The 1,058,231-nt window shown below is 44.1% G+C and overlaps 19 protein-coding genes, 2 long non-coding RNA genes and 1 pseudogene across 46 annotated transcripts; 14 read left to right on the top strand and 8 right to left on the bottom strand.

Moving 5' to 3' along the window:
- Positions 1-17,971: 17,971 nt before the first annotated feature.
- On the bottom strand, positions 17,972-34,410 carry LOC143152683 (uncharacterized). Of its 2 annotated transcripts, XM_076323059.1 has the most exons (7): positions 34,145-34,409; positions 32,819-32,909; positions 26,852-27,055; positions 26,632-26,773; positions 24,803-25,002; positions 24,164-24,316; positions 17,974-21,689 (listed from the first exon to the last, which is right to left on the bottom strand). In XM_076323059.1, exons 1-7 carry the CDS (start codon positions 34,176-34,178, stop codon positions 20,381-20,383), a joined length of 2,133 nt encoding a protein of 710 aa, XP_076179174.1. In that variant the 5' UTR covers positions 34,179-34,409; the 3' UTR covers positions 17,974-20,380. The 2 variants fall into 2 exon arrangements, with proteins under 2 accessions (XP_076179175.1, XP_076179174.1); XM_076323060.1 differs by lacking the exon at positions 32,819-32,909 and having other exon boundaries at positions 17,972-21,689; positions 34,145-34,410.
- A 1,771-nt stretch (positions 34,411-36,181) lies between these two features.
- Positions 36,182-41,030, top strand: Apc4 (anaphase-promoting complex subunit 4). 5 transcript variants are annotated; one of them, XM_076322782.1, is made up of 9 exons: positions 36,246-36,425; positions 36,949-37,102; positions 37,216-37,425; positions 37,604-37,986; positions 38,058-38,258; positions 38,336-38,617; positions 38,684-38,907; positions 38,977-39,548; positions 39,624-41,030. In XM_076322782.1, the coding sequence occupies exons 3-9, from the start codon at positions 37,320-37,322 to the stop codon at positions 40,028-40,030; spliced, it is 2,175 nt and encodes a 724-aa protein (XP_076178897.1). In that variant the 5' UTR covers positions 36,246-36,425; positions 36,949-37,102; positions 37,216-37,319; the 3' UTR covers positions 40,031-41,030. The 5 variants fall into 5 exon arrangements, with proteins under 5 accessions (XP_076178898.1, XP_076178897.1, XP_076178895.1 ...); XM_076322783.1 differs by lacking the exons at positions 36,246-36,425; positions 36,949-37,102 and adding an exon at positions 36,182-36,223 and having other exon boundaries at positions 37,327-37,425; XM_076322780.1 differs by having other exon boundaries at positions 37,034-37,425.
- Positions 38,058-42,638, bottom strand: LOC143152531 (uncharacterized). 3 transcript variants are annotated; one of them, XM_076322789.1, is made up of 6 exons: positions 42,486-42,638; positions 41,026-41,277; positions 40,809-40,943; positions 40,633-40,738; positions 40,246-40,545; positions 38,058-39,881 (listed from the first exon to the last, which is right to left on the bottom strand). In XM_076322789.1, the coding sequence occupies exons 1-5, from the start codon at positions 42,498-42,500 to the stop codon at positions 40,391-40,393; spliced, it is 663 nt and encodes a 220-aa protein (XP_076178904.1). In that variant the 5' UTR covers positions 42,501-42,638; the 3' UTR covers positions 38,058-39,881; positions 40,246-40,390. The 3 variants fall into 3 exon arrangements, with proteins under 3 accessions (XP_076178904.1, XP_076178906.1, XP_076178905.1); XM_076322791.1 differs by lacking the exon at positions 42,486-42,638 and adding an exon at positions 41,788-42,076; XM_076322790.1 differs by lacking the exon at positions 42,486-42,638 and adding an exon at positions 41,503-41,725.
- Positions 42,603-43,588, bottom strand: LOC143152533 (transmembrane protein 60). The gene is made up of 2 exons (XM_076322792.1): positions 43,242-43,588; positions 42,603-42,767 (listed from the first exon to the last, which is right to left on the bottom strand). Exons 1-2 carry the CDS (start codon positions 43,449-43,451, stop codon positions 42,744-42,746), a joined length of 234 nt encoding a protein of 77 aa, XP_076178907.1. The 5' UTR covers positions 43,452-43,588; the 3' UTR covers positions 42,603-42,743.
- Positions 43,589-44,116: 528 nt separating this feature from the next.
- Positions 44,117-47,603, top strand: LOC143152530 (NADH-cytochrome b5 reductase 3). Of its 2 annotated transcripts, none has more exons than XM_076322787.1 (4): positions 44,117-44,366; positions 46,178-46,510; positions 46,586-46,774; positions 46,863-47,600. In XM_076322787.1, the coding sequence occupies exons 1-4, from the start codon at positions 44,325-44,327 to the stop codon at positions 47,244-47,246; spliced, it is 948 nt and encodes a 315-aa protein (XP_076178902.1). In that variant the 5' UTR covers positions 44,117-44,324; the 3' UTR covers positions 47,247-47,600. The 2 variants fall into 2 exon arrangements, with proteins under 2 accessions (XP_076178902.1, XP_076178903.1); XM_076322788.1 differs by lacking the exon at positions 44,117-44,366 and adding an exon at positions 45,336-45,490 and having other exon boundaries at positions 46,863-47,603.
- Positions 44,478-45,332, top strand: LOC143152532 (uncharacterized). Of its 2 annotated transcripts, none has more exons than XR_012993589.1 (2): positions 44,478-45,108; positions 45,179-45,332. It is a non-coding gene; the product is annotated as an uncharacterized LOC143152532 (long non-coding RNA). The 2 variants fall into 2 exon arrangements; XR_012993590.1 differs by having other exon boundaries at positions 44,569-45,108; positions 45,191-45,332.
- Positions 47,604-47,927: 324 nt separating the features above from the next.
- On the bottom strand, positions 47,928-50,656 carry Cct2 (chaperonin containing TCP1 subunit 2). Its single transcript, XM_076322785.1, has 7 exons — positions 50,527-50,656; positions 49,784-50,093; positions 49,220-49,653; positions 49,063-49,140; positions 48,757-48,981; positions 48,313-48,694; positions 47,928-48,233 (listed from the first exon to the last, which is right to left on the bottom strand). The coding sequence occupies exons 1-7, from the start codon at positions 50,527-50,529 to the stop codon at positions 48,061-48,063; spliced, it is 1,605 nt and encodes a 534-aa protein (XP_076178900.1). The 5' UTR covers positions 50,530-50,656; the 3' UTR covers positions 47,928-48,060.
- A 1,070-nt stretch (positions 50,657-51,726) lies between these two features.
- Positions 51,727-52,651, top strand: LOC143152637 (uncharacterized). The gene is made up of 2 exons (XR_012993598.1): positions 51,727-52,396; positions 52,475-52,651. It is a non-coding gene; the product is annotated as an uncharacterized LOC143152637 (long non-coding RNA).
- A 1,215-nt stretch (positions 52,652-53,866) lies between these two features.
- Positions 53,867-62,857, top strand: Insc (INSC spindle orientation adaptor protein). The gene is made up of 5 exons (XM_076322966.1): positions 53,867-54,802; positions 55,208-55,558; positions 60,221-60,649; positions 60,724-60,931; positions 61,523-62,857. The coding sequence occupies exons 1-5, from the start codon at positions 54,510-54,512 to the stop codon at positions 62,492-62,494; spliced, it is 2,253 nt and encodes a 750-aa protein (XP_076179081.1). The 5' UTR covers positions 53,867-54,509; the 3' UTR covers positions 62,495-62,857.
- Positions 62,635-65,603, bottom strand: LOC143152635 (MIT domain-containing protein 1-like). 6 transcript variants are annotated; one of them, XM_076322972.1, is made up of 6 exons: positions 64,416-64,461; positions 64,108-64,165; positions 63,851-63,983; positions 63,355-63,593; positions 63,056-63,255; positions 62,635-62,970 (listed from the first exon to the last, which is right to left on the bottom strand). In XM_076322972.1, exons 3-6 carry the CDS (start codon positions 63,969-63,971, stop codon positions 62,808-62,810), a joined length of 723 nt encoding a protein of 240 aa, XP_076179087.1. In that variant the 5' UTR covers positions 63,972-63,983; positions 64,108-64,165; positions 64,416-64,461; the 3' UTR covers positions 62,635-62,807. The 6 variants fall into 6 exon arrangements, with proteins under 6 accessions (XP_076179087.1, XP_076179090.1, XP_076179088.1 ...); XM_076322975.1 differs by having other exon boundaries at positions 64,437-64,452; XM_076322973.1 differs by lacking the exon at positions 64,416-64,461 and adding an exon at positions 64,303-64,321.
- On the top strand, positions 64,780-67,622 carry LOC143152634 (uncharacterized). Of its 3 annotated transcripts, none has more exons than XM_076322969.1 (9): positions 64,780-64,950; positions 65,601-65,725; positions 66,078-66,264; positions 66,336-66,399; positions 66,470-66,576; positions 66,646-66,862; positions 66,956-67,119; positions 67,200-67,364; positions 67,427-67,622. In XM_076322969.1, the coding sequence occupies exons 3-9, from the start codon at positions 66,086-66,088 to the stop codon at positions 67,524-67,526; spliced, it is 996 nt and encodes a 331-aa protein (XP_076179084.1). In that variant the 5' UTR covers positions 64,780-64,950; positions 65,601-65,725; positions 66,078-66,085; the 3' UTR covers positions 67,527-67,622. The 3 variants fall into 3 exon arrangements, with proteins under 3 accessions (XP_076179084.1, XP_076179082.1, XP_076179085.1); XM_076322967.1 differs by lacking the exon at positions 64,780-64,950 and adding an exon at positions 65,325-65,470; XM_076322970.1 differs by lacking the exon at positions 64,780-64,950 and adding an exon at positions 65,326-65,470 and having other exon boundaries at positions 66,956-67,089.
- A 346-nt stretch (positions 67,623-67,968) lies between these two features.
- Positions 67,969-72,117, top strand: Arfgap3 (ADP-ribosylation factor GTPase activating protein 3). 2 transcript variants are annotated; one of them, XM_076322992.1, is made up of 9 exons: positions 67,969-68,089; positions 68,415-68,606; positions 68,718-68,849; positions 68,939-68,971; positions 69,304-69,609; positions 69,793-70,005; positions 71,004-71,116; positions 71,309-71,675; positions 71,758-72,117. In XM_076322992.1, the coding sequence occupies exons 1-9, from the start codon at positions 68,015-68,017 to the stop codon at positions 72,013-72,015; spliced, it is 1,689 nt and encodes a 562-aa protein (XP_076179107.1). In that variant the 5' UTR covers positions 67,969-68,014; the 3' UTR covers positions 72,016-72,117. The 2 variants fall into 2 exon arrangements, with proteins under 2 accessions (XP_076179107.1, XP_076179108.1); XM_076322993.1 differs by lacking the exon at positions 68,939-68,971.
- Positions 71,255-75,934, bottom strand: LOC143152646 (putative protein phosphatase 2C T23F11.1). 4 transcript variants are annotated; one of them, XM_076322999.1, is made up of 5 exons: positions 75,654-75,934; positions 74,825-75,018; positions 74,381-74,586; positions 74,091-74,316; positions 71,255-74,016 (listed from the first exon to the last, which is right to left on the bottom strand). In XM_076322999.1, the coding sequence occupies exons 2-5, from the start codon at positions 75,009-75,011 to the stop codon at positions 73,685-73,687; spliced, it is 951 nt and encodes a 316-aa protein (XP_076179114.1). In that variant the 5' UTR covers positions 75,012-75,018; positions 75,654-75,934; the 3' UTR covers positions 71,255-73,684. The 4 variants fall into 4 exon arrangements, with proteins under 4 accessions (XP_076179114.1, XP_076179113.1, XP_076179111.1 ...); XM_076322998.1 differs by having other exon boundaries at positions 74,825-75,027; XM_076322996.1 differs by lacking the exon at positions 75,654-75,934 and adding an exon at positions 75,487-75,560 and having other exon boundaries at positions 74,825-75,027.
- LOC143152645 (uncharacterized) lies at positions 75,650-78,378 on the top strand. 2 transcript variants are annotated; one of them, XM_076322995.1, is made up of 5 exons: positions 75,650-76,136; positions 76,294-76,512; positions 76,582-76,685; positions 76,754-77,088; positions 77,863-78,378. In XM_076322995.1, the coding sequence occupies exons 2-5, from the start codon at positions 76,315-76,317 to the stop codon at positions 78,303-78,305; spliced, it is 1,080 nt and encodes a 359-aa protein (XP_076179110.1). In that variant the 5' UTR covers positions 75,650-76,136; positions 76,294-76,314; the 3' UTR covers positions 78,306-78,378. The 2 variants fall into 2 exon arrangements, with proteins under 2 accessions (XP_076179110.1, XP_076179109.1); XM_076322994.1 differs by having other exon boundaries at positions 75,650-75,984.
- A 694-nt stretch (positions 78,379-79,072) lies between these two features.
- Trap1 (TNF receptor associated protein 1) lies at positions 79,073-82,512 on the top strand. 2 transcript variants are annotated; one of them, XM_076322767.1, is made up of 13 exons: positions 79,073-79,225; positions 79,452-79,547; positions 79,634-79,716; positions 79,814-80,041; positions 80,221-80,384; positions 80,475-80,584; positions 80,665-80,738; positions 80,821-81,167; positions 81,242-81,357; positions 81,464-81,587; positions 81,654-81,832; positions 81,925-82,220; positions 82,294-82,512. In XM_076322767.1, exons 1-13 carry the CDS (start codon positions 79,111-79,113, stop codon positions 82,393-82,395), a joined length of 2,034 nt encoding a protein of 677 aa, XP_076178882.1. In that variant the 5' UTR covers positions 79,073-79,110; the 3' UTR covers positions 82,396-82,512. The 2 variants fall into 2 exon arrangements, with proteins under 2 accessions (XP_076178882.1, XP_076178881.1); XM_076322766.1 differs by having other exon boundaries at positions 79,074-79,225; positions 81,242-81,389; positions 81,460-81,587.
- Positions 82,513-84,894: 2,382 nt separating this feature from the next.
- On the bottom strand, positions 84,895-811,715 carry Kug (FAT atypical cadherin kugelei). The gene is made up of 24 exons (XM_076323088.1): positions 811,339-811,715; positions 558,486-559,471; positions 554,873-557,586; positions 166,566-166,672; positions 165,033-165,237; positions 145,570-145,631; positions 115,523-115,678; positions 109,466-109,618; positions 108,601-108,814; positions 105,861-107,421; positions 104,365-104,935; positions 103,224-103,395; positions 102,919-103,143; positions 101,566-101,589; positions 97,730-97,966; positions 96,080-97,132; positions 95,323-95,966; positions 93,847-95,244; positions 92,852-92,989; positions 90,058-92,760; positions 89,467-89,800; positions 87,587-87,727; positions 87,152-87,298; positions 84,895-86,017 (listed from the first exon to the last, which is right to left on the bottom strand). The coding sequence occupies exons 2-24, from the start codon at positions 559,349-559,351 to the stop codon at positions 85,470-85,472; spliced, it is 14,373 nt and encodes a 4,790-aa protein (XP_076179203.1). The 5' UTR covers positions 559,352-559,471; positions 811,339-811,715; the 3' UTR covers positions 84,895-85,469.
- Positions 574,429-576,281, top strand: LOC143152643 (uncharacterized). The gene is made up of 2 exons (XM_076322990.1): positions 574,429-574,746; positions 575,829-576,281. Exons 1-2 carry the CDS (start codon positions 574,444-574,446, stop codon positions 575,964-575,966), a joined length of 441 nt encoding a protein of 146 aa, XP_076179105.1. The 5' UTR covers positions 574,429-574,443; the 3' UTR covers positions 575,967-576,281.
- On the top strand, positions 577,928-579,222 carry LOC143152837 (uncharacterized). Its single transcript, XM_076323386.1, has 2 exons — positions 577,928-578,262; positions 578,563-579,222. Exons 1-2 carry the CDS (start codon positions 577,960-577,962, stop codon positions 579,058-579,060), a joined length of 801 nt encoding a protein of 266 aa, XP_076179501.1. The 5' UTR covers positions 577,928-577,959; the 3' UTR covers positions 579,061-579,222.
- On the top strand, positions 581,722-600,998 carry LOC143152583 (uncharacterized). Its single transcript, XM_076322882.1, has 7 exons — positions 581,722-581,889; positions 582,181-582,276; positions 582,356-582,765; positions 582,895-583,056; positions 583,354-583,541; positions 583,644-596,612; positions 596,781-600,998. The coding sequence occupies exons 1-7, from the start codon at positions 581,722-581,724 to the stop codon at positions 600,746-600,748; spliced, it is 17,961 nt and encodes a 5,986-aa protein (XP_076178997.1). The 3' UTR covers positions 600,749-600,998.
- On the top strand, positions 601,919-621,673 carry LOC143152652 (uncharacterized). Of its 4 annotated transcripts, none has more exons than XR_012993599.1 (7): positions 601,919-602,235; positions 602,351-602,489; positions 602,994-603,143; positions 604,181-604,621; positions 604,736-604,919; positions 609,946-610,099; positions 621,622-621,673. XR_012993599.1 is itself a non-coding variant. In XM_076323009.1 (7 exons), the coding sequence occupies exons 5-7, from the start codon at positions 604,558-604,560 to the stop codon at positions 607,478-607,480; spliced, it is 318 nt and encodes a 105-aa protein (XP_076179124.1). In that variant the 5' UTR covers positions 601,919-602,235; positions 602,351-602,489; positions 602,994-603,143; positions 603,975-604,109; positions 604,181-604,557; the 3' UTR covers positions 607,481-608,027. The 4 variants fall into 4 exon arrangements, 3 of the variants coding, with proteins under 3 accessions (XP_076179124.1, XP_076179125.1, XP_076179123.1); XM_076323009.1 differs by lacking the exons at positions 609,946-610,099; positions 621,622-621,673 and adding exons at positions 603,975-604,109; positions 607,411-608,027; XM_076323010.1 differs by lacking the exon at positions 621,622-621,673 and having other exon boundaries at positions 609,946-610,783.
- LOC143152976 (5S ribosomal RNA) lies at positions 771,707-771,826 on the bottom strand (annotated as a pseudogene).
- Positions 811,716-1,054,281: 242,566 nt separating the features above from the next.
- Positions 1,054,282-1,055,652, top strand: LOC143152752 (trypsin inhibitor-like). Its single transcript, XM_076323210.1, has 2 exons — positions 1,054,282-1,054,406; positions 1,054,669-1,055,652. The coding sequence occupies exons 1-2, from the start codon at positions 1,054,328-1,054,330 to the stop codon at positions 1,054,827-1,054,829; spliced, it is 240 nt and encodes a 79-aa protein (XP_076179325.1). The 5' UTR covers positions 1,054,282-1,054,327; the 3' UTR covers positions 1,054,830-1,055,652.
- The last annotated feature ends 2,579 nt before the right edge of the window (positions 1,055,653-1,058,231 follow it).

Below are 1,058,231 nucleotides of genomic sequence, written 5' to 3' on the forward strand. Positions count from 1 at the left end.
AGAAAAAAAAACCCTTCCTAAGAACACGGTGTTAGTGTTGCTATCCGGGGGATAAATTAAAATCTTGACTGTAAATAGGTATACACAAGTTAGACGGAGAAAGTTTTCGAAAGACGATAAGAGTCGCAAAGTTTAGCCGATTAAAATTAAGAACCGTACGATATAGGTGAATATTATAATGATAATAGTAATTGATGATAACACGGTTGATGCGCGATAAAGAAAGAACGAATGGCCAGGGAGAGAAAGAGAGAGAGAGAGAAAGAGAGGACGCGCGTAATGGAGGAATGCCAGGGGAGCGAATGAGGGGAATTTGATGACGACGCGCGTTAGCGAATCACACGGCGCGTGTCGGGCGACGGAGCACATTTCCTCGATCGAGTGTGTATTTATTCAGTTTAGTTCCGAAAAATGTGCCGCGTCGCCGCGTCGGAGTTGCACACACACACACATACATACACGCATACGTACACGCGCGCGCGCGCGCGCATACACACATCATACATACATACATACACAAATAATCACGGTGAGGGCGCGGTACTTCCGTGTTCGGCGCGATGAACCGTTTCAACGCGAGAGAGACGATCGTTTTCGACGATCGTCGAACCTTCTCGCGCGGATGGTACGCGCGTTGTCGCTCGTACGGACGGTACAGTCGGATCGGAGCTCAATTGCTCCGGGCCACTTCCCCCCGCCACGAATCACTTGTAGCTCGAGTTACCACGCTGTATCGTCGCACAGCTTACCACTGTCGGAGACAGATGGCGCGCGCGCATACGCCCCCAGACCGCGCGGAAGAGATCGCGAGACCTCGTGGCGGGGGTAACCAAACGGTATGGTGGGGATAGCTCCTCAGTGGCCTTGAGAAACCAATTGATGTCAGACCGTCCGTTGTTCTTTCGCTTTCGATTGTTTTTCCTTTCCTTTTCCCTTCTCGTTTCGTTTTACTTAGGAATTTTCTAGCGTTTCGCGATCGCGGATACACCTCGGGACCATCGGTACGCAGCGACGAGTTCATCGTTGCCGGGCCACGGATCCGCGACTAATCTTCCAAATAGTGATACATTCCATAGATAAAGAAAGAAAAAAAAAAACGAGTAGGAATCCACGGTTCGTCTAATCAAAAAGAAAAAAAAAACTATTGTTTCTAAAAGAGAGAAAGAAAGAGAGCAAGAGAGAGAGAGAGAGAGAGAGAGAGAGAGAGAGAAGCTGGGGGTGGATAAAGATAATTTTTCGATCGACGAAGGTAAAAAAAAAGAGCGCGCGAAAGTTGAAACGAATGAACAACCGTGCGTTTGTGCAGGGACACCGCACGCGCGTTGAACAAAGTGGGGGAGAAACGCGCGAGATATGAATACAAAGATGAATAAAAAGAAAAATAGAGTATCCTCGACCGTTCGCCGAAAGTGTGCACGAATAATTCCGATTCGGAGTTTCGCTTGTCACAATACATAAGTATATTAATTATACTCGCGCTCGAGAGATAGAGAGAAAATGAGAGAGAGAGAGAGAAAGAGAGAGAAAGAGAGCGAAAGAGGTTCAGAGAGAAAGGTAAACAGAGAGTATGTGTGCGCGTGCATGCGTGCGTGTGTGTCGCGCGAAATTAGAAGATTATATAATCGTTTTTTAAAAAAAAAAGAAAAAAAATTCTCATCGGGCGGAGCGACGACGCGTTATTATTGTCTTGTAAAATATTGGGGCCACGAAACATAATCTAAACAAGAAAAACGATAAAAATGAAAATACCAAAAAAATGAAAAAAAAAAATAATAAAGGGGAACGAGGGGAGACCACACCGCCAACGGGTGCTCTAGAATTCTCGCACACGGTCGGTTAATAAGAAAACACACACACCGTATTATGTAAATCGAGAGCAAGAGAGAGAGAGAAAGAGAGAGAGAGAGAGAGAGAGAGAGGGTGAAAGAGAAGGAGAGAATCAAGAACACGGAGAGGAGTGGAGAAACAAAGTCGCCGCATGTTCCGTTCTCTTTTTGTTTTCTTTTCTTTTTTTTTAGAACAAATTTTCATTTCTCTGTTACATCCGTTTCGCGTACGAGGGAAAAAAGGAGACGTGAACGCGCGGGTGGTAGACTGGGGATTGGGTGGGGGGAACCAGTGTAGAAACGGAAAACGGGGAGGGGCAGGGGCAGGGGGGGGGGTGGACGAGCACAGTCGTCGCAGGAAGAGAGCATTAGGGACCAACCAAAAACCGGAGAGCAACGAGCGTGTGCTTGGTGGTACGTCGATTGTCGCACGGTGGATCGTTTCGTTGTTTCCTTTTCGCGGCGTCGACACGTGAGAGAGAACACGGGAGAAAAGTTTCAAGTTAGCCAGTGCCTCGAGTCACTCGTGACCGACCGCCGCGACACGTTCGAGCGTCACTTGCACAGGGCTTCGTGTACGCGTGCGCGCGGACTCGATTTCCCTGCACACAGGAGAAAGAGAACCCGGTCAGTTGTCGACGAAACGGTACGCTCGTCGGGCACTGTCTACGATCGAACGACGGTTAGGATAGTCGAAAAATGGAAAAAACGAAAAAAGAGAGAAAAAAAAACAAAAAAAAAAAATGAAAACGAAAAGCGTCGGTCACGGCCGCGGAGAATGGGTTCCGAGGTCGTGTGCGTTCATCGCGGCCACCTCGAGAGGGCACTCGAGAGACCCGTGCACACCGTACGCGCCTCGATTAATTTATATAATATTTATAACTTTATACGATACACGGGCATTTCGCATAGAATAAAAGAAGGCGAAGAAGAGAGAGAGAGAGAGAGAGAGAGAGAGAGAGAGAGAGAGAGAGAGAGAGAGAGAGAGAGAGAGAGAGGAGAGAAAAAAGAAGAAGAAGTTTTAATGTTGAATCTCGAACTGTTATTAAATAAAATGCGTTGAGTTCCTACAATTCGTTTGTTTACTACCGAATTGTCATCCGGATTGTCTCGCGTCGCGTCGATCGTCGGGTGACATCGTTCCGATCGGTACAGCGACGCGTCTCCTCGTCGCGACGAATGGACCAAAGAAAAACAAATAACCGAGAAAACTAGAGAGACTTCTCCACACGGCCCGCGCGGTAACAAATTTTGCCCGCAGCGTGTCACGTTCGCGTCGATGATAAACAAATTGTTTATATACATATATAGATACATATATACACGTGTATAGGTATGTATTGTACATGTATGTGTACAGTGGCGGCCATAAACGTCGAATTGGTCGGTGCTATTTACCGGGTCCGTAGCTTCGCTAATTGTTGGGTCGCGTTCAACCCGCGACAAATCAGAGCGTTCGTTTCAATGGATTTCGACGTCGGTTATTTACAGACCGAAAATAATCGAACCGCTCTCTCCCAGCGGGGATAGCAGAGACAACGGCCAACGAATCCCATCGATCGCTCCGCGATCAAAAGTTTTCCTTCCATCGCGTTTCACGAAATTTTCCATCGCCGTCTGGGGGGTCCTCGAACGTCTACCCGGTGTTCCAAAACCATCGAGCCTCGTGAACCACGTTCCACGGATAGAAATAAAAGGAATTTGCCAAGGTCCGTGAGCACTTCGTGAAAAGCTCTTCTAATCGAGAAATGTGAAATACGAATCTCGAACCGTTCGAATTATTTTTTATCATTGAATTGTGCCTGGTATTTATCCAGGGCAAGACGCGACCTTTCGAGAGCACGAAACATCGGTCGACGTTTTAAAATTGATAAGTTGTTGCGAAAGTGTTCGTGAAACGAGAGAACAATTTTTAGAAATATTTTCTACTCTCTGTGATTGTTGAAAGAATATCATAAACGTACACTTAGTAATGTTTTTCCAACCAGTTCCAGGCTTCTTAGGTTTCACGTTGTAGAAAGTTCCACGGTAGGCTTCTCGAGCACGGAAATCATGTTAAATTCAACCGGTACTGCAATTCTCAACATCGTTCGATGTCTAACTCCGATTATTTACATTCCACTGTCCTGTACGAGTAATAACGAATTATCGTTCCACTGACGTACGACTCTCGAGATCTGTGACTTGAAAAAGACTTGACATACAACTCTCGAGATCTGTGACTCCTCGAGTTTGACCACTTGCTTTTGAAACATCCTGTACAAACAATTTTCATCGGGTGATTGGAATCTCAGATTTGTAATAGTCGTGGCAGATTTATTAAAACCTCTTCTCTCCTACACATTGTATCGCAATTTGTCTTCGATAATAAAAACAAGAATTAAGAACCTATAAAACTTATTCTCAGAAAGAAATTGATGATACAAGATATAGCTACTAAATTTACATTTATAAACAAACTCGAAACATCCATACGTTTCACGAGCCACCTAAATTTCATTTTTGATTAACTTTTCTTTTTCGTCCCTGTATATAATTTTCAATAAATGATTAATAACACTACAGGTACCCTAGGAGAGCCTCGCACTATTTCAAATCAAGAATCGTTACTATTTCCTCGTCCCCGTACAAGCTTCTACTCGTAGAGCCCATTGGCGTAAGTTCGAAGGTTTTGTGAACACCCTGTACGATGTCGCGCCATCTATCCGATCGCGCGTTCCACGGAACTACTGTCCTCGATGGAGAAAACGTTCCTCCATCGGTTGCTCGTCGAAGAATACGCGTTTCCTTCGCGAAAATTATTCACCGAAAGAGTTCGCTCCGGATGGGTCCGCTCAAAAAAAAAAAGAAAAGGAACGAAAAGAAAAAAAGAATCTCTCCCACGAGATCCGAGCGATCAGCGGCGGCACACGCGAGAGCCACCCACGCGCCACGAACGATAATCCTACCGAAACTTCGCTCATTATCGATTCCTTCGAGCCTGTTGTTGCTAAGCGGATTCTCCGCGCTCGAAGCTAATCCCCCGTTCCGCGTCGAACGTCTCTATTAACCTGCACGCGCAGGGAGTGTACCGCGCGCAGGTTGACGACGACGACGAGGAATCGTCACGGACCCTTTCTCCGCCTCCAAACCTCCCTCCCTACCCCCGTAGCTGCTCGTGGTTCAAGGTAGCAGGGAGCCCCGTCGATGCGAAAATCCCATTGTTTTCCAAAGGCGTTCCGTGGCATCACCATCTGCGCGACGGTCCAACACTAGGTCGAACGACGGCCTAACGCGTAGCGGCGACGAAGCGGGGCCAGGGGAGGAGGATCAATATCACGGTTAGGGAGAGACCGGACTGAAAATAGGAGAGCGAGAGTGAGAGAGTAGGAGACCCCGACGAGGGATAAGGATTACCCGGAGGATCGAGCGAGAACGCGAAACGGAGCGGCCGGGGTGGGGGCCACGCCGAAAATGTCAAGTCGACGTCCTGGACTCCTCGTGAAATTACGATCGCGACCGAGGATCACTGGGGGGCGGCAGAGGGGTGGAGGGGTGGCGACGGGGGTACGGGTCGTGGTCGATTTACGCCAACTTTAACGTTCCGTCGGTTTACGCTCGAGTTTTCGCCGGATGATTAGTGTATACACTGGGTTAAAGGATTCTTAGTAACTCGAGAACGTTTATCAATTCGATTCTATAACGATAACTTTCTATTCTACGAGACGTCTTTGAGACGTCTTTGAGACCGAGTTTGGGGTGCGATGATTCGAAGTGGAGATCAACCGGGGTAGATTGACGCAGTTTGGGGGATTTTTGGTAATTCAAAAGTGTGATTCTTTAATCGTAAGGATAATTTTGTTTTGAGCCGTCTTTGAGACTAAGTTTGGGATGCAATGATTCGAAGCGGAGATTAACGCAATTTAGGGGATACTTAATAATTTGAGATCGTGATTATTCGATCAAAAGGATAACTTTGTTCTGAGCCGACTTTGAGACTCACTTTGGGATACAATGATTCGAGGTGGAGATCACCCGGGGAAGATTGACACAGTTTAGAGGATTCTTAAGTTCGACATTTTCGAAACACCTGGATTAAATTTAATTAATCCCCGACATTTCCATTCAATTTCGAGACTAACGGTGTGCCGAGGCGACTTTGAGACCAAGTTTGAACATCAGATTCGATAACTACGTTTTCGATGCTTTCGATTCGATCCAGTTCACGATTCCCTTTGAATCTTTCGATCTTCTCAGAATTCCATACGGTCGTTGTTATCATCGAATATCGATCGTTCGCACAATGTCCAAGTGATCCACGAGCGAGCACGATGAACAAATCGTGAGTTTTACAAGATTGGCAAGCTCGAAGAGAACTTCATCGATCCGAACCACAGTCGGAATCCTTCCTGTCTTTCGATCGATTTAGAATTCCGTATCGTCGTTGTTATTGTCGAATATCGATTGTTCGCACGGTGTCCAAGTGATCCTCGAACGAGTGTCGATAAAAAGTCGAAGGTTACGCAGGATCGGGAAACTCGAAGGGAATTTCATTGATCCAACACGCGAGCGCAACGACGATCCACTGGCCGACATTGACGCGCCACGCAACGATGCTCCGATATACGTACATACACACGACGATCGAATGGCTCGTAAAAATCTGTCGTGAAACGCGATATCAATTAGCTGACCTTTACGATATATAAAGAACGAGAGCGAAACTCGACGATCGTGCATCGAAAACGAGCCTTTCTCGTTTCAACGTTCGTATCTTCGACTCCGTCACGGTAAACCGAGTACGAAGTTAAAGTCGCGTACAATTTAAGTTAAATTCGCGAATCAATGCGAATTTGTCGAAACGCGACCCGTGTACCGTGTTGTATACACTTGTTCATTTTCCACGGAACATATAAACATTTCTATCCGTTCTTCGTATCCGTCGATCGACGTAGACGAATGCTGGCATCGGTTAATCGTTACCTCGGATCGAGTAATTATCCTAAAGGTCAGCGAGATCGATGGAGATCTCGTCCGAGTTCTCGTCGATGAAAAAACAAAATTTCAAAATTCCACGGGCGATGAAAAAGGAGGGAAAAATTGAATGTGTATATATATATACGAGGATATCTCAAGGTTGTAGAAAAGCAACGGTTCTCTTGTATCCAATTTATTTTATACTCGCTCACCTTGCGTAGACCGTCGACTAGATCATTTTCTACCGATCCTCTCTTCGCGAGAAATACGAGAGAAAAAAATATCGTCGAGATCGTCGCGAAATAATCACCGAGCCTCGTCGCGAGAATTTTGCTTTCGATGGTTGGTTTCTTCTAACCCTTGAAACAATTATATATATACATATATATTTCCAAAATTTTGTTAAAGTTTTACATTTTAATAAAGAACCAATCGAACTTTACGTCCATTCACGCATCCCGTTCCAATGATTTTATCGAAATTTTCGATTTTTTTACGATAACAAATATCTACGTACCGTGAAACTGTGGCGAGTTTCAATTCGAAGAGACCGTCCTTCGGGAAACGAAGGAGAGAAACGCCCGAATCGACGCTATCGAAGATCGGGGAACAACCCTCCTGTCGATTCTGGGCGTTTCCTTCGTCTCAATTTCCCCCCCATCCGTGGATAATTCGATCTGATCGGTCCATTCGCTACTTAGTTGAAAACGACACTGAACAACGGTGGGGAGATCGGTATTCCTTCGTCCTGATTTCTCCCCTACCTGTAGGTAATTCCATTTTATCGATCGGTTCACTACTTGGTTGAGAACACTGAACAACAGTGGGGAGATCGGTATTCCTTTATCCCGATTTCTCCCCGCAACTGTAAACAATCCGATCTCATCGATCGACAACCGAGAAATCGGTATCACAATCGTGCGACGAGGTCTCCAACGAGCTAGCGAGAAATATGTAAAAATGGCGACGACTAGGAAGCAGAAGACGACGACGCGTCACAGTTTCCTTTTTCCTTCGTCATTGTAAATAGTGTAGTCAGATAGAGATCGCGAGAGGGAGTTAGATAGTGACACAAAGAAAAAAAGCGAGCGAAGCACGTGACTGTAATTTTTGCGGCTCACGGATGATCGGGCTTGGGGCGGGATGGGGTTGGTGGCGCGAACGTCGCGCCACCGCCGCCATTGTAGCGATGTCTCATGGCGTTTTTCTTCTTCGAAACGGTACGCGAGAGGGGATCGAGAATGCAAAAAGGATAGACGTTTCTCTCCCTTCTCGGCGAGGAATCGCCTCGAACGGGCCATAGGATACGGCCCGTGACGGGTACGGGCGTGCACAGTGACAATCTGAGGGAAGAGTCGTTGTTGGGGATCGATTCAGTCAATTCGAAACCGTTGGCATCGAAGTCTCCATCCTAACCGAGCGAACCGAGCAATCACGGTCGAGGGTGGAATCGACTCTCGGGGTGTGATGAGGGGAGGGATGTGTCGCGAACGAAAACTCGTTTGCTCTTATCGAAACAAGGACATGTGGTATCGGAAACATTTCTAATCGCGCGAATAATTTCTAATCGATATTACAGAGACGTTTTAAGTTGAAATTATTATGGTCGAGGCTACCCTCGAGCTACGATGTCCTGAAATTCGTTTTCCGATCGCGAATGGTCACGCTGTCGTTAGTCATCGTCCAGTAGAGCAAGGGAAGAACCGCCCCGTTGAAACGAGTCGATTCTTTCTTCGATCCGACTATAGAAGTAAATGAAGAGACAGCGACGAACGAGAACAACGTCCGTGATTAAGGTCGATCTTTAATTAAATCGAGGGTGAAATCTGGGAGGCTCTTCTTCGGACGAGACATTCGCTATCACGAACACAACCGAACGAGGGGCACATTTTTTTATTTATTTTTTCTTCCTTTTTTTTTGTTATTAATTTGTCATTCCATAGAACGAAAGATACTCTTAACATTCTTCGGGCGAAAGATGCAAATGCCTTTTGGAAACTCGACTCCTATTAGAGGATTTATAGTACTTTGTAAGTCTCTCGTGCAAATGCAGGCAAAGCTCTTCGAGGATGCTGGTATATACGTCTGATCTTTAAGTCGTCTTAAATATGGAGAGAACCGCTAAATTTGCGAGCAAACATTCTCAATTAAATTTCTCAATAACTTGGCGCGCTAACCTCGTCGTAAAGTCGATGGATGTCGCGAGGTCGATGTTGGTTTAGAGTTTTCTTCTTTTTTTTTTTTTATTTAAAAAAAAAATCGCTTCGTCCCTGAAGCGATTAAATGCGAACAACAGTGGACTCAGTTGTCGGTGTCCTCGGCCAGTACAGTAGACATGTATTGGCCGTTCAAGGTCACTCCCCTCGCTATGAATCACACGCCAGAAACGTCTATATTAGAGGGACTACCAGAGACCATAGACGTAACGATTTATTGTACGTCGAGTTGACGAACAGGTTGTGCAAATTATTGTACATACAATCGTTAAGCCTGTGGCTCGTATAACAGCGTAGATAAGTTTCTAAAAAATATAATAGTGAAACTTCTGAGGTCACTTCTACGCTACGAATCGTGTCAAGTAACAGAGAGCTGAAAATTGAATGGTGGGGGATGATTCATCGGTGACCTTGAGCGGCCAATTTATTTTTCCCGTACTACAAGCGACACCGACGAGATACAGAGACGGAGAAATCGTTCGAATATTCGTACGAGCACGCGACACACGATGGTGGGGGTGACTCTTCGGTGACCTTGAGCGGCCAATTTATTGTGCTCGTACTACGAGTGACACCGACGAGGTACAGCGACGACAAAATCGTTCGAATATTCGTACGAACACGCGATACACGACGCTAGGGGTGTCGTCGAGTGTCTCGTTCGAGAGAGCTCCGAGAATCGTGGTAATGATAGGGTTCGCGCAGACCGAAAGAGGGGGGAAGGGGAGGGGGGAAATACGAAGAAACACGTCCGGGATGACGCGTGCTCGTGCTTTCGCCGCAGAAGATTCATCGACGCAGAATCAATACTCTCTTAAAACGCTATTGTTCTCAACGATTGTGATATATATATTGTTAATGCTGTAATGATAATGGTAGACTCGCTCGTTAAGACGAGCCATAGCGCGTACATAGGGGGCGCCGTTGTTCGTAGGCCTCTAGGGGACGTTCAAAATGGCCGCGGCACGCGGTATCCCGGGGACTCGAGCGAACGATCGATTTGGTTTTTCGATGATCCGTGCCCGCGAAACTTACGCCCCGTCGTTTCATTCCGTTCACGGAACGCGCGTTTGAGATCGCGCAACTGGCCAACCGTGAGACGAGACGGGGCAGCAATAATTTAGATGAAAAAGAAAAAAAAATAAAAAACCAGAACAGAAGAAACGAAAGAGTGAGAGTGAGAGTAAGAGAGCGAGCGAGAAAGAGAAAAATGGAATGAGAGAGAACGAGAGAAAGAAAGCGAGAGAGAGAAAGAGAGGGAGAGAAAGTGACACGTTGGTTGGATCGAGACGCGAGGGAAATAATGCCTGTAAATAAGAAAACGAGAACAGTGTTGCGTTATAATTATTTATGTTGCTGATCGAAAGCGGATTCGATAGTGAATTATTGTAATAATTCGTAATTTAAAAGGAAAAAAAAAAGAATGAGAACGGAGGAAGAGAAATGAGAAATCATATACACAGATTATGTAAATAAGCTAATGGGTAATATCTCCCTTGGTAAAGGATAGTTTACGGATAGTTATTTTTATTACTATTATTATTATTATTATTATTATTACGATTAAGTAACTATTATTATTATTATATTATTATATTATTATTGTCACATTATTATTATTATTATTATTATTATTATTATTACTTATTACTATTGTCATTATTAATATTATAATTATCATTGTTATCCTTCGGCCAATGATCTCAAAAGAAAGATAGCAATCTGCGTTCGGATGAGAGTGTTGCCAAAATCTGAGCCGATTTCAATTTTTTCGTCAAAGGCCACGCGGGGAAAAAGGATCACATCGTTTTCGTTGACATTCAAAACGCATTCTACTTCTTCGTCCATCTTTATCTTCACCTTCCTCTTCGACTATTTTCACTATCACTCATTTTTCTTTCTTTTATTTTTTATTTTCTGGCCTACGGTACTCTCTAAACATGTTTGTGACGCACTCGAAGCGAATATCTTCGTCTACGGTTGCGCTTCCGTTTTACGTTTCTCCTTTTCGTTTCCTTTACATTTTTTTTCTCTTTTTCGTTTTTTTTTTTCCTCTTTTTCGTATCGATCGTCGAGTCGTGAATTCTTTGCATAAAAAGTAAAAAAAAAAACGCTTCTCATTGCAGCGCGCGCGCATTCCAAAAGAAAAAGAAAAAAGAAAGAGGGTAAACACGCGTTTCGTTTTCTCTTTATTTTTCCATAGATCCGACACCATTTTCTTTCCGTTCGTTCGCGATTCGTCTCGGCTCGCTCGTCGCACTTCCGACTTTCGAGACGCGAAGCGTACACGCCTTATTAGAGAATGAACAACGTTCCTTCTGTGTGTGTCGGGCCATCGCATTCTTTCATTGCATAACAAAGAAACAGAAACCGGATGTCAACCGTTCGTGTCGCTGCAAGCCCCTCGTTTCTATTTTTTTTTCTTCTTTTTTTTTATTTTTTTTTTTTTTAATTTTTATTTTTCTTTTTGTTTCTCCGTTGTCGTTGCACGAACACCGTCACACGATTCCACGTGTCGGACAACAATCCATTTTGCGTAAACCAGCGACGTTTGAAAAAAAAAAAGAACAATTTTCGATCGCGACGAACACGCACGAACGGGGGCTCCGAATAATTCGTTTTATTTCGTCCCGGGTTCATCGATTGATTAACAGTTTCTGCGGAGACACTGGAGAATAAAAAAAAAAAAGAGAGAGTAAAAGAAATAATCGCGGTTTCAAACGACACAATTCGAAAGTGACCTATTTAAATTGATTGAATTACGTTACAACCGATAAGCGGTGCAACGCTGATCAAATTATTCATGAACATGTTTTATCAAACGAGAGTCAAGACATTTTGTCATGTCTTTGTATATTTTTATGCAATGTTGTAGAATGATATTGTTTCAAATATATTATACAGATAATGATAATAAACAAATTTATATGCCATAAGCTGCATCTCATTTGTTCCGATCCAACCTAACCTAAAAATACACCGTTCGTAATTAATCGAACGATTGTTCGTATTGGGGATACTATTATATTTTTTATCAAAAATGTTTTTATTTGCTTTTTAGTTTTGCATGAAATTTGATCCGTAAAAGTAATAATATTCTCGTTAACGGTAACTTAAATTGAGACTGTATCCGGATAAATAATTTTTGCACAGACTTCCAATAGATTTCATTGTACATTCATCCTTCGAGAATACAGTTATTTTTAGGTATTCTTTGTTACAGTTTAAATAATTACAAACGACACTACATAGATTATTCTTATTGAACAACCTATTATATCGAGAGTTACTTATTAATATATTACACCGAGTAACGGAAATGTGACCCAAGAGATAAAAAAAATTGAAGATTTAAGCTTTAATTTGCTGCTTGTCACAATAGATTCGGATAAGTACTATCAAAGTTATGGCCCATTGAATTTGACCAAGTCAATAGTAATTTGAAAATTAAATGTGACCACTGGCGACACCTGTGAGAAAATGCCCAAGTTTGTCGAAGTATAATTCTCGTTTTTTACAACTAGATGGCGCCACTACTTTATATATACCGACATAATCAAATAATTTACTTCTTTTTACCTAATACTAATCTCTAGACTTATAGTTAAAAGTTTAACTTAATGTACTTCTCGTTCAGGATAATAAAAACTATGTATATAAATAAAGAAAAATATACACCGTGGATACGTTATTTGCTTCTATCTGCTTATGATCGAACTCGTGAAAACAAAAATTACATCCTGGCGACATCTGTGAAAAAACGCCCAAGTTTGTCGAAGTATAATTCTCGTTTTTCACAACTAGATGGCGCCACTACTTGATGTATATCGACATAATCAAATAATTTTCTTCTTATCACCTAATACTAGTCTCTAGACTTACAGTTAAAACTTTAACTTAATGTACTTCTCGTTTAAGATAACAAGAACTATGTATATAAATAAAGAAAAATATATATAACTATAACCATAAAAATGTATATACATCGTGGATAAGGCTTGGCCATCTAATAGAAGAACCTTCAAACTACTTTACGTCACTAGTGGGAGAACGAGCAATATTGTAGAGAAATAATTATTGTTTTCACGAGATCGTATCACAAGCAGATACAAGCAAATAACGTATCCATGGTGTATATTTTTCTTTATTTATATACATACTTTTTATCATCCTGGACGAGAAGTACATTAAGTTAAACTTTTAACTGTAAGTTTAGATATTAGTATTAGGTAATAAGAAGAAAATTATTTGATTATGTCGGTATACATAAAATAGTGGCGCCATCCAGTTGTGAAAACGAGAATTATACTTCGACAAACTTGGGCGTTTTTTCACAGATGTCGCCAGGATGTCATTTTGTTTTCACGAGATCGTGTCACAAACAGATACAAGAAAATAACGTATCCACGGTGTATATTTTTCTTTATTTTTATACATAGTTTTTATTATCCTGAACGAGAAGTACATTAAGTTAAACTTTTAACTGTAAGTCTAGAGATTAGTATTAGGTGATAAGAAGAAAATTATCTGATTATGTCGGTATACATCAAGTAGTGGCGCCATCTAGTTGTGAAAAACGAGAATTATACTTCGACAAACTTGGGCGTTTTTTCACAGATGTCGCCAGGATGTCATTTTGTTTTCACGAGATCGTATCATAAGCAGATAGAAGCAAATAACGTATCCACGGTGTATATTTTTCTTTATTTATATACATAGTTTTTATTATCCTGAACGAGAAGCACATTAAGTTAAACTTTTAACTGTAAGTATAGAGATTAGTATTATGTGAAAGAAGTAAATTATTTGATTATGTCGGTATTTAAATCATTTGAAACACGAAACATCCCCTACTACTGCCATGTCGACCAAAGACCGATATGACCGAATTAGGTTCGTTAGATATTAATAATTATTTTACCGTTTTGAAAACTAACATTTGAGAAAATTCCAGTAGACACTCGATAAAGAAACTAAGTGACGAATCTTTCGTCGAAGATACTCGTTTCTCTTACTGTTCGTAAAATTTTCCACGAAAACTTAGTAATTACATTGATAAGATTTTGCTATCGCAAAAATAACAGTCTCCTTAATATAAAAATAAATCTGGCAATAAGAAATGCAAAGAGTAAAAAATTTTTATCAAGAGACGGTATATTATGAAAGAAAACAAAATTCTTCTCGTTCTTTTATATACCCATACGAACATCGATATCGATACTTGTAAGTTCTAAATATACTAACGAAGAATAAAAAAAAATTTGGAATAAAAATAGAAATATTTTTATTTATAAATACGGATGTAAACAAATCTGTACATCTATTTCAAATTTCTAGTTGCACCACCGAGACTAGATATTTATTCTACGTTACTTGCTACGTAAGTCTCTGTGAACGAACGTATCGATCTTGTGCATTATGAACAATGATCGATCTGTTATTATTTGGATCGATTTTGGAATATTGTAGAATTACTGCTACTGGTTTCTCTCGAGATCACAAACGCGAAAGAAACAGCCGCGATCGGGAATAAGAGACGTCGGACAACAGGTGGAACTATAGCTATTAATATAATTGAACATCGCGCGGCTTCGTGTTCTGCACGACACTGTAGAAGACTTTATTTAAAGGCACGGACTGGTGCGTTACATATGCGTATTTACATAATACGAATTCCTATCGCGCGTGAGCCTCGTAAATCCACAGATACGTGCGCGCGAGCTTTAGGAATTTCGAGTTTCGGGGGGTGTATATGTGTCTTGCCGCTGGTGGCGTCAAAGACGACCTTTCGATATTTGTTATTACATATAAACCGCGTCGAATCGCAAAAGACGAACGCGTTGTCGTCGCGCGTATCGGAAACGCGGGCGATACAGCGACACGCAGCTGTGATTGTCCATGTCAACGAAAATTGTGTAAGAATAATATTATTATCGGTCCATACCGATCATTTTATTATTTAATTTTATTATTCAAGTATAAAGATCATTTTATAATAACTTCGATTAGTGTAGAATTTTTAATTATTATAAATTTAATATTAATTTTTTCTTTATGAATTAATTAATTTTAATAGATGAATTTTCTTTTGTAGTATATAATGTTTTAATTAGTAATAAGAAAAATTTCTTTTCGAATTCGTCAATGTACGCATATTGATAAGACAACGACAAGATAAAAATTATAGAATGTATTTTAGGGAGAAAGAAAAATCAATTCAAGGAGAACTTATAATGGTCAACCGTAAAATCTGCCCCAAAACAAGGCGTTACTTCTTTCAGAACTGATCTTTCCTTCTCCCTTGAATACATTTCGGATGCTGAGACATTGCAATCACACGTGGTACAAAGATAGATCGACGAATATATATAAATCTACTTTTAATTGATTAGAATATTTATTTACAAAATTATTAGTTCATATATGCCTTTTTACAAATATGTGTATATAATAGATGAAGTAAAAAGTTCTGAGCGTTTTTTCTATTTATTTCGACGATGAAATTCACAGAGTTAGAATTTTTGGATTTGGATCAAATATGCGCCGTTTTGTTCGATAACATTTGTCCACTTGGACGAAGTCCTCGTCCCTATTGGTAAAAAACTTGACCAGTTTATTTTCAAAAGTCTCTCTTGAGGCAAGTTTCTTACCATCAACTTAGGCCACTCCCCTTTAAGCTACGCCTTCTTTCCCTTTTGACCACGCCCCCTCCCTTAAGTCACGCCCCCCGTTTATATTCGGTGATCAAAATGGGAAAAATATGAGATGATTTTTAATCGTGTATCGAGTACTCGTTGAACGGCGGAATTAAGACAAAAATGTAGAGAAATTTCAACGTAAAATAGAAAAAAAAAATGTTACGCAAATATTGCTGATGTAAACTTTTTACTTCACCTATTATTTTATTAATATTATGTTGGAAAAACGCTGTGTTTAGTATACTAAAAATATTTTCGCATTTGAAATTGGGAAGATTTATTTTCAATACTGTACTCTTTACCTGTACACACACAGCAAAACATTGTGCTCGTGACGATAGATGTTTATGTATATTTTTCATGCGTCAGATAATGGAGTTCGTAAAATCGGAACGTGATCAATCGCGATCGCAATATACAGCAACGAGAGATTACTTTTGAAGATATGGTTCGAAATAAAAATGAAAACTATGAGTTTTCACGATTAACGATTATAATTGTAAACTCGATGTATTTATAATTTAAATTACATCGATGTATATATTACTATGTAATTGGATCTTAATGATTAAAATGAATAACATTTAAGAATTCTAAAGTGGAAATACGTATCAGTGTCCTTTCAAGGAACAGCATTTCAATTCAACGATTACAACTACTTAACTAAAAAACAACGAGTATTATTGTATAATGGTCTGTTAATATGGCACGCCTTTGGAATTATTTATATTTGATCGTTTATCGCACCAGTGCCAATTTCATAATACTGTTTCGCATAATCGTATACATTGACCGAGGCAACGTGTTCGTATTTCAAAATGTACAAATCAGAACACTCTACGCTCGTAATTGTTCATCTCGTGAAAAGCAAAATGTTTCGTATAGATTTCGGAAACTTCTTTCGTATCGATACACATACGAATATTTTGCTCGTTACAATACGGATAATGGAAAATACTAATACTTCAAATATTTACTCTAAGCTGGGCTTAATTCATTCTAATCCAAGCTGGTTCAAGCCATTACTTTGTTTTGATATTCCGCTCAGAAATTGTCGATTACATTTTGTATTAACGTATTCGCCAAACGTCTAGCCTAAGGATTACTTTATTGAAGTAGAAGTGCCAGTAGTTGACCGTCTACCAGTAGTTGACACTTCTCGAAAAAACAGAAAATAAGAGAAACATGAAAATAATAGCCCCGTATACATAACACAAAAACATCATTGGACAGCCACAGTACTTGCAATACTTACCGCGTCACTGTTGAAAAATAATTGCAATACGTACAGTGTGCCCAGAGGAGAAAATAAATCTTATTTTCTTTTGTACTCGTTTCAACGAAATTGTTCATTTTTGAACCCTCGATGTGTCTTTGATTAAATGGTGCAATCGTTAAACTTCAATTTTGGAGAATCTTCAAATTCGATTAATTGTTTTATTTTACTTTCTTCGCTCTCGAAACATACTCTGCGCTACAATCCTTACAATTCTTTGCGATTATTATACGTATACATGTATTTTTTTTTTTTTTTTTATTCAAAGTAAAGACATTCACGCGCAGTTCGCACGAACGAACTGGCAAGCATCGAAACGTCTTTTCTATCTCCAAATTAAATTCTCCACGGGACTAACAAGCCTAAAATTTTCCTAAAAAATACCTAATCGTGACTTGTACTATACCCATCTAACATTACTATTTCACCATTTCGTTTCAAAAGTACCGACGCTGTTCGTTCTTCGATGCTTTCGATATTGCTTACTCTTTTTCTTCTTTTTTAACACATAACCTCTAACAGTTAACTACCGTATCAAAAACAGCTCGAGTACTTGAATTTTCGACGTTTGCAGGTGTCAACTACTGAAACGTTCTCCCAGATAATTCGACACAATTACATATCGCGTATCTGGGTAGATTTTAGCCTGGTTAGGTGATAAAGGTACAGTTGGCACGTGGTGCTACAAATTTGACGCGAGCTTTCCATAACAACTAAAAAAAGATATACAGTTTTTTGTGACAATTGTTTCCCAAACGGTCAACTACTGGTACATTTACAAAAATTAAAAATAGAGTATCAGACTAAATCTAAATCTAAATGGGCGCCCATTCGTTTTAACGCCAATATGGTATTAACCGCTTTAACCCATCGTTTCTTGATGACATACCGCTTTAATCTAACTTTACAGATCGGGTTCTCCAAAGCTGCCTCCAGCCAGCGATGCTCTAACAGTTGATCCGCAGTTGGTCTTTTCCTGGAGCAAAACAATCGATCAAAATTCCGATAATCCATCTCCAAATCGATTCTATGAGGAATAGGAATGAACCAGTAACTATTCCAACCACAATACCTCCGAAACTATGGTAATCAGGAAAGAATTCGTTTTAAAAAGATCAGTCCCTATATTTGTAATAATTTACTGGTACGAGGACCATCTTCGCTCGTTTAAATAGAAATATCAATATCTGGACAACAATAATGTTGAACGTTGGGCCTAAAAGGAGGTCTCGGTTGAAAATAAAAAAAAAATACTTGAAACATTTCAAAACGTCGACGTACTTGAATTAATAGGTATTTCAAATTATTTAAGATATTTCGTTATTTGTAATACACATATTTTGGTTAAAGTTTGAGGTACACATTTATTCGTCTATGGAAAAATTCGCTCGAAATTTACCACTGAAAAGTCGGTAGTTTTTTAACTTACATTTTCGTCTTATTTTTATCCATAGAATATACTGTCACAATTTTCATGGAAACTTGCTGGAGGCAATGCATATTCACGATTTGTATACATCATTACTGTTACACTCGTTTACTTGTTTCTTTGAATTATTATTACTTTGTCCATCGAAAAGAGCAGTTGTTTCATTATTTCGTAGATAGAATTATTATTGTCGAAGTTATTTCACGGAACGAGACACGTGTTATTTGAAATAGTATTTCGTAAATGACCAGGCCTGGTTTAAGTTAAATCTGGGTTAGTCTATATTAGGTCTGAGTCGAGTCTGCGTGAAGTCGTCTAGGTCGTCCCAAGATCTAACCAGATCCTAGTTAGATCTGGACTGGGTGACAAAAGATCTATTTAGAACAATTCGATCTCTGTAATTCTCTTCCTTCTTCGAATACGTTTCTCGTTTATGATAGGATAGCAGCTTTCCAGGCAACTACAGTGGTCTATAAATGTAGGGTCATTGAAAACTATTTTAACATCCTGTGCTTCACGGCAACGTTATACATACTGATGACGCGAATTAGGCGTACACTGATGCGAATGAGAAGTACCAAGACGATAGCGAGGAACGTACGTGCAATTACGAAAGAAATTCAATACAGGTATCAGTGCAGATCATTTTTTTTCGTTCGAAGAGTTTCTAATAAAAAAGAAACATCTCGTTCGAAGCGACGAAGACGATCTTCGCGAAGCACCTGCACCTGCAAACAAATCCTCGCAGCTTCTTCTACGCGCGTTTAATTCTTTTTTCTAAACAAAGATTACTCCGACTTATCTAATTCCGGAACCGTATTTAGGCGACAATGATTACTGGACCACCCTGTAGTAAGAGCTAATTCCGATATCGATATTTCATTCTAGCGTTTCATCTAATTTATCTAAAAGCTCCATGCGTGTTATTTTCACTTGCTCGTTATACGCGCGATACGCGTCCCCGTTAATTCCAAAATATTACGGCAATTTAGAAAGAAACTACGTGTCGCTCAACAGGGGAAAAACTTCGTTTTAAATTCCATGCATCCGCATGCTAAACTGTGTAGGACAAATGTTACATGTACACGTATTGAAAGAATCCTTTCGAATCCCTGTAGAAGGTAATCTTATCTACTGCAGGTATACGTGAAAAATGAAATTGTCCATAGTTCTGGTTTCGTGATCTTTTGTATTAAATATATAGTATAAATAAGACAATAAAACAAGGATAATATGCACAAACATGTGACCACGATGATTCCTCCAAAGGACGATGGAAAGATTGTTGCACACGCGTGTGATTATTCCACAACTTAACTTATCGTACGAGTAAAGTATTATACATGTACAGACGCATTGTACACAATAAATAGTAATCGGACTTCCAACAACATCGATTATCCGATACGCTTCCTCCGTTGCTGTCTACGAAAATATATACCAAATATATTATTCTATTACATATCAAGAACATCGTAAGCAAAACGTTCAACCTCTCGCGCTTTCTCCAAAAAAACAAACACCAAGCGGTGAATATCGTCGAAGTCGAATGAAAAACGATCGAGAACCGAAAAACGTACGACAAAAATTTACCGAACATGATTAAACGTTCTTCCTCGTAAAAAATACAAGAAATCTCGTACGACTTGATTCCAACCGATTCCCTCGAGTTCGACGCAAAAATTCCAAAATCGATCGTTCCAAATTTACCTGGAACCCGTTCGGTGTCGCGTAAGCCGGAAATCTCGTTATGTACAATCTTCGCGTAGAAAAAAAAAAACAACACAACCCGCGAAAAAAAAATAAAAAAATAAAGAGAAAAAACGACGCGTAGAATTCGTTACCATCGATCGTCCAAACGATCGCGATGTTCACGTTGCCCGAACGATTTCGTTCACTGTCGACGAACAACGTCGAGCGAGTCCAACATGGCGGTTCCAACGCGACACGGAGTAGTCCTCGGATCCCCGGAAACCGAGTCAACGGTGTATCGAGTCCGATGCGGACGCGTTGACGCCGCTCTGGGTCGTTTTCTGTTGCTTCGATTGGAAGTACTCCGCCAAAGAGTTCATCGTCTTTCTAGCAACGGAGTCCTCGCCGCACCAATCGACGCTTACGGACTTCCGTCCGACACCGGAGGGCCTGGTGGCCGCCTCGTCCCATTCCTCCAACAGATGGAGCAACAGATCCTTGGTGCTGGCCGGTTCGTCGAGGTTCAGACTCTTGTGAACGTTCCTTAACCCGGAGATACGCGGCACGTCGCGACTGGTCTCACCGAACATGTGTTTCACCCTTGGACGTCGCCAGGGTGGCGTCAGATCCATCTCGTCCGCGTTACCGGTTATCCTGGCCGTGTGGTTGTCACTCGTGGAACTGGTACCCTCGAACGGCGGTATGTACATGAAGGAATTCGCCACCGAGTTGTCATCGCTGGCGATATTCTCCTCCTGGGACGTTCTCTGGCCCTTCTTGGTCGAGCTCGTCACGTCGACGTTCTGTTTCCTCTTCAAGGAGGCGAACATGTTCCCGGTATTGGTCTCAGCGTACTTCTCGAAGCTACGGCTACTGTGGAAGGTAGTACCGTTCAGTTTACGGTGTCGCGCGATGCTCGACAGTTTCTCAGCGATCTCGTTGCATTCGGTGCCCTCGGAGGACACCGATCCGTTGCTCCTCGCGTGAACACCGTTCCTCTTCGAACTTTCCTCGACCCTCTCGGGTTTCTTGCTCCTCGACTCTGCGTCTTCGTCGTTAGATTTCACGCAAGTGCCCATCGCTATCGTACGCAGATGCTCGGACAGTTTGATTATCTCCTCGGCCAGGATGATCTGGCTGGCCGGGTCCACGCGAGACTTATCCACGGAGACACCCTCGGACGCTCTCCTCTCGAAGGTAGGCACAGCGAGGTAACTTTGACCGTCCTGCGGCGATGTGTCCGCGATTTCGGACGGTGTGCTGCAAATGCTGGCGCAAGGGGAGGGACTGTGCCCCATTAACGACACCAGTTCCTCGCGATCGCGGAACGAGCTCAGCTGGGCAAGTGTACCCGGTGGGAAGTCGATCATATAGGGACTGTTCGGGTGCTCGCGCCAACGTTCCACGAACATCCTCAAGTTGTCCTTGGTTGCGTCCAGTTCGTCCACTTGGCTCTGCAGACGCTCGTAGGTCGGATATCGCGCGGGTATTTCGGATTTCGGAGCGGTAGTCGCCACCGATTGCTCGACCTGGTGTTTGCTCGGCTTTCTGGCCAGCCAACGGTGCTCCCTGCATTGTCCCGCCGACATTCGTTTTCTGAAAGATTCGACAGCTCCTTCGTGAGGCTTACCCCGGGCTCGAATTGAGATATTTTGGTTTTTTTGGTTTTTCGATTTTCGTTTCGGTTTTCTTTTCGTTTCTCTCTTTCCCCTCCCCCCGTCCCGATTCAGGGGAGTGCCCGCGTTTTCAGCGATGGGAGCGAATGGTGGGTAAGATGGAAACGTGCGGGGCGCGCGGTGGTACCACCTTTCTCGGTTTCACGGGGGGCGGCACCTCGACCCCCTGAAACGTTTTTCCGTAACGCAGTTTTCTCCATTTGGTACGCATCGACTCGACGAATCGCCGACGAAAGAGATTCATTTTTTTTTTTTTTGTTTTTCCGATCGAATTCGTTGCACTCGGTGCGGTGAATTTTCTACAGCGATACGTCACTTGGCACTTGAAATTTTCGAACGTTCGCTCGACCACGTGAAGTCGACGTTGTCTCGTACCGAAATCTCGACGCAACTTTTCGAGTTTATTTCGTTTGTTCGTTTCTTCGGTTTTGCGTGTCTACGGAGAGCGCATAGAGCGCGACGATCGAATATTTTTCGAAAATATTAACGATATCGGAACACGTTACTCGCGGTAATCGAAGCGTTTCGTGGGGTTGGTTTGCATTTTTCTGCGCTTCAATCTCGTCCAGTAACGTTCTCCGATATCGACGATATTCTTTTTGGAAAATATTCGCCGGTCGCGTTTCACGTGCCCCGTTCTGTACATTCGTGTATTATTCGTTTCGAGTGAAAAACAAAATATCGACAATGAAGAAAGCATGCGTGGGATTAATCAGGCACAAAGGGAGAGAGAGAAAGTCGAAGAATAACCGCGGAAGAGTTGGACGAACGGTATTGAAATAACCACCCAGATAACGCCCAAGAAATCTACGTATTTGTTTGTAACGAATCTACTGCGAATAAATAGCAATCGAGTGCCTCGCGTTGGCTTATTCTCTTGACACGGTCGCTCCCAATCGTTCACTTTGGAAACCGTCAACGACAGATCGTTGTATACTTTTAATCGTGCTAATCCAAAGATACGAATGAATATAAAAACGAATAAAACGATTGAAACGCTGTCGTTAACTTTATTTTCCACGGTTGACCCAAAGTTCGAAGTACCTACGACGCTTTTCTGCACGTAGAATAATAAAAAGTATATCACTCGGAAAACATAAAACTCTTCAAAGCTCAATACAATCGATTCGAATCCTACCGTACCGGTTTCTATAGTCGAATGAAAATCAAACGGTCGCTCAAGGTCGCTCATCCCCACCGTACTACTCCGTTTCCTTACGTAAGTCTACAAACACGTGCCTCGCGTGTCTGAAACGGAACGAACCTAACGTGGCGATAAAACAGAAATTATTTACGACACGCAGCGTGACTTTGAGCGACCGATTGATTTCAATCCAACTGTGAGAGTAATCACAGCCCACGATTCAGCCATTTGCATCTCCGCAAATTAGATTCGTATTATTTCACGCGACGAGGATCCGTACGTCACGCTCGGAAATGTTTGCTATATATACACGCATATTAGACGGGCTATTTGACGCAACTCAAATAATTATAGCGGCGAATTATTTAGTCTAGAACAGGGTTTCTCAAACTATAATACACCACCAGGTACTGTGTACCGTCCTCGAGCAAAGAGATCGCATCTGAAATTACGGAGCACCCTGTTCGTTCAAGGGCCATCTCGAACGAGCATAAGATAGATATACGTATCACGTATACATCCTTTACACCGAGCAGATCACCCCCGAACGAATAGAACCCGCCGAAACACCAGATGCAATTTCCTCAAGCGCGTACTGTAGACTTCACGTACATAATTGAAAAATAAATTCTTGCAACTTGAACCTGACCCACGTTCAAGATTAACGAGGAACAGAGACAGACACGTCGAAGTGAATTTCAACGATAACTTGAATCGATAAGAGATTGACTCGGTTCAACGTTTATTCTATTCCATCGTAACGTAAATTATTTTTTAGGAAAGATCATTCGTCTCTCTTTCGTTCTCCGGTCACGAACGTCTAATCTTAGCCGTACGGGCTTCGAATCGTGAGATAATTTTACACCGATACACGAACGTTCCGTGGTTTATTTACGCGTTGCGACATTCCAAAAGTTAGCGAATCCCTGTTTCAGCGTGCGACACAAGTAGTTGATCGATTCAGAAGCTACACCGAAACGAAAATTATTGGAATAGCACGCGACGCTTCTGTCGCGTTTTCTTGGCAACGTGTCCATGTATAACGACAACGTCGTTTCTGTGTTTCGTTATCTGGGCGGTTTATATCGTTAATCTTGCGCAAAAGCCGTCAGTGTCCATGCGGGTCGACTTCTGTCGATCGTCGGGACGCAATCGTAATTAGCGGCGTTCTACGCGGATATTTTTGCACAAGTCCTCCGCGTCACCTTTCCACCGCGTAATCTCCGACATAAATAACAAGCGGTACGTACTCTTTGTCTTTCACTAGAAGACCACGGATAAAGTCTTTCGCGTCCTCCGATATGTCGGCGAAGGCGTCGTGGTCGAAGTCGTACTTCGCGATGGTGACGTTCGCCATTGTCTCGATGTCCGTGTCGCCCATGAACGGAGACAAACCGGATAACCTGGTGAACAATGTACAAACAAACGACTTTACCAGACTCTCGAACGTTCAAAAACGAAACGAACGGGAAAAAAATTTCTAAAATGGAACATCCGTTTCTGATTCGAAGGAGTGTCTCTCACTCGATGAAACAGGGCAATTGTTAATTTGTCACAGCTTCGAGGGGAAAAGAACGCTACGAATTACCGTTAGTGTAATTCTCCGAAGGGAAGAGAGAATTAAAGTTATCGTAACTGGAAATTATTTTTTAAAAGGGAAGAATGAATATAAATTATCGTAAGTATAATACAGTCACGGTAAAAGTAACGTACCGTGGAAATAATAAATTTCGATTGGAAATAAATCTCTATTCTTTCACCTCGTAGGAAATGTAACGAAAAATGATAACTAGCACGTGATAAAACCTTCGTGAGATTTGTCAACGCGAAACGGATTAAGTGCAGTGACCGTGTATTTTTAAATAAATCGCTGTCGAAGGTAGACTTACAGTACGTAACAGATGACGCCTATACTCCACATGTCGGTACCAAAACCAATCTGATCGAAATTTACGACTTCCGGTGCAACGAACTCCGGCGTGCCAAATAGAACCTGCAGTTTCTTCTTCGGATCGTATTCTCTCGCGAGGCCGAAGTCTATGATTTTAATCCTGTTCCCCTCCTTCGTCAAGCACAATATATTCTCGGGCTGCAGGCAGAGAATTTGTCAATGAGCTTGTCCCCGAATATTAAAAGTATTTCAAAAATTCGTAACGTTTAAAATATTTTCATATCCGTGATATTATTTACTTTTCACCTTAATTCGAAATTTAATTCCCCGACACGCTTAGAGGGGTCAATGTGTTCCTTATTATTCTTTTAAAGTGTCATACATGATTGGTGATAGTTGTCATGTATCCGAAATTACCTACATTTATCTCGGGTCTGTTGTTGAACTTTGGGTGGATTGCCAAAAACAATATGTTAAAGATAAAGTTTACTGTTTCGGAACACATTAATCGAGCATTAACGTTAGTTATGTTATTGTTCTTCATCTGGCATCTACCAATACTGAACATTATCTATTAGAGGACATTAACTTGCGCGTAATTGCGTATTTAATTAACTAAATATTACTATTTAAGTATTACTATTACTTATTAACTTTACTTGCATAAATGTACGCAAAGAATTTTTCAAGAAAACAAGGAAGCTTTCAGAGGGGAAAAATCAGAGAGAATGTTCGTATACGTAAAAAAAAAATACTCTATGTAGTGGCTAAAGGTGTTCGAAGTTTTCAAAAATTGGAAACGTTAAAATTCATCGAGGAATTGTTTAATTCTTCGTTGAAACTTGTTAAATTGTTCTCGTCGATAACTTATTATTGCTGCGAAAGCATTAGAAAAAGTATCGATCGTCACTGCAATTCTTTGAACAGTTAACACAGCTTTGTATTAATCTACAATTGAGACAAGTTTAGAATTAATTAAGGTTTTTCTCTTTTGCAAAACTCTGTGAGATTCTACTGTGCCAAGACATATATCTCAAGACCCGCATTTATGTAAATTTGTGGAAACATACTCCTAAAGTGGAACGGACACTTTCGAAAATATCCTACACGTTCTATCTATTTATTTTGACTCGGATAAAATTGAATCTATTCCACCTGTTGCGTAACAAGTGTACTTTTGTGCAAAAGTTTCCGCAGAATTACTTTTCCAACTTTCATCCAAAGTGGAAAATTCGAGACAAATCATGACCGATATAGAATTCAAATGTAACAAGTAGAAAAACTGGCCAAGGAACATTGATTTTATTTACAAGACATATTTCATCCTATAGATACAATAAGACCAACAAATGTAATTATTCGGAAACTTTTGCTCGTCGCTGTACAGTATCCCCCGGTTATAAGAAACTGATTCGAGTCTGCTTATTTTCGTACGTCCGAGTAAAGGAACGTTTCGAAAGTAAATCGATGAATATTTGAATCTCTACATTTTTCGTGCCTCTGCAATTGGCGAGCCCTTCTCGACGAAAATTTCGAAAAAAAAAAAAAACTTTCAAAAACGTACACTTAAAAGTAATCGAAACAAGTTTCAATTTGGGTTTATTTTCATCGGGGAAAAACTCTCCAATCTCTCGTTCCGTAAAGTATAATGAAAAATGTACAAATTTTAAACGAAATTCGATCCCGTGTATAAGGGCAGAATTGAACGACACCGTTTCGCGTGTCCCGGATAAAAGTTGTTGCGTGTATCCGGGGCAATACTGTACTCGTTTCCACCGGTTACGAATTAACATTGTTAGCGAGTATACGATAATTTCTGTGTTTCACCTTTAAGTCGAGATGGAGAATGTTCTGACGGTGAATGAATTCCATGCCCTCGCAGATCTGTCGCATGAAAACAGCGCAACTGCGCTCGGTCAACACGAAATCGTCATCGATCACCCTCTCGAATAGCTCGCCACCTTCGATCCTTGAAACACGAAAATAATTGTAGTTCGTTTACGCGTGTGTTGCCAGACAGAGCGCACTTATGGTGTTAAGAGCTTACAGTTCCAAAATAACGTAGATCTGTCTGCCGGTGTCGATGGCGTCGTAGAGCTGAATTAATCGCGGATGCTGAAGCCGTCTCATAATTTCGACTTCTCGTTCCACGGATCGTCTGTCTTCCTTTTTCACGGTGTTCACCACCTTCACGGCTAGGGACAAACCACTTGCTTTCTCCTTGCATCGATAGACCGTGCCAAATTTCCCTCTGCAAATATAGTAACGATCTCGTTTTACCTGCCTGCAGAACGTTTCTTCACCGAGAAATTTTCGACCATTTCAATTTTTCCTCGTCGTCGAACAATCGACTACACAACTTCCGAACAAACGATCCCGGTTTAGATGCCACGACCACGTTTACTCGACGCAACAAGAATTCGAATGTTATCTTCCGTCTAATCCGGTCCCGCTGTAAATTTCTACGCTGTTTGCTTTTATAGGTAGCATCAACGCTTTCGAATCAAATTCTTCGACAATTTACGAATGCATTAGCCGTCACCGGTGCGAGTTAATTCGCGACGGGAGAATAATATTTGACTCCGAGTTTTATCATCGCGTGGCGGTAGTAAGGGTCAAGAGCCCTCGTTAGAGGCTTCTAAAGATGGAGTGAAACGGAGAGCGAGAGAGAGGCTCGGCTCGATTAATGGTACAACAATGTAAAAATTGCTATCAGACTATGTGCGTTTAAACGAACGTTGACCCCCGAGCTGGAGTCATTTTCGACAAGATTTGTTTCTCACTTTGTGAATCGTAAATTAATAAATCCATAGGTGCCGTAACTTGTCTCGCTTGGTCGATAAGTGTTCGAGCAGCTTCGAAAATTTTTATTGCTGTCATTGTTTGAAAATTTTCAAATTTTAAAACGCTTAATTTTATCTTGGTATTTCTCGATATACGCGAATTGTAACATTTTGTAAAATACACCCGCGAAAGCTGCTCTATTCGTTTCCTCAATCGAACGAATTTTCCTCAAATACGCGAATATGTTCTCCTCGTCGAAATTCCCAAATTCTTAAGATATAAATAACCTCTGTATACAATTTACGTTACGTCCCCGGTAGTGTACATTCTGGGATTAATATTCCTCTCTTTTTGATTTCTCGTGCACCCCGATTGTTTTTAAACTATTCGAATACATATCGACAAGTCGAGTTCATCTTTAACTCTCTGTCTTATCCCATCTTTCGAAGCTTCGTAGCCGGAGATTCGAACAATCGTGAACGTATTGATTTGTTCGGGAAGTCGTTTCGTTTTCCAAAAATGGAGAATGTATAATTTAATCAAATGTTCATACACTCTAAAAAAATCGTGTTCCATTTTCACCATAAAAAAAGAAAAAACGAAATCACTTTCCAAACAACCTAATATCTTCACTTGCCGCGAAAACGAAGAAAATACGCGAATAAAAGGAGACGGGGAACGCGGATGGTTAAAATATTAATACAAACGGAAAATATGGGAAATTTTTCAGAACGAATCGCGATATACAATTATTTCGTATAAACGACACCGCGTGTCGTAACTAAGCTTAACACAATAAACGCTGCGTCTGCACCTGCACAAACTGTGGATTTATTCTGTTTTATTGTGCCAAGCAACGCAGGACGGAAAATACCGTCCAAAAGCGCGGTACCTTTTTTAACGGGAAACTTTCCTGCAATTAACGCGCCAAAATAATCTCCAGATTAAACGCAAAGACGGAAATTCGTATCTTTTTTTTATTTATCTCGAGTGCACAGAGCGATAAAATTTCTCACGCAGGAACGTTGACGCGTGACCGCGCGAAGACGTCGTCGTCAGTCTTCAACCTTGATGGGAGGAATTTTCATGGACAAGAAAAAATGCCGCGTGCAACGACAAAAGCCAGAGGAAGTGCCAAGTTACCTCCTTGGCTTGCTAGAACGCAGTGGTGTAACCTATAACGTGCCTGTCACAACGCCAAGTTAGTGAGTCAGTGAGTTAGTAGAGCATAGTATAGACAACAGGGTCGGCAGAACGAATTATCAAAATGGAACATCTGCCAGAAAACAGCGTAGCGCCATGACAAGCTGCCCCACCTACGATTAATCGAGACGAGTAACTCTGTAAAATTGTAAACGACTCTTTCTCTGAACACCAATGTCCCACTGATACGATTTCATCGTCAATTGCAACGACCGAAAATTTCCTCGACGAGAAAATTCAATCGTCGGACTCACTTTGTTCGAAAATTGTCACGAAAATAGTTCCCAGGATAGTATCAGTCACTGTTCTACCATTGTACTATCTCATTTATCCGTCATCGTACACGTAAATAGCTCTACGTTACCGTGCACTCTTAGTTTACTTTGATCTTTCAAATCCTATTAGAAGCCTGGCCTCTACGTGACAAACTGTAAAGAGTGACTATCGGTAACGTCTACCAGATACCCTCCGAAGCAAAATATCACCTACTGTCCGATGCAGGGTAGATATTTTTCAATTAAATTAAAAAAAAACGATTTCCATCCTTGTCAAATTTAATTCTCCGATCCCTATCAAACTTAAGCGTGTCTACTTAAGACTTAATATTTTTAAAGGTGATCTATCTTTCCTTCTTTCGGAACAAAATTCCAGCAACCAGTGTCAACCGAACACAGCATAAAATAACAAGGTTGACGAATCGCTATTGTGTAAAAAAAAAAGAAAAATGACGAATTTCTCGGAGACATTTTCCAAATGTAAATTGAAAAACGCGAGAAAACGAGCTACAGCCCTGGCTGCGAAACGTGATTCAGCCAGCGGTGCGTGTCGATGCTCGATCGAACCTGGGCGTCAAAAGCGTCGAGACGCACAGCGTCCGAACGACGTCCGGCGACTCTACGCACGGACGTCAGTCACTGCTAAAAATGCATTATTTATAGACGCGCGGAGACCTTGATTACACAGCGAACGCGTGCAACACCGACTGCATGCCGACGTTATCAAGCTGCAGGCTACTTGGAAACGTTCGTTTCGACGATCATCGATCAACCGATCTCGCTCTTCTGTGCGAGTACTCGCGATCCGACCGCACGTGACTCGCGCGAAATCGTGCTCGATGGAGAGCAGCCAATTCGATAACACGATTGGGCGAGGAACGGTGGGCGACTTAATTGGAAAGCATAAATTACTGAGAATTGGGTGACTAAAGTATTGGTCAATGATTCGGGAGGATTGCAGGTGTTACAAATATATGTGTGGAAATACTCGATCGATGCATCATTACGAACGTGGACGCGTTGAACGCGTTGGAACGAGAGAACCGTGAATGACTCATAATTGAAGGCGTTTCCTTCGAAATGTTCAAATATGAATGAACAGTAGTATCAAGAATGCTCGAGCCTAATGTAGAGCGATCTTCGTACCGACGACGTTACGTTGTATTATAATAGTTCTTACTATTGGCATCGCTCCGTTCTATTCGTCTTTGCAACAACCGACACATCGCGGAAGATCACTCGACTTTATGCTAATGATAATTTAACATAAGATCGGTATGCGAACCGAGTGGACGATGCTACTTTTTTATCAAACTGGACGTCGCCTGTACAACGCACGGTTTACGGATTACCGATCACGTAGCGTCAGGTTTCTGCATATCGTCGAGACAATGCAAACGAAAGGAGTTGCATATTACCGCGACCGTATTACTGGCATCCCTTTCTGTAATTTTAATTGTCTGGCTATTATTAATCACGGACGGGAACACCTGTGGACGTGTGTCAACAGGATGTTCCGAACAGTGCGTCGTTCAACCGCGCTGAATTTAAATGAAGTCTAAAAAGTCATACCAAAATTCCGCTCTTAATGCATTTTCTACGCGTCGCCGTATAAACTAAATTATTTTTATCCCGATGATATTTTCGAAGCGAAGCTGCAGATAGCCGACGACGGGGACTTGCAGTATTATTTCACGGTGAAAATATTTTGTCGCTGATATGTACGTATGTATATATGCATATATATTTTTTTTTCTTTCGCTTTTTATTTTTATTCAGCGACTTTATCCACCGTGTGGTAAAAAAACAGTTACAAAGCGCAAAGACAGTTCGACGATTACGATTGTTTTACAATCGGACTCGAAACTGTATCATAGTTTCAATATCGTTTATCTGTGTTCACTTAGTCGTACGAGACAAGAGAGAAGAAACTATTTTGATTTAAATAAACAATTGAAATCCGAAAGAACCGATCTAGTCGCGTGGATCCAAGCGAACTGGATCGAGAGATTTGTCTAAACCCTGCGTACGATCGTACCATCGATCCGTTGCGAAAAATCGCTCCGAATCGCGAATCGAAGTGACGTTAGGGTATTAGCGAACAGAGCACACGTGTGTTGCACAAACAGCGTGGGTATGTCACCGTGGAATTTTTCGAGACAGATTGAAATTCTTTGCCGGTGACGTCGGTCCGGCGACCTCGATGAAAAATTTGTTTAACGGTACGTGTTATTTCGAAAGTCGCGAACGTATCGCAAATATTTCCAATGCCAACGCGTCGGTATTAAAAACAGCTCGAAAATCTCGTATCGGGTATCGGATCGACACGAAAAATCGTGTAACACGCGACCCGTTCGATCAAGGGTGACCATTGAGCATCGAACGGTTCACTAATAGTTTGTCATTGACATTCAGATCTTACATTTGGCATCGATCCATTCGTCGATGGCTTCGATCGTAACGACGATACACGATCGCTATTGTGTCTCGGCATTCGCGTTGAATTAAAAATAAAAATCCTACCCTTCGCATCGTACACTCCTGACACGTATTTTGTAATTTACGTCCCGACGGTGGTCTTTTCCTTTGCACGATGGACGCACGTTCGTTTCGATTCCTTGCGTAACGTTTGCGCGCGGCAACGACAACGCGATCTATTGTTCGGCTACGAGGAACGAACGTTTCGACGTTCCGTTTCGTAAGTTTGTCGACTCGAGGAGGCAGCTGCACGAAAAGATCATTCAAGTTCGGGTCTCATTCATAATGGCGGACTCGCATAGTAACCGAAAGATTACGATGTATACAAGACGAGAATACTACGTTCGCCGGAAGGTATAAACACATCAAGGTTTCAGACTTTACCCTTCCTCCTTTCTCGATCCAGAGAATCCATCGTCCACGTTTCGGATCCTATACTCCTAACGCGATCTTTTTCATTAAACCTCCGACTATACTCGTTGCATACTTAAAACACAAACTTCTTACGATATTAAATTCGGTCAGGTTTCAAACTTTTAAACTTCTTCCTCTCTCGATCTATAGATCGTTCACATTTTAGACCCTACATTCCTAACGCGATCTTTTCGTTCGACCCTCCGATTATACTCAGTCCATACTCAAAATACGAATTTGTCACGACATTAACTTCGGTCAGATTTCAAACTTTCGATCCTACATTACTAATATATTTGTTTAACCCCCGACTATACTCGTTACCCGCTTAAAACGCGAATTTCTCACGAAACCGAGTTCGACCGAGCGTTCGATCGAAAAAAATTCCAGAACGTGAAATTCGTTTGGTTTTCTTTCCGTCGAAACGATACCCTTCGCTTCGTTGTAATGATTTCCTGCCCGTCCAAGACAGCGTATTAGAATTCCGAGACGGCTTGTATAATCGTTGCGCAATGCTAGCACGCATATCGTGTCAAATTCAGGAACAGCATGGCCAGCCCTGCGGCTCGCCGCGATATTTACAACGATCGGGCCTCGGTCGTGCATAAACAACCGTCCACGGAGTTTGCGTTGCGCGAATGTCAGCCTCAGAATGTCATCGAGCGAATTTTCCGCGTTGTTCCGATGTTTACCGGTTCTCGACGAGGGAAATGTCGCGACCTCGATCGATGTCGCCGATCGACGGGTCCCCTCGGTCGAAAAATCTTCGTCGACGATTGAAAAAAAAAGAAAAAAAAAACAAATACTCGTCCGTACGGTGTGGTGCACGAATCGTAGAATATCAACGCGATCTCACTCACCGTCCGATCTCCGACTGGATTTCGTAATGATCCTTGAATTCCACGCCGCGACGTATGGTCACGTCCCGATAAGGGAAGCTCGGCTCGACCTCTGTAAAAATACGCGAAAATCTGGCATTACACGTTGTACCTCCGCGTGGTCGGTGTTTGGAAAAAAAAAAGAAAACAAATCATTTACGTTGGTCCGCGAACGAACGAATCCGCCGCTCGTGGAACGCGCGAACCGGCGCTCGATCGAAACACGGACGACGCTGATCGTGCTGTAACTCGAGGACTCGTTCCCTCCGTCGCGAACGATCATTTCCGGCAGTCGTCGCTCGCCTACTGTGAAATAATCGCCGTCGTGTATTGCGCGTTCGTTTAACACCAACGTGGAACGGCCCCCGTTTAATCGTCTATTTTTCGATGATACCGAGTTAACGAGGGAACCCGGCCAACTAAGCGAATCCTGACATTCCGGAAACTAGACGGATGTACCGAATTGTCTCGCCGCGTATATTTAGCGATTTTTGCCGTTCGATCGCAAAATACCGGGCTTCGATATTAAACACGGCCGTTGGGCGCGTTTGGATCGCGTAAACGACTCGATTGTTGGCTAACGTGCGAACGAATAAGAAAATTGTAAGTAAGTTTCGTTCCCTTCGTTTACTTTTCGCCGTTGTTCGATCGAAACGTGGAGTTCGTCGTTTCGCGTCGACCGCGCGACCTCGTTTCCACCCCTACTGTACGTACGGCGCGATCGTGTGGAGCTACGATCGAGTCGAAAGAGACGAAAGAACGCCAACGCCGACCGAGAGAGTTCATCGGAACCGATCGCGCGGTGGTATTTAAACGCCGGGTGGTCGCGGTTCTTTCATCGTCCCAAATTCCGATATGAATCACTGCATTTATTTAAAGAAAAATCACGGTCGAAGAGCACTGCACCACTGTACACCCTTCTCCTCCCTCCCTCGAGATACCGACCGCCTGGCGGCGAGTACGAAGTCACCGAAAACGCGGCCGGTAGGTTCCGTGCTCGATCGACACCGATACGAACGGTGTGCAGAACGCGATCCCGTTCGCGAGGTTCGCGCGCCGCGATTCGTGGCAACGTAGAGTGGTGAACTCGATTTGGAACTGTCCGTTGTTCCCACTGGACGGTAACGGATCGGTAACGCGATCGGTTTCGGTGTTTGTCCACGAGCGAGCACAGTAACGCGTTTCCACGGGGCTGGCGCGTTGTTCGAGCGGCGTTCGCGCGGTGATACGGTGCCCTCTCTTTCTCTCTCTTTCTCTCTCTCTCTCTCTCTCTCTCTTACTCTCGCTCTCTCTCTCTCTCTCCCTTACCGCCCACCGGGTCAGTCTCGTCCACGCGTATCATCCTTCACTGGCTCGGCCACCCTCTGTACGTGATGCCGCGGGGGACTTGGTCGCGGTCTCCGGCGTGCACGGTGGGGAGTGTATCGGCGGTCGTTGCACGCGGCCCACGATCGCGCTCTCTCTTCGGGACCGATCCGGTGCACCCTAAAGGCAATTATTGACTATCGCGTCTGCGGTCTCGGGCGGCGAGTCCCAGTGGCCGGCGGCGGCGGGTGCCTCTTCTTCTCGGCTCGGACGGATTTAGATTTTCGGCGGACGCCGCGGATTCTGCTGGCGGGTCACGTGGCCAGTGGCGTTCCGACGGGCCGGGACCTCCCCCCTCCCCCGCGTCGCCCATCCCCTCCTCGCGCCCCTCCGCCGCGCGACGCCACGCGACCGACCAACCTTCGATCGGCCGAGTCTCTTCTACCGCTTTTCCTCGCTTCGACCATCGCGCGGCCTCGATATCGACTACGGATCGACGATAGCTCTCTCCCTTCGAACCGCGAACCTCGTGGACCTAGAGGACCCGACGCCACCATCGTTACCGACACGGCGCCACCACGCGCGGTTGAGAACCACCGCGCACGTAGACGCGTGCGAGCGTCGCGACTATCCAGGTTTTAGGGTGAACCAGTTTTAACGTTCGCGTCGCACGTCGCGAACGACCACCGCCGGAACCCGCTCCTAGGCGATTGTTTCGTCCGCGATCTAACCACGCGAAGAGCAAACGGATGACTATCGTCGTATCGGAGACCGTCTTAAACTAGGTCGGTACCCGGAGTATCGAGATTCGAAAACGAGCGACGATCGTTTGCCGACCGCGTGTCGAATTAAATACCAGAATTGAATCCAACGTTGGGAGAATGTTTATTGTTTTTTTCAATTTTTGCGCCGCGTTTCGCGAAATCGTGGTATTTCTTTTCTTTCTTTTGTTACGTCTTAACGAACAACACCGTAGAACTCTATGCGATGAATAGAACGTTCGTCGAACCTAGATTTGGAAACGGAACACTCTTACGCAATTTTTGCAACTTCCCGTTGTTTTCCCGTTATTTAGCATTTATTGTGATTGTTAAGAATTCGTAGCAATGAAACGTCTAAAGCCGAATACAATTATTTTCATCTTTAAGTATGCTTAACTTTTTCCAAGTGCCACGAACCAAATGCGTACTGCCTGTATTTACAGCGGTAGTGAGTAATCAGCGACACGGACAAAACGGGTTGCTCTGTACTGCAATCGTTCGTCGCGTCTACGTTACTACGAAATGATGAGTAACGAAATTCGTGGCATTTTTGTATATCGATACACGGCAAACTTGACATAAATAGAACAAGCATTAGAAATGTCAAAAATATCGTTTCCATCGAATACGTGTCTCGTTAGATTCGCTATATGTACTTTGTCTGTATCGTGTCAATTTTTTACGCGCAAGCCCACGGCGACATTTGTAACAAAATTTTGTTCGATGTAATTTCATTCTATAAGTGACAATTATTTGATACCCGAAACCTTCGTTTGATCGATAGTTCAACGAAGAATGAAATAAATTAACGTTTCTGCTGTAATTTTTCAATCTTAATCGATAAATTTTAAATTCCTTAAAATTATTGACGAAATAAAAATTGTCAAAAAAAAATTTTGTAGAATCATTTCGTATAATAAAAAATTATTGTTGAAATTGATGATAACAAGATCGTCAACATTGATTGCAATCTAAGTACAATTTTAAACTATTGTCGTAAAATTAAATTGTATAAATTGCATCTTTACTAGGAGCATGTACTACGAACATCAAATGAAAAGTAATTAAACGAGCGTAAACGAATGTGAATGAACCAATTGAATAACCTCAAGGCCATTGAGATTTTAACCCCACTATTCCGTTGGGTTATCCCTACCACTCCACCTCTGTTTGCACAAACCTACCTGCAACGCCCTCTATCGCTTAGTATGGAAACACATGTAAAACTGCAAAAAGGAGAAAGTAGTTTGTGACGTCATTTACAATCGGGAAAGTGGCTTTCAGCAGCTCGTCGAATTTGCTTCTACTTCATTTCCTTTGTGTAAAAGTTCCTATATATCCAACATCTCAATCGCATCTTAAGTAGCGTCTTCCTGCTAAAACGCCAAATGTTTTAAAAGAGGAAATAGCTCAACGTACGAATTAAATAATAGCTCGATTCCTTAGTAACGATCTCTATAACGTGTCGTAAACTCCTATTTCCTCGTAAAAATAACGATCGATATAGATCACTGGTTTAAACGGTACTACATTACGCATTTATAATTAATTAATCGTATAATACGAAGTTTTCAGAATATGTCAAATTGTCTTTTCTATCGTATAGAAGTAAATCAATTTTTAATCTATTTTTGTATTACACGTTTCTAAACTGACGCAGTAGTCTTTTTAAACGATTTTCAAAAATTGGAGTAATTTGCTATTAGAAAATATTTTCTGACACGTCATTTTCGACCATGTTCAATATTCTACGTGCATGTTAAAAGCCAGTAACGACGTTTATTTTTAATTTTAAATCTCTACCTTCGACATTCGCTGACTTACTTTTGGCAACGTTTAAACAATTTGTTTAAACGTTGCATTCCCCTTTATACATGGACTTTTCGAACACGAGACCGAAACGTGCTGTTTTCGGATCAATTAATATATAACATTTCATAAAATGAAACGTTTCGTGAAAATAATTTTCCTCTTTTCGTTTAGTATAATTAGTAAGAGTGACAAATAGCAACGGTATAACAGTTTTCAAATTTTATTATGTTAAAGAAAGTTACACGCTGAAATCCTTATAAATGCTTGTAAAGAAAATCTTTGGATATAATTTCAACAATTTCACATTGTTTAAAAATAGATTATTTCCCACATACTGTAAACAACAATTCTTAAACTACGTATCTCGAAAACTCAATTCACAATAAACGTTAGTTTCAACTTTTGCGTAATTTCAACGTAACCGACAAAATATATACATACTATAATAGTACGTATAGCGTGAAACAGTGTAGCGTAGTGTTGTATTTATATGCATTGTAGATGTGGGCGACGCAAAACATCATTGAAAAACATAACCTTAGAATTGCGATATTTATTAGCCCAATGAGATGATTTTGTAAGTTAGCGTGATCGAAATTATAAAAATGGCAGGTAGCATGAGACAATTAGAGGAACGACAACTTTCAGCTGAAGTAACGAAAATGCAATGGTCACCAAAAATGGATCTTTTAGCAATTGCCAATGTAAAAGGTTAGATTTTCAAAACAGTAAACAACTTGGAGTTTATCAATTACTTAAATTTTTCCAAAATTCACTTGATATTAACTAATAAGTATAATGCCCAATTTTACTTCTCATGATCATTTGTAAATCTTAAACATATTTCTACAAGTACAACAAAGAGTATTGTTTTATTTAATTCTTGTAGGAGAAGTTACCCTTCATAGATTAACGTGGCAAAGGGTATGGTTATTGAGTCCACAAGAAGAATCTGATACTTTAGTGAACTTAGCGTGGAGACCGGATGGAAAACTTCTTGCTGTTTGTTATGAAACATCCAAATTAGTATGTCTTGTAGATATTGAAAACAAAAATATTATTCATAGAACAGAAATTAACTTGCTCAGTGGAATTACATGCATGACATGGTTGCCATTGACAAATCTAGAAAATGATAGTTCGTTAAATAGTAACAAAGCAAGTATGCTACCAATGGGAGAATATCTTCCACCTTTACCAAGTTTAAATAGAAGTTTTGGTCAAGAACCTGAACGCAGAGAATTCTTATTTCAAACATTAGATATACTTTTTGTAAGTTCATTTATGCATAAATGTCTTAAAATATTAATGATGTAGTTATTATATGCAATTTAATTTTCTAGCTTGGTTTGGACAATGGAAATGTTGCAATGTACGTGTTTGGAATGTTCTACTGTGGTACAATTTCTGTTGGTCTTGGTCGAATATTAGAGATTAGCGGCGGATCTGGTAAACCAATATGGATCACATGGAAAGACAATAGTGGCATTAAAGTGAATAGATTGTGGTGTCAATTGCTAGAACAAAATACTGCATTTTTAAAGGTTGTTTGGATAATACAGTTTATAATTTTATTTTTAAAAATGATAAATTACCTACAAATTCTTTATTTAAATCTAAGGTAGCACAAGCTCAAGCTAATATAGAATATTTGATGGGTTATCTTTCACGCACGTTAATGGCAATTTCTGAAGCATGGGAAACAATTCTCTTGGAAATGGATGAAAAGCTTGCACGGTATGCAGAAACAAATCCACCTGGTGGAGTGGCTGCAGATTTCTTAGAACTATTAATGATTGGCATACCGACTCAAAATTTGGAAAATTTTCTATTGCGAGATTTAACTGAAAAAGGACTGAAAAAATTAGGACACAGTATTGAAATGTGTTATAGTAATATACAGGTATAACATAGAACTTTCAATTTTAAAAATCATAGCATATTGTAGTAATGGAGTATTATTTTACAGAAATTAGTCTTAAAAAATTTAACCAGTGTTGGAATGGCATTAGTATATCAATTGGCTGAAATGAGAGGAATGGTGAGACTAGGTGGTCCATATGAATTATTGGGACTTACAGATGAAAATGTTATAACTAATGCTCTTCATGCATCAGAAGCTTTTCTAGCAAAATCTTCTGAAATTCAACAAGTAATAGATCACAGCATGCGCGATTATAAAGCCTTTTTTCGGTATGTTTTAAAAATTAAAAATGCTATCAGTGATATCTTTACTATTTCGGCTTTTTTCTATAATTTAAGGTGGCTGTATGTTGTCATTCTGAGGCTAACAGATGAAAGAATACCATCTGAAGTAAATCGAGTCAGTCAACAAGAATTAACATTTATTGCTGAATTTTTGCGTGGTTTTGACAAAACTGAACCAAATATGGGAGGTAGAAAGGGAGTGAATCTAGAAAAATTGGGCCAGTATTTACGACGTGAAAATTTACAAACTTGCTTAACCCCCGAAGGAAGTGAATGGGCCGCTATGCTCGATGAAAATCAATGTTTTCGTGATCATCCGCTCATAGTGAAACAAGATCTTAATTTCTCATTATTGCAATCCCATGCAAAATTAATTTCTGCCATACTTAATGTTTTTGGAGAGGCTTATCAAGGCTTAGTTGATCAATTCTCTATATCAAGCATTGCTTTGGCACCATCTATAGCATTTACATCTTCCCAAATTGTAACAAGTGATGATGGTCTATTAGTAGCTACATGTGATGTTGATCATAAAATATTACGACTTTTTAAAGTTGAATGTTCAAATACAGAGCCTGTATCGCTCAGTTTTACATCAGGAATGATAGATGTAGATCACAGATCAGGTTTGTTTATTTATTATAAATATATGCATAATAATTAAATTTTAAAAACTAACTATAACATATTTTATTTACCAGAATCTTATATGAAAGTTTACATGGATGGTACTGTAGTTGATCTACAGTTTTATTCCCAGGAGTATATCAGCTTATTATTGCTAAATAAATATATCCAAGCATCATTCCTTGTGCAGTTACCATTGAACCATTCTCGAATTTTTGAAAATCAAGATAAAAATACAGTTACTTTAACTGATCTTTTAGGTAATGGTTGGCCGCGTCCTTTCCAAGGTATTTCTGCTAGGCTAGCAGTCAGTGGTGCGCGAAAAGTAGCTGCTGTTTTAAGCGAAAATAATAGGAAAATAAGATTATTAGAAACTGAAGTAGAACCTGAAGAAGAGGAAGATGAAGAAGACGAAGAAGGTGGAACTAATGATAATATGTTAGACACTGCACATGGAACAGCTGCAAATGTTTCTCAATGAAATTGCATACATAAAAAAAGGTTTAGAGTATGATCGATAAAAATAACACAAACATAGGAGCGAGATATAAAGTGAAAAATAGTGTTATTATTTTATACTTGTTAAAGTAATGAAATATTTGACTAAGGGATTTAATCATCATTTGTATGTACAGTAATGTATTATGAATTTTAATCTAAGAAGTATTAGTTACAACTATGTTATTAAGTATTTACCTTTCATGTGTGAATGACATGACTGAAAGTTTTATATATGTACATGTACATAAACAATTCATAATTCCATACGTCTTTTTGATGTGATATTTTATAATCTACTATAAAAAAAATTGCTTTGTATAATGAATCACAATGTTGTTTGTTATTTTTGCATTTGTCTCAATACTCTTGGAAAATCGATGTCAAGAGCTGAATTATCAATACCACTTTCCTCAATTATTGGTGTGGGTAATGTAGGAGCAACACTGACATTTGGTGCATATTTTGCTGGTGAATTTTCCCTTGATTCTTCGAGATCTATAATAATGATTTTCCATGATCAAATATACTAATATGATTTTTAGTTTATTTTTTATTTATGTTTATAAATTTACGCATACATACCGAAAAATCTGTGATTTTGTCTTCTTTTCCTTGTGATAATGAAAAGAACAACTGCTATTGCAACAACTACTATCATAGTTGCTGCCATTCCTCTTAACAAATTTGTCTATAAAACGAAATATCCAAAGAAATTATTAAATAAAATATGTTTATTACATAAATATATTTGAATATACCTCAAAATCATTTTCCCAAACATCTTCCCAATCTTTCTTAACAATCAACTCAACAACATGAATATTGATAGCAGAATGATCTGCTATGCCTTTTGAAACACACTTATAGAAACCAGATTCAGCTGTTGATACACCCTGCCAAGAAGACCTTAATGTATTAAAACTAAAAACATGTTATACTTATATGCATTTGTTTCTGTTCATGATTATTAATTACCCTAATAAAAAGTTTTCCAGTCAATACTTCATAATTGTACTTGTTCTCATCCATGGGGTTTCCTGGTCCAATGATGCGTCTATCATCAGTGAGTTGCCAAAACATGAAACGATGATGATCATCGCTGCTTAAACATGGAAGTTCAGCTAAATGACCAGCTGGAACCTCTGTTACAGTAATCGTACCATCAACAAATCCAGTTTTCAATAATAATACTGATAAACAGAAAAGTGTCAAAGAGTTTACATTCATCTGTAAAATAAAATCAAAGAAATTAGAAAATGATTAGTTCAAATAACAAATAAAGTATATAAATCTAAACAAAAATAAATTTTTGTATTTAAATATTATTTTAATAGTACAATTTATAATTTTATCTTCAACCTTTTTAATTTGTTAATTGTTATTTTTTTTAAATTTTTAATTCTAGTAATAATTGAACATCAAATTTTAAAAGATAGTTTTTAAATCTTCTACCTGTTGCATGTTTCTTATGCCCACACTTTCAAGTACGGTATGTATGAATACGCCTATTAAATTGCTATTACTTCAAATTATTATAACAACACACACTGTATATATTCTTTATGTCTTCACTCAAACAAATTAAATGTTAAGTCGAATAAAACTAAGACCATAATAGAAATATAAGAATACTGTATAACTATGTCACAGAACTCCTTTTACCATGAACTGTGCTAGCAAAATGTCTTATGTTGTTAGCGCATCTTATTCTATTATACAATTACATTCTAATTTTACCTTTAAGGTAAGAATTTCAATACCATAAAACAGGTTCTAAATGTGACAGATGGTTGCTAGAGCAATTATTCTATGCACAATGGAAGCAGAAGTCACTTGTCAATGAACCACATTGCATAACTGTGAAGATAACTGTGTATAGTCTCCCACTGTTTTTATGTTATACTTTAATATTTAAATATACTAGTATAAAGTAATGATAAGCATAAAAATCACTGTTTCTAAATGATGGCAGTCTTATAAACTAATGAGAAAGCTTCGATAATGAAGCCGCTGTAGAATTACTTATTTATATCTTTGTCCTATTCATTCTTGTGCAATAGAGTATTTATAGTAAGCTAGACTGGCATCTTGTGACTACCATACCATTTGAAAGTATACTATATATTTCTTTACTATGACTACTGCAAAAACAATAATATATACTCAATATAAGAGAAAACTCAATGTCAAGGCAATATTTATATATATTCAGACCTTTTATCATTATTTAATATATGTACACATATGAGTTACTACAAGGCATAACAGAATATTATTGCTACATTTTAATATATATTCATAAAGTATAAATCACACAGCCTTAAATGCTTTTATAAATAAAGTAATTACACTATTTTTTTAATATGGACTGAACACAAATCATTATTGACAAAATAAATCAGTATAAATTATATATTATAAACACAACAACTTACATAACTGATTAGCATTTAAATGTAGATTCATATAAAATATGGTGAATGTTGCAGATGTGTGAGAATCTTTAAATTAACCATAATCTAGCTAGTATCAAAATCGGTGCTGTTGTATCAAATGTATGAAAACATCAACTGCCAATCCTGGAAGAAGAATCCAAAGTGGTGCCAGAACAACTTTCGCTGGTAGAAACCAATGAGGTGCTTCCAATTTCAAACATATCAAAATTTGGGCACTTAATTTCATAAATACAGCAGTTATGTACCATACCTAAAAAGAAACTGTCCTTAACCTTCATAAACTGAAATTAATACCCAGTTCCACCAAAATTTGTTGTATATATTAAACAGTAATAAATGTTAATTTTATATTCTATATTATAATGACAATTTGTAATTATTATTTAATTTCTTATAAAGATCTTAAAAGCTAACATATTGATTATTTAAAAGAAATTAATATTATTTATAACATAATACTAGTTTTTCAAATGCCTTTCTCTCAATGTATATAATAGTAATAGTAAAATAACACAGAACATACTAAAGCACACAATTGATTAAAAAGTTTATTAATTATCAATTTTATTTGCAAATTAATTGATTGAATAACTTACAATTTATACAATAATAAGTATAATGCATATCAATTAAATGTAGATTTTTAAGAATAAATAAATTTTACTGAAACTGGATATCTGTCAAGAAAAAAGTTCATCTTTTTTCTTTTAATTTATCCTTTCTCTTACAACTTACTTCACGACGTAAATTAATAACACGTTCATTTTTGCAGTGAGAAATCATATTAAAAACTCTATAAATGAGAAGAATATGATCATATAACCACATCGGAATGAAAACTATAAACCAATTCCATTGTATCCTCTGATCGAGTCTCAAATCAAGTAAAATCAGAAAAATTAACAGAATGAACCATGTAAATAATGCACGATGTACAACTGCCATTGAAGTATAAAATTAAATGCGTAAAAAATCATGAGACAAAATGTGATCGCGGAACTATATAATCATATTGCAAATTTGCCGATCTGTTTACATCAACACTTGATATACCTAACCTCTACTATCGACGAATTTATGTGCTATAACAAGTTTCAAGATGTCGCTACTTGCTGAATAAACGAGTTATCAGAAATTAATATTATGCAAATATAATGCGGCATTCCAATATTTTTTAAGAATAAATATATTGTTAGTTTATAATGATTTTTTTAATTTAATCATAGCATTTTCTAACATTATATATACGAAAAAAGATACAATTTTTTAATCAAATAATAAAAGAATTATTATAAAAGTCATAATACAAGGGCATGATTTGATACTTTTTTCTCCGTGTTTAAAGAAAAGTGAAGTGTATTAGACAAGATATAAAACATTTCTGATTTATTACAATATTTATAAACAATACATGCTATGTAATAAACCAATATATTTATATGTATATATATAAACTATAATACTTGAATTTTTCATATGTATCACTAAAAAAATTTAATGCAAGTGTTACATAATGCAGTTACATAGATTATCGAAAGATAATATGCTATCTGCAATAATGTCCTTCTGACCTGAATATTTCATCACCCGATAGAAAAATATCAAAGTCAAACTCGTACGATCATCCAGTCAAGTACCAGTTTCAGAGGCAGAGTGCTCGTTAACATTTTTTTCTTCTACAATTTACATCAAATATTTATTAATCGTTTAAAAATGATAAATTGTTTATGTCTTTGAAGTAATGATATAACAGGTGGTTACTAAGTGCTACATTCCTGACATTCGTGAAGATAGAGTGTAAATATTATAATAACTATTATGTCTGAACCAATGAACAATACAACATTGGACAAATCTTATGTGCGTATATTTTATATAAAAAAATACCATTTTTTTTTATCAAATTCAAATATTCGCTATATCAGTATTTGTTGGTAAACAGAATGTCATTTTTGAATAACCAAAGTCATATTGTATGTTCAAATAAGGTCAAAATATTTATAATATGTAATGTACCATATGATAAATAGTTATACAAGGTGTCTCAAAAGTTTACATTTTTCTTAGTAAAGTCGAATAAATCTCAAGGACGCATAATTTTAAAGAATTGTTACCGTGATCATTTTGATAAACATTTATATTCGTTTGAAAATGTTTATCGTTAAATAATGAAATTACTTATAAAATCAACAATTTATTCAAAACAACAGAGAGGAAACATTAATAGGTGTCAATGTAAACAGCTGTAGTCAGTGCTACTATCTCTTTAGTGAATGATCCTTATAAATATGTAACAAGAATGTGTAATTTACTGAGTACCCGCTTGATCACTTGGTCAGCGGAAATGGAATTTGTATTGTTTTAATGTAATGAAAATGGATTAAACGTTATAAAAGTATAATTCACGAAACATTTGTTACTACACATTTGTAATTGAAGTTTCTTACAGATTATAATTATTTCTAATTAATATGACTTTTTTTAATAAAATTGTGCACTATAAAAGTGATTAAATGGGCGGTAGTGTTTCATTATTGAGAAATGTACTTTATACGAATTCTGGAAAGGCATTGAATGATTTCATTGTGTTATCTGTGCAAAGGTAAAGAACACATTTATCCCGCATATGTAATACCTCTGGTAATATAGCTATAAATACGTTGAAATAGTAGTACTGTTCTTAGATCGAGAGAAGTAAGATCTATTTTAAAGGGTAGCGCCCTGTGTCTGACCCCTGTAAAGCCGGTGATTTCTCGAGGCGTGCACGTAAAAATTCGGTCTAAGACGTTTCCACAAGGTTTCTTATTAAGTATACAGTCCTAGGATTGGTGCTCGTTCTTCCAATAAAAATATTTCTTTTTTTTATTAACCCCAACTGTAACCGTACTCTGTAAGGTTACGATCTTAGCCTCGTTCTCTGCATTCTTTCGCGAAGGTTCTAACCACGTGCGGTTTGAGTTACGATGCCAAACTTACGACCACTGGTAAGTTTGTTTGAATGAAAAAGGAAACTAAAATGACGCTAAATTTCGTTTTTAAATTAATTGTTTCAGTTTAGAAAAGTAATCGTTTTAGGGGTTAATAAATGACCTAGTCGAGAAATCGATTTCATACTCAATGTATTATTTTACATTACGCAAAAGTTTTGGTAGTTTCTTTATGTGTTCGGAAGGAACTTTTGAATTGTAAAAGAGATCCCAACATTATTCGTAAGCTGACATTTATGTCTACATGAAATAACATATTTGCAAACTGAAGTCTCATTCAAGTCTAGGATTTATGAATCTTTTTGTTGTAGACAATCCTTATGAACAATTTTGAATTCTATTTTTGTTTTCATTCTGATGCAATTGTTGGCTTTTATTAAATTTTTGTGATGAAAATGACTCATTTAATATTTATTAATAATTAACTTAATCCTTACCTTAAGAATCCTAATAACAATAACTTTCAAGTTTATGTCATATTCAGTAATATGTGTAACATAATAATTACAGTTGATATCTTAAGTTAAAAGTCAAACAAAATAATTACTTTATGAAGTAGTCATTCTTATAGCTTATGAAACAGTAAAGGATTTTATAATATCTACAAGTATTACATAAAACTCTTTAGAAAATTAATTCTTAATAACATAATAAGAATTAAGGAAATTATGAACTATTTTTTAGATTTTACCAGTATTGGCTGCAGTGGGAACCATAGCTATAATAGGATTAGCAGTTAAAGCTTACAAATGTTGGAATAGCGATAAAAAAAAGAAATCTCCAATTCTACTAGCTGATCCAGTTGTAAAATATAGCTTGCCATTAATTCAAAAGGACATATTAAGTCATGATACAAGAAAGTTTAGATTTGGTTTGCCAACACCAGATCATATTCTAGGATTACCTATTGGTCAACATGTACATTTAACAGCAAAGATCGATGGAGAAGTTGTTATACGTTCTTATACACCTGTTTCAAGTGATGATGATCATGGTTATGTTGACCTTGTTATTAAAGTAAGTAAAAAAGTAATAAACAGTAAAGAATTTACACTTTAATGCAGGAATTTAATATTTAAAACTTATGTTAAGGTATACTTCAAAAATGTACATCCTAAATTCCGTGAAGGAGGAAAATTATCTCAGTATTTGGAAAACTTGAATATTGGAGATACTGTTGATTTTAGAGGACCTTCTGGTCGGCTTGTTTACAAAGGACATGGAAAGTTTTCTATAAAAATTTTAAGAAAAGATCCACCTGCAGAATATAATGTTAAAAAAGTATGTACATTATTAATTTAAGTTTGTAAATGTATTTTACAATTACAAAATTTTGAAAATAAATATATAATCTTTTATGTTAATGTAGGTTGTAATGTTAGCTGGTGGCACAGGAATCACACCAATGTTGCAATTAATTCGTGCTATGGTAAAGGACCCTACAGATGAAACTCAATGTTCTTTACTTTTTGCTAACCAAACAGAAAAAGACATACTTCTTCGAGAAGAATTAGATGATATTGCAAAGAATCATCCTAACAAATTAAAAGTCTGGTATACAATAGATACTAGTGATGAAAATTGGCCATACAGTACAGGTTTTATAAATACAGAAATGATAGAGAAGCATATGTTCCCTCCATCATCTGATACAATTGTTCTTATGTGTGGTCCACCTCCAATGATAAACTTTGCTTGTAATCCTAACCTTGATAAACTTGGATATGATCCAAAATTACGATTTGCATATTAAAGCGACATATTTATTTTATGTTGCACTCAAATGTAGAATGCATTCATTTTATTAGTATGTTCTCTCATTAAATAAGATACATGAACCTCTTTGCAAAGACAGCATTTTACATTTTATTTATATTGATTACCTAGTAAATGTGCAGTGGTAGTTCAAAAATTATATTTGTGCAATATCAATAACTACAATTATTGATACTATACACAATTAATTCATAAATTACATAATGAATTGTAATGCACACAAGAATATTAAGTACTTATTTCAAATATTCAAATTTATTAAAGAAATGTTTATGATTAATATTCAAGTACGCTAAAAAGTAATACTTAATTGTTTATACAAAAATAATTATTCTTTATGGAATAGGGACAGTAATATTTTGTAATTCCATATTTTCTATAAATACGATTGTTAATGGTTTTTGATTAAATTTTTTAATTTTTTATAAAATACATCGTCAGTGCAGAGCTTTAGTGAGAAACACTATATAGGTTAAAGCATTTATTGATGTTAAACCTATTGTATTGTTATAAAAAATGATGATCACAAGTTCTTCAGAATGTTTTATAAATCCTTATCATACTTCCTTTCCAATTGGTAATGTAAGATGTGTAGTACAAAATGACTACATATTGCATAATTCGAAGGATAATTAGTGTATTGATATTAACTAACAACTCGCAATTAATATTTGTTTATTAACAAAATGGATAATACTTGCAGCCAAGTTGTTGATAATCTAATTATAATTCGTATCACGAAGAAGCAGTGCAAACGAAATTAAAGCAATGAAAGAGTACAATGGTTGCAATTAACAATATCCACGGTCCTTCACGCGCTTTCTGGGCGCCGCTCGCAGAATATCATCCACACGTAAAATCATTTCTGCCGCTTCTGCTGCACTAAGTAAAGCTTGCCTCTTCACAACCCAAGACTCTGTTATTCCTAACTGCTTCATGCATCCCACTTTTCCTTCTTGCATATCTATTAAACATTAAAATATTATTGACTACTTTTATTTTGAAAAATCTTTAATAATTATATTTATAATATACCAACATACCGAGACCCATTGTATTCGCGCCAGAATTGTGTGCAGCCCGAAGTTCACTGACAAGCTGAGCTGAATCATACCCAGCATTATCAGCAATAACGGTAGGTAATTGTTGCAGAGCTCGAGCAAAAGATTCCATTGCGACTGCTTCTTTTCCAGGAGTAGCAGCCGCTGCGCTCATGACGGCACAAGCCATTACCATCTCACTACACCCTCCACCATAAACAATTCTAGATTCGCGTACTGTAGCTGCTAATACGCAAAGAGCATCGTGCAAAGATCTTTCTGCTTCATCAAGAATTTGTTGTGTGGCACCTCTAATTACTACCGTACAGGCTTCTCCTAAAGGAACTCCAGAGAATTTTAGCAGCGTATCTTCACCTATCATTACCTATGAAAACATATTGATTTTTAAAAGTGGTGTACGATTTTAATTAAATTTTAAAAGCATACCTGTTCGATGAGAGCACATTTTCCAAGTTTCACCATCTCAGGATTGTCAAAAGTGCTAACTATTTCTCCACCAGTGACAAGAGCCAGTCTTTCAATACCATCAAAGTCGGCATGCTCGATAGCCATAATATTAGCATCAGCAAACAATTGTTCTGGATAATTATAAATTAATTGTCTATTAATAAAGACGTTGCAGCCGTGTTTTATAATTTTCTCAACTTTATCCTAAATGTAATATAATTATTAGACAATTGTTGGTAATTAAATATAAATTTTGTACTTGTGCACAGTAGTTTATATAATCACCTTCATTTTCTCTTTTTCAGCTGCTTCTAATTCTGCAATTTTTGCCATTGAATCAACTCGAACTCTAGATCCAAATACCTACAACCCAATGCACATATGAGTACTGCTGCTGAATTTAAATGTCATTACCATAAATTTACATTTCTATTTTCTTTACTTTGATTTTATCTGTATCCATAGCAGTGTTAGCTATAAGTATACGAGCATCGGTCACTGTTTGCGGTTGATGTACACCAGCCTTTTTATCTAGCAAAAATCCATCATCAAGGAAGGAAGAGGATAAAGTTGCACCCCGTTTCTTAATCACTTGAATAGCTGACAAATTGCCAGAACCTTTAAGGCGTAATACAGCATCCACTGCAAGCTTACTAAAATGCTCTTTGTATTGAGACAAAATTTTTGAACTCAAAGTGGTACGTGCAATATTTAATAAATCTTCGCGGAAACATTTAGGATCTGCTGAATTATCAGTTGCAGAATTTTTTAAAGCTTCTCGTGCCACATTAGTTGCTTTTCTCCAACCAGCTATTATAGTTTGCGGATGAATTTTTTGATCAATTAATTTCTCTGCTTCTCTTAATAATTCAGCAGCTAGAATGAGAAACAATATTTTTAAATATTAGATTTTATACTAACTCTTGGTATTTGACTATAATCTATTTAATCTAAAGTAATGCATCATTATAAATAAACAAGAAAAATAACATTATAATATACAAACCAAGGACAGTTACAGAAGTAGTACCATCTCCTACTTCATCGTCTTGTACACGAGATATGTCCACCAAAATTTTAGCAGCAGGATTATCCACACCAACATTTTTAAGAATTGTTGCACCATCATTAGTTACCTGAACCTGTCCTGCGGATCGGCCATGAGCCACCAATAGCTTATCCATACCCTTTGGCCCAAGTGTAGACTTTACCAAATCACCAATAGCTATTGCACCTACGAATAAACTTAACCTGGCAATTTCTGCCTTCTCTTCTTCCGCTTCATTCTTGAGAATCCTAACTGGATTTAAGGACACCTACAAATTCATTTTTAAATTCATATAATTATTGTTACTGTTAATTGCAGTAAAAATTTATGGTATATACTAATTCAATTAAAATGTTTTATTTATTGCAAAATTTCATTGCATCTTTATTTTTTATTGTTTAATAATGCAATGACATTAATATGCTTGTTTAATGCAATTATTAATGCATAAAATGTTTATACGCTAACAAGTGTGCTTAAACTTTAGAAGTTTAATTTTACAAAATGATTTTTTGCTGCAAGAAATGAATATGAAGCTATTAATTGAGAAAACTATTTAATTAACACACGTGCATCATTTGTCACTTCTTCATATACGAAACCGGGCAATAAAAATTAGCCCGTTGTTATTTTGATTTCTGATAGTGTTACAGTATTATTACTTTATGATAAACATTAGGATATTCAAATTACTCAATTACCATTTTGAATCACTGTTAAAATGATCAAACAATTTATAAATGAATAAAGTTACTTCAACACGACAGCAAAGCACAATTACAAAGAGTTATCGTTCTCAAGATGGCGCTTTTACCTGAAACTTCAAGCAAATACTGTCTATGTGTTTTCCGTTGTAGCGATTTCTGATTGGTTACTTAAGAGACTGTAGTGTTGGAACGAATCAGAAAGATTCTCGGGAAATAGAATGTGCCATTGAGAATTAAGTATCAAAAGAAAGCACCGAGAATTTTCTGTGATACATATATGTAGATGGCGCCATTGCTCAGTTCGCAATCATTACGATTCTCAATTTAATTCCTTTTAAGGTTCGTAAGAAGTATTACGATTGGAATTGTAACATAGATGTTTCTTTTTATTAAAATTAAAACGTATATTCTTACCATGGAGCACTTCCTATGAAATATTTTTTTAAGTGGTGTTTAAAAAAAGTTGTGTAAAGGAAATATTCTTTAAAAATTTGTTTAATAATACGTTCAATATTAGTCGTGTGTTCTAATTATTTTGCATTAGGAAACACTGACTATTATCGATTGTCATTGAAATATTAAAATGTATTGGGATCCTTGGCTTTTGTAAAGTAAAATGATTATATTTATTCGAAGTTAAAGCAAACTTTCTTAAATTTTACTATACAGATACAACATTTGCGAGTGAGAGCATTTTATGTTAAAATAGATGCTTCCTCTTGTTATCCGCACACAGATATCAATTTCCCGGACGTTAAATTCATTTGAGAATACGTTGCATTATGAAAGTTTGTCAATATCATTATCACGGCTGGATGTATAGTGTGTTGCCAGCTGTCTAACTTGATTACACACACTTTATGTACCTTCATGATAATATTTTATGGTGTTCATAATTTCATGCAACAACTTGTTAAAACGTAATTCTTATTATGTAATTACAAAGAAAAAGGTAAAACAATTATTTTTTAAATATGTTTGTTTAAAATTAGCCATAAGTACAATACTTTTTATTATATTTAATTATAACATAGTTTTAAAAACATTGTTCATTATTCAGCCAGTCTCTTCGGAGATTTAAATTTCACTGACCAATCTGGCCAAACGCGTGCTCGCTCGCGCGCGCACCTTTAAATAACGGTCTGCATTCAGCTGTCCCCCATTTCGTTTGGATCTCAGTGTACAATAGGGGTCGTACGGACCCTTTGACGCTTTTATGCGACGCCTAACTGCAGACGTTCTCGCACATATGCGGCATTTCGAGACAATGCTTGGGACACCGGTCGTTCTTGAATACAGAGAGTTCGGATTCTCGATATTGAACGAGTCTACCCACACGTATCGATTATCGTTTCTCTGTGTCTCTGAAGGCATCTGCAGTCCCTTCGTTTCACATGAAGATGTGTACGCAACGATGTATTTACGCGCGAAATCAGCCTTGACATTTTGCTAAGATTTGTTTGCTGTCTTCGTGTTTCGATCATTTCGTTGACATTAATATGTATACACAACACACGTGTATCACTATTCCATAGTATTGGTAAATTGTACTCGAGATGTCGGTAAAAGTTGATTTCTATAACCAATTCCATCATAAGATGTTATTAAGCGACTTTTTCAACAATGGTATCATTACGAGTAACTTATCATTGCAATCGGTAGGTAGTGCCGAGTACATTTTGCAAGGGGTATTTAAACCTCCTACATTTGAAGAATATTTCTTTCGTCCGAGACTCCATTACTAATAAAATTCCAATGCGTGGAGTCAGCGATCTACGAAACGATCTTTAAAGGAAAAACCACGGAGAGAACTTGTTCCGCAGCGTGCAGACTTCCTTCGAGCGATCACAAAATGTATAAAAAAGTATGAAATATCGAGTATTAATATTCACAACAAATTTTCACAACGTACATAATATGTGAACCGGCTTTGAACTTTCAGGATGAAACAAATGCTGAATTATTCTGGATTATTGTAAGTACGTGTTTCGAATATGAAATATTCAGTTAATTAAATTTACATTCCTCGTAGACACGTAGAATCTACGTCAATAATATATCAATAATAATCGCTAGCTTTTATTATTATTATTTTCCCAAATGTAATTGTAGTTTTTATTCTACCCTAGGTTTTATTCGCAACTCGGAATTATTTGTAAGTAATTCCATTTCTATTTTTATAACGAAACAAACTCTGATTATGGGGAGTAAGTCGTAGCTTTAGTAACGAAAAACAGAAATTTTATCAACGATCGATTTTATATCTAGAACTTTTTTCAGGACGAGAAAATACGGTTACGTTTCGATCCCTGTTGTCTCGCATCGAAGCTTCGTGAATCCGGCCGCATCGGTAGATCGAATTGTATCGTCGATTAGAATTGTGAAAGAGCACGAGTGAAGTGAATCATTCGTGCGCACACATGTTTGGGACACTCATCACTAGAGGCATTTTACGCAGATGTCCGGAGCGGCGCGTGCCCCTGGATCCGGTAGTGGTGGAAATGCCTCCGTGGTCCGCTTTTACCGGGGGAGCTCGACCCCCGCGCGTGTACACACACACGCGTACACGAGAACGATACGGAACCGGAGTCACACCTGGCCCTTAAAAATAGCATTGGCGTGATTCCGTGACGTCTCGCGTGGCGTACGCATTGCATCCTCGATGACGAGACCTCTTCGTTTTCAGAGAATTGATAAATAATTACATATAATTTCTCCGTCCTTGCAGGATTAACTGCAAAAATTATTCCCAATTTGCGGGTACAAAATGAACATCGATGCTTCAAGGGTTACGCTCTTTTATATATTAAATTAGAATAAAATACATATAAACAGTAATGATTCGTTTCGCGTATTAATTGCAACGTAACGTACATTTCTCGTTGTTCTATACTTCGTTACTATTTCAGATCGATTGTTATAAATTTATATACCGAAGAGGACCCGAAACGATCAATCGAGAATCGTACGTGAAACGTGTTTGCCAAAAATTCGTTATTCATGGACGATTCGTTAAACGTTTAAAACTTGGAAGGATAGCGAGTAAACTTTTGTAACGCGATAGCGGGTTCGATCATCTCGGGCGAAGATATCGATCGTGAACTTCCTGTTCACGCCACTGCATCCCTAGCGCGGAGAATGCACCTAGTTACGCTTTGGCGGTTACACACGGATCGCACATGCCGGGGTGCACGGGGGTACGCTTACTGGATAGAGGTATACACCCCGTGGACGCGACAAAAGAGAAGGGGAGGAGCTCCTGTTTTCATACGAGTTGGCTTACGAGCTCGCGGCGGGGAGGGAGCGCGACTTATGGGTGGAAGTCGGAAGCGACACGATCCGAGTCAGTCGTACGCGAAGCACCAATACGTTTGGATCGATCGATGTACGAGCGCATCCAAGTGTATCGATCGAATTTATAATCTTTGCTATTGTAACGCGTGTCGGGCGCAAGTCGCACGTAGAAAATATAAACCGAGAACAGTGTGCGCGCGAAACTCGAAGATTCTCGACGACCGATCGATGATCCTTCGATCGTTCAACGATTGTTCGATAAGATCACTCGGTTGCGCACATTTACGCGTTTCGATACGTTTACCGCGTCAAGGTGCGTTCCGAATAAATTGTTACCGGTAAGAACGATCGAGCAAAGAGGATCCCATTCGTTCATCGTAAGTGCGGAAGTTCAAATGTTTTCGCCATCGACGCGATAAACGATTGGATCTCCGTGGGGGTTGCGATGGACACGCCATAAGGTCCTCCGGGCACGCGACCTGTAGGAGGGTCGTTGCGCTCTGTTGAGTCGTGAAATCACCCCTGTTGTGTCGTCGCATTGTTCCACGGCTCGTCCTTGTTGTTACCATCGGACGTGAGACTTCGAAGGGACCCTAGGAAATTTTCTTAACGGTTCTCCGTCCTTGACAACATCTTGCAAAATTCGAATCGTGCCGGTACTCGTACCGAGAGGTGATCGAAAGATGAGCGCCTTCAAGAGACACCAGAGCAAAGTATTCTGGAACCACATGGCTTCGCAGGATCTTGAGAGCGTGGATCCTTTCGCCACGAGGATCGATCTAGCGAAAGTGAGGCTGGATCTTCGACGCGAGTTCGCGGTCCTCGAAGAGGAAGCGGAGGAACGATCGTCCAGTATCAACGAAAGCGACACCATGGATGGTGAAAACATTACGGCGATACACATTTGTCCTGGCGGGAACGAGAACCGACAATACTCCGTGGCATCTGTTTGCGACGGGAACGTAATGACTCAGACGTAAGTGAAATTGAAATCGGGATGACGAACGCGGTATGCAATACGACAATTCTGTCGAACGCGTTCACTCGCCCCGTTATCGGTTTTACTTCTTATCACGGTGACATACCGTGCCGTTTCTGTATCATTAAACACTTTGGTTTTCGTAACCGAACCGATAAGCTTTCGGTTGTCAAGCAACCGTTTCGTACTTGTTTTGTAATGGAGTTTTCGAGAGACATCGATGCTTCCACTTTTGCACAGATTCTGGCGATGGTTTCGTCTCATGTTCTTAATGTATAATAATTCAAGCACCGTTGGTGTTTAATTGTCATTTTATGTTTCTATTTTTGTACCGGTACTCGATAAACGGGCGTTACCGTACCGATTCTATGGAGTTGTAAAATTTCTGTAAATTGCTTGCAGAGCCACGATGGACATAAAAGACGAGGACAAAGACGACGAAAATAATATCGTTTCGGCGAATCGATCGTGTAGTACAGTGAGCCACGACCTCAAAAGTCTGGATTCCGGCTTCTCCGATTCCGAGCGATCGAACTGCTCCGAATTTTACGAAAACGAAACACCAAGGCGTCAAAGAAGGCGAAGAAGATTCAAGGATCGAAGACACGGTGTAAATCCGACGCTTAGTTCCATTTGGTTGGAAGACGAACCTCTTCCGAATCCCACGTTCACGTCAACGCCAAAGGAATCTCGAATTTTATCTCGAAATACCGGTAACGCACATGCTGAACGAAATATGTCTAGAGCACAGAGGTAATTTGAACCTAAAATATTTCATTAACAGATAATACGATTGAAGAGGAGTTAAATGATTCAGATCGGATATAATATTCTGGACTGATCGCACGAACGTTAACGCGTAAGAAAAATTGCAAGACTCGAGACAAATAGTGAACGATCGTGAAATATTGAATTATGTAATCTTGTAGAGCACTTTAGAAAATGTAAATTTGGGTTTCTTGATCCTTTTCGGGAAAACTTTTGCGTTAATTATACTTATAACGTAAAGAGTAATCTCGTATGTATAGTAACATTCGAAAAGATATTAACTACCAGTCGCGGATCATTGAAGAAAAAACAAATTTATATTTTTCAAATTGCCCCGCAAGTCTATTTGATTTAATATTTTATCTTGAACAATAGAGAATAAATAATCCTTATACTAGAATAAAAAAAAAAAAAATACATTGTACTTGGTGCAGTAATATTTCCGCTGAATGTTTAATTTTCGAAATCAATGCATTCCGTGTTAAGGAGTATACAACAGCCATTATCTTTGAAACTGAGCCGCGCCTTGTGACAGTCGATAAGGTGGGAAGAATGTATGTTTTAAGAACTTAAATAACCACGATAATGTCCCCGTGCTGAACCAAGCGACAGGAATGCAACACGTAAGGCACTTCTCATGTTGTTCTTCTGATGTTTCATCAGATGGTTCTTCTGATAAACTCTCGCCCACCCCTACAGAATGGTTGAACATCGTGCGCGCGCATACGCACGTAGACGGGTCGTCATTCACCAGGTGCACTGAAAATAGCGCAACTCATCGTTGAGAATATTAAATATCCGCGCGAACACGCGTGTCGTAACGAAGACAACTTGAATCATAATTAATTTTATTTGTCCGCGGTTCCGCGTTTTACCTACTACACGGTCGCCATTTCAGAACTATGACAGTTATGAAATACGATCGTGCACGATGGCCGTAACGTTATCAATTACACTTTAATCTATTTATATTTTCTACAATACTTAACTGACTTCGGCTCGAGCCAAACAACAGGTTAAAATAATTGAAAAAATCGTCCATTATTCGATGAAATAAATACAATCCATTCGATATCCATTATAAATAAAAATTTCTTTAACTTTTTGATTTATTCGAACACAGCTTACGATAGATTGAACATTGACAAGAGTTGATAAATTCAAATAAAGAATATTATACAGGGTGATCCTAAAAACTGTAACAAGTTGTAAAACGAATTTAGTAGCGAACGGTGAAAAAACGACGGAGGAAAAAGTTAAAAATGATTCAAGGAGGACCAGTTTTCAATGAAAATTGATAACTGTTTACGATTCTACGTATGAAAATATTACTCGGATTGCATTGAGTTCAAAGAGGTCTGTGGTGTATTTGAAATTTTCTATTAACAAGAAACAGATACGTTAATAATTTTTTACAGTCGGATAGATACGAGTATTGGAAAATTGAAGTTTGGAATTTTTGTTAGACTAACAGCGACTTTAAAATACCTATGGAACGAACTCCTCGCTGTTTCTGCATACCTTCATAGAATAGTTCAAACAATGACTCGCACACGTATATCGCACTGTTAATATTCAGGGAGGTTAATAAAAAGATTGTCACGTGCGACAAGTACGCAAATCGTAGAGCCGATATACACACCTTATGAAACTCGCACAGGAACTTGAGTCGAATGTATCGCACAGGAAAATTCCGTAACGTGTCATCAATTAACATCGATTAATACACGTTTAAGAATATGCGACGCAAATTAAGCCCGAGTCTATACAAACACAGCAGTTAGAAGATTTTGTAACATCGTAAAAAAAAAAAAAAATTATGAGAAAGACAATCGATTTACGTACGATAATTGATGCTACTCGAGTACAAGAGTACCGAGTTTCTATTCGAAATCAAATGCATAAATATAATGTGAAGCACGGAGAACCGATCGAACAAAATTCATTCACTTTCCTTTCGTTTCGATATTACAATTTTCACACAACCTCGGTCTATATCAACAATTACATATTTAATATAGTTACACGAAAGATTCGCCCTTTTGATGAATTAAAAGTAATCAAGAACAACAAAGTCATTATCAACTCCAATTCACTGTATTTCCGTCGAACAAGTTATTCAATGTTTGAGTTAAACGAAAACATTTTCTCATATCCTTTAACGCGCACAGTACACTATGCCCGTTAATATAAATTCCTTCGCTTCGCTGTTCGGTACAATTTCAATCTGTATTTATCACCGTGAATTGATCGTAGATAAAGGTGAAAGAACTTATACCTGTTAAATTCAATCAAGTCGAAAGCAACCGTCGGCAACCTGAAAGCAATCGTCTAACATAAAGGAAGTTTGAAGAAGTCGTTACTCCAATTCAATATACGTACACCTATGTTAAACCGTTAAACGAAAACGTTTTGTCATCTTCCTTAACGCGCGTACATTATGCCCGAGCCGAACGGTATGCAACAAAGGGTTACGAAGAATTGATTGAAAAAATGAATTCACCGCGTTTCATTGTTCGATGTATGCATCTTTCAATCCGTGTTCACGATCGCGTATCCATCGACGACAGATGGCAAACGGGCGTTCCTTCGATCGATTTCAGTAGCAATCGGTCAACACCGAGCGAAGACGTGAAAAAGTCATTAGCTAATCCAGTTCGATGCACTCTCGAACCGTTAAGCGTTTCGAAAAGGTTTTCTTATCTTGGTCGCGTGTCTCTACTTTCGATTCGGTGTTCGCGATCGACGCGCGATAGATCCTACCGTTACGGTGCCGGGATACGTTTTTCTTCAACGCCCTGTAGAATTCACGCGCGCCCGTACGTGATTCAATGCAACGTGCCGCACGAGGAATACGTAAATGAAAGACCCGACGAACGACGAGGTTTGAGTCAACCGTCTGAGGTCCCAGGCGACAGCGAACCTACCAAGGATCCGAGCCGTGCAGGTGATCGCGCACAACGAGCTTAGTCAAAGAAATGGGATGGGATTAGTCATCGTGTCCGTGAGAAAACGATTCTAGTTCCGGAGGTGACCGATTAGTCAGCGTTTGTCGTGTACCGTTTTGCGTCGATTTTCATTGTTCCGGAAGAGAATCGTGTGCACCTGGTTACGTGGAATCGGCGAGTGGTTAGGCTTTAACTATGTCGCGGCGACGGTAATCGAGACTCCTGTCTCGTTATGGCACGCCTCAGGTACTGTAGATTCCGATACACGGTGTCCTTTCAGAGCTTTTAAAGCGATACCGATGTTACCTTATGATAAAGGGCCACTGGTGCGGAACCAGAATTCTGTATCAGTTCTGTCAAGTAATGTATTATTGTTACGCTTTAAAAGGCATTAAAATGTCGCGAGGGAGTTGCTTAACAAAATGGAGCAATTCGACCGATATTAGGAGCAAGCGAATATTTTCTCGAGTCGACAAATATTTTGGTTTTTGTAACTATTGGTCGCGCAAAGAAACTTCGCTGCATACGCGCGCATCGTTTTATTTGGGAATGTTCGGTACGAATCTTGCGAGGAATTTTCCCAAGATCAGAATGTTTTCAATTGAAAGAATATAGAAAGAATTGAAAAGTATATTTTGCATCGGTGGTATCTCGTTTGAAAAATGTCGCGGTACCGTGACAAGTTCGTGTTAAATACCGGAGAAAATTGATTTTAATTGCAGAGCAATGAAAACCCCGATGCGCATTGTTTGTTATCGAATATTTATAACAACTGATTAAATTGTCCTTCGAAGAATTCGTTGTTAGGTCGTTGAACTTAAATTAAGAAAAAGACGAAATTACGTTTGCACCCTTACTAAATGTTCTCAATGAATAGGAAATCAAGAATCAATGGCTTTGGTTAATATAAAAAATTACGATCATAGGTGACAAAATATTGTGCGTCATCGAGTGACGTGTTAAACAATGTATGTATACGTTTCGGTAAAGCCTCATGCTCGTTCAATTCATTCTGTGAATCAACCACTAGGAACGCAATTCAATGAGTTTATGATACAACTTAATTGGTAATAAGGAGGCCAAAACAATTTGTGGGACGAATCAGTGCTGTATAAATTTCACGGTGTACGAAGTCGCGAATATAATTACTTGCGCTATTCTAACTGTTAAAATAAGAATTACATTGTAATAACGTTTTTTAATTTGTAAACTTTACAGAATGGTAATTTAAACTTCTCAAAGAATAACTATATTACAACATTTTGCTCAAATATTTATCGTTCAAACGTAATATTTTATATAAGAATGGTATAAATTTCTTACGCTTTAAATATGAGTCATGAGAGAAATACCGTGTATCTCTTTAATAGGTATTTATTAATTTGAACTATCGTATAAAAAGTTTATTTTTCTTGAAACATCAGTATTATTTTATCTTATTAAACGTATATCATTTCTCAAATAAAAATAACATTCCGCGTTATTGTTAGATTTTTTCTGATATTCTCTACAAGGATACCTTGACGTTCTCAAGGAAGTAAATGTTTCCAAAAATTGTTAAAGAATAAAGTCGCTCGCGTGGATTCTGTAATTACGTTAACCCGTTTCGTCGATTTTATTCTAACAATGTTGTTCAAATCGACGAATTTAAGTTTCTTATACTCTCATAATCGCTAAAAAAGAGTTGTTTGTTTTACAGAACGGAAGACGACCAAGTAGATGCATCGGCAATCCCATCGTCTGTTTCTATAGAAGACGAATGTTTAGGCGATTTTCTATACGCAGCTGAACCACCAGAGGATGCGGCAGAACCAAGAAATACAAACTCTTCGATAACGATCAACAGCTCCGAGACCGAGTCATCCTGCAGATCTCTCCAGCGTTCCAGAACATACAGACAGTCGTCTTCAGTTAGAGCATGGCTTGGTGAACTCGCGATGGGTACTGAGAACGAGTGCACCAACACTCTTCAAAGCAAAGCGTTACCGCGAAGAAAAGTTCACGAGTTCTTCTCCGAGAAGGATGAAATGAAAGATTTGAAGACCCTGTCGTCCTTGGCTACCGCTGCCGCGAACAAACTGCTCGTAAGAGCGGACCAATTTGATCGAAATTATCTGTATATATTCGAGTAAGTGAATCTCGAATTTTAATTACACAAATATCCGTGAACCTGGGAAATATTAACGATTGTGTGTATTTCAGTAAAGTGGCGCATTTGGCAGGTGGTAAATCCGAGAAGGATCTTCTACGTGCCATTGAGGATGATGCCTTCTCGGTCCTGTCCGAGTTAGGTGCTCCACCTCCACGTAGAATTCAACAAAGTAACTTGAAAGGAATACTGTCGCAGCTCGAAAGTATGAAGAACTACGTTGACAGCGCTGTAGACACTCGTTTGGACTTTTATATCGAAGTACGTGAAATTGCCTTACACGACGATGAAGCAAGAAACTGTCGCGGTACAAATTAAGGACGAGAGAATCGTGATCACTTTCGTAACTCACAGATCAGTTTATTATCTGAAATTTACCATGAACCAGCAGTTGTACGCCTCTTGTACCGAATTTCGACCGTAGGGCATCTCGACGAGACGTAAGAGTCTCTTTTAGAATACTCGGAAGAAAAAAAACGGAAACTTCTCTCTTTCTATAAATATGACACCATTTATACTTAGAGTTAGTTATTTTTGTGAGTTGGTTCAATCATAGCGAGGTGTAATAATTTTATAACAATTTTTGTTATTCATCGATCACAATTACTTATTACATCGAGCATACTGACGTTGCATGGATGTAAAAGTTTGTCTTGATATGATTCACAATTAGGAAAGTGATTCAATTGGTTAATAAAGTTTGATTACAATGCAGTTTAAACTACAGCTCTTATTAATCTAATTGTAGTATTATATCGCGAGAAAGACCAATTTAATATTCAATTGCGACTCTGTGCTCCAACACGAGCGATTGAGAACATGTATGATACTAAAATCGGTATTCTTTTGCAGAGAGTGGTCAGAGGATTGGAAGAAGCACCAAAGGATGACACCACGGTAGCCAGAGGTGCTTTGGCAGCTTTAACTGCTCTAGGTTTAGCAGGACCACGAGCCGGAAGCAGTATCACCAGATGTTCGGGTATTAAAGCGCTCCTAACATCTCTGATCACTGCTGGAAAAACATCAAACGATTTTGTCACAGCTTCATTACGCGCCTTAGCGAGTGTATGTTCTTCCGCCACAGCGATAAATCAATTCGTTAAAGACGGTGGTCCAGAGATATTAACAGACCTATTAGTCGCGGAAAATTCAACTGAGAAGGAAAAAATGGAGGCAACAGCGTTGGTCGTGCAAATAACAGCACCATGGGTCAACGCTTTAGGACTACCTTACTTAGAACCTTTTGCAAAAGATTTAATGCCGCCTTTGAATCGTCTAGTTGAAACTACCAGTTGCGGGCAAACTTTGTTATTAGTTGCAGCCGCATTCAACCACTTGTCTAAATCTAGAATATGCGCATTCGTGATATTAGAGCACGACACTGTGAAGAAGTTACTGAGAAGCGTGAAGAAATCGGCCGGCAAGAATGTCTGGCTGATGGAGCAGGTGGCAGCCCTAATCAGTGAATTAGCTCGCATCCCTGAAGCCTGGTCGCACCTAGCAGAGGCTCGTGCCTCTATTGCATTAGTCTCCTTCCTTAGAATGAGGCCCCCAGGTTTAGAGGAAGCCTATAAACGTTTAGAAATTACCGCCGCAGCTGCGCTTACAAGACTCTGCGTAGATCCAGAAATTGCGAGACAGGTTGTCGCAGTTGGAGGTGCGGATTGTCTTCCATCATGTAGAGTCGACGATCTTCTGACAGAAGACGAAGAACAGATCGAGGCTGGATTGTTGAGATATACGAAGTCTTTAAGGAGAGCGTGCAAACGAGCCGCAAAAGAAATTGACATCGCAAAAGCCAGCGATTACAGTACTTTGAGTTAAGATTAACGCAAGGCACTTTAAAGTTGTAAATATGTAGTGCATAATATCTTGTATGCGATACAAAAATTTATAAAAAATAGTTTTATTACATGTATATAGAATATTTAATGTAGTTTCATGATATGTATTCCTAATTTAGATATAATTAGAAGACAAGCGCAACAAATATTTGTAAAAATATTATATTTTGTTGCATAATAGTTAATGTACTTTATACAGTGTATAATAAAAGTCTAAGTAAACACTAAGGTATTATTATAACCAAAAATTCTGTAAAAATTGTGCAATGTTTCAATGAAATTCATTTAATTTGCTATGTAATATTGTTCGTTAACTGAGTTTTATGAAATATATCTACAGTTGTTTCTAAACAAGGCCTCAGTTCAAGATCACAAGCTCCCAATACAAATTTTCCTTTGGATGGTTTAAAATAGTCTAAACCACGTCCTATTTTAATTACCCAACCATTACTGAGCCTGAAACAAAATTAAGACAGAGATAAGATGCAGTCAATTTCAGTGAATACAGTTATATTTTGAAAAAAAGTTTAAATGTTCTTACGATATTTGTCTATCGTGTAAAGTATCAGAAAATATAAATTCAAAAGTTATAGCATGAGATGTTAAACTCTGCTTCAACTCTTGCAATCTTGCTATTTGATTCTTCTTATCTTCTGTATCAAGAGTTGTGATTAAGGATATTTTGGATAATGTATGACACTTTGCCACAGCTAATTCACATAATCTCACCAAGTTTTGACACTAAACATTAATTTTAATTAGAAATAATAAAGTTAATTTTTCACTATACATTATCATATATATGAATTATATCTCATAAAATTTATATAAAGATAATACCTGATGAAACGTTCTTATATATGGATCTTCAACATGAATATGCGTAACTGTTGCATTTAAGAATCTACCAAACATAGAAGAATAACCATGTCCTATACTACCACTTTCAATCTTAGTTAATTCTCTGTATGTTCCAGCTGCTTTTTTACTGTCAATTAAATCCTTCAGTTTTTCTGCTCTGTCTAAATATTCCTTTACTTTGGTAGTGAAATATTTCTGTTTTGTCGAATGCCTTGATTCTGTATTGTTTTATTACTAATTCTTCAATCAATTCATAAAATTGTAAAAATAAGATATGTAAAGAAATAGAATAAAGCACACAGAAATTCAATAGATATAAATAACGTTTTAAAATGGGAAGGAATAGTTGATATTAAATGGATGGCAATTATAATTTACATATTTATGACAGAAAATGTCGATCACCCATACAACTATAGGATTATCGATAGCAGAAAGTTGTTGATTATTACTATGAAGAAAACAAAAAATGTACCTTTCAAAAAATCGAGAAGTATTTGTACACCTTCTTGATACAATACAAAGGCCAATGTAAATTGTTCCTTCTGATCCATTTCTACTGCTCGTTTCAAAATTGAAGCTGCTGCACTTTCCATTGTATATTTATTCTATACAATGAATTGTTCAAATATTTCAATAAATATATTCATTTATATAAGCGTGTGTTACATTAAAATATTGGAGATTTATTTTTTTGATATTTTTAGGATTAGTAGTAAAATGTTTGTTTACATTTTAAGAGTTACTGTCATTCTTTATGTTACATAGATGGTACCACTGTGAATTACTTCTAAAATGCAAAATGGCATTTCCATCATTGTTTTAAACAATAAAATAAATTTTAAATAATCATCATTTCATAAATTTATATATGTTTTATGTAGTTAAGAAAATATGATGAAATATATTCTTTAAAAGGAAAACTACTTAGAGTGAAATACATAATACAATTTAAAGTGTACAATATTAGGGGGACCGGAAAGTAATGTCGGGAAACGACATTAAATTCAAATACATAAATTTTAAATTTAATTATTTACAACTAAACAAGTCACTATAACCTCAGAATGTCTTTGCTACGACTTTAATGTACACAATGAGCTGACAAATGACAATCAAATAGTGACATGCGCAGAAACGACATTAAATTCAAATACATAAATTTTAAATTTAATTATTTACAACTAAACAAGTCACTATAACCTAATATTATATTAGGTGGATCGGAAAGTAATGTCGTTTCTGCGCATGTCACTATTTGATTGTCATTTGTCAGCTCATTGTGTACATTAAAGTCGTAGCAAAACATTCTGAGGTTATAGTGACTTGTTTAGTTGTAAATAATTAAATTTAAAATTTATGTATTTGAATTTAATGTCGTTTCCCGACATTACCTTCCGGTCCCCCTAATAGATTAGATAGACATCGACGTATCAAATACTAGGTCACGTGACATTATAAAGCAAATGTGTAATCGGCAACACTGAGTTAATATTAACTCAATAGTATTGTTTACAAATTTTTCATGATTTATCATTTTTAAAACGATGTTTTATACACTTTATAATTCAAAAAGTAAGTTCCTTTAATCTGATGATCGAACATTGTTGCCAATAATTTAAACACTTGTATAGTTTATACATTAACAATATCTAATATGAAATTGAAAGTCGTAAATGTAAATATACTAATTTTCCGATAGATAAATATAACAATGTATAGCTATTCAAAGTTGAATTTTATAACGTATGTAAAAATTATCAAAATCGGTGAGACTACTCTTTCTAAATAATTATCAAATTTTATATCGATTATAATTTATTAATAAATTTGATAACTTACTTGAAATTGATTGAAAATCGTTATAATTATCAAAAATAAAATCAGATTTGTAATTACTGTCACATTATTGTGTACTTGATAATCTTGAAATATTATCGACTATCGAATCTATCGAAAGTTCTTTGATAAAAGTGAACATGACCATGATTGTACATTAGTGAGCATCGATGCAATACAGAAGTACAGTGTCCAAGTTTAATATGATTCTAACCTAGCAAATATTTATGTCAAGTTGAAACGAATGAAACGAGATGTAATATTAATTTAAATTTTAATTCTGTTTGTATAGAATTCTCCTTTCGAGACAAAATTTTTTAAATAATCCATTATTGGGTAAGAAAAATCTGAGACTATTTTTAAAACATACAATTCTTTAATTACAGGTTTTAACTAAAATGCAATGACGTTACACGACTGTTTCGTAGCATGTGAGCTCTGTGTGGGTGTGCGTGCGCGGGATTTTTAATAGAAAAAACAGTACATGCTTTATTGTATCTCCATTTATGTGGTATGTTTTTAATGCTAAACAGCGAAAACTTGAATTTATTTTTGTTTTGGTTCTGATAAACTATAAATAATAAACTATCATATTCGTGTTGAAAGATATATTATAACAAAACTACTTTCATTACAATTTCATGACTGCATTTATGTTATTAGATGCAATTAAAAAGTATTTTCTTATATAATTAAAAATATTTTTTATTATATTCAATTTTAATCTTTTTTCTCATCTTTTATAAAGTCATATAGGAAAATAAAAACACAAATAATTGATATAAATGACAAAAAAACTGTACTGAACATAAAAGAATTTAAATTTTTAGTAGATATATTTACTATATAACTGTGTGTTATAGTTCTTATCATGAAATCTACTAAAAACATTGGAACTGGTTCATTATGGGGAGAATTACCAGCAAGAGAAACTCTCAAGCCAGAAGTCATAACTCCAGATATTATAGAGAATATTTGGAGACAAGTTATGGAAGAATCAAACAATGTAGATTGTGATTTTCAAATTGATAGACAACCTGAATATATCCAGTAAGATTGTTTACTATTTGAAAATAGGAATAAATTTTGTATGATCTTATACAGCATTTCTTTATTCATAGGCTACCAGTGGGAAATCTTCATGTGTTAAATACTATAAATTTTCATCAACAGTTAAGAATGATGGTAATACTATAAAATAATTATACCTAAATTTATAGTTTTTTGGTAATGCATATATCTTTTTATTTTTTAGGAAGAAGGAATGGTGTTGGGAAACATGACTACAATTGAGGCACAAGACTTACAAGATGTGAAAGAAACACAAAACTCATTTAATTTTTTTCAGGAACAGAAAGAAAGGTATTAGAACTGAAAAATATACTTAATATATTCTATTTGTAGAATAATAAATATGTTCTATTTCTTTAGGACTACATTTAAAGACTCTTCTACAGTGCACTATCTCACATCAGAGACAACACGTTCCATCCTGAGGCATGCAGTTATTATTCTTTTGGCCCATATTGGATTTGAAAAGTCATCAGATATAGCTATAGAAACGCTTACAGATATTGCAGATCATTTTCTGAGAAGAATGACACTTTTAATGAAAGTAGCATATGAACAAAGAGATCATGGTTTCCCTGTAAGATAAAATCATAAAAACTGTTTATTTCAATTTTATCCTAAGTATTTCTTATTACTAATAACTTTATTATTTAATATTTTATTTTTGTAGGATATAGTGGAAAGGGTTTTATTGGAAACAGGTGTTGGTGGTGTAGCTGCTCTTCATGATTACTACCAAGAATATGTTCTAAAGTTCGAGGAAAACATGAGAAAGAAGGTTGAAGCAATGATGGAAAAACAGAGGCAACTTGAACTTAATGCTTGTAGTTCTAAGTATTTAATCGCACTGAAACAGCTGTGCTATTTTGAAAAAAGAAGCATTCTATCTTTGTCAATGTTCCCTTCATTTTTAGAATGGTCTTGGACGAAGCAGCTAATAAATTACAATTTGAGGAACTTGATGAATTTGGCAATGTTTATCGTGAAGTACCGACTCTTCAACTGCTAGATCCTGAAATGGGTTTTCCTCCTAGCCTCGATGCAGGATTTCAAATGCTATACAGTCTTGAACAGGATGAGTAAGTCATTCGTGTAAAATTGTTATATTTGATAAATGGCATTAGAACGTTAATGGTTATAGGTTAAACAGCTTGGAGGTTGAAGAAGAAGAGGTGAATGTCAGTGACTCTCCGAGTACTGGACAGCGATTTGACACATCGACAGATAAAAAAAAATGTTGATGTAATTAATGATTGTTTAAATATATATAATTTTTCCTATTTTTATGTCTTGTAAGGAAAAAAGTTATAATAAATTCTTAATATAATTAATGTTTCTTAAAATTCCTGGGTGTTATTTGTATTATTTTTGACTGGGTGTTATTATTATATACATAATAGTTAAGTTGTGTGTGTGAACACACACACACATATATATATATATAATAGTTAAGAAATTCAATAATATAAAAATTTGTTTTAAGGTCATTTTTTTATGTTGTATAATGATTAAATAATTAATAAATATTTTAAAACGAGTTACTTTTGAAATTATGAAAATAGCAAGTAATAACTTCAAGCTGTTAAGTGGCACCAATATTTACTAGATCTCAAGGTAAATGAAGGTAAATTAGACTTTAAATCATACGTAAGCGACCTCTATGTATAGTGTACTGACCGTCGCCACGCGTCCCAGAATACTTTGCGAGGCCGTTGACAACACGTCAAAAATGGCAGATCCAACACCTAGTAAAAGTGATATTGAGGAAATTTTCAAAAGATTACGAGCTATTCCAACAAATAAGGTTTGTTTTGTTATATATTACTTTATTCTACGGTGCAGAATATCGAAATAACATTAAAATCTATAAGATGATAACTGACAGCAATTTCAAAGGCTACGTCATAATTTTATTTCCAACCTGTAATTTTCTTGGAAACTTTCGTTTTATCATTACACATTACACAGGGATTGTGTCAACTCATATATCAGAAATGTTTGCAGAAATTATCAGATCTTACATCAAAAGCAAACTTGAAATCGTTAATTAAATTTATGGTTTATGATTGAGCATAAATTGTTTCCCTGTACACATATTGGAATTGCATTTGGACATTTGCTTTTCTTAGACATGTTTTGATTGCAACGCAAAAAATCCAGCATGGGCCAGTGTGACCTATGGTGTCTTCCTATGTATTGACTGCTCTGCAGTACATCGAGGATTAGGAGTTCATTTGACATTTGTGCGATCGACTCAACTTGATACGAATTGGACTTGGCTGCAATTGCGGAATATGCAACTGGGTGGAAATGCAAATGCTGTTAGTCTTTTTCATTTATTATTGCTGTGACAATAACAAGTTTGATATTATTTAATAGAGTATTTAAAAGAATTGTCTATATTAATGTTTTTTTTGAATTTTGCATTTTAGAGAAAATATTTTGCACAATACAATTATACAACTACTGATGCACAACAAAAATATAATTCACGTCCTGCCATGCAATACAGAGAAAAGTTGACACAGGCATCCACTCAAGCAATGCGACGTTATGGAACAAAGGTAAAATTTATATTATTCATGTGAACGTAAACCTTAAAGAATGCCTTAGTTAATCAAAACTTTTGTAATTATAAATATGGTAATTATAGGTTTTTCTTCCTTCGACAAAAAAAAAGAAAATGGTGAGCTGTAAAACTGCCTTCACAAGGCAATATCTTGCAATTACTAATATTTGCTTGATATTTTATTTTTATAAAATAGCTTTTTAAAATTGATAAATGGTTAATTTCACACGATACTTATTCCCAACTGATGTAAAAGATATGCACAATATGTATTGTTACTATGTATATTATTTCACACATTATCGTGCATTCAATAATTATGACCAATTTTATTACCTAACTAACTCACCTAACATCTGTGTATTTTAAATGAAATATAATATAAAAGCAATTATGTCTAAATGGATTTTCAAAACAAATGATTTTTTTTTAATGGTGTCTTTTCATAGTTGCATGTAGATGAGAATTCAGCATCGATGTCTGAGGAACAAAGCGAAATCGACTTCTTTAAGGAACAAGAAAACTTTGAATTACGTCATAATGAGTCTTCAATCCATGCTGAAGGAAATTCATTCACAGCTGCCAGTCTTGTATCAGACAATGATAATTTGGAAAAAAGCAGTCTAGCAGTTACATCAGAAGTTGCTTCCAATTCTTTGGGACCGAGTGTTAAATTATCTAACACTCCCTCAAATTCAATATCTGAAAGGAAATCTACCATAGGAGTCAGAAAAATTCAGAACAAACGACCTGGTGTAAGTATATAAATGATAGTTTATTTTATTCATCACTTATATTCAATACAATACAGTTTTAGTGTTGTATTGTACAAAACATTTTTAAATCAAGTTGAACTTTGTAATACATTACTATAATATAATTTTAAGTTACTAATACAATTTTAACGTAAAAGGTACATTTTTATCTTTTTTTATTAGTTGGGGAAAAAAACTGGAAGTTTGGGTGCACAAAGAGTTAAAACTAATTTTGACGAATTAGAAAAAAATGTTGTTGAAGCTAGTAAGGAATCACAGGAGAAGGTTAACCAGGATAATACGAAAGAAGGACAAGAAGAAATTGCTACCCGCCTTGCCTATCGATATGATCAGAATTTAAGGGGGCAAAACACTGTAACAGCCCAAAAAGTAGAGGTATTTTAAAAACCAGTTTACATAAATTCTATATAATGTATTGTTTCCAAATTTTCAGGATATTTTTTAATTATTAGTTACATTAGTTGTTTTAAGAAAATAAAAAGCACTTTCAGAATTTCATTTAAAAGGCGCCATTCTGCTAGGTAATGTGCGCAAGTAAGTGCTACAATAAAATTACGGTTGTTGCGTTGACAATAATCCGACCATAAGGTGTATTTGAAATAAAAAACCAAAAATATTTTTAAAATACATAATACCTAAAAGAGATAAAAAAATTGATGAACCATAGGAAACAAAATTTAAATTAATAACAAAAAGTTAAATCTCTTTATTGAAAAAATTAAGAAATGCAATCTGAACCTTGCTGTATACGGTTAAAAAAAGTAATTTTGAGATAAACGCATTTAAAATTAATTAAATTACCTTTAATCAATATTAGAGAAAAGTTATAACAATATTGACACCTAGCGGTTCTAACACACTCAAAAGGGTTATATTACCATTGTTAAACAGAGTCATAGCTACATGTTAGCTGCTATTTTCACCATCACAGTGCTGCTAAATGACGTCTTTGATGCAAGTTTCCACTTGGTAGATATTAGTTCTATAATGTTATTACACAGTCTGTGTAATAGTGAGTTACTGTGTTTTGTCACATGTTATTGTTCAGCTCTTTCTAACATGTTGACAACAAAATGGTGATCTTTCCAAATTTCATATTATTTGGTATCTTTCTCTTTCTCTTTTTTCTGCTTTTCCACAATTTGCATGCTTTGTAGCTTTGTAGTATGCCAATTTTATAGAAATTTCGAGACAATAGCTGATGACACTCATACAGTGAAAAGAATGTTGATTGAACTCTTGACACTACTCTACACTAATGGCTCTAATTCAGCCAGTTCTAGGAGTTCTTTTCTACTTTGACACAACATTGTCGAAACGCGTATCTTTCGAAAAATGGAATAAAAAAAATTGATTTGTTTAAAAATTTACAGTGTTTTGCCCCCTTAAGTGAACAAGCCAAAAAAATAGAAGAAAGAGCAAAACAGTTAGATCCATCCAAAGCAACGCAAGCAGAGCGCCTTGGTATGGGATTCAATACACAAAGGTAACATTTGTACTTTCTGTATAAATTTATTTATTAAAACTGCATATTATTATTTTTTTTTAATAGCTCTGTGTATGCATTTCTAAAGGCTAAGTTTCCTCTTCAAGTATTAATATTTTTTAAAAAGAAATTAAATACTGTAGTAAGAACTTAATACAATATATTAAAGCATGTACAATAAATAATTTACAGTAGTGCAAGCCATTCTGCACTCGGCGATATGCGGACAATAACACAGGAAACATCATCAAAAACTATAACTGCATCTGAACCGAAAATTGTCGATGCTGGGCGAGGTTTTTTCATTAGTTTAGATGAATTTTATGAGGCCTTGTCAATCCCATACAGTAGCAATAGTAGCAGTAAGTCTCACAGTGAAGAAGTTGTTGTTATAGCAGAGTCAGAACCACCGAAACGAGTAACCCCGTCGACCCGTCCAAACAATACTAAGAATGACACTAAAACAATAACGGTAGAAGGAGAAGCACAAAAGAAATTTGGTAGTGCCAAGGCTATTAGTTCAGATCAGTATTTTCAAGATGGCAAAGATGATGATCTTGTGAGTCCATATTATTTACTAGCAATTTTTGTTACGTTTTATTTCTAATTTAAGATAAAATTTCATATTATTTTAATTACAGTGGGAACGTAAAAGCAATTTACGTCGTTTTGAAGGTTCATCCAGCATTTCGTCAGCTGATTACTTTGGCACAGGAAGTTCTACACCAACATCTCCTACGTCTTCTTTATCAATGCGTCTTAGTGGTGGAGGAGCCGGGGTTGTGGATTTAGAAGATGTTAGAGAAAGTGTACGTGAAGGGGTGAATAAAGTTGCAGGAAGGTTAAGTTCCCTTGCCAATGCGGCTGTTACATCTCTACAGGACCGTTATGGACTTTGAACGAGAACCTATTGCATTTTACTAAGATTGTTATTAAACTTATATCTGGACACTTCTTGTCCATTGTTCGAAATTGTAAATAAAAGCTTACAATTCGGCTTATTTGTAATTTTCTTTTTAAAATTATGAATAAGACACATCAACGATAATAGTAAACGAAAATGTTTTCGTATAAATGAATTCTGTTCTTAAGAAATTTATGTTCACAAAGTTTAAAAAGATGAGAATCCATGATAAAGTTTAAGGGAGTAGTCTCGTATAAAAGATTAAAAAATGGACAATCTTTGAGATTTTTTAACAAAAATTACACAACGGATTAAAATGAAACTTTTTGAGCTTATTTATACACTTATGAAGAAATAACATGGATTATTTCATGTAATGTATTTCATTAATGTACGAATTATTAATAATGTCTCGGTGCTTTGTTGAAAATGATGTCGTAAACAGCGAACACAATTGCGCGTCGCTCAGTAATTGGAAATAAAAAAATTAAACAGATTATTGTTTTATATAAGTATAGTTATCGTTCCTACCAAAATTAAATAATTCAACCAAAAATAACGAAATATTGAAAACTGGGAAATATCAATTTTTACTACAATTTTTTTTAACTTGTCTCTGCATTATAAACAAACGTTTATAATATATGAAGTTAATTCTAGTACAGACTAAAACTAGATGTTTATTTTACATATAATCCAAATTTCAAGTCAATAAGTTTGTATGATATTATCACCAGTTTAAAAAATGTAATTTTCAGAAAAACGCATTTAATGTTTTGCTAACGGTTTTTAAATATTTAAAAAGGATTTTAGTTATTTGCGACTATTCACTTACTTTATGGCTAGAAAGACCGATTTTCTCTAACCCAAAGAATTTTTGTAATTTTAATTGTGTCCATAATCAATTTTTGCCCGTTTTAAGACATAGAAAAATTTACTATCGGATTGTTATCTTGATTATCAACTATTTTTTTTGGTCATTGGCTTATCATGGCCATAATTTTTAATACTCAAGAAAACTCATACAAAGTGAATAATTAAAATTTACGTTATTATTCTGTGTTTCTCAATGGGATAATGGTTTTTTTGCTACACGATTGCATTTGTAGAAATCATGGCTTTTTGAAATTGGATTAAATTTATTACTACTATTCCGTCATGTTTTCCATATTTTTTAACTGCAACACCGATCCAGTTTAAGACATACCTTCAAGTCTTAATATTCAAAAAGAATTTCTACAAATCAGTTTTGAATTGATAAATTTTGCTACATGCAGTTTCTTTAAAGTCAAGAAATTGTTATCGGCAAGTACACGAAATTTTCAAGAAGCGTTCTCTCGTCTGCAGTTTAACATTTGCATTTATTAATGCACTTATATACATTTAATTTTAAAAAATCCGTAAGCTAAGTAAAAATGTGGGGAATAGAGCAAAGTTTCAAAACATATCTTCGCCAATTTTTTGAATTTTTACATGCTTTGTTGATAGTATATTGCTTTAAAAAATTGATATTTTTGACACGACACATGAGACTATCCCCTTAACAATTTTATAATTATTACAAGGTGGTAATAATAATGAAATTCGATTGTTTCATCATGGTGTAAAATAAAGTATAAAGAATTTAAAAGGTGATTGAGATAAAAAAATAATAACTTAAATAACTAAGGATTTGTACTACTTGATTCCTTGCATCGTAAAACTAAATGGGAATATGGTTTCCCATGAAGAAAGCAAACAAGAACGACCGTCATATTGTCACAACCAGTACCCATTAGAGCATCTGGTGCAAGACAAAGCTTTATAAGTTCTTCACAAATTTCCTCAGGATCCATAGTGTCGTTTTCTTGACCTGTACCAAATTTCGATTCAACAATATATGTTCGTACAAAGTGAACTACTTCTGTGGTTGTCATCACGTCCCAAATACCATCACAAGCCAAAACAACAAATTCCCAATCTTCTGTTATTTGATACTGTCGAACTTCAGGGAAAGCTGTAGATGTATAATTAATATTTAAATAAATATTTCTCAATAATAATCATCTTTTGATTAACTTATGATGTTACCAGTCACAATTTGTTCTTGTGGTGATTTACGGTCATTTTGTTTAAACATAAAGTCTCCAAGAGCACGAGACAATGCAAGTTGACCATTGACTCTGTTAAACTCAACCCAACCACCAGCTGCTTCAATTCGTTCACGTTCATCTTTTAATGTTGGTTTGTGATCTTGACTGAGGGATACTGCATTACCATTAATACTTGCTACTGCCCTACTATCACCAGCATTTGCCTATAAAAATCTTCTATGTGAAGAATTGATGCAAGATAAAAACAGTATGTTAAAAAAGACTTACACTATATATAACATTGTCCTTAATGAGAAGTGCTATAACAGTAGTTCCTGCTTGCTCATCTCTAAGCACTGCATCATTTTGCATTGCTTCGTCTAATTCCAAGAAACCATTTTGTATAGCTTGAACGATATTACCAGCCTTATACTCGCTTCTCTTAGTTATGTACTTATGAAGATGTTTTCCAGCATGTTGTGCCATTGCTGCACCTATTGTTATTATCTATCACTTCTTTGAGCATGGAAGCAATTAGAGTTACACTTATTTACTATAACTTCCTATTTACAGTGGTTATAACAGAACCTGAAATTTTCTCTTGAAGTACATTTCTTTAGTTTGCTTCATATTAATCAGTATTTAAACTAGATGGTCTTCATTTAATGCAAACTTTTAAAAAACCATATTTCTGCTTATAATTTTATAACATTTTCATCTTTAGATCCTCACCTCCATGGCCATCATATACCGCAAAAAATGCAGTACCAGGGTCATCTGGTAATGAAAGTATATGTACATGGCAGTCTTCCATTTTAGTACGCCAGCCTTGCATACATGAACTACCGACTCTGTAATTTGAATCTCTGCAGCATGCTGACTTCTTAGTTGTCACAGGCTCGCCAAGTGTTTGACCCATTATTTTTCTAAAGATTCTGATATCATTTATAACATATTCTTATTCAATTAGAATAATAAATATTGTATTTGTCTTTTATATTACAAGCAAATTTTAAAACCTACATAAAATAAAATAACACCATTTTCAAAAGTATTACACTAATTTTTTCAAAACTAAACTAGTTAATTGTTAAAAATTACATTAATAAAAGTTTATGTTTGCCTCTTTAATTCTTTCAACATATTTGACTTCTTTAATAAAAATAAATCAACAATTTGCGTTGCATTACGTTTATTAGATGCAACTAGATTTAGATCACAGCTGTTAATATGTTAATGGCACGCTTAAGTTATTTTCGTTTACAATTTTTTTACTACTACCACAAAAAATTTATGATTTTTGTATTGTATATACATTTTGTACAAATTCTGCATTTATATTAATAAAACGTAAAGAACTAAAAGCTAATGTCAAACACCCAAGATGATCTAACCTCTTGCAGAATTTCATACGCATCGCATCTTCCACAATTCAAGATTACGGAAATATCCCTTGAAAATAATGTTTCACTCTTATATATATAAATGTATATATGTGTATTACAATTTATCATTAGCTCTTGAACTATTTACGTGATCTTAATTTGGCATCCGATCTCACCTTCGTGTGCTGTCAAACGAACATAAGCAAACTTAACCCCCTGTATACTATCGATTTCGTGGAATCTGTTGTTAAATGCACAGTATCATACAACTTTGACGACACCGTAATTTTATTCCGTGTATTTCATATTTAGTCATGAAAAAATTTGTTAATTATTATAGCGAAAAGTTATTCTAAAGTAACCGTAACTTCATCTAAAATATTAGATCAACAGCTGATTACACCATTTGATTCGTTGATTAGATGCCACCCATAAAAAGAAGAACTTTAGGAACGATCGTTTTGATCGAACAGCTGATTTTCGACACGTGTTTTATGAATTAATAGTGTACGTGACGAAATATAAATATTAATATTTTGTTAACAGAAGAATATTTTATGTTCATAAATAGAATAATACGTAATATTATTTACGTTAGCCTATATTGTGTTCTTAAATTTAGATTAAAATATTAGAGTTAGCGGAAGGTGCTGTAAAAGGTTAAAGTAGATCTTACATGTTTTAAGATACATATTTGTAATATTAGAACTTCAGAAAAAATAGATTTATGATATTAAATTTTAAACGTATGACATACATATTGTACATATCAAATATTCTAGATATACTATAATTATTACTTTCAAACTTGTTCAGGAAGAAATTATTTAAAACATAATGGGACAAGAAAAAAATTCAGAATCAGATGGTATTGTATCTGAATCTGAAAATTTTAGCATGAGAGAAAAAACTGATGTTGCATTTGCCCAGACTAAAAAGACTGAAAAGAAGCATAAATGTACTTACTCTGGATGTGATGCAGTTTTTGCTAGACCATCTCGATTGGCTAGACATATTAGATTTCATACTGGAGAGGTATTAATTATTTTATTTATCTTTATAAATTTTAGGCAATTTTAATTTTGTATTTTCTCTTAATTTTAGAGAAGTTACAAGTGCAGTCATTCAGGATGCAACAAAGCCTATACCAATTCTTCTCATTTAAAACGTCATATGGAGAGTCATAGTATGACAAAGAGAACATATCAGTGAGTAAAATGTATTTTATGAAGTTTGCGCTTTATTTAAACATATTTTTCATCTTCTTTAATTTAAGGTGCCCTGACTGCCTATTGGCCATTAGTAATCGTCATAATTTGAAGCGTCATTATAATTTGATGCACACCAATCATGGTAAATTGACTTGTAAAGAATGTAATGAAATTTTCACTAAAAAATATCAACTTGCAACACATATGTCTACACATACTGGTCTACTACATAAATGTGATCAGTGTAATAAAAGTTTTACAAACATTAGAAAATTCAAGAGACATAAAACAAGTCATGAAATGGGAAAGAAATTGTATCCTTGCACTGTGTCAGGATGTTCTGAAGTTTTTGGAAAATGGCTACTTCTCTGTGCTCATTTAAAAACAAAGCACATAATTCGTATGTATTTTTTAATCTAATTTCTTTATGTTCAATGTTTATACAATCTTCTTAATCTTTATAAATAATAAGAGAACTCTTAATTAATCAACATATACATATTAAGTTAGCTTTTGACTTAATTTATTGGGTTGTCTGGAAAGTTCATGTCGATTTTTAAAGAATATTCAAAGGCAACACATTTAAATTTCAGTATATATTTATTGAATTATATAGTTGCCATTTTGTTCCAGAACCTTTCTCCATCTTTCATGCAATTTGAAGAGTCTATCTTTCCGAAAGTTCTTAGATTTTTCTGTGAAAAACTTTTCAATGTGATTTTTTACATTAACTAAAGAGTTAAAGTTTTTGCCACTAAAGGAATGCTGTATAAATTAAAAGTTAACGTATTCTAATCAAATCTTTTCTTAAAGATGCTTGAAATATTACCTTTTAGAATATGTCTACATGTTAATTGTTTTCAATCATTCTGATATCTTTAGTTCTGTTCTAATGTCATCTACTGAAAATTGGCACAAACTTTACAGACAACTCAATGTATAAAGTCTAAAACAACTTACTTAATGTATTTCTCTCCGAGTATGAGTGCTGTAACTCACTTGTATTATTAAGAGTTTTTAAAAATATGCCCATATCATTGAATTTTTTCTTTCTTTTTTAAATACAGTAGAACAAAAACGATAAATTTTAGCTTCAACTGTATGCGAATATACTTACTTTTTCATAATGGTCAAGTCAAATCAAAGTATATATTTCCATTATTTTTATTTTTAGATTTTAAGTGCAAGGACTGTGATAAAGTATTCTTAAGCAAATATCATTTAAAAGTTCATTCTCAAGTGCACATGGAAAATAGATCAGTAATATCTTGTCCATATGACAAGTGTCCACGAGTTTATTATTTTAAAAAGAATTTGGAGTCTCATATACAAACGAAACATTTGGGACGAAAATATCAATGTGATATATGTAAAATACAGATTTCATCAAAATTGAGATTAGCAGATCACATTCAGAAACTGCATATGTCTGAAAGAAGGATAAAAAGAACAAGAAAGTTACAGCGTAGAAAAAGAAAAGATGCTGGATTGCATAAAAGGAGTGCAGTATCTGCATTGGTTGGAGTTAACTTACCGCCAAAAGTAGAAAAGCTAGTATTAGAAAGAAATGAAAATATATTATATTTAGAAGAATTCAAAAAAGTGCCAATTGTTTAATTCATATTTATAATTTACTAATTTTTATAACACTGGAATTATGAATAAAGCAAACATCTTATACACACTTATTTTTCAAATTTGTAGAAACTAATTACCATTTATTGTCACTTCTGATTTTTTCTTTATTGTTTTCATATTTAATCTTTAAGAGTGCACATTTCACTAATGAGAGTTTTATCTATATATACATAAAAGAAAATAATATTTACAACTGTTCAACTATTTTTTACTGAAAATGGTTAATAGTTACATCTAATAAAAATCAATATATAAAAATATATGTAAAGGTTACAAAAAACTAATGAATCCTTATTCCAAATCGTAATTATTATTAATATTTATTGATTCTTTAAATTCTTAATTATATTGTTATAATATGCATGTTATTTATGCATAATTATTAGTTAGGTTATACATAATTCAATTTCGAAGTAAAATATGATCGTTCAAATGTTTTTTGAAATAAGTGAAGTTTTAAAACATGAAAAACAATAACTGTTTATTAGACATATTAATGTGACGTTGGTTTAAATGTTATTATTTGCAGTGTAGGCATAAAAAATACATTTTTCACTTAAAATTGAATTTTGTTTGTAAGGACATTGTTTCTCTTTCAGAGAAATAAATAAATTTCAAAAGAATCAAATAGTAGACGAAATTTTCTTTTTTTTTTAATCAAAAGAATAAATTTATAGTTTTATTTCAAAGAGCTGCTTATCTGCTAGTTCATTCTATACCTCGGCTGCGCGTGAGTGCTGCGTGATAACATAGAAGGCGGAAATTTTCTAATAAATTCTAAAGCATGGCTACCATGTTGAAACTGAGACTTGTAATAAAATTAGGGAAAAGTCTTTCAAGACCGTTAAGTCGAAATTTCGAGAAAGTGGTTTTAGAAAGACAATGTCTACGGCTTCCGGGTTTGTATATTTTTATGCTGTACAATTTGTACTTCTATTGTACATTGTTAATTGATCAATGTTTAGGGTTATGTAGCAGATTCCTCCTGTGTATAAACTGAATTTTTGTATGGTAGTCTTACAACTATCTTCTATTAAATTATATGTTTTTCAAGTATCTAATTTTTAATATTTTAATAAATAATTTGGATGACATTTATATATAATAATGACATTTTAAGTACAGTTGCAGCAAGTAGTCCAGTGCAATGTTTTTCTTCTCAGACTATAATTCAGACCACAGAGAACCACAATATTATAAATGATACAGAGAAAGTCACAGGTATTTATAAAAATTTGTTCTTTTTTTTATGCAATGATTTAAATTTATGCTTTGTATAATGCTGTTTGTTTTTTTTTTTTTGGTAGGTGAACAAATTAAACATGATTTTCAATCTGAAACGCAGATGCTGTTACAAATTGTTGCAAAATCTTTGTATTCAGACAAAAAGGTAATATAGTTTTTGATTTTAATGTCTAATTTATTAGCGAACATATATTTTACTTAAGATTTTATTTCTCAGTATTGTACTTGTTTATTGTTACAAGGTCTTTATTCGTGAATTAATCTCCAATGCCAGTGATGCTCTTGAAAAGCTACGCTATATTCAGTTAACTAATAGGCAGTTAGAAGAAACTGTTAGAGATAAAAAATTAGAGATTCATATTGCTACTAACAAGCAAGATAGAATCCTTATAATTCAAGATACAGGAATTGGAATGACTCGCGAGGAACTAATATTAAATTTGGGAACTATAGCTCAATCTGGTTCTAAAGTAAGAACAGCCAAGGTCTTAAAATATTAACTTTGTCTTAAAACTAATATTTTTATATTTTTCTGTAAACTTGTTTTATTACGTTTTTGTCATAAAATATACTTTATATACTACTAAAACTTTTAAATGATTCATTAAATATACGAAATATAGAATTTTTTAAAACATTGTAATTGCAGACTTTCTTAGAAGAAATAAAAGAGAAGCAAGGTGGCGATACATCTGGGATTATTGGCCAATTTGGTGTTGGTTTCTATAGTGCTTTTATGGTTGCTAATAAGGTGGAAGTATTTACTAAATCGTATTTGAAAGATGCTGAAGGGCTTTGCTGGTCTTCTGATGGGTAAAAAGAATACATTGTGATTCACAGAAATTATTAACCTTGTATGACAAATATGTGTATCATGTATTAAAATATTATTTTTCCACATAGTGCCGGTAGTTATAATATTTCTACGGCTGAAGGAGTACAACTGGGAACTAAAATTGTTTTACATTTGAAACCGGAGTGTCGAGAATTTAGCGATGAAAATAAAATAAATTGTGAGTAGTTCAAAATATGTACTCGATAAAATTGCTTAATTTTAAATAAGTGTTTAATAATGTTTATTAATGTTCCACAGATATTATTAAGAAATACAGTAACTTTGTTAGTAGTCCTATTTATGTTAATGGTCAAAGGGTTAATACTATTCAGGTAAACTTGAAAAGATTTTATTTTATCTACGTTTTTCACATTAGTGTATGTGCATGTTTAGCGATGTATTTTCTATTTTTAGGCATTGTGGATGTTGGATTCAAAGGATATTACACCGCTTCAGCATGTTGAATTCTATAGGTTTATTGGGAACTGTTTCGATTCGCCACGGTTTATTCTACATTACAAGACCGACGTTCCACTTAGTATTAGAGCATTGTTATATGTCCCAGATTCAAAACCAGGAATATTTGATATTACTAAAGACATATCGAGCAGTGTTTCTCTGTACAGTCGTAAAATTTTAATTGCAAACAAGGCAGAACACATTTTACCAGTCTGGTTACGTTTCATAAAGGGCGTTGTTGATTCAGAAGATATTCCTCTTAATTTAAGCCGCGAATTGCTACAGAATACTTCTTTAATCGAGTAAGAAACTAAAACTAACTTATCCTTTTTGCATGTACAATCCTTCGCAATTTTTAAAATTTGTTCAATTGTAGCAAGTTGCGTAACGTTTTAACGATGCGTATTTTAAAATTTTTTAATGAACAAGCTCGAAAGCTGCCAGAAGATTATAATCAATTTTATAAAGATTATGGTATTTTCCTAAAAGAAGGTATTGTTGCAAATATTTGCTCAGATGAGAAGGTAATGTCTCTTCGGCAAGTTCAACATTATATATTTTAAAGAGTTTTTTAATTACATTTCTGTTTATTAGGTAGAATTGTGTAAACTTTTGCGATTCGAGTCATCTTTAAGGCCACCCGGAGAATTGGTTAGTATACCAGACTATTGTGAACGTATGTCTAAAATTCAGAAATGTATATACTACTTGGCAGCTCCAAGGTAAAAACTACTTTTCCTTCGTACAAATTGTTGAAACAGCGTGTACATTAAACTTATTCGTTTTAGTCGAACGTTAGCTGAGCAGTCACCATATTATGATACTATGAAAACAAATGGTGTGGAAGTATTGTTTTGTTACGAGTCGTATGATGAATTAGTTTTGATGCATTTAAAAGAGTATAAATCTTATGCCTTAACTTCCGTCGAAAAAGAGATGCGTAAAAAATCAGATTCAAAAGATTGTGGTGAGTTATGTCTGTATTGTAGCAGTTTTTAAAGACTAGACATATTAAATAGATTGTTTAATATGTATTTTTAATATTTTAAATGTATTTAGATATCAATAAAACCGAAATCAACGATCTTATAAGTTATATGAGAACCATTTTGACGAAGAAAGTTCACGATATCAAAACGACGAAACATCTTGATTCGCATCCATGTGTAATCACAGTAAAGGATATGGCATCTGCAAGGCATTTCGTTCGAACCAACAGTTATGAAATAGATGAAGAAATGCGATATTCTGTTCTTCAGCCACGCCTTGAAATAAATCCAAACCATCCTCTTATTCAGAAACTTTGCCAGTTGATAAAGACGGAGTCGAAATTAGCAGATCTTCTTATAAAACAGGTAATCTGTGTATTTTGAACGATTGTGTTCTGTTTATTTATCATTTACTAATCTTATATTTAATTTGTTTTAGTTATTCAATAATTCTATGGTTGGTGCTGGTTTAATAGAAGATTCACGGATATTATTGGCGCCGATGAATGAATTATTAACTGTAGCATTAGAAAAATACTAATTCATAATTAATTTAACACATTGTATAGACCCTTTGAATAAAATTACCATTTTTTTACAATTAAAAACTCTTTTATATAGTAGAAAGAATTTAATTAAATGCTGTAAAGTAATTGTTTTCAATTTGTTTGATCATTTATAGGATAAATCGCGCACCTTATTCGTTGCACTGTTTTATAGATTAGAAGAAAATATCGACAAAAGTTGAGGTAAATTTTTAAATAATATAATATAATAATACATAAAATGTAGGCAAGATTGTTTTCTTTATTACAATAGGTTGATCTTGTACAAAGTAATTATAATCTTATAATTATAACAAGTCAAGTTCCTCACTGTCTGAAAGATTTCAAGATATCGATATGTATCCTATTAGCAGGGCTAAGTGTTACTGTGAATTTGGAAGTTGTACCCACATTTTTTTTCATGTTATTTCATTTTCTACTTCTTCACAATTATACAATTATGGCAAGTTCATGATAAAGTGAGAAGTAAATGGAACTATTTATTAGTTTGTAAATTATAATCAAGTACAAAAAGTCAATAATAAGTAGTTCGGAAAATAAAAAAGTAAACGCACACAAAAGAAGTATTATGTTTCTTCGATCAATTCCGATTGCTTGAATTGTTAATCATATTAAATCATTAAATACTACTCTTACGAGAATGTTTCATGAAAAACTTAATATTGCTAATTGATCAGAAGCTTTACAAAATATTACGTGTTCTCTTTCTTATCTTTACAACCAAATACTTTACTATTTCCGTATGATTATAAATTGATTGGTACAATATTTATGAATGGATGATCAGTTTCATCATCAGCATCACTTTACAGTCTTTAACCAATATGTGTCCGTTATTGATTTGTAAAAAATAAAACTAATCTTAACAATTAAGAATTTGCTGTGCTTCGACGCGAACTGAAACTTCCATTGCGCGTTGATGTTGATTCCGATACAATTTGTTAAGTTAAAACTGTACAATATTCTTATTTCATTCTAATATAGAATAAATTATCTAAGTTCAATTGTATCCATGTAAGTGTTGCACTGAAATTTCAGAGACGGGAGGCACAGCTGTTTCGGACTTATATAAGAACGAGACAAGTTTTTTTCCTCTTGGTCAACGCAAAAGAGAAGTCACCCTGTTTCGCATTATTATTATTATTAACGTGGTTTACTCATTTATCCCACTAAATATAGAGTAAGATGGCTAGCGTCCTTTACAGAACAGGAACATAAAAAGTGAATTTGACAGGAAAATTCTACGTGTGTGTCTCTGTGTATGCGTGTCTGTGTGTGTATGTGCGTGTATGTGTGTATAAAAACGTGTTCACTTCACCCAATTAAGCTGCCGCTAGATATTTGTTCAACTAAAAGTATCTTGTATGGAAGTACACAGTGTTCAAAAGACATTAGGCACAGAAATAACAGTTTCTTGATCCATTGTGTGTTGCGCTTAACTATACAAATTAATGAAGGGAAATGCATTGTTTGTATGGCATTAAGAGTTAATTGGCAGTTTAAAAAATGTTTCATTACAATTATGTGGACAGATTCTGACAATGAAATTAATAGTGTGAGAACTATGAGTAATTCATGGTAAGGGCATTAACGAGCTGCGTATATTTCACATCGCCGAGCAGTCTTATTAAAGAGTAGATAAAATGTTAAAGCGTGATTTAAATAGTAGCACCATGTATGCAGTTATGTTTGTCGAACTGATGGTGACTGATGGAAAGAGAAATTTAATGTAAAATAAATGGAAAATAAAAGAGAAAAAAAAAAAAGTTAAACGAACGGAACGTTGACTTAGCTTACGTACATGCGGAGAAGGATGCCCTCCGTTTCTTCTTAATTTCTTTTCTTTTATAAAACGTTGGATAGTTAATATTACAATCATTATGATACAAGTCATAGTATTTGATCATCGTATAAACATTATTATCATCACAGTAAAAATATTTCATATCTTTTTAACTATTGTGCTTCGCTGCAGTAAACGCCAGCAGTCATGCACATATATTTGCCCTAGAAGCAGAGCATTGTTTTTCACTAGAGTCAATTCATTTACTTGCTAGACTACGCTGTACTTATATTTATATTATTAAGTAGTCCGTCGGTTCATTTCGTACGTAACCAAAATAAAGTCGGTTAGCAAATAGTAAAAATACATAAATGTACCTATGTACCTTTTTGCACTGGAATTATAGTTGCGGATAACATTTAAGTTTAAATGATAGGTCATTAAATAATAGTCATTGGTCTGACGACGCGGTCGTGATTAAGTTTACTTTTTCTCAAGTAACGAATTTTATCATTAACCAAGATAACTTCTTACTTGTAATAGTTGCGCATAGTTGCCGTAATTACATATATCCGTATATATATACATATACATATATATATATAAATATATAAATATAAATATATATATATTTATATATATCCTTTTTTTTACTAAACCTCATCCCCTTTGGTAGAATAAGAAAGATTAATGTTTTACAATGGGAGAAATGATCAGACACTCAATGGTCCACGGCGTAAGAACTGTCAAAATAGAATAACTCTCGAGAATGATTCGCGTTAGATGGAACGTGTGTGATCTTGTACCAATCGTTTAAAGAATCCGGTATATATTATTTTGCCACGAACAAAACATGTAACGGAAACGGCACGTGAAAAGAAACATTGCTCCCCAGAAAAGCTACGCGGTGTTCGTTCGTTTTCACGCATATCGCTCGGTATAATTTCTTCGGATCGCAGAATTAAGTACGTTAGTACCTAAGCTCTACCTATATAGGAGATTTGAGGCACGATGCACCTACGTGTAGCAACGTTGATCGTTCGCTCGGTACGTTGGACACATACCCGTCAGCTCTTCGCCGGTTTCGCATCGTTTAATAGCTGCCTCTGTACACTCTTTTTTTCTCTCTACCTACGCTGATAATATGTATATGTACAAAATTGTCGTATATTCACAAACATTCGCACTCGATTTCTTACTCAAGAAGCACAGAAAAACCACGATCACGTTCTTCAGTCTGTTCTCAAACGGTGACACCACTATTTGTCACACCGAGGTTTGCGTGATACCGTTCCCCGATAACCACAGCCGGCCGTTGCTTTTCTGATCGGCGATCTCGTATTCCGAATCGTCTATCTCGCATAAATTGGTGGACAGGTCGCTGTTGCTGGTGGCACCGCCCAATAACGAGTTCCGTTCCTCCAGTGTTGTGATCACCGAACCGATCTCGTCGTCGTCACCCTTGTGGCATCGGTTGCGTCGGGTGCTTGGGAAACCATAAGGCACTACATCGTCTTCCTCCTCGTCGGATTCTAGTGTACTAAGACGTCCGTTTAACGGATTCGTTTCGTTCTCCGTGTCCGTGTGAATGTTGTAATGCGGCAGGTAGGAATTCGGATGACGGAGATAACTTTCGGAACCTTTGTATTTGTATTCACCTTCACCGCCGCTGTCCAATGGGTTCAGCCGCTGCGTTTCCGCGCATTGGTACTGCTCCGAGAACTCGGTACCGCATTCAGAGTCACCGACGTATTCCGATTCCTGGTCTTCGTTCAATGTCTCGATGCCCCGCGCCGGATCTACAGAGCCGTGCACTGAAAGCAAATTATGCCACGTTACGCACGATGATCCTCGCGATCAGCTCGGATCGATTTAACCCCTAACCGGTACCCACGGTAGGACAGGATAGTAGTCGACGTAGCCAGAAAAATAAACTCCTTGCGTGAGGAGTGGAGGAGGGCATCATAGACGAAGTGGTGAAAAATAAAGGGTGTTTACAAGGTTGTACCGGTATACCTCGTATCTGGTACCTACGAATGTGTGTCCTACGTACCGTAACTTTTCGAGTCGCGAAGAATTAAAGGGAACGTTCAAAATGTCCGTCTCGACAAGGAGTACACCTTAGGGTGTTCCACACTCCTTCGAATATTATCAAGTACTCTCTGAACAGTCTCAAACTTATGTCCTTAATACAATAGGTACAAGTTATTTTTCTGGCTACGATGGTAGTATGTATTTACACACTGAGCTTTCGAGCTCGAATACCGTTAATCTTTTCACCTCGATTCGTAATAAAGTTCAATCCAGAGGGTAGATTGGTTCACACGAATCGTACGAAACATTTGCTTGAAATGGTTTCGCTGTTTCTTCACAAGGAAACTGAAATCAATTTCCAACGTTTGCGAAGTGTATTCTGAATTATAAATGCGACTTTATATTAAAAGTACACGGATCGTACGATGTTACCACAGGTAACACTTTACGGCTCTACTACACGCTTTTGTACCGTGACGTATATTTATTTTCGCTTCTACGAATTGTCTTTTATCCTCTCCTGTTCTTTTCTTTCCATATCTCTTGAACGAAGATACTGGGACAATACCGTGAACACCCGTTTATTCAACTTATTCTTTTTTTTTTTAGTCAAGATCGACTCGACCGTACCAATTACGTCGCAAGTACTTCGCTCCGACAAGTTGAAGGTTAAATCGGACTCGTTGTACTACGGAGCAGGCATCGGATCTATGTTAGGCACCGTTGTGAGCACATTTCAAGTCGTCGTTATTCAAAAGAGAGAAGATAATTTTAGTGGCGCTCCTAAGAGATGTTCTACGTGACAAACTACTGGAGACAGCATGAACCGAGAGTGTTATACAACTAAAGAGTTTAAAGGTGCGAGTGTGTGCGAGTAGAAGCAATATGTCGCGCATGCAGTTCGCGGTACTCACCTGACGGTAACTGAGGAGTGTTTGATTCGTTACTCTCATTGCTGTGGAAGCTGGACGAGTCTGGAACTTCGCTTCCAGGTACCTCCGTGATGTTAGGTAGGGGGTTTTGACTTGGCCTGACCCAGTCTGAACAGTCCCAGTGATACCCTAAAAGCATTGCAGACAACAACTGTACTCCGACACGCTACATGCGACGATCCCCGTCGCCGTGATACGGAGCGAGGAGAGAAGCAGTGTTCTGGTGAAGGGATAAGATAATAATAATAATGAAAAAAAAAAAAATTGAAAAAAAAAACAACAGAAACAATCAAACGAACGAACAAAAAAAAAAGAGAAGACTGGCCGATAGATATAGGGATAGCGACAAGCGAAGCGTTACCCAATAAAACGTTATGTATCGTGATCGTTCAGGCATACTAATTTACTCGGACTTACCGCCGACAATACGAGGATCATCCTCGATGGACATCATGGAGGCAACGGAGGTCCCACCTCCATGAGGCACGCGTCGAGATGAATTTAGTAGAAGTCCTCCAGTGGTCAGCTCTGGTACCACTGGGCTCGCTCGTTTCAGGTCTGTTAGCGCACACAATACGATACAACCAGTGTTAATTCAATTCGCTACACGCCCGAGACAGCATACTGTTTCTGAACATTCGTATTAAGAAGAGGAGAAATGGAAGCACAGTCTGTCGCGCGATTTTCGATGGCTTCTAACGAGTGCAAGCGACTCGAAGGTATCGTTACGTTCTCGATGCACATCGAGATACACAGTGCTCGTAAATGCATGTCCATATTTCTCGGGGCGAGTCTACGCGTTAAAATAGAAAGAAGTTTTCCAAAATGGAGAATATATAATTTAATAAAATGTTTATACACTCTAAAAATATCGTGTTTCATTTTCACCAAAAAAAAAACAAAATGACTTTCCAAATATCCCAATATTATGAGATACTCTTTGAACAGTCTCAAACTTGTGTCCTTTCTCGTAACTTTTGCACGTTGTTCACCTGTCTCGTGTACACGATGGATTTCAAATAGTCTCACGAGTAAAAATCTAATGGTTTGGAATCGGGAGATCGTGGTGGCCATCGATTTGCGAAGATGTTTAAAAATGATCTCATTGTACGAAGGAAATGAGGCATCATCGTGCACGAACCACAAGTTTCGCCCGATATTCAAGGGTACATCCTGTAACAGTTCCCGAAGGTCGTTCAGGAACACTATCAAAGGACAAGAAGTGTACCAAAGTGTGACACTTTGAACATTTTCTTCAATCCTTCGTAACTCGAGAAGTGAGGAACATAGGACGTATGTTCGTAAGATCCTTTTTACTTGTTTCAGTGCGTGGATTCATCCTCCAAAGTAAGAATATACGTTTGTGAATCACTCTGTACGTAACTGTGGCTTCATTGTGCCATGTTGTTGCGTCGAGTCTTTCGAGAATGACTATCAAGTGACAGTACATGGTTCAAGGAACGACAAACACTGTAGACAAGAGGCTCGTGCAATGCTTCGAAGACAAATGACATCTTTTCGAAGCGACTAAAAGGAAAAAAAGAACGATCCATCGATCCTGGATCAAGTTTGAGCAACGGACAGGTTCTGTCCATGAGAAAGAATATCCTCGCGAGTGTAACGACCGTAAGTTACGCACAAGACCAAGTATTTCTGACGAAGTACTTAGCTGCAACCTCTGTCGCAAGAGTAAGCACAGGAGGGTGGTCGAGTTAACCGACCGAGTTAGTGAGACTTTCGGGAGTGACGACCCCATGAATCCGAGTCTCGAACCCGAGTCCACGGGGGGTGGTGTCTGTTGAGCCCTTGATGCGAATAGGGGTACACGAAACACACTCGAAGTATCAAGGGTGTGCGTCAGAAGACGAATAACAAGCGTTCGGTAGAATATCGATCGAAGATGTCGTCTTCACGGACGAGTCCTCTTTGGAAATACAATTTTTGCAAACCGACAGCTCCTGCGCGAAAATCTCGTACAAGGTACGTCGAAACGGTGTGATCATAGCAAAGACTAGACGTGTTAATTGTTTTCGATAACTGTATTTCTTTTTATATTTTAACGGGATCGTGAACGAAGACGTCAACGCGCGACAGACCGTGATAGAAGAGGTCGAGAGTAATCAAAGTTACAGAATGAAAGATAGAAGGGAGGGAGGGTTAATTAAGGGGATACGAAGGATGATGAAAGAGTCGAGGAAGAGAAGCTAGTTCCACCCACGATGCGTGCCGCAAGCGAAAATCAAAATGAAAAAAAGCTACGATGATGAGTCGGGGAATCAGCAACGCATACTACTCACCGTTCTTGATCTTGGTCGTATCCGTGATGAACGAGGCTAGTTGCATCTGCTCCTGCCAGCTCGGCTTATGGAGGCTATCCGTGTCGCTGCCTGTAGCGTTTCCGCCGACTGGGTTAGCGAGAGTTAGGGACGGAGGAGGTACGGGAGTGCTGCGGTTTAGGTTTCTCAAATAATCTGGCGGGAAGTTTTCCAGCTCGTCACCAGCGCTACCGTAGCTACGCAGTGTGTCCAGATTATTCAGAGCCACCGCCGCCGAGTTACTGTACGCGGCTGGCTCGTTGTTCGAGCTGGGTGTGTAGGATGCGGGTCTGGGAGGGCATTGGGGAGGTTCTCTCTGCAAAAAAGAATCACACGAAAAACCTTAAACTCAATGCACGCGTCACTCGCTGGGGAATGGGGATGCCGGTCGATGATCGCAAACCAAGAATAAAACGGCATGGAAGAAAAATATACGAACGTCACTAACTCGTCTACCGCTGGCGTGTACGATCAAAATAATTAAAAGCATGCTCGCTCTTTCGTCTTGGTGATGGACAGAAGAACCGTGTTAGAACGGCTCGTACGAGATACCTATATGGGTGTTTTATGTACCTGTATCACTTCCAGGTTGCTCAACTTCGAGCTGCGTTTGAACTCGTGCTCGTGGGATCTGGCCGAGTTCAGAACGATCTGCTTCCTGGTCTCGTTGTTGATGTTGTTCGCGCGGGCCCGGGTGCGTTTCATTCTGATCCTACGGAACGCGAGGAACACGATGATCAGGAAAACGTTCAATATCACCGCTACCCCGATCCACATTAGCTGCTCCCAGGTGATGTTGAAGTGGCTCGATATGATCGGTGTCGAGTAAGCGGGATTCCCGCAGTTCAAGCCGGTCATGTTCGGCGGACAGATGCACCTGTACGTGCCGATTTCGTTTACGCAGGTGCCACCGTTCGTGCACGGATTGGCGTCGCATTCGTTCACGTCCGTTTCGCAACGCTCGCCGGTGAAACCCTGACACTTGCATATCGGACCGTTGTTACCCTCCTCGCAGACACCGCCGTGTATGCACGGATTCGGGCTGCAGTATCTTCCGAACTCGCAGCGTTTCCCGCTCAGGCTAGGACCGACGCATTCGCAGGCGTAATCGCCACCCTCTGGCACCAGCTTGCAACGACCTCCATAGAGACAGGGCGCGGAGGCGCACGGATCCGTGTCGATGTCGCAGGCCAGACCGGCGAATCTTGGATGACACTGACACTCGTAGGTGTCGTTCCCTGAGTCCTTGCACGTGCCACCGTTTTGACACGGCTGGGAGCCGCAGATACCCGGCGGTATTAATACGGTAGCTGCGTCGCAGCTGAACTCGACGTTCGCGAAACGCTTCAAGACAGCCACGCTACTGGCGCCGCTCATGTGCAACGGTACCGATACTCGCGCGATTCGTACGTCGTCCATACACCCGACGAAGCCACGTTGAACGTCCTCGAAACCCTGTACCGCCGGATGTTGCCTCACCTCGGCACCCAAGTACAAATCGTCCGATTGTAGGTTCAGTATGTCGTTGATACCGGGCGCTGAACCGTGAGCGAGGTGTTTACCGTCCACGGTCAATCTGGCGCTGTTGCTCTCACGTTCCAGTTGGATCTCGTGCCATTGTCCGTCGTTTACGTACACGCTGCTCACACGTACCAAACCCTCTCCGCTCCCCAGATCGAATTTGTACTGCACGACACCGTTCACCACCTCGAGGATATTGTAGTCGACTTTACCGGCTGCGTACATCAAGTTCCCGGTCAGTTGCATCGTACGGATCCTCAACGACAAGCTGAGACGATCCTCGATTATCTGCCTGATCAGTGTTTTATCGATCCTGTAACGAGCGTAGCTCTTTCCGCTGAAGGATATCGGGTTCCGTGGTATGTAACAGGACTCGTCGTGACATTTCGAGATGTCTATGTCGCAGGTCTGACCGGCGAAACCCTCCGGGCACTGACACGAGTATCCCTGATCGGAGGAATCGGGCACGCACACTTTGAACAACGGACAGGGTTTCCTCGCGCAATCGTTGACGATCTTCTCGCAGTGATTGCCCGCGTATCCCTCCTTGCAATTGCACTCCATCTTGTGCTTGTGCCGCGGCGCCACGAAACTCATCACGTCGGTGGCCACAGGTGTGATCTGCGTGACGTCGAGAACGAATTTGTCCTGACAGTCACCGTAAACGCAGTAACCTTTGTTGCATTTGAATCGAACGATCTCCTCTACCACCAGCTTCGTGGACTCCTCGAGTTCCTCGATGTGCTGATTCAACGCCTCCCGTATGCTCTCCGACGCGTAGAATCCCGAGGAACCGGGCGCCGCGCTGCTCTTCTTCACCGCGAACAGTAGATCCAGATCGTTGTGAACCGCCTGACGAATCGCACGGGACTTGATCAAGTTCGCCTCGTCCGTGGACGGTTGAACGCTGATGACCACGATGTCCTTCAATCGACAGTTCATCGCGTTACGCACGGTTCTCACGAATCCCTTCCGATGGCTGAGCATGAAGTCCTCGGGACTGACCTCCCTGAATCGTACGATCACCGAGTTCTCCAGCATCTTCTCGCTCACGAGATCGACGTTTACCTTAACGACGGACGACGAATGGAATTTGCCATCCGTCACGGTGACGTTCACTCTGTACTCGCCGACGTCCAATCGCGGCAGGGCGACCAGGGTGCCGTCGATCTTGTCAATTTGAAAGAGATCGTTCGGTATCGGCGATGAAGGGACCAGACTGTACGTGAGTGTATCGTATTGATCCTGATCCGTTGCGTGAACTTTTCCAACGATACCGCCCGGATACTCGTCCATGTACGAATTGATGATCACCTCTAACGGGGTGATCACCGGTGGATACTGGGACTCCTCGATCACTTTGATCACGACCCACGCGTCGGAGTACAGCGGCGGGCTACCGTTGTCGAAAACGCGTACATGCAACACGTATTTGTCTTTCACTCTGCTGTTGAACTTGGTCGCTGTGCGTAGCGTACCGTCTTGCTCCAGTCGGAAGGCACCGCCCTCGTTTCCAGAACGGAAGTCGAACGTGTACGGATCGGCGTTCGGTTTGATGTCCGCATCGGAAACTACGAACTGCAGCACGGTGTGGCCCAAGGGTTTGTCCTCTTGCACGACAGCGGTATAATTCGAGAGGGAGAACAACGGTGGATTGTCGTTTGCATCCAAAATCTCGATGTTTACCATTACGAAGCTGGTGAGCATCGGTATACCGCTGTCGCGGGCGTGAACTTCCAACACGTAGCTGGGGGTCTGAAATGCAAAATAACGTTCAGGCGATGGACCAACGCGCGAACCGACGACGGTTATTTGTCGTCGCGTTGCACGGTGATTTGCAACTTACCTCTTCGCGATCCAGTGGCGCGACAACGGTAACTTGTCCCGTTTTTTGATCGATCGAGAATTGTTTCTGTCTGTCGCCTCGTTCGATGTAGTACGACACGTTCCCGTTTTCCTCGCTGTCCAAGTCGTTCGCGTATACCTGGAACATCGATCGATAGAAGGAACAATCGGTCGCAGTAGCGTGGAAACGAACGATCATTCTCGCGCGGTAAGTGTTTGAGCATCGGTTAACGAGTAAAGTGGGCATCTCCGAGGGAGCATTGAGAGTGTACGCGGAGTTGCGTATGCAGGAAGACGCGTAACGCGTGGGTGTGGAATTATGGTTGTACGGTGAACGTGTAGAGCGAATTACTCGGTGGAGGAGTCTGCGAGAGTCTGTAATGGAGTACAGAGTAGAGCGTAGAGATTAGAGAGTGGAGAGTGGAGAGTGGAGAGTGGAGAGTGGAGAGTGGAGAGTGGAGAGTGGAGAGTGGAGAGTGGAGAGTGGAGAGTGGAGAGTGGAGAGTGGAGAGTGGAGAGTAAAGAGTAGAGAATAGAGAATAGAGAGTAGAGAATAGAGAGTAGAGAATACAGAATACAGAATAGAGAATAGAGAATAGAGAATAGAGAGTAGAGAATACAGAATACAGAATAGAGAATAGAGAATAGAGAATAGAGAATAGAGAGTAGAGAATACAGAATACAGAATAGAGAATAGAGAATAGAGAATAAAGAATAGAGAATAAAGAGTAGAGAATATAGAATACAGAATAGAGAATAGAGAGTAGAGAATGGAGAGTACAGAGTAGAGAAAAGAAGGTACAATATCGAGTAAGTTATAGAGTGTGGAGTAGAAATTGGATCAAAGAGTGAAACGTGAAGAATAGCGAGTAAGAAACGGGACATGGAACGAACACGGCACGATTGTGTAGGTGTACGTAAAGGGACCTTGACCCGTCTCTTGGGTTATTTCGATGGCAATTAGAATCGAGCAGCATAGCAAGCGCTCGCGCTTACCTGGGTAACTTTCTCCCCAACCTTGGCGTCCTCCCTTATGGAAGCCTTGTACGAAACTTCGCTAAAGATCGGGGCGTTATCGTTGCTGTCGATCACGGTGAGGTTCACCGTGGCGTGATTACTCAACGGCGGAATGCCACCGTCGATGGCCTGAATGGTTAGGAAGTAGTCGCGCGCACGCTCGTAGTCCAACTGTTCCGAGATCGTGATAACGCCGGTGCGCGTGTCTATCTGGAACTTCTTGTGCTCGTTCCCGCCGACGATCGAGTAGTAGACGTCCGCGTTCACACCGGTGTCCTTGGAGGTCGCGAGTACTCTCGCTACCTCCGTGCCGACCGCGTATATCTCGGGCACCTTGGAGAAGTAAACCTTCGAGGCAAACTCCGGCGGGTTGTCGTTGATGTCCTGTACGTTCACGATCAGCGTGGCCAGACTCATCAGTTGCGGAGTTCCCTGATCCAGAGCTTGCACGGTAACGTTGTACATCGCTTTCGTTTCTCGATCCAACGGTTTACCGAGCGTGACGATACCGCTGTCCGCGGCGACGAGGAAATGACCGTCCGCGGAATCGACGAACTCGTATCTGATCTTGCGATTGATCCCGATGTCGTCGTCCGTCGCGTGTACCTTGGTCACCAGAGTGCCAACCTCGACGTCCTCCGGTAGCGTAGCGCTGTAAGCCTGCATGGTGAACTTTGGCGCGTTGTCGTTCAGATCGGAGACCAGGATCTCCAGCTGAGAGGAGCACTCCCACGATGGTTTGTCTCTGTCCTGCACGTGGGCCGTCAGCGAGTATCTGGCTTGGGTTTCGCGATCCAATTGACCGACGGTCTTCAGAACGCCCGATTCCTTGTCCAGTGAGAATTTGTCGTTGTTGTCGCCGGTCAGATAGAAACGCAACTTGGCGTTGGGTTCGTCGTCGTAATCGGTGGCAAGGACCGTCAACACGTAGGTGCCAGGATGCGATCCCTCGGAGAGTATCTCTCTGTAACGATACCTGAGACAGTACGGCGGGTTGTCGTTCACGTCCAGGACCTGTACCGTCACCCGGGTCTTGAAGACGTATTTGCCATCGGTGCCGACGATCTCCAGTTCGTAACGATCGATCGTCTCACGGTCGAGAGCCTTCGCCACGTACACCTCGCCGGTGGATCTGATCTGAAATTGCGATCTCAAATCGCCGGACGTTATGTAGAACTCTATCGGGGTGTTCACGTCCGAGTCTTTGTCGACGGTGACCAGCTTGACCACCACCGTTCCTGGTAAAGCGTCCTCGTTCACCGCTGCTTCGTAACGATCGTCCACGAACGCTGGGGCGTTGTCGTTGTAATCTTTCAGCTTGACGTGCGCCGAGATCCGCGCGAAGTGTTTCGGGTTCCCATTATCCGTGGCGACCACCTGAGAAAACGTTTCGTCGTGAAACATCGAAACATAATGAAACGTAACAACCGTCGCGGAAGACTCCGGTACACTTACCTGGAACTTGTACTCCGGTTGCTTCTCCTTGTCCAGCTGCACCAACGTGGATATCCATCCGGTGTAAGCGTCCACCGTGAACACGTTCGCCAATTCACCGATATCGGAACCGAACGAGTAACGAACCTCCCTGTTGCTACCCAAATCGTCGTCGTGCGCGATGATCTTCAATATCATCGTTCCTTCCTCTATGTTCTCGGCAAGAATGATACTGTAAGGATTGCTCTCGAACTTGGGAGCGTGATCGTTCTCGTCCAGCACTTGCAGCGATATCTCAGCGAGGGCCGTTAACGGTGGACTAGAATCGGTCTCGGCCAGAACCCCGATCAGATGTTTGTCTTTCAATTCTCGATCCAACGGTCTGGCCAGTGTGATCTGACCGTGGGAGTTGATCGTGAAAAGCGGCGAATCCTCGTCACCGGAGACTATTCTGTAGGTGACGGTGCTGTTGGTTACGGTTTTTAATCTCGTTATCGGGGTGCCGACCGGGGACGCTTCGGATATGAAGAATTTGTCCTCTTTTCGTTCGAAGAGCGGAGGGATGTCCAACGATCCCATTATGTAAACATTGAGAGGGACGTCGGCGTGATGCGTCGTCGCGCCCTTGTCTTCCGCGCGGATGAACATCTCGAACAGTTGGTTCTCTGAAAAATATAATTAAACGCGTGCGATGAACGAACATCATTGAAACGTTTTACATTGTGATAACAATTGATTCGATTTGTACACTTCAAATTAAAAAAGTGTTCCCTCTTACCCCAAGGTATCGCGCTTTTGCGCAGGAACATCGCCCCGGTGTCCGGATTGATACCGAACAACGTCTTCGCCTCCGAGGACTGCGGTTCGTATATGGAGTAAACGATCCTGGCTGCGTCGTCCTCGTCGGCGTCTTGCGCCTTGACCTTCAGGAACGGTGTGTTCAGTGTCAGGTTCCCGTGTATGCTGGCCTTGTACTCCCTCAAGAGGAACATCGGCGAGTTGTCGTTCTCGTCGCCGACCTTCACTCTGACCATCACGAATCCCGATCTACCGCCACCGTCGGTAGCCATCACCAACACCTCGTACAGTTTCTGTTCCTCGCGGTCCAATTTCTTCTTCGTCACGATCTCGCCGGTCAAACGATTGATGTCGAAGATCTCCTTCATCATATCGGACGCTATTGTGTATATCACGGTCCCGTAGTCACCGAAGTCCTCGTCGCTCGCTATCACGCTGGTCACCAACCTACCGGGTAGCTGGTTCTCCAGTACCGTCACCTCCACCACCGGATTCGGGAACTTCGGATTGTGACGGTTCGCGGGCAATATCTCGATCTTGACACGCGTGAAGCTCGTGTAAACGTTGTCGGTAACGGACACGTTCAACATGCTCAGCTTCTTCTCGCCGAAGTTCTGCATATTGATCAGTGAAATGATACCGGTCGACTGGTCGATATTGTACGTTTGTTGTTCATTACCGCCCACGATGGTGTACGTGAGCTTCTCGTCGACGTAATCCGGATCGCTGGCGGACACCACCGTCACGAACTGACCCCGTTCCGCGTGCTCGGACAGCGAACACGTGTAAGACGGCTGCTCGAACTTTGGCGGATTGTCGTTCATGTCGATGACGGTCACCCAAACGTGAGCCGTGCTCGCCAGGCTCGGTACACCCCGATCGATGGCGATCACCGTGAAGTGATGGGACTCGTGTGCCTCGTGATCCAACGATCTCTTCAGGAATATCACACCCTCCTCGGGATCGATGTGAAACAGATCCACGCTGTTCTCGGTGTCGTTTTGTATGGCGTAACGAACTTGTTGATTTATACCTGCGTACGACGAAGGTTCATTTTAGTCGAGACGATAATCGACGATATTTGTTTTTGAAGTTCGAGGACACGTACGAGAGGAACTGTTCAGGGACGAAGGATCGTGAAAGCTATTGCTCGGGTAGAGAAGATTCTTTCGACATACACATCGAAAAAATACGATTCTTTTCTCTTTAAACGTATCACTATACATTTTTAAGAATCTTTATTCACTATATAAAGTCCCGAATAAATCGCGAGGGATTCGCGAAAGTATTATAATAAGTGGGCGGTCAACGCCGGTTGATAAAGAACACCGGTTTCTCTTTGTCCCCGGTTCGTTCTTTTCAATTTGTTCGCGACCAGCGTATCCCGGCGCCGCGACGCGGCTACACGGGCCACTCGTTGAGAGTACCTTCACGATAATTGCAATAACACCGATCCTCCTTGAACACAAAGGACCGAGGCTCGCGTTATTTACGAGACGCGTCGAGATCCTCCTCCACTCGACGTAGATCAGAAATTTAAGGAGGCCTTCGACCTTCGTGGAGTCAATACGATCTCGTAGATGCGTTAAAGGGCCGATAGGGAGTAGGACGGGGGAACGGGGAAGCTTACCCGTGTCGTTGTCCCTGGAGTTGACTTTTAATACGGACGTGCCGAACGAGGCAGCTTCGGAGACCGAAATGTTGTACGAGTCCTGAGTGAATTCTGGGGGGCAGTCGTTCACGTCCAACACGAGGATGCTAACGAGCACCTCCGCGTAAACCCCAGACACGCTGTCCGTAGCTCGCACGGTCAGCTCGTACTGCTTCTTCTGTTCATAATCCAGCTCATCCACCACATAGATTACACCTAATTTATTGAAGAGAAGATTGTAGACCCAAAGCACTCTATGCAGCGTAGCGTCCACAAAGCCGAGAAACTTCTTCTTTTCTTTCTTTCTTTCCTTTTTTTTCTTATCGTTTCGCGTTTCGAGGACATCTCGAGGACATCTCGAGGACATTGCGCGCGAGCCGTGATCCTCTACGGATCGAATCGAGAGTTGGCGAGAAAAATAAACGAAAGCGTAATTTCCCGACGTTCGCGGAACTCTCGCGATGCAGAGTGCGCTTTCCGGGCCGATCGGGTACACGAGGAGTTGCTCGGTTTCGCGGACACTAAGGGACACTGGCGAATGCAAGTCACGTAATAAAACATGTTTGTACAAGACGTTCGGATACCGTGAATGAATCTGCGAATGCTACCAGAATGTCTGCACCTTCGAACATGACAGTGCGGTATGCGACTTAACAGGTTGACTTTCCGGGCCTGCTTCGTACGATTGGGTTATCCGGGTCTAGACTACTCGACGATCTAAGGAAGATGTGCTTTTTTTTTCTTTTTTTCTATCCAGATGCACTGTAACGGTGAATATTGGAAAAGTAGAGTGGAACGGGTGACTACTTCTTGAGATCACTGACACGTTTGTATATTTCTCAATAGAGTTACACACCTGAACGATAGTTTTGACATTTTTCCAGTCAGCATCTCAGGGAGACACTGTTGTTCCCTATCGAGACTGCAAGATTTGTTCCAGTCTTTTGCAACTTTGTTCGAGATCATTTTAAGGGGGGACACCACGCTGACGAGTCGAAAAAATCGAATTCTTTTTTCTTTCTTACTTTCTTAAAGTTTAAAGTGTGTAGAATATTATGTCGAAAAGATATTTCGAAATTAAAACATGCAGCGAGGAATAAACTTGTTTTAGGGGTAGGTACCTTAAATTTTCTACGAATAATACTTTGTGTAAAATCTTCGACGATACTCGAAGATCTTCGTTTACTCCGGTGCAACATTATCGATACCCAATTGCAACATTGTCGATATCCGAGTCGTACGATCTCAAGAAGAAGAGGAATTAAACACGAATCTATCGTAGTCAACCTGTTAAAAACGGGGTACGTTGCTATACCCCTTTCGCTCTTGCATTATGCCACGTTCCAACATGTACGACGCGCGATTACTTTCGCCTTTTTCATACGCGGAGTTTCTCAACCCTTTCGAGACCACTTTTCTAGGAAACAAATTAAAAAAAAAAAAACTCGAACTGTTCCAATACTAATATACCGTAAACAGTACATGGAACCCTCCCGCTGATATGTAATCAACAAGGAAGGTGTACAATTATAAAATCGATATATTTCGAAAACACGAAAATAAAATATTACGGTGGAACGTTTCGTGAGCCTTTGGAGTCTCGAAAGGATCAAAGATCGAGGCTTTTCGAGCGCATGGAGCACGATTCAGTGTCGCGCGTTATACACATGGGAACGCGGCGTTACGTTACATCCGATTCGAGGTGCGAGCGCGGTATCTGTTCCCATTGGCGCGATGTAAGGTGCAGGCACGTCATGCGAGCAGAGTGAAGCTGCAAGAATTTCGGTAGGTGACGAAACAAAAATAAAAAAAAAAAAAATTGAAAAAAAAGATGTGGTGCGCCGATGATAAGCCTCGGTCGAGACGTGTTTCGAGATAAATTTACTGCGGCAAGAGCGGTTCCGAAGTAACAACGTACTGCGTTTAAGCAACACTGTGCTCCAAGCCCGTTTTACACAGCTCCGTTGCTTCTATGAGATAATGAGACCGGTTCGAGTTACGGTCGGGGGTGGGAAACGGTGAATAAAAGTAAGAGTATGTTCGTGGAGCAAAGTGCACGACCAAAAGCGCTTTCTACCCGGGAAAGGAGTAACGGGGGGTTAACATGCCGTTAAAAGTTGCATTGTTATTAACGTTCAACGTTTTCTTTCGGTTTTTCTCTGTTCTCCTTTTCTTTCTTTTGACTAGAGAATTGTGCATCGTGCGATCAGGGCGGTTAAGTGGTTAAACTTCCAAAGAACCGGATACACGGGTGCGAGTAAGTGCAGTCGCAGAAGCTACGTGGGAACCGGAAGTCTCCGGAGATGGCTGTTCCAGTTTTTTGGATCGTTGGCGTTTCGTATATATATATATTCAAGCGTGTAACGGTTTCGGAAGTTTTCCTATGTACAAAATCTTGCGTGCAGCGTGGAACGATACAAAGCAACCCGATTCGACGAAGCTGGAGGAAGTAGGATACATTTAACCCTTTCGAGACACTCGGCGAAAGTAACAGAAATTTCTGTGGCAATTTATCAGCAGTGATTTTGAACGAAATAAAGAAAAACGACAAAAGTGTTCCCGTCGCGAATTTGTGTTCGTGAAAATGTGTCTGAAAGGGTCAATCGAAAAGCGGTTGGGTCCTTACGGTTAATTTTTGCGTTTAAAAGAGGTGTTACGAGAGGGATGGTTCGAAGAAACAGGTTTCGGTAATGATACTTGTTAGTAAGAATATCTATTGTACCTTGTTTTAGACACGAGCGTATTTAGCATTTGGACGAGGAATTTACGCGTACGAATCGAAAATATCGGCCGCTGAAGGTCACTCGGTGGCTAGCCCCCACCATCTCGCTCAACTACTGTTTTTGTCTCGTATATTTGATTTACGTTCTTTACGCCGTATCAGGGACCAGAAATATTGACATCTTCAAGATCGAGTAGGTTTGGTAAGTGGTAGTGGGGGAAAAAGGGGATGTAACGACCTTGGAGATGTCAGTGTATCTACTCTCTAGTGTAGCTGCTGAGAAACTGTGAGCTCGACAAATTTACACGGAGTGAAAGTGGGGGTCTCGCGTACTGATCGTAGGTGACCTTGAGCGGCCAATACTTTCTACCCAGACTTCTAAGGAACTCCGATGAACGTGGATAGATGGAAAGTAGAGCTGTACAAATCTTTGGGAAAAATTCGAACACTCGTAACCGAGTAGAGCACTCGAGTGATCGAAACGCTCGAAGTACGGTTCGAAAAATCGAGTGCTCGATTTTTGAATATCGAGGCAATTAAACATCCGTACCGTTGCAACTATTTTTTCTCGAGTCTCGAGTGTCGCGAGACCGTTATCGGAACTCGATGGTATTAAGACGAGAATTTAACGATCGGAAATATTTTCTCTCGGTACTTTAATTACGTTAATTACCCGTGGAACGTTGCAGCTCACGTATATCTACATACGTCCCCTAAATCCCATTATAGTCTCATGGCAACTCGTGGTAACGTTTCCGTCATTGCGTTATCCACAGGATAAAGCGATACAAATGTTAACAAGGCTTGAATAACGATCGTTATTTCGCTCGAAATCCCACGTTCGCCCTGCTCTAACTTATTCCGTTATTCGTGCACCCAGCCAACGAGGGGGGGTAGGGGTTCGGGGTCGATTTTAATTCGGGAATTAGCGGATGGAGAGAGAGACACGTGTTACGTCGCGAGCGATCGATGCGAGAAGAAGAAGGAGATTCGTTGTTAAACTTTGAGTCGTGCAGTAAAACCAGAGAGCAGTGCAGTAGCATCGTACAGTGCAACACAGCAGACGGATAGAACTAGTATGTTTTATACTCACAAGGACCATTGTTACTGTCGGGGGCTGCGAAACAGGGAGATACAACAAAACTTTAATTTCTAGTTCAATCAGATAAGCATTCGTAAAGAATAAATTATTGGGAGAGACAGGTAAAGAGGGGAGATTCGTGTCTACTGTCCAAAATTAAACGTAAACGGAAAAATCGTCGAACGTTCCTCGCAAATTACGGAATTGGAGAGTAAACAAAGTGAACAAACAAAAATAGAAAAAAAAAAAGATACTAAATTTCCGTTCGAACGTCGATCGGTACTGAAACTCGAACACATCGATGGTCAATCGGATCCGAACGAAGCGTCGGTGTAAATACATCCGCAGCTTGTGTTACGTGCGATACATTCCAACATCCCCATTTTGCTACCGTCTCACCACTACACCGTTTTTACTTGATTAGAGAATTTAGTCACCGGATACCATTACATGTACAGCGGAACCGATATCATTCGCTAAAACAGAACTGCGCTTGTGTACGAGGTTAAACTCGAGGTAAGCCTTCACGCTTCGAAAACGGAAATAAAAAAAAAAATAAGAAACGTATGTCGTTATGCGTCCCGCAGCCGGGTTGAGACGAGCATCATTCGTTAGGGGACGTTTAATTCGGGACTGGATTCGGAGGATGTAGCACTCTTCGATCGCACATTTGCGTTTCGAATGTAACACACGTTCGCCGCTGGCGTAACACTAATCGGGAGCGTGTTGAACAAAAATTAATCACAGAAAGATCACTCTTTCTCTCTTTTTCTCTCTCTCGAGAAAGGATACACAGGGTGAGTCTTTCGATCTCTTGAAGTGTCAACCCTTCGACGAAGTTAACATTTTCACAGGAATCGACGAGAAGACTCGATTTCATCGAAAAGAAAAGTGTACAGTGTCTGAACACTGTGATCTTTGAGAAACAGAACGCAATCGTAGAATACTTTGCAATAAAAAATCACGATTAAAATACGCAACGTTCCGTTCAATATTTTCCTCTAAAGTATTCTCCGTATCGTCGATCGTGCAAAACGTTCGAAACTCGAGAGTCACCCTGTGTATACGTCTACTCGTTCGCGTTATCGTCTCGTATGGAACGATGACGTGAAGTACGAAAATAAGTAAACAAAAGAAGAACGTATACCACTAAAGGTAAAGAACGCGACCTCGAGAAAACACGGGGCCAGCCTCTTTGAAGCCTTTATCGCGCGTATCGTCGAAATAGTTAGGTAGTCTCCGTTCACGTTGGAACTTCATCGTTCCATAACGGGTCCGCCGCGCGTTTAATACGATCTTCTGGTTTCATCGTTCGACGGTTTCGAACCAGTTCGTTCCCCGTATGAACGAACACGGGTCTCTCACCTGTGTTGAAGTCCAGGGCGAATTCCTCGAAATCGTTCCCCTTGGTTATGCTGTATATGAGCTTGCGACTCAGGGGTGACTCAGCTTGTATGGACAGTGCCAGAGGCGAGTGCACCTCGATACTTTCCAGCACGCTGTCCGTGTAAAATTGCTTGTCGAACACCGGCATCGAGCGATCTATCACCTTCACGTTCACTGGCACCTCGATGGAGCAAGGTGTAACGCCTGAAATAAACGTTCGTAGCTGGTCGAGGATCGTTCGTAACCACGGAACAACGCCAGCCACGGCCATCGGATCCACTTACCGCCATCGTACGCGGCAATGGTGAGCTGATACTCGCGATTATGACCCTCGAGGTTCTGTTTCAGGGATATTTCGCCGGTTTTCCGGTTCACCTTGAACAGCTCACCGTGCCCTTTCTTCAATTCGTACCTCACCTCCCCGTTGTCCCCGCTGTCCATGTCCACTGCGTGCACCTGTACGCGATCGTATCGAGTTTGTTTATCATTTTATTGTATACGCATACACACACCTCGGAACGAGAAGGAAAGATGAGACATTCAACCGATAGAAGAGAAACACATCGTCGATGAAATTACACGAATATAAGTTTCAAAAATGGAGTACGGTTCTCACGTTTAACAGGTTCGTGAAGACGCAACAGGTAGGACAAGTTTAGCGGGATTAAAATTCGAAGAATTACCTTATCGATGTTTCAGATTCTAGACACTTTCAGTTTTACCTCGGTCGATTACACCTTCTTCGATACTCGGTGATCGACGATCCTTCGTATTTTAATAAAAGGGCAAAGTAACGAATTGTCGTCCATTGGTTCGAAACGCTTTTTCGCAGATAGGTTTACGAGTTATTTAATAAGGTTACCGTGTTAGATAGATGACTCTCTATAAAATTCAAAGTACGAGGAAAGATTCCACGATGAGAAAACCAACTTGGAGGATTTCCTATCGGTTCTCCTGCAGAGGGGAACTTTTATCTCGTTTGTGATTGAATGATTCGCGTGATCAGGGTTTGGTAACGTTTGACGAAATTGGGATCGAACTAATCGTTTGATCTTAGTTTCTCCGAATACTATGCTATCGATATCTAAACATACTAAGTAAAATCTTTTGTTCCGATACCTAAACATACTAAAACAAACTAAGTAAAAGCTTTCGTTCCAATACAACAATCTAACAACGTTCCACCCGTGAAACTTACAATTAACGAAGCGTTTTCAATACTTCGTTACAAGAGAATTACACTGAAAAAATGGGTGCTCCGTTCTCGGAAGTTTCGCTATTCCTCCAAGTCGATTCTTTCGCAAGTCGTATCGTAGATTCGAAGCTAGACGTTTCGTTCACCTCACCAATGGTCTACAATTCGTTGGTTCTATCGATCGGGGCAATGTAATTTTTCCCCAAAATATCCACGGTTCGTGCACTCGCCTTTGTAATGACGTCACCCTTCTGAGCGTCGACGGACACGACGGAGTAATAGGGCAGATTGACGAACATTGGACAGTTGTCGTTGATGTCCAGAACGGTGACGTTGACGATCACGTGCGCCACCCTGAGCTTCTCCCTGTCCGGCATCTGACTCTTCGCTTCCACGATCAGCTCGTAATGGTCGCAAACTTCACGGTCGAATCTAATCCCCGTTGTCCTGATCGCCCCGGACGTCGATCCAATTACAAACATGTCCGTGGGGTTCAGTATACCGAAGACTATGTGCTCGTTCAGGACGCTACCGAGAACGTTCACGACCGCTATGGTCGTGATCTGCGTCGAGTTTTCCGGGATCGTTCCCTCGTAGACGTCCTTTTGGAACACCAGACCAGAGTTCTCCGACTTCTCGACCATCACATTTACCTGGGCGACGCTCGAGTACTTCCCGTCGGAGACACGGACCCGCAGGAGGTAACTTTTCTTCATGCGTTCCGGGTTATAAACCGTGATGACGCCGGTCTGAGCGTCTATGTCGAACGTGTGCCCCTTGTTCCCGTCGATGATATCGTACCTGAACCGAGAGAAACGACCACTGCCTTTAAACGAACGGGGGAAAAGAAACCAGAGAGGGAGAGACCATGCAGATCCATTAAGTGGTTGTAGAGACGCGTGCAACGACCAGAATCGTCAACCACGATGGTGGTTGAAAAATTATCCTCGCGTGGGGTGTGACAAGGATGTTGCGAACTCGTTAAATATGAGAAAAATCCCTGGGATGAAAATTATGTACGCGTCACTGACTCAACTACGGAATATTATTTGTAGATCTTGAAGATTTAGTAAATAAAAGAATAATTGCTTCAATACGTTCAGAGAGAAGGTATTATCGAAGATAGGAAGTATCTAGTTGGAAAACTAACTAGTACACTTTGCGCGAGGATAATTTTTAAGTAGACACTGTTGGCGTGCAATGCATTTTAGACATTGTACAGGAGGACTCGATCAAGAGACTTTCGATCTGTACGAGCTGTTTGACACTAGAACTACCAATGATGAACGTATCTCTATTTGTATCGGACCAGATAGGTATCTTCGTAGTCGGATAGGGAAAGGTCGAATTAATTTACGAGTACCATTAGTCGTCTATTTTGTCTATTAATCGTTCACGAGTATTGTAGGCAAAGTCACCGTTGATGGTGGAGTAATTTAAAAAGAAGTTTCGAGCAGTTCAAAGTGACTCCTTCGGTAGTTCCAGAGTTAACAAACACTCTCCTTTCAAAGGGATACATCCACATGCATACTTGATCAAGACTGGGTCAAAGTCTCGAGGTCCTTGTATCGACGAAACATTAACGAAAGCTCACACATCTCTGCGAGAGGCATGTATAAATTTTACGCAACATTTCGTCGAGATCGAAGCGAGTGTCACCGTGGTGTCGAAACACGTACGGGTCTCGAAAGACCAGAGGACAGTATTTCGAACAACTATGGCATACCTGAGCGTAATTCCCTCGGAGCTGTCCGGATCCACGGCGCTTACTTGTGCGACCGCGACGTTCTTGTAAGTGGGTAACAGCAAGGTGGTATTGTAGTCGTTCTTCAAGAACTTCGGTGGACAATCGTTCACGTCCGTGACGAGGATCGTCACCTTGGCGGTGGTCTCGGAGAGTAGCTTCGGTTTGCCCAAATCGGAGACCTTTACGTGGAACGTGAACTTCGGTATGCTCTCGTGATCCAGAACCATCACCGTTCTGATGGCACCGGTGCTCGAGTCGATGTGGAAGTACTTTCGCGGCAGATCCTCGACGATATCGTAATTCAGGAGGGCGTTCAGCTCGGAATCGGCGTCCTCCGCTTTGATCACCAACGGTGTGCTGGCGTTCGTGAGCACCAGGGATCCGATGCTCGCACCCTCGCTGATCTCGCCGCTGTAGGTCGCCTGGAGGAAACGTGGAGCGTTGTCGTTGCGGTCCAGCACGTGGATGATGACGTTGCAACGCGCGTTCGCGGCGGCCATGTTGGTCGCGGTCACCGTCAGATTGTAGAACTTCGTTTTCTCGTAGTCGAGCTCGTTCTTGATCACTATGATACCGGTGCTCGGGTTCACGAAGAACGTGTCGTCCTTGTTCCCGTGAACGATCTCGAACTGCAACGAGGAGGTGCTTCTCGCCTCCACGTGTTTCACGTAGGTGCCCAGTTGCTGGTTCTCGTAAATCTCCGCGGACAGCTCCTTCTGGATGAAACGGGGCGGGGCGTTGTCGGCCATGGTAACCATCACGTGTACCGGCATGGTGTTGGCCAACGCCGGTGATCCGTGATCGGTGGCTTTTACCAGGAGTATGTACTCCGAGGAGACGGCCAGGTCGAGTTCGCGGGCGACACGGATCACACCCAGCTGGGGATCGATGGAGAACGTGTTCCCCACGTTTCCAGATGTGATCGAGTAGGTGATCTTGGCGTTTTCACCGCGGTCACGGTCTATGGCGCATACCTGTACCACCGCGGCGCCGATCGGCGACGTCTCGTACACCTTGCCCTGTATGATCTCGCTGATGAACTCCGGTGCGTGATCGTTGTGATCGTGAACGGTGACCACTACCCGTGCGTAGTTGCGTTTCGCGGGTGTACCTTGATCCTTGACCATCACCGTCAACACGTGCTCCTCGATCGTCTCGCGATCGAGGACCTCGTTCAAGGTGACGGAACCGGTCCTCGAGTCCACGCGAAATATCTCCAAGGATGCCTGGCTCTGGGCCGCGTGTAGGCTGTAGAACACCTTCTTGTCCTCGTCCTCGTCGGTCGCGTGCAACTGGAGGATCTTCTCGCCCTTCTCGACGTTCTCCGAGATGTCCACGCGATACATACCCTCGGTGAACTCCGGACGGTGATCGTTGATATCGATCACCGTGACCAGCAGCTGCGTCATGGCCGTGTGCACGCTATCCGTAACACCGATCGTCAGATTGTAGAAGTTCTGCGTCTCCCAGTCGAGCTTCTTCGCCAGCAACACGTTCCCGTTGTCCCGACCGATGAAGAATTCGTCCCGCTTGTCACCGTCTGGAACACGCACCGAGAAGTTTTCAGGTAGGTTCCGCGATGTAGGGAAAGTAGAACGTAGGTAGAGGAAGATGGTCCGTTCCTCGAGGAACGATTCGTTACGCGAGACGCGTTTCGACGTCACGATGTCGAAGTTACGGGGTTGGAAGACGAAGACCTTCGCGATTCGGACTTCGAAGAGAATCGTGGTACTACATACGATAATTGTAGGTCGCAGTTGGAGGGATCGAGGTACGGGATGGATTCTCGAAATTGTTTTTTTCTTTCGGGAGAGTTCAATTCCACGATGAGGAATTTCAAATCGAGATTTCGTAGCAGCAGTTATTCCGGCTAGAGCTGAACACTTTCAAGTCGTAAAATTCATCTGGAATGGAACATTTTGGAGAACAGTTTTGTGGAAAACGGTACACTGAATCATTAGTGGCGAGCGAGGATCTCTTCTCGAGTCCAAAGGGTTAACGACGAAAGAAAATCAGTCTTATCCGCTACTCTGTACACGCGACTCGGTTACTTGGAGAGTTAACGTCGAGTACTGTGCAATATTACGAAAAGTAGATTGAAAAATTCAAAAACACCTAATACTCCCAATGCTACGGGTTATTCAACGAATCGAGACAGCCTGCTTCTGGAACCTCGACGTACCTCGGTCCGTTAGCTATAATTATTTTCTCGGATGTTATTATTTTCTTCTAATAGACGAATAAAAATTTCTCTCTTTCACGTCGGCTCGCTCCGTACCCTGGAGAAGTCGACCCAAAGTGTCTCCAGCCGGTGCAATAGTTCTCTCGGCATTAGGCTGGTGTCCAAGTTCCAAAACCGTACTCGAGCAACCTCTTTCCCTTAAATCTTACAATTTTAACGACGAGACGTAAATGTACGCGTACTTCCAACCGGTGCAGCCATTTTGAGACCCGAAGTTTAACCGTTGTCTACGATCCACCTCGCGAAACTTCCCAACCTTCGACCCTCTTAACTTGGAAAATGTTACTCGAGCCCCCTCTCCCACCCCCGCTAACCCCCATCTACGTCCCCCCGAACCATTTGCGCGCTGCTTGTACGGGTAACTTCAGGACCCAATATTTCGCCAATTAAAGACGACGTACCGTGAAATCTAACGAACCTTCGAATCCCTGTTAGACGGATGTATCGGTTCGCGGTGTAACTCGCGTGTCTACTCACCGAGGATATCGTACCACAGGGAGTCGCCATCTTTGTCCGTGGCCTGCACGAGAGCCACGAGGAAACCGACCTCGTCGCTCTCCGTGACCTCGACGCTTTGATTGGTCGTCTTGAAGACCGGTGGGTTCTCGGATTCCTTCGGAACATCGACAACTTGCACGAATACCCGTGTTTGATGACTACGCTGTGGTTCTCCGCTGTCGGCGGCCCTTATCTGCCAAACAGAAGCGCGCAAGTTACAACGGAAACTCGAGCCGCGTCAAAGGAATTACCATGGACGAGTTGCGATTCCAATCGCAAAGATTTTTCACAGAGTGGAAGACTCTCTACTTCGTATATCGTTTCTTTCGCGTTGAATCTCACCTGTTGTATTTCATTTCGGACGATACTCTTTTACGAGGTAACGAAGTGAGGTGAAGAGTGTAACAGAGGTTTACATTTGCTTTAAGTTTTCAATATTTTAAATAATTTTTATTTGTTTACTTACAAGTTGGAATTCTTTAGTGTTCGGATAAAAAGATATGCAAAGGAAGAAGGTACTCTTTCACAAGGTAATGTAGTAAAGTGAGTACTGTAACAAGCGTACATTTGTTTTGAGTTTTCAATATTTTAACTAATTTTTATCTATTTATTTACAAGCAGGAATTCTGTAGCGATTTCTTGTGTACTCCGACACACAAATTCGAACAAATTCGTTTTTCCGTACCATTTACGAATTATTGTACACGATTCAACAATGGCGAGATACGACGCCAAGCTGTGCAGGTTCGATTTTACTAGGATCGTTTGTCGCTTCTTTTCAACAAGAGAAGCGTGTATCCGATTTACCGGAGCGAATCTGAAATTTGTTTGCCATTCTACTCACCATCATTTCGTATTCCTGTCCGGCTTCGAAGCCACGCTGAGAGTACACCATTCCCGTGGTGGGATGGATCTTAAACTTGCCCTTGCCTCGGCCACCCTTGATGCTATACTGGATTTTTCCATTATCGCCGATGTCTTTATCGTTCGCGAGTACCTGTTCGTACACGAACACAATGCAAATATTAGACGAACATTGTACAGGATCCCGTCGTTCCCGCGTTCACATTCTCTACGAACATAGTAGCTCGACACCGACACAAAAGAGACGTTAGTATCGTGCGCGGCCATCGTATCGGAAATAAATAGAAAAGAAATCCTCGAAGATCGACGAGAATCGAGCTCGATCCGAGATTTCCCTGAACGCGTCGCGAGATCCATCGCGTGGATCCGTGGATCTTCGTTTCGTGGACGATTCGAACGACGAAACGTCGCGATGTACGCGAATGAAACGAGAATTGAAAAACAACGGGAAAAAAACATTGTCTACAGCGATCGACGCACGAAAATCTCTAACACGCAGCTCTAAGGGAAAACGTAAGACGAATGACAAGGAGGAACAAAATTTCATTCTCTCTAAGACACTTGGTTCGCGTTCTAAGATCTTCCAAAAAGAAAAAAAAGAAAAAAGATGGTTCTCCGTCCTGAACTCTTCGGACGCATCGTGAAACATTGCACTCGTGACCTCGAAGCGTAGCATTCGCACAGTCGACATCATGCGGCACGCGTGAACGAAAAAACCATAAGAGAAGAAGAAGAAGGAAAATAAGAACGAAAAAGAAAGAGGGAACTGAAGGGCGGAGGAGGACGAGACACGTACCCTCCTCCTCGTACGAGCTGCCAAATATCGATCTGCATTAAAGCGTATTAAACACGAGCCGCGTTTTCTGCGGACAGGCAGATCGATCGCGCGAACACGGAACGCTATTTCGAGCCGATGCACGCGGATTCGCGTGGCCCTTGCCCGTACACGGAAAAATGTATCGTAGCCGGTTCACCGAACAGCCAGAGCGATGCTGCTTTTATTTTTTAAGCGGCAACGTGTGCACAGGGTGGTCCAACATTTCGTTCGCTCGAAACATCTTCGAGTTCTCAATGTTTTAACTAATTTTTATTTCTTTACTTACAAGCAGGAATTCTTTAGCGTTTAGAGAAAAAGAAATACGAAGAAGATACTCTCTAAAGAAATATTTCAATATTTTAATTAATTTGTATTTATTTACTTACAAGCAGAAATTCTTTAGCGTTTAGAGAAAAAGAAACTTATTGAACAACCTGGTAGATTAAAAAGTCCACTGTATCTTTCTAAACCGTGTTTTTGTTATCTCGTGACATCGTTGAACAGAACGGTGAATTTTAACTTCTCAAAATACGGTGGTGTATCTGTTATAAAAAGCTATGGTTAAGTATTTTAACGACGACACATTGCCCGCTTAAAAGTCACAGGACACTAAAATGTCACGAAGACCTAGACAAATAATGAAAATCGTTGATACGTTTAACTAACGTGGATATTTTATATTATTAACTATGTGCGGAATAAAAAATACGTGCAAAGATTTCATACAGCGTTTATAAACAACATTTCTCGTTACTTCGAACAGCGAAGATATTTCAGATGAATATTTCATCGTACCACCCTGTGGACGAACTCCGTTTGTCAGCTCGTAACCCGCTCGAGTCTTTCGACTCGCGGTTTTCGTGCTGTTTTTTATAATTTTTTTTTCGATACTCGATTCGGTTACAATATTATTAGGTCATCCCATACGCGGTGTGGTTTTCGATCGACGAACGAAAGTGAAAGAGACGCGTTGCTTTTTCGTTCGATGGGAAACAAATCAAGAAGCTTCGTTTCGCGTAGAAGATTCGCGCGTACGAAACGAGAGGGTCGAGGCAAAATAAATTGGCCGGTCAAGGTCGTCGAGGCACGATTCCCCCCACTACGTCACCGCTTCGTCTCGCATCTTCGCATCGTCGTCCAACGTTAGAGCGTATACTTACAAATGAGACAACCTGGAAGTCGTCTTAAACGATCTCGGTTATTTGCGATCGAACGGATCCGTTACCGATAGTCTAGGGATATTATCCGGTCAAATATCGCGCAATTAAGTCTCAGTAGACCCGATACTGGTGTTCCAATATGATCGTTACGATGGAGACGTGCATGGTGGTCTTTTGTGGCAGTGTAACCGAACGACCGTTACCTCGATATTGGTATCCGTACGATAATTAAAATATAGGTAAATAATGGTCGATGATTCTCGACGAATTGCATTTGGCAGACGATTCTTGGAACGGAAGCGAAGCATCGTGACAAAACGCGGATCGGGTATACACATAGACGATCGATCACGATAGATCATCTGAACGTGAGCGAGTGTCGTGGACGATCTAAGCTCGATTGGCAAGCAAACGTGTCGAGGTTATCGACACGGTGTATAATAAATGGGATGACCTAAAATAAGCCTGTCGCGTTAATTAGCGTTCAATTCGTCAGAGAGAAAACGTCGTATTTGCCGCGAGCGTTCCCTTTCTTTCCTCTCTTCCTGTTACCGCGTACATGCTTTCCATCGGGCGAAAACGCGTCCGAAAACGCCGCGAGTTTTATTATTAGTTACGAAGAGAGAACGGAAAATGATCAGGCGACAGCCCCGTAACAGACATAGGCAAACATTCAAGTAACATAACGTGTACACATAGAGACGAGCAAAACGGGCAAAACGCGACGTAGAGATCGAGACGTACACATACACAGGGTGTGGGGTGGGCTGGGTGGGGGGGGATGGACAGAAACAGCCAAGGATTGCGTACCGAGCGAGTTCGAGCGAACGTCTCGTTATTGAACGCTCGCGCGAGCGGAGAACACCCTCGAGACGTACTCGAATCGTGTTTGCGAAGTCTGACGCGAGTACGAAATTTTCGTATAATGCATTGTTGTCTCGAAACGTGAACCTGGAAGAGGTTGAAGGTGTTGCGAAATCGAAGATCGAATATTTTAGGAAACGTTTAATTCGCGAACGAATCCGAAGAAGCTGGCGGGGTTGTTAGCTTTTTCCAAGTTCCGGTGTTCGAGTTTACAGTTTTGGAATTTCGATATCTCGTGGCTTTGGGTATCTCGGATACGTAGATACATCGATGTTTTGATATTTATTCGGATATTTTGATACTTGGATGTCTAGGTATCGAGGTAGTCAAATATCGGGATAGTTGTGTACCTAGGTACTTATGTATCTAGATAGTTACATATCTGGATACTTGTGTATCTGGATACTTATATATCTGGATACTTATACAAATATCTAAATACTTAGATACCTAGATATCTAGATACCTAGATACTTAAATACCTAGATACCTAGATATCTAGATACCTAGATACTTAAATACCTAGATACCTAGATACTTAGACAAATATATAAATACTTAGATACTTAGATACCTAGATACCTAGATACTCAGATACCCAGATACCTAGATCTAAAGCAGTGATAGACTCGCGTTGGTAGTACATTAAACGTGGTACGTGCCACGTACCATATATTTTTAAAAGAATAAACAACTCCGTTACGAAACGAGAAACAACTCCCCGGATCGATCGATTGAAATGTTTTTCCAATTCCAGCTGGTACGACGTTCGCTCGGAGTCGCGTGGTACGCTTTCAAGAGACTCTTAAAAAAAAGGGGGGTTGCATCGGGCAGGAGAGAAAAAGACGATCGATCAAGTACACGAATGCATGGCGGTTCTCCTATAAAATGGGCAGCTGGGTTGCATGAAAATTGCGGTACCATAATTATAACGAACGTACAAGTCGATATAAAAGCGGTCATAAATCAATGCAAAGAGCTCGCGTAAACTACCCCCGGATCAGTCCCGCATTTACTTATGCAAGAGTTATGCTCCCCGCGCCACGAGGCGGCGCTTAGTTTACGTGCCAACGTGTCCTTACCCTTAAGATACGATCTCCTGACAAGGTGTCGGGGCTAAATGTCTCCCAAGTTCCATTCTCTAGTAACGTATCGATCGAAAGGTCGAACTCCCGCGAGCGGTTCCTCGATTTCTGTCGAGAACGAGAGAAGTATGGCTTTTAACTTTCGCTTTTGTTTACGCTAATTCTCTTCGTTCCTCGCCGCGTGATTCTCGTCCCGTTTCGTTGAACGAACACTTCCGCTTCGACCAGTCGATTTTGCGAATGGTAAACCGTTCGAGTGCGTCCCGACGACGCCTACTACGGGCGTCGCGAGAACATTCTACGATCCGATGTAATTAACCGCGATCCTCGAACGAACCTCGAGTCGTCTCGCGATCGTTTTACTAGCCAAAATGATCGCGTTTCGATTATACTTCGTCATACACGGTGGTCCCCTCGAATATCCTCCTCTCTTCGTTTCGTATCCACGTCGAGATCGACGCCTCCTCCGTTGTTCCTGTTCGCTGTTTCTCTTCGAGGAACAGGTAATCGTAACGATCGTTCGAGAATTTTTCTATCTCGATCGTGTCTAATTGTTTTTTCAACGAGGACGCGCACCAAAGCGACCAGACCGGAGGTCCAGCGCGCATTAAAGACCGCGCACAATGGCGACCGACCGAAATTATGGAAACGAACAGCTGTAACGCGATATTCGAGTGAAATCGAATCTGACCTCGACGAAATTCGACGCTGCCGAGAAATTATATTATACATATTCCAGGGATATTGCGAAAGGTATATCACCGTTGAAATCGTATTAACGACCCTCCCTCCCCTCCCCCGCTCCTCTTTCCTCGTCGTCCCTCGGATGATATCGTTTATTACCTTATTTCCCGGTTGCTTTTCGAATTTTGCTAATGTTCGACGCAAAATACTGACGAAATACACCATGAATTTTTGCCACGTAACTCTACCGTAGAATTGCGCGAAGATTGAATTTTGCTAATGTTTAACATCATCGCGCGTGTTTCTAGCTACAGTCAATAGCGTTTTCGGTGTCGATTCTAGTCTGTGTTCAAATATTGTCGAAGAACATTGTGAATCTCTTTTTCTACTATAGAATTGTGCGAAGATAGTCTGTTATTTGTCTCGATAAAAGAATTTTTCGCGAGAACGATTCCTATTCGTTGATTTTACGCTTTTGACAACGTCAAAAGGTCACCACTGATCACTGTGACGTTCAAAGTGTTAAGGTCACAAGTGACCACCGTGACGTTCAAAGTGTTAAGGTCACAAGTGACCACTGTGACGTTCAAAGTGTTAAGGTCACAAGTGACCACCGTGACGTTCAAAGTGAAGGTCACAAGTGACCACTGTGACGTTCAAAGTGTTAAGGTCACAGCGTGGATCGTTGAGTTCGTATCGTACTGATATACGAGCTATGTTGCAAAGTGTCTGCAATAGGTCGTTTGAAAAATTCACGGTGATTCATCAGCCAACGAACTCTTCGGAACGGTGTTCCTCGGTCGTCGTCGTTCTAAAAAAATCGTGACGATCGTTACGCGGGACACGTTGCATATTTATCGACGTTACCGGAAGTCGTGGCGTTCGCGACCAGTTTGCGATCAGCTCCCGGGAAGAAGGATGCCCGCGAGTCGGGAGAGTTCGATACTCTGGAAAGCTGGAGTTTTCGCTCGTAAAAGAAGAGAATTGGAAACGTCAAAGAGGGTAGCTACTTCCCCCGGTAGTTGTCGAATTATGCGACACCGAGGCGAAGACAAATGGCCTTCTCGATTTCCGAAAATCGAAGTTTCTCCCGACCCTCGCGCATCTTTCTCTTCTCTACCTACAACCAGACTCTTTACGCGGGCTGGTATTTACGAACAGATAATTTATATATATATATATATATATATATACAGCAAATATACGGGTTGGGGGGATGCTTCTACGTGGTGTACAAAAAGACACAAGGGTGAACGAAACTGAACAGAATTGGCCCCGATCTGTTCGTTTCCTCGATTTACATCGGTGGGGGGGTAGGGGTGGTCGAAGAAAGTGCGATGCCATGTCCCAATTCAACTAGAAGGCCGGATGGAGTTACGAAGATCGGGGTATCGCCGGATGAGATCGGATCGAAGGGACCTACGTACCTGGAACAGTGGTTTGTCGGTGGACGGCGATGCGGGGATCTGAACTGTGTAGAATTTTTGCTCGAACTCCGGTCCGTGATCGTTTATGTCAACCACCGCGATCACCACGCGGGTCGTCGACGCCAGGGAAGGCCTTCCGTCGTCTCTCACTGTCACCTGAAACACAGAACGATCGATCGAACGTTTGAGAAACGGCTCGAGATTTATCGCCTCGCCGCATCCCCCTTGAGTCTACCGACGGAGAAAAATTCCGCGGTACAAAACATTCCCGCGCATAGAGAAAAATGAGCCCACTCGACTGCCAAATCGGCCGCATTATTCTCAATACGACGGTGGTGTGTTTAACGGCCGCCTCGCGACGAAAATGGAAGGAGGGTGAAATTTCCACGCGGATACCACGATTCCCTCGTACCCGCTTACTCGTAGGAGTCGATGGTGAAACCGCGACTGTTCGAATATGGAAATTTTCGGATTACGAAATGGTTCGGTTCTCCGGCGCGAGATCGTTTCATTTCAGAGACATATTGGGTTGTTCGGGAAGTCGTTTCCCTCTCCAAAATGCGAGAATGTGTAATTTAATAAAATGTTCGTATACTGTGAAAAGATCGTGTTTCGTTTTCACCAAATAAAAGCGAAATGACTTTCCGAACGAGCCAATAGTAATACGAACGATCTGTTTGTAGCTTTTCAGTTATGTTTTCAGTTATATTCAATAAGTTTTGTCGTTCGATAAAACTTATCGAAAGTATACTACTGCGTTGTTGAATAAGTTTTATCGAACGACAAACTATGTAATCTATTCTAATAGTTTCAAACGTAGAAAAAATAACACAAAGCGATACTCTCGCCAGTGGACAGAAAGGAAGTATCACCGTCTAGACACTCCAACGATAATTTCGTATTTGTATACGATAATAAAATAACCAACGACCCTGCAGTCATTAGTCAGTCGACGACTATTGTAGTCTGTGAACTAAAATAAAACATGCATAGAATTATCGCTGGCTCGACCGGTACCACTTCGAGTCCACCCCTTATGCTACGAGAACGCGACAAAAGTAGTTTAAACTCGTGGAAAAATTTTGCTATTTTCAAACGAGACCGAAACGACGATTTTTGGGACTTAATTGCGAGAAACGAAATTGTTTACAGCTCTCGAGACGCGCGATGGCAAAAATTCGCGGCGTTGGAATGAAACGCGCGCCGATTTCGAGCGTTCGCGAAACGTTACGCGCGGTGTACGCGGGCAAAGTGTGCCATACTCGCGACCATGGTAACGCAATATCGCGAAACGTTTCTCGCTCGGTATGAGTTTCCCCGACCCTCTCGTGCACCGTCGACTCTTTTCTTTTATTCCACTTACCGTGGCCGTTACCCTAATCCCGCGCACCCTTCCTCTCCCCTGTTGGTACCGCGCGGGTTTCACGATTTTCATGCGCGAATATCGCACGTGCGATCTGTGCAATCGGTGCGGCTGACCGGGTACGTCCTTCCGATCGTAAATGTAAAGAGGACAACGGAATCTCGCCGAGGACGTCGCCCTGGGGAAACTTATTCCTCAGACATGGAAACGTTCCCGCGGAGATAAGGCTCCTCCGCACCTTCTGTCGGTTCGATCGAGACTCCCCGGGTGTCGTGTTCGTGAAATTGATTCGCGAATATTTTCGTATACTTATCCGCGAACGAATATATGAAATAAATCGTTACACGCGCAATGGATGGATTAATCCTTTGGTCTACATATCGTGCAAGATTCGAGGTAAAGAAATCGTGTGAGAGATTGTAAGAGTAAGGGGCGAATTTTGTACACGATCTTACGTTCGAATGCATTTTCTTGGAGATATTTGTTTATGTGAAAAAAAAAATTTACGAGGACAATGAGAGTTCTGAGTGGAGAGCCCTTTGTCGTAGGGCAAAAGGGGTTGATCGTTTTATTATTACGATTGGTAGACAGAGAACCATGAATGTTAAAATGAAAGATAGAGATATTAAAGAAACTGGTCTTTTGGGAATTATTATCGACGCGAGAGAAACTTTTGGACAAAGTTGTGTCCGAAATGTTGACAAAATTGGGGCTGGATAAGTTTTCCACTTTTGAAATAGATAATTTTATAGCAACGACTATGAAAAAAAAAAACGGTCGTTGAAAATAATCCATCGAATCGAACACGACGCGTTCATCCGTTCCGAGTATTTCAATTTCGTGCTCTCTCGCTGAGCGAAATGAGTTATTTTAATTTCGTCTTCCTCCACCGCACGAAATAAGTTATTGTAATTTCACTTCTTCCTCCGCAGGAATAACTTGTTTCGCCAAGATGAAATTAAAATACTCGGAATAGTTCAATTTCATAAATTATTTTTCAATTTCCTTCTCGACGATTCATAGAGCGAAGTTTGTATTTTAATCTCGTCTCCAAAATTTAGTTGTCCTTTACTATTTTAATTCCACCTTGGACTAAGTTACATACTTTGGGCGGAGAAAGTGGACGAAATTAAAATATCAACCTTTCTCTATAAATTATTCCAAAGACGAAATAAAAATATCAACCTCTCTCTATAAATTGTTTCCCACTCGACACGATCGAAACGCGAATAAAAAATCTCTCGATCGTCAAGAATAGTAATTTCGCGCCCCTTCAGCAAATACAGTTTTGGAATATTTCCAAGGATCTCTTAAATCTCCACAATTCAGAATTAAAAAAAAAAAAGAAACATAAGAATTTCTTCTTCTTTAAAAAATCTCTACAAAAGAGTTTTCGTTTCGATTCATCGGTGCTCGCCCGTTACATTGGAATCGAATTCGTGCACGTATTTCCGAAAAATGTTCCAAAACCCTCTTTCTTTCCCCCGGTGTCGTGGTTGGCGCGCGCGTAACGGAGTGATTTTCGGTTGGAGATTATTTTGTTGTCCCCCGTTATCGTGTGCACGGAGCGGAGACCGGAAACGGTCCGACGTTCGTTTCTGCGCGAAACGAGAGAAATCGGGGGAAAAAAGAACGTTCGGTTGGTGGTTTTGTGGCGCGCGAAACGGTGCCTGGGAAAAGTTTGATTGAATTTACCAAAATGGCCAATCGAGAACTGTCATAGCCAGAACACGATGACGATCGAGGATAGTTTAATTACTTCGGCTCGGTTGTTTCGTTAGCCACGAACGTGACTATTTTCCCTTATGCCCATGGTTTTACATGTCGGCACATCCCGCGAAAAATAGCCGAAAGCAATATCGAGGAGGTCCGTCCGTCGTTCGTTGTATCGTTCGTAGCCCGGTCACACTGGCCAGGGTATCGATTAACCGATATCGGGTTATCAATTATCTTTAGCGCATATTGGTCGAGGGTTCACCCTCCTCCCCGAATACGCGATATCGAGATTTAAAGAGCGTAATAATTTATCGTTTCGTTCGTCCAGCAGGCGTTGATACGAATTTTCCGCGCTCGTTGGTTCGTTGGTTCGTTCGTTGGTTCGTTCGCCGTTTTTCTTCCCCCGGTGTTTCGTAAGCTCCAATAATGGCCACGACACGAGAAGCATTCTCGGGTGAAATTATTTACCAGCGCGTTATTCCACGGCGTTCACCCACCGATCGATATTTAATCACATCCGTCGACGGAAATACACAAACCCACGGACCAGAACGGGCGGGTGTTGGCCTCGTAAACTCGAATTCGAGACATTTAGAATTTACGTATTCCAGATATACCCCACCACCGCGCTTTACCGATGTTACATTTTACGACGCGAAAACTGAACGTTGCGTGTACCGTCACGGAATTCCCATTTCGCGATCGATCCCGACACGGTGAATAGAAGCGCGAAATTTAATCGAGTCGTTTCGTAAGGGAAGTATTTTCTTTTTTTTTTTCTTTTTATCGCGTATAATGTCGATCGATGCGATCAGAGATATCGCGAGAAATGTACGTATGTGGGACAAGTTCTCGTCTTCTGGCCGAGTCCTGTGATCGTCTTTTGTTTAGGTTTTAGATCAAAGTTCATTTTCAGGATCAGAAAGTCCGACGAGAGAGTGTTTTGTTTAAGTTTTAGACCAAAGTGCATTTTGAGGATTGGTTCTCGTTGAACGAGCATCGAGAGAACTCTATGTTACTTTTTACGATTTTTTCTTCTTAATTATTTTCACTAGTCACCTCTGTAAATATGTACATGTATACATATTAATTGAAACTACACGTGTCCAAATTCTCTTTCGAATTTTATTTTACTTTCGATGATTGTGCATCGAGTCGAGTACACACGCCAAAGATCGAGTAATTTCCAGTTCGCCCTTTCGAGAGGAGCAAGGGTAACGCGTGAAACTTGGGGTTGACAAATGTCAAAATAAAAGACGAGGTGTTCCTAGACGTAAATTAGTCAAGGAATCTTCTCCGAAATCCTTCGCGACTTGAACAGAGGAGTGGAGGAATCCCTCGAATAATGGTCGTGGATTTATAACGTCTTCCTGGGAGACGTAACAATTTTCATTAATTTAACTCGGGGCGGTAGGGTCGTACGGACTGTTCGTCGACGATGAGTAAATGGTCCGGAATCGCGAATAAAACGAAGACTATCGGAGAAAGAAAATTTATCGCGCTTCAGACGAGACAACGAGACCTCGTATTAAAGTAAACCCCGACAAAAATGGACCGATAAAGTGTGGGTGGTTCCGAAACGGCGGTGGAGTACAATTGCTCTTAACTTTCGAGTATTTCGGCCGATTTATCGCGAAAAGCGTATTTCGAGCGGGGAGCCTTTCATCGTTACCGGCAAATTGTTTTTACGCGGAATTAATTCCGTTCTCGTTGTCCCCGTAACGGTGATTATTATTTTTTATTCGTCAACGAATGGAAAATTTAGCGTTCAAGAGGACAGCGAGAGTCGTGACCGATCTAGTTTATTATATATGTATATATAATTCAGATTATATATGTATATATAAAGTGTTTTCGACAGAAGAGCAGAAGAGCGATCGAGACTGGAAAATTTTTGGCCTATTTGTATATTTTGTCAATGTTTCGTTCCTATGACTCCCCAATTCGATACACGCATATCCTACAATTTTATTCACCTCTGTTTCACAATAACCACCACCGGTATTATTACGATAATTCCCACGTGTAACACGCGTTATGGAAACTTAAATTATACAGCAAGGAATTAACTTTCAATCCATTGGGTTGTTCGAAATATCGTATCGTTTCTTTCGGTGAAAATGAAACACGATTTTTCCAAAATGTACGAACGTTTCGTTAAATTACACATTCTCCATTTTGGAGAACGAAACGACTTCCCGAACAACCCAATATCGCCTTCTTCGCGACGCAAATGCGCGCGATACGAACCGAGTGCAATCTCGTCCTGCACTTCGATACCTTCGAACCATACCAGATTCAATGGTGTCGCGCAACGGACCGCGTAGACACCGATTTCGAATACGGAAACACGAAAACGCGAACGTGTGTCCACCGCAGAAATAATCAGACGCGGGGATGGCAATTTCCGGCCGGTGAACGGAACGACCGAGGGGATTCCCCCGTTTCCGGCGTAAATCCGCCGCGGGGCTGGCCATTTCTCGAAGGGCGCACCGTCACATCCTTCTGGTAACACCTGCACTAAATTAGGACTAGGAAACTCCTCTGTTTCGGACACCGTGTGTCCATCGTTGGATCCCTTGGCGGTGGTCCGTGGACGACGGAGCTTGATACGAGCGATTCCAGGGTAACTACGAACCCTCGAGAAACGTCGTACGATCGAGGTTGGCGAGGAAACCGGAGGATCCGCGTGTAACGAGGATCGGTTAAGCAAGCGCGAGCGAAGCATCGTGTTGGTACGCGACGAGCGGACACGAGCGGATCCGCGCACAATCCGTGCCATTTAACAGCAGTCGCGCGTCGGTTCCTTTCCTAACGTTGGTTTTGTCATTTAATGTCGTGGCGACACCTGGGGCACGTTTTAATATCGGTAGAACGTCTCTCGTCGTTCAACGACGCGAAAACTGGTGAACCAGATTTCGTAAGAGCAATTGTGGTATGGTTTGGTAATTTTTGACGAGTGAAGGATGCGATTGATGAAAAGGGGCGAAGGTATAGGAAAAGGAAGGAATAGAAAAGGAGTGTTTTATTCTGGGTCTTGTGGCTCTTATTGGTAAGATGTTCTAGCAGGCCTTGTTTTATTGGCTGGGACATTGGGAGATTTGTAAATAATTGTATGTGATAGGTTTCTCAATAAGTTTTGTTTGATAAGAAATGGAGCTTAGGTTCCTCGTTTTATTTTTCTAAAGATGGTACTATGGTTTAATGAACATCTGTGAAGTTTCGTGTAGACCTGTCGACTCGTTTGTACACTTGCAGTTGTTCAAAGTTCAAGTGTCGTAGTATTTTTTTTACAATGGGAAAAAACGACAATACTTATGGAACAATTTAGTACACCGATTGGAGCTGGTATGGGAACTTGGGGTCAGCAATCGGTTTCTCTCTGGTGGAGAGTATGAAAGTTATTGCTACAAATTACAAATAATTAGGGAAGGAAAGGTATGGATATAGAAGTATATGATATAGGATTTACTCCTCTGCTGAAGAAGAGTAAACGATAGAAGTGATACGTGTTATATAAGGGACAAGAAGAGGGAAAATAAATACAGAGGAGAATAAATAGGAACGATTAACGAGGTGTACATTATTCTTATAGTAAATTTAAATTCGTCACTGTATCGACAAATTTGAGATATCTCGTAAAATATACTTTCCCGTAGAGTATACATTTTTCAAGTGTATCGAACACTACAGTGGCCAATATCTGAAAACTTTTTACTCGAAAAAGGAACAATGAACCTTCGAGTTGCACCGAAATGCGTTCACGAAAGGATCGAACTACCTCGAATTTCGTATCGTCGAAGAATCTGAGAAGCGATCCCGAGATCGCGAAGAATTCCCTGTGGTGGTGTCACGCGCGGACCACTTAGCGACAGAACGTTGGACCGGGCCTGAACTACACGAGGTGTATCCTGTTTCGCGGATCTCCTCGAGGAACTGGCGTTTTCCCCGTGATTAGGGCTAATGGCGGTGCACCGTTCACGGAGTTCTTTAGAATCTTCTCCCCCTGGTTCGTGTCGGGACTCCTCTCGTCTCCGCGTAATTACCCCGTCGGCCTCCGGTGATTTCTCCGAGCTTAACCTCGCGTACGCGGCTAAGCCTGCGGGACCCGCTCGCTCGACACGAAATCCGCTGCCTCTCGTCCCTGCGAAACGTTGCAATAATAAACTCCGTTTCGCGGAATGTCGTCGCTGCCGCCACCGCGCGGGAACACGCGACCGACATTACTCCTCGTTTCTCGAAACCGACGAAATATCGTGGAAACGGGGTCGGTCTCGCTGCGAGGAATCCGCACGAATCTCCGTGTCGCGAGTGGTAATTCGAAATCGATCGGGACGATATTTCGTCTACGCGTGGATCTTCAAACGTCGTGGAAATTACTTCTGCTTCGTTCCATCGAACGATAAAGGAGAAATTTTCGTCGTTGAACTCGCGAAAGTACGCGCGTGACGAATCGGGGAGGGATTCTTTCGGGATGTATTCGAGCATTCGAGAGTAACTTAGGGGTGGAAGAAGAAATTTATCGAAGGAATCACGAGTACCGGTCGTTTGGAAAGATCGACCGTGACCGCGTAAGGAAAATCGAACGGTGTATCGCGATTCACTTAAAAAGGTGCTTTTTAAGATAGACGATCGATCGTGAGAAATGTACGAGTATCGGATAACCGTTTCGTTTACTCAAGGGCTATTGAAACGCGACTTTTTCACCTTCTCGCGACGAACGTCTCTTGTTTAGGTTTCGGATCGAAGTTTCAGAGTACTTGTCCAGTACACTCATCGCGAGAACACGCGTTACGTTTTGTATTATTCGTTCAATACACCTACGTCCCAAAATCACTCTGTTCACCTTTTATTTCAAGCAACGATATCTCTCTTCCCAAAATGTGTAATCTCCCTTCCCAAACACTTGTAATTTCTATACCCCATCGATCGAAGGACAATTCGAGAAATCCCTCGATACTTGCGCGTGAACGCGACCGCTCGCGCCATTACGCGAAAGAAGAGATTACGACCGGTGTTTACGCCGACAACACGCCGCGATGTTTATCCTTTTTCCTCGCTTCAGTCACCGTTCGGTTAATTCCTCGTGCAGTTTGCGTCTCGTCGTTACGCCGATCTCTATTTTGTAAAATTTCCAGGCGTCGCCGAGCGACACTGTAGATAAGGCCTCCTTTGAAGACGCGTCTAAGAATGTACAACCTGTTTGAGGAAGTCGTCGAGGGTGCTCCAGACGAAAGGAAACGGCACCCTGGACGGCAAAACCTGCTCCGTGGACTGTGTAAATCGCCGATGGCGCCCGGTAGGCGCCATTACCTGCGCTTTTCGAAATTCCCTACGACGTCGAAGCGGTGGCTACGCTTTTACGAGCCTCTTTTCTTCTTCTTTTTCTTCATCTTTCTTTCTTTCTTTTTACGGTGGCGTTGAGTTCTGCGCGGGACAGGAAGAAATCCTGATTTTTTATCGCGACGACAAGGCAAGAGTGGCGTTTCACGGGGCTTTAACAGAGCGGAGGTATTATTTATCTTTGGACGCGGTACCAACGGTTGCTACCGATCATGGGGGATCGTCCATGGGAACGGTTCGTCGTGTGATTTGACGTAAAATATCTTTGACGGAAGATATTCCCGTGCCTCGTTCCGGGAGTTTTCGCGATGCAATCACCGGGACGAGTTTCCGTTTGAAAACCGGCAGAGTGTACACGGAGTTAATGCAATCGGATTAGAAAATTCAAGGGAACTTAATTAAGCGACGAGGAGTCTTCTTATCCGGGGTTTTTTACCTACGTGAAACTTCGTGCAATTTTATTCCGGGTTTTCATTTATCTCCGAGGGAAGAATTATTTCGGTTCTTTAATTCGTAGGGTTAGAAACGGGTCCCTTCGCGCAGTGGAGATTGAACTTGGGGCATGTAGAGATCGCTGTGGTTTGTTGTTTTTTTTTTTATACAATCGAAACGTAATTAGGTGTCGGTTAATAGTGCACAGTGTACCGTGGTTCGATGAAAGTATGGTAAAATTGACGATTGGCTGTTGCACGGTGAATCTTTGGAAAGATACGTAAGAAGATTGTACATATGCATTTTCCTAAGTGGTCGAAGGGTCATTCGACGAGTGACAAGGTGCCAATTGGCAAATATTTGATCATGGGTCGTCTCGTGTCTTCTTTCCATCGGTACACAGCAATGTCTAATAGGTTCTTCGATAAGTTCTATCGAACGACAAAAGTTTCTTAACAACCTGGTATATTCTTCAGGAAACTACTTTCTACGATACGTTTCAATTCTGTCGATGTAGTTTCGAACTTAAATTTACTACAAGAATATTATCGTTGTAAAAGTATTATCGTTTATTTCTTCATGGAATTTAAAAGTAACGTACAATAAGTCTACAAATATAGTTGCAAAAGTGCCTAAAAAAAAAATTCTAAGTCACGGCTAGTTCGATAACTTTCGTTTATCTTTAATAAAATGTATCGCACGATAAGTCCACGAATAGATTCAAAAAAATACTTAACAAAAACATTTGAAGTCACGGCTAGTTCGATAACGTTCGTTTATTTATGATAAAATAAAACGCACGATAAGTTCTCAAATATTATAAAATTTTTTTTTGTTAAGATTTTAAATTCTAATAGAATAGCAAAAATACCGAAGAAAAGAAATTGGAAGTCACAGCCAGTTCGACCACGTTTGTTTTCACAAAACGTTGAAATACCGTACAATAAGTAACGATGCTAACGATTTCGCGCAAAGTAACGAAGATGGATAGGTTCGTTCCAACCGAGATTCTTATTCATTTCCGAGTTGTTCGCGTCGAAAGAAATTCCCCTGCACGAAAAACGACGAATCCGCGAACGTTGCTCAGCGGTAGCTGCACCGCAGACCGCATCTGCGCAAACGATTGGCCCCGCGTACTTCGTAACTCATCAACGAGTACAAAAGCGCGCGTAATATCGCGGCGAGAATCGAAAACTCGAGTTCGAAGCGGTTTACTCGAAAGGTTTCACCAACGCGATTACCGTTACCAGGAGCATTACACGGATCCTGTTCCCATCGACAAAAATGCTCGAGCTTCTTCTTTTAATCGCATGCAACCGTCCGTCCACCTCGTTCGTTTCTCTGTTTACGGGTACATCGAGATTCTCCCCTTTCGTCTCACCGCGTTTCTTTTATCCACACTTTCGGCGTCCGCTGTGCCTTTCACGAGGAACACCAGCTTCCCGTTGCCGAAGAATTCCACTTTTTCGGGGACTTGTTCCGCGTTATCGATGCACCGAGTGTCCGAACTTCGTAAGGCGTTCTCCTCGTTCGTTTCGCGAATTCTTATCGCGATGCATTCTCGAGAATGGTTTGTTTGCCGGATAGTAAATCCTATAAAACTTTTCCATTCGCCGGAAATTTCAACCGTGGAGTGCTTTCGCCAGGTTCTACGCGAAAATAGGGAACAGCACTCGTGGACCGGTCCGAGATGCATTATTGCGGGATTTCGTAATGCAAGTATGCATTTTCAAACGCATTACCGTGCGTTTTCTTTTTCTTTCTTTTGAAAAAGAATTCTTATCGAATTCTATTTTTACAGTTAAGTTCGAAAGCAGCTGAGCTCGTCTTTACGCAATATTATTCCATGCGAGACGTACACCTTTTTTATTCGATAAGATATTACATTAATTTACTATAGTATTTATTTGTAGTACACATCTTAAAGTGTTTTCTGATTTACGAAGATCGACTTATTACTGCGGAACAGTATCCCACGAGAGCGTAGAATAATAACACGTCGACTGAACTAATAACAATAATCGTGACACAAACGTAGAATATTATATTCGATGTCCACTGCATCGGAACGAACGAAAATCTTGCAGCAGGCTCGTTGTAAAAATCAATATACGAAATACTTTGATCGCGGTCTCCAATAACAGAATATCGAGAATGATAACCAGCTTCTCGGCTACGTCGTATCATCGCACGAAAAGTTGCTCAAACAGAAATTGGAAATCGAAGATACAAATTGGAATACGATGCGTTTCGAAATCTCGCGCGCGCGAGATTAATACTCGACCGGAAAATTTCCAGGGGAACCGCGATCGAAAGATATCGTGGAACACCGTAAAGATTAAATTCAATACGCTCGTCGTAAAATAAATATAAAGATCGCGCGTGCGAGCGTGCGCGCCCCGTTGAACCCGGCGACGTAAAGAATCTGATTAGGACGAGTAGGGTAGTTTTTCAGGTTCGTAAACCACCGACGTCGAGAGGTCGTTGGTTCCTTCGGTCAACCTTCGCTCGTTTCATCGAAGGTACGTCTCATTTGACCCTCGAGTTTTCCCTTTGTTTTCTTTCACGACGTAGACCGACTGATCATTAGGCATCGTTCGTTCGTTCGTTCGTTGGAGCAGAAAAGCGTACATAATTCGAGTGGGGTGTATTCCAGGTGAGGAAGGAACCGTTCGTTCTACTTTCTACCGAACGGTTCCCGTTGAAAGAAGCTCGAACGAAAATAATTTCGCGGGGAAAACGGGGCTGAGGAGGAACTGCGGCGAACGCGATTCCAAATCGAGCGCCGCGTGCGTCGAATCGAATTTTAAAGCGACCGGTGTTCGGTGATTGTCAATTCATTCGGTGAATTACCGTCGACCTTCGCGCCAGCCAGGCTCGATTTTACGGCGGAATTGAATTCAATTAACTTTTCCACGCGCAATCGCTCCCCACTGAGCTTTATTATTCGCTCGACCGCGAAGATATAATTCAAACATTTTCTTCCGCGGCCCGTTCGTCGACCATATTTTCCTTTCATCTCGAGCCTGCTGTGCGCGGCGTTACGCAAAGGTATACACGCGCTATGTACGTGTGTGTATATATATATGTGTGTATTTTTTTTTTTTATTCAACGACAGCTCGAAAACGAGGATAGCAAAATGGATGTGCGCGCGTAGCCAAAGCTGCGCGCGAAACTGTTATGAAATTCGAAACGAGATCGAAGCTTGCCCGGTTCGTTCTGTTTGACCAACGATACACGATATCTGTCGCCAGGTTTCATCGTCGGCGCAATTATCGGGGGCTTTGAAGGAATATTCTTTTCAAAGGGGAAACGGTGAACTGTAATCTAAAGCGGAAGCTTTCTTTCATCGGTTCGCGAATCGTATTTTATCGTAATCTGGTTAACGATACTCAACCGGACGTTTCCACGGGGGATCGTACGATTCGATGATTCGCGAGCGACTCGATGGTTCGAGTCATCGAGCTCGACCTCGTAACAGGGCCACGGGATTGGAAGGATACGTCTCGTTTAGCTCGCTGCCGTGCATTGGAAAACGCTTAAGGTCCCAGCCGCAAGATGGTTAAGTGGCCAGATAAACGTTATCCTTTCGTGCAACGTGAGTTTCGAAATAGAGCGCAGCTTCTGCGCGGGACGTTTGAAAACGCGCGCGAGTAATACGATATTTTACGAGCGCGATAACTGTGTGCCAGAATTTTACGATTCCGTTGTTATTTTCAGAGACGAAAACTCGCGGTGCATTATTCCGAGGAAAACTCGTAACGCGATCTGCGTTCCGTGTTCGATCTAATTACCGAATTGTGCAATCGTTACGTAGGTTTACTTTCGTTTTACGACGCTCGAAGAAATTGAATATTTGAACGTGTATTTTCTTTCAGCACTTCAATTCAGCACTTTCTTTCTCCGACAATAATAAAAGAAACCCAAGTAGTTGATAAATATCCGGTTAGTTTAGATGATAAGCGGCCAAATGACTTCGATTCTACTATTAATCCAATAACTCCTATGTACAGATAACGTATACCAGTTATTTAAAAAAAAATTCAACATTTAATCCCCCCAACAGTAAAAAAAACACAAAATTGATAAATATCCGGTTAGTTCAGGCAAATCGTTGAAAACGATTTCAATTCTACCATTAATCCTAATACCAATAACTCCTATGTACAAATAACGCGTACCAGTTATTTAAAAAAAATCCAACACCTTATCATCTCCCAAACAATAAAACAAAACAATAAATATCCGCTTACTTCAAACCGTGCCCTGGCGCGCGTTTAAGTTTCCCGTACCGATGGTTAAAAATCGAACCAACTTCGTTCGAAATTAACTTCTCGGTTTATCCGCCAAGTATTCCAAACATTTCGCATTAGCCTGTACACCAAGATGGCCGATGGTATCCTCCGCGATCGAGTTAACGTTGCGTACGTTCCGCCGTAAAAAATTGACTTTGTCGTTTCAACCTGTACCCGACGAGCCAGAACGGCCGTTACACGTTGTCCTTTATACATCGGTGTTTCCTAATCACCCGTATCCTTTCGCGTACGAAGTTACGCGGAGATAGCCGCGAAAGATATTATCGCAGGAAACACCCTCGTAATTGCGGTCGTTAATAATTAGAACTAGCTGGAAACCGAGCCGGCGGTTCCAGGGACAAGGACGCGAGGTATACATCGGAAGGATTCGCTGACCGTGTGCCTGCCCCCACCGCTTCGTGTATTTCTCTTAATTGTCTACCTGTTTTTACCGGTAAAGGAAGTTTCTCTTCAATTAGCGAGCGACCGGATCGTGTAATTAATAACTATTGCCGACGGTGGCGCTCGAGAGGCTGGTGGTTTCGCGAAAGTGACCGGGAGGAAGTTTGTTCCGCGAAAGGACTTCGTTGTGTACACGGGTAGGTATAACTCGTGGGGCCGGCCACCGATGCTTTTAAACGGGACAATGTTGATGAAGTTTCCAGGGAACCGAGCGAGCGTTTATCCGCAACGGAGTTGCGCGTTTTATACGCCACCGTGCTTCGACGTCGTTGGAATTCTTATAACCCGTAGCTATTTTCGACGTTCGTGGTATCCTGCTCGCAATAAACTGCTCGCTATGAACGGGAACACATCGAGGAGGGCTTCGATGATCCCTATCTCCGGTCTTCGGAGCTCTTACGTTGTACATCGCGATACAACGGTAAATAATCTGGAATTCCACGAACGCGGTGGTGGTAAATATTGTCCAATCCTTTCGTACCACTCCGATTGACTTTCATCCGACTATTGATACTCGTAACATATACAAGACCTGTAATTTTTTTTCGAAAGACATCCAGGGGGTTATTGTAGTACTGCTTATGAAAGCTCGTGCAAACGAAAGGACGTTCGAAGACGTTCCAGAGGAGCTGGACGGTTGAAAGTATGCACAAGATGGCGCTATGGACACGAAGACGAAGGAGGAAACGATGGTTCTCCTTCTTATCGAAGGTCGGAGAAATCTTCTTCTCTTTCGTTGGGGAATCATCATCCATCGGGAACGGGGTCGTGCGATTTAACGAGCTCGTCGTCCTTCTCTCCTCCTCCCTGTATACATCGCGAACTTAGCAACCGCGGGCAAATCGTAGCCAGACGGTTCCACGAAAATCAAGGCAGCTAGAGAAAATCGCGGATACATCGCCGCTTTAGAATTCGAGACAATGGTGCGTTGAACCGGACGAGTTCACGTATTCGTTTCTCTTTGTGTCGGACATTTCCCGCGGCTGCCTCGTATTTTCACCGTTGGTTGTTCGTTCGACCGTAGCGCGCGCAACCACCCTCGCGGCGGACGGCTCTGAAGATTTTTGAATACTCATCGCGATTAGTCCTCCTCTCCTTTTCTCCTTTTTCCCGCGTTTTCTCCTCTTTTTCTTTTGTGAGCTCCCGGTTTTTCCTCTACTCTCGCACTTAAATCACGGTGTTGTGTGTAATTTTTTTCCTCCCCTCTTCCTTTTCTCTATCGCGCTGTCCCAGTGTTGTTGTCTCTACACCCCCGCGTACTTAATATCCTTTTACTCCCGTTCCAGTTTCCTTCTAATTTCCCCGTACTTTGTTTCCGTCTGTAATAATTCCTTGTATCTGTTTTTTTGATTCGTTGTTCCCTTTTTTATAATCGCACACTCCGTCGTAGTATTTTTTTAATATCACACACCCCTCCCCATGTACACCCACCCATCTTTGAATATTTTTTTCTTTTATTATTATTATTATTTTTCTTTTCTTCTCTCCTTCAACTCCCCCCCCCTCCCCCTCTTCCTTTGCTCTTCCTCCTGTCCGCCTCTTCGTGCTCGTCCATCGTCCCCCCCCTTCATCCCTCTCAGATTGCGACGATAAAGGGAAAAGGAGCGAAGCGAACATTGGAAAAGGAAACGAGAACGTTTCATCGCGAGCCTAGTGGACACTGGGTACTCGGTAAAGGATCGTATATATAGTAATCGTAGTCGGTAGGAGAGCTTGCGAGAAACGGTTGGCGTTCGAGTGTCCCTCTAGTGGGGAACGCGGGAGGTATCGTCACGGTCTCTCCGCGTATTTAACTCCCCATCCTACTTTCTCCACCGTCCTTTCTACTTTCTCCGGTGAGAAGAGAAGGTCTTCTTTCTCGTCACTTTTGTTACTCTCGTCCACCCCCTTCTCCCTTCCCTTTCCTCTAATTTCACTCGTTCCTTTTTCCTTTCGCGTGTTTCCTTTGATGAACGCTTCCGCGAACCAAAAGGCAAACTCGCGCGGCAGATAACAACGCGACAGAGAACAGAAGGAGAGAAACGGACGCGCGCGAAGCGAGAGCATCTGGCGGGGCATCAATTATGCGCGGTTGGCGTGCAAACTTCCTGTGTACAGGAAGCGCGAAGAGGACGCGCGCGCTTTTCTTTGCTTCCCGTTCCATTATTCGAGCAGAAGGTAGACCCGTAACGAGACGAAAATCAAGGGAGCCGGATGCCCCCGAGCGACGGGACGGGTACGCGGGGCGTCGCGGCGCCGTGTCCCCTACGACGACGACGATGGCGAGTAGCTTCCCGGAAGAGCTAGGCGGATAGAGAGATAGGCGGTCGGTTCATTGTCGCCGCGAAGAATATACTCGCACCGTCGTGGATGAACAAGAGGACAGATACAACGAACGAACCGTTCTTCGTGGTCTGGTCGCTCGTAATTATTCTTTATCGTCGACGGGATAAATGCACTTGCCGCGGAAAGACAACGCGATGCCATCGGGACGAGAGCGCGTGAAAATAATTGCCACTTAGACGACGGGGACCGAACACTGTCTTCTTTGCACTTTTCTAGCGAGGGATTTCGTCGAAGGTCACTTGTTACGATGTCATTTTCATTGGTGGAAGTTTTGCGAATCCGTATCTTGAAGGTTACTTTTTTTTTTGGAAAATTTTGAATTTGTGTAGGGCATAATGGTGCTTTTGTAGCTTTTAACGAAGGATTTTATCGGAGGATTCTTGTTGTAATGTAATTTTCATTGGTGGAATCTTTTTAAATCTGTACCTTGAAAGTTACTTTTTTTTGGAAAATTTTGAATTTGTGTAGAGAATAATGGTGCTTTTGTAGTTTTTAACGAAGGAGTTGTAGTTTCAACGTCTATCTATCGATCCAGAGGGATGTTACCCCATTTGTAATCCGACTCGAGTACTCAGGACCATGTGGTACGAAACCCACAACCCCCGAAAGTAAAATGCGATTCGAAAAAATTCCCGAAGAAGCTTTATTTCGTTGTCTTCGTTCCTTCCTCGAAGCTCACCGTCGTTCGCGACCACTTCGATCAAAAATCGCGTTTAACACGTTCTCGCGTATCGAGTGTCTGGTTCAAAGAAATCCAACTTGCCCGAGGTGAACGTGGCGAGAGGGTTGGTGAATGTTCGAATAAAAACAAGTGGTCCGAGTGTTCTTCTTCAGGGTCCTCGTCCTCCGTACGAGCTCGTGGCTCGTGTGCTGCGTTTCCTACCGTAACGGTGTCGCAGCACGAGAGTGGAACTTTTCATTACAATGAAAGAGAGAGAGAGAGAGAGAGATCAGATGCGAAGCCACGGTGGTGTCGTCTCGTCGTAACCGGTGCGCACCGTGCAAAGGGAACACCCGAGAACGTCAATTAAGCGACTTTAGCGACGAGTTCGAGTGTCCATAGGAAGTGCGTGTAAGGGTTCCAGCACTCGGTGAGTGCCGGCGAGCGAAAAAAGAAATCGACGAACGAGAAACGGGGGAGGAAGGAAGTGGCACGAAAGAGAGCGAGAAGTCGATGAAAAATGGCGGTGGAGGGAGAGGGAGAGAGAGAAAAAAAAAGGAAAGAAAGAAAAAAGAAAGGAATTCACCCTTGCTGAACGAGCCCTTTTCTTTCTTTACCGTGCTCGACGATCGGTTGCCGCTGCCCCAACCCCTTTCCCTCCTTCTGGGTTTTTCTCGTTCTTTTTGTACCCTCTTCCAAGCGCCTTCTTGCGGTCGTAATACGTGGCGCGAAGGCACCGTGGTTAACCACCCTAGAAAGATGCTGAATACGCGCGATATTTTTCCTCCACGATGGAGGCCAGCCGTCTGACCGGAAATTGGCAGGCCTTTTACGCGCGACCGAAATCGATCCTACGTATTGGTGTGTACGGGGCGTGCGATGTCGCGCGTTCGTAACAAGAGCCATCGGTAAATGAGGACCGCTTGAATTTTTTTCGCGCGGCTCACCACCGCCAAGACGTCACCACGAAACCGCTGATTCGACATACGGAATATCGAGTTTCGCCCCGGGTTACGTTGTACGCGGATCACGAGTAGCTCGAGATACAATCTTTCGGGTGTTTTCGTAACCTGGTCGTGCAGAAATGTGGCTTAAGGCGTGTCCGAGAATTTCAAAATAACCGAATCTGTACGTATCGAATTGCAACGTCTGGTGATGGTGATTTGACAATTTGGAACGCTTCGAATACGTTTCGCGAGGTAAATGTGGAAACGTGGCTTAAGGTGCACACGCAGATTTAAAACTTCTATCTCTACGAATACTAATGGTGACCTAGAGATGCAATTTGCAACTTTTTTTAAGCCCCATTACACGTTCTGTTACCCAAGTAGGAACGCAGATTTAAAACTTCCGTCTCTAGAAACACTAACAGTAACTCAGACGTACAATTCGCAACATTATTTGAATCCTCCCATACAAGTAGGAGCGCGGTTTAAGGTGCACCGGTAGATTTAAAACTTCCGTTCCTGCGTGCACTAATTGTGATCCCGACGTTCATTTATGCAACCTATTTTCTTTTTTTTTTTTCAATCCCTCCGCACGATACACGTTGCAAGCGTAGGAACGCCGGTGCTCAAGGTGCATCCGTAGATCTGTCCCGTTCCTTCTCCGCGCACACGAGCTGCAACACTAATTGCAAGAGAAATTATATCCGCGCGTAAATTATGCGGCCGAAGCACTCGAAACGAGTCTAAAATATGTTCCGCGTTCGTGAGCCGGGCGCGTAGAATCGCGACCGAGGGTACATCTGCAAATTAGACTGTAACCCTTCTTTCCCTTCCCCTTGCGTACGTACGCCCACTGCAACGCGAGCTGCAAGACTAATTCTATTCACAGGTAGAATACGGTATGCAGCCACTGCGGAAAAAACAATCGTGAAGGATAGCATAAGCGCCAGGGCGGGCATCCTTATTAATGTACTTCGTGCACGCCGGAGAGGTTCAGCTGCGGCGGTCCTGACATATTTTAGCGCGTGTCGCGGCCCGAGCGAGAAAACTGGCAAAGTGGCCGAGGGAAGAAACGAGACAGGGAAAAAGCGTGAAAAATCGCATCTATTAATAAGGCCGCGGCAAAAAGCTCCCGGCGTGTTTGGCCGACCTGCACGTCCAGGCTAACCGGATAGCTTTCATAGTTACGCGCCGCACGATGCAATATCTTGGATGCTGGCTGTTGCGCTGCGAGTAATTTTCCACGATACTGGCCCGTGTTGCGAAATAAACGTACTTTTTGTCGCGAACGTTTATCCATCGAGGGGGGCTCTCTGCAATATTTACGGAGACAGTTCAAGTTTAATGACCGCGATGAGTTCGAATTTGGAGACCATCGTTCGATATTGGAGTAGTTTTTAAATAATCGGTGTTTGGATTGATAATCAGTGGGCTCCTGACAGAATATAAACGATGTCACTTACAAGCATCCCCAAAATGTGACTCGATGGCTAACCGATAGATCGACATTTTTTTCGTGAAGTCATCTTTTTTGTTGTTACTTCGGTAACGTCGAAAGAAATTATAATATACCAACACGGAAATTTTCTCGTTGATTTTCACGGTATTCTTTCCCGTGAATGTGTTATTACTTGTACACGAAACGATAGAAGTTAGTTTCTATTTAGATCGGAAACGAGTAAACGAAATATCGAGGTCCAGGATTCGGTGGGTCTCGTTGCAACAATTAAAATTCTAGGTCGGATCTCCGTAAGTTGGGAATTATTTTACGGAGTTGCAACCGCGAGCATACTTCGATCGTGGCGAGTTTAGTCGCGGTATCAATGGTTAATTACACGTGGAAATGGAGCGCTATGATACACAAACAGATTTTATTACGGTACCGTTCCTCAAACGCGGTGATATAATTGATCAATATGAATTTATCGGGGAATGCTTTGTACAATATTGCGAGGACCGTGTCTCAAAGAGTAACGGCAACGTTAAAACATTTTCGATGGAAACAGAATTCGGTTGGGTATTAACTATGTAACGAGTTCGTCATCGAAATATCACAAAGCTTGGACAGCGATGAAATTCTCCGGGAAGCTGCGCGCGGCAATATGATCAATTAACGAAGAATCCTGTGAGTTTAACCAACCACGTACCGGGGACCACGTCGATCATAAATTTCAACCGACTATATACGAGTAGGTGCTCGAAACTGTATCTGCCAGACACTCCTCCGCGTCCTATGCACGCCGGTAAGCAAGTTTCAAGCCTACTTCGGATATCGCGAGTGTCTGAAGCGTATCTCGGGAATAAGGGCACTAAAGCGCCCACCGAAAAGCCAGAGTTATCGAAACTCTCGGTTCTTTGCACTTAAACGAAGCGCGCCGCGGAGCGATTTCCTTTGATTTCGTTTTCCTTTCGACTAGGAATGTTCGACTCTAAAGTTACCTTCGAGTGTAAAATGTGAGAGGAAACGGGACGGAAGAAAGAAACCGAGACGATGAATAAAGAGTCGCGTTTCGTTTCAGAATCTGCTACAGTCGGGGCGTAACGTTCTGGTCGTTCAAGGTCACTCGGAAGCTATTATCTTTAAAGTCATCTTTGAATGTAAAACGAGACAAGGGCGATGGAAGAAAGAAGTGGAGACGAAAAGTGAAAAGCTATGTTTCGTTTCGAAAAGTTTGCTACAGTTGGGATGTAACGTTCTGGTCGTTCAAGGTCACTCAACAACTATTATTATCTTTAAAGTCATCTTTGAACGCGAAACGAGACAAGGGCGATGGAAAAAAGAAGTGGAGACGAAAAGTGAAAAGCTATGTTTCGTTTCGAAAAGTTTGCTACAGTTGGGATGTAACGTTCTGGTCGTTCAAGGTCACTCAACAACTATTATTATCTTTAAAGTCATCTTTGAACGCGAAACGAGACAAGGGCGATGGAAAAAAGAAGTGGAGACGAAGAGTGAAAAGCTATGTTTCGTTTCGAAAAGTTTACTACAGGTGGGATGTAACGTTCTGGTCGTTCAAGGTCACTCGATCAAGCTACCTGCACCGTATTATTTCATCTCGACTCTTAGATACCTGCAATATATACAGGTAGAAGTTCTCGATTGTACACACTGACCAGAATAATTGTGCGCATTGTGTAAATTAAATATTCGTTGAAAATATCGAGCAGAAATGGAGGCTGAACGAGCTCGATACAATTGTAGAGGCAATCGATGTAATAAGATGAATCTTCTTTCACAGTATATTTCTATCGGCCATGTTTAACCTCTTACGCGACCATCGATCTCTTACCAACCATTTACTCGTTTCTCAAACAGAAGACATCAATTTCACTTGTCAACAAAATGCAACGAGCGAAGTTTGCTTGCAAGAATCGAGGTTTTACTGTAAATTGAAACGTGATCCCTGTAATAGTTCCGAGCACTATATCTGCAATGTATACGTAACAAGAGTCGAGATACATGAAATAATACATGTGATATTCAACTTCTTTCCTCTTCTTCGTTAGGACCTCGACAGTGTCTCAAGAATACGATAAATTTATAAGGTCGAGCACGTCTTCGTTGAAATGGACCTCGTGCTTCACGATATTCGATATTATAATGCAAAAAGACGCCTGGAAAAAATAAAGTCAATGAGCCTCGAATCGCAAGATATTCGACATTAGAACGAAGGACCCATTTATCGAATTTTACAGTTAAGGCGCGACCAGCTGGAACAAAAATTAATGGAAGCTCATTTCGTAGCAAATTTGGAGTACTGTAACAAATCCAAGACTGCAACAGAAACCCAGGAATATTTAAGAGTGCTATTCGTGCACAGACTAAAAAATGTTCGGCTTAAATCCCATGGAAAATTGCAGGATTTAGAAACCGCGGATAAAAACAGTTTCTCTACACAGAAATATATTTTAAGCAGATTCGGCGTTCTCGCGGGACAGACTTTCGTTCGGAGCTTTAACAACTTGTGCTTTGAATTTAAATTTGTACGAAACGTCGCGTAAAGAATTCATTCGTTGTATTTTCTACTGTTGCAATTTTTGGAAGAAAATTTCTCGTCTTTGGCTGTTTCGACATCTTTCGTTTCGCTCCGTGGAAGATACGTTGTTTTCAAATTGCCACGTATTTTGAAGTTTATCGTTGAAAGTTGGACAGGAAAACTGTCCAAGAAGAACTTCGACTATCCAGAATCGAATCCACCCTCGATTTTCGCTCGACGACGAGCGTTCCACGATTTATGGCAGGCAAAAAAGCAGCCGTAGACAGACTAGGCGACGAGCTTCCGCGCGAAGGAAAAGCGGTTTCCAGTTTTCTGCGCGTCTAGAAGTGCGCCACCGGTCTCGTAAATTATGACCGGAATTATGGAAAAAGGTACGCCCTGGATCGCGGAATGAACTCGTCAGACGTTTCCGCAAAAATGGAAACGCAGGGATCTCGAGACTGGTAGCTGCGTTTTTTCGACCGATAAACGAGCGTTTCGAGTACCGATAGGGCGGCCATCTTCGAAAAAAAAAGAAAAAAAAATTAAAAAGTCACGCGATGTGACTAAGATCCAAGTTTAAAAAGTGTAAGAATCAAAATTTCACGTGTATCGATCAATAAAAATGAGTATTTTATCGGTTGTTACACGTTCGAAGAAAGTCGAGCAATTTTTGACATTTTTAGAATTTACAGCGAGCGATCGTAATTTAACAAGTTCTATTTAACAAATCAATTATCGTCTCGTTTCTTATTTAAAATATACGACGAAATTTTCAGTGTATCATCAAAATTTTCCGGCAGTTTTTAAATACAAAACACACAAAGTATCAACTATTAGAATACATATATGTAAACTTCTTCTAATCAGTTGTTTCTGAAATTTGTGCTTTAAATTTGTGCTTTAAATAAATGCCCGATAGTTCTGTAATTTCTGCACAGCAGCCAGAGCCGGATAGTTCGAACATTATTTCGTTTGTTTGGAAAACAGTTCGGATCCAGGAGCGATCCGTTAAAATTAAAACGGACAAACATCGACGAAATCGTTGAAAAAGAAGACCGAAGATTCGATGAATCGACAGGTGCAATTTCGTGAACATTTCCGGTATTCCACATCAAGACATCGAGTTCTATCACGATGACTGACGCTCCTCGTTAACCGAACGAAGAGAAACAAGTTTTTCTTTGGGACGCGTTCGGTCAATTATCGTCGAACGTTTACGGAACACCGCGACACAAACCGCGACAATAATTGAGTCAACTTGCACGAACAGGATAATTAATTATCAGCTGAACGCGGTGGGGCTACCTATTCCATTTCCATCGGATTTTCTTTTTCTTTTTCTTTTTTCTTTTTCTTTTTCTATCCACCGATTCGTTAACGTCGCCGTGAGTTATCCATTGCACGGCTAACGACGCTAATGTAAATCCGTATCCGCGATATTATTAAATATCGTTCTGGATCATTATTTCGCGGGGTGTGATTAATCTAGGAGCTCCGCAAGAGGCCGGATATTTGCATTGCAAAATTTCGTCCGGGCGTACCGAAACGTAATTTAAACGAATCCGACAACGTCCTCGCGCGGAAATTCTATTAGTACCAAATTAATGTAATTTTATTACCGACGAAACGCGCACTCCCCTCTTAAGTCGTAATTATTACCTGTTTCCTTCTTCTTTTTTTTTTTTTTTATCTCCGGATTTTAATAAAGTTGCAACGTTATTTTTCCACAGCTAAGAGAGGTTTTTCCTAAATTATCGAGCTCCCGCGAAATTCACCGACTGTTTCGCTCGTCGTAATTTTAACGACAACGGTTTTGAGAATAATTGTAGCGTTACGGTTCGTGCAACCGAAAATAGAAGCTTCGAAGAGTTTGCGTAATTCGAACGTGAAAATTTCACCGATTTTGTTTCGCTAAGTCGGAGTGAACGTAATTTTCGACGGATACTAAAAATACCACGAACGATCATTTTTATTTTAAATATTCTCAAGCTATCGCACGAAGAATGATGGTATCGAGATAAAATTTTTCAATAATTTCCTAACGCGAGAGTATTGCATACGTTAATTGTCTAGTCTCTGGTTCAACTCTCATCTAAATAAATTTGAACCAAGTCGACCAAATATAACCCTTAACTGTTATGGTAATTATTTTATCACACATGCCCTTTACTGAGCTCTGTAGAACTCCATATAATTGTATAAATATTTCCAAGCATTTAAAAAACAAATCTGATACAATCTCATCAATTTATCAAGAAACTAAATTAAATTTCTGACGATAAAATTCGATATGGTTTGTCAAACTCTACCTTAAAACTTACAGATTGAAACTTCAGCGTCTAATAATCACCCTACGGATCTAAAACGACCCCGTACGTAATTAAAAAAAGTGCCAAAGTAACGAAAACACGAAGAAATCGCATCAGTATCGTAAACTAAATCGTTCGTGACAAACATCGGGATCTCTAAGTTCCCTCGAAGTTGAAAACTGCCTTATTCAAATATCGGGAGTCTTCTCGGACGTCTCGAGAATTTTTCTGATCAAAGTGGATACATATGTTTCGATAACTCGTAAACTGGACTTATCTTCTCTCCTGTACCTACACCGATAACATTCTTTCGTACGCGCGTGCTCGTGCACGTACACGTACAAACCGCGAGAGATTCTGAGACGGGATACTGGCTTCGATTCGCGAAAAGTTCAACCGTGTCGTCGAAGAACGCTAAACAAACGCCGCTGGAATAAGTTTGTTGGAAAGTTTCACGGTGCCAGACAACGGATAACCGCGTATCGCAACTTTTACGATCAAGACGGAGGGGAGAGGGGACCGCGAGAAATTCGTCGCCGGGTTTATGCAAAATGCTCGCTTATGTAACGCGTTGCGCTCGTACCAGCGCGTAAGTTTTAATGGGAAAAAGGACACTCGAATGCGTTCAAGTTGAAGTCGTGATTGGCTCGCCGTGGTGTCCGGTTTGTTTGCTGTGACTGGTGGATAAAAAAAAAAAAAAAATAAAAGAGAAAAAAGAAACAGGGGAACACAATCGGCGGACGATGACCCGGCACAGGTAAGTTGAGATGAAAAAATTAGAATTTTAATTGGACTTCGTGGAGAGCACGAGAAAGGACCGGAGGAAATATTGTTGTCCGCGGTATGACGTATAGTAATTATTCAAATGACCCCACCGTGGTGGATATTGATTATTTTTCTTTTTTTTCTTCTTCTTCTTCTTCTTCTTCTTCTTTTTCTCTCCCTTCTCGTTCGATCGCAACAAGTGTTATTCTTTGCCAGCGGGACCAAGAGAACGAGAACCGTGTTCTTGTATCTTATAAGTTATGCTGCTTGTGTCCAAACTTGTCGGGTAATCTTGCTGAGTGCTGTCGCGGACAAAACTGATCGCAACTCGAAAAAGAAGCTCTCTCCAGGTATACACTCCCGCGACCTTTGTCCATTCTCAAGGTTAATACGATCAGCTACGAAAGTTTTGGTACTTGGTTCTGAGGGACACTCTGTAAGTTAACCTACACGGGGATCGTGTCTCGATTCAATTCGTTGATGTTACGTTTGTTTCGTGTGAAATCCTCTTGAGAATCGGATGTTTCCCGAAGAGATTCGAGCGGATCAGATTTATTCAACGTAATGATCGACGCGTGTTAAGTGTCGAATCAATCTTGCGAGCTCGATGAACAACGAGATTTTAAATTGAAGCAAAAAGCTTCTTTTCCCTCGCGAAGGGAATAAACAAGATGGACGACGAGTGAGTGATTTAAATTTGAAGTTAAGGTTATCAAGGAATTATCGAAGAAGAATTCTGGAGATGATTTCGTAGATTTTGTATCTTCACTTACCAGATGAACTCTCATGTTTTCGTCATAGGTACGAGAGAAAAAAATGCGAGTGAGAGGAGCAAGAAAAAAGATACAAACATATGGTTTTCGAATGAATGAATTTGCTCAATTTGTGACCATCGAACAGTACAGGATTTTATTTATGATATCTATGATATTTTATGATACTTAGAGTGATTCCAAATGCGTTCACACGCTGAGAGTTTTCGACAAATAAACAAATTTCGAAGGGGTTACAGATAAGCAGCGAAAGATATTAGTGAGATGTATTTGCAAATAAATCAGTGACTATCGTTCCATACGGAAACGAGAGTATCTGTATACGCGTTCTACGCGAAAGTTTACGTACGGAAATATTAAGAACGTTATCTCGCAAAGGTTGGAGTTCCCGTTTAGTAACTCACATTTCCCTAGTTATTGGAAAACATTCTCCAGTTGCTTTTTCCGCGGCAGAAACGTAGAAACGCGTTTTTCGAATACTGTCGCAGAGTTGCTTCAATAATTGCTTAATCCTGTACGCGTTCCGAACTAATTCAACTAATTATCTCGTCTTAACTCGCAAAAATTACGAGGACGCTTTTAGTTTAATCCTCTATCGTTTGCGTGCTAATTTGTGTATTCACGGTGAGTCGCGAAGTATGTGTCACGAATACGAATGGCAATCTCGAATATATATTTTCTCTCGAAACAAGTTGGTTGTTTTTTTCTACCCAGGTGTAGCCTCGTGAAATTATGCACAGACGAGTAACCGGGAGAAAAATTTCTATTTTTCTTTCTTAGTATTGATCCGGTACAATTAACAATAAAAATATCCCATTGATCTCGTTCGAGAAACATCGATATTAATCTTTTACTTAGATTCTCGATTAAAATGAATTACGTTACACGAATAAGAAGTATTTCGCAACATTAATACCCGAAACGTGCGTAAATGTTACTTACAATCGCGCATATGTTAACAACAAAGCCCTTACACGAATAACCCGCAGTGTTCCAGGCAACGGGGGTTTCCTCGCGATTCAGTCCCGTATAAATCGATACCGTAACTCCTCGCCGCGTTTCCGCTCCCTAAGTCGGACTTCCTTCGCTCGTGATGCCGGATGGACCTCGGGGCCAGCTTAATAAATTCCACACGAACGAAATGTGTTGCACCGTGAACCGGATCGCTACCACCTGGACGACACACACTCCCTCGTTCCTCTCTAGCCCTGATTTGCCGACACGTAAAAACTCGTTACGCGGGGCACGAGGTTGTAGGCGCCGCTCGACCGCCTCCTTCGTTCCTTCGGCCGCTATTTATTTCCCCAGCACCCTCTCCTCCGATCCCCCTGGTATAGCGCTACGGCAAACCTTTTTCCGAGATTGGTATACTCCTTTGCTCTTTCCATTGTAACGAAATTCCAGGGTTTCGCGACACACAGAGAGACAGAGGGGGCGGCAGGCAGGCAGGCAGGCAGGCAGGCAGGCAAGCAGGCAGGCAGGCAGGCAGCAGGGGACAGAACGGGCGAGGCGGACGGTGGCAAGAGCTGTCGAGGCTCTTCCTTTAATCCGGACGCAGAGAGAAAAGAAATCCCCCAAGAGTCTCTCCAATGACGACGACCCGTGGAGAAATGCCTCACCTTGTCCCGTCCTTGATTCTCCATCTACTCGCTCGCCGACACTTCGCCGTCCCTGTTTTTCTCACCGTTCGTTCTACCCACCCGGTGTTCTTACTCGTCTTCGCGACTCGTTCGTCCGTCCGTCCGTCTCGTTTCAGTCGGTTGGAACGACACCCTTAAACCGGGTCCTCTCGCTTTCACCGACTCGAGACAGGAGGACGACCTCTACTCATTTTACTTTTCAATCTTCGAGGAGGATGCGATTTTCTTCCTCATTTCCAGCCCTGACAATATTAGGGGAAACAGGGTCGAACGAGGGGGGTTAAAGAACGAACCCGAAACCGGCGAGGGTGAGAGATTCGAGAAAGGTATGAGGGGGAGGGGCGAGAGACAGAAAGAACGCATTGGTAATCGACCTGTTAGCGTTAGCACCCTGTTAGGAAATTCGATTTAGCTCGAAGATTCGACCGTCTCCGTCGAGCGTGAGAGATTTCAACGGGGTTAATCTTCGATACCGTGTCTCCGTTCGTAACGTCTTTCGTTTGTTTTTTTCTTTTCTCTTTCTTTCTCTCGTGTAGCGATTCGAGGGGGTAGTATCGTCGGCGTAAACGCGCGAGCGTAACGGGCGTCGCGTCGTTCGCAGGGACGTTCGCGAATGCATGGAACTTCGAGCGAAGCGATGTTTCGGGAATGTATTCCGTGGACGTGGACCCCGTAGAATGCCGCTCGCGCGACCCTAGCTCGCCGAAATGTCGATTACAGACGGAATCGAACTATTGGACAATGTAAGTTGTACCGTGAACCGAGTTTACGTCTTTCGATTTCTAGTACACCTTTAGAGGTACGTAGACAGTAGCGACTCGAGGGATTTTTATTCGTCGAATCGTTGGTTCGATTCATTCGGAAGTACTGTGATAAAAATTGTATTACGCGAAAACGCTTCGCGCATTACGCGAAAAGTGATGCGTACCTGTTCGTATTTCGAGTTAAAAATCTGTGGACGTTCTCGATGATATCGAGTACCTCGAGTTGAATCTTTCAGGGTTGCGTTATAATAAAGAATACTGGAATTGAATTATTGTGCAATGGGAGTTGCATCGTTGACAAAGTTTGCGTCTTTCGACGGAAATCTCAGTCTCTAAAATCAGACGATCGATCCAATATTCCATAACTTTATTCCACTTCGTGGAACCCGCTCTGTTTGTCCCTAGCAGTGAGCACCCCGGATTTCAAATTCTTCGCGCGAGATTCGTAAACCGTGATCGCTTAGAGATTCTCAAAATTCTTAAATAAATTAACAAAGCGATTCAAAGATCTGGAAACACAAACGTAATCTCAGTCTCTAAAATTAGTCGATCGATCCAATATTCCACAACTTTATTCCACTTCGTGGAACCCGCTCTCTTTGTCCCTAGCAGTGGGCACCCCTTTCTCGAATTCTTCGCGGGAGATTCGTAAACCGCGATCGCTTATCCCGTCTGGCGCGGGATTTTCAAAAGTCTTAAACAAATTAACGAAGCGGTTCGGGTATACGGAAACAGAGGCGCGTCGCGCGAACGAGTAAAGTTTCGTCGTAGCAGTTTGGAAATCGTCTTTAAGCTGGCGGTAGTTTCGACGAGGAGGATTCCACGTCGTCTCGGTCGCGGCGTTTTACCACGGTCTGCGCCACGATTTGGGAAATTCGACACGGGACGCACCGTACCGTGGTCCGTTTTATTAGCGAATCCGACTTAACTCGGCGCGGCGCACCGGGTCGCGTACATCGTCGACGAGCGGAGCGCAAACTACGCGCATCGACGCACGATTATACTTAGCGTAAAGCGATTATTCCGCTGAAGCTACCCCGCGAGCCAAGGAACTACTAAGCCGGCTACCCCTGTCCCGTCTGAATCCTCCTGAGCCCCGACGAGAAAATCCTGTCGGGAGATAAACGGTTAAGGAAGTAAGTGTATTCCTGCAAACAGCGCAAGGCGGACAGTATGAAAGTTGCAGCACCGGAAGCCCGCTTAGACACGGCCGGGGGAAACGCCGGTCAGGAGGGAAACTTGTTCGCGAAATAACTATCTCGAGGTATCGATAAATAGGGACTTGTTCCTCGTGGGTGACGAACACGAACACGCGCGTTGTACGACGAGAGAGACTCGGCTGGCGATTTTCGTTTAGGGTGATCTTTTACAGGGTACATTGCACGGAATCAGGGTACGCGTTGTTGAAATTAAATTATCAAGATTAAAAATTACCCAATTTCTTCTCGCGCCGTGAGTTTTGCAACGAGAGGAATTCAAATCGAGATTTTTAGTTCGGAACGATCTTTTCAGAATATTATACGGGGTGTTGGATCATTAAAAATTACGGAATTTTTTATAGATAATTGTTTCGCTCTGTCGTGTTGAATTTCTTTTTTTTGTCGTGAGTTTTGATTTGAAATTTTAATTCGGGGCAATCTTTCTGGAGTAATAATTACTGTTGAGAGTAATTGAGTAACTGAGTGATTGTAATAATTTAACTGTTAAGAAATTTGTAACTGTGAATAGGGTCTGTCATAGTATTATACAAATATTTGTCTGGAATTAAAAATAGTGAAAACTTGGAAACGATTTTTTTTCTCTACCTTTCTTACATTTTTGGAATTATTTTTCGTCGAATAAACAGGATTGCGAGAAAACTTTTTTACATTAACTGGACGATCCTGTAACGCTCGTTAGTCAATTCAGTGCCGATACAGAGTGTTTAAGTCTACTTTGAAACTCACATTCGATACATATTTTCGCGTAGAACTTTTTGAGGATGTACTACAAGTGTAATTTATGTATTACATAGTTACGAAGAACGAGCAATTAAAAATCGCCCGTAAATTTCCTCGTTTTCTGACAAAATGAAGGTAAAGGAAGAATTATGCAGTAGATTGAATATTCCGAACAGCATCGATCGAATCTCGACCAGCAATTCGTTATCCGGTGTGCAATTAATCGTAAGACAACGCGTCGTCCAAAAATTGGGGATCCCGGAAGTGACGTTGACGGACAACTACGGCCGGAATCATAATAATTTCGCGGAAAATAATTTGCATGCAAACTCACCTCCAGTACGTGCTCCGCCTGGTTCTCCCGATCGAGTTTCCTGCCGCTGGTCGTGATCAAACCTGAAACATAATCGTGGCAAATGTTAAACGCCGTCAACGAGACTCGATAAATCTTGATTAACGCGTTCGCCAACGCGACTCGGTTAACGAGTCCCTTTCTTTTGTGTCGTTCTTTCGCGCAAAGTTTTCGACTTTTTCCATCTTTTCGCGAACGAAACGTTTAAATCTTTAAGCGAACAAACTTTCCGGACTCGTGAGAAGTAATAGTTACGTTCCCTCTCAGTCGCGGTAATTCAAGTTTAAGGAATTAAAAAAACATCCAAAGAGCCAACTAGGAAACTCTTGAACTCGAGTGACTGAACGAAATTTTCTGCAAGTCCACGATGTTCAATCCAAATCGAAACTGAAACTTTTGCGATCCTTGTGTAAAGAGTTACAAATACCTCGAAACGAGATCGTGAATACATCTTCGTCACCGTTGTAACTGATCTCGTACCGATTATTCGCTTCTCGATTATTATTTGAAACATTACGATACACCGTCACACTGACACGTAAATTTCGCACCGAATCGTTGCGAATGGATCCCAACGAACGAACACTTTGCACGTTTCCCTAGAGTATTGTAATTGGAAATATACTGTTCGCATAATAGAAGTTTCGCACAACGGAACGTTCGTATAATGGAAGGTTACACATAACGGGTGTTCGTGTAACGGAAGTTCCACGGTATTCGAAAATAGAAGTGGTCCACGTGATACCAGAGTGGCACACGCGAGCGTGTTGAGCTCGGTTAGACGGTGTTTCAATCGAGGTTTCCCCGGGGACGATTTCGTTCCCGATTCGACCGGTAAACCGAGGGAACGAGCCTAGGGACAATTCTCCGCGGCAATTTGCAGCGGAATAAAAAGGCCTCGATTAGCGGGGACAAAGATTAGCCCGATAGAACCGACTCGACGAAATTATAGCGTTCAGATTCCGCTGGACGGTAATCGAGCGCGCTCGAACTTTCCTCTCCGTTCTTTTCGTCCCCCGTTCGTAATTTCCCTTTGCTCTGTTTCACTCGGGGAATCCGCCTCTCGACGAGGAACTCGCGAAAATTCGAGAAACGTTGAACAACGACCGGTCACGGTTCAATTCGTCCACCCACGGAACAAACGTTTTCCGCTCCTCGAGTATTTTCCACCCCCCGTTTCAACGACGTTCGAACATCGTCGGCGTCTTTCGAGGGTCGTCGTGGGAAATAATCGAGGGAACGGAGAATTAAGAATCACTTCGTCGATTCCCTTGCTTTATCGTTCGCACCGTTCTCTCCGATTTTTATTCCGCCGTGGAATACGCCCAGTGCCGTCCTCGAAGATCGAGAGGCCCCGCTGCTTCTGTACTAATATAATTGAACAATGTTTCGATGTGGCGTATTGAATTGTTACAGTGTACAATGTATTTTAAAAATCTACACTTTTCGAGAAAGTACGTCTCGCGATCGCGTCACGATTCCGTCGAGATTGTTTCTAATTTAGATTTACTTCGGGAATAATGTAGCTGTAGTTAAAGTACGTTAATAGAAATTAAATGTCTCGGACAATGCAATTGCGTTCGTTTGGTTTTTACCAAATTTGGAAGTAATTAAAGATAAGAGGGGAGTTTCCTAAGTGTGGGACTCTTTAAGTGTAGGTTTCCTTAAGTGTGATGTCGTTTACGATGTGGTGTCCTTTAAGTGCGACACTTCTTATGGAATCTCTGTTATCCCTGCGATTATCATCGAGTCTGTACTAAGCAAAGTATTTCTCATCGTTTCGTATTACTTTATTTATATTTACGTCCCTTTGGCTATATTTACAATTATTTATCCACTTTGTCACCACGTATTAATAACCACGCGAGAGACATCGAATTCTGACTCGAGTTTGTACAAATAACGAGACTCCGTTGCTCGCGGTAACAGTTATCGTGTGCGTAAAATAACGTCCAATTGAGAGTACAAAATGCCGAGAGTGGCAGGAGTTTTCGATGTTACGATCAAAAGGTACCGAATATCTGTCGAAATAAATATTTTGTTCGTCGCTTCGAAATTACAAAGGCGATGGAACGCGTCGTGAAACAGCTTTCGACAACCACGGTCGTACGTTCTCCACAGGGTGCATTCAATCGATGTTTCAATCGAAACAAATATTTTATTCACCGTCTGGACAATTCCGTTCGTCGAAATTACAAAGGTGTTCGTACATCTACGAGATACGGTGTACGTATTGTATCAACGTGTACACGAAAGACGCGACGACGACGACGACGATAATAATAATTTCGATCTCCATTGTCCGCCCGCGACCCAGTTACTCGATGGCCGCGGTCGACGTTTCACGAACGTCCAAACGATAATTGGGTTTCTCGTTGTCGTCGGGATCGTAACAATTTCGCGATAAATTGCTTTTTCGACACGTTTTGCTTCTTTTTTTTTGTTACTTCGACCCTCCACCTATCCACTTGGGGAGGACCCCGAGTGGGACTTCTGTCGAGTCGTTCCGATGAACGAATGCAACTTCGAATGCACTTCGACTCGACGAAGTGCAGCAGTCGAGCTGAGAAGACGTTCGAATCACGACCAAGTGTTTAACGTGAACTTTGAGTTATTTCCACGGTAAATAGAAGTAACTTAATCACCTTCATACTTTACACTATTATTATCATCAAAGAGGTGTATTGTTATTAACTTGCCTGAATGCTTAACATTCCTCCACAATAAGAGGTCTCTCGCCCATCGAGTGCAATTTCTTCCCTTAAATATATTTCACATTATTATTATCATCAAAGGGGTGTATTGTCGTTAACCTACTCGAATGCTTAACATTCCTCCACAATAAGAAGTCTCTCGCCCACCGAGTGCAATTTCTCCCCTTAAATATATTTCACATTATTATTATCATCATCAAAGAGGTGTATTGTCGTTAACGGTTAAGATTCCTCCGCAATAAGAGATCTCTCGCGCATCGAGTGTAATTTTTCCGCGAAACGGCGGAAGAGCATGCCGGATGTGGATGGTTTCCGGAGCTTTCGAACGGGGAACCAACCGCGAACCTTCCCCGAGACCGAGGTAGCGAAACAAGAACGAACGAAGCCCCTGAAATTGCACCCTCGAACGCGGTCGCGCATTTTTTTCGTCCCGGTTTTTCCTACGGCTTCCGGAAACAACGACAAACGACGCAGATTTTATATTCCAACAGGAAGTACTAATCACGTTACAGGGGAAGCCGTGCGCGCCTCTGGACCACGGCGGAGTCTCGTTTATCTCCGGCTCTGGTGCGGGAAATTTCGAAACAGAAGTTTCGCGGTCTCATTAGAATTAGAGCTCGCGTTTCGCGGGGCTGACGTCATCAGGGAAAAGTACAAGGTTCTATCGGTTTTTCCCGTTGTTTCTTCGTCGAGGGAAAATCGAGTTTCCGTGACTTTCGAACGAAGAGATTTTTTCGTTACGACGGATTAGACTGTTTGCACAAGGGGAGCACCAGCGCGTTTGTTTTACTATTACCAGATCAAATTTGATTTTCCGCGGTGTTGTTGCTTTTTCGTCGACTTCGTCCTTGAGTCTATTAGTAATGAATGTGTACACATTTATTACACACAGTGAGGATCCTAGAGATTGCAAAGTCCACTTTTTATAGTCGGAGGATTAAATTTACCAGGAGAGTAATATAACTGTAAAAATATGGTGAAAAAATTGCATTCCTTGGCTGGTACGATTACACTCGTTTATTTTTCATAGAACGTGGAAGTTTTTAATAAACAAGGGCACCAAGTGTCCCGTTTGCTCAATTTTAAGAACACTACCGATTAGGAAGGGTTACGTTGGACGAATCTACTTCGCGTAACTTTAAAATCGATTACAATTTTTCGAAAAGCTACTTGTTAATTAATATCAGTGATACGAACGAGTCTACGAGTAGATCAGTGACGCTTATTTCGGTTACAACTTGGTTATTTTGCAACAATATCCTGCACGTTTTACCTCGACTGTCTGCTCGGAACAAGATCGAACAAATTGTTCAAACTTTCGTTCTATGAATTTTCGAAAGTTTTAATTCGCTACCAGTCCTCCGCGACCATCTCGAAACGCAACGGTGCAATTTTTTCGCCAACTCGATCGACGTCCTCGAACTCTCGTTTCTGGCGTCCCTAAAGCTGATTAAATCGACGTCGCGCTGACCTCAAGATTTCCACCGAATCGTTCGTGACAAACTCTAATAACCGTAATAACAAGATTCCCTGGGTCGGGTAAGGTGTAACCCGCGAACCAGGCGGTACGGAAAATTTCCGGAGATCGAGTGCATCGACCATCGACAGGGGCTGTCAAGTGCAACGTCATTGTCCCCGTATTCGTCGATGCAACGACTTCTTTCTGTTCTGGGATTCGACACGCGGTCGGTAATAACGGGACGACATTCTACCGCCGTGTTCTACGCGTTGGAATCGCGAAAAAAAAAAAGAAAGAAGAGGGAACGTGGAAAATCGAAGAGAGAGAAATATCGAAGAGAGGGAAAGTGGACAGGGCGGACATTCAGGGTGGGTGTTCGATGAAGTGTCGCGAAATGTGGGTAAAAATGGCAGAAATTTCAATCTGGTTACGAATTTCGAGAGGAAAATAAAAAAATCTTTTTTGTAACGCGACAAATTTTAATTAAAGAGGTATTTACGATTGCAACGTGTAGCGATAATTGTTTCGTATTTGATTTTACGGTTGTCTCATTATTCTCTATTGTGGAAACTAAAGTAGATTTAGGTGGAGATGACAAAAATTTTTATCTAGATAAGAATCTCAAGTGGAAAATAAAAAATCTTTTCTATGACGCGACAAATTCTATTTATCGAGGTATTTACAATGTAGCGATAATTATTGCGCATTTGGTTTTCTCACAACAGCTATCCTACTATTTTGTATAATAGAAATCAAAAAATATTACACTCGATGGAAACAAAACAGGGGAATGTAAAAATAGAAATAAATTACTCGGATCTCTGCTCTACTTTTAACACGATCCAACAGTTTCCTTGCTCTTGCTGCATTCAATTTCTAAGTTGATTCTTCTTTGTGTCATATGTTAAGAAAATCGAATCTACTACTTAAGGAGAATAAGATACCACGAGTAAGTAGAATACGGTGTCTGACTAAAACGCCTGACCCAGTACGAATCACTATTCCTTGTCGCGTTGACCTTTCTCCGAACAGGACAATTCCCATTCAAACTCCGACAGATATATAGTATACTATTACAACGTTTCTGTTTGTATATTATTTCGTACGCAAGAAATCTTTGTGTCGTTCCCCACAAAATTATTCTCGAAAGATATATATATTATATATACCATTACAACACTTCTATTTGTATATTATTTCGTACGCAAGAAATCTGTGTGTCGTTCTCCACAAAATTATTCTCTAAAGATACATATATACCATTAGAATGTTTTTGTTTATATATTATTTCTTACGCAAGAAATCTTTGTATCATTCCCCACAAAATTATTCTCAAAAAAAAAATACCTTCTCTCCTGTTTAACAAGGACCGGTAAAAACGATCCAAACGCAAAGATTCGCTCAATTCCTAAATTACCGTTCATCTGAAACGTTAAATTAGTTTACGATTACTACGAAATAAAATTATCGCTGTCCTTACGCGATACAAAATCCCGTAAGTCTTTTCCGATAATTACGTTCCGAATCCAATATCGCGGAATCGAATCCCTCTACGAAATTTATCTCCTCTCGGAGGTACCGAGGTAAGAAATAAATAAACTCTCGTCTGGCGTTTCGTTCGTCGAAGCAGCATCGAAGGCGCGCACACGAAAGAAAGATCTCGTGGTCTCGCGTCGATTCACAATTTCCATGCCAGCTTCGAGGCGTGTTCGTTGGTGCCGGTAAATTCCGCGACACCCTCTAGAAGCGTGCAAACCAGCGGCGAAGAAGTTCAGATCGGCCGCGAGAAACCGAGCGGTCGTTGTCGCGCGTAAAAACGAGAAGAAACCGAGAGAAGCGTATCGGAGAGGGAACGCGACGACGTATACGAGCGGAACGCATTTAAATAATTGCTTTTTCGTTTTCGTTCGTCGAGTCGGTGACGATGCCCGCCGTACTCTCCTCTCCGCTCCGTAGGAGTCACGAGCGGCGAAACCGGCGCGGAAAATTCGTTATCGGAAATCAAAGCAGGACGACGAAACTACTATTCGCGATATTACCACCTGTCTAGATATTCCTGACTCGTTTCCTCGATACTATCCAATGCGGAACGCGTGGTTGTCGCACGCGTCGGTTCCGTTGCGGGTAATCCGTCGCGGTTTGGATTTATTTTATTTATTTCCGCCGGTGTCGACCTCCCCGCGGACTCAGTCGAGAGAAAGGACGTGTTCTCGACGACGACGACGACGATAGCTCCTCGACCCCGAATTTCCAAGTCCCTTCGGGAGAATACTTTACGACGGTGAAAAATCCACCGTGGAAAAACACTGGGACCACGATTCTCCCGCGAGACGAATTTTTATTTTTGTCGTAGGGCGCGCGTCGAGCGTCGAGCGACTCCTCTTCGATCCTCGATCGGCTCGATCCTACGCGAGATTGGACACGATTCTTCCCGTGTTTCGTCGCGGAGAACATTTTTTTCCAAATATTTCGCGTTAACGGGGCCCGCGAGCATGCGTTAACGTGCACGGAATGGGGAATAGCGAGGTTTTCCCGCCCGGTAAATACACCGCGGTATGTATACCCGGGTATCGTGACACGGGTAATATTTTTTAACCGTAAGAGCAATATTCACGAGCCCGTTGGAAAAATATTTATGCTCGCGGATCGGTTAAGGAGCGTTATTTTGGAAGAAATCGAACGGTCTCGTTTGATTTGACAATTTCGCAGAGTTCTGGGGTACGTGGAGAGTAGAGTACTTTGTAAACGCTTGTTTAACTGTATTCGATTTACAGTCGATACTAAGAGTCTACGTACACTATAAATTTTGCAATATTATCCAAATACGATGGCGTTTCAAGATTACAGCACGACCTGTTCGTGGGGCAAGAAAATCGGTGCAAAATGCACCGAAATGAAACTGTAAGTAAAAATCCAACGCTGGAATATTCTTTCGTGGTTCTTTCGATTTTCAACGATGTAATTTTCGCACAGCTGTTGATTCAGAATTCATTTCGCACAACGTTATTTAGATAAACGTAACTTTAAGAGTGTTGAAGTCGAGAGTCGTGGAGCGTTGTAGAGAGTTGTATAATCGCGTTATTTACCGTTATTTTGCTATTGTCAAAGTATTAATTACTTCTCACGTTCACATTATTACCGTTATTTGACCATTGTCGAAGTATCAATCGTTAACAATTGGATAAATTGTCTCACAACGATTATCGAGTAACACGAAAATGAGATGTAGGTTTACGATTGTTTCTTGAAAATGTTCACAAAATCGATTTCTCGTCTAAAGAGATCGTATTCCCTATGTCAGATTCACTTGCACCGGAAGATCCAGACCCATTGCTCGGTTGCACCGCGAGTTTCGACCCCAGCTGCATTCACGGATCAACATTGATGGATAGCGTACTTTGCAACGTTCCCGGCAATAATGGCCGCGTTCCCGTAAACAAATAGAACAAATCAAATTAATGACTACTATTTTAGCGTAACATCCACGGTGGTCGTAAAACACCGACATTCGTTCAGGATCCGGATCAATCATCGAGTTCTCGCGGCAATATGCAAGTGCGGTGGGCGAAACTGCGCGGAGAGTTCGAGATCGTTCGAAACCGCAGAAACCTCGTCAAAGTTGTTTCCATGTCCCTTTCGCGAGATAATATCCTCTCGATGATAACCCAATTCCGTGATTCCGTGTCGGTGACCTTTCACGGGGCCAACGGTGTTCCATATTTAACATTAGCTTTACTGTATAGAGAATTATAAAATTAGAAAGCTCCAAAAGAAATGAATTTCGGTGTACAATCTTCTCGTTAAAGGGATAAAAATCGGTACAAATGGTAGAAGAGAAATATAAATTAAATGTAAATTCATTCTATAATATTACAGGTTATTTCAAAGTTTAACAATATCGATATTTATTCGAACCGTAGGGTAAAAAGTAGAAAAATTCGATGATTCGTCGGTGTATTTATTTTTCTACGATACCACTAACGACAGAAACGTTATTTCAAGGTTTAACAATATCGATATTGGTTCGAACCGTAGGCTAAAAAGTAGAAAAATTCGATGATTCGTCGGTGGACTTGTTTCCCTGTAACACTACTAACGGAACGTTGTTTTAAAGTTTACAAGTATCGAGGTTCGTTCCTTGGGAAGCTTTCGGAGAAACGTTGTCAATTTAGAACGATCACCGGTGATCGTCGTGGCATTCGAGTTATCGACGAAAAGAAATCGATCGATCTGTGACTCTCTACTTGGTGAAACTCTACTCTTCGCGAATCGATGAGTAGAGACTCGAGACGATTCGAGCGATTGATCGGGTTCCATCGGTTGTTATTTAGATATGGAAATCGCGCATCTTGGTCCAGCGAGCGTCAAAGGCGAAGAAATTCCGCGCGAAACGGAACGAAATTTAACGAGCGTCGGCTACGGACTCCTACCCGCCATTAATGCCCGTATACGAGAGAATCGAAACAATTGCTACCCTTCGACGTGTACGTATTGTTTTGAATTGCAAATGCGTCCCGCAATCTCTCAAATCCGCCCGTCCCGTTTTCGGTCACGCGTCCGTCGACCTTCTCCACCCTTCGATTGTCGTTGGAATAAATCCGCGAGCGTATTGCAAACGGTGAGCCGCTGTTCTTAATCGAGTCCCGTGTCACGGAACTTTCGCAACAGTTGTCTCAACACGGTGGATCGTGTACGAGGTGAGAACCGCCGAGACGGAATAAACGCGAAACAAATAAACATCGATGTAAGATTCTAATATAAGAAAGCGTGTCTCGCCTTCGTACGACCTCAACGCGTACATGTACAAAGAAACTTCGATAGTGCCCTCGGTTATAGAGCGCGAACGAAATCGTCGATACCTCATTCGGTTAAAGCGCGCGAACGATATCGTTGATACCTTTTTCGGTTACAGTGCGCAAAAGAAATCATCGATACCTTCTTTGGTTATAGGATGTTGTTAATAATTGTTCAAACTATGGTCCTACGACGGTTGTTAATAATTGTGATAAATAAATAATAATATAATATAAGATTCTAATATAAGAATCGATTCTGGTGAGTTCCTCGGGTCTTTCTGAACCCATTTTTGTAATTTATTCTTTTGTTGTAATATTGTATTATTATTGTAATATTATTTTCGTGATATACGCTATTTTCTGTAATTGAAATAAGAGGAAATTATGGAATAATTAAATTGTACAGGAGGCTTTGTTTTTGAGAAAAGTGCAGTTGAGAGAATAATAGTCCTGGTACTCTCGTTCTATTATGAAGTTAAAAATTACTACTCTTTTGTTAAAAATTTTGTAGGAAATGCTACAACGATTCGTTCTACAGAAAAGCAAGTATACCAAGAAACAGTAATAGATTTAAAAATAACTTTCCTGGTAATGGAAACGCGGTGTTAATAAGTAGGTGGTAACGCGTCAGTGAAAAAAGAAATACCAATTGGTCGCTTTCAACGTATAAATAGGGCAATTGTCGCGAGTTTAATTTCATCGTGTCTGCGTGCCGTAAAAAGTAGAAATAGAGTCTACCAATCGTACGCTTTGGACCGATAATGTACGTAATTGAGGTTAGGTTTTAGTAACAGCAGCTTTGGCTGCTGTACCTTGCCTCTCGCGCATTTATTTATTCCTTGTTTCGATCGTACACTTGCGATCGATAATGTATGTAATTGAGGTTAGGTTTTAGCAACAGCAATTCCCGCTGCACCTTGACGCGCAAGCGTTTATACATTTTCTATTTTACTTTCGCTGTTTGTTTTAGTCGATTGCACACTTTCGACCGATATCTAATCGAGGTTAGGTTTCGGTAAAACCAATTTCCTGTTCCGTTCATTTTTATCACGGGTACCCTCGTATTTTGCATATAATTAACAAAATTTTTCAAATAATTAATTGCCCCGCGCGAGATAATAGTATAGAATCGAAAGATCGTGAAAAAGAAGTTTACACACTCGACGAATTCGTCCGATCGAGGTTAAGCCTCGGTAAAAGCAATTTTCCGTCCGCGATAAAAATCTTGCAAGACAAAATGGACAACAATTATTCGCCTCGAGATAATATTACGGAATTGGAGAACCCGCCGAACGAAAAGGCTGCATCGAGTAATAAGAAATATCGCGTTTTCTCGAGAACGGAATAATTTATACAGAATTGTTCTCTGAGCGTATATCGTTCGAATGCACATCGAGAGCCCGCTGCATAGCGCAATATATAACGGGTACGACGTCGGCGCATTCGCGCGTGCGCGTGCGCCTTTCCCCGAGCTACAACGTATTACACGAGCGCGTATTATCTGATCTAATCTCGCAATACTGTTCCCAAAACGCCGTCGTTATCCGTTATTATTCCCGGGGTTTCTTTAAATAAGAACAATGCGCCGCTTGACCGTAAATGCAACGTTAATGCGAACGGAGATCGCGGTGCGCTGATTTGCGCGCAATAACTTATGCAATCTTGCCCGTACCTTTTTATCGAGTCTTTATCGGGTCGGTTGTCCGTCGCGCGCCATTTTCGTCGAACGCGAACCTCATCGCGCCACCTACCTCGTTTCCGTTTGCATTACGCCGCATTAAACGGTACTAAAGTATTCTGCCAGCACCTCCCATACACGCCACCAGAGGGAAACCGATCGCTGATTGTTTCCCGCAAGTTCTCCTACCAGCTCCGATCTGTATATATACGATTTTTCACCCATCTCTCGATACGTATAAGGCAGGGCTTGCCGGGATGCCTTACTCGTGAGTACACTTAACAGACTCCGGAATAAAACGAGATCTCCGTCTTCCTATTCGTATTTTCACTCTTTCACTCCTCCATCACACCCCTTAGAAACTATCATAGTGTACTTTATTACTAGAATAATTGTTTATTAGGTCAAATGTGCAATTTTCGTTTTCGCCAACTCGTTTCGTCGCCGACCTTAACGAAATGATTATTAAGCACACCGGAAGATGTGTGTGTAGTTTATAGAGGAGAGGTGTTAGGGAAAAGAAAAACAAAAAACCTTTACACGAAAGGTGTTATATAGTACCGTTGACGACTCTCGGAGAACTATGCGACTCCGTGGATGGTGCACACACGCAATGTGCATCGGTGCATCGAATAATGTACGAGACAAATATGTGCGAAGCACGGGTGGGAGAATTTTCCAGGGAGAAACGCAAATAATGGTGGTATGGGATTTGGGCTCTTCTCGATCGCGAATCCGAGCAAGAAATTTTATCAATAACCGAGACATTACCGTATCGTGCACCGTTAGAAGACACCGTTTCGCGTTTAGGTTATGCGACGGACTCTTTCGGAGGTTTGAAATAACGCGGTGGAGTGCTAGGTGTTTAGATAAGTTTAGGACCCGGGCGTGTAACATAGTTAAGACGACGATACGCGCAAGCTGGAATCGACTGGTAAAGAGAATGAGATAAAACCACCGACATGATGTCCTCCAGGAAGCATTCCCAAGAAAGGCGGCTGTTCTTGGCCAATAATAAGCGGTTTGACTTCCAAGTCCCGAGACTTTCTTCGTTCAAGTGGAATCTAAGGTTCGACTCCGAAGAGAGTTTCACGGAACCGCTTTCAGGTTATAAGACAGTGGGATATTATATTTGCACAATCGTCTAACTCCAGGTGTTCCGTCGAACAGCTTGCAGGCTCACGAGGCACTCGGAGTAGTATATAGTAGTAGTAGTAGTAGTAGTAGTCTCTTTCCGTTATCTTCGTCTAACTGCGGTAGTTCCACGCGATCCCTCGATCGGACGAATCAACTCGCTTCTAAGTACCTCCAGACGGTTCGAGGTATCGGGACGGGTTCGATTGGTCACACGAACTCGGACCTAAGCTCTTCCAGGTGCGGAGTGGTTTCCGAGAGACTTTGCGCTCGGTACGACACCGGAAGGAGTCTTGGACGATGGTCAATTATTGGAAAATACTTTGCGCAACACAACGCTGACAATTATTTACCGTTGACCGTAATCAACCCGCGGATAATTAAACGAAAGAGAACCGTATGAAAAATATTTCGAAACGACCAAGAATTCTATTCCGAAATCGATCGTGATTGATCGTGCGAGGCGAACGTCTATTAACCCTTTCGGCGTGTATATACGCCCTCGAAGAATTCATACACGTTCATACAATATATTATACTTTATTTCATACTTTACACGAGATACTTTTATTAATCGAGTATCTGGAAACGTTGCATGCTTCAAACAGTTAACTAGCCAAATTTCATATAACTCTTATAAGACAATTATTCGAGTTATATCTTTCGAGTTTTCAATTCGCGAATGGAATCCACGTTACTCGAAGTAACTCTCAAGATTTACCGCTTTCATTCGATTCCCACGAATTGGGTCCGTTGCTTCACGCAACGGGTCCGCAAATCGACCGAGCGATCGCGTTAACGCACAGGCGCGTGTAACTTCCATATCGCGGGGATCAGTTTCGCGTTTGGATCCCGGGGTAAAAGTACGGGCACCGTACGCGGTCTGCGAAATAACCCGGGATGGATCCACGGGTAAACGACCTATTCATTCTCCGCGGGTGGATCCGCAGCATCTGGTAGCTCGTTTCGGTTTTCGCCATCTTGTTCGCTCGTAATGCTATCATCAGGGGAAATCTGAACGCGCAACGTCGTTTCTTTCGTTCCTTATTCCCCTGCCCCCCACCAACCACCAAAACTCTTCCGTGCCCCACTTTATCCGCGTATCGTCGCGCGACTCCGACAAAGCGTAATAATCTCGGGTAAATACAGCGGGTAGTGACCTCAACGGGATCGCGCGTTGCGTAAAACGTTACGTGGTCGCGCACGTTTATGGTCGGTAGGCCGATCTCGAATTCCAGCGAGAATTCGATGCGTGGAACGTACACGGAATCCGAACGACTCGCTCGCCGCTGATCAATTTTCACAATACCGTGAAACCACCATTCCGTGATCGATGCTTACTAATTTTTCGTTCGAAGGGACGGGTAATCCCACGGGGTTTAACCCAGTTCGCGACGGTAGCCGGGTACCCGGTGATCCTCGAGAGAGAGATCCCCTCGAATGTCTTCCGTGGCTCTCTCGAATGTTTAATTTGCCCAACCGACGTTCTTCGACTCCTCGAGCAACGGGCGTTTCGATGCCGGTTCTTCCACTCGGTGATAAGTTTCGCTGACAGGTTACAAAACGCGATACGTTTCGAGCGATGTGTAAATATTGCTCGAATTCTCCAGGTAAGTCGGAAACGTTCCGAACGTTCATTTGATTGTACGTTTGGGCGTACATTGTGCATCGAAAGTATCGATTACCAAGAAGCATCGATAATAGAGACAAATGAGTTTAATATACTAACGGTGAGTGTGTAATATCGAAACGTTGAATTAAACGGCGTCGAGAGGGTCTGGATTCGGATAGAAACGAAATCAAACCGAAATCCGTATCGAGAAGATTGTATTGTTTGTTATATTGGTTACTAAGCAGTTTCGCGTATTTTTATCCAGTACTTGTGTTTCTCGAATTGACTTCGGGACTCTGACTCTGTCTCGCGAATCACGGTTCGTTCATCGAGCGGAGAAAAGAAGGTAAACAATACCACGTGACTGGGAAAATGGCGAAACAGCGTCAGACTGTGGCCCGGATAGATAAAGGGAGTCGTTATGTTACTGGCCCAGAACGATACGAAGGTTGATCACGTGATCATCTGTTTACATCGTTGGCGTCTACTCGGTGAACGGACGATAAACGAGAGTAATTATCGTGGAACGCGTGCTCGCGATTATAACTGAAAAAAAGTAACCGATGATCCGCGTGCAACAAGCAAAGCTTCTTTGAAAACAGAGTACTCGAGAGTTTTCCACGATTTTGTATACTCGAGGTCGAGACGACTCGTAAGGTTGACCGAAATGACCCATGTCGTTCTCCACGCGTTCGGATACAAGCAAACGCACGTAATCTTAGCGGTGCGTGTGTCGAAACTCGCGATAAGTGGGGGTTAGAATCGAACGTGTACGGAACGCAGCAGCACGATTTATTCCCGAGGCAGTCGGTCAGCCGAAGAGCAGCACGTTCGATAAAGCAAAAACGTGGTCAACGGACCGTCGTCGCTTTAATGCGGCACTGGCCCCCACCCGACGAAATAAAAACGGACCGGAGCACGTATTTATCGCAGCGTGAATGCACTCCGTGAATCGACGATAAAAGCAAGCCGAGCGACGAGAATACTTCTCCGTGGGCCACGCGGACGCATTGTTCGCCCGAATGATAACCTCGACGACATTTAGCGACGATACGAACGTTGTTCCCCTTTTATTGGTAGCTACGACCGCGAGAGACACGGTCGTAGATCCATCGAACGTTGCTTACACCCCTCTTCTCTCGTTCGTTAGTCGACTTTGGTGCCAGTGTCACGCGACCGTATCGGAGCAACGAACAAAAATATAAACAGAAAAGTCTTTTCATTCGCGCGCTACAACGCACCGGATCGCAAACAGAAATACTTAAGTGAGAATGGCTTAGCTTATTCTTCATAATAATGAAATAAGTACAGAGATTCACTGCTTAGGCGAATACCTCCGTGGAGAATATGTCGATTTAGCGAAAGTTACTGTTTTAACGAAACACTTCCGTAGAGAGTATATCGGTGAATCGGTGTAATAATCAAAGGTGCGCGGCGGGTAACGGACAGAGACACTTGACTAGGTTGGAACAATTAATGAATTTTTATTCAGAGGGCAGCGACTTATGTACACGAATCTCGTTTATCGGTGATCCCGGTGTTTAGGCTTCGTGCTGGTCTGGGTTAGGTGGTCCTCGCGAGTGTACACTCGGTGCGTGAAACACATGGACCGAAAACCGTGACAACCGAAAGAAGAGCATCGGTAAAGAGCGTCGGGAAATCGCGCGAGGAGAAACTTTACGGGACCAGGGATGAATACGAATCGGAGGACGCTCGACTTTTTAATTACGAGCAGTCTCCTAACGGCGTAAGCGATTTTCCAGCCCGCCTCGCATCGATCTTCGAGATGACTGGGGGATAAATGGCTGCTTACGAAAGTTTCCTCCGCGGAAGAAACCAGACGCCCGTGAAGAGCTACGGTTAAACGGATGGGTGTGTAATTACGATTGTCTAATTACGTGGGTTCTGGCGTTGCGTTCGTTTGTAATTAACGAGGGCCGGTTGAACAAAGTCCGCTGACGGAACGTCGAGTCCGCAATGCGTACTGATTTCGATGTTCCAAGTAAAACACGACGCTCGTTAGACCACGGATATTATGCATTTATAAGCGAATATGGAAACCGTATGCAAAACTTATGCAGAGTTTATGCGCGTACCTGCGTAACGGTAATGGGAAAGCTTGCAATTCGTACGAGATAAAAACTATCGGTATTGTTGCGTTAATTAGGAAATATTTATCTACGCAAGTTTCGTACGCGTTTCTCGTATCGATGCACGACGTACATACGGAGTATCTGTAGTTTCGACAACTATCGCGAAGTTTCGCGGGAAGTCGACGAGGTAAGTTCAAGGAAGGAACTACCAGTTTGCTATCCATTAGCTTCGAGTATCCGTCTTGGATGGTTCAGAGATCCGTTTCGACTCGAAGTGTACGCGCGTGGTTACGCCTCGAGGAAAAGAGTCTTCGAGTGTATGCGTGTGTGTACCGTGTGACTCTGAACTTGAGCATTGACCTGCAACCGGTAGTAGCTGCACCGTGAAAAGAGAAACAACGAGTTGTCGCATTTACACCATTAGCGCGTTGTTTCCGTCTTGTAAATATACAGGGTGACTCCTGTATAGTAACGCGACAGCTTTCGATATTTGCGTCGTATCCAACGACACGGAAATCTAGACGAGGAAGAGAATATTTTCAACGAACGAACGTTACGATCGATGCGAGAATTTGGTCTCGAGATATAGTTTTTGAAACTATATATTGTTACTGAAATTTGTATTGAGAAATTTTGTTAGAAATAAGAGGGAAATATAAAAAAAAGGAAGCTATCTTGTATGTTTAAATTAAATTCTTTTTGTAACTGATCTAGGATAAATTATATGAATTTCTTTCTACGAGAAATTAAGTTTACAATCTTTCCACTAAACGTAAATCTTGTCCACCTTTGCGTAATACTTGTCGCGATTGTATTACATTTTTAATTTATTAAATTTCATTCATCGGACACGGAATTGTACGATTATCTTATTCGTTTAGAAATTCACTAATCTTTTTCATTTCTTACAAGAGATTTATATCCATAGATCCATCTCTTATCTTGAACGCGTCCGTGTTGCTCGGTACAGAAACGACGATTAGAAAAAAGTGTCCACTTCCGCGTGTACAACTGTTACACAGCTTCTTTCTATCGGGTCCGTGGTCCAAATGAAAAGTTCAATTTCACCCTCTGTTCATTTAAAAGTCCGATTTAATCGCTCCCGGGCCACTAAGATCACTCGCGTACCATTCGATCGAATTTGTATCGCAAATTCACCGGTGCTAAAATTGATTCACGCCCATTTGTACGCGTGCCTATTCACGTGCAATATCCTCGCCCTCATAATAGCGTTGTAATCGCTTTTTCTCAATAACGAGATTCTGACTTTTCATCGTTTCATAATTCCGCAGGCTGACGCGGCCGACTCGAGCGGAACGATGAATAATGAATCGAAGTTCGATCAGGCGAATTTGCATACGTTACCGCGTAAGGCGAAAACAATGGTCCTTTCCTTCCGCTTGCACGCGGTGAGTCACTTGGTCGTTTCACGGAACGTGAAAGCCGAACGAGACACGCGAATTCGAACCGCGACGTGTTATTGACACGTAAACCTGGTAAAAACGAATCGTTTCGTTAAATAATATTCACGAATTCGCGCCGTACGAAATTTCGAATCTTCCCTCTTACCACTTCGCGATCGTAACTCCTAACGGGGGGTAAGAATCTATTGGATGTGGTACTTTATGGCGGTAACCCGAGGGTACATAAATCCATAAACTTTATTCTAACGAAGTGGTGCTACCCTTGTGGAGATTGTACTAGATTACTCGTTCACTCTTTATAATTCTACTTTCCCTCGATATAATTTATTGGGTTGTTGGGAAAGATTCGTTTTTTTTGGGTGAAAATGAAACACGATTTTTTTTAGAGCGTATAAACGTTTCATTGAATTATATATTCTCCATTTTGGAAAACGAAATTACTTTACGAACAACTCAATACTAGATTCGTTCGATAAATTTTGTCGGTTTTTTTCATTGTAAAAAAAATACTATGACACTTCAATTTTGAAGAATTGTAAGTGTTGAACAAGTCGATAGATATATATGAAACTTATGTTCGTCAAGTAGTAGTACTGTGTTTAGAAAAATATAACGACGAACCTAATAGTTCCTTTTCTTATCGAACGACGAAATTTATTGAGAAACTTAATGTATCTCTATAAATATTTCGTAACCGTTTCACGATAAACCTCTAATAAAAGTTCGTTCCGTTGTAATTGTAATAATACTTTCATACATTGTTTACTAGTATTTTTATTTCGAAAATTCGAATAGTTTCTTCGCTTTTCACCGATTTTAAATATAAACGAATACGTACAAAGACAAAATATAATTAGAACACGTATGCAAAAGGTGCAGCTAACTGTACTGTTACAAAACTTAACTTCGTTGCCGATCTCGAATCTCGTTAAACATTTACATCGAGTAATTGAATCTTGCAACGTGTTCGACCACAGTTCGTATCGTTATTAACAAACCCGAAGCTCAAGATTGTTATCTATCACGTTCGATCGTTATTATCGCGTTGCATCGGTTTTGTTTACAATTGCAGTAGTACAGGTCTTTAATCGGTGAGACGAGAGAGACCTCGAGTTTCGCTTATCGCGATTGTTCGCGTTAATTAAATTATTTCGAGTTCTTGAACACTTAATCAACGATACTCGAACGAAGTTAAACTTCGTCTCGAGAAACGTTGTATCGCGGATTGCGAATAAAACGCAATTAATTCGCTGATGCGAGGTTATTGTTGCACATATTAACGCCGATTCGAGATCATGGATCGCAAAAGCGAATTAACCAATCAAAGTTTAGAACAATCTTCGCGCTTCTCCGATCCCCAGGCCCTCTAACTCCAAGTAGTTGCATTTCTGGACGATTGCGGAGTTATCGTTCCTCTAGTTCGGGGTAATTTACTTCGATATACGTTACTCTCGATGTTAATTTCACGCACCGAACGGAATGGCACCCATTTTGAGGCGCCTTACAAGTTGCTCGTACTTCGAAACGTCGAGATATCGATGACATTACGGTATTATCGGCTACTATTCGCAAATATATGAATTCATTAATAATAATACGCGACTTCGCTGGTGATCGACCACGAATACCGTGTAAGTGGTGCAAAGTGTGCAAAAATGAACTAAAAAGAACTTATTGAAATATACACTACCCCCTTCGATGGATACGTATTGAAGTAATTTCCTTTTCCAAAATGGAGAATGTATAATTCGATAAAATGTTTGTACACTTTAAAAAAATCGTGTTTCATTTTCACCAAACAAAAAAATAACTTTCCGAATAACTCGATATAAAAGTACGAAGATATTGGCTCGTAAAATAAACAGTCGAGTATCTCGAAAACGAATACTTCGCCAATCTATATTTAATAGAACTTCGTTTTACTCGGTTAACCTATAGTAATGGGTAAAATAAAGTACCTATAGTAATAGATAAAATAAAGCACCTATAGTACTAGGTAAAATAAAAACCTACAGTATAGATAAAGTACTACTCTATTTCGAACACGGTAAGACGAAAGTAATCGGTCAGAATTGCGAGAAAATGTACGCGAACAAATGTCCAATAATCGTTGGAATTTTACCCGGACGAAATTTGTTTCGTTCGAACACAGGTTCCGTGATTGTTTGTCCCGACGTAATCAAATACCGAGTTCTATGCTCGCGTGGAAGTCTTCTCGTCACCCCGATTTCCGCGTTAACGCGAGTTCCATTCGGGGGACTCGTGTAAATTATCCGCGGGGATGATTATGGAAAGGGTGTGCGCGCATATGTGTGTGTGTGTGTAGCGTGGATTGGTTAGCTCGATTGAAATTCGAAGTACCGGACGCGGGCTGGTTTATTTTCGAATCGTGCCATTAAAATCCTCGTCCGGGAAAATTGATCTTGTTACCGGTTGCAGAGACGGTTGCAGCAGCAGCGGTGGTGGCGGCAATCCATTTCGATTCTCGGGGCGAAGATATTGCACTCCCGGCGCGACTGACCATGCGGAACTTACCGGTGGTGGAGTTGATGAGAAAATAACCCTCCGGATTGCCACTCGTGATGGAAAAGGTGAATTGTTGGGGCGAGACGTCGCGATCGAACGCCCGTATCTGGAGAACGTTCACACCCGCCGGGGAGTTTTCCGCCACGGACGGATAGTAGACCGGAACCTCGGTCAACGGGGTGTTGTCGTTCTCGTCCAACACCTCTACGTACACCTGCGCAGAAACCGGCTGTGAATTATTTACGAGGCGAGCGTCTCGGTCGAGCGTGTAATTCGCGATGCGAAAAAAATTGGAAAAAAATGCGAGCCGTGTATCGGGGGGGACACGGGAATCGAAATCCATTGTGCGGAGAGCGTCCTTCGGCGCAACGGAGCACCGCGGAATCTCGTTTACTCGGTGTGGACGAAGCGTTGGGCAAACGTTACAATCGGGATTCCGTGATGGAATACGTACGGGCCTCGAGTCCGCCGCGAGTCGATACACCGGAGAGGATAAAAATCGTTACCCCGCTTACGAGTCAAGTACGAGCCCCGCTTACGAGCTTTCGTCGCGTGGGAGATGGAATCGCCCGGTAGTCGAGGAGAGAACTAATTGTAGCGTTACAGAATGGGGAAGGGGATTGAGGGATCGAGAGAGCAAGAAAGTAAGAGAGATCGACAGAGTAAGAGAGTAAGAAAGCAAGAGAGAGAGTGACAGAGCAAGAGAAATCGACAAAAGCAAGAGAGATCAACAGAGCAAGAGAAATCGACAAAAGCAAGAGAGATCAACAGAGCAAGAGAAATCGACAAAAGCAAGAGAGATCAACAGAGCAAGAGAAATCGACAAAAGCAAGAGAGATCAACAGAGCAAGAGAAATCGACAAAAGCAAGAGAGATAAACAGAGCAAGAGAGCAAGAAAGCAAGAGAGATCGACAGAGCATGAGAGCAAGAAAGCAAGGGAGCAAGAAACATCGATAGAGCAAGAGAGCAAGCGAGCAAGAGAGATTGGCAGTGCAAGAGAGATCTACAGAGCAAGAAAGCAAGAGAGCAAGGGAGTAAGAGAGATCGACAGATTTGGGAGAAGCCAAGAGAGATCGACAGAATCAGGGGTTGAAGCTTTTGAGCACGATTCTCCAATTAACCCTAGAAAGACTCGGCCAATGTTGCGAAGCTATGTCGAAGATCGGAGAGGATCTCTTAGAGATCATCTATCGGCTCATATTTTTAAAAATAAGTCTTTTATCAGTAATACGAAGATAAAAGAATAGAATTTTGTTAGCAATTCTATAAGATGATGTATAAAATTGACACAGACTGTTGTCTTATTCGAGCGTGTACTTAGACACTTTCTTTTCAACGAATTCTATCCCGAAGAAGTTACACCTGCTAAAAAATGTCTCAATCGGGGAACTCGCGTACCGATCGAAACGAAGTTCCGCAGTACACGTTACAGAATATTTTCAAAATACAAAAAAGTGAAATAAATTCCAATACAATATCACCGCGGTGTGGAAGAATAAAAAAAAAAGAAACTACCAGACACTCGTCTTGGATGTACAAACCTGTAAACTCGAGCTGAGTGGCACCACACCGTGATCCTGGGCGTAGACCGTCAGCCAGTATCCTCTCTTCGACTCCACGTCGAGTACCGCTCTGGTCCTGATATTACCTGAAACAAGACGAAGCAAAAAAGAAAAAACCACGTTAAACCAAATCGAGCTCTCGAACACGAATCGTCGTGGAACGGTGAACGCGCCGCGCGATCCAATTCGCGCGCGTTCACCGATAATTAAAATCAAATCAGGATATACCTGATCGGGCGCAAGGCGGAGGCTTGCAAAATAAGAGTCTAGGAAAAATATCGCTCGGTATATCGGGAAACCTTTTCACCTCTACCGGGCGTTCGATATCTCCGTGCCGAGGAGACGCGGGTTGAATGGAAACAGGTCGTTCTCCGCGGGAGTAATAGAAAAGATGAGGGGGAGAGGAGAGAGAGAGAGAAAGAGAGAGAGGGAGTGAAAAAGAAAGAAAAAAAAAAGGAGAAAAGAAGAAGAAGGGGGTAGGACGAAGGAGGCAGGGAAGGTGGTATTACCACCTTGCAAGATAGCTGGCAACAAGGACCGATATGAAATGACGTGCACGTACGTGGCGAGTTGCCAGCCGCGCGCCCGGATAGAGCAAAAATTGGACTGCATTCCTGGTGTTAACACGTCGAGCACGCTGTTCCGCGTGTCTTCGATCGTTTTTGCGAGATTCCAGCAGCCTGCAGGCCGCCTCTTTCTTTTTTTCTTCCGATACGTACCGTCAATGGGGGCCTCTCGGTTGGTTTATTGCGGTATTAATGTAAAAGATAGCGGCCGATATCCACGCCGGCAGCCGGGCAGATGGCGATGGCGATGGTGGTGGTGGTGGTGATGGTTGGTGGTGGTGGTGATGGTGGTGGTGGTGGAGGAGGAGGGCCTCGATTAATTAGCAATCCGAGATGTTACGTACGGGAGCAGATGTAGATCGTAATCAAGATTGCCCCCGATTTGTTCTGTCGGTAATTACATCTTCGGATTTCGCCGCGGCGTCTTCATTAATCCCGATCTTTCGCGTGCTTCGCGCCGGATCGATCCTCCGGTACATACAGAGTGTCTCTTTTCGATCATCGAACACGCAGATGGTAGGTTAACAATTTTTGTGGAGATCGATGAGGGGAACGCATCGTCGGAAGTTGGACGCGAAAATTACTTTCGAAAGGTTACCGGATGTCTCAAGTTAAGAAAGGTTAAGAGAAGGTTTGGGAATGTTTGAGGTGGTTATCGAGGGAGCGTCGAGGTCGTTTCAAGGTCGTTTGTAAGGTTTTAAACAGACTTGTCGATAATTTGTAAGCGAGACAAGACTTAACCAGACATAACCTAGACTTGTCCATAATTTGTAAGTAAGATAAGACTTGACCAGACCTAACCTAGACTTGTCCATAATTTATAAGTAAGATAAGACCTGATCTAGACTTGTCGATAATTTGTACGTAAAATAAGACCTAATCTAGACTTGTCGATAATTTGTAAGCAAGACAAAACCTAACCAGACCTAGCTTGGACTTGTCGATAATTTTTAAGTAACACAAAACCTAACCAGACCTAACCTAGACTTGTCGATAATTCGTAAGACAATACGAGAGAACTTATCGAATTCTAGTACGAGTGTTCCTCGATTCTATCGTTCGTATCTTCGACGAAGAGGTATCTTCGCATCTTCCAAGAGGAATGTAATCGACGACGATCGAATACATCGTCTTTAACGTATTCCTATAAAAAGAATCCAACACGTCGTATCCGGAGATTTGGATCGCCATTGTGGTGAACCTCCGCGATATCCGACAGCGAGTTTTCGAGAGAACCGTGGTACTTATTTCCAGTTATCGTTCCATCGGGGAAGAAATATGGTCCGATGACGTATCTACTGACAATGCCAGCCGAAACGGGCAATGAACATCGACAAGAAGGATATTCGGTCGACCAATCACGGACGATTGTAACGATTTAATCCCTCCAGTGTTTGCAAAGGTGGCTTTGTCGGGAAATATGACACTGGGGAAGAAAGATGGATCGCATGGCACGGTTCCACGGAACCGTGGACGGAAGCGCAGTTGCCGATTGAAATAGGTCTATCGATCATTGGATAAAAATGTACCGTGACGTCGTTTGAAAAAATGCACGCGACCTTCCCGTCGTTCGTGACTCTTCTCTCCTCGAACGTTCGAGGATTCACCTTCAAGTCTCTTAATCCTTTAAAGTGTAATATACTTTTGTCGACACTACCCATTATCACGAAGGAGGTCTTGCACCTGGCCAAGGTAATTGACCGCTGTCCAAGAAGACGATCGCAAGAATTGATTTGTGAAACGATGGAACAACGATCGGTCGTTCACGCTCGAAGGACGCTCGAAAATAGAACGAAAGGTAGATTTTTTCAGCTACCAAGGAGCGAACCTCTTATTGCAACTAGTAGACGTAAGTCTACTTAATAAAATTCCTATTTATTCTCGCGAAGCAACGCTCCCCAAGAAAGATTCCTATCCCCAAAGAAGATTCCGTATTCCCAAAGAGCCTACACCTCGACGTTGAAGAATAATTTTCGAAAAGGTTAATTCAACCAGGAAGCACGCGTTCGAGGATCGAAACGGGACACCCTGTACGTAAACGCGGAGTATCGAACTCGTAATTCCGCGATATCGATTAATTATCGAACCCGGGGGCGAAATTCAGCCCAGCGGGAACCCGTGGCGTCGGTGTCCGCGTTATTTATAGTCTCGTTTCGTTGAAATTCACGGCCGTGGAATCGCGATCCCGCGTACGGTTCCCTCGTTTCGTCCGTGAGCGGTGGCCACGCACGCGAACCGTGTGCGTGACGCGGAGATAACGTTATTCAATTTTTCCACGATGCAAATTGGTATAAGGGAAATAAGAAACGTTCGCCGGGATGCACTTTTAGATACGGATTTAATCTTCGAGTACTCACGCGATAGTCGTTCGTTTTGGCACGGGGTACCAATTCCTCTTGCGATCCAGTTTTGCGAATTCTTTCTATCGTTTTCGTTAAGTTTCTTTCTTACGTTACGCACACGTGGAATTTCTTACGTTAAATTCAAAATAATCGATTTTTCACAAGTTTTTATTCCTAATCAATGATCTAGTCACGCTTATTATTAATCTCTTACATTAAATCCGAACAAATAAATTTTCAACGAGTTTTTATTCCGAGATTTCACAGGTGTCTTCACAATACAAGGAATTGTACGTCGAGGCTTTTACGAACGATTCTTTTATCATTATTTGTTCGATGGACGAAACAATTTGTCTAAAAGTACTCGTCATTTTTAAACCACGACGAACTACGTGACAAGAAACGCTCGTAGCAATTCCGACGAAGATAAACAGAGAGTCCTTGAGGCACAAAATTGACTGTAGCACGGCAGTGGAACGAGATTGAACGCGGAGGGTGACAAGTGGAAAATTGCTGTAACCGAATGCCTGTTGTTTTGATACGAGGCGAGTAATACGAATCTAAATGGAAAACATCGGAGAATTCCAGATAATCCGGATAAGTTGCAAATTGGTAAAAATGAAACACTGTACTCGGAACGACGCGAACATGAACGTTTAAAATGCAATGTATCGCGAAAGGGACACTCGCGATACGTCTGAATTGTTGTCCCAATTCCGGAAGTGATCAAGTTGATAGCATCCATCACCAAGAATTACGCGCCGCGCGTATTTCTCCGCGAAATGGCGCCGATGTTTTTCCTCTCCGCGTAGTTGCTCCAAAATGGCGGCCGTTTAACTTCCATAATTTTCCATTCATCGTTCTACACATTTCTACGAACTTTAGCGTCGTTAAACTCTACGTGTACCCGCGAAACTGATTCGATTTGTCACGTGACCACGTTGCATGTGCAATTTCAACGATCGTAATAATCCCTGGTAATAAAAGATCGGAAGAAGGAACAAGATTTCGTTACGTTTTGAATGTATCGAACGCTTCGAGCTGGTCGAGAGTCTCGTTAGAAACGCAAAAGTGTTCGGTGCCGGGACGAAGCTCTATTCGAGAGACGAATGTTAAGTCGAGACAAAAGATCGAAGTAAACATCCCGTATTCGCGATCGAATGGCTTTCCTCCAGTTTCAATTCAAGCAAGTTCTCTCTTGGGCTATATATCTATGTAGAGAGAATCTCTTCTTACATATGGATCAGCGAAAGAATCGACTTGGAAGACTTCCCGTCAGTCTGTTCGGGGAACTCGTTTCCCGTTTACTTCTTTGGTCAATGACACGGATGCTCAGATTTCGGTAACATGTGACGAAAGTAGCGACAGCTTTGTGCGTATCGCGTACAAATAACTCGGTACAATAACCTAAAAGTGTATTTCGAGCTTCCGTAGGAACTGTAACGAAATCTGTCAAAGTAAAGATATCTGACTAACGGTACAAATTATAAGAGAAACGATGCTCAAGAAAAAGTTTGATAAAATCAGTTTGATGGACAACCTATCGATCGATCTCGTGTTCAGAGCCGGTGTATTTCCACTGGTGTAACACGGTTCCAAGTATTTACGTAAAAAATTACACTAATTTACGTAAGAATCGGTTACACTGATTTACATAAAAAGAGAAAGAATCGGTTAATCGAATTTGCCTAAAAGGTTACACTGATTTACATAAAAAGAGAAAGAATCGGTTAATCGAATTCGGTTCACCGAGAACTCTTTCGTTTACCGAAATCTTCGCCGATTTCCCTGGTAAAACTACTCGCGGCAGACTTCCAGCTCAGACTCAACTCCAATATTCTAAAGTTGCTGTCGTCGGTATATTACACAAATATCTGGCAACGCTATTTGCTCACAGGTCTAAAACGGAGGGCCGTATCTTAATTAATTACGAAGAGGTTCGCATCTACGGCACACGATACTCCTCCCAACGAACCAACGAACCAACCAACCCCGTCATTGGTGCGTTCCCGCAGCGTACACGTTACACGTGTTTTCGTTGCTCGTTCCCCGGTAGATGAGACCGATGTAGACACGTGCTGAGTTTAATAGCGAGCAAGTGGAGGAATATATTAAATTTACTACCGTGAACGCGAGTAGTGGAGGGGTTTACACTGTAAGAGAACGTTGCCTGGTGAGCTGTCACGGACGTACCCCGAAGGCGGGACTTTCCACGTGTCCCAGTTTTTCACAGAAATAACATTACGAGCTTTATTTCTTTTGGAATCGCGACACAGGGATACCGTTCCCAGCGGAAACTCGGTTTCCGTGTCAAGGGGTACGGAGACGCCCAAGTTTTCGAACGTGCTGTCTAACAAGAGGGTGCACGTTAAAACTTCTTCTGCGTGAAACGTTAGCTGGGGAGATTTCTACTCGAGAGGGTACCTGGATTCATCCTCGAAGAAACTTTCGCTTATAGACGATTATTCATCAGAGAATTACGTATTTCACGAAGCCTGACAACCTGAACATTGTCGAAACGATTACAGTCTACCAGAGGTCTTGGTTACATTATTTGCATTTTTTTACGACTCGATTACTCAAATAGTTTTGGAGTTTTGTCGTATGCTTGTCGACTCTACAAGTATAAAAAAAGAGGTGAACCTGTACGACGAAGACGCGCAATGAAACAAAAAAAAATAGAAATGGAAAGAAAGATCTTCTTCAACGTAAACCAAATACGCCTTAACGTATACAATTGAGCACGTGCCACACCGATACAACGAATTAGACGTTCTCCGGTGTGTGGGTGAAATTAAAACGAACGATTCTCATTTCTCGGGAACCGGCTCACCCCGTTACGTGTACGTAGTACACGTTTCAACTCGGACGGTGCTTCTCAGCCGCTGGGAAATTAGTTTTTCAACCCATCGACGTCTCTTAATTACAATGTCAACTGCGTCGGGCTGTTCCACGGTCGTTCCGGTGTCCCGTTTCGTCGCTACGAACAAATCAACGCGTCTCAGCTGCCAGGAACTCGCGCAACTTCGAATAATCAACGCTGGGGATCGAGTTTCCCTCCATCGTCTCACGAGTTTGCGCACTCCGGGAGCACAATTTCGAAGTTAGCTCACCCTATCCCTCTCCACCGTCCCTTCGTCCCATCTTTACGATCACCGTTACATCGGCGATCTTAATAATTATGACCGGCGGCGGACTGGTTTTCGAGTAATTGGTCTAAGTGAAAATCACGATCCGACCACGTTCTCCTACAACGTAATAAACCGCTTCTGTTCCATCGAAGCCGACGAGAGCTCGCCCCTCGACTTATCGTCGGACTTCACAAGTGTTTCGATCCGCTTCGGTGTACGAGACCGAGCGATGGAGGAAGTCGTACAGTTACAATATCTCGCGAACAACGGAGTTCTCTCTATTTACAAAAATTCGCTTTCGTTTAAGCTCGAAAAGAAAGTTTGCTTCGAATTTTAAGTTTCCACTTTGAAGATAGTCACGCGTTTGGAGTGTACAGATACGATGGACTAAGTACATAGTTACTGTTCTAACTCTTTTGCATTTGGGATTTCATCGACGCATCTCTTCTCACGAAGAAATTATACATTAACTGGGTTAATCTCCTCTAAAAAAGGATCGATCGTAGTTATAAATCGACCGTACTTCAAACCACCGTATTATCTAGAAACAAAAATAATTTCTAAAAGTTTCCCATAAATATTCCAAACTCGTCCGATATCATCACAACCCCTTGAAAGTATAATAAATTGTGCGTTTGTCTCTGATTGTATTTTAATTTTTTCGGAGGTAAATTTACACTTGGTCCACTAATCGATATACAAAGGTCCACTAATCGATATACAATGGTCCACCCTTTGGGAAGATTCGTAGCTCGATTTTACAATCTCGAATCAACAATCGCGTTCAAACCTTCGCAAACGTGCGTTCCTTCCAGATAGATAATTCGCGAGTCTTTAACCTCTTCCTCGAATGGAACCCCAAGTCTGTTTGGATTTTTCTAAAAAGAAAATTCTACCGGTGTATTCTATTAAAAAATCTTCTCCAACTCGAGAATCTCTCCCTTCTCGTCTTCGTTCGGATATTTCCTCTTTTGTTCAGGGAGGTCCAATCTTCGGGCGTGGTTTCGATGATATTCTATAGAAGAGATTGAACGGTCACGGTACCATCGACAAGTATTCCATCGATCCCTTCACCAGCTGACGGTGGAGCCGCGCGTGGCGTTTCATAGCGGAGTCATTAAATTCAGCCGCGTCGGCGCGGGCTGTAAAGTCACTCGTTGCGGCGAGTAATGGGAAACATTGGGTTCGAGGAATCAGTCGGCTGGTATCGATTGCATCCAAGATTGACAAGAGCACGAGATCTTGCGCTTCGAGAAGAATCTTCCATTCGTTTCGGCCAATTTGATCGCGAACGATGACGCGAGACGCGTGTCTAACGAGACCGAGCATAATTTCAACGATCGTGTCGCGAACCATTTGTGACGATTGAACGTCTCGTCGATACGTGGTTGCAAATTGCGGTAAAAGTATCCGTGTTGTTTGGTGCACGAGTTCGTTACTTCGTAACAATTTAAGTCACTTCGTAACTGTAATCCTGGCCATGGAAACGAGAAAGACGAACGATTGCAAAGCGTGTAAAATGTTTAACAAGTCCACGCGACCGTGGCACGCATCGACAACTTCGGTCCAGACTCTAAGTTCTAGGAAACGAGCCAGTGAACGATCTATGGACGACGAGTGTTGCAATAGGGCACAGAGAGATTCTTAGGGTAATGGTAAATCGAAAAGGTGGAATAACGTTTCTCGATACGGGTCTCCGTTTCGGAGATAATCGATTTTGAAATCGAGCGCGACGATCCGTCTGTCCATTACTCGCTGCTTCTACTCGCGCTGGTATCAACCCTTGCCGCATCGCGCGTTGGTTCTTTTACAACTTTCCTTGGATACGAGGAAGAGTAGGAGAAAGTAATCGAAGGTTAGGTCGAAGTATTTCTGCAAGATGGAGTTACGGGTCCTGTTTGAGTCCATGCGTGGACCTAACATAGATCTAACCCAGGGAGATTTTTTATTTGTGGTACAAGTGTTGGTACAACTGTTCTTAGAAACGAAGAAGAGTAGGGTATAGGAATAGTATCTTGGTTCGAAATATTTGTGCACGGGTCCGATTGGGCCCATGCGTGGACCTAACACAGATCTAACTTAGAGAGACTTTTTTATTTGGTGTAAGTGTTGGTACATCTTTCCTTAGAAACGAATAGAAGTAGGATGAAGTAATTGAAGCTTAGTTCGAAGTATTAGTACAAGATGGAGTTACGGGTCCTATTCGGCCCATTCGTGATTTTTTCCCCCGGTATCCTGAACTGTTGTTACTACGAGGATTAGGTATCTACAATCTGGCTATCTTTCGACTTGTAGATTCGATCGGTCGATCGGCGCATGTTTGGTAAAAACGAGAGACTTTTAATTGTAGCTCGGGAAGTTCGCGGAAAACGCAGCGTTTCAAAGAGAAGCGAGAGAGCGATCCCTCCGATTCGCGATCCCGAATACTCGAGCGTTCGGAGTTTCGCGAAACTTGAAGGGGTTTCTTGAAATAGGAACGAAGGAACCGGCTGCAAGGGGCGGGCGGGGCGGTGGACGAGTAGCAATTAAATTTGAAAAATGGTACTCGGCCGCTGATACGGGAAAGTTTTCAGAAACATCCGCGCCGCCGGGAAGTATTTAACTACGCGGCATAATAGATAAGGATCGGGCGATTACGATCCAGAAGCAACCCGCCGACGTAAGCGGCCGATGCTTGACCGGTAACGTGTACTTTCCGAACAAACAGCGAACTTCAGTTTTTACAAGTTCCTTTTTTCCACGTTGCGCGCGGTGAAAGCGCCTTTCTGGGTCAATAGCCGTTGAAGCAAGACCATCGCGAGTTCGAATAAATACCGCAAGCTAAAGACCAACACGACGAAAAACTGGTATCCCGTTACCGGCTAAGAGTTAAAGTGCACCGGGAACTCGTACGAGCCTCGACTATTTCGTTTTCCGTGCAGGAGCCCCCTCGGTTCGACTCGCCAAATACAATTAGCCGAGCGATAACTTCTATCCGACGGTGTCAAGTTCGTACACGGAGAACGGTCCGTAGGTGTCGCAGAACCAGGGGCGAGGCGCGAACCTTAACACTTTACCGATTGGAAACCTCGAACATCCTCTACGCTTCTCATCGATCGCTCGGTTGCAAATACATCCTGACGTTGACTCTGTTACGGTTTGGTCGCGCGGAATTCTACGGGGATTTTTCTTACGCGTATGGAAATTTTGAACCCAACTTTTGAACGTTGCTACTATGTGTATCGTTTGTTTTCTAATATTCTAGAGTGAAGAAAGAAGGTAGGCATTGGTGACAAAAGGCGATACGTCTGTGGGAACGTTACGTTTAATTTTTGAACGTTGCTACTATGTGTATCGTTTGTTTTCTAATATTCTAGAGTGAAGAAAGAAGGTAGGCATTGGTGACAAAAGGCGATACGTCTGTAGGAACGTTACGTTTAATTTTTGAACGTTGCTACTATGTGTATCGTTTGTTTTCTAATATTCTAGAGTAAAGAAAGAAGGTAGGCATTGGTGAGAAAAGGCGATACGTCTGTAGGAACGTTACGTTAAATTTTCGAACGTTGCCATCGCAATGTTCGTTTTTCGTTATTCTATGGTAACAAAGGATTGTAAGCGTTGGCGTCAAAATGCCGATTAATAGGCTACCGGTCGATAAAGCTGTTAAAAGCTAGGATGGTTCTCCCTCTGGACGATAAGACGAGCCGTGGATGCGGCGAACGGTGTTTGGAGGAATCGCAAAAATCTCTCCGCGCCGGTAATTTCAGCCCGAGCTATCCCCGTTTCATAAACGGCTGATGCCATTTGGCGTCCAAGGTCCGCAGAAGCTTCACGGAAGAGTTACAGAATTCGTTTTCGCGGAGCTTTGAGCCTTTGTCCGAGTAACGATGGCTCTACTCGGCGGAAGCGCGGGCCGAAACGATCGATGAGCTTTCGAACGGAAAACGCGCAATCTTATAGTCGAACCTATCCCCTCGGCCCCTCACCGCCCCCTTCTTCTCGTCCTACGCCTCCTCCACCAACCCCGCCTCTCTTGGCTCCGGTGAATCGGCTTCTTTTCCTCCCTTTCATTCTTTTATCGAATTCTATCTGTCTCCATCCACCTCATTTTCTCTCTGACATTTCTCGAGTTCCCAGCCGGGAACTATGGCCGATCGTTAACCCAGATTCAACCCCGACACTTTAGACGTTTCCTCGTTGCCAATAGCTCGCGAATGTATACGTCTTGATCGCGGATAGGTACCACGAACCTCGCGACTAAGAAGCTTCTGGACGATCGATCCGGAAACCGATGAATCGAGGGATCTATCGGGAATCCGGGACGAGGGCCTCGGTAAATATGGTCCTCGTGTACATCGACACTTCCGTAGGACAATGGTTTAATCGTTTCGCGGAGAACCGAAACGAACGTTGACCGATTTTAAGGAACGACGCCGATAGAGAAATGTATCTACTCGGAGACGAGGATACCCTGCGCAAGGGTACGTAGACGAACTGTTCCTTTCGTTTTTCCTCCTGGAATAATTTTTTAAGTCATCCGCTCGGAAAATTTACTCGTCGATCCGTTCGTTGGCTATCTTGATCTTCGTCTTCCCTGGATTCGATCTAGGGAATCGTTCTTGGATGGAAGACATCGTTTTTCTCGCTTCGTAGTCAAGTTCCCCGCGAAAGGTACCGTTTCTATTCCTCAGGACTCCTCGTCCTTTTTAAGCAGCGATATCCGACACTCGTAATCGATACCGAGTCGGCAGCCATCGCTCCCTGCCCACCCGTAAGACACATACCGTCCGTGTAAACGCTTTATTCAAATCTTGACCCAGCTGTAAACTCTCCGAAAGCGAGACAACCTATCGATCTATCTTCGAAGCATCTTTAAAGATTCGTCGACGCTCTCGTGTTCACCAGAACCGGACACTTTGTATTCGAGGCAATACGAAACACTCGGGCTGGCTGGGTTTACGAACTTGACGCTCGTCGTAGGACGCAGACCTGTGTCGTGTGCCATTTCGGTGCCTGTTGTCGAGATACACGGATTACCAACCCGTGAAGAGTCGACCGAGTCACGCGAGTTAGCGCGAACGAGCCAGGTACGGTAACTTTGCTTCATGCGCGTCGAGTGTGTACAGACCGAGCGAACTGCCGGCCAATCTCTCGCAAAGGTATCTTGAGTTAAAATTAGTCGGTTCTTTGTTACTTCGCGCGTCGAGTTGTCAAGTTTCGGTAACGTTTTTGTACAAATAAGACTGTACAATTATTCCACGTGACGTGTAAAAAATATCGCTGCGAGTTCTTCGATGACGCAACGACGAACAACCGACTAATCCCGTGATTCTATTTTCTGCTCACCTCTTTACTCTTGGTCGCGATCAATCGGTCTACGAAGACCCAACAAATAATACTCGATACAGTGGTCGAGCCTTCTTACGCCCAGACACAGGTAAGAACGTACTTTCCTACATTCGAGCGAACCTAAATAACTCAGCTGCACATGCTACGTTTCCCTTAACGCCACACCCAGCCAACTCGCGCATTGCACTATGCAATGACTTCCGTCCCGGGTATTGCGACAGAAACGAACCAAACATAAATTCGAACGATCCCTGCCCATCGATCGAACGTTCGTACGAGGAAAAAAAAAGGAAACGTATTCGCGTGACACGTCCGTTTCCCCGGATCCTACAAATGGTCTATTTCGTCGGTTTCTTCTGCCGCCAGGCGGTGTAGCAGGGCCGAGAACATCCAACCGTGTGGGTCCCCGTTTTAAGGCTTTGCTTAATAGTCTGGAAACACCTCTCGTCGTTTCTAAGAAGCGGTTCCCCGAATGCAAGCTCGTTTCTGCGGCAGAACCTTCGGGTGGTAAAAGCTTCTTACGTACGATAAGGCGATTGGTTTCCCTACCGCCGTGCTCGCCGCATTGATTAAACTACAATGAGGAGAATTAAGCGTGAGAAAGTTTCTTACCGCGCAAGGGTGTGTCCAGGCTCGATACGACCTACCTGAAGCCACGTTCCCACTTACGCGTCTCAGTCGTAAGAAATTGTCTCTCGATTCATTTCTTCGGGGACGATTATTTTTTCTTGGAATGTACTTTGCAATGTATAACTATAGAGAGTAATAGGGATGTATCACGACAGAGTATTCGTTCCTTCAAGGACGATTATTTTTTGTTCGAATACACTTTGCAATGTGTAACGAAGAGAGTAATACGATGTATCAGGACAGTGATACATTCAGTCGATTCGATACGAGTAACTCGTACGAAACGTTATTATTTCAAACGAAATAATCGACGAGGTTTACGACGATGTACATATACGGTAGAGGTGACTGTGTTCGAAATAATTGAGGGAATACGTAATGATCGAACGACCGCGTAAAAGTAACATAAAACGTAGCGTAAAACGTACCACGGTCACCGACCTTGGCGAGAAGGCTCCTCGTGTCAGAGCCCCTTAAATAAACTAAACTGAAGCTTATCTCGTACTCGTACATTTCTTACGTTACATTACCGAGCCGACCTCGGTTTAACCGTTTCGTAACCGGTGTTTCGCGATCGATTTTTAACCACACGGTTGAGAACTTTCCACCGAGGAAGATCGCCGGAAACGCGACAGATCTTACCACGGGAATGTATCTCACGGTATGGTGTGTCTTGTAGCGCGTGTCTTACAGCGGGAGTGTGGCTTTAGACGACTCGAGTCCGAAAGTACCCCAAGACGGAAGTAATGGAGCGCCCGTAAAAGAAGAATAATATTACGTCGAAAGAAAAAAAAGAGAAAGAAAGCACAACGTAAAACGGTCTATTAACCTCTACGCAAGAACGGCGTCTCCATTGTCGTAAAAGTACATCCATTTGCAGTTTCGTACCGAATAATGAGAACGTTATCGAGAAATTCTATGCATGTTCGGAATATGTTACGTGCGCGATGTAATAACGTACGTGCGTAATCCGTGGCACCGTGCGTGCTCGATTCATCTTTTCCGACAAATTAACGTCGTGGTAGTGTATTGGACGGCTAGGAAACGGAACTACAAACGCAACCGACTCCATTTGTTTCGCGTAGCCGGGAATTGTAGACGAAATAAACAACCGTGGCCGCAAATAAGTAATTCGCGCGACCGAGTGAGCGTACACTTATTTTTGGGGGAACGAGATGGGCGAAACGGCTATTGTACACCGAGCGAACAATGCTTACGAGATAATTAACGATGAATAATTAGCAGAACTGTGCGAGATTAGTACGAAAGGAACAATGGAATTAATATTGTCCTTGTATCTACCAACGTGGAGCACCGATAGAGTATCGGAGGAATGTTGAAAATATACTTTTCGACACTCGAATTGGATGACAATTAATCGACTTTATCAAAGGTTCTCGACCGTGATTTCGTTAAGTGTGACTCCCACCTCTTTATTCGAAAGATGAAGAGACTCTAGGCTGTAGATTCGCACAGAGGTGTGGGTTAGGTCTGGCTTAGACTATGGTGAGGATAACACATCGGTGGCATTGAACTATCACTTGATTTTGATTAGACTATATTAGAATATTATTGAAAAGCTAGAAGGCAACGATAACGTGATACCGAAGGAATACAAAAGCCACTTAAGGGCACTTCCTCGACTCCCAGTTACGTGACAAATGAACTTCCTTTACGGTAGATCGCTACAGACTTTAGCTTTCTTGGCCTAGCGAGTGTCACTGCGGTGCAACCTTTGTTTTCTTTACTGCCCAGCAAACTTACTCGCCTTTCCCTTTTATATTTACTTTCTCGCTCTCTCTGCCGCAAATGTTAGCCGGGTGTCCGTGTTTCTTTTTCTACTCCCTTCAAAACAAACGAACGGAGTGAAAAGTCGAGAGATGGCGCGACGAGGTAGCTACACAGTGTTGCGGAGTTCTACCTCGATGACCTTTGGAGGTCGATTAAGTTCGCGTTAATTGTATCAAAATACTTGCGGTGGAATAGCGGATAATATTTCACTTAGTGATGGAACAGTTGTATCAGAAAGCTCGATCTCTTATAAGCTGTGAAACGAGTTCATCTTGCAGAATAAGGTGGAACTTCGGATTTTATGCCGGTGAGCAATAGTTGTGGATTTTCGCAGGACGGTTGGCTCGTTAACTCGCCTCATCATTGACTCGTTAGCTTGTGCTTTCACGGTTCCCGAAGTTCTCAAATATTCCGCAAGTCTTCGAAGATTATCCACGAGAAAAAAAAAACAGTTGGTCGAACAGACTCTGAAAGCGAGCTACGTACACTAACAATGCTTGCACAGGATTCGAGTAACGAAAATTTTCCATTAATGTTCAATTTTTGTACAATTGTGTACACGTGTGTACAGAATGTACTGTGCGTGGGTCAATTGATGGCACGCGGGTCTGATTGGACAGAGTAGGAAATGCATCGTTAGGTTAACCAGAAAAGTAAGCTCCCACGTGCAAAGAATAGGAGAAGAAATAATAGATATCTTTAATCTATTGTAATAAAGTAAATCATTATACTTTGTATCTGGTATACCAATATTATATCCAATTATATTACATTCTTCCCGCGTGCCATCAAGTGATCCGCGCACAGTACGTTCCGCGTAAAAAAATATACATAAAACCTTACAAAAAATTGAATGTACACCCAGTGACGCGCAACAATCGTTAAAACCTATTATAGAAACACAAATGAAAACAAAATTTCGTCGATTGTCGTACGCAAACGGTTGAATGGTTCGAGTTCGTGGGGCGGCGCCACTGTCGAGTTTTCGTCGCTCGTGGCGCGAGATCGATCGCTTTGTAGTTCACGGGAATGAAACTCGTCGAACGATCGGAACATCCGCGTGTTTTCTCGTAACTCGACGAAACGATCGACGAAAGCTTCGAGGTGCTCTTTCGTTCGCGATTCCTCCACGGAAGCGAATAGATAAACGCGTCGCGATTTCCACGAGGGCCCCGATGCTCTCGTCGCGTTACTTATTGTCAGCGGGGGTCCAAAGAGGCGTGAAAAGAGCACGCGAACGGCGAATCGCTCCGAGATGAGAGCACGGCTGCGAGAGGACGACACTCGCGAAATAAACGCGGCAGTTCGATCGGATTCTTTCGCGCATTTCGGAATTCAAATTGCCGGGGGTGGGGCAAATTGTCACGGGTTCGATCGAAAACGCGTTTCCACGAAAAGCTTTTAACGATTAAAACCTCCAGCCTGGCAAAGCCACCGCGGCACGATCGCGCTATTACGTTCGAAATCGTTGTAAACAAAGCTGGCAAAAGGCATCCGTAGCGCTGTGTTCGGATTCTTTCTCGGTAGCGCTACTTGGCTGCTCGTATTATACAAACGCGTACGGGAACTCGCGTTCCGTTGCGCGTCAAATCCATTTGCCGGCCGTTTGTTTGGATTCGCCGAATGGCAGCCAGCCCGCGCGATAGTTTTTTATTAACTCTTTCACTCTTCGCGTGTTTGCGCGTAGAAAGGGAACGAAATGCGCGGAAAATCGTTTGAACGGGCCGATTTTTTTAACCATACGTACCGCCCGCGCGACTGCTGGATACACCGGCTCAGAATACGCGCGGAATTGTTTCTCGTCGTTTCGTTTATCGTTCGTTCGGTTTGCTGAACCGAAAAAAATATCCGACCGGTTGCTATCGCGGATGAAACGATTAGAGTGCATTCATTATACAGACGTCTATTTTCCGTCTGCGTAAATATCATGAACGGATGAGCGTGTTTCCAATTGTTACTTTACACTGTACACCTGGAAACTTGTTATCGATATTCGTTATATATCTCGAGATACTTACGATGTTATTACCAGCGTGGTGTTACAATCTACCCCTGCTCGAGAAGCTTAGTCTAGTCCCGATATAGTTATTATTGGTTATTATTCTACAACTCCAGTATTTATCACTGGTTATTACTCCGTAACTATCCACACTGTACTGTATTAATTGAACAAATATTCCCGGTACATCTCGATCGTTAAATAAAAATTCTACACGCTACTGAGCACTCCCTTTCTATCGCGAACCATTCGTCCCGATCCTTCGTGTTCACCTCCAAGCCAGAATTACGTTCGAACTTATTAAATGTTCGCGAAACGATGCCTCGGAGCTTTTCGTCGAGATATCCGGTCCCGTGCGCACGGCCAGTTCCGTTGTCGAGTACGTCCGTAACCGGAAGTGCACGCGTCCTCCCCCTTTTCTTTCGAGCGGTTCATGTAAATCGAGTTTAACGACCCCGTCGAGTACGCGCATTCTTGAGAATATAATCAATGCCGGCTTCCCTTTCGGAATTTCTGGCACAGCGGGACTCAGTCAACGATCACCGGCCGCTCGAGTGTCTTATGAATCGTGAAATTCCCGCGTCGGCAATTTCCTCCCTTTATGCCGGAATTATTGGAGAAATAGAAGGGTCGTGGGACACGAAGAGCCAGGGATGGAGAGAGTAGGACAGAAGAGGAGGGAAATAAGTTCGTAGCGCAACGTCGTCCTTTGTCTACAGTCGCGACCGCAATCACTGTGCCTCGCGATGTTTTATTTTAACGAGTTCGGTACGTACCGGCCGTGACCATTATTTTCGACGGTGTACGTAAACTCATTACTCCGGTTCTTTTTTCGTCCTCGGGGGCCATTACGGTCGCGGAACGCGAATAAACTCGCGAGCCACCAACTTCATCGGAGCCCCATCGAACACGGCGACACGAGATTACTGGCTTCGCGTATGGATAGTTTTTTTTTTTCTTTTCTTTTCGTTCGTTTCACAAGGAGCCGTTTTACAGGAGTCGGAAAATTGAACGACCGAGGAGTCTTGGAAATGTTAACGCCGCACATGATTTTGGGTAGACGTGAACTTCCAGTTGCGAAATTGGAAACGGAGTTAATCGTTAACTCGGACGGATTACTCGTATTTATCTTCTCGGGGTGAATGTTCGAGTTTGATCGTCGAATACGTCTTACGTTGGATTGAGAATTGGATAGACGAGTGTTGTAAAATTGTTGTAATATTACTATTGGAACGCACGCGGATAAAGGTCTCGGGTAACCGGAGAAATCTCGAGGTTATTCAAAAATATGATGTATCTTGACTCGTTAGTTGTGACTTGGGATAATTGACTAGAATTGTTGTAAATAAATCGAATCTATCGTACGAATCAATTTACATCGATCGATTACGCTATTCGATGTAACTTGTCGATGATATCTATCCAAATTCGTGAATTCCTGTTTTTTTTATTTCAAAGAAAGCTTCGTGCGATGTTAGGTTGAAAAGTAACCTCTCCCTCGACGTTAGAAAATTTATACGATCCCCCTCTGTCGTATTATGTACATACATTTTCTTCCAATTAGCGTAATAAAGACGTTACAATGCCACCGTCGCTACCACCGATAATAACGATAATACGAAAGCAATTTATTTAGCAATTTCGATCGAGTATATCTCGAGCGGTTATCGGCCGTATCGCGATGTCCGGCCCACCCTCCTTACACCGTCGAAACCCGGACGGATTTGAACGAATTAACCGAAGTAAAATTAACAGCCGGCGAAATAAGGTCTGCTATCTCATCGGAAGCACATTCGACCTCTCTTCGTTAAACCTAAATTACTCGCCACTATCCCGGAGGCCGTGGAAGCGGAGCGAGCCGAGTCGAGCCACGATTCCCATAAAAATCCTTCGTTTCCTCGTTCGGTTCTTTAATTAGATCGAATCGAACGCGGACTCGTATCGCGCCGCGAATAATAAATTATCGTCGATCGGGCTCGTTCCCGTACGTTCCGTTCGTAGCGATTCACGAACCCGTGGCGGAAAAACAGGTTGCGATATTTCGTGTACCGGGACGAGTTTGCCGTAGTAACGAAGGAAAAACAGCTTCACCGTGATACGAAAATACCTATCAGAATCACTCTCGGGGACGTCGTTATTTCCCTATAATACGGGAACGCTTTTCTGTCGACGACGTACAAAGTCGGTTACCGGGAATTATGTCGGCTATAGGGTGCCACGAGGTCCCGCCTTCGTCGTGTACCGTCCTCGTCTTCTTTGTTCTTTCGTCGTTCCGAAGCCAATACCTCCGGTCGTCCGCGTTCCTTCGCCGGAACGAAATGTTATCGTCCGCAGTTAGGCGGTAACTTCTCTGCCAGATACGAATATTCCCTTCTCCTTTCGTTTCTTCTTCGTCCTCGTCCGCTCGCCCGGTTTCCTTCCATTTTTCCGCGGGAAACTTCCCTCGAGGTTCGTCGAGTTCTTCGTAAATCAATTTCCCTCCGCCGCCTCCTTCGCGTTTGTACACTCGGCGCAAACGATTTCGTTCGCGGTACGCGCGTGGAGCGTACCGGGAGAACGGGGCCTCCCCACTCCAGCGAGTCGCGAAGTTTCACGCGCAATCGTCTCGCGCATCGCCAATCGCGACAGAGTGGGAACGAGCGTTGGAGGGGACGAGTTCTCGTCGCGCGTCTGCTTCGCCTTACGTCGGTGGCGCGGACGGAATCGTTTGCGGCGAGTGTACACAAATGCAGTTCCGCCAAGGAACCGTGCGCAGATATGAAGTCTTCGGTGAGCCTGTTTACTCGAGACGCGATGCGGGATTATTTCGAAAAGCTGGAACGAATTCTTCGCCGTTGCCACGGTGAACGCTCGTATCCCCAACGGTTTTATTTTTCCTTCGCTCGGATCTTTTGTAAACTTTTACGGTTTACGATACCCCTGCTCCCGTACCGACGAATCCGACACACTTGCGAACACTGGGATTTGCGGTAATATTCGTTGATCTTCGGATTCGTTACTCGATGCCGTACGAATACTCCTGGTGATTTTAATTTTAAAAAAACTTACTCCGGGAATTTATCGTACAATTGAAACTTCCAAAAGGGACGAACATTGTTTCAAAGACAACCGTAAAGTATACAATTCGTACAACGAAATAAATATCCTTCCTTTTCGTACGTGCAACGCAATTAAAGCGAAATAAATTTTGTACGATCCGGGATGTAATAGTTTCATCGATGTTATTTCCACGGCGAAGAGTACTTCCGTTCCCAAAAGGGTTAAGAAACGTTTCGCTGTTTTCATCGTATCGGGCGCTTCGATTCGCACGAGAAGGAACTCGAAGGAAAGCGTTGCCTAGTTTTCGCGAGGGAATTAGGATCGATCGTGTTCCCCGTTCGCGCGCGCGAGGAAACGCGTTTAGAAAATAAAGCATCCGGCCGATCAGGCATCCGTGTAATGGGCGTTGAGGTAATTGAGGTTCCGGCAGCATGTACTTGGGAAGGATCGTGCGGCCAAGAGAACGAAAAAATAAGGGTGTCAATAACACGAGGCAACGGGGCACGAGATGGGACAGAGAGAAAATTGCCTGATTACGGAGCGGAGAGGAGTTCTGTGTCTGTTAAGAGTCGCTCGGTGAATGCTCGGGTAACGGTGTTCATCAAGGTACAATTACGCTGTCCTCCGAGTGGTTTTTAGCCGCTACCGAAATTTTCTTCGTTTTACGACCGGACGATTTTTCTCTATCTCCTGCCTCGTATTCGCCGTCTGCTTTATTCCCTCGCTCTCTCTTTTTCTAACCGAGAACGAGCGTACGTACCCGTTCCCTCGAGCCAGCGGTCAACGCTCAAGATAATAATGCATTAAATAACGCGACGAAAATTCACGTATGGAAATGAAATGTTGATTAGCGGTAAGGTTGCGACTCGAAACTTGGCGAGAAGACATGTTCCTGGAAAAAACGAGCGAGTAGAGGACGTGGACAAATTTTACCTACGATAGAATGTATAAAACTCTGTACGTAGAATATTTGAAAAAATGCTACGTAAAACACTACGGAATTGGAAATATTTTTGACAAAAGCCAAGCTCTTCGTTTCAACGCAGATCTTTCGTTCGTCGATACTAGAAATAGAAACAACTCGTTACTCGGATAATTGTAACCGAGTTTTCAAAAATTGATCGTTCGATGATTTCGAGCGATGAATTATTTATTCGTCACGATCGTGATTCGTAATGAAAGAGAAGTGAAATTGAGTTTGCAGATCCTCGAGGAACTTGCGCAAAATATAGCCCACTTTTTGCATGATTGAACCGATCGAAAAAGTATACCAATTGGAGCAGTTCGGGTAAGACGACACCGAGTAACGTTTTCACGGATCGAGAAGTCGAGAATAATTTTTCCAAATCTCGCTACAAAAAATTAGTCGCGGAATTGAATTTCCAATCGTCGAAATTTCCCATTGCGCGAAAGTTTTCAAATTTTTCAAAATTTTTATAAATTCCATTCCGTATCTTTCGCGTACCACGGAAGGGTTTGAAACCTTCGATCCTCTAAATCGTGGGGGATGATCGCAGAGAAAAAACTCCGTTACGTCGCAAAGCTTACGTGGTCGAAAATTTTTATAAATTCCATTCGGTATCTTTCGCGTAGCACGTTTCGCGAAAGGGTTTGAAACCTTCGACCCTAAATCGTGGGGGTTGATCGCGGAAAGAAAGCTCCGTTATGCTCGAAATCGCACGGTACGGAACACCCTGGGGAATACGTGAAACTACCCCTACCGGAAGCGGTCAACGAACGCGTCGTAAAGACGGGAGGGAAGGCAAGGGTGGAATATGTGGGTGGTGCGGTTGCTCGCGGGTCGTATGGTACGTAAAGAGTGTCGTCACGCGAACAGGAGGCAGGAGAGTTACGAGGAAATCGGTCGAGCCGATTTTATTTCGGCGCCCCGATGCACAGCGGTCGTTCCACGCGCGTAAAACGTCGGTTGTTTCGCCGATGACGACACCCAGGGAAAGATTTCGAGGCACGTTGTTTCGACCACCCTCGCGGGAACTCTACGGATCGTTAACTTTTCATGGAATAATAGAAAAGTTGGAAAGGTCTCGCGCCGGATGCAACCGTTCGCCAGTTTCCTGGCTCGCTCGACGCTTAAACGCGGCGCTCTTTTGCGCAAGGTTTATGTATGTCTCGTCTCATTTTTTTTTTCTTTTTTCTTTTCTGTACTGTTTTCTCGTATCTTGCTTCTTAAGCGAATTAATCCCAACGAATACCACCGTTGTTTCCGATTCCCGTGCTTCGATTAAAGAACGTCCATCGTCCACCCTTCGCTCTTCGAGCGTGTTCGCCGTTTCTACTCGGAGAGAGTGGGAAGTTTGAATTCGCGCAAAGTTTACGCAGTGCCAGGCGCATAATAAAGTCGCGAGTCTCTTCTCTGCCGTTGGCGGTGTAAAAATATTAACTCGACTTTTAAAGAAGAACTTCAATAAAGCTGAAGAATGGCTTCAATAAAGCATCAGGATCCCGAGACTCTTCCGGCCATGTCGGAAGCTTAATTCTTCGTCTTAATGCCGGCAAATTGACTCGTGAAATATTTCTCCGCGAGCAAGTTGCGCGGGAAATTTCAACGCGATCGCGATACATACGTTTCTCTGGGTGTTTTTTTTTTCTTTTTTTCTTTCTTCGTGCGATTAAAATTTCGTCCTCGGTTCCCTCGAATCGACGATGGGTTCCCGTATCGCGATTCAATTTGAAATTGAAATACCACGGCCACCGATCGAATCAAGGGAGAAAGTTGAAAGAGTTCTTTACGAGTAACGAAGTGACACTTTTTTTCTTCTTTCCTTTTCGAATCGCGTAACCGGAAGTATAGACGACTCTTCGTACTTAACGAACACCGTGGTGCAATTTTCTTCATTGTATCTTGCTCGAATACCGATGCACTTATACGTACACGCGGTTGCACTCGTTTTAGGTTAACTCTACATCGTGGTCGCTGCAAAACATTCAGCATTTCATTTCTACTAATTGTTAACTGGTACGGGTGGATTTCAGTGGTGTCCAACGAGATACCACGAGCAACAAACCGCCCCGTAAAAAGTATATCCCACGTTAATCCGGTTGAGATCCTTTGGAATTCAATGCAGCACCGCTTAATCCCTAATGCACCGCGCAACATCTCCAAGAAACAAATTACAGAAGTATTCCGTAATTCCCTCCGGTCTGTAATTCGCTACAAATTCTCGTGAGAAGTAAATAACAAGAATGAAGCCCGAGTTCGATAAACCTTTCGGTTCGTGTAACGTTTCCTCGGTGTCTTTCGACTCTTCGAGGATCGTGTTGCGGTTGCAAGTGACGAGTACCGGAACAATTCAAAGAACGGACCTTGTTTCGAACCGTGTAGATCGAGAGCGCAAGTTAAACGTTCCATTTGTAGTAAAATTACCGGAGATAACTTTCGTATCTCGAAATTGACATTATCCACACGGAAATCGTTGTCACCGTAAGGGAGATGCGTGTTAATTAACTCCGTAGCGTGTTCATTTCAATTTCGTTGCACTTTCGAAAACGATCGAGGCGTTAACGTTTACTCGATCACCCTGTACATCGATCCAGTACGATCGATCAGCGTCGAGATTTCTGAGAATACGTTCTCTGTTCAGTGCGAGCGGTAGACACTTGTACATTAGCCCCGGGCAGAAGTCTCGCAACCTGGTCACGGGTATACTCGGGTAAATGTAAGCGATCGGGACAGCCATTGGATAAGGGTATGCCTGGATACGTTTAAGTGATTAGAACAGTTACCTGCCAGCGGTATAAGTATACCCAAGTGGGTGGATCCAAGCGATTGGAATAGTCATTGGATATGAATATATCTGGATGCAGCCACCGGTTAGGAATGTAACTGGGTTATCCAAGTAGTTACTCGATGCAGTTATACCCCCGTAATCCGAGCGATTGGAACACGGTCATTGGGTGTCCGTACACTTGGCCACATCTAAATGATCGCGACGTTCATTGATTAGGGGTATAACTGGTTACGCTCGAACGATTAAAACAACGATTGGGTACAGAAATACTTGGACACACCCAAGTGACTCGAACAGTCATTGAATAGGATCGTATCACGGTAAGTCTAAGCGATTGAAACAATCGTTGGATACTTGGGTACATCTCCGAGTGATTAGAACAGTCACAGGGGTAGGCGTGTAATTGGCAACATCGTGGCAATTAGTACAATTATTGGGTCGGCATACCTGGGCAAGTCCAAGCGATTGGAACGATCGTTGTGTCCGTGTACATGTACGGATCGTTGTAACATTCATCGGGTAAGGTTATAACCGGGCATACGTTCGAGTAATTAAAACAATCATCGGGTGTACGTATACCGGGCACACCTAACTAAGCGATCGTAATATCTATTGGCCGGAGATATAACTGGATACGTTCGAGTGATCGACACGGTCCTTGGGTGTAGGTATATTTAGATTCATCAGTCCGATGAGAACGGTCATTGAGTAGGTGCGTTCGAGTAATTAGTAGAATTGTTCGGTGTGTATATACTTAGGTAAATCCGAACGATCGAATCAGTCATTGAATATACGTGTGCACGTTTAGGAACATCTAAGTGATTAACATCCATTGTGCGGGGATATAACCGGATACGTGAATCGATGGAAACAGTGATTGGGTGTAGGTGATCTTCGATCCGTCTAAGTGATCGAGACCAAATCAGGATTGGTATTTTTATGTTCGATACCTATTCTTCCGGTTGGAACAGCCACCGAATAGGAATAAAGTTTGCAAATACAAGCGACGAGCACAAAAGAAAGGAACCCAATACTCCGAGGAACGAATTCCTCGGTTCGATTCCTAACATTCTTCCACCCCCCGGTATTAACACGATTCGATTCCCCATTCAGGATAACACCGTCCCCTCGATATTTCTCCGCGATATTAAGACATCTCTGAACAGATTAGCCACTTGGTTCGACCTATAGAATCGTACGTACATTCGTGGGTGATATTCCATAAATCTAAGTGTTTGAGTCAGCCAACGAACAAATCTATATTTTCTAAATACAAGTCTTTCTTCGGTGCTTATCAATACTCGAATTCTTTCTCCACCACGTATCAACACGATTGGTTGTTCATTCAGGATGACATCATCCCTCGATATCACTCTAAGATATTAAGACATCTCTAGACACATCAGCTACCTCGTTCGACCCCCTAAAATCCAGAAACCTATTTTCGTGGATGATATTCTACACATCTAAGTGTTTCAGACACCTCGACTCGATCCCCAAGATTCTTCCTCCCCCAGCATCAACTCGATTCGTTTCTCCATATAAGACGACACCGTCCCCTCGATGTATCCTCGCGATATCGAAACACCTCTCGACATTAGCTACTTTGTTCGACCTATAAAATCCAGAAACGTACATTCACGATACTCCACGCATGAAAGTGTTCGAGACACGCTTCCGATAGAAACATGCTTCCCAAGTACGAAGCCTTCCTTCGATCGACCATCGATATTCGAATTCTTCGTCGCGGTCCCGAACGTTCTTCCTTCTCCGGGTACCAACAACTCGATCGGTTTCTCATTCGGGATGACACAATCGTCCCCTCGATATTTCTCCGCGACATTGAGACATCTCCCGCCAGAATGGCCGCGGCGTTCGACAGTTCACGGACGCGTGTAATCCCCGTGAACCCTCTCTCTCTCTCTCGGGGGTCGCATCGCGTGCATGCACGCCACCGGGGGCCGGTTGCATCCGTCGAGATTCCACGGCTGCAGTGCGGCCGCGGCACGGAGTGGACACGAGAGCATGTCGGGCTTCCGAGAAACGTGTTTCTCGCGTGTGATTGATAGCGCGCGTCTGACGTGACACGTGCTACACGTACCACCTTTTGCCGGAGAGGAGCCGACGACCGGTGGCCGGTCGAAACCGTGGCCGGCCATCGTGGCCGCTCGTGTAATTTCGCCGGACACGGCCAATTGTCTCGGGGAGCACGGGAGGCTCTGAACAAAATCAAAAGGACCGTGGGGGATGGGGGGAGGGAACGGCCGCGAGGAGGCGAGAGAGACGACCGAGATTATATCGCGACAAGCTGGCCGGGACGTGTTCTACAAGACTGGTTTCGGCATTGTCGCGGGAAACTTATGTAATTGTACGAGGAAACGGCGCGCCGCGTTTTTACGCGAATTCTGCGGTTTCTCCGTTTCGAGAATGGTGGATAGGATCTACGTGGGGATGGTAGATCGGTCGATGGTACTGCGGGAAGTCCAAGGAAACGATTTCAGAAGACAGTGTCGGTGGAGGTGAAATGTTTCGAGCTTGAGTCAGATGTATGGATGTGTATCTACCTATGGGTTCGTGTAGCTTTGATTTGGACGTAGTTCTAATTGAAAAGATTTAAATGTAGGAGTGTCCGGTTTAGAGTAAGAGCACGTTGCGTCTTTACGCGAATTCTGCGGTCTCTTTGGTTCGAGAATGGTGGATAGGATCTACGTGGGGATGGTAGATCGGTCGATGGTGCTGCAAGAAGTCCAAGGAAACGATTTTAGACGACAGTGTCGGTGGAGGTGGAATGTTTCGAGCTCCAGTCAGATGTATGGATGTGTATCTACCTACGGGTTCGTATAGATTTGATTTGGACGTAGTTCTAATTGAAAAGATTTAAATGTAGGAGTGTCCAGTTTAGGATAAGGGCACGTTATGTCTTTACGCGAATTCTGTGGCTTCTCTACATCGAGAATAGATATTTTTGACGATGATGAAGAATGAAGGTGAAGAGGGTGAAGATAAGGGATGATAGAAGGAACGAACGAAGGTCGAGGAAAAAAATATTTTGAGTTTGGTCGAGCGAGTTGTTTACATTTATGACTACGTTGGTTCAACTTAGACTCGAATGTACTTTTTTCAATCGTATCGACCTAAATGTAACCGTGTCCAATTTGGGGAAAGTAGGTCCAATTCGACTCAGCGGAACTGTGAAGCAACGATCTCAAACTTTGACGAAGCACGAGGCATAGAACACCGAAATATATTAGACCGTGTTCAAGGAACAGGAAAAATATTTGTAGCCGATAAAAATTCGACCAAGTCACAGGTGGCGCCACTCTATCCAGGACCTGAGATATCGCGAGCCACGTTACTTGGGAACAATAAATTATCGACTACCCTTTCCTTGCGTCCCAAGCCTGTCCAATATCAGTATTCAATGGTTTCTTGTCTGTCAATCTTTTTTATATCGGCGAGACGGCTGGATCTAACTGTATAAATAATCTATAATAACATTCGGTTACGCAAACCGATTTTTATCGTCGAAACTGGCCAACTAAGATTATATTTAGCAAGTCATAAACGATAACTGGATTTACTTGTACGCGAAACATAATTCATTGAGAACTCTCGTAAGACTTGTTCTCCGCTTGTGCAATCAAACGTGAGTGACACTATCTCGCATTGGTCATGATCAATATTTGCCAAGACATCGATAACCTGACCGAATACCTTTTTCTCTTCTATCGACGTTATGTGCCAATGCACATCGCTGCGTTACGATTTATTTTGCAGCCGTCGCTACGAATCGGATCGTCGCTTCGAAGTTCTCTTTCGCGAGTAAACGCTAAACACGTGGATCTCTTTCTCCGTTAGAAAAACTTAAAATATCACTAACAAACAGTAATTGTTTTCGAATAACACGTTTCACGATACGGTAAGTCCATCTTAACTTCAACTAAACCAAGTTACAGAGAATCAGTTCTATGTCAAATAGAAACACATCTTTAACGACAATGAGTATCGATGCTAGTTCGGACGAATCGATAATAATAGGTTGTTCAATAAGTTTTGACAGAAGTTATTGAACAGTACTTCAGAACGACAGAACTTATTGAACAGTACTACAGAACGACAGAACTTATTGAACAGTACTACAGAACGACAGAACTTACTGAACAGTACTACAGAACGGCAAAACTTATTGAACAGTACTACAGAACGACAGAACTTACTGAACAGTACTACAGAACGACAGAACTTATTGAACAGTACTACAGAACGACAGAACTTGTTGAACAGTACTACAGAACGACAACTTTTATTGAAGAGTACTACAGAACGACAGAACTTATTGATCAGTACTACAGAACGACAGAACTTATTCAACAGTTCTACAGAACAACAGAACTTGTTCAACAGTACTACAGAACGGCAAAACTTATTGAACAGTACTACAGAACGACAGAACTTACTGAACAGTACTACAGAACGACAGAACTTATTGAACAGTACCACAGAACGACAAAACTGATTGAACAACCTATTACAAGCACTCGTCCAAGTTCCGAGCGATGATAAATAATCCGTCGACTCGATTCGGTAGAGTTGGGGAAACCTTTGGGACGTGCGTCGCTCGTGGCTGTTTATCGAGGGCCGTATCGAAGTTACGCGTTTCGCTCGTACGTGGGTTTATGCGTCGGGATCTCTCCGTAACGCGGTTTCTCTAGCCCCGGCGTCGTTACCGATCGAGTCGGATAAGTTTATTCTGTCGTAATATCGAACCAGGACGAGTACGCTCGTTCAGTCGTCCCGTGTTCGGTTCTCGTACCAATTAAAGTCATCCAATCCCGCCGATAGAGGCTCCGTTAATTAAAAGTATACCGGGCGAATACGTTTTCACCGCGGTTAAATCGATTTCGCTACGAGCTGCGACGGAACGGTTCGGAAGCCGCAACAGGGGAAAAACAGCCGAGTGGAAAACGCGGCAAAAAACTTAGACGAAACGAGAAACGAAACGCGTACGTCAAAGGAACCGCGCCGCCCCTGACGATCGACGAATCGACCGATCGAGAAACTGTCTCTTTCCTTCTGACCTACATGCCAGTGCTCCTCATTAGCGACGACGCTCGCCAGCCACCGACTTGTAATTACTTTTCATCGATGTTTCAACATCGCGGGACGCGAACGCGATATTATTAATATCGCCTGGGTGTGGGTTCGTTGCACGCGTGTTCCACGACGAAACGATCGATCGAACCAACGAACCAACGAACCAACGAACCAACGGGACACAACGCGTCCAAGTTAGGCGCGTCTGGCTCGTTTCGGTACCCCATCTTTTTCCTTCGTCCATCTTTTCCTCCTTCTTTTACGCGCACATTTTCCCCAAGATTGAAACTATCCTCCGAGGACGAGATTCACCGGTTAAATCTCACGTTTATTTTTTCGAACCGATTCATTATATTTCCGGAGATAGCGTCTAATCACTGTAATTTCGTCGTACTTTTACACCGCGCGACATTACGTTAGTTGTATGTAATTTCATTTTACTCGGGACGCAATTTCCCGTGGATTTTATTCGATCGAATTGTTCAATAATTTCGTCGTAATTCAACGCCGGTCTGTAATCTCTCTCGGTGAGTTCCTTTCATTTTCCGAAGTATTTATCGTTAGTTTCAGGTTACTTTATGCGTCTGTGTGTGTGTACGTATATATCTCGCTTGGAAATCGTTCCACGTCTTTCGCGCATTTTCGATACGTGGAAACTGATATATTTTAACGAGAGCCCGAAAATTTCGCGCTATTCTCTCGCTCGGTTCGTCTATCTCCACGGTTGGAATACCGTTAAATTTTTTATCGAACTTGGATCGATCACTCGTGTCTACGATACGCCGAACGGAAATGAAGTTTCAAGTCAATTCGAGCAATTGTCGAACAAAACGTTCGAAAGGGAACGACGCGTAGAACGAACGCACGAAAAACAACAACGAGAAGTTCGATCCGTATTTCGGGCCGAAACTCGAACGAAATGGAGCTCGGATCGCCCCACGTGGACAAAATTCGCTACGAAATTCGATGATTCGACTCCGATGATCCTCCGAACGCGCTGTATACCTCGTACGCATCTAAAAAAAAAGCCAATCGATGAGAGAGAAGAGAAACTTATAAAATTGACCACGTGTGTAGAATAGAAAAAATCGTAACATCTTTGGATAACACGCTGTGGAATTTTAAGCGAATTTTATCGCGAAACCAGTTGAAACGTCATTTTGATTGGTTGGTAAGATTTAGAGTTAAGTTTAAGGGCACACGAGCCTTGAAACACAAGTGTTAATATAAGGGTAAAATATATAGACGCGTATAATATTGTAACGTTTACGTACGACGTATTTATATTCGAAAGGCTCGCGATAAGAGAGAGAATCGCAGATGCATCCCATAAATGGAGAACGATATTGTTTTATTTTCGTCTTTATGGTCCTCGTTAGAGGTGTCCCGCAGTACTTCTCATTTTCGTGCTGCACTAATTAGTAATTCGGTATCGATGTTACGTGACACTTGTTTGCTTATTATACGGCGAATGTATAAATTCGATAAATGTCCATTGTCCACCGCGATTACCGCGCAACGAACAACCAGCTTGACGTTTGACGCCCGTGTGACCTACTACTGCGTTTATCGTTAAACAATGGAGAACGTGCGTCGACGTGTTCCATCGACGCGCGTTCCGGCATAAACACATCGATGAAAAATTAACGCGCGTCGCATCGTGCGTCGAAAGTGACGTTCTATAATGTATGGACTCTAATGCACGATACGTTACAACGGATGTTCGTTGGATCGTCGTCGTTTCGACGTTCGTGAGTCTAGAGCCTAACTGTTGACGATAGTGGAGGAAAATAGAGGATAGAGGGAGTATAGACGTTGCAAGTTGGAAAATAGAAAAGTCTGACTTCAATTTTCCAGGAATTCGCGCCTTTTCATCGATCGTTTCAATTTTTGCTCGCGAGCGGGTAAAAGAGGAGAATCGTGAACGAACGAAACTAGCGAAACGCGCGTCTTTCGAGAATCGAAGAAACAAGACTGTTTCCTCCGCTCTGAGCGACGAGAGAAAAAAAAAATATAAATAAAAAAGAAAAACGTACACGCGCCAATCGTCGGTATGCGCGCACATGGTGGGGCGTTTAAGACAGGTCGCCCGGATGACTCGTTTATTTCTAAAGATAGAAAAGAATGTTCGAGGCGAACGTTCGATTTCAATGGTGGAACACGACCGCGGTGATGTTTTCTCCATTCCACGTGGGAACGCCAAGGACGTTCCAAGGTCGTTCGTTGTTGTTTTTTTTTTGATTTTGTTCTCACGGAACGATGTGTTCTTCTATCGTCTTTCGACCGAGGCTTGGGAAAGGCCTTAAGGTCGTCCAGGGTCATCGAAGAACGTCATCTCGTCCAGGGTCATCGAAGGACGTCATCTCGTCCGGATATCGAGACCAGTGTTTTGAACAGAACGTATTTTTGGAGATTTTCTTTTACCGGTTCTCCATCTTCATCGCTGTGTCTTCCATGGGTTGCTCGATGTAGTTTTTCATCGAGTTTCATGTTGGGTTAAATCGAAATGTAGTGTGTTATTCGTTCCATGTGTTACACTTGGTATTTTTGAAAGGGAATGATCCTGTTGGATAATTTTTAATTGAGAAATATTCTTGTACTTGTCTTTATTCAAAAATTGACAAAATGTGGTACATGATTCTACTTGGTTCACAAAGGAGAAAGATTGTACCTAAAGATTCCAGTCCATTCGTTAAAATGGCACCCACGTGTCTCACCCTACACATTCTCCAAATCAAATTTTACACTAAATCAAAGAATACTATTTTACTAATCTTTGTCCAAAAGTAGGCAAAACCTGCTTCTTGATTCTACTTGGCTCGTAAGAAAGAAACACTATACCTAAAGATTCCAGTCCATTTGTTAAAATGGCACCCACGTGTCTCACCTTACACATTCTCCAAATCAAATTTTACACTAAATCAAAGAATACTATTTTACTAACCTTTGTCCAAAAGTAGACAAAACCTACTTCTTGATTCTATTAGGCTCGTAAGAAAGAAAGATTACACCTAAAGATTCCAGTCCATTCGTAGTGCACCAATCGAGAAACGTCTCATTACCAATCTATATTCAAAAATCGTCGAAAAACAATGTTCCGCGTTGTTCGGTCCACCGATGAAAAAGATCACGCATCTTTGACCAAAGAGATCCGGACAAAGAAATCACATCGTGCGTAAAAGACACGGTGGAGCTCGCGAAACGGAAACGCGTAAACGTGAACGAAATACCGAAGGTTCTCTTCGCAGGTTTCACGCTCGTCCAGTCGCGCCCAGAAATTCCTCCGCGAGCCGAACGATCCGCGCGAGCCTCTCCGCTTAGAATCGATTCGATCCCGGTTTAATTTACACGACTGGAGAAAATATCGCGGAAAAGCAGCGAGCGCCGCCCGTAACGATTCACTTCCGGCGAACGTTCCACACGCTCGAATTACTTCCCCTCACCGACCGCCGAGCAATTTATATTTTCCGCGACCGGTTTCACGGATCCGCGCGTTCAAACGTTTCTCGTTATTGTGATCGTACACGGGCTCGCGAGAATTTTTTCCTACCCGTGTTTGTTTAATTCGCTAATTAGTGAAAGCAGTCCCGGTGACTCCGATCCAATTAAGCGATAAAAATTGTTACGGGAATAACGCGCGCGACGGAGGTGGTTTTTTTCCTTTTTTCAAATATTTTTCTCTTTCGTACTTCGCTCAGGAGTCGGACGGTTTCGTATTGTAAATCGGTTTATCGAGGTGTTAAATTGAAATATTAATTATGAAATTAAGCTCGGTCGAGAAACGAGACGACGCGACGCGACGCGTTTCACGTACAACGGTATCGACTCGGTCGCCGGTTTGTCGATGTTTGAGACGGAGTTGTTAGATCGACGATTGAACCGATAATCGGTCCCGAGTTTCGAGAGGGAAAAGAGCGAAGGAACGTCGAAAAAATAACAACGAAACGTCGACGGTGTAACGGCGAAGCGATTTAATTCGATACCTTGTATTTACGTAGCCATTTACGCGGCGTGCAGACCGCTTTGAAACAGTTTTCGCGAAACTTTTTTTTATTTGGCTTGCTTGCAACTCGATCGTCGACGAATCGATGGAAGTCGATGGAAAAAAAATACAAATTGTTGATTCGAAATTTTATTCGCCGTCTTGGAGTTACGTTCACCGTCGTGCGAGGGTGTTCTCCCTGCTGGTGTAAACAAAAATATAAATTTTACTAAAAATAACGCGACAGAAATGTTTCTCCCAGAAGCTTCTTTAGAAAATTTCAATTTCCTCTCCGGAATCTACTAGAGGTGGAGTTAATAGAATCTATTGTTATTTAATTACGCACCAAGGGACAATCCACGTAGTTATTTCCGGATGCTTTACACTTTATACTTTAATACTTACTTCCACAAATATCTAAATCGAATAATTTTACTTTCCAACGATGATCACGATACAAAATTCTAAAACCTTCACCGATCCACATAATTCTTACCAGGCAAAATCCTTTGGACTGTTCGTTCCTCTTTGTATTTTATTTTCACAAATACGAATCTTCGTAATATCTAACAAACACGACGTCACAAGAGAGTCACAATCTCGAGAAAAAAAAATACGTCGCTCGAGAAGGCTGAAAAATGAAAAATATTTTTTCCTTCGATCGGTAACAAGCACCGTCGATCGCTCGTCGAGTTTCCGTCTCGAGGAGTTATATACTCTCGCGTTGCAAAGAGAACTACTCGTTGGAAAGCTTACCAGAATTTTCAGGTGTCGAGATACATACGTACGTAGATCGTTGTCGGAATCGGTAATAACGCTACCGGTGTACCTTACGATCTTCCACCCACGTTGGACGAAAAAGTAAGCGAGAAAGTGGCGTTTCACGGCAGCCAAATTGTTCAATCCCGTGGCGGAGGGGTTGAGGGGATTCCCGTGTATACATTCCGAAAAGTTGACGGGAACAATGTCCGCCGACGCGGAAGACGCGGCGCTCGAGCGAGCGAGCGTGCACTCGCTCGCTCTTTCTTTTCACCGTATAATTCGCCGATGTTGCCATGCGTCGTTTACGAGGGGATTCAACGTAGGGTATCGCGTATAAGGAGATGAAACATGAAAGGCGGTTAAGCTGACAGATGAAGAGGATCGTGTCCGGTTAAGAAGCTACTGTTCCGACCACTCCTATTTCTTGGGTGGCCCTTTAAAGTGGCTCGTCCCAGCTTTCAACGATGCATCGACCCCTCGGTTCTCCCCACTCTGTTCCACACCGCTCCCTTCCCCTACCCTCGCGTCCCTTTCTCCCTTCGAAGATTTGCACGGCCGAATCACGACCGATGGGAGAGCCGCACGAACGTCGAACAGTAAACCGCACGAAATAAGAGAAAACACGCTGGAAGCGCGCGCCGCCACATAAATTACACCGTTGAAAACGCCGGGGTTACAACGCTTGCTTCCCGTGTTTCTTCTCCAGTTTTTTTTCTCTCTCTCTCTCTCCCTCTCTGTTCATCTTCTTCCTCTTGTTTCTCCCTCTGTCTTCTTTTTTTCTCCTCTTCTCTCTCTCTCGCACACCTTCCCTCTTCATTTCGTTTCTCTCTTTTTCCACTTCATTTTCTTTTTGTTATTTCTCTATTTTCAACTTTTCTCTTTTCTTCTCTCTCTATTTTTCTCTTCTCTTCTCTCTTCGTTTCCTTCCTCTTTTTCCTCCCTTTCTTTTCATTTTCTGTCACTCTTTTCTCTCCCTCTCTCTCAATTTCTCTTCTCTCTTCGTTTCCTTCCTCTTTTTCCTCCCTTTCTTTTCATTTTCCGTCACTCTTTTCTCTCCCTCTCTCTCAATTCTCTGTCTCTTCTTTTCTCTCCTTCTATCTTCATTTTATTTTTCTTTTTTCTTCCCCTCTCTTCATTTTCCATCTCTTTTTCCCTCTCGCTCTTCATACTGTTTCTCTTTTTCTCACACTGTTTACTCAGTTTCTCTTTCCACCCTTCTTCATTTTCCGCCTCGTTTCTTCCCTCACTCTTCATTTCGTTCCTCTGTTCTCTCCCCCCTCTCTGCCTCGCTTCGTTTCGTTTCTCTTTTTTTCCACACGGATGATACTCCTCACCGCGATCTTCGTTCGAAGCTCGTTGAAGGGGATTACATCAGATCCCCCCACCACTGTCCAACCTCCCTTCAACCCGAACGCTTTCAACGCTATCGGGATGATGATATAATGAAACGTTTCCGGGAAGATTGTCGTGGGACTCGAAGAACGTCGTGCTCCTCGAATCGGTGAATTATTGTAATAAGCATTATCTGGAGAAACGAGGCAATTGGACATCCGAGAAACGTTGTTCCCGTGGCTCGACGACGAGCAACGACGACGAGCAACGACGACGAGCAACGACGACGAACGACGTCCCGTTTTTGCGACGCTCGGTTCACGAAGTTCCGCGAACTTATAGCCTAGGCGCTACCGTCTACAACGTGAATGTTATTCGCGGTTGACCCCGGTTTCGATGCGCGTTTGTCTTCGTTTACGACTGGATATCCTTCTTCGAAGTTTCTCCAAGCCGCGACGGTTCGTGAGCACGGATACGTTTTATGCCCGTGAAGTTCACGGTAGCGAAAGCTACTGTCACGGATACAGTTTTATTTTACAACCGTTCATCGCTCGCAGCGATTTCCATTTATGCGGGGCGGTGGACGATAATCCGTCCGGTACCAGTTTTCGACGATCGAGTGAAATTTATTCCTAAGAATACGCGAGCGTTGATAAACCTACGATCGGAAATTGAAAGTTTCAAGCTGGTTCGTTGAATCTCAAATTCATAGACGGTTCGATGGTTCTTTCGTCCGATACGTGATACTCGGATTAAAACGCGAATATCTATTCGAAATCAATTCCACGTGATGTTCGTTGAATCGTAATTCCTACTACGCACAATTGTGTGTAATTGTTTCGGAGTAACCGGTCAAAAGGGATCGGGAAAATTGATTTAATTATCGAACAATATTCGTAAGAATCAATTACCTCGAATTGTTCAGAGTTCGATAGAGTTCCAGACTTAACGCTGGAACTACCAGAGGGGTTGATTTGTCCTGTTGTGAACTTCTTTTTTAAATTATTCAATCATTACCTGTATCTTTGCCTACAATATTCGTGAATGATTATCGATGTAGACAACTGAAGGTACTAGTAAATTAATTTCCTCATCCTCGTCTAAATTCGAAGCTACCCCATGTAGTCCTCCACAAAGAGGAATACGTTCACCATCGGTGGTTCTGGTGTTAAAATCGATTTGAACGTAACGGAACGCGGCTCGAAAATACCCATAATTGAAGTCCAATTCGGAGACGACTGACAGCACTCTGACGTCTCTGTAAAAGCTTCCGAGGAGGATACAAGATAGCTAGTTACCCACCGGAGCAAGTTTACATCGTTGTAGGGAGATTACACGGAACATCGTGGATTAATGGATAAACGAATGGAATTATACACGCATTTCCAGAACTTCGTACACGCTCCTCGTGCATCATTGTTTCGGGCATCAATGGAGCCTTTCAGTTGCCACGAAACTTTGCAACACAATCGTTTAAGTGCTTAGGAGCTACGCTCGCGGAACCAGCTGGAACAGAATGATACGGCGAGTAGTTTGACTATTAATTGGTGGAAGTCCGGTTTAGAATTTGGAGGGATTCGTGTGCGTTGGTTGAAGCTCACCGTCAAAAGCGTTTCTCCTTCGAAGCCCCCGTCGATTCTTGCGTTTCCTCCAACAGTGTAACTTCCGTCGGGGCAATGAACCGACTCGAGCTACTCGCGAGATCGTTAATGGAAGAATTCATTACGCGCACGGGGAACAATTCGTTGATAACAATGGTTCGAACAAATTCGAATGGATCATCGAAGGTTTTTCGTTGGAACAGTTCATTCGGAAGATGCGAATAAGTTTCCTGGGAACATCCAGAACGCGTAACATCACCGATTTTATATTTCTTAAACAGTGTTCAGATTCGTAAAGTGTGCAATTCTACTACAAAGAAAACTTTCTTTGATTCTTTGTTGTAGATCGATATAAAAAGATGCTAGATCTACCTCAACTGTCCTCCAAAAATTTGATTCAAGCCTCTCGAGGTATGAGAACAAACGAAACGGTGGTTTTATTTAGAAAAATTTGTCTTAGATACATCTCAGAAAATTAGGTAATCCTCGTTTCGAAGAATGCAACTTGAACTCGTTTCAAACAAAAAATTACGCGAAAACGTGACATTATTTCGAAGAATGCCCAACTTAAATTCGCTCGAAAAGAAGAAATCGAAATATGACTTCGTTTCGTAGAATGGAATATAAATTCGTTAAATTCGAACCAGTCTCGAAAGAATTATGCGAAAATGTGGCTTTGCTTCGAAGAATCGGACTTGAATGGTATCTGGGATCGATTCCAGCGATAACCGATTGACGATAAATAATAATCCAAACGAAACGTTTTCACTTCGCGAGACGGGTACGCGCGAACAGTTGTTCGCCTTTTGGAAACAATTCGTGGCGTTCTTTTTCAATCGTGGATTAACGTCAAGAAACGAAGTGGCTACCGGGAACGCGATAAGATCTCCGGGGATCCCAAACATCCACCGGCGAATAAAAAGAGGAGAGGGTTGGATCTTCTACCTACTCCTGCGGATTTCGAAAGTCCCCTGGGAAGATTTATCCCCGCGAATCAGTCGGGCGGCAGCGCGATGACACGTTCCCCTGGGTTTCGTGCGAGGAAAAAGGGATGGTCGGGACCCTTTTGTCCGTGGCCATTCACGGTACTCGCTTGAAACGATGCTACCTCCGCCATCTTTCACGGTAAAGGAGACGAATAGTACTTTCAGCAATTGTAGTTGTCAGGCCCGAAAAAACGAAATCGAAAAAATATCGCGCGAGCTACGAAACCGGCGATAAAATGTTTTTGGACCATTGGTGATGGTAGCGATGGTTGTGGTGGTTGCGGTGGGAAAATAATAGTTGTATGTTGCAACTCTATGAAAGATACTTTTAGTTATCGTTCCACTTCGAAACTAATTTCGCTGCGAAATTAATCGCAAGTGAATATTTAAACGAATAATTCGTGATACTCCTGAATAATTTACACGGGTTCTTTCACCGTGTACTTTTCCACGATTAATTTCCCATCTGTCTAGATGTCATATGTCAAGTTTCGGGTTAATCGGTTTGACGTTTTAAAAGTAGCGGGAAATTCAAATCGACCGGTGATGATCGGGACACTACAATATTTTGATGATCAACGGGCGCACCGATGTACTGTTACCATATTTCTGCCATGAAAACTGCCTACCTTTCGGGTTTTCCTAGTTCAGGTACCAGCGACCAGGTGTGACCCTTGTCACCCAGAATAACCTGGAATATTCGGTCTGTACTCTTTTAAAAAGGTTTCGTAATTCACGAAAATGTCTCGTCGACGCTATTGAGGCAATCGCATCTTTCGACGCTGAAATCCTCGCTGCTTCCAAGAAACTTTTCTTTATCGTTACGCCGTAACAGTGTTGACGGTAGCAGCGTTGATGGTGGGGTGATCCAAGAGGTAAATCCTTCTCGAATTTCTTTACGCGAAATGTATTTCGAAGATGAAGTAAAAAAGGAGAGAAAAAAAGGAGGACCGAATCCTCGTTCTTTTTGCCTCCGGGGGTGATATTCTTTGGCAACAAGAAACGCTTTTCCGCGACAGAATTTCAACCGATGTACAACATTTCCTCGAACTTCGCCGGAGCGTTCTCGAAAACTCGTGGAAACCCGTCCCCGGGAATACACGCCAGCTACACGTGTATGCATTTCCGTGCTCCAATGCTGGAAACTCGTTCTGGAAATTTTTCACGATTTTCGTCCCGAATCGATGACCGCGCGACGACGACGACGACGACGACGACGACGACGAATACGCGGGGGAACTGGAAATGAAAACCAGTGCGCGACTTTTTAAGTTCAGGAAACAGGAACCTGGCGCAGAATGGAGCGTCGGGGCCAGGCGTATTTTTCTGGCGACCTCCAGTCACGTTTGAAGAATTTCCAGCGGAAAATCACGAAAATCGTCGTCTCGAAAACCGTTTCGAATTCAAGGTAAGCCGAGTGCGAGATGCCAACTCGGAATGGAGAATCGTACGGTAAACGAACGGGACGATTCAGCGCGTAACTTAATTACCAACAGACACCAAGATGACAGCCCTAACGTCGAGACTTAATCTCTAATGAGCGAGAACACCCGCTGGCTCCTCGGTAGGAATTTCTTTATCAAGAGAGATTCATCTTTCCGTTTTGTACAAAGAGGGAAATCGTGGAAACGATTTGAATAGAGTCTCTGGGAGCTTCGCGAGATTACCAGATTGTTCAATAAGTTTTGTCGCTTCTTTCTTTGTAAAGAAACTGTAAATATACCAACGAGTCGACGGATCTACGTGAAACTTCACACATTTTGATCAAACAGTTGTAGTATCTTTATTATTGATATTTCTGTAAGAACTTAAATAGGTTTCAGAAAGAATTCTACACTTGGTTGACGACAAATTTAGCATTGAAAACGTCGAGAGACACCGAGTAATGGAATTAGAATTGACTAAACGAGAAGTGTAGCTCTTTGGGACGAAAGTGAGAATAAACTTGAAAGATTATGCGAGGAAGCATACAAATTTATACTAGTTGAAAGCTGCCCGAAGTCAATTTGTTAATTTGTGATTTTGAATAAGAATAAGTTGGCAATAGTTCTACGAGATTCAAGTGCAGAGATTCAAAGTGTTCATAACTTGGCAATATTGTACATAAATTATTGTACAAAGAGAGGTCGGGTTCACCGCTGGTTAATCGATAACTCGTTTGTTATCAGGGTCGATCGTACGGAAAAATTTCACGTCTTCGTAAATAAATTAATCACCCGAAAAAGTTTCGCTGGAACATCATCTCGCGTTTGCGTCCTCTCGGAAAAAAAAACGGAAATATCGAGAAAATCCCGTCGACGGGTAGTTTTAATACTGATAAATGACGACACCGGTGACCCCGTGTGTCACGGAACGTATTAAAATCACGGGGATCGGCTTCGTCGTTGAAAAATAACGCGCGTTGGCGATAGAGAAAACGAAAACCGAAAATGGCAATCCGCTTCGGTAGGTGGTCCCGTTCCACAATGGTTCGAAGGTGGAAAAAAGTTCTATTTTTTCAATTTTAAGAAACGAATTTTTTTAATACTGTTCCGTAGTATGATTATTGATGTACGAAAACGAAAAAAAATCGACAATGACGACAACAAGGACGACGACAACGATGACAACAACGAGGACAACCACGTTTTAATGCTGTTTCGTAGTAGGATAATTGACGTACAAAAACCAAGAAAAATTGACAACGACGACAACAACGACAACAATAACGAAGACAACCACAACGATAACAACGACGACAATCACGTTTTAATGCTGTTTCGTAGTAGGATAATTGACGTACAAAAACCAAAAAAAATCCACAACGAGGACAATGACGACGACGACGATGACGTAGACAACAACGACAATAACGACAACGACACAACGATAACAATGACAACGACGAGAAAAGAAACTAGAATTCTTCCTACTCGGTAGACATCAGCCAGATGGTTCGCGCACACGTCGTGCGGCGAGCGGCGTGCGGCGTGCGCGAGCTGTGAATAAATCTCTCTCCGATTCGCTGTCTCTCTCTCGCCTCGTCGTCGAGCCTCCCACTACTTTTCGCGTCCCGCGCGGCTGGTACGGCGGGGAGGATAAGATGGGATCACGGCGGGCGCCGTTGAAGTACTTATCTAAATATGATTTTCTTATTTGAAAGGAATTCAATATCGGCGTGGCTCCGCGTGCGACGTGCCCTGTCCGTTGTAACTCGATTCGAACGGTCTTGGCAATATCGTGTCGCGCGCCGTAAACGCGCATTGTAAATCCTTTACGAGGAGGAATAGTTGGAAATGTCGTCGATCGTTCGATCGCGTCCAACGATCGGGAGAGTAGAAACGCGTGGGTAGGGAAATACACGGCCAATCGGATCGTTGGACAGGGATTCGAATTTAAATCCCTCGTTCCTGCGACGATTCATCGATCCGCGTATCCAACCGGTCGGGAAACAGACCGTCGTCCTCGATTTTAGTATTTCAAATTGATCGCAGCCCGTAGGCGAGCGCGAGCGGTCTATCGGAACGAAAATCTGTAAATTTAAGTCGATTTCACGCGGTTTCGTATTTCCTCGCGACCGCTTCGGCATCGAAATTCGAGAAAGTACACATAATAGTAGACACACCGATCTCGAGGAAATTTTCGAGACAGATGGAGGAAATAAAAAATCAAATCGCGAGATATTCAATAATAAAGATCGCGTATCGTAAATCGATGCTCTATCGAGCAACGATGGATACATTTAGAAATCTGGAACGTAAATCTGGAAGCCACGTACGTTTATCGGTAAATTTCTTAACGAGCGAGAGGGACTAAGAAACATCTGTAAAGTGTTCTTCTATTTTTTTTCATAACTTTGCAGGCTTTCAAAGTAGAAAGAAAAAATAAGATTTCTTTCTTACTCGTTTCTTCCACCGACGTGTACACCGTTTTACCTTCCAGTTGTACGAAATTTGTTTAAAAGTCTTCCTTGTATATCCACCAGTTTCGAAGATAGCATCGAGAGCCGGAAACTTTGGAAGGTAGTTTCGAGCCTTAAGCTCGAGTTCCCGCTAAAATACGTATCTCTTATTTTCGGTTGCTCGACAAACTTGCGAACTTTCCCTCAAAATCGGAGGGAAACTTCGTAGATGCTTGTAACTTCGGTAAAATCGTGTATGGAATTTGTCTATGGAATTTTTTTCTTTCTTTGATTTCTTCTTTTATTATTTTCCTTCTCGTTAACGTCCCGGTGCAAGTTCGAAACGCATCTTCGTTTCTGTCTGGCGTTGCGCGTTCGTATTTTGTTCGCTCGGAATCGAAATGCATAAATGTCGAATACTCGGTTAATTGAGCGGAAAGTTTAAAGCGGCGAAGTTCTCCTCGTCAGCGTTCCCTCGGTGTATTGAGATAAAAGTCGTCACGGTGGCGGACGGAGGGGAAAAAATTAGGATCTGGATTCAGTTTCAGTTTCTTGAAGTGCAGCTTTACTCCTCGAGTCAATAACGGCAAGATTACGGGACCGCAACGAGAAAACTTTCTCCCGCGGAACCTAAAATTGTAAATCTCCGAGCTTGAACGAGTTACCCGTAGTTTTTCCCGGTCCTTCGCTAAAGAGTATTAAAGTTAACAGATTGTTACGAATCTACCGACAGAATTTGCTCGCCACCGGTGTCGGAGTAGAGTGGAACGAAAGTTTTCTATTTTTTTTTTTTTAAATTCTAATTTGCGAAATTCAAACTCCGCGCGAATTTTCCACGGGGTTAAATTAATCACACGTTGTAGATTCTATCTACAATACGGAACCAAGATCGAGATACGTGTCACGGAGATTGCAAATCTCTCGAAAGAACTTCAACAACGTAATACAGGAAGTATTTCGAGTTCGATGTTCGTTAAAATTGATATTCAATCGACCCCGAAGCTCAATTCGTACACGATAATCGAAATCTTCGTTTCGAAGTTCGACCGTTCCTCGAATCTCCATTTCGAAGTATAATTGCCAGAGAGCTTAGAGAAGCCCACGATTCTGTAGTTTTTCTTCTCTTTTCGTTTAATTATTTCCCAGAAGCGAAAGGTTCTCTCTTTTATCTCGAGTGTTCCTCCCCGGTTGGAATCGAGTAAATTATAAACAGACCTAAAACGGTCTCCGGAGAAATTTTTATAAAATTTCCCCGCCACTCGATGCTGTAATTAAAAGTACAATCCTCGAGGTAAATAGAAATCTCCCCTCCGGGGGCGGGTTATTAATTGCCAAGTCGTAACAACCTGGTTTTTCGCTCGATGGCGGAGTCGAAACGTAATCTCCTCGCAGATAAACGAAGAATTTTCGCGTTCAACGCGTGGAAACAAATTTTCTTTCGTTCCCACGGTGGCTCGCGATGCAATTTCTTCCACCCCCACCCCCATCCCCCACCGTATATTACGGATAGCCTAGCGACGGAACTTCCGGGCGCGAAACATTTAACGACACAATATTTGAAGTTTCCCCCGATTGCAATTAATTCGCGCGGGCGGGTAGAGCAAGAAGGTAGAAAACGAGGCCCGGTGGAACGAGAGACAAACTTTTTCCCGTACAAAGGATGATATCGAAGCGCCAGGCACGTGCAACTGACGGCGGTTGCGTGCTAAAAACGGAATTACTTTGTTGGCGTCGGTGGACGGGGGGTTGGGACGGGGGCTGAACCCGGAGAAGAAAACAGGAAAGTTTCCAGGCGGACAAGGTGCGTCCAGGTCAAGAACTCATTTCCGATTTAACGACCCGAGGAGGGAGCTGCCCTCGGTGTTGCGAATTCCGCGAGCGGGTTTTCGGCGAAACTTTATTACCGCGTTGCTTCCTCGAAAATCGCTGGAATTCGCGAACGGTGAAGAAACTCTTCGCTGACGCGCCACCTCGTCCAGCGGATAAAATACCTCCAACTATAGACCAGCTATTTACAAGGACTCTTTAGGAGACTTTTACAGGCCCGAACTATCGCTGGACCGGGCTATAAAATCATAATGGACCTCTCATTTTGTATTATTTTCGGGAATAAAGGAGTCTTTCGGGCTTCTTCGGTCTCTTTCGTTCTTTTCTCTTCGAGTTCTTTCCTTTCTCGCGAGATCTCCAGGCATGGGCAACGGTCAGTTTTGAATTACACACGACCAAGTTGGAAAACGGAAATATTCGCTATAAATTTCGTTGTGCAACGACCCGGGGATTTTACGTCGAACTGTGATTTTGATCGTCTCTTTAACATTCTTTGGTAAATTGTAGGGTGCCTTCTTTTTTTTTTGGTTGGAATTGGACAATTTGAATTTTGGCCAGAATTCGAGACAAAGCGATAAGTTACGAAGGATGTTATCAAGTGGTAGTGTTAACCGAGAATCAAAGTACGAACCAACAACGTCTATACGGCAAGTTGCACCAGAAGTGCATTACCGACGAGTTCGCCATTAGAAGCGTAACGCGATTATTCTGTTCCTTTCCCGCAGTGATAAATTTAAATTATAACGTCACCGTGACGACGAACTTTTCGCTCTGATTAAGATAGACGATATTTGTGCACAGTTCCTGATACCGTGTACGAAACACAGTACGATAATACTATTTAACTCGCGTGTTCCTCGCTGCATTTTCTAAAGGAATCCAGCGAACGTTAATCGAGACAAATATTAAAAGTGTAAAAAGAGATTCAATTTGGCGAAAGATTGCCCTAAAAGTAATCGAGAACTAAATTTCCTTTTTTGTGGATGGATAGAGTAAAATTCTTGCATCAGAGGATCAAAGAAAATGGCTCACCACCTTGAAGGAGGTAACGAAAGAAAAAATCGAGGAATAATTTCTTTTTCCGTGTAAAGTAAAACAAAATCGGAGGGTGCAACAAAAATGGCCCACCGTTTTAAACGTTACTAGGTTCTTCAACGAACGACAAAACTTACCGAACAACCTAGTATTCTTCGATAAATTTTACAGAACGAAACAACTTACCGAAGAACCTGGTAGTAACGAAACGCGAGGCCTCGAAAGATTAATCGACGTACTCGTTGGTCGAGCAACGGTCCAAACGTCGCTAAACGAATCAATTAGCTGAACGAAAGCAACGAAATTCGCAAGATCGTCGCGAAACGAACTCGAAAGATTGCTTCCCGATCGATTCAACGAACCATTTCCAGCGCGTTCGGAAGAAGCCGGGTCGCGTTTCCAGCCGAGCACGAAGTCCGCGGATTAGCATTCGATCGGCAAAGGAGCAGGCCGAGGGAATTACTCGAGGGAAGGAGCAAACGAAACGGAACATCGCTGACAAAAGAAATTATTTCCGCAATTTCGTTTCCCAATGGGTCCCGATCGATCGACGGTCCGCCGCCGCCGCCACCACCGCCCCCACCCCGCCGGCGTAATTATTTCTTTTCCCCCGGAACGAGTGTCGGCGCGGACCGGCGATCTTTCTCCTCGAAACCGTTTAACGGGGGGCCGAGCGACTGATTTATCGCGCGAAATTGCACGGCTACGTCGAAATTACAAACCGAAGCCACGATTATCGCGTGCGGAATTTCCGGTTACGTAAGGAGCCCGACGAGGCGGTTTCCACCCGAGCGTTCGTTCCTTCCACTCCGTCCCTCACGGGTTACGTAACTCTCCGTCTATGAATCGATAATGGCGTTACCTTAACTAGGTGCGCCTTAAGCGGACCTTAACCGAGGTCCCGCGGCGGCTTTATCTCGCGGAATTTCAGCCGACGCGGCTCGCCCGTTCGTTCCGCCGTGAATCGAGCGTGCACAACCCCGGTCGGTCAACGCCGGTTACCTAGACGCATCGAAAATCAATTTACGGGGAGTAGCGTGTAACCGGAGCTACGAGCGATTCTCTTCTCTACGAGAGGAAACCAATCGGGCACGTGGAAGAGAAGAGTTTTTTTTCTTTTTCTTTTTACACGTGGTTACGCTGCTTTCCAGAGAATTCGCTTCGAAGATTCGCGGAGTGCGCGGAAGATCGGGAATGCATCGATCGACTACTCGTATATATATATTTGAAATAATTTTAACTGTTTGGAGAAGGGTAGTGAATTTTTGTACACGTTGCTCTATTTACTAAAGAGAATTCGTTTCGAAGATTCGTGGAGTGCGCGGAAGATCGGAAATGCGTCGATCGATTACTCGTATATATATATTTGAAATAATTTTAAGTATTTGGAGAAGGGTAGTGAATTTTTGTACACATTGCTCTATTTTCTAAAGAGAATCCGTTTCGAAGATTCGTGGAGTGCTCGGAAGATCGGGAATGCACCGATCGATCACTCGTATATATATTTTAAATAATTTTAAATGTTTGGAAAAGGGTAGTGAATTTTTGTACACGTTGCTCTATTTTCCAGAGAATTCGCGTTGAAGATTCTCGGAGTGCGCCGGCTTATTACTCGTGTATATATATATATTTGAAATAATTTTAACTATTTGGAGTAGAGTGGTGAATACCTCGACGCATTGATTCAGATGGTGCATTGTACGCGGTGAAACGAACCGAGAACGTGGAACAGAATTTTTTCATACGTGTTTCCATTTTTAAGAAAATTGGCCTCGAAAATTTTCAAGGCGCGCGTAAGTTTGGCTGACGTGAAAATCAATTTACGAAGGCCAGCGTGAAACCGGAGATACGAGTGCACAGGTGATGGATTCTACGCGAGAAAACGAACCGAGAACGTGGAATAGAAAAAGTTCCTCGTACCGAGGCTTTGTTCTCGAGAAAATTGACTTCCAAAATGATCAGTGTTCGCGCAAAAATTTATAAATGTCTTCACCTGTGCGTCTGTCCATGGCTCGTTGTTTCTACTCGAGTTGGTGTTTGTAAACATCGATGCTGGTACGGGTTTATGTGTATCTGATTCAACTAGTTCGAAGACGGTATCGTGGAAAGTAGACAATGACACACCATCGATGATTCGAAATACGAAACGTAAGTAGAAATGGCGAGCAATGGACAGACGTTGGCCAAGACGATTCGCATCTATACTCGATGATTCCCAGTGTTATTATTTCTTAAATCAAAGCTTCGTACGACAAAATTACATTCTATATTTTTTATTTATTTTACTCGTGACATTTCATACACGTAACATATTAATCTTTTTAACCCTACTTGAACCCAAGTCGTTTGAATCTTAGGTTCTCTCAGTCACTGTATCGTCGAATTCATGAAGCGAAATGCTACGTCTCGAAGTTTGTACCCTATTATCTTTGTTTCTACTCCAGATCTCCTACAGAAGAGACATTCTCTCTGTGAATAAGCACGAAACTTTGGAATTAAAAGTAATACTCTAATTACTCTACCTTTGATAATTAATTTCGAAATAAGTCAATTTATACAATTCACGATCGTTGAAACAGCTTCTCTCCTTTGTCTTATGTTATCGTAATTATAAATACGAATAGTTTCAATACAACCAATACCATCGATATTAGAATTTATGTTACCATTTTGTATTAAGACGATCCATCTGTATTTCTACTATCTTTGTATACAATATTGTACACCGTGTACCGATATTATTTTACATTTTTTCGAGAACGTGGTCCCAAATCAAAGAATATCTGTCCATCTCTACAATTTCGTTTTCCACCGAATCTTTTCTATCTCGTCGATAGAGGTTGCAAAAGAAAAAAAAAAAAACCATTCAGGACTGGAATGCACTGTCCTCGCTTTACAGAATCAAAAACTGCTCGCTCGACACTGGTATGAAATTTTTCAGTTTACGTTGTCTGTCAGTTATGGGTCCCACGAGTGTTCGATTGATAACTTCTCTTTTTCGAACTATCATTCGTCATCGTGCACGACTGCTGTCCATTCTGAAGTCTGAATGCAGCAGAATTTCGAAAATGATTCGCGCGGAGCTTTGGCCGTCGACTTAATTGCCACAAAATACTTACCGTGTTACGAATAAACATCGATCGTGAGCTCACAAAAATATAAAATAACGAATTTAATCGCGCGTAGGCAAAAGAGTACGGGTTCGCGAGTTTCTTGCATCGAGGGTTCGCGAACCGTTCGATATTTCTCGCGATCGAGGTTAAACATGTGCAACGATTTAAGTTTAATTATCGGACCGGCTCCGTCGCGACGCAGGGATCACGGTATCGACGGAACGCAAATCTTGGGAAAAAAGAATTTTACAACCACGCGTTGCGTAAATGCCTATTGTTCGGCGAGGTTCCTTCGACATTTAAATATGTTGGTAATTACAGAGCTGTTATTGTTACCGTAAGCGTGAGAGAAATTCTTGGGTTACCGTCTCCGTAATAAGCACTTGTACGTAAGAATTTGGAGCGAACGACCTCGACGAGTACGTATTATACATGTTTGTGTATATTCGAGTACAAAAGTACCAAGACGACTCGACAGACTGAGGTTTTTATCGTGGAAAGAGCACGAAAACGAAAACTCTTATATTTCTTTTCATTTTATTAAAAAAAAGGAAAAACGAAAGTTACATAGGGTTTAAATCGAGATCAGGTTCGATCTTTGACCACGAACGTTACAAAAATAATTTAAAATATTCAAAGTTAAGAACTTAAGAACATTTTCTGGATTGTTAATTTCCCGTTGTCGATTCTACGAGTTACACCTGTAAAGTTAACGATCGTCGTTTCGATATCCCAGATTCGGTGATAAAATGTTCGAGCTGGGTAGATATTTCACGGTGACGTTCAGCCTCGGGAAATATCTTCACTTTGATTTCGTTCTTTTGACGCTGACCCCGATAAGTTTACCTATAAGCATCGGGTGTCTAAACTTTATAGATCCGTTACCTTGACAGAGCGCATGAATCTTTAAGAGCACTGCACCGCGTTTCCAGAGTGTGCATTACGGAAGTCAGCCTGTCACGAACATTTGTACCAAGAAATATACACTTCCCTCGGAAAATCGTTTCTTTCGTATTGCAAAGTTTACGGCTAGTAACTTTCGTATTCCTGGGGTTCTCGTGCTACGCGAAACACTTCGAACATTATCTAAAACAATAACGATCGTTGTAATTCGGTTCGCGATCCGTTATCTCAAAGATCGTTCCTTCCTTTACGAGTACTCTGACTCCACTGGATGATCGAGAACAACTTGCAACAAATGATAGAAAAACTGAAAAATTTGGCAAGAGAAAAAGTCTACCACACCTCTTCTATTTTCTTCGAGTAAACGTACCAAGTGACTCGTGATCTGGATCGTCGTTATTTTTCCAAAACGCATCGTTCAAATTTCTACAACTATTGTACCCGATATCCCAGTCCCCTTACCGATAATTGTTATTCGTTACGCGCACAAAAACGATTTCTTCGTGTTCCAACGAGCCCCGAGGAGCGCGTTGCATTATCGAGGTTGGTGTTCCTCGTGCTCGAACAAAGGGCGTATCGTTTCCCTGAAACAACCATATTCTCGGTAGAGGGACGGGAGGCGAAGGAGGACAGTTTACGAGAATCGATACCGTTACCAACGCAAGCACGCGTACGGACGACACCCGTCGTCCATCAACACGAAATATTACCTGTAAAATCGAAGGTAATCTCGATAAACCGCGCCCCGGCGATTCCAGGGTGAACTCAATTTCCACCCTCGGGGAAATCCATTTTGTCGCTGAAAGATGAACTTCCGAAGACATCCGTCGCTACGAAGTTAGTACAATGTGGCCGGAAGAAAAGTGGCGCGGAGACTGTGGGACGGATGGCGGGTGACGAAGAAGAAGAAGAAGAAGTGGAAGAAGTAGAGTAGGAGGAGTACGAGGAGTTGGTGGTTTCCGGAATGAAAAAGAAAGCACGAAGAGAGTCACCCGATGCGATGGACGGTTGTTCTATCGCGACGCGGACGTCGTTACCGTACTTCCGTCTAATTGGAGCGCCGACAAAGGCCAACGGAAGTGGTCCTCGCCGCTGATGACCAGAAACGCGATGTCTCACCGTTATCTCGCGTGGCGCTTTCGTTTATCCCGGATTACTCTTTCGACGAGTGCCCCAGCGACGAAACGTTCGAGGACACTCGACGAACGGGGGAGCTGAAAGTAACGAGATAAAGCGCGACAGATCCTACCGCCAGACCTCCCTAACCTCTACCGGTTAGGGGGGCCGAAAACTCGAAAAATAAGCTTCACTCGCCGATCGTTCCTCGCCGAAATCGAGGAAACTAAGAGGAAGATAAGGCGGAGAAGAACGGGGACGAAAGACCCGAGAGATGTACGACGCGTCGTTGGAAATAATTCTTACCAATTGGAGGGATGAATCGTCCACGTCGTTGATGTTTATCTTCGTGTTTACTTCGATCCGACATGGTAATTATTATTGCTCGCCTAACGTCAGATTTAGCGGGTTAGTTTTTACATTGAAGACTCGAACGTGATTGGGTTTGTATATTTGGTTAGGGTATTGCGAGATTCGAGAGACGACTAAACGTGTGAGTCATTTTTGAACAGGGAATTATTCTCGAGTTTTATTTGTGACGATTATAATTGTGGTATAATTTATTCAGTTAGAAATAATTCATACTTTAACTATAGTTGGATAAGAGTAAATAACGCTACTCTGACACAACTCTTCACAACGCTTCACGATTCTTCGCTCGACACTTCTTCGTTCAACCCTGCTCGGTTCGACACTTTTCACCTTCACACTCGCATCTAATGCGAGGCTCGCTCGCTGATACTCTCTCTCCCTCTCTCCCTCTACGAAGCGCGCGTAGCCTTCTCTTCGAGCCACGCGCAAAGTACTCCGCTCCCAGATAAAAAGAGATCTCTTCGGGGAATAGAAACGCTACCTTTGCGCGAAATCGAGCCCAATTCAATTTCACACAATCGTGGACCGATGCGAGACGAGGACCGAACGTCGGTATCGCGAGAGGAAACCGTTCGTCGAGAAGGACAAAGGCGTTAGACAGATGTCGAACGAACTCGGATTACGGAGAAAGAAAAGTGCGAGAAAGCGGAAGGGTGGCGGTTATAATGGAACGGTAACTCGAGGATCGCGGCGAATACGTCTCTCTCGTGTAACTGTTTTCGTACTCGAGGCGAAAGAAGAAGGGTAATTATCGTTCGTGGGTTCAGCGAGGAGCTGAAAGTTCGGGAATGGTTGAGAGAGTTCGCACCTTCGGCCGCCAATTATTTTCGTTCGTCGTTCGGCCGGGTTACGTTGTTTCACGGTGCCGTGGAACCGGCCGGAAGAGGGAAATAAAAATGAACATTTCGCGGCACGAGTCTTACCAGTTCCGAGAACTAAGAACCTCTGGTCTTGGCCCGGAGCGAACGAGGTCGTAATTTAAAACGGCTTTACGGAGAAATACGTTCGAAGATAGTTAAAACCTGGCGTAAGCCACGACATCAGGAACGACTGACCACGGGGAAGGAAGATCGATCTCACCGATCGATCTACGAACGTTCCCGTACGTCGTGCGCCGTTAAACCCACGGAAATCAATGAACTCCTAAAAGCTATTTGTACGATACGAACGGATGTACCTAATCGACGGAAGCTACTTAAGGGTTACGAGCTCGGATGTTTCTTCGTTCTCCGGTTCGATCGTGGACCGAAGACGTTCGAATGTAATTTTTCATTGTCGCGACGATCGATCCCGAAACAGAGTTCGTGTTTTTCAATTTTCAACGGTTATAGAGTTTACGTAGCTTGGCACGTATTAATAGAATCGAAGTGAAAAAATAACACGAAAGTTTGAAATATTTTTTCAAGCGGTGTGCCGCGAAGGGATCGGGAATCGAACGAAACAAAATAAATACCGACGAAATGGAATAAATACGAACGAAATAGAATACAATGAAACGATACATCGGTGGTAGGTTCGATGACTTCGATCGTGGATGGAAATTAATCGGAGATAGTTCGATTACCATTTATTTACGTCTACGCGTACGTTGTTCGAATTATTTAATAAATGTGTCTCGATTCGTGGACCAGGGGTGGTCTAGTATTTTTTCAACTACGAGAAGTATGGAAAATTGTTCTCGGGGAATACGACTCGCTTGGTAACTATCTGAAATACGGAAAACGTTACGTCGTACTGTATGAAGAAACAGAGGAGCGAGTTTACCTTCGGTCTACGAGGTTGCAGGGATGTCGTATGCGTGACATAAAGGTCTATGGCTAACCTTAAGTACAATATCGAGAAAAAATTTCGTCGTTACCCGTAATGGATCCCGAGAAAGCAGCTTGTAACATTTTATACGGTTCGTCCCGTGTACTTTCCAAGAAAAAGTATCGCTACGTAGTACCTCGAGGCGTTGCGAATTATTTTCTTCGACGACTAATAGGTTGTTCAATAAGTTTTGTCGTTCGATAAAACTTATCGAACAACCTGGTACAACAAATGGATCGACGCGAGTACAAGTCGTACGCGTTGAATAGTGTACAGTGTTGGCGAAATGATTTACAAACTGTAATATTTTCACGATGCTCGGGCGATTTGATTGTACAACCGTGTCTAAAGGTAACATTTTTCAAGGGCATTGTGCAAGACTCTCCGCCGCTATTCTATCTTTCATCTCTTCGCGCGAATGCCGGGGCGTTTCTATCCGCCAGACATTACGGAAAATATATGCAAAATGTCTACCGTTACGTTTGCAACATTCGAGATGAATTTTCCACGGTGTGTTTCAAAATGTTCTTCGATGCACGCTTCTATAATACGATGCGTTATCGTCTAAAATATCAAACACAGTGCCTCGAGATGTCTTGCGAAACGTCGAGGTTGTATCTTATATATATAAATGTGAAGAGGCACGAAGATGCTCGACGCGTTGCAATTCGCTTATCGTTGCTTTTACATCGAAAATGCATCGATGGAAAATGATCGTAAATTTGGAAACTTTTCGGTTCTATGGAAACTTTCGATAAAATCGACCATTATCGAGATATCCAACCTTTTTGCCTTCAATGTTCTATCGAATAGTGGCCAAGTGTATTCGTGCTTCGAAATACAAAATAAAAAGAAGCTGTGGCAATTGTAACAGTTGAACAATGTTTCCAAACTCCTGGAACTAGTTCAGGGAATTAAAGATTTGTAAAAATGCATAAACCTTCGGTAATTACGTAGAAATTATCTAGTGTTGGTGATTATAAAATAAGAGTGAGTAAAGTTCTAAGATGTACGTGTATTGAATGAAGTAGTAGTAGGAACAAAGCATTAACAAAGCACACAATTAATAACTACGTAACTACTATTCTTATTTTACGCGACACGACACGCTTGGACAATTTTACAACAATGGCTGCTCTAAACACTCTTCTCTCGCACCTTATATCCTCACACCTATTCGTTCCCTTTCATTCTCACGCACTACCACAATTATCATACAATGAAACGAAAGAGAAGGTGTCATCGAAACTGTACGCGACCACTGCGAAAAATGAAATATTCGCAAAAAATATTTACGCGGGAACTTTTGGTAGCTCTAATACCCTGAAACGGAAGAGGTGAGACCGACGACGTTATTGAAACTGTATCAGTTGGCATCCGAAGGCCGCTGACAGTCCCTCACCGCGTACGCCCTGTCGTTCGGAGAGATAAGCTAACACGGTGGAAAATGAGTCTAACCTGATTCACAGCCGGCGAAGTGGCCTCGAGCGACCAGTCGATCGCGTCCCACGACTATAGTTCATGCTCTATTCGCACATTCGCGCGCTGGAACACCGAGGGAAGCAATCTGGGGGATTATTTTGGAATCGCGGGTTTTCATTATCGCGCCAGTGGGTCTCGCGGAATCGCGGCTATCGGAAGCGCGTAAATCATCGACGCTGGGGCCGGAAACCGGAAGCCTGCACGACAACCGTGATCCCAGTCACGAATATACCCGATAGACTGCACCAGGTGTGTCGGATAAGTAAGATTACATTTTCTAACAGTCCAGTTTACTCCATTATTCGTTGGGAAACATTTTAACTTCAAAGCGACGTCACCGCGCCAACGAACTCTTCGTGCTTGGTAGCTGAACTACTATATTTCGTTCTGTCTTGCTACGCACAGATCACACCATATGCATAAACACACACACAGACACACACTTTCTTTCTCTTCTATCTTTCACATATACGCATTGTTATCTCTTAAGAAAAATAAAAGAGAAACAGTCGGAAAGGTGACACGTGGGTCCACAGAGTCAAATAACTTTAATCCATACGCGCGAAGTGCATCATTCGACTTCGTTATTTCTCTCGTTTTCAAAGATGATAATTCACGAATTAGTTCGCGAACAATCACATTTCGTAATGTCTCGGTCTTCCGACTGTTGCCAACAGTCTCTGAACGATCGTTTTCGATCCTCGAACGAAACTTCCGGAACGAGAAACAACAGAGCGATACATCGCCAGAACCAAGGTGGTTGCAACAACCTGCTGAAATTGTTTCAACGTCTCTGCCGATTCGATGCACTTTTCTACGTTCGAGTCTTCTTCTGGCAATTTTTGCAATCACTTTTCTCGCGTTACGGTTGCACGTAACGATACTTCGAGCTCGGAATTCAGCTCGAGTTTCACAGCTATTATTCCGCACGTCGAATATCGGTACCGTTGGATGGGAGCTTTCCACGTTCAACGCGAAGCTACGATCTCGCGGAGATTGGATACCCGGACCGAGACTCGTCTATCATCCTTTTCGAACCTTCCGGGAACATCTTGCGCCAACGAAACACTCGTATAGGCGATAAAGAATCGCCGCGTACTTTTTAATTGTTTCGAGACTTTCGCGCGTTCAAATTCCGATCTCACGAAGAGGGATCAAATCTCTTCTTTCATCTTCTCTCGACCTCCGTACAAATCTTGCGTCGAAAGACTCGGACGGACCATAAAGAATCGCCTGGTATTATTTAATTGTTCCGAGACTTTCGTTCAATCTCTGATCTCACGAAGGACCAAATCTCTTCTTTCGTTTTCTCTCGACCTTCGAAAAAATTTTATCTCGACTCGGAGACGAGAAATCCTCGTGGTACGCGTTTAAAAATTTTTTTTCGCGCGTTTTCTTTCTCTTCATTTTCGCGCAACTTAAACGCGCATCTCTACGAACGATCGCGGACACACGTGTGTTCGAATCACCCGGTCGAAATTCGCGCACCGTGAAGCAAGGATGTAGCTTCAGATGCAGTTCGGTTACACGTGAGGAGATTCCAGTTTCCGCGAAAAAAGATTTCAGTCCCGTTACTTTTTCCGAGTCAGCTCGTGCCAAGTTCTGGCCAGGATTCGGCACGAGGCTAGACCACCGGCCCCTGTTGGACTCCGTGCTCTCGATTATGCGAGCTGGCCACCATCTGGTGCACCGTTACCCTTCTATATTACGCGCCAGAGATTATGTCGGATTATGTTCAGCAGGTGGCAAGCTTGTACCGTGAGATTGAACCCGTGGAATGTTCCTGATTTCTACGTCGGGGCGGGTGGAAAAATGCCATTGCGACCGAGTGGCTGGGACACGGGTTTTCCTTGAAAAATAAAAGTAAATCCAGCTCCCCTTACAGCTGGTCCTGGTTTCCACCCGGATTCTTAAGAAGTTTGCGCTTTCTTCGCCTCGAGGTTGATCGTACGTAACTTATATCGGAATCGAGTTCCGTCGGATCGACCATGGTCGTCGAAGCCACCTGTCAGAGGTGCTCTACAGAAACGTCTGGGAGGAATCTCCTAAGGACAAGTGTAACGGATACAGGAAAGTAAACTAATTGCGAGTTCGGTAACGAAGTTTAGCGAATTTGACGAGTTAGAGGTTCGACGTACCTGTTACGATATCAGGGAATGCGAAGTTGAGTTAATATAGAGAGACGTACGACCGATACCGAGACCGTGATAGAACCGAATGAGGATACAGTGATTGGGGAAGATACAGTGATAGATGTAACAGTGACACTCTGCTGAGAGTCATAAAAATGCAATTTTCTTTGAGAATTTTGTAGAGAAGGATAAAAGAGGTCAGGAATACAAACTACTTATTAAGTAGAGGTCTTGTGTAGCTGGTATAATTTTAGAGAATCCGAACTTGAGTTAATCCAGAGAGATCAACACTAAGACCGAGATAGACGTAACAGTGATCTGACAGCGTCACCCTGGACGTAGAGACAACTGACATCGAGGAAAAAGCTCCGAGAAAACCTAGAGAAGTAACTCGAACGTGGAAACATCCCGTGAAAAGCTTCGATACGAGCTTCGTTCTTCCGTCTTCGTCAATCGTGGATTTAATAATTGTCATTTCACGCAGCGCGCGGTAACGATCGCGGTAATTAGCAAGAATGAAAAATGTTCTCGTCATCGTTCTCACCGTAGCGGCTAACGGACGTACCAACTGCGCCGTGAGCAGCCTGGGCAGCCTTTTATGATATTGAACGTGAATACTAATCACGGGGAATGCATCTTTCTTCATTATCGCGAGGTTGAGCGTGGCTGTTGCGGTTCAAAGGGAACTGGCGGCGTTCTTGGGATCTTTGCCGGTCCGAAGAAATCGAACTGGCGTGCAACGTTCGGACTTTTATGGCGGCGTGTAACGCGACGCGGGGCAATTCGGCTCGATAAGGCAATTAAGCGGGAAACAATTGCGGAACACCGTGGCTTTGATGAGGGGACGTACGGCGGACGTGGAGGGGGATTATACGGCCGTATTTCCAACGGGCTCTAATGAACCGAGCGTGCATAAGTGTTTCCAGCGTGGCGGCCGAACACGCCCATGTAAACGCAGCCCAGGTGTTTTAGGCCCGAGGAGGGCTCGACGTGCCCGCTTGATGATCCGCGTGCACGATCTTGATCTATAAACAACTCGGGGCCGGGAAGTTGCGAGCCCTGTCCTTTGTACGGACAACGATATCGGTCAGACGATTCGCCTGGAACACGATGAAACGCAACATCGGACGCGTGATCCTCTACACGTTCGATTTCGATTGTTGCCTCGTTGGTTAAATTAGATCACCTTCGCTTACCAAAGAACGAGTCAACGGTATCAGGATCGTTGGAATTCGGGAGTCAAATACACTATTGTTGGTACTATAAGTTTCGTCGTTCGATAAAACTTATCGTAGTATAAACATCTGCTCGATGTCGTTGTCCCAAACACTTTTCATTCGAGCACAGTCATACCGATATTTATTTCATACCTGTAGAATTTATACACGATGAAAATGAATCGTAGATGTGCTCATTTAGAAAATCTCGTGTAACTGGAAGAGAAGGTCAAGTAGGATCTATATACGACCTTTTCTTCTAGCATTTTTATGCGCAGAATTTACCTCAAAATCAGTTCACACGTGCTACGGGATACTCGACAGTGTATTCGAAGACCTGATTTGTACTCGAGTATCGATATTCGGTACGTACGACCTGTTCGATCTACAGAAGAATGGCCTTGAAGAATATAACCCGGTTAACTCCGAGTATCGAAATACTCCACTTACGAAGATATCATCCCTGTAATCGTCCCGCTAGAACTTTCTCAACTTTTATCCGGAACGCTTGATAACGTCGACTATACTTACACAGATCGATGGAAATTACACAAGCTGGCTAATCTATAATTCACCGATGGAGGAAGCTTCCAGCTTGATTCGTTAAGTCGAATAGGTGAAAATATCGCGAAGGGAAAATCTAAAAGCGACTCCGGTGCCAAGAATATGCTCCAGAGTCGAGAAGCACGATGTCTCTATGTATCAAACCTAATGCATCCTGAAACGATTCAAGTATCGTGTTCGGGCTGGTAAGAAACTTTGCCAAACTTTCTATTGGTGCTCAAAAATATACTTTTGGCGCATCGTTTTGCATACGAATCCCAGGTTCAACCCCCTTGTGCACTGCCCCTCTTTAAAGTTACATGTTATTCGAATCGGGAAAATATTGGGGCAATGTTCGTGGACGCTGCCAAAAAGAGGCTGACATCGCCCGATAGGTGACATTCGATCGTTCGTACACGATATTAAAATTTGTTTCTTTAAATGAGACTGTAACATTTATCGTAGACCAGTTTGTGTTACTTCTCCGATAATAATCTATCGCTTGAAAGTGTTCAGAGGTCACATTCGATTGTCTGTACTCGATATTAAAGTTTGTTTCTTTAAATGATACTTTAACACTTATCGTAGACCAGTTCGTGTTACTTCTCCGATAATAATCTATCTCTTGAAAGTGTTCAGAGGTCACATTCGATTGTCTGTACTCGATATTAAAGTTTGTTTCTTTAAATGATACATTAACACTTATCGTAGACCAGTTCGTGTTACTTCTTCCATGATAATCTATCGCTTGAAAGGGTCCAGAGGTCACAGATTGAGAAACTCCAATCTGTATCTTACTGTGACATACTATTATACTTATAGTAGACCAGTTTGTGATTTCATTAGCAATAATCGCCATTGCTTGAAAGGGTTGAAGAGTTACAGTTTGAGAAACGCTGCTCCAACCTATATCGTACCGTGACTTAAAGCCGATGCGGTACACAGTCGGCATATCGTCGAGTCTAAAATGTTCTAGAATGTTAATTACGATTTAATTTTTGATATTTATTTATTCGACGACCGTACCGAACAGAAATCGAATATACCTCGAAAATATAATTTGCGAACGAATGGAAAAAAGTGGTTCGACGCTCTACGGGTCGAAGTGCATTAAAACGTTGATTATCGCATCTCGAGAGGCTCGAGGGTGAAATTTAAGATGGTCGTCTTGTAAAAATGAGAATCTCGATATCGCGCTCGAATCGAATGAATTCCTATTCTCTGTCGTTCCACGGATCGATCAACACTGTACAGGTATCCGAGCATGAATTCTTAAGGTAGCCGGAGGATTTAATCGCTTCTCGTTCCGCTGTCGGGAAGTCGACGATCGATTCGATTTTCATTCGCTGCCACTCCCATCCGATTCAAACGCATTCCCACTGACAGAGTTCACCGACGGGGGGCAGTGTGTCGATCGATGCTGAACGCTTGAATCAGCTGTCGCGGGCGTCTCGTCGTTTCTATAACCCGCGATTCGTTCATAATTAATAAACGATCGAGCGTCGGGTGGTGGTTGCTCGCGGTGGTTAACACTGGAACTACCGACGACGAACGTGTTAGTATTTGTATCAAACTAGATGCGTATCTTCGATGAAAGGGAAAATTAATTTACGAGTTGGTTGTTCATTTCGATAATTGTTCGCGGATATTGTAAGCGCACCGTTGACAATTGAGCAATATTAAAAAAAAGCTTCGAACAAGTGAAATTGACCCCTTTGGTAGTTCTGGTGTTAAGAACCACCGATTTCTCGGCCGCTAGACGCGGAAAAGCCTCGCCGGACGAAGAACCGAGGGAGTAGCGCAAGTGCAACACCGCGTGCATGTCGCTGCACGCGATGCATCGAGCGCGAGCGACCCGTGGCCGCGGCCAGGCTTAAGCTCGATTCTCACCAGCGCTCGAGAAACATTTCCACCGAATTCAAAGTACGGTGAACGCGAGCAGAGGTTTCAATTCTTACTATAATTAGTTTCCAAAGGTTAGTTCGAGTCCAGCCATTGTTTTTCTTTAATTTGACACGTTCGAAACACCTTTATAAAATTACTCGAATATCAACGGTGTCTCTGTTCACAACATTCGTGGCCAATTATCAAACTAGACAACCAACGGTACTCGTAAATCAATTTACCCTCTTCCCATCTAACCATCGTACACCGTACATCCGATACACTGTACTTCGAATTACACACGTGCCTCGATAAAAATATCGATACGTTGTTCACCGTCGGTAGTTCCAGCGTTAACAACTGTACAATATCAATGCGTTTCGAATCGTCGTGGATACCGCCGAAATGCTCGAAGAAACGAACCCTACATCCGTGCTCGATTCGGCCCGCGGGCAAGATTTAAATTTAATTGTTATAATGTTTCTCGCGGAGCGTGAGCGCTGGTGGGAATCGTGCATTACAGTTCGGGCGCAGACTCGCTCGGTACGAGCCCGAGACGGGGTCGAGAGTCCGAGAAGCGAGCCGAGCGGAGGTTATACTCGCGACGTAATGGACGTAATGGCTTAACGCAATGGGGTCGGCGCGGAGAATTCCTGGGAATCTCTATGGTAGATTCATGATCGCCGCCCGCAAATGCCGGCTATTAGTTTCACCTTTGCCGTCTTCCGAGAATTACGAATCAATTTCATGCCCGTACAATTGTAAAAGGAATTGCTTTCGTTCGGGAGGCGCCGTTTCTTCGGGGTATAGAAGGTTCCCTGCCCTCGTCTGTACTCCCCTCACCCTACCACTTTACCTTCGGGAGGGTTTCACCTTTCACCCTGCGAACGCCGAGTTTGACTAGGTGCCGTTGATGCGGTTTCCGTGTTTTTCCACGCGCGAGACAGCGCGGCGCGAAAGGTCGCGATCGAGCGTATTTGTTGCGGTCAATTTGTTCCCGTGTTTTAGGGGCAACAGGTACGTAAACGACGTATATAAATAATTTACACGGGATCTTCGATTCGGTAACGATCGATTACGATTTAACGAGATTCTCGACAAATTTCACCGATGAACGCAATCCACGGGTCCAGTCGCTCGATTAATGATAACGATCGTCGGCGGATTGTATATTTTAATAACGAGTGTACAAATGTAGGCACGAATCGGTCAATAGCGAATTAATAATAATCGTCCCGTGTCGCGTTGTTATTTATTCGTTCTCAACGTTTCGAACCTCGTTGACTGGATGCATTTCGGATGCATTTCGTAACCGCGAAACGCGAATGCTATTTCTCGAAAATGTTGTCGATTGTTAACAGGGGAGAATCAACGATGACAATGTTAACGAAACGTAAGAGAAGGAACACGAGTAATTCGAGTTAAAGTTTGAACATTTTTCATCTGTTGCATTTAAAACAGAAAATTCTCAATTACAAATTTTTCAGCGAAATTTACCAAAGTAACCGATACGAAACTCTACGTTACTACGTAATTTTGTTCATTTACTTGAATTAAAGAAACGATTCGATTACTCGTTAAAAAATTTGTAAACGATAACTAGAATCGTTTAGTCTATACAACGATTCGTACAGTCGCTGTAAAAAAACGTAAATTTGCCATCGAATCGAATTTACCAGCTTTTCGACTCTGTGTGGTACCGAATTATTCGACAGCTCGCGGTACAAATAACAGACAATACCTACAGGTGACATTTCGATGTGAAATTCGTTAATACGATCCAGGCGGGACCACGTTTATCACGGGAATCCAATAAACAGTCATTATTCCGTAAATTGCAACTACCGAGGAAATTGTGAAAATTATGGAAGACATTCCAAAAAGTCAGAGGGTCTCCCGAGGCTCCGTGTACTGGAATTTCCTCGCGCCAACTTATTTACCACGTTCCATCGAGATTCTTAATTGGTCGTTGCTAGATAGCCCGCGTTTCCTTTACGGGGATCGCATTTTATCCCCGTAATCATTCCGAGGTATACGTGCTCGCATCAGCGCCGACAATGAAAAAAGAACGACCGGAAACTATCGAAAAAATTTGCGATTTCTCCGAGCCTTCTGCTCGATCGTCGTTTCTACGATCGATCTTCGCGATCGACGAAATTTATCCAAAATGTTCACAGTGTACCTTTACAGAACGAGATTGGTGCAAGTGCAACGCAATTGCAACTACTCGTCCATTCAAACCGATAAGTTTCCACGAGGGTTTAGAATAAATAAGAATGATTATTAAATTGTTAGTGTATGAAATAATTATTGAATTACTAGTGATTTTAGTGTACTGAATAATTATTAAATTATTAGTGATTTTAACGTGCTTGGTGTGTACACGTGTTTGTTGTTCCGAATGTTTTTACAGACTAAAGACTAATGACTCACATTGCAGGTTCACAGGATGTTTATAGACAATACTTCTATACGTGTACGTAAATAATAAAGATAAAGATGTTACTTGTCTACAGTTGATGATTCTAGTTGCATTTCTTCGCAGTAACAACGTATCACGAACGAAGAAGAAATTGTCTTTAAAAGTGCAACGAGAGGGATGGATTCTGTTACCACTGGTAGAGGAGATTTTGTTTCTAACAGTGCGTTACAAACGAAGAACAAATTGTCTACAATGACAAGGATGGATTCTGTTACTATCAGACGTCTAAAATATCACCCTTCGAAGTAAAACTTTCACAAAGTTTCTCTTCGAGAATCCTGTGTCGCAGTCTTTTGAAACTGAATAACGCTCGGATGTACGATCTTTCGATTCTCGAACTGTCGCCTGGTAATCGCCATTGCACCGAAAAAAACTTCAAACTTCGAGGAAGTAACTAGATTCGGTTCTCATTCGAAACAAATATTCAAACGTGATGTTTCGTGTTCGTATCGCGAGTAACGAGTAAGCAGTCGCAGCATAGAAATGCGGTTTATTCGAAACAACCGAGTTTTCCATTTTTTTTTTTATTTCGAAACTCTGTTTCCACGATGTCTGCAACCTGTTCGAAGCAACAAGTTGAAGCGTTTTCTTACGAGTGGTATCCGGTTGTCTTCGACTTCTCCTCGACACCTGTCCATTACGGAACCGATACAATATTTTTCAATATATCCCAAGTTTTCCAGCACGCGACGCCATTGGGCCCGACAGCTGTCCTACCCCAATAATATCTCCAACCTTCGTGATAAAACGATCGATAGTTACCCGCGAACAAAGCTTAGGAAACAATATTACCTGATATCGTTTCCGTAAAAATATAATTTCAAGAAATCCAATTGCTTGTTCACTCTCCGGGAGAAAGACACGTGTCACGCGACAGAACGTCGAAGAAAGTCGATTAATAACGGAATATGGATCAATGGAGAAAATTTCAGTCTCGCGTCTCTCCAGCATCGAACTCACCGAGTCTCTAATTTCTCAATTCTCTATCTTTCCGATAATTCTCAAGAAATTAATCAATCTCACCGAATCGTCTCGTGATCGCAATTTACGTGAACCTATGTGTCTTGATTTATATATATCGATTTAGTATCCGATGCAATGATAATTACGTTCCCTTTGTTCGTTTCGTGTCTTTGACCCTGATTTCGTAACCGATTCGCCGATTTCAACGTGGAACGTTTTCACGATCGAAGGGACAGGTACCACTCGTTAATTACCCGGCTAATGTCTCGATCGATAACCGTGTACCTGTTTGACACGAACACCCACCTCGATGATCCCTCGATACGTCGATTCTTCATCTCCTACGCTGCGCACGTGGGACGCACAATAGACATTTCATTCCGTGGCGGCGACCTCGGCAAGACAATACGATAGATCTTCGTTGCTTGCTCGCAGTCAAGATTGTCGTAACGTCATCCGCATCGCCGGATCTCTGGTTCTCACGGCCGCGGAGATTGATGACGCGTAATCAATTGGCATACATCTTCCACGACAATTGCGACACATTCGTACGATCGAGGATCTTTACGATTACCCCGTGACAACGATCCGAATCATCGATAAACGAAATCGGCGTGAACCGTGTAAACGAACGTTTCGTAGGGGGATGAACGCGCTATTCGCGCGACAAATGGACAGCAGTGTGGAGATTGGAAATATTTCTTCCATCGTTCGAGAAGTTTTCAAAACGGACACTTTCGTGGGAGAGTTCGAGTTTCTTTCGATACCAATTGTCGAACGTGTTAAAGTAGACTACGAAGGAGTTGGCGAGTTGGTAGTCTACGTTGGTTCAGAGTATCAGGATACACTCTTCTTGGTATACTTGGCAATTTATCGGAGTAAAGTGAGATGAAACGTCTTCCGGGTAATATATAGGTAATCGAAGTTAGATTAGTTAAACCAGCTCGTAGATTAATTAAACCAGGTTTTCAATGGTACTTTGCTTTTGTGCATTGATGAAAACTATACAAAACATAGTATCTTCTTTCAGATACGGAAGAAGCGTAAGTAAGTACTTTACATCGGTCATAATGGTAAATTTCTGTTTGAAATCATAGGGAATAATTATAATATCGTCTTTATAAATATACGAACTCTAACCCTAACATATTCTTCCGTACTTCATTTTTACACAACGAATGTAAATTATTCCCTCTTCTTCTCACTTCTGTCAAGACTACCATGCTAGTGTTCCACGCTTAAGAATACCCTCGATATTAGTTCCAATCCGAACGTATAAAGACGAAGTACTAACGAGTATCTTCGACAACGTATCGATGTACTTGTAAATTTTATAGCATCACTAACGAGACAAATGCTACTTAAAAGTTCCCAGGAATTAGAGTTCGTGACTCGGTAGGGCTGTGGTGTATCCACGTTGTAACTTCGGAGCGATGCCGAGGGACCACCGTGGCGTTCGAGGCGTTAACGATCGCGTTGCACGATACACCCCCGTAACGGTTCTCGACGAAGAAAGCACATGGTCAACGAACGAAAGAGTTCCCGGTCAGGGCTGCCGGTGCCCCGGTAAGCGAAATTAACTCGATAACGCGAGTTTTCGTGACTCGTGGCTTCAGTTCGACGAGTTATGAAAGCACCGCCGTTCCGAATTCCACGGGTCACGGCATCGTTGCGCGTGCACCGGCCCGGCCTGAACAGGGACTCCTACCTGAGGAGAGACCGTGGCGCAAACGAGACGTCGGCACGTGAGAGGAAAGGTTGAACGTCGGCCGAGGAGAGTTCGTTGCGGTCTCTCGGGCGCAGTAAACATCGAACGGCGTAATGAAATTAGGTAGGCCCTTCGGTGATGGTTGCACGTGCGCGAACCGTGTAATATCGTCCCCGTTGGCCCCGAACAGAGCCAGAGACGATGCTCAGTTCGAAGCTCCAAGAAATTCGTCCGTCGTCGCGACCCTTGAACCTGCCACGGTAATTTCCAGAGAGAGAAAGGGCTGCAAGTTTCCAGAGAAAGTGCTCCATTTGGTGGGTATTGTCAATGTACCGGTAGGCACGGTTTACGCACACTGTGGGTGTCGAGTGGACGTATCTCGCGATGAACGTTCGCGAGAAGTTCTGATTTAACTTTTGGAAGAAATATTAGGTAAGAGGAAAAGATTCTACTTGTACCTGGAGATTGGTGTTTAAGGGTGTTTGTCAGTTGGTGAATCGGGTGACGAAGAGACCGGTGATTATTCGGAGTAGGGGAGTTTTGTCAGAGTAGGTGATCTTCGGATTGGAGAGGTTGTGGGGTCCAAGATATTGTGAAGATTTTTGGGAAACTTGTATAATTCTAGCGTTATTTCGATAATTATTGGGAGATAGAGACATTTTTTAAGCAAGTTCTCTACACTTTTCCATGAGAAATAATCCAGTCGTTAGAATCAGAGTATATGACTCGACTTCTAGGGAACGAAGTCACTCTCTAACGTCGTTTCGAGAAGTATCTGAGATTCGAGGAAATTTTCTAAACGAGTTCTTTACGATTTTCCACGATGTATTGTGTATCAATATTGCACTTTGTACACCCGAGATTTAAAATGTCCCGCGGGTACGATATTTCACTGGCATCGCCCACGCAATGGGCGAGTTCACGAACAGAGAGGACGACGAACGAACAGGAATTAACAGTTGGATAGATATTCGAAAGTCTCGACTCGCTTTTAAACCGTGTAAGTAACACGTAACCCCTCAAGACCGTGGATAGACGTCTAAAAGTAATCGCGTATGTATGAAACCTCGCTTTCTGACATTTGACGTCGGAACAATGGGATGTGTACGAACGAATCGATGCTCGGACGTAAAATCGTCGAAACGTAGATCGATCGAAGCCTTCTCGCACCAACTTGCGCGGGAGTTTCCGTTACGAGGCGGTCGGTGAATTCTTTTTAGCGAAGTGCGTTGCACGCCACGGTCTCTTTAATATTAACGATAAAATTCCAAACGAGAAAACGGTGCCTTTTGTACCGACCTCTCTCCGGTTGTTACGAAGTACGATTTGTACGGGAATCGTGGTAAATATGGGCACGGTCACGGCTTCCCTGGAACGGGCCATGGTTGCGCTGGAATTGAAAAGGAGAATTGTCCCGCAATGGTGATACCGAATCCGGTTGAAATGTCGGGAATAATGCACGCTCGCTTTTTTTTTTCTTCCATTTATTATTATTCTTTTTTCCGTGGCGATAAACGGCGAAACGGGACGCAGAACTCTTGCAAAATGTTTTCGTATTGTTCGCGAAGATCGTTGCATTACTATCGTACGCTAAACCGAAATCTTCCGGTGTGCACTCGATGCAACGATATCGTGCGAAAATAAATCGCGATGGACCGATCGAGCTATGCACGATTCAACGCCAATTCACTTTTGCGTTTCCGCGGTAGTGAATCGCGCGCCGCGATACCAGTTGAAATCAATCATCCGGAAGCCGAGCGCAATATTGTCCGTGTGAAGGCTACCGGCGAAGAACACCCGCGAACTGTATCTTCTTCTGTGATTTCCCGTGGAAAAAAACGTAACGAATTCCTTTCGAGAAGTGCGGTAGTTTTCGAAACGATATCGGGGAGGAGTTTATTTTGACGACGGAATTATTTTCGAAACTCGAGCTACCCACTCTGATTTCGACGATCGTGGAAAATCGTAAAGAAGTTAGTTTCGAATATTTCCTTGCATCTCTGATATTCCCCAAAACAATGTTAGAAAGTAATTTCGTTTCTCGGTAGTCGAGTTATACAGTAGTCGAGAATTTGGTTAAAAAATTTCCCTGATTTGCGGATAAATATCGAAATAACGCTAGAAAGTATTTTCCATTCATTAAAATTCAAATTACCGCATTGTCTCTCATTTTCCCCACTCTACAGTCTCGCAAAGTTTCCTAAAAAATGATTAATCGTTTCATCGTTAACCGAATCGTAAATAAACCCCTAAATTCCAATCTTCAACTATAGTAAAAATCTTTTCCTCTTGGATAATTTTTCTGTCAGAGTTTAATCAGAACGCGTCACGAATATCTTTTCACGAGATTCGTCCACTCAGCACCCATCGTGTGCGGAAAACTCCGACATATTGTAGATGTTTCTTCTCGGGGGTATTTTGTAGTGGATACGATGTTGCTGAAACGATTCGAACGAAAGGAAACGATAAAGTGTAGTAGCTGGGTCAGATAGTTGCAAAAGTAAAATCTTTCTTGGGTCGTAACGGTCTTTGGAATAGGAAAAATCTACTTGTGTGCGATTTCAGTTAGTTTTCCAATAAAAAGAAAAAAAAGAGCAAAAGGACTCGTGAAAAAATTGGATTGTAGACGGGTTCGGGTGGTTTCGCGGAATATGCTCTGAACATTTCGAGTAAATCGGTCGTATATTTTCCGAAATATCGTGTCCACCCGTTTGTAAAGCATGGTTTTGAGGGAACCGCGATTGTAGTTGCAGTAAAAGCGAGCGAGCGCTCGGGGAAGTAGGTTCGCTTAAAATTCTATAACTTCGTCAACTGTGTAGATTTCACGGAAATATTCGAGGGACGTGTTTTCAAGACTTCGCGATTTAAAAAAAATACGAAACGTCGAAAATGGATCATTTGAAAGCGTCCAGGTATAGGTTGTTCTTTCGAAATTATTTTAAAACGATGATTCGAATTTATTGGACGGTGGTGAAAATGCAGTATCATTTACGAAGGGCTAAAGAATTTTAAAAACGCGTTCGAAGTAATAGTGGTATGCAGGTGGTTGTGGCAGGAAAATAAAAGTGAAAATACGAACGAAAGTGGATTACCTCGAAGAAACCTTTACGACGGTGTAACGAGATTGGTACGAGCAGTGTACATCGTAATTTTTTTTTTTCTTCTTCTAGGTAATAAACTAATAGTATCGTTTAAAGGAAAAACCGCTATTACTTTACCATCGTCAGTTTTTGTACGATGGTAACTACAACCGTTCAGCAACAGCGGGTCTCAATATTATCGAGATTCGTAATTCTTCTCTTCGATGTACCTGTAATCCTCTCGAAAGTACGAATATTAACGCCGTTGTTACGTAACAATTCTATAGGTTCGACGTACATACACTGTTACGTATCGCGACTTCAAAGAAATTTCGCTTTACACATACGTATGTAAATGCGTAAAAGGCGAAATGCATTCAAAGGGCTATTATACAACCTAACTTTAACAAAATTTCTCTCCACACGTGAATGCACCTCGCCCCTTACGCATTTCTATATATATTCGACTGCATTGGACGCTGAAAAGAAGATATCGCAGTTAACTTTACTCGAAACCAGAAATGGTAGATCTTGATGAGAAACCTGAGGTTAATTTTCAGAAATTTATTCACAGTTAGGTATAGTGACAACGCTTTGTCCGCACTGTGATTAAGAGAAATTTGTTTAATGCTATAACAGTGCGGTTCAAGGGCTGTTGTAAAATCTAACTGTAATAGAATTTTTCTCTCTGCAAATTAACGTCTCGTTTCTCTTTAAAGCATTGCGAAAGCAATATACATATAAAAATATATGTAGATCAGGACGAGAAACATTTGAATCGCAATTTTGAACCTCCTTTCCATCGACGTAAATATAAACAACTATAGACAACTAATTGTCACTTCAAATTATTTGGAATACCAAAATATAAAAAATACAAAGACGAAAAATATATTCTCTTAATATATTTTATTTTCCAGTAGAATATATTCCATATAGTCAAATAACAGTAAGGAGGTCGCGTAAAGTCACCGGAGATCACCGGGGGTCAAGGTCACCGGAGGTCACGTGAGGTCGCCAGAGGTCACCGGAGGTCACGTGAGATCACTGGGGGTCACGTAAACTGACCGAAAATAAAAGGAGGCGTGGCCTATTGGGGAAGAGAGCGGGGACTACTACGAGGCGAAGGGGTCAATTGGGGAGTGGACAGGGCCTATTAGGGGATTGGACAAGGCCAATTGGGGAAGTGGGCGGGACCTATTGGAGAGTCAGCGGGGCCTATAGAGGAGGGGGAGGAGTATATTGGGGAAGTGGAAGGACATATTGAGGGAGTGGGCTGGGCTAAAGGGGAAGTGGGCAGAGCTAAAGGGAAAGTGGAAGGGGCCAATAGAGGAGGGGGAGGAGCCTATTGCGGAAGTGGGCTGGGCTAAAGGGGAAGTGGGCAGGGCTAAAGGGGAAGTGGAAGGGGCCTATTGGGAGAGTGTTAGGGGCCTAAAGGGGGGGATGAGCGGGGCTTATCTCACATTTCTCCCACTTTGATAGTCGAATATAAAAGGCAGCGTGTCCGAAAAGGGGGGTTTCAAGGAGTAGGCGTGTCCGCAGGAATGGGCGTGTCTGAAGAAGTGGGCGTGTCCGAAGGACTTTCGTATTCAAAAATATTCTATTTTCATCGATGCATAGAACATTTCAAGAATGCAAAAAGTTTCTCAATTTCGTCGCACACATTATTTTCTCCGAATACTCTCCGATCGTGACGATACTATTTCGCCTAGATTTCCAACGCGTAGGCCAACCGGTGCCATATTTTGATCGCGAGATACGAGACGCAGTACGTACCGAATCCGCGACGAATCGAGCGTTTCCACCGACGCATCGCGCGGCGCCTCGTATCGGCTGGGAGGCGGTCTAATAAATCGCTTCACACGTCGCTGAGCATTATCAATCGCCTAACGGGACGAGGTGGGAGAGAACTCTTCTCTGGACGTATCGACGAGGTTAACGGTAATCAATGACTCGGCTCTGTCCGTCCTCCTTAATTCCGTAGGTCAAGTGTCGTCGTACCGGGACTAAGAACGAGACAGAGATGGATAGACTTGGCCACACCACGGTCTCGCTTAGCCTCGGGATTCGAGCGACGAATTACGGAGACGTTTCGAGGGTCCCCGGGGGGCCTGATTACTCCGATTCCTCCGCTAACAACCGCGGGGATTAATCGAGCTGTTAGCAGTCGCGATATTCCCGGACCGGGTGCGGCCACGGTTACCGGACGGGGGGGCAAGAGGGGTGACGGGGAGGGGCAGACAACGAGGAAGTCGGTCGGTACGCGTCGCGTCTCAATTACGCGAACCGTTTCGTCTTGATCGTGTTGCAGATTCGCGTGTAATAGTCGACCGATCCCCCCTGTTTCACCACCCCTTTTCCTCCACGGGCTCACCGACGCGATCGAATTCCAACGATTATTTATTGTCTCGCGATCGACCAACGTCCGCAGCTTCCACGGGATCGGGGCAATTTTTCTTCATTAGGAACGATAAGAACCGTTGACCGAACTTGACTCGTTTGCATTATCGACTTCCGCCGCGTGACTGGCCCGTATCGTCGGGGCTCGATCAATTACGACACTCGTATCCTGTGAAAAGAAGAACTGGATCGGGTCGTTCCTTTTTCTCCTTTCTCTTCTATTTTTTCTCCGCTTCGTTCCTGGAGAGGACGCGAGAACGTCTATCGGTGTTAATCCTCGTCCAGAGGATAACTAAATTATCCGCGACCCCCGAGTGACCGATTTTTCGCGTTTACGAGGTATAAGAGGCGGTCGAAAGTATTCACTGCTACCAAGGGGCGGGATTTACAACGATCGTGGTCGGGACCGGAGCAGCGAACATTTTTACCAACTGGTGACGAAGATCGATACAAATCGACAGAGAGGAATACGTTGCTAGATTTTATGACGTAAAATGTGGTTCGATTTGATTTCGTTGAATTCCGTCTGGCTTCTTTCCAGGGACGAAGTGTATCTGACTCTTTTTCGTAAAATTCTATAGGATTTATTTGAAACGTTTTCGAACATTTTCGCAAGCAGTGAATCGAAAACATTGCCAGAAGCAATCGTCGTTCTCCGTGGACCGATTTTGCTCGATGTGTAATCAGATATCGAATCGAGTATCCAGAAGTTGAATACAAAGTTTCGTTGATATTCGTACGTACGTTTCGGCGCAATCGCGTTAACAGTTATACGTGTACGTGTGCACGTGCCACGTTGTACACGCGTGTCGTAGGTTCGCCACCCCTGTTCGAGGAGATCACGCTTTCGCGAAGAATAGTCAATTTATCGAGGCCTTATCTCGTACACGGAAGCTCGGTTCGGCTCTACAGTCCGGAAACGAATACAGAATATTTCCTGAGACGAGAGGGTTACATTGCTTCGTAAGACGAAGCGGTCTTACTCGGTCAGCAAACTCATGTTTGAGCGATAAGGTGGAGCGAGCGCGTGCACGACCAAACGAATTCTTTGGTCAGCACTCGGAGTGGCCGCGACTCGGATAAATGCGTTCCAAGTTCTGGAGAAATATATTCTGTTCCGCTACGGACGATACAAAATGCAATATACATTGCGCAAATATTTCTGCGATCTATCGCCGCGACCGTGTACGCGAAACGGTTCGCGTATACCTCGATGCGACATTATTAAACTAGCGTATTCGAAAGAAAGTCAATTTACGTTACAACGAACAAATATCCATCTCGTACGTTAAACAAATCGCCACGTTTCGTTACCGTACGCTGAGAACCGAAACGTTAATCGATTTGTGCAAAATTGATCGCGTTTGATAATGATTTATCGAAGTTACGGTTATTAGATTATTCGGAAAGTTATTTCGTTTTTTTTTTGTGAAAAGGAAACACGATTTTTTCAGAGTGTACGAACATTTTATTAAATTACATATTCCTTATTTTGGAAAACGAAATGATTTTCCGAACAATCGAATTAATATTAAATCCCGTTGCTCTCTTTCTCAAATTGCACAATTGCGTCGCGAGCTTTCACGATGTTGATCGAACAAATTTGAATTTCCCATCGTTTCATTTTACCGAAGATGTTCACGGTAAAAATCCCAAGTAAATTCGATCGATCGTTCGATTACATTTCTATTTAAAATTTCATTCGATGAATGCATTTTATCCATGCACGGTACAAAGCTTGTTAAAGTCGTTTCACGGAGAAGTGAGAAATATCATCGCGGTGAACGTACGAGACTAGAGATTGTCCAGTTCGAGGGTTGGACGACGAATCGGAACCATTTCTTCCGTTGTGTAACCTAAGTATCGATTGTTCCGGGAAACGTCGCGACACAATTATTCATACCGGCGCGGCGATCAATGGCACTTCCGCTTTGGTGGATCGAGGCGATACGTCGCGCGACAGACTGAATGGAAGCGTCCACTGGAACGCGCCATATGGCGTAAACATAGACAACGCTGTTAGAACGATCAAAGAACAAGCACTGAAACGCGACGATGCTCGTCGGGTGGTCGCGGGGGCCGACGATTCGTCGAGAGACAAAAAAAAACCACGCCTCTCCCGCCCCTCCCCTACCCCCTTTAATTGGCGAACGATAGAGCCGCGTCGTGACCTCGATTTCCCCGTATTTTCGAACCGTCTCGGTCGTACCGTCAGTTTTATTGTTCGCGATCGAACGACACTCGACATTTTGGTTAATTACCGGCCGCTGGAAACGCGTCGCGGAGACACGAAGGATACGAGGGAACGAGAGACGCGAAAATCGAAAGCTTTGTTGTAACGCGAACGCCGGTATCCACGGTCTGCCCTCGAGAAATCGAGACGTCGACCGTTAATTACCAGCGGATATCTACCCCTCCAGAGAGAGAGAGAGAGAGAGAGAGAGAGAGAGAAAGAGACACCTCGCTATCGGGAAACCGGACGCGACGTGGAACTATCTGAACATGGCTTAATATAACCGCGATACTTCTAGTAAGGGGGACGGAAATAAGACGGGACGAATATTTCGAAGCGCTGAAACAGACCCAAGTTCTCGTTCGAGGGTTCGTTTCTTGAAAATTTCTGCCTATCGGGAGTTACGGGTTATCGAAAGAAATAATTATAGCGTATCGTAGTTGCTTGGTGTACTATAGAGTAGTGTATTCTACTTTATATTTTATTTCTCGGGGAGGTATATCGTTCTTGCTAGAACTTTTAAGCGCGAGACAGAATGAAAGTGTAGAAGAAGGTATTAGATGCAGTTTTCCTGACTCCTCTAATTTGTATCTACAAGGTTCGACCTTGGGTATATTTCACATTGTGTGATCAATAGTTTTCGCATTATTCGACCTTGGGTATATAGTTCCCGAGAGGTGAATTTTTGTACACGAATATGTTTAAACGTATTTCATTTTCAACGATGTAGATACAATGACAACCCGAGGAACAGGTCGGTGAAATTTTATGGATGTTATCGGTGCAGTCAGGCTGTGCACATTGGAAAGAGTAAAATATTTATGAATACGACAGACTTATGACAACCTGAGGGACACGGTTGTAGATTCATTGTTCCAAGTGGAATAATAACAGTACACTATTTCTTGGACACTGAGTTTATTTTCAGAATTGAACGAGAAACGTAATAAGAGGAACGAAGAAATTTGAATTCGTTCAATTTTAGTTCGTGAATTTTTCATTTTTGTCACGTGTTTTCTTTTCGCACGGATAAAGAAACTTTTCTGGGCTCTGTTCGGCACTCGACGTGTTAGGGGGAACGCAGTACCTCGAGTTAAGTAGATGCGAAGGCTGATTAGCGATTTTTCGGCCTAAAGTTTCGGTAATGCGCTCGGCGTGCGCTCCGAAAGGGATACGAAAGAGACAATGGGGGATCTTGAAACAACGTTGGCCCGCGTTTAATTAAATCGGTTTAATTAATTCGCCATTTAATTAAAAACGCATCAACGAGTTTGCGATGCTTTCGGTCGAAATTGTACCGGGAGGAAACTACGTTTACCGTGTGTCCTTTTGTATTGTCTACGCGGAGGAAGTTGCGCGTCTTGGTTGATACAGGGTGTCCCGAAAAGTAAAGGAACGTGACCCCGTGGAAGATCAAATTCCGTAGGGAAAAGTCCCTGTGATAACACGATACCGAAAAATAAATTATTTGGTATCTTTGTCGATCAAAGATATCTGTAATTGAATATTTCGCGAAGAAGAAATACATACGCACAACATAGGAAATGTTCGGTTTCCGGTTCCATCTTTTCGTGAAAACGAAGTTCACCAGCTACGTTTTGATTTAACGTAAGTATTAATTAGCCCGTGAGAAGTTTCTACGCTGCATTGAATAAACATGAGAAGTTCCTACACGGTATAGGAAATCGGTTTAACATCTAATTGCGTTTACCATCGGGGGAGGAGTCGAAAGCTGTACAGAGCCTTACCGAAGTGTTCAATTAGCAGTCTCGGGACAACGTACACAGGAAGGGGGAATTGTTTTCGGAATTGATATTTGTTTCGGAATTGCTACCGCGTGTCAATGATTTCGCACGAAACGATTCAATTTTAAAATCGATCGTTGTATCGTTCGTGGACGACGAGCGCGCGGATGAATCGTTCGCGAAAGAGCGATTAATTTATTATTCCTCGCGTTCGGTTAATTCGGGGGTGAATTCCTAATCACGGGGATCTATTCGAATTGAAACATTGGCGCGACGCGTTTCCTTTTAATCCGGGAACGAGGAGAAGAGAAACGACGCTCCGTACACGAATTAACGTTCCCCCCGTGGTACATAATTATATTAAAGCTTCGTTCGCAGCGGGCTCCGATTCTACTAATTCGCAATTGTAACAAGAACGCCACGGCCAAAGTGCGCGATTATTTCAATTTCTGGATTAAACGAAATTCTATCTCCGCGTACACTGAGTGGTGAAATGACGTGGCCGGTCCCCGTGTAGGATGTTTCCTCTGCGCAGAAATTAAAGGAAAGGGAATATAAAAATGGTGCACGAAAAACTCGGAACAGCAACGCGTTAATATTTACCGCTTCGCTGAGTGAAAACACTCGGTAATTTATAGTCTGCGCAAACATTCAATCCCTCGTAAATATTAACATTCAACTACACCCGAAATACGCTAATAGAAAAAGCGGTATATTTTCGCATAAAAAAGTATCACAAACGATGTACCGATGTTTATACTATCTTCTGAACGCGTAACAATTGTTTGCGTTAGAGAAATCCAAAGATGGATGTTCGCGATGAATAATACGGAATAAATTAAGATAAAAAATCCGTATAGGATGTTCGTTAACGATCGTTAGGTATAAATGATACGTGAATAATGCGAGTATTATTTGATCCGCGCGAGTATTTTCGGGAACGTATAATTGCCTCGATAACCATTTTCGATTCCATTGTGCCACACTTTTGGGCAACCGTGGTCAGACGGAAATCAATTGGCCGCTCGAGGCTACTGTCCCCCACCATTCCTTTCGAATCGAGTCCATTTCCGTTGAATGAAAGCGTGTATTGTCTTTATTTCAACTTGACGATATTACCTACCGAATTAATTAGCGGTGACTTCTTTTCAATAATTACATTTACGAATATGAATCAAAATTAAACGAAGTACGTTTCACAGAATTGTTCCAAGAGGTTAGAAGGTTTACTTTACTGTACATTTAGAACAATATCGTTACTTTGATGTATTCCAGAGCAGCAGTTGCAAGATTAGAGTCCATCGGAGGGAATGTTCGGACACGTGACGCGTTATGTTCGATGTAGATTTCATACGAAAGCTCATCGTTGATTAAATCTTCGGTCTACAGTGTCCTTGTGACCAGCTGTCTTCGACAATAGTCAGATTTTTCGATTAAGCTACATCCTGCAATTGTTTTTGACGCGATCGGATCTCCGATCGTTTCCTATTCGCGGAACGATCGATCTCGCAAATCAAATCTCATCGGAAGTCATCCGATATCGAATACGTTAAGAACCGAAGCATTTTGCTCACCGCCCTTAAACAAGTTACGCTTATCGGATAGCTATTGACGAAATCTGATTTCACCATTACGATCTAATAGCGTCCGAGCCGGACGTCCGCTATCTAAATTCTCCGTAGTCGATCTACCGATTCTTTTCACGTACCGTGAAAGAAATCGGGAATGTTTCGGAAAAAAAACTTTTCGAAAACTTCTATCCACTAAATTGATATTTCCCATCGTGATCTTTGCATCGTGATGAAAATTACTAAAAAATACTATCCTAAATCGGGCTACTAGAGCTTTAACTAAATCTAAACTCTCTTTAGTCGAGTTACCAATTTTTGTATAAAACAAAATTTCGATTTCTTTTTTAGTTACGAAACGTAAAAGTATCTTAGAAATATCAAGAAAGAACTTTTCAAAAATACTTCCACCCACAAAATTGCCACTCTTATCACAATCTTTGGAATCACCACCAAAATTAACAAGAACCAACAACCAACGCTACAAAGAAACCCAAATCCTCCTAAATCGAGTTACTACGACTACAAAAGATCTTCTCAAAACTACTATCGCCCACAAATTAATACTCTCGCCACGATTCCTTGGAATCGCGATAAAAATTAGCAAGAACGAGCAGCTGACGCTATAAAGCAAGGCTCGACCGCAGCGGCGAGTCTCTCGAACCCGATCGAAATCTCCCGCGAGGGGCCATTTTTGTCGGTCAGCGTTCCTCGTTTTATCGAAACGGATCGTTCCCTGCATTCAGCGAAGACCATCACGGTAATGCCCCGTCCTCGCTCCGCGGTCCAGGGTATCCCTTATTCCACTCGGTTCTGGCTCGTTTCGATTATCCGCCGGCGTATCGGCTTCGGAGGATCTCCAACGGCGTATAAGTAGTTTCGGAAGTACTTATCGAAGATACCGGAGAAAATTATAGATTTGGCGCCAGTTGCAAGGGTCCATCGTGCTCCATATACGCCTCTAACCCTCGTGATTCACCCGAGGGGTTACACGATACTCTTTTTTTCATCCGTTTTTCCTCGTTTTCCGCCCCGACGCTAACATCTCGCTCGCGCGTTCAGCTCGCGCGTTCAGCTAGTACCCGCCACAGGATTACCAACTTTACGCAGCAATGTAACCGGTGTTCGTCACCCGAATCTCTGTTCGCGGTGGTTGCCATTTCGCGGGGAATTAAAGCGGAGTTTTTCAATGCAAAACTACTCTCGAGAAAATTTCATTTTCGAAATTCGTAAAGTGTAACTCGATCGGTCGAAAATATTGCAATTCTCTTAGATAACGATACTTAACGAGCGTTGGTACTTAACTACCGATCGAAACGAAGAACGAGAGGAAAACTTTGGCTCGCTCGGAGCGAGGAACTCGCGCCTGATCCTCCCGTAGGAAACGAAACTGGAAAAGTTTCGGTCGATTCGCTGCGGACGATCGCGGTTACCGTTCGGATTGTTAACAATATTATCGTTATTTCCGGGTAAAAATTTGCGGGGGAAATTACGAAGGAATCCGGCGGGCGCCATGGGAAAGACAAGCTCGCGCGAAATTGCCCGGTAATTTCTGCCCTTTCCAGTGTGTAGAACCGGCGCGAGGAAACGCGAACGGGCATTCCGAGGTTTCGCAACCGCACGCGTTTTCTCTTGGTTCGCGTGCAACGGGTCTCGTCCACGCGATAGTTACGTATCGGCCGCTTTTTCCCGGTTAAAAAGAGGACGAAAATTGGCGCCTTAATCGCGAACGAGCGCGGTGGGGAGCCGACGAGTCAACGAGGTACGGGAGTGGGGAGGAGCGAATGGGGAAGAGTGGGTGGGGGAAGAGCCGGTGGTAGGGGAAGGACCGGTGGTGGGGGAAGAGGAGGAGGAGTGTTAATTAAACCGAACCCGCACGGGTGCTTTTTCCCCGAGCGATCGGGACGCTTCGTTTGCAATTTTAACAGCGTCGATTACGGTAAAAAGTATATCGCCCGCCCGACCGGGGAAATTCTTATCGCTCGATCGAGGCGCGGGACAATATTTCATGCGTTCAGTGATTCTTGTTGTCGACCGCTTGGCTTCTAATTGGAGGTATCCGACACCAATGCCCGATGCAAACAGGAAATAGAGATTAACGATCCCACGGATCTCCGAACGGACGCAAAAACGATACCCGACGTGTCGTCGCGCGAACTGTCCGATGTGACAACTTTTACAGCTAGATCGTCCACTTTTCTCGACCGGGGAAATAACGCGAGATCTTCATCGGCGCGTAGGAAAACAATTTCGTCGCGTTTTACGAAACTGTATTCGCAAAACGATCGTTTCGGGATTTTTTTTTTCGTCCTCGAATCGCACTTTACGTCCGGTCGAAGTTGTTTGTGTGTGAATTTTGATCGCGCGTCGGTGTGCACTACTGTTTAATAATCTACCGTGCGTTTAATTTTAGCACCGTCCTCCTGAGTACTCTCGGACAGAGTCGAGCAATCGTGAAACTTTTCGAGATGGAACAATGACCAGTACCGGGCGTACGATTCGTTTGAAAATAACGAGAACACTTTTTCTACGGAGCAACGTTTATTCGTTAGCGAGGAATAAATTTTCGTCGGGTATCGTAATTCATTCGAACGCACTTTCATCGAACGTCATCGCTTGGCACGGGTATCGAACTCTACGCGAAACTTGAAGGAAATTTATTCGATAAACGAAACGCGTGTCACACCAAGGGAAACAATGAGAAATAGCGATACGCGACACGGCACGACGAGAAACGTACGTATAAATAGAACTCGTTAATACCGAGAATGGAAGCAGAATTTATCGTATTTTTCCCCCTAGATGGTATCCTGGTATAATTGAAAAAATCCAGTGCCTCTGTAACGATACACTACCACCTGAGTAAAGATCCAAATATTAAAAATTTGGTGTGCCGACGAATACAAGCTCTGTCGATCGATTAACCTTCCCACCCGTATTTCGTAATCACCACACCGAGAAAGATATCCCTTTATAGCAAAATTTCGAAAAATCGTAATAAAATCCGTCCCTCCTCTGGATCTGAAAATAGATATTTCAATCATGCTCCTCGATGCGGAGACAAAAGAATTCTATCCAGCGCAAAATAAAAGATCGCTCGATAAATAATAAAGCTTTTGTAGATCGCTCGAAAAATTGTCAAAAATTTTTTCATCGTTCTCGTCGGACTGAATGCGGAAAATTTCATCTTGCGCGAGACAGAGAGAGGAGAGGGAAGAAATAAAAAAAAAAAAAAACTCTCGCCGACAATCAAGCAGCTTTTGCCGGTGACACGCGTTCTGCTATCGTCACCGCGGAGCAATCGTGTCGCGGACGGAACAGAATTTTCCCTAATTAGAATTTCTCCGAATGGGGATCTAACGAACCCTTTTTCGCGACCAAAAATTGTCCCGTATTACGAATTTCTTTGGTCGGGCGCGTTTGGATTTTCTATCCGGCGTGACAAAGGTGCGGTAATAATGGTATTAATATAGACATTTTGGTTCGTGTTCGTCCGAGCAAATTTCAAAAGCGCATCGCGTGCCCGCGACCCACCGCGTCGCATAATTAAAAAAGCTTCGGGTGTACGTGTCGCGGAGAACGCGTGCTCGGGCGGACCGCGTTTACGAGAGCCTTTGTGACGAATATACCGATGAAATGCCACCCTTTTCAAGCGGGTAGGGTGCGCGTTGAACTCTTCGAGCCGAGCGGAGCCGCGCGGAGCGGTACGGCGGCTGGCTCCTCCGCTTTAACGCCGTGTGCTCGTTTATTTTCTACACCGTGGCACAGACGCGAGCCACCGGGAGTCTATCGGCTGATTACACGGTTTATTGATAGACGTAACGAGCACTGATATTGACATTTGTCGGGATCGGAGAATAAACTCCCGTCCCGCGCGTCTGCGCGCGCCGAACAGAGGATAATAATGAAACGTTGCTACTAAACAAACGTTTACCTACCGTTGCTTCGCGCAACGTGTAATCATCGAGAATACTGTAAGAAGCCGGAGAGATAAAATAGCCGCCGGAGGAATTAACGTCGACGATAATTAAGGGCAGCGAACTCCGAGAACGTAACGTTGGCTCGAATTTTAAAAACGGATGAGCGGAAATTTTATTCAAAACCTTTCCAAGGAATAACGTGGCGAATCTTCGTACAATTCGTCGAAAATATTTCGATATTTGTGCTATTGACTTATGATAGCCAGAAACCGAGATTCGAGAGATTCCGAGTTTTTAATACGAGATTCGAAAACGAGGAGGGGGATTGTGTAAACTCGAGAGGACACAAAATTTAAAGTTGTAGTTCCCCTATCGGACAGGGAATAAGGATAATAATGCAATTTATAGTCCTGGGCGTCGAAAATGTCCGTTAACGAATTTTATAGATCTCGCGGTTCTAAAATTATGACCGCCGTAAAAAAGTAAAACCAGAATAACGTTACTAATAAAATTTCGTCGCGCGAAACACCTTTTCTTCGTGCGTATGTCTCTTGTAACCCGGGGCTATAACTATGTATCTTACGTGTTTAAATATATTTTTTAAGAATCGGTCCATAAATTTCACCGGGCTTGCAAGGATATTACAACTGGAATTTTATTGCCCAACCTTTCCTGTCCAAATCCACTACTTTTTCTTCGAACGACCATCGTTTCATCGCATTTTGTTCTTATTATCTATTCTAGTCCGTATCGGATCAACACTCGGTCCGATCATCAATTTCTTTGGTTTCTTCGATATCGCTTACGACGTACAATAGTTCCACACGGAAACGATATTTTCTCGTTAAAAAATACCAGTGTGTAGAAAAAAGTATTGGAAGACAGCTCAACGTTTAAAATCAGTCGCTTCGTAACTAGATTTTCAGGAAGGGCGTACGATACTATCGTCGTGCATACCAAGTTATATTACTGTACATATCTATCTATTACCTTTGCATTCTTGTATTTACAATTCGTTGTACCGCTGGAGATCCCTGCATGTTATAATAAACTTTGCTATCCGACTTCACAACAGTCGAAAATTGTTGTCACGAATCAGCCTCGTCGAAGTACGGCAAGGGGTGGTACTTTGTACTACCTTCCGTTCCGAGGGAGTCGAAACGCGCTCTGAAAAACTTCCATAGACGGTTCCGGTACACGCGACGAGGAGGGTGCTCAGCTCCCCGGTAGCGCGGGACCGTTGTAAAAAGGGGGGCGCCCTTTGGTCGTGGGCCGAGCGAAAGGAAACTCTCCCGTGCCAGGTGGAAATCTCGAGAAACCGACGTCGATTCGGATCGAGGGAGCTCGGTTCAGGAGCGAGCGGAAAGCAACGAGCTTTCCGCTCCATTTCATCGACGCCGGCAGGTCGGGTGGCGGTCGCGCGAAAAGAACGGAGAACGCGGAAGAGCGCGGAGAGAAGGGTCAGAGATTAAAAGTCGCTCGAGGGCTCGAGCGGGCTCGGCCCATTGTCCGAACCGTGTTCGTCTACGAGCCTTTTCACCTCCGCTTACCGAGATCGAGCCCCGAATGCCGCGACGGTGCCGATAAACGGGGCTGCGCGCGCATCGGGCCTTCGACATCCGTCCCCGAGGACCCTCGAACGCGAACTAGAAGGATCGAGCCCCCCACCACCGCACGTATACCCCCACTCCGCGGCGCGCGAACTCGAGGGTCAGTCGGAGAAGAACGCGACGGACGGACGGACGGACGGACGATCGATACGAGACGTCGATCGTTGGTTATCGCGCGCGTGATCGATTCCCAAGCGGATTAGAAAGCACCGGCCGAGTGGAACGTCGAGACGGCGGATGGTAATAATAAATCGCCGAGTAGGAAGGGTCTTGTTTAGAGGAGGCGTAATTTCTGTAATCTTCGCGAGCTACGCCAACGGTGGCACGGACGCGATCTTAACCGAGCCGATCATCGAGGACGCGGCAACACCTGTCCCCCGAGTTGTCGATCGGTGATCGGTTCTTTGCGTTAACGTTGGTAGACGATAGAAAAATAAACACCGATCGACGCGTGTTAATATTAATAGACGATGGAAAAGTTAAACACCGATCGACGCGCGTCAACGTTAATAGTGCAGTAATAGAAAAACGAAAATCAATCGACGCGCGTTAACGTTAATAGACGATAGAAAGCTAAAATCCGATCGACGTGTGTCGATAGACGATGGAAAGCTAAAATCTGATCGACGTGCGTTAACGTTAATGGACGATGATAAAACGTTGAAAAATCTCGGGTCGCGGGTCCGATATACAACGGTCCCCGTTGGAAAAACGATCGACGAAACGGTTCGATCGCGGTGGCTCGAAAATTGGATCGTTCGCGGTATGGAGGACCGTCTCGGTCGATCGGTTTAACGATGCACGCGATACAACGGGTGGGGCGTAATTCGGTGCGATGGAACTTCGATTATTGCGGGAAAACGGGGCTGGAAATTCCTGTAGTTATCGAGATTCGTGGAATTATCGAGGTAACCGATATCTAATAAGGAACCCCACTCGCACAGTATGTCTCTACCGGCTCCGCTACTACCAGTTGCCTCCATAACTTTGTTCGTTGCTAAGCGACCATTCCCTTCCACTTGCCGATGCAATGCAACGAACGAGGCTCTCGAGCAATAATCGAGGTTCCCGAAGTTTTTAACGAGCAACGAGTTCGCTGACATTGACACCACGGAATGCCTTCTGTAATATTTTTTTCACCTCGTCTTTTTCCACCTCGATTTTTCCAATATTAATTGACATCTTTTTTTCGCGAATATTTTTCCCTTTGCGACGAAACGTTACAGAATGCAATCGCAAGGCGATAAAATTAACGAGAATGGCCAAGTTTTGTTTAAAGAATATGCACACCTGCAACGAATTATTGTCGAAGATACAATTCATCCCAACTTTCGATCCCGAATACTGCATCCTTGATATCTAAAAGTTAGGTTACGAGATCCAAGTTCGTCAAACGATACGAATAAATGAATGGTAACGGTAGTCTCGCGGTACAATCGGTCGAGAGAGCTCTAGAAACGAAAATTCTGTTTCGGAGGGCACGGTAGTGTATTGTTTCATTCTTCGGACGATTTTTCCGAACAATCGACTCGAACCAAATATCGATATACAGCTTGGAATTTAATTTATAGTACGAGCAAAAAAGGGAGCGACGTTTCGTCTGAAAATAAAAGGGATATATGGAGTTAAATTTTTTACTACGAGCTTAGTTTTCCAGTAGCACGATTTTCAAAATTTTCCCAGATAGGAATATACGATGGGAAAACTTTATTGCACATTTTCAATTTATTTTTGCCCGAGGGCTCGTCCTCTTTTCGACCCTAACCCAAATTACGCCCCTGTATTTCTGTTTTCCAGGCGTAATATCCAAGTGGCTATCGTTTATGGAAACGACCGACCGTCGAGTATGGATGTTCAAAATTTTACGAGAGAAAGAAACTTACAAACACGAGAGCGAATCCCATTCTTGATTTTCGGTCGCCAAAAATTCAATCGAAGTAATCGAAGAAGCGAAGTTGTTAAACCGGGGTAAATTTTAATAACTGTATTTTACGCGCATCCTGTCTTTATGTAATAAAGACGTTAAAAAAAGATCAAATTTATGGTTCGGCTTGTTATAGTCGATAAAAATGCGAACGAAATGGACACGAGCACAGAACGAAGTTCTCGTCTTGACCGTATTTTTCGAGTCCTCGGTGTAATTAGAAAGTTATCGCTAAGAGCGTTTTACGATTATATAAAGAACGCAGGACGAGTAACGTTACGAAATGTAAGACACAGAGGAGGGAAGAGTGTCTGTATTTGCATAAAATGTGGTACGATAAATATACAGGAATTTCGAAAACTGTGGGACATTCTCGGGATAAAATTTCAATCGGGAACATTGGTTCGTTAATCGATTCGTCGATGTTCCGATCTACGGTTTGGTAATTCTTCCAGTTTCGTAATTACAATAATTCATAAATAGAACAATCTTCGATACTCGGAGGGGAGTAATCTTCTCCACTAATTTCCAATGTACAGAAAAATTATTGATCCCTCACGCTCGAAGATTCATCGAACGAATTTCGAATTTGCTCGGAAAACGAAAATCGTACATCATGATAAATTTTTGGTTATCATATTTCCATTACATTTTACAAGACGCTCGAACACGACGTTTAACAATTTTATTACTTGCGATACGACGCAAGTTCCCGCGTTTAATTCCACGCAGACCAAGAATCTCTTTTTTCGAATGAAAAATTCAAACGGAGAAGGTTGGGTAAAATTCGAAAGCTTTTTCCCCGATAGCGTCGCGATTGAACGTCGAATAATCCGTGAAAATGATGTCCGAATTTCGGTGGCAAAGCGAGAGACAGCGCGCGGAGGAATTCCAAGGCTATAATTCTAATCGCTGACAGTACCAACAGCCACGATAATGAGAGACACGGATCACTGATCAATCATCGGCGCGCGGGCGCTTCGGCTGGCTCGATCGAACAGCCGCCCGGTTTAATTACTGGCTTTTATCGACGTTTTTTGGGGGAGGGGAGTTCTACCGTACACGTTGGAAAAGTGCGTCCGAAGAAAGGCGAACGATCACGCTCGCGGATCGAGTTAATTGCAGGGAAAATCATTTAACGAACTGGCTCGCGGCTTAATTGATTCGTCGGGGAACCGAATTTATAAGGTCGTGCTGCAAGGAACGGACACACGACCGCGTGTGCGTACCGTGAGCGACGACTACCTGTATTTCACTGTCGGTTGCGGCACATGACAGCCCACCGGGGCGAATTATTCCGCGGGATTAAGGCGGACGAACGGAGCGACATGCGAGCGACGCCGTAATTGGATATACCCGGATCGCTTGGGAGCTAATCAGAATTAGTCGCTTTGACTGCGGGAACCGGGACGCTCCCGCTGTGACAAATCGGAGCCGTGGACGTGTTTTTGACGAGCTTCCGGCCTCCAGAAAGACCCCTAACGCAGTGTTCGCCGCTTCTTCCTTGCGCGACCCGTTCAATTCACTTTCAGCGATCCTCGTTTTGCGCCAGGACCGCGCGATGCTCGCCGGGATTCACGAATCCGGGTCTTTGACCGGACGACGCGTGGAGAATTTATAACGAGCCACGGGAATTAATGAAATTAATATCCACCGTTTGGGGGTAATTGTACTTCTTTTTCTTCTTTTTTTTTGCTTTCGAAGAAAAGATCGCGGTTAGTTTCGGAATTTAGGTATTGTTTTTAAGTAGATTTAATACAGACGAATGTAAGTAGCGCGACAATTTATAATTCGAGCGTGGAAAGAATGGAGAAATTTGTTCAAAGTCGAATTGTCATAGTATTTTTTTACAATGGAAAAAACGACGAAACTTATCAATCGACTTATTGTTCCTCCCAAGAGATGAATATTGTACATAAATACGTTCAGTGCGCAAATATATATTATTTTCAAGGCAATCTCGCGCGAGTATGGCGTCGGAGGGGACCGCCGTCTCTCGTTAGAACCTAACCTCGAATTCCTGGCAATCGCGGGGCGAACGAGCAAACCGTGAAATTCGCGGCGATTTTCCAGTCAGCGTCCGACAGACGAACAAACGGTCCACGGTACGCGGAACGAACGAAATTATCGCGTACGAGCTCGCTCGACACGCTTCCGCGCTTATCGCTCGAACGTTTCAGCGAGCGGTCGCTCGGTTTCGCGGGTGTAGCCCCCGAAACTCGCACGCTCGCGCCAAGTGGTACGAGCGAGCGAGCAGAAATCGGCGCGCAGGAATGCACGCGGTGCCGGTGCCGATAATTACTCGGCGAACTTTCCGCATCGATTACCATCGACGGCTGTTTAATTTACTTCGAAATCGACTTCGCGCCGCCGCTCGTGGAACGCGAAGGCAGCTCGCTCGCCTTTCTGCGATCCCTTTAATCTCCGATCGGGACGGGACAAGAAAAGGGGACGCGGAGTGGGGACGAGTGGACGGGGCATGGCGACGGCGGTGGTGGGGAGGAACGAAAGAAACCGAATCCGACACGAAGATCTCTTTATCGCGAGCGATCATCGGGGTCATTACCGATCGCGGAACGGAACCGTAGCGTCGGTGTACGTTACTCTCGCGCTCACGAATCGCGTCGAGGGTGTCTCCTTTCTATCTCTCTTTATCCTCCGTGACGAGGAATCGCGATAACAAAGACCACCGCGCGACCGTGATTCAATAAGGCTCGATCTGTCGTCCGCTAATCGAATTTGCTTTCGAAACGTTCGATAAAGAAGAAAGGGGAAGGGACACGTCGACTGACCGCGATGTTTAAACGCGACTCGCTTCGTTTCGCTTCGGAAGGAGTCGTTCGGTCAAAGGATCTTTCTCTTTTCTTTACCCCCCCACCTCGCTCGGTTCAATCCAGTCACGTTGGAATTGAACTTAACGATATTGGGGCCGGTTCTTTCGACGTTTGAATTTGATTTCCGTTATCGGTTGCTTTTCGCGGGTCTGCGGAGCCCGAAGTCAATAACGATGTCCTCCGGAGCGAAACCGTACAACGAAATGTCTGTTCGGAAGGAACGATGCCACCGGGTGGGGGGTTGTACCTTTTAACGAGGTACAAAGAAACGCGCTAAGGGCAATTTCCAGGCTGCGGCTACGTCGAACGAATGTCTCTCGAGATGGGCAGTTATCGGGTTAGCGTACGGAGTATGTTGTCGGTAAATCGATAAAGTCGCGTCGAGAGGAGGTAGTGGATCCCAGGTGGTGGATTCGATCGACTTTTTGGAAAAGTGTACATTTTTTCAAGAGACACGACGAATTCTTTCGGATGTTGTGCAAGTGGAGATAAATAAGAGGATAGAACTAACAAGAATCGTGGTTACATTGCTGTATGATAATTCGATTCATAATACGGTCGTTGATGAAAGGAGAGGAAAGATCCAGAGTTGAACCTAACGAATGCTGCTCCTAATTGTGTTATAGCGGGAAAAAAGGTCTACCGACTATTAGCTTACAAAACGAAAAAAAGGAAACAGAGATCAATTCAGTGTTTCCCAAAGAAGCCTCGGGATTCACGGAGTTCGGCGTAAGAAACATCGAAACGTGCAAAACCGTACCTAACCTAAACCACTCTCAACGTTAATACATTAACCATCGGGAGTGGAACAACGATAGTAAATTTTAAAACTCCTCGAGCAAGGGAATTTTCTTTCTTTTTTCCTCCCCCGGTTGAAAAAGTTCACGAACCACGGGCTTAAACCAAATGAGAAATCAGCAAGAAGACGATCGACCTTGGTCGCTCGATCTGTCGCCGTCTCGGGCCCAAGAGTCCCCTCCGTGCCCTCCCCTCTCCTCTGTAAAAAAGTCCCCTCGAGTGCGCCGCGAAGTTTGAGAAATGGAATCGCCTCGTTCCCGTCGTACCGGGTTCTCTTTCAAACGTTAATGCACCGTGATTTATCGGCCGATTGTGCGTGCGTCTCGTACGGGGGGCCGGTAAATATTTTCGACCAAGGGGGACGAACGAGAGGGGCTCACCTCCGGGGAAGTCGTCCACGTTGGACGCGGATTCGACGACAACGACGACGACGTAGCCCGGGCACACCGAATCGAGAGATTCGCCGAGAGATACGAGAGAGAAAGTAACGGAGTCAAAGGGCAAACCTCGAGCGGAGGAGGGACGGTGAGGGGGAGATCAGCAGAGGTAAAGCTCTTGTTCGTAAGTTTCCGCGTCGCAGCGAGAGCGCGTTTCCAAGGGATTCACCAGGGCGGCGGCCCCATCGATCATACTCCGTTTTGTGAGCACGGGCGATATCCCTGACGCTTTATGCGTCGCGCTCGCGGCTCATTTTTCACGGTTCTTTCCACTCCGATATGTCCGCGCGAAACCCTTAAGCAACGCCCGTGACAAGCTCGTTACCAGAGGGACGACTTCTGTCCCCCCTTCTCGGCTCCTTTGTGACTCCTTTGCCCCCCTCGATCATCGTCTTCGCTCTTCCCGCGATATGCTTTCTCCGCGCTCTCCTACCTAGCTCGCGAGGCGTTGAAAAGCTCGATACACGAGTTACAGAGCTGAAGATTTTGTGGATGAATTTACAGTTACAAATTGCACAGAGTGACATCGAAGGGTAATTTTTAACGCGAGAATGTATTGTAAAGTGAGAGAGAACATTTTTTTTCCGTATGAAAAGCTATGAGTCACACGTTCTCGATTTTCGAGAGAATGATTCTATCGTAATGGCGATTTGTATTTGGAAATGATTAAGATATCGAATAAAAGTATCAATGTTCTGAAATTTCTTAACGAGTGATAGAAACTTTGCTAGTATTAGATGTTTTTACGGGTGAACTTGGGAAGTGTTTTCGCCAAGTTTCCAATCTGTCGCATTATGCAACGCGCGGAACTCGCGCGACGAATGGGACGCGAAAACAACGAGGGTTGTTCTCGTTCGATCTTCGAACGTTTCCCTACCACGAACTGGGAATATTCAACCGGAGTAACGTTTTAATCGGCGACGTGGTTTTCTCGGACAACAAACGCGATTCGTTCGTTTTCGTTGTTTTTCGTATCGAGTTCCGATACCTTTCACGTCGAGGAAGTCCTCCACGTGGACGTTTTCGATTTGTCGGTTTCGAATCGTAGAAACGAAGTACAGTTGAGGTTTCGGAGAATATTACCGTTATATAATTTTATTGCTCGCATAGGTACCGTGCACACGTTGCGTAGAGAGTAACTTGCCAGAGGATGTACGGTTTGATTTATCGACTTTGATCGTACGGTTAAATTTATTGCATCGAACGCAATTAAAAATAAGAGAAGACGAAAATCCAAGAAGGAGAAGGTTAGCATCAACGTCGACTTGGAATAAAGATAAAATGAAACGAAGTTTGGTCAGCCCCCTAATTACATTAACGTATGAAGTATTAATATCGGGTATTTTATTTTTAACGCGAGATGCAGTACATTCATCCTCGAAGATGTTATTTCTTCCCTATTTCCTGGATTACAAGCTTATGCGCGGTTTCGTTTATAAATTTTCAATTTATTCGTTCGAATACCGCGGAAAATCTCACGTTTTAATAACGAGCCGAAAGACTCGGAGATTATTCCCGTTTCTCTATAGAAATTCGCGCAAACTTTGAATACGTTTAAGACGTCTGGACTTTGGAACGTTTGTCAGTTGTTTCTCCCCCCAAATTGGAGATATATCATAATTTTGATTTTAAGTCCCGTGCTCCGGGGCTCCACGAGACCCTATGCAAAATTTAAGAGACCGTTGAAAAATCTTCATCGACCCGGCATCCACATTTGCAAACCCTCCGAGAACAACTTGCAGGAACAATGACACTAGATTAGCGTTAAGATTAGAACTTCGGAAGGGGACAAATTGGTACCCGGTAAAGGGCTCGGCAGAACTGATAAACGGAATGGTAAAGACTAGGTCTACGAACGAGCTTCGTACGAACTTAGAAGTTCGTAACGTTCGAACCGACCGAACTGTTCAGGCACCCCCGAAATTTTGGATATCTTGGACTTTATTAAACCTTCGTATTTTATATTTGAATTGCTACGAAATTGCGCACGACACCAGAATTCCAAACTTTGAATATCTAAGATTAGAAATTTGAAATCTTAAAGCCTTCGGACTTCAAATTGGAGACTCCTCATCGGGAAAGGATAAGAAGGGAACGTTCCACAAATGGGACACAATTTTAATAATTGGGTCGATGTCGCGATTGAGGGTTCAATTTAGCGGCGATACGATCCTTGCGACAACGAATGATAATTACTAATGTAAAAGTAAATAGAAAGTGCCAGAGAACATTTTTTCTCTATAAACTTACGGATTGTTTTCACTGTGTACTCAGTGAACCATATTATGCAACTATCCTAGAACTTCCATACATTTGTTTCTAACCAAATATTCCGAAACTAGATCTTTCTCCACAAACTTGGAGACTGTTTTCCCTGTGTTCTCAGTGGGCCACGTTACGCAGGGCTTCACTGCGTCCTACTCCACTCCGTCCTGCTCTACTCCGCCCTATTCTACTTCGTCCTGCTTCATTCTGCCCTGCTCTACTCCACTCTACTTCGCCCCACTCCGACCTGCTATACTCCGCTCTGCTCTGCACTACTCCAGTCTACTTCGCTCTACACTACCGCGTTCTACTCCGCCCTGCTCCGCTCTACTCTGCTCTACTTCACTCTACTTCGCACTACTCCGCCCTGCTGCGCTCTGCCCTACTCTACTCCACGATTCTACTTCGCTCCATTCCGCCCTGCTCTACTCCGCCACGCCCCGCCCCTCTCTACTCCACTCTACTTCGCTCCACTAGAACTTCCATACTTTTATTTCTCACGAAATTCCCCGAACGATACCCGATCATCGACATCGACGTTCGTGAATACTTTCGCGCGAATTCCTCGCGGATTTCAACGTGGTTTCAGCGATCGTCCCTTCCTGGTTTTATCATCGAACAAATTAGCGACATCCTTGCGAATCGGGGCTGATTGCGTTCCCCTGGCAGTGCCCGGTTGAATGCAAAAAGACGGGAAAAGTTTTCATTAGACGACGAACCGGCGATCTCTTTCTCTTTTCTGGACTTCGTCGAAGAAGTCTCATCCGGAGCTCTTCCCGATCTTCTTCTTTCACGTGCCCCTCGCCCCACCCCTCCTCACCGTTCCCTCTTTTCTCACAATCACGCTTCGATCCTCACTTCCTCCCCACGTTCCCCGTGATGAAATTCGTGCCCAAGTCCGTGGCTCCAAATGGGCCAATTAATTATTCCGTTGGGCTGTCGCTCGATGTTTTCGTTCGGAATGCTCGCGGAATAAGGGAACGCCAGACCCTTTGAGAAGTTCCACGGCCCTCGTTATCAGCGTCGTTCGTCTTTCCAGCTGCCCGGTCCATTCAACCGTGAAAACTTGCTGCACAGCCGTCTTTCGCGATTTGCTTTATTAATACGTAACGCGGATTGGGGCCACTAACTGGCCGAATAGGGTGGAGGATGATTTCCAGAGGTTCGGGGCGTGGATTAATTTCAAGGGGGAGGGGTTAGAAAATCGCGAAACGTCTGTGGAGATCGTAGATCGGACCAGCTGTTGCGAGACTCGGGGGATATATAACTTAAGGAGGGCACACTGGTAATTTTGGATTAAAAGATTGATTTTCTACGTATTCGTTCACCAACTATCGTTAGTAGGGTGGAATGCAAGAATATTCTTGCGAATTTAAAATAGAAATTAAATTCGTTACTTTCAGCTTACCGTCGAATCTGTTTCTGCATAAAAAGTCCATAGCACACTCACCTGTAACAAAAAAAAGAATTTTCTTTTGATCATCGTTGATATACCGAACGAACAAGTATAAATTATGGAAAAATATTTCATCGTTGGTTCGGTACGATAAACACAAATTTTGATTCACTAGAAGAAGATAATCTTCGAATTTATATACAATTTAATTACAAATAATCGCTTTTGCGAAAAAATTTCACGTAAAACGATACAAAAAAATAACGATCATTTTGTAATACCTTGCGATACATAAATTTGACATACGGATTGTTAAATATTGCACGTAAGTCGAATAGTGTACGTAAAGCGTTAATTCGTACTTCAGTCTCACTGGACACGATATCGATGGGCCAGGTGTCGTGCAACGCAATCTCGCTCATCAAGATCTCGATAGACCTAATATCGACAACCCAGATATCATCCGACTCGACACCTCGAATTAATTGGACTCACCACGGGCGATACTAAATTCACGGAAACCAGACCCTTTACGGGCTAGACTCAACGGATGCTACCGAGAGGAGCCATTTGTCACGAATTGCCAGAACCGAGAATCACAGACGATCCAATCTCTCTCACACTATACACGTTACAATCAATATCGATTGATTCGGAATAAAAAAATTTCATCCACCGATCCTTTACACTCGTTCCAGAAGCGACCAAGCTATACTAGCGTTAATTATCTCGAGATTTGGATTCTGAATTCACTTACGGGGAACACCCTTCTCCGATTTTGATACAACTTTCCAAATGTTTCAAGCGACCAAATATAGAAGTCATTTTTGTAACTACGGTAACTCGAGTTTAAGGGATGAAACTATCCTTCGTGGCCCCCTAATGTTATCTCGAAAGCTATTGAACGTATCTTGGGGCCGTCGGCCGGATGTTTAAAAGAAAGATTACGGATGAACGACCAAGATCAACAACGAACTCGGTCCGTGCTCCTCGTAGAAGAAGGGATCGACTGACCTCAGGGATCTTATTTAAGTTGTCGGATAATACCTCGAGCAGACTTCCCGATACTTCTGAGGTCAATCCGTATCGAATTCGACGAAACCGCGCCAAGTGGATCGAGATTTCACTGATCGGAAGACGAGTGACTCGTCAGAACTATCATCGACCATTCCCAATTCGTTGGTAATGGCTCTAGTGGATACCACGTTGGCGATATTGCCCGGTACAGGTCTGCTCAGAGTTCCAGCCAGAAGCTGGTCCAGCACCTAGAGGGCAATATTGTGTAGGACGTCTGCTACGTTGACACCGTATCCATTACGTTCTGGATAGGTGATAGATACCCTGTCGGAGGACTCGGTTCTCGATACGGTGTCTCGGACCGTAGCCTAGACTATGGTGTTACACTTCGTAGTAAATGCAACGAGACTTTCCATAGGCGATCCGTTGAGTCGAAGCTTCAGCTTCAGACGTTGAGACGTCCGCAGAGATCGTTAAGCGGTACACCGTTTCTCGAGATGAAGTTTCGGGGATGAAAACGGTTGGAATAATAAGAAAATGTTGCGCTCGAACGCGATACTCCTTAGCGACGTGCTCGGAGGAATTAAGAGGATTTCCAGCCTCGACCACGAGACACAAAGGGAAACGTGTCGCAGGGTTCTCTGTAGCACGACAATATATTCCGCGGAGAATTAAATCGGTTTTGGGAGAGTGGAGGGTACCGTTGTAGAAACTCGTTCGCTCGTTCACTCGTTCGTTCGTTCGTTCCTGTCTCCTCTAATCCGTCTTTGATGTATCAACGAGGAAATTCCTGGCCCCGCGGTAAATAAGACTGCAAACTTATTTCTTGTTTGACGGCGTTGCACAGGCCTCTTTAGTCCCGCGGAGTGGTAAACCGATAGAGACGTAGAACGGGTCGGTGGAAAGGAAGAGGGATGGAGTTGCGTCGGAAGGGTTCAAAGGAAACTGGGACAGAGAGGGGTTGCGGATCACCGAAGACTTTTCTGCAGCGTCAAAATTACTCGCCGAAAACCGGGGATCGTAAAAGGGGGTTTTCGGAGTGTCTCGGTGGGGCTTGTTCTCTTCCTCGGTGTTTTCGGTGAAGGGAAAAGGGAGAAGAAGTTCTCTATAGGCTCTCGGAACACCGACTAAGTAGACGGCCGCGTATTCTGTTTCGCGGAGGGCAATCGAGTCAAAGATTAAAGGGTGCCTCCCATCTTTTTCACGGCACTGAAACGGCTCCGTAGCCACGGAAGTTCGTTTCGCTAATGTTATGGGAATTCTTGCGATACCCGATTTGGGGAAGGGGAGCGAATCGGCTCGCAGGGATCACAGAGAGTCTCTCCCCCCTGTTCTCGCGGTATAAATGAAGTTTCCCTTCAAAGGGAGGAACCTGAGGGAGCGTTCTCTCTATCTCTTTCTCTCTCTCGGTCTCTCGTTCGCTCGTTCACTGTCTCGATCTCGACTTTGCCGATTCAGCCGCGTAAATACGATAGGAAGCCCCGACGCGGATCCCATTCGTCTTTTTAAGGGACGCGGGAACGAGTCCTCGTAATCGAAACGACGTTATTCAACGTCAAATCGATACGGAACTCGCTCTCTTCTTTCTCCCCCTTAGGAAGCTGGCGAAATTGTTTCTACCGTCGAACGACTCGTTTCCTCTCTTGTTTTTCGCGTCGTGCTCGACGCTGAACGCGAACAGACAGCGCGGGAGTCCGGAACCGGGGTGCTAGCCGAAAGAAAGAGCTTCCAGGGGGGAGGGAAGGCGATCCGGTGAAACGAAGAGAGGCAGGCGGGGCTCAAAGGGAAGTAGGACAGGCTGTCGTGGTTTATCGGCGGCTTCCCAAGTAGAATCGGAACTTGCAAACACTCGATGGAAGCTTCTATCGGGCAGCTTCGAGAAACTCGTTTACCTAAGCAACTACCGCCCCCGCGGGTCGCGTTTGTATTGGGACCGGTCCAATTTCCGCGGCAACCTGCCCGTTCCCGGGCGTTACTTACCTACAACGTGGATTTGATTAACGGACGAGTATGCTCGCAAGTCCGCGCTAAACGTCCCCGTCTCCGCCCCGTTTACGGTTCTAATTAAATCGCGGACCCACTGGAGGGCTTACTTTTCGTAACTTCGATACAATACGAGCCGACCAGTGGTCGATGATAAGAACCGCCATCGGATTTCGATCCAAGGCGTAACCGGTCAACGTTGTCGCCAGTGTTGGCAAGACTTTCGGGGCAAGAGGATGGCTGCTCCACCGATCGGACTATCGGGGGTATTTCGGTTCACGGAGGTATGCAGAGGTTTCGAGGTCTCGGGAATGTATATTCACTGTTTGGTTTCAATCAGCGAGTATCGATCGACGGAAGTCTCGGAATCCTGGCTCGCTACTTCGCGTCGCGGATTTAAAGATTCGCTCGAAAGTAATTAAGGCAATGCCTGTTGTTACGTTTTCCTCAACGTTCGTCGAGACGTTTTCCGGTAGAGTCGAGCGTCTCTGATCATTTGCCAGGAACGTAATTTTTGACGAAATCGTTGACGTGAACGCAAAAGTTGATCGATCGTAAGACGGTGTGCTCGTCCATAGTTACAAATCCGTTATATTCAACACCGCTACGTCCAGATTTAACGCGTACCACGAAACGTAACTTCATTCGTCAACCGAGACATTTCTTGATATTGCAACTAAGGAATCACAAATACAACTTGCCCGAAACATGGCCAAAGGGAAATATTTTTACGACAAGATAAACGCAACGGAATCGAATATGCAGTATACACGAAATATGGCGTAGGAAGACGCAATATACTATCGCATAAATTGTGTCGTAGACTCGTGTATCGAACAATGTTTCAAGTCGTACGACGCGAGTGTAATTTCATACATTTCTACCCCGTCGTTATCTCGGCAGGCATAAAGAATAAGCGTAGCTGTACATTGCAAAGAATTTTTAAACAACGTTCCCCCGGTTTGCTGTAAAATGTACAACACGTGTAACCAACCGAACGATACTCAATTGATAAATCGACTTCGAAAAGAATCCACGGTTGATGTTTAATACTTCTCGTTCTGCGGGGCTCGAGTACGGTCGAACCTCGATAGCTGCACGCGAGCCTCGTTCGTTGCATCGTGACGATAAACGAAAGGTCACTTAGCAACGAGTGCCTTTGATGCATCGTTATATAATTGGTCGAGCACGAGCCACGAGCAATAGAACGACTCGTTGGGTCGTGCACCTCGACAATTCCGCGAATTACCCGCCCCGTTTTCTTGCAACCGTCGCGAGCAACTCGCTACACGTAATTCACCTGGCCTTGCAGTCAAATTATCACCGCGAGCGTCACGCCGCAACAGAGATTAAACGCACCCTCCGTTTTCACAATACGTTTCTAGGACTTATCGCACAGTTGGCTCGCTTCGTCACGAAAATTCCCGTGAAAGTTCGTCGCGCTCGTAAAAGTGTCCTCTCGCCGAGTTTATCCCTTGATCCCGAAGGTATCTCGCAAAAACGATTCCGAACGCGTTACGAGGCTTACAAAGTGGTTGATCCGAGGGACGGGTGCGATTCGTGTTTATAAAGGACCAACGCGGTCGAGCGAGGAGGCGAATTAGGGAGCGAACTAGGAGAGGGGGAACGAGCGATCGAATAAGCGAGGGTTGGTCGAGAAACCTAGCGCGTCGAAACGGGGAACTCCTCGGTAGCGAGGAAGGCGCGCGATCCAAAGAACGCGCGAGGGGAAAGTGCCTCGGTGCGTGGAAAAAAAAAAAGGAAAAACGAGAAACGAGGGAAAAATGAAATGGAGAAAAAAAATCCTTTCCACGTTCCTCCGCGAGCGGTTCGTGGTTCTACGATCGTGAACGTTAACCGGTGCGATAAATTAAAGAGGAAAAAACGCATTCCACCGATTCGTGGAACGTAGAGAGAAACAGAGAGAGAGAGAGATCGTAAATTCCCGGGGGCCTGGAAATATCAGATTTCAATTATCTACGAAATAATCAAACTCCATCTCTCTGGAACTGGAATCACGGACGAAACGATCCCTGCCACCTATCGTTGGCGGCGATCGAAGGAGAGCCGTTACCGTAACCGTTTCAGAAACAAAGATATGTAAATTTCAACCGAGCTGAATCGAGAGAGAGAGTGGGGTGGGGGAGGAGAGAAGGTGGGGCCGATTTTTCGAGTTCCTTCGCGAGATTATCCGGCCGTATATACAAATTGAATTTTAATTTCGCCCGTCGGCCATTTCCGGCATACGCTTCGCTGAACCGACGCGTCCGATCGAAATATCCTGGGGAACGAGCGCCTGGACCGATAAGTGGCCTTTTTTTCCCCCCTCCTCGCCCCTCTGCGCCGCCCTCGTGCCGCTTAACGGCTCGAATTATCGCACACCGAGCAGCAGCAACGTTTTCCCTATGTTTATTGCGGCGAGAAGCGTGCCAATAAAAATCCCTCCTCCTTTGCACCAACCCCCCGTTGGTGTCCCCACACTCCTCCGCCGAGCCGATTGCCACGGCAATCGAGTTTCCGTACGCACGAACGGAGATCGAAGTAAAAGTCACGACTCCAAGGCGGGTAACTCGAATTTACGAATCCGGGGACTTCCCTCCCCTCCTCCTCCCCCTAGGTTCCTGTGCGCTGGACGCGTACCAACGTTCCCGTTACTGTAACTCACCGTTATTAGATCGTTAGCTTTTGTGCTACCGTTTCGGGGACGTCTGCTTCCACCGCTAGAGAAGCTGCTGCTATTCGACGAAACGTTGAAGCGGAGGGGGCAGGGGGAAGACCGACCTCGATCGTTTTCGGTGCTCGTCGGCCGCGTGTTTTAAATACGCTCGAAAATTCCAGCGAGTTTGAAAATTCGGTAATTACAGCCGAACTAGTCCATTGTTGGAACTGATACGGAGACAACGCTCGTACCGGTTATTATTCAATGGAATTCGAAATGTTCGACCGTCGTTTCATATTTTCGATAAGTGGAGTAATAACCGTGACGAATATTCGAACGACGATACGAAGAAATTATCTTTGTCCGATTTCGGTGTCCTTTCGACGTGTGTATTCGACGATAGAAATTATATCAATCACCGTACCCGAAACCAGTAATCACGATTTTCATAATACCGTAGATTTTTGATGAGCCGCTCGCGAATCTCGCGACTCGTCGTCTCCGTGTCGCGCGTTTTGTTTGCGCGGTCGTGTTATTAAATTCCGCGCGAGCGCTGTCAATTCCGTTCTAAATTCATTTCGGAAAATTATAATATAATTGCTCCCGTTCGATTCGCCGATTGGTGATCAATTATTTGGCCTTAAGAGCGGAACAGCGTCGCGCTGAATGTAACACGGATGAATTTTTTAATCTATCGAAATTTAAATGCTATCGACTCGATCGAAGCCATTAGCGATTACTCGAGGACACGGTTGAAAATGTAACCTTTGAAAATCATAAGTTTATTTCCGTGTAAGTGACAACTGTATCGTTCGAAATTTGTTCCGATCCACCGCTATCGATCATTTCGGGATATTAATTTCATCTATCGGGGGACTAATTTTTATCACTTCATCTCACCGTTCGCGAGATTCGTATCGAGTCGCGTGGTTCATCGTAGAAAATCGAGTTTCGTTGTCCCGAGCTCGAAACAGGGTTAATCGACTTCGCGATCGACGCGCAGGATTCCGCGGAGGGACTCGCGAGACGAATCTCTCCAGAATGATTAAAATTTCCCGGCTAGGTGGAATTTTCCCTACGCAAGGAACGAACCGAGGACAACATCTTTTCACGGCTAACAAGAATCCGTGGCACAGAGGAGCTGTTTACTCGTTGCGTCAAAGCGAGCCGGAAACGACGACTCCGTTCGCCCCGTGGGAATGCCCGGCTGTACAGGCTTCAAAGGATTCGCATTTTTCTCGGAATTAACGGAAATTAACTCAAAACTCCGGCAAAGGAAAGGGGCGCGACGCCGTTCCGAACAAAGCGTCGTCGGTGTCGTTTCTACGCGAAGGGGGACGCCGAGGCTGCAACGGGGCGTCGTTGGTAACAATCTCGAAGCAATCCTGGAACGAAAGAGCGCCGGTTCGAACGAAAAAGAAAACGTTTAATGGCCGTGTTGTGGACAGAAAGGGTGTAAACTCTCTCGTACTGTACACGTTTCAACCAATATCGATCGAATCCGGAATGAAAAAATTCAATCTTGTCTATAGACTCGTCTTCGCGTTCGTCGTCCCTAAAGGTGAGTGACAAGGGATCCTCGATTTGAGAATTCGAAAAATTGTGAAACTTTGAAGGTATGTAGGGTATACGTAGATACGTATCACGAGATTTTTGTTTGCTGTTTAAATTCACTTTAAGAAATAGAAATTGATTCTCGAGTATTCGAGAATTTTAAAAGAATTTAAGAGAGTATAAAAGAATTTTCGGACAAAAGTTTGTCACGATTTTAAGCAACTGAATATAAATTAGATAGAAAAGGTAATATTTTTATCTATCATTTGGCACACGATAGATGTAGTAATTACACATCGGTCCATGCATTCGATAAAAGAAAGATCAGAATATTATTCAAGTTGTTGGATAGTACCTCGAGCAGACTTCCCGATACTTCTGAGGTCAGCCCGTATCGGATCCAAGTTAGGTGGATTCTCGATCTGGAGTCTAATCGGAGTTGCCATTTACTACTCCTAACTTCTTGGTATTGACTTTAGTGTATACTATGTTGGTAATGTTGTTGAAGAGACTTCGGTTCAGAGTGCTACTCAGAAGTGCCCAGTCTTAGTTACGGTAATTCAAGTTTAAGGTATACAACTACTCACCGTCGACCCCTAACGTTATCTTAAAGTCTATCGCACATCCAAGGAAGTTTCTTAAACAAATTCTGTCCAAGTTGCCGAAAGGATCCCACATCGTTTCAAAGGACCATGTACGAATAACAAGAACGAACCGAGTCCACACGGATACTCACCAGAAGAAAAGATCGACTGTTCTCGATCTCAGGGATCCTGGTCAAGTTAACGAACAAAGGACACACTTTTCCATACTCACGAGGTCGATTCGTATCCCATTTGATAAATCCACTTAGGTGAATTTCACGATCTGGAGTCTCGTCTACCGTTTACCATTCCTAACTTCTCATCGGAGCTGTTACTACCTATTCCTAACTCTTCGTCAGAGTTGCCACTCGCTATTACTAACTCTTCGTCAGATCTGCCACTTCCCATTCCTAACTCCTCTCTATTGACTTTATCGTGTACGGTGTCAGTGATATTGTTGAACTTCAGTTCTGGGTACTATCCAAACGCGCCCAGTCTCAACTATACCGACCGAAGTTTAAGATCCGTGGAGATTCCGTTCGACTACGAGGAACACGCTTCCCAATGCTCGCAAAGTCGATCCACGTCCGCTTCAACGAATCCAAGCTGGATGGATGGATTCGAAATCTCATCGGGGTAGCTACTTACCATTCCGTATTCGTCGTTGGTAAAGGAGCGTCAGCTTGAGCGGCAAAGAAAACGTCTAATGGCCGGGTTGTGGGCAACAAAATGGTGTACCTTCGCGCGACGCCTTCTCTTTAATTACGTCGTGGCTGTCGCGCTCTGCCAACATTATTACCAGCGCCGTGGTGGGGATTAAGCTAGCGTCCGCGTGCACATCGTGGCTTCATCCCCGGTCGGCCCCCAGGACACCTACAGCCCCCTCGATAAAACTTCCGTGAAATTACACGGCTCGGTAACAGCCTCTTTCCATGCAAATAATCTCGCCGAGGCGACGCCTACCGTCGTCCCGTGGAGCCCCGATACCGCGACGCTAACCTCCCGACGAGTCTAATATTATCGTTTCCACGACCCCCGGATGTGTAGTTCGACGAACGAGATAAGTGACAAAATACAGAGCCACGATAAATACGACGTCCGTTTCCTCCTTTTGCCCGCCCTGTGGCGCGGACCTCTTTATCTTTCGGATCTGTACGGTATTTTTGAAACGTTAACCACGTTACCCGACGGAATTACCGATACGGGTTCGCGAGTAGCTCGACGTCGATCCTGAACGCGGTGTCGGAGATAATTGTTACAGACAAGAGTTATCCTAGATGCTGGTACATTAGAGTAACATTAATCGTAGGGTTTCCCTACTAAGTGGCTCTTAAGTATACCGCTGTTATCGACGATTTTCCGAGTCCCGTGGTGTCGAAATAGGCGAATCTCGTTCGATCTACACGGTCCATCGTTAACGAGTCTCGTTTAATAAATACCTGTATAAGTCTCGAGGGTAATTCGATGTAATTTTATCCTATCGGATTTTTAAGTTTAAGCGATCGTTTAAGGGTTTTTACGAGGGGATAAATAACAGGTACGAGTATGAAATACGATCGGTTGGGTTTAGATAGCTGATCGACTTTCAAAATGACCATACGGGGTTACAAGTGGGACGAATTATTAGTTGGATTTAAATTTCAAAATGGCTGTTAGGGGAACGTTACTCGTGCGGGGCGTGTTCCGTTACGTCGTTATCGAGGGCAGTATTTCACTTACCAAATTCGAACGATTTTCGATCGTCGTGTAAACACTATGTTCGAGCTTTTCTCTATCGGCTCTCCGACGAGCTCCGTGTGGCACTTAAAGTCGCACTATGAAACACGCGCGCTCCCGATCGTTTTTCACTACTTCGACTCCCGGAATCGATCTCGATATTTATTATCTTAACACTCTGTATATTAGAGGGGGGGAAAAAACAGCGAGCAATACGTTTCCGCGTGCGAGTAGAGAGACCCGTAGCGATTTCCATCGTGATTCATGGACACAACGGCGAAACAGAGCGGCCGGCAAACACCGATTCGTTATAGAATTACGGTACCAGCGACGTGATAAATAAACGACGAAACTATGAAGGCAACGGGTTTTTTTTTCTTTTTTTTTTTTTTTGTTTCGAGTAGCTCGAGAATCCATTGCGGTGGCTCCCGGAGAGGATTCGCGACACACGGTTGATCCGTGACGATTAAGTATCGCCTAATCGCGAAATTATAATCGACAGTGTCATTCTTATGTATTTCGGAGCTCATGGTTTCCATTATAATACAATTAACAAGTTTTCAGCTGTAGTATAATGTACTATAACGATCTGTATTATTAAGAAAATTATGTTTTACGACACGTTTCAATTTCGTCCATATTGAGTTTCTAATTTAAATTTACTATAACAAGTTCTAAAAGTACGTTATTGTACGATACCGGTACGTTAAAGAAGAATCGGATGCCTCGAATAGTACAGTTAAATTTACTCATTTTGTATAAAATACAGAACTATTTTTCTTTCAAGTTTAAGTTTAAGAAAGGATCGGATGTATCGAATAGTACAGTTACGTCTATCTATTTTGTAAAATGCGGAATGACTTTTCTTCTTTAACCAACAATGATTTAAATTTACGACGAATGCAGTTCTAAGATCGCGTCGGAAGAAAATTAAACGCCTGCGTAGATGTAATTACATTCGTTTATTTCTTACAAAATGCAAAAGTAACCAACGAGTACAGGACCCTCTGAGTGCGGGGCCCGAGGTAAGTGGCTCGTTTCCATCGGTGTTAAGGGCGCTATTGACAACCAATGGTTTAATAAATGCGGTTCATTCCGGGCGATCAGCGCGGTAACATGTCCGGGGAACGTTTACCGTGGTTGGTAATAATTTCAACGCGGATCAAATAAATTTCGCGCGTTTAAAGAGAGGAACGTCGACTCGGAAACGGCCGATTTGAAAGTATCATGAGCCTCGAGTACGCGTGCTGGGGAGCCGTGTGGTCTCATCAATTACGGGGGAAATAAATGAGAATAAAATTACGGAAATTACTCTAAACGCGATTTAAAGCGTCGAGTTTCTTCTTCGACCAACTCTTAATCGCTTCTACCGAAGAAAAGATAAGCCGACCGTGTAACGGTTCTCGGTCGGTGAAATCCACCGGCGCGATTTCTCTACAAAATCGTGACATAATCTCTACGAACGAATGATACACTTAATTACGCACTCTTGTACAATGCACGAAACACGTGAAACGTTTGTTTTACAATTTCGTGCTTACATCTACTCACAGAGTACACGCACAATTCTACACCGTGCGATAAACATTTTATACATCGCACTTACATCGTCCCCTTTTCGTCCCACTCCGTCGAATAACGATCGTTTACCGAGTTCCTCGCAACGCGTCGAAAAAAGACGCGAGTCTTTTTAAGATCGAACGCACGCTTCCTTCTCAAGTTTCTCTCCTTTCCCCGAGTGTAGTCGCGACGAAAAACTTTAACCTTCGATTACGAAGTTAAAACGAATTTCCAGGACAGGTATTCGCGACGAATTCTCGCTGGAAAGCGTAGTAGAGATCCGAGCCGAGAATCTTTTCTATGGATCGTGCGAGTCACGTGGATGGTTTTTCTGTACGAGTGGCTCTTTTGTACCTCGCGCGTAACTTTTTCGCCATTCTCATCGAGTATCCGTTCACCGAAAATGGACATTTTCGTGCATTGTTCGTTACCACGGAGCAGATGGTTGTCTAATAACTATCGAAGCTCCGTGTTATCGCGGCGCTCTCCGGTTCGTGGACGCATAAAAGTCGATCGGGGCCCCCTTTCAGCGCGTCGCGGCCGCCTTCGACGGACAATTGAATGCGCTGTAAATCTCGCCGCGCGATAAAACTGGAACGCGCGCCGGCGTTCCGCCGCGAAAACGGATTAATGGACAGAAGTGACCCGCTTATCCGACGGGGGTGGAGGGTGGGAGGTGAAAAAAATTCATCGTAGCCAGCCCCATAAATTTCCAGCACTGTCAATGACTCAGCGACGCAATCAAGAGACTCGCCCCCTACGCTCGCCTCGATCGCTCGCTCGCTCGCACCACGGACCGGGTATTACGAAACTCGCTCGACGTTAAACTGGCCACCGCGAAATTACACGGTGCGTGCTGGAACCAGATGGTACGCACTGTCTCCGTGATCACCGTTTTTCCAGTGTTTTTTTTTTCTCTCTACTTTTTTTTCTTTCGTTTTTTTTCTTTTTTTTTTTCATTCGTTGTCGTCGGTGCACGGCTTTCGGAACAGGATTTTCGCGCGTCCGCTATTTTACGTCGCGATTAAAGCGTTTTCTAGTTTCACGGCTGCCGGTCGACGCGCGTTTTTTCGTCGCGCCTCGGAGATTAAAATATTAGCCACGCTCGATTATCCGCGCGTCGCGTTATCGCTCGGTCGTGGTGGCGATCGTAATTTCGCGGATGAAAATCGTGATTCGGGCGGGCAGGTGATCACCGTTATTAGTTGAGATCCATCGAAGGAATTGTTCGTTTCGAGGAATTGAACATTTATGAAAAAATTTGTAACGGTGGTAACGATCGTAGATGTTGATTCGGATCGTGATACGCTTATCGAGGAGCTTTGGATCTCGTGATTCGTTCCCGGTGTAATTTTCATTCGGGAATAATTAATCGGAACGGTTGGAAGGAAACGAGTCGATACGATTGATAAGAGTTCGGCGAATCGTTTTTTATTGTTCGAGTACACTTGGAATTTATCGATGTCGACAACTCTGTAATCGTTAATTTAGACCCGACAGTGCGATAAATTTGCGTACGAGCGATATTTCGCGATAAAAGTGAAAATTTCGAGCACGATATAAATATAACGATTCCGACCGAACGAGCGTTCGTAAAGGTATGAATAATTTTGTTTCGCTTTTATAAACGACCGTTTAAACAGTTGTCAATGCTCGTACATTAATACGTGGAATATTTCAACGTTGATGACTTGTTCTTCGAGTGTGGAAATATTGCAAATAGTAACGTTGAGGGAATAGTGGTTAAAATTTAATATTTCCATTGACCACTCTTTGTTTCGTGACGATTAATTTTTGTTTCTTTTTTTTATTTTTCATACGCTTACAATAGTAGGGGTTCCTACTCGGTTTATACGATACTGGTATCAATCGGTATTCATTACGGAAGTATCGGTATCAGAAATTGATACCAAGTACACGCGTACATGCTGCGTGTAATTGATAGGTATTGATATTTGCGTGCAGCTATCAAAACGGTTTATTTTAAAGCGATACTTTATTATTCGATACCGATGGTACGGATACGGTTCTCATCGCTGGCGATGTTCACTGCTGAGAACACATACGTAGAACAGTGGCTGTCATTTACTCGCGAACAAATCGTAACTTACAGAATTATCGACTCTAGGCCTCTATATTGTAGAAATAAACCGAACGTTGATTAATTATTTTCACAGTATGAAATCTACTTTGCGACACAAATAATTCTCGGTTATTCCGAGTTATTAAAGTTGACCTTCAATAACGTATCGTTCAACCTTCAAAATATTCCATTTGTTCCATTATTCGAAATTATTCCATTTCCTATTACCGTGACGCGTGTACTAAATTACATTTACAGCGTAAAGAGAAAACAATACTTTTCTTCCCCGACACAGAACCACGGATCTCCGTAAGAACTTGTACGCAATTTTCACCGTACAATGTTCACTTCTCGGACAATAAACAATTCCAAGCCGAGGCATCGTCGGTGGAACGTGTTGGAATTTATTTCGCACGGGTCGTTCCTATTTGCTAATTCGACGTCGATTTAATTAGTGTCCCCCTTTCACGAAACTTGAAACATTGGATCTTTGCACCGAACCGTATTTTTCATATCCCGTGTAGCTCACGGCTGCGACACGTGCGCACTGCGTACACCGCCCGCGGTCATTAATGTTTCGTCCAAGTTCTTACCGTTGAAAGGGTTAAGACAGCATATAACAGGGGTCCACGAGTTCCTGGCAGTTGCAGAAATTAATTTGGTCTCGGTTACCGGCACATGGCCGAGAAATTTTGCGCCGTTAACACGTTCGGGCCGTGCTTCGCATTCTGACTCGGCCGCAGAAACCGACTGCACGGAAGTACCGTTGAAACATGCGCGCTCAATATACCGCAAAGATACGTAACGCATCTGTCGGGAGCTGACAGGTTTCCTGGGTCAGATATTCACCGAGAGCTGACGGCCGAGTGCTAACTTTGCATCGAACTTCGGAAGAATACACGGGGTGAGTTGTACGTAAAGCGGTGGCTTTCCGTCGAGCTCTACGAAATAACGATACATCATTTTGCAATAATATTCCTCTACAGCACGGTCCATTACCAACAAGAGACCTCGAAGATGTAAACTAACGGTTATCCACGTTGTTTTCGATAAGAAGAAGCGTTGCCCGAGCGAACCTCGAATAGAGATACTGTACGAAGAGATTAGTTTCTTGGTGGAGGATTGAAAAGTTCGTTTTTTCAGCGAGGAATTTTTTAACCGAGCTGAAGCAGTGGTTCAGACACCAGACTTGGGTCCAAACGAGCTGCTGGAGATAGCGATACGTCATTTTGTAATAATATTCATGTACAGAGTGGTCCATTACGAACAAGGGACCTCGAAGATGTAAACTAACGGTTATCGTTAAAACTTCTATTACTTCGTCTTTCCCGATTTCTAAGGAAAGTTGTACTAATGGTATAATTGATAGGAAAATCTTTCTGGGTCTAAAAAGACTCAGATGTGGTACTTTTAGGCGAGGGTTAAGAGAGGATTTGAGTCTTCGAATATATCTACTTTAAATTAACTACCGAAGTGATGTGTACTGTTGAGAGTTGAAGAGAACTGTCTTCAAATACAATTCCACTGGTCAGAATCTCTATTTCTGTTGAGAGTTAAAGAAAACTATCTTCAAATACAATTCCACTGGTCAGAATCCCTATTACGTAACGTACAACTGCGACCCTCGAATAGCACCATCCGTTGTTCGGTGTTCAATTTAGAAGACGAATGTCTCCGAAACTATTATTTTTCGGATACACGTGCCACGTTACTTTCTTCCAGGTCTACGACATTCGTCTACCGTATCGATGGTCTCGCAGTAGTTAGAACTACGTTCGAGTAACAATAACGAAGATTTATTGGAAATTCTTGGAATATCTTATCTCGAATCGGTCCCTCGAGGTCCTATCTCAATTTCATCGGGTTCCACGATCCTGCGTCCACCCGGTGAAACCATAACACCGGGCGGGTGGACACCAGCGAGGATCCCGTTGGATTTGTTTCACCTTTTCTTGGAAATTTATCGTTTCTATCCTCCGGGGCGTCGACGAACAGGGTGAGGATTCGTCGTTGACGATTTCGCGCTAAATAAAAACGCGTAACTGTGGCGTCGGGACGCGTTCGCCTCGAGAAATCGAAATTCTTCGAGCCACGCGAAAAGGCTTCGGCGGCGGTCACAGTCCACGCCCATGACAATGGAAATCCTCGAAGCTGTCCGACTTCGTACGCTCGATCGAGATCCAATTAAGCGGTAAGCCTGTTAGGCTAAGCGTTCAGCTAGCGCGACCACCGCGAACAATTCCCCGGTGTCTGAGCGTACGTTCGCTTACTCGCTCGCTCGCTCGAGCGTTCCTCGCGTCTCACGGTTAGATTATCGTCGCTCCGGATCTGGTAGATCGCTCGGTGGATCCGTTGGATCGCTTCAGGGTGGACGTCGCGATCCATCGATCTCCAACGTGACCAAGATACGATCGATCGGATCGATTTCGTGGACCAACCCTCTCACTTTCCACGGGCTGGAAAATCCTCCGAACGAACGAATCGGACTCCGATGAATATTCAGAGAAACAAAGGGAGCCGGCAATCCGGATTTCCTGCCGGGTATATCGCGGTCCTCTCCCCTCGTGATTGTTCCGAGAAGAAATTCATTCTAATTGACGACGAGAGCTCGAATTTTTAAGCCGAATATCGCGTGCACGGGGCGTGTTTAGTTTTTACTTTTAACGTATCGACCGCGACGTTTGCTCGAGAGCGATATACCGAGTTTCATATCTATCCAGGGGTGCGTTGTTTCTACCAGGTTGTGCTTAAATTTTTGGATACTTGCCCCGTTAACCGGACAAGTGATCGAATTTTACCACAGATAACGCATTTTTCATCTTTCGTACTTTACACTTCGAATCTGTAATTGTTACGCTTTGAATCTAGGTAAAAATAAAAATTCTATTCTAAAATTACATCGAATACTCGAGACCGAGTAAATCGTGAAAAGAAATCTTTGTAAAATTGACTCAACGCGTTGTATACGTTGGTTTGAGTGTCAGTTTGTTAAACCCACGTACAAGTTATTCGAACGAAGAGTTTAAGACCGTGATATATTTCGGTTGAATTTCGATAAATTTTATCTCCTTTCTCCTTACTTATTACACTGTCAGGGCGGTGAGATTTATTGCGCGCTCATCTTCCGCCTTCTCAAGAACCGTAGTACTTTGTTTACTCTTTATCGCGCTCCAGTGGCCCACGAACGACCCCTTTAAAATCTTTATCGCCTCGAATATTCCATAGATGGTCGATGTATTTCCGTTCTCGCTCGCTTTCTCTGATCGATCTCTTATTAGGAGCGTCAAGCTCGTAACGCAATTCCACTCACCGTGGTCGAACCGAACTCGATTGAACGCTGAAGATCGCCAACGTGTTTGCGAGTCACGTCAGACGCGACTCCCGCCTAATTGTACCGGTTTGTTTGCTCGAGAAACAGAGATCCGTCTGCAAGTTTACGCGAAGTGCCGACGAGAATCGTGCGGTGGGGGTAGCCGAACACCATAGTGGGGATAACCCGTGAGTGGCCTTGAGCGGCCACTTACTTTCGATCCAACTTCGACAAACGTACTCCAAAGGATCGCGAATCGACGAAAGTAATTTCTCGGCACAGTGATCTTCAACGAAAATACCGTCCCGTGGTATTAAATTTAAGCTTCTTAAATTCAATACCTCGCTAAAACCACATTAATGTCAAACTAATTCCATAAATATTGCTCAAAGACTGTTCCCTGAACGAACACCCTCTTCGTTCTTAAACACTCTACAGACTATAAAAATACATAGACGGTAATAATACTCGACGAGTGGAAAGAACGTATAAATGAAAATAATTCTACGATCTTAACCAAAAGTATCTTCGATTTTAAATAAATCCAGTACCGAAGTTCTTTGGGTGGAACAACTATACTTTTTCACTTTTCCTCGCAGCTCTGACCCTTTGACAGTACCCTCTCAGCTTGACGTGTTCCTCGAAGCTTCTACGTGTTTCGATTCGTCGCTTCGATCGTAAACCCGTTATCAACGTCGTTAATTTCGATAATTGATCGCTCGAAACGGATCCCAGTGTCGAATCCGTATAATTCACCGTAAGGGGGAGTAGACAGCCATCTTTCTTCGACTGCGTGACGATGAAAAGTACATCCCGTGGCAATAAAGGGTCTCAGGGGGGGATTTACCGTCTCCTCTGCGGTGATTTTCAGAGTGAACGAAATCGTGGATGGTGGTCGGGATGATGGAACATGGAAATCATCGCCGCGGCGTTCTGGTTTTGAAGGGGGGCCAATTGTTGCGCGGACACGGGCACACCGCGCGAATTATGTCGTCGAATTTTGATGAAGAAATTACTGCCTCGACGGGGAGCGGGCGGTCGTCGTTTCCATCCGGGCGAGTTGAATCCGTCGGTCGATTTTTTACCGAAATTGTTGATCCGGAATACATTTGCACCACCGATCGTGCAATCCGGTGCATCCTCCGTGATCTTTTTCACGTTTGTGAGCGCACCGACTGCAACTAACCCGTAACACCCATAGTAACCACCCCCCGTCGAGCCACTGTTCGATCGCAGGAACACGCGATATGTAAATACGACGCGTCGAGAATTATGAATCGAGTCTCGTCGCGGCCGGGTCCGAACCGAACGATCGATTCTCATTTTTGGGTAAATCCACCGATCCGGTGCTTCATCGTCGTTGAATCGCGAGACGGATCGCGAGTTTTAATTGAACGATGATCGCGCAACGAAACACCGAAATTCGTGATTACGAATCGAACCGCCTCCACCGCTTACGATTCGATACCGGGAAAGTATCGTTCGATTTTGTAGGATTTCCCGCGTAATGCACGATCCTCCGGTGTGTAATCCATCAACGCCCGTACGGTGTGTATCGAGTGAGAGGTAGGTGGTTGTGTGGGTCGCTCGATGAAAAATTATCGATCCTTATCGAATTTTATTCACCGTAAAAGTGTCGACGTTCCACCGCTTTGGAAATTATTACGTTCGACCAGGGTCGTTCGTTAGCCATCGAGTCGTTAATATGGAATTTATTTCGGGTGAAATTGCGATCAAAGGTGGGCCAACGTTTAATTGTACGATCGTTCGGACACCGTTGGTTTTATTAAACGGGAACACGGTACGAAATATACGCGACGAACAGGGAACGCTCACGGTGTCGCTCGATCTAGAGACGATTGAGGTTAGATTTTCATTACGGCACTTCGCTTTTTATATCTTTTTATATCTTTATCTCGACATTTCGCTCTCCTCGTCGCGATATAGGTCGCTTTTTACCCGTTGATGTATACTTTGTCTCGACATTTGTCTTTTCTTGTAGCGATTATTATTATAGCGGTTGCGATGGATCGCCTTTCATACTCGACAATCTCTTTTGTTCTTCCTACGTAATCTCTTTCGAACATTTCGCGTATATATTTATTTTCAAAGAATAGCGATTTTTGTCGATAATATTCTTATCGCTTATATGCTTAGAAACGATACGTACGGTTCTAATTACATACTCGTTCAGACGTACCGCGACTAAAATAACGCATATTTTTTGTCAAAAGCGTATCGAATTCGTAAAAACGTTAGCTCGGTACGAACAAAAGCCTCTGCTCGTAAATCCGTAGACAGGAGCCGTTTAAGACCCCGATCGCTGAACGCGAATGGTCAATTTTCAAGGGAAGGGGCGTGACTCGACGTCGAAGTTACCGAGATCACGTGGATGCGCGCGCACCTCGTACGGGTAGTAGTAAAATTAAGAGAGGCGTAAAAGAGAGTCCGCGGCGAATGAATGAACGTGTCTCTTTTATGATGTCCCATAAAGGAGCACCGTCTGCATCGAAGGGTCGAACGAGGGGGAAAAAAGCAACAAGGACAAAAAAAAAACGGAACAAGCACCTGCACGTCAAACATAATTATTTTTGCTCGATACACATTCTGCTGCTAATTGGCCGGTATTGTGAACGCGCGCGCGCTAACGAAAAAAGGGAAAAAAATAAAAAAAACGAAAATACGACACAAACAATTTTCCGCATCGCTAAAGGCTCCACGACGATTCGACGCGATTCGATCGTTCGGTTATTTCATTCGACCCGGTACTCTCTTTCATTTTTTTTGTATGTGTGTGTGTTTTTTTTTTTAACATCTCCCTCTTTTGTTCTTGGTCGGTGATCGTCGAATACGATGAACGTATTGTAACCGTAACCGTGTGCTCGCGTTTAAACTGCCCGCCTCTGTCTGCGAACCAACTGTCCGTGAAACGTTGTCGTTCGCCCTTTAAAGAGCAATTAAAGGGAACGTTATTACGAATGAATAGGAGATTCGATATTCCACGGCGGTCGGAAATTTCTGGCAGTCGTGGACGATGCGTTCTAAAGCGTACTTATACGTAAGCTTTCGTGAAAACTCGAAAACGTGTGAGAATTTCAATCGTAATTCGTCACTTGTTCTCCGTTTAGAACACTCGTACGCTTTTCGTTCTGAGAATTTTTCCAAATAGAACGTGATTAATGGAAATAACGATCTTCTTGTAATTTCACGATAAAAAGATCTACGTTGACCTCATTCGTAATGTTACAGAATTGAAACGAAATGTCTCCAAATTTAATATCAGTTTTTTTATTCTTTCGTGTTTTATCGTATGCAATGGAAACTGTATGGTTTTTTTTTAAGAAAGTGCGAGTAATCTTGAAAAATATGTCTTAAAAAATTGTTCGCACACTGTTTCCCGTTTCAAGAACATATGTACCACGTGTCATTATGCGAGAAAAATCTGATATGTAAACCATTTTGAAACAATGTAACAATATACGGTAAAAAGTACAACCTCGATAATTGACCACGCACCTGGGTTTCGTTTCGACCAGTGAAAGGAATGGTTGCCTAGCAACGAACGAAATTGGAAGTGGAAGTAACAGAAACTAATAACCATAGACAATGCAAGCGAGGCTCCATCATACTGGATTGGTTACCTCCGTAATTGCACGAACCTCGATACTCGTAGAAATTTCCAGACCTGTTTTCCAGCAATCATCTGGATTCTACCGTGCCCGGTAAAAGCCATATCTGGTTTCGATTACGCTTAAAAATCCCCGCTTCTATCTATCTCAAAAAGCACTTCATTAAAGATGATGTGTTCCGTTCAATTTTGCTTCTCATAGTCACAATCGTTAGAACACATGCAACCTGATGCTCTTGTCAGCGTACAAGTTTACGCTTTACGCATAAAAAAGTTTCTTTCGCAATAACATTTGGAAAACAGGACTTTAAAATAATACCTCCATTACATTCTCTAATCGAGGTATTATTGTATCAAAGAAAAGTCCTGTTTCGAGGTGAAACAGGAATCAAATCCGTGAGGGGTTGGTTGCATAATCGAGGTGGTTGGAAAATCAGTGTATTTTCTCCCTTAAAGCAACCAATATTTATAAATACATACAGTAACGTCATATATACCATTTTAACCATCTGGTTAATAAACTTATTTCAATGAAATATCGAAGTCCTTCGAGTTCAGAGTAAATACAAATAGTGTATTTACGACACTCAAGTATTATTTCCTGAAAATCGATTATCCGTAATGGATACTCGCCCATTACACGGGAATATTGTCTATTAAAAACCGACCAAAGTCATCCAAATCTTGTTAAGAGCCACTAACGAGAAAACAGGCCCAAACAAAGAGTGGATTAACCAGCCCCAATAATGTCACAGGATAGAATTGATACACGTGAAGCGTGAAAATGATACACATTGCAAAATGGCCGTCGTTCGGTCTCGACGGGTGGTCGACCGCCGTCAGGCCCCGACGCGCGGGGGCCCGGACCCTTCGGGGCCCTCCCTATTCTTCGTCCTTCGGTGAGCGCGTTTCGCTCGATCTTCCCTCGATTTTTTTTTTTCTCTACTTCGCTCCGCTTTCCTCGTTCGAGGAGCGTTTTACACGGAGAGGGAGGGGGGAGGGGACCGTTTCTTCGTCTGGATTCCGCGACCGGTGTTAAGTTTCGCGGTCGTCGGGGCCCTGCGGTCTTTGTTTCGAGGCGAGGAGCCCGCCGGGTACGACGTTCCCACGAACGAAACCCTCCTGTCCATGGGCCCTCCCTCCCCCCAACCCCCCACTTCTCCTCCTTTCCACCCCTTTCGTTCCGGGGCGTTTTTTTCCGCCGCGTTCTTGCTACCCGCGGATTGTAAAATTCTTCGCGATCGGCCACGGGCCCAGAGCGAATTAAAATAAATGGCTCCGGGTATCTCTCCGCGAACCGGGCAGCTCCTCTCGGTGGCGTTTTTCGTCGCCGACTCTATGCTTGTTTACGATTATCGCCGTGCCCTCTTCGCGTGGATCCTCCACGTCCTCCTCCACCTCCACGTCCTCCTCCACCTTCACGAGTCTCGCGGTTTTTACCGAGGTGACCCGATCTCGTGGATCGGGGGTCCCACGAACGCTGGGAGACGAATACCCTTTTAACGAATGAGAATGTCCGAACGATGACGGAGAACTTGCGAATTCGAGGAGAACTTTATGGAGGTCGGTTCGACACTGATATCGTTGCATCGGTGCATTATGGATGCTTTTGGTTTCGGGGGGAAAAATTGTTTTCCAGGTCGAGGGGAACGTAGTATCGTGGGTTAGGTCAAATTGTGGGTAGTGTTGAGTAATTTTTGCTCTGTGGGAATTCTGGCCGGAGGTCAATTTCTCAATTGCGAACAGTAGGTGTTCAGACTTGGATCGTGCGGTTCATGGAGAGATTGAAATGATTAGACGCTAATAATTTGCAAGAATATTGTGTTTCCTGTTTTTGCGATGAAATTGATTTTTTATTGTTATGTTTACACTTTGTGTTATTTATTTTTCGATATTTGATGCACACTGTAACGCAATTGATCTTCTAATTACTGTGGTAAAAATCAAAATTGGTTAGAAGATTTATTCGATCATTGTGAAATATTTCATTTCATAACTCTAAAATGCTAATTAGTATTCAACGAATTAATAGTAAAAATTCGTCCATCTTTTATTCGTCCGACGAAATTTTTACCCAGGTTTTACCCATTTTTGTCGCATAGTCGTACCAAAGCCGCCTCGTACTACTTTTTTCTCCTCGTGTATTATAAAATACCGTAAAACGAAGATCAATCCGGCCGCAAAAGCGTTGTTCGACGTTTAATTAAAGCGATAAACAGCCGGACGACAATTCTCCTACATAATCAACGTAGGAAAATGGTTTCGCCCTTACACGAGTGTTTTCCATCGAGCGGTGAGAACAAAAAGCGCGTAGAAAATAGAAGAAAAAAAAAAAAAAAGAAGAGAGAGAGAGAGCAGGCGAAACCGAGTGACGGAGAATGGACGCGCCTAAATTTTGGGGCCTCCGTTTATTTTTCGACGATTTATTCGCGGCCCTATGTTTACACGTCCGTCAATCCGGACGTTTTGTTTGATTAAAAGCTGCGATCGTTAGTGACGGCCGTGCGGCAAAAAGACTTGGCGCGAAAAAAATATTCGATTACTCTGGACAATTTAACGCCGCCCTGGAAAATATCAACGCGTCATGAACGCCTCTGGAATTTCCAGAAATTTGGTTTCACGTTCGGAGTGCTTTCTCCGGGGACGTGAATACCGTTGCGAGCGAACGATTTTGAGAAAGAGGGTCGTTATTTCGACGAATATTTGTACTCGCGTGTACGTTTACGATCTTGTTTCACTTTCGCGAGGATGTTTTCACAAGGGAAGGAAACACATTTCCATTTCTCCACGAATTTTATTTCCAATACGAACAGTTTCAACGGTATCGTAACTAACGTTAACTTCCTTCATACGAATACGATCGTATTCGTTCATTTATTTACTATTTCAAGAGAAACAATTTTATCGAAAGAAGATTCAAATACAGAACCGAAATAAATAGTAAGAAGCAGTGAAAAGACCTATAGATAATTAAATATGGTCGAAGTCACAATTTTGAAAAATTGTGCTCGTTAATTTGAATCTCGAAATCAATTTTTCACAGACTTTGAAATTAGGTATACAGTAAATCTTTTACGTTACGCACTATTTCATCGCTAAATACTTCGTTTCGTATTCTAGACAACTCCGATACGATAAATACGTACTATCGTTCCTTTTCATTGACGAGAACATCGCGACAGGTCGTGAAAGTACAGCGATACTTCCGTTTGAATATAAATGAATTTCGTGCACAATGGAGTTCTTAATTCAGTGCGTCGAATCGCAACGTGCAATTCTTGAATCGCGTAGCCACCGTCGAGTTATATTCGGAGTTACAACGATCCGAGTTCTGTATGTGAGAATCTCTTTCGAGATTGTAAAAAAGTTTCCACCGAATTATCGTCCACCCTGTTGCCAGTCTCCCTGTTCTGCGGACGCATAAACACCGGAGGAGAACACTGTGACATAAACGGGGAAACTTTCATTAAACCGCAGCGAACGTCGGGACGAGGCCATTCGAATCCTAATTTTTACATACATAAGATGATCTCGCGCTGTAACTTTAAACGGGTCTCTGGGAGGAGAGTTTAATTCGATCGTCCTGGGAAAGGTGGGGAGAACACTTCCAAAGGGAACGAGGGAAAACGAAAGTTTCGCGTTGTACAAGCGAAAAAGCAATTTTAGAAGATAACTCGGGGATCGGGGCTACGAATACCGATGTGTGCGTAAAAATAATTCAAACGACGCCACGCTGTGTCTGCAAACGGAGACTGTGGGGATCGCGAAGAAAATACAATCGAGCGGCGGAGGGAAACGCTAGAGGATGATTACGTTAAATTTCTCGCTTAAACAACCGCGAAAATGCAGCAGCTACCGTTCGAACGTTTCTACGATGGAAGACCATGGAAACAGTTACGTAATTGGTGATCTCTCGCGAATAGAATGAAAATCGAAAGGGGGAACGTGAACGTAGAATTGAAATTATAATTATAATACCAAACCGCGAAGTTATTTATTCGAAAGATATATAGAAATAAATCGGTGGAGATAAATTTAGGAGTTGATTTCAAGAACCGTAACGTAGTCTTTACAGAAATTCTGCTAGTTGAAATTTCCAGGAAGTCGATGAATCGAGTTGGAAATTTTTCAGGAGAATGTGATAGAGGAGAGGATACTGATTCGTGGAATTCTATAATTGTGACTTCATTTTGGAAAGTTTCCAAGATTTTTTCAAACGTTTGCAGCGTTAATTTCGTATGCACTTTTACCCAATGTTTAACTCGAGAAAGTAATTGAAAGAAAGAAAATGACCAACGTTCGAAATACTTGAATTTTTATTGTTCACTAACGCGAATATACATGTCACATTTTTTTTCGATAACGAATGTCTTGTACACACGTTTCTGGATGAATAAAGTATTCATATGGGGTCGTCGATGCGTTTTAAGAACGTTTCGAAGGCAGAGAATGTCCAATGCCATTTCGCATCCAAAATGTTTATGTCTGGAACATGGGTTGAATAGATCCACGACACAAATTACATCCATCTTCGTGCGTAGATGTTGACATTGCTTAAGAAATTTGTACAGAGATATCGTAAAGTTTGTAAAAAAACACCGTGTTGGTAAACACCAAACGTCTGTTTGATCTGTAAACGTTTCCAAGAAACACCAATCTCGCACCTAAAGTAATCACAACTTTTCTTTAAATGAAGTGCAACTAAGTCACGAGACTTCAGTCGTCGTCCATTAAATCATATGTCAAAGATCTTTCTATATTATAAACTATATATCCAGAATAAGATTTTGCCTATAGAATAAAATATTGGCTATATAATTTATCTTATTAAAGATAACAACGATTTGTTGGAAAAAATACGATTATCCCGGGACGAAATTATACGTTCAACGAGCGATTGCTTCGGAAACTAATATATATTGAAAAAATAAACGGTAAACTGGAAAACGGAGAACGTTTAACGAAGTGGAGTATCAATTTAAGACTTAATCAACAATAAAACAGAAATATTTGAGCGGAGCTCGCGGAAGAGGATCGTTCGAGTACAATAATGCCATGAAACGCAATTACGCGGGCAGGGTGTACGTGCCGCGGTAAGTTGGTGACTTGAACGCGCAAAGGAGATTTGAATTTCAAATTGGCCGGGACGATCACCCATTATTACGCGTAAGGTATCAAAGAGTGCGTAATGTTATTGATCAACTTAATTTCCGAGCCGGACGGTGCCTTGCTGTCCATACGAATCCACTGTAATGCACCGATGTAATTGAGCCCCGCAATCAGCTGCGCGCGAAGATAATGGCTCGAGCCGTAGTCGATCCTTTGACGATTTAAATACAATCGATAACACTAGAAACCTCATTACGAGACTCTACCGTTCTTTCGGTTAATTCGACGAATTGTTTCGACACTCGATGAAAAAGTAGTTCACGTTACCTGTATAATTGTATCGCGTGTGTGGTAAATACCACGATATCGGTGACGAATTTAATACACCGATGAAAATGTATCGAAAACCGATCGAAATGGATTTCGAACCAAGTTACGAATTTCCAATTACTACGAAATCAATAAAGAACGAAAAGAATAGGGAACAGTATACGAAACGAATAGATTGCAAAAATCGTCCGTAATATTTCCCGTTGTCGATGAAACTAGCCAAGGACCGCAAATTGCAAGTCGGTACGCGCGTGTTCTCCAATTAATGTATTCCCGATCCAGCGAGGTGTGCCGCTGGGACGGGTCGTATCGTCGAAACGATTTTTACCCGCGAAAAAAGGGTATAATTTCAAATTGAATGGGTCTAGGTACTCTAAATTCTAATGTCGCCACGGTGCGCCATCTCGGTGCGTTCGCGCGGCTACAATTTGCAGGTGCATATTTTCGTCAAAACGTGTTACGTGCTACCACCACGTTGCATTATTCAACGCAGTTTGGCGCAACGTGTCCCGATGTTTCAACTTACAATGTTACAAATAACGAGTCCCTTCTACGTGTACGCTCGACGAACGGAGCGTCCTCGTATCGGATCCACAATTGTCCGAATGGGATCTACCACTTTGAAACGTGGCGGGTGAATCCCGATCGATGTTCAATGTCAAAACGCCGGAAGTAAAAATGCACGGTGGGAAACACGGGACCGGTGCTTTATAATGATTAAATTAACACGATAAGAGCACTCCGGGGCGGCCGTGCTGAAATTTTAAAGTGCATATCGAATACTAATTGAAAAGCGTTTCGAGAGCCCACTCGTGACGGTTCATCCACGATTTTCAGATGCAATTCAGTGCGTTCCATGAATCGAAGTGGCACTCCGCTATCGATAATACGTCGGGATCGGGAGGGGTGGTTCGAGTTCTTACAACGTTTGTTAACGGTACGCGGAGAGTTACCGGTAAATAAATTCTCTCGATTATTTCTGCTTCTGTTTCGTTTCGTTGCGTTAACAGAGGGGGTGGAATGTTTCTTTTATTTTTTCGATGAATGGAACGACGGATAAAAACCGTTCGAAGAACGAATCGAAAGCGAGGCGGATCGATGCGAAAAAAGAAAGAAAAAAAAAAACAGAAAGAAGAAAAAAAAAGAAGCTAAATCAAATTCGCGATGTCCCCTGAACGATTCCATCGACGCCGAGACCGTTTCCCGCGGAATTCCGGTTTCTCTCGAGTAATTCCTATTCGGTACGTGTATCCGGACTAATGCTGCTTAATCGATCGACAACGGCGTAGTACGCGATAAAAGGAAACACTCTGGAAATTCATTTGATCGACGGGATCGAATGTGGGGGAATTGTGTTCTGGGGATAAAAAGAAGAAAAAAGAAAAGAAAACAGGAATAGGAAAAAAAAGAAAAATAGGCAAGCACCGAGCACGCTCGCAAACGACATTTTCGTGCCGCGCAACAATACCGGCAATCAATGCTCTGTATCGCATTAGGTCGGAACGTGACGACCGGAATTGCGTTTTTCAATTAAAAACGAAAAAACGAGGCTCATTCGCCGAAAGTGGATACGCGTCGAAAAGTAATGGCGTATTGTTCGTACCGAATTCGCGCGACAGAGAAAGACCTCGCCGATCTCCTTTCGTGAAATGTTGCAACTTGTGAAGCACGTCGCTCGAAATTGCACGAGTCGATGCACTTTCGAAGATAAAATTTTCATCGATGACCGAGTCGAAGGGCGCCCCACTCCAAAATGAAAATTTCGTCGGGAAAAAGCGAATTCGTTAAACAATATTGCGGACCGTAGTTTTTACATCGTAAAAGCGAAAAGTTGAAAATTAGAGCGGACGTTTAATTCGTGCAACAATGTATCTGGTCTCGTGTAACGGTATGAGCAATTTTTTATTTTTATTATTTCTTTGTATTTGCAACCACTTGAGTCATTTTGCAAATGAAATGTATATTTATCGATCATTGGTGGGTGTTCAGGTTATAAGCAACGAACGAGAATTTTCAAAGTGTTGAAAACATGGTGGTATTTTTTTTTTTACAAAGTTAGAAAAATTCTCGGACGTATATTATTTGACGAGACTCGAACGAGAGCCAAATAAGAGACTTTTCGAGAAACACGCGGGAAAATGGTAAGAAAGAGACCGAAGACAGAAATGTAGACATTGCGGAGTTCTGAAATAGAATCACTGGCCACCTGTACTCTGAAACACCATCCTCCATTTTATAATAGATCGGCCAGCCATTGAAAAATCTGTGGTTGGTAATCGATAACCAACGACACGAGCATGTGTACCTTAAATAGATGATAACCGCAAGGTGCCCACTGGTATCACTGCGTCACCAAACACCTGACGGAGCTGGTTGCAATGTTAGCGAAAGGTCGGAATACAGTTCCAAAGGGATACAGCTTACAACCCGGAAGCTTCGAACAGTATCAGCTGTCAGATCCCGGGCCGCGAAAGCCACAAATACCTTTGATCTATGATAAATATTGGTCTAAAGTTCGATACTCCTCATAAGCACCGTCGCGTAACGTGTCAGAGATCGGATCAACCTTGATCGTTCGGTGAATACCTTCTAATTCGAATTAACGATTCGAAGGTCGCCTCTTTTGTACTTGGAGATTTCTGGGAACCAGTTTCACAAATCACCGATGAAGAAATACACACGTGGGGCCTGATTCAACGGTGGTTTTGGGACCCATACGTTACGGTACACCTTGTAGATCGTTCACGGATGTCTGGAATGTTCACTGGAATTAAATCGACGTCTGCAATAGGTTATTTTTTACGAGATTTGAAATTTTTACAAATTGTGGTCTTTTATATGTTATTTTTCGTGTTGAATAATAATGTCGTAGATCGATGTTTATAGAATAAGGTCCCAATCGTTGTAAGTAGGAGGTTCTTTTTTGAGACACTGGGGGAAATATTTAATAACTGTAGATATGGACGAGATATTTGTATGAAAATTCTTTTTGTACTTTCACGAGGCACGAACGTACGTGCGTGTTAATTGTCAAATTATTGACACCATCGTGCACCGAGAAAGGCATTTTTTGCTCGCTCGACAATAACGTTTTCAAACATCGCGCACATATTTGTACACAATTCGAGAAAAAATATATATATTTCTTTTTAATAAAGAGATGATATTGCATCGAAGAATTATGTTGTCCGAAAAACCTCGATAACAAAAAATCGGCGGGAATCTGATGCTTCTGGTATTTTTAAAAATTCTATTCATCCGAAACAAAAAATGACACAGCGTTCTGTTATGAGGGTAGTTATGACCACGACCAAAAGGATGAAAAGATATTGAAAATTGTTAAAATGACGATAGTTAAAAAAAAAAGATGACAGTTAAAAAAAGAACGTGACGAATTTGTACAGAAAAAAGTGGAACATTCTGTAAATTCTCCTCATCTTTGTAAATCAGTTACAGTGCAAACTTTTTCCCCAGATATTGTCACAAAATATATTTTAAGTGCGTTTTACAAATAGAAACATTTGGTAAAAAATTAAAGAGTAAAAAACCCTTTAAATTTCCACCTAACGTTCGCTAAATATATTCCAAGCGTATTTTGCGAGCAGGAACATTTCGTAAAGAAATCAAAGGATAAAAAATTCATCGAATTTCCATCTAGCACTCGTAAAGTATATTTCAAGTACGTTTCGCAAATGGGAATACTTCGTAAAAAAATTAGAGTAAAAACACTCTTTAGATTTCCATCTAGCACCTACTAAATATATTTCAAGGGTATTTTTCAAGTAGGAACGTTTCGTAACGAAATTAAAGAATACAAAATTCATCGAATGTTCATCCAACTGTCACAAAAAATATTTTAAGTGCATTTTGCAAATAGGAACAGTTGGTAAAAAAATTAGAGCAAAACAACTCTTTAGATTTCCATCTAGAGCCCACTAAATACATTTCAATTGTATTTTTCAAGTAGAAACATTTCGTAACGAAATTAAAGAATACAAAATTCATCGAATATTCATTCAACGATCACAAAAAATATTTTAAGTGCATTTTGCAAATAGGAACAGTTGGTGAAAAAATTAGAGTAAAACAACTCTTTAGATTTCCATCTAGCACCTACTAAATACATTCCAATTGTATTTTTCAAGTAGAAACATATCGTAACGAAATTAAAGAATAACTTCAACTGCAACATTATACATAAATTTCGCAAATAGGAACATTTCCCCAAGAAATTAACGAATAAAAAATCCCTCGAATTTCCATGCTTTCGAAATACGTTCTCTTCTCGAAGTCTCGGAAAAGTGACCCGAAAGGATGATTTTTTCGGTGAACGGTCAGAGAGGAACACCCCTTGAGCGACGCTAGCGAAATATCGTTGTTCCCCCTTGGCCGGGTTTCGCCACCCATGGACAAATACGAAAGCGTCGCGTAACAAACCCACGCCCGGGGTACCGCAAACGTTAGTTTACTGCTTGGTTTCCGCTCGAGTGGCGGACACGCCAACGGACAAACCGTAATCCGAACGTAACTCGACAAACACCCGCGGTCCGAGACGCCATTCTGTCGGAACGATGTCCGGACGGGCGATGAAGCAAAATCTCGAACGCCACGAGCTGACCGAAATAGATGAAAACGTTTCCTTCTTTCTACGATGTACCCCCTCCTCTTACTCCCTCCCTATCGTGGTCTCTGGTCCACGTGGTAACCGGGATTCGAAATCGAGGCTGGGAGGACCACCTATCGAGTTTTACCGCGACGCGAGCAGCGGTAAGCGTTTCGGGGCAATAAACGTGGAAGCCTGGAATTTCGGAGGGTCGTGAGGGGGGCACAGGGGACGCTGGGGGCCTCCGAGCGGCGCGCTTTGAAATTTCCATTCGGTCCTCCCGCGGAACCGTGTATTAAAGGACTACTTAATGAACTTTCGCGTTCCCTTTTTTTCTCTCTCGGGTTCTCTGTCTCCGTCCCCCTCTTCTCTCCCGCAAAGTTAGCGAGCGGAGCAGCACGTGCTGCGGCATGCGAAACAAAGGGGGAACCGGTAGTCAAAGGGACTCGTTGACTGCCCGGTGAACCGAATACCACCGATCTCGGAGAACGGAAGTGGAAAACTCTACGCGCGCGAACGGGACCACACCGCGTGGACCTTCGACGATAACCGACCTCGCGATAAGTATGATTCTTAGACGCGAATTGATTTGTTTGATTGATCATTTGTGGCCCTGTCACTCCGACGATGCAGCGAGTATCGATCTCGGGAGGAAAAATCCGATTGGGCTTGAATGCGGGGTCGGTCGAGAATTGGCGTTGGTATCGATCGAACTCCAAGGGGGAGTTTCTCGAAGAGAACGATGACATTAGGTAAAATTATATTAGGATTAATAGTAACCTTTAACACGCTTTAATATTGTGTCATATTTGTGGAAATATTCTACTGCGTCTCATATATACTATAACGCTACGTATTAATTACAGATGAAGCTCCAATTTTGTCTAATAATACACGTTAATGTTACTGATAGTTTTGGAGATTTTCAACTGCAATCAGCTCCGGTACGTAATTTTGTAACTTCGAGAATTGTCTAGTGCAAATCGGTACAAACGTTTAATACTGTTTTCGATCGATGGTGAATGTTATTGAATATCAAACAACGGTCGAACGATCGCGAATACCTGGTCGATTCGTACAGACGAGTCGCGAAAGAAAGATAAATGAAAACGAATCGCTTAGCGAGGAGTTCCGTCGGTTGGCCAATATTGTCTTCGGCAATAGAGTCGAGATATACGAGCATTTTTGCGGTAACGTGCGCAATTATTGTACTTCGGGGACCGCGGGAGCCGGTCGGTCGCAAAACGAGCCCCGCGAAATTAATTTTTACCGTTGCCCTTAGGCCACCAGGGCTAATATTTTCGTATAAGTTGGCCGCTGACACGATGAAACGACTTCGCGGCGGATTGCAATCATAATAAACACGGGACACGTGGTTACGGTTAACCGTATTGTTCTAGAGTGCCTCTTCCTACGAATACGTTACCGAAAGAACGCGTATACATTGCTAACGGCACGAGCTCGGGTAAATATTACCTCTCCCTGGATATTACGATTGTAAAACTGGTTCAACGTGGATGTTGTTTCGCGAAATACGAACGAACGAACGAACGAACGATTTACGAAACGTTTCTGCTTCCATTGTTTCCATTCCCTTTAAAATCTTCGTCGATTATACTTTTAAAAATGTTTTCGATGTCAGCTTCCGCGTGCAAGGGAAACATTTTTACAACTCTCGAATTACATCGTAAAGCTCTACCATTATTTTATCCGGATAATGGCTGTAACGTGTTTACCGAGCAAATTAGAATAAGGTGTAACCGTTATAACGCAGAACGACTGCATAATTATGTAAAAACGAGATAAAGCCGGAGGGCGTTTACGGATCTAACCTCAAAGTTGCTGTACGACACGGAACGTAAACCGAAAGAAAACGAAATAAAACGAAAGCATTGTAAGAAGTTGGATAAAACGCGCACGAATAAAAAAATTTAACCATGCGTTCGAATTAACGTTAAGTTGCCGGCGAAACAATTTTATCACTGGTTGTTCCGCACTTATTCATCGCGTTTAACGGACACCGATTTGTACGGTGCAATTTGAATTGTAATTTTTATCGTTACGACTCTTAACGAGGAGCTACACCGATGGATTCTTAACGAAAAGTTACTAGAAGTTAGACAAGCTACCGATCGCGTATGTTCTATTAACGTGGAAATACACCGATCGTGGAGAAAAGACTCTTAACGAGGAGTTACAGCAATCGTGGGAGAACTCTTAACGAGGTTGCTCCGATTACGGGAAACTTTCAAAACGAAGCTTTTCCGATCACAGAGGTGCTCTTAACGAAGAGCACACCGCTACACCGGTCGCGGATGAATTCTTAACGAAAAGCTACACCAATCGCGGGTGGACTTTTAACGAGGAGCTACACCGATCGCGAAGTAATCGCTCGAAGAAAAGCGCGCGAAGGACGCACTCGTGGGCCTTTGGAGGGCCCGATCGAAGACCACGCGTACCAGTTGGCTCGAGGTAGCGAGCACCGAAACAACTTCTGCAATAACGCGATAATCCCGCGGTCGACGACCAAAGGAAGCGAATTAAACGATCCGGTCGCGGTTGGAACCATGAAACCGCGTCGAGTCGAGACGGAAATTGGGTCGGGGTCCCTCGAGAATTTCAGATCTACTCCAGCTCCCTACCATCACCTTTAGCGATCTTATTACGGAATTGGAGCAGCCTTTAACCGGATACACCCGAGCTGCTTTTCGAGATTCCCTTTGGCAAATAAAACTACGATCGTCAGCTCGCGTCTAGGCGCCGCCTCGTCCCGCTGCTTTATCGCGTTCGGCTCGCCTCCTGTCGCCTTCGAATATTTCGTGGTAATTAAACGTATACGATCGGATCCTATGATTTAAATACGCCCGGAGCGTCGCACGAGAGCGCACCACGTTCGCGATACAATCTCCTCAAGCCTCGAAACTTTTTTACGATCGCGATCGAATCGTGAAACTCCCAAGTATCGAACGGCGTTGCGAAACGGTGAAAAATGGAACTTCTTTGCCATCCGCGCGTATAAACAACGTCGACACTCGTCGTTTTTAATAACACCGAAACATCCATGTGCACTCGAAGTGTACAGGGTGTACCGTGTACAACTCGATCATCTTTGAACGCGAACATTACAAGGAGGACTTGTAATGGAGCACGCATTTCTTTTCTCGTATTTTTCGCGATTCAAGTGATCGTTGATTTTTGTACAACGGGACATAGATACTTGTATCGTCGTCGCGTTAATAATAATAAAAATCGCCGTGTTCCAGGACTCGGTGCGCCAGGATTCTCTGATGTTATCTCATTTTCGAAAAAAAAAAAAATTGTTCCTACGGTAAATTCGATGGCGCGGGATTTCTCGTTCGCGAAACTTTCGCGAGCAGCTCCGATACGATACGTTTAATACGTTCCTCTTTTTACGACACTTAACGGAATAAATTGGGCGAAGCTCGTGTATCGGAGGACTCCTCGAAGCTGTTCCCTCTTTCGTGTATTCTCTCGAGATTCTTACGAGAAAATTTCACCGTGCCCTGGGAGCCGAAAGAGGGGATGGGAGAGGGACGAGTTTAACCGGATTAAATAAGGTGGTTTTATTGAACCAGCCGCAAAAAATATATCCCATGGCACGATGGCATAAAGGGAGTGATATACGGATGCACCGGGTGCACGTGTGCAATATTGACTTTCACGGTAGCACCTTTTTATGCGACGCGTTATCCTCGACTTATCCGAAGAATCTCCGTCGGAAGCATAAAAACCGATAGAACGCGTTACGTGGATCGCGAGTATGCTCCGTACCGGTCTCCTTGCTTCCCCGCGGCGAAATCATTATTTCCACTCGCCGTCGAGAAGGTCTTCGTTGCCGATTTCGATATTCCGTTGCTTAAAATTTAACACCCGCCGAAATCGAACGTTCGGGCGATACGAAACGGCCTCGCGAATCGTTGCGCGTTTGTTTCTCGTTCTTACTCCACGGAATATTCGCTCTCGTTGCAAGAAACGAATTTATTTTACGTATAGTTTCGCGCATATGGACGTTCCGTGTACTCAGTAACGGTAATGCGACGAAATGCGCTTGAACGCGGGGTAGGTAGCGATTTAGACGGAGCTGAGAACGAGCGTGTAGCGCTCGACGAGGGAAGGTATACATCGAGAGTGAGCGAGACGGAATAACGCCGAACGAGTCTCGCATTACATATGTTAAGTGCTCGTAATTATAATAATAAAGCATGCGTGAGTGTGTCTATTATTGATACCTTAATAATTTTAGTTTCAAGTTGATCTTATAATTTTTTCTAGCACCGAATCGAAATATGTATTAGATAAGAAAATAAACGACGTTTGGTGTAAACTTTCTTACGAAATTATAAGCGGGGAAATTAATTTAAAATAGTTTACTATTCGTGAGAATTGAATACGAAACTGTATTAATTGTGCATCATATACAGGATACGCTTCCAGGGAAGTGTGGCGCCGTTGTGACCTCGTTAAAAGTAAACTTCCCTGTCAAGGCTCGAACTTTATCTATTTTGCACAACCGGAAATAATTCGAAAGGCAATAAATTGAAAAGGAAGAATTCTACTTCCACTGAGTTCCACTTCAATTCTATTTAAATAAATACGATAAATATCAAAATTTCCTTAAACTTTAACGAGTAAAGTACAGATTATACCTATTCGAATTAAAAGGCGCAAAGAGAAAATTCGTTTAGATATCTCGATTATTTGGAACGCCAACTTTGAATTTTTATTATTCGCTAACTTTGAATTTTGTTTCTCCCTAGAATGTGGTATTCGTTCTAACCGAACGTGAGATCGAAGCACACTTGCTTTTCGTGCCGATACGCGAAAAATCACAGCAACGGCTGAAGCCTTTAAACTTCCATATCCCTCGGGAACCGTGTCTTTATAACGCCAAAATTGGCGAATATTACCACCACAGGCCGAAGAAACGTGGCCTCGTGAAACGATCGCGTCAGCGTGGCATCCTGCGGGAACAACTAGCCGCTTTTATTAAATCCCAACGGATCGCCGAAATGGCAAAAGTTCGTGGCCCACCCGGGCCCGTATTTAGTCGTGAGCTAGCTTAGAAAGATAAAGCCACAGATGGCGGCGTACTTTCTTCCCACCCCTTGATCCTGGCTATCAATTCGAGTTATCCGCGGCAAAGTGAAAGATAACGGTATCGGGAAGCCCGTAAATGCACGTGAACGTAATAACTGCAATGTGTATCCGTCGTCTATTGTCAACTTCATCGAGGATACACACTGGATCCTTCGTAGTCTCGATAGACATTGGCGTAGGAACTTCGATAACGCAACTTTGTTTTGATCTTGAACTTTACAAGGCACTACGAAACACGTATATTCTCGTGGAAGGTACGTTTCTTTAAAAATTAATTTTGCAATGTATAGTTTCATAAGAAATTAATCTGGAATCTAGATGTAAATGAAAGCAAGTGTTTGGTTTGTGACAAGATGAAGATCAACGTAACGTAGAATACATTAAACACTGCAAGAGATGATTTACTCGTCACGAGAGACAAGTTCTTTTTCAATTCTTCTTATTTAATTTAGTTTGTAATTCCATAAGAAATTAATTTCGAATTTACGTAGCCACACGTTTGGTTCGTACCACGAGGACGATCAAGGATAATGTAGAGTACGTTTAACGAGAACCAACTTGTTTCAACCAGCGTTGAGTGTTCAGTTATCACGACATGTAACATCAAGAAAAGTTTTATCATTAAACAAAGTAAAAGTAATTTTGCAACCGCGTATTACACGTTCCACCATTACACACTGGTACTGTAGATCACCCTGTCTACCACATACTTTCACGTATCGCGTTAAATCTTTCGATCTAGCATTTCGAACTTTCGTACCCCCGTCGGTCTTGGGTTTCATTTTGATTCGAATCGACGCGTTAACCTTTATAACTCGGGAAGTTTCAATGCTCAGCACCCCGCTGGGGTAGCTGCTTAAATAACCACCAAACCTCAAAATTGACTATCCACCTGGAAAAACCCTCCGACAATTTTGTTTAGGTTCTCGTTCGAACATAACGCGCGTCGGACACTCGATCTATATTCACAAAATACCGCTGGACGGGTATCTATTTCCGATCTTTGTGCCGTAAGAGTTAATAAAGAGGAAATCTTATATTCTGAACAGAGGAATTCGAATTCGATGGGCAAAGGTAATACTTTTCAAAACCTAAACGGAATCCATTTCGATATCCCGAATAAGGTCGTTACGTCTCTTCGATGCTACTTCATTTTTTCCAAACGATTTATCGTTAATACTCGCCCGAATTTAGAACATCTTTTCTAAATTGAGGATGATACCAAGATTAGTACTCTTCTCAAATAATAATCACGTCCTCTGGATTACTACATTATTGTCGTTATTATTGTCATTACTCTTCCGTAAGGTTCCATTGTTCGTCATCGCTTGCCTTTAATTCTGTTTCACATCTTCCGCTTCGATTTCCTCGCAACTATCGTTTCTAAACTCGCGATACTGGCTCGCGATTAAACGATTCTTTCTACGTACGTGCTCTCACGTTCTACTTTCTTTTATGGTACGTTAAATGCTACCTTTCCAATTTTCAATTGTTGACCCGGCTCAACCCTCGTCCTTAAATCGCCATTAAATTCTAGCGTTTCGAATTTAATTTTCCACATACATGCTGTAATTTCACACCTTATCCTCTAGAAAGTCTTGACTTTTGACACACTCGAGTCCCCGAGATTCCCAAGAAATTTAATAGCGAAAAGTCGACTTGTACCTTAGAAAACGCGGCGTGCGATGGGTGGTTGGTTTAATATTTCACGTTATTTTTCCGAGGTCCGTCGATTATTCCGCTTCGCGTTAAGGTTCGTGGCAACGCTGTATCTTGATCTTGAATCGTACTGTAATTAATTAATTTCCTGGTCCCTTTATATTGCTCGCGTATTGCTCTATCCGTTCGTGCAGCAGCGAGCGTGTACGCTCGTTCGTGTTCATTCCATTGGGTGACTCTTCCTGTCACCTTCCTCGAGGTGTAAATCACCCCGAACAAAGGGCAACAGGGCGTAAACGAGTAAAACCTAAGCCCTTCTAGGACAACCGTGGTCCATAAATCTAAGTAGCCAACCGTTTCATTCGGGAGAGTAATGTCTATCGAGGAAAGTGTCGGCTCTTTGGTAAAAGCAGTTTCGAGACGTGAACTTTCCTTGCGCGAACCATTCAAGTTCTCATCTTACTATAAACGTTTACCTTCCATTGGATATATATTTCTTCGATCGTAAATAAAAACCTACTTAAACGCAAAACAGATTCCCTTCTCCGCGGTGTACGAACCTCCAATTTTTCTTAAACCAGTATCGATACAATACAGGCAAGGTCTGATAGACCCCCGGAGCTCAAGATTCGAACCAACTTAAAAATCAATACGTACACTCTTCGAAGTCAACTTGCGTAACACACAACTCGCACAAGATCTACCAAATCCCCAGAGTGCCTACCCAAGACTCACACCGCCTTAAAAACCATATTCAATACCCTCGAAGAGGCTTCCTCCTATAGAACAAGAACCATAGATTCGTTTCTCGATAAGTGCAATCGAGACACCTGGATCCTCCGAAACGCCAAGTACAATAACCCATTCTACCCTCGTGGACTCTTCCTTTCGAACTCTGGCGTCCAAAATGGCTACCGCCTATTATTCCAGCGCCGATGCGAGTCGAACTCGCCGACCGGGAGGTTCCGAGACGGTTGAACGGCGTATTTAATATACACTTAACGGGTCTCTTTGCATGCACCGTTGTTCCACGGGTCGTCATTAATTACCAGGAAAAAGTTCCCATGGTAGGGGCCTGCGTCGATGGTAGGGAGAGAGTTTTGTCGGGCTCCGTCTTCCGGACAGCACGTATGGGCGTACGCCCGACGAGGAACAGGGCACGCTGGGTAGCCTGACACTTTGCGCGCGAGGCGCCAGGCGAAAGATTAATGACACTTACTTGGGTAACTCGGCTGCTCCTGCATCCCATTAATACATTACCTGTACACGGTGTGCCCATCTCCTTTGCCTTTTCTCCTCGCTTCGCGCCACCTCCGACCATTGACACCGTCGTCCTCGACGTCGTCGTCGTCGTCGTCGTCGTCGTCGCGTACGCGACTCCTCGAGAGGAACGCTTCGTTCCTCTCGCGAGCGCCTCGCGTTACACCTCGTAAATTTCATTCCTCGGGCAATCAAGAAGCCACGTCGGATCGAACGACGCGCTGCGCCGCGCCACGCGGCGCCGCGCCGTTTCCAACGAGCGAGCGTCTTACGTTCTCGGCGCGGTGGCTGGGCCGTTTCCTTCCTCTTAATCTCGTTAAGCCGACTGCCTCTCCTCCCCTAATTGCTCCTCCCGAATTGCCCGAGGGCCCACATTGCCCGACCCGTTTATAAGTATTCGTTCAGGGCGCGGTAGCTGCCGGCTAATATGCGCGTCCATCTCCTCGGAGCGTCCCCTTTCGAGGAAATTTGGCGCCGAGATGAGAGCGGAGGAACGGAGAGGCATCCGGTTCGACAACCCCTCGATAAGTAGTCCGAGCGTTCCCTCGGTAAAAGGTATCCAATCGTCGACCGTTAGGATATTACTTTCTTCGAGCGGTGGATTCGAAAAGTTGCACGGCACTTCAAAGCGACGCTACCTCTGTGTATCTACGGTACACTAACGCGAAGTAATAAATGTTGTATTCCTCGTTCCAGTTTCGCGCGTGTATCGTCACCGCGTTCACTCTGCGCGAGGAATTCAATCGTCTTCGCCAATGTATCACCGGTACTACCTTCGAGCGCTGGATTCGAAAAGTTGCCCGGAACTTCAAAGCGACGCTCCCGCTGCGCAACTCCGGGACACTAACGCGAAGTAATCATTTTTGTATTCCTCGTTCCGTACTCGCGAGAATATTGTCTTCGCGTTCGATTTCTAAACGATGATCGTGCTTCACCGGTGCTTCGCTTCCTTCGAGCGATGAATTTGAGAACTCGCTGGAACTTCGAAGCGACACTTCGCCCACGAACGACGTTGATACGAGTCAACGATTTTTCCGTTTCTTCATCTATCTTCGTGAGAATATCGTTAATTAAGCGGTGGGATTCTCACGCTGAAAAGGAAACCGAACACGACCGTATCGGGACTAGTTATAATTTATGTTAACTAGAAAAATACAATTTCCCGACGTTCGGTCTGTTTCGTTACTCTTGCTGCCGTTTCGAAAACTTTGATCATTAAGAGCAGCTGTTGGACAATTTCGCGTCAGTTACATTAAATCAAACCGGTGCTTGGGATTTTTCTCGAGAAAAGTGTATCCGTCTCGACCCAGCGATTAACGTAATTTCGTTTGTTTTATTCTAAGCTATCCGTTCATGAATCTTCGCCGCCCGTAATTTTCGTACCCTTATTTTTCATTTTCGTTCAATTGCAATTATTCTCGTGTTCCTCGTCTCACGTTCCTCCGTATCGCTGCACGCGGGTTAAGCTTAATGGCAGGTGGTACATCGCTTCGCAATTTATGCCACTTTGTACCTGTATTTTTCTTTTCCATAGATTTCCTGCGCGGTGTTATTTATTACCGAATGTCCACTCGGTGCAGCAAATCGGGCGTGTAAAATGTAGCGATATCACCGCAAGTGTCGAAGTCGCGAATGCGATCCTTCAACTATTTTGAACAGTGGTACACGACAGACGGAAGCTGAAAACGTCCAAATAAACCGAGCATTGCTGCACCCGGTCCAAGAATACGGCTAATTACGCGTATCGTTTCGATGCACGCTCGCACGGTGTAGCAACTACGTCGAGCAACATTCTTCGAGCACCGTGGAAAAACAAGTTGGACCGCTACCGAGTCTAGACGCGTTGCAAACGTGTTGAGCGCCGCTGTAACGCAAGGTACTTGCACCGGAGACCACCATCGAAGTTTGCGATCTATTTAAAAGTTCACTTCGTCGGTATCCGTTCGTTAAATATTTAGTATTTTAGAACGATCGAACTTGCACGTGTTTATCGTTGAAGGAACGCTTGTAAATTTTTTTTTTTATCGCGCCTTCTTTCTTACACAAATAAAGAAAATTCGTTTAATCTTCGTAACCGTTGTATTCCACCGCTCGAAAGCGGGTTCGGTGGTGATTTCGGTCTAGAAAATTGTGCGCTCGTACTATCTAAGCGTGAACAACAGATGATTCCGTTGCTCAAATATGGTATAAAAATTTCTCCAAATGCGGGTCGGGTATTACTTCGGCCGTGAATTGTTCCATATTTTTGGGCTTAGTTTCTCTCTCTTTCTCTCTCGTTTTCCTCTGTTCCGGTACCTCTGGAAAAATTGCGGAGAGATCGTGGGCGCGTGTTTTCCATCGAATTCCTCCCGGTCGGTGTTGGTCCCTCCCGATCGAAGCTTCGACGATGCTCTCGTGGCTGGACGTTCCCCCACGGCGCAAACGTATAACGCGATAATCGCATCATGCTGGCCGACACACAATGCTGGGTTAGTTGCCAGCCTCTCCCTGTGGCGTAGGGCCAGTTATTCGAAGCGGCTGAACGGGCAAATTGATGCGTGATCGTCGCATTGTTCCCGTAGCCAGTCCTCGGAGACGGATGCGGCAGGATTTCATCGTGCCGTTGCAACCGAATGCACGGCGGACACCTTTTCGCGGGAATTGGCCGAGCTCGCTTGCTCGTTTCAAAGGCGATGTTCATCGACCAGTCCTGCTAGTGTCCACCATCGCGGTACCCATCGCTGGTATCTCATTCCTCGACAATAGAACAGCGGAATATTATTAGCGCCGCGTTGCCTCGAATTTAACGCGTCGACCGCTAAGTCCGTTTCGCGAAACACCTTCGACGTCCACTGCAGTGCTTCCCAATCGTTTTTCAACCCGCGTTATCACTGTTAGTTAACCGGAGCGTGGATCGATGCTTTCACCTGGGATTATCCTGGCGCGTAGAACCGAAGAAGGTTTTTTCTACCAGCGGGAAATTATATCGCGGGAGGGTCGGTAATCGGTAGTCTTCGAACAGTTATTATTACGCGAATAATGAAGTTATTATTGCGTAAATTGGTAAGATTTTTTAACAACGTACATTAATACCGATGGAATGGTAATTTGTGGAATAGTTTATTTTCGTGAACGTTTCGGTGTTTTTGGTTATTTGTTACGTTGGTAAAATTAGCGACAGGAGAGAAAATTTTGTCCAGTGAAATTTATACGAAAGTTGTGGATCGATTTATTGTCTGTAAATATTTACAGACGCACTTGTTGTGCTGCGGTACAGGGTTTGAGAATCACTGCTCGCGGGATTTTTTTTTTTTTTTAATTTATACTTTTAAATCCGATAGATTCGTTTCGACGAACTTGACCGAATATTTCTACGGATTTCGCACTCACGAACCTCCGTTGGATTTATGCATAACGTTATCTGTGTTCGAATGTCACGCGTTGAAAAATGATGCCGCAGAAACAGTGTCAGTCGTTTATGCATGACATGGCAGTCGGCGTATTAAGACGCACCCCAGTCTTGACACGTTGACTGCAATGCTTATATTCATGAAACTATTTTGTACCGTAGACGGTTCTCGACCTAGACGCTCGAGTCCTCTGCAGTATGCATAAATTAAACAATAATACAAAACGATGGTCGATGTAAATTTAACAAGAAACATATACAACGAGACATCGATTATCAGTAATTAACAATAAGAAAGCTACACGCTATGAAATACATAATTACGTGTAATGTCTATTTTACATGTAGAATTGTTTTTGTCTGTTGCTATTTTTAATCGAATTTAGAACGAATTTTTTTATAGATTTCGTATTATTGTTTCAGATATACCGAAGAAGATCCAAATTTCAGAGTCGAGAACGATCGTTAATATAAAAATGGTAATTTCTTTCAACAACGTTTCATTTTTCTGCATAAAATAATCAGAGTCTAATTTTATTCGTAAAATTTTCCACAGAGACGAAACACTTCTTTCAACCATACGCAAAGTGTATAATATAGAATTTGTCGTAGTACGTATTTTTTTAATCTCGCACAAGTTCACAAATCCTCGCTACGTTTACTTTATTTTACATCTCACATTTAGGATTAATTTTTTCGCTCTGCAAGGCAAAGCTGTGCTCCTCGTGTGCGAATAACTTCTTGGCTGTCAAAGTATTAAAAGAAACTTTCGAAACTTTTTAAAAATTTTAATGATACGTTAAAACCACGGAAGCTGTGCATCAACGCTTGGAAACGTATGAAAAATATTCATAATACTCGTAAAATGAATTCTTTCTTCCGCTCGTCGACAATTTTCACAAGTTATTATACTCTTTTGTCCGTAAAGTATGCTTCGCGAAAAAGTGAACACTTCGGATTTAAATTTCTCAAATTTTAGAAACTCGACCAATTTTTTTTTCCATGTACGCAATAAATACATCACAAAAACAATAATAACTGAACAAGATATACTTGTCACTTGTCACTGATATACTTGTACTGGTTATTAATCACTCGAGAAATGGACTTAGATATAATTCGATCTAGAAACTTCGATCTGCGACAAAATATGACAAAAATACATCGATTACAATAAGTAAACACACCTACCGATCGAACAAACGAAACTCTATTCGTCGATTATAATTTTCGTTTAAAAAACCCTTAATCGACTTTAAAACCTCCCTTTCAAAATCTCTCTCCCCCTCGAAATCATTTCACAGCCGTATCTTCCCCTTCACTTCGCCCTTTCTCCGATTCCAAGTACAATTTTCGATGGTGAATCCATTTATGGAATCGGAGTCGTCCCTGTGTATCCACGGGGAACACTTGGATAAACTCTGACACGAAGTTCATTTCGTACGAGGGATTTCGTGTACTTCCTGTTAGACGTAACACGGCATCGTTCTCGGTCAACGATCATCTCCCCGTAGCGGGGCTATACGAGACCCTAGGAGCCTGCGATTGGCGTCGATTGTCGCGCTGTCATCGGTGGATGATGATCGATGATCCACGATCGATGGATTTCTACCGTGAGTTTCTTCGTTCGATGCCTCCTCCGATAAGGTTTCTCGCCTCGTCCATTTCCGTTGGTTCTTTTGCACGGGCGGTCGCGATTCATCGCGCGTCCAAGGTAATTTCGTTGGACGGTTCCGAGCGACGCGGGGTCAGCGCCAGGATTCCCGTGAATTTCAATGAAACTCGTTAGAAGTGTTCCGCTTCCGCGATCACGGCTGTTTGGTCAATTTATTGGAACGTTCGAGGCGTAGTAACGGTTCCCGCCCGCGACGAATGAAATACGCCTCCTCCTCGGTGGATCACACGGAAACTTTTCATAATTTCGATAACAAGATTCGGAGAAGTTTCAGCGGATTGGTTTGCGCGAGAGAAAGAAGAAGAAGAAAAAAAGGAAGTAGAAGGGAGGGGAGAAAAATTGAGTGGAGTATCGCGACGAAAAAGGGCTCCGAAGAAGATGGCGACGCGTGGGAAGTTCGCGCGCGCGAGATCATCGAAAAAAACTTGTTTCGAATTATCCTTTTAGGAGACGGTACCGTGAGATCAATTTCAGCCACGTCGTTGCTGTGTTACTATTTCGTAGCCCGGATAAGCTGGTTTCTAGTTTTCGCTCGAATATTCGCAGTTTTTTAACGAATCGTGGAAACGGAACGGAGAACTTGAAACCGAGAACCAGAACGTGAGAACGATTTCAACGGATGAGAACGAATGGATTCTGTCGGGAACGAGGGAGTATGTACAGTACGCGCGCGAAGAGATTGCGTTTGGAGTTACGAAGGGTTGTAGTCGGTTAGGGAACATTTTAGGTAAAGGATGGAATGTACAAAGTGTCTCTGTAACTCTGTTATGAAATGATGTCAAAGTAAATAGCTTATTTTGAAAACGAAGCCCTATGTACAGTACGCGCGTGAAAAGATTGCGTTTGGAGTTACTATAGGTTGTAATTGAATTATATTTTTCAAGATTTCAGGACCACTGATATTTTTTTTAACAAGACTATCGAAAGGAATAATTGATCGAACGAAGTCGGTAGGTAAAAATAAAATGGTTGACGTTTCCCATTTGTAAATTTACGCAAGGAAAATTTAAAATTTAGTGTAAGATTGAAAGGATTTTTTGAAAAATAATTTAAATGCTTCGAACATTGAACGAATTTTTTTTTCGAACCAGTAGATCTGAATAAATAAATTGATCCACAGATACTGTACACAGGTACATTTGCAACCTGGGTTCAGACATAAAAGTGGTTGAGTTAGAAAATTTACGATCGAACGAGAAAACTGTTAACGTCTATGTATAGTTTCCCCGAGCCTCTAGATTTCATTCGCGATAGAGAATAATGTACTGTGTTTATCAACATATTATCTGGGGTAATTAAGACTGTTTGCGTGTAGCGTGTTGTTGCATTATGCATGTTCTATCAACGAGATTTACTTCTCATTAGCGAGGTAATCTAATGCGATCTTTCAGTTTATCGACAAATATCTCATCGAGCTTCGCTGGAAGGAAATTTTTTATGCAAAGATCATTTTAAGATCTCGTTATGATACATAAATTTATTGAACTTGCATTAATGCATACTTCCATTATATACGATGAGGAAAACTATATAGATGCATCTAAAGGAGACCTTCGTAACATTGGATAAGATAACTTCGAACGTAACATCCACTTGTGATTCATCTTATATTTTACACGTAGAAAATTTACAAAACTGTCCTCTCGATGCATCGATACGATCATCCTTGACTTTTAATATTTTCAAGTTTACGTTACAGCAAAGCTTCCTCTCTGTAAATATTCTCTTCGATTACTCCTCTAAAAAACTCTTTTATTCTTATCTTATCAGAAATATTAATCTTTACAATCGAATACCTTAAGTTCCTATCCCCCTGTTACCTCGAGTACAATTAAATTTGTTCAAAATTAAAATTCTCTCCGATTCGATAATTACTCGCGAATAAAATTAAAAATACAATTTTAAAAGATCGATGAAAATTTCTTTCCCCTCGTGAATTATTCAAAGTACCACCGATGAGTACGATCGAACGAGCAATTTCTGTTTTCATTCATCGTTACGAAAAATGTATCAATATTATCAACGATCTTTGGTAGTGAATAGCGCTCGAAACCTGCGCCACTTTATTACGCGATGAAAAATACAAGTTCAGCGAAAATCCAGCAGTTCTGGGTACCTACACGATATCCCTTTCTCCCCTAACACGCGGTTCAATCTCCAAAATCGCACGGGAACACGATCCCCTAATTCCTTGGAGCGCGGTGCAGCTACGAGGGCGCTCGAGTTCACCCCCAATTCCACTCTCTCTCTCCACTCCGCACAGTGAGTTATGAATCCTGAGCTACTGCGACGCGGAAGTTACATACGTCGAAGTCGCGCAGGCGGAAACGGGGGAGTGCAGGTGCTCGCGGTGGAATATCCAAGGGTTGTCGAAAGGTGAACAATGTTTGGGGGTTGGAATGTTGCACAGGGGAATGTGTACGCACAAAAGAGGTAACGGGGTGGGAGAAGAAGGAGGAGGAGTAGGAGAAGTAGGAGAATAAAGGGTACAGGAAATCCGAAGAGAGGGTGGGAAAAGAGAGACGTCGTGAAAAACGGGGCGCGTTGGGAAAGAGATAAAAAGGAACGAAAGGCGAGAAAAGGAGAGAAGAAAAAGAGAGAGAAAAAAAAGAAACAGAACGGACGTCACAAGGGCGTGTGGGTAGGGAACAAGAAACCGGGGAAAAAGAGAAACGGACAAGGAATTCGATGCGAAGCGAAAAGGAGCGGGGAGGGCCGGGGGCAGAGGGGACAGAGGAAAAGGGGAATACAGAGAAGTTTGTCGACAACTATCGTCACGAGGTTCGAAGGCCTCCAGGCACCGGGGAAATATGCACCGTTGATCGGGTCGTGTATCAGCACAGGAATCACGACAGAGACGGCGAATCGATTCCTGTTGGAACAAATCACGGTCTCCGTTTCTTTCTTCCCCCACCCGCGGACCATCTCCCCACTATTCGTGGAAATCACCGCGAAGAGAGGGGAGAGAGAGAAAGAGAATTTCGTCGACGTGGATCGTTCGATATTTACTCGCGATCAACTCGAGATGCGATATACCTTTCGGGCACGGAATATAATAATTGAAGGAACGCGACTGGAAAAATTTGTTTAAACATTTGTTCAGCTGCAAATCGATCGATTGTAGGTACGAACATACATTCGGTACAAACGATACTATCGTGGGCCATTCCAAAGAAACAGGTCCTTTTCTCTTCTTTTAATAACTCCTACATATTCGTTGAGTGTTGATTCTACGTAATTTTGGTCGTTTATATTGGTTGGTAAATAATTCAGAGAAGTTAATATTTTTACACAATCTAGTTTTACACAGTTTCATCTTGCAAGTATGGTTCTCCCAGCTCGATCTTTGCTCGCAGAAATTTAATTAGTAGACGCGCAACACCCTGTTAACGTCTCGAGGATCGCCAATTTCGTACGATTTTTATCACTTCGAGAAAAGCCAACATTTTTACCCAAGACCAGACAGAGTTCGATAAACTCTCGAGCGCAATGTATACAATTTTAAATAGTTTAGTCTCGTACACTTATTCCTTGCAAATAAGCTTTTAATACGTACCAGTTCTTCGAGTGGGTATCGTTTCTTTCGATCTTTGCTCCCGCAAATTTAATTAGTCGCGCGAGGACACGTAACGTCTTGTTAAAGTTTCGCTACGTGTCCCATCATCAAATCCTAAACGATTTCTATCGTTTCGTTTACATTGCAAACCCACCGATCAACAATTTAGATAAGTCAACATCCAGATTCGCGAAGCTCGGTCTCAGCGAGTAAGATTTTATTACCAGTTCGTCGAGTACGTAACAGTTCCTTCGATCTTCGCTCGCAAAAATTTAATTAGGCGCGCGAAGACACGTAACACCTTGTTAACGTTTCGCTACGTGTACCATCGTCAAATTTTATACGATTTTTACCGCATTACGCATCCATCGATCGAGAATTCGGATAAGTCGACACTTTTACGCAGCGTGGACCAGAGTTCGGTGAACACTCGAGCGTAATACACCGCAAATAAAATTTTATTGCCAGTTCCTTCGATCTTGGTTCGCCGAAAATTTAATTAGGCGCGCGAGGACGCGTGTAACACCTTGTTAACGTCTCGAAGATCGCGCGTGAGCAACGAGAGAAAAGGAACGATACGCACACAGAGCTGGGGTTGCATCGTTACGCAAGAACGTATTGCGCGGCCAATATCCGAACAATAATGGATATTACGGGCGCGCATTATCGGGACGCCGCTCGAATATCGCCCAGAGATTCGATATTCGATAAATTCCCACCGCTTATTGGCGTCTGGTTTATTAACTTTGTAAACGGCCGCGCGTGTAAATAGCGGAACGTTGGCGCGCGAATACGTTAAATCCGTTTGTTAAAAACGATTCTGGGGAATTGCGACTCGGCGGCTCACCGATAGCGATGGAAATAACCGTTCTGATAGTAAATACGAACTCTGAACGCTTTCGTTCGAATCTTGCGCGAGTATTTCCAGGAACAATAGCGATACTTCCAAGTAGAATCGAAATCAGGTACGTTCGAAGCTAAAGTAGGGATGTAAACACTCTTTAGATTTCTTCTGGCGAACGTATAATACTTTGAGAAGAAAGTATTTTCAGGTAGGGTGAAACTTCAAACTAGTGGATGTGAACATTCGTTAGCTGTCAGTCCTAGAGCAATGACAATTCGTGCGATGATGGGGAAAATGATAGATTGTAAATAACAGTGGGGGTGTAAATACTCGTTAGCTCTCTTCTTTCGTACGAACAATACTTTGAGACGAAATTAATTTCAAGTTGAATCGAACTTCAATCTAGGCCAATGATCAACTTGGGCCAATAACGACAATACGTGTAATGGTGAGGAAGTTGCTACGTTGTAAACTAAAGTGTCGATGTAAACGCTCGTTAGCTTTCTTCTCGGGGATAATACTTCGAGAAGATAACAATGGTTCCAGGTAGAATCGAACTACAATTCAGTGGATACGAACACTCGTTAGCTGTCGATCTTCGCGATCATCAACGACCAATAACGATAATGCGTGCAATAGTAAGGAAGTTCGTAGACGGTAAACCAGAATGGGGATGTAAAGACTTCGTTAGCTTTTATCTCGAGGACGACCAGTACTTCGAGAAAAAAAAGAACAGTACTTTCGAGTAGAATCGAACTCCAGTAGAATTGAAACTTTTACGAGTATCGAAAAGTTTACGCATTACACGAGGTAGCAACGATCGAAACAAATGATTATTGCACGTGATTCGAGTACAACTTTTAGGAGGTTCTCTCCAGTTTCGAACTGCTTATAAACGTATTTTCGAATCTTCGAGGCGTGAGCACTGGATTGTAATACCCAAGTCGGACTGACCTACTGACGAAGGACTTAAGGGTTGGAGAATTCTGATAACGATAGAACAAAGTCTACTAATTTTTTCTAACGACCCTGGTCGCACGATCGTAACGAATCTTTTAGTTCAAATGAAACGTACAATGGACTTCGACATGAAATTTGTCACGTGTACTGTTCAGAGATGGAAAGAAGACACGTGAGACGGTGTAACCAGTATTACAGTATTAATAAATGGAACAACTTTAATCAATAGCACACTATAACTGAAATAATACATCGACAGACGTACAACTGAACCGCTACGACCAATCTGACCCGCATTCCTCAACCCTACCTTCTTTCCAGCTCCGAACAGTACGTTAAACTCGAACGAAGCAACGTCGATCTCATCCGCAAAGTGCACAGTACCCTTAGGGTCGATAATTCCGGCTCCGATGATGTTCGAACGTTCAAAAGTAATATTATCTTCCCCCCAGGGATCGTTGAAATCGTAAACGATAAGAAGAGGCAAAAGTATAAAGTAAATCGATTTTTTGGTCGCGCGAAACGCGAAATCCTCCTTAAGTGGCCGGATTGAACATTCGCCGGGAAACGAGCGGATTACTCGCTCTCGCTTTCGCTCTCTCGCGCGCGCGAAACTCGAACGAGCGAATTAGTTTTCTCGAACGAATTCCTCGTTAGAGTCGGTGGTTCACCTGGCCGATAAGCCTCGTTTACACGCGCGATAACTATTATTAATTTCCTGCTCCGGCGCTCGATACCGCGTGGATCTCTGAGCACGGAACCTTGTAACGTCGTTCTCCGTGTCCGTCATATATACATACGTGTACACCGTATTCGATATCAAACGAAACGACTATAAAGAAACGGGCTTCCATTAAACCGCCCTTGGTATCCGACATTGATAGCATTTTCGTGTTCAATTTCCTGCTCGGCCCGCCTTTTTTCCTGTACGGCGTACGTTGCATCGCTCGCTACGTGAACCATCGCGAAAAATATGCACTTCGAGGCCTCGTTTCTCGAGTTATGGCGACCAACGCGGAAGTAGAGGGACCCGACACTCTCGAATCATACATTGGACGATTTCTCGATCGTAAACGACCGTATACACTTGCGAAACAATAACACGGTTCGATACGTCCTGTTGTGTAGCGAATGCTCGTACGACGTATTTGAAATTAATACAAGTGTCACGAGGATACCGTGAGACTGTCTGTACTTTTTTCTACGTTCGATTATGAACTGTATTTGTAGTATATGTAGTTGGAATTTCTCGAGAAAAAACACTATTTTTATTGAACAAACATATATAATATCAGGAACGATAGATTCCTTGAGTATGAGTATCGAAAGTGCAGTCCAGGGATGAGTTTCTGGAATTGTATGAAAATGTATCTAAAAGAAATGTATTGAATACGAAAAATAAAAACGATAAACTTCCACGTCGGAGTGTGGTACCACGTATTAATAAAATGCAGTGAAAACTTCTTTGCTGGACGAATTGAAAAATCTACTAAAATATATACGCGTTATACATCGCAGACTACCGTGTTTCACGTATGCTCGTTCCCGCGCTATGAGTTTCGTCGAAAAGAAAAAAACAAAAGAAAAAAGAAGAAAAGCATAAATTGTAGGGCTATTTGGCGCCTTCTTGGCGCCTACTTAAGTGTTAAAAGCATACCCTCGTTGAACGTCGCGAAAAATCCAGAATCGGCGTCTCTCGCGCGGAAAACGTTCGCTCGTCGAAGAGGAATCGAGGGTCTCGGTCCGCGATCGTTTCCTCTCGGGCGGATGCAAATCTCGTTCGTTCGGGTATAGCGAAAAAGGAAGCCACAAAGAGAGGGATGGCGGGAGGGGGAGGAGAGGGGGGTGGTGGTGGCGTCGTTCGCGTGACCATGACGCTGGAAGAGCACGGGCTCTTAAACAAAGTAGTTTCTCGAAACGGCCCGGCTAACCCGCGCGCTCGTCGCGTTCCTCGTTTTACGGACGCGCCGCTGTTTACCATCCCCGACAGCTCTCGCGCGGCTCCACGAGCGGAAAAGAAACCACCGAGGGAGAGACCGACCGACTTAGCGTTATTTACGTTGCCCTCGTGCATGAAGATCGTCCGAGGCAAACTGCCGCTCTCTTGATGTCGCTCTAACTACAGTAATCTCTGGCGTAGTTAGCCTCCAACGGCAGCCGGCGAACCGTCCCGTTTTTACCCTAATTACCGTTCACCGGCTGTAGAGGCGGTTTCGCGAGAAGCTTCCCTACCAGCCCCCCCCTCCTTGCCTCCTCTGTTCGTTATTTGCCCCATCGACGTTCACGCGTCCGTTGCGAATCGACCTTGTTGCGATTCGCGAACAACCGCGCGAACGAACGCAACGGTGTCACGACTAGACGAGAAAAATTTGGTGTAGAACACGCGTGTAGGCAAGGTTGGTAGCGAATTTAGTCCTGGAAGCGACTATTTTCATGTAGAGTTTAGAGTCGGTCAGGAATCGATTTTGTTACGACTCGATAGCATTACTCCGACTAGACGCGAAAAATCAGGAGTAAAATGATAATGTGTAGACGGGGTTGGTAGCGAATTTAGTCCTAGAAGCGACCCCTTTTTTATCTCGTGTCGAGATTCAGTCACGAATCGAGCTTGTCGCGAGTCGCGAACTGGTACAGCAATGCCCCAACTATGAGCGAAAAATTTGGAGTAGGACACTCACATATAGGCGGGGAATGAATTCATTACCGAGATTGACTTTTTTTATCTCGAGTTGAGATTCAGTCACGAACCATCTCACGAGAAGAACGAATGAGATACACCAGAAATGAGGGCAACTGTGAGCGGGTATCGTACTACAGGTGCTGTAGTGCCGAACTTCAAAGCGACGCCACGGGCGCATCGGTGTGACAGCCACTGCAAACTAAATATTTTTATATTTCTCATTGTGCCCTTCGTAAGAGTATTATCAACGAGTTAGAGAGATTCGTCCGTTAAAACGCAGACCAAACGCAATTGTATTTGGATTGTTTATAGTTATACGTATGATTTACAATTGCGTATAATTAAAAATGGTCCGAACATGGTCGTGTTTGGACTCGTTTTCGACGAGACGATCCGAACAGTTTGTTGATAATATTCTCGCGAAGATACAACCTTAACATATTGCATATATCCGGGCAGTTCTCGAAGAAATTGCGAACCGTATTGGATCGAACGTTTCTAGTCAACGTTTGAAGGCTCGAGACTAATATTACGCGTCCACTTGAGAGTTTTATCGACCAGTGTCTATCGAGAGTAGAACTTTAGTTGACACGGATATCGAAGGAGCTCTTAATGTCGATAGCGACTGTCGAGAGTGAAACTCAAGAGTGGACAAGTAACAGAGGCAAGAATAACACTGTCCATGTTCCTTTCGCACATAGTGTAGCATGGATCTTGAATATTTAGTTCTGGAAGAAACGCAGACTCTACTCGTTACGATCTTGAGCGCTGCCATTGTGACTCCTACGGATAAGCGAGACCTGCACAGCCTATCGTCTATTGGCCAATGCACCGTTTGGTCTTACCAATAAACAACTGAAGCGTGAGTTGACGTCACTGTAAGTCGAATAGTACCGTTCGAAACTATACATCGGAGCTCCACGCTGCACCACTTGACCCGGGAATCATCTTTCCTGCTCCTAGATGTAGTCGAGAAGCCAACGAGTGGAACACGATCTTTATTGCTCAATATCACGTAAACCATCGAATGTTGAACCCAATGGCAAAACACGGATGAAATATTTTGTGTCGGTGAAGGTAACGAAAGACAATCTTTCTTTATTTTCCGAAACTTCGAAATAAAAGTAACAATAATTTTCGGTTTGTTAACGAAACAAACTTGAGTTAAGCAATTGGTACGAAGAGCATAGATTCTAGAGCTTGCAATGATTCATCAATTCTCTCAAAAGTCCATCGCTAATACGTTTCCCTTCGCCAAGTTACAAAAGGGTAATTCCAATCTAAATGTCGTCAGTTTCCGAGACTCGAGGAAAGTTAACTTCCTAGCTGAATTTCGCGACGAAGGATCGATCATTTCGGTCGGTTCGACTGCGCTGCCCCGCGGTACGAAAAAAAGAGAACTTGGCCGTATTTATCACCATTAGCACCGTTAACTCTTACGTATGCCTCGAACTTGTTCAGGACGCGTGGAAGTTCGCGCGTACACCGCTCGACTTATAAGATCGATCGTGCAAATCAAAATTAACGCTCCAATTAGCCCGAAAGCGTGCAAGTTTACGCTCCCAGTCACGATCGCATCGATTCATTTGAACCGATCCCACGGACGGTAGACCCGACGCGCCGCGCCGTAAGGAATATATATCATTTAAGCAGAAAGACATTAGCGTGTCTAGCGTCGATGATATAACGGCCAGTCATGAATCCCCATCGAATATGGGAAATGAAACAGACGGTCGGCGGACGGCACGTACCATCTATCAAGGGAGGATTTTCGGGAACATCTGGTCCCGTTTGGAAAGAATTCCAACGAATCCAGGAAATCCCTGGGGCATGTTCTTACGCGTCGGTGACCGTAGGAGGGGTCCTCCTCCGAGGCCCCCCTTTCTCTCTTTTGGCACTTGGTCGCGAATATCGAACGACGTGGAACGGGATCGTGGAAAACTGCCGATAGGGTTGCTCCACGAGTACCGTTCGTTAAGAATAGATCCTCGTAATCGCTAACGAACTGTCGGTTATATATCATCGTCCGGATGATCGAACGGAGCCAAGCTCACCGCGACCGCTGGCGCATCCGCGAGTCATCATCGTTGATGTTAGGCCGGTGGCTCTTACCTGCAAGCAAAGAGAAAAAGACGATTATTAATGCGAATCGCCGCCAGAGCTGGAAAAATTCGGTATAGCGCCGCGGTGGGGTTAGCGGCGGCAAATCGCGTTTGGTTCCAGGGTTAGGTTAACGCGTTCACTGTCCGGTATCTTCGCAGCGTATCCGATAACACGGAGCTGTGACACGCATACGAGTCATGGACAGCGAAGATATTAATATTCGAGAAGGTTTCGCGATAAATGGTAACGGTTAAAATTTGGAGCTTCTAGTTGGGTTCGATGTGTAAAAGGTTGGTTTCAGTCTTCTAAGAATTATTTATTTTCAAAGTGAGGACTTTGTGCATTCTCTGACGAATCTACGCTCGGAGTGGACTCTCTGGTATATTTAAATTAATATTTCTATACTGTTCGAGAACTTATACTCTATTATACAACTAGTCTCGAAATGTGTTCGGTACACTTTCAGATCTCAGTTCACTAGAAACTTTAAGAAGTATTTTCTAAGATTCTATTCACCAACTGCTAATTAACGGTACAAAAGAGAAAAGAGAGAGAGCAAGAAATTATTGTTCTTCCATTCAGTTCTTGGGACCATTTTGTTCGTCGAGGTTCCTCCGAAGTTTATTCGTTTCCTAGTATTTCTTAACTCTTGAGAATAAAATTATAAATAGGAAGTGAAATCCTTCGTCTCCTGTATTTTGTCGCAACATCTGTTCCTGGCTAGGTTGGTACACCGTTTCAATTCGTAACATATATTCTGTCGGCTCGATCGTTGAATTGATATTCTCTATTAAATATAGTTGCGCGAGCAGTTTCGTTTCTTCCTCGACGAGTCGACGAGAACGCGAAATTTCACGATACCGCGACGCTGTTATTATTTATCTTCGATACGTCTCGAAGACGGTATGGAAACGAGGGGAAATTTTTCACGGCGCGGTTTCCTTCGACCGATGTGCCGAGAGTCGAGAAACCGATGAGATTCACCGGCCATTATCCACTTTGCGAAGACCTTCCAGGAAAACAATAATTATTGCCTCATGCTCGGGCGTGCGTGCGTCGCCGCCAGATTAGACTATTTTAATGCATGCTTTCGAGTCTTTCTCCGTATTATTATACCACGTGACCCCTGTGTATCAACGCGTTATTATGTGTGATCTGTCCATAAGTCACCGACAGGTTAATGGCGTACTTCCGCGCGTGACTCGCCGAGGAACAGCGAAGCGGAAAAAACTACTTGCATTAGATTGGATCGCCTTGCCACGAGCAAGTACGCGCGAAAACAACGCGGGATTAACATGGAACTGTTCTCGAACGAGGCCATGAAAATTCTTGAAAGGTCGACGAAACGTATCATTATTATTATTAATTATTAAACAGGGAGAACCCCACGGTGTTTACGTACGGGGAGATAAGATCGTTTAATTACGAGCGCCGACGAAACGCAGTGAAATATCATGCGTTCGACACGATCGACTAGACCGTTCTTTCTTTCCATTAATTATTGAAACAATTTTTACTCCGATCGTATTCGGTGGCGAACGATCGAGAAAACGATTGGATAAAAATACAACGCGAAAGTTGCTTAATTGAATACGTTTCGTGATCGTAGATCAGATTGATATTTTCTTTTTGCGATTAATCTGCTTTAATTCTGTTTGTTCACATTTATTCAACGTTCCAGGTTTATTGTTCCAGATTTTCCATTAGTTTCCACGCAATAAAGTGTAAACGGAGCCCGATGTGCCAACATTGGTTGTAACGTCACAAAAAAATGTTTAATAAATTGCAAGATGTACCTACCGGTACGAGCTACGAGGAGTGTCGAGTTTTGGCCGGTGCTCGATAAACAAAAATAATTACACTGTGCAGTTGCCAACTGTACCGTGCAGCGATCGTTATCTTTGTTTATATTGTCATGGGTATGTATTCCACGAGCAGAATCGAGAAACGTTTCCCTCGAGACGAATCTCTTCTGTTTCCAACAATACCCTTCTCGTAACATAACCTCGAATTAACCGAGACTCGAATTGCACGAAACACACAATCTTCAATAATTCGTTTACTCCAGTACGGTTAAATCATTTACGCAATCACGAGTCGACGATTGTTTCAACGGGAGACTCACGGCGAACGAATTAACATTCTGCGACACGTTGCATAAAAAAAGAAAGAAATCTGTTCAACGAATGGTAAAACCAATTTCGCGCATCCATCTTTGGCAACAAGACGAAATAAATATCGCTCGTTTCTAACTTGCAAATTTATCACCCCTACGAAAAGTATTCGTTCGAAGAATTACCCGTGCAACGTAAAATAAATCCGAGTGAAAATAATTCGTACGCTACTCGGGGCGTGAATATTACGAAGATCTTGACAGGGGTCACGATCGACCCAACTTCCATCGTTCTATAACCGGTGGAAACTCTTCGTTGAGAAACCACCGTGCAGGAAACACTTGCGAAACTGTTCCCCGGACTCGAGACACCGATCGTCGTGTTTCCGTGCAAGAAAAAAAAAAGAAACTCGAATAAAACGTTCAATGCCAAAGTACGGCAATCTTGGCTCCTAAAACGCTCGTCGGGTGGGTCTAATGAAAATATAAAAGCGTCGTTCGGGAGTTGGTAGAGCGAGGGGTGGGGGTGGAGAGAATTTTCCTAGACGACGTGACGCCTTGGGTACCGAAACGAGACCCTCCGCGGGTCCAGACACTCTCGCGAGCGCCGTTAATAATAATAATAACGCCGGGGGTGCGAGAACCTCGTTTTCCAAGGGTCCGTCGGCCGTTATGCGCGCGCCGTATATAGGACATTCAACGCTGAGACGTTAGGGTGGTCGGGTGCAGCCTTTATGCGGATATTGGTGTGCCGGGGCAATTTAGGAAGATAATGCCCGACGATCAAGCCCACCCTTTCTTCCTCCGAAAAAAAAGAAGAAAAAATAAAAAGAAAACGTCCTCGTCCTGGCTACCCCTTTTCTATTCCTCTCTCGCTCGTGCTCTGTCCATTGCCAGCCAGCCGGAGAGTCCCTTTTTCTGTTCCCCTCTCGCTCGCACTCTGTCCATTGCTAGCCAGAGAGAGTCCCTTTTTCTCTTCCCCTCTCGCTCGCACTCGGTCCATTGCTAGCCAAAGAGTCCCTTTTTCCGTTCCTCTCTCGCTCACGCTCTGTCCATTGGCAACCGGAGAGAGTGCCTTTTTCTGTTCCCCTCTCGCTTACACTCTGTTCATCGCTAGCCAGAGTGTCCCCCTCTCGGTGTTTCCTCACCCTCGAGCGACCAAAGAATGGAGAGGACGTTATTGATGACGCGCCCGAAGCTACGCGAACAACGTCTAAGAGGTGTGCCAAGCGGCGACGACCAGTCTCCCGCGAACCAAAAGGGGTACGAGGGGATCCAACCCCCACCAACGACCCACCCCGATAAAAATTCCGTCGCTCTATTCAATGGGGGTCCGAGTTTAATCGCGCGTCGAACAAAGACGGCCTCCGACGCGTGCGAACGCTTTGTTTATCCGATCGATCGAAAGTAGCTCCAGGGGTGACTTTGTTCAATAATTCATTCTACTGCTAACGAACCGATACCTGGTATCGTTTTTCTTTTTCACGCAATGGTGGACGAAAAGAGGGGCCTGGAACCACGAGTTTGGGAGATTTCGAGGCGAGTCGAATCGTAGGATCGTCTTAGGTATCTGTTTGCGCGCACGGAGGATGGATATTGGTTGTCGCGAATGTTTAAACAATTTGGAGCATTTCGAAAGTCTTGAAAGTCTGGGTTTCGAACGCATTTGAACTCTTGGAAATCTTCGCGTTGCTTGATGGTGTTTTTAAATTACGTAAAAATTTGCAAATATTTAAACTGAAGAAACGATATTGTCGGTAAAATCTTCTTCTTAAATTTCTTGGTAAATCTTTCCCACTTTCTTTTTGGATCTTTGAACACAGATAAATACTCAATCGATATTTTCACGTCTGTAAATTTTCTTTACTTTCGATTACAAATCAAATTTCTTCTCCGATCCTTGAACACGGATGACTACTACTATTCGCAACTGTAAATTTTTCTTATTATCGATTAGAAATCAAATTTCTTCTCCGATCCTCGAACACGGACGAGTACTCGATCAGTGATCAGAGTTTCCACGACTGTGTATTTTTCTAATTCTCGACCACAAATCAAATTTCTTCTTCCCATCGTTCCCGTTTTCGCGATCGAATCGTCAAAGTATCAGGAGCGCAATTAACCGATTGAAAGTCGACGGGGAGCGTACATCGCGCGCCACTACGCTTGGAAGAGGATATTACGATCGCGAGTGGACGATAAGCGTACGGCGACGATGTCGGCGGATGACGGATCGCGCGCGTAGCGTTGATAAACGGGTATAAAAACGGGCACGATTGCGGCCCGCTTAAGGGTTCATTTTTCTTGCGAGGCTGGCCGGCCGAGCGACGCGATAAATTCAATAGTTTTGTGTACGCGCGTTAGAATATCGAGTTGTCGACGTCGGTGCGGATGCGCGCCACCCGCGTTTGAATTATTCCCGCAGATAAAAACGTCGGGACACGGGAAAATTATTGATTACACGCCTCGACCACGCTCCCGTTCCCGGAACCATTTTCGTCGCTTTTATTTTCAAAGGGGAACTATTATGAAAGCGCGGATGAACAAAAATTCGAGCCTCCGAGCCAAAAATCGTCCCTCGAATAATAATCGGGCTCGCGAGTACGATGAAAGAGACGGGAGTAATACAAGACGATCAATCGGGGAAAAAAGGAGCTCCCGCTCGAGCGATGGGACGAAGAGGATGCGATTCATTTATCGAAGACTACTTGGTTGTACGTTTTTTAGGTACTTTAAAATATCGTTTTACGCAGAACACGTCTAAGATTGCAAATGGATATTTGAAATTGAATTATGGAGACCCGAATCCTCACAGTTTATAATACATTAATTTCTTTGGCTTTCAAAACTGAAAAAATTTGAACACTAATAATCTCCGACTTAATTTTACACAGCATACGTACAATGGAGACACTTTCATCGGGTTAGTATTTTTTTTAGTTATTTTTTTTTAGTATTGTCACCGTGCAGATGTGTGAGTAAAAAGATAGATTCAAAGATATACGGTGTATATAACGTTACACGATCAAGACCGAACGAAAAATAATATCGAGCTCGGACTTGACTGTACATTTCGATAACCTACGAAACTTTCGTCTGAACCTACGTATTCTCGTCTTCAATATTTTACCCTCTCTCGTTCGAATAAAAACGCGAACCGAGCGAACCAAAATTCGTATTATCCGCGCGTCGAAAAAGTCCGCGAACAACCGCGTTAACGAATCCATAAATACACTATCCGCCGGAAAATTCGGAAAAAAAGAAGAAAACTACCCGCGACGAGTACGGATACGGAGTTATTTTCAACTACGACACCGCGGGAAAATTTCCGTAATTTACCGACGTACACGTAAATCTTCGTCCGTTCGTTCCGAGCCTCGATGAACGAACGAAACATTTTCAACTATAAATCCACCGTAGCATCGAAAACGACGCGTGCTCGTGTACTCGTACGCGGATGTACGGTGGGTAGAGGGGAACGGCTGGAACGTGTGTCGGAGGAAAGGATCGTCAATTTTTCATAATTAAGTCGCTCTCAGGATATAAAGTATTAAAGCGTCCCGAGCGCAACGCGGAGAAAGTCTCCGCGGCGTTTCATCTCCGTTAGTCCGCGTCGCGTATCGGTGCACCAGAAACATGGAAGCTATTAATAATCCTGGGAATCATATTTTGACTTATTGCTTTGATAAATGAATTACAACCCGGTCGGACCTTTCGCCCATGCATTATTCAACAGCGACCTATAGAGAGAAACGCGGGCGCGGGAGGCAGGGATCGCGAGGGAGGGATAGGGTGGAGGGAGGGGGGAGCTGTTGGTACGCGGACCGAGAAAAAGGAAATACGGGTCCGACCAGACCACGATTACACGCTTTCGGACGAAATTGACATTTACACGGGACAGAAATCCCATTAAAGGCGGAGCGGAATTTATTTAAAGAAAAGAAATGAAGGAGAGAGAGAGAGAGAGAGAGAAACAAAAGAAAAGAAAATAAAAGGAAGAAAGAAAGAGGAGATTCTCGCGGCCAAAGTGTCAGAGCGGAATCCCATTCCAGTCGGCCGGCGCTTCCCTAATAGAGGGCTTAATCGATTTCACCTCGCAGCCGTTCGATGCAAACATTTGCCGAGGGAATTTCGCGCGCGAAAAGACTTCCCGTCGCGTTTTTCCCGCGCGAAGACGCCCGCTTCGACCCTTCCTGGACCGCGTGTTCGCATTACGAGATCGTGTATCCGTGATCGAACCGAGGGAGACGATAACGAGAGAACGACGAGACCCCGACACCTCTGCATTTGGGTGACAACGATAGTTTTGGCGCGCGCGGTCTTCCAAGCGGAAAAACGCTATAGGTGGAAGACCATCTGCTGGCGTACCAAGGTCGTTAGCGAGAGGATTTTCATTCCAGTGTTCCGAGGATAAACTTCTTGGTTTTTTTTAGGTTTGATGGGGGAATTGTACGAGTATCGTGTAATTACATTTAGTATATTTTGCGATGAACTGATTGTTAAATGATATCACGCTTCCAGTGGTGGGGGGATGTTTTTTAAATTTTCTTTACTATTTGTGACTATTTCAAAATATTTACCAGTATGGAATGGTGAAAAGAGATTCGAAATCGTGATCCTTTGTTAACTTGGAACGATACTTCAAGTGACTATTCTTTGGGTAAGAATAATTAGGATAGATACACGTTGTGAACAAAGTACGGATTAGAAATATTAGATCGCAGCGAATTTTGGTCTTTTGGAGCATTTCCTAGAAATTATGTCTGGAGAATTCTCTCGCGTTTCGTAAAGTTACGGACTTTTATTTCATAAGGAGACGAGCTGTCGATGCGCGAGAGTAGGGGTGACCTTGAGCGACCAATCGAGTTTGCAGTGTAGCAAAGTGCCCCGCTTTTAGACGAGACGGGAGACCGATTTACGAACTTGGAGGACGAAATATTTCGACTAGAGATGATTTTTAACGGCAAAGTGATTTTTGAAAAATCGTCGGGTACGATTAATTTATACATGACTTCGTCGCGTCGTGTCTTAATAAATGCAACAAGTGCGAAGTAAAAATGTAAAAGAGGCCACGACGTAATCGGAGATTTATCGTATTAATACGAGGCGTAATAACCGTTATTAGAGCTCACTCGTAGAACAATGATACAAACACGTGAGTAATTAAGATTGAAATTAAAATTGCAAAGTAGAAATAATCTTGCGCAAATGGGGCCAGGTAGAACGAATAAAATAGAGATAAGAATGGAAAGAGATTGGATCGAGCGTCTGTTTCATTGAAAATTTGCGAACGTTAAATAAATCTCAGAAATAATGGTTTAGTAAGAATATCTTGATAAGATGTTTAACTGCTATTCCGCTCGGCTTTACCCGATTGAATTCACAATTTACGTTCTTCGGTTACTTACAGATACGAAATAATTCTTTACGTTGGAACTATCCACTCTTTATGCAACACTATTCTTTTACAATATCTTCCTGGTTTAGTTCCAAAAGAACTCGAGATATATTCTATTTCTGCATAAGTATGAAAATGAAGACCATTTTGGGATGAAAGTTTGAAAAAAGAGTAGATACGAATTTGGATGAAAAACATATTAAAAATTAAAACGCATCAAAGGGCAAGGTACTATTTATTCAAAATAAAATCGATTAAAAACGTTCCAAACGACTTTGTCTACAATTATTCCTATATTTCCCACGTGTTAAAAATAAAAGCGATTCCAAACTGAGAAACAATTTCTTTAAAATCTACTTCTACACATCTTACACCATTTTTAAAAATTTATAAAATTGCGCACCGTAACGTTAAGCAACAAAAATTGCCGAAAAATTCGAAAAGACCCTTCACTGCGTTCACTGTTATACTTTCCGTATCGTTTAAAGAACAAGAACCGTTCGCGAACGAGAACCAATGTCTTTAAGAATCGTACCCGGATATCCCGCATCGTTTACATAAATTTACAAAATTACGTATCGCAACGCCGAGAAGCCAAAATCGTCGAAAGGTCAGTGTATCGTGGTCGCGTAACGCATACCTAATGCAAACCTAACCCATCGGTTGGGTAGTTGTTGGATCGAGCCTCCAGCCTCGGCCGCGAAGGAACAATCGTACAAACGATACGCGCAGTGTTACGGGAGGGGCAAATAAAGAACGAAGGCAACGGACGTTCCTCTCCCTTATTTATCATACGTGTACGCGCGGCGGGCATATACGCGCGTTTCCGTGTAGCAATCGCTTTCCTGGGTACTTCGGTTCATTGTAGGCCGGCTGGAACCATTACCGGACACGCCCGGCTGTATTCTAATTTTTTCACTCAAGGCATCTCGGGCTTCGAAACACCGTGGCGCGCGCTCACGCTTTCGTATCCGACTGACATCGACGATTCGAACCCGCTGACGAAACACGCCGGAGATTCGTGTTTTGATGGAAGCACGCCGCGGTGTTGCAACTCCCTCGTTCCCACAAACAGTGATCGACACGAGTTCGATGACGAGGCGATGCATCTGCGGAGCTTTCTCGGCTCGTACGTCCAGTTTCCACGATTTCTCGTTTAGATATTCGAAAAAGGGCGAACCGACTCCGTTGATAAACGACCACGTGTGTACGAAATGCAAATGGAATGCAACGATACGGTGAACGAATCGTGGGTGTTTAGTCGCGGGAATGTTTCGATTTCGCTACGCGAACATCGGTTTCGCAATTAATTTCACGTACCAGAGTTTCGAGACAGTTCCTTGGCGAGAGTCCTCGAACGTTTCACCGGTTTATTCGTTGCATAATGTTTGATCCGGTAGGTTTAATATAATTTTATGGAGGACGAGTTATTTGTTTAAAATTTTTGGTACGTTTATGGAGAGTTTAACTCCTGTCCAGAAACAACCGATTGCTAATATATGGATCCAGTTTATATTATTTTTCAAAGCAGGGGCCTTTGTACGAACGATAGAACGAAACTAGCTGCTATCGTACGAAAAATGTCACATTGTCGATTGAAACGAGACACGCGTGCAAGTGGAGTACACTTACGTAAACTTGTTTCGTAGCTGGCAACGCACCGAACCTAAAACACAAAGGAGTCGTAGATTTCTGCGGATAAAATCATATTGGCAGTGCGTTTATCAGAGACTGCCATCATTTTTCCACCGTGCCAACCGAGACAACACGGAGAAAGCGATTCCGTTTCTCGAGTTGATTTCGAGCGGGCACGTTCCAGGCTAATCTTGGAGTTACGTAAGAAGATAGCAAAGAATCTCAATCCGAAAGACAGTATCGATCACCGACCACCAATGTTGCCTCGCGAATTCAAAGACAGGAAAAGTCGCGAGTGGTGTCCCCACCCGTCTGCACTTAAACTACTCTCGAAAGTTTCAAACTTTCGAAGCTATATTGGAAAATACGAGACGCGCAACGAAATCTTAGCGCACAAATCGTGTCCGAAAAAATTTAATAAAGTAACGATTTCCTTGCGAACTCAATCGTCTGAAGAAAATTTCTACCACTTCTTACTTCAAAATACCAGATAAAAATTCACTCTACCGACTATCGAAAAATTTGGAGTACCCAAGTAGCGAAAGTAACTTCGAGAAGAACTTGGTGCCTTCAATAATTTTCGAGACGATACGCGAGTGAAACTTTCGAGGGTAGTTTCACCCCTTGAACCGTCCCTACTAGAAATACACATCCCTTGTTTTTAAGCGCTCTGGACACCTTTCGCCCGCAAAACTTATCAAAATCGCAAAGGGGAATATAATATCTACTTGGCGCTCCTTCTATCCACCCTGTCGGCAACAAAAAAGAAAAAAAAAACAAAAAACCACCTCCTCGAAAGCCCCCGTGGAAGGACCCGAGTAGACCCTCCGCGACGGAAAAGAATTTCCCAATAACATCTCGTTCGATCGTCGTGTCCGTAGCTGTAACGTCTCTATCGGTCCGATGGCGAGGATCACAGGGATCGGGGCCCCGCGCGGGCAAACAAACGGTTACCATTGGACGACGTGGGCCGAGGGACGCGGAGCGGTGGGGAATATTGAAACGCCACGGCGGAAAGTATATAAATTCCTCGAGTCCCCCGGTACAAGTACCCGGCAACAAATCAAACCGGTGGTCGATTGTCGCGAAAAAGTGCACGATCACCGGGGCACGATCGCTCAAAAGCCCCGAACAGGTATTCGTGAAAGAAAGGGTTGACAGCGCGGAACGATCGATCGTGTCGGATCACGTCCGCGAGCTGAATCCAATTCAGAAAATACCGAACGTGCCCCGCCGTGGCGCGATCGTGTGCGTACGCGGGGGAGGGAGGCCGCCCTCCCTCCTCCCTTACCCTCCCTATCCCCCCAGGGTTGGTTCTTTTCCACCCGAGAACGGAGAGAAGCTCGCGAGAGGCTGTACTTCCGCCACGGGTTAGGCTTGTCCGAGGAATGGTGGGGAGGTGGACGGTGGGGTGGGATGGGGGGGTTAGTAGGGGGCCCCCGGGGGTCTCTACCTCGCCAGATACCGCCATCTCCGGCACGTATATCCACGGTCGGCCACTATGGCCTCATTATTTCCATTACTCTGCCCCGCCGACAGATTCCGCAGCCTGGGTACATATCTTTCCCACAAAGTTCGCTGCGTAGGGAACCGCAGGCCTCTACCCCCGGCCCGAGCGAAATTTATTCGGAACTAGTTCTCAGAGCCTGGTGGACTCTTCTTGCCGCTCGCGTACACCGTATACCCCTTGTTTCCTCACGGCTAATTGGAATACGATTGCATTGCGTTGCTGGAAACTCGTAGGTGGACGCCACGACGGAAAACTCCCCGCGAAAGAATTTTAAAAACTGATTGCGTATCAGGTGTGTATGTTAAGGTTTCGTAGAGTCCGCTTGGACGTTGATGAAATTGTGTTTGGAGTCTTTCTGAAGTTAGTCGTCACGATCCTCACTTTTTGTAGAAGCACTTCAACTTGTGTCAAATTTTCAACGAGTTTCTTTTTTCAGAGGAAGACGAGAACTCTTCTTACTTTAATAATTTTGCTAACTGAGAACTTATGGGGGAGAATTCCCGATTCGTAGAATTTAATTCGTAAACAATTTCAGAAACTGGATGTATAACGAGTGACCGAATAACTCGAGGTTTTAGCGACTACTCGTGACAGTAGAGTCCCCTTGGGAGTTGATGCAACGGTCCTTGGAGGTTCTGTCATTGTTCGAACGTCTTCCGAAAGTCTTCTTTCCGAAGCCACTCTGCACGATCCTCGTCTCCTCTCGAAGCTTTTCAACTATGCCAAATCTCCATTGAGCCCCTACGTTCTAGGAAAGATTAGAACCCTCTTTATTTCACTGGTTTCGCCAACTTTTCATCTTGCCTTGAACGAAGACGGAACTCAAAGGAGATTGGGCACAGTTGAGGAGTTCAGGAAACGACGAGACGAGAGTTTTGCTAAACGAAGAACGAAGAAAGGGGACATTCAGGAGGTGAATGTTCTGCCAACAATGACAGAATCGCTCGAGCCCGTGACATCAACTCCCAAGGTAGAAGGAGGCTACTTCGTGAGGTAGTCACTAAAATCTCAGGTTAGTATCACTTTTTATAGAGCCACTTCGGAAACTTTTTAATACCTCGTCCTTCACTCTGGATGGCGTCGAGGGTAAACAAATTAATTAAAAGTCTAATTTATTTTTTTGTACATTCTTAGGTTTAAAATTAGTTATATTGGTGAAGAATTATCGAAATAAAGAACTAACGATACTCGTAAATTAATTTTCTCTTTCCCCATCTAACATCGAAGATATATACTCTGTCCGATAGAAATAGTAACACGTTCACCATCGGTAGTTCCAGTGTTAGAATCTTCTAACGAACCTTCGATTCAATTTCCATAAAAATATACAATCGCTGAAAACACGAAAAACTGTTCGATTTATTGTGACTTTTTATTGCCGACAATCGTTAGAATGTTACACTCGCAGCGATCACCGAACACGGTACCAGCCCGTTAATATTTGTTTTACGATACCGAGTTACCGACATACCGTTACACGGTAACCCAGCGTTTTTGCCATGCGGAATTACTTAGCAGCCATTAAAGGTGGACATAAATCTGCAAATTTTATTTTAATAAACCACCTACCGGGAACTAAAATTTAAATACCAGCTGTAAAACCGTCGGTAGTAAAAACTTCCTTTATCCGCGAGGAATTAATACCACTTTTCGTAGGTGATTAAGTCCGTTACCATTTTATCGTGGAAGTTGATAGCGATTGAGAAACTAACGATCAATATAACGTGAAAAGCTACGTTTATCCGATCGTTTGGCCTCCGAAGGACCATGTACGCGTTAAAAGCAATACGTCGTCGCGTAATTTTCCGAGAATAATCAAGAACAACGCCCGGTCGCATCGGTCCGGCATGGATCGTGCGAATTATTTCCAAGTCCCCAGTCACGTCGCTTTGGAGACAGAAATCGTATCAATCTCCGTACCGATGTTAAATCTGTACTTACACGTGCGCGTGGGTGAAAATCCTGAAGGATAGCGACCGTGCAACGAGAATTAATTTGCGACTAATTATTTTTTTATAAAACAATTGGGTACGTTGTATGCGTATGCATCAATTTTTAACTGAGCATTTATGAATTCACTGTTTGTACATTCTCGTCTCGCTTTTAAGCGAAATGTTAAAGTTTCCATGGAAAGCTACGGGACACCCTGTATTAAAATACATGTGAAATCTCTAGCTTTCCGTTACGAGTGTACGAGAGGTGACATTTTGGAATTTTGCGCGTGTGGGTACATTCGCGTGGTTCTAAACGAACGTACAATGCGAAGTGCGGGGATGTAGGTGTCCTGACGTCAGTTCCGGGTTCTGATTCCGATTCGATTCTTCTTCGCGAGTTGCATCGGGTTTCACGGCACGAGTGGGCGTTGAATATACGTTTTTTACGGAATTCTTAACGAGCGAGAGGGGAGCGACGATTGTCGATTTATTAAAAAATTCTGAACGCGCAATCAATCGATACACAGCCGTCAACGATCATCGAACGTAAATCGTGTTGAGTACCATCCGAGCCCGAGTCGTTAATCCAGAATGACGATCATCCTTTAGACCAGTGATTTGTGTCCCATCTAAACCTATAGATCCCAATGATGGATATTAGTCGCTGTCGCGTCTCGGATTAAAGCCTCGGGAGAACGCATGCATAATTCATTAATGCAAGATCTGTAATATTTATTCGTAACGTCTGCAAGGAAAAAGGATCTACGAAACATCCGTTCATCCGATTGGTGCGTGTACTCAGAAACGGGTGCGATATTCCAAAAAACACCAGAGTTGCCAAACTTGTAACAACTTCTAGTATATGGAGACCGTAACCGAATTATCGACAAGAAACACCAATAAAGATAATTTTCAACATACGGTTTATCCTTCTATTTTCTTCAATACATCTCGGTCGACCTCTCGAGGTCAGACTATCTTTTCCACCATTTTCAATTTGCATTTTCAAGACCTTTGTGACGTACACTTCCGATTCCTACTTTCCTGTACTCATAATTCCTAATCAAAAACTAATCGTTGCACTTCGATTACCGTGCAACAAACTCGTTACAACGCGTATTACGCGAACGATTCAATTACCCAATCCGATCTCTCGATATTAACACGTTCTTTCAAAACTTCGATAAAATCGAATAACCCTGCGTACGCGACAAGCGGTGTCAGTCTCGATGCATTCCAAGTCCTAGAGTATCCGTTAATAAATACATTCCCCATCGACGTGTTCGACTTCGGTATACCCGGTACCTTAATTACAGACGCCAGGAACACCGATAAATGAATATTACGGACGCAGAGGAAACGGTATCCTCATCCAAATCCGATTAACCCGAAGGTTACTGAAAACACACACACCCCGTAACAGTAGACTCTCGACCGTGTGGTTTTTTCATCTTCCGTTCGTTTCCTCGATACGAGCTCGTGCTTGAGCGCGTACTCGGTGAAGCAATCCTGGCGATGGTAACAACGCCGCTAAAGCTGATTTAAGACGGTCCCCGAGTCAGTGGGTCCCCACGGTTAACGAAGCGAGGGGCCTTCGGCTGGGCTCGGAACCGTGCGCGGCGCACCTACTGTCACGCGGGCGTGTTTACGCGTTAATGTCGGCAATAAAATCGAGCTAATAACGATAATCTAAAATTCATAAACGCAGCCGGGAACGTCGCGCGGTCGCCGCGGTCGTAAGGTGCGCCGAGATACTGCTCGGCGTGTTTAGAACGCAGCTGCGGGCCGTGGTGGGGAGAGGGCGAAACGAACGCGACGGTATCGGAAGCGGTCGGTAAGGTTGCATTAAGCTTCATTAGGTGGAAGGAGAGTCGCGATACGAGAGACCACGAACGATAGAAATTTACCGAGAGGACGTCCAACCGTGGAGAATATGGAAACGGAAGCCCCCGCGACTCCCCGATAATAATCGTTGCCATCGGGACGCGAAACGAGCGGCCATCTTGACTGCTCCGCGCGGTCCGTCGGGTATCCTCGGTTTCGAGTTTCACGGCTCGCCTTCGAACGTCGCTCCGCGCGTACTTTAACGCGGGCGTAACCTGCGGAACTTGGCGGGTTCTCGGTGATTTTATTTTTCTTTTTCTTTTTTTTTCTTGCAACGCGCGGAATTGTTTCTCGCCGTGATTCGAGTGTTCACCCTACGAGACCGGTACCGGCGTTCGCGTACCCCTTTTTTTTTCTTCGAACGGGGAAATAATTTTCATCGTACAGGTACACGTAACCGGGGTGGAACGCGCGTCGATTCGTGGCGCGAAGGTGCGCGCGATCGTGATAGAATGCGCGTGGACGAGTACCGTGTAGGTGCACGTAACCGGGGAAGAATGCGCGTTGTCGAGAGCGGGAATATACGTACGATTCCGAGAAAGAGTCGAGCAGAGAGGGAAAATGAGATATGGGACAAGTAGGGGAGAATCTAGCGTTAAGTTTTAATAAGAGAAAGGGAATTTTGGGAGTCAAAGACAGGTGATGGTAAGGGGTAAGTGGGAGAGAATCTAGCGAGAAGTTTAAATAAGAAAAAGGGAATTTTGGGAATTAAGGACGGGTGATGGTAAGGGGCAAGTAAGAGAGAATCTAGCGATAAGTTGAAATAAGGAGAACGGGGATTTTGGGAGTTAATTTAAGAACAGGTAAAGGTAAGGGGCAAGTAAGAGAGAATCTAGCGATAAATGTAAATGAGAAGGGAATTTTTCCAGTTAATTTAAAACCTGTTGGAGGATACTTGTAGTCAGGGGGTAGGTTGGATTCTCCGCCAGTGGAAGAAACTTCGAACGATTAACAACGTTTAAGTACCCCTACACGCGAGGTTTTTTCGAAGATGGTCGACCAGACCTTTGAGTAAACCTCCGGTAAACCTGGAACGTGTAGCTCTGGCCAGAATCTGCTACCCGAGCCTCACTGGAAAATCCAACTAACGTTTTCCACAAGGTGGCTTACAATCTGGGGAAAGCGAGGAAAACTTCAGCCGCAGGAAATATGTGTGCATCCTCGGAGTTCAACTACCCGGAGAATATATCATTCGGGTGTAAATTTCGTCAAAAAAAAAAATAATCAACAATTTCCAACTGTCCAAAGACACGATAAACTGTCCGATTCAAGAATATCGGTATCGAATGAATCAACAGCATCGAATCGCCCAATAGTCTCGTCCTTAACCCGGACCCGAAGTATTAAACGATAAAGTGCAGCTACTGGAGAAAACGAAAGGAAGAAATGGCCACAATGGCACTAAGGAGTATCGTAAAAGTTTCAACGTGCACGCAACGATGAATTCACCTTTGATAGCGTCTCTAACGATCCTCCCCACCGCCCAGTTTCCCATTTCAGTCGCGACAAACAGATCGAAGCAATCCGTACGAACAGATTGCGAATAGTTTACAAATCCTGGTTGTCGTTCCGAGTCGGCCATCTCCGAGTTTCTCGATCGTCGTCGCGACGCGTACAGGGAAACGGCGTGCCAATAACAGCGAGCAAGGGTCGTGGACAAAGGTGGGGACGAGGGTTGGGGGTGGCTGGGGTACGATAAAAAGCTCGTGGAACGCGCAGAGGAGGGATTGGATCATCGTGACATAAGGGTTACAGTGAAAATCAATTCGTAAGCGTCGTATAATTCCGTTTCCCGCGACGAACGTCGGGATGTAAAGCCGAGCGTGCGGGCTGCTCACGGCCGAGCGTAGCTACGTAACATTATCGACGCGCACGCCTGAAATACAGGAATCATTCTTCCGTGACTCTTTATGCAAATGGCGGTGCACCGTTTGAATGTATGATTGCCGCTCGACGGAGCGCGGAAACGGTCCCGGGCCTTGTCGATCGAACGTTCTCGCATGGAAAACAGCTTAAAACAGCCCCGCGATTGCCCGCGCGGAATGCGACCTCGATTCGGTACGAGCGTGTTTCTCTCCTCGTTGATCCGGCGCGGAGTTTTGATCCCCAAACGGTTCCCCGAGCGTGAAAAACGACCACCGTTCCGCAACCGCGAATTTTTATTCGCGACTCGTTTCGAGAATTTATGCCACCGACCGTTTTCGCGGCCTCGCGATCCTCCTCGTCACGGAATCGTCTCGCAGCGAGAAATCCGTGGCTCGAGGTGTATCTATCGGTCACGAATTACCCAACTCGTCGATAATTACGAGTTCGATGGCAGGGTTATTGTTTTTTTTTCTTTTTTTGGTATTTTAGATACATAAGGGAAGATTCTACGGTATCGATCTCATTAAGTTTCTTTCTGTCGTCATTTGGATCAGAGCCAAATTTAATATCCAAGAAAGTGATTTGTAGAGTAAATGGTACTTTGTAAAAGGAGGGGAATTTTCTTTGGGAAATTAATAGTGAGAATTGATTCTATGCGAGAATGAATATGTAATTTATAGAAGAAACAAAATTGTTCCTTAGTATCGAATAGATTTTTAGGGGTTGAATAGTTGATAATGGTAAAAATATTTATGCATTATACATTCATGATGCGGAATGGTATTGCGTTGTACGTTTATGAAATGGAACGGTGTTATTTAAAATTTATTTTTACGGACGTCACGAATAAAGTAATTAATATTTTCGCGGTTTACGACCCGCGCTTAATCTTTCCATTGGATTTCCAGAATATCGCGTTACGAGGGGATCGAGTCCACTTCGAATTCATTGGTATTCTCAACGCTGTAATTATTACTTTGGATCGGACAAGGCAATAAAGTCGCGGACCTGTAACAGCAGCGTTCGCGACACGAATGCAAGAGACAGAAGTCGAAAGGGCAACGTCGAGTCTCGTAAAGCGTTTTTCGAGCCAAGAGCGCGACGCAATTTCTGTACACTCGAGAAAAATCAGAGTACCACTCTTGGGACCGGTCACCAAGTGGAAACATCTTTAAACATGAACCGAAAGTTCGAGACGGTAGTAAACTTAAATGTCGAGAGCCAAGAAGGAAAGTTCCTTAAATATATACAGTTTCTGGACATTGGGCTACATTTACCTCTACGACGAAAGATGAAAAATTTACGCGGGAACTTGCATCGATTACGATAACACCGTCGATTCTACTTTTTTCGTTCCAACTCAATCTTTCGACCGATACAGTCAACCATTCTCGACAAAACACTTCCAATATCCTATAAAAATCGCGACACGCGTCCAGACACGCGAAACACCTCGCAAGATTTAACATTACCCGGATTCACGCGCAAAGATTTAATCTCTCGAACGAGCAAAGAGTCGAGCTCCTTTTTACACCGTCACGCTGTTCTTCGCTTGCAAAAAGTCGTTTACAAATTGAACGAGCAAATACTGCAGTATTTTCACGCTGGTCTATAATTTATCAACGGAAGCGTATTAAGTACGGGCCACGGTTAGCTCCGTTGGGCGAACAGTTAATTCCTTCGCTAGGACGGAGTTTCAGTTTGTTCGCAAACAAGACTACAATTCAATACCCATGGGATTATCGAAACTCTCCTGTCAATAATATACCAACGTACGCGTTCCGCGTAATTTTGCAAGCAACGGGACGTGCAACACGCACCGTTTGATTTACATCGACCGACCGAAATCCCTCCTCGTGCTCGAAAATCGTTGCTGAGCGATGTCGTCGCTGGATTCGGCTCGGAGGATCTTCGTGACGTCTTTTAACTGCACTTCCGACTCAACGGAATGCAGTCGCGTTGAAACATCGATCGAGGCACGATACAGTGCTCGATGTTAGAGTTCGGTGCATTTGCAAACGGACAGAGATGTTTCTACCGTTCGACAGTCGTTACTAATCGCGACACCTGCCAGTTGCATTAATTACTGCACAGCGCGTGGAAACTACGTATTCTTTGTCGCACGTGCTCGACCTCCGCTCTCGTTTGAGCAATCTAACCACAAGTATATTACTCTGTGGACTAAAGTTACCAGTAAAATTTACATCTTTGTCTAACCAAAATGAAAAGCTTCCGAATCGATAAATTCCATCAGTTCGTAACTCTTTGATAGTTTTACATCGTTTTCGTCGTTGTCGGGTCAATTATCTCGAGTATTTTTCCGCGATTGGTACATCCGGAGACGCACCGGATATTTACACCAAATTCCTCGGTCTTGGTACGAATTTTCGGCGACATAGGTATGAAATTCTAACTTAACATTCGTGTGCTACGAGTCTCGGTTCGTGGTAGCGCCAGTCTCGATCGGCTGCTCGCCAGATTTTCGAAACGTAGATCCGTATATTTATACGTAGGGTTTAACAGTAACCTCGTCCCTCGGCACAATCGTTTCGCTCCGGGCAACCGTAGTCGTCCTTGGTAGCGAAAGGGTCGAAGCGGTGTCACGTGCGAACAAAAGCAGAAATGAACGCCGCGGCACGACGATTCGTAAGGGAAATGTTTCTTCATCGAAGGAAGCGACGCGGAGACGTGTCACGGGCAAGACCTTTGCCCAACGACCGTCTCGCGACTACTCGAGGGGGCCCATTCTCCCCACCACCCCCAGCCCCCTGTCCCCTGCCCTCCACACCTGCCCGTAGACGTATTGTCTGTGGAGCCGCCTCGGTTCTACGCAACGTTATTCTTGCCTTTCTCCCGAGCGTGGCGCTCGATCTTCATGCATCAACGTGCACCGCGCCGACATTCTGTTCTCGAGTGGCTTCTTTCGCTGCACCCTTTAAGCATCTTCACAGTTTTCAGACTCGTCATTAGCACTACTCGCTACTCCAGACGGGTTGTTAAAGCACCACTCGCCCGGAGGGTCCGCGCCGATGGATAATTTTAACCCCGTCTGAAACGTCTCACCCTGCGCGACACATTGTGTGCAACGCGACACCGGTCCAATCCCAAAAGTCGCTCGTTCGGTCCACACCGAAACGGAGTTCACCGAGCGGACGTGCACGCGTCGTTCACGAGAGTTGGATTTCAACGCGCGATGATCCGCCTACAGTTCATACTCGCCGCTTTATACGTGGATCGAGTCAGCTTGTACACGCCATTTATGTACGTATACGTCTAGAATAAAAGAAGAGCCGTCACTCGTCGTCGAAACGTAACGCGTGTAATTTGCTTTCGCCTCGTTTCTACGCGGTCGTAAATATAAATATACGAATTCGCGAATAAATGGTAATCGAGATTGGAATGATACACAAGGCGAGAAATGTAGAAGAAAATTGTGAAAATTCATTTGTCGCCGGTACAACGCTGAAGAAATTTAGGAACTTTCTCTCAGAATTCTCTCATGAATTCAAAAAACATTTGAAAATTACTCATTCAATTTTACACAGTTTAGTCTCAGTTCTCCTTGCAAACACAGTTTTGGTAGACGTCATTTCGATTCTTCACTGGCGCAAAATAAATCAGGCGTGCGAGTCGAATATCGTTCTTGTTCGAACTGCATCGACGCCTCGGTTATCGATCAAATTCGTCGCTCGGATTCGCGATCGTTGTCCCCGATTCGTTGTCCTTTTTGAGAGACTGGTTCGAGTTCGGCCAGGTTCGAAAAAAGAATTCTCCACTCGTGGTTCGCATATTTATTTATTCACGGTCCGACCAATTAAAAGTACAGAAACCATACGAATAAGAACGAGAACGAAATATTGGAAACGGTGGAGAGTTCGAACATAATTGAAATATAAAAAAACAAAAAGAAATAACCATAGATAGATAGAAATAATCATAGAAAATAACGTACACAACGCTGCTTGGAAAATTACACGATCTCGACTGTGTATGCGTACACAAATCCATGCACTCGCGTCGAAAGTGCGTAAAGAATCGTTCGTTCGTTCGTTGTCTTTCGAAATGTATGAAAGTTAACGGCAAACAATATAATTCGGCGCGGGTTACGCGTAAACAACGCGAGAAGAAGCGACGAGGAAACTTACGATTCGCGTCTTGTATTTCAATCGGGAGGTATCCCTTTTTCTTATCCGCTCGAAACGTTTACGCTGGACCAGCGAGCCAGCTTTTTTCCACGGAGAGTTCACGGTATATTAACGAAGAGGCCCGCGAGGTTTTTGCTAATTACGTATACGGTTGAAAAATCGGAGAACGCTCGTCACGGTGGATCGGCCCGCGAAAGGATGATTAACCGACTGTTCAACGAACTCTCGGAAAGGATTTCAGAAGCTGATAGCTCCGGGAATTCAAATGATCTGGATAGAATACAATTGTCTCTTCACCAACGCGGGAGATGTACTCCTTGAATAATCGCGTTGTTAAAAATCCGCGTAAAATCACCCCTGCGTTTCAAAGAACTAACTACAAGTGTATAGTCTACTGTAGAATTTAATTCGGTAATATATATTATAGATTTATAGATGTTATTATATATTTTTACGATAAAGTAAATTTAAAAGGTCAACGAAAAAATAGAACTTTCCTCAATAAGAACGTAAGGAAAGTAAAAAGATACCTTTACTTTCACACGTTAATTACACCAGATATTTATACATATTAATTGCATCCTTCTTTACCTAATCATCGTTACGAAGTGGATACATCCGGTGCACTCTTACGAAGTGCAGATTGTTACTGGTGTATTTTCCATTTCACTGAAAATATTTCTACAAGGTAGAAATCCTTCTTTCATTATTTACTTTGATTTTAATGCTCGTGTGGTAGAAGGATCTACATCGTAGAAAAAATCACAACCGCTTCGAATAACCGAAATCGTGTGTCGCGGTGACTCGAGAGGCGGCGAAAAAATCGCGTTGTTCGAGGGTCGACTGCAATTCCAAGCCACGAGAAACGATTAACCACCGATAACGGTTCCGAAACGAAGTGAGTTATTTCTAACTGGCACGGCCACCGTCGTTTCTCTTCGGTTATTACAGCCGCGACAGCTCGAGACAAGCGGGACACGTCTTTCCACCTAAACGAGTTAATATTCATACACGGGCCTGATGTAATGAATACGACCGAGGAGCATTATCTAGACATCAAGTACGTACACGAAGACTTCCAAACGCCATTTAAGCTGATGTAATCCCGCGCCACCCACGTACCGCTCGCTCGTCGTCGCATCTGCAACGTTTGTCTCTCACAGAAAGGTCTTTCGAGCCACGTTCGCCCAACATTTTCTTCTAGTCGAGTTCTTCCCTCGCGAAAACCATCGTTAACCCCTTTGTGTACAATATCGTGTGAAACTCGTATGGAAATTCTTCCAAACGTGGTAAGAACCACGTACGGGTATTGTCCACGTTCGTATGTTATACGGTGGATGAAAAAAGTATCTCTACACTATATTATAAGGAAATTTCTCTAACCTACGAATCCGATAATGTAAGTTTGTGCGCACGTAAAGCATACTGGACCGTATATGATATAATTTCTAAAAAATATTCTCGAGAGGATAAAATTCAGACTCGAAAATTCAACATTTTTCATTACTTTGATGATAGATTTTTCAAATACAATTTCGTAATAGAGCAAAACCTTTTCAGATGAAAAATGTTCACCCCTTAGTGCTCTATCATTCAGTTACGAGAAAGTTCCAAGAAATGTTTCATTAAAATCTTCGAGACTTGATTTCACCTTCCTAAAGAAATTTCCCTATATATGCACTATTATGCTCAATACGCACACAAACTTTCGTTAAAATCAGTCTCTCATCTTACCAATAAGAATTTTCTTCTAATACAACGTGCAAATACTTTCCAGAGCCACTGTATATTTTCTCGAAAATATTAAAAAGAAACCCTTCTATAATGTCTCTAAAAAGACAATTTACGAGACGAGTGAGAGTCTTGACCGACCTTGTGCTGATTACGACTCGCGTTATCGTAACGTGAATCGTAGGGTAAAGAGTTAACGCGTTCGAAACGCGGGTAGTCGCAAGGTAGGATTACACACCGGGTATAATTTCGTAGATACACCGCGAGGATCTAGAGTACACACCGGCCCGGAGATAGTTACGAAAGGTCTGCTCGCACCTCCGTGATTCGAGTTCGTTCACAGTTCGACGGTTCACCGAACAGGTTTTCGCACACGGTATACGTTCCGAGATCGCGTCGTGGAGCTCGAATGGTGATTCATTGTACACCCCGGACCTTGCGTTAAGGAGACCGAACCGAGCTGACAAGTGTACGGAAGAGACTCGCCACTTTTGAGAATACCAATCGTCGAGACAGTTGGAACAAGTATTGTTCGCGGTCTGTGGAAAGTTTGAAAGTTTAGGCGGGAATTTTTGCAATTCTTTTCCCGTCCAATAGCGATCGATGTGATCTTGAAATTTATTCTCAGGATCGTGGATCGTGTTTAAGGATATGAGGGATTGCAAGGTGTAGAACGCAGCACGAATTTGTTATTTTTGAAAATATCAGGTGCTTAAATACTTGGCTGGTATACGGAAAGTTTGAAACTTTGATCAGGTTTTTCAGGATGTTTTTTCTACCGAGCAGCGATCGACGTAACCTCGAACCTTATCCCTAGAATCGTAGGTCATGTTCAAGGATTCCAGGATTAGGGAGCTAGCTTAATGGATTCCGGGATTAGCGATGGTTTATTTTAATTAGAATCCTTGCGAACCCTTCCGAAGCTGATTCTTATTGGACTAGGATCCTGAATCCACACCTTTTGGAGTTGTTTTATCTCGTTCATGGTTTTACATTTGGAATTAAAAATATTTTACATTCCGTACGTAGATGAAAAATGGATCTTCAATAAAACGAACGATTAACACTTCAATTATTTCCCCTTTTCTACTGTATTCACGACATTAAGGTGAAATCAGCATTTATAAAAATTCTATCGTAACGAATGGAACAAATCGTTACAGAGGGTACGACGCGAATTATCGTTCAAAATTAAGAACGAAATGAGAAAATGGTTTGTCTCGAGTAATGAAACGGTAACTTCGAGACGTTAAGTATTCACAGTGACCGTAACGTCTCAAGAATCTAAATGAGGCTCGTGAACTTGGAACTTGTTAACCTGCAGAGTGGGTAATTTCTCGATCGTAAACGCTCGCGTAACCCGTACTTCCAAACGAATAAAGACAATGTATTGCGTTACGCTCCAACATTTTTACTGGATGCGTAACTCGTTTAACACGTGGACGCGTTAAGTATCGAACAACGTACCAAATCGTAAACTCGTGCAGTTGAAGATCGTGCATTATCCGATAATAGAATAGTCTCTTATTCCCAAAGAATTCAAATTAAACCTATCCTCGAGAAATATATCTTAATAGCGGTCTTCCGTTAACTTCGTCCAAAAAAAAAATCGCTGTAATTTTACACACGTCCCGGTTAGTAAACTCAACCACAGAGAAGCGAGCCTCGAGCAACGAGCGAGTCCTACGAGATTAAAATCAGCGAAAAAGCTACCAAAGAGGTAAGTCTCCTCCGTATCGCGATGAAAATTACCGTGTTTTTAATCAGCGACGTTATCTGGTCTATTCCACTCGGTAAGCTCGTTCCTCGGTTCCCGAGGACTACCGACGACAACGAACAAATGTATCCGGACTTAACCGAGGTCTCGTTCGCGCGACCGATCGACGAGGTATCGAAAGCTGGCCGATACCGTCGATCGACGCGATGCTTTACGGTGTTACCGGTCGCGGCGCTAATCGGCCGATAGCTTATCGCCGAGCTCGACGTTTTTCGCCAACGACATTAAGTACACTGAAGTGCACTCTCTTCGGTTTGAGAAGACACTCGATTTACGGGTTAACGAGGCGCTCTCTGGTTGCGCCGAGCCGTTTTACGGAGAAGCGGTTAACCGTCCCCCGAAGCGGCACGAGTCCGCTGCACTTTGGGAAAGTCGTTCGGGATGATGCACGAGTGCAGCGTGTCGGCTGGGCGGGGGGAGACACCGGGGGGAGCCGGTATAGAAAAAAAAAGAAAAGAAAAAAAAAAGAGAAAACGAAACGAGCACACCGGCGGCACCGAGACGCGCGCAGCTACCCACAAATTTTTCCTCCAATTTATGCGCATCCTGATTTTATTAATAAAACCGGGCGCGGACCGTCTCCGAAAGTTTCTTGCGCACCGGCCGAAAGTATCATTAAGCGTCCAGCCCCTCTTCCGTCTCGCCACGAACGGACGAGCCGCCATTTAAGAGCATTTCCGCCCGCGGAAAAAAAGACTTTTAAAACGCGTTTCTCGCCACCTCCGACCGAATGGCTTTCGTAAAAAGTGCACGTTCTTTGTGCCGCGTAACAGCGTCTCTGTAATTTCGTTCCAGCCAAAAATATCCTTAATTCCTCCGCCCGGTAATGAAGCGGCGCTCGGTGTGTCTCTAACCGGTGTGCTCCTCCTTCTCCCCCTCCCTACACCCGATCCCCTCCTACTACCATCTCTCGAACATTATTCCGTAATTTGTTAACACCGGTCCACCCGACTAATTACAACTTCAAAGAGGCCCTTTGTGTTCCTCGAAGGAAATTAGCCACCTAAATTGCTACGAGAAATACATGTTACCTGCCCGGACTAATGGTCGATCCTCGAGATAAAGACTCCCGGGTCTCTCGAGATTTACGACTTCCGTCATTGGGTTCGAGCTTGTTCCGCGAACTGCGAGAGCGATCCATTAGGAGTCAATAATCTTCCTATACCGGGAACTTTATCGATCATTTCTACAAATATTTCCCCGTTCGGTGTTGCTTCTTCGAGATTCCGTTGTAAGGAAAGCGAACGAATCGGATCGAAAGGGTTGGGAACGCGTGTAGAAGGATCCTAGTCCGAGGGTAGGATTTGTGGGCAAAGTACCCTTACGTGGGAAAAAGTTACCGCAAGTCGCCAAAGTGGGACAGTAAACAGAAGTCGATAGGTAGCAACGGTGCTTACTTATCCGTTATCCTAACCGTTGGATTCCCAATCTCCCCTTCTTGATCGAGGAACGTTACTTTTGACAGATGGTGTTATTCTCTCACTCCCCCTGTCCTCGCGTTTCCCTTTGTTGGAAACACGTCGTCGAACCGTGCTGCTTACCCTCACTGGAAATCCTAAATCGTAGGATGTATTGTACGCTTAATTTGCGACAAACAACGAATCAATCCGTGAAAGGAGACTTCTTTGCTGACACGGATCGTGGACCTTGGTGTCGATTCGCGTGTTCGAGCGTCGACCGCTTCAATATTGCGCTGTTCCCATAGGTGCAGGGTGGAGACACGAACCAATCGAAGTTTGAACTCTGGTCTCGGTTCGAAAAAAATAAAAGGACTCGAGTCCCGATAGAAAGATAGCGCGCGCGTTTATCCACGTCGGTTCACCGATAACGCTTATTACCCACCGTTGCAAAAGTGTTGATGTCGCGTTCAGGCCATTCATCATAATAATCGACGCTGCATTCGAACCTGGATCTGCCCATTACTGGGCAACTTATCTAACCGATGGAGCCGTTCTAGCTGCCGGTAGACTCCTTCTTTCCGAGGCTAATAGTCTAAGTTACTGCCATCTACGCGACCACCAACAGGATTTATCAATTTACGATCATTTGCAGAGATAAACTGTATTATGCAATTAAGGCGAACATAACAATTCCACGCACGGAATGCACACTGACGTCCAGCTGCGGTCGTACATGGATAAATCGCTTTTCGTCCGCCAGGAGAGGCATTATAATCGGAAGAAAATTAATTGTCCGCTCGGGACTAAATCTCCGACCATCGAGGAGCACAATTCTCCTCCGGATAACACCGTCGAACGACGAATAAAATATAAACTTTTCATCGCGAACCCCTGTAGGATGGTTTCGAAAATTGTTGAGTTGTTCGTGAAGTCTAGGATGTATTTCTTTTTCTAAACCAAGGTAAATCTTCGATAATCGGATACGAAAATAAACGGATGTCGAATTAGAGTAAATCCGTGTCGATAAAATTACAGATTTTGGATTCCTTTCATTTTACTCTCACAAATTATTTGTCTTTGCACCCACTGCGTGTATTCAGTCGCAAACTCATTCCCTCAAAGTGACGCTATTTCATTCTTAGAGTTTCACCGTTTGGTACTCAAAGTTTCACCACTTCAATCGCGTATACTCGCTTTGCTACAAAATTCAAAGCTACTTTGTACACGCAGCGACTGTATATGCGCTTATCCGCGCAAGTTACAAAGGGTGGTTCAAAAATTCAAACCGGGTGTCCCAAATTCTATTCAGAACGGTTGTCTTTGGCTTTGAAACACTATCCTCGCGTTCTGTTGCCTCGCATCGCTTTGTTTCGCTTCTCATCACTTTGCTTCGCTTTACTTCGCTCTATTTTACTCTATTTCGCTTTTTCTCACTTTGCTTCGCTTTACATCGCTTTACTTCGCTATACTTCGCTGTACTTCGCTCTACTTCGCTCTACTTCGCTCTACTTCGCTCTACTTCGCTCTATTTCGCTCTATTTCGCTTTATTTCGCTTTGCTTCGTCTCGTCGCACAAAAGACGCAAACCGTGCGCTCCCGTGATACCGCGAGGCCTCGGTATGACCGAGCGCCCGGAGTGGGGATGACGGAGCGCGCGGAGTGGGGATGACCGAGCGCTCGGGGTGGGGGAGAGGGCCGCTGGCAGCGGCCACGAGCAGCCAACTAATTTCGCCCGGACCGCAGAAGCGTTGCGCGGCTCGATCCAACGGGAGGAGGCGGTCGAGGCTCGAAGCAGTCGGTGTTGCGCTTCGGGAAGGTCGGTCGACTAGGCGCACGAGGGCAGCGAACGCTGCGGGGAGGAAGACAGAGGAGGAATGTCGAGGAAGAATGCACGATGGGGGGAGCGTGTGGGCGCGCGAGCGAGCTAGCGATCGAGCAAAGGCACGCTGCGGCCGACACGGCCGCAGACAGAGACATTGCATCGAGGTTAAACGGCTGAACCCGCCGTGGACCCTTAGGGTCAAATGCCTAAATTGCCGCGTCACAGTCCGCAAGACAGCGCGCCGGGCATGGCATTAAAGACAGCCGAGCAAGAGGGAACTGGTGACCGAACGGAGACGTTACGCGCTCTGAACCATAATCCGGAAACTATTCACCGGGTTGGTCGCAGGTGAGACATTGGGCGAGGACGACCAACCGCGTCTCGACGCGGATTTTTCGACGCCAGAAGCGAGATAGTGGTTGCTCTAGAATTTTCACCTCCTAATCACTTCAACCGTGTTTCCTTAAGGTATTGTTCCAAAGGATCTTAGAGTTTGTCCGAGCGGAACTATCGAAGCTATTGGAGTAAATTAGTTTCTTCCTCGTTGATCGTTTCGCTGTTTCTACGAATTTGATGTCGTTACGTCGTAACATCGAGCGATCGTCGAGCAACGCGTCTCTAACGAACGTCGTCGATCCGTACGTTGGGAGACCGGGTGCAGTAGTCCGGTAAATTGGATCAACGATGATTTATTCCAGTTACGATCGTTGTTGACGTCCGCGCGCGTTTCCAGGGAGCACGCGCGCGACTTTAAACGCTTCTGAAATTGCGAGCTCTCCGACGAACGAAGAAGAGGAAAGGAAAGCTGCCTCCTCCTCGTGAAATCCGAAGCCGCTTCGGCTGGGTTCCACGCGAGTCTTCCTTCCGAAGCTGAAGGTTTCTACGCGGGGACACGGACAGAGGTGGGGGGGTATGGATGACTCGGAGCATCGCGTCATGCCGATCGCTATCTCGGTGACTGATTCCTCAAGGGCTCGAACCATGACTAGAAAACACCGTGAAAAATGGACTGACCAAGGGTGAGCGGTCGTTCAACCGGAGTGTCACGGAAAAATATCGCCGTTCGAGAAAAATTTGCATAGGAACAGTACGAAAGGCGTTACCGAAGACCCAACAACGACGTCGCGTGGGCGTAGGTACCGACGAACGCGAAGGAGTACACCGACTCGCGATGAAAAATCAACCAAGATCTACTTTAGCGATAATAAATTCCTTCTCGAATTTCTATAGCGTCGGGCGAAATTAAATCGACAATGACGTTCGTTGAAAATTTCAACGCAATCTTTTCTAGATGAACCACCGAGCGCTCGAAGAATTAGTCAAGAGGATCTAATGGAATACGGTGAAAAATAATCCAAAAAGAATCCCCTCGTATAACTAGAAACGTTTCCAAGCAATGCTTCAAAGTTAACGATAAAATATTTCTACGATCAAAAATAATCCGAACGGAGTTCACAGAAACGACCGAGAATACTTTTAAAGTAACATTCGCGATCAGAGACCCTCGATAAAAGTTCTCTCGGTTAAGAGCCTCTCTATAGCGATGAAAATCGTGCACGATTAAATCCTCGGTTTGGGTTCGTTGCGGAGGCTCGTACGATTTCGCAAATAAATTTTAGACGCCCCCCTCTCCGGCAATTTGCCACGGGGACCGCGCCAATTTCGCGAGTATCGCGCGACAGAGATCGGGAGCGCTCGCGATCGCGGTCGTTTACCGAGAATGGACGATGACGCGCGTTCGTTGGGGCCCGAATTGAACGATATTGAGAGTGGCGGTCGTTGACACGCGACGCGAGAAGTCTGCCCCGCGTTCTTCGCGCGGCGTGATCGATGACCCGTGAGAAAATCGGAACGCGTTCCTAAAAGCGATCGTTTCCGTAATTCCCACGCCGAGTGTTCCCCCCGAGCGGTGGTGGTCGTCGTCTCGATAACCGTCTCGAATCCACCGTCCAGTTTACGCTCCCGTTTATCCCGTGGAATTGGCCCGTTTACCACGAATTGTAATCCGAAAATAAATTTCCAATATCTCACCAACGAGTCGCCAAAACCGAAGAGATCAGAAATGGAAGAGACTTGTTATTTTTGAAAATACCAAATGTAAGGACACTTGAACGTTTCCTCTTCCTTGTTTATCCCGTGAAATCGTCCCGTTTTCTCAACCTCGAGCGCGAATTGTAACCCCAAAACAAACGTCCAATATTTCTCTGTTCAGCCAAACCGAGGAGGACTTGCTATTTTTGAGAATACCAGGTGTGGAGACACCGTGAAACTTTCTCTACCTTGTTTATACCGTCGAATCGTCCAGTTTCCGTTCAACCTCGAGCGCGAAACGCAATCCCGAAACAAATTCCCAATATTTCTCCGTTCGGTCGCGAAAACCGTGCAAGAGACTTGCCCGAATCGAAATCCCGAAACAAACTTCCGATACCTAGCCAACCGATCGCCGAAACCGGAAGAAACTTGCTACTTTTGAGTATACCAGGTGTCTCGCACCGGGAAGTTTCCTCTCCGTTGTTTATAACGTCGAATCGTTCCGTTTTCGCAACCTCGAACGCGAAATGCAATCCCAAAACAAATTTCCAATATCTCCCCGACCAGTCGCCGAAACCCCCTCGTACGCTGGTTCGCTATTTAAGATTCGCCACGGGAGCGCAACGCGGCCATCAATAACCGGCGGCTCGACCTTTACGGAACCACCTCGCTGGAAACGGCGTCGCGGCGCGGTGCGGCGCAGCGCGGCGCAACCAACGACAAGCGTGCTAAATGCGGCTTCGATATCCATTTCGCAAGCCGTCTTGCATTCTCACGCGAACGGTAATTCGAACTCGAGCGAGCACAACCCGAGAGAGCGAACGAGTTCTCTCCTGCTCTCTCTCTCTCTCTCTCTTTCTTTCTTTCACCCTATAGGAAGAGGCAAACATCCGATACGAATGCAGGGCCGCGGCGAGTGTCGCGAACGAGACCGCCATTACGTTCCACGAAGACCATACGTGTGTGTGTATACCATCCACACGTGAACGTTGTATACGGTGGGGTGGTACGTGGGTCGAAGAAAAAGTAAATGGAAACGGACAATTTTGCACCGATTCGCGATTACCGAAGTCGTGAGAATGGCAGGGGCGTGTTCGTTCCGCGGAGGGGCTTCCTCTAATGAGGAGCTCGTGCGTGCGAGGGCCCCGGCGAGAGCCGGCTCTTTGTTCGTCGTTGGCGCGCACATCAGGGACAATCCCAGGGACTCATTAGGCGTGCATCAAGATGAATCCACCGCGGGTCACCCATGAAATTGAAATAATGGTACCATACGACCGGGGCCCCGGGTCCGTTCCGCCCGTAGGAACCGTTAGGCGTGCCTTCAGAGACATCGCCGACGTCATCTTAAGGAGAGGCTTTTGTCCGGCGAGAAAAGGTGGGAGTACAATGGAGGTGGAATATTGTGCGCACCTTCTGTTCCCGGTTGTACCCCCCTCCTGGTCATCCCGAACGACATTAATCGTTCGACGAAACATCCTCGCGAATTCCACCGACGTTGAAACGTTACCTCTTTTTATTCACATCGGGTCCCCCTTTCGACGGATCTCGCGGAGAAGAATTGCTCTCGATGCTTGTTGTCCGAGGTCATCGTTTACTCGACAAACGGAAGTCAACTCGTGGACAACAGCTTGTCGGTTATCGCGGCTGTTGGATTCGTAATCTCCCGCGCGATCGTCCACCGTTTTGATAGATGGCGTTCTCCCCTTTCTTCCCTTTTGGTTCGTGTTTTTCCTCCATTAAACGCGTGCCGCCAAGTGGAAACAATTTCTCGACGGTTTGCAACGATGGTAACGAACAATCCACGCTCCTGGAGACAAGAGTTCCTTGTGGGTGCAGGGGAAAGGGGCTGGATATGGACGTAGACGTAGAGATGTTTATTCTTATACCTTCTTGGGATGTACGAAAGGATTTGGAAAGGCATTCGAAGCTCGTAGAATTCTAACGATCTTTCCCTAAAATTATTTTCTTACATGTAATTTTTACTGTTTCTAGATAACTCGAGATATGTATTCGATGTACTCTGAGAGGCAAACATCCAACCCTAGTGACATTTACGAATATAATAAGGAAAATGTTGCGAGTTTTTTCTCAACATTCTCATCTTGTCCTCTTCCATATACATACACGTATATTTATTTACAATCGCTACGATTGCCGTCGATATCGACAATGCACGATTTTTATTCATTTTGTATACGAGTTTTCTCGGATTCCACGTACGTTGAATATCCACTTGTTTGATCTTCGGAGGAAAAATTGCCGATACGTGAACGGAGATCTCGAGAACGAAAATAATCGGATATCGGTCGCGACGAAAAATACAATTGAACCGAATACGCGTTGATATTGTCCGGAACAGCGACGAAAGTGTTCCAGGGGTGGTTTTCTTGCGAGGGGTAAAGAGCCAGGATGGTGGTGTTTCCAACGAACGTACTCGAGGAACATTTTTCACACTCGTAGAACCGAAAAATTGTAAGAACGGTCCGTTCAATTCGCGTTTTCTTACTTTCGATCGCGAGCCGGAGATCTCGATGCGCGAACAAACGATGATAAACTGGAGAAATCGATGATCGGGACATTACTCGCATCGTTCAAATCAGACGAGTAATTCCCACGAATGTACTTAGATCGATTTTTATTTTTATTTTTTGGATTTATTAAAATTTTTCGATTCTTCGATTTTACTTATTGCAACTCTGACGGTTGATATTTGCAATTGAAAATTTCGTATCTTCGATCGTGTCTCTAATACGTTAAAATATGCAGACTGATCCATTTAATTACATATTAAAGAGGTCTATTTAACCAGATATATATTCAAATAGACAGAGTGGTCCGTTTAAGTAGATATTCGATGAAATATACAGTGGACCCAATTGAGCTTGACATTCTAGCGAAACGTATAATACGGTCCTTATTTATGATCGTTTAACTAGATATTCGGTAGAATATACAAACTGGATCGTTTAACTAGATATTAGCTAAAATATGCAAGCTAACTAGTCGCTAATGGCTCGAACATCGACACTTTAACCCGCTTGTGACCAAAGAAACCCGGTAAAGAATAAAACTTCCACTAGTTGGACAAGTTTGATATAAAATCAAATTATTGCCGTTCGAAACACACCAAATGTGAATTATCTATCTGTAAAAACTCTCTATAATTCTTAATATATTTTAAAGAAATATATCACTAAATAGATTAAATTCAAAAACGCGTGGACCACAATGATATCTCGTAAAAGATTCACTTTGTAGCTCTAATATTTGTTAATAATGGCTACATACACACCACCGGAAAGATTCTCTCTGTACCCCTACTATTTGCTAATAATGCCTACAAACACACACCACCGAGAAGACTCTATATCTCCAACATTCGTTAATAGTTACCTACGCATACAACTCTCGAAATTTATAATTACCCAAAAAACGTACGCGAACCACGATACCTGGTCGTAGTTTTCTCAGCAAAAAATGTTTGCCCGTCGACCCGTTGATTTCCGGTTTCCACCGGCGCCGAATCTTTCGCGACTTCGGGAGTGCGGTGAACACGATAGGGTCGTTACAGGCGCGGCGCAGCGGAGCGCGCAAGATGTGATGGCCGGAAAATTACGAGGCCGGCGATTATTCGGTCGACCGCAGGCCAATTCGGCTGACAAGAATCAACGTTTCGGCCGGCCGTTGGAAGCGTTCCGAGCGCGGCTCGCGGCGAGCGTTAACATTAATCGCGTCGAATTACTATCATCATTATCCCCCGCGCGCACCTCCCGCTTCCACACGCCCTACCCTTCTCGCGCGGGGTTAAGGGGGACTTTCGAACAAAAGCGCCCCGACGCCCACCCCCTCGTAACCGCGGCACTATTTTAATACGGGTACCGGCGCGCGTTAAGGCATTAAACCCGCTCAGGTGCGACGCGCGACCGAAAATTGCCGCGCCGCTTCTATCGGCGGTACACGCGCGCGAAAACGCTCGACTGGCAGGAATCGGCCGATGGTTGGTACCTCCTCCACATCCAACGGCTCTCGACAACGAAGAACGACGACGAACGACGACTCGAGACGCTCGCTCGAGCCTCCACCATTTTCCTCTCCTCGAGCACCGTCCTCCTCGTCGTCGTCGTCGTCGTCACCGCCTCCTTGACGCCGTGTTCCCCTTTTGTTTCGAAGTTTTGCGAAATTGCACGCGATTACGGCCGTGTCACGTAACTCCTCTTCGCGAGGAGGAGTCGCGGGCGCTGAACTCACCGGCTGGTCTTAAACGCGACGAGCGAACCATTGTTCTGAACCCCTTCCCTCGATACACCGATAACGAGCTCCGATCAACGATCCCGCGAACGCCCCGATGGAATTCGCCAACACCGATCGATCTCGCCTCCTCGTTTACGAGAGATCCAACAACGAGTGACGATCCACGAGTTTTTTTTATCCTTCGAACGAATAGAATATATCGTGGTAACGCGTGGGAAGGAAATCGTCCGGAGAAAATGTGAAGCGTTTCGGATGGACGAGCGGAGCGACGCGAGCCTCAGGCGCGAAAGAAGAACGTTCGAACGGGACAGGGTGTTCGATGTGAGGCGCGAAAGACGAGCAATCGAGATGGCGTCGGGCTCTGGAATTTTGTGTGAACGTGACCAAACGTTCGCGTGTGAGAATGTGGGGAGAAACGCGATTGATGCACTATTGGTCGAAGATTAACCGAAGCTAGTCAAAGTGAGTCTGGAAAGAGTTGGTGTAGCCAGTGTCGAGCCAAGTATCGCGTAGTCAGTGTAGTTATCATTTGTTTCTGCGTTGCTGTTAATTTATTTCTATTATTTAATACACGTATTCATTATTCGTAATTCCTTCCTTGAAAAATTGTAGGCAACGTACCAAACTATTTTATTTCTTTCGTACGACAATTTCCTGCAATATTCTCGCAAGTTCGATTTTAGAATCACCCAGTACGTTCATCGAACGCTCATGAACGTTCACTGCGCGCACTGAGTTTATCCGGGCGCCAATAGCAGTTCAAAGGTTAAGCGCGTTGATCCTAAAATCTAGATCCCAGATCACCGTCAGCTGTGAAATACGCGTGGATCGGTTTGACAACGGACGAGTCGGGAAGATTAATCTCGGTGTCAGAAATTCTATCCTACACGACTCTGAGCAACTTTCGAATTACCTCCTTTATCGTATCCCCGACCGTCTTTTACCAGTTCCAAGCTCCTCTCCGTTTTGCAATTTATCAACATCTTTTTACGAATTTTCAACGTTCGACGCTATCGTATCGCTGCGAGAGACTCGGTTAAACTCTCTGGCGAACGGAGAAGAGTTTCGCGTGTAATTTGAATACAATTTGATAACTGAATGTATTACCTTCTAAATTCGACTGAAATTTAGAAACTATCTAAAAGTGAAGTCGATCGTTTCGATGTTCCAAAAGTTCGATTAAACCTTCTCTAACGAACAGAGGTCTCGTACATCGTTCGAACACAAATTTGATACGTTGCAAGTATTATCCGGTACTATCTAAAATTCGCCTACAATTTAGAAATTTACCGAAAGTGAAGTCGATTGCTTGGGTCTCTCGAAGCCTCGATACCTGCTCACTCGTTTCGAAAACCATAGTAACGTCTCGCGCGTAATTCGAATACGAATAAAAGCGTTATTTTGGTAAACTCGACACAAAATTAAAAAATCCCTCAACAAGTGAAATTAATCGTTAAACGATGAAACGTTTCGCGCATTGTTTCGATACGAATTAACCGCGTGCTCCGAGAAAGAATCGATTCGCTCGGTGGACGCGCGACGCAATTTATGAAATTATCCTCGTCCGAAAGCTCGTCGTGATCCGTTCGATTTAAACTGGAAGTCATTAGCATTTAAATCAGCCCCGGTTCTGGACGCGAGTCATTTCCCCCAGTTCACCCGCCTTCGTTTCAGGAAGCTGCGGTCGTGTCAACGCATCCTTCGGGACGCGGGATTCGCGTGCTCCCGCGGATCGTTCGCTCGCGTGGCTCGTGAAACGTTCTCTTAATGAGATGTCGCGGATAAAGACACCAATCCTGTCACGTTTCCGAGTATTTGTCAATGACCTCTCTAACTTGCCACTACTTGCGTATCGTGCGCACGTAACATCGCCAGGTCAACGAATACTGGCTGCATATTGGCCAAGATACACAGGATAGAAAACAAAAAATAAATGAAAAAGGCTACCGTCTACAATTAAAATAAACATAGCTACCCGCTACAATTTGAGACACTTTTCAATATCTTGCGTAAAGTAAGAGTTATACAGGCCATAAATAAAATGGGTGACTTTGACAGAACTTGTCCTTAGGTTGAACTAGACGAAGATGTAAACACTCGTCTACCTTTTCTTGCGAACAGATGATAGATCGTACGCGAAACAATTTCGGTAAATAATACAAGGTAATTAAGATCACGTATACGTAGAACCGTGGCTGATCCCGCGTTTCTACCATTAGTCAACTTTCCAGCGATGCACGACAGAATACGAACCACCGCGTGACCTGTAGAGGATTTTCTCGGATTCGCTTGGACGCAATGGAGGACGTCGGACACCCGGGAGCCTTTGTGCGTTCTCCGACACAATCGGGGAACCACCGAGCCACGGCCACAGTACCGTCACATTTTCGCTAGCCTTTTTCCCAACCGTTTCTTTTTCATTGGAGCACCACCATCGACCCAGTCCCGGTGCTCTCGACCCGATTGAACTCACCACGGTGGTCCCTCTGCGAGCAGGACGGACCACTCTCGGGATCGGTAAATTTCATCGAACACGGGGGGACTGTTAGGAACGCTCCGTACTCGTACAACCGAACCGGGGGGCGGTGGGGGTGGTTGGTTAGATTCCAACGGGAAGTAACCGACGGAAGAGATCGTGTTTCCGTAAGATATCGCTTTATTCGCGCGTTTCGATCGATAACGCTTGCCTATGGTAATCGGGGACAGTTAAAGGAACTTGGTTCGCTTCCGGGATCGGAAGCTTCCGATTCAATTTCTTCGTAGACGTCTCCTTTTCAGCCTCGACCACCAGGATCGAACTTATCTCGAGTATTACTCGGTTTAGAAGTACGAATAAAACGTAATCGCGGGAACGATTATGCGGGATCGTTAGCGGAAAATCGATACGTTGAAACGAGAGGGTGATAGGCGGTGGTCGAAACCGGCCCAAGGGATTCGACGTATCCCCGTAGACCAGTGTTCTAACAAGCCGGATCGCTATTAACGATTAAAAGTTATCGTCGCGATCTCTAATATTGGCCGCGCGTTCGTTTCGGTCCCGATTCTGCCTTTTAAATAACACCGTCTGTTCGCCTCGTACGAAAATAAACCACTCGAGTTACTCTTCGGAGAATTGTACGAGATACGGGCCAATATTATCTTAACTATTTCGCTGCGGTAATTACAGGGAAATTCGTCGGGTTAAAGTTACCCTCCGTACCGAAGAAGAAGCTATTGCTCGCCGATAATAACTTTCTCGTAAGCGGTAGTCGCTCGGGAGATCGCTTTTGTGTTTTTTTTTTTTCTTTTTGGTTTTAGAGGGTAGTTCTGTAGTTTGTATCTATGTCGCGCGAAAGCTATCGGGGGAGAAATTTAACCACGCGACGGTGTTAAAGATTACAATACCTCGAGAACGTAAAACGGTACGTACTGAAAATGTCGACTCCAAAATAAATCTGGCAACTTGACCGTACCTGAAACACAAAATGAAACGTTTATCATTATAGGATTCGAATCGAACGTTGCGTTACGATGTAAAAAAGTATATTTATTAACATAGGAAGGGAAATGTGGAAGTTTGACATTAATATAATGTAAGTAATGAGAACCGAAGCCAAGCGAACCAGTGTATCTTGAGCCTAGATCCATTTACCGTAATCAATTTCCTGTCCCGTATTTATTAATGTACATTTATATATTTCTTTGCTTCGAATCTTTCGTTCCTCGTACTTGGTTCAACCTTATCCTATTTATTTCGCATTGTTTTGCTTCATTTCGTGTTCTCCTTCCGATAACAAGTTTAAGGTTAGGTTTAAAACTGTACCCGGTAATTGCACAATTACGGAATTACTCTGTGTTACGACGTACGCACTTCCTTTCAATTTGCGTAATAGAAACACGATGGTGATAATTATCGTGCCTCTTCAACCGTTACTGTCGAACAATTTGCAAAATCTGTATTGAAAACTACCCGAAACACGAATGCAAAGTACTTTCTTGCATCGTTATCAATTGCGTAGTTCTTTGCACTTTAATTACACTCTCGAGATTGTTTGAAAACGGTTAATTTTGTTATTTCAAAGAAAAAAATAAAAGAATTTCCCTATTACTCAACGAACGTCAGCGTTTAAATTCAGCGTGCACGATTTATTCGCACTGATGTAATCACACGCTTCAACAATCATAGTGTTTACACTGGCGCAATCACGGGTAATCGCTTCCCGTTAACTTTTTCAACTTGTACGGTTCTTTGACTCGTCGATTCGAATAGAATCCGTTATTTCGAAAAAAAGAAAACGAAAAAAAGGTTTTTCAGGCGAGCATTAAACTCGTCGCGCATAATTTGTCTCAGAACGACCACGAACCCGGCGAAACGAACATTTATTTAATAACACGAGTATCGCGTACAGTGTGCACGGACACCGTATCATAACGCCTACACACCGAGCACCGGTAATCAATTCCCCATTACCGCCACCCTGCGAAACACACCGGCGTCAAAATCATCAAACTCATTTACTCCGGTCCGTCTGCAACAGTGCATCCCCCATGGTTCACCTGGCGTCAAATGCGCAACACCGCTCGTCCACGCTAACGAACAGCTCATCTCCATAAATTTAAGTCGCGCTGGTTTCGAGCGTTCGCCACGCCCGTAATTAGTTACAACGGAGTCACGGGGCAACGCGAATCGAAAGCAACGCGCGTTATTGTCTCCGCGGACGCCGTTCACGGCGCCATTATGGGTAACCCGGCGCTCAGATCGGGCACTTGCCCGCGGGCAGAGTCACGGCCAATATCGTGGAACAGCGATTGACGTTCGTCATTGTTCAACGAACACATTCCCGCGGAGAAATATCCTCCTTTACGGAGAAATCGTCCGAGAAATATTCATTGGATAAAACGTTAGGAGAATATTTCTTTTTCTTTGCTCAATTAAATACAATTCTCCCTTCTTGAGTCCGATGCTAATCAGAGACCGAATGTCGCGCGATATCTTCATCGTTCTCTTTTTTATGAACCGACCGTCATGGTACTCGGAAAATCGTTCGTATCGGACGAATCGTAATTAGTAAGCATTCGTAAGGCTTACAAATTATCACGTTAATACGTTGTATAAATGCCAGTGAAATCACGGCCTATTTCGATCGTGCCCGAGTGTTAAAACGCTGCCCGTACGGGCAACTGTTGAACGATATCGGTCTACGGGGTTCCACGGTGATATCGCGGAAATTCTCTCCGGTAGGGCATCAAGACGAGCTCTTTCGTCGTAGTTCCCGTGGAATTGGTATCCCGACGGTTCACCGTCAGCTCCGTGCACAAACGAGTTTACATGCAAATACGTTTATCCGCTGCAAACCAAACGCTCGCGGGGACATCGCCGATGCGCGCTTGGACGCACAGCTCTATCCTAGATAACGTGAAACGTTTCTCCGGGTTGTAGGATCGGGTTGCTGGTCGAGGATTTTCGTTGCCACCGCCACCAGGACGACTAGACGACCCCCTGGCGAAGTCCTTGGATTCGCGACTTCGTCGAGTTCCCAACGGTCGCGACTTCCGTCTTCCGGCGGACGATGGGCCCTCCACTTCCGGAAATGGAGGGGTTTCTCGCTCGACAGAGGGGGACTTCATCTCCGGAATTTCACTCGTCGATTCTTCGAGCGTGATCATCGAGACTCTTCGTGATATCTCTCTCGTAGATTTTCTTTCGTCTCGAGTCGGAGGAAGAAATTTCGGGGAATTTTTTCCGGAGCATCTTCGAAATTTCACTAGTCGATTTCTTGGACGAGACCATCGAGACTCTTCGTAATATCCCTCTTGTAGATTTTCTTTCGTCTCGAGTCGGAGGAAGAAATTTCGAGGAATATTTTTGGAACATTTTTGAAATTTTACTAGTCAATTTCTTGGGTAAGATCATCGAGACTCTTCGTAATATCCCTCTTGTAGATTTTCTTTCGTCGCGAGTTGGAGGAAGAAATTTCGAGGAATTTTTTTTGGAACATCTTTGAAATTTTACTAGTCAATTTCTTGGGTGAGATCATCGAGACTGTTCGTAACGTCTCTCTTGTAGATTTTCTTTAGTCTCGAGTAGAAGGAAGAAATTTCGAGGAATTTGGAAGAGTCGAGTTCCAGTATAGAGAGTGCTCCACTGAAGGGGGTCATTCAAACTGTAGACTTTTGCTGTAGATTGAATTGTACGAATACGATTTAGTGTAGGGAGAAAGAAAAATCAAACCATGGTTGAAAATATTGCGATACCATTGATTAAAGGAATATAATAATGCCAAAGGGGACGAGAAATTTCGAGAAGTGTGAAAGAATTATTGGTAAGTGTTTTCAGTTCTCGATCTTTGGATAAATAAGGTTAAAGACAGAAGAAAGTGAAATAGATCCGTATTTACTCATTTACGAAAAGAAACATTGAAAAAGACGAAACTACTTAATACCCGAAACGAGTTTTTACACTGTGCAACGAAATTTAAAAATTCAGTGCTGAAAACTGAGTAGATTTACTCGCTTCCATTTTATTCGACATCTTTATTGCGCAAAGCTTGTAGCACCGTATCGCGATAAATTAACCACAGGGAGATAAAGTATGCAAAAATAGCGTGGTGCAGCTTGAACCTAACCTCGATCTAAACTGAACCTCGACGAGGCGAGAACATATTTAACGTTAAAACATCGGGCGAGGAACGAGGACGAACGCGAATGAAGCGAGGAAAAATGGAAGAAATGGATTAATTCGAACGAGCCGAAACACCGAATGTGCGCAAAGAAATCAGTAATTAAAAGCTGGGAAAACACGCGTTCCTGACGCTTGGACAGAGCGGTAAAAAACATTTCCATTACTCGGTCCGCGGTGTACGGGCTCGCCCCGCAATGTTCTCTTTTTTTCTCTTTTTTTCTTTTTTTTTTTACGTTGTCCCTCCGCTTAAACGCACACGGCCGGAGATAAAAGATACAAAAACTCGTTAACGGCACGCAATCGAAGGTTGCATAATTCTTGTTTCACCCTGAATTAAAAACGGAATGCGATTAATGCGTTCTCCGGCGCGTTGCCCACAGACTTTCTACGAAATGCAACTTTCTCTTCGGACGAAATTGCTCGTCGTGGACCGTAACCGTGGCGATCGATTATCGCTAGTTATTACCATTATGAACGTTTAACCCTCGCGGTGTCGATAGATCGGACCACCACGGGTACGAGACCACGATCTGGGTCCAAACGGACCCGTAACTCGCACATATATTTTTAATAAAGATTCTATTATTTTCTCGTATATTTCTTGACTTCTAAGGAAAGTTAAATTCTATTATTTTCTCGTATATTTCTTGACTTCCAAGGAAAGTCATCTTAACGGTATAATTGCACAAATACTTTGAACAAAGGTTCTACTATTTTCTCGTACGTTTCCTAATTTCCAAGAAAAATCGTCTTATCGGTATAACCGAAGTCTCTCTGGGTCCGAAAAGACCCATCCTAGATGTACCAGCAAGCTTGGTACAACGTCGTTTAAACAATCGACTCCGAAATTAGTCCTGAACGACAAGGGCGTCCCGTTTTTCGAAGAACGTCCCACCGAGTAAATATTGTTTAGAATAATAAAGATCCACCGTATTTTCCACGGAAGTTGGCTGAATGGGAGCACTCGAGAGCCAGGTTTCTTCTTACGTCGCTGCTCGGATAAATTTCACGGTGCAATATTCGCGACCGCGTTTTATCAAGCGCGATAAATCAGCATAAAAGCGGCGCGGCAAAACGCGGGAGATTCGAGCGAGCGGTTTGCCAGCGGCAGACGCGACAGTCGCGTCGTCGTTTTTCTCCCCTGTGTAATCGTTATTTATGTAACGTTGATCCGACGTCTGCATTAGCGTCTCGTCACTCGAGAACTTTTTCTTCCGTTTCGCGTCCCCCTCAGGATTTCCTTCGGTTTTTCCATCGTGAAATCGTATCGCCCGTGGAGCGTTGATCTTTCGATCGAGAGGTTCCCGATGTTATTACCAAAGTTCACCGATCTTTGACACTTTCGTTCGTATTATTCTCAGTTCTCGAAAAGTGGACAATGGGAACGTGTACGTGCGCATTTCGCGAATGTCGGTTTACTTTTCATAGTCGCGCGTGTCACAGACTTTTCGGTGTCAAAGAGTTAATTGCTCGACGAGTTGCCACCGTCGTACTAACAGGATAATGACGCCCTGTTGGCCGACGTCCGATGATGATAATAATCGTGATCATCGCGTGCACAATATGTTATCGTTATTACCGTACCGCGCCATGGATACGCGAATAATATTAATATGGAAGTTGAACGCGATTAAATAATAAACAGTTAGTCCGGTGTACAACACGGCGCGTTTCTACGATCGGTTCGACGGCGGAGCCCGTTCGTTCCCGCGGAGATAATTATTATAATTTCGTATCGATTCTTGATTACGTTTCTCTGAACATATTAGCGCCGGACGTCCTTTGCGCGCGGCACGCTGCTTCCTCGCAATGAGCCGCGCGCGGCGTAATAACCAATTGCATTTACCGCCGCTTTGATCGTGTAACATTACATAACCGCCGGTTAGGTTTCGCAAACCGAACGGTAATCGGTAATATCATAATTAATATCGATTCGTTCGACGGCGGTTCGTAATTCCCGGTAATACGCCGCGCAATCTAGTGTTACGCGGTGTTACTCAACGGAAAAATGCAACGAGGAATATTACTTTTACCTCGTCGGACGAAATTAAAAGATTATTAGACGCAAGAAATTTCCTTTTCCGCTTTCCTTTGAACCACCGGCGCTGATATCGGCACCGTTTACATGAATATCAATGAACCACGTATACCCTGGTAACAACATATTCATGGCCAACGGGATTTCATACAAATTTAACCGAACGATCCTCGAGGTACACCGACCGAACGATATTTCTCGATCGATGTTTCCGTACTTTGAAATTTTTAATTTTTATCAATCGGTATTTAGCGTCGATTCGCGCGAGTAAAATAAAGCTTCTTATGCAAATTGAAATTCGAACGACCTTCGTTAATCAACCGAACGTCTATCGATCCGACGAAGGATACAAAATGTGTTCGAAATTTATAAAAATGTAGTTAGTCGACTGTGTCGTACATATGGTACAAAAATATTTGGAACAAAATTAAATAAAAATAGTAGAAATAATCTAACCGTATACTGTTACTGATCTAACTCTAGGTACGATGGAAGATAAAAAATTAAAAAAAGAAGGTAAAATTCCTTATTTCCAGAACGAGAATCTCGTGCATTCCGGTGCATTGGTACAAATTGCAACAAATTCCTATGCATCTCGTAGCACCGGTGATATATACTCGCGCGAGAAGCCTCGAAGTGCAACGTTTACTTTGTAACGAGCTTTTGCGCGATTATAGGGCTGGAAATATCGAAGCCAATGATACACGGTCTTAACCGTAGACGGTTAACGGTTCAGAAGATATTTAGTATCGAAGTTTCGAGGAGTTCTTTAACTTCCGTAACGTAAGCTCCTTTCTCTACTGTCGCGTTAGCTCGGGATTTAATAGTCAAACTACGTATTCGGTTATTACACACTCGATGGAGGATAACAAACGGTGAATCTCTCTCTCTCTCTTTCGAGAAGAGATTAAAACAGTTGGACGAGAGGTAGACTAGATTCGAACGATTTCAGATAGTTGGTGCTATCCAGATGTACGGAAATCGCCAAGCTTCTGATCGGTAGAACGAGATTAGGGACATTCTACCGATCAAGAGTTTCCACGTCCGTTACGTAGTTACATTTACGGTACTACGAACGTTTCGAATCGTGTCTACATGGATGTGTAATAAATTGGAACCGATAAGTTACATTCGCGTCTACTAGAAACGTACTCGGATCGGTCGCGAGTCAGGATTAATGCAGAACGTTTCCAACCGGCACGAAGGTGTACCTGTAGAAAGCTGTTTGCATAACAAACAGAGACGAAGTATCTTTCTACGATACTTAATCCTCCAGATGATACGAGCGACGAAACAATATGATCGAATTTACATGCACCGTAGATAAATCTTACACGAACGATTTGTACCTGTTACGCGCGAAATGAAGGTATACGGGGAACGTCTATAGAGACTTTGTTACGGGGATCGAACGAAATGGAACACTTAGCCGGATAGCTGGAAATTATTTCCTCGAGAAACAAACAAAGGTCGGATCAACGACACGATGACCCACTGACGAGTAGAGTATTTGGGCCTGCAAACCGAACCGGTGCTGTCCCAACGATCGAGCACCGGTGTAGAGAACGAATCGTTATTAACCGAACAAAGATCGAACGTCGAGTTAGAAATTGCCCGGCGAACAGTGATTGAACATTACGTATAAATAACCCGATGAATGGCCCGGTACTCGGAGTTCGAATGTCGATACGGTGGATGAACTGCTATTCACGATACATATGATTGAAAAAGATGAATACGGAGTTAGAAATAAACCGGTACCGACACAAAGGTTCAACATCGGCCCAGAGATAACACGGTATTAACGATACAAAGATCGAACGTTGACTCGGAAACGTATCCGGCGCTACGTAGAGAAATAAATCGGTATTGGCCGATCAGACGATCGAATGCCGACTTGGAAAAGAATCTGGTACAATCGACGTAGAAATAAATCGGTACAAACGATACGATGATCGAAGGTACGCTTAGAAAATAACCACCTGCCGTTAACAACCTACAAATGAATCGATACGAACATCGATACAGTGATCGAACGTCCACTTGGAAACGATCTCGTACTCGCACTTCGAACCTCGACGCACCAACTGAACACGAGTTTCGATGATTTCCGAACAGTAAGTACCGGACCACGTTGCAAAATTTTCCAAAGTTTCACCAAGAGGTACCCAAACTTTACACACCGTTCACGGAACACGAATCGACCATGTTCACGTGAACGCGCGACACGGTATTCGCAGGCGAGAAATCTGCCGCGCTGTACATTAGAAATTCAACGATCGTTAAGTATTTCGAACACGGTCCGTATCCTCGACCAGGCCCGGTTGCTTGCCAACAAGTTACACAGACGTCGAAGCAATAATCCCCGGGCGTCCTTAACTCGACTAAAAGCACAAACTCGACGAATCTGACGTCGAATCGCTCTCAAACGCGACGCCATTTTATTGTCCGGGACGCTCATCGACGAGACTGTTTATCTTCGAAACTCGAGCCAGTTCCCAGGAAATTCACCGTGTACACGGTCTCTTTTTACGTCGGGAGTGTTTACTCGAACTTCCGCCGAAAGGATTAATTATCGTGCTCGCTCGGATGATATCCGAGGATCGCGGATCCGGATAGGAAGGAGGTGAGAGTGACGACGACGGAGGAAGAGGGGAATTAAGAAAAACCGGTGCCAGGAGGGAGAAAAATATTCACGAGGAGGGTCGTGAGACGGTCGGTCTCGACGAACCGCGTAAAAAGTAACGATTTCACCGAGCTCGGTCCTAGTAGTTCACCCTCGTCCCGATCACTGGAACGCGCCACGATCTCTTTCACGTTCGATCGTGGAATCCTTCGAATTCGACGAATTCCATTCCTCGCTTAATATCGTACCCCGTGGAACTGCGAAACTCATCGAAGGATACTCTCGTTCTGTTTTTCACGGACCGGGCGAACTCGATCGTGGAAAATTTTCCGTACGCGAACTCGATCGGGCGGATACTTCGTTCGCGAACAGTTCGCAAGTTCTCGCGCGACCGATCACGACGAACGACGCGAAATAAGGGGACGAGGGACGGTGTGATTCAGGTACCGGTAATTAACCTTACCTTTTAACAAATCGTCTCGTCAAAGAACGTGAATTACCCGGCGCTGCGAATCTACCCGAGACTTTGCAGTCGCGCTACGTGGCAAATTAAGTGGCTCGGGGATGTTCCGAATGGAGAGAGGAAAAAAGGGAAACGGGAACGAGCGAGCGTAGCTGGACCGAAAAAGTTGCAACGAGAAGTCCAGAAAAATAACGGGGACCGACTATACGACCAGGTGTACTCGCGAAACGCGCGAAAACAGTGTTCCGTTCTCTCCGCGAGGACAGTCTACGAATCGCGTTTAATCAGAGCTTTTTTCGTTAGTCGAATCGGCTCCAGCGGGGAGAAACTCGCCGTTAAACATTAATGGAAAATCAAGAGAGCGCTGTGTAGTTCGCGTTGCTGGAACTCTTTGTTTTTCTTTTCTTTTCTGTTTTTTTAGCGTGGGAGTAATCGAGTTTTCAATTACCAGAAGTTGTCAGTTGTACCTTTTTTTTGGCGCAAAAATTTCTTATTGGAACGGTGGGACAGTAAGTAGTACGGAATATTGAATTGTTCTTCGAACTGAAACGAGAATCGATGACTCGCTTTTAATTTGTCTGTGAAAAATATTAACTTACGCTGGAACACTGAGAAACAAGACCTCGATACTTGGGAATAAATGTACGTTTCATTGTGTAAATTGGTATCCTGTTTATGAGATGAGTTAGGAATTTTCACTTCCATTTTCCTCCAACTATCGACAGTTTACCGAATTCTATCGATAATTATTGATCAATTTAAGATACATTCTTATACAAAATACATTGTATTTGTATACAGAAATTATGCACTATCCTCTCTTTTTGAAAACAATTAACTCTCGTAAAAAGAATCCGTGGTTTCTAACACAAATAATTCAATGTTACCTGATTACCTGGGAGACCGCTTCTTTTCATCTATCCGGGTAAAGTAGCGCTTCTGTTCCAGAGATCGATCGTTTTACCTTAAACCGAGGTTGAGCTTCGACGATACCCGAGTCGATCCACTCGTCGAAGGTAAAATTCCCTCAATTATCCGGTTAATCGTACTAACGATCCCTCGCCCTCTCTCGAGTCAATTTTCAAACTGTTTCTTCGATCGAGACGATAATTGTCCATTTTCCCTAGCCGTGTCGCCTGGTCTCTAGGTTCGAGAGATTCGGACGATGAGACAAGAGATCGAGCGGTGTGGCAGCTACACGGTATCGCAAGATTAGTCATTCGGTGGTCTTGGGGTGACAGTTGATTACGGTCCGGCTACAGTATTCTCTGTCAGGTTGTCACAGAATCTGGTCCGTCACAGGAGCCGTGATAACCTGACACAGGGATAGCCGAAATTTGATCGCGTTTATCGCTCGGATTCATTCTCCTTTGTACGTGTTATCGTCAAAGCGCATAGTCAATGTATACACTCGCTGGTGACTTCGTGCACATTGATGGTGCAGTTTCTATGACGGTGTGTCCTAGTCACAGGGAGCATTATGCGTTAAGTGCACGTTTTCGCTACAATCCCCACCGAATACATTTTCCAACGCGATACGTTCTCGGTTGTTCGCAGGTGTTCGTAGCGCGTACCGGGTGATTCTAGACTCAAAAGGTGCGCCTCGGCCTAAACATCGCGACGATAGTCCCATTTTGTTCCTCTCTTGCAAGTATAGCTTTCTCTGCTGCAGTAGTCGCGGTTGTGCAATCGTTGACACGCCTCTACACGAATGGATCGCTGTGTACACGCACGAGACTATCGCCGCCATGTTTAGCCGGCGGCACTCTTTGAAATCCATTGGCGAGAGAATCACCCTGTATACGTTTGTTACGCATACTCGCGAACAGTAGAGAATTTATCGCGTTGGAAAATGTATTCGGTAGAGATTGCAGCGAAAACGTGCACTTAACGCATAATGCTTCCTGTGACTAGGATGCACCGTAGAAACTGCACCACCGTTGGTGCATCGGGACCGCTGACCTATCTATCCTTGGTCTGCAATATCGTGCGAGATTCGTGGTAAGGAGAAACGAAAAATGGGAAATATTAAAGCTGAAATTTTCTAACACGTCTCTGGAGGTTTAAATCATTTTTCGTGTCTCTTTCGGCCCATTGCGTTCTACAACATATTATTCTTTCGGAATTAAAGTTACAGTAGACGATTGCTTTCGTATCTTTCCGATCGTATCGTAAAATTGAGGCACGAGTTTCGTATTATGATATCCTGTATTCTTTCGCAAGAGGACGAAGTATCGGGACAAATACGATGATTTTCACCAACCGTACCAGCTTCTTTGATAAATTTTGTCGTTCATACTACATTGAATAGTACTCTTCGCCAAGTTTTACCAAACGCCCGAAACTTATCCAACAACCTATTATTATCGACGCATTTCTGCTTCGATGCAAAACCGTATGTCCCGAATCGTACAGCAAACGTTAAGTTAAGTCATACGTCAGTGTTCGTTGGTTGCCGAATCCTCGGTGCACGGAACCATCAGTCAGTGGGTAGATACGGGGCCACGTAACGCGCAGACAACACGCGTCACGAAGTTTCCGCGTTGCGTGCCAAGACCAGCCGTGAAAAATCCGGAAGACGATCCTCCGCAACAGCCGGGAGACGGGGCTCAAGGCGGAGTAGGAAGCACGGGCGTACAGAAAATTATGAGAAAGCCCGCGGTGGAACAGAGGGATGATATTTCGACGAAGTTTCTGTATTCGTACTCGGGGCTAAAAGCCTCTCGAGTTGCGGGCTACTCGACGGGTGCCAGCTGCGTCTGAGGAGCTGTTTCTCCCACCCGCGTTGTCCGCGACGATAATTCACAAACAATTATTCCGTGATGCTGATAAGGAAAAGAACGTCGATAAAACGGTGAACGTTGATATTGCGCGACGTCTGTGCGATTGAACTCGAACGATTTTGTGTAACAAAGTCCTGATTACGATTCCGATTAGAATTGTACCTTGGAAAGATTAACAGCTCGCGAGCAGACGTGGAACTATTCGTGTAACGATGAGACTACTGCTGGATGAATCTTTATTAATGTAACTCGATTGGTGATTGAATAGGTTACACTCGATAGGACAGGTTAATTTTTGCGTACAGTGCTGAATAATTTACTTGGTTATCCGCACACGTTACGTAATAATTTGCTTCGTTTTCCGCTTAGAAATAAAGCGCTCGGTATATTTTCGTTGCACAACTTAAAGACGCTTCTCTAATCGCTTTAACTCGTCTGGCTCAAAACTTTCCTTTCGTTGACTACGTAAAATATATGCTTAGTCTCTACTCGTACCTAATTACCGACGGGATGTCGCTAACTAAATTATTACCGCTACAAGATCCCAGTTTATCATAAAGTTGAGACAAAAGTATATATTTTCCATTTAACTGTAACAACGCGTGACGCTCCCCCTCTCTTGGATCTTGGAGCTGCACCCTCGTGCCCCTCGATGAATCTTTCGGTCCCCCTCTCTCCCTTTGGATCCTTCCACCGCGACGCGCGAAAAATCGACCGCGTCGAAAACCAGGATGAGAATAATATTATCTGGAGAGAGGGCGAGAGCGAAAGAGAGAGAGAGAAGGGGCAGGGGGGCCACGTCGTGAAACGTAATAACCCGGGAGCGATTTGATCGCGCCATCGGCGCTCGCTGCTTGTCTCTGATAACGACGGTCGTCCTGGCAAGGAGATTATCTTAATGGAATTTAATCGCGGGATTCGTTATATCGAGCGCCCCTTACCCAGCACCCCGCCCCAGCCCCCTATTACGAAGACGACGAAATTTTGCGGCGAACGAAAGCACACGGCTGGTCCGCGCGCGGAACGGGGGACTTGGTTTTCCTTCGTAATTCACGGTGCTCGTATTTCAGCATTAACCGTTCTAACCTGTTCGCGCCGAAGGGATGAAATTGAAGAAATTTTGATAACGAGCTCTTCACCGCGTATTTCGATAACGAGCCATTCGCGACGCATCGCGACGCTTCGTGTTTAATCGAATTCGATACGAGGATACGATTAGAATATTTTTCGCGTAAGGTTCACGCACCGGTTTCGTTTATACCCCGATTTGTGTGTAGTATCGTAATTTTAGCATAGCGTGGGTTTAGGGAAACGTAGCTTCGAGAGAATATAGTTTTAAGGGTCGTGCCTGGAAGAGGGTAATAAAAGAGAAAGTAGGCAGGGGTCGGATCAGGTCCAAGGAAAAGGTGATCGACGATGGAACTCTTATGTGTACGGTTAGCGAAATTTGGAGAACAAGGGTGCATAGAGTGGGTGGTGGGAGTGAAGGAAAACGGGTGAAGGTTTTTTCTTTTTGCGGATGGAAGGCAGTGTTGAGTCGTGAAGCGTTGAAGAGTGTTCAATCGAGAGAAAGAAGCGTTGTAGAGTGTTGAACCAAAAGTCGTGAAGCGTTGTAAGTATTAATTATTTAATAGTAGTCAAAGTATTAATTATTTACAATTTAATATATTATTCTACGTATATATATTTTTGCTCGACAGTATGCGTTTGGAACCCCCTACTGCTCCCTTTGGAAGAAAAAAAATTCCTACGACCGAGATGATCGGTAAATTTAACGCGATGGGAGAAAAATGTTCAAGTCACTCGCACTTTGCAAATGTTCATTAAATCCCCTTCGGTCTGTAAACTGTTCTCCCCTCTCCCGTTCATAATTTGCGAAAACACCGCTCCAAACCGTACACGAATCGAAAAAAACGCAACGCGCATTTCTAACAATCGGGAAACCGTCAAAGAAACGACAATAGCCGGAAACAAATGGGTTTAGAACGACGCGACGGACCGAACTTCGCTAATTCGTCGCGGAAAATTTTGTTTGGAAAGAGGCAACGAATTTCCAACAAAGTTCTATTCGTTAGCGTGCTAAATGAATTTTTATTCATAGTTCGAGAACTGTTTCGCGAGTCCAGGCCCGCAAAGGTATTCCCGTTGCACGGGAAACTCTCTATTTTGTCTATGGCTTGCCACAAATTTTAACAATTTATTTGCCGTGCGGGTCGTGTTTGAAGTCCTGCCTGGTATTATACGGAATTAAATAGTCATGTTAAGCCCGACGCTGAGAACATGAATATGTACCGAGTGGTATTTACATGGCTCGACTACCGTTGCGAACGTCAATTTGCTTTTGAGGTGGACCGGATTGAATTAAAATTACTCGCGCCGGAATCAGGGAGGAATTAACGACAAAAAATACAAAACGAGTTGTTCTTCTACCGCTACCGCGATCAACATTGCCACGAAAAATGACACGAAACGATACCACTTAACTACAACGTTCTTCCTTTAATAACTTTCTACTTCTGTAGAAGTTCTATTTCTAGCGAAACAAACGCATCGAAGTGCAATACGGTGGAAATTTATCTCAAATTCAAAGTAGAATTAATCGATACCGAATTCGTCACTCTTTGATCTTTTCCTCGATTTCCTTTCGGACCAACCGAATCTACTGGATCATCTACAGCTACGAATCTCTGAAATCACAATCCATCGTGATCTGTACGTTCCTCAAAGTATCCCTTTCGTTGATCTCAACGTATAAAAACAATCGTCCCTTCGAGTCGATTATTGTTCACGTTCGTCGAAAACAAATTCCCCGAACGGTAGGACTCACCCGGTATGTAGTACGCGAGATATAACCGATCGTCGATAGTTGGTCCACCCCGCGGAAGTCTGTGAACACCATTAACGATAAAATCCGCAACGGTGCGTAGAGGAAACGGCATCGACGCGCGATTTCGCGCAAAAATAGTTGTTATGCGGAGAACCGTGAGCCGCGGTGTTCCTCGAGGCGTTCCTCTCGCGCTCGCGTATCAGCGTACACCACGTTACATACATACGTACGTACGTATGTACGTACGTAGGTCTGTATCGTTTATTTCCGCGTTCATCGACCCGCAATAAAAGCTCCTTCGCGGCACTTGAGCGGAAGAACAGTTTCGCCCGTTTTCCCGCCGTTGCGATAGAAAGAAGGTAAAATGGACCTGCAAATGTAAAGTAAAACGGGAAAAAGGAGAACGACGGTGCCGTGACGGGGCGGACAGCCGACCGGGGGTAGTAGATCGAAGCTCGTTCCGTAGGTTTTCCACGGTCGGCGTGTCGGGATCTCGCATTCGTCTCTTTGTAAGCGGGAATCGACGGCAGACGCGCGCGCGCCTTTCACGAGCGGAAAATTGAAAAAGAGCAACCCGACGGGGGTGAAGTCAAGCAGCTGCGTAATAAGCACCGACGTGACCATCCCCGCCGTGTCGAGAACGGAATGATAAATGGTGCCGTTCGCGTAGAGCCCGCGCGTCTCTATCGACGCGGCAGGTGGCTACGCGAGCCCATTCAGGTGAGCCGCGTAGAAAAAAAAAGAAAAGAAAAAATGAAAAATTCGACGCGTCGAGACGACCAGGAAAACATCGACCGATAGTTTGACGGATGAACGCCGCGCGTCTCGGGGAGACGAAGATACGAACGAGAGGCCGCGAACGATTGGTCAATCGCGATTATGGTTCCCTCGTCCGTCTGTCCTGTCGGTAACGCGTTGACGTCGATCGTTTACAAATGGTACCTTCCACTGACATAAATAGCCACCGTTTGCGCGGTGAAATTTTGATTCTCCGACCTTTTAAATACACAAGTCGAAGTGTCCGAGTGGAGGGTTTAAATAATGGATTGGAAGTGGAAATTACTTTTCTTGTTACTGGAAAATTTTTTACCTTCGTTTCTAGTGTCTTTTTACCGTACGGTCCGTATCGAGATTCAAGATCTCGTGTATCGTGTGTGACGAAACATTACGTTTCTTCCAACAATAGACACAACGCGGACGCAATAATAATAACGATGTATAGAATAAGTGAAGAAATATTGTTTAATTCCTGCTCAAATAAATCGAGTAACTTATATCGAACATCGATTACAACGTGACATCGGGTTAGAGAACAGTTTTCCCGTAGCGGAACTTATTTTCAATTCATCGCGGCGAATGAAGTCGTCGAACGAGAATAAATTAACGATCCATCGTTGTTCGAGCTCGACCGGTACCTCGTCGTCCGTAACGATCGATGATTTATCGATTCGTTCGCCAAACTTCCAACGAAAGGATACGCGTAACCTTACCGAGAAAGTTCGCCGGCTTGGAACAGCGCGTCCCTCGGTACAAGCTCGCGACACTCACCCTCGCTTCGAGGCAAACTCGAACGAAAAGTTCATCGATAGGAAATTCGCGTTCCCGGACGACCGATAAACCGTGGGCAAATAATTGGGGAAAAAAAACAACGAAACCATGTTGCGGCGGATGTGTCGGTGAATCGGGACGAGTGTAAAAAATTTTATCACGGCCATGGGGAACGTTAACGTTACGTGTAAGGAGGTCCACGATTTAACGAAGTTGGCGGAAGGGTTCTCGCGATAACGTTGTTCGTTGCATTAACGGTGAGATGGGGGACTCGAAAGACCCCCGTTAACAAAGTTTCGCGAATCGACGAAGTCGGAAGCTCGAACTTTTCGAAAACTCGTGCAACGGGGCATACCTTCGGTGCTCGACTACATAATAAAAATCTTTTCGACGATCAATCTCGGTTCTCTCTCGCGTGCCCGCACGTTGTAACGCGTTGTACAATATTTTCTTTTTTTTTCAATTTACAACCACGCCACGAGCGAGAGGGCACGTTCAACGTGCTGGCGCACGAGACCGATGAAAATCAATTTCTGCGACTTTCACGCCATTTCGATCGACGGATAAAAAAAGGCGTTGCGCCTCGATGGTGAATAATTGCGCGAACGTTGTACGGTTATCGTCTCGGTAATTTTTTTAATTGGATATTACTCGATTTCAGGATAAGCTCTCGTGATTTCTTCAATGTTGGGATCGGAGACGTCTTTAGGGTTTTTTTATTAAAGAGACTGTTGCACGTATTAAGTTTAATGTTTGCATGTATAATATATTTAGGTGCGCATTGGTGAAACGTGGGAATTTTTTCGAGTACGAATCAGTAATTTCGTCGAAGTTGTAGCCAAGTTGCGCATGCCGTGCAAGAAGAAGTTTGCATCAAGTTTTGGTCGTTGGAAACAAAAAATCGGAGAGATTCTTATTCTGCGTAAACAAGGCTATCGATCATTACAAAATAAACAAGAGAATCGGAAATGAAAAAGAATGGCTGCATTCCAAAAGAAAACACTTGGTTTCTACATACAATTTCGTGACTTCTTCGACGCAAAGAAAACCTCCGCGAAGTTACGAGACTTTACTTTATCCGTGTGCAAAGTTTCAACTCACATATTAAACTAAAAAATACTTTCAAAAAGATCCTTTCAAAGTTCCACGTACAGTGTTAATAATCAAAGTCCCGTAGCTTTGCATTTTCTCAAATTTGATCACAATATTTTCCAATATTCCTTTCAAGACATTTTACTTTACGAAGATGTAAAAAGAAATTGATATTTTTTACTTAAAAGGCACCTCATTGAATATTGGTTCGTTAAAAATGTTTCGTGGGATTTTGTAAAACTCGTAACGTAAAGGATTTCATAGAATTCGAACAAATTCGAAAAAATTCGTTCGTTGTCCTCCCGCTTAAATATCCGTGTCCCATCGATTTTATCTTCCGGTTGTCACGAGCGATACCTCGAACACGCTGTGTGGGCGTTGTTTGCAAGCGCGTAAAACTGTCCAACTGATATTAACTATTATGCAACTCTGACCCCCGCTAGCATCGTGTCCGTCTCGTTACGCTTTGCTCGACGAATCGCTCGGTGCAGGTGCATCTTCGTTGCACAAAGAGGAGACGGATGGATCCAGTTTAGTACGAGACACCGAAACGACTAAATGTTACTGCGACTTTTATGTAGCGTTAAAACGTCGTAACAATTCCCTCCGTTGAAACGCTCGCGACTCTTTGGTGGCTTTCTCCGTTGTTAACAAGTTAACCGTCACGAGGATTTTTGCAGCGAGTCCTTGGAGCGCTATTATTTTTAATAATTGAGCAAACGTTTCGCGTCACTACCAACCGAAAGGTTCGCAACGCTTTAAATAAATATTCAATACCTAAAAGTGAACTGTAGGAAAGCGTTAGTGCTGAATTAGTATAACTCTATGTAATAATTAAATAAAGAAATTAAATATCTTGCAGAATTGTTCGCGAAAGTTAATAATTTTATATACATTGGGAGTTTCTTTAACTCGTGTATCTAGAAGGGGTTGAACGAATTGTTACGATTTGAAATTATTTTTCTATTATTATTCACAGTTAATACATTTTCTAGTAAATATCTTCAGTTGAAATAATTCACAACGTATCACGACATACCTTAAAAGTACAATATTTTCGGTTCATAGACGAAAGGTAGTAAGTGAGAAATGCAAGTGCGTTCAAATAAATACGTGCAACGCCCTGGACTCGCATAGGCGAGTATCCGACTGAATACAAATGACGGGCAACGCGTTAAAATACGTTCAAAGCTTCCGTTCAATGGGGAGTGTGTTTTTTTTTTCTTCTCTGCACCTTTTGGGGCATCGATACGCTCGTAAACGCGAGCCCCGCATTTCTTGCCAGGACACTCTCGAAGGAATATCGATTTACGATAGTCTGGCAAAGCCAGGTTTTCCTGGCCGGTGCAACGCCCCGGCAAATGAATATTCAAAAGTTCACTTTCGACGAGTCGCATTACTATGAAAATTTTACGGTCCGCGGGAAATTATCATCGCTATAAATCGAAGGGAAAGTAAAATCTCCGTTCTCGCGGTCGCAGAACGAACGAAAAATACATCGTATTTTACATCGTATGAATCATTCGCCGCGATATCTAACCGAGCGTGTGAAGTGTGAAATTAATTCGAAGACGGAACGTGCCGACCGAAAACCACCGCGTTATTTCCCGCAAGTTTCTTCTCGCGGTGGAATCGAGAAGCTGGCGATTCAACATGTAAAAGTAAATCGAAAACGTAGACGAAATTTTTTTTTCCTCCGAGATTACATTGTCGTGGAGAACGAGCTCGAAGATAAGGTATACCGCTGAGTCGGAACTTCGAGGACATCTGCCTCGATGTCTTTTTTATACGTACACTCGGAATCTGGATAGATTGGTCACGATACCGAAAACCTAGAAATTATGCGACGCGATCTTCGCTCACCTGGGACCCAATTGATTCGATAATAACTGTATCGGGGAGCTGAAGAAAATACCCTCCAATAAGATTATTTCACTATTGATTAGAATTTCGTATCGCGTAAACTTTACGAGCTTTCACTGTCAATATCGTTCAGAGGTATTCTTTACAGTTCCTTGCAATATATGATTACATGGTACTACAGTGTGTATCAAAATGATAGTTTCGTCCATATTTTTTGAGTTTTCTCGATTTCTGGACACTTTCATTAACTTTTATAATTATTTTTGCCTCTCTTCGAAAAGTCAAGTGTACCAAAATAAATTTTAGTTTCTTGAATTTTGAAAAAATTCTCCATCTTTTGTCCTAAACCTGAGCACCTTTCTAGCCCTGTAGAGTACTCGGGAGGTTTTCAGGGATTTAGAATTTTCATATTCTTAATCACCAATAATGCACTTCTCAAAAATCCTGAAGTTAACAATGAATCTGAAAGACTCCTTGGTAATCGATCAGATTTCTAAAACCTTCAGATATCCGATTCCTATAGAACGCTCAATATTTCCACGGATTACCAAAACTCTCAAAAACTTCGATCTCCTAAAAACCCTGAAATCTCGGAGATCCATCCACAGTCGTTTCTTCAGGATTTCAATCAGGTGATCCGAGTTTCGCTGTACCAAGAGCATCGGTATTAGGTACTTTGAACACGTAATAGGACGTAGAGCAGGTGTGACTACAATTTTGTCATTATTGGATCTATTAAGTTCAGAGGGCGAGGTATCGGGTTGGATGATACCCAGACTATCCGTATCGGATGTATCGAATCCCAGATGAGCGATATCGCGTCTGGGATATATAGATCGCCGGTATCGGGTTTGTCGAATCTCCAATACGGGTGTAACCCTTGCGTCGGTTTCGTTTGACTCGGTGCCATCGGTTAAAGGACAAACAGGCAACGTTTCTGCATCATTGAGACGTTCAACGATGAATATTATTCCAACCGATATCGATAATATTAGTTACTTTCTTAATAATCGTTGATGAATTGTGGTGTACAGGTTCGTTGAATTTTTCGGAGCAAATTCAATTCACGTTACAAGGAACAGTTTCAATTATATTTCTGGATCCTCGTTAGAAATTTATCGCGAAAGTTTAAATCGACCGTGTCTGCGGTCAAAGGACAACAATGGTAGTTAACATTCAAAGGCAATAAAATTGATATCTTCGAAACGATAGGTAAGTTAAACTCGTTTTGCTGAAGTCAGTGCTAGGGGAGAGACTTAAAAAAAATCTACGTTTCGAAGTGGGGCTCGAAAATGAAAGTTCGATGTAGAAAAACATGGGTAACTTGAATATCTTTTTCCCTTAAATACGTTTAGTCACGTCGTTCGAAACTTACCGATTGTACGGCCGTAGAAACTTTGGTACTCCTATTGGAAAAAATTTGGAAACCACGGATGCAAATGTGTTCGAGAAACAAGCAGTGTACGCGAGGTGAACGATCCACAAAATCGATTCGTAGAAGGGTTAAATTCTCGGGTCGGTCTCGCGTTTATCGTTACAAATGAGCGTGTGTCTCGGAAAGGTGATGCATTTTAGCTGAAGATGTCTTTTCGAGATTGCGCGGGCTTTCGTCACGGTTCGTTCGTCAGCTCATTGTCGCGTGGCGACCCAATTCCCTTAATGAGGACGTCTTTCGGAGGGACTCTCGACGCCCACATTGAAAAGTCCGGTTGACGCGAGAGAGACGAAATACCGGGGAAACACTAGGACCTGGCTGCTTTCCATGGACGAAGCTTTTCACGGGAAAAAGGATGGTTCGGTTCCGTGGTAAATCATTCGTGAAGCGACCGGGCTCCAAGAGCTACGAGATCGTCGAATCGGTAGCGCGGCGATTAGACGCGTTTAAAAAAATCGGAAACGTCGCGTGAAATCGTCTGTACGAGTTCACCGGCTTCTGCAAACCGTGAAATTTTCAATTCGGGCAATTCGAATATTAAACGTTTCCAATATCTCGACTTTTTGTTCCAAATTTCAAATTTTCTGTTCCTTTCAAGGGGGCGCCTTTCAAAAGAATTTGGGAATCATTTACTCGAGGTGCTTTTTATTCGAAGCAAAAATTGCTTCAATTCTTTCTTAACAATACAAACTCTCGAATATAATATAGAACGGACCTCAAAATTCTAGTAGTTGCAAAATTATGACGTGCCCAGATCGACGTCATTTCGTTTACTCGCGTCTAACGAGTAAATTAAAAGTGTCCCTTTGAAGCTGATTACGTAGGTTCGTTCGTAGAAAAGAATTCATTTCGGTCGAGGGTATACCAGTTTTATTAAAAATTCGCAAAGGTAGCCACGGTATCGCGGTTGTCAAAGTGACGCGATCCCCTGACGAATTAATTCGCGATTCATTTTAATCGGGTTGTCTTACACCCTCGCGCTAATTGTAGGCTCTAATTGTATTTCCCTACCACCGGGTCCTTAATTTGATCTTCCCCTAAATGTTGAACGTCGCTCCGAAATTCTCGACTTCTGTTCCCTCGGTTTTCCAACGATTTCGAATCGCGAACCGTTGAGACACGGATGCACCCGGAACGAGATCGTTTTCGCGAACTGTAACAGGGATGTTTATTTCAAGACGCATTGGAAGTTTCCGCGCGAAGAGACCACCGTGTACGCGTGTGTACACAACCTCGTTTAAATTTCCAGGAAACGGTGGAAGCTCGATACTCTTCGTGTCTCGATCGAAGGACGTCTCTAGCCAGACGTCACTTTTTCGCGTAGCCGTGAGAAAAGTTACCAACACGTTACACGTCAACGTTTCGCGTTGACAACGGAGCCACTGGTTTACCTCGAAACTTAACGCACCGGGTTGAACTACGTGCCCGACAGACGCGTATAAATTTCTCACGATAACGATCTTCATTAAACCTGTCGACCCTTTCTCCTCCGTAGTTAGTTACCGTCAACAACTTTGGGAATCCTTTAATCTCTTCCTCTCCCCTATCCGTAAAATATTTCTCGTTCACTTAAACGCGGAAAAAGTTCCTTTTATCAACAGGCCCGAACAATTTCACCGAAACTTCCTTTTTAATCCTCTGGTAATTAAATACTTCCAAAGGATACTCCCCGGTAAATAATTAGGATAATATTAAAGGTGTCGCGAAACTCGACGTCTTCGTTCGTGGAACTTCTCCAAGAATAGCCTCCTCTGCCACGCTTCGATTACTTCTTTTCCATTGGACATTCCGCGCGAACACGGGGCGAATTGGATTCGTGGAAACTGAACTTGGTATTCCAACAGCTTATTTGTCTTTCCTGGCGTAAATCAACGCCGATCGCTTATCGTAGTTAGCGCGAACGACGAGAGTTCGTATAATATATTCGATTAATACGTGTTTCGATGCATTAAATCGCAACGTTGCGTACGAACGGGTACCTTAAAGGGTAATAAATTCTAGGTCTCTCCGCTCGTTATCGCCAGTTCGAATTATTATTACGATTTATCCGCTCGGATTGTTATTACCGAAATGTTCGTTGTACAGTAACGAGCTATATCAAATTCTACAACTGGAGCGTTACGAGTCCAGAGACACTTTCCGGGAAGACATACTCCGGTAAGAATTTGAATAACGTTCGTGATCTTCTCTTAAACGCGTCTCAATAATTTTTCAATCACGGTCTAAGCGTCAAGGGTAAATTTAAATACCAAAATGAGATATTTCTACGCAAGAAATACCAATTGTACTTATACAAACTTTTCAATTGGTAAAATATTCTTCGTTACGGATCTATGATACAGAACTCGACGAAACTAATACAAAATAGTTAAAATTATGTTAGAACAGGAGCGATAATTCTTCGTCTCGACGGATATTAGAATTCCTCGAATCTCGCGAAGAGAGAAAAATCTTCCCCGATGATTTTTCCAATTTCCATAAAACGATCTTCGGTTGGCCGCGGCGTGGACCCCGGGGATCGTTCGTGCAATTGATTCTCGAAACGACCGTCGTATTTCATCCCGAACATTAATCGACCGGACGGAAGGTTCAACAACGCTACTCGCGCTGAAAGGGCGCGGAATTTCGCATGCGGGATTACGCGTCCAATCGTCCTGATCGCGCTAAACGCCGAAAACAGCCAACCACCCTCTTCCCCCGTGTCTGGTGCCCGGTCTGGTGTCCGGTCTGGACACCGGCCAAGTTTCTTGCGAATTGCCGAACGGTCCAGGAATATATCCGCGAAAAGCGAGGATTACCGAACGCATCGTTCAGGGAGCACCGAGAGAGCGTTATCGTCGAACAAGTTTCCCAAACGAAGTGTCCACGCGACAATTCCCGCACTTTGGGATCGTGTTCAACCTTAAACCGTTCTTTCGTCGGATCGTGGAAACTTTTTGGCCGAAAAATTGCCACAATGTACGGAACTCGTGTTTTTTTTAACTTGGTTCTCAAGTTCGTAACGCAATTGAGAAACTAAGGGAAAGATACTGGTGCATCTATAAATGTGCATTCTTCGTGCTCGTGTGCAAACCTCGAAGCTTTCTTTTCCTTTCGTGAGAAGTCTTTGGGTGAAAAACGTCGAGAATAACGCAATTAAGAACGTAAGGAGATATGGAAGCCTCTATCGGAATGGTTCTAATCATAGAAAAAGATTATACACATACTCTTTACAGAAAGAAAACCTTCGTGAAATTTCTATTTCGAACAAGTAACTTCTATCGACGATTACCGACATTCCGCTCGTAATATTTCGATCGCGCTCTTAAAAATACACGAAATACGCGCGGAAAGTACCGATCGGCTTTACGATATACTTGGAAAAAGAAAAAGTCTCGAAGAAAGGCTGTTCGTTCTCCCTCCGAAGGCAAAGGCTCGCCCAAGTAAATCGCCATATTCGTACCGGGTACTGTACCTCCTGGAACGTTTCCACCGCCAGGTATGGAACAATACCAATATTTTTTCCAGGTAGGAAATAACTGGTCCGCTCGGTTCTCTCTCCGGAGACGGAACGACCAATTGAACGCAGCGCTCGGTTCGCCGATCGCGGCCAGATATAAAACGAAGGACAAGCGAGCCACCGATTTCGAAAGAGGAAATTCGACCGCGGGAACCTTCGCGGAAAATTCGTGGCCGAGTTTTACCCTGACGATAAACACGAAGGGAGCGAGCTGGTTTCCGGTTCTAACGACCGCGTAAGTAAGGTTTCTCTTCGCGCGGAGAACACATGGACGTTATTTCGCGGGAATCGACCGGGCATAAATTGTCGTCCACGAATTCCGCTCGGAGCAATCGGAGAGGATAATTAGAGGATCGTCCCGCGCGCGCGGAGAACTCGACCGGAAACTGGAGTTCGTTACACTTACGAAGTTTCTAACTTCGATGCGAACCGAGACGCACGTACGCGTGTTGGTGTTTATTTACGGAAACGGGAACCAACCACCGCCTCTATCCAATGTTTCGGGAGGGATTCCGGCCCGAGGGACCCGAAAAATCGAGTTTTCGATCGAATTGATTCCGATTCAATCTCGTCGGGCCTCCTGCAAAGATCTACGCGATTTATCGTACGCTTTCGTTCGACAGTTCGCGAATAAGAAACACGAGACGTTGAGAAGACAGAGAAATGGATCTTCGAATGGAATCACTTCGAATTGAACTTTGTCGGTCCTTCTTGCAAATATCGCGATTTATTTATACGTATTCGTTTCACTGTTCGAGAATGGAAAATATTAAAGGCGAACGGGAAGAAAAATTGATTTTCGAACGATATTGATTCGGATTTAATTTCGTTGTGACTCCTTGCAAAGTATTCGTTTGTCAAGACGTATAACAAAGAGGAAAATAAAAAAAAGAATTGTTGGATGAAAGTTGTACCGTAAGGCTTGACAGTTGATACTCTTTTTCTTCCAATATAGTGATTGGAATATCTAGAAGGCATATACTCGAAATGATAAATAAAAATAGTTACAATTATCAATCACCGATAGATCATTCTCAAATATCCGAATCAGTACGAACGATAACATAGCAATGTTTATCACAGTTGGACGGTTCGGCTGTCCCGCATAAATTTCCGGTTCCCTCCCCTTCTGTTTTCCCACGAAATAGCTCCGAAATGGAAACACCGAATCAACGTTGCGAAAATATTGACGAATTGAACGAAAACAGTAAGAAAAAGGGCGAGTAAAATTTTGAAAAAAAAAACCCACAAAAAACAAATAAATATTCACTACACGTATCGTAGTCGATTTAAACATACGTGCAATGTACACGAATCGCGAACAATTTGCACCGTACGGTTAAACATCGAGTGTCTACTTTCTCGTCGTTGAATGTATTCCCGAATTCGCGATGAAGATTCCAATGGTTAAATATCGATATCGGCGTACCACGCGGTAGCTGAACACCCTCGTTAAGGATTCGTCGAAGGTTTCGGGTCCGCGACCACCGGTATTGTTCGCCAGTGCTTGCACTCGCTGTAAGGTTTGTGTAGGGGGTCTCGGGAGGGGGCCAGAGGGAAAAAATGCAATCGTCCTCGAAGCTGCTACCGTCGAGAGCACGTATTTCCTCGGCGTCTCGGGCACACGATCTCGACGGGATGCCCCGAACGCGGTACGATCTCGCAACAGGAGGCAGCGCGGAACTCCCAGCCCGGTCCTCGTGGCCCGGCCGGGGAACCTTCGAGGCCTGGATCGTGCCAGAAAAGGAAAACCCCTCCGGGAGGAAAAAGAATCCAATTAGAGGGAAGCGGCATTGAGGGACGCCCAGCCGCTGTGGAACCAATCGGACACGGTCTTAACTAGATTTCGGCGGAGCGGAGGGCCCCGATCGGCACGACGTGCCGAAACAAAGAATCCAGGGACTCGAAAGCTCCTAGAGCCTTCCGAAAAGGATCAATTAGCAGTTAATCGATCACGACCGCTACTCGAGAGACGGTGGATGTTCGCGGATACGATTCGTAAGCTTTTGAAATTATTTTTTCTTTCGTGAACGTTTGAAATTATTTTTCCATTCGCTCCGGATGGAATACGAAACATTCTCGGACAATTATGATCATGGTACTGACACGCGGTGAGATTCGTGGACAATAAGCGATAGAGTCTTGACTAACGTTTGAAATTATTTTTAATTTCAAACGAAGGCCCCTTGTCGCGAAACGAGGAATCCAAGGATACTCGAAAGCTCGTGGAATCTTCTCGAAAGAATCAATCGATCCTGATCGCTCCGAGAATATTGTGGAATAATTTTTAATCACGAGCAAACTTTGATAGTTTCAAAGTAATGTAAAAGGACACTACGTTTCGCGAGGTAATCTTTTTATTTTCTAAGAATATGTATAAACGTTCCGTAGACACAAAATATGAGCAGAGAAAAGAAATTTCCCGCTGGTAAGGGTTAAGTGTTAATCGATCGCGATCGTTACTCGAGAGACGAAGATTCTTGGCCGTTCGAGATGATCTTTTATTAATTGCTTCCACTGGAAAATGAAAAATTCTTAAAAGAACAGACCAGGATGACTACGACGATGCGTGGACGCGAGATTTGTGGACAATCGCGACACGGTCGGTCCCCCGTTCCCTATAAATAGCCGGATGCCTCGAGGAGCTAATAAACGAGGCAATTAGGCGGAATTATGACCGCCGCCGTGGGCGTCCGCCTCGACGACAGTTCAACCGGGACTTACGTCACCGAGTGGTATTGTCTCGCGGTTGGAAAAATTAGAAGGGACGACTTGGGGCAATTAGAATCGTCGATAGCGGTCGACTCCTACCCGACGATCCGTCCCTTTTAATCACCTTTCGGGGATGTTGATGCGGATACGGGGAATCGTGGGTCGGTTCAACGTCGAACGAGATTGGAAGGTAAGCCGTAATTTCGTTGGTCGTTTGCGAGCGTCTTCTTTTCTTTCTCCACGCTCTCGATCCTTTCTTTCGGAGGGAATTCCGTGTCGTGATCGATACCACGATCGAGAGCGGTGAACGAAGAAATAGGAAAATTTAGTACGATAGATCGGTGACGGATATTGTTTGTGGTTGCAAAAAACAGATGTAGAGAAGAATGTAAGGAAAGTTTAAGTTACCTTGAAAAATTGTTGCCAAGCTGCGAAAGAAAGACACTTTACGAACAGTGTATTCGTGCATCCACGAAGATAATGTACGAAGAAGAGTTTGAGTTCAAATTATCAAGGTGTGGTATTTTGACCCCCCTTGCAATGTTCCTGCTTTTTATTTATATTAAATAAAGGAAAAGAAATAATAGAAAACGATAGTATTGCACGTAATAATTGGTCAGAGATACTGAAACTCGACGAAAATGGGAATTTGCCCGCCATTCGGTATTCTACCAGTTTCTCTTTCCTAAAGATAACAATTTAAGCAAAGATAGGAAAATTCTCGATCTGTATTCAAGACTACCGAACGAACCATCGAGAGACGCAACGAGCCAGGAATGCAGAGGAATGAGTTTAAAAGAGCAAAACCGCATTCTACATCTTGGAACCAAAAAGTAGACCGAGATCTTCGTATCGTCGACTAAAATTTCCCACGTATTCTCCTACACCGTACAAATGCAAGAACCAGTTTTCGAAGTGTGTTACACCGACGTAAAAAATGATTAGAACGTTACTTCTCAAAACTAATAAATAAATTCTAAGATCTCCGTATCGTTGACTAAAATTTCCCACGCATTTTCATACCCCGAGAACCAGTTATTCAAGAGTATTTAATCGGTACGACACAAAAATGACTAGAATGTTGCTTCTCAAAATTAACGAGTAAATTGTAAGATCTGTATCATCGACTGAAATTTCCCACGCACTTTCGCGCTCCGGTGTGATCGCAAGAACCAGTTGGGAAAATACGTACGATCGATAGTTTTTTCCTCAATCGTATTCACGATGCTTCACAATTTATCCAGTTTGACAAAAATAATTAGATCACTATCTCTCGAAAACTGTCGAGCGTATCGTAAGATCTCCGTATAGTCGACTCGTTCAAAATTATCGGTGCATTCTCATACTCCGTACGATCTTGAACATCAGTTGTAGAAATATATACGATCTATGTGATACAACTCCTCCCGTTCTTCGAATTCCGTTAACCCCTTATAGCTTTGCGAAATTCGAAATTCGGTCCGTACCCACCGTATAATTTTCCAGCGAGAGATCGTAACTCGGTTTCGGTATGAAAAAGTGTTCATTGGCCGACCACGGACGCGACATAATAATAGTTCCTCGCAGTTTCTGATATCGACGCAACGAGTACACCATAATCGTAAATGGTCGCCCGGAAAATATTACATAATACTCTCAAATAGTCCGGAACATCCGATAATCCCGGTGCACTTGGCTCGGTAATATTACCGAACTATCGAAATTTTAATATCGGATTATCCCCCGGCCCGCTGCCGTATATCGTTATTACGCTTTCTGTACGTTCCAACGATTTCGGATCCGCTCGAGGGAATAAAAAAAAAAAAAAGAAAAAAAAGTAAAAGAAAACTTAAACGTAATCTTCGCGAAGTTTGTCGACGAGTTTCGCGGTTTACCCAACGAAAGTGTTACGAGACGCGTCGTTTTGTTTCGATTGGACTTCGCGGCACAGGCACGCACGATGGCTCACTGCATGCGCGCGGCAAGATTTATGATATTCTTCTCGCGTCGGGGCAGGGTGAGAGGCTTAGCAATAAATAACGCTTCGCCTCGAAGACACGCGCACGAGAGGAGCCCTGCCGTTATCGATGCAAATGCACCTTGCCGCACCTACTCGCGACGGAAATAGACAGGACCGATCGTTTTTCGGTGTAACTCGCCGCGCACGCTTCAACACCAAAGCGCTTTACTACTCGCGAACGACCACGGTACACACACACACACGCACACACCAGACAACGCGCATTTACCGTTCGAGACGCGTATCGGGAAATTCTCGACGAAGCCGACGCGAATCAACGAAAATTGATTTCCACGATACGCGTACGATACAGCGAAGTAAAATTTATGGTCGGTGGAATCATTATCAAACTCTTCCCTTACGATTTCTTTCGGATTGAACGCGTCCGTTTGGCTCGTTTCGTACGATCGTAACTATACGAGAAACTTACGAGGAAAAGTAAAATAATTTCAATGCGTGGGAAATTTATTTTGGAAAATGTGGGCATCGTTTTTATATTATAGTAGGATTTTGTTAGTAATTGTTTAATTTGTGGTCTTACAACGGTTGTTAATAATTGTGATAAATAAATATGAAGATATTGCGAAATCTGCGAAGGTTTGTCCCTTTACGCGATTGTTATTAGCATGTACGCACGTTTTGAATGTTAATGTTACAATATGCATCTTATTTATGCCTTGTGAACGATTTCGTGTTAATATAGTATTATTTCTGCCTGTAATATATTATGAAAAAGGTTCCAGAAAATTGCAGTGTACTTCACTCGGGTTTCAGTCTCGAAATTTTTAAATTACGTTATTTTCGAATATATTCTGAAGTGTTCAAATACGAAGTTGTAAGTTTAAAGTATCGTTTTTGTTTTTAGTTAAACTTCGTACTCGAGATGAAGTGATTTTAAGCAACGATTTATTTCCCTACGTTTCTCTAGCACTCGTGCTCGAAAACGTTCGTTCGCCAAGGGTTAATATTATATTTTAGAGGAAAACTCCAGATCGAATTTTCTACCATGAAAACTCGCGTGTCCGTCCATCGGAACTGCTATTAAACAGTGTGCATGATTTAAAATGAATCCGTTCTCGAAATATGCGTTATACCCGATTTTCAGCTTTGCAATTAACGTGAAATTTCGGTAAATTTATATCACCATAGCGGCACACGATGGAAAAATACGTGGATCTGTTTCCGACAATTCGGTTGGTTGTCCGTTGCACAAAGTGAAATAAAATTCGGGTGGTTTTATTTCAAAATAATTCGGAAGTTTGCTTAACGTTGCAAGATGTTCCTTACCGGCTGGTGTACGCGATATTTTAAACACGACAATTTTGTGACGCGTAATGCACGAAAGGATAATTCACTTTGTGAAAAATCGTTTAAGTAGAATGTATACGATAAAACTGTGCATTCGTGTTGTCCAATATATTTTACACCGTAAATTTATAATATGTTCAATGAAAATAATTATGTAAATTTTCAAGCCTCGAAAGGATCAATATATTTTACACATAGACTGAATGAAATTAATAAACTTCGAATAACGGTGAATAAAAATACTGGTAAACGACGCGTTTAAAAATCCATATATTGAAGTAATATGCAACGCGAGCAACGAAACTCGAAACGAAATAACAATACTGCCTGATTTCAAAGAGGAAATGTTACGATTTGGAAAGCAAGCCATCGTTCCCTCTTCATAGGAAATTGTCCAAGGTATACAGACCGAATACGTAACTTCGCAAACAGAGTTGTTGGAATTTGGACAAGAGACGGGGAAAAATTTCAAGAATAAAATATACAATTTTACATAGTCGTGGAGTTTTCCATACATCGAGCGTCTAGTTGAGTAAAGCGTGAAATTGTTTCTACAATAAATAAGAAATACGAAGAAACAATACCTAGCAACGTGATTCCTATCGTAGAATGTACTACTAATTTCTCAAATATTTTCAAACATGTTACATCAAAATAATTCCTCTACGTTTATTCAAATTTCATTTCATTGATTACTTCAACTAAAAATCTCCTCCATTACTTCCGAATAAATCTTCAAAATTCAATGCCTTCAACGTAAATATCATCATTCGCTTGCGTTTATTATAATTTACACATTCCACTATTATTCACTTACGTCAATTTATATACACTCTATTACATTTCGTTAATTTATATATTCAATTATTTCCACAACCGTACCGTTAACTTCGTCCGCACCCCCAAAATTTCCAAACTTTTTCACCGAAACCGTGCTAACAGGTGAAAAATACGTTCTGGTCGCGTACTATAGTTACGCGCACGGTTTTTCAAAACAATGTACCGCCCCTTGAAGCTACAAGGCCTATCGAACGCCCATGCACAAATGCACGCACGCATGCACGCATGCACGCACGTATGCACGCATGAATGCATGCATGCACGTACGCACGCGCGCGTTGATTAAAGGGTCACCGGGCCAGCAGCGACAGGAATATTCGATTTCGGTATTCGACGGGGCTGCAGCGCGATAAATTTCCCTGGCAGCGGCGACAGCGTCGCGACGAAGAAAAATACATACCGGAATCTACCGTTTTAAGAGACTCAGGTGTAGCGGCAGGTGGCGAGCGGGTTCTTTCCGCGTTGATCGACGGGGGAAAGGAAGACGTCGGTGGTTGGACACGGCGTCGATAGCGACCGTTAAGAACCGCGATCGGGGCTACGGGACATTAGATTAATGGCCGGCGGCGTGTTCGATATTTGTATCGTCCCTCCGCATCGTCGACCGTGAACCGTTCGTTGTTCCGTGACTCCAATATCTCCAGGGCTCTACCGCCATCGATATCTTTGTCGCCGAGCGACGATTAGCAATTTGCAACGGGTCTTGATCGTGGTTGGGTTATCACCACCCGCCAGAAATATCAAGAAAATGTGAAACCGATGCAGACACCGCTCGATACCAACCTCGAGCGCGATAGTCGCTCAGTTTCGAGATTCCAGCGACCGAGATATCGCTCGAACGATTTTCCTAGAACGCGCAGATCTTCGCGATACCTTGTACAGCACAGTGATTTGGGTTAACACTTAAATCGAAATTAGTATTTTGAGGTATGGAATTATTCTGGACTCGTTTGACGCACGAAAAGATTCATGTGGGAAGAATTTGGAATTTTCTCGATGGATCCCACGATGGTAATTATTTACCGAATTTGCGTCTCAACGATGACTTTTCTCTTGTGATATATTATGTAGGGTGGAGTCTTGAGCAATCTGCATTTTGAACGACGTGGGTGGTGCTCTCCGGGTTGCTGAGTACGCTGGTTTAAAGTTTGCATGCTTTCGAAGCTCGTGTAACTTATAACGTAGAGGAGGAATGGAGTTGGGAAGAGAACCGGATCAACTCTGATTTTTCGATTTTAACAGTTTGGATTTTTAATTGAATTTTTTTCATTGAACTTGGTACAATTGTGTGCAAAGATTACGATAATTTGGACCATGGACACCTATATGATTCAAGTTGCATGATATTTAAGACACTGTTATTTTTAAGATATTTCAATATTATAATAATTCACGAAGTGTAAGACTCTGTAAATAATTATGGAAATCATTCTTGGCATAGGAATCGACTACTGGACATATTTTAAGTTCAACATTTTTTCTACAAATAGACATTCCTCTCTCTAATGCTAAATGATTTTTATTCTTCTTCCAAACACCCGGTATCCATCTATTATTTCGCGACAGGTCGTCAGGTGCGAGTTAACTGGTACTTGGCAACCTGTCAAGAAATTATAAATACTTGCAGAGAACACGAGGTTCGGTGAGTATTTCACGGTCACGAATGACTGAAATTGATTGTCACAATTGTCTGGATGCCAATCTTGGTTTTCCGGGAATCTCGATAAAAGTATTAAAACATTTCAGCCTTTATTTACATGCAGTATACAAAGTGTTGTGTAACCGATCGTACAAACAAAAGTATTATATTACACGAGAAACTGAATCGAAAATTTAGAAGAAAACTTTTTCGTATAAAGTTTTGTTTCCAAAAAGTCAATTTCGAAAATTCATTGGGTGTACGTACGATTGGGTTTCGATAACGTGTCTGACCATCGCTCGATATTTCTACTTGCGTTGATATTCGTAAAACTCCATCGTAAAATATTTGCTCTTTTTACAATTTTACTACCTTCCATGAAGTTGAAACCTATCGAAACAAATAATACAGTACAGTTAATACTTACGGACACCGACGTAAGTAGAAATAAGAAATAATGGTCAGACGGATTACCCAAGTAATTTTTCTCGTATAATTTATGGCCGATAAAGCCACGTATGAAAATAACTAATTTTATATTTTCAATATCGTCAAACCTTTCCACTTGTACAACGAGTTACACGACATCCTGTCGTACGAAACTAACGCGCATTAAACCGACCTTTAGGAACGTACGATTAAGAAGAGAAACTCTTTAATCACATTTTCAGCCAAGGCAAGTGAACTTTACGCGTAGCTGGTAATTCAGACATCGAAACATTTGTTCAGTTAAGCCCAAGTATTTTTAACTCAATCTGAAATCAATTCTATCCAACGATGCAAAATTTGAAAAAAAAAAAATAAAAAGGAGAAGAGATTTTGAAAATCGTGAAAAATCGTAAGAATCGACTGACGTCTTACCGTGTTCGGTTTTGCAATTTTCGAACGCGAATTTATCATTGATATAGCGAATTTGAGAAGTGTACGAGCACTGTGTCGCGCGAACGATGCTGTGGTTGCTCACCGGATCAGTTCGGTGGCAGTTAATTAGATTCTAAACGTGGCGAGAGTCGAAAGTACGTGATGGTATTAATATCCGATATAATATTCGGCGCACGTACATTGATTGTGCCGATGTTTAACAATAATCGGCGGAACGTAACAGGAAATCTAATTTTCGGCTTCCCCGTAACAATGCTAAATATGGCAATGCCCTACCGATACAAATACGGATATAGTATAAATGCAAATATAATGCTATTTTGTATACGGTGCAGTATACCGCTTTATGATCCACAAATTACTAATAAACGTGTTACGAATGCCCCCAGTCTATTATTACAGTCGAAGGAACAGCGTACGGTTTGCTTTCAATTAATTATAAATATAGTTTCCTCTATATGTATCGTAACGATGTAAATTGAAAAGACGAATAATATTCCATTACGCTTACGTAAACTTACACGCAATATATGTATCGTCGATTATTTGTTAACTCTTGTGTCGTTTACAACGATACTATATAGAGCGTTGTTCGAAACGGTGTCGAATAATTTCGAGCCAGTTAACTCGCGAAAGAACGTACCGGGAGGAAAATATTAATCATCGGGTATACACGGAGAGCATTTTTTTTTCTCTCTCTCCGCCGAGTCATCAGAAATTCCGTTTTATCATTCCGTACGAGCCAGACTCCCTCTGCAGCGAAGTGTCTCTGAAATGATGGGAATTGGAAAAAAATCTCAAGGAATGTTACGCGACTCAAAGGGGTCTACCTCGTTAACGATTTTCGTGAAAGTTTAAGTGCCTCCGTGATAGAAGGCACCTTAATGGGATCATAAGTTTATGATAAGATAGAACGTACTGGGATGACTGAAATCAAGTGTAGAGTTATTAACGGCCATTTAAAATTCTTAAAAGCATCGCTATCGTGACTGAGTGAATTCGTCACGATTTTAAAATACTTACGAAAAATTTCCCCCGACCTCTGAAGCTTCGAAAATGTTTAAACGATTCCTGTAATCGAATCGATCTCGATTGCTCGCTCAAGGTCATTCCCCTACCCTAAATCACGATATGGGTGGAGTCAAGTGATCTTCGGTGACCTTGAACGGTCACTTTTCTCTTTCCGTATCTGTACAAACATTTTAAATTTTACACTCGTATACGAAGCGTTCAAAAATTAATGTGAAAACTTTCAACATCTCCAACGATCTCTATTGTTGTTAACAAGTATCGAATCTCATTGGAAACACGTTCGACGACCATATAACCTACAAAAACATGCTCCGCACGGATAGTTAAATATTCGGTTAACGAAGACTCCGTCGCGGGATGTTTTCCGGGAAAGTTTACAGCACTTGATTAGCAAAGGAAGTAAAGGAAGCTTTAATTTGATCTCCGATCGGTGATGTCGAAGATATCGGAGCGATAAATCAGATTCATCCGGGCAGTTTAATCGAGGGAACGAGTGTAACGTCGATGAATCAATTTTTTGCCAGTCGTTTCTATAGATCCAACGACGCGGACGGTCCACGCGAGTCTCATTTCCATTTAGCGACGTTTACATTTCGTTAATGACACCGTCGTAAAGCGGATGCCTCCCCGAGGAGGGAGGGGATGTATCCCGTGGCTGCGAAAGAAACAGAGGCGTCGTAATCGTTAAACGGGCCGATAAATTTCAGCTGATTTACGGAACGGTTTTACGATCTGATAATAATGAAGCACCGGGCCTCCATCGATTTCCCTCTTTATTATTCGCGAAACGAACGAGTGGACACGATTGCTCCTTTCGTCGGAGATAAAAGCGTTTATTGCGCGATTAAGGGATCTCTCTCTCTCTCTCTCTTACTCTCTTTCTTTTTCTTTCTCTATCCGCTTTGAGGATCTGCGCGATAAAAGCCAAATTAAATAGAAGCAGAAATGATCGTCCCACGTTCTGAACCACCTAGCGGAGGATCTTTTCCGCGAGACTGTTCCAGCAGATGTTACCTCGGATGTGCCTATTAGTCGGTAACAGTCTCGTACACGCGGAGGCTTCGAACTCGCCAAAGAGAAAGATCTTAACGACGGTCATAGAGCGGCTAACTGAAGGGAGTGGATGTTGAAATTTAATTAAAGACCGGCGTAAGAAAACAACCGCGAGAGGAGAGCTTTCGTCTCGAACTGACGCTAGCGTTACCGAAGTGTCCACTGCTGGATCCAGAACGAAACACGATAATTGTTCGTACTGGAATTGGTGCGGAAGAAAGTACCCTTTCGAACGAATCCGGACGATTTTTAAAAGAGAAGTGTAATATTTCTTTAAATTTCACGAGAAATTATATTACACAATGCGAACGAGTCGAAGAAGAATTCAAATTGATAACATTTTGTATATTTGTTGAACTTTGAATATTTTATTCAACTAGGTTAACGTAAATTTCTATTCCAAAGTGTTTAACTTTCTTTGGGTGTATTACACAAATGTAAGACATCGACTGAAGAATTTTCTTTCTTTTGTTTTATTCATCATTGAACACAAATTGTAGGAAGTTTTTATTCCAACGTGTGTGATCTTTTTCGATTAAAGGATTTACCTGTGTTCTGTTCACGAAGAAGCAAATGTTGCAAGAAAAATGTTCAAATTCGTATCGATGGGAAAAATACTCGAATGAACTCGTCGGACGAAAACTTGCTCTCCCAACGAGAGCACGAACCGCGTCGTCGTTTAAATAACGGAACGAAGAGGACTGTCTTCGCTAGAATTTTCTCCTCTGTGTCGGCCGGTAGGAAGCAACTCCGGATGAAAAGTTTCACAGGATTCGATCTAGCGATAAGTGCGAGAACTAACAGCGAAGTTACGTGCTCCTATGACAGCGGGGACGGAAATTGATGCGCCGAAGAACGAAATGGAAAGAAGAGGGAGAAACAGATTGACCTTTTGATCCCGTAACGTCTACGTGACATCCGTAAGATCAACGTGACTCCCTCGGGTGCCCCGGCGCTGAAAGCGCGGACGGGCATGCGCACCGCGAACCCACACACTTCCGGGAACTCGATGTATGCGAGCTGGTTCGTCCGCTAACCCACTGCCTCCTTTAATTTACATCTCATTTCTTCGAAGCCGCCACCATTTTCAACCGAATCCCACGAAGTCCGACGAATCGAACGGAAAAACTGCAATCGGCCGAGGGTGATGTTAAACGGATCCACGACCTTGATCCACTTCTGATCTCCAATTTTTCTTCAACGTGATCGAATTACCCACCCCTGATCCCTCGTGGACCCTACGAACGACGATCCGCGAGAATTTCGACAATCCTCGCTTCGTTCACCGAACCGCGAGGTGGTCCAATTTTTCTCGTCGTCGGGGAACATCCAAGTAAGTCGAGAATAGAAAAAGCTCGGTCGAATTGCGAACAATGGATCACGCGTACGCTTTCCTCTTACCGGGTCTCGCCTACTTGTCGGGTCTACGTGTAAAATGAACCATTACACGAACGTTGGAACGAATGCCGAGCGATAATGTCGTTACAACGAGACAATGGACGGACACGAATTTCTATTGTTGAGCCGCGGCTGAAAATAAGGGACGCGTAAAGAGGGAACGAGCGAGTTTCGTAAATTGGAGGCTGATTGTGCTTCGTTACGAAATTGGAGAGATTACTCGTCGTCTGGTAATTGCTTCGCTGTCAGGGATCTTCCTTGTCGAGGTTGAAAATTATTTGTAGCCGTGTGATACGAGGAACGCGATAACGAGGGGGACTTAAAGCCGATCTTCCGCGCAAACGACGCGACTGCATTGCGACGGGAGCACGTTCTCGAGTCTTTAAGCCCTTTTCCAACCTACGCAGCCCGATTGCGAATCGAACGGGAACGATCGCTCGACGATCATTCGTAATCGAATCTTCTGACCGTTATTCCAGCGAGAACGACACGATTTTGAGAACGGTCGATATTTTGAACTGTGAGTCTATATTTTGAACACGATTAACTCAATGGATAGACGATTGCTTCCCAATCGTCCTCACGTCAAATATTTAAGTCATTCTTCCACCTAAACGATTCACCTCCATACAGACACAACTTCGCAATATCTACAAGTTGAAACTTTAAGCCCTCTCATCTTTCATCCTAACCTTCCTCCATATACCAAGTTAATCTATTACGTACTACAAAGAATTGAAAAGACGTCACCCAGCAGAAATTTCGAATCGTATCGTGTAATACGTTTCAGTACATTCCTTTTAATCCAGACGTCTTTCAAACTTCCCGTAGTACACTCGAGTGTCTAGTTAATTTTCGTATTTAATTTTCCAAATTGAAATAAAATTTACCCATTCGATTATTTCACCCCTATGGAGAATAATTATACAAAAAAAAAATACGTATCCTCCTCCCTCGGAGAAGGATATAAAAATAAAAAATTGAAATAAAATTTATCCATTCGATTATTTCACCCCTATGGAGAATAATTTTACAAAAAAAAAAAGAAATACGTATCCTCCTCCTTCGTAGAAGTACACTGGCTCGGATAAGATCACGACCCCGTTGCATTCGTCTTTGACTCGCGATGAAAGCAACAAAAGGTGGTTTACCTTTCTTCTCCCCTGGAAAGCCGTTGCTCGCGAGGCGGCAAAGCGGAGCGAGCGTCTTCGTTTTAGAAGTTAAGCGCGCGCCCTTAGCTATTCGCGACCGTTTCCCCCTTTCTAGCTTTACGCGTCGGTCGACGAGCCGGAGCCCTTATTGTCAGCGTACGTGTTCGTCGCGGAACGCGACCGAGGTGGTCCCATTATAACCGCGGAGACGCGAACAGATGCAAAGGACCGTGTTGCAGGTTACAAGCGTGGAAATGCAGCCGCGCGACGTATATGGCAAGGCTGTCTGACGCGTCTCGTATACGACCCGGCCGCCGTCCCGTCTGTGGGCGTCGTTGTGGGACGACACACGTACCGATTCCCTTTTCTTATAAACGACGACTCCACTGAACTCGGGGTACCACTGTGGCGCGTCAGCTCGCGTCGCGAAACTATTCCTTTCTTGCCTCGATCCCGTCGATTTCGCGCGGCGCCATTGAACACCGCGGAACAATACGTTCCTCGCCTCTTTCGCGACCTTTCAGCTCCCTTTGATACTTCGATGTACACGTACACCGTTCCGCGAGGAACTTGGAACCAAGATTTGCGTAAACTCGAGAAAAATGCGAGCGAACACCGTGACACGTCGTGGACTGGAATCGCGTGTGCATTGTCTCGCTTATCGCGGATTATATTTCTCCGGCTCGAGGAGAATTCTACACCGACCCTCGTTTAAAGCCTTCCGGCTCCAATTTTTCTCTATTGAGCGAGAAAGTTTTTTTTTTTATTCTTGTTTCTCTCTGCGATCAGAGCAGCGTCGACAGTGTCGGTAATCAACGACAGGTTCGATCGTTTTTAGATTTCGCGGTGTAGTCTCTTTTAAGCGATCAAGGATATTTTCAATGCGCTTCTGTAACGTCAGAGATGTATCTGGGAGCGGTTTATAAATATTTGCGTAGGTGGCTGGGTTAGTAGTGGTTGGTTGCAATAGATGGAAGTTGAGTCTGGATTGGACAAAGAGATATTGTATAATAATTAAAACGCTAGTGATTCTTCGCGTGAAAATAAATAAAGCGTACAAAATATCGAATCTCTCCAGATCCTTACTGGAGCACATCGTATGCTTCTACTTGATATATACCAGCTACTTTTTAATCCAAGACCAATTAACAGCGTCAATTACAAGACAAAAACGAAGGAACAATTACATTTATAAAAGATCTGTATTTTCTTCCTTCTTCCAATCTTGAAATCGATTTCCTCGATAACGAATCCAAGGGCGAAAAAACCTCGGTGGAAATTTTCGATTTGTTCATCCCTTTCCCGGTGGCGCCATTACTCCCCGTCCCACCCCGTGCAACGATCCCGTACACATAGCGGAGTAATAAGGTGTACAGTTACTCTCGTAAATCACCGGGAGATAATAATAGTAGGTCGAGCTGAACTTCTACCGCGTTCCTTAAAAATGTTGAAACCACAAGTCGGGTCGGTCAGCCGGATCCGCGGTCTATCGGGCACACGTACGCCGGGGATCCAGACGAGCAGAGGGGTGGAGATGATCTCGCGAACGATTCGTGCTCGCACTTCACCCGTTATCTGTGTTTTTCATCCGCTTATCGGTAACGTGACTCGCGAATTCTGCCCACTCGTCTTGCAAATACAAGTCCCGATCCGCGACTGCCCGTAAACCGAGCGATCTTAACAGAGATCGACCGAACGTCTCCCGCGCTCTGGGTCTCTGGGTCGTACGGAATTTATTATTCACTGTAGGGTTCGAGGGCACCCGCGGGTACAAATAAAACGTTCGCTAAAGCGTTTATCGTCGAATAAAGATGTTGCGCGCGAGGGTACATTATCCGGGAAGACGATAAAGAGGCAGCTGCGACTCTCGCGGTGGATGTCACGGGCTGAAAGCCCGTACCGCTTCTCCGAGCATTAATTTCGCGGATGGCAATCGAAAACACGGTTAAGCGAATATTTGAATGAGAATGCGCCCAGCGAATGCCAACTCGACGTTGGAGATCCCGGTGGAGAACACCGAGACGCAGAGAGGGAGTAATCGCGATTCGAAACAAAATCCTGGTCGATCATAAATTCCTATCTTCCTTTACGACCCTCGAAACAATCACGACCGAGAGATATCAATTTTAACTCTTTTTCTTCCTCTTTTTTTCCATTTCTCTCTCTCTCTCTCTCTCTCTTTTTATTTTTCTCTCTCCTTTTCTCTACCCTAAAATCGTCGAGGCGAAGAAACTTAACACGAGAGTCGTTCGATAAATGCAGACGGTAATGGTCAATAATGTATTCTCGATCGGTCATACTCGTTTCGGAAGGCAGTAACTTGGATTATTTCTTTATGTAGGCTTCCATCGCGATAAGACGATTGTTCTATCGGGTTTTTATCCCCGTGGTAAAAGATCGTCGCGATATCTCGCGAAGACAAAGTTGCGGCGATTGCCTTCGACGAGCTTCTTTATTGGACACTTATTCTTGCGCGAAGCTCTCGGGCCAATAACGGCGCCCGATGGCCGATAATTGAAAAATATCGAGCATTGTTGCTAAGATGGCATGGGGCACGAAAGATACATTTGTCAAGGTTCTCGCGGATAAATCCAAGGGTTTCGAAGCTTGGAAATATTTCGTTGAGAAGTTCCGTTGTTCAAATCGTCTCGACCTTGAGAATCTCGTTCCTCTCCACGTATTCTACGGAGAAAAAACTTCCGAAGGAGTCGCGAAGTATCGTTAGAGTTCCGGCCAATCAGACGGCGCCGAGTCGCTCCCAGATTGGTGCACGCGATCACGGGAGACCAAGTGGGGGGAAACGTTGCACCTCCACGAGCTGTTCGCGCGATTCAATTGGTCCGAACTTCGACAACTTTTTGCCTGGAAACTATTCATTCGCGACGTACGGTTTCTTGGGAACCTTTTATCGTTTCGTCGAGTAGAACAGGGAGCAAGAAACGAAAAACTTCACTTCGATTTCTGGGTCAAGGTGGATCTCGCGACGAAGTTTGTAAATAATTTCCCGTAGATCCAAGTGCATTCGTCACTTTGAACATTTTGAGTATTCGATAGTATTTGTTAAATTTTCCTCGTCTTTGCGTCTTCGCTCGAAGAAAACTGCAGCTCCTTCGAATCGAAGGGAACTCTTATCTTTATCTTGACGAAAAAACGAAACAACCAACAGCTTCGAATATAGAAATAAAGTGCAACCAATCGATGGGTCGAAGAAGACCCAAGGCACGCGGAAAGGTCAACCAGCAGGTTTCACCACGAGCCACGATATCCCCGTGTTTCCCTTATTCGCGGTTGTCGCTCGAAGAGATCGGAACTCCGCGAAACTGCATCGAGCGAATCGAAAGCAGGGCCCGAGAGCTCGTCCGATCTCCCATCGTTCGGCCAAGGAGGCTTAACGAGTGGTACGATCGCAACAAACTCGTCGCTAATTGGGATCAAATAATACATAGACGGCGGAGTCTGCCTAACGAGGCGTCTTAACGAGCGGCAATGAAACGTTATACGCGTACCGACTGCGCCCATCGCGGCCCAAATATCGCCGCGGACTGTCATTAACACGTCGTATACACCGGGATGGGGTCTCGCGTAAACCGTGTTTTATTATTCGTCGAGGGGCCCGTTACGAGTGGAGCGTTCAACCGAGAACCTCGTGTCCCGTGGCAATTAAAATCGCCACCTCTAGCCCTAATTACGCTCTATCCGAGCGGGCAGCACCGCGTTGGCCACGGCTCGAGAGAGGAGAGGAGAGGAACGTCGCGGCGACCGTGCTCCGCAATAAAACGATTCGATCCGTTCCTACGGTCCGGGGCGTAATCGAATAATTATATCGATCATAAATCAGCGAGTACGATTAAGCCCCGCTGGTAATTGCCACTCTTCGCGGCGGACACTCGTCGAGAGGACTCGTCGGGGTACCGAGCTCCTCGAGGAGCGGTACCGGAGGACGAGTGGTGGGCTCGGGGGGCTTTGTCGAGTAACTAACCGGGGATTCCTCGAACCGAGGAGGCTCCCAGTTAATTATCCTACGACCGCCGGGCGTCTCGGATGCTGACTAACGATTCGAGTAATGGTCGTGATCCCAACGATCTATTATCGAAACAACCCCCGGTGTCGGTTCGGAATCGCGGCTTTTATTTGGGTTAGATGGCGAAACGGTGAGACGATCGAGGAGAGACCGGCGTGAAAACGAGAGAGAGACGAGAGACAGAGAGAGAGAGCACGTGAACATCGCGAGCCGCGCGCGAAACCAGTCCCACGCTGGATTCCAAATACAGGAGGGTAGAAACCGGATGATAAAGAGAAAACGACGGAAAACGACATCGCGTAGTACGGTGTCGGGCGAGCGCGATCTCGGCCCACGCGATTCGCTTTTATCGATTCATTCAGTATTCCAGCGGCGTCGCGCGAACCTCGGCTTTTTAAGACGTCGACCCGGGCCACTCTCTCTCTCTCTCTCTCTTTCTCTTTTTTTCTTTCTGTGCGTTGAGCTCGCGCCGCGGTTCGGTATTTATTATTTATCGCGGCGACCTATTTATTCGCGTACTCTCCACCTCCGTGGTCCCGCGCCCCGGTATTTTATTCACGTGGATTCGCGCATAGTTTATCCCGGTGTCCGATCACCGGATACGAACGTTTTCTCCCTAACGCCGAGTTTGCCTCGTTGTCGTTCGTAGGTGGATGGGATCGTTGCATCGTCCTTTCTTGCGGCAGAACGATAAGCTGATAATGGAAGTAGGGAAAAATTGACGCGTAACGGAGTAGAAATTGTTTTTTATCGTTTGTGAAGAAATTTTGCTCGTGGAAGAACAAAGTATTGAAATTGGAAGTAGGAAAGAGTTGACGAGTAATGGAAGAGACATTTTGTTGTGTTTCGTGGAACTTCAAGGACGCTACCTTGCTCGTGGAAAAATAAAGTATTGAAATTGGAAGTAGGAAAATTTTTTTTATGTTTCATGGAACTTCAAGGACTAGGAAAACATTGACGCGCAATGGAAAAGGAATTCTTTTTTATAATTTGTGGAAATCCAAAGACACCGCATTGTCCGAGGTAAGATACTCGTAAAACCTCTCGCTCGTGGCGGAATGAAATATTGAAATTGTAAGCAGGAAAAGGTAATGCGTAGCAAATGAAACAAAATCGATTTATGGAACTTGAAGAGTTTCTTTCTGTTCGGTGCTCCCGAGTAACTGCTTAGAGGTTTCCCTGCGCGTAGAACCTACACAATTCTGTATCAGTTTACTTAGTACGTATTTTACTTTTTCCGACAGTCCAACAATAGATGCGGAATAGAAGGTACAATGAACGCGAAAAGAACGAGAATAACCTTAGAAGACCCGAGATTGGTGTTTCGCCCGAAGTGCAACACCAACAGGAAGTAAAGCAATTCCACAAAGGCGTAGAAAGAAAGTAACACTTCGAAAAACCTGATAACATTTTTATACTAATTTCACGATCTTCCAAAACGAAAAATAAAAATCTACCTTCGTGCAGTTCTACCTGTATTGCTTCCCTACAGAATTCCAATCAATGGCGCGCGCGTAAAGAGATCGTGATCAATTCCTCGGTGTTCGAAGTATTCGCGCGTTTGCGATGCGTGCTCGAAATACTTCTGGAGGGAATTTCTCCGTGAGTGGAGGAAGGACGAGATGTCGCGATATGTAAATTCGGGCGGTACCGCGGAACAAAGTCCGATGAAACACGGACGAGGACGGAGAGAACGATGGATAACGAACATCCGAGGAGCAATAATTTATACGCAAGAAATCGACCGGGTAGGTACCATTTCTCGATACGAAGGTACGCGAGAGACTTTCGATCGCGACTGACATTTTCATTCACGCTCTCTACGGTGCACCGACACGAAAGATGCACGGAACAATGACACGAACGAGACCGTGTCCGGGGTCCGCGCCTAACGTCTCGGATAACCGATCTATCGATACTTCCTGTCAAGGATCTGTCAATTCGTCAAAGACAGTGATACAGAAAGTCTTTCTCGTCGATCGTGCGAGCGCACAACCGACGAGGAAAGCTTCTCGCGAAGAGCGACGTCTCCTTTCGTAGAGTCTGCTCGATCGACCGTAACATCCGATGAAACGACCGATAGACGGGATAGGAAATTATAAGCTGCTACAATGTATCTCGAGGAACGTACCTTCTGATCGAAACATCGCCTCGGTATCGGAATAACGGTGAAAGAAACCAACGATTTCGATCGAACGTTCGTCGAACGTTTTGTGTCGCCTCGCTGAGAAACAAAGCACGAATCACGAGGATTTGTACAATCCGTACATTCGCGTTTAATTGCCGTCCGTCGAACTTTCAGTGACAATTAAAACACAAAACGCACGAAGAGTCGGCGATACATCGTCTCGTTTTGATCGAAACGTCTCTACCACGGCGATTTCGGTGCTTTGATTAATTAAAACGTTCGAGAGTCGTATAAATATCGAGGGAACGACGCGATTCGTAGATCAGACGTCACGGAGTACGTCCGAGCGAAACGACGAGAGGGTCGTTGCATCTCAAAAATGAATTTCAGGGCTGCGTGATGAGGACTAGAAGTCATTTTAACCCCCTGGCTTTTTTTTCTATTGAATATGTATATGTATATTGTAAATTTGTTAAACTTCGCGCAAAAGAATTGTGCAACTCACTCGTGAAACCGAAGAAATTATGCAATAGTCGTGACAACTGTATCGATCTGCACCGAGCAAAGAAATGCAGCTGGTAAGACATAGGTAAACTGAAAATAGAAATACTTGGAAACTTAATTTTTACCAAATAATTCTTTCGATATTTGTACATATTTAATTTTATATATTGTAATCCGTTAATTTACGCAAATGAAGCCATATTTTTCCATACCAAAAACAAAAGCTAAATTCTTTCTTTCTGTCGTTGATTGTCTAACTCGAAACCGAACAATCGAGTGCGTTTATCTTTCACCTGTCCATTTTCGAACGTTGCACCGCTTCGAAGTGGAAAAGTTTCGCGAGTAAACCTCGTTTTACGGTAGCGAGGAGAGCGGAGGGACTTACGACCTCGCGAGATTCCAAACGACACGAAATACGTCGTTTGGCGAGAATCGTTGAACGACGATGATCGTTACCGAGCAATTGATCGGCATGGGACGCGAGACGCGCGCGAAATCGGTCGTTGCCGCGCATCCGGTTCGTCTCTCGAACTCCCGGCGACTGGGACCGCTCGGATAATTAACCATTATACTCGAGTCGGAAAAAAAGTTTAATTGCACGTCTTAACGAATCGGCAGGAGATGCCACGGATTGTTAACATTCTTACGACCGAGAAATTTATGATTTAATTACGGTTAAGTATAGAGAGGATGCGGTGTAATCCGTTTTGCCCCGCGAGCGTTCGCAATTATCCCCGCGTTGTAAATTATTTATTTGCGAATCGTACGCGCGATTTGCGCTCCGTTCCCGCGCCTCCGGGGGAAACCGTTAATTTGTTGCAAACGCGAAAGCGTCGATGACGCTCCGGCCGCGAATTATTTGTTCATTTTGAGTGCTCGATCGCGCGCGAGCGAACATCGAATCGGTGGTACGCGATATATGTGAACGAACGAGCGAGCGCGCGCGCGCGCGCGCGTTCGTGTCAGTCACGAAATTAATCGGTGACTTTCACCGAGCGTAAATTGCCCCTGCGAATCGTTCGGGCCGGTAAATTATTTTTTCACGCGACTCGCGGCAAAGCGGACGCCCGTGAAATCCTATGGATTCGTTACGACCGAAATTAATTATTGTCAGCGGCGAACGCGGACGGGGAGGTACCCCGGTGGACAGAGGAGAAAGCAAACCGAGTAACGGAATCGTCCAACGAGCAAAGAGCGCAGAGATTGGTCAAAGGCAGACGCGACACGCGCGGAGGAATCGAAAGGCTTCGAATACGGAAAAACTTGGTACGTTCTTGGTATTGAAGAGAAACGGTGCAACTAGGGTGTTCGATGACGTTTCTTTAATCGTGAACGATTCTTCAACATTTGGAAAAAGTATTTCGGGTGTCCGACGACGTTTCTTTAATTGTGAACGATTCTCGAACATTTTGGAAAAGTATCTCGGGTGCTCGACGACGTTTCTTTAATCGTGAACGATTCTCGAACATTTTGGAAAAGTATCTCGGGTGTTCGACGACGTTTCTTTAATTGTGAACGATTCTCGAACATTTTGGTAAAGTATTTAGTATTCATTCTTATAGATTTCGAAGGAATCGACACGTCCACGAGTCCCGAACAAGTAAACAGTCGACTCTTATAGACTCCAAACGGATCGATAGGTTCGCGAGTCCCAAATAAACACTTACGCGATACTATCGGGAGTCTCGCTCGACTTTACATCTTCACGAGTCACGTACATATAGTAACACTCGCGAGTTCAAAGTGACTTTGAACGTTCGTGAGTCTCATAAATACACGTGTCTTCGTCACCGATCGCTCCTACGATGAATCGTATCGATACACCAGTCCTATTGGGCGTTATCATCTATAGTTTCTCTCGCTGTTAACGATCGGCTGGCGTGCCAAAATCGTCGCTCGATTCGTCGAGACGCGACACCGCGAAGCGGAATCGCTCTAACGAATTCGCGATGGAAGGTTCGCGGCGGTCCTTCGTGACGTTGACTCGTATAACGCGCGCGAGTGTGTCCGTGCAATAACGGCGGCCACGACGTCGGCCGATGCTATCGGCGTTGTAACGACCGGTCGAATGTCGTTCGATCCGGGATGAGGTGCTTTCGAGATAAACCAGCTCGAAGCTCGCGCAACCGCCCACGCGGGCGGCCACGTGCGTGGGCAAGCCTGCATTTTCAATACGGAAGATACGCCGATATTGGCGAATTCAATTATCGTGGCTTAAACGCCGCGCGGCCGCCACGCTCGTGGATTTTTCTGGCGGTGAGCGAGATTGGATTTTCGTTCGATTGCTGGCCAAGCGGGAAACTTCATCGCGCGAAAGACGCGCTCGTTTCGACATCGTTCGCGCCCAAGGTGAACATTTTCGAGCTCGTGCACGTCCATGACGATCTTGTTCAACGATCAACCTCGTGACTCTTTGTACCCGTAAACGGTGAAACGAGGAAAACGATTTTACGGGAAAAAGCACCGATAGGTACTCCGTTTTAATTCGAAACGATAACGCGCGATTGGTATTTCAAATCTTTCGAGAGACATTGATAAACCGTTCGAGTGGACACTCGAGTAGAAAATACCAAGTGTGATAGAGTTTCATCGTAACTTCGTTCAAAGTACAAACTTACGATCGTTCTTAAACTTAATAGAATTCCTGGGGAGACCTTCACGTGCCTTGAAAAGTAATTACGTTTTATGAAGAGAATTCCGTACTCGTCACTGATGTGACAACAAATTTTTTTACGTTACATTCTGTATGTTGCCCAGACAAGAATTTTTTATACATCCCGTTCCCCATCTTTTATATATATATACATTCCTCGATGCTATCTCTTAACTCGTAAGGCCCAAAATGTTTACAATCGGGCTCGAAAAATGTGTACAGTTTATCGCGACGGAGAGTTAAATGTATTAAAATAATTGTCTTCTCCGAACGCTCGTAAATGGGAATAAAATTCCAACACGGTACTCTGTAGCCTCGGCCACCTGTTCAAAGAACGCGCCGCAAACGAATTCAGGCCAGCTTCGCTATACGAACGAAATCTCGTTCGGAGCGGCGATTTCGATTGTCGGTTAATTAGGCTCATTAAAACGCGCGGCTCGACCACCAATTTCCCGGCACGCGAGAGCGCGAACGAGGGAATCGCATCGGGCGCGGCGAGCGACAATCGGGGGACTAATTCCGCGACAACGCACCGCCGTGCATAATAAACGCGACACGCATAGCGTTTTATCGAGGTACCGTGTACGGGTGACGTCTGTATATCCGGTATACTATCGGCGCGCCGATCCAGGTAACACGAGCGCGGCGAGACCGGCGCGTAACTGGGGCCCTCCTCTATCCGCCAGAAGCCAGAAACGACGCGGGACACCGCTTTCGCGGTGAGTGCTCGCAAAACCCGTGTTTCCGCCCACGTACGAGGATCAACGTCCTCGGGACGTTTCGTAATATCGCCGACGATCACCCGTTCCTACGGTGAGACACCGATCATTTTCGCGTCGAGACGCCTCGCGACGATGATGGAGAGGCGATTCGTTCTTCTGTGCACGGGACCGACGTAGGGGCCCCTCGCGTAGCTCCCTCCCCCTCTGATCCAAGTTGGAGAATGTATTTGGATCATCGAAGCGATTTAACGTCGAACGCGTGTGTTAGTTTTGTGTTTGAACAGGAGTGGGGGAATTCCAAGGGACTCACGAGGCCCCAATTGGGTTACAGTGTTCTAGGTCGTTCTTTCAGGGTCACGGATAATTTTTGCGACGAGACACTTCGCGACGAAATGTCGAAGAGGCATCGATTCGTGTTCTGGGTGTGGGCCCAGCGTAGGGGCCCCTCGTGCAGCTGCTTCCCCCTCCAGCTTGCCCCAGACAATATGCCTACTATTCGAAACTGAAAAAGGAGGCGAGTGAAACGACACAGGGATCAGATGAGCCTTTCGTTTGCTCCGTCTATCCCCACCGCGTAACTAAATAATACTAATAGATGTTCAGTTAATAGCTTTGGATAATGGCACGCTGCGACCGAAAGTGTGTCTGAACAAAGGTGGAGTCAAGCCACTGCGACTAATAATACCAAAGTATCATCCGTGTGCATGGTAAAACCCCTAACCATTATTTTCTGTATAATCAAAACATTATTCTTGATCTAATCGAAACATTGTTCTCGATATAATTAAAATATCTATTCTTGATACAATCAAAACATCACTCTCTGTACAATTAAAACACAAAATTTATTTGATTCTCCTCCCGTATCTCTCCCCGTAACTTCGGTTCAATTTTTGCAACGCACGATCTTCGTTCGTCGAAAAATCTCGATAGAAAAAATCTTCGATATCCAATACGCTGTTCGTCAACGAACACCCTTCTCTATCCAATACTTTTAATTAAAAAACGTATCGACTTTCGTCGTTTCTCTTCTTCTTTTCTTACGCCCCGATACGTAACAACCGCGTGACCGAGTTGTTCCCGTCAACGTTTTCTCGGCAAGTAATTTGAAATTTGAAAACAGCGATTGGCTCTTGTACTCCGTGGAATTGTCGCTCTCGACGTTTCGCTCGATCGCGTTTCTTAGACGGGGAAAATGGCCTCGAAGGACGAAACGCGAATCACGCGCGACAATCGAGCCGACTGGAGAGTCACGGTTATTCCATCGCACCGTGGAAATCAATATCGGCCAATAGGCGTCGCACTTAACGCGTCCGGCGCTTGTAAATCGAAATCGATGTCGCCGGGAAAGCGGGAACGACGGCAAATAGAAGTGGCTTTTGAGAACGACAATTGCGCCATTTGCACTTTCGAATGGTCCTTTTCTCTCGTCTCCTTCGCCTTGTTTTATTTTTTCTTCTTCTTCTTCTTTTTTTTCCTTTTTTTCCTCCTCTCCGTTGACCCGATGCGCCCCGGATTTTATGGACGCAAAGAAGCAATCGAAGACAGCACGAGTCGATTATTGCTTTAGCTTTATTTTACGGCGCTACTGCCGCTTCCCTTTTACGTGTTTGATATTCCAACAAGGACGAACCTTTTTTTCCTTTGCAGATGGTCGGTACAATGAACGGGTGATTTATCGTGAACGAGAATCGAGCGTATCGAGAGAAGGGCAAGTTATGAAATTATCCCGAGTATTTAGACCGACAACGAAGCGAGTCATTTATTAAGTTCGTGGAGCAATATTATAGACGACATAACAGATTTCTTGTTTGGAGTAAAACTGGAGCACCGAGTTCGCGGCAATAAACAGATTCAACATTGATTCCCTAATCAGAACATGCTATTCTATCAAGTAGGTTAACGCGAAATCAATATCGTATCACCGGAGCTTGATTCGCGTTGATCGAATGGCATAATAATTATCGACACTGTACAGAGCAAAAAAAAAATGAACTTTAGTTTCGAACGAACACTTACGAACTTACTCGACGATATCGATCCAACCTTTTCCCAACGATACCGTTTCTCTTTTATTCGCTCTTCTCTTCGCAGCAACGTTGAAAATATTCACTTTACCTTGGGACGCTATTTAAAAAAATGTACAGCGAGGGAGCAATTCCCTAAAAAATTCGTGCACCCAGAAGCACGCATTATCATCTTCAACGAGTAACTTCGTTCTCAGAATGGAGTTCGGAGTGCCTCTGACGTACATTCGAACGTGACTCTAAAGCGTATCGAATGAAAAATACGGATCGCGCCGCTGACTTTACTTAACATTCGATATGAAAATTAACGTCTCTTCCACCGTTTCGAATCGAATTTTAAACAAAAATTCGCTGATTTCAGCGTCCCCGCTGTCTTTCCCAGAAAATATTTGCGCAATGCGTCCCGACCTTTCGTCGACTATTACACGAACATTAATTTCCGGGAATATGGTAACGTTTACTTAGTACGTCCTCGTTCTCAGCGACTCGTCCATTAATACATTAGCATTTCACGGTAATATACAGGTGTACAACAGCTTTTCAGAGACGGAGTTTATTCTCGTTAAAACAACGCGGACCTCCCCAATTTCAATGCGAAACAGATATTCGAACATTCGTCCCCTTTCCACCTTTCTCTCCGACTTCATCCATAATTGATTGTTGCGCGGCCTCCGTAAATAAACAATAGCCAACAAGAAGGCAGTTTTTCAGCCGGCAAGAAATATTCTCCCGTTGGAGATAGCGGCTGTCGTCGATCTTGCATTTTATGCGCGGCCCGATTTGAATTGTTGATCGAGGCATTAAGTTATGCGAGAATAACAATTACGAGCGGCACGCTGCGCCTTTCGGGGGCCATAACTCGGACTAGTTATACGTATATATATATATATATATATATATATATATATATATATATATATATATATATATATATATATATATATATATTTAAAACAAATCGGGCTACATCGATGGTAGGTATTTCGGTCCGAAATACGGGCGAGTGCATATTTGTGTTACCGCAACGACCAAATAAAGTAGCGACTTTCAACTTTTACCGATCCACGGTATTTCGTTCCGTTCCACGTTAAGAGACACAAGTGAATTTCGTTATTCACGGGGTCTTTGGTTTTTGTTTCCTTTTCAAACGTCGCGTCCGTGACAAGAAAAAAGAAAAAGAAAATAATAGAAATTGTTACGCGCTCATATATGTTCGTCTTTGCGAATACGAAACGGGATCACCGAGACCGCGAATTGAGAGTCACTGGTTATAGATGCATGCTCTGGGGTTCCGCTCCAGCGCGCTTATTTGTATTCATCGTCAAATACTCACGGGTCACGTTACGTTTGATCCAGCGAATGGAAAAGGATTTGCCATGGGCTTACCTGGAACAGAAAAATTATGGTCATTGTATGTCGATGGAATAAGCAAACGGGGTCTGTGATCCCTTTAGAGGGATTCGCGGCGCTCCTTGGCCGTCCCTTCTTAATCCTTCGATCGATAAATATCATCGAAGAGCGTTTATTAAAAAGGTAAAATAGCGCGATGGATTATCGGTGATATCGTGACGGAGGAATTTAATTTCACGTTCTCCTTTCTCCGTGACGAATACCGAAATTCGTGTACGCAATGTTTCGTTGTTGCGCGATGAAAATATTTAACCGTGGTGGTAACAGTTCACGAACGCAAGGTTCACCGACACTTGCGCATTGTGCAATATTTTCACTCAACTTCTGTCACGAGTTCAAAATCGCTAATACACCAGATTATAAAAAAACACTTTACCATAAGAAAATATTTCTCTCGATATTCAATCCCGAATTATTCCGATGCAATTCACCAACTACACGGACCAACTGTCGCTTTCGATGTTCCCGTTATAGTCACCGGCAAATACCAATGAAGAAAACATCGTTTCGCTTCTGGTCGCGGATACGCAACAACTCCGTAACGAAAATTAATGATACGCTTTGTCGATATCGCGGACAAATCGCATCGGCGAGTCATCGGGCTCGAGACGTATCGTAACGGGGAAAAAAAGAGCCTAACCGATTTTCAGCCGAGTGGCGACTCGAGAAGAAACGTCTCGAGCACGTTTCCTCGATTTCGTCCGCTGGTGAATGATCGCGCAAGCGGCGCTCTCGCGAGGAGTACGCATTCGTCTTCGTCGTGCGATTTTCGCGGTTCTAGGAAAATTCGTCCGTTTCGAACCCGGGGCTTCCAAAGTTCGCTTGCAACAAGAGCAACGAACGATATATATACACAACGATATATACACAGCTCTCTGTAACGACGCAGTGAATCACCGCGCTCGACGAGTCTCGCGAACAGATCAATTCTGTTCCGTTCCGGACGCCGAGAGACGTACCGCGCGTCCACGAAGACGAGCCACAGACACCGGCATTGTCTTCCACGGAGCCAGCTCGTCGAGGAAGTTGCTCCTTTCGCTTTGATTCGAGACAACACTGACTTCCCGCGTTCCCTCGATCGGGTGTCCCTTCCTGTCGAGACAGATCGATGCCGAGGAACGAAGAAACTCGTCACTTCGAACTATGTACCCGCCCGAATGCTTCTTTTCTCTCTCCCCAACCCCCAATCTCTCTCTCTCACTTTGTCTCTCTGTAGATGTTCTCTCGACGTAAGAGTCTCTTTCCTTCTCTCCGTCTCTCTGTCTAACCATCGATGCTTTTTCTCTGCGACGATCTCCAATTTCCTCTCTTTTTCTCTCTCGTACATTCTCTCTCTGTCTATCGATGATTTTTCTCCGCGAGTGTCCCGTTTCTCTCTCTCCTTTTCTCTCACTCTTTCTCTTTCTATAAATGCTTTTCCTCTGTGAGAGTATTTCGTGTACCTCTCTCTTTTTCTCTCTCTTCTCTCTGTCCCTCTATCGATCTATCTTTGCGAGAGTATTCCGTGTCTCTCTCTCTCTCTTTCCATGGATGCTTTTTCTCCGTGATAGTGTCCCACTTTTTTTTCACTATAAATGCTTTTCCTCTGTGAGAGTATTTCTCTCTCTTTTTCTCCCTTCTCCCTTTATCTCTCTATCGATGCTCTTTCTCCGCGAAAATATTCCATTTCTCTCTCTCGGTCCTTTTGTTTCTCTGTCGATACTTTTTCTCTATCAGAATCTCCCATTTCTCTCTCTCTCTCTCTCTCTCTCTCTTTCTCGTTCTTTCTCGGTCTCTTTGATAGCGCTGGTCTCTCCGCCGCGAGAAACGGCGAACGTGCCAAATAAACGCGGCGAGAGATCGCGGACCGGTTTGACCGGACGCGACAGTGCATTGAATGGCCCATTCACTAACTTTGACGTTTCCTCCCACGCAAGTTTCCAGACGTTTTACGAGCTCGGTGCTCGCGATCGTCCCGCGGGCCCGTAGCGCCGCGTTTGTTTCGTCCATTTTCGGAGAGCGACCGAAACGGACGTTCCTCGCCGTTCCCGAGTATTTTTAACGCGCGTACAATACCGCGACATTAAGATTTAGCGGCTCGAGATCGATAAACGTACCACCACTCTTCGCGAAAGTATCGTTATCGAGAAACAAGTATTCGTCAATGACACTTGCAATCGTGATTCGACCACCGATTATCACCGTGCACGCTAATTACCAGACGGTAATTAAAATTTGTGCGAGATAACGCTCCGTACGTACCGAGTGTCCAAAATGAACGAAAGAATCGAAGTGGCCCGGAGAACAAAGGGAAGGTGTTTTTGGAATTTTTCGCGTAGAATTCTTCGGGAACGGAAATTATATTTCACCCGCCAACCGCGTAAGACTATGGGGTTGGCTGGCCTAAATAAATGAAAACATTGGACGAGGTGACACAGTTTCGTACAGCCGAGTATAAATTATTTCGCACGTCCGGGTAGTAACGGACATAAAAGCCCGCATGGTACGCAACTACGTTACTCTCTAAACCTTCGTTTCTGGGAGAGGCGTTAATAATGTAACACTTACCAAGTAACAGTTAGGTATTTTTTTCGCGAGTCGAAACACTCACGGTAAAAAACTGTCGCAAGGAGCCGCCGAACGAAACTTGGAAACCCTTCTCGTGAAACACGAGAAAATGGAGATTCTTCTGCAGATAAAATCCCGGGGAAAAAAAGAAGTAAAAAATTTTTGTTAAAGAATCCCAACGTCGAGTCAGCCGCGCGGAAGAATACACCGCGAATCTAGGGAACTCTAACGCAAACCCAGCGTTACTTTCTCCGAGAATGGAAACCGATCGATCGAATTTTTCTCGACCGGTCACCCACGTAATTAACCTACACGCGTACGCAGATAAATATCACGTGACTCCCGTATCGCTGGTTTCGCGCAAAGCTCCGAATCGTTGCTCTCGTTTCCTTTCTTCCGATGTAAGAAGCAATTAAGCATCGCCTAACGCGCCCCGAACGCAAACGGGTTTGATAGACAATTATGGATATCGGGCTCATTATTCAGAATCACCGCGGCGCGATATTGTATCGGCCCCTCTTTCGCGCTTTCGCCTCGTAAATCTCGTGTATCGGTTAACGCGCGTACGAAAGTGGATATTGACGGGTTGGCTGCCGATTAATCGGACACCGGTGCCGATCCGTGGGTTTCGTTCGGTGCCCGGTCGAGATCAACGCCGTACACGTTGCGCTATCGTCGAAACCGTCGTGGAAAATTCAACGAGCGTCGCGTAGCGATCCTCGCGGGCGCGTTCACGCGAGAAACTTCCCGAACGAGTTGTCCGAGCGGGAAACTTTCGCCGGTGGTGTCTTTTTTTTCGCGGTGCTCGAGAAAACGAAAGAACATCCCGGTCGAAGAGCCGCGTGGACCAGTGTCTCGAGCACAGGGGACGTGTACGATTGGCATCGATAGCAAACGGAGAAACGGGAGCGTTGGGCATTGAACAACGACTTTAAAAGTTCGAATAAATTGCAACGAGTGGTGTGTGCTCTCGACGCGAATCGTCGTATCGTGCACGGTCTTCGATGGTGTGCGAGCTGGTTTCCAGGTGTTCGAGTATACGAGACACGGCTAGACAAACCCGGCGTGGAAAACGAAGCGAAGGAAAGGATTTCCGAATCAGGCTCGCCGAGGGACGGAGAAAAAGATAGGGTTCCGCGAAGGGTGGGCCGGCCCGACTCGAAAATGCACGGCTGACTCGAGGTTGCATGCGTCAAGTGCATACTTCAAGTCGCCCCAGCTGGCTTGGCAACGTCTATCCAAGACCTGCTCTCCCTCCCACTGCGCGAGGGTGGAGAGAGGGCGGTTTAATGCTCGGATATATACGGCGTGGCACGGGCGTGCCTGGTTTCATCGAGGTCGAGGCAATTTCGTCGGGGAAATTAAGGAAATTTTCAGCCGTGGCGAGGGGGTGTATATTTTCGGTCAGCCGCCAACGATTAAATCTATCCTCCAAGAGTTACGGTGCCCGCGTTCATTTTCACCGAAGATCAAAGATATCGGCTCGTGGACGTTCCTCGGTCGTTAACCCCTTGCCGTGCTTTGACGAGTCGGAATCGTGGTAACGATTTTGGACCGAACGTTCGCGAACGTCGCCAGTCTGACTCGTGACGACAATTTTTAACCGAACGTGAAGATTACGAGTACCACTTGCGACAACAATTTTGTATCAAAGTGAACATTGCGAATCTGACTCGTGGAACCAAATTGCGTGGAAGAAATATACTAAAAGTAGCGTAATACTTTGCATTTTAGCTCGTATTGCAACCCTCCTCGCGCATCACCCTGGCCCGTTTAGCTCGGATTTCGTTGAGCTAAATGGTACTGCGAGGTGTTAATATCTATGGTATTAAATTACACACTACCCCCAATCCCGACCCAAGGGGTCGAAGATATATTCGAAAGATTTCCTTCGTGTAAAAAAAACGGGTTAACACTTGACCGTTTCTTTCGACCCCGTTCATACCTGGACCTGTGATCGATACACAGCGAAGGAACGTGGAAGAGAGATTTACGATACACGGAAAAATTGTTCAATTAAGCGACGAATACTATAGATATGTTCGCCTCGACTATAGCGCGACATCGTTGAGGAACGCTGGAAGTCCGGTAAGCGATTGCTACATCTGTACCGTGCTCGCGAGCAATAACTTCGAACCTCGAACGACTCGAAATGACTCAGCGGCGACTAAGTACGAGTATTGTTCGCGCCATATTAAATGGCCGCTGAAGGCATCTCGATCCAACGGCATTGTGGAACGCGATTAACCGTAATACCGCGACACGGACTTCTGACGGCCATTATCCGGTCTAGAGCTCTCTATTAACGGAGTTTCTCGACCAACGACTCTTTGAACTAACAACGACCTCTCGTCCATGTTTTCGTAGATGGGGCTGGAGATTATTTTCGCGAGCCAGAGGATAGAACGGAGCACGGAACATTGTGTTATTTCGGTAGCGGACGATAAGCGTGTCCCACGGTGGATATTCGCGGCTCTGTGTTCAAGCACGGTATTTCGAATTGTCACGGAATACGAGATAAACCGACGAGAGAGAGAGTAACCGCGACAGTTCGAGGGACAGCGTTCCGTATAGATCGCAAGATCGAATTACGTTAGAGCAGCGAGATGGTCGTAAAATAGACTCGTCGCGTCCCCGATAGCGGGGGTAACATTTCACGAAGCTGAAAATAACGAGGTCGAAGTTCCGCAACACGCAATTACGGAACAGGTGGCAGATACCCGAGTTAGGCATTTAGCCATTGGCTAATGTCGCCCGCGATTAGTCTACGTGGGCGAGGGAGCTCCGCGCTCGTGAAGATTAATATTCAAGTATTAGGTTATATCACCCATAACTGACCCGGGTCGATGGTTGTAGGTGCCAAATGTCGCGAGAATTTGCGCAGATGGGATGATTTAGATAGCCATCGCTGTTGGATCGTGGGGAGTAAGGTCTCTGACGGAGGTTAGATTTTCGTTATGATCCCAACCAGTGTATCGAGAGTACGAATTCTCTTGCGACGACTCGCAAAGCTATTTTGCGTTTAAAATTATAGCTCGTTTGGGCAGATACATTGTAACGAGAAATATAGAAGGTCCAAACGTCAGAGGAGTTGAGACGAGAGAAGCAAACGTGTTAGCGATCGGAGTAACGTGTACATCGTGAAAGAATAACGAACTCCAGGTGGGCGTACGAGCCACACGACGATACGTTATTGTTACGAACAGGTGCAATTAAATCGACCCTATGATCATCCTTAATCCCGCACTACCGATAGGAACTAGTCTTCGCGGTAGAATATAACCTAATCCAGCTTTGAAAGATAGTGACGTTGGGAAGATACATGGGGCACGAAAAGGAAGACGAAAGGGGAGATATTAAGAGAATACGCGATGACAGCGGGTCGAGTGAAGTGCGAGTAAGAGATCCGAAGACAAAGAGAGAAGACGGAGGGGGCGAGAAAAGGATATCGTAATGAGAAAATCGAAGAGTAAAGATCGAACGGGGTACCGTAGGGCACAGAAATAGGAGATACCACGGAGAAAAGATAATGTGGAAGTGATACGAAGAAACGTGCCGTGATTAAGAAATATTATATTGCATCGTATAAATTGTATAACAGACTGGAAGTAATAAATCTACCACCACCACCACCACCAGCGATAGTCTCATCCATTTCACCAACCCATAACCAGTGTGATCGCTTCGATCACCTTCACGCCCTCATCTAAGCTTCTTTCAATCACTGTAGGCAGTATTAGGCTCAGGCAGAAACAACCTGTCGACTGCCTACAGTTAAATCGATAGGCAGAGCCAGCCAGCACACGTGTTCGTATCCCCACAGTCCCACGATCCGATCTCCCTCAACCTTTTTCTCTTTGCATCATCCTCTTGCAACACCTGTCGCGTTTAAGATTCAGAGTACACCGGCGACTGTAAAAACTCGCGGACGAGCAAATAATATACGAACAAATTGAATTTGAATCGCAAAGGAGATCGGAACGACATTTTGCGAGGTCACCGAGCGGTTGGCTGTTCCGCTTGAAATTTTCATCCCGTCCATAGGATTGATTCGCCTTCGTGCCTTGATTCCTCGTGGCCGCGAGCGCTGAGCGCTGAGATAGGGGACAGGGACAAGTTTTATTGGCCCCGCATGGCGGTTACAAGTGTATTATGTTTTCAGTGCACACCGACTTGAATTTCAAATGCCATTTACCGAACTGTACATCTTTATTGCATGACAGTTTCCGTACCTCGTAAACTTGCCCCACCGAGCCAAAGTTATCGCGTCGGATATCCGATACGACGCAACGGGCATTACGTCGCAACGAGGACCCTGATTTTTCGCGGAACAACCGGACCCCTCCGCGAGTTATCGAAATTTATCGAACGATCAACCATCCCGTAGAATACCTTCGAGAAGAATCGAATCGACGAGGTAAGGAGTTATCGGCGATTCGGGAACGAATCGTGTCGTTAACGCGGACACGACCAAGTCGTACAAGTAGTATTATACGTTTAGAGTACTCATCGCATCGAATCGTTTTATTAGTTTGCGTTTTTACCCATATACATTCTCTCTTGATGAAAAGCGTAGACTACGTTAAGAGTTCGGTTCGATCTACACGTTAAGAACTCGTTCGACATCGGTTTCAAGATACCCCGATCGTTCATCTTTCGAATGGAAAAAGACTGGCGAGCTCTCTTTTGTAAAACTCGAAAATCGAACAATGACTTTCACGAATTTCCATCGCGTCGATCTTCGCGCGAAAAATATTAACCATCTGGTTGAAACACGCTCCAGAGCCTCTACTCCAAATCCTTGGAAAAGCTCGGAAAATGTTCGTTTCCAATCGCGTTTGTTTCGCGCGTAACGAGATCCCCATCGATACGGGACAATTTCTTCGTAAATATTTATATCGTCCCCGGTCTCGAAACACGCGATCGCTCGATAAACACCAACGGTGCTTCGACAATCGTTCGAGCGTTACATCGTCAAAGTCCACGGTTCATCGTAGCGCGCGGTGATTTGTGGCTTTCGAACAAATTAGCGTAATTACGCGCGACGATTAACCCCCCCGGGCGTCCGTACCGAAAACCGGTACGGACCCTCCGGCGGTGTAAATCCTTGGCGAAAAAAAAGAGAAAAAAAAAAGGAAAAAAAGATAGTACGAACCGGCAGAGAACCCCTCCGAGGCCGGGAGCGGGAAAACAAACATCGAGTGCGGAAACGCGGCCGCAAACGAGAAAAAGCGGAGTCTCGGTCGAGGAACGTCGGGGTAAATAGAGGCCTGGGGAACACGAAACGATGCGGGTTCGCGAACGTTACCGGTGTACGGGGTATCGATGGAAATAAATCGTATGGTGGAACGATAATGCGGACGGACGATGGTCGAAGCTTTTCGCCACTTCGTGACGAGTCCACGGTTTCCGTGTCCGGTTTTCACGGTGGCGACGCACACCGGCCGCCGCGCGGGACCCGAGGGCGCACCTGTGGGTGCCGGTGCACGCGTGCACCGAGACTCGAGATAGTTTCCAACGGGCGACGCGGAGTAATTAATGCGGGAATTAACCCCCGGGGTTAATGATAAGCATTAACGACTAATCACCGACCGCGGCCAGGAGTCCCTTGTCCGATACCATTCCAAGGGACTCGTCGGGTTCATTAGTGTTTGGTCGGCTTTACCGGGAGGCCCGACAGAGCTGTCCTCTATTTGTCTTGCCCACCGATGTGTCCCTCTCGGTGACTTTATCTCCCGCCGCCGGGAAAAAGCGTAATTTGCTGGCAACTTGGCTACCCGGACACCTACCCGATGTCCTTGTCGGATTCGGAAAAGCTCGATTTCCGATCCACGGAATCGAACATCGATTTTTTTTTTCAACGTGGACGGGTTCGCGCGACGTCTCCACCGTCGAGTATGTTTCGGGTAGGGTCTACCGTACCGCGTAAGCAATGTAGATGTGGTTCGCATCTCGAGGAGTGGGACGCAATCGAACGAACGAACAGGTGTGTAAATGCGTGTACGAGCGACGTTGAGTGCGGTCGTTGGAGGATTTGATTGTTATTTTAGCGTCGGGTAGGTTTCTATGTAAATGTACGGGGGTGTAACAGGTGGGAGAAGTGTCCACTTTCCCTTTATTGGTCTGGAATTTCCGAGGGGACGAATAAGAATAAATGTAAGAATGATCGATCGATGGGGTCTAGCGTACAGGTGGTCTTCTTCGTTCGTTGAAGGATCATCCCAGGTTGTGACAGTACCGGGGTAATGAAAACGGTGTTTTCCTGGTCTCGGGACATTTATACCGGTATATGAATCACCTGTAATGAAGTATCGTACTGTCGGATCCTGACAATTTAAATGGTTATTCCAGTCAACACTTGTTACACCCCTACCGACGAATGAATGGCGACGAAGAATATTGGAGTGGACAGACACTGTAATTACACCATTTCTTAACGCCGTGTGTGCACGTCTGTGCACAGGTACACCTGCAAATAGTCCAGGTTGCAAGGACGTTGAGACTCGTATTTCTGACGCACGTTACCGAATGATTAACGCACGCTGACTTGTGGTTAATCTCGATCGACTTGGATATTGATTAAGAGGGAGAACGATCGACTTATTCTTCGGAAGCTTTTCCACACGTTCTGTGAACGAAGTTGGCACATACGATCTATTTCGTTCGATCGAGCGACTTTGAATCATTTTTCTGACCAACTCTGCGTCTCAGGAGGACCACCTGAACCATGAACCTGGGCGATCAACTTATCTTTGAACGTGCACATTTATTTTCTACGAAACGCAATACTTCCATCGTACTCTAGATCGTCCGATGACTACGGAATTAGGTTAACGACGTTGAAACTGAATCCTTACAAATCGAGGCTAAAATCTGTGCCGTCCTCGAGACCTGGTAGATCCTCATAACCTAAAGACAGTTTCGAATTGTGTCACACACTCTTGGGAGCCACCACATCAAAGCGCAATAAACTAGGATCGTGGCTCGGGCTCTTGACACCTCGGCTTGACGGGCAAAATTAATTTTCCACGTTGTCGGTTCGCAAACATTTTAATTAACAATCTTTGTAGACATTTTACACGACGTAGAAGAATCTCGCGTCGCGAAATTTAAAGAGTAATTTCCCGCTTTTGTATCTCGATAAATTAATTACCAATACGTTCGCCAAAGAAGTGTGTATTTTTTTTTTATTAAATTAGGACACTTTTCTCGCCGATTATTCGCTCTCGATCCAACTATTTTTCAGACACCGTAAATTCCAAAAGTAAATACACAACAATTTTTACACCTCAATTCAAATAATACAACAACCCCCTTCTTGCGCTACCCCATTGCACATCTTACTTAAAAAGATTAAAATTCGTAACTTTCTCGCAAAAGTGTAATAAAAAATACAAAGATTTTCATTTTGCATCAATGGAACATCGATACCCTTTAACAAACCCTCTAAAAAAGCCTCCAGCCGCAGAAAGCTCGTGTACTGCGAGGCTCGCTGGCTGTTGCTCCGTCTCTCTCACTCTCACGCATCCCCCACATCGATCAGACAGTATAGCCACTATATCGACTCGAAATGAAAATCACCACCTATCCTTCTTCGTTCTACCCCTTTCGGTTCTATCCTTCTTCGGTCCACGAAAGCGGAAATTGCACCGGTCCCCTCCAGTTGCGTACGAGACACACGAAACACACGACACGGTGTTGTTCCCTCGAGGCGTTCTCTCTGGCCGCGTGGTCCCTAGAATCAATCAGACGCCCGATGGAGCGTGTTTCGTAATCGCGTATCGCGCGATACTCAACATTCTGACCCCGTGGCAGCCGTGTTACACGGCCGGTTCCACGGCTCTTGGCGTCGTGTCGCGTTAAGCAGTCCGGGCACGAGGAAGTGACAGATCGGTCTCGGGTCGCCGCGATGAAACAATCATTAGCTCCTTTTGATACGTCGCCTCGTATTTTCCGTGACGCTTACCGCCGCGGCGATTCAGCGCGACGCTCGGCCGTATCGTAACCTATTCGCGTCGTATCGGAACGAGCAATATTTCAACAGCGACCTGGTGAACGAAACGGGGGCAAAAGGGGATAGGTGGAGGGGTACACGGATAGCGTTAACGCGAGGGGGCTACCGCTGGTACCGGTGTATGTACACGTGTACATACACGTGTATACATATATATATATATATATATATATATATATACGTATGTAGATATATTTATATACATATGTAACCATTGACCCCGTCGTCCTACTCGGTTCGATCTTAAACGGTTCATTCATAAACGGACGGGTGGGCGTAAATGAATCGTATTTCGAGCGTTGTTAATATCGTAACTCGGTGGCGTGGGCGTGGTCGCGGGGTTTGTTAATCGAGCGTCGTATCTACGGACGCGGAGAAAATGTATTACTTAGCCGGTCGGAAGGGCGTACCATAAATTTCTCAGCGCGCCGCGCGAGATTTATGTGAGACACGGCCGTACGCAGCGTCGCTTTACCGTCTAATCGTTCGCCACGGTTCGTTCTCGTTACCTCCCTTTTCTTTATCTTTTTTTCCTCTCTCTCTCTCTCTTTCCCCGCTTCTCCCCGCTCTGCGAGATTTTTCGCGAACGTGCCGGATAAAAAATCGCTCGTCCGAGCGAGAAATGAAGCGAGCGCGCGCTTCGAGGACAGAAAGATCGATGGAAACGATGATTAAGAACGGAGAGAGGCGGGAGGTGGATTGAGAAGCTCCTTTCGAGAAGCCAGTGGACGAGAACTGGAGTTCGTTATTTGTTGTCCCTGGACAACGGACTCCTCCGTTGATTTAACACCGTCGTAAACGATTTTTTGTTCGACCACGGTGTCCGATGAGATTCCATCGGCCATTGGAGGAACATTGCTTCGACCGTGGATTACGTCGGATACGGATTGTACCCATTTTCCGCTCGTCTTTGTCTTACGGAGAACGGGGAACAGGAAGGGAGAACTGTGTACGTTTCATCGGTTACGAGACTGAAGCAACTGGCCGTGCAAGGCCACGGAGGCGGAGCTACCCCCACCATGGTGTTTGGCTACTCCCTCTGTGTCTCGATTGAAACGAAACTGACGCGGAACGACACTAGGACCCGACACGTGACTCACGGTAGGAGGTATATAGTAAGCGGTCGATTCAATTAAATACCACTGTACAGTATTCGGCCATCCTCTCCTCTGTCCCTCAACGAAGACGAAACTGACACGGAACGAAAGTAAGACCGTTAGGTGACTCACAGTGGGAGGTATGAGCGGCCAATTTAGTTGGATACTGTACAGTATTTTACTATCCCCTCCTCTGTCTCTCAATGGAGCCGAAACTGACACGGAACAAAAGTAGGACCAACGAGTGAGTCACAGTGGGAGGAACGAACAACCACCGATTAAGTTACAAACGATCATAGCTGACTAGCTCGCTGTCCAAGCCACCTGCCAGCGAAACGCATTAACGACGAAGGAACAGAATATTGTAACAGAAGATTCGTACGAGCCAACCGAATGTTACAGCTCACCAAGTTGAATAAGATCTCAAGACCTAGTTCGACGTCGATCCGTGTTATCATCCCTGGTCTTATTTCCTTCAAACGATATCGGATGACACTCGCTGGCCGGGTCGTAGATCTTCTCCGTGCTCGAGCCGCTATCTCGGACATCTTATTAAACTTGTTGAGCAATGCGCGCAGTAGTGACGATAAAAATGTCGCAATAAAGCTCCCGCGACGAGGGACGCGTCGGATGCCGTGATTCTCCGTTCGGATGCATCGCAAGGAATCGTTGCAGCTGACTTTGCGTTCAGTTTCACGGATCGAGCAGTTGCGGACCACCGAGTTAACCAACGTCGAACTTTCTACTCGCTTGTAATTTAATTTCACCCGACCGAAAGCTTACGGTTCTCGAGCATCGCGGGTTCCAAGCACACCCTCTCGAGCAGCGCGTTGAAAAACACACCCTCGAACTGGATCCCTTCCCTGGATCCAGGAACGGGTGAGAAATCGCAGAAACTCGAACCCGGTTGGCGTCTCGGAGCTACCGAGAAGGGGTTGCGATCGATTATATTCGACTCGCTGGGAAAAAAGAAGGTCCGATAGCGACGGTATCTCGGTTTCCACATCGTTTGACGTTTGCCCGGAAGATATAAAGCGGAGCGTAGCACGGAACTCGAGGGACAAAGGTCCCACATCCGGACGAGTAACGCGAAAGACGAGCGAGTCTCGGCGACGATACCGCCAAGAAAAGGGAGTTCTGCGCCGGATGGCCCGCTTCGGTATAAATTAAAACTTCCCTCGCCTCGATGATCGTTAATTCGTCGTGTCACCGACCACTGTGTAACTCGGCCAGTTTATTTCCACCTCTCCGAGTCGACGAAACTTCGACTCTATATTTCTAACGGTAGACAGACTTTTCTACCGCGAGACGACTTTTCTTCCTCCCCAACGATTGTTATACCCGGTCCGCGTAACCTTAAACCGTTTAATTTACATTAAACTTTCGCCGTATTTTAGTCCCGGCAACTCGTAGGACAATACGACCACTGGGTTGTGTACTTAACCAATTCGTTGGTACGAACGAGTTGGTTTTGAAATTAATCAAGAAATAAGTTTCCATAGAGAGCCCTCGAGCTGTGTCGAATGTCGTCTCGGTATTTGGATCGTGTAAAGACACTCGGGGGCTGAATCGTTGGCGTTTCGTCTCGTTTAATTTAAGTTAAAGTTCGGTCAAGTTGGACGAGGTTATCAAATTTTTAGAGAAGGGACGAATAAACTTCCGTGGACTCGTATAAGACGATTGAATGGGTCAGCTTTGAGGGTATGGAACGAGCCGAGCGAACGAATCAATTTCTAGGCTCTGGACTCTGTATTTAAGAACTCGATTCGTCAGGAGCAGCTCCCCCGCTGTGAATCGCGCCGGAGTCCTACCTATTGTATCGTTCCAACTTCCTTCCTTGTTAAAGAGACAGAGGCTGCAGGTCAGCATAAAGAGACGGGGAATTGAATAGCCAAGTGCTATAGCGAGGATAACTTGGATGACCCAGAGCGTGGCGCTTGATTTTTGTTCGACTATACCTTTTAAACTTTCCCTTCCAGACGCCTCTCTAAATTATCGTGCACCGGCCACCTACACAATAGAACCTTAATTATCGCAGGGAAACGAGGCCAAAGAATTCCTACGATGATCGAGGTACGTGCAATAATCAAGGTAACCAATCCGATGAGAAGGAGCCCCACTTACACGGTACATCTCCATTACTCATGGTCACTAGTGGCATAGTCCCGGTTACTTCTCCAACTTGGCTCGTTGCTGTGCAACCGTTCCTTCCACTTGTCAGCGCGATGCAACCAACGGGGCTCTCGTGCAATAATCGAGGTTGCAGTAATCGAGTGTCTACTGTATCGCAAACCCCGGAGAAATCCTAACGATCCTCGAACTTCACGGAAGACCCCAACTTGGATTCGTGGAAAAGAGCGTCGAGCTCGTGTTTAATTTCGATTAGTTCTCGGTTAAACTAAGGATACCCTAACGCTCGGGGATGTCTTCTTGGGAAGGAATATGGGCGAGAGTGGACTTTGAATAAAATTCATCGGGACTACAAAGTACAGTTACATTTACATCGTCGCGAAAACATAATTTCATGGTTGTAGTTATCACGATCTCGTGGATACACTTGCCAGATCAATCGAAACGATGTTAATTTAACTAGGTTGCTCGACAAAGCTTATTCTTGAATTTCATATATTTTTTTACCCAAGTTCTCAAGGTCCTCTTCGACAATTTCGCGCGCAATCCTACGATCGTTTTTCGAACACTTCGCGTTGAATTGATCCCGATAACCGGTAGTTGATAGGCAAAGGAAACTGCGGTTTAACCGAGGCTGTCTCGTTGAGCAAGACACGTCCCAGTCATCAAAATTCCAGGGAGCGAAGTTCCCTTTCGCAACAACGTCGTTCGATATCTCCGTGGGATTCTTTCTACTCCATCATCGCTATTAAGCCCCGCAAGTCTTCCTTCGCCTCGCCCTTGTGCAATCTCCTAATGCAACCGATTTACCCGCTCCGACTTCGCGGCCCGCGCCCGGAAGTCTGCTGGAACACAAAGCTCTGACCGATATTCCCAACCGCGGAAATCCACGCTCCCGGTTAATCGGTGGAAGATGGAAGACCCGATCGCACCGATCCCACCAAATAACCACCTACCTGCCTACCTACCGGAGAAATCGTCGATATTATCGCAGTGAAAGCGCAAGGAATGAGATTCTTCACGGATGCTTGAGCGCTATTTAATCAAGCCCCCGCAAATGCGTATTGCACGTAATCGCGGCACCGCGTGTTCAAACGGGCCTTGTTTTTCGTCACGAACGGCCAGCCTCCGAGTGAATCACTGACCGCCTTTTAGCGAAAAGGATTCTTCGTAATTGATGTTTTCTTTGTTCCCCTTGGCCGTGAGAAGTGGGATACCGAACACTTTCGAACGGTACAGGGTGTCGCGCCTGGCAGACCATTCGGTAAGTATTTCCCAAACGAGAAGATTTCGATCTGCGTTATCGAAATAAACGACGATACTATTTCCAACCTTAATGTCGAGATTGATCTTCTTTGGTTATACCGTACGTTCGAAAACTTTTGGTGAAACACTTTCGAGCTCGTGTTTTTAACTTCCCGGTACATTTAGAGGTCTGGAGAAACACTGAAACATCCAGTCGCGTCTATTGTAAAGCAAGAGCGAACCGAAGCGATGAAAAAGGGACAATCACGGCCGAAGAAGTTTCGCAAGATCCCTGATGTATGCGTGGAGGAGTAGCGGTGATGAGACCGGATGATTGTATCATCGCGTAGGCCTGGCGTCTGATACCTTTTCAACGAAGACTACAGAGGAACGACGTGCATCGCTATCGAGTCGTCCGTCTTGTTCGATGACATTAATTGCAAAAATAACCGGGATCGTGTTTGCAAGAAGGAGTCGCCAACCGGTACGGTATCTCGATATTCGATGCAAGGGCGAATCGAGACAATAAGAAAATAACAAGCCCGACTCGAAAAGTTTCGTAAGATTTCTAAGGTAGTCTGTGCGTGGAAGAGTAGCTAGAATAGTTAGCGATAGGACTGGCTGGAACCTCCGATACATTTTCAACGAGCTAGAACTATGGAAGAAGGACGAGCATCGACATCGAGACGTCCATATTTTTCGGTTACATTGATTGCAAAAATAAGTAGAATCGCCTCTGCAAAAAGTCTCCAAGTGGAATATCTTCGAACTTGACGCAAGAGCAACGCATAGAAAATTTCAATTCGATCGACTCGCAAGATCTCTAAGGTAGTCTACGCATATAACAGTTGCTGCGATGAAACTATACAATTGTATCATCGCGTAGACTTAGACCATATCCAGAACCACTTCAACGAAGCGAAACGAATAACCGATTCGCAATCGCTAGCTCACCCGACTCGATAACAGATGCAAACTTAACCACGGTGAGCACCGTTGGTCCCGGTGCAACCTGTCGAAGATGTTGTAAAAGAGCATCGGTTGTCTCGCGAGACACCCTGTACATGAAAATGCTTTTCCCGCCGGGTCTGCCGCGACCGCTTTCCAAAAAAAGTCGCTCACCTGAAGGGGTGTCGTAAAAGGTCTCCGTGAAAGTAAGCAAAGGTGCGGCCACCGTGGCCGAGGAGCGGAAAAGAGGCGGAATCGGCGTCAAAGCGAGGAAGAGAGGCTGGAACGACGAGAATAACGCGTGTGCACGCGCTCAGGCGAGCGAGGAGGGCGAGGAGGAGGAGGAGGAGGAGGGACACAGGCGAACGAAAAAGGGCATCCCTCGGCTAATTAGCAATTCTTTAGGCGAGCAAAGCGAGAGCGAAAGAAAAAGAGCTGCCTGGCTTTTCAGGCGGAGAAGCGCGCCACGTTTGCTTACGATACACAAGCAGATGTAATTAATCTCTCTTTCATCCTCCGCGCTACCGGGCAAAGAACAGGGGGTGACCCTCCGCCTCGCATCGGTGCAAGACGACGCGAAACCGCGCGTCTCGTACACGCTCGTGGTATACGCGTTCGCGATATTTTTCCAACGACGACGATACATTCGCGTGGTCGTGCACCGACGCCTCTTCTTGCCTTTTCATTAACGAGGAAGATCTTTCGCGAGAACGTGGCCCCGATTTTGCACCCATGGGGGTGCAACTGGGACTCTCTGGATAATTTCCGTTTCTTCGAACTCTTCGATTGTTTCGGTATTGTAAATTATGTTTCGCGAGAGAAGGCGAGAGGAAACTTTATTCCCGAAGAACGGACTTATCCCTCTCGGTTGGATGACTCTCGTCGAACGAGACGTCGCGTCGTTGTTCGGAAAAAAAATTTATAACCACTTCCTCTCTCGTTTGGTATCGCGTTAACTTGTATTTTTCGATGCGTCGGTACGCATGTTCGATACAGCAAGAATATCAAGAATATCGTCCGGCTTCGGTGCTCCATACTTGGGTATACGATGACACAAATCCTTATTAATTTCAGCCGGACTGTTTCGTGTTTCAATTTTATCGTAATCCTCGACCGATTTGGCGTAGAATCGTATCTTAGCGTGCACCGAGGACGAGAGTAAGAAACAGTGAGATCGAGCGATATACGGATTAATCCGGCGGGGATAACTGACTGACAATTTCGACAGAGATCCTCGCAACGTGAACGACAGTACCGTAGATCGCATCGAACATCTTCTGTAAATACCAACACCGATAAGAGAACGATGCTTGCTCCTTCTCGGGTAAAATCGTGTACAGAGTGTCCCGGTGATCATCGGTCGACTTCAATTTCGCGCTATTTTTCAAACGTCGAACCGATTCACCCGAAACTTGACACGCGTCGTCTAGATAGATGGGAAATTAATTATGGAAGAGTACACGGTGAAAGAACGCGTGCAAATTATTCAGGAGTATTACGAAGAAGAAACTGTTTTTTGAACTTAACGATACGTACTGTGTAACCCAAGAAAATTTCTCTTAAGAGCTGAGAACAAAAATAATGTAAAACTTCCTTCCTTCTATCGTTCCAAAGTTTCAAATTCGCTACTTCGAAAAGGAATCTCAACATCACGGTTCTTGCGACCGATTAATACCGCGAGAAAATTCCTCTCGAGAAGAAAAATAAAACGAAGCGTCCCCCATTTCGTAATTCACGCAACAAAGAGGAGAAAAATTTCGCAGCAACCCCCGGAAGGGGGTACCGAGCTCTCGGACGCGATGAATATCGAAAGAAAAATCGACGACAATGTCAAAGTGGAGGGGACCGCCTCTTTCGTGTGTGAAAAACGACAATAGAGATGGTCGATACGGGGGAACGGTATCAATCATGGTTGACCCAACGCGAACAACTTGATTTGCACACTCGATAGGACGTTTCTTCCACGATGGGTGTTCGCGAAGGATCGCGGCCCCGGCGTCAAATTCTAAGCCTCGTATTATCGAGCCACCGCGAATCGAGTTCGACGTATCGTGAAAAGCTTTATTCAAGCGTGGCTTTTTGAGATAAAGCCACTCTCTTCTCCCTCTCTCCTTCTCTCTCTCTCTCACACACACACATACACGCTCCTTTCCCTCGTCGTACTCTCTCTTCTTGCTTAGCGCACATAATAAGGAGTCGAATCGGTCTTGAAAGGCGGCCACGGACTAGCACAATGACGTAACAATGTGGAAAGAGGACTACGGGTTTCGAAAACCGATGCGTTACCGCGTGGGCGTCATTGTGCCCCGTGCACTTCCCGCACAAAAGGCGCTGGAAAAGAAAAAGAAAAAAAAGAAAAGAAAAAAAGGAGGGGAAAAAGCCACAAGAAATCGCGAATTTCCGCGAGCGAGAAACCATTTCCGCGAGTAATCGGCTCGCTGCAAACACGATATCGCACTAGTTGAAACAACGCGAGTGGTGAGGCGGGAAAAGGACCTCGAGTTTGTTTACACTTGACATTCCGCGGGGATTATGGTCCGCAACGATTATCGTCGCGGAACAGAGGAATGCACCGCGTAAAGCTGCACACGAAGTTCGTTAGCTCGTCGATGAAGCTTTAATGGCGCGCGTTACTCTATCGCGGGGGTCATCCCCCGTTTCCGATTATCGACACTTCGCGTAACAGAATTCTGCATAATTTTGGAAACTCGACCGAACGACTATGCACCCGATAATCCACACTCGATCGTAACGCCGGACGAACATTTTCGGGGAATTTTACGTACGAATTGGGGAAAGATTATTTTCTTCTGTCGTTGTGGAAAGATGGTTATGGTATCTAATAACGAAGAATGGAACCAGAAACACACATGGACAAACGTAGAAATAGATACGGTAATGATGTACTGGGTTGTTCAATAAGTTTTGATATTTTTTTCCATCAAGTTTGAATAATTGTAAATATACGAACGAGTCTATGTAGACAGATCTACACGAAATTTTAGACATGTTTAGTAGTATCTTTCGAAAAATAAAACGACGAAGCTAATAACTTCGTTTCTTATCGAACGACAAAAGTTATCGAACGACCTATTATATTGCAAGCTCGAAACGACAGAGAGAATCTATCACTAGCTCGCGGTCCAAGCAACCTAGAGTAACTGATAAAGTACACCGTTGAAAATTGATTAAAGTACACCGTTCAATTTTCTGGCTACTCCACCTTTCGACGATCGTGTTTCAATTATAGCGGAGCTTCCTCGAGGGGCCGAAAGAATCGGCGCGAACGACGTAATAATTTTATCATTAGTCATCCGTTTCCGCGAAACGCACGGAAACCGTGAACATTTTAACGCGGCCACGTTTCCCTGTTTTTTCGTTTCCTCGTTCTCTGTTTTTCGTTCTCCTGCCCCTTGGAAAATGTGAAATTTTTTGCTACCGGTCGTGCTTCCTCCAGGCACGCGGAAGACGTAAAATAGAAAAATTGCTAACATTAACAACATGGGATGTGGCTTTAATTAGAATTTCCAGAAGATTCCATTTAAATCCCCGTTGGTGTATATACAGAAGATCGTGTCCGAAGATTTGAAACGAAATATTAAATAATATGTACGAGTTACTCGGAATGCACAAAATGAAAAATCAGATCCCGAGTAACGCGAGTAGATTTTCCAAACGGTTTTTCCTGATTAAATCGTCAATTCATCGTCAAATATTTCCAAAAATATACTTCCAAACAGAACTGTACAACCTCTTGCTCCAAAACCCCTAAAATAACAAAAACATTCCTCTCTCTCCAGATTCGTACAACTCGAAACGTATCATTAAAAAAATTACATTCCAAGTAACGCGAGTAAATTTCGGTGTAAATGATGTTTCCTCGTTAAATGTACAATTCGTTGCGAAATATTTCCGAAAATGTACTCCCGAAACTACGGAATCTCTCGCTGCAACGTTTCGAAAATTACAAAAGCATTCCTCTCTCTCTCCGCGTTCGGGGAACTCGGAATGCAGAAAATGAAAAATTAGATCCGGAGTGTTGTAACACGAGGAGATTTTCGACAGGGTGTTTTTCGGTCGAGAATCCTGATTCGCGTTCTCGATTGCCAGGCGTTGTTCGCGGACGGGCGCATTAATTCGCGCGTATCGAGTACGGGGTCGAGGCATGGCGAGGCAAGTCTGTGGCAAGGGCCGATGGGAGCGATGGTCGGGCCCTTCCCGCTCATTTGCCTCCTTGGTGGATCACGCGAGTCGAACGGAATCTCGCAGTAAATTTTATTTGTCAGCCGATCGTTAATCCGCGAGAGGGGAATATACCTGACACCGGCGGCCAGATCATCGTGCTCGCGCTCGTTTGAGCGTGTGTGTACGCGCGTTTGTGCCCACATCCCGTATCCTGCACGTGAAGTATCACGGTCGCCGATCGTAGCTCGCTACTCTTAATCGGATGATCTTTCAGGACTGTGCTCGCATTACAAGCTGCACGCAACGCACACCGGGGTCTTCGTCTTTGAAACGTGGTAAGCTGAACCTGCCGTTGGTTAACGCGTCCGTTCCAGCGAGTTGAAAAAAAAAAAAAAAAACAAAAAAAATTCGACGTTTCCCCGGCCGAGAGCACTGGGTCGCGTTACGACGAACTCGCGACGTAATGATGGTTTTCAAGGAACGATGGGAACTACGATCGTTTCTGGCGGTGCTTGGAAAGATAGCATCGTCGAGGACGAATTGTTTTTGCTCGAAACGATATCGAACTATCGTTCGAGAATCTCATGGCGGAGAGAGGGGGAGGGCCCTCGAGGACGCGGATGCTGACAAAGAGAAATTTATAACCCTCGAGTAAACGCCCAGGGGAGTCCAGCGGACCCCCCACTGGAGAACATCACGTTTTGTTACTTTTCGATCGGATCGAAGGGAACTAAATACACAAAAAGGAACATATTGCAAGACAATGACTCGTATCGCTTCTTAAAGGTCAGTTATGAATTTTTATTGTATCTGATACAATTTTGGAGGTTGTATCCGCGTTCAAATGTTCGAATACGATTCGAGAACTGAACCTACGCGTGCTGGTATTTTTTTAAAGAAATTAACTCTCCGTAAGGTGAGCTGCTTTCGGTCACTGAAATATTCATACGGTAGGTATTGTACGATTTTTGTTCGATAAATCTGAGAGCAAATACTTCAAAGAGCAAACTTGACACTTCAATGACGTTCGAAGCACGAAACAAAGGAAGCGGTTCGTACGTATACACGCGTCTCTATTTTATTCGTTCTGTTTTGTTTTTCGAAAATATGGTCATCGCGAGTGGTCCGCACATTGAAGCGATAAATCAGAGGAATTCCCTAAATATGAAACGGAGAATTTAAAAAACGCAATTTAACCGTGTTATTCTCTTCTCGACCACCGCTATTCACTCACAAAACCGTGTCCACGTATATATATATATACATATACATATACACTCTGTGGTGATAATGGCCAGGAAAATTGCGCCACACGCGCTAATGACGCAAATGGGTAGAGTAAAAAACCGTCGTTATCAAACTGGAACTCGCTTAAAAACGTTACACGATGAAAAATACTCGAGCAAAAAAAAAAAGCAACTCGAGTTGCGATTCTGAATGTTAATAAAACACCCCGTGGCGGTGATTTTTCTCCTCCCCGTCGATAAATAAAACAACGTTCTCGTTGCAACGGCGAATTTCCACCGTACCGTGGCGCGTTCAATTTGGAAAGAGGCGGGGAAGGAAGGGGGAACGTTGAGGGAAACGTGGTCCGTGTCCGGTTCAATAAGAAATTTCTCAATTACAGGAAGTTCGAAGACGTATCTGGGCCGATCGGTACCGCAAGAAACTGCCCCTTCGCCGCACTGGGGAACGGTTTAAGCGGTTAATGAAACGAAACGAAAGCATTGCAATTTAATGGAAATCGACGAAACGATGGCGCTTTTGTATTAAAGCCGATGAATAATTCAAAGCCGCGCGAGGAACACGGTGTCCTTTGCATCTCAACGCCGAGTCGGGCGTCTTACGCTCGCCGCGAAATGAAGAACGGTCGCTAGCGCAGACGCGAGATTGCTTTTTTAATAAAGCGCAATTTTTTCAACCCGATCTCTACTCTCGGCTCGTTAACGATCGATAACGTTCACTTCGATTCGCTGTCTATTTTTCTCAACGCTAGAACAGATAGATTCCACTGTATCAACCGTTTGCACTCGAAGCTTTTTGCTATCGGAAACTGGCACCTCGACGAAACCCTTTAAATCGTAATTAATCTCGAACGGAATATTTTTACTTCGATGTTTCACGTAGACACGTTCCATCGTACGTTACAGGAGCATGTAAAGTTTCATTTCAATTCCAAACGAGGGTTTTTCAGATTGGAGAAAGTACATCGAATCGAACGGTGATCGAGAGTGGTCTCTCGAGTGGGAAGGGTTAAAGTGTTGCTCGTATGTGTCTCAGGAAATCGAGGATCGTTGAGTAAGAGGAACTTATGAGATTGATTATACGAGACGAGATTAGAATATACATAGAATAAAAAGAGTCGTATCTTTTGAAAATTTGCTATGAAACTTATTCTGTCTTCGCACAAGTTCCAAGGAACAAAATTTCAAGTAAATTTTCTTTGTAAATGCATTTGAAAGAAGTCATTTTACCGGTTGGTAAATCTAGCGTTACTTTACAGCTGACACCCGCGAGGTTCTGGCGCGTGTTGTCGATCGGGCCGCGAAAAATTCCAGGCGGACGTTACGAAAGCGAGCGACAACGTGCCAACAATTACCCTCCGGTTTCTCCTCAGTTGAGCGTTGTGTATAAAAGTCGAACACATCGATAACGAGGGCCTCTGCTACCGAGAGTCGCGCCGCGATACGTCATGCATGCAATTACACGTGCAACCGTGTTGCTCGACGCGCGGAACCAGTTTTTTCAATGCGCGTTTTGCATTCGAAATTACGCACGCCAACGCGGCCGTGATATCGCTTTTCGGGGATACCGTAGCCGCGACACGAAGAACTTCTAACGCGAAATTTATATTATATAATATATACCGTTGATGTATTAGCCGTGCAACTCGACGGCCCTTGAATCGACTCGATCGCGGTACTTTATTTAAATTTTGCTTCCGTCAGCTTGGCGTACCGACGCGCGCGTGTGAAACCAACTTTAGATCGGTAGAACTCTTTGAAACAGGCTTCAATTGATCGATCACAGTACAAGGGTTCTACCGTTTTAATGTAACAAGGTTCTACCGTTACACGATAATATATCTCGTCGATGTATTAGGTGTGTAAATTAATTCTCGAACGCTGAATTTATTTAATCGCGATACTTGTTCAAACTGAACTATTTTTTGTCACGTTAGGATAATAATGTGTGCACGTAAGATTGACTTTAAATCGGTAGAACTGAAGTCTATAACCAACGTGACATTAACGAACAATGGTACATTACTGAAAATAAATGCCATCGAGGCTAAGATTCGTTGGATCGAATAGTTTTTTCTTTTGCGGCTGATTTGTTAAATCTAGATCTTTCGAACTACAATTTCTAGCTACCTGAGAAATGGACAGAAGTCTATAGAAAGTACCGGAGAATGATTTGTAAATAAACATTGAACGTAATTTAAACAAGCCGAGAATTAATCTGTACACCGATACAAATAACTGATAAGTCAATGATCACGGATAGCAGGGTGATTCGTGTGAATTTCGAAACCGGTGAAACGAGTATTTTCGAACGCATCGAAACGACGCTTAAAATTCGAGTATCGCTGCAGGGTGTTCGAATGTTTGACCAGAGAATTATAAGCTATTAACTCTTTATATGCTCTGAAACATCCATGGCGAACGGATATTGCGCGAAATTAAATACTCGTGATCGATTCGAACGGAACTCGTTACGAAGAAATTTACCAAGGTTTGCGCACCGATACTCCCGAAACCTAATCGATGCAAAGTGATACGAACGATACGATGGTTGAAAAAGATACAGCGGTTTGAACGACGACTTAGAAGCGAACCGATACTCTAACGGGGTTTAAACGTCGATATGAAAATGAATCGTTGATAGTCCGTTGGAGTTTTAGTCGGTATAAAAATGAATCAATGCTCTGTTCTTTAAAAAATTATTCGGTACGTGGAGGAGTTACACGATACAAATAATTTGTTCACTCTGAAAACATGCTTTCGACACCGTATTAAAACATAGAATATAGATATAGAAACCTCTCGGTGCTTTATCAGAGTTCGAACAAGAATGAGAACAAGAGCCCACGGATGCTCCATTAGAGATTTAACATTGTTATAAAAATTAACAGACGACGATCCCCTAGAGCTTCAATGCCCCTATAAAAACGAACCGGTACTCCGCTGTATAGAGTTTCAATATCGATACAGTAACTCGACTTTACCAGGTTTCGCTCTACCAGAGTTTCAACGGGTCTGTAGAAACGTGAATTCTCTATCGCGTATAATTTAATAAATATCCATATAGAAACTAACGCGATACACGAACTTTCGATACGAACGTTGAAACGAATTGTCCATCGAGAGAACCGAGGAAACGCTCCAAGTATTTTTCCAAACAAAAGAAGAGATCGAATCCAGATTACTCGGCACACACCGCGCGAATAAATCCCTAAATCCCCCGGTGGTTCGCGAGAAACAAATAAAATCCTCCCGCTATGGCCGCGACACGGTACCCCTTTTAAATCTCCCAAGGACTTCGCGAAACGAGCGTCAAACGGTTCGCGAGCGCCACGACACGCCGCGATAAATCATTTTGCATGCGGTACACGATCCCGCCACGGCATCCAGAGCGAATCTTATACATTACACGTTTATCGGCCGGTCAATCGAACCGGGGAAAAAATATTTCATACAAGACAAATTGTAGTTTGCCGCGAGACGGACGAGCGAGCGTGCAACCACTCGGGGAGGGAACCTGGAGGAACCTGGGGGAACCTGGGGGGACCTGGAGGAACATAGGAGTATCTGGAGGAATCTAGAGGAACCTAGGGGAATCTGAAGGAACTTAGAGAAATCTGGAGGAACTTGGAGAAATCTGGAGGAATCTATAAGAACCTGAAGAACCTAAAGGGTTGCTTCCAGAAGTGGAAAGCAAGAATTCTTTGCAGACAATGTTGCGACACCGACACAATTGACCAATAACAATCACCAAGGTGACTGAACTGTCTTCAACGAGATCGTGACGAGTCAATCACGACAAAATCACCAAATACAAAAAAACTCTTCCTCGCACCCCGCATACGAATAAATCGAAGCACACGTTAAACAAGTTGTCACGATTCAATCTTTCTCTCAACTCGACTACGCTCCGTTAATTCGAAGTGCAGTCATCGGAGCGACGCAAAGTGCAACATTCGGATGCAATTTTGACGCTCGACGCGCATTTTCCACCGTTAGGGAAAACAACGTACCGGATAACGAAAAAGAAGAAGAATAGGGGGCACACGCGACGAAGAAAGAGCAGAACGGATGACAGGAGGGTGTCAGGGGGGCACAGGACTGAATTACGCGGCACTTAAAGCCGAGCCTGAACACGAGATCTGAATACGCGAGAACAACGCGAACCGGAACCGCGTTGAGGGAGCCTCGATACGACTATCTGAAACTTATGCTCGCGCTAGGACGCGCGAACACAGTAACACGTGCTTTTAGTCGTCGCATTTACGTTATCGGCCGCCAACCGACGCCGACTTATCTTTTTTTCGACGCCCGAACGCGCCCGGTCCCAGCATTCTGTACGAATGACGAAGCCAACGACCACCTACCCTACCCTACCTCCGGTTGTCCACCGTTATTTGTGAACTCGTTCTCCCCGATCTCTTAAAACTGTCTTCGCTCTCGCGAAGAGTTTACATCGTTTTGCGCGTCCGATCGATGCATTCGTCGCGACGCGGCAACTTTTAAACGATGTTCCACGAACTGTCGCGAACGTTCGCGGAAAGTTTGCGCGCGATTTACTTCCGCGCGGAATCAATTTTACGCGTCGTGTTCCTCGCGTCGACCGAGTTCGCCAACATCGATAAAGGAACGAAATTATCTTCTCACGGCGGAGAATCTGTATTTTTTAAATAATCTGTTCCTTTCTCTTGCGATTTTCGGTCATATTTTTTGAAAGTTTTCTGGAAGCTGGAGACGATACTAAAAGTTTCTCAAAGTACGAATCGTGGAGGGTTTTTAAATATTGCGATCGGTTATTTTCCAATGTAGGTATTTTTAGACAAATTTCGCAAATATGCAACAGCGATATTTGTTGCACACGTATTCCAAAGTTTCTTCAACTCTGTGAATTGTGAAGGATTTTTCTGGCGGGTGAAAAAAAATCTGTTTTTTATATATATCGTGTTTCGTTGTTTCTACGGTGTAGGTATTTCCAGAACAATTTTTTTAAACAGGTTTGTGAATAATATTCGTCGCGTACGTATTCCACAGCTTTTTAAACTACGGGTCGCGGGGGTTTTCGGTGTTCAAATTTTGTACGGTCACGGAAAATGTTAAAAAAAGAAATACGTTTGTTATTTCGAAACATCGGGAATTTATCCAGGTACGACGAGTCTCTCGATTTCTTTCGTTAGGTGTATTTTATTTTTATACGCGCGCTACGTATTTACTTCCGCGCACGCGTAAGTAAAGAAGAATTCTCGCAATTTTACAAATATGTGTAAACGTCTTACGCGTCTCTCGACTTTCTACGGCGCCTCTTTTTACATCGATCCGGTCTATAGACGCGAGAGACGCGGGTCTATTTATTTCTGTTATCGGATAGAAGCACTGTCCTTAAAGTAATGAGCTCTGCGCGTGACAGTGCCGGATAATCTAAAGAAATGGTCGAGAATTTAGAGCCACTATATAGTACTCGCAAAAACGGATAAAAAGAAGCCCAATTAGCATAGTCCGTAAATTAACCCTGTCGGAATAATATACGATTTTCTAGGCCAGTAACGCACAGGGGTGTACTTATCTTTAATTAATGAAACAAATTTGTCGACCGAGAAAGAGAACTCGTAGCCTGCTCCGAAACACTTGAAATTTTCTTAGACAATCCACGAGATTGACATATCCTGTATCACTACCCCAAATTGACTCTAATGTCAATCCACCCTTCGCAGTGTCTTTTGCGAATATTAATTTACATATTATACTAACTTAATAATATTATTTACACGTGTCCCTCGAAACCTCTACAAAAGGCCTCCTATCTAGATTTTATATTATATTTTACATAATATTTTATTTCATATGATATACTCCCAAGAAATATTAAAAATAATTTACGTACAATGCAACCATGCGTCCGGTGCAACGAAGGTTAGTTCTAATTCTCTAAAAAAAACATACCTCGAACTTGAGTATAGTTTCACGATAAATATTTCTTTCGCGAAAAAACACAAACGAAAATGATAAACCCTTTTATAAAAAAGTTTCCGTACGATCAAATATATTTAACCAACGATCGTATTTGGTATTGAATAAAAATTACCTATTTCGGTACTCTGAATAAATTTGACCCGAGCCTGGCTGAGAGTAACGAAACGACCCCGTACAATAACCATTACGGTTAACGTAAAGCAATATTCGCGTGTTTTCATGATACACGACGGGACCGACCGCGCCGCGGGTTCAGGGGGCCAAAAAAAGTGAGGTTTCTCGCGAACCGTGCGAGGAAAACGCATCCAGGGGAAAAGTTTCTCGTCGGGGCATCTGTGCAAACATTAAAACAACGATACGCCGTAAATAGAAGTTAACGCGGCGGGGTACCGACGAAACGAAGTGAGTTGTAAAATGTAACGGCGTTTAAAAGTGTGACCGACCCGGTCACGGAAATCGAGATAACCGACGGGGTAACTTCATCGTACATCACGTCGGGCCATTTATCAGCGAGATTTACATAAACTGATGGCGGTACGCGGCCAGAGGATTTTAATTAAAACGATGATGCCCTTAATTTCACCGCAGTAAGTGCATATCTACCCGTTCTGGCCGTGTGCTTGCATAACTACGCGTTCTCCATTATACCTTCGTTAAATGCCGGAAAATCAACAGTTATCGGTAACAAGATTAGCAAAGATCATTCGAGTGTCTGTATTGTCTTGTCAGAGCCAATTGGGAAGCATGTAGCGAGAATCGGTTCGAAGATAACAAAAAAAAAAAATTTTCACGAAACATCTCTTTCTTTGAACAATCGTTGTGGAGTAAATCAATCGAGAAGGTTGATTCCTTCTCTTTTTCGATGGTAGAATCTTCGAAACCGAAGTGGCTTGTTTTTTGCCGATATAATTTCCTGGGAAACTTTCTAAACTTTCTACGAAAAAGGGAGAAAAATGTCCGAAGAGAACGAAAGGAAAATTTGTAAAGAAAAGGGAAATAAAGAACATTTTTCAAGCGAGGGGAAAGAAAATTTCTATCTTCGATTTACGTCGTGCGAGGGAAATATATTTCTATTGGTGAGAAACTCCAATGATCGATGTATTAGTAGAAAAGAGATGTTATCCACATTTTCTGCAGTGAACATTTTTTTTTACTCCCTCTTGGATTGTAAATCACCCCTATCTTTGGAAAACACTGTTCCAGAGATATATTCACCGAGAACGCTCGCAACTTTCGTCCCCTCGATGGCCCGATGTTGCTGGATAAATCACAAAGCAAATCGACAATAAAAGCGTATATGCAACGTCGAAGATCGACGTTCGGTGATTCACAAAAGGACGTAAGAAAACCTTTGCCCCGGGTCCTGGTCTCGAATTTAGTATCGATCTCTGGCAACGTAATCTACGTTACCTCGATCAAAATAGCTGTCGAGATGGTAGCGTGGTCCAGGTCTTGTAATCCCTTAACCCTTTTACGTTCGATCGACCTAGATTTCGCCAGCTTGCGGTATTTGCTGGAAAACTCGCGCGATCGATCTATCGTGACCAACTATTTCCAACATTTTAATCACACGAAAGGGTCGGTAATGGCACAGCAAGACTGCATTAGGTGGTACGAACTACCTTTAATCTTTGCTCAACGAATCGCATTCCTTTGAATCTAGATAGTTCATTGTACAAGTTTAGAATTTTTCTTTCAATAAAATTGTATACTGTAACTGCAAATCGTCGATTTTATTTCAGCGATGCGAATGCAGATTGAGTAGAGAAGGATTAAAATAACTATTTTTTTATAACCGTAGAAACCTTCTTTTGGTAAAATTTTATGTTTCAATCCAGGTGGAATGAACTTACCAATTTGTACACATTTATTAATAAATTTGTATCCAGTTTGTGTATTTTTATTTCATTCGTTAAACAAACGTATCTAAAATGCGGAAAAAGCGACGTTATATAATTCTCGCTACAACAAGCCAAACTTTCAACGTGAAATATATCCCTACCACGGTTCTAACCATTAAACGAATCAAAGTTGATTTAACCCAGTGATGCGCGAACACAGTCGGAGCACACAAGGGTTAAAACAAAGAGCTTTAATCGGCCAAACAGCGGTTCGTACTATTTGAACGTACGAATGAGGACAAGACTCACCCGTGGTTCTTACGTCTGGCCCAATTTCCTTGCTACGAGTCACACGATATTCTAGGCGAAGAGGTTAATAGACGCTAATTCTTGAAACAGTGAATTTTCTTTACACTCGATTTACCACGTAACAACGTTCGTACAGTTTCTCGTATACTCTCTAAAATTTTCACAAGTCTCTTGTTACAAAATTTTAATCACGGTCGAAAATACTCTCTCCCCCGATTTTATTCGAATAAATCTTTCATACATATTTTCCTTCGTATACGAAGAACGTATACGTTTCAGAGCACCGTCTAACGAATCCGTTGCAATTTAATAGACGTTAATTCCTGAAAGAGTAAACTTTCCTTACACTCGATTTACCACGTAACAACGTTCGTACAGTTTCTCATAATACTCTCTAAAATTTTCACAAGTGGTTCCTCGTCACAAGATTTTGATCACGGTCGAGGATCGCTACTCTCTTCCCTTCTAAAGTTCCCATCTTCCATCCGAAAGTTTAAAGGACACGAAGAACGAAACGGATACGTCTAACGAATCTGTTGCAATTTAATAGGCGGTAATTCGTGAAACGGCGAGCTTTCGGTAGACTGGTGAATTTTCCGTCGTCTTTCAACGTTTCCACGGTAGTCCACGATGAATTAACACGATGAGAACCGTGGACGAGAAAGGCGGGTGCTTCCGTCTGGTGCTTCCGCCGGGAGCGTCGTCTCATCACAGCGTCTGATGGCTAATCCAACGAGCGGGAAACTACGTTGATTTAGGGGCATTGACAATCAAGTTGGGAACACGGTCGGCGCCAGGTGAGCCTCGAATGCGCTGAATAGCACGGGAAAATGCAGTTCCCTCGTCTACTCCGCATCGCGCCGCGTTAACCTCGCATTTACAGCTTCCCGGTTGGACGGGAATTTCAATCAAGACGATTCCACGGCACGAAAAATTTATCGCGCCCTAAATAAAGACGATGGGGTGTATAACGACGGGATTGAAACGAGAACCGTCCGTTTCGTTCGTATTAATTCCCTCCGCGTGCATTTTAAAAGCTGCTGCAGTTTAGCGACCTTATCGTTTCGGACGCGCGAGCGTAAATAGTGGACACACTGTTCCAACGTTGGAAATCGAATATCTCGGGAACTGTTCCGGAATAACTGTGGATAGATATATATATATATATATACACAACGGGCGATCGAATTATTACGACTGCTTTGAAACTGATCGATGTTTCGTCGGGAATGGAATTGAAAATGCATTTAATTCGCAATAAAACAACTGGTACGAAGCTTTCGCGATACAAAGAATATATACGCGTCGATATCTGATTACGCCATCTTTTTCATCTATGATTGCTCGAACGTGTTTCTGCATACTTTTGATATTCTTTCGATGGTTTTTTTTTTTATATTTCTGGATCGACGTTACTGACGTTACGTAGATATAACTTTCTCGATCAAACGATGTCTGTTGCGTGTGGATTCAAAGAACGGTGCGATCAAACATTCGTGCATATACAGTTTTTTATTACAAAGCTTTAAAATATTTGTAAAATATTGTTACGAATATAATAATACATTTTTTTTTTTAAATCCAAAGTATCGTTTTGTAACAGTATCTTCAATTTCATTTTTGATTGAATTCTAATAAGTAATAGTTTGAGAGTCATCTACGACCGTCTATCAAATTAAACTAGAGCAGGTAAACGATAATACGACGAAGGGCGTAGATGCAACATCAAATTCGACGAAAGATTCAACTACCATTACCTTAAATATTACTACTTCCTCTACTGTATTTTCAAACGTCAGAAATCTTGTTTGCAATTCAACAAAAAGTACCTTCACAGCGGGATTACTCTATTATTTATTCCCTTTTCGTTAATCCTCTATGAAATCAAACAACCTCTTTGCATTTGTAACACTTCCAGGAACAATTCCACGGACGTTCCAAAAACGAACGCACTGTAGATTCCGTGTGTCCAACCGAGACTAAATTAAACAATTTAAAGGACAAATTGTCCAGAAGAAATCTTGTTCGCGATTCGATCGAAAAGTACCTTTGTAAGATTACCTGGTTACGTGCTCCTTCCTTTTTTTATTAGTACGTGGAATCGCGCCGCGTTTGTGACAAATTCGAGAAATAATTCCGCGCTAAGACTTAAATCGAGAACTGTACGCGATGTGCGTTCGTCCAAGACTGAATATTTCAATGTACGTGCCGTGGAACGAGTGAAATCTCGTCCCGGCGATCCGTTGAAAAGTCCCTTTGTAGAATCGCCCTGTTATTTATTCCCGTTTCGTTAGCCCGCGCTGAAAGTGTCCTCGGAAACAAAACCTACCTTATTCCCGTTTCGTTAGCCCGCGCTGAAAGTGTCCTCGGAAACAAAACCTACCTGTCGAGGAATTCTAACGGATAATCTCTCGCTTCAACGTGCGCCAGACGACTGTCTGGTACCATTGTCGAAACGTTTGCTCGATCGGGACCAATCCACCGGAAGCGATACGTTCCCGAAAGCGAGACTCACGAGAGTATCTCTCGATTCCGTTCGCCGGTAGGTAGAGAGCGAATCTCGTTGGCAGAGAAGTCGGGAAGCCAGCGACACGTGACGGGCTCGAATTTCGCATCGTCGATACGAGCTTCCGTAAGAGGTTACACGCGTTAAACGTCCGCGCGAATGAAGTGGCAAAACAGAGGCGGAATGCGGTAAGCGGTTTAGTGTCAAAACGTCTCTCACGATCGAAGAGCCGGGAAACACGCCGGGGTAGATAATTTGCGAGTAATCCGTGCCCTAAGCGAATGTAACTGTCAGAAATAACGCGCGGCAATAGTACCGTGAAATTAAACGATAGAAGAACGGATCAAAGAAGAGAATTAAAACCGATCCCCGAACCTCGTATAAACCAGCCGGGATACACGCTCTTTGCCTCTATCTGTCCTGTTTTTCGATTTCGTTCTCGTTCGACGACTCGTTTCGAAGACTCGTCGATTGTATCGTCCTCGTGGATGAAAAATGTAACTCGTAACTGGATTATGGACGACGAAAAGGTCGTGCTCGCGGTTTAGTATTTGAATAAACACCCCGACGAACGGTAGGTAAAATTATCTCCTCCGTGAGGTTGAAATCGTTAATTTAAAAGACGGTTTCTACTGAAAATTTGAAAATCGAAAACAGAAACGACCAGAAAGGAAAGTATACGTAATTCGAGATCGAATATCCGTAATCGTTAACGTCCCGCTCAATCATTCGATAAATCGAGACTACAAAACAAGAAAAGAGAAAAATACGTGTAACACCGGCGATAGAATTTTCATCGATGAGCTGTTTTACGAACAGGTATCGTCGAATGGGAGAAACGATCTACGGAGGGCATTGTCCAGAATTGAATTTGATTCGATAAGGAACGAACCGGATCGTCGAATGCGGGTGGGGAAGAAATTGTAGGAACGGGACGAAGAAAAAGAAAAAAAGAGAAAGAAAAAAATGGAACAGCGGGAATATTATTTCCCATAGATATATATATCTGGCGGGGAAAAGGTCCCGGGCACGGCGGTCCCTCGGTGGAAAATGCGCCCGGTGTAAAATAAGAGGACGATCGCAGCGTTGGCAGCGTTCTCGCCAGGATCGTGTATTCCGCGGTGGATAGAATCTCGCCGCGAGCCCGTCGTCGGGGGGGTAGAAAAAACTGGGAAGGAAAAACATGAGAAACGAGTCGAGCAACCGCGGCAAACAGTCGGCGAAATAGTTCCTCGCCACTCGGTTGACCGCAGACTACACGGCGAACGTCCTTTTCCGCGCCCGCGTTCTCGCTTCGCGGCCAACGATAAGAACGCCTACCTCCTCGAGATTAGCATCCAGCCGCCATTTTTTCACCGAGACTCCAGACGAGGTCGTGCGACTCCTCGACGATAATCGGACCGAAATTGCCAGCTTCGAAACCATTATTATTCAATACCAAGGATACCGACCGCTGTCGAATCACAACGGGTAATCTCCTCCGCTTTCTAGTAACAATTTTTAACAACGGGATTCGAGCAACAATTTTTCACGCAGGATTTTAATAACGAGATTTACACGGGAATGACGGATTCTCTTGCTGATTGGCGAGTAGCAGGAGAGATTCCTATCGAGCGTCGGAACGAATTTTGTTTATTCAATGGAAATTTAAATTTGCATATTTCTTATTGGATCTTCGTAGTAGAATTGTTAATCGCTTGGCGGGGTTCTTCCGGGGAGATTGAGTCCAAACACGACCTTGTTCGGACGATTTTTGATTATATAATATATATAGGGAAGATTTGTAACGATTATTCGAGCAACTTGTAGTGTATTTAAAAGTACATCGATGTCGTGTTAATTTTCATTGGGAAATGAAATTTATCTCTATCTCTGTTGACTTTCTTTATGGAATACGCGAGACCGAGTCTCGGCTCGGAATAGAAATAATCACCTACCCCGCTTTGAAGCGAATTGGCGGTTACGAGTTTGTAACTATGTTCCGTGTACGGTTGAACGTTAAGAATTCTATCAATATAGAATATATTCTATATTGTAAACAAGGGAAGTTTACAAAAATATTGGCAAAACGTGGTATAGGAGATCAACAAATGTCTCCTTGTACAGGTTACAAAATACTGGGTAGCGATACGAAGCGACTCGCGTCGTGTTTACGAGGGTCGCTTACTTAGCCCTAGGGGCTCTGAACCTCTCCGGTAAAGTGGTTTATGAATTCGAGTATACAATAAAGGAATAAACGATCAAATATTCCAGTATGAAACGGAAAGAAACGTTCTCGATAAAAAGGAAGGTGCTCGTGCAGGAATACATTTACGAAGTTAATCGTTCGAATTATGCACAACAATCTATTCTTCCCCACTTTGAGCACTTCGTAAAATCGACGAAGAGTGAATTTTTTCGGCGCTAAGAGCAACATCCCTGTATTTCGATCCGTAAGTTAATTGAACCACTCGATAAAAGGCGACAGAGAAAGTCCACGCGCCAATCGTTAACAACGATACACATTCTTGTACATACATCTGCATCGAGTCAACCTCAACACAAAAGAACGTTAATTCGTCGATGAACAATTAACAAAGACCGACCGTGTCGACGTTAAAGTTAACCATCCCCGTTCGTTCGCTAAGAAACAACCGATTCACCGTTTCCCCCGGATACAAGTCAATCCTCTTGTCGCTCGGATATCAAGGCGAAAGACAACGGAGACTGTCGACGCTCGCTTCACCCGACACTGAGAGGATCGCTGCTTCGCAACTCGACGCTGCGGAACGAGCGATCCGTACTTCTCGTTACAAGCTCGTCTCGCTCGAGGATTAAACGCGTCTTCGTTGCTCCTTGTCGTCGCGAAACGATTTATTTCGTCTCCGCCCTTTCGTCGAACGAAACTCACCCGTACCACCACCGCGGACTCGCTTTCCTCGCCGCTCTAACCCGCTCGCCCACCTCCTAATTACCAAAGTCTCCGAGTGTGCCGAACTAAACTGCAAATTGCAATTACGCTTTGACACGTGTGCCGTGACAACGCGCCGCGCCGGTGCTCTCCACTGTCTCCGATCCCCCCGCAGCCAGGTTACGTTACGTACGCTGTGGGCCGAGTGTCCCGCGAGGATTCATTACATGGCTGGTTTGGCATCGCAAACAGGACATTGTGCGACGATGACGGCGTCCCGACCTCTTTAACAGCGATCGAGCAGCCACCCTTTGGCAGCCGCCTACCCCCGAGACCGGTCTGGCTGGAAACATTACCCATCCCACGGAATCGGTGTCTCGAGAGGAGGAAAGGTATGTTGATCTTCCACGGCTAAGTATCCCTCGACGGAGCGGTTCGTCATTGCTCGTCGACGACGACGACGTTCCGTAAAGTCGATAAACCGTACCCCCCACCACCCCGTCCTCGGCTCACGGTCCCATGATTTTCGTGGAACATCGACACCCCCGTGGGATCGCCTCGTTCGGATCTTTCGCGACGAGAACGGAAACCAGAGGGGCGGGAAGATTCGAAAGCCGAGAGAAACGAGACGGGCTGCCCTCGACGGAGGTGGAACGCGGAGAGGGGTGGCGAGGAGAGTTTCCAGAGGACGAAAGCGAAGGAGTCCTTCGCGAGAGTGCCCTCCTCGTTGTCGAGTTTCGACACGTAGAGACGGCTCCACGCTTGGATTCTGATTGAAATTAGAAGACGCAACCGAACACGAGCGACGCCGACGAGACGCGTCTTCTCGGTGTGCCCGGAGGACTACCACGGAGAACGGACCAAGGGGAATCTGCAAACCTTTGGTGAATTCAGCGACGAAGAGAGATCCTCTTTAGGGGAATATTAGGCTATTTTCGCAGGTGTTTTATTTTCCTGGTTGCTTCGTTTCGAGTGGAAAATGTCGAGTTGTTATGGATTTTAAGGGGAGATTCTAACCTGGGTGGAGGGGAGTGCTCGGTGATGGATGGACAAGATGGAAGACGACAGTGGGAGTCGACGAGTCGATGTTCTTTTAATATCTCTTTAGCTCAGTGTTGGTATAAATTGATGTGACAATGAGCAAGCGATTGAATTTTTCGATGGTGTTCGTGTTTGTATACGTATTAATGCTGTGCGAGTTTGCGCGAGAATGAATAAGCGATTGCATTTTTCGTATATGTATCGGTATTAATTTAGTATAAGTTTACGCGACAACGAGCAAGAGATTGAATTTTTCAGTGGTGTTGGTATTATTCTTTATCCGTTTTTGACGTAGCGTTGGTTGACGTAACAATGAACAAGCGATTGAATTTTTCGGTGGTGTTGGTATCTTGTATCCGTATTGATGTAGTGTTAGGTGACGCGACAATGAGCGAGTAATTACAATTTTTGGAGGTGTTCGTATTTGTTAATGCCCAGGCGTATACAATATTGCTGAATCGAATTTAGATAAATCTGGGGTTGACGTTGAAATTAGCGTCCAACGGTTGGCAATTTTATTTTAGAATGCATTGTGCATTTCGAAGTGCATTGCTTGGCACACTGTTCTTTTCTCGCTCGCTCTTGCTGTATCTGTTCACCGTCCTTGTTCACAGGATCGGATTACGCTCAACTGGAGACACTGAGTAATGGAGTAACTGCGGGGATGGATCATAGAAATTTAGGCGAGACGACTCCATTGAAATTTAAACGAGCATCGCTGCACAAATGTCTAACGATGCATGTACGAGTAAATTCACGAACGCCTGTGTGTTTACAATTATCCGAAACTTCTGTGTACAGTGTATACATTTCACTCTCGACCTCTCGTCTTTAATCAATACCCTCTTTATATCGGTTACACGATCAATCGTTGTGCACAACTCGTGTTCAGATGTACGACAAGCGATAATAAAAATACCCTCTCTCTCAACTCTCGAGACTTCGTGTCGTTGATTAATAATTTCTTTGCGCTGGTAACTCGATTATTTTGCGCTCAATTATTGTTCAGATTTGCGTTAAACGATAATAAATAAACACTCGAGATTTCGTGTCTTTGATTAATCCTTTTTTTCCCCGTACCCGTGTTTAGATTTACGACGAACGATAAAATGTTCTTTATCGCAATTAATAATGCACTCGTCCGGATTATTTTCCCGCGTTGTTCGGTTTCTCGATATTCGCGAGCGTAGATTGTAATTTCATCGCGGAACAACAAACGATCGGTGACGTAGCGCGATCCCGAAGCCCGACGGAAGAGCAACAACTCGATGCATAAATGGATGTCCCGTGGCCGAAATTGGATAGAAGTTTCGCGGTATTTCCATCGAAACTTCCGCGACAGATACATCGCGGGGATTGTTTACGAACGCAACGTCGCGCTTCCTCGCGGCGGGACTCTGCGAGCGTACCCGCTCCATTCCGTCGCGCGTTTCGCATAAAACATTCCCGGGTTTCCATAGAAAGGAGAAACGTACGCGTCTCTGGAGGGAAGAATCCAATCCGTGGCGTTCGAACCAATCACGAAGAGCCGCGCCCCCGTCCACGGGGGTAAAATCGTTACACGTATACAGCACGTGGTACCGTCTTTGATTAAACCGATGTATTTTCTATATTTCCTAACAAAATCGCGGATCGATCTCAGGAAGCCGGTCGCAACGATCGAATGCAATCTACGAACGTTAATTGCACACGTACGTAGTGATGAACCAGCAAAAGAATCGCTGTTTATTTTGATATCGATTAATTGCGTCCGGGTATCGGGTAACTTTCTTTGAAATTAAACCGCGTTCACCGAGTACGAAAAAATCGAGCAAAATCGTCCGGATTTAACCTCGTTGGTTAGCTGGAAGTCATTTACCTCCCGGTGCAAAGATACGTCGACGAGATATTTAGATTAATGGGAAAAGAATATTCTTAATGCGTATTTACTTATTGCAGATGCACCGTTCTCTCGAGTCAATAATACCATTCCTGTGAGTACTGGATACACGGTATTAACCACTCGATGGGCAATACCTTTTTTTGGATCTTCCGTCGATGGTACAAGAACCAGCAACAGTTAAAGCAATTGAATACGCAAGAAGTAGACGTTCGTAAATTACAATACCATCTTCCTTTTCCTCGCTGTTCCAATTCCTTCGAATTACCACAATTTTCACATTTCGGCTCGTAATTCTTCCGTAAAATTATTTCTACACGCGCGTACCATCGGCATTGTTCCCAAGGCGAACAGAATTCTAAGTAGACGTATAGATTGTTTACGTTTCTTTCTTATCGAACTCGAAAGATCACAGTGAAGGAAGAAGCGAGAAGATTAGTTCGAGATAACGAGTCACAGAGTGCCCAACTGTCACCAATGTCGCGCATTCAGAGTTCTTTCTCTTTTTTACCATTTTTACCATTTTCTATTACCTTGGTTCGTTTCGTTATCTGTTCACAACGAATCGATACTCTCCAAGTTCGCGACAGAACGTACAAACGGTAAAATCCTCTTACTTTCGCAACTGTGTACACTACTTGCAATCGGAGGGCTCCTCTCGCGACAAGATGGCGTCGTTTCGACGACACTTCGTACGATCCAGTGACTTTAACGCGAAGAAGGCGAGGAGAGGCCGAGCGAGGCGGTGGAAGACGGAGCGGAACGGCGTGGCGCGGCGCGTCGAGATAAAAGTAAAACGAGGGGTCGTGGAACAGGCAGAGCACGGATGAGGGGTGGTTGGGGGGATGGGGAGGAGGAAGAAGCGACGCACGGCGGCGTAAATTCATTCATGGAAAAGAAGCCGACTCCGGGGCGAGAGAGCATCGAGAGAGCTCGCGCGTTCCGGCCACGGACGTCCGCCCACGTTTTCTCGTGCCATTCACGAGAGTAGGACCGACGCGCGTGAATGAAAACGCGCCTGCGTAGGCTCGTGGGCTGCGTCGTGTGCGTGCCGCGTTCGAGAACGCGCGCCAGAGCCTCGTCGCGTTGCTTTCGGTTTCGAATCCGCGAAAGGAACAACGGAATGCCGCCGCGTCACCAGCGTTGCGTTTCGAGCGCGTCACGTTCGCCCTTTCGTTTCGAATTGTAGAGTTTCATCGTCGAATGGAATTTTTCATCGCGAATCGCGCGTTTTCGGTGACTTCTACCGGAAAAAATCGTGCCTCGACGATTGTATAGTTCGGAGATGGAAAGATGACTCCTGGATTTAGCGAAGTATGTGTCGTTGAATGTAACTTTTCATCGAGCTGTGAATTATCCATCCAATGACTTCTCTTTAAAAATTGTGCTTCGACGATTGTATAGTTCGGAGCTGGAAAGATGACTCCTGAATTTAGCGAAGTATATATAGTGGAAGGGAAGTTTCTATCGGGCTGTGAATTACCGGTTCGATGACTTCTTTTTAAAAGATTATGCCTTGACGATTGTATAGTTCGGAGCTGGAAAGATGACTCCTGGATTTAGCGAATTATATATCGTTGAATGTAACTTTTCATCGAACTGTGAATTATCCGTCCAAAGACTTCTCTTTAAAAAATTGTGCCTCGACGATTGTACAGTTAGTAGCTGGAAAGATGACTTCTGGGTTTGGAGGAATACAGTACTATCTATACCGAGAACCTGGATAACTTTAAGAAATTTCTACTAAGTTACAGAACCTCGAAAGTCGACTACTGGTCGTGATTTCTTTCGGAGGTCATCTTCTCAGGTGCGGACAGTACATAAATTTTTTCGTTCGATTACAGTTTCCAGGGGGTTCGAACTCGTAGGAAGCTTCGAAGAAATTTTAGTATCGCGATTTATGTATTTGTGTACAGGTGAAAGGAGGTCCAGTCGCAAGGAGCTGAATTTCATACTTAAGCGAGCTTAAAATTTACACGAAATTAACGATCGAGAAATTCGTGTGCCCTAACGATCGGTTCGTAATTTAGTGGCGGCAAGTATTATTTTTTGCTGCTCGAATTCGATTCAAAAATCGTTGCTCGAAAGCGGGAATTACTGTATCAGATACGTACCTACACGTCGGTTTCTTGTTACATGCACTTAAAGGACCGTTTCGTGTCGAACACAAGTAAAGTAATGGTATCCGATTAGATTAGTCCTGTCTATGGTTGGCTAATAGCTGAACGACTTCCACTCTTTCTTCATTACCATAGTATGCGGACATTGGCTAATGAAGCATTACGCGCTACTCGAAATTATCGCCACGATTCACGGAAAAAATGTAACGGATTAAGGTACGCATGGTTCCAACGGGGACTGGAGATACATATTAAACGATGATGTTTCCAGATGTTTAACGAGGAGCCTTGTTTCTTCGAGCACGGATAAGCTTCTTTTACTGCAGGACTGTAATACCCAGTCGGGCTTAATTCGATCCAAATTTATAGGCAGAATTGGATTAGTTATTGGCGTAGGAGAACAAAGAATCGTGACAACGAGGAGAAATAGATAATGACCGGGAGGTCGTTGTCGAGATCGTAAACACCGCGAGTACAATAGAGGATAGTAGAAAAATAAGAGCTTCCATCCGTGCCCGATAACAAAGTCATCGACTTGCCTCGACGATCGACGAGCCTCCAAGACGCTGCTGCTCCAAAACAAAATTTCATCAACGGAACAAACGTACAATTTTCCAAATAGAAAATAAACGTAAAACGGTAGCTGAACTATCCCTCTAAAAGCGATAGAAAATCACCATTGTCTCTCTTGTTGCTCCAAGGAAACAACGATCGCCAAAAAAAAAATCGACAATCGAAACGTAAATACCAAACATCGAAGAAGGGTCTGACAGATCGAAACGTTCGCGTCCAAGCAACGATCGATCGACCTCGTACCGGATTTATCGCTCTCGGTACCAACGCGAACATATGATTTGCATGCCATTAAGAGCGAACCAGATGCCCGTAAACACCACCGCTCCGTTCCAGATTTCTAAAGCGTTCTCCTACGATTCGATTTCTTTCGCGAAATCGTCCCCGTATCTTCGTAACGCGTCTCGATCCGGCACTCCGCGCGGAGGGAGATCGTTCGTGCGGATAAACGGCGTGCAGTGAGATACGATTCGGTTTCTCGAAGGCGTATTGTGCCCCGAGTCCCGTTTTCGCGGAACAACCGGCCGAAGAAACGGGTTTCGAGGGACGTGGAACGGTCGCACCGCTGTTCGCAAGAAAAAGAGGGAGAGAGCGAGCAGCGGGACGGAAGGACAGGCTCTGACAGGCTATGAGCGGGATTTGCATATCCGCTGTCAACCCGTTGGACCGGCGAGCAATAAGCGGCAAGGTCATTCACACCGGCGCGCCGTTTGTTCAATGAGTTCTGACCCTTCTTCCCTCGTTCGTGGCGTTCCTGGTCTTTAATCCGTCAGCTGTCAAAGACGCGTGCACGAGACCCAAGAAGATTCTCGGCTGCCCCAACTTCACCCCGTTCTCTTCACTCTTCCGTCTTTTCCCTTTTTTTTTTTTCTTCTTTTTTATCGTCGTACATTCAACGGTTATAATTACCTACTTTCCACTCGATCCGCCGCTAATACCGTGTTTACACGTTTTATTGGAATTAATTATACAAAGTGGTTAACCGGACACAGAGCATATAATTATCTTATTTCCCGTTCAACACGCGAGAAGACGGTCCGGAGCGAAAGACGAGTGGTTTCGCGGGAAGATACCAGGGTAATTGTTTTTGGAAAGATTTTTATTTTCTTTTTTTTTTGAACGATAATTACGATATTGGGGCTTCTTCGAGACGAGTTGGCTGTTTTTGTACGAGACGAGAGACGATGTTTGTACGGAGTTTTGTGCGATTCGTTGCAGAGTTCTCTCAATGGTATCCAGGGTCTGTCTACATCATCTCTGTCACATACATTTTATGCACATTCCCGAAAATTGACCGTACTAAAGCCAATTTACAATCGTGCCATCTTTCCATTCACCTCCAGTACATTTCTCATCGAAGCTGTTCATACTCGAAGCATTAAAGCGTTCTCATACGACTCTAAAAATATCCTCGCGTCACCTTTCTACGCGTATCCCCGAAAACTGCCCATTCTACAGGCCAATCGACCTATCGTGCCATTTTTCCATCCACCACCGGTACATTTTACATCGAAGTCGTTCGTAGTTAAAGTGTTGCAGCGTTTTCGGAGGCGCGATAATCGAGGGAACAATAAGGATTCCTGTAGGAAGCAACGAGGAACGCGGCAGCCGGTGTCTCGCGACGGCGAGGATTTATAACCACGAGGACAGTTCTCGCGCGGTGTACGCGGGCGCTGTAAATCCTCGCGGCGAGTGGAAAAGGAATCGGGCCGTCGGGCGGAAATTAGACGGCGCTCTTCACGAGGCAGAACCGGGACGAAATAGGTGCGGATACACGGACAGATACGGGGCTAGACGCAATAAGAAGCGGAAGAAGTGGAAGAAGAAACGGGACGGAACGAGGGTGGGAAAGACGCCCGGCGGATGAAGTTCCCGGCGCCGTTAAACGAACTTGAGACCCGCCGTATTTTTTCTCATCCTCGTTTCTCTTTCCAGCCTTCTCTCTCTTTCTCTTTTTCTCTGTTTCTATCTTTCTCTCTTTTTTCTCTTTCCCGCTCCACCTCATCCCCACGGCCGGTCGCGCACCCCAGAGGCCGGGATTCATTGTCGGTCAGGGGAGAAACAGGGGAAAGAACGAAACGGACGAAAAGCGACGAGCAAAGCCGACACTTTGCCCGCTTTATTTACTGCGAACGCCGGATCTTGGACGCTCGCAAATCGGACCCCGTGTTCGCGCGTCGAGCTTTATTCCGAGCTCGTAAAAAAATTCCTACGGGCGACGGGGTTTGCTCGCCACCGTTTCTTCGTTCGTTCGTTCGTTCGTTCGTTCAACCGTTTCCGTGTACACGGCCAGGCGACCCAATTAATGTCGCCTTCCTGAGAGGATCTCAATGGCGTCTATGCGATTCCAGGATCGATTCGTGGAGCGTAGAAACGTTTCGTCGTGGGGGAGGGAGGGAAATTGTTACGTCGACGCTTTTGGAGTCCTCGAGACGCGATACAGTTGTAACATTCACGTTCTCCGGGGGTATGAATTTTTAACCGAGGATGGGGGACGTGTGAATTTTTTTTCTTGTTTTATTTTTTAGTATATCCACGTTGATTAGATTTTGAGCAAATCGATTCGTGGAGAGTGATAGTTGTTTGTAGTAAGTTTTGTGTGTGTGTTTTTTTTTTTTGTATGTATAATACGTACGCGAGAAGATTGCATTTGGAGTTGTGACGGATTTTAACAGTCGGAAACAGATCGGGTGACTCTCGCATCTGCTTTTACGCGAACATATTTTTTCAAAATTTCACGAGCAAAAATGTTTCACGTTTCGTTAAAGAATGATTCGCTTTACGGGTATTCATAAATGACAAATAAATTTCCAGAAGAACGAATAAATATTTATTAGCCGTGTAAACGATATCACTGGTGTTTCAAAGCTTATTCGGTACCTGTTGTTTTAAAACTCGTTTGAAATACCTATTATTTCAAATAAATCGATATTCCGGCCATTTCCAAATAACGCTGCGGGGAATAAAAGTCCAAACTGTTATTTCAAATTGTTATTTCTTATTTTTGTTTCGAATAAAAGTTGCCCCGGTTTGCTTTCAAAATTTATCCATCGATAGGAACTTTGACAGATTCGGTGCTCTTTATTCGTACGAGATACACGTGTATTTATGTAATCGTTACAACCACCCGAACCATCGAAGATAGATTCGTCTGGAAAGCGTAAAAATGAAAGCCTTCCAGTCACCGAAACTAATCCTCTTTTACTTTATAATAGATCCTCTTCTATTCATCCTCGTATACTTGCACAATGAAACACAACATTGCGTCTCGAGTGTATAGTAACAGGTGTATCGAAGATTCAAGATTTGAACGTACAATATATTATTCAGAGTGGTGCAATGTAGTAACGACTCCATTGTCCCCAATGACAGCCGTCTTCTTCGAATTTTATTTCACCGGTTCGCGTACGTACTCGTTCTCGGGACTTTCTGCGCGAAGTGAAAACAATAAAATATCTTCCATGGCTGAACACGAAGTCGATGATCCCGCATTCGTCGAACGAAAGACTCGTTAAACACCACGGTACCGTACCGTGTAACAACAATTATCAACGCCGAGTTTCTTACATCCGCCATATTTAAATCGAGCCCGAACAATGAAATTATACAAACCATAAACGTCGACGCGTAAATCAGACTCCTGGAGAGGTATCTCGGTTGCTCGCGGCGTATCCCTTGCCATCGCTGTACGTTCTGCTAACAACCCGATGGAAATCAACACCGGAAATCTCGTTGATTACGTCCTCCATTTTCGCGCGACGCAACTTCGATTCAGCTTTACGACGCCATTACTGCCACGTGCATAAAGAGGAGAATATTGGAAGCTTTCTATTACAGAACATCATCGTCGTTCGAGCGTGTTATTAACCGACGGAGAATATTTTAATCGCAATTCCGTAATATACGGTACTTTCAAAGAAATGTTAATATTCATACGGGGGAATGTATATATTTTTCTTCTTTTCTTTGCAGCGATTGAAACGACAAGCAGGATCGTCCATGCAGCGGTCCTTTTTGTTTCGAAGCAGTGACGCTTTGTCCCATAGGTAAAAAAAGGGGCCCGCGATGCGAATGATTTCTGAATTATCGTTGCGAATAAATATTTTTCTCTTTACTTGTATAACCTGTTCCTGTCCCATTTTTTCGAAACGTTCTACAGTTCCCTGGATTCGAAAGTTCGACTCCACGGTGGAGTACACTGTGTGATGATACACGGTGATTTCGATGCCTGAGAAGACTCGAAGGGATTTCGAGTATCGGTTCTTAGCTCGTGGTTTGGGTCGCGTTTAAAAGTGAACTCGACGCGTGATTTTTCAGAGACGAGCCACGTCGATTCGTATTAATGCACGATCGCTGAACGAGCAGAAATTGACCGGGTCTTGGGTAATCGCCGTGGGTTTTATGCGAAGTTTATGGGACACGACGCGGAACACGGTGATCGACTTTAGAAAGGGAGATCCAAGAATCGAGATATTCGCGAATGAATGATTTTCTCAGGCAGGTGATTTACCGATATCCCGTGAAACTGGAAACGAGGTTCGGCGAGTCGAGTTTATGGCAGAGTTCCAAGATTGAGAAACTCGTCAGCGGACTGCTTCTTCTCTACGGGTAAGTCACCGAAAGCTAGCGAAGCCGAAGAAACCGGTAAATCCTTCTATTTTCTGAACACGGGATGATCTACAAGTTGACCTTTCTATTCCCATATTTTCTAACCGATATCTACTACCGGTACCAACCTGAAACTTACACCCTTAAAGAGACTCTTAAATACTGATGTCAACGGATAGAGAAGGATCTCGGATCGTTCTGTACTAGGGATAAATTATAACCAAACTTACTCTCCGTCGAACCTACACTCTCCTAGAATTTGAGTGTCCACATAGAAATAATGTGATACTGGGTAGAGAAATAAATTGACACCGTTTCAAAGGTTTTTGGAACGTGGATAGGGAACACAGAGGCTAGGATGACACAGGGTCCATAGAACAGGGATGACACAGGGTTTACGGGAATGAGTGGACGTAGTGTTTGCAGGTGAGAAGTCACGCGTAGATTAGGGTGGCTGCATTACAACCCACCTAAATTCAACGGAGCTTAATTTCGTTGATCAAGCGGGAATCGAGGATCTCTGTGTTGTGTTCGCGCTTGTTCCCGGGGTAAACTAACCGAAATATACCTTGAAAAAGCAGAGTCATCCACCAGAGTCATCGTTCTTGCTCAACGATTCCACGGAACGGATTCTTAACCTTATCGAGTTGGGATTTGATATTTATATTCAAAAGGAAACGCTATTCCCTTCGTTTTCCTCTCGAATCCCCTTTCGTGTAACCCGTTTCACTCGTCAAAGCGATACAAATTTTCAGTCGAATACAAATTAACCGCTAATCGTTCGAGACAACATTAATCAGTTCCCGAACACGAGAACCAACAGAACGACAGCTACGCAATACATTAAACCTTAATCCTTTCCCCCGGTTGTACGTCGCGACAGTGGGGCATGATTTTCTAAACATCGATCCATCCCATCGGCCTCGTCCTTCTTTAAAAATCCGGAGAATCATCGGCAACTTCCACGGAAGGACTATTCACCGGTTGATCCTCCGTAACCCCTCGTAACCCCGGGATACTCACCGGTGTACCTATAATTTCAATGCACGGGTTCACGATCTTACCACAATGCGTCGCTACAGCCTTTAAAGCAACAGTACAACCCCGAAGAATCTCTTTACAATACTCATTAATTACAATCTCCACCAGCGGAACGGTTACACGCGAAAGGCTTCCATTAAAATTTATCTCTCAATTTGAATCCCCGTTATCGATCTTCGTCAAAATCCAGCCACATAATTTCCTCCGTTCGAAAACAATTGGCGTTACACCGAGTTGAATCGCAGCCAGTTCGTTCGCGACGTCGCCGCGGTGTTTCAGAGTCCGGTTCACACACGAGCGACCACGGTGGCAGCATTTGCGGCATACCTATCCGTTACATCTGGTACTGTTCTTTCACAGAAAAGCCTCGTAAGTTTGACGTCCCTTCTTTCCCTCGCGAGCAAACTGTCCCAGATCCGGAGATCACCGACGATAATATACGATTCCCGTGAACCACCTAACAAGGTCCAATTACACAACGGGGTCCCGCTGACACATCGCGACCTCTAACTTTAGATTTTCCACCTGGATGATTAAGCACCATAAAACAGAGCGACGCTTCGGGGACTCTGAGCGCCGACGATGTTGTCCGACTTATTAACAAGAAACGATGCGTCTAGTTGCACGCGCGCGACCTGCCAAGTCCATCGCGTGGAAGACAAGAACGCAGTCGGGACGGAAGACGGTTTATTATTTGACCCGACAACGGAGAAAACGTACCACCGTTTTCGTCCATCGGTCCAACTAACGGGGATATGCTCCGAGAAGAAACTATACCGAACTGTGTGCTATACCTATACTTCGAGCATTTTCAAATATATCTCATCGGTGATTATGTCTTTCAATATCGTGGAGCGTTTAAAACACTTTATCCGATTAAATGGAAATACATAGGATACTCGAATTATCAGAACATATGGACATTGAAATCCATTCGAATAGAAACGAAAAGGGTTGGAGGTTTGTTGAAATATTTAAAAACTCTGTCTCTTTGAGAATTTTATTACGTAAATAAATGTACGTCGGAGTATTCGGATACGGAACTTTTATTTATTTTATAATTGTCACGCGGGTACGTTTACAATTTCTTAATTCGAAACATTAAAAATAATATACTCCGGTACTTTCTCGGCTAGAGTACCGTTTCCCCGTTCGGAATTTCTACCGTATTGTTCGTATTGGCGCTTTGGAAAATATCCAACCCAAGTTCTTACGGATATCCCGCTTTAAACGTCGATCGAGCTTTGGCCCTGTAGCTCTAATAATTTTGAAGAAATTAGTTTTTATGAGCGTGAAATGCCACGCTCTGTGCACGAGGATCGCGGAAGCAATGCCAGCTCCGATTAACAAGAAAACGAGACGTCCGGTTGCAGGGAGTGGGAGGCCCTGCTCGCGAACGATTATTGCTCGGTTCCGTTCTCATATTCCCGAGTGTCTTCAGCGATTCGAAGACAGCCGAACTTTTATCGATTTTCTAATCGCCATGCATGTTCCTTTCTAGTTTTTAATATCAAATTTTTGAACGCAATGCTTTAAAAATACTACTAAGAAATTAAACTTCAAATCTCAGGCTTAAAAATATTATACTTTGCCCCGATATTTCCTCATCTAGAATACCCCGTCTCCTTTTCGAATTTCTATACTACATTCTTTATACCCTTTTTCCTTAAATATCCGACACAACTTCCTACAGACATTCCACTCCGAAAATCCATCCAGCTCCAACCCCGTATCTCTAACCGATTAAACAAAAATGAATTCTCAGTCCCAGTACTTAACAAATAGTACACACTCCCGTGTTTCCTCGACCGCAACAGTGGTCTTCCACTCTTCGTAACCTTTATTACATCGTCTCCGTCCACGAGGATCCCGGAACCGATGCCAGCTCCGATTAACAAGAAAACGACGCGTCTGGTAGCAGTTAAGCGGGGCGACGACGCGCGAGGATCCAGTCCGCGTGGGTTACGGAAGACGAAAACGCTCGCAGCTAGGACGAGGGGCGGTTATTATTTGGGTCGACACCGGGAGAAACTTGCCGCGGGTGTATCCATTACCCCGTTGAGGAAGTTTATTTGCGTCAACGCGGAGCATTTTTCAACGCCGGGACGACACCCGCCGCCCCTCCTTCAGCCTCCATCGGTAGGTCGTTGGCGAGGGGGCGCCCCCACGGAACGATGCTCGCTTCTATTCGGCGGACAATGGTGTCACGTTGCACAGTTTCGTGCTCGTCGACCTGGTTTATTTTTCGTCGGTGGCATTCAATCATGGACGCGCGCGCGGTCGTGTCCCCCTATTATGTTGCGGAAAATCGACGCGGCAAAAGTGATCCATAACGGCTGAAAGACGACACCGAATGGCTTTTTCTATCCGCGACTCGCGCCGTATTCTCATTACGCGCGCATTCAGCCCGGCCACGCGCGTCAAACTTCTCCGCCAACGTCGATCGATAAACCCCGCGCGAAATTCCCGCGTACGCGAAACACGCTCGGCTGAACATATTTTTCCATTGCTTTGCCCGCACACCGATGCACGGGGGGTTTCGTTTCGAACGTGCCGAATTGTTCGATACCCTCCCCCCGCCCCCTGAAGCCTTTGACCTCCCCCTGCCGATCGGGGATCACGAGGCACGCCTCTCTCATTTTAAAACGTTTACGACCGTCGCGTTTCACTGCGAGTGATTGCCGAAACGATTACAGGGATACTTTGGCGCCCGGCCGCGGTGTTGTTCGAATTTAATGGACATCGGTCGCAATACGAGACCTCGCGAAACACCGAGGGGAGTGATTTTTCTGGACCTCGTGCACGGTCCAGGGGGGCCGACCGAACGAATTCGAGGGGAACCCTTTGCGAACGCTCCGCTTTCCTTACGATTCGAACGACGAAATCGTTTCTTTGTTCGACACGTTCACGTTTCGGTTTGCAATGTTTCACGATGTCCTCGACGCGGGTCCTCGACGTTTGTTCGAACCGCGTCGCGAAAATTTGAAACGTTCCGGGCCACGAAAAGAACGTGTATATTCATCCAGTAAATTTTTACCATTACCCCTGAAATAGGACCTGCTACGACTTCAGAGGTAATCTTCTTGCGCGCGCACTGTACACATCGAGGAAATTAATATTCGTCGATTCGAGGTGACCAGTTTCTCGAGATTTTCAGAACAAAATGGTAACGATATATTATTCAGTGTATCTCGACACCTGTCTGCAAAGGCTCAGTCGAGCGTGATAATGCTACCATGGCTGGTCGAAACAAACGAAGGTTTTGTCTCTTGCACAGAATGAGATGGACCGTGCAAGAAATTAGATAACGACTCGATTCCTGGACTTACCTGTCTCTCTGCTCGTCCTTTATAATTAACGGATCATTTCTCTACCATCGCGGTGCACCTGATTCGATCTAGTCGCTGTCAGCGCGTTTCAGCCAGTGGATCGTATTTTTCCCAAACTAAAAGTTTATCTTCCGGGTGCATCCACGATGCGTTAACTTTTGCAAGGAATCCATTCGTTACAGCGGAAACGAAGACAAAGTGGAAAAGACGATGCAGCGTAGTCGAAGCTGATCCAGGAGTTCCTCTTACTCTTAAAGAATCACCCTGATCTCCCCTCTACCGTCTCTTTTTTCCCACACTCTGTATAACAAACGAGAGCACCGTATTCGTTGATAGATACGGGTCACCCCCATTATTTACCGATTCCGTGGAAGTTGCTCCATGAGTGAAACGTTGCCCCGAATTCCAAACACGCTCGATCTTTCTGTTTTTCCCCTGAACACAGACCGAACATCGTTAATTTCGTATCGCGAAACAGAAAACTTCGCAGAGGATGAAACGTACTTCTGTACGTCATCGAGGCGTTGATATTTCATTAAATTTGTACGAAGAGGGAAAGAACGAATATGTACTTGTACCGAAACTGTATTTACGAGGAAAATGTGTAAATGTTGAGTAGTACTGGAAGTTATAGAAATTGGGGATCAAGAAGTGTACATTGTTCAACCGAGGGAAAAGAAAGAGAAGATCCCTAACTTTCTCCGAATACACACGACACTTCCAAAGGCCAGGTAACACTTAACGGTTACCTTGGAATTACCGGTACCGAACGCTGCGAGCCAAATGTGCTAGAGAGTCGAGCAATTAACAGCTGCACGATAAACGAATTTCCAAAGTCGTTGATCTTTCTAATTATTTTGCGTCTCAACGACTACATTGTTAAAGAAACCGTGCGAGAGATACCTGCGACAACCTAATAACTCCTTCGTAAACACACAGATATCGTATTGTGAGATGTTAGGGATCGATGAGCGGATGTCGCGAAAATTAGAACTCAAAAGAGAATTTCGACACTTGTGATTTACATACTGGTTAGGATGACAATTGAAATAATTAATAAAAGGGAAAGACGCGCAATAATCACCTAAATACTTAAAAATCATAAAAAGTAACATGAAACTTTTCCACGATACGTCTTCAACGAGGATTGATCTCCAAAAGCACATATCGGTCTAAAACCTAAACGAAAGACTGTCATCGGTCTCGACGAGAAGTTTAGAAGGCTTCTCGTATCGAAACCACTTAAATGAACCAAAGCTCGTCGCATGCTCGTAGATTTCTTACAGTGTATCGATCTCAGCTTCGGTGAGTGGGTGGACACGAAATGTTTCGCGAGACCAGGTTCGAACAGCGCTCTGTTCCAGAGCAACGTTCGTCACACCAGGGCAAAAAACCGTGGAATACCGTTCGTCGAACGAAGGATTTATCAAGAATCGTGCAATAACTCGTAGATTACCAACGACGACGTCCCGTGGCGCTATCTCGAATGACACGGATCGCCTTATCGCGCGAGTATGACACTTTTCGGGGCAACGGGAAAAAAAAAAACAGTCGCAACGTTTACGAGCTCTCTCTCGAGAGAGAGGGTAGCGGGTCGCCGTGGCAAGGGAAGACAAATCCGACAGAGCTTTTTCCGCTCCGCGAGAGAGTAAACTTCGCGTTCGATTGGACAGGAAAAACACCGCTCGACGTGGTCGAGCGTAACGGTGCACAAGGGTGAAATGAAACCGAGCCACGTGAATCCAATCGAATCGGTAGTGACGCTTTCTTGCTGTCAATGAGGAAAGCGCGTGCACACCGTGGGGAAAAGATGTTTAATTCGAGAAAGAACGAGTGTCCTGTTCGTGAACATTTTCGAAACAATTTTGGTAACGTGATTGAGCAACGATTTATGGAAAGTGTCATCTAACGATCGATTCGTCCAAGACGATGTCTAACGCACAAGGTGCACGTACTATAGACGTCAGAGGCTGAGACGATACCTCTTAAAATGATTCAAGACTGCTCCATTAGCTTCCAAAGATTTCAGTTTTACAATCGGCGTGCATTTGACCGAAACGGGTACATACTGACGAGAGAAATTGAAGTTCCCTGCGTGGAACATAAAATTTTTGCTTCGTTCCTACATGACAAGCGGACGTGCCACATACCCGCGAGTTTCCGAGGGGCGAAATAGAAATTAGTTTTCAGGGAAAATTCAGCATCGTCAAAATTCCGGCCACGTGTACAACGCTGCACCCCTTTGCCAGGGGAGGCGCGTCAAGGGATGCGAGAGAGGTGGCAATACCTTCGAAAATACTTGTCAGGTACTTGGCATTCGAAAGTCGATTGTCGTTTAACTACGATGTCTCTGGAAACAATCGGTTTCCCAATGTTAGAGAGCTTTGATTGTAAAAACGTCGTCGAAGTAGTTTCACTTATTGGACAGTTAACGAGATAGACTCGTTCTGTGAGAAGTGTTGGTAGCACGGGTGCTCTCGCCTTAAAATTTATCCAAAATCGAGAAATTCATGAAACAGGGTAGATTAGCCCAGTCACTGAGAAGCCAGTGTGCGCGAGTTCGTCAAAGGATTATGTAGAAATATGTTCATACGTCTTTACATTTTCATGAGCCCGCGTATCCGAAGCAAATTGATGCTGGTAGCTTCGTTGCAAAAGAAAAGATACTTAACGAGCTAATTCACAATCAGTAATCTCGAGTGGTCAAAGCCTTTGGTGCAGTCGAAAGTACTCGAACAGTTATTAACTTGTATTGATATCCTCCTTAATTCTCTACCCGTCTACGCATTAAATTCCATACGTAAACTTCTTCATTTTGGTGATCTCCACAGATGCCACGCACCTCTTCGAGGGTCATCTGTCTCGAAATAATCGTACGAAAATGAAATCGGTTTCCTCTCTGTGAAAGGCAAAACCCCGATCACGAGTCATCCGTGTGACCCAGTTACGATTCGAAGAAAGCCTCGTACTCCCTAATTGCTCCCTCGCGACGGAACACGCACGACCGACCCGGAAGAAACGTGAATTGGGAAAAGAATTTAATTATCCGGCTTTTCGACGACGCCGAGTCGTCGTTAAATTATCTCGCGTAACCCGACGTAGCATCCGCGGCCCGATTAGCGAGTAATTAGCGAGATTGGGCACGGATTCGCGAGCTGACCCCCATCGTCGTGAATTTCCAGCGGTGAAAGGGCGTGAGGAGTGAAGTCCTGGGCCCGTTCCAGCGACAGGTCCGGAAAACTAATTAAAAAAGTTGACCCGCGACACAAGCCGCGTTGGCTTCGCGCGGTCAATCGATACACGTCGCGGTGTCCCGATGGGTTCAACGTGGCCCGGCTAGTTTCAATTAAATCTTCTTTCGCTCGTATTGCATTCCAACGTAGGTCGGATACGAGTGTATTTTTGTGGTCGAGCGTCTGCTCGGTCGCGAAACGTGCCCGCTTTCACGAGCCAACGACCGCCCGGAGGAGGATACGACGCTTTTCATCGGTGTTCTCCTCTGTGTGGCCCGGTAATCGAGTTGCGAGCGCCCGATCGACCGTTCGGGGTCTTTTCGAGAAAGGAACGAGAGTTCCGCCGTAAACGTGACGCTCGAGGAACTCGTCGATACGGACACGCACCGCGATTCGAGCATGGATCCCCTTTGACCCGTTACCTTACGACCGAGTACAACCGCTCTACACACCAAACGCGACTTACAACTCTTTAGAAACATCGGGATGGACCACTCGTTGGAAGTAGTCTGACGATTATAAATTTAGCGAAGAATTGAAAGGAATACTTTCCTCGTTTGATATTTTACATCGTAAAAGAAGCGGGTAAGTAGAGCACGTGAACCCGATGGAACGAAATATTAACCGTGTCGGGTTTAAGATGGTGAACGAAATGGAAATTTTGTTACACGAAACGATAATTTAAATTCTTTTTTCCAAAAATCATTGCAAAGTAACAACAAGTAAGTATTTAGGTGCAAGATACAAATGGTGACGATTGTCTACGCGCAATGCGTATACTTTTAACGAGGTTTCCAGAATGCTCTCCAGCACGGAGATCTCTTGAAACGTAAGAGTTAAACACGGAGAACCTCCACGTCGTTGATTTTTTCGTTGCATCGAAACTAAATATCATCGATCGGAGATCCTGTTCGTATTTCTAAGTCCGTGGCCGAGTGTTTATCCCGATGGAGGAGCGCTCCTCGTTACCAGAGAATTTACAGGTTCGATTGGCGTCTCCGTCGATGGCCAACAAGCGCGAGAGTTCTTAGACGATCACCTGGGATGGCTGTGGCTCTAACCTAATTCTGACTAAAGTGGGTACTTTAGTCTAACACGGAGCGAAGTGGTTACTCTAACCCGACTAATTGTAAGACTTTGCTCGGGCTGGTTTATCTTCGGCGGTCGAGAACTATTGCTACGTCTATCGTCCGCTTGGCTGTCAATTATAGTTTATTATAGTATTAGTTCCATCTTCGCACATCCGGAATGATGTTCCAATAGGAGACATATTCGAAACCAGAAGGGAAATCTATGCCTGTACATAATCTCTAAATTGTAATAATTTGCACTACGATCATGATATACAAATAAAGACACATCGAGGTTAGAGCATTTCGTGCATATTATCTAATAAAAAATATCCTTTGACCTATATTGTGCATTCTCTTCGACACTCAATCTTCGAATAGATTCATTTTCCAGAGCTTGCTTTATCCTACGATTAGGTCAACATTGTAAAATTCGAGGCTAGAAATCGCGAAGGTCAATATTTTTTAAATACCGACAATAAATTATAAATTGCTCAACAATGTAAGACGATTGAAAATTCGAACACCAAAGTAGACAAAATTAAAAAATCATCAATCGTTGCACAAAGTTCCCTAGTAATCGCTCGCGGTGCTTTTCGGTATCGCTTTCGCAAAATTTGCAGCGTCAAATTCGAGTTTCTCGTCGAAGAAAAATGTATCGCGACGAGCGAGCTCGTCGGTGTTCTTTTTACCGCCATTTTTCGAATTTCCGCCATCGCGAAAGACTCGACGTTAACGAATCCACGCGCGGCGTGTATTCCTGACGATGCAACGCGACCAGCTTCGCGTTTCCGGTCGGTGAAATTGTGCGATTCACGGGCACGGAACAACGTTAATTACCGGCCCCTCCAGAAAATGCAATCAACGTTCAATGTTACACGGCCTTGTCAGCGCAACAGCGTCCACGGCAGGTGGCAAAACAAACCAACCCTTTTCGGCCGTGTTCGCGGCGGAATGCGCGCGATACGCGAGCGTGCGCGGCTCTGGGGTTAAATTGGCGGCATAATCGTGTTAAATCGGATAAGCAATTAGAACGATTCGTTTGATACGCTCGTTATACGGGAAAATAAGACTGTACGAAACAACGTCGCGAAACGATGGAAGCTGCGGGGCAAAGGAAACGGGGGAGGGTTGGAACGAGGGTGGAAAACGTTCCGTAATTCGTGCGGAAGAAAAAAAATAAAACAAAAAACGAACAAACCGCCCACCTCCTCCCTTTCATTTTTTCGCTTACGCTTTTTTCCCGCCCGGTTTGCTTTCTTCTTTCGGTCCACCTAATTGAATCGGTATCTGAGAGACATTTATTTACCCGTGGAAATCCAGTAGCGTGGAACTATTTACCGGCGCGCGTGCCGCGAGAGGAAAAATAACGGGATAGAATGTTTGCCAAGCGTTACGGAATTAAAATCGCGAAATTGGAATAGCGGAAAAGATAAATTTACGGAAGAAGTAGATCCGTGCGTCGAACGAGATGATTTCGATCGGGACGCGGGACGAGTTATGTTTATTCGATTATTTTGTTTCAATTTGTTCACCGTCTAGGGAACCGCGAGAAACTGAAGTGAAACCCGATTGGGGGGATTAAGTTCGAACGGGGGGAGGGTGGAATTCAAATTGAAGGGGAGAAAGAATTTCGAATGCTCGAAATTTTCGAGTTCGATAATTACGAAAATTGATGTGTGTCTAACCGAAGGGAAATTTGTAAGTCATTTTGGGTACTGCAAAATGGAAATTGCCGGGAACTTTTCTAATTAAATCGACCGTGTAATATCGTTCAAATGTATCGTTAAAATTCTTTGACCGAAAAGCCCTTTTAAAATACAGGATGCGTTCAATTAATAAACTAAATCATCCGTATATTTTGGATTGGTTCGGTCGGTACGAATCCGCAACGGGTGATTTCTCGCGCAAAGGTAAGTCCAAAATGTAGGACAAATTTTTTTCTACGCAGATTCGTTTTCGACGAAAATTAAATTAAAAAATTTAAATTACCCTTGCAGTGGAGCAATAGTTTCCCGATTTACCGAGGAAAAATCTGTACGATATAACGAGAACGCAAAATTTCGGAAAATTTATTCGACAAAAAATGTACTTACAAACGATTAAAAACGTTAATTAATACGTTACATAATAATCCTTGACACAAGTGGATCGAGTTGCGGTAGACGTACTCGAAGAATTTTCAAATTTAATTTTCTCGAAAATAAAACTTCCAAAATTGAAACTTTATTCTTGATTTTCGAGTTACTGTTGAATCAGAAATCGTTTCTGCTCGGTAGTATAGTAGTAAGTAACTATATTACCGCTTTGGAGTAACTGTGTCACCCTCGATTCGAGTAACGTCGTCTGTCCACCGTTTACATTTCTGTCCTGCTTTCCACCTCGCTTTTGAGAGGAAATTTTTGCCCCTGATTCGAACGATAGCATCGTCCCCGCTGTTTACGTTTCGGTAACGCTATTTACCCCGCTTTCAAGCGACAACTTTGCTCCTGATTCAAATAACATCACCGCCGACTGTTTACGTTCCAATAACGCTACACACCCCGCGTTCAAGTAACAATTCTTCAACTCTCCCACCTCTTAACCAACCCACTATTCGTCCCGCTTTCAAGTAACAACTTTACACCTAATTCAAACACGATAACATCACCCTCATTGTTTACGTTTCAATAATGCCACACACCCCGCGTTCAAGTGACAATTTCTCGACCCTCGAAACCGTTATTCTACAACGCTATCCACCCTGTTTTCAAGTGACAACGTTACACCCAATTCAGATAACATCACCCTACTGTTTACGTTTCAATGGCATACCTCGCGGTTCGAGTGAACATTTTTCATCCCATTTACCTTCCCGCTATCTTCCCGCTTTCAAGTGCATCGGTTGGTTTTACTCGATCGCGTTCCACTCTTTTCGAGCAAGGCCAAAAAATCGTATCGAGAAACCACGTGAGACGTTTCGCTCGATAAATTCCCCGCAGTGTGTCACCCCTTGTGTCGTAACCACCCCTAAACGCGCACCACTCTCCGCGTGGAACGTAACGTTCGTTAAATCGTTGACAATGTTCGCATTAGCGCTACGGGGAACTACCTGCGACAGGTGAGATCGACTTTACGCCCTCGCGGGTATCGGGTCGATGGACCGAGACGATAATAAGGGCGGGCCGTATACAACGATACCATCTTGGCCGTGAAACGCCGCGCGGAACGAGCTTTTCACGCCATCCTCGGAAGAACGGCGTAGTTTCAAAAAGTAATGCAGCCGAGAATGGCCCTCTTAGCGGGCGCAGTTACGGGGTGATACATAAAGCCGCCAACAAGACACGTTCCCCGCGATGGTGGCTGGCTGCGCGGATCGCGTTATCGCGCTCGCCACGGCTTTGAGGAACCTCGAGCGAACGGGACGATGGCTCGTCGATGTTATCGTTAACTTCGCGAACCCAACCCGAAGCGGTCCGACGCTCGATCCTCGACCAACGGAGGGAAGATTTTTCGTTCGCCGACAAAGAGGACCCCTCTTAGCCCCGGGAAGATCCGCGAACACGCGAACCTGCGTTCGTTAAAATTTCACCGGCGTCGTTAAAGCGGTTCTCGAACTTCTCGCTTCCTTTGCATTTTTCAGTTACTCCCTTTCCACTTCCAAACGATATCTCCACGCGAGAATTTCGCCACCGATCGTCAATCATTTGGACGAGACAAATGGGAAATCCTGCGCGGAGATATTTTGCATAATATCGGGACGAGTAATTGTCAAAATGTTTCCAATTTTATTCGGTGATTATTATCGACTGTATCGTTAACAGAGAATAAGTAACGATTGGTGAAGTAAAGAAAGAAAAGAATGTTTGAAGAATTGGAAATTTTAGGATGTATAATTATCGAGGTTTGGGTGTTACTGAGGTCCCCGATGGGGAAAGTATACAATTTTTACTAGTAGAGGAATTTGAGAAGTGTGTATTAATTGAATAGATTCTTTATTAAACGAAGTAGCCAAGGATATGAGGAAAATTATTTGTTTCTCGAAATTAACACAGACTTTTACTTTCGGACGGTCTGTATCGTTAATACAAACTCGAGTGTGCGATCTTCGTTTAGAAATTATTCTCCAAGGATTCTCGGACAGAACGATAAAACAATCGTGGTCTTTTTTCCACGAAAGCAATCCGAGGACCGTTTAAAAAAGGAAGAACACTCTTTGAGAATACCGAACAGGTCGGAACGCAGGCCACTGTACCGGCGCTGATTATTCTCGAATAATCCGCGCGGCGCGATCGCATCTCGGTGAAACTCGATAAATATTTGCCGTTTAAATATTTACGATCATTATCGAGGATTGCGCGTATCAGCGTTTTATAAGTCGGTTTCCACTCCCGCCCTCGGCCTGGTACGCGCGCGGAAATAAATCCACGCGAAAAATTAATAATCGGTACCGCGAGGAAATTACCAAACCGCGTTAATTGTATGCAGTGGCCGCGTGCAAAAATACACGAATTATTCGCACGGTGGAACGGGGGTGCGAATCGAACGATTTCTGGTCGCGCCAATTTCGTCGTATCCCGATTTACCGGGTGTGCGTGCATTTTACAAACCGTGCATCGCGAAACGAAGTTGCGGATCGGCAATTGGGAAGACACCGGTGATCGACGAAGAACCGATGTATGGATTATCAACCGGATACACGCTGCGGAGTTCGATTTCACGTGTTTGAAATTAGGGATATCGAGAGGGGTGGGGGATGGTCGAACGAACGATTGTGACGAACACCACGGGGCAATCGAGCATAAGCAAATAGATGCAATTACGCGTCGAGGTGGAGAATTGAAATTAGCGCGCGCGTTTCGATGCACATGTCAATACGCTGCAACGGTGGATAATTAGATCAAGTTTGGCCATTTATTAGTGCCTATGCGTGCTACGGTCACGTCAATTACCCCGACTATATGCATGCTAATCGCCTTTATGTAAATACAACGAATCCGTAATGACATTTTGCAAACGTTACCCGTTACCCACTGATCACCGAGAGTGCGAATCTTTAATGGTGGTCGCGCCGAAAGCGAACCCCGTAGATTCGTGACGCTTCGGTGCGACGAATCCCGAGAGAGTGCGCGTACGATCCGAGAGAATCGATACCTCGAACCGTGATTCGAACGACAACCTGGAAATTCCTAACCCCAGTCGATCGAGAAAGCTACTTCGGTGTTTGATTTATTCACCGGTACGTATACCGAGTTCTTGGTAATTTTAAAAAATTGTAAAGAAGGTTAACCGTGGGTACAGAACGCTAAAATTTAGACACAAATTATAAGATTCGTTTTCGATGGCAATAATTATTAAGTTTCTTTAGAAATTTTCTGTACCTTGTATACAATGTCTTCCGAATCGATCCCGCGCCATCTTTACCGGGTTAACAATAAATTGAAATTTGTATGTATTTCATTGTACGGTTAACAAGCTTTTAAAATCGAATGTCGCGTATTAAGCGGTGAATACCTTATCGCTTAAAAATTTGGAGAAATTAATTACGAAGATTGCAGAACGCCTGCAAAGAAATGTGACGCCGTTGAAAATACAATTTAACCGTAAAAGGTCCATGGAAATTGAATTTCTTGTACGTCGCTATCGACGAACCCAACAATTTAATATTATAAATCCACTCGGTTTCATCTCGCGTCACGGCCGAGTAATACTTGAAACCTTATCTCTGTTCCAAGAAACACAAAACCGGAGTCCACCGGTTTAATATTCAAAGCTTTAATACGATAACATCCGTGTATTAAACGTCCTCGTCTATAACCGAGTTAATTGAGTTATATTCTCGCGAAAGACATTAAGTTGAAGTTGGTACACGTAACACGGCATTAAATCTCCATCTATGCCCGTAGTACAGTCCATATAACGGCCGGCCCTTCGATAATTCCCATCCGATATGCAAAGAAGATTAATACCCAGGCTTGAACCTGTTACATCGCGCCCGTTACGATGTTGTTACAGCGTTGTCGGCCGGGTGATAAAGAAATCGCAGAAAGTCGCCAGAAGTCGTCAATTTATTTCAACACGGTAACGATAGATGCCTGGCTTTGCAAATCGAACAACGAATACGATCTTCGAACCATATTTTAACGCGAAAGAGTTCGACAGCGCGGACCGAGGCTGTAATAAATCCTTTCCCTATTTTTGCTCGAGATACGCACGGGTTTGAAAATAGCCCGAAATTCATGGAGGAAAGATACGAGCTTGATCGAACGGGAAACACAGATTCATTTTTGTCTCGGGAGTGGGGGTCGCGTCAGGTTGGGACCGTTAGAAACGGGCCAGATGGCAGAAGGGACTTACAAAAAATACCGGAGAAACCAGGTAGCGATACTTTTTTCTTTTCTTTCCTTTCAAGTTAAGAATCTCTAGAGAATCTTGGATAATTTTGAAATTTGTTCCGGAGACCTGTTTAGGGCTGCTCTAACAGTAGTAGATTCGTTTTTAAAATATTGTATAGGATGATAAATGTTAGAAGATTTAGCTACTAGAGTATATCTGAATATTTGAATCAATTTCTCTGTTAGGAAAAATTCGACAAGTCTTAAGAATATAAGATACTTTTTCTAATTCAACGGTCTTCTTCAAAATTACGATAACAATAGATTATCGATAACGATATTCAAATTGTAAAATATTGGTATTGGAATAAAATTGTGCGTAAATTTTCCAAACATCTGACCCATAAATTTGACATTCATAGAACTCGATTCAACTTTCGATTCTTTACTCACCCTATTCGATGAGTGCACGTACACCGAATTTGTACAACTCGTACAGTAACTTCCAGAGGCTGCATCGTCCAAGACTGGCTCTTCCGCGCGTACCACATGGCCACATGGCTCCTCGCGTATGCACCACGGTGCATACGTCGTCATTTGCGAACCTTTAGAAACACGTGACAACGCAACCGCCACTGCCGCCGCCATCGCGCGACTCCGGTGCACTCGTTTCCGAATGCATCGTCCTGTCCCGGGACGAGGGCCAAACACACCGAGGTTATTTCGCGTCTCGAGAGTGGTTCCAGCAACGTCGAGATAACCTCGTCCGCGGAAAAGGACATTTTCTCATCAGCCCGAAGACGAATCGCCGGGACGGCCGCGTGTCGTTTCCGGTGGCAGCGGAATATCGCGTTCACGACGGCCCGAATGCTCTCGTACCGTAGCTTGCACACGTACGCGGAGGCAATTTCGCGCACGAAACAAAAGAATCGCGCGTCACGGTAATAAAACCGAGTTATCCCAATTCCCGTGTGTAGAGCTGCTGGCCTGGCACCGGCGGAACGCCGCAACATTCCCGCAAAGAGTTTTCGCCCGACGATCGGCGCGAAACCGTGCGATTCGTTTTTGCACCATTTCACCCTTTGTTTCGTGCAGCCACCCCGTAGTCACCCCGTGCAGGTGCACAGGTTTTATATCGCTGCACGAGGACGACCGATCGAACGAGAGGCGTTCGAGTCCTTTGGAAGGAGGAAGAAGACTAATACGGATGAAATTATTGCACTGTGATAATTATATATTAAATGTGGATTAACGTTTGTAGGTTAGTGTCTCGATTCACTTTGTCTGAACTAAGTCAAACGCGTAGTGCACGAGCTATTGTAGATATATTGTTTGGTATATGTAATGTTATTCTTACTTAGAAATTTGGATGCCAATCTGCACGATTGTATCACTAACGAATAGGTGAGCTTTTCCCGATGAAAACGAGTCCAAACACGACCTTGTTCGGACTATTTTCAAGTACACCAAATTCGAGCCATTTTTCCAAAATTTAACCGCGTGAAGTCGAGAGTAGTCCGAACTGGGTCGTGTTTGGACTCATTTTCATCGGGGAAAGCTCGCCTGTCCATTGGTAATAATGTCACGAAGGTACGACGCCGAACGTAAAAATGTTGATTTTCATCGCGGAACGAAATTGTATCCGCGTATCGTCCTCTTGGCTCTCGCTCGGGACCACCGGCCGTACGAGTCGATGTACAAACATAAACACAGATGAGGACAATTTAGTCCGACCTATGCAGAGTATACTGTACATTACGAATACCGCACACCCCACGGTTTTCGCATTTACGGATGTAAATGTATTCCAAACAAACGTACAAGATCTTACACTCGCATCGAACGATCACGGCCGTATTCATAAATACGAAACGAACAAAAACCGCGATACGTACACATCGAGGTATCCGTTCGATCGAGACCGAACCAACGTGTACGCACGATCTACCAATATTCGAGACCGAATCATCCGAAAACGAAGACCTCGCGAGAAAAAAAAGAAAAAAAAAACTTAATCTCCATTTTCGATGTATTTTTCGCCACGGATTCGTCCTCCTTTCGACCGAACCGAGTATTACGGGTTATACCCTGTATAATCTCGACGCGAAACGCAACATCGTTGCGAGTGGCGTGCAATTTTGTTAAACGGGATTTCTCATTTTCTCCAACTGTACCTTTTGTCCACCGTTATTATTTCCCGCTAGACTTTCGCCCCCGGAGTGGGGGGAGAAAAAAAAAAAGGAAAAAAAAAAAGAAGAAACTGGGACGCGGTCGGGCAAGAGTGAAAGCGATTAAAATTCGGCCCGAGATGAAGCGGTCTCGTTGCGTCAGCGCCGAGGTACCCGAGCGGATACAAAATTGGCTCATTATTTTTTCCAACGACGAAAAAAGAGCGGTGACTGTCGAGAATCGGTCGCCACAATCAGTTTCGCGTGTAAGGGCCGAATCGATCGGTTTCCACGTACAGAGCCACAGATGAAAAGGTGGACGAGAAAGTGGACTGCTTTTTGCCGCGCGGCCGGTAATGTGCTTCTTTCTCGAGGGGGTTAATAATCCCGCGCGGCGATTACTGTGATTAAGCGGAGTGGTGTGCGATTTCGGTTGAAAGGAGCGCACAAAGGAACCAGTCGACGATGAGAAAATCGACACGGACCTGGCCGAATATGTATTAACGTATTTCTCTATATTAATTCGTTAATGGATCGAACGACACGGCGAAACGATTTCTCGAAGGACACCTCGTCACGGCATTAACGATTCGATCATTCGAATGGACTCTTCGATGTACTTAACGATCGGGGTGTGTTCGCGCATTACGTTAATTTTCCGTCGATTATCTCGATCCGTTAACCTTTAATCGGCAGGGTGGAGTCCAATTCACTCGTAATACTTCAGCGAATTTAAAAAGGAATATTAAATTTAACAATTTGCAAATGGAGCCATTTGGAGCTTACCCGCGTGTCCGTCTGGTGTTGAAAGGTTCACGGAATGCTTACCTGTAACAAAGAAACAATGTTGATGAATTACCGTGAAGTGTTACATCGGGGAACTTGGATCTTCGATTGATAAAATAGAGCAAATACAAACTGGTTGGTTTAAATCATCTTGTCCGCGCCCTACTATTTTTACTCAGTACCCCAACTAATGCAATAATAGCAAGGAGGGGTCAATAGCACTATTTATCATTAGTCGCATCACGAATGAGTTAACTTTCACTCGGTTGGGTGGGAACAAAACGATTCCCACTGTTGTTGCAACACCAATAACCAGCAGTCGTCCATTTTAAGCATTCGTAGAAATTCATCCAAGCACATCCCAACTCCACCGATACCAATTAGCCAAGATCGATCGTATTTCATCGTGAACAGACCAAGTAACACAGTTAATAACATCGATGGAAAAGGTACCCCGATTAAAGAAACCGAAATAGCAACTTTCAGAGCACTTCGAATTAAAATCGAGTACCATTTTGTTCTCTCGGGCATCCCTTCGCTCGACCATGTTCCGATAAATTGCGGCACGTTTACAATCTTCCTTCCTAATTGAATGAAAATAAAAATCCTCCTATTTAATCGGATAAAACGCCATACTCCCATTTATCTTTTTCATCGAAACGAAACTGACTTTTAACTCTCACAGAGACCTTCGAATCGATGGGACTTCTACCACCTAACGACGACTTTTAATCGCCGATAACGAATCCCCTGCAGCCTTTGACGTCTACTCTGACGAAAGGCAAAAAAGAGAGAGAGAGAGGAAAAAGAAAAAGAAAAAAGAAATAAAAAAGGGCTGAAAGCACGATATTCGCGGTCTAGGAAGGAAAATCACATCCGGTTGATCGGTTTTGGCGCAGACCACCGATGTCGGCGTTCACAAAGTGATGAGGATATCCATTACTCGTCCATGGAGCCGCCGACCGGGTCAGAGGTGTCAATTAAACCGAAATGGTACGCTAATGAACAAAAGCTCCGCGTAATCCGGTGCACGAGGACCTATTATTAGCGTGTCACGTAAGTGGTTTTCTTTCGGCTGGCATCCGGCCCAGGGGAGATAATAATTGGCCACGGGACCGGAGACCACCGATGGGAATACTCCAACGCCTAGGCTGTTGGCCAACTTAGGAGGTGATTATTCTGAGAGTTTTCCTCAGGATCCGTGCGCTTCTATGGCCATTTTTCCATTATCAAAGCGCCTTCGTCGTGTCGTTGCGAGATAATGCTCGATCGGGCTGGATACGCGACGAGTGTAGATATTCCGAACACGTTAATATTATTACTATATCAATTTCTGAAATATCTTCTGGACACATTGTGTTAATATTTATCGTGTCGATTTATACAGCAAATGCAACAAATCGAGATCTCGTGACATTTCGAATTTAAAATATACTTTATTCCATTCTTAAATGGGGGACGAAATTGAGTTGTATTGCGTTTCAATTTTGTATCGTTCGTTAAAAATAATCCGAGTTGAAGTTGGATCGGTAGATGAGAAATGATCCGGTAGATGATAATGTAGAAAGATTACTTTTATATCTACCGAGAGAGCTGGAAAATTATCTGACATGGCTATGTGTCGAAAACGTGCTACATTGTGTTGTAAAATTATCACACACGGAATTCACGACAATTAGAAATAATTTGATCAAAGTTCCAGGTTCTAATAAAATTGTATAGTTTTAGTTCTAGTTTACGTTCCGTAGGGTTCGAGGAAAATGCATGCCTGGGGTGCATTGGACTATCCAAGCTGTAGGATCAAAGAACTCGTGTATAAAGGGCTAAAATTACTCCTCAAAATTTCGCGTGCATGACCTACAAAACTATTATATTAATACGGTGCTTTTGGAGCTATTCGATACCAACAAGTTTTGCAGCTCTCTTTCTATGCAAACATAGTGGGCGTACAGTGCACCGATCGTCGGTTTAGAAATCATTTTCGTAAATTCAATAGCTTCGAAGAAAAAATCGTGGTAGTTTCACCCCTGTTCGAACTTCGATGGATAAAAACGAACGCGTGTTATTTCGTCTCTTCTGTTCCACGAGTATGTCAAACGCTTTGAACATCCATCCAAACGTAGGATAGTGAAACGGATTCGATGTACCACGAAGACCACCGATCGAGATGTCTAGGGGAGTTATACGCGTCGAGGAGGAGCGAGTTGTTTCCGTCATTTCGTTTCTTGTTACATCGACCGACCGTTATGAGTGACAAGAACGCAGAGCAATGCGAAACGTATCGCATTTTTCAGAAACAAAAACCGTGGAGCTGACTTTTCCGATGCTATCGATTCGGTGCTTGAAAAATACGTCAGAAGGATGTATCGTTTAAAAGAAAAAAAGAAAAAAAGAAGGAAAGAAACATAAAAGCTTTCCGCGAGAAAATAATACGGCTTTATAACGAAAACAATTATTCGTATCGATTCGCGATTACAAATAGAACAGAGAAAATTACAAAAGGGACGAGGGATAATTGAAAAGTAAATCCAACGTCGCAACGCCCGGTTTTAAACACCGTTGGTACCGCAGAGCGGTTTCACAATGGTACGCTTCTCTCTCTGTTCGTAATATTCCTATGCAGAGTGGACGGTAATCGATAAGCACGCGACTCGATCTCGACCTGCCCCGCGAACGATTTATTTTGTCGCGCGGCACGCGAAAAGAAGACCGCACAAGTGGAAACCGTAAACTCGGCTCGAGTGTTTGTTTTCTCTAATCTGTCCCCTCGAAATTATTCACCGCTGAGAGATGTTACGGAGAAATGAGAAACGCTTGGAAAAACGTCGACGTTTCACGCACACGCTTCCGTGTGCACTCGTTGACAGCGACACTTGTCATTTCGAGGACTGCAATCGAATGCATCCCCTCCACATTTCGGCACGCTTCTCGGTCTAGCCTGGCGCTCGACGGCTGCGCGAGGCAGATGCGCGGAATCATTATGGCGCCAATTGCATGACGGAGCGACTTTATCCCCTTGTAACGCCTAACCTAGACGCGGAGTAAGCTACGAGTATCGTGAACCGCTCCAAAGCAATACTACTTTGCCAATAACTCCGTAAAACGCATCATCCAAGCGTTAAACTTGGATATGGAATAATTTATTTCTTAGAATTTGTTCAATAATCAAAGCAGATACCCTGTTACAAGATCTACCAACGCGACGTGAGTACTAACACGAACAATAATAAAAGATACATCGTAAAATATGTTCCTTTCGTAACTTTAAATCACGGATGGAATTGCAATTCCAAGTATTAAAAAATACACATTTCGCGAATCGTTTCTCACAATTATTTCACTTTGCTGAGAAATTCGGTACCTCTTTCGGATTAATTTTGTCTATTTTTTCCAAAGAGGACCGGAACGAAATAGAAACGTAACAAGTATCTGGGACGACTTCGCCTCGTAACGACGTGCTTGGACCGCGCAGCTACGTCGCGCAGCCCTCGCCCAGAGCACGTGACCGAGAAGCGTGCCGTACAGTGGAGGGGGGATCGACGCTTACGAGTGACTCGTCCCCTAGAATGGCACGAATCCGTGTCCGGAGCACGAGTTTCCTTTCCAGGAGTTAAAACGGGGCAGCGGTTGCACATCCTGCGGCTCGTGCATACCGTTAAAAGTTTCGATCGCGTGACAAGCGGCGCTCTGCGCCCGGGGTACTCGTACGATCCGCTCGACATTTATTACCGTCTCTACGTACCCACGATCTCGATAATTACATATTCGGCCCGTTTTTCTGCCCTGGCGCAATGCCACTTACCGTTGACCCCTGAACCATACGGGCGAGTACCGTTCTTTGATTACCAAACAGCTCGGTCGCGGTGTATCGGAGTCTCTTCCATCCTCTCGGTCTCTTTTTCTCTATCTCTTTTATCTTTCTCTGTACCTTGCGTTCTCGCTATCTCGTTCTCTTTATCTCTGACTCGTTCACTCCTATCTTATTCTCTCTCTCTCTTTTTCTCTTTCTCTCTGTATCCAGGTCCCTGGTGTCTTACCGTCTGGTACTCGCGACGTGAAAAATGGAAATTGAACAGAAACGGGAAACGTACGCGTTACGCTCGCGGTTAACGGGATTCGGTCGATACGGTGGCCGTTGAATTGATCGTAAGCGGTCCGCGAGGCTCGTACACGCCGCGCTTCCGTGGCGTTTCGTTTGTCGTTCGCTCGACGATTCGCGTGACCGCGTGAAAAAGTTTCGCGGCACGCGCCGACATTGATTTTCCCTTCTCGCGATTAACTGTCGCCAACTAATACGTACAACCGGGTCGTTTTTACACGGGACACGAAACAGAGATTTGTCCAACGGTATTACAACGCGCGAGAGAGATCGGTCGTCGGTCCGCTCGTTGAATTTCGTATGCGCCGAAACCCGCGCGGAAAGCGATTTTACTCGATATTTCACGTTAGCCCGCACCCGGTTCGTACACATACCACGTTAAACGATCCGAGCATCCACCGCCTCGGAGAAAAATTGAAATCGAACCACGGTCGATAAAAGTAATCGGCTAATGGATCGGTTCGAGGAAACGATACGATTTGGAATATCGTTACCGTGAGCGTGTTTAAAACTTCTGTTTTGCGCGATAACGGTTCTACTTTGGTAATGGCGATCGATCGACGTTCATTTCCTTGGCGCGTCGTGAGACAGCGATAATGGCGAACAGGGGCGAGCGATACCTCGCTTTTTAAAAATAAAAGTATTCGTTTCTTATTTCCTTCCTACGTACGACTCCTTACAAGGAGGTGTAACTTACACATGCTGAACAATTCAGCAGATATTTAACTTTAAAGTTTCGAGAAACTCCATTTTGTGTTCCTCGTTCGAGATTACATCGCAAATTCCCTCTCAAATTCTCCCGAGCTACGAGAGAATCGGGTACGCTCGTTTTCGTGTATCCGGGGAAGGTAGTGTTTTCTCTCAGGAGTGCTAAACCATCTTGTAATACCAATTTTGAATCCACTCGTCTTCGATAGGGCCCCGATTCCTTTTCGTTAACAGGCACGTACAAATTAACAATCCGTGAACTTTAATTACAATGCTCTGGATAGCCTACAATAATTTCGTCCCTCTCCACCGAACCGTGCGTTAAAAAATCTCTCGTCGTAGCAGCTGTCTTCCACCGAGCCCCGATTTCTTTTCGTTAACGGTTACGTACAAATTGACAATCCGTGAACTTTAATTCGAATACTCGGATAGCCCACGGTACAATAATTTCGTCTCTCTCGAGTGAACCGTGCGTTGAAAAATCTTTCGTCGAAGCACCCGTCTTCCTCCATCGGGCCCCGGTTTCTTTTTAGTTAATGTAATCGTTTCGATTAACTGATGGGACAAGCGGCACAAAACGAAGCTCGCCCAAGATACAGCGCCGACACTTAATTACGCTCCTCGCGTTTCATCGAGCCGTGCCTACGCCAAAATGGTTAATTACTCACGGTGATTGAGCGACTCGTGAGCCCTCCTCGTCCCCGTCCCCCCGGCTCTCCCCGCGGGGAAGCCAGTTTTATTCATTACGGCGCATTTATATTAACTATCGATCGAGTAACGGTGGTGGGGTTAACGCGGCGGGCGGGACAAAAATTTCGTGCGTTCGGTATTCATCGGGAGGCCGCGCGACCGGTCATTTATGACTTCTCCGTCGGAAGGTTCGCGCATAAACGTGCATATAAATAACGATGATTGCCCATTACGAAAAATTAAGTGCGTTCCTTTAAATGTCGGCGGGAATTAAGAGCGACCAATTTTTCAACGTAAACCCGAGTTACGTCGCTTGCGGGTAATACCAGCGCGCGTTTATATCGAAAAGTATGATTTATCGGTTACGAAACATCGAAATAACGTATCTTTTTTACGCGTATCTCCGGCGCGAACATATTCGTTAAGTACCGCCTCGATGATGACTTATTCTCTCGGTGCAAATTCGTGTTCGAAAAATACGATTTTCTTCCAAGTCTGCCAGCAACCGATACAAAGTTTTTCCTTTGGAAATAACGATCGAATCCGTGGAACAGGATCGCTCGTAACCTCGGTTGATGAATCGCGCGTCTTGTAATTAATTTCAGTACACGTTTGCACGTTCAACGGATCCTTCTCTGCCAAGTTTTTAATCGCTATCGACTCTTGTGCATATTGTTGGGAGCTGAGAAGATCGTTGCCGAGGAATACCGCGAGATAAAGTTTCCGAGCGGCTTTGCAGTTCGTCGAGAAGAATTTTAAATCGTACGATCGATGGATTACACTTTCTCGGGAAATAAATTAATTTGGAGTTCGGTGCACGATTCCAGCAGAAGTAACAGATTACTTTGAATTTAGGGAAGATTGAAAATTCGAACCGGTGGAACCCGAATTTTTTCTAGAACGCGTGTTTCTCTCTTACCAGTTCGAAGTGTTATATTTTTTATATCATTTACGATATTCTCTGTATTAAATATCGCACACGAACGATTCAACGATCTCACGTTTTATCGAACGCAACGCCAAATTACGTCCGTAACGGTTTACAACGGAAAGTGGCGCACTTTTTTCCCCGTGTACTCGTTCAACGCAGTTTCAATGAATGTTCGTTCTATTTTCGCACGTTTTAGCGAATGTCGACGTTCTGTCTCGTTGCTACGATTCGATAAAGCAAATTCCGATATTCACCTAAAATTTACAGCGCAACGTTGTTACGTTCGAACTGACATTCGCGTTTCGTGTTTGGTTTAATTGAAATAAACAGGGGGACATGCGGTGGAAGCAAAATATATACTTAGCGACGCGAGGAACGAGAAGAATTTCTCGCACTTTTAAACGAAACTAATCGTTTCGAGCAAAGTGTACCAAGAATCTTCCACAAATATTTAAACCGTACTTTTTGTTGCCGGCGTTACGACACCGGAGAATATTCTCGCGTTCCTTTTACGCGAATACTTCTATTTCGGTACACTGTATTTACCTCGAACGAGTAAAATTAAAATTTAGGACCCGTAGGTATCGCAAAATTTTCAAAAAATGTGAAACTTCCAATGACGAAAGTCTTACAAAATATTTGAATATTTCTTCCTCGTTCGAGTTACGAATATCATCGCTAGTGATATAACGTGCAAGTATCCGAGAAGTCAGTTGCAACTAATGTTTCTCGCACTTCGTCAAGTACCTTTTACTCTGTATCTCAACATCTTACGATCACGATTCTTATCGTAACTTACCAAAACTGATAATTATCTTCTCGCTGGATAATCGACCGTCTCGGTTTAACGCGAATTTCCACTTAACGCGCGTCTCGGTCGGATCGGAAGCGAGGTACAAAATAAATCATTCTCGGCTGAACAAATCGCGGATGGTCGTTTCCAATATAGAATTTCTCGGCGTAAAAGTACCACGCGCTCCGTGACAGCACAGATCCGTGGACGAATCAACGAACAATCGCGCTGATGGGCACGAACGAGGCGAACGTGTACGCGACAGAGCGTTCCCGTCAGGCAAGATGAAGTCGTTAATCTACTCGAGGGGTCAAATTAAAGGTCCCGTTGTAATAGTTGTAATGACTGGGCGAATCGACGTCCGCAGAATCCTCGCTGTCTTGTACACCGAGGTCGGGGTCTTGTTAGCTTGCCACCGGGGTCAAAGATAAAGCAAACAGAAAAGAATCCTCGTGACAGGAGCGGCGTGTAACCACGTGAGTAAGCACAGAGAATGGCGCGCGCATGTCCGTCGATTCGCCAAAGACGGACTCAACGTTTCCTTTTATAGTGCGCTCGAACCTCGATAAATGCAACCTCGACGATCGAGGCCTCGTTCGTCGCGCCGCGATGACAACTGGAAGGGACGATCCCTCCAGCGAAATTCAACCTGGGGATAATATATTTCGGCGAAACGTACAGAGCGAAGCTTAAATTCAAAAACCACTCGAAATTAATAAAACAATGTTACTAAATATTGCGCGGTGTCAACAGGATCGGTATAGTATCGGTTACTCGTTTTTCGAGACACGAAACGCACCTCTGGTTCTTCAAACGAGGATAATTATCAACTTCGAACCCCGTGCGGTATATTTTTCTTTTCCAACGAGGATCATTGTTAATTTCAGACCCCACGCGGTACAATATTTAATTTCTTAAAAATTGTAAGCTTCAAACCCTCTTTGATATATTTCTTTCATAGTATTCGAAACTCAGTCAAAATTCTACTATACTATGGATTCCCCTCTATACCGTGCAACTTCTCAAACATTTCATTGTACCGGCCGCAATCTTTCGAATACTTCGAATCAGTCAAATTTTCCCGCGCTGGGCGTACAACAATTCTCCACTATTTCAAACCTCGAAAAATATCGTACGAAAAGAAAAACGCTGCATAAATTTCCCCCAACTGTCCTTTCAAAGCTGTACAACCGAACACCTCTCGAGCTCCACATTATCCCGATACAAGCAGAGGTTGTAAAAATATACCACCCTTATCGGATCGGTTACCCGGATACTGGTAAGAATTTCCAGCCCCAGTTTCCCCGGCGATTATCCATTCCGTTGTACAGTTTCGCGAATAATCCTCGAATCGGGGTTCCCTGGGAAAGTTTCGTGTCCACGGGAACCACGCGGCGCCATTTCTCGAGGCCGATTCGACGTTGAATTCGAGTCGGTGCATCAAAAACAGATTCCGGCCACCGCGGGAACCGGTTTATGAATTTTTGAAAGCGACCCGCTACTCTTCCCCCCACTCTCTCTCTTTCTCTCTGTCTCTCGAGACTTTACGCCCGGGACACTGAAAAATGATGAATTATTCATGGAGAGCTTTATTATCGTTACAGAGCCACTGTTTCCAGAGTAACTCTATCCAAGGCGGGCCGGGCGCGACGCTCGGCTTCCTTCAAATTCAATATGGATTCCGTTCTCCGGTGACGTAGCGGTCTAAGGTTTCGCTCTTTATCGGCTTTCCTTATACCTCGGGGGGATTCGCATTCGCGTAACGTCCACAGCCGGACATTGGCCAACGTCTCGACGAACCGGAGCGACCGAATCGATCGGGGAACTCGTGATATCGTCGAACGATCGAACGAGTTCGACTCGAAGAGACACGGGGGAAACTTGTACGCGGTGATTTGCAGATTCGTTCGTGTAAATTGAGAACGCTTCGTAGTTCCTCCGGGAGGAGGTTCTTTCTTTTATTCATTTAAAGTTTATTTGCAGCGAGATTGAATTTTGGTCCTCCGGGACGATTTCACGAGACGTTGGTTCTCATCGTTTTGCACGGTTTCGAAAAGGTGTTCGGAACGAATTTTGTACTTTGTTTTCCGAAAAACATCGGACGGAAAAGTTTACCAACATTGGAAACGAATACTTTTCGACTTTCTCCGTGCACGAAAGCTCTCGAAACGAGCCATTTAACGCAGATAATTCGCGAAAAATGAATCCCCGCGATACCGGTCGATTCCTCGGCGAAATTTGTTCGCGGCAGCGACGAAAATTTGATTTCACCCAAGTGCAATCAAAATTATTGCGTTCGTAATTCATTCGAAGCAGATACGCGCTTTGTTGGCAATAAGTTGTCGCCGGGGTATACGTGTATACGCGAGGCAACGTTCCACTAAAACAATCTTGTATTTTCGTGGGACAGTAATAAATTTCAATCGCGGAGTAAAGGTGTGTTTATAAATCACCGCGCGGCGAGATACCCTATCAAAATCACCGGTCTTATTTCACTTTACATCGAGTGCATTTACTCCGGGACTTATCGTGTCCACGGACCGCGAACGTTAACGGGTGTAATTGTTCACGGATTATCGCTCGGCGAGGAGATACCTCGAAATATTCCCGTGCTGCGAACGTTATGTAAATAAAGGGACCTGGACGCGCGCGGACATCGTTTCGACCGCCACCGAAACACCGAAACTTCGCGTGACGCGGAGAACTGTTTTAATTGGTTCCGGTTTTGGATCCCAGTCAACTGCGAACAGCTAGAAACGAGGAGAAACACGTGCGCTTGTTTCGCTGAAAAATAGACGTTTCCTGGCCAAACGCAATATGTACCGGGAACAACGACACGACACTATTACGCCCGAAACGTTCGACGTCTATTAGTTCGCGCGTGTAACAATGATTTGGGAGATTTTTGTCACAGGTGAAAAAAAAAACAGTTTCGGATATATTCTCGTCGATCAACGAATTATGAACAGACAGAACGATTTTTAACGATTTTCGGTGATCGGTGCAGAAATTTGTGCACGATTCTTGACATTGATAAAATTGGAGACAAACGTAAATAAACGTGTAGATATTCATAGTAGATACTCTTTTTTATATCGATCACAGGTAATTAATATTAACCCGGTCAATCACGTCCCAAGTGCAATAAATTTAACACACATCACCCGATCGCCTACTTTTTCCCACGGTATTACACACGTGAAAGAACTGTTTAAAAAACACACCCACGTACAAACTATAATAGATTCTCGACTTAATTTCGCGAACAATTACCGATCGTTTCAATCACCCAGTTGTGTTTGAAATTACAAAGATAATAATACCTACTTCATTGCCTGCGATCTATAGAACTTGTCACCTCTCAAGTGACAGGATTAAAGGACAATCCAAAAGAAATACCAGGAAAGATTGTTCCCCGTCCGAGTCTATCGGTGACCCAACAGCTCCCCGTGCAGGACATTCGACTCCGCGCCAACAGAATTACAGCAAAGAACACCTCCTGCTTGAAAAACTTACGATTGACGCCACCAGGCCATCTGTTACCCAATGCGGGTGATGTCTGTCCCCGAACACGGGTCCTGGTGGGTCGAGCGTTTAACGAAATTACCGTCACCCATCCGTCACTAGCTGAACCGACAATAGGGTGTCAACAACAGGGTGTAGGTGCGGTACATCCGCAACGCTCACGTGTGTCGTTCAGCGCTCAAGGGCGTCAATTTTCTCCACCGTTAGGTCAGTCTTGGGGAGGAAAAAGGAAAAAAGAAAAAAAAATAATAAGAGACTGGCAACCCGGAGGGCCATTATACGTATTGTTCTATCGAGAAAAGCAACTGGCAGATGTCGATCGGGATCTTCGGCAGCTGTTTTCGGCGAATGGTAACGGGGCACCGTCAGCCCCACGACCATTACCGATTCGAGCGGTCGGTGAAGGAGCAAAAGGAGGCAGAGAGGGGGAGGAGCTTCGGGCGCGTTAAGAGGCTCCCCCATAAATTTGTAATCTTGATTCGCCTGACCTTCTCGTTCGCGATCTCTCGTATCCTCCGCCTCCCTCCCTCCCTCTCCACAGTGCCTCCTTCACTTCCTCCACCTCCTGCGTTCGTGAAAGCCGCAATCCTCCGGAGTCCAGCGCGTTTCCAGGACTCGAGGCGTGTATCGTCGAGTGGCTGCTGCTGCTGCTGTTGCTGCTGGCTGCTGCTGGCTGCTGCTGGTTGCTGGCTGCTGCTGCTGCTGCCCTCAGGAATTTCGACCCGGCGATTTATGCCCGAGGAGCGGAGGCCTTTTGTGCGGTGCCGCCCCGGGCATTGCGCGCATAATTTCAATATCGTCTCGCGGTCAGCTCTCAGACTACCCCGGGCAAAAGTGTCGAGTCACGAGGAACGCGCGAGCCCGAACCAGCCCGATTCCGTTCCCCACCGCTCGCCCCGTCCGGAGGACTTCATGTTAATTTTTCGTCGCGAGGGTTTGACTCGTGGAACGCGCCCGGTTCCACGACCTTTGTCCGCCCCGGGTTTCCTGGGACGATTTAGGAACGCGGGCCGGGGAGTTCAAGACGCTCGACCGGATAACTCATTTATTTTTCAATTGGACTCTGGGGCATCGATCGTGTATCTGTTTCTGCGGTATTGTTCTTTTTTTTAATTGTAATTTAACGTCGTATGAAGATCATTGGCACTGGTTCAGACCTTTCTAGCTTATAACTTGTGAGAAAATTACGTTTTTCTTTTAGATAATTAACAGGGGTACATTTCTGGGGTATTGTTCTTTTTTCTTTAATGTAATTTAACATCGTTGATATGAAGATCATTGGCATTGGTTCAAATCTTTCTCACTTGTAATTTGTAAAGAAATTGTGTTTTTCTTTTAGGTAATTACGAGTGTGTGTTAACCCCTTGCACTCGAGAGGCGACTCACGTTCACAAATTAATGCATGGGAAGTTTTCTAATTAAGGAAAACTTCGTGGCTCGTGGCGCCTTGCACAATGTATGAAATATTTTGATGAAAGAATTTCGATTCGAATTAATTCTACGAGGTATTCTTACTTTCGATTTAAAAGATTTCTCCTTCTGTCGTTAAGTGTTCTTCAGATGATAGAGCAATATTTGGGGTTGTCCGAAATTTCTTCGTTGTGTTCTCGTTATCGATGTTAAACCTCTTTATCGGGAGCACAGGTGTAGCGTACTGTGCGCAGATCGTAAAGTGTCGACGAATCAAATTAATTTTCTACTTTCGATTACACGCATTTTCGTTATTGTCTGAGACGATTGCGTATATTATCGCGTGGCGAATGCAATGAAGGCATTGAAACTGAGACGAAGAGATAACGAGCGACGATTGAAACGCATTGGCGTAGACACAGATACAGTCGTTGTAGAAAATATTTGATATCATGGGGGAACGTAACACGGGGATGTTTGTAAGGTTCCAGCTAGAATCACAGTGAACATTTCAAGGTCAGTAATTTTTTCTAGTGGAATAACGTGTTTATTTACTCTCCAACAGAGTCCTTTAAAACAAATACAAAGACCCACGATCCAAGGTTATCAAAGATTACTAAATTGGACTAAATTCTAACAAAAATATTTTGCTTCGGACGCAACGTTGACCTTGAACAGCGATTGTTCTGCAATCGGTTCGATACGAATTTTACCGTAAAGCGTCATGAAAATTTGTTCGAATGTTCGATATGGCACGGTGTAGCGTTCGTGGATGATAAAAATTCAGTGACTCGGACGAAACGTGTACCGAGGAGTACGTTGAGCAAAGTCGCGTAAATAAGATCCGGAAGAAGCTCAACGAGCGTGTTGCATGACAGGAGTGTGAACGTTGGCGTGTGGTGTTCGTTCCCTCGAGGCGGAAAAAGATTTCGGCAGACTTCGAAAATAAAATGCCAGATTCCACAAAACCGGGATCCTCGTTGAGGCAGACAGACTCACGCGATGTGCAAAGGGAATAAAAGTGCTCCATCCTTCGTTGCGTTACACGAATCGGGTAGATTGTTCGCGAACTACTTTTTGGCGGAGCGAGAACATTAGAGTCAGGACAGTTAGTCTGGAGCTGAAAAGATTGATTCCTAAAGGTACTGCGTGGCAAGGATAATGTTTCACGACGTATTTCCTCGTGCTCGACCTCGTAGTTTCTCGAGATGAATTTTAAATTTGACGACAAACGCACGATACACTTTGCGGTATAATAAATTGGTTTGCAACTGGCACGACTCGAATGGATACTCAAATGATAGATACTCTCTGTTCAGATAGGTCTTGCTGACCTCACGAAGAGGTCAATACTCTGCCCAATAGAACCTACATTCCTTCCAGATAGAATCTTTACTGCTTCGAACAGTACACTGTGCGTTGAACTTGTACTGTACATACAAGATGAATTTATTTATAACGAATTGAAAAAAACGAAGACACTTTACAAGAGAGTTTTCAAAATTAATGGAGATATCAAGGATAGTCAAGTTTACTTAAAATTGTGTTAGGAAAACAGAAATGACCTTGAAATGTCCTCGAAGTTTGCAGAGATCGATTTTCTCCTCTAGATTATTTAAAATTTATATCTATATTTTGTTTACTGTACCGTAGATAATAATATTGTTTGACCTACTTTAAACGACATTATCGAATATTGTGTAGAAAAAGGAAGAGTCGATCGATTAAACTTCTAATCTTTCGTTTATCGAGAGATTTAATATGATTCAAATTTGATAACGATCAGCACCTACCATTTAACGTACCTGTTACTTATTTAGTCCAACGAAAGCATTAAGATACGAAAACGATGGGCTAGATTCGTTAAATTCGAAATAAATAGCGACTAAAATTCACTTTATGCGAAACTGTACATTCCATAACACGAGCTGCGGCGTTCAAAGGACAGAGTGGACAATAAGTTGAATTCTCCACATTTTTATGGTTTATGACCAGACCCCGGGCGCGTTTCCTTTTCATCGTGACGTAAAACACAGTTTCGCCTTGCCCGTTTTGCCATCACGTTTCTTGTATATTGTATCACGAGCAGCTTACCGAATGAATAATATTCAGAGCGTGCCTCCCCAGTATTTCATTCACGTTCTCGAAATCAATTAATTCCATTTACAGGGGATTTTATTATCTCATCGTCAATGAATAAATAGACGGCTTTAAAAGGACTTATATTGTCAGACAACTCACTGAATAATTAATTTCCGCGAGTGATATTAATTCTTTCTCTCTCTCTCTCTCTCTCTCTTGACAACTGTCCATTCGAATTTATTCTTCGTTGAATATTTTCAACACCGTAGCGTCTAATTAACTGCTTTGAATGTTCTTCGATTTCTAGTTTTATTTTACGATAATAAAAATTCTACCACACCCTTGTGTCGCAAGAATACATCAGCTGTCGAGACACAACGATCGTGGTCCGATAACAATTTACTCGCAAAACGGAGAATATATTATCAAACGCTTCTTTTGAAATTCGATATACGTCAAAATTTTCTTAAATCGCGTCTGCCATATTTTGCATCGAACCGAGTCGCGTTCGTCGATCGATTCGTTGATCGATAACGAAAGCGTGCCTCGATCGAGTAGCGTAATCGCGAGGTAGCGCGGTCTCGAGAACATTTTCCGAGGCAACAGAGTGGAGGCGGGAAATGCAAATACCGGTTCATACGCGGCTCGAATTCGAATCGTGTAACGAGTTGCAAAGTAAACCAGTGTTCCGTGGCTCGCGAGAGGGGAGGTGAAGGGCGCGCGGCGGTGGGGCTGCGCGCGCCGATTAACGTAATATCGTTCCCCCGAATATATTCTACGTCCGTGCGCGTACACCGATCACCGAGAAACACAAATACACGGGAACCGCTCGCCGAGGAAACAATGGCCTGTTTTTCTTGCGCGTCCTCGTAAAATCGAAAACGCCACGGGGCGTTTATGGAAATGCAAAAAGTATCGACCAGGTCGCCGAATTGCCGCGTCTGTCCACCGTTAACGTCGTTTTTAATTCGGCGAAGATCTCAACGAACGAACGAACGAACGAGTATCGAGATTTTTTGCGCGTCGTCGCGCCCATCGATTATTTTCTTCGTATCGAGAACACAACGAGAGAAGAACCGGCTTCGCGGTACGGAGGTGCGACTTCTTCTTCGTTGTTTCGTGTATGGAGAATTTAGGAAACCGGTTGGAAAGTCCCATTGGCATTCTTACATCCTTATCTCGTGGCACGGTCCTATGAAATTGTTTTGGTGAAAGAAATTACGAGCTTCGTGCTGGAATTTCGGCTGGGTCTATAGGCACTTAGTTGGTACGAATGAATTTCGAATATTCGAAGATTTGAATATCATTGGTTTGTTATTCGAGGGTTCGAATACCACTGTTGGGTTATTCGAGAATTCGAATATTGTTCTCGGATTATTTAAAAATTCGAATACCATCGTTGGGTATGCAAAGTATTCGAATAATATTCCAATGGTCGGGTACCTGTTCGAACGATACTCTGACAGCAAAGTATTTACTCGTACGATATTTCAGTGATCGAGTATACACGAAAGTGTTCGAATATTCGATCACCAGGCATCGTTGGAATATATTGGACATAAAATTGAACTAGAAAGCGTGAAATTTTCATAGTATACTTGTTCTCTCGAATCACATATCGAACTTCGTGCGACCATCGAGGAGACCATCCATTTCGTTTACACAACCTCGCTACGTATAAATAGTGTGGCAAGACGACTCGATTGCCATCGTTACTGTTGCTCCTCGTATCAAAGAAGATGTCCACTTCCATTAATCTCGATATTACTATTATTACGCGTCTCCTTTTTAAGTTACACGAGCGAGGTGCACAGGCTCCACCGAGCATTCCTAGTCGTTTATTTAATCGTCTATAAATATACGAACGGGTTCAAGATGGCAGCTCTTTCGCAGTCTCGGGTACCCGTTCTTATTCGACTCGAGTTTCACGATGCTTTTGTATAATTCCAGCGTTACGACTCCTGTTGCAGCGACTATTATGGACGCGTTGATCACCTTTACCGTTCTCCGTTCGCGAGTTACTTTTTCCACCGGTTGTATTCTCCATGTTCTACTATTACCGCTCCCTGAACATCCACGCGTGCTCCATACCGCGTCATCCACGTACACCGTCTTATTTATTTCGCGGTTCGTACGAAACGTCCAACTCCTCGTCTACGTCTATCCGTTGGTGTCTCTCTGTTCAAGGTGTAGCTAATTATCACCTTTGTGCGATATTCTCGCGCGTTACACACGGAGTGTATTCTCGAATTAATTTGCACGCCAGAGTGATCACGGAATCGCGTAAATTCGAGGCGCTGCCAAAGGTTGTTCGCGAACCTAACCTCGACGCATCGCTCGAGCTCACCCAACGTTGAATCTCGTAATGTTCGAGCGTTTCTTTTTCTATTTTATTCTTTTTCCATTTATTTCCGTCGGGATGAACTGAAACAACGTTAATATTCCGGGTTGGTCGCATTCTGCGGGAAGGAGTTGACCGTAAAACGACGATAAACAGTCCCCGCGCGCAAGACTAAAATGGACGACGATAAAGGTGTGTTCCGTGTGTCGTGGAAGCAACCTGCCGCAGCTTTCCGTACGCGCAAAGCCGGTCGAACGCAAGAAAAAAAATAAGGTACCTCTATCGTTCTCTCTCTCTCGCTCTCTCTTTTTCTCTCTGCTTCTCTTTTTCGCTCTCTTTCTCTTTCACTCTCGGGAGGGTTCCTTTTTGCAGCGGCCGACCTGCAAAACCGCGTTACAAATTATCTAGCCGCGTGCACGGACGCGTACGAAAGGTCAAGCATGCGCCGCGACCAGGTACTCGGCTCCTTTTTGAACCAGCTTCAGCCGCGCGCAGGAAAAGGAGAAAGCCAGAGAAACGTGGCGCAATTACGCCGCGGTATTGCCGCTAAGATGAGATTCGGTTTTTTATTTTTGCCCATGGTTTTTACTTTTCCGTTATGTTCCTTCAACGTACACTTTTTTGTGTGTTTTCGATGTTTGAACTCCACTTGGAGAGCAGCTTGTGGGTCACTTTCGACCCACGCCGAAATTTTAGGTTATGTAAACGGTAAATTTTCGATCGATGTATTTGTGCATTATTAACATTGAATACGTTATAACATGAAATGGTGTAGTCACTGGAAATGCGATGGTAACTCGGGGAATGTTGATTTCGATCGAATTGACTCGAATATTGCATAGGTTAGAGCGGCGCGTGTACGGTTACGGTTACGAGATCGGGTATAATTTTCCAAATGGCAAGTCCACCGATTTTCTCTAATGTCGAAACTAATGCGATACGTTTATCAAAATACGCGAGAACGATACCGGGTTGTATTATTGGAATATTTATTTCATTATTGTAGTGGTTACTTTTCCGTCGCATTTAAAGAAAACGTGTACCTCTGAAAAGGTACTCGAACGGACATTTCTTTCAGAGAATACGGAATCGAAGTTCAAGGACGAATTACCTTCAATGGAACGACGAAGGAAGGGACAAAAAAATATTCCACTAACGAGGTCGATTGTAACAGAGGCGAAGGACAACGAAACTGCAACGATGGTTTTCCTCGAGGTTAAGGTACACAGAACGGGACGAGCGGTCGTTTAAAAGTTACATTATTTAATTTCGCTTAACGCGATCGCACCCGTTGAATTCGTTCCCTTTGACCCGGCACGCTCGCCGGTCTTTTCTTCGTGGCCATCCACGATCTAAGGAATGCTCGCCCGTAACCCCGTTCTCGGGCGGGAAGAATTTTTAATTACCGTTAAAGTCTCCGAAGCAACGCAACGATTAAAATCACGTCCACTTCGAATGGAAACTATTCGCCGAGGAGGATTTTTCCGGGTCAACGCCGGACGAAGGTTAAACGACATCCTCGTCTATGAATAATAAAAACGTCGCGAAAGAGACGCCCGGTCGGATGGAATTGGCGCGACAGCGCTCGTTTCGTTATTAAACTGTAATTTTTACTACATCAGCCGAGTGAATGGAATCGCGGGAAGCTTGGAAAAATATAATTTTCTGCTCGGCCGGGGGCTGAAAACGCGCCCGCGGGAAACACTATTTTATTTCACTCCCTCTGTACCACCCCTGTCCGCCACACACCCTCCTCCGTAATTGGCGTTGGACGAAATGACGAGGTATCAACATTTTTCCATTTCAGCGACGTTTTAATTGAAACCCGCGACACCGGAAACATTCGCGCACTCGAAATACCATTTCCGATATAGAACCGTTTCGATCCAAAGCGCTTCTGTTAAGGCGCGTTTACATTTACGTTCGGCGAACCAACAATCTACGCTCGGCCGGACGTTTACAATAAACAAATAGTCGGGTCCGCCGGTGTTCCCGCTTTGAACATCAAATTTTTCGGGTAGAAAATAACGAGGGAAAGACCGGAGCTTCGTTAGCGCCACCGGGTTCACGGGTTCATTTCCCTATGACGTTCCCCTTTAAACAATGGTAGCCGAGAATGCATTTCGTTCGTCGTATCGTCGGAACCATTACGAGAATATCACGAACGTCTTCTCGAGTATTATTCTTTAGGAATTTGAATTAATTTTTACACTTCGGTGCACATTATTCTCATCTCCCTAACGGTTTTATCATTAGACCGTTCCATTTTCGGTTCCCGTATTGAAATTTTTATAAAGGTTATCGCAACCATTCGTTACTAAAAGCAAACGAGCACTGCCCCATTTACGCTAATACCGTAAGCACGAATTCTCTTTGATGTATACACGGTAACGCGAATTCGGTCCTCGGGGGGCTAGCGCGACGCAGGGGACACGCCCCTCGGTTCCGCCTACGCTTTCGCGCCACGCCCCTCCTTCCCTTTCGTCACGCATCTTTGTGTACTTAATTGTCGTATTTCGAACGACACATCGACCGATAAACTGTCCGCGTGTCTCTCTCGCGAATCCCTGTTGAAACGATCCGTCCAATCGGGTCTCGGCGAAAAGGACACGCCCACGCGAAACGGATCTTTCGAGTAACAGTCTATACGTTTGCTCTTCGGTTTTATTCGTTCGTTATCGTTCGTTAGATGTAAACGTACCTTTATCCGGCGACAGGGTCGGCTTATCGAACAACGACCGCTCTGAACGAAGAACCAGTCGTGAAACTGCTGTTGGGTAAGGAGTTCTCGAACTCATCGGAGATAAGTTGACGCGAGCATCCGGCTATCGGATGACGCGATATACCGGGTCGGCTTTAATTAGTCCCTCCCGCGGTGTCTCTCGACACGGGCCACTCGTCGCGAATTTCGAGCAATTGTACCAACGGCGGGGAAAAAAAAATTGTATCACGGTGGGTCGGGTCGGTGGATGGGTGCTTTCCCTTTCCCGAATTTTATTCTCCAACGCTCGCGTTTAACCCAGTTCGCGGTATTTGCCGCGCGGCATTAACGCGGCCGCGAAATTCCGTGCCCATTAATTAATGAATTTTCCGCGCGAACGAAGCGTTTCGTCGAACGTAACGGTGTACGTACCGCCTCGTTCCGATCAAACGCGTTCTAAAGCTTTTCGAAATTTTCCGTGGAAAATCGGTCGCGCGATAATATCCCGGAAGAGGTCCCTTTCAACGTTTACATTCGTCGACAAATCGCGTGGGATCTTTTCTCGCGAGCGACGCGACCGATCTCGTTCCATTTTCTCGAAAATTGCAACCACGAACAATTTTATTCGCGTGCACGTGGCATGGGAACACGTCGGATGGTCGTACGCGACGTTGAATTCACGATTGGAGAGAAGTTTATACGGCGGACCGATGTGACTGGGAAGCGATACGGCAGTGCCCCGCTTAATGATAAAAATCGGAACGGTTGTCTCTATCCGTGATTGTTCGAATCGTATTCGAGATTCTTAAATATTCGCAATGAACGAGGCACTCCTTGCCGTGTTACCTTAAAATAGAAATTACACTAAACTGAAGTAGAAATTGTTCTAAATTACACAAACGATTCTCAGATGTCGCTATAGGTTGCAATGCACTTCGAAAATCGATATTTTTCACGGACAGTTCTTACAGTTCGATATAGTTTGTTACATTTATTTTTAATTTACTTTTAAAGTAAATTATTAGGTGACAATTATTGCGTCACTAAAAAGTTCTAAACAAGTTTCTCTAAATCCAATATATCTAAGAATGAAAAAAAAGAATATCTCAACTATTACATTCGTTCATTGTTCGTTAAACACACAAGTAGCTAGCAATGAGTGCCCCCCAGGTGTCTCGCTACCCCGTAACAAAGACGTTACCAAAGAGAGACCATCCATAGAGGTGTGGCACGTTGTTCGATTAGCTCCGTGTGTCGGAAAAATTTGAGAAACACTCGCTCGTGTTTCTCCTCGCAATTCGCGAGATCTCGTTCTTCGTTTCGAGGCCGATGAATCGCGGCGCGGACGAGCGGAAGCTTCTCGAGCGAAAGACACCGGCTCGATCGCGATACTCGTAAACTCGGTCGGTCGTCGGTAAAGAGGGCTACCGTGGAACGAGACTCGGCGATGTTTTATTGAATTTTACTACCGGCAACCTTGTCCGCGATTTCGCGGGAAAAATACATTGGACACTTGACCTTTTCCGTGCCGAGACGGAACAGACTTTTACCGTGTCCCCGCGGGAGAGGACTCTTCAGTTTTAACCTTCTTTCCAGCAGTCATTAAAACGGAACTCCGGCTCGAGGAACGTGTCCGCCAACCCCCCGGGACGAAATATGACCGCGTAAAGCGATTTTTGATCCAAGTTCTTCCCGCGCCCCCCGTGTCCCGGACACGATCGGGACTCGAGCCTTTTTGTTGGAACGCTTCCCGATTTCGCATGCGCATTATAAAAACGACGGACTACATCGATCCGCATTCAATTTGCCAGGAGAGCCCGAGCGTACGACGTTATTATTTTCCCATCAACGTTCCATCAATGGCGACGACCGAACACCGCCACGGGACACCACCGCTGCTTGTACTCGATTATGTTTATCGCGGGTACAAAATATTCGCTTTTTCGTAGTTTCGGAGCTGTACGTACACCGACGCAAAAATAAAAAAAAAAAAAAAAACGTCGACGACGAGATTCCGTGGACGAAAATAATAACGGTTTTTACGAGTGCACGCGATCACGACAAATGCATTATCAAGGACGCGAAGATTATTTGGATTTTAATACCAGAACTACCGACGGTGAATGTATTGCTGTTTGTATCGGACAAATGTGTGCGTATTTTGGAGATTAAATGGGAAAGAGTAAATTGATTTAAGAGTACTGGCCTTGAATATAGGCCCCTAATCTAGTAGGTAGAGGCATCGTTAACGATCGAGTAATTTTAAAAGAAAGTTCGAAACTAGTCAAATTGACCCCTTTGGTAGTTCTAACGTTCAGGTTAAATATCTTCCAAACTGTTAAACGTCTACGTCTGGTACCATATTTCGTTAGCCTCGGTATTTCATGCACTATCACCGTGCAAAAGCTCATTAAAAAGCGAGCGACGCACTTGGTGACCTAGTTGGTCCAAGGACCTCGTATACTTCGTCCAACGAGACGAGATACTCGGGGTAGAGTAATTCGCGTGGTCGTGACAACGTATCGGTGAGAGATTGTGGCTGGAACGAAATACAGGTACGATAGAATTTATGCAAGTTACTATTCATGTATAATACTGGACTCCCTTTTGCGGGTATTAACCTTTTACACTCGAGAGGAGACTCTCGATCGCACAATTGCACAAAATTGTAAACGTGTGTAATCTCGTCAACTTTGCACCGTTATTGAGAAACGTGAGTCGTAAAAAATTGTTCAATTGGTAAACGATAGAAGTATCTAACGATCGTACGAGAAAATGATGAAAATGTTCAAATTTCGTAAACGTTACAAATTTTGTCGATTGGAAATAACTGTGAAAATATGAGAACGATTAATCGTAATTGCGAATCGTAACAGTTACGATTAAAATTACAATTACGCAATTGTAACCGCCTTGCAATTACATCGGACGATTGTACATGGTAATCACTGTTAATCGTCGGTTAGATTACATCGTCGTTTCGCAAGGACCGCGTCGACGTGATATACCAGCGTTGAACGAAAGCGAGGGAAAATCCGAAAATCGTTGAAAATCTCGCTTTCGATACGAAGTGGCGTTGTCGACGCGCGATCGTACGTGGTAGATCCGCGTTCACGAATCCGTGACTAGACACGTATATCCCTCGTAGCCGCAAGAACTTTATTATTCCGAGGGTGTCGCGCGGATACCTTAAATCTGGCATGTCAAACACGCGGTTTCCTCGTAGAAAGTTACTCCTTCTCCCCACGCGGGAAAGAGAGACGTTTTTTATTGTTGCAATATCGCGCGAACGAATCCGTGCTCGACGTCATCGGGGAAAGAAGAGTTGGAATTTTTGCGGTTCAACTGTTAACGGAGGAGCGATAAATATTGCAGGAGAAAAATTAATTTACAAAATAAATTAGTTCGTTGAAACGTGTACACCGAACTACGTTACTTTAACGCGCTGGAAGATTTAATAATAATTATACGTATTCCTTGTACCGAGATAGCATTCGTTTAAAAAGAGAAGATAATACATTGAATGAAAAATGTAAATTTGAGTAGACGGTTCGGTGCAAAGGTAAGATATGGCAATAAAAAGTTATTGATCTAAGGCAGTTTTAACTTATGTGTAACGAAAATATATTATCCAAAAGTAATATATTTATTGAATTAAAAATGTACTGAATTTTGTTAAAAGATTTCATTCGATTAAAAGGTATCAGCTCGATAAAATGACGTAATCGAGCAACCGGAGAAGTTGTCCCGAGAGTTAGTGTTGCAACGAGACAAGCGTCTGATTCAATGACAGACGAACAAATCTACAATGACGTACAGTTCGTGTCATCGTGGAAGAAACAACCCGAGGAAAATAAATCGCTAACTACCTACCAGAAGCCATTGTTCAATGTTGGAGGAGAATGCTGACATCGCGTTACATTCGTCAAAATGGCAATCGAGATAGTCAGTGCCGTCCAGAACTTCGAACGTCTTAAAACAAAGTGCTTTAGTTGGTGAAACAGACACGGTGGTTTACTGCATCCGATTCCGCTACATAACAATGTTATCAACCGGTTAAACCGGGAATTACTGCCCCATCCAACCGTACCTACTAAATCTCAGCTAAGCGAGTTTCATTTGTTTCCTCGAATTGAAGAAACCTCGACGAAACCAACGTTACGTTGAATGCAAAACAAGCTCTACGACTATGGATCGAAGAAACTCCTTTCGACTAGTCCGAAGGTGGAATTAACCTAAATGTGTTCCTCGAACCTTTTTCGTGACATACTTTTTTTTCTATAATTAAAGCTATTATAACGGATACGACTAGATATTTCTGTACTTTCTTGCGTCTTCTTATTGCACTACAAATTTTCAAATACGAGTTTCACACGTTTGAGAAATTTTCAGAGAAAGGCTTTGCGTGTACAATGGAAGAATGTTTCTGAAAAAACAATTTAGATAATAGAATAACTCTACAAATACGCGTCGATCTTACGACCATAATATGCCGAACAATAAATCAAAGATCATTGACGAGGAATAAATATTTTGTACCAAAAAGAATCTCATCGCATCCTCGATATATTTATACAAAATTCAGTTACGAAGATGTACAATACTACACTTATAGTACGTTAGTACGTACTTATCTGTATCTCCAACAATAGCTCGAGAAAACGTAAAAAAGTTCGTGAATCGTTACCTTTCGAGTGCAGAACTTTTGAATCTCTGACGCGATTGACGCAATCGATCAGGTCTGGGTTAGGTGACGCTGACGCAGAAAAAAAAAAAAGAAAAAAAGAAAACAGGAAAAGAGAACGACCGCTTGTTTACCGAAAACCGTCGATAATGGCACTCGATACGGTGTTGTGCCCTGCGAAATGGCACCGCGCTTGTTTGGCGTACAAACAGTGTCGCGAAACGAACGATCCAGACTGCGAAATCGCTTTGTTTTCCAATTTATAGATCACGTACGAATGGAACGCGACAGCCGAGTACGTCTACGGTTATTGGCAGCACCGACGTTTCCCTGTTTCTCCCTGTTTCCCCTGATCGTTACAAATCCCTCTCCGGTGAAAGCATATTTCGAAATGGAACTACGTCGATACTTTTAAGACCACTGTATCCACGAGCTCGATTTTTCGTGTCCACGCACACGGTGCCTGGTTAAACTGCAGTCTAATAGGGGATACGATTAACAGACCGAGTTAATTGCACGAGCGATATATTTTGGGACGAGGTTGGGGTGGATATTTAAGGACAATTATGAGGTCGGAAGATGGAGGGTATCGTACACCGTGTTTCATAGTGATCGTATACTTTATAGACTAATCGAAGACTAATACGGAGCATTAAAGCCACCTGAGACGCATCGTATCATCTCGATATACGTGTATAGACAACGAAATTTGGCTAGAGATTCTAAACGACACGATTTAAGAACGAATAAATTGAGATGAATATAATTAATTTCTTTAGAAAGATAATTTTCTATTAGTATGAGAAAAGATTTGTATAATTGTACGTTACGATTAAGTCGAAAATTATGATTGTGAGTAATTATAGGAGGCACATTTTTGAAAGAAATTATTACTAACGATTCATTACAAGACAGGAAATGTAACGTATGACTTGAACAGAATACAAATGTTTTGATACTTCAGATCGAAGAAATTAAATCGAAGGAATTAAAAGTCGACATAAAATTCAAATGTACTTTTTCCGGTGATATAATAATTTTAAAAAAGCGTTTCACGGTAGCGTGGAATATTGATACGGTTGTCCGATTCGTGACACAGTGAATTCGATAAGAAACAAATTTCAGATCCCTCGTGGAGATTCAATCCCCCTTCGACCGATAAAAGTTTCGAAGAACCGATCATTGGGAGTTTGGATCAAAGGTTTTCGACAAAGAGAATATTTTTCTTTCGTGTACGTAGCTGCACGCTTGATTACGAATGTGTAACTGCTTTTAAAACGAGTACCCGTGCATTCCGAAATGGTCGATGCACATACGTATTCGCATAAAACAACAGAGTGGTAGTTTCTTACCGTACAGTATCGCTCTCGACGAGCTGAATTTTTATTTCTTGTACACTTGGTTTGCAAAAAATTTCAAATTATACTTCTTACAAGAACGAACACTCCGAGAACTTTCTTAGGGAGACCAAACTCCGAAGAATCCAAACAACGTCACTATTATTTGTTCTCCCTCGTATCCTGTGCTTTTTTAGCTTCCACACCGGTTCGCGTTAATTAATTTTAAATTACCAATGGAATTCCTCGTTTTTCCACTGCGAATTTTACGCGAGCGTGGCTCAGATTATTGCAAATATTTCACTCGGGAAAGACTCAACCGTATTAAAATATTTTTATCGACGTGCTACGAATTTCTTTGTGTCCCAATTGCATAGGAATTCGGACGTCAAAAGAGTTCTGTATTTTTCTGGAACCACTCTCAAATTCCTCGAAAATTTATTATACGATGAATCCAATAAGAAAACTTCTCGATAATAGAACACTCATTTTTCCAACACCGATTTGTATTTGAAATCAACAAATGTATGGATAACAGGATAGAAAAAATGATACGAAACGACAAACGGTTGAATGTTTGTATAAAATAGCGATGCGCTCGAAATATTTTCGACTTCCAACGAATCTTTCGATATATTTAAAATTTCTTCCTTTCAAGCAGAAAAAAAACCTTTTTAATTCCACAGAAAATATTTTCAATATCAGCAAATCTACGTCTCTATATATTACACATTCCCGTTGATTTGGAATCGTCAGTCTGCAATTTAGTATATTCCCGTCCCGCGTTGCATTTTTATCGCCAGTGCTTCGTATTTCCACTTTGACATCATTTTCGGACGTATATCACACTGTCAGTTTGTTTTAAATTGGGACCGTAATTAATATCGACAATCGACAGTTACAGAAAAATGTTCCAGTAAGAAAATCTGCACAAATAATGGAACCCTCTCGTAACGGAACGTTCCAATAACGATGGCACAACCGTACGCAAAATTATTCTACTCTCGACCAAGTGGAATATTCGATAAATATCGTTGATCGCGTCATTGGGCAATAACATCGCGTACACTTGTTCATACGGTACCAATAAAAAAAAAAAAAAAAAAATACCATCGAAAATTCGCGTATCGGTGACTATCGTCGTTGCAAAGTACCAAAACCACGATAAAAAAAAAAAAAAAACTCGTACCAATCGTTTGCGTTCGACGGCTTTAAATAGCCATTTTTCGAAGCGAGGGAAAAACAACGCGATTTCGATACCTCTTATGTCATCGAATCGAGTCAATCGGGTCGACCGTTGGGCACGAAATTGCGCTCGAATTCGCAAAGTGGCTCGACGGAAAAGTAGCGTCATCCGGTTTCACGGTGACATTTAACTATTCTATTATTCTGAGAGCGCGGTTCGTCGTTGGTTCGCGCTGTGTGTAAATCGCTGAAACGGGATCGAGGCCGATTAATCATGGAACAAACGTCTCGTTAGAACCGTACGACGCTCGTAAAACTGATCGACGGGAAAACATTCGAATCGGCGGAATTTGTTGCGGTCCCAAACCGAGCATTCGGGGACCGCTCGAAAATTCGTAGCACCGGCAAGAGTGGCTCCATTTCAACCCTCGTTCTATCAAAGAAGTATATACACGTCGCTGCTCGAAAGAACGCTTTTTAAATATTACAAAGATCCGAATAAAAATAATGAAAATCGTTGGAACTGTTTTAGAGAAAATTCGAACTAACTTAAACGTCAAAGACCTACGAAAACATAATGGAAAGCGTTGAAACATTTAACGGGGAACAATGTTCTCGAATTTACCAAAATGTCGAAAATTTGAAAATAAAAATAATAGAACATCGTTGAAACATTTAACGGGCAACCATCTTTCGAAACTTATTGAAATGTCGATTGTTTGGGAGAAAAAGTAATGGGAATCGTTGAAGCTTTTAACGGGGAACAATCTCTCGAAGCTTATTAAAACGTGTCAAAGACCTGAAAAGAAAATTAATAATTTGAACGACTGAATATTTTTGGTTGCATTGAACTATTAGCGAATGCACGCAAGAACGAAGCGAAATGATTTTAGTCATTTACATTGTACGATCAAAGTTTGTTAAACGGTGTCAGTGCCCTGTCCACCTACTCAATGCTCGTTGTACTTGACTCTGTGCATTTTATTTTGTTAATATTGATGCGTACGCTGTAATGTTTCGATATGCTTTACCAATGTTTCGAGTATGCCAATAATTGAAAGTGGGCAACTGTTGGCTGTCGACGAGGCAACTAACGAGCTCTTTGACAGCAGTTGCTCTCAAGACTTCAAAGAGATACGATGTTCTATTTCTTGTTCGTTAATTTATACATGTACTCGCTAATATCGCATCGTGGCAGAAGAAATGCGGTTACAATATTCCGAAATATATAATTATCCCCGAGTTCAACCGTTAGCACTGTTACTCGTCTATTCAAGTTCACTTTTCGGGAGAAATAAACATTTTGTGTATATCCTTGTATACTACAAGGATAGTATATAATACAAGTACAGTGTAAATGTAATGCAATCGTTAACATCGTTACTTACATGATCGATTACTCGCATATCGATTCTACGTTGTAAGAAATTGTGCCACGTATTGTGATAAAGGTTTTCCCATTATATTTTTGAAATAACAATATTTCTGTGTCGAAGACGACCTAAAACCCAACAGATCGAAACGCTCATGAATAGAAAATGAACTACAAGCTTGGATGGACATCGTCTTGCGATTTCGATCGAGCAATCAACTGATACATATCAAATAACTCGTATAAACACATTCAAATTCGATACCGTACAGCTGTACTGTACAATTTATTGTACACCGTTATTCGTAAAACCCTACCGTTTGTTAAAATCGAAACTTGCCCCTGGAAAATCAAACGTATTTAGATGTTCGATTCAGGCTCCCTTCAATGACGAGAAAATTCCAGAAAATTTGAAAAAAATCCCAAGAAAAATATTCATCATCGAAAACGTTTCCGATCGTTATTTTCGCGATAGAATTTTACACGATTCGAAAAAGGGATCCACGTTACATCGACAAAGTTAGTCGAGCAACTTGTCGTTCGTTCGACCATAAAACTGCTCGAAAATCGTTAATTCGAGATCGGACGACCGATCGCGTTTATGGTCGCGCATCGAGGTTCACGACCTCGTGAAATTTGCAAGGATCGCGATCCCGGATTCTTCGCGCGTGACGAGTCGAATGTTTATCGCCGGTGAAAACAAAGCAATTAACGCGTTCGGAGCGAGCATTGAAAACAACAAATGCGCAGAAACATAGCTACGACTTCGCGTATCGACGAATGTCGAATTAACGAGCCGATTCAGGCGTTAACCGCTTAATCAGCCGCGCATTTATGCCCTGCGACTCTGTTTAATCACTATCGATGCTGGAACGGCTATTAGGACCGTTCGACGTGCATAAGCGCGGTGTAATTTTCAGTCAGTGCCCTTCTCAAAATTCCTCGTTGCTCGTCCGATCGAATCGAAAACCCTCCCTCCCTCTCCCTCCCTCTCCATCCCTCTTTCTCTCTCGTTTCACTGTACCAGGGATCGTGGCACCGCGCTAACACAAATGTTGATATCGTCGCTGTGTTATTGTGCGGAGTGTCGTTACGTAAGCAAGCTACAATGGCTCGTTAATGATGGTGGATGAGAGCCGGGTGTCTTTCTGGACAAGCAACGAACTACGATATCCCGGTGTTCGGTGTTTCATTCGATCATTTATTTCAGTTATGACCGGAATTAACCCTGCGGTATCGGGAACGTAATACACGTGCGCAATTAGTTAGACACCCGTGTGTTCCGACTGTATTTCAATCAATGGTACGTTGATGCTGTCTAAACGAACCCATTGAACAGGAGAAAGAGTCGAGCGGAGGTACTCTCGCCGACAATTTACAGATTCTATTAATGCGGTCGCAATGATCTTTGTACCGTGCATCATCGGTTTAGAATTAGACGCGACTCTATCCACGCAGACACGACACGTACGTGTACACTTTCGTCCAAGGGCAAACACGATCTTATCTCGGTAATCGATGCAACGCGAATGGGGACTCGTGGCGAGGAGACACTCGTTATTAATCCTCTGTCTCGTAATTGGCGATACGATCGAGCAAAGAAGGATGAAAGTAACCAGGAAGAAGATCGCGACGGAATAATAGGTGGGTTCTTTTAAGTTTCCGGATGGAAGATACGAGTACCAATTTAAATATTCGTCGAGTGTATTCCAACGTTCCCGAATCGATCATTTTTGTGGAATTCTGTAGAAAATAGTACTTGCAAAAATATCCAACGAACACTCCTTAAATACACGAACCTTCGTATCGTAGGGATGACAGCAAGCGTAACAAATAGGGATGGAAAATACAAACATTTGGTCCGATTTTCTTCCACGAAGAAATTACGTTTCCTCTTTACCATTATACCTATATCATTTCTTCTTCACCACAAAATTATGTTTTCCCTTTAACAGAGTACTTCCATATACTTATATGTAGAAAATAAGATCGATATCCAAAAAAGATAATACTCCAAAATTATTCTTCCCTTTCAACAGAATATTTCCCTATACCCTTAAATAAAAAATAAGCATCGATATCCAAAAAAGATGATACCACATAATTATTCTTCCCTTTCGACAGAATATTTCCGTACACCCTTAAATAAAAAATACGCCTCGATCTCAAAAAAAAAAAAAAAAACAAAAATTATTCTTCCCCTTTAACAGAATATTTCCGTGTACCCGTACGTGGAAAATAATCATCAATTTCGGGAAAAAACGATGCCCCGATACACTTAACGGGCTAGTTCTCGGAGGGTCGAGTTTCAGCAACGATGACCTCGTTTTTCATGCGGCGTTCGAGAGAGAAAGAGAGAGACAGACTGGTAGAAACGAGGGGATCGAGCCTCGAAGCCTCTCGAACCGGGTTTCCGAATCCGTGCGCGCCAGAACGCCGATGATCTCTGACCGATGACCCGTAACGTCGACGGGGCTGAACAGAGATTCGAAAGAGAGTACCGACCGCGGCCGCGTTTCCGGTAACGAGCGATATCGCGCGGGGCCGCGGATCGGACGAGCCGAGCGAGCGAGCGAGCGAGCGAACGGCCAAGGATAGTAATCAGGACGAGACGATAAATCACGGCCGTTGATTACATATTTCAAAACGCGATCGAAAACCGGTTGATCTACGGCGCTCATAACTCCGCGGCCCGTTTCGACGACGGCCTGCAGGCTTATCCGGGAAATTTCGTTCGGCCCGTCGCCGACGATGTCGCTGTCTACGCTCGCCAATGCGCCTTCGAATTCCGTGCTACGCGGGGTCTGATTGGAACGTTAGAAACGGGAACTAACTCTCCCCGGCATCGATCGTATCGGCCGGTTCGGGACCTTTGTATTCAAATTACGACCGGAGTTCCCAGATCGATCCAGCCGCTGGAATATCGCTACGAAATTATTTTCACCCGTCGTGTCTCGAATTGAAGTAGAATACCAGTTATGGAACCACCGCTATTAATATCCAACGTTATGGTGGATCGTAGTTCGCGACGGTCAGCGTCACCCGTGATCCTTGAGATATTTCTTTCGGTGATTTGAGACGATTCATCGTGCACTTTGCTCGTTTCGCCACGATCGATGGAAGAGGACGCGGACGACAGATGTTTCGTTGTTGAAGTTTCGAGGGTATTATCAATGCTCGATCGCGATCCGTGGCTTCGGGAGACACGACCTTGCGATCCGGTGTTACGGAAGTATCTGTTTCGCGCGGGTAATAGAAACCTGAGATACGGCCGGGTTGGGTCGATAACGGGGAAAGATTCCGATAGGAGATCGATGTTTCGACGAGAAATTATGCGCAAATTATAGAGATCTGTCGAGAATTTGCCAACGGATCGACCGAGACAATGGATGGACTCTTACTCGTCGTCTTTCGCACCGATGCAATTCTGCCCAATCGCTGTTATTTCGTTTAGAAAAAAAACACCGTGACCCTGAGACGACCTCGAGGAACCGATAAAAATAATTGCTACCTCGAATACCGTCGTATCCTTCCGCGAAACGTAGAAAAAAGAATACAAAAGCGTTCTTACGTTTCCTGGTATCCCCTACCGTTTCGGTATCTATCTCGAACAGCACTTATCCAAAGGCACCCTATATTTACACGGTTCAAACCTCGGAATTCTAAACAACGATCGGTTGGCCAAACGAGCGTGGAAACGTAAACTCGAAATCACTGGAAGGGCAGAATATTCGAATGGCCGCCGACGTCGTGTTCCGTCGTAAATAACACGTTCCAGAAACCTGCGACCATAAGTATCAATCTTCGATTCGGTGGAATCATTCCCGATTCCATGGGCGTACTAACAGAAGATGGCGATCGACTGTCGCCTAACGTGTAACCGTCTTACCCCTTGTGAAATCGTGTTAAACTTTGACGTTAAAAACGACTTGGGAGTAAACGCTCTTGCAAATGACGAAGACGAGAAATAATTAACAGTACGCACTGTACGCACCTAGAAGACTGTAGTTACTAAAGGGTAGATACTTTCGCAGTTTGTGATCTCCCGATGAACGAGATCACAGACGTAAACCTCGATACAATAAGGGTACTACTACCTACTCCGAGTCAGACTCCCTGGTTTGCAGTGGATACTAAAAGTAGATTCATAGTTCGTGATCTCCTGATCGATGGAATTATAGACAGAAATCCCCTCGTGGAATACAACGAGAGCATTCCGTATCGAACTCGTTGCTAATGGTGAATACTGGGAGGTAGATACTTTCATAATTCGTGATCTCCTGATCAACGGTGTTATAGGTGTAAACCTCGCCACGAGATACGACGAGAGAACCACCTATTTCGAATCAGATCCCCTGGTAATGATGAATACTAGGGAGTGGATGCTTTTATAGTTCGTGATCTCCTGATCGATGCAGCTACATTCGTGACCCTCCCCGTACGCAATACAACGAGAGGCCGATTCCCGATCCAACTCCTCGGTAGTATTGGATACTAGGAGGTACACGGATACATTTATAGTTCGTGATCTCCTGATCGATGCAGCTACGCGCGTGAGACTACGTACGCGATACAACGAGAGGATCGGCCGTACCGAATCCAACTCCTTGACAGTGGAAACAGTGAATACTAGGGAGCAGGGATACTTTTATAGTTTGCGATCTCCTGATAGTTGTGGTTACGAACGCAGCTTCCCGATACGATACGATACTAGAACTACCCGTTCCGAGAATAACTTCACACTGGTGGATACTAGACACTGTTTGCTTTCACAGTTCGTGATCTCCTGATCGATGAGCTTACACGCACAAGTTTCGGTTGTGCGTGAGTGCCGTCACGCGGAACTGGCACTCAATGTCGCGTCTCTTATCGATGTCTCCGCAGAAACGATCAACGAGAGAGCACACTCGCCAACAGGGGACAGAGAACGCGAACGCAATTGGCATTCGGCCGAAATTGTTTTTGCGCGGGACACCGATACGCTTTGCGGGTAAGTGTCGACTGAACGAGAGAGGGAACTCCTATTGGCCGGGTAGTACTCCCGGGAACGATTCGTTTCCCGTTTCAAGCACCGGTTCGGTGATAAATCGCGACACCGACCAATAGCGTACCGGCTACGTTCTTACGTTCTCCCTTCGTTGGGATCCTCGAGGCTACGACGATTTTCGGTCGAACGGAACCGCGCGACGTTGCGCCGCGTAACGGCTCCGCAAACAATGTCACGCGTTCTAATTCGTGGGACCCACTCGGAGGAATAACGGCAGCGGTAAATTCTCTACACTTCATTTGTAACCGGGTCGTAAAAGACCGTCCTAACGTTCTCGGACCTGGGGAATAAAATTCCGCGCGGTATATATTTGCTCCGCGAAGAATCTACGAGGGAGATAAAAGCACGAACGCTGATCGAACCTTTCATTTGAAAGTGCATCGAAATGTCGAGTAGCTTCGGAAAGAATTTAAAAAAAAAAATATTCGTAGCTTTCGCAGTCGTTTGGGTACCCACCGAAACGTGAGAATATACGAAAATGATTTTTTCTCGCACGGTGTATTGATACAATAATGGAATCTCGAATAGCAACGCTTGGAATATTATCACGGGATTTGCCTCGAGGGATAGTCAAGTAGGTCACGTGTCTGTAATCGTGGCTACAGTGTACAACCCCTCCTAAACTCGATTCTGTACATCCATAAATCCAAGACGTTGAGTCTTCGAGATGCAAGGAATTCGCGGTTTGTGTCATCGCTCGTGTTCTATACATCTGTCGGGTGTATATTAAATAAAATTCTCTTTTCACAAAGGAGTAACTTCGGATCTTTTTAACAGCGGCCAACTCTTCGTAACGCGGATCGTACACCGAATGTATTCTACGTATACGAAAAAATCTTGTCAGAAGATGTTACTCCGGTACGTATGGTATTAAATAAAATTCTTGTTTCTCGAAGGAGGATCTTTCCAACTGGTCAGCCTCGGCCTTGGAGAGGCTCGCGATCGAGGAAAACTGGTGGTCGTTTTCTTCATCGACGATATCGCATTATTTTCAACCGATCGTTCTTCGATACACTTGTTAACCAATTCTCGATTCGGTCCGGCGAGTACCGAGAGCCCGCGAAGCAACGAACGAGAACCACCGTGTATAATCGTTCTCGTTACCCCATTCCCTCCCGGTTTACTCGTCTCGGACGTTGAAACGACGAGGCGTGTCTCGACACCTCGAACGAACGCAACCCATCGTAGCAGAGAAGAAGGGTTATCGGGAAGGGTGCCTCTCTAACCGCTCGGTGAGCACTACTCTTTCTCTATTATTACGATACGAGCCTTACCAACGAGAACAAGTGCCGTCAAGGTCCCGCGTAACAACGTACGAACAAATTGGCGTCCGGTAACGAGGCTCTTCGTGGCCTTCGCGCGTTTAATTCGCGCGCGCTCGATCGAATCGGCTCGGCTCGGCTCGGGCCGGTAATATCGGTAGGGAAACTCTCGGAAACGATCCGCTCGAAAACCGTAGAAACTGAATGGAACACGATCGTCGACGATTCAAAGGAATCCGGGATAAGCGGACGGTAACCGGTGGTAATTCGATGGGAAACGGCTATTAGTCAATCAAAGCGTGGCACGACACGTAGCGGTAATGCGCGCCGATAGGAACGAGAGAAACCGGAGAGCAAAGGAGAGAAGCGTTACGCGAGCGACCGAGAGAGAGTCAGGAAGCGCGTTAATGGTTCTCATTCTCTTGCGAAATGCAACGAGCATTCAGCCCGGCTGCCTCCGAGCCCCGTCGATGGCGCCTCACCTGCATATCAATGCACCTTCCCTCTGCTTCCTCATTTGCATACTCGACCTCTTGGTCGGACGAAGGCGCAGCCCCGACACCTTCCGCGATAGTCGTCGCACTTCTCGCCGGATACATCCAACGTACCAGAGTCTCTCCTCAGAGAGAGAGAGAGAGAGAGAATGCATCTGGAGTCTCCCTTTCGAATGAAAGACAAAGAGAGGACGCATGTAGAGTCTCCCTTCGGGAAGAAAGAGAAGGAGGATGCATCTAGAGTCCCTTTTCAGATAGAGAGAAGAGAGAGAGTAGGGGAATATATCTAGAGTCTCTCTTCGAATAGGTAGGAGAGAGAGAGAGAAAGATACGTCTGCAAACTCTTGGCAGAAAGAGGATGTATCTAAAGTCTCTCTTAGGAGAGAAACATGAGAAAGAGATAATGCGTCTGAAGTCTCTTTCCAAAGAAAGAGAGAGAGATGACGAATCTGAAATCTCTCTTCGGAGAAAGAAATAGAAACGATGCATCTGAAGTCTCTTTTCGTCGAAAGAGAGATAAACGATGCATCTGAAGTCTGTTCTCGGATCAAGAGAGAGGAACGATGCATCCGAAATCTATTTTCATAGAAAGAGAGAGAAACGATACATCCGAAGTTTCTTTTCGGAGAAAGAGAGAAAAACGACGCACCCGAAGTTTCTCTTGGAGGAGAGAGACAAGAGAGAAAAAGAAGATGCATCTAAAATTTCTCTTCAGAGAAAGAGGATTTCCTCAACGACGACGTTACCGATCTACCGACTCTTCGTCTCATGGTTCGATAGCCAGCGAACGGAGAAAAGACTTACGCCGAGCGAAGATTGAATTTAAATGCCTCGTCGAAAGAGAGTCGTCTCCCACCCCCCGTCCCCCTCGCGACGGCATGACGCGCGTATGTACACAAGTTAACCCGGAATACACAAACACCGAACCGTTTCTTCGAGATCCCACCGTTTGGCTCTTACGATCCCCTCCGCGTTTCTCTTCGACTTTCGCCCTCCTCAGTCCCGGTTTCTCACGTTCGCCCCGGCGACGACGGAAATCCGGAAAATAGTCTCGATGGAACGATGGCCACGCCCGTTCGTCGTCGACGCGAATTGGCCGGGACGACTGGGGAAAATTAATTAGATGGAATTTCAACGGGTAGGGGCTCTCGCGTCTCTCGCCCCGATCTCGAGAAACGCTCGAGGAGGATGCCGAGAAGCTTCCCCGAGATCGTGGACCGCAAGCATCGTGTCGTTCGACGAATCGTCGTGGATGCTCCCGTCGCGACAATAGAGGACAGATTTATTACGAGGATCGAAAGAAATCCTTGACGTTTATTTGAGTTTTTTTCTTTTAAATATTCTACTCCGACTTGTATCGTTCCTTTGGGAACACGGTTGCTCTCTAGCTACTTTTATCGAGGGAAAATATTTTAGGGTCGAGAATATTTTTAAAAATCCTTCTCGTGACATACGGAGCTACGAAATTTATATGCTTTGGTTGCATTAAACGTTGAAGTTACTTACTCGTTGAAGGGAACTCTTGTTTTTGAATCGGTGTTAGGTATTTTCCAAGGAACAAAATGGCGACTGGTTCCTTACCTGAAAGAAAATTAAGCATCGATTGTAGAGAAATTACTTCGAATAGCTTCGGAAAGAATGAATCCTAAGGTTCTTAATCGATTACAGTTACAACACGTTTAATAACGTATTAGAAAACAAAAACCTCGACGAGTCGGCGTAGTCGCGATCGAAGCAGTCACAATTGACCAAAACTTTCGAGTCGACGTAGTCACAATCGACGATTTTCTCTCGATAGAGAGACGGGACGGTCGTCAGAGAAAGCTCGCCGAAATCATCGAGGCTCGCGATACGGTTTCGTCGACTCTTTGTTAAGAACCATCCGGATTTTCCCGGTGGTTCGCGACCTCGCAACAGGCGAAACGTCGCTTTAATTCTGACGAATCTTTCAACGAAAAAAGGGTCGCAAGAGGCTTTCTCCCGTTACGCTTCGGTTACCATCTCGGCGACTTTCGTTCGAGCTTTTCGTTTCTAACTCCACCCCCACCGTCATCCTCGGGCTTTCTTCTCGGCTCCTTGTCAGCTTTATTTCCGCGCGGAAAAACGTCGAGGATAATGCAGAACAGCATCGCCTGACCGGGTATGATTTAATCTTCCGGACTACTCGTTTCCAAGCCGGTTGCCTTAATTTCCCTTGAAAAGTGTATCCCCTACCCCCACCCAGCGTTCCAGGTGAAAGAAAAAAATGTACGCCTTTCCGCTTTCAGCTAGGATTTTGCCACTCCGTCAAGTGGAACGAACGAAATAAGTTATTATCCTTTTGCGCGATGCCCCGCGCCTTTCCGCTCCTCGATACGAGCGAGCAAAGTGTTCCTCGTGGTTAAACCGCGATAAACCCAACGAAGAAATTCTCTTCGCGGTCACGGGTGCTCTTTGCGAAAAATTTCCAAAAATTTATTCCCCGGAGCTCGACCTCTGCGCGTCTCTATTATCCTTCGAGAGTGCGAATCGTGCTCGGTCTTTGATCGAATATTTTTAATATTTTATTCGTTTCTCGAAGATCCTGGACTCGTGTATCAATATTTCCGAACATCTACGCGCAGATGTAGCTCTTTTGCGAATATTTTATTCCATTTTAAAGTACTTCTCAACCTTTGGGAAAATAAGGCGGAGAATTAATTTAATCCGAGGCAAATCGACGTTGTTCAATTTAAGTTGCAAAGTAACGTACAGAGTTAACGAATCGAAGACAAATCAAAGTTGTTCCATCCATAGTGGAAAACCAAATTAACTGGAGGGCTATCTTAACAGCTGGGGAAGTAATCGCGAGCCTCGTTTGAGTTTATCTCGACCCTGGATCGCACATGCAGGCAAAGTTCCGAGCACAAAGTCTTCTCGACTGTTCTTCAGACTTTTCCAGCTGCAGCGTACCGTAGCTCTTCGACGAATTACAAGTACACACGGTATTCGCAAGTTTCGTCGCGCTTCCGGCAAGTCAATTTCCCAGTGTAAATTTACCCGCAAATTTAACGATAAGATACGAAAGAAATTTTTCTTAATTATATTTTCCTTAGACTCTGCTGTGTACTTCGTCTCTCGCACATTCGCGCCAACGCTCGACGTTGTAACGTAACTGTTAATTTATGCAATATATACGTATAAGCAATATTTGTTTCAAAATGTACATGTACACGACCTCTAAACTTAAAATATACATTTTCAAATAACATTGTTGTCATCGACGATCTCGTACGATAACACACGGACGAACTCTCGAACGTTTCCACTTCTCGCGCTCCGTTTCGAGTAAACATCAAAGACAACTCAAGAGTAAACGTAAAAATACATTCCTCTGATAAATAAGAATAAATGTTCGTCGTACGGAGGAATGTAACAGTTTCGAGTGCACGCGCGACTAGGGTGCTTCTTTATTTTACTACGGACTGTTGGTCCGCTTGATAAATTTTCCGTATACACGGTTAAAAGCCGCGTTGCTCGTCGCGTTAAATAAAATTACTACAAATTACCGGTTGACGCGCGGCGGACGGTTTTCCAACTGTCACGGTAGTAGCGTTGGACAGTTAGCGTTGGCGTAATGACTAGGCACGGGAGTGCCAATTCACGGGACGTACTCCAAACAATATGATCGACGTTTCGAAATTGTATTTTGCACGGTTAACTCCGCACCGGTACCGCCAGCGATACGCAATAAGCTTTGGTGGCTGCTTTCCAAGCACGTTTTCGTTCGAAAACACCGGTGTCTCGTTAAGAAGTTCGCGTGCTCGCATCCCGGCCCCGCGAGAAGTCGATTTCCAAAGTTCGGGGCGTACATGACGTCCATAAATCCAAATAAGAATTATTTATAGAACTCCGGGTGTGTAGATCCGGTCGGAGAGATACTCCCGAGACCGGAACTTTCTTCGACAATCCGACAGAACTCGATGCCCGCGGTAATGTCCCACCGCGACTACGGATATTATTTTTCCAATTGCGAGCAGCCGTGCCGAGGAGTGCGTTCCGCGCCCGGAACTTCGAATCGAGTTCGAAAACTGAATAAACGTCCGAGGTATCGAGAACGTACCCCGACCAGAACAGGTACGAAAGGGATCGAGACAACCCGACAAACGGGTCCCTGGTTTCTTTCGCTGGAGGTTTCAGGTGATTCGTTTCCGGGGAAATTACTGAGAAGTGTACGGTGTACAATGTGGGGAAATATTCTCGCGTGTTCGTAACACACGAGGGAATATTAACGCGCTGTTGGTAATATTAAAAACAAGAGTTTCGCGAAAGAGATGCCCCCTCGAGACGCCGTGTTTCTTTTTCAATTCGACTGAACAACGCGATGTAAATATAAAATGTATCCATTGCTAGAATTTTGTATCTCAAAATTGTACAAAAATTTTAACGACTCGTCGTTAATGTGAAATGGTTGTGACGTATCTTCGAGACTCGTCCAAAATGTGTGTCTCTTAGATCAGTGCGATGTAAAAATAAAATTTCCAGCTAGAATTTTACAATTGAAAATTATTTCATTTTGATAAGACACCCATTGAATTTGAAGAAATTAGTTCCCCTGTTCCTGCGTACTGCCATTCGTGAGAAATAAATTCTACATTTGAATTCCACACCGGAGTGGTAAACGAGAAACAAACGTTAAGTCGAGCCAGTTTTTAGACGAAACGTAGCAGGCTTCTTTTTTAAATGTTTTCCGAGTCTCCTCGCCTTTGTAAAGCACGCTGTTTGTAGAGTGAGTTCGAAGGAAGAGGACGGTGATTTTTATTACAAGATGAGACGATGCTGTGCTTTTACGACACCGAGAGAATGGACCATGAAACTCTTATATTTACGCAATAGGACACAAAGAGATAATAAGGGAGAGAAAATTGGTAGTAAAGAGAAATGTGAAAATTCCCTTTGTCTTTCATTATTCCATTTATAGGAAACTTTAGAAAAGACCATAGTCGAAAGTACGAGTTGTTTTTCGTTCGCAAAGACACTGTGAACGTTGTCGATTCGTAACACTCTGGGACGTCTAATTGCAAAAGAGAATATCCTCCTGAAAATTGTATCGTTCTATTAGATATCGTTGTCACGGGCTATACTCCACATCTAGCGATCTTTGTCGAATTTACATCGTCGGCCGTGACCGGTCGACCCTTTGAATCACTTTCGGAAGCACAGTGACAAGTGTACTACAAGAAGAGGGCGGCAGACGAAGCAACCAAAATTGCTAGCAAATTTCTTCCGGGTCTCCGCTTCTACGAGTGAATATTCCTTGTAGATTGTCGGAAAATATCCCGTCCAAGGATATCAAGGACCCCTTCGGTGTCCAACAATTTCGTCTCGAGCATATCACGAGACTGTGACCTGGATTTTCCACCGTTAAGCACCGAATAGAGCCTCTCCTTTGTCGTTAATTCGAAAACTTCAAAGCTCCAACCATTGTGGACAAGTTGCGAGCAGTGTACGAGCCACCTTTGATACTTTATGAAGTGAGCGTCCAGGACATTGTTTACAAACACTTTGATTCTATTTTCAACTATCAATCCTCTTACGAAAGGATTATTTTCTTCGGGATAAACAAAAATCCCAACCGATATCCACTCGCGACGTCCATTGATCTTTCGTTGAGTGTTTCAAACGATCTTATTTTCTGTACGCGCCTTAAATTCGTTGCTAATATAAAAACACGATCTTTAATTTCTTCGTCTTCGAAACTATGACTACCATATTAAAAACATTTACATTTTAGTGTTACTCCAAACATTCGTTCGCAATAACAGCGGTTACTCCCACCCTAGGATATTCGCTTCGGTAAGATTATAATCTAATCGTACACACGTGCACCAGTATTCCTGAAGAGGTTGTAGATGACAACGAAGAACTTCTCCTTAAGAGGGTCTATTGACTAAATTAATACAAGTCTCGAGACTCTGCGGAGAGTAAGAACGAAGAAGAGAGAGAGAGAGAGAGAGAGAGAGAGAGAGGGACGAATAGAAGTTGTCGGAAGGGAATTAATAAATTACGTCTGGTAGAGGGAGAGATGGCCGGCTGTGCGTTTCTTTTCATGGGAGGCATGATTTCTGGAGGGAGTTTGCGATGAGTCTGAGAGGATCAAAGTTGGTCGGGATCCAATTCACGGTCCAGAAGCCTTCTCCTGGGACGACTTTTCAATCCGAGGGAAACAGCAAAAACAAATTTATTTTCATGAAGACGTTCTCTTCGGCGTCGATTCGACGTTCGTTCGTTCGTTCGTTCGTTCCTCTTCGCGTCTCGCGTCTAGACGCGCGGTAGAGGCCAGAAATCGGAACGGAAAGAACGAGAAGAAAAAGAAGAAGCCACGCCGGAAGATCGACCTTTTCTTCCTAACGACCCGTGAAAGACCAATTGCCTTGCTTGCAGACCTGTCGCGGAGCTATTCGTGCCGCCTAATTACGCGGAAGTCTTCGTCCTGGACAATGAGATTTCGAAGTTTGGCGGGAAAACGATCTAGGTGCATGTTCAAACGGAGAACAGTAGGCGTTCGATGATTTATTCCCGTAACGAGCTGCTTCGAGGTAGGTATCCTTTCCTTTAATGGTGTATTTGTTGTCGGTAGGTTAGTACAGAAATTACTAATAGCAAAGAAATTACTAATAATAAATAAATAGTAAAGAAATACGCATTTGTGTAAATTTTTGTTTAGACAGTACTCAGGTGTATACGTTCCATTGTAACAGGAAGTCATCGACACGATACACAAATTGTTTTTCTTCGAAGGAGCAGGAGAGGGACACGAAGGCATTCTTCTCAAGCGCGTATTGTACATTCGATTCTATAGTATTCTTGGAGAATGGTGCGTACTAAAATTAATATCTATTCCTGACAGATTAAAATGACGCGAATGATGCTCTATGCACGAGATGTTCGTTTCGTTCACTTCAAAATGTTCGTCACATTTAAAAATAGGAAATGTACGTGCATGCAAGTGGTTATTTCGAGTCTCAACGATCAGAGTCTTTTCTCGCAACCTCTTCTTCTATCGCGCGAGTGTTGCGGCTCGAGAAGACAAGTTCGATAAATAATTTACGCATCCTGTTCGCGAGAACGCGACTGCGTGACAGCCTCGAAACGTCAACAACCGTTACCGGAAAAGTTATCGACAATCTCGACCGTGATTGAAAAATTCATCGTCCCGAGCCCCGTCCAGTCGTAAAGATCCCACTTGTAACAAATATTTTCAAGCTTCGTACAAGGAGCGACTACCCGGTGAAATTGATGGCAGCTGGTGGAGCAAACGAGGTCGGTTCACTGTCTACGAATGCAGAAGCCAAATAGCCAAAATAACTTTCGATCCTGACGTGCTCCCGTTCGCCTTCATCAACCCGAAGCACGTGTCAGAGAGTATCCGAGGGCGTCGTTCTTGCGTTCAACGATGAGCCTCGATATCGGGCGGTGAAGTAAAAGCGGACATTAAAGAAGATGAAAGCTTAAGCGCTTCTCTCGAGCACTCTTCTACAACCGTGAGTTCCCTGTTGGAACTCGCGTAACCGATAACGCCGACACGCGAGCAAATAGAATCGTTGAACAACGGTAATTTCATCTCTCGAAATGTAATCAATTTCACCGTTGTCGTTCCATCACCCACCCCCCTCTAAAATGTTTAATGGGAAACATTTCCACGGAAAATCGATCAAATATACCCACTCAACGGCTGGACTCGTTCTACGCAGAAATTAAAAATCAAAGTACCGACCCTCGATACAGATTTCATCGCGTATTTGCACAGGACCAACAACCGACGCTTGTTCAAAGTAAATGTATGAATTGTTGCCCGTTGATCGTTATGCGAAACGAGAACGAAAAAAAAAGAAAGTACACCTAACCCCCGATTTACACGGTACACCGAAATTGCACGATTTTTTTGGTTTTAACGCGGTCGAAAACGAACGAAAAGGTTTCGCGTCGAGCGATACGGTTTCACACGCGTCGCTCGTACTTTGAAATATATTCGATTGCTTATTTATCGAGTGTTCGAAAATATATTTTCATTGGGAGAAATTCACGAAGAACCGAACGAATTCGTACCGTTGGAAATGGAACGTCGAATCGAAGAAATCGACGAGAAAAATTATTCGTGAATTTATCGAACCACCATCGACCATTGTAAATCTTTCTAATTTATTTGTATCGGTCTCGGATAAAAACTGACTCGAAATATTATTCTCACCGATTTTCTCTTCCTCTATTTTTTCTTTTAACTTCCTTCGTTTTCCTCGTCCAGTATCCAATTTGCGAGTTTCGTATTGTATTCCACGGTCGAAAATCGCACGCGACGAGTACAAGTACAATTTTATTCGAAAAACTAAAGAACGGTAGCTCGAGAACCCATCTCTCCGTTCTCGATATAAACGTTCGGTCTCGATTTCCACGCAACTTTTACGGAACCAATCCACCGTGTAAATCGAGGGTTGGGTCTGATCCAATAAATCAGAAGCTCCTCGTGGATCAGCAAGTGGATGCATCGTTTCGAAATGCGTAACGCGCTTTAATCTCGAGCAGTCGGCCGTGTCTGATACGGTCGTGCCAAGATGGTGGAAAGAAACCGGCTCGCGACTTCTCGAGGGGTAAAAATTCAAATGACTTTATAGAATGATCGCTCCCATTACCCCGACGCTGAAGGGTGTCTTTCATCCTACGAGGCGAGTCCGGACGAGGGTGTACTTATGTAACGACGTCATTTGCGAACGAACTGCCGGTCATGAATCTCCTAACACCTGACGCAACGGGTCAGCGTGGCTGGTCGTTTTGCCACCGCTCCTCTCGGTGTTTTTATTTAACCGACTATCCATTCTAACGGTGGTCGAACCACTCGTATCAGCCGCCCCGTTTATTTCTTTCGTGCTCGCAACGGTCGTTCCAGTTCGTACCGAGCAATCGAAATTATTTAACCGCGAAGAAACTGTTAGGTATCCACGATTGAAATTTTTTTTCGAACATAACGACAACTTATACGCGGAACATCGTCCGAGACTCGACGAACCACTCTCGGAAGAAATCACGAGAGATACGTTTTTATAATCCACGGATACATGTTTCTTAAATCGCTCGGAAGAATAAGAAAATCGAGTTCTAGAAATATTGCGTCGGTGACCGATACGCGAAACAATCTCGAACCAAGTTTAGATCATCGTGGACCTGTTTTTGAAACTCGTTTTAGCGTAGATTAAAATTATAATTTTTGATAGAGAAATAGAAGAACGAGAAAGAAGAAAATTGGAGTATTAGAAGGAATTCTGCGATCCAAGGTAAGATACTTTTGTAATGTATTTATTATCGTACTCGAACGTGAAACTAACGAGAGAATTACGTAGGACTCGGTGAGCGGAGAATTATCGCTACGTAATTTCAGATCGAAGAGGATAAAATTGATTATACGTCTAATTTAAATATAAATACGTATCGAGAAAGCGATGACTTGATTAAACGATCGGTGATCGAAAGTATCGATCATCTGTCTAACGTAAATGCCAATGCAGCAACGTCTAGAACTTTAAATCCCTTGGTCAATTAGTCGAACGATGGCTGGATATTCTCGACAGACGTTTCTCAATGACAACGCGTTTCCATCGTCCGTATCGTTGAACCGGCTCCGAAAATATCCTAACGGAAGCTATCCACGGTATTTGCGCGTGTAATTTTCGACAACTTATTACCGAAACTCTCGTACCGTACTTTGCGCGTCAAATTAATGTTGTGTGAATTGCTGACGGAGTAGGAAACTGAAGTTAACTGCACGTACTACACGACTAACTTTATTAACCAATGTAAGTAAGACTGACGTTAATAGTGCGGTACGAGCTGCTGTCTGTTACCCAAAGTGCGTAACGCGTGTCCGACTGTTTGGGGAAATTTTCGTTCAAGTAATATACATTTTACGAACGCTGTACAATATTGTGAAATACTTTGATACCTTGATGCAGTTCTATCTTAGAACTCCCTCGCGCGACTTTATCGCCCTCTACGTGCCATATTGCGTTCATATGAGATGCGCGCGTATAAACCGACATCACCCGACATTCTTGCAAATAGTGCCCATACCGTGGCGATAGCATTATTAATCTAAATAAACAAAATTGTTTCTAAAAAATATGCAAAGAAAAATACGTTACAGCGTAATTTGTGCAACGCGGTTACAGATTGAAAAATGCTTCGCGGGATATTAAACGAAATTCGTATTTCCAAGGTAAAAATTCTATATCGAGCGAGTCGATATATTATAATATATAAAGTAACTCGAGAATCGTATCGCAGGATGCACGAATATTCTCCGTAGCTCGATACTAAGGATACTGTGTAACAAAAATATATACCAATGAGCGAAAAATAAAATTACACGTTGCAGTTGCATCGATGCATTAAAAAGGTATACGTACTATCTCTTTCGGTCAATTTTGATCGATATTAATTTAAAGGAGAGCTACGCGTAAACTCGTTTTATTGAGCGCTATAAAAGAAACCCACACGCTACACACTCTGCGTGATCCGTATACCATGAAGAGGAGTGTATACGAGGGTAGCTACGAGTAGATGAGACACAGGTGGTTTGTAGACGGAATGGGCACGGGTCGTCGCAGAAGGAATTAAGTAAAGGGAAAAGGCTAACTGTTGGTACTGTTTGAGGCTTCCGGGTTTAAAGCCGTGTCCTTTCAGAAGAGTAACCATTTCCCCGGCATTACGGACGGTTTCACGAAGGACCTGGCCACAGACACTGCTGCGCAGTAATGCACGACGATTGTCATCTGCTCGAGTCATCTATTTAATAGATAACCATAGGGCACACGCCAGTGCGTCCTTGTACCACCGATGAAATTAGCTGCAATTCATGGCTAAACGTCAGAACACTGTTCAGAAGCTACTCGGTTTACACCCGGAAGATCCTCGATACGTGGCCAAACCCTAATCGTGACGCGACCATTAATCCTGGAGTAACGGTGCATAAAATATTTTCACTACCTACGTCGTAATTTTCAATTTAGAGGCATTCGAAATTTATCACTAAAACCACTTTATTCAAAACTCACAGAATATTGTTAATGTCCTAGAATTTATTTCATCGTTGTTCTCCACCTGACCGTGTACTATTGTCACTCGTGTAACCAACAGTACAAAAATCGAAGAAATCCAATTTGTGAAAATTTTAAATAACTTCCCTCCGGTGCGTATCCTCTTGAGTATCATTTTATGTTACATGTATATAATTATAGTTACTCTCGCGAACGACTCTCTGTTCAACGAATCGAAAGTATTCCCCGATTCCAAAGTTTCCGAAGTTCAATGGTATCGTTGTTCTGTACGCTCTAATCCACGATGTGCTCCGCTTACCGTTCCAACAACGAATTATCTGGCACCGGATGCAACGTCACACTCGCGGGTTACCGCATCAGACTGGCACGATTTAATGCAGCTTACCTATCCCGCGTTCGTAAACATTTACGCGAACTGAAATTATTGGTTTGCCGATTCGGTCGGCCGAAACGCTCGAAAACCCTCTGCATACATCGTACCATCTCCGTGTCACGTAGCAGTCGTATGCATCGCGTTACGGTACGGTGGTATGAAAAATTGAGCCATCAAGGCCAAGTGAAAAACGTCAAGATTCCGCGTGCACGTGTTTTATGGACCGAGACTTTGAATCTTCGACAGATATGATCTTTGACGTATCTCGACAGATACGATTCTCCGTGACACTGTGCTTTTCATTGACCTCTTCCGGTTCTGCGTTGACATTTAGCGACCCGTATAATTCTCGAATTCCAAACCGTTAGCGTCTATTACAGTACGGGACACTCCGAGAATAAGAGTGACGCGAGTTAGCCTCGTCTAGACTCGAGAAATGTCAAGTATTTAGCGCGAGGTGTAGAAATATCGAGATAAATCAAAACGTACGTACAGTGTTCGCAATCGTTCACGGGTTATCGATTCCAGAACAAATTGCACGCGTGGTCATCGAGAAAATGTGGAAATCCCTTCCTATTGGGCGATATTTTTCCGTTCGTACGCTCGAGATAGATTCTGGACTACACGCTGTGTTATGCATGTACTCCCAAGATCTGTCCTGCGGAATAGCTTTCAATGATTCATACCTTCGCGAGGATGATCGATTTCTCACGACTTTACATTATATACAACGACTCAAAAATCTACCGCAAAGAGATGTACATAGGATGTATCCAGGGTCTCGCTGAACGGTGGAGATAAACGGTTCGTTCTACGTAAACGGTAGTCTTTGCAAATGTGATCTCCACCTGTTCGTCGAATCGGAAAATATCTTACATAAAATTTAATTTTCGAAACTCTTCGAGAATTTCCTCCACGCGCTGTTTTATCAAAATGGGAAAATTGTATCGGACGAAAGTTGCAACATTTTTCATTAGAAGAAGAATTCTTCCTTGTTCTTGAAGTCTAAAGAATTATTCAGAGTGTCGCACTTGGTAAAGTAAAATTTATTTTAACCTACACAAATGTTTCAATGCATCGTCCATTTCGGTCAGAAAACTTTCAAAGATTCTTCGACAAATGCAAAACGGAAAAACAAGTCTTAAACAACTATTTAACGCTTCGCGAAAACTCCAATTTGAACGTAAAAAACTATATCGCACCCCTAATGTTCGTATTCTCCGCGAAGCGAGGCTCGTGGTTGCATTGCGCCCTACTTCGACCAATCCCGTACGAAATCAATTTATCCTAAGAGTGGTGGTAAATTACGTTCAACGGCCGAGCAGTGTTTGCGTTTGCTCGAAATTCTGTGCCGCAACATCGTCCACATAGAATTAACACGTTACGAGCTTCGATCTCGTTTTCAACGCAAACGAGCGAGTGGAGGAGAGGGTGTTGGCGAAATTTCGATCGAGCGACGCGCGCCGCTGATACGAGCGATAAAACAGCGCGTCGATCGCGTTCCACGGATGTTTCGAGCGGAACGAAAGCAAAAACACGCCTGTCCGGTGTATCGAACACGCGTAGCCACGTCCGCTTCGGTGTTGCTCGCTCGAGAAGTTTCCAAGCGGAGGCATCTCGGCATCTCTCGTCGTCTCGGGACGAATTCGACGCAGACACGATCGGAGAAACAATTTTCTCCTCGGTTCTCTCGCACCCTTTCCTCCCGAAGCAAAGAAAAGGGCTACTCGCTCGGAGGAAACAAGACTGAAAGTTTCGGCTCGCGACGCGCGCGAATTCTTCCGATTGTACGCGTGATTTACGCGCGAGAACGAACCACCGACCGAAGCCGAGAGAATTCCGTGGAAACCTGTATTCCTCCGCTCCACCTCTTCTGTTTCAATCTTAACGACCCAACCAACGGTTCGATCTTAACGCGATGTACGCTTCGAACGAGGCGGACGCGTTCAAAATTGGACGAATTTTTCCCTTTTTTAATTCGACGATAAATTCTCCCGGAATGTGAAAATAAAATTGAGAAACGATACAGTCTATCGGGAACAATTGTCTTTACTCTTTTTTTATGAAGAAAGATAATATTGTACGATGGTAAAGTGTTTTATAGTGAAAGTTAGAGAATGGTTTAAATAACCGAGTTATGTTACTCGAGTCAGTTTTTAAATAGGACCAACGAGGTGTTTTCTACTCCGAGACAACGAATAGTGTAACGTGTGTCGTTGAGTTTGTTTCGACAATCGTTTTCGTTGTAAAACGTGAACAATGATTGCCCTCTGTTTCGAAATAAAACGTGTCCGAGACTCGTACTATCACAACTACATTCACTACCGAGAAGATATTATAGCTTCTTTCGTAACTTTTATTTCACAGACATTTCCCTACTTCTCGTAAAAGTAAGATCGTCGCAGTAGATCGCTCTGCATAAAGACTGTCGCAACAGTTGCTCCTGCGGAACTATACACTTGTATTCGTGCGAGTAGTTCAACGATGAACAGTAAAAATTCGTCAGAGCAGACGAACGACTCCGACCGTTTTAGATTTTAAATTTACGAAAAATTCCCTAGAGATGAAATCTTCAAGATACTTCGATGAAAGTAAAATCTTGATTCGGATTTAACTCGAAGTACTCCAATCTGATACACTAAGATTACAACCTACGTAACTTACAAAATTCGTAAGAAAATCGCACAATTAACGTATACTGCCTAATCAACGCACCGCTGCGTTGAAATCTCCAAGTGTTTCGGTAAGGTTAAGCTGTTACGAGCGCGCCGCAGTCCTTGCGTGTAGCCCCCGTTTCGGGTCAGTGGCAAACGGTAACCAGTTACATTATTTCCGATTTTCCAGCGTATCCCGCCATTAAAAATCTACGATTCGATCGTCCGGAAGAAAATCTCTTCCATAATCGTAACCGAGTCCGATTAAAATCCGAATTTCACGCAAGGACGAAGACCGGTTTGGTTTCGCGAACCTCCGTGACCCGGCGGGAAATAATTAATTCAAAATACGCGGTCGGAAGTTTCGAGGGGCTGGCCACGGTGGTTTTCCAAGGAATAGAAAATTATGCAAATTGGTCGAAACGGAGCAACCACGGATCGCCGATAGTTTTCGCAACGGTGCTACGGGGTATCCGAGATATCGGACGCGCGGAATTTAAAGATGGGCAGAAGGTTCCCACGTTTCGCGAACCGACTTCGAACGCCCGAAACTTCCCTCCCTCTTCGTTTCACCCGCGAGCGGAACTCTCCCTCGGAATATCGACAGCGGCATAATCCCTGGACCGATAAATCTTCCCGTGGATAGTCGATATTCGTTTCTGTAACGCGACGAACAATTACCGCGTGCTTGAAGAAGGTAAATCAATCTCCCGTGGCCGATGCGCGAACGAGACGTTTATATCGACTCGGCCCGTTTGATTTCCACGGGAGCGTAACACGCGCCCGATCGAACGAGCCCGTTCCGTCCGAGTTCAAAGTCAATTTGATACGCGTTTTCGACACCGTTGAGCCATTGGTCAATTTTTACGCGTTATACGAGCACGGTTACCCTCGTCGTTTCGAGAGGAAAACTACTCGTAGCGCGAACGCGAGCGAGTGCTCGAACGACCAGGCGATACGACGGGGCTGGCTGGGTTGCCCCTCGATCGTGCCCAAAGAAAATAAAAACCGCGAACAATGGCGTCGTAAAACGCCCCGGTAACTCGATACCGTCGGCGGACAATGAAATTTTAATTGTCGCGTAAAAACGGGCTCGATTTTTGCGGGAAGAAACTCGTCGAAACAATTAACGCCGCGCTGGAATTCCGCGCGAGTTGAAACGGGAACTGGGTACACGGGGGGAGTAAGAGGAGGAAGAAAAAAAAAAACAAGAAAAAAAAAGGAAAGAACGCACAACACCGAACATACCGGAGAACAATAATTGTCGCGCCCCCGTGTGTGCTTTTCAACCCCCGTTCGATTGTTACCCTCGCGACGCCATTTTTTATCGCGCGAACGACGCACATTTCCTCGCCCAGCCCCCCTTCTTTTCCTCGTCGAGGTACAGAACTCGCGACGATGCTTTTAAAGGTCGTCGCTAATTAGCAAATGCATCTTTACATCGTCACGCGGTTGAATTTCCATGAACGACAATGGAGTCGTTCGAGGGTTTCACCTCGATTGAATTTTTATTCGTCGGCCGATTCCTGGAGCCGGTATTCCTTTGTCGTTTATTCGCGTAATTGAGTAGCTTTATATATATATTGTGTTTTTTTTCGAAGGATCGAAATACGTTTCCCACGCGAGGAACAATATCGCGCGGTATTATCGACACCGTTACCCGGATAACTGAAATCGACTCGCGGAGATCGTTTCGGTTATCTCGAGTGTCGTTCCACGACAAATCGAATACTTTTTCAATCGCAAACTCAACAATTATCGAATTTCGGAAAAATTTACACGTTGAAACATTGGTAGAGATTACAAAATATATGTAAGGTTTAAAAAAGTTCGAGAGATTGCTCCAAAAAGTGTCCGAAATCGGAACTAGAGAATCTAGAGGAAAAGAGGATCATTCCATGCCAAATAAGTCTCGAAAGATCTCGAAGGATTTTTCCTAATATTATATTACTATAAACTATAACAATCGAACTTGGAATTCGACGAGAACAAGCTTCAAGATGCTCACAACGAAGATATAGAAATACAGAATGAAATGTCTCGATTCGGAATAAATTTACGCGCAAATTTACTATTTTTATTTCGTAACGTTCCAAAGAGATTCTTTAAGTAAACGGAAAGCGATAAAGTTAATAAATGCTGGTGCGAGATGAAACATTTTGTCCAATACGTGTGTACCTCACGATTAACGATGCATTTCGTGGTGAATACTGTAAAACCGATTCTGGACACTTGGGTAACGCCACTTGTGGAGTTTACGACGCGTAAAAGATAACCGTTAAACAGATATCGTCGCGATTCAATTACAGTACACCACGACTATTTCCGTGGCCCTTTTCGCTTACCGGTTACACGTTACAACTGCATTATCGCGCGATAAAGGTGTATCAAATTTCCCGCGCGTTCCCCACGGTGGCCCAGCGGGGGGATTAAAATCGTCGATCCGCGAGCAAAGCTTTCGGCGTAGACGCGGTCGGGTCGTCGGTTAATAAATTATTCCAGCGGCTCGTTAAATTGCGGATGGCAGTTAATTCCGAGGCGGAACGGAACAGGGGCCCCCGCGATATATTATTGAATTAAAGAAACGGTTTCTCGCGGCGGGCGAGAATACCCCGAGCGTTCCCCAATTAAATTTTCGACGACCGCACCCGACTAATCCGACACGATCGATCATTGGATAAGACGCCTCGTCCCCGTGATCGGCCATTACGGTCCTCGGTTCGATCTTTTTACACGTTTTCCATTTAACCGGAGGGGGCTCGTGAAATCGAGAGAAACGCGACATCTACCGCCGAGATAGGATACGAACGTAACGAAACTTTTCATTTTCGTCGAGATAAATTGTATTTCGAGGTTAGGTCTCTAACGATTGTATTTTTTCTGCGGAATTGTACTTTTTTAGTTGCTTTCCTCGTTGCATTTACAGGTCTATGTATACGCGCGATTAAGTTAAATAAATTGGAAATAAAAATAAATCCAAGGAACATACGTCTTTGTATTTCGAGGTTAGGTTGATAACGATACAATACTTGAACGCTATTTTTCGTTTCAAGACACGTTTATTACTTCTAGAATTGAAGTAACATTGTTACTTATAAAGGGGACAAGAAATTCTAAATTAGAATCCCGTAAATTGTTCCGAAAGCGATTCCCCCTGGAGATATTTCGACACACAAAGTTACCATACCTGGAGTCCCTCGAAACAAATTTTCATTTCCAACCCATTACGGTATATCAAATTATCTTCCTTCGAACTCGATATTTATCGTCTATAAATATCACAAGGTGTTCGAATAGATTTCAATGGAAAGAGTTAAAGAATCCTTCTCCGAGTATCCTACGAATAAAAAATTGTTACGTGTTAGGAAACCCCGGATTAGAAACAAAACTCGTAAATCGTATCGAAAGGGATTCCCCTCCCTGGAGATATTTCGATCCACGGGTACGCAAAGTGATTATGGTTGCGAGTCTCTCGGAACGGTTTCGCGGAAAGGGACGAAACGATGTCCGTTCGATCGACAGATATCCCGGGAAACGGAATAAACATTTGCAACTCCGACGGTCTAATGGCCCACTGATTCTATCCAAAAGCGGGGGAAGTCCCCGGATTGAAATTCAAAAGCCTGTTTCGTGGTAAACAAAGAACCGTTATCGGTCAGCCGACATCGAAGATCGAAATGCAGCGATTATCGGTAACGGGGCGCAAACTCGCGGCTTTGTCGACGAGTTGGGAAGCGGGCCTCGCGGGATACGTCGTTTAAGCGCGGCCGATTCGCAGGAACAACAATTTTATTCCCATTAGCCCGGGATAATGCCACGTTTATTCGTACGCGTCCGCGCCTAATGCTTTCGGATGATTACGCGGCGATAACGATAACGCAATCGCCGTCCAATCATCGAGGCCCAAGCGTCTCCTAATTAATTATTAGCGAGCACCGTTCGCGTTACCTGTTCTGCAAACTCGGTGACCGACGTTCGTACGGGCTTATCGCGCGAGAGGAAACCCGCTGGACAGAAACGGATTAAACACTTCACGTTCGAACGAAAGGTTTCCAAAAAATATTAACCCCCGTTTGCACTCGACTAAAGACTCGATCGCCATTTAATTTACTGAGACTCTGTCTCGCCTCGAAACGAGACAATCTATCGGAGCTCTGAATATTGTTTCTCGCGACAACGCGTGAATTATTAAACCAAGAGTGTCGCGTTGAAAATTATGCAATTATTTCTCGTTTCCTCCGATACCAGAATACTCTCCTCGAGTAACCTTCGTTTCGTACACTCGCAACACCCGCGAGACACCCGGTAGATGAAACCGGAACTCGTCGAAAATCTACGAAGTTCCGATTCGACACGGTTCACAGTTTCCGTGTCAACAGAGCCGCGTCAGCGCGGGAAAACTTTTTATCAAATTCGGAATATCGCGCGCACAGGGCCGACCGATAAAATCCCCTAACCCGCTCGCGTTCGAGTTAATCCGTGAAAGTTGACGAGCGGAATTGGAGGGGGTAGGCGACTAGAAAGCGAGTACGAGGCGCGGCTCTCGCGACCGGGTATACACATCGGGACACATCGGTCGGAAGTACGTTAATTAATGACCAAAGTCCTGTTACGCTAAAGGTTCGGAAGGGTGTCCGCCGAAGGCGCTGAGGGAACAATCACAGCCGTGGAAGTTTTGGCTAATCACGTTGCATAGTTTACAGGCCAGTGGCAAAGCGACAGCTCTGCAACGTCCGTGCTCCTGAAAGGGACTCGACAAACTTCGGGCCCGGACTAATTCGCACCGCAGATTGAAAATTCTCCGTCCCATCTTCTTCCCCCACTCGCCCGCTCGGCCCTTCCTATTGATTTCCGAAGGCCCTTTTCCCGGTACTGGTGACCTCACGTTTGAAAATCGTGTGTACCCGCGCATTGGAGAACTTCAATGCTGGGGCTACGGGAGCAAAGTTTAACCGAATTCCCGAACAGAAATCCTTAGTTTCGAACTCTTCGTGTTAAATTGAACTATCGCGATTCACCGACGATATGAGCTGCCAGGGGACAAGAAAATGTTCCAGGCGCGAGTATTCGAGGAATCCGAGTACTGACGGGATGTACAACAATTTATCGGGTCTTTGCTAAACGTATCCGAATGGAGACGAATCGAGGAGTTGGGAGAAGATTTTTTCTTGAATTTAAGGTTTGGGATTGGAATGTTTCAGGACGTGTTGAATTGTATAAAAGAAATCGATGTTAAGAGTACGATTGTGTTTTCATACGATGGAAGTTAAAAATCAATATTAATATCTGTATTTATGTATTCAATTTTGTGTAACCGTAGAGAAAATTAATATAATCGGACTTGGAAATGTTAATCTTGTATAGGTAATCTAAATAAATCAGGGACATACATTTTGTCGAATTTAAATTATGAATAATTCTTTCGGGATAAATACGTTTGCCAATTAAAATATGCAGAGCCGGTGCTGGAAATAAAATACCCCCTTCTCTTTGTTTTTCATTATTAAATACACGTCGGTGGCGTGTAGAGGGTGACACAGTCGCGTTAAAGTCCTCGTTCATTGACAACACTGTTTCATATTCTATCAAGTGACAAAGAGGGTAGTTCTTTGGTCTCGAAGAATACTCTGCGTAAACCGATCGGTCAGAATGTTAACAATCCGTTTTAGAAAAATGTTTTACTCGCGACATATGATTTTTTTTAGCTTTTCGTTCCACCATCGAATAGAACCGGTATACACGAACGAATTTATATCTTAGTATAAAATTGAATTCTTTGAGTTCTTTTCACAAGTCTCCAGCGTCTTGGTTCTATAGATTTATCAGCGAAAGTCGTGATAAATATTATCTTTACATCCTGCACACGCATGCGTGGGAGTCAGTGGCTGGAAAGTACTGCAAGGAGTTGTAAAGAATGCTTCCTGAACGATGTTGACGATCTTTTCGCCCATAAAGTGTATTTCCACGATGGCAATGCTATTGGTCGTTAATTCGTGACATACGAAGTCCTGGCCAAGTGTGTAATAACCTTTTCTAAAAATTCTGATCGTTAAATTTGAATTTAACGTACATCCATACTATATATTACTTCACACCGCCAATGAGAATTCTTCGCCTCGAACCAGAAATTGTTCACGCGCGAGTTTGTAATTTACACGGTCATCGATATTTTACAAAATTCTATATTACACCAATGAGAATTCTTCGCCTCGATTTAGAAACTGTTTACGCCCGGGTTTATAATTTACACTGTCATCGATATTTCACAAAACGTGTATTACTCCAATGAGAATTCTTCGCCTCGATTCAGAAACTGTTTACGCGCGAGTTTATAATTTACACGGTCAACGATACTTTACAAAGTATATATTACTCCAATGAGAATTCTTCGCCTCGTTTCAGAAACTGTTTACACGCGAGTTTACAATTTACACGGTCATAGATATTTTATCAAATATATATTACTCCGATGAGAATTTTTCCCCTCGTTTCAAAAACTGTTCACGCGCGAGTTTATAATTTACATTGTCATCGATATTTCACAAAACGTGTATTACTCCAATGAGAATTCTTCGCCTCGATTCGAAACCCGTTTACACGCGAGTTTACAATTTACACGGTCATCGATATTTTACGAAACATATATCACTCCAACGAGAATTCTTCGCCTAGATCCAAAAATTTTTCGCGAGAACAATTCCTAAAATAAAGAACCAGCCATTCGACTGTCCCTCGGGTACGGTTCGTAATTGAATCGTCGACAAATTTTCATCGGAGGAAAAAAAAATATAACGAGCGCACCGACAATTTGAAGCAATTGTGTTTCTTTCGCGGAGCGTTCCGTCGAGCGTTTAAGAAGCTCGGCCGTCGCCGAGATCCGTCCCGAGAATTCTGTTTACAAAGTTGCTCGCTCTTTCAAAGCTAAAAATGTTCGCGAGTAAACGGCGCGAGTCATTCCCGGGCAACTGCAGTTAATTAAGAAAACTTTGCAAACGCGTTACGTTATCTACCGGACGTATTGCCGGGTCTCGACGACGCGGAACCGCGTTTTACAACTTTTACCTCGGTGCTCGTCACTCGAGAAGTACCGCCATTCGCCAACGTTGGCCTCTTTGATATTAATCACGGTATCGGTGAATCAAAGAGCGCGATAAGCGAACTCGATGGACAACGATTCGAGAGCAGTGAACCGAACGGAGCTCGCGATTCGAATTCGTCATTTTCTGGAATCCACACCGAACAAAAATTGTTAATCCATCGATGCTCCGCAAGTACGGTTACCAGAGCTCGTATAATTCACGGAGTCGATCATCTACCAAAGAGGTTTGATTTACGAATATCGATGTGGATGTCGTGCAAATGAAAAATCCAGTCGAGACACTTTAAACTTCTCTACCGTACCCGAGACAAGTCGAAGCAATATCTGTCGTTCGAGAATGGTTCGTGTATTTTTCCTGAGTTGTTTTCAAACGTTTGAAAAAATTGAAGAAAAATACTGTTACATTTTTTACACCGACACACTGTATAAAAGTGGTAAGGCAGGAAAGTGGATAAATTTACATCTACTTTCGAGTGTATAGAGATCTATCAAAGTCTAAAGAAACAAGGTGCCGTGACTCTGGATCATTAATACACATTAGGAACAAAGAAGCGCAAAAATTACACACTGGTCTGAATGAACTTTAGATAAATAGGGTACCGCGATGAAGAGTGCACCGTTCTCGAAAGAAATAATTCTACGTTAGTAACAAAGGAGAGAGCGTAGATTATCATCTTTTTCGTATCAACTACGGATAAATAGCGCATCGCGACGGAGAACGGTCTCGCGTCCGGAGAAATAATTCCGCGTTAAGAACGAAGACGCGTATATAAATCCAATCCGTATGCTGGTCCCGTTCGATATGATTTGACCTTCGAAAAAAAGAAGTCAATTCGCGGCTTAATCGATGGCGTTGAACAGCTGCGTGGAACAGCGATCTAGAAAAACGGGAACACGTTCCATTTACCGAACGAGTCACCGCTACTCGGCTCGATCAATGGGGTTTCGCAATTTGCGCGGGTACAACTCGACGATCTTATCCGACGGTCGGTCGTTGAATACACGGGAGAGAAATTAAATACGATCCCGGTGTGTCGCGTTCGAAAATATCGAACGGCTCGCGATCGAGCGGGGGAACAACACGCTCGAAAACAAATAATCCAGCGATTCCGGGCCGCTCGGCTGGGCGCTTGGGTAGCACGAGAGCCGAGGGCAGGATTGGAAATTTATCGAGCCACTTGACCAAAATCGAACGAATCGCGTTGATTCGAGTTCATCGGCGTTAAAGCGGCACTGTCCGATCGCTGAAGCATCCGTGAGAACTGCACCACCGTTTCCGATTGCACACCGCTGAAGAATTCTACCGTGGTCCCTCCTCCTAGAGCTACCCTACCCCTCCCACCAGCACTGGCCTCCCCCGCCCACCGAGCACCGAGCAAATAACCGAATGAAAAATTTAATACTTAATCGGGTTTTATTGGATTCGTTTTAATTTCCGTCTTAATGAAAGTTCTTTCCAGCGAATTCAATTTTGCTCCGGGTACGTTTGATGGGATTGCGTGATTTCTTGGAGATTCGCTTCCACGAGAATTAAACGCGACAAACGCGAGTAAAACGCGCGTCGCTCTCCGCATGAACGGAGCGAAATTATTCGTCGGATATTCCCCGGTACGATTCGTCTCGGCCACTCCGAGATTAAATTGCGATTATTTATATTGTAGAGAGGGAGGGTGGGGTGGGGATAAAGTCGCGACGATTTCGAAACAGCGATTTTCTGTTTGCGTTCTCTCCCGGTTCTTCTTTTGAATCGCTTCGACGACAAAGAATCGCGAACGACGAGCGTTCGGTCGAGTTGTTGACAGATTTCATTGTTATTTAACCGGTCGAAATTTGAAGTACTCGCGACAACAGTTTTCCATTGAGCAGGCATTTGTGCAAAGTGAGCAATTTTTTCGCGAGATTTTGAATTTTTTATTCCGATGCTTGCTATTTTAGAGGAAATGAATATTTTCGATGTATGTACAGCGCGTGGATCGCTTTGTGGCACGCGGAAGGAATGTGGGTCTAATTGTATTACAGTTTACTATGTGTAGCTATTTTTAGTAATTAACGTATCGTTTGCAGTGTACGCTAACTGTGTGACGAAGAAAGTGAACGACTTGACGGTGGTAAGTGATAGGGCGAATAAGAGACTCCCCTCTCGCCCTTCAGCCCTCCCGTGTGCCATCAAACGATGTGCACACAGTACGTGCAACCACACGATTGTCACGAAGTTACTTAAAATTCTAGTCATTTTCCTTCTACACGATTTGGATCAGGGAAAAGCTGCGCACCGTGCGATTATGCGAAACGAGCAGTGCCAGGTAGAACGCTCATATTTTTTACACGTATTGAAATTTTTACAGGAAAATTGTTACATACTTTTCAAGTATGCACGTTTAATACACCGATGAAATCCTTCGATCCATATTAAATTATAATTTATCATTATCATAATTTAAAGAACATATGTCGTATATAAAAATTCCAGAAAAATCAATCGTAATTTCGGTTTTCAAGATGGTGGCTCCCCCTCGATCGAAAACTTACGAAATGAATCTTCTCCACGGTTTCTATGATCGTCGTTGAAGTATATTTCCACGAAGGTGATTTCGGTCGCACGAAAGCGAAGCGTCTCGACTCGCATACGTAAAACCCGAACAGCGTCATTGTTGGCCGCGTCTAGCATGATCACCGCGATCGAAATAGCTCCGGTGTTAATCCAACTGGATAACGTGCCGCGACTTTCGATCCGATATATCCGATTATAAGCCATCCTGGCAGAGTGTAGCGTATCATGAGACGATGATCAACTTCCATTAAAGTTATTCACGCTTGGCGAAGGGAGGACGAAAGAACGAAAAGTGAAAAATCTCGAAAGACGTGGTCGTTGGGGTTCGATCGAGTTTGTTCGCGAAACGTGTACGATGAAACAGGAAACAAAAGCGATCGAGAATTTCGGGGTTACTTATTGAAATCGGTTGCAACGGAGTCGTTTTATCGTCGGATTTAAAACGAGAATGAAATGCAAGCAGAGGGATGGCCAGGTATCTTTACGAGAATCTTTACGTACGGAAGACGTTAAATCTGTATCGAAATGAACCGCGTGGAACGATGTTCGTAAAAACGATGATAAAAAATGATAAACGAAGTCCCCGCCCGTTAACGATAAACCACTGTTTTTCTAGAACATTAAACCGGACGAATAAAAGCGAGTCGCCCCGTGGCACTCGGATGAAAAATCGTATTCATCTCGAACAATGTTGCTTTGTGAGACGCGCCACAAAGGGACCGAATATTACACATGTTGGACTCGAAGTTACGTTCGTCGGGAATCGTTGCGATGAAAAATACAAATGTCACCGCGAAACGTTTATTTTCTATCGAGTTTGCATACCTGAACACGAGTTCCGAGCTTTTGGATATTTCGACGAATAGTTTTCGACGAGAGTCCCTTACCTGAAACGAAAAAGATTCGACGTTAGAACGCGGTGCTGTGTAGAAATATACTCGAAACGAGAGAAAATTGTACGCTTTTGCGCTTGGTGATGAACACCGACGATCGATGCGCGTTATTTAACGGATAGAATAAATGTTTAAGTTGTTCGCGTTTTTCACGCGTAAAAAATTCTTTTATACACCCTCTTTGGAGCGTAAGGCCCCCTCTCTCTCTCTCTCTCTCTCCCTTCCATCGGGGGTTGAGCCCTCTACTTTGGTAAAAACTCGTTTAGAAAGTTCGCGATGCGCGATCAGGATGCGCGGAACGAGCGAAGAGTCGGTTGTGCGCCGGTAACGTACTCGCGGATCGCACTAGAAAAAGGCGCCGGAATATGCAAAGCTTTTAGCCGTGGCTATGAATGTACGCATTGAAACGAATAGCTTTCACGGCACGACGCTATCATCCGCAGATGATATATAACTCACGGAGAGTTCTGAATACTGCGGACTTTTCTCACGCGTTCATGCGGCAAAGCGAGAGGAACGAGCCGGTGCCGTAGTTTACCGAAGCGAGGCGACATTCGATATTTCTCTGGGGCCGATCGACGATTTCTTCGCGGACAATACTACTTCCACGGGTCCCTGATTTAGTCGAAAGTAAAACACGAGTTCGATAAGTTGTTCCGACCGTGGACGGAATAATCGACGAACATCTGGCAAGAAGGGCCCGGTGCGAAGGTATCCTTCGGTTTACGAATTCTCCTCGATTCGTCGAAATACACTCGATCGCTTATCATTCAAGAATCCAGCGGTCGGTTACATTTAACGGTACGTATTTCGTTAATACTCGATGGTGATGGAAAATCGAGATCGAAAGTTCCAACGTGTCTCGAGTTGCATTCAATTATCGAGACGACCGATTCCATACCGAGAAGCTACAATCGTGAAGTACATACTCGTGGTTTTTAAACAAATTATTATAAAATAACTTGTGATCGTTCAATTGTCAAAGAGTGGAACAAGGTCCTGTTACTTCCATCGACGACTTTACTTTTTCCTAAGTGGCCGTCCTCCCTTCCAATTGTCAACGCAACACTGCGAACGAGATTCTCGTGCAATCGTCGAGGTTGCACTTATCGAAATTCTATATTATATAGAATCGTCCCGTTGTGAAATTTCCCAGATGGTCCAAGTTTCGGTACAAGTTTACCCGAGAAGAGTCTCGAATTGCCTACCAATTAAAAGTTTCTCGATTGTGCTTTAGTACTTGAATGGGTACATTTACGGCAGAGAATCAACGAAACATTTGACCATCTCAGTTCACAGACTGAGAATTCAACGGAATTGCAACTTTGACGTCTGTTTTAAAAACGTATCGGTTGACGTCATCGGATAGACGAGTCGAAGAGTGATTGAGTCGAACGAAAACGGACAAATGTGCAAGTATGGCCATCGAGTGAAAAAATTACTTTATGTAATTATGTAAAAATTGTTATTTTCGAAACAACTCGCGACCAAACTGTCAGATGTAAGTTAATCGAATGGCGATAAGAGATTGAGAAACGTTTCACGATATTCAATAACTACGGTTTGTCCATTGTATTCGTTGCATCGAGCAATAATTTGAGAATTGTATCGTATCTGAGGTATAGTCAACGTGTGCTATAGTTTGCGCGCATGGTGGGTGTAGTCAAATCGGAGTGGTGGGGATGACCTCCGCGAAGCCTTCAACGGCCACTTAATCTCGATACGTCTTCGCTGTCCTTTCGCGCCATTAATTTGTCGCTAACGAGTACGCGCGAAACTTCGTGCGTCATTCGTGTACTTTGCAGCGAGAATCAAGGGCCAGCGCGGCTGAAACGAAGACGAAAATAAAATAAACCGGTGACTTTGTCGAGCGTCCTCGAGATCGATGGCGTGCAGACTCGAAACGAGATGCCTTCGTGCGTCGTATCGGTACCAAACACGAGAGGGCGTTATCCGTAATTACAGACGCGCGACGCTCCGTCGTATCATTACGCACTTATCAGCGTTTCCCCCGCCCTCATTGGCGTATCATGTTCCGCGCGCGAACTCACGAAACCCTGCAGTCGGTTATTAAACGTAATCGCACGGTTTACCCCACATAGGTGAAAAAATGATCCTCGTAACTATTTATGTTCCTTCGGCTCGAGTATCCAGAGAAGAACGGTAAGAAACCTCGACAATTTCAAATTCCATCCACGGAAGAACATTAAAACTTTCTTATTTAACATTGTATCGTTATAAGAATATTACCAACTGATAGCTGAATTCTTCCCGTTTAAAATGAGCCCAAACACGACCACATTCGGAGAATTTCGAATTTCACGCTACTGAAGACTTTTCAAAAAACGACTCGTACACCGTGTAACTAAAAATTGTCCGAACAGGGTCGTGTTTGGGCTCATTTTCATCCGGAGAATCTCACGAAACCATTGACGATACTCTTGCGAAGATACAATGAGAATTATAAAAGTTCCAAGTTTTCTCAGCGACCGTTGCAAAGAAGTTTCTACCGCATCGTTCAATCCTGGTGGATCTCGTTCGCTCTTTTCGTCGGACGATTCGTACATGGTTGAGCTTCAGCTTCGGATAAAAGAGATCGATTCTTGGAGTACACGACCAACCTGGTCTGTAACCGAATGCTAGGTTCCCAATTTTCGCGCGGAGTCGTGCACCAGAGTACAATGAAGTTCGCGGCGTGTTCCTCGATCTCGATGGCGCGAAAATCCTTCGGTACGATGCGACAACGGGGCAATTCGCAGCAGCCCGACAAACGGCGAAAATTTATCGCGTATCACGAAGTTAGTTTACATGCGACGGCCCGCGGAAGAAGCAGCACGTGCCGCGATGCCGTGGTGTGACACGTGCGTTGAATTAGAGTTCCACGTGTCGGGGCCGTTTCATATGCGAGTCGCGCGGCCACGTTTCCTTCGTGTGTACGTGTTAGCAGTTTTCGGGAAAAGATCGGCCGCGAGAACCGTAAACGGAAAACGTGTCCCGCTGAAGCGGTTCGCGCGAAAGAAACGGCCCGTGAAAAAATAGAAAACGATCAAGGACCCTTGTTCGCTTCCGCTTCGTGGCTTGTCGGGGGCGGTTCGAAAGCCAACCCCCGGTTGGTCGCAGTTGCGAGCGAGGGAAGCGCTCCGCTCGTCCCCCACCACCTCCGATTTGAACCCCTTGTAATATCAAATCACGAGGTCCACGTTAGGAGACCAAACGGGACCAAGTTACCCTCTGAATAAATATAATTATATTTTGATTTCGTTGTGGTCTTTAGAGGTAGATTTGCACAACGATGTTCTTACGCGTCGTTTTTTGATAGAGTTGGAAAATAATTAGGCCTGTAGAATATATTGGTCACTACGTGACCAAAGAAAAGTGTGAATTGATAAAATGTTATTTAATTAGATTAATTCTTTAAAAAATTTCGTATTGGTATATATATTTTTGTTGACAAAATTCTAACAGGGTAGCCCTAGAAGGCGCAACTTGGAGCCAAGACTTGTTTAAAATACTTACATTACGACAAACATTATTCGTTTCGTTAACCGTTCGCAGCTTTAAATTAAAAAGACTTATAGTTTTAAATTTCTATACCCAGAGAGTTTGGAAATTTTTTTTTCAGCAGAAAACATTTATCCGGTTACTTAACTTCGATCAGGTGCGTGAAAAATTCTTCGACGCTCAAGAATTATTCACATCGTCTCCACGACAATACTCACGGAGCTGCAAACGTCTGGTGAACCGTCTGGAAAATCTCTCAGGAAATTGCACGTACAGTCCGTTTCAACTGTTCGACGTTCACGTTGGTCACGCACTTAAATTTCACGTTTAATTACATCCTGCGACAGAATTTCCGACGGGTCTCTATCCCAGCGCGATAGTTAATTAAAAATAATAATTACCAGGAGGATATATTTATTATGCTCCTTAGAGCCGGTTTTACAACTAGAAAAGTTTACAGATAAACTCGAGTTTATAGCTAATTTCCCGGCCCACCGTACTTCAAAGTGGAAGTTAACTACCTCGAACTCCTGGTAAATTACACGCCGGACATTAAGTGCCAAAGAACGTTTGCCACAGTTTTATCGCCGTTCTATATTTTCCCCGCTTATCTCGCTGGATATTAATTTTTCCCGCACCCGGGCGCAGTCTGACGTCTGGCTGCGAGCAGACGGCGAACAATTTGGTACGAAAAGAAAAAAAAAAAAAAAAAAAGAAAAAACGCTCCGGGCCCGCGGCGAACGTAGAAATTAAGCCACCATCTTGATCTACATCAATATTGCGTGTCGAGTCGGTGCGTCGAGCGGTTAAAAGTACTTCGGAAGTTCCACGATCTTAAAAGTGTTAATCGAATGCATCGAACGACTTTCCAAGTGTCGGTTACGCAGATTTAATGGGAACCTTTTTTTTTATTTTTTTTTTTAGATGAAAATATGAGTTTTTATCGTATTTTACCGCGAAACCAATTTCCTCGAGACTAATCTCCGGGGAGATTATCCACGGTGAGAATGAAATCGAAAGTATACATTACTCTCTAGGTAATTGCGTAGAAAGTGTTTTCAACGTAACGATCGTTTGCATCGTAATGTTTGCGAATTATTCAATGTCTCCGAGAATTGCTTTTAACGTATTCGGGAACGATACGCTGCATCGTACGGGTCATTGTAGTCAAGACCCTTTGCACACACTTCACTTTTTCCAACGTCAACCCCTTTGTCCCTGCTCGGGAGGATTTCGTTCGATCCATCACGCGCCTCTTTAAAACCGGGCATCCTTTATACGACGCATTCCCTCCGACGATGATAATGCCCGATATAAATAAAGCCGGAGTATCTAAATTTCTGGAAGAGCCAGCGGTCGGGTAAATTTAAAGATTCACGAGGGAGAGTAGGTCGTTCCACGAAACGTGTTTGGACACTTACGACGGACCGACGTGCAGGTTTTTCATTGGTTAACCGATCGAAAAAGGCGAGCAAGAAGGACCGTTACGTACACCATCGTACTACAATGCGACTGTACGCGATGTAACAGGGGTGCGTTAATTTACGTGCTTTTAGTTCGCGTGTATATTCGCGACTCTCTCCATTTGCATCCATTTTGGTTTAATAAACATCACCGAACGTCACGTTAAATTTACAGAGACTACGAACCCCGATGCATTCGCTCGTTCTAACGTAAAATTCGAGCGAATTATTAATTTTCGGGGTAAACTCGGAGCGAGTAGAAGTTACGTACCGTTGTCGTTTTTTATTCAAATATTCCATCGAGATTTAAAAGCCGCCGAAAAATCACTGTATTCAAACTACACGTATTTACGAATAGGTGTCCAAATCCACTTGGATATCACAAATTCGGTGCACGTGTACAAGCTACCCGTGTAAAATTAAATTTGTTACGGGCGAACATGGATCACGTGTGCACGCATAGTGCACTTCGCTACAGAACGATACGACACCTCTCCACTGTTTGCGTTTTACGGTATTAATCGAACGGGAAGAGGAAATTGTTTGTTCGGAATAGTAGGTACTCTCTATATTTAATAAACATCGGCTAATTCGTTTACCCGTCTTGAATATTATACCGGACATATATTTTCGATTCGAACGCGACGAAATTGTGGAGCATACCCGAGGAATGATATTAAAAATTCATACTTTGTTAAAAAAAGGGACGTTACATCAGAAATGATAAAGGAAAGAAGATTATTACATTACTGAACCTCTAATATACTATTTGACAACGATTCGAACCACTTTCGGTTATAATTATTCCACACTCGACGAGTGTCGACCCCGTAAAGAATATAAAAAAACACTTGACAAGTACTAAAAATAATACAAAAATTGCCTCCGGAATGTTCAATCCCCGATACACCCACATAATTAAAAAAAAAAAAAGAAAAAAAAACAATTCAATCGTTTTGTCGCGGAGTGTACAACAGACGAAACTCTCGCGGAGCGTTTTTCATCGTCGAACGAAAACCAGATGGGAAACGTTGAACCGGCGCAGTGGCGGTTGGTCACCCGAACGTAACAGACGCGTCCAGCGATCACGGTTGTAACGCGTCGATCCTACGCAGGCTAGACGCGAAATGGGGCTGGCGGGATGACTCATCCCTGGCGCGGAGACGCGACGGGGACAGGAACGAACGAGACAGGAGTCGAAGCTCACGGGAGATCGAATTCTCGCCGCGTCTGCGGATTATTACGAGTCCCTACGCTCCGTCGTTGGGGAAAAGAAAGAAGAAGAAGAAAAAAAGAGAGAGAGAGAGAGAAAAAGGAGAAAAAAAAACCGGAGACGGGAGGCACCGTCGGTGGACAGCTCTTCCGTCCATTATCGACGATCCTGGGTGCATATACGGCGCGAAACACGTCCTAAAACCGGTTCCACGATCGGTTCCACGAACCGCATGCGCCATCGGATCCGGGTACCCACACGACTCCGTCTCCACCGTCTTCCTCTTCTTCGTCCGACCGTACGTTTGTGCATACGCGTGTACACACGTATGTGTTACCGTCTGCGTCCTCCTTACCCTCTCCCGCAGCGGCTAGGCTTCTTTCCTGCCGCCGGTTGCAGTTGGAAGCACCGACTTCCGCAAGTCGCCCGATTGCCCGCGTGCGCGGATGTGGGCTGGACCGGACTCGCGCTTACCTACGCCATATTTTAGGCGTTAGGCGCGTCGTAGGTAGGGCTGCGGGTCGAGCATGCATCATCGTATTATCGCCTCTGCCGAACTTGCCTTTCGCCGCGGAACGATCGGAATTACGACGCGTCGAACCGCGGCGAACCCGCGTACCCTTCGAGCCTTTCCCTCGCTACCTCCCCGACCGGTGATCGCGCGGGAAAAACGATCGATCTTTATTTCCTCTCCGCTGACTTTCATTTTCTTTCTTTTTTCTTTTTTCTACGCTATCGGTACCGTGGCACTTCTTTTCGCGATTATATTTTTGCAACGCTATGTTTTCTGGGATGATAGTTCAGGTGGTAGAATCTTCGAAGATTCTGGTTGAAGGTGATATTCTAGATCTACGGTTTGAAGGAAGATACCCTAATGTCGTTTTGTGGTTTCGAGATTGTTTAAGTTGTAGATTTAAGAGATGGGATTGTTGAAGATTCTGGTGGTAGGTAATACTTTCAATCTACAGTTTCAAAGAAGGTTCAGGTGTTGGCACTTTGTGCTCCTCGCTGTGTCTTACTTGTTGCATAGTAATTATTTGTATTACATATGTGCACGTGTACCACGTTTTGAAAGTTACGATACGTATTGTATATAGTCTGGTGTGTTGGATTAATAGCATCGCTGTTTTCCGTGGCTAAATCACACTATTTATTGTACCACCGATATCAATTTCCTGCATTTTCGCTTACCAATGTTTCATAGACAGTAAGTACGTAATAAAGAAGTATCATTATTGTGTTGTAACCTGAGCCAACCTGAACCGATGTTACTAGAATTCCACTTTCCCTTTCGCTATCAATGAAACAAAATATCAAATGTTCTCCGGTAGATTAAAGACAATTAGCTTTTTTCCTGTTCGAAGTTATGTAATCGCGAAGCAAATCGCTATCCCTGTGTCGAAACTACGATATAACAAATTGCTATTTTCTCGACTCCTTTCTTTAATTCGTCACGCCTTGGAAAATGAGACCTCGATAACACGCGTTCGCATAATATTTTATTTTCTAGCTTCGTTCCATAGATCTATCCTGTGAAATACGATCGTGTGATTAATTATAAGTCGAGACCGCGAGAGAGAATTTGAGAAAATTGAACCGCAGTGTGTGGTTTCGCGAGTATTTTAAACAAGCACGCCTCTGATAGACTTTTTAATATGTTTTAGTACTTCGTTATCCTTTGGATGTTTACGCGAACCGTAGTATACACTAACGGTCCAATTTTTGTTTTTGCAAAGCCTCGACGCTTCAAAAATGTAACATTCCATTTTATAACTCGCGAGTTGTATTTTGCAATCTCGTTTAATTTCACGTTGGCTCTCCTATATACGAAAAATATATAACGTAGAACGTAGAACAGGAGCTCGCTTTATAGCATACAATTTTCATATTATCCTCAAAGCTTTCGTGCATTTTACTTTTTTGGTACGACACCTTTAATAAAATTAAATTTTAAACTAGAAAATGTTGTTTCGTTCGTTTTCATCTCGCTGCTTGAATTTACTTCGAAATAATTTCCATTTAATTACGCGTAGAAAAATATAAAATATTCGATGGGATTATGAAAACGAATGAAAATTTAAGAGGATCCAAAGGAGTTAAATAGCATTCTTAATAGATTTTTTCATTCGAATAAATCGGTGAGTTTCTTCTCACTTCGGTAGATTTCGTACGATTTGCGAAATGGTGGAGAAGATTTTCTAAAAAACTAACGAACGTGTTAGTTGAAAATTGTTGTAAAATCGCAGCCGTATTTTACGCGTCCCGTGCGACCTTTTCCCGAGAACGTTCGAAGCGTGTGTTCTTGAGAATGCGGTAGAATCCGTGCGTGTAAACCCCGGTCTGGCGCAGCCTGCAATCAGTCACGGACTATAGCACAGAGTTAAGCAGGCGTGCGCTAATATAAACCGAATACTGTATTTGGTACATTTAAAGACTACCGATAGCAGTCGGTAATTCCACGTCCAAAGCGCATTTAACCCGCTTCTGGAACATTTGAAACACGCGTTCTCGGGATAGAGCGAAATCCGTGCGCGTAGACCCCAATTTTGTCGCAAATGCAAGTTTCCGTTAGCCCGGAGCGCGCGTATCCGAATGTAGGCGATTCCTAGCTATTAACTGAAAACCATTCACGCACGTGGTGAATTCAAGCGATCCGAAATCGAATCGACGAATCGAAGAACGTTACGATTCGCGAAAACTACTAGATTTCGGTATCTTTGTGAAACCAACTCCGAAACACGGTTCTCGAATTTCAACGTTCCAGCAATTTTACGTAAACTCTCGAAACCGGTTTAAAAATTCTGAACATCGACCACCGTTCACCGTACTACTGCTCTCGTCGATTCGATTATTTCGAAAGCCGTGAAGAAGACTCGAGCGAGCGTACAATGCAACAGGAAACTAAAATGCAAATCAATTCGGGTCAAGTAGACCGAGCAAGACAACGGCGAAGAAGACCGGGGAAAACAATCTTTTCGTGACGTTCTCCCGAGCGAATCGGCGAGTAGTTGGTTCTCACCTCGAGAAGAGAGACTTCACGTGACTCCCCAACGAGATCGAGCAAATTGTACCCTGGACGAAACGGTTTCACAGAAACTTGACGCAAACCGGTAGCGGAGAGAAGCGGAAGTTTCTCCGTAGAATAAGCTGGCGCGTAGTTACCGCGAGGCGCCATCCATCACCCCGTTGATCGCCGGCATGCATCACGTATTTTTCGTAGCACGTTGGAGTCGGTAGCGGGATCCCGATGCACCACTCGACACGTGGTTTTATCGACGAACATTAAGTTTCCCACTTGCTCGTGCCCCGAGGTGCTGGTGCGGGCCAACGTGATCGTCGCGACGCAACGGTCTTTCGGTCTCTTATTTATTTTTTTTTCTAATAGCTGGCTGACGTGCGACGAAATATCTCTGCGGTTTCCTAAATCGCTCGCCTGGTCGTCGAAGTGTCCCGCGATACCCCGAATCGTGACGACGTCGTATAAATCGTGTAGCGAGAAAAAAATTCCCCCAGCGAAGCTGATAGGAAAGGACGGGAAACGGAGCGGATAAAAGCCTGAAACGACGCTAGTTAAAGTCCACGATCTCGAGATCACCGCGCTAGGAATAAACCCGCGACGGTTTTCGAAGCTGTTTGAGAATCGCGAAAACTTTTCTCCGGAACTTGCTACGCACACTGTTGTCCCGTTGCGCGTAGATTCGACCCTTGAAAGGATTTTTTGACCAAAATTGCTCGTGGCTGTAAATCGTGAACGTTGGAATTCGTCTGTTCCACTTCGCGTTACAGAAAATCGATCTTCGGTCATCTGGCGACGCGTGGTTATTCGCGAGCGTGCATCGAGAGTTTATAAAATACCTCCGCGTCGGTATCTTGGCAAGAATGTTGCGCTGGTAATATATCGTCGCGGAGGGTAGAAATAGAATGCTTCGCGAATATATTAACGGAGGCCCTCGTTCTTTTCTCTTTTCTTTTTTTTTTGCCACGGAGAAGGAACTCGTGCGAGTGAAAAATATTTTATTGCACCGAACTAGACGGAATCTCGTCGCGAACGTTGCGTACGGGGATTTACGACACGATTCCACCCCGGAAAGAGCGTGAACGGTTTCTCGTGTACGTTTCAATCGCGAGCAGAGATTTTCTATTGTCGCGCGGGAAGTCGTGTTCGATAACGAACGTTACGAGCGACCCCGAGGATCGAGAGGGGGCCCCCCATCCCCCTTTCTGAAAATTATAATCCCTCATTGTCCCGGACGTTCGTGGATGGCGGCTCGCGTTGCTTTCCAAGGGAGGAAATTTATAAAACCGTGAACAGCGGGCACGAATTAATTTATAGCGGTGGCTAATGTTACGGTAAGCATTATACCTTCGAGAAACGGGTCCCCGCGAGATGAATACCTTCCTAACCGGTGGCCCAAATTCTCCGCGGAGCCGGAGATATCGAAACAGGCGCGCACCTAACGTACCAGAATCTCGTACACCGCTCCGTATATAATCCAACCTATTATTTCACCGCGTGAAATTGTCGCGATAAATTTCTGCGCTTTTGTATTCTTTCGGTGCACGCAGCGGCGACAGAAATCGCACCACCTCGGAGCTATCAACGTTATTGGCAATTAAAGGTTTGATTTATACGGAAGAAAATGTTATTTATCGCGGCGAGTTTCGGAGCTCTTACGACCGTTACGGTGTATCGGAACGATGACGGGGATCCGGTTTTTATTTTATCGTACGTTTTTTTTTTTTTTTTTTTTTTTATTTACATCGTTATTCCAACCAGTTTCCGTTTCTGTACCATTTTCTATTATATATCTTTCGGCTCTGTGGGTGAGCGTAGTTTTTTAGGTTCAAATAATAAATTGTAAGACGAAGTTTAAAAAGTGCAAAAAGTACGAAATGCACCGTTGTAGATTCTACTTTTAATTACTCGCTACGTTGTTCACAATTTTTAATGTTTGTCTTATAATTTACTCGCTCCATCCGAGCTTGGTTTCGCACACAAGACCGAAACGTCGTAACAAATAAAAACGCTCGTGGACCGTTCCAGAAGGCCAATAAATTAACACAAAAAAAAAGAACCCCTGTTCGTAAAATTCCCTGTAAGTGTAATATACAAGGTGGGCCGTAATTCATGGTAGAAATAAGGTCGCCGAGATTTTATGGCCCGAAATAAGACCGAAAATCGAGAAGAACGAAATTGCTTCGGGGACATCGTTTTCGGGAGAAATATATTTGAAAATCTGACCAACGACTATCGTTCTGGATTCCGCGCTACAGACGTTTCGAGTACGTCCACGGTAACCGTTGATAGTAAAATTCATAACGTCCGGATTGATTTTCAAGTGCACTTTCCTCGAAAACGAAACCTCCCACGCAATCTCGTTACTCTCTTATTTTCTTCCAAAACCTTGTACACAATTCGCTGAAAATATTCCGAAGTAACCAGTCGACGATCGTTCCAATTGTTCCAAGAACGACATTGACTCCAGAGGCCTCAAAATTTCCTAATAGACCAATATTCCACGAGATTGATTCCCAGATTGATAATAAGACGGAATAATAGCGGCTCAACGCGACCAGAGGATGCAATGACGCGTATCACTCGGAGTAATCAAATTTTCCCTTCTCCCTGGTAAATCGTTCGGGAAGGTGGCAGCGTGTGGGGATGAAACGAAGACGGGGAGGGGAGGGTGGGGCCTTAAGCCGGTAAATGTTAACAAGTGAACGCGCAGTGGCGTATCTCGAAGACAACGTGTATCATTAACCACAAAAGACCGGCTTAACCGTGCAACGCGTGCAGGTGCGCCCGCAGCGAATTTAGGTTAATCGTTCCGCCGACTAATCGTTAGATGTATACCATTTGCGCGCGAGCAGGGAAGGGCACGTGAAGCATGCTCAACACGGTTCACGGGCCTCATGAAACGACGAGACATCATCGATCGCTTCATCCGGATCGGAAGATCGTTTATCTCGAGCATCGGACTATTAGCATACCGTCACGGAAATTTCGGATTCGGGGCGGCTGGATCCCGACCAGTTAACCACCACTGTCGCGTAAAAGTTTACAATTCGATCGTGCATACTGATGGCGGGACAGGTGTAATATCACGAACGTCTTCGTGCATCCACGACGACAACGCCCGAGGCACGATTTTCGAGTTCGAAAGCGTTCAAATCGCGTTACTCGCTCCTTCTTAACCGTGCTTGTAAGCGAAGTGATAATCGAGATTGTAATTAATCCTGTACGAAGTCTTGAGAAGGATAAAAAGTATCTCGGGTATCGATTCATCGAGAGAAGAACCGACGAAAATTGTCCTATTTTTCCTGTCTATTCTCCAGATGTGTTCCTTTTTCGTTTCTGTGTCCATTTTTAAGAAGAAGACACAGTTTGCACAAAGGATAGAAACGTAAGAGCGGAGAGGAGAATTGTAGTTTTATCATCGTGCTAGAAGAGATTATCTATTTACTGGACGAGCGAAGGCACAGTTCATAAAATTGTGATTGTGTTAACGTACCAAGGGTAGAAGAAAAAATACGAGGAAGAAAGAAGAGGTGACGTACACGAGATTTAGTCGTTGGAGGTGCTTAGTTTAAATCGTGGTTGAAATTCTTTCGCGTTGAAAAGTATCCGAAATGGTTGCGCTCGGTCCGAGTTATGGGATTTTAAATAATTCTACCGGCGGGGTGTTTTAAAACTCGCAAGGATAACATTCGCCAGAGCGGAAACAGTTTTTCGTTGTTAAGTTCTCACCGTAATTCTCCGTCACGAATCGAGAGCGTTGAACGAATCCGTGAAATTTCGGTTAACCGTTTTTCATCGGGCATTAAAGTCGATTCATCGAGCGGCGTGAAATTTTTATCGTTAGAGCTGAAAACACCATAACGACCCGCCTCGAAATCCTATTCCCCGAAATCGACGTTTCTCGATTGACAGCCTAATGCACGGTTTACCGTGAAAGCTGTCCAGTATCGCGTTATCTTGTAACGGAAGTAGAAAGTCAACCGTCTACAAATTGGTTTTACCCGCACGCTCGGTGCTCCGAAGGAAGATTAAAGAGAGTGGTCGTCGAGCACCACAAATAGGATTTCAACGGCATACGACGATAAGAATTGTCTTTCGACGGTGTTTCCCTTGGAAGAGATTTAATAAGTCGTTACTCGATCGGAATCCAAATGCTTAAGAACCTCTTGTTCCTTACCGATGAAACCACGAACGGTACCTGCCTCGTGTTATTGACGTACGTTATCCCACTTAACTCGAACGGAGACAGGCACCGTAGATGGATCGAGTCTACGAGACTGTACAGGGTGATTCCGAATTATGTGTCAATTTTACGAGGTATAAATTTTCAACAAAGACAGAGGAGAGTGCCGGTAATACTCGCTTTCGAGTTACCCCGGATTCGAGTAACGGAATTATCTATCTCTCGTGTCTATTCCGTAACTATTAATAACGAACGAGACGAGACTTATGAATGAAAATGAGTTTACACGTGACCTATTTCGTTTATTCGACAGTCGATTAATTTTTAATTTTCTTCCCTTTACATTGAACCATCGATCGAAAACGTTCAACGTAAATAACGAATGGTTGAAATTACCCTCACTGTTATCGATTTCCATAGAACAATCTTTATTCCCAACAATCGAATCCAGTACCATTCTCGATATTAGAGTCCAACTACGATCGAGACATGTAAACGATAACCAACGGTTATTAGTTCCCGAGCTAGAAAACTCCGTTACGAAGTTCTGTAACCGATAAGAACAATTTCGCCATTGAATCGTTAACCTTCTCGTAACTCTTGGACAAAGCATTTTCGGTTATAGGTTCGTGTAAACTTGTTTCGTCTATTCGACCCCTTTAATGCGCCGTATAAACGCAACCTTTCGGGACACCTTGTACGAAAGCCAAGGAGAAACTCAATTTAATCCTGGAACGCCGGACCTTCGTCAATTTTACGACCGCAGTTGGACACTGCGGACACGTTCCTGGGACACTCTCCCGGAGCAATCTGGGAAGATGATCGAGCCGCGTTATGCTCGCAGCGCGATGGAATTAACTAACGTACCGTAATTAAGAAACCGCGAGCGTACTTTTTCCGTGTTTATTTTCCATAAAGTATATTTTCTCTAAAACGATCACCGATCTACCGATTGACTTTTTTACCGACTCCGCTGAACGCGACTGTATCGAATCTATAAGCAGAAAATAGAAGAGAATTAATTTACGGCACTGTTATTATTTAAATTTAATAAATAGAGGCATTAAGGTGGCCGCGACATTAATGTCGCCTTTGCGCGCCATTAGCGATGCGGGATTAAAGGATTAATCGATTCTATTAAAATTTAATGACCGCAAGGTCGGAGGCGTCCGAAGGAGATGACCGATCGTAAACTACGTCGACCCGTAAAGCCCACGCGAACAAACTAATCAATGAACGACGATTCACCGAAGAATATATATATTTTCGGCCGCGATTTTCCCATCGGGCTGCTAACTTTTCGCGCGAGCTGCCAATATCGGGGCGCGGAGTGAAAATTGATGGCTCCGATTCGGACAGGAAGATTTTTCCACGGTTCAACGGTTATCGAGCCGAAGTGATAAGCAACGAAGGGCACGAGATACCGCCCCCGGCCCGTAACCATCGGAGCGTGTAATTCTCATCGAACCATGCATTTCCACGTGCTCGAACCACGAACCATGTGCGTCCACGCATCCATTAGTTTCTTAGAACATTTCACGGAGAAAGAAAAATACATTTTGAAAGGAACCGTATTGGGTCGGACGTCTCGGTCCGTCTTAGCTGTTCACGTTCTACTTGTACGCGGTACCGCGTCGTCCTTGACCAAAGGGTTCTTCGTTTCACTTTTACACTTGAAGTGTTGGGAATAAAAAATGTCCTGCATGCGTAGAACTGGTGTTTTTGAATTCGAGTGAGAGAACCGAGGAAATATTGAAATATTCAGTTGCCAGTATTGCAAGGTCTTTAATTACAGGTAGTTGATATTGTTACGTGTCGAATAGAAACCTCTATTCGCACATTGTGTCACTTCGTTCGTAACGCGTTCTAGCTTTAAAAACAACCGTATAATTCTCGAAAAAATTCGCCACTCCCGGACATCGAATGCCATTTTATTAGTTCCGATAACAGAGGTTCTACCGCGCCCAATAATCGTTGTTTTTAACATCCTTCTCCGGGCGGGGCGAAAATTTATCGCATTGGTGCACCGTTTATCAGCGCGCGGGTACCGGCGTAACGCGCGCGTAATGCATCGACCGGTCGATACCATTAATTGTCCGAAAGAGTCGTTTCGCTCGTAATTTACCGGTCCGGTTGGATTAACCTGCAACGAGACATCGCGAGCATCCTCTTTCGTTGCTCGATCCGCCATATTGCGGACCCGCGACCGCGTGCGACGGTTTGCCGAGAAACTCGATAGAACGAAAGACAAACAGAAGAGCCACGCAGGAGCCGTCCACGTAACCACCACCATCGGTGCCCGTGGAAGATTATGGAAAGGCGAAAGATCGAAAAACCTTTGAATAGAACCGCTATAACCGAGAATTCGATATACATGCAACGTGGAAGTCGAGATACGACTTTTGTATACGTTTTTTCTCCGTATATAGGACACCCGGAATAATCTCGGAACGTAGCAGAAGCAAGGACGACAGACACACCGTCTCTGTTCCGTTTTCGAGAAATAAATGTTTCAAAATGTGAACATTTCAGCCAGCCGGCTTCCTTTTATAACGGATGGGGAACCTGTTCGCGCGCGGATGAATTTTAAGTAAAATTCTTTTTGGGTTGGAAATTTAAGAAACGTGAATACTTCTCGAACGAAATCTATGCGAAAAATACTATGTAAGATCTATCAAAAGAATACGTTTGAGTGCAAGTACGGTCCTTGCGTCGGACTGTGGTATCCTAAATCTGAGTAGCAGCGTGGTGCGATTATTTGCACTGAGTTCCACTTGGTTCGGAATTAAATTCGAAAAATTAAAAACAAATAAGGTACTTTCTCGTTAAACTTAAAAAAAACCGTGAGTCTTCAGGGTCGATTCGAAACGTAAAAATTGGGAAGATACATCTTTCTTCGTCCTTGTCCGTTGATAATTTGGATATACGCGAATAAATGCGATATTTTTGAGAAAGTTTCGTGCAGACACGCGAGGCGTCGTCGATTCTCCGTTCGCGTTAATTTTTCGCGACGAACAGGTTCACCACCCCCGAGACTCGGAGGGGTCGCGTACAGGAATAAATCGTTGGTCTTTTCAGCGCGTTCGGTCGGCGGTACATGTTCCAGGAAACGAGAGCTCAGCACTTACGTGCTCGTAATGCGGCGGATGAGGGTGAGGAGAGCATGACCGGTATGCGCTTCTTTGTGAATCTAATCCCCGAAGCGCTGAAACACCGCCCACGCGAGTCGCCGCTGCATCGAGATTTTCTCGCGAACAGCACGCTCTCTTCCTCTAGAGAGGAGAGAGAGAGAAAGAGAGAGGCTAAGTAAATAGGTAAGTAAGAGAGAGAACGAGAAATGTAAGAGCGAAAGAGAGAAGTAAGGAAGAGGAAGAGAGTGAACGAAAGAGGGAGAAGTAAGAATGAGAAGGAGAGTAAATGTGTGTGAGAGAGAGAGAGAGAAGTAAAAGAGGGGACGACGGTATACCGGTTTTCGAGGAGGCAGAGGCCGGGGGCGGCGGAAGTGACGTCACATAGGGGGCCACACGCGCATATCGCGCCGTGCAGCCTCTCTCGAGAGACAATGACCCATCCTAACCTCTCTTCCCTTCTCTTCTCTATACCTCGTCTTACGTTCGCGAAAAGCTGCTCGCGCGAGCTTTTAACGGGAAGTCTTCCGGGACTGGCTCGAATCGCGAGATCGTTTAAACGCAGCCGAGTTCGAGTCGTTTTAACCCCACGACGATGGACTCTGTACATCCAATGGATCGTGACGAGCTACGCGTCAAACAATTCCAGAGAATTTCGCACGGTCGTTGTACACGATTTTGTAATTTTATTCGGTTACTACGATCGTAGTTACGAGATCGCATTTAAGACACAACAATTACGCATTAATAACGATTACACACTCGAGAAGATCGAGCTACTTATGGAAAAGGTAACTCGAAGTGTACAACGAACGATACAGTGCTGCTGAGTGCAAGACGAAAATGAAGTATGGTAGGAAATTGAAAAAGAACGACAGAAAGGAACAAATTACACGTTCGAAAGGAGAGTTTTAAGAAAAACTGATGATACAATGAGAAAGTACAGATGGATTTAAACGGAACAAAGGAAGAGAAATTGGAGACAAATTGCGACAAATAAATTGGAGTCTTCGAGGCGAGGATCTTCCAACCGGTGGAAAGAACGAAGAAACGTATTTACGAATGGAGTTCATACTTTGGAAGAAGTCACTGTTTAAATTTGAAATACAATTTTTGAAATACACACGTTACGTAAAGTTAAGCATTCTTCTCGTCTGTCGAAGAGATTCTTCGCGAGGAGCCAACAGATCCGAAGTGAAACACGAAGACGGTAATTTGTAAACCATAATTCCTTTCGATTGAATATATAAGTATATGCGTGTTACCGTCGAGTGGTGCGTTCGATTTCTCGATAGCCCGATCGGTGCTTCGGTGTTCCGTGGAGTGTGAATGCGCACTTGACGTTTGCATTAGCTCTTTTTCCTTGCCGGTCATTATTTTTCTATCGAGACGATGGACGTCTCGCAGTGTGATCGGCGGAAATTGTGTTTTCTTGGGTGATACTCACGGAGAGATGTAATTTAGGAAGGAGGAAGTTGTCAATTATCTTGGAGAATATTGCTCCGATATTCTTGGAATCAGGTTGCCTCGGTTAACGGTCATGCACGACCCAGAGCCCAGTTTTCGATGTTACCGTATGTTGGCAACTATGCAACTGGTTACTTAGACCGTCCTTGTATTTCGTTAATCCAATATATTTTATACGTCACTATAGGTAAGTTAATTTCTAATATAAAGATTGTTTACATTCCACTTTTGGTTAAAGAATTAAGTTTATCTAATTTCTGCTCAGGAATATGAATAATAATAATAGAGGTTAGGTCCCAAAATAGCACTCAATAATGAATTGCTACATCGTTCAGTTAAACAAATTAAAAGACACAATCTAGAGTTATATAAGATACCCAACTAACCTCTTAAGTACGAACTAGCATACAATTACAATCGAGACTACGGCCAAGTAGGAAACTTAAGGAAAGTGACGAATGATAATTTAACATGTTCATGGATACGATAAAATATCAGTTGAAGTAACTGTAAACGGTAAATAATTTAGTAAACAGGTAAAAAGTACGTATAGTATCGGATAACAAGTCGCCAAACCTCCGACGATACATATTAAAAAGAAAGTTTAAGTAAGGTATCTTGAATACGACTGTACACGGTTGAGTGCTCCAGGTGGCGCCACTGTCGCGTCCGCCATTGTCAAAGACCGAATGGAAACCACAGTTCTGTCGCGGACTCCTCTCTCCCCATCACCCTCGTTTCCTATTTCGAAAGACAGTCAATTACCAACGCTTTATCCCTCGGCCTTCCCTTTCGTCGGAGATGCACCATGTCCCCCTTTGTCTTTCGGGAAGTCTTCGTTCCCTGGGCTCGTGAGCGCGGAATAATCCCGACCAGACGTTTAATTGTTTGTGAAATTTGCACCGCCGACCTGCGTCGCTCCACAGAGAGGAATATCATTTTCCGCGGACTTATTAAAAAAGTTTCGCGAAGCTTCCGTGTCGAATGGACTCTCAAGTCCCGTAAGGGAATCGGTTCGCGAGATAAATAGGTATAGTTAGGAACTTTGTCGAATGGAGGACGAGAGAAAAGTATGCTCGTTTCGCGGGAAAGATTTGCTTCGACGGTTGAGACACCAAAATGGATTCCGTGTACGATGTCCACCTCCTTAACACCCAAGAGGTCTTGCACTTTTATACAAAATAGACCATCCGATTCTTTTAAATTATTTTACTCTTGTAGCAAATTTAAGTCGGAAACTGTATCAACGGAATTGAGATATGTCGTAAAGTGTAGTTTTCTGAAAAATACAAATTTACGAAGTACATTGTACACTTTAGCGGCCAATATTTCCATTTCTTTAAATACAATATAAACGACGGGCCTCGTAGTATCTAGAGACGGTACTGTCCGTATGGAAAGAACTCTAGCTGGTGCAATACGAAAAGATTGTTATCGTTTCGCGTACTATCGAGTTCTCAGTTACTGGACAACCTCCAGTTTCTTTTGTGCTTAAACGAGATATCATAATAGAAATCGCGAGAAAGTTTCCTAGTTCCAAGTCACGCGTAAGGCGTGTCGAATATTACTCGTTCGCAAGATCAGCGAACTTTTTACTCGAAAATATTTCTTCAAACATCGCAATATTTTTTCCCAGTTAAAACACAATCTTCCTACTTTGAAAACTTCTCCCATTATTTGCCAAAGAATTCCACGTTGTAAAAACGCAGACTGCTCGGATGCGAAATAATTATCGACCCATTTATTCGCTTCGTCGTGATTTTTGAAGCGCTGCCCTTTCAACCCGTGTTGCATCGAGCTAAACACGCGATGGTCTGTAAAGCTGCAGCATCCAGAGAATACGCAGGGTGAGGGAGTATTTCTCATCCTAGCTTTGTTATCGTTCCGGTAGTGGTTTTAGCGGTGTACGGCATTATCGTGCTACGGAATAACTTTCGTTCGCTTTGACGCTATCAAAGAACGTTTCTTCCTTAATTTCGCGTTCAGCTTGGTTAGTTACCGACTTTATCGATGCGTTTGCTTCTGGCAAAACGGCCAATTCCCGAGAGACAAAAGAAAATTGGCAACAAACATTTTGGTACATTTAGTTAACAAACCGGTTGGATCTTCGGAGAAAATTTAACGCACCTCGAGTAGGTGTCGCGAAAGAAAAGGATTTTTATCGCAGGTTCGTCGTTATTTAAAATTCCCCGTTAGCGAGCAACGAAGGAATTACTACCCACCCCTTCGTACATCGAGATACGAAAGTGGAAACAAAAGAAGTAAAACGCGCGAATACGTCTCCGTAGTCGAAGAAAAGACTTCCACGTGTGTTAGCTTCGCTCGATCAGGGTATCCCCGTTGTCTCTGCACGGATGGACGGTTCTGGAAACAATGCGTGCGTCGTGATCTATCTCGACGACAGCGCGCAAGAGCGAACTACCTCGTTTTAGGAGAGAAATCAAATGGAAACCGAGCGCCGTTGCTTCGAGAGCGGAAGTAGAGGCATTCCTTTATACGCTCGGAGCAAATTGCACTTCATCGCGCGGAACACTCGGTGCGGAAAACGGCATACAAAGGAAGCTGCAGTTAACAGACAATTGGCTTGTCTAGCAGGTACGGTGAAATTAAATATTCAAGCTCTTGGAGCCGCTCGAGCGGGCAATAATAATAACCACCAAATTGATCTGTCACAGAGTTAACGTTTCGCTCGTTCTAAGGCTATTAGACAAGCAGGAACTCGCGGTGTTCCGTGTCCGAGCGAACAGCAGCGGATCCGCCATTGCTCCGTCCGTTCGGGGGGAAAAAAAAACGGAAACGCGACCGATTCGAATCGTACCGAGTTCATAATTACCGGAACAATGAGTCGCGCTTAACGTTTCTTCGTTTTCTCTTTTCCTTTCTTTTTTTTCTTTTTTTTTTTTTTTGCCCCCTCCTACTCTTTCCTTCCGACGACAGACTCGGTACCCGCGCCTTTGATGCACTCGACCAGCTCGTTAGCCGACGTTACCGTCGAAATACGCAACCACGGGCTTTGTCGTCGATTGTGCGTACGTGTCGCGAAAGCAGACCGAGCGCGAGCGACGAGTTCGTCACCGGGCCGCTCGAAAACTTCTCTGTCATTATTCAAAATATCGTCGACCATTGTCGATCGCGGTTCCGAAGGTACGTTCAATTATACTTATTAACCAGTGTGACAGCCTCGAGGGATCCACCGTCGATTCCTCGTCTCATGAATTTTTATACACGCGCCGATAAATCCTTGTTAAATATTTCCGCATAAATAGGTAGTTATGCTAACGAGCCCCTCTTTTTATTCTCGAACCGGTCCCTCGCTAAGTATCGAGAGTTCTCATTCGTTGAAATCCTACGGATGTCCCGCGTGGTATCCTTCTGCCCAATTTTATCATCGAGGTTCGCATTTATGAGAATCTGGCGCTTAAGAACGCTCGCGAAGGATCGAATGCGATCGGTGTTCTCCAAAATTGGGGGCACGATTGCGAGAAGTGTTCTACGATTCAGAGGTGTGTGTGTGTGTGTGCGATACAAAATTTTTTGTACAGAAAAATGTGATCGATTTGAGCTTAAGAAGTTCCTAGAGTCTTTTTCAACCTACTGCGTCCTCACAATATATTGTCTGTAATTACAGCTATTAGAAGAGATGCAATTCGATACTTCTGCATTTCCTTAGATTCTCTCCATTGCATTACAAAGTTAAAAATATGTGTTCCAGATATTCGAGATACTTCTTACCCAAAGATTTAATCATCTCTTCCCATTGATCATCCAAGTAAAACAATTATAATACATTTTTCTTAAATTCTATCTTTTAACCTACAGAGAGTGTCTTTCAAAAAATGTGTAAACCATCAGAGACACTTCAACTAGACTACATTCGCAGCGTCGTGCTCTAATACACCGATAACTCAAACTTAACACTTGTAATCTACTAAAAAAAAAATTCTCCAAAAAAAAACAAAACTGAATAAAAACCACTGTACCGAAGACTCGGAGGTCTGAACTTCAACGTGGCTACAAAGCCCCTCGTTCCAACTCCAACCCTTTGAACCCGAATTCTTCGAGGCTGTCCTCCACGACCCCTTATTAAATACAAATTGTTTCAAGCTCGCCTGATTTTCGCGCGCGTGAACGCTAGGCTCGTAGCGCGTACGATCCTTAATTACACGCGACGGTGAAGCTGATTTAGGGTCTCCTTCGTCGAAGGGGTGGGAGGGGGAAGGGACGACACAGGTGGTACATGCTTTCTCATCCGAGTCGCCGTTAGAGGGTGGTTACGCTCCGTGCAATTTACGAAGACGCGCCATTTAATGACGCGGAGTGCACGGATGATACGAGCGGGTCGCGTAGCCGGCATTAAGAATTCACGAGGGAAATTCGTACGCGGGGCACGCGTGAACGCCGCCCCGTCGTGAACATGTTTTACAGCGTCACAATCCTCGCCCGGCATCTTGTTGGCCGGGCTACGTGACCTGTAATTATATGCCGAATGTGACAGACGTCATTGCTCTCGGTGTCATTTATGGTCCGACAGAAATTCCGTCGTCCCGGTAGAATTCGAATGTAAATTGCCGCATTGTCGCGAACGTTACACGCGCACGGGTTCCGGGCGTTGTAACGACGGTGCTTTCGATCGTGATAGGTACCTTTAACGCGATATTGTTATTTTCCACGGGCGTTCGTTTCGCGCTACCATTCTCCGGATTGTCGAGCGCGTTCGTCGCCATTATCGTCGCTCGACGAAATTTTTTCGGGAGCTGGTGTCGTCGATCGTCGCCGGTGTCGCTGGTTTTTAATCGAACGTTATTCGCGACGCGGGAACGATTCGCGAAACGAGCCGACGAAAGAAAAATCGTGGCCAGAAACGATCGACGTGTATCCAGTTGCACGGGACGAGTTCGGTCGATGAATTTTCCAATTTTCTCCAAACGGGAGATTCTTTATGAAAAAGTTTGTCGATCGAACATTAGACGTTTGTAAAATTTAAATATGGAATAGTAAGTAATTCGTAACACCAAGCGCCGTGTAAAATTTCTACCCTAACGAGAGAATATTAATTTATCATAACTCGAAACGAGTACACCGCGAAGTTCCAATCGCAGGATCAGCGAGTGACCGAATAAATCGCTACGCCCTGCATGTAAGTCGGGTCGCTATGAAACGAGCACAATGCTCGTACCGCGAGATAAACATCGAGATTTCGTCGTGCGAAGATACGCGAGCGAAACTGTTCTTTTGTTAACCGTACGAATATAGACATAAAACGGCGAACGGTTGCAGATGTTCGTATCTTCGACACCGAAGACACGTGAAAAGCGGTTGGTCGGCGTTGAAACGGTCGAAGAAAATATTACGCGTGGCAGAGGTCGAGAAGGAACTGTGTCGAGGGCGATTATCGATAGGAACATCGAAGAGGAAGAATCGATACGGTCCCTCGTTGTCGCGAACTCGAACGTATCTTCGAAGCGACCTCGCTGCGCGCCCGGTTCATCCGAAATAGGAATTAATATTTCCAAGTACAGTGTGTCCGATTTCGAGCGTGAAACGGAAGCAAGACGCGTGTAACGCGAAACTCGACGATACGTGAAGCGATACCGACGGCCGTTATAATAATTAAAAAGGCAGGAAATAATTTTTCTTGCTCTTTGATGTTCACGGGAACACAGAGAAAAAGCACACGCCGCGTATTTTCTCTTAAATTTCGCCACGGTGAGCGAGCGGTAGCACTTCTGCCTGCTCTCCTGTAAATAATTAGGTTTACGGACTCGAAAAGAAGTCCCCTTTGTAACTTTCGATTCCGCCCAGGCTCTCGTTCAACGACGATAACGCTTAGCTTTTACTAGCCGATGCTATCGAGGGCCGAGTAATTTCGAGCTACCTTTTTCTAGCGTGCTCGGTACCTGCGAAGAACACCAATCGTTGCTCCGAGAATATGTTGCGAGGTAACGCGCATTTAAGTGTACCGTTTCGATCGGTATTCGACGTTTAAACTTTCGAGAGGGGCGGTATATTTACTGTGCTCGGCGTCTACGTGTTACCGTGGAACCTCGATAAATGCGCGAGAACCTCTTTCCTTGCACTGCGGTGACAAGTGGAAGGGATGGTGTTACTTACAAACGAATGTAATCGAAAGTGGAAGTAATAGGAAGTAATGATTACAAGAAATGCTTCAAGACTTTTTTCGATTGGATCGGTTACCTCGATAATAGTACAAGTCCCTATATTTGCAATTATTAAAATTCTCTCGTACTCTCGAGCCATCGGATGAATAATACACGATATTAGTAGCGACTCGACAATTGCTTCTCGTTACTCACAGTGACAAATAAAACGCAAACGTTAAAATATTTGTGAAAATTTCACTCTTACCATTTTCGTTTAAGAAAATCGTCCCTTTTTTTATCAAAAAGAACATCCTTTGCTTCGAAAAATGTTCTATCGAGCTCGTTTCCAATACGGACTCATTTAATTCGATCAATTGAAAGTAAACGCAGTCGTGTTTGGCGGGAGGAGTAGAGTCTTTCATTGGACTCAACGATGAGCAACTGAACGCACAGTTATGGACCCATTGACGTCACGGTGAAAGGTGACGGGTGGGGAGCAACCGCATGAATAATACCGGGGTCTAATGAAATAACCCTACAGCTGTGTCCCTGGGGATTTTACGACATTTCGCATCACAAAGAAAGTCTTTAATATTTCATCTTTCCGCGGGAGAGTGTGTCGGTCGAGTGCATAAACCGAGCTACGATATACGAGTTTTGCAAACGCTGAAATGTTTTCAAAAAAAGTATCCTTTGATCAGAGGGGAAACATTGACCTCTCAAGGTCAGTTTTACCTTTCTACCCCACGCGTAGATCGTATATATTTATTTGAGAGAAAAAATATCGACTAGTTTCCCTTTTGGTCTTTCGTGTATAAAAGTCAGCCATTGTCAAATAGTGCAATAGACAACCAATGACCTCTAACGCTTCATTTTCCCAATAGAGAGTAGACAGATGTCTCGGTGACCTTGAACGGTCATTAATTTCGATCTCACCACTGTAAACTCGCGTTACTACACGCGAACGAATAATCGTAGCGAGTGTTTCGTAGGTGACGCGGAGAAGCCGCTCTCAACTCCAGTGCTCGCCGGGCCACCTGGTTTTACTACTCGGTAAAAACACCATAAGTAGAGGAAACATCGAGAAAGTTTTTAAAGTCGACGCACAACGCGAGGGAACGACGAAAGAACAAAGTACGGAGTGAAAGCATAACCGTAAAGAGAGTAGTAGAATCGTTTCTTCGTCGACGCGTTACCACGAGTATTCGCCATTACTGAACTCGAAGAACGGTAGCCTCGTTTTCTTGGGAAAAAATTTCGCGCGATCGATATGTGCAAATTACTCACGGTGAAAAATAAGCTCCAGCAACGGCTTTGATCGCGTCGGCAATACCAACCGCGTTGCAAGTAAACATTCCCGTAATTACTTATGACAACACGTAGCCTTTCAAGCGGCGAGTGTATTGTTCGGTGTAAGTACTTTGCGCGGCCTGGTTGCGCCCGCTTGCTTTCCCCGGTTCGTTAGAACTCGACACGCCCCTGTTAATTCTAGCACAATATTTAAGCAGAGGTTCATAACCATTGAGCACACACATCAACCGAGCGAGAATCTTGTATACCCGCGATCACGGTCAGGCGAGTTTGTCTCGTTTAGCATTCACGGGAACGACACACTTTGGTCGGCCTGTTAATTCGCCGGTAGTTCGAGTAACATTTTTCACCGAGCTCGCCCAACGTACACCGATCAAACGGTCGTTAATTGCTCGAGGTGGAACGAAACTTGGAGAAACGAAGGATACGCTCGACGAAACAAACGTTCTCTCGCGATGGATACAATACGAATTCATTTGAATCGAAACGAGTACCATTCGTTGGGCAAGATTTACAGAACGATGGGGAAAAAATGTCATCGGTGTTCCGTGCTATGGAATCGGGGTCGGCGAGATTCTCGATCGCTGTTCGCGGTGGCACGAAAGGGGTTAAATGTTTCTCCGGTCTCACGAATAGACGTCTTCCAGGAATCGTTGCGACGCGTACCGAAGCATTCACGATCACGTACAAAAGCGTCGTTCGCGCGTACCACTCTCCGGTTGCTTACGCAGTGGCTCGTTCGTCGTGCGAAAGACAGGCTGCGTGCGTCGCTCAGCTCGGGAATCAAAGAGGCAAACGGAGCTACAGGGAACCGTACCGAACAAAAAGTCGCCACGATTGTTCGTCCCACTTGGCTGTGAAAAAAAACCGGGTGAAACTTCGCTGACAATACCAGAAATTCCGACGACACAATGGCGCGCGCTGCGGCGGATGGCGTTGGTCGTTCGTCGTTCGAGAAACGACAAGAACAATTCGAGGTTAGATTGTCTTCGACGCGACTCTATCGACAGGGACGTTTATCCCTGCGACGTGGCGAGAACGCGATCGGACTGAATTAAAGTGAATCGACGTAGACGTAGTTTTTCGCGGGGGTCGTTGAAACTTTGTTCGTATACACGCCCGTGTACGATACACACGAGCACGCGAGACGCTCGTTCCACATTTTCGAAAACGTGGAAAATCGCGATTGAAATTCGAGATCCCGTTCCCGCTGGCGTTCCCTCGTCAGTCTCATTAATTTCTCCGCGCGCGCGTACACCCGCCAATGAAATTCCTCTCGCGAGCGCGCATCGTGTTCGAAAAGCAAGAACGAAGAAGAAAAAAAAAAAAGAAAAAAGAAAACAACGGTGTAAATAAAATATCGAGCGTTCTTCGCCACGGGATCGATATTATCGTCCGATATTGCGGAACGCTGTTTCCAAGGGGGAGCAGCGCGCGCGGGGCTCGACGGGAGCAGACGAAACGACTTTCGAGAGGAATAAAAACATCGCGTTTGTCGATAGAAGTAATTTAGAACGGGCAACGCGTTCGCGCGATCGTTATGCACAGGTATAATTCACGAGCTGCTACGAATACACCGAGCTCATACGGCACTCGTCGGCTAAATTGGATTTTTGCCGCGTCGATGGGGCGCGGCGATCGTCTCTGTCCGACTTCTTCGTGTATCCGTCGAGAGACTCCTCCCACACCATCCCCTCTCTGTCGTCGTCGTCGTCGTCGTCGTCGTCGTCGTCGTCGTAGTAGTCGTAGTAGTCGTTCGCGGCGCGCCACGCTCGCAGACGTATCAACGAATTCGATAATTACTTCGTGGGATTTAATTAATTCGTTAAAGCTCAACGACCGGCTCGCGTCTAGCCGCTCGTTAACGCGACGTCGTACCACGCGCGTACCGACGTCTCTTCGTAGTTGTAGTCGTAGTCGTAGTAGTCGTAGTCGTAGTTGTAATCGTAGTCGTAGTCGTAGTCGTGGCCTTAGTTGTACTAGTAGCTGTAGTCGTACTTGTAGTCGTAGTCGCAATCGTAGTCGTAGTCGTAATCGTAGTCCTAGTCGTAGTTGTAGCCGTAGTCGTAGTTGTAGCCGTAGTCGTACTAGTAGTCGTAGTCATAGTCGTAATCATAGTCGTAGTCGTAACTGTAATGGTAGTCGTAGTAACAGTAGTATTCGTTGCCGTATTCGTCGTCGAGCGCAACGTTTCCCTCTCTCCAGGTCTCCATCGTTCACCGCGCGCGGCTTCGGCGTTCCAGCAGCTTTGTCCCCCGGAAATTCTTCGAATGCCCGCCGTAATGGATCACCGGGGCCTTATCGCGGCGAGTCTTGGGAATCGTGGCAGACCTTTCGGCTCCGCGACGGTAAACTCGCCACTGTCCGTGAAAAAGGGAACGAGTCGCTCCCCTGGATCGCCCGACCGGGAGAGGAAGAGGTCAACTCGTTTCCGGGTACCGATACATCTGCTTTAACCCCTCCGTGGCCCCGTAGAGCGCTTTCGATACGTAGGTCGAGTAATTTATGTGCCCGTTGCGATATATCGAGTGCTTTTTCATTTTTATGGAGCGTTCAAGGTCGCTGCGCTGGTCGAGTTCGATTTTTTTTATCGGAACGATGTCAAATGTGAATCGTACATTTCGTTTCTTTGCGTTTCGTGACGAGAGAAATTAACGAGCGTTAGAAAAAAAAGGACACCGGTCTGGATCGGAAAAAATCTGGACACCAGTTAACCTCACGGTCTCTCGACAGTGAAATCTTGGAATAAAAAATCAAAGATCCTTTAAACTTTGAATTGCACGGTCCGTGGACGGTTTTTCTTTCGTTTCGCGCGCCATCGAGTTCGGCGAGCTTTGGAACTCGCGTACGGTATGGATATACACGCGCGCGCGTATACGCGTATATACGGTGTTTTATTAATGGACTAACGCTCGCCTCGACACCCGCCCCGGACAAAGTGGACAGCGCCCGCGCGGAATAACGCGTTACCTCGTTTACCGGAAAACGTGTTGGTCCTGTGCGCGCAACCCGCGTACGTTGCAAACTAGGCACGGTAGTTTTCTATGGTGATCGGAGTTTAACTGCATTTTCCTCGCGGTAGCGACCGGGTGAACCGCGTCATAGCAAATTTAGTCGATCGCTCGGCGACGTCGTTTGCCCCCAACGAACCGACGAATGCGATCGGCTAACGAGCGTGCACGTACGCGCGACGTGCTCCGAACCGCGCTCGGGGCCTCCGCGCGATAAATCTCTTCGACCGAATCGAACGTCGATCTGCGGAATAAGTCGAACCGAAACTTTTTACGCAAACTGGAACCTTTCTCACCGTTACTTCGGTGAAACAATCGTCGACGCTGCGGTTAAACCGTCGGAGACGAATACCGTGCAAACGTGGTTCTGTAAATATAGTCGAAACGTAGGATACGCGAAACTGGAAGATATATCGTCGGATACGCGAAACTGGAAGACAGATCGTAGATTACCCAAAGATTGCGAAACCGAGGAAAGGTTTCGAGAATAGAAAAATATGGTCGAAACGTAACATCGAAATTCGAGCAAATTCAAGGGATGTTTCATAATCGACGAATAAAAGGACTGTGACTCGTACGAGTGTTCTTCTTGAATTATAATTCGCGCATTATTTTATTCGAAGTGAACAAAATTTCTAATCGATGTTGATTCATAATATTTATCGATCTTTTGCAATGTTCCTGTGTTGAATCAGTGGGTAATTTAACGAAGAATATTCAGAATTTTAGTAACGATTTAACTTATATTTGAAGCGAGTAAAGAACTAAATGTACACGTGTGTAGGTACCAATATCTTCGAAAAGGTAGGTTCGTTTTTAAATAGGTCGGTGAATCCGAAATTTAGAAATAATTTTTCCAACAGAAGCTCGTACACCGTCATCTCGCGCTAGGCGTCGCTGACTACCCACCACGTGTCCTAAACACCGGACAATCGACTAACGAATCGATCTCACCGAAGTCGCGAACACATCGAACGATCGCAATGGGACTGCGAACGTTGTCTCGCGAGTACGTACAATCGTCGAGTCCGTCGGAGCACCAACACCGCGAACGACGTTACCGCCGTTCGTGCTCCGAAACACGAAGGCAATACACCGGCAACTTATGAATATTTACACCGGTTGAATATGCATACCACTGACAATGTATTATTTTTGCTCGACGGGAGATCGATATAACCCCCGCGCGGCATACATTCGGCCGCGCACGAACCGCACCGTCGGAGAATCACGTACACGGTAACGTCGAAAAGTATACTAACCGCGGCGAGAGGAGTATGCGCCCACCGGTTAACCGATTCGTAGAGACACTCTTGTCGCCCTTAACTCTTTCGTTCCGGTTGTACGTACAACACGCGAGCGTGCCTTTCTCGAGCGCAAAAGTCGCGCGGTGAATAGCAATTTCGTAGATAGAATCGAAACAATTATTACGAATACGGTGTACCGTACCGAGAATCGATTAATTCGATGCCTAGGATCGATGACCTGTTACTAATAGTAGTCGATGACCTGTTACTAATACCTAATCGTAGTCGATACACGGATCCAGAAGCTCTTGTACGGACTAAAATTGGCAGTGGAAACGAAAGGATCGAGAATGCCCTTGGTAGTTCTTAATACGTAACAGTTAACGACTCATGGGCGTTGTCAGATTCGCTGCATACCTTCGACGCGTGCTCTCTACAGTAGTGCCTCGCATAACGATCGAGTAATCGCGATCGCCAATTATCGATATGCGAATCACGGGGAAAGAATCTTAACTCGAACGGGATAATGAATAACGGGATACAATGGGGCGAGAGGTACAGTGACGCGGACGATCCCTGGTCTTGAATCCGAGCTACAAATTGTATCGATATCCGAGGTAACGCTGTACTCGGTCCAACGTTTGGATGTACCAAACGATACGGTAGTGGAACAAGACAACAAACATTTTAATAACGCTTGTAAGACGATTCTTCGATTTTATATTCCGCAATGTGGACAAAATTGTTTCGTACCGGGAAATTTTCCGAATGTGACTGTACGTGATAAATATATTAAACTAACGGGAGACTGTATCAAAAATTAATACACAATTTATTATTCCAAGATCTTTCACGGTCGAGCCGAATACTTCGCGCCTCGTTATAAGTACCTCAGCATACACAATATGTCCAAAATTATTTCGTACAGGGAATCTCTCGTACATAGCCATAACAAATCTATTAAAGTGACAAAAAACTATTCCGAAAAGTAATACACGAAAGATCTATGACGGTCGAACCGAATACTTCGCGCCTCGTTATAAGTATCTCAATATACACAATATGACGGAATTTTGTACAGAGCCACGTACAGATCCCTCGTACATAGCCACAACAAATCTATCAAAATGACAAAAAACCATACCGAAAAGTAATACCCGATTTCTTACTCCACGAAAGATGTTCGACGGTCGATCCGAGAAGCTTCGCGCCTCGTTACAAGTACCCTAGCGGTACACATGGAGGCGAGACACGAGCAAGGGAGAGCGACGCGTACGACCGCATTCTGTTCCGGTGAACGATGGAAACTCGTCGAACGTGACTAAAGCGCGAACGATGGCCACTGTATTTTTTCCCCGATTTTTTGCTCTCTCCGACCTCCTACCGGTGTATATTTTATCGCGCGAAATGTTCGACTGGAATCGAAACGTCACGCGCCGCGATTTATGGCCGCGCGCCGCGAGCCGCTCCCCGTTCTGCCGAGGTGACTGCCGGTCATTAGTAAATAGATCGCGGTAGAGGGAAAAAATGCCCCGTACGCGATATTCATCGCCGGACCGCGTCATTAGCGTCGCGTTTATATTAATTAAGCCCCTGTCGGGACGGTGGACGACGAGGCGAGTTGACGCGGCGAGATTTTAGGAGATATTCTCGGACGGTCGCGTTCGAGTAATCCCGACCGGTCCCGGGGAGCTTTCCCTGAGCGACCAGCTCAGGGAAAATGGCTCGTTCGGGCTCGGAAATTAAAAGTAAGGAGATCCTGGAAGGAATCTCGGATTAGCCTCTTTGCGGCCACGATCCGTGAAGAAACAATACGAAGACGCCGGTTCGCCAAACTGGGTACTTTGCGCGTCCAACGGGATGGTTTGCGAAAGATTATCACCGATGGGTTGTTATCTTCTTTCCCGTGATTCTTTCTCGTGCCTGGTGTTCAGCGGAACATTTTCTTATCAAGAGTGGCTCTGGAGAGCAACAGTCTCTAACGGAGACAGCATCGAGTAATAATTTATCGCTGTGGAACACGTTCATGAACAGTTTGGTGTCAAGTTTTTGGGGGTTTGCGTCTACTTGCGCGTAGAAGGAGAAACGATAGATTTGCAGATCGGTAGTGTGTAGGTTTCTGTAGGTAGACGCGGGATATTAGAAAATTTGCGCAGTTAGGGAAGAAACTTCAAAGTCACGAAATAAAATCCTCAAGAAGGATGACTTCGATACGGGTTGTACCTGCAACGTCAGCTCATTCGGCACATGTCTACCTCGATAGAAAATCCTGTCAAAGATGCTGTGACATGACTAGCCAAACTGTTCACCGTTGAGCAGTGTTACGGTACTGTAACCCACCTAGCCGCATGTGACTTGCAAGTCTCCTGCGGGGAAACGTTGCTAGAGAGAACTAAATCCGAAGGTTGCACATTGGGGCCACTGACTGCGCGTGTCGCATCGTGGATTCATGACACGGCAATCGCTGTCGAAGAGGAACGAGCGAGACGCCGGACGTGCATGTGGTCCCTAGAAATGCGAGAGTTCTTGCTAATAAATTCTAGGCCAATGGTCTAAGAAACGTCCTTTTCGTCACGGCTACCGAGGCTTCCAGTTTTATTTAGAGCCGATAGGTTACAGGAGTGCGCGACTACGTACAGAACCTCTCCTCCTATTATACACTCTTGAGGACGGTATCGACTTTATGGGCTATTTTGCAACGTTCCGGAATAGCATACTTGGGTCGCCGGAGGATTCTTTCGGGGACACGGAACGAAATATTCAAACAAGACCACGAGAACCTCTATGTTCAGAAATAAACGAGAATAGCTCGCAGAGATATTTTTCGATCACGAAGGAGACAAGAGTGTTTCGGATAATAAGAAGATTCATTTTTTTTAATCGTCCAAAGGCACGTCAAGGTCTCCGATTATTTCGACAGGATCGAGAAGAATAGAAGACGTATTGTTCGAGATTATTCAACGTCATTGAAGACTACTTACGAAGAAAAATATCTGACACGTTTCAAAGTTACTTCCTACATAAACCATAAACATTCCGATAATTTCATCCTTACCTATACTTGAGCAGACGAAGCGGTCTATCGATTTCAATTTCTCCAATTTGTGTCCACCTACCGGGTTAACATTCGGTTACCCAACTTCGGAACCTACTCGATTTCTCGTTCGGTTCGAAATTCAAATCGAACGCGTCATAATTTTGTCGTCCGTGTAAAATGGTCCCAATCGAGAACCCGGTTTTCTAGAAACGCCGGCACGTGCCGCACTTAATCGTCCCAAACGATGCGGCGCGCGCTCGAGGATTGACTATTAAACGGGATGACGCGCGATTTCTCAGACCTTTGTCGCGGCGAAAGGAGACCGCGAGCGAAATTGAACGCGGACGCCCACGGCGACGACAATGCCGGTGAACTCGAGAAAAAAATGGACCCCTCGCGAGTTTCGTAATTCAATTAAACCCACCGTATCGGTATTTGCCCATTTAATGGGCCGCGACGCTGTAACTTCGTTTTGGATCGATGCCACGGAACATCGGGTATCGCCAGTGCGATGCAAAAGGGGATGCGTATATTTTTCCCCGCCCTTATTTTTTTTTTTAATTTCATTCGAATCGATCGATGACAGGGACTGGAAAGAAAGCGGAGAAGCGAGCGACCAAAGCGGAAAAAAGACGCGTTTCTCGCGAACGTGCGGCTCGATCGTTTCGAAGATTAAATTGGCGCTGTTGCCACGAGTTCGAGCGATTTTAAAGTATCGTTACCCTCGACCCCTTCTCCCACCCCTGCTGGCCGAGATCGAAAGAGGTGGTTCCGCGGAATCACGAACGATTTGCTCGACGCGCCGTTTCCACCACCAAGAGGAAACACAATTCGGTCAAAGTGATTTTTCGTTACCTACGGTTATCCTACGAATTAGTCAGGTTTCAATTTGGACACACTGAAAATGGAATCGATGCGTTTCGGTTCGATTTCCGGGTTGTCTGTAAAGTTGAAGAGGTCCGTGTTTACGATACCCCGGTGACCGAATATTTGCGAAAATTTCCAACGATCGACGGGCCAGTGAATATTCGTTAACGAAAATTTAAGTGTTTGCAATCGACATCGTACCTTACTAAGAGTATTATCGATCGATTGCTGAGGTCTTCCCCTGAAAAATGAGTACAAACACGACCATATTTGGACAATTCGTGATTATACGCGATTCAAAATTTTTCAAAAATCCCTCGTACGGTTATAAGTAAAAACGGTCCGAATATGGTCGTGTTCGTACTCATTTTCATCGGCAGAATCTCGCCAATTCGATAACGATACTCTCGCGAATCCCTAGAACGATTCCTAGAACGATTTCGCCACCAACCCCGACTACACGCTCCTGTTTCGTCTTTACTTTTCGTTGGACGCCACTGTACCGTGATTTCGTCAGTTTCGTCGTACTAGATTCCCGTGATTTTTCTTTTCAGCGGAATAGACGCAGAAATGTTCGAATCGAGAAGATTCGAACGTCGAACGAAGGCACCGTCGGAAAAACTTTTCGATAAAAAAGTTAATATGCAAATTACAGGTTGAATAGCCAGATGTTCGATGCGCTCGATGTTGGTCAAAAGACGAGCGGGGTTTGAATAAACGTTTATATCGACGGGTGGATCTTCCTCTTGTTTAAAATTCAAATTTCTCATTAACGAACGTTCCGCGGGAAAATGATCGTCGTCGACGTTATTGAAACGAACGGGTACATAGAAACCGTTCTCGCGATAGTCGATAAATGTACGGACCAGCGCACAAAAGGGATGGTAGGTGGTCGGGGAGGGATTGGAAGCCTCTCGAAAAAAGGATTGACATTAATGCCGCGGTCTACATTTGCGAAAGGACGTTGATCGCGACGGAGGCGAGCTTTAAGCGAGGTGAAAAGAGAACGTGTCGGCTCGCTCGAGTCCCCTGCGATGCGACAGCACGATAGCAGAACGTTTCATCACTGTTCTTTCTGCGACGGCGATCAAACGGTTATGAGTATCGAGTTTAATTGACAGCGGTTAATTTATAGCTGCACGGGAGGGTACCCCCGTCCCTGTAAACTGTCGGATTCCGTCCGGTAACAACTTCCCAGCGCCGATGAATCTTCGTTACCGGCACGGGATTAAACGTAATCGGACCGAAAAAAGTCAAATATTTTTCCCAACGCGCTTTCCCAGTCGATGTTCACCGCTACGTTTCTATTTTCGCGATCGATATTTCGAAAGGGTGGATTTGGATTTTCCCGGCCAAAGACGCGACAAGGGAAGCTCCTGCAAACGAGCCGACCAGTATAATCCTGGTTGATTAGGTTCCCTCGAAATTCAAGATTTCATCCGATTCGAAAACGGAATACTTTCTCGCATCCGTGTTCTCCATTGAACGATACCGACCTGCAAATCTATCGAATTTTGCGCTTCGCTTTGCCCTTTATTTATTTCCTTTCCGATCGTTGCAAAGTTTCGTCACTCGCGTACGTACTTTCTTCCACTCGACGACAAAGTACAAGAAAACGTATGAAAAATCGAGATCGGCCGATCGAAGTCTCGCTGCAATTTTCGAAACACTATCGATTCAAAATTCTGTACCCGATTTTAAGATTTCGACGACTGCAAACCGGTGCGAAATATCTCCCCCCGGAAAATAGACCAACGTTATTCAAAGAACAACATTTTTAGAGACGAACTCGTCTTGTTCACTCCCGCGAAATTCATCCTACCCTTGTCAACCCTTCGTTCACTCCGACACCTAGGTGTAACCAGGGCGCGACAGAAAAATTGTCCAAAAAATATTTTTGCCCATCGTGGAATGACCATACACTCGTGTCCCAGCGACAGGATAGCAAAGTGCAAATTGACCCCGAGGCAAAAACGTGTTCGACGCTTTGGTCTACTGCGTGTACCCTGTCGTGTATCGGGATTGGGATTCGTCCAATCGGCGCTGGTAGTACGAACTCCCGATACCGAATACCATTTTCGATCCTGTAACACCGCGCGAACATAGTCGATCGACCGCAACTCGTCATACGAGGATCGTACGATCGTGGAAGACCTACCTTCGTTATCGATGGAGAAGATCCCGACCCCGTCGCCGCCACGAATGGTGTATCCGATTCTGGAATCACCGCCGAAGGGGTCCGCGTCCTTGGCGCGGATGGTCGTCACCAGGGTGCCCACGGGTTGATTCTCGAACACACTCGCGGACACTACGAAATCGTCGAAAACCGGCGAGTGAAGGTTCTCGTTCACGTCCACAACCTCGATAATAACCATCGTCTCGGAGAACAGGGATGGCTCGCCCCTGTCCCGCGCCACTATCGTCAGCGTGTGCACTTGACGCTCCTCGAAGTCCAGGCTCTGGGTAGTCCTGATGGTGCCCGACACTTTGTCGACTTTGAAGTACCCCTCGCTCTCCATTGCATCGGACAGGAAGTACTCGATATCGCCACCGGCTCCTTCGTCCGGATCGGTCGCGTCCACGACAGCGACCACCGTCCACACGGGTACGTCCTCCCGTATCTTAACCGTGTAACTGGACAACGCGAACGTCGGTGCATTGTCGTTCACGTCGTCCACCGTGACTCTGACCAATGCGTCCGAGTACAAGGGCGGAGTGTCCGTGCCCTTACCACCGTTGTCCTGTGCCCGTATCCTCAGCTCGTATACCTCCTGACGTTCCCTGTCCAATCGACCGAAAACGGTCAACACCCCGGTCACGGGGTCCACGCGGAAATCGTTGGTCTCCGTCACCAGGGAATAAGTGACGCGTGCGTTTTCACCTAGATCGGCGTCGGTGGCGTTCGCTCGCCACACATTGGTCCCGTTCAACGCCGTCTCGGAGATCCTGAAGCTTGCCAACGATTTCTCGAAACGGGGCGCGTTGTCGTTCACGTCCAGAATCGTGATCGGTAGCATCCTCGACGAGGATTTCTGCGGTTTGCCGAGATCGTACACGCTCATGTTCAGGAAGTACTCGTTCTCCTTTTCTCGGTCCGGATAACCGATCACGTTCAGATCACCGGTGTCCGGATCGACGCCGAACACCGAGTCCCGATCACCGCTCGAAATACAGAACACCAGCTTCCCGTTGTAGTCCAGGTCCCTGTCCCTTGCCCGTAACTTCACCAAGGTGGTACCGATCTTCGCCGACTCGTTCACCTTGATCTCGTTCGGGAAATCGATGAACTCCGGTGCGTGGACGTTCTCACCGTATCGACTGGGAGTAAGCGTGTAATCGTCGTCCTTGGACGGCATGTTGTTCTTCTCAGCGGCCGCCATCGCCTCCGTTAATCTTCTCGCTACTCCTGTATCGCGACACTCGAACGCTCCGCTCTGATCCGAGAGTATCCTCCCTTGGGATCCTAGGTTCCTCTTGGCGTTCACCAGGTGCATGTGCACCGTATTGACGTCCGCGAAGTGGGTGCCGTCGGTGGCGGTGATGTTCACCGTTCTCTCGGAGGACTTGACGTCGGATAGGTCGCAGGCGACGGTGAGTACACCGGTGGCCGAGTCCAGACCGAAGCAAACGTCCTCGTTGCCCGAGGCGATGCGATAGCTGATGATGTTGCCGACGTCGAAGTCGATGGCCGACACGGTGATGATCTCCGAGCCGATCGGCACGTAACGCGGCACGTGCCCGGTGCAATCGATCCGCTCGAACTGGGGCCTGTTGTCGTTCACGTCCCGCACTTTTACGTGCAGCTGCATCTCCGCCTGTCGCCGATACGGCAGTCCCCAGTCGCTGACACGCACGTGCAGCAGGTAGTCCCGTTTCATGGTCTCGTAGTCGAGCACCTGCTTGGTCCTAACGATACCAGAGAAATGGTCGATCTCGAACGGCACCTTTTGTATATTGTCGATGCTGTACGAGATGTACGCGTTCTCCCCCGAGTCGCGATCCTTCGCCGTGATCTTCACCACCAGGGTGCCAGCTGGCTCGTTCTCGTCGATCCAAACCTCCATGTCCGTTTGCTCGAACGTTGGATCGTTGTCGTTCGTGTCCACCACGTTGATCTTCACTTTGGCGGACGATTGTTTCCTCGTTCCGGCGTTACCCTGATCGATCGCCGACACCGTCAGCGTGTAGAACGCTTTCTTCTCGGCGTCGAGGTTCGCCGCGGTGTAGAGCATCCCCGTCTCGGCGTTCACGTGGAACTCACCGCCCTCGTTGCCACCGACGATCTCCAGGAACACCAACGCGTTCCTTCCTTCGTCAGCGTCCGTCACTTTCAGTCGTATCACCGGTGTGTTGATGGGAGCAGTTTCCGGTACCTTCACCTCGTAGATCTCGCGACTGAACACCGGGGCGTTGTCGTTCAGATCGGCCAGGTGGACGGGCACGAATTTGTAGCTGAAACGTTGCGGCACGCCTCGATCCATCGCGCGCAAGGTGAGATTGTAACCCTGAACGGCCGTTTCCCGGTCCAGTAGATGCAACACCTCGATGTTGTACTCGCCGGAGTGCGGACCACCGGCCGGTCGCACTCTGAAGTGACCGGCCGGGTCGCCACCCACTATGTCCAAGCTGGCGATCTGACCGTGGACACCTTCGTCGCTGTCAACGACGCGGACGATCGCGTAGATGTCCGCGTTCGAGTGCTCCACGATGTCGGGCAGATGGTGCACGTAGATCTCGGGCGCATGGAGGTTCACCTGACGCACTCTGATGGTGACCTTCGCTGTGCTGGATCGTCTGTTGCCACTGCTGCGGATCAAGGCTCCGCGATCCTTCGCCAACACCACCAGCTTGTGGAGCGCTTTCTCCGAGTACCTGGATTCGGGAAACGAAACGGTTCATGTTTGGAGAATCGAGAGTCTATTCGAGAATCGGTTGGTGGTATTCCCTAGGCTGACCACAGTAGTGGACGAACGATCGTGGACAAGTAGTACCGCACTTTCTTTCCTTCTGTCTCATCGTGACGTTGCCAAAGCAGTAATTATCGCGAAACTATCGAGGACATGCTCCGAAGATACGCGATACCAGCCTAATAAGCAAATGTTATCTCGAGAGACCGATCGAGTGACTGATCAAAGTCAAGTAGTTCTTCAAGCGATATCTAAAAATTTAAGAAAAAAATTCTCTGTCCCTATCGTTCATCCGCGAGAAGAATTCCAGCGAGTGCTTACATCCCCGTTCTAGTTTATGCTCTAGCGGTTCCCGTAGCCATCGGACGCGTTGTCGTTATTGGCTATTATCGATCCGGTCGTCTTCTTCGACGATAACGCCAATAATCGCGACGATAGGGGAGCTTATTGAACCAGAGTAGAGACGTAAACACTCGGTCGTTTTCTCACATTTCTCCTCGCGCGCGGGAGAGAATGTCTTCGAAAGGCTACTTGTCCAACGTTTGCCCAGTGCTGTGTTTTCCTTCGTCTACGATCCCCTTCAAGGTTTTAAAACAGGTGATCACGTTGACGCGTCAATAATACCGGCTATCGGAGCGTCAACGGCCCGGTAACCCGTCTCCTTTATGCATCGAGATAAAATCCCGCAATAACAAAAAAAAAAAAAAAAGAAAAGGAAGAGGTTCTCCTGCGGACAAATTGGCCGTAGATCCTACGCGGAGATCGTAAACGTTCGTCCCGAGGGTACACGTCCCGAGGCACCACCGACGGGCACGTTCGCGGTCTCGTCGAACGAAACACGAGAATTCTATTAAGTTCACCTACCTGAGCGGCCTGGTGAGCGTTATTACCCCACTGACCGGGTGAACGGCGAACTGATCGGTCTCCTCGGCGAAGCTGTAATAAATCTCGCCGTTCCTCCCGAGATCGGCGTCCTCGGCTATTACCCTGAGTATGTTGCGGTGGAGAGGCGTGTCCTCCGTTATGGTTGCCTCGTACTCGGTCGGATAGAAGAGCGGGTTCAGGTCGTTCGTGTCCAGGATCGTCACGACGACGGTCGTGTTCGCCTCGAGGATGGTCACTCGGTTCTTACCGTCCCCCCTGGTCGCGGTGGCGCGCACTTCGAGCACGTAGCGATCCTTCCGCTCGCGATTCAACACATCCACGTTCCCGGTTCGAGTCCGAATCAGAAGGAAACAGAAATCACCGACGGTGCGCTCCTCGGCTTTGAAGAACTTGTCGCGATCGCCGCTCGTTATACGGAACCTGATGTCCAGGCTGTTCTCGACCGATTGGAGCTTGATGCCCATCCTCTCCTCGGGGACCACGTACGTCTTACCGATCGAGTTCTCGGGGATCGAGACGTTGTACAACGGCTGGGTGAACCGAAACTCGAGTTCGGGTTGGCTGGCGACGCCCTCGTTGAACGACGCGGCGGACGCTGACGTCGTTGGGACCGTAGGGGAGAACGATTTCGTTACCGAGGACCCACCACCGATACCGATGCTGCTACCGATACTACTGCTACTGCTGCTGCTGCTGCTGCTGCTGCTGCCGCCACCGCTGCTGGCTGACGAGGAGAACGTGGTGGATGCGAAAGAGTCGGAAGACGGGGAACCCGCTGTGGCCGCGAACAGCCACAGCCACAACCATGGCCAGGCGAGCAGCACTCGCTGCTTCATCCTCCTCATCGTGTCGCTAGCTCATCGTCGACGGATTTGCCCTGAGAAATCCGTCGTCTCCCTGGTAGAACGACGGGATCACCTTGTTGCCCGCGTTCTCCGTCCTCGTCGGTCTCGCGGCACCAACGACTGTGAACAGAAAAATAGAGACGCTGGTTAGACTGGAGGGTTCTCTTCTCGCCGGGTAGCGAGCAAAAACTCGATGAATTTCGAATGCAAATGGACGTTTTCGATAGACGGTAAAGCAGTGAGTATATTGGGCACTTGTCTCGTGTCGTGCTGGTTATTTTAAACGCACTTTTTAGAAGTATATTATATTTGTGTTGAATTTAAGTTGGAAACTATATCGACGGAATTTAGATGTGTCCTAAAGTGTGGAAGTTGGTGTACGGTTTTTCTTCTTCACTGGGTTATTTTATTTCGAAGGAAACTTTCTTACGATTTAAGGGATATTGTGTCATAATTACGAAGTTAGAGGGATGTATCAAATTTAACAACTGGAACAAGGTTTCGTATCTTTGTCTATCGATTCGATCCAAACAATTTGGAAACGTATTTTCAACGCACGAATCTATTTACAAAACCGTGGAACGGGAAAACTCGATCGTTTCGAGGGTCCGTGTGAAAAAAATCGTGTTACAAAAAACAAAGACTCGTATCTCCACTTATCGGTGCGATCCAACAATTTAGAAACGCTCGAAACTTTTGCAAAAACCGTGAAAAGGAAATGCTCGATCGCTTCGAGCATTCGCGTAAAAGAGTTGTACCACAAAAAAACAGAGATCTCGTATTTCCACCTATCGGTACGATTCAACGATTTCGAAACTGCGTTCGCGATTCTCGTCGTGTTCTCAATGCTCGAAACTTGTTCAAAAACAAAGGGGAAGATCGATCTAACGTCCGCGCGAAAAAATCATGCCACGAAAAACAGAGATCTCGAATCTTCACGCATCGATTCTACCCAACAATTTTTTTTCAAAATTGCTAAAAAAAAAAAGATCAATCGTTTGGAACGTCCACGTAAAAAAAATCATACTACGAAAAACAGAGATCTCGTATCGTCACCTATCGGTTCGATTCAACGCTTTAGAAACCTGTCCTCGATGCTCGAAACTTTTTCCAAAATTGTTAAAAAGAAAAGGTCGATCGTTTCGAACGTCCACGTGAAAAAAATTATGCCACGATAAAAACAAAGATCTCCTATCATCGATTCGATTCGATCCTTTATGGAAGTCTGCCTCTATCGAGATCTTTAGAGAAATCTGTCCCGGATGCTCGAAACTTTTTTCAAAATTGTCCAAAGTAAAAGATCGATCGTTTGGTGCTTCCATAGTACAAGACCCCGTTAACCGGTCGGATCGATTCGGAAAAGCTGGATGAAGTGGGAGCCGCGACGCTAAATCCGGGTTATCCTCGACGACAGCCACCGGCTTCCGCTCGATCGAGCATGATGAGTAGACGGTTTACCCGAAGGGGTTAAGGAAGGGCTATTGACAGCGAGGGCCCAGCCTCCGTCGTCTGGCTGTACACGCTCGATCGATGAACGCGTTGTGCAACAGAAGTCGTCCGCCTCGAATTGCGGACGATTCCTTCCCCGGAAGACGCTCGGTACCGCGTCCGAATTCGATTGCACGCTCGAACGAGCTTACGCGATACTACACGTACACACGGTGTATCGTATTTCGTTTAATCGATTTACCACCGTGGATTTTCAACGACCGATAATTCTTCTACGCGAGCCCACCGCAATTTACAAATTCGAGTCTCGCGGGTGATAATTGATACCGGTTGGAGAATTATCCGCGACCACGAAAATTGTTTAACGCCCGGAAAATAACGCTCCGATTTCCTCGACGATACACACCTGCGTCTATCGACCACGTTGAGAAATAAATCCGCTCGCGTCGTCGAATAAGCGAGCGCGTTAAATTGCGCGCGAACGATCTCACGCGGCTGAACTTATCGCCTCTATTATCGCCATTTTCCATTTCGTCGATGGAGATCGCGATACTCCGGTTTCGTTTATCGTTACAGCTGAGATTTGTGTATCGAGAAGGAGCCGGGTTGGTGAATCGCCGATGAGAGTAAAGAGAATAAACTTTCGCGTAACAGTTTCTCGATAGTTCTCAGCTGTTTGTTAAAATTTGTTTTTTCTTTCGCGAAACTTCATATTCAGCTGCTTATTTTATTTTAGTCTGCATCATCAACTTATACACTTATTCTTATTTTCTACTTTGCTTCCTTGCTTTCTCCGCTTTTCTTCCTTCCCTTATAAATATTGCACCCTCATTATATTGTTTCCGAAGTTGGTTTAATAACAGCTGTGTAGCTATACCTCGCCTTTGTAGCGAAAGTATACTTAATTTTATTTTCTTCGCTGGATATTGTGTTATTATTTTCTCTTCTTAATGTATACAATCTTGGCGGGATAAAATTGTAATATTATTATTATCATTGAAGGAGAAGCAAAGTTTTTGCGGGAGAAAAAATTTCTCTTCAAAGCCCGGGCGATGTTCTTCTAATGTCCTCTAAATGAGACACTGGTGCTCGATGAGTTCGTTTGCATTCCTGTAGTCTCTCTTTTGTTACAAACCTCTAGCATTGGATAGGTGCTAATCTAATGTATTTCTTGCTGATGAGTTTAATCTATGATTTCCGCACACTGGTCAAAGTGATTAATCGTGTTCGAGGATGGAGATACTGGACAAGCCATCTAGCTAGGAATTCAACGTAATGCAGTAACATGTTTTTCGTAGTATAGCTCTTGCGAATAAATCATGGTGCAATTCAAGTGGAATCTTTGTTCGAAACAAATAGATCCCCGAACAGTACCAGGATAATAATATCTCGTAGAAAATAACGCTAAATTCATTGTTTCTTCTTGGAATAATGTTAATAAAAGTCGGTGAAATTCCAGTGAATCAAATATTTCGGCAACAAACTGTTTAACGTTAAAAAAATTCGATTTCAAACTGACCGAAACAGCGCGGAAGGATTAGAACGACAACTCGCGTCCCAGACACTGGTGCGCGGCACGCGAGTTGTGCAAGTTGTGCGAGTTGCACGAGTTGCAACGCGGTCCGAGGCAACCTCTACCGGAGACTACAAAGGTTCGCCGGTCGAAGAATTGTAGAAGCATAAATAGTTCGGGGTAACGATCCGTATTTCGTAGTCGCGTTCTACGGCAACTTTAGCAACATTTGCTCGCCAACGTTTCTACGCTTTCGTTGTGCAAACAATAATTTTAACTGCCACATCTCCAGCCCGGTGTATGTAATTTACTCTCGGGGGGATTCGTTCAACAGTCCGTAGGGTTAAGTGGCACGGGACACGCGAGTCTACTTTGCCTGTTTGGATTCGAAGCGGAACGCGCGCGTTGCCACGGATTTTCCGCCGATCGATACGCGTCGATACCGAATTCTCCGTTGCTGCGTCGTCCTCGAGGGCATCGATCCTGGGAAGGGGGGATCGATACCGACGACCCGATGGCGGAAACACTGCCCGAGGAACTCCAGTTTCGAGTGCGCGCCGAGTGCAGATCGAGGGGGTGGTAGACGCGGACGCTCGAAGATAGGCAAAATCGCGGTACGCGTTATCGGATCCAGTGTTTCGTGCTGTTATCGGACTCTGCCACTGAAACTGTCACGGTCGAAATGATCGTCGAGTCCGGCTGCGATCCACGGTGAACCGCGCGCAACACCTGCACAAGCGTCCGCGTAATGGCGTTGCGCTTCGCTCGGTAACTGTTCGTTTCGAAATTCCGAGGCTGCGCCGCTGTACGATCGGTTAAGCTTCCGAGTAACGAAGAGTCATAGAGTAAATGTCCGTGACACAGTTCCAATTTCAAAAAATCGATATTTTTCTTTCCCATTTTTGCGAAGGTAACGTTTCATTATTGTCGCGGAATATTAAAGCGATGTTCCGTGGCTACGCCACTGCACGGTCGGCTGATCTTCCGTGAGTAGTGGCATAAATGTCTTTAACGGCATTTCGATTTGAAAGAATCGATATTTTTATTTTACATTATTGCAAACGGGACGTTTTAAGATATCGTGGAACACTAAGGTGAAATTTGAAGGCTACGCCACTGGACGATCGATCTTCCGAGCAGTGACAAGTCCGTGAAATATATTTTCTTAACAACGTTTCGATTTCAAAACATTGATATTTTTGCGAAATTCAGGTAAGGTGGTACTAGGATGTTCATATATTGTCCGTATGCATTAACATTGTTTTATGAAAATTGGGAGAAATATTGTGATTGAACGTCATTAGATAATAACGTAAAGCGCTTAAAAACTTTTTGTAAAATTATAAACGATTTTTCCCTGGCAGATTTTATTCCGAGACTTCTCAATCTCCTCGCATAAGTACAAATATTTATTCTTTGTTTACTGTATTCTATACAGTTATACAAAAGAAAATTTTCTATTTTTATACCATTACATTTCATTCGATTATCGATGTAAATCATTTTTGAATTCCCATTAATATTAATCGCGACAATATCTCGATCCTTCCTGGAAAGACACTTATGTCATTGTAGGTGTTACTCGTTATCAGAAATCCTGAAAACGAGGAGTCGAAAACGTTGAGCACACAATGCGCGCATCGTCGAATAACTTCTGTCTTGCAAATGACAAAAACAAACCACGATGATTGTTATTTAATTAAGAAACGTGTCGTGTTGGTTGCAATCTCGCGTATGACTCAGAGCACACGGTGCAACGAAGCTCGCAGTTAGAATCTAAATGTCAACCAGGACACGCCAAGGAACTCGGCTTCCCCCGTCAGAGTGCAGTGACAATCAGGACACTCGGAAACAGTTAGGCATCTCTTGGTTACAGTTAAGAATTAGCATCAGAAGCTATTGGACTCTAATTAGTACAAAGATTTGTGCCAGTTAAGCCTGGTCACCACCTGTTTGCTACTTTTATCGCTAAATAAATACATAGTTAAAATCGATTCGGTTCTCCATTATTCCAAGTCGGTCGTTCGATCCTATCGACTCTTGTGCAACATCCAAGGTTGCGACGATCGGATCTCATCCTGACCCTGATACGTGTCATCTATATACCACGGTAACGTTAGCCAGTCTGACGCTCGGAGCCGAGTTAGAACACGTCTTTTACCAATAACAATAACAAATGTATTTCAACGTGTGTTGCTACACTATAGAGACAAAATTAATTTACGAATACAATTAATTCTCCGACTCGATAATTGTCGCCGAACATTTTGGCAAAATTATCGTCGCTGATCAATTTTAAAAAGAAGTTCGAAACAGGTGAAATCGATTTGGATGGCCCCAGGGTGAACGGATAATAACCAAGTTTAAAAAGAAGTTCGATACAGGTGAAATCGATTCGGTCGGTTCCAGGGATAATAAATAATAACAGTTAAAGAAGAAGTTCGGAACAGGTGAAATCGATTCGGTCGGTTCCAGGGATAATAAATAATAACAGTTAAAGAAGAAGTTCGAAACAGGTGAAATCGATTCGAACGGTTCCAGGGTTAACGGATACAAAATTAATTTTAAAAAGAAGTTCAAAGCAGGTGAAATCGAGCGCTTTGGCGGTTCCAGGGTTAACAGGTGCGTGTGTCCGATCATCAGCTCGGGATTTCGCGCGGTCGGCTCGGGCCCCGAGAATCGGCGCTGTTAACGGTGCGCTCGGGGCCCCGGACTCGCGGAAAAACCGTTTGAGAGACAAACCGGCTAATTATCGCCGAGAGTTTCTCCGCTCGAGCCGTGACGACGAGGCGTTTACCCGCGTGGCGTAAAATCGTCGAGATTACGGGTACAGTTATTACGACGAACATCGTCGCGGTTTCACGAGGTGCGTTCGCCGCTGACTTTTAGGCCCCGTAACCGTCGCGTTAAATATTCTCGCGTTGGATACACGAAGTCGAGGAGGAAACGAACTCAGGGCCGAGGGGAGGGGAGGGTAGGGTAGAGGGACTCCGTTGTAAAAATGCACGAACGACGTCGGCCGGTATTTCCAGGTTCGCCGCAATTTCCGCTCCGCGCCTCGCCGCGACCGCGCGAAGTAAAACGAGACGTCGGTGTGCTCAGGTGCGCCAGGTTGGCGCCGTCCTAGCGTTTGAGGCCTCCGTGGTTAACCTTGAGCCAACCTTCCGCGACAACCTTGCTGGAGGAACGGTTGCCACACGCTCCGATCGCTCCGAGAGCGCGTGTTTCGAAACGCGGCGTCCGGCGAGGTGTCGTGCAATGGCGCCGCCACACCGCGAATCGACAACGCGAAACCAAAACGCGGAAATCGTTCGTCGCACAGGGGACGTCTTCGATCGAGATTACTCGGGATAACCGCTACGTACACACTGTATACGATCGTTCTAAATAATTATCCGAAGGGGAATCGTCGAAGGGAAGAATCGCTCTTCGTGGGGGAGTATTCGTTTTTTATATTTTATGTAGAGTTAACGTTGGAATATTTTCTGATGGAAAATTGTGGTACGAGTACGCGCAAAAGATGATTTTATTCGACTTCTTTTTTATTGAAGAAGATAGATAGAAATTTTTATACATTTTGCAAAATGTAAGTTTCTTTTTACTGGGAACACAGCTTTGAAGATAGAAAAGTTAAATGTAGAAACAAACTTTTCTTTTTGTAACCACTTGAAAGTTAATTATCTTATCAATTTTTTCCGAATTAATGTAAGTTGGTCAAAGAGATGGAACGAAGGAATCAAATGTGGGAGACTTGAAATGTACATCGAGTAAACGTAACTAAGTAAATTTTTTTAAATATTCCATCTTCTCGCTCTGGACGACCATCGAGTAGATGCAGTACGGTGTGGAGAAAACCAATGGTTGCGATATCACGTGACATATGGTCGTGTCGAAAACCGTAACGTTTCAAAAATCTAGTTTTTCTTGACCGAACGAAACAAAATACAATGAAATATTTCGGGTGCTATAGATCGTTGCAACCCGGGCACTATTCACTTCACGGTGCAAACACAGAGGTAGCTAATGGCTGTCTATTTGGGGAACAGGTTACAACGTTGCACACAGCATCCGGATATATTTCATTTTATTTCATTTCTCTCGGTCAAGAAAAACAGGACATTTGAAATGTTACGGTTTCCAACACGACTATACGTCACGTAATATCGCATCTATCGGTCCCGTCCGCATCGTACACCGCTTCAAAACGTACCCACTCGACGGTCGTCTCGAGTGAGAAAAACGAATATTTAATTTCACAAACGGTCGGACCGTGTATTTTACAAATTTATTTCACCATTTTAATTCCAGGTACATATTGGAATTAAATTCAAAATTTTACACGCTTAAAATCCTCGTTAAGAATTTTCTTACAAATGTGCGAGGGTACGGTTACACGATACGAAAAGAAATAAAACAAGTTACCCGGAGACAAAAATAGCAAGGCACGAGTAAAATTGTATTATTAAAACTCGCATAAAAATTCGTACCACCTTCTTTTCGAACGAATTAAAACGATTCGCGTGGCACAAAATTATTCGCAAACAATTGACAAAATCCCGTACAAAATCCTCGGTGAATGTATCCGAGCAGACTTGCGAAAATAACTCCGAAAATAAACTTTCCATTAGGTAGTTCTCGTCGACTGCTGATCCATTAATCAAGAGTCGCGGTGCTCTCGAGTCTCCGCCGTGTCGCGAGATCCATCACTTCCGAGAAATTAAAATTTCCAACACCTGGGGAGAACGTTGCGCCGCGACGTGACTTCTGGTTGCATATACGTTCCACGAACCGGGTACAGCGGCGTTTCAATTCGTGAAATATCGTCGCGAACGAGATCGTCGAAACGCGTCGAACGCGTTAACAGCATCGAGTTTACGACGAGACAATGCTTTCGCTCGAGGACGACGGCGACGAGAAGAGGCCGGTAAAATAAATTTTCGCGTCGCATCGTGGAAAAGAAACAGGGACGGGCGACCGGTTCCGATACATCAACAGCGGCTCGTAGCGAGAGACGTTGCATCGAACTTGCTGTTGCGATCCCAGAAACAACAAACGTAGGACCTTTGACCGAGTGTGCAAAAATATCACCAGATCCGGGAACCGCCCTCGATCTAAGCATAAGCTTTGAGCACTGCGAGAAATCGATCGAACGAAGAAAATATCGCGACGAGGTCCGAGCGTCGCTTCGAAACTAAACATAAGCGCGAGATCGCTATACGAGAAATCGTCCAGACAAAGAAAATATCGCGATGAGAGCCGAGGAACGCCTCGAACCTAAGAATACGCTTCGAATTGCCACGCAAAAAATCGACCGTACAAAGAAAATATCTGGAGAGAGGACCGCCTCGTCCTAAATATAAGCTGTGAACTGTCGCGCGAGGAATCGACCAGACGAAGAAAATATCGGGAGATCCAAGGACCGTCTTGAATCTAGACACAAGTGTTCAACTGCTACCCAAAAAATCGACCGGGTGAAAAAAATATCGCGACGAGATCCACGGACCGCCCTGAATACAAACTTTCAACCGTCGCGCGAGAAATCGACCGGGCGAATGAAAATATCGTAACGAGATCCATGGACCGCCACGAATCCAAGCGCGAGCGTTACACTGCCGTGTAAAAAATCGACCAGATGAAGAAAATACGACGACGGACCGCCTCGAATCCAGCCACAAGCTTTGAACTGTCACGCGAGAAATCGACCAGACGTTGAAAATCTCCCGAGGCGAATCAAGAAATATCTCGCGACAATTCTCGCGCGGACAACCGCCGATCCCGTTGGTTAAATTGAACGTGAATCGCGATCCAGAAAACGAGCACCGAGAAAAGCGGTCCGACGCGTTGTGAAAGCGATGCATTATTCGCGGGAAACGTAATAACTGTGCAGTCGCTATTTTAATTCGACGACAAAGCGGCAATAAACCGCGTTGTTTCGAAAGTTGAAAATCGCATTTGGAGATAGACACGATGGTCTCGACGAGCTGGATATCTTTGGTAAATCGAAATACGGTTTTAACGTTTCGGATAAAAATTGTCCATCGATGGGTTCTTGCTACTCTTACGAAGAAGGTGGTCGAGATTCTCCCGAAGGGCATTGTGGGAACAAGTATCGAAAGGTTTGAAAGTAACGATAGGCGTATATTGGGAGTTAAAGTGTACGCCAAATATTTTGGTTGCTCGAGGTCTGGGAATTAAAAATCACGCTGTAAAATAAAAACCGTAGCCTTCACGATTGGTTTTTGAAGCTTTAATCGAGCTTGAAATCCAAACTTTTAAGGAGGAGTGGCTTTTACGGTTTATTTCAGAATCATTTGATGCAAAGAACACAAATGCAAATATGTCGCTCTGTATTTAATAGAGTAACCAGACAGTGCAGTGAGATATTTTCCTGGATGACCTTGAGCGGTCAAACAATTTGGCGCGCACTCGAACTCGATAAAGCCTACTCGAACACTGCTCTCTAGAAGGATCTCATCTTCTTTGTAACAGTTAAAATTCCGCTAACTTACACTCAAAATCTTTTATCGAAAATTTTACAACACTCGTTAAACACACTTCTGTTTTCGAGGCTATGGTTTCGAATTCGTATCGCGATTTTCAACGCAATAATAAAACGATACGCGAAAAGACGAGGACAGAAGGAAATCGGGAAAATTTGGTCGATTTCCGGCCGACTGCGACGAAAGAAGAATCGCCGGAGTCGCGTTGGTGAAAACGAATGAAAACAATGCGAGTCCGGGACCGCCGTCGGTATTTTAGCCGGACAATACGAGCGATCGCATTTGTTTGCGGAACAACCGGTCCCGGGATGCCACGGGGACCGAGGGGAGGGCGAGATGGACGGTAGAATTAATTTTTCCAGTTTCGACGACGAGCGTCGCCCATCGTTGTCGCGACCCACTTTTTCCGAAGCGCGAACTCGCCAGTGCGGAAAAGATAACGCTGATCCTGGAACGCGGAACGCTCGCTAGCTGGCGCTTATGACTCGAGGTAAATCCGATTAACAGGTGAACGCTGGTGTATCTCGCTATCGATGTATACTTAGAGGAAGAAATATAGCGGGATCGTAAATACCGTAGAGAACGAAAACGGTAGTGTCCTTGAGCGCGAGCGAGGATCGACGGACAGCTCGCCAACGATCTGGATCTATCCTGTTTCGGAGCTGACGCTTTAAGAATGCAGACACGCAACTCGAAGGTCTACGTGTTTTTTCGGAAATATTTCTTTCGATCCTGTCGGAGATCTCGTTTAAAAATATTACTCGTTCCTTTCGAGCGTATATCCCGAGTTATTTGCCACGAAGCTGCGTATCACTTTTCAACGAAACCGTTTTTATAACAAACATAAAAAGAGCAAAGCACCGCGAGAAAAAAATAAAAGCGAACACCTGCCAGATCCATTAAGCTGCGTAGGCAATAGCCCGGGAAACCAGTGGCGTAGCAGTAATATTTTTTAACAATAACGTAGTACACTATTTTTGTCAATGGACCGTTTGATATTGATATTTCTCGAACGTCACTGACGCATCTACCTCTGGGGGACGTATGAAAAGATTATTTTCGTCGGAGATATTTGTTTAGCTATGGACACAGCATAGCAAAGGTCTTTCGCGAAGATATTGTCGAAGATAAATTTCATTTTTCAGTTCTCTACGGAGCAACGACTAATTTTGAAGCGAGATCCACGAGTTACGACACAAGATTGTGCAAGTCGAGCACGTAACGAAGCGATTTCGAGAGGTCATTCTGTATCGTCATCGTTCGTGACAATAGATGCTCAACCGCGCGACCTTCGACTTGTTGACAAAATCTACCGTCAAGATTGCTTTATTGTACGCTTGGAACCTTCAATGACCTTTCGTCATTGATCGTTGAACTCGTTCTAAAAATGGCTATTGTGTCACGGTCTTCGTGACCCTCGAGCGCTTAATTCGAGCAACCAAGTCCCTTCAAAATAGGGACATATCACGCTTCCACGATGTTGTCACCAGTGATTTACTCGGCAGGATAATCACATCCTCGACGATAGAGCTCGGTTCAACAGTGTCGCGTACTTTATCAACGTGCACAATATAATTCCTCCCGAATCTATTTCTTCCTTCGTTCCGTTTCGTTTAATTTCCTTTTCTTCGAAGTTAGGTCTATCAACGATCTTCCGCACCTCGTCTTCGCCGAATCCTTTTCAATTTCGTGCGCAACATCTACGCATTCTTCGTTTGCGTAACGAAGAACATCGTGATAACAATTGCGAACATTAGAAAGTACATGACAAGTTGCGAACGGTCCTCGATCATTTCGCAACAAAGTATCGGTCCGTACGCTGTACCAATGTTAGTTGTTACAACACTCGTAGTCGACGATCGTGGTACAAATTCCTCGTACGGTCTCTTTGTGCACAGTCGATAAAAAACATACTTATCTGCGTCCGGATGATTTTTCGAAACCCATAAACGAGCGACATTTCCTTAGAGACGACGGCGTTCCGTTGTTTCGTGCGGTGTGGCGTAACCCGGACGCGTTCTCTCGGCTCGCGAACAGTACAATAGCGTCGCCATTCGTCCTCTCAATAGGATTCTTCCGTGAGAGCGCATCGACCTATTTCATCTCGCTCTCGGAGTCGTTGGAAAAAAGAGCGAGACCAAGGTGGCGAGAAAAGTTACAAGACCGAGCAGGACGGTCGTCGCGTTTCACCTGAATCGCGACGCCATTCTTCGTCGTCGGGAAGGAAACCGTTTTCCCGTATTTAATAATCGTGGGTGCGTTTTCATCAAAGCGACGCATACCGAGCCCCTCCCTCCCTCTCTCCCTCCGCCTCCCCTCTTTCATCTCGCGGCGCGAGAAATCTCTTCTCTGCCCCCACCGCCGCGCCTAGGGTTCCTCGTCACCGCACGGGGGAAGCCATTATTTCACCGTCTGTTCACCGTGGCGTTTGACTAACTTCGCCCGCTCGGATTTCCGCGAAGCGTAAATGCTCTTTACGATTTCGCGACGCACAACGCCGCTCCACGCCGCTCCAGGCCGCTCCACGCCGCGGCTCCTTTTGTGCCCGGTTGCCGCGGGAACGAGGCGAAGCTGCCGCTTTTTATCAAACTGTATCTCTCGTCGGGATCGTGGCGCCTCCGCGTTCGTGATTATCGTTCCAAGGGCGCACCGAAAATAAACGCAAGTACGCCCGCTTCCACGGGCGCAGGAACGCCGAGGAGAGCCTCTCCTCGGGCTCAAGGATGACAACGTGACGTTCCTACGACCGAGCCGGTTCCGTCCCGTTCCCACGCCCGGTTTCTGCGTTCGACGCGCGACCTTTCGGATCCACGGGCCGGTTAACGAGCCTTGATACGGATAAAATCCGGCCGGCAGGTGTGTTCCAAGTTTCCATCGGTAACGCGCGGTGTTTCGGTACGGACGGGGATCGTTTATGGCGACGATGTCTCGTTGAACCTTTCGCTACCGCGCACTGCGGATCAAAGAGAAGCTGTACGCGGGGTCAGTCGCGAATCGGTCGCTCAGCGATTACCGGGGTCACGGATACTAGGAGTTGCTAGGATGTTTCAAGTCTGACGATTAATCTAGATTGTACGTTTGTCTGTTACGAGCAATCGATCGTTGAGTAGAAATAGACGTCGTGGATATTAGGAGTTGTACGATTTTCTAAATCTGACGATCAATGTAGAGAATCGCTGAGTGGAAGCGGACGTTACGGATATTAGGAGTAGTATGATTTTGTAAGACTGACGATGAATCTAGAATTGGTCACTGAGTAGTATCAGGAGTTGAATTAGTCTCTACTGGAATGAAGTTCAAAGAGAAAAATCCTTAAGATGTCACGGATACTAGGAATTGTGTACTCTTCGATAATAAACTTTACGAAAACATTAAGAAAGAGAAAAGGAACGACATAGACGAAAAGGAATCGATCCCAAATTCTTTCCAAATATTTTTCTCTCGTCTTCTCAATTACGTATACCTTTTTTCGTTCCTACTTTCGTACGTATTTTTTCTTTTATCAAACGAAACGAATAAACGGTTACGTTTCACGGATCGGACTCTCTACTTACGATTCTTACTTTTTTTATTTTCATTTTCTCAATTTTCATATCGGTACGACCAGTCGCTTTATTAATAGCCAGCAGATTGCATCATGGTAGCCATTCGAATCGCGAATTCAGAGGAGAAGAATGCGTCGATTTGCATAGACAGACCGATCGATTGATTTATAGACGTTGGAATGTCTCGTACGTGTAACGAACCTTACGGGACAATGACAATGACGGAAGACTGTAAGAGCCGGAGTAACAGTGAGATGGTGACAGGTGATGAGCGTGTCGTTTAGACGAGGTGTCGTAAATTTGTCTAACACTTAACGTATTGAGAAACGACGCGAAATGCACTGTCTCTATGACAAATTAATACAGTGAGGCCGGGTTGAAACCGAGTCACGTCGATCGGGGAATTGCGATTCAACTGCAGTTGGTTTGTCCACGGTTGTGGACTCTGCGAAGGCGTTTGAACCTAACCGAAGATGTGGACTAAGCGGTGACTCGTACGTGACTGTCGAAATTTTCGTGTTTTCTTCGAACGTAAACTCGGTTTGATGGACAGCACGTTGCGATTGGTTCGGGGAATCTAGTGATGAAACGAAACACGCTATTGGGTATCGCGAACCGGTTCTCGGCAAACGAATGGTAATTGGTTGGAAGCGTTTTCGACTGGTACGTTGATTGGTCGGTACAATGCACAGTGTCTGTCTCCCGCATCCTTTTCAAGGCTAACGGTTTTTGATGCCTGCATCGAAGTCCAGCGCATCGTGTCTCGTCGCGTATATTTGCGATAAAACTGTACATTTTCGTACACATTAACAGGGACGATAGCGATTCAACAAGGTAAATTAAATACGGGAAGATGGATAATATTGTATTTTATTTTCGAAAGAATAACTCTTTCGTTTCTGTTTTTTCTTGTTATATATACCACTTCCTCTTCTTATTTTTCCACGTATTCTCTTTCTTACCAAAATGTATAAACGAACAATTTGATCTAACGGATCAACTGAAGAGAAACACTATTCAAAAGTGGAAAGGACGAATAAAAAATTTGATTATTTTCTTTCTACAATTTTAAAAAGCACGTATGTCTTTTAATCTAATTTTTGAAATTTTCACAGCACGCTTTTTTAAGATTTCTTGACCGACTTCGTCCAATTCGAAGCTAAAAACAATTCTGGGATAAGGAAGTATTGCGTATGGTAATAAAGTAGATGTACGTAGGTCGTTTAAAGTCACGTTTGAACTATGACAGCGGGAATAAATATTAGAATTGAAAGACAATAACAGTATCGGATGGGTAACGACGAGAATTGGATACCATCGATCAACAACAGTCAACGAGAGATTATTTATATATTGACCGACCCCACGAGGGACCACCTAATGCAGCTAATATCGTAATACGGGAATAATGTATTTATCGCGTAACATAGTTATTTAACACGCTGCGCAAATACACGTCAACTTTCTATAACAATGACTTAACTCCGTACTTCGATGCTTCGCGATAAGTGCACGGTATCGATGCGTCTTTATTATTAATCGAGATAATAGGTTTTTGCACGTTTTTTCAAGACTTCCTGAAATTTGTTTAGAACGAACGACACCGATAGTTTAATCGATATTCCAAAGAGCTTTCGTTGAACACCTCGCTAATTTACCGTAGCACACCAAATACGTATTATACATTTTCCTTTTTTTATTTTTGGTTCTGTTACGGTAAAATAACATCGAATAAAAATTAAAAAAAAAATACAAACTCGATTTTTAAAAGTACCTCGTTTTTTACACGTGCCTTCGCATTTACACGAAGCACTAAGATAATTAAATATCACCACAATTATCGTCGATATACAACACTATTGTTATCGAAGAAAATTTATCGCGTACAATTTGCTACGAGAACTTTTACGCGGTAAAAGTTATAGACTCCAGAAAATGCTAGATAAACATTTACGTTCATTCGTAATTTACAGCCCTGGTGTTTAAATTATTAGGTAATTGCGTCACGCGCGGTTCTACGTTGATCGGGACACAATAGTTGCCTTTTGAAAAATTACTCCCGCTTGTGACGATTACTTTGTTTCAATGACCAGTACACGTGGTGTCCTGGACTATATAAACTGGAACGTACCAAATGAACGACAATCCGAGTTCACAGACTTATTCGGTGTAAAGATGAAGTTCGTAATCACCTTGGTTATCCTTGCCCTTGCAGCGGTGGTTCTCTGCGAAGAAGATTCAACCACCCCAGAGGCACCACCCGCGCCATTCACGCCACCACCACAACTTGCGGAGAGTTTGAAGAATATTCAGAATGTCTTATTGAACTTCGTGCCCAATCCTGAACAATTCAAGCCCCAATTCGAGCGCATCAACACGATGCTTTCCGTAAGTATTTATTTTCCTATACATTTTCAAATGTTCTTAACATTCGAAATAACGATCGCTAGAACAGTATCCACCTTCGTCCATTGCAACCAAAATTTATCCATATTCGTTGAAAGAACCTATCTCAATCGCGTCTTTGAACCTGCATTCGTTTTTCTAATAAAATACTCGCTCTCGCCAAGACAGTAAAATTTCATTTGTCGAGTATCGTTAATTCCTTAAAAATAATCTCATTGTTTCGTCAAACGTGCATACTTCGAGCAATGGTGCACGTCTCGACCTCTGGTCGAACGTACTATCTCAAATGGGCGTCTCTGCTCTCGCGAATAACCCTTTCTACGACCATCTTTTCACAGCTGTACAAAGTACTTCGCAATGTATCTCTTGTGATCGATATCTCTTACGATAAAAGTACGACAACTTCGTGCACAAGTTGCGCGGTACTCCGTTGTTCACGTGACAGGAGATAAAATGCCGGTGCATTATGAAATGCTACGAAATAATGAATTTTGCTCGGCGATAGTGCCGCGAACACCGTTTACACGTAACACGCGCATTTATTTTCATCGGGATAATCCTTTGGAAATATTTACACGTAGAATATAGATCTGCGTGGATCGCGATTGTGCGAACACATCACTTCCACCTGTGCATCGTAGTCATTTGCATCGGTAACGTTCGTAAGAATATGTTTTATCAGTACGTCGATCGTTATTTATCACGTCGAATCAGAACGTTGAACGTAGGTTGAGAAACACCGGGAGTGTTTGCAATAAACTTGAATATTCGACCTAACGGGTGCAATGTTGCTCTTCGAAACAGTGTCTTGATACTTGTACTCGGTTTCTTTTATCGGTGAATGCATATGTTGCAATGCTCATTTGTCCATAACGAGCTTCGAACCATTTTGCATCAATTTTTCGTAAGAGTGACAATCGTACATTGCAAAAAAGAAATGAACCCTCCGAAAACAATTCTTTCAACTTGAATTAATACCTAACATTAAGATGTGCTCCACTGTAAGATTTCATTCTCATTTTCATGTAAACTCTTCTGTATTAAGTTATTCGATGTATTTATAGGGATTCTTTGGCGGACGATCTAAACGATCCATCGTTAAAGAAATCATGGAAGCCAAATTGTTGAACGAGAAAGAAAAAGAGAAGGAGAAGGAAGGAGCGAAGGAAACGAAAGCAGAGAACTCCGACAACAAGCATTAGTAACGAGTGATCTACTCAAACCCGCATTCGAAATGACGATCGACGTAAATCCAAGGAACGCAGTGTCAACGAAAAGTTTATAACGATTATGACGATATGCCCGCGAGAAATTTCTGAGCACTTGATTTCGACACGAGATAATAATAGGCGCAACTACGCAACGCTTTTGTAACAAATTAAAACAGATACATTTACCACAAGCACTATTTCCCTCCTATTTAGAATATCCATATGTTTCAGGAATCGGTTAAGCGATGTAAAAATATATGCAATGTACATTTCTTGATATATAATATATTTGATCCTTGAAGTTAATTATTCGTTTAATGGTTAAATAATTGGTCCTACATCTCCCACCGTATGAATGTATAGAGAACTCTATCGTAGTAGTCTCTTTAGACTACTTTATCAACTGATTATTAAATAAGTCTACCGAAGTAGTCTTCGCTTTTAAATGACAAAAGTGGAACCTCCAGTTCTCTCGAAAGTGTCCTAGTATTTTTTTGCAATGGTAAAAACGACAAAACTTATCGAACAACCTAGTATCTTATTGAGTTTCAATTCAGTGTATAAATTATTACTTGCAAACGGAAACACTGTATTACTTCTGCACCATATTGCTCTCTAATTTGGGAGACGAAGAGTCGAAAATTATGATAGGTGACCTTGAACTATAAGTTGGTTTTATTCTCAATATTATGACGTCTAGCTTCCAACTGAAATATAGAAAAATATCGCATACGGTAAGTGTAATTTACAATGTCGTTCGATAATTTAAAAAAGAGTTGAAGGGGAGGGGGGCGATGGTCATGGCTTCTCTCGTCGTGCGTTACCGTAAGTTCGAGTTTCCCTCAGGATCTTTGGCGATAAAAATTTACATAGTGTTCTAGTTCAGGTTCCATAGCCTCGTTTACTTTTTAATCGTAAAATTTGCAAATGACATTGAGAAGCTAATATCTGCAAAGTGTCAAGGTAGACTTATACAAAATAGAATAGGGTGACTTTGAAACATTGTATGAATGAATTTCAAAAGTTTAGCATAGTATTTAAAAGTACCATTGATTTTCGAAGCTATGTAAGTAGACGATGGCTAAAGGTGATTGGTTATTTTAATTTCCTTTTTATGAATAAATATTCATCTCAAAAATATATATTGTTTTTTTATTCCCCCTTCAGATCCCCATTCGTGATGTTCAACTATTTGTTACGTATAGTTCTCGTCTTTACGAGGTAACTTGTAGATGGCGCAAGGCAATGGATCGTTAGCTATAAACTAACTCGACGTAGTTTATTCTAAAGTTGACGAAATAAAAATTTTGTTCCATAGGATGTGATCTTATATTTTTCACCACTATAGTACGTATACGATGACTCGCGACAAACATAACTTGTTTACATATTCCTTACAAACGTATCAAAATTAAATTAAAAAATGTTTCTTTTTCAAACGTTCTTTCTTACTTCTTCAAAGAGCGCAATTTTCAATATAATAATGTAATATTGTTTTATGTTTTTTGAAAATGTTCGCCAATGCCAATCGAACAAAACGATAACTGTACCATCGATTAAGTAAATACTTATCGTTAGTACAATAGAATAAAGTAAAATTAAATTTCGCAAGACCCTTCTTTGATTTTTGATACAAGTATGAAGAAATCTAAATCCAAATACACATATCTATATAAGAGAACGAAACGTATAAATATCGTCATCACGTATTTTTAATTTCTCGATGTGTATACGTGTATATAACACGTGACTCTTAGTGCCACGTTGAAAGTGACCTTCCACTTTATAACCAAGCTGTTTAAACTATTACTAACGGGCGATTTTCGCATATGCATTTCTACGCAGAACACAATAAGTTATGTTTGAGAAATTACTCTTACGGATGACAATTACGTCAGCAACGATCCAGTTGATAGCGACTATATAAACCAACTTCTGTGAGACACCAAACGCATGTAACTTCGTACACTCATTCGCTTCAAAGATGAAGTTGATACTCGCCCTCCTTGTCACTGTTCTTGCATCGAGTGCCTATTGCCAAGATGCAAAGGCACAACCCGATAAAGGTGGAAACCCTCTTCAGGGTTTACTTCCAATGAATAATTCGGCACTGGAATCCGCAGCAAAACCACTCACCGATGCCATGAAACCTATCAGCGATGGTATGAAACCTATGACCGATGCTATGAAACCTATGACCGATGCTATGAAACCTATGACCGGTGCTATGAAACCTATCACCGATGGCGTGAAACCTATCATCGATGGCGTGAAACCACCAGCGGAGGTAAGTCCATATTTACGATTTATTTAAAAATTCTCTCTCATAAAAAATAAATTAACGATAAAAGAACACCGCGAATTTTGGAACAGGACATGTATTACGTTTGACTCTTTACTCACGCATTATCAATAAATTCGCGAACCTGAATCATACGAGCTATTTTCAATTATACGTGATGGAAAGTTTTTCAAAGAATAAAATATTATTCGAACGAATTTTATGCAACATTAACGATCGTTAATATTTCTCGAAAAATTGTCTGTATTATGTTACTCGATGTGTTTACAAGGAATCTGTTTACAGAAAGGAAAGGATAGTGCGAGTGGAAATTGGTTCAAAGCGGAAAAGGACCGACAAAAACAAAAGGTACAAAAATCCAAAACCGAAACCAAGGAGCAGGCGCAGAAAGTGAAAGAACGGCTTAAAGCCGAGAAGAACAAGAAGAAGAAGGACGAGGCACAGAAACCCGGGCAGCCGCCGAAAGGACAAGAGAAGCCGAATCCGAAGAATCCGAAGGAAGAGATGAAGAAACAGGAAAAGGCGGCGAAGGGACACGAAAAGTCGGCGAAGGAACACGAAAAGGCGGCGAAGGGACACGAAAAGTCGGCGAAGGAACACGAAAAGGCGGCGAAGGGACACGAAAAGGCGGCGAAAGAACGCGCGAAGGAGCAACAAAAAAATATGCAGGACAAACGCAAGGCTGAGAAGGAGGCGCAAAAGAAATCGAAGGATGAACACAAGGAAGCTGCGAAGGAGGATGGAAAACGTTTCATGGATAAACTTCGTAGTATGCTAGGTTAAGTTTAACGTAAACGATCCGATTATTTTATTAAAAACAATAAATGCCCCGAAGATATACACGAGAACCTTTCGATCCTTGTATTTCTATCGGTTACTACGTAGTAGATGCAAGTAAGTGCAGCGTTTTGTACTGAATTCGAATAAATACATATTTTCCACAAAGACTGTATTATTTCTTTATGCGAAATGTTCATCCGTGCGAAAGCAACTTTTTTATTGCGCGTTAAAGAGTAGCTGAGCAGTTGTTTGTAAATTACAGTGTATACGTAATGTACCTGCATCGATGCAAATTCGTACTCCGAAATCTAATTCCTCGATTAGTGGCCGACAGGATGGTTTAGCACGTTCTGTACACTTAGCGTGGAAACTGTAGTCCTGAACAAAATCAACTGACTGCTCAAGGTCACTGCACAGACTGTCAGTTAGACCATGCCCCACTCCTACTTCCCTACTTTCCTACTTCCCTACTTCTCTACCCTACCCTTTCCTATCACCCACCCTAACCTACCCTACCACCCTACCCTAACCTATACTACCACCCTACCCTACTCTACTCTACTCTACTCTACTCTACTCTACTCTATTCTAATAGCTTGTCTCTTTGTTTGAGAGACAACGACCTGAATGGAATGGTGGAGATAGATTCTCCAGATGGCCAACTAATCTGTTTCAGCGATTATTATTTCAAGTGGTTTCTAATAACTACACATGTAATAAACAACTAAACAATAAAATCAGAAGATAGAACATTATTTTTCTTATTTTTGCTTTCGCAGTTTTCTGAAATATCCCCACACATACGAGGCATCCCAACACCAAAAAATCAATCGATTCAGTCCATTTATATCCACCCTTCTATTGTGTACTTTCATGTTTATTAACGACGCACTGTCGTCTGCGTGCAGTCTTGTATAATAAATATTCCGTTTTATACAGACTAACTGCTCCACTTTGAAAAGCCATTAAAACAAAAATTAATCGAACCTAAGTTAATTTACAACTAAACGATGTAATATCAGGCACTAAGGCACTACGCATACGAGCTATATAAGCTTTTCACTCTTGAATTTTATTTCAGTAGTTAGTTCAAAAAACATCTCGATTATTAATTTTATACTCTGCAACATTTAGCAGTAATTACAAAAAGATAAATAAAAATTTCTGCTTGTAAAGCATACATACCTCCTTTCATTCTACTCTCTTTATTAGTTTAGTTAATAAGCATATATGAAAATTACTTTTTATTTGTGTATGAAGTATTTATACATACACATGAACACTTTTTTAAAGGCTTCGAAAGTTTATCGCGACTCAGAACATGAATGAGATTTAGTGAACAATAAACTTTTAATATTTTTTTATTATTATTGCCATCTAGTAACATTTTTTCTTGTTCAACCTCTCCCTTCTACAGACTTGTCCCCTTAACCGATTTTTAATCAGAAATATGTAAAAATTTACGAGGAATAGACCTACTTTCTATTACACTTACACGTAATAATAAAAAAAAGGAACAAGAAGAAGCAGCAAAACCAACGCAAATGCAAACTAAGCATGTCATTTAAAAACAAAAATATAAAATATTAACGAACTACCAAGAATAGGAAGAGTATAGTTGTTTAAGCTAACTCAGAGCACCTAATATTATGAATATAAAATAGATATTGAATTAATCATATATAACTATAACTTTGTTTCTTTTTAAATTAAGAATTATGTCATCAATAAAAGCATACTTGAAAAATTTTGGTTTAATTTAAAATTTGCAATCTCTAGCGGCATATTCCGATTTGTTTGTGTTTTTTCTTGCAAAAACCGAGAAATGTTGAAATGAAATCCTTAACTTTGGACAGCAGCCATTTTATTATAAAATCGTGTGTCACAATAAGCTTTACTCGACTGATAAAGAGATTAATTTAAGTGCAACAAAAACTTTTTCCTTCATACGCCTCAAACGAACAAAAATATTAAACCTTGCTTTTCCATACGCTAAATTTTGATGAAAAACAATTTAAAATAAAAATATAACATATCTATGCATACATATTACAACCATTCGCTCTTATTTCACTCCCCGAGAAATGTTAAATTCATTAATATGGATAATTATCCATTAGAAAATAAAAATGAAGAAGTCGATATTTTAAATTTCTTATTCAAATACTTACCAACTTCCACTTCCGTGAAAGAGTGTAAAACGTTTATTAAAAACACTTGTTCCAATTCTAATAACGTCGAAGACAATATTAGAAGCAATAAGCATATACAAGTTAAACAGATACACAATTTCCAATGTACAACATTATTGTTATCCATGAAGATTTAGTGCACACCTGCGTATTAATTTGTTACGATAATTAAACAGTTTGACAGGACGTTGCGCACGTAAAGCTAACACACAGCACTTTCCTGCAACGATACAAAAAACACTTACGTTTCATCGTAATTTATAATCCAGATGTTTAAACTATTAGGTAAGTCAATTTTAACGACGATATGCACCTTTCTATGTTGAACGAAACACGAGGTAATATTTGAGAAATTACTCTTCCTAATGACAATTATGTTATTTGCAACTACATGACACGTGGCCTTTTTGACTATATAAGCCGGCTTGTGAGCTGCACTAAACATAACTTTGCATACACGTTCGGTGCGACGATGAAGTGCATTGTCTTACTGATTTGCGTTCTGGTAGTGGCGGCCTATGGCCGACATGTGCCTCAACCAGATGGAAGTATACACGGGGCAATTCAAACTGCAATGAAATATTTACCCTATCCTGGTTATCGAGGAAACTACGTCATTCCTGGTCACCGGAAAGCAAAGGTAAGTCCCTTATTGATGACATGTTTTAGAATACCAACCTCTTGAAAACTTGCAATTTATCCGCACACAAGAGTACCAATACACAGGAATAGCAAATATACTTCAAACTGCTGTTTATAAAATTCATTCGATACATTATCAATATTCAAATACAGCAAGCATGTTAATATCTCCGTCTGAAATTCAGCATTTCCCGTTTAAGTGGAGAGCATCAAACTTCAAACAAATTCAAAGAAAATTTCCATCGCAAATTTTATCACAATTTGAGACTAAATACATCTACAATTCGAGCACACATTACTCTACGAAAATAAAATAAAACAGAAACAGGCAGACATTACCCTTATAACAACAAAATATTACTACACTCATAAGAAACTGAACTCAGTACCTAACTAACAATAAATAATAGCGAAAAAAAAATCAATAAGAGCGAGCTACCAATTGGTGCAACATATATTTATAGGATCACAACAATGAAAAAGCGGCCGGACACGTTAAGGATGTTAACAAGGCTACAATCGACAAGGAAAAAACACAATCAACAAATAAGATCTCATGCGACCAAGGACAATCACAAACATACGAAACAAATGAAGCCGAAAAGAGCCGAGAACAGACAGAAGCTCGGATGATGCAATCTGATCAGGCACAACAAAAGTATTCAAATGAACAGCAACGATCAAAAACTGAAACAAGTAATTCCGAGCAGAAAATCCAGAATATAAATCAGGAGAGTACTCAGTCGAAAAACGTACAAGCATCAGAAATTGAAAAAAACCAATCAATACAGAAACTTAAAGAATCCGAATCAAAAAATATTCACTCCGAACAAGAACGCGAACGCTTAAGGGAGGAGAGTCTTCGGGCCCAAAAGTCCAAGGAATCCGAACATGAAAGTAGTAAATCCGTGAATGTGCAGAAATCACAATCCAGTCAATCCAACGTAGCATCTGAGAAGGAAATTCGACGATCTGAACACGAAAATGTGAATACTGCGCAAAGTAACAAACACGTGAGTCAGGAGAGCCTTCAGGCCCAAAAGGTAAAGGAGTCCGAAACCGAGAAGAGCAAATCGGTGAAGGAACTTCAGGAATCCCAATCGAAGAACGTACATTCTGAACAGGAACGCGAACGTCTAAAGGAGGAGAGTCTTCGGGCCCAAAAGTCGAAGGAATCCGAACATGAAAGTAGTAAATCCGTAAATGTGCAGAAATCACAATCCAGTCAATCCAACGTAGCATCTGAGAAGGAAATTAAACGATCTGAACACGAAAATTTGAATACTGCTCAAGGTAACAAACACGGAGGTCAGGAAAACCTTCAGGCCCAAAAGGTAAAGGAATCCGAACATGAAAGTAGTAAATCCGTGAATGTGCAGAAATCGCAATCCAGTCAATCCAACATAGCATCTGAGAAGGAAATTCGACGATCTGAACACGAAAATCTGAATACTGCGCAAAGCAACAAACACGTGAGTCAGGAGAGCCTTCAGGCCCAAAAGGTAAAGGAGTCCGAAACCGAGAAGAGCAAATCGGTGAAGGAAGTACAGAAATCCCAATCGAAGAACGTACATTCAGAACAGGAACGCGAACGTCTAAAGGAAGAGAGTCTTCGGGCCCAAAAGTCGAAGGAATCCGAACATGAAAGTAGTAAATCCGTGAATGTGCAGAAATCACAATCCAGTCAATCCAACATAGCATCTGAGAAGGAAATTCGACGATCTGAAAACGAGAATTTGAATACTGCTCCAGGTAACAAACACGGAGGTCAGGAGAGCCATCAGGCCCAAAAGGTAAAGGAATCCGAAATAGAGAAGAGCAAATCCGTGAATGTTCAGAAATCGAACTCCAATCAAGCAAGCGGAACTTCTGAAAAAGAAGTACAACGATCTGAACACGAAAATTTGAATACTGCGCAAAGTAACAAACACGTGAGCCAGGAGAGCCATCAGGCCCAAAAGGTAAAGGAGTCCGAAACCGAGAAGAGCAAATCGGTGAAGGAACTTCAGGAATCCCAATCGAAGAACGTACATTCTGAACAGGAACGCGAACGTCTAAAGGAGGAGAGTCTTCGGGCCCAAAAGTCGAAGGAATCCGAACATGAAAGTAGTAAATCCGTGAATGTGCAGAAATCGCAATCCAGTCAATCCAACGTAGCATCTGAGAAGGAAATTCGACGATCTGAACACGAAAATGTGAATACTGCGCAAAGTAACAAACACGTGAGTCAGGAGAGCCTTCAGGCCCAAAAGGTAAAGGAGTCCGAAACCGAGAAGAGCAAATCGGTGAAGGAACTTCAGGAATCCCAATCGAAGAACGTACATTCTGAACAGGAACGCGAACGTCTAAAGGAGGAGAGTCTTCGGGCCCAAAAGTCGAAGGAATCCGAACATGAAAGTAGTAAATCCGTAAATGTGCAGAAATCAAAATCCAGTCAATCCAATGTAGCATCTGAGAAAGAAATTAAACGATCTGAACACGAAAATTTGAATACTGCTCAAGGTAACAAACACGGAGGTCAGGAGAACCTTCAGGCCCAAAAGGTAAAGGAATCCGAACATGAAAGTAGTAAATCCGTGAATGTGCAGAAATCGCAATCCAGTCAATCCAACGTAGCATCTGAGAAGGAAATTCGACGATCTGAACACGAAAATGTGAATACTGCGCAAAGTAACAAACACGTGAGTCAGGAGAGCCTTCAGGCCCAAAAGGTAAAGGAGTCCGAAACCGAGAAGAGCAAATCGGTGAAGGAACTTCAGGAATCCCAATCGAAGAACGTACATTCTGAACAGGAACGCGAACGTCTAAAGGAGGAGAGTCTTCGGGCCCAAAAGTCGAAGGAATCCGAACATGAAAGTAGTAAATCCGTAAATGTGCAGAAATCACAATCCAGTCAATCCAACGTAGCATCTGAGAAGGAAATTAAACGATCTGAACACGAAAATTTGAATACTGCTCAAGGTAACAAACACGGAGGTCAGGAAAACCTTCAGGCCCAAAAGGTAAAGGAATCCGAACATGAAAGTAGTAAATCCGTGAATGTGCAGAAATCGCAATCCAGTCAATCCAACGTAGCATCTGGGAAGGAAATTCGACGATCTGAACACGAAAATGTGAATACTGCGCAAAGCAACAAACACGTGAGTCAGGAGAACCTTCAGGCCCAAAAGGTAAAGGAGTCCGAAACCGAGAAGAGCAAATCGGTGAAGGAAGTACAGGAATCCCAATCGAAGAACGTACATTCTGAACAGGAACGCGAACGTCTAAAGGAGGAGAGTCTTCGGGCCCAAAAGTCGAAGGAATCCGAACATGAAAGTAGTAAATCCGTAAATGTGCAGAAATCAAAATCCAGTCAATCCAATGTAGCATCTGAGAAGGAAATTAAACGATCTGAACACGAAAATTTGAATACTGCTCAAGGTAACAAACACGGAGGTCAGGAGAACCTTCAGGCCCAAAAGGTAAAGGAATCCGAACATGAAAGTAGTAAATCCGTGAATGTGCAGAAATCGCAATCCAGTCAATCCAACGTAGCATCTGAGAAGGAAATTCGACGATCTGAACACGAAAATGTGAATACTGCGCAAAGTAACAAACACGTGAGTCAGGAGAGCCTTCAGGCCCAAAAGGTAAAGGAGTCCGAAACCGAGAAGAGCAAATCGGTGAAGGAACTTCAGGAATCCCAATCGAAGAACGTACATTCTGAACAGGAACGCGAACGTCTAAAGGAGGAGAGTCTTCGGGCCCAAAAGTCGAAGGAATCCGAACATGAAAGTAGTAAATCCGTAAATGTGCAGAAATCAAAATCCAGTCAATCCAATGTAGCATCTGAGAAGGAAATTAAACGATCTGAACACGAAAATTTGAATACTGCTCAAGGTAACAAACACGGAGGTCAGGAGAACCTTCAGGCCCAAAAGGTAAAGGAATCCGAACATGAAAGTAGTAAATCCGTGAATGTGCAGAAATCGCAATCCAGTCAATCCAACCTAGCATCTGAGAAGGAAATTCGACGATCTGAACACGAAAATGTGAATACTGCGCAAAGTAACAAACACGTGAGTCAGGAGAGCCTTCAGGCCCAAAAGGTAAAGGAGTCCGAAACCGAGAAGAGCAAATCGGTGAAGGAACTTCAGGAATCCCAATCGAAGAACGTACATTCTGAACAGGAACGCGAACGTCTAAAGGAGGAGAGTCTTCGGGCCCAAAAGTCGAAGGAATCCGAACATGCAAGTAGTAAATCCGTAAATGTGCAGAAATCACAATCCAGTCAATCCAACGTAGCTACTGAGAAGGAAATTAAACGATCTGAACACGAAAATTTGAATACTGCTCAAGGTAACAAACACGGAGGTCAGGAGAACCTTCAGGCCCAAAAGGTAAAGGAATCCGAACATGAAAGTAGTAAATCCGTGAATGTGCAGAAATCGCAATCCAGTCAATCCAACGTAGCATCTGAGAAGGAAATTCGACGATCTGAACACGAAAATGTGAATACTGCGCAAAGTAACAAACACGTGAGTCAGGAGAGCCTTCAGGCCCAAAAGGTAAAGGAGTCCGAAACCGAGAAGAGCAAATCGGTGAAGGAACTTCAGGAATCCCAATCGAAGAACGTACATTCTGAACAGGAACGCGAACGTCTAAAGGAGGAGAGTCTTCGGGCCCAAAAGTCGAAGGAATCCGAACATGAAAGTAGTAAATCCGTAAATGTGCAGAAATCAAAATCCAGTCAATCCAATGTAGCATCTGAGAAGGAAATTAAACGATCTGAACACGAAAATTTGAATACTGCTCAAGGTAACAAACACGGAGGTCAGGAGAACCTTCAGGCCCAAAAGGTAAAGGAATCCGAACATGAAAGTAGTAAATCCGTGAATGTGCAGAAATCGCAATCCAGTCAATCCAACGTAGCATCTGAGAAGGAAATTCGACGATCTGAACACGAAAATGTGAATACTGCGCAAAGTAACAAACACGTGAGTCAGGAGAGCCTTCAGGCTCAAAAGGTAAAGGAGTCCGAAACCGAGAAGAGCAAATCGGTGAAGGAACTTCAGGAATCCCAATCGAAGAACGTACATTCTGAACAGGAACGCGAACGTCTAAAGGAAGAGAGTCTTCGGGCCCAAAAGTCGAAGGAATCCGAACATGAAAGTAGTAAATCCGTGAATGTGCAGAAATCACAATCCAGTAAATCCAACGTAGCATCTGAGAAGGAAATTCGACGATCTGAACACGAAAATGTGAATACTGCGCAAAGTAACAAACACGTGAGTCAGGAGAGCCTTCAGGCCCAAAAGGTAAAGGAGTCCGAAACCGAGAAGAGCAAATCGGTGAAAGAACTTCAGGAATCCCAATCGAAGAACGTACATTCTGAACAGGAACGCGAACGTCTAAAGGAGGAGAGTCTTCGGGCCCAAAAGTCGAAGGAATCCGAACATGAAAGTAGTAAATCCGTAAATGTGCAGAAATCACAATCCAGTCAATCCAACGTAGCTACTGAGAAGGAAATTAAACGATCTGAACACGAAAATTTGAATACTGCTCAAGGTAACAAACACGGAGGTCAGGAGAACCTTCAGGCCCAAAAGGTAAAGGAATCCGAACATGAAAGTAGTAAATCCGTGAATGTGCAGAAATCGCAATCCAGTCAATCCAACGTAGCATCTGAGAAGGAAATTCGACGATCTGAACACGAAAATGTGAATACTGCGCAAAGTAACAAACACGTGAGTCAGGAGAGCCTTCAGGCCCAAAAGGTAAAGGAGTCCGAAACCGAGAAGAGCAAATCGGTGAAGGAACTTCAGGAATCCCAATCGAAGAACGTACATTCTGAACAGGAACGCGAACGTCTAAAGGAGGAGAGTCTTCGGGCCCAAAAGTCGAAGGAATCCGAACATGAAAGTAGTAAATCCGTAAATGTGCAGAAATCAAAATCCAGTCAATCCAATGTAGCATCTGAGAAGGAAATTAAACGATCTGAACACGAAAATTTGAATACTGCTCAAGGTAACAAACACGGAGGTCAGGAGAACCTTCAGGCCCAAAAGGTAAAGGAATCCGAACATGAAAGTAGTAAATCCGTGAATGTGCAGAAATCGCAATCCAGTCAATCCAACGTAGCATCTGAGAAGGAAATTCGACGATCTGAACACGAAAATGTGAATACTGCGCAAAGTAACAAACACGTGAGTCAGGAGAGCCTTCAGGCTCAAAAGGTAAAGGAGTCCGAAACCGAGAAGAGCAAATCGGTGAAGGAACTTCAGGAATCCCAATCGAAGAACGTACATTCTGAACAGGAACGCGAACGTCTAAAGGAAGAGAGTCTTCGGGCCCAAAAGTCGAAGGAATCCGAACATGAAAGTAGTAAATCCGTGAATGTGCAGAAATCACAATCCAGTAAATCCAACGTAGCATCTGAGAAGGAAATTCGACGATCTGAACACGAAAATGTGAATACTGCGCAAAGTAACAAACACGTGAGTCAGGAGAGCCTTCAGGCCCAAAAGGTAAAGGAGTCCGAAACCGAGAAGAGCAAATCGGTGAAAGAACTTCAGGAATCCCAATCGAAGAACGTACATTCTGAACAGGAACGCGAACGTCTAAAGGAGGAGAGTCTTCGGGCCCAAAAGTCGAAGGAATCCGAACATGAAAGTAGTAAATCCGTAAATGTGCAGAAATCACAATCCAGTCAATCCAACGTAGCTACTGAGAAGGAAATTAAACGATCTGAACACGAAAATTTGAATACTGCTCAAGGTAACAAACACGGAGGTCAGGAGAACCTTCAGGCCCAAAAGGTAAAGGAATCCGAACATGAAAGTAGTAAATCCGTGAATGTGCAGAAATCGCAATCCAGTCAATCCAACGTAGCATCTGAGAAGGAAATTCGACGATCTGAACACGAAAATGTGAATACTGCGCAAAGTAACAAACACGTGAGTCAGGAGAGCCTTCAGGCCCAAAAGGTAAAGGAGTCCGAAACCGAGAAGAGCAAATCGGTGAAGGAACTTCAGGAATCCCAATCGAAGAACGTACATTCTGAACAGGAACGCGAACGTCTAAAGGAGGAGAGTCTTCGGGCCCAAAAGTCGAAGGAATCCGAACATGAAAGTAGTAAATCCGTAAATGTGCAGAAATCAAAATCCAGTCAATCCAATGTAGCATCTGAGAAGGAAATTAAACGATCTGAACACGAAAATTTGAATACTGCTCAAGGTAACAAACACGGAGGTCAGGAGAACCTTCAGGCCCAAAAGGTAAAGGAATCCGAACATGAAAGTAGTAAATCCGTGAATGTGCAGAAATCGCAATCCAGTCAATCCAACCTAGCATCTGAGAAGGAAATTCGACGATCTGAACACGAAAATGTGAATACTGCGCAAAGTAACAAACACGTGAGTCAGGAGAGCCTTCAGGCCCAAAAGGTAAAGGAGTCCGAAACCGAGAAGAGCAAATCGGTGAAGGAACTTCAGGAATCCCAATCGAAGAACGTACATTCTGAACAGGAACGCGAACGTCTAAAGGAGGAGAGTCTTCGGGCCCAAAAGTCGAAGGAATCCGAACATGCAAGTAGTAAATCCGTAAATGTGCAGAAATCACAATCCAGTCAATCCAACGTAGCTACTGAGAAGGAAATTAAACGATCTGAACACGAAAATTTGAATACTGCTCAAGGTAACAAACACGGAGGTCAGGAGAACCTTCAGGCCCAAAAGGTAAAGGAATCCGAACATGAAAGTAGTAAATCCGTGAATGTGCAGAAATCGCAATCCAGTCAATCCAACGTAGCATCTGAGAAGGAAATTCGACGATCTGAACACGAAAATGTGAATACTGCGCAAAGTAACAAACACGTGAGTCAGGAGAGCCTTCAGGCCCAAAAGGTAAAGGAGTCCGAAACCGAGAAGAGCAAATCGGTGAAGGAACTTCAGGAATCCCAATCGAAGAACGTACATTCTGAACAGGAACGCGAACGTCTAAAGGAGGAGAGTCTTCGGGCCCAAAAGTCGAAGGAATCCGAACATGAAAGTAGTAAATCCGTAAATGTGCAGAAATCAAAATCCAGTCAATCCAATGTAGCATCTGAGAAGGAAATTAAACGATCTGAACACGAAAATTTGAATACTGCTCAAGGTAACAAACACGGAGGTCAGGAGAACCTTCAGGCCCAAAAGGTAAAGGAATCCGAACATGAAAGTAGTAAATCCGTGAATGTGCAGAAATCGCAATCCAGTCAATCCAACGTAGCATCTGAGAAGGAAATTCGACGATCTGAACACGAAAATGTGAATACTGCGCAAAGTAACAAACACGTGAGTCAGGAGAGCCTTCAGGCCCAAAAGGTAAAGGAGTCCGAAACCGAGAAGAGCAAATCGGTGAAGGAACTTCAGGAATCCCAATCGAAGAACGTACATTCTGAACAGGAACGCGAACGTCTAAAGGAGGAGAGTCTTCGGGCCCACAAGTCGAAGGAATCCGAACATGAAAGTAGTAAATCCGTGAATGTGCAGAAATCACAATCCAGTCAATCCAACGTAGCATCTGAGAAGGAAATTCGACGATCTGAACACGAAAATGTGAATACTGCGCAAAGTAACAAACACGTGAGTCAGGAGAGCCTTCAGGCCCAAAAGGTAAAGGAGTCCGAAACCGAGAAGAGCAAATCGGTGAAGGAACTTCAGGAATCCCAATCGAAGAACGTACATTCTGAACAGGAACGCGAACGTCTAAAGGAGGAGAGTCTTCGGGCCCAAAAGTCGAAGGAATCCGAACATGAAAGTAGTAAATCCGTAAATGTGCAGAAATCACAATCCAGTCAATCCAACGTAGCATCTGAGAAGGAAATTAAACGATCTGAACACGAAAATTTGAATACTGCTCAAGGTAACAAACACGGAGGTCAGGAAAACCTTCAGGCCCAAAAGGTAAAGGAATCCGAACATGAAAGTAGTAAATCCGTGAATGTGCAGAAATCGCAATCCAGTCAATCCAACGTAGCATCTGAGAAGGAAATTCGACGATCTGAACACGAAAATGTGAATACTGCGCAAAGCAACAAACACGTGAGTCAGGAGAGCCTTCAGGCCCAAAAGGTAAAGCAGTCGGAAACCGAGAAGAGCAAATCGGTGAAGGAAGTACAGGAGTCCCAATCGAAGAACGTACATTCAGAACAGGAACGCGAACGTCTAAAGGAAGAGAGTCTTCGGGCCCACAAGTCGAAGGAATCCGAACATGAAAGTAGTAAATCCGTGAATGTGCAGAAATCACAATCCAGTCAATCCAACGTAGCATCTGAGAAGGAAATTCGACGATCTGAACACGAAAATGTGAATACTGCGCAAAGTAACAAACACGTGAGTCAGGAGAGCCTTCAGGCCCAAAAGGTAAAGGAGTCCGAAACCGAGAAGAGCAAATCGGTGAAGGAACTTCAGGAATCCCAATCGAAGAACGTACATTCTGAACAGGAACGCGAACGTCTAAAGGAGGAGAGTCTTCGGGCCCAAAAGTCGAAGGAATCCGAACATGAAAGTAGTAAATCCGTAAATGTGCAGAAATCAAAATCCAGTCAATCCAATGTAGCATCTGAGAAGGAAATTAAACGATCTGAACACGAAAATTTGAATACTGCTCAAGGTAACAAACACGGAGGTCAGGAGAACCTTCAGGCCCAAAAGGTAAAGGAATCCGAACATGAAAGTAGTAAATCCGTGAATGTGCAGAAATCGCAATCCAGTCAATCCAACGTAGCATCTGAGAAGGAAATTCGACGATCTGAACACGAAAATGTGAATACTGCGCAAAGTAACAAACACGTGAGTCAGGAGAGCCTTCAGGCACAAAAGGTAAAGGAGTCCGAAACGGAGAAGAGCAAATCGGTGAAGGAACTTCAGGAATCCCAATCGAAGAACGTACATTCTGAACAGGAACGCGAACGTCTAAAGGAAGAGAGTCTTCGGGCCCAAAAGTCGAAGGAATCCGAACATGAAAGTAGTAAATCCGTGAATGTGCAGAAATCACAATCCAGTCAATCCAACGTGGCATCTGAGAAGGAAATTCGACGATCTGAACACGAAAATGTGAATACTGCGCAAAGTAACAAACACGTGAGTCAGGAGAGCCTTCATGCCCAAAATGTAAAGGAGTCCGAAGCCGAGAAGAGCAAATCGGTGAAGGAACTTCAGGAATCCCAATCGAAGAACGTACATTCTGAGCAGGAACGCGAACGTCTAAAGGAGGAGAGTCTTCGGGCCCAAAAGTCGAAGGAATCCGAACATGAAAGTAGTAAATCCGTAAATGTGCAGAAATCACAATCCAGTCAATCCAACGTAGCATCTGAGAAGGAAATTAAACGATCTGAACACGAAAATTTGAATACTGCTCAAGGTAACAAACACGGAGGTCAGGAAAACCTTCAGGCCCAAAAGGTAAAGGAATCCGAACATGAAAGTAGTAAATCAGTGAATGTGCAGAAATCGCAATCCAGTCAATCCAACGTAGCATCTGAGAAGGAAATTAAACGATCTGAACACGAAAATTTGAATACTGCTCAAGGTAACAAACACGGAGGTCAGGAGAGCCATCAGGCCCAAAAGGTAAAGGAATCCGAAATAGAGAAGAGCAAATCGGCGAAGGAAGTAGTGAATTCGGAAGTACACAGCGCCAATTCGAATCGTGAACAACAAAATTTACACGACACCACAGTCCAAGCAGAAAATGATCAGAACAATGCAGTGTCCAGCACACTAGCCACAGTACAAGATGGCCTGAAAAACCTATATGCGAATGGACTTAATGCACTGAAAACTCTTCAGCGAGCGGTAACTGGCCAACCAATAACCGAAGAAGGTGGACAAAATCAAGCAGAACAGGCTGGGCTCCAAAATGATGAACAATATAAGTCTTTGTCCAAGTCAACAATGGAGCAAAATAGCAAACAATTGAATCAAGAGAGTGTTCAATCTCAGAAGATACAGGAATCAGAAATCGAGAAGGCCAAATCCATGAAGGAACTTCAAGAATCCCAATCGAAAAATATTCATTCGGAACAGGAACGCGAACGTCTAAAGGAGGAGAGTCTACGGGCCCAAAAGTCGAAAGAATCCGAACTTGAAAGTAGCAAATCCGTGAGTGTTCAGAACACGCACTCCAATCAAGCAAGCGTAACATCTGAAAAACAAGTTCAACGATCTGAACACGAAAATTTGAATACTGCACAAAGTAACAAACACGTGAGTCAGGAGAGCCTTCAGGCCCAAAAGGTAAAGGAGTCCGAAACCGAGAAGAGCAAATCGGTGAAGGAACTACAGGAATCCCAATCGAAGAACGTACATTCTGAACAGGAACGCGAACGTCTAAAGGAGGAGAGTCTTCGGGCCCAAAAGTCGAAGGAATCCGAACATGAAAGTAGTAAATCAGTGAATGTGCAGAAATCGCAATCCAGTCAATCCAAAGTAGCATCTGAGAAGGAAATTCAACGTTCTGAACACGAAAATTTGTATACTGCTCCAGGTAACAAACACGGAGGTCAGGAGAACCTTCAGGCCCAAAAGGTAAAGGAATCCGAAATAGAGAAGAGCAAATCCGTGAATGTTCAGAATTCAAAATCCAATCAAGCAAGCGTAACATCTGAAAAAGAGGTTCAACGATCTGAACACGAAAATTTGAATACTGCGCAAAGTAACAAACACGTGAGTCAGGAGAGTCTTCAGGCCCAAAAGGTAAAGGAGTCGGAAACCGAAAAAAGCAAATCGGTGAAAGAACTTCAGGAATCCCAATCGAAGAACGTACATTCCGAACAGGAACGCGAACGTGTAAAGGAGGAGAATCTTCGGGCCCAAAAGTCGAAGGAATCCGAACATGCAAGTAGTAAATCCGTGAATGTGCAGAAATCGCAATCCAGTCAATCCAACGTAGCATCTGAGAAGGAAATTCAACGATCTGAACACGAAAAGTTGAATACTGCTCCAGGTAACAAACACGGAGGTCAGGAGAACCTTCAGGCCCAAAAGGTAAAGGAATCCGAACATGAAAGTAGTAAATCAGTGAATGTGCAGAAATCGCAATCCAGTCAATCCAACGTAGCATCTGAGAAGGAAATTCAACGATCTGAACACGAAAAGTTGAATACTGCTCCAGGTAACAAACACGGAGGTCAGGAGAACCTTCAGGCCCAAAAGGTAAAGGAATCCGAACATGAAAGTAGGAAATCAGTGAATGTGCAGAAATCGCAATCCAGTCAATCAAAAGTAGCATCTGAGAAGGAAATTCAACGTTCTGAACACGAAAATTTGAATACTGCTCCAGGTAACAAACACGGAGGTCAGGAGAACCTTCAGGCCCAAAAGGTAAAGGAATCCGAAATAGAGAAGAGCAAATCCGTGAATGTTCAGAATTCAAAATCCAATCAAGCAAGCGTAACATCTGAAAAAGAAGTTCAACGATCTGAACACGAAAATTTGAATACTGCGCAAAGTAACAAACACGTGAGTCAGGAGAGCCTTCAGGCCCAAAAGGTAAAGGAGTCGGAAACCGAAAAAACCAAATCGGTGAAAGAACATCAGGAATCCCAATCGAAAAACGTACATTCTGAACAGGAACGCGAACGTGTAAAGGAGGAGACTCTTCGGGCCCAAAAGTCGAAGGAATCCGAACATGCAAGTAGTAAATCCGTGAATGTGCAGAAATCGCAATCCAGTCAATCCAACGTAGCATCTGAGAAGGAAATTCAACGTTCTGAACACGAAAAGTTGAATACTGCTCCAGGTAACAAACACGGAGGTCAGGAGAGCCTTCAGGCCCAAAAGGTAAAGGAGTCGGAAACCGAAAAAAGCAAATCGGTGAAAGAACTTCAGGAATCCCAATCGAAGAACGTACATTCCGAACAGGAACGCGAACGTGTAAAGGAGGAGAATCTTCGGGCCCAAAAGTCGAAGGAATCCGAACATGCAAGTAGTAAATCCGTGAATGTGCAGAAATCGCAATCCAGTCAATCCAACGTAGCATCTGAGAAGGAAATTCAACGTTCTGAACACGAAAAGTTGAATACTGCTCCAGGTAACAAACACGGAGGTCAGGAGAGCCTTCAGGCCCAAAAGGTAAAGGAATCCGAACATGAAAGTAGTAAATCAGTGAATGTGCAGAAATCGCAATCCAGTCAATCCAAAGTAGCATCTGAGAAGGAAATTCAACGTTCTGAACACGAAAATTTGAATACGGCTCCAGGTAACAAACACGGAGGTCAGGAGAGCCTTCAGGCCCAAAAGGTAAAGGAGTCGGAAACCGAAAAAAGCAAATCGGTGAAAGAACTTCAGGAATCCCAATCGAAGAACGTACATTCCGAACAGGAACGCGAACGTGTAAAGGAGGAGAATCTTCGGGCCCAAAAGTCGAAGGAATCCGAACATGCAAGTAGTAAATCCGTAAATGTGCAGAAATCGCAATCCAGTCAATCCAACGTAGCATCTGAGAAGGAAATTCAACGATCTGAACACGAAAAGTTGAATACTGCTCCAGGTAACAAACACGGAGGTCAGGAGAACCTTCAGGCCCAAAAGGTAAAGGAATCCGAACATGAAAGTAGTAAATCAGTGAATGTGCAGAAATCGCAATCCAGTCAATCCAAAGTAGCATCTGAGAAGGAAATTCAACGTTCTGAACACGAAAATTTGAATACGGCTCCAGGTAACAAACACGGAGGTCAGGAGAGCCTTCAGGCCCAAAAGGTAAAGGAGTCGGAAACCGAAAAAAGCAAATCGGTGAAAGAACTTCAGGAATCCCAATCGAAGAACGTACATTCCGAACAGGAACGCGAACGTGTAAAGGAGGAGAATCTTCGGGCCCAAAAGTCGAAGGAATCCGAACATGCAAGTAGTAAATCCGTAAATGTGCAGAAATCGCAATCCAGTCAATCCAACGTAGCATCTGAGAAGGAAATTCAACGATCTGAACACGAAAAGTTGAATACTGCTCCAGGTAACAAACACGGAGGTCAGGAGAACCTTCAGGCCCAAAAGGTAAAGGAATCCGAACATGAAAGTAGTAAATCAGTGAATGTGCAGAAATCGCAATCCAGTCAATCCAACGTAGCATCTGAGAAGGAAATTCAACGTTCTGAACACGAAAAGTTGAATACTGCTCCAGGTAACAAACACGGAGGTCAGGAGAGCCATCAGGCCCAAAAGGTAAAGGAGTCGGAAACCGAAAAAAGCAAATCGGTGAAAGAACTTCAGCAATCCCAATCGAAGAACGTACATTCTGAACAGGAACGCGAACGTGTAAAGGAGGAGACTCTTCGGGCCCAAAAGTCGAAGGAATCCGAACATGCAAGTAGTAAATCCGTGAATGTGCAGAAATCGCAATCCAGTCAATCCAACGTAGCATCTGAGAAGGAAATTCAACGTTCTGAACACGAAAAGTTGAATACTGCTCCAGGTAACAAACACGGAGGTCAGGAGAGCCTTCAGGCCCAAAAGGTAAAGGAGTCGGAAACCGAAAAAAGCAAATCGGTGAAAGAACTTCAGGAATCCCAATCGAAGAACGTACATTCCGAACAGGAACGCGAACGTGTAAAGGAGGAGAATCTTCGGGCCCAAAAGTCGAAGGAATCCGAACATGCAAGTAGTAAATCCGTGAATGTGCAGAAATCGCAATCCAGTCAATCCAACGTAGCATCTGAGAAGGAAATTCAACGTTCTGAACACGAAAAGTTGAATACTGCTCCAGGTAACAAACACGGAGGTCAGGAGAGCCTTCAGGCCCAAAAGGTAAAGGAATCCGAACATGAAAGTAGTAAATCAGTGAATGTGCAGAAATCGCAATCCAGTCAATCCAAAGTAGCATCTGAGAAGGAAATTCAACGTTCTGAACACGAAAATTTGAATACGGCTCCAGGTAACAAACACGGAGGTCAGGAGAGCCTTCAGGCCCAAAAGGTAAAGGAGTCGGAAACCGAAAAAAGCAAATCGGTGAAAGAACTTCAGGAATCCCAATCGAAGAACGTACATTCCGAACAGGAACGCGAACGTGTAAAGGAGGAGAATCTTCGGGCCCAAAAGTCGAAGGAATCCGAACATGCAAGTAGTAAATCCGTGAATGTGCAGAAATCGCAATCCAGTCAATCCAACGTAGCATCTGAGAAGGAAATTCAACGTTCTGAACACGAAAAGTTGAATACTGCTCCAGGTAACAAACACGGAGGTCAGGAGAGCCTTCAGGCCCAAAAGGTAAAGGAATCCGAACATGAAAGTAGTAAATCAGTGAATGTGCAGAAATCGCAATCCAGTCAATCCAAAGTAGCATCTGAGAAGGAAATTCAACGTTCTGAACACGAAAATTTGAATACGGCTCCAGGTAACAAACACGGAGGTCAGGAGAGCCTTCAGGCCCAAAAGGTAAAGGAGTCGGAAACCGAAAAAAGCAAATCGGTGAAAGAACTTCAGGAATCCCAATCGAAGAACGTACATTCCGAACAGGAACGTGAACGTGTAAAGGAGGAGAATCTTCGGGCCCAAAAGTCGAAGGAATCCGAACATGCAAGTAGTAAATCCGTAAATGTGCAGAAATCGCAATCCAGTCAATCCAACGTAGCATCTGAGAAGGAAATTCAACGATCTGAACACGAAAAGTTGAATACTGCTCCAGGTAACAAACACGGAGGTCAGGAGAACCTTCAGGCCCAAAAGGTAAAGGAATCCGAACATGAAAGTAGTAAATCAGTGAATGTGCAGAAATCGCAATCCAGTCAATCCAACGTAGCATCTGAGAAGGAAATTCAACGTTCTGAACATGAAAAGTTGAATACTGCTCCAGGTAACAAACACGGAGGTCAGGAGAGCCATCAGGCCCAAAAGGTAAAGGAGTCGGAAACCGAAAAAAGCAAATCGGTGAAAGAACTTCAGGAATCCCAATCGAAGAACGTACATTCTGAACAGGAACGCGAACGTGTAAAGGAGGAGACTCTTCGGGCCCAAAAGTCGAAGGAATCCGAACATGCAAGTAGTAAATCCGTGAATGTGCAGAAATCGCAATCCAGTCAATCCAACGCAGCATCTGAGAAGGAAATTCAACGTTCTGAACACGAAAAGTTGAATACTGCTCCAGGTAACAAACACGGAGGTCAGGAGAGCCATCAGGCCCAAAAGGTAAAGGAATCCGAACATGAAAGTAGTAAATCAGTGAATGTGCAGAAATCGCAATCCAGTCAATCCAAAGTAGCATCTGAGAAGGAAATTCAACGTTCTGAACACGAAAATTTGAATACGGCTCCAGGTAACAAACACGGAGGTCAGGAGAGCCTTCAGGCCCAAAAGGTAAAGGAGTCGGAAACCGAAAAAAGCAAATCGGTGAAAGAACTTCAGGAATCCCAATCGAAGAACGTACATTCTGAACAGGAACGCGAACGTGTAAAGGAGGAGAGTCTTCGGGCCCAAAAGTCGAAGGAATCCGAACATGCAAGTAGTAAATCCGTAAATGTGCAGAAATCGCAATCCAGTCAATCCAACGTAGCATCTGAGAAGGACATTCAACGTTCTGAACACGAAAAGTTGAATACTGCTCCAGGTAACAAACACGGAGGTCAGGAGAGCCATCAGGCCCAAAAGGTAAAGGAATCCGAACATGAAAGTAGTAAATCAGTGAATGTGCAGAAATCGCAATCCAGTCAATCCAACGTAGCATCTGAGAAGGAAATTCAACGATCTGAACACGAAAAGTTGAATACTGCTCCAGGTAACAAACACGGAGGTCAGGAGAACCTTCAGGCCCAAAAGGTAAAGGAATCCGAACATGAAAGTAGGAAATCAGTGAATGTGCAGAAATCGCAATCCAGTCAATCCAACGTAGCATCTGAGAAGGAAATTCAACGATCTGAACACGAAAAGTTGAATACTGCTCCAGGTAACAAACACGGAGGTCAGGAGAACCTTCAGGCCCAAAAGGTAAAGGAATCCGAAATAGAGAAGAGCAAATCTGTGAATGTTCAGAATTCAAAATCCAATCAAGCAAGCGTAACATCTGAAAAAGAAGTTCAACGATCTGAACACGAAAATTTGAATACTGCGCAAAGTAACAAACACGTGAGTCAGGAGAGCCTTCAGGCCCAAAAGGTAAAGGAGTCCGAAACTGAAAAAAGTAAATCGGTGAAAGAACTTCAGGAATCCCAATCGAAGAACGTACATTCTGAACAGGAACGCGAACGTGTAAAAGAGGAGAGTCTTCGGGCCCAAAAGTCGAAGGAATCCGAACATTCAAGTAGTAAATCCGTAAATGTGCAGAAATCGCAATCCAGTCAATCCAACGTAGCATCTGAGAAGGAAATTCAACGTTCTGAACACGAAAATTTGAATACTGCGCAAAGTAACAAACACGTGAGTCAGGAGAGCCTTCAGGCCCAAAAGGTAAAGGAGTCCGAAACTGAAAAAAGCAAATCGGTGAAGGAACTTCAGGAATCCCAATCGAAGAACGTACATTCTGAACAGGAACGCGAACGTGTAAAAGAGGAGAGTCTTCGGGCCCAAAAGTCGAAGGAATCCGAACATTCAAGTAGTAAATCCGTAAATGTGCAGAAATCGCAATCCAGTCAATCCAACGTAGCATCTGAGAAGGAAATTCAACGTTCTGAACACGAAAATTTGAATACTGCGCAAAGTAACAAACACGTGAGTCAGGAGAGCCTTCAGGCCCAAAAGGTAAAGGAGTCCGAAACTGAAAAAAGCAAATCGGTGAAGGAACTTCAGGAATCCCAATCGAAGAACGTACATTCTGAACAGAAACGCGAACGTCTAAAGGAGGAGAGTCTTCGGGCCCAAAAGTCGAAGGAATCCGAACATGAAAGTAGTAAATCCGTGAATGTTCAAAAATCGAATCGAGCGAGTATACAATCTGAGAAGGAAGTGCAACGATCTCAACAGGAAAATGTTAATTCCGCGCAAAGTAACAAACAATTAAGTGAGGAGAGTCGTCGTGGCGGAAACGTGAAAGAATCCGAAGTTGAACAGAGTCAATCTTTTAGAACTGAACAGAGCCAGTCAAGCGGTGGAAATGTTTATTCCGAAAAGAAGTATCAACAATCGGAAAGTAAAAGTAGTAATGCGGAACTGGGGCAATCATTCATAAACGAAGAGAATGTTCAAGCCGAAAAGATTCATCAAGAATCCGGAAATGATCGTCGGTATGTTACAGTTGATAAAATGTTGTCGGAGGAGGAGCAACATAACCATATTGAAGATGAAGCGCATAACGCCGAAAAGGATCAGCAAGAGTCTGTTGTTAGCTCCGTAACATCTGTGCAGGAAAAAGAAAATAATGACTATGGTAACGGAGTGAAAGCCGTAAAGAATGTACAGCATTCGGTGATTAGCAAGAAGTCATCTTCGCATGAATTTCAAAAACAATCAAACGATAATGGACATAATGCGAATTACGAACGGAAACAGATGGAAGCTAACAAACTGAAATCAGAACAGGATAAACGAAGTCATTTGATTGAAGAAAGGCGTAAAGCGAATAAGGAAAGAAAACAATTAGAAGTTGACAGAGTTAAATCGGAACAACAGGAGCGAAAACATTTGAGCGATGCAAGACGTAAAGCCTTTAGTAGTAAGGAAGATGTAGAAATTGACAAGGTTAAATCGGAACAGGTGGAACGAAAACATTTGAGCGATGAGAAACGTAAATCTATTAATGGACGGAAACAGGTAGATGTTAGTTCATCGATATCGGGTGAGACAGATGTCAAATATTCGCACAGTGATAATGACAGTGTCGAAAAAGAATTTGATGTTGGAAAAAGTAAGTTTGCAAGCGATGGAAGGATGTGGAGACTAAGAGGTTTGAAACCGATATCGAGCGTGAAAGTTTAGAAGTAGACAAGATTGAAATGCGAAGAAACGAAATCGTTTAGGCAATGGACATTTACTCGACGACCGGCTTGAATCCAAGGAACACGTTAGTTGGTCTTATAAACAACGAATGTTTATAATGACTATTATAAATATATTTATGAGAATTTTGTATACGCTACATTTTATTTAGGTGCTAGTATAAAATAATACTATACAACGCAACTATACAACGCTTTGTAATGAATTTAAATATACGCATGTACAGCAATACCTTGTTTTTATTTACAACTGCTCCTACCCATTCTATACTTGTAAAACAATTTCTTCGAGTTGATACTCGATCGAGTATTGGCTCTAATAATCCGAAGAGGTTGTCGAAATTTGATCCGTCTCGTCTCCTCTGGAAGCTAGGTTCACTCGGTTACATTTATTGGGGGAGAGTGTAAGAAACGCTAACAAGAAGAGCAAGCGAGCAATAGCTAGAGTGAGTAGGGAAAAACGACTGGTATACAGTTACGTTTGACCATCGGACGACGATCCATTGATAATACACTCATGAAGACACAACGAGGAATATAAAAGTTTTTAGTTTGCATTAGTGGTTGTCGCATCGATACGCGCGCGGCATCGCTTTGAAGCTCGGCGATCGAGAGCCTGTAACACGAGACTCGTTCGTTGTTGCGCTCACTCCTGTTGCATCTCGTCCACTCTCTTCGTCGAACGGTTCGCGCGTGGCTGGGTCTGAACCGGAGATACAAAAGGTCGATTCCAAGAACCGCTACCGTCCCTCCTTGAAACGTTTCAAACGGACCCCAAAGCGTACGTTCTAGCGCGTGGTGCTGTGTGCTCGCAGTTGTCGAGGTATCGAAATGAACGTAAGAAAACAAAGCAAAATAATTCGTCCGTGGAGTTCGAAAGAGCCCGCGAACCGTAGGTGAGAAAATTATCTTTTGTGCGATCAAACGAGACAACGACGTTCCGTGTAAACTCGCGTAACGATCGACGCGACACCTGGACCAATGAAATTCTTCCACGGAAATAAATCCGCGTGTATCGTCGCACGGCCAGAGGGGGTAGCAAAAAATTGTCATTAAACTTTTCCTATTCCGTTGATTGTAGGTCAGTTTAATACGGGGACTGCGCGGCTCTCCCGTTAGAAGTTTCCATCGCGTAGAGCGTGTGGGTCGAAGGTGCATCAGCGTTACGTATGCGACGATCTCGGTCTAACGCGCAAACTTTCCGGGAACATCGGACGCGTTATCGAGCCGCGCTAGCTAGCATTTGCATTTCGCTCGCGGCTTTGTCCGCGCGCGTTCTCTCGACACTTCGATCCGGTTGTCGCGTTTGAAAAGCGGAGACGATATTTTCTCTATTTCCATCGGCGCGCACCGACTGTCTGGTCGGATAATTAAACGGAACGGGCTGACCTCCTTCCAATCCTCGAGCAACCTGGAACAATCGTCTCGGAGCGGCGCTGAACGTATTGTGCTAGTTTATCTCGCACGGTAATATTCAGACGTGACGGCTGGTATATTGCGTATCTGCGACAAACGTTTTCACGCACCGCGTAACACTCCGTTCTGGAGACCGTGGACACTTTAAACGCGGATCCTTTCGCAGATAACCGATTCAATGGGCGCAAATGAACCGGACTGCGGGCTTCGGGAACGTGAGATCTTAATGCAAATCGTGCGAGAAGAAGGGATGTTCGTCGCTCGAAAGTCAGACGCCGGGACTGACGGGATGCCATAAATAAACGGTACGAATGCCTAAGGTGTTGGTCTTCCTTACGGGGGCTCGATGTTTCGGAAACGATGGAAATCGATGTCGCGTACGGTGCGTGGGTTATTTTAACGGTGCGCGCGACAACGGGTGTGATTACGATCGTTCGCGTTCGACGGTTCGCGAATAAGAACGATTAGACCACTGATGGAGAATAAAATTTGCATATTTTTTATTCTGTTTTTGTATCTTTATTGCCAATAGATCGGTGGGGGTTTCTCGATGAAAATTATCCCGCTCGTTTCAGTTATCCGGGGAAGCTCGTTTCAGTTATCCGGGGAAGTTTGTTTCAGTTATCCGGGTAAGCTCGTTTCAGTTATCCGTGGAAGCTCGTTTCAGTTATCCGGGGAAGTTCGTTTCAGTTATCCGGGGAAGCTCGTTTCAGTTATCCGGGGAAGCTCGTTTCAGTTATCCGGAGAATACTGTACTCCGTTGCGTACGAGAAGATAGCTCAACTTTAAGGGTCCGTATTACGTTGCAGGGTGGAGCAGATAGACAGACAGAGAGAGAGAGGAGAGACGACCCTCGATCGCGATCATTACCGTACCATTTCTTCGTAAAAAAGGACAAAAGTAACGGGTTGACCGGTGAAAAAGCTACGCGGCGTTCTAACTGCCGCCACCTTCGAACGGTGAGTAAATCGAGTAATGCAAATTGAACGGGCGACCGCCGCCGATTTTCTTACGTCCTTCGGTATACGCCGTGCGCATTTTTGCCCGTCTCGAGGAATTTCTTTTTCCCGCGGAGCCACCGGTATTTGCACGAGGCCCCGTAGCAGACTCTCGGTTCGTTTACGATCATTCGGCTCCGGCGACTTCTCCGACCGGCTATAGGGCGTCGCGTTTTATCGCCGCGCCGTATCTACACGGTGAAAATTGACGTCGGTTTAAACACCCGACATGTTATACCTCGTTATCTGCGAATCGTAAAAGCGCGACCGACCCAACCACGTCTTTTACTTCGGCAGCGTCAACTCGCGCGTAAATTTTCTCAACTTTCTACTGTAACGGGTCGGGCGGAATGTTTCGGCCCGCTCGTTCGTTAATTTCGACACGAGCGCGTTTACGGACACTCGAAACGATCGAGTAACGTTCGGTGGCAGTTGCAAAGCAAAAGAGCCACTGATTTCGAAGCTCTCGAATCGAATACCTCCCGAACCCCGAGCACCGAAATTTTCGTCCTTGAAAATCTTTTTTAAACGAATTCGTACCGATGTAAAAATAGTAAGAATGAATGCACTTCGATAAGGGAAAAATGTATCGTTGCTTCTTGGTACCCTGGTTTGGGACCATCTCTAAGTTTATGGAAACAAATCGGAAGAAATACACAGAACAATCGTATAAATCGAATTTAAGTCGAAAGCAATAATAATACGAAAAATAGACCCAAACTCGCGATAAAGCGAAAAGACAACGTAAAAATGAATCTATAAAATACGAATCCATGGTAATTTAAAACGTAGAAACAACGTTGATCAACATAATGAACACTCGACCACTCGAAACATAAATTGAAATCTACGTCGACGTTCAATTATTTATTCCTACCAAAGTGAAAGAGAAAATTCTCGATAAGGTGGATCCGATGCACGTGAAAGGTAATTTCGAATTATTCGCGTCCGTTGAGCGTTACATAGGCGTTAAAGTATTTTCTTTTTTTCCCGAACAGAGTACAAGACCCCCGTAATCGAGAGGGGCCCGAGCACGGAGGGTTCCACGGGACACGCCCGGCGCGGAACAATCGCGTTGACAAACGAGCCATAAGTAGCCTAATCGAGTCTCCGGGGCTCCCTCCCTCCCGATGGACGAGCAAGGGCGCAGGAAGCACCGAGCCCACCCGCGTTCGAACGTCGCCCTTGACAAATGGCAGCTGACGATTAAATCGATCCTGGAGATACGCTTGTCTCGTTCAACGAAGCGTGGCGTCGTGTTTACCGGCTCATCGCGGAAAACGGCGCCTGATCCAGCCTCTTCTGCGTTCGCTTTTTAACCATTTGTGTGCTCTGGACGCATATACGCGTTTCGAGAAAGCTGTCGGTGAGGACTATGGAAGCATACACGCGTTCGTTGGAAGCCATTTACGCGCACCGTGGACGCGTATACGATGCAGGTACGTTCGAAGTTTCTCGTATTGCTCGATTCGGAATAAAAGAATCGCAATTATTGCTCGGTTGTGCCGTCAATCGTTAAAATTCACGTTGGTAAAAAAATATTCCGTCCCCAGCGACCGCAACCGCTAGACAATGGCAGATCGCTTCGATCGGGAGTGTTCGTGGCTCAAAGGATCAACCCCAGTCGTACTGTTTGGCTCAACGAAATCTAGGCCCGAACGATAGAAGACAACGAGCATTAAACGGAACAGAGTTAAGCGCGAGAACAGTTGCAATACGAGCCGAAATGCGAAAGAAGTAATACATACTGTTTTTAATATACACGGTCCGATCTTCGTCTCGTGAGCCACACTCGTAATGTTTACCTTTGGTCAGCATTTCATTCCACGAGTCACACTCGTGATACTTACGATTGCTCCAAAATTGTTACCAGGAATTGGACTCGCTACACTCGTGTTTGGTTGAAAATTTGTTATCACGAGTCAGACTCGTCGAAGAACGGTATTAATTATCGCGATGTTCGGGAATGTCGCTACTATCGTTGCAGTCGTTGATTCGTAGTCGTTTTCGATTCGAGCAACGTGTCCCCCCTCGCGTTCCATCGAGGATTTTAGCCGAGCGCTCGATTCGATCGATTAACCGGTTGTACCTTCGTCGAGAGACCGGTAATTATACTAAAACGTGTTCGAACGATCTTTCGGTTAATCGTTCGCCACGCGAGACGAAACTCCTCGAAGGACTTCGAGTTCCTTTCTGGACGATAACGTCAGCGCGTACGATACTCCCGCTTGGCAAGCAAGGGCCCCCAACCGTTTTCCTCGATACTCGCCATTTACGCCGTCAGCTTAATGCAACCCAGACAGGGGTTGCCCGGTCATAAAACGTCGAAAAAGCAATTTCACATCGCCTTCAGTTTTGTTGCCGGTAATTAGCCGGACAGTGGGCGTTCGAATCGCAGACGGACGTTAATCGACAAAGTAACTGCTTTCCTCCGTACTTAATTGCACGTTGTGCCCCGAACACCTAACGAGAATCGAACCACCGACGTACAACGTTTCCTCGCGTTCCCACAATATCGCGCGGATACGTTTCCACGGGAATGAAAAATACAACGACTCGACGACCGTGGCGGTAATAATTTAATTATCGACATCGCCCCGGTAACTAGGTTCGAGTGGAGGCCGAGTGTATCTTTTGTTCGCGATGCGGTCAGCGAGAGGTGACGAAAAGAACGAAGAGGCTGCGTGGAGAGAAAAAAGACATTAGAAACGAAACTCGAAACTAGCGAGCAATAAAGTTCGCGAATCGTGCGCGAAAAAAAAAAGAAATTGAATATTTTATATCGAAAGCGCAACGAAGCGGCCCGGAGTGTATTTATTTTTGTCTTCTGGTGTTTACCGATCGCGAAATAAATTATTCGACACCACGTGTCAAAGGTTTAACTATTCCATCACGTGTCGGCGCATAACCTCTCCCGACCACGTGTCGAACTAATTCGAAAAAGAGATTCGGACCGAGCCAACGCCGCGTCCACCGGTACCTCGACACCGCTGCCCCATCGGCTTTCGGTTTTTTCATTGAAAAACGATTTTTTCCGAAAAATAACGTTATCAAAGTGGAAGGGCGCGGTCGATCGAGCCCGACGCGACGAACGAAGCCTCTCGCTCGGAAAATATTATTGTTTTCGAGCCGGACGACGACAGACGCCAGTTTCCTCTCGATTCGGGGAAACGAAAAAAAATTGTATCCATCGTTTCGCCTGCCTCGAACCTAACGTAATTTATCGACGATCATCGCCACAGCCCGCGCCCAAGCAAATCGAATTAATTGCTCGTTGTGCAATTCGGAACGCGGATTCGTATTAAAATTGACCCGACGATCCGTTTCGTTGGAAAACAAAAAAAATAAAACGACGACCGATGAAAATGAGCAGGAAACACCGCGCTGTTAACAGAAATAATTGACCAATGGTCTCCGCTTGGTTGCCATCGTGATTATTCGTCGACCGTGATTTCGATCGATTCGAGTACGAGAACAGTCGGTGCGAACATATTATTATTGCTAACGATAAACGTATCGACCTCGGCATGCGGTCTTCCTCGCTGGAATTTATCGTAAATGTTGAAATATATCATCGATAATTACGATCGCGACGATTATGCGGTTTTATTCGTCGATATGCGAACAAAAGAACATTTATCGCGTAAACGATCCCGACCATGAAGGTACACGATCGCACTGTTCTTTTAGAATAATTAAAAAAGGTATACGAAGAGAAGAAAATTTATCGCGTAAACGATTTCCATCTTAAAGATTCGCGACGGGACTATTTTCTTTTTACAATGTCGATCTAAAGGTGACTTTTAATCAAATTGTCCGAATGTGACCCTTTGGGGAAATATTTACAAGATAAATTTTCTTTTGTTCGTATATCGTTGAATAGAACGAATTCCTTTTTACGATATCATTATCGGTGTCATTTTTACCAATTAAAAAGCAAGGAAAAAATCTTTCATCGTCTAGAAATATATTTCCATATCAGTAACTAATTCGTAACTATAAAATTACCAGTGTGGTTAATATTACGTACAAAGAGTAGAGAAAATAACAGGCGAATAATGACGCGGCGATGGAAATAACATAAATTGAATGTAAACATTTAAAAAACGAGAAAATAACATAATTATAAATAATAGCACGTTTGCACCGACCAGTTCCGTAATTTATTTGCTTTTCCAATTCACAGGCATCGAGTGTAATTTTCTTTTTTTTGTAATTCCTCTGGTAGGAAAACGGCGGCCTTTGGGCCACGCGAGAGAACGTACCGCTGCAACGGAACCGGCACTCGACGAAGATGATAAGTGCACGTGTCGATGTTAAGATGGTCTTCTAATGGTCCTAATTAGACGGATTGTAAAAGCCCGACGAGGCCATGAAATTCCTTTGACGATGTCAGAAACAGACAGAAACGGATTCTCTTGCGCGCAGCTTACGTATTCCGCTGAATAGCCAGACCAGCACGCTCGAATAGACACTATTCTCACTTGGTTCGAGCCTCGATCGACGAGACGCGAGCCACGTTGAAATTAAAATACCCAGAGAATCGCGCGAAGGAAAATTTCCCTCGTAGCAAATATTGATCAGAAATTTTCCGTAATATTTGCAAGCGCGTTCAAATTTTTTCATACGTATACTGTCCGATCTGAATTCTTACAACATTTTGCACTTAATGCTTCGCCTCTTGGAAAATTCCCCCTCTTTTCATCTAACGCCACACATTGCATCAACCAGTGAAAACAACTATGTAAAATCTAGACCGTACGCGCAGGTTGGCTAAGAGTGCCCATCGTGCCTTTAGATTTGTTTTCTGGGTCACCAGTTTCCTTTCGAAACTCGTTAGGAAAATTTGTACACGATTTCACTTTCTGATCGCTTGTATTTATATTACGCTCATTATATTTACTCGTAGCTCGATTTTCCGTTCGCCAAGTATTTTTTACGCGGGATCAAATTCGTTTCTAACCGTGGAGTAATATTAGTAATAGCGATATTTTCATTCGTCTTTTAGCTATATTTTAGAGATATTGTTTGCGTTGAACGATCAAGGATTTTGCAGAAAGCAAATCTTGGTGGTTCTAAGTACGTCTAATATTTTGTGTAATATTTTTTTCATTCGTTACGTGCATAGCTTTCTAAAGTTAACCTGCACGGAACAAGAATCTCCAAGTAACTCTAATTTACTGAGAAAATAGACACGAAGAATTTCTGTGCTAATATAATCATTGTAGTTTGAGAAGTCGAAACAGAATCCGTAGATGTTTCGTTAGAAAATACAATAGCGCGTCGATTAATATTAGCTTAGATGGTTTGTTAAGGTTAATTACACGTTTTAAACGACGAGGGATATTTAAACTCATTCCGCTTCGGATATTTAACTGATAAATTATCCAATTTACGCGCTGCTTCGTGATTGTATTTTTGCTGTCGTAAAAATACATTAAAGAATATAACTTGGTCTTTTCACTTGGTGCAAATATTACGGAGAAGATTATCATTGATATTCGATGACGTGTAATTGACGTCGCGACAATAAATGCCTAATCAGAATCAATTATGATAGGAGTACATGAATTTAGTATTTCGGCTACTATATTATCTACCATTGAATTTTCATCTCTATTAAATCTTTATCGTATATTCGGTAAAATATTTACATTTATATTTCCTGATAACACTATTCTCAGTATTATCGTAATCATTCTTCGATTTAAAAATATCTTTAAAGATATCAATCAATTTCGAAAAGTATATCGAACCGCTCGTTTTAAATTGCGTGGCGTTAAATTTTCAGAAACAATTTATTTCGAATTCACGCTATTTTAACGAACGTTTCAATTTACGCAAATTCACAATTGCAATATATTCTACAACGAAAATATCTAGGAATAATTGGAACGTATAGGTTGATATTTTTTGATATTTACAATGATATCGACAGGCTACGAACACGAATAAAATTAAATAAATATTGGCGATAAAAGTACCCAGTGATGTTTCAATATTTACGATGGATTTAAAATTTTCGATCCGACGAATGGTATAAAAAGCTTTCGTCCGTTGTCTTTTCAAAAGTTTTCGTTTCGTTAAACTGCACAATACAGGCCTCTCGTTTCTATAAAATTAACTCTGGCGATAAGTTAGGAAATTTTAACGAAATTCTAAACCGCTTTAATTAAACGCGTTTTATTTTTCCACCACGACCATCGCATATTCCCTGATCTTGCTAAACGTCAACCGGTTAAGGTCCATTATAAACTATGCACACGTACACTCTACGTCGAGTACCCCCACCATAGGAACGTAGCCCACGGAGGCGTGGTCTCGTGCCCGCTAAGAGCAATCTGCCCAAACATGCTGAGAAGTGCCCGCACGGGTAACGAATTCTACACGACTGTTATAGAATTTTAATTCTAACACCAATGAAGTGTAAAAAATATCTTTCGATAACAGAATCGAGAAAATTTGAAACAATATCGTCCAGAAGAATTTCATTTTAATTTTAACATCAATGAGGACTAGAAATATCTTTCGATAACAGAATCGAGAAAACTCGAAAGAGTCTCGGCCCCAGAATAACTCGGAACTAAGTTTCCGCGTAAAATCGCAGCGGTGGTTTAAAAATTAAATTAAAAATGTAATAGAGAAAGCCCATTTATTCGCGTCGTCTTGAAATCCAGAGACCGATGTATCCTTTGCGAAAGGCTGCCCTCGAACGTCGAGCAGGCCGAGGGTATTTGTCAACCTTTATTTCGTTTTTCCGCAGACGAATCCACGAACGAGTCGCGGTGACGCGAAACACGTACGGAAGATATAAATGAAGCGGAGCCCGAGGTTGTTCGCCTTCTTCGCCATGACCAAATTCCGGTTAAGACACCGCGAAGGGCTTCACTCCAGTTTAAACGATACCCGGGGCGAGGGTGAGTAGACGTGTCTGGCTTCGCGTCTACGTTATCCCGGTTCGAGACTCGTTAAATCGATATTTCGCTGTCGCCGCACAGTTTTTCTCTCTCCGTAACCTCGTAACGCCGCAAGCTAAATCGTCGAGACGTAACATCGTGGACGGCGATAATTATGCAAACGAGGCGCGAAACTTGTACAAATCCAATTTTTGCTAACAATTTCGTTGCAGCAACGAAAGCCGGTAGTGGCTCGACGTGCCGTCAGTTATCGAACCGTTTATTTAACCTAAATTTAGAACGCTTGGAAAATAATTACTCGCCGAGTTCAATTAAAGCGCGCGCTATTATTCCAAGAAGAGAAAAAGACGAGTCTCGGATTAAGGGGTATGCGGATACAGGAGTATCGTATAATATATACGAAAGAATCATCCCCCACCCCCACCCCAACTGTTTATGTTTCTTTAGCTCGAGCGACCCTTCGACTCGAGAGGTCGACGCTCCGAGGAAAAACGATAAGATGCGCTGACGAGATTAAGTTTCGTTCGTTAATTAAAATTGAAATTTTTATATTCGACATTGTATCTTTGTGAAAATATTATCGATGGACTTCTGAGGTTTTTCTCTTTAAAATGAGTCCAAACACGGCCATATTTGGAGTACTTTTATTTTTGTGCAATTTGAAAGTTTAAATGAAACGACTCGCGAAACGTGTAAGTTGTCCGAAGGTGGTCGTGTTTGGTCTCGTTTTCATCGGGAAAATCTCGTCGATTCAGTGGCGATACTCTCGCGACGATAGGATGAAAAATATAATAATGTTTAGTAGTTCGCGCGCGGTATCGCTTTGAAGTTTGGCGATCGAGCATCTGTAATACTAGACCCTCGCTCCTCGTGAATCTTATTCTCTTCTCGTTGGATGGTTTACACGTGGTTGGGTCTCCTCTCGAAATAGAAAAGGTCGATTCTTAGAATTAATTCACAGCTAACACCGACTACACGTGAATGCTAGTTCCGTTTTTTTGTCGTATACAGTAGGGCCTTATACCGCGCGTAAGTAGAAGGTGAACCCTAAGCGGTCACACGGAAGGTCTTCTTTTTTCTTTGCACAGAATACAATTCCTTTGGAATAAAATCGCGAACAGTGGATGGGATAGGGTACGCTTTGAATTTAATTAACGAGCCGGAGCTCGAATTTTACTCACTATTTACCACGTTGAGGTGAAAGGAGGAGATGGGTGTAAAATTCAGGAACTTTCATCGACATTGTACTTTGGAACTTTTCAATTCGCGTTGTCAAATATTCATGATCCATAAATGGACCTGTATCGCCGATCGAGCAAAAAGTGTTCGGCGCCTGCTGTTTCACCAAGTTAAATGAAATCGTTCGTTGGAATTATATCGATTCAATATTTCGCTCAACTGCATCGTAGACCGTTAAATAGCCTATAGGCGAAACACGTACAATGCGTACTGAATTACTTCGAAGTGAAATCACGTTCGAGATAGAACTACGAGACTTGCAAAGGATTTCGTGAAAATCTGTTTTGTGCTTTATTCCTTTGTAAATTTCGACGCGTGGACGATCCATATTCATCGTAGCTTTCGTTTCTCTCGCGTAAGAATTTGCAAGTACGTTATTATCCAGATTCGAGGGGAAGCTCGAAGATTGCAAAATAATATTAACATCTTGAATCACCGTGCACCAATTAGAAGATTGTAAAGTGCTGCGTGCAGAAATATTGCGGATTCAAAGGATGAACTTTAAGAAGACGAATGACGTTTCCAATTAACGTAATATATTACAGCTAAGTGTATCGTTTCGTAGAAATGTCACTCGGTAACGACATTAACAACTCCGCGGAGTTTGCGCTAATATTTTGCGAATTTCCATATGTAATTCTGTCCTTTAGCTTGTCACCGCGGATTAATAATCTCGGTCGAAATGCGCCGTCATATTCGTAAGGAGACGCATTATTAATTCACTTTATTCGCGCTGTGAATGACACGTGTTTTTAATTAATAAGGTTCGTCGTTTCAAATACGAACGACGCGGCATGCGAGCCGTTAATATCGAGATATATTATTAATTGTTCCGATTTATATTCAGCAACTCGTATCAATTATGCATGCGGGACGTTTCGTTATTTATGAAACGCTGTATCAAGCGTGCTGTCGTTTCTCAACAATAAGACGAAAATAATGAAAAAAAAAGAACAACGGTATCGTGACCACTTATCGAACGCTTTCACTTCCATTTCCAATCTCTGTCGCTTCGTCGAAAGATTTTCAAACGAAATTACGATATTTCTCGACAAACGTGTAACACACACCTACTCGTTAAATTGCAAGGAAACAATTACACTTTGGAATCCGTGTATGCGTGATTTGAGCATCGCTCGGAAACGATTGTCCGTTAACATTGAGATATTAATTTCCTTCGAAAACACGATCCATTCGGAGAACCATCCCCGAATAACAATAATAATAAAAACAATCCCTTCCATACCTCATTTTCCATTTCCAGACGCGAAATCACACTCCGCGAGTCGAGCGGTCGCGTAATCGATCCTCCGGATCGCAGCAGCGCCGTTTCATCCCCGGGAAACAAAGGGCGAAAGGGTTTCTTGCCCTCCGTGATCCGAAGTTTCGATTCGGTGATCGCGGTGGGCCGTTCCCCGTCCCCCTTCCCGGCGCCGGGAGCCCCCCTGGTCGACCGACGCAACAAATTCGCGCGGCGATGGCCCGGAAGCACGGAAGCTTTAATTACTTTCGCGCGGTACACACGCGTGTTCGCCAACTTCGTCGACCGGATACATTGCAATTTCCGGAACGAGGTTTCGGCCGCGGAAACGTTCTCCAGCGGGCGCTAGTTCGCTAGTTCGCTCGCTTGCTCGCCGTGCCGCGCCGCGCGCGCGCGCACCGATTGGAAAGCCCGTGGCGAACCTTGCGTCGGGAACAACGAGCTGTAATTTGCACGTAAATCGACGCGTATTTCCCAGGCAGCTGGCCGTCTACGTCATTCCACGGCGCGGAGGGGCGGTACGTTTCGGATGGCCGGTGGAATTGAAAAAGGGCGTTCTTTCGATTCGAAAATCGAAACACGCCACGGAGCTTCTCTCGGTGCAGAGGAATCCCCGCGGACGTACGCTCGGGGCTCCGCCTCGATCGATGTAATCACCGGCCGAGATCTATCGCGGATCTCGGGATCCGGTTTCCCCGCTTTGTTTCAATTGCCGTCGTCGAGTATCAAAGGGGGAGCCCGTTCACGAAACACCGCGCGTGTTTCTTTGCGCGATAGATAAGATAGAGCGCGATTTAATGGAGGAACTTGGCTAACTCGGAAATTCGGTTTCCGACGAAACTTCGTTAGCCGCGTGGGTTCTGCACGAGCTCGGGCCCGGTTTTACGCTCGACTACGAACTTTTCGTAAATATCGCACGCGATGTTTTCCTTGTACAGGTGTCTTGGAAATATTCTTTCGGGGAACCACCCAAAGTATCTCCATTTCGTTCTCGATGAAACTTGCCTCGCGGAGGAGTGCTACAGCGACGTTCTCATGGTTCGATGAATGATTCTTTTTTTTTCTTCGTAACGCAAATTGTGTATCTTTCTAGGAATTTTGGTCAGAATCGGGCCCAGTGGACCCTGATGTACCGAGGGTTAATTACGAGAATTTCTTTCGTTTTTAATGACCGACGTGTAACACAACGGAGCGCTCGTAACTTTCGTAATAGCCAGCTACGATTCACAGAAACCGTCAAAAAAAACACACACCAATAATTCAAATACTTTTGTACAGCTGTAGGAAATCCTATAAAAATATATCAAATTTACGAACACACCTCGTGGCATCATTATGAATATTCTTCGCAAGAAAAATTTCGTTCGCGAAACCGTTACTTTTCATTAGGTTTTTATACAACTATTCGCGAGATCTTCCCAGGAGCCGGATATATCAGGGATATCAAGAGGATTTCGTAGCGAAGGGGACCGAAAACAAAACTTGATCAATATTTACGCGAGATTCCTGCGGGAATCCCCCGGAGTCTCGAAAGAATCGTGGCTTTCGAGTTGGTTCTCCGTAACTGGAACGTTTCAGCTCCCGTACCGTGGCTTAAGAAAATATTTGAAGCCACGCGTAAAACGATGTCGCTGCGATCGTCTGAGAACACAACGGAGTTCCTTCCCTCTACCCATCGAATACTAGATTTCGTTCGGAGCCGAAGAGAGAGAGATAGAGAGAGAGAACTCGGAGCGGGATATTATTGTTTCAGGCGTTCCGCTTTAAGGGACACAAAAAGGTCGGTAGAATCTCGGTTTCCAGACACAGGCTCTCACGTAGATGGATACCAGCGGCGCATCGAAACGGCGCAGGTAAATACAGGTGTGCAGCCGCGGTGCACCGACACGGACCCCTCGTACCTACGGCTTTCCCTCATCCGCCGCGGCGCTGGTCTTTTGTCGGAGTAAACCAACCTTTTTCGGTTGATTCGGCACCGCCCGCGCGATTTTTCCGCGGCCTCGAACGAAAGAAAAGATTTCCAACGAAACGCGACGAATGTATCGCCGGATCCCAGCCAGCCACACAACTCGCGGTGTCGATTATTCGGCGAGCGGTAAAAATAATTTCCCGACGAGACGTGATTTCGCGTACAATAATGCAACGTAGAATTTCTCGACCGGAATATCTTTGGGAAAAAAGTGCACTCTATAGGTGGTAAAATTACACCAACGGTTAGTTTGATTATAATTCTCGTTACTTGCTGTCTGGCCGATGATTTCGAGCGACGAAAGGAAACTCGTGGAATGAAAAATTTCGAATCACGGAATATCCCACGACCAACCGATCGAAATTGAACAATTCGATGGAACGAATCTCGAAACTCGTTGGTTTCTCATTCGTTCTTCATTGATCGTGTGGAATTGTCATCCGACGTACGCACTACGAGAGAGTTGAAATTGTTCTCGCGTTCTTCGCGATTAGTATCCAAGAGTAGGAAATCTTCGTATCGTCGATTATTCGACTTGTATCGAATTCACTCGGATCGAAATCTTGTATCGTATATTCCTCGGGTGTATCCACGTTAGCGCTCCCTTAGAATAATACGCGCGACCGAAAACTCGTACAGTTTGCTCCGTTTGAAAAGAATCACTCCGTTTCGAACCGACCGGTTCTACAACCTCGTTTGTGTTTCGATTCGTCGATATAAATTCGCACGAGTCCGGTCAGCGTCGTACACCCACGTCTCGAAAATATTTTGTAACATTTTCGGAGATAACGGGGATTTACCGCGACATCGACGACCCGAATGCGGCGATATTAATCCGGAGATTCGGCGCCACTGATTGCTCGCTCGCGTTGCACCAGTCGCGTTGCAGTTTCGTGGAACGCGAGTCTCTCGTGGAGCACGAGCGAGCGAAACGCTAGAAACGCGTGCACGATCGACGGAAACGAGGAAATAGTAGACACGGAGGATGCATGAATATTCGTAGCGGGGAGTTTCTCAAAAATAGCGCGTACCAGGTACCCGTATCGTTACCAGGGTCTCTGAAATGTCTCGAATCACCGGGAATATTCTCCGTACGCGACGAGTCGCGTCTGTGAAACGAAAATACACAATCTCGAGACTAAGATCGCCCCGAGCGAATACGTTCGACCGGAACGAACGACGATCAGACTTTACTTAATTAGAACGGGAAACATCGTCGATGCATATTCAATTCCCTACCGGAGATGTAATTAGAAGCTGGGCGCGTTGATGAACTTAAAACGAACCCGTTACCCTGCCCCCTCCCTCCTCCACACCACACCACACCACGCCACACCACCGCCGCTCTCTCCTCCCTCGCGAGACGACCGTTTCGATTCTGAATATAACTCGTAAGTATGCGGCGCGAGGAGCAATTATATTCCAACGAGTTACCCATTCAACTTTTTCCACCTTTCCGCCCCGCGATTTAAATACCGAGTCAATTAATTCCCGCAAGTTCATTAGCTTCGCCGAAGGATAATTAAATTCGGCCTCGAACTCGCTTTGTGCCGCGAACGAACGCGATCGCGCCGCGCTTTCACCCGTTACTAAAATAAACGCAATATCGGGGAACAAACCTAGCGACGAATTTATAAAGGTACACTGTACAAAGGTACACTCCGGATCGTTTCGATACACATCGAGTACGATCTTACGGCGAGAGAATTCTGCACAAAATTGCACAAAGAGACACGAATTTTCGACAAATTGTAAAACGAGTGATCGTGCTTCTCGTGGAATTGTACGAGAATATTCTAAGGGCGATTGATTTCTCCGTCGGATGTATATAAATAAAATGTTATTTTATCGGCCACTTGTCAGGTAAGATCTCACCGCGACAGAACTTGCATCGAGTTGCAGAAAGAAAAATGAATTTTTGACGAATTGTAAAACGAGTGATCGTAGATCTCGAGGAATTATTTGAGAATGTTGCAATGGCGATTAATTTCTCGTTTGGAAATATATAAATAAAATGTCATTTTATCGACGATTTATCAGATATATGCAATCTCATTGGGAGAAAACCTGTGCACCGAGCTGCACCGATTGTGAATATCGTAAATTGAAATACGAATTTTTAATAAATCGTAGAATTACTCGTGTAAAAAGAAATACGTTAAATGTTATTTTATTAACGACTTGTCGAGTATCGATGCAATCTCACTGCGAGCGAACTGTGCACCGATTTGCACAAAAAGAGACGGAAGTGCAAACGGGAGAAAGTATCGTAGGTAGAAACGCGAGTTTTTTGATAAATTGTAGATCGAATTGTAGATCTCGAGGAGTTGCTCGAGAAATGTTTCCAGACCGATTGGTCACTCGTTTCAAAAGCAATAAATTAGATGTTGTTCCATCGATAACCATCAACAATGTAGTTTACTTCGTCAGAGATCAGAGTTACAAATCGTTGACTAATCCTACCTGGGAATTCCAAATAAAACTTTCCAAATTGCATATACCAATGAAGTAACAATCGTAAAAATCATTTCGGTAGCAACAACATTCAGGTGTGTTTCTTCTCATCGAAGAGTCGACTATCGAGAGTTCAAAGTCCCTATTAGACGTAGAATATTGCCACCGGATCGAGAGTACACTCGATACCACGGTATAAATATTTATATAACATCCCCGTGAGAAAACAACCGCAAAATATTCAATTATCGGATTGTGTAAGAATTACGCTCGGTCCGCCGCGAGTGAAATCACCGATTCCCGATAGGCGTACCAACGCTTGATTATTATCTACCATTTATAAATATTTTTCACACACTGTAAAAACCAATCGATCGTACACCGTGATCCAGCGGAATGAAACCGTTCCAAGATTAGAAATCGGGTTTCCCACTCCTGTTCCAGGCACCCCAGAAAAATTTGTCCAACTTCCCATCCAACTGGTCCCCGCGATGAATCATTGTCTCCGTGGGCCGTGGCTCGTCCTCGATTTTCCAAAGGGTCGTTCCGGCCCTTAAATATCTCGATTCGCGAGACACGCGGCTCGATTTCCACCCGTAACGCATTGTCCGTGCCCTCGGTATTACTCGATTCGTTCCGTTCGTCGGGAATGGCGCTCCTCCTCGTCCGAACGACCGATCTCTGCCCCCATACCGCCCCCTGCCCTTCGTCCATCACCCCCCTCTTGGTTCCCCAGCGTGCCTTTTTATTATTACCGGGTTATTTATCGCCGCCGTTTCCCCTCGCGAGTAAAACCCCCATTGTGCCGTAGTGACGTCGCTGTCGGCTAAGTTATTTATAATGATTGCCATCTTGCGCTCGCGCGCACCGATACCGCTATCGGGCGCAAGCACCTGCTGGTCCTTCGCCAACCTGGCTGAAATATAAATTTGATGACGACACACGAGTCGCCAGCTTCACTTTTGTGATTTCGTTGGGCCTTCGGGAAACGTACACGGAAAGAAGCTAACGTCCGGGCACGAGGGGACCGAACGGGAGCGGAGGGGACCGGGGTTGTTCACGGGGATATTAAATTCCACGCGGCCCGAACTTCCTCCCCGGGTCGAGAGCGTCTATCATTTTTCAATTCGCCCGGGATAGGATTCAGGGTAATTCGAGGCGTAGCGCGATCGCATTTTCGTGGGCACCTGCGGGCTAGAGGACAGGCACGGTGCTCGTTCGTGGCCTTGCACGACGAAACGCGTCCGCTGCTCGAGAAACTCGAAACTTTATTTCGCGCGTTAGCGCGCCAGAGATGAGAATATTCGGCGGGAGAACCCGAACTGTGCCGGTAGACGTTTACAGTCTCTTAGGAATTATTCACGATATGGTAATTCCCCGCTTTGAAGCAAGATAAACAGCCGCCGGTTGACTCGAAAGCGGGCTTGCGATTTTTGTCGCCGGTAGAATTCTGGTTAGAGATGTTTACATTCTCCCGGGAAGTATTCACGTTGTAGTAATTCTTCACTTTAAAGAAATGTAATCGGGACCATTTGACTTCAAAGCGGGTTTGCGATTTTTACTTCTAACCGAATTGTAGTCGGAGATGTTTCTCTCGGGAAGTATTCGCCTCGTAGTAATTTTCCACTTCGAGTTTAGTAGGAAATGTAAGAAGAGTGAACGACACAGAGCAAGAGCGTGTAAATCTCGCATTACGTACGCTCGGTGGGCGTAACTTCGAAGCGATATCGCGCGTGTATCAGCGTGAACCTCATCACTGGAAGAAAACCTACACCAATGTAGACCCTCCCTTCGCGAAGATGCAACGTACAACGTACGTATATACTCCGTAGAATGATCCCGGAGGTCGAGATCCGTTGTATCACTTTTCGGCTACAAATGGGAACAAATTGCACCCTCGTAGAAAAGTCCAAATCCCCCGTAATCTCGAATACAACGACTCGCGCTCGCAAGATTCCCGTACACGTTCCCGTATCCGTGACCACGCAATTTCTTTCAGGCGAAATAACGCGCGACAAAGTTTATAATTGGTATTAATTTAAATCCGGGCGCGCCTCGAAGCCGAGTAAACACTTTACGGACCCGGATGCACGTCCATGACGACCGAAATTCTTTTCACGCGAGAAAATTACTTTCAACCGTGAATTATCAAAGTTGCGGCCGCAAGAAGCGCTTGAAATTCAGTCGGTCTCCTCCGCTTTTCGAGTTCAAATTAACGCGCGCGTATTCCCGTCATTCGTTGCACTTTCGACCGTGCTTTGAGAGAAAAAAAAGAAAAAGAAAAAAGAAAGAATGCCGACGAGCCGGTCCAGGCACGCCCGACCGTACCAACGACCGATGAAAGACGCGAAGCACCGAAGAAAGATTATTAACAAAGCCGGCGCCCGTCGTTACTTCCGGTCGTGGCCATTCGCGCGATCACAATTATATGTATTTACGCAGCAGTAGCGGCAGCTGCAACGTAATTCCTCCGCGGCGCGTCCGCGCCGAATTAGGAACGATGAATATTACTTTTAACGGGGATTCAATTTATCGTTCTATCAGAACCGAACCGGAAACCAACCGCGAAATAGCTAATATACCGGGACGCCCGATCGCAACATCGACTCGACGCTTAAGCGCGATTACGTTACTCGGTAATTGCGTTCGAAAACGCACATTCCATTTCACAGAAAATTTGTCACCGTTCGTATCCACCGTAGTACAATTTTCAAACGCATCCGGAAACGAAAGATCAAAAAATACGTACAAGAAACGCGTTCAAGTACTCATAATCCTCCATCGAACGTAATCGTCATTGGAAGATTTGAAACATTTCAAATTTCCTCCTTCCTTTTCCACCTCGCGAGTAAAGTATCTCGTCCCCATCTCCCCGATGCGAGTAGCGTGTTCTTTTCAAATCCGATCGAAAGTGGCGCACAATTTACTTTTTGGTGTACACCGGACACGTAGGACGCGTCCACCGAGAATTAAAAGATTCGAACGGCGATGAGAAATGCACGGACGTATAAAATGCGCGCGGCGACGGTCCAGTAGCGTGGTCGTAAATAAAAAAGTGAAAACAAAATAAAAAAAAAAAGAAAAGAGAAAAAAAGAAACCGCGCGCGATAGCCATCCGGAGGATACGTTATCGAAAACATCGGTGGGCCGGGAACCGAGCTATTTTCTCCGCAATAAATAGGTCGGAAGGTCGGTCGGCGGTGCATTTTGTCGGGTCTGCGGCCATTCGTAATCCAACACGGCCAATATTCTCGGTCGCAATTATTCTTCGATAAAGCGGATTTAATCGACGATCACAAAGCGTTGGCGTCGAAGAGTGTACGATGCATTCAATCCGCATTTTGGAGCGTTCCCATGCACCGTCACTCGGGCTAATATAAAAACGAGCGTTCGAGCCACCTGCGCGATATGTACGGTCCGCGGAACGCCTATCCGCCCCCGCGTGTTCTCGCCTCGCGCCAATGCACCGATTGTGCAACATTTTTCTCCTATTTTTCGTTTACCCGTTCCATGATTTTATACGCTCGGATCGATACCACGGAGCAAACACGCCGAGTAATTATACGTAGTAAAACGTTTTTCTCGCGCACCGGGTACGCTCGTTGACGTAATTCGAGGCGAATACCTAGCGCGGCCACCGTATGCCGGCGCTCCCGATGTTTCGAATGGTCGGGTTATCGCGATAAAGCCGCGATTAAACCTACGTTTCGCTTCCCAAATCTATCGACCGTCTAAATACACATACACACACACGCCGTTCTCCACGTGCGTTTCGACTAATTCCTCGTTTCGTTCGTCAGAAATTAAACATACCGCTCGTACGACTGTCTCTACCGCGAGTACACCGAGAACAACGACGGATTAATTTCGCGCCGGAGACGGTGTGGGAAATATTTTCAATTTCGAATATCTCGCGACACTTTTTTCTACGGACATTTTTTCTACGTCTCGAACAACGTTGGGTCGTCTTTTTTCCGTTCGCTGTTTAAACAACGGTATACGGTCGTTCGAACGAAATTGTTCTGCTGTGATTATCAATATCGTCGGTGTACTCGTTATTATTATTATTGTCGCAGTTACCCCTATTGTTATTAGCAGTTCTAGTATTAATGTCACGATATACCATCAATATTGTATTCTTCTCAATATTATCGTCGATCCGTTCCGATTATCATTCGCGCTGTTGTTCTTATAATCATCGTCGTTAATATCGTTTCTATCGATACAATTCTTCCCGGAGTAATTCTTGTTTCACTCGTCATCGTGGCACGTAGAATGACCCCATTTTTCATAATCCCGAGGATCCTTCGAAATTAATTCTCGTCGAGTTTCGCCGTAATTTCTCGCGCGGATTGCGCCGCGTCCGTCTCCGGGGGCGAGCGTACACCAGTTAGGACGTAAGTAATAAACAACCGCGTAATTAGATTGTTGGAGAACGTTGTAGGATATCGCGTTCCTCCTTCCCGCGGCGAAACTCTAAAAGTTCCGCGTCTAATGAAACGGAACCCGACTCGGTGCATTCTGGAAAACTTCCTCCTGAGGTAAGAGAAAACGTTTCGCTCGTTACGCTTTTCATTACTATTCCTTTTTCTCTGACAGATGCTGCGGGTGAAGCTGCGAGTCCGCGCTTTCGACAATCGTGTGCTCTCGCTACGAGAATTCGTACGAGAAACGGTATACGTGCTCGAAAACGAGAGAAAGAGAGAGAGAGAGAGAGAGAAAAAGGACCATATGGCTGTTTAATGCGAGCGATTCTCCGACAGCGGAACGTACGTAATTTCGTCTATTTGTTCTATTAGATATTTATTCGTTAGATTTTCCGAATCGTGTTTGTTCTTAGTTTTCAACGAAATTTCGCGCAGAGCCCGTAAAATTAACGAAACTTGTTTCCGTCTATTTATTTTATCGTTCGATACATATTCCGAACTATTCGTGTTTGCTCCAAATTTCGAGCAAAGTTTCGCGCAATGGCCCGACGTTCGCGTTTCTCGTTTTACGGGGCGAATGAAGGCGCGCGGTTTAAAAACCAAGAACAACGCGCAAACGAATCTCATTTCGTTAGATATTCGTTCGATAGATTCTCAGAACCGTGTTTATATCACCATTCGATATATTTTTGTAACTGTTGCGCACTTGCTCAACGTTTCAAACGGAATGTTCGCGCGGAGGACCAGACGTATACTTTTCTCGTTGTTCGAGAAAGAGCAGGGCTTGCGAGCGCGCGGTTTAAAAACGAAGAACAACGCGCAAACGAATCTTCCGCGTCGTTGGCGCGGAACACGATGCATCGTGGACCATTATCGGGTAATACCGTTTCGAAGTCAATCGACTGTTACGAGCAACGCGTCTTCTTCGTGGGTCGGGTGCCGGTAAGATTAGAATTTTCGTCGGCGGCTTCTTTCTCCGACGGGCCGTGTCTCGGTTAAGTTAGTAGCTAGGGGAAACCGATACTTCCAACCCCGACAACAAGCACCGTCGCTTTATCACGATGGCCCCGATAATACCGTGCTCCGTTAGGACGGGAACAAACGGTAGCTTGTTATGTTAATCGACTCTCCATCGATCGCCGGAGCTTATTCACCTATGAATGGGGAAAACGCGGTTACGTAACGAGATCGTCGTCTGACGACGTTATTAGGAATACCTACGAACGAGAGCAGTCCTACAAGAGTGTTCTTAATTCTTTGCGACAATTGCTAAAGGTTCACGCGGAACTGAAAATTCTCCGGACACTTTTATCGATCAATTTCGTCGTTCGTCGAGTGAACGTCGAAAAGGTAAAAAAAGAGGGTATTTGTGTGTTACGCATCGCAAATATTATTATTGTACGTATCGGAGTATACTAAATGTAACGGAATAGTTTGTAAAATTTAGGTCGCGTTGTTTCAAGAAACAGCTACATTGGGATCTAAATTATTGTACTTTGGTTGGTTCTGGTCGCACGAGAATAATATTCGTGAAAAATAATTTTGTTAAAAGATAACGCACGATACGACGAAGAATTCCCCGAGGTTTCAAAACGGTCAACGTTCTTCGCAGTCGTAAGGGATCTATAGATTGGATTTATAATTTATTACCGGTATTGTACGTTTAATATCACGGTATTACAACCGGCAGAGATATTCGATACGCGATACACCGATCTTCCGATAGCCTCTCGAGAAACTGTTCTCACGAAATCACAATTGAATGTCATTTCTATGACGCGAGACCATCGTACGAAGTAGGTTTGTAAATTCGATCCAAACGGAGGACAACGCGAGGATATCGTCTCGATGTTTATTAGGGTCCCTTCGAAGTAAAATGAACGCGCGCCGTGCTCGGGAAATCGTAAATAAACCTCGAGAAACGTTCCTCGTCGCGTTAACCGAGGATCGTAATTGCGCGAATCAACGGGGCCAAGATTTTCCGGTTCTTTAACAACGCGGAAGGTCGCAAAAATGGAAGTCTCTTATTTCTCGGCGGAGTACGCGAAACCAGTTACATTTTATTCCTTGAAAAATAGATAAAACGCCATTTTATCTGAAATGGAAATCGAGGAGAACAATAAGGCGAGAGCGGAAAAGGTTGCCACCCTAATTTGCACGTTTGTCCCGGGGTACAAACGCGCTCGAACTACCCTCTATCGATTTTACGACGATACTGCATTCGGAGAGCCTTTGCATTCTGATCGGAGAGCCTGAAAACACTTCATTGGAATGCCGAAGAAAGTTCAACACTTTCGGAGCGTTTACTCGGCGCAGCTACGCTTTTATTTCTCTGCATTTTGATGGTCAGGTGCACCGCTAGCGGATACCGAAAAATTTATACGGTTACGACTTCGCCTCCGGAATTAATTTCCTCTTCTTTCCTACTTTCCAATCAATCTGAAAACCTACGCGATGCAACCGTACGATACTCGGTACACTTCCAGGTAACCCAAGACCCGGAGTATTTCTATCGTTTCGTCGGTCGACGAGTCAGTATCGGAAGACAGCGAACGCGAACGTTCGAAGTTACTCGAATTCTGTCGATACTAAATTACACGCAACGAGTAAAATGTGGTCGCGTTGTGTTTCACGGAAACCCCACGTATCTCCCGAGTAACCTCAGAACCAGTTCAAAAACCCGTACAATAGACTTTAACGTCTATTCTTTTGCGATTGATATAAAGTTACAACGTGGCGATCGTTTGTTTCGTCGAAGAGCAGGTACGCGCATTCGTATCGCGATGTTCCCCTCGTTCGATTTCGACGATGCAGGTTTACGGTGCGGTGTGAAAACAAGGGGTGCGAATTTTTTTTCACCACGATTGGAGAAATTCGAGGGGTGAAACTACCCTCCGAACGTTCCGGCTTCTAAATAGTCCTCGATTTTAAATGCGATTGGACGTCGTTCACGCATCGACGAGAGAAATCAATCGAATCGAAAAAATAATATTCACTTCCGAAATAACTTTTTTTTTTATCGTTACGAGTGACTTCAAATGTACCAAGGTGATAAGAAATACCATTGATTCACGAATTTCGTATAAAGAAATATATACTTCATCGATTCGTACTCAGAGTCGAAAAAGATGCAGAACGATTCGATTCTTTAAATATAAGTTTTCGATCGCTTTACAAATTTACAAAAATTGCATAAAAATCGAACAGGCGAAAATTGATCAGAAATTTATTTTATAGTTCGTTGACGTTCTATTCTATTAACTTTACCGTAATAGTGCTGATGCTTCGAAAAGCTAAGCTTCAAGGAACAAAAGCACGCGATTACCATAAACATGTCCTGCTTGACCAACGAATGGGGAGGATCTGGTGCATTAACGTTGAGTTACATCGGTTTAAAAAGCTACGTATCTTTTATTCTCGACCGCTCCATAAACCTGCAAAATGGCATCAAAATCGGTGACCGGGGAAAGCTGGTCAATGTATTTTATTTTATCTTTCATCGATACTCAACTCTGTTAACTTTTCCATAACTGTGCCAACGTTTCGGAGAACTGAGCTCCGAGAAATAAAAACACAGAATTACCATAAACGTGTTTGACCAGCCAATGACAAGGAAAAATTGTCCAAAAAATATTTCATTTTTCATCGATACTCAACTCTGATAACTTTTCCATAATTATATCAACGTTTTGGAAAACTGAGCTCCAAGAAATAAAAACACACAATTACCACAACACATGCTTGACCAGCGAGTGACGGGGAAAAATTGTCCAAAAAATACTTCGTTTTCCATCGATACTCAATTCTATGAATTTTTCCAAAATTGTGCCCTCGTTTCGGATTACTAGTTTTGAAATGCTACAAACACAAGATTACACGATTACACGACTACACGATCATGATAATAATCGTCGTGTCACTCGACCCGCGAATGAGAGGGATCTCGTAGGATCTCCCTTACGTATTAACGTCTTAATACCGTTCGATCGACTCCGTCACGCGCGACAAACATTTGCTCGGCCACACGGTGGCCGGCCGACGTCGTCTTTCCCGTGGTTCCATCGGTTTGGAATAAATTTCGATACAAGGGAGCGCGGACGTGACCGCAAAGAATTTCGCGTGGAAGTGAGCCACCGCGAGTAGTCGGGGGCATCGGACGAGTTGTTTTTCGGGGATACGATAAGACGAACGGCATACGTGCAGCACACGGATGGCAGCAGCTGCGCGTGCCTTGAATATTTAACCCGTTTAAGGCCCCTACACAATGCACGAATCCCGCTGAATGGGGTAGCCGGTACCCGCCGGCATTCGCCCCTGCGAACGAATTGGGCTAAGCGGGGTCCATATTTAATCAACGCTCGGCAACTTCTTCCTTCTGTCGGCTCTCTCCCGCCCTTCGAACCCTCTCGCGTCTTGTCTCTCTTTTACCGTGCGTTCCGATGCAACCCGACGACCACTGCTACCGCCACGATAACGTTCCCTTCTCGGTGTTAACCGACTTGGCGTCGTTTAGGGTCGGTGGAAATAAATAAATAAATTCGATCCTTATGCGAAACGACGTTCGTTCAACTCGTCGTGAAAATAGCAGAACCGTGACGTAGCTTCGTTTCTTTTCGAGTATCATTACGAGTATCGTTTCGAATATTTTGCGCAACACGTAACGAACTTACGGAGACTTTACTCTTTAGGTAGGAACGTAATTACAAGCTGGGAAAATACGGTAATTACGATCGTACGTATTCTTGTCTCGTCGTGGATGATTCATCCTCTCGGTTAACGCGTACACCGACGTCTATTAATTTTCTTTTTTTTCAATCGCGGTGAAGTTTCGAATTTCGTACAAATTTCACGTTTCGTACTTCTTCGTCCACCGGGTAAATAACCGCTTCGAGACACGGGCAGTAAAAAAAGGGAAAAATATATACAAGTTTAAGTTGTGTTCCCGAACGTCGTTAAATTTAACTTTAACGAAGTAACCGAACTTTATATACATTTTTACTTTTTTATTACGGTATCGAGGATCCCGTGCCCCGGGCCGACGGAGAAACGCGGATCGTAAAATTCGTGTAAAAAAGAAAAATGAAAAAAATCGTATAATACTCGCCAACCCCCCCGAAACGAATAATTCGTTTTCGGGGCATAATTCTCGTATCAACGACAGCGATGGAGACATTTATACCGATCCCAATTAAACGGGACACCCGTGTACGGTAAACTTCCCCTTGGCAGCAGCTCGTAACTCAAGGAGGAGAGAAACACGAAGTTTGCATATTAGTTACAGAATAAATTAATATTCAATGTTGTAAGAATAAACCAGTCGGGCGCCTTGGACGCCTCCATCCGCTTCGTTATGTAAATGTTCATCGGGGACGTTGGCGCTAATAAATCCACCGAGCGAAATTTCCTCGTCGCGTTACTTTAATAAAACGATCCGAAGAAGGTACGAGACGACACGGGGCGCCGTTTGCGTAACGCGCGAAACGGGACCCGAGACGAATAAACGACAACTCACGGGAATAATACCGAATACCGCTAATTTGCGACTCGAACGAATCAACGACGCTCCGCGGTAGCGAAAGACCCATCAACGCGGTGCAACCTCTCGAGCTCTCCGCCGATCCCGTATTAAAGGGGCATCCAATTAAAGACCGACGCGAAGAATACCGAGTATTCGGAGCGGGTATCCTCGGTTCGTTGGAACAGGTGGTCAATTTTTCCCCACGGAAATGAAATTCGTTGATCCGTCGAGTCACGGGAACGGAGCAGCTACGGTTATTTATTCCGTTCGTTAAATATGCAAGGCCTGCAGTGTCCCGATAATTGTCACGGATATAAAAGGGATTCGGTGCGAAGGCAATTCACGGTGACGCTAACGCTCCATTAGGGAACGTGTACCCCAAGATCGATACAGTCGGTGATATATAGACCGAGCTGAAGAAAATTATAGTATACAACTGGAGCTACGTAGAGTGGACCGAAGGAAATTATATGCAATTTGAGCTACGTGAAAGCACGTCGAAAAAGTACAACGAATCTTTTTCTCGTAAAGCTTCCTATTCGGGAAAACTAAGTTTTAAAATTACTTCTGTACGGTGCACGTGACGGAAACTCGACGCAGTAGGCTCGAGATCGGTACGGAACTGTCCCACAGGTTGTCACGTAGTTATCCCCACCGCTCCTCGGAACTGCTCGCACATATCAAGTACCTACGTACGGTATCGTCTTCGTTCTCGCCTCGATTGTTGCACGAGGGTCTCGTTCGTTGCATCGCGTTCACAAATACAAAGTACGGTCGCTCGTGGAAATTGGAGAGGGAACAAACTCCGACACACGAGCGAGCAGAACCTCGATCGTCCTCGTAGAACGTTCATCCTCGTTCTCTCGCAACAATCGTAGTGGTCCCATCGCGGTGACTCGAGATCCGACGTCGCATTACGATTTTTCCTCCCTGAATATATTTACGATTCCAGTCATGCGCACGTGCCGATACAGGAAAAGAATATGTTACGTTGCGTCGAATCTTCGCATCGCCGTGATATTTATTTACAAAGCGTAGAAAGGGGTTGTTGCGAACACGTCCGAGCGCGGGACAAACATTCCGTTGGCACGAGTCGGTAATTTTCCTACGAATGGAAAATATTCGTGTCGAGTTTACGATTTATCGAAGCGTTCGTCGCAACGACGATAAGAAGTTCCGCTACTCGCGCGATCGCTAAGAGGAAATTCGATCGAGCACGGTCGGGGGAACGTTCTCGTTCCCGCGGTATGGAAAACTTCACCGATTCGCGAATCCCACGGGATTGGGTTCACCATTTGGAACGGTCCCGTTTACGCAACTTTCGTATTTCCAAATTTCCACGAACGAGAATAAAACACGTTCGCGAGGCGTTTCGTACGCCGTCGTGGAAAACACAACGAATTAACACACGGCTGAACGTAAACTCCGCGTTCGGGATCTCGAAGATGGCAATTGCTCGCCTCGTCCTCGCTGATTAAACTTTACCGAACGAAACGACATCCACTTATCAAGAAAGTGTTTCGAGTTTTCCCCGTAGCCGAGCCCGCGTCCAATGAAAGTTGTCCCGGGCTAAAAGCAAAGTTCCGTGACCGTATTGCCGAGGAGTTAGACTAATGTTCGTTCTCGAAGTGAACACCGAACACCATCGTATCTCGAAGTCGCCAAAAATCTCGACGACGATAACTCCGTAAATCCATTTAATCATCGGTTCGGTACCCGAACGAACCGCTCCGAGTCGTGTTCGCATTATTGGTGCATTTCGATGCGAAATTTGCTCGTTGCGCGAATCGAGTAACGTTGACGCACCGAGAAGTCGTACTCCAAACTGAACGGTAAAATGGAAAAGAGGAATCGTACACTTACATAGGTCGTGACGCAGTTTCGTTGTCGCTATTGACCGATTTGGATACAAGTCGAGATGCAAGAACGCGAATGAAATACAACGCGAGAAAGTGAGATGCACGAAACGTACTCAAGATGCGAATTATATCGTTGCGTCTCAATTTACGTTTCATTTGTTTTGTTACTTTGTTGCGCGGTGGATTTCTTCGCGTCGGCGTTCATTTTCCCTCGATAAAATGATTCGAGACTCCCTGGCCACTTTCCAACGTAGACTTTCTTGTTACGCAAAACACGCTGCACGAGTGGATACGCGTACTTACCGCAACACCTATCCATCATCCTCAACGTACCCACTGTCTCCGCGATAAAGTCACTTACGGGGTAAAGTCGACGTAAACGTATTGTTTACCGAAGATAAATCGACTGGTCTCTTAATCATCGACGAGTTCCTTCGTTCGTAAACATCGTCTGAAATAATTAGCGACAGCGCGGCCTAACGATGCAACGGAACGCTCTCGCGAGACGTTCGAGCTTCGTATAAATAAATTACGGGCGGATATAGATACCGATATTTGCTCAGATGTTTCAGCGTCGACCGATACGAAGAATGACCACTGACAGACGTTTCCGCGCAAATCGGTCGATCAATAATGCGTTAACAGCCCATTCACGAGTCAGTCAAACGGCAAATCTACGATACGCATAGATCGTACACAGAACATAGCGGGGAGTTCACCGCGCTGCTCACAATCGTTGTTATTCGTATTTACAACGTCTTTTCGCGACACGTCGCGCCATTGTTGCCTGACATATTTATTTAACGATACTAATTGATCCTGTGAGACACTGGCGTGTATCGGGCGAAAATCCGATCACCCGATACCAGTTCGCGACTCGGTGTTGTCAACTCGGTGCAATTACTATTAACTTTCGTCGATAAATTACTCGAGATCGTATCTGTCCGCGAGCGATCATTTCGTACACGATTATCGACGCGTTCGCGATAAAGCGGATATCTAAACGATCGGTACGCGCGGCGTTGGAATCGATCGATGTTCGGTGAAAAAGTATCGGGAAATTGATACCCGGAACGTTCTCGTGTAATTGACGCGTATCGATACTTTTGCGCAGGGTATCGAAACGATTCGACGCAAAACGATACTCGGTTATCCGGTATCGATTGTTTCGAACACCGAATATTCGTGCATATCGCTATTGTCCACGGTTGGGACAATATTGTTTCGAACACGGTGTCCGTGGTTCGCGATAACGAACGATGTTGAAAAAAAAAAAAAAAAAAACAGAGCACGCGTTAAAGAGACGGACGCGGTGACGAATTCCAATTCCAAGAGACGAGGAAATAGGGGAGGGTTGATCGCGTTTCGTCCTGAAACTGCTGGGAAACTCGTCACCGGGGCTTACCCGGCGGACGGTGTCTTGGACGCGAGGATATTCGGTGCGAGGACAGGAGGATCCGTTCAAAGGAATCTGTGCCTAGATCTCGCGCCAGGGATCGATGTAAAGCTCTACGATGCCGAGTACCGGGGGGATCTGGATATTTTCTTTGCGGGATTCGTCGCGCGTAAAATCCTTCGAATAACCCGAATAACTCTCGGAAACCACGGGAGGCCTTCCCGCCATTATATTCACGATGGAATTAATTATTTGGCTCTTCTCTTGCGTATTTAGGCCCTCTCTTGCGACCAGGATTAAGTAAATCACTGTTCACGGTTATCTTTCAATATTCCACGCCTCGCGACAGACAATGGACCCCTTCAGCGAGGTAATCTTTGTCAAAGACACTGCCAGGATGCACGAACTCCAAACCTATCGTCGTTAAGGGGGCAAACGCATATACGTAACGAAACATTGCATTCGTTCGCGATGGAATTAATTATTTAGCTCTTCTCTTGGGTACTCGGCTCTTCTCTCGCGTACTTGGGTCATCCCTTGCGACAAGGATTAAGGAAATCACGATTCACGGTTTTCTTTCAATATTCTTCGTTCGCTGAAAGACAGTGGAAGTCTTCGCGAGGTAATTTTTGTCGAATACTCTGCCAGGATACTCGAACCTCAAACCTATCGTCGTTAAGGGGACAAACACACATACGTAACGAAATATTGTAATTGTTCTCAATGGAATTAATTATCTAGGTCTTCTCTCGCGTGTGTGGATCCTTCCTTGCGACAAGGATTAAGGAAATCACGGTTCACGGTTTTCTTTCAATATTCTTCCTTTACCGAAAGACAGTAAACGTCTTTGGGAGGTCACCTTTGTCAAATGCTCCGTCAGGATACTCGAAACTGAAACCTGGCGTTGTTATGGGGGCAAACACTTTCGGACATATATACACAACGGAATCAAAGACTCGGTCAACCGTCGTACTCGCGCCGAGGTCGGTTCATGTTATCGCGTGTAAACCAAGCCTACAGAGAACACGTTTGTGTAACCGCGCTCGAAACTCTACCGGTGGAATCAAGATGTTGCTTCAGAGGAAATCCGTGGATTCGAGCCGCGTGGCTGTGCACAATCGATAGGGGGATGGGATTTCAGACCGACATTACCTATTGAAGCGCACTCCGCTCCGACGACACCGCTGGAGAATTTGCTTTTAATCCGGCGAGCTCACCTGAAACAGAAAAGAAAATCTACGATCATTTTTGGTCGGTATGTTGGAATATTGGACCGGGAAAATTTTAATAAAGGTCCGTAGATCTGAGTGCGTTTCGCGAGTAGAAATTCTTATCGATGCGATTGCATTTCGTAAAACTATAGTTTCTCGATCGAGGCCACGTGTTCTTTAGCGAACGTCAGAGATTTTAAGCTTGGTAGTCTTGATTCGTTCGGCCCAAACTGCGAATCAGACTCGTGGTTACTATTTGCACGCAGCGAGTAAAAAATATTAACCTTGTAACTCGTGATATGACCCTCGTTTTAGGAACATGGAAGAAAGATGTAAAAATTCCAAATGGATTAAAACGAGTGGATAAAACCTTGATAATTGCACGGTACGAACGCTTTAAACGGCATTGTTTTTCTTTATCTTGCATCCTTCGAGTAACATTTTCACCGAGAATACGATAAAAAATCTAAAACCAGTGTTGTTTGAAACGTTCGGGCACCGTGTAACGCGAGACTCGTTCTCTGTTTCTCCATCTCTCTCTCTCTCTGTCTCTCGAGTGGTCCAGTTCGTTCTCCTCGTCGGACGATACGCGTTAGGCTTAGCCTCGATTCGAGATAAAGTTCTATATTGAACCAGGCTCGCCTTTGTACGGTAAGACCCGCTTTCGAGAGAATCGGTGGTCCTGACTTTGTCGCTCGAAAGCGGGATTTAACGTACAAAGTCGAGTCCGGTTCAATATAGCGACGCGAACGATAAAAAGCAAACAATGTGTAGCGAGACCGATACGGAATGGATGTTTAAGACTTCAAAGCGATCGCGACGAGAAGATGACGAGTACGGTCGAAAGTAACGAGAAGCCGGAAGATAACGATTCTTTTGTAAATTTTTACCATCGTTCTATCGAGATTCATTCGATCGTTTTCGAGCGAAACGATACTCGTTAACGTCTCGATGAACACCCATTTAGCGCGAACGTTGCCCGAGGATATCCCCGTATACGCGAAGCTTACGTTCGCGGAACATGAATCCGGGGTGCACGAACGAGACGATCGTTTGTCGCGGCGTTTCACGAAACGCGGAGGGCGCGAAGGCGGCCGTGTTGTAATTCAATTCGTTCAAGCCGGCGTAAACGTGGAAATTCATTTCCCACGAACACCGTAAGTATTAAAATGTAAAAGCCCGTGTCGTGGGCACGTGAATCCTGAATAGACGGGCGAGCGTCGCGTCGCTTGCTTGCTTCCTTGCTTGCGTGCTTGCTCCGGCTCATTGTTGCTTTACGCCGGAACGGTACAAGTTATCTTAACGTGGAAAATGTCTGTTCGCGCGCCGGTGTAACCGGAATTGTTTATCGCGGGGCCCTTTGTTTCCGAGGAGCACAATACGCGATACACGTAGGTCTCTCTCTCTCTTTCTCTCTCTATCCCGTTCTCGCTGTTCCTGTCAATACCCTCGTTTCTTTCCCCGATGTAGTCGGTTTTGTGCCAACGTCAAGACACGAAGACCGTACCAAACACAGTCGAATGCAAAGGAAACTGGAAATGGCCACCGCTGCTGCTTTCGCAATAAATTAAATTACTTTCGCCCGCTGTGTTCCTTTTTGGCACGATTTCTCCGCTTCGTGCACCATGGGAAAGGGATTTTATTCGCGGGAGGTACAGTAGATTCGGTTGTGTATCGGTTGTTGCAGAGGGGTATCGCCAGACAGTGGAACAGGAAATACTGTTTGACGAGGTGGTGCAGGAACAACGGAAGTATTGGTACATCGATGGAAATACGGTAATCTATCGGGTATCGATAACGTTTGTTCAGGAGTCGCGATTTATTTTCTTTCTTACGGTATTATTTACCTTGCGAAAGAATGGATCGAGAAACGTACAGACTGTTTCGTAATTTAGGTATCTTAATTTTTGCGTCGAAGTTAACGTATTTTACAGAAGATATTGTTCACTTGTGCTTACACTCTGTTCTAGATCCACACGCGCTCGTATCGTTGTACTTCGAGACAGAAAATAGAACAGAAGATCGTTCCTTTCTCGATCCTCTCCATTTTCGCTCGTGTCAATATTACCGATCGAAACACAGTTTCTTATCCATTTCCAGTTTGAAAACGCCACATAGAAATAATCCTTGACAATCCATCGTTCTACGCGAGGTGGACAGCCCGTTTAAATTCCATCGGTTACGAGAAAAAAATTCCCTAGCCGTGCCTCGCGTATCGATAAGCGACACGTTTCCGATCGTTAAATTAATCGAGACGCCACGATATAGCTGAACTCGTCGTCGAAAGATCCGCAAGACCCGCGCTACGTACTCGCGATGCTTGTAAACTATGGAAATGATTTTCCAAATCCCGCTTACAGTTCCCGTTGCAAGAACCCGAGCAGCGGAAACTTCAAGGATCGCGAGACAATTTATAGTCCATGCATAAGAACGAGATCACCCCGCGCGACTTCATCCGTGTTATTCGACTAACTCTCTTGAATTCGCAATGAATACGATTCACCCGATCGTAAACTGCTTACAATAATATTTCTTACATTTATTCCCACCGCTCCGTAAGCTCGCGGCTCCGCCGATTCGTGTTCCGAGCGGAAACTTCGGTGCAACAATTTCCCTCGGAACTAAATTCTATTCACCGGTTAAGGAGAATAACTTTCGACGCGACTCGCGACACTTTCGATCCAGCTTACGCCAGTTACCGTCCATTCGAGCCGGCTCAAAGACTTCGAACAAACTCGGATTCCATTTGCGAGGAGAAGGCCTCGAACACGAACAACGTTCAACGAAACGTCCCCGCCGAGTTCCCGTTCCCCGTTCTAGCAGTCGCGTTTAAAACAAAATCGCCGCGTCTACCGTGAATATATCTTTGTCTCGTCGGTAGCACGCACAAAGCGCCGTAGCATTTATTGTCCAAGGCTCGATTCATCGGCTGCGCGAGACCGCGTTTATAATCCGGGCAGCGAGCTACCGGCTCGACGTAAGCTTGCAGCCAGCCATCCAGCTAGCGTGCATTTCACGGTTGCAGTTCGACAACCGCCGCCCGCCGCGTGTGCTCGTCGACGGCGACGCGTTTTGTTTCGCGGTGACGTGCGTGCAAACGGGTCGTTGCATTCATACTACATTTGCACGCGTATCCACGGGCTTTTCGCGGTCAAAGAGTAGACGACGGCCCCCGTTTTCAAAACTTTCCGCACGGTATAATTTTAACGTCTCTCGCGCGGCTGGTGTTCCCACCCAAGTCATTTCCAACCATTCTGCTCCCTGTCAATCATCGAGATACCAATTGTCCGTGAAAGATCGTTTTGTAAATTATTTCGAAAAGCGAGCGAAAGACTTTCCGTGTTCGTAGCGATCGAGGAGTCGTTTACTTCTCGTTCGTTGTTCGAATAAATTGTGTATCGCACAGTAGGGTAACGTAGCGCGATCATTTTATTCGCAGAGAGAGGAATTGTATTTTTACGAACACTACGATCTTGATTATTTTTCAATTCGATGTAGATACTATGAATTATTCTTGGGTAATAATTAATTTATCCTTTCTTTTAACAAAGACGATTCTAGTGACTCGAAAAAGCAGGACGATAAATTGGAGCACCACCGTAGGATTTTTATCGGGGATAAATATTTTACAAATTACGCGATGGAACAGCTCTCGGACGATCTGTACACGTTTATTGTGAATTTCGTCATGTATCGAACACCACCCACGTGTGGGTCAGTGGGGCAGTGAACGTGTTCAGTCTCCATAACGTATCGCAGGTAGTATCAAAACCTGATTGCTCGAATCCTATATAAGTAGCGCTGCAAACAAAGCAGCGCTGATAAATATAATCGAAACCCGACGAAACGTGTTCGATCTCTGTATATCACTCGCACGTACAAGAGTCACACCTTTCGCACTGTTACACGTTGGAAGACTCGTACGATTGACTCGTTCGATATCGTACGACTCGCAGATCACCGTTTACTTCTGACTCGGAGTATTTCTTTTTCTTTTCAGTTCTACTTTTGTGAATAGAAATCATTGTATACGCTTAACAAGGCTCGAATATTGTTATCCAGAGAAGCTTGTGAGATTTGGAGCTCGTAGGCCCCCCGTGGAACAGAAAGGACTACTCTCCTGCGATATAAGAAACCATGTTGCGCAAAAGTGTACGTTGTTCGGTATAAAAGAAAAATTTCACCAATTCTCTCTAACAATAACGGGACTGGCCGTAATACCGCGAAACCACTCGGTGTTTGCACGACTGTGAATCTCTGTATGTTACCGCACTTGAAACTGTCTCTGGCGCATTGTACGAGGATTGTCGCAATTTTTCATCGTGTTATAGGAAACCGTGTTAGACTAGCTCGCGTTGTAGGAGACCCTGTTATGCGAATATTGTGCGAAAGTTTTTAGTATACGAACCCGCGTTGTGCGAGTGCACATTTTACTAGTCCACGTTGTACGAAGGCATATTGTACCGGTCTACGTTATACGAGTTCATATTGTACTAGTCCAAGTTGTATGAATTTACATTGTAATAGTCAACGTTATACGAGTTTACATTGTACGAACCCGCGTTGTACGAATGCATATTTCACCAGTCCACGTAATACGAAGGCATATTGTACCGGTCTACGTTACACGAGTTTACATTTTCCTAGGTCCACGTTATACGAGTTTACATTTTCCTAGGTCCACGTTACACGAGTTTACATTTTCCTAGTCCACGTTACACGAGTTCGCATCGCGGTAGCCCACGTTATACGAGTTCATATTCTACCAGTCCACGCTATACGAGTGCGCATTACACTCCCCCCGTTATAAAAAAATTCATACCAGTCCCTATTATACGAGTTCACATTGTGCTGCCCCGCGTTACGCGAGTTCGTATAGTGCGCGAGTTCCCATTGTAAAAAAACCTATACCACAGGATCTCGCACTGTGCAAGAGTCGACCGCACTCGTATATCTATTTTCCAGCCACGTGTATCTCCACACGGAACCGTACCCACCGAGGTATTCGCGAGTGCGTTAAACGAAACGTTTGTTTCCATCGATATATATTAGCCGATTCCATCGACACGACACTCAGGCGCGGAATTGATTAATACACGCGAATACGTATCTTGGTCCCATCGTCGAGCACGACAGGACGGACACGAAATACCTTCCGCGCGAGTGGGCGTAACGATTAATTGTCTGGACGTTCAAAGAAGGCGTCGATTACCGTGCGTTCTAAACGCACGTGCGCCCGGGCATATGCACGGTGCTCTTAAACGAGTACCGTGTCGTTCTCGTTTAATGTCGACGGCCCGTTTACCGTGGCCTCGCCGAGCCAGACTCGCGCCTCGTCGCTCCGGAGTGCCTCGACATCGAGAGGAAGACACTCGCGGCGAGCGTCGCCTTTTCGTCGCGACGCGACGCGACGCGGCTCGAGGCGCGGCGAGGGAAACGTCGCATTCATATTTGCTGTCGCGTTGACAAAGCAGCCGCGGTCTGTGACTGCATTCGGTGATCAATGGATACGCCCCGACAATGCTCGTCCTTGCGGTATTGCGTTATGTATTACGTTCCGCTGCACAGAAACAACCTACGAGACTCTATAACGCGATTTCCACGCCGCCAGGACGCAACTTTCCGTCGACCGTGAACCAAACCGTGCCTCCGCGTCCCTCGAACTGCAATTACGTTGCAGTTTTTATTTTTTAAGAAACTGTACAATTTGCGACGAAATTTTCAGCGTACGCGTACAACGGTACGATATTACAGAGTTCTGGGTATTAGAGTTGCACGAGGAGTCAATTACAAAATGAACGATATCTCGCTTATCGATGGCTCTTACGGGAAAAATTCACAGAATAAAATTTATTGCAAATTAAATTTGGAAAATTTTTCCTTCCTTGCAAATTTTCTCTACGGTCGATGGTTAAAGGTATATCGACCCGTCCCTTCCCGTTTGGAACATCCTATGCAAGTGCGTAGGAGCACCGCCCGTTTATGTGCCCGCAACGTGTATCGGAATACGTTGAAATAAGTTTTGAATTCCAATAATATTTCTTTTCCGGAGAATGTCGAATTCAGCTTGTTCCGATCCAATTCCGCCGGTTAAATATTAAAACTTACCGGGTTTTCATTTTTATATTTCAACTTTCGTCTCGCGGCACGAATAAGTTGGGAAGATAGCCACGCTTTAGCGGAGAAAAGTTTGTTGCGTTCAATTTTATAGACTGCATCTGACTTATTCTGTAACGTGGCCGTCCGGTTTATATCCAACGTAGAACTGAAATATTCAACGCGAAGCGGAGCACCTCGATTCAACTGAAAGTTAATTTTCCGGAAATGGATGAGCAGTTCAAGCATTTATAACGTATTAACCGGCCGGTTATTTGAAATTCAATCGCGGGAACTTGTACCCGAAACAGTACGCGACAGTGGTCGCTACTAATAAAGTAATCTTCGCGCTTGAATAAAAATAATTTAACGCTCACCGTTATTTTGTAATTTTTTTCGTTAATTAAAATTCACAGTGTTCTTAAAAAGAGAACACACGAAACAGAGAGCAGCGGGTCATAAATTATTAGAACGCAATGGTAAAATGTCCAAATGCCGTGTAATAAAATAATTTCGCGTAATATTTTGCGAAATATTTATTTTACGATAAATACAGTTTTGAAATTTTAAATGTTGGTTTGTTTTCGGTTGAAGAATAATCACGTGTATACGAAGTACCTCTCTACAAGTATCGTACTGGAGAATTAAATTATGTCGCAGGATAGTTTTCGGTTAGGTAATTTTTTCCATTCACAAATTTTGTCTACTTTCACACAGAAAGTGTCAAAAAAATTAGGAAAGACCTTAAAAGAGTGTCCTGATGAAGATTACAATCTTCCTTTGAATCACTCTTACCTATTTTTCTTCATACACTAAGCTATATAAAAGCTGCTTCGCTTTATACACCAAGTAATATACCAAAAAAATTTGACTTTGCGTTACAGAAGAAATTTGCATTTAGAATATACTCCACCGTGATGCAATTCGTTTAGAAAATTACCTCTCCCGGTTAAAATTCATCGAATCGACAATCGTATCACCGACCGAGAGTATCGAGGTAGTACACGACCGCATTTTCTTTAATACTTTGAAAGCTGTATCAACTTCCGGGGATAACTCGAATCGGTGGAGCCAACGAAACACGAAGTTTATCCAGCTCCAAACTTTCATTCTCGGTGTACACACTTCCATAGATCCTGGCGCGTTCGCTTCGTAGAAAGCGTCCACGAAATATCGAGGCAGCCACGGGGATTGAGGAAGCAAATCCCCGGTCTGAATCGGTCGTAGACCGGTCGAACCGTTTTGCAAATCTGGAAAATGTTGCGTTCGTCGTTTCGCGGAATCCTTTGCATTTGCAAGCTTAGCTACTCGCGAGCGTCGATGCGTTTACGCGCGGTCACGAGCGCCAGGCGACGGAGTCACGACCGCGTGAGTTGCACGAGCTGCACAAACGAGGGACGAAGTTCGTCGAAATTGGACAATAAAATCGGTCGGCTTTGCGGGAAATATATTTCAATTTTCACGCGAGAGAGGGTTGGAGGGCCACGAGGGCGACGAGGCGCGCGATAAATCGAATCGCCGTGTAAATATTCGCCTGTGCTCGGGTACATGCACTTCGCCACGGGCTTGCCACCGCGCCCCGGCCGATATTTATCGCCAAGGTAGCTCGAATAATGCAGAACACCCTGGAGCATGGTTTTTCACGGAACCGGGGCAGCACTCGAATCGATCCTTCGCGAATTAGTTTCCGGGTTCGATTCAATGAACGCGCACCTCATCCGTACCACGGTCTTTCGGAAATTTTCAATACGCGTTTCAAGCGGAGGTCGATATTTGAAAAAAAAGAAAAATTGTTTTCGAGATTTAACGACGAGCGTCTCTATTCTACCGAGATTGTATACATTAAAAAGAAGATAATGCAATATTGAGCGAGGAAAGAGCAAAATTGAGTAGACGTTCGTTACGGTTATGAACTGTTATTAATTTAACTTTGACTCGTGTACTCCAATCGATCTATTGAAAAATTTAAAAAATTGACGAAATGGTATTGAAATTCCAAGCGCGATGCAATTTTCTACAAATGTGAAGTCAAAGACCGTCTCTTAGATTTCTAATCGTCGTTTCACAAATTTACAATCTCTTCATTTTCGTGTAACCAGACCAACCGTTTAATTTCAGTCGTGTAGAAAATTTCCTCGTTAATTTCTTACGTTTGCAATCATCCCTTCGCAAAGTTACAACGTCCTTGTTTTCGCGCAAGCTCTCCCAATGTAACGCGTGTTCCGTTTATTCGATTATACGTTACTGTAGTCGCAACGAAAGAGACAAGCCCTCCAAGTGCATAGAGTACGTGTACACCTTACCTCGATTTTCACGGTGAATTCTGTTTACTGCAAACCTTGTCGTTGAATTGTACGACTTGCCAACGAAGGCGAGGAGGATGGGAACGAAGAGTTCGATTCCACACGCGATTAACGCACACTTTATGAAGCCGGGAGGGCTAGACACCGCCACGGTTAACAATTTATTTAGAAAGGACTGTTCCACGTAAACGACGCAAACTCGCACACGACTAACCGATTCACGCTGGCGAACGCGTGACTTGAATCGTTACAGGTGATAACTTATAATGCACGATGTTGCCAGGGCGTGAGTCTTTACGGTCCTCGGTAGAAATTACAAGGCCGGTTGTCTAAATATTTCCACGGTGGGCCGGTTGTTGCTAAGGCGATCGAAACGCAACTGAGGCAGAGGTCTAAGGGGTCTTGCGACGTGCCGCTTGCCACGAGCAAAACAAAGATAACATCGGTCGACCGTTCAAGTTCAAAATTCAGAAACGAATATACGCGTGAACAGGCCAGGTAGAAGTTTCTACGTGTTATAGAAAACGAGAAGATAATATTCAATGTTGCCATTCCTCGTTTTCCAATAAGAAATTCATTTTCATATTCAACGATTCGATCGGGATGTAGACGATTGTTGAAATTCAAATAACGGTGGCGGAATTAGCTGGATACAAGCAATATTTAAACTATGCATTTACGTGTTTCGATAAATTTTGGCTCTCTTTGATACAAGAATATTTATAAGAAAGAAACGAGGAAATTGTACGAAGAGTACAAGAAGACACTTGAAGTAATAATGAACAAGTGAAAGAAAAGTATTGGAGGAATGTTTCAAAAAGGGAGAAAACCTAGATATAAATACTTTTGTGTTTATTGCACGTAAAAGTAGTCACATATCTAACCAAGACTGAAACGTTTGATTCCATAGGACTCTCTATTTTTTTTAGAATTGATCTTACTACCTCCCTTATAATACAGGCGTACACATTTCATATATTTCTTGAAAAATATACAAGCAGAATTATCCTAGGAATTTACTCGATTTATTTTTAAATTAAAAAAGCGATACCTTACAGATCGTTTCTAAAAATGTTCAAGATCGTATCATAAGCAACACGCAACAAATTGAATAGGAACGCAGCTGCGGTCTGTCCGCACGATTTCCCGCATTGCTCCCGCGTGAAAATGGATCGAATTTAATTAAATTTCGTCCCACCGGCCACGACCCATCGGGACCGATTTTTAAACACCGACAAATTATTCTTCGCGCCGTATCGATCTCGCTTCGATCCTGTCGCGGAACACGATCCGTGAAATCTCTTCTCCCGCTTCCATCGAGGATTCGTTCATCGTTCCTCATCCTCGTACTTGAAAAAAAAGAACCTAAGAAACGGTTCAACGAACCGCGCTGGATCTCCCCGACCGGGCAACATGGAAGTAGGTGTGTCCACAACCTTTCGATCGGTAGCGTATAGAGACCATGACACGGCGTTTCAGTTGCCAGCAACTGCTCGTTATTGTCTCCGTGCCTGAACACGCGACGTAGGAGAGTCACGGTAGAAGCGATGTCGAGATTCGAGCGAACGAACCAGGCGGAACGGAGTGGCACTTGCTCGGTTCGATTAATCTATCCAGAAAGATCGCAAAGTATCGGGGTACCGGCGTCTCCCTCGTAAAATATGAATTACGCGGGGATTATCGGTTATTTACGAGGTTCGTCGAGGAGCCGCGTTACTCCCGGCGAATTCCACGAGCCCCGTCGTGAAACATTTTCCTTACGCGCCGCCGGACTTCCGCAAGCGATTTCCCCGTGAGTTATTCATTCTCCCGGGGTGCGCGTAACGAGCGTTCCGCGGGAAAAAGCGCGAAATTAGATCGTAATATACCGTGCAACAAGTATCCCGGATATATGAAAACGCCCGTGCAATTTATACGAAACTTTCGCCCGCGTTTCGGGGAACTACGAGGGGTTGGAGATGGCCCACGGGGGCAACGAAATTGGAGTTCTCTCTCTCTCTCGAGGAACCCCTAAAACGTGGCTCGCGGATGGGGGGATCAACGTTACGGTATTGGTAGACCGCGTGTCGCTTCGAGAACGGTCGATTTTTACGGAAAATTTTCGCGCTAAATGTAAATTAATCGAGGCGTTAACGTAAGTTTTTACCCACGCGATTATTTTGTGTGCGAAATTTAAGAAGTTTTGATTCGAAATCACCGGTGGTCGATTACGAGCGAGTTTTATTTTTCGATTTTGCACCGTGTTTACATTGACCAGTTTTTTTTTTTAATTCTTTATTGTTAATACACGGATACGGTACGTTTGCATCGTTGAGAATTTATACGGTTATTTTATTTCGCGTAGTGGAAATTGTTTTATTTATTTATTTATTTTTTTTTTCGCTCGTTCTAGAGTGGCACCGATATCCACACGAATCGAACAAATATTACACGCGATGCGTTAACTTAACAAAGTTACACGGTTTTTAATACTATTTGCTTTCAGTTGTTTGTTACATCGATGTGCAAAGATTTACAATTGTCCCGTGGCTCTTTGTTCGATTGGTCTGCGCCTGGACGTCGTTGCAATGTGTTTTTCAATAGTATAATCACGTACCGGGGCATCTCGATGTTTTCCGATTAATTTTCTACTCGATGAACTACGATGTCCGTTAAATACAACGTTGTCGTTAAACGTCACACGTACGAGTGTTCTTTCATCGATATTGGACGCTATTCCGATTACCAGGAACAATTCCTCGAAGAATTAAATTACTTTCGATATAATTCCCCTTATGAACCTTGGGTACCTTATTAACGGATATCACGAGCTCTGTGAACAAAAGATGCGAAACTCCTCCCGAAAGTTACGAACTTCCTCTCCATATTCGACCCTAAAATTCTCTCCAGCTCGGCGTTCACGAGATATCTTCGAATCCCATTTCCAAGCGAAGGGCTCTTCCGAATAGTCGCGAGCCTTTGTTCCATTTCGACCGATAGTCCGAAAGCAGATCCATCGAATCGGGATCTCCGATCCTAACCGGCTTAGCGTCTTGTAGCTACGCGGATGACGACGCTGGCGAATTTCGGGGCGAATGACCCCGTTCACGCCCGGAAAGAGGAGAACCGGAATGGAGGAGGAACTTCTACTGGACAACCCAACCTACGAAATCGTGGATTTAGAGCTTCGAAGGCGTCCTGTCCTAGGGCCCGGACTATCGGAAGCACGGGTTCGGGAGGGGAGACACAGCTCGTTAGCATTTCTCGACCTTTCTGGATACGTTCAACCATTCGACGACGATTTAGCATTCAGCTCGGCGTGCGTTACCCCCGTAATCTCGTCGAACGCGAAATAGATTTCGTTTCATCTCGAGCAATCAATCTTGATTGGGACTTTTGATCAAAGCTCCGAAAAAAAAGACCCCGGTGGTTCGACTTTCGCTACTCTCTCTCTATCTCCCTCTCCCCCTGACTCTTTCTGACTCTTTCTGACTCTCTCTGACTCCCTCTGACTCTCACTGACTCCCTCTCTCTTTGACCCTTCCTGACTCTTTCTGACTCTTTCTGACTCTCTCTATTTTTCTCTGTCTCACCGACGTTGGCCTCCAAAGAGACGGAATTTTCCACGAGGTAGAGCACGAAGAAACGTCGAGACGTAAGACGTTGGGTAGCGTCCGACCCACGACCGAAACGGGGATTCCCGGCAGTCTTCTCTGCCTGTAAAAACCACTCGTCTTTCGAGCTTTTAACGTCGAACGGCTTTCATAAATTACGAGGGAAATCTGGCGCGACGTACACCGAGCCGGTTTAATCGATCCACGGGCATATCCTTGCAACTATTAAGAGCAGGAAAAGATCGCGCGCGAAATGGAACGTCGTGAGAATCTCGAGTGTGTGAATCCCAACCGTGTACGATTATTTGGGAAGATTTAGATGCGATTAATTATTAGGGAAGATTTAGATACGATTCATCTGTAGGAAGATTTCCCTGTGTACCCGTTGATACGATGCTTTATTTTGTGACAATTATTGCGTCAATAACAGTCGCGAGGCTGCGTCATTTGTCTAATGAAATGTAAATATACGCCGCTGAAAAGTTTAAAGCAGTCTTTAATTTTTAACGAGCGAACATTTTTTTCGGACGTACACGAACCTTTCGCTGGGAATATTATTCTTGGATATTAATTAGGCCATTGCTCGGGTTTAATTTTAGCAGATATAATTATATTTGAGTTTGGATATTCGATGGCACGGTTCGTTCGATGTAAACTGTCGGTTAATGGTACAGTCTAAGTCAAATCCCGAGAAGAAATTTCAACTAACTTGGAGAATATTTACGATACGAAATTTTAATCTTCCGAGCAACGTTCTTCCAACAGGAATTCGTTCAATTATCAACGAAAGAAGCACGTACGTACGGAAATGTTTTACTTTTAGAAATGTACTTCCAACAAAGGTTACTTCAAACCTTTACGGTGTTACTAATTTCTGGTGTAACGCGAAACCTCTCTTTCTACTTCTCATCACCGAACAATTAAATTTCACGGGGTGTAAACGCGCCGTTAGAATTTCGTTCAATTTTTCGTAGTTCTTCCGTTCTATTTTATTTCGCGCAGCGAACCTTTGAGGTTAGGTACGAAAGCAGTCTTTGACCGTACCTCGGCTTTACGCAATTAGTCTCTGTTGTACGTGCACTTTCTTCTAATTTGCGTAATACGGACGTTATAGCGCACCATGTTTTGCGTGCAATGTACAACATTTGACAGCTGAAAAGCGGTCGAAAGGAAAGTGTAAAAGGTATCGGAAACCTCGAATGATAAAACACGAGGGAAGGTGTCGGAGAATGTGGTTCGTTCTGGACCTCTTACTGAACTTCTCGGTGAGACCACCTAGCAGATCCGCACCTTAGTTTCATTAGTTAGTTGCGCGGTTACTTGTCCAGAGTTCTGGCACGAACTGGGAATCTAAACTCTCTTAGGACAGAACCGATGGCGGTTCGCGTTTAAGCAAACAGTGACTGTTTGTTTTCCGAGGAACGGTTACCACTTGTCGAAGGTTCATTTTTGGAGATGTTGCGCGTTAAGAAACATCGAACAACGGTTAAGACCAAACTGGATACACGGGGGAAAAAGTTGGCGTCTCTTTGATCAATTAATAATTCAAACTGAAATTTAAACTCGTTTCGGACAGCTGTCCAATATTTTCAATTCGTTATTAAATCATACAGTCACACCCCACATCGATAATTCGTCTTTCAAGGTATCTCGTTTCTATATAGACTTAAATTCGATATTTGAATTTTACCGCCGTGAAACGCGACACTTCCATGGCTTCTAATCTCTCTTTTCTTTCGCCTCCATCCACATTCTTAACTCTTCCACTCCAGGTTCCTGTTCCTCGCTGCACAACCATTCAAAGAAATGCATTCTACGCGTTGCATTTTCTTCTTCACAATTATATCGAAAGTATCGTTACACTATCTTTACCCAAACAGAACCCGTGAAAATAGTTAAAACCCAAAGAACGTTTTCAAATAAGAAATTACAAACCCCAACCACCACCGACCCTATTCTTCGGTATTTAAATCCATATCCCTACGAAAAGGAACAAAATACCAAGGTCGTGGAATAAATACATCGCAAAAAATCAGAAATATTCCTCCTCGTCAAACTCCCATACATTGTTCGATATGCTCAAAAGAAAGATCACTACCTTGGTACACCCCCGTTAACCTCCCCCACGTACTTCTCGCTGCGTTAACTATCTTCGCATGGCGGACCACCTTATCCAGCGCGTACCCTCTCGAATTCAAAAGAACTCGAGAGGAGTGAGCCTTTCGCGCGCCACGATAGAAGTTTCGAGGGATTATCTCCGCACCTCAAAGTCCAAATTGGTGGATCTCTGAATCCGGGCGCGTTGCTTGAAAAGCGTGGATCCCGATCAGTATACATTGGTTCTTCGTTCGGCGTGAAATGCGGTTCGCCTTATCTGCGGGTTCGATAGGGGAGCTTAGATTTCAGATCAATCGCGAACAGGGACCCGGGATTCACGAGGCGCGAGGGATCCCGTCGCGAAGACACGGTATTAACCGTCGAGTCAGACCTTTGAACGACTGAAAGGCCAGCCGAATGGAAGACCGCGAAGTCGGTGCACAAATCAACCGGTGCCCCGCAACGACTGCTCCGCAACCTTGGTCACGAGGTGAAAGGGCTCGCGGAGCAAGATCTCCGGAGATCCGGGACGCGTAAACCGTTTTGATATACGATCTGGTTATTCTCAATGCGCCTATTGACGCCAGTACTCCGTTCCGCCTTGCTACGCCGCACGGTTAACCGCAGCGGCACGGAATGACGCTACACCTGCGTGATACTACGGGGCATTGTCGATCGTTGGATACCGTGCCCCGTACAGCACCGAGACGCCGACGTTTTTCGCGCCGAGATTCCTCGATTATCCACCACCAAGCCGTGACAACGTACAGAAATCGTGTCGGCGATCCAATGACTTCGAGGGGAGTTTTTAAGGAGGTTGATAAAAATTGGGGTGGTTTAGGAGTTCTTTTTTGTGTGTAAGTTTGTCTCGAGTGGAACCTCTCGCGCAGAATCGAGGGTATCGAAAATATATTTTTGGGAGAAACGTACACGATGTAATTGTTCTACTCTTCTGGGTGTAAACGTTCCTAAGAATAATACATACTTTGGATAGTCTTTCTACGGTGAAAATTTCCATTTTGGCCCGAACCAAAATCTCCAAAGACTCTCGACCGATTCTTCCCCGAAAAGCACACAATCGTTCGTTCCGCGCAAGTGGACGTTTTCCCAGAGCGGACAAACAAAGCCGACGTAACGCGAAACTAAGACTACAAGACACTTTGGGGCAATAAGACGGAGCACTTAAAATTCCATTCGTCGAAGTTTCCATCCACCGAAGGAAATATTTCTCGACACGATTCGTTCGAACCGAATTTAAAACTCGAGGTTGCTCCGATTTCTCGGAACACGGTTCGTCGATTCTCGACGGTCGAACGACGAACACGAGATCGTTTCGCTCGTCCAACGACGGAACGGAGCGTCGCGTGCGTCGATAAATTATAGATCGTGTTCCACGAATCGCGAGTATCGCGAAGGCCAGAGCCGTTGGCCTTGCTCTTTCAAACCCTCGCCGCATTCCGGAAGCGCTGGTCGACTGACGGCTACGTGCGTATAATTATCGGAAAAATCGATCTCACTGTCCAGAATTAGAACTTCGCGAACCGTGCGCCTCGAAACGACGAAAGTGTAACCGCGGCGGCACGGTGTCGCGATCCGTGAGATCCCTGTCACGATACGCCGCTGCTCTTACGATGAATTAATATGGTAAGCAGCGACGGGAATAATACGAATCAATGGTATCGATACACGAGAATTTATGTCGAGTATCGCTTCGTACCAGGGTATTTTCATTTACGATCGTATCGGATACGATCGATGTTTCGATGCAATCGTGCAATATCGATACTATCGGCTCACAGTCACCAGTTGCTCGTAACGCTACTTCTATATTTAGGAAAATCAAAGGTTTCGTTGCGTCCGTTAGATCATCGGAAGATTAACTTCTTCGAGTTTACGCGGAGCACGGGTCATCTAACCTTGGTTTATCGCATTCTTCTTCGTATTCTACTAAACTGTGCAAACGTGTATCATATCCGTAGGTATCAAATTTAATATTTTACGGGTAGAATTTTTGTTGTCGTTCTTTCTCGTCGAAACAGAGAATCGAACGGAATTTTATCGTTTACCGATCTCTGATACTAACGAAGATTTTTATTATAATTTTGATCGTTAATTTGAATTCGATTCGAACGCGTTTATTAAATTTTGTTCGTTCACTTCTATCGATTCTAGATAGATACAGCCACAGTTCTACCCACAGTTCCACGATTCTTGGAAATCAACTTGCGTCGACTAATTGTTGCAATGACCCACGATTAAAGCCAAATACATTTTAATTTACTGACTCACCAATTCAATAATACCTTGAACCTAGTTCAGCGGACTTGCCAACCATTAGCTTTGATTAGCTTTGATTGGGATCAGATTCAGCGCATGGTCCAGACCTTTCGAAACAGGCGTGGTAACTAGCTACTCTTACGAAGTGCTATAAATAATCCCGCGAGAGTGGTATCGAGTTAACAAACGCGTAGAAATATCGAAAAATCCAAGATTATCGCATCGATGTCCACGAAACAAGTACAAATTCGAAAATGGAAGGTGTAATTGATCAACAATAATAATTCTTCCCGGGTACTCCGCGTTTACTTCCCTCCATAATGTCGCAAGAATTAAAAATCGAAAAGTAAAACGTGTACAAATATCGAAGAATCCCACGTCGAAATAAACATTCCCAAAGGCGAAAGCGTAATCAACCAACAATAATAATCCTTCTCCAACCCCGTCTCTGGCCCCATCCGTATCTACTTCCCACGAAACCAAGCATCGTCGACCCGTCTCGCGTTTCCCAGCGAAATGGAAGGCGAGCTCGTCCGAAACCGAAGCCGCGGATTAATTAACGGCGTTAGCCTTTATCGAGAGCTCCTTAGCGGTGCACTTGTCGGGATGCGCGGGGGTACGGTTTGAGCCCGCGCAGGTGAAGTTTCTGGTTGCGCAACGAGTGGAAACATTCCGCGGGAAAAGGAGGATTGTATCTGCGGCGGTGAATCGGTGGCACGTTGGAATATTTTCGCACCCTTCCGCGGAGTCACGACTCCCGGTTGCGCAATCGATGAAATCAATACGCCTCTACCGGCTGGCACCGCGAAATGTCAATTGATCTTTCGTAGCCGGCGAGGTGGGTACAGCGAGCGCAAAATGCCATGGCGTTACACACTTACCTGTACCCGACTATTTTCCTCCTCTCCCGCGCCCCGTTATATGGAGCCCCCTCCCCCGGCTCCGTGCAGCCTCGTACGTTCGATGAATTATTGCGCGTCCCATTAGGACAGACAATGGGACCGTTGCGTAGACGTACCTACTCACCGTTAGCGGCAAAGGAAAACGATTAAACCGTTCCGTCACGGGACGGATGAAAAAAATACCAAGCGGTGCGCGCGTACACCGGTGATATCATCCGCGGTTCGACGTTGTTCGAAAGAATAATTATTTATTCGTGTGCGAGTACTGGCAGCGACGTTAACTCTTTGGGGCACGGTTGCTGAACTGAGTGAGATTGTACGAAATTAGTAAAAGTAAAAGATGGTTCGATTAGATATTTAATTATGAGAAGGAATATCAATAATCTCACTTAGTTTTTCAAGTGTGTTGATGGAATGATTACTAATTCGAGTACTGGCAGCGACGTTAACTCTTTGGGGCACGGTTGCTGAACTGAGTGAAATGGTACGAAATTACTAAAACCAAAAGATTATTTAGTTAAAAATATCCATCAATTAATTATGATATGGAGTATCAACAGTCTTGCTATACAACTTGTAATTTTAATTTTGTAGGTTGAAGAATACTCCACTGTACCAGAGTATTGAAAAGGCGGGACATTTTTTAACCCTCTGTGCATCGAAGAGTTAACAGGTACGCTAGCATCTATTAACCCCGACGCGATCGAACCGGTTCGGTCGAATTTATGTTTACGTTTCTCGACATCGACTGTTGTCATTGGGCGGGAATACACCGTTCCAGCCGGCCACCGAATGTAATTTCAACGATGCACCGCGTCATTATTGTCTAGCCTTGCGATCCTGCGCAATACCGGTATGGCGGGGCGCCTCGGTTGGGCCTCGCGGCGGAATTTCGAAATACACTCGGTCGGTCGTGAACCGATACGGCTTCCTTTGTTTCGACAGGGCGTCACGTTTTCCGCGTGCAATTTTACGCAAGTAGCGTGCGTTTCTATTGTGCGTTTAATTGATATTCTCGCAGTCACGCGTTCATTGTACTGCGATTTGTAGGTTAGGTTTTTACGCGGGCATCGCCGATACCTCGCGTTTCATTCGATGTTGCGTTTTCAGCTGTAGCTTGGTTGCATTTGTGGTTGCGGTTGTTGCGATTGTTGTCGTCGAGATGGTTCGATGATTATGATTGTCATGGTCGTTGTAGTTGCGATTGTAGTCATAATGGTTGTTTTTATCGTTGTATTGTAGTTAAGACTACTGGTATAATAGTTAATATACGTCTTTGCGTAATAGTTACGATTGTCGTCGTAATGGTTGTCTTTGTCGTTGTATTATAGTTACAATCGCGATCACGGTGAATGTCATTGTCTTTGTAATTATAATTATCGTCGTAATTTTAACCGTAGCTATCATTATCGTTGTGTTTTAGTTACGATTGTCACCACGATGACTACGGTTGTCACTATTGCTACGATCGTCGTAGTTCTCCGTTGTTGTTTTCGTTGTCGCTCTTTTTTACCTCTATTGCTACGATACTCGTCAGTCTCGTATATCCCATCTGTACGGAGCGAAGAGTTCAAGATACGATGAATCGCTACACGTCATTCATCGAGCGTTTTTTTAACACAGAAGGATTTTCGAGGAGGTTTATTTACTTAGTATCCTGTCGAAGCAGCGTCGGCAATCCTCTTAATTAGAGAGTCTGGCGCAAAATATCAGCGGCTCCTATTAAAACGTGTACGTACACCGTTGCTTTTCGAGTATCACTTGGTCGAACGATAAGTGAGTTTGAAGCTCGAAAACGTAAGTGCGTGTTTCCGAGAACCAGAATTATACCGAAATGTTATTAGGAAGAGCTGATTTCCATGAGCGGATCAAACTGTAAAGCTCCGTGGAATACTTTGCGCGCTGTATTAGTTCCGACTTTGGCTGAAAACAGTCAAGTTTATTTAAATGAGAATGCGAGGAATACTCGTCCTTATCGTGCGACGATATATTCCACTCTTGGAGGGTACACGGAATACGCGATATATACGACGTTTACAATTTCATTAGCAAATTGCACTATTTGAATACGCTTCGGAAGGTTTTGCAACGGTGATTTCGGTTTTCAAGACGGAGAACGAATCCGAGTATGAATCGACTGGAAGAATTCACGACAGAGACTCTGAAATATCTCTAGAATATTATTATCACGATCGTACTTCGAAGTTCGCGGAAGAATCGATGGAAAAAAATTCCAATTACTCGAAAATCTGATTTCAAATACCGTTCAAAATCGAGATAATTAAATTCAGCAAAAAAAGAAAAGAAATTCAACAGTAACGTCAAACTTCCGACAAAATTAATTTCAACTCGACCTTGTCGAGTCATTAATCATTGATCCACCTCTCTGTACCCGCCAAGTATGCTACTCGCTCCTTAAATTTGACAAAAAAATATCCGAAATCGATTCGGAAGCGATCTGGGGCCCTCGACATCGAGCACAATCGTTACCACTCCTCTCGAAACGTCGAAGATGATCTTCGAGACGATGACGAGCAAAAATACACGCGGATGTTCAGCCAAAAAATTCGACGAGCCTAACCCAGACCCGGAGACTCGTACCGTGAAGCGATCGGTTCTCGGAAGGTGTTCTCTCGCGTTTCGTCCCGAGTGAAATTAAAATCTTTCGCAGAAAGCGGCGGAGGAGCCCAGTTGTTGGGTACGAGAAGAGGGTAGGGGAGGTGAGGGGGCAAGGGGCGGCGCGAAGTTTCGGCTTATCCGCGGTAATCGCGACCACGTTTTTGGGCCCCATAAATCTCATTATCGCGACAGTTTTTGGCCCGCGGCGCTACGCTCTGCCCTTCCCCCTTTTTTCTGTTCGCTCGGCTCTCAACCCTTTCACGGGGCACGTTTCCCCCGTCCCCCTGGTTACACGTGAACGAAAAACACGATTCTGTCGGCGTGTCCGCAGGAAACCGCTCAGAAATTCGTCTTCCTCGGGCGCGCTCGCGGTTGCTATCACATTATCTTCCCCTGTCCTTCGAAACTCGACGCTTCTCGCGAATTCTTCCCGGGCGGCATCGGCACAAAGGCGTCCCGTTTCGCAGCTGGTAATTACCAGCCAGGCCCCCCGAATCCTCGTTCTTTTTTCGAGGCCGTGGCGCAGCTACCAGAACCACCGTGCCCCGGCCGCGAGAAGAATCGTTGCGAAAAAAGCTGCGCCTTTAAATCTGCGCCGCGTGACCGTGTAATCGCCCGGACCATTCGGTACAACGCCGGCTCTCTCGACCAAAAAGATACCAGACCGGCCGAAAATATCCAAGGTCCTCGCGAATCGAACCGTTTTCGACAACTTTTCGTCGAGCTCGTTGCAACAGTTCGTGATTCCAAGTCGTTATGTAGCCGCTTCGCGTGTACGGTGGACGTGGGTCGAAATTGTGGGAAGAATTCTTTCAGCGATAATAAGTCGAAAATGTGGAATAGAGGTTTTTCGTATCGGGCTTTGCTTTCGAGAAAATTCAATTCGAATATTCTTGGAGTATGCGTGAATTTGACTGTGTTGTGCGATATCTTGGCCAATAATTTTTTTCACGCGGAGTTTTGCTTTCGAGTAAATTGATTTTAAATATTGCCGATTTATACGGTGGACTTTGGCTACACTATGAATTACGGACAACATTTTAGACAGTTGTATCACTTTACGCGTATACGATCGCGTTTACCCCGTACACGATTCAGAAATCGATAAGGTCGAATAAAGTGCGAGATATACGTGGAAATGAATCAATTCGTTACGCGAGAAATTGACGATAGCGAATGGTCGTTCGCTCGGTGCACAGCTGTCTTCGTTTTATCGATGCACCGAGTCTCGGTACTCACGAATTCTTTATCGATCGAACGTCGCGCAGATCTTTCGTACGGCGTACGATAACGATCCTCGATATTTTCCACGGTCTCTCGTATTTTATCGAACGATGTCGATCGCGAAGCCGTGGAGTCTTAATTCGGTAAAATTTGCACCTATTCGTCTCCTCTTTATTCTCGATCGATTCACGGTAACGGTGACAAACAACTTGACCCCGTTACGACGAAGACATTGCGACAACATCGGTGAAAACAAAGTAACTCCGCGCCAGCACGGTTTATTTACCAACTTCTCGTCTTATTTTCGATGCCTCGATGCGCTCTCGAAGTTTCTTCGTTGGAACACGAAACGCAACGTGCATTATCTAAAATTCATTTTTAGTCCGCCTCCGCGAGCCAAAGCCGAACAAATAACCAGACTTCGGAAACTTTTACAAGCTATTGTATCCGTTTTACTTATTTTCGTTTCTCTTTTTCTTTTTTCTTTTTTTTTTTTTGTTCGTTCAACGATCGTATTCACCGTAACAAAACGAAATGCAAATTCTTGAAAACATACTCGCGAAGAGGAAAGCGGAACGAGAAAGAAAGAAGAATACAGACGCCGGTTAGGCGACGAGATTTTTCAACGAATCGCTATCTTACCATCTAACCCTGGACTTCTATATGTATATTTCATGTACGATGTAACTTCCGTTTTGTTAATATCGATAAACGATAATTTCGATTATCGTGATACCGCTAGCTGTACACAGTTCTAACCACCGCCTCGTCGTATCCTTTTTCTTCTGTTTTGTACAATACGTAAGTTCGTCAATGGCGCATAATACCGAGCTCGTGATAAATTCTTTCCCTCGTCATTTCAATAACAAGCGAAGTCCCGACGATCCGGTGTCATCGCATACGCGACTCACGAGTCGAGCGATAACAATCGCGTGTCGCCGTAGGCACGACGCAAGATCGCGAGGGGTTAATGACATCTTCGCAGCGTGTTCGTAAAGAGAATAATTTCGAAACTCACCGTACACTTCTCCGTTGGAATTTCCAAGAAACTCAACGTACACCCCCTTACGCGTGGGATCACGCCCGACTATCGGAGAAATTCGTAAATTTTTCATACGCGATAAGGGACCGGGACATCTAGACGTTATACATATTCGATGCGGGCATACAGATACACAGAAATATAAAGGCGACGCGTTCGTACGGTATTTTTTATGAATATTCGAACACGTCGGTCTTCGGTTTCGACCAAAGCATTCTTCCCTTTGACAGCTTTACGAAGAAGCTTTGACTTACCGTGGACTTGTGCGTGCACTCGGCGAGTATGCAGTTGCACCGAACCTATTACGGCTCGTATTTCGATCTCGAAACGCGTTCGTTGACGCGAAAGAATTTTTCGAACGTATCGACGAATATTTCGAAACCGCGCTATATTTTACCTACAGAGAATATTCGCGTTATTCGCGATCGATGTATACCGCGCAAATTGTATTTATTGCACGTCCAAGTTAAACGTTGGTTAAATATTGTAAAACCATTTTAACGTTGCGTCACAGGTGATGGCTGGGATTCGATCAATGTCATATATTTTCGTAGTTGAAAAATATTAAATATCGCATCGCGAGGCGATAATTGCCAAGTCGAAAATATTCCAGTAGAGTTTCAATAACCGAGAAATTTGTTAGAGAAATTAAAATTTCCGGAAATTTGTAAAATTCTAGTATCCGTGAAACGCAAATTACTCAATAACAGTATATTTTCCACGACCTGAAACACCAAAGTATTTAACCGAATATTTTCAATAAGACTTAAATTCTGGAGTATCAATATTTCGAGGGATTGTGAGATCCGTGATCTATGGAACGCAAATAATCGATCGATGGAAGATTTTCGTCGAAGAATCTAAAAAAAAACATCGAACATCGACGCAACGTTTCAACGATTGCGAAACTCCCGATGGATTCGATAAGTGCAAACCTCCGAGCATCGTAACACGCGGAACAACGAAACGTTGACTGAAATCACGAACCGTTGAGCAACGGCCAGGTACGTACATTCAGGAATCGAACTCCGTGCACGAGAATAAGGCGGATCGTTGTAGAAACGACGTACGAGAATTCTGGACGCTTCTGCTCCGTTAAATCGCTAGTTCGAAACCGCGAGACTCAACGGTTCAAAGATTCGCGCGCGCTGTTAAAAGTGGCATCTCGCTCGAGCACGTTGACTTTTCACGATCGTACATCACTTCTGCCACGCGAAGCCCCAGCTGCAAAAAAGACCGAGGGATACGTCGCGCCGGAACGTGACGCCATTGTACGCAAAACTGTGAAAGATTATCCATCCGCGTACACGCCGCGGCGCATTGTTCCCCATTTGTTATGACGTGACTGCAATCCGCGTGACGCGCTCCTACTGTATTTTCGCCGCAATGAAAATTCTGTGGCCCGTGATAAGGACGAACGCCCTGGCAATCAAAGGGGCGAATGAAAAGGCGTCGGAGCGAGCTGGAATGTCGATTGTCCGAACGGTTTAAAGGCCGCAGTAATTTATTTCCTCGTTTACCTTCGTTTCCCTTTTTTTTTTTCACCGCCACGTTGGTTTATGCGCGGACCGTACAATACAACGAGAATGCAACGGGACTGGATTAAAGTAAAAGTACGGGAAAGACTTCCACTGTCCGTACACTCTAAATATCGAGTGTTCTGCTAGCGAGACGTATCCGTGTGGAGTATTCTTTGCTGGTAGAAATTTTCAGTGACTATTGAAACCGTATGGACATTTTCCGGAACTGTAGGAATTGGAACAGACATAGGATTGGAAAATGAGGAGAGGATGCGTGAAATTGAGGGGAAAGTATTTTCAGAAAATGGTTACTGGGATAGGTGTGAATGTCAGGATTAAAAATGTCTTCGTTAACTTCTCGAGCTTACATTTGGAGTAGTATTCTCGAGTATTTTCAGATAACAGTCATTGGGAAGGTACGAATATTGGGATTAAAAATGTCTTTGTCAAGCTCTCGAGCTCGACACTCATGTATTGCACCGAATTGAGAACTTCTTTAGCTGTCTACTCTGGTGCAATATATTTCTGTGTTCACGAACGACACTTCAACGTCCAAAGTGGGCGTACTCGATGCGTTCACTTGGATATGACAAATTTAAAAGTCACAAGAACAGTCAACGAACGGTCGTCGTGTTCGAGGAGCTAAAAATCTTCGAATCATTTGTATCGTTGCAAAAAGGATATACATGGTCGAGGATAGAAAAAGAATATTGTTCCAAGAAGACTTCCACTTCCAATTGCACTTCCTGCTAAGCGAGTGCATCCCTCACTTGTCAACACGATGCAACGGACGAGATTCACGTGCAAGTATCGAGGTTCAACTAACCCCTACCATCGTCTCAAAATAATTAACGTTTATGTTATTTTAAATGAAATATGTAACGATCGAAAGTTCAAGAAACGAGTATTTTGTTACCCTTGAAGAAAATTTCCTTATCTACGAAAACATTTATCATTAAAGCATAATTTTTTCCAAAGTCATTTTCTAACGAAAATTCAACCCTCAACCTTGTACAAATTTACAATATCGCGCGAAACACTACATAACGAGCAAAAAGATATAACCACCTGTAAAAAAAATAAAAACATCCAGGGCCATGAAATCTCATAAAAAAATAACCTTGGAAAAAATCCTGTTCCTCTATTACACGTAAACTTCGAAATAATCTAACTTCGTCTCGACGGGCTTTTTCACGGAGCTATAAATAACGGAGATATTCAAGGTGGACAAAGTCGTTTCTCCATCCGGTATAAGTGCAAAAAGATCGCAAAAACAATGTAGACCGTTGTGGCCTAACATCGGAGTATGCCAGCAATTTTCGAAGATTTATGCGCACCGCGTGCTTGACCCTCGAGACGGCCAGCTACTAGAACATAGAACAATAGATCCACTCAGAAACTCGCAGCAGACCAGCACGACACCTATAAAATTCTATTCAATGAGATCACTATCCGGAGTCTGCAGACGCATTCCTATCGTCCAATAAACTTCTTCGGTATGACAGCAATAAGTGTCGTGCAAACGTATCGTTAGAAATCACTGTTCATCGACATCGCCGATCGTAAACATTCGAATCTCCGGGGGAGCAGTTTAAACAATGTCTCGCGCGAAACGGAAGCTCTTGTATAATTCCATTATACGCTACACTTTGTAATTCGTTTCTGCAATACCCTGCATCTAAGATCGTATCGCAGACTGCACGGTCAACTGCATCGGAATGCCACGATGCACCGTATCCCTGTTTCGTTAATTAGAAACAGACAGAAATCACGGTAACAACGATTAAACACGGATCCTTCGTATTCCGTCTTGAATGTGGACCTGTCGTCGCTAATCGTACATTAGGATCATGAGTTTCGAGTACGAACCCGTTGCAACACCAGAAACTCCAACACGGAACAACGTCGTGTACCCCGGTACACTGTCCGAAGTACACGAGATAATGTATCTCACCTTCAAGAAGTGACTCGACCACGGCGAAATCCTTTGTCGGGTTATTCCGGTATTCTCCCGACAATACCGCCAGCGACTCGTTGAAACGATTCCCGGACAAAGGTTTCGCTCGGTTAATAATTGAGAACCGATTGGATACGCTGGCGTAACCTGTTGCTGAACGAATCAACCGTCCCGCGCGAGCCATCAAAATAAACAAATCCACGCTGAAAGCAAAAATCACCTAATCGCGGAAGTAAATTCATATTTTTCCAACCTCCGAGCATTCACCGATCCCTAACCGTAGACTCGAGAGGTCTCGGGAGATCGAAAAGAACCAAACCCTCGGATCTGCGTATCGAGTGACTACATCTAGAACACGATTCTCAAGATCTGTCAATAGACGTTACCTTCTCTCGCGATCAATAGACACACATATACCACCTGCTAAACGATCCAAGCGGTACAAACACAAAGGAATAACAATAAATGATAAAAACGAAATAACCGATGGTCGCACGCGTGACACGTTAGCCTCTTTGTTCCACGGTGCAAACGAACGATGACGTTCATCGATCGAAAGAGTCCGCAAACTCGCGCTTTAGGAGGGTCGAAGCAGACAGGTTCTCGCTCCCTTTCTCGGTGACGCGAATCGGGCCGCCTTATCGACTACGCTTCGCGTGGCGACGCGATCAATCGGGCTAGGAGATTCCACGGGAGCAGGGTTGATTCCACGACCACCCCGGATTTTCGGTCGAAAAGAGAGCGAACGACAGTTGCACAGACGAGCGGATTCGCAAACAGACGGGCCGGGAACAGGACCCCCGCGGTCCTTTGATTCGACGCGAACGCGATTTCCCTGATCGACGTCAAGTGCAGACACTCCTTCGATGCTCCTGACGTGTAAACGGAAGCCGTCAAGGACCCTCTGGGAAACGTTCGCGATCGACGATCCGCTCCAACGGCGACGTTACACGCGCGCGTGTAAGCGTTTCAACGGTTTTCGGGGAGAGAAGACCCTACGAGGGAAGAGAACGGCGATCGAACACCCAACTATTGTCAAACGAAAATAAACCCCGGGGTAATCTAGCTTGATCGAATCTCCGTGAAGATCGATTTCGAGTTACCGTCTCGATGAAATATCGATTGCACCGTAGGTGATAAATCACTGTGAAAATTCATCCCGAGAATTGGAAAAACACGTCCCGAGGACGTGGCTTCGTGAATCGTGAGACAAAGATGAGTCAATTTGTAATCAGATTTGTGTGCTTTCTACGGGAAAATTCTTGGAGAACTATATACTGGTTTATACAAATTTATACCTAGGGTAAAAATGTAAGGTAACGTTTTTTTTCCGGTGATTGTATGGCTATCTGTGGACGTTAGTCCGTGCGTGTAGACCCCGATTCGACGGGCGTTTCGAGTTAGACGTTAGTGCTTTTTTCGGAAAATTCTCCGATAATCGTAGCTAATCCACGCGTAGAAAATACAAACAATATCTACGCGTAGATAAATGGTTTCGGTAGATTTCAAGCGTACCTGTGAGTCCGAGTCCGTGCGTGTAGACCCCGACGATTCAATGCACGTCTGTTTCGAGTCAGATTTTTATTCTTCCTACGGGCAATTCTCCGAGAACTTTACGTTGGCGAAGTCACGCGTTGTAACATTTCCTGGAACATTCCAAGCGCGAGTATCCATGGGTGCGAGTCCGTGCGCGTAGACCCCGATTTGGCACAATGGCGGCCTACAGTTCTCGGGTCGAGCACGTGTGCGCGGGCCAACTACTTCGTTTTTTCTTTTTATCGTTATCAATGAGAGAGACTATTGACATCGATCGTCGCAGATTCGAGCGAGCAACGCGAACCTCGATCCACTTAGGTCGCGAAATGACACGCGTTTGAGAAACCCTCGACGGTCCGTCAAATTGCTTCGCTCCGTGTTCGTCGTTGCGAGTCCGTAGCTATCCGCAATCAAAGTAAATTGCCCATATTGCCTCCGTCGAGATTGGTTCGCGGACCTACGATAACCGGGGATACTTTTCAGAGACTTTCTCGTACGGCTGCGAGCTTCTAAATTCTTTGCACCGATCGTTCCGTATGCAACGACAAGCATCACCGGCCGCATAGCTAATCGGGAGCTGAAAGCGTTCAACGACGGTCGAGCTCTCGTTGCAAAGAGTACTCGGTACTCGTTTCGCGAGATTCTCATACCCGTTTCGTTAACGCCCTTGTCGGCGTCTGTAACGCGATCATCGACTTCCTCTCTCCGCTCATTGGGCGCTTCTCCGTCTCGGCGACCAGTCTACCCGGGTGTCTTTTCAACAAGTTCGCTCGTTCAGCTGCTCACGTACTCGGACGAGGTTAATCGCTATTTGACCCAATTTTATCCTCGCGCCTTAACGCGACACAGAGAACAATGGAGACTTTAACGTCATATCTGGCCGCTCCCCGTTCGGTTAATTCGCCTTGCGGGATCACCCACCCCTCCTAATGCTTCGCCCAATTCACGGATTTCGGGCTAATGAGCGCGCGAATTACGGATTGTCTTTGGTCTCCACCTTCCGGTTGTACTTCCTCCGTTTCCGGGGGATGCTCTTAATTGCAATTAGTCTAACGTTCGGTGGGGTCCACGCGCTTGCCTCGAATCTCAAAGGCGTAGCGACGTTTCTCGATCAATTTTAACAGACGGTGCGCCACTGCGCGATTCACCGATCGTCGCCCACGGTAGTCGCAAGGAAAATATTCGTACAATCGATACGTACTTGAAAATCGGAAGTAACGTCAGATGGTACACTCTCGATTCCCTGGTTTCGCTCGGGGTACTCGTTTCGCTCGCAACGGGTATGCAAATATTCGTTTGATTCCATTACGCGTCCAGTTAGGGTTAAAATTGATTCCGATGCGAGGAGAGTGACCCGGATGGAGTCTGCACGGTGTTTATCGACGGTTGATGCATCGTTTCGTTTTTACGGCCGCGAGACCTTCCAATAAGAAGCGCCGCCGAAAACGCACGCGAGAACGACACCGTTGTCCCGATCACGGGAGGCAAAAGTGGTACCGTGTACGCTCGATCGTTCGCCGGGCGATAAAACGCAAACAATGGCGTCCAATTTGACATCGATGGTTCGAGGGATCGGTGGCGTGCGATTTAATTTGCGTCCCTCGGACATTGCCGTGGGCACGATCGCGTTTCATCTACGGGCGCCTTTGATACCCTCGGGAGTGGGTCGGTTAGGTGGTACGGGGGGGTCTGGGTTCCCCTCGGGCCCGGGGCACGGCCGATTCTTCTCGCGGAGGGTGGGGAGAGGCAACGGTCGGTCGTCTTTCGGGGGAAAGGTGCGCGCTCGCTTTCGAGGCCGGCCAATTAATTTCTCCGGCCGCGGCTTATCGAGATTCTTCGACGATGGCCCGGAGCGTTCGCGTTCGCGTTTCGCTCGCTAGCGTCGAGGTTTATTCCTGGCGGCGGTGGCGGCGGCGGTGAACACGAAGACGGGAAGAAATAGAAGTATAGGGGAGCAAAGGAGAAATGGCGGTGGTTCGGAGGGGGGACGGGTGGACGGGAGGAGTAGGGGGAGAGGAAGGTAGGAAGAGAGGCTGTTGGCAGTGGAGGAAGAAGGGCCTACTCTCGCCGGGGCACCGCACGAACGGTCGTAGAGGCGAGGTCAACGTTCTTCGGAGGTGCATTGCCTCGGGGGGGCCAGAAAAGGAGAGGAAAAGGTTCTCCGCGGCCGGAGAGCCGGTGCGCCAAGGGCAGCGGGCGAAACGAAGACGCAGAACGAGAAGATGATAGGCAAAAACGAAGACCGCGAGCACACGCCGCTCTGGAAGGAACGGAACGGACCGGACCGGACGGGGGAGCGAGAGAGCCCACGATGGGAAGAGAGATAAACAAGAAGAAGAGGAATGGCGGACCGACCGACCGACCGACCGACCGAACGGGAGGAGAGAGAACCAGCCTGGCCGGAGCGGCAGGTGCAACGGGCAAACCGCGAGGGGATGCAACGTTATGAGGATGCGGATTCCCATAATTGCGCCTGGATCATCGACTTACGACCGGATTTCGATCCGAGTCTTCCCCGAACGGGAGAAGAATGGAGTTTCTATCCGGTGCCGGACGGTTCTTCGCCGTCCGAAAATTGCCTCTCCGTCTAACCCTCGGATAGCCGGGATCCTCTGACGGATCACCGGAGTCGCTCGTCGAAGCTCTCGACTGGCTCGATTCCCCCTACCCGTCCTCTTCTTCTCCGGTGTTATTTCTTACCGATATACTTGCTTGATTTCCTGGAGGACCCGTATAGACGAAATGGTCGCGAAATAGGGCTCGAACGGGACCGTTACGCATCATTCGCGAATCTAACGCGTTGAAATCTTACGTCGACGAAGGGGATCGAGTTTTGTTGGTATCTCGCAAAGTCGTGTCGATGGGACTCGCTTCGCCGGTTCGAAAGTTACCAAGAAATATCGTTTAATCGTAGAAAAGGTACCACAGTTCGTATCGGTTAGTTTCGAACCTCGAAATAAATATTTGCAAACCGTTCTACCGACAGTTGGTTAGGTTAGGTGTGTTATCAACGTTACCACGTAAAAGGTAACACTTCTAAAGATACCCTTAAAATTAAATTCTACTCGGAACCACTACCGTCACTGTTTCTCGAGGTACTCTAGGGAAGGTACGTCTAAGCTCGAGTCCAGTTGCAAGTACGGTCTTCGTTGACCCGAAGTGCGAACAGAGATCCAGAGCTACTCTTTCCTCGTTCCTTTCCTCTTGTTTGCTAAATCTTACCTACTTCCCAGCACCGTAGTCTCCGATCCTCGTTTACCCACGATATTACCCACGTCGCAATGTCCCGATCGTTTCTCGAAGACCGAACTCGATCTCGCTCGAATTCAACCGACCTATCGAACCTACCTAAAGTCTCAATCCTGTCTTGTACCTAATTAACCCGTCCAACCTACTTTCACGTATCCGGAACTTGGGCACCGAGGGTCCCGCGGCTGGCGCTTGCTCGAATTCATCTGCATAGTCGTGCACCGAGCGACCAAACGCGACGACGACACGCTTCGAGATAAGTGGAGCGTTCTAAGGTTATTGCGCAATCGAGAGCCAACGCGCGAAGGATGCCGGGTGGTGTCCACCTATCCCCCTTTCTTGCCGTAATTGCAAATTTATCGAGGCGGCGGCGGTGATACACCGACGATCCAATTAAAAACGGCCCCGTGGCGAATCGGGCGCGAGACCAGGTAAAAATCGCGCGACCGGCAACGATAACGCGCCAGCCCGCAACCGACAAATCTTTGATTTAGGTTTAAGAGTTCATTGGGAGCGGCGACAGCGATGAACGTAATTCGAGCGCGACGATGGCGACGCACAAAGCCTCCACGCGTCACCGGTCGCTCGATTAAAAAAGATCATCCTGGATGGGCATAAATCAGCATTACATAAATTAACGGCACACTACTTTCTCTCTGCATAGCTGGCGACACCCACACGCTCCGCTGGCCGACGTAAACCGGCTCCGCCGACCACGTCCCGTCGATAGATTCGCAAAGTCATCGGTCCTCGCGCGTCAAACCTGCGCTACGCGAACTTTATGTTTCTGCGCGACGAGTAATCGCGCGTACGCGTACATTTCCCGCGATTCGGTACAATTCTCCTAACCGATCCACCCGGGTGTCGCAACAAGAAAACAACTCGACGTGTTCATCGACCGTCTTAACGCGTTTTCACGGGACAACGGAAAGTGGTATCTTTATTCGAATGCGTGGAACATTAGGTGTAGATGCTCGATAGTTTTCGAGACACGAGTAATTCGAATCGATGTGCACCGATTTCGACTTGATTCACTCGAGTACCACGAGTCGACAAAGGACTCGACGTGTCCTTTGTTTCTAACGCGCTTTTACGGGACGATAGAACGTGGTATCTTTATTCGAACGCGTAGAACATTAGACGCAGATACTCGATAATTTTAGAAATAGATAAGATCGAAATCTGATACGCGTTTATTGACTTACTGTAATTTATTACTCTCTGTTGATCGTTTGTATCTTTACGATTAACGAGTGTCCGCGCTTCGTGTTTACCACGTTGCAACGTGGACTCGTCTTCTATCATCCTGCAAGAGCACGATAAAATCCAAGGGGCACAGGTTGGATACTTCCCTTGCGAGTTGATCTTTACGGTGCTCTCGTAGCACAGGAAAAGGTTAAACGTTACGATCCAACCGGATAGAAATTTAGTCCATCGTCGAGTCGATACGGGTCGAAGCCTGAATCAACATTATACGAATCTATCGCTCGATATAATTCTAGGATCACGTTTGCGGATAATTTAAGAGCGCGAACTGTGTATTAGGGATTAAAGGTATACCGTGTTGTAATACGATAGCAATTTTTTCGCACGAGGTACAGGTTATTTTATCGAGCGATAAAGTCACCCGAGTGAGTACCTCTCTAATTATTATGTATAATGTATTTTATTACGATTGCGTAGGCCGGGACAACCTACACATCACGCGCCGATTGATGAGGATGGAGTGTAATATAGTACGACGTTGGAGTACTTGGTTAAAACGCTTATACCGCACAATGTGTGTCTTGTGCTGTCACGTTTTTCCGGGATTCCATTGCACAATGAAACAAAGCGTCGAGCTTTCGGTCGCGAATGAAAATTTACGTCTTCTAATAACGCACCAGTTCCCCCGTGCGTTCGCACCGTCTACGCGAACAAATTTGCAGAATATTCTAATAACGATTACGGACCATCGATCATCCGAGATCCGAGCAACGGTTTCGAAATACGTCCGCCATTGTTATTTTTCCGTTATTTCACGCACCATGGTAGTTCGTATTACTCGTTGTTTCAAAACTGGTCGGGTACAGCCGACAGTCAACTGCCGCGAGGCAGTTACATCGTAAACGTTTAATTATCTAAACAGAATCTCGTGTGCTGCTGCATATTCAACAAACATATTGTATAACGGAAGTATCGTTTAGACACCGAAATAGCACAGGCTCTGTTAACTCTCTAAACAGAAATTCTTATTCTACTGCTTCGATAAACACACTTTGCGAGCAAAATCACGAAAAACGAAAAATCGAATTGAATATTCTTCAGAAATGCAAACAGACAATATCTATGCTCTGGTAAAAAAATTCTGTATCGAAATGCACGTTGCATTCCGTGCTCCTGCGTTCAAATAACATAATTCGTTTTCCACGCGTTTCTCTAACTAGAAATCGGACCGAACTTCGCGGATTACCTATTCTTTTCAATCGTGATAAAAATTTTTCAATCGTGCAAATGTACAGCATAATGTGCACTTTATTAACGCAAGAACCAAATTATCGCAGAGGGAGTGTCGTAATAAATATCGAAACGATACAACCGGTCCCGATCGCTCCAAATCTTGCTTCTCGCGGCCCGAAAGCAACCGAGAACAATAAAAATAAAGTTCGAACGCGCGTTAGTTCCCTCGGAGCATTCCTCGCGACAATTCGTCGCGAGATATAATTGCATTACGGTGCAACGCCACGGGACGATTTATCGGGACCGTTTCGTTACGGAGGACCTGTGCTCGAGCAACTCTCGGATCGTTCAATTAAACGATCGTCGGGGGTCCCCCTGACTGAAACTTGGATCGTTTCTCAATTACGCTCGCGCCTTAATCCGAAAGCGGCGCGATAAATTCGTAAACTCCGGGCCCCCGTTCCAGCTGTTTTCTTGGCCCGTTTCTGGACCGAACTTTCGGCGCGTGTTCCTCGAGATCTGTCGCGAGTTAGGTACTCGATGGCCTCGAAGGATTCACAGCCCTCGGCCTTGCAAACGGGAGATTTTCAACATCTGCGAGGATAGTTTGTATCCCGGACCGTTTTCAGACTTGGACGATTCTTTCGTAAGTAATAATTCTTTATATGTTTGTGTGTATCGTGGAAGATGACGAAAGGGGTTAGTCGATCGAGAAAAACTAGAAAATTTTAAGAACGAAGGATAGTGTATTCTCAGATACTGATAATTTTTTTGTAAGCAACAACTCTCTCCTTTACGATTTCAATATCGTTATTTTTTGACCGTACGCACTTAACAGAGTTTTTTCAAATGTTTAATATCGTTTAAAAATTGTTCATCCTATACTTTCACACATTTTGTCTTGCACACATTAAGTCTTCGAATTTTTCTTTCTCTTCGAACCTAAGATCGTGTACCAAATGTATTCCAGGAAGAACGAAAAAAAATTCCCACTCAAAATGTCCAATCGTATCGTTCCGGATGTTAATCTCTCTTAAATTGTGCACAAGTTACTCGACACATTTTACAACCACTTTATTCGCCATATCGCGATATTTTTAACACAGAATTGTTCTCTTTTCTCCCAACGATACATCATCGACTTATCCACAAAACTTCGAATTGATTCGAGACTAGTGTTTCTTTCGTTTCACCCGCAAGCAACGTTTCTACACTTCCCATCGAACTACTTCGAATGAATACAGTTCGATCCGCGCGTGCGCGTAAAAATCGCCGAAAGTGAATTTCACTGGTCGAAAATTCCGCGCGAGCGACGAAATCCATTCGCGAGCCACGGCGTGGAAAGTGGATCGCGCGGTCGTGATTCCTGGAAACCGTGGAAAACGCGGCGAACCGTTCGCGGTAACGTGTTATTAACGATTAATTAATATCGTTGGTTATCGCGCGATATCGGCACAACGGTCGCGCGAGCGAGCGAGCGAGCGAGCGATCGAGCCGACAACTCGACGTTGGTTGCGCAACCCGCGGCATTCCTACGGTGCGCCGAGCGCAATTATGATTAATTTTATCGGTCGATCGATTGGATCGCGGACGGTAAATCAACAAGAACGGTGGCCAGCCGAGCGTACCGACGAGGAATCGATCGCGACGCGTTTCCGCCGATGCGACGACTCTTTTATCGCGGTTGTCGGACGAATACGTTTCACCTGGTCGTTATCGCGTCGACAAATGTCTACGTTAAGACGCAACCGCCACGGACCCGGGCTTTATCTCTAATTCGAGAAGATAAACATTCGAGTGCAAGCTCACGACCTAATCCGAGGGTTCTCAAACATTTTCCGTTCCCGAGGGGTGTACCTTTGTCGTCCCAGAGAGAACTCGCGACGAGGATTTATCCAGCAGGAACTACCCGATGGATTGATTCAATTTTTTTTTTTAATCAGAAAAGGAAATATTGTGGAGTATTGTGGAAGTTGTACACGAGCAAATACGGTAAAAATAAAATTTAGGATTTTATTAATTTTCTTTTTACTAGGATCTGTCGAGGGTAATTTTTAAATTTCAAGGATTTGACGATATTACGACATTCTACACGAGATGATACTTTACGCGACAATTCGCTCGGCTTCGGTATTAACGAAGCTTCGTGAGTAGACTGAGAAGCGAAAAATGTTTGACCCCTATTCGACCGTTTCCTTCGACACTCAATAATTTACGAGATACTCTGGAATAAAGATCGTAATTCGCCCGTTGGTTCCACAAGTACTCGAGACATCATTATTTTTTTCAAACGACACGATGGCGCAGAGACTACCACGGTCGGAGCTGTCCAACCGCGAGGTCTCGCCTCGAGTTCCGCAAGAGATTCTTTTTTTCTTGACATTTTGTTCGATTTCATACGGAGAGTAATATCGAGCAATCGTTTCTGTGATATCAATCTGTCTTTTTCAAATACTCGATCGCTTGAAAGCAAAGCGAGAAAGTATTCGTACATTGTTCCCTGTGTAGGCAGGGAATTATTTTTCTTTCGACGAAATTATACAACGTTTAACAAATATTATACCATTCTTCAAAATTAAATTTCGATACATTCATCGAATCGGTGAGCTTCTCCCGATTAAAACGAGTCCAAACACCGCCACAATCGGAGTACTTTTAATTAAATTTTTCTCGCGTCATTCGTCGCAATTTTGAAAAATGTCCAATCGCGTATAATTAAAAGTAGTCCGAAATATATCGTGTTTGGACTCATTTTCATCGGGAAAGCTTCGCCAATTCATTGACGATACACTCGTTAAGATACAACTCTATATTAAAATATAGCTCGAGCGTAAATAATTCCATTTAACCACCAAAGACAATCGTACCTAAGTTTTACTTATTAAACACTCAAGTCCCATCGAGATAATACTCAATACTTATCATTGAACAGACAAAAGTTCACAAATTTTCAAATTTTAATATTTCTCCAAAAATCGTTCGAACATACCCACAGCGCACAGTGCGCGTATCACTGACTTAACAGCGAAAAAGAAAGGCGAAAGACACGAGGCAAGGTGTGAATCACGCTCGCGCGAGAAAATTGCACGAGCTGCGCAATATCGTTACACCTGCAGCTTTTAGCCAATCCCCTCCTGTCCTCTGGCGCGAATTCTTCGTGTCCAATTCGCGTTCCGTTATTCGCAAAGGGATTTCGAGGCGTTTTCGAAGATTTCCGCGGGCCCGGCAACGCGAAATGAAATCTGCACGACGCCGCTCGCTCGAGAACGAACGAAAGAAATCGCGTCGAGCGAAACGACGGGGCGGGGGAGGGGCGCCGTGTCGTCAAAGGGAGACACGCGCCGGATGCGACGCGTCCCGCCGGCGGAGTATAAAAATGAATTTCCGGAGTACGGGAGCACTTTGCGAGACGGCGCTCCAGCGTCGTCGCGGAACCGGGGAGTCCCCTCGCGGTGCGGAAACATGACAAACGACGCGAGCTGCTACCGCGCGGTGGAATCGCGTCTCGCGGATGACGCTTTAACGAGTGGGCCGCGCGCGCTCTAACCGAGGGACTCGACGCCGACGCGGCGGATTGGAATCGTCGTCGCTGATAAAAATAACGCGCGACGAGAGAAATAAGCGCCGATCGTCGCGCGACGTAGACGCGCACTTGTCGAGGGTGTGTACGAGGAAATGTTTGAACGTTCTTTATAAATGTACCTTTTTTATATTTTTTTGTCTTTTAGTTTACAAGTCTCCGGAAGAAAGACAGAAGAAGATGGTGAAATTTTTGTTGCGGTATCGAAACGAGTTTTTTTTCCAATTTACAGATCCCCAGAAGTAAAAGGAGGGTGGAAGAAGATGGTAAAATTTCGGTTTTAGCACCCAAACTATGGGTAAGGTGTAATTTTACAGGTACTTAAGGTTACTCACTTGTCCATTTTCTACTATTCTTTACTATGCCGAATAGTGAGCGATACGTCTGGGCTTGACTCGAACTCCTTCCGGTACGTTCGTCGCCACAGGTTAATTTACCGTAGTCCCCGAGGTGGACGATTTGTTCGATAACACCTTATCTCGGGAAATATATTTTTCCCCGGTGCGTATCTAAGAATAAACAACGATAATTTTTACAGCTGCTCCCGCTAGCATTGTGGATAGATTCCGTGTTTCGAGGAACAATGTGTAATATTTTATTTCTTTACGTGTGTTCCCTTTCTTAAACCGTCGGTCGTTGATCTTGGAAGAGATTCGAGAATCGCAATATTTCTTCTGTCGTTATTACATATTGTTTTTACGACAACGATAGCGATTAGCGCTGATAAATATTTAAAGTTCTACGTAACATTCACAAGAACGTTTGTCAACTGTTCTGTATTCGTTATTAGACACGAATTTAGAGGCACTGAACAAAATTTCCGAATTACTATGACCAAGCACCTAATGTCTATTGTAATACAAAATGTTCCACCTAATATTTTATATTCCTAACATTTTATATTTTGTACGCAGCGAATTGTTTCGAATCGTTCCGAAACTGGTACAGGTGCGGGCCAAATAAATTGGCCGCTCGAGAACGCTGAGAAAAATCACCATCGCGCGTCGACGAATGTTCTCAAAATCGTTTGTTCTTAAGCCGCGTTGTTGATCGATTCCAATTATCGAGCTTGTTAACGAAAACGTTTCTCCGGACGTACATCGAACCGATACGAAGACGCCTGTAAATTCGCGCGGAGGATCCGACAACCGTTCGAATGGAAGTTGCTTACGGAGTGGGGGAGACTCCGACGAGCTCCACGGCGTCGAATTAAAGCGTTTTCCCCGACGCGGGGCGCCAAGGCCAAGGAAAAACGAGAAGGAAAAATAACGAAGGCACAAGCGGAATCCGAAACGAGAGGAGCTTTAGAGGCGGTCGGTCGGTCGGTCCTCCGCCGCGGAAAGCGAAGCCAAAGACGTCCCCGAGAGAGAAGAACGACCCACAAACCCAGTTCCCGTGCTGAAATAGCCCCTACCCTCCCCTACCCTCTTTCTTCGTCGCGGAAAACGCGCGCCGGGCACGGTCGAGGAACGTCGAAAGGAGGAACTGGAGCGTCTCTAGTGACAGTAATTTGAAGCGACAGGGTTCCAATTAAAGCTCTTTAGGGGGTAGGTCGGAGGCAACGGGAAGCCAAGTCGCTCGCTCGCCCGCTCGCCCGCTCGCCGCGAGCGAACAATGTCAAATTCAACGTTCCGCGACTACGCGAGTACGCGAGTACGCGACTCCCCCGCTGGCTGGATTTACATATCGCTTTATTGCGGGCGCGGCACGATTGAATTTCGCCTGTACGACGATGCCCCGGCACTGTCAACACGCCGCCATGAATGTTATTACGCCCACCCACGAGTGTTTGCACGGAACCTAACCGAGTTCGAGAGCGTTCGGCCTCGCCTACGCGCCTTGTGCCGCGGTCTCTTGAATATACGACGATGCTACGGACGATACTGCGTGTTTTGGTTTTAGTTTTTCTTTTTTTTCTATACCCAAAACCGAAAATCACTGTACCGTGGACGAGAATTCAACGTCGCGACGAGACGAGCGCGCCGATTCCACGGGAGAGTGGAGCGCGCGACGAATGTTTCGACCGTTCAAGGTCACCCCCCACCCGCGAGCCAGGTTACGGTAGTCGCGCAAGAACGGAGCTGAAAATCACCGAACCGATCCTACGAGTAGGTGTCAAAGCCGTTTACACGGTATGTTTCCACCACGGCAGTGACTATATTTCACTTCAATGTACAACTTCGTTCTGCGTCGAGTAACTATCCCTTTCAGCTGTCAACAAACCGCAACGAACGAGCTTCTACCGTACCTACTCTTTTACGGTACATCTACCGACCTCGACTTCCTTGGAACACTCGGGTGCTTGAATTTATAGGAGAGCGTTACCATTGTGCAACCTTCGCCCGTTTTCGTGCTACCAATGAAACCCACTCGCCTTTCTCTTGCATTTTTCTACTTACCTCGCTCTTCCAACGGAATCTGAAGTAGGCGTCGAATGTTTTGGTCGCTCAAGGTCACGTTTCGAGAGAGAGAAAGAGAGAGAGAAACTTTGAAAATTAACGGTACGCGAGAATTGCGAGACAACGGGCTTGGAAATCAACGAAGCGACCGAGGAGTTACAGAAGGAGTCACCAGTCGTTTACGTAGCCATTTCCACTGCGATTGGCCGTGACTACGTATTGCTTCAATGTCCAACATCACTCCGCGTTGAGTAACTATCCTTTCAGCTGTCAACGGATCGCGGCTAACGAGCCCCTCGAACAAATCATCGAGGTTCTACCGTACTTGCTTTATTAACGTGTAGCTACGAATCGCGACTTTCATAGAGCGTATGAAATTATGGGAGAATGTCATCGTACTGCAGTTTACGTTTGCTTTCGAACCGTCAATGAAATCGATTCGTCTTCCTCTTTCGGTTTTTGTACTTCGCTCGCCCCTTGCGTCGGAATTTGAAGTAGACGCCAAATGTTTTGGCCGCTTGAGATCACATTCTCGACCGCGAGTGACTTATCCTGCGTTATCTCCATGGATCTCGATTCGTTCAGGATTCTTGGAATACCAGGATGTTTGGACTTGTAGAATAGTAAATTATTTTTCGACAATCTGTAGAATAGTAATTATTTTTCGACGATGAAATCTGTTCTTTGCTTTCTGAATCGACGCGAGATTCGTTTCTCTCTTAGCGAGCTCGAAACAATGCAACAAAGAGCAGCAGGTGCAGTGAAATTTGCATCTCGGTGACCTTGAACGGCCAAAATATTTGTCGCGACTCCGAAGACGTAAACGCGTAATTCTGTCTACAACTCCGAAGACACTTTATCGACCGGGTCGTAAACGCAGAGTTGGCAATGTGCTTCGAGCAGATAAAACAAAAAGGATCAATAACGAATATTCTAACGTTACTCGTTGCACCGAACGTGTCCCACGCTCGTTTTTCGAACGTCTCTTCACTCGTTGCGTTCGTTCTACATCTACACAAGCTCTCGTCGCACTTTAGAAAGGGCCAGATGCACTCCTTGAAAATAAACACGCGCTCCGTCTCTTCTGCACGATTCCAAACATTTCGCCCCCCGATTCCCTATCGTTTCGAATACTTTAAACAGGCACGCATAGTTTGTTAATCTTTCCACACGATGATTCGAAAAATCGGTGACAGTCGATACGAAAGGTACTCTCGGTCCCCTACGTTCCGTTAAAGTGCTCGTGGCAATGCGACGATACTCGAGACACTTACTTCGCAACATTGTCAATTTGAATCGAGAAAAAAAGCAACGTTCGATTGGAACACGCGTACTCAATTCTACGTTCGTTTCCTCGTTCCGTACTCTATTATTATTTTTCCCCTTTTCAACGTATAGAATCTCGGTCCGGTAAAAGACGTATTACTCTTATCCTTATTAATGGTGTTTCCATTCACGAGTGCAGAGCAGATTGAAAGATTCAAACGCACGCGCACACGGTTTGTTAATCTTCCGGTACACGCAAACGGTGTTCCTCTACGCCCAATAAAATATTCTCTCTCCCGTAGAATTAATATTTCGGTTCCTTTTTTATTTTCCAGTGCGAGCAGGTGCGCTGGGAACCGCGGAAGACAAACGGAACCGTTCGAGGCACTTTGTCGGATTAACGGAGCCAACGTTCAGTGTCGGCTATTCCCCGTAACGAAGTTACACGACCTGGAAGAGTACGAGGCGCCTGTAGATAATGAACTAACCAAATATTGAACGTTGCGTAAACGTGCACGCGGAACTAACTCCGTGCAGAAAAATTCTCGAGCACACGCGAAAGATTGCGCAAAGGACGCCGAACCCCTCGCGTCCCGTTTAACGAGACGTGTCGAAAGATTTTCGAAAACACGCGAAACCGACTGACCGAAACCAGCGCGTGATCGTTGCAATTTTCCACGTCGGTTTTCACCGGGCTTTAAACGAATAAACGAGCCGATTCGTCGAGGCGCGAGCACGCGAAATACCGATGGAGTAATGGTCGTACCGCGGGAAGCAGACGCCTCGTTGGCGGGGTCTGCGCTACGAAACGTCTGGAGACGGTATGAAAGGCTCGTTAAGTTAAATTAGCGGTGGAACGAGCGACTCTTAAACTAATAAGCGACGACTGACAGTGTCGAAGTGTCGAGCGTGGAATTCATCGGATTGCGGATGATTTATCATCCGGGGGACGCGATACGCGGTGGATGGGGAGGTTGCTCGAGACTTCCACCCACCAACCCCCCTGCCGACTCTCACCGTACGTCTTTCTTTCTCCCTCTATTTTTGCCGTGACCGGTTTACATTTGTAAACTTCGCGAGGCCCGTCACCCGGTAACGAGAACCACCGTCGTAATTCTCGCATCGTTCCAGCAAATTAGGAAAGTCCGATCGAGCAAGTTTCTCGAGACCGGTTCGAGCACGGGGAACTACTTACGTTGCTGCACGAGGTTCACTTGGAATTGGACTATCGCGCGGGGATGGGACAAATTGGCGGGGAAAAATTCGTTGCGTGCTTTCGGGCAATTTAACCCCGCTTTCGAGGATGTTTTGCACGTCGCGGTTACGACCTCGAGTCGAACCGTCGCTTTTTACGGAAATCGGTTATTCTTGTTTGTCCGTGTACCGGGGGTATCGATAGAGAAGGCTGGAACTTTTATCGAGGTTGCGAATTATATCGGGTTGTTTCGGAAAGTCATTTCGTTTTCCAAAATGGAGAATATATAATTTAATAAAATGTTTGTACACTCTTAAAAACATCGTTTCATTTTTACCAAAAAAAACGAAACGACTCCGAACAACCTAATAGTTACGAAAGTGAACTCGAAGGATTATTATTGTAATTCTACTTGGAAGGATACGCAAGGCTGGACGAGGATCACCGTCTAGATCGTTGTAAGGATTCTGGAACCAGTTTCCGAACAAAAGTTGCACGATTCGAAGCCTACCGAGCTCTGGTAATAATCTTAGGAATATTTACCGTACGATTAAAAATATATATAGACCAGTTCGTTTCAAAATTCATCACACTTTCGTTTCTAAGGTACCACGTACGCTACATTCGCAATATACGTTACGACGTTAGTTCCTTAAATTTGCCCCTCGGGATCCCTGATAACAAAAGCAAAAAAGGAATCCTAACTAAATTGCCCGTCTTCCCGTAAAAAAAGGTCCTTCGAAATTTCCAACGCGTTCCGAAAGATTCAATCGTCGTTGGACTATCCCGTGCAATATCCACCTCGGTAACCCCGAACCACCGAAATACCCCGCTACAAAGAAAAACAGATTAATTAAAATCGTTTACGATCGACGTTGTACCCGAGCCACGGCCGACGAAAAATACCCCGGAAAAAAGAAAAAAAAAAAGAACGGAGCAACGTTGGAATCAAAGCGGGGTTCCAGATTCGCGCGAGACACGAGCCGCGTAATTAAAATCGCGGCTCGCGTCTCGTTGACGTCTCTTTGACGTCGATATCCCCGGAGAAACTGGTACTTTATTTCGTGTGGGAAAATCGCCGATATAATACGGATCGCGCGATACCAGTCGGCGATAAAAGAAGTTATTATACTCGGAGTGGTTACGGAACGGGGCTGGAAAGGCAAGGGAGGGCGTCGAGCACGAGCAATTCGCGTAGATTAATCGCCGGACAGATAGAAACGCGCGATTGGGTATAACGGGCCAGAGTTTTCCTTTGATAAGAGCCGTTTGGCCGCGATCGCAGATTAACGGCTGACAGAGTTTCACCGGCGGATAGTTTTAAAAGAAAGCCACGGAACGAGCGGGAACGGAAACACCGAGGCGTCCGGTTCGCGAGCAGAAATCCACGGGGCGAAAGAAAACGAAAGAAAGAAAGAAAGAAAGAATGAAAGAAAGAACGAAAGAAAGAAAGAAAAGGAGAAAAACGGGTGCTCGGTGGCGCGTGTGTCGCGGGAAAAAGTCCCACCGAAGGGGAAAAATCGTCGGGCTATCGGGGTTTCGATAAATTCGCGAACGGCCACGTTAATAGCGGCAAAGATAACTCGCACCCCGGATCGAGATTAGGAATTTACGAGACGGTCCGCATTCTGGGCCGCTCTTTTCTCTTATTGTCCGTAGAAACGCCGGGACAGCAAGCTCGAATGGAAGGAAGGAGTCTCTTTTAACACAAACGAGGCCGGGCGAATTCTGTTCGAGCGGTACCGGAACACGGGGAATTCAATAGGGGACGCGAGCGAAATTGCCAATATCTCACCGTTGGGAAATTTAAAAATATTTCTTTAATATCGGTACTATGCGATAATAACGATAGTAATAATGGGATTATACTGCGCCGACATTGTGCACAGAAAGAAATCGGATATTGCCGTAAAAGAAAGAATAGAGGGAATAATGTGCAGAGGTGCGGTAAGTTGATATTAATTTTCAGAATAATCCGAAGAGAATTTACAATAGATTGCTCGTTGAGTTTCGTCGTTCGATGAGAAATGAAGGTATTAGGTGCGTCGTTTTATTTTTGGGAAGTTTGTCGACACGTGTGAAGTTTCGTGTAGATCTGTCGTCTCGTTTATATATTTACAGTTGCGCAAAGTTCAAGTGTCGTAGTATTTTTTTACAACGAAGAAAACGGCAAAACTTATCGAACAGGTTAGTATATATACCCGTATAAGGAGTTACAATATCATTAATTTATACGAAAAGATCATTGCACAATTTTGGAAGCGTGCATGCGCGCACAGAGCGTTTCTTCGTCAAAAAATTAACGGAAAACATAGAATGGTACTTTTTCGTAGGAGCCTCCGTTTCCTAGATAATCAATTTTGAAAGTGCACGGGGCGCGCGATCACTTTTTGCATCGAACTTGTCCGCGTTTGTAGATCGTTCGAAGAACAAGCTTTTACTTGCAAATTTCCTTTCTATATTGTATACGAACGCGAGATAGATCTATAACAAGATTTCCCGAACTTAATTTTACGGAAACGGGCGCGTGCTCCGAGCAACTTCGAACTCAATTATCTCGTAAAACGAGACTCCTCGAAACAAAGTGTGTTCTACGCTTTCGATTTGTTTTTCAACGGTAAACACCTCGGTTTCGGTCGTAACAAGAATTACGAGACACTGGTTTTTATAATCGAACGACAAAACTGATCGAACAACCCGGTATATGCACTGTGCATCGCAAAGTAATCGACTTCGAAGCACCGTAAGAATTAACGATCGAGCGAAACGTAACGGAGAAAAATTCTTGTCGCGTAATTTCTTTCGAAATCGACCGTTCACGAGCGCGTTAATGGCGTTTCCTGGCGCGTATTAGAGAAGTGGGAACGCGGCTTAATATTTCACGCGGTCCTCTCGTCGGTCGCGTTCTCCTTAAAAAAAACTCTCAACCTCTTGCATTGTTAATCCGCGCGCTGGGTGTAAACGCTATCGAGCTTTTTTAGCGCACGTACGCGCCGAACGCTAAGTTCTCGGGAAGTTTACGTTTTAATTAGAAAGTTAAACTGTTTTCGGGGTCAAAGTGGCAAAGTTTCGCGAAGTTTTCCCGCTCGACGTTTTAGCTTCGTGCGCTATTTACAAGCATGCCCCGTAAATGGGTTAAATTTATTACGCGGCTGTTTGATCAGCCAGCAGGGAAATGGCTGTGGATGGCCATAAATTGGTACACGAAACTACAGAGTGTCTTCAACTTCGCGAGAAAGAAACTAATTTCCCGTCGTGTTCTCGATTTTAAGGAAGTCACCTGGAACGAAGAAGAAAAGAAAGAGAGAGAGAAGAGTTGTCGATGAACACGAACAACGTACGCGCGATAAAATAAAGAATAACGTGTTCACGGTTTACAATATTTATTTTGAAACGATCCCTGGAAATTCTGGAAATGTTTCATCTTCGCGAATGTCGTCAATTAGAAAACTCGAACAATAGCTCCACTTCGAAGTCCCTCGTAACCAACCCTTGACCAACGCTACGGGCACTTCCTGCACATAAATCTTGGCCACCTCCGTTCCAACAATACTGCACCACCTACAGCGACTGTATTCAACGAAATGTCAATCCTCTCTCAGTGGGTACATATTCTGGTCCGCAAACTGAATCGTTCGGTCGAAAAAAATCATTTTTATATTTTTCATACAGGACAACCGTCGATGTAGTTTCCGTACTCCCGACAGAGAATCGAATTCTTTCATCGGGGCGAGCGGTTTCTACGCTCTGAACTTGAAAGTAAAAACAAGCGATAACCGACTCGTAAATTATCCTAACTCGTGCACACGTCCGATATTAAAACGAGACACGAGCACCGACTCGAGAACACAGCGTTCTAATTTTCACGCGCCTCCGAAATTGAAATAACTCGCGAGCAACTCGAAGCGTCTCGACGTATACACGCGTCCGTAGTTACGGTGCCGCTAACCCGTGGTTATACCCTGAATATATTACCTATTTACACGATTACGTCTCGTCACAATTACCATTCCGCGTATTGTGCGAGTCGTTGAACGTTACCAACTCTGTGCTTAAAAGGCATTACGCGTATCCTAAAGCGTGTTTCCAGCCGATGGAATATTATTCGTTGTTTGCACGGCTCTCGATTATTCCTTCTAAATATACTCTTTAAAATCTGATCGTACTTGAAATTTTCGTACTTAAAAAGCATCGCGCCTATCTTAAAGCGTGTTTTCGAGCCGATGGAACATTATTCGTTGTTTATACGATTCTCGATTTTTTCAAATACGATCCTTAAACACTGACCGTACTTGAAATTTCCGTACATAAAAAGCATCACGCCTATCTTAAAGCGTATTTCGAGCCGATGGAATATTATTTATCGCCCGTACGATTCTCGATATTTCCTTTTAAATACAATCCTTAAACACTGACCGTACTTGAAATTTCCGTACATAAAAAGCATCACGCCTATCTTGAATCGTGTTTCGAGCAGATGTAATATTATTTATTGTCTGTACGATTCTCGATATTTCCTTGTAAATACACTCTTTAAAAACCGATCGTACTTGAAATTTCCGTAGGAGCTCCGGAGAAATCCCAACGGATATTCGTTGTCTCGGATCGGACAGGGATCGTCCCCAATTAAACAATTCTCGAGGTAGGAGCAGCTTTATTGCTCGGATCGCTTTATTGTCTTTGATCGATGTAGCGGCGGCGGCGGTGGCGGCGGCGGCGGCGGCGTCTAAAAATGCTCCACATTTTTGACCTTGATCGTTACCCCCGCGTCTCGGAAACAGACTCGCGAAACCGGTCCCGATCCGCTCTTCTCTCGTTCGCCAACAATGAGTCATCGGCCAGACATCCGGAGATTCTCGAGCCGGCGAGTTCTCGAGCAATTGTGCATTCCGCGGATCGGAGACGGTGACGTCCGCCACGGGAAAAGACGAGGGCTGATATCGCCTGGGCTGTCGTTGGGAACAGGTTCAGAACGCGTAATATCGTCGAGAACTCACCGAACGGTACACGGAATAACTCGACGTTCAATCCAGTAGACGCGGGGCTCGCGGGACGAGGCGCACGCTTGCGAAATGAAACTGGCAAAATTTGTCAGAATATCTTCCCGCGGCAGACAGACCGGTACGATGAACCCTGGAAACGAGATTCAGCAACGAGAAATAAGTATCGCTTGGGAATAACGCACCGAGGTACACGGTTGTATCGCGACACGGTGATCAGGAGAGCTCCTCGTCTCGCTCGAGAACCGAGAATAATCGACGCGGATAACTTTCATCCGCGACGGTTAAAATCGACGAAAGATCAAAACGAAAGGATAAGACGAAGCGGATCGCGTTGCCCTAGATTCGCTAGGGGACTTATCGTTGCCTTTGCGCGACCATTTATCCTTATCTCGCGCAGACTGTACGGACCTATTTATCGCATCGGAGTCGAGAAACCTGCGTATCGGATGTACGTTAGAAACGACGATAACGCGGCTAAGATAACGGTGATAACGCGACGATTCTTCTGATTATTGTTTTGGAATTTACGCCAACCAGTCGGAGAGTCTACGTGGACGAAACAGGGGTGGGTATTTCTTTTTTTTTTCTTTTTTTTTTAATAGCGAGAAGCTCAAAGAATTTCGGGGAAAGACGTGGAGAATGTATCGGTGTTTGTACGGTTCGTTTAATTTCAAATATCGACGCGCTGGAACATCGATGAAATCGAAATACGTTCAATCGGGTATAACGATATTAAATTGACACAGCGTGGCTGGTAATATCGCTACCATCGAAGGCAACGAAAATTTGTTCGATGAGGAGTTCCATCATCGTTACCCCGAGCTCGCTCCGATTCGAATTAACGAAACATAGGCGTGCTCTATGCGCCGTTCCGAGTCGCTAATAGGATGTTTTGCTAGTAATTTGAATTTAATTACGAAATATCGACAACCGACCAGGGAACCACGAGTGGAACGTGTTCCGTATTGTAACACGATGAATTTGCGGCACGTTTCCGACAATTCCGTTGGTTTATCGAGGGTTCTTGGGAACATAAGTTTCGTATATTTGCTCGAGACCGAAGGAACACCGCGCACCGATTGTATTTTGCGTTTGTATAAACATTAGGCAGCTGCTATGGAAGTCCTCGTTTCAAGAACGTATTTATCGACCGACGGCTGGGATTTCATTGAATGCAGATTCGCAGGTGATGTAAGCGCCACTGGAATGGAAACGACGTAGATTTATGCGTAGAAAATACTTGAAAAGTTAATCAAAGATGACGCAGAAGCGAACGTATTGTCCCGAGTTTCTTATTTAGACGACAGTCTCACGAGACAAACATCTCGCGTTCTGAGCGGTGGAAAAATATCTAAGAAAAAAAAAAAAAATACTTTCTACATTCGATGGAACTCCTATTCGTATAATTTCGTTCCAAGATATTTCATAAGCGTCATTCGACCAAATTTTACCCCAACGAATACACCCTGTAACTCGTAACGTTTCCGTTCGACGTAAAATATAATAAAAAATTCTAATCTTCGTCGAACGCGATTACTCACCGCGCTACACTAGGAGGTAACCAATTTGTTAATACTCGTTCGATAAGAAGAAAAGAAAAATTGCGTCTTGGTGATTCGCAGTTTGAAATTTTTCTCATCTCTGTCGCGGAGCGAGATTACTCTCCCGTCTCGTTCCACGAAACGCTGGAAAGTTTCCGCTGGAAAAAGTCAGTCGGTGGTTCGCTCGCGTACGCGTGAACAAGTAACGCTCGAAAGATTTAATCGTGTTTCGCGCTCAAGGCGATGACTTTCCATCGGCGTCGATTAAAAGTCTCCGGCGACGCGTTCGGGACGATTGCTCGCGGTAAGCAATCCCGTGTGCCGATTATTACCGTGGCCATCGGTCTACTTATTCAATCAGCTACGTGTAACAGTGCGTGCCAAATAATCATTCATACCGGGGTGCGCGTACGCACACAGAAACGTTTCAATTGCCCCGGCGTGTACGTGCACACGCGCAAACACGTCCGCGTACCGAGTCGCGCGTATGTGTACGTATATCACGTTTCGACACAGTAGCTCATAATTGATAATCCCCATGGCGCTCGAGCCTCGCCGCACGAAACGCTTATTCGACACTCCTATTTCCCGTTCGGCTATCTATTCAGTTACCGCAATTTCTATTTACGCTCTCGTCGATCGTTAATTATCCAGCGCCGCGGCGAAACGGTTATCGCGCCGAGAAAAGTGTCGACATACTCGACCCGCGATCGCTACGAGCGAACGAACGAGACCCGCCACTGTTTCTACGCGCGGTCCCTCGATAAAGAGACACGCACGACTCCGCGCGGAGTTCTTTAACGAGGTGGACCGTCCGTCGCGCCAATTTTTCCCATTCGATCTTTTTCTTACCGAAGATGAGTATAATTGTGCATCGTTGCACGTTTGCCGTACACCGACGGTGATTATGGTTATTCGTCGTTGAACGCTCGTTGTACAGTAAAGGTGATTATGGTTATTCATCGTCGAACCCTCGTTGCGTATCAAAGGTGGTTACGGTCAGCCGACGTCGAGCATTTACCGTTATTCGTCGTTGAATGCTCGTTGTGAACTAATGGTGGCTAGAGTTATTCGTCGTTGAACTTTCGTTGTACACCGAGGGTGACTATGGTTGTTCGTCGTTGAACGCTCGCTGTATACCAACCGATGTTATGGTCCGACGTCGTCGAGCGTTCGTTATACACCAATGGTGGCTACAGTTATTCATCGTTGGACTTTCGCTGTACATCGAAGGTGACTACGAACGCTCGTTACATACCAAAGGTGGTTACGAATCGTTCGTTGTCGAGCGTTCGTTGTATACCAAAGATGACTACAGTTACCCATCGGTGAATGTTTCCTGGACGGGGTGTCCCAATCGTTACCGGTCGATTTGAATTTCGCGCTATTTTTAAAATTTCCTACCGATCGACCTGAAATTTGACCCGTGTCGTCTAGACGGATGGGAAATTAATCGTGGAAAATTTCACGGTGAAAGAACGCGTGCAAATTATTCAAACGTATTACGAAAAATCGCGATCTTGGACGCTAACGATTCGGGGGGAAAAATTAATCGACCGGTTATGATTGGGACAACCTTAAAAGTAATCGTACCGAAGGTGACTCTAGTTATCCGTGGCCGAGCTCTCGCTGTATACCAAAGATGACGATAGTTATCCTTCGTACTCTCGTAATTAAAAACATCCAGAGTACGGTCGCGTTTGGACTCGTTTTCGTCGGGAGAATCTCGTAGATTCGTCGACGAGGGACTCGCGAAAATAAAACGAGTAACGAAAAAGTTGTCGAATGGTGGGGTTGGTTCGTCGCAGACGAGAACTGGAAAGATTCGTCCCGGATAGTCGCAGTTAATGCGTCGGAGCCCTATTCACCAGAATATTTGATTCTGCATACGTAACTATGACCATGCGAGATCTATAAATAGAGTCATCCGTTGGTCGATGTCTTGTTTCGCAGACACGCATTCTACTTCGTACCCCTCGTAACGCTACTATGATCTCGAACGAATAAATTGTGTTCATATGTCAATGTCACGTTGTCCTACCGACTACGATCCATCAATTCGCGCGCATTTTTCAAAGTACACGGGACGAAATTACGCGTCAATATTTACTCCGTATAATTGACTCGCGGTCCATCGTTTTGTCATTTTCGCCACACTTTTATTTCGTATCGCGCGAACTCGCACCGTCTTCCGGTAAAAATATCGTGAAAATTCGTTTCGAACTTTCGAAATTATTTCTCGCTCGAAGTACTCCAATGATTGCAACGGCTCCCCGGTAAACGTATTCTCCATTGAAACACGAGACGAGTAAATACGTCAAAACGGATAACAAGATCCTCTCTAGGAACAATCGTATCCGCAGTTCGATTGTTCATTTTCCAGCCGGGAGGAGCTAGTGTCCAGTGACTTACGAACGTCGGTGCACGGACCGTGTCCGCGCGAGCGAGCGAGGGCTGGTCGCGCGCCGATGCTCCTCTTTATCGGCTCGAGGAACGAGTACAACGACGACGACGATGACGACGAGGACGACGACGACGATTTTGACTTCCACCGAACGAATCTCAATGGACGGTACACGTCGAGCCGTGGACCGTGAAACCGGTAGCACACGCGGCCGCGCCAAATCGCCCGTACCCGTCTCGGGAGTCGACAATGCCGTAGAATTCTTTAGCGAGTGCAGCTCGGGGGACGCGCGAGGACTATTCGTGAAAAGAACCGTGTCGCAACGGGGACCGAGGGTTTTTCCAGTGCTCCTTTCGCGAGGATTTTTCTCCACGGGCGCGTTGCGCGCATAATTTTTTGTTCCTCGAGGGGTACACCGTGGTCGTTGCGGCGCATTGTACCGGTCGACCGGTGCAAGGTGGGTGCCGTGGTTAAAGGTGAATATCGTTCTACCTGCTCCGCTCATCCTGAAGGAAGTAGCCGATAAAACTGGTTTGACGGGTAGCGGACTCCTCGTCCAGTTACTCGGTAGGACGTCCCGCGTCTGGCCGAGTCTCGCCCTTCTGCTCTCTACGTCCTCCGAGCCACCGACGCGTGGACCCCTAGGCCCCTCTTGGCCGCCCCCGGACCCCAACCGACGCCGACGTCTGGTCCCGGCCACGGACCACACGTTATTCTCTCTTTATCTCTCTCTCTCTCCCTCCGCGTTGGTCTCATCGACGCGAGGATCAGCCATCATTGTTACGAATATTACCATCGCCATTCACGGACGCACCGTGTCGTCGACCATGCGAGATATAGCTGTCGCGAACAGGTTTTTTTAAAAGTCCGACTCACGCCGTCCTGTTCGGTTTCGGGCCGTGCTTACTCAACGATATAGAGGGCCCCGCGCGCCACCCTGCCACCGAGATCAATTTGAATAACCACCAACGTCCCGAGACGTTACGGCGCTTCGTTTGCGCGCCATTTTCGAGCCACCGGTGGTACCTCGATCGCGCGAACGCGATTTTCCGATTTGATTCTCCAACGGGGAACCACGGAACGAGTTTCGTTTGTTTTCTATTTATTTCGAATACGGAAAAATACAAAGTGCGCGGCTTTACAAACGCGAGACACGTCGTGTCGTTTTTGCGAAAAGAGGTTTGGAGCACTTCGAATCGGAGCGGGTTATTATGTCGCCGATCGGTGCTGTTGATGCAAAAAATCTCGCAACGAAAGTCGCGGGGAATTGGATTTCGGAAGTTTTGTCCTCCGTTGAAATTTTCGATAGAAGCGTTACTGTTCGAAATAAATAATAAATAATAGAAGATACTCGAGAGAGGCACTCTTGGGGGATACCGAGCGTAAAATGCACGGTGGCTCGCTTATCGGTGCTTTCACGGGAGAATTGCATATAACGAAAGTCGTAGGGAATTAAATTTAGAAACTTTTCCGTTCTGTGCACTGTTTCGATAGAGGCGGCAGTATTCCGGATAAATAATAAATGAGATAACATACTTGACGGGAGAAGCACTCTTGGGGGGACACCGACCGTAAAAGGTACAATACCTCGCCTATCGGTGCTTCCACGGGAAAAATAAATCTTCGCGAAACTGGTTGCGAATTAAATTTAGCAATTTTTCTCCGTTACGCAAATCTTCGATACAAACGATAGTAATTGCGATATCGACTCCAGAGGAGAGCCTCTATCGTCGTTTAATTCAGTGTACCGTTTCCAATGTAGAAAAATTTCAAATTGAAATTTATATATTACGCTCTTGCAAGATACGTACGCGAATTATTGGAACAAAGCTTGGCGAGCGTACGCTGCGATCTCTGACCTTTCGATTTGGGCGCGCGGGCGCACGCGCGTTCGATTCCTCCCTCGTCGCGGTGGTCTCAGGTGGACTTTCTCCGCTGGGCACGAATTACACGCTCCGGAGGTGTTTCTGACATTCGAGCACGTGCGTCGCGTTGATATACGCGCGTACTTGTATATATTCTAATATTGTGTGAGCGGTTCTCGCGCCACGAATTCACGCGCGGGAGGCACGCGAGGGTACGGAACGGAGATCATCATTAACCTTTAACGAGCGCTCGAGGTGTATTTGGAAATCCATTAAGCGAAGCGCCGAAGACCTGCGTGCACAGGATTGAATAATTTCAGACGCCGCGCCAAAAGTGAATGTTCACGACCTGCCGATAACCATTCTCGGAAGCGTGTTAAAAATTAACCGTCCCGTGAAAATCCGTAATTACCGGAAAATCTTTCGAGATGGAATTCCATCGTATACGAGACAACTTTTTCCAAAAGTTCCTCACCGACCGTAAGAAACGCCTTACAAAAATTCTATTAAAAAACAGAGAAAAGAAAAATCTCTACCATTTGTAAAATTACGATATTTTATTCTCGCCACTGTACCGCGACCTTTTATTATTTCATTTCGAAAATCGAACCTCCACGAACGGTTCGGTGATTTTTCGATGGTACTCTCTATATTTTATCCGCTTTATTGCGGTAACATTTCGGCCGTCAATTTTACCGCGTATCGAAATAGAAACGACGAGAACCGATGCCGATCGTACAATTAATCGGAGATTTGTAACGGACCGGATGGTAAACGAACGAGCAATCACGGGTGGAAATACTTTCGAACCGCTTCGTTTCCATAATTGCGGTTCGCGTTCGATTTCACGCGATCGGTAAATCACTCAGCCGCGAGCTCACGCTCGCGGGGTATATCTCGACGCGCGGATCGACGTTGCTTCTATTGATATCGCGTCGGGCGAACTGGTCGCGCTCGATTCTTTAAAGCGTGATTAACGCGCGACTAATAGGCGTCATTAACTTTCGCTGGGCCGCGATAATCAACGAGTCCGCGCGCGGCTCACGCTCGAGCGTTACCCTCTCGCGTTCGACGCGTGTGAAAGGTGGGCTCGACGAATGTACAACCACCGGGACGAGTCCGCCGGAGGAACAGGTAACGAAAGACAGATGTCTTCGTAATTATCGGTTCCTCTCGCTGAGAAACGTTCCACGGCCCGGTGCTCGCGCGCGCGCGCGCTCGCGCGCGTTGAGTTTTTCTAAACGCCCCGTGCCCGTACGGAATTTATCAAAGCGGAGAAAACGAATAGTCATCGCAACCGCGAGCTCCGCGCGGCCGTTCCACTATTTTCAAACGTTCTCTAGCCCCTAGCGGCGATTACTCTCGAGAAATAACCGTAACGATGGGAACGCTCCGATATCGTGCGAGATCGTGAACGGTCGAACAGGTGGTTTACGACGCGAACGGGAACAGAAACGAAACTTTTATTGTAAATTTTAATTATACTCTAAAGTTTATCGCGATGCACCGGGATCTCGCGTATCCAGTCTTGTAATGAATTGTAAATGGAAAGTTTGAAATACAGAGAAACGTATAGTAATACAACTTGGTACGAAAGAACGAAATATATAGCAATAAAACTTAGTACGGACGACGGTATTCAGTTCTCTCAACTCAGAAAAACCAGGAAGGAAGATAGACAAACGTAACTCGAAATTAACATCACTGACGACGTCTGACACACCTGACATCATCCTTGTGTTCGTTCCAATATTTATAAACAATAAGAACACCGATTGGCTCGACATCGGAGAGCTACTCGATCTGATCTGTTTCGGCTCGCGACGATATCGCGCATGCGCGAACGCGAGCGAAGATTGCATTACCGCGTTCAAGCACGCGCCCCGGAGTGACTTTTCCTGTGTACGTCCATGAATAATAGTCGAAGGCACGTCGTCGCGTCCAGCTGGAGTATAATCCGCGGGACGCGGGCTTCCCATAGTCATCGTTTCGCTCTCTTTTCTCGACAACATCCGCTTGTACGCGCGTTTAACCAATGCGCCGCGCTCGTGGCAGACGCTGCGCGTGAGCCCAGCTGGTACGAATTTAAAACGCATCGGTGCATCTTGCCTTTTAAAATAAACCTCAATCGATCACAAAAAAATATACATGCCTCGATATTCGCAGTTATCGTACGAATCTACGAAGTTTCGTCAAAATCGGCGTTTAATACTTCGGGATGGTCGCTTGTAAGTTACAATTCGCGATAAAAGGTAAACTTCTTCTCTTTCGACGTTAAATACGCATACCTCTCTGTGTAATTCCACGGATCCAAAACTATAACTTTCGTTCTCCGGAATTTTGTTCACACTTTCGCGATATTCGACCATCGATACTTTAATCGAGGGACCCGTAGCAACTCCGTAGCGTAGCTTCTAAGAGCAAAGTGTGACCGGTTGGTCGACGATCGTTATCGTTTCGCTTGTATCTAATCACCCGTACCAAGATGCATCGTTACGCGTGCATTCCCGATGCGTTGCAACGCATCGCCCCCCTCCCTTAAAATTGTGTTTCTACGGCGTCGAGCGATCGTACGCCCCTATTTTGAACGGTACGAAGCGCCTAATTGGTTTCCGAGCGAGCTTCAAGGATAAATCGTACCGCGATCCGGTCATCGCGACGTGTTTTTGTAAGCGGATTGGTACGCATCGGTGGACGGCTGCATACGTTACGGCGACATTAATACTTTCTATCCGCGATTCGCGGAAGAAAACCTAGGATATTTTCGAGCGTAATTCCCGTCGAACGAGAACGCGTTTCCGTGGTATTACCCCCACGCGTCGATTGATTTCACTCGGATCGGATCGGATCGGTTTCATACGGCCGGGGGATTTGGAAGTTGCGAGGACGAGGACGTTATTAAAATGTGTATTTACGTTTCGATGCGCGCGTGCGCGAGCAATTTTAATGCCCTTTGTGAATTATTTGTAAACGCGCTCGATCGATCAAAAGGATTTCCCTGGTATTTATCCTTCGTTGTAGGACGCTACGCGAGAGTTGTCAATAACCGAGTCGAGTATTATTCGATTAATATTTTGCATAGATTATCGTGCGAATAAAATTTATTCGCCGACGGGACCGATTATTTCGAAATCGCGCACCAACGAAATTTCACGGGAATAATAGGTCGACGAATAAAACGAGGAATTATAAGTTGTTTATCGCCGAGAAAAGTACGTAGGCGTACGTGTACGTTTGTACAATGATTCGATATCCCGAGTTTAGATAAACGTTCAACGAATTCGATTGCATCGAACGATAGTGTCTCGAATGTTTAACGCACTGCGTTATTACCCACGGATATTTAACTTTGTTCCAGATTGTATAAGAAAAGACGAGTCCTCGAGTTTATACATTTCAATCGTTCGCAAAATTCACCCGTTTTATCTAACGTTAACTCACACGTTTCGTGCATAATCACACATTTCTGTGTTTGCTTCCACCATATTCTTCTCCCGTTATTTGCCATTTACCACGCAACGAGATTCCTCCGCGCGAACTCGAAAAATGACTCGAATAATTACACAGTTTAATCGCTGGTAACGATTTATTTACCTCGTAAATAAATCATTATCCGTAGCATCGATCCGTAGATAGATACGTTACACCGTCAATTACTCCGACAAAATTGCCCGTCCCGTTTACTAAACAGAATTAAGAAAGAAAATTATACGCTCGTCTTGAACAGAATTCATCTACCTGAATAACCAGGTAAACCGCGCTTCAATGAAAAGAAAACTTTTTACCGTCAACCCTTTCCACTAAGCTGTATAACGCGTTCTGCTGTCGTCGTGCGTCACTCAATCAGGATGAAATTTTCATCGTTCAATGCACAAATATTATCTCGTTACACCGCACGACGATACACACACGTACGCGTTGCAACCGCTCGTACAAAGCGGATGCTCAGTCAGTCTCCATTCACGGTTACGTCGAGATAGCTGGTGGCTTCGAGGGAAAATGAAAGACTTTCTCATTGATATTATCTTTCAAAGAAATCTCCCGTTCCTTTCGCCAGATTCTACAGAAACACACTTGACCCCGCGTGGGGTTGGACGCGGGGAGAGCGCACACACGGTTTGGCCCCAAAACGAGCAGAGAAACGTATGTCCACACCACCGACGAAAAACGAACGAATCGCGACATTTCGCGACCGCATCTAGGTTACCGAACCATTGTTACGCGACCGCGTACAGTGGTTCCCCGCTTAATGATAAAAAATCGGGAACGCCGGCTATCTTTAACCGAGGTTCGTTCCAGAACTCGGAACTGTTGGAACTCAAAGGGGCTCGAATAGGACAGTGAACGAACGAAAACGTATCTATGTATCGATGAGTCAATACCGGTGTAAATGACATTTTTTTAACATTTCGTATCTCAACGAGAGCAATATTAATCGATCGGCTAGATTCTCCCGATGAAAACGAGTACAAACACGACCACGTTCGGACTACTTTTAATTGCGAATTATTTCAGTTATTTTTCCAAAATTTTGAACCAAAAATCGAAATGGTCCGAACGGGGTCGTGTTTGGACTCATTTTCATCGGAAGAATCTCGCCGATCTGTCTACGATACCCTCGAGAAGATTCACGGTACAAGAACGATAGAAACTTTTAGTTTCCACATCGCTTCGAAGTTGGAGCAGCTCTTTTTAAACACACGGCTGTAGTTCGATCGAGCCGATGAATATCGCGCGAAGAGTGGTCGGGGAGATCCCGTATCCGCAGATTTTATCTACAAGCGGGGAAGACTGGGCGGAAAAGAGAGCACGCGTGGCCAGTTTCGCGCGAGAGCTGGCTGCTTTAATTCGCTCGCGCTGATGGTAGTTCCGAGCACTTTCGACGCCTTTGTATCGACGTTTTTCGAAACCGAGCGACGGAATCGCTGCTTCGGTGAGAACCTCGTGGGAACTGGTCGAGAAAACGCGGAAAGGGGATCGTAGTAGACGGCTGGGGAATTTTTACCGAGCAATACAATTTCCGCGAAGGACCGTTTTCCGCGCGAACGCGTTCCTCGAGAGGTGTACGGGTAAGTTCGAGTTCACGTGTTGCGAGTATCTCGAACTTCGTTACGCTTTTATTGTCGCCGTTTTATTTCCTCTTATTTCTCGTTCGAAAGTGAAAAGAGAAAGAAAAGTACTAACGAGCCCGGTTACTTAAAAACCGAACCGTACACCGTCGGCGCGATTCAAGGAGATTTTTAAACGAAAATTCACCGGCCGCGAGATACGAAGAGGCTCCCGTAAGTGTTTCCCTTCCGGTGATTAATGCCACGTTGATTAATCGTGTACTACGTCAAAAGTTGAGCACGCGGCCAGAGGCTTAATGGATCCGGGTAAGTTTTAAAGAAGCGGAGATCTAAGGTTAAAGGGCGAAAGACTACGCTGCCGCGGCGAGATAGCGCACAGGGTAACGAAAATGAAACCTTTATAAACTTGGCCCGGTCGCCCGATGCTTCTTTATTATAAACGAAAGTTAAGAGTGGCTGACACCGAGACCGTGGGACGAGGCAAAGTTTGCAATCTTAATATTCATAATGTCGTGTAAACGGTGGCTGGTATGGGAACTTCGGATATAATATCGTTCGCGAACCGTTACACGAGTTGCGTAAATTTGAGTTTCCATCGAAATATTAACCGGCTCTCCGGTATTAATTTTATTAACTTTCACGGAGAACCAGTATTTTATTCCGAGGGTATAGTTTATCTTAAGTTTAACTGTAAACCGTTTCACGGAGCTAATTTTCGCGTAAAGGTTACGGCAACATCAAAGGGGATCCACGATAATAAAATTATTTTATATTTTCTTCGATGCGAAACGGAACGTTATCGCGTCGAGGAAAGATATCGCGCGATATCGAGTACGTAGAAACGGCAAGACGGTTGTTCGAGTTATTAAACGCTCGTTTCTTGCTACGTTTCGTATTGCCAACTTCGTTAAAAAGTCGAGATTAAGATACGGTTAATCGCAGTCAAGTTTCGAAGTGAACCTCCTCCTTTTCTCTCGCGTTCGGGCATGCGCCGTAACTTTCACTGTCAGCGCACGCGCAGTGCGTCAAACTCGCTCGTCAACATCTACGAGATACGAAAGAAGAATTTCATTTTCAGCTACAAACATTCGTTTTAGAAGAAAACGATCCGCAAGTGTTCTCCATCGATAAATCCGTATTTCAATTTCATCGATACAAACGTTTCAGAACTTTGCATTCTAACCTCAAAGAATTGCACTCTTCAGCTAGAAATATTCATCGCATAATTTTTCTCCCTTCGTCCACATCCACGAAAAACCTCCATTCAAACCTAAAAAAAAGTAGCACTTTCAAACATCCTAGAAATCTTCCTCCTTCAAATCCATACTCGAAAACCATCGTCTCGGGTATCGTCGCTTCGAAGTTTTACATTCGCTACGAAACAATTTCAGCTATAAATATTCTCGAAATCTTTCACCTTCCGTCCGTACCTAAAAACCAACGTCTCGGTGTCATCGCCACGGAGCTGTACAATCGCTTCGAAAGTTTTTCCAACCTCGAGAACGAGTCAGCGTAGAACACGAAAGGGGTTGCACCCGAAACAGTTCGAGGAGACTTGCAACTCGAAACCCGACACGTCGAAAAAAGTGCATTTCCACTTGTAGTCCCTCTTCTTGCTCGCGTCGTATAACGGGCAGTTTACGTCTCCTTCGATGGCCAAACACATACTTAACGTCACTCTCGATGTCCCTTATCTCGATAACGGATGAAAACGGAGCTCGAGTGTGCGTTACTTTTTCGGTTTCGAATGACCCACCGGAGAGACGCATACCGGACGATCTCGTCTCGTCCTGTACGCTTCTCGCGACACGCTTACAGAAGAGGGTTACGACCGATTAAATTCACTCGCGACGTACGCCTATCGCCGCGTATCGAAGCTATTTCCGGTTCGCGTCGCCGCGGCGAAGACGCACGACCCCGGTTACAACGGCGCGCGCGGTGTTTGCACAATATTATCCAGCTATTAATCAGGATTTCGCGAGAAGGGGGGCTGCTCGTTTTAATTCGCGTCTACACACGGCTTTCACCCGTGGCTCGAGGATCGTTTCGAGCCGCGATTTATACGCGAAAAAATACCCAACGTCGAGTCATCCCCGTCGCGATCGAGAAATATCTACCGAGATGGTTGTTACACACCGGTCAACCGGACAGGAAATTCCAAGCGAACCGGGAACCAACCGCGTTGATACGAACGGTTCGAGACACCGTTAGATGCCCTTCGAGCGGTTAGCGGAAACTTCGTCGATTCTGGCTTTAGATACCCGTCGCGAGATTTAGAATAACAGATGAAAAAGTAACGAACGAACGAAATAAAGAAACATGGACGTATACAACGCGCGTGCACCGTGGTATCGTACCAAAGGCGATCCGTGTTCTGCTCAGAGACCCTCGAATAACGCGCAAAGCGGGTGGAGATATCGAGAGAACGCTCGCTCCCGTGTACACGCACGCGTTACGAGAAATTGGCCGCGATGATAGCAAACGCGGATTCGAGGGCAACACGGGTGTACCGCGTCGTTCCTGTATCGAAACAAACGGAATTTAATCTCTCACTGTTAGACATGCTCTGATACACCGTAGATATCCGGACATAAAATTTAATTTCCCTGTATACCGCCCCCACTCGCGTCCCAACCCCCGGGGTATCGTCTGGTCGGCGACGTCGGTTTCACGTGTAAAACGATCCGCGTAACAAGCGCACGGGACTCGTACCGAACTATCGGGACACATTACCGCTGGAAAAATTGTCGGCTTGATAGTAAAACGCTGACGGAGTACACCCTCCGGGCCGAAACGGCGATCGTAATACGGACAATATTTTTAGTTAGCCGCTTGTCGACGACGCGACGGTTTTCGATCGGGACAGTAAAATGTACGCCGAAACGATTCCAGTACAGTCTGTAGCATAAGAACGCGTTGACGAGATTCGCGAAACTTAACGCCCACCGAAGCGGAGACCGTGATGGTCTACGTGTACAATCTCGGTGATAATGTATCACGAATTGGATACGTTTCTTTCGAATTCGTTTTTATCGAGAACAGATATTTTTGAAATGAGTGCTGCGAGTAAAATGGTTTCTTTACGAAAAAAAAATCGTATTTAGAGAAATGTCAGTGACACGCTTTCGCGGAATGTAGCGACTTCGAGAGTAATTTCGGAGCGCAACGGTGATAAAACGGTGTGTAAAAATTGTTTTCAACGTTGGATTTTGTTTTCGAGTTGCAGGTGTACTTAGAACGGTAACGGTCGTAGATCGAAATCGATCGACCGTTTCAATATCATTTTCCGTTCTTTTCGTTGCGATCAATAGCACACTGGATTCTCATAATCGTGTATTTGTATGTTTGTATATTCGTATATTCGTATATTTGTATATTTGTACATACACATTTGTATATTGAATATATTTATAGCGTAGATATATAAACATAGATAGATATATATTATAGAAATGCAGAGTCAAATTTTTGAAAAATTCCCATCGAAAGGACTTATTCGAAAGAACTTTGCAATTCGAATTTAAAATACCTCTCGAACTGACAATTTCCTTGAAAAACTGCCCGGTTACTTTTTCCGCAGAGAATAAAAATCTGTGGAATATTCTATTGAATGTTGCTTCAAAATACGTGAGATTCCATTTGGAGTCAGAACTCTAACGCGAAAAGAAACGTAACGAAAGGAGCTCGGATCGTGGGAATCTTGTTCCGCGCGATTACACGGTGTAAAATTGTTCCCGTAAATAAAATCTCAGCCCCGATGGCGATAAATCCATCGTCGAGATCGACGCGCGGCAACGAAACGTCGATCCATCCGCGAACGTTGGATTAAGAACGCGCCTCTTTATTTTCGCGTATAATTTTGTAACTCGGCGCGGCTCGCGTTGACCTGAATTCATTTTCAAGTGCTTAACAGAGTATAACGAGTGCACGCGCTTCACCCTCGTTCGACGGGAGGCTTCCCTCTCGCGCCTAAAGGCCAGAACTCTATCCGCCGACGAATTAATCGGTGAACCGTGCCTAGGTACCTTCTCACGCGTCAGCGATTCACCTCAAAGATGAATGGAGGAAAAAAGAGGAGAAAGACGAGAGGATCGGTTCGTTAGCGATTATTTTTATATTTATACGGGGATGCTTCTGCTCCGCGGACGACGGTCTTCCAATTTTTTTAACATCTTCGCATTGATTTTCACCGATCTTCGATCGAACTTCGAGTGTGATCCTGGTGTGACATTGATCGATGGAGAACGTGATATATTCAGATGTAAAGGTGAATGTTTGTACGAAGGGTGGCGATTGTGTATGGAATTGTTGCGCGAGGTAGAAGGAACAATAGAAAAAAGTAAGAAATTTTTAGAAATTTGGTAATATTACGCGTGAAACGATCGGTGAATATTTTTGAAAATATTCCACGGGATTTTGAAAACGTACGTCCAACGGGAAACAGGTAACGAAATTCAGAGTCTCCGGGTGAAATTCAAAGTGACGATAATAATCAGTCGGTAACTAATATTTTAGTGAAAATCAGAATACTAAAACTTTCGCGTTGCAAGGGTTGTGAGACCCCGTACGGTATTGTACCAACTTCGAGCTATTACCTTTAAATAGATCTTGGAATTCTTTTCGTTCTGTTTAAATTTTCTACAAGGGAAAAAATCCGTACACGATTTTTTCACGTGTAAAATAAAAAGTCTCGTTCCGGTGGCGAACGACTCGCGAAATAAAGTAAACGCATATTTCTCCCGTTGGAAAGCAACAAATCGATATAACGCGCGGAATCGATTCCCACTATCGCGACTGCCGATCGCTTCCTATCCTTGAATTCTGACGCAAGACAGCGGAATATATAGCGTACGCCGAGTCGATCGGTCATCACGGTCAGATTCGATCGGTTAACGAGCTCCTTCGCGTTGCCGGCGATAGAATTTCAACTCGGAATTTGAATTCCAGCGCGGAAAATGGGAGTGTCGTCGCGTGATCTCGCACTTGGCGAGCTCTGTAACGCGATACCTCCGCGTTGCGTTCGGGGAGGATTAATGTCGAATATTTTGCGATAACACGGAATCACGGTACGTCGACTCCTCCCCGTTCAGCTCGGTGTATCGTGGAAAGAATTCGATTAATATTTCCGATCCGACGGAGCCGCGAAACACGAAACGAGGAACGAACCGTACGAAGAATTTCGGAGCTACCGAGGCGAGTTCGTTTCACGTGTCTAACGCGCGGGACGCGTCGCTTTTCACTTTTGCTTTTCACGTGGGGGATTACAGAGCGTGTCGTTCGCGCAAGAAAGCGAACCATTCGTTCCTACGAAATAAAATTTCGATTCGAGCGAAATTTCAATTCAAATATCGCCACATTCACGATTCCTGATATTTTCTTCCGCGACGAGGATAGTATTTCTTGGCACGTGTATTGGCGCGAAAAATTCTACCGGATCTTCGAATCGTACCGAAATATTCACGAAAGATTTCGTATTTATATCTTGGTTGGTTCTCTTTGGAAAAATTCTTGGAAATTTCGTTATTATTGAACTCTCCAAGCGGAGAGTTACTTTCAAGTTATTTCTTTCCACGAGTGGAAGTAATTGCAATTTCTCGAAGTTATCGATCGTCCGACGATCGGTTTAGGTGAAAATACAGCTTTGGTTCCACCGGATGAGATTTGCTGTTCTAATCTTTTCCACACCGACAAAAGTTAATCGGTCCGTTCTGAGTAATTATTATCGTTAATACTGGCTAAATAATTGACCCCTCGATGTTGACCTTCGGACTCGACGAGCTATTCTTAACGATCCCATATACTTTTCACAGCGCATCGAGGTCGATAAACTTTGCGCACCTTGCGTTCGTTGATTCGTCGTAGTATCAATTTGTGCACGTATCTCGTCGTACGAAGCTTCATTTTTTTATATATTTATTTTAATCGATAGTATAAATATAACGCCCACCGAGGTACGGAGAATAATACGCGAAATCGCGAACTTCCATTAAACGAATTATTTACAACCGCATTGGTATTCGTACGTGCCACGGTAGCTTATCCAAAGAATTCGCCCGGAGAAAAAAAATTTCAACGATTTATGGTCGAATCTAGAAGGAGTTGCGCGAAAAGCTGCTGAAACGCGGACAAGTCTCGAGGGAACGCGAAAGCGAATGTAATTCCAAAATGTTCCAACGTTTTATTGCGTCTTTAAATACTTTGAGAAAGAATTCTCGATACCTTGTGCAACAACCGGGACATTTTCTTAGCGACTTTATTAACGCACAACGTATACACAAGTACCGTGCGCTAGAGACTCGAGGGAACGATTATTTCGTGCCAGAGGTTGCAATTCAAGAGAACACAATTCAATTTATTGTACAAAGAGTTTGCAATTTCTGCGATAATTACGTCGTCGAGAAAAAGAAAACTGCAAGCGAATCAAACCAATAGGTCGATATCTCCGTTTCCTTTGTTCTCGATTCTCCAATATCTTGTTAATTGTTAAATATCTTATTTCAATACTGCTTCCTTGCAAACTCTCGCAGATTGTATCATACTCTTTTGTACGGTAACACTTCTCACAAAATTTGTCTACTTTGATAATTTCTATCGAACGACAAAACTTGAACAAACTAGTATACACAATAGCAACGTTCAAAAGTTTGGTTCGACGTATCAGTACTCAGAAAAAGTCCAGCCATTCGTTCAATGACCAATGAGAAGTGTACAGGACACGTTCAACCTCAACGTCTGTAAAGTATCGAATCAACGAGAAAAAAACAGATTCGACTTATAGTTTACAGGCGCAAAAGGGACGCAAGGGCCGTGTAAAAAATGGTGAATTTCTGTGGGATTGTGGTACGGAACGGTCGTTCCTCTCCTAGTGTTTCAAGACGTTATCGCGAAACCGGATCGAAGGCGAAACGAGGCTTCGCGAAGCGACTCGGACGCACCGATCAATCGACGTTAAAGCGACTTAACGACACAGACCGGCCACGTCCACGGTGTTTAGCACGAACAAGACGCAATTAAGCGGGACACTCGAGGAACGTCACGCACCATAATCCCCGGTGCTCGCGTCGCACGCGATACTGTGCAATTAAACGCGTACTTAAAGAACGTCACGCGCTATAATCCCTGAACCGACGTCGAGCGCGATAAACTCGGCGGACATTTCGGGGGCGAGCGCGAGTGGGAGCGCGCAGCCCAGTTTTCCCGAACCGTTTCTCCCCGAGGATTTATGAAGCGGAATGGCGCAAAGATCGGGCCAGAAACGTTGCCCGACGTATCGTGCACCGCATCCATTACGATGCACTTCCATCCAGCGAGCAACCACGAGGACACACGCATACACCGAGCTCGAACGAGTTGGCTCGCGTGTCGCGGCGTATGTGCACCGGTATACATTTGAATAACGCGCCACGAACATCGGGTACACACCCCCGAAACCGATCCCGAACGAACCGTGGGGCACCCGCGTGACGTTACGGCCAATCCGTGTGATTTACGTTTATCCTTACTTATCGTTTATCGCTGCCGATGCCTCCGCGCGCGCGTTCTTTCGTCTAGATATTGACAGTCGCGCGGTTGGTCCTTCGGCTCGTTTCGTCCCTTCGATTCTCGATTATTCGTACCTGAAAGCAGAGGAAACGCAACGTTAGACGAGAGAGATTAGGGAGATTGGAGTTAGACAGGGCGTTGGATGAAAGGGAATATTTTGTTGGGTTTTTTTTAAATATTATAGGGTGTCCCATTCATCATCGGTCGATTTACTTTTTGAATAAGATTCAAACGGTTTAAGTAATCTTGATCATTTTTTTTTTTTCGGAAGTACAAACTTGGGAGTTAATTATGGCAGAAGATATCTTCCAAATGGCCGCTGATCTTTTCTCCAAATTTTTCACGGAATTGTCTCTGGATTGTCGGTATAGACCGACGTTTGAGAAATGGCGCGAAATTCAAATCGACCGGTGACGATTGGGACACAATGTACAACTACCGACGGTGACGCGTCAATGTATTCGCGATTCGATCGTTCCGAGATCCTCGAGGCTAAAGGAACTTGTCTCGAAGAGTCGAATCCGGACCTAAGCTAAAAATTTCATACTGTCGGTGCGATCTTTCCTCCCGTAACGAGATTCTCGTTATTGCGGGTTCGCGCAGAACCGATCGGGACATCGGACAGCGAACAAATTTCCATATCTCTGGCGAAAAGCTCGAGCCCGGTAGTCGATGGCCGAGCGTTAACGAGTAACGATCATTCTCGCGAGACTCCTATCGAGCGCGATAAGAGATTAGCATGCGGCGCGCGGTGTTGTATGATGCACGCGCGCGAACTCTCGACGCGGCTGTTCGTAAATCGATTTCGATCGGCGTGTAATGCCGGTGCAATTCGTATCGGCGATAACCGGCGCTCGGCACTCCTAGCATTAAGATTAATTACGGCGTACACGGATCCTCGCGTGTCGATGGAAACGCGGGCTTGATAAACCGGCGCCGTGTGAAAATTAATTTCGTACCGACTATCGAGGAAGTGATCGCAATTACGAAACCGAGCGCGCCGATTGCGAACGATACCAAAAATGACGTACAACGCGGTGCTCGGGTTTGCTCGATTAAACGGGTTACAATTCGTACGAGACGTTCCGCAACACCACTCTCGACGTAACATCGTTTCGATTCACCTGCACGCCCCGTACGCCTCCGGTTGTTATCGATTTTATTTAAATAACCATCGATAAGGCCCCCGAGGAGCACGATACGCGATATCGAGCCGGATTATCGTAGGATACGAGACTCTCGGCTCGATTTTCTCGCCGTACGGGCGATCTTCATCGGTACACCTTGTATCGTCATAATTCAACGTATAATATTAATTACGGCGGGGCTGCGGTCAGCTCGCGTCGATGGAAACGCAACGGTCCGAGTCCGAGTCGCGTCGCGTCGCGTCGCGTCGCGTCGAGAATTAATTCGGCCGCCGTGGCGTCGCGTCGGACCGATCGTAACCGGTCCCGCGAACGGAAGCGATAATTCATCGATTGCGCGACGCGCTCCTAACAACCCATTCATTGGTTGTTGGGACGCGTTATCGGCCGCGTATTTGTGATCATCTTTCCAGGAAAAAAGTTCCGGATCATTTCTATTGTGGATCGCGCATTTGTGATCGTGTTCGGGGAAAGTTGATCGAGATAATTTGTATTGTGGGTCGCGTACTTGTGATCAGGTTCGAGGGAAAAAATTCGAAATAATTTGTATTGTGGTTCGTGTATTTGTGATCATCTTTTGAACAAAAATTCGAGATAATTTGTATTGTGGATCGTGTATTTGTGATCATCTTTCGAAGAAGAAATTCGAGATAATTTGCATTATGGATCGTGTACTTGTGATTGTGTTCAGGGGGAAAAAGATAATTTGTATTATCCACGTATTTGTTTAATTTGGATTTTTTCCCATTCATAGAACGTGATTGTGAGCAATTAATTTGGAAAATCTATTCGTAGGTGTACACTGCACCTGGTTCCTACACGTTATTAACGTTTATCTGTACGCTCGTAAATGTAAATATTGTAAACTAATGGCTGTTATTTCGTCCGGATTAGCAATAATTCAAAATAATACACGTTATTTATTTATTACGAATCTCTTCTCGGCGAGTATAAATAAATGTTCGCTCTGCGATTGTGAACAAATAGCTCGGAAAATCTATTAGTACACACTGGTTCGTATACGTTATCTACGTCTATGGGTATACAAATATCGTAAAGTAATGGCTGCTATTTCGTTTGGAAGAATAATAATGTAGAGAAAATAAGAACCGCACGAAGGAATATCTATTTAAATTAAAACACTTTCGCTCGGAAATTTCGACCTTTTTCCGAGAAATAAAGGTCCGCGATAATACGTAAAAAGACAAGAGTAATAGGAATCGTGCAAAACGTTTGGTATAAAGTACAGCGAGAACGAGTATATAAAAATTCACACGTCGGACAGGACAAAAATAAAAACAAACTTCCCTCTTTGATCAGCGGCGCTGAAACTTCCATATGTCCGAAATAAACAAATAAAAAAAAAGGGGGAAACTCTACAATAAATTTGTGTTTACGACTTGTACCTGTATATTTCGACTATCGCGAATAAAAAAATACTTCTCGTTCCCCTTTCTTTCTTTCGAATCGAATTTCACGTCGAATCTTCTACTCCGAAAATCACCAAAATTTACAAAATTATATACGCGACCGTTTGGTACATCGAAGCCTCCGGATGAATCTCCAAACGCGTAATCGCAGCAACGTGTGAAATTCTCGGCGCGACGCGCGTAAAAAATCGACTCTCGAGATCGATACAGCGCTCATCTTTGACCCCGAGGCGACACCGTCGAGACGTGGCGCGTTTAAATATTATGAAAGTCGCGTCTCCCACGGGGAACCCCTTTGGCAGTCGATCTCGTCCGGGTCCTCGGTTCGTAATCGATCAAAATCGGCAACGCGCGCGCCGATCGGCGTACAAAATTAATTTAACGCGAGCCCGTGAATTCTTGCGCTCACTCGGTGCTGCTCCCACCTCCCCGTACTCCCTTACTCGCTGTTTCCTCTCGCGCCGGTGCAAAGAGAATTAATTCGGAGCAGATGCGCGCCGGATAATCGCGATTATGACCCGTAATCGATCTCCCGTGCCCCATCGATCATTCGCCGCTCGCACGCGTGATCGCGTCGATCGAAAATCGCGTGCAATCACCGGCCCGGTCGCGCGGGTAATTCGAACGAAAACCGAGCGTTTGATTCGCGTGCCGGTGATATTTACCAGCGGGATCCTCGGTCGGGAACGCGCCGCCCTTGCGAGCGAAACGAGAATGCAAATGCAGCGTACGCGTTCGCGTTTCGTGTACACCGGTATCGCGAGAAATTAAGAGACAACACACCGAATAGATTCTCGCGGTCGGCGAAAGAATTTCATTTGGACGAAAGCTTCGCCGCGAGAGCGCAACTTTTGCGAGCGCGGCCGGAAAGCATCGGTGTACCCGCTCGGTTTATTTAGTTTTCGCCGGACGAGAAACACTTCGCGGGACAGGATAAATAATGCAACCGGAACGAAACGTATTAACGCATCGAGAGATTTGTACGTTTTCCGCGACGAATTAACGAGGCGAAATATTCTTTTTTTTTTTTTCTCTTCTTCTTTTTTCATTCTTTCGAGGAGTGTATTTTTGTCAATTTTACCTCTCGTATAGGGGTTTTATTAATGGTTTGTTTTTTTTTTCTTTTCGATCGACGAAAGACGGTTTTGGAACGATTTTACGATGTAACTTTCGGAGAATTTGTAGGCGAGAGCGAACAAGGATAGGGAAAAATTTACGTTTCCGAAAGTTTTGCAACTGTGATCTTTATACATTGTAAACGAGAGTTTGTGAAAAAGTCTGGTTGTGCGGGTATCGGTTAGCGTTGAACTTTTGCGGGACACCTGTCCATTACAGGACAAAGGATCTGTTAGAAAGAATCGATGGTCAGACTGGAATTCGCGAGGATAGAGATTAATGGCGGAGGGACTCTGATTTGTGTGGGACAGGTGGCTACAATAGAACAGAAACCAAGAGGGCGAAACGGAGGGAAGTAACCCGGGCTGGAGTGAAAAGAATAACGGTCGAAAAAAGATTCGGCCGGTATGTAAAGAAGCGATAACGTCCATACACTGGCGTTGCAAAAGAAACTATTAATCCTCGAACGAAAACCAGAATCCGAGAAATCTCACGACGATAGCTGGACAATTTACAAATGCCAGGAACAGGGCCAGAATGGATCGAGTTTGAAAATATCGAATAAATTTACCATTGTACTTTCAGTATCTGATTCTTCTAATTTTTTATATTTCAATATTCTCTTCTTAATTCTTTACTTTTCGATGCCCGCTTTTCTCGATTCTTTATTTCTCAGTATCCACTTTTCTTAATTCTTTATATTCCAATGTCTACTTTTCATGATTTTTCATCTTTCACTACCTACTCCTCTTAATTCTATACATTTTACTATCTACTCTTAATCTTTTAATCTTCCCTACCAACCCTCCCCAAATTTGTATTCTTCAATATCCGTCTCGTCTCGACAACAAAAAACTTGATTTTCTCCTCGATTGGAAAACACATAAATACGATTCCCGGCGAACTCTGTAAAATAAAAATTCAAGATCGTTGTCCTTCCACGCTGCCGGCGGTTCAGGGCGAATAAAAATGTCACAGCTGTGACGCAAGTTGCCCGAGCTCGCGAGCGTGTCCGTACGCAAGAAAAACTGGCAACTCGCGTGGAACTTTCGTCGTGCAATGTTTGACGGTGAAGGGGAGACCAATGTCGATGTTGTCGATACAATAACACGCCGGCGGTAAAATTGAATCGGAATCGTTCCAATCGCGGCGAAGTTCGACTAAATAAGTTAGCAGCCGGTTGATTACAGGTTGCGGGGCCGAGACCGGACAGCTTATTTTAAAACGTCTCGGGGAATCGTTATCGCCGATATGCTTCCTTCTTTCGTACATCCTTCTCGGGACTGGCATAAACGTTTAACGATCGCATAATGAAACCGCACGCTAGACTTCGCGCGCTTAACGATCGTTCACCACCTCGGAAAGTTTTATATTCGTTCCGCGCCTCAACGATCTCGTAAAATTACTCTAAAAATAGTCGAGCTATCGATCGCCGGAGGTACGGGACCGACAACAAAACGACTATCGGTTTGCTATAATTCTCCAAACTGTATTTAAATCCCCGACGATGGGGGACGCGAAGTCGCTACTCTGTTTACACGAACAGAAATTTACACGGTATTCGAATGCAAATTCGCGTAATAACACCGTGTAAAACATTCTTGCGGAAAAATTCTCATTTTTCCACGTGTTTCGTAAAGGTATCCATCTTTGTATATCGGTGTAAACGTTGAATAAACGCCCTGAAGTAATCGCAGCGCGATACTCGATCCAACCTTACGATCAAGTACCAATTTCGAGTGAAAAGAATCGCGAACGCTGCGTGTTCTGCGTCGGTAGCTGCAATATTATAGCTACGGTCTAGAACAATTATCTTGCGTATATAATCATCCGTTTAATGCGACAGAAATTCGTACCGCGTAAGGAATAGCCATCGACGTGTACCGGTACAGTTCGCGCGTTGATAATCGACGGTTACAATTTCGCGAGTCACTTCTGTACGACATTATCCAAAAGAAACACTATTTACTATCTACGTTAAATATATTCTTATTTCTCCCAGATCGCGTAACTTCGAGATGACAATATCGAAGCAATAATCGAGTCGTTTTCAAGTTCGAAACAGGTCGATCGCTCCGGTAGTTCCAGAGTTGAAGAGCACGTGACAGACGCACGAGTCGTGCGCTCTCGTCAGTTGCAACGACTCCGCTTTCGACTTGTTCTCGAGCGTTCCTGGAACGGCGATGAAAGCGTTGCGTTATCTCGGCGCTCTCGATGACTCCGTTCGAAGACAGTGGCTCTAATTTTTGGATAGCCGTGGCAGCTCGGAGGCAGCCGTAAACTGGGACATCCCGAGCCGTGCAAGTCGGACAGATTCGAGATAAAGTCCCAGGACCGACGCGGCTCACCCCGAGGTTATCAACACCCTAACCCGCGGCCGGCTAACGGCCGGACGTTCAATTATTTATTTAGTCTATCTTATCGGGTGGCGCGATGCTCGCACGAACCAACACAGTCGTGAGCCGCGACTCTCTTCGTTCTCGCCGCCTCGAGCAGCAATGCGGAATAGTCAGCGTCGAAATCTGGATTGCTCGAATGGAACCAGTTTCGCTGAATCGCGGAGAGGTCGTTGCATACCGACGTAACGTCTGCAACGCCGCTAATCGGTCGACCAACGGAATGCACCTAATCCTGTCGTAAACTTCTCTCGGGAATGACGGGTAAATCGCGAACGAAAGAAAAGAAAGAGGACGTGGCCGCTTTTAAGTAATTAGAAATTAAACGAAGCAGCGTTAAATTTATTTCTTTATTGGCTCCCCGGTAAGTTCTGACGTTGACGGCAGGTATATCGCGAAGAAAACAAGGAGTATCGTCGCTTTGAAGTAACCAGTATTCGAATGAAAGAACACGAGCTTTGTATCTTTATTCCCTCTTCGAAGTCATAAACGAGATATCTCGTTTGCGCAATTATCAGCGCACATTACTCGTTCATCTTATACCATCGTCTTTGCACGAACGCGCAACAAAGACGTCGAATAAAAATAAAAGAAATAATAAACGCGAACCTTTGTAACCGCGAGAGCCAGAAGCTACGATTCTTGCGATCGATTTCCCTCCGTGACGCTCAAACGCGAACGAACGAAACGTAAAGTTTACAATCACGAGTATTACGATTGTTTCTTTCCAAGCGTTATTCAACCAAAGAGCGAATCCCCGCGCATACGCGCAAAGTACGTACAACGACGTAAGTTGGACCACAACCGCTTAACCAGAGGACTTACTGTACTCGTAACAGAACTTACCGGAGGATTAGGTATTCCCTGCGCATTAAGGCAACTGTAAAACACGTGGACGATTAACCGTGAAACGGTACCGGTTTCGTTTCCCCGGAGCACCGATTATTATCCACGAGAGTCGTTCGTCGAGCACCGATTAACGCGTATTTACGTTAACCGACGTCGTTCTTCTTTATGCAAAGGCGATAGCGTCCGTTATCGATTCGTGAGGGAGAAACGATAAATCCGTGTGTCCGTGCGTTTACCGATACACGCAGGTTGGATAAATACAAGAACGAAATAAACGCGGCACGGTGTATTTATTCTGACGGAGGGTGTTGTACCTTACGAGCGCCGGCCAATGAAAAAACTTTGTCCCGTAAATATACGTCCGGTGAGAAGACCGAACTACTCGAACCGAGTTGACAGACGCGCATAATGTTTCGTTCTGTCGCAACGATCGCATTGATTGAGTTTCGCGCGTATTCTCGCCCGGCTCTCTACGCTCCTCCAATAATCTTTTGTCACGGTTAACGTATACAGTTTCTAACGGCTCTAGTCGCTGGAACGTTATCATTTAAAACGTTCTCAACGCTGCCAAGACGGTCTAGCTCGAAGAATGCCAAAAGGCTCGATAACGCGGAGAATCTAGAAGCGTATTGGACAAGTTTAGGGAATAGGTTGAGTCGCGGCTACGCGGACGATGGGTTCGTGGAAACGACGATTGGGAGGCGGATCCGGTGGAGAAAAAGGCAGGAAAAAAGGTGAAACGATCGGACGAAATAGTCGACTCGGTTTAGTCGAATAAGCAAAGTTCATTCCCGAAGCTTTTCTTCGCGCTAGTCGTATACTTTCGTGGAAACTGTTTCCAGGCACACGGGGAAAAACAGATCGTTTAAATCGGCTCGCGATTAAGTATTCTCGACCCGACGAGAGACGGGGACACTCGATGGGAGTTTAGTATTTTTCTTTTTTTTTACCATTGACTATTGTGGCGGAAAGTTTAAAATATTCGTCTCGCTCGATAACGAGGAATTGAATTATCCCGCTCGCTGTGTTTCTAATTACGGAGGCAATGAAGTTTAATTACTTTTTAGATGCGCTTTCCCCGGTCCGGTGGTTGAAAATGTCATTTCGTTTAGTTTAACCGGAACGGTGTACAAGTATTTGCCTCGGTCGGTGTTCTTTAGACTTGAACACGTGCTCTGTAAGGAGTTACGATCGTGAATTATTCAGCTTGAATTTATTTCGTAATACCACGACGATCATCTACCGCTGAAGAAGCAAAGTCCCTGGTAAACTTACCGCTGTACGTTTTCAAAATTCCTAACCCACTTTCCAGCACCCTGCAGCAAGGCCCCCGAGCAATTCTGCAATCAGTTATTTTTCTCGTTCCGGACATCTCGAGGAACAATTACTCCGTTCACCATTTTTACTACTCACAACCTTTTCAATAACCTATCCGTAATACTTTTGCTTCGAGCAGACTTCACCTTGCAATATATACATACATACAGAAACATCCGACATAAAAACAATTAATTTTCGTCCACAATGTTGTAAAACCCCGTCGCTCTTCCTTTCGCGTTTACGTACGCTTGTAACCGTTGTAAAATTAATTTAAACAGAGATTGCCCCCCCACTTGCCGATTAATCCCACGTCGTGAAGGTTAACGACCGGCGAACCAGAGTTCTCTACGTGTTTCAGGCTGCTAATAAAATAGCGAGATCTCTAATAAAGCGCGAGCCTCGAAAGGACGTAGAGAAACGAAAGTCCTCCAGAAGACGGGATATCACGGTACGATCGCGATCTCGCCACCCTCGAAACCGGCAGCGATCGCGTGTGCCTCGCGGGAAGCGTGGTCCCAAGCGGCTACGACGCTATAGAGTATCGCTAACGACGTCGCTCGACCTGCACGTCCGGTAGTTCTCATCCTCGAGGCTCGTTCTCTTTCTCCGTGGCTAACGTTCGCTCGCCGGGGGGTCAGGCTTAACGATCTCGAGAACGAACGGGCCAACGTGATGCCAGTTTACACCCGTGGCTGTCCTTATGCGCGAAAGCGTGGGTGATCCGCGTGTGTCTATCCGGGCTGCGTTGTCACAGCGTCCGTATATTCCAACACGAACCACTATCTCTGCTCGGACCCTTCGAAGGCTCGGTTTACAAACGAGGAACCTACGTCCGGGGTTCCCCATTTTTATGAGATATTCCAAGCGAATGTACACAACTCCGTTTGGCTCAGCTCCAGACGAACACGAACAATCAACTACCGCTACTTCTTCTCTCCGCTCGGTTTACGAACGTCTGGGATACGCTATTTTTTAGGAATATCCCGAGCAACCGTGCACACTAGTCGAAGAATCTAGTCGAAGAATCTGGCGCTACTTTTTTTTGTAACTACGAAGAGGGGAACGTTCGAGGTGCGATACTTTTGTGGATTATTTAGAGCGATTATGTGTCAGTCGACTGACTATAACGGAGATCGATAAAGAATCAACGCGATTAATCTGCTACTAACCTGCTACGAACGAGGGACGCCGTATACTATTTTTAGGTGACTATAACGGAGATGAACGATGAATCTACTCGAATAACCTGTCGCTACCTTTTTTTCTCTCCTCGGTTTAAGAACGAGAGACGCCCGAGGTATACTATTTTTCTGGAATATTCGAAGCGTTCGTATATAACCCGAGTGACTATAATGGAGATGAATGAAGAATCTACTCGAATAACCTGTCGCTACCTTTTCTTTTTTCTCTCCTCGGTTTAAGAACAGGGAACGCCCAAGGTGGACTACTTTTGCGGAATATTCGGAGCAATTGTGCCTAACTCGTGTAACTATAACTGAGATAAACGAAGACCCGACGAAAATAAATTGCCACTACTTTTTTCTCACAGAAATGTGAAACGCTCGAGGTGGGCTACTTTTGTAGAATATTCGGAACGACTATTACTCGATCGACTGTAACGGAGATGAATGAAAAATCGATGCGAATAACCATCTGTCGTTAGGTTTTTTCACCCCTCGAGTCGTTCGAAGGCACGATTTGCAAAGAAGCACGTCCAAGGTGTGCCATTTTCGTGAAATATTCGAATCGAGCGTGTAGAAATCGGTCGACTACCATCGAGACGAACGAAGAGTCGACTCGAACAACCTATCGCTACTTTTTTTCGTTGCGCGTGTCGTTAGGGCAATTGTAGATCCGTTGGACGGTAGCTTATCGTCGATACGACACGATTACGTTATCTACGCCGTAAGTCAAGTACGATATAGCCGCGATGAAAAGTTCAAATCACAAGAACGAGAAGTTATTAGTTCCCGGTGTAGATTGGTTTATTGTAGACCACGGTCGCGGAGACCGGGGCAAAACTCGAGACACGGTACGCGCGACTGTTCGGGAGACATCGATGATCGGTTAGGCGACTCGAGCCGTAACCGTTGGAATTTTGTAACGCGCGATAACTCGAAATACAGAGCTGGCCGATAAAGCGCGTAGACATTCGGTGACTATCGTGCGACTAATCGTACGACGAATTGCAACGACGGTCGTATCGACTTGTCGTGCGACCGTTTTGGTCACACGCGTAACCACTTATCGTTCAAACGGTATCGAACAAATGGTACGATTTATCGAACGATAAACGTAACTTATAGACCCCAACTAGAAACACGATAGCGACAACACACTGCGAAAAAGAAATGGTCCCTACTGGGAACACGGTAGCGCCAGTATATTACAAAAAAGAATTATTTCTACCAGAAATAGTAGTGCCGACATATGACAGAAAATGTTCCTTACAATCAGAAAAGAAGTAGTCTCCACTGGAAGTACAGTACCAACATTTTACAAACAAATAATCCCTACTCTAAATAGAGTAGCGCCAACTAATTGCAACAAAAAATAGTCCCTGTTAGAAATACACTACTGTCAACGTATTACAAAAAAGAAATAACCTTCACAAGAACACAGTACCTAGTACCAATATATTACAAAAGAAAAAAGAAAGAAAAGTCATCCCCAGAAAATTGGAAAATTTCCAAATAAACAGAACTTCTGTGGACCAAGAGATTGACTCGTACCGAAAGATGACGAACTTTACGTACGCTACACAGCGTGGAGAAAGTTTAAAACGCGCGAGGTGTCACCGCGCGAAACGATGATTCCTCGATGTTTAATCGTGGAGTCGCGGGCGCGTGTTCGATGACGTCCCGTCCGAATAAAATACAACGCAGCGTTAACGGCCGTGGTAGGAGTGAATCTAGCGCGGGACTGGTCGGAAATTGGCCGCGGGCATGCAACGAGCGCGGAAGAGGAGTCGGAAGGGAGCACGGCTCGTGTCACGGTTCGAGATGAAATTTCAATAAAGCCCGGTCGCGCGAGCGCCCGTTTAACTTCGCCGCGAAGTTCGCGGCTGTAAGCGCTCCGCTCGTCTCGGAGTGCTCGACGAGCAACCGCGTGGATTGCGCATCCGAGGACCGGTTATACGAATCGAGCAACGAGCCTGCCTACCCTGGAACTTCGTTTCGGCTCCACTTTTGTCGCCCGCCGAGATAATGGATTGTAAATCCGATTCCTTTAAATACGACGCGTCCCCGCGAGGAATTACGCGGCGAACTTTGCCGCGGAGATGACAAAAGTTTGCCCGACAATTGAATTCGGTCGGCTTTGTTCGGTGTTTGAATGCGTTACGTTTATGACGAAGCAAATATCTGACTATTGGATTTTCAGCCGGCTGAAAGTGTAAACCCGAGATCCTTTTTCCGGTAATCGAGCATTTGTTCGCGCCGAGTTTAGCCGCTTTATTAAACCCCGCCGTTTACGAATCGAGAGTCGCGGAAAAAATTATTGCGTTTCGAATTTTTGTTCGCGTTGGACGAGATTTTTTTCTCGAAAAGGTTGATCTTGATCGTCTCGTACTTGGGCGCGTTATTGGAAACGTATACGGTAATTTGTTTCGCAACGGAGACTCTTTAATTTCACGAGGTTTTGGAAATAATCGAGTTTGGCGATCCAAGCGATCGATTTTGGTCACGTGTGTTATTACGTTGCAGAGTTTTTAAACGACGCGTCGTAATATACGATCGTCGTTTATATAAAAAATTAGACGGGACGATATACGCTCGCGGGTACACGGATATAGATGACAGGGCATATTTTATTTCGTAATTGTAAATACGTCACAGGGTCAATTTATTAAAGGAAATTAATGTTTCGGAGATTTACCAGCGTCCGATAAATTGTAAGGTTTATTAGAGTCGACGATGAAAACTATTTGTAAACTTTTATAAATTTAACTTCAGAATCGCCGAGGTCGATCGTGCTTCGAATCTTGCACCGGTACGACTATCGGTTGAAATTCTATAATTAGATTCGAAGCTAATTTACGAAGAAAATCGAACACGCTGTGTATATTTATCGCTGTTATTGTTGCGCGCAATTAGTCGTCGACTTATCGTTCCAGGTTTGTCGGTAGCTGTACGGCAATTACACACTCGTAATACGGATTATCAACGCGTTAACGGAACGTAATGTCTTAATGAGAGAAACTAAAACATGGAATAATAATTAGGTCGGGAACTGGTATGGTAATGCTGTAATTTTAATAGAAATTGACCGAAGCGGTTGTAAACGAGACGTGCACGGATTAGAAAACACGGTGCGGAATAAAATTTTACGACTTGAAAAAATTCAAGTGTGAAATTCTACCGTTGTAAAAATTTCCCGGCCTAAAATTTCGTAATTTTCGCGCCCTCTTTTTATTTCCTCCCGCGATATTAAACCGATCGTTCGAATTGGTAATTTTACGATCGTTCGAAACAGAAACGAAAAAAAAGTCAACGATACGATCGTTAATTAAATCGAACGATAAACAGCGTTCTTGCATTCCGTGAAGGGAATGTTCCCACGATTGAAACTTTGAAATCTGAAAAAGAGACGCGGGAATGCCGGTCGGAAGAAATTTTTGTCTACGTCGAGAACACGATTGCGAGATTTATTCAGTAGATTTGCACGTTCCGGGGCGGCCTTTTATGAATACGTGAGGAAAGCGAAGGGAGTAATACGAAACTCCGTTGGCTGTGGAGCGTCTTCGAGTCAAGTACCCTGATGCGAGGCAAGAAAGATGGCACGGGGGAATGTCGGGGGATAGTAGGGAGGTAATAAAGGGACTTTCGCAGCTTTTCGAGCAGAAAACTTTCCGAACGCGCGCCAGGAACCCAATTCGAAAAGTACAAATAGACCGTGCGATACTTCGCCGAAAAACAGTGTCGATTCCGGAGAGCGAACGCGATCGAGGGGAAAAAGCGGCGAGCAATTTTTCCACGACAGCGAGAAAAATTAATACCGTTGCTGAACAAGAATCGAAGAAAATATTAACGTATTGTACCGTTGTAGTACTATTCGATAAATTATCGAATTAAAGTATTAATACCGTTGCGAAACAAGAATCGAAGAAAATATTAACGAATTGTACCGTTGCAGTACCATTCGATAAGTTTTATCGAACAACCTGGTATATTGCTGGATACGCGAGATCCCTGAATATTACAACGAACCAAATATTATTTGGTTATTGTTTTACAAAGGTTCTCGATTCGGTTGCCGGTGAAGCCCCGTATCTTCGCGTCGCGACGTCCACGGAGCAAAAGACGAGTCGGTGGTCAGGTTACGTCGCCCCATCGGGAATTTTACTGCTCGTATCGAGACGCCGAATAAAGAGCACTGTTTGCGGACGTCGTCGAACCAGTGCGAGGTGGGGATCGCGAGGAACACCGATTTAAAAATTTCACGAACAACGTCGGGGATTACCTTCCCAGCTTTACGAGTCGTAGCGTCGAACACCGGCTCTCGTCCGCCTCGCGCGTCCAAACGGTCCGAAAGGGGTTGCGAAAGTAACTACAACGAACGAGGTGAGTCGGGGTTCGCGTTAAACATTTAAGGAACCGGTAACCAGCGATCTCCCGCGTTTCGAGTTTGTAATTTATTCACGACCATCGTCCACGGATCGTTTACACGCCTCGAACCGACGCTGAACACCCGCCGAGTGTCCCTCGATTTTCATGCAATTTTTCGACAGACTGATCGAAATGAGGCTTCTCTTTCTTTACAACGGTGTTAATTTTCCGAATCAGAAAAATTGTAACGATTTCTCACGTGGAATTTACGCAATTTCGAACGCGATCTGCCCGATCTTCCTCAAACGAGCGACGATCTTCGAAAAATAAAAGTACCGTTGCAGTATCGGAGAAACATAACCGTAACTTTGATACATTTCCTATCGCATTATCCGGAGATACTTACACGGCGCGAATAAAGATAAATTTATACTCCTTTCAAGAGAAGAAACTACCCTTTGGTGCTTCCTTTCTTGATACTCTCTTGGAAATTAGCTGAGATGGAGCAAGCGTTTTAAACGAATTCTTTGTAGTACTTTGAAGGAGACAATCTTGGTAAAAGAGTAAAGAAAAGTCACTTTCACTACCCATATTTACCAAATTTATGACAACACCGTGGACCGTGAACTATTTTTATGTTAAATTCACAATCGATCTTGACTATCTCAACCTTGCATACCGACACCGTACACAAAATCACCCGCGTGTAATTTCTCTCGCTAATTTAATAAGAAACAAAAAAAAAGTTAATTCGAAAAAGACGTTCGTGGATGAACCGTCTCTTTCGATAAATCGGTTTCTCGTTTCGACGTGGATTTACAAACGCTTTGAGCAAAAAATACGCAACGTTTGTTCTCGGTGGTTCGACAAACCCCGGTTGAAGTTTCATCGGAATCGAGCCGAGCGACACTTGGTCGGATGTTCGTCGCGAGTCGGAGCGTAAAGTTCGAAAGCGTCGGATAGTCACGGGCCACGAACCGAGGACGTCGCGCGAAACTGTCGTTCGAGGCCGGCTTTTCCGGCTCGAGCCGGGGGCGGTCTTCTTCTTTAAGCACCGATCTAAAACGCTCGTCGTGAATGGAATATGTGAAAGTTTCCAGAAACGGGAGAAGCGCAGAGAACTCGGTTCTCTCTGGGCCGCGCGGCGTACACTCCACCAGGTTGTAGAGAGACCCGCGCCCAGGAAGTTTCGAGCCTAGATCTCCGGGCGGCGGCATCTTGAGAGATATTGTTCAAGTTGGTGAGCTCGGCCTGGCCCCCTTTCATCGTACTCTCCGTTTCCCTCGCTCCGCCCACTCGGTCCCCCACTCTCGGCCGTTGTAGCCCCCACCATCCGGTTCCTCTTTGCTCCAACTTTATCCACCGTTCCTCCTTATTTGCTTGCTTTCTATTTCGCGTGCATGGCCCGCGGTTATACGGCTTCTTTTCTATTGCCATCTCGCCGCTCGTGGCGCGGGCCAAGCCCCGCATCCGTTCGTTTCATCCCCTTTAAGAAACCGTGGAACACGCCCGTGGATCGCGAAGCTGCGTTTTATTAAAACGATCGTCGTCGACCGTTCTCCTCTCCCGATTCTACACGGCTATAACTCAAACGAGAATATCTTCTTTCGATATTGCTTTTAGCGGCCGCTTTCCAATACGTTGGCCCTCGCGGCCGTACCACGGAATTTATGCGCTCCGGGGCGTCCGCCCCCGACCGCAAACAAAGAATTTTGCAAACGAACGCGCGATCGTGGATCGATTCGGACCTTTCGAATCGCCGTTAGGTACAACGAGAGCGCGTTTCAACGGAGAGAACCATCGCGAGAACCGCCCCGGATACGCGAAACAACTACTACCCCGGATACGCGAAACAATCCACCGACCCCGGTATACGAAACGGAGGTTCCTCGATAATTGGCACGAGGTCGAAATAAAATTTTCTCGCTGAAAATGAGATCGGATGTAAGCTCATTCGGGATATTTTTCATCGCATTCTTCTTTGTTCGGTTTCTTAGTTTAACAATTGATGTTTTGCAATCGTGTGCTTGGAATTTGATGAATTTTGAAAAGATTTTATTCTCGACCCGAGAAAAAATAATTATGGTAGATTTGTTTAAAGTTTAATAGTGATAGATAACAGTCGAGAAGATTACGACGATTCGCTCGAATCCGGGGTAAACAAATGTTCTCTCCAAAGCGGGATTTACGACGAATCTGGGGAACCAGATGATAACCAGCTGAGAAGATATTTTCCCAACGTAACTATCGCAATTTTTCTCGTATCGTTAAAGACAAATGTAATCTGGCGTTGTCCAGCTGTAAAGTAATATCTTCAATTTCTCAACGATGGTCGCTGTTCTTTCATTGTCCCAATTCCTCTACCCGATCGCAATATTTCTGGGAACGGAACGTTTCAATTGGTCACGTTTATTCCGGGGCAATGGAGACTCCTCTGTCTCGCCAAAAACTGATATAGCAACGAACGGCAAGAGTTGATTCATCTCGTCGAGATAAAGTATATTTACGGATAGTATTTATGCAGGAAATATACGATCGCGTCGATAAAAAAGAAAAAAAATCGCGCCTGCGCTTGTGATACACGATTGAAAATTGAAAAATTGAAAAATTACTCGCGAGTTCACCGGTAACTCCAGAACGAAACGTCAAAAATCCACTATGTTGGCTTCAACGAATGTGTATAATTTTATTTTAGAATAAACAAAGTATCCGTTTTATTTAACGCGGAATGGTACGTAGGTGGAAAATTATTTTTCCAATTCGGGCGATCGTTTTCGATGTCGAAAATGATTTCTCTTTTAATACAGCACCGGGAACATCGTTGTCAATTTTCGTGGCCCCGTGGAAGCCGGTCTTCCGCATTTATATCTCTCAGATCCGACTATTCGAAGCGTCGTCGGCACGTACGTTCCGATATAACATCTTGTCCAAAAATCCAGGGAGCTTCTTGGCTGGGTACGGTGGTCCCGATCTGCTTCAATCTCTACGTGTCCGATGCTTTCAATTCGATGTACATTCCGAGATAGACCCGAGTCCGTACACGAAAATGAAACACCTTGTACATACACGTACAAAAGTCGCGTCGTTTCCTCCCGTTGGAACTTACGGGATACGAGACACCGTAAATCCACCTTATAGATAGGCGCGTCAGCTTCGCGGTTAGCGTTCGTAAACTAAACATGGAAACACAATGCTATTTCACGTGGCGTATATCTTCTAGAAAATCGTGACGAAGGGCAACAATCATTTGTCGGTCTCGCGGAAACTTCCTCTTGTCCTCAGAGTGGAACTCTGCGCGATACGGTTGTCCCCTTCGTTGAGTCGCTGACGCGGGAAGAGGTCGCGACACGATAAAAGGGTGGCGTACAGGGCTCGCTAGAGCTACTATTTTTATCGAGAAACAGAACTCGAGACGGAAAAATAAACAATCGTTGCGAGAAACAATGATAATCGATGGAATACAATTTAACCATCGAAATCTTCCTTGCTCTTTGCAAGTTACAAAGTCATTCGACTTGAGATCATTTGAATACCCGCGAATCGCTATTTTCGTCTTAGAAATCACGATCGTGGCAAATTTTATAAAGTAACGAAATACGAAACGTTTACTTTCCCGCTTCGATGACTCGTTAGTGACACGGTCAGGAGCAGCTACCCAGAACCGACACGAGGATCGCTCAGAGACAGAACGAGAGGAATTGCGACACAATGAGAGAACTTAGCGCACGCGGCCGATAGAGAAAGGGTAACGAGCGTCACTGGAATACACGCTTCGCGTTTCAGTCGCGTCGGTGCGAAAAATTTGCCCCACATCTCGCGAGCTGCGTTTCGCGTAACCTACATATGAATGAATAAAGAGAAGAGGAGTGTGCTCGCGCGGGCGCGCGCGCGGATAATATTTTGAAGTGCAACGGGCATGATTTAACGACGAGGAGGGGGGAAGCGAGCGCCCGCTCGTAAAGCGAATAATGTTTCTCGCGTCGGCGCGCGTGCGCACCAGGGTGCAAACTCACCGAGTAGTCGCGTTTAAAATGGCAGAAACACGGAAATTTACATATCTCGTTCGTCTCTCCGGGACGTCTTGGAAGCTTTGTGCATTGTCCGCGCGAATTGCCGAAACTGCACCGTTTTCGAGCAAGAGTTTCGAGCTTAATGTCACGAGAGCACCGCGCGCTCCTTTGATTTTCAACCATAACCGAAACGCCGATACGGATCCCGCGAACTCTCCGGTGCATCGAACGGAATTTCATTACGAGACTCCGGTGTTGTCGAGAGGGGTATAAACGAATCATCGTTGTTAACGTTACATCGAAACGCAGTTTCCTCTTCCACCGAGATTTCGACCCTCTTCGACGAATAGAGACCTAAGACGATATTGGTAGTGCAAAGATTGGTAGAAGGAACGTGAGAAAAATAGAGAAAATTATTGTACCTTTTAAATACGAGAAAATCATTTCTAGACTTACGGTGGTCAGGTGATATCTTTGTTGTTTCTTCGCGAGAGTACTATCGATAGATCGGTGAGATTCTCCCGATGAAAATGAGTCCAAACACGGCCACATTCGGACAACTTTTAATTACACCTTTTTTCGAAAGATTTTCGAAAACGTATGCGTATAAAACTACGCGCGGTTAAAAGTAATCGGAATAGGGCCGTGTTTGGACTCGTTTTCATCGGGAGAACCTCACCGACTCGTTTACGATACTCTCGCGAAAGGAACAATGGCAAATATAAAAAGAGTGGTTTGCAACGCTTCGACTACGACCGACATCGACGCAAGACGGACACCGTGTGCGGAAAATCTTCTCGAGTAGCGAGGATACGTACGTATCGAACGCCGATGAGCGTTCACCGCCCGTGATCGATCTAACTGAAGTTACTTGCAGCGAAAAGTTCGACAAAGAACGAAATTCGTCGCGTTTGGAACTCTCGATCGTTCTAATCGAAAACACAACTATAGAAACGTCTCGAGCTGGCCAGAAAGCATGCACACCCACGCAAATTTATGCGCGCTGTACGCGCCCGCGTAACAAAGCTCTTCCTTTCCGTCGAGCGAATTTAATCGACTTCTCGAGACAATGACCGGCCCACCGTCGTTCTGATATAATTCACGCGTGAATCGTTAATGCTCTTACGCGGACCACAATGGCGAGCAAGGTGCGAGCTCGAATTCCTGTCCCCATTAAAGGAATTTAGCGCGTCGCGCGCGATACGTACACCGTTCCATCGGACGTGTAATTGCGCGATTAATGACTCGATAGATACGTTGTTGGATAACGTGCTCGAAAACGGTGCGTTACACGTACGATAAGTAGCCAACGATATGTAGGACGCTATGCTCGACTCGTTTATAAATATTAATGCGGCCGGTATCGACGACGGAAGAGTATGAATTTCATTAACTGTCCGCGAACCGCCGCTCGCGTACAAGCGAAAACATACATCATCGGTTGTACGGTTTCTCCGATCGTCTCGTAACTAGATCGCTCCTAGTTTTCCATCGGTGGGTAATCACTGTTTTTCGATGTACGACCGTGATCTTTCGAAGCGATTCTAATCGCACCGGCCGATTCCTTAGCCGATTTACGGAAAGAAATCGTAAAGAAGAAACGTCGAACGCATTAAGAACGACCTCGTTCGTTTCCTTTCCACGATCTAATTTTTTCCGAGTTAAGGATGTATGCAATTGGCGCGCGCGCGGGAGAAAAAACGATCGACGAGCGATCTTCGGTTCGGTGCGTTGGCTACGAGAAAGCACGGTGGATCGTATCGCGATAAAAATTTACTTGTAATCGGTACGATGTTGAAACTCGTAGCTCCGTGACTGTAACGTTTCGTCACGAGTGAAAAGAATTTTTCATCGACGCAACCGTACCAGTTCTCTTCGTATAAATAAATGTACCGGTATCCCGGTACAGACGTCGAAAAGTGCATATTTTATCTCCGCGGGATCGAAGCAACATTTTCTCGTACGTTTTCCGAGTTTATTATCTCAGGCTCTCCGGCAAGAATCACTCTGTATATTTCGTTCGTTCCGGCGTGACTTTGCATCCCGAAACGCATCCAGAGCCACGCAACTTGAAATTATCTTTGAAACTGTTTGCCCGTGGAATTTCGCCGCCCGTCAAGACTCTGTTACATCTTAGGCTCCCGTGGCGCGTCAACAAACGTAACCGTGGCAGAAGGCAGCCAATTTACGACTTCCTTCGAATTCTCTGCCGAGACTCCAGCGACGCTACCGCGCGCAGCGCCGCGACGTTTCCTCGTTAACGTTACCCGTTAGCGTTATTATCCATCTGTTTTAGCGAGCCCAGAAATACTAGATTGCACGAATTGCTCGCAGGTGAATATTAAATTGCATCGCGTAACGAGAGAGCACACCGCTGCGCGTAACTCCATACCTCGCATCGTTATTCGGACGCAGTGTTAAACAATTTTTCAACTTTCGCGTTTGACACGAATATATTCTCGCGCGGAATTTTTGTAATAACAAACGCGCGAACCGTGCACCCAGTCGGATCGAATTTCGTGGTATTTTATCGCGTTCGCGTTTAAAACAGCGTCGAATGGCGAACAATATTATCGACAAGACGAGTTCGCGACTCGGACCGAGTGGAAAACGCGAGCGTGGATTTTTTTTTCTCGTTTATCGCGAGCTTTCGCGGTAAGAGGGTCGTTAGTCGTACGAAATTAAATTACATTAAAATTCCACGATACGGTCGTCTGTAACGGACCGAGTCGTTTTCGTGTAACCGGGTACGGTAGACGTTTTGTTTCGAGAATTGCAGTCGGGATTAACGAGAATTACAATTTTCGTATTTTTTATATTTTCGTAAGTGTCGAGGAACCGACGTGATTTTTCCGTTAAAAATGAATATGTACACTTATCTCGTTCCAAGATTCACACGAGTGGGGGTAACTTCTTTTCCGGATAGTAGACGAGTCGCTTTTATGAAAAATGCACCTACCGATATCAATCTACGCGCAACGATTCGTTTGGAGAACGTGTAACGAAATTACATTAAAAGTATATATATAAATTCTCATTAAAAAAAGGAAAAATATATCAACGATCTTAACTACTCGAAAAAAATCTGTCGAACGAACTTCGAAACGGACAATTTCTTCCTGAGATAATTTTTCGTATATTTACGACATTCGAGTTAACGCAGTGTATACTGATTACGAGGTGTCTGGTGTTTGACCGATCGAACATCGAAGTTGCTCGTACCTCGTTCCAGCGCTTCGTTACGATCGCGTATCAACGACTCGATGAATTTCAAACAACTCGCTCCGGATGACGAAACGTTGAAACAACAACGGTGACCCGTAACGACTCGAAAGAAAAGGATCGCGTTACGTTCGACCGTGAACGACAACTGTCTGGAACAGCGGCGACGAGATCGAGCGAGTGTTTAGTCTGGAATATCGATCGCGAGGGAAGCGAGCCTGGGAATGAATTCGTCGAATGCACATGGAGGAGTTTCGGTCGCGGGTAGACGACGCGTGGTGCGAGTGTGCGGTTCGAAGAGTGCGGTGCGATAGGTCGAGCGTGAGTTAGGCGAGGTCAGAAAGTTCCAGAGTCGAGATCGGGCCGCTGAGTAAAGAGAATCAAAGAGCGAGTTGCCACTTAAAGAGTTACGAGTGAAGTTTCGATCGAGTGTAGCCCCCTCCTACCGATGTAATGTTATTTAAATACACGTGACTGTTTTAGAAAAAATAAGTTCCTTTCCTACCTACGTGTCCATCTAAACGAGCAAAGCGTGTCAGATGTCGTTAACGAATAACCGATGTTAGTTTCGAGGACTGGTTTCGTATCGAATGCTCCGTTTTTCTCTATTCTTTTCAGTTCCAACTTGTATATTTCTTCGTCTCGACTTTATATTCTTCTATCTACAATATTACAATAAACTGTACATTACCATCTGAACTTTACAACAGTGAACCGTATCTCCGCAAAATCCCCGTCGGTGAGCGCAGCGAATGAAAAAAAGGAAAATTTCTCAGCGCGCGGAAAAATACGCTGTAGGAAGCGAGTTGTGCAAACTCTCGTTCGAAATTAAATGGGACGCTCTGTACGGTAGCAGGTTCTCTTACGGGTGTTGCCAAATGCAACGGAAGTTTCGGGACGCCTTCCAACGTAAACGACTTAACGACGTTACGGAGTTTCGATGAATTCTCGTACACGTCGAAAAAGCATGGTCGTTCTCGCGCCGACGCTGAAAATCGTCCTGGTTAAAACGTAACAACCGATCGCGGAGCGGTCCTCGTCGCGAGAAACAATCGAGGGGATTCCCTCGGTGTTCCTGGTCGATCGAATCAGATTCGAGAGACGGACAGTGGGAGCTTTGATCGAACGAGTTAACGTCGCCATTGTGCAACGACACGTTCTGTCGCCGCACGACCAAGCGACGTTATTACGCGTCAAAGGGCAACAACAATGCACGGCTGCGGGAACGCGGTGCTCGTGCCCGTAGATCAAGCACGCGCGCGTCCCGACGCTCGCGAGGATTCCGATACCCTCCGAGCGTCGGGACGCAACACGCATCGACAAGATGGATCGGTTACCACGACTGTCCAGAGATAGATGTTACGTTTAAGCGACTGTATTTACGACACTTCTGGCCGAATGGTATCCTGCCAGACGACCGCGCCCGTTTCGACCGCGTAACGGGTGGGACCGAACAACCAAACGACCAACAAACGAAATACGTACGAAGAATACTTAAGGGAGCAGCTACGACGTTCGAGGGAACGACGAAACGAGGATAAATGTTCGATTCGTCTTCGAACGATGGAGTTTCGCGTCGCGGTTTCACGAACCCCGCTTTCGAGAGAGAAAATCGGTTTAACTCGAAAACGGGGTGGGTAGCGCTTTTGGATCGACGGTCGTGAGGCTCGGAATTTAATTCGCGGTGAATAAATATAGACGATTGTGGAAACGATCGCTCGAACGCAGTACTGTAAATTGCGACTCGAAATAGGGGATATTTGGTCGATCTTGCAAGAGATGTTCGGAATGACGTATCGATGACGTATAGGTAGTTGTTGACATCTCTCGTGAGTAATAGTCAAGTAAGCGAACGATTCTCCAATCCCCGTTTCGGAGCAATAATTTTTACCCCCGAAACCGGTACTCTCTAACCGGAGCGCTACCTACCCCGGTTTCGAGCTCGTAAGCTTTTTCCAGCATAAAACGAGTACCGTACGAGTCGTTGTCGAGCCGCGAAATCCTCCGTAACTCGAAAACAAGATCGAATCCGATACAGGTTCGATTGTTCGGAATCGTTGCATCCACCGGTGGTGTGTCTGCCGCGTGTTAGGTTACACGCGAAATGGTCGGCGCGTTTAAATAAGCGCATGCTCGCGCAAACGATATTATCCATTGCGCGGCAAGAACGCGTTAGAGTTCGAGTTGATGCGACCGTAAAGGCGCATCGAGCGTATAACGAGCCGTACTGCAATCGCTACAATCTTGCGACCATGGGAAGAGTAATGTCCCGCTAAAACAGATAGTTCGCTGCGCGCCGTGTGGGAGACGAGACACGCTGTTTCTGCGGTTACGTTCGCCGTTTACACGATACCGTGACGGTAAAATCTTGCCAGCGAGACGTCGACAAGGGTAACCCTGGCGTTTATTCGCGTTCGTCGTTTGTACGATGCTCGAAATAATTAGAGGATCGCCGAGACGAACAACTTGGCCCTTTAACGAGGCGCGCGTTACTTCTGCTAGCTGTGCCGCGCGAACTGGATAAACGAAGCGCGTTTTTCAAAATTTAATCGCCAATCCCGATCGACTTGCTCGGAGAAACAAATGCATGGATTTCACGTTCGAGATTTCTCGAAATCGGTGTTTCGTCTTGGGTTGCGACAAGAGCGATCTTGAAACAAGTATTCGGTGTTCTTTTTATTCTAAGAACGTGGCTCGCTTCGATGTATTTCGTAGAAACTTCGTTGATCGTATTGAAAAATATTAAAAAGTATGTAATATTTAAACAGGGCCTCGTAATACGAACTTTAATAACGGTAAATATACAGATTTTGACAATGAAAATACAAGATCGGATTATTTTTCCGTAATAATGATTTTGAATAATATTGGAACAAATTGCATCGCGATAAACGAGGCCGCGATCATCGAGGGACATTTAACGAGTCGACCATCGCGTTATTCGCTCACGAACGGTATCTAAAATTTAATTTACGCGGCAAACGTGGCGCTAATACAACGATTGAGCGACACGTAAACGAACGGAGGTGCGAAATTACGATGTACGATAAATTCGATTTAAAATGGTGACTGGAGGTCGATACGAGAACGGTACCGGACCTCGATCGACGCTTTTAACGTATCCAGACTCGCCGTCTGGACGTCTCGTACAATAATAACGAACGTTGGCCCACCGTCGCGCGCGATTGTCTTTTATTTATCGCTACACGAATACCTCGGAGTTCGTTATTATCGCGCAAGACGTCTAGACGGTGAATAGAATATTCAAAGCATCGGACGGATTTCGATGTACAAAATATACTCGTCAAAGGTAAAAGCCGCCGACGCGACTTTTATCGACGGCGAAGGATAACAATCTCTGTACCGAGCGACACGTTTACACACGGAAGAGTCGTCTTCACGTCGCGTACGCCGATTCGCGAGGTAATAAATCAAATAAAGCTTACTCGAAGATCGTATTACCCCGTACGATTGAATTTCTTTCGATTTTATCTTTGACTTTCGTCGAGGGGCGAACAATTCACCTCGCAGTCTCGACATTTCCAAACGATATAAATCCGTACGCCGTATGTTTCATCGAACCGTATATTTATACGAACGATCCCCTAGTACCCTCCACCATTTTGCAACCTCGTATGAAATTCTAACTTATTTATCGCATCGATGCACCGTTTCGGATTCTCTACGTTCCTCCCTCCCTCCTCTCATCGTACTTGTACATTATTTGACGCAAAATGCACCGACGGTTACTACCTTGCACCGTATCGCGCGTTTCCATATAACCGATAAATTCGAATCTCCGACGAAGACACGAATCAAAGGATCGAAATTAGCCGATTAGTCGTAGCAAATGAATTTATCGTTCGCCCGTTCATCGGTGCATCGATACTGCAGGAAGTAATTAAATGCTCGGTCGACCGACGATCGAACTCGTCGATATCAAAAATTTACGTAAAATTTCGGGCGAAAAATTTTACGTACACTTTCGTCTCTCCGTGAAACGTATCGTTCGTTTCGGAGATTCCAATTAGAATCTCGAAACCAATCGACGAAAGTTACCAACCGTGAATCACCGAGCCGCGAGAATCAAAGAATGGGCACCATTCGTCACCGACGAAACGGAGAATGCAAATTCGAGCCGCGAGTACCCGGTTAATCGTAGTTTCCTGTACCGATGACAGAGAACCGCGCGATAGACTACAAACGGGTGTAATATCGCCGTTAATATCTCAAGCAACTACCACGGTTACCGAACCCTCAGGTCTCCTCGTAACTTCCGCCCTCCATTGGTCGCTCCAGAGCCATCGATATACCGAGCACCGTCACCGACGATACCTCGTACCAGGAATATTACACCTGGATACCAATACGCGTGCACCTGGCTTCGTGGACACGATCAGAAGTGGCTGCAAATATTTCTCAATCGACAATTAGTCGATCGAACGAACCTGTTTCCCTATTTGTCCGTAACGCAGCTACGATACGTTACAGCTATCGAGTGTACGGAAATATTTAACGAACTTCAAGGAGAAACTGTCCTGGTAAATTTTACGAAGAATCGAGATCGAGAACACTGTCACTTTTTACGATTTCAGAGACACGGTTTATCCAAATACGTTAGTCCGTGAAGATATTACTCCGGTATCGGATGAATCGTACTCGAAGATTGGGGGAAAAGTAATTAAAATGTAAATAATGAAGTGTCGGGAAATTTATCGAAAGAAATTGAGCGATTGAGTAATACAAGCGCGACAAGACGATCGCGAGGAAAATTAAATGGAAAAAGTGTTCAATGAAACTACGATTCTCGGGTTTGGTGTTATTACAAATGGAGCTGTGCACTTTGAAATGAAATTGAATATTTAAAAAAAGAATGTATCCTCATTCTTCCAGAAAAATTAAAGAGAGAGGACGAGATCGTTCGATAAATTGTCTGTTACAATTTTACTTGCGTAACATTATCAAACTTGATATTTAAAAAAAAAATGTACCTACGTTCCTCAAGATGATAAATCGCCTATTGTAATTTCACGCGAAACTATCGAACTCGATATTTACTTAAATACAAAACAATCGTATATGATATTTAAACGAACCAAATTTTCGCTGTTCCCCAAGCCTCGAAGAAATCGGACGAAATCTTTGCGCAACGCAATGAAAATCAATATTAAAAAATAAAACAACGATTCGCGTAAATACGAGGCCTCGAATCTCCGTGTCAGATCGCTACCGCAGCGTCGGTGAAATAAGAAACGAAAAATATCGAAAACTAACGAGGTCGTGGTCCGTGAATGCTCACAAACGGTATTTAATAAACGCGAACGGGAGTACGTCGTCGAGATTCATTTCGCGCGTCGTATCGGCTCGCGAATCAACGCGGAAAGCGTGCCAGGCGCGTGCTGCTCGCTCGATAAGCGAAGAAACACGCCGTGAGAAAATCCAGACGCCCGATTCCGCGAATACGGACGGAAATATGTAAGCTCTTTAGAGAGGGCGATTTAATCGAAACCGAGCTGGTTCGCGCGGTGGTATTATAACCGATCGTTGCGCCAATGCCTTTTGAACTCGTTCCACCGCGATACATTACGATAGTCGAAATAGAATCACCGGTGCGTATTCGGCGATATCAGCGGTAATGCAACGCGCCACCGTAACCGGCCTTATTAATTGCGGTGGACTGATTACCAATTAACACATCGGGATAAAACGCGAGCGTGATTTCGGTCGTTCGAAATAGATTTCGAGCACGCGAGCCCTGCCCTACCTCGTGGAGGGAAAGAAATAGCACGTGTTACTTTATTGGATAGTTTCTTAATTTTTTTAATCTTTCGAGCGATAAACGCGTGTATGAGATTAGAGGAAGCCATCGATTACAATTATCGACGCATATATGCGTGTAACGAAAGGAAAGCTTTCAAAGGACAGTGGATAGATTTACAAACGTTCGAAAATAACTTTGTTGGTTAATTTCGAGCGAAAGAATTACTTTGATTCAGAGTTGAATTGCTTCGATTTGGAGTATTCAGTGCTCAGAGGGTTGAGAGCGTTTGATCGAACGCGGTACCAGGTAAGAATGTACTTTCAAATACCAGGCTGAATGTAAAAATGAAACGAGACGAATACAAGGAGGAAAAATAAGAATACACCGGTTAAACCGAGAACGGAAGAGCGAGCAAAGAAGTGGACGAGAGTGGTGCCGTGAAAACGGAGACAAAAATATAAGTGGGAGACGGGTAAAAAATAAAAATAAGAATATACACGTTAAACCGAGAATGAAACAGCGTGAAAAGAAGGTGGAGAGGAGCGGCGTTGTAAAAACGGGGATAATTAAAGATTAAAGCGGAGGAAGTGGAGAAACGCCGCGGTTAGGACCGAGAGATAAGCAGAAAGCGGGGTGAACGTTAGGTGAAAAGCACCAGACATCCTCCTACAGGCCGTAGCCAGCGTTGAGCTAGGCGGAGAGACGTTCGGACCGTTTTGTTTCGAACGAGCTCGGGTAATCGTCATCCGAGCTCTTGGCTCAAGACGTTCCAAAGGACTTGCTCCGGGGATTCTATGGGACCTCTTGGCGCTCGTAAGAATCCAAAGTCTCGGTTCTGTACGGAGATGTACGTTCGGAGCAAGATCGGTCAGGTTCTCACCGTGGAACAAAATGGTAACCGTAAATACGGTGGCGTTCCTTGATTCGGTACGAAGATTGTTCAGAGAACACCTCTGCGTTCTATCGATGGTGACATCTACACGTACAGAAAAGAATAAAAATAGAAAAGAAGATCTAGACTATGGCGAGCACGAGTGTGGCCAGGTGTAAAGAGTAACGTGTGAATATTGGTCAAATTGAGTATAAAGTGTGCAATATATATACAATAAATATATATAAAACTACATTTGCATATTTTCTTTCACAGATGTTTCGAGAGACGTCGTCTGACGTCGATCTTCGACTCTCCAATTAGGCGAGGGCGTTCCAATTAACAATCGTCGCGTCGAAATGGCGTTGGTCTCGAACACCTTGGAAAAATCACACGATTGCGCGTTGTGTGGCGGTACGGGGCACGGGAAGCGAGCTTAATATTGGAAGCTGGCTGGAAACAGAAGGCGAACGGATAATGAACGCGTATCGACGATAGGCGGCTTTTAATTTCGCATTCCGATCGCGCATCGCGTTAAATCATATCCGCGTCTAATAGCGACGGCCAATCGCGATAAAAGTGTGCTTCGAGCAAACACGGGCCGGCTATTAATTATCGACGATACATCGTAAATCAGCTTCGAGGAAAGGACGGAGAATTTGAATTACGTGGAGCGCGCCAAGACGTTCGATCGATTCCGGTTACGAAAGCTATTATGCGCGTTATTACTATTTCTGAACGATAAGTATCGGTGGAATGTACAGGATGGAGGCTTTCGACAGAGAACTTTTAAATATTGGGTTGTTCGGAACGTCGTTTCGTTTTCCAAAATCGAGAATATATTATTTAATCAAATGTTTTCTGATTTTCATCAGAAAAAACGAAATCACTTTCCGAACAACCTAATACAATATGACAGAAGATAGAATGACATAAGTTGCACAGATATTTTTCTTTCTCCGAGGAACTTCGAAGTAGTAGTAGTTGTATTTTTTTTAAACGAAGTGTGTACTTTTTTATACGAACGAATTTTATATTCTCGAATTAGGATACGAAAATAAAATTTGGTAAACGAAGTATTATATTCATCTTTCACTGTGCATCTATCTGCACGTTATTGTATTTAGAACTTGGAAATTAAACGTGTACGTTTGTAACCTCGAGGAGACTAAAGAGATCGATCTTTTCGTAATCTCACTTTTTCCACGAACGCGACAATCTGCACGATGTATCTGCGAAATGCAAATCCACCATTTTTCAACTGACCGGTACGTTTACTATTTGTCTTGCGTGAATCGTTTCTGTTCGTCGTACAACGTGTACAAACATCGGAAAATCGGCGTATACTTGAATAAGTATAGATACACGAGTAGACGTTCACTTTGCGATAGTCGTGTCACTGTACGTGGAAAGATGAGAATCGATTTGTGTCAAAGACAGGTGTATAAATAAGTTTGAAAAAGAGCGTAAAATTGCATTCCACGGGTGCATCGTTGTACACGTGGAAAAAGTGAGATTATAGGAAATTTTATCTCATTCCCATTTCCAGGAATCGTGACGCACACGTTTGACATTCAAGTCGTTTTAAATATCGTACAGTAAATACATCGACCGCAAAATAATTCGTCCTCGGAAGTATTAAACTATTCAAATTCTTCTTTATCCACGGTCGAAAAAAGAGGCCTCGTTCTACCTTTTTTAAAATCGCCCCGTCTAGCGAGCAGATCGACCTTAAAATGAATAGACGTCGTGGATCAATGTCAGTGGGGCACAAAATCGTTCCCGATCGGGGTATTCAACTTTTCTATTCTCGGTAAAAAAGAGACTCGTTCTACTTCGTAAACTCATCCTGTACGGTAAATACATCGGTTGAAAAACGAATAGACGTCACGCGACAATGTCGAGGCGACGAATTATTTTTCTCTACTCTCCCAAATAAGAAGAAAAGGAATAGAAGTCACGGGTCGGAAACGATTCGTCCCTGAACGTATTAAATTATTCAAATTCCTCTTTATCCGCGGCGAGAGCCAGGAAAAATGCGAAGAAAATAGAGTTTAATTTCACTTGCTGAAATCGCTCAACGGCGGTGGGTACTGGGTAGGTAGTACGTCAACCACGGTGGCGTGTTTTGACACACGGACGTTTCCCTCTAAAAAGTGGTTTTGCTGTTTGCCTTACTCTCGGTTGCATCCGTAATCAATTCTCGGGAAACAGGAGCCGTCCCACGCGGAACGGGTTCTGAAATCCCGGGGCTCCTCGCATTTTTCTCGCCGCAAATTATGTTTGCCGGCCACATTATAGGGTGGGACCGGTGGCACGACCACGAATCCCGTTTCCAACGGCGGACGAGCGCCTGGTAGATTAAAACGGCGGGCATTCACGCTCTCCAACGGCGCGCACACCGTGCGGTTGCTTTAAGCTGATCGTGCGGCTCGAGCGTGTGACGATCAACGGCGACAGTGACGTCGACGCCGATGTAAACCGCGCCGAGCCGTGCGGTTACGCCGAGGCGCGGCCCGGCGTTCTTTTTTTTTCTTTTTTTTTTACTTCTTTTTGTTTATTCATTCATCAGTCGACGGTCTATCGATTCTGGAGGCGAGCCAAGAGCCCGTCCCGACTGCTAACAACCTCCTCGCGTTCCCTGTCCGCGTCCTCTCCGTGCTGGGAACACACACGCGCCCGCGCGACGCGACGCGTCTCATTCAAGACGACTGTACCCCGACGACGCGTAGAGAGAGTCACGGGACACGCGAGAACTCGAAGCCTGCGCCACTGGCCCGGAATGCCCGCGCTAGACGACAGTTGCAACCTCCCCCGGTCTTTCGAACGCGAAAAGAATACAATTTTTTCTATGTTAAAAATTAATTTTTTTTTACGCAGTTCTATAGCAGGATAGTTGATGCATAAACACCGATAAAAATTTTTGAAAAATGTCTCACAGTGGGTGAGAAATACAATGTCGAAGTTTCAGTACAGAATATCAGAGATACGATGTTCAGATTGCAAGTAATCGAGAAAATTTATGCGTAACATTTTGATGTTGACACACGTCTAGCGACGATATTGTTCCAGAAGCGTGGTCGAGCTTCTCGAAAAACGAAAACTATTTTCTTTAAGAGAGATATTGCTTTCGGGTAACGTTAACCGTGAGTCGCTCCCTTTTTCGTTCCAGACTCGAACGAGAAACGTTTCGTCTCTTGTTTCGTCAGATACGAGGGAAAGAAACACGTGTAGCGGTAATAATTTAGTCCACCGACATCGCGCCGATAACCAAGTTCCAATGTAGGTTAAGGATATCTTTCGTTTTTGGTGACAAAAGAATTAAACGGAAGAGGAGAGACGTGTAACGTTCCAATAATTGCATTAAACGCTTTATTTTGAAAGTCGTGGCGAAGAATAATGAATTATAATAAATAATAAATTATTCGACACCGCGTGAAAAAGTTAACCGACTTTACCACTTAGCAGAGCTAAGCAGAGACGAGCGGAAACATACGCCGATTTCGCGTCAAAAGCTTCGATTTCTTCGTAAACCTAACGAGGAAAGTTAACGGATAATTTCATAATCGACGAGCTATCCGCAAATTCCAATTTCGGCGAATAACCGACCGATCTTTGATCGCTTCGCGCGAATCGGTTCGATCCACAAGTGGAGTACCCGGGGTGCAACGCTACCGATGCACAAAGGAGTCGATACATTTCCTCGAGAGCAATTGCAGTGACGTGCTTCTCACACGGATGCATACACATCGCTCATAGTTTCCACGCCATGGCAACCGAGATGAAGTGGCGGAAGGTATTCGATCTGGACGTTAACCGAGAATGGGGCTAATATGGGTCATTGGTCCTACGATCGAAGGTGTTTGAGAATTTCAACCGCCGCAATATTGTCGCCAAGTGGATCGATTATGATCGGGTAGCGATAAACAAGAGGTTCCGTTACGCGTGCGAACCGATCGAAGAAATTAATTTTAAGACGACCCCAACTAATCGAGGTTCTTCGACGATTGGTTCGGTGTTACGATCGAAACGTTTTCATCGATATTTCTATCAACGTTCGTCACGGATGATCTCAAGAGAGCGACACTGGCAACTCCAATTCAGGACCCGATAACTCGGATAAGTCGGACCCGATAGATACCGCTGTTGTAAAACAATACACGCGCCACGTGTCTTGTACGGCTCTAAAAAAGATAACCACGGTTGCGTGAAATTCGACACAGACGATTCGGGACTCGTGGGACCCGTTATCGACGATGCAGACTCCGTGAGGCCCGATACAAAAGCCTCGAGACTCGATACCGTCGATGTAGACCTCGCGCGACACGATAGCGGTCCCAAACTCCAAGGGGACCCCGTAGCGACGACGACTTCGAACCCACGGAGGTTCCGATGTCAAACTCGTAGAACCTGGTACAAGCAACCCTAGACCTGTGAGACTCGATACGGGACCCAAAGACTCACGGGGGGTACACGGCGATTCTTGGATTCTGGATGTCTCGAGGGTCACGAGACACTTGCAAAATCCTGGAAGGTTTTCGAGAACCATAGTCGTAAAACCATCGGGACACCTTGGGTTTCGGAATCCCCGGTGTTCCTCGATAACCTCGAGACCCCTAGAATTCTCTTTAGGTCCACAAGTAGACTTAAACCGTGTAAGTAGCGTGTACTCGATGTTTCCTAATAATTGTAGATCCCTAGACCTCTCCATGGGCCCTCGAGTAGACCCGTACCCGTGTAGGTGGTGTATACTAGGTGTTTTCCAATAACTGAAGATCCTTAGACCTCTTCACGGTTCTCCAAGTAGGTTCGTACCGTGTATTTAGTGTATGTTCGTTGTTTCGCGATAACCGTAGAACTCTAAAATTCTCCTTGGCTCTCCAACTAGACCCAAACCACCTAAGTAGTGTATATGCAGATTCTGCGGATCCAGAGTGGTCTGTATCGGGTGGTAAGAGTTCGATTCATCCGCACCGCAAGTCCTAGGTTGTATTACCGGGATCGTGTACGGCACATATGCCTCGATATCGAGTCTCGAGTTCCAAAGTAAACGATCTTAAATCCACTGTATCAGATCCTGGAAGTTCGAGGTAGTTAATATTATCGGTATGTTAGCCAAGACGAGAGTTCTCCGTACCGAGTCTCATGGTTCTGTTCTCGAATACCATTTCTTATCCTTTAAGATTCTCCGAGCATCTTTCTCGCTACTTGTTGCAAGACAGCGAACCCTAAACCGTTAGTATACGCATGTTGCATGTTGCAGCAGGGTAAATAGACCTCGAGACTGGTTCGCTGAGTAATCTCGCCGAGGAAATCACTATCAGACCTGGCATCAAACGCATACCATTCCTGTTCTATCTGTTTCCTTGTACACTTCTCGAGTGCTACCGGTCGGCTGAATGTGTAGCGCGGGAAAAAAAAGAAAAAAGGAAATCTTAACTAACGCAGGGAAATTCTATTTTTAGAGACATTCGATTATTTATATCGAGAGTCAATTGTGGTTCATTGAACGCACAACTACGCGTACTGTAGAACCACTGGTATCTATACAGGTCAGCTCGTCAATCGTTAATAGATGACCTCGGAATTGATGCGTCTTGTTACAGATTAGCTCTGTTTACGTTCGGAGTGGTTCCACGGTTCGCTTCGACTAGTGGTAATGTTGTCATTCACGATTCGTAATTTAGAATGAACTATTGTCTCGCAAGTTGCATTAGCGAATATCCCAATCGTTGGGATATTCGCTACGGTCTTTCGTCTTTTTTAACAAGCTCTATGGACACTTGCAATTTACAATGCTTGTCGAGATACCGTGTAACAGTAGGGTGATCTTAGAATTAATTTGAAAAGAAAAAGCGATGGTATCAACTGAACCGTATTTTACTTTTCCCTATTTATGCAGTTTTAAGAAACCCTAGAACCGCGTATATTTATTCACGGTTATCCGAAAACGACGAATTGTAAATACTGATGAGATGCGATACACGAAAGAAAAATATTGTAGGTCGAGGTTCGGGAAATAATCCACAACGGAGACCAGAATTCTCAAAAATGTGGAATCGCGGACCCGGTGTTTACTTTCGAAAATAGAAACACGGAAGGATATACATTACTCGGAACACGGTAGATTCTCAGATTCGATTCTTCGAATCGGTTACCTCGAACGAACGCGAAATAGCCCGGAAGGAAACAAACGATACCCCGAAACGTAGAATCACAGGAAAGTCGTAGATCTCGCGTTTACGTTGGAAAATAGAAACAGAGGATACATTTTTCCAGGCCAGTGATAACGTTACGCGAAATAGCTGGAATAAATCCTACGCGTCAAAAATGGCCGTTCATTGTTTGCCGCGATTTTCGCCGACGAAAACGCGCTAACGTAAATGCGCGATAAAAAAAAAAAAAAAAAAAAAAAAAAAAAAGTAGAGGAAGACCGAAAAAAAAAAACCCCCTCTCGATCGTGGAATGTTCGCGCAAATTTGTCCCTATAAAGGCCAGCCCGTGTAGCGGATTTTCACGGGACGCGTATTGAATTTCGTACGGCGTGTTTTTCTTTCTAATAAACTGATCGACGAAACGTGAACGCTCGCGCGAGCGAAACAATGGGCGGGTTATTGTCCAGGCACGGGAGGCGCGTACAACCGCAGTTCGGACCGTTTGCCAGGCCAATGGTGGATGTTGATATTTCCGCGGTAAAAATCGAGACAAACGCGAAACACGCCCCCCAAACCCCCTCTCTCGTCCATCCGCGTTCAGATCGAATTTAAACGCGGCAACCGCGGCTGGTGCCCCGTCTCTTTTGTCTAACGGGAAATAATCAAAATTGAATTTTAATCGCGAAGCAAACAGCACGAGTAATTCCGCGGTTTACGCGCGGGATTAGCGTACAATTTATCGACCGTGAGTTACAAATTGCGAGCACGGGAACCCGCGAGTGGCTTATTCGCGATTTGGGGAAATTTTTTTTTTTTTAGCGAAGGGACGAGGGAAGGGGAAAAAAATAGAAAAACGCGGAACTTTATCCATCGGTTGTCTCTATAGGCCTCCGGAGAAACGTCCACGCTTCGAAACAATGCGACAAAGCGCGGACCGTGAAATTTCAAGCGGAGTAACACCACCCCGACGGGAGAGACAGTTCACGCGGCATAGAAATCCCCGCTAAATGAATTGTATCGGTCGCGTTCGAATAAATGGCCGTAGCGTCGAGCGGCAGGACTCAGGAAATGCCGCAAGGTGCGATTGCAAAAGTCGAGAGTTGCCACGGCCAGGCTGCTATTCAGGCCGCGGAGATGCACGAATGGATTCCAACGTGCAATGCGCTTCGTGCTTTCTGAACCTAGTCAAGCTCCTGACTGGACTCCCTTTACAACCTCTGATAACTCGCTGAATTCGCAATATGCCGGATGACTACATAGGCACCGTGGATCGTGAGAGAATTAAACTGGTCACTGACTCGCACCTCCGTGCGAGTCGTAATTGTCTGTGCCAGTTCGTTGTAACAATTGAACAACGCGGGACCAAACTGCTGAATCGAGACCCCGAAGGACTTTTCCCTTCTTCTCTGCCGTGGAAAAGTTTAACGTTCTTTCATCGCGTAGAAAAAGTCACTATTTCCACGTGGAAAAGTTGATGATTCTTTCATCACGTCGAAAAGTTGACTATTCCTTGTTGAAACCTTTGTGTAATATCTTTAAAAAGAAAATTTAGCGTTCACGAGGACAGTGAGAGTTGTAACACCCTCACATTGCACTATGAAGGCAATGTGAAGGCAATTTTGAAAAGTTCAAATTGTAATATGCAGGGATGAATCTCACGTATCCAGTAGTACAGTGACTGTACGTACAAGAATGTAAAGTCGAGATAAAGAAATATACGGTAATATAATTTGACGTGAACGATGACAGTGACGTGTGCCCTTCGTGACTCTCGGCTCGGAATTTGAAAGAAAAGCCACGAGGAAAGGTAGGCAAACCTTTGACCGCTCGGTGGACGACCCTTCTGCATCAATACGAAGTCAGCGGCCATTCGTTTCCAACGTGCGAAATAATATTTCGAAGAGCAGGTGAATTTATATCATCGGAAGTAATAAAAAAAAACGATAAACGAATGCGCAGAGTCCATAGTTTTCGAATCAGGAAAGTATTTCTCATAATTAACGTCTAACGTTTATACCAGTGATCGAAGCAGTTACGGAACTTTTTCAATAGACTCCGTTGAAACAGTTGAAACGAAACTTATGTATAATAAAAGTTCTCGCGTTATAAGTTCCGATCGGAACGGACGAATAAAAATTCTAGTTCGATTAAAATTTATGCGAAATAAAAATAAAAGTTCTCGCGTAACAGGAACAGATATTTCCTTCGTCGATAGAAAAGGGATATTCGATCGTTTAAAAAGTTATTTACGTGTTATTTTTCAAAAGTACATTTTACCCGTTTGATACTTCTTGCGAAACTGTTGCCTACGGTGTACTAAAAATTTGTAATTTTGTTTATTTCGCGAAACTTTTTCCGATGAAAATTTCGAGACAACTATTTCCATAGAACTTTGGTTATAAGAATTCTAAAGTATACGTTCTAGAAGAACAGTTTCTAAACAAGTTCTCGGAGTCAAAATTTGTTTTCCACAAAGATACTGCAAGAATACGAAAAGACGAAGCACAGATTCGAAGAAAATGATTAAAAACTAAGTATAAATTCATGTTCGTACAAAATTCTTGATACGTTTCAATGTATCGATGTATTCTCTAAAATATGGTATCCAATATTTTATATTTTGTTTCTCAAAAACGACCGTAGAGCACAGTTTGGCATCTTCGCTACCACTTCCGGAGGAAAGATAGTAATTTGATCGAACAGCTTGCAACACAATTTATACCGAAGACACGAGTTTACGGACGAGTTTTTGCTCTTAGTCTTTCTCTGTAACCCATTTCGTGACCTCGAGGCATTCGATGCTCTGGACCTGACATCTATTTCGCGTTTCAACGCGAGGATAGGACGTAATCTCCTACGAACCATTTCTCATCGAGCGATCAAGATACGAAGACTATATTTTTGATCCCCATTTTACGACTTTATTTCACAGATTTTCGCGCACGAATTTTGCGGTTTCGAACGTTCGTCGACATCCGATTATTATTATTACTTGTGTCGTCGACGTCGAGCACGAAGATCGAGACAAATTACCGAGACTGAACATCGAGTACGAAATAAAACAGGCACTTCGCATCGAGTGCTCCGAACCTTGAGTGAGTTAACAACAATTAAAATTATATCGCGGCAAATTATACGGTACACGTATTTGCACAATGCACTCGCGTTTATTACCATTTTCGAGTCAGAGTAAAAAGAAAGAACGATAAGAACTAATTCGTTACGGCACTCGAATACGCCGTATCATTCCTACCAAGATTACGATATAAAAGAAACATGAACCTGCTCGATTTACAGATGGCGCCACGGCTACGCGAACGGCCATTATACTTTTAACGAGTCGATCGCTAACCGAAACGCGCTTGTTCAACGACTCATAACACAAATTATATTATCTTAATTGCAGATCTTGTCGAGTAGTTTAACCTCTTCGGGGACAAATTATTTTATTCGAAGCAAACATAAATCCGAACGCGATATCGAGCCCGCAGCCATCAATTTTCCGACAAAATTGTCAATTTGTACGCGTACGGGGTTCTATACTTTCTAACTACCCGCGTTGTTTTCCTCTATTTTCTTAGTCAGAGTTATCGAAGTTTATCCGCACATCTGTTACGTAAACGTATACTGCGTGCAAGCGATAGAAACATTAATCCGTTCGTAATAATAGTGAAAAATATTTAAAGAAAATTGGAATAGTTACCTCGAAATTTCAAAATTAAAATTAAGTGGATGTTAAATAAGTTTTGTCGCACGATAACGCACAATCCTCCTACATTTTACGAATGGAACAATTTCGTTCGAGTCTCAAGTTTTCTCGTCGTTCGAAACGACAATAAAAAAAAAAACCAAAACAAAAAATGACCCATTTCGCGAGTTTCCCCGTTGAAGTTCGTTCGACGGATAAGAACGATCCTAAATCACCCGGTGGATCGTTATCTCGGTCCTCGATCGTCGAGTATCGCGCCATTTCATCGAAAAGCGCGGAACGCGTTCGCTCGTGAGTTTCACGCCCGTCGAAGAGACGATCGAACGTACACGCTGTAAAAAGCAGCAACAAGTATCAGAGACGCGGTTCTGTCTTCCGTTACGGGCCGTGGAGGGCTCGTATACGGCCATGATTTTCAGCGACGATTCAGAAATCCGGCGACAGGGTACAAGGACCGCGAAATCTCATTCATATGCAAATGGACGCCAGGGACCGGGGCACAAAGGCGCACCTGTGTCGCGAGAACGCTCGCGGATGACGTAAGACGCTCGCGTCGTCTACGAAAGACGGAATATCGGAGCGGGCTCGAGCGGGGCGACGAGGAGGATTCATTAAGCGACTAGATTACCGCTATCGCGATGCTGCATGCTTTAACATAAGCAAACAGTGTATTTCATTGCCTCGCGCGGTATAAAGCACACGGCGGCGGTGGGTGCCCGTGACATCATCGTCCGTGTTATTTCAGTTCCAACGAGTCGAGATATATAGGTGCATTAGCCTCCGGAGCACGACGTTTCAGACCAGATAAGCCATTTGGATCCAGGTATGGAAAACACCCACACCCGTTGCCTCGCCTATTCGCGCCACCGCCGACCGATGTTGGAAGACCCGTCGGACTTATCGGGCCGACGCGCGAAAACACCGCGGAAACACCTCGATGCTTGTGTTTCGGACAAAACGAACGGAGATAATGCCCTCACGCGGTGAAACTCGAATTTCTAACCGACCGAGGATACCCGGATACCTTTCTCCCGCTGTTCGTTGGACGCGTTATTACGACACGTGGAAAGCGGTGACCGATTGCCACGAACGCGAAAGAATCTCTAGCCTCGATGGAAGAAATCGAGGCGAGGGAATTGTTTCGGGGAACATTCGGCGAGAGTAACGTCCGCGGGGAACTTTCCTGCTGCGGAACACACTTAACGGTATAATGTTTCTGTGGAGGAAATTTCAGTGGACCTTGAAACGACCTCGAGCTTGCGTTTGTCGACGCACTTGGGAAAATACTACGGGTCTACACCGTGGTTGAACCGAAATGAGAATTCTGGTGAACGTGAAACACGAGTGATAAACAAAATAACCTTGGGCTGAAGATACGATTCTGAACATCGTAGGGGAAGGTTTTTTCATCGAGTACTATTCACACTGGGAATCGTTCTTTCGAAATTTGTATTTCGCCAATTCTACTCTAAGTTACGACAAAAAGAAAAAAGATTTTCCTGTACCCATACCCTTCGACACCCAAACGAAAGACAGTACATATCTATCAGGACTATCGCCCAAAGTACCACAACATCGACACTTAATATCGCCTCTACGGACTCTTATCGCAAGTACACCCGGTATGCAAACTTTCCGAAGCTCGAACACGGAAAAGGTGAGGAGAAACTAATCGTCTCGCTGCAACTTATCAATTCTGTCTCGAAATGGTACGGTACGTAGTTTCGCGGAAACCGAACGCTCGGATTTCTTCCACGGGAAGCAATAACCGGTGATCGGCGTCTGCGCGAACGAATCGGGGCGTCGGTAATTGCCCGAGCAATTACTCGACGCGAAGCGATTGTCGGGGGGCCGGCCACGTGACTCTGTATTTCTTTTCTTCGTTTATTTGTTCGTTTCCATCGATCGAAAAGCGGCGATATGGTTCCTCGAGCGCGCTCGATTTCTCGAGGAAATCGGTCTGGAGAACAGGAGGCGGCGGTGCGTCGTATCGGGGGGAACCTGATCGACCAATTGGCCACGTTACGCCACACGGCTGGCCTCGGAGTAACAGAAACTGGTTATGCTCAATCCCGTGCTTCTGCGCCAGCTTCCTCGTATACTCGCTACCAGCTATTGGTACGCGCGAGTGTACGACCTCTGAGCGCGCGCAACGCGTGCACACGCGTTTACTCGTCGCGGGTATTACGGAGCGGAGCGTATCCGTGGTGCTGTTGTCGGACTACGTGCCCCGAGAAACGCACTGTCCGTGTGTCACGGTACGCACACCGCACACGTTACCCGGTACAATTCCACGCCGGGCGACATGCTCTCTGGACACCCGTCTAATCGACCGGCTGCGCACAGTTCGCACACCTGTTCCTCGGACGCTTGGACGGCCACATTTTGCATCCACAATCGACCCGGTCTCCGGTGGATCTACCGGTTACGCTATTCAGGAAACCGAGACAAAACAAGCCCGGCTCCAAGGTATCGGCCGACCTCGAGGACTTCGTTCTCGTTACGCGGCCATTGGAATACCGTGTACGAGTATCGACTACGGATACGGCGATCCGTGATGGACGATCTCTTTCGAAATGACGCGCCCTCGAACAGGGCTTTACTCTGCCACGTGCTGATAGAATGATTAACTTGACCACGTGGTGGAGGAATAGTCTGCTTTTCAACATTGTGGAGGAATAGTCTGCTTTTTCGCGTCGTGGAAGAATAGTTTGCTTTTCCACGTTGTGGGGGAATAGTCTGCTTTTCCACGTGGTGGAATAATAGTCAACTTTTCCAAGTGGTGGAATAATAGCCAAATTTTTCACGTGGTGGAAGAGTAGTCAACTTAATTCACGTGATGGAAGAGTAGTCAACTTAATCCACGTGATGGAAGAGTAGTCAACTTAATCCACGTGATGGAAGAGTAGTCAACTTAATCCACGTGATAGAATAATAGTCAACTTTTCCACACGATGGAATAATAGTCAACTTTTCCACACGATGGAATAATAGTCAAATTTTCCACGTGGTGAAATAATAGTCACCTTTTCCATCAAAGAAAAAACCGAAAAAAATACTTTTCTAGATTCACCGGTTTCGTCTCGTGCTGTTCAATTGTTACAACGAATCGTCACGGACAATCGCGTCGCACGGAGACGCGAGTCACGGGATCTCTACGTATGAAAATGAACCGTACACCGCGATCCGAAGTTCGCAGCAGTAATTAAATTATCACCGCGCAGATCCATCGGCGATATTATCGTCGCGGTTGCACGAAAACGACGACGCCGCCGAGACTCGAAAATCTGTCGGTCGTTCCCGGGGCGCCGAGTACCAATTTATTAAGCGTCGAAGAGCGCTCCCGAGAGCGTGCACGCGCGCACCAGAATTCTATTTAGGTGCCACACTCTCGAGGACTTCGTCGATTTAACCCTTTCGCCAGTGGGGAACCGAGTTATTCTCGACTCACGGTTGTTTGTCAACGTCTCGCGTCCGTTGACGAGCGCGAAAATAAAGGGTGGCTTGCTTTGCAACGAGCGGTATAATTGGAAAGGACCCGGTTCCCGCGAACGCGAATCGAGACAGGGAAACGCAATTCGGATTTAAGCGGGAATTTCGAGAAATCGAGAGAACCGCCGAGTCGGTTGTTCAATTCGTCCACGCGTTTTTATTTTCACTTCGCGCGAACGATTCGAAGTCAATTGGACGTCCACGTAGGTCGATCGAACCGTACCCGATACTTTTGAGCGCATTTCTCGCATTTGCGAACTCTCTTAACGATCGATGGACTCTCGAGCGTTCCCCGGTATCTTGCTACCATCTATCGTTTGACAATTTAAAAATACTTTCATTTGCAACCTAAAAATTCCTCTAATATCTTACTAATATCTACCATTTAACAATTTAAAAATCGTCCTCCGTTTACAACCTAAAAATCCCCCAATATCCTACCACAATATACCACTTAAGAATTTACAAATTTGATATCACAATTTCTCCACCGTTTGCAACCCGTGAACCCTAAGAAAACCTTCCAGCCGTGCTCGATCGTTGTCCGCGAAACCAAGAATCGAATTTCGCGAACGATTCGTCGATATTTTCCCCGGCGTGCACGTACCGAGAAACTGATCAATTAACAAGAACGCCGATCAAACGCTCGTTGTCCTAAACGCGTCGGAGCACGCGAGATTCCCCGTAGACGAGGCGAGCGGACCGATCGCCTAATAGACCGGAGAATTTGTCAGCGGTGATAAATCGCCAGGTAATAGATGCATCGTCGATGATCTTGATTTTGACAGCGAAACACGGTGAATGGGTCTTACGAGCAATAAAGCCATTATCGAGCCGGTCCGTGGCCGATGTTGGTCCTCGCATGCACGGACGTGGACAACGACCACGACCAGGACGAGGACGAGGACGAGGACGAGGACGAGGACGAGGACGAGGACGAGGACTAGGAATGCAAAACAGCGGCCCCGTAGATATATCGGCGGTTCTGTCGAGCGCGGAGCTAACCGTAAGTTCGCGAGAGACTCGGTCGCGTACCCCTCTAAGAGAGGAGAAAATCTACTCTCTCGTGCGGCGCGCGATTAGGCTCGAACGGTCGGCCGGGTGTATGCGTGGACGGTTCGCGGCCCCTCGCCATAAATCCTTTGTAAACGGAATAGATGCCCGCTGCATCGAATTAGCATCGGATTAGCCGAGTTAGTACTTTGTTCGTATTCGCGCGGGAGGAATAACCGAGGGCCCGTGGTGGCCACTGGGACCGCGAGATCGTAAATTTATGCCGCGCACGTAACGCCCGCCGACCAAGCGCCGCGTTTCGGTACAGAAGCACACCCGCCGACGAACAAAAATCCCGCCCGCTTTGATACGCGCTACCGTCGACCGTAAACCTGGAACGGGCCAACGGGCCAACGGGCCAAGGGAAGACCACCCTACACGGACCTCCGACTCCACCTGCTCCTACTTTTAATTAGCATACACGATCGATCCACCGTGGCCCCGTCTCGTTCGACGTTTCGCAAACCCTACCACCATCGACACCACCACCACCAACACCACCACCACCATCGTCGCAGCGGGCCCGAGTTGGCATTTCGAAGCCGTGCGAACCAATGCCCTCTCGTCGAGTTATGCCTCTTCCACACGTCTATCGCATCCCCGCGGATACACCAGTCATTCGTGCCTTTCGAGCTGTGAATGCACACCGAGCCGGATCGGGGATAATTAAAGGCATCGACCGACGCCGGCGTTGCGAAAGTACACGGTGTGCGCGCCGCACCGCGCCGCGCCGCGACAACGACGCGTGTATACCCCCCGGCGTCGTAACGCCGCCGGTACGTCCAAGTGTCGACGGGTTACGTCATCGATTCAAAATGTCGATACCGTTCGAACGTTTATACCAAACACCCACGGATACGTGGTCGAACGGGACGAGTTGTAACCGAGACCCGGTACGCGTTAATTGTGAAAAATGCGCGCACGGACGCGCAAGAGTCGCGAAGAGTTTCGCGAAAATTGAATACCGGGTGTTGCTCGCTTGGAAACTGGACAGCTGACTATTGCCAACAGTTGACAACGGGAATTTATATCTGGCGCGTTTCTCGAGGCTTCGATCCGATGATGCGATACGTATCCGAACTCGATCGTTTTATCGACGATGGAACGGAAGACGTAGATTACGGTAAATGTACGAGCGAAATGCTCGGTTATGATACGAATCGATGTAAATACGGGAATAAAGACGAATGGATATGGAAAATTGCTTTTGCGGCTATTCGAAGAGGAATGTGTAACGACTAAAATGGGTAACAGGGAACGAGTGATCTACATAATTATATGTATCGCGTTATTGTAGTATTTAAAATGTATAATTGACCCTCGAACAACGCGCTGTTCACGCAGGTTTGGTTCTACGCGTTCTTTTCGACGGTTCCATTTTTAAATTAATTTTCTAAATTCACTTTAACGTGGAAATACTTGATGACGCACATAAATACGTATGTATTAGAAAATAAGATTCTAGAATAGACTATACAATGTATTTCATTCTTTTGAGTGACTTACGCGGTAAGTCGAGCAACGGTAGTTAATAATTAAGAACGTACAAAGTTTCTACACTAGAGGTCATCCCATACCGAAAAGTGTGTATCGCAATAATAAAAAAAAAAAAATAAAACTTCGATTATTCGATATCAGTCGCGATAATTACACCCGGGAGCAAACGTTGAGAATTCTCACGAAATTCGTACTAAAATGGATCTTTCTTCTTTTTTTTTTCGAAACTTACCTTCGATCGTCGCAGATCCTTTATCTTTTAGGAGAAAAATTAACGGAGAATATCGAAGATTATTCGAACTATCAACGACAAAGAGCTCTACCGATACCGATCGCGCGTCCATTCGCTAACAAGATTCCGCCCGAACTAAATGCACATCGTGCGAAAGTCCCCGTTGAACCGCGTTCCAATGACTTCGGTCGCGTATCGCTTCGAACAAAACATTCTTTTCGAGAATGTCGGTCGTCGCGTGTCTGAAACGTAACGAACCTGAACCGATCCGCTACGCTATATATAAACATTCGTACCTTATTACCTACAACAATGTCTGCTCGAACGGAACCGTTTCGTTATTGCTCCGCGTCCGAATAATATAAATTGGCCGTTAAGGTTAACTATAGAGTACGGGTCTTGTTTGCTCGAGCTTTGTCAGTGTCGAGTTTATAGACACGGTAACAAAAGAACGCTAATTTTCACCATCGATCGCGCGTAACCGAGATTCGTTGGTTTCTTTATAGACGTTAGTCAAAATGGAAAAGAATCATCCGAAGATGTATGAAGTTGTTTTCATCGAGCGTATCGCGAGCAGCGATTATGAGCTTGGGTATCGATTATGGATTTGAGTTTGCGATACGGAACACGTAGAAATTGAGCGAGTAGCACGTCTGGTCGAATGATCGAGAGGTAGAGAGTGTGCACCTGTGTGATAATTTTTGTCGTTCCATGCGATACTATTCCAATAAATAGTAAAAACTGTCTAAACAGCAAAGACCAATATCTACACTCGAAACTACCCATCGAACGTGTACTTATTTCTACCAACCAGGCAACAGTAATAGTATTTCGACGAAAGTTATCGAACAAGCTAGCAGTTGGCACATTCGCGGAGCAACTCGTCGGAGAGTTAATTAACTTCTCGACGCAAGAAACGGGAAAGATTACAATGAATAACCGGATGCACGCCAGCGGGATACCAGTCCCGAAGGCCAGACGTGGACGCCACGAGGGTGGGCGAGCTGCTTTCGTAGACAATAGCAACGATGACGTTGCACGGATCTGGACGGTGGGTATCGTCGTCCTTTCGAATTGTTCACGAGCGAAGAAAACCAACGACCACGAGACTTTTCCTCGTGGGAACCACCGAATCGGGATCGACCTCGAAGCAACGATCCTCTCGCGATAGGACAAGGGACATTAACCAGACGACAACCGAGATAAGCGACGAACCATTTGCGATACAAATATCCTTGTTCGAAAACACGTGTTCCGGGACGATACTCCACCTTCTTCTCGTAATAATTCCTTACGTCGGATTAACTCCGAACTCGTACTTTCTCAACGGTGGTTTCCTTCTTTGATTATTCCGTTGTGGTTCACGATCCTTATATTTCTTCCAGACGATTCTCTCTCTCTCGTTCAACGCTCGCAAAATTCGCGTTTTCTTACTTTCTCGTTACTCTCGTAAATTCGATCGCATTACTTCTCGGCTGCAACGTTCCACTTGGTCGAATAACGCGCCAGAGACGGATTCTTCGTCTCCGGTGCTTTGTTTGCTTGTTTACCGCTCTGCTTCAAAGACTATTTGTTTAATTTACTCCTCTCTGGTTTCTCTTCGTGTGTACCGAATATGCTACAATCGCCGCGATCTCTCCAAATATTTGGTTTTTCGAAAAGTCATTTCGTTTTTCTTTTGGCGAAAATGAAGTAAGATTTTCTTGGAGCGTATAAATATTTTATTAAATTACATATTCTCCATTTTGGAAAACGAAACGACTTTCCGTAGCCCTCCATCGTGCTACACGATGCGTCCATTACGATGCATCTGTTTATTAAAATGGCGAGAGAACCGATCTACAAAGCCGAGAAATCGACTGTTAAGTTTGTAAGAGTAACTACGCCCCGTGACTAAGACGATCAATTGTCGTAGGTCGGTTCCATCTCAGAGACTCTATTGATAGAAGGTCAAATGCACAAGGATACGCGATAATGCGACGATTACCTTATCGTATTTATGAAAAAAAAAAAAAGAAAAACGTCGTACAAACACAGATGCTTCCTTTAACGGACAATAAAGTCTGTAAATACTCGATTAGGCATTGTTTCGATATAATTACGAAACGAAACCAATTACGGTTAACGATGTACGTCGAACAACGATGTAAATTATAGCGTTATCAATAATCAATGAAACGACCGTCCTGATTGTTTCCTTACTCGAGAAACTGAATTCGAACGTTTCCTTCAACCACCCGTTTAAATTATTTCATTTTATCGCAACTCTAACCATTCCATTTCCTATTCAATTTATTCACGAAAATACGAAAACTATTCTACGGTAGGTTTTACAGAGCAATGATATAAATAAAAAAAACGAATGAAAATTATAACTCCGCCTACTCGAGTGGTCAACGTACAAGGTTATCTTGCGAAATACACACTGTCCAACTGTTCGCGAAGATTCTGTACGTTCGATCGATCGAGTGTACCTCGTTCTATTTGTGGTCGATATTGAATTTTTCCCGCAATTAAATAATTTCTTCCCTCGTTCCGCGAGAATTACGATCTCCTCTCGTATCTTCGGTCCCCGGTAGGAATATTTCATTTAACGTTAATAGGTGGTTAACCTCGGTCAAGAGACGATAATAAGGTTAAAAGTGCAACTGGTAGAGGAGTCACGATACACGAACGGAATTGTTGCGTTTGTGGAAAGCGTCGCGTGTCCACGTTCGGGAGCGTCTCGTAAAACAGTCTCCGGTCGGTCGGTCGTGTTTCTTCAAACGGGAGCAAACCGCGTCACTCGACGCGAGACGGTTTCTGTGTGTAGGTAGCCGCTACGTTGCAAGCTCACTTATAAAATAAATGTAGCCGGCCCGCCGCCGCCGCCGCCGCCGCCGCCGCCGCCGACTTATGGTTTTTACGACCTACTCCGTTTCCGCGCTTTCAACGTACCACGGAGAAAGTTGACCTATTTTATTAAATTAGAACCCTTACAAGCGACGCTACCTTCCACGAGTAGTATTTGCATTTATGCGCCCGTGGAACGACCCGTGTTTATGGAGAAACTTGAATATTAAAAGTGCGACTGCAATGACAAACTGAGCGAATTAAATTTCGTTCGTCCGCGTTCCTGGCGGGTGGAGAGTTTCGAACAATTTTTCATCCGTACGGGCTCCAAAACGTTGGATTCACAATTAACGAATGAACCACGACTCGTTGATATCTTGTCACCCGTTCGATTCGTCGTACGGCGTCTTTACCGTACGGTAACGGACCAGCAAATGGAAAAGAAACGCAAACGAATATGTATCGTCGCATTCGATCGATATATTTGATTAACACGGACGCGATTACGCGCGATCGTAGTCGAAGTTCAACGAGAGAAAGCAGTTCGTTAATGAAGCGCTCGAGTCACGCCGACACTCGATTTAATTTACAACGCGAGGCTTAGGTACGGACCAACTAATTGCAATCGCAGACGTAATTAAGAAGAGGCAGGTTCCATTAAACAATTTTCAAGACACCGCGAATACCCGCGGACGTAACATTTTTCCCCCGATGATTTATTAACCGTTCGAGCTAGACCGATCCGTACACATTAATCGTTATCGATTAAAATTACGACTGGTTTCAGTACCAACGGCCGGCGTTGAAATTATTCAATATTTATCCCCCCTTCCGTCGATAATTATTCCATTATTGAACAAAGATGATCGACGATACGTCGTTAAAGTAACGCTTCGTAAATTCCGACTGGTTTTTATCGCGAACGTTTATACGTCTGTGTAAATATTTAACGCACCGTGGCCGATATTTAATACCGGTAAATTCAAGGGAACGATTCGTCGAACACCTGCAGCGTCGTGAAAACTGCCGTTTTCAACGAACGCGACGGCTATCGTTGCTCTATTTCGACCGATTTGCATAATTTCCCCGTGTCCCGGGAAACGCGCAACGGTACTCGCTGCGAGCTTTCGATGAATTAATAGCGTTCGCTGCGTTGCTTAACATTTAGGTCGTCTTCCGTCGCTCGAATACTTCGAAAATCGATCCACCGACCGATTCAAGTGTCTCCATTATGCGGGTACTTTTATCGTTCTTATTCACTCGATCTCGTTGAACCTTCTTCTTATTAATTATATAGGGACTCGCGCATTAATTACCGCGTATCCTCGTCGTGTCTCCGTAAATAGATACGATTTTTAAGTTTCGATAACTCGAAACTTGTAATCAATGTCAAGGTGAGTATTTGTAATCAACTCTCGTTATCCTCGCGTACGTACAAAACTTATCGTACTTGAACGTACGAATACTCGAACATGTATTCATCGATACGATAGAATTTTTTCTTACCACGAGTCTCGCGCGATATTGTAGGCGAAAGGGTGAAAGAAAATTTCTTTTTAAATTAAAAAATTCCCATTAGCGCTAAAGGGTGGCGACCCTCGCGACGAAACGCGTCTTGGCGAGCGCGTCCCTCTGGCGAGGCACGACCATAAGCGGAATTTCTACACGAGGAGTTTCTACCTTCGTTATCGTTCAATTAACTGAGAAAACGAGCGCGCCTTCAGCGGCCATTTACCGCGTTTGTCGGGTTAATTGCCACGGCCAAGAAAAACGTGGAACACGAATTCTCCGCGGCTCGCGTACAACTAAATATACGCATTGAATCATGTTGCTTGTCCCGGGTGAAAATGTGAAAATCAACCGACCCAGTGTTTCTTTTTTTTCTTTTCCTCTTTTTCGAGATTCGCGTCACAGTCGCGACTCTTTTTCGTTCGGTGCCGTGCGCCGAGTCGCGAACAATCGTCGGTCCCGTAGTATTTTGTTTTTTTAATGAACGCCACGGGGACACGGAAAAAACGCCGCGCCGGTTCCGAAATCAGTCGTGGCATTTTTGCGAGAAAAAAATTCGTCCGACTGTAACGACGATAATAAAGCGTAGCGGAGACCCGAGTGAACGAGGGAACGCGAATCGAGCTAATTGATCGCGTATTTAATGTAAAATAGCAACAGGGCCGTCTTCGTATCGCGCAAAGTTGTATACGATATCGAATGATCGTATTTATACATTATTATTGATATTATTATTATCAGTATTGTTATTATCGCGCATCCGTTGCGCGGATAAGGGTAATGTATCACGAATACACGTATCGAGTATCGAACGGAATAATATTCGCGCGAAGGCGAGATAGGTACAGCCTTTGGCTGAGTTTAAACCTAACCTCAAATATGACGCGTAGATGCGGAGATAAAATATACAGTTACTGTACGCTGTTATTGAGCTAACCTAGAATACAATACGGTATAAAACGAGCAACACGGGGCTAGGAATATACCAATTTAATAACGTAACAACGGAAAATAAACGGGTGGGAGATAATAAAATAAGAAGGATAGGCCGTTAAATACGAAGTTACGGGACAAAGAGGAGGGGAAAACAAAAAACACGAAACGTTGATCGGGAACAGAAGAGTTATTATGTTGATTGCATCTGCAGTGGAAAACTACAGGTTGTAAATAAACCATGGGAACGAACGTTACGGGTTGTTGGTGGTACCGATTGAAAGAAACAAGAAAGAGTTATTAACCGTATGCCCGGAAACTAATAGTTTCAGAGAGAGAGTCAGCTCTTTAACTTGTAAGTACAGCAGAAGTCCATTTATCCGAACCTGTCGGAAGACAAGACGGTTCGGATAACTGCTACGTCCCTATAATGGGCGTTCGACGATTTCCCCTCCACCGATGATTTCTTGTTCGGATAATAGCAGCTGACGCGCGGATAACTGGATTGGAAAGCACGAATTCATTTTGTCTAAGCTGATTCATCAAAGCGATTAACTTTAGAAAGAATACCCCCGGATGTATCGTTTGCCGATATTCGAAACGAACGAAACGACTGTTTGTTTCGTATCGAGAACAGATGGCAAATTTCGTTTATTCTACGAATTTCAATTTCGAAATGAGATTATATTCTATATCGAACGAGTGTCAACCGAATAATTACGTTCAATAATACAATAAATGTATTTTTCTATTTCTATTCGTCTACCATTGAAATAGAATTTAGCTAGTTTCGGACAGATGTTTACGCAAATATGAAAATCGAAGGGTTGCAACGACGATCGCGATACATTGTATCGAAGCGATTACGAATAGTTCGAAAAATAAATATTTTCGAAATAACGTTCCACGAATCGTTCCCTCCCCGTTTGCAGGCGTGTCGAAAAGCTTGCTCTTCCACTTACGAACAACGACGCAAGACTAGACCGTGAATTAGCCGGTAAGATTTGACGGCGGTGCTGGATGAAGTTTCATTAAAAGTTTCGTGACAAGCCCAATCTTCGAGCTCGTGTCTCGGCGAGAGTCAGTCCCAGGGAACGAGGTGTGAGAAAACGGAGATAACCAAAAAGTTTCGCCCGCGATCTTCCGCATGCAACTTTTCTACCCCTCTGGCCACCGCCGCCACCACCGCCGCAGCAATTTCAGTTTCTACCGTAATTACGTGCGCCGAGCGTCCTGTTTTGCTCGCGGTTCAACGACTCGACCGCTCGACGAAATACAGCCTGAGTCGATAACAATCGCCGCCTCGAAGCGAATCGTCGTTCAACGACTTTGAAAAAAGAACTATTCCCCGCGAAATGCTCCGATCGAACATCCGAATTACTTCGAGTATCGTCACGGGTGAAGAAGAAACGAGTAAAAGCAGTTTTAAACAACAATGGCGATTTAAATACACCACGAGATCGTCTCAAAGGTTATCTCAAGGTTGGTAACATTCTTTTCTTTCTTTTTTTTGCGTATTAACATCTGTTTCTTGGAATATTGTAGTCGGTCTCGAGAAGAGTTCAACGATCTACGATATCACTCGATGCGAGCTCGAGGAAGAAAAATGAGTTCAAATCGGGACAATGTACCGATGATAAAACAAGAGGATAATAATACATATGTATCCGATGGAACTCGTCGAGTAGGGGTGTTTCACTTTTTTCGTGTCCTGTATTTTCCGAGATATAAAAATTATCTTGAATTTTTTCAAGATCGTAGTTTATTCTTACCAGTACCGTACTACAGTCCATCGAAAGAAGAATGGAACGATCTCTGACAAAGTGACTACGAATCACTTCGACGAGTCGGAATAAACGACGAACAGAAGGAGGTACTTATCGAGTCTGCGCCGAATATTTTGATCGCTCATGGTCGTTGAGAAGCGAATCCTATTACCGTTTCGCTGTTTCTCGTTTCTTTCTTCCATTCGATGGTTTCGAAGCCGATACGAAAGGAATCGGTATTTCGAGCCAACCGAACAAACATCCACGGGAGTGTAAATATAAATACGAGAGTGAAAAATAAAGGCAAATTGATATTATTGGCACCACTTTGTGACATCGCTCAACGCGAAAAGTGGTTTCGGGCTGGCGAAAATATTTGGCATCGACTTCGGTACTCGAGATGGTAATCGTTCCACGATGCGGAACTTCAGATAAATAATACGCGTTTTATTTTTATCCTCGGTTTACCGGTTGAAAAAATTCACGGTCACCTCGAAACATCGAAAAACACGAACCTTGGAGAAAGTCGAGTACTTTGTCGACGAGTCGCATCGAATGCGAATAAAATGGTTCTCGGTACGATCGCTAACGAATTAATTTAAAGGTCGATTCGAATGGAACAACGACACCTGTATTCTGAAACTAAGTTCGGTGCCTGTAAACTTCTAGTGTAACATCGGTATCGAAATACGTTGAAAAATGATAAAAGCACAATCGGTTTTTAATTTTAACACAATCGTCACCGCTGCGAATTTTCCCCGCCATTATCACGCGACAGCGTGAGAGATTTCGAGTTAATCATGGACTCGGTCGAACGGAACGCGCACAATAAAATCAAAAGGAAACTTAATCCCCGCGATAAAAGCGCGGTTTCATTGAATTTCGAAACGTTCCGCGTAAAATGGTAAACGCGTTGCACGCGTATCGCCAATGACGGCGGCATTAAACAACGAGAATACCAGCGACGAAAATATTCCCCGGCGAGTAATCGTTAATGATGTTTATTCAACGAATCGATATCGAGGCCGCCCGACGTTTCGTAATAACCACCGTTTTCGATTTGGAAACGATAAGCAAATTTCACCGATCGGCCGCGATGAAACGCGCGATCGTTGAAATATTCTCATCGCGATTTCCCTACTCGATAAAAACATCGGCTCGTTACAGTTTCCTGATCCCACCGCTTGCTCGCAAAGCCTTCGTTTCGATCGTGTTCGAGCACCGCGTACACCTGCGAGCGCACATATTTTCCCGATACGCCCATGCGTTCGCCCGTATGGGTGTCGAAATCGAGAGGCGAAACGACAACTGGAAGACCGGTGGTTCTCGTTCCAGCCACTCGTCTCCCTTCTCGTACAATTGTAGAAATCGACGAATAAGAGCAAACGGTGGAACGTTCTCGGATATTCGACCCAATACGTATCCCCATCCTATTCCCAGAAAAGTTACGGTTATTACCGCTAATAGTCCGTGTTACGCGTACTAGAATAAAGCGTTCGTAATCGAGGGATTGTTAATCGCGAAGGCTCGCTACCGAACCTAACCTCGAACAGCGATTTATAAATTCCGTTGACTCGTGGTTGCTCTTACGATATTTGTATCGTTCAATCTTGGCGAATCTACTGACGGTGTAAGAATTCTTATTTTGTATATTTTAATAATTTTACAAGTATAAAATAATCAATTCTCGTAGGAGTAAAGAGGAATCCTTTTATCCTAAAACTTGAGATCGTTTCTGCTAAAAGTATTTATGATTATAGAAAAGAGATATTTTCATTTAAAATACTGTACAAACGATCGCATCGAAAAATATGAAAGATATAAATTTCAAAATCACCGAACAAGATTCGAAAATAATAATCGCGTTTACGATTATTCCCCTTGTGTAAAATTAATCGAGAAAATGTTTTCTACAAATTATCACCGTTGCGATGCAACGAGCCTATACTCGCGCGTACACGAAAATGATCGATGATCCGTGCGAACGGTTACTACAAATCGCTCCTCTCCACACGGCGAGGTTCTCGCGAAGTTTGTTTACACTCGTAAGTCGCTAGAATTCGAGTACGGGGTAGAGAGAGAGAAAGAGTGAGAGCTCGTGGTACGAGGCGAAGGTACGCGCGATAATTCTTCCCGATCCCGATCGCGATAACGATCGCGTCTCGTTCGTGCTGTACACGCCGCGCTCTCTGTCCCGCGCTAATTTTAATTACGCCCATGAATAAATGCATTAATATCGCTCGCTTCGCGCCTACGCGGTCGTGTCACGGCGACGGAGATAGATATCGCGGGGAGAGCGAAAGAGAAAGGGGCGGATAGGGGGCGCGACGGAGAGCGAACGTCCGGCAAAATACAAAAAAAATAAAAAAAAAAATAATGGAGGGGGCTGAAAATCGTGTAAAACCACATAGCGACACCTGCGGCCAACATCGCGTCGGCTCCTACGGACCTAACCGGGACGCGGAACCTGAGGTATTGTCGCGACAAGACGGACGATCTACGCGCGGATTCGTGCGCGCATGCGCGGAAGGGAGTCCAAGGGCGTGCGCGGGATTCCCCCACCGTTCCTCCGCTAGACGGAGCGAGAGAGAGGGATGCGTAAGGTGCGAGAAAAGAAATTTACACGTCGAGGTTCCCGCGTAACTGCGACGTTTCGTAACGAGGGGTCGCTCGAGGCAAATATTACGAGCAAACAGCGGAGCGGAGCCAAAGGAAGACGCGATAAATCTGACAACCGAACGAAACTGCTCGCGGACCCGCGGCGCCAAAGGTGAATCGCGCCCTCGAAAGAAATACGAGCCATTGCGATCAATGTTAATCCTCGCGTGACTACGCGATCACTGGGAACCCGAGAGTCGAATGTTTGCGTTGTAATCCGAAGACCGACAAGTGTTTAACGGACTACGATCGCCCCGGGTACGTACCTATATCGAGGGTCCCGATGATACCCGTAATTCCCACTTACGTGCGACCATTTTCGCGCGTGACTCGAGTAACCGAGTCGCGTCCCATCGACACGAAAGTGACGATCGTTTGCACGACGATAGTGTATTGTCACGCTTTTTTTTTGTCATTGTATTCTCGCGAGAGTATTATCGATGAATTGGCGAGATTCTCCCGATGAAAACGAGTCCAAACACGACCTCGATAGGAGTTGGTTCAGTTACAAGTGCGTGAAAGTATCTTTAAAACGACGAGAACGATTTACCATCAAAGCGGTCCGAATAGGATCGTGTTCGGGCTCGTTCTCATCGGGAAAGTCCCGCCAATTCGTCGATAAAGCTCTCGCAAAGACGTTACGAAAAATATAACAAATTTTCTCTCCATTACTTGTGGCCTTCTCGATACGCCCGCGACAACGCTCTAGTTTACCTCGCTTCGAGATAAAAATCGCTACCCACCTCGTTTGTTACCGAACCGAGCATTGTGTTATTTAAAAGTGCGAATTATTATATCGTACGATACCATTGTCGAGAGAGACCTGTTCGACGAGCGAAAACGTATAAAAACGACTATTTACAAGATCGCGACTCTGCGAAATGTAAATCGAAAGCGTGTGGGAAATCGAGCAACGATCCGCTTTAGATGCCCGGAGCGATGAAAACGCGCGTTCGTAAATACGTTTATTAGTGATTTACCGTGTAAAATTAATCCGACGAATAAATATAAATAATGGAAAACCTGATACAGGATACACGTTCGTTGATTCTTCCAATTAGCGCGGGGAGTCGCTCGGTCGGGATCCCAGGAGCGAATCCAAGGAAGATGATGTTTAGCGTGGCGTGAACGATTACTTAGGCGTAGTCCGTAGTTCGTTTGTTACGAAAGAGCCGCGATTACACCGTTCGCGTTCTATCGGCGTCGCGCGATCGTCAACGTTCGTTGCACATGGAGAGACACGAAGAATAACGAGGATAGTCATAATTACTGAACTGTTCTTAATGGTCGGGCCGGTCGCCTCGTTGAATGGTAAGTGCAGAAGTTGCGACGGAAACGGCAATTAAGACCGCGCTGCTGGAATACTTCCCGCTGATGCTTGACCGTTTCAACGCAGTCCGAGCGAGCGAAACCGCTCGCGAATCTACCGTACAAGGTACACGATTTTTCATTCTCGCGTTGCAACCGGTACCAACCTCCACCTTGGTGTTCGAACCGAATCAATGTTCAAGCAGCTGGGGACGAGTTCGTTAGACGAGCGGTTACGAACGATTCGCGACCGGTGATATTAAGATACTCCTGGGGCCCGCCGATATTTCAGATAACGTCCCCGTTTCTCGCTCGTAAATGGCACCCGATAAACACTCCGACGACGAAAATACACAGACATCGCGCGACGTTGAACGCGCCCTGCTACCGCGTCGAAGCGTGGAACGCGCGACGTTCTTGAAATACCGGTTGAACGCGCGACAACGTTACATTTTCACCGATAGCAAAGTGCGAATCAATTAGCGGGCGCGACTATTAAGTAAGTTTGCGAAATAGATAATTCCGAGCGACTCTCCGCTGATTACAAATCGGCATTACAATTTGCCGTATCGATACCATTTTACTTTATCTCGCTGTACCGCTGTAACGGACGACGATAAGAAACGGTTTAATCTCGAAGCTAGCAACCGGACACCGATCGGGTTACTTTCACCAGATGTAGCAAAACTGTTAAACGTTGCGACCGAATGATTTCTTTTCGAGAAGAATTCGAATTTGAAGAAGAAAAAAAAATTGAAAATGAAATACTTTTGATAACGTTCTCGAATCTGTGTTTCTGAAACACGATCGAACGCGTAGTGTTTTTCATTTTTATCAGCAACGGTGTAATCGTTGTAGGCACGATGCGATACGATTTACAGTTCAGTTCAATTTTGTTAATGAATATTTTTCGGAAGGACAGCTATAATAAAAAAATAAAAGCGTTATTAATTTCGCAACGACTAGAGGTGCAAAGAAATTAGTAATTTAAACGTTATAAATGAAACGTTCCTCCGAAACCAAAGAACGCAGCTACACAGCAGACGCTTACGACGTATGGTGTACAGAATCGGAGATGTTTATTGCTACGAGGAGCTTATCGCTTGTCTGGGACCTGTGAGCGATACCCACGCTCCCAGACGCGTACAATCATTCCCTCTTAACCCTTTCGCTGCAACCGCCGACCATAATCGGTCTCCGTAAAACGTCATTTACATTCCACGGTCCTCCGTACATCTGCACCGAAGTTACACTTCTTTAATGCTTCTTGACGAATTTATGCATTCGCGCATATGTGTACACGTTCGGCGCGGTTCTTCGTTCAACAATGTGTAAAACGTCAGGGATGAACGAGTGGACGTCGCGAGAGTCAAGATTCGGAAGTGACTTCGGATACGTGTAATTTAAATTCCATCTACGTGTATCGGTTAGGTTGACGATAAAACTAACCGATAGAAAGAAAAAGAATCATAGATCACGCAGAAGCTTAAAAGTTGTGAAAAGTAACACAGAGAACCTATCCCTAGAATCCACTTCGATATAAAACCAAAACTAAACTGTCATCGGTCTGAAAAAATTCAAGCTCGTCTCGAACTGGTACATTTCTCACCGAACGACGTTTCTTCGTCTCGAGTGTCGTAACAGAAGGGTTATTCGCGGGCGCGAAAGTTACACAATCGTCCGAACGAAACGAAAGGAAAAACAAAAAAAGAAAAAAACGATCCCCAGGGTCTCGGTGGTGGGCATCGTTCTTAAGATTCGGTCGCGGTAACCGCGTTCCCCGATCCGAGGGAAGAATCGAAAAGTAGGGAATTCCGCGCACGTTTCGCGTAAGTCTCGGGAGTCGCAAGAAGCAGCGGTGGTCGCTTCGGTCGTTATCGACGCTCTCGTGAAAGCGTTAATGGATTCAAGAATGTCGAATATACTCGGTAAATCCAATGTTTTCCGCGTACGGGGTTAGTCACCGTTTGGTAGACGGGCGGCGTGGCGGTTCGCTCGCGGCTTGAATCGCAAATGGCCGCGAGCGAGCAAGCGAGGAGGAGAAACCGCGCGCGCGTTGCCTCGTGTATTATTCGCGGGGCTCGTGGCGTTCGCCAGCGAGCGGAAACGACGCGCGTAGTGGGTGTGCGCGGACCGAGGACGAAGAAACCGCGACAAGGTTGCGCCCGAAGGCTATGTATCTCCGGGATTATAATCGCAAATCCGCCCGACGACTCGCATAAAATGTAGATTAGAATACACGTCTCCGCCGCATTAACATAGATCGCTTTGACAGACGTCGCGGCGTACCCCGTGTGTTCCAGCACGCAGGAAGTATGTTGATTTTTAAGATGCACGCCCCACTCCCCCTACTTTTGCCCCCGCGGCGAAAAACCACGCCGACCGTGGGCCCATCGAGAACGGATGGTCCCCGCGCGCGGTCCGCTCCGCTGGTAAACCACCGTGAAACGTCCACGGAAACCCTCGATATTCCTCGCATTGTATGCTGATGCGCGGACCTTCCACGCGGAAGAAAACGCGAACGAGACACGGAACTCTCTGTAATTATTTATTTATTTGTCGAGAATCGTATACGGGCCAGACGGACGAGGACGAGGAACGATTTTACGAGAGGAATTTATACGGGGGATTCTTTTCTAATTATTCTAGACTGGGGTTGATAATTCAAGGGGTTGACGCGACGGAGATGGAATTTGATGTTATTTGGAGGAATGTCGAGTATTAAGGGGAGAGGATGTAGAGTTTTTTTGAATATTTTCGGGAGACAATTTTTTCGAAGAGAAAGAACATTTCTGTGGGATATATAAGTGGGACAGTATCGTTGAATATCCCTTTTTGTAGAACGAAAAAGAAATGTACCGTTTAGAGAGATCGAATTCAATTGGATATTACTTTCGCGAAATAAAAAGATCATTATTTTCGTCCAATTGTGTTCTACCTAAATGATCGTGCCTGCGTAATTTCGAAATGCGATAATAGTATTTTAAACGACATTAGAAGTGCGCGTTACGATTAATCTTTTTCATCGAACGAAATAGCTCGGCTGTAACGAATTGCGTTTTTTCTTGGTTCGATTATTCGGTTCATTTGTCACGGTAAACGAGGTAATGCGGTATTGTTGGTCAAACGATTAAGGATTTCGGTGATTCAGTTTCGAAGCTAATGCAGTTTGAATTATTAATGAACGCAGGTTAGTTAATTGTAGGCACATTACGTGCCACGTAACAGCTCGTTAAATTCATTAACTTTGCAGAGTATCTACACGCATTTCGGAAACTGATACGTACTTACGTTACGTTCCACGGGGATACATACGGGACGAAGTCTCTCTCGAATTTCCTCGCGTTGTTCGGGCGAAGAATTTTAATCCTATTTCGACCAAGGACACGTGTACGAAACGTCCAGAGTATCGATTCGGTTCTTCGTTTTCATGATCGATAACGAATCCTTTTTGCGGTTAGGCTGGGCGTCCTCTGCCGATCTTTTCGTGCAACGTACAGGGCGAGTCACCGATCTCGACGAAGTTCAATTATTCGTAAACCGTTTGTTCCATTAGGAACGTTGTAAACAAGAGTCGCGTGTTGTCCACTCCACGAGTGCTACGACCACTCGTGAATAATACGTACACATGCCAATAGACGCGACACGACTCCTGTAATAATTACATAATCCTCCATCGTACGATTTTAATTGCAAATAATCTTCCAACCGTGTCCCGTTTAATTTATTTGTTCGATAAAAGGGAATTCGTTCGCAAATACTTGGAGAATCTGGAAATGTTCGATTTCCGATATGCGAAACCTCGTAACGAGTGTCCCTCCTCGCGGTGAAATTTTCCATAAAGAATTTTTAATACATTTTACTTCGACGTTGGTCAGTCTATCGAATTCCGGAGTGCGCTGTTGATTCGTTTAAAAAACTCGACGTTGAAAAGGGAAGATACGGTAGTACCTGCTTTCGAGCGACAAAATCAGGACAGCCAATTTCCTCGAAAGCGGGGTAGGTAGCAATTTTCGACTCGAATCGAGGCCAATAAGGAGTCAATGGGTTGCTAGCGTTCAACGAACGCGAACAATGGGGGGATGATTTCGTTACTTGAATCCGGTGTAAAATTGTGACTCGAAACCGGGTATTACCGTATCGAGAAACGAACTATCGCGTCGTACACAATCCCGTGCAATTATCGCTCGAAGCTAAACTGGAACTGGTCAATTGATTAATAAATAAGACACAGCAGTAGAGGATGATGGTTTCTCCACCGAAATCCTACTACTTATACGGATCGTGTATCTTGATAATAAAAAATTCCGACTATTGAGGAATTACTCAAGATATAATTGTGCAGTAATAATATTTTTCACGAATAATCGAGGTGACTCACCCTGTAACATTGAAAAAGGACCCTCGACGAAACTTATCGCACGTCACGACATTGTCTATCGTGAATTCTTTTTAAGAGGGTAAACACAAATAAAAGATCACTGTGTATTTACATATTTTGTAGACTGCTGTACAGAAATGCAAAGTTGTTCGAGAAATGGTAGTCGGGTTCTCAACATTTTCGGAAATCTTAACTTTTTCGAGAAACTCGATTTTTTCGACAATCTCGACTTTTTCGAGAAACTCTATTTTTTTGGATATCTCGATTTCTTCGGTAATCTCGACTTTATCGTGAAACTCTATTTTTTGGAAATCTCGATTTCTTCGGTAATCTCGACTTTATCGTGAAACTCTATTTTTTGGAAATCTCGATTTCTTCGGTAATCTCGACTTTATCGTGAAACTCTATTTTTTGGAAATCTCGATTTCTTCGGTAATCTCGACTTTATCGTGAAACTCTATTTTTTGGAAATCTCGATTTCTTCGGTAATCTCGACTTTATCGTGAAACTCTATTTTTTGGAAATCTCGATTTCTTCGGTAATCTCGACTTTATCGTGAAACTGAATTTTTTCGTAAATTTTTCGGGAAACTCGATTCCTTGGGGAATCTCGAAATTTTCGAGAACCCGGCCCGACCCGACTCGACCTCGTCCCGATATTTTCGAGTTCTCCTACACCTCTGTACATCAGCGTGACTGTAATTATAGGGCCGCTATCAGCGGTTGATGTTTCGATTAACCCGCACGTCGGGGATCACGCGTCATTCTTCGAGCGTACCTGCGCACCGCTGGATTTCGTACAATGGCGGTCACGTGAGGGGCGAGGTGGGTCGCTTAAAGAGCGCACAAAAGGTGCGAGAGAAGACAGACAAGATCGTCTACGTGCGCGAGAGGCCCTTTTATACCTGAGCACAATAACGACCGGACGTTTCGTTAATTTCAATGAGCCCTTTGTCAGTCTCACCTGCAACAAAAAAAAAGAGGGGAAGCCATTGATTATTACACGCGTCTCGTCAAAGTAAACGTGTGATTACCGAACGCAAACCCGCCCGTACATGCACGTACACAAATGCCCGCGCGTTGCCCGCGCATTTGCCCGCGGATGGCTCATTACACTTCGCGCTCCGTTGCCCCGGTAGCGCGGGTCAAAGCAGAATTTCATTCGTCGTTCGTTTCCGGATAATCGGGCAAAGTATGCGCGCGATACGTTCGCGCAAAATCTCGTATCGCGTTCCCGACATCCTCCCGTGGTGATGCACGACATTTTTCGAAGGAAACGCGATCGATTCGCGTATCGTTGTACATTCAACGTACAAAATATACCGCGAACGAACACATTTCATTTCCCGTTGATTAATTTTTTCAACGTACAAAGTACACGCAAAATCATCGAAGGACATAAAATAGAATAAAGTAAAATAAAATAACGCGAAGCGAAATAAGTATAAATATATTTTATAGAATTTCAGCTTAATTGTGGAGCATAGAATACAATCGTTTCGAAATATATTTACAATGCATAAGTAATTTTGTAGAGGAAGATCCGGGAATGTATCAATTAACTCCGAAAGGACGTGATTATTTACAGTCGATGAACTTTTAATATCAATTGTTCGTAAATGCGATTGAACGATAAAACGATAAAATGTAATTTGTATACGAATTAAATTCACCGCGTCGATATTACAAACCGGGGAAATTATTTAAGATTTACAATATATTTCCCGCGTTACGTTTTCAGTTAATATCAATTATCTCTATTGTTGATGTTTGTCGTTGAGTTGAATTTGTCTCGAAGAATTAACGTGGAAAGAGGGAAATATCGTTCCTAACGTAACAGATTGTCGAGAAGATTAAAATGCAAATAGTAGGTGTAGAAAGCAGATGTTCGGTAAATTCTCACAGGGGCGAACGAATTTATTTAGAACGACCCAGTTCGGAACGCAACGAAACTACTAACTCTTTTACCGTCGTAGATACTCGCGTTTAAATATTAATAGGAAATTCGAAATAAATACGGAATACAACCCAATTACGCGTTGGAGTACAGAAAACGGTACGATAATTCCCAAAACTTATGAAACTTGCATTACAACGTTATTGTGTACACCTGTACCTTTCGTCCCCAATGGACCCTTATTTTCAAAACCATAGCATATTCCGTCCAACCGAAAAACCCGCTCGCAATCGAAATGCGTTAATATCTTCGTAACTAGCTCGAGGAACAATAATTGAAGCAAAGTAAAACGTTTGCTGTATTACTGTACTTAACCTTTTCACCGCTGAATTAATCGACGATAGAAAATGTCACGATGCTGAATAAATTTCACGATTCATTCTTTCTATTACGATACCCGTGGATACGTCTGCATTAATTTTAACACCCGCATCGTAGAAGGCTCTATGGCATGTCGTACAGTTGAAACCACACCGTGAAAACTTATCATTAAAGTATCATTGAAACTGAGTTAAAAGTGTACCGTATTATCTCACTTAGTTCGTTTCGACTCGAGAGGGAGTATCGAAACGGAGCTACCAGTTTGAAATTTTCTACCGCGATACCGTTAACATCGCCTGAATATACCGAACGCGGGTATCCACGTACGTATCGTATCCCATTACGCGGAAGTACGAGTGGAAAATCTGAGCAAAGTTTCGTTGGTTCGCGGGCGAAGTCTACGGGCATCGGGCGCGATTAACCGAAACGGTTTATTCGTTTTCGGGGTAGTACGGACAACGCGCACCGCGGGTGGTTAAATGGTATCAGGGACAAGGAAACGAGCGTCAGAAGTGCGGAGAAAACAGAACGTGAGAAAGTGGTCGCTGCCGGCCCTGGTACACTATCGTAAGCCGAAACTCTGGAAACTGAAATTTTGGCTAATAGCGTGACTGGCCGGTCCAAGTTTTATCGGGTTACCCAATTACTCGAAACTCGTTCTGTGCACGAGCGAGCGAGCGAACGAGCGAGCGTGTACCGCACGCTTCGCCTCGCCTCGCCTCGTCTCGCTGTAATGGAATACGAGATTCAATAACAACATCGCCTCGCGGAAAGAACAGATAATCTCTCGGTAACGGTCGCAGAGTTTTATCGTCGGCACGGTAATTACAGAAATTATGATTCGATCGTTTGTATCGAGGCGATATCTCGTTCCCTCGGTGCACGGTTATCCTTCGATGAAACCGTGTTTCTCATTCTCCATTCAAATCGCTGATCCAATCTCAAGTACCGCGGGGACCTACGTTCAAGATTGCGTCGCTGCCACCGTGTGGTGTACGTGTGGTGTTCTTTGCTTCTTTTTCCCCTCTTCGAATACGCAAAGGGACACCGAACCACCGACCCGAGAACCCGCGTTAACGTCGAACCTTGCCATAGTTTACGGTCAGGAGCCTTTTTCATTCTCGGTCGAACTTGCAGCGACTTTTTCGTTCTTCGAATTTGTAATTGTGCAATAATCGTACGATGTTCGGTACTGTTCGAGAAGGAACGTAATTCGTCCTGAGCGTGGATGCACCCAGGTTTTTGTAGCAGTTTTCTGTCCACGTGGACAACGTTTCGACTTGGAAACTTTTCTTGGAAATAACGATCCGTAAAGCATCAGAGCTTACAGAGATAACCCACGCCCGATCTGAACTTCGCCCTAGCCCCCATTTTCATCTACCGTGTCCAAAACCGAACCAATAAGATAAAAACTTTTGTTAGAAATTATCTCCTAAACGAATCGACAATCTTCGTCAATTTCTTACACACTGTACGTATCTTTGATCGAGCGATCCGCACAATTTTGTTAAACGAAATTAGAGTTACGTTCTAATCTTCGAAACCGATGTAACCATCTTTCGACAGATAGGTCCGAACTGGGTTACCGTAGACATCGACAAATTCTTGTACGCTATACCTACTCTTCCAATAAATCATAGTACCGCAGCATCGAGTATTCCTTGCGAGCGTACCCCGATCCAACGTTATTAAGTTAATTCGTAGCAGAGATGGAGTATTCGCCTCGTAGTGTATCTACGTAAGTAGTGTATTCGATACGCTACAAAGTGGACAGCGTTGCAACACATCGACCGAAGAGACACTCGTGCACAAAGAACAAAATACAAGGGTCGACGAGGGTAGATACGGTCCAGGGTGGTAGCTAACGTGAAATCGTTGAAAGAAAATTACTTCGAATATCGAACGAGTCGTTCCTCGTCGTTGAAGAATAGAATTCGTTGGTCGTGAGAGTCACTTTGTTCGTTAACATCTTACGGAGTAACGTATCGGTGCTTCGACTCGAATCTCTCAATATGCAAGACACGGGTAGAGAATTTTTCGTCGTAACTGGTGAAACTCAAACGAGCCGCTCGAAGAGGACAACCAATGGAATACAATGGGACGCGAACAGTGGTGAACACAATACCGAACGACAGATTTTATCTATTTTTTAAAAATAGATACGGGAATGGAATTATTTTCCAAAGAGGACTCGACGAAGAGAATCGAAAGAAAACTAACGCTCGTGATTCGTACGATGAATTGATTTATTCCGTTAAAATGTTGAAACGTTTTTATTCCGTCTTTATGGAAGAAACGCACGTTTTTGCGTCAACGTAATAATTCATACTTTGTATTCGCATTCGCTGTTATCAGTCACTCGACCCGTGAACACAGTTGTACCGTATTTGTTAGGAAAACAAATTTTGCAAAGCCTTTCCCCCAACTAATCACCAAAATGCGCATTACTAACGTTATTAGTATCGTTTCTTCTTATTCTCTCCTTTTTCCTCGTTCTGTTACGTTACTTTTACATCACTGTTAAAGGTCGGTAACAGTTTGCGATTTATTTATTTCCGTATACGATTCGATACGATAAAGACGTATTGTTTCCAGCGTTATCGTAACGGTAACTAATAATTCGATCGGGTGTACTTTTTCCAGAAAATCCGAAACTTTCTCCTCGACCTACACACACGGTGACCCTCGTTGAACGCGCGTTCTCCGGGCACAGGAAGTCGAGGAACGAGCGCAAACGGAACCAGGAAGCGACCCAAAGAACGTTCGAAGCATCGATACGTTCGGGGAGAGCCCGATACGACCAACAACGGCCGATTCTCGACAGATTAACGACCTCGTCGCGATTACGGACAGCCCACCACTCACGATCGTATTAAAGTCCGTCTCCACGAGAAATCGAGATCCCGGGCCCGGTTTCGCGCGCGGAATTGATTTTCTGGTGGCTCCTGCGAACAACGCCGACTCGATAAATCCGCGATCGGTGGACGAGATAAGGCGCAGTACGCAACCGTGAAACCGGGGGACAGTATTTATTATATACCGACGATTCTCCGCGGCTCGTTGGGAGAAAATTAACCGGAACGACTTCTCGTACGCGAGAACCGTAATTAAACGAAGAAAAAACGCCGAGCGGAAGACGAGCCGCGAAATAAAAACGAGTCGCGCGAGCGTGTAACGAAAAGCGTCTGGTGGTCCTACCGGAAAGTTTCTCGTGTATGTTTTTCTTTCTTTCTTCTTCTCTTCTTTTTTCTTTTCTTTGAATCGCGCTTTCCAACGTTCAATTTACATTTCTCATTACACCGGGTTACCAACGAGTATCGAACAACATTTTCGTTGTTTGCACGGCCGTAAGACAATGTTCATCGGACGAGCTAATCGAGTTTCACGCGCGATGGAGAATCCTGTTAAACGCGGTTGCTTCGCGAGTGAAAAAACTGTCACCGAGTGTAAACTCGGTCGAAATGGATACCGTCCGAAACGGACACGCGTAAATTGGAATATAAATAATTGCAAGGGAATATTTCGTTTTTCTTTCACAAACGAAAGATTTCAAATTCTTCCGGAAGACACGATGCGCAATTTGCGTCACCTGTTGTAAGTTTATACGGTACAACTTGTTTCCGTTATTCTCTACGAGTCGTCTCGTCTAACCTGTCTAAATTTATCGTGCGATTTCCTTATTCTTTCACACGGACGCGTTTGATATTCCGAGAAGGTGGAAGAGACGCGTATAATTTTAATTTTTTCCGAACGATGGGCCAAGTTCGTTTAAAATAAGTATTGAATTGTTCGGAAAGTCGTTTCGTTTTCCAAAATGGAGAATGTATAATTCGATAAAATGTTTACACGCTCTAAAAAAAATCGTGTTTCATTTTCACCAAAAAAAAAAGGAAAAAACGAAACGACTTTCCGACCTAATATTATTACTATTACTATTATACGCGCTGGAGAACACTTCCGTTCGAGTTGCCTGAAAACGGGAAGATCGATCGTGTACGGGAAATTTTATCTGAGCGAAGAAACACGGAACCGTATTTTACGATTAATGCGATTACCTTCGACTATGACGGGGCCGCGTCGATGCTTGTCCATTGAAAGGATAATGCACGGTATAGCGTTTCCAATCAATGGTAACCAATAATGGTTCTTCCCGGAACAACCATCGTGTATACACAATGGACACATAACTTATCGATTCTCCTCTCGGTGCACGGAATCTTTACAGCCGCGTATCGTCGAGCTGTTCCAATCTCGATCGGGCAGAAAGCTGCAACTATCGCGACCCCCTACCCTCCCTCGCTGCCCCCCAAATAACAACCCCAACCCTACGATGCGTTTCCATCGATCCCGGATAATATCCATTATTTGCCATCGCATCGCGCGAAGGCCACGCTTACGACTCGATGCTTGGCTCGCTCGCCAAGTGGCTGCACGACGAACCAGCTTTTGGCTCTATTTACGAGTCGGAGATGATATTGACAAGCGTACTCTGTTTCACGGCGTAAGCAAAACGGAAGCTGTGTCTGGCGGTCGCAGACTGAGCTCCTGCGTTTGACACTTTTCTGCTTAAAACGCTCGAGAAGTCGCGAGTACGTACAAACACGCGAATCGTCCACCGAAGCGTATTATCTCCACGCGGGGAATCATTTGAGCGAGAAATAAGAACTGAAACGATCGCTCGACGACGAGAGACACGGTTATTCCGGACTGCGTTCGGAAAACGCGAAACGATCTTGCGTAACTAGTCGTTTCACGTCACGATCGCTTTTCACGGGGTGTTGGAAAATCATGGTGGAATTTCGAGGGACGAACCGGAAAGTTCGAAAATCATTTTTCGACAGACGACAGTATTTTTTTTAGCAAGTACTCGATCGTTCTCCGAGTTTGTACAGTCAGAGAACGTAACTTTTTTGGCTTTGCCAAACGATGTTACAAAGCGATGCTCTTTCTACCGTTAATCGCTCTTAGATCGATCTCGTTTCGTCGATCGCTTTTTGTACAACGATTACGGTAAATTAACAATAAAGACACTAGAAGGTGTAAATTATTCCCGTACCTCGGAGATTATTCTCTGCGCGTTACAAATCACCAACTGCGATCACCAATAGACAATCGGTGACAAGTTGATAACCACGATGTTACATACGGATGAGATATCCCGCGCGACGGTAAGATGACATTGTAAAACAACTATTAAATGCCCCGCGTATCGGAATACGTTAGCCGATAAGCAATTATTAGATTTCGATGTCGCGTATCTCTTGTCTCGATCGAACGTGCTCGAAAGCTGTCTTACGAAACGTCATCAATTACGTAGTTATACCTAAGAAAAAAAAAAGAAAGAAAAGAAAAGAAAAAAGGAGAAACCGATGCTGCGCTGAGTTCTCGTCGTAAATCAAACCTTGCAGGGTCACGTTCAATTCGGAGGCCGATTCGAAGGATGTCTCGTGCCCTGTTATCATCGACAACTGACAACTTCGGACAGAAGATTACAAATGATTTTCCACGCTCCCCCTGAAACTATATTTCTATCCTCTCGTGATCTCTATTAATACACTCGAGTGTATTTATATATCTTTCTTATTCATCCTATCACAGTTTACGCTAAAATTATCGTCGTATCTCTAACGATACACTCGAGTGTATTTATATAATATATATTTTTCATATATCCCGTCACAGTTTACGCTAAAATTATCGTCGTATCTCTATTAAAATACACTCGAGTTTATACACATTTCTCGTTTATCCGGTCACAGTTCACGCTAAAATGATCTCCGATACGATACGTTCCTTTTTGCTTTTTCGAATTATTTTTCATCGGTGTTCCCAGTGACCAAGATATTAACCGCGCGTTCCTATTTCTATCTCTATCGATCCGCTGGAATTATGAAACGAGAAGCAAGCGCGCCAGCCACCGGCATACGGTTCGAATCGCCTCCATATGCGCAGCGGGGCCATACGTGTACGTTCGCGATCTTGCATGCAAAGTGCTCGACAAACCTTGCGTCCACCGTGACGGATCAGAAATAGAATACCGCAGATCACGACTGTTCCCTGCCAACCGTAACATCGCACGCACGCGTGAATGGCAGCCGGCAGCGAACACGCGCGAGACAAGCACTATGATGCGTTACAAAACGCAATGGCAATGTCAAGGGGACCAGATATAAGCACGTCAACGACACGGCGGTGTGCAACGCCTCCCGTTTCGTCCCGTTTACGAGCCATCGTGTTCACAGAGCGACCAGAGACGCGGAAGATTTCGCTTTCGCGATTACCTTTCGAGCACGCTCGACCCGACGATCGATACCGTATACCCAATAATCTCAATTAGCGCAATTAAACGAACGAACGTTTAGATACGTTGCACGTACGTTGGAAAATAATCGATGCAGCGACACGAGGGGGACGACGAGCTCTCGAGAGATCCGAACGATCGTTCGTGGTCGAAAACGAGCGATATTTAAACAGCCGATAAAAATAACGAACAACGAACGAAAATAACTTTTCCCATTTTCCACCGCAACGAACGAATCAAACTTTAATCGATGGAATCAAATTTTTCCGGTTCATTTTTCGCCTCCAATTAATCGGTCGCTCAAGGCTATTGCGAGTTAACTCACGGTACGACACCTGTGCGGTACGAGTTCGTTGAAAGCCATTAGCCGAGAAACGGTCGTTTGGCTAACGAGACGAGTATCCGCGGGAGAAAATAACCGCGAAACGTGAACGAGAAAGACGAACTCCGTTGTTTCATTGGCCGGTCGAAGACAAAAGAAAGTCATCTCGCGCTTGCACGTGTCCGAGGAAAAATTCGATCCGTGGTAATATCTTTGGGGAGGGGGTTGCGCGTGACGTCGTCCAGAGTCAGGGAAATGGCCTTGAGCGACCAATTAATTCAGCGCCCGAGAATAGTCGTAGTTGGTCGTTGCTTAGACATTTGGAGTCGCTGGTGGTACAAACTTGTCGGCTACGAGTCGTTAGCGAAACAGGATAGTTACGGTAATCGATCATTGGAATTCCAACAACTGTGAAATATAGCGTTTGAATCGCGCTTAATTGTATTTAAGTATTTATTCGAACCGCGTCTTCTGTACGATCGTGATCCATCAATAGGAATTCGTTGAAATTAAACATCGCTTTCGCGGCGCGATTATCGTTCGAAATTACGTAAAAATCTAATTGCGTTTGCGCAAATACTTTCAGTCTCCTCGTGCTATATGACACGAATAGAGATATTCGCGGAAGGATAATTATAAATGGAAAGTATCGCGCAATGGTTAATCGACGCGATCAATTAGCGATAGTTCTGTTTCTCGTATTGGACGCGTCGTTTTATGATATTCTCTCTCACGGTGAACCGTTCGTTCATAAATCGTTGTACAACAAAACTGTATCTCCGCCTCGACGGACCATCCTGTTATTAATATTACTTTTAATTAATTATCGAACGTTATGAACACCCAATTGCGAGAACACTCGTCGATTCTCGTCCGCACACTTGTCGAAAGCGAATTTCGTTTAATGAGCACATTTACGATTTCACCGTTCAATGGTCGTTTAAAATTCCACATTGTTCGTTATTACGATACACCGAGGGTGGATCGACGATCTTTGGGAAAAAATACACGAATCATGTTCTTCGACTCGTCGAGACGATTCGAGCTCGAAATCATTTTATTACGCGTTTCTGATGATTTCAAAGATATCGTAATATCTCGTACGGTCTCTCCTTGGTTCGTGGGCGGAGCGAAGAGAAGAAACGAGAGCGGTGGGGATACGAGAACCCTGTGGTGGGGATAACCCCGCACTGGCCTTGAGCGGTCAGTTGATTTTGATGCGATTATAGGCGTTTCGCTACCAACCCTCACATTTTTCGTACGAACAATTCTTCCGTACGATTACCGAAGGCTTTGTTCGATACTTCTAATACAGTCAAGATAAAAAAAAACCCACGCCTACGTAAGATTATTCTTACTCGATTCCAAGATCAAAATAAACGTTTCCCTAAATTCTACGTGTACTCGTCGATCAAATTATTATTCTCGATTATTCCACACGAGAGCGATTCGCAATTACGATTACCAAATAAACGAAAATTCGTAATAGTCGCCAGCTCAACGATCGACCGTTTGTTTCGAAACTGAAAATTATTAAACGTTAACGCACCGTTGGTGTCTTCGATGACACGCGCATTTCGTACGTGTTTTTCGTTTGAACCGCGCACACGTACGAAACGCACGGTATCGTTACGCAAATAAGAGTTAAAAATTCACGAAGGCGAATCGAATCGCGAAACAATCGCGTAAAATGCAACGACCGTGGGGTAAAGACGACACGCTCCGTTCGATTAATGTCGCCAACGTTATCATTCGTTTAGCACGCGCGCGCGCGCGCGTTGCGTTGCCGCTTTTATCCAGGCAATTAAAATTCTCGGAATAAGACCCTCGCGCGGCGAGCCCGAGCGTTCGACAATAAATAAATCAATGGGGCGCGTGCATTTCTTCGCTCGGTCGAGCGTAACGGCCTGATGCCGAACGACCACTGAACAGCGACGCTAATCACGAGTGCGCGACAACGCGATCAACGTACTTGCAAAAGGACGGAAAAATTTGAAATTTCTGTCGACCAGTGACCTTTTTCAGCTGTATACCGAGGGCAACGAGAATTTTTCATCTACGTACCTGAATCGTCGCGTTCATTTCTCCCCGATGCGAATCAATGCAATTCGAAACGCTTTGCATCGCTCGTAATCGATAATTCGGGATATTTTGTTACGTATATAATTTTTCTTTTTTCTTTTTTTTTTTACTTGGTTTTATATTCTTCGAACAATTGAAAAAAAATACGTTTCGGTAGCTTCTAAAACGCAACGTCGTTTCACTTCTTTTTTCGGATATTTAAAAATAGTCACGAGGCAGTAATTAAGGGTGTACGATGTAAATTACGTTTTCCCTTTTATTTTCTTCTTTATTATCTTAGTCGTTGAGCACTGTTTTGCTTGTTTATCCGGTGACTATATATCCTGAGCTAACTCTGGAGCGACAGATAAGTGGTTAATACGACCGATGTTTCTTCTATTTTTAATCGAACACTCCGGTTTTAGTTTCCTATCTCCGGTCTTTAGTTCGAGGCTATATTTTTAAGCTTCTGCCGCGTATTCTATATATAGGAATTGCTTCGCATTAATTGTCAGATGTGTCCGAGACATCTTTCTTTTTTTCGGTAAACTGTTTTATTTCGGTCTTTGTATTTTATGTCTCTTTTACTATCGGTTTTCGTGACGAACAAAAATAGTGATCCTAACGGTTCGGTAGACATATAGAATTCCGGACAGACCAAAAGCTACTTCTACTTGTAAAGAAGTGAATAAATACTGTTCAAGTTGTAGAATGATACAGAGTTCTCCAGGATTAATTAAAAATTCACAACACGAGCATTAGTGATCTCGAAGCTTCCAGTGTAACTTCTAAATTCTTGTTAAACGATAGACGAAAAGAAGAATGAACGTGAAATGTACGAAAATGTATTAGGGCCTGGTAAAAAATTTCTCGAGTAATTTCTCTTTTCATTTTTAATTAAGTACGTTACTGTCTGAACTTTGCGATACGAAAGCTATCTCCGACAGATGAAAATAATTCATAGAAATATCCTCTATTGATCAAATATTGGAACGTCTAGAGCCCGAAGACGAGCAATTCATTGGATAGAAGTTCGTAGGTAGTGTAGAATCGGGGGTAGCTGAGATTTATGTGCAGGAAGTGCCTGACAGTTAGAAGGTCCTCGAAGTGGACGTATTGTTCCGACTTCTCTTCCCAACAGTTCCAACGAGCAACCATCTGGCATACAGAGTATCTGGAAAACGTCTTCGAAAGTTGCGCGCGTACTCTATTCTCGCGTTTGATGGTAACTGAGAACTGGTCGACTGTCGCGTCGTGAATATTTATCGAGTTTCGTATTAAGGAGTCCCCGAAGAATCGCGCGATATTATCCTTCGTGATAAGCAATGAAACTTCGTTCCACGACGAGTACATTGTTTGCAACGTTCGCAAAAGAAACGAGATTCCAGGGATCCGCGTAAAATATTCCCCCACCGACGACGAAATATTCAAACCTCGGTACTAAGACGCCCAAAGTTCGTTATTTCGAACATTTATCGAATCTTTCTTCCCTTGTCTAATAGCGTTCCTCGCTCGCCTCTTCGAATCCAGTTAAAAGCAACGAGAACGATCACCGAGCTCTTATCGTGTAGATCGAATCGAGCCTCGAACGAACAGACATTCTACTCGAGAAATACCCGAGTATAAAAATATCCATTTCGAAGCTGTCTTCGATCGTCGAAATTGAAAAGAACGCGCAAAGAAAGCCGAATTTATCCGTCCCCGATTCAACCGTATCCAGTTTGGATCGCGTTTGAAAAGTATAGCTGCGCAATGATAGTTCGGTATCGGTGCGGATCGCGCGTAATTCCAACGTGTAAAGTCATTCGAGGGAAAAATGTTCGAGAAACGATGGTACAAGCTACGAACCCCGTGGCGAACACTCGTGGTATTCGCGACACAGTTACACCAGGACGGCTCCCGCACACGATTTCGTTCGCGACGTGGTTACGTTAGGTTCGTGTAGAGCTCCCTGCATAACAGTTGGCCGCGCGATCGGAGCTAGAAAAATCGTAGCGAAACCGAAAGCACGCCACTGAAAGCGACGGGTCCCAACAGGAAGCACGAACGAACGAGTCCCCGGGTGTTCTCACGCGGGCGTTACGCGACGGGAATTATTTATGAAATATCTGCCATCTGCCGGGAGATTCGGATTTCTATAGTGTGTTTCTCGCGAGCGCAATATCTTCCAGCGCCGTATTAGTCCTCCTGCTCATAATACCGAGCAGCGAACACCGCGAGCAAGATACCACCGCGCTATCGTCGGGATTACCTGCAATGGTAATGCCGTATAAGTACGGTAGGCAAGTATACGGTATATGCGCGCACGCATATATTGTCCCAGACATACCACGCAACAAGGAAGGGAACTCGCCGATCTATCTCTACCGCTGTGGCTTCTCGCCGCTGTACGCTTCGCACACATGTCCAAACCTCCTTTGTTCTTACGTTTACGGAACCAAGCTAAGGTTAAAAACTAGATAGACCCCTCTCGCACCGTCTCCTTGCGGAAAACGATGCACACTTGCCAGAAAGGAGAGCTCGAAAGAAAGAGTCACCGGTGCGCGCGCGTATACGTGCCACTGGATCCGACTTTCCATTGTGTCGCGTCGAAATCCGGAACGTTGTACACGGGACGCTACTCCGTGGACAGACGTCAACCGAGGATATCCATACACGCGTTACCGATCGCGAGACCGAGAAAACGTATCGGTACGGTCTACGCGTATTTTTACCTAGTCATTTTACCGGTTGCGAAACAAAGATCGTATCTCTTCGAAAGGAGTGCAGGCGATATTCGTTGAATAATTTATTTAAATATCAGATACACGTATATTGATTTTACATTTAGCTTCTCCGATAATAATTTACGCAGAACTGGACGAACGAAAGAAGCAACAATTAATGCGGAATTTTACATTTTCGTAACGCAACGTAACGGAATTTGACCGTACGAATTATACGGATTCGATAGGATCAGCGTTGAAGAGATCACGTTGAAAGTCACAATGGATATAATTGTAGTATTTTTACAATGGACAGATCCAAAATTAATCTCCTTTGCGGCAGCGCGATACTCGGGCGACAGAATCCTCGCGCAGTGGCAACCAGAAATAGGGTAGATCGGAATAAGCTATTGAAATAGTTATTGCGGAGCATTAGGATGACACGTGGAGCAACTGGTCCGTGACAGGACAGACTTATCGCACTTCTCAAAGGTGACTCCGAGGTTCGTGTCTATAGCTGGATTACAAACCCGAGCCATTGAGGAGACGTCGCTACGTGGAAATCACGTGTCGCGAGATTTCAAGATTAAATCCAGTGTGTTGATTCGAGTCCACCGATGAACGTGTACACCAGTCGAGTTATTTAGAGACGGGAAATGGATCAATTCGTGCTACGACGCGTACACTCGAATTGCCTTGGTTCGCGTTAAATTGCATCGAAGGAACGTTTCGATGGGGGGGACTACTCCATTTGACTGGAAACATTTACGTATCGATACGTTGACCGTTAAGTCGATACCGTGAAACTTTCCCTTCGCGCGGCTCTAAGTTTTTACATAATTTATACTTTGACCCGATACGTTTCTTCCGATCAATTTGCGCGAAAGTTTCTATACGAGATCACACTTTCGAAGTGGAGCTGGGATTGGCCGTCGAATTTTTCCGTATTCGAATATTCGAGCAATCGATTCAAATATTCGGACAGTGAACTTCGAATATTCGAATATTCAATTCGAACAGTGCAATTCAAATAGTATTGAAATTCTGTTGGAACTATCGACTACGGAAATCCTATTGGAATATTTTACCCGCAGATTGCGTATCTGGATATTCCGTATAAAGAAGCGGTGAACTTGCGAATCTTCGACTTTGGGAATTCTCGGTGAACGAAATCTATCGGTATCGGTTCGGTAAGAGAATCGTATCAGATCGTATCGGTGGATAGGTACGACCGTAGCTCGACGACCGTTTTCTCACTCGACTTGGTCCGTCCGTCGACAGATTTTTTTCAAACAGCTACCGTCTACCGTAACCGATAAAAAATTTCCCTTCACGGGGCACTGTACACCGAGGGAACCGTCAAAGAGCGGTTCGCAAACAACCGTGGCAGGCACGGGGTGATCGGTTCCGTTCGATTCTCTCTCGTCGCCGCATTCGTCGCGACATGGAAGTTAGTGGATCCCGAACGAGCCGAAAACGGATCGAGGGTGGCCGCAGAAGAGCTCACGAGCGGATCGGAGCGAATCGAAACGGATCAAGGCGAACCCGAGCTGATCGGGATCGTTCGGTTTCGGGTTACGATCCGAACCGGGTCCGGATAAATCAAAGCGAGTCCGGTTCAAATATTTGTCGTGGAGTCCAAACATCCACGGCGTTTCAACTCAACCGTTAAGACACGCCGGAGGGTGCCCCCGACCGCCGTTGAAAAATACGCCCGTGAAAAATCCGAGCAAACGAATGGAGAACAGCCCCACGGTCCGATAATGTTCCCAACGAGGTCACGGAGGAACGACGACGCGGTGCACGATATAAAGCTTACGGAACACGGTTGCCGAGGCTCGTCATGCGACCCTACGAAGGGGAAGGTCAGAGAACCCCTGGAGATCCGTTCGCGTCAGGCTCTATTATATCGGTGACCCGGCGGAGCGTGCATGCACGCGTTACACGGGGGTTGCCCACGAAGAAGAATATCAGAATGCGGCGCGCTGACACCACCCCGTCTACGTAATACACGTGGGTCACGACGTGTACCGCCAACCCATATCTACTTAACCACGTCGCCCGGATATCCACGCAGTTACGCGCGTGCATATTCCACCTGCCTAGGGCTGGCTACGAGGCGCGTTTCGTTGCGTACAGAGAGACGCGTCGAACATACAACAACGTCCCCGTGCGCTCCACGACACGGATTCTTCGAGTTCAGCGAACGAGAAACGCAACGGTCGTATCGCGCGATACTACTCGAACCTGTATTTCGTATTTCACGTTAAGTCCCCCCACCCGCGAAATCGTCGAAGCAAACGCATTCGATACGGAGATCGCACCGATGACAACCATTTGGATATTAAACTCGGGAGAACGGACTCGTCGAACCGAAGTATCTTCTCGGTTAGAGTGGTCCTCCGCTTGATGAAGAATCCGTGTACCGTTTGCAATCCAGGAAATTGTACGACAGATTGTAAGAAGAGTATTTAAAGAAGAGCGATCGGGGCCTTAGGGGCGTACGGTGAACGTTGCACGGTGGCTAGATGAATGGTAGTTCGATCGAAGGTACGGAATTTTGGAAACAATCTCGGTACTCGGGTAGACTTGTTTTTTAATTATTTCTTTAATAATTTTCTTGTTTTTTCTAACGAAAGTAGCAACACAGTGTGTTTCGAACTTTGATATTTGGGAAAGAAGAAAAGAATCGTAAAAAAGCCAACAATACACGGTGTTCCCAAGTGGTTCACCCATCTAAGTACTAACCGCGCCCAACGCCTCTTAACTTCGGTGATCGGACGAGTACCGGTGAACTTGGCGTGGTTTGATCGTTGGCGAGAATATCCGCTCCGATAATGGATAAACTTGTACGAAACGAACCACTCGAGTTATTAGAATATTCGAGTAAACCAGATTATTCGAGTAACTACTAAAACTTATACGAGTTCGCTACGTCAATTTATCCGAGTAGATTACTTTAATTGATACTCCTTCAATTTATTCTCTATTTAGACTATTTCAATTTACCGAAACAATACACCCCAATTTACACGAGCTACTTCGACCACGGACCTATTCAAATTTGTTCAATCCATTCGAAGTAATTAAATACTCGTCGATCGTCCCGTTGCTCGAATATAATACTCCAAACCTGAACCACGCGTCCGACGAACCCTCTTCAAACTCGAACAAATTCGACGTAAAAACTATGGGCCATTTTTTGTATCGTGGCCAAGCGTTCAACGACCCCAAAATCTCGAGGGTCCTGATCCCTAACCTATGTACTTCACGTACACTCGTCGGCGTCGTGGAAATCATTGATCCGGAAAGAGTCGAGCTTTGCATCGAATTTTGCGCATTGGTGGAGGCACGTGGTCGTCGTTGATCTTCGTTGTAAATTTTTCCCTAAGTCTACTCACAACGGGGATCGACAACGATCGCGTGCACCCACGAAAGTGTAATATTCGAAGCAAATTTATCGGAGAAGGATTTCCTTATTTTTTAATAATTCCCTTCGCGTCTTCGATCTCTTTGGACAGATGTCTCGATAAAACAAAGCAACGATTTCCTTATTTTTGACTAATCCCCTCCTCAACTTCGACCTGCTCGCACGCGATTCTCGAGACAACAAAACCTCGAGCCACGAAGTCTTCCTCGACGATTCCCCGCGACAAAAGACTACACGCTCGCGCGATTATACCCCACTGTGGACTCGAAGCTAGATTCCGTCAACAAACAACGGGAGATCGACTGTTAACCCGTCTATACTCGTCCAGTCGCGGTAACTCCCGGTTAAGTATCCACACGCGCATCACGGTTTGCGAAGCATTTGTACATAGGGGTCAGAGAGCGTTGTTAGCACCGACCGATCGACGCCGGTGGCTCTGTTTCCATGGGAATTCCCGATGAATTCGCGGTGGAAATTCGCGCGGCCTTCGGCCCTCTCGTTTAATTAACGTCGCTATCGCGGCACGGCGATTCTGTATCTTTCACGAAGGCGCACGCTTGGAACACGGAATCTGGTTAGGTAATTGGTTCGATAATTGGGCATCAATTTGAACACACGGATTATCCGGGTTTCGCAAGAACAATAACGCACGCGCCGCGTACAACGTCCCCGGAACGAAAATCCGACTTAATCAAGCGCGAACCGACAGCGCTGTAATTTCATTCGTCGTAAATAACAACGAAAGACGCTGCAGGTGCGCGCACGTGATCGCCCGTTTCGTTCCACGGTTCTCGATTCCCTATGGTGAATCCTCGCTACGATACCTTCCCTCGGAAAATTATTAACAATCTGTATAGGAAATCAATCCGTTCAATTTTGTTTCGTTTGTTTCTATCTTTTTCCTTTTTTGTTCGTTTTTTTTTTCAAAGCCAATTGTGGTATTTCACGGTTGTTCGCAATTGTCGCGTATAAAAATTTACAGAACAATCGCGACCGAGAATGTGATTTGCTTTTCGCGGAACAATGGAAAGCATGGTTTTCGAGCGTTCGGAAAATTCGTAGGAAGTCGAGAACTTCGTTAACTTTTCGAATGGAAGGCTTAATTTCCAATCGTGGACCCGAGAATCGTTGCGAAGGAAATCGGAACGAGAGGGAAATACCGATGAAAGAATTTCGTTTAACGACCGAGATGGAGCCACTAAAAGCGCGGTGAAACCTCCGAGCGGAAAAACGTTGCGCTTAGACGAAATAAATAATTACAATGGATAACTTTTATCACGATTTTGTTCCAACACGTCCAAGAGGGTTCGTAGAAACCTTCAGGACAAATACTCGTCACAAAGAGTGTCAAGAATCTCGAGATACGAATTGAACGTTACGATTCGCGATCTGCGGGAAGCTTGGTTTTCAACTCGTCGAAATATTTGCAAAAAGTGAGAAATTTCGTTAGTTTCCCGAATGGAGGGCTTAATTTCCAATTATGGAATCGCTGCGACGGGAATTGGAACGAAAGAAAAATACCGACGAAACAATTTCGTTTATGGAATTGGCGAGGTCGGTGGAGGGGTTTCGCGATGTCGAAAATGCAGCCTCGTTTCGGAAACGCGAGGGGCGACAGCCTCGGGGGCGGAAAAGAAAAAAAAACGAAACAAAAAAAAAAATAACTCGAAACGAGCGCGCGCTGGAAATTCTGTTCACGGTGGAACGGGTAGCATAATTTTCCCCCTCGTTGTAATACGTAATATGTACAACTAAAGCGAACTAGAATTCCCTAACGCGGGGAACGTCGCGTCGTGCGTGCAAACAGCCAGCTCGGACTTAATTTAAACGCGCGCTACGTAACTAGCGAGAAATAAAGGTCGGCGTGAAAAAGAAAGAAAAGAAAAGAAGGAAAAAAGGAAACAGTCGTGTAATTCCTTTCTATCCGAAACAACCCCCTTTTGTTCTCCCGCGAATTTTAATTCCCCCGAAAAGAATTTTCTACACATTTCCCTGGGATTTTATCCGCTACTCCCTCCACGCCGCTGGACAAACATCTCGATTATTAACGTCGAATTACTGTCAACGTATTTCTCGCTACGAACGACCGAGACACTTAATTAGGTCAGACACCGCGTAATTAATCATCGTAAATCAGGACGTTTGCACCTGCGGTGTCTCCATAATTCCTTGGATCAATATGCATAGGATTGCTCGCAACCACTACGGTGAGTAGACATTGGTATGTTCTGTCGCTAAGAATTATCGTCGTAATTGATTTCCTGGGTACCCTTCCTCGTCTTTCCACAAATCGACGATCGTTTTCAGGCAATATCGATTATCAACGATCCGCGCAACGCGAAACGCGCGACTGTGAAAGTACGCGCCGACGAGATCGTATTCGTCGGTTGACATTTTTTCAAGAATTTAAGAAACCGTATTGACGATACCGTACGGTTAGAATTCGACCGAAAATAAGAACTGGTCTTACTTTTCTCTTGCTACTTTTATTCTAAAGTGCGCAATGCATCGAACGCTACATCTCTTACGAAGTAGATTATTTTCCAGAAAAGATGAAATCGATGCATCGACTGGAATTAATTGTTGTCACGGAAATAAAATATTCCGAGATTCGCGTTCGAGGGAAGCTTCGACTCGGTTCCGGGTTCCACTACGATTCGTTGCGTTTAATTACCTTATCTGGTTAAACGGTGTTAATTTTTCGCAGCGAAGATCACAGAGCCTCTCCGTTCGAAATTTGTCCACGCCGTGACAAACGACGTATCGTCAAGGGTACGAAGTACACCTCGAAACGAATCTCCGAGCATCGAGTATTTTCCGTCGTTAAGGGTGGAGAAGAGATCAGAGGGAACGACGACGGCGATTACTATCTGTATTTCCTGCTTTCAAGAACGAAAGTACGCAGTTGCGCTTCCACAAGAAACGTTTTTCTGTCTCGTTTTCCGGGTCCCTTATCTCCGTGAGACGGCGAATACGTACCCGGCGAGGCTCAACGAGACCGTAGTAGTTCAACCAGACATTAAATCGGTGTCTGGCCAGCTAACAATCCTGCGCCGTTGTTCGTCGAGAGCTTTTTCAAGTCCGACTCTCTGGACTAATTTTTCGCGCAAGTATACGAGGAGACGCTTTCGAACGCGGGAAACGTCTCGTTAGTGGGTCACGAACGAAACACGGGACACAACCAGTGTCGTCTCGATTGTTTTTAACGTACGAATCGTAACATTCCGGGTAACGGTTCACGAACGAGGTACAATTCGGAATGAATCGTCTTGGAACGATAACGCGGAGAAAATATAAATTCCATTTGAAAATACTCGACCAACAAGTGGTTTTGAAATTCGAACGTAGGTTTGAAACTGTCCGGCTACATCTCGAGTTTACGCAACTCTGCAATTATACTTCGGTGCGACGCGTACGCTTTCTTCTAATTTGAATAATAAAGACGTTGAAGAAACATTTCAGAAAACCCACCTAACGCGAACGTTACCAAACCTCCTCGATGGACGATTATGTTTCTCCTCCGAAATGCTTCCTTCTTTCTCGGCGGGTTACACGGCAGAAATGTATAAGTAACTATAATTGTTGACGCGAGTGACAAGATCAGAGGAAGGAAAGTCACGAGAACGTACGGTTGCACGAGAACACGACCAATCGTCGTAAATCGCACCGAATCGTCGAATTAACACCCAATGAACGTTCGTGGGGAAATTTTACGATTTCTGTTCGCATAAACACGACCCGTTCGCCTAATTGCCGTAGCGTACCGGTCGCTGAAAAAATATGCACCGATTGCTGACTTCTACCGACCAGTTCAATGCGTTATTTAACGGCTCGTGGTACGGTGCGAATCGAACACGTCGATCGTATACTTCGAAACGCAATTAATCGCAAGCTGAGTGCTTCTACGATCGTTGAGACACTTTTTCGCTGTTTTACGTTCCTTGGGAAAAAAAATACGCGCGTGTTCCGCGCCGCGCGGCGTCTCTAACAGTTCCTACGGCAAGGAAGTATAAATAATTGTTCGCGTAACTTTCTTCGCGAAGTGTCGCGCAACAATTTCTAAGACCACTTCTGGGACTCCCGTTTCGTACACATTCTCATCGCGAGAGTACATTTGGTAAAGTATGGTACCTTCTGTGTGCGTCAGCCCCGCTCCGCCTACTCTTAAGCACCGTTACGAGACGTTGTATTCGAAACTGCCCACGCGGAATTTCTTAAACGAAACGGTCGTTCGCCGACTCTCGTCCGCGAAATCATATTTGAGCGAAATTCGTCCGTGAAACCGCGAGCTTGCTCGGACTTTGTCGTTGAACGTGAACGGGGAATCCCTCCATTACGTCGAGAAACGAGCGAACCATCCAACCGCGAGATTTTCGATGTTCCACAGCCAAATCCCGCTATTACAACGCTGACACTTATTTCGCCGGTAATAGAAACTCGACCGCGCCAACTAAGTGGAAACAGTGTTCGTCCAGAAACAGTGTACTCGGTCGAGAAACGGTAACAGACTCTGGTTTTCTCGGTTTTCAAAGCAAAGTTTACTACCCATCCACGAGTAATTTCAACGCTCCGATCGATACACTCGCAAACGGGCGATATTAACGAGTGAAAATTATTGATACACCTAAACACGATATTTACGTAATTATCGTTCGATAAAACTTATTTAACTGTATAGTGCTAGGTTGCTCGATAAGTTTTATCGAACGACAAAATTTATCGCACAATCTATTATTCTAGGTAATACGCGATAATACGTGTAAACGGTGAAAATTATTAATACACCCAAATACGATATTTATCTATTCTGGATAATATACGGTTCTAAAAATTTCAAATACTATTGCAAGTACACGATGTGTTGGAAAATATTTTATACAGAATTAGAATATTTACGTACCTGTTTACTATTTATACGTACTTCGACGTTCCATGAATATCTATGGAAACTAAGATCGTGCGGTACAAACGGAACGATCAACGCACCGCTCGAAGTACGCGCGAATTTTTCTTCCGTTAATGGGAAAACGGAAAACGTTTCGTAAATTTTTGGTTAACGACGAACGAAAGCCGGTGAATTTAGCACGGGACTCGAGCGCGTCCAATGTAATCGAAATCCGTGCACGGCACAATATTCAATTCCACGGACGTAAATAGTGATATTTAGTTGCAGCCGTTTAATCTTCAAAAATCACGCAATTTTCATACGTTGCGGGATATGTACCGTGTAAATTTTCCGGCCAACCGGCCGACGCGTTTATTAGAATCGCGTATTCGCGGGTAACGATAAATAGTACGGGCGGTGCGTTGCGCAAAAGTATGTTCGCGGTGATAATTTCTTAGATAAACGTTTGTTAATTACGCGCGCCGATTGGTCCAATTTAAAACCAAAATTACGTAAATTCGTAAATAGGAAATCGGTGAACCGTGGGGCGGGTGCGCAGTGGCGTATCATCAAGGGGGTAGGGTACACAGCCGCGATGGCAAAGCGGTGCTTTGGCGAACTCGCGGGTCGCGTTGTGGTCGGACGTTAATATTAATCGCCATTCAACCAGCACGCGCATTTCCTTCTGTAAATACGCCCGGTACATCCGCCGCAAATAGCTGAATTTTCCATAAAACACCGATCACGCCGAAACGGGACCGTTAATGTACATCACCCGTTTGATCTCACGGTTAAGCAAAATTATCGCCACTTGCCCAGATAATTAATCGAATTGGAAAAGATTCGTTCGTTGAACGCGAGACCGAACGATTTACAGGGAATCCGTTTAGAAATCGTTCGAATTCGCCGCGCCGCGTCCCGAGAAATCACTGTTCGGAGCCAATTCGAGGTGACGTTTATTTCTAATTATAACGTTAATAATTCGCACGAATTGCAAGCTAATCGTAAATTACCGCCAGTTGGTAGCTCGTTATTTCGTTATATCGGGCAGTCATCTAGCGACAGATTTCCCACTGACCGGTAATTAACGTCGTTTATGCACCTGTCGTTCTTATCATCGCTACCACCGCGGCCGTTTCGCGAGGATACGTTATTCGGAGTAAAACGCGTCTGAATCGTTACCGAGCGTTACGCGACAATAGCAATATTGCCCTATTACGCGTGTCCTCTGACCATCGAAACCCGGTATCCGAAGCATCGCGTAGAATCGACGCGATCGTCCGTTATTCACGACAGAGCTCGTTGGGACTCGACCAGACCGGAACTGGGACTATTTTTATATTTTTATATTCGTACGTTTCACAGAACGTGGAACATTTGATTCGAATATTCCGTATCGAATGGACGTTAATAAAGAGTAAGCTTTTTTTCCGCAAAATTAATAAAATGTCTTCTGATCTTCGAACGGTGTCGATTTTTATACACATAAATAGCTATGAAGGTGAAAACGATGAAAGTCGCTTGAAGAACCGTACTCGTACACTATTCACAAAGTATTCGTGTAGTCAAGCATTTGATTAGTATTCAAATAGTCGAGTTGTACAGTGTTCGAATAGTCGAATGTTTGAATACTGTTTGAGTAGTATTTGAATAGTCGAGGCGAATAGTGTTCGAATAGTCGAATATTTGGATACTGTTTGAGTAGTATCTAAATAGTCGAGTCAAATAGTGTTGATATAGTTGAATATTTGGATATTGTTCGAATAGTATTCGAATAATACGATATTCAAGTAGAATTCGAATAATCAGGTATTCGACTTACCCACTGTTCCAAGTAGAGTTCGAATAATTCAATATACGAGTAGAATTTGAATAATACGATATTCAAGTAGAATTCGAATAATCAGGTATTCGACTTACCCACTGTTCCAAGTAGAGTTCGAATAATTCACCATACAAGTAGAATTTGAACAATCGACTATTCGAGTAAAACTTTTACTACTCAAGTATACGAACACCGATCGTCTAAAATTCGAACGGGCAAATATTTGAACGGTACGCGAATTGTGAAATATTCGAGTAATATTCGAACAGTGATCGAATCACGTAGGTCCAATACACGAATCGTAGAAGTTCGTCGAATATTCGATCGGAAAAAAAATGTTCAAGCAGAAACTCCACTCGTAGGTGAGAGAAGCCAGACTACGCGAAACGATACGGCTAACTGGCGGTCTGCTCGCTCTTATCAAAAGTTCACCGAAACCTCTTGCGCGACAAAATCTGCGAAATTCAGAACACGAGCAGGCTGGTCGGTCTCCTCTTTCGCTGTGCACGAAACGACTTCCTAAGTGGCGGCGTAAATCTCGCGCAACGATTATTTCGTACCTTTTTCTAAGTGGCTTTCGAGACCGCACCTGGATAGCTTTATCGAATCGTTGCGAGTTTTCGGATTTTCACTCACGAAAGGAAACCAGGGGGCAACATCTACCGGCCAAATCGGCGAATAAAAGTTACGAGTCACTCGCGAACAGGCGTGTCGGCGGCGCAATCCGGTCGACACGAAGCGAAGATAAAAGCGGCAAGGTGCGGCAACGAAACAATCTACGGGCAGCGATGTTTAAAAATGAAAGTCATGCACTTCGCGGGCAGTGCCACACGGTCGAATCCGGACAAGATTTGCACGAAACTGCATATAATAATAACCGATAGATACGCGAAACGATAACTTCTACTCCGTTTTCCTCTGGAATCAATTTAACCGAGAATACATTAACGATTGTACTTCTTTTTTCGTTCGTTTGCCAAACGCGACAGAATTTAATATCGACACCTTCGTGTACAGAGTAGATTATCTTCGGAAGAAATTAAACACGTGATATTCAATTAATTTACCATTTTCGAATTACAAGGAAAGCAGAAAGTTTTGCATCGCGTATTTTTCTTTTGTATCTTTTTATAAAACACACTGTGCTAAATATTGTAGAATCTACGAATAGATATCGAATCTTTATGAACGAGGGAAAGAGAAAAATGGTTGGATAACGAAACGAGGAATCGATATTAGTTAACTTTTTGAATACGTAGAGTTACATTACCGCGTAAACATAATGACGCAATTGTAAACACATAAGCGAGGAATACGTAACTCGAATCGTCGCGATTAGACGTTTTTCTATTTTTAGCGCTAGGTGTCATAAAGAAATCAAGAGCAACAGTACTCCGTAAGATAGCGGATACTCGATACGGTGCGGACGAGTAAGATATCGCTTCGTAGAAACGTTGGTCGCCGTTGGCTAATGAACCGTGCTCGGTAATACACACAATACCTAATAAAAGAGTGACTACACGGCCAACCAACGATAAGAATCGCGTATGTCGTATTTATCAGCGGCACACGTACCGTTTGACTTCAAATACGCTCCGAGTGCCGATCTCGCATCGTTTTCGTCGACAGATTGTAGACATAAACCACGATAAGCGAAGAAGAAGGATGACTCAAAGTGGATGCAGTTCTTCGCAAACAAAATCGGTCGGACAATTATTATTCAAAGCGAACCGAGTCGAAACAAGCGACTTTATTTCAAATAAGCTTCTCGACACGTTTTTCAAGCTCTCGGCGCAATAATTGTTTCGTATCCAAAGTACGATAAAAGTGACAGAATTCGGTACCGGAAGTACCGAACTTGCGCACACGGATCGACAGGAAAACAAACAGATATAATCGACGAATCGTTGAAATCGACTGATCGCAATACGATCGAATGATAAAATTTAATATATGAAAATTGAACCGTCGAATTGTGCATATTTCGGTCCGAGTTCGCGGTGTTTCATTCCGCGTGCGCGGATTCATCAATTTACTTTTACGCGAAATAACAAACATTTCCATAATATTGCACGATGTTGTTACAGCCCTTGAAATTATTAACGAGGTAACGAAAATCATTAGTCGAAACGTCCAACCCGATCGTTCGCCCATCGATCGGCAATTTTTAATATCGTACGTATTTAATTGGATCAGGGGTACGATTCGAGCAACCACCCTATTAAGTTTCGCTAGAGATATCAAAGGGAAGCGGAGTTGTTCGATACCAAACAAGCTATCCACTATCTTTATGCAAAGAGCAAAGCTGGAAGAGGCACGGCTAAATCGGAAGCAACGGCGCTATCCTGAAATTCTGGCACGTCGATATCAATTAATTTAACTACGTTTCCGAGCTCCTGCCTGGCAAGCAGCCAATTGCCTCGCAGATTCCGTCTCAGATATTCCCGGACTTCGCGTAGAATAACTGTTCCGCTATCCAGGAAAGATTATACGCTGTTCTTCGTTCTCCGTATTCCCTATTTCGTACTAACGTGCAATTTCTCGATCGCGTACGCGGAATCGCGCGGTAAAACCGGGAAGAGTGGACGATCGGATACTTTGAACCGACTCGAACGATAGAACGAATGCACGACGATAAAAGTGCATTTTTTCTTTTTATTTATTTATTTTTTTTTTTTTTTTGTAGAACGGCCGTAACAAGTATCGAAACACGTAGGACGTTTCGAGGATATTAAAATACGTGGCTATCCACGGGATATATGAAAAGTGAACGCTCGCGGTACGGAATAAACGAATATTTGTAAAATTAATGCGGATCAAGCATAGTTTCAACGAGAATAATTATGCAGATAACGTAGAATAATATTATACCCGAATAATCGTTGCGGCGCGCAATTATTTTCGTCGAAAATATTCTACCACGGATCGAGTTTACAATTTGATTAAAATATCTCGCAGAATCGTCGTCTTCGATCACTCCTGTTATTTTCACGGCTTGGAAAATATTATGCTCCTCGAACGATTGATATTTCTTGCGTACACATATTTTCCTCGGATGAAATTACAATACCCAAACACTCGCGTTTCGATCGCGAGAGTTATTCCTCGTTAACGTCTTCCGGTTCGAAATTTGATTTATCGATAAAATATTAGGTCGTATGGAAAGTCGTTTACTTTTCTTTTTTTTTGATGAAAATGAAACACGATTTTTTCAGAGTGTATAGACATTTTATACACGAAAACAAAATTACTTTTCGAACAACGCAATAGAAATACCGAGCAATTCCATCGCGCCCATAACTCAAAACTCCGATACGCGTATTTTCAAAATGGTACACGGGAAGAAAATTGAATAAAAAGAAATCAATTTTTACGAAATTCTATACCGCAGAAACCTCTCCCTCCGTGCCCCTTGAAAAATGCAGGTCTCTGCAAATGGCCGCGCGGTATTCGAGAAAGAGAGAGAGAGAAAAAAAAAAAAAGAAACCGTTGGCGGTGCACAGTGGTAGGAACGAACCGCGCGGGGTTCGTTGTTGAAGCAATAAGCCACGGGCGAAGAAGAGGCCCAGGCATCGTGAGACGGCCAGCACGCAGCAATGTGACTCCCGTGAATGGTGTATGGTTTCCGCTTTATATACTTTGCGGTTGGTGAACCGCTCGTGGCTCCGCGTTCCCGTTCCCTCGTTTCGCCCGGTTTCTCTGCCCTACGCGTTGCGTCGCGTTACGCTCGTACCGTGTCCGGCTTTGTCCGCTCTGCTCGCGACAAAAGGCGTTTTGTTCGAACGACGCGTAACCCCCTGCGCGTCAAGTTTATTATAATGCGGTGCACGCATTCCTTTCCCCGGTTTTCGCCGGTTTTGGGACACGACAGATGCGTTCACGAAGCGGTGTCGCCGTCCAGGAGGCATAAACCCGTACGACCGTGTTACGCGACGAAGATTTACCTCGACGAAGATTCGCGTCAACGAAGATTTACGTCGACGAGGTCGCGCCTCGCTGTTTCCGGTCCCTCGAGAGCGCTCGAATCGCGAGTTAACCCTTTGCGCTCGAGACCACTCGATTCGATGCGGTAACTCGAGAACAGACTCTCGATCGTTGGGTTAGACGCGTCGAGTCGAACGGTGACGATTTTTATTTACGTTCGATTTCTTTCACGTCGACGCAGCTTCGTGAATCTGTTTACAGTAGAATCTTGCAAGGTGAAATCGTTTCGAGTCAGCTGGAAGGGATACACCGAATACGCGTCAAATCGTCTCGATTTGCCGCTAGGCCCGAGCGAAGAAGACCTCGATAGAGTCAATTCGTTCTAATCGGGATCACGAGTTTGTTTATTAGGACTGTGGGACGTCGTCGTTGCTGGATTTGGCTCCAAGGGACAAAATGTAACGAATAAACTTCGAAACACACGATTGGATCCTACTCCGAGTACCGAAAGGTGTACCTTGGTGACGTTGGTCCGTTCACTGCGCTTCGACTGAACGATACGCAGTCGCGTTGAAACATTGGTCGAAATACGTTGAAATGAATGTGAAAATTATTTATTCGTATCGGGTACGATCCAGCTACGAGAGAGAACACCGAGATTCGTTTTATCGTATAAATTCACCGAGTATTATTCGTCAAGGTGGTCTTCGAACAGCTGGTTTTCGTTCACGGGTATTGCGATAATAACTAAATTTCCGTCATTCCCGATTAGACCGCACCGCACAATCTTCCGCTTTCTTCGTTTCAGCGAATTATATGCGGTTTCTCCATCAAGCTTTCCCACTCCATCAGAAGCGGATGGTCTATTACGAGCCGCGGTGGCTCTTCCGCGAAAATTGCCAACCAGTTGATCCTCTAATCGTGGAAGAAACCTCGCATGTGTCACGGTGATCTGGTTCGGGCTAATGATACTTTACGGTGGTATTTTTTCTTACAACCGTAGCCAATCTCCGTGAAAATACGTTTTTTTTTTCCGTCTATTTTTTAACGAAACGCTTGGAACAATATACGAAAACGTGCCGATACACCTTCCACGGTCGTTTCTAATCATTTACGATAGCTCTCGGTTTATTCGCTCCCGTATTAAATGCATTCGTAACGTCCACCGTTTGTCTCCACGGTGTCGATTTTCCCATCAACGAGCGTAACGCAAAACGAAGCGTTTTAATTAACGTTTCTCGGATTGTTCGAATACCGTTTCGTAAGAGAGCCGGGTATGTGACGAGAAACGCTCCGGAACAGGAAAAATATGTCGTCGGAGGATACGTACGTTCGGTGGCAAGAATTTCTCAACCAACCGAGCGAGTATAATCCAACGTACGGGAAACCTCGGATTTAAATTCCGTGTTAACAATTTCTACAATATTAAAAACCCAACGTTCGCTCGATACGTTCGCAATTGGCTTCGTTTCGCGCATGCATCGAGTTGCACACACCGAGTTGCACGCACATCGAGTTGCACACACCGAGTTGCAACCACCTCGAGCGCACCGACGACGGAAGAAGAATCTGTCGTTGAATTTGATTGCTCAATCGGTGGAACGCTCGTTGGACAAACAAAAGGCCCCAATTCGGAGGGCTTCAAACATACCCATCCCGGTACACCCTCTCGGCGTAGAATTCTCACAAGTGGGATCCGAATCGAGCCTTTCGGTTGAATTTTCGCGTCATTTGCGCTTAGAGGGGAGAGAAAAAAGGCACCCGGTCGACGGACTAGATAACTCAGATGGCGAACCGGTCGTCCGACGGACAAAAGTTTCCCCGAAAGAGGGACTCTGTCGGCAACCCAGATAGCGCTTGAATCGGCAAAGCAATCTGGCCCCGGAAAAACGAAAAAAAAAAAGAAAAAAAAAGAAAAGAAAAAGAAGAAAAAAAACTCGAAAAAAAGAAGGAAAAGAAAAAGAAGAGAGAGAGAAAAAAAGGAAAATCTCTGCACGGAGAGAATCCGATTCTTTTCATCCGTTGCGCGGTGGATGCGCAGAAATTTTCGTGAATCGCGAGTGAACCCGGCAAAGAGAAACGGAAACGTGAAAAAGAAAGAAGAAGAAGAAAGGGGGTCAGGAGCGCGAAACGTTGCAACGGAAAGAAGGGGAACGTTGGTTTCGCGGGAACGTCGAAATCTCCTTTGGTTTCGTTTCGTATCGAAGCCCGATGTGTCTGGGTGCTCGCGGATGGTGGTCTCTTCCGTTAAACCTCCCCCTCCCCCACCCCGATTTTGCTTTCCAAGGGTTGGATGCGCAGGAGTGAATCATCGTCCCGGGGGTCGGACTCCCTTAACAAGATACGTCGTTTCGAGAAGGGTGCACGGTGATAAACACGGAGCGAACTCTCGCCGAGGTCCGGCACACATTTCGGCGACAATAAAGGCGCACCGTGGCCAGCAGCACCCTCGTTCGGGGCTCGCAAGTCCGCCGCTGCTGTGCTCCTGCAACTACCGAATTATACGAGGGGTTGGTAGTATCCGTGGCTCGTGTGTCGTGGCGTACAATGACGTACAGCGTCGTAACAGCGAAATCTTCGCGCGACGCGGCCAAATGAGATCCTCGTTGCGCTAAATTGTATCACTGCATTACACGCGGCTGGATTCCCGCAACTATTAAATTGCTTGCACGGCTGTGGCATGAAATCATACAGCAACGAAATCAGAGCACGGGAGAGAGAGAGGGATAGGGGCAGAAAAGACGAGAGGGAGAGGAAGACAAAGACTGAGAAGAGAAGAGAGAGAAAGACAGAGGCAGAAAAGACGAGAGGGAGAGGAAAACAGAGACTGAGAAAAGAAGAGAAGAGAAGAGAGAGAAAGACTGAAGCAGATAAGAAAAGAGAAGAGAGAGAGAGAAAGGATTCGTTCTAGTTTTAACGTTCGCGTTGAAACGTCTCTATGATTGATCGATCGATAGTGTCTTTATTGCGCAAATAGAGATACACGTAACGCGCGTACATATAATATATCATTTGGAATAATGTTGCGTATACGCCGGCGTACGGCCAAAGACTTTGATACTTGCCCTCGGAGCTATTGCGCGAAAATATTGTATACAAACACGTTGGCTCGTATAATGCTTCGTTAGAAAGTTGTAACAAAAACGTGAAACACGAGGGAACGATAACTCTTCCGCGAGTTAGCGTAGATTAGGGACGGATCAACGATGTTTGCTAAATTGATTTCTTAGGAGTTGTTGAAAGCGATCGATGTAAGTTGTATCAAGTACGTATTTACGTATCACGATATTCCATATTCTTACTTCGAGTTAATCTATTTATCAATCGCGTCTCTCCAAAAAGATGCACAGATGCACTTCTGAGCCGCGAGTGCACTTCTTCGATAAAACCATATACACGTTTTGCATAAATCGATTCCCCTCGTCGTTTCGCGCATAAAAGCGTCAAGGCGCGAGTTTCGAAAAGTGAATATCCGACGATGTAAGTATTCGTGAACACGTTTGAGGTTACGTTTGAAAAACGTGGCGGTGCACTCGATGTTGCGACTCAAAGGGGTGGTCCAACTTCGGGCTCGTTTTATTTTCAATAGCAAATAGTATTCGCTTTTCGATAGGTATACGAATTTTTCAAAATAACCGATTTTGCGTAGAAGCAAACTCGTACATGGATGCACAAAAGTGCGTACATTATACATTGCGATTCGTTATCTACTTCAAAGTATTAGGTACACACACACGTGTTACCGTCAAGTATGGAAAATTAAAAAATATGTATCTCGTATTCAACCTTGCAACAGATTTTCAACTATCATTGGCTGGTCATTGGCCAGATTTTTTTTTATACAAAAACGATCGACCAGTAGAAATATTATCGACAAATATGTCAACTCACCGTATTTACAAAATGCACGGTTCCACCTTGCAAGTGCATCCTCCTAAAGGAACGCAACGAGAAGATACTACGATCTACTCGTACGCGATCGAAGAAAGGATCGAGTCTGGACGATTTGTGGAAATCGTCGCAAAATTTCACGGGCCTGCTAATTTCGTCGTGTTTACGCACGAGTTTCAAAGTGTTCGCCGAAATCGGTATCCAGGCACGTTCTGCCAATTACAGTTGCATCAGACCCCGGGGAAATCCGAGCGAAGTGGAACGAAGAGGGCTACACAGCAATTGCCACACGTACACCACGGAATGCGGAATAATCAAAGTCGTGCGTGCGTGAACCCTTGCGCTACTTCGTCGCGGCGCTGCGTGACGCTCGACAGCGAAAATATTGATGCAAACACGTGTACGAAATTCGAAGATAAGCCCCGGTTAATTGTAAGGAAGCGTAACGCTCGAGATCCGACGATAACGGGACGAAATCGAATCTCGAAGGTGTGCAACTGACGACGCGAAACGACGACTCGTCGACGTCAACGTTCCCAAACCGCCTCCACTGGTTACTCGACAGCGAAAATATTGGTACAAACGCGTGTACAAAATTCGTAGATATGCCCTGGTTAATTATAAGAAAGCGTAATGGTCGATATCCGACGATAACGGGACGAAATCGAATCTCGAAGGTGTGCAACTGACGAGCGAAACGACGACTCGTCGGCGTCAACGTTTCCAAATCGCCTTCACTGGTTACTCGACAGCGAAAATATTGGTACAAACGCGTGTACAAAATTCGTAGATAATTCCCGATTAATTGTAAGGAAGCGTAACTCTCGATATCCGACGATAACGGTACGAAATCGAATCTCGAAGGTGTGCAACTGACGAGCGAAACGACGACTCGTCGACGTCAACGTTTCAAACGCCCCTCCACTGGTTACTCGTGTCTCGGAAATCGAATTTCGAGCGAGCACGAGTGACATTTCGAGGGAATAAAGGGGACAGCTCGTACAATTAAGACGTTCCGTAGAAACAATCTCGACGACCGAGCGGGGTAGATGGCGACGACAACGGACACCGGCAACGAGGTTGTTTCGTTAAAAGGAGCATTACCACCCGGGTAGAAAGTTTATACGGAACGTGAAGAACATACGGAAGGCCGGAACTACGAGCACTTTGTCAGCTCTGGAGAGCAACAAGAGAGCAGAGGAGAGTGCCTGCCTCCGTTCGTCGCGCAACAACGATAGCGCAGGACGGTCCAGGCCAACTTCCTCGTCTCCTTTCGCAACATAAGTTGTGCTCGAGCAACGTGAATATAAATGAGACTAACGAGCTCTCTGTGATGTCGGTAATGACGGTAGATTGCAGTCGGAACAAGCGAACGGTCAAGCTCGCTGGATTCCACGTTGCCGTTGTCACGACCAGCGGCCCTCGAGCGAGTGCACGCCACCGCTATCGCATCGACGAATGTGTATATTGGCAAAACCTTGGCAGTGGAACCTCGCTTCCTCCATAGATTATACACGGTGGTCAAAACGTTATTCCGTTCGCTTCGGGATAGAGGAAAAGGATCTTACGCCTGCCGCGTAGAAAATCTTTTCTCACCGAGTTCGAAACATTTTTCGCTCACGGTGGACTCCTGCCAGCACGCTCGGGTAACGTTCTCCAATTTCTTAACGGAATACTAATTTACCGAGGAGCCGTCGTTCCAAATATGGAACAAGATTCCATTTCCTTTCGATGAGATACACGTTTCGTAGATTCGTCGGTCACACGACGGAATCGTTCCATATTTTTTTTTTTCTATCGAAGCTGGTAAAAGTATCGTATAGAAAAGTACGACCTACGGAAAATTGTAACGCGTATTGTATTAACAAGTTTATTGTACACCATCGATTTAATCTTGAATAATACTTTTTATTTTTAAATAATACACGGTGCTCCAAAAAATATCCCGTATTTTTACAAGAAATAAAAAGATTATGAAATATTGTCGCGTGGATGGGATACGATTTATTTAAGGACGACTGTCATTTTCTAAAATATTGAGCTCGGTTCGTGTTACGCGTGTAACACACCCAGGACTAGATTTACAGCGACCGACACCGGTATTCGTAAACATTCGGTACCTGAGACTCGATTCGGGCCAGGAAATGATCCACGAAGGAAACCGAACAATAAAAACTGATACTTCCCCATTGAAAAGTTCTGGTACCTGCACATCCCTATACCTGCTTCGGATCTCGTCCCGGCAACCCAATCGGCCACTCTTTGTCCCTTACACACTGTGTTTAATCCCACGACTGTTTACTGTTTGCTTTCATTCACCGGAGATCGCATCGCCGAGTTTGCACAGCGTGTGCAAAAATATTGTTGCTAAGCCGTGGTAGACGGAAATCATTCGTTCCTCGGTTGTTTATCCGCTGATAAGCGAACAGTAGGCCCTGATTTCACTCGTATCGAGAAATGACCGATGAATCGTCTCTCGATACAAAGTACGGTAATAAAGAGAAAAATGTGAGATCGTCGAGCGGTGGGACTATCAAAAATATTTCTGGAAAAATAAACGAACGACAAATACTGAACGTATGTTTTTCATAAATCATTCGACGATAAACGACCACAAGAAAAATCTTACAAATCGGAAAGAAGAGACTTGGATGAAAATTTACTCGTCTTTTTCCATTTTTTTACAAACTCGTCTTCCACTCGACGAATCGTTTATCTCTACCTTTCGTTGTTACATTATTATCCTTTTAACAAACCTATACCATTGAACATTCTTTTCATACTATAAAAGAACCATCCGTGAAACAGAGGGTAATAAATAAGAGGAAGAAATAGGTATAAAAATTCTTCAGAACTCCTACCAATTTTTAACATAAAAATAGATCCACCCTTTTACCGACCTACATGGTTGTTCTCGGTAGTACGCAAGAAAGAAAAATTTCTTCGCGGTTAAATTGCTCGCACTACCCACATAGTTCTAGAACTACTTTCGAGAGTAGACGAAATCCGATATTCTGACGTTGGAATCAATCGTTGCCGAACGTTTAAAATAATTTCGGTGGAGTGCTCGTGGGACACGGGACAAAACGCGAAATCGAAGAGTGGCGCAGGTATACGTACGTTGACCATTAATCATGTTCATCGGACACGGCAGCACGAACATGAATAATTGGTGCTGTGAGCGATCGTGAATAGTCCTTTCCTCTTGAACCAATTACCGGTGCCACCGGAGCATCTCTCCAACGGAAGATAGAAGGATCCGTGTAAAGATTATCAAAGAAATTGTTTCAGGACCAGAAGCGGTAATGGGACAAGGAACGTGGGGTGGGCAGCATCTTAGAACGATATTGATGGACTTCGGAGTGGAGACGTCGCGATGGCCGATAAGAAAACCCGAAGATCAAACGGGCAACGTTGCGAGGAAAAACGAGATAGAGAGAGGAGGAAGAAGGAGGACGAGGAGGGAGGAGAAGGGAGCTTCGTGGTACAAGAGATAAAGGCGAGCAGACCCAGACTCGTTATCTTTGATAAATCTAAAGAAAATTGCGAAAAAATCGATTCTCGGCTCGTAAAAGACCGAGACGAATGTGAGCATCAAAGAGTACCGACTGCCGTTTCAGAGAATTATTGACAATACCATACTGAGATAATTCTGCTTCGGGGAACAAGAGTAATGAAAGACGACTACACGGTGCAACGATGCAGAAGGTTATTCTTAATTGCGCGTCGATACGACAGGGGTTGAACTCTATGGAAGAGAGAGGGAAAAAAAAAGAAAAAAAAAGAAAAGAAAAAAAAACAGGAAATGTGACGCGTGTACAAATTGTCCGCGATTTATTCGCACGGTTATGACACACCTATTACACGACGTTTCAAGTGTCTTGGCATAAATTCAACCGAATTTTTCTTACCGCGACGTCTGAAACCTATTGTGTATACCGCGCGGACTAATGACGTCCATAACTTTCAACGAAAGATACAGAATGGTTTCTTGTCGTGTGCTCTAGATTCAGCATCTAAATTCTATTCTACGTAAGGAAACCGCGCAACGTTCGTAGAACGGGAGTTACTTATTTTTATCCTCGTTTCGACTGATATACGTTATCAATTCGATCGATTTTACCGGTCATTGATTTTATTAAATCGTGTTTCGACTTCAGTGGGCCTTACGTACGATTTTTGATCTTCTTCTCTGCTCGATGTTCGAAGTTTCCTTAAATCAACGCGCAGACGCAAACACTTCCTCCTCGTATTTGCAACGATACCGCAAGACTTTTCATCCAACGTAACAGGCTCACCGCGTTCCAGCGTTACGAACGTTCATTTAATAACAATCTATTATATCCATCGTTCATCGATTCGTATTACTTTCTCCTGTCGTGTAAATCTTTCCAATAATAGTAACGGCTCATTTATTATTTTCTCTCGACTTGATAATTTTCCGAACAATTTCTCTAGCAGAGAAGCAACACAACCTGTAACTATCCGAATGATCGGCTCCAACGCCTTTCTATACCATCGTGGTTCTACGAAAGTATTATGGACACCGCGCATTATCGTTCTAAATTTCTTTTACCGCTTCTGACTGACGTACGATCGACACATGTTCTTAGTTTTATCGACGGTGAAAGTTTTTGAATAATTACCGCCACAAAAATGTTATCCTCGCGTTAGCGCTCTCGCACCTGTGTAAAAGTCCCGTACACTCGATACTTTTTATCGTCCGAGTTGCGCATTGCCTACTTTGCAATTTATAAGAACATCGAATACGACTTTCGAAAACGCGGTAATTATTGCCGCGAATATAAATCACCGTTCGAACGAGCAGCCGATACGATTATTCGCGCGATTAAAATTTGTGTACATTTGTGTAAATTTGTTTACATTAAACGCACACCTGTTTAAAACTTATCCGCAAACATGTGTAATGGAGCGAGCTTCGTTTTGTTGGATCACCGGGCGACGAATCGAACAAATTAAAATAAACTGGATCGTAAGAACGTTGATCGAACGAAATTTAATTTTCACCTGCAATTAAGCAACTAACGTTCTCCTGCAAAGTATCCCGTACACCTCTATCCCTTTAAAATTTTTAGCCATCAGGATTCTCAATTAAGGATCCCCGTTTACTAAATTCGACTATAAAGGACAAAAAATACAGCTGCAATTTACCGAAATGGCTTCCAGCAAAAAGGGACGATTTTTGTTCTGGGAGAAGTTTCGAGAATCCGAGAACGCTTCTAAAATTACAGAAAAATGAACGCGATACGTTCTACGGGTTCGAGATGTTCCCGATTAATTTCACGGTGACGTAATTACAGCAACATTAGTGGCGCCAAAGTTTTACCGCTCGTGAGATAAAGATTCTAGAGCGTGCACACCCTGCGACTGATTACGTTCCTGGAAGTAGCGATGGAACTAATACCGTATCTACAGCAACACGATACAAATTTTTACCATATCGATACGGTGAATAAAAAATAAGAAACAAGATTGCACGAGGTAAGATGTTGCAAACAACTTGGAGTAATTTTAATTCGTGCCGATAAATCATTTTTTATACACGTACAATAATTTCAATGTATACATATTATTATTGATATCGATTAAATATAAAAGTATCGATCAAGCACAAAAGTGTCTCGATAAATGCAACCTTGATGATTGCACGAGAACCTCGTTCGTTGCATTGGTCCGGTAAGTGAAAGGCATGGTCACTTAGTAACCAATAGTAGTAACCACAAGTAGTGTATATACACCTTAAAAAATGCAGCTCCTTACCGGATCGTTTACTTTTATAATTGCACGACTCTCGAAACTCGCAGGAATTTTCCACACCGTGTTCCTATAATTATCGAAGTACTTACGTCGGGATTAGCAACAAATATCTAAAAAGCTTTCGATGTTTCCTATGGAGCACTAGGATATCAAATTCCTAGAATATTATCGATACTTAATTGTGTCTTATTCCTAGCTATGACTTCTATCAATGGTACGCTACCTGACAAATTTCAAAAGCCTTCGATGCCAAATTCCTCGAACATCATCTGTACAAAATTATATCAATCCCATCGCTACCTAGGACTACCACCAATACTACACAAATTACGTACAAAAATCTCAAAAGCTCTCCTATCGGGTACTTCGGTACGAAATTGCTAGAATATCATCGACACGAAATCGTACCAGGTCCCATCGCTACATAGGACTACTGCGAATAGTACATAAACCGCGTAAAAAAAAATGTTAAAAGCTCTGGATGGTTCCTATCGGGCACTTCGGTACCAAATTGCTGGAATATCATCGGCACGTAATCGTATCGGTCCCATCGCTACCTGGAAGTCCCTCGAAGAGCACGCGAGACGATATCGCGCGTGCTTCTCCGCTCACGGGACACGAATCGCGTGTAGTCCAGAAATAACGCGAAACTTCTTCGCGAGACACGTAACTCGACAAGTAGGGAACAATGCCGGCAACTAAGACGGCGCCTGTTCCGCGCGCGCGCGTATGCACGCGTGCATCCGGCGTCGAACGAACGAACGAACGAACGAACGAACGAACGAATCTCGCGTGTACAAGCCGGTAGTAGGTACGCGCGAGCGTGAACCGTGCGTGGTAGGCGCTAGACGGGCTTTCGTTTCGCCGTGTCGTTACACCCGTGTTGTATCCTTCGGTTTTATACCGACGGTTTATGGCCGGCGATAAAATTCGCGAGAGAGCTCGCCTCGACAAACAAAAGCGGACGCGTACCAGCGGGGCTTCAAAGAAACCGATAAACCGGAGTTTCGCCCGAGTTAGCCCGGTCTGCGATTTCTCAAGAATATTTTGACGAACGCGTTCGCTCGCTCGTACGCTCGTACGCTCGTACGCTCGTACGTACGCGGGACCACCGCGCGAAGATTAACAGCTCGTGTTTATGGCGCCACGGTACCGTTTTTCACCGAACAATCGCCGATAACTGCCCACGCCTCGTTTCTTTCGACGCGTACGAATTATCACGGGAACGAGCAAATACGAGGATTTACATGCGTAACGGAGAAGCTCGCCGAGATCGAGTTCGGTGTACGTAATCGCGAATAGCGGTCGTGAACAATACGCGGAGCGTATAAAGTATCAGTTTGTATCGAACCGTATTAATTACGTGGGTGTTAAGCAGAATCGATACCCACACGAATGCATCGATACGTGTCGATTACAAACGGACTTGAATAGCGTCGATTTTGAATCGCGATACCGATTCGTCAGTTACTCGAATTACTCGTTCGCGATACTTGCGGTTGTTGGAAAAGGGTCAGCTTTTTGTGTAATTACGTATTTAGAGAATTCGAGAAAGAAATTCTTTTGGCGTGTAATTGTCATCTCGTGTTTATTATACGGGGCTCTATTATACGTTGCTCGCTCAATAAGCTCACGTGATTATCAAAAGAAGAATATTTGGTTTTGGATGATGGTTTCAACGCGTTTAGAAACGAAGATAAAGTGCGATCGTTTCGATAACGTTCTTTGTAATATTTGGTAGGAAAATTGACACGCTCCACTCGAGGTTTCGATATACTAGTATACGTATATAGATTTTTCTCATCAAGTGCGTTTCCTATCGATTTTCTCGTACGCCATCGATACGTATGGAATCAATCCCGTCGCTGCACAAGGATAGCTAAATATTAAATAGTATCGATCCCGTGTAATTACTTTTCCTATGTCATCAATATCGATACTATCGCGATTCTACACGTACGCACTCTCACGTACGCGCGTGACCGTACATTCATCGTAACATTAGTATGAAGATATCATTCAACGTGCAAGCGCTTAACTCCGATTCAATTTCAATTTCATTCTCCGTAAATGAGAATCGTATCGAGTTTCCCTTCAGCCGAATACGTCGCGCGCGATCGATCGATTCATCGATACTAATCTTATCGCGTTTCTCCGGTCACGTGAGCTTAATAAGATATCTTTCGAGTTGTGTGCACGGCACTGCCGGCACATTCGATATCTTAATAGCGAACCTTGTAATATTTAAATAATTATCTTTCCCAAGTATTGACTCTCAATTTCTCAATTTTCATATCCCGTTTGAAAATGAACCGAACAAGGAGTGTCTTCCAAGCACCCACGTGTCTGTACACGCGACGTCCTCCACTCCATGGTGCAATTTTCGTTCGAAAAATGTTCCTTTATCAACTCGAATAAAGGGTAATTTTGTTCCACTCCGTTTTAATGTCGTAACACGAGTTTACTTTGTAGTTCTTTCGATGCAAGTGCAGCTCTCGTGTACAAAAGGATCAACGGCCTGTGTCGAAGCCTCTCTTCGCGGATAAAATTGCACGACACGGATACGTTAAATATTATCTAAAAATAATAATATCGAATGTGTCGATTCGCACATTTGTTCTTTTATCGGTAAATGTAAATAGAAAGTTCTCGTTTAAAGATCGCGAAATATGTACAAAATATAACGTAATACAAAAGCAAAAAGAATACAAATTTAAATTTCACTTAAGAACAACCATTTAAAATAATATTGCGTTACCTAACCGCAAAGAATACACAGAACCCGAAAACGATTAAGATACCCACGGTGACTGGATCACCTGTACAAGATATAAATTCCATTTGACGAACCAAAGTGATCCATCGACCTACAAAATCTATCGATATAGCGATAATGTTACCTTATGGTACAATAAAATTCAGAAACTAAACACGAATCGTTTTTACCAACTAGAATTCTCCACCCCAAATATTGACAATTAACGTTCCCTATCATTGTCAATTACCTAAGTCACTACCGTACCCAAGGCGTTTCCCCTGCAGAGTCACCGGTACTCGCATCGCCTCAATTTCCTGAAAAACGAAGAAAATCCGTCACACGGAAAGAAAGCATCGTTCCATGCTTCCCGCGCAAGCATACTTCCCCTATACGTACACGCGCAAGAGTATTACCCGCTACGGGACACTTCGAGCAGCGAGTAGATCATCGTCCCGTGATTTAGCCAGAAGCACGCCTCGTAAAACGAATCGTAAATGATCGCGAGAGCTCGACGTATACCGTAGATACAGACTCTCCTCCCCGTGTCTCGGTATCCGTGGGGGCAAAAAAGTGGCGGTTGCCGGAAAAGGACGAGTGTCGGATCGTCGGGCGGCTCTGTTCGTTTACGTAAGACGGTCTCGCCGGCGTAAAAACGACCCGAAGGTAGCAAGGATTAGCGACATCCACGGCGTGTACCGAATTAGAGGCAGGGAGGGCTCCGGCTCTGGCTTATTACCGTGGCGGCTGCAGCTGCGCAGCCATAATCCTCTTCCGCGCTTTCCACGGTCGTGCGGTGTGTGGATACACGCCGTGTAACAAAGACCGTAGCGAACCTCTCGTCGGGACGGTTATTGTTTCTAATTTAAACCAACGATTTCCTGTCACGCCGAGCAGAAACTAGATGCCGCCACCGTGGTACGCCGTGACGTTGGTGTACGTACGTACGTACGTTCGTTCGTTCGTTCATTCATTCGTACGTACGTTTCCTCGTTCGTTCCTCGAAACGGGGTTACGTGGGTTATCCGTAGGGTTAGCTATGCGCGCGGCGTACGCGTGGGCTTCTCTCTCGACACATGTCGGTCAACGACTCGCGTCGCGACGTCTCGACTCTCGGGCCCGTACTTCGAAAGACCTACCACCTCCACCCCAGCTTCGTTTCGCGCGCACGGCGAATCCGTCCGCGTTGGATCAAACGGTGAATGAATCGTAAACCACTTGCTCGCCACTCCTATTGTATCGTTATTGCCTGTTAGAGTTACGTTTCTCGTTTTATTAGCGCGACATTACCATGCTCCACGGGGTGGTCGTCGACTTTGCCCATCCGCGGTCTCGTAACGGATCGTCGGGTACGTTGAGACAGAAATTTACGAGCCAAAGGTGGGTTCACGGGTGCGGTGAATATCCGCAGGTACGAGTCGAGGCGCGCGACGAGTACCATTGGTGGTTGGAAGGAGAGAGAGAGAGAGAGAGGAGAAGATGGTAAAGTGCGAGAGAGTAGATCGAGCGAGGCTGTGTCGGATAGATTTTTATTTAGATAACCACCGATAAGTTGGAATAACGTTTATTCGTCAGGCGTGAAATAAATCTCTATCTCGAGAAAGTTCTATACCAAAATAATGATCGAGTTCCGCAAGAGTGGGAGAGGTGATTGCGCGAGACAGCGTTGGATTGGTTTTTGTTTAGATAACCACCGATAAGTTCGAATAAACGTTTATTCGTCGGCCACGAAATAAATCTTTATCTCGTGAAAGTTCTATGGTAAAATAATGATCGACTTGTTTCATAGATCGGTGTCGGAATTAAGTGGAACCGTGCAGGAAAAATTTGACCGAGAAGCTGCCTGCAAGTGTCTATAGAAACTCGTGCAATTATCGAGGTAACCGATAAGAAGCCCCGCTATCCGTGACTCGTACCTTTTCGTGTAATCCTTGGTCCCTTATCGCGATCTGCTTTTATCTTAAACTTTCATTTCTAATTTCACTTGTTGCTAGGTAACCATTCTTTCCACTGGACCCTTTCCACTGTCGAAATTCTATTCGTATCGAAGTTCCACCGTCGTACAACCGAAACGAATGTTCGAGCAACGTATCTTTTATCTTTTCGAGCGACCGTTAGAGACTAAGATTCCCCCTGAGATTCGAAAAATGGAACAACCATCGAAATGTTGAAATAAATATATCCACAAAATATTGAGCATTGTGCGAGAGAAAAGAATCGATATTGGGCATCGTTCGACCTGTATTCGAATCAGGATCCCTCGTGTTCATCTTGAGAACAGCTGCTCGATAAATTGAGCCATCCAGTCCAATTATAGATCCTACTCCCTGATCTAAATATTCAAAATGGCTGCTATCTACACCATTTTAAAATGCATGCGTCAATTCAGGTGCGGAAACCGAACTCTGTGTGCATAGACACCGTACCTAACCTTTTCGTAGCCTATCGTATCTTTTCATCTTACGTACGATAAAATTAAATTGCATTTCTTAAACAGGTGCACATTTTTCGAGATTTCAAAAATCGCTAAAATTTCCGTTTTTCAACCTATCCGTTATCCGCTATAAATTCACAAATTGTTACCGCTCCGAATCTCTCGTAAATTTTCCACCGATTACAATTGACGTTTACGCGATACATCCTGCCCGCGAGAAAGTTCCACAGCTCCGAACTTCTATAAATAAAAATGCGCGATGTACCGAAAATTATTACGAGTACACGTCACGTAACGCTATTTCGAGCCGAAATCGCTATTCCGTGTCGTCGATACCCTCAAGACCTTTCGGGACCGTTCCGCGTAAGTCGACTATGAAAATTAGCGGCGCAGAAAGAACGTGAATTCCTACTCGAGTTCCATACCGCTTGAATGACAATGAAGAGCCATTGAATGGACACGGAGGTTCTGGTATTTACGGAACGGTGGGTTCTAAATATTCTTCGCGGCGCGGCGGCGATTGTCAGCTACCGAAGAACGAGAAAAAGCGTTTTCTGTTCATTACGAGGCAAAAGCGATCTCACGAGTGCTCTGGTAATAGGGCAGTCGACGCGAAACTGGTCGAGCTATTATTTCTTTTTCTTTTATTTTATTTTCTCTTTTTTTTTTTCACGACGTGATTACCGTCGTCGCCTCTACCCTGAAACTCGATTGGTCCATCCGCGAAGCACTCTCTCTTTTCTCCTCGCGTTCGTCGCGGTGCCAATTTTCAACGATCCGATTTTGTCGCGAACGATAAGAAGAACGAAACGTTCGACGAGACGTAGAACACGCGCGAAAAGGGACTCGGTACGCGAGGAGACCCCGATAAGCGGAAAAAGGGACAAAGAGAGGCGGATAACGGTGAAGAAGCGAGACGGAGGACAGGTTCGTGTAATTTCCACGTTATTAATCCGAGTAGGGGCTCCAGCGCATTCCCATTTGCGCTCGTTTCGTCGCACATCCCGAGGACTTTGCTTAATAATCGCAAAGCCGCGCAGAGCTCAGATTACTTTAAGTACTTCGACGTTTATCCGAACTCGCTTCTACGAAACACTGTCTGCGAACGTTTTCTTGGCCGGACAGGGAAATTAGTTGATAAAGCAAACGATCCACCGGCTTGGTAACCGTTGTTACGTCCAATTGGAGGGGAACTGGGTTAGAGAACGAAGTAGACGCGAGAACGCGAGGACATTTCACGGAAGTAACATCCGCCAAACAAATGAACTGCATTCTTTTCACGCGGCGGCGATAGTCCTCCATTGCTGTGAATATTCCCTCGCTTTGTATTCCGGTTGCTTTATATTCTTAAATAGGTCTGCGAAGAAGTCTGGTAAATTGGATGTCTTTTTCTTTTCGTTGGATTTCAAAAAGTTAAGTACACCGCCTACAGAACGAGGCTAAGGAAAAAAAGTCCATTTATTCGTAATTGGAAAAGAAAGTGCCCACTTACGTTTCAAATACGAGCCCCGATTAAAGTGTTCCTTTATTACGATGCGAGTAGCTGAATATCACAGTCATCGGAATTATACAACATCTGTGTGTACTTTTAGCGATATTTTCGCGTACATTTTTTCTCTCGAAATTTTCACGACAATCCCTTCGCTTAGAAATATGTAAATTAACACTTTTCGTTTTATCGAGGTACGTGAATCATTAACTGAAATTTGTCGACCGCCTTGCGACCGCTGCACACGAAGAGATGCGAAAGAAAATTAAGTAGCAAGCGTGTGCATAATTACTCGCGATTAAATCGTAACGCAAAGAATTAATAGTGATAAGAAGCAATTTAAATTTAACGCGAGTAATGGTACAAACAAGGTTCAAATAACGATTAATAAACGTCTCGCTCCCCTTAGTTGTTGAGTTTTATACTAATTATTGAACGTTTTAACACTCCGACGGGCACACGTTTAGCGTAAAATCTAGTGCGTGCTGCGGACAATTTTGATCCAAAGTTTCGAATTTTAGCATTTTACGAATATTAAAATATTACCTCTACATACTTCCATGATTAAATAAAGTTAAACGTATTAAATATCAATTTTATCGATTCGCATAGCTCGTCGGTATAGCTACGAATATCCAGGAGAGTATCGGCAAATACTTGTTCGTTATTCTCGCAAACTTTCGTTATAAAATATTTTAGAATCGTGAATTTACGTGCATCGAAAGTTGCACGAAATCTCATCGATGAAATAAAAAACGATTCGCGAATACGTATTATCCAGCGACCTCTAACGAGAACTTAAGAGCAGGACCGAGAATATTCGAATATAATTAATACAGTATTATTGAATAAAATGAATAAAAAAAACTATTTTAACCAAAAATTAAATCCTACTACAAATATCCAGATACTCGAACGGTGTTCAAAGTATTCGAATATTCGAATGGAAAAAAATTCGACAATTCCAGCTCAATATCCGACAGCTTTCTAAATTGATTGACGTTTGTAGATCGAAGTGAGGCACACCAGAATGTTAGGAATACTACGAAAAAGGAATAAAAAATGTAGGCACCGTAAAGAACATACGACAAAAACTATTAAAGCTACGCAAACTTAATTAGTCCGACGACAATAAAAGAAATAGCAAGATCGCGTGTACGTGACTACGGCCTGCGACTGGTCGTTGATGAAATCACGTATACACGAACCGAAATCACGTGACAACGATCGATCCATCGAATACGAAACATCGGGGAAATTTCAATTAAATAATCGTTAACGAACGAACCGAAAATTTATACTCCTTAACTTCGTTCAGGACTTCGATCGTTTCAAACTTAAACATTTCCGGCCGGTTGGATATTTAACGAAGGTTTCAATTATTAATACTTAATTCCGCGTTACGAACGACGGACCAATTACGGTAATAAACAATTAATCTACGACGCGAGTTTCCCGGGTTTTATAACGAATTACATTTAATTGTGTCGTTGCCGCGATGCGTTTTCCAGACAGTTCTATGAATTATGCGGAAGTTAATTAGAATGTATGAAGCAATCATCAATAATATATTGCGCGAAGGAAATCCCTTTCTCCTGTGATTTATGCGACCGTGCGCCAGCCAGTCGCAAGAGCGAAAATTCATATTTAATCGACGTTATAAATTACCATCCGTGCGCGGAGTGGGGAGGGTAGTGGAAAAAAGTATGTTATTACCCGAGTGGTCGACGTCGATACTCTACGCACAGCTACGTGAAACGAAGAACTGGGAACGCGACGGCGCCGAAACGCCTATTGCCAAAGAATCCATCTTCCTAGTTACGATATTCTTTAAGAGCTCGCGCGAAGCACCGTCAACGTTGCTACGTAATGCGCAAAGAGTTCGATCGATGGGGAATATTCCATCTCGAATCTTCAATTTTCACGAACCGAAAAAGACACGAGTGAAAACGATTTCGAAGTTTCCTAAGAAAGAGAGAGAAAAAGAAACGTACGCCTCTCCACCTTTTCACGGCCGATTCGCCGACCGATTTTTCGAAAAATCATTACTCCCCCCCGAAGCGAGGAAACGAGCACAACGGTTGTACAAGCACGCGAAATGTATTCTCGAGGGAGATTTCTGGAAATTCTCCGCGAGACTTTGTGCCCGTTACAAAAGCCAACGCAAGTCTGGGACGTCCATTCAACCGAGGGACACACGCGATTCTTCGCGAGAAATCATTTCGGATAAAGGGGCGTCGCGAGAGGGGCGTCGCGAGCGCGAGCGCGTGGTGGTTGCGTCGAGTTGCACGAACCGATGCTACTGAGAAATCTTTCGCGACGTTTCTTTCTCTTTGTGCGGAACAAAAAGAAAAAAAAAGAAAAAAAAGGAACGAAAAGAACACCGAGAAGAAAGAAAGCGAAAGAGACACAATACGAACAAAATACACGCGCACGTTGGAAACGTAAATAAGATTATCGTGGGACGGTTTAGCGTAAGCGAACCACAGGATCCCGGGTTCCCCCGTTCACGGAATCCATACGTTACCGGATAATGGAAGCGAATATCACGGTCGGCTTTATGAAAGGGCAATGCGTAAGAGTTTATTGCGGTAAGAAAGATTTCCGCTAATGCGGGATGCTTTATGAATGCTAACGAGAATAGGAGGACTTTCTACCCGCGAAACCGTGCATATAATCGTCATATTGCACATCATGAATTTCCACGCTTTCCGCTCCACCATTAAAGTCCGCAATACGCCGGGCAATATTTCATTTCCGGCAGTTTTCCCGATTACAGCGCCCCCGGTACCGCGTTAAGTATTTTTTGTTGCACCGTCCACGAATAAGCCAGACACCGCCGCGTTTCGTTTTCAACGAGTCTTCCAAGTTCTCACCGTCTAGAGTGTACTACGTCGCGCATTTTTCAATAATTATGACGGTGCGAAAATTATAACTATGCGACGACAAGTGCGGATTCGAAGCTGACGAGTTGTACTCGCGAGTACGACGAGACTTTAAATTCGAATTTGTCGATCAACCCTCGACTAAGTATTTTGATACTCGGGGCAAGTATAGAAACTTCTTTATCTATTTACTTTGCAATGGATAGAAAATATGTATATAGGTGTTTTGCATTGCGCGGTGAAGAAATTTTAATATCGAAATGTTTCATAAAGGACAGCCGTGGATAAAATTAATTCATGCGAGATAATTGAACGGTATGGTGTCACAGTTGTCGATTTAATCTTTTTTATTTATCAGAGCACACTGATGGTACGGTGTTATTTTATTCGCGAGAAAATGTCCAGAAGGAGCGGTAAGTTTGAACACTCGCCATGTTAGCTCGCCGAAGTAGAATACGAAATGTCTCGTGAAATTGAAAGCACCGGGAATTAATCAAAAATTCCAGGCATTTCGTCGCTACGTCTTATGTACCGTAAATAGACCGGTGGTTTGTTGAAACTACTTCATAAACCTTGGCAACTGAAGCGGTCAATGGGATTGTAAATGTTAAAAATCCATCGTCTGTATTGGCGCTCGTGTACATACCGACAACGTTCAAGGAACATTCCAGTTTACACACTTTGAGTATTTCCGTAGGAAATTCAGCAGCGCTGAAACCACACGGTGGGTCACGCAACTGGAACAATTTTGAAAACTCTGTAAATATTGGCTCTAACGAAAACTGATTCTCTCGAATATACACGAATAGAGTCCAAACAGAGTTTGTGCAATGCACCGTTGTAATTTTTTTTTTTTTTTCGGTGCTCCCGGTGTTGAAGATTTCAACATCATTTGCAGCATTTTAAATGGAAATCGATTCTTTCGTTAAGTCAACATTCCCTGCACGTTTTGTTTCGGAATAATTTTCACTGGGTCGAGGAAAAAGATACCAATCGGTAGATGTTACGCGTTTGTAACCGTGTGTCCCAAAAATCACTGAACATTCTAATAAAATTGTGTGGAGTTCTTTTTTCTTAAGCTTGGTATAAATATTTTTTAAATACAGCGCGTTTCAAAGTTACTGCTCCCTTCAGAAAAAAAAGAGCAAATTTCAAACGTCTCGATGGCATTCTTATCGTGTTAATTATCTACAAAAACCTACATTGTTCACGAACGTTACTGACGTGTCACTAAATATGAAATAAAAAAAAAGAAAATTCATAAACTAGACTGTTCGCGCTTTCAACGCCTGAAAAACTAACCGCCGACGACAAAGAGAAAAGTAAACATTATCTCGATCCGTGTAAGAACTTTTCTCAACGCTTGCATCGCGTGTAAAATCGTGGCATTAAAACATCTGTTTGAAATTTATCTTGTTATAGGAAAATAGCGAGGTTTGGGGCAGCCCTTGCCTCGAAATAATTCATCGAGCCAGACACGTAATAAAACCGTGTTAAATCCGGTCACGAGCGGTTCTTGAAAAATAAAACGGATAAAAACAGGATCTACGACGTTTCGTTAAACGTTAAACGTAAGAGAGCGCGTTAAAGGTTAAAATTGTTGAACTATGAAAGCACACGAAATGTCGATCGCCGTGGCATTTTCAATCGGCTCGAAAACTCCGGTTAAAGGATATTCAATGAACGTCGAGCAATTCGAGGAACTCGATGCTAGGTCACGGCAGCACCGCGCGTACGTCGGACATTTCTCTCTTCGAGTATATATTTCAAAAAATTTTTTCCGCGACTGCACGTGTTGCTCGGTCCTCGGCTTTTTCATGCTCTGGTTACGACGCGAGTGGAGGCGAGTTTACTTCAGATTGCACCGTGGTCTTACAAGCCTTAAAACGCGAGCGACATTTCAGTGTGTGCACGCGCGTACGAGCCGCGACTGTGATTTATAAAACTACGGTCGCGCGAATTCCGCGCGAAAAACGCGACCGTACCGCGGTGTACTTTCGGCGGTACGATGGACCTCGATTATCCGAACGACGGTCGAACGAAAGTTCGATCGCATCGTTTATCGAACGCGCGATTGTACGAACTGTACGATTAAGGAAAATCGACGCGTTTCTCGTGCAATTTAGAAAATTAAAAAAGAAATAAAGGAAACTGTTAATACAAATATACGAGCATGTATACTTTCGATGAAATTTAAACAACTGTAAATTGTTCTAATAAACGATACAAAGGAGTGAATAGAAAATGATAAGATTAAGGGAAGAAAGTGACTTATGCAATTCTAGATCCTAGATTTCCTAGTTTCCTAAGAAGTAAACGTATAAAATTTTCAAAAATGCTAAAACCGCTTTGCGAAACACTATATTTAATTATAAGTCTCTCCGTACGTCTCGTTTGGTTCAAACTTTTCAAGGTTAATCCCAGCGATGCAAATTTTATCTAAATTTCCAAAAAAAAAAAAAAGAAATGGTAAAACGATCACGATCGTTCGAAGAGTCTCGATTCAAATAAACAAACATTCCCCGATACACGACACACGTTCGTTTTCGAAGATTCGACAGCGACCGGAGAAAATGATCCTCCGGTCCCTCGATTAGTTCGGATAATCGAGGCGGTATTATACGATATCGTGACATCGAAGTCCATCGAATGCGTGAAGAAAAGGAAAAAACGACGCAACGGGGATCGCGGGTAAGACACGGGAACGATAACGAGGATGATAATCGATACCCTTATTACGGTCGTGAAGGAGTATACGGTCCCGATAAAAATCGGCATCGTCGGATTAAGGCGAAAAGAATGGACTCGCGTCGAACTAACCAACCAACCAACCAACGAACGAGAGACGAGGGGGTGTGAGACGGAGGCAGCGTGCTCGCGTTCGCGTTCGCCACTCCAGTTTCTTTCCTTCGTAAAATTAGCCTTTGTCACGAGGATCAACGGTCTCGAGAGGCCCCGAAGCCGAAGACGTGGCAGCTGCTCCGGCGAGTATTAGCTGACCCATCGTTGTCGCTTTTATACGCCGAGCAACCTTTTACCGACGTATTTATTGTCCTGCTCGAGTTTACGATACCCGGCCGTAGACACTGCCGATTTTACGAGTCTAATGCTTTCCTCCCTCCCTCGCCTCGACTCGTGAAATTCAATCCACGCTTTCTCTTCGCCTCTTCTCTACCGCGGGAGGTCAATTTTGCCCGAGAACAGGTTTCGACGTACACGAGAGAAACGGAAAAAATTTCGCACACGATAGAAACCTCTTAGAAATTTTTCCTCTTCGTGTGTTTCACTTTTTCCTTTTCCTGTTCCTCTTTTTCTCTCCTTTCCTCGGCGAGGGAGAAGCGTTCGAGGGACACCCCACCCTCTTCTCGAGTCGATGGGACCGTAGTCACGAATGGGAGTGTATTAATCAGCAGTTATCTCCTATACTGCTCGGTTGTATCCGTTCGACCAACGTTTCTAGGACGGATAATGGATAATCGTCGGCCACCTGTCCCTGTCGTAATCTCACGAGGTGTAATTAACGAAGCCTCGTTAACATGCAGACTAAGACAAGGGGTCAAAGCACCCGTGGAAACTACGTACACAACCTTTAGCAGCCGTATCGCCGATTGGCAATAGTTCGAGGAAGCTGTGAGAAATAGTACGGAGAGTGATCGCACGCTTTTGGTACATTGATCTCATCGGTGGACGAATTCGGTTGTTCGGGCCCGAGCGACCAAATTGTTCGAGCAATGACGAAACACGGAGTACCAACGAAGATGAGATATTTTCTTTTATTTTGTTGTCACCGCGACGATTAATCTCGAACGCGCTCGGGTGAACGCGATCGCGATGACAAAATTATTTTTCTCGAACGATTCGTTGGTCCGTGAGATAAGGGAGCAAAATTACAAGAAGGGCGGTAAAATTGAAAATATATGTGGAAAGAGCGCGTAATGAGAACGTACGAACAGCTTTATAGATTAGATAATGGGAAGGAAACGATTATCTTTGATTTATAATTTCGAAACCAGCGTGGGAAAAGATGAGCACACGAACCGACATTATATAAATGTAACGAACTTGTGGAAAATTTTTAAACGATCTACGATACTTCGAATCGTTTCCTTTCCTTCGCCATAATTCCGTAACTAGTTGAAACTAGATCGAGATACCGTAACGAATTTTGATAAATGGTATAATTGAAAATATATAAAAATTTTGTAGAACGACTCGAAGGAACAATAAACCATCGGTGTAGCATTGTCGTTCTTTCGATAAAAATGGGTAAAATTACCCGGTAAAAAAGTCCAAGTTTTAAAGTGCATAATTAATGAATAGAATTTTCCGCTTTCCGTTTGATGTTACATCGCATTAGGGACATTGTCTTACTCGTGTGATAACTTTAACGCTTTTACCGATTTTTATCAAATACTTGCTCGCTTTAAAAGCTTTTAAAGCAACAAGTGAATTTTTGTTCCGGCTCAATTTTATTTTTAACGCTTGTAAAAATCCTACAATTCCTAAAAATTGGTTTATGCATATATCGTACATATATACTTTGCAACAACCGAGCGCAATTATTTTCGACGGATGAATTTACGCGGAACTGAAAATATCGGTATTAATTTTCAAGCTTAAGGGATCCACCAGTCGTAGAAAATAAAATTAAATTATCCGCGGCGAAATTTTTGTTCAATTAGACCGAAACGTGAATTCCAAGAAAATTTTCTTCAGCTCGACGAACGAAATTTTATAAATTTGATCGAGACGAATTTTACGCTTCGATTATTTTCCTAGAAGTTCTCGCGTTGCTCGAGATTCGTTTAAACGACGCGTACCCATTTTGTTAAATGGTTCCGTTTAAAAATATAATAGGAAACATAAATTGTACACTCTGTCTCAGTTTTATCGTTCTCGCCGCAACGAGACATTTGTACACGTTCTCGGTCAATCTCGAGACCACGGCCTTTACTCTTACGTTTGTCGATACAACGTACACAAAGCTATAATTACCATTTGTCCGATAAATGATAATAATTATCGTTTATCTCGACGTAGAATAATGCGTTCGTAATAGTTCTATGAAACCGTTCCACGATGAAATTGATAAGTCAATCAACAGAATATACATAGCGTTGGACAAATTGTTATTAAGTAAGACAATGTTTCGATCGCAATGAAACGATACAATATAAAGTTGCACGCGAATTATTGCCTCCTAGTAAATATATTTAGTTCACCGAAATCGGGTCACGAACATGCGATCGGTAACGTGTACGAGCTAGTTCGTTAAAGCACACGTTCCATCTTTATTAACCGGTACACCGATACTACGAATAAATGTATCAACAAATGATAGACGATGTCTTAATTAACACTGTTTCTGGAAACGCAACGTCGCTTCCGCAACGCCCCGTGCGCGATCGTAAGCGTCACGGTGAAGTAACGTGTACGCGTAAAACTAAAAAAAGAAGAAAAAAAAAGAAAAGTAAATAATTGAAAATAATTTTAAGGTGACGAACCATTTGTCAATTACGTATGCAAAATACGCGGCGTGTTGACACACGAAACAATTTCGACACGAAGACGTACGACCGTGCCGAGGATAACGAATAAAGTTCGCGTCAAGAGGTAATTAATGAAAACGAACATTAGTCCGTCTAAAGTTGTATCCATCTTCATTCCACCTACCACTGCATCGCAAAAACCGTACAACTCGGCTAACGGAAAAAAAAAGAATATTAATGATCTTAAAAAGCCTAATAGCCGTTAAAAAGGCGCCGCGAAGGAAATTTCTCGTTACACGGTACCCTCGAAACGGTCGCAATTAGGAAAAATATTACGAGCCACTTTTATCGCGGCGTGTTACACGTACTACGTTCGAATCGGCCAGACGTTCGTTGAAACCGCATTTTGCAATTACTCTCTACCGACGCGTTTACACGCGCGGTCGTAGAACGTGTTCGTGCATGTAACCGAGTTCTGCACCGTCACTGGAAAACCGTTCCCTTCGACGTCAAAACGCGTCCACGTTCGATCGATCGGAATATCGCACGATACGATTCGACCGAAATTGTGCCCGAGTTACCCCGTTTTAAACGCGAGCGCCGTTTACCCCGTTTAAAGGGTAACGAAGTACGACATTCCTTCGAACGGGTACGGGTCTATCCGCTTTAAAGACTCGGTGTTCCACGCTCGGGAGAAAAGTTTGCCCATCGCCTGACGAATTCCAATGTTTCTGCCGTCGGCGAACAGAAAGAGAGAGAGACAGAGGGAGGGAGAGAAACGACGAGAAAAAAATTTTCGAGAACTGGTTTCGGTACTAAGAAACTCGTCCCGACGGAATAAAGCGTGCCCGAAGGATTTCACCGTCCGTGGAAAGGAACACGCTCGTTAACTATCCGCGATCGTCTCCTCCTCGCGTTAATTTAATGCGAATAAATATCGCATCGATCATTTTCTCCCCTTCGCCTCGGCCCTCGCCAACCATGGAAAAATAACATTCCCGATGATAAAACAACAACGCTACGTGTCGCGCGACACGCCAACCTTCGGAAATTCTTCCAAGAGTACTTTCAAAACTCAGCTTCGATCGAAACGCAAATTTCGCCTTTTGCATATTTTCATCACCCGCTCACCGTTTATTAACGCACTCGAGATTCGTGCAACGCGGCGGAAAAAGAAACGTCCGACGCGGTTGCTTCTTTTTCATTTTTTTTTTTCTTTTCTTTTTTTCGTTTTCTTTTCGTTCGCGGAGAAGAAAGGAAACGGGACTGGAAAATCCGACGGTTTTACGGGCGTTGAGAAAATTTTGATGAAATACGGTGATAAAAGATACACGGGTAAACAATTCGAGAAAGGTTCTTTGAAAATAATCGATGCTGAAGGCGAACGCGAAACATTGCCCGTTACGAAATAAATTACAATTGGAGAACAGGCGATTCACCGTGGAAAAAATCGAGAAAAAAGCGTGGAATAAAATTGTATCGCTCGAAGCTTTATTCCCGAGAAAATGAATATTCCGCGAATTTCACTCGCGGGTTCAGCTTCGCTGATCTCGCTACCCTAGCGTTGTACAAAGCGTGTAAAATTAATTATGAAAATATATTATTGTTGTCGGTGAATTATCATTTTTAGATAAACATTATGTACGAACGTGTACAACTGCGTATAATTGTGTTATTAAACGAGAAATTTTACTCGGCGGAGAGCGTATCGTAAAAGGATTCCTAATTAGTTTTTCCTAAAACGAAATCTCGCGCGAGAAAATTTGATAGCATTTTCTTTTTTTTTTTTTTTTAATTTACTTTAACGGATAGATCGATCACCTTGCCGCTCGTACCTGCCATTCGGGAACGCTCTGTATAATAAAATACTTGACGATACACGGTAATCTTCGAAACGTATCCCTTCCACCGTGACGAGAGTTCAGATAGTGAGAGACAAACGAAATTCGAAATTCACAGTACGTTGAACAGACCGAAACGATTTCAGAACGGACGACAAGACATTTTTGCGTCCCTGAAACGTAATTTATACGATGTATAATTTTATTTTAATTTAACGAACTGTTACATACTTAAGGAATTCATTTTTGATGATTTATGGCGACGAGTCGGGAATTTCTCGGCACACGTCTCGAACGGTTCGAGTATTTTCTCCGGCAACTACCCGTTCGAGAAAAGATTCTCTTAATTTTGCGGATACTACCGTTACGAATTTTTTATAACGAAACGATCTCGTCGAAAGTTCTGATATAACTTTCATACATAAATATTTGTCCATTTACGATTTTTGAAAGAACGCACTCGAGTAAAATAATTTCTCGACCCGTTTCCGAAGCGTTCGGAATTAAATTCACGAAAACACGCAAGTAGCAGCGTGTTCGTAACTCGTAACTTTTGAACCGATGACAGTACCGCATTATCGGTTTCGAAAACGTTAAATATTCCCCGCATCTATCTTTGTACGAGGTTACTCGATAACACTCCGAAACGTTCGACACGCTTCAACCTTCGAGTTTCCGTATAATTCATTCAGAATTCTTTCGGTCGCATCGGTGTCGATTTCGCATAGCTTACCGAGTCACACACACATTCCGTGTTGTTGTATATTCCCCGTAGCTTTCTTCCTTCGAGTTACTCGACCGTACAAAGCGATGATTCGAGAAAACGAACGGCGAGTTTGTTGACACTGCTCACGGGACGAGCACGCTCCCGATACCCTCAATGAAAACATCGCGCGGCTAAAGTTCGTGAAACTAAACAAACGAGTCAGGTGTACCCTCTAAGGCTAAAATTCCCAGAATCCCGACAGACCATATGCGCCGCAACGCGTAGTTACGTTTATTGACAGAGGATAAACCGGTCGTTCGATTTCACGATAAAAATAATTTCGCAGCGTTACACGTACGGTGCATTTCTACGGTGAATTTCGTATTCGTCGGACGAGCTACGAGAAATCGATAATTTTCGCGTAACGCGTATCGCATTCGTGGGATACGCAGGATAGATTCTTTACCGAAGCTAACCGAAGTTTGCCGATGACGCAACGAGAATCGTTCCGCGTAATTCGATTATCGAAGCATTTTTGCGCGGTAACGCCGCTGGTTCTTTTGTCTCCTCGTAACGAGCTCGCGAGGGTACGAGATAAGCGCGACCGTGCCATAAACCTGTGCGTGTCACAATAACCGAGTTCTTGCCTCGAACCGTTTAAGAATCGGCGTTTTTCTTCGGCGCACCGCAAAACCGTAAGACCGTTGATCGACGGCGCCATTTTGTGCTAAGCACGCGATCGAACGCTCGGTCGATAAAAGGAATGCGAAAGAAACGCGTGGACGAAACACCGGGACTTATCCGTCGCGGATAAGACTACGCTCATCGACACCGAATACAGATCACATCGTGAACGAACACGCGCCACCCACGAATCTCGTAAATCGCTCCGAAACGAGCGAACCGGGAACGGTCGAGCAGGTACGTATAACCTCTCGACCGTTTCCGCGTTCGGGCGTCTCGTTTCGGGACACTTGTAAGAACGTCGAGACACGCACCTGTTTTAACGTCGAGCTCCTCGCCGGCTCCGATCTGCCCCGCCGCTCGTATCAGTTTCCGTGGTCCGCGGTTTCGAATCAGGTAATCCAAATAAATCGAGGCAGCCGGCGATGATGCGTCGTGGACGCGAACGTGTACACCTTGTCTGACTGTCACGAACGCGCGTCTCCTCGCGTCGCCGTACCACTGAACTCACCCGAGTGCATAAATACGCGGAACGAAACGAAGGCAAGACGAACGAGATTCGTTCGCGTTTTACACTGTCACACCGAATTCACTGTACCGTCGAGATCACACGCGATCAAAACAAAGAGAAAACTACACACGCGCCGAGGTAAGGCCGCCTCCACGTGGAAGCCGGCGACCACTGAGGAAAGGAGCGTCCGTCACGTCGGAGCGGCAAGCCGAAACTAGCGCGGCGCGCGGCTCTCGGCGAAGGCGAGCCTAGCAGGCCTCTCTTGCCCTCTCTTTCTGTCCCTCGACCTATCTCGCTCTCCCTTTCGCACGACCCCCTCCTCTCGGCCCGTTTCTCTGTCTATCGCGTAACCCCTACCCGCCGCGGACCTACGGCTCCCTTCACGCGCGATCCCTTCCTCGGTGCACCGTTCCACCGGTCGACGACGATCCCTTCTCCGCGAACGATCTCTTCTGCACGGAACAGCCAACCCGGTCCCTTTTCCAGCCGACGTCCCTCCAGTCCGGTATACGAATATCCACCGTGTGTGCACCGTGCTCTTTCGTTCTCCCCACTTGGGAGAAGCTCGCCGGCGTTATGCACCGGTGCACACGGTGCACGCAACTTCGGGAACGATCCTCTCTCCGTTCCGTTCCGTTCCGTTCCTCCGTTCCTCCGTTCCGCGGCGGACCTCACGGACGACGCCGATCGTCCTCCCGTGATATTCGGGCTTTGATGAATGGACCCGAGCTCTCTCGGTATATGTATACGGAGAATTTTAGCCGGCCTCTCTAAAGAATGATTCACGACAGTTGAACGCGAGACGGCCCGATGTGGGCGTTTCGAAATCCAGCTAGAGACGTCACTTACGAGCACGTGCTTTCGAGTGTTTACCTTTCTTTTGTGTTTGCTCCTCGCGTTAAGAACAATTCACGTGTTCACACGCCGGACTTTGTGTACCGTTTCGTAATCCTTTTGTTTTAACGTTTATTGACTTTCGTGGAAGCACCGCGCTGCGATCGTCGATTGTTTTCCGCGGTGGCCCGACGACTACGCGGGGGGTCCGTTAAATTGGAACACGACCGAAAAAGGGCGACCGTTCGAGCGAAGGTACTCGTGCAGGTGAATGGTATGACATTTTTTTAGACCCTCGATTCCTAGTCTTTTGTCCCTTTAGTCGTAAACATAAATTTGAATTACCCGCACAATGTGCTTTTCTTGAACTTATTGCGAAATACTTGTATACTTTAGTTCCATTTGTCGTATACGAGAATACTAATTATAGTAATAGTTAAGATCAATTGTCCGGGTAGAATTTATTTCGCCACGTATAAATCGATAACGATCAATGTTTTGATACTGGTGTCGTTATAATTTTTTCTCCAGTTTTACCTTTTGTAAATTGTGAATTAGAAAAACTGCTTGTCGTAAATTTTAATAATTTTTTCCATCGTGTACCACACTTCGATTCGGCCAACTTTGCTGTCTGTTTCTCGGAATAAATATATTGTAACGCTTCGACGTAGAATCCATCCGTAGACTTGAAAATACAGTTCTGTGTAACAGGCAGCTGCATCTCGGTGTATTTACGATTACTGTATCTCGCCGTTTCGCGAATCGGTGATGACTAACGACATCTGCGCCCGACATCATAATAGTTTCCTTGTGTTGTGCACAGAACGTCTAATATCTCGCACGCGAGAAAGAATTTTAATCGAAACCCGTACAATCGATGGAAAAAATTCATCCCGTAGATTTGACTCGTTCTTTCTCCGATTCTGTCGCAATTTACGGGACGCCGAGTGTATCGATTGTTTCATTTAACGATACGAAAGAATTAGATCGGGAAACATTTACATAATGCGATTACGCAGCCGATATCGAGCATGAAATTTTTAAGCGGACCGAGGCGATAGCATAATAAAATAATGTATATGCTAATGTGAATCGTGAACGACCGATACGTTAAACAGTCCCTTCGCTGAAGATATTTTTAGACGATATCTCGTTCCTAAAAATTGCACCCGAGTTTTTGCGACTATCTCTCGCGCGGCTACGAAACTTTTTCGAGCGTCTCTCAACTCCTCCAGGTATTTCGAAACCGGTGAGCCTCTAGGATCGGTTCGAAACTCCTCGTTTCTTCTTGTTTCTTTTTTTTTTCTTTCTTTTTTTAGGGCAACCAATTTGTATGCGAAGGATCTCCAGAATTAGCCTTGGCCCGGGTCTCCCGAGACCATTATTTATAACCTCGATTTTCTTTTTATTATTGACCCGTGTTTCCTCGGTTTTTCTCTTATTTACTGCCTCGTTAAAGCAACCTTACAACGAACTTATCGTATTAACTATTGTCACGCGATACATCGATCGATACATTGTTCCCCGTGCAAAGTTTGAACAGGTAACAACTATCATCAGTTACGTTAACGTTTTAAAATTGACACGCGAAACAAAGTGGGCCCAATTTACCCGCCGAGGACACCAATCGTACATCGACCGTTTCTCTTGAGCTTTTCAAGATTTACAAGGTTTTCGCGTCAATTTACACGCGTACGCGTACGACGAATCATCGAGGAACCGGGTAATTACTTGATTTGGTCCTCGAACGATTCGAAGCCGATTTTCGGAAAGCTCTCGACCACCTCGAGCAGAATCGAGATCTTTGAGTGTACTTGAACGAACGTTCGGTACCAACGGCTCTCGAGAAGGAACACGATTTCTGTGGTGGGCTAGCCCACCAAATACTTACTTAGGAGACCATTCTTTGTCGTTCCTTTTAGTATTTGCGTCAATATTTTCTTTTTGTTGCTTCGAAGGAGACAACGGTTTGCGTATCCTCGGGCGATCGAAATTTCCTCGTCGGAAAATCGTACAAATTTTCAAACAATCGGAACTAATTTTCAGAATTCCATTGATCCAGATTCTGTATTTTCTCCAGATTCCCTACCAATTATTCAAACACTTTATTTTTCATTCTAAAGGTGTCTACTATGTACATTTCTCCGTAAATATCACGTGAGTTTTATACACGATAAACATCAGTCTTGAAGTAACTTATTCCCTGGAAATTACACTGTTGTAAATAATTCACGGATCACCTTGACACTCTCTTCGTTTAGGAACGTATCCGATACTTTAACGCGATACATTTTCTCCCGAATAATCGATAAACGCGACGTCTCGATTATTTCGAACGCGATACGAATAATCTCGAATGGTCGAATTACCAACGTTGCACGTGCTTCGAGGATCTTTCCTCGGATACAATGTCCCTCGCGAGGACACGGTCGCCGTTCGTAATCTCGAGGTTTTCAAATGTCCCTTTCTCGATGTCGTTCGCGCTGGTCGTCCCAGCAACACCTACCGTGCGCTAGTTATAGACACCGCCAACGATGGTAAATTGCGTCCGGATCTGAACAAACACGTGACCACAGTGCTATTTACTCCAGTAGTTGGTAGCGACTAGAGTAACGGACCGGGCCGTGTACCAGGAACTTGCAGGAAGGGTGTACAGATCAAAGACCCCTATATTTCTCTCGTTCCCTCTTCCTACGGCACTAAAGTATCTTCTCTCATCGGTTGAAATTGTGTTAGAACACCATTACTCGAGTTGGTCACCGGCGAGTTTTCCCGGGCTGTTTGCGTAAGCGTTCCTTAAAGCGTATTCACATTAATTTCGTCGCGGTGAAAGACATAAAACCTTGAACCCTGCGCGAAGCAACGGTAATGATTTCATCGTTGGCGTACACCGCAACGCGAGATTGCAATTCGCCTGGGTAATTACGGGGTGGAAAAGTGTCCGTTATTAGGTGTTAGGGAAAGTTCTACGGGTTTTTCTATGGAAATCCACCTATTCGCGGCGCGAAACGCGGGTCATGAATTTTATTAATCCAAGCACAGTGGAGAGAAATCACGATTTTTACACGAGGAGTCGTATATTCGCCACTTCCTGAAACCGTTCGAACCGCGTTAATAGCGTTTCGCACGCTCTCGCTGTTCTTCGTTCGCGTACACGTTACACGATAATTCAAGAGACAATTTTTACATCGGACACGAGTAACGGAATCGTATCCCCGTCCTGTGTTTACGCTCGCGGTAAATACGATCCTTGTCGAACTACGAAATCTCCGAGCGGAGATTTTCGTCGGTCCGAAACGGTCCGCGTAGAAGAGTAAACCAACCGAACGGACAACGAGGATCGAAACTCCGCTACCTGTCCGTGTTGTCGTTGGTCCCGGATTCTCCGAATGGCTGGCCAGACAGTAACGTATTCGTAGTCGTTTCGTAGGATTTTACGCGGTCCGTTGGGCAATTCGCGGATTCTGTTGTGTAAGAACGATGCCAGTTCGGTGGCAATAAATTCGTCGATAAAGTTCCCCGTATCTTCGAGGGAAATATTTGTCCGGTCACGCGTGCTCCATTAACCGAAACAAATGGTAGTTAGGAGGTGCCAAGTCTGGAGAATAAGCCACGCGAGGAAGAACTTCCAGACTGAAGTGTACGATTGGGTTTTTTCGTGGTGGATGCTGAACGCGGGGTTAAGCACTGTCGTGTTACCGTCTGACCTTTCGAGTCTCTCGCTCGGCGAATCGTCTCTGTTCTTTCGATTCGTCGTTCAGCAGGTCCGATTGTTCCACGGTAATAACAGTTTGATTCGGTTGCAAAAGGTCGTGGAAAAATACGAAGGTAATATCCCACCGCTTAAGCGGGGATTTCATGCCGCGAACGGTTTACTTATCAGCTTTAACGGGCGGTTGATAAATTTCCTCGGAGTTTATCCAGCGTTTCTTGCGTTTCGGGTTGTCACATGTTTCGTGTTCGCTTCTCATCATCGTAACGATCTCCCATAACGTTCCTTTCTTTGCTCTCTACCGAGCAATTGCGTGCACGTACTCAAACGTTATGCAATATCGTGTCCCGATAATTCACGTGGAACCCACTTTCCTTACTTCACGTGCAACCGTTCTGACACAGTTGTAAACTGCGCTCCCGAGCCGCGAGCCGCTTCAACGTTTCTGACGGCTCTTTATCGAGCGATCCTCGCAAATCTTCATCTTCGGGCTTTCCGTGGCCGGCGGTAGCGTGGCGTGTCACTCGAGTCAAAGTCACAACTTTAATCGTTGCTACCAATTCCTGCATTTACCCTCTCCGCGTACCCTCGTTGGGAAAAAGAAGACACGTTGTTTATGAAAATTCCACCGAGGGGAAAAGAAGCCCTTGTCTGCAGAAAAATAATTACTCGCGTGTGATCACTCCGAGAGACACGATGTAAACTTGCCCGAGTAACTCTTCGAGGCATTCGACGATTAAGAAACGATTAATCCCCTCGCGAATATTTATCCACCGAAGTGGAAAAAGGCCAAGAAACGCGAGGTTTTCAATTTTGCGAAAGGGTCTCCCATCACGTGAATATGGTTAAAAATTTTCTCCCAATTTCTTGATAGTTTCACTCACCGAGTCGATAGATTCTGTCTCTCCGAATAAACACGGTTACCGGTATCTCGGTCGTCGACGGGGATGACTCCGTTCCAGTTATCCGGGACGAAATCGTTTCAGTTAGCCGATGGATACCTAATAAGAGGAATCGTAGGAGGGAATTGGTTCTTCCAGGGATCTCGATACGAGTTCAGGGTCCGTTTCGAGTGACTCGTTACCCAACCAATTTGGCAAGCGCAAACCTTCTCGCTGTTTACGTCCGATGCCGGACGGCGTCCTGCACCAACAACATCCGGAGCGGGGGAGGGGTCGGGGAGTGGAGGAGGACGGGGTTCGAGCAGGATGGCCTGGAAGCGAGACGGTGACAGAGGGATGGAAAGGGATGGACGATCGGTAGGAGGGTAAGAGAGACGGCAGCCAGGGTTCCTAGAGGTAAAGAGCGGTCAAGTCGGACGAGCCGGAGAGAGAGTCGAAGAATCGGTCGGTCGGCCATGGCACGGCCAGCCGCGGTACGTACTCAAGGCTATCAACCTCTAAGCTTCCATTAACTGCTGACTCGTGAGACGGTGTGAGTCCCGTGTACGTGGCTCACACGTACGAAGGGTCATACCCATTCCGCGGTATTTTACCCTCGCTGCCCGCAATTTTGCGGTCCTAAGCTGCCCGACTGATTGCATTGCGGGGAATTTTTATCGCGGTGTCCGACCGTACTCCCGTGTATGCAGATACGTACGTACGGTGCACGACGAGTTAATACGACTTTTATTCGCCCCGATCCGGACCGATTAAACGGCCCCGACGTTCACCGAGGATCGGCTACGCGCGATGATCAATTACGGGGCGTGGAAGGAGTACGAGAGAATCGATTTTAGCTACGTCTCGGCTGAGTTTAAAGGGTGTTCAAGGAGAACGGTAATAACGGCTTGTCAGAACCGACCTGTACGCTACGGACGACGATCCTTTGTTTCGCGTATTTCTTTCGCGTTTGGACCATTTCCCCTCGATCCTTATCCGTCGACGTTTTCTCCATCGCGAGGAGGGTAGAGGTTCGTTCCAGCGTCGACTTCGCGGTGAGAATCAACGTTTGCGACTACGTCCAATCGAAAATAATGGATTGTTTAACGTTCGCGCGTCATCGTTGAAAAAAAAGTGTCGTTTTCGTCCCGCGTGTATCAATTTTGCGACTTTGACGATTTTCACGGCGCTACGCGTTCTTTAGCGTGTGTGTGCGTTACGCGATCGCAGAGACGTCACGCGAACCGCGTAAATATCGCAGAAATGATACACCGGGTACGTAACGCTCGTAACGGATAAATATATATCGTCGGTGTACGGTAGTCGGGTCGATTTTTATTCGTTGCGGACCAACACCGCGGATAACGAATAACGATTACCCGGACGAAATACTCGAACGGGAACAATTTTGGTCGTATAATTACTCGGACGAAGATTGATTCGAAGGTATTCGAAGAATGCCCAATTGCTCGTTCCGGTAGGTTCTTGTTTCTCTTTTTATTCAGCAGTCGACCAAGATGGTGGCGAGATACACCGGTTCGCCGCAGAGGGTGGCGCTAACAGGTTCATCTTAGACGCACAATGAGTCATGCCCGATTATAAAAACTAGTCCGACGAGGCGACTCGAACAACATACTAGAGGATCGAGCCGTGATTCCAGATTCGTCTCCAAGAGGTACGCGACAAGCTTTTTTTCCCCACCTCGTGTCGCAGAAACTCGGCCTTCGTAATTTGTCCAAAAGCAGGCCGTGAATTATACCTTCGGCTCGCCTCCCGTTCCTCCCCATTGTGGGATTACTTATGCAGGGAGTCGAAAGTTAATTTGTACGACTTCCTCGAACACGATTTTATCTGAAACGAATTAACTACAGAAAAGTGGTAATAAGTATAGTTTTCTGGTTTGCGCGCAACAGTGTGCCACGGCTCGCCACGGCTCGATCTTCGATCGATTCCAGAAGATCTCGTCGGGATCGTGACCTTCGTTCGGTCATTATAGCCGTCATAAATCATTCGGGGAAATTACATCGCAAGCTTGCGTGATGAGAGAATTACTCGTCGGTGTATAAGGGAATATTCGCCCGTGGAGGCATACGAAACAGTTTCCTCGGTGGTTACGGCCAAGATTGTACAAAGCCTCGAAAGATTACCCCATTAAGATCATCGATTCGACTCTACGCAAAGTAAACACGTACGAAACTCGTCGCACCTATCTTTAAAATAATTCCAAATATTTTACGAATATTCGGAACGCAGGAATAGTCGATCGCATTGAAGCGCAATGGAACAACGATTAACGGTATCGATAACCTAAAATTCATCCGATACGATTCCTCCCAACTCCAGGGGATTCTCCGTATTAGTATTATTATCGCTACTATTCCATATCTCCTATCCTCCTTGAGTTACTTAATTGGGATGCACGAATTTCACCCCACTGTTTATCTCTTAATTGTCTACTTTGACCAAGTGTTCCGCGTATATTCCAAGTGGCAGCTGTTTACGTTCGGGATTTGTGTTCTTATTCAGCTCGGAATCGCTCGATGATTTTACGTATAATTCTAACCCCCTGTTCAGGAAATTATTACTGTCGTGTCGATCTCATTATTATTATCATTATTGCAACATCATTATTATGCAAATTGCAAGAAAGTGTAGATGTCGTATCGAAGTAATTACATAGTTACGTAAAATCGAGGTGCACTGCTTTTAAACCTAACCTCGAATACCAGACCCCGAGCAGAAGACATCGAGTGGGATAATTCTTGGATCGTTGGTATTCTATTTATAGCAGCTTCGGTGAACTTCTTGCGGTACTCGATTAACAATCTAGCCGAGTGACTTTAAATTTGACAGATTGTTATCGGTTGGCTTGTCTCGAATTCGAACACGTTCGAAACACGCGACCCTCGACCGGTTGTGACGAAAAATCGATCGTTCTAAATATATTAACGACAGTCTTGTTCAAATCTAACCTCGAATAACGAGTCTCGAGCAGAAGATATCGAGTAGAATAATCGCTTCGTAGTTGGTAATCTACTTGTAACAATTTAGTCAAGTAACATTCGACAAATCGATCGTTCGAAGTGTATTCGTAACAGTTTTGTTCAAACTTAACCTCAAATATCGGGTTTTAAATCGAAGACATCGAATAGGATAATTTCTAGATCGTTGGTATCCTATTTATAACAGTATCGATGAACTTCTTGCGGTGCTTAATTAATCATCCGACATATCGCATTAAATATAACGGTTTTGCTATCTCGAATTCGAGACACACGACGTTCGATCGATCGTGACAAAAAATCGATCGTTCGAAATATACCAGGTTGTTCGATAAGTTTCGTCGTTTTTTTTCATTGTAAAAAAAAATACTACGACGCTTCGACGTTTGAACAACTGTAAATATACGAGTCGACAGATCTACAGGAAACTTCGCACATGTTCATCAAACACTAGTACCATCTTTAGAAGAACAAAACGACGACGAACCTAATAGCTTCGTTTCTTATCGAACGACAAAACTTGTCGAGCAACCTATTTATTATTAACGACACTTTTGTGTCCTTCAAACCTACCTCGAATCTCGAGTCTCGAGCAAGATAATCCCAGGATCATTGGAACCTATTTGTATCGGTTTCGGCGAACTTCTTACGGTACTCGATTAATGTTACTCGACACCAACCGAGTAACATTAAATTCGACACCTTATCGTCCACCGACTCGTCTGGAATTCGTACACGTTCGAAACACGCTACGCTCGATCGGTTGTAACAAAAAATCGATCGACTCGAAACATGTTCGCGACAGTTTTGTATCGTTTAGCCACGCGTCATCGGTTTTCGATCTTTCGTAACAGCGGCCCGCGTGCGCGCGCATCGAACTCTTCGTGTTTCTCGTTAAACGCGTACACGTCGATCGCATCGTGGTCCATTTTCCACAATCGAGGGCTTCGTTCGTTCAACGATCGCGTTGTTTCTGTTTTTCTCTTTTTTGCAGTACTCCCTCCCTCTCGCGCAATCTCTCAACCTTCAATTTTATCGAATTAATATCCGCAAATCGTACATTTTTGTTAACAATCGGTTCGATTGTCGCGATCCGAGTCGTGCACGGATTCGTTCGCGCGCGTGTTTCGATAGCGTTATCACTGACGGATAACGAAACAGGTCCTATGGAACGTTGATCGAAACTGCAATTATTACGCGCAACCACGGAATTCGATAAAAGTCAATGCTCTGTCTGCAATGGCTAGAAATAAACGAGCAACCGTCGCTGGCCAGTGGTCGCCTCCGTCGAACGGAAGCGCTTTATGAAGATTTACCGATCGTAGCCCCCAAAGAAATTATCCGTCTGTTACTTTCCATGTGTCGTCCCCTCAGCGCCGCGTATTTCCGAACCCGTTTCGTACTGGAATCGGAACTGGCGCGATTATACACCTCGTCGATCGTCCTTCGCGAATAGTCTCGTCATGATCTCATCGCGATTACGCATGGACGATAAGTCGTTCGCGGTCTGATTATTGAAATTTATTCCGACAGGTAAGTAAAGGTATACGAGGATCGAAAAAATGTGAACGGTTCTACGCTGGTACGGTAATAGGAAGATTATTAGTTCGGTACTCGATGTTCGTTCCACGGAGGACTGCACTTTCGCAGTTTCGAAGACTGGATGTCTTTTAATTCACGACTCGACCAAATAAAAGGATTCCCTTCCGTTCGATGATCAAATAAAAAGTACGGAATGTCCGGCGATATTCCACGCACACCGTAATAAAATTGAATACTATTACGTACCCCCTCTTCCAAACTTATACCTCGTTTCAACGACAAATTTCTTTACGGTTCTTTCAATATCTTTCATACAGTTTCGTCGTCGTCGGTCCTCTGTATTTTGTTTCGATATCAGTGTTATTTGTTTACACGATTTAAGTATACATTCGAGGTTAGACCGTAATAACAGCGTTTTAGCTGCACCTGAACTCTCACGTACTTACGTGTCGCTTGTGTTTCCTTTTTTTTTTGTATTCCCGTATCCGTACCTCTGCGCTTGCGTGATAAAGATGTCGAATAAAAACAAATAAGTCTACCTGACAGATTATATACACCGTGGGTCTGTTCCTATCCGTTATTGAGATAAACGCTGTTCGATCTTAATGACAAGCATCTGCTGGTGGTATGTGTTGGCTATCAGTGAACACGTATGCTATCTATAATGGGTCAATGTATTTCTACGGGTTGATTATAGTCAGGACGAAATCAATTGGCCGTTCATGGTTGTTTTCACCCCCACTGTTACTGGCGTCGTTCACAACGACGTCCACTTTGACGTCAATTGCTCGTGTACGTGATAAACGAAGAGCCTGTAAATCGGTATGGAAAAATGAGAAATAAAAGAGCAAGGTGGTAGGACGCTATGGTGGGGATAGCCTTTCGGTGACCTTGAGCGAATAATTCATTTGGTTGCGACTTCAGTCCACTGTGCACGCGCTTCGTATGTTTTTAAGCGCTGTTTAAATATCGATCGAACGACAGAGATCCCCGTTCGTGTTTTGGAACGTCCATTGCAATAACGTATCGAATTATAATTGCAATTGAAACGTCACCGATTAAAACAACACCTTTACCTTTTATTCAAAAGCGAAACGTTACAACAGGACTAAAATGCCTGTCATTTATTTATTTTGTTATTCAATTATTTTCGTCATAACTCGATGACGATCGCAGAACATCCGTTACACGAAACAATTTTTTGCGGAAGGTTTTATATATATAAAAAGAAGAAAAAAAAAACCAATTCTGTAGTGTCATCGGGTATGCGTGCGGTTGACTGCAGTTGACGAGAGGTCAACGATTTAATAATAAAACTTTACGATTTTAATGAAACTTCACAGGTAGATAGAAAATTGAAAAATATTGCACCCATTCAACTCGGTCGTTTACGACAACGCACAATTGTTCACGGAGTACTATTTAACGATAAAAATTGTAACGGCACTTCGATTCGATGGCAAATTTCTCTATTATTGTTCTATTTTTCGCGAAAAAGAAAATTTCCCCGTTATTTTTTTCGCCCTCGACCAATTTAGTTTCGTTGCAACCTTTTTTTTGTCCCCCCACCGGGAAGATAAAAATATTCAAATTCGATCTCGCGAGCGCGAAAAAACCTGGGATGCTTTTCCAAAATATTTTCCACTTTGCGGAGAAGTATCGTTTCGAGAGCAATTCAACGTTTCCTTCCCGGAGGTCGATTATCCGTTTTTACCAAAACGAAATTCTCTACTCGTCACATTCGTTACTCATTTCCAGTCGTGTTTCTTCGTTTTTTACCGCGTCGCAAATTACGAGACCGGGACGAACGTTTCCTGGGAATACAATTTCTCGTTGTTTCGATCCTCTGTTCTTTCGTAAATAGAAAAACGGATAAAAATTGTCCTCGCTCGAGCGATAATACCGTGGCAGGTGTATTTCGTCGAAATTGACTTCTGGCGGGAGTCCTGGTCTCCGCCCAAAGGGGTTAAACGAGGAAAAAGAAGTATAAACAAAAAAGTGTCTCGAGTGTGATCCGGCTGCCGCGTGATACGCTCGGCGAATGAATCCTCGTGTCTCGGGATGCGTACAGGTGGAAACTACCGATAAAAAGTTTCTCGAAAGAATTACGAGAGCGTAAACCGGCGCGTTCGTCCATTCGTTCCGTTTTCATCCTGGCTACGTTTCATAGGAATTCCATCGCGAATATTTCAATACACGGTCGGGACGGTGGCTCATGGGACGACCTTGCCTCGACCAACCTTGCTTCCCCTCGTATCATTTCCATCGTATATCACGCTATTTGCCATAGCGTGCATTCCTATCGCGAACGCAACGTCGTTTCATCTTGCCTCCTACGTTTTGTCTACCGTTTACGAACAGGAATTCGCCAACGATCAGGGGGATACGAATCAAGGCGCCACGACGCTCGATCGATCGTTCCTCGGTCGAAAAAAATTTCCTCGATCATCTCGCGGAACGTTTCACGCGCCCCACGAGTCGCCGAGACCAGAGAGAATTATTCGAAACTTTTCGAAACGCATCGCCCGAACGATCGTATTTTCGATTCGACACGATTCGACGATAGATCAAGAATTTCTTTGGAAAGAACACTCGAGATCGAAGCGTTACACCGAAGATTTTTTTCTCTTCTTTTTTTTTTTTTTCTTCATTTAACGCGACCGAGTTTACGATACCTTGTTCCAGGATGTTCCTTTGATTTTTGACGGTAGAATTTCTGGCGATACAAAGAGTAATAATGATAATTTTTATAGATACGAAAAATAATAATTTCTATCGGTCTAAAGAAGTACTATAATATTATGCGTTTGTAATTGTAAGAATATAATATGGTACTAGGTGATGTCAGTGTTGGACACGTGTTTCGATAAACGTTGGTTCCATATTGCGTATCCAGATGCATCAACGGGAGGGTAACAATTGTACTAAGAAGATAAATTTGCCGGTAAAATACTTCCGAACGATCGAAAGCAAGCACACTTAACATCGAGTTACGTAAAACTTTTGAACCAACCATCGTTAATAAGTTCAACCGATCGACACGCCTCACCCGAGGTTTCGCGCACCTTCGAACACAAAAGTGTTTCTCTTTTGAAAATTTCCAACTTCGCGGAAGTATAATTCAAAGGATGCTAATAACGCGACTCTCTCGACGAAGTTGCGAATATCTCGTGAAAGATATCGAAGAAAGACTTGAATTCAAAGTTGGGGAAAATTTTTTTCTTTACGAAAGAAAAGAAGAAACAAGTTTCGTGGAAATTAAAGGGAAGAAATTTCCAGTGCGTTTACTGTTACGTGTATTATTTTCTTTCGACGAGCCCCGTCTTCGGATTCGTATCGTACCTATTGTTCGCGTCATTGTTTGCACTTAGCGTTTCGTTCGAATCGATTCGTTAGATACTCGGTACGCTCGGTAAAACCGCTCGAAGTAAACTAGCTCGGAGTCGTGGCAAGATCCTCGTCGTGAGAGTATCTGGAAGACATTACCGCGGACTCGAGTTGCGAAGAACCGCAGGAGCGCGGCTAATTTTCCGTGGTTCCTTCGGTTATAATTTACCGTTGTTGTCTCGGCAGAATAACGTGTGCAGGTTCACTGGCACGCCGTGAAGTAGTTTTCAGCTACGAGGCACCAACGATACCCAAGAAACATCGAGCCGATTGAAGAAGTTGTTTATTACACCCGCGGATCTCGAGAATTTCGCAAACGCAATTAAATATATCCCGCGGGGTATCCGCGATCGTAGCCTTATTAGCATAGCGATATTCGACGATACGGCCGTAAATAATCGAATCGTAACGTTTATCGTAACGTAGGGAAATCTCGTAAAACGGTATGGTCCCGAGTAATAAACGACCGCCTCAAAGTTACTGCTTGTAGCGAAATAGTAATCGGCCGTAGCTATCGTCGGCTACGTTATTTTATATTCGTTTCGTGTACCATTACTCGGTCGAGATTTAGTTCTAATGTCCGGTTTAACCCCTAATTACGAAGTTTTAACGCGCGATAAACGCTCGAAACTTTTTTCTTCTCGATAGGGAAATAAATATTCCCGTCGTCGCGGCGCGAAGTAATAACCGCGCGAGAGGAGACCGTATTAAATTAATCGCGATTTAACGCGTTCCCTGCCCCCATAGAAGACGATTAAAATACAGAAACGTGTACGGTAGCGCCAATATACGGACGGTCGATTGTCGATAACCGATGCACGGCTAGAGAATTTTTATCCGTACTCGAAAAATGAAGGACAGTGTGCTAAAACCGCGCTATGGAATGTTAAACGTATCATTGAACAAGTTTGGAATTCCATAGATGTGCTGAAGAGTTCGCAGCCCTGGTTCTCCAGGTATGTTTCTTTTTAACGTAACAGACCTATACCCCTGACACAATATACTCGATCGACTCGATGTGTCCACTCTCGAACGAATAATTGTCATCGATATTGTTAAAGGAATGGTTCAGAGTTGACAAAATTTTTCTATTTTTATCGAACAACTTTGGACGCGAGTAATTATATAAATAGACATTGCACTGGACAATTTTGATACATTTTTCGTTCCGCAACCTCGATCGAGAGGTCAAATTCTTCGTTTATCTAGAACTTTCCCATTTTTTTTTGTCACCTTCTTTGTCGACTTTCGGAAAGTTTGTCGCGACACTGTTGACTTTCTTCGTGGAAAAATATATTATCCCCTGAGAGCTGTTCGTTAGCCGCGTTACAGAATTTTGGCACAGTTTTCGTTCCGCAACCTCGATCCAGAGGTTAAATTCTTCGTTTATCTAGAACTTTGCTATTTTCTTTTCACCTATGTCGATTTTCAAAAAGGTTGTCGCGACAATGTTAACTTTTCTCATGGAAAAGTATATTATCCCCCGAGAGCTCTTCGTTAACCGCGTTACAGAATTTTGGCACAGTTTTCGTTCCGCAACCTCAGAACGAGAGGTTAAATTCCACCTTTATCTAGAATTTTCCCATTTTTTTTTTTTTGTCACCTTCTTCGTCGATTTACAGAAAGTTTGTCGCGACAGCTGCTCGAGTTCGGTCTTCGCCGCTCAGAAAAAGTCGCAAGAGTTTCAGGGTAGGGGTAAACTCGCGATCGGCTCGGTCGAAATTCGTTATTGTTGTCGCATTAAGAACAATGGCCGAGAGTGGTGAAAGCAGAGAAACGCGCGAATCGAGCGCGTCCGGGCGTCGGGTTTTACGAGTGTCCCGGCCGTAATCCAACCTCGATTCACCTCTCGAAGTTGGCTGCGATATTAATCAAGGTGTTACACTTTCTGTAATCCGCGGACCAAATTTCAAACAAATTGTCCCCGGGATCTCGCGGAGGACGTACGGCCGGCCGGTGGCATTTTATAAATGGTCCCCCGGGGAATAAGGAATTACGAGCATTAGTAAGGAGTTGTCAACGTCTCGGCGTTGTTACCTGCCGTGGCAGCTGCCGGCACCGCCTCGAACCAAGCCGAATTAAGCGGTCTTAAACGCTCTTTGATACCGCCGTCGACGTTACGAATTATTTTTCACCGTGACATCGCGCGACGCGACCACGACGCCTTAATTTTTAACGATTCGACCGACCGTACCAACGATAAAAATGTTCCCGCGCCGCCTCCGCGAACGGAACGAGAAACCGACGGCGCACGAAAGACATCCGCCGCCCCCGAGAATCTTTTCGACGGCGTCGGTCGCATTTTTACGCGCGCGACAAACCACCTTTTATTCGCCAGTCACCGAAATACACCTCGAGCGAAACTTTTCCGCTCGAAAGTTTATTCCCGCAAGACGAATGGAGGATAAGCACCGTTTCCGTTGCGAGAACGATGAAACTTACCAACTCCGGGTATGCCCGATCGCGGTGCCCCGTTCCTAACTATCGGAGTGCATTGTGTATTTCGTAAAACGGAGTCGAGACAATTCTCGTTCAGAGAGAAATATGTATTTTTGTCACGTGACTTTTGTATTATTTTTGAGGGTTTAAAGTAGCGTATCGTATCGATTGAATTCTGACGTGACTCTTGATCAATAGCGATCTGCTTGTTTCACGATATATCGAAAGGAATATTCTTTCGATGAGTTACCGACTATTTTAGATTCCCTTTCGACGAGTGTCCTAATACTTCTATTGGGTTGTTCGAAAAGATACTAGACGTGAACTTGGACTACCCAGGTTTCCTTTAAACATTGCGCTACATTTCCTATAATCTACTCGCAATCTTTCCAGCTTTCAACTGTACGTACACAGTAGAGTCTCGGTTAATCGAGCCTCGCGAACCTCGAGTCTGTTCGTTCGAAACTTCAACGAAAACGCGTAATCCCGTTTAAAGACGTAAACGAGACGAGAAATAAAAGCGACAGAGCTACGCAAATAACAACCCGAACGATAAAAAGTAGATTTACTCGAAGGAAAGTGAAACCAGCCGTAAACGTGTTTCTAATTTTTCCGTCGGTTAATTGTTTGTCGCGGCAAAGAAAACGTCCGAAAGCGGATACCGGTTAAAACGGGCAGCGGATAATCTGGGGGTCTACCGTGCCACCGTTTCTCAACTTGCACCTTTTTCGATCGATTTTATAATTCGCGCGTCGTCCCGATCTTCCATCGTGAAATAAAAATCCGCTCGTCGATTACACGTCGTTCGGGCGAAATACCGGGTAGCCGCGAAACAGCATCCGCGTTCCGTAAGTACGTTTCGCGAGCTGTGCACCGCGTAGGTAAAGTCTCCGGTTTGTAAAGATTCGTTACGAGTCGCTCGAACGCTCCTCGAGTCCGCTTTACCCGTTAATCATCGCACTCGTCGGGCCCATTACCCGTCCGCTTTAATCCATTTCGTTTTCCGTGGCTTTCGCGTTACGCGGATAACACGCCGCGACGAGACAATTTACGAACGCAACGCGAATCGCGCACGAATCGTCCTCTAGAAAAATATACCGTTTAACGCGGCTAATAATACCTTGGTAGGTTATCGTTCGCGTAAATCCAGCAGATTCTGCCAGCGCCGCCGAGCGTGTGATTAACACCGTCTCGGCGCGTTGCTCGATAACGCGTGTACGTTTAATCGCGTCTCGCGCTCGTCGCTCGCGCGCGTTGCGGAAATTACCCGGACGCTTTAGCGCTTGTTTCGCGCGAAACGCACCGTCCACGGAATCAATGTTCACCGAGGAATAATTAGACGTCGGTATGCGGCGAACGACGCCGCGCCACGAGGTTCATCGGGCGCTCGTAGACGCACCCGTGGGGTACCATTACTTCACCGTAGGGACGCTGAAATTGAACGTTCCCCGGTACCGGCCAGGCTATACCCCGTAACGGTTATTCGCGAGTCGCGGATCGTATCCTGCGGAAACGACGAGTGTTTATATCAACCTGCGAGCCAGCACGAACAGTTCGTTTCACCCGTATCCCCCTCGCCCCCTTTTCTTATTCCATGCCCACCTCTACCCGGTTCTCCGGTGTCCAGCGCCGCACCGCTCTCGTCGTCTACGTACCTCGTAGTTCTGTATCGTAGAGGTTCCGCGGCCATCGATAATCAACGTGTATTCGCTGAGCAAATAGCAAGCAGTTTTCTCGGATGGCGTTACGAGCTTGGCTATTTTCGAAAGTGACCGGTCTTTGCTGACCATCGAGGCCACTGCTGAAACATTGGAATTCAAATCCGTCGGTTCGTCGAAGACTTCTTTTTGGAAATGGAAGGGGGATTCGATTTCTCGAAGTGGTCAGAGTATGTTCTTGCTTTCGAATGGTCGAATTGTTCGATGGTTCAAATATCGGGAGCGTACGATTTGAAGTTGTTCGGTATTTAAATATCATTCGATTGCTCGAGCAATCGAACTGCATTCGAATATCGTTCGACCGTTTGGATGGTGGAATGTTATTTGAATATTATTCGACTATTTGGATGATAGAATACTATTTGAATATTATTCGACAGCTAAAATAATAGAATACTATTTGAACATTATTCGATTACTTGAATAATAGAATACTATTTCAATACTATTCGACTACTCGACCGAAACGAATATGGTTCCAATAATAGAGTGTGAAGTACTAGAATATTACTCGATTAATCGATTTCGTTTGACTGTTTGATCGATCGAATACCATTCCAATATTACTGGACCGTTCGTCCAATCGAATACCAACGGAACATTGTTCGTCCGCTAATGGACGACTGTTCCAGTATTATTCCGCTACTTGATCAATCAAAGGCCATTCGAATCGTACGATTCGGCGAGGGCCAAAACCTATCGCATCGAGCCGGTACACGGTACAAGATTAATCGCACTTACGATACGAAGACGTTGGTACGGCTACTCGTTGTCATTTCTATTCGGGCCATTAACGCCACCGTGGCGTCATCCCCGAACAAAGCGATGAAAACCGATGACGCCACTGTAGCGTCGGTTCTAAATCGAGAGTCAACGGTTCGTCGACACAGCGTAGGCGTCGCATATCATTTGACCGCTGAAACCCACCGATGACATACGTTATCGTGCGATCGAGTACGTCCTTCGTGGACCGATGTATTAAAACTGCGCGTCTCGATTTATCGTTACCTATTCGGCCATCTGGTTTCGCTGAAATCTCTTCTCGTTATTAGTCGAGTTTGCCCTCTTATTTTTTACCGTCTCGTCCTAAATCACTGACAAAACCCTGCAATCGTCGCGATAGCCCACAATTTTTCGCAAAATTTTAGCAAATGTTAGTTCACTGAAGAAACCATTTTCATTTTCAACTCATCAAATCGGCGGTAGTAACGGTAAGCAAATTATTCCGTTTACGAATACTTGACGGTTTATCGAGAGTCTACGCCAATGCACCGTGCAACGAATTCGTTCTCGCTCGAACTTAGGCTCGTAGTGGTCGATCTTCGTCACCGTCTTCGACCAATGGCGATTCTTGCGAACGAGCTACGGGCGGAGCGAAGATGTAAACACGGTGTGCGTTCTTTTCGCGATCGAATGGTACATCACCGGTTCGACTTGCCGCGTCTATCGCCTCTCGCATCGTTTTTCGTCGGTTGGTTACGAGCCACTAAACGGACCGACACGGCCACTGAAACGTACGCGTGGTGCGCGCGGGAATACGCGAGACGATTCTTTCGGTTCCGCGAACCGAGGACCGTACGTGGAAGTATCGCTCGGAGCGCGAGAAGGAATCAGGTGGCCGTTTCGCGATCGACGTGTTAATTACACGCACGCCGGTGCGGCCGGTGCTTAATCGAAAAGGGTCGATCGTCTCGGCCGGCTCGTAAACCGTGGCGGTCGGCGCGTATTCGATGGACGAGGGGGGACGACGATCCACGGGGAGGGGAGATCGCGGTGCTTAACCCCTTTGTACTCGAGGGACGACAGTCTTTGTTCGTGCCACATTTCGTAAGCTTCAATTGGTAAGAGCTCGGTACTGATGGGGTTGAACACTTTGTGTTCTTTGTTAAAGTGTACGTAAACGTAAAACGAAGAAAATCGTGGAGAGCACCTTGAAACGAAGAAAATCGTGGAGAGCAAAGGGTCGATCTCGACGATTTAAATTTTGAAAATACACGTTATAATCGACAGCACGATCAGTCACAACTCTCGCTGTCCACGCGAAGGTGAAATTTTCTTCTCGAAGTATTGCTTTCTAATCTTTTCGAGAAAAATATGATTCGAACGTACGAACATGGAGATTCGTTCCTAGTTCTTACGTTCGGCCCGATTTTCTTGCCACGAGTCACACGATATCCCAAACGAAAGGTTTAAGGTATAGAAAACGCAGAGACGCGGCTCGCGGAGCCCTCGCACGGGAGTCGCGCGTACTCGACTCGGCTGCGAGTCGTCACATATATCGTGCACCGGCCGATAGTATTCGGAAGCCAGAAGTATTCGAAAGAGTGGACACGGGTCTACGCGATCGGCGTACCGATACCGTCCACCGGACTTATGGCGAGCACCTCGCGAATCGCATCCCGCGCAATAAACGTTGTAACGTACACCGTGGGCGAGTAATACACGCTCCTTGGTGCTACGACGGGACGCACCTATGCCCGGGGAACCTCGAGTTTATTTAATTAATGCGACCGATACGCGAGCCAGTGTAAATGCAACAACTCTTGGGCTCGTTCCGTTTCGATCGTTCGTTCGTATCCTCGCGCGAATTCGAACGAGATCCGCCAATGTACGTTACGTTCGATGACCGAACCCGGTCAAATACGTGTACTGACCGAGGTATCGGATTGTTATCGAACACAACGCCGCCGGGAGCTTCTGAAAAAGAGAAAGCTAAACCGGGGACCGTGGCTCGATCGAATGGGCCCGCGCGCGGCCCGATTCCGCGCCGTTAACCAGCGCCGCGACGACCACCGGGCGAATTACAATTATTACGCGCGAATACGATGACTTTGCGCCGACATTCTGCGCATGTAACGGATAATTTTTGTTCGGACAAGTGGCGATGAGTAGAGTTAAGATTAATTTGGGTAACGACTGGTTTAAGTAACGTTTAACGATTAGAAAAATGTAAAAAGAGATCAGAGTATTGAGATATTGGTGCGGAGATGCTTGTGTAAACGAGTTACTAATGTGGGAGTTACTAACACTTTTGTGATTAATATTGTAATCAATGGTTAACAGAAAGAAGGTTTACCGAATTGGAATATTCAGATTTTAATTGTTTCGAGCTTGGCGAGTGTACTACGAAGAAAGGGGGTACAGTAAGTGTTGCTTCGTTTTGTATAAAAATTACCGAAGTGTGAATATAAAATTGACAGAGACGTATACCTCGTAATATCGTTACGCAGGATCTTGACGGTTCTTGTTCTCCTCGCGATACGGGCAAAATTGATATCGGAAGTTTCGAATAACAAATAAAAGACAAGAGAGAATGGAGAAAGAGCAACGCGAGCTGTTAAAGTATTCTTTTCGACTCGTTCGAGCTGTTAAAACGCACCTCTCCGTTTCATCGTTACGAGCGATTCCACGAAAGAGTAACGATGAAGAACGAATGGGTTTCGCTTAATTTAATTAACGGGAGAGTGTAATTAAACTAACAATGCGATACGCACCGAATAATGAAAGATATCTACCCATGCGATAAACAATCGATTAGAATAGTTAAAGACGAACTCGTTTGCAACGAAAAAGTATTTGCGTTCTTCTTAAAAAAGAAACCACCCAGTACGAGTAAATAACTTTTAAACTTCTCTAAATTTTATTCTGCAATTCTTCTCCAACCAGTGCTGGTCTTCCTACCCCAACGATGCATCCAAGAAGAAACTAATGGAAAGATAATAACAGAAAGATGAACACATTTTCTCGATAATAATATTTACCTTCGGTGAAACATTTCGCAGAAGGAAATTGTAAGTAAATGGCCGCGAGCTCCGATGAGTGTACATCCGCCATTGCTCGTCGGAGGTGTTGTCCCATATCGGAGTGTTACAAAGACGCGGAGCGTTCTCGAAACACGTTTCGTTCGCGAAAAGACAAAAGACGTCTATCGATTGTTCCAGCTATACCATGTTACCACCGTATCGGTGTAACCGCTTCGAAATTCTCGCGACACAACGAACGATTCGCGTACACGTTCACGTTCGTTTCGGTATTCTGCCGCTCTCTCGTTGCGCGCGCGCAAAGTCCCACGGAATTAACTCGAAAGTCGACCGTGATCTCCTTCGCGGGGCAGCGCGCGTAGGTCAGCATAAATGCATATTTCGTGTACGACACGCGGCGAAGAATTCGCCACTTATCTCGCGCGAACTTCGAGCCGTACTTTCGAGCCGCGCGCGATTATCGCCGGCAACAGTTGGTTTCGACCGGGCCTCCGGGTGCACCGGTATTTATAGTCGGCGATACTTTTTTCCCTTTTTCCTTTTCTCTCTTGTATTTCATCGGCAGTAATTTAGGATATTCCCCTTGTAAACCGCATTAAACTCGATTGTTAATTCGGTTAATCGTGTTACGCGGAGCTGCGTTTGTTTCTCGGGTTCGTCCACAGGGTAAAAGTTTCGGGAAGCCTGTTGCCCGTACGTGCACCTTCAACGTGTTTTTAGTAGCGTTTTTAATTCTTCGAAGTACAGTTGATAAACGTGTGAAAGGATACGGGATTTCCTTCTCAAAAGAGTACACGGCTCCGATGAACCTACGTACTCGATAAAAGATAAATTCGACGATAAAATTCTCTGTCTTGAATGTCAATATTCCCCAAAGAAAGACACCAAACTTCGTATCGAAGTCCACGTGCGTCTATTCTCAACATGGCCGACGATAGAGTCGATCTCGGATCGACGAGGAATTTTAATCGTATACCGGCGCGGGTGGAGACATCTATCCTCGGTTGTTTCGAGTCGTTTTTGTCGCCGGGGAAGTACCGCGGTCCGCGCATGCGCACGGTCGCATCACCACGGTACAAGAGTTCCGCGTAATGGCATTCCTTCGCGTTTCCGTGTTACCCCGGCCGATTTCGGACGTTAATTGGCTCCTACGCACAAAGGGGCTACCAAATTCGGAGCGTAATCGGATACTCGGTGCAGGGGCAGGCCGTGGGCTTCTATGCGGACCGGTTGCGGCACGTTGCACGACCGGTTGAGTCATCCTGGACTCCTTTCGGCCCTCGGGGTAGGAGCTGCCGCGATTCCAAACCGCGAAGTCCCGTGGAGCCGACGCGGCGACCGTTTTTCCCCGATCCCACGACCGTGGGACAGGAATTCCTAGGATCCGTGATCGTTCGCGGGAATTCACGGTGGCGTTTAAGCTTTAACCGGACACCGACGGCCCCCTTTTTTTTCCCTTCTTCTTCTTCACCTACCCTTTCCCACCCATCCCCCTTCGCGGAGGAATTTGTCATTGACCGGACCCGGCGCGAGGCGCATACCCGGCCCGTGAATCCCTTGCTCGCGGGACACGCCGAACGGACTTCTTCTCCTTCTCTGATTACTGCGAACGCCATTAGCCGGCGGAGGTATCGACGAGGCCGCGTATCAAATTTACTGGGAGTCTGCGGTACGATTTTACACGCGTAATTGGTTCGCCGGTCCGGTATCGAGTCCCGAGGGACGGGACGCGTTTATCTACGCAGCGATGGAAATTGGGTCGTTTGTAAGTAAAGTGAATTTTCGTTTCGTCGGTTATCTCGCGAACGGGTGCGTACGTAAAGTACGCGATCTGTTTCTCGGAGGTGAGGTTCTCGTTACGGTTGAGTTTACGAAACATGCGCGGAGAGGGTCGCGGGACGATAATTACGTCGTTGAAAATAGTTTCTCCGTCTCTCGAGTTGCGGTGAAGGGACAGTTACGGACAGTTTACTTATTTTCCTCGAATGTACGAACAGAGGAACCTTCTCGAATCAAACAGTGATCGACTGTTCGCTTCTGTGTAGCGCGTAAGGTCCAGGGGAATTATTACAGACGGTGCGAACCGTCGAGGTAATCTATACCTCGTAAAACGAATCGTTTACGCGTCTCCTAATCTTCCTCGGTTAGCCCCGGTTCGCGACCGTTCTTCGTTATTTGTTTCGCCATTACCATTGTAATTTATTCGCATAGTTTTCGAATGTACATCCGAGGTCAGCGTTTAATGGCGGATTTTCACCTGCACGGTGCCCCTTGCGCGCTCACCTACCCCCCACCCCCGTTTCGTTTGTTTTACACTCGTGTATCCGTGATCGGGCGCGCGCGTAATAAAGACGTCGAATAAAATAAATAAAACGGAAAATAATTTATCACGAACGTCGAAAGTCAACGATGCAGCAATAAGTAACCGACTCGGTGTCTATCGGCCGAGGATTAAAATTATCTACCAACGTACAAAGTCCGCGTAATCCTTGGAACGTCATTTGCATTTCTTTTCTTTTTTTTTTCAAAGCGCAGCGACGCCACCGTTCGATTAAATTATCCGAATTGCTTGTCAACGAAGCGATTCAGGCTTATCAGGGGTTCTGAATAGTCCAATCCTGCGGCTTGTATCGGACTGTGTAATAACACGTAGTCACGAAGCCGCGCGTTTATGTACGCTCGCGAGCATTAAGTAATAAATGCGCATGGCAACCGGCGCGCAAGATATCCTAACTGTCCACGGTTTGCGCTGCGTTGTCGCGTTACGGCACGCGCGATCCTCCTTCCTCTTGGCGTTGTTTTCTTCTCTCTTATCGTAACGTGGCCCGGTAACCACGGACTTGCCCAAATTGCTACGATCCTTGGCGAAATTTTCATATCCGTGAACTCGACGTTTCGTTAATTGCGCGAATACATCGAATACGTCGCGAGAAACGAACGATCTCGATCCGATCGTTCTTGCGTTCGCGTTACAGGTTTCGAATCACGAGTACGAATTTCAGTAGAGTCTCCGAATAACGAAGCTTTTGAGCGAGAAGGATGTAAACGCGCTCGAAGAAAGTTCGAACGCCGTAGAAAGTTCGCGGATGATCGTCGAGCTCTACCGAAGGAAATTACCATCGGAGTAATGGTAGAATATGTGGAATGGTCGATGAAAATGTGATAACGTAGAGAGAAATATGGGAAATGTCTAACCGCGTAGAACGGTGGATTATAAACCTTAGAAACTGTTCGAATGGTCGCTCCGCTGTTGAAAGGAGAGAATCTACAACCCTTTGGTATGTATATATGTGTACCAAATGTTTTAGTTGAAAAATTTCAGAAAAGAAGGACATTCCTATGGTTGTTTAACTCCTATGGTAAATGTATCAGTATGCACGAAAGAACCGTCTATTATTCGGAGTAAGAAAGAAGTCGAGGAGGCAGAGGAGTGTGAGAGCTTGTACTCACACTCGTACTCAATTTGGAAAGAACTGGTGTAGAAAATTTAATCGAAGCCAAGAGCAAGCATTAATCATATTTTTCGAATGTACGTTGATAGAATTCATAACAAACTATTTTATACAAAAAAAATATGTTCTCGATTACACGATTGACCCGCTCTAATTTAGAAGAAAAGGGATGGAAAGTTTTATCGAACCTAAGGGCAAGTATTGATCATTGATCACATTCTTCTAACGTACGTTTGGAGATTGAACAAAGTATACTGTCCCAAAAACAAAAAAATGTTGCCTACGCGATCGCGTTAATTTCATCCGCGTGTGTAGCGAACGCGTCGCGCGTAAACACGGTCCCCGTGTTCCACGGGGGCCCGAGGCTGACGCCGCGTCCCGAACGAATACGAAGGAGCGCGCAGTATTTTAGCGGGCTAACGGGAACATCGGCTCGATTAAATTGAACGCAGCCAGGACGCGGGCGTGATAAAGCAGAGAAGAAAAAAAGGCGACGCTCCCCCGTCACGGCGTCTTATCTGGACCCGTAAACCTCCGGTAGGTGTTCTCGAACGCGTTTCAGCCGCGAGTGCGATTTTTACCCTCCTCCGCGAGAACGGATGACTCACGCCGCGCACCGGCTCGACTGGTCGTGAAAGTTTTCGAGCGATATCGGTGAATTTACTGAATTTCCTTTGACGATCCACGACCGTGGAATTAACGAATTCTTCCCTTTGGGCGGCGCGCGCTTCGGAGGGACGCGAGTACACCGTGAAATCGCGAGTAACGAAGAGAGAAAGAGCTACGGAACGATTGGTGAGCGAGAGAGGGAACGATTGAACGATTGGGGAGCGAGAGAACGATGGAGAGACGTCGAGAAAGAGGGAGCGGAAAGTACGATGCAAAGAGGAAGAGAAAGAGAGCCATGGAGAAGAGGAGAGAAAGAGAGATGTGGAACGATGAAGAAGAAGAGAGAACGGGGAACGAAACACGTCGAAAAGCGTGGATGCTATCGTGGCGAACTCGCGGTCCGGTATTCATCGAGCGAAATTTCCAGAGTTGAACGGGCGCTGATTACAGTTCGTTTCGAGTGGGTCACTGTTTGGATAAGCGAGCCGCAAGGGGTTGGAAACTTACCTACCAACGGTTCCGCGCTGCATGGCACTCCGAAACAGTGTATCGATAGGGAAAATGATTTTCGCGATTCGAAACGATCGTGCCGTTAAATAGCGATACACTTCGGGCAAGGAACTCGCGAAACCGTGGATGGATGCATCGATGATGCAACGCATTTCGTGGAATGTGATGCAACGCGAGTTCTAAGGCCCACCTTAGACTGTATACCTCTTAAACATCTCGTATCGAAGTAACGCGTCGGAGAGTATTGCGACAAAGTACTCGTTCCCGTTCATTTGTTCCCTTTCGCTCGAAACTCGAGCAGACAGTACCTCCGAGACTCGGAAGTACTTATCTTGCCAGGCGTTTGCTTGTACATTTCGCAGCAGTCGGGTTCGGTGATTTTCTACTTGACGCGAAGGAACAGGAAAAAGTTTCCGAAACCTGTTGAACGTGTTGATCTTATGACTCGTACTTTCGACCAAAGGGTTACTATCGCATTAAATCCCATTTGGTTCGGGATCGATTTTCAAAGGTGGTTTCGAACCATTCTAGTTTACCGTGTCGACTGTTCGAGGGTTTGCACGTGCAACATTGAACGCTGCGTGGAATAGAATATAATGGACAAAATAAGGTGTACTGCATCGAATACAGATATCAATATATAATTAAAGACACGGTATTCTCAAAACTCGATACGCATTATCACCACTTTGAATATCCTTGGAAACCTTACGATCTACGACATAAATAAAATATTGACTCCTTGTGCAACAAAATTGAATCGAACCTGATGGCTCACCCTTTGCAAAATATAAAACATTTGATCTTGATGCGATTCGAGCTCTCGATCGTTAGATACGACGAAAGTTGCACGCTATTTGAGAACGACCCTACTAGAAAGCAGGCTGCACCGGGTAACCTGTTTCGTAGAACGAAACAACGGGAGGATCCCGCGACGTTTCGAACGCATCGGACCGAACCGTCGAAACTTGTTCGTTGGTCGTTTATTAATTGGTAATTCGCGTAGGAAAGTGGCGCGCATTAAACGGGAGCGGTGTGTCACGATCACGCGGATTAAATTTCTGGGCGGGCGTTGAAATTTCCATAAATTCCATATGCAACATTGTCATAATACGCGAACGAACGATTAATTCCGGAACAGATGGCGACAATGTTCAGAAAGCTCGCTTCCTACGAGAAATTGGTTTCACGTGCACTGTCGTGTTGCGGCCAGGACGACATTATCCCCCGGTCTCCCTTAGCCGCGTACGTGCGGCATTTATACAGGGACCGGTGTGCATGTGGAGGCTTCATAAGCCGAATCTCGCTTGGGTATATTAAAACGGTGTAATGGTATATCGGTCTCGTCCCTGAAGAATGGTTACTTGCAATTCACCCGAGGTGCGATCGCATGCCGTAAACCTAATGCGATGTCGTAACTGCGATGGAACGACGCTGGAACACTCGCAGTCGCAAATTACATACTTTGAAAGTGTGGTTCCTCGGGATGATATTAAATTGCGAATTCCGCGGTGTTGCCGTAGCTTCCGTTACCTCGCGGAGGACGCCGCGTGTTCTTCTTTCGCGAAACGGATCGTAATTTCATTCGCGCGAACGAGTTTTTCCAAGGCTCCGTACGAGTTCAGATACGGCGAGCTAATGCCTCGCATAATTCGTTCGTGTATCGAGCTCGTTATCGATATCCGAAACACGACTGGAGACATTTTCTTGAAAGCGACCGAACTCGAACTCTCCGCTCGAAGAAGACAACGTTTGGGACACAATGGAAGAGAAGTTCGAGTTTTGGTTTTTGTTTACGTTACTTTGCGAAAAATACGAGTTAACCAAGATTCTGATCGAGTTAAGATACCGTAGGATGATTTCGATCCGATTTTTGGAAAGTGGCCATGTTTGAAAAACGAGGAGGTCGTTATACCGTTTAGGAAAATAAACGGTGTATTGTATTCAAGTGGTCGAACTTTTTGCACGGTGTGCGCGAACGACGAGTACTCGGGTCTGCACGGAAGATGATTGACTGTTTAAAATCGATTTCGTACGAGCTGCGCTCGAGTGGTTCGAGGAATGCATATGCAGCGTGGGAGTTCGAAGATACGTTTCGTAAGTGTGCTGTGCGTGTAATAGGTTAAGAAGATCGCCGTATCTTGTTTGGGTTAATCGTTCATTAGTCGTGAAGTCTTTTTCTGTCGTCCGAGTCATTAACGTTGGCTTATAGTCACAGAAATTACTCGCTGCGTTATTAAACACAGTGCTGCGTAATTAATTCTGATCGCATGTATGCATGCTACGGAAAGGAATTATTTTACCTGTGCAATTTATCCACTCGTGCACCTAGAGTAACGTGTATATATATTTATTTATTTGTTTTACTCGTAGATTCAGGGCTGGTAAACGACAAAGAAAATTGACACACGATTTGTTTCATCATAGTTCTATAAATAATTAATTACAGCCGTCCGTTTGATTTCCACGACGATATCGACAAACAACGTTTCGAGTACGTCTTTGCTAACGACTCGGTACATATTACATCGCTCGACCCTGATGGTCATTCGCAGAGCCATTTGAGGTTAGGTTCTAATAACGGCAATTTAACTGCGCCTCGCCTCGCCTCTCGCAATCTTGCGAACTTCCTCTTTTATATCTATACGGGTTCGTGTACCCTCGAACTCGTCGATAAATACGTTTAACAATTTTAACGAGAATCCGAAAGCAATTGTTCGTTCGATCGATCGATCGTTTTCGAACACCCGCCGTCGGCGCTAAATTCAAGATGTCGGAAGTGCTCCCGAAAGTTTCGACCTTAACAAGAGTCTACGCGACGGGACAAGCTCGCGACTCGAAAGTCGAACAATTTGAACGACCGTTTCGAAGATACACGAGGGCAAAAGAGGAAAAAAGAGGGACAATTCGAAAACAAGGTCGAGTCGGAGCCGTTCGTCTCGCCTTTCTCGATTCTCCGTTCGCGGTGGTTTCAATGGGGAATCAGTACCCCATCGATAAATCGACGTTACGTTCGTACGTTAAGAAAACGTATCGATCCGTTCGTCGACATCCTCGTTAAAATTCGTATCGGATAACGCGGTTCGATAATAATTTCTCATTACGATACAGGGTAGACTGACGAGTCGAAATCAGATTCAAGAGTTCCGCGCGAGTGTGCTCGAAGGAAGATGCACGGATAAACGGTTCAAGGTAGGTACACGTACCGTGGAAGAGACGGCGAAGGAAGGACCGAGAGATACGCGTTATGCCGCGGCTGGGTGACCGCGTGGTGGCTGGCTGCCAACCCACATACATCATACCGTGACATAATCATCCTATATTCGCACCCCACTCGTTCGACTTCCCATGCTCCTGACCCTACCCCACTCGGCCCTACACCGTCCATGGTCCTCGCTCGGTACTGCTGCATTACGCTCTGCGGATAGTCTCATCCGTAGTATTACGTGGCGCTATCGTTGCTACGACGCAGCGCTTGTGCTAAACGACATCCCGCTTCCGTCCACGGGCAAACGAACGCGTCGCATTGTGCCAACTCGGACCACGGACCGTGAAACATACCGCTGGCCCAACGGTGCCACACGGGGGTTGTTGATCACCGAGTACGCGTGAGATTAGCCGAACGCTCGCGCTCCCTCTGAACAGAGGAGAGGACATCTTTACGCGCGCCTCGTTAAAGTCGCCGACAGTCGAACGCCGAAACCTTCCTATAAAATACACGACCGTCGACCTCTTTACGACTCGTACTTTTCTTTTTTTATTACACACCGTCGAACTTGCCTTTATTGCACGAAACGGGCCGAGTCATTCGTCCCCCTCCTAGGGTATTTTCGTTTTCACCGGACAGATGGAAATTTTGATAACGTTTTTCGTGGTAAATTTTCAAGGCCACCGACCGTCCTGGAGATTCGTTTTGTTTTACGAAATACGGAAAGTTTGGTTAATAATTGTAACGGTAGAATTTTTATGCAATTCTTCTTCGAGAAGTTGTCAAGGTCACCTTCAACTCTTCGAGGTACTACCTCGTAGATTTCTCCTAACAACAATTGAACGAATTGTGGAACTCTTTTACCAAGAGACTTAACGAAATATATTTCTTTTCTAGCCGAAAGAAACATATCGAGGAAAGAATATTTTATTTAACGTCGAAGAACATACATTTGTTCTTGTATGCGACATAAAATACACAGAGTCGTAGGTGACAAAATTAAACGTGAGAAAAAGAAACTATTACCTCGAAGAACTCCTGAACCGTGTCATCCACGGTAAAGTAAAATCGATCGGGTTAATGATCAAAATAACAAAGACAAACGAATTTACGAGGAGTCTGTCGTTCCAGAGGGGCGTGTTCTACCAGCTAAAGTAGAGAGAACGTTCGTAGAAGCTCAGTTCTGGGAATAAGTGTTTCATTCGGTCGTCAAAGATTCTCAAAGTTCCAGAAAAATGAGTAAAACTTTTATCCGGCCGTAACAAACGGCATCACTTTTAACGCGGAATTACTCGATTTACTATTTAAGTAGAAATTCAGCGTTGCATAAACTACTCGAAGTGCCCATCAACCTCGATGCATATTTCAGCGCGACGCGATATAGAGCGCGGTCGCGTCCTCCACAGTTCTTCAACTTATCCCGCAGTGATGACATCCAAACTTTGTTATAGCAGATTTGCATCGTTTTAAATGAGATACAAAGGAAAAGAAGTAGTAACGCGGGTATTATAGCGAAACTCTGAACACGCCTAACGGCTAAACGGAGAAATTCCGGGCCCGGTTGCCGTTGAAAGTTCTCAGCGAATACGAGATATTTCGACAAATTAAATTCCATTTTAATATACGCCGCGGAACGGTGATACGTTACGAATTGTTCGCCCATTTACGTTCGCTGGGCGACAAGTTAACTCACGAGACACGGTGCACGTGATCCGGCAAGTTGGAGCATCGCGCGACGAAGAAATTGCAAAATTGTTGCCGCTGGACCACGATGAACGCGCATATTTTACATTTCAAACGGTCACTCGCTAATAAAATTTCGCGAAATAACACACGTAGCCCCCGCGCGTCCCCGCGTCCCGCCCAAAGTGTTCTCATCCATGGTATTATGCAGCGCTATCGTTCCTGTGATGCAACGTTCATACCAAACGAGGCGCCTTTACGTTCTACTTCCGCGCATGGTATTCCGATATCAGGTTACGCCCACACCGAGCACCGCGAAACCCCGTATACGATGCTCGGAGGTGCAAATTTCACTGTAAAATCTTGCGAGCTCGTTGCGTAACGCGTTTATGTTAATTCCATTTTTCGTGCCCTTTCGTGGCAAAAAAGGAGGAAACGATTACGAGGTCCCCGGGCAACGCGGAACGACAGGAAATGAGTTGAAATCCACGTTGGGAAACAGAAACAAAGGAGCGGGACATTTGACACGGCTCGGGTTCCTGCTCGGTTGATACTGTTTGAGATTTCCGAGTAGCGATGCCACCGAGAAGAGGAAAGGTCACGACACGACTGAGCCCTTTTTAGATCCAACCGAACGAAACATTTAGAGACGGACGAGAATACACGAATATCTTTGAATCTTTCAATTTTTCGAAACGATCGCGCGTAGCTGGTAAAATATTGGTAAAGTGTTTCTCAAAATTTGACTTCCCCAAGTGTTGGAAATTAGTAGGAGTTAGTTGTTAGATTGACCTTTCGAACTTGGATTCAATTCTTGCGACAATTGTACAGGGATAAGAGATAGAGAGTGTCTGTAGGTTTATACGTAAAAACTAATGTAAATTTTCATTACAGATCGAATTTCCATTAGAGTTTCAGGGAGATCAGGAATCATCCCCACCACTGTTTATCTTCCTGGAGTACGAAATACTCGTCCATTTCAACGGCCAGCGGCTGTAAAATTAATAACCATTGATGTAACAGTCGCCGATGCGAACTTAAAACATTTCTACATATCTCGTTGCACCGTTGCGCGAGTATTATCAAAGATTCGATGACATTTTCCCGGTAAAAATAAGTTCGAACCAGACCTTATTCGGATTACTTTTCATTATACACGGTTGGAAGTGTTTTTTTTTTTTTTTAGAAATAATTCGGTTAAATTATAATTAAAAATTCTCCGTACGATGCCCCGTGGGGAATCTTCTTCGTCGAAAAAACCGATATTACTCCCGTAAAGATATAATGAAAAATATAAAAAGTTATGGGTTCGGCGTCGCTTTGAAGTTTCGAGCAGACGTTCGGTGTTGCTCCGTTTCGTACGTTCTCGGTGTTGTATCCCATTCGCTATTCTCGCGGGGCGGCTCGTTCGAGTTGGACCAGTTCCGAGAAAAAATTCTCTACCTAGCCTTGACCGAAGATAACTATCGGTGGCGATTTTTTCTTTAAACGAGGCACCATCGTGGACATCGGTTTACGAGCAACGATCGACCGAGCACGCTATCCGTGTCGTTGTTCGCGCGAACGTAAAGATTCGGAAGAAAAGTTTGAAAAAATCGTCTCGATTCGATATCGAAACACGTACGCGACAGGAATCGATACGTATTAATGGCGTGTCATTGAATCGATCCGATTACCACTCTGTGGTGACTCTCGAAGGATAAACGTATCTACGGATTCCCGACGTGACTGCGACCATGATACAAAAGAACGCGAAATCTCGCATTTATGGCTCGTATTTCTGAAGCAACTGTAACGCCGAGCGAGATAAGCCTCGGTGCTCTCAGTTCGCCGAGCAGTCCGGTATTTCCGTGTCGTCTCCCCGCTTTGACGTTTATATAATTCGTCCGAATGCCCGCTCGTCTGAGAACGTTTTCGGGAAGACGAGACAAGACTCGAGCCTTCTAAAAGCTAGCCGAGCCTGTTTTATTCATCACCTTCGCCCCCGTAGTTTAAGCCCTAATTTCACGACGCCTCGCACGTGCTCGCTACAGTTACCCCGAGCAATCCCCTTAATCGTGAAGAGCTGCATTGTTTAAGTACCGAGGACGGGCTCTTGTTTGCTAAATTCTCCCATAATGGCGGGGAAGAACTTTATCTCCTGGACATTAAGACTCACGGGGAAGCTTAGCGACGGCCCGGAGAAAATCTCGCGGATGGCAAAAATCCGAGGAGGGTCTCGATTCCATGCATAAGCATTCCGCTCGGCCGGGATTCATCCGCGAGAACGCTTACTCGGTGGCTCGGATCAACGTTACCGGAGCTGCTGATACGTTACGCCTGTTATCTTCGTATTTGTTCTAGAATCGCTTCGTTAAGCGTTCGTGTTCCGAATTTCTTCGCGCGAACTTCGCGTGGAAAAACGGTTACCGAACTTCGAAGGCGACCCACCGAAGGAAGAAGAGAATTTTCGAGACCTGGAACGAAAAAGAATTTTACAAACGTACTATATACCTTCCGTGCGTAGAAAAGAATATTGTCTTCGCCTTATCGAGAACAATTGTCTCGCGTTTCAATTTCGAATTCTCCTCTTTTTCTTACGAATCTTCACCGAACTCTCATTCTTCTTAGCTTTTCCGAGTACGCGTAGAAATGTCTCGAAGTTTTGCATTTCTATTTACGAAATTCACGGAATACTTCGATAGAATATCTGTCGTTAAATTTCCATCCGAAGAAGTTGGTCACCGGGTAGGAATAAGAAAATGTCGGGAGGAAGGAAAATATGGCTCGCACGCTCGCGTGTTTACCTTTCGGAATTCGAATGGCATTTTCGTAAATTTTTGGAACGCTTCGATAAATCGGAGCTCGAAGTACACGGAAGTTTCGTAGTCGTTGAAACGTGCAAAAATCTTTGGAACGATTTTCTATCTGTTTTTTTTTTGTTTCTCTCTTATAATTTCAAGCCTCGACTATTCGCCGGACGAGCTTTCGCAACGTTGCAATCGGTCGTGCATCATCGGGAATCGCGAGAATTATCAATTCCGCGTCGCCATTACGTTTTTAATTATTTATGTTCGACGCACGGCGATCGTATAGCTTTCATTCGTGTTCCGGCAGAATGTTCCCGTGCGCTTCTCGCGTTACATACTGTACGGCTAATCGGCGGTGCATCGTTCGGCGAATACGCGTAATTAAATAGCGCGCATTCTGTTCGCGCGCAGACCGCCGCGCAACAAACTGGCGAAGTGGCGATTTACGATAAACTCGTGCGATCGTAAGAACTTTTACGCTCGATACCTCTGATGAGATAAGAGTTTCAATAAAATCCGGTTTACGAGGCACGCGGTTTTGAAAGGGAAGGAGAGCTCGGAAATGTATTTACTACTGCAAAGCGTAAGCAATAAAACTACCGGTGCGTGGTATAACGAAATACGATATCGTTCCCCTGTACTTTCACAAAGCTTAATACAAATTTATTAGTTGTCCCGTACGTAAACGCGGTCTTACTTCATTGCCGCGTGTGCAACGTTTTGACGAACAATAGCGAACGGCGGAAAACGTGTAATTTAATGTGATTCGCTTATCTGTACGCTCGAAAACTTGTTCAGTTCATATTTTACAGCTAGCTCTTAGATCGAGCGAGCAATTACCGCCATATTTTTTCTTACCCCCGGTCGTTGAAATATAGACGATAATTAATTTAAATAAAGAAGTGTCCCGTAGATAAAACGCTTTTCTACTATTTTTTTTGCGTCGATACGGTGCGCAAGGTGATTCAACAAGCGGCTCGAACGATTTCGTGTTACACGCGATCGGGAAGAAAAACCATTCGCTCGCGATAGGTGTGAAAATAAATCTTGTCTCGGTGCGGTATACAATTATCCGCGTTAAGTACTGGCACGGACCGACTTGTTCCAATAACGTTGAACTTTCATCGTTGAGAGATATTTTTTGTAAGATTGATCGACATCCAACGATCTACTTTTTGCGCATAATTACCGGCAACTGGAATTCTAATTCCGTTACAGTTCGGAATCGCTAGACCGTGACACCGTTTTACGCGACAAGAGACCTTGTACTCGCCGAACGAATTAAATGGTCGCTCAAGGCCACCGAGACGCTATCCCCACCACGATGTTTCGTTCTCCCCACCCGCGACGTCACCGATCGCTTTGCTCCGCCCCATTGTTCCGCTCGAGGGACCAGAAGCTCGAATCTACGCGCACAAGCTCTTCGTCTCTCGGCGAGGTACGAACCAACGTGTCCCAAAAGTTGAAGTAGCACGAGAAACAATTATTTACGATCGAAGAAGCGATCTCGAAAGCCTGGTTGACCTTGCTCCGACTGTAATTAAGATAAACTTCCTTGTTACCTTTTCGTATTTCTATTTTTGTGAACGATTTCCTTTTACTTACTGTTAACGTGTAATCGCATAATGCTCTTTCTGCTTAGACAACGATCACACTTATCTACGCGTAATATTTAATAGATATAGGTTAGTAAGTCGCTCGCGTTACCGGAACAGAGAATAGCAAATTTCTCCGGTTAGATTAATTCGTGGATACATATTCATCGGGTTTCTTTATCTAGTTTCGCGAGTGTTCGACGTCCCCACCCGTGTCCGGTACTGGCCGAATGATAAAGTATTATATTATTTTTGTCGGGATATAGTTTATCTTTGTTGCGCGCCATCAATTTTCAGCGCGTAACCATGAATACGGTTTCACCGCTCACGGGAAGGATTGAACCTCTATCGAGATTCAATAAGCCATTCTTAGCCGGGCGGGGAAATGAAAAAGGGTAGTACCACCATAATCCCACGAAAATGGCGCCATAACCATGGATCATAATACAAAGTTTACTAGGGCGCCGAGTGGTTCGCGGTCTAAGGTGGAAGGTAAGTCGTGGCAGATAATGTGCCAAGTTTTAATTGTTATGGGTCATCATGACCAAAGTTATTTCACTCCTTGGCTATTAAATCAAAATTATTAGTCTTGATTTCTTACTGCCGGAAGCAAGAGTGGTGGGTTATATATCGGATGTTTTATTGAAAAGGTGAACCAGTTCGTAACACTGTTGTACGATTAACGAGGTGACTTTTGCGCAATTAATCGACAGGTTGTGTTACCTCGGAACACTGCGTCTAGGAATAGTCGTTGGTAAATAATTATTTAAATCCCTGAAGCGCGCTCGATATTTTAAACGCGAACGAAATGCTCGTCGCGCTATATTATTCCGACGACGTTAAATTCCAACGAATCCCGAAGATTGTTTTCTCAGCATTCTGCGCGTCAGGGTCACGAAAGACGAACGAACAAACCAGCAATCTAGCCAGTCGCCGTTCATCCAACCGCGACTTCTGCGTACAACAATTTCTTGTTACCAGGGATCCGTTTTTGCGGTGACACCAACAGAGGCACGGAACGTTGCGCTAATCTTGCGAATACCTTGTTCAAGTTCGTTCCGCGAAAAACGAAGAAAGTAATACTCGTATCGGGGAAAATTCTTCTTACAATTTTACAAACGAAATTGAGATAATTTATCGAAAGCTTCAATCAAGATTTGTAAATTTTTCGGGAATTAAAAAATGCGACACTTTTTTTTTGCACTTATTGTGTACAATAATGAACCATCTTCGCGGATCTTGGTAATGGACAATGGTCAACGTTTGAAGTGAGAAATCTTATCGAGCGAAACTTTTGTATAAATGTTAATATCCGTGTAATAGAGTTATTAAGACATTTGTATAATTGGGCGGGATTCTTTATCCTTTCTAAAGTTAACGACAGATTTTATTTCACAATATAATCGCCCGATACATCATCCAAGCTCGAGCGCGGAGCGATTTGTTCGAGTCAATTTACCGACGACTTCGAATAACTATCGTGCAAGATCAATTTGTACGTATATCTCGAATATGTTCTCATCATCGGAAATTAATGGCTACAAAAAATGGTAAATGGTACACCGTGTATAATAATCGATAAAAAGACCCTAATATTCCGGGATTGGTCTCGCTTATCTTAATTCAATCGCCAGTCGGGTAAAAATGGTAAATGGTACTCTGTGTATAATTGTCGATAATATTTCGAAAGATTCCGACATCGATCTCGCCTCGCGCGGTTCAATCGCTTGTCGGCGGTTAACGAACAACCGAACGTTTCGTTGATAATCGTCAGAAAAAATATATTACCGCGAAAAAATGGTGAACGGTACTCTGCGTACAATTTTTCGATAAAAGTTCGAAATATTCCAAGACAGTCTCGCTTCGGGTAATCCAATCGCCAGGATAGACAGATAAAATTACAAACATCGGAAATTGATGTCTACAAAAACTAAAAAATGGTAAATGGTACTCTGCACAATTATCGATAAAAGTTCCTAATATTCCAGAATTGGTTTCGGTTTCTCGTGGTACAATCCTACCGAATGGTACCTCGTGTGCAATTTTCGATAAAAATTCCAAATATTCCAGGATCGGTCCTCTTGGTCCGATCACTTTCGTTGTAACAAGTAACCGAACAAAGTTGAACCGATAATGGCGGAAATCGATGGCCAGAAGAAATGGTGAACGGTACTCTCGATAAGAGTTCGAAAAATTCCAGTACCCGTCTCGCGTGGTTCGAGCGATCGAGCGACAAATCGAACGATAGATCGATTATCGCGATCGTCGAAACGCGGGCGAATTTTTGGCTACGCGGGATTCCCCGTATCTCGTGTCTATAGACCGGCCTTGATGCGTGCACAAACGATTCCACGTTAATTGGCATTGCATTTAGGGACACAGCGCCGGGACAATTATAAATAGATTAGCAATCCTGTCCGTAATCAGTGCTAATGTCACTCGGTAATTCTCGTTTGTCTCTATGATTGCGGACGAAATTGGCGGGCAAAGCCCCGTGCACGGAAAACTACGTTGTCTGATTTCTACGTTGGCCGACGGAGCGGGCCCGGAATTGGATCTAATGCTTATCCTCCGTGTATTTAATCGCATCTTCGAACGATTCGAGCCGGTATACGGGTCGCGATTTAATTCGTCGCCCGCCGTTAAACGATTACACGTAGGTGTAATCCACGATCGCCGTGCATCGACCAATTACGCAAAACAGAAACGCCGAGCGATCTATTAATATTTACGATTGGTGGTTTCGACGTTATCGAAAGTTCCGAAGGGCGATCGAGTAACCGCGGTATCAATTCTTGCCGATCACCGATCATAGATAGGAAACGTTACCCCAACGCGTTCCACGAGTCTTTTTCCACCTCGTGACGTACGATTTTTTCAATAATCAAGGGTCACGGGAACGAATTACGATCGAGTACTCGTATATTTCCCCGAGTGGAGCAAACAGAATCGATCACGGTGCTCCCTAACCTACAAATTGCTCGCAAACCCCTAGCAGACTCCGCGAGAAAGTTCGTAAAAGGTGTAGCACACAATATGGCCGCCGTCTACGCTTAATCCTCTCACGGTATTGCAAAGTTAAAAAACACGAGCTTCGTATAGTCGGTGGATTTTTTTTCAGGCGAGGACCACCGTAATGGCGCGTAATGGAACGAAAGAACGTTTTAAGGTTAAGTGAACGTCGATCGGCGGTCGAAACACAGCTCGCGCGAGTATTAGCCAGCGAACCCGATCCCAGTTTTCGAGCGAATATTCCAACGATCTTGTCTCGGTCGAGTTACGTATCACGCGGGATGCTAAATAACAGTTACTGGTCGAGTTCCCATGTCCCGTGATCGTTACTACGAAAATATATATGTGTAGCGGCGATCGCGGCGTCGCGTTCGTGATGCCAGAAACTCGTAATTGACAGTTTAGAATCCATTAGCGGACTCTAATTACCGCCAGGACCCGGCACGCAATAATACGAACTCTTGATGCCGCACGATCCTCGACGTTTGCGCGCACTGAGCTGAAATTTCCATAATTATCGCCGCTTCGGGAGTTTACTGTTGCATAACCGACGATCGAGGAGCGATCGCGATTGTTTTTCGATCCGTCGCGTCGTGCGATTCCCGCCGAACCTCAACGAATCGCTTACACGGCGCACGCGCGCTCGCGTGATTTCGCACGGACACAAATACGCGCGTTTCGACGAACGAGCGATCAACGAGCTCGTGAATTAATCGCGGTTGCGGGCGAACAGTTTCACCGTTTCTCGGATACGGAAGAATTTCGCGAGGAGTTATCAATTTTTGTCCGTTTAAGAACAAGCAATAGGAACGAAAAGAATACTTGTACATAGTTGTACGTGAAACATTTTTCTTTATTTCCACGAGGTGGAATTTTATTTACGAAATTATTCAGCCAATTAAACGCGAAGGATACGAAACAGAGATCGAAAGGTTTAAGTAAAATGCAATTCGTGTCTTTGAAAGTTATTCGTTTACTTGATTTTTATCCAGAAATTACTTACTTAATTCAAACTCATTAGACGCTGACGATCAGTCGGCCGATATTTCGCCAGCTGTGGTAATTGCTAGAAAACTCACGTGGCCGATCGATCGTGACCGGTTATTTCAAATCTTTTCATTTCTATTTACGGATCACTAATGGCATCGCACAGGCTGCGTTAGATACACCGAACCGTGGTTAGAGTTTTCCTCGTGAAATGGCACCAATATGCTCGCGAAAAAATACATCTCCTTCGCAAATGAAACTTACACGACTCGTGTTTACTTCTCGACATAGTTGCAATCCCTGTTCGCTCTTTACTTTCAACTAAAACTACAGTCCCGTAGTTATTTCGTAATCGTAATAAAATTTTCACGATACTTGTCCCGCACACACGACACACACCGCAGACAACGAAGCAAAGAAAAACTCACCTCAAACTTCTCACTTTCAACCCCTGTTAAATAAAAAAAATAAAATAATATCGTCAAAAATCGACACACTTCTTGTAAAATTTACAAATCCTTCCCAACGTTCGTATTTGGCGCCGCGTGGAAATTGCGTCTGCGCCGTGACCAGTGGCTCGACGCTGTCCTCGAAAATGGTAATTCCTCGTCACAAAAGGTCCTTCCAGTTCGACTTTCATCGCCGCGGTTGGCAAAAAGCTCGCGACGTTCGTTCGAAGACGACCCTACGAGCACCGGTGACTTCTTTTTTTCAACGGTTGTACGAGCGGTGGTGGGTCGTTCACGACGCGGCAGGAAACTCGAAATAATGTCGGGCATCGCGCATAAAGCAACGACTCTCTGGTAAAAATGGCGCGCGCGTTGAACGTAAGTCCTGGGACGGTCGTCCCGGTAATTGTGGGTTTTTATCAAGGCGGGCTTCACAAATCTGTCGAGTTGTTGAGGTAAGTACCGCGCGCGGCGTTGCGTCCTACTGTTCGGTTCCTCTTCTCACTTGGTCCTCTTTCCACGGCCGTATTCCTCAACGACGGAGTTAAAAGGTCGTCCGGCGAAGGAGTCCTTCCTCTCCCCTCCGTCTACGGCGTTGTACAGATAGAAAGCTGCACACGCCGTGGCACACGTAACTTATCCGATCCTCACCGGCGATAAGATAAAAGCTAAATAGTCCGCTAATTAAAGACCCCTGCTGGCTGTTCGAGCCACCCTGGAACCCACACCGTGAAACCGAGAAAAACGGGCGTACACTCGCGACGTACGCGAGCCTCTACGAACCGTGTTCTGTTATTACGCGTTTACGCTACGAAATACTTGTCTTTCCGCTTAACTATTAGGAGCATCGCGCCGACTCAATGGGAATCCAATTCTAATTAAATTTTACGAGCGTGGGCCCGTTGAACGAGCGGATAAATTTCGTACCGGTTGGCCATTAACGTTCAAAGTCGACGTCTCGAAGGTACGTATACACCGTGCAGCTTATCACCGTGTTTCGCTTTCGTTCGTTGCACCGCGTGTACGCGGAACGAAATGTAACAGTTTAGCTGCCTAGGTGTCCGATAATTGTTACCGCGTAACTGTTGCGCTTACTTATAGAGCCTCCGAGCGTATTCGTTCGGATGGGAAACGGAATTATTAAACTCTCGGTTGTTTCCTAACTCCGTAGTCGAGAGGAGATTACGAATCGTGGCCACTACGGTTACCCGACTGGACAACGCTGGACGAACGCTGCTGGAACTTCCTTCGTAACGTTTCAATTTTATTAATACGAATGTACAAAATCCGAGCAAACGTACCCAAACGCGTCCATACGGATCAAACCGTGTCACAGCGTATCTGAACCAGTCTCTACTGTCGATACGGTGAACTCGTGCTATAAAATAAGTCTCCAAATATAAAATTTAGATGTTCCTAGAACTCACTCTGCGATCCACCATGTACAGAACCTTGGAGAAAGGGATCTAAATTGAGATCTGGAGAAAGAAAACGACCGGGACCAGAGTCCCGAATCCGAGTACACGTATGCAAACATGTCCATGCGGGTCAAACCGTGTTCTAACGCGTCCAAACGAGCCTCCGAACAACGAATCCGAACGAATAGAGGGAGTTTAGTCAGGTCGGGATAGCCGCGAGTCGGAACCGGTTCGGACGCATCGGTGTACACCGAGAACGATTTCAGGCGGATCGCGATGAGTTCGAACCTCCGGACGTGGGTCGCGACAAGATGAGACAACTTGACGCGGATCGGGTGGCGATAATTTCAACGCCACCGGTTCCTTCGTCATCCAGATAATATTATTTCGGGTTCGTTTTCGCCGCTTCGAGCGACATTGTTAGCGCCCCGCGTGGCGTATAACGACGCAGGGGGGGCGGTAGTTCGCGAGGAAAAATATCGTGTCGTTTATCGCGTTTAACGTGGCTGTGAACTCCACACGGTAAATGTAATCAATTGCGAGCGTTTTAAACAGGTACGCGGGCACAGTGGTGCGATATCAACAATCGTATCTCACAACGCCCCTCCCCAACCAACGGAGCACAAAATGAACACGTAGGTACGCGCGCACACTTTTCGTCGAACGGTGCACGCATTCACCGGGTACGAACGGAACCGACACGCTTAATCACGAGCAAATGAGGGAATAAATCGGGTCTATTGAAAATATATGCGCGCCAGATTTTAACGAATCCGTTAACGAACGAAGATCGATATCGCGGCGCGGAGAGGGAGGAAGAGGGCAAGAGGAGGAGGAGGACAGCGCACCGAAACACAGCCCCGTTACCCGGTTGTCATTTTTATCGTTTCAATTTCGCGCGCTGCTTAACGTTTTTCGAACGGCCAGCGCTCCGCGGGAATGACTAACGGCCCGCAATCGAAGACTGCTAACGAGCCTCGACGTTTCATTATCAAATAGCTTCGTCGCCCCTAATTGATCGCGGACCGAAGATTAATGGGGCACGTGGAAAATCATTCGTTCGCGGCGTATTATTTCAATTAGCCCCGTTCGGGAACTGCATTTGTCGCGCGGCCACGTAACGCTGCGCGCCGCTTGATATTTCACGAGCGAATAACAATCTCGAAGATCGTTCGAACCGCGATGACGTACGGGACACGGGTTTTCAATATGGCGCGCGTGACTCCCGGCTCGAATTCCGCGTACCGGATCAATTGTCACGATCCGCGTTAAGTCTCGAGACGATAAATTGTCGTTGTATATATTGTTCTTCTTTATAACTAAAGTTGGGATAATGTATACAATTGGATGCTCGTGTGTTTTCTGATTGTATTGCAAAGTTAAAAATACAAGTTCCGATGTATTGTCAGGCTAGAAATTTCTAGCGTATAATCGAACGAAAGAACGCTTTAAAGTTAACTTATTGTCAACCAACGATCGCGTCGGGGGTGATAAAGGAGACAGGTAACACCGGAGGTTAAATTTGGAATCGATCGTAGCGATAATTCAATCGCCCTGGGTCCGCCGAGGGTAGGTCCTCCGTCTTATCCCCTCGAGTCACGGTGATAGAAGAGAGCCTAGACCCTAGATACGGGGTGCACGGTCCGCTTTGTCCCTTGTTTGTAGCCCCATAGATTTCTGAAACACTCTTTTCTTAGATATCCCCGCCGTACCTGTCTTTTTTCTTCGCTTATCGCGTGTTTCCCTCTCCAGTTTGTTCCGTGACTCTCCAATGTGTACATCTGGTCACACGGAGTTGTTTCACCGTCGAGGAGAAACGGCTAGGTTCACGTTACAATTAATTGGAAATTTTACAAACGCTGGTAATTTGTTCCGTACGGTATTACATGTATTTACATTGTATTGCACGCAATACTGCATTTAAACTTTATACGGGATGGAGCTACAAACGAGGCATAGTTATTTCATAGCGATTACTCGCGTCTTCGATTAGACGCGTTTAGGTAGGTTACGATCGCTCCGTTCGGCGGTCAGCGGCGTAATGATTCCGCGCATTCGTGTCGCGCAGTTCACGTGACCCGAGAAGCATTACGCGATGGGGAGGGGGTACCGTGAATTTAGCCGGCAGCCCCTACGAAGGAACAAATCCGTGTCACTGTTGGTGCTCGTAAGTTCGAGACTGCCGCTCCGCCTCGGACTACATTCCGGCGAGTGCTTCAAATCTCCCCGTTGGCGACGAGAGCGGACAGGTAGCTGTTACCTTATGTAGATTAAATTGTTTCGCAGAACCCCCGTCGCTGTTTATTCATCGCGAAACGACGATGCCGGAGATAAACGAAACGATTCGAGAACCGTCGCGTACCCGATGCTCCCGGGTCGGGCTATCGAAACGACGAACGAGTCCATCCTTCGACCACGACCAGAGGCGTCCTTAACAAAGGCGGGGCCTGGGGCAAATTCCTCGTCGAGGGGGCCCTCTATGCATGATTGAAGAGTAGCCAGAAATTTTACGAGAGCGGATAGTGTTAAGTGTTAGGTTGCAGACCCTACTTGTATAACGCGCCGCGCAAAACACCATTAAAGACACTCTAAAACTATTGAATATATTCCAATGTGGCGGTCGCAATTAGCGAACAGTGGGCAATTTATTGAACACCTGGCGGTGATTTCTCAACGAGCAGGGGTACGAAAAATAACGGTAGGCGAGATCTCGCGAGAGAGGATAATTTCAAGTCTCGTGGAAGGTTCTGGATCTAAGAGCCGGTAATACTGGTATAACTGTGGAACGCTCTTCTCGAGAAATATTAAAAACGCTACGATTTTTAACGCGGTGTATGTCGGGTAGGTATAACTATAAAAATTGGAATCTACGATTCGTACTTTCCATGCCTACCGACAAAGAGACTCTACCGACGATAGGGTTCTCGAGTGTCGGGAGTCAAGGAGCTGGAGATGATTCTGTATAATTTTTAAACATTAGTACAGCGTAGTCTGGCCACATTATTAAGTGCAGGCGTTGCAGACCCGTGTGTCCTGTAGTAAGTGGCGAAAAAAACATTTGGCGGCTGTATCCTCAAGGCCTTCCCACTTGAGAACGTCTGAAGAACCTCCACGTATTTCTTCCAAGAGTTTTTCACGGTCTCTTTGGCGGCAAGCATGGAAATTACGAACGTCGAGTTTATTTTTGGAAACGATCCTACCTGATTATCGCGTTAAAACGGTTCGATTCCTTTCGCAAAAGTTTTCCACGTTTCTAAACTCAAAATTCTCTATGAAATATAATATCGTTCTGTACACGACAGTGGATGGAATATTAATTCCCCACGTGATCTTCAAAGATACCAAAAGGATCAGTTGCAATCGATGTGTTGACAAAAATTCCATTTCGCTCCGTAGACGAATGAACGTTATTTAGTTCACTATCTGTTACTTTGTACGAATTACTTATCGGAGCCTTAGACGCGTCGCAAGTCTAAGGACAAAGAGGACGATCGGATCCTGGTAGATACGAGCAGCCTAAGATTTTCAAAGACGAAAAAATTTTGAAGTTTCGGCGCAAGTTATAAGTAGAAATCGTTGGATCGAAATTACCTCCGAGAAACTCTCTCTCTTTACACGAGATTCACTGCCTCGTTCCCTTGGACGTTCTGCTTTCCGTGAGACCATACCTTTCTTTTTTTTTCCAAAGAAGAGGCTGCTCACAATGGTTGTTCCGCGAGTTTATTTAAAAAGTCTCGGTTCGCGCGACGTCTGACTTCTCTCACGGTTGAAGATGAGTCTCGAAATTTCAGACTTCGCGGAGAAGTTCCGAGCGAATGCGAGCAATTTGAAAAGCGAATTTCAGGTGCTCGCGAAGCACAAAGTTTTTGCATGTATTTCCCACTGCAGTGTCTCCCGGCTGATGAATGTGCAAATGTACGACATCAGCGTAATGTTAACGTTAACGATGTCCATTTTAGACTACGGTGTGTGTACGCCACCGAAAAAGCGCGAGCTTGGACAATATTTACATTTACTACCGAGTAAATTTGTACAAGTCTAATTACTGCCGGTAGAAATTTATACACACTTGAATACTTATACATTTACCACTGAACGTACGAACTCGTCGTTCCACGGTTAACGAGATCGTATGTAAAAAATTGAACGTTTCTCGATCGTTTAAAAAATGATGCGTTTCGATCGAACGCCTGACTGTACGAGGCATCGAAGGTGGAACGAAATATTTTTAACCTGAATCGAATTTGAGAAAAAGGATACACGGTTGAGAAGGACTTTTATCATATTTAAAATCGTTCGTGAGATCGTATGCCCGTTACTAAGCTTTCATAAAAATTGATCCATGAGCGAACACACTTATTACAGAATATCCTTTGTCTATCTCGTTTCAAGATTTATACAAATTTAAAAGAAAGCCACGTTCGTATGCCGGTTCATCGTTAACCTGGAAGTTATTGGCCGAAAGAGTACAAAGCAAGATGAAAGAACCGGTAAAGCGTACTCGGTCGATAAATGCGTACGTTCTCCACGATTCACACTTTTGCCTCCTACGCGACAAAAGTTGCGCACGAACGATCGAGTGCTCTCGTTTCTGCGTGGCTGAAGTCGTCCTGTGCCGTAACACAATACACCGTTTAGCTTGGTTATTGCTCTCGATGTTCCTCTCGTCCCGTTACAAAGGTTCGTCACGGTGCTCCTGATGTCCCGACGACGAGCCAACCGAGAGACGTTTATACGGTGGCAATTAAAAAACATCGTTGTGCACCGCGGTGGGACGTCGACGGCAAAGAACACCGTGCCACGGTCTACGAAAGCAATTAATCTCTTTCGCGGGAATTACAATCGAATAAAAGCGACGGGGTGTACGGAGGCGCGGGCAAAAACGATAGGAGACGGCTCTCGAGGCGCGCGTATTTTTCATCGTCGATTACCAGAGGTGCTCCGAGTCGCGAAAATATCGAGATCTCGGTGTTCGAGACGAGCCGAGTCCTCGAAAGTATCTCGTCGATTGAAAATGTCGAGAATCTCGAATACATAGGAATTCTCGAATATATCACGATTCTCGAAAATCTCGATACTGTATATATCTATATACCTATATACCCATACACCTGTGCATATATCTATATACCTACAACTGTACAGCTGTCACTTATTCAAGTTCTCGAAATTTTCGGAAATCTCAACGTATTCCAGACTCCCAATGTACTCGAGAATCTCGATATATTAGTGAAAAATTCGAGAATATTCGATGTTCTGGCGATTGTCCGGCAACGAGATACATTTGACAATAAGAGATCTGGTCCCGATTCTGGAAAAGAGAATTCTTCTCCCGTCTGAACTCGAAATTTTCGAGACGTTGCGGCACCTCGATCGATCACGTATCGCTAGGTTTGCCCGGTAGCCGTGAAACCAAGCAACCTTTGGTTTCGCGAACGACGTAACGCGTCCACGTTTGAAACGAGCCGCTCGTTCGAGAAGCGGAGAAAATCGCGTTCGGGGGGAACGGGGGACGATTAAAGAATCGTAAAAAGGTTTTTACGTTCACGGAGAGGTCGCTCCTGGGTGGCGAGCGGAATACGTACCGCCGAAGGGTGGGACGCGACGAAAGTCCCGCGTACGAATCCGCGCGAATTCCCCTCTCCGTGACCCCCGTTATCCCCGCCGACCCCCTCCCCCGATCGTGGCGTTTACTCGTTGTTAATTTACCGTTAGCCACGTCGGCCCCGAAGGAGAAACTCCCAGTTCGCCGGTGGCGCATAAAACGGCCAAGGGAACGCGTGTTTCGCGACGATGGAATTGGGTCGCGGCGCTGGCTAATGACTGTAAGCGGGAATGGAAACAATGAAAGCGCATGCGCCGGCACAGGTCTCGCCCGATGATTGGTAACGCCCCCCGTCCCGACGCGAGTTTCGAAATTGCACCGAAATCTCATTTTTTTCCCGAAGACTCGTCGCCGATCGAGAATCCGATTCGCGTGTCCCACCGATGGACCACGGACAGCGAAACGACGAAGATGCGCGAACTTCGACGTGAAGTTTGACGAAGTTTGACATATTTCCAAGATACAGGATCTTGAGGAACTTCCAGTTGATTGGTCCACGTTGAGAACTGTGCGTCGATTTTAAAGAAGAAGTCACACCCCTTGTACACCGCGTGACTCTTAAAGTACAAAAGATATCGGAGAAGATTTCGTACGATACGTTTACGTCGGTTTGCTCTGGTTGAAAGGGGATACCAAAATATTGGCCATTCCTCGAACCAACACGTGGAAAACCCCTCGAGTGATTCTCCAGTCCCAGACGGCATGCGCACGAAACACGTACACGGCCAGCTGCTCATTCCCAGATAGTCGTTAGTCTTCCGTAGACAGTGGCATCGTCTTGGATCGCCGACAGCTCCCTCCTAGGTACACCGAACCGTTGAATATTTTATCGCGACGAATGCACGTCGATTAGACAAGTTTCCCGTGTCGTTTCTTAACGTTGCTTCCCCCCCTTTGGGGGTTGATTGGCGACGTTCATAATGTACGAATCGTTGAACGCTCGGTGCCTTATGTTCGCGCTTCAATATACTTTCTTGCCGTGATATACGAAGCGGGAGGATGAATTATGAACGAACGAGGACCGCGGAGGTTGGTACCGAGCGCGGGAAAATCCTCGAACGTACCTCGCTTTTTGTTCGATCACGAACGCGTTCGTTTCCGATCGAACGTCGTTCTAGTTTTTCTTTTTTCTTTTCTCTTCCGCTCTTGGACGATTCGTAGACCGTCTTTTCGACGCGAGTAGTCGCAGACAGTCTCGTCGTTGCGATAGGGACGACTTTTGACGCGATTGCCCGGTGGACGTGAAAGCGACCGGTCCGATTCCTCCTCACCGTTCTCTTAACGCGTATCGAAGTTTAATAAAGTTAAATTTAGTTTCGCGTAATTCGCCCGAGCACTTTCACTTGTCGGTCGCATTTGTTCCGCGGCAATTAATTTCGAGGACCGATAGCGATGGAAATAATACGCGCGCGTTTTTTACATTATCCCGCTAGGGCGGAAATATTAAATATATATTTTCTAGAGCGTCGGTGGCAATTAGCTCGCGGCGGGCAACAACTCGACACCTGGCGGTAATTTGCGAACAAACAGGCGTATGAAATGTAAAATTAGACGCGGTCAGTTTCGCTTTGACTGCTCGCGCAAAAATATGAAAACGGGGCGAGGACCGTGGTCGTAATAATTTTTAGATATTTTTGAGAAATCGTTGGAAACTTTCTGTGAATTTAAAATGAATACTATGTCTTTTATCGAGCGATAATACTTATCGAACGATCTATCAAATATGCGCGGTACGCTTGATTTGCGCGCATCGTTGGCCAGATATTGAAAATAAATTCCTATTTCGGTGTTGCGTACTATCGACGAATGTCTTCGACCGTTCCGAATTTAAACGCGTGATTTTTCGTTGCTTCGTATTAATATTCACTTCGAACTTTGATCGTACAGTTTAAATAAACTAGTTCGGGCACGAAGGGCCGTTAAATCTGGTACCGATTAAGCGCGCACCGTGCTCGAAATTCGGATTTCATTCAAATTTTTATAACGATTTAATAAATTGCACACCTTCGCTTCTATCTACGACTCGTTTCGGATATATTTATTCCAGTTACGTCGAGACATCTCGAAAATCGAATTTTTCAGAAGTAAAACGAATTACCACGTACCGACGTATCTTTGAAATCACTTTTCCATCAAATTTTCCTATTGCTTCTTTCGTTGGTATTTTTTCTTACTTCCGTTTCGTTAATTTTTTATCATTCCCGTATTCTTTCTCATTTCCCACAATTTTCTCTCGATTTTCGTATCCGTTTCGATTCTCCGTTGGAGAGCTGCCACGACGAAGATCGCGGCTTTACGAGCTTCGTAACGTTGAATTTTTATCGCCGTTGCTACTTAGAACTGCTTATTCACCGCGGTCGCTATTTTTCCGCCATACTTCTTCCGCCATTACACGTATCGCCGGGTATACACTCCCGAGCGTTTAAACTTTCTACGGTACGCGAGAGAGCACACTTTCAGCGAAAGTATTTTGCAACGAAACCGGCATTCATGTCCTCCTGCAGTTCTTGTTTCGAATTCGAGCGCACTTCGTCGCTTTTAACCCTCGCGAACCGACGGCTGGGTCATTACGGACCCGGTTGACTCAACGCTCGATTATAACGCGTTAACATCGAGCAGTTACACCGAGCATTTAAAGACTGCTAGAGGAATAAATCTCCGACGAGGAAAATATTCCATTTATAATATGTGTATATTGTACTACGTATACAGTAATAATATTTACGAAGAAGAATTGGATAAGCTTAGATCTATCGTCACGAGTGATTCTTGGTACATTCAACTAACACCTAAGTTCGATAAAACAGATGTTCTATCTCTCCTTGCAAGGATCACATCCCTAATGGGATTGCTTTAAACTCCATCGGCAAAAATGACCCATGAATAAACATTCTTATAATTATTGGAATCTGGAGTCAAAAGTACTCGGTACTCGTGTCGAATCTTCTGCTAGCGGTAGATATTAAGGGGCAGGTGTTACTATAGTTCGTGATCTCCTGATCAATGGAGCCGTAGACGTAAGCCTTGGTACGAATACGACGAGAGGGCTAGCTAATCCGAGTCAAATCTCCTGGTAGCGGTGGATACTAAGAGGTAGATACTTCTAGACTTCGTAATCTCCTGATCAACGGAGTTATAGACGCAAGACTCGATACGGAATACGACGAGAACCAGCTACTCCTAGTCAACCTTCTAATAGCGACGGATACTAGGAGGTGGATACTTCTATAGCTCGTAATCTCCTGATCGGCGAGGTTACATATGTAAGTCGCGATACGGAATATGACGAGAGGAGTAACTACTCCGAGTCAAACCTCCTGGTAGCGGCGGATACTAGGAGGTAGATACTTCTACGGTTCGTAATCTCCCGATTACAGCCTCGCACTGGATGTCTCCCTACTCTCGTGGACATTACATTTCCACGAGACGACGAACGGTGTTATCACGTATACCGCCACGCCAGTTTTTCATACTCAAGGATGTCTACGATATTTGTTCAAATCGTGGCGTAAAAAGTAGATATATTCGATAATTTGTCGACGTACTTGTTACTTTATGGCATCACCAACGAGGGTAACGCTATTCGAAAGTTTGCAAGTATCAGATTTCGTGTCTTGCGAACGTTTTAGTAAATCACAGTAACGTTCAACGGGTTAATTCTTTAGGGCACGGTAGGTTAAGTAATGTCCCAACTTTTAAAAACCTTAACGTATGCACGGTGGGATATTTTTCAAACCACCGTGAAAAATTAAACTGACTCCGTACAAGTTGCACGGTGAGACTGTTAATATTCCATCACGTAATTAAATATCTAACTAAATATCTAATTGATCTATTTCTTAGTCTTAGTCATTCTGTATCGTTTCACGTGCTCAGCAACCGTGCTTCGAAGAGTTAACGGAGAATGACTCGACCGCTAGTGCGACGTCTCGAGCTACGACTTGTAACCGAGCATCACTGAATCGCGCGAGCGATCAACTAAGCGAGCAACGCGCCGAACAATCGCGATAACAAGAACCACAGGTGAGTCTCGGTCGTGCTTGCATACTCGAATATATTTTCTTAAAAATATTAGGAAAAGAAAAACGAAAATTTAACCTTCACGAGGACACTAAGAACAGTGAAACCTTGCTGTTGATTATGTAACGCGTTGTCGAAATTTAAATCTTAAGGCACGATGTTGAATCGTGGCTGTTCGCCACGGTGGAAACGTTTTCACGACGTCGTCGACCGGACGAGACGCTCTTCTCCCTAACTTTTAACGACGAAAATCTCTCGCGACGCGTTCAATGGGTCTCGTCGAGGCGCGCTTTATGAACGAAAACGCGGCGGAGAAATCGCGTATTCAGGAGGCGCCGGTTTCGATTCAACGACTCGTTTTCTTTTCTTTTTTCGCGACGGGCTCTCGGCGCGGTGACGTTTCCAAAGCAGCCGATTCAAATCCGCTTGAATGGCCCGCGCTGGTGAAATCGCGGCGCGAGTGCCGCGAGTTTCGGCGGGAAACGATTATCGCGTCGAAAACGTTGCCCGTCGACGATCGACCGCCTCGAAAAACAAGCGTCGCGCCCGTCCAGTTGAATGCAGACATTGTCGAAAGTCGTATTTACCGAAACCATTGAACCGCGCCTCGGCTATCTGTTTTCTGTCCCGTTGGAAACTTCGTTTACGCGATGCGTCGCCGCCGCGACGTCATTGAAACGTACCGTTCAAGCGCGGGAACAATGCCACGCGTGATTCCGAACGAAAATATGACGGCGCTATTTAAAACAATTTTCACCGCTGGGAACGGTAAACAATTTACCCCGTGTTTTCCTCTCTGACGAGTTTCGGTGAGGTTTGCGCGCGTTTGTTCGGATTTCGGTGCTCGAGACCGGACTACTTGAATTCTTTTTCCAGGGGTGAACAATTTGTTCAGCCGCGAAAAAGAGATCTCGTAAGGACCTGCTATCAGATTTATTGGCAAACAAAAAGCTATCCATCCTAGCAGGTCCATCTGCCTTGGTGGACAGAGACAGAAAAAGAGAGAGAGAGAGAGAGAGCGTATTCGAGCGAATTACTTTGGACGATTGGGTAACCGGCGAAGTCGGTTCCGGGGTGTACGCGAGGGAGGTAAACTCCGGAGGTGTTACAAAGCGGTCGGTCGACGTAGTTACGCGGTACGTGGGAGACGGGAGGAGGAATTTTTTCCAGGGCACGACGGAGAGAGGCGCTCGAGCCATAAAAGCCACGGTACTCGAGGCGTCTCCCGGAGGATCGAGGTGCTGACGTTAACTAGGCGTGGGATTAATCGATCAACCTTCCCGGTGGTGCGTCGGGTTAGGTCTGGGTGAGGTCTGGGTGAGGTTCGGTTTAGGTTTGGGTTAGGTTTGGGTTAGCTGGGTCGGTTGTCGCGGGGGCTGCGCTGTCAGGAATCGGTCGCGGTTCCCGTGCCGGCGTCTGTCCGCCGTGAAACGGTCGTTCGATCGCCCGCGGAAAAGTCACGTTCGAACGTAACCGGTGAAACGTGCAAAGTTCAGCTCGCGATAATATATCGTGGCTGGTGCGGGCGCACGCGCACGCGGGGCCACGGTCTCTACCCGGTTCGGGGCGAGCGCGCGACGAGCTTTTACGCTTTCGCGCGATTTAAAGAGATATACCCATTGTGAATTTATGCCTCGCTTCCCTGTACGATGACGAGCATCTCGTGTCCAGTATTTACGGCCATTGTTTTCGTTCTCCGCTCGGGGCTAGCGCCGCGACCGCATCGTGATCGTTATTGAGGCGCGTGGGTCGTCTTCCTCCTCCTCTTCCTCCTCCTCCTCCTGCTTCTCCACCTCTTCCTCCTTTCTCGTTCGTCCTCTCGAACCAGGCTGGTCCGTAGAACCGCGCGATGTTTTCGACTCCGCGCGTATTACTCGGATCGATGGTTCCCACGTGTCGCGATAAGACGACCTTTCGACCACATTTTTTTCACCCCTCTTTGGCGAACGTTCTTCCGAGAACGCATCTAACAGCGTTTCGCTGAGACGATAGAGTACGGTGCTTCTCCGCGAGACGCTACGTAAATATGCGACAGACGGTTGTAGTCTTTCTTCGCGAGACGCCATTTACGTAAGACCGACGACTATGGTCGCTTTCGTCGAGACATCGTTTACATACGACAGGCGATTATAGTCGCTCTTATTGAGACATCGTTTACACACGACAGGTGACTATAATCGCTCTTGTCGAGACATCATTTACATACGACAGGCGATTAGAGTCGCTTTTATCGAGACATCGTTTACATACGACAGGTGACTGTAGTCGCTCTTATTGAGACATCGTTTGCATACGACAGGTGACTATAATCGCTCTTGTCGAGACATCATTTATATACGACAGGCGATTAGAGTCGCTCTTATCGAGACATCGTTTACATACGACAGGTGACTATAATCGCTCTTGTCGAGACATCGTTTGCATACAACAGGTGACTATACTCGCTTTATAAGTCGTATATAAATAACGTCTTAAGAAGAGAGCGAGTACAGTCACCTGTCGTACATGAATGGCGTCTTGCGGAGAGAAAGTGGTTTTGTTAAGACTTCATCTACGTACAACAGACCACACTAGTCTCTCCGCAACACGCCATTCATATACGACGGGTGACTATACTCTCTCTCTTTAAGACGTCATTTATATATGATAGGCTATTATAGTCTATGAAATACCATTCGTACATCACGGATGACTACAATCGCTAACTCAGGATACTGTATACACGTGACAGGTGACTATTGTCACTCCGCGAGACGTCACACGTGCTATAAATCCGACTCGTAGTTAAACATCCATGGATTGAAATAAGTTTCTCTACAAACGATAAATATCTCGCTCGAGAGAAATGTTCCGTTCTTCCAAAAATCATTGCGGAAGAAATTTGTCGCGAATTTTCGAAATATATAGATGTGTTTGTAAATAAACTTGTAATAACGAACACGATCGAATCATCGTGTATATTATCTCGCAGCGTAAGTTTTATCTTCCGTTTACTTCGAACTATCTACTTTTCGTCGTTATTTATTACGGTTTCTCATCCGTGTAAAACTTGCGTCGTGTTTCCTTCACGAAAACCTAAGAGTCTCTACGAACCTCACTGTGAATTAAATTTATGCAACCCTTCAATATTTAACATACATATTCCAGGCACTGTACAGGTACTGGAAAACACTAACAGAGAAAAATCGATATTTTTCGCTCGGAGAAAAACTACGATACTCGTTCGAGAACAATGTTCGTTGTTAACGCGCGAATAAACCAGCGTTGCGATCGCGTTAGATACTTCCAAGAAGGTTCGTTTTAATCGCGTACAACGAAGACAGCACGGACCGGTCATGAATCACGCGGCAGCGAAAACGTTTCGCCGGCTTTTCCACGACGCTTAAAATTTTAATCTCGGTCTAAATCTCGCGTCGCGGCACCGACGCAAGACCGTTTCGCTGTTTATTGCCCCGAAATGGCTCAACGGATTAGGGACATGAATCACCGGCGATTTACGCAAACTTTTGGCAACGCGTGACGTACACGCGTGTCGTCGAACAGGTGTACACGTATCCTCTCGCGTCCTCGAGCGGTTCACGCTTTCCTCTTTGCGCTCGTAAGATCGTTGGATCGTTCGAAGAAACGGATCGGTAATCGCTGTCCTATTCCGAGTGAATCGACGAACGATTTCTCGACCGACCCTCGTTCGAGGACCTCGATCGTCTGTACCGAAGAGCACTTGGTTCTCGGGAGAAATTATCTCGTTGCAAATGAAAAATCGAATAAAACTTGCTCTCTTTTATTACCTCCGGGAGAAGCAAGATGAAGCAGACTGCGAATTTTATGCATCCACGGTGTATGTAAATACGAGAAACATATGCCGCGCGTACGCAGAACGGATTTACATAAAATGCAATATTAATCTTACCACATTAATTTATGAAATACATTCAACGTGCGTTTTGCGTACGTTTCACGTATTAGCGAATGCCAGAAATGCGCGTAATCCAGAGTTTAGCAACGTGCACGATTAATGAACGTTGAAGAAGTTTACAAAAAATTGTATCAACGTGATCTTGTTTGCCGAGGCGGTTTAATTTTCTTCTTTAACGTACGTTTGGAATTGTATTGTTCGCACGGTGAATTTAAATTGGAAACGATATCGACGATGCTCAAAAATGTACCGCCATACTCGAGACGTGATCCACCACCACGATTTGTCTTTCAAGAGTCGCGAGAAGATCCTCGCGTTGGGAAAACGGTATTAAAAGTTTCACGATCTTCCTACTAGTTTACGATAAAAATTTCAACGCGAATTCTAGACCGGTGTGTAAAATAAAAAATTGAAAATCGTTGCAATTCGAACGTGCGTCGCGTTCGTTCCATAATCGTGCTTGTATTTCAGCGCCTGTCCGCAGGATTACGATTAAAAATTTGAACGCGGATTGCAAAATGGTTCGCGAAACAAAACAAAAAATCAAAAAATTGAAACCTCGAGATTCGAACGTGCCCCGTGGAAAAAGCTCGCGTCGCGTTCGGGTTACTTTTCCCACTCGGTCTATCTAGGGTCATCCCCATCACGGTTTATCGATTAAAACTTGCAACTAGATCCTCGCTAGTTACTCCTACCACGGGTTATCGATTAAAACTTGCAACTAGATCCTCGCTAGTCACCTCCATCGCGAGTTGTCGATTAAAAGTTTCAACTAAAGCCTCGCTAGTCACCCCCATCGCGGTTACCCGATTAAAACTTGCAACTGGATCTTCGCGAACGCCCCGAAACGGCGTCAAAATTTTCAGCGCCTACCATCGGGCTTGCGATTACAACATTGAAACATTGTGAAACATTACCCGAACCAAAAAAAAAATTAGACTCCTAATACGAACCTACAGAAGCGAGAGTCTTCCAGGTGTTCCATTGGGTCTTCGTGGAGCCCTCTCCGTGGCGCGTTATCGATTAAAAGTCCGCGATGTGATCCTCGGGAGCGGCAAAACTCCTTAACCGCTCGTTAACGGACATTCCCGATGTAATGCGAAGAAACGACGCGGGGATTTGCGGCGCGAGATCGAGCGTGGCGCGCGCCGGGCCCCCCCAGCGCACGAATAATCTCCATCGGTGTATACAGTTATAATTGCCGCGATCCCGAGCCACGGTTGCGAGTGCGTCTACGATTACCCATTACCCGGATGAATATCTCGGATTACGGCACGGCAGCTAAATAAATTACTAAAGAGTACGCGCGCGGTGTGTTCGCGCGCTCTTTCGCTCCGCCGCGCGTGTAGACGTTCGTTGCTCGCTCGGTTTGCACGCGTTCGCTTCTGCTCCGTTCGCGGCGCATTGGCGTCGACACACGTGCACCGTCTACGTGCACGAGCTGCTCGCCGTAGCTCGCATATTAACAACGCCATAATGCGTGCGCGCCGTTATAAATCTCGCGGATCCGCGCGTGTCCCTCGATCCTCGCGGGGGCACGGGACGGAAAAGTGCATCGCGGTTCGATCTCCATTCGGTAACGAGGAAGCGAAGCGCCCAGGCGAGGCCGGTATCCGCCGATACGAAGGGAAGACACGCCGCGCCGGTTTATGCGCCGCGGCGCGCGTAAATTTCGCGCGGCTCGGTTGTATTTTTCGAGCTCGCTCCAACGACGGGGACCCTTGTACTCCGCGCCGGTCGCGCGGCATCGCTTCGCCCCGTTATGAAAGGTTTATTAATTCCGTCGTGGGGAATGCGCGCGGGCACGAGCGCGAGCGAGGCATCCACCCGCTTCCGTCGGCCGTTTTCAAGACTCGCGCCGGTAGACGGGACCTCGCGCGCGTAATTTTACGCGATTAATTCCCGATACGGCGCCCTCAGCGCGGAGGATAATTAAATCTCGCGGGGAACGTCCGAGGAAAATCGGCGAACTCGAACCGTAACACTCGTGGAGGAAGGTTCGGTTTTACGCGGCGAGTCAGCGGGGGACGGAGAAACGCGTTAACTTTGTCCGATTCGGTTGAAAAATTTGAAATTTATCGAAAGTAAGTATGGAAGGGACGCGAGTGGGTCTCGTCGGTGGTTTTTTGTCTCGAGAGGAAAGTAAGTCGAGGGGATACACGAGCGAATTTGTTACGGATCGTTTGACGAGGTACCCGCGAATAGGTGTAGCGAAAGATTAATTTTGTTAAACAGAGAAACGTACGCGTTAAGTTTGTTCGAAGCAGTAAATTCTTTTCCAAATGGAGAGAGAAAGAAAAATAAACCGAAGGAACGAACGTGCGACATTTATAAATCTGTTGTTCGGAGATCTCTCGGTGACAGTGTCTCGAGTTCCGTGCAAGGTCGTATTCTCGTAACTTCTGTCTGCCAGGTTGTCACAAAGTTATCCCCTACCGTAATAATCTCCGTTTCGTCCTTCTTTCCAACGTATACCAAAGAGGAGAGATAGCCAGCGATCGAATTTCGCTCACTCGTCCCTTAGGTTGTCCCAGCTTCTTCTCGAGCCTCCTTCGAGCACTTTTACAGAAATTTTGACGATACAAGCGACGAATACTGAAGAAAGTTCACGAGGAGTCGGTGAGATGGAATCGATAGATGCTCTATTGCGGAATTAGAGGCAAATACGAAAGAAGACTCGCGTAAATCGTTCCTCGGACGATTCAGCGTTTACGAGCCGTCCGTTTTCAACACCCTGTAGATTCCGTCGGTGCGCGTTCCATCGGTCCGTGTTCCTCGCTGGAGTCCGTGTCCCTACGTTCGATGCACGGCTCGATTGAAAATCTCCATCTAGCGAGGCACCGATGATCCCTTCAGTTGCATTCTCACGATAATCCGCGGGTTCGAGCACGCTTCTCCCCCGGTACAATGACTTTTTATCGAACGCCTGTAATCTTTAGTGGAAACAAAACCTTTCCCCGGCGGAGATTTATCGGCCGCTGTCCGCGCGGCGTGCTAACCACGCTCGCAGCGCGAGCTCACGTAGATAACTTTCTCCTGCGTGATAAGCCGTAAGGTATAAATCTGAATTGTTTTTATAATTCCCCCCGCGAAGAGATGAGGTATCGAGATAACGGGGATTCTAACGAAGTCTGTAATTTGCGGGCCGCCAGCGCCGCGATGCACGCGGTCCGAGCGTCGGTCGGCCGCGCGATGGATCACGATTTAAACCAATCGCCGCCCGATAAACACGGGAAAAAGGCCACTCTCGTTGCGTCGCTTGTTATCGATCGGCTATTAACCGCGCGAGTCGAGTACTTTCGTAGATCATCGCCGTCTCGGTGCCCGACCGGGCCCGTTTCAACCGCGAGGAGTGCTTTACATTGTACACGGAGCGCAACAATGTCGCGATCTTGCATCGCGATGAAAGTGCTCTCAGCTATCGCGCCGAGTCGAGGAACATCGCGGTGTTAAAAATTCCAATCGATTCGCACAAAACCGACCGAACCGTAAATCATCGGCGACTCGAGGTCCGAATCGACTGGTCGAACCACGAGGATTGATTTACATTTTACTCGGAGCGCAACAGCATCGTCTTCTTCCATCGCGATGAAAGTACCTTCGACTATCGTATGAAAGAAAAGTTCGTAGATCATCGGTGTCTCGATGACCAATGGAAGACCAACGAAACGACGACGGTTGATTTACATTGTACTCGAAGTGCAACAATTCACACGACCCTGAAAGTGCCTTCAGTTATCGCGCGGAGAAGAAGAATTTCACGGAGTTAAAAATTCTAATCGATTTGCTTCGAACCGACCAAACCGCGCGAGTCGAGTTCCCGACGAGAGCAAACTTTAGATTATAGTACGAAGAAAAGAATTTTAAGAGTATTTGAAATTTCATCCTGAATTACACCGAACCGACCAGACCGAGGGACGCGAGTTCATATCGTACAGGTGTTCGGAAAAACGTACCACCGCTTTCTCGCCACGATGCATCATCGGCCGGTGTCTGCGTCACTGGGTCTCATATTTCCGATGATTTATATCCGGAGACGCGTAATTGGACGTCGTCGCGGAAGTTCCTACACGCCGCACGACGCTCGCGTTCAATATAGATCGTCCGCAATTGCCGCACGTAGCAGTTCCGCATTTTCACACTTGCAATGCTTCGATAAGCACGCAAGAACCGAGACAAGAACCGGGGGAACGTATGCTCGCGTTGAACGCCGATGGAACCTCGCTCGTCGAAAGAAAATGATCCCTGTCGTTTCGTAGATACGTACCGATTCGCGCCTCTCCGAGGTAAAAAGAAATTATTGTCGATTCATAATTTTATTCATTAACAAACGTATACATATAAATATCGAACACTGTACGCGATAAAACGCGATCCTTGATAAGACATTGGAAAACAATCCGATCCAACGAGTTGCAGATAAATTATGCTCGCGTTATACGATAATAATTCCACTTCTTACGATACAATTACTCTGATAACAAGTGGAAGACTTTCTTCAGGAGTTTCTTAGTCTAATTTGTCAAAGATTTTTAAACTATGATCGTTCCTTCACCCGAGTAATCTTAATAGGTGTGTTACGCCGTTGATATTGGTGCTCGTTGATGTTTACAACTAGACTCGAAGACGGATCGAAGTTGCCACGTTGCTGAATTAATACTGTTAGAAATCATTTTTGGACCACTCTGCTTCTTGCCTGTAGATCTTTCCTCGTTCGGCTTCGGTGATGATCACAAACTGTACCAGGGAGTATTTTCCATCTTGTTACCCAGAATTTGGAACCTTCTTTTCCATCGAATTCTATGGATGACCCCAATGAATTTCCTTGACTCGAGGTACGTTGTCGTTAACTTGCACCGATATGGGAGCATTGCCCCAATTGCCGTATTTGGAGTTGGAATCTTCCTCGTGTTTAACTTACGAGAGCAGTCGTACACCGCCATTGTTCCACGCACTGTCGTTAGTTTTCATATTGCCTAGAAGATTTGCGACTGAAACTTCAGAATGATCCACAATGACTACCTCCGATGTCATCTACTCTCCCTTAACTATGGGTAATTCGGAAATCTTCGAAAAGGCATCCGCACCTTCTTCTTCGGAAAATAGTTTACGGACTATATCATCATCGTCGGAACCGGTCGAGTGATCACTGTCTTCTTTCATACCGATTCCATGTTCTGACGATGATTTCGACGCTTCCCATTCGCCACTATCTGCTTCCATGCCAGATATTTCTTTGCTACCACTGTCAAATGTCTCAGAATCATGCCACTCATCGTCCTCTTCGTCACAATTGTCGTCAGACACTACACCTTTGCCAATTTTTGTTTGTAGTTCTTTAGAAGAGTCGGTAATATCTATTTTGTGCATAACATCTGGTTCGCCACCTTTGTGTAACGTAATGGAAGTATCCCAGCCATCATCGCCCCAGTCACTTTTGCCTGTATGACTCTCACCCGAGATATGAGAACCGATCTCTCCATTCATATCTTCTTTGCCAGTAAGTATATCTTTCATTGTTTCTGTTTGTCGTTGCTTAGTATCCCAGCCATCATCGCCCCAGTCACTTTTGCCTGAATGAATATCACCCGAGATATGAGAACCGATCTCTCCATTCCTATCTTCTTTGCCAGTAAGTATACCTTTCATTGTTTCTGTGTGTCCTTGATTAGTATCCCAGCCATCATCGCCCCAGTCACTTTTGCCTGAATGAATATCACCCGAGATATGAGAACCGATCTCTCCATTCATATCTTCTTTGCCAGTAAGTATACTTTTCATTGTTTCTGTTTGTCGTTGCTTAGTATCCCAGCCATCATCGCCCCAGTCACCTTTGTCTGTATGACTGCCACCGGATATATGAGAATCGAACCCTTCATCGATACTTTCTCCGCCAGTAATTATATCTTTTATCGTTTTTGTTTGTCGTTGCTTAGAAGCGAGCAATTTAGCGATGTCTGCGGATTTAGAATTCAGCTCGCCAGTAATATCTATTTTGCCGTGACCTTCTGGTTCGCCACCTTCGTGTAACGTAACGGAAGTATCCCAGCCATTATCGTCCCAGTCACCTTTGCCTTTATGACTGTCACCTGAGATATGAGAATCGAACCCTTTTGGTTCGTCATCTCCGTGTAACGTAATGGAAGTGTCACAGTCATCGCTATCGGAGTGACTACCACCAGAGATGTGAGAACTGAGAGCTTCACCAATAGCTTCTTTGCCAGCTACTATATTTTTCACAATTTTTTCGTTTAATTCCTTAGCAACACCCAATTGGCCGCCATCTGCGTGTCCAGACAATATGTGCTCAGCAATACCTAGTTTGCTGCCAATTTCTGGCTTGCCACCTTCGTGTAACGTAACGGAAGTGTCACAGTCATCGCTATCGGAGTGACTACCACCGGAAATGTGAGAACCGATAGCTTCACCGATAGCTTCTTTGTCAGCAACTATATTTTTTATAATTTTTTCGTGTAATTCCTTAGCAGCGCCCAATTTACCGCCATCTGCGTGTCCAGATATTATGTGCTCAGCAATACCTAGTTTGCTGCCAATTTCTGGCTTGCCACCTTCGTGTAACGTAACGGAAGTGTCACAGTCATCGCTATCGGAGTGACTACCACCGGAGATGTGAGAACCGATAGCTTCACCGATAGCTTCTTTGCCAGCAACTATATTTTTCACAATTTTTTCGTTTAATTCCTCAGCAAGACCCAATTGGCCGCCATCTGCGTGTCCAGACAATATGTGCTCAGCAATACCTAATTTGTTGCCAATTTCTGGCTTGCCACCTTCGTGTAACGTAACGGAAGTGTCACAGTCATCGCTATCGGAGTGACTACCACCGGAGATGTGAGTACCGATAGCTTCACCGATAGATTCTTTCTCAGCAACTATATTTTTTATAATTTTTTCATTTAATTCCTTAACAGCACCCAATTCACCGCCATCTGCGTGTCCAGATATTATGTGCTCAGCAATACCTAATTTGCTGCCAATTTCTGGCTTGCCACCTTCGTGTAACGTAACAGAAGTGTCACAGTCATCGCTATCGGAGTGACTACCACCGGAGATGTGAGAACCGATAGCTTCACCGATAGCTTCTTTGTCAGCAACTATATTTTTTATAATTTTTTCGTGTAATTCCTTAGCAACACCCAATTGGCCACCATCTGCGTGTCCAGACAATATGTGCTCAGCAATACCTAATTTGTTGCCAATTTCTGGCTTGCCACCTTCGTGTAACGTAATGGAAGTGTCACAATCATCGCTATCGGAGTGACTACCACCAGAGATGTGAGAATCGATAGCTTCTTTGCCAGCAACTATGTTTTTCACAATTTTTTCGTTTAATTCCTTAGCAGCGCCCAATTTAGCGCCTTCTGCGAGTCCAGACACTATGTGCTCAGCAATATTTATTTGGCTGCCAATTTCTGGCTTGCCACCTTCGAGTAACGTAATGGAAGTTTTATAGTTATCGCTACCGGAGTGACTATCACCGGACATGTGAGAAGCGATCGCTTTACCAATAGCTTCTTGGCCAACAACTACATCTTTGATCATTTTTTCGTTTAATTCCTTAGCAGCGCCCAATTTAGCGCCTTCTGCGAGTCCAGACACTATGTGCTCAGCAATATTTATTTGGCTGCCAATTTCTGGCTTGCCACCTTCGTGTAACGTAATGGAAGTTTTATAGTTATCGCTACCGGAGTGACTATCACCGGACATGTGAGAAGCGATCGCTTTACCAATAGCTTCTTGGCCAACAACTACATCTTTGATCATTTTTTCGTTTAATTCCTTAGCAACGCCCAATTTAGCGCCTTCTGCGAGTCCAGACACTATGTGCTCAGCGATATTTATTTGGCTGCCAATTTCTGGCTTGCCACCTTCGTGTAACGTAATGGAAGTTTTATAGTTATCTCTACCGGAGTGACTACCACCGGACATGTGAGAAGCGATCGCTTTACCAAAAGCTTCGTGGCCAACAACTATATCTGTGATCATTTTTTTGTGTAATTCGTTTGCAGCAAGCAATTCACCGCCAGCTGCGTGTCCAGACTTCATGTGCTCAGCTAGATCTATTTTACCTAAAACTTCTGGCTTGTTATGTTTTTCTAATAAAATGGTAGTGCCCCAACCATTCTTACCGGAGTGTTTACCACCGGAGATATGAGAACCGATCTCTTTACCGATAGCTTTTTCGCCAGCAACTACATCTTTCATAATTTTTTCGTTTACTTTCTCAGCAGCGATCAATTTACCGTGACCTGCGAGTCCAGAATTTTTGTGCCCAGCAACATCTATTACGCCGCCAAATGCTGGCTTGTAATCTTCCAGTGTAACGATACCCCTTGACTTTCCGCCACCGAATTTCCTACCATGGCCGTGACCGTGACCGTGACCAAGACCGTGGCCGTGACCGTGACCAAGACCGTGGCCGTGACCGTGACCAAGACCGTGGCCGTGACCTCCTTTACCTGAAATCGTGATTCGAGAAACGACCACTGGACCTTTTTTGTGAACAGTCATCCGGCCACCTTTTAACGGTCCTGCAGGAATGATCAAATGAGAATCTTCCTTGATGCTACGTGCGGCCCGCTTAACAAGTCCTTTGACAAGAAGTACGTCTTTGCCATGTTTTGGCGATAGGTTGACTTCGTCCCATTTAGCACCGTTGGTTTCCTTGCCCGTGACTGTTCCAACGATTTCGTACAATATCTGTATAATAGTCCACAGATTTTGCAGTGTTTCTTCGTCCGTGAGAAGAGTTCCTTTTTCACGAAGTTCTTTTAATGCCTCGGAAGTATCCTTGTCGCCACTTATGCCCCAGTCGGAATTACTTTCTATTACTTGTTCCCTATCTGACCGATCATCCTTATGATTTTTGCAAACACTTTTACCACCTAGAAAAGAATTATACGTTTATATATATATTTATTTGTCTAAGGAACACAAGGTCTAAGACCAAAGAAAGGTGATATGTATATTACAAGTAGCGATGTATAATCGTTACCTTTTATGATGTCCCGACGTGGACAAGCACACCAGCATCCGTTTCCTGGAAAACAGATTCGAATGTCTTTAATCGTAATCTTACTCCATATACTTTGTGTCTTACTTCATTTATTCTACTATAGTTTGTTCCTTGTTTATTCCTTTTACCTTTAAAGGATAACGAATACTTCGTCCTCGTTACTAAAGAAGTGTCCAGTGTAAAGTCTGAGGTTTCGCGAAGATCTTCCCATAGAGTACAGCAAAATGTCCGTAGTGTAGAATATAGAAAATTGTGTCAGAATGCACGTGACATGTGTAACGTGAAATGGTTAGATGTTGGTAGAGTCCTTGCAACAGATTTTCTCGCAATTTGAAAGGTTTCTGTACTTAATAACGTGGACGTTAAAGATTCAATTTTCTTTTGTTCTCTACATCAACCGGACGACAATTAACATTTCTGCTTCTCGTAGACGCGGACCGTGTGAGACAGAGTTTTAAATCAAGAAATCGTTCGCTGGTCTTTCAAACTGTATGCTTTATTGTATCATGTGCAAGTTAATATTGTACAAATTTTAAATTATGAACATTGTATTGCTGATAATATTTCCCAGTGTTCATCCTTCTACATTAGGTGTTAATAGCCTCTTGAGGAAATCGTTTACCCAACCCATAATTAATCGATGTGTACTTTAACACGGCCCCACTCATCACCTTTCAGGGGAATACTCTTCCCTAACTTCGAAGATGACGTTGACGACAGATACTCTGCTTGGCTACCTCCCGCGATCCCAACGAGCTGCGAAATGAGTTCCGCCAGTTTCTTGCTCACTTCGCCTCCGTACTTCGTCTTCAGCAGTTCCAACAAACCACCTTTGGTCCCTGTAAATCCAGAAATTCGAATACGGTTCATTTTTCTAGGAACCTCCTTTGGTTCCTCTAAATTCAGAAATTCGAATAGGGTCAATTTTAACGGGATACGTTACCCTGAGCTTGCAGAAGTAGTTTCTTGAGTTCCGTCAAATCCAATAGCGAACTTCCCTTTCCCCCTGATATACCCGCGAGCCCTTCCTCCGCTAACTTCTCCAATGATTTCAAGTCTCCGCCCTACATTCATTCGAATACGTTACACGAGGAAACGCGAATCGTCTTTTGATCTTACACAGCTATCGAATTGTTTCGAGACTCGATGGAACGCGATAGAAAATTTGAAACGCGTTATCGAAACCGGTAAATATAATTTATCGAATACGGTACGTGGTCCACCTTTATTCCGTGTCCTTCGAGCCCTCCAAGATTTTCGAGTCCTCCGAGTCCGAGTTCTCCAAGTTTTCCATGTTCTCCGATTCCCCCGAGTTCTCCAAGTTTTCCATGTTCTCCGAGTCCCCCGAGTTCTCCAAGTTTTCCATGTTCTTCGAGTCCCCCGAGTCCACCGAGTCCTCCGTGTCCTCCGAGTCCTCCGAGTCCTTCGTGTTCCCCGAGTCCTCCGAGTCCTCCGTGTTCTCCGAGTCCTCCGAGTCCTCCGTGTTCCCCGAGTCCTCCGTGTTCCCCTAGTCCTCCGAGTCCTCCGTGTTCCCCGAGTCCTCCGAGTCCTCCGTGTTCCCCGAGTCCTCCGAGTCCTCCATGTTCCCCGAGTCCTCCGAGTCCTCCGAGTCCTCCGTGTTCCCCGAGTCCTCCGAGTCCTCCGACTCCTCCATGTTCCCCGAGTCCTCCGAGTCCTCCGAGTCCTCCGTGTTCCCCGAGTCCTCCGAGTCCTCCGAGTCCTCCGAGTCCTCCGTGTTCCCCGAGTCCTCCGAGTCCTCCGAGTCCACCGAGTCCTCCGAGTTTGGCTTTCACGTTGTCCAATTCATCCTCTTGACCGTGATCGCTGTCCACTTCTACTATACCCGGATAGGCAACCGCCCACGCGATCATAGTCACCAGGAATATCACCGAAACTTTCATCTTGATCGGAAATATAGATACTGATACCCGAAACCGGTGGATCGCCGATTATATACTCCGTTTGACATCTGTAATAATATGCGTTTGAATAAACAGCTGTCGTTCAGTGTTAAGGACATAGCGGAGAATGTATAAATCATGTCTTTCCGGTTTCGCCGACGAGATAACGGAATTATTAATATGTTTACCGTAGCGTCGAACATAAATATACAAGCCCCGGGAATTGGATTAAAAAGTGCGAGACACTTTTCAGCAGTCGTGGCCAACCATGGTTATTCTTATCGCTACAATTATAGAAACGTGCATACACCGTGACTCAGCAGAAACGGGTATTTTCTTCTGCGGTGGAAAATCGTCTACGAAAATAATGTTTAAACTAACGACAATTCCGGATAGCGAATATTCTTATCGACTGCACGCTTTTTTCTGAATTGTATTGAAATTCTTTGGAGGAAAGAATTATCTTTAATTATTTTCTGTTTCTCTAACGATACGGAAGACAATTTTTTCCGGAGTTTACAAGGTCGTCATTGTTTTCTTACGCGAAAGGACTTATTTTCTCTACTTGCGAGCAAACATTGTTACGTGTATTTGGCTGTAGGTTGTGACCTTCGATTTTGAGCCACAAAGAGGTGCTTTGCAAGAACTTTGAACATAAAGTATTGTATTCGAAATTGGCCGAGACCTTTACAGTCTTGTGCAAAATCATTAACGGAGATTGTACAATATTATTATACACGATGTTAACTTTGATATTTGGTGTTACTTAGTACATGGAAAGTATGTAGGGTTACATTTTATTTCGAGTAATACACGAAATAAGTTTACGCAGCGAAGATATGACCTTGCTTTTACAGTTTTCCAACTGTTTCTGTTCCATGAAAAAGAATGTTCAAAATGGCCACCTGTTGGGTTATACGTGATTTATCGTAAACTCTGGAATCTGTTAAAGAAGTTTTTATCGCCGTGTTTGTTCAACAGGATGATGCATTAGTGTCCAAAGAGACTTTATCTGGTTTCGAAAATTTACTATAACGCGGATTCTGTAAATTTCGGAGGCGCGGTTCAATGAGATCTTAAACTAACAATTTTAGAAAATAGAAAGTATCGTAACTCGAAAACGGGGTAGCATCGGATCTACGTTTGCACAAACTTCCGTTTAACGTAATATTATAATATAATTAATGTTGTTACTTGAACAATATTTATTAATTAACTTCATCGATAACAAATTACAACGATGTATATTTACAGATAAATACTCACGACTCTTAGTAAAAAGGTTTTTAACGAAACGAATTGAAACAGCTGCGGTAAATGTTATTTGTAACCCATAAATAAATAGTTTTACCGATAATGGATAATGTCGATCGAAATAATCAATTTTATTCGAATAAAATACTATAAATACTTTGTTCGCGTAACACCAAGTTTCAAAATTGCATTCGAACGTATCGAGTTTCCATATCCCGTGAAAAATTAATCTACGTCTATGTAAATAAAACGCAGCAGTTGTTCACCGCATTGCGGAAAAATATCTAGGGAAATTGCGAGGAAACTTGGAGCGTATCTATGGAATAGCCAAACTTAAAGTAAAAGTTTCGTAAAGGTGAAAAATTCTTGCCTTATTTATTTCTTATTTCGTTGCTAAATTTTCGACCGAATTTCTAACAGTAACCAAGACAATTCGTACAATAGTCCTCGCGTTCTTCGATCTACGATATCGGTCTCAAGAGCAACAGTTCGTATCCTTATAGACTCAAACTGTTCTCTATCTATCGAGCTCCGCACAGTAGCGTTCCCTATACACGCGTAAATAACTCCCACCCTTGTCGTCATCGATTCGTTCGATCGAGTACATTTTTGGCCGGTTTCGTGGCACGGAATCCCCTCGATGTATATATTCGGTGAATTTTCCATGTCGTTCGCGGAACAACCACTCTCGACGGACCCGTCGATAATACTTGTCCCGAATATCGCGCGGAATTGGGACTGACCGAAGCGTTACGAAAACCAATGGACCGCTCGGGCCGTCTTTTGTCTCACGAGCGAGTAGACGGGGGTTAGGTGATTGTCCTTCAAAGTACACAGACCGCCGGCTGAAACTCATCTCGGGGCACGACGTCGCCGATGTCTTAGAATATTAGCTATTTTCCGCCCGGCTGGCGTCGCCACCGGTGCTCCTCCTTTTTTCACTCGTCCCTTCGTTCTTCGTGTTTCTCGTGTCTGGGTCGTTCACTACCGTGGCAACGGAACGTAACAGTCGTACGGTGAAGGTTCGTTTCGGACGATCGAAAACCGTGTTCGTCGCTCGAACGACGCGTATCGATGGAAAATTTTTCCTACGTGAGCCACCGTGCCCCTCTAGACCCGCGAACGGGACACACGGGATTCAACTCACGTTCGCACGAATTCGCGTTTCAGCTTATTCCGTCAAAATTTCTCTGTTTCGACGAAACGTTTCTTCGTTGGCGCATCCTCCTTTCGATCAGGGAGCACGAGATGATTTCTACACGGTGACGAGTAGAGGCTGTTCCAATACTCGAACGAACGGTCGATACTCGATACTCGGTTGGAGAACTCCCAAGAACCGAAGGTTTCTCAAATTTTATTTTAATTATACCTGGTACCGATCAGTATTTCGGATGTTTACTTCGTAGGGTAGTTTAATAGTTCTAGGAACTTTTTATTTCATATTTTTGTGTATGTAAATATACATATATGTGTATATGTATTTATTTGTATTTACAAACAGGAGGAGCTCGTTAGTGTACGTTAGTGTATTAACACAGGAGGAAAAGGTGTATTGTTATAGATAAATGAATATTGTATCGAAGAAACGTTATGAGTTTCATTTCTAAAGGAGAAATAGAAACATCAACGACATCGATAATTGTAGAATGCTCACTGCGTACAAGCAGTGAGTTTTTCGAGCAACTCGGTGTTTTCGAATTCTCGTCTGCGGTTCGAATTTCGCGTTACTCGATAGCCCGACTATTTCGAGCTGATATTCGAGCGATCCGACAGCTCCGGTTGCGAGTCAATTCGCGATGGAGTCAAGCGTTCCGGACGTTGAGTGTTTCTTTCGAATGCCACGAACGTTCGTCAAACGTCTTTGCCTTGAATAGCGACAGGATCGATCCAATGACATGCTCCTTGATACACGCTCTACCAAGCATTGTCTCGATGCGGAGAGCGGATACCGAAGTACGTTGTCATCGATATCGGTATTATGTACTGTTGGCGCCCGAGAAGAATGCGTGTCATCGTCCACTGCATTCTTCTCGGATGCGCGGTATACTTGTACCATCGATACAATCCGAACGACGATATACTTGGTCCACTGTCAGAATTGCAGATTATTCGAATAACTTCGGGAGAATCTGGATACGTAATAATATTTCTGTGACTTTACATTCTCACATTCCTTAATTTACTAGGAATTTTTAGTCTTGAACGAAGCTGGTACCATTGTCGAGGTTAGATTTCGTAACGACATCAATACGTCTTTATTGTAGCAAGATCATATATTACATTTAAAAAGGAAACGGAAATAAGAATACAGTATCAATGGAAGGAGATAAAATTAAATATGCATTAAACTATGCACTGTTGTTAATTTTAATTCGAAAACGGTACAATAAGAGTGCAGTAGAAAGAATAAGAGAAAATGAAAGAAAGTAGGAAGTACAAGATGATAATTACGTTGTTCAGAAAGAGAAGTAACACGGGTAATTTAAAAATATATATTCAACCATGCACTGTTGTTAACTTCAACTCGAAAACAGTACAATAACAGTGCGGTAGAAAGAATTAAAAAAAAAAGAAATAAAAATAAAAGAAAATAGAAAATACAAGACGATCATTACGTTGTTAAGGAAGAGAAGTGACACGAATAATCTAAAAATAATCAATTGCATCGGGTACACGGCGTTTAAGCCGATGGAACAAGCGCGATGCGCGATAAAGACGGATTTTAGCGAAGTTCAAGCGAAGCGACGAAGAGCTGCTTCTCGAGCCAGCTGTGTAATAACTGAGAGATGTAGATAAAGTACCGATGAAGGTGAAAAGTGAAATCGAGGCTTGTCTTCGTGGTTGGCTGGCGAGAGCGAGTCAGACTTGCACCGTGAATTAGAAATACCGTACGAGTGGTGAAGTATTATCTGTCCACGTTCTGACGTCTACGAGCGTCTACAAAAGTCCGTACGAAGTTCAGGTCCGTTTTCAAGCCGAAACGGAGCGATTCGGTGCTACGTGCGAGTAATGGACATTTAGGTTGCAACGAGGCATTTTTAACCGTATCTGGTCTCTCGTAAGACTTCGAGCAGGATAATAAGCTGGCGACAAGGGGGTTACGAGCCGGTGAAGTCTCAGCGACGATAAAATCGGTCGATACGGGCCGATGATAAAGCAATTGCTCTTCGAACGAGCGGAGAGTCCTTTCCCGTGGAAGCCGATTGAGTCGTTTCGCGACATTACGGAAAGCGAGGGCGAAGGCAGGAAGGCTTACAAATACCGTCCGTAGTCGGTACGAACGAGTACTCTTTACTAATTAGCGGAATAAACAGCGAGAGGTTGACGAACGAACCGTTTAATCGCATTAACAGCATCGACCGTCGTATTACTAACTCGATTTCGAGGGCCGTTAAGTCGCAGTCGAAATATCGATCGTAGAGCGGTAAAGCATTCGGTTCGAACGAGGCGGTCGTCGTTCAACGACGAACGTTCGTTCGAACAGTGTTAATCGTCTTATTATATCGATCCTCGAGCCGAGTTGAGCGGTCATCGACGTCCGCCGGTCGGTTCCACTCCTAAATTTTCAATTCGGCGAATTTATCGTTTGGAAGGATTCCAGTTAAACGTTTACCAATGGCTCCCGGTTCCGTCTTTCCATAAACCTGCACGCATTTCGTTATTGCGAGTAATTACGTTTGCGTATTTAAGTGTTCGCAGTTTAGTCGGAGTGTTCGCAAACTCACGAATTACGCCGACGAGAAATCGCCCCGTGTTTACATCGAGATATAATTTCGTGGCCGGTAGCGAACGTTCGCCAAATCGGATAATTTTAAATAGGTTTAATTTTCAAGAGACCGCTGGGAAAACAACCACGACAATACCGATGCTTTCCTTTACCAAGGCTCCGGAACGCTCGAAACTGGCACAAATGCGACGAAACATTTATTTTACACACAATGGTGGAAAAAGGATTCGGTGGTACTTGGGGGGGAATTACCGGTACTCAACGAGGGGAACCGGGAACGTTTAATCGACGCGGGTTCTAAGATCGAGCCTCTTCGTTGTAAAGTGAACTTTTCTTCTTCGCGAATATTATGGTTTATTCGCGATACGTTAAATATCGGCTGAAAATATTAATTTACGCAGCACTGTTACAGATAAACAATTCCTCCGTTGACGCAATGTTAACTCAGTTTTGGATAACAATCTCTCCGGTGATACGGATGAAGCATCTGGCAGAAGATATTTTTGCGCACAGTGGAATAAATTAGGATGGCTCTCGTTAAAATTTGTCAATTTTGTCCAAAATTTCAACGCAAGAAAAGTAGTTTGCCAAGGTTTCGGTATAGTTACTATACGTATCTATAGTATACCTTGATATTGTTAAAGATCGATGGATTTTGAATTTGAAATCGGTCGAAAAACATCGACGTATCGATAAGAAACGTCAACGTTCGCGAAACTTGTATCTATCGTTGCCATTCCTACCTGAAAGGAATTCTTTCCATGTACTTACCTCGACCGTCTACGTTTCCCGTCACTTCTCGACGAGAAACTCCTTAAGAGCGAGACTGACGATTCCTACGTGGCGTTTCGATTTCTCGCTCCGACTCCACCTATCTCTGTCTTCGCGTTCCTTGGCTTCGCATGCGCACATATGTACGTGCCTGTACTTGACTAAACGTACAGGTTAGCCGATTCGATGAAACGGTGTTCAAGAGTCGTTTATTCAATGTACCCGAAGTCGCATCGATTACCGATTACGGAAGCGACACCAAACCCCGCCTACGAGTATACTTGGATCCGCTTCTCATCTTTTTCTACATCGGTCGAAGTAATTTTCTCGAGAGAACGTTCCACGAATCAAACGCGCGCTTATATCGTTCTATTTCGGAAAAGAAACCGATAAGTGGGAACCGTATCGATCGAATTATAGTAATAGTCGCGGGAAATAACAGGTCTGACGTAATTATGTTAACGGACGACTCGAGATCTGGATGAATTATTTTCGTCCACGTTTGTCGTTGAACGAGCATCTACGTTTCAATTACAGTTCGGTGAACGTGAAATTGAAAATTGTCGTACCAGAGACCCCGGGAACGAGAGTAATCTCCAATTGGATGTAAACTAAATTGAACCACGCATAATACGTATGTTTAGCTATGAGAATAATTACACGCGACATGGCGTTATATTCACGCTCCGCGAAGGTGAACGGAAATTGTAAAGTGGAAACTAACGATTAAGAAATAGGCGCGTTCGCTACACCAGCGCCACCAACGTGACGGGAAGCGACCCAACGTTCGTGGGAATCCCTGCTTCGAAGAAATAACCTCCAAATGTTCCGAAAACTTTACATCTACGATCGAGTCATACCTACCGATGATATTTTCCAACGAGACGTTCAATTTTCATACGATTTTCATCGTAATTAAAATACTCGATCCTTTTTAGCGACGATATAACTTAAACTCGAATTTGATACCGCATCCGTAATGAAGTTTCCTCGCAATTAAAGGATTCGGTTGCGCCATCTATGATATTGTAATATTTTTGAATACAAAGTTGAAGGTGACTTGAATAGACTTTTATTTTTTATTCGACGTTCGAAATTTTCGCGCGGAGAACAATTTTTCGCGCATCTACGCTACACAGAATTTCAGTTTCTCGGTAGTTTATGGCGTCACTATAGAAAGCTGGTACGCGTTATTCGACGACTTATAAATCAAGATCGAAGGAGAGAAGCGCTACCGTTGCGTCACTGATCGAAAACAGAAATGATCGATGGTCGCGCGACATCACCGTGACGCGGATTTTCAACTTTCCTAGAAATTTTACAACGATCGGTAGATAGACCGTGCGCTAAATCGGTAGGTGTCCGTGTCTGCGCATAGATTTCGGGGCAAGCATCTTCGAGAGCTCGTTACGACTACGCGGGGCTCGAGTGTTCGTACTGAAAAGTGTTCTTAGACTAATTATACATGCTCGTGGCGATTACACGTTGCTCGTAGATGCAGATGTAATAGCTGCATGCATTAACTGCACACGCCAGCATGAATATTTCATCTGTCGGCGGTGCGAAACATCGGCAACAGAAAACGCGAATTACCCGAACTTTCAAAATCTCGTCATAAATATTGATCGCGCCTGGATGAATGATCCGAAATCATTTATCACGCATTTCGAAAGAACTGCGAACGACCAGCGAACGATCCCTGGTAATTGCTGCATATTTCTATCGGTTTCTAAAAACTCGCGAATATCGACGCGAAAAAAAAAAAAAAAAAATGGTAAAATCCTCGACGATGAAAATGTTACGCGAACGCGTGGAAATAGTAATATCGAAGAGTGCACTTTTTTAACGAGACTACCTTTTATTTCAGAAATTCGTGTGTTTCTATCCTCGAGGTTTCCGACGAACAAAAACATGTATCCAAAAAAAGGATGAAAAATCAATTACCTTTCCAATTCTTTCGTCGGAGATTTAGTCATTCTTTATTTCATAATATCTTACGTTTTTCGAGTTTCCATTGGAATAATATTCATCGAAGAGTATCGTTCGAGTGACAAATGGTACGGGTAAATTTTAAATTCACCGCTTGATACTTAGTTGGAAATCTATATTTCGAGTACAACGAACGAGAGGGAAACAAACTTTCAGAAGTTAATAACAAAGTTGGTTTCGACAGTTTTCGAAACAATTCGTCCACTCGAGTTTGCAATAATTGTTGGCTCGAGCCCGCGATGCCGCAAGAGGAAATTTTTATATCTTGATAGCGCACAAGTAAGGGGCCGCGATAGAATCTTTATGTCGCGCCCTAAAAACGCGCCATATTGCTTGTTTTATATGAGAAAAAGAACGTTTTATCGCGAGATTCTGCTCTTGATACGCGACATCTTCTGCGAACGTGTCGAGAATGGAAAAAAGCTGAAAAAAGGAAGGAGTCTACCCGCGGTCGTACACGTCCATTTACAAACGATTACATTTTTCCATCGTTACCATTAATGCGAATACACGAGTACAGACGTTCTACAATAATAGTTACATTCGTATGGAAATACTTTACACGCGTTCCAAACATACTTTGCGTAAATTCGAAACTCGAGGGACAAAGAAAAATTCCACCTACGATTAATATGTACGTGCGACAATATTTTCCGTATTGAAAATTGAACTAGTAATTATTTTCACACGCCGGAGATTTACTCGTAAATCTTAACGCTTCGTTTCAACGCTTTTAATTATTATGCAATTTAACTGCGTGTATTATTTCACGAAGAATTTTGTTTAGATTATGGAATACGTTTTATTGAATTGCAAGCCACTTTCAATAATGTACGTGAACATTTTCTTGCCGTAAATAATTGTTCTCAAAACAGAAGGAATATGGGAGTTTTCTCAAACCAATTACAAATATTATGGCTCAGCGTGTACCATTGGTGGGATATTTATCGTGGATACAATGTCCAAATTTTCCAAATTAGAGTATGTCCTGTAAATTTAGCGACCACCTCGGTGATCAATGAAACTAAACGCTACACGCTGAAAAATTGAATTTATCATTCGACGGTTATTTTAGTCCCTCGTTGCTGTAATACTTCAGTTGCATCGATTATACGCAGAAATAATTTACCAGTTTTGCGTCATGAAAAACATTTTATCGGCAATACGTCACGACAAAGGAACAGGAGAATTGTTTTATTTCATTTTGGTGGGAGCATTTAAAGCATCAATAAATCTTACAAGAAGTACGTCAAACATTGTATTTGCTACAAGTTCGACAAAGACGATGATATTTGAAACAAGTACAGTTGAATAAAATATCCAACGTTACAACCCCAAAGTTACGTACAATTTTTGTCAACTCCAAACAAGAATAGTAGAATAATATTTAAATCACTTCATAGATAATAATAATACTCGATTACCGATGTAACACACCGAAGATAATTCAATAGTTTGTATTCCTTAAAGGGACTCGAAGACTGAAAACGATCGATAAATTTACACACCCATTCAGAATATTAATTCCAAACAGTTATTCCACATATCCTAAGTACACACCAAGATGGACCAAATTTCTATCCTCACTCGATACGAAATATAACATTCCGTGCAACCTTCTCTAAAAATTCCAAACAAGAATACTGTACTAATAATAATGTATAAATCGCTTCGGTAAAGTGCACGGAAGACAGCTCGATAGTTTACGTTCCTCAAGAGGAGGACTCAAAACGATCGTACACCCGTTTCGACTATTGATTCCACGAACCATTGTTCCAGGTATCCGAGTATACGCAACCAAGCCGGTAAAAATGTCCGCGATCGGCCGATAATGGGCCGAATCTCTCGAAACGCGAACGAGATTCGAAACCGCGGACAATTTGATCGATCGTTCGTCATCCGCGCGGGAAAAGTCGTTTTCGCTGGAGATTAATTTTCTTCGCTCGACTCGCGAGAAATTACGTACGCCGGGACTTTCGCCGTAACACGGCGCGTGCTCGCGCGATTTCGCGTAATTTGCATCCGGAGCAGCGGGCGTTCAACGATTCGTGATTTTTCGAACAAAGCGAGCCGGCATACCGAGCGCGATTTTTCAACGCGTGTCGGAAGGACGGGGAAGAAGGGGGCCCCCGCCCGGCGACACCGAACGCGACCGATGTGAAACCTTAACGATGGCAGCGATAAATATTTTAGCGATACTTCGACCGGCCCGACCGATTGTACGCCGTGAAAGTAGACACGATGTAGTTATTTGCCGCGACCGTACGTCTCAATCTCTATCTAATCTCGCGGAACACCTTCGGTCCCCGATCGATACCACACCTACTTCTCGGCATTATTCTCCTATCGGGCCGGTGGCCCGCCGCCGTACCCGTCGCTTTCGTTTTATTTGTCGCCGTGAAATGAAAACGCATGCAAATGTGCATCGAAAACCGACGAGGGAGTTTTCTTTTTCCTTTCTCTTTTTCTCTCTCTCCCCCCGTTGGTTCCGCGTGGCTTATCGACGCCACTCGACCGTATTAATTTTCGCCCGGACGAGGTCTCGCGCCACGGAAGACTCGAAACCCCCATGGATACTTTGCATACGAATCGTCCGTAGGCAGCGGGAGAAATCGTCCGCGTGGATTTCGTTACGCGCGATCTCTTTCTACGCACGAACACGTACGAACTTCTAATTACGTGCCCCCACCTATCGACGTTTCGATCGTTTCCACGAACGGGGGCCCCCTCCGAGTATCGGTCCAATAAGTTTCACGGATCGAGCCGCTAACGAAGGGGCCCTGTCAATTTTTGAGGATAATTGTTTCCCGTAACTGGGCGTAAATTCCGCGAATAATCTTACGAAAATGCGCCGCGCATCGAGGGGGCCGAAAATTATTGCGCGGACGGACCACGGGCGAACATTTCCTATGGGGGGCCGAAAACGAAGTCGACGTATGAGAATTTTTTCCAACGGTATGGAACGTCTATGGTAAATGTTCTGTGCGCGAGTCGAAGGTACATCGATCCGCGAACGTTTGTACGTTTTTTTTTCTTTTTTTTTCTTTTGCGAAAATTAACAGGAAATTTCTTATGCGCACGTTCGGGTGGATTTCTCTGCTGAATTTCCTAATGGTTACGATTGAATGGAATTAGAAATTTCAGAAACTGGACGAATATCGTTATAGTAGCGCGGACAGATTTTTCCAAGTATCGATATGTTTAAGAAGAACGACATCGAGAACTGTAGTAAATTTTGCTAATACAGAAACGGCCACGTTTTCAAGTTTTCTCAAAGAATATTAAAGACAAAAGAGAAATTTTATCTTCGTTAATATTTCGAATTTCGTTTGAGTGTTTTATAACGATATTCTTAAAAGTGAAGTTTCAAATGTTAAATTTAAGAAAATATCGATCTTTTTCAATCGAGAAGACGTTGTTCCCCTTGAAGATAGATCCTCGTTGCATTTGTTTATTCGAATCCGCATCTGCAATTACGTTTCATTCCCTTCTTTGCTAACGCACAATTGGCGGCAATTCTTGGGCATCTAGTGTCATTTTTGTTCCGCGAGTGGTTTCAAGCCGTAGTAAACAGATGCAAACGGCGCCGGATTATAAATATTTTCCCTTCGTACGTTTTTATTATTGAATCTTACCTTATGTATTTACTCTTCGGTGGAAACGTACTAAATCAGACGCGGTGTTTTTATTTTAACGCGGTAACTGCCAAGCCGATTTCATAAAACTTTCCCCGGGCACCGCTCCAGGTTCGTTCATAATTTATACCTTTAACCCGATACCTTTATTTCGGCCAATTTGACCGAAGATTTCTGCAGCAGCACTTTCGAACACCTATTGGATTTTCGAATAACGCGTCCCTTGAAAAATTACGTCGCAGTGATCGGAACGTTGGCGTCGATTTACGTATATATATACACACAACTGTAGCTGTTAATGCACTAAAACGCGAAACAAAAAATAATGGGTAATAATGGTAACAACTTACCAAAGTTGTTCAACTTCCATCAATTCTCGAACTTTACTCCGTGATGTTCCATTTTCTAAAAGAGGAACGATCGAAAATTTGGCACGTAAATATTTTGATCTTCGCCTCGTAATGTACAATCGCTCAAAGAGAAGGTAAACAAAGAAGTAACGTCCAAGTTACATCCATATTATTAAATTTCACCGGTTTCGTTCGCCTCGTAATCAAATCGATTTCCTCTCCGGATTTATTTCATCGTTTAACGATTCGATTGACGAATTACTATTAAACGACTATCTACATTCTTTGTCTCGCTTTGTATTTTCACATACTTACCCTCAACTGTGCACAAATGCGACGACTCGTCCCGCTCGTCTGTGCGAATAAATAAATTCAAGAAATTCACGCGCTCGTAATTCGCCGAACGATATTTCGTGCGTTTAGCTCGATACAACGTCGATGCGTTTCCATCGGCGAATGATCGCGGTATCAGACGACGAAACGCGTATTTTTATTAGCAAACTCCATTTTCCCCCGTAGCTCGTAAACTCGATTTATTTTAAAGTGCTCTCCGCCGGCACGATCGATCCCATTGTTCTGACGAGCCATTAGGGGGTCACCGCGGTAAATTTTATAATTTGGGTCAAAGCAAATAGACATGCTGGAACATCGCGTCGGCCGCGACGTGGAAATCGTATTTGCAAAGGGGTTAACCGCGTTACCGTCAATCGTATGAAAGAGCAATGATGCATCGGGGCTGAGTCGTGATTATTTGCTTCCGTAACGAAATCGTAGAAATATTTCCACCGAATGGATATTACAATCGGGAATCGAATTTTTCGTTCGACTCGATAATCGAGAAAAGCGATTACAGTTGCGGCGGGGGACCACCGAGCCGCGACAACACTGTACCCGGTTCGTTTCAACGATCAATCACAATTTGCTCGATTATTAGGCGAGCCCGTTGTACGAGTACCGGCACGTGTTAATTTAACGGTTATTAATTATTCGTGCATCGTCGTAACACGCGGAACGTTTTGACAAGTGTCGAACGATCGTGTAAGCTCCACGCTCGTACAACTATTTCGAGCTTTATAAAATTTTTCATCCACTCGCCCCGAGCGAGAAATTAAGATGGAACGTCGGAGGCATTCATCGAGCGAAAGAAGGGAGCGAAAAATCCAATTACCGACGCAGGGAAATTTCATATAAAAAACCATCGCAGTGAAAATAGCGAAAGGTTCCGCATCCGCCCATGATCCGGCAACCGAGGGGAGGATTTACTTATTTTATTACGAAAGGAGGTTTACTTTCGTACAACGAGCTTCGAAAAACGTCTCAAACTTCCATTTCCCCCCTGGGGGGCCTGTACCGTTTAATTCGAGCAAACTCAATCGAGAGAACGATAATTTTAATCTGCTTAGAGACACGAGCGAACGGTAGCATTCAATTTATCGAACGACGAACCATATCGGGGGATCTGGGTCGGCTCGATCTACCCTAATCGCATCGTTGGACGAAACATTGCGTATTGCTGTCTTTCTTAATTTTAATCGTCGTCGAGTTCAATTTCTCCTTCGTGAAAAGTTCTTCGTAAAAATTTATGCTGAAATTACTCGCGATTCCGATTTCCTCGTAATTGTTCACCGATCGAGTTTCAATCGTTACTTATTTCGTCCGTTTCTCGACCAGACGGAACGTTGCGTAACAAAAAACGCGCGAGTGCAACGCGCAGTGTCGTGCATATTAATGACCGTTGAACGAAGAATCCGCGAAACCGGAAAGAGAATTGATAGCGACGACAATATCGAAATACAAAATTTAGTAACCGCGCGCGTTTCATTTATTTGGGGTCGCGCGGCCCATTCAGAATGCAACGATTAAATCAACGTTAAATTTGCACCGCGCGCGCGTGCACTTACACCGTGCGGATACCGGTGTCAAAATATATGGCGGCGTGTTGCGCGCGTTCCCATGAATTATGATATCGCGACGCATTAGTTTTAAATGATGCTTTTCAACGTCAACGACGAATTTATGAATAAGATTACCAGGATCGCGGTAAATTACTGGATCGCTGTTGGCATATCAATCACGCGCGTAACCCAGAATAGCAGAGCTAGCTTGTACGTTACATTTACCAACCGGATTATTCCGATTACACGAAACTTTCATCGTTACCGAATAAAGGCCGTTATTGAAAGAAGCTATTTCGGATAACGAGTAAAAAACTTTGGGAAAGTATTCGAATATAACGGATTTTGTATTTTAATACAGCGATGGTTGACAATATTTTTACCAAATATATCACGCGTTAGATTTTATAATATTGCCAGTCAGTCAAGTTCGAGTAACTGCGTTGGAATTTAATTTCTCGTGCAGACGTATTACGCATACCTAAAGTAGGCTTGATCGCAGTTAGCACGGAACTCCGAATTTCAATCTGAGTATCAAAATTTCGTTAAACTTTGTCTACGGTTTAAGTAAATACGCGCTAGAATTCAGTTCGATTAAACACTCGATGCATGCACCGGCGGCTGCATCGTTTCTCGATTACCAAACCGTGCACATCGCTCCTTTCTATTCGATCCGCATATACGTGGAAATATGTGTACGAATAACACCATGACCCATTTCGCGGTAGTATGACTAATTGTTCGCAATGACGACGACGATCAATCCTATGGAGAATCTAAGCAACAAGAAGGCCAGAGGATCGACCGGTGACGATTCGATACTGCTCGATACTCGTTTATTGCGCTCATTTATCGAAAAGTTTGTGGCAAACTCATTGAAAGAAGCACGACGTTTCTTGTCACGATGTTCGATGAAACGAAGTTCGTAGAAATTTATTTCAAATAATTACCAAACACGAAGGTACGACTTTACGAGTTGCTTTTAAAAATGATAGAGAAAAATATCTCTGGGATTTTCCATCACGCGAAACCAACTCCGAAGGCAATCCTCTGCTACTCGAAATACTTCTCACAATGCAATATACAAACAATAAAAGAAAGAGAAGAAAGAAAGTTTCAACTCGTATTATACCAAACGACATTATTGAAATACATTGGATTTGTATTCGTGTATTGTTATATTTCAGGAAACATATTTACAGTTAAAAAAGGAATCAAAGTTCCTTCGATCTCCAGGTTTAATTCTGTCGAGCGATTGTACTGTGGAGAAAATGAGGCAAAATTGGGAAATACCACTTTGTCTCTTTTATTTTCTTTTTCAATTTCTATTTCTTAACCAGACATTTCTCTGTACGAGAAACACTGCCTCGTCGCATCTGGATTCGCAGTTCAGTTTGGCAACGAGTAATCGGATAAAATAATTCTATAACCGATCGTTCGTTCTTCGAAGATAGAAAAACATCACATTGTCTATTTTCTGCGTGACGGCCTGTCCCAATTTCGCGAGACACTCTGTATACATTCCTATGGTCGTCGCGGTGTGTATCGCTCGCTACAACAGTCACTGTGTCAACTCCCGTATCACAATATGAAATATAACCTATGTCTATTTCCAGTACGCTAATCCACCTACTAACATACGCGAGTGCAACCTTAATTCCATCAGCTTAGCCGTCGCGGGGAATGTCCGAAGAAGTCCGCGGTCTGTGTAACCCATATCTCTTTCCCCGGTCCGAGCATCACGTTCTAAGATGTATAACGAGTGGATTTCCGTCCGCTGGAAAGATGATTCGGAGTAACGAGCGGGAGGGCAAAAAGGAGGAGGACGAGCGCGAAACGCATAAGGACGCCACCGTACGTCCGGCAGATTGCCAAGAGACGGTTTCGGCCCTTGGAGGCCATCGCGCCAACTGCAACCTCGTGGGCGGAATTTAAAAGATGGCCCCTAACGTTATAAGTTTTCTGTTTCTCATCGAGCTCCCGTCCTCGCTGCGAGTTCGTCGCGGTTATCCATTAATCGCGGAGATAATTATTGCGAACTCGAGGAGCCAATTCGAACTGGCTGGGTGGTAAGAATGGTAAAGGGTTACACGTCTAAGGTAAATCGAGAAAAGTGTACTTTTTCGAGAATTGCGTAAACGAATTCTCATTTTGTAAGATCTCCATCGAATACGGATGTTAGAAATCTCGAAAAGGAGATGCTGCTTTGGTTAACCAGAAAGAGAAAGGAAAACGATCTTTCGATACGAACGAAAATTTACAACGAAGTATCGATTCTTCTCGATGAAAACGAGAAAAAAGGAAGAACTCGATACGATCGATTGATCCGGAGATAATAATTGTTTCGCGCGAGCCAATTTCCCTGAAAACGAGCGTCGCGATCGCAAACTTCGACGACCCGTGGTTTTTAAACAAATTCGAAACCGGCAAAGCGATCACTTAAACCCACCCTAATTTCGCGCGTACTACAACATATTTCAATTTCATAAAAATCCCCGACCCCGAGCACGGCGATGTAATGGATTTGCCGTGGAATGACCCAGTTACTTATAGTTGTACGTGCACGGAAATGTCGGAGAACGCGAAATAACGCGCGAAATTGCTTTCCACTCGGTTTTAAAACGCACGAAATTCAACGCGCTACATTCAACGCGCCACGAGCGAGAAAGGGTTAACGAAGGAGACTATTGTCCGAAATGAATGCGTTTCCCGCGTACGGGTAGGCGAGGTCTCTCGGTTTCGGCTACCGTCGTTGCATCGCCGCCTCGTAAAAACGACACCGCGCGCCAGATCCGCAGATACGCTCGATATTTGCTCCTGGAGTTCCCGAACGCATTACGATAAATTTTTCGGTTAATGAAAAGAGAGAGCAAGCGGAAGGCCCGACCGCCACGGGTGGAACGACGGGGTAAAGAATTAAAATTTCCGCGCGGGAACGTTTGTTGCGTTAACGTCGTCGTTTGTAATTTTTTTATCGCGGCTCGACCGGGCCTCGGACCTGGTTCGAAATCGTCGATGCATAGGCGTATCGTGGCCAACGGACGATAAATAAAACGCGGTACGGCTGTTGTTGATATCGCAAGTGCGACACGTAATTAATGTCGGCGCGAATGAGTATAAAGAACACGTGTCGCACCGGCGAACGCATCGAGTGCCCGGTTGCGTATCGCGCTAATTTTCGAACTTTCATTTTTAACTTAATTATTCGTTCGATTCCGTGCGCGTTCGGCGAACGAGCCAACGGTCGTTGCGTTCTCGAGAACTTGGAACGTTCGTTGCAATTCTCGTACGAAAGAACGAAACAACGAAACTCTCTTTCTCTCTCTTTCTCTCTCTCTCTTCGCGTTCGTCTCGCGAAACAACGAGTCGGTAAAAGGAGAAGGAAAAAAAAAAACGAAGTAAGAAAAATCACCTCGCAGAAATACGCCGATTTTATTAATTAAATTCAGCAGCGAGGCTTTCGAATTCGTTCCCGTTCGCGCTGCGTGAAATTAAGCGGGGTTCGATGAAGGGGCGCATGCACCGAGGACTCGCCTTTGTTCGCGATCGTTTTTTCAAGTCGATACCGAACCGAACCTTTTACCGAACGCTAAGAAACGCAAAATATTGAAACCGTCGTTGTAAATATTATTCCGATGCTTACGAAGGTTTAATTAACATCGACGTGTGTACTGAATAAACTGCATCGTGAAAGTGCATCTCGACGAAGCTCGGTCTAACCTACCCGATGTTTACAACGATGACGATGATTTTGGACGAAGTAAATCGATTATTCTTGTTTCGTAGGAATCTTTGATTTCTCGAAGATTATTTCTCATCTATCGTGGACTTAAGTACGTCCACGATATTTGTAGTATAAAAAGTAAAAATGTTCGATAACCTGTCGATGTACACATTATTTTATAATATCCCTAACGAGAGCAATGCTATTTAAAAATTTACAAGAATTGGAATACGTGTCTCGTAAACGCTTCATAGAATCGTAATTTGGCGTTTAACGCGTTAATAGAATTCGGTCTTTCAGAGATGTAGCATGTTTACCAATTTTCTAGTCCGGTTCGATTATTTTTTCCTCGACTTTTGACTCAAAATATCAAGAGTGCCCCTTCGAGCCCCCGTCCACTCCCTCCCTGGTCTAATAGATCTGCTAACTGGCAGTTATGTCAATTAGGTTAACTCGAAGTAGCTGGTTTCTGGATTACTTAAATAGTCGTTAGAGCCGTGGATCTTGGAAGCAGCTCTAATATCATGGCTTTACTTGGGGTGCTGTGGGACCGGGTACCCGCTCCGCGAAACGAGACGCGACAACCACTTGTAAAACGATCCATCCTCGACCCAGAAGGCTTCTTTGCTGCTTGGCAATCTCACGATCTGCTTGTCCCCGGGCTTTCGTAATTGAAATTGCTCGTGATTTTAATATTTCACTGCGTTAATCGTGCCGATTGCCGCTCTCGGAATCGTACTGCACTCGAGCCAACTCCGCGCTACAACCGTTGTTGCTTGTTCGACGTGGATTGCGAGAGTGTGAAACACGCGATTGCGAAACTTCTTCGTAAACGTCGGGTTTGTTTTACGACCCGCGACTTTGGTAGCGAATCGTTTCGACGGTTACGGTAATTGAAAGCTGTGAAATATTTCAATCCCGGAGCTGATGGAGAGCACCGATTCGGTCTTTGGGGAAGCCTTGGTGTGTTTTACAGATATCCAAATAGTTAGAAATATCTGGAGAAAAGAGATTCATGGACAGAGATGGAAGAAAGTATTTATGAGGGATTTTGAAAAGTTTCGGCGGCTTTTACAGAGGTATAGATACATGGAAATAGGTCGAAGATAGGGGTGTGGGTTGCGAGTTGTAATTAACTGGTATCAAAACTTTGTGTAATTGAAAGGTATCGAACTATGTGTAATTAATACTTTACGTAATTAAACTTTACGCGATTAAAGGTACAAATACGTATGAAAAAGGCGTCTCAATTTCGTCGCTAATTGGAAATGTTCTTAGTAAACGTCCAACGATTGCTTTTCTCGTTTCGGTTCGGAGCACGAGATTGGATGGAATTTTTAAAAGAGAAAATAATTCGCCGCGGGACGTATCGACCGCTCAAGATCATCGAACATCCATCCCCGTGATATTGGCACTGCTCCATCGGTGTACTCGAAAAAGACTCCGATCGAAGCAGAAAATATTGACCGGACGAAATCGTATCCTGATTGCGAGTCACGAAAAACATAATATCGCAAATGCACTTTTCTCGAGGAACTGTTTACAGTCTCTCGAAATACTCTACTCGAAGTAGAAAATATCGACGGTTCAAGATCACGCGACTCTCGGTCAAAAAGCGATCTCGAGGAGGTCATACATTCTGCTTCGAGCACAGTGTTTCAAGAAACCGTAAATACGTTCAAGAGAAGCGTATTTTCGATATTACGATTTTCGCGAGAAGAAAACGAAATTATCGCGATGGAATATCTGCACGAAAATGCATCGATGCATTCGAGAATGGAAACTTCGAGCGTCGAATCCGAGTGAGAATATTTTTCAATAAACGAATTGCCTTAGACACAAATTATCGTGTCGTTTTAATGCCACCGATGTTTTCGTAGATAGAAAGACATGTTTTTATTCATGCGCGTTGTAGCTGACAAGGAGTTCAATGACCTATAGCAACTTAACCTTTAAACGACCTTCTATTAGATTGAATTTCCTTTGTCGCCGGATTGGACGCGGTGTAAACATTTATTGGTTGGTTCGTTCACCCGATTTATCATCCTTGTATTTCTTTCTCTAGAGAACTTTACCATTAATAATGTAACCATTCGCAACCGTTACGTTATAAACATTTATAAACGGGCACCTATAACACTGAACAACATGCAGGAATGCATTGAAAATGCATGTTCTAATGTCAGGCAAGTCATGAAAAATGCAATACAATTGTTCGTTTCACGGTCCGCAGAAGTATATCGACACTGCTGGCCGTCATTTTAAACATTCTATTGAATAAAACCCCGCTCCGCGATACGGTAAATATCTCCCTTTGTGTTTCTATAATTTTATCGCAGCACTTTGCGCTGCACCCCACTGATGGGCGATGTTATGTAAATCGCTGAACTCCTGTCAATATTTGTTTTATTAAAAAAAAAAAACAGTATCGACAATTTTAACGCAACCTTGAAAATAATCTTAACATTATTCTTTTCTCTGCCGTGTTTGCTCAATTTGCTGTCATTACTTTTCTCTCGAACATTCTTTTGTATCTTTAAGAACAATGAAAGTGTTCAAAATTGCTCACGATAAACGGAACACCTTGCACAAACAGAGGTCTGTAATCGTTGTTTTCGTGGAATATTTACTGTTATGAATCACAGGACACTACGTATCTTTTTTACGTCATAGTACATTTGAGCAAACACGCTCAATTTATTCAATCGATTGTTGTCCAATTGAACAAAATTTATTTTACGCGCATAAAAATTTTACGACTGTTAATTTTGCCTCCAGTTTTAACCCATTCGCTACTGTAAAAAATGATGAAATATCGTTCGAAAAGTGACCACTTTTTTACGATCGAAGATGGTTATATTTATCTTAAATAATTCAGAAAAACATTTTTAATTTATACGTATATTTTTTCAGCCCATCTGCGTATTTATTAATAAATGTTTCTCGTACGATCGATTCTAATCTTGCCTCTGTGTCTGACTGTAACAATTCGGTACGTTTTCTTACTTTATTCGTTCAATTATTTTACGCCTTTATCGCGCAATCTGCGAATACGAAAATATAAACGACGAAGTGGCGAGAAAACAGAATTTGTTAAAATAAAATAAAACAAAGGCGCAACGAAGTCCATCTTCGTCAGAAAAATTCAAGAAATTTTAACAACGAACGTATTCCTATTGGTATCAGAGTACACAAATATCTTCAAACTTAAACGAAAGATCAAATTAACTTACGACTACTATTACATTACCTCCATAATTATTTACGAATATTCTGAACAAAAACACGCTCAAAATTAAGTAATTTTAAAAAGAAGTTAAAAACAACTCGACCCCTCCGGTAGTCCTATATCCGATCGTCAAACGTTGTTTCGATCCAAATAAAATTTCCTCCATCTTGGACGCAGAGGAGGGTTTCTCCTCGAAATTTTTACATTCGCTCGTCGTGAGGAGGAACTGCGAAAGGGGTTAACCGTGCGTTCGTAGTTTTATCTCCCGAAACGGAACCGACTGTCCTAAGTCGTTCGCCACGGCGAACGTAACGTAACGTTTACAACGCTTTCAAACCGCGGGTACTCTCGATTCGAGGATCTTCGCCGCTGCCGGTACTCTCGCGCCGGCGTAAATTGCTCTTTGCGCCTCCCGTCTCGGTGCGTCCGCGCGAGATCGTTGCGCAGATATACGTATCGTTACGTATTCGCGCGATCGCGGCGAGCAATTTCGTCAAGTTACGCAAACACGTGTTGCGGCGGGTACGTGCTCCGTACGTACGGTGATCCGGTCGTAAACATTTTATCCGCCGGCGCAGCTGCGCCGGGAAGAGCTCGCCTCAATGACAGAGATCTTCGTGAACGGCCGGGGAACAGATTTTATCGCTTCTCTTCTGCCCCCCTCGCCCCTCGCCAACTATATACACGTATCCCTCTCTCTGTCTATCTCACTCTCCGCCGGTCCCCCGCCTTTTGCGAAATCATTGAGCCTGGTAAACGAACGTTGCGCAACCGAAGTGAAATTAATGCCTCTCTCGCGCCACCACGGACGTAAATTATATTCATTTGCGTATTCGTAGAGCGTTTTAGAGCGGCTGCTCTCCAAGGTGCGTTTCCCTCTGGTCGTTGTGAAATTCGTCGCGCGGGGGAGAGCGAAGAATCGACGCGGTGATACACTTCTCGAGTCATTCGGACCATCGGAGTTGTCGAGGGTTGAGTTTCGGTCTGTCGTTTGTGTCGCGACTCTTTGGACCTCTTGGTTCCTTTTTCGAGGTTAGGTGTCATGGCGACGCTTCGACCGTACCCTCGTCTCTTTCCGATTTGTCTATTTTTCTTTTTTCTATGGACTATCGTCGATTGAAATCGTTGCGACACGGTTAGAAAGAACAGCTCTCAAAAATCGCGACAAAGTTGAAAAATGGGTCGACGATCGTTTCGCCCGCACGGAATCTGTATTTTTCCAACGTGGAACTCGGTGTCCGAAAATGCAGCAATTTCCGAAGAAATGGGAAAAAATCATAGAGACACCGAAACACAATATTTCGTCCGCGAAAAAATATTGCGATATTCAAATAGATATCGCCCGGGCGAAAAAACCACAACGCTTAACGACCCGGTACAAATTACCCAACAAGGAATAGAACAACGTATCTCTGTGAAATCTCGAGTTGCGTTCGAGCGCAACTATCGTCGAACAGCTCGTTACTTGTCGACGAGATTAACAGCTGCTCATCTACATTTATCGATATACCTGGTGGAACGTTGGTAGTACACAACGTATACGATTGTGCAACGATATTAATATCGTGAGAACTATGGGTCGAAAATGACCCGAGGAATGCACCAAAGTCGGATCACCCACTCGAGATAATACATCGAGTTACGATGTACCTCGAGAGCGTAAGGAAGAGGGAAAACAGGGGGGTTTTATTCGTTGGGGGAAATTGCAATCGACGAGGCAATATTCTCGAAAACGACTTTAATCGATCGGAGAACGGCTGGCTACCGATATTTGCACGCCGCGTAGAGAGATTCGAGCGGCTACCGGGGTTTTTCACCGATCACCGGTTCGACGTACTCACCGTGGTGATTAATAGCGCTCGCGTACCGATCGCTGCACCGATGCGTCGAATTAATTACCGTCGTATGACGAGGCGAAACGCTTCCGGCGTCTTCGATTTCGTGGCTGGAAGAAGAATCGGGACGAGTCGGTCGCGAGCAACTTACGGAAGTCCAGTTATCGTCGGTCATTTGTCCCGAAAAAGTAAATTAGCCGCGCTCGGTGAGCCGAGAACGACGACCGCGTCGAATCGCCGGACAAGGGAAAAATTCGAAATTTCTCGACGAGCGCCGATCAGTTGCTACGCGAAAGACTCCGAAGTTGGTAACCTTTTGTGCGAAACGTTTCTGCATTTATTAGCTGCGGTGAGATTTTACAGAAGCTCGTACCATTTGGCTTTGAACGCTGAAAGATGGATAGGCGGAGGAAACATGGAAAGGGAGAAGAGACGAAGGTGAAATTTGCATAAAAAACAGCTCTACCGTTGAATCGGTCAGTTTCAATATGGCTACTTAACGGAGCTCGCCTTAAGCCGTTCTTTCACCCGAGATGGAGACACGTGAGACGCGATTGTTCGGATTATATTTCCAACGCGAGAAAAATCCTAGGAAGAAAGTATCTAGTTTGGTACGAAGGTTGTCTCTTTGTTATTTAATAATACAAGTATTTGAGAACTTATCGACGTGCGTATAATTTGCGTATCTGTGCGATTTCTCGAGTTATTACAATTTTTCTTACGATATTTCATAGAGAGAAGCATTTGAATTTATCCCTGTAGTAATTGTTTCCCTGTAGAAAATAGGATTTGACGACTGACCGCGCGTCTAAAGATTAAGCCACTCTTCTACTCGAGAAATGCAATTCGATTGAAAAATAATCACACGATAGTCACTTGGACTTTTAAGCTTCTCTTTTATCGAAACGATCGATCTGTAACTCGATTGTAAAATTGTCTGGTCAATGGTCCACGAATCGAAATAGTCAACAGTCTGCGTATCGAAGTAGTCGATAGTTCAGCTTTTGAACTTTGAAGTTGTTTTTCCATATACACGACGCGATCGAGAAAGTGATCGATAGTCGTCGAACTTTTAAGTTTTTCCCCCACCTGAGGAACACAACTGGTCAGATTCTCGCATGTTTAACCTTTAAGACGTTCTCTCATCTAAATGACGTGACTCTGATGGGATCCGAAAATTGTCACCCGACAACTATCTGCAAGTCGAACCTTTAGATTGTGTACCGTGCAGTTGCGTTGCAACAAGGTTGCAATGTCCCGACTGTGTACATTGGAACTCGTTCATCGATTGGTAAACATTTGATCCATCATCGCGTGGGCGTACGGTGCACGTACTGGTTAATTAATTGCATTCGTCGGTGCACGTGAAAACAAGCCTGGGTCGGGTAATTTCTTATGTACTCGCGTTCGAGGGACGTTTCGGAAATTTTTACTCCGTAACGAAGAACAAAGCGAGCACGTTGGACACCTTCGGCCGGAGAAAAGGGACGACAAAATTCAATTACCAACGGGGAAAAAAATGTCGTGGAAAAACCAACGCGATAAATATAGCAGACGTTGCACGTGGCTCTCATCGTAATTCAAGAATCGAAAGAAGGATTTATCGAAATTTACTTCCGCGAGACAAACGTTCGGAAACGTAGTTAATTATCGGTTCCTTCGAATTGTTAATAATTTACTTCCAATAAGTATACCGAAAAGGATGATTACTTCGCCAAGATCGATGATACTTTACAGACGGGAAACTTACATGCATCTTACCGTTACGTCAGAAGTTAATTTAAGTTGTTGATTTAAGAAGTTGTCCCCTTACGTAGTACGATTCTCGATCTCTCGATTCACGTTGTAAAATTTTCTTTCGATCGTCACCTCGGCGACGAGAACTCTCCGTTTGGTCTTCTCGATCGATTCGGTGGCATCGTTGCGAAATCACTCGAGGGTTGAAGCGTGGAGAGATTATTAATTAGACCGAAAAAGTTACACGCTCGAGGGACGAATCAAAGTTCGTGATTCTCGAGTTACGAGACGGAGCAGACGACGTGTGCTCGAGCATCTCGGACGCGATTTAATTCTCGTGAAATAATTTCGCGAGTAAACACGAGTAAATACAAATTGAAGTCGTGTGAGAAATATTCTTCTCCGTCGTGGGTCCGAGAGGACGAAATAATTAAGGTAATCGACGTTGAAACTCGCGCCCAATAAAATCGTCGATAATTTAATCCCCACCGAAATTTTCATTAATAAACCGTCGAATCTGCGAGCAGGGAGCGCGCGCTTCTTCCCAGGCTCCCGGAATTTAATTCCCTATTAATCGGGGCCCGTTCGCGCGAACGATTCGGCTCGCCGTTGCTCCGGTTAAGGCGAATTATTTTTAATAGGCACCCGTTTGCGTTACGAAACACGCGCGACCCGTTCAATGTTCGCGCGAGAGAGCGAGCGAGCGAACGAACGAACGAACGAACGAACGAACGAACGAACGAAATGAAAGCGTCTCGTCGTCCGTGCAAGATGGCTTACGACGGTGGCGTCGCGGTGCTCTTCCATGGGAACGCGTTTGGCCCGTTCCGAGAGAGCAGCGTGCATCGTTGCTCGCGCTCGGTGTGCAATGGATTTTGTTCTCGGTTGTCGTTCTCGAGAGCAAGGCTCTGTAGTGGACACGTAAGGGTCCTTTCACATCGGACCGGCGAGACCAACGTGTCCAGGCGACTCGATCTGCGCGATCTCTCGTTTTAGAGGGAAAGATCTTCTACTTTCGAGCTGCACGAAGAATATTCTCGTAGCTGGGTCCACTGGATACTTTCAAGTATTCTCGGTAGAGATTCTGGGGACAAGATTCTTGAGTAAATATTTAGCGCGATATTGTACAATTGTGAAAGGACTCTTATCAAATAGAGTAGATTGCTAGCTAACAATAAGTAAAGGATCCTCACGACGCTGAGTCCACTTGAGAATTTTGCTACCGATAGGGACTCTGGGAGGTGAAACTCTTGTGCGTGTGTAATTAAATAATGGATACTCTCGATGCTGAGTCCACTGGAGAATTTTATTCTTGGCGAGGACTCTGTGGATTAAAATCTTCGTGCGAATACATAGCTGAATAAAGGACAGTTGACACTCGATGTTCGGTTCATCGATCTCGGTAAGAACTCTTGCGGATACAACTCTTGTAACGGATACACGGTACAATGCAGTTGTGACAGGGCACCTAGCAGTACGGTGGATACCTATCTAAATAAAGGACACTCTCGATGCTGCTTGTACCGGAGAATCCTACTCTTAATAGGAACTCTCGAAAGAGAAACTCTTAAACGAACACCCGGCATACCGCTGAACAGTGCCGGATAGAATTTTATTCCGTACGCGAGATATAATTCGATTCGATCGTTCGGATTGCAATTTTTATTTGCGCAGAGCAACGACAAATATCCGGATATAAATTTCACCTGTCTCTAAATACAAAATGCTTTCGATGCCACTCGACGGGTGAGCCACGCTCTCGAGATTCTATTCTAACGCGAGATACAATTTTATTTTATCGTTCGGATTGGAATTTTTATCGGGCAAAGCAATGAAAGGTATCCGTACACAATTTTTATAGAATCCGTGCTCTCGATGCCACTCGAGCAAAGAGTCACGCTCTCGAGATTCTATTCTAACGCGGGATACAATTTTATTCGATCGCTCGGATCGAAATTTTTATCGCTCGATGCAACGAGAAGTATCCGTGGACGAATTTCACCTGTCTCTAAATACGGTAACCGCGTTCTCGATGCCATTCGTTCGTGCGCAGTGTTACGCTCCCGCGAGGAAAAGCTCGGTCGGTCGGTCGTCACCATGGTGCATCGAACGTCACTACTGGTGCATCGAACGCGGCCGCGAGCTTACGATGCGCCCCTTTGAGACCGGGTCGTGCGCCCAGAGTCCCGAGTCAATCTTCATCGGGTCGTGCGCGTTTGAATTATTACGCCTTGGCTCGATCGTTCGGCCACCGGCCGTTCGAAACGTTGTTGGCTTAATTAATGGCGCCGCCTCGTGGAACGCGGCCAATCTGGTGGCGGACTCGTTAAATTATCGCGGCACGCTTCATTAAGCGTTTGCTCCTCGATAAGCCAACGTTGCGTCGACCCGTCGAGTCGAATTCACGCAACGCGGACGCCGATTTACCGGTACGGAGGTGTGGCGGATCGAGAGAAATCTCGGATTAGTTACTTCTGGTGACCGATCGAGGAATACGAGGAATCGATCGTTTCGGTATCACGGGATCGATGAATCGCTCGACGCGTTGGCGATTCGACGATTCGAAAATTCGGAGATTCGGAGAAAAGAAAATTTGGAGAACGACGCTCATCGTCGGAGATGAACGGGAGAAGGATCGTTCTGCAATGTCGAAATAGAAAAATCGTTACGCAATTTGTAAAAGCGAACGAGTGTAAAAATCGAGCACGACTCGATCGATCGATTTTCGTTCTCGACTTTTCAAGCAACCGGTCCTTTTTTCGAATCGATCGATCGAGAAATTAGAAGCCCGCGTACGGTGCACAGTACACATTACGCAGTGCATAATACATAGTGCATAGTGGGTCGCGGACGGTTCCTCTAGTGCATAGTGCAACGCGAATACCGCACCTGTTGCATACTGCATGGTACACGGTGCATACTGTTTCGTGGATGGTTCATCCAGTGCGTAGTGCAACGCGAATAGTGCACCTGCTGCAAAGTGCAATGTTGCACTTACAATAGTGGATGTCGAGTAAGTCGTAAAGCGTAAATCATAGTTCGTAGTTCCTGGTTTATGGTTCGTAGCGGACAATAATTCATATTACGCGTTGAAAATTAATTTTCCATCGGAACTTTTTCCCCGACTAAAGGAAAATGGTATGTCGAGGGTGCTCGACGAATCTCTAAAACATTTTTATAACATTGTCCAAAGTTCGATTGCAAAATGTATAGAATCTTTCCTATTTAAATTGGTTTTGTAGCTTAGAAAGTAGCTACTCTAACGCATAGTGATTAAAAGATTAACGAACTGTTTAATTTGCAAATGTGCAGAAAAGATTCCACACGTGTTTATCCCCAAGGAATGCACGCGGTCCTTTCCAGAGCATAATGCCTCGCCACGTGTAGAATTTCGTGGATACTGTACAGCGTATAGTGGATTATAGGTACTGTACAGTGTACAATGGATCGTGGATACTGTAGCGCGTATACTCTACATGCGAGTGCACGGCGTATGAATTACCAATGGAAGATAACGCAAAGTCGGAACGAGGAGAAATCGCGATGTCTCGCTTCCCTTTCCGGCAACCGTTTCATAAATGGAGCGAGATATTACGTTTCCATCTTGCGTCGCGGTTCGAGGTATCTTTGTCCCGCCGAAATTCAACGTTACGTGCTCGAAAGTGTCGATCAATTCTCGAGAAAGATCTCGTCGGGTCTGCGTTTAATAAATTGGCGCCAGAACGCATCAACCGCGATACTAATAAGCCGCGCGCGGCTACGGCGTAAACAAAGACTCGTGTGCCATCGCGACGAACGAGCCTCGTCGTGTTTCATTACTTATTGTAATGAAAATGTAATTACGCGAATGGCCGGGGGCGGGTTACGCGGCACTTTGAGCCTGGAAGCGGTTGTTCCAGTTTAAATCAATAAGCGAAGATAACGTCCAGAGACACACGGCATTTCTATGGGTTTACGACTGTGCGCTTGGAAGTCTCGCAAATTAACTTAATGAACGTCTAATGGATTGCAGGCCAACGGCTAACCGAGTATTGGTCCCGCGGGTAATTAATGGGAAATTTTCACTTTGAAAGATTCGTTCGACGAGCACGTATAAGGGTTTATCGGTCCGACGAGACGAGTCGGGAAATATAAACGAAACGCGTCACAGATGTCGCGAATAAATTATTCCACGGAAACAGTGGTTCCTTGTTTTCGAACGTGTATGAATCTGGACCCTGTGAATCGAAGATGGCTCGTTCGTTCGATTAAATGGTTTATTTACGTATACCGACTCGTCTCGTTGAATTTGGCTACGCGAAACTATTTTTCAAACACTCGAAACCTCTTAGTTCTCTACGTGCAAGTACTTCGAACCCGTATCCGTCTACCATAGAGTGTACATTTCGATCTTCTCCGGTTAAACCACGTTAAATCATCGACACGGTTGCCACGAGAGTACAATTTTCAACCCGTTCCGTTACACACCGTACGAGTCAATTTTTCAAACCCTCGAAACCTCACGGATCCCTACGTGCAAGTACCTCGAACCTGTTTCCATCCACCATAGAGTGTACACTTGAATCTTCGTCTCTCGTTAAACCTGCGTTAACTCTTCGACACGCTCTCCCCGAGAGTACAATTCTCAACCCAATCGAAAACCCACTCGGACCCCGCTACGGTGCGAGTACCTCGTACCCGTTTCTATCCACCATAGAGTGTACATTTCAATTTTCTCCCCTCGTTGAGAACGTCTCGAGTCTTCTCTCGCGAGAACTTCTCTCGCGAGAGAAAAACGCAAACGTATCGCGAATACCAGGCGTTTACGAACGAAACCCGTGACGGAGGGGGGAGCGCGGGGGTTCCCCCGAAATCGCGGGGGCACGTTCACGAAGAACCGTGGACGTTTCTTCGGCTCGGTAATTAAGACGCCGGGCAATTACCGGACGGCTTTATAAATCGTGGCCGTATCTCGTCCGCGTGGGGAACTCGTGGAATCTTCTCCGGAAGTGGACGCGCGGGTTCGGGGGACAACGGTGCCGGCGCCGAGGGAGGGGGGTGGGGGAGGGGGCCCTCGACGCACCCTCCCACACTACGGTTCTCTTTATTTTCGCTCGCGGGCGAAACCGGGCGTAGAGGAGCGGGGTACGAGCGTCGACAGCTCCCGGAGTAGCACGAGCCCCACCGTTCACGGAATCTATAAAATGCCCGAGCTATTCAAAGCGGAGAAGTTATAATGTTACTGAGAATTCCCCGCAAGAGATCGTTATCGGGGCGGGCAACGTCCGCGCCCCGACGTACCCGGCCACGTAACGTTTCTCCGCCGCCTGGACGCGGCGCATCGCGGCGCATCGCATCGCATCGCGGCGAGTCGAGTCGAGTCGAGTCGAGTCGAGTCGTGTGCTCCTCTCCCGTTTCTCTCGTCTCCGGCGATACTCCAACGGGCTCCAGGACTAAGGAGGCCGCGGAGCCCGCTGATAAATGGACCTGGCTGAAATTTCAACGATAACTCCGTATACGATTTCTCATGAGGCCGCGCGCACCGCACCGCACTGCACCGCACCGCTCCGCACCGCTCCGCTCCGCGCGGGGAACGCCTCCTCGTTTTTGCCAGTGGCCGTTCCACCGTACGACCCTGGATTCCGTCTTCGCGAAGAAATTTTAAGCGCACGATGGAGGACGCCGCTTTCACGGACCGGCCGCGAAATTGATTTTTCGACCGATTTCGAGCACGTGAACGCACGGGGTCGCGAACGATCGTCCAACGGGGGACAACCGTCTACCGAAAATACAACGGCCTTTATCGGTATTATTATTTCGGTAAAGAACGTTTCGTGTACCTGGGAAATATGCAGCGATCGGGAATCGAGGTACGTTCGATCGAGGAGAAAGAGATACATATTTTTGTATATATGTTACGAGTTTTGGGAGGAAATTTGTGACCCAGAGAGAACATTTTAGGCGAGATGGTGACAGGTATCGCGCTGGTGAGAATACTAGGACGGTTATTGTTATTATTATTCGGGTGAAGAACCTTTGGCGTGCATAGAAAATACACAATAACCGGATATCGAGATGTATACGATAAGTGTGAGGCGGGAGGTACACACATTCCTGTGACGAGTTTCGAAAAGAAATTGGCGATGCGAAACGAAAATTTAAAGCGCCAGGGCCATTCTCGGCCAATCTTCGCGCACGATTTACACAGTTGTTTTCGTCAGTTGTCGCGATGTGTTATTTCAAGTTTAACGCCTTATATTTCTTTGTAATATAATATGTGTGTACTTGCGTTTAAAAAATTATTTTGCGAAGGTACTGTATCAAAGGAAGTATTAGGGGGACCGGAAAGTAATGTCGTTTCCCGACATTAAATTCAAATACATAAATTTTTAACGAGTTTTTATTTTTAATCAATGATATAATCACCCTCATTATCAACAACCTTTTGCCATCTAGTGTGCAAATTTTCAATGCCGGATCGATAAAAATCAATTGGTTTTTGAGCAAAATATACAGAGATGGCATTTTGAATATCATCCAAATTTGCAAATCTTTTGCCACTTAGAAAGTGTTGAAGCGATCGGAATAAATGGAAATCCGATGGTGCAACATCGGGCGAGTATGGTGGGTGAGGCAGTACCTCCCACCCCAATTCATTAATTTTTGCCAAGGTTCGTCTTGCGCAGTGCGGTCTTGCATTATCGTCTTGCAGAATAACGCCTTTTCTGTTGACAATCGCTGGCCACTTTTCAATTAAAGATTTATTTACACGATCTAATTGTTCACAGTAAAGGTCTGCATTCACAGTCTGTCCAGGTTTCAGCACTTCAAAATGAACAACGCTGCGAATACTCCACCAAACACACAAAAGGGCCTTTTTGGGGTGTAAACCTGGCTTAGCAGTACTTTGTGGCGATTCATTTGGAGAGAGCCACTGCCTTTTGCGTTTTGGATTATCATAAAGAACCCACTTTTCATCTCCGGTGATCAAGCGATCAAAAAACGCTTCTGTATTGTGCCGTTGAAGCAATAAGTTGCATGTGGTGGATCGGTTAGCCTTGTTCTCTTCGGACAGATTATGCGGGACCCAAACACCTGCTCTGCTTACTTTCCCAATCTGCTGCAAATGTTCTTGGATGGTCGACCAAGGTTGGTTAAGACTGTTTGACAATTCCTCGATTGTCTGACACGGATTTGCTTCCACTTCCGCACTTAACACGTCATTGTCTAACGTTGTTGGTCTTCCTGATCGATACGAGTCGGAAAGATCAAAATTACCGGATTTGAACTTGGAAAACCACCTTTGGCATTTACGAACGTCTAATGCATTTGGATAAACATCGCAAATGTTTTTGGTAGCAACTGTTGCGTTACTACCCTTGCGAAACTCAAAAAGCATGCAATGCCGGATATGTACCTCTTCTGGTATTTGGCTGGCCATTTCACCCAAAATTGTAAAGAAAAATTTTAAATTTAATTATTTACAACTAAACAAGTCACTATAACCTCAGAATGTCTTTGCTACGACTTTAATGTACACAATGAGCTGACAAATGACAATCAAATAGTGACATGCGCAGAAACGACATTACTTTCCGGTCCACCTAATACAACATTTTGGTACTATTTCTTATTTGAAGTAACTGTTACGAACTAGACGATAAACAATATTGAATTTTAATCGCGAAGTAACTTGTACGGTAAAGCTAGGAAATAATATGTTTACGTCGTTGATCAATTCGTCTGAGTCATCCTTTTGCGGATTTTTGTAATCTTCAAAATGTAAATGGTATTATTGTACTGGATTTTTCGCAATGGTCTCGGTTAATGGATGTTAAAGATCTAGGAGTAGAATATTGGTTGGATTTTTCAAACTGTATTTCTTCCAACGGAACAAGATTTCATGGAACAAGACTCCACGGAGCGCAATGCAACAGATTAGCCACCAGAATGTCTGGTTTGAAAGGTGAACGTACGCCTCTTACTTTACACGTAACTCCAAAGAAATGAAAAGAGTGCGTCGACGAAAACAAACGAAAGATCGTGATCGGTTCACGGAAGAGTGTATCGTTTTCAACAGCAATGAATTTTTGCTCTACTCGAAAAGAATTTCAATTCGAGGACCGAATGGAAAGCAGACTTCAACGCATAAAAAATCCACGGACTTTGGTTATATTTTATTAATACCTGGTGTATAACGTTCTTAAAAACTTACACTTCGGTATTAGCGACTACCAAATTCGCAAACTTTTTAATTATTATTCGTCCGACAACGTCCAGTAAAATGTAAAATATTTCAATATTTTATCCAAAGTGTGGAATATTTAATATCCTCTCTTTACCATCGAGGTGAAACTTTACACTAGGCAAATGTAGGTTCCGATGTAAAATTTTACGAAATAATTGCTATTGCGAAATATTCGAACGGAACAAAAATCACCTTACACGGAATGAATTATAGAGTTCCATTTATGCGTAACGAAGGTGCTCCAACATTTTGCACTGATCATAAAATTATACGATTCATTGCATAGTTATGAGAGTTTAATTAAAACTTGAATTTAATGCACAGTAAAAACTTCACGCTTAATTAGTTCCAGGTTCAACAGTCTTATGTACACAAAATAATTCGTTGAAAATATGCGGTTAGAGTGCCTGGTAAACATCGTTACGATTTCATGAAATAGATACTTTCGTGCAAATTGATAACGAATGAAACAGAAATAGATATTTTTCGTAATGCGGGTTGTATACTCGAATTTCAGAAAATTAAATACTCACAGTGACTTACCGTACGTAGCGAATCGTACAATTTTCTCTCGTTCACCTAATCTCGCGAGCAACGGTTACACGAATTTCTCGAAATATTTCGTTAGAGTGGTTCCAATGGGGTCTTAATTAAATAACTGTTGCAATCGACGGTTCGATTTTCAAGCTCCCAGCCCTCTTCTTCCGAAGAATAATTCCACGTTTCTGTGTCGCGTCAATTATACAGGGATGTGTCGTTTAATTCCTCGAGAAACTCGGTGTACCGTAATTAAGAGTGACAACCGAAGTTAATAAGTAGCGATTCAAAAGGAAATCTCTACCGAGCGCGTGCAACGATATTAAGGGAGATACCATAACTAGTACGAATGCATATTCTATAGTTCTCAGTCTGGTGGAAAGGTAGATACTTCAACAATAAGCAGCGAGGGCGAGTTATGTTTTATGCATTTCTCTTCATCTCGCGTGGCCGAATCTCGGCGACAATCGCAATGGAATATAATAAAGACTTGGTAATTCAAAGTTTCTCGATTTTCCTTGAAATAATCATTTCGAACGAACGAACGTTCCATAGAAAGGCCTCGGAGAAGATTAAAGTGCATCGTGAAAGATGCTGGAATATATCAGTAACGTTTTAACAATGTATAGAGAATCCTTCTATGTATAAACCGTGTCATTTTAAATTAACTTTCGACGCATCTTTCCGCTTCTCTCGAAATATTGCGAAAATATATAAGATTAACTTTTGGACCCTGGCGAACTTTGTATTTTGATAAATGTACTTTGATTTTGATAAATTTTCTGTTCCATTATCTACGAATTGGATTTTACAACGTAAAAGTCGTTATAAGTTCAAGTCGTTATAAATTGTATATTTTGGGAGAATGTAGATTTATGATACTCTACTTGTTTTTAAAATGATCGATTATTAGAGCAGTGTCGAGACGAGTCAAATTTTCTATCGCCTGATTATTGAATCGAAATTAGAATCTGAATCGTGAAATAAGATATTTCGCAATGGAAAAATGAAAATTGAACTTTTCGATCGAATAAACATTGCGAAGGAATCATTATGCGTTGCCTTTGTTCGTGATTTATTATTCATTAAATTTGGTTCCGTATTTGCCCCGGTTCTTTCATCTTCGAACGAAGTATTACTATTAATAATTAACATTTAAATAGAAACCTTCACTTTGTGCTATCAACTTCTGTCATGGTCCGCGAACATTGCGAACGAGAACTGAAATTTATTCCTGCAAAAGGAACGGATGAACCGAACAATTTAAACGACGAGATTTCAAATTGTATACAAAATTTAATCCTGAAATTCTGTAATTGCTCTGTGGTATATCTCGGGTATTGTTCATTGCATAAATTTATGCACAGTGTCCGAACGAAACGGAGTCGAGATCTACAATATTTTATAATATCTAAATTACACGGATATATATTTTTGATCGTTTAAAATTTAATTTTTCGTAGCAACGTTTACGTAGAATTATTTCGTAGTCGATCGATGAGTAAATGTTCGAGAGAATGATATAATTGAATTATTTTTAGGGCACGTTTTCGCTCTCAGAAGTGTCCCGGTTTGTTCGATAAACGATGTGGTCACCATAATTATAGCTAATATTTTATGCGATAACGTGAACTTTCTCCCGAGTTCATTAAACTTATTCATACGTTCCGTCCTCTCGGCTATCTTAAGCGATTAATTCCACAATTTTATTCGCGTATGGACTCTTTCTCGATTGGTTATTTTGCCACTTTGTATTTATTTATTTTATCAACATTACTCTCGACGTACCGATATTATTCATTATAAATTAACGCGTTGTCCCGTTCGTATTCGCAATAAAATATTACCATGCCCTAAGGAACACCTTACGATCCAAGGAGCACGGATGAAAATTATTCACACGAAAAAAACATAATTAACTCGATCATCTCTCTCTGTCGATACATTGATCATTGTACTGTAACAATTTTTGGAAGTACATATCTTTCTTATATCCTTAAACCTGTTACGTGTCTCGATCGCAGAAATGTTCTTTCTCCTTCCAATTATATTCAATTACTTCAATCTACTTTGGCAAACAGTAGATGCCTCCTTTGTCCAATCATTTGCTTTCTACCATAATATCCTCAAATGTCTCCAATAAACACAGATTGAATTTTTTGAACTCTATATAAAATTTCTCCACAAATCGACCCACAAATCAACATAGATCCACTGTACGAACAGTGAACGACTTCTCTATCCACTAATTAATTTCTACGTACCCTCGAATTTCTCCAACACCCTATAAATTCGATCAGAACCTAAAATTTCTCCACAAATCGATTATACACGGATTAAAATAGGTACACTCGGTACAAGCGAGTTCCCACTTCGTCACGAGACTCTCTGTCACGCGATCGTGTCTGTAACGAACCGACCGATGCGTTAAATAATTCAAAGCTCGACAAAAAGCTATCGAAGTTCGCGGAAAACTTCTTTCGACTCGCATGGACGAAGAGAACGACACGGATAAATAGATAAACAGAAAGAGAAAAGATGTGCTCGGTCGATTAAAGAAAAGTAAAATCAACGAAGGGATTGGTGAGCGTTAACGTTTCACGGTCGAGGTTTCTCGATGACTCGCGTCGAGAGGAACGTCGGCCAATTCTCTGGTGTCGTTCGACGTACGCGCGTATAATACGCGCCACGAGATATTGTGTTTCGAAATGCAACGCCCGATGCACCGGTGCGGTGCAACGCGGCGCGGCGTCGCGTCGTCCGCAGTCACGGCAACAAGAGAGGGACGATTGGATCACGTTCCACTTCTGCGGTTATACTAACGAAGTACAGTGCCGTTCTCAAATGTTCCGAAGCGCGCCAGTAGATTTCGGAGTGATACTTCTGTGGTATTCAGCCCGCGGAGGACGTTCTTCGCGCAAACAGCCCACCACCACTGGCTCGTTCGAACGCGCCCGATGATTCGCGCGTCGTGCAATCGAGTTACAACGAGACCTTTCGTTTCTCGCGCGGTGATATTTTTACTTCTTTTCTTCTCTTGTTTCTTTCTTTCTTTTTCTTTTTTTTTTTTTTTTTTTTCGAAGCGTCACGCGCGAAACGTCGATGATTCACGGAGACAATCGATACGACGGATTCCTCGACTCGTTCTTCGCGATTGTCGCGTACGACTCACAGGTGTGCGTAAACGATTGTTTTCGTTAGGGAGAATAGTCGAACGTTGATCGTGGAGTTCAAAGTTGAACTTTTTCCCGATCGATAACCTCGATGAAGTATTTTTTAATTCGTTGGAAGTTTAATATAGGGTTTCCCTGAGAAATTCTGTGGTGGGGGAATTGTAACGAAACTGCACGAAATTGAGTATAAATCATATATTTAGCTTATTGGTCGTTACAAAGAAATCTAATATCAATATAGTAGATGAGTAGGTATTGCTCTTCGTGGGAACAGAGGTAAATATTATAACCAATAGTACCTAAACTCATTCGAGGGCAGACTAGAGAAATTTAATGTTATAAACTAATATTACAAGGATGTAGATACTCGTACGAATAAACTTAATGTATATACGTAACGATAATTGCAAACAGATATTGTAACACGATTGCGTTCGAATATTGTCGAGTATTTGATTAACCGATGCATTCTGCTTTCAGCTAGATTGTCGTATCTTCGAACGTATTGCACGAGATTAGGAGATCCGTGTTTCTGCGGCTATAGTAAACGGAGCAGCGTGTTTCTAGGAGAGAGAAGTTTTCTGATTTTCCATTCTAAAGGAATTCTTGAATACAGTCGCCAGCTGGTCCCTACCCGTGCCATCGAACTTTATTATACACGATCGAGCGAATCGAAACGTGGAAAATAAGTTTTGCGCGTTCCCCGTGATCTTAATTCGGATTCTTCGCAAGAAAGAAGGTTATCAATTATACCCAGCCACCGGATACAATCAGCATCCTCTTATTAGTTTCAGCTCTCCCGTGCCATTCTTACCGAGCGATTTAATATTTATGAAAATGATCAATTCCGAGCTAATTGCAAGGAACTTAGGTTCTCGATATATTATTCATAAAGCGCGGCTAATCTTACGTTCCTCGTACTAGGGTAAACGTCGAGGAAAGTCCCATTATTTCTGCCGACATCTTACACGTCCAACCTAGATCACATCGACGTATGCTTATAATTTATGCAAGGACCGTTATGATACTTTCGAATCCCCAGTCATCTTTCCAGGATTAGTTTCTTTCGTGAGTATCGCTTATTCGTGCAATGATTAAATTTCTCTCTTTTCTAACCGTCATCCACCTTTTTCTACGCTTTTCCCTCCTCCATCTAGAAGAAAGAAACGCATTGCAATAAGAAGAAATGTCAAAAACAAGTTTAAAATTCCTCTTATCATCCTCGGATTATTAAAAAGCGATCAAATAGATTTCATTGGAAACTTCCCAGCACTTGTGTTCTAGATTCTCGTCTGGGTATTCGATTCAATTTCGAACAGAATCGGTCCATGGATAACGGACAGTCACCTCTCGCAATCTTTCCTGTTTTTCTAATATACGTTCGTCGCTTGTCACAATTTTCAAAAATATTTCCGACGGATCTCGAAGAGAATCAAGTTCTACAAAACTCGAAACAATTTTTTCTCTATTTTCTCCCGATGAAGAAAGATCAATTTCTTCTCCATTTCTTCTGTCTATGAACAGAAGACACACTCAATTTCTTCTCTATTTATTTTCTCCATGAACAGAAGATACAAACAACTCTTTGTCTATTTTCTCCCTACGACGAGAAGAACAATAAATTTCTCTTGTATCTTCACCCAGACGAAGAAACAATTTTGCTGGCTGGCATACGTCGCGCCTTCTTGATCGGAAAACGTTGGACTTCGTTTCTGTAAAATTCCGTTCCCGGTCGCGTGGTTACGCTCGCATCGAACGAAGGTTGTCGCGGACGAGAAAGTCCGCGTAAAAAATGACGTACAAGCGGAGACCGTTCGCGGAAAGCTCATCGGGCTAATCGGCTGTCATCTTGAGAAATGTTTTCGCAAATGCCGAGCGATGCAGCTGTTGCCCGGGCTCTATCGGGAGAAATGATTATGAGGCAGACGCCGTGGGAGATGGTATCGAGCAGACGTAGTGAATAGAGAACAATCGTTCCGTACAGGTGCGCCTTCGTCTTATTCCGTTACGTTGAATTGTTTTCAGTGGCGCTCAATACCCGAGGCGCGAGGTAATGGTGCCCGTATCTTCTCCAGTCGAAGGTGCCTATTAAGATACCCATTAACTCTCGAACGTCGGGCACGTCTCTGCTGAAATATCGTCCCGCACTGAAATCGGGTTAAGAGTGAAAAATACTACGTCACGCCGACGACGGCCACGCGTTCAACCGTGGAAAACTTCACGCTTCCTCGCCATCTATGGCGTCCCGTGCCGCGCGGAGAAATTCGGAGCCGGCTCGGAACGCGAAAATAGAAAACACCTTGCGCGACACGGGATCTCCGAGATGCCTCGGTCCATCGTTTCGTTGGATAATATCGGTGATTTCTGGCGATCGGTGAACATTTTTAAGGTATTTTTTCATTCGAAAGTCACGATACATAGAGGGTTGTTCGATCGGGAGGGAAATATTTGTAGAAGGCTGAGGTAAAACTTTCGATTCTCTGTATGGATAGTTTGCGTAGATCGCGATTGAAAATTGAGATTCCTTTTGTTTCTTTGCTATTTGTTGTATTTGTTTCGTTGTTATCGTTTAAATTATCCAAAGTATTGGATCATTTTAGATAGGTTTCGGTATGTTATTTTGTAATCTTGGGGTAAAGCATCATGTCTTAGGTTATACCTGTGTTTTTCAAAGTGTATCGTTCGATAACTTAAACATCTTGTTTTGATAATAGATTGGAATCGACAATTGGAGGAATATGTTTTTCTTATCGCTTTAAATCTACCGTTTATTTTGGAGCCAGGTATTTTTCTTCTAGTGGAACATTTCCTATTAAGTTTGAAAATTATTCGTATTTCTTGGACAAAGTGTTCCTCCACGTAGATGGAAAAATAGTTTATTCTTTTTACACTCGTACCGTATCTAATTTTTTATATGCTAATGCGAGCTTCCAACTTCAGCACTCTTTACAACCTTCCCCACTGGAGATTAGACTTACACGCTGGCAAACAATATCTGGATCTACCGCCAAATTTAAACACGCTTCATGACTACTTTTCCAACCGGAATTTTAAATTGAACGTTAACACGAATGGTTGGATCCGGGTATACAAAATTGCGCAGTCCTTGAAATTGCATACTTTAAAAATACGTTATGCGTGAAGAATCCGGGACCCGAATTACCGTATCACATTCAGTTTACGAAAAACACGTGATTTGTAAAAACCCAGTGTACAAACAATGCTTGACTTTTTTTCAATACTAAAGGTTCTGCTCTTTCATCTCATACATTTCTGTGGATACCAATCACCAAACTATGATACACTTCTTAATCAATTTCAATCACCAGAAATTTTATTAATATAATATTCTAAATTTGCAGCCAAAGCAAATCACGTGCCAACAAAATATAAATACCTCTGGTTATATTCTATATTTCTCTACTTATTTTTCATACATTACTTAGCTGTTTTCTCTACGTTTCAATTGTACGACGTCCCGAAAAATAGGGTAGAAGCCACCATGGTACGTTGAAAATGGCGAGAAACAAATTTTCTAAGCCGACAATCCAACCGAATAAAGTTTAAGTAGCTCTGGATACGTTCCATATTGTTCCACTTATTTTTCAAACGTTGCATAGGTGTTTTGCCAACGTTTCAACCGTACGATAACGACCATTTTCAAAAATAGGATAGAAACTATCATGGTTCGTTGACAATGGCGATCGTCCCATTTTCCGGGCGGTTAGTTATTCCATCGAGACGCAACGTTGGACGCGGTGGCGACGTAATCTGAACGTCGACCGAAACGGAAAACAGATTTCGAGTACGGTCAGATATCGGTGGTTGATTCCACTCGGGATTACGCGCCATTAAAGTAACAGCTACGTTACGGCCCGATGTAATAAGACCGGACAATTACGCGGCATTACCTTCTTCGTGAAATCTGATTTCCTTGTCAGACGTAGGCTTAAGCTTCTAATATAAAATATCGAACATCGTTTGATCCCTTAAGCTTGATCCCTGCCTCCCCGGCTTTCTCCGTCTAGCTTCTCATTGGTTCGAACCAGTCTCGAGATCTCGTTGTTCGATCGAGTCGAAAGTGAGTCCAATCGAATCGTCGACGTTAAAAATACAAAAAAAAGAAAGTGTGCGTTAAAAATATAAAAAGGAAATAATTGCGCAAATGCAACTCGAGCACAGTTTGGTTCGATTAATTGATCTTTATTTGATTCATATTTTGGGTCTCTCTCGTAGGATTGTTATACATTACTCAACAATAGGTAATGGCTACTTGATACTAATGGCTACGACGATGATTTATTTTACACTCCGCGATTGTATTTCATACCAGGTAACGTACAATAGTGGGGAAATATATCAGAGAGAACATATTTTGCACCCTGTTTACCAACGTTCACAGTCATTCGTTTGTTATTAAAATATCTATCGTTTCAATTGATTTTGCATTTGGAAAATAAATAACGATCGAAAGGGTTCGAAAAATAAATACTTTTATTAAGAAATTTTTAACACGTTTTGTTAAAAATGTTTCGACTGTTTCATAATCGTGTATCAGTGCACCGTGCGAGGTATTCGTTTCACGAATGCATTTCTTTGATAATTTTATACGTTGGCCAGCGAGAACAATCGATCTACTTGAAAAAAAAACATGCGGTTCCATGAATAAAAAAATGCAATTGCACTTTGCGGGTGCGCAGGTGCACTCATGGAAAAAGTGAGGTCACACGGAGATAGAGCTTGTTATAACATACATACAACATTTTACTTCGTCGTATTTTTCTATTTCCAACGAAATAGGAAGTATGACCTGTTCCAATTGCGTCGCGATCACATCCCTGTGTGCTAACATTCTAGAATCAATAGTTTTGCTCGAAAATTGAATCGCCGAGGAACAACTAGTTTCAACCCGAAACGTATCGCTCTTAGTTGTTTTAACACCGAACTGTTAAAACTCGATCCAAAGGTTAAGAAATTTAAATTCTTCGAATAAAATATATTTTATATTTTACACGGAGCCGATTATCGATAAATTGTATCAGTTTCGTTGATTATAATTTCATGTAAATTTCTATCGCGAACATCTTTAAATAAAATTGAAAGTATCCTGTTAGGTACATTCAGCTGCACCCAGTTCCATTGATTTTAATTTTATGCAAATTCCTATTGGAAATATCTTTAAATAAAATTGAAAGTATCCTGTTAGGTACATTCAGCTGCACCCAGTTTCATTGATTTTAATTTTATGCAAATTCCTATTGGAAATATTTTTAAATAAAATTGAAAGTATCCTATTAGGTACGTTCAGCTGCACCTAGTTCCATTGGGTTTCCTACGCAACGGAGTTTCTCCCAGATCCATCGATACGGATCGTAATTCGTTTCCCGAGCAACGGTTAATTATCGATCAACTTCCATGTGTTCAGATGCGTATCTGCACTCGTATATTTCTTTGTTCGCGTTGATGCGGAAGAGTGATTGGTACGAACGACTAATTGTCAACTTCTGTGCGCGACCATTTCGAATGCAATTAAGCGTAACCAGGATGACGGAATACCTGGCTGCACGAGAGCACGGCAATCAAGTACCTGCGATACCGTTTAGAACAATGCACGCTATGCGCGCGAGCGTGCTCGCGAGCGGCAACGGCGCAGGAAAGACTATTGACAAATGAGAAAATAAACCGTCGCGAGTGGTTTATCATCTGTGCCCTGTATCATCCATTTCCAGGAATTTTACCCGAGTTCGACGTCATCCAGCTTCGATATCTTTCACAGTAGCGAAATAAACTGTCTCCTGCGTGCGCGATCGCTTGAAAATCATTTGCTCGTATATCGTTGAAAACTGACGTACGGTCAAAACGAAACGGACGGTTCTTTCAAAGTGTCCCATACGATTGGTTAACCTTCCACCTCGTAACACTGCCTGTCCCAATTTCACTTTGTGCCCAAATTCTTAGCGAACTACGAAAAGTCACGATTCAATCTTTGCTTATTGAATCAATCGATCGTAGGAAACGTGTGTCGAATTAATTTCACAATTTATCTATTAATAACTGCACGTACAAATACCTCTTAGAGAAATTGGACGAAGAAACGAGAAATGTTACAAAATTCTCCAGAAGAAGTACAAATGGCTACGGTTTGATAATTATTAAAGTTAACCCAGCGTTCCCTTCAACTCGAGTATCTAGGAGAATATCGTTAATCGGGTATCGATCTCAATGGTACGGCTCTCGAAGCGTTCGATAGGATTGTCTGCAAGTTTCAAGGACGCGTGTAGAAATTGTTCAGGATAAAGATTAATCTCGCTAGACATCGTCGAGACAATTGGCCACGAGGAGCGGACCAATTAGATTTGTAGCTTCACCGTTTTACGTCGTGTTGATACACGCTTACGAGTGTTTCGGTCGGGGATAATAGCGTCGAGCTATCGCCAATATGGCGACGACCGCGTTAAAGGTGTATGCGAGCTATTCGGAACGTTACTCGACGGAGGAACTACGAAGTCTCAATATTTAACGGTTGTCCCCAGTTCGGTCGAGAACATCTTTTACGGTACGCGAGAATCGTGCTTTATATACATCGCTGTCCACCGTTTACGCCTCTGCTGCCTTATTCGTGGAACGATTATGTCCGGGTTGAAATTCATTTAATTGCACATTGTAAAGCGATATTGGCCGTAAAGTTTGCCGGTAATCACGTTGGAGATGCTCTCACACGGATGAGCTTCGACCAGAGAGATAAGCGGTACTCCTCCAAAATTGAAGCTCTTGCGTCCGGCTTTACGATCCCGTTGTTCTTTTCCGTCTATAAACCGGTTTCAACGTATCAGATCGAGAAAGAGGGAAAACGAAGCGAGGTCTACTACCAGAACAAAAGCGATACCAACGGATGCAAACGCGTCCTTTCTCGTAAACGTAGAAAACGTTACGTGCCGAACCGAGCAGGAGAAAATTCCTCTTGTTACAATTTTGAGTATATATTTTGCTACTGCGTTCCATGCGAAATTTTTCCGGTCGAATCGATCGGAATAATAGACACCAATCGTGGTAAATTAACGCAGCATTTATTTCTAATTTTTCTTTCCTGTCGAAGTCTCGTTAAAATATTTCCGAATTGTCAGAAGTTATATACTATACATTTTTCTTTATCCCAGAGTCTGTGTATTTAGGACAAAATTTAATATGGATATTGATAATACGTGGATCTGTGAACGTGGAAAATTTGAAGCAAATTTATAAGGGGACAGGGATAATTAAAATTAATCCTTCGTGGTTTCCAAGGACGAGGAACACGCCAGCAACTAACTCGTCTACTTCAAATCCGACGTCGAGGCTCCGACATTCTAGTTGCCTTCGATGGATTGGGTAATACACTTGTTACACAACTGACTGGGTAAAATCAATTTTACTTGGATCGAAAGAAAAACACCGTAGACTCTTGACAGTTACGAGAAACCGGGGTCAGGGAATTCCTGAAAGTATCGAGATTCGTGCAATTATCGAAGTAGCCGATCTAATAAGAAAGAGCTCCCCTTATCAACGATCTGTTTGTTTCCAAACAGAAGAGTTCCACTTTCAATTTCACTTGTTGCCGAGTGATCATCCCTTCCACTTGTCAACACAATTGACCCATGTAGGGGAGTTACCACTCTCGAAGTTCTGCTTTCACGATCTCTGTTATCGAGCTCACCGTAAAAATGTGTATCGTTCTACGAAACTGAAAACAAAATGTCCCTTTCGAACAAACAAAGTTAGCCGTACGTTGAAAATCTAAATCGATAAGGTTACTCTCTCGAGGTAACTTTGAACTATTGACGATCGATTTCGTTTCAAACGCAGTCAATTCAATTTCGACCAATTTAATATCCTAACTCTGGTATACGAGATGCTAAGAGTGGATTATTTTAATAATTCACCGTTTTAAATAATAAGAATAAACCGAGATTGCTAAAATTTCCGCGACTTCGAGATAATGATAAAAATAACAATAATTCATCTTCGTAGCGCAAAGATTACACGGAAAAAGGAACTAAGTATCGAGTGAGAATAAAAAATTGAATAAAAAAATATGCCTAGGAATAAAAATAAGTATACGTTACGATACAAAGGCGCGGTACAGCTATTAGCCGTTATTAACCTAACCTCGAGATGGAAATACATACATAATTGGCAATAATTCCCTTGTAGATGGAGATGTAAGAGATGCGAAGGTAAACTTCTTTTTTTGTAACAATTATTGGTTTCTCGTACTTGATAGAATTCTTTCTCCGATTAGCAAATTTTTTACATATCGTTCTTCGTGGATTAACATCGTGCAACGAATACCAAACGTGAGTCGAATCATAAATAATAAACACGCGTATTTTTTGTCAGCTAGAACTCGACGGAGCAAATGTTAATAATCGAATGTTAGGTACGACAGCACGAAGTTACGTGCATTCTAAAACTGATCCTTTTCGAGATATTCGGTTACCAAAGTATTATTTAGAGTTATGAACCTCGAGCAGCCATAACGAGTGCAATGACGTGTTCGTCTCATCGCTTCGTATGTAAACAAACATCAGACGGTGTTTCGACACGTTCACTGTCCGCTGACCTACATGTAGGTCAGGAGTACGTGGAGTGCGCAACACATATCGCTAGTACAGTTAACCCGAGAACTCTTCTAGAACCAACGAATGTAGCGATGTCCCGGGAACAATGATGCATACTGTTTAGAAAGGAAGGTGGAACATTTATTGCTGTAAGAACTTCACCTCTAGACGTTTGAGAAGTATTGTCGCTCTCAGGTGCGGATAGTCAACTTGTTAACAGTGCTTTAAAAGCCGAGTATCTCGAAAACCGTTATTTTAGAACGAATAGAGTGTTTCCAATGGAACACCCTGTGCAATCTATTCGTACTTCGAGCAAGGAAGTAAAATATCCCAAGTAACAAATAATAATTAGGTCCCTGCTTAATCTATACGCGACTTCTCGGTCACAAAGATCGCTCATTTCTCTAGAAACTCAGTCTTCTTAGCTACCATATCCTTCATGAAGCTAAACCTTGCCTCTATTTGCATTTTTACTTAAAATTTCAATCCAATTTATGTAATAGAGTCAAAGTATTGCACTTGAATATTCATTGGGTAGGATACGTTTCAAATCACAAACGATTGAATATTTACTTTTTTGGCGATCAGAAAATTTCAACGTAGGAACCGAACGTAGATCGTTTGTATTTATAAAAATTACACTAACCGTCGAATCACATCGAACCAATGTCCGTTATAGTTTTTCAGTCAGAGTTTGGTGAACTACCGGACCGGGTGATTCGTTTATTTTCCCTACGTCCGGTGGGAACTTGGAACAATTCTGGAAGACAACGATAAGTAGAAGCGCACCGAATCCTAACGAAGCATGGATGCCATCAAATGCACCGCTGATTCGTTCGAAACCGACGTCCGATTTCCCTGAATGAGAGTGGACGCACAATGCGCCCTCCGCGGGGAAAGGAAAAAGAACAAGGGCCGAGAGGATCGGATTTAACGAGCACCTCTTCCAGCGGATAAAACCGCTCGCGTCCTCTCGCGTGTGCGTAGAGGAAAAAAGGAACACAACCGACTGGACTGTCCATTGTCCTGCTGCTCCAGGAGGATTCACGGAGCCACCACGATGGCGGACCGGGTTATTCGCGAGCTGGAAAACTTTCTTAAACGGCTTTGGAAGTCGAGACGAGTTCCCAGCATCGATAGAAAAGGGGGATGGAAAACGCTCGAAGGAATCGGGGGCAAGGGGCAGGGTGTTGGTCGCTAAGGTACGAAGGTTGGAAGTCGTGGAAGGATCGAGGTAACCGGAAGACCGAGATCTCGACCGTTTCACCGGCCAGGGGAACAGAAAGGCCAGTGAGGCCTTTCTCACGGAGTTCGTAGAATTGTTCAGGGGTAGTTTCTCGCTACCTTGGAACGGTGAAAAGCGTCACTTAGCAGTTTCGCTCGAATTGCGAGCGGAGCGGATTGAAACAAGCGCGAATCGATCGAAGCGAACCGTGACACCCTCGGTGTGAAGGGAATCGGGAACCACGTTGAGGAAGTGTGCAATAATAGTAGTTTATTTATGAGTTTAAGAGCCCATTTTCACGAACAGATGCGAAAGGTAAGGTGGTAAACGAGAGATAAGAAAGGGTATCAGAAGATACAGGAGAAATGATTTTACACGTGGAAGAATATTAACATTTGACAAAGGAACAACGATGGATAAAGCTGCCTCTAATTTTTCTTACCTGGAATGTGAACGAAGTGCAAAAGTACGAGATAAGACTTTAAAACCGTGTAATTCTAAACCGGGGGAACAATTTTTAATCTCTTTAAAGAACGATAACCGTGGCTTTAATCTACTGAAAACGAAACGAGGAAGAGAAACGAGTGTGGGTGTGTATTGTGTAACAACTTAAGTGAGATCTCCGAGGTTGGAAATATCGTCACGGTCTATTCTCTTATCAGGGAGCATTGTCATTCTTCCATAGTCTTACTTCGATAGCTAGACTATAATAGGCCGAAGAATGGGGAAACTACGGCCCACAGGCCCCGCATATGGAAACTCAGGCCCCTCCTCGCCCTTTTCAAACATATTGTGTAGTCGTATTGCATGTTTTGTCAATTGTGTGTATTCTCGTTTCTGAATTATACGTTCTCGAACAGCGTATATTTTCGTTAATTAAGAACAGAACATTGTTACTTTTAAAACCGTGTGTTAAGAAGTTAAGTGCTTGTATTGATTTATCTGTTGTTACAATGTTGGCTAAGAACTTTCTTTTCAGCTTCTTAAAAGACATTTATTAATTTGTACTTTTAACTTCAGCGAACTCTGTTTACAAAGTATGGTGTCTTACGAGGATGGTGAAGTGAAACGACACACGATGTTTCAGCTCCATCTTCTTGCTGTACTCCTACGGGGATTCCATTAAAATTACCGGATAATATACCCGGTGACAGGGATTGATTCCATCGCGGGGGTAAGCGAATCGTGGCTCGAGATACCCCCTCTCTTCCACGGTAGGTTTCTAGTTGTCACGCGACTGAAACTCTAGATGGCGTTGCTAGAACGGTGCGCGGGACGTATTTAATACGCCGGAATATGCAAAATACATTAGTACATGCAAAACACAGCGACTCACAGGTTTGTTTACACGAGACTATCGTGTTTATACATTTAAATAGCACGTAGGAGGTGCTTTGCGTACCGAAACTAGAAGAGCCAGATACGTATTATAAAATAAAGAAAAAGGTAGATAACGAAAGTAAAGATAACGTAGCAGTTTTTACAGTTATTAGCACGAATTTACGCAAACAATATTGTAAGTTATTGGGTACTGCGTTATGCAGAATTTTGCATATATTGCACACTTTATTCCGCGCATTGTAATACATTTTGCATATTTTAGCAGACTGAAACTCGTGTAATATATTTCCGTATACATCGTTCAAACAAAATATGTTAAATATCGATTACGTGTATCGGAATTAATTCTCAAAATCCAATAACGTTATAATAATTTGATAAACGAGTCTCTCGGAGGTTAAAACCTGTAACAGCAATTTTCTGCAATTTTTATTTCATGGAATCGTTCGGTTCGTTCGTCGAGACACTCGAGTATGTTTAATATGTAAGGTGTTCTACGATTGTGCGACATAGTTGCGCGGAATCGTTACGACTGTGTGGGCGGACTCGCACGAGTCGCTATGAAATAACAATGCTCCGTCACTAGCTGCACGACATTTAAAGTTTAAAATAGGTTATCGTCCCAACGATTAAACTATTCTTTATTAAATATGTATCACTGCGCTTTGAGAATGAATTCCGATACGTATATCCTATGCACAACGAGTCGCATACGAAATGACAATGCTTCGTCAATAACTCCATGACATTTAAAATTTCAAGTGGGTTATCAATCCAAGTATTACAGCGTTATTTATGTAACCGATATTTTTCATATTTTATTTAAACGACGTACATACATACTTATACACTGTGCAGAGATCAGTTACTGACTAGTCAGCCACTAACTGAACAGCACAGGGACAAAGAAAATAGATCGCTTCGTCTGATAGATCTTTAATTTGTTTTCACATATTTAATAAAACTAATAGTTATTAGTTTTCATTGTAGCATTGTAACAATACGTAATTTGGTCGAAAGAAATATTGTTAGAAAAATAATTCGTTAAAAGTTACCACGAACAGCTTGAGTTTAAAGATGGAAAATACAAATTTTGAAGTTGGCAAGGGTGATAGGAACTCGTCGGAAGATTTTCAGAGCGAGGAAAAATTATAATTAGATTGGATCGTAATACTGTTACGAAGTACAAATTATTCGATTTATGTATCCACGCCAATGCATCGAACTCGTCATTTGGTATTCCTCTGTTTCGTTCTATCTCGATACGAATACGTTCTTCGTTACGCGATAGACGCATGGATGTAACCGATTGGACCAATAACGATAATGCGTGTCGCCGTTACGCGTCAACCGATCAAATTGCCTAGCGAGCAAGTCATCTCTGCACGGTACGTTACACGCATTTAATACATCCGAATACGGAGAGGACTGTTCGAAAATATTGAATAGAATATACGTAACGCGTCGAAATGTATATTTCGATCAATGTTTATATACTTCATTATTTTATACTTTTACCAAACAGGATACATCGAAATACGCTGAATATGCAGTATATGCAAAATTTTCCAATTCTAACCTAGTTTGCATACCTCGATGCATTAAACATGAGTAATATATTTGTGTAGGATGTTATTTGAATGTCGTTAGAATCGCGGGAATGATAAACTATTTTAAATTTTGAATGTCCTGGAACTATCGGCGAGGCATTGCAATTCCATTATAACGACTCGTGGGACTCGCCGCGTATAGGTTAGCCGCGTTAGCGTTTCGAAAGATTAGATCGCTCCGTTCCGCGATTGGCGACACAATGATTCTGCGCAGCTATGTCGCGCAGCCGTCAACCGTCTTAGCGCACGTGACCGTGGAGCGTGCCGTGAATGGAGCACGTGCCCCCTACGATCGAACTATAGGTATAATCTGTGTCACTGGGCCTACGATTGAATCGTTCCAATATTCACACGTGATACAAGGATAATGAGAAAAGTATCCCAAAATTTTTATTTAAACATATTTCGGTATGTACGAGCCGAACAGTGATGGACTCTTTCGAAATAGTTCTTCGTTGGTAAAATGGACTCGCACAAATGTTCCCGATGCATCTGCGAATGCACAAACGTTTCCAACGCTTCTGCAAACGTCGCTGATGTCATTAAACTACATCCCTCCAGCTTCGAATATATCCAACAGCATCGAATCTTTCTTTAGCTTCGTTTTGATTACGAGTAATAGGAAAAAGTCACAGGGAGGACCACGGAGGATGGGGTATCGTAAGAACCTTTTTTCACGGTAAGAAACTCTCGAGTCGAGAGGGCGTTGTGCCAAGATCTTCGGTCAGAATTGCTTGGCACGAATCGAAGGAGATGTTTACCTCGTCAGCGATCTCCCGAATGATTAAACGGGGAACACCGAGTATTTTTTTCACAAACTCGAGCAACTGTTTCTTCATTACGGGTCGTTGAACGTCGACCTGGGCGTGGACCATCTTCGAAGGATTCTCGACCCTCTTAAAAACTTTTAATTCATTGGCAAACCGCTGGTTCGAGTAATCATCGTCGAGAGCGGGTCTCGGCTTCCGCGGAGTTCCCGCGTTACTTTTTCCATTGTTGGTGCAAAATTTCATTTACCCGTTTTCGTTCCTCCGCTCGATCTATCACAGACCCGATCGACGGTGATACGTTTGAAGTGGAACACTGTTCGCTACCGATAAAATATGCACGGGTGACATTCTGAACAACGATGGGTGATCTATTCACTATAATCTACTATCGATGACAGCTACTCGTTGAAGCTGGTTTCGCGAAGAGTTTCTCGAAACCATTTCTTAGTGTCTAAAGTATTTTATAATTTACTAATTCCTAGTAACTTGTAATTTACAAGTTCTTAATATCTTATAATTTACCCTACTCTTATTTTATCACTTCCTGAGTCTAGGTATCATGATACCATATATTGATTAATTCGTGTATCGCGTGTCAGTGTCTTGTATAATGATTCACTAACGCTCAGTTGCTCGTACTTTACTAATTCTTAGTATCTTGTAATTTACCCTATTCTTATTGCCTTATTTTATAATATACCCAATTCTTAGTACCTTATCTTTTAAATACCTAATTCTTAATGTCTTAACGTATCTTAGAATCGATAAATCCTCAGTGATTTACCATTTTTTACAATCGATCGATTCTCACCGTCTCGGTGTCGTGTAATATACTAATTCCGAGTGGCGTTTAATCGAATTTGGAAATCCACGGTGCCGTCACCGTGTCAGAATTCCGTGATATTTCGATCCGCGATCGCGGTGCACCGTGCACAGCGACGCGTGTTCCGCGACGAAATATTAACTACCCCGAACAAATTACGGTTATTAATAATATAATAATGTAACCGAGCGTCGTGAGTATGTATTCGCCGGTTAATTTATAGGAACGTTATTACACGTTCTAATTTATTCGCTTATCCGCGGGACGTTTTATCGCGTCGGCGATCGAGCGACCCGAATCATTAAATTATAGCGGGCAAATAGATGTAAACAGTTTGAAAGTGGAAAACGTATTGGACACCGATAACGCGTGATGAGCAGAGGAGATTTAAAGAGATTGGACGCCGGGTATCGTAATTCATTTGGCCGATAATCGCAGCAAACTGGTTTGATAAATCTTTTGTAGCCATCTCTCTGGCCAGAGACTGCCTAGACAGGTAATATCGTACGTGAGCCGCGCAACGTTCGATCCCGCGGAGACCTTAATTGATCGGCGAAATAAAAATTAATAAGAACCCGATTGAAATGAAAGGAGCACGATTGCTCGAACGCAGCTGGCGAAAAAATCACGCTCGAAATCTAGAAGTTTCGCGTTTAATGCCACCGAGAAACAATTTTTCGACCGAGGCGAGAATCGACGAAGTTCAAACGCGTTCGGATTTCTCGTTGTTCGATCGTTCGTTCTGGTGGGAAAGAAACGGTGAACCGAAGTAACAATTTTCGAGGGAATAAACGTATCTCTTCTGTAAGTGGCACAACGCTTCTCGACCATTCCAAGCTCACGGTACAGTTTCGAAGAAGATTCTCGATGCGTTCGTCATTCCGTTTGGAGAAACAGTTGTCACGTGTTACATTTATTTTTTTTTTAGACGCAGTGGATCAATCGTGTAACTGTAAAATGTATCGAGCGGATCAACCGAATAATCTGAATAGTGTGTTATTTTTAACGTTTTAACGGGACACTGATCCATAGTTTGTACTTTATTCGTTCGTTCGGATATAAGATAAAAAGTCATCACTGTCGCACGTATATGCATACGTGACGTTGGTCTCTCGCGAGAATTGGTGCGTCGGGCATATGTGACACATGGTAGAGATTAATCTTTTCGAGCTCGCGATACGGTTTCGTGATAAATATCCGGTATAGGGTTGAAAAGGAGCAACGATTTTAAAAATTGTAAAAAATAAATGTTCAATGGATCGTTAAGAAATATTCGTAGCAAGGTGAACGAGAATCGCAGACTTAGATGGACGATAGTAAGAAACGTTTCTGTTTTCATTAATTCTATTTGCTTACTCATTTATTTGCGAACGAGATTTATTTTTTAGAAAGAATACTATACTCACGAGTCATGGAGAGGAAGAAACTGTTAAATTTGTAGAGACCCTGAATAGTTCTCTATACGTACGAAGTCTATATCGAAGTGAATGGGAAACATGTTTTCCATAGTTCGATTAACTGTAAATTGCGATTAAATCTCGGTCTCTTCGACATGGTAATTTTTATTCACTTGTTTCTTCATTTACGGATAAGAACTCTTGGATTTGAATAGGTACGTTTTACGAATGTACATGGAATTCTGTTTTGCTAAGTGCAATTCAGGAAGAAGCATTAATAGGGTATTCAAGGATGTATTAGTGTAATCGGTGGTAGATCCTCTTGCTTTAATAATCTCCCGAGCGGAGTCTGAAAGAATTAACAGAGCTCGAAAAGTCCTTAAGAAGCTCAACTTGAACGCGCAATCTCAAATAATTAGGAACTTTCTTCTTTTCAAACCGAAGCCATTATCTCGAGATTCGGAAACACAGATTTCACAATTAGAGTATCGATTATTTATTGTCGACAGATGGACTCTTTCTGGAGTTTCTTAAGAGCCTCGCTAACTTGTTAAGAAGAGCCATTCCCTCTAAATTGTATTATTATATTATTTAACATACATATACCAAGTCAAACTTACAATTACGAAATGAAATCTTACCTGTACACAATTTTTTCAAACGATTACGTATTTCCAAAAATATCTCACGGATTTTGCATCGGGAATAATAAATTACCGTCAAAGAGGCTAACATGGAAGCGTAATTCTACACTCGAAGAACGCTCAAAGGGTTGTTCGTTCGCGATAATATTTTTTCAGCGGCAATCGGCACCATTTCCAATAAGCGGCGACAATGTATCCTCACGAATGCATCCGTGGGGATGCATTGTCGCCGGAACGTCCAACATTTCCTTATATTCTAAGCAAAACCAGAACGCTGCAATTTCCCGATTCAACCGGCAGAACTATCTAAACTTCTCTCAATATAATTGTGTCAGATAGGAAGTTCGGAAACTGTGCCGGACGTTTGCGAAACAAAAATTCACATGTAACCGTGCGTGCCTCTGTCCTCGCTGTGCAAAGGGCCGTTCAACTTTCATTCGTTGGTAGGTACGCCACGTGCGAGTCGTTTCCCGTGAAATTGACAGCCCCGAGAAATTAAACGGTGCAAAATTTTGGTCGTTCAGCTCCAACGACTTTTCCAAAAGTTATTGAAAATTTAACTTGCCGAAACATCAAACGGAGCCGTACAATTTGAAAATTTGTAACACTCTGTGCATCTCGTTATAACCTTGATAACCTTAATGAGTCACCGTGGTGTGCACTGTACTTCTTTGAATCCATAAACGTTTCTTACAATTTAGGGTTCCTGGTCTGGTTTTTACAAATGAATACAATTTGTACTCCAATAATTCCTCGATACAATAATTCCTCGATGTAACCCAGAAATAAAATAAATAAAAAAGGGAAGGGAATTACCGTGATATGCGAAGTTGTAAGAGGATCTCCAGCCGAAAGAGTAGAACGTCGCGATCAGTTTCTCGGCTAACAACGCGTAAAAGCTCTTAAAGTCCATTGAATTACTTTTATAAATATAATACGACGTTCCCCGGAAAGGAAAAGCGATAAATACTCTCTACGTGGAATCACTTGGAGGGAATTCTTCGATAATTCTCGCGCGCGGCGAACTTTCGAACCACTTTTTCTCGAAAACGAGAGAACCGAGAAAAATTCTTTCCGCATTTTCGATTTACTTCATCGAGAAGTACGTCTTCCTTACCGTCGATGCATTCGTAAATTTCGTATATCGTCGTTCGGGATGACTCGAAAATATCCACGAACAACGATTCGCGATACTCGAGTCTGTTCGAGATCTTTAGCATCGATCTATAATCGAGAGCATTAATTTACCGAGGAACTTTTAATCGTTATTGCGCGAATCGCGCAGCAGCCTGAGAATTTTCTCGGTTGTTGCGCCGCGCGGTGAAGTTCGTGTCGCGTTGACTTCGAGGCGGAAGATTAATCGCGAGCGATGGCGCGGTCGGTCCGCGAGCACCGAGTTTTCGGCGCGGTGCATAAATTTTTGCGGGCTCGGTGGACAGCGTGCATCTTGGCCCACGGGTAATTTAATATTTCGCCGTCTCGATTCCAGCCGGTGGGCCCCATAAAAAAGCTCCGTTAAAAGCAGCGTGCCCCGTGGCCGCGGATCGAGAACACGTCCGCGGTTACGACGGTGCACCCGGAGGAAGAAGAGGAGGAGGAGGAGACGTTATTGTTTTAACGATGACGGACGTCGTGCCTCGGAGAAGGTATCGAGAATTATTTCGATCGCGACCACAGGTGCGGAGCAACGTACCTTTTGCAACTCGTGCGTTCCTCTTGGTAGATGGAAACCGCCGGTCGATACAATTATCGGCGTATTATCGAGGTGTCTGTTATTTGTACACGTTTCTCCGCGTTCCCGCGTTCTCGTGTTACCATAACCGGAGATTACATCGCTGGTAACGGACAATTTCAAGGAGCTCGAAAAGTTGCCGAAATTGGCACGAAGGAAGACGATCCGAGCGAGAATGTTGCGAGGAATTTTTTAAATTCGAGAGAAAAATTTACATTTTTATAGTGGCTTCGTGAGACGATCGTTTCGAAAGGTCTGCCAGTGGAGAGTCTCTACCAAAGACGTATCGACGAGAATTACAGTCGGTCCAGTATAAAATGACCGTTCAAGGTCACCGAGGAATTATCCCCACCGCAAAACGAACAACGAAGGTCTCGTAAGTCTTTTTAAGAATGAAACACCTACGGAGTAAGTCGAATAGAATTTTTGTAGTTAAGTCGATGTAATAGGTTGCTCGATAAGTTTCGTCGTTCGATAAGAAGTGGCGCTATTAAGAGTACATCGTTTTATTTTTCGAAAAATGGTACTGCTATTTGTCGAACATATGTGAAGTTTCGCGTAGATCACTCGTTCGTGCATTTACAGTTGTTCAATGTCGAAGCGTCGTAGTATTTTTCCACAATGGAAAAAACGACGAGACTCATCCAACTTACCTAGTAACTTTCACTCCTCGTACTCGGTCGATCAAAGGAATCGTCAGAACGCAATAGCGGCGATCATTTGCAAGCGGATTTACCTTTGCACGTACTCTTCCCCGGTATCGGTGTACCACGAGGTGAAGTGTTATTTTACCGATTGAAGAAAATGTACCCGCAACTACTTAACGTTAAATGTTACAAATTGAAAGGATACAAGACCGTGTCGGATTCACGATTCGAGCCGAGACTTTCGGGCCGGGAAACGAAAGTTACAAACATCGGACAAATCCTCGTCGGCGTTGAAAGCTCTCCGGCGTGCTCGCGACGACGGAGCACGACACTGTATGCTAAACACAAGATAATTCGCGAATCACGGTCGACGGAAATTGCAGATCCAGAGATAACCGAACGAATAAGACGAGTTCTTTACGACGCTCGAGATAGCGTTTTCACTTCGTCGGATCGGCTCTTCATCCGTATAATTTAATATTTATTTTCACTTTTATACTCTGTCACTTGCACAACGCTTTACGGCCATTGAAAGGAAGCCGTCTCTACCCTCCTCCTCCCTCTCCGCCCCTCTGCTCCGCTTCATTCCGCTGGGCGAATTATTTGGAAATTATTCCGTGCCCGACGTAATTGATCCAGATAATAAATTTCGCGCGGAAGCATCAATTAGCGAATTTATTTCCGACGCTCCGCCGTTTGATTCTCGGCCCGTGCATTATCGAGAGAGGACCACGGGAGGGAATTATCTCTACCGCCATCGTGTTCTCGTTAACGGGCCGATATAAATTACGAAATTCCAAAATTACCCGGGCCCCGCCGCCACCACCGCCGCCGCCGCCGCCGCCGCCGCCGCTGCCGCCGTGGTCGTCGACGCTGGAAAAAGTTGATGAGGCTGCACGTGACGTGAACGAAAGTACGCGTATATTGTTTTACACGGAGCGAACGGAACGACCACCGGTGAAAGAAGCCCGTTTCCTTTTTAATTACCGCGGAAACGAAACTACAGTTAACGTCTGCCGGTTTGCGGTACCCGGAATGTACTGCAAGAAAGTTTCACGCACACGTGTTTCCGGTGGTTGTTGGGTCGGTTGGCGTGGAACGGACCCATAGGTAACACACAGGTCCGGTAATGATCATTTTTGTAATAGACTTTGTCACGAAACGAGAAAAGGTAACAATTTTGAGCGTAAAAGTGCGGAAGCTTTTCATATATTTTTTTATTCGTTTCCTTTGAGATTGCAAGGTGACCTTGAATTTTTTAACCGTGCCATGCGACTTTTTTAGTATTTTCTTAGTACTTTTGTAAACGATGAGAAGACAGATTGGACGACCTGTAACACGGTGAGCTTGAAATGACTTTTTGTATTCGTAGCTATAATTTGACCGTTTTCTCCGAACTCGACGAACAACGAGTTATTCGGTACGTCGATTGTTACTCACCCTGTACACCGTGTTCGCGAATCCGTAAAATCAAATTGGGATGTATCCAGCGATACGAAATCCAACCGGCTCGTTAAAAAGAGGTTCTATGCTTACGCATCGTGCGAAATAATGACACGAGTCCGGAAACTGGTTAAGTGACGTTTATCGGCCGTATGTTGTCGCAAATTTTCCTCTCGTCTCCCGAGGAGTGTAGTTCACGGTGAATTGGACGCGTCTCGATGTACGATTCTTCTCTCGGCAATTGATTCAAGAAAAATTACCAACCGAGCGTGAAACGCGGGGTTCGATTATTCGCGATGAATCCCCCGTTATTCGATCTCACGGATCCGGACGATCGAGTAAATCGTAACCCTCGCGGAGGAACGCTCGAGTTCGCGACGAAAAAAAAAAAAGAGGACCGCGAAACGAAAGTTCGGGGAGCAATTAAAACGCAGACACGATCACCGTGCTCCTCGTTCCTTCAACGAACCGAGATAACCTTCTCTCGCCACTCGTAGCAACATTAACGTAACGATCCGCCTTTCGTTCGTTCGATTGTCTCGTACCCCTGAACGGACGCAACGATCTACGGATCTTTTATTACTCCGCATAATGAACCCGCCTTCTGCTTCTCTATCGATAAGTGTCGAAGGAATCAAGGCGAGGAATCGTTCCGAGCCGGTATTTTCTGCGCGTTGCTCGAAGAAGCGTTTCCCTTTCTTTTCCGTTTACTTTTATTTTCCAGCGTCGGTCGAACCGGGGCAATCGTTATCCCGCGATACTTAGCTTAATGGAGGGTTAAGACACACGAGGCGGGGGGAGGGCCGGGGGACAGCAACATCCTCGCGAGGAAATAATATCGGAATGTCGGTTCCGTGGAGTCCAATTCTCGTGGCTCGTAGCATCGCCTCGGTCCATCCGCCTACCTACGCAAGAGCAGATAGAGAGGGCCCTTTGGCCCGAGTGCGCGCGGCCCCACGTAGCTAGAATCGACTAACTCGCGAGGTAATTGTTGCCGGCTCTATAGCCTCGAATCAACCGTATAATCGTCGGTCCGCAAATCAAGACCGAGAGTGATGCAATTAACACATCGAGCCGAACCAGTTCCTAGCTAATTTACGTTCATCGACCCCTCCCGCGCTCGATGGTTCTGTAACGATGATTGCCCCTTTTCACGGGAGGGCACCGGCAGCTAAAGCTCGGGAAATTGGAGAAAAGAACGTTACGATTGCCACGGGCTCGCATCCTCCCGAGAGGATTCCGTTTCCTACTCGTCCCGCGCTAATTTAACCCCCTTCGCTCGAACGGACGTTTCGGTGAACGCGTAGGATGCTTCTGGAATTGATTATCGCGCGAACGAAATTTATTTTACACGATTTTATTTCAATTTCCGGCAAGTATCGGAGGTAAGTGTTGGTACGCGGAGTATTTAAATTTATAGAAACGCGGTTAGAGTACATTTTGACATTCGTTTCGAAAGAGTTGCTACGATTTGAAAGTCGAAAGTATTCGAGCGAGGGAGAAAATAACATCGATAAGATTCCTGAACCGACTCTTCCTACCGATGGAACTTCACCCCGATGCATCCACTGTAAAAACATCGTTCAAGGGTTGCAATAGCGTCGCCGATCGCAGAAGACAAATTTTCCCTCCATCTCGAATTATAATACCGGTCGAACGTAAGCAACGGTCCAATTAAGGCAACTTGCTCTCGTAAGTAGCGGTTGTCGGGCGTTACACCAATAAACTTTAATTACTCGTATCTGCGGAACGAGGTCGCAGATTGCAAAACGGTAACGAATTTTTCGATTTCTTTTCGCGTTACAAAGTAGCCTGTTTCACGGTGTCGCAATTTTTTATAGGGAGGGCACGTACGACTAGCGCCACAGCGTCGCTCCTAGTAATTTAATTCGCATTTACGGAATCGGGAGCGCCGCGCGCAGGTGGACTGCGCAGCCGGTGACGCGCGCGAAAATTGCTACTCGATGAGTGTCGCGGATAAGTGTCGCGCCGCGATCGTTACGAAATATTTAATCGTGGTTGATAACGCAGGGAAGGAAAACGTACGGGAACAAACACGGTGTATCGGTTTCCCGTAATTACCGCGGGCCGCGCACCTGCGATTTCCCGCCAATGATAATAACTCGCTCTAATCCGCGTGTCAAATTTCATTCGAGCGGCCACGACACTGTCGCCGCTATCTAATTATGCGTGGAACCGATCAGTGAAATTACAACTCGGTATCGACGCGCACGAGGACACGTACCGACGAGTTACGACACCCGGTGATCTCGAGATCGCGAAATACTTTTATTGCGGCGCGTTGAACGCCGGAGACACTCGAGGGCGATTCGCGATAAGGAACCTCGGTAATAAGTAGCCATCGGTGCGTTGTCCGCGACACGAGGAACGAAAAAAGAAGAAACAAAAAATCGGATTAATTCGAGAACCACCGTTCGTTTTATCTCCCCGAGAAATTGTAATCCGATCGCGCGCAATAGGAGTCAACGAGAATAACTATCCGCGCACCGGTGAAATAAAATTTCCCTCCGTCGGTCGGTGGTACCGCGCGAAGAGATTTTAATCGATCGCTCGTTGTACCGATAGAATATTTTCTTGTACGCGAATCGTAGGTTTCGACGAGACCGTGTCGAATCGAAGCCAACCGGGTCGTCGAACCGATTCTCCATCCACGGGTTCGATACTTCGAATAACCACCGCGCGATACGACAGCCCGTGTATTAACGATAAGGGTCGCGCTATTAACGAAAGGTATACAAAACACAATTATTATTGATCATCGAATGCGCGGAACGCTCGAAAGCATACAGGGGCACAGAGAAAACAGAAACGGCAAATATTATTAGCGAGTTTACAAATTCCGACCGTGGAGTCGGAATTAATTAAATTGCTTCTGTGTACTCGATAACGGAACAGCGGTACACTGTGCAAATATCTTGGACAAATGTTAAAACCTATTAATCCCGTCGCGCGATACACATGGACGAAACAATTGATAATTCGGTGGGGAAAAATTAGAATCGATCAAAGTCGAATACGTCGCGAGTCGTCGAAATCGCGATCAAAATTCCGCGCGCGTGTAAAACCGGTGCACGGTGAACGAAATTTCCCTTCTTCCGCGTATCGTCGACAATTATGGTTATTTGTCTCCCCACCCGAGCCAACGTGCCGTTTCGACGAATTTCGACGCGAATGGTCGGCAAACGCTGAAATTAATAACGAAGAATTATTAAGCTTTCAGCCGCAGCGCATAAACCGAAGCGGTATTCGTTTCTGACCGTGCAACGGAGAACGATGGTACTTCTGTATAAATATTCGACCTGGCCCCTCGAACGTCATTCGTCATCGACGCGTGGGGGACGCGTGGGCGTGGTTACAGAAATTCGTGCCAAGTTAGGGGAGCGCGACCCATTCGCCGCTACCCTCTCCACCTATCCCCTCCCACCGCGGTCGCGCGTGATAAGGCGCTCGGGTGAATGTACAAATAGAGCAAGACAAACACACCCGACTCTCCACGGATTGGTAACCCAATTTCCACACTTTCAATGTACATCGTTCGTACGGTTATTATCGGTTCGGTGGACGCAGTCTGTTTTTTTTTTTTTTTTTACTTTTAGTAAATTATACATTCGAAACGTATCAGTGCAGCGAGGAACTTCTCGCGAGCTCGCGATACATCTCCACGAAACTTTAAATTTGTTTCGCTTCTCGCGTTACCGCGTCTGCTTTTGCAATCGTTACCCTGCCGACGATAATTCATCGAACGAGTTCGCAGACACGAGAAAGTGACAACCACTTTTTACGATCACGAAGCAATTTTTTCTACAGATTAAAATAGCGTCCGTATCTGTGTCGTACTCTATTCATGGAATCCACAATTTTCTTTCCCTTTTGCTTTTTAAGCATAAATACGTTTAATACGAAAACATTATCGTAGCACGCGCATTCGTGTCCTCTGGATTCTCTTTGATAACGCGTTCTCTTTGAAAATAACTAACGCTCGTGTGGCAGGAGTCGTCAAGATCAACGACACGTTACCTGCGTGTAGTTTCAATGTTTAAAATCGCCGTACGTCGCGATCACGGTGGCCGGATTTGATTTCTTAAATCGCTAATTGGGAGGCGTGGGAGAAGGTGGTACGGTGGGGGCTGTCACCCTCCCTCGTGCGTTAAGGCATTGGAGTGGGAGTGGGAGAAGGTTCTAATACCTTCGGTGCACGATGCCTAAAGAAGGGGGACGACCCCCACCGTACTGACTCCTCCCACTCCTCCCGATCAGCGATTTGGGATATTGGCAATACGTGTGCTACGATAACGTTTTCGCGTTAAACGTATCTGTGCTTGAAAAGTGAAAGGAAAAGAAAATTGTGGATGCGTTCCATGAATAGAGAACGAGCCAAATATGGACACTATTTTAGAAGCAAACACGGAGAATGTTTTCTCGTTAAACATTATGCTTTTATCTTTCCTCGTCCGAGTGAACGATCTAGGGAACGAAATCGTTCGCAAAACGCGTTGTTTCAAAGTTCGCGCGCCTACGAATCGATTTCTGCGCATCTCCGTCGCGCAACCCCCGTACGCCTCGGCATCCGTGACCCGTGACGCGGGCACGGGAGTGGGGGTAGTAGAGTTTGGCGGGTGTCTCGTATTCACCCGATTCGGGACAAATTTCCGTAGTCGTACGCGCGTCGACTTCGAAACTTCCGAGTAATTTTCTCGCGTATCGGCGCGCGTCGGCTCTTAAAAGCGGTATCTATGTTCTAGCAAGTTTACACGCTCGGGCGGCTCTGCGTAAATCAAGTAAAAACAGCGTACCTACCCGCGCGAAGCCTCCGGCGATCTCCGCCCCGCATTTTTGTCCCCCGCCCCACTTCTCTGCCCACTTCTCGTTTCCCACCTCCCTTGCCGCGTGGTCCGCGAGCGTGGTGCCCCACGGTCGACCGTTCCCCTCCCCTTTTTCGCGTGGATTCTCCCCCACCCTTTTCTTTCTGGTTTTATCGCCGCGCGTATCCCTTCTTTCTTCCACCCGCGGAAGGGAAGTCGTACATTATCTCGTTGCGGCGAAGATATTTATTATGAATGATCGCGGTTGTCGTAAATAAGAAAGCGAGAACGAAGTACAAACAAACGTGATTGCCTACCGACGAAAGAGCCGCGATATATCTCGCGGGGTGGCGAATGGGGGCGGTAATTATGTCGCGCTCGCTCGCTCGCGCGCTCTCTCGCGAGCCCCTCCGTAGCCGGTCGCGAGATTTACGAGGCGCTTCGACGCCGGCTATCGCTCGCGCACCGTGTATTTATTTCGCCTATTTTTCTTCCCGCAGCGTATCAAATTATGCGCGACGTATAATTTTGCACGCGGATTGACGCGGCCGGCCCGGAGCTGGGAGACGCTGGCACGGTTCGTAACGCCACGAGGCGCCCCGCCCGTGGATTTGCGACGTTCGCGTCCATGCGCGACGCTACTGTTTACGATGCTGTTTCTCGTCGACCCGGGGGAACGACTTTTATCTACGCGACGACATCTATGTTCGGGTTATTGAATTCGCGCTGGGGAGTTATCGCGTCGATGAGGGATATCCTACGAGGAAATCCATCGGATCGGGGACACGGTTAACTTTTATTTTCTCGGAGACTTCGCGAAACAAATTCACCACGATTATATATATGCACCGATACGGGGGAGAACGTGTTTCATACAAAGTTAAGCACCTTTGTCAGTCATTTTTTAGGAAAGATTAACGTACTCGACTCCAGTTTGTCCTCTTCGGAAGGATCAGTACCGCGATATAATAATAATATACTCTTTTTATAGAGTGTAATTTTTAAATACAAATAATAAAGCGAATTAATTATGTACAATATTAAGCATATCTTAAGTGAATAAAATCGGTCCAAATTTAATACGACTGCAAAGGGTTATAATTTTTAAATAAAAATAATAAAACGAGCGGAAATAAATTATGCACAATATTAAAGATATCTTAAGTAAGTAGAATCGGTACTGATCGCGTCGATGGGTGAAAAGTAAGGAACCGAACGGCACGAATATGAGCCTTTTTTAACATCAATAACCGTTATCGAAGGAATTAGAGGACGATTCCCTTATCGTCCCGACGTTTCTCCGGACAGTTCCCCTTTCCTGCGTTATCGAACCTAACGTTAAAATAAACCGACGACCGTCGAGGAATTCACCGATATCTTCCGCGCGGTGAAATTCAACCGATGTCCCCGAATTCGCGAATTCGGTTAACCCGGTTCGGTTTTTCGAAGCGAACGCGACGATTCGAATCGTACAATTATTCCGGCCGCTTTCTCGCTACACGGAGGCATTTCTCGGCAGTCGGTTACACCGACGGGCCGCGAGATCACGAAATTGCACACGCACAGAATTGTGATTTAGATTACACGAGACGATCTCGAGACGGAGGTTCATTAGCGAAATATTCTTGTTCCGAGCGTGACGACGATAAGGGAACGATAAGAAGATGCGACGCTAAGGAAGCACCGGAGGGACAGATAAAGAGTTTACTTTTAAATTATGTATTAAAACGACGCCGCTTCCCGGACCGTAAATAGTCTCTCTAAAAGCTGCTTTAAGAGTGGATGCTGCTCGACGAAACTTCGTTTTCGAATAACTTCGAAGACCGTGGCAGTGAATTCCACCGTACCTGGTCCTGTCCACCCGTTACGAGTATTCGGCTGTTCTTTCGCTCGGAAGTTTGGCTGCTGCGCGAAAATTAGAAACATTATCATCTTTAACTAATCGAAGTTCATTAGCACGGTGAACCGGTCGACTGTCGAGGAATTTGCTCGAACAAGCGGATCCATAATGGACGATTCACGTAACCAAGAGAAGAATGAAAGCAGGAATAGACGGAGCAGAAAATTTTAAATACACTCGCGTATTTAATATTTAAAATATAAAATACTACGGAACGAAATCTCGGTAGGTGATTAATCAACAAAGGAGATCAATAATTTGAAATCGTGCAAATTCTAATCGTTTCTAAATTGACCATACACGCATCTTACGGACCGGATGACTCGTCGAACGAGGAATCGCGATCGAACGGAATCGTTCCCGCGAAATTAATGAAACGTCGTTGCGTAATCCGTGGAGTCTCGGGTTCGTTCTTTTTGCGCTATTGCGCGAACAACGGGCACGCGTTTTCCCGGGCGCGACGGAGAATTAATTAACTTCCAGCGCATTCTTCGCGATAAGGCGAGCCGCCTACGAGAAACTTGACCCGAAGTTTCCAACGGGCGGAAAAACTACTAACCCGAGCGGGGGACGGGAAAAAGTCCCGTGGATTATTGCGTCCGTTAAATAATAGCGAGTTTAGCGTAGTCCGCGAGGACACTCGACCGAATCTCCCGGCGACGATACAAGGAAAGACTTCCGCGGGAGTTTCGCTGGAATTAAGCCGGATAAATCCACCGTTAGCGAGGCCGAGTACAGCCATACTTATCGTGCCGCCTCGTATAATCCAGCTGCGAACAGTGAATTAGGACGCTTCCCGATATTGAAATACGAACGTCGAGGAATCGTCTTCTTGGCAAACACGTATTCCGCGGGAACCAGACGAGGGGTACGGAGGAACGGTGAGACGTGCACGAGAGATCGATAATAGCTCCTCGAGAGCATCGAGATCTCGTCGTAAAGGTTCCCGAGACGATGAAATTGCTCGCGGTATGATACGAGCCTGTTGGCTCGTTTGCAAGAACTTTCATCGAGGGATGGATCGCGCGAGAGAGGAGTGCCCGACAGAAGATCCACGTTTCCAGAAATTTTGACAATTCGCGGAAGTATGTCGAGCAATTCCCGGAGACATCGTGGAAGGAATTTTTAATAACCTTTGTGTCGAGCGGTCTCGGATCGGGATGGGTGGCTAGGTGGAATCGGCCGGGTTATATGACGTGCATCGAATGTACCAGTATACGTTCAATTAGCGAACACGGGGGTAGTTATTTTTCTCAGGGATCGACCTTCCTTATCTCGGGCCACGAACCCGCTCCGGGATTTCTCGGCTTTCGTACATCGAGGGGAAAATTCGATCAATTAACGAGGCACACGATGCCAGGATCACCGCGATCGGATCTCGATATGATATTTCTTCACGTTGGATGTGCAAAATTCGAGGAAACGAAATTTAAAATTGAAGATTTGAATCTTCACGTGGATGTAGATTGATTTTTTTTTTGTCGCACCGGGAGCTTCAGAATTTTTGTTCTTTTGGGTAAAAAATCGTTTTTGGAAACTGGCTCGAGTACACAGTGAGAGAACGTTTTCATTATTTCGTTTCATTTTATTACTTAACGGACGAATTTTTCAGATTTGCCCTTTTATTTGGTAAAGAAAGTTATCCAAGACGACTTTAGGTTACCTAAGATTCCGTGGAGTGAGACGTGTGGCCCCCGCCTGAAGCCACCCCCACTGCACACGGAAAGTCCGTCTCCGCTCGAACAAATCTAGTATCTAACACAGAAATACGAAAGTAAAGCTTGCTCGGTTCTTAAAAGAAAGTATTTTCGGGCTTCCGATCGATCCTTGCTTAGACCATCTTTCTCTTATTCCTTTCGTTCCGTCGAGTGATTTAAACACAGCTATCCAAATGTTCTCTCTCTCGAACGAAAAAGGGCGAACGAATCCCTCCTAAATATTTTGTTCGAACCGATTCTTTTCAAAAAAAAAATTCTCACACACGTTCTACCCGTGTGTCTTGTCACGATACGATATTGAATCCTCGCTGTAGATACTTCCGTTCAATTATACGAAGATGTACATAAAATAAGCCCGAAACGTTTACGGTTTCATTACAATTACGTTTCAATCGTCGTCGAATAAACTTGCCCTCGAAGGGCCGTAAATACTTGTTATATAGCGAGATCTGTCACCGATCCCGAAGTACCTTGTGAGCGGTACCGCGCGGACGTACGGGAGTGAGTAAATAAATAAATAAATTTCGTCGTCTCGTTTCTCCCAGCTCCCGGATAACTGTCCCGGGCCTTGACCGGCATACACGTGAGTCGTATTATCGCGGACAAAGCGCGGATTAACGATTTCCATCGCGGAGCAAATACGAGAACCGTAACCTGTCGCAATAAAACATAAGAAGCGAGTAATTTATAATTACCGTTTCGCGTCGCAATCAGCTCCCAAATACGCCGATTCCGCGCGCGTTTCTCCCGAAGCCTTTAATCGGCTGTAAACGAGCTAACGAGTGTCCCGACTAAACCCGTTTTTCACCGTCGCCGGTTGCCACCAACGTCGTCGACGTCGTCAATGTCGATGAACGATTCGATGCACAACCGAGAAATCGTTCCACGAATTAAGCCTACCGGCCACGCACGAGCTTCGAGCACTTTCGTAACGTTACCGATGATACTACATTTTCGGTACTCCGATACCGTTCATTGATTTATTTATTAACGGATTACCCTTCATTAGTACCGGAGTGAAGAGAGATCGAAAGAACCGGGGACAAACGCAGGGTGAATCGGTACATCGAACGCTTCGATCGTTCGCGTAAATCCGATACCGAATGCAGATACAACCGCATCGAAAGTAACGGCTTTCGTTCCTCGAGTGCTCGTTTCGCTCCTGAATTGTTCGGGGACACGATCCTGTTACGATGGAAACGGTGGAATTTTTAGAATTATGGACGATACAGGTGCAAGTGGAACGATACCTTTTTATTTATGTGAGAAAATCAATTTTAGAGACGAGGAAATCACTTCTTATCTCGTTCGTTAAGATTTTTACAGTTTCGTTGCGTTACAGATAGGATAAATTTCTGGGAATTATGAGTTACTTGAAGCTAGTCCTCGTTTTTAAAGTTGGAAGAAAATACTTAGGGAAATATATTCATCGATATCATCGGTATGTATTGTAAGAGGGTATTATTGTAAAGAGGGTACATACCAAGGTTTGGTACGTTGATGATATTATTTGTGCAATTATCCAGTAATTTACCACGTGTACTTTGTTCAATGAAATAGAACGAGCGAATAAAGTGAATATTTTTTCTTAACGAGGGTACCGATGAAAGAATCGCTACAATGGAAGAAAGTCGAAACAAAGAGTGCTCCGTAAGTATGTTTCGTTCGTCGAGTACACGTATCAGCGGTGTATAACGGAGCCATTGTATAATAAGATAGAAAAGTCTTCGGGGGTCTTGAGGAAGCATTAAAAATGAATTGTAAATTATTGGAATGTTCTTCGGATCGAAGTGTACGATGCATCTGTTGCATTTCTATCGCGTTTCCGTAACATCGGATCTGGTACCACATCTTAGCCGCTACTACAACTTTCCGCTAAACTCTTTCAGGAATCGATACCTGGACTGGATAACCTTGTTAGAGAAATATGCTCCGGACGAGATCCGACAACATTACGATCCAGCCGAAAAGAATCCTTATCCGTAATACGCGTCGTAAACTTATTTTAAGAAATCAATTACCCCGGTGCCGACATAAATAATGTAGCAACAGTGAATGGACGCAACACGCCTGAATAAACAGCACCGATAAACAAACCAAAAGAGAATCCGTGTTTTGTGGCAAATCGAAACGTTCGAACTTGAACTCGAACCGGACCGTTCCGATTTAATCTCGTTTGCGGGAGCCTAAACTCGTCCGGCTCCTATTTGCAAAACGTAAACTGCGCGCCTATCGGTGAGTATCCGCTTGGCGTCTTTCACGGATTTCGAGCGATTCGAATATTTTCAGACCGTGAACGGGTGAACTCTCGAGCACACGAACGAAAAGAGAATCGAGAAAAGATTCGTATTTAACCCCTTGGAAAGCGGATGCTGTGATACGACGGATACAGGATCAGGTGTGACCCAATAGTAAAATCTTTTTCGTACGTTTGAAAAGTTGAATTTTTTACCAGTAAGTAATGTACCGTTTGAATGCACAGAGAGTGTAATAAAAACACATATTTATGATAAAAATAAACTTTATTCACTTTCTATGCACTTGGAACTGCCCTTAACATCGAGTAAACGTGACTCTTTAACTACGAAGTGTATTATTTTTGTGAATTTAAATTAGAAATTACATCGATGGAATATAAGTTTCATTGCACACTACAGCGGTCGACATCTTGAAACTTTTTAATTACATTAGAATTATATTAGAACAACGGGCCCCGTAATCTCTAGGTTCGACACTGTGTAATCCTTATTGCGCGATTATATTCGAGCATTTATCGTCGCACGAATACAATATCCAGGATGTTTGTTGAAACGAACACGCCGGGTCATCGTTGACCCGGAATCCGCTAACAGACAAGTAATACGTGTTAATTCGCGCGGAAAGCATCGCGCAATTCGCAGTAATATTTACTACCCCGTTTCCCGACGCGTCGTTCCTTAACGGCGTCGCGACGCTGGCAGAACGGCGCGCAATTTTTACGACGCACGCCTATGCGTAATTACGGGACCTATACGTTTCCCCGAGGAAATTTATAGACGAAATAAAAACGCTGACCTTGTTATTGTGCCTCGGCAACGTACTTCTATTTAGTTACATCCATCCTGCGTGGCCCCCCTGGCTTTTACAGGCACATCGGTGTAATTTAAGTGCCGTTGGGACACTCCTGCGCTCGAGTGCACTATAGCGTTCTGCATTAACCTAAAAAGGGTTTCTCCGGCTCAGTGGTAACTCGCGCCACTTACAGTGAGTCTCCCCCACGGCCGATGTAGCGACTGCTGGACCGAGATACAGCAACCGGGAAACCGTTTAAAGCCGATACGGTGAAACCTCGATACATGGAGCATCGACGATCGCACGGGAACCTCGTTCGTTGTGCCGCGTTGACAATTCGAAGGAAGAGTTAGAAATGGAGTAGACGGAGACACGTGTATCGTGTTAGCAGACCTCCATCTTTTATTAATGATCGTAGAACGAGATCGAAACAATAATTTACCTATGTATTGTAGAACTTATTAAACGTAATCTCGATAATTGTATACGTAATCTTGTTCAGAATGGATGACAAGTGGAAAGATCGATCTCTAAGAAGAACCAAAGTTGAAAATGAAAGTAATATTAGTAACCGTACGAAACGATGATACATTACTCAAATTGGACTTCTTTTTATCCAGTCACGGTATCAACCACTTACAGAAACGTTCAAACGCATTTTCTCCAATTATCGAGGTTCTGCAACACACTCCAGCCTTTGGTACCGATCGAACGAACTCGTTGCCGTTCGGTTACGTTTTTACTTTTTTCCGGCACTCGACACACACGCGCGCACATTGTTCGCGTTGTTCTTTTATTTTTTTTATTTCACTGGTTCCTTTTCACCTCGAGCGATTCCGAATTTTTGCCAACGCGCGGCCGACACGCCGAATCGCTCGTCGTTTTTACGAGAAAGCTATTTGGCTGTCTGAAAAGTTTCAAGCTCTCGCCTGAGAGCGATCGTGCATCAATCTGCCGCGCTTTTGTTGCCGAAGCGTATACACGCGTTGCTCGTCCATCTGGACCGCGCAGCACGGACCCGAAACTATAAAAATACCATTCGCAGGGATCAACCATTGTTGTCTCCTACGGCACGCTCGATGAAACCCCGCTGCGTGTCCACGGAATGATGTATCAACGACGATCGCCCACGGTGAAAAACGTAAATGCGGATTTGTCTTTTCAATATTGTCGCCCGACGTATCTACTGCGAGAAAGGTTTTCCACTCGCGCTCGCCGAACTGTACGCGCGAACAGAGGGTGACGATTTCAATCCACGTCGTTCTTTGAGGATGCGTCGAATCGTAAACCTGTCCAATTTACAGGTTGTTAATGTGGACTTTGAAAATCCAAGTAGCCCTCTTCGATACGGGGAGTACTTTTCATTCGAAAGAGAAAGAATCCAACGAAGAGGTTAAGTACACCGTTGCATCGTCTATGTGTAGCAGAGGTTAGGTTCGAGCTAGGTTTGGATACGTCACTGTTCAAGAAATTTTCTTTCATAGGATGGATATCTTTAATTCGAACAGAGAGAACGTGAAGAAGAAGTTGGGTAAATTGTTCGATCTATCTATCACGCATTTGTAATATAGGTTAGGTCTGTAATATAGGTTAGGTTTATAAAAATATAAATTACTTTTTATAGGTTCGAAAAGTGTTACGTGTTTCGTGCATCGATCGAGGTATCCAATAAAAAGGAGTCCCACTTAAGCGATATAACCCCACTACATGTCCCATGCTTAACCTCTCCGATTCCATTAACCTCTCGTGTAATCTTCAGCCTCTTACCAACGATCTGCTTTTGTCTCAAACGTTCCATTTCCGATTTCACTTGTTGCTAATTGACCGTCCCTTCTACTTGTCAACACATTACAACCGATAAAGTTCGCATGCAAGTATCGAGGTTACATCTACACCGAGGTTCTATTGTCGCTGGAATACAGAAATTCGAAAGTAAAATGGATCGGTATATTTATACAGGGTGTTCAATTTAATGTATATACACTTCAAAATTTGTAATAATTATTTATAATTGTATTACCCAATGGTACAATATGGCGACGTTTTACGGCTAGAAGATATTAAATTAAATAATTCGTCCTTGAAGAGGTTAAGAGAAGATCGTTGAACGAAGACGTAAGTCATTTACATGTTTCTAATGCAATATATTTTTAATTGACAAGTTACTTACACTTGCACGACTAAGTTGAATATTTAAAACTTTGGTTTGTGCTCGTCTGTGTCTATTCGTAGCACACGCTGACGAAATTCGACCGAAAGATTCCTAGAATACATCGTATTGAAAAGTTTCGAGCGTCCAGCAACTTCTTAAACAGTGGTCGCCTCTTCGAAACGTAGCAGTGCACGGTATCCTCGAAACATCGTCGAAAATTCAAGCTACCGTGCTCGAAGGAAATCTTACACCTAACACGGTGAGTTGTTCTCGAGTTCCGTTACAACAGCATCAAACTATGTACAACGAAAACGACAATATCTGTTATCGCGTAGTACGCTTCCGGCTACGTGCTCCGCGGAAATAGCATCGGTAACAAACTCTACCGCGTAACGTTACTCCTGGCCCACGTTCCACGTTAAATCGAAGATCCGCGGGATCGATGTCGCGTCGAACGCTGGTTCCTGGAAATTAGGTTCAATTGCTACTCCGTATTCGGAAAGGAATTACTGCCCCTTTAACTAGGACAACCGTGTACAGACGAGGATCCTGTTGACTTATCATTTGCGTAGATCTCGATCACAGGAGAGACCACTTCCTTCCATCGGGCGTTTTGCAACCCTGATCGCGCACGTACACGTCGATTGTAGAGAACGACGTACCGGGTAAGTAGAAATTAGGAGAATATTTGAATATTCAAACACGGGCACCAAGTTTCAAAACACAGAGTATACTTTCCGGTTAATCCGCGATACAAGTTCTCCGTCGCTTTTATTCGAATTTTTTTTCCAAATCCACGGCCTCGCCCATCGCTCATAAACACGTACGTGCTAATTTTCAACTATTAAAAGAGATTCCCTGAAAACTGGTTAAGCGTCGGGACATCCGGCTAGAGAATAGCACGCGTAATTACTTTCCCCTACACCTATACTTTAAACTTCTTCGCCAGTTTTACGATTTAACGCGTACTTCTATATTAATAAGGTGTGGCCGGATCGTAGGAGCACTTCGAGCAAACTTGCAATGTTTGTCGTGATATCGCGACAAGAGTTCCTTCTTGTTGGTTCTCGATTTGATCTTTCCATCTCACTTTTTACCAAATGGTCTTTTTATTAAATATTCGTATTGTAGCGAACTCGATACTGTTATTTGTATTTAGTATTCTTGTTGTGATTTTGTAACGAAAGGTTTCCGTAACATTTTTTGTTTATTTTTATACGACGTACCGCCTTCGATCGTACAATTACGAAACATTCCATGCGTTCATAATCCCTCCGAACGATTTAACCCTAAAGGAATTACTTATTTTTATATATCGTCACTGTTGCGCAACGTGCGAGGATACGTAATGTAAATACGACTAAAAGTCAACGAGAAGTTTGATCTTTTAACTTTGGAACACCCTGTATACGCTCTTAATTCCTTCGAACGATTCAACCAGGTGTTGTATACCTTTACCGGGGACCTTTGTTACGCAAAATGCGAGGGTACGCGGCAGAAAAAAAAACAAACGAAACAATACGCGCACGAAACAACGCGTACCAGGCAAAATGGCGCGATTAAAACCTAACCTCGAAACGTTCGCGTGGAGCTCGAACTAATTTATCCCGAAACGGAAACGCGACCGAACTGAAAGCAGTGTCTAGCTAAACGGACTCGAACTAAATTATAATCAGACTATACCGTCTGCTAATCGCTTTGCGAACAATTCAATTAAGTAACGCGAGAGGAGGAGGATGACGACAAAGGGGGAATTTTACCTGGCGCCAAGTTCACGTCGCTTGAATTTCACTCTCGAGGTCTGTGAACGCGCGTTAACACGGGGAACTCGAAACGATCGTGCGTGGAACATCGCCGATCGTTTGGATCGCTCGTTGGTGTTTCAAAAAGAATATGTGTGCACCCGAATGGTGGACCGATCGTTCGATCGGCAAGAGTCGATTTCGAAGGCTGGTAGCTCTCCTTTCTGGCCGTCATCCATCAGCGTTTCCCGCGGGGACGTCTCTCGGCTTGTTAACGCGACTCCGCGTAAGCAATTAGAAGTTTCGAGCCAAGTCGCGATTCCTAGCTTCGGGGAACGCCGGGGCTCGGAAGTTCTTTCGCGGCGGGCCGCTAATTAAATTGTTTAACGGGAAAACGAGAACAAACGGGCGCGTTTCATTCATGACGAACGGTGGAACGTTACCACGCCGACGGTACACGAATAACCAACAATTAGCGGGGCTGAACCCGGCCGCGTTCGCGTCTCGACGATGTGTCAAACTCAGCCGCGAAATAAATGCCCCACGTCGGACGCATTCACCTTATTCTTCATAGCTTCTTACGTGCGCCGGTTTTGTAACACGGTTCGAATGTATACGCGGTGCCACGCGCAATTGGGCCCCCGGTTTCGCTGTCGAGATCGTTAGAAACTGAGGGGGAAAGGAAACGAGACGCGGAGAAGCGAACCATTTTAGATTTTTCATATCGCCAAGTTGAATCCCAACGAGGGGACGAGAACGATTTTAGTTTTTTTTTTTTTGTGCCATCGAGTCGAATTGCAACGAGAAGAAGACGATTTTAGATTTTTTACGGTACTTAGTCGAATTGCAACGAGGAGAAAAGAACGATTTTAATGTGAATAATTCTCTCGAAAGGATAGATTTCTTTGATCCGTAGAATATATTTATAAGAAAGTTCTCTCTGTTTAATTGTTTGTTTCGTAGACTTTAAAAAGTGTTCTTACTCGTAAAAGAAAGTTTTCGAGCTCGAGAATAAATGATTGTACGAAGTATAAATCCAGAAAGGGAACAAATTTTACCCAAAGCACCGGCTCCTATATATTATACGATAAATATGCGTTAAAACGTTTCGACCATTCATCATAAGGGTTCTCTTCGCTAAATCGTATCAAGGAGCAAGCAAAGAGAAGAAATAAAGTATGAAACTGTAGGAGCAAGGAGACGAGAGAAATGATCTCGTGAAAAAAATTCGTTTCTTTTCTCGTGACCTAAGGAACTGTACGATCTCGAAGCGTATACGAACTCGACGTTCCGTTTCGTTAATTCTAATATTAACTACGGTAACATCCACGTCCTTTCGAGCGAACGGATCGGTCCAACGCGGAAGATTCCTTTTCTCTTCGAGAGAAAAAGAAATAAATTTCACGCGGCTCTAGGTATTGAACCCTCAACCTTTCCACGTGCGAGACAGCATCGGAAGAAGGTGTAATCTATGTTTAGCCGAGAGAAATTGACCTTCTCCGTTTCAACGGAAACGTCGAGGTTTCCGCGCACGCTCGCACGCGGACCCGCGCGACCGTGCCCAGCGGATAATAACCGTAAACTTCCAGTTGCATATCTCTACGGTTAGTTAAAGAACAATCGGCCGCGGGAACTTTCTAATAATCGCGTCCCGCGTCGCTTTCACGGACGCTCGCGCGGATACTTGGCACATGCGTTTCGTTGAACCGCGACAGCTTTCGTTCGAGCCCGCGACGAGAAAATTATAGATCTCGGGACGTTAGGCTATCGACATCGGTAATCAGAGAACCGTTCGCGTACTCTCGAAAAACGAAACGCGCGTATCGCTTCCGTCCCTATTCCTCCCTCAACCAGGGTTAGGTACAGAAATTGAAAAGGGGAAAATTAGTGATTTTTCGTCGTCGACTGCAGAATGTATACTTCGTGATTGAATCGATAGTTGAAGAAGGAAAAAATTGTTGCAAAAGTTCAGATGTCGCTGAAGACTAATTTGACGGATATAAAGGGTTGACCGGTGGATAACGTACCTCAGTAAAGGTTTATCTGTATTCAAAATATCGATCACGTTTCGAAACTGTAGACACGTAACGGATTTTCGATGCGGATTTTCAGCTGCATTTTCGCTTTTCGATGCAAATTTGAAAAGGATCTGTTTGACTTTTACCACAAAAAGCACGCGTCATAAATAAATTTTTAACGAACGTATTAATAACGCACGCTTTTGAAATTACACAGAGAGGAAAAACGTTGCACGATTTCATTTCAAGCGAAAGGTAGGAATTGTTATTGGCCGGACAGATACGGAAGATGAAACGAACGACAGCTACCTACGCGAAGACTTATCCAAAATAAAAATATCGATTCTATTTTGAAACTACAGATCTGTTGTTATGGCGCATCGAAATAAAAAAAAATTGTGCTTTTGCTTTTTGACGAGACTTTGAAAAGTATCGAATTTTTACTACGAGTTGCTCGATTTTTCCGCGGAAAAATATTCTCTTGAATTTGAAAAGAGAACGCTCGGCAGAACGTTATCGAAATTTCTCGTTTCAATTTATTCGCTCATTATTTTGACAAACAAGATCGTAATACGAATTTAATCGATCAATCGCATCGAAACAAAATTTGTATCTTTATTATTTTTACGAATTTTCGCGCGAGACCGGATAGAAAATACTTGTTGAAACTTTCGAGGAAAATCATTTTGTTTTGTTTTTTTTTTTTTTTTTTTTTTTTTTTAATTAAGTTCTTCAAACTTTTACGGTTTTATCGATAGTGAGTTACACGAGCACGCTTACATTCTTGTTTCGCTGTTGTTCCTGGAATAATGTTTACTTCGCAACATCAATATCCGTGAAATGGTAATAGAAACATCGACGGAAGGAATTCGAAAACGTGTACACAAAATACGTCCGGAGTTTACGTTTATCCTTGGCGTACGCGGAATAACAAGCGCACCGTTCCAATTTGTTATCTATCGAGTAGCCCCGGTGCAACTTCTTCTTCCTCTTCTTCTTCTTCTTCCTCTTCTTCTTATTCTGCTTCTTCTTCTTCTTCTTCATCGCGATGCGGCTTATTTCTGACGTTGAAGATGACCTGTTTACAGGATGCATTCGATACAAAACGGTAGCTTCGTCCAACGTAAAATTTATGAGCCTGTTTTTGCCCCGTGAACGTAGAAGATACAAGTTAACGTCTCACAGGGGGCAGAGCCGCCTTTTAAGAAAGATAACCACGCCGTAGAATCGAACAAGTCGTAAAATTTTATTTCACTTGTTTGAAAAGTTTCGTTATTTAAAGATATTACCGTTACGATTGTTATAATTTTTTTTATACACGTTTGTGTACAAATTAAAATTAAAAACCAAGTTCCTTTAGTGGAGAATAACCATCTACAGATCATATTTTAGAAGTTTTATTTTCAGATTCAAGAAAGTATCAATGTTACTCCAAAACCAGATATTTCATACTGTTCATACTTATTCGTTTCAAATTTTGACAGTATATTTTCACATACACGATCGTGTTCTTTTTTCTCACATTTTCACTTTTCATTTCACATTGAAAGCATGGCGAAATTTCATGTCTTTATATTTTTTTTTTTTGGGACGATTGAATTTAAATTAAATTAATTTTCTATAATCGTTCTTGCTTCTCCCCAATTTCCCGAAGAATGGACTTTCGATTAAAAAATAATTACCGAGCTCGAAGATAAATTACAAAGACGTCGTTACTTTTGGTTATCCCCCTTGGCAACGCCATTGTTTCCCGTATAACGATTCACCTTTCGGTGGTTATGGTTTTTCGACGACCGCGACAACGCTCGATGAGTTTTGAAATTAGCACGTTCGGGCCGCAAGCTCCTCGAATTAATTAATAGTGTACTTGAAACGATTCGTTAAATTCGTATCGCGCGACCGTACGAAACTTCGTTGTAATTGAAATTGTTGCGTAAACGCGTCCAGGTTGGGTGGGTAGCTACGTCACGAGTACAGAATTCATCGAAACTTTTCGAGACTCGTGTTACGGACCTTCGCGAATGGCTTGTGGGTCACTCGCGAACTGCCTCTGTTACGAGTTCGTGTTACTTTTTTTTTCCCTTTCAGCTCGTAAAGGGACTTTACGACCGTTATGGATTATGCAGTCGTTCGCCCTTTTGTGAACCGCGAACTGCAGCCCGAACTAGGTTGTCAAGTTCTCCATTAACCCGCTTTGTATCTTCGAGTGTTGAACCCCTCGATCTTTAACTCGCGATACCACGCTCCTAAACGCGCCGCGCACAACGAGTGCAGACTGGGCGTTTCCCGACGTGTTGTTTTCCAAGATAGTGACCGATTTTTAAAGATTCTGGCCGGACGAACTTCTAAAAGGTGCATTTACGAATTCCTTTGCCGCGGTTTTCTCGAGGAAAAATGGTACGTGGAACGATCGAAATCGTGCTCTTACGGAGCATTATGAAAATTTAAATACGATAACGTCGAGAGCGAAACTTAAACGCGTCTCTAAATCCTTTCGTCGTTCCAGATTCGGTGGAATTAGGCCATCGGTGAGACTTCCATCCAACAGATCCTACCTTAAGGGCAATTAGTAGTTTGACCAACTCCGTATTTCAGAGCTTCGAAGCTTATTAGCGGGAAACGTATCTTGTCGATGGGCAGCTAGTGACGCAAATTTCAAGCTATTCTCACGACCAATTTATTGGGGCGGATATCTAAGATTTAATTACGGATCTCATCATCTGCCAAGAGTAGAATTGATTTTCGTTTAGTATCCAATTGGGCGTTCGACTGTGATATCTCGATGAAAGTTAAGTACTCGATACGATTGTTCCCCGATTCGAAATAAATCGTACCCTCGACCTGATCGAATGTTCTTCGAATGTGTTGAAATATTTTACTCGATGTCATAAGGTGGTGTAGATGATCAACGACTGTGACTTTTGGGTACTCGAGTATTTTGAGAAAGATGTACGTGTACGTGTGAAAATTGAGTTCTTTTACGTTAAACGGGGAAAGAGTGTTCGAAAAATGTTTATTTACTCCGAGGAGTTCGCGTACGGAAATGTTGATCCAATCTCACGCGGGACGGTAAATGTGAACAAAATTTCGATGCAGCGGAGCAATTTAAAATTCATCGTGGGAAATTTTCATTGGCACTGCCTCGACAGTATAATTACTCGTGTTCCACATTCGTAACGTATTGTCGTGATTTTCAGTGATAACAATGGCAAGGTGACAGTGGGTTGAGTAATAAGGTCTTTTAATACACAACGTAGAAAGAATTGAACCAATCTACGCGATTGCGTTCCTATTTCTCAAAGTATTTACAGACCTGTGCTTCGGTCAGGTATTAGCTACGTCGAAAGAATATACATTCCATTTCCATTACACGAGCCCCAACTATGAGTTAAAGAAAAAGACGTTAAATTTTCAAACACCGTTTCATCATTTTTCCCTCGGAGTATAAAATTTCATAGACCGGAGTCCCAAGAATAGAGGAGAGTTGAAATATTTTAATTAGATACTGAAACAGCTGTTCGTAGTTCCTCTGCGGTATAACAAAGAAACAAAAATTTCTATCTGCAAAATCTAAACGATACTTCTGTACGAAAAACTATTTTTAAATTTGTATCACCATCGTCGGTTGTAAACACGATCTCGATCAATTTTTATCCAAGAAACTTTTCTATCGGATGACCATAAACGGTTAAAAAATCCCATGTCGCGTTACAGGACGCACTGTACATACAAAAACTAATGAAAAAAAATCCTCACTTCCCGTGCATTTTCTCCATGATCTAAACGACTCTAGCCGAGCGTACATTACTCGATCCAGTATATACCGTCTGCAATTTTGCGTGTCGAATCGAACGGAAATCAGAAAATACCCAGTTCCCACGTTTCAGCGGTGAATTCGCGAAGCGGTGGATACAGCTTCGCGCGTCGGCAAATACCGCGACGCAACGTTGTATTATGGGCACACCGTTTCTGTAAATTTACATTTCTTTCGCGGCCCCTGTACCACCGTGACTTTCTCTTGTTCCCCGAAGTTCTCGCCGGGACGAAGATCGTGCCGATAGAAGCTCTTCTTACGGTCAAAGAAACGGTAAGTGCTCGTAATTGAATTTATTCGGGGCGAAGCAGCTGCTCTCGGGACTGTTCCGCGTTAACGACGAGATACCGCGACGTTACCGGTGTTAATTGACACCGCGGAGTGGTCGAATCACGCCACCGATGACCGGTGTTGATCGATAGTCGGTGAAACGGCCGTGTAAATAGATCCGTGATTAAGATATCGGGCCAATGGTAATTACAATTAAGACGTAATTGAGGAATTATGATAATACCCGGAACGCCCCTCCGTCTTTATAATATGTTAATTGATACCCGAGTGGCCCTCGGGCTTGGCGGCGGCGGTGGTATCCGTGTCCAGTCAAAGGATAATTCCGCTTTTCACGGGAGTCGCGCGTACCGAACGAGGTAACGTTAATTTATCGCGCGGTATCGGGACGCTCTTTATTGAATCAGGCTAGTTTTTCCATTCTAGGATTCACGTTCGATTCGCGAAGGACCGTGAAACATTGCCCGCGCAGCTTTACCTTTAGCGGCCATTAATTTTAACGTGGATGCCCCGCGGGCCTGCGTAAAATACAGCCCCGACGTCCGCTATTTGCAGAAATTTATGAACGTTTTTAAAGCGTTATTTTATCTTAGAATACTTCTGCGCGGGGTACGCTTATACATACTTTACAATAATGCCGTGAACGTTGATTCCGCGGATTAAACCGAACACGGTGCAACGGCACACGGACGCATAAATGCCTGTATGATCGATTCTGTGCATCGTTTAAATAGACCGTGAGTGGTGCTCGAAGTTGAAACGGTAATGATACACGGTGGCATATAAATTATACCGTTCCGCGCGATGCAACGGCCGCCCGTCTTCTTGAATTCCGCGGACTCTGTTCCAAGCGAATGAAATTTACATTCACCCACGGGAAATGTAATTTCTCGGGAAAAATGTAGATCGGACGTCGTTATTGCGATCGTTACAAGTATGACGAGCAGTCGATGCTCGTGAAATCGGCATTTATCCGTACGGTGCTCGTCCCCTTTGGAAAACGTTATAAATCGTGTTTTCGTTCGAGTGGCATTATTATAATTTCGTTCTCGAAACGGACCGTTTAAAAATAACCGATAAATAACAACGACTCCCTGCGAGGTATTCGCGGTGAATCGGCACCGACGAAATGTTAACTGGGCGGAACGTCGTTGCACGAGACGACCAGGAAGTAATAGGGACGATTACGGGATCGATGGCCAATCAGGTACTACAATCGTTGGCTTTGTAGCATTATACGATCATTTACAGCCCGCTTGTGTCATTCCGATCGATTTGTTTCCGCCGTGGTTGAACGCCGCGTTACTTATTTCGAAAGTAGCGTTACTCGTAGAGCAGTGAAATTTTTCACTGATCACTTTCGGTCCACCGTGTACGGTCATTCGACGAAACAGAAATTCGAGAGTGCGGTACAATAGTCTTTCCGCGTCGATGTTGATCCAACGAACAAAGGTTGACTCCAGGCAGACGAAATTACGAATGTAACGATAATCGCTATAATCGAGAGTTACGTACCAAAAGCGATCGATACGGTTACTCGTTTATTCGTTGAACGCCGCTACCGGTGAACGTTCATTACTCACAGAAAGGGAAGAATCAATTGCAAGGAAAAGAAAGCAACGAAGTACAGGTAACGAGTTAAACCGAGTACCGTTTACCAGTCTGTCGGAGTATTTAATACGTATACTTTGCTTAAGAAGTTTTGAATATGCCGCGCCCTTTCAGTGCCAACCTTTTATTTTGTTTTTCATTTTCGCTGACGCGCGCCGCACTCGTACACGCCAGTCTGTTATTATCGTTTGAAATAGAACCAGAAACGACTGCTCGGCAAAAACATATATCTTCCCCGTGCATTGTATTTAATATTCATATAACAAATAACAACTGGTTACGAGCTTAGGACTACGTTCCATCGCGATATTATACACGAAAGAACAACCAGAGTGGAAGGCGATGAAAGCTACGAGTAATTTCACCTAACCGATAACAACAGGTATCAACGATGTCGCATATACGTACATATAATTACGAAGCAACTTGATTCTCGAATATCACGTACGATAAAAGAAAATAATGGATAGACGATCGGAGAGATATTAACGCTAACGAGTTTCAAGACGATAGAGCTATCACTGATATTGTTCATTAATTTTTGCAAAGTAACAGGAGACCAGAGACCACAGTTCAAGGTGTGTCGTTCTTTTTCAACCGTTTCTACAATCGATAGACGATCAAGCATAGTCGTTCGTATTCTATTAACGTTGATACAATTATCTATCGATAGTTTGTAAAAATTGGTAATATAATTCAAGAATAAATAAACTTCTTAGCGGTTCCAAGAGCAATCTCTCGTGCAATTTATTCATTTCACGGACGTTTCGGTTTAACACGAGGGCATCGCATAACCTATAATGCTAATCATCGAGAAACTAATTATTCCTCAAGGCCCATCTCGAGTCGAGACGTCAAAGAAATAAATAAATTACCACCGAGATTACTCCCGGGGCCACTCGAAGAGTTTCTTTTTATTCCACGTTTGTATTATTAACTATTACTGTAAACAGTAGCCTCGCTTGAACATTTTACTCGTTCGAGTCCCTTCTATATCGCAAACTTATGCGCTGATGTTTCCACCGGTACCTCTCTTCGAGTTAAATCGATGTTTTTCCTCGAAAAGAAAAAAAAAAAAAAGAAAAAAGTCGCCGCGACGCGTTACGTGTACACGTTTCGAAAGCGGTTTTGAGAATTAGGAAAATCATCGTGCCTAGGAACGAACTATCGGGAATATTTCTCGCCGTCTCGTTCCGCGTTTCAGCGTAAAAATGGCCCGATGCTCGTGCGTTTAACGACGTTGACCCTGCTAGTAAATCGCGGTGCGATTTGCCTGCGCACCGGTACGCGTCCGCTTACGTAAGTCGATAACGGTAATTAACTTGTCCGTTTTTAACGAAGTTGGGTATCGAACTCGAGCTCGAACGATCGCATCGCGGTGCGTCGTTCGTGGAAAAATGATCGCCGACACGGGACACAGCGAAAAATACGCACCCGTATGCATAAGCGCGCGACTTCGTCCGGCGCGGGCACACAATTTACGCGGATATAATTTTGCAAGTTCACGACGGATCGGGATAAATCTAATTTTCGCGCGACGTCGTCGCGGAAGCCCGAGCCAAACAGAGAGAGAGAAGGAGAACGAAAGAGAAACTCGAAATTAACGCCACCGGTGGCAAAGTTCGAAATAACGTTCATTTATTAACCGCGCGCCAAGGATTCGAATTTCTAGCCAAGTCTGTATCTTTGTCGCGAGAAATTGCCTTTGTCGCGTACACGCTCTCCTCGCGTCGTAAATTGTCGCGCTGAAAGGAAATTGCAAGATGGCGCCCGTTGTTTTCGATTTGTACAAGGGTAGGTGCGCGATCGTTTCACCCCCTCGAAGAGCAGATATTATCTTCCGTGGGTCAATGGGCGAGTTGAGAGTGGTATCTTGTCGAGTACCTGGCTCGAAATTAAAAATTCGAGTTTGCGAGCAAGGTGAGACAATCGAAACGATATTGAAAACGGAAGAATGAATGGGTATTGGATTTACGCGGAGTGTCTTTGATTGAGTTATCATTTTTTAACGCAGCGTTTTGGCACGCACGTGTGTATAACATTTATTTCTTATTTCTATTCATAGAATATACTGGCATAATTTGCTCGTTTCGTTCCGATATACCTTGTACAGTGTACTGAATTGTTAAAAGTTTTCGGTACCCTATTAACGAGGAACCTCTGGCGAGCGTCCAACAGCGATTTTGACGAAACTTCACGGGATTGTAAAGTAGTCTAAACTAAGGAATTTATAATTTTTTTCATTTCTTTTCTCTTTGAGAAAAAATACAAAGCACTAGGTAGTTTTCTGTATAAATTTCTTTGCGATTCGATTTAAGGTAACACGATCTACGTATCGATCGTAGAATTGTAACTCTGTAATTAGACAATTGTAACTCTATAATTAGAGGTACTTTCACCTTTGCGTTTAACCACTTTGCGTTCAACCGAAGTTTCTCCTTTAGTACCGAAGACAGTTTGTACGACAATCGGATTTTTTCCAAGTAAATATTCTCGAGACTTGAAGGACACCGGTGTCTTTCGAACGGGACTTTGTATTTACATTACCGTCGTCTCATAATCGTACATAATCTGTTGAACTTCGGGTGACCTTCAATCACGAGAACACTCATTTGTGCAAGAAAGCAGACAGAAAATCGTCGGTACCGACGGATGAAGTACTATCGCACGAAACAGTTGAAAGCGCAATGTGGTCATTTATACTCCACAGAAACGCATACGAAGTTAACGGTGAGAACTTCGAACATCTCTTTTGAGGCGAGAGGGAACATTTATTCGCGCTGAAAATGATGAATCCGTTACCTGTTTGCTTTCTCGTACGCATACAAGATTTTCCTATTCAGGGTCGCTCGTGGGTCAACGTATTATACGCGTACGTATTTGTATCTCAGTTTGGTACAAGAGGGTATCGACGATGGCATTTCGTTCCGTGTGAAACGATACAGGTGATTGCAAAATCTCGAGCACGAAATTCCATCTAACCTACATTATTGAAAAAAATATATCTCGGTTCGAGATTTCTCTCGTTGGCTCCGGACTCCTGTATCGGCCGAAACTTTCTACAAACACCACTGGATGCCAATTAGCTCGAGCTGCTTGATACAAAATGTAACAAAATTCCTTCGCGTAGCAACGAAACGATCCGGTCGCCCCACGAATCCACCAGCATCGCGGAACGAAACGCCAATAATTTCTAATCGCCTCTACTAAATTAACGATTACTCCGTTTACGACGAGAAAGGTCACTGTCGAGTCCCGATGCAAATATACACCGTTTACGAGAGTTAAGCTGCTACTTTATCAATTTCGAACACGTCCTGTCGAGTAAATTACTTCTCGATTCGAAATTTCTCTCGTCGAGGTATCATTCTCCAACGTACGGTCAATGTAGGATCATTCTTCAATAATGTTACCCAGAACACGTAAATTCTCGAATACATTCTTACGTATACCGTTTAAGAACCTAACCGCAACTCAGTTATCTACATTGTCGAGAAATTACATCTCGATTCTTAGTTTCCCTCATTGGTTCTCGTTTCATAATATACAACGAACTTGGAATAACGCTACCTGGAATACCTAAATTCTCTAATTCATAAAAATGTACACCGTTTAGTACCTAAACCCTTACTTCGTCAATTACGTACATCGAGAAATTACGTCTCGATTCGATACGAAACGTGTATACGATACGAAGTTTCTCTCGTTGGTCGTCGTTGTTTAACGTACGACCGTAACGTAATAATTTTTCGATAACGTTACCGAGGAGATCCAGATTCTCCAGCTCGAAGCAGCAACGATCCGGTATGTTCCACGGGCAAATACAGGGCGTTTCTCGGGCGTACGTTCAAGAAATATCGTCTCGATCGTTCGTGGAAACTCGGGCACCGAAAATTCGCAACACTCGGTACCGGTGGGGGGCGTCGGCCGCGTGTTTGCGAATGTGACGACCGTTCGCGTTTGCATAGGTCACGAAGGGCCTCGTACGTTGGCCCTGGGAACGGCTTTATCGTGGCCATAACCGCGGTTACTTGGATTTACCGAGCAAACGAAACGTGACGTCCCGGCCATGGTAAGCGCGGCACGTATCTCGAATTCGGGCGTCTTTCTTGCCGGTTAATGAAACTCGCGATCGCAGCCGGATATTCGGCCGCAAATCGGTACCTCGCCGCGTGTGATAGACCGGCGAACGTCGGAGCTTAATTACGAGCCGACGTTTCCTGCGCGTGCAATCAACCCCGCCACTTTATAACTCGCCCGAAATATCGGTCTCGCGCGATCTCGACGACGACGTTAGACCACTCGGTTCCCCAGTCGCTCGGAAAGAACAACGGACGCAAAATGATCAATTTTGATACGTCGGGGAATCGCTAAACAGTGGTTATTTAACTTTTGGAATGGATCGCGATATTATTTCCGAGTGTCAGGATTAACGAAATACCGGGTATATGAACTTTGCTTTCGAAGGCAGTTCTGTAAGATTCTTCACCATTTTGGTCAATTTTTGGCTAGATTTGTAAGTATGGTTATTAAAAAGTAAATTGTGAATTTAGAAAGGCTAATGACGCAACTTTGATGTTGCTCGTTATTTATAATACCTTACATTCGTAAATGGTATCTTTGTTGACTCGTAGTTACGACACTTATGTAGGTAAATTAATTCGATTGCGCAAATAAATATTTTATCACTTCGTAAATGTGCTCCGAAATAATTGAATCAGTAGCTTGCTAGTAAGAAATTGTATCAATTCTTTTTAGTCTTCGATAAATTCTAACGACGTTTACGATTGAATTCCAAGCACTCTTCGGCAAGTGAATAATCTACGATGACGATTCGAATTTAAAAATTCATAAGGGGAATGAAAGATTGCGCGTAATCGGTATTGCTACACGAACACGGTTTCAATTATTCTGAAGCTCGCACATACGCGTCCCGTGACAATGTTGCCTTTCGTACCTAAAGCAATTTTTATTTTCCACCATTGCCCGTGGACGCATCCATGACGGACAGACTAATGGTCGCTGTTTCCCCTATAGCGACAGTTTTATAATTCCTTCGTTTTGCTAGACTTCCTGCAAACTTTTCCAACAATTTCCTGAATAATTACTTCGGAAACAAACCGTCGCCCGAAGACGACGAGGAGAAAACACATTAATTAGGTGGAGTCGTACCCGCCGTAACGGTTCGAGCTTCGCTCGTGTTTGTTACAACTTTCCCATCTCGGTTAAATAACTATTGTTCCGCGATTCCTTGGAACGTAGAGATGCGCGAAACTTTTTACTTTTCGCGACGTGTCGCAAAAAGGGCCGAAAATGGCACGGGTTACCCGTCCCGGACGTGTTCACCGTTCTTCGTTCCCGTGAGGTATTAAAGCCGGCGCGGAATTGATTAAAATTCAAAGTGATCCACTTCGGGCGAAAGCTGCCTCCTTAATGACCGCCATAATGCCATATATAAAAGCGGCAGAAACTTCGATCGGGAAACGTGACTGAGATCGGAATGAACCTCGTCAGGGTGAGCTTCGACACGACCGATCGGCTTTCGTTCGACGTTCCGTGGCCCCTGCTTGCTTTAACCCCTTGTGATAAAATGACGCGTGTAACGCGTCGTGTGTGGTTTCTGCCGGGCTGCACAATGACGTGCTACGAACATCACGAGCTTCGTAGAGTAGACTCGGATCGTAAAATTGTAGGAATTATTAACCAGCCAGGAAAATTACCGATAGAAAATTAACGGAAAATTAACGATAATTGTGGAAAGAAAAAACGTAACATTAGAAGGGTGACAAAGGTGCCAGAAATTATTTCCTCCGTGACATAATTCCGAAAAACTGTCACCGCTGCACTTACATATATATTTTTCTAAGTTTCTATTTTTTTATTTTTCTAATTTTACTCGTAGATATTTTGCCCATCGTTGTACAAATATTGAAACAAAATTATCTCGAGAAGTTTCAAATATTCGTGAACCTGAACTAATCGATCGAGTAAATTCTCCTGTGAATAATTCTAACGAGAGTTTTGAACACAGTGGCGATACTTCTGATAGCGATTTAATAACCCTACTGTTTTTAATTTCACGTCGATCCGTTACTAAATTACACAATCTCTATTGCTTTTTATATTTCGTACTCGTGGACCGTATCGTTTTATCGCGTGGAGTTTTAAGGTTAGTTACCGCGCGATCTCAGCGCCATCCAGTCGCGGACGATTTTTGAAACCTCGACTTCCGGCGTCTGGTCGGTCCACCGGCGCCTAGCGTCCCGCGCGACACACTCAAATGTTCGGTCTCTCCACCGATTGGACCCTGTATCCATACTACGCTTCCTACGATCAGTTATCGTAACCCTATTCAGCACTCTGACACGAATTCAGACAATCATTCATTCGCGTTATCTCTCGCGTTCCTGCGCCTCGGTACATATTATGTACAGTTATTCTCGCGCGCCTATGCCTGCCGCTCGCGCGCCGTGATAAATACCTATATATATATATGTATACATGTACACATATATATGTATACATATATACACATATGTACACGCGTATGTATAGGAAGGTGTATGTATATGCACCGGTGGAAATTCCTCAGAGGTGGAACATTATTTTTACCGGGACCTCGGGGAATTTCGAATTCGCATTTCCCCGCCCGCAGCAACGGACGATCCATCATTTGTTACTTACACCGCCACGACTATCCATAATTATTCATTGCGTATACTTGTACGACTCTTTCCCTTTTCCCGCGCCCCCGTAGCTCTCTTGCTCTCGTCTTTCGTTCGTTTCTGCTTTCCCCCGATTTTTCCCCCTCTCTATTATTTTTCTGCTCCCTTTTAATCGTTCCCGCCCTTTGTTCCCATCCCGTCCCCCCTTTATTTTTTCTTCTATTTCTCTTTCTCCGTTTCCGTTTCTTTCCGTGTTTCGGGAGATTCACTGGCCCCCTCTGTTCATCCCGAGACGAGTAATTAGCGCACAACCAACGGTTAATACGAACATATTTATCTCCAGGTTATTTACTCAGTTGTTTCAACATTCTCGGTAGTCGGACGGTAAATAGATTATAGAATTGGATTTTAACGATGCATTAAACGGAAATTGCATTTATTAATGGTTTGTAGCACGGTGCGCTTTATTTTGCAAGCAATTGCGGTTCACTGATAGATGTTGGCGGTTATAGGGAGCGGGGTGTAATTTGTGGCACACCTGGAAACGATGACTTCTTGTGTAAAAACAAATTAAAAGTTCGAAATAAAAGTTCCTCGCGGGCAGTACACGCGGAACAGTGACGCAAGTAGAACTAGTGGGTAATAGACAGACGCATTAGCCGTGCCGTACTTATAAATTGTTAGTTGCGCGCGTACGTGACGAATTTTCAAAATCGAATTTCCCCAAGTGGAGACCCCGTTACGTAAAAATCTCGTCCCTTGTTTTTTGTCGTTTTCGATCATCGCGCAAAAAATGATCCCCCTTGAAGATGCGCCGCGAATTACGTCTCACATTGTACACATTGAGGTTAAGTTTGAAAGCAGCCTTAGGCAATGCCTCACCTTTATGTAATTACGTTATTACATTAGTACGACAAGTGCATTTTCATTCTGATTCGCGTAATAAAGACGTTATAATAATAGTAATAATATCCTGTAAACGTTTCAGGTGAAGTAAACACTTTGTGTAGCCAGTGCTGACGACCCAAAAATTACTCGGATGATAATTATATGAAATTTACTTAAAACGCAACATACTTATTCCTCTCAAATTGAGTCGACACATATAACGTGACTAAAAGTGTGACGAATTTTTCCTCCACTTCGAGTACTGACTTTCTAAAATAGCTATTAATTGTAGGTCGTTGATGTTACGATTCTACTTTTATGTTCGATTCGTCGCAAGTACTCATTCGACTTTATTGTGTGTAGATTAATTGAACAAATATCAAATTTTTCAAAGAAATTTTTTCTCTGTACGAAAAATAAACGCTTCGAATAATACCGGTAAATTTCAATACCGCTTTCATTTTAAACCGAGACACTGACATTTGAGAATGGAAGCTCTCGTTTGGAAAAATAGCATAACCCAATCTTCCATATTTTTTACAGTTACGATTCTTCAAAATTTGAGTCCGATTCGATCCAAAGAACATTTAACGGTATCGTAGCTCTCCTTGGTCGAAATGCCTTAGTTGTTTTCTTTGAGACTATGGGGCGTTTGATTGATCACCTTCCGAAGAAATTTGCATTACCAAAGGAATTTTAAAAGCACACTTGGCAAAGAAACAAATCACTTAAAGATACTGTTCCTACGATATTTCGCTTGCTAATAAGATCACAGTAAATTCCAAAGAAGTCGTTTTCAAATATTAATCACAAGAACAGTAACGATATCGAATTGCGATCTGATACGTAAATGATTTTTCTCGGAACGTATCGTTACTTTTACTACAAATTAACCACGAATCTTACTTTAAAATCGGTAGCGATTAGTGATACGTTTGCAAGCGATCGGTGAAGTTGCATGCACAAGTGGTAACTCGCATTTACGAGTGATAAAATCTTATCGATCTTAACTTTATCTCGATTCGAGATAAAAATATGTACCTACCCCGTTTTTAAGCGAACGGTCGGCGCCGATTTTATCGCTCGAAAGCGGGCGCTACTTAACATAACTAAATACCATCTTGTTGGAACGTTACGTATATGTTTGAGTACGTTGTGTACGCTCGGTGATGTTCCCTAAGGTGGATGTGAATGAGTTTCTAAAGTATTGGTGGTTTTATGGCCCCATGTGTCTGACAAAATGAGCAATGTCTTTCAGGGGACAGAGGTTTTCTTCTATCCCGAGTATTGCTCTAGGGTCCCTGCAAATCAACCTACAGACTAACTGTTGCAGTGATTTATGATCGAGTCCCGACGCATGAAGTATGCAGCTGTCCAAGAATCCCAGTTCAAGATGTTTTGCAGGTAATAAGCGTGATCACCCTACTTTCCGAACACGACACTTTAGAATCAACCTTTCTAATACCGATCCTGTTACCAGAATATGCAACCCTGTTAATAATCCGTCTAATCTTGTCAATTTTTTCACGGTATCGTTCTTCCTTTCTAACTAACCGCGTATAAAACCAGAGATGGGTTACAAAATAATAACTCACCCTTTCGCTAACATTTCAGTCTTCTTTTCTCCATTTTTTTCTTTCGTCCGTATTGTGCTTTCAGAAAGTTGTATTTTCTTTCATTCAACATTTTAATTTCTTTATACAAACGCAATAGATCCGCGTCAAATGAAATACAGTCCCGTCTGTCTGTTTGTGTATTTATTATCGTATCGTATTATGGAAAAATTGATTTATACAACAACTATACAGCATCGTAAAATTTATGGGACAGGTATCAATCGTAAAGTATGTGACATCTCACTTACCGTTGCATTCGCAACAAAATTGCATGTAACAAAAATGATCGTAAAATAAATTTAGAATGTTTGTTGTGTAAAAATATCCATAGAACTAACGTTAATCGAGATATCGACTCTATCAACGTATAAAAAAACGCTCAAGTAATTTTTACATCGAAACAATATTTCCTATTACAATCATCGTTGGTTCGTTTAGATGGATAATAAATTTTGAACGCTTCACAGGAATGCAACGCAAACAATCGCGTAGTTTTAAGGAGAAAGAATCCGTCGACGAAATCTAAATAGCTCAATTAATCCGAGTTCGAGTCGTGGACCAAAAACCAGATCGATTAATCCCGTCCCTCCCTGTAATTTAGTTACAGACTGCGCGTCCAACGGGTGTCCAATTTATCATGCGCCAGCGGAGTCGTTTCTACTTGATCCCCGTACCCTCTCGCTCCCTTCTCGAACTGTTCCTCGCCATTTACCTCTTTGGTAAACACACCTATGTCGTCTCTATTCAACCTGTTCATGCTTCTCCCATTAAATTTCACGCATACCGTCCGCTCTCCGTGGATCTCGAGTTTCTCACGCGTCTGCCTCTATTACGGAAATTTCGTCCGGCTTCGTTCCCGTGGTCCAACGATTGCCGGCGGAAAATCTGAAAATCCAGCAACGGAATCGCCGTCCCCCGTGGCCGTAACTGTTAATCAGAGATTCCGGAAGGTCCGGTTGATTTATCGCGCGAATGCGTTGTATGCGCGCGCATACACAGCTGCCCATCACCCGAGCGTTTCTCCCTCTTCGCGGACCGCGGTTTGTTTCCTAACCTATTTACGACCAAACTGAAAACTTATGCTCTTGAAAATTGTCGATAACCTGGAACGAAACTATCGCAACGAAAGTATAAATAATAGCGATTAAGTTATTTACAAAGACTGCTTCTCCGCGCAGTGCTATGTCGTTTTCTACGGTTGATTCTGTATGAAGTATAGTCGTAAACGAATCGGGGGTTATTCTAGAGAATTAAGAAAGAAACAACAATCGAACAAGGAATTATTGAAATTCTCCGTAGAGGTTTTCCACGTTTCGGGAGTTGTGGAATAAAAATTAACGAAAAGAGAGAAATCGATTTTTCCAAAGCGCTAGAGCAGAATACTCCCTTAATTTCGAGCATCGGGCAGGGGGTGGGGGAGATGGTTCAAGGTAGAGTCGTTTATCGACGAGCCACCGGTTGATTTACGAACGAGTCGTCGGCAAAAAGAACGCGAAAAAGAGAAGAAATATTCGCGAAGGAACCGTTCGGAACCGGAGTGAGAGAGAGAGCGAGAGAGAGAAAAATTCCCCCCCTGGGAGAATACGTGATTTTGAGAACCCCTGGCGAGGTTGGAAAAGGGAATGAAAAAAAAAAGAAGGCATTCCGTGCATTGAGTTATTCGACTCGCGACCACCGCTAATAATTTTAATCCGCCGGACGTATGTACTTTTACCCAAACGGGGACCATTAATTCACCATATATCCAGTGTGCCGAGGGGTCAACCTGTTATTTATCATAAAATATGAGGGCTCGTGCCGGGCGAGCCGCAGCCTTTATGTAATGGCGCATAATAAATTGCATTCAATCTGGCCGCTCCGGCGCTCGGAAATATTTGTATGGCCCCGCGCGCGCGTTTCCATCGCTCGCCCGGGACGTTTTTTTCCCCACTTTCCTTTTTTCCCACCTCCGTTCGATTTGACTTTTCTTTTTACTTTGTTTTCTTTCGTTCCTGCGCGGCGAAATTCAACCGTGAGCGCGTTATCGGCGAACAGCCGGATTAAAGAAGCTCCTTCGCGTGTCTCGGTAAAAAATTATCCGCGCTCGTACAAAGAAACGACGCAACCGACGAACGTGTGCGCGCGCACCGCCTCGAGACTCGAAGGGTGGGGGAAAGTTCGGTCGCCGACCGAAACTTCATCGCCGTCGTTCGAACGACGACTCTCAAGCGCTTATTAACTCGAAGCACTCTCGACCGAGTGCCGCACTCTTAAAAGCCAACGAAAGGATCTCGCTCGCTCGTTCGTTCGTTCGTTCGTTCGCTCGCTCGCTCGCGCGCGCAACAATGCAGCCACGATTCGGCGTTATTGTCGAAGTAATTGGACCGCCGCGTCGTCGTAGTCGTCGTCGTCCGAAACTTCGACTGTTTACGGTCCATAAAGGTACGCGTCCGAAGTCGAGCGATAAATCGACGCGGATGAGCCATTAAGCGGGGAGAGTCGGCGATTCTTACGCGTTCCGCGTAACAGCCTCTAAAACAAACAGGAGACGCGCGCCTCACGGTCGATGGTTTCGCGGCTACGCGCGGATCGTTACGACCTCCCAAGGTTGTCGTTTCGTAAATTAGCCTACCTACAAATACGCGCGTTTAACCCCGCCGGAACCTTTCGAAACCGGCGCATGGTGAACGCGCGCAGGGTCAGGGATAACGATGCACGCCTTGTAACTTCTTGTCTTCGGCATCGAAGACCGCGGAGGAGGAGCCGTTACACGGCTCGATCCACGACGTTTAACTACGCGCGATTCGAAACGAAGAGCCCGCGTTATGGTTTCTTGCGAGCCCCGACCCATGCCGCGCGCCGGGTGCCGCCGAGCCGATCCTCCAACGGTTAACGGCAACTTTTACCGTGATCTCGATGTTTCGTCGATGCGATAAATAAATAATCGACGTCGGAGCTACGATTGAGAGTTCACCGTCCGCGTTCCGATCCGCAATGCTCTTCGAGAAGATCGAGGAAGGGAATTGCGAGTTTTTGAAGCGAAGAACGATCGTTTCGATTGTAATGGGAAAGGGGGATTAAAAATTTGAGAACCAACCGGAGGAAAGATATCACTCGACCGAGTTTGTAATTTTTATCGAGATGTCCGAGGGTCGATGTAATGGATAATGAACGGATATAATTTATGCACGTATTTCGACGGTGGAGTTCTGGCTCTGGTTTTTAGGAAAAAAGAATCAATAACTCGAGGATCGAGCGAGAAAATTGAGAGTTCGCGAGCCGTGGTAATGGGAACGATTTGAAAATTTTAACGAAGCGACGATGTATTTAAAAACCACGATCGTATTGAACGCGTTTGAAAAGGAATGATATTATTTAATCGAAGTTTAAAAACCGCGATAACATTGAATACGTTTGTGGTAAACGTTACCACCGTTTACGGTTCGCGAATGGGAAGTTTGAACAACCTCGGGGATGAATTCGTTGCTTCGAAACGGGAGAAAACGCGTGTCTACGCGCGACCTAATTTTCTCTTCTTTTCGAGGGGCAACGTTTGTCAAAATCAATTGACCGCTCGAGGCTACCGGGACGTCATTCCCACCATTCGAGTTCTTGTCGCTTCGTGCAGATTTACGAGCACGCACTCTCTGTCTCTCATTGCTCGCAGGACGGCAAGAAATCACGGAGTAAAAGTACGAGTCAACCGAGTTTAACCCCGTAACGTAAAATGATCGATTCCGCTGCGTGTTTTCCAGTTATCCACGGGAACTAGAAATCTAGATGAATGGCGGTCTGGAACTATAATAGAGAACAGATCCATTGGCGTTTCTAAAGTCGTTATCTTGGTTCGGTCCCGTCGTTACTTACCACGTCCGCTTGACCTTCGCGGTAAGAATATTTTTTCTCACCGGTGGAGCGAGACTTGCACCGAATGGAAGTTGGTCATTTCGAACATTTAGCCCAGGAATGTGCGGATGCAAATCGATCTGGTAAAAACATTACTCGTAGCTTTTCTAAAGTCATTACCGCATCTTCGTCCCGGTGCAACTCGCAACGGTCGTTTGACCTCGATGATAATAACCTTTTTTTTTCCCCCTACCGTAGCAAATCTCGCACCGAATGGAAGTTGATCGTTCGGAGCACTTACTTCGAGAATATATCGGATGCAAATTAGTCGAGTGAAAATATTACCGGCGGTGATTCCGCGGTCATTATCATCGCTCGGTCCCGTCGCTGTATAATATAATACGATCGATAATCGACAACGTTTGTTCCCTCTGGTAGTTGTAGATTCGCACCGAATGGAAGCTGGTCGTTCGGAGCACTTAGGTCACGAGTACGTGGATGCGAATTAATCGAGTACAAAAATTACTGTATTACGGGAAACAAAGTCAAATAAGTTGTCGTACGTCGAGACTATCCCTAAAGTGGGTCTCACCGATGAAGAGACACTCCGTATGAATTCTCTATAAAATTCATACGGCTATGAATATCAATGTTACCGTTGCGGTGCAAATTAAGCGTACGAGGTCGCGAAGGAATCAGCAATCAGAAACCGTCTTATTATACGGCAGTCTCATAAACTGGGATTCTTGGAGAGTTGCACGCTACATTGGCTTGGAGCTGGCCAAAGGTCCTTAATACCTCACGCACCGCATGCTGATCTCCAAGGATTCCAGGATAATTAAAGCTTTCCCTTTCGTGGCGACCCGATACGGCAACACGGCTCTTCGAACGTGTGGGTCGAAGATTCCGACACGGAACAGAGCTAACCGTCGCATAGGATACTTGGTTTGTCGCTGATAAATATGACAAATTTTGTTAGTGTAATTTAATCGGTTGTTTGGAACGTTTAACCTAGGCTAAGTCTCATGAAAGAATATCGAATAGAACTCTGTACTTTGTCTTTCGTACAGAAACAAGAGTCAGTCTACATTGTTTTTAGAAACAATTCCATTTGAATAATTTTCCATACTCGGGTAGGTGTATTGTACGATTTGATAATTGAATTTTTTAATGCTTTACACCGCAAAGGAAATCTTTTTCACCGTTCAATTACTCGTAAAAGTACGAAACAAAAGATAAGTTACTTTAACGTTACTTTAGATGTTTGGGTTTCGTTTGTAGATTCTCTTCGGGGTAATAGAAAACAACTCGACAGATAAATATAACGATGAACGTGTCGTAATAAAAGTCGAAATAAATTTCCATTGCATTTATTTGTAGATTATCAATACCGGGACGTCGAGGGTATCGTTACAATAATTTCTCTTCTACCGTGTTTGTTAATGGTTTTCGTATCGAGCAATTTATACACATGGATGTTTTTGAATGTTTTGTCACGGATTCAAAACCCCGAGTTTGAATCTATATAAATCACGATTATTACAGTCTTTTCCGAAGCTGAAAAGTGAACCCGATCTCGTATCGGCGATGCTTAATACGATATAATGTATACGAGTCCGATTTAGTGAAATTTTATTACGAAGTGCTTCACGATAATTGCGGCTTAGCGGTGAAAATACTAACGAAATTAAACGCAAAGTATTTGGGCCTTCTCGGTACCTCGCGCATTAAAATGTTCTTGCCTGAAAATTCACGCTCGCTGCTCGTCGTATAAAATACATTGTCGCGTAACGATCTCCCGTTATTTTCTTAAAATCTTCAATAAAATTGTCGATTTCCGTTCGTCGAGTCACTTTTCGTAAAATTTCGAAATTCGAAACGACTCTTTACGAAACGAAGAACCGAAAAGATTTGAAAGTAGCGAAACGTCACTTTCCTTCGTCGCGTTTACGTTATTAATCCTGTAGTGTACTACCGAGAAAAAAAATTATTCAACGTTCCGGAAAGTCGATGGAAGCTGTTTCAGTCGAGTCGAGTAATCCGTAATATAATTCGTAAAAAGGTGGCGAAATTCAATCCCGCGAATATACGATTATCGTTACCATTATCTTACGTTTCTGTTGGTTGATTCGATCGTACGTTGCGGAACGCGTTAGGCCGGACATTGTTTCGAACGTATTCGCCGAACGATTATCGTTTCGAATTTATCCGTATTACAGTAATACCGTGTGGCACGTGCTCGAGTAAAATTTAGAGTGAACTGCAACTATGCGCGGCGTAATACGCTCGAAATTAGTATCGTGTTGCGCGAAACAAAAGTATCGGTCGTGTGTATGTATAACTCATCGATAAAGAGGATTTCGTTGGAATATTGCAACGTTGGGTCGACGATGGCGGGGTACGATTCGCAATGTAATAATTTCGATCCCCGTGTCGAGTATTTTTCTCGATTTTCGATACGATTCGATCATTACCGTTCGATGTACGCAGCGGGAATTACGATATTAAATTCCCCAAGATAAAAGGGGGAACGCGGATTTTGAATCGTTCTCTCCGTGACATACAGTGGCTTAAAAAAGTATCGTACGGTATATCGTAAAAAATTCACCTAACCTAGAACTCTGTTTTCGATGAAACTTTGCGTGCGTGTAAATCGTACAACGTAATTTTTTCATCGACAAAAAATGTTCTCGAAAGGATAAAATCAAGACTCGAAAATTCAATATTTCTACATTTTTGTAACTGAATTCTTTTCTGGGACTTTTCGCGGTACAATGATAGAGGACTAAGAACTGAACATTTTTTGAAAGAAAAATTTTCGTTGTGTCTCCAAGTTACAAAGAAAACGAAATTTAAAATCGACTGAAATCAGCTTGTAGAGTACCACTGTCTCTTCGATGTTTGAAATCCAACTTCGTAACAGTGTTCAAATAGAGCAAAACTTTGTACAAAAAATATTCAGTTCTCAGTACTCTATCATTCTGTGGGAAAAAGTCCCGAGAAAAGTTGCATCAAAAAAATAAAGAAACATTGAAATCTTCGAGACTCGATTTCACCTTCTTAAAGAAATTTCCTCTGGTCGAAACAATTTCTCTATATACGCACCATTATGCTGTCGCGCGAACTTTCGCTAAAATCGGTCACACGGGTGAGAAGAATTATCATTCGATGGAGCGCGATAAAATACTTTTTCGCGCCACTGTACCTCGACAAAAACCAGGTGGGATGGAAACGCGAGTTTGTTTTGTCATTTGATCGCGCGCGCGATCACCAGAGAATACGATTTTCGTGAATATTCGAGCGTATTAGAGACCGAGCCGCGAACAAAGAGAAGAAATAGAATCGAGCGCGCGCATCGATGATTAAAAGCAACGATCGAGCGTTGTTAATACCAACAACCCGCTGCGAGCACTTCCGCGTATCGGTTAACTCGCTCGAGAATGTTAACGAGAGACATCCCGCGATTATATTAATATTTCGTGGAACGCGATACGGCACGGTACGGCGCTGGCTCGTTAAGATTCTAAAATACGCGGCGAGTTATTAATCCTGAAAATCTGAAGGCGCCGAACACGCGCCGCGGTTCCACGAAACACCGAGACCGGTGGTACGTTCGTTGTTGTTCTTCCCGCTGCAAGAGCCTACGGTCTCGTGTTCCCTGTGACTTTAACGAGTTACTAAATAATCGATAAACGAACTTAAAATTGCCTTCGCCTTTTTTAATACGCCGTTTACGCGACGTTCCGCGGAATTCCCGTGCAAAATGTGGCCGCGTCCCTGTCGAAGAATTAACGATATTAATCGTTTCGCTTAAGGGGTTGGGGAGGGCCCTTATACAATGAAAAAGAATGGTATACGACCGGACAGTTGCGCGTTTAATATCACCGATACGCACGAGCCTAACCTTACGGGTCGCAGTTACTGGAGGATAGTAATTTCGATCGAATTGAAATATATCGTAGATTATAAAAATTTCGAGGGTCGAGAAATACGGGACATCGATGTTCGCTTATTTACCCGAAAATGAGCTATAATTTCCCCTATCGTTTACCAAATATCGAGAAGCGACGAGCTGAGAATAAACATTGAAAAAGAAACGACAGAATCGCGCGTAACAAAAATCTACGACCTTAAAGACTCTTACAAAAGTATACACGTAAAACTAAACGTAATCTCCGTGAAAAGTGCTTCGAGATTCCACGAATCTAGAATAAAAAGAAAAAGGTGTTTTATATCGATTCCTCCACCGGAAGAAAAATCGAGTCAATCGTTTAATAGCTATTGCTCTGTTTGGAAATATTTCGAAGGAAATTTGTTTGCAATTCGTCGTATCGATCGCTCGGTTAAGCATCGTGTTACTTGTTCGCGTATAGTAAAAGGTTCGTCCCGCTTTGACGCGCCACCTGGTCGAGTTTCGCGAGGAGGAGTGTGGGAGTCGTACGGAATCACGGGATCCGGATGGGCGTGCGAAACGAACGGAAGTTCGGGAGGAAACATTTACCGTCACGAAGACGCGACTTTCGGCACCCCCGAGGATATTGGCCCCTGCTGCGAGCCGCTCGAAAAGCACCATCAACGGAACTCGGAGAACAGCCGTGGGACTCGTTTCCCGCTCGTAATTTCGTATTCGCGCCCGCTTCGAATCCCTTTCGCCGTGGATCGTTCCCGTTTCCCCGGAATAAAGTCCGGATGAGTCGATAAAATTGGATCGAGAGATAGAGAAAGAGAGAAAGAAAAAGAGAGAGAGAAAACTCGTCTAGACGATACGCTCTAAGAGACGGAGAGAGAGAAAACTCGCCTAGACAATACGCTCTAAGAAAGAGAGAGAGAGAGAGAACTCAGCTAGACAATACGCTCTAACCCGAGGTTGGTGCACTTGGTGCACGATCACCGTTTCGTTTCGCGATCTTCGGGCGCGGCCATCTCCAACTCGAAATCACTACGATTGCTCCGCAAAACGTAACACGAGGAGGGAATTGCGTTATTTGTGCCTCCTTCCCACCGATCCTCGATTCTATTTCTTTCGATCGTTCTCGATCAGTCGTCGACGGAAACCGGAGAAACTCGACGCGGTTCCCCCATTCTGCAAACAATATCGTTTCCACGAGTTTAACAAGTGGTCTTCGTTCGTGATCCGTGGAGATAAGTCCACGGAGGGTGAGAGACGCAACAGAAACGGAGTGTTGGTTATTTTATTTATCTCTTTTTTTTGCGTAGAATTGTAATTTTCGAATCGAGACGGGAGAAGAAACAACCGTACCGAATCAATTTCACAATTTCTCAGCGATCGTATTTACTAATACACGTGACAATTGGGTAAAAACGTGGGAAATTTTACGTAGACGAGAAGTTTGCACGTCTTGTGTTTTTCTATTTCAGCACCTGTTAGAAACTTAAAGTTGCGCGACCCCGGGACAAAGGTGCGCAAAATTGTGCGCACAATGCGCGAGATCCTTATCGCTCCGATTGTAAACTTCGAGAAAACGCGAATAAAGTGAACGCGAAGAGTTTCAACGTTTTGTATTGGCTCGTTGACAGAGAAAACGGCCGGTGTTCTATTTCCTCTGTACACCGATGGTAACGAGATTCGATCATTCGTATACTTTCACGAGATTCTTTTAACAACTATTATTTACCGTGCATAAATTAATACGGTGGTCTCTGTTGGCGAATAAAAGCGAACCCGCGCGGAACTTTCGCTCTCCGAGCGTTTTACGCGCGGCACTTTTTAAGTGTCACTTCGTTAATCGTTTAACGAGTTTTTAATTGCGCATCGTTCGACTTTGAACGAAGTTAGAAAGCGGTCGTTCGAATCCGTGGACCGCGAACGGTCCCCTTCTATTTCGCGTTATTGAAAAATTCAACTCCATGTCCGTTCTCTCTCTTTTAATGTTACGATATCGATGCGGAACGTTGTTACTTCTGGTGGAGATTCGCCGGTAATCCTGGCTTTTCGAATATCCCTGGAACGAAATATTTTTTTTTCCTTTTTTCTTTTCTTTTTTTTAATTTCAAATGCACGGTCAGCGACAGACGTCCGATATTTTCAACGGACGAAAGAGCAATCGTTCCAGATTTTATTGCATTCGATTCGGGTTAAAATCGTGGAAACTAATGACGTTTATACACGGGTAATGATCGAGTCTCCCGAATATAACGCCTCTGCAGTCGTTTCAGTCGCGATCGAATGTATAATGAATCGAAGGTCGGAATTAATTATATTCGCGTTAAAACTTTCACCGAATACATTATTTGTTTATTTATGTACAATTTACTCGCTCTTAACAAGCGATTGCAAGGAGTACCGGTTCGAACTTACAGGGTGAAACTTGTCTAATGACCTTCGGTGCCCTTGACTAACATTCTTGTAATTGGTGTTTGTAATTTCTACAGCTACGATACTATATCGATATATGTATAATTTAATTTAAAAATGATCTATTGTGTAACGTCTATGATATATCATCGTCCTCTTCGGATTTTATTCGAAACATTTTTCGACGTTAATGAAATAACGACACACTACTGCCAACTGGTAAATTTTTCACCGAACTCGTCTCTAAGGAAAAAGGTAACTAAAATTAAGATTTTAAGCTAATAGTTCCCGTGCGAAAGTACTCCGATACTTTTTTGCCCGGAGTGAAAAACCGAGACGATTAGTCTACCGAGAAGTATGGAGTTTTATTAAAAAGAGAATAGCAAATGCTCTCCGCACCTGCACCCGTGCACTTAAGTGTATAATAGTAACCCAGGAATATGGAGCATCAAGAACAATTTAATTTTGCCCCATTACTTTTTTCCCCCCATCTAGAACCGTTTCGAACGTACAGCCTGGATCATTTGCATGGAACACCCTGTAGAATATTTATGGGTCAGTTAACCTCCCGAGAATAAGAGTAATGTAAGCAATTTTACCGCAGTTTGATAAATTGCTACCTGCGCTATGATATCCGATATAAGGTGTAGAGAGGCGGAGGTAACTAAATTTTACAGCATTCTTCATTTACGCTACTCTCGTTCTCAGGGCCTCGATTAATGCTGAAAACACAGTTCCACTATTAACGCGGTGAAAGAGCAATAGATTCACGTGCTAACATCGTTGAATGAAGGCCAACGCCGGAGGGCCAATGAAAAGAAAGCAGCAGGGGGAAGGGTGCTAATTTATGAAGGCTATAGCGTGTGTCGGTGACAACAATTAATTACCTCCGTGCGCAGAGACGCGACCAATCCACATCCTTTTCGTGTCCTTTTCTCACTGCTCGTCCCCGTTGTCGGAAATCCAAAATACCTATTTACAAAAATGATCATTCGGTAGCTATTTTCGGGACGTTTTCTCTGTTAATAACACTACGGAAATACCAGCACCGAGAAACCGTGTAACTAACATTTCTCGAAACGAAAGAAAATAATTTCGTTGAAATTGTTCCACGGTTGCGCGCGAGGATCGAGCGAAGTCGAAGTTTCTGTGGAGAAAGTGGATGGGAGACGCGTTAGGTTGGAACTGAAAAACAATGGAAAAGCACAAAAAACCGATACAAGACCGGGTAGCGCATTTATGTTCATGGAAAGAGAAATTCCACAGAGTTTCGGGTAACTTCGAACCGAGTACGGTAATTCCCGCTTTCAAGCGACAAAATCGGGATCGTTAGTTACCTCGAAAGCGAGGTGGGTAGCGATTTTTGTCCCGTGTGCTCGACGAACGAAACTTTAAAGCGATCAATCATTAACGTGAAATAAAAATTCTAATATTTTTCACTAAATCTTTACAAAAGCATTATCTGCAGATTGAGGAGGGTCTTTCGATGAAAACGAAAGTACGAAATGTCTCGTTTTACCCATAATTAAAGTTACTTATGTACAGATCGTGTTTAGACTCATTTTCATCGGGAGAACATCACCGATCGATTGGTAATACTGTCACGAAGATACGATAAAAAATATAAATACGTCGATACCCAACCAGTAAACGAATTCGATTTCATCCAAGAATCTGATCGTTCTCGTGTATAAATACTCGAATCCGGGGTGAGAATTGTCACTCGAAAACGGGGATCGCGCTCCAATCGTTACACAGTTACGAAATAATCGAATCGTCGCAATTCGACCCGAAGAAAATCTTTCACCGTGTTTTCAGTCACAATTTCATCGTCCTTTAATTAACAAAACGAAAACAAACGATCGACGAACTCCGCGGGTCTGTGTTTTATACCTCATTAATCGACCAAAGGATCCCCCGTGCCGAGAATGGGACGAGTAATTTGAGAAACCCGGTCGTTCGAGAGTCGAATATTTCAAACGATAAAACGGCAGAAACAACAGTGATACTTAGCGTCTTCCCAATTCCAGTTTGCACGAAGAACGAACGGTTCAAGTGAAATCCAAGCAGTCGAAAGAGCAACACCGTTTCTCTGTGCAAGCTCCGGCTGGCGTTCCATATTTCACGAGCACCTCCCACGTTTAATTAACTTGGCGGGATAACGCGACGCGTTCTCTTCCATTGTTTTAACGCTCGTGAATGATTCAGCCGAAACGTCTTCCTCTGCCAGCCGAGGTGTATCGCGGAAAATTAGTTAACCGAGTTCTGCGTGCGCCGAGGGACGAAGATTAACGTTCGAACGGTATCCTTCCACGGTGAAAAGTATTTTTTTTTTGTTTTCTTTTCTTTTTTTTTTCTTTTTTGCCACGCCGTGTCGGCTCTTCGTCGGTCGCGAAGTGTGTCCTCGTATTCCCGGACAGTGCGTCTCTCGACCGAAAATGCATTCTCGCGTTGCACCGTATTTTTCACCGTCCGACGAAATTTTCTTTTTCTTTCGCGTGTCCCCTCTAGTGGCCGCTTCACGCTCCGCTGGAAAGAAGAAAAATCAGCGTACCTACTGCGGATTCTCGTGCGACACACGTCGTGTTTTCGTGGATTGAGTGCGCTCGTGGAACCGTGCCGGGAAATACCACCGCTGTTAAGTTACCCAGTATCGCGCGAACTTTCGTTTCCTTTGTCCACCGAACGAGAAGGTATCGTCGTTTGAGACTCTTGGGTTCGGTTCGAGTTTATCAATGCGGGAGCGAATTTTTCCAACAGCGATAAATTAGCTCCTCGAGTTGCGCGATCGTACGACTTACATCTTTGCGTGTAACTTTTGTAACGCGTTTGTGTTTCTTTTCGTAAAGATTGTGAAATTTATATTGTATTTAGATTTGTATTATTAGAGTGTATTGGAAGAAAAGTGAGATCAGCGAGAGAGAAACGGGGGAGAGTGTTAGCTTCGCGTTAGGTTCCCTCTCGTGAAAATATAAATAATTCCTCGAGCGAAGTAAAGTGAAACGAAATGAGAGAAACGTGGGTACTTAGCGTGCACGGTTTCTTTGTCGGTACGATTAAAAATGGATCGTTATAAATTGAAAAGTCAATTTCCACGCTAAGTGTTAATATATCTTCGGTTAACTTTCGAAGAATCTAGAACGTGTTTCTTTCGTTCATCGACTACCGGTCGAGTGACGAATCCATCGTGTTGCGCGCAAGTGTAAAATTAATCGTCACGACGAAAGGAGAACGCCTACATCCCGGGCGCTAATTACGGGCAATAAATAACGAGTAACATAATGCGTGAGGCTGTCGTTAAGAAAGCAGCGGCGCACGTGATAGGCGGTATTGAATCGCGGTGCGTTCGGTAATTTAATTAATAATAGGTCCCCGCGTAGCTCGGTGCGCTGCAACGCATTAGAGGGAAATTAACAAATGAATCCCACGGGAGCCGTAAAAGTCGATTTTATTTATCGTCCTCGAAGACAGTCGGCTCGCGCGCTCCCGTACGTATTACCGCGATCGTTAAAAATGCGCGCGCATCGAATCGACCGTTAATCAAAATTCCCGTTCGTTTCCTTGAAAATTTAAATACCCGGATCCTCGATCGGACGATGTATCGTACGTACGTGTAATTATTCGCGACGAATTCGCGCGACCCGAATTGTAAATTAGGCTTTCCTATTTTCCCGCTCGTATTTTACAACCGTCCAATAAAAAAGTTTCGTCCCAGTCCAATAATTATCGGTCCAACTCGTTACGAGCCACATTCTCCGCGCTACGATATCGTGTTCCGCTCACGAAGAATTCCGAGACTTCGCCGAAGTTATTATTAATTTTCTGCCTATCGGGGCTCAACATCTGGGACGCGCTCAAAATTCCGAGACGTCTGCTTTTAATTAACGCCCGGCTCTGCCGTTTAACCGTAATATACACCTCCGCCGCGTAATATGTAATTAACGTGGCTTAAAGTGAAAAAAAGGGAAAAAAGAAGAAAGAAAGAAAGAAGAAGAGAAATTAAAAACAACGAACAATCGAATTATCGATTAATCGCCGGCGGAGATTATCGTTTGAGTAACCATGGTAATTACTACTTTGCTCAAAGTACACACGAAACACGATACGATGTAAATCATCTTTATGCCTCATCTTTCGGTGATTTGGGGGAATTAATAATTCTATTACGCGGAAAGAAATATCGCGTAATCGCGGCGATATTTTTACTCGAGATTGGACCGTGTCCAATCTTACGGTGAGTTTTTAAACTATTCGACAAGTCGAGTACGTAAATCGCTCGCAGTGTTCAAAGTACGAATTACAATGAATATAGCAACGAGGAGCACGGTACGTAACGTGTTTTACGGTAACGCTATAAATAATTTACCGAACGATAAAATCGTACGAATAGATCCACCGATTACTTCGTGTAGTATCGTCGATTAACGTCGGTTCAACGAACAATTTGTATGCCGCGAGATCAACGCGGTACAACTTGAAACAAAAATTTGTCCACGTGACTCGTTCCCGTGACCTCGTACACTTCAATTTGCAACGAACGACTATTTTCTGCAATCGACCTAATAACCACCCGTGACGGCCACACCGGGTACGGACATTTTCTTTTTCATTCTCTTTTTTCAATCTTGTTCGTATAACGCGTGTAATTACTTCACCGGTGGCACGGTGTTGGTACGTATCATTTGATACCCTTGTCAATCGGAGTAACAATCACTCGCTTCACCTTGCTCGTACACTGCTTTCTCACCGTGCCCGACTACCGTGAAACTTTGCACTCACGTTTTCTATATTTACCAAGTAATTAACCACGTTATGCTCGTGCATTCTGATACGCTCGTTCGCCAAGGATCGTTTCACACCGGCCACGTTTCCCCCGAACGCGTGCGGTGTATTCAATGTTGAACCGAACCCTTTTCTCGTCCTTGCCCCATAAAACGTGGCGAAATATACACGGGTCCATAAAGCGACACCTATCGATCATTATTACACGCTTTCTTGATCAAATAATACGCTTAATATCAATATACGGGAAACGATACACGAAAATTGAAAAAAATCGAGTAATACGAAAACACGGTATTATCAGTTACGAGTAACCCCTGTACGTTTATCGAGGAACCTTTCTCTTCATTAAGATTAAAGAGGAGAAACTTCGTGTTCATTTTTGTACGGTAATATCGGGAACTTCGAAATTAACAATATTAGGGACCCGTGTCGCTCGAATGTGGTATAAAGAATAATGTACGACGAATTACCAGCCTAGAAATTAATCACAAAAGAAGACAATAACTGTACGAAGATAAGAAATGTCGGTTAGATTCTTGGGCAAGTTATTTGAAATAATCGAAAGTAGGTGGAAAAATTTGGAATACTTATTAATAGTTGTCGATCGATCGTACTCTTTGACAAGTTATTCAAAGTATTTTCACGTAGCTGGAAAAATGGTGCGAATAAATATTAATGGGTAGATTTCTTAACGATAGGTCGCGATAGGTCCGGTTTAGGTATTTTAACGGATTTCGAAATATCTCGTACCTTAAAAGCGACCCAAATATCAAGTGCGACGTGTCACGCGTGGTACGTTAACGGGTATTGTAAACAGTGTCAAGATGTTGCAACGAATCATTTCACGGTACGTCCACTTGGCGCGCATGAGTTCTCAACGTGATTCGATCGAGTGATTACTTACGCTTTGCATATTAATTGAGATCTGTCGCGTGGGGTAAAAATTTGATCATTACCGAGTGAACAACTTTCCCTTTTTCCGTACATCGACGAAAAATATTATCTTCGCACCGATGCATTTGTTACCGCGAGCACTGTTAGACGTTTCACGGTATAAAAATTCATCGTAACAGCGAAGTATAATGCATCTGGGGGGGGGGTTACAATTTTTTACAGCGTCATCATCGTTGGATAGAAGTAAGCATACACGGTGTGCCACGGCTATCAATTGGGAGCATGAAAAAACGCAACCGTCCTCGTCCAATCCATTCCGTTCCTCGGTCCTCCCTCTTCTTCTTTTTCATTTTCTTTTTCTTTCACGGTGAGGACGACAAGCAACTTCGCCTCCAAGTTCCTCGTTCCCGAACAAATTGTTTTCCGCGCGGCACAGCGGGAGAATACGAAATCTTCCTAAGATGAAATACAGTTACAGGGGAGGGGGGGCATAAATTTTTATTATACCTCGAGGATTCCTATCGAAGTCGTCGCGTTTCATTTATGGCCATTCCGGTATAAGCACGCACTAATTTTCACCGAGAATGAACTTGTTTCGAATTCTTCACCAAAATATATGCTTCGAACACCATTTTTATAGGCCTATGCAGAATAGTAAAATACGACGACACTATTATAGACACCCTTAACCGAAGGTGGTATTCGTAGAATTCTTCGTTATAATATATCTTTATGCAATTGGATTTTATTTATCGATATGTGCGTTCCACGAGACGATATATTTACGAGTATGTCTCGCGGTTAAACAGCGAACAGTAGTGGTTATCTATCTATCGAGAACTACCGCACTCTAGACTGGAAAGTTTGACGTTTCGTTTTTTGAACGAGCCATACCTTTTCAGACTCGCGGTCGTGATTCAACGTTGCATTTTCGACAAACGAATCGATTATATATTTCCAAAATCATTTATCCGCGAACAACCGTGCACGTAATTTAATTTTTCCTCACTTCCATAAATTTAAGGTTAAGTTCTATGATCACGCTTCGTCACGAATCGATTTTATTCTCTTCGAAGTACATCGCGAGTTATTAACACTCCAACACTCGAAACACATATATTTCGTCCGTATCTCGACGAGTTTCAGCTTCGTGAATTTGAAACGTTCCACGGATGGTGGATTTGAAGAGAAGCATCGATTCAGAGCGACGAAATTGCAAGTAATCACCGAGACGAACAGGGTCGATTTCGGGAACGAATTCGCTACCGACCCTCCTTAAAGCGTGTCGAGCACCGTACCCATCGGTGGTACGAGATTTCAATGCGAGGTGCACCGCGGTGTGTTGAAATTTCTTTGAGCTCGAAGCACGTTAGTGAGCAAGGTATTCGAACGACGAGGGTCAAGAAAGAGGAGCTTGGGAGAGACGAGAGAAGAGTGGAGAGACATGATCGCGAACGAGAAAATTATAGCTGGTCGTTGGTCGCGTATTCGGAACAGATTTTCGTCGGTGTACCGTGAACTTGGGGAATCCGTCGGACCACGGGCCAGGAGGAATCGCGCGAAGGGGGAACGACTCTGTAAGTGGAAATAATGCGAGAGAGACACCCCCGAAACCCCTCCTCGCGTTTCACGCCGTTGGCCAACTATTTCGAGCTGTTGCTCGCGCTAACAAGAGAGGCGGAATACATCAAAGCGGTCGAAATCCCAACGGAACGTCGAATCGAAACTCGGTGGTCGTCGCGACGTGTTCTCCCGTCTGTTATCGATAATGCGCCCCATCATTTCCACCTCGACGATCCAAAAACTTCCGCCCGAAATATTAAACCGCTCGGGAGGGTGTCGAACGAATCACTCGCGGCATCCCCCGATAATCGCTTATCGTTATCGCGTCCGCGAGAAACGACGCGAAACGATCCAAGGCGGTTAATTGCTCGCCAATTTTTCCGCTCGCGTTTCACCGATAATGGCCGAGCGATAACACGCGCGAAGGTGGCAAACGAAAGATCGAGAGGTCCGTGAAACGTTCTTCGGGGTGGGGGAAGAAGAAGACCGCGATAACGATCGTACAGCGAGCAACAAAACGTTTCAAATTGTACCCTGGCCCGATAGCGGCGCCGGAGATTGAAACGTTATAAATTATCGGAAAAGTTATAATTTTATCCCGTGTCGGTCGACCGTAGCAATTAAAACTCGTATTAACGCCGCGGGAAAATGTCTTTCCGTGGAACTCGTGTGTTCGTTTTGGGGCCCTATAGCTCGCGAGAGATTAAATGACCGCTCAAGGCCACTCCCCTCGCGTCGCCTAGGCCTGTCACTTCGTTCGCGAGACGGTGTACGCGCGTACGAAGAGACGCCCCGAAGGGGATCTATATATATGTATATATATTTTGTTCGTTTTGCAACGACTTTGTCCACGATAAGAGGAGAAAATAGAAGTTAATCAAGACGCAAAGTATCGCGCAGGATGCGAGTCGGAAGGGAGAGATTCAACGAATTGCTGTTTGACAAGCTGACCGTAATAGTTAAACGACATGGCGGGGGATAGCTGTTGAGTGACTCGAACGGTCAATTAATTTTGTCCCGACTGTAGCCGGACCCGTCGGCACGGTTTCATCCAACGGGCCCCGCCTTGAACGCGATTAAACGTTCAAGGAGTTACTCTATACCGGGTGTCCCGGATATGAGCGCATTCTTGGGAAATTGCACCGAGCGGAAAGCATTTAAAACTCGCGACCGTTTACCCGCTCGTATAATCTTACGAGTTTTTTTTCTTTTCTTTTTTTTTTTATCGTCCTCGAGATACGCGGAACAAGATTTCGAAGTTTGCTCGCTTTTAATTTTCATGTACACCGTGTTTCGTGGCGATCGCTGGATAACGAAGAGCGCGCGAAAATCGTTCGGAAAATTTATTAAAACAACGCGTACAATCTTCGGACTCGTTAATTTTCTATGGTATTATTTCTCGAGGACACGATGCAACGAAAGAATACACGCATCGGGGAATAAATTATCGAAGCTATTAACCGGAGAATCAAAAATTAATAGTCGAAGAGCAAAAGGTAAAATGTAAGGTGTGTAAATCTAATCTCGTTAAAGAATCTGAACTAACGTTCACCGTTACGCGGACAAACGGGCCGGTGAAAATCGACGGGAAGGTTTATCGTTATTAATAAACACCTTTATTACTCATACGTGGGTCGAGCACACGCGAGTAGCGTACTTCGAGGTGGACCTAGGAACTCCGTTACGAAACTTAACAGCGCGCGTATACTAAACAGTCGAGTTCTGCGCAGCGGTGACCTTGACCATTATACTCGAGCACCGGGTAGAATTTGATACGGATTGACGCGTTCATCGATGCGTCGAACGTCGTCGGACGAGTTCTCTCGCCAAAAACCCGGGACGATAAGCTCGGGAAAAGTTTGACAGCTGGTAGCCACGGGATCGTGGCAGTGGTTGCGCCCGCCTCCTCGACCGCTACGGTGGAGATTTACTTTTTCATTTTATCCGCGGCCGCGTGGTTTTTCTCATCGGGCAGCCGTCGATTATCACGGCGAGCGCTCCGACTTCTTGTTACCTTGTACGGACCGTTGAATTACCATCGGGTGGAAAAATACGTAAATCGAAAAACGAAGTCGTAAGGTTGGTCCTGGGGTGACCTTGACGACGTCCGTGAATCGCTGGAATAATGAAACACCGAGACGGTTCGTGCTGAGAATAGAACGACGGTGGTAAGGGTTTTGATAGACGTAATCATACGTTTCTCCCGCTATCGGTCCATTAATCGGTTTATTGTAATTACCGGAGAGCACCGGGGCGTAATGAACGACGAGGATGGTCTTGGAAATTTACATCGAAGCTTTTCGAGCTCGGTTGCGCGTCGAGGGGACGCGGCGCCCTTTATTTCGTCGAGATTCGTTGGAGTTTTTTCCGTAGAGTTGGTGTCGTTTGAGTCCATGAGACGTGGGAGGGGGTAAGGTGCGGGTGTCGTTTATTTTGCCAGGTTTGTTGCATCGCGATCACGTTGAAACATTCGCCGATATCTTAAGTGGCATCGCGTAATCGCGGTAGCTATCGATCTTCCTAGTATCCGTGCACGAGTCCCGGCGCGGGCTGGAGCGGGAGCTCAACCTCGATAAATTTCAACGCTCGTCGCGGTTCGCCGTTTTCCAGCCGGACGACGCCGCCGGATGCCGTTAAAACGAACACAAAACGAAACGTCTCAATCTCGTCGCGGCGCTATCAACCTCGAGACCCCTCAATTAATATCTCGCTGGCATGCCAGTCGTGGAAACAACGTCGCGCGGGAGCATCGCGATCCCCTTGTCGCTACGTTCGACAACTTTATACGTTCGTACGTAGTTACGTCCGGGCGGGCTACCTGGACAACGTTTCGTAACGATCCGTGGCTGTCCAGGGTCGCGTGCAGATCGGACACAGAAGGATCGCGATACGGGCGCGTCGTGACGCGGCGAAGACCGATTAAAACCCGTGGAGACATCACGGTGATGAGGGCATGCGAGCACATTGCTCGCTACACGGTTTTCGAGCCAGTCGAGACCAACGTGCCTCGAACTCGAGCCGAGACCGGATTCAACGGTTCGATCGGATCGAACGATTCGAAAACCACTCGAAAAACTCACCTACCTGTAACGCGATATCTCGATTCCGTACGATTGTTCGTAACTCGATCCCGTGGTTTCGCTGTATTCTTTCTCGGGTATCTTTTCGTTTTCCATCCGATCGTACGGGAGGAGAAGCCGAAAAGACGAGAGAGAAAGAATATTGAAAGTCTCTTAACGATTTTCAAGAACCGGAATCGAAACGAGTTATCTTCCACTCGAGTATTTGATCACCGAGTTACTCGAATCTGATTTTCCGAGACGTTCGAGTGTCCCTCGAGCTCATCGAGACGTTCAATCTTGAATCGTTCGAGTCTCGCAAGTTTCCGTACGATACAATAATCTTGAAAAAGAAAAAAGGTCCCGAGTCGAGTCCAGTTTCGCCTCTGGACCGTCGTCAATCGGAGCGTTCGAGTCCCATCGCTGGACATACCACTGTGCAGCGATCGACCGATACGAAATCGCGCGAAGAGATGGACTGGCAAAGGGAAAGTAATATCGAGGAGACGGAGAGAATATTCGTGGGTAGGGTGACGCGTACACGGAAGAAAGAAAACGTAAATGGAAGAGAGAATACCGGGTGGAATGGCGCACGGTTCTCATTATCCGGGACCATTTTAATCTTCGCTGGTGGCGGCGAGAGTTATAAACAGAACCGGTGAACTCGCGTTACGCGAGCGCGGCCAAGAAATGAAATGAAAGAATAAATTATTTGCACGGGTCCGTTTGCGCCCGATGACTTACCTTTATTTCCGCGCGGCGGCCATTCATAATTAGCGCTGCGAAGGGGAGCGAAACTTACTCGGTCGTGACGCGCTGTAGGGCCAAGATTCCCCGGTTTGTCGATCGTGTCGTCTTTATTGTGCAATCGGTAGTTTTTCACACGTAGGGCACTTAAAACGTTGTGGTTTCAATGTGGAAAAAATGTTTTTTTTTTTTTTTATTGCGGAGGGATGCTTCGTGATCGATGGAACAGCGACTGTTGCGTCGTGTCGAGTCATTAGAAAATTAACGCTACGTGTGTCGTCGATTTGAACAAATTTTTTTGTCCGCTGGATCGCTTAAAACGTCACGGTTTCGGTATGGGAAAAACATGTTTTTTTTTATTGCCAAGAGATACACTGTGATCGATGGAAGAACGAATGTTGCATCGCGTCATTGGCGGTGTTGTAGTAATTGACTCGTGATAGGTTTACTCGATCGTTGTACGATAAAGGTAGATACAAATATAGAAATTGCGAAAAGTACAGGACGATGATCCAAAGAACACGAATTTTGACATTTAATGTCTTAAAAATTGTTGGAGTTAAAAGGTCTGTACACGGTTAACAGATGTTACGGATAATAAATAAAACATATTACAGGGAATGAAAATGTCATCTTCGAGAAAATAAAAGGGACATTAAATTTATAGCGTTCTCTAACCGGGCGTATCTTTTTTATATTGTCCAGCTGTGCTCTATAAACATATTCCAATAACGTAGAAACTGTGGTTATAGAAAATGTAGAAAAACGATAATTTATTCGTTATACGAGAACATTTGATACGAAATTTTTTCGAGTTTTGCGAAATATCTTTAATGCGGGGTCTGGCGTTGTCGTCGCGGAGAACGACGCCACGACTATTGACCGACATCGTTTATTAAATTAATTCACCGACTTTAATTTCCAACGAACGTAGTTAACGATAATTTACGGAGCATCCGCTAAAATAAAATATCACACGGAGCCGTAAAATTAATGAAAATATTTTCCATTAATAAAACAATTACCAGTTTAATTGTATCAGAGGGGAGGCGAGAGGGGGATAGAAATATAACTAAAATTAATGAAATTCACAAGCCAGCGAAATAATAATTGCAAATTTATTATGTATAACACGGAACATTGACAAAAATAGACCGAGAATAATTAAACGGATAAAAGCAACGGAAGGGTCGCTCATTGAGGTGAGTTAATCAATATTTAAATGCTGTATAATTACTACGTAATGTTGTTAAAAATCTGGCCATGTTTGGACGCAGTGAACTGCATCTACATTCGCCTAAATTAAATTCAATTGCTCAGCACTCGATGCAAAGCTGAAATTTAATATAAAATACATTTCCTTAATTCGGTATGTTTGGTTCGTTCTTCCAACAGTATGTTTATCTACGTGTACGCGCGCAGAGAGGAATTCGGTACAGATGTAACTCTGTAGAGGAACGGGTATATTTATTATTAAATCCAGTCCCGATACCCTCGCATTTGTGGATCATGGATGATAGGTTCGCGTTTGAACCACTATCGGGCCACGTCGTTGAATAAACAGGCTGTCGTGTCACCGTAAATGAACCATTAGAGATCGCGACCGCACACGGCGGTGGAAAAGTAGAAAATTCTCCCTGAAATTGAAATAAAAGTTACTCCGATCGTTCGATAACCACGATCACTCTTGCACCCTCGATGCTTCGTAAAATATTACATCTCGCTGTTTTCGAGCAACCGCATCGTTCCCCGAGCTATTAACCTTCTGTCTACGGGGCGAACATAAATGATCAAAGCGAAGTAACCCGAAGGTTCTCGTTCCTCCTCGTAACAACGTACTCGATGGCTGACGAACCGCAAGAGTATGGCACTTGGGGGGGTAGCGGTTTATCTCGGCGCTTCGATAAATTTTCAATTCGGTGATTGCCTCCGTGTAGAACGTTCTCCGGTTGGCAGCCCAAACTGGAAACGTCCTCGTCGAGCTAAGTGAAACTGCGAGCGAGCGTCCGTGGATTCGATCGACGAATTCGATTTATTGGCCGTGCCTGGTAAGGTCGTCGAGTCCGGCCGAGTACGACGCGAATTAATTAGCTGTATCGCGAATTACGGTTCCGGGCCCGGTGTATCCGTCGTCTCTAGCCGAAACTAATTTCGCGGCATCGTGTTCATCCAATAACGAAACACCGCGCGACACGACCAACCATAAACGCGTCGAGATGCCACGTTCCATCGAATCTTACCTGGGAGACTGGATATCATTTTCGATTCATTTTCTATCTCCGGATAATATTGTCTTCGCGCTTGAATCGATAATTCCTTGCCCAATGTATTCGGTCATTGATCTTAATTTTAACTGAACCGAATTCGTTTATTGATTGTCAACGTGTGACAATTACGGGGGCACGAGAAGTGGGATAAAATATCGCCAACTATAATAAATAATGCATTATAGAAAAGATAAATGACATTCTTAAAATTACTAAGAATAGAGAAAAGTATTCTCTAAGTAACGATTGAAATTAATATTTAGCGATTGTTTGCATTGTAGTTTTGATAAATATTTCACGGTGCAATTGTTTATTTCTAAAGAATTTTCAATGGATCACAAAAGGTTGTCAGTTTATAATTAGTATTTTTGTGTCCTTAAGTTCGATCAAAAGAAACATGTTTGTACTTATAAAAATACTTAAATGCCGTATATAAATCAGTGCGGAGCAAGTCGTATCGTGTGACAACTTGCCCTATGGCCTATTATGACAAGCTGCCTCGACTGGTATTTTTGCATACGCCAATTAATATCTGTCTAAACTTAAATTTGTTTTTCACGAATAAATAAATAATAAAAAGCCCGCGTTACATGGTACTACTTGTATCTATCAATAGGGAGTCGGTGGTATCGAAAATTAAATAATTATGATAAATCAAACTCTGAATAGAAAATCTACCTATAAACTTGGAACAAATACGAAACGTGAACCGTTGCACGATACAATATTTTATAAATAACTCTGCTAGTCCCGCAACTAATAGAAAAGCAAAAACAAGCGTTATTTTTTATCTCCGAGACTTTGAGCTTCTGTTCCGCGAGATCCGCTATTTTGCCGGAAAAATTGCCACTCTTTTCTTCCAGGTTTGAAAAAATTGTGAAATAGCGATATTCTTCGAAGGATAAAACCTTACCGCGATGGACTTGCAAATTTTCATCCGGTGTGTATATTGGAACCCTTCGTCCTACTTTTTTTTTATGAAATCATGAAAACGAAGAATCCATCGATCGTAAAAAAAGAAAAGCGTTGCTGTACGATGAACGCTCGTGAATTTATACGGGCGAAGTATCTCGAGCGAGTTGAAAAGAGGAAAGTTTTAATTTGAATATACAAAAGGTACTTCTGTGAAATCTTGATCGCTGTTTGTATTATACATTCGGTGTCCGAGTACCGTCCTGAAAGCTGAAGCAAAGTGATTCTATTTCCATAAAAATAACTCGTAAGTGTAGAATACTCTTGTTCTATAAAATAGTACTTCACATATCGAAAATACCTCCCATAGATATTAATACTTTTTAATAAAACGTCTACATTCACCGAGTTAAGTAACAAATTACATCAATCTCGAACGATTACATTTAATTGTTTCTCTGAAAAGGATTAAACGAAAAGTCTACATTTGAAATTCCAAAACTCGACCATCCCCTTGATGAATCTACTTTCAGTCGCGTACGCAACATCGAGCATACTTCAATGTCACCGAGGTAAGGCTCGTTGCTAAATAGTGAAACCGAGTGCGCGCGCGTACGACTGCGCACGTTTTCGAAGCTTGGTGCGATTTGTAAACAGCATAAAATTCCCTCGTATAACCCGGGACGGCTTACACTCAATCACCTCGCTGGAAATTACAACTTTGTCCGCCGACTAATTCAATCCCGCGAACTTTTTCCATCGGGGCGAAGATAAGTTCTCGTGGAAGGAAACGGGACGCGTGGTCCGCGAAGATTTCATCGGTCGTCGCTCGTGCCGAAGAATGCAAGAAAAGACTCGGCGGGGACATAACGCCGTCTCTCTTAACGACATCGGTCTCGTAAACTTCATTAAGACTGGCAATATTGTATCCGTGCACCGTGTACACGAGGTCGTGAAAGTAATCAACGATCAGGGACTTCCAATTAGAAATGCCTCTCATCGGCTCCCATGTGCCGCACGCAATGGCGAACCGGTGGCGAACGAGATTGATTAACGGGATTCACAAAGAGAGCGGCGCACCGCGGCACGAAGCATTTATACATATTATTAAGACGCGTGTCTCGTTTCTAGAAACAGGGAGAACTGGAACGCTCGGGCTTTCTTCGAGATTGCTTCTGTCCCCTCCGCGAAAAGAAAAAGAGTGTCTCTATCGGGTCTCGGCTGGACGCGAGATTTACAGCGGAACTGCAATATTAATTGAGCTGCCGGCGGAGAAGATCTGTTCCTGCGTGTCCCATTGGTCAGAATTTTGGCTCCTCCTCCGTGACGCGCGCGACTCACCGAGAAACGCGAGCAGCGCCATCCGTCGGCACGGCGTTCAACTCTGACTCCACGGGATCGTTTCGAGCACCGACTGTACTGTCTGATTCGTTCCGTTCGAGAAGTATAAGAATCTTTTTCCACGGGGAAAATTAGAGTTAGTTATTCCTATTCTAAATACAATTGAAAATTGTTCAGGTGCTGATTGTCACAGTGTACAATTTCGTCAGGAAACTATACTTTATCACTCAATTACGTCGATATAGTTCCTGACTTTTGACAATTTACTAAATTTACTGGAAGAATAATATAGTTTTAAAAGTACGTTGAAAAAAAATCGATCCCTCCACCGGTACGATTACATTCGTTTGCTTTTTGTAAAACGTGGAAGGCACTTTCATCTACCCCCTGTGGTAGATTCGATATTGCATAGATATTGTACAGATACAAATTTCGCTTCGAAATTCGAACCAACTTCACAGAGGGTCGGTCGGTGAGGTATTTTGGTCGGTTCGAAGAAAGCCCGTTTCCCGTCTGTTGCACGCGAATCTCGTCCGGTCGCCGCGATTTCTCCTATCGATGCACAAGAACGAATACCGAAGCAGGCTCGAGGATTCGCGAACGGCTTGTTTCGACCTCTGTACATCTCGCATTTTAATACGAACACGAGTTCGGAGAAGTTATAATGTAAAAGTAGGGGGCGAAGTTCGCGAGGAACTCGCCGCCGGGACTGGATAAACTTGTTTACCCTGCTAAAAGTAAGGACTCCGCGTTGTTTGCGAATGAATACATACGAAAGCAGCGGCTATGCATAAGTAAAGGGAAAGCAAACTATGTTACGCCTTATGCGCGTGTACGTTTGGAACCGAGTGAGCGCGGTACGGGAACTTGGTCGAAAGAAATTGTTACGCTTTACCATTATTCACGGAACAGGAGTTACCAATAAACGAACAAACTTCCAGCCGTTGGAGAACTGACGAGTATCAGTTCGCGTTCGCGAACTTCCAACGTTACAAAGTGGGGTAATAACTCCGCCGGTTTGAAATATTTCCCTTAGTTTGGCACAACGCGAAGTAACAGCTGCTAAAAAATTCAGATCACCTTAAAATGTTCTCCGCGTCCTTGCCCGCACCGAGGAGACATTTCCGTCGTGTAACGTTTCCCTTGATACCTGGAAACTTCCCCAACAGTCGTATTTTCCTATTGTTCGAAATAACTCGCTCGTCGTACCGTAACCGTACCTCGTGTTTAATTGACATCGAACACGATTCTATTAATCATCTCCGTTCTTGTTCTACAGACTGTTGAAATAATTCGGAGAATAAAAGAAAATTTATTTTTTCCTTCGCTTCGATCGTGCACTTGTCGGTCAAGAAGGACAAGTTTGGAAAGAAGGGACAATATTATTATTTTTCCTAGAAATTTCGGGAAGAATTAAAATTTTTATCTCGTTCCACTAAAGTACCTCTCCACGATCGATATGATACCCTCATCGTCTGGAAGTTTCGCGAGAAACAAAGACATTTTTCTGTTTCGCCGAACTTGCACTCTACGATCGATACGTATAAATTCTCGATCGGAGTACGATCGTCGTTAAAAATAACGTCGTACGAAATACCAAACGTTTCCTTTATCCCCGAAAATTGTCCTCTCGATCGCGCACGAATCTCTAATTCTTCCAAACAATGCACTCTACCCCTGTAACTCGAATATTTGTTCTTGAAAATATCTCTTTTCCCATAGGAGGCACTCGCGAAAGAGAAAAATCCAATCTCGTGTTCGACGTTAGAGGAAACTAACGATTATTTAACGTGGGCATTCCGTACACGGTACCGTTCCCGTAGAAACACGAAAAATATTCGTTGGTCGAGATTCAATTGCTAGACGCAATAAAATTTGTTTAAACATCCCTCGTTCCCCGAGGAGCGGTTGGTCATCACGGGTTGTTGGCTCAACCTAGTTGCCGGACGTCGATGGTACTTCGAATAATACGAAGGCGTTAGATCGCGTTGCTCGTTTCGATGTATCGTTGTATCGCCATTGGTATTGACAGATGCAGGCCATCGTCAAGGAATATTAATAGACTCCGTTGGAGATATTTCGATAGAAAGGAAGGTCGAAAATCTGTGACGGCGTTCGCTTCCGTATATGCACAGACACGCGAAGAACTAGTTCCTTCTAGCGTTGACCTATATGATAGACATTAACGAAGACAAGTCTGACGAGAGGTGGGACGAGCGTATTTTCTCAGTGTTGCGGAGCATTGGATAATTGGTTCTAATAGGCGTCTGGAGGCTGACTGCCGTTACCAGACCAGAGGTTCGTCCTTTCTTTCCCTCCTTCTTCCTCGTGTCCCAGGGGCCTGAGAGTTTCCAACGGCATACGGCTAACGTGTTCGAACAGGTCTCGGACGTATATCTGTAGTGTCACATTACGTTATGTTCGCATTAGCCGTTACCAGTTTCATCCATTCCCGTCGAAGAACCGCGATTCTTAATCGTCTCTAACGTCCTCGTCCCTGGCGAAGATGCATTAAAAGGAGATAACCGCGTTACGGTCGTAATAAGTCCTGCTCGTATCCAACTAATGTCCTTATTTGTAAGAGAACAAATTTTTACCTCCCCCTCGTCCCTGTTTCACCGTGAAAATTTATCTTCGTTTGTTACAGCGCGGAGTAATCGGCGAGCTCGAGTTTCGAAAACTCACGGGACTTTTCTAGAATCAGTCTCTCGATCGAAGCTGATCTTCGTTAATAATTCGAATTATAAATCGTTTTGAAATTATTTTACATTTCGAATCGGACGAAACATTCGTGCAACGACATAGAACGTTCTCGCGAATGCACGACCCAAATTTCGAGCGAATCGTGTAAATAGTTTCCAAGAGTTTCGATACAAACGCGGTTTAAAGTTTGAAAGTTGAAGTGCTTCGAGTGCAGAGTAGCGAGGTATTGGAACACGCAGCACGAAAATCGTAATATCTTCGTGCGATATTTTGTATCGAGATAAATAAATCAATTGATAAAGATTATCGATTTTTAAAGATCGAAAAGGTGTATCCCATCCCCTTGAAGCAAATACACACACGGTCGAACATAACCTAAATATCGACGCGATCGGTGAACGAAACTCGCGCGGTTGAAAATATATCTCCCCGCTTCGAAGTTACGCGATTCTTCGAGACAATGTCGTAGCAAAGTATCGTCGCATTAATTGAATAATTAATCAGATCGAAGGGGGTGAACACCGTTGGGGATGACGTTCCCATAATCCCCGGTTCGTGCGTTAGGTATGAAACGCTGACGGCCAAGATACTAAATCTTGCCATCCACTCTATGAACTTCTATTCCACATAACCGTGCACCTGCAACTGCATTTTCCGAAGGGCGGCGAACGAAAGTCTTAAAACTTTCGGGAGGTCCTGGCGTGGAAGGGTGGGGGTGAGCGGACGAGTTGCACGGGGGCTGTATAGGTACTTGACATTCCGGGCAGGCTGCCTCATATCCTTTTACGAGCAGAGCTCTCCACGTTCTCAATCGATACTTGGCGAAACTTCGAGCGCGGTACATGCGTTGCCCCCGTAGTTGTCGCGCGGAAGTCGGAACGAAGAAAACGTCTTGCCGCGCACGCGCCCCGAGAGATCCTCGATATAAGGACGAGACAATACCGTTCACAGGTCGCTGAACGTCGAGCGTGTTCGTTTTTCGTTCGAGAACGCGAAGGGAACGAATCTCCGCGATCCCGATGCAGTAATGCCCCGCTTAAAGATCAAGTGGGTGGAATTCGCACTCAGAAATCATTTCCACTGTTGTTTGTGTCCTCTTAGCGGTATTTTTTTATTAAAAGTTTGTCTGTTTCTCAAAAGTATCAAAAAATACACTTCTTCGAACGAAAGTGAAGTATCGTAGAATGTGTCGATCTTTTTTTTGATCGTTTCTACGAGAAAAAAAAGAATCCGGATAATCGGGAGTCTATTCTAATTCAAAGTTGTACGAATGTTCTTTTCAGACTCTTGTTTACCGTGAAAACTCTCCAAGTCGATTACACTCGTAGAGATCGAAAGAATAATACAAAAAGTATCAATTCTCATCAGTGTCGACACACCGATACCCATTCGACTTCGCGTTGAGGTTACTACCGCGCGGGATCGCATTTCCAACTACGCGCCGCGCAGTTCGGTTGTTCTATCTCGCTCGTGCACGGTGCTGTATTTTATTTGTTGTCCTCGTTGAGCGGCCCGTTTGACTTCGATCGGTTCCAAGAATAAATTCTCGATCGCGCCTCGCCTCGAAGATATCCACCGCTCCCGATGTTCGATTTTTAAACGAATCATTAACCGTGCATCGAGAGCGAACGAATTGTTGTTTGAAACAAAAATTTTTTTTTTTTTTGTATTTCCTTCGTTTTTATTATCTTGTTTTCGGGGCAAAGCGAAAATGATAATCTTATCGCGGAGAATAATCGACGTTCCGCGTGCGCTTTTTACGACCCAGCCCGCTCAACATTTCTCGAATTACTTTTCTCCGCCTTTCACTCGGCCTGCTTGCCAACGCTCATTGTTCTTTTGCTGTTGGTTCGCCGCAATTTGATTTCCAGGCGCCGTCTCGCTTATCGTATTGCGAAACCTCGTCGAAGCCCCCAAACAAGTGGGCGACAATAGCAACCGGGCAACCGAACTCGTAATTCTTCATCGGTGAATATTCTTTTTATTGCTTCCGCGCGTAACTTGCGACATGCCGCCGGGGAGCACATCGTTCACGGTCTCGGATTACGCAAAACCGACGCCTCTCGATCTCTCTCTCTCTCTGTCTCTCTCCGACACTCTGACTCTCTGAGTCTTCGTAACTCCTTCTGACTCTCCCTGACTCTCTCTGACTCTCTCTGACTCTTTCTGACCCTTCCTGACTCTTCCTGACTCTTCCTGACTCTTCCTAACTCTCCCTGACCATCTCTGACCCCCTGACTCCGACTCACTCTGACTCTCTCTGACTCTCCCTGACTCTCCCTGACTCTTTCTGACTCTTTCTGATTCCCTCTCTCTCTGGTTCTCTCTGTTTTCCTCCCACTTCGAGCAATCTTCGATTCCATTGAGTCGAGGCTCGCTCAGGTACGCGGAACGCGTACCGGAAGCTGCATGCATATTTACTGTAAAGCGGTTAAAAACCAGGGACTCGGCACGCGTAAACCGTGGCAATATTTACTCACGCTGCGAGCTACAAATACCCTGCGGCTGCTGCATAACTATCACCTGTGGTTCACTCGTTGGTTATCTTTTTTCTCCTGCCGCGTGTTTTCAAATATTCCAATTTTTTGTCACGTGTACTTTTCAAGGATCCGTGTCGATACTCGTTCCGCGATCCGATCTATGCGACGCCATGACAGTTTTTTCCACTTGTAATATTTGCCCTCCGTGTTCCACGATTATCTTCGTATCTTATTGTGGCTCTCGAGATCCGATTAATAGCGTTATTGTAACCGAAAAATTGTCCTCCCATTCGGTAGATTTTCCTCTGGATAATAAAATCGATTTTGAGAATTCACCGGGTGGCACGCGTGCAATCGAGTACGACTCGGCTGTCCATTACAAACTGCTTCTACTTGTGTTTCTGTCAAATATCGAGGCTCGTACGATATTACCTGTTTTCCGTCAATCTCAATGTCTTCAAACTGGTTGGAACAAATTAAAACGGGCAATACCATATCAACGTCAATGTTTACAAATATCAACGCGTAGAAATAAAGTCAATTAACGGTAATATGTTAACGTCGATGTACAAAAACGCTAACACGAGTGGAAATAACAAGTAACGAACGGAGAGGTTACGAAGTCGTAATACCTCGGGAATTTTCAAAATTAATTTTCTCGACGGTGAAGCCTCGTGGAAAACATTTTGTTACTCATCCTCGAGTTATTTTTACATAAAGTATCGTTCCTTTTTTTTGTTCAAGCCGCGAATTCGGCTTCATCCCGTACACACGTAATTCCGTGTTGGGTCAGGGTGCCCCGTATAAACACAACATGGCGCGTAAACGAGGTAAAAACCGCGTAAGGACCTCCAGCTATGAACAGCACCTGTTTCGGTAAAGATAGCAAAAACTGGTACAGAAAAATGTTCATTGGTATAACAAGATCTACTTTCCTATGAATTCACCTCGATACCTTTTATTTTTTACCCAAGCGCAGCGACCTAGTAAACAGAATTACGCGTTCGTGGATTCGATTGAGTAAAAAAACAGTTCGTAATCCTCTTTGACTTTTAAAATATTTTCCAAACACCTTTCTCCGATCTTTTAATACCCCGAACGAATAGCGGAATCGATCGATCCGGAAATAGAAACGTTTCGAAAGAAACTTGGAAAAAAATACAATCGTATCGTTCCGTTCGTGAAAAGAGTGGTATTACGAAAAGAGTAGACATTATTATCGTACGGTGCATTCTCCTCCACAATTTTGTTGCATCTTCACCGAAAACAGAAGTTCCACCGGTTCCAATTACACGACGCACCCCGTTACGCTAACGGAAGAAAAAGTGGGGGAAGAGCTTTCATCCCACAGACAACCACGCGGAATCTAATTGGCCAGTACTCTAACCACTTTCGGGGAGGATACGGTTCGTTCGCGACGCGGAGTTCCTTTTAAATTTTTCTCCTCCCGTAGAATACGAACAAGCGAAACTTCATACAAAAATTCGCCAATCGACTCGAATACAAACCTTCGTATTAATAAAACGTTGCGATCCACGTTAAAATCCATACTACGATCCCCTGAGAGGGTACACTTATAAAATTTCCTTCGAAAAATAAAGATTCCTCTGCTGTGTGCCCTCCCGGGTCTTTCTCGACCCGTTGGCAACCGTTTCTCGTGCTCTCTCCTCTCGTCGCATTAAATTGAAGAATACCAGTCGGGAAGTCTTCTCCCCGAAGAGCTCGAGAGCGTCTAGTCGTAACCAAGAACGTTTTAAGGTTAATTCGGCCGCGTCTGCGAACACGCTCGACGCTACAGACATCTGTGTACCTCCTCTGCGACACACGAGTCGGATAAAGCAGCGACGAGGAACCGGATTCCCGCTTACCCGGGTCGAAATGCAAATAAAGCTCGCCGCTCGGCATCGGAGGACTGAGGGGTAGGGTGGTGGGGGTCCCTGGTTGCGCATAGCTTCGCGAAATTTTCTATCGTTCACGTTCGCGTAACGGAACGCGAACGCGGAGGCGACGCGCGTTCAGCGTTGATTGCAGCCAAGGCCCCCCGATGCCGATGCACCAGGATCCGTCTGACGACCTATTTTCCACCACGATGCCGAACGGGATCGCGCGCACGGGGACGAGCGTACGTAGCGAGTACGCGGGGTCCCGGAGCGCTGATCGGTGGATATGTTATGCAAATTCAATTTGCGAGGAGCGCGCTCCTAAGCGTTGCGCCTAATTTCTCCCGCGGAACGAAATTATAAGCCCGTAACGAGATTTACGGTGACGCGCTCGTTCGCTCGCTAGCTTGCTCGCTCGCTCGCTCGCTCGCGATTTTGCGCGCCGTGAACGACGACGAGTTGCACACAGATCGCGCGGTGCCGAGCAATGCACTGCGGCGCACGGTGTACCACTTCTCGCGTTTCTTCGCGTCGGGCTGCGCGATGCGCGTTGGTAATAGTTGGCATCGGACACGTTTCGAAAACTCTCGAAACATCGGCCGGCTACACCGTGGCCGGTCGTCGCTATAAATTACCCTCGCGCGGATCTCCTTATTTCCACGCTTGTCACGATTGGAAACAGTTAGAGGAATTTCGGTAAACACGAACGACGGTACTACGGCTTCGGGTGCCGGAGCCGTTCCGCGTACCGAATCGCGCGCGATTCGATAATAGCGATCCGATGGTGGCGATCCTCGATTCTATTCCGTTTACCGTCTTCCTACGGGGATGCGTTGTTCTTCGATTTTAGTTAACGCTCGCTGCAACCGAGTGGAAGTACCTGATTCTTTATACCCGTAGTAAACGGGGTGCATCGATTTTTTATAACCGTGGTAAATTCGATGCACCGATTTTTTTTGCCCACGGAGTAAATTGGACGTACCGATTTTTTTTTTCAATCTTCTCTGTAGCAATTTGAACGCACCGATCTTTTTAACCTTTTCTGTAGTAAATTCGACGCACCGATCTTTTTAACCTCTTCTGTAGTAAATTAGATGTACCGATTTCTTTCAACCCTCTCTGTAGCAAATTGGATGCACCGATCTTTCTAATTCTTTCTGTAATAAATTGAATGCATCGATCCTTTATACCCGTAATAAATTGGATGCACCGATTTTTCGTACCCGTAGTAAATCAGATGCACCGAGTTTTTGTACCTGGAGTAAATTGGACTCACCGATCTTTTCTTTAATCATCTCTGTAGCAAATTGAACGCACCGATCTTTTTAACCTTTTCTGTAGTAAATTCGACGCACCGATCTCTTTAACCCTTTCTGTAATAAATTGGACGCGTCGATTTTTTATACACGTAATAAATTGGACGTGCCGATTTTTTAATCCTCACGGTATCGCGTCCAAGTAGAAACTTTTATATCGGTGAAATGTATCGTTAGTGGAGTCTTCCTTTACAATTAAAAAGAGTACGATAAAATAATAGAATCTTCTGGAGCTGGAAAAATGTCACCTGGATTAAGAAAAATGTAGCAAATGACATCTTTTCAACTCTCCATAGTATCTATAGTTGTGGTCGAGCAAAATGACCGATTTAGAACACTCTCACACTCGAAGACCAATTTCTTTGGGTACCGCCCTTGATACCTAACAATCGGACAACTTAACTCAAAGCTCACACCTCGCGTGGGACCTACTGCGCAGAGATCGTCAGTTGCCAACGCATCTGACTAGTCGTCCCAGCCGTGAAGGTACAACGAGCAATATAAAAGTTCTTAATCCGCATTAGCGAAACTATACTCGAAGTGAACCTCGAAGTAAAGAAGTTCCGGTCCCGAAGGCAAGACGATCGAAAGGGATTTTGATCTTGAAAACTTAAAGTCAAAGAGCTTCTAATCTCGGAAATTCAAAGTAAAAACAGTGCCCGCCACAGCCTCGGAAGTTCAAGATAAAAGAAGTTATAATCTTCGAAGTTAAATTAAAACGAACCTTCGTCTTAGAAGCTCAAAAATAAAGGAGAGTTCTGGCAAAAAGCTTTCACTCGGAAAGTTCGAGGTCGAACAATCCTAACTTTGTGAACTCGAGGTGAAAGAAAGGTTCGTTTCGAGGCAAAGAATCTACCTCGATGGTGGCCAGATGAAAAGCTCGAGATAAAAAGATTCATCTCTAACGACTCGATAGAAAAAATTATCGCGCCCGAAATCAGCTCGAGGAAGTAGCGACGCTTCGATTACGCTCGTTGGAAGTCGGAAAGGCGTTCGAAATTGCGCGTGAAAAGTTATAATTTACGTTCGAGGAAACGCAACACGGTGGACGAAAAGATCGATGAGTTCCTGGTTGGATAATTACGGGAACATCGAATGCGTTGCGATATTATAATATTTAGGATTAGGTTCTTAAGGTGGAAGCTTGAATCGAAGGTCGCTCATTACGCCGCTGCGTTTCCGTTGCTTTCGCGTTTATTAATCTCTCCGGCCGGGTACGCTATTGGCCGTAACGCAACGAAGACGATAATATTATTAATATTACCGTCCAGCTATTACGACGATGTGGTTCGAATTTATCGCTACCTTATCGATTCTTTTCCAACCGCGGCGAGTTGGCCGTTTCGAGCCTGAATGCGTATTTAAAACACGAAAATTGATGTCGTTTCCGGAACAGCGGCCCGCTGGTTATTAATTACTCGGCGTGTTATTAACGACCGGCCGGTGCTCACTTCCTATTCCCGCGTCTCTTTTACAAGCGAAAGGCGTGATTCTGTTAATGAAATCTCGTCGCGTCGCGACGTGGAATCAATTATCGCCGGTGAACATTTCCGCGAGTAAACTTCCCGCGTAATCATCTACGAAAGAAGTTTCCACGGGATCGATGGTGAAAATTGTAACGAAATCCACGTCCGGTGGTCGTTTTCGGTGACTCCGGACGCGAAACGGAGTATCCTTTCGAGGATCGTTCGCCAACGGGGTGTACGAAGAATTTTAATTAGTTCCCAGTCGTTGAAAAGATTATGAAAAACATAGACGGAGAGGAATGGTAATTTAATTTCATAGCCTCGTCGTCTCTGGTAAAGCAAGTCCACTTAAGGGGATACAGGCCACGCCGTTACATTTGCCATCCGTTAAAAGGAATTGCGAGAAACGTATACTTTTCATTCGGTGAACGAGCGCGCCGCGCGTAAAGGAGACACGAGTGGCCTAGCCTGGAAGGATCACGTAATGCGGGAAATCATTTTCAACGATTTTAAATTCCACGCGATCGTCGTTCCGTGAAAGTAAATTTCCCCGATGCCAATGGAACCGGCGACCAAAAGCTTCGATACGGTTCATTTGACACCGATCTCTTTACCAGGTGTTAATTTACGAACTCTACTTTCGCGGATATTAATCCCTCGTTACGTTGAACGTTCTTTCCCGCGCGAACAATGTTTATTAGGTGGAAAATATTACGCGGTCGCGCGACGAACGCTCGGACGAGATTTCTGTCCGTGTGCGTGTCTTTTCTTTTTTCTCCTTCTTTCTTTTTTTTCCCCACCCTTTCGAATCATTATTTATATATGTGCATTCCGAACAATCGGTGGCACCGGATTTTCTACGACGCGAATTTACGGTGGAAAAATAGAAATTTACGATTCGACCACGTGAAATGAATATGTAATAAGAATTTTCGTCCTTGTTCGAAAGCATCGCGTCGTATTTTATACACTGTATTTGCTTCGAATAGTCGAGATTGAAAAACGAGATAAACGAAGCCAGCTGGTATACTGCGCGGCTAACGCACCTGAAACACAGTTAAACCGTACCGTGTTACATACATCGAGACCGTGTTGTATCGTAGCAATATACCAAAATTGTACGCGGAGGTATCGGGGGAAGAAAAAGAAAAAAAAAGAAAAATACAGAAAAAATTGCTCTTGTTCCTGGAACTCTGATTACAAAAAAATGTTTCCACGAATCTGAAACGTTGCGTTCGGGTAATCGAACGTTCGCGATTGTTGATAAAATTCGAGTAATTTTCAACTGACCGACGACCAAACGTAAGGTGTTGGCCGATTTGGAACGATCACGGTTATCGATCTACCGTGAACGCGAGGTGAAAGAGAGATCGATTTTTAAAATTCCCTAGACTCGACCACTCCCCTCCTCCCCATTAAGGCAGCGAAGAAAATCTAATTCCCTTGGATCGCGGACGAGGATATTCCGTAAAGGAGTCAATAAATATCGAGAAACATTCGATCGTTCCGAGGAGTTGGCTGCGAAAGCCTAGAACGTGACAAATCGCGAGCAATGGGTGACATTTTCCGAGGTAGTGCGACGGTTCTCGGGAATAGTTACGAGGCTAAGTAGCGAAAACGATTCCGCCGTTACGCTTCTATCTACAGCCCGATCGTCACGAAAGTTTAGCGTACCGTAAATGTCGCCCGTTAACTTCCCTTTGTAGCATTATTTCACGCTTTCGACGCTGTATCCATCTGTAATTGGTATCTTCACGGGGAGAGAGAGAGAGAGACACGGCCGTTAAATTTCAACGCGGAACGTTCCACGTCACTTTCTCCGGGTTCGTTGGCACGAAACGGCGAGACGAATTATTTCGATGAAAAAAAAAAGAATAAAAAAAGAAAAGATGGAAAAAGAGAGAAAGGAACAATACGAGAAAGAACAACGCCAGAAGAAATTTTGTCGTTATTGTAGACCGTGATCGTTAACTTGTGTTCGACCAATTGGGAAAGAGAGGGTGCACGCGTCGGGCGTATAACAAAAGAATCAAATTGGTAACGCGGTCGTATTGTTTATTTTCACCTTCGTTGTTTCACAGCGTGTAGAATCTGCGAGTTACATGTTTACAGATCGTAACAACGGAAACTGTGTACCGGTGGATAATATTCTTAATGACGTTCGGCAGACGGCACACAATCGGAATCGGTTTATTAGCCGTTGGGAGAACGTTTCGTGATTATCGCCACGAATAAATGTTTATTATAGAATACGTGTTCCGGCGCGCGATGCTATCGCATTGAGGAGCGGTGGGGGATTAAATTAATGTATTTGTCGTGGATAAACCGCCGACGCGATAATTAGCCGTGAAATTTCGTTCATTTTTGCGCGCGAATCGAATATCAATGGCACCGTGAACGATTATCGAGGCTTATCGCGCGCGTTATTCAATTTCCCGCTTACGGGTTTCGGTCCTTCGAGGCTGTGCTCGTTGTTCTACCGGACTGTTAATCCTTTACCCTGCGATGTAAGTTTCGATAACGCGTGGCATAATTAACTATCTTGACTCACTGTCAAGAAAATGCAAATAAATCAAAAATTTAATTCTCCTTTTAAATTATCTGGCTTGTTTCTCTACGATTTACGTTTGAGTAACGCGTGTCATAATCAATGAATTCTTTTTCTCGAAGATATTATATAAGAGTTTCTTTCGAATATTTTCAAGAAAATATATCTGAACGTACGAACGTGAACAAGACTCACCTGGTTCTTATGTTTGGCCCGATTTACTTACCAAGAGTCTCGCACGATATTGTAAACGAAGAGGTTAACGAAAAAATGTTCCCGCCATCTTTTTATGTTTTCCGCGTTCAGATGCGTCAATATTTCCGCGTCTATCCACGTCGGGTACTCCGTAGCTATTGGAAAAACATTCCGGAAACAAATCCGCTAATAACTACGGTGTGTAAAAAGTGTCGGTCGGAAAATACGTGAAAATTCGTAACACGAGGTTTGTAGTGGGTACGTTAACTAGTATCGAAAGCTCGGTTCGACGGACCCATTTGTACGTGTAAGCTAGTTTGTCAAATATAGGTTAGAACGCAATGGCGGCGGTGCCGCGACATATCTCGCTTCGTATATTAAAAAATAAAAGATCACTCGATACGAAACCGTTAAAATTTCAACGCTTGAAATAATTTTTCTTTATGCGTTGGCCGACCGCGTTCGTTGATCATTCGTACGAGAAATATACCTCCGGATCGTAACCTCTATTTACAAGAGACACGTGACAATATACTGAGAAAATATTTCCCTGTGTATTGATTTTTTATTTCGAAGTATACGATATTTGTAGTCTCGCTTTGAAAAATTATATTTTTTCAAATGTCGTACTTTTTAAAAATTATACATTCTTTAAATGTCACACTCTTAAAAGTACATCATCTTTAATTTCAATCACGTGCATGTACGTACTCGTACGAAACAAAGTGCAATTCGCGAAGAAGACAATTGAGATCAAATTGTGCATTAAAATCGATATTTACGGGAATATCTAAATATTCGTCAAAATGGCCACCGCTCCTTTCGTGTCCGTTAAATCCTAACCTCGAAATGCATAGATTTTTCGAAAGTTGCGAATAAAATTGAGAGAAAATTAATTAAAATTGACGAAAATGTGTAACGAGAAAAGAGTAACCGAGAAATGCGTCGCTGGTACCTAATAACAACGCGCTACGCGTATGAAAAATAAATATGTCGCGGGTTCTGCGACCGTGTGGATTTAAAGGTTAATAAATAAGTTAGCGCGAATCGAGTTGAGAAACGACTCTGCCCTTAAACCTCGAATCGAGGACAACGATCATTTGCTCGATCTTCGGCCGTGGAATGCCGTGTGTTTTCGGATCGCGGTAATCTTCGTCGAAACGATCAGTGGTTCGCGATAATAAGGGAGCCAGTCGTGCGCAACTGCTCGCCGTGCAGCGAAGAAACGCGCGCTGGTACAAAGAAAGGCAGGTGAATTAAAACAATAAAGTTCTTACATCGCCGGGAGAAGAACTGGAAGACTCTCCCGGCAACCGTGATTGATGGATACGTCAGTGGAAGAATAACAGTCCGACATAGTAGTCTGGGATAGACGAGCTGCGCGGTTCAAGAAACGTCCCGTCTAATTGTATCCGCTTTTTTTTTTCTCGCATCGAACCTGATTCCCGAGTAACAGCTGAGTTCCCTCGCGATGATAAAATAATTAAATCGCTCCCGCTCACAGTGTCGTTTCACGACCGATCGGGACCAACTTCACTCCCGAACGGATATTTTGAATAATTAAGTAATAATTTGTAACTTCGCGAACGTTTTCCGTTGTTACGCGAGTCACAACCGGTACTTCGAACGTGTATACACTTTTCAGAGGCGGTGCAATCGATATTACGGGAACACCTCGATAACTTGCCGAATTTCACCCCGATAAAGCGCACCGAGTCGTTTCTACTATCGTACACGGTCAGTGGTATCCGAGCCTGGCCTTCTGGGACCAAGTGTGTCCCGATGTTTGGTAACGTGTGTTGTTATTCAATAATACCTACCATTGTCTGTCCTGTTACGAGCCATTCTGTGCATTTCCCATGAATCGTGTCTATTAACATTCGATAAAGTTACATGTGCCAAGGCATATTTGAAGTTCTCCTGGATAGTAGCAAGGGTGGGAGGAACTGGATAAAGAATCGATGCAGACAGAGGAACCCAAAGGAAAGCAATTTCGAAGTCGATTCAAAGCCGAAGAAATTGAAAAATAAGATCCTTTGTGCCTCCCTCTCGTCTATAATGTTCGCTCTCTTGTGCGAACGGTTTTATCGAAGGAAGCGTAAGTACACTGTTTCCTCCGGGTTTCGCACACTCGTAAACGACTATCCCTTATGGGAAACGATCGCTGGTATTCGAATCGTTAATAATCGTGTTTTCACAGAGGAAAAACACCGAAATATATACACCGGTTGGTAATCGTAAATTTTTCACGCGGATTATGCATTACTCGCGTGCTATTTCATTATTCTTCGCGCCATTGAACTCGATATTTTTATATCGCGATCCATTGAGTACACGGTATTTGTTCCATTCTTCACGAACGTTTAATTTGTCAATAGAAGCGAACAGGAGAATTAACAAGAAGATTCGAGCCCTCTGTAGTTTTTATTAACACTGTAAGTACCTATGGTGAACGTATTTCTATTTGCATCAGCTCGTATACGTATCTTTGGAGTTAGACGAGGAGAAGGCAAATTGATGCACGAGTATCTTTAGTTGCCTGTTTCAATAATTGTCCACGAATATTATAGGCAAAGACACCGTTAATGATCGAGTAATTTTAAGAAGAATTTCGAAACGGATGAAATTGACTCGTTCGGTGGTTCTACTGTTAAAGTCGCTCCATTACTCGCGCGTATGTACCTCCATTAACCTATACAAATTCGGGGAAGGGTTGCTTTTACGTTCAATAAACTCCCAGATCCCCGAATCGGGAGCGTCGTCGATTTAATCGTTACTCCTCGAAAACGACGAACAATTCTTCCCAAGAGAATATCCTCCGATCTGTCTCGTCTTTCCTTGATCCACGGTTTCTCGCTACTGGACCCTTTTCCCGTCGAATTTTCATCGAGGACCTCGTGAAAAAAGTACAGCAAAAACACGAGACCGGTACGTAAATGGTAGAGACGAACGAAAACGCGACGATTAAATTCGTGCAGATTTTGCGGGGACCGTATTCGTCGGAGCGTTAAAGTGGCGGGGCGAAAACAGTTTTTCAAAGGGCCCCCGTGCAGACGGGGTGGAAAAAACCTATTCGATTACGGTTACCTCGAACGTGAAATCAAACGTCAACGAACCGCAAAACGACGATCGTTCTTCTATTTCTTTTTTTCTTTTTTTTTTATTCCTCAACTCCACGCGTTTCAATCCATCGCGTTTCCTCCGCGGTGGATAATTAGGCGTCCGACGAATCAATAAAATGTTTAATCGGTCGTCATTACCGTGCCGGATCGAACGGGATGCGTACACTTTGCCGCGCCGCGACCAGGAAATAACGGGGCTGATTATAATAATTTTCGAAGGCAAATTACCAACGCGTCCTACTAACACGGGCCGGCGTCAGAAATTAGAAAGCACTCTAATTAAATCTTCTTGCACGGGACGAGCACGCTCGCGCAAGGTCCGGTGGTAATCCACGAGTGGCGGGAATAAATCGCGAACGGTACGCCCCGTGTACCTATCGCGATCGTATAATTGGGTCGAGGCGGATCGCGAGAAGAAACGCGTCGCGCGAACAATTTGCGGAATCCACCTTCTGCACATTTTCCGTGATCGTGAGCCAGCAACGCGCGGAAACCGGCGAGGTTTCCGAACGCGCCGAACCCGATGCCGTACGAAGCTCTCGTCACGCGAAATAATAATTCGCGGAACGATTTAACGCGCGTGTCTTTAATCTAAATTAACGTTGGAAACCAGTCGCGACTCAATTACCTCCCGTTTTTTCGCAATTAGACACAACGGGGACGGGAGGTACGGCGGAGGGTCGAATGGAATTCAGATTCACTGACTGAGAATCGAAAAACGAGTAATTTTCATTTATTAAGAATTCCGCGGGGACTTCTTTTCTCGAAGAAAGTACACTTTCTCTGGAAGAAACTTCTTGAAGTGTACATTTTTTTAAAATTGTTCTCGGGATCGAAAGAAAGTGGATAATTTTTATTCGTTAAGAATTGTGTTTGTTAGTGGACTTTCGTTGACACTGTCGATGGCCTGCACCTGGCCAAGGTAATTGACCGCAGTCCGAGGAGACGATCGCAAGATCGACCTCGGAAACAATGAACCAGCGCCCACGCTGAAAGGACGCTCGGTACTACAACGCAAGGCAGATTTTCCCATCCGTCGTGAACCTCGTCTCTGTTATCATAATAACAAGCGGTAAACGTGAGTGTTATCGTTCAATAAAATTCCTATTTATTCTCGCGAAGCAGAACTCTTTATCGCGCACCTAAGCGTATCCCCAAATCACCAACGCACGAAGGCATTCCCCATCGTATCACTTTCTCCCGGTCAGCGATTCAGGGAATAAAATCTGATCGTTATTATCTTCTCGCCGGGGGATTAATCGAGCATTTTCGATATTACTCGTCGCCTCGTAACTTTTTACGAACTTGCCCTCTCGCTAGGTGAAAGGACAGCGTGGAATGAAACTCGGAATGGAACAACCCCTTCGAAGGTGAAAAGGAAAAAAAAAAGAAAGAAAAGCTCTGCTCCAGATTCGTGACTGACCCACGACGACCCACCTTAACGTTTCGCGATAGGTACCGGCTACGGAGAGCGAACAGATCCGGGAACGCGAACAGATTATGACGAATAGTCGACAGCGTGGCCCGAAGGTACTTAGTCGGCCGCCATTACGGCACGGCCATTTTTCAACGCGCAAGAGGTATCGTTAGCGGCGCTGAAGACCGTACTTTTTTTCGCGGTGGACTCGAATTAACCGGGCACGGGTATCAGGACTTCCTCGATACCGAGTTCGTGCCGAGGGGTTCCGGGGGACCGACGCTCGAAAGTCGCGCCGCGACGGGATTATTAATTTCTCGTGGTGAACGAAAGAGCACCGCGCTACGTCGAACGACGAGCCACGAGAAATCTTGTCGGTGGAAGATAACGAAACAAATGAGACGATCGTTCGGTTACCGCCGGACCAACACCGAACGATGAACGATCATTCGTGAACACGTTCGTGCCTTAGCCGAGTCCTCTCGCTTTCGACCGATGCCTGATTATTTAAATAGATATTTTACGAAACACGGTAACGAAAATCAATCCTCCGGGCACTTCGATCGGCTGCCATTTTGATACGACGCGACGCGATCGTTCGTTACTTCACCGTCGATCGCGCGGGAGATTTATTTATTTATTCGAGGCGCAAGAGTGGTACAAGTTCCGAAAGACGCGTTTCCAGGTTGTTCGATAGCCAAAGGTGGTCACACCGATTGGTCATCCGGAGTTCTCGATTTCTTTCTTTGGAGTTTTCCCACCTCGTCATCTTCCATTCGTACGTGCCAAGTGTCTGGGTTACAAATGTCCCGAATCTATGGAATTCGGATTTATAACTTTTAAAGTTTGATCATCTCGATGAGATAAAAATATTTCGAAGATAGTAGTGGAGAAATATTCGACAAATGTGTGGGGTTTGAGCATTCTTCCAGGACAAATGGATCGCATTGGAACTCGTATTTTTAATTTTGCAATACATTGAGAGGACTGAGAAATTGTACGAGCAGCCAGTTGCATTTATTATTATAGTTTTGATTGTAGAAGAGCAATGTATTTCGAAGGCGACGAAAAAGGCCCAAAGAATGCACCGAAGTGTTTTTTCATTCGACTGTACGTGGAAAGTTAACGAGGCAAAAAATGTCCCGAATGTACGCAACTCGGGTTTCTAACTTTATAACACGATGAGACGAGCAAGGGAATACCCGGTCGCATTTATTATAATAGCCTTAATTATACAAAAATAATGCGAGGATGCGATGGGTCGCAAGAGACCCGAGAAAGGCATTAGGGTTAAAAAAACAAGGTCCGTGCTAACGAACCCAGAACCCTGGAGCAATTACAGGAGAATATACGCCAGGAAATTAGGAACATTGAAACTCTGAACCATTTTATAAATTACTGCAATGATTTGTCTTCCTATGATTTAAGAGGGTTTATTACGCTATAAATAAGATAATAATAATAATAATAAAAATAATAATAATGAAAATAATAATAAGAGGCGATAATCTGGCCGATATTATGTTCTATTTTTAAATTAGAAGGTTCGGTGTACAAATCAATAGCTTTAATTGTAGAGAAACAATATATTATCAAATATGGATTCAATTTTGTAGACACTCTATTCGATTCTTGCGTGGTCCTAGAAACGGTCGGATTGTCCAACCCTTCTGCGCGATTTACTCGACGGTGCTTCTAAACAGTGAGCAGAGAGTAAACTAACGTCAATTCGAGTTTACGATACTTTGTACACACGTCGATCCAAGTAAACTTTCATCTAGTTGTAATTAATTTATACGAGCATATCCGTGACCACAATGTCCAAGCGGTCCGCGATAATTAAAGAACATGTTAACTCGTTGCGGTTATGGTGCTCTCTGACGTGGATGTCCTGGTAACTGTGATTATTTCTAAATAATTACTTTTGAATATAATTTCAAATAAGTACTTCTACTGGTTACATTTTATCATACTATTTTTATCTCTGTCCTTACATAACTGTACCGAATCTTTTACAGCACTTCTTTGCCTGAACGTCGGAGGATAACTGTTGGACTACTTTTCCGTCTTATCTTGGTTACAATCAATTGCTCGCTCGAAGCACAAATTACACGAATTTATGGCGAAACAAGGTTTCGTCGAATACCAACCGTTCGAATTACTTAGGTTTCCTTCCTATTTTATTTATTTATTTCACTCAGCGCGCGAAGTTTCCACCGATACAAGCGGAAGATAAATATTGGCTCATCGTGTAAAGACACGAGAGTAAGGTACGCTGTTTCTAAATCTAACCTCGAAGAGTACAGTATCCGCGATACCACCGAGGGCTTTCGTCGAGCTTTCGAATTCGAATCACGTTTCGGCCATATTGGAACGTTCGCTCGTTCGCGTTCTATCTTTTTGCCGAGTCGTCGGTAATTTTTCAAGATATCATTTTTACACCGCGGTTTTTAAAAGGACATCGAGGAACGACGGACACTCGATACGGTCGGGCGCGTTTCTTCGTTTGCAAAGAAAAAGAAGGGAAAAAGTAGTCACGCATTGGAATCACGGTGGACTCGAATCAAATTCAGTGGGAAGAGGAGGCTGCGACCGCAATGCAACGACCGACGTCTCCGCAAGACGAGATCCCCGTGAGAATACCAATGGAACATTCGGTGGAATAATACCACTGTCGAGGTTTTACCTTATCCTTTGCCCGCAATCTAAATCTTAGTTACGACTTAGAGGCGCTGTTTATGGTTTCCCGGTAATTACAACGACGGACAACGAAACAACCCCTTTGACGGCCATTTTGCCTTGACACCGCTAACCGTGACCCGTGCACTTTGTTCCTCGAGAGAGGAATGGAACTCTACGCGAACGAAACCGTGTCTCTCGTTAGACTGGAACACTCTCCAGCAATTTTACAGGAGAAGGGAACAAGCTGGAAACATTACGAAAAAATAACTTTAGAACGTTGTATTCGTCGATGATGTATTTATAAGTAATACTACGACGAGGTCAGTGAAATAAATTTTCCAAGTTAAGCGCAAAATACGCTAAAATAAATTTTCCCGTTTAACGTGCGAAAAACGCAAAAAAAAAAAATAATTATGATCGCGATAACAATTGCTTCGTTCTATCCACGAGACAAGATTGTCAGTAGCTTTTTTCATCAACTCTTTGGAGTTTCAGGTTTAGATTGTGACCACCCCTTATAACTAGGTAACGATTTAATAAGTATCGATTGCAGCGAAACTGCTAGGTAAACCGCAATGCGTCAATTATGTCATTAAACTTAAGTAAGCCATTTATCCGCTTTTGTTATTAGACGACTATTCCAATAGAGTTCGATGACGTAATCGAGTAGTCTCGAAGACTCGATTGAAAGGGGTATTTACGAGGTTCTGATAAATCTAACGTACCAGTCGCTCTGCGTCGATATCCTAAACTGCTTTCCCTAACCTAGCAATTCCAGCTGATTTAGCCGATCAGCATTTACAAGAAACTCTACTTTACGTTCTCTTTTATCCCTCCTCCACTTACCTCGTTCAAACCTGCCCTACAATGAATTGTTAGGAGAAGGAGAATTGGCCGGTCGGATAGTTCGAAACCGAGCTTCGAAACTTGGAAGTTTCGTTTCTACGTTCCAATCACCTACCGATGGAAAAGTCCAAGAATCGCGAGAACGAATCGTAAAGTCGCAAAGACGAGTCTCGTGTCCGAAAACTGAAACATCAGAAATTTTTCATTCGTCGAACGTCTATTTCGACCCAATTCAGCCATCGAGATCGTCCACCGATACCTTGTTTCCAAGTTGCACGTGCAAATGGCTGCCGTTCACAGTTCGGTCGGTTGACGAATATGGCGGTCGTCGATCGCGCGGAGAAATTGGAATTGGAAATAACGTAAAAACTAAATTTACGTGGACGAATCCTATTTCTGAAAATTGTAAGGAAGAGAATTGTAATCGCACGATCGAATTACATCGCTGGAACAACAAACTTGTCGATTGTCCCGATCGAAGTGTTCCAATGTGACTCGTTTCCTAACCTCGATCAAAATGAGGGCCGTGAAATAAGAGAAAAGTTGTACTTTTGTCCATTGAGTATGAAAATTCACGGGACACGTATGTACACACCGAGTATCGATACTATATCGATACGATCTTAAGTTTGAGCGAAACAGGATATCGTCGATCGTGTTAGGGCCTGATTATGATAATATTCGGGACATTAGAGCAAACACAAACGATCCTTAGGCTACAGCTGCTGAGGAGGTCGAGGATAACGTTAAAGCTGAAGTTCAACACGCAGCGCCACTTAAGGTACAGATGTAGGGCATTATCAGTGCTTGCTACTCACTTCGTTCCGCTTCCTTCTAAACGAGGGAATTAACGAATATAATGCAACGTGGCTCTACGACGAAATAGGTTACGAATTCATTAACATATTGGACAAAAATACGAGACGTTTTGCATATTTCTATTCTCGGTTACCCGACTTGCAGATCCTCGATGTTTGGGACGACTCACCTAGAAGCTTATAGAAGTCAATTAAAAAATATATTGTTCCAAATTGAAACGCACTGTCGCAGAAACGAGTAAAAAAATTGTACGAAACAATCCGAATCACAAGATATTTTTATTACTGTCTTATAATTTCGTCCAATCGAAGTCAACTTGTATCAACACTCTTTTCTCTGACCTTTCTGTATTAAGACTTCGAACTTAAGTATTCTTGCCCTCGTTCCGAATATATATATCCGTAAATATATCCAAGAACGAGGCAAAATAGTTTAAATGATTCACATCGACGCTCTAAATTTGTTAAAACGCCAGTGTAACGGTATACACACATACGTTAGAAGTATTTACAAGTCGAAGAACGGGAACACAAAACCACGTTTCTACGATATTCTCATAGCAGGCTACGTGATTCTCAAGATGGCTGACTCACGGAGTACGAACCTTTCCCTTTCTCCGAAACAAGCACGACACGTGCACCCTGCGTCGAGTTCCTCGCGATATTTCGCGGTGGGACTTCGCGAAACGGAGCGTCGTCGACTCGAGATTTTCGTCAAAAAAAAAAAAAAAATGTCCAACCAGCGCCGCGACGCCCGTACGACACTTCGCGCCATAGACGGACACCGACGAGATGCCCGGGAATAGAGCGACGGGGGCACAGTGACACTTCAAAGCGTATTTATTCGAGCGAAACAGCCGGGGAGCGAATAAGTAATTTCGGAGGGGGGAGGGGGGGGAGGGGAGGTTTAACTTTCATGAAAAAATTCCGCGCGGCCCCGCGGCTTTGTGAATCCGAGCGGGCAGTCCTCGGCCTCGGTAATGTATGCCGCGGCTTGAAAGCCTTCATTCCACGGAATGCGCAATTATTTTTTAATGCACATTATTAAATACACGCGTGTCCGCGCGGCAACGAAACGTCGGCTTCGTTGCTGTTCCCGTGAATCACGTGGTCGTCTTTAACGAAAAGAACGCGGGATTGCGCAACGTTAGCTCGGTACACTGTTCGTGCATACGTGAACGCGTTTCGTGCACGTTTACTAACATACCTGCCTGCACACCGCGAATTCGAGCGAAGAATTTATGCGTCCGATCGATCGCTTCGACGCGGTATTCCGTATTAATGCCGTTGAAAATTCTTATTACTTCCTGGACGTTAATTTTTCAAGGGGTTGGGATAGCGGACGGGGAGAGGGGACTGGGAACTGGAGGAACGCCCGAGCGAGCGAACGACGTTGTAAACGCGGCCGTACACGGCTAAGAGCGTCGTGTTTTCTTTCGAATTGAAAGATCGGGACGGCAATAAACGTTTATACGATCGAATAGGAACGCCCATTACGGATACCTAATAGGCGAGAGAACGGTGCGGATGCTCGCGAACCGGAATCGGCTGCTAACACGAAATCCGATGCTCGATCGGCTCGGAAAGCTTCTCGAGGATCTCCGGCAGGAGGAGCCTGTAACCGTGGATCGCCGACCAATCCGGGGATGGTACGGTTTCGATCGGTTCAATTGGAAATAGATTATCTCCTGGGGACTTAACTTTATTTTATAATAACGGTGATAATAATTGTGTATTTACGGGAATATTTTTCATCCAATTTTCAAACCGGAATATTCGAGTTTCGATTGGTTCTCTTGGAAATAAATCCCCTCGAGATGAACTTAAAATTTTTGTAATAACGGTAATAACTATTCTTTATTTAGGAGAATATTTTCGTCGAGCCTTTAACGCGGGGATATTTTAATTTTCGATCGATTTTCTTGGAAATTGATTCTCTCGAGGTGACTCTTACCATTTTATTTTTATAATAACAATAATAATTCTTCATTCACGTGAATTTTCGTCGAGTTTTTAACGTAGGCATGTTCAATTTACGATCGAATTTAATAAGATACGCAATTTTCAAGATTCTTTATCGATGCAAAAATTGTTCAAAATTATGTCCACGGTGCTGCGTACACAGCTGTACCCTCTTAATTAAATTATTATGCACGCTTTCTAGAAATCCTCTCGTTCAATTGCCAAAGGCTTCGATTATCTTCGGAATAAACTTTTAATTTAAAAAAACCTCAATGAAAAATAAAGCTGCAGCAAATCGCCCTAAGAAGCGATTCCAGTGACCTCGATGATTTTATTTATATTTTATCACTTGTAATAGCTTCGTAGAAACTGATAGTTGAATAGCTAGAAGTAAGACGAATTACGATTATACGATTGATAAAGTAAATAATGATTCATATCCTTTCAACTAAGATAGCTAAGTACGCGTACACAGCGTACATGCACGAGAAGTAATGGCAGATAATAAATAATTCAGCTACATAGATATTGTATAATATGCTATCCAATATGGAGCCTAGAGCACAGCGTGCGACAAAACGAACGGTAGAGAAAGAAGTAAAAGTATCCCAAGTCATGACCCGCTGCACTGTGGGATACGTAGGACGAGATCGAAGATAACGAAACACCGATTATGTCAATGTTGCACAGTTTGGCGATTAATAGTTTCTAAGGCAGTGTCGATACCTAGATATTGCAGGGTTGGGAACAACAGGAGATTGTAAAGCTCCCGATTCATATTTAATATGATTCAAAAGTGTTCGGGTGTCGTCCGCTGTACTTTAAAAATCTATATTCTTCAAGAAACTGAATAGTACTGAACAACGATATAGTTTCCAATTTAAATCTACTGCAAAGATAATACAGTTCTACATTGAAAAAATCGGGAACTCCGTCTAGTACGATCACATTCGTTCATTTTTTTATAAAACGCATAAGTAACTAACAACCGACCGATCCGAAGTATCGAACGACAATAAACGTATACTTAAAACCGACTAGACCGTACCTCTCGTCGTACCATGCCTGGGTCTTTCCGGACCCGTAGAGACTTTCGCATTCACTTTCGTTTTCCACGTGTTTAAACACCCTTCGCGATACTTAACCTTTGCCCCGCCACGCGTGGGTCTTTTCGGACCCAGAGAAACTTCCGCACCGCTCGACCGTACCGTAACTTCTCTCTGAAGAAAAAGTACGATGAAGTAACGGAGTATAATTGATCGAAATATTTTTGTGCGAGGTTAGGTTACGGGTCCGTTTGGACCCACGCGCGGTCTTCTCCGTGGTCGAGTAAACCGTAGAGGTTTACTCGGTAGAGTTAATCGGTTTGGTACAACGAAGGAAGAAAAGCGTACGAGGAGCGAAACGAGCGAAGAACGAGGGGTGGGTTGGGGGGAGAGTACGGGTATAAATCGCGGTGGTGGGGAGGAAACAGAAGGAGGTACCGGGGAAGAAGGTCGGCGGTTACGACGCCAGACGTTGGCTCGCGTGCTAAACTATGCGTGTAATATGCTGAATTATTTTAGCCACCGCGCGCCGTCCCGGCTCTTTCCAGCCGTACGCACATGGGAAAGAGATTACGCCACCTTGAATTCTTAAGCCGCTGTTGCAATTGCCAAGTGCAGCCAGGGGACGGGGCGAAAGGGGGGGCAAGTCGCCAGCCGGTCTAATTAACGGCCGCGTCGACCCATCGAGTGTCGACTCGTCGAAAAACGAAGGAAAAGAGAAACGTCCAGGGCTGCGTTTTCTTTCTATTGCATACACGCGTGCCTCGAGTTCTCCGTTTCTTCGTGTTGCTCTCGTTCGCTCTCGCCGAAGGTTAGCCAGCGCGCACTTCTCCGCCGCCGGTGATCGGATTCCTTGTCATTCGTACGGGAATATTATATTAAATAGAATATTAATGATAATTATTACGCGATCATCGTCTTCTGTATTTCATACATTTTATCGGGTTATACGGGGTGTCCCGTAACTCGTCGAACCGTACTTTGGTATCACATCGGGAAATATTGAAGAGAAACTCGTGTAAACGTATGCTCGTTGTTGTTCCTCTTTACGAGATACAGGAAAGTTTGTATCGTCGATTACGGATGTTGTTCAAAATGATCGTCTTGAATTTTCGCGACAGTTTTTCGATTTCTTGTCGTTTATCCGGTTAGCTGCGCCAGGAGTTGATTGTACGATCGAAAACAATGAACAAATATTTGTACGAACGTGTGCTCTTAGTGTCCTGACGGCGAAAATTTGAACCGGGTATTGTTGCACAGATCGAAGAATCGTGTCGGTCCAATTATTTCTGAAGAGTACGATGAGAAATTTATCGAACAAAGTAGTAGAAAGTATTGTATTTCTAATTGTTCGTGGAACATTCGCGCCCTCTTCGAGCTTAAGAGCATTTTTCTGAATTATTTCCTTCCTCGTCATGGACGTCGAACGAACGATGTTCTGTATTCCGGTGGCGTCGAGTGTCGGACGTACAAGGGGAGGGAACGAACTGCATTATTAGTATCCGCTTTGATATTCCGCTCGCAGTTAACGTTATCTGTGAAATATCGAACTCAGACACCGTCTTGAGGCGATGTCGATTTTTTTTATTAACGTCGGAAGCAATACCATCGGCACTATCGTCGATATCTCGCGTTGTGGACACACCAAAGACAAATTGTGCCCGTCTGATTGAACCCCGATTGTTACCCGCGGGGGCAGTTTCACTTCCAATAAATTCCGACCGCAGTTAACCAATAATTCCGCGGTACAATTAATCGGTATTAAAGCTCGTCACGATAGTACAAGCCAGTCCCGTGCAAGTATACACGGGGGTTTGTTCGATAAATAAAGACGTAATTACCGGTGAAATAATTGTTTCGAGAAATACTCGGTGATTGTTATTTACCTCCTCGAGAAAAAGTTTTGGTCGTTCGCGGTATGCTGAGGTTGCGTCGAGTCGGAGCAACAAATGCGTATAGTATTTAATTTGGTGTCTGCGAATTGGAAACGAGTAGACGTTTACGAGCGGAAACTATCACGTTCGACAAGTTGCGTACCGATATATTTATCGATACTACCAGTTAATCTGGATAATCCCCCAGATAATCCCCGGACAATCCGGATAAACCCCGGTTAATCCCCAGATAATCCACGGATAATCCAGATAATCCCAAGATAATCCCCAGATAATTCCCGTATAATCCGTATAATCCCCACATAATCTCCAGATAATCACCGGATAATCCCCACATAATCTCCAGATAATCACCGGATAATCCCCAGATAATCCCCAGATAATCCGATAATCCGATAATCCGATAATCCGATAATCCGATAATCCGATAATCCGATAATCCGATAATCCGATAATCCGATAATCCGATAATCCGATAATCCGATAATCCGATAATCCGATAATCCCCGGCTAATCCGGATAATCCTCGGCTAATCCCCGGTTAATCCCCGGCTAATCCCCGGCTAATCCCCAGATAATCCGGCTAATCCCCGGATAATCCGATAATCCGATAATCCGATAATCCCCGGCTAATCCCCAGATAATCCGGATAATCCCCGGCTAATCCCCGGCTAATCCCCAGATAATCCGGATAATCCCCGGCTAATCCCCGGCTAATCCCCGGATAATCCCCGGCTATTCCTCGGATAATCCCCAGACAATCCGGATAATCCGATAATCCGATAATCCGATAATCCGGATAATCTCCGTATAATCCCCGGATAATTTCCGGATAATTCTGAGATAATCCAGATAATTCTCAGATAATCAAGATAATCAAGATGTCTGGACTATTAACGTGGATCGATCCAAGTTACTGTTCCGCGGCGGCTGAACGGGCCAGGTTCCGGGTGAGCAGAGTCTGGTGCCCGATCTCACTGGGGTTAAGTAATTTGTCGTTGCCGATGGGTTAATGTTATCCATCACTAAGCGGGAATTTACGATGTAATAAGGCCGCGGACCGACTTGCACGATCCATTTCGCGCGTCTCTTCTCTCCGGAACCCCTCTTTCGTTGCGTCTCACCCCTTAACCGCCCACCCTCCGTCCGCAGCCGGCCTTATCGCAGTTTCCATCGACTTCCGTGACTTCCCTTGCCCGGAGGTGCGTTAGAACTTCGCCCCCAAAGCTGGATTTCTTGCCGAGCTTTGCGCCCGAGCTACGATTAATTAATACGATCGGGTCGCGGCCCGTGAGCCCGGCGAACAGAAAGATATTACGGTTATCGAACCGTGGTCCTCTTGTCCGCCACTAAGAACCGCATACTCCTTACCCGATCGTCTCAAATTACGACCATAATCGAAGCTTCTTTCCGCTTGGCACCATGTCCTCGGTAAAATATGGTCGGCCTCGCGACGGTGTTAACGTCGTTCGCATCTTTCCTATTCGAGTCTTTTAACAAATGGAGGATCATTGACTCGTGATTTAAGAACTCCAGACGTCTGGAAATTGAACTATCTCCTTCGTCCTTGTATTTATTATTTTTAAGATTATTTTGATATTCAGATTCAGGAACGTCTTCAATTTCTCCTCTTCGTATCGATTGACTTTCTTCGATCGTGGATTTAAGTAACTTTATCGTTGTATGAGAGTGTATCTCAGACTGGTACTGATTTTTTTATCACTCAATGTGATGATAATCGAAGTACCGTCTTGATAAAAAATTGTAAATTTAAATTTAGAAAAGGAAGATCGGGTCACGTCGATCTGGAACTAAATAAATTTATACCAAATGAAGCGGTTGATCTGTACATTCGATAGTATTTTTTTTTTTTTTTTTTTTTTTTACTTTTTAATGTATACACTCTCTGTACAATAAATATCTATCATTGTTATTTGCGGAATTTCCATTCACGAGTATACGGCGGTCTAAAAAATGTCGAATATAAGTTACAAACATACGAGATGTACAAGAGTAACCCAATCGGTTAGCGGAAGCCATAGTAATGTTTCATCCCGAAAGATCGCTTAGCGGGAAGCCAATATAATGATGCGTAGTAGACTAAGGGGTTAAGTAAAAAGGGGTTGATAAGGTTCAACGTGGGTGGACCATATATAACAATATGTCGATTGAAATGAATTTCTAATATTTCTAGAGCATTTCGTTGCTCTATTTTCAACTTTCATTGCTCCAACTGCACACGTACGATGATATATTGTCCCTTTTAAATCGTGTCATACATATTTTCATATGTATACTATTTGCATGTTTTCATAAAACAATCGGTGTCAAATTGTTTGAACGACTTCGCGGATACATACAATTGTTGACAAATTGTATAATATGTACGGGAGTTAAACTTTAATCTCGTTTACATTTCACGGTAATATAATCGAAAACAGCGTTTCGTGAAAAAATTAATAACGTGTTACTTAATTTCGTAGTGATACATTCTCGTAGTAACACTGTGAAATTATATTACACGAATCATATATTAGCGATGTTCCTTTCTATTTGAACGTAATTATTAATTGGTATTTATTGTATCGCCGGTTATGTCGAAATATGCGTTAAATATCCTTTCAGTAACGAAAATTGGAAAACGAATCGAGTGATACTCGAGTGTAAATGGCAAAGCCGTACACGATCAGAGGTCGCAAACTCTAGAGAGAACAAGAACCGATTGATTCCAGTTGAGGGTTACTCACCTATTGAACAACTTGATCGGACGATGTCACACTTTATACCTAATCTTTCGTTCTGAAATCGAACCACTTTCTATAGTAGCACATTGCATAACGTTCGACATACCGATACTCGAAAAAGGAGTAGAGAATTTATTGTCAAAATGTAATTCGAACGCGCTACTCGAAGGGGACATTCAATGGACAGTGTCGTGTAAAATGCAATCGAACCGACAAGTAACAATTACATTGAATTTATCAACTGCCGATTGAAATTCACAATTAAATTTTTTAATTGCGGAAATCAAACGCAATTAACGATTAACACGTTTAATTGGAAGAATAAATTACCCGCAACATTTACAATTGATCGATCGTCAATTGCAACAGCAATTCTTTCGAAATTACACAATCAACAATCACAGCATTAAAACTGTTCCTAAACTGAAATCTTATATAAATTTACAAATCTATGTATTTTCTAAATTAATAACAAATTGACTCGTATAATTTGTGAATCGATAACGAAATGTAGAACAAATTCACAAGTTTCTTACATACACTGTTAAAGAAAGCAATGGGAAAATTTGTATCCGTTACATTTCACGCCTAGCGCGTGAATTCCCATTTCGAGGAAAAGAATCGCTAGTTTCGCGGCGATCGAAAACCAACGATGTTCCAATTCCGATCGAAGGCTGACTCTTCAATCGCAATTGATTCGTTTTTCTTTTTTTTTCTTTTTTTAAATTACATCGATCGATCGATCGATCAATGCCCAACGTCGTGAATGGGATACGATCCGGTCGGGTCAACGATCGCTGGACTCGAAGAAATACAATGCCCACGGTGGGGATGACTCCTCGATCGCGAATCGGAGCAACGAATTTTATCAACGCTCTCGCGTTCGTTCCTCGCGTCGAAGCTCGGGCGCGCACGAGCGCATAGTCGCGGGGACCGAGCGCCGCCGTCCGCTCGCATATCAGCGGACCAACACGACCGCGCATCGACGGACGATTTTCTTTTATTCCGTCCACGTTGGCAACGCGCGTTTTCCGTATCACGTGGCACGCGGAATAGAACGACTAACGAGGCATCGTACTCGTAAACGCGCTCGTGCCCACCCCGTTCCCCTCGATCCCTCCCCCACCCCACACACGGGCAACAGATGCCAACTCGCCTTCCTGGAGGCACCAATTAATTGTGGTATCATCACGCGACCGCGTTATGTGTGTACGCTTGCACGCGTGTACTACCGTGAGCGCGAACCAGCAACCGTACGGCTGGAACCACGACGCCGTACTTAACGAGGGTTGACCCGATCGTCGTCGGATTACAATAAGCCGGAACACACTCGATCTACGCGGACCGAACCGCTTTTCTATGATTTTCAAGTTGAAAGGATCACCGCGGACGTTTACCAACTTTTCTCCAATCGTGAACGGATGTTGACCAACCGATTTGTGTGCGAAATCTTGACGATCGTTGGGAGATCGAAGACTTGAAATTATTTAAAATTGACTGCTCTTCTTCAATCGTTTCCAAGGAATTAACAAAATGATTGCAATTGTCAGAGAACGACACAGTTCGTTGTTGGAGTGTTCCTTCGTGTCTGAATGCGTATGTTTGTGTATGAAATCTTAACGGTCGTTGGGAGATTGGAGATTTGAAATTGTTTAAAATTGACTGCTCTTCTTTAATCGTTTCCAAGGAATTAATAAAATGATTGCAATTGTTGGAGATCGACATAGTTTGTTCGTTATTGGACGAATGGTGAAAATTTCATTAAAGTGTATTAATAATCGCAGAGAGTTACATTCAATTACGTAAATGCGTCGTTTTTCCACGGTGAAAATGATTCCAGACTCGTGGGAAATGTAAACAAGAAATTTATCCACAGATAGCTTCCGCGTATTGGAAATGGAATGTGAAATTGCAATATTTTAATTTTTCTATAAACTTCAATATTGTTTCATTTTCATTTTTTTTTCGAATTTGTTTCGAAATCCGGCTTCCGTACGAGGAAACAATTGGATTGCACTCGATCCACGTGATCGGACTGGTTGAGAATGGTTTTTTAATTTGGAATGTACAATTGAAATCGCATCGACGAACGAACCCGTTGAATTTTGTTACCTTCCAAGGTCGTATTTTTTCTAGAGTCTTTTTCTAGGGACAACGTATCTTTGTCTTCTGAGTATTCTAGTTCGTACAGAGAGGATTTGGACCGTGTATTATAGCGCGATCATTACCAGTTATCTATCCAACAATAACAGATTTCGATGCAAATCTATTCCTCGTCTACATTTTTCCAGAGACACTCCACGTTGTGTACAATCGTTCACCATAATTTTCTACACCTTGATCTCGCGCGTTATCGAGAGCTACGATGTCAGCAACGGTAGCGGAACACTCGACTCGGTGATTGTCTGTATATTAAACTCGGCGAGTGAAGACAGTTTGTCAACCTGACCGGCTCTCATTATCGCTCGGTGTGTCGCTCTTCCAGGAAACCTCGAAGAATCCCGACACTCCGTCTCCAATCAACCGACACTATTTTTCCTCGGAATAATAACACCCCGAGTTGTCTTCTCGCGAGCTCGTCGCGTTCCCTTTTTCACCGTGAGGTGGACACGAACTCGTAATAACGTTTCCATGAACCACGGCCGTCGGTGAACGACTCCAGGAAATCGAGCTCGGGCAACTATTGGGTAGACGTGCTGTCGTCATTATTAAGATTTCATGGCGCCTCATCCGGTAATACCATTGGTCAGGTAGGCCGGTCTAGAATTTACACTGGCTGTAATTCATTTCTGCGCCGATAAATAACTCTAATGACAGTTGAATGGCCAGGAAGGCGGGAATCACGGCCAACAAGGGCTCAGGTTGCAGGAACTCACGGGTTCCTGCCTTCTGTCCGCTAACGGGTCGATCCTCGTGAAAGCGATGCGAATCGCGTTTACACGTACCGCGGGACGCGGTGTCCTCACTTCGGATCATTAAACACGGATTTATAGAATTGATTATTCTAGAAATGGAAACGATACGCGCGCGCGCGCGCGCGAGAGCCAGTGCGCCCGTTCCCTCGCTCGCTCGCTCGCGAGCGCGCGTCAACCGGAAAATATGCAGATATCCGCCCGTGGGGGGATTTACGAAGTTGTTCGATCTTGGACGAACGTAATGGTATCTTATCGTGTTATTTACTTATCGTAACGGGTATTTCATGAACGCGAGCGCCGGATCTTTTTACAGGATCCCGTGGAATCCCTGTTCCGTGTCGTAGGCAACCGTGCAACTGACCATTAGTCTTGTCCGTGATCCTTTCGAAACGCGACAATTCTATTAATATTTGTGCGCGATACCCCTTATTAGTCGAACACCTCTAGGATAAGTACACGATCGCGGAACTTGTCTAAACGTTCAACGATAGGATTCCTGGGGTCTCGATCGACCCCTCCCGCGTTTCTACCTTACTCCTTATCCAAAAATCTAACTTTCGCTCGATGTAATCCTAACCGTCTTCTCGGTGCGTACATTTTTATGTTACGTTAAAAAGAAGTGTAACGTGACCAGTCACGGATACTTGGCGCGACCGAGCATGCTCGGTTACACGACTGTCCCCTGCCAGCTGCATCTCGAAACTCTGTTCTCCAGTCCCATGTGTTTCAAAGTCGTGAAATCGTTCTCGAAAGATTACTTCGAAGCTCGTAATAAACGTATCAAAGGTAAGATATTGCGTTCAATTAACCAGTATATAGTTATTACTGAGAATTCGACGCATCGTAATCGCGATGCGATAATATATATCTCCGATTATGCGATCAATTTCACGAAGTGAATTCTTTCTCACCGACGAAGTAATCCGCTTATCTGTTTGCTTCGTTGTAATCCTCGAACACCTTCGAGTCTGCTAATCTTCGAGTTTTCTATTCTTCGTCCTTTAATCGCCAAATCTTTTAATCTCCGAGTTTTCTAATCTTCGAATCTCGTACTTCGAAATCTCTTCTACGTGTCGAGTGCGTGGTCCATCTGTTTCGAATTGATCAGTTTCTAAACCACCGTGACGATTGAACGATGTCGTCGCGGCATGAAAAATTCCAGAGATGTTCTTGCGAAGTCAAGATGAGCCGTACCAATTTTTATCGAGCGAAAGTTCGCGAGCAAGAAGAGGATAACGGTGTATTCGAACCAGGATGGGGAGAAAAAAAATTCTCAATTACAAACGTCGAATCGATTGGGGCACGCGCGAAACTTTCCCTCCAAGTTTTTCACTTCGCGAAGTCTTGTAGCTTTTTACGAGCGACTTAACAGAGAGACGAAAGAACGGGACGGCGGTATCGCTCGGAGCTGCGCGAAATGGTATCGATTGACATTTATTGTCGGCGTAAAACAATTTGAAATCATTGCCCAGTCCTAGGCAGCTACTGTTATTGCTATTGTTACACGTGTCGTCCGATCCCCACGGACACGAGGGTGGAGTTTATGATCGCAGCGAGAGCGCCGCATGTACCGTCCCAGTCTGGCACGCGTAAAAGCGATAATTGAGAATAGAAATAACGAACGACGTGCAATATCGTCGCACGGGATCATCTCTGTGAGATCTTGACAGCCTCGTAACTGTCCCCGGTTAATAAGAATTCGTTGCCCCGTAATCGAACGAAAGAATCGAGGACATTTTCACGAGTCTCTTGTTCCCCATCCGTGTGAATTACATTTTGATTTTTTTTTTTGGTGAAAATGAAACACGATTTTCTTAAAGTGTATAAACATTTTACTAAATTGTATATTCTCCATTTTGGAAAACGAAATGAAGAAAATTATACGTTCCACTGGTAACCACGATCAATGTTACGGTTCCTCGAAACGGAGCGATAAAATACCTAGAAATGGTTTCAGTCTCGCATGGAAACACCGCATACGAGCCAAGATGGACCAAATTCGCGTTGAAAGAAGAGATACGCAACGACTTACCGGCAAATGTTCGTAATTAAACACGGGCAACAAACTTTTAACATATAAAACGATCGTTAAACCGATCGGAGCACGTGGGATTGAATCGCGAGGCACGAGAGCTAAAAGCCGTATAACTAAATTAAAAGCATTACAATCCATCGTGCTCGGGATCGTGGTCGTTGCACCATGGTATACACGTGACGACGGAACACGTAAAGATCTTGGGGGATTAAATCCGTAACGGAAAAATTTACCGTACATGTAGCAAATACGGAACAAGATTGGAAAATTATCCAAGCGATCTAACCGAGAAATGCAGCTTATCTATCTTGGTTGACTACGCAGGAAACATTTAAACGATTTTCTTCCCCAATAACGTACGTTGCAACTACTATACAAATGCTTCCCCGTTAGAATTGTACATCCCTGACCATAAGTATTATATTAGGACATCCTCTATTCTTTTTTTGTAAAAAAAAAACAGGTGAAAATCATTTCGAGAAAAATACGGATTTCACTGTCGTCGTCGTATTTTTTTGTGGATAAAGCGATTTGTTATTTACTATCGTTGTTCGTTAACCATTATCAGTTCGAACTGTCGGTATTAACGAAGCGATTACGATTTCACGGTACAATGACCGATAATAAACGGACACGATTGACGTCGTTCACTAGCAACGAATTTTCAAATTCAATTCTCCGAAGAATATCATATTTTTCATCTATTTTTCAAGTTCGGGAATCGTCCGACCTCTCGGCCTGTGTACAGGTAGGAGCAAATGCTTCGCGTTTGCAAATAATGGGATTTAATGTCCGAAAGTTTGTCAGTAGTTCGAGACACAGAGCCGAGGAACGATAGTTTTGGATCGCGCCACGCTGTTGAAATAGGTTTAGTGCAGAGTTTCTTTAGCCGTGAGCGTAGCGTTAGTTACAGTTCGGTTAAACTCAATTGGCAGCCCAAGGCCACTCGCTCTACTGTATATCACTTTGGACGCTGCTCCTACTTTTACGTCGTGTCAGCTTGTTTCTCTTCTTTCGAGAAAGATATGCCCGTAGGTGAGCCGCGAAGAGACGAGAAGTGGGGGTAGCAAAGGCTAGTGGGGATGACTCGCGAATGGCCTTCAGCGGCCAATTGAGTTCGACACGACGAGACATTTTTCTTTGTCCCAGATGCCGACTTCTTAGCTCCGAGCAGTACATAAGTCGCGTTTGAAACGATGTTCGGGACGAGAATGTTTTTTATCACGTAACTATAGTGTTTCACCGAACGAAGGAAAATCTTTTATTTTAATATCCTGGAGGGAATGCTAATTCTTCCGATCAACGAAGAGAGTTTTCCTATTTTCAGTAAACTCGACAAGTGCACACACACACACAGCATCGGAGTAATGTAAGAAAGTATAAACATTATAGTTTCCAAAAATTGGAACTATTTAGAGTTTATCCGATAAAAATGAGCAAACAGTATTTCTTAGACTTGCCAATTGATACTCTGCCCCCTGTAGCAGGAAAACAAATGGAACAAAAGAATGCAGTTCTTAACGTCTGGTTAATTTCTGTTTTTTTTATTAACTTGCGTTCGATTGGCTAACTGGATTATTGTTTCGTTAGTATGAATTACTATCGACAGCGTCAACTGCTTCGTTCGTGAAATTATTATCTCGTTCACTTGGCTTGCACAGGATCAGTCGATTCTATTGGAAATTGATTCGATACTTCGACGGCCTTATATATATATGTATATATCCAACACTCTTTAGCGGTGTTTTTCTCTCCTTTTTTTTTTTGCGCGCGCGCAATTAACATCGTACAAATGCGGCTACTTCGCCAACACGAAAAACGCATTTGCGTTCGCAATTTTGGTGACGGTTATCTTTGGTCACCGTGCTTGTCGCAAAATCGCACGATTGCATTTGCACGTTAATGCTTCTTTCGAGTCGCTCTTGAAATAAAATCTTGAAAAATACAGGGCGGATCGCGTAACCGCAATCATCTTAGATAAATTGCGTTGTTAACGAACCGAATGAAATTTATTTCAGCGATATGACAAGATTTAAAGAGGCCTTTAGAACGATTATAGTACACTTTCTTAATTTTCTTTAAACGTAAATTTGTAATTTTTGTACAGTTAGCTTTCAGCAGGTGTCGAGACAAATTCGGTGAGCATCGCAACAAATATTTTGTTTCCATCTGAACCGAAGAAACAATGGAAAATGCATCGCGAATAATATTGTGCAACGAATAATTAACTGCGTGAAAATTTTCCGAAATAGAGATCACTCCTGTATAGTTTTTCACCGATATTTTCGACATTTGAAACATTTCAACCAGCTCGACTGCTATAACGTCTCATCGATATAAATGCCTATTTTCATTATCAATCGATACTTTTACGATTAAAACAGTATCCGAGTGGTTTTATTTTCGAACGAAACCCGAGAATGTTGCTTTTCCAATAATATAAATGCAGGCTTGTTTGAAAGAGTGTGGATAAATTTTGCGAAAGATATAAAATGATCGCGTGTCACTTGTACGAATGTACAATCTAGCCTACTATCGAAATAAACTTTTTTATCGTTATTTGCAATATCTGCTCGCGATACGTAATTATTTATTATTTTTAAAAATCAAATCTAGGTGAAATCCTCTTAATTCGTAAAATATTTCGAATAAAATCGCACTCTGGTCTGGCTAAATTATTTCAGATTCAATCCGTTCTGAGATCTTAGATGAATTATTCTCTTCCGTTTATTTTTACATTCTGATAATATATTCTGAAATTTCGCGTATTTTAGTATTTTAACGGCGTACTCTAAACGCAGCACGCGTAACGGTCTCTACAATTTTAACGTACTCTTGTTACGTTCGTACGTAACAATTATACAGAACGAAGTAAAATATCCATCTCGCTAATAATGTATTTATTAAATCGTGCTACGTCAATGGAGAAACGGCTCAGGAACAAGATTTCGTGACCATAAATATTACGTTTCCTCCTCCACGATAAAATCCCCGGAACGCTTTCATCCGCACATTGGCCTCGTGCACGTTGCCATTTAAACCGAACTTTTATCGAATAAACCATTTTTGCGTCTTGTCGCGCGAAAATTGAAATCGATTTAAAATTGAAACGAAGAAACGCGTTTCGACGTTCGAATTTATTCAATCGTCGCGTCGCGAAATCGAAATTATTTACCGGGACAGAATATTTTAGGGTGACTCGAGGTCGAGGGTCGAAACTTTGTTGTTATCTGCCGTGCAACAGAATACAGGGTTTCCATTCCATACGATTATCCGAGTTAAAAAGGATTATGTAAAAGAAGCGACGCGCCGTCGTCCTAATATTTCTACGCAGTAAAAATTATACTTATTCAAATTTATTCATAAGCTTTTTCTATCTCACGGACATAATTGATACGGGGGTGGGTGGCGGTGTGCCGCGACACGACCGCGGAATTAAATTTATCGACACGAGGGAGGAGTCCACGGCGAGAGACTTTCTTGGGAAAGGATTGCGTGTCGAAATGAAATAAAACGTAAAGAAAAGGCAACGAGTCGGCGGTAATTTACGCAAAGACGTCCCCGCGTACGTCCTCCTTTTTTCTTCGTTACGTTATAATGTCCCGAGTTTCGTTCGAGGGAAACGAAAGTAACGCCCTCTCGAATGAAAAGGGAACGGTGCATAATGAAAACTTCAACGGGCGGCTCATTAGCCGCGATTCTTTCAACCGTGACCAAATTTTCGGTGCCTCGTCTCTCGTTGTCTCCTCTCCCCCCGGTTTGTAACCTATACGCGTCCGAATTAATGCAGTGACTTTTTGCTACCGAGGGCTCGGCAAAAAAGAATCAAATTTCGTTGTAGCGTTTATCGAAAGTACCGGGTAAGAATATAAGTTTATTTTAAAGAAATTATATAATTTAAGAAAAGGTAACCGATACCGTGGGTATTAAAATTTTGCAAACATTAATTCGCGTAGTTGAAACTAAAACGAATCGGTGAATAAAATTTCAAACATTTTCATTCGGTAGTTCCTGTTCCTTTTTCGCTGGACTTACCTGTTTCTCGAAGCGTGGCAAAGTAGAAACCCCCCTTAAGAGTGCAACGAAAGCACACGCGTCGACACTCCCGAAACCGGAAGCACTCGGAGTACGGAGGAATTTAATTCGAAATGTTGAACCGACGTTAACAACGGACGAATTCTCGCTATCGGTGGCGAGAAACATCGAGGACCTCGGAAAATGAAGGAATATCACATTGTAATCGAAACGTTCGTATAGACGTATTTTACGGTCGTTACGAGTCGGTATTGTCATGTCGGAAGCGTGTGCATCGTTTCGGGGAAACAGATCCGCGGGTGTCAATTGTCGAGCAACAACCGTCCGATTCAATATGACGGAAAGTAATTTAAGTTGTTCAATTTATTCGCAGGATGCCGGTTAAGTGTTCCCTTACCTCGTTACGACGATTTCCAAGTTCCCCCAACAATACGGAATCCCACAAACAGTTTAATTGAAATCCGGAAATAATCGACGAACGTGCGCTGGGTTAACGAGTTCCTCGACCTGCACCGTTTCTAAGGACAATCGACTTTTCGACAAAATCGAGAGAAAGATCGTTGCAATGCTTGAAAAATTCAACCCTTTTTATTCGGTGTTCCTCCTGCCCCAAACCGACCAAGTGACGGAATTGCATTAACCAAACTAACGACGACGAATGGTACGACTTAAAGTCGGAACACGTTTCTTAAACGTTTGAAAAGAATCGCAATCGTTTATCCACAGGGACCATTATTTCGCCGAGAACAGTACGTATTAAACTGCTTCATAAATTTTAAAAACAATTTCTTCCAGTGATATATCAGCGATCGTGTTGCTTTAGAAATGAATAGGATTAACAATACGCAAAATTCACCCATCAATCATAAATTCAACGAGGAACCGCACGATACAGGTGTCGAGCATAAGTATTTACATAAATACGTCGATAACACAGTTCGACATAGTTTTTGTCTTTCAATAACCGTAAAAGTAGTGATCGCGGTCATTCATAGTGATCGCGGAGGTCACGCGAGGTCATGCGATGTCACTGAAGGTTATTAGAGTCTCTGGCAATTCTCGGTGGGAGAAACGGGGCGGGACCAGACGGCGCGGGGCGGGGCTAGGCGGAGCGGGGCGAGACGTGGTGGTTGGGGGGACGGGGCGGGGCGGAGCAGGTCGGGCGGAGCGAGGCGGGTCAGAGCAGGCGGAGCGGGTCGGAGCGGGGCGGGCCAGAGTGGGCGAGGCGGGCCGGAGCGGGTCGGTTGGGAGCGGGGCGAGCCAGATCGGGGCGGGGCGCGACGGAACTTGTCGAGTGGGAGCGGGGCGAGCCAGAGCGGGGCGTGGCGGGCCGGAGCGGGTCGGACGGGAGCGATACGAGCCAGATCGGGGTGGGGCGGGCCGCAGCGGGTCGGTTGGGAGCGGGGCGAGCCAGATCGGGGCGTGGCGGGTCGTAGCGGGTCGGTTGGGAGCGGGGCGAGCCAGATCGGGGCGGGGCCCGACGGAGATTGTCGGGTGGGAGTGGGGCGAGTCAGAGCGGGGCGTGGCGGGCCGTAGCGGGTCGGTTGGGAGCGGGGCGAGCCAGATCGGGGTGGGGCGGGACGGAGCTTGTCGTGTGGGAGCGGGGCGTGACGGGCCGAAGCGGGTCGGGCGGGAGCGGTACGAGCCAGATCGGGGTGGGGCGATAAATAGATGAATAGTTAAATGAATAGAAAGATAGTTAAATAATAATAGTCCAGATTTCCTGCATTGTCTTGATTATCTGGGTCATCATGATTATCTGAGAATTATCTGGATTATCTGGGTTATCTGAAGATACTCGACGTAACGTCGCTACTCTACCGTGCACGCTGTCGTGTCGCGATCGAAATTTTCCGCGGAGAAATAATTCGTTCCACTTGAAATATCGATGCCCCGAACGTGGAAACTTCAGTCCACGCTTCTTCGATGAATCGTTACATTTCGAACCGTCCTTCTAGATCCGACTCGTATGAGGAGTTTCACCTTCTTAGTCCACGTGGACAAACGAATTATTGTTTCTTTCATCGAGATTTATTTTCGACGCGTTGCATTTGAAACTAATTTTTAAAAAGTCAAACGACGCTTCACGGTGTCGGACTGAAAGAAGTCTACGGCGTAGGCTTGTAACCTGAACAATGATGGGGATAACTAGTTCTCTGTAAAGGGACGCGACGAAACGCTCGTTTACACGATCCGGATCAGTCGGAGCCTGTAACCGACACCTCTTTCTGTTCCCGGAGCCCGTGAGAAGCGACCGACGAAGGCTACGGAGCTACTCTTCTCTAAATCTGTCAAGCGGCGGCTAATGAATCGGTGACGAGCACGCGATTAACGCAGATCGGCGAGTGAACCATAATACCGTCGCGTTAATGCTCCTGGATCCCGGTTGGTAATTATACCGTGCCGTTTTCATGAAATTTACGGTACGCTGGACACGAGATACAGTCACGGTCGCGTGGAAACGCGGAAGATCACCGGTAGGGATGGTGGTGGATCCGCGTACCATCCCTACCATCTTGGCGCCGGTGACATTGCATAAATACAATTAAGTGTTCCGCTGCTGCGACGCGCGTAAATCGCGTCACGATCGTTCCGTTTCGTTCCGTTCCGTTCGCACGATTCGAAGGAAAGTTATTGTACCCGTGTGCCGCGGCCTAGAGACGCGATACGTCCACGACGGAGGTTCGCGTATTTACGCGCGGAATACTGAGCGTAAAAGGGGAAAGAGTATCGCGCGGAGCGGAGTGAAGCGGACCGCGTCGATTTCCTCGGAGACTCGCAACTTACCACAACCGGATAATTCGTTAACGATATAACTCTCGGTTTGCGCGTTACGTACTTTTACGGCCGATCGTTGAGAAAGTCCCTCGAACGTTTCGTCGAACGAGCGGAGCGTTCCTTCCGTCGAATTTTACAATCTTCGAGGCGCGGGATGCGATGCTCAATCTCGATGCGCGAAACTAGCCGGTCGCTACAGAGACCGCCTATAAAATTGACCGTTCAAGGTCACCGAGAAAGGGCGAACTTTCACCGCTTCCAACGCTGCCTATTTCGTGCTACGTTCTCCGCTCCCTCGTTGTTCGATCTCTTGATCTACAGGGTGATTTTCCGATCGGTGGACTTCAAAGGATTGCCACCGTTCAAACACAATGGTTTAGGTTTGCTCACAGGGTGTCTTGGAAAATCGGAGACAGACTTTAGGGGCGTGTGGTACTCGTTGAAACGAGCGGAAACGTCTTGAGAGACCAAGGGTCGTTATTTTTAAAGTTACAGGATATTTTTTACTACGAGCTTTCACAGTCGTTTATTGTTTGAGTTTGGTTCGGTTTGATCTAGAACACAAAATCCAAGTTCTTTACGAAAATCAGAGGATTCTTTACGCTACGAAGCAGAGTAATCAATAGTTCGAATGATTTTGCGCGAATGATTCATTCTTTGCGCGAGCGTGAAACGAAACTGATGAAAATAAAAATATTACACTACTTCCGAATAAGTGAATCGGATTATTAAGGCCCGAGTTCTCTGGAATGCCGCATCATCGAGATATAACTATCGATTTATTCTCCGTATAGTAAAAGTTGAATCGGTTCGTTTTATTATTAATACATTTCCGCGTAATCAGATATGATGTCTTCACTGTTCTTTCAATTGAAAATTATCCGCGTAATCGAAGACTACATTTTAACCCAACTGAAATACAACAACAACGGCCAATCTCGAACGCAATGGAAGTACTTGGAATATTTGGTTCGTGCTTATAATTTCGTAACGAAATTGCATTCGCGTCGTACTCGATAAACGGTTCCTTTTGAGAAAAAAAAACGAAATACAATCGATAATTCGCGGACGAAATTTCGACAAAAAGGAGCATCCGATGTTCGTTCGGGTGTAAATTCTACGCCGAAGAAAGGTAAGAGGAGAATTTAAGAGGCGAGATGAGGAACGTAGAGTTTCGATAATGGCGTAAATATCTTAATTAATGGCGCCGCAGCGGAGATTACGTACTCTTAATTTGTACCTATCGAAGATTGCCGGAAGAAAACGGAGAACCGATATCTTGACAGGTAATCACGATGATTTATCATTGCCGAATCTTTTAAAGGGCTACTTTAACGACGCCGGATGGCTCATTAGAGTGTATTTTTTTACGATTCGAATGGCAGATAATGCACGTCGCCGCGCGTATAACGCGGCGATCGAGCCGAAACTGAAACACATGTCACCGGCCCTCGTTAAATCGCGTGACGCATGAAGAGTCTCGAATTAATCTTTCGAGAAATTCATTACCGCCTAAGGGAGAGGGTAGGGAGGATTTAAACGCGCAGTTATGACGACAGGAGATGATCTTTACAAGCTACCGCATTACCCTGAAACGAGAGAGGACCGCTGTCCAGACGTGATCCATTGGTATTCGCGAGACGATCGGATCCCATTTCGAACACGCTTGAATGCGTACTGCTCTTTCGCGATTTTAATTATTCGTTAATTCGAAAATGTCGATAAATTAAATCGCGGAAAATCGTTGACTCCTCTGGTATTTCGAATAGAATTAAGTCGTTTACTAGACGTACAAAGGATACACGTTTACGTAGAACTGTTCTGGAATCGTTTCGTGCAATCATACCGATTATCGCGAAAGAAAATAAATAATTGCAATAATGGTAGACGAAACGATTTGTTTCATAATTTCTTCGATAAAAGTGATTGTCATCCATCGATCGAACGAAAGAACGTAACTTACGCTCGAGGAACGTTACGCACGCGTTAACGAGGGAGAGACGAACCACGCCCAAAAATTTTATAATTCATCTCGATCGTTTACGAACGATATTGGACCTATTCCGTAACGAAACCTTCCAGAAAAGACGAATCGTTGCGCGTACTCGCAAGAAGGATCGCTCTTCCGAAATATTCGATTTTAAGGCGTTTTTAAAAATGTGGCCCATCAGCCTCGGTATTACCCTAGTTGGGCACATAGTTGCTACGTACTCGGCACGTTTTTATCTCGCGAAACTTGAGCGCTCACGGGCAAGAAGCCGTTGACTTCGTTCGTCTTACGTGCAGACGAAGTTTCATTAAAGTGGTTGCTTTACCGACGTCGCTTGCCAAAAGTAAACCCCCTTATTTACGTATTTGCCCTACGCGGCTGCGGGATTCATTAAGGGCCAACCTTCGGCTCGAAATTTATCTCATTTGTTCACCTTCGGGGACACCGTTACATAACCGTTGGAACAGAGAAATTCGCGGCTTCTGCCAGTTCTATTTCCGCCGGATAAATGTAGTTCATAAATATTGCACGACGAAAATTGGAATTCAACGCGAATCCCGTCGCCACGCCTCCGTACCTCCAGTTCCTGGCCCGAGCATGCATTCAGCGGAATGCGTTTGACAGCAAATTGATGCAGATATTATAATAGATTAACGATACGTACATTCGTCGTTCGAAAATAATGGCCGACGCGGCCTTATCGATTTGCAAATTTTGAGACCGAATATCGTGGCTGGGAATACTACTCCGGTTAATAATTGGGTCGACGGATCGAAGAACAAGTTCAAACACCGTATTTTGAGATAATTTTGCACTCGTTAAACTCGAGGGGCTACTCGAAACACGTGGGTGCTTATTTTCCACCGTTCTCGCCCCGAACGTGTACTTCTATCCATTTTGCATATCAATAGTTTCGAGATTATTCGTAAATGATAATTCTACTCCCGTGCTGTTCTTCGACGCATCGAGAGAACGCACACCGTGCGCGATAAATCGTGTAACGAGTCCATTGGTAATTTTGTTTTTTTTTTTATTTTTTTTTTTATTTTGTCTCCGCGCGGATTAAAAGTACACAATGGACCGTGGACATCGCACAAGCGGATCACGTTTCCGGACAATTTTCCAGAACGCACGAAAAAAAGCAGACGCGAAAGCGATATTACGTGCATCGTATAGAAATATTTTCATTTATAAGTAGCGGGCATTTCTCGAATCGTAGGCTCGACGGCTACTGTAACCAAACATTACGCTATTGCATCAACACAGCTTCATTTCTGTTATCAGTTCTCGAGTATATCGGGCTCTTTACAGTTGGAGCAGTTTCCGGAGTTGAATCATTACGGTGGCTAGATTAGACGTGTAATCTTCTCTTCGATTGTTTCGTTTCGAACGATCGAGTAACGTGCAATCGATTTCGTCTTCGATTCGACGTTTCAGCACCATTAGGGCCTCGATCGCGTCCCAAACGTAATATCGCTGGAAAATTGAAGCAACGCACCAATTGCAGAGTATATTCTTCGTTAAACTCGGAAGAACCGAGGGGGAAAACTAACGTTTCGAAACCAATTTGAATATTTGAATCGTGGGGAAACTTTATAATCTTCCGACTCACGATTCGCGTCTAAGTGCAATTCTTTGGAGAAATTTACTTCCCGCTATTTCGATGTTAAAAATCGATCTGTAAAATTTTTCGAAACATTTTCAACGGTAAATTGTACCCCTTGTATCTTACGAAATTCAAACACGTCCCGTTTCCGATTTGCGTTCACGCACGGAATTGTGTGCATTTCATTATGCCGCGCGTATTCCCCCTCCCCGCGCTCCCGACCGCGCTCATCCAAGTTTAATTACCCGTATACAGATTTTTCAAACGGACATCACGCGATGCACACGGCACGGGATAAAGTGTCGCATTCCTGGAATATTTTGCAACGATTCCATCGCGAAACGGGTTACTTTTTTCCGCGAGCGCACACGCGCACGCGTGCAGGAGCGCGCGCGCGCGCAATCCCTGAATAAAGATAATCCGTCGCGTTGGTAAAACGCGGCGAACGTGATGTTTCCAACTAATAACTCGTAATAATGCACATCGCCGAAAAGGTGACACGTACGCGAAAGCCTTTTTCGTATAATGTACGTGATCGCGTTACGTTCCATGGACATCGAGTGTTCTCGAATGTAGTATCAAAAATCCTCGCGGAATTAACGCGCGGCTCGATTCTCCGTATCGGTCGCTAATTGGTTTCAGAAATCGACCATGTTTTACCTCGAACGAAGACTCAGTCGCGATAAAACCTTTAAACGAGGACGGAGAACGAGATACACCGAGAGCGAACTTCAAAGCGACGTCACGTGCTCTATTTCTCGATAAGTTAACGTCTGACTGTATAAGAAAGTTCAGAACTAGACATTAGCGTGTAGCGGGAGTTGGTCGCGAGCTTTTTCCAAGAATCGTCTATTTTTTATCTCGAACGGAGACTTAGTCGCGATAGTACCTTTAAACGAGGACAGAGAACGAGATACACCGAGAGCGATGACGAACTTCAAAGCGACGCCACGTGCCCTATTTCTCGATACGTTAACGTCTGACTGTACAAGAAAGTTCAGAACTAGACATTGTGTAGCGGGAATTGGTCGTGAATTTGCTCCAAAAATCTCGTTTTGTTTTTTATCTCGACGAAAGGATTGTATGACAATAGCTAATGGAAACTAGAAACTTTTGTATTTCTCGTTACGCTTCGTGAAAATATTATCCATGAATCGATAAGACTCTCCTGATAAAAAATGAGACCAAATTCAATCGTATTCGAGTTGCTTTCACTTCCAAAAAATTCTTTACGGCGTATCTTAATACGAAAATTGAAATTTTGATCGATAGAGTGGAATTCGATTCCGTCGTAGTTTACGAGTCGAAGAAACAGTGAACAATGGGTCGAGATTGATGTTTTCGCGCAAATTTGGGCAAAATGTACCCTGTCTGGTTTAAAGCAACGATCGAGAATCCTCCGTTTATACACTTTCGCTCGAATTCTCGGGTAAAATCGTTCTCTCCTCGATCTGTCGGATCTCCGTCGTCGTGAATTATTCTTAAAGACGACAAACCCCAGGACGATTCCACTTCTTGCCAGTCTCTACCTCGTTCTCGGTTGTTCCGACGGCGTCGCGGCGATTGTCACATTTCCCGCAACTTCGCCGGCCCACTTTATCGTCCCCCTTTCCTATCTATCGTTTTCACCGCAGTATATCCACGTCGTACCACACAGCGAGTTACATTTGTTCTGGAAAACGAAATTCCCTAGTGTGAACGTCAGACGTCGCCCCACGAGGAACGTTTATTATTATCACCGTGGCATCTGCAGAGTCAAAACCGTAATGGAAATCGAAACACACGACCGGTTACTTTTCAATTCGATCACTGTTCGATGGTCCCAATTATCGAGCGAATTCTGACAATAATAATCTTCGAACACCGAAAGGAACAACTTTTGATTTTCATTCCATTTTAAATGGGTAATCGTGGTTACCGAATCGTGTGGAACAGATGGGACATACCGGCGCCATTTGGCTCCAGCATCATCGTTATAGGTTAGAATTATATCTACTGTGCAGAGATCACTTGTTGAGTAGACAATTACAAACTGAACGGAGAAGTGTGTTTATTCGGTCCATCTCGATACGTTCGTCGCGAGATCGACCCGTGTATGCGACCAATTACGTCAATAACGATAATGCGTACAAGTAGAGGTGTCGTGGTTACGCGTTAACAAATCAAGTTACCTAGCCAATAAATCATCCCTGCACGGTATGTGTTATTATCGCTTAATTTACGAGGCGTGAACACCTACCGAAACAAAGCGATACCATCTCTCACCGGTAAGCAAAAAAAATAATCGATCGCGTTGAAAAGAAAATACATCGATTCTTATCAAAATTTTGTTTCAGCTTTTACGATGTCAAAATTTTACCGTTCTCGCTCTAATAAAAAACGAACGAATCACTCTGTGCTCTTCCTAAAAAAAATTTCGTCGAATCCTCGTATCGACGATCCAATTCGAGACTTGAAATTTCGCAAACCGAATACAGAGTACTCTTATTAGAAGTATGTTCGTATTCAGGATAAACGCCACATGGATCAACGCCATCTAGCGTTTCGTTCCCTGGAACGACGAGAATTGATGGACCACCGTGAACACGTCGCTCGGGCCGTACAACGCGGCGCGTAAATATATTTATTTCGAATGTTTCGCGAATCTCGATCGTAATCCGTAAGTCTCGAGACGAATTTGCTACCGGAATATCTTGCCGCGTGATCTTTCGGTTTCGCTCGTAACCACCGGTACAAATTTCGGTTGCAACCGTGACCGAAAGCGGACGTAAACTCCGCAACCGTGTCCCCGTGTAATCGAAGAACACGCATAATTTTCGGCGTCGAGTCGGTATAAATTCCGCTCGGGTGGATCGTAAATAATCTCGGTCGTTTCGCAAATCGTGCGTCGGCGCGCGTAACCGTAATTATCTCGGTTTCGTGTTCCCGGTGAACGCCACCCCGGTTTGGTGTCTGGATCTAGCGGCACGGTCGGCGTTGTTCGGTCATGAACGCGGTAACGTGGCATAGAGACGTTCCGTTTCCTCGTAGACGAACAGAAGGAAGAAACGTGAGGCGCATGGCGCGACGATGGCGGAGTCCTCGATCTCGTTAGGAGTGAGGGCCCCGTACCACCGTTCATTTGCTCGGGCAGATCGTCCCTGTGATAACTGTGGCGAGCCAGCCAACGTCATATCTCGCGAAAGTTCGATAACGATCTTTTCCTGCAGCCATGCACTTCGATACAATGCAAACTTAATTAAATAGAACGCCGTCGCCGCTCTCCGGCCTCTTCTCGGTCGCTTCTCGTCGTCGACGTCGCGTACGTCCTCTCGGTACCCCTCTCTACCTATCCCTGACGGTACAGGACACTCTAACAGAGAGCAAATGGGTTTTGCTAAAGGGACACAATGCTGAGTGGCACGCGAAGATAGCCGAGTATCGGAGGCGGAGGCGACTCTGGCCCGACGACATCGCGGTCGGAATCGCGTTTAACCTTAAAGCATTCTTCCGCGAGTCTTCGACCGTACGTTGAGTACGAGCCACGAAAGTCGTGCTACGTAAATATAGTTACTTTTGTATTTTTCCTTCGGCAACAAATCGATCTTCGTCAGTCTCTCCGCGAGTACCATCTCCGTGTACCTAAATCCACGTCCCTGTCTCGAGTGGTTCGAGCAAGACGGTGGGTACTCCCGCTAACCGCGCTGGAATTCTCTTTGAAATTGGAAATACACGACCATTCGGTTGCACGACGATTCGTAACCACGGGAGTGTACAAACGTGTTGCCAGCTTCGCGACATCTAGAGGAACCGTTGAATAATAAACTGTTAACGCTTAGGTAGGCGCACCTGGAATACCAGACCCTGGAGTACCTCTTATTCTCGTCTGATATAGATTAGGGATTTTTTCACTAAATTTAAACAAATCGAGTAGACTGTTCGCGCGACAAAAATAGGGATCGAATACTTTTCATCGTATTAAAACAAAAAACAAAAAATTGGAATTCCTAATCCGTGTACACTTAACCTTAACGTGTTCTTCAAAATATTGGGACAAAAGTGTCTCGAAACTTTCGAGTAAAAAATATCCCAAGTGCTTCACACTTAACGATACAACGCAAGAACTAAGAAACTACAAAAGCACATCCAGCCAACGACGAATCCGGATATCCATCCGACATTGGGCATCTCTCGTCCCGATTGGCCGACAGGCTGATCTCTCGGTCTCTTGCGTTCGGTAGGAAGGTTCGTCCTCGCAGTTAACCGCATCCGTTACCCGATAATCGTGAACTCGTCGAGATCCGCGTGGTCGCGGTTTCGATCCCCGAAACTTGCCGCCAAAGGCAACAAATTACAACGGGCGACCGTGTACGCGTAACCGTACGGTCGAGGGGTGGCGGTTCCGTTGAAACAGCAACGTTTCCGTGACGATTAATCGTCGTGAGAGCAGAGGGCGCAAGAAAAGCGGCCAGGGAGCATCTTGACGCGGCCTCGGGAGCATGTCGCGCGGTGCCACTCGATTCATACGGTGCTTTACGGTGCCTGTTAATTACCGGTGACCAACCGGCGGACACGAAACGGCGTCGAGTGGCTTAACCGGCCCGTTATGCTCCTCCCGTGGGCTGCGGGCTCAGATGCAAATCACTCGTACGTCGCCTTGCCAGCACGAACTCAGCACAATTCCGTGCGCGGAGCATGGGACGCCCGGTGCCGGCGTCGCCGTTACTACACCTGCCATCGTTGGTTCCCGGTGCCGCTACTGCTACTGCTGCCGCTGCTGCACCACCACCACCACCAACAGCACCAGCACCAGCAGCAGCAGCAGGATCAATGCGAGAGGAAGCTGTAAATCAAGTGGCCGCGCGTCTCTAAAGACTAGACGCTTGTGCACATCGCAGTTTGCGATCGATCCTTTGACCATCTTTCGCGCGAAATCAGCTTGCAACGAGACGGTACGCTCGCCGAGGCGACGACACGCGTTCCAGAAGTTGGTGGTTCGGTCTCTGTGCGCGCGTGTGTGCACAGTATCGTGTACAGCACACCGTGCACGAGTGTCCGTAATTAAACATCGATTTTGTAACTCTTCGAACGTGTGCGCGCCATTGGAGCTCGGATTCGAGTGCGCATCTCGCGACAATATTTATACAGATCGCGTGTACCCGAGGAAACAGTTCCGAAGTGTATTTTTACGATAAATTAACGATCTTGCGAAAAGAAAATATCACCGAACGATTAAGGTAAACGAAAAGAGATACCGGGGGCCCGGTCGTCGCAGAGGTCACGGTACTCCTGGAGGAGGAATGCTCATTTCCCGTGGTGTACGGTTATATTTCTTTCATTGAAGGGGGGAAGCCACCTCGGTTGCTGTTGGTATCGTTACACTGCTGGCTTTGTTGCTACCGATACTATTGCTTAGCTTGCCTTGCTTATTTCTGTTACCGCTTACCACCCCTTACCACTGCCAATACTGCTGCTATTATTATCGGTGCTTCCACTGTTATTATTGCTGATAGCACATTGCTAGACTGCTATTTCTGTTACTACGCTAGTCCTGCTAGACTGTTAAACTTACTACTACTGCTGCTATTATTGCTACTACTACTACTGTCGCTATTATTATCGATATTGCTTACACTACTGCTCCAATTGCTTCTAATATTACTATAACTGCTGGTGTTACAAAGATTTTGATACCTTCACCGGTATCGAGAGAAGAGAAACTTTCGTCCTTCGTACGGATTTAATAGTAACACGTGCCTTTTTTATTTAGTTCCATTTACGGGGTTCGTTGATCTTCGGTGGTAATCGATAGCATATTCTGCAAGGTATATATGTAAACAAACGTAAAGTTGAAAGGGTTCTCCGATGTCCGAGGAACCTCCCCCATAAGGCACCGAAACATCTCAGGTTACCAGTTTGAAGAGGGATTAAGGAGGATCAGGGATCTAACCTTCTGGTATAAACCGTAAGATACCCTGGCTCCTGTGCAATTAAATCCGCAGATCGATACCGGTTCGGTCGAGCTGGAAAATAATTTCTCACTGGTAAAACGATCTTGTTCGGTGACCGGTTCGACAGTCTGACAAAGGTAAAACGAATATAAAATTGAGTTTTGAATTTCATACGGATATTTCTGGTACACGCGAACGAACGACCGGTAAACATTTTAATATCCACAATCTGGACGGAAAACGTGGCAACGAAAAAATGAAGTATCGAAGTAACTTTGTCGCTACCGCGAGCAAGGGAAAAAAGCGACATGGGAAGTGGATTTTCCAAACGGAACGAAGCCAGTCGTTTAAAAAAAAAAAGACCCCTCTCTTTCAGGGGCGACTAGTCGCTCGTCGGTACGATCGTATGAATATTAATTCTGTATGAATTCTATCAGAATTTTTATCTCTCCGACTATAAATCGTTTCGCTGGCGCAACGACTTAAAAATATTAATATTCAACCCCTATCCTTATCGGAAACCTTGTAACGAGTTATTCTCGAACAGAGATTCAATTCTTAGATAGTTCGTTAAGACACGCAACTGGAGTTTCTATCCTATTATAAGTTTTTTCATTCTTCTTCCTGTCTCTCCGGCAAGGTGACCAGTACTTTCAAAGCTCCGCCGTGCCACGTAAGTTAGACGTTCGTTAAAACTGTTTCCATATTAATGTGGTTCGGTATTAATCACAGGTATATAGTCCTCTCGTCCCTGTGTCCTTTCGGACATCTTCTGAACTTTGCAGTGATACTGCGTACACCGATTCTTCAGCAACCTCCGAGTAAAATTAAATCTCTGCACGTTATCGAAAATATATTTATCGATTTGTTTCTCAACGCGTCATCTGTGTTTATCTAAATTACTATCGGAGTCAGGTGCATCACGTCAGAGAGTGTAAGAAGCTTCAATCGTGTTGTACCTCACGGAATTCGGTGTTACCCGAAGATCGTAATCGGTCTATCGTAATAAATAAATAAATATTCCTCGATCGAGCAGAGAGGAGTTTCGCAATGGTTCTGTCCCGTAAAGTCCAGGGATCCTCGGATTACCGAGTCAAAATCATAATGGAACAGGTGGCCGCCGGTTCACCTTGAACGCCAATATCCCTTCCCGAGTCGCGGTGAACTTTCGTTTCCATCGAAGTCGCAGGTAACGACGAATCCTACTCGGCTGGGCAATCTTCGAAATTACCCGGCGGTATGATTTTCGATGTTATGGTTTCCACGCACCTGCAATCTTCCGCTCGTTCCGCCGAGAGCACCCCCTCCTCACCCCTCACCGGACAACGAAGCGTGGAACAACACGAACGTTAATACGTCTGCGCCGTTTCACGTGTAGCTCACGCTACCCAGTCTCGATCCGCGAGATCGGGCAATTAAAATTCGAAAAATCCTCTCTCCCATCTAGAATGAAGTAGAGGAAAATAAATAAAGAAGGGAGAACTATAGAAGGGAGTAGAGAAAAATAAATAAAGTGACCTGGAACGATGCAAGGGAGTGAGGAAAAATAAATAAAGTGACCTGGAACGATAGAAGGGAATAGAGAAAAATAAATAAACCGATCTAGAACGAGATTATCTTATTGATAGAAGAAAGTAGAGAAAAATAATCAAACCGATCCGGAACGATAGAAGGGAGTAGAGGAAAATAAATAAACCGATCTGGAACGAGATTATCTTATTGATAGAAGAAAGTGGAGGAAAAGAATTGAACCGATCTGGAACGATAGAAGGGAGGAAAGAAAAATAAATAAAAAATAACCATACTCGATGATACGTTTGCCTCGATCCACGAGATCGGGCAATTAAAATTCGTAAAATCGTCAACCCGACCCTGGAACGATAGAAAAGAAGGAAGAAAAATAAATAAAAGGTAACCGTAGTTGTTAACACGTCCACGTCGTTTCACGTAACTCTTCGAAGGCGCCACGCGATCTCGATCACCGAGATCGGGTAATTAAAAATTCGTGAAATCGTCCACTTGAAACGATATGAGGTATAAAAATGAAATTAATAATAAAAAGTAACCGTATTCGTGCTTCGCGGTTCTGCCAGCTAGGCGTCCTCTTCCAGCGCCGGGGCTCCGAAGATAATCGTCTTACTCGGCGAGGGAACGTGTCCTCAAGATAAGAGGATCTTCTTGCCATGCAACTGGATTAGGTGGCTCCGGGAGCGGCAAATCTCGGCATTATGGAAACCCAAGATGCCATAATTTCCTTGGGCGTACCTACCAAACCCGCCGTAAATCATATTCCGTAAACGCGGTAACTAGTCGAGCGTCGAACGAGCGGGGTTTCCGCGACAATTAAACTTTCGCCCCCCTCCCGCCCCCATTTCCGATGCGACGTTCAATTAGTACGTTTAATTCCGTCTTGTTGGCTACGAACTTCTTCTCACCGATTTTCTATAATATTTACCCCTGTCACCGTCTCGATGCGTCTCGTAGATTCGTCCCGAATCGTGGACGTTCGAAGCAGAGATTAGAGTACTCAAGATAGGTCAAGATTGTGGTATCCCTTCTATCAGCGAGACACTGACGCATCGATCAAACCGCAGAGTTAACCGATGTTCCCGATCGCATTGTAAAAGTTCTTGATTGCAAGTGTCAAAGTTTTTATGTCGATTGTTTACCGTGAAACGTTATCTAAACGATTATCAGTGCTATATCGGGTATCGTAGACTTCGATCGAGCAATAAGACTTCGTCCGTTTGACGCACAGCTGTTTCGCACGTTGCGGTGCTGAACTCCATTCGGACCCCGATGTGAACCGGTGTTATATATTTTATACTCGAGCTTTGTTGCGTATTATCGCAATTGCATTATCCGTATCTCTAATGCAGTATTTTCTTAATTGACACAATATGTGCATCGTTTCTTTTTCTACATAATCTTGATACCACTAATACTGTGTTTGTTTCGGTATTTGTGCACGTGCAGTGCTCTCATTTAATGGCTGTATCTTTATACTTCTCTGATTAATTGTTTAATAGGTGTTATTATCGATATACAGTATTACCGACGTATTATATCTCAACACTGCTTATGAAAATAATAATAGAAGAACTAAAAAGCAAATCTTTGGAGAAATAACTTTGCTGTATTTATATTCGGTTACTTTTAGAGTTTAATGGAGAAACCACCCCTTCTATCGGAGCCACTTGTTTTATTCGTGCCTATGTGACTCACGAGAGATGTCGAAAAATATTTTAAATAGTAATTGTACCGTTTCTGAAGACCTGTAAAATAGTAGAGAGGGTGTGTGAAAAGATTTCCAACAGATTTTGCACTACTTTTGTAAGTATCTAACAACATGGTTCTTAGATTGTACCAACAAACACGTACGCAAGGTTTCGTAGAAATCAGTGTCCGACAGTTCGCAGTCTTCCCTTCCGAGTCAAGTATTATTAGATCTAATACTTTCGGAAACTGAAAAGAATTGTCCTCGATGGAATCCAAATCCTATTGGTCGGAACTTTGACCCCACCGTCTAACGCCACACGACTGAGAGAGGCCTAGATTCTTTGGTAAGCCACTGAACTAATAGAACAAGGAAACGAAGACAATGAATGGGATCGATACGCTTAGATTTAACTTCGTGGTACCTCTCGTGACAGTCCTTTTCAGCTCCCAACGGTACACGAGCACATGGTGGATCTCCAAAGCCGCGTGTTTGTCAAAAACGAAGCCTTTTACGCGAGAAAAAAAAAAGAAAAAAACAAAAATTCATACCGCAACATCGAGTCGTTCTTTCGTACCGAATCACGCCTTTTCAATTTACGCTATTTACTTTGAAATACAACTCCGCACACTTTTGTCATCTCGATTCAAAATCTATTCCTGCGGCGGGTTATTGTCGTCGCAGATGCTTCCATTGGCGAGCAAATACGAACGAAGTGCATTAATGCCTAATGGAAACACGAATATCCAATCCAATCCATTTTCTCTACAGTTCCATCAGTTGGCTCCATTAGTGGGTCGCATCTTTTCGCGAAGAAAGCGTTTATATCGAGCGTATTTAAAGCAGCGAGCTGCGATCCAACTGTACGCGGAAACTCTTTGCACGTAACCGGGGTTGGTCGCGAATTCTTCCCGGAAACCGACCGTTTCTTCGTTTCGAGCCGAGATCCAATCACCCGTGAGCCGTGCAGCGAGAAGAACGAACTAGATAACGTTAAGTGTTATCATAAATCCGTGTTGATTATGACGCTTATCGGTCACGATATACAGATGACACCAAATGTTCCTAACTAAGAAAAGTTCATTTTTAAGCGGGAAGGATCGATCGTAAAACATACTTTGATTAGACACGATTTTTCGTTCCTCTTGTCAATAACTACAAACCCCTGAAACGTTGAATTCCGTTTTCTACCTATCCTATACGTAATTAATTGTAACGAGAAAAATAGGACCGGGCAGCGTTTCGATGCAAATCGGTTAACAACTCGGCAACTCGCGTGCACGTTAATAGTTGTGCCTTTGCCACTCGCTAATTATGGAAATTCGGAGAGGATACGCGGGCGCATGTGATGTTTCGCTCTTGGACGATACCCGAAACCCGGATTACAGGCTACCCACTTTAACGCGTCCCGGAAACTTTAACAACGTTTTCTTTTCTTTTTGCGCGAGCAGCCATAGCCCCACACGCGGCCTGTACCGGAAACTTTTCTGCTACGTGCACGGGCCGGCTCATGACCGCGCGATACCCCGTACGAAACATTTAATAAGGAAAGCTGGCAATAGTTACGGCTGCCTTTTCAACTACCCGGTAACTCTGTACCCCGGACTCGGTGAAACTCGTTAACCGCGATCACGCGATATCTCGCGGTAGATTCGCCGATGATAAACGAATTTTCGCGCAATATTCGCTACGGGGTAATTTAAGGGCGCGCTCGACGCTGCTCCAGGTATTTAAAAAGTTCGATCATCGAACTTACGTTTCCGGAAAATTAATAACCCGAAACGAATACAATCTCCCTGTTCCATCGATGCGCTCACAATTTCGTTGAGAAATTGTAGAGGGTAAATTGAATTTATAATGCGTAGAGTTCTTTCTTTTACTTTTGCTTAGTTTCTTAACGGTAAATTCACGATTTTTTTATTTACAGTGTGTGAAATTATGTTATAGTATTTTGTCGAGAAAGATGTCTATTTACAAGTGTCGAACAAAATAATTACGAAGTTTTAAGACTGACTCTGTTGCGTGAATTTTGTTCATCTTTGACCAAAGAAATTATCTCACGATGTCGTGTATACATACGTAAAGTAATTAATATTGAAACTGAATTTATAATAAAATTGTGCATAAATCTCGAAAAACTTCTTCGGTAAACTTTCCGGAGAATGTTTTTATTCGATTTCGCAATCAGCCGCATTATGCAACGGAAGGTTCGAAGAATAAATTATACGTGCAAACTTTTCCAGCATGTTTGTCGTTCAGAATCGAGGAGGTTGAGTATATTACGCGGTAGGGATGTCGATCTTGAATCGATTTTCCAGAAGATCGATTTCTTTGCACAAATAGAACGATTTCTTGAATCGACCTTTCGATCTAAGCGACGATCGGTCGACTCGATCGTGAATCAACATAAAATTGAATCGAATTAAAAGGAAAATGCAATTTTCTCTTTTTAATACAGAAAACCTTTTTTAACGACTTCTTTTCCACATTGAAACACACCAGAGAAAATCTTATCGTATGTAATATATAAATTATTTTTTATATGGATCTTTTCCAATCAATATTTTAGCAAATTGATTTTTTTCTTTATCGATTCAAAACGTCGGTTTCTTCTACAAGAATCAGCATCCCTAATACGCGCACAAGGAGATAGGTCTGTGATTATGGCAGGTTCTATTCGTTCAGGGGCAATCTCGTCGCGTGTGAAAGGTATGCGTGTATACCTATTCTGTACGTGCCCGAGGAGGTAGCCCCTGAATGAATAGGACCAACCATAACTCGGGGCATAATCTCCTAGCGCGTGTACAGTAGTAAGTACACGGTACACATGTGAATTGCTCTGAATTATTCTTCTAGATCTATTGTGGATGAAATATTATTTACGAATAAACGGTTCTCGATCGTACCCATTCCTCTCTCGTTACACTTTAATCTTATATTCGCAAAAATTAGAAATTTTCAATCGAACCGATATAAAATGGAAATATCGATCCAGAGCTTCGATACTCGACAACAGTGAATAGAAGCGATCGAAATAATTTATACAATCGGACAATATTTCCTATTGCGAATAATAACGGGACAATTCAGTCGGTCTATCGTGATCATAGAACAAAATATACTTGGAACTTCGGCGAACGGTTAAATTTCCTCAACCTCTATAGCAAACGCGTCAAGGGGGTACTCGTTAATTCGTAGAAACTGGAACTCGTTATTATTTTCTGCCCCCAATTTCTCGTATCTCGTTTATTTTTAACGATTCCGGTACCCTGCAATAAAGACACTTTCATAGATTAAAAATCATATTGAAAAAAGAATTACAATTACCTATTTTCGATCCACAAAAAAAAAACCCTCAATACGCCCTCGATATTTATTTTGTCGAAGAAAGAAGTTTCGCAAAGAAATCGTTAACGTTTTTGCCCTACAAAAATTCATACCTCTTCCATGGATGAGGAGAGACGATCTAAAACCAAGAGGCAAATTCTCGACCGAAATATTTTTTAATTTAAAAAAAAAAAGAAAAATTCTAATCACATATTTTCTAATCGCAGAAAAACAATCGGTACTCCCTTAATATTAGCTCTCGCGATGTTTCGCGAGGAAAGAGTGGGCCCCACGAAGCTGGCCGCGCCGCGGAGGCCTATTTCCACCGATTCGAACACAATGCCGTGGCACGGGACCGCACGGTGGAGCAAACTCCGTATAATATTACCGTAAAATACCCGTTACCCGTGCACCACCGGCCCCGACGTCCATTAAATCATGGAGGTATCGAGCAGCCGATACACAACCGTGTCACTGCATTATCGCCGTACTATTTGTATCCGTTTAGACGACAAAATTGCTTCCATTACACGATTCCCTCACGATTCTCTCTGGGACCGGGGGGGCCTACGCGCTCGAGCTCGCGCGCGCACATACGGGGCCACGTGACGCGCGGTTTTATCGGTAATAACGCTTCCAGTTTTATAGTGACACGGTGTTTTATACTTTTCGTGACTCGTAAATTTCACGGGGCTGCTTTATCGTTAATATCGCTTCGTGAATCTTGGAGGAGGACGCGAACCTTTCCTGCCCCCACCGCTCGACTATCCCAACGATTTATCAACTCGGGAAAGGCACAACAGTTCGAAACGAAGTTCCAAGATTTCAACGATCGACGTGAACCTGACGCGAAACACGTAAGCGGGTGCACACCTACTTATAAATCTCCTTGAAATTCAACTTTTCGTCGACGTAATTTTTAACCACGGTTATTTCTCTCGTTGCGAGAGTAATTACTTACCGAACCCTTGACTAAGCGCATATCTATCTATAAAATTCTCTAAAATCGTTCTTTTTATCGTCACAATTTTTAACCACGGTAATTTCTCTCATTGCGAGTAATTACTTACCGAACCCTTGAGTAAGCGCATACCTATCTATAAAATTCCCTAAAATCGTTCTTTTTATCGTCACAATTTTTAACCACGGTTATTTCTCTCGTTGCATTGTCGTTACTCGGAATACAATGAGAATAAAATTTTTTTTACACAATGCGTTTCACGAATTGCGCACGGAATAACAATATCGTGAATTAGGTTCGTGTTTTGAAGGCTTCGGGCTACCGTGCACTGTGTCGAGGCGGTACCGAAAGTAGGCGAACGTTACAGGGCTGTTCTATTTCCGGAACGACGGTTCGCGCTCTTTTTATAGTTTAATTAGGAGAATATTCATTTTCGTCTAGTTTCGACGCACGAGGAGCTCCCACCGTGGAAAATGGAACACCGTGAGTTGCATAATTAATATAAAAGGTAAAATGAATTTGTTGAATCATGTAGGGTTTAGCCCCTGCCTATTTCTCTCTTTTCCTCGTGTGCGGACGTTTGCTACCGTTTGAACTCTAATTGCGATAAATTAGCAACATAGAGACGACTTCGGAACGAAGAATTGAACGAACGAGTGTGCAATTTGTGTTCGATTCACCATGTTTATTGGAAATCTGATATTTTAAGCGTGTGTATACGTAGATGTGTTATACCTTGTTCGTTAAACGGATCACGATAATGATTATTCATATACAGAATTCCACGTGGATAATTCAATCGCAGAATTCAATACCGTAACATTTTTGGTTATTTCGATTTCGTACATATTTGTAGATACAGTTAATGAAAAATAAATTCTGAAATTTATTCGAGAGGTTTTGTTCGGCTGTTGGTTAATTCAATAGTGAAAAGATTAACCGTTGACAAAGTCAACGCGCGAAATCAAATTTGTCGAATTTACAACGTAATGTCGTTTCTACGTCGCGTGTTACCAAAAACCCCTCGTCTCGCACGGTTTCGAACATCGATCGATTACGTTTCTAATCAATTTCAATCGCAATTAACTTCAAACGCGACCGAAAAGTCGGCTTGCAATTAACTTCAAACACAGCCGAGAAATTAGATTTCAATTGCGAGAAACTTTAATAGCGATCGAAAAGTCGGGTTTCGATCGCAATTAACTTCAATTCGGAAATATCGTAAAGAAGAATTATTAATCGGTAAGTTCAATACTCACCGATTAATATTCCCGAAATGTATTTCGAGACAATTTTACGAGTCGAGTTCAACTCCGTTGGAAATACGCAACGGTGGAATTGCAATTATACGCGTGCACGTTAATATTCGTATGTTTATTGGCAAGCCGCGAATGCCATTTTGGAACGATCGGATCTTGTTTGCGAAAAGTTGTGCGTTTTTAACATGTTCGAGACAATTGAGCGGCCCGCCGTCTGTGAAATGCGGTCTGTTATCCGTTTCTTGAATGCGAGAAATGTGAAACTGGCAGACGTTTGTCGTTAGCTTCGCAAGGTGTATGGAGAATACGCCACGAGCGATTCAATGGTAAGAAGATAGCTTGGGAAAACTTTAAAGAAGATCGTGGAAATGTGTACGACGATCAGCGAAACGCTCGCTCACGTTGAACGATTATTCAGTGCATACTGTCGAAGTAATATAAATTGCTCGTAATATTTAGTAATCGAAAATTAATCTTTATTTACAATTCATTTTCCTGGCAGGATTAGTTCTTGGAACTGTCGTTTTTAGGGCCGAGAATGTTTGATCATTATTCGATTATTGTTGTATAGTTATTATTATATTGTACAGTTCGATTATTCACAACTTAACATAGTTATTATTATATTGTACAGTTCGATTACTATTCCTCGAGATAAGTGTGGCGAATGGTACCAATCTTCTACGCGTGAAACACGTTCTAGATAGATCGCAGTAGAAAGATATACCTTTCCAGTGGTAAAGAGTTATCGGTAAAAAAAAGAATCTAATTTATTGTTCAGCTAAACCCACAATCCTTATTCGGTCAAAGGAAATGTTCTCGACCATCGTCGTTTCTACAACCCCGATTTACCACCGAGTGATTTTCATTCGTTGATTTTCATTCCAAGATGTCAAAGATGCTGCGAATGCTCGACTTTCATCTCGGACGACATCGTTCCATCACGAGGGAACACAAAAACTGGTGCCTCGTTATGACAAGTGTCCGAACAATGGTAGAAACTAGGATAGATCTAGGTGAATCGGATCACTTTCTCTTCGACGACAAAAAGATTAGTTAATTTCTTATCATAAATCCATATTTAGGACCCATTTAAGAATCTTTCTTCTCTAAACGAGAAACGAAGAAGTGAGAAATATCCCATTTATTTCAAATTTTTGAACCAAATTTCGTTAAAAAAAATTGAAAATTTCGTAACATTCTATGATTTTAAATCCTCGATGAAACACCCCCTTCACAGCAGTTTCGCGTACAATATGTACCCAGTGCACAATACCTCTCTAGTTTAGATAAGGAACTCGACAGAATATTTTGTAAATATTTCGTAAGTAAATCTCCTCTCGCAGGATATCTCCCGAGTATTTCGCAAATAAATTTCCTAATAAAATCGCTAAACACTCTACGAAAAAATTTCTTCAATTATTTTTCAGAATTCACTGCACTTGGTGAAAACACGACGCGTTGTACGTCTCCTCGTTGGAATTTCCAATTTCCCTAAGAGTCGCACTTCGCTGTGGTAATTGAAATAAATAAATAAATACGGCTGGGTAACCATACGAATGGCAGTCGTTTCGTCGATCTTCCAACGCTGGAGGGTATAAGAACGGATCGAAGAGCGAACGAGTGGCAAGCAGATTCTAGGTTCGGTTCGAATTCAGCCCGGAGCTGGTACCGATAAGTAGTACGAGGCGCTATGCTCGGTGAACGCCGGTTCAGAAACGAGCCTCCTATGGTCGCCGGCCATGGAAGCACGAAGCTCGCGAGGAAAAAGGGACGGAGATAGAGAGGCCTGGGTCTCTATATGTGGGTGGAAAAATACAGAACCCTGTGCAATTACAGCGTGTTTGCTCGAGGAAGATCGTACGGGTTATCAGCCACGTGTGTGGCAATAGCCGAAGGCTCTATCGTCGTGTCCTACGCTATATTTCTTTTGTGTCGACGATCTATGGAAACGAGCAGAGATCACAATGGGTACTTGAAAGTAATTCTAATAGGGCCGCGATAGGCCGTGCCTGGTTCGTAACTTAATCTACGGTCGCGGAAAGTTAGTCACGTACGTCCATATATACGTACGATACATACGTATCCACGTAAGTCGCCTCGAAACAAACGTTTCGAGACGAGAGATATTTTTTATCCTCGCTACGTAGGCGCAGCGTTTCACCGAGCTTCGCTCCGAGAGGGAGAAAATTCTTTTAACGTTCTAGCGAAAATGCTAATCCCGCGGATTAACAGAGCGGTCGGTCGACAAGGATCGACAAGGAATAGGGTTTTTTTAACGTTTAATAATTTCGCTCGGAACTTGTATTTCTTCTTTCGAAAGAATCTCTCGCGGTTACTTTTACGGGGAAGATTTTTTTTACGGGAGATTTTTTACTAACTGGAAGTCTTGTAATAAAAAAAGTTCCACGGAGATAGTTATTTCGGAAGTACTATCGAAGGAAACGTATTCCAGGTGGTCGTTTTATTTAACGATATACCGATGCGTTTAACACGAATATTAATACGTTGTACACGATCGAAGTCATTTGCATTTTGAAGGCAAAAAAGAGTAGCAGTTCGATGCCAGATGCAAATAATTCGAGGATTCTAGATCTCGTTTCCCGGAGGGAAAATATTTAACTTGACTGATAAGCTATCGATTACTTTATCGACAAAACCATGGAAACGGAAGATTTCAGTATTTTTTACCGAAGATTGAATGGTCACAGTGTATCATGATTAATCGGTATATACATACATTTTTTCCAACTCGCATAATATATATTTTTTAAAGTTCTAGTACTCGTGCAGTTTTCTTATCATAAAAATCAAATCGTATCGAATTATAATCCTTCTAGGTTTTAAGAAAGTTTGTTCACTTCGATAACCCGTGATCGGTTGCAACAATTGTAACGTAAACGAATCGTTCATTGTGATCGAAAACGTGTTAAAAACCGAGCTAAAAATCGTAACAGATTTAATCGTATTCCTAATGAACGCGAACACGACTTTTAACAATACACGATCGTGTAACTAATAAGAAACGAAGCAGTAATGTATTTTAATAATTTTTCTTTACGCGCGACCGATTGTGATCTCTATTAAAATAAAGCGTTACGGCTTGTCGATCGTTGGCTAATTAATGTTCTCAAAAATTAAAATTTTCTTATCTATTGAGTGTTGAAAATTCAGTAATGTATCGATCGTACTTTAATCACGGCGAAATAATGAATTTGTTGCACGATAACAAAAACAAAAGACTTCAAAGTGTTCTTCTCTTAATCGAACGAAAAACACAGGTCCTTTATCAATTCGTAATTCGGATGCGCATTATTTTCTACGCAAATCGGATAAAAATGTTACAATATTCTTCGATGGATCGAGGAAAATCCAAATTCTGAAAAATTACGTTTCATCGTTAATTTCGATCTATCGATTCCATCAACGAGCGTACAACGCAATGTTCAACTTTGTTCATTTTACCTTCGTCACGTTTCCAGCAAGCGTCTCGAATAAATGGAAAACAACTTTATAAATATCTTTCGTTGCTCCTTACGAATACAAAAACCTGTAAGTATAAATTGCAATACAATTGTAAATGAGTCACGTACAAATGAATCATATTTGTTATTACGAATTCATTGCCACAATCAGTAATTGGAATGATTGATTTTCGTATAATTGCATCGAATCGCAAAATTTTGCAAATCTTATCTGCTTCAGACACATGGCTTCAGATAAATCAATAATCGATTCTCCTTCCACCATACCAGGTGAATGTTATCTCGTTACAAGCGTGTATATATAAGACACCAATAGAACATATCCCCTCATAGCTTCAGTAACCATACTGATACACAATAATGGGCAATCAAACATTCTCTCTACTCTTGCTAACTCTTCTTGCGTTGGACACCATTGCTTCTGCTAGCATCGGACCTCGTACGTATCGTTAACTATTATAACCATCCATTTTTAACGTTATCGTCGCACGGACGATTACTCCATTCACCTGTTTCCACGATCACAATAATTCACGAATTTTTGCATTCAATACTGAGCGAACTATTTACATCGAAAGTATACAATTCATCCGAGAACTTTTGAAAATTAACAATACGAATACACCTCACGAATATGTACAATTATCTGATAATTCGACTTTGATATGTCTTATCTAACAATTATTTTTTCTCTTCGACAGAGTGCTTACTGCCACTGGTGCGTGGACCGTGCAGAGGACTCCTAATAAGATACGGATACAATTTGCACACGAACCGATGCGAGGAGTTCACGTATGGGGGATGCAGTGGAAACGAAAACAGTTTCGACAGTCTGGAACAATGCAAAAGAGTCTGCTCGTAATCCACTGTACGAGCAGATGTACCACAAAATATATTTTCAGTACCTGAAAACGTTTCGCTCAAAATATGACAAGGAAACCTACCTATTATCTTCAATACGGACAGATCTATCTCGAGTGAATTGATACCGGATGATGCACTCGAGGTGCAACGAGTAAATCGGCCTGCAAACGACGAAACGAGTTATCTACGACTTGCATTCAAGAATATTGTCCACAGTATACCACTTGTGAATACGTAACAATAATAAGCAGAATTTTGATCGCGATATAAGCGTCGCGTGAAGGAGATAAAAATAAAATTATAAACGAATTGCCAATAATTTTTTCCTTCACGCGACGAGTACCCAGTATTGAATCATTTTTGTCCGATAGTATCAGATATTTGAAGGTTCTCCGCTCTATTTGCTCTTTATTAAACGCGATGATTAGTTCATTCTACTCGACTTATATCCGTATATATCGTTTAGAGTTGACGCTGAAAATTACACATTCGAGTTTCATTTACGAAATTAATCGATAATTTGGTGTAAATTTGAAATATCATCGTAGATTTATTATTCGGTGTCTATTTCGCGAGGGCCCGAAAAATTTGTTTCGTTCGGTTCACGAACAATTGCGAAAATATAAAAATAGGATGTAATAACTGCATATGTACGATAAATAAAAGGATAGAAATATTGTATTTTTGATTAGGAAAATATACACGATGTAATTTATTATTAAACGTTTGTATTGTAATATATGTATTTTGTAAGGATTTATTTAATGAGGTAGTAGTAGAAACAAAACGTTAATAAATCACACAATTAATAACTAAGCTGACTACGCTATTCTTATTTCACGCGACACGAGACGCTTCGACAATCTTCTAACAATGACTGCTCCAAACGCTCTTCTATCGAACCTTATATCCTCACACGCGTTCATTCCCTTTCATTCCAAATCTCAGTCTCTCTCACTTCAGATACCACGTTCGCTTATCTCGATCACTCCTCTTTTCCAAACACTCTTCACTTCCTCCAGACCACACGCGTTTCCTTTCGCTCTCGTGCACTCTCACGCTCGGTCGTTTTGTACAACCCCCAGTGAAGGGTCGCTCGTGCCCTTCGGGAGATCTTGCGAAAATTTCAATACCACAATATAGTAACCATTGTAGGCAATTATTATATAGTCAGTAATCAGTGTAGGCAGTATAGGCAGCGGAGTCAGCGGAGTCAGCGGAGTCAGCGGAGTCAGAGGAGTCAGCGTAGACAGTGTAGTCAGCAGAGTCAGCGGAGTCAGCGGAGTTATTAATTATGTGATTTGTTTTGTTCCTACTACTACCACATTTGATACACGTATACCCTAGAATTTGATTCACCCTTATTTGATAACCACCAGCATTACTTGCACAAATAAATTCCTACAATTGATTAGAAAATATCGTAAACGACGCAGTTATTTATCGTTCACGAATCTTCGATAACTAACGTATATCAACTCAAGTACTTTTAATTCGTTTATCGCGACGAATGTCGACGGATCAATATCGCACAAGGTTGCGTACGTTCGATTCACTCGCAACATAATTAGTACATTTTTCGAAACACCCGAATTCCCCGAGGGTCTATCTGTCGCAACACTTCTGCGCTATTACGAAATTATGCGTTATTCCCGAATGAAATTTTCCAATTATCGCGCTTCGTTCATCGAATCGTTCGTTCGTAACGTATTTAATTAACCGAACATTGTTGCGAGATATTATCGTATCTGTCCGATTCCGATTGTTAATAATGCAAGAATCGAGTGTTTATTTTTTAACAACTCTCGTTGACATATTGTTCTCGTTGTTTCGAAAAGCGAAAAATACTTACAAAGGTAATTGCATCGAGGAAAAATATTTGCAAAGGTAATTACATCTGTTGGAAAAATATTTGCAAAGGTAAATGCATCGACCATCGGTGCGACGCGCAATCCTTGAAGCGTTATCGAAGCATTACGTGTCCTTGCATGCTCGATTGAATATGTGAGAACGAAGATTGAAAGGACTGTTACGTACACTGTAGACATTTATTATTTATTCATTATTTACTTATTTTCTAATTAAAGAATACGTGTGTGCGCAGGTATGACCGATTCGGCACGATCGATCGTTCTCGTATTCCCTTCGCTCGTCATCTTTTCAGCAACGCACAGTACACGTGCTCCGACCAATAATACGCGAGACGGGGCGTGTCCCTTGCACTCCGACCAATTGGACCCGCATTCCATCCGCGTGACTTCTTGTCATCCGTGCACAGTACTCGCGCTGAAACTGTGTTTATAAGGAAGAGGTGCGTAACAAAGAAACATTCCGAGTACAGAAACTATTGTTAGAATATCTTATCAGCTGCTAATAAATTAAACAAAGCGAGAAAATAAGCGATAATTGCATCCTTCGTTCACGTCGTTACCGTAAAGTCCTATTCATGAATTGAATATTATCAATTATCCGTCAAGTTCCTTTATCTGCAATAATCACCACCCGGATATTTGATCGTTTCTAACGCACCTTTGCACAACGTTAATAAAAGACGATAATAAATAACTTTTTCCACCGGTAAGAGTTCTCCGTGTGTCGTTCTGTACTTGTTAACCTCCCGTTACCAACCATCTAAACGATCCATAGAGCGCGTGGGTCCAAACGGACCCGTAACCTCGCCCGCACCGTACCATTCCCAATTTCAAAGAAAACAATTGCATACCGTACCAACGGTATAATTGTTCGAAAGTGTTCCCCCGGGGTCACGAAAGACCCGAGCCGCGGTACAATAATCAACCATCGCTCCACTCGGAGACCACGATCCTTCCCTCGATCGCGAACCACGAGAACCGTCTTCCATCGAGTGGACGTGGTTCGTTTCGCGGTACAAAGTGTGCCACGGTTTTCAGAGTGCACGCAACAACGACGACGACGACGACGACGACGACGACGACGACGACGATGTTTCCGCGATCGAGTCTTGACTGACAGGCGGGGATCGAACGATCGAGAAAGTTTTCGTACTCGCGCGGTTCTCGAAGAACCGGCGTGTAATATTCGCCTGGACTGTTACGCGTGTTCTGTTTGTTGAACCGTAACCGTACGTGTCGCTTGGCGATCTCGCGTTCCACTCGTGCTTAAAATTATCCAATTTCTCTGTTATCGTTCGGTGCCCGGTATATACACCGTGCGTGCACGGGGAACGCTTATTATTGGCCACACCTTGCACGGTGGAAATATTTTAACGATCGCGCGCGCCCCGATCGGGCCCCGGCTCTCGTCCACTTAGAGCCGAATAATACTAGTGATCGTCGCATCGGTCGTTTGTCGCCTTTTTGGCGCGCGGCGTGCCCACTGTCGCGTTGTTCCGCTATCCGGCACGCTAACGGAACGCTGCCGA

The sequence above is a fragment of the Ptiloglossa arizonensis genome, chromosome 11, assembly GCF_051014685.1.
Source record: "Ptiloglossa arizonensis isolate GNS036 chromosome 11, iyPtiAriz1_principal, whole genome shotgun sequence".
NCBI classification, from domain to species: Eukaryota; Metazoa; Arthropoda; class Insecta; order Hymenoptera; family Colletidae; genus Ptiloglossa; species Ptiloglossa arizonensis.

What these genes read in the sequence shown, in the direction of transcription:
- LOC143152533 (XM_076322792.1), bottom strand. Translation starts at nt 43,451, where the DNA reads ATGGCAGTTGTACATCGTGCATTATTTACATGGTTCATTCTGTTAATT. An exon ending in TTATTAATTTACGTCGTGAA is followed by an intron (nt 42,768 to 43,241) that starts GTAAGTTGTAAG and finishes GGTTAAGGACAG; the next exon opens with TTTCTTTTTAGGTATGGTAC.
- LOC143152530 (XM_076322787.1), top strand. Translation starts at nt 44,325, where the DNA reads ATGTCTGAACCAATGAACAATACAACATTGGACAAATCTTAT. An exon ending in CAACATTGGACAAATCTTAT is followed by an intron (nt 44,367 to 46,177) that starts GTGCGTATATTT and finishes ACTATTTTTTAG; the next exon opens with ATTTTACCAGTATTGGCTGC. An exon ending in CAGAATATAATGTTAAAAAA is followed by an intron (nt 46,775 to 46,862) that starts GTATGTACATTA and finishes ATGTTAATGTAG; the next exon opens with GTTGTAATGTTAGCTGGTGG.
- LOC143152643 (XM_076322990.1), top strand. Translation starts at nt 574,444, where the DNA reads ATGACCAGTACACGTGGTGTCCTGGACTATATAAACTGGAACGTACCA. An exon ending in GCATCAACACGATGCTTTCC is followed by an intron (nt 574,747 to 575,828) that starts GTAAGTATTTAT and finishes ATGTATTTATAG; the next exon opens with GGATTCTTTGGCGGACGATC.
- Kug (XM_076323088.1), bottom strand. Translation starts at nt 559,351, where the DNA reads ATGAGGAGGATGAAGCAGCGAGTGCTGCTCGCCTGGCCATGGTTGTGG. An exon ending in ACGCTCACCAGGCCGCTCAG is followed by an intron (nt 557,587 to 558,485) that starts GTAGGTGAACTT and finishes TCCCGAATCCAG; the next exon opens with GTACTCGGAGAAAGCGCTCC. An exon ending in TCCGAGGGAATTACGCTCAG is followed by an intron (nt 104,936 to 105,860) that starts GTATGCCATAGT and finishes CTCTCGGTTCAG; the next exon opens with GTACGATATCATCGACGGGA.
- LOC143152634 (XM_076322969.1), top strand. Translation starts at nt 66,086, where the DNA reads ATGAAATCTACTAAAAACATTGGAACTGGTTCATTATGGGGAGAATTA. An exon ending in ATCAACAGTTAAGAATGATG is followed by an intron (nt 66,400 to 66,469) that starts GTAATACTATAA and finishes TTTATTTTTTAG; the next exon opens with GAAGAAGGAATGGTGTTGGG. An exon ending in TACAGTCTTGAACAGGATGA is followed by an intron (nt 67,365 to 67,426) that starts GTAAGTCATTCG and finishes TAATGGTTATAG; the next exon opens with GTTAAACAGCTTGGAGGTTG.
- LOC143152683 (XM_076323059.1), bottom strand. Translation starts at nt 34,178, where the DNA reads ATGATACGCGTGGACGAGACTGACCCGGTGGGCG. An exon ending in ATCTACGTTATTTTGGAACT is followed by an intron (nt 26,774 to 26,851) that starts GTAAGCTCTTAA and finishes TCGTGTTTCAAG; the next exon opens with GATCGAAGGTGGCGAGCTAT. An exon ending in TTCTCCATCTCGACTTAAAG is followed by an intron (nt 25,003 to 26,631) that starts GTGAAACACAGA and finishes CTCTGCCTGCAG; the next exon opens with CCCGAGAATATATTGTGCTT.
- LOC143152646 (XM_076322996.1), bottom strand. Translation starts at nt 75,509, where the DNA reads ATGCGTATGAAATTCTGCAAGAG. An exon ending in CGTATGAAATTCTGCAAGAG is followed by an intron (nt 75,028 to 75,486) that starts GTTAGATCATCT and finishes AAATGATATCAG; the next exon opens with AATCTTTAGAAAAATAATGG. An exon ending in GGTATATGATGGCCATGGAG is followed by an intron (nt 74,587 to 74,824) that starts GTGAGGATCTAA and finishes TAATAACAATAG; the next exon opens with GTGCAGCAATGGCACAACAT.
- Insc (XM_076322966.1), top strand. Translation starts at nt 54,510, where the DNA reads ATGAGCGCCTTCAAGAGACACCAGAGCAAAGTATTCTGGAACCACATG. An exon ending in GGGAACGTAATGACTCAGAC is followed by an intron (nt 54,803 to 55,207) that starts GTAAGTGAAATT and finishes AATTGCTTGCAG; the next exon opens with AGCCACGATGGACATAAAAG. An exon ending in AATTATCTGTATATATTCGA is followed by an intron (nt 60,650 to 60,723) that starts GTAAGTGAATCT and finishes TGTGTATTTCAG; the next exon opens with TAAAGTGGCGCATTTGGCAG.
- LOC143152752 (XM_076323210.1), top strand. Translation starts at nt 1,054,328, where the DNA reads ATGGGCAATCAAACATTCTCTCTACTCTTGCTAACTCTTCTTGCGTTG. An exon ending in TTCTGCTAGCATCGGACCTC is followed by an intron (nt 1,054,407 to 1,054,668) that starts GTACGTATCGTT and finishes TCTCTTCGACAG; the next exon opens with AGTGCTTACTGCCACTGGTG.
- Arfgap3 (XM_076322992.1), top strand. Translation starts at nt 68,015, where the DNA reads ATGGCAGATCCAACACCTAGTAAAAGTGATATTGAGGAAATTTTCAAA. An exon ending in TGCGACGTTATGGAACAAAG is followed by an intron (nt 68,850 to 68,938) that starts GTAAAATTTATA and finishes TGGTAATTATAG; the next exon opens with GTTTTTCTTCCTTCGACAAA. An exon ending in TAACAGCCCAAAAAGTAGAG is followed by an intron (nt 70,006 to 71,003) that starts GTATTTTAAAAA and finishes AAAAATTTACAG; the next exon opens with TGTTTTGCCCCCTTAAGTGA.
- Apc4 (XM_076322782.1), top strand. Translation starts at nt 37,320, where the DNA reads ATGGCAGGTAGCATGAGACAATTAGAGGAACGACAACTTTCAGCTGAA. An exon ending in AAAATACTGCATTTTTAAAG is followed by an intron (nt 38,259 to 38,335) that starts GTTGTTTGGATA and finishes TTTAAATCTAAG; the next exon opens with GTAGCACAAGCTCAAGCTAA. An exon ending in TGTGTTATAGTAATATACAG is followed by an intron (nt 38,618 to 38,683) that starts GTATAACATAGA and finishes ATTATTTTACAG; the next exon opens with AAATTAGTCTTAAAAAATTT.
- LOC143152652 (XM_076323009.1), top strand. Translation starts at nt 604,558, where the DNA reads ATGGAAGCATACACGCGTTCGTTGGAAGCCATTTACGCGCACCGTGGA. An exon ending in TGGACGCGTATACGATGCAG is followed by an intron (nt 604,622 to 604,735) that starts GTACGTTCGAAG and finishes TTCCGTCCCCAG; the next exon opens with CGACCGCAACCGCTAGACAA. An exon ending in CGAGCCGAAATGCGAAAGAA is followed by an intron (nt 604,920 to 607,410) that starts GTAATACATACT and finishes TTCCTCTGGTAG; the next exon opens with GAAAACGGCGGCCTTTGGGC.
- LOC143152583 (XM_076322882.1), top strand. Translation starts at nt 581,722, where the DNA reads ATGAAGTGCATTGTCTTACTGATTTGCGTTCTGGTAGTGGCGGCCTAT. An exon ending in CTGGTCACCGGAAAGCAAAG is followed by an intron (nt 581,890 to 582,180) that starts GTAAGTCCCTTA and finishes CTACAATTCGAG; the next exon opens with CACACATTACTCTACGAAAA. An exon ending in CTCATAAGAAACTGAACTCA is followed by an intron (nt 582,277 to 582,355) that starts GTACCTAACTAA and finishes ATATATTTATAG; the next exon opens with GATCACAACAATGAAAAAGC.
- Trap1 (XM_076322766.1), top strand. Translation starts at nt 79,111, where the DNA reads ATGGCTACCATGTTGAAACTGAGACTTGTAATAAAATTAGGGAAAAGT. An exon ending in CGATGAAAATAAAATAAATT is followed by an intron (nt 80,585 to 80,664) that starts GTGAGTAGTTCA and finishes AATGTTCCACAG; the next exon opens with ATATTATTAAGAAATACAGT. An exon ending in TACTACTTGGCAGCTCCAAG is followed by an intron (nt 81,588 to 81,653) that starts GTAAAAACTACT and finishes TATTCGTTTTAG; the next exon opens with TCGAACGTTAGCTGAGCAGT.
- LOC143152531 (XM_076322789.1), bottom strand. An exon ending in TTTGGGAAAATGATTTTGAG is followed by an intron (nt 40,739 to 40,808) that starts GTATATTCAAAT and finishes TTCGTTTTATAG; the next exon opens with ACAAATTTGTTAAGAGGAAT. An exon ending in ACAAAATCACAGATTTTTCG is followed by an intron (nt 40,546 to 40,632) that starts GTATGTATGCGT and finishes TCATTATTATAG; the next exon opens with ATCTCGAAGAATCAAGGGAA.
- LOC143152635 (XM_076322977.1), bottom strand. Translation starts at nt 63,971, where the DNA reads ATGGAAAGTGCAGCAGCTTCAATTTTGAAACGAGCAGTAGAAATGGAT. An exon ending in ACTTCTCGATTTTTTGAAAG is followed by an intron (nt 63,594 to 63,850) that starts GTACATTTTTTG and finishes AAAACAATACAG; the next exon opens with AATCAAGGCATTCGACAAAA. An exon ending in TTACACGATAGACAAATATC is followed by an intron (nt 62,971 to 63,055) that starts GTAAGAACATTT and finishes ATTTTGTTTCAG; the next exon opens with GCTCAGTAATGGTTGGGTAA.
- Cct2 (XM_076322785.1), bottom strand. An exon ending in TGGATACAGATAAAATCAAA is followed by an intron (nt 49,141 to 49,219) that starts GTAAAGAAAATA and finishes ATTGGGTTGTAG; the next exon opens with GTATTTGGATCTAGAGTTCG. An exon ending in CGCGAATACAATGGGTCTCG is followed by an intron (nt 48,234 to 48,312) that starts GTATGTTGGTAT and finishes AATGTTTAATAG; the next exon opens with ATATGCAAGAAGGAAAAGTG.
- LOC143152837 (XM_076323386.1), top strand. Translation starts at nt 577,960, where the DNA reads ATGAAGTTGATACTCGCCCTCCTTGTCACTGTTCTTGCATCGAGTGCC. An exon ending in GCGTGAAACCACCAGCGGAG is followed by an intron (nt 578,263 to 578,562) that starts GTAAGTCCATAT and finishes ATCTGTTTACAG; the next exon opens with AAAGGAAAGGATAGTGCGAG.
- LOC143152645 (XM_076322995.1), top strand. Translation starts at nt 76,315, where the DNA reads ATGGGACAAGAAAAAAATTCAGAATCAGATGGTATTGTATCTGAATCT. An exon ending in TTAGATTTCATACTGGAGAG is followed by an intron (nt 76,513 to 76,581) that starts GTATTAATTATT and finishes TCTTAATTTTAG; the next exon opens with AGAAGTTACAAGTGCAGTCA. An exon ending in ATGACAAAGAGAACATATCA is followed by an intron (nt 76,686 to 76,753) that starts GTGAGTAAAATG and finishes CTTTAATTTAAG; the next exon opens with GTGCCCTGACTGCCTATTGG.